At 42.1% G+C, this 1,109,754-nt stretch overlaps 6 protein-coding genes and 4 long non-coding RNA genes across 34 annotated transcripts; 5 read left to right on the forward strand and 5 right to left on the reverse strand.

Annotated features, from left to right (window-relative positions):
• The first annotated feature begins 191,505 nt into the window (after window positions 1–191,505).
• Window positions 191,506–763,647, forward strand: TOM1L1 (target of myb1 like 1 membrane trafficking protein). Of its 7 annotated transcripts, XM_039502155.1 has the most exons (19): window positions 191,506–191,640; window positions 239,965–240,109; window positions 558,138–558,296; window positions 699,179–699,322; window positions 726,317–727,017; window positions 727,439–727,523; window positions 730,321–730,399; window positions 736,719–736,868; window positions 737,655–737,774; window positions 739,423–739,536; window positions 740,871–740,987; window positions 747,865–747,998; window positions 753,283–753,343; window positions 754,766–754,886; window positions 756,112–756,208; window positions 757,752–757,812; window positions 759,071–759,170; window positions 759,496–759,577; window positions 762,073–763,647. In XM_039502155.1, the coding sequence occupies exons 5-19, from the start codon at window positions 726,960–726,962 to the stop codon at window positions 762,137–762,139; spliced, it is 1,446 nt and encodes a 481-aa protein (XP_039358089.1). In that variant the 5' UTR covers window positions 191,506–191,640; window positions 239,965–240,109; window positions 558,138–558,296; window positions 699,179–699,322; window positions 726,317–726,959; the 3' UTR covers window positions 762,140–763,647. The 7 variants fall into 7 exon arrangements, with proteins under 7 accessions (XP_039358089.1, XP_039358094.1, XP_039358090.1 ...); XM_039502160.1 differs by lacking the exons at window positions 699,179–699,322; window positions 726,317–727,017; window positions 727,439–727,523; XM_039502156.1 differs by lacking the exons at window positions 191,506–191,640; window positions 239,965–240,109; window positions 558,138–558,296 and having other exon boundaries at window positions 699,189–699,322; window positions 739,426–739,536.
• On the forward strand, window positions 372,415–374,629 carry KIF2B (kinesin family member 2B). Its single transcript, XM_039502154.1, has one exon. It carries the CDS (start codon window positions 372,536–372,538, stop codon window positions 374,525–374,527), a length of 1,992 nt encoding a protein of 663 aa, XP_039358088.1. The 5' UTR covers window positions 372,415–372,535; the 3' UTR covers window positions 374,528–374,629.
• Window positions 482,328–486,389, reverse strand: LOC120383869. Its single transcript, XR_005588553.1, has 3 exons — window positions 486,250–486,389; window positions 484,185–484,263; window positions 482,328–482,580 (listed from the first exon to the last, which is right to left on the reverse strand). It is a non-coding gene; the product is annotated as an uncharacterized LOC120383869 (long non-coding RNA).
• A 1,303-nt stretch (window positions 763,648–764,950) lies between the features above and the next one.
• Window positions 764,951–770,969, reverse strand: LOC120383186 (cytochrome c oxidase assembly protein COX11, mitochondrial). Of its 2 annotated transcripts, XM_039500932.1 has the most exons (5): window positions 770,744–770,958; window positions 770,498–770,707; window positions 769,357–769,512; window positions 767,608–767,733; window positions 764,951–766,815 (listed from the first exon to the last, which is right to left on the reverse strand). In XM_039500932.1, the coding sequence occupies exons 1-5, from the start codon at window positions 770,852–770,854 to the stop codon at window positions 766,633–766,635; spliced, it is 786 nt and encodes a 261-aa protein (XP_039356866.1). In that variant the 5' UTR covers window positions 770,855–770,958; the 3' UTR covers window positions 764,951–766,632. The 2 variants fall into 2 exon arrangements, with proteins under 2 accessions (XP_039356866.1, XP_039356865.1); XM_039500931.1 differs by having other exon boundaries at window positions 770,498–770,969.
• On the forward strand, window positions 770,835–895,144 carry STXBP4 (syntaxin binding protein 4). 9 transcript variants are annotated; one of them, XM_039500915.1, is made up of 25 exons: window positions 772,020–772,913; window positions 773,465–773,519; window positions 773,804–773,864; window positions 774,806–774,879; window positions 784,954–785,027; window positions 785,218–785,313; window positions 786,292–786,361; window positions 787,211–787,285; window positions 792,973–793,058; window positions 795,035–795,167; window positions 796,805–796,937; window positions 801,879–801,985; window positions 802,377–802,563; window positions 804,788–804,866; window positions 808,552–808,646; window positions 812,754–812,850; window positions 815,041–815,153; window positions 815,968–816,057; window positions 822,348–822,413; window positions 833,325–833,501; window positions 836,662–836,778; window positions 838,048–838,097; window positions 840,864–840,997; window positions 869,069–869,126; window positions 891,295–895,144. In XM_039500915.1, exons 4-25 carry the CDS (start codon window positions 774,845–774,847, stop codon window positions 891,407–891,409), a joined length of 2,187 nt encoding a protein of 728 aa, XP_039356849.1. In that variant the 5' UTR covers window positions 772,020–772,913; window positions 773,465–773,519; window positions 773,804–773,864; window positions 774,806–774,844; the 3' UTR covers window positions 891,410–895,144. The 9 variants fall into 9 exon arrangements, with proteins under 9 accessions (XP_039356844.1, XP_039356846.1, XP_039356852.1 ...); XM_039500917.1 differs by lacking the exons at window positions 772,020–772,913; window positions 773,465–773,519 and adding an exon at window positions 770,973–771,011; XM_039500916.1 differs by lacking the exon at window positions 773,465–773,519.
• On the forward strand, window positions 892,983–967,747 carry HLF (HLF transcription factor, PAR bZIP family member). Of its 9 annotated transcripts, none has more exons than XM_039500924.1 (5): window positions 892,992–893,058; window positions 925,328–925,444; window positions 927,190–927,525; window positions 959,675–959,895; window positions 964,796–967,747. In XM_039500924.1, the coding sequence occupies exons 1-5, from the start codon at window positions 893,013–893,015 to the stop codon at window positions 965,012–965,014; spliced, it is 939 nt and encodes a 312-aa protein (XP_039356858.1). In that variant the 5' UTR covers window positions 892,992–893,012; the 3' UTR covers window positions 965,015–967,747. The 9 variants fall into 9 exon arrangements, with proteins under 9 accessions (XP_039356862.1, XP_039356858.1, XP_039356855.1 ...); XM_039500921.1 differs by lacking the exon at window positions 892,992–893,058 and adding an exon at window positions 900,221–900,393; XM_039500922.1 differs by lacking the exon at window positions 892,992–893,058 and adding an exon at window positions 900,221–900,393 and having other exon boundaries at window positions 964,799–967,747.
• On the reverse strand, window positions 920,853–925,026 carry LOC120383187. The gene is made up of 3 exons (XR_005588367.1): window positions 924,655–925,026; window positions 924,119–924,311; window positions 920,853–920,926 (listed from the first exon to the last, which is right to left on the reverse strand). It is a non-coding gene; the product is annotated as an uncharacterized LOC120383187 (long non-coding RNA).
• Window positions 967,748–981,945: 14,198 nt separating the features above from the next.
• LOC120382817 lies at window positions 981,946–982,586 on the reverse strand. Its single transcript, XR_005588233.1, has 2 exons — window positions 982,148–982,586; window positions 981,946–982,062 (listed from the first exon to the last, which is right to left on the reverse strand). It is a non-coding gene; the product is annotated as an uncharacterized LOC120382817 (long non-coding RNA).
• Window positions 982,587–995,700: 13,114 nt separating this feature from the next.
• Window positions 995,701–1,022,179, reverse strand: MMD (monocyte to macrophage differentiation associated). 2 transcript variants are annotated; one of them, XM_039500220.1, is made up of 7 exons: window positions 1,021,980–1,022,179; window positions 1,010,007–1,010,088; window positions 1,002,961–1,003,121; window positions 1,001,583–1,001,657; window positions 1,000,696–1,000,797; window positions 999,642–999,711; window positions 995,701–997,879 (listed from the first exon to the last, which is right to left on the reverse strand). In XM_039500220.1, the coding sequence occupies exons 1-7, from the start codon at window positions 1,022,006–1,022,008 to the stop codon at window positions 997,679–997,681; spliced, it is 720 nt and encodes a 239-aa protein (XP_039356154.1). In that variant the 5' UTR covers window positions 1,022,009–1,022,179; the 3' UTR covers window positions 995,701–997,678. The 2 variants fall into 2 exon arrangements, with proteins under 2 accessions (XP_039356154.1, XP_039356156.1); XM_039500222.1 differs by lacking the exon at window positions 1,021,980–1,022,179 and adding an exon at window positions 1,010,255–1,010,286.
• On the forward strand, window positions 1,013,312–1,017,292 carry LOC120382820. Its single transcript, XR_005588237.1, has 3 exons — window positions 1,013,312–1,013,342; window positions 1,016,748–1,016,794; window positions 1,016,968–1,017,292. It is a non-coding gene; the product is annotated as an uncharacterized LOC120382820 (long non-coding RNA).
• Window positions 1,022,180–1,109,754: the final 87,575 nt, after the last annotated feature.

Here is a 1,109,754-nt window from a genome sequence, read left to right on the forward strand (position 1 = left end):
TAGCTGTAAATAGCTGTCTGTTATCTTTGATATGGGGTTAGCAATCAGAAGGTGATCGGATCACACACACTTAGCCATTTTATATATCTGGAATGTCATCAGTACTTTTAGCCTAAATCAGAGGGTGTAATATTTAATAAAGAAAATTATACCAGGTAAACTAATATGTATTTAGTGTTGATCAAGATACAACATTATTGAGCCTTCCTCTCCTTTTCTCTCCTTAAACATTGTTATGCTTGAAGGGCTGTTGGAAGCAAATGTTCTGATGATAGGTTTTTAGGTGCTTGGTAATTGTATTGTTGTTATAGTAATGGAACTCCATTCTTGCATGGCATTTACTTCACGTTATACCACAGCAACCTTCCTGGAGTGATAATATACAATATTTTTAAAGATCACGCTGTGTTGTTGCATTACATTTCCTGAGCATTTTGAAAAGAATCTTAGTCATGAAATACAAATGTGCGGCATATATCTGGCGAGTTTTCTATTATAAAGAGTTTCATTGTGTTTGTATTTGTTGCTCATGACTCCGAAGCTGTATTGATTCCTATGAAAGCATCTGGAAATTTACAACAAGAAACATTGCAACTCTATAACAACTTGTGAACAAGGACTTGTGTAACTTGCTATGAGTACTTTGGTCCTGGAAGATATTTGTAGTAGTAAAGGAAATTAATTACAAACTTATAGCAGAATACAACACATCAGTTGAGGCAAATCCAGCCCTCTCCTCTGGGGGACCCTGATTCAGGAAAGCACTTAAGCACATGCTTAAGTAAGTCCCTAATCAGGATAACACTTAAGCGCTTGCCTTTAAGCACATGTTTATGTCTCCTTGACTTCAATGTGTACGTGCTGTCCTAAATATGGATGGACTGCTGAATCAGACTGTGGGTACAGAGATCTCTCCTACAGCAGAAAGGTTTAGGAGTGGTTTTGCTTTATGGTGGGGGATTAGATTAGAGTTGGCCAAGCAGGGTCTGGACCAACTTCTCTGCAGAGGGCTGTCTGTGAAATGCCCTCTGATAGGTGGAACCAGCCTACTGCTGCTCCACAATCTGTAGGGTGGAATCCACTTTACTTTCTGCTGCAGAGAATCCCAACACGCAGTTGAGCTCCTCCAGCTAGGTGTTGGGGAGAGGATTTTCCCCCTTGATGCCTGTTACTGTAGCACCACATTGTTGGTGCTTTTGTGTTACTTTAATGTAATTTTAACCATAAAACTATTTGTTGTTTTTATCGTAGCTGATTTCAAAGACAGGCTTTCTGCTTTTACTTCCAAAGAGACTGAGAAATTCCACTGCCCATGTACTCCAGTGGAAGGATTTCCCTTCCAGAACTTTCTGTCTGTGGAATATGCTGGGCCCATCAGTGACTTTATTCTGATACTCCATGGAGGGGAAATTATGAAGTATGCTGTTGGCAGGCTCTCCAACTAGCTTGTTGTCTCCAAGGGGTGATGTGGGCTATCAGAGTGCTCACTCTGAACATGCTGGTGGGTTTAGTAAGCAGTAGCCCACAATGGATCTTTGTCCAGGCACAGTGTCAGACATCTCGTTATGGGTAGTTTCTTTGCAATTCAACTATAAATTTGCTTTACCACATCCCAGCATGTAATCTCATCACATGGATTTTGCAGTGGGATGCAAAAATCAGCTCAGATGTTCATTCTACTTTGCCATCCTATCTTAAATATGGGTGCTAAGAAGTGTCAACATTCTGTCTTCTGGCCGTGTGACTGTCTAGGCGGCATGTGAGCCCATGTATCTCTAGGCTGTTTTGTACTATAATTCTGAAACCGTCAGTTTGACACGATAGTTCACAGTCAGATTGCATGAAAAGAAGAATAAAGAAGTTGTGCCAAATTCTAGAGCTAAGTAAATAAGTCAATGTTTGTCATTATGAGTTATGCATTTGTGCTTTTTTTAGAATTTATCCAAAACTATTTAGACTTTTTTTTTTTACAAATTTTGTTTACTTTGTTCTTCATTCTTCAAAATCTGAAATTTGTGTTTTGCTTAGTGATGCTTAGTCACGTGAAATCGTTTCTGTTCCTGGTTGGACAAATGTTACAATCCTACAACCAGAAAGTCAGGTGCAAATGCTTGAGGAAATGTATTTAAATACCCTTTCTGCAATTGCTAAGCTTAACATTTGTGGGATTTTTTGTGAACATTTGTGGTTGTGAAATTGGATTACACAAATCTTGGTGGAACGGGGGATGGTGATCACAGTGGAAGTGCATTTGTTTAAAAATCAGAATTTTTCATGGAGAATGCTTTGTCATAGTCTCCCACCTGTACAAAATGCACAGGAATTATGCAAAATGGGGTGGCAAAATATGATAAAGGACTTAGCCTTTTTATATGTGAGATAGAAAGAAGTAATAAGAATATCTTCAAAGTACTTTACATCTATTAACTCATAAATTCTCACAACACTCCCTTCCAGGAAGGGAAGTATTATTATCCCCATAAATTAGGTGGCTGGGTTACATGACTTGCCCAAGGCCAAAGAAGAAGTCAGTGTCATAAACAGGATTATTATCAATAATAATAATAATTTTTTTTAACCATGACAGTGCAACTACTGGTTTCTATTCTTGTGCTGTCCATCAAGCTTAGTAGAGAGACAAGGTGGGTGAGGTAATATCTTTTATAGGACCAACTTCTGTTGGTGAGAGAGAGAAGCTTTCGAGTCACACAGAGCTCATCTTCAGGTCTGGGAAAGGTACTGCCAGCATCACAGCAAAATGCAAGGTGGAACAGATTGTTTAGTGTAAGTAGTTAGCACATATTGTAAGGGATCATGTGAGGTAGAGTGGCCTGTTAACACCTCTGCAGTCATAGGACAAAAAGAGGATCTTAGTGGGTAGATTGTTGCAATAAGCCATAAATCCAGTGTCAGACCTGAAGAACACCTCTGTGTGGCTTGAAAGCTTGTCCCTCTCACCAACAGAAGTTGGTCCAATAAAAGATATTACCTTACCTATCTTGACTCTCTAGTATCCTGGCACCGACATGGCTACAACTACATTGCATACCTCAGGCTTTTTATCAGATGCCTGCTCTTCTGTCAGATGATGCTCCTACAGAAAAGATTGCAGCTATTATACAGACAACCCCTGCTCACCAGCCAATTGGGTTGCATGTTTGTGACTTAGCTGAATGTGACCCATTGTCTGTCTTCACTGTCAAAATAGTGATTTTTTTTAACAGCAGGATAATTAACACACAATAGTTATCTTGCTGTAAAATCCTAGTGGAGCCAAGGCAGAGCTAGTTTTTCCCGTGATATAGCTAGGCGGGGTCAGCATTCTACCCACCACCCATGGTTGACCTTTCCTAGCTACACACAGCGAGGAGATTGGTCTCCACAAGGATTTTACAGCACGAAACTTAACGCATATTAGATATCTCGCTGTAAAACACAATGGTTTTGGCAAAGAATATATGGCCAGTGTCTCTTATCTGTTGAGGAGTCTTGGGAGTATCGGTGGATACAAATTAGCCATTGATGAAACAGGTTACAAGAAGCCATAACAAAGCTGTACGGTTTTAATTTCACTGGATGTATCAGTATTTGTAATGAATTGTATATCTACTGATAGTTACTCCCGCCAAACTGTGTTTGTGTACCTGTTTCATTTGCATGTTAATGTAGCTCTCCAGGGTGTTTCCATGATCTTTAACAGTAGAAAAGACTGGCTAATTGAAATTTATTTGGAAAGGTTTATTTGCCCCTTGGGCTGGGGTAACAATAGGAGCACATGACAGCTGAGGTTGGCTGCAATGCTTGTGTTAGTAGAACTAGATTTTAACACTGAGCCTTGTCCACACTAGAATGATTAGTTTACACTGATTTTTCCACTAACATCCACACTAACTACCCTAATTTTCCAGTTTGTTTCACTGATGGTGCTGGAGCAGCCAGAACAGGCCAGACTCTCAGCCTAAAGATACTGCTTTGGGCTAAGAATTATTACTTCTTTCAATTGTGGTAACACCTGGGGCTTCCAAGCATAGCCCAGGGCCTCATTTTCCTTTCCCATGTGACACTCTGTGCCCCGGGGGAATACCCTGCATCCGCACGTTCATCCTTATAATATGATTGTGTTGTATCCCATGCAAAGTTTGTCATGTCGGGTGTGATGTCATGTCATGATGCACTGAGCATTGTTATAGATTTCATGTATATAGTCAGGGCTGACTCCAGGGGTTTTGCCGCCCCAAGCAGCCAAAAGAAAAAAGCCGCGATCGCGATCTGTGGCAATTCAGAGGGAGGTCCTTTGCTACGAGCCGGAGTGAGGGACCCTCTGCCGAATTGCTGCCGAATACCTGAACCTGCCGCCCCGCTCCGGAGTGGCCTCCCCAAGCACCTGCTTCCTAAGCTGGTGCCTGGAGCTGGCCCTTTATATAGTTATGAGGCCAAAAATGTGTCCTCATGGCTTAAAACAAGCTCAGGCAAAACTCTCCAGGAAGAGAGGGGCAGTTCACACCTCATCAGGGCATGTATGGGACAAAGCCAGCCCAGCCTCACAGGAACAAAGGACACTGGCCTGGGCAGCAACAAAGGATCTGTTGGGCTCTCAAGTGAGTCACCCCCCTTCCTTTGGTCAGTTTGGGACTGCGATGAGGTAATGCTCACCTGACTCTGAAGGGGCGGGGGTGCAAAGCCAAGAGGGAAGAAAAAACATGATAAAAGGGTGCCTAGGTGCAGCTCAGACATAACAATGCCTCTCCCTCCCCCATAGTAACCCCACACCAGTCCTTGCCCCAAGGAGTTTACAGTCTAAATTGGCCAAAGAGAAGGCATCTATCCCTTTTTAAAGGAGTGAGGTTATGCCATTGCTTTCATACACTTCAATCTGTCACTGAACAAATAAATTGAACAGTGAAGGGTCATGTTGTGGATTACCTATACATAGATCCTTGGGTGGTAGAAAGTGGCATAATTAATTGCCATCAAATCATTTCAGTTAATTTCAGCAGAACTATGTTGATTTATACCATGTGGGGATCTGGCCCTCCATTTTTAACTAACATTTATTTTCTGCTTTCTCTCTATCCAGTAAGTTACCAATAAACACAGCAGCACCCCACCCCATTAACACTTCGCTAATGTACCTATTTTATAAAATGCAGTGGTCTCTGCCCACCTTTTAGCAAATATTTAATTGCAGAGTGTGCTGTAACGAGGTCTCAGATTCCTAAGAGTTCATTATTTTTCCAAAATATAGTCCACAGTAACCTTACTAGTACAGGATGGTGTATTATAAATAATTAAAATCAAACCACAGCTGTCAAAATAAATGAACACAGTGTAACGTTGCGATTGCTTTTTAGTCTGTTTGTTCACAGACTCATTAATTCTCAAAACGCAGCAATCTAAATTTGTTCTCCCGGTCATTAGTGTGATTGAGCAAGGTGCTCCTGCACTTTTAATCTGAGTCGAATTGGATTTGGTTTGTTTTATCTGGGGACACAACTGACTAATGCTTTTAAGGCAACGGAGCTCTCTGTGCTCTCCGGGGAGGCAGGGCAAAATAAATGTGACAGCCTATGACTAGGTCAAGGACAAGGCTGGGGAGGTAAAGGAGTCTGTAGGTAATAGTGTGGGTACCAGAGCGCCAAGTGATCTGAGGGTACAGAACATTGTCACATTGATAATCTTGCTATCTTAAAACAGGCTCATTGCCATGGACCTTTCAGGAGGGCTTAGTGTAGCTCCAGTATATTTAGAGGTACTAAGACACAAGGGGGCAGATCCTCAGCTGGTCTACATTGGTGAATCTCCATTATGGAGCTATACCTTTTTACCCCATCAAGATATGGCCTAAGATCTAATCCTTCTTTTTATTTCATGCCTAGAGAAATATACTTGAGTTTCAGGAGATGCCTGGACTTTACAGCCCAGGAGCCTTAAAATTCCACTAGTCCTGTATTATGAGAATGTTCTCCTCACCCAAGCCTCGGTAACCCCTCAGGACAGCTGGAGATATAAGGGCTTCAGGACTGTGTGCTTTTGTGTAGCTATTCATAAAAGCAATAGGGGGCAAAATGAAATAAGAGACCCAGGAAGGTGCCTCAGAGATGGTTCTTCCTGCTTTTCCAGACAGGTAAGGTCCAGTCCACAAAGAGAGTGTTTCTTTTGTGCACAGATTTGGGTGAGCTCCTGGTATACTCCTGTGATTATGAACTGCAGCTGGGGTGGCCAACCTAGTGGCTCCGGAGCCACATGCAGCTCTTCAGAAGTTAATATGCGGCTCCTTGTATAGGCACCGACTCCAGGGCTGGAGTTACAGGTGCCAACTTTCCAGTGTGCCGGGGGGTTCTCGCTGCTCAACCCCTGGCTCTGCCACCGGCCCTGCCCCCACTCCCCCCCTTCCCGCCCCCTCCTCTGAGCCTGCTGTGACCTCGTTTCTCCCCCTCAGAGCCTCCTGCACAACACAAAACAGCTGATCAGGAGGTGCGGGGAGCGAGGGGGAAGTGCTGATTGGCAGGGTTGCCGGTGGGCGGGAGGTGCTGGGAGCAGGGGGGTGGGGGGAGCTGATGCAGTTCTGCTGATGTATTACTGTGTGTCTTTGGCAATGTACATTGGTAAATTCTGGCTCCTTCTCAGGCTCAGGTTGGCCACCCCTGAACTGCAGTGTCTGAGGTTCCGTTGGTGACCACTTGGATTTCACAATCTCTCTCTGTGGCTTGTTAAATCAAACGTGGACCTCCTTATTGGCATTTTCATACATTAACCTTTAATGCATTGAGATTGAACAGTGTGTCATTATTTGACCTTTTCTGTTTCCTACCTCTTGTTTGTCATTTTCTCTACTGGGACTTCTTCAGATTGTTCTACAGAGGCCAAAAATAACACATTATTTTGGTGTATGTATGTGACCTTGCATATAAACAGGTTGTTTTGTTGTTTTCAGAAGCACTTCCTTGCACAAAATTATTTAAAAACAGCCACAAAGCTTTCTAATATCAATTGTGCCAGGTGCTGTAAGAAAGTACTGTAGAAACTCCGTGGCAATTGTTTCCATTTGCAATCTCGAGTTACGAATTAGAGATGTGTGTATATCTATACTTTTTTTTCAAACCTTCTTCTGTACCTTTTAATATAAATGTTACTTCAAGGCTATTACTGCATATGGCAAAAACCAAAACAAATCGTGCAGTGAGAGATTAAATCTGAAAGCAAAGAGGGGATATGCAATTTAAGTATTTTGCAACTGCAAACTTTAGGGCAGGGTTAAGGCTCCTTTGGAAATTTGACCTACTCTTCCTAATTTTTATTTATGTTATCTTTACTTTTGCTTTTAAGACCATAACAAAATATCTTGATGAGCCGCTCCTTGTGCCCTCAATTGCTGCCATGGAGTGCAAGGACACTAGGGTCCCAAGAATGTTACATAGAGAGAAAAGAGAGTCTCTTGAAATCAGTATCTGCATTTCTTTTTTGTGTAGATGAGCTTTTAACTTGGGGTTTGACCTATTCCTCCCCCCCACCCCAACCTCCTCAAACAAATCTGCCTTGGGCATCTTCAATTCATTCATCTAGTCTACAGGTTTGATGCAGGAGTGGGTTGGGTGAGATTCTGTGGCCTGCATTGTGCAGGAGGTCAGACTAGATGATCATAATGGTCCCTTCTGACCTTAAAGTCTGAGTCTATGATTATTCTCTGTTAAGAGTCAGTTATGATTCATACAAGCCTGAGCCACACTGAGGCGCGAGAGATGGATCCACACCTGAATGATGATGGCTGGAGGTGTTACGTGTATTGGGTCAAATTCAATAGAGCTGGTCCAAATTATTCCAAGATAATTTGGCCTGTTACCTCTAGAAGTCTGTTGGAGCGCAGGGAGGGGCACCCCTTGTTGCATCTGTTTAATGGGTGTAGACAGCATTTTCCGTACAGCAGGCATAGTGGTCTGAAGCAGGGTCGGGCAATGTCCCGCTGGCAGCATTAGCTACTCCAGTGCTCTCCTGTGCTGGGAGATAGTTTCTGATTGTCCCTACTCAGGCCCCACTGGCTGACAGAAGGGCAACTTCTGATTTATCCACCCACTAATTCACCTGCACAGGGAGGCGTAATTCATCTCTTTCACTTGATCGGTACAGCTGAGCATGGTGTCTATTCACCCTAGAAAAACCTAAGCTTTCAAGACAAACAGTGAAAGCGAAGAGAGTCAAATGTTTGTTCTTTGCAATTGCTCAAGTCAAACGTGGTAACCGAGATGTTATTTGATTTCACATTGCATAGCGGCAGAGTGTCCCAAATCCTCCCTATTTAATACATGGAGAGTCATTTTGAAAGCACTAATTGAATAAAACCAGTCACGGCAGAAGAAGAGAATCCGAGCGGGGGAGCATGACTCTGAGAAGGAGGTATATCAGGACTGTGGGGAGGCCTGTGATGAGAAAACAGAGTAGGACATAGATCATGAAGCGGCATGTTAGTGGAATGGAAAGTTACAAGGGTAGGGTAACACTCTGGGATGCTATGAAAGCACCAAAGCTGCAGCTCCAGAAGAAATGTAGAAGTAGGTCAAGAGGAAAGTAAAAAAAACAGATCACAAATGACGAGAGTTGAGTTCAATGGGGTCCCTGATGATAGAACTCATAATACAGGTCAGACAAAAGGACAAAGTGAACTGGGAACTATTGGGGGGCCCTGAAAAACGTATGGGTGAAGGGGCCGATGATGCAGCAGGGAAAAAGGAAAAGGAGTCACAGATTTCTGGGCGTTATGGCAACTTGGGACATATCTAGACAAGGAGTAAAATCATGCAGCTCACAGCAAGTGCTTTTGTCTGAGTTCTTGTGACCAGCCTTTTCAAGATGCAGTGAATTAGCAGCTCGAATAACATTGGCATGCAATGCTGATTATTTTTTTTGCTTCACTGTCAGGATTTCTGGTATCAAGGGAGAAGGAGGAACTAGCATTCAATATGCCTCATACTATAACAGGAAACAGCTCTATTGCTTTCTATTGCTTATTGTGAGAGAGTGGGACCGTAAAATAGGCTGTATGAAAGGCCTGATTTTCAGAGCTGCTGAGCACCCACAGCTCCAACTGTTTTCAGTAAAAGTAGCTGGTTGCTTAGTGTTCCAATGAGCAGGTCTTTGGGGCCCAATCCTACAAGGTGCTGAGGGCTGACTGCCTTCAATTCGCAGCAACTTCAGCTGGAGAGCAGGATGCTGAGCCCCTGTAGCTTATAAAAATGTTTGTTTCTGTTAAATAGAAATGTGCTCCAATGTAAGTAGAGAACAGGTTTGGGGACCTAAATTTAGGCTTGACAGTAATGAAGTCTGGTAAATTGTGGGTGAAATAAAGTGACAGCTGAGAGGCAAGTTAGAGAGAAGTTAGGACATAACCCCAGGTCATGTTGTAAACGAGTTTGCACCTGCCAGGTTTTAACAAGCATTTCAGACAAAATGTGAATGTTCTGGAAGGATGCTATGCATATTGATAGTTACTGAAACGGTATTTACGCAGATGTTAATTAAGACAATGTTTAATATTAGACTGCCAATGAGGGAGTTGAGGGTATTTTTAATTATGGTAGCGCAAGTACAGATATAGTAAAAGGCAGGCTTAATGCTAATTAACAAAGGGGTGTTATTGTGAATGATTATAAAAAAGGTAGCACACTAATTTTACATTGGTATGCTCATCAAGGTACCATTAGAGCAGTGTTTCTCAAACTGGGGTCGCCGCTTGTGGAGGAAAAGCCCCTGGCGGGCCGGGCTGGTTTGCCAGTATGTCCTAGGGCCCGCGCCGCTTCCAGCAGCCCCCATTGGCCTAGAGCAGCAAACCGCAGCCAGTGGGAACCGCAATCGGCCGGACCTGCAGACGGGGCAGGTAAACAAACCGGCCTGGCCTGCCAGGGGCTTTCCCTACACAAGCGGCAACCCCAGTTTGAGAAACACTGCATTAGAGAGAGGTTTATATACCCATTTTTTTCCTCCAGGGACTGATCACACCTGGGTGCACCATTTCATCTTCGAATGTGAGCATACAGTGCACTCTATGGTTATATTTTAATGCCTGGTTAACTAATTATCTTATGTTTAATAAAGTCTTTAATTCTAGCACTTGTATCACTGGCAGTCCTCCACTAAATTACATCTGTAACTTCCCTGGAGGCTCAAACCTAAAGAATTTAATTTGGTTATTGATGTTATTATTTATATTTAAAATACCTATTGAAATAAATGTTACATACTTCACAAGATTGGTCCCAGAGGTACCTGGGCATTAGTTAGTCTTCACAGAGAACCGTTTGCAAGGGATGGTCAGGGATGGGATGAGCAATAATGGGCGAAAGAGGTATTATACTGTCTACCTCCCTTTCTGAATGTGCTAAAGTAGTCTCAGCAACATGGCAACAAATAAGCAGGTAAGAAAGCATTGAACTAGCAAAAGTCTTGTCGGCCATGAAGGGTGAGAGGATTTATTAAACATTAATGAAATGATTAGCATCTGCCTCTTCAAAGAGTATCTGAAAAATGCAAAAGGACAGCAGAATATTAGCAGCTAAATAGGTTCATAAGCTTTGCAAGCCCTTTGGAATTATTTTTTAGCGGGAGAATGTGGTAAACCTTAAACTGGTCTCAAGAGAGAGCTACATAGGACCATCCTATCACATGGAACATTCAAATTTGTCAGTTTTTTAACCAGCTATGGCTGGAAAGTGTAAAATTAATTTGCATCTATAATGTAAGTTGGGAACGTAGTTGTGGTCTTGTGGGTCCCAGCATATTAGAGAGACAAGGTGGTGAGGTAAGATCTTTTATTGGACCAACTTCTATTGGTGAGAGAGACCAGCTTTTGAGCTTACGCAGAGCTTTTTCTTTCACTCCCTCCCCTGACTTTGCAGGCTATAATATAATCACAAATACTGGTCTATATGGTGACACTGTATTCCCCTCTCCTGAATTTTTCTGAAATAATGCCCCTGCTTAAAGTTCTCCTTTGCTGTGATGCATGCAAAAACTTGACAATGGTCGGGCTGTTGGTGTGCAGATATCATTGCTCATCATGCTGATCAATATTGTCTCATTTTTTCCTTGTATTCCCCCTCTGTCTATCCATCTGTGGTCTTAGATTGCATGCTCATTAGGGTAGGAACCATCTTTTTGTTTTGTGTTTTGTACAGTGCCTAGTGTCCTGAACCATGTCGGAGACTCCTAGGTGCTATGGCAACACAAATAAATAATAATAATAAAAAGGGGCCTATTCAGTTCTCCTCTCTCAGGTTCAAGGCCCTTGAATTCATTGGGACTTTAAGGATTGCTGAACAGAGTCTGGAGTCATGGTTCCAAAACAAAGCACCTGTTCCTGCAGTCAGAACCATTGCATTCTTTGGACACATCCTTGTACCCAGGTGTACCCCCACTGAAGTCAACAATGTGTGCTCTCTCCAATAAGGTGTACCAACATCTCTCATCAAAATCAGTTAGGTCCCAAGTGGGCTCAAGGATCCTCCTCTGCAGCTCTAATGTCAGGATTGGGGCTTGGTTGTATACTCCACAATGAAAGTGCTGATTCTCATTTGCTAGAGAGCCAAAATTAAGCCCGCAGGAGAGCTTCTTCCTTCAGAGCGGGTTCTAATTGTGTTAAGTTCTCATTCTTCTAGGAAGAGGAATGAATGTGTATAGGAATGTGGGATTAGCTGCTCCCATTTTCCTGTGAGTCTGAATCTTGCAGCTGAAATCAAGTTTAATGTTTCTTTTTTCAGGATATTAGGAATAAATATATGATTGAAAGCAGCAAGAGATAGTCCTTCATAAAGACATTTCAAAATGGCTCAAATGGGAATTTTGAAAGCACTGTTCTTCAAACATTTTAGCTTAATAATTGTTCGTGCATCTGTCCCAATAGTTGATTTTTAATGTATGTTCAGAGTTTAGCTATTGAGTGGTTGTTGTTAGGTATGTTTGTGCCTGACAGACAATGAAATTTAATGTTTGACAGCAATCTGTGGTGCACACATAGAGTGGTTGATTAAATTCCTTTGCCACTTCCATTAAAGTTCTCAATCTCACCTTGAAATTCTGATCCCGTGATCCTCTGCTTCTGACGCCTGCTTGCTTTGACAGCTAGGAGCTCTGACTCATCATGCTCTTGAGGTGATTTTTAAATGGCATTTACATTGTGCATATGAAACACACTTGTATGAAACTGTGAGAATTAGAAAATCGTCCAGGCTAATCTTGCAAGACATGGTAAATAGAATCACAATAGAAATGCATGACTAAAGTCAAAAGGTATTGATGGGGTGCTATTCACTCTTCTCCATACACTTATGTTAGAAGCCAAACAGTTCTAGTTTTTGCAGGATTATAAAATGTGAAAGAGAGGCTAATAAACTCAACCCGCATCTCTCTTTCTTATATCCCTCTTCACTCTCTTGTTGCTCTTCTTTCCAGACTGCAGCAAGATACCCTTCCTTTCTTGACAGCCATCACCTGGGCCCTGCTCTCCAGAAGCTTTACAACAGATCCATTTGGCAACACTTCCATTCCCAATTCTTGACCAATTGTGATGCACTGAATTCCAGCACCATTCACCACCCTTGACTCATGCTGCTCCTGGTGTGAGGTCAAATGGGGGAACCAGCCACTGGCGGAGCTGGGCCAAACCTCATGAAGATCAGGTGCCTCATGCGGTGGAAGTGGGTCAGCTTTGGGACTGACACTTCCCAGGAGACCTTACCTAGTCACTCGTTCTCAGCACAGCGTTTCTTAGCAGCCTTGCCAACAGTAGAGAGCAGGGCCGGCTCCAGACCCCAGCACGCCAAGCGCGTGCTTGGAGCGGCATTTTGCCGGCAGGGCGGCAGCCGGCTCCGGCGGACCTTCCGCAGTCATGCCTGCGGGACGTCCACTGGAACCGCGGGACCAGTGGACCTCCCGCAGGCATGACTGCGGAGGGTTCGCTGGTCCCGCGGCTCCACTGCAGGCATGTCTGCAAGAGGTCCCCCGGAGCCGCGGGACCGGCGACCGCCAGAACGCGGCCGGCGGCACGCCGCCCTGCTTGGGGCAGCGGGATTCCTAGAGCCGCCCCTGGTACAGAGTGGTCAGTCTGATAGTATTGAGGAACTCAGGACTGGTCAATGCCCAGTAGGATTAATCCAACTGTTGCCTACAGTTGTCCAGAAAAATTGTATCAATGATAGTAGGCAAGTTTAAATAAATTCAGTTTGATTTTTTGGTTGAAATTAGACAAACATTTCTAGGTGCTTTGCCATGCTATTGCAAGGGTCTTGGCTAAAATCTTCAAACGGTCATTAATACTGGGTTGCCTGAATTTTTGGGGTGCCCAATTCAAGAGCTCTAGGGCCTTGTTCTCAGAGATAATGAGGACTCACAACTCCAGTTGAAATCTAGGTGAGTTGTGGATTCTTGGCACTTCTGAAAATCTGGCCCGAGGAATGTCAGGTTGGTCACCAAAAATTGGCGAGTGCTTTTGAGAATTTTCAAATTCTGCAAAAGAAATATGAGGCTAGAAAGTTCCATGCCACCACTGAACATAAATGTTTACCAGGTATTTTTTGGGTGAGACCAAAAAAGCAACGTGAAGCTTACTTTGAGAACTAGGTGGAAAAGTGACTAAGATCTAATAAATTACAACTTCATTCAAAACTGTTCAGTCACGTTGATCCAAAACTGGACTTCACCCAGAGTTTATGCCAAAAAATGTGGCTGATGGTAAATCATACTCAACCGACGAAGTCCTGCAAAGATGGAAAGAATATTACGAGACTGCAATTACCTGTCCTGAAGCAACTCTAGGCCCACATCTGGCTGCATTAGTAGTAGATGCAATCCCTGACCCCAAAGCTGTGTAGATGTACCCACACTGGAAAAAGTTTGCTCTGACATAAAGAAACTGAAGTGGCCGTGCTGCTGGACCCAACAGCATAACACCCGAACGCCTTGGGTGCCCCATAGAACTTGTAAATTTAGCATTACAGCAACTTTTTGTCTGGGCTTGGACTACTGAGAGGGTATCAGTGGAGGGGAAAGAAGGGAACATCATCCTACAGATATAAAACCACCTTTGTCTAAAAAAAAATATAAATAAGGCAGGGGTGGGGGACTACAACCACTTTACCAATGCCACTGGTGTTTCAGGTTAAAACTTTGTTGGTTTTGCAAGTTTAAACCAAGCTATTGTTGTTTCAAAGGTGGTTCCTTTCCTTTTGCTCATTTGAATATAATGCAAATCTCAGCTACCTATAGAACGCAAATGAAAAAGAAATGCAGCCATTGTATTTATTTCCAATAGTTTTTAACAGGGTAACACATCAGTGTGCAGAGAGCACCTAGAGCTACAATTGTTTTATTACCCCGCACAACACCCGTACGAAGAATTATTAAACATCATTTTCACAATGCAGGAATTTGGTATTTAAATCAGGATTGAAAGGACGGGTTTTTATGTGATTTATATACCATTGCCACTTTTATAATTGTTTCTGAAAATGGCTGCAGGAGTTGAATCACTTAGGATCATTTGTTTCAGTGGAAAAAGCAGCTAAATTTTAAGTTAGGTTTATTTACATGGATAGGCAGGTGATTCCTCATCCCTGAACACACCTCAGATTTAGGGTTTTATTGCCACTCTAGAATTAGAAAAGGGACATTATTTTTCAAGCAGAAGAACAAGCAAATACAAATCACAATTGATAAAAGTGGTGTCACAAAGCTAGGATTTATAAATGCCTTTAGAAATTTGGGCTTTCTATAGCTGTTCTAAATAGATCTTCCATTCATATATGTGGTTTAAAATCTCAGCTGTAGCAAATCTGGGTAGCTCCAATGACTTCAATTTACACCAGCTGAGGATCCAGCTTGCATATGTTTGCACTTTAAGGAGGAGGCTGAGGAGTGAAAAGGCTTTTTGCTAAAGGGCTTTGTAATCAAATGCACAGGAGAGGACTATAAACAGAACAATTTAAACATGAAGCCTCACCTAGGACTGAGATAGGAACAACTTCAAAGAGCATCCTAACCGGATGCTATTGGTACCTGATGTTGAGTCAGCATTTACTATGGTCTAATATGGAAAAACACGTACTATCTCTTGCTGCTTTCAATCATATATTTATTAAATGCATTGTTTGTTTAGGGTCTTCAGAAGTGAGCAGCAAATACCTTTGAAACAGAATACAAGGCTTCAGATGCTCAGCTGGTGTAAATGGGCAAAAATCCACTGAAGTAAATAATAGCTCCACTGATATCACCAGAGTTATGCCATCTTACACCAGTTGAAATTCTATGCAAAAATGCTCTTGATTTCTTAAATTGCTGTGTTCTGAATGAGGCTGAATTAAGTTTAATGTTCACACCTCATTAAATCTCCATTCCAGTTTGAACTGTTTGCTCTGTGTGCATCTTGGTGCATTTTTTTCTTTAATAGTTTCTCTTGCCACAGCATGGTCTTCTGAGAATTAATGTATTCAGTATATGTGAACAGAAGCTGAAGGCCAAACCCAGAGACGGTGAAGAACTCCCAAGTGAAAGAACTTGAGAAGCACATGAAATTACTGAAACACAGCAGTGTTTGAGCCCTCAGCACACTCACAAAACCAGCTCATAGCTGCTGCTACTTCTCTGAGGAGGAGTTGTGATGCCCCCTTGACTCAACCCCCCCTGTAGAAAAATACAGTTTAAAGATGTGAAAATAAAAAGGAATCCTGCAAAAAGTGGAAATGTGTACAAGTTGCTAAAGCCCAGTACAAAAGAATAGCAAAAGCATGTACAGTCCAAATCAGAAAGGCTAAGGCACAAAATGAGTTACACCAAGCAAAGCATATAATGGGCACTCAGAAGAGGTTCTATGAATACATTAAGAACAAAAGAAAGGCAAAGAACAAAATATAGGTCCTCTACTTATTGTCACATACTGAGGTGTAGGTGGTGCAACCTAGTGGTCAGAACAGGATTCTGGCTTAGTAGTCAGGAAGTAACCTAAAGCTTAGAGCAAGGAGTCAAAACAGAACCGAAGAGCAGAGCTAGAGTTGTGGTCACAAGACAAGCCAGGAGTCTGAACAGAATCAGAGAGTTAAGCTGGAGTGATGGGCAGGAGACAAACAAGTGGTCAGAACCAGGAATGCAAAGACATGCAGGGGCAAGGGGCTGTAATGGAGCAGGCAAAGGGTAGCAGGAGCTGGACAGGGAACATATGTGATACAGCTATAGATATGGAATGTATTGAGTAGCCCAATGGGTGTTCTTGCTTCGTGGCTTAAATGGTGATCTGTTAGCTCTTTTGACCAATTAGAGAACACAGTCACTTAGTGTGGGTTTATTGGGCCCAGCCAAGCTCACTGGGTTGCTAGGCAACCAAGCCCAGAGGCAGCTGAGTTCCTGGTCCTTTGTGAGGGCAGAGAGTAAATAACAGATGGCATCAAGAAGGCTGAGGTCTTAATGCCTGTTTTGCTTCAGTCTTCACTAAAAATGTTAATGGAGAACAGATATGCAACATAATTAATATTAGCAACCAGGGGGAAGGAACACAAGCCAAAACAGAGAACAGGTTAAGGAATATTTAGATAAGTTGGATGTATTCAAATAATAGAATATCAGGGTTGGAAGGGACCTCTGGAGGTCATCTAGTCCAACCCCCAAATCAACAGGGCCTAACAAAATTCATCCTAGGATACCTAAGGAACAGGTGAAGCCATCTTGGAATTGTTAATGATTATCTTTGAGAACTCATGGAGGATGGATGAGGTCTCAGAGGACTGCAGAATGGCAAAGGTAAGTACCTATCTTTAAAAAGGGGAACATTGAGGACCCAAGAAATTATAGACCAGTCTATAATTCAATACCTGGAAAGGTACTGGGACAAACCTATTTAACAATCAATTTGCAAGCATGTAAAGGATAATAGAGTAATAAGCATTAGCCAACATGGATTTGTCAAGAACAAATCATACAAAATCAACCTAATTCCTTTCTTTGACAGGGAGAAGCTGTAGATGAGATACATCTCGATTTTAATAAAGGATTTGACACAGACCATTTTCATAAGCAAACGAGCAAAATGTGGTCTAGATGAAATTACTATAAGGTGGGTAGAAAACTGGTTGGAAGACCATACTCAAAGTGTAGTTATCAATGATTCATTGTTAAACTGGGAGGATGTATCTAGTGGGGTCCCACTAAGGTCTGTCCTGGATCCAATACTAGTCAATATTTTCATTAATGACTTGGATAACAAAGTGGAGAGTATACTTATAAAATTTGTGGATGACCCCAAACTGGAAGGGTTTGCAGGCACTTTGGAGAATAGGATTAAAAATCAAAACAAACTTGACAAATTGGAGAGTTGGTCTGAAATCACCAATCTGAAATGTAATATAGACAAGAGAAAAGTATTTCATTTAGGAAGGATAAAGCACATGCACAACTACAAAATGGGGAATAACTGGGTGCGTGGTAGCACTGCTGAAAAGGATCTGCTATAGTACTGCTGAAACATTAGAGTGGGTCACAAACTGAATATGAGTCAACAATCTGATACAGTTGCGAAAAAGGCTAATATAATTCTGGGGTGTATTAACAGGAATGTCATATGTAAGACATGGGAGGTAATTGTCCTGTGCTACTTGGCACTGGTGAGGCCTCTGCTGGAGTACTATGTGCAGTTCTGCATACCACACTTGAAGAAAGATGTGGACAAATTGGAAAGAGTTCAGAGGAGAGCAACAAAAATGATAAAAGGTTTAGAAAACTAGGCATTTTTAGTCTTGAGAAAAGAAGACTGCGGGGGAAAACCAGATAAATCTTCAAATATATTAAGGTCTGTTATAAAAGGCATAGTGAGCAATTCTTTTCCATGTCCAGTGAAGGTAGGGCAAGAAGTAATGTGCTTAATCTGCAGCAAGGGAGATTTATGTTTGATATCAGGAAAAATGTTCTAACTATTTAGTTTAAAAAAAAAAAGGTAAATCGATCTAAGATACTTTGACTTCAGCTACACTATTCACGTAGCTGAAGTTGTGTATCTTAGATTGATACCACCCCCCAGTGTAGACCAGCCCTAGGTGTACTTGGTCCTGCCTCAGCACAGGAGAATGGAGTAGATGGTCACTTGAGGTCTCTTCCAGCCCTATGTTTTTATGACTCTATGTTTAGATCTGAGCATAAGATCACCCTCTAAGAAGGCCTTAACGTAGCAGTAGCATCTTCTCAATACCAACATGCAACTGGAAGACATAGAAGACAAGAAGGTTAATAGAAACAAAAAAAGCAACACTAAAGCATCCACCATTCGGACAAAGGGAGCCTGTTAGACTATTGCACTTTAGGAGATACTCATTGTGAACTTAAATTTTTGGATCACACTTGATACATCTTAGATGTACATAAGCTGGACATGACCCGATTCTTCTCTCCTTACCCCATTTCATACTAGCATCACTCCCTTGACTTCAGTGGTTATTTCTGATTTATACCGGTATGACTTATTGGAAAATCAAACTCACAAATAAACCAGGCAGCCTGCTTTAAGGAAAGACTCCCATTCACTTCAGTGGGCTTTGGATCAGGCCCTCTGAGGGTGTACCCTTTTGACTTGGGGTTTTTGTCTATGGATTGGTTTGTTTATGGATTAATTGGAGATCTCTTAATGTATTTCCAAATAATTGCTGAAATGCACCTTTTGCCAGAGGTGAAGTAATCTGTACCAGCTGTATCCTCAGCAGCGTACCTCTCCTCTGTGCCTGTGCTGACTGGCATGCTGGAGGCAGTGGAACCAAGGCACCACCTCCTCCCTGCCCAGCTGCTCAAGAATGCTGCTCACCTCTCTCCACAGCTACAGCTGTAATAAGTCCTCTTGTCAGGAATAAAAGACGGATCCTGATGTGTCTTTACTCCAATGCATGGGTGCATTGCAGGGCCACAGTTATGCCTAATCTTAAGAACTAGGAACTCCACCAGAGAGGTCCTTTGGGGCCATCTGCCTGTCCCAAGTCAGGGTAAAGGAGGAGGGTTGGGCGTGGGGCTAGCAACTCCACCCTGTAAAAATCAGCTTGCTACAGAAACGCCAACAATAGAGTTAACAGAGACTTTTAGCCTGGAAAAAGAAGGGTCTTCAACTCGAAGATGCATGACGCTGGGTGGTGAAAGCCGCGAGGAAGCCACTAAGCCGATCACCCTTCTTGCAGCCAGGAGGATTACCATCGGCACATGGAACGTGAGGACCATGTACGAGTCAGGAAAGACGGCGCAGGTTGCAGCAGAGATGAGGAGCAACAACCTGACCCTACTAGGCAAGAAATACCTGGCGACGCGACCTTCAGGTTGATAGCAAAAAAATGGGCTATACCTGGAACCAGCTAGAGCGAATGGCCCAGGATAGAAGACTATGGAGATCTGTTGTTGGCGGCCCATACCCCGGTTGGGGTGACGGGCATGAATGAATGAATGATTAAGAACTAGAAGAGAGAGTCTGAGTGGAGTTTTTGGTTATATCATCTTCATTTTTAGCCTCTAATTACATTGAATAATCAGGTTATTTTTATTAATTGTATCACTTTCTGCTGCTATTAAATTCAAAAAATTCTCACCAATTCACTTTTTTTCTGAATCTGTGTCTGTAGTTTCACAATGCAAAAACTAATTACTGGGGTATAGTCTCATGCATTTTACGTTGTCAGTGATAGGGACAAATCCCTATGGACTGGCTTTATGTGTATGAATTCACTTGAGTACATAGCTGAAATTTAATGTACATTTTTTGTTTGGCTTATTCACCTAGTTATTTAAAATATTTTATATAAAGAAACACGCATTACCAACAGAAGAATAAAATCTTATTTTTAATTTGAAAAGAAATCTCATACAATGCATGCCATTATCTTTGCATATAAAGAGAAAGTTAAATAGTAAATAATTAACATTAAGATTTATTCATGTTTCTCTAGTGGAAAAGAATTGGCTTGCTAGACACAGCAAAATATATTATTCACTCTCTTATGGAAAAAACAGGAAAATGGATATGAGAATGTTTGGCGTGAACTATAAAATCTCATTAGCAGCAACATTCTGAAGCAGTTTAAGAGGTGAAATATCTGTTTTAGCCAGACTAATAGATGATGGTGTCATGAAAAAGCATGGTATCCTTTTGTTTTATTTTAGTGTATCTACTACCTTGAAATAAAATATTAAAAACAAGTATCAGAGGGGTAGCTGTGTTAGCCTGGATCTGTAAAGAGTCCTGTGGCACCTTATAGACTAACAGACGTATTGGAGCATGAGCTTTCGTGGGTGAATACCCACTTCGTCGGATGATTTTAGTCTATAAGGTGCCACAGGACTCTTTGCTGCTATTAAAAACAAGTTCAGGTAAATGCCCAATCTGGTAAACAGACTCCACATTAGAGAACTGAATAACTTCCTCTGCAGAAATGGTTTGCAGACTGGCTTTACTCAGTGACTTCATTGTCTAGGACAAATCTCATTGTTTGCCATTGCTCTGAGTTTTAAGCTTCCTGGTTGGCTACACCCCTATCTAAGGATACATCTGCCCTTGGAGCCGGAGGTGTAACCTGCTGCTTGAGTAACCATATGCCTGCTAGCTTTGATTACACTACTGTGCTAAAAAGAGAAGTGTAGCTCAGCAGCGTGGGAGGTGGCATGGGCTAACTGTCCAAGGATGATCTAGGGTCCCAGGTGGGCTTGTATTTGGGTGGCTAGTCTGTCCTGCTGCCCATTCTGCTGCTGCTCTTTTCAGAGCTCTGAGTTCGAGGTAATGCACAGAGGTCTACAAGAGCTGAAAACGACATCTCCAGCGAGGGTGTATGTGTACCCTTAGATTATGGTTAATACATACCACAAAGTCATGAGCCTTTAAAATTCTCCATCTAGTAAGGGATTTCCTGTTCTTCTGGGTGAACTCCACTGAGTAACATTAAATTCCTGTTAAAACAAAAGCAAGCCGTGTCTTTCCCTTTCTTTCCCTAGGTCTTTCCTGAAGAACAGGTTGAATTGTAAAAGGCCAAGAGTGCTGTTACTAGGTCCTGTTCCTCTTAGTTATAACTAATACAATGGACTCGTATACTGTATCATCCTTCCTGGGGGAGCTCAGATGCTACTAAACTAGAGTCCTGATTCTGCAGATAATTAACTTTACCCATTGTGAATAACCCCTTTGACCTCAGTGGGGCTATCTACAGTACATAGATTTTTTGAAGGCCCTGATTCTGCAATTCACTCTGCACAAGCACAGGTAGTACCATGCAGAGTGCTTTTTTTAAGTCAACAGGGCTTTGCGCTGATGCAGGTAGGGTGACCAGGTGTCCCGATGTTATAGGGACAGTCCCAATATTTGGGCTTTTTTTTAATTTGGGCCCCTATTGCCCCCCACCCCCATCCCTATTTTTCACACTTGCTATCTGGTCACCCTAGATGCAGGAATACCTCTGTGAGGTCAGTTGTAGGAGTGGTGGCTCATGTACATTTTGATCACTGAGACCCAGGCAACTCTTTATAAAAAGGCAGCAAAGACTTTATAGCATGCAGCAACATTAGACGCTACTTAGGTCAGAGTGAATAACTTACTCAATAGAAACTGCATCAAAATATAGGTAAGAAAGTGTACTTTCCTGAGCTGGAATTTACCAAAGAAGACATAAGGGGTAATATTCTTACTCTTGTGCCATAGAATTTAAGTACCACAACTGGTTAGGAACATGTCTTCTTTCTTGTCTACAATATGGCATATCCAATAATACAGGTGGTTTTGGTTCAATGTTGATTGAGAGAAGCCTTCCTACTTCTGAGTCACAAACAAATACTGCTTTTGTCTCATGCGTGTGCAGTGCCTAGTGTCTTGGGATGCTGATATCAGTTGGGTCCTCTAGTCTCTATTATAATATGAAGGGTGAAGAGGTCTCCTACAGCATGAAGATGTTCCATGGAGTCTCCCTGTGGGGGAAAAATATAATTACCTAGACCAATTTATAAGCTTGATATATGGCAAAATTCTCTCCACAAAATACAGTGTCACTAATAATCTGACTGTTTGCAAAGCTGTGCTGATATATACAGTGATGCAGGCCCTAGTCCTTCAGTGAAGTCTATGTTGGCAGATGCCTTGGGAGAAATTTGGGCCCTACTGGGGTCAACAGTAAAACTTGCATTGACTTCGGCAGGGTCAGGAATTCACTCTGGAAGTCAGGGGTACTCCTTGAAGCTGCACGTTCTGTCTGTATGGAGCTTATGGCAGAAGGACAAATGTATAAGAAGCACCTAGATATCTAGGTATGAAATTAATACTAAGAGCTTTGTTTAAAAATACAATAACAAGAAAATTCAGAGTTGAGGCTAAGATTCGCTTTGGTCCTTAACCTATGAGTTTCATATAAGCACAAAATGGTAAATATTCTGCACTTATTTCATACAGATTTAGCTTCTGTTGCCTTTTTAAGTCCTCTGTATGCTACATAGTGGGAGAGCATCATCTTAGCTGCCAGTAGTTTAGTGAAAATTGCATCAGACATCTGAGCCTGTAATTGCCTCTCTAAATACAGTGTTACATTATGTGGTTAGATGAACTGCCTGGTGCCGGACTGAATTTTTTTTTTAAAGCAATCTCTGGTGCTGCTCTAGAGCCTTGTTTTCTGAGGTCAAGCTGTATCTTGAGTGTTTCAGAAAGCACTGATAGAGAAAGTATGCCAGTCACTCGCTCCCCCAGCTCTGCTTCATTAAAAACCCTTTATACAGACTCCATTTCAATGAAAATTAAGCCTGATCTTCCAATGTTACTCATTAGTAGCCCTTATTACAGCTAATAGTTTATTCACATGAATAATCTTGTTGAGATCACCCAAATGACTTGAGTGAGGGTTGCAAGATCAGACTCAATCTGAGTTATTTCCTTACTATGGATTGTTGGTATAGGTCCCCATGTCAATTTCAGTTACAGAATGTCCAAATTGTAGGTGAGTCTGTCTTTCTACAATGCATAGGGCAAAGGATCCCAATTGGTGGCTCTGAGAGCTACTGTACTATAATAAATACTATTATTTGTCTTATATTAACATGCATCTTACTTCCAACTATGTCCAGTAAAATCAAATCTCCCCCCTCTCCTTTTTGTTTTTTGTCTGCATTTTAACAGACATGTTTCCACAAACCTCTCATGAAGGACTGAGCTAATGGAAATATTTTCATTGACTTTATTGGGTGCTGCATCAGGCCCCAGGCTGAAATCCTGGCTCTATAGAGGTCAATTGGAGCATTACCATTGACTTTAGAGGGTTCGCCCAAAGGCAATACCATTTTAAAATACTGTTGTATTTCTCCCACCAGAGGTGGGAGAAACCTCTTTGGAGCTGGTGAGCACAGGGGACCTTCTATGCAAGCTAAATGAGGGAACAGCGAAATGCTCCCTTTGTTTACAGAGAGCGAAAATTGGGGCAGCCACCACCCAAAACAGACCACATGGATGGCTGCACAGGCCTCTGAACTATATGGGAGGGAGGGGTTTCAGTGGGAGATAAATGTAATCACAGGGCTTGGAGACTGATTTGGTTGCAGCTGTGTCTCTGTATGTGTATAAGAGATGGGGCAGAACCATCACACAAGCAGCCAGAGGAGAGCAAAGAAAAAGCTTAGAGCTTTTGGGTAAAGTGCTGGTTGAAAGAGGCTTGGAACTGTGAGCAAAGACACAATCTCCTGTTTCGTGCAATCCAGTTTGTCTACAGAGAAGACGAATAGTCCTGTTTCCCTGACCACAATAAGACTCAAATACCTGACTCCATCATCAATTTCCCCTCTTATCAGACTCCTGAAAATTGGTTAACTGCTCAGGTCAAAGGGAGTAGCAATATATAGTATGAGCATGTTCCAGAATCTATTTAGAGATTGCTTTGGCAAACCCTCTAGAAAGGTTATAATGAACAGCATGCATCTGTTTTGAAAACAGATCTGCTTCTCTGGAGGAATTTTGTATTTCATCTAAGTAAGCATTAATCACACACACCACACATCTATACATTTAAGAGCTGGAGGCAAGAATATTTAAAAAAAGTCAAAGATTTGGGGGGTAGGGCAAAGTTTTCCCCACCCAGGGGATCCCTTTACTCAAGGAGAATCAGCAACCTACTTAAGGTTGATTGTGCTGATAGAGCAGTCCCAAGAATCGGACTCTTTATTTCTATAGCATAGTAAAGTACCCCTCAGATTGAAAGCATTTGTTTTGGCAAACGTAAGCATCAGCCTTATTATTCTATCATGTTTATTTTTAAACGGAGGGGAGACTTTTTGTGAACTGTTTTTTTTTTGTTTGTTTTTTTGGCAGTCTGTTTAAAATTTGCATGTAATTGACAGTCAACTGCAGGGCTGTCTAAACCAAAATAATCACTTCAAGCTATATTCTTTAAACATCCTTTTCCGTCTCCAACCTTTAATGGAAAAGCAGCTATTTGAATACATTGCCTTATTACTGGCTGACACATCTCTTTCAGCAGCTTGTTCACCATCCACATAGACACAACAAAGTAAAAACAGAACAGCTATTTTGCCATTTTTCATCATTGACAACGTGGCTAAACCTTCCATGAAAGTGCTGTCTCTGGAAGAGAGGTGCCTGACAGAGAAACTGCTTCCGACTGAAATGAGCAGAATTGCTTTCTCAGTTCTGTGGATTTTTATTAGGACAAAAATTCAATTTCCAGACATTTGTCCAGGCACCTTTCGTAGACCTTCCACTGCTCAGTGACCATGATGAATTCTTCAGTGTGTGGATAAAACTGTCTGTGACCGACAACTACCCATGAGCCTTCCCTTTTAATTTAGGCTTCACAGTGCTGGAAATATGATTGTTGAAAATTGTGCTTGTAAAATTAAGGTTTTATGTGACTAATGTGTAACAATGTCTCGGGTTCCTATAACATCACATGTACCCTGTGTGAGCCCAGGAAGATAAATGGAATTAATATGCCCACGTCATCCTACGCTTTGAGTGTGGAAATGATTTTCCTGCTTCTCAGGAATGCAAGCAAGTGTGATCTATTGAGAGAACTGAATCAAACAAATTAGAAGCTAGAGCCTCATGCAGTAAACCTATAGGATATGCTGGTGACTTTATAATTGTCATTTATGATGATATAACCATATTGGTTATGTTGAATATTTTGAAGAACCATTTCTTCCCCAAACACACTGCACCAAATTCATCCCTGGCCTAGTACTGTATAATCCATATGGTTGTAATTTTTAATCACTTCAGAAATAGGATCAGGATTGGTTGGCTGAAATGTATTTATTATTACCTGCTGCAGGTTGCTGTGTTTTCTGTAAGGTTTTTTCTTATCTTTGTATTTATTTACTCCCAATCCAACATTTACATAGCCCATAGAATAGATTGTTTTTTTTTTCAGAGAATTTTCAGGTATTAATTAGAATAATGCTGTGTCTCAAAACTTGATTTCATTTAGGCAACATTGAGCCACAATGCACTGGCTTTGTAAGATATCTTGGGGAAACCTGTGTATTAGACAGATTCTATTAATGTCCCTCATCTTGGGGGAATGGTTCCTTCCAACCTTGACTTCAGGCACAATCTCCCTGTTTTTCATCTTGTCTCATTTTCTTTGTCATTGTGGATTTTAATCCATCGTTCAGACTTTAGACTATGAAGCATGTCCCATGCCAGACTTTTGCCAGTATTTTTATATTGATTACATCCTTGCTCTAGGAATTTTGTTTTCCCTATGAGTCTAGAAGGGGCAAGATAGAAATTAGTTCTGCTTTAAGAACCTAGCATGACCACCCCAATCCCAAGATGTTTAGTTCCCGCTCCTCCTATTGAAAAGTGTGCTCAGAACCTTTCAGGAGCAGGCCCTCTCCCCCCGCCCCCACCAAAATGTAAAGGTCCTATTACCAAGCCCTGCAAGTTAGATTGTAAACTCTTTGGGGTAGGGACCTTTTTACGGTCTGTGTTTTGTATGGTGCTTTGTGCAATGAGGTTTTGATCCATGATTAGAACTCCTATGTACCTCTTTCAAGCTGTGTAATGTCCTCAACTCCCATTAACTTCCAGTTGAACTCCATAAAAACTGACATCTGTGGGAAATGAAGGCAATCGGAACTGTGCAGACGGCTTTTACCAAAGAGAATGGGGCCCTCGATCAGGGGTCTAGTAGAAATTTTCATCTTCCTCTTGTTCTGAATACATGTTGTGATGGGTTGGATCACAGAAACCCCCTGGGGGATGCCACGTGATGTGCCAAGACTACCTCTGCCCCTGCTTTCCCTGCCAGCCTGGGACCCCAGCACCCTGTCTTGCTGAGCCAGACACGCCCGTCTGCTCCAACACAGACCCAGGGTCTGAATTACTTGCCCCAAAGCTGCAGACTTGACTGAAAGCAGCTTACAGACGTGTTCCTGCCTTTAACACTCAGATGCCAACTCCCAGTGGGGTCTAAACCCAAATAAATCTGTTTTACCCTGTATAAAGCTTATACAAGGTAAACTCATAAATTGTTCATCCTCTATAACACTGATAGAGGGATATGCATGGCTGTTTGCCTCCCCCAGGTATTAATACATACTCTGGGTTAATAAGTAAGAAGCGATTTTATTAAATACAGAAAGTAGGATTTAAGTGGTTCCAAGGAGTAACAGATAGAACAAAGTAAGTCACCAAGCAAAATAAAATAAAACACGCAAATCTATGTCTAATCAAACTGAATACAGATAAGATCCTCACCAGTTCCAGAGTGCTCCCTTTTACAGACCAATCTCCTTTTAGCCTGGGTCCAGCAATCACTCACATTGTCCTTTGTTCCAGTTTCTTTCAGGTATTCTGGAGGGTGGAGAGGCTCTCTTTAGCCAGCTGAAGACAAAAAGGAGGGGTCTCCCATGGGTTTAAATCAAACTGAATACAGATAAGATCCTCACCAGTTCCAGAGTGCTCCCTTTTACAGACCAATCTCCTTTTAGCCTGGGTCCAGCAATCACTCACATTGTCCTTTGTTCCAGTTTCTTTCAGGTATTCTGGAGGGTGGAGAGGCTCTCTTTAGCCAGCTGAAGACAAAAAGGAGGGGTCTCCCATGGGTTTAAATAGACTTTCTCTTGTGGGTGGAGACCCCCCTTCTCACTCCTATGCAAAGTCCAGCTCCAAGATGGAGTTCTGGAGTCACCTGGGCAAGTCACATTTGACATAGAATATCAGGGTTGGAAGGGACCTCAGGAGGTCATCTTGTCCAAACCCCTGCTCAAAGGGGGGCCAATCCCCAGACAGATTTTTGCCCAAGATCCCTAAATAGCCCCCTCAAGGATTGAACTCAACCCTGGGTTTAGCAGGCCAGTGCTCAAACCACTGAGCTTCATGTCCATGCATGACTCAGAGTTTCTTACCAGGTAGCAGTCTGCCCCCTGCAACCTAGACAGAAATGCAAAGTACAGCTGGAAAGCTTCTGTGATGGAGATAGATATTTCTGTAGTGACTGAAACAGCTACCCCTCTAAGGGTATGTCCACACTACCCACCAATCTGGCAGGTAGCGATCCTCGTCGCGCTCCCCATCGACTCTGGAACTCCACCACAGCGAGAGGCGGAAGCAGAGTCGACAGGGGAGGTGTGGCTGTCGATCCCATGCCGTGAGGACGGGAGGTAAGTCAAAATAAGATACGTGGACTTCAGCTACGCTATTCTCATAGCTGAAGTGGCGTATCTTACATCAACCCCACCCTCCAGTGTAGACCAGCCCTAAGGCTATGACTATGCTGAAGCTGGGCCAATGCCACCTAGCTTGGGTAGACAGACTTTGCTTTCTCTGCTCAAGCTAGCATGCTAAAAATAGCAGTGTGACTGGGGCTAGCTGCCTGAATACATATCTGGGGGTGCAGGCAGGTTTGTTCACAGGCAGCTAGCTTGAACTGCTGCACGTGGTATCCCCCCACCCCCATTTCTATTTTTAGCATGCTCGCTCAAGGAGAGTTAGCATGTCTGTCTACCCAAGCTGGGCTGCATGTTCCCAGTTGCTATACAGACATAGCTTAATTGGAAAATTAAAATACACCAAAGAACAAGAACTACAAAGAAGTCCTACCAAACACCACTGAGCCCAATATTTGGCAAATACCTTAAACATAAGATCTTTTCCTCTGATTAACTTTCCTTTGAATCGAATCAAGTCAATGAAACTTTACGGTCCTGACATGCCAAGAAAGTGACGCCAAAGTGTATGAGAGAGACTCCTTCAGTACTGGTCAGCAGTGGGCCTTATCCACTCATTTGAGCTATGCGATGTTGACAGGGCAGTCCCTAGGGGGGTGCGGGGCCTGGGGCGGAAATGATGAATGCGTCACATCTGGAACCAATCCGTCACTTCCAGGGCCGACTGCACCAGCCAATTGCGCCGGCCCATGGGTCCCCCAAAGGTCACCCCAATTCACCATACCCTAGGGACAGCTCTAGGTATTGATGTCTTCCTGTGCAGAGCTGGTTGGGAAAACTGTTGTTGAAACAATTTACCTTAAATCAGCAGAACATAGGCTCTTAGCTGTAGTCACTTTATGAATGTGCTTCTCAGTTTTCTGATGTGGCTGATATGATGTTTGCTGAAATTCTGTTGCTCCTTTGATATCTCCTGCCAGAATATACTTTGGCACACTGGAACATTCTGCATGGATCTCAAAGAGCTGCTCTGTATAAAGTTAAATCAGTGAATGATTCATAGAAAACCTTTATTGTAGCCTGAGCAGCATAGGGCAATACCCTTGGTGACCGAACCACCATGGTCTCCGGTCCACTTTGATTGTTTCTTGTCCCCTTCAGCTGCCTGTGTGTTGTGTGATCTTCGAATACAATACAAAAGCCAAGCTGTAGTAAGGGACGGGGCTAATATTGTTGTTTCCTGTGTGCAAAGTGATGGATGTTTGCATGGTCAGAGCACCTTGACATCAGAGGTCAGGGATTACTTCACTTCCTGTGCTGTGACTGCTTCCCTCATATGCTTTCACACGCAACATGCATTACTGGCATTAAATGAAATGGCAACTTTGCATCAGTCTTCGCTGCAGACGATGATGGGAAGATTTCTATCCCGGGCTACTTTCCCCAGGTAATAGTGTGAGGCTCTGTCAGACTGAGTTGTTGAAATGAAGATTTGGAGCAAACTGATGATTTCAATGGCACTAGTCGGCAGCACCATAGTGTACTCATGCAAGAGTACTGGAGGTGTTACAGGACTGGAATCCCATCTCTGGAAAAGTTACTGGGGCTAATGCTGCAAATTACAGACCAGTCAGCATTGTATCTGGAGCAGGTAAATTAGCGGGTTAAAAAATAACTAAAGAAAGTTGTTGCTGGTCACCTAGATGAGCATGATATGATACAGATAAATTGGCATGGCCTCTTTAAAGAACATTGTGCTTTTCCAATCAGACAAACTACCGCCTAAGAGCACTGTCAAACAGCCTTGGATAGAGTCCCTCAGAAGAGTCTGTGAAGGAAATTAAAGCTATGACATAAATTAGAAACTGGTTAATAGGCAGGAAACAATCAGATACAAAGTAAATTCCCCATGGACCATCTTTGGATATTTTCATTCCCAAAAGGCTGGGAGAATGGCTTTAGAGCACGGACAGCACTAATGAACTGGAGTATCTTTATTTCTCCAAAGGATGGTTTGCAGTATGTAAAATATAAGCTGATGAGAGTTGGATGAAGGGAGGCAGCTGAAGTGCATGTGAGAGAGAAATACTGAAGAAGGAAAATGAACAGCTTTAAACTGCACTCTTTCCCTCACAGGGCCAAGCTGCAGGGAGTGACTCTTTTCAACTCACTTTCTATCCAGCATCTCCAATTCACCTCTTTTTAATAAAAGAAAATAAGGAAAATTGGCTGCCAAATTGCTCCAGGAAAGGAAAGTGAGATCTGGGGTGTATGGAATGGGGAACATGGCCCAAAAAGCTCATGGAACATTAGGAAAAAGAAAAAGGAGGCTAAAAAAAGACAAAAATATTCAAATGGGTAGGGAGGAGTTATTCCCTATTGTCCTCATTCTACTATGAACCACTTGCCATAATGAAAGGCTACATTTGTATAAATCATCACTAACCTGTTTTTTAAAAATGTAAATATAATAAATCATAATCTACTAGGGCCCAATTCCGTACATTATCCCTGTTCAGGATAGCATTTAAGCATGTGTTAAGGCTAAAATTAAACTCATTGAAGTCAATGGGATTTAATCATGTGGCTAAAGTTCAGCATAGGATTAAGTATTGTCCCAAAAAAAGGGATACATTTTAAGGACACGCTTAAAAGCTTTCCTGAGTTAAGGCCTTAGAGACAAGTCACTTCATTTATACGCGAGTAGGTTATTGGTGCACTTCTCAGGTAGTTGAAGGAAAGCTGATATAGGACTCTTTGGTGTATTGTGAGACCAGGTATATGCCAGTAACTTATGACTGCCTACCCTTCGGGGCTTCTTGCTATAGTGGTCTAGAATTTGAAATTTCACGTGCACTTTTCAGTAACCGTAACGGTGTATGAAATTTACTTGGATCGGATGGTGGTAAAACACACCACCACGCTTAGTGGTGTTATCCACACTTACACAGCGTGGGACTCTGCCCCGTTCCAGTAGCTTCTGAGCTATGAAAATTGGTTCTTTAGCTGATGTCGTAGAGGCTCCTATATTTTTTTGTTTAGATCTAGACACCTCAAATTCAATCTCTGTTGCCCCCACCCTATCCAGTGGAAATTGCTTGAATGGAAAGTATTAAAATTTCATGTCAGCTGCTCAGGACAGGCTATGTTGGCAGATGATATTGTTCCAGCCATTATTCTGAATAACAAATACATTTGACAAAATTATGCTCCGTTCATGGACATTTGAGGAACATAAAATGAAGTGTGATGTGTCAAACAATTTGATACAAATTATTCACCTTCCTGTACTTAAAACTGTTTATGGAAATAAGTGAGTGGAATCATAATAAACGTTTGTACTAATGGCACTGAAATTTGCAAATTAAGTAATTCTGCAAAATATGCCATCAGATTTTGTATAATTCCACCCCATTAATTTGCAAATCCAACAGAGAATAGAGAACACTTTCCCCTCCTCAGCACATGGCCAGCAAGGAGTTCATGGACAGAATGCTCGTATGTCCCAATAACTGCTGGTATTAAGAGGGCTTTTTAAATTAAATAAAGACAAAAGGTGGGCCCTAGCCTGTTCCTCTGTAATGGAACAGCTTGATTTTTCCCATGGTGCCATTAGTTACCCGTTAGTTAGAGCAGGTGATTGATTTTTTTATAGCTGTTCAGATTATCTGCCTAGGTCCTTATATTGGGATCCATAGACTTTGAGTGTTGTTATGCTGGGTATATGCAAATTGTCTTTTGCTTTAGACCCTATCAGCAAAGGGGGGGGGAAGGGAATCTTCCCAAGATGAAATGAGTGACATTGATCTGAAAATTCTGTAAAGAATGTGCTAAACTCTGGCATATTACATACACTTCTACTGTGGGTTCCTTTGTGTTCTGCAGTGCCCTCCGCTGGAGCTTTCTATCCATAATTCATTTGAAATGTTTCCTTTTGACTAAGTACACATGAAACCCAATGAAGAAACAACCGAAAACTAAATAAATAAATAAATTCCGCTGTGCACCCCTCCCCTCCAGAAAGATTAGTAATGATGGAAGGGATATTTTGTATGGTCAATAAACACTTTTTTATGTGTGTGCTGTCACTTCCCACGTGTGACTTTTGCAGTGATAGGAAGTTATTGCTCTGGCTTCTGTTTCAAATTACATTAAAAGTCCAACTGTGCAAAATCAATATGTCAGTCAATCACATTTTAAGTTGTACTTGATAGCACATGTTCTTCCTATAATAATCTGGGTTATCACCTTCAAAATTTGATAAAGCCAAAGCTCTGGGATGAGATAAGAAATATTAATGTAGTGTGCAGTTTAAACAAATCAATGTAGCACTGTGCCCTGAATGCTGGCAAAGTACACAGTTGATACTCATTTGGCATGCAGCAGTTCCACTACTTAGTCTGGCCAAAGTTCCTGCTATTTGTTTTCATTTATGTTGAACAAGTAAAATCCTTTGCTCTGCCATTAGTAGTTTGGAACCATTAAGAAGGCAAGTGAGATGGATTCAAATCTGTATAGGTACAAAAGCAAATTAATCTTCTTTGTAGGTAAAAGGGAAATTCTGAGAGACTCAGAATTCTTCAAAGTCCTTTCCCAAATAAATTGTGTTTTAAAAAAAAAAAAAATCCAAGCACTGTTTTCTGCTTTATCTTAGCCTGAAAAGGGGAACTTTCTCTTCCTGACATGAAAATTTATTTTACATTCCAAATAGAGTATGCTGTTTTCTCAAACCAAACTGCCATTTATTCTTGTAGCTATATATGGGGAAAGTATGATACCCACAAAATAAACAAAATGCTGTACATGGGAAAATATAGGGCAGCACAGTAATTTTGAAGTCTCAATGACAATACAGCTAAATACCGTTTCTCAAAGTGTTTTCGGGGGTGGAAAAAATATAGCTGAGTTCTGTGTCCTATTTTGCTTTCAGTGCATGTTGTCAAGCTTGGTGAATTTTTTAGTAGCTGTCAAAGTAAATTTATTGCAGAAGAAGTCTAAGTTCTTGTGTAATCCAGAAGGGAAAAGCTCTGCTGGCTGGTTTTACTTCATCCTTTGTCTTTACAGCACCTTAAAAGCCTTGCCTAGTTAGGATTTAGGAATAGTATTAGTTGGACAACTTTCAGCTGCTAAAGATCGTAGTGTATGTATTTGAAAAAGAATTGCCTGATGGCTTAACTTCCAAACTACCTTCAGCGCCATACTGATAGAGAAGATAGCTATTCTAAATATATACCCTGCTACATATATGTACTGTAAGCCCACATTAGAAAGGAATTCATTAGTTAGAAAGTGTGCACTGGAAACTATTTTGAAACTATCCTTTTTTACAGGATGGCAGTGATTCACCTTTTGCTTACTCTAGTGTAAAACCACTAACAACGTTGCCTTAATTGGAGTCACACTTGATTTACATTGGATCAGGCCCTTATGTTAATGGAAAGACTCCTCTGAATTTCATTGGGATTTGGAACAGGATCTCATGCACCCACATATGAAAGTGGAATAACACTTAAATTTTTATTGATTCTCCACTGTCTTTTTTGGAGGTTGGTCATTATAGGTCATAGCAGTAGAGGAACAACAACACTCAATTACTAAAATGTCTTTATAGTCATGGATTTGCAGGCCTTTTATTTTGTCACTAAAAGGAAATAGGTGTGTTTATTTTCAGGCTTGATTACTGCAATCCACTCTTCCTCACTCAGAGGGTGAAGAACATATATAGATTCTAGTTTGCACACCAGACAGCAGCATGTCTTTCAAGCAAGAAAGATCAGTGAGGAAACATTGTTCTGGCTCCTTAAGATTCCAGATTTAGTTGAAGGTCCTGATCTTTGCAGGACATAAGAACATAAGAAAGGCCGTACCGGGTCAGACCAAAGGTCCATCTAGCCCAGTATCTGTCTACCGACAGTGGCCAATGCCAGGTGCCCCTGAGGGAGTGAACCTAACAGGCAATGATCAAGTGATCTCTCTCCTGCCATCCATCTCCATCCTCTGACGAACAGAGGCTAGGGACACCATTCTTACCCATCCTGGCTAATAGCCATTTATGGACTTAGCCACCATGAAATTATCCAGTCCCCTTTTAAACATTGTTATAGTCCTAGCCTTCATAACCTCCTCAGGTAAGGAGTTCCACAAGTTGACTGTGCGCTGCGTGAAGAAGAACTTTCCTTTTATTTGTTTTAAACCTGCTGCCTATTAATTTCATTTGGTGACCCCTAGTTCTTGTATTATGGGAATAAGTAAATAACTTTTCCTTATCCACTTTCTCAACATCACTCATGATTTTAAATACCTCTATCATGTCCCCCCTTAGTCTTCTCTTTTCCAAACTGAAGAGTCCTAGCCTCTTTAATCTTTCCTCATATGGGACCCTCTCTAAACCCCTAATCATTTTAGTTGCTCTTTTCTGAACCTTTTCTAGTGCTAGAATATCTTTTTTAAGGTGAGGAGACCGCATCTGTACACAGTATTCGAGATGTGGGCGTACCATGCAAGAGGTCAGAAGGAGTCTATGTCTAATTGTGTTTAGGGTGTGATTCAAGAATGTTTTTTGCAAAAACTTTCCTACAGAATTAAAGAACGTAACTCCTGGACCAGTAATTCTCAACCTTTCCAGACCGCTGTACCCCTTTAGAGAGTCTGATTTGTCTTGCGTACCACAAATTTCACCTCACTTAAACTACTTGCTTACAAAATCAGATCTAAAATTACAAAAGTTTCACAACACACTATTCCTGAAAAATTGCTTACTTTCCCATTTTGACCATATAATAAAATCAATTGGAATATAAATATTGTACTTACATTTCAGTGTATAGTATATAGAGGAGTATAAACAAGTCATTGTCTGTATGAAATTTTAGTTCGTATTGACTTCACTAGTGCTTTTTATGTAGCCTGTTGTAAAACTATGGAAATATCTAGATGAATTGATGTACCCCCAGGCGTCTGTGTACCTCTGGTTGACAACCACTGTCCTAGACAGAAAGAAATGAGAAAATAGAGGGGGGAAATAGAGGAAGTGTGGGAGAAGAGGTGAAGAAAAAGCAAATAGTGCCTTTGGTTAAAATCTTTGTGTTTCTTAACTCTTCTTTGTACATGTGCCCAGATATAATGTGTTTAGATTTTACTGCTATCTAATGTAACATGTCACCCATGGGTGAGTGACCAGGAGCAGTGATTCAACTTCTGGATTTGAATGATATCAGGAATTATAACATTCAAAAACCAGTAGGAAGACACTTCAATCTCCCTGGTCACTCGATAACAGACCTAAAAGTGGCAATTCTTCAACAAAAAACCCTTTAAAAACAGACTACAACCTGAAACTGCAGAACTGGAATTAATTTGCAAACTGGACACCATCAAATTAGGCCTGAATAAAGAGTGGAAGTGGTTGGGTCATTACAAAACCTAAACCAAATTTCCCCCATACTAATTTCCCATTACTGTTATTCACACCTTCTTGTCAACTGTTTGAAGTGGACCACTCTCATAACTACGACAAAAGTTATTTTTTCTCCCATGGTTTCCTGCTGTTAATTAAATTGTCTCACTAGACTGACCTCACAATTGGTAAGGCAACTCCCATCTTTTCATGTATTTATACCTGCTCCTGTATTTTATACTCCATGCATCTGATGAAGTGGGTTCTAGCCCATGAAAGCTTATGCCCAAATAAATTTGTTAGTCTCTAAGGTGGCACGAGGACTCCTCGTTCTTTTGGGTTTTTTTTTCATTTAACCAAGAAGATCAGCTGGAGTACATTCTCTTAAATACAGGAGCCTCATAAAAGGGAGGTTGAGGATTTCTAAGAGACTGGAGCCAGATTTTCATTTTTTGAAGACTTTTATTTCTTTTACACTCTTTTCACAATTTACTTTCATAGCTATATTTTTCTCATCTCTTAGTGCCTCTAGAGGACTCGGGCTCCTGCTCCCAAGTAATACAAAAATCTATTTCCAGCCTGTAGTAGACTTCAGCATTGACACTACTTACACCCACTGAACCTGCCACAACATTTTCCACTCAGAAAAGGATATTGGACTTGAAACTATATTAAGTTTTGTAGAGACACAGACATGTTTAAATGACCAGGCAGCCAGGCTACTGGAAGAAAAGAATTATGCATATTTCTTTATATATAAAACTCTTAAAATGACTTGGCTCCAAGGCAAAACCAGGAGACTCTGCTATCTGTTGAGGAAATAACCCCAAAAGTAGCAAACCCATGTGTCATGTCCCCCCAAATTCAAAGAGCTAATCATGGCTTTTTAAATAATTAGTGACTTTAATTGATTCAGGGCAAGAAAAATAAGAAAAATGAAAAACACCATAACCAAATTGAATTAGCACAATGAATGGACTCTTATTTACCAGCTGCATCCAGCCCACTTCATTCTTGGATTCAATCCCCAGTCACCACCAACATGGTATCTTTTCCCACCCAGGCAATTTCTTTCTACTAAGAATGGTTGTGACAGGGTTACCAGAGTGCAACCTGGGCTGTGAGACCACTGAGCTCTCTGTCCCACCAACCTGCGGTATCCCCCTCACTCTGATGCTGCAACAAGCCACACACCTCTGACAGGTACTGCACTTACACAGACATCAGTTGGACACACCCAGCTGAGTTACGTGAATGCTTTGCCAGCCACTCATGAACCAACAATAGAGAGGCTCCAGCCAATTCCCCCACAGCCTTGCACCCCAGAACTGTACCGTCTTGGCCAGTGTAAGATCATTACCCAGTCTGTCCCTCCTTCGATGTGGAGAAGACACACACTAGCCTTTGTAAACTGAGCTGAGACTTCCCAAACACTTTAAGAAAAACACACTGTCTTAGGTAAAATATAAAACAGATTTATTAACTACATAAAGATAGATGTTAAGTGATTATAAGTAGCAAGCGGAGAGGTCAAAGTTGGTTACCTAAGGAAACAAAAGTAAATTCCCAGACTGAGTTCTACAGACTGAACAGGATTTGAATCAAGCAATGTCTCACCCTGACAGATGGTATAGTTCCTCAATACACTGGCTGGGACTCTTTTCCAGTCTGGGACCCTCATCCCCAGTTCAAAGTCTTTGTCCTTCAGAGGTGTTCCTAGGTGTTGAGTTGTGTGGGAGAGTGAGGCCCCGTCATAACGTCAGTTCCCCTCTTTTATAGTTTCTTCCAGCTTGCTGGAAAGCTCTTTTGCTTGTGACGTGGGCATCTGACCCTGTTGGTCAAGCAGTCTCTTTAGCTACCTGCTCTTTCTGAGAAGTCCTCTGGGATGGCTGCTGGGAAAGTAGTTTCCCTTAAATGGGCTATCAGCATGTCTGGCTACTCCATTTTTGTACCTGAAAGGCTGGTTGTGGGTATTCCCAACATCACAACATATTCCAGTAACCCACACATAGCAAAAGGTCATAACTTCACATACAGTGATGGCACATAATATCCTGGATTGTAATGTTCAACAGATCAAAACTTTAAAAATACCTCACAAGGCATACTTTGTATGCAACCTATAGTTAATGAATATGGGCGTTCCAGGGTGCTGCTTTGAGGTATAGAGTGCCACAATGGTTTAGACCTTAGAGATGTAGTAACCATTCACAATGGCCACCAGTTTTTAAAGCTTCATACACCATGGGGCTACTATAGTTATGCCACAGAATGTGGACATCAGGAGACACACAAAATGGAGTATAGGTATAACCCACATGCTTATACACAGCCGTATTTTGTGTGTGTGTGGAGGGGGCTAAGTCTAAAGAATGGGCGAGAAACAATAATGAGGAGACATGTATTTTAGCTGAATCCTCTGGTCTCTGCACAGATGCTGAGGGTAGGGCAACTTAGTTAAAAGAGCCTAGAAACATCCAGAAGGAGGGGATGGCTGTCGGTAGGCATACTGAGCTATTTCTGAAGCTGTGCAGAGGGTTTCTGTTGAGGGCAAGCAGCTTTGCAGATTCCAACATTCACCATCTGAGAGCTGAGCCAACAGGAGCTTGCCAGGAGGAGGGGGTGATATGATGGATCAACATAGGACCAAGGGATCTTTCTGTGAAGGCTGCATCCCAAAACCTGTACCACTTCGGAGGCAGGCTGCAGATTCTCAATCCTGCTGGAAATGAGACAGTTGTCTATTAGCTTGAGGTCTGTAATCGGGGCTGGCTGTGAGGAACTTCAAACTGTTTTGCTGAGGCAATTCTGGAGTCTTTGGAAGGGGCTGAGAGGCAGCCATTCTTCTAAAGCTCTGGAGAATCCAGGTCAGAGACTCATGCATTTTGAGGTCACAGTCAGTACTGAGGCTGAGAAATCACCTCTGTAAGATCAGAAGGGGATATGTCTTTGTGTGTATCACTTTTTTTAATACACTATGTTTTGTAAAACACTGACTTATGCAACAAAACGGGGAAATCTGCTTTTTAAAAAACAGATTATTGGCTAATAGCTTTTGTTTTAAATGCTGTACCTGAGTACTTCAAATACCATTTACAATGTTTGTGTGTGTATTAAATGTTTCCTTTTATTTACTAAGAAATTGCAGAACTTTTCACAGATTCAAAATGTAAGCACCTATATTCCGGGGTTTTATCATAGCTCTGAGGCTTAATTCTGTGTAATACTCTGATATTTGGTGCTGCTCTTAATTTATGAATACAGTATGCTGGCTATTGGGGTGTTACACTATGAGTATATGGCGTTAACTCAACAGAGGTCTGTTTGAAAAAAAAAACAGGCAGGGAGGAAAACAATAGCTTGAGATAGTCACCGCTCAACAAACACTTGAGTTGTTATAGATATAATATTAGAACTCTTGGGCCTAAGGACTCTGCCCTGATCTGCTGAACCTGGGCTCAAAACCTGGGAATGCAGAACAACAAAAGAATAGCTGGGCTTAAAGATCCCCTCTCTAGAAAGTGGTAATAGTTATTTGAGGAAACCAGACAAATACAGGCCCAGGTGGGATGCCTTAAGAAGTTAAGCTTGTCTGGTTTACCATCAGGGAAATAAGATTTTAGGTAAAATAAGCATACGTGTAGTCTGTGTGCTGTGTTTAAAATCCTTTCTTTTTTCTCTGAAAGTTTTGTCTCTACTGCTAAAATAAACACTTGTTTTAAGAATGCTCTTTGGTCACTGTACACCACTGGTCAGAGACTCCCAAATGGAAGCACTGGAGGGGCCCAACCTCTATCTGATGTCAAGGATAATTATAATGGAAACACAGGATACTGTGACCCATGGCCTGGTCTAAGTGGGAGAACTGCAAAATTCTACCCTGTGATAGGTCTTGTGTCTTTACCTTACACTGTGGGGGGTGCATGAAGGGCCAGACAGAGGTGCACTAACCCTGCAACTGTGATAAATATGTTATTTAAAAGTCCTGAAAAGACAGAACTTGGGCCTGTGCTTCAGCAGAGAGGGAAAGTGCAATGCAGGAAAAGGCCAGGGTAATAGTTTTTATAATATTACCTCCGCTTTCCTCTTGCCTGCTACACAGAGATATACAACTTTTATTAGTAGCAGTTTATGTGGGCATCATACATATTACATTGGCTCATACATATGCATGCACACTGTGTGTATGTGACTGTAATCTTCTGCCAATTTGCCAGTGGCAGCAATAAGGGCCAGATTCCAGCTGTCTAGGGTCTCACGCTTACTTCTCGTCACCGTTTCCTGGTGCTTTTGCCCCACTTGCAGTGCTTGGGAATATGGAACCACAATTGCCTTTTGATTTTTGGGAAGAGGGAAAAATCAGACAAAAGACACATTGATTGAGTTTGTTTATTGTGTTTGTATCAGGAGTGTGGTCAAGAGGACAACTTCTGTGTAGTAATTGTCCAGCTTGTTGGGGTCCAGAACTCTTAGGCATAGAGCAAACCCAACTTCTGAGTCCTGTTAGACACAGTGATAGTCAGGGAGCTCGAGGGGCTGGTTCTAGGGCTGGCCAAAAACTTCCCAAAGGAACTCTTCCATTGGAAAATACCAGTTCCATGAAACTGACATATTCCATAGGAAAATGCCAATTCTATTGAAACCTGAGGGGAAACAAGGCAGGCTAGCCAGACTTCCTGGTTTTCTGCTAGCCTGGGCTCGGCAGGCTGCCCTATTTCTTGGGCAGCTGCTTCCCAGGGCTGCTAGACTCCTCAGGCATTTAGCTCCCTAGAGATCAGGCAGCTGGGCAGAAGTTTTTTTTTAAACCCCCCCACCGCAAAAAAGAAAAGAAAATTCAGTTCTGCTGAAATGGAACGCCCTCCCACAAAAAAATTGATTATCTGGCTTTGGGATGAATTCCTCCCCCACCCCAAAATTGAATTTTCAGTAGGAGGGAAATTCCATATTCTGGCTAACTCTAGTTAGCCCTCTTCTGCCTCTGCTCTAATCCAGAAAAGCCCATACCACCAGGCCCTGCTCCAAAATATAGCTACCTTGACCCGTTCTGCAAAGTCAGCTCTGCCCAACCCTGCCTGGCGGAGCACTGTGAAGTCAGGTCAGTGCAACCTTGGCTGTTTGCTTAAACTTAAGCAAGTGCATGAGTTTGTGCAGGATAAGGGGCAAACCAGTCAGCTTTGTTAAACCTGGAAACAGAGCACACTTGTAATAAGATGGGCAGAAAAGATTGAACATAGAATTTACTAAGTTCCTATGAAGACGTCACTAATTACGCTTCTAACAGAATTCATTTAGATGAGTATATGTCTGTGTTCCTGCCAAGCACGAATTTTGCAGGTACTGTATAATGTTAGAACTCCCTCTACTCCTCCACCCTCAGAGAAAAGAGGATTGAGTATTTCAGCTAAGCTCAGTGAAAAGAAACTGAAGAAAGAATGAGTAATTTGGATTCTAGGATGATGATCCCTTTGATGCTTGGGGGAATTGTATTTGCAAGTCTCTGATGTGCTGATAAGATTGTGAGGAGAGCATGTGAACAAACCTAGACAATACAGATGGCTCTTCAGTAAAGAGTCAAGCATCATGGAAGGTTGCTGACCGTGTACTGAAGACTTTCATCTTGGTGCAGTCACCCTTTGAACAGCTAGATGGATACTCCTGCTTAACAGTATTTAAATTTTTCATCAATGTCAGCCTTTCAGAACTTGAAACACCCTACAACTTCCCTTCTGAATTCACATCTATCTGTGATCATCAGACTTGGGCGACTTGAGGTTTGCCAGTTCATTTTTATAGCAGGTTTAATCTAAATGAAAGCAGGTCAGTACAATCAATCCATCTCAAACTGACTTTTTAGTCAGCAGGAGGTATGAATGATCAGGGGAAAAAAGATTAATTCTACATGAGAGGTTGCATAATTTGCTACCTGACACTGCTAATGAGACTGGTTCATTATTTTCCCCTCCTCCTCATTTACCACAGTAGATCACTAAGAAAACTGGACTAATATGATTTCAGAGCTCTTTTTAGTACTCATAGCAGTTGTAGTTAGGGCAAATTGTCACATGCACAAGAGCACTATTTCTTTACCCTTACTGTTTGTGTCATGGAAATTTGCCCTGTGTTACATATAACTAAAATTGCCTGGCTGAAAGCCTGAATTATATTTTCCTAAAATCATCACTTGAAAACTTGTGGTTGAAAACTTCACTGATTTTTCCCCCGCCTCATTAAATAATGGTTGCTAAAATATTCCCAGTGTGAATCTGACTTATAAGGATAGAATTTTCAAAAGTGCTCAGCACTGACCAAATTCTACTCCTATTGGAGTCAATGGTAAAACATCAATTGATTTCATTGGGAGCAGGCAGAATTCCACACTACTGAAAATACCACTGTCGAGGAGAATAGATGGGGTAAAATATTCAAAACCACCTAAGTAATTTAAGAGTATAAGTCCCATTAATTTTTAGTAAATTAAATACATACCTTGTACTAGACTTGTTCTGAAATAATTTAAAGTTTGAAATATACATTTCACTACTTATTGTCACGAATCTAAAACACAGGGAAGTGCCTCACGCACATTTGGCAAATGGAGAGTGACGGGTGGAGGGGGAGACTTTTTACTGACTTCACTGGGCTGTAGGCATTATGTAAATGACAATTATAGTATTGCTAAAAAGTAATCATGGACTTTTCCTTCCTTTCTGACAATTACCCACACAATGGGGATGCTCTGGGGAGAACTCTCCTATCCCATGGGGAAGTGTTTGTGCACCCTCTGGTTTGTGTGTATTATGTATCCTCCTCTGTGCCTTATCCACAAAGGATGACAACCTGTTCCACATTCTTTAGCTCAAACTTGAGAGACTTGCAGGTTTAGCTCTGGAGGTCCCATGTTCAAACCCTAGTGTTGGCCAAGATGGCAACTTGAGAATCAGCTGTCACACTTGGATCGGGACCATTGTATCTATTCAATCTCAGTTCATAGCCCTGAAAGTTATAGATTTGTGTTCACTGTTTTCATCAGCTCCTCACTAAGTTTCCCCACCCCCTCTATTCCCTGCTTTGTGTTATATAAATTTCCCATGGTTTTGTCCCTAACCTCATTACCTCTGGATCTCTGTATTAAATTGCCAGAGCCCAAGCACCTGTCTAAAAGTCATTCTCAACTTTATTGCCTTCTAGCTGTGTACTGACTTCCCTCATCCTTCCATCACCCACATTCACCTCCACTTTTGCATCCTCAGCAAATTTCATTCCTTTACTGTGTGTGCCATCTGCCAGGCAATTAACATATAAAGTGAAAAAATTGGTCTTAATACTGACCCTTGTGGCATCCATTTGTCAGCTCCCTGAATCTCAAATGGCTTCTCCACAAAGTGCTCTTTTCATATCAGACAGGCAAAGAGCATTTGGTGTAGAAATTGTTGGAGAGTTTCCACTGAAGAGTTCATTTCCTAGGTACGCCACTCTTAATGCTATGTGCATTTGTCAAACACTGTTCATTCCCCGATATAAAAGCTTAGATGTAGCCCTGAATTAATTCAGTCTCTCAGCACTCCTGTAAGGTAAGTAAGTTATTATTCCCATTTTACAGATGCACACTCTGAGAATTGGAGAAGAGCCAAATCCACAAGGGGTATTAGACTCAGCATTGCAGTGACTAAATGTAGGTGCCCTACCCCCTAGTGGAGTCCACAACTCAGAGTTAGGGGTCTGTTGACACTTAAGATAGGCCAAGAAAGAATTTTAAGACTGCCATGGTGCATCACAGTTAAATCCAGTGTCTTTATTAAGACATTTTATGGCTTATTACAACAATCTGTAACCCACTAACCCCCTTTTTGTCCTATGACTACAGGTGTGTTAATGGACCACTTCACCTTGAGTGGTCCTATAGCATAAGTAGTTAGCACATATTCTAACTATCTGTTTGATCCTGTATTTAGCTGTGATGCTCTAAGTACCTTTCCCAGAGCTGAAGGATAGCTCTGTGTAAGCTTGAAAGCTTGTCTCTCTCACCAGCAGAAGTTGGTCCAATCAAACAGAGTGAGTAAATTCATATATCTCTCTAGTATATACCTCAGTTTACCTGCTTGATATTCTGTCTGTTGACATCATGGGTTTCAAACATGCAGCTGGCCCATGGAGTTATTTCCTGTGGCCCGCCATAGCTCCCCTTACCCCCTGCCCTTCCCCTGAGCGTGCCATGACCCCACTTCTCTGCCTACCTCCCAGCACTTCCCGCCATTAAACAGCTGTTTGGCGGCACTTAGGACTTTCCAGGAGGGAGGGGGAGGAGTGGGGACGTGGCGTACTCAGGGGAGGATGTGGAGAAGAGGCGGGACTGGGGCGGAGATTTGGGGAGGGAGTTGGAATAGGGGCAGGGAGGGGGTGGAGTTGGGGAGGGAACTTTGGGGAAGGGGTTGGAATGGGGGTAGGGAAGGGGTGGGAAGAGGCGGGGCAAGGGTGGGGCCTCATGGTAGGGGTGGAGTAGGGGCGGGGACGGTTGTATCTTTGTATCTAAAGGTGTCAGTGATGTGGCCCTTGGGCCAATGTACTAGTCCTCATGTGGCCCTCGTGGTGATTTGAGTTTGAGATCCCTGCTGTAGAAGAAGAGGGAGGGAGGGGATGGGCAGCAACAGTTTGAGGTCGGGGACAAGAGTCTGTGGGAGGGACACTAGGAGAAGCAGAGAATGCAGGAGGCCAGTTTGTCTGGCCCAGCCCAGCAGTAGGAGTAACTGGTTATGATGTGCTATACAAATCCTGCCCCAGGCAGGAAGGGGTTAAGGAGATGCCTTGTACCACCACACCTGCAAAGCATGTCAGGACTGGAGAAAGCTTAAAAGGGGAGAATCCCTGCTTAGCAAGAGGCATCTCTGGGAGAAGAACAGATCTCTAGTCCCCTTGGTCTCTGGGGACTTACCGTTAAGAAATAGGCCTGATGGAGAGCTAAACGTGCTCCCATGCCTATGGACTGCCTGAGCACCCCAGGAGAAAGATGGACCAGACCACAAACAATTACCAAGCCACATTCTGGTGGCTGACCAGAGAATATTGAGCTGGATTATGGCGTGGCCAAGGTCCTCTGAAGAAAGAGTGGTCAATTGGCTTTTTTGACTGGTTGATGGTTCCTTCTTTCCTTGTTGTCTGTCTTTGTTTTCTCAGAATCTCAGAAAGGGTAAATTCTGGCTGCAAAGCAAAGATCCAGTTTTAGAAGTAGTTCAACTGTGGGATTCCACCCTAGAGACAAATGCTGGAAGGGAAGCTTGTCACCTGAGGGCTGTACTTAAGAGAGACTGGCAAGGGGGCTAAAGTGCAGTTTGCCACGTAACCACCACAGTGCCTATTTCCAAGTGACTGTTCTGCTTTGCTACACACCTTTCTGTTATAAAGCGAGTGGACTGTATCTCTCGCTGTCCACAATTCTCTCCCACTGCACATCTTTGTGAACCAAAGGCTTAGTCACATTCACATGTATCTGATCTATGCATGCACAGATTTTACCCACAAGCAGAAAACATACTATCTACTGTGGGTTGAATGCATTTTAAAAATACAATTCCCATTTTTTTCATTTGTCCATCCTCTTACCTCACATCATTTGAAATGTGCAACAGTCCTCACATAATTAAAAACCTTCCCTTTGAATTACTGGCTCACCCTGTCCAAGTATTAAAACCAACCAGCCAAACCCAAGACACCAGCTGTACCATTCTAGTGACTACAACCTCATCATCTAATAATCCATGTATTTCCCCAAACCCACCAAAAAAAAAAAAAAGGATGCTGTGCAGTATTCCTGAAAGGTTGAAAATATAGCTCTGAACTGGAGAGTCTTAGAGACTGTCTCTCTGCCTGTGGATCAATGCAACACTTACAAAGATAACTGCAGCACGTTAAGCATGTGCTTTACTTAATAGGGATGTGTTTAAACATACACTTAAGATTAAGCATATGCTTAAAATACTTTGCTGAATTGGTGCCATAAAACTACCGTTAAGAAATTGCTTGCACCTCAGTAATCCAGACCGCACCCAGAGTGTTGTTCTGGGTTGAACAACTGATGCACCTTCGAGTAGAAAAAAAATGAGCCAGCTGCTCAGCTGGTGTATATTGGTGTAAATTTACATCAGCTCTGCTGATATGAATATGCTACTAAAACCAGATTTTCAAACTATCTTTCAATTATGCAAAATAGTTAATAACAAAATGAGATTGACAACATTTTGACACCCCCGCTCACCAAGAAACATCTTGGTAGCCCAGAGCCTATTACATTAAGTACATGTTGTGCTATATAAACTTCCTGTTCTTTTTTTTTTTTTTCATTGTGTGCCATTGGCATGAACAATGTGAAACAGGAAAAGTATCAAAATTCATCAAATGAATTATTCACGCAGCTCAAATATTTATTTGAAACAAAACTCAAAGCTGTCTTGTTATAACATTGGAAACAGAGTGCTTTATTAGAGAACAGTTCTTTCTGGCCAGATTGTGAAAAGGAGAACAATGCATTTGACAGACCTCAGAATGTAATATTTGTCAGCAGACTGGAGGGAAGTACGCATTGTTGTCTACTACCACAATTAGGAGCAATGGGATGATATTGGACGGGACTAATTCTGACATCCATTCTGTGTGTCCAAATCTCATTGACTTCAAAGGGAATCATATGTAATATCAGGAAATTTGGCCTAATTTTTCAAAAATGGCTAGTAACTAGGGGCATTTATTTTTTTGGGTACCCAACTTGATTCTGATCTTAAAGTGGTCTAATTTCACAGCAAATGAGTGCCCAGATATTCTGCAAGTCAGGCTCTATTACGGTGCTTACGGTTGGGTTCCCAGAAGTGGAAGCACCCCAAATCCCAAGTACCTGCTGAAAATGTCGGTCCTTATTAGATTGTGGGATGGCCTTCCAAGGAAAGGAATGGAAGCCAAATTAATTGAGACATTTATAACTGAATAGGAGGAAACACTCAAAAGTTTAATGTGAATTTTTCAGAAGTGACTAAGTTACTTAGGTCCAGATCCTCAAAGGTATTTAGGTGCCTAACTCCCATTTATTTCAATGGAACATAGGTGCCTAAATAAGTTTGAGGATCTAGGCCTTAAGTGCCACTGAGACTTAGGCTCCTAAGTGACTTAGGAATCCACGGCACCACAATGGTATTATAGCGGTGAGAACTGCAGATTGCACTGAAGTGTTGCAATCTAACTGCCCCATGTGGATGCTGCTGGTGCAAACTAAAAGGTACTGACTTCACGACATGCCATTAGACGTTATCAAAAATGGGACTTATGCTATTGTGTCACTTTCAGTCTTTTGAGAATTTTATGCATGTTGTAGGGAACAATCCTGCAATGGCAGGGGGTGGCCAAAATGGCTCTATATTTCTAATCTTGTCCATGTCTGATTCCTTGCTGACTTGCAAAGGAAGAAAGAAGAGCCAGTCAAGTTGTTCTTTTAAGGCCTGCAGTCAATGGGAGTCTTTGCATGGACTTTAATGGGCTTCACTTCAAGTCCTTATTTTACACAGATCATCTGTAGAAAGATGTTTTCCTTCACAAATTATTTCCTTTTCAAGCATGCATAGACTAATTTATTGTATGGATTTTTGCTTTTATTCATAATGAGCCCAATTCTGCTCCCATTCACGCCAATGGCTGTGCCTATTTGAAGTCACTTTGGCATTTGTGAATTTAGAAGCTAGTGGCCTGACTTTCAGTCCAGTTGACTTCATATGGAGGTGTGAGTGCTCCAGCACCTCTGGATAATCAGGGTGTGCTGAGGTAAAAGGTAAGTGCTTCAAGTAATTCCTTATAATTAGTCTGTCTTGTTTCTTACACTGCATAAGGCTTACAGAATGCAATTTTACAGCGTAGGATTGTTAGTTAAAAATGCTTGGATTGATTTGGTGAGGGACCCTATAATATCCCCACTTATTCCCCAGGGAAATATTGTAAAAACTCCTGGAAATAGGAGGAGGGAAAGTACATCAAAGGCATGCTGCAAACAACTTTAAACTCATAGCTATCTTTCTACTTCATATCCCAGAGGTAGATACAATGGAATTTCTCATGCATTGAGTTTTTGACCTATTTTTTGGCTAATAGTAAGTGCTTAACTGTTATTGCAGCATGGAGAGGGAAATACTGAAGTAATTTACTGGCTTGTCATTTTGCCTGAGGGTTACTTCAGCATATTCACTCAATATCCTGTTTTTGTTTATTGCCTCTACCATATTCTGAAGCATTCTTCTCCCCCCTTAAATTACTTGCACATCAAACTTTTATGCACAGTGGAATATCCAAGCAAGCTGCAGTCTGTAAAGATATGCCTTGCAGTAAATTCTGAATAAATTACTGATGTAGTTCATGCACATTCATATGGACATTAAACTGAGAAGTAAATTTATTGTAAAAGAAGGGGAAATGTATATGCTTTAATGCTAAGTACATAGGTTGGCATAGTATTATGTTTAAATATATTGGCTTACCAGCCATGCATATATTAAAATGAAAACCTTCAAACAGAATTTTAATACCACCCAGTTTACAGATGTTATTACGTGAAGTCAAACATGTATATCTCTAAACTAGAATGTCTGACATTTTAGATCTGTGTTGATGTAGGAAAAAGAGCTGTAATTCCATATATTTTGTTGATATTCCTGTTCATTTTTTATAAGCTAGCCAAATTGCTGTGCAGCACCTATGGTTGCTCCATACAATGTGTAATTTTGTACCATGCAATCTACTTTTGCAGTGTATTGACTGAGTGGGATTTTAAAGACTGAACATTTTCCATCTGTCTTTGCTTATGTACTTAATTACTTCTAATAATTTAAAAAGACATGTAAAAAGGATTAAAAGGAGGCATCTTTGTAGTTGACATACTATGAATGTACAATAGTTATCTCAAAAATCTCTCATTGCTGCGTTAATCAAAATCTCCTAGGCCCTGATCCTAAAAGGCATTGATCATCTGTAACTCCCATTGAGGACAACAGAAGTTGGAGGAGCTTAACACTCTCCAGGATCATGCCTTTACTTTGACACTGTGATTTTATTTAACCCAGTAGTAGCACCGAACCAATCAATATCCCCAGTGCCTTGGCTCCTCCCACTTTGTGCCTCAGTGGACTCCATACGTCCTACCAGCAGAAGCAAATCCAGTTGTAGGTCATAAATGCATTTCTAATCTAGAGCAATGCCTTGCGGCACTTTGAGTAAGACTGGATGGATGTCTTTGTAACAGATACATAGAGCTGGCTGGAATTTTTTTCAACAAAGAATTGAAAACTGAAAATTTTGGTCCAAAAATGTTGACTTTGGAAATGCCACTGCATTGCTCACCTGAACTAGGATTATTGTGCCTAATTCCTCTTTCTCCAATATGGGCTGAGATCCCTGGGAAAAGTACATCTCCCAGGGTGCCCCATGGCTTCCTCTGTTTGTGAGCTGCAACAGTGCATTGCCTGAGTCTCTTTCCCTGGTGTGCTATGTGAAATGTAATTTGGCTGGGGAACTCAGTCCATGGATTAGATTAGCAGCATGATGAGGCTGAATTTCCAAATCAGTTTTTTATTAATTATTATTATTATTTATTATTATTATTTAGGCCAAAAACTGAAAGTTGTTCAGTTTTCAGGTGTTTGATTTACATCAAAAAAAGCTTTGACAGAAAATTCTCAACCAACCCTATAGGTATGCTCTAAGCCACAGTTTGGTGGGCCAGATGCAGTAATTGCTGGGAGAAATGTGTGTTATGCAGGGGGTCAGAATAGATGATCATAATGGTCCTTTCTGGCCTTAAAATCTATGAATGTGGATTATTGAGCTGGTTAGAAAAGAGAACAAATTTTCTTTACATTGCCTTACTGCTTTTCATTTAGATCTAAACTTGCTGGAGATGAACCTTTCACAAAATTAAGGTGGAGAATCTAGCAAAGAAGCTGCAACAAATATTATATTAAAAAGAACAGGAGTACTTGTGGCACCTTAGAAACTAACAAATTTATTTATGCTCAAATAAATTTGTTAGTCTCTAAGGTGCCACAAGTACTCCTGTTCTTTTTGAGGATACAGACTAACATGGCTGCTACTCTGAAACCTATGATATTAAACAAACCCTTAAAGATGCCAATTTTAATAAGTAAATAGGCTACAAATGATGTATTTTTTCAGTGCCCAATTGTATAACAATATTAAGCAAGGTGAGAATTCTTGTGATCTTTCAGTAATTTCAGTCTGCACTGCATCCAATTATGTGATGGTTGGTATGAGTTGAATTTGAAAGTGGTATGAGTTTAGCTATTCTAAGTGAGATTGTGTATAATCCTTTCAAGGATAACCTCTAATTCCCTTTCCTTTTTGAGAATGTTGGGCATCACATCTGGATAGATAAAGTGACATGCATTCTTTCTCTGAGTTATCACAATGTAAAGTATGGGCTTCTCAGGTTTGAACTTGCTTGCTTACAGTGCGTGGTGTGATGAAACATTTCTGTGCAGGAGCAACATTCCGTTTTTATTACACCTGCTGAGTTCCAACATGCCAAATGCTAAGGTTAAACCAAGAGGAAGATCATGCGTAACAAGCAGCAGAAACAGCTGGTGGCCTGAGCCCATCACTCTGTGTGGAGAGCTGACTGAGTCAAACTTCACCACCCGAGCTGTATGCTAACAAATAGAAAAGGAAGACATTCTTTGTGGCTAACAGACAGCATGTGCACTTCAAGAGCCTGCCACCACTTAAATTAATATATCTCATTCTTACATAACTACTCCTGATAGAGTGTCAGGCAGAGAGTTCCTGAGATCAATCACTTTTGCTTTTTACTGGAAAAATGGGTCCTAATATGATTGGAGGTTGTCATCATATTCAAAGTCTTTGTCCCACAGGTTTATTTTGAAATGTATCATATTATAATGTAGCTTTTTCTTTCTGGTGTAACATTATAATCTTTTCTCACAGGGGCCCAATGGAACATGTCATTGAGATCAAATTAGCTGCTTCAGAAAGTTTTGAAAACTCCAACTCTGATAAATTTCCATTGAGAATGGAGTGATAGTGGAAGAATAATTTATGTAGCAGGAACACCAATCGGATTTTTTTTCCTGTTCCAGTTGGGCTGTACTGCTTTCTTCTTTGCTTTTGTATAAGTATAATAGTTTGATCCTCTTTCAGGATGAAATCCATGGTGAATTTTTGGGCATCAGTCCCATCCAAAATGAACTGATATGTCTGATTAGATTATGTTTCTTAGCTTAAGACTGGGGTTTGGCTTGTACTCTAGGTATCTCAGGAACAAGGTGAATAACTAGTGCCCCATTCATCACTGTCACTGGATAACTCATAAATAGAATAGTGCATAGCTAGCCATTTGTTTGGCTTTTTCCCTTAGTTCTTACCCAAGGAAAACCCAGTGGAACTAATTGTCACACTGTCTGAAGTGGCTCACGACTATGAGTGCCTACCTTGGGGCCGACTGCTAAAAGCAGGCCAGACACTCCAAACTAGTGGTATGTTCTATAGTTAGATTCCACTAAGTCAGTAACAAATGTGAACTCCTACAGTACTACAATATTTTATAATGGAGTGTGATGGGGCATGTGTCCCACACTGGCCTATAAAGTTAATGGAGCCCTAGGGAGACTGTGTGAAAAGCAGCCAATAGGAGAGGGGCTGTGAGGAGCAGCCAATTGGGGCTGGGCAGGCCTATATAAGAAGAGCTACAGGGCAGAACAGAGGCAGTAGCTTCCTGGAGCTCTACCCTGGGCAGAGCAGTGCTGTTAGCAGCGACTGGGAGAAGGAGCTGCTCCTAAGTGGCTGCTGGGATTTGCAGGCTAATGTCCTGAGACAAGGGCAAAAAGGGTGCTGGGGGGCTGTGGGGAGGTGGCCTAGGGAACTAGACTGAGAGGTTGGAGGGGACACAGCATCTGGCCACAATCCGGAGTAGTGAATGGGCCCTGGTCCCCCCCACCCCCATCACTGAGAAAGTGGCCAGACAATGGGCTGAAGTTGCCATTGAGGGAAGTGGCTGGACACAGCGGACTGCAGTTCCTCCAGAAGGGGGGAGCACAGAGTGTAGCACAGCCAGAGGGCTGCGTCCTGAAGAAGATGTCATGGTCCTTGGAATGACACGGATCCAGAATCAGAAGTGGCGGCGGTGAGACATCACCAGAAGAAGGCGCACTGGTTAGCAGAGCTAATCCCCAGGACAGCCAGCAGGAAGTACTGAGTCACTCCCCGTCATATGGAGTCACAGACAGTCCCCTTAGACAGGACTGTCTATCTTGCCACCCAGGCAAGCTGGACTATGTGATAAATGGTTATTTACACCAAAAAATATTCCAGGTTACAAGAGGCCAGTCCCTCCACCAGGTCGATTTGCATCCTAGATCTCACACCAAAGACAACACTGGTAGCCTATTCTACATTAAACTAACTAAAGGTTTATTAGCTAAGAAAAAAAGTCTCCATAACTAAGTTATTGAGACGTTAAAGCAGGTAAAATATATGTACAGGTGAGTCGGTCTATAATTCCAAATGGTAGCAGAGATGTAGTCATCTGCCAGTTTCCCAAAAGTCTTTCGGGGCTACCCAGAATAATGCTGGGGATCTCCGTCGTCTTGTTCAGTTATTCTTCCCTGTTAGAATCCAAAAAATCCAGAGATGAAGAATTTCTCTTGGTGTCCATACTTATAGCTTCTTCTCCCAGAAAACAAGCTGGCAGGGTCACTACCCACATGGGCTCTTTCTTTGATGACGAAGTGTGAGGAATGTATTTAGAATCTTTGATCTCTGATCATCACACACAATGATCACTTACTTTGAAATCAGCACTTTCCTGTTGAAGTTCTTTGTTTGCATTACACAAGCCTTCTTTCTTGTTTGATGGGTTATTTAGTTACAGGGGTATATGCAATGTACATGTTTGCTATTCCATTACAACAGGGTACAGATAAGTAAAAATAATGCATGCAGCATCCCATTCATTTTAATGAAGTTTAAAAACTAAATACATTCTTATTTATTTTAAAATTACTTTGATCTATACTAATACACAAGTGAATTGGTCTGGCTTCTAGCTATGCATTTGTAAGTGTTCAGTGAGGCCTGCGGCTTTGGCATGAGCTGGCACCTGGTCTGCCAGCATCACATTGTTATTCAGCACCTCTCAGCATTTCCTCCATTAACTTCAATGGGAGTTTTGCTTGATTCAGACCTAGAGCTGATTGAATACTAGTTAAGTAATGTATTCAATGAATTTTGCAATCTTTTAATAACAAACAATTCTATGAATACTCACTTAAATAATACACCTAGTTGTATTACGGTCTGATAGATTGATCTACAGTCTCTAATCAACGGAATCAATTTGCCTTATTCACTTTGAATAGTATCTTACTTTGAGTAGGACTGCTAGCCAAGTAAGATGATGAGATGTGGTAGAATCTGCCTCATAACCTTCAAAGAGCTTCTCTAGGACTCAATCTTGACCCCAGACACTCAGAAAACTCCTTTTGAAGTTAATGGGAGTTTGGCTGAATAAGGACTTCAGAATTTACCTTTAGAGCTTATAATATATTTCTTGAAAAATAGTCTTAATGTGTCACAGGAGCTAATATTACAGATTTAATTAGAAATGAATGCATACTATTTGTGGCAGTACAGGTGTAGAGGAGGCATGTCTGGGGTATCCCTGTGCCCTGGTGAGTTGTTAGCAGATGGTCCAGTTTAGAATCGCAGGGACAGACCACAGAGTGTGTCTCACTCTGTCTAGCTTCCTACTCTATATTTACATTCTGATCCTGCTTCGATTGAAGTCAGTGGGACTTTTGCCATTGATGTAAATCAGTGGAGGCTTGGTCTCTTTATGTAATTATCTTACAGTGGTATAGACCTTACATATGCAAATGAGCAAATTTGCATATATTTGTGTAATATATTTGATCAAATATGGAACAAGATTTGGGCAGGGAGAGACAGGAACATGAGAATTCAACAGCGTGGCAAGAAAGAAAAATGATGCAGAATAATTAAAACAGAAAGTAATAGATGACCAAATTAGAGCATGACAATGAGCCAAAGCCCATTGAAGTCAATAGGTGACTTTCCATTTATTTCAGTGGGCTTTGGCTCTGGCCCTATATGACACAACAGGATGATTGCATGAGTGCAGAGGAGGCACTTGAGCAGGGATGGGGTGAAACATTTTGTAGCATGTCATGTATTGTGTTTGGAGGCACAATGACTAGCAGTTATACCAAATGAGCAGTTTATGATCTACTGCCAATCTGGATTCTTTTTTTTGTTTGTTTTTGAAGGCCAAGAGGAGGATATCTGTAGCTTATGTAAAGGCAGATATGTTCAGTGTATCTTCTCAGGATGAGGCATGGTGCAAACTTTGGTCTGGTATCTCAAGAAACAAAGCAATGTCTGACAGGTTTCAGAGTGGTAGCCGTGTCAGTCTGTATCAGCAAAAAGAACGAGGAGTACTTGTGGCACCTTAGAGACTGACAAATTTATTTGGGCATAAGCTTTTGTGGGCTAAAACCCACTTCATCGGATGCATGCAATGGAAAATACAGTTGGAAGATATATATATACACAGAGAACATGAAAAAATGTGTGTTGACATACCAACTATAATGAGACTAATCAATTAACGAGCCTCTGAGCATTTGCTCCAATCCCTCAGACAGAGACAAACACCTACAAGATCTCTATCAAGCATTCTTAAAACTACACCTGCTGAAGTGAAGAAACAGACTGACAGAGCCAGAAGAATACCCAGAAGTCACCTACTCCAGGACATATCCAACAAAGAAAGTAACAGAACGCCACTAGCCATCACCTTCAGCCCCCAACCAAAACCTCTCCAGCGCATCATCAGGGATCTACAACCTATCCTGAAGGACGATCCTTCACTCTCACAGATCTTGGGAGACAGGCCAGTCCTCGCTTACAGACAGCCTCCCAACCTGAAGCAAATACCAGCAACCACGCAACAAAAACACTAACCCAGGAACCTATCCTTGCAACAAAGCCTGTTGCCAACTCTGTCCACATATCTATTCAAGGGACACCATCATAGGACCTAATCACATCAGCCACACCATCAGAGGCTCATTCACCTGCACATCTATCAATGTGATATATGCCATCATGTACCAGCAATGCCCCTCTGCCATGTACCTTTGCCAAACCGGACAGTCTCTACACAACAGAATCAATGGACACAAATCAGACGTCAAGAATTATAACATTCAAAAACCAGTCGGAGAATACTTCAACCTCCCTGGTCACTCAATTACAAACCTAAAAGTTGCAATACTCCAACAAAAAAAACCTTCAAAAACAGATTCCAATGAGAAACTGCTGAATTGGAATTAATTTGCAAACTGGACACCATTAAATTAGGCTTGAATAAAGACTGGGAGTGAATGGGTCATTACACAAAGTAAAACTATTTCCCTATGCTAATTTTCCCCTACTGTCACTCACACCTTCATGTCAACTATTGGAAATGGGCCATCCTGATTATCACTACAAAAGTTTTTTTTTTCTCCTGCTGATAATAGCCCACCTTAATTGATTAGTCTCATTATAGCTGGTATGGCAACACCCATTTTTTCGTGTTCTCTCTGTGTATATATATCTTCCAAGTGTATTTTCCAATGCATGCATCTGATGAAGTGGGTTTTAGCCTACAAAAGCTTATGCCCAAATACATTTGTTAGTCTCTAAAGCAGACATGGGCAAACTATGGCTTGCGGGCCACATTCGGCCCACGGGAACATCCTGCCCGGCCCCTGAGCTCCCAGCCAAGAAACCTAGTCCCTAGCCCCTCCCCTGCTGTCCCTCCTCCCCCACAGCTGTGCTCTGGCCTGCTGCTCCCACTGGGCAGCATGGGGAGTGCAGCTGGCTCTGGCTGGGTATCGCGGCTGCAAGCTCCTGATGCTGGTAAAGGAGCAGGGGGGTTGGGTAAGGGAGCAGGAGGTCCTGGGGAGCAGTCAGGGAGGAGGGGGTGGTTGGATGGAGCAGATGTTCTAGGGGGGCAGTCAGGGGATCTGGAACAGGGAGGGTTGGGAGTGGGAGTCCCGGGGGGCCAGTCAGGGGGCGGGGATGTGGACAGGGGTCAGGAGGGCAGTCAGAGAACAGGGAGTGGGGGGGAGGTTGGATAAGGGGTGGGATCCTGGGGGGAAATTAGGGACAGGGGGTCCCGGGAGGGTGTGGTCAGGGGACGAGGAGCAGAGGGCAGTTGGATAGGGGGTGGGAGTCCCAGGGGGGCTTTCAGGGGGAGGGGGCATGGATAGGGGTCGGGGCAGTCAGGGGACAGGGAGCAGGGGTGTAGGAGAGGGGACGGTCAGGGGATAAGGAGTGGGGGGGTTAGATGGGTTGGGGATTTCTGAGGGGGGCAATCAGGGGGCAGGGTGTGGGAGGAGGAGGATAGGGGGTGGGGGCCAGGCTGTTTGGGAAGGCACAGCCTTCCCTACTCGCCTCTCCATACAGTTGCGCAACCCCGATGTGGCCCTTGAGCCAAAAAGTTTGCCCACCCCTGCTCTAAAGCATTGTATAAAAGTCACTGGCAGGCTTTTTAAATAAGAGAGGGTGAGATAAAGTTCCAAAAGGGGATGACGTTTGTTAGATGTACAACGGAAGAGGGATAAAGTTATAGGCAGTAACAAACCGCTGTGTGTAACCTTTATTCCTGACAAGTTAATTTGGGACAACACCCCAAAAGCAGAAATATTGGATGTGTGGGAAGAATGATATTTCCCCATTCACATCTACTACCACTGTGGTGCTTTTGGTTTCCTGATTAAATTTTTGTTTCACCTTTAAGTTAATCACTTCCCCAATTCAGCAAAGCAGTTAAAAACATGCTTAAATCTATTTCTATTCAGCAAAGTACTTAAGAGCATGCTGAATAGGGGTATACTGCTGAAACAGAGTCCCTGTGTACAACATTCTGCATGCAATCCCTTCTAAGAGATGCTGCAGTCTATTAGGAAAAATAATACACTCTGTGCTCTCTCATGGAGACATTTAACTTTTGTTCTTTCCCATATTTGTTTTCATTCACATAAAACAAAAAGTCACTCTATACTGAGGCTTTCTTTTTGTGTGTGAAAACATGACACCCATCATTATGAAACCAGATATACCTTTACCACCATGAACACTGTGGAATATTTTTTCCCCCACAAACATTTTTGATAAATAAAAAAAACCTGCTTCAATCCACATTTTTTAAAATTGGCTTTATGTTAAAAAACAAACAAACAAACCAAAGAACCCACCAAACCCCAGAATTGATTATTTTGGTTTTGGCAACTGCAAACCAAAATTTTTCAGTTCAAAACAAAAACCTGTTGGTTGCTAAAAATCAAAGTGTTTTCATTTTAGTTTATTTGATGAAAACTTGAATGTTTTACAAATGACCAGTTTTTCCCCTTAAAAACTTCTTTCATCAAAATCATTTTCTGTAGGAAAATAAGTTTTGGAGGAAAGTTTTCAATCAGCTGCAGCTACTTTCCTATGTGGCTGTAGAGGCAACAGTTTGATCTCACAGTTCTGGGAGGCACCAGTAAATTTTACCTGACAGTGGTGGATTGCACTGGATTTGGACTCTCACATCATGGAGATTAAGAACCAGCTCAGAGGCTAATCCCTCCTTAAAAAGATGAAATCTGAAGCTCTACCTGGTGCAAATCAAAGTAAAGTTCAGCTACAGATAAAAATATGTAGGTATAAGAACCTAGACTAAAGGCTAGAATTAACCCTGCTAAGATATTGCTCATCTACTATATGAATAGATAATCATATCCTTATTTTTATTCTGTACCCTTATTTCAGACACATATGCAGCACCCTACATGTGGTTTTAATAACTATGGTACATGCGTTGCTCTCCCGGCCTCCCTGTGAGACCAATGGAAAAAACAGTGCAAAAACTCTATTGCACTTCTCGACCTGAGGGCTGAATTGCTTTAGTCTGCCTGAAGTCTTTTTGGGTTTATTATAGTGGTATATGAATGAAATTTAATAGACTGTGATATGCAGGTCAGACAGATGATGAAAGACACAATGCTCTCATGGTCCTGTGTAGCCTTAAACTCTATGAGGCTGTAATTCAGGTACATTATCCCCTAAGTCCAGGTGGCTGATGTGGGCAATGCAAACCAATATAATGGAACCACAGGAAACCACCAGTCCTGAAGACTTTGGAAAGACTATTCCCTGGCATTCTAGTCAGGCACTTTCCTCACAAGGATGGCGGAGACTAAGAGAATGGAGGATATGTCAATGCTGCTCTAACTCTGTATTTTTTTAAGAGAGTAACAAACAAAGAGAAATAACAGTGGTATCTGAATTAAATAGTTGTCTGAAAGTTTCCCATCTAACTTTATTTCAGTAAATGGAATGGAATGTCCTGTAGCCAAATTTTCAAGCGGCCAAACAGTATTACTGTCTAAAATAAGATTGATGGGTCTGGTAATAGCAATCATCCAGATTAAATGTGTTTAGGATGATGAGGTGCAAATTCCAGACCCTGCGAATACTGAATAATTCCAGGATTATATTAAATTTGTGATTTAAGATGACCACACGTAAAGAGCGTCTGAAAGTTTTTCTTGAAAATGTACTATTAATGGGTATCTGTCAGCAAGTGGGATCATGGTAGCATGATTTAAGAGGGAGCTACTAAAAACACAGATGAGAAGTGACTTAGTCTTACATATAATATTCAATATAATAGAATAAATCAAGATTTTTTTTAAAAAATGTAGTTCATTTTGCTAATAGGTTGAAATTCACACCCATATGTAGCGCAAACACAATGCCTATGCACCACATAAGTCCTAATTAAATTGGATTCAGATGGAATTTAGCAATTTATGCTGCCTGTAGCAGGGTGGACCCCTGCTCCTGCCCTGAAGGGGTTAAAAACAGCCCTGGGAAGGGGCTGTGGCTGGAGAAAGCAGCCTTTAGGCAGGGGCAAGAAGCCTGGGCTGATTGGGGGAAGCAGGCTCAGCTGTGGCCATGCTCCAATCAGGCCCAGCTGGCCCCTATAAGAGGCTGGGAGCCAGAACCCCAAAAGAGTCTCTCTCTGTCTGTAGAGGGAGATGGGCCTGGCTGCCGGGAGCTGGACATAAGGTATGTGAGTGAAGCAGGGCTGGGGAAAGGCAGAGGAGCTGGGGAGCTCTAGCCTGGAAAGCCCCAGGCTCCGGCCTAGCATTGGGATAACAGGTACTGGGGGTTGCAGAGGGCAGCCCAGGGGTAGGCCAAGGCAGCAGGTCCAAACCCAACCTTGCCTGTGATGAGTAGGCTGATACTGCAGTCTGCCTCAGGGCGCAGGGGCTAGACAATGACTGGCAGTAGCCATATACTGAGGCGAGGTGGGAATAGAGGGTGGGGGTTCCCCGGGGAGGGGAGACCCTGAGAGAAAGGGGTTACTGCCAGGGGGCAGCACCCCATGTAAAAGGGCACCGGGTCCAAGGAGGGACACGGGGGCCAGAGGACAAACGGATCACCGGCCTGCAGAGGGCGCTCTGGAGCTGGAACCGAGCTAATTCCCAGAAGTCACCAGCAGGAGGCGCCGCAGGGGTGAGTCCGGCCCGTCTACACTGCCCCTCTGCACAGGGGTGAATGTCACCTACATTCCCTTTACCTTGAGCCATGACTTTCAAAGTCAATACCAATGGCAGAAATTCATTTTGCTGAATAATCTCCCAAGGATGACCAATATAGTTAGACTAAAGGCAGAGCTCCTTTGATCTTGAGTACCAGTTGTCCTGTGCATTGCAGGGAAATGAGAATACCTTATTTTTGACAATTGCATTCACTCTTCCCTTTAAATAATATCAGTTGAAGACACTGAGGGCTTTGTCTCTTCTGATTCCCATTCAGGTAGGGTTTACCAGTAAGTGCCTCATTCACTATAAACTGGTAGTGAAGACAACAGTATCCATAATACAGTATTTATTATAGTTAATCATTTATGTTGCAGTGGCTCAGAGAGGTCACTACTAGGTCAGGATGCCATTATGCTAGGCACTATAGAAACATATAAAGGCTAGATCCTGCAATCACACACATGCTTAACTTTTTTGACAGTGTCCTTTCAAACACAGTGCAAGTTGAGTTTATGGCTACATCTTCACTACCCGCCGTATCAGCGGGTAGCAATTGATTTCTCGGGGATCGATATATCGCGTCTCATCTAGACGCGATATATCGATCCCCGAACGCGCTCCTGTCGACTCCGGAACTCCACCAACCCGAACGGCGGTAGCAGAGTCGACATGGGGAGCCGCGGACGTCGATCCCGCGCCATGAGGACGGTAGGTAATTCGATCCAAGATACTTCGACTTCAGCTACGTGAATAACATAGCTGAAGTTGCGTATCTTAGATCGATTTCCCCCTGTAGTGTAGACCAGCCCTATGTTGCAGAAATAAGCAGCTGTATGTGCAGCTATATGTAAAAACAACTCCCTACCCTTCTTTTAAAATTCATTGGTGTCCTTTCTCTCTCTGATGAAATCTAAAGTGCCTACCAAAATTAAAGGGGATAAAAGCTTAAAAAGTTTGGAGCCAGAAAAAATTGTTCCCTATTAAAGACAATTCTACTGAGCTTTAGACTAGTTTGTGTTCTGCATGGAAGTGACCTGAATAAGAAAAAAATAACTGAGCAAAAGTTCTCTGAAAAGGAGAGGGAGTGGGGGAAGAAAAGTCTGGTAAGGGTGTATAGAATTTGAGGAATATAATAGGAGAAGGCACAATGTCAAAGAAAACATGGGTATAGAACATACTGTACAGCATAGTGCATCTTTATTATGAATTTCTATTTTTATAGGATCTATTTTGTTCCATGTGAGAATTTTTTTTCCTAAGTGTGCCTCTCAGATGTACGAAAATGCTGAATTCGGCATACTGCATTATTAACACACAGCCATTCAGGGACAGTATTCATTCAGGGTCGCACATTTGTTGTTCAAGTCTTTTGACACTTTTTGATATCTTTCAAACCTGGAGGCATTTCATTTAAGGGCACACTATAGAAATTTTGATTATTACGTTCAGTATTTTCTTTCTACCGAAAGAGAAGTTGCATGGAGGCAAGGTCTGTTTTAAAGGACACTTTGCAAAGTACACCAAGTCTTTTGTGGGAGTGGAGTTCAAGGCAATTCCCCCTCTAGGTCACTAATCCCTTTTCAGGGCAATGGAACTTCTAAGTCATGTTGACAATTGGAATTTTCAGCCAAAGGGCATGATCACATTGGAATGCTGCAAAGATGCAAGTTAACGGCACAAGTATCTCAGAACCTGTGTCTGACTTTTAGTTTCGTAAAGCCATATTTTAAATTAGATTATCAGCACATCACATAGCAAATTTTGGGGTTGCTTCCAAGTACGGAGCTGTCATAATGCTCCAGTAGAAATTTGGTATCACATTATGCACAGTAGTACATATAAGCACTATTCTCAGACCAGGCACAGTGTTTGATAGTGTTTCCTAAATCTTGCCCTTGATTGGGGCAATGGGTAGAGGAGCAATATGAAAGAAAGAAGGAACACCTTCTCCATTACAAGGGAAATGGACTACTCTCTTGGAAAAGGAATGTCAGAAAAGGAATATGAAAAATAAGTTAAACTGTAATTTGTCTGAAATGAATTTTGTAAATATCTTGTGTATGCGCTCTCTTTTTTTCTCCCCCCCCCTATAACTTTCAGTGACTCTAATGTCCATAAAAGGGATTGGATTGGCAGCCAAAAGGCCTTCATGTCCTACTGAAGGTACTGGAGCTTACCTGCAATTTTCATCCGTTATAAATCTGTGATCTTTCAGACAAATGCTATGTAAAAGGGGAAAGATTACGAGAATGGTCCCACTAACCTCAACAAAGCTCTAGTGAAGCGGCAATGAAATAAGTTTTAAAGCTACCCCAGGTTTAAGTCGCTCCTAATTCTGTAGTCACTCCTCATTCCTTAATTAACTGTTGATCAAAAATAAGTAGCAGAATCAGGCTCTTAGTTACAGAATCACCAGAAAAGTGTGACCACTCCAACAAGGTTCAAATAAATACCTTCACCTCCCTTTCCTTCATCCCCACTCACTCACCCATCAGCAGGAGTACAATTGAGGGAGTAGACTTAGGGTAAACTATTCAAGCGTGCCTAAGGGCCAGATTGCTAAAGGTAGCTAGACACCTAAAAATGCAGATAGGTACCTAGTGAGGATTTATGAAAGGTCTGAGCAGGTTAGATACTTGTCAGTGGGAGTTAGGTGCCTAACCTGCTTAAGCACTTCTGTAAATCACAGTAGGCACCTATTTGCATCTTTAGGCATCTAATAACATTTATATGTCTGGCCCCAAGTGATTTAGGTGCTTACATCCCATTTTCAAAAATGACTTTTGATGAAACAGACTCCTAAGTCAATGGGACTGAGGTTCCTAAGTCATTTAGGTGCTTCTGAAAATGTTACCTGTAGTCTACAAGCCTTCCACCCTGTAATGTGGGCTTAATTGTGCTCTCCCTGGAATCAAAGGGAGTTGTGACTGTGACACTGCATCCCATACTCTTCATAGTGATGTTATTATGATATGATTACAGCATAATTATGTATTTTATGCAAGATAAATCATGAGGTGCCATTGGAAAAGATATGATTTGCTGAATATGATTATCCTATCTGTATGCATGTATCATTTTTGTATCTCAAGTTAGGAATATTGACTTGGGATCTGTATTTCAAATGGGCTTACTCTGGAAAACACCCACAGCCAGCCTTTCAGGTACAACAATGAAGAAGCCAGATGGGGCTGATGACCCATCAGCAAAGACAATGGATTGTGGAATAGCTTAACCTTCCTGTGGCATCTTTTTCTAACCCATAAGCATTGGCTGCTATAACACTGCAAGGTCATGTGAGCAGGCTACATGATTCTGGACTCCATCTTGGGATGTCAGTATTTTTCCACAAACCGGTCTGGGAACTAAGTTTTGAAACAAAAGGCTCCTGCCATATGCTAAAGTTATATAAGGCAGCGAGTGACATCATCTGTGGTTCTTCACTCCCCAAACAAGGAGACTCCTGGAAACACCTGAGGAACAAAGACTGAACTGGGGAAAATGCTGGACCCAGGCTAAAGGGATTTCTAGTCTGTGTATGAAAGACCTGGGGATTCCAAGCTGTAAAGCAAGTGCATCTTGCCCTTAAGAATCTGCAGCCTGCTTGTATCATTTCTCAGGGTGAGAATCTGCTAATTCATATCCAATCTATTTAGTATATTAAGCTTAGTGTGTGGTTTTTGTTTATTTGCTAGGTAATCTGCTTTGATATGTTTGCTTTCACTTATAATCCCTTACAATCTATTTTTTGTAGTTGTTAAACTTAGTTTATGTTTTAATCCAAACCAGTGAGCTTTGACTGGAGTGCTTGGGAAAATCTCTGCTTGGTCACCACAAGTGTACATTGTTCTCGTCACATTGAGGGAGAGGCGGACCAGTTATTAAACCCATTTACTGGCTAGATTTGACCAGGGCAGGGGACAGGTCCTAGGCTGGGAAGCTGGTGGTTAGAGAGCCTGCGTGGAACTGCAGCTGGGTGTGTCCCTACCTGTGGGACTGCTGGTGAAAGTGCAGGCTGCGGAGGGCTTTGCAACTTGTCACAGCAGCACAGTGTGAGAGGGAGCCCAGGCTGGTGGGTCAGAGGGCTCAGCGGTACCCCAGTTCCAGGTAGCACCCAGGGGGAACCCATCACAGTGATGTTGAGTTGAATGGAAACATGAATTGGGCCCTTCATGAAAAATAAACATTCAAACCTCTAACCTGCTGAGCTCTTTGCTGTGCTTTGCCTGACAATTTGTCACTTTCAGAAAACCAAATACTCAGACATAATTTATATCCCTAATCCAGCTTTAACTTTCTGTGATTGTTTCTTTGCACTGCAGCAAATGGCAGTTAGCCGAATTGTTACGCTGATGTGTGGGGTTGTGGAGTTAACCATCTGCAATCGATATTCATTTAGCTTCATTTGCAGGCAATATCATTCCTTCAATACATCTTCTCTTATTTTTTAAACTGTTTTTACCTTTTTAATCCTTCGATCCATTAAGGAACTCCTGACAACTGAGACTCTACAGAGACTTGAAAGAAAAAGCAGAAAATCTTCAACTAGTTTTCTCTTTGCTACATTATTGCTCTGTGTTGTCTTATCAGCCACCTGGAAGTTCATGTGCCTATCAATTTCCATGGCCTGTCAGTGCTAAGGACCAGATAAATAATCCATGAAGAATGCCAGGCAACAGACAGATATTCTTATTCTTCCATTTAATTGTCCATAAATATACCTTGCAGTATTAGCTTACAGGAGATGTCTTCCTGCTCAAAAAACACATTGGTCAAAGACTCTGCAAAAAAGACTGCCCAGAAATCCAATCAGAAGAGAAAATGGCTTGGGTATACAGTACCTCCATTGCCTTGCACATTTTGTAACCATTTGCACTCATGCAAAGCAGGTGGAAAATACTGCTACTCATGTGAGGAAGTGGAAAATTCTCATTTGGTAGCATTTGCATATGTGGAAATGGTTACACAAGCTGCAGAGCAGAGGACAATCAGGCCATCAGCCTTTGCAAGGATCTCATGAGGTTTTAAATGATGAGTTTCATGTATTTTCTTTCTTGCAGTAGTCGCATGACGAAAGTCTAATCCAAGTCACCAGTTCTATAGGCTAAAATATAGTCAAATGCAGCCATAAGATGCTCCATGCACCTGTATGACAAAGTGTATAGCATTTCACCTTTATAGTTTAAAGAGAAGGGGTATTTTGTTTGTTTTTGTCATCTAGGAAGCACTTACTGCTTTACATGTAGTATTAATGCCAGTATCAATGGAAGTGTTGTATGTAAGACATGAGAAGTAATGGTCCTACTCTGCAAGGCCCTGGGGTGGCCTCACCTGGAGTACTGTGTTCAATCCTGGGTGCCACACTTTGGGAAAGATGTAGACAAATAGTTGTTACTGAGTGAGAAAAGCAGCATCTCTGGCTAAAACAAATCAGTTCAGGCTTTGTGGAATCCTTTTCCGTTGTCCCCAAAACTTAAATAATGCATTATCAAGCAATTCTGGCATGGAGTAGCATTCAGTATGTGAGAGAATATTATTATAGTCTCTAACCTCTTTACCTTCTAGCGCTCCTACCCACTGTATCTCAAATTCAGTTCCAGACCAGAGCCAAAACCGCAGATGCAAAGTTTGAGAAAATTCAGATTCAGATATTGAGTCAAATTTTGTGGATGGCTCCTATTTGTGTGGAGTTAAATCATGGCTTTACTACAAGCCTTGAGCAAGTGGCAGTACTTTGGTCTTCTCCAGAGGCACTCCAGTTTTATCCATGCTGCGAGAGGAGCTGTCCTGTCTGAGGTCTATTCCTAGTGTAGCATGTGTCATCCTCCCCCCAGGCTCCCCCTCCCCACAAACACGGAGCGTGGGCACAGCTATGTCGTCTAACACTTTGAGGAAGGGGAACCAGAACCAAGCCTTCACCCATTCCGCTACCTGTCCCACCCATTCCCTCTCGGCCTCCTCATTGCCCCCAGGCATCTGTGTTGACATGTTTTGCTACCCAGGATAGGAGTTTTTCAGGCTCCGTATGCCTTTGCATGGCAGTGCTATCCTAGCTATGATTAGGCACACAAAGGGCTGAACCAAAACCCTGGTCTCAAGCATCAAAAATGATGGGAAAGTTTGGTTCCAGTGTTACTCCAGAATATGACAGTATAGCCGTCAGCAATTTTGTATGTTCAGCCACTGCCAGCTGAAAACCAATCATCACATACCTAGGAAAATGTTAGGCCTTTGTGAGGCAAGGTCAGACAGTTGCATACTTGCAGTTCACTAATTAAAAAAAAAAAGTTATTGAAGTAAGTAAATAGCAACCTTGGTTTTAAATGCCCCTAACCTATTATAGCGAAAATATTTTAAAATAATAATGTATTAAAATTAATAAGCAATAAAAATTACTACGTTAACCCACTAAAATCACTATAGGTTATGCGTTTTATTAAAATTAGCTATAAAAATAAATAAAAGCAGTCTAAAAAAGCTTTCATGAGGCAAAAAGCTAACACCTACACACCCCATCAGCTAAACAAAGAAAGGGCTCCAAAATTCCTGGTGGTTAATCACTCAAAACCATCTCAAATTGTAACTATATCAAAAATGTCCCAAACCTATTGCATATATGTGTACTTAAAATCTAATAAATAATTTTTTAAATAAAAACATGCTTGCTTGTTTCAATCATTTATCAAACAGATAAGCTGTGCCCCCTATTAATTTATGCCTAACACCACCTAAAAAAAATAAATTACCACTGCTTCGAGCTCTAAAAATCCCCAGGTAACAAAAGTTTCAGACTTTGTGGCTTAGGCCCAGCTCTAATTGAAAAGTATTGTACTTTTTGTTTAATACCTTTATGAGATTTTGATGAAGCTGTTGGAAGTGAATGAAGTGAACTATGGCTTTTTTTTTCTTTATGTCTAAATACTTCTTCATAAACTGTTGCAGGCTTCCCTTGAAGGGATGTGAGATGTTTGAAAGGAGAATTCTAAGTAGGATCAATGAGCACAAACCTGTCTTTCAATTTCATGATGAATACAATAGGAAAAATATTTTCGGCCCTTTCTTTCCCCCTTTTCCTTTCCAGAACAGCAATTCTTTGACTTTAGGAAGTGAAGCTCAAACTTACTTTATGCATCGCTTTGAATGCCTGTATAACGCAAGTCATTTTAAATTCTGTAGATTTACATCTCATGTAAATGTATAAAAATAGGAGACGGAATACAAAGCTCAAGATGAAATTCCATTTCTTAAAAATCAAACTCTGTAATTTTTCAGAATGGTTTGACTCAAAGTGATAGTGACATTTTTATCTCAGTAATTTGACAAATTGTTCTTTTTTCCCCCTCAGTTCTCTCTGGCAGTGACCATGCTCATTGACATTCATGATGTGATGTGTGCGTCTTTGAATTTTTCAGGGGCCCTCTACTAATAGTGGTTCTGTGGGCATCTGACTTCCTCTCCTGTCTAGGTCAATGTAGAGAAATGTCACTAGAAAAGATTCATACCTTACAGATTGCTACAAATTAGGGGAGAAAAAAGAGAAACCTTTTTAAGTTTCTTTCTTTAGGGGCTAATCCAGGCCCCGATTCGCAAAGCATTAAGTGTGTGTTTAACTTTAAGCACATGCTTAAATCCTGAAGTCAGTGAGAGTCTTTCTGTTGACTTCAGTGGGTTTGATTCAGGCATCCCAAAGTGAGTATTCACATCCGAAGGATAACTCCATCTCATTAACATTATTTTGCTGAGCCAGATTCAACAGAATACATCATTTAGTTTGCGACACTCTGCTGACACGAATCAGCCAGAAACCTGGTTAAGCCAGGAATTGTTTGTGAAATACTGTAGGGAAGAGAGCTGGAAATCAAGATGGAACAAACTACAGCAAGAGCATGTCTTGAGATTAGGAACGCAGATGGTAGATAAAACAAATGAGGAGCACGGGAGGCGTTCTGCATTAAGACCTAACTCAGGATGAATGCTGAGGCAATTCTGACTAAGGCAAACTGCCCCTGAAATCCACGGCCAATTCTGCAAACCCTTACTCATGTGACTAAGGACTTCCTCACGTAACTAAAGGCTTATCTACATGGAGTCTTAGTACATGGTAAGTCAGTATGTAAATTTACAGTACACTAACTGGCTGTGTGGACCCTGCTTCCGCACACTAAATGTTCCATAGTGCCATTTAGTACATCAACGTATTGGCTTGCTGCACACCAAGCCTTGTGTCGACAAGCCCTAAGGGTTTACAGGCTCTTATCCCGGGCAAAGGATCTCTGCATTTGTTCCATTCTCTTCAATGAGAGTTTTGCCTGAGTGCAGTTTTAGACTGCAAAGGGTGATATCCACCTTGCAATGGAGTCTCTTCCTCTCCTCTTCTCAGAAGGTGCTGATACTGTTTATACCTCCTGTTGTTCCGCTACTGCTGGCAGAATTCCTTAGATTTATCCAGCTCTCTGATTGTTTATTAATTGTATCCACTGGTCCAAAGTAAGAGGGCTTAATCCAACTGTAGAAAATATCTTCTTTGAAAACCCATACAGCTAGACAATACTCTTTTTAGCTTATAGATGGGATTTTCATTTTGAATGGTTCAGCTGGCTCACCTACCATTCTGATATATGGCTAAGTTTCCGAAGGTCTGTAACTGCTTTTCAGAAAATCTCCCCCTGGGGAAGACTGAAATTACCTCCAGCTCTCCTATATAGAAGACCCAAGAAAATGAAGCACAATTTTCCAGTGATTCATTGGATTGTGGTGCCAAAGAGACAAAAAATGATAGCGGTGGGAAAGAGATCCACCTAAATTAGTAGAAGTCACTGTGTGTTGAACTCTTAGGATGTTACAAGAATCCCCATAATATCCTAATCCAACTTCCACCATTCAAATCAATGGAATAGAGTCTCATCTGCTTCAAAGTGTAAAGAGGAGCTGCTAAGGATTAATTCACACCACTGACACAATGTCCCTTGGTGAGTCAGGGCCATACTTTCCACATCAAATTATTTTTATTGTATTCTTTTTAAATGGGGGAAGTGTTGGGGTCCCTTGTAAACCAATGGTGACCTGTCTTGGGCATTTTGACAGTTACATATAGCTGAGAGAAATGTTTTCTTGTACATTTAATAACAATCACCTCTTAGGAAAATTCTCTGACCTTGCAGAATGCTGATACCACTGAATCATCCATGCCCTACATTTATCCTCTTCTTTTGGCTGCATCATTTTTAATACTTCTAATCAAGGCAGCACTAATTGGTGAAATGTACCTTGATGAACTGGCTTTTTCTTAGATCAAATTACTGTATTTGACTGTGGTCATCTGAAGCAAAAGAAGTAGTATTACACCTTTTCTTTGCTGTCGATAATACATGAACATCTTGAATTCAGATGGGTTTGTGTCAGCCATGAAGATTCTGGAATCCTGGTGAGGAACTTCACTTTCTAGAAATTGAAATACAAGTTTGCCTGAAGGAAAAAGCTTGTTCTTGCTGAGAAAGGAATCAATGCTGGTTTGTTGCCTAATATACTAGACTTTAAGGGAGGTGAGAGAGACAAAGGATAACAGCACCAAGCAGTGAAGCAACATTATTCAGATATAATGTATTGCAGACACTCCATACTTCGGCTGAGTTTCCCCTCCCTGTTATCCTCACTTGTAAAACCTATGTCTGAGATTTCTGGCTCACTTTGAAGGTAGCAAGAGATTAACACAGCTATCAGACATAGTCATGGAGAAGATAGACGGCTTTCATTATCTGGAGTCCACAGTTAAATATTCAAGGCAAAAGTTGAAAAATGACTGCTTGGTGTCTTTGCCATGTGATATGGAAAGAACATGAGAGCAGCAAGTGACTGTGCAACTCATTTTGTCAGACGAACAGACCACAGTAAGCTGAAGGTCTGCAGGCCTTGTAATGCTGGGGTAAAAATAAAGTTATAGTGGACAGAAAACATAGGCACAGAGAGATCCCAAAAGGAGAGTCACATGAACGAACCAGATGATAAAACTAATGATTAGAAGAATCGCAGAGCACTTCTAAGTCCAGCTGTTATTTTCAAGATAATAGCAGTACCAAAAATATTGCCCACCTTCATCTAAATGTTATAATAGCAATAGCACTAGTTGTTTACATTGAGAGAGGGAGGGAGGATCCAGAAGGATTTGAATACTGTTTACTAGCTGTGGGTCTCATTCTGCTCACATTTCTCAGGCAAAACCCCCATTAACACCATTGTAGGTATGTAGAATCAAGCCCTATATGTTGTGGATAGGAATCACTTCACCTACCACTAAAATACACCTACCTCTGAGGTGCTCACCTCTCAATCTGCCATGGCTCAAGTGTACAGTGCAATGTGTGACAAAGACACAAAATGTGGGACATGATATATTCATACAGGAAACTTAAATACTCAATGAATAAATTGCACAGTGTACATGGCTCTCTCTATAACTTCAGATTTCGGATTCTGTATTTCTGACATAGCTAATCTTCAAACAAAAATGAGGGGGCACCAAATTTGTGTGGAATATACATAACTCAGACTAAAATGAGTGACGTTCCTTGACATGAGGGATATCGGAATGGTATGTTGAGATGAAATACAGCAACTGTTTAACAGTTTGCATCAACACTTCACAACTCTTTGGGACAAGCAGCGAATAATTTCTTAGTCAATTGAAACTACTGGGGGACTTCATATGAGCAGATGACTCTGAACAATACCCCAACTCCTGTACAAAGTGCCATGGAAACTTTTATAGCCACAGATGGTCCGGAACTGAGTTTCATGTCTCAGATGAAAGATGACAGCATCACCACCAGTACGACGCTGTTGAGTCATTAATGCACAAATGTCAGAGGGCAGCAAGCTAACTATCTTGGAGAATATTTTCAGTGCTTGGGGAGATGCAGAAGGACAGTTGCTTCTAAATGCAGCCTAACCTTTTCTGCCACATAAGTTATACTTGTGTAGCGTGATGTCTACTGGGGGAGCTTTGTTTATTTTATGAGATAAATGCTACTGCACTAGACCTAGGATTCAGCACACTTTTTAACTATACCTGGAACTTCTTTACTTGGGGGTTACCCACTTTTTTGGATTTGGGGGCAGGAAATATCCCCCCGCCCCAGGTACACAAACATCCCTTTGGTATGATTTTTTAAAAAATAATATCTTGACTTTTTTTAGATCTGCCGCACAGTAGCAAAGAGAATGTTAGAAGAGCTAGATACCATCCAAAAGAGAGTGAGCGTTCAGCTTTAGATAAAATATGTATTGCTAAAAGTAATTCTGCCACACGCCTGTAGGTCTGTCTTACTGTAAGTCTCATTTCTTTATTGTTTAAATCTTACTATGTAGGTTTACATGTATTTTCTGGCCACATTCTCTGTAAAACAGATGGTATATGTCTTGATAATTGATCTGTCCTGAAGTGGCCGTGCAGAACACTTTCATTGTAGTGAGAAAAAAAAAAAGTTTAGAAAACTCCTGAGCTTAGCCTTTTGTGTACAAAATTGACTTTTTGAGTAGATAGTTTTATCTTTGCTTAAACTAGTATTGATCAAACTATCAAAGATTGTATTATGGTTTGAACAGCTGGTCTGGAAGCACCACCAAGAATGATGTTGTGCATCTAAATGGCAAAATCAACCCGATCTTGTTGAATATCAATGTTTAAACTACTTTTAAACTTGATTATTTTCCTGACCTTCTTTAAGACAAAAGGACGGTTCCAAATAATTCTGTACTTTCTTTTCACTGTTAGCTGTTTTTAGTAGTACAAACCTTTCGCCACTACTTTCTACTCCCAGTCAGTGAAAGCAGATTTTTTTCCCAAAAAAGACCTATAATATTTCTTGATTGATTTGTCGTGTTTTTAATCCGTCCAATAATTTACTTAAATCATTAAATTTGAAATTACAATTTTTAAGGCTATTGAGATTGTCTGTCTGTCTGTCTGTCTCTTATTATATTCCCATAATCACAATCTTTCTGGGGTGGGTGTTACAATATCCTGAAGTTTATCCTTTCCTAGATTAAACAAGAAAGAGAAAGAAGCAAGCTCGCTCTCTGGAATCTGTATGATGTGGATTATGTGAACTGATGTGATATGTGAGGAGCTCCCTTTAAAGATTTACACTGTATTGTTTTCTTTCACTTCCCTTCTTGGAACTCATTTCATTTGAGGTGCCTACAAAGCACTTGACAATGGCTAGGCAGCTGAGATTGCTGCTTAGTATGCTAATCCTCCATTGCTGTCACCTTGCAGGTCCAGTCTGTTTGTTGTGTCATCTTCTTGTCTCTCATCCTACACGTAAATTGTAAGGTCTTTGGGGCAGGGATCATCCTTTTATGTATTTTATAGCATTAGCAGAACGGTTGGGCCTCTGGGTGTTGTTACAATGCAAAGCACAATACTGCCAATAATAAATAATGTCTTCCATCCAAGATTCCTTCAGAAAGGTGGAAATTCAATGTTTTCTGCTTCTTCTGTGGCTGCCAGATCATTCACAATCCCTAGACTGACTCTGGAAACAGCTGCAAACCAACTATTTCAAAACTGAACAGCTGAGCTTAACACAGATTTAATATTGATCTCATTTATCCAAACTGATAATATTGCTGAAGGTAATAGGGTATAGCCCTCACCTTTTATCCCATCCTTAATGGAAAAAGTGTCTATAAATCTCTTCATGCTGTCTTCATGAGGCAGGATGCAGGATGTCTATGAATTTTTATGGCTTGCCAAGAAAGGCTCCTAAGAGGTTTTTACATGCTGCATTTCCATCAGACTGGACCTGGTGCTGAATATGGTTGAAACCAGGAAATGGGTCTATGGCACTGGGCCTGATTTTCCTTGCATAGCCACTTACACCTCTGCAAAATCAGCACGAATGGATGTAAAATGATACTACTAGTGAAGTGAATACACCATTCTGATTTGGTAGCATTAAACACCCACTTTGTGCAGGAGTAAATGCCTGCACAAGATGCAAAGCAGCAGAGAATCAAAGTACTGTTTGTCTATGTGAAAAATTTACAGCATTTTTTCAATATGAGCATGCATATTTATGCACAAATGTATCTTTAACTGCATACCTCTTTTACATAAAATCATGACTGTTCAGGCTATTAGGGCATTGTTTAAATATAAAAAATATCTATTTATAGATGGTGTTATCATTGCAACTGCACATTTAAAGGTGTAGTTTCCCACATGGTTTTGAAAAACCTTGCCAGGAATATAGTCAGAGTTTAGTAATGTCCTGTGGCTTGAAATGAATCGGTGATCTTAATTCATTTCTCTCCTGACAAGTGTCCATGGCCATGTTGACGATATCAAGCTAGAGAAAAAGAGGCTTAGGACTCAATTTGCATGGAGAATGAACTACCCCTTCAAATTGCTGCGCTCCCTCCATAATAGGGAAGAGATACATTTGAATTGAATCTGTAGCCAGTCTGATTCTGAGAGGTTACTGAGTTCTAGGAGAACCTTTCACAACATTCTACATAAAGCAGGAAATACACAGCAATTACCATTCCAGATGAGACCAGTGGTCCATCTAGTCCAGTGTCCTGCCTCTGACAGTGGCTAGTTCCAGATGCTTCAGAGGAAGTGCCAAGAATCCTTGTCTTCATTGCACATAGTGGAATGACCAGTTTCAGAGTCATGGTATTATCCATGCCATTCTTCATCCATTGTCATATTTTGTTCGCTTTTTTGACCAAAGCTGCATATTGAGGTTTTCACTGAGGGTCCGCAGTGACACCCCAGGGAAAGATTTTTCAAAAATGCCTAATTCCCAGTTTCACAATGAATTTAGACACTTTACAAGCTAAATCCCTTTGACTTTCAATTACACTTAGACTCCTAACGCTGTATGTCACTTGAAAATGGGATTTAGGCACTTGGATAAGTTCACCATGAGTGTTTATAGTCTGTTTAGAAGCCAGCAATGTGTTCAGGTAGTTCTAATGATTTCTTCTGATATGCAGTAAGTGTGCTGTATTTGCCAACAAGGAATTTCATGTGCCCTCTAATTTGACTAGGTCCCTCTGGAATTCTTCACATTCTTTTCTAATCTTGACGTCTCCTAAATAATCTGATTGTGTTTTTAAACTCTGTCAGATGCATATGTTAATACATTTTGATTTTAAAAATTGGTATCATATTCTAAGGACCAAGTCCTAGCACAGAGGGACTAATTGGCTTGTAATTTACTCCAGATTAGGTCCAGAATAATTGTAGTCAGATTACTAGAATTAGTTTGGTTGGATTGACGGAAAGATTTGTTCCAAATTTCTCAGCTTCTGAAGGCCAGATTTTAGATCCCTTATTCATACTGATAAGCAATTTACACAAGCAGACCCATTGATTTCCATGGAACTACTTCAGTGAATATATAATCTCCAGTGTGGGGCTCATAATCTAGCATGGATAGATGTAGAGATAGTTATCCTGAGAGAACTAGCAAAAAACCTTGAAACAGCTTAAATATTCTTTAGTATAATGGAAATGATTAAATCATTACATGTGAGAAACTGTAACTCTAGCTTTTTGGAGTGAGAAAAAAATTAAATCTCTCAGCTGAGAAATGTACAAGGTCTTAGAAGAGATTTGGGGAGATTTTAGACTCAAATCTCCCATATAATCTCAGGCAAGGCTGACTTTCAGCTGAAAACTGGGTCAGGGCAAGAAGAGTAGTGTTAATTACAGCTAAAATCTCTGGAGAACCAGTCTACAAAGCTACAGATATAAAGGTAAGAAATTCAACTGAATTGAAAGCCCTGATTTATACTTCTGCAAATTGTAAAACGGATTAAAAACAAATTAAATGGAGCCAGGAAACTTGCATAAACAATAGATTAAAATGCATCCAGAGCACTTAGACCAACTCCTGGTGAGAATCACATGAATGTTGACTTATTTCTGATTATTTTCAATCAGCAGGTTTATGTTCTGCTGCTACTGATATAATGGGAGGAAAGGAACAAACCTAATCCACTGAAATCGTAATCTTTAATAACACAGTAAAATGTCTCTCTAACTAGAAAGCCAGGCCCTCACCCATTGCATAGTATGCTTATTTGGTCTGTTCTGCAGCAATCTGTGCTCATGTCCTGTATCTCTTTAGTACAGTGGTTATTTATTGTACTAGATCTTAGGCCAGATCTTAGCTGGTGTAAATAGGTGCAGCTCCATTGATTGCAATAGAGTTATGTCTGTTTATTTACATCAGCTGAAGTCTAGCCTTATATTTCAAACTAAAAATGCTTAGGTAGTGAATTTGCTCAATGGGTACCAGGCAGCAGATTTATCAGTGCAAAATCCATAGCCACTCTGTAAACTGAAACCCAATGGATTGGGATATCTGATATTAGGTTTGTCTGATAACTTACCTGGGTTTGCCAGTAACGCTTGATTAATTGCCTCATTTGATTGCTCTTTATTAGATAGGTAAGACTACATCAGATATGTACATGGAAAGATAAGAGGACACAAGAATCAGCAGAATTAATTTGTCACCCATGTCATGGAGTTCAGATTTGAATCTGCACTTCTCCCAAAGCTTCGGGAGAAACTAAGGACAATGGCTGCTCACAACAGGTTGTGGCCAGCCGCACACAATTTCAATCCTACAGATACTGCTGCAAAAATGAACTATGGTACCTCTGGAGCCTTACATGTCACCCATCCTGCTGGAGACTTCCTGACAGGCAGGTGAATTCCATTGATTCACACTGAGTTGTTTTATGTATGGATGTGTTTTATTTTTAAATACACTTTCATGGAGATCAGTGGAATTTTAAGGCTCCAGGACTGTGGATAATCAAATATACAAACGAGAATAATTTAGTCAATGACAATGCTAAAGTGAGTAAAAGGTACAGATTTGTGTGAGTTTTCATGTTGTAGAGCCTAAACCTGCAGTGAAGGACACTTTAGCCAACTGAAATGTACAGGGGACATTTACGTAACAGGATTCTGTAAGAAGGCAATGGAGAAATAATATGGTGAGAGCAGGAATTTCCTTGTATTGTTCGCAATAAAGACACTGGACCAATCCCTCAGTTAGTGTAAATCAATGTATCTCCATTGACATTAATGGAGCTGCACCAATTTACACCAGCTAGGGAACTGCCCCAGAATTTTAGTTCAAGGAACAAATAATTGGAATAAAACACATGCTTAATATTGAGGGAAAAGTCTGTTTGTGGTCAATGTACTGGAGAACGGTTTCACCTTCATGTAAAAATTGACCCCAGAGTAGAGGCAAAAGAATATTGCTACTCTTATGTCACCATACATGGGGTTTGTTCCACTACATTTGCCTCAAAATGATCTGACAATCAGAAATCTTATATCCATATTTAAGTGCCTTTTCCCAAAATAGGTCTGTAATCCCTAGCTTTAGTAAGGAAAATATGCAAATGTTTGTCAAGGGGACCACTTTAGTAAACTGAATTTACTAAAGATTTAACGGAGCAGAGCAGCACCTGCTGGTCTAATATTTCATTAATATTAATCGTGAAGCATGGGGGAATCTACTTAACAAGTAGTTTGCTGTGTGCCTGCACTCAAACTAAATATAACCCTTTTTTTGTTCTTTGTTAGGAGAACACTATATGTTTTGGTAATCATTGTCTCATTATGTTTGGATTGTATCAAATAAACTGTTTGATACAAGGTATGACTGATAAACAGGAATATTTAACTACTTTAATTTTGGTGGAAAGCTATAACTTTTGCTATGATTTAAATTTATCTTTCAAGACACCAATATAAGAGGACAGGTTACGCAGGTAAGATTTTGACATATCATTGCAAGAAGTCAATTGTCAGACTTGGGGTCAAGCTTTAAAGTTATCTGAGAACCTTTTAGTGGGGAAATGTGTGCAAAATCTCTGGCTAATGCAGTGAAGGATGTTTTAAGACACTGGACAAAATAACAAGAGATCTAGGTTTTGTTCGTGGCTTTACCGCAGTTTTCCTCTGTGATCTCAGTCAAATCATTTCATCTCTCTCGGTGATATGGAGATACTTCCTTTCTACTATGCTGTCTTGTCTTTTTAGATTGTAAGCCCTTTGGAGCAGGGACTCTTTTACTATATATTTGTACAAAGTCCAGTTCAAGGAGTCCCTAATCTCGGGTGGAGCCTCCAAGTGCTATTGTAGGACTAAGGAACGATAAGACAAGGGCTAACAAGTCATGTACTCAGCAGTCAAGATATTAAAAAGCCCCCTTATCAACCATTTCAGTGAGGGTGAATTCGAATAACTGGGAAGAAAACAGGGCTCAATTATGTAAATTTAGTAAAATGAAAAATTCTATATTCGGTTACTTAAATGTAGCTTCAAAAACTGCCCATAAGTTGTTATATTTGTACTTCAGTGTTAAATAATTTTTCTAAAAGAATAAAAAAAAATCAGAAACCCTTGGAACTTCTGAAACTCCCTTCTACAAAAAAAGCTAAGAAATGTCTTGACTCAACCAATAACCCTGCAAGCTAAAATGCCTATATTGCATAAGCATGCAGATAGAAAAAAGGTGTCAATATGCACATCAGAATATGGACTGAGGTACTGTATATTGATATCCATGTACGTATCAGATGGCTGAATTATTCAAGTGAGTCATGTAGGCCATTGTGACAGTGTGCTGGGCAGGGACTGCTGAGCCAGCCCTCTGTCACTCCAGCTCTAATTAAGGGAGGTAAATTGGAACTGGCTAGAGACCACCTGTACCTGATTGACAAACAGGAAACAGCTGTCAACCCAATCAGCCTGGGGCTATATACAGGCCCAGGGGGAAACCAGGGAGTGGAAGCTTGTTTCTCTTGGCTGCAAAGGCTGGGCAGTCTTTCAGATTGTAAACACCTGTGCTGTATATGGTGAGAAGGTGGTGGGATTTCACACTGAAAATAAACTGCACAGGTGATTGCTGAGCCAGAAGCACTCTGAGTGGTGTTTGGAGAGGAGCAGAGGGGGCCATGTTACAGCCATCTTATACTGATACAAGCTTTATGTAATACCATATCATCCTGTATGTGTGTGCAAATATTTTAGGGGACACATGTTTTAGGAGGTCAACTGAACTATGGGAGCACACCTTTCTACTCAGAATTTTAATGATAGAGAAATTGTGATGAGTAAAGGCCTCAATGTTATAGTAACTATTGATCTAAGTGATTAACATTCCTTCCTCAGTACCCCCCATCCCAAGTTTATAAGCTTTTGGATTTTCCTTTCTTTATATCATTTTAAAGTCAACATTTTTTTTTTTAAGAAAAATGGTTGTATTCTCTCCTGTGAATTTCCTCATTGATTTTTGTCAATTGCTCTCCATGTTGCTGCAACTTCAAGATGGATTATGCGTGTGTCCTTGAAACTGCTGGTGTTGATGGGAATTTGTGAGCTGTGCATTATAGAAAACTTAATGTTATCTCCCTGTAGAGCAAGACTTTATGCTGATAATGACAGTGCAGAAAACAAAGGGTTTACCAGCCTGAAAACCTTTTCATAAGCAAATCAGAGCATTCTCGTTGTCTCCCTGTATTTCTCCAGACTTCCTTTTCTCATCATGCTACCTACTTCATTGAATTCCATTCTTCCTGTCCTTCCTTTGTCATCTTTTATTATTCTATTTCAGTTACTGCTCCCTGTTTCCATAGCATTTCTTCCCATTTTTCTTCCTCTTCTCTTGTAATGTTATATCGCCTCCCTTTTGCGTTCTAACTTCTCTTCCCTTTCCCTCCTCTTCTTGTTTTAATCCCTTCAAATTGCTTTCCTGTTGATCAGCGGGCTCTTTGCACCTGTTTAGTAGAAACTTTAGATCCTCCTGTAATCAGGGGCAGCTCTAGGATTTCCGCTGCCCCAAGCAGGGCGGCGCGCCTCGGGGGGTGCGTTGTCGGTCGCCGGTCCCACGGCTGCAGTGGACCTCCCGCAGGCATGCCTGCAGATGCTCCACCACAGCCGCGGGACCAGCGGACTGTCCGCGGGACCAGCAGACCATCCGCAGGCACGCCTGTGGGAGGTCCGCCGGAGCCGCCTGCCACCCTCCCGCGGGACGCCGCCCCAAGCGTGCGCTGGGGTCTGGAGCCGGCCCTGCCTGTAATCATAAGAATGTAATTTTTTTTTTATATATATATATATATATATACACACACACATACAGTTGTCTCACTTCAAATGTTTCTTTCAGTTTGAGAGATGACCCTTTCTACTTTAGCCCCCATTTTAAGTATAGGAAATATTTCTAAAAAATCAGTGTAAGCTTTAAAACTAGTAGCAATGTTTTAGTGCAGTTGTGTGTGTGTGTGTGTATATATCTGATAATGTATCAATAAATATAGTTATTTATACCTTAGCTCTCTGCTCACCCAAATAATTGAGCTCTGCACAGCAACTAAAAGAGCAGTCCAAATCCACACATGACTGCCACCAAAGACAAAATTTGGCAGAAAGCTTAAGGACTGGGGAGGAGTCTCGCTGCTCTCAAGCACCAAACTCAAGGTGGTCCCTGTGACAACTTGTGAGGCCTGTCTCACATCCACCAGAGCTTGTAAGTGATGGCATTGTAGTGTTAGATGGGTCTTTTTTTTTCCTTTCTTGAACTCTCTAAGACTACTTTGCCCCATTTTGTCCCCCTTGCTTTTCTTCCATCACCAAGGTCACAGTCCTTTCCTTTGCACACCATCCAGAGCTTTCCAGCATTTCTCCTTGTGCTGCATGGGGGAGGGTAGGAGATTATTCGAGTCCATCAACGGCTGAGAATGCTGAACTGAAGAGCTACTTCCTTGGGATGAGAATTAATTGCATGACCAATATAGTCCCAGTATATTCCCAAAGCAATATCATTATTTGAGCTGCAAAGCAGGTCATTCCTCTTGTACTAAGCAGATGGGCTGAAATAAACAGAATCTGATTTGACTGGGGGTTTTGTTGCTCCGACTAGGTGTCCAAGATCTATGTTGGGAAGAGCATGAACTTAGTCTGAATTATTTGTTCTGTTAGGGGTTTTTGTGTGTGTGTGTGTGTGTGTGTGTAGAGGCTAACTAGAAATTTTCAGATGCCAGCTCTATTAAGTGCTGTAACATATGATAGGATAAGTGTATCGGCTTATAAGCAGCCTATGGCATGTAATGGATTTGCAGTTAATTTTTGTACTCTGTTATGTTTAAGCAATAAAGTCACCTCCTAGTAAACCAAATGTGATTGTCTGAGCGGGCCGCCGGGGGGGCAAGTGGGGCAATTTTGCCCCAGGCCCGGGTCCCGCAGGGGCCCCATGAGCCCTGGCCCAGTGGCACTCTGAGTCTTCGGCTGGCATTTCGGCAGCAGGGGGCCCTTCAGTGCTGCTGAAGACACGGAGCGATTGAAGGGCCCCCTGCTGCCGAAATGCCGCCGAAGACCAGGACCGCCACCGGGTGAGTACAAGCGCCGCAGCTCCCCCGCTTTGCCCCAGGCCCCCTGAATCCTCTGGGCGGCCCTGTGTCTGAGTGAAATCATCTTATTTTTAAGTGATGAAGTTCTGTTGTGTGGTAGCTTCCTCATTCATCAAAAGGTTCAAACACCAAGTGCTTAACTGGAAACACATGAGTAGTTCTACTGATTTTAATGGGAGTACTGATGTACTTTAAGCAATCTTTGCAGGATCAAGCCCTTTATACTTAAATTAAAATGCTTGTCCATCAGCAGTAGATAATTTTTTTTTTTGCAGCTAATCCAAGATTTTTATGGTCAGCAGTGTAGCAATCTCTTTAAAACAAGCAAAATAATAACTCCCCTCCTCCCCCCAACAAAAAAACAAAACCAAATCAGATTTCTGCTGTTTTTAACAGTTTTCTCTCTCTCTCCACTCCAACTTACTGGAAAGGAGATGATCTTAGCATACACAATTATTTCTGCCCCATGGAGAAAGCCTTGCTGAATCAATGAAACAAAATAAATAAATAAAAGCTACCTTTGTCTTGGAATACAGCCCTTTAATAATGTTCTCTACCAAATGTGTGGGTCCTGATTCAGAGCAGGATGGTCTGCCAAGCTTTGTACCAATCACATATGAAATCCAAAGGAAATTTATTGATTCAAGTTTTGTTTTTTTTTAAAGAGCCTTTGGGGGAAACTAAAGTAAACATCAGTTTTAATTACTATTGAGGTACTGAAGACAGTGAATCAAATGAGTTTGTTTCCAAAGTGTTATAGAAAATGCAGTAAGCATGAGTTTCTGAGACAACGTGAATATCCTGCAGTCCTTGAAAGCACAAACACAACACTGCTTTATCCCTGTATCCTTCACTGTACAGCCCAATCTAATCTCTGTAGACATGAAATACACTCCATCTCTGCTTTCTGGATGGGGATCATAATCCAAATCTGAGAGAGAGGTTCCTGCACATGTTAAATGAGAAGTCAAACTGCTCCCTTGAGAAAGCATTGACTGAAACGTTGGGAACAGCATGCTGTGTAACTGCAGAAAGCCCAAAGAGCCTCATGCTTGAAGATGGTACTGATGGAGCTTGAAAAAAGTATTGAACTCAGATAGGTGGAGAAGGTAATTTCTAAACAGCTGCTTATGATTATAATTATGGTGCTATTTTGGCAGCTCGGAACACTAAAACAATTCGACACAACTACAGCAAAAGGGAGTGAAGGAAGGAGGAAGAACAATCCCATGCTATTTATTTACTGATAATGGGAATAATTTATTTTCTTGAGAGTCTGTTTAGGTTTTCATTAAATCCAAGTCCTCTCTCTCAGGTGTGGATTACTATATACTTAGAAGCAGCACTGCCACCTGGAATAGACTCTCATTTCCATGGAAATTAAAACCAGATCTCAAACCCAGGATTGAAGTAGAACTACATCTTTGTTTCAAAGGCTGCTACAAGAAATTAGCCTCATACAAAGGTGTATTTCAGAACTTTTATGTTAATTGCATTTTCAGTTGATGACTGTGACAATGAACTGTATTTTGGAAAAATATTGCTGTATAATTTGGTTCACTATCAGAATTTGCTCTCTGGTAATTACAATTGATTCCTCTTCCACCTTCCCAATCTTCTTGCACTTTCACTAAACAGATTTGAGATCACTTCTCTACCTCCCCTTGTCCAAAATTACTTGCAATTATTGCCAGTATGGTAGTTTTGCCTTTTAATATTTGGATTTTAAGTCATTTAATCAATGGCTAAATTTCAGCATGGCTCGGGGGTGAACTAAGGCGCTGGTGTAGGCCGAGTATTGTGTATTTGTGATCTGGAAAATATTTTTAACCGTGACATGGCAAAAATAGGAAATGAAACAAATTTATTTGATAGTCAAGACTAGAGAGGAATGTGAGAAATTTCAGGAGGAGTGAAAAAACTGAGTGAATGGGATACATGACAGCAAATTAAATTCAGCATTGAAAAAGACAAGATAATGCAAATTGGAAAGCGTAATTCTGAAGTACTCAGACCCATTGATGGGTTCTAATGTAACAGTAACCACTTAGAAAAAAAAACACATGGATGTCATTATGGACACCACAGTAATGGCTTCTGGTCCCTGTGCAATAGTGATCAAAGAAGCAAACAAAATATTTGGATGCATTAGGAATCGCATAGAAAATAATACTGAAACTATGTCACAGAATTGATATATAGCTTTGAAAGAGTGATGCGTGTGTGTGATATGAAGCCATCCTGGAGGCACTGGCCATCTTCTTTGGAGCTGGTTTAAGGGAAAATGGGTCAACTCTTGCCTTTCCACCACTGGGTGGTCCCTGGAACCCTTCTATTTAAGGGGCACTGGTATTGGGCAGAGAGTAACAGGACACTTCCTGTAAAACGTCACCCATAAATTCCAGATCTGAACACACCTGACACTCTGAAGTTTGGCTTCAGATCTCAATCCAAACTTTGCATCTCTCTCCTGGATCTAAAGTTGTGCACATAGCCACAAGATTTCAACTCCTTTGAACAGCTCCTTCCACTGTGTCCCACCACACACAGGTATGCATTTGAGGTACCTAAATATCTCTCTCAATTCTGGATTTCCATTGGTGGAAGTAAGTGAAGAATTTGGCTAAGAGTAACTGAAATCAGCAAAGTCCCTCTGGATTTATACTGAAGGTGATGAGAGCAAAACATGGCTCTTCTTTGGAGCCACATTTTCAAAAAGGGTCTCCCAAACAATTGCCTAAAAAATTAGTGCATACAAACCTCTCCTTTCCATGTAAAAATAAGAAGTTGTATCCTGGGAGTCCTTCTGAGACAGACCCAGAAGCAAATGGGAAGCATAGGGAGGTCTTTCAGGCCAAGTTGCTCTGATGGCATTGGCACCTAAGGGTGAGGAAGTGGCTGCTGTATTCTAAACAGACTGGAGTTCGGATTATAGAGATGATGTCCAAGTTACCTAGCCATGCAGTGACAGGTGTAGCAAGTGACTCAGCAGAGCTTTACCAAGGTAGTGGTGAAGGCATAGAAAATACAACCCATGCCCATCACTCAACATTTGAAATATAGGTGGTAATAAAAGCACCTATTCTATTCCACCAGATCCTGGGAAGATTATATGAACACTTCCTTCCTTATTATATTACACCCCAATATATTTTTGATATGTGCTTATTATAGTGCGGATAATAAGTCTGGTGCAAAGGTTAAGCATGGCAGGTGTTGGATAATTTTTCCATTTTACCTAATTGCTCCAGGACTTGCTGCTCCTGTGCTTCAATAAATGAAAACACACACACACACACACAACACATTACAGGAGAATGCAGAAAAATAAATTCTCGCTTCCCCAATGTGCTGTCTGATTATGACTCAAACTGGGCCAACTCCAAAAAGTGCTTGACTTTAATGGGAATTGAGGGAGCTCAGCATTTCCCAGGAGCCATTCAGTACTTTGCAAGAGCAAACCCATTATCAGCAAACTCCAAACTAACCACAAGGGAAAGAAGATATCCAATTTCATTACCAGCTTAAAAAATTACAGTGCTCTAGGTTGGGGGGGGTGGATGGACTAGGCTGAAGTCATGGCAACATATTTAACCCTTGAAAGCATAGAAGTATTTAGAACAAAGGTTTAAACAGTGGCAAACTATCTCAAATCCCTGCTGTCTTTATAGCTTGATCTTTTGCTGCATGAGCAATAAATGCGTGGCAGAATGCCAATCATATTTGTATTTATTTCAATACAATACAATACATGAGTAAGGCTATGTTTTTGTATTTGTATTTATTTAAATACAATACATGAGTAAGGCTATGTTTTAGTCATGGATATTTTTAGTAAAAGTCACGGACAGGTCACGGGCAGTAAACAAAAATTCACGGCCCATGACTTGTCCATGACTTTTACTATATACCCCTGACTAAAACTTGGGGAGTGAGGGGTGTCTGGGAGGCTGGTCCTGGAGGCACCATGAGTGCTGGGGGAGGATAGCAGGGCTGGGGCAGACTCCCTACCTGACTCCTGGGAACCGGCGACCTCTAGCTCCATGTGCTGCCTCCGCTCTGCCACAAGGCCTGGTTCTGTAGCTCCCATTGGCTGGGAACTGCAGCCAATGGGAGCTTTGGGGACAGTGCCTGCGGGCGGAGGCAGCATGTGGAGCTGAGGGAGGGGAGTTCCTGTCACCCATCTGGGGAGCCCCCTCCAGGTAAGATGGAATCCATGACCTCTGTGATAAACATGGAGCCTTACTCATGAGCACCTTTCAAGGGTAAGCAAGCATCTGAATCAGTGAAAGAAAAGTGTGTGGGGAATGGCAAGAATGCATTCAACCCGTATCTTTAGTAATAAGCATTTCAAGAGAGAAATTCCAGCACTTCTGGGTGGTCATCCGAGTACAGTAAATAATATATCAAATAGACCCATGTTTATATAAATTAGATTTGTTTATTTTACAACTTTGGAAAAGTTGGAGAGGAAAGAAATACCCCAAGAGCAAGCCACGAGACTGGAAATAAGATCTCTATTCAGATCCCACCAAAGGGTACCTTTTCTGTCCTCACTGATGTATTTGTACTGGAAGACAGTACACGGTCTGGCAACACTCTTCCCATATGTTAGGTATTCTTTGGGCTGACATAATCATGGTATGATTTATATGGGAATTAGATCAGGCTATCATGTTTCTTTTGACATTCCAGGAAAAGCCTTTTCCTTTTGGATTCTTGGATGTGCCGTGAACTCTTGCCTTTAACTGAAGCTTTCCTCACATTTTGTACATTTTTTGTTTGCTTTTGGTTTCTCTGATTTGCTCAGGATCTGATCATCTTCTAAGTGAAAGAGAGAATCTGGATATTATTTCATGTACAACTTACAAAGGGAACCCACTAGTACTTCTCAACAGAGGAATGTGACTTATACATGCCCTCAAAGTAACCCTTGAATGAGGCCTGAAGCAAGGTTTGAAACTGTGAGTAATTGCTATGGAGGACAGAGCTGGAGCCAGATACAGCCTCACTTCTGGCCCTTTAAGGCCATGACTTCTGGCCTTTTAAGGCCATGCCTTCTGGGTCTTGTCGTTCTCCTGAAGGATCATGGGATTGTAAGCTACACCAAGGCCTGCTGGGAAAGAAGGCCCAAGCCATAAAAGAACTCACTGTTGCTCAAACAAGTGAGAGGTTGTGGTTTTGTTAAGATTTGCTGTATGGGTTTGCTGAAGCAGCTGTGGAATAGGAGGGGTTTGTGTAGGCAGAGTAGTAGGCCTAGGAAAAGGCCCTAACAGGATAGTCAAAATGGTGGGAAAAGGGCCCTCAGAAGGGCTGGTGCCTGGGGTGAAATCTAGAGAATATGAGAGGTGGGGTAGGGATCTGCTTATTTGCTTCTCCAGTGATGAGAGAGACCAGCAGTAGGACAATAAGCTAAAGGGGCATATGTAAGAGCCTGCAAAGGCTGATGAAGTGGCCTGGAGGCATACCTTGAAAAGATCCATTTGGAGGATCACTATTTGGGAGTCTGAACCCAGAGAGTTTTGAAACGAAGGCTGAAAGTTGATTGGAAAGGGGAGGACTCTTTGGCTTCTCTGGAAGGCTCAGTTACATTAAATGAACTATAAAACTGCTGAGGGGACTGCTGTCCTGGCTGCGCGTAATGCTGGGCACACAACGTCATAGGATGTTCAGGAAAATGTTGGCAAAAATATTGGAAGCATTAACAAGACTAGCCAATACCTTTTGTTATGTTTTGTTTTATTTTTGAAGGACTCCTGTCTTGACATGTCATGAGAATTAATTTGGCCATGATAGAGTTTTCATAAAAAGAAACCACTGGTTAGAATTTCATTGATACTATAGCAATGCTCAAAGAACATAATCAGGATGTGGGGGGGGTTTGACCAGTTTTGCAGAACATTCCTCTCCTCTCCTCCTCCCCCTCCCCCCAAGTCTCAGGGGATGTTATACATTTCTGTGTACTATCCTTCATGGCATTCAACCAACACTTCTAAAAAGTCCAGAAGTGATAGCAGGATTCTGTGAAGGATAGATGACAGATTTATTACTAGCATCAAGATTTTCTATTAGGCACAACTTCTCAATCTGAGAGGGAACACATGCTGATTAAAGTAAAAAGCTTTTAGATAGGAAAAAATGAAAAAAAATATGTTACTTATTATTTTGGAAGATTTGGGGGGGGGTAATTAGCAGGTGGGGGGTATAAGACATCTATCACATTCTAAAATTGATTTTCTGCTTCTCTCAGCTGAATAGTGCATGAATATTCTCAATAAAACCTCAAAAGTTAAAAATTTGCCAGTAGTATAAGTAGAACTTGTAAAGAAGCAATATTTCTCTTACTGTCAATTATAGGTGAATTGAGTCAGATTGCCTTACCATCACTGCTCTAGTTTTCCAATCTGTTTCTGCAGGAAACTTTAATTTAACCTCCTCTTCCCCCTTCCTTTCCCCTCGTCACCCTGCTGCACCCCTCCACTCCCCCCAGTCTTGATCCTGACATCCTTATGTCGGCAAAACTGTCAGAAGCTCAGAATGGGCGACGGGGAATGGATCACTGGATGATTACCTGTGCTGTTCATTCCCTCTGGGGCTCCTGGCATTGGCCACTGTCAGAAGACAGGATACTGAGCTAGATGGACCTTTGGTCTGACCCAATATGGCCATTCTTATGTTACTGAAACCAATGGAATTATACAGGAAAGTTTAATACTGAGAAGAACTTGGCTTGAGCAATGATTGTAGGTTGTTCATCAATACTGTGTATAGTAAGACAATGCTATGAACTAAAAGGTTACCCTAAAGAAAAACTGTAGGTATTTTAAAATATTCACAAGACAAATGAATGCAGTAGAGCTCAGGTTTGTGTGTTAGCGGTTTTCTAAACCACTCTGATTCTTTTAAAAGCCTTTGTTAGCTTTACTTCACTGACAATGCAGTAGCAGTGAGGTCAATTTCTATAAGAGAACGAAGCCTCTGATTTTCTTTTTTCTCTTTGAATTTGAGTTAAATATACTTAGGTGGCTTAGCTTTATTTTCCATCTGATGACCTGAAACACAAGAATGATGTCTTTTATTCTGCTCTTTTGAATCTTTACAGTCCTGTTCAGATCAGATTTCTCTTAAGGCGTCTAAACAATAATCTCTGTGCAAACAAGTAAGTTTCACAAGGAGTCCTCTTGGGTCTTTACATACAGGATATTCTTTGCCATCTCCACCACTTTACAAAAACTGTAGAAATCATTCCCGTACTGAAATGTGCTAGAGAATTGAAGTGGGACGGGGGGTTATTTTCCTTTGCCAAGGAGATGCAGAAGTGATTTATACAAAGAAAGCAAAAAAGGGAATGAAAGCAAATGGAAACCAAAGAACAATAAAGCCACAAGATTGCTCTGTGCAAGATCCTTGTGTGTCTTATTTTCCTTAAGACTGTGGTAATGACTGCTAGGCAGGTGGCATGCGGCAACCACTGTCTACTGTGCAAAACAAGCTTGCATTATTGTCATTCTCTCCCTCCAGTCCCCAACCCCATTTCTCTGTTTTGTTCTAAGCCTAGATTGTGAGCTCTCTAATCCAGGGTCTACCTTTTCATTACCATGTTTGTACAATGCCTAGTGGCATGGGAAACCATGTTGAAACTTGCATCAACTTCCTTTGGAACAAGACTAGGCCCTTAGAATGAACAAGTTCTCCAGTGAACCTTGCCTGTATCTCATCCCTCAGATTCATCAAGGAGTCCCTGGGGAGAGGGAGAATATGTGTTTGGTTAATCTGGTCTTTGCAAACCTATCAGTGGCCACTGCAAAGACAAAGTATTGTTACACACCTTAAAGCTTGTTTTCATTCTGCAGTTCAGTGTGACTTTGGTCATCTGTAAAACATAATGGCACTATGGCAAACTGATCTCCCCCTACTGCTACCCTTGTTCATTTCTAAATGAGCAATTCCATCAGGCAGATGTACAATACAAAAGTGGGGTGAGTATATTAGAACAGCAAGCCTAAATGTTTTATCTTCCATTAGTTAATAACAGCAGTAATGACCTCAGCAGCACAGGGCACCGTCTGCAAAATTAATAGCCACACGAGGGTTAGTGGCCCAAAGCGACGAACTCTCCAGACCATCATTAATCTGCCTTGATTATTATTACTGCACTCCTGAACACAAAATCCTCCTTGCTGTATATGTAAAAACCTCCCTTCAACTCCTTTTCCCACCGCCCCGCCACCCTTAATATGACCTCTTCTCATTCTACTCGTTGTATAAGAAAATGGAAGTAGAACTCCTAAGGTAACTGTTGTGCAAACTCTCACTTTAAACTGATGATAGGAGGCCTCTGTCCTACAAATGGTGGCCTGTTTTCCACCTATCTATGTGGAGCTTTAAGCCATTTCTTATCTTTCACAAGTACCGGTAGTCATTGTCGAGGGAAGTAGCACTGTGGCTTGTGAGGCACGGCCTTTCTGAGAAGGTTATGAATGTGCCTTTTCAGTTAATTGGCTAGCAGCATCTGTCTACCAGTAAGTGTTTATACCATGTTCATTAATGTAGATTTCAAGTCTTATTTTCAAATTGGAAGTGAGAGTTTAATCTACAGTTTTTAGCTGCAAATATTTCATCCTCATCAGTATACTTGGGTCTGTATTTAGGCACCATAACTCAGTGTGAAATACTGAAGTTGATACATCCACAACAAAATAATGCATTAATAACAAACTGCTGTCATGAATGGAAGTCTGAGGTAATGTAGACCTTACATTCATATAATCTGGCCTCTTGGAGCAATGTGAACATGTGTAGAATGATAAAACTCGGAAAGCACATCTTTTTGCTGGCTGTGGTATATAGAAACTTCTACCTTCTCCTCTTTCATCCCTTCATTCCATGACAGTTGTGCACATTAACCTTCAGATCTCATTTCCCCCCATTTCATCATCTTTGCTGCCAGGATTAATTTTAGTTGGGCAATGATTAACATACCATGTGCATAACCAGCTCAAATTTGGGTAGGTAATTAGAACCTCTCAAATCTTAGCACCTCGCTACCAGCTTGAACTTCTAAACAGCTGCAGTTAATGTGTATTTCCTTGCAGCACGGATCCCGCTGCAGAATGGATAAACCTGTAATACATTTCAAAAAGACTGTGCCTTTGTGGAATAGAAAATATAAACTGTTGACACGTCTGTTCTATTTTGTTTGTTTTCCCTTTGAGAAATATGTGATGCCTGGCTAAGCTTTATTGATTATTATTTTTAAAAAAACCTGTAATTAGCAATTAGAGGTGGGAGACCTTATGGAGAATTTCACAGGGGCAGCCAGACTTGGGCCAGGGCAGCTTGACAAAAGCTCCATGCAGTGTCTCAGTCCCTCAGGCACTTGAAGGTGGATGTGGATGTGTGGGGGGTGGAGGGAACTGAAATTGTGTGTTTAAAAAAAAAAATCAAAAAAATCTTATCAGGCCCCATTGCATCTTTTCCCTGTTCTTGGAATATATGAAACAAAGGGGAAATAAACCTATTCAAAAGACTACATCCATACAATCTCCCTTGTGCCAGCTAAAAAAAATGAGTTTCCACTAAAAATCAGCAATAGCGGTTAACATTTAATAAGAGATCTCATTTGGAAGGTTACTTTGGTAGGGGCAATTCCTGTGGCTCTTATTCTTGGAGTAGTTTGACATAGTTCGACATAATCATGGACTCCATTGGTGCAATTTCCTACTTCCTCATGATCATAAGTCCTAGTGGGTGATCAATAGTAAACGTGCAAGCCTGAGAAGAGAGAAGCTGAGGCAAAGAGACAGACTCTCTACCCAATGGCTCACTATGTATATAGTGATTATGAAATCTCATTTCATTACACTACTAATTTCCAGGGAATGAAATTATAAACAAGGTGATTACTGAATGTAATTTATGGCCCATGTAATTATATAGCTGTCAAAGCAATGACTGCAGCTGAATTGGCTTCTTCTTTTTTTCTTTTTCTCATTTTTTTTTGTAAACAGACTAGGTCTGCACTTTTTTCCTGGTCTACTGAGTTTGTTAATTGTCCAGAGCTGAAAAAATATATTTTTTTGTATTGCAAGATCAGCAACTTTCAGTTTGCGAATGTAGCTGCAGCCAGTTATAATTACCTTCGGACCTGATGGGAAATTTTACCTATTGGGCTCAAAACCCCTTCAGGTGATGAAAAATTACTTCTCCTTCTAGCTTGCTGGTCGATAAAGAAGAGAACTTCAACTCTCTGAAAAATGCCGGCATGCTACAGCAGTAAATAAAAATACTTGTTAGACCTATTTTTTTTATTTATTTATTTTTTATTTTTTTGTTTACAGTAGACAATCCAGAATGCACCAAGTAAATACCCAAAAGTCTTTATTCTCAGTCTTGTTTCAGAATGAAGATTCTGAACACTGGTTTTTGCTAGGATTATCAACAGCCTGTAAATAACTGTGATTAAACGATGAATTTCAGAGACCTACCTTCGATTGCTTTTCAACAAAATTCAACAGGTGCAGATAGGTGACACTATAGGATTGTTGCTATCTTTGCTGTTTGAAAAGCCCTCAGCATATTGTGGGAGATACTGCAAATAAATTAACTGATATAACTTACAGATAGAGAATGAAATAGCAGTAGCACAAAATCTACTGTTTAATAACAAAACGATATACCTAAACCTATATTTAGGTTTTTGTAAAGATAGAAGGGTTTTACACAACCTGATATTGAGAGAGATTCTCAAATCCAATCCATCCTCTCCGCACAGTGGTGGTATATGGTAATATTCGGGCTGCAATGGGCCAGCTGACAATTTACTTAGCAAAGAGGAGAGGCTAAAGCCAGCGGCATCAACTCTTAGGCCTATTTCCCCTACACCATGGCAGAGGGGATATTTCAAGTAAGAGAAAGGCAGAGGCTTCACTCATGTTCAGCTGCTTTATGGTCCATAAGGGCTTCTCTAATTGTATGGTCTCCTAAAGTGCTGTAACTCATACTGGGTCTAGTGTAGACTAGCTCAGAAAATGTCAGCCATACCTGATTTCTTGATGACCCTCTCCTGCACATGCAGAAGAAAATATAGCCCATTGACTAACAATTATTTTACAAAGTGATGGGGAAATTTAAATAGTCTCTTGCAGTGCTGGCAATCCAAACACAAAAGCAATATTGTGTGAGTGCGTGAGAACTAGAAAATGACCCTGTTTTATAAATACAAAAGAAGAAATTCCCACCAGTGTAAAGACCACCCCCAAGACACAGCATCAGTGAAGAGATGGATGGTTTGTGTGGTGGACATTTTCACTGGTAAGTGCATTTCACTCCCAGTGAGTGAAAACTTCATTGAAAATAATAAAAAAAAAATCCAAAATTATACAGTGGAGGGAGGGTTCTTCCAAAGTTGTGGTATTTGGTAAAAGAGACAGATGGTTATGAGTTTTCAAACTGACAAAGTCATATCCCTACAGTTATGCCAAGTAACTTTGGAATGTCGTTACCTTAGGTTTGGGGAAGGGGCTTGACGACTCTTAAAGAAAACATATTTTTTATAATCTGCTGAGAAGTGTCTATACTTCTCCATCAGGGTTTTTTGTGCTTAGAAACTTTAATAGAGACAAGTTGCTGGACTAGATGGATCATAGTCCTATCCAGTGAGGTCTATTATACGTCCTTAAGATTTTCACTATGTCCTGTGTGTAAAAAAAAAAAAAACCTTCTACTGCTGAGAAAAACAAATAATAATCTCTGTCTTTCATTAATTGGTTTATATGGCCTTGCATTTGCCTTCTTCCACAAGAAAAGAGTTCCCATTTGTATTCACTATGTGCAATGACGTCAATACTAAAGTCAATGAAGTTTTAGGAGCTCCGATCTACTATAAAAGCATACATTTCTCGGCAGCTCAGAGAAGTTTAATGTTTTCATGAAACTGGATTTTCATAACAGTTCTACTGGATGTATTCACCTTCAAGCAGTGACCCAGGCAAACTCCTGTTTTCTGGAGAAAAAGGTTCACCATAGCTCCAGTCAGCACAACATCCCTCTATTTTTCTTTTTAATATGTCAATACTGCAAGTCCCCTGTAACTTAAGGCTAATCATCAGTGCTTCTACCAGATGTCATGTGAAAAAACAAGAACATTTGTTACCCATTCAAAAGAGGCTTATGGTAATGCCTTATACCTTTTCTTGTTCACCTGGTGCTTAACTCATTAACACAATGTTGAATCAACTCCATCTGCCAAGCGTGACGAAGTGGCAACTTCTTGAAAATCAGGACTGGCTCAAATTATTGATGAGCCTCCACTCCATAAAATTGCTTATCTTTTCAGTCCTGAACTTTCCGTAGGTCAAATTCCAGCTACAGAATAATGGTGGCTTTATGGGCTGCCATTCTCATGATCCCTGCCTCCAGGGTATGTTAAACTCTTTCCTCTTGCTGACCTATGTCTGAAGTATTTACATTGGAACATTTAGACATTTTTGTTTGTGCTGGTCTCTTTATGATCGCTCTTTCAGCTTGTTCTTTAGGTACCTTACATGAAGATGGCTTTTGTGCTTTGAGGGTGAAATTCACTGCCGTGCAGAGTAGCAGCACAAGGACTATACACTCTGTAAATCCCACTTTAACCCTCAAAATAGAATCACAGATTCATAGACATTTAGGGCTGGAAGGGACCTCAAGAGATCATCTAGTCCAGGCCCACATGTTCATATGGGTAGACCATCCCTGACAGGAGTTTGTATATCCTGTTCATAAACCTCCAATGATGGGGATTCAGCAACTTCCCTTAGCATCCTATTCCAAAACTAAACTATCCTTATAGTTAGAAAGTTTTTTTTCTAATATCTAATCTAAATCTCACTTGCAGATTAAGATGATTACTTCTAGTTCTACCTTCAGTGGACCCGGAGAACAACTGAGCGCTGTCCTCGTTATAACAACCCTTAACATATTTGAAGACTGTTACCAGCTCCACACTCAGTCTTCTTTTCTCACACCTACACATGCCCAGTTTTTAACCCTTCTTCATAGGTTTGGTTTTCTAAACTCATCACTTTTGTTCTCTTCTTAAAGTATGGTGCCCAAAACTGGACACGGTACGCCAGCTGAGGCCTTACTAGTGCCAAGTAGAGCAGGACAATGATCCTAGATATGACACTTCTGCTAATATACCCCAGGACATTAGCCTTTTCACCCCAACTGCATTACATTATAGAATCATAGAATCTCAGGGTTGGAAGGGACCTCAGGAGGTCATCTAGTCCAACCCCCTGCTCAAAGCAGGACCAAACCCAACTAAATCATCCCAGCCAGGGCTTTGTCAAGCCTGATCTTAAAAACCTCTAAGGAAGGAGATTCCACTACCTCCCTAGGTAACCCATTCCAGTTCTTCACCACCCTACTAGTGAAAAAGTTTTTCCTAATGTCCAACCTAAACCTCCCCCTCTGCAACTTGAGACCATTACTCCTTGTTCTGTCATCTTCTACCACTGAGAACAGTCTAGATCCATCCTCTTTGCAACCCCCTTTCAGGTAGTTGAAAGCAGCTATCAAATCCCCCCTCATTCTTCTCTTCTGCAGACTAAACAATCCCAGTTCCCTCAGCCTCTCCTCATAAGTCATGTGCTCCAGCCCCCTAATCATTTTGTTGCCCTCTGCTGGACTCTCTCCAATTTGTCCACATCCTTCTTGTAGTGTGGGGCCCAAAACTGGACACAGTACTCCAGATGAGGCCTCACCAGTGCTGAGTAGAGGGGAATGATCACATCCCTCGATCTGCTGGAAATGCCCCTACTTATACAACCCAAAATGCCATTAGCCTTCTTGGCAACATTGTTGGCTTGTGTTCAATATGTGATCCACTATAACTCCCACCCCCAGTCATTTCCTGGAGAATTATTGCTTTGCCAGTTAACTCACCTTTTGTATTTGTGCCTTTGGTATTTTTCCTTCCTAAATGTCATACTTTGCACTTGTCTATATTGAATTTCATCTTGTCAATTTCAGACAAATTATCCAATATGTCAAGGTCATTTTGAATTATAACAGCATCTTCCAAAGTACTTGTGCCTCCCCCCAGCTTGGTGTCATCTGCAAATATTATATGCATACTGTGATGTGATGGCTCACCCACACAAGGCCTGAGTAGGTAAAAAGGGCCAATTAACCCCTGACAGGCTGCACCTGGAGAAGAGTCAGGGTTGATAAGCTCTAATTGATGATGAAGCCCAGCTGGGCAGGGGCAGGCTGAGCCAGTAAAAAAAAACAAAAAACCAGGAACTAGCAAGTAAGAGGGGGCTGCGGTGAGGATATCTACAGTCACTTCCTAGGGAAAAGGGGAGTTGGTGGCCTAGGATGGGAAGTAAGCCCTGGGATCCTTCTTGGGAATATAGTCTCTGGCAAGAACCTGAGAGGGGGTGAAATGGTAACCCAGGCTGGGGCCAGAAGAAAGGAAGAGAAAAAGCCTAGGGAAACAGCAACAAGGACAGAGCTTGAGTACACCATGGTTGCTGGGTATGGGGTCACTGGGCTGAAACTTAAAGTCGTGGGTGGGCCTGGGTTCCCCTACCAGCCACTGGGAAAGTGGTATTTGGACTGGAAAACTACCTGACATGGCACATGGACAGCTTCTTCAGTGGGATCCTGATGCCATGGAAGGGGAGGACTAAATAATGACAGCTAGAGGGTTGAGTCATGCAGAGAGAGTAACCTGGTTACAGAGAGAGAGACCTGCCCAGGGTGAGCAACTGAAGGACGGGGCGATCTGAGTGGTTGAGAGTTAATCCCCAGATGCACCATAAGGAGATGAGTAGTGAACCCTATGATACAGAGTCTCCAACAGTTATCCAAGTCATTAATGAAAATATTAAATAGCACTAGACCTGGGTCAAATCACTGTGGGACCACCCTAGATACATTTTCCCACCCCTGCCCTCCTAGTTTGACAGTGGTTGAGTATAGGTTTTTCGATCACTTGTGCGCCCACCTTAAAGTAATTTATCTAGAACATATTTACCTACTTTGCTTATGAGAATTCATGTGGGACTTTTGAAAAGCTATATTAAAATCTTGATATATCATGTCTACAGTTTTCCCTCCCATCCATTAGGCCATTAAGCCTGTCATAAAAGGAAACTAAGTTGGTTTGTCATGACTTGTTTTTGCCAAATGCATGTTAGCTATTACTTACTACCCTCTAAGTGCTTACAGACCAATTGCTTAATAATTTGTTCTAGTGTCATTCCAGGTAATGAAGTTAGGCTGACTGGTCTATAATTCCCCTTTTCAAAGATAAGTACTATGTTTGCCGTTCTCTGGGACTTTGCCTGTCCTCCATGAGTTCTTGGAGATAACTATTAATGGTGGTGAGGTTGCTTCAGCTAATTCCTTAAGTACCTTAGGGTGAATTTCATCAGGCTTTGTCAACTTGAATACATCTAACTTATCTACATGCTCTTTAACCACTTCTTTCCCTATTTTGGGTTGTGTTCCTTCCCTTAGTGTTACTTAACATGACTAATACCCAGTCACAATTAACTTCTTTATAAAAGACTAAAGCGAAAGAGCCATTAAACACCTGAGCCTTCTTGGTGTTCTCTGTTATTAGTGCTCTTCCTTTGCTAAGTAGTGGATTTACACTTTCCTTCATCCTTTTCTTGCTCCTAATGTATTTTGGGTGGAGTGAGGCAGGCACCTAGCTGGTTCTTGCACAAAAATACATAGGTGCCTAAGCCAGGAGATGTGTTCCCATTTGTGGGTTGGTAGCAAAGCTAGGCACCTCCCTGTAGCCTGGACTTAGGTGCCTAGCTTTGTGAAAGGGGTAGGGCTTAGAACATCGGCATCTCCCATTGGCTAGCTTAGGTGGGGAGCTGGCACGCTAGCTTCCATGGATTGCATTTTAAGGCACTTACGTCTTCCCATTCATTGTATAGGGGTCCGAGGTGCCCAACTCTGCTTTGGGGATTGTTGTGTTTCTGTGACTTTTCTAAGTGCAGTGATGGAACATTGGAACATTTGTGGGTTCTACCCTTATCAGTGGATCTCATTCACTGATGAGAATCATGCAACTGGCAACTGTAGTTGGACCAGTAGTAACATTAACAACTCTCTGACTTCAGTCTTTGGTATCAACTGGACAAAGCATGAAAAAGAGTAGTAGAAAACAGCATTTGAGTTCTATTTTTGTGCTAATTCTTTTCCTTTCTCACTTGGATCTAGACTGTTTTGGAATGTGCTTAATCTTTTGTTCTATAGTATGCTATGCAGGATCTCCTCTTTATTGAGGTAAAGTGCTGCCATGTCCAACATCAATTGCACTCCTGTTCATTTAAGCTTTGTAAATGTTCATTAGTGGAGTTGTTTCACTTTTGTTTCTGGGATTTTAATATTTGCTGTTTTAATACTGTGTAAAAGATTTGGTCATACATTCCTTTAGCAATTTTGCATGTCTTCCTTTCTAATGTTAACAACTTCATAGCACCAAGAAACAGCCTCTCAAATTAAAAGTAGTCAGCACTTCTGTTTAAACACTATGGAGTACTGGTGAGAATTACCCCCTCAGTTTGGTCATTTAGCTAAAGTGACTCCATCAGATTAAATCAGAACTGTTACGCAGAATATTTTAGATTGTATCATGTACATAAACCCAAATTTCCAAAGTCCTAGTAATGTGAGTAGTCACATAAATTCCTTGAGTAAGGACAAAGGAGGATTGGCCCTTGTGCTTTTAAAAACCTTGACCCACTACAACCCTCTTTCCACAAGCTATAGTAACATTACTGATTGCTCAAGACTGTGTGTAAATTTGGCCTTATTACTTTCTCCCCATAATGAGATGAGTTGTTGTTATTCCATACTGAAGTTGCTCAGTATCATTAAAGCTGAGCTCAAGCTGACCTTGAGGGGGTGGAGGAGTGGGGGAAAATATAACATGGAAAGCTCTGTTGCTATGGAACCTATTAATGAAAATCTCATAAACTGTAAGTGAAGTTAAAAGTTAGAGATTATTTAAATGTGGTGTTTGAATTAACAACAAAATGTTGTGGTAATTAACAAAATAAATTGTATTTTCCCAGATGAGCATTTATGAAAAGTTTATCTAAAACTGGCAAGTGGAAGTAAAAATTCAATCATCTATTTCAGTTTTATTGTCTTCTTATTGTAGTATATTTATAAGTGGTGTGTGTGTGTGTGTGTGTGTGTGTGTAGCTAAGGAAATTCTAGTGGGAGTTCTGTACATAATATATATATATATATATTATGTACATAACTCTCTATATATATATATATATATATATATATATATATATATATATATATATATATATATATATATATATATATATATATATATATATATATATATATATATATAGTGGCTGCCATTTAAAAAGCCAACATGTACTAATGGTTCCCACACATTGTTGAAGTCTGACAAATTCGGATTAGAAATAAGGAACAAATTGTTCCATTAGCTAATCACCCCCATTGTTACAAACTAACAACTGATGTAGAGGATTTGCTGTCTCTAGATACCATTCAAGAAGATATATTTTAGTCAAACAGAATTTATTAGGCTCAACGTAGGGGTAATTATATGGCCATGAGATGGGGTGTATCAATGCCAGATAAGGCCTGAAGGGGTTAATGAGAGATTGTGGGCACAATCAGTCTCACCCTGCTATATCTGCAGAACATGACTCAGCTGGGGGCTGACAGGGACAGAGCAGATTGCAGGCTATCACTCAGCATGAGAAGGCTAGCCCACAGAGTCCTCTGGCCTTTGGAGCTCCTTAGGAAAAAGAGGCCAGCTGAAGGAGAAGCTGCCGAAGGCCCTGTAGCTGGCTTAAGTTAAAATAGAGCTTCAAGGAGGAGAGCTGGGGGACTCCCATAAGGAAGGAAACCAGGAGGCTGTTTGGAATACAGCTGAGCTGCTGCTAGAGAGGAAGCTCCTTAATAGCTAGCTAGAGAGAAGCCGTGAATCCACAGTGGTATTTGCAGATCTCTGGGAGGTACTGAGAAAGGCAGAAGTAGCCTTGGGAAGTGATAAAGGATTGAAGGAATAGTCCTTAACTGTCTAAACAGGTTCCTTGGGCTGGACTCTAGAGGAGAGGCTGGGCCTAGGTTCTGCGACCTCTTCCCCAAACCAAGAGGCAGGGGCGGCTCTAGCCATTTCGCCGCCCCAAGCATGGCGGCACGCCGCGGGGGGCGCTCTGCTGGTCGCCGGTCCTGCTGCTCCGGTGGACCTCCCGCAGGTGTGCCTGCAGATGCTCCACCGAAGCCACGGGACCAGCGGACCCGCCGCAGGGACGCCTGCGGGAGGTCCACCGGAGCCACCTGCCACCCTCCCGGCGACCGGCAGAGTGCCCCCCGCGGCATGCCACCCCAAGCACGCGCTTGGCGTGCTGGGGCCTGGAGCTGCCCCTGCCAAGAGGGGACGTACAGGCTTCAAGACTGGAAGAGGCGAGGAATGAGATGGGGGTTGAGAGCCTGGCACAGAGCCCACAAGAGTGTGGGTTTTGTTGATCTACTGATTTACCCTGGAAGAGACAGCACTTTAGGTGACTTGGTCCGAGCTGCAAGAAACAGACCACTGTAGAGCTGGTCACTTGTCAGCAGGGTGTGCTACAGGAGGAGAGCCTGCTATGCTATACCCAGCCATTGCAGGCGTGCTAGCTTGTGAGTCATGTCTACAGGCCTGTGTTATACATGAGATCAGATTAGATCTAATGATTCCTTCTGGCCCTTAAAAATCCACGGTCTATTGTTATCTGAACATAGTTCTTTCCTGTCCTAAGCATATGAAACTACAGTGCTCTCACTACTGTACAATTTCCTGCTGTTGATAAATACTAACTCTTGAATGGCAACCACTGCAGTAGAGGAGCACAGATAATAAAGAGACAAATGTTGAATGGGTTCAGAAAAAATTGGGTACTTCAAACATAGCCTGTTGGCTTCCAAACCATCCTAAGATGAGGAATTCTACCCAGAGTGCTGTACTATGTAGAGATCACTGTATTGGTAGATTAGCCATAGTCATGGGGTTGTTGGTTTTTTTTTTGCTCTGCCTTTTTTTTTTTAAACCAGGTTATTCTACAGCTGGCTATTTTGTTGTGTATTTGTTTTGTTGGTTTTGGAAGAAATAGTGGATTTGCAGAACAATCTCAGAAATGGTCCGGTGCAACAATATACTTGTATATCCTGTTCTCCAGTGAATTAGTCTCATACTTTCAAGTGAGAAAATAAATCATGTACTTTAGTCAAAAGCATTTTATTGGAGGTAAAATGGCAAAATTCAATTGCCTGGATTATGCAGGTTATCGGACCAAATCTAATGGTCCCATCTGGCTTTAAAATCTATGATTTATTTTAGGGAAGGGTGTTTTCTGGTAACGATGCAATTGGGCCAAACAGCAAGTGACTGGATGGCTATATCACATTGACCTAAACCTTGAAAAGAAGGAGACTTTTTGTCAAGGTTACCTTTGTGGAAGTGGTATGTGTACTCTTGCTGCTTGAATACCAAAAAGGCTGGCTTATAATGCTTTGGGGGAAATTATAGGATTGTAATATGAACTTCTATAATCCTTCTTTAATGCTGCTCATTGTTTTTGTTTTAAGTTTGCATTTTGAATTTCTGTAAAACTGTACAGGTGTGCATTTTCTGTACCCGCATAGAAAGGTAATGTATTCATTTTAGCTATCAATGACAATTCTTCAAAGCTAAACATATAGGAACTGCTGAGCTGAAAGCTTAAAAAATAAATGGGAAATGCATCCATTATTCACCAGTAGTCATAACTTGAGATTCTCTAATCAAGAACTGCTTCCCCATCCACGAGCAGTCCAGATACATGCTACTCTCACTTGCAGCCCCTGTGCTTGGGGGTAACATTGCTGTGTTTTCTAGCATGGTCAGACAGCTGAGAGTATGCTGCAGCCTCTGTACCTCAGGAACCACAGTGAGACCAGGGATGTAAAGTTTCAATCAGAAATCTCTTTATTAGTTACATGACAAGATTGATCCTATGGAGCCCTGAGCATGCAGACTCTGAGTGTGCCTGCATCATGAGAGAGACCCCCCTCGCAATGGGAGGCCCTCGGGTGATTATACATGACTAATTTTAAAGACAGCACCGCAATATACTACAAGCACGATATCGCATACCTCACCAAAATGGGCAAGGAGGTAGAGAGGCAATAGCGTGGGACAAGGCTGCATCATCTCTCCTTATACAGCGGGAAGATCAGAGGCAATATTGTGCTTCAGAGGCACAGTTACCCCTTTTGAGGATGCATTGGGGCAGAAGGCACCAAACCACACAGTATAAGCAAGTGCCTTAGACAGAATTTGGCTCTGAATCTCCAATACCTACACTGAGACACCAGCTTTCCTGTTGTGTGCTGTAGTGCTTAGGTACTGGAGATTTAAGCCTCAAATAGAAATTCCCTGCGTTTTGTGAGGTTTTTAATCAGTCATAAGATTACTGCAATGGCTTTTTTATGTAAGCATTCTGGTGATGCGTAGAAGAATTCAATAAAGTAGAAATTTTGTTTCATTAGTTAGGGTAGGGCAAACATTTCAGCATATATAGCTTGTTCTGAATCTCCGTCCTCAGTTGCTTTGGATGCCTTTGGCAATACTGCTTTCATCTTTATTGGCTGTTGATAGTATTGTATATTTTTGGGTGACATGGTTAAAGGACACTTTCTAGATATTCATAAGCCAAGATGAGAGATTCAGAGAAGCTTCTGATAGTCTACATGTCCCATGCCAGTTATATCCACTGTGAGAAATGTGTGATTCTTTAAATGAGTTTTACAGAACTAGAACAATGTATGCACTCCACTTTAAGGATCTTTTGTGAGAGGTTCACTATTGTTCCTCGTTAATTAGGATTGGAGATGAGAATCCTGTGGTACTTCCAGTTACTAGTATGTTAATGCCACATACATTACTTCAGCAGTGCCATGTCTGTGTTGATGCATCTTAGAAAAGACAAGAAGTCAAAGGCAGAGTAGGTCAGGGTAGGGTTCTGTCAGCCAATGCGGCATGTATCATTCCTGTGCATCATGGAGATTGACAGTAATAGACATCTGCAAAGCTACCATATTATCTTTCTTAACTCTCTCCTTTGCCCTGATTCCTACAAAACCTTGGCAACTGTGAGGCTGCTGGTGTGCTAAGACAACTGCTTCTCATGCTGACCAGCTGTCTCTCTGTTCCTTTTTACTTACCACTCTGTCTATAGCCATTTGTTCTCTCTTCTCTTACACTTAAATTATAGACTCTCTTGGAGGCAGGGACCATGTTCTGTTCTGTTTGTATAGCATTTAGCACAGGGAGGTCCTGGTCCATGACTGAGGCTCCTATGTGTTACAGTAATCCAAATAATATTTCTAAACTTGTATTTCATGAAGAACCTGATCCAAAGCCATTAAAGTTAATGAAAAGATCCCAAATGATTTACACTGGATTTGGACCATGCTCTGAAGTGGCAACGTTGATTAAGACATGTAACTAGTTAAAGAAGCAAATACGTCCTGTTGTTTAACACTTCATTGACTACAGTATTAAGATCTCAAACTTTCACTCCAGGGCTGAGTGACTATAAACGCAATGAAGTATAATTAGAAGTGGCTGTCCACTTCCATGATATTTTTTGTATGCATGAAACAACACATTCTTTTTTTCATCTCATAGACAAAGCTGTAGAACATTGTTTCTCAATCTTTTTTTATTTTTGGACCCCTTTGTGAATTTGAGTGGCAGTGCAGATCCCTTTGGAAATCAATTGTCTGTATATATATCATTCAATGCTGTTGAGTCAGTTTTCAGTCTAAATCTTTCATGGATCCCTTAGAAATAGTCTGGACCCCCGGATCACAGGTTGAGAACCCCTGTTGTAGAAGACCTAGAATACGTTTCATGGATTTGTCTCCCTATGCATGCTCACCTTTTCCTTGTAGCTAGCTATGAATGTGCTGCCATCTCATGGCAGGTGACAGTTTAATTAGGAATGACATACCATGCAGGACAAATTAGTATTATGTAAATTTGACCTGTTCAAAGATAACTAACAAATTGTCAGCCTGTGTTTTAAGATGAAGGATATTCTGAGTATTTTATTGTAACAACTAATGAGACTGTAAGTGGCAGTACAATTGTAGCTGAACCTATTGTACATCCCTCTACTTGCACTCGTTGCATGGCCTTCAGTAAAATAAGACCTTGAATGCACAGTTTTAATATTAAAGATGCCTGGGACAGGGTAGTGAATCCCACTGAACATTACTATCAGCACTGTTGTTTCCTTCTCAGAAAAAAATACTTTGCATTTCAGCAGCAAATATTGGTGTAAATGGTAAAGAGAAACTTAATTAAATCTATTAAGGCGACTTGTTAAAGAACCCAAGCGTCTGAGAACAATAGAGAGGAAGGGGAAGCACTTTGCCTCTGTAGACTCATGTTTTATTTTACAGGAAGCTACTTCATAGAAGTAAAATAAAAAGCTATTACTCTGGGTTTTTTTTTCCTCTTATACTTAGGTTCGTATAGTGAACTGGTATCTGACTGCAGTCATTATAGTAACAATAATTAGTCAGTGTCTCCAACTGGGATCAGGGATACTTACTGTGGTCTCTTAAGAAAAGTGTCATCTTGTACAGCTATCACTGAGCTCCTTTTAACGGGTCTGATTCTGCAATATGATGAGCTCATTTCCCACTTTAGACAATGGTTTGGCCATCTGCAGTATTAAGGATCTGTTTTGCAAACCTGAAATCTATGGCGCTATTTGCATCAGTAATGGTTTGGAGGATTTTGACCATAAAATGTATCTGCCAATGGCAGATATTTGCTTATTAATGGTCTACTAAGTAGAGAAATGAGGTGAATCTCAAAACGCACATATTTAAACGACACCATATATGTATCTAAATCTTTTAACACAAAATAGGTAGTTAACAACATCAGCTGTATCTAAATCTTAATAAACTTGATACAAAAGATCTTGCTTAGCCTTCTTGTAGTTTACAGAATAACAGTGTACTGGTACTCTAATGCTTCTGTGAAGGAAAATCATTTTGTGAAACACAGTCTCCTATTAGACACTGATACCTCTTTGTTCATATTTCTAGCCTATCATTTGATTGGCGATAACAGTACCTTTTCGGGAAAGGTTGAGTGCAATTTGCATCTGCATTTTTATGCTCACAACTCAGGCCTGGTCTACACTGGGGGAGGAGGGAGGATTGATCTAAGTTATGCAACTTCAGCTACGTGAATAACGTAGCTGAAGTTGACGTACTTAGATCTACTAACCACAGTGTCTTCACTATGGTGAGTCGATTGCTGCTGCTCCCCCGTTGACTCTGCCTGCACCTCTTGCGAAGCTGGAGTACAGGAGTTGATAGGAGAGTGCTTGGGGACCGATTTATCATGTCTAGACTAGATGCGATAAATTGATTCCCATTGGATCGATCGCTGACCCCCGATCCGGCCGGTAGTGAAGACATACCCTAAGTATTAGAGTTGAACTACTTTGGTTTGCACTTTCAACTCCTTTTGTGAGCACAATAGCTTTTGGACATACATAGCGCTTTTTCATGTGGGGATTCAAAAATGTCTGAATAGTGCCATTTTACAGATGTTAGATGTGATCTACTTTTTTCTATGGGGCATTATGGATAATGGAGAAACAGTGCTACAAACTTATCCTGTAACCTTGGAACACAATCTAGGTCTCAGTTACTGTATTTCCCCAGTTGTAGATGAAGTATTTTCCTTCTATGCTTAGGGATGTGAGGATTGGCTATATATGGGTTGTGACGTACACAGCCTAATAACTGACCAGCGAAAAAGTTTGGAAAAGAACTCCTCCTGGCTCACAACTCGGTCCTCCCTCCTCTAGGTATCTTGGTGATGGAAGCAAGAGAAGGAGATGGCAGGATCTTTCTTTCCATCTCCTGTGACTCTCCAGTTTCTGTGAATTTCCAAAAGGTAATCCAGGGTCTAAGAAAAAAATTGCCCAATATTTGTCCAAAAGATACAAGAACTGTTAAAGTTATAAGCAGCTGAAAGCACCCCATTCAAATGGAAATGCTTGTGCAACCTTAGGTATCAGTGCCACTATGCCTACAGTAAAAGGTGTGAGGGAGCACTGAAGGTTGATAGGCAGAGAAAACATTTTTTTCCCCACTCTCAAGATAATTAGCCAGGATGGGTAAGAATTGGTGTCCCTAGCCTCTGTTTGTCAGAGGGTGGTGATGGACGGCAGGAGAGAGATCATTTGATCATTATCTGTTGGATTCACTCCCTCTGGGGCACCTGGCATTGGCCACTGTCGGTAGACAGGATACTGGGCTGGATGGACCTTTGGTCTGACCCAGTATGACCATTCTTATGTTCTTATTAATGAGTTAAGTTTTTCGGTATTTCTCTTTGCTTTTATTTGGGTACTTAAGGCAAATCTATTCTGATGCAATATACATGGAAAGCTAAAGTTGGTATCTCCCATGCCGGTGTCAGTGTTGAGAGACTGGGAGTCTCCTTCCATGTTAATGGTTTGCTGTCAAAGCTGGTGGGGCTCACTGTAGTCATTGTACCCCAGGCAAGGGCCTGAAATTGATAACTGTGAATCAGATACTACTTAATGAGACTCCAACAGATTTGCAGGCTTTATTGACATACTAAGAGGAATTTATTCATGGGGCATGTGCACTTCATTACTCTGTGCGATTACCCACAGTGATCCATCAATGACTGTATTGACCTAGATATAACTCCTTTTAAGGGAACAAATCGGTCACATCCTCTGCTGCTCCAGTGCTCTGCTTAGCACAGCTGAGAAAAGAGGGGTGAAGATGGTGCTAGATTACCTTTACCCTTCCTCTAATCCCCAAGGATGCTGAGGTCCGGTTGGGCCCAGACATAATTCAGAGCATCTTCAGGGTAGCTCTAAAGTTTACTTAACAGCAGTGGTCTTCAAGGGGCTGTTCTAGTAGAAAGAAATCACCACAGCACAATATGCACAGGCCATGTGGTTCGCACCAGTTCTATACCACTCAGATTTCTGTATGTGGGAGAAATCAATAGCTGGACGGTTATGCTGGCTACCCCCTTATACTGCTGGATTGGTACCAAAGAGGCCACGGATCTGACTAATAACTATATTTGATCTAGTGTAATGTACAATTTGTGGCCTGACTTCACATCTGCTGAGTACCTGCAGCTCCTACTGAACATAAGAATAACTGTGTTTAGCACCTCTGAAAATCAGATCAGTTACATGGACTCTCAATAGTCTAAGAGCTAAAGTGGAAGATAATGTAACATTGGTGTGACACTTTTATAGGAAACACTTCACCCTATCAGAACATAAGGCTCTTAGGAGTTCTCAAGTTGGACATAACACTGTAAAGACTTGGCTAAATGGTGTCATTATTATATCCCTCTGGTTTTCAGATGCTTAGTAGGAAAGATTCTGTACTGGAATAAGTGGAATACAATTCAACTCATACTTGTCTGGTTAGAAAATAGATGTGGTGGTAAAATTTATGAATGATCATAAGCCAAGATCGCAGGGAGGGGGTGGGGAATATATTCCCTTTTACAGCCTTGAATAAATGAGAATGAAACTATTTAATCATTGTTTTTTGTCAACACATCTGTTTCCAGAGATGTACTCACTGGAACTATTCTGATCTCATTTGAGATATTAAAGCTATTACAGCTCAGAAAGACCCTGCTGTGGACAAAGCTGTTGGTCAAAAGTATCATTTCAGTCTTAATCAGACAAAAGTACTTCACGTAGGGTCAAAAATAATTTGGGAAGCTCATGATGTGCGTACCTCAGAAAAAGCTTGGCTGCATGGCTAAGCATAGAGGTGAAATTCTGGCCTGGTTTGACGTCCATGACAAGACTCCCATTGACTTCAATAGGGTCATGCTGTAGTCATTACCTTGCATGTTAATCCAAGCCTTATATATTCTACCTCTCCTCCTCTCTTGCTGCTTTCCTCCATCTTCAACCAGACCTTTTTCATTTTCTTGAATAGTGGTTTCTAGTTTCCCCCCGTGTAATACCATAACATCAGACCATGCAGAAGGATTTTTAAAGAGGTCTTCAGAGGACATTGTCTGTCCTGAGACGGGGAGGAGAGAAAAATTATAGATGCCAAATTTTATAGAAATGTGTGTGAGAAACATGGGGAATTCTAAAATACATGCAGGTTATTACAGTCTAGAAAATGTACTTGGGGGGAGGACGTTTTTCATCTACAAAGTGGGGATAGTTTTGCATAGCTATAGATAATTTTAAATAATTTAAAAGGGTACCAAACTTTCTGTGATTGAAGGCAATGGGGCTCAGTCTCTTTTAGGTCTGGTTCAAACTCCAATGAAGACTAACTTTAATAGACTTTGGATGAAACCCTTGGTACGGGTGTGGGGGAGGGGGAAGCAGACGAGTAAAAAACACAGGTTGCTTAGGAAGAACACCCCCATCAAGGCAAATTCTTGATTATTTCTCAAGACTCTTAGGTTTTATAACATTTTTCCCAATACTAATAAACTGAGCCTTTAGACTGCCAGACTAATGGTATAGACTTTTAAAAACAAATCTTGCTTACTTTATGTTCCCCAATAGTTTCACCTACTTCAGGGATATTAAATAATGAGTCAAATGGGCAAAATTTGATCTTTAGTCTCTTCTGGGTGGAGGTGGGGGCGGAACTTATCAAGGAAAAATGATTTTGTAGTCAGCCTACAGCTGAGTCCAACTATGAAGATCACTTGGGAAAACTAACATTTATCTAAATGTAATGGCTTTACAAATGAAGACCCTGATCCTGCAGTAAACTCCAGATATGCTTCCCCTTCCCTCCCCATGCATTGAGCTCATTGTAGGGGTACAGATCTGGTACTTCCAACCTTACTCATGTGAGTAGTCTGTCATATTATGAGGACTTGCATGATTAAGGGTTACTCAGTTGAATCCTGATTTTTTTTCCAACTTTGCTCCTATTTTCATTGTTACATCTATTGAGAATTACATGATCCATTTTCCTTGGTTTCATTAATTTGATGAAGTGCTTGAGTATTGAAATAAAAAACAACTTAAAAGCCATGTGGTTCTGGTAGATGAATGCTACTGTTGAATGCCCCACGATAAGTGTTAATTTAATTACCTGTATGGCAATAGTCTATGCAAGACACTTAGATGGTGTATATCCACATAGCTTCATTGATATCTAAACTCTGAACCAATCTATCTGCTGATATTCATAATGGTCCTATATAAATCAATGGTACACCCACACCTTGAATACTGCATACAGTTCTGGTCTCCCTATCACAAAAGAGATTAGAATTGGAAATAGTACAGAGAAGGGCAACAAAAGTGATTGGGGTAGGGAACAGCTTCCATCTGAGAAGAGATTTAAAAGACTGGGACTGTTCATTTAGAAAAGAGATGACTAAGAGGGGATATGATAGAGGTCTATAAAATCATGAATGGTGTGGAGAAAGTGAATAGGGAAATGTTATTTACCTCTTCACATAATACACAAACCAGGGATCACCCACTGAAATTATTAGACAGCAGGTTTGAAACTATTGGCCAAGATGTTCACAGACACAATCTCTTGCTCTCGGTGTCCCTAAATCTCTGACTGCCAGAAGCTGAGACTGGATGACAAGGAATGTATCACTTGCTAATTGCCCTGTTCTGTTCATTATCTCTGAAGCACCTGGTATTGGCCACAATCAGGATACTGGGCTAGATGGATGATTGGTCTGACCCAGTATGGCCATTCTTATGTTCTTGTGAGGATCCGGCCCTGACACTTTCAATATGTTCATCTTTTCAGCGCATAGTCTTCAAATCAGCCTTGCTGTGAGGTACAGTACTATGCCTAGAAAATCTATTGAATTGTAATCACTTTCTTTTAATGCTGTAGAGTCTGCAAAGACTTAAATTAAGTATTTCTGACTTATACAATCTACTTATTCCTGTAAGCATGATGAGCCAGCACTATTCTTTTGTTTTAGTTTTTTAAAAAATGCACTGATGAATATGTATTGAGACTCAGTTATTCACAAACTTTTGCTAGTGCTGCAATTTGCCTTACAATTAATCTGAAATTTTCCTCTTTTTCTGGTGGAATTGGCCTGTAGATGCCCCAAATATGTCCTGAATAAACATTGCCTGAAACCCCTTGATGACAAGGGGGGGATTAATAGCAGGAAATCCCAAACTACTATTGTATGCGTTCATAAATTAACATGACGGCAAGCCATCTGAAAGCATTGCCAATTAGTAGTTTAGGGAAATTAAGGGCCTGATTTTCCCCCCTGCCTTAAACCTTATCTAGAGGGAGAAGGTGGGAGAGGTAATATCTTCTCTTGGGCCAACTTCTGTTGGCGGGAGACAAGCTTTCGAGCTACACAGAGCTGCTCTCCCTCACCAACAGAAGATGGTCTAATAAAAGATAAAATATCACGCGAACCTTGTCTCTTATATCCTGGGTCCAAAGCAGCTACCACAACCTAGCACCTTATCTGGCCATTTACGCTTGTGCAATATGGGTATGAATCAATAATAGTATTTTTACATATTATTGTAGTTTATGCAGGTCTCAACCAAGATCAGGGCACCAATATGCTGGGCACCATAGAAATGCATCATGGGGAAACAGACCCTATCCCAAAGCGCTTACTAGCAAAACAGACAAGACAAAGGGTGGGAGTGAAAACGGAGGCCCAGAGAAGTCAAGTGGTTTGACCACTTGACACAGCATGTCACTGGCAAAGCTGGGAATAGAAGTCCGATTTCTTGATTCCAATTTTAGTGCTCTACAGACCAACAGCCCTTCTGTTCTGACATTATCAAGCTGTACACTATTGCATTTAATAGGATGCATACTTAGAAAAAAATCTATTGCAGAGGATTTTTTCATATGACTATCAGATTAAGAAATAAAATTTTATGTCAATATGCATCGTTAGACTTTCTTCACTATATCAAAACACTCTCTTTAAAAGGCCCCACAAACGTTAGTCTGAAAGTATTTTATCTTTGCAGAAAATCTTTTACTGGTTAGTTCCCTAATTCAATGCAGAAACTTCAAAAGATGGTTGAAAACGACATAGTATTCATTTTTTAAAATCTGTCTTGAAGCCAAGCTCTTCTTCTAAAATACGCCTTTTAAATAAAAGCAATACTAATCATTGTTCTGTTAGACTCAATGGTCAGAAACTTATGAGTTGATATTCATAAGGTTAAGCCTGCACTTCTCCTTTAATACAAAACAAAGTGTTTTGAAGTAAAAGATAAAGACACACTCCTCTTTGAATCAAAGGCTTTGGGGAATAATTTTCCATTATAAGTAGCTTGTGTGACACAATACGATACAATGAGGTATGAAAAAATAAATTGGTTACACAATTTAATTTTTTTTCCTGCATCCCTAGCCTGCCACTAAGTCTTAAAAATATCCCATGTCTCATTCTCAGCAGGTGTAAATCAGTGTAGTTTCAATGGAGCTGTGTTGAGTTATGCTGAAGATGTGACCTTCTAAAGTTTCAAATATTTGAACTCATTGGATCCTTCCAATGTTCATGTATTGGAATCAGTATTCTGGTTGTGTCCTTAGGGTCTCATTCTACAGTCTTCTCTGTCAAAACTCCCTTTGACTTCACTGAGTTTGGTTCAAACTTAAACAAATCTTGCCGTGCCATGGGGTCTATTCCTAGGCAGGCTGCGGGATCAGCCTAGAAACACACTCTTCTCATGCACTATTTATTAACTTAAATATTCTATTTCTGTGAATTTGTAATTGGCAGGAAATATTCTCCAAGGCTTGAGCATTTTAGGGTGAATGTGGCCTTTCCTGATCAAGTGCCCCTATTCAATGTAGGGGACTGTGTGTGTATGTAGGGTGAACACAAGGTGGGCCTCCCATAGCAAATTGTGGGCCAGCTCAGTCTTGTGGTCCTTGCTCAATCAAAACTCCTCAGACCCCATAGGTAGGAGTTTCAAAAGTGATCATCATTGGCCTGACTCTGCTCCCACTGAAGCAAATGGGAATTTTGCAATGGAATCAGGAATGCTTGTGAAAATCCCATAGTGCATGTCTACCCATAATGCCTGGTTTTGGTGGTTTTTTCTTTCTATCTAAGGTGTCCCCCAGGTACTACTGTAATCAGGATCATAAGTACCTCACAGTCAAACATATTTATTCTCGCAACATCCTTGTGAGGTCAGGAGAGGCAGTGTGGCCTAGTGAGAGGGCACTACACTGGAATACAGAACACCAGGGTTCTATTCCCTGCTCTGCCATTGACCTGCTGGGTGAGCTTTGCAAGTCACTTCATTTTTCTGCCTCAGTGATCATTGCTTCCGTTGTAAAAGGCTCTGAGATCTACTGATGAGAGGCACTGGATAATATCCTGCTCTTATTGTTATCCTTTTCTGTGCCTTGGTGGCATACCTATAAGAGAGACTGACTTGCCCAACATCATACAGGAGGTCTGTGGGAGAGCAGGGAATTGAACCCACGTCACCTGAATCAAAGGCTAGAGCCCTAACTCTGGGACCATCAGTCTTCTCTGAAAAGTATGTGGGACTTGAACTTGTGATCATTTACATACAAAGCATGACATTTTCCTCTTCAGTCCTCACATAGCAGCTTTCCCTTGAATAGGGGTGAGTGAAACTGTCTGGAAATGTTGTGATGCCTATGAACACAGAGGTAATCAGAAACTGTAATGGTTAGGTGTTTTGATTCTCTGATCACTCTAATTTAGATCTTCCCCAAAATCGGAGTGTACAGTACCAGCTAATATTGTTGGGTCAGTGCTACCAATGTTTAAATACAGCATTTGTGGATGAGACCCCAGTGTCTGCCATTAGTGTAAGTACAGTTTGAGTGAGTAGAGTAGTTTAGTGTAATACTCATTAAGTACAGCAATAACTTCTCATCAAGTATAATGGCGTGTATTAGGAATAATGATACTTTACATGTTTATAGCGCCTTTTTATAAAGTCCTTTTTTTCCTGTAGTTAAACCTTCAGCAGTAGATCAAGAAAATCTGCTCAGATAATTATCTCTATGCAATTTAAATTAAGTATGAAATGAGTCACCATTATTGGATCCTCTGGCTTCTGGGAGTACCAATAACTGCAAAAATGACAAAAGCATAATAGGTCAAGCCAGGATTTGACCAGTAGATACAACAGTGTGGAGTGGGATAAAATATGCGCCAAATGCTGTGAATTATTCATCTCTTACCCTCTCCTATCTCTAACTCATGAGTAATTTTGTATTAATGAGTTATTATGGAGTGTGCTTTTCTGCTTTAAACTCACACTATTCCAGCCAGGTCTATTGTCCTGACTCATCCAAGCAGTGACTTTATCTTTGTGACTCATTTCACGCATTTGTAAAACAAGTACAAGACTCCTGAGAATTAGTTCATATTTGGAAAACATTGAGATTCTTGGAGCAAAGGGAATATGCCATTAGTTTATTAGTAATTAACAACATGATTTTATTTATTTAAATCTTCAGTGCTAGCAATGGCTTATTTTCTCTTTAATATTTTAAAAGTAAATGAATGGAATTGTCACAAGCATATATCATTAATACATGTATATTGCTATATTTTTTCTTAGAATATGTGGATACTACCAAGCAACTATAATGCATGACGTCTCATTATGTTAACATATGATGAGGTACCCCTTTCTTCTAGACATGCAGTTCTAACATAATCCACTGTCCTAAACCCACATGTACACATACAAGAGAGAACATCCTTTTATATTATAGGCTTCAGCAGGGGATACAAAATTACAGCTCTTTATCTGCAAAGTCTCAAAGAAAATTGAAATCCAGTGGTCAGTGGCTTGTACCAATACTCAGGAATTATTATGAAACAAAGTTATTATTGAATTTTGTGTCACTATAGTAACATGCTTTCACTGAACTTTCAAGAGCAGTATCACAAAATACAAATATTCATTTCCATGATGAGAAAATGCTTCTGGCTCATCAAATTCCAGGAGGGCAAATTTTTCTGAGTTCAGGGGTGAGTTTTAGGGGAAACACTTCACCTTCTATCTGCCATTCATACTTTTGAAGTCCCAGTGGTTTTCCATGGGAGAGGCACCTAACTTCCCTTTGTACCTTTTGAAAATGTTTCTCCACCCATCCCATGACTGTTTCTAGAGGATGCTGGTGACCTCATGAGAAGCACTGAGCACCCTCAACTTTGCAAACTATTGGAAGGGAAAAGTTTATTGTGGTGGATCTAGCCACTTTATGGTCCACAAACAGAATTTGATTTTTACTTAGACTCTAGTGATCTTCACAGAAGTCAAATGGCTTTGGGATCATCTGTCCCTCATTCCACAGTATGTACGTATGTGTACACACACTTTGTCTGTGTTATGATTGCATTAGAATTTTCATTTATATGTGTATATTTTGCTGTGTTGAAATATACAGAGCAGTTAAGTGTATGGAAGAATAGCCAATACTTTACAAATGTTGACCAAAATAAGTCTGATTGAAAATTAATGATTTATTTTGGATTCTTTGTCTATTTGATTGCAGGTGAAAGCCAAACAACCTTGGTATGAACCTAGCTGTTCTGAGTAGTGTAGGGTGCTGCCTCACTCTCTGAAAAGCTTGGAAGGATGAGCAAAATACTGATGGCATAAACCTTATTAGCTTCTGCATCCCATGTTCATATTTATAAGAGGATCGATGCTGGCCATTTGCCCTTTTCTGTATGTTTTGGCGAACTAGTCTTTCTCTCACATTGAAAACTTCCTCCTTCTTTTCCCTGTCCTCCACAAAAAACAAAGTGTGTAACTTTTAAAACATCTTGTTTTAAACATTTTTTAAAACATTCCCTGCCAAGCAGCAGAGGCAATTCTGGCTAGCTAATTAAGTTTTTGAATATGCTTCTCAAAACTTTTTGCCACTTTACTCCATCCTCATGGCACCCCTCCTCCTTCCTGAAGCTCTTCTTGTTAGTAGTGTGAGTACCCTGGGCGGTAAAGATTGGATTTTATCACCTCGGGCAAAATGTATCCTTTGACTTTCAGCTGTTTCTTCCCCACGATGATCCTCAAGTTCTCAGTGTTACAAATGAGAAGACCCTGTTGTTTACTGGCAAAACTCATCTCTTGCTTTGTGGTGAAAACTCGTGAAACTGCCATTAACAAAATACCATAGCCCTGGCCCTCTATTGCCTTGCCCCTCCTGCAGTCATGATGTAGGTGGAAAATTCTACCATTCTGATTCAACAGCATTTTACACCCATTTTGCATTCATTCTGCACTGGTATAAAAGATTACACAAGGTACATGGTAGAAGAGAACCCGACCCAATATTTTAAATTCTGTTTTCCTGTGAGACCAGCAAACAATCCTATTTCTCTAGCCTGTTGGGACCCCATCCTCAGTTTGTATCTTGTATTTCTCTCTCAGGCCTTCCCCAGAGCTGATACATGAGAAAGGATTGGCTACACTGAGCTGTAGGCTTTTTATTTCTGTATCTTGTCTGGTATTGAACACTATAATTGTGACAGAGGTTGTGTTATTGTTCATTTTGAATCTAGGCTGTTAGGATTTCTATTACCTACAAATATTTAGTACAAGCTTACAAAGAAAAGGATCATCCCCCTTCCTTCTTCCCTTATTTGAAAAATTCTATAGAATTCAATGGGGATTAAGCTAATGGGATTTTATAGAAGGGATTCTAAAATCTATAAGGTTTAACAGAGAATAAGATTTCTATGAAATTCTGCAGAAGCATGGGTAAAATAAACCTATAGTGAGGTTGTCATTTTTATTTAAATTCTACAGGACTTTTCTCTTAGGGTTGAAATTATGATATACCATATTGTAAGAAAACCAAAAAACGAAGCAAATTAAATAATTATTTTAAGTAATTCCTAGCACCAAAGCACAATAGGAACCTGAAGCTACCGTATTAGTTGTAGTTAAAAGTAATTTCTGAAGTGATGGTTTATTCACAAAAGACTGATATGCTTTTAATGTCTCCCTGTAAAACACATTTTACCATGACATCTTATAAATATTAGAACAAAAGGCTTTGCAGAACAAACAGATTTGAAACCATAGAAATATACAACAATTCATTTCATATATCAGTCATTCAATAAATTATTAATGTCCCCATGACCAGGAGGTGCATTGCAATCATACTGCACTAGGAACAAAAGTCAAAATATTCCCATGCTGGGAAAATATATCTGCAGCATGTATATTTTAAATTGTTTTAAGGCACCAAAACTCAACATGTATATATCCACATATAGGGGCAGATCCACTAAAGCACGATGGTAAACTTTTCCTGCATGGTTGCTGAATGTTCTCAGCTACTTTATACCTTGCCATTTTTATTTGGTGTGGGGTATTTTTCGGGCTATCTAGAAAGTACTTGGCACCATAAAACAGCAGGCCAATAATTTTTCTCTTGGAAAAACAGAAATGTTCCAAAAAAATAAAAATCCAAAATATACACAACACTATTTATTTTTTTAATATTTTTATACAGGGCATGGGGCAAAGGAAATGGTTGTGTTGCAATTTAATAAAACATAATGTTTCATATTTTTATAGGATTAATTTGGCATCCACACAGAATTTTTATAGCTCCAAGCCCAGCATCTACAGAACCTATGATTCCTCTGAATTGCAATCTGTATGAAGGCCAGGCTCACAGCAATGGCTCTTACAAAGGTAAGCAATGATTATAGGTTGGTTTAAAGGACTTTTTCCACTAGTTGCACTCTGATGTTGGTTGGCTAAATTATATTGACATGGCTGACTGGGGGATCCTTCCAGATTGATTAAATCTGTGATGTTGTCTTGTAGCATAAGCTATTTTACACATGGGAGTGATTCTTCGTTGGCTTGCACCTTGTGCACTTGCAAAAAGAGTGTAAAGTGGATGGAAAATATCATTCTGATTTTGAGAGCTCTTTATATGTACTTTGCATTCCTCTTGTCTTGGAGTAAATGACTACACAAGGTGCAAGGCAATCAAGAATCAGGCCTATTATCTGTAACAACCATATGCATCTGATGCCCATTTCTACGAGGTTTTTTTAGCTTCCTGACTGGTATTGACTACCCTCAGCTTCCATGGTAATCAATGGGAGTTGAGTGAGGTCAGAAACTCTGGTTTGGGGACCTGTGATTGGTAAATGGCAATACTTGGACTGCCTGTAAATTCTTCACTGGGAACACTGAGTCCAGTATTTGAAACTGGAATTCGCTACTCAAACTGCCTGATGGGTCACGTAAGTCAGATGGTATTGTTTCGGTTCCTTTGTGAGATACAAACAGGAGCACCGCCTGAGCAAATCAGAAGCTATATGAGTGTGTGTAAAGAGGAGTTCTCTAGGGGGGAGAGAGAGGAGGAGATACACACGCCTAAAGAATTTCAGGACATTTTAAAACTTTAGGTGGGATTGTGGGAAAACTGCAGATTTCCACCTTGTCATAACTAATGAAGTACAAAACTTAACACTTTTCTTAGCACAAAAACAAGTGTTATTAGACAAAATCACAAGTTCCTATTTACTGGACAATACTATGGGAAACAAATGTTTTACCTTGTTACTCATACCATCTTAGTGACTTCCTTAAAGAGGCACAATATGGCTTGTAATGAGCAACTATAATTGGTTGTCTCCGTGCTGTGTCTCTGCTGCTCATAAGGAAATGGGTATTGGGTAGTGCTGGGTCGCAGTGGTTGGGAACTTTGGAGTTGAGTGTGGGGTCAATTTATTTCAGTTGATCTGGGAAGTTGACAATTGCATTTTATTTTTAGTGGCAAGGGTGCTTAAAACTTTGGATGGGGTGATCTTTTATTACACTCCATATACATTTAAATACATAAATCTCATCTGAAGTCATCAGCAGCAATAGATCGCACATCCCATTACTTTATATGTGATTTCCCCCTTCCCCACAGCTGTTCATTTGTAAGACTTCATGTTTCTTGCCAGACACTCTGATTAATTACCCACAAGTTCATTACTGTCCCATCATGATTTACTGTGGCATCTAGTCATTATTTCTAGTTGATCCGGTCCCAGAATGACAATAAAACAAGATATTCCAAACTGGATGCGAAAGAAAAGAAATCCAGTGGAAAGTGCAACAAACCTTAGTAAATGTATTTCCAAATGGAAGGGCTGCATACGCAATTATTAAACAAAATTGTTTTATTTCATACTGTGGATAATTGAGACTACTTTGATCAAAGACTACCAATTTATACAAACCCACTCAGACTTGTCCCCTATCTCATTTTTATTTGTCTGGTATCTAGCTGTTGCATCTTGTTATACTCTTAAATTGTGATCTCTCTCATTCACGGGACTGTCTTTCCGTTACTTGTTTTTACAGTGCACAAAGAGGCCCTGATATCTGATGGGGGGCCCTCCTAGCATAACTACAATATAAATAATATGTATAATACCATATTGTTGGTGATTAAATTGCAAGCTTTGCATTCATTTTCGTATCAGAAGTATTTCCTGAAATAATGGCTGTACTACATTTTACCTGTTACTGCAATTTTTTAATTTTTTTTTTTGCAATATTGCCATGTCTCTGTGGAGTCTCTGGATCTACTTCTGATCTCATGCTGGCTTTAGGCAGGTGTTACTGCTGCCTTCAGAGCAGTTATTCCTCGTTTACACAAGTGAAAGTAAGATTAGAATTAGAATCTGTCTTCAATAGAGCGACAGTGTAAGAAATCTAGAAAATGTGGCAGGCAGGTACGTCTTTCCCCTTTACCATCAACATTTTGATACTCAGGGAATGACCATCAAAGCTCTTTGGATATCAGACTGTCTTATTCATGCCTCAAAGTTCCTTGAGAATTTTTGAGGTGTACTCATAGGAATAATAACTCCAGCCCTTGCCTAATATTTACCTCAACAATACTGGGTCATAAAAGAGAGCTCAAAACTTACTTGACCTCAGATTAGACATGACGACCGGTCTGCACACATCACATCTTTTAAATGTGCACTGTCTCTGATTCTTTTTTCTAAATTGATTTGCAATACACACAAACGTTTGTGGAGTAAATGTTTGCCAAGAGCTTGGAACAGCATATACACATTTCCTATCTAAAGAAGGAAACCTGGATCTCATTAATTACTCTAACGATAAAGTCAGTTGGAGAAGTGTGTCTTATTAGCTATCTTCTAGGATTCTACTTAATGGCTCATTAGTTGTAAGCAAACAGTCTGCTATCACTTATCGTGCCATGTAAAACACGGAATGAGATAGGTTAGCATAAGCAGGAACAAATTAAAGTGGTGTTCGTTTTCACTTTTTCTTTTTATTGTACCTATTGTAAAAATTATGGTTCCTCTTTAGGAGGGAATTATATTTGCGTTGGCCCACTGACAGTGCTTGGAGCCCCATGTCTTCCTTTGCCAGTCCTCATGGGATAATGATTGGCTAAATGTGCTGGGGGATGGATGGGCTCCTCACAGCCATCTCTGATTGGCTGACAGTGTGTATGCTCCAGATTTACTCCGTGCCCCTCCAAGCACTGTATAATCGTGATGCAGGGAGATGGGATTTTAGTAGTTATGTACAGCAGACTCACTCTAAAGCCCTCCCTAAAGTAGAAGGAGGTATACAAGGGGTGGCCACCTGAGAAGGAGAGCCTTTTCCTTTCCAGGCACCCAGGCAACAATACTTGGCTTGTAGTGGTTGCTGTTGAGGAATGTTTGGGGTGCCCTGGTGTCACCTTGTCAATCACATGGGTGTAGCACTAATTGCTTGATGAAGTGCCTGGACGTTTAACCTCCTTTGATAACTGGCTTGGTCCAAGTTGTTTGTCTGAATGTTACTCAGTGAATCCAGTCAGCCTCTTCCATCCGTTTTGGTATGCCTGGTGCCCATTGGGGTAGATGTCATTAGGTTTCTGTTAGAATGGTTTACATGTAGCTGGTTGTTGGAATGTCTATTGTGTGTGTTGTAGGTTCCCTGAAGTTGATTAGATGTTCATTTCCCTGCTCTCCACAAGCCACGCTCATGATGGGTAGCTGGTGGGGCCAAGGGAATGTAGATAAAAGTACTGCTGGGAATTAGGCCTCAATACTTAGACAGCTGAACAAGAGATCCCCTTGTGTGGTGCCCTGTGCCTTCCACAAGTGTAGAAATGATGGGGAGGGGGAGCAGAGGCATGGGACTGTTTCCCTTTAACGAGGGTCTGTGCCTTGGTAAATGGCTTTCATCCATCAGTTAATGGAATGGTGACCTGCAGGTACAGAGCTGTAGGAACCCAGTTAACAGCATGAATTGCTCATTTCGTGTTCTAATTAAGTTGATATGCATTGGGTAACTTGATTTATTATTCTGTTCTTTGATTTCAGAGCACTTGGCGGGGGGGTGGCGGGAAGCTCAAGGAAGTATTTCAGTATTCAGTAGCAATCATCTTAGAGGAGTACTATGGTAGAGTTCCTATAGAACACTGGAGAGCTCCTCTTACATGGGTAGTTATTCTTTAGACTGAAAGGCTGCAAACAGGAATGATGCCATAATAAAGATAATGGTTTATATGCTAGCCTGTTTTCATGCAGTGCCACTATGGTAAATGAGGCCTATTGTGTTAACACTGAACAAGTACTACAATTTTCCAGGTGGGCAACTTTGATTAGCCTTATTACCATCTGCCTCTTTCTGCAGATATTTTACTGCTAAACAACATATTGTTAAATGATAATAAATTATTGGGGTCTGACTTAACATGCTGTTTGAAATAGACAATTTATAAAGACAAATAATCCAGTGTGCATACAGTAATAAAAGATTTTGGTTTTGTTTGGCAATCCAGGGTATACCAGTGTCCTAGAGAGCACCCCCTTCCAGCTACCTTCTAAAACTGCTGTGAGTGGAATCCAAGCCCTTGCCACTTCGGATTTTCTGGGGTGTTTCAGGCTCCTAGGGCCTGAATGGAGTCCAGCCATTACTCCAAATTTTGGGGGCCCTAGGCATACTCCTGGGACACAGACCTTCTATCTGGCTTTCTCCCTCCGAAATGTTGGAACCTGCTGTCCAGCCACCTACCCCTTTTGGGCACAGTGCTGACCCTTCAGGCTCCTCAGAACTTAAACCCACCCCTCTCACAGAACTCCACCTCAAAGATGTGAAGCTTCTGGCTTACAGTTTAACTCTCTCACAGGCACACAGCAGGGGTGCGTGTGTGTGTGTGCATATTGACTGCTTCACACTTTGCCCAGTCTAACATTTTTATCTCCCTTTTTCCCTTAATGCTGTAAAGCACAGGAGAGTATGGATCATGCAAAACAGTGAACCCCAGAAACCACAGTGTCCCTCACTTTCTAGCTCACGCTTGCCTTGTGAGCTCTGGGGGAAACCATAATCTGGGTCTGGGAAGACAGGTAGGTGGGCAGGGTTTCTCCTGCCTCATGCAGGCTGTTTCATGGTAAGTGGTTTCTCCCTTCCCTAATGGGGAAAATTAGCCCCCAAGCAGACCAGCATCTGGCCTTTTAAAATGTTCTGCCATCTTGTGCCAGGGGACACCCTTGCCAGTTTCCCCACAGGAGCCTGTCTTGTGTCAGGTGACTTTGTTGCCAAGGTGACTCTTTTCCCTCCTCCATGTCCTCGCCCACCCCCCATCCCCATTCCCAAACCAGTTCTTCTGGGCAGAGAACAGTCTTCTGTCTACAGTGCATAGATTTCCAATGACTGGGTACTTAAGAATCAGCTACCCTTTATTGTTCTTTTGCCACCAGATGTTGAAATCCCAACACAACATGGAGGCAAATGGACCATAAAGAGGGCAAAAGGCTGCACATTCAAATTGAAGTTTGCAACCTGACACAGACACACAGGGTACATACTCTCACACAGAATTAATAAGTTGTACAGGCAGACGCTCAGTTCATCACAACTGCCTGCCTCAATTGATCTGTTTAGGTATTTACACCTTCATCTTTATTATATTAAAATACCTTAAATTTTTTTCAGACATTTTATTTGAGGTACTTTGAGATATTTTCCTTCCTTCCAAACATCTGTTTTGTTTAATTAATTACTTAATTGGTTTATTGTGGGCAAGCTAATTCAAATGCATGAGTTTTACTTTTTGCTCTGAAGGCAATGAGATTTGTGGTTTCTGGGAGTGCGTTCCACAGCTGTGGCCAGCTGCCAAGACAACTGTTAATCAGTTTGTCCTTTCTGGTGGACCATTCCATTGCTCTGGTAGAATGTAGCTGCCCTGCATGGGGTGTGTGTGTGTGTGTGTGTGAGAGAGAGAAACTGGGTCAATCCCAGGCAGGGCTCTGAAAATTGGGAACAGACCCTTAAATTTGATTATTTACAGGTAACTGCTGCAATGACCAGCTCTAATCAGAAGCCTCATTCTTTGGTGTAATGGCCTGAAATAATCAAGCCTAGAGATTATGAATGATTGGATCATTGTGTTCAAATCAGAGTGAGTCTGAGAGTGCAGTCTGCTGGGCTGCTATACGTAAAAGGGCATCCTAAGCTGCTGTTATCATAGGGAAGAATTCATACGGGTGGAGACAACCTTAACTTTTGAATAGAAAATGTCATTAGGGAAGGGTGAAGTTACGGGTGAGGTGAGTTCTTCAAAGTACGTCCCTCCCCCGCCCCCAACAGCAGATTCCATTTGAACCAACTAGTCTTCATCCCTGGTAACAGTAACCCAGACACTGAGATAGCTGGGGCACAGTGCTATTTGTATGTAACATTTAGAGAAATGTAGAGCTGGGTACCATCTAGTGCTCATGATGTTGCACTCTATACCACAATGGTGTCATGTACATATTTAACAGCATAGGGGAGATAATTATGTCTGTGGGACTACATGGCTTTTTGTGAAGACTATACTGCCTATCAGTTGAGTTGGCCACCATTATCCTTCACCTTTGGATTTGATCCAAGAAGAACTCCATATGCTTGTTGGATGCCTGATTGGTAGGGGATTGAGGATATTAATAGGAGACAGGTGGTGTTGTAGGCTGACCTTTGTGAGATTCTTCATTAGTTTTCTTAGACACTGGGAAGCTTGATCTTGGCAAGTAGTTTGTGAGACCAATAGTAGGCAGTGATGGTTAAGTCACTATTGGCTGGATTATTTAATGCTTTAGGATGAGTAGTAGATCTTTCTCATCATAGGTGATTGTGACAATGTGTTAGCAAACATCTGTGACCTTCTCAACTCCCTTTCACTGGGCAAGAAGGACACAGATTTGCAAATGGTGGTTTGGATTTTCTTCATTAGAGCTACTAGAAATCCTAGAATAAAAATATAAATTTAATTTATAAAGGGTTTTCTCTGAGGTATGCTGTGGAGCTAGCAACTACGTTTTGCAGAATTCAGGGCTTAATCCAACGCTCTTGGAAGTTATGAAAGGTCCCCATTGACTTCCATGGATGTTGGATCAGACTCTGAATGTTTTCCTGATTCTTGCTTTTATTGCCCATACTGTGAACAAAGAAAAGGTACCAGTGTAACATTGAATTTGAGGGGCCTTGGCATACAAGAATAGGGGAGAGGCAGTTCTGAAATTCTGATTCTTTGGCAAGGACAAGAAGCACAAAGTGGGTTAGGTGAAAAAGCTCCGAAGAGGATATCTAATTCTAATATCAACCTAAAGAAAATCATCCTAATGTCAACTTCTGTTGCCTTATGATTGTCAGATGAAATAAGCTCTAAAAATGCCTGCTTTCTCAACATAAAAAAGACACAGGCTAATAGTCACTTGGGATGGGGTATACAAATCTCACACTGGCTTGAAGGGATTACAAGGCAGTACTGAACGCAGGTAGCCCCACCCCTCTGGGCCTGCTTTAAAAGGAGCTCAGGCAAGGGGTTGTGAACAGGAGTCCTCCTCTGGGAAGTCAGATGGAAGGTGGAGTCTGAGAGGGGACCACAGAGCGGGTAAGGCCCCAGGAAGTACCTTCTGCAACTGCCACCCACTTTGAGAACCAGTGGGTCCTGCAGGGCCTGCTCCTTTGGATTTGTTGTGATTCTAATGACTGTTTGGACTATAGGGGCCATGCCCCAGACTGGAGGCGCACATAGATAGGAAGTAGCCTAGGATGGCAATCTCTCAGCAGGGAAGAATCTGCTAATGTTACTTCTCACAGGGACCAGGTCTGGGACCCAGTGGTTAGGGAGGGCCTGGGTCCCTTTACCATCCCCCACTTCAGAACAAAGGCCCAAATGTGGGGGAGGGGGAACACGCCTGGCTTGGGGTCGGGCATCACTACCATCTCTTTGAGAAAGAGACAGAGGGTGGAGGTCAGGTGCGCCAACCCTAGGCCACCTGGCCCTCAGAGCAAGTATCGTGTCATCCTTTTAGCTTCCTTCAAAATGTGTTTTTCCTTGTGCTTTATGAATATCCTTATTATGGTTTAGTCTGTGACTTTGCTTCCTGAATTAGCATCTGAATCTGACTTACTCTTGATAATAAATAGTTAGAGCCATGGTGAAGGTATCCAATAGGGCTTCATTACATTCACTGGCAATTTATTTTGAAGACCTGTGAAATGTGTCCTTCTTTCCAGGCAGATATGCTGTATGGAACAGCATCATATCTCAGGGCTTTTAAACCCACAGGGGAAATTATATTTTAAATTACTAAAGGGGGGGAAATTGGCATGGCTTGACACTAAGGATTAAGTGTTCCTACATAAATTAATTTGTTTTAAAGATGTGATACTTTCTGGGTATTGATGTGGATGGTTTAGTTATTTAGCTCATACCATGTGGGCAAATTCAGTGAACAGTATGCAGATACTTGGCTGGATGTTAATATTTAAGAAGTATTCATGATGAAACAAATACTAAAATCATAATTGCTCTGATAATCTGGAGTCTTTGAGATGTGGGGGAAGAAAACTGCAGAAACGTAAAACAACGTCAGTGCCTGGAAAAGCAATCTTCATTTATTAAAGCAAACAAACAAGTAAACGAACACCGCATGTGAGGGACACAGTCTCTGACTTTGTTCCCCATCTGCTTTGTACAAGTTAGGGTGAGGCTTTTACGAGTGATTCCAGAGAGACATGGGGCTATTTGGCATGTAGGAAGCTTTTACTCGTATGGGGTATTTAATAGTGTGTAAACCAAAACAAATATCTGTCTCAAATAGAGCCATTAATTAATCTGTAATCCATGGGATTTTATTTGTAGGTTTATCTTCCCTAGTTTTAGAAAGAACAAAAGGGAAATTATTCAGTCTCTAGAAAGCAATTCCTTCTCTGACCTCTTCCTAGCCAGACTGACAGTCCTCCCTTGCTATGTCCAGAGAGCGCGCTCTCCTTCCTCATCTGACCTACTATTCAAATTATATCAGGGTGAGGCTACTTTGACACTTCCACAAGGAGTGTTTTTATCAAGGAGTATCATCTGGAGGTAAAGGACAATGTCTCCCATACAAGAACTCTAATCTTTTCTGGTTCTCCTTCACCCCTTTTCTGTCTTGAAATCCAGCATTTCACAGGCCACTTTGATCTCCATCTCCCCAGGCACGCCTCAGAAAGCATGGTTGTTGATGTTGATTTGCATGTCCATTGTTCTCAACTGTAGGAGTTAGAATACACTGTCCATACCTCTTCTAAAATCTCTTCTTAATTTGCCCTTATCATTAAATATAAATTGACAGGTCCCAGATCCTATGTGAGAAATCTGCCTTGTTTATCTTTTTAGTATTTTATTTTGTATGCCAAAATTTTAGTACATGAAGTAGCCTGTGCTTGTCTAGCATAACATGGTTTAGGATACTATTGCTTCTACAGACAGAGGGAAGGTTGCATGACTTATCTGGTGATATTATAAGTAGATATGTTTGTTCTTTATCTCTGACCATGCAGCAGCCACTGATCAACTTCTCCCATCTCTCCCCATCTTATGCCCCATACCTGCAGGGCCCCAACAGTTTTCATGCTATGTTTGCTCCAGTGGGCTTCCACGTGGTTGTGGATTGGGAAGACTAATGGCGCATCAGTTCAACTCCCCTTTTCTGTTGGGTTTGAAGCATTTCATTCCCTTTTCTCTCTGTTGTTCATCTCTCCAGCACAGTGGGAGGCAACATGTGAGCCACTGCCTGTTCCCAGAGCTGTTTTAATAAACTGATCACAGAAGGTGTGCTCTGGAAATGACTGAAATTATTAGCAGAATGTTTTTACTTGCAGAGAACCACTTAGGACAGACTTCTTTAATAACTGGCTTTTTGGAAGACTGTTATCTACCCGTAGTCAAGTTTAAATATTTCATTGTTTCTCATTTCTGTAGTCGACAATATTAATGGCGCTGATATTGCAATGACAGGGGCAGGCTTACAACTCAGCAGGGGTTTTTCCTCATGCCTGAGTTTTACTGTTTTTGAACTTGTCCTGAAGACTTATGTAACCACAGAATTTCTCTGAAAGATTATCTGATCCCATAAACATAAGGCTCCAATTTAAATCTGCGAATAAAATCTTTAAATACTCCAAAATGTTGAAAGTGAAGTGATGGCAAACTTGGTTCTTGTTATGCTATTCAAAAACAATAACCATCTAAAACTGTCTAGAAACCTAGAGTTAAGGGGGAATGGGTGGAGTAATTGACTGAAGACGGGTGTGTGGCAGTGGATTGAGTCAGTTTTCACTGGATGTTGAAGGGAAGTAGGTCCAGAGACCCTTTTACAAAAGCAATTTTTAAAAGTTTCAGATATACTTGATGGATTTCAGGCTGTTGACACTACTTTTGCAGTCTCAGAAGGAATCTGGTTGGACTAATTAATAATTACTGACACCACACAGTATGAAATTGAGTGAATATTGGCAGGATAGGGTCTAAGATGAATAGCCACTTTGTCCAACACCTACGGGAACTTGTGGAATGGGTTTTTGTATAGTTGCTAGCTTGCTTATAGTTGTAATCACTTTCCTGTTAGATATCCCCTTGACGAATAAACCCTTTCTCTGTACTTAATAATAGCAATTAGTTTTATTTAGCAGGGACCATTTGGTGCTCTCTGCTCCTTCCTATCCATTTCAGGAGCATAGAGATTTTTTTTAAAAGGTTTCATTTTATCAGAAGTATGGTCTTGGTTGTATTTTTATTTGCAAAGTAAATGTTTTGCTTTCCTCTATCCTATTTTTTTTAATTGCCAAATGAATAAATTACATTTCTTATTCTTGTAGATTTCTGCCCTAGAGTTATGTAGTTTCCTATTGACATTTTGTGTTGCTTGGTTTCAAAACACCTGTCACTTTCCCAGCATTTGTTTCAGTGTGTCAGGGTTTTTTTGGTTTCCCTGTAGAATTCTTTCAACTGTCTTTTTGATCAGAATAATTATTTTGTCTGTCTCTGAGCTGCTATGCTTCTTTTGCTGAAATGAGTGTTATTAATATTCCCTACAAATAAGTTTAAGGGCTTCCCAGATATTCTGGGTGATGTAATAGACTGTGCATTAATAGAATGGTCCCAATTAATTTTTTATAATTTTTTTAGTCCAGGATCTCTTCTAGCTGTAGCGGTTTAATTTCTGCCTTTAAAATATGCTATTTTTTGACAGGCATGATTTTTAAAAGATTGGGTAATATCTTCTGGAATTGTTGGAGTCTAAAATGAAACCTGAAGTATTTTTGTACAACACCATGTCCTAAGGAATTATGAGAATAATTGTTGAGGAAATTCTTTTATAGGGTCAACTTCCACTGCAACTGGCTTATATAGAGAGCTGAACAAATCATGGACTTTTTGGTTTGATGGCCAAACTGAAAAATCGGAGGAGGGGGGAGAATCAGGGAGTGAGGAGGGGGTGGGGGGAAAGAAAGGAATAAATTTCAAACTAAAACTGATTTTTTTTCCAGTTTTTTTTTCCCCTGAAGTAAAAAAAACTGAAACTATTGTTAGTCCAAAGAAGTGATGTTTTACAACAAAACTGTTTGAATTTGACCCAAATTCATGAATCGTTTCAATCACCCTGAAACTGCATTTTTGTTAAATTTACTATTTGCCAAAAAAATCTCAACCCAGCTCTATTTATCTAACACTTTACAAACATACAATAGCAGTACAAAGGACAAATAAATTAAATCTCCACACCAAAAAAATACATCCCTATGTGGGTCTGTTGTTTCTAGCATGGCACATCTCAAACCACTGCACTGTCACAAACATTCCAGAATTCAAACATGTAGGAGACAGCTTTCTTGAGGGCTAGCCAAAGACCGTGGAATGAACTCCCACAGAAATTAAGGACCATCACAAACCTCGCCGCTTTCTGCTCCGAGTGCAAGGCACATTTATTCAACCTGCCTGTTCTCAGGATATAGCAGTGTGTGTCTATAAATATTAAAGTCTAAAACAAAACACTCCACTGCACATACTTCTCCCCCAGGAACAAAATGAGAGAACAAACATGTGACAGATGTTAGTCATGTTGTTTTATGCACTACTGGAGGGTGCAAAAATATATCAGTATTGCCAAATTTAAGCGATCAAAAATCATGAGTCGGACCCCCCAAAATCATGACATTAAAAAAAATATATATTGGAGGGGGGGATGTTAGGTCAGTCTCTTGATTATTTTGAACTCATCCCCAGGATATGTTCAAGGAACAATTAGTGTTACCCAGTACTCCCACATCTGCTCAGAACCCACCATCAATACAGCCCCATCAGCCCCCACCATCCTCACGTCAGCCCCCAGCCTCACTTCTGCTCCTTATGGTTCTTCATTCTTCCTAGGCCATAGGGAAAATAGCACCCTGGGCGAACTTGTATTTTGGCGCTTCCCCCATCATCCCTGGACCCCACGGGCTCCCTGGGGTTCCCCGCTTCACCTATGGACCCCACTGCCTCCCCCAGTGTTTAATTTGCATTGAAAAAGATGCCAGAGATCAGCTTGGCACAAATTAAACACTGGCAGGGTGGCCTGATACCGGTGGGTACTGGCTGAGTGCCCAGCTCTGAAGGCAATGCCAGCAGCAGTGCAGAAGTAAGGGTGGCATGGTATATGGTGCGTTGCCACCCTTTCTTTTGTGCTGCTGCTGTGGCTTGTGCTGCCTGGTGCTCAGCATGTGGCTCAAGGCAGGTTTCACGCTGTCATACGGGGTCTGCATCTTGCCGGAACCCATGGCCCTCCTGCAGCCGTCAGGCCATTCCTGGCTCACTAGAGCACCATTTCAGATTTTGGAGGGGTGGGAGGAAATTTAAACCATGATTCTAGGGACTGCTTAGGCACCTGAAAACTCTAGGGTTTTTTGCAAATAGTAATTAAGGAATTAGCTGACAGGAGCACTGTATCTAATTGTTATATAAAGAAAGAAAAAATATATGCAAACTCCAATTAAACATTTAAAGTTTATATGTAAATTTAGAACAATCAGGAGATAATACAGCAAGATATTCCCAATCCCAAGCCTTGAGCTTTAACACAGATATCAGAAACACACGTTTGATACTTTGTACGCTATCTTTAGTAGAGATAAATTAAAATCTGCTTACTTTCTCTAACAGACGCATTCTGTGTTACTGCCATTATCTACTCTATTTTAGTCAATTTGTTTTTCACTCCACTAAAAAAATAGTTAAATTTTAACATGTGACTAAGGTTTCTTTTCTCCTTTATGAAGAAATGGAATTTATTTTTCTAATTATTTTGGCATTTATGTTTACCGATCACAATCATGTATGTGACTCACTAATATTTGACTCCATTATTGCTATTGGTATCATAGTTAGAACTGCATTTATTTTCATGCAAATTGTAAGTTATTTTACAGATATAACTAAAAATACAATTTGAAAATAAGCAACCTTCATCTTCACAGTGTCTAAAGTTATATGTTTAGCTAATGTGTTTTTAAACTGGCAGTGGTAAAGTTAGTACACGCTAAAGTTACATTCTAGAAGGATACTACTATTTGATGGTACCACTTTAAATAACGAATGACAAAGCACTTTATGATAATAAAAGTAATAATAATTACTCCAGCCAGGACAGGTTTAGGCATTTTAGAATTCACTAGAATTAAATTTAAGCATGAGAGAGAAATAAAATGATGAAATGCATAGATAAGTCAAAAAACTAAAATAGCACTTTGAAAGAATAAAATTACAGAGAATATATGTGCATTACAGGAAGTAACAACAATAATACACATGTACTGGTGGGGGAGGGAGAGTGTGTGTGTGTGTGAGAGACGGACGCATGCGCAGACGTGCTGCCCCTTTAGGTAAATCAGCACTTACCAGTCTGAACGCTGCTTGTTCAGATACAGCAGCAGCCATCAGAAGGTCCGTCCCACTCCTGAACTCTGTTGTCTCCCCATCCCTGCTCTGCGGACGTGAGGGAAAGGGGGTACACTGACATCAGCGCCCCCCTTTCTCACTCCACCCCTGTTCTGCGCATGAGAACTGGCCATGTGCGGCTCCAGGGCTGCAGAGCAGTGGGGTGAGGGGCACCCCTGCTCCAAAGGAGATCCATTTATCAAGGTGCTCCAGCCTTTGCCCAGTTCGCCCATGCCTAAGGCTGCTCCCCCCAACTCCCACTTCCCATGCTGGCAGGGGAGCTGTCGCCTGGGACTGAATTTGCCTTGCCTCTCTGATCCTGCTGATATCTCAGATGTACTCAATCCCAAGTATCAAGGTGGTAGCTGTGTTAATCTGTATCAGCAAAAACAATGGGGAGTCCTTGTGGCACCTTAGAGACTAACAAATTTATTTGGGCATAAGCTTTAGTGGGCTAGAATTGGATGCATGAAGCATTGGACGCATGATGCAGGAGCGGGTGTAAATACATGAAAGGATGGGGGTTGCTTTACCAAGTGTGAGGTCAGTCTAATGAAATAAATCAATTAACAGCAGGATACCAAGGGAGGAAAAATAACTTTTGAAGTGTAAGAGAGTGGCCCATTACAGACAGTTGACAAGAAGGTGTGAATAACAGTAGGGAGAAATTAGTACTGAGGAAATTAAGTTTAGGTTTTGTAATGACCCAACCACTCCCAGTCTTTATACAGGCCTAATCGGATGGTATCCAGATTGCAAATTAATTCCGGTTCTGCAGCTTCACGTTGGAGTCTGTTTTTGAAGTTTTTTGTTGGAGAATTGCCACTTTGAGGTCTGTTATTGAGTGACCAGAGAGACTGACATGTTCTTCTACTGGTTTTTGAATGTTATGATTCCTGATGTCATTCATCATTTTCGCCAAGCAATCAGTTAAGAATTTTATTTGAGAAAAGACTAATACATGGAATTACTTTTCCTTGAGTATTCTTTCCTTCCAAATAGATGTGTAAAGGTCATATTTTCAAAAGTATTTAAATGCCTAAGGATGCAAATGGGAGTTAAGCATCTAAACTGCTTAACCGCTCATGTAAACTCCCTTTTGCATGTTTAGGCATCTAAATCCTTTTGCAAATCTGGCCCTCATCATTCTTTTTTGTTTTGTTTGTATCCTGGTATTTTCTCTGGACAGTAGGTGAAATACTGGCCCTTCTAAGGTCAATGGGAGTTTTGCTATTGACTTTAACAGGGCCTGGATTTCACCCATTGCTTTTGCTGGGGTTGCTGGTCTTTTATAAGTTGTGCTCTAAAACATTGGTAAAGTCCTATCTTGTATCTGTGAGAATTCCAGTGTCATTAAGGAACACTCTGAAGCATTTTTTTTTAACGTATGGACAAGGCCATTGGTGCCCTATGAGCACATACAGGGGAGTAAGAGGGAATCATTTCATGGTTGGCCAATGGTTTCTGCAGGGACAGAGGAGCAGCTTCTGTTGTTCTGCTACTTTCTACCAACTCAACATGTTCTGCTGAGGATTTTTTTTTAAAAGTGAAGTTGATTCCATTTCACGTTGTTCAAAATGGGGACACGTTGCCATAGCGGCTGTAAAGCAAGCTTGGTCAAACTTGGCTAGAAAGTTCTACTCCAAACCATTCTTCCATGAAGAGGTGGTCCTACGGCACAATCTTATTTTAAAATTGGTGGCAAAACCTTGATATGGAGGAACTGGATGGAGACAGGAATTGTGACTGTGTCGCAGCTAATTGACCATGATAAATTTCAACCATTTGTAGATCTTCAGTTTGGCTTGCCCTGCTCCAGAGCATGGAAATATCTCCAATTAAAGCATTTACTTGGAAATCTATTTGGACCGTATGCACTGAGAGCTCCAGAACTTTTATTAGTTTGGAGGAAACTTTCTGGATTTACTTGGCCAGTGGTATCCTTTTACAATTTTTCTGGCACAAAAAACTCTACCAAAGATTAATAATTTGAGAGCTACTTGGAATATAGATTTGGATACACAACTATCTCTGACTCAATGGAATACCATTGTATCTAATGTTTGTAAAAAGCAACTATTGACCCGAGATGACTGCTTATTCACCAAAAGACACTCTTTTTTAATATACTGGTCTCCATATAGGCTAATGATAATGGACCTCAGAAATGCTGACCATTGCTAGAAATGTAACTTCCTTGGTGCTACATTAGGTCCTATGTTTGGGGAGTGTCCCTATATCAAGAATTTCTGGTATGAGAGAGATAAAAGGAGCCAGTTGATATTGGATGCTAAATTGGAGTCTTCTCCCCTTAAGTTTCATTCTTGGGAATTACCTGGCCCAAGAGTGTAAGGATCTGTTCAAAAAGAAATAGTCACAAGCTGCAACATTTTGATACGGATTCAAGTTTTCTCCTGTTTCAAAGAGTGTGTCACAGTCCCTGTGGGTGTTTTAGATCAGACTTTTGATTCAGACCCATCTGCAGTTGTAAAAATCCTTCCTTCTGTGGACCACAAACATTTTTAGACTGATCTTCCACTCCATTTTTTTTCCATTTCAGGATTGTAGTTACAGATCATTCTTTCTTCAGTTTCTATGGTGACCACTTAAAAATATGGACCTCTTCCTCTTCATTAAGAATGTTTTGCATGTCTGTACTTTTGTAATATTCTATTCTTATTGAAATAATTATGAAGCTCCATTATAATTGGTCTTTTCCCATTTATTCTTGTTTTAACATATGCCTAACTTAATACACTGTTTTTGCTTTTTAAAAGGACTCTTCATTTTCTCACTTGAGATAAGTTGAAGTACCCTCTGAAGCAGCTCGGTTCCCTTTTCATTTGCTTTTTTTTTTTTCCCCTCCTAGCCCCATCCAATATTTTTCAAGATGCTGCTGCTTGCTTTGTTTTCCAGATCAACATCTTTCTTTTCTAAACATTTTACTTGTTCATCTACCAATTTCAATGTGATGTTATTTTTCAGCCCTATAACCAAGCTGTTTGGCCATGTTTTTGCATCCATTCATGCTCTCAGCTGTTCTATATCACTCTCAATTTCTATGATGGCTAATATAATACAATTGTCAGAAGTGCTTAGCATCCACCAATTGTCACGGAGAGCAATGGTAGCCAGTGGGTGCTGAGTACTTCTGAAAACCAGGCTACTTCATTTAGGTACCTAAATGGGAGCATAGCTCTTTTGAACATCTGGCCCCATGTATACCACTTGATCATCTTAGCTAAAACTGTAGTAACCATTTTGTAATCCCCTTCAGTAATGATACTATTCTGCACGTACTACATTTTAAGGGCTTTTGTTTGGTTTGAATATGATAGAAACAATGGCACTGTTCATTGTAAGCAGATGCTGATTGTTCCTGAGCATTTCTTTATATGCAATCAGTATAAGTGACTCTATAGGACACGGATGCAGCTTTATCAAGCTCCTCAGACAAGCCTGCGTCCCCTCATGGGATTTACCTTCTTTCAGCTCTTGAATCACCTCTATTTTCTTCCTCCTGATAGCCATTTCAGTCAAAGTCAATTTATGTAGGGAGAGACATGTTTTGAAAAAGTCTGCCAAAATAGGTAGGGCAGGCCACTTGGCACTTTTGTGCTATGTATGAAAATAAGGACCATTCCTTACAGTTGGAGTCACCTTGGAAATGGAAAATGAGTAACTAAAAATCTCTGCACACCATCTTCTTTCTTGTGCCAAAGCTCAGCAAAAGGTCTAGGCAACACTGTAAATCCCACTTAAGCTGTCAAAAGATATGCAGTGATCTTGTCCACCCCTCTGCACAGGGGTGAATTTCACCTTAATGGAGACAGGGCCTGATTCAGTTGGTGCAACCTTTCACCTTTCTGGAGTTATGCCTACTTACACTAGAGTTGAATTTAGCCAACAGTCTCTTTGAGCAATGGCTGGATCCTCTGTACATTGAAATCAAGAGGAGATTTGACACTTTACTCAATAGGAGCAACGTCAAGCCTCCAAGAAGGAATTGCATGTGATGCACTGCCATGAATAACAAGGGGAGATGCAAACCCCAAGACGGTTCTCTCAGAATTTACTTGGAGATCCTATTGTAGACTGCCAATTAACTAAAGATGCATTCAGTGAAAATAAGAACAATTAGAACACAACAATGGATGTCAATACTAATGAAATTTTGTAAAGTAGGTCTGAGGGAATAACAAAAATAGGTTAACAGATTAAACTGCAGAGAGGTTGTGAGGAATGATTAATAATGCGTCAAGTGCAGTGGGCTCCAGTTCACTTACTGGTGTGGGTTCTGGGATGTCATTTGACTGACGTGGTCTCTCTCCTTTACCAGTCTCTCCAGCTAAATAGACCTGGATGGACTGCGTCCTCTCATTATGCTGGTGCCGTGTGGTAGAGCTGACCTCAGGGTGAGATCGGATGAAAAGCTGAAAGAGAGTGAGAACAGAAGGAAAAATGGTGCTTCAGAAAGGAGCACACAATGGAAGGGGAGACAAAGAAAGATCTGAGTCTCTGCTCATGTGGCAGTAATGAGCTGGTGACCCTCCTGAGGTTTGGACTCCAACAATGATGCAGTGACCTTCGGAATTCCTGAGAGAAGGATCCAGTCCTTGAAGCAGAGCAGGGGGTGGGCTGTTTCACCCTTCACCGCACTTTCAGGGGCATTTGGGGCCAGGAATGGGCAAACTGACTGGGGGAATTCCTGGAGAAGGGCAAAGGAATTCCTCCAGTCAGTTTCCCTTTTGTCCATTAACTTCTGGTCCCAAAATTCTCTTGGTTCGCAGGTATTGTCTCAACACAGTCCTTGAGTGATATCAGTAGGGCTTTGTGTGGAGTAATTCAGGTTTTTTGTCTTGCTTTTGCACTTTTTTCCATCAGCATTTGTTGGTATAAGTTATTGTGACATCTTATGAATTTAAGACCATATTTTACAGTTCAGCTCCCAATTAGGATAAATGCCTAGGCCCAATTATCGCAACACAGCCTAGTATATTTTAGATCAAAATCTACACCAATGGCTTCTCTGAATGGAGAGCAAATTAATTCATTTTATCATCTATAGAAACAAGTAATTGATTCCCCTTTTTTGTATTCTTCATCAAAGTGGAGAGCATTCAAACAATGAGATTATTGTACTCAGGGACAGTAAAATACTATTAGAGATTTTAGGCTTGTTACTGACAAATGGTCACAGGCAGGCTGCTTGAAGTCATGCAAAGGAGCACTAGAGCCATCCATGGCATCGTAACACAAAATGGGTGGGAAGTTCAGTTAGTGGCTCTATGCAGGCTAGGTACTTGAAAGGGAAAATAATTCATTTGTTTTCCACGCCGTTGGCAAGGTAGAATCAGTGATCAGATAAAGCTTGGCAAATAGACTTGTCCTGGCCGGCAGTCATTGGATAACTTAAGGGAAACGTGTGGTGAGGTCTGAACTGTTCAAAGATGATACACATCCAGCCCTTCAAATAGATCAGTAGATAGTGACTCTGCTGAGCCAGAATAAATAGCTGCAAAAGTTGCAACAGAACAAAACTCGAATAGCTACTGGTCATTTTGTGTGCGTTCTGATATTTTTTCATCTAGTTTTAGTGTAATTAGATGCATGCAAAAATTCTGCTCCTGATGGAAGGGAGTAAATTAACAATATAGGCCACCCATTATAACAGAATGCTAAATTGACAGAAGGCCTTTTGTCGGCATAATGGTCTGCCCATGAATCTGGCAGTTTCTGTTCCTGGCTTGACTACTTTAATACTCCATTGGATGGGGAGCTGTGCTTCAGTTTTCCCCCTTGGTAAAATATGTATAACAACTTATTTTCCTGAGCAGTTCTCAGTCTTTCAAAAATATTAATTGTAACCATGATAAGGGGTGTGGGTTTTATTTTTAATTTCTTAAAAACAGTATTGTAAAAGACAGAGACTCTGTCACTGACCCCTGTACTGGGGAAGTAAACATATCTCAAGACTTCTCTGTTAGTTTACCTGATGGAGAACAAACATATACTGTAAAACTGACTTAAGTGGGAGCAGGATTTGGTCACAGGAGACAGGGAGTCTAAGAAATAGTTGAAGAAAATATCTTCTAGCACTGTCTGACATGTCCCGTTATCACAGTGCTAGACTGGAATATATTTACATAGACTCTTCTTTACATGAGAGTGGGAAATTCCAAAGCAATATAAATGTGCTATGAAACTGGTAATAACAGTGGCTGTAAAATTTAAACATACTTTGAATAGCTTTAAATTAACAGCTCTTACAAATGCACCTTGTAAAGCTTGGTCATATGTGACTTCATTCTGTTTCATTCCTGTAGTATAAACAGTATGTTGGCTTCATGAAGTTAAACATGCGAAACACCTTCATAAGGGGAAAACAACAAGCCAATGGGTTTGTTTCACAGTTGAGATGCAGCGGTTAAATGAGACTGATGATCGTTATGATGGGTATTTTCTAAATGAAATGCTACTAGTGCCTTGCAATGATAGGATTTTCTTTTGAAGTCTGGATATGACAACAGTCTGCTTCAAACTAGATATCTGGAGCAAGGGTTGGAGGTGGGGTTAGGTGGAGAGAAAAGAAGGGAACATGCTGCATTATCACTGGTTACCAGTATTACTCATTAACACAAATATACTTAGATGAAGATGTGCCACAGTTTCAGAGAAATATTCGTATAACTGTTCTGCTTGTTGGACTTGCAGCCTTTGATAGCTTAGTTAATCCAGTGACGAGTGTGAATAATTTTTTTAGCAAGGGCAAAAATCCTTGTAATGAGTCTGTTATCCAGGGGCAATCCCTTCTTCAACTTAATTAGTTAGAAAATAGATGACACCCTAGTCCTGAAAATACTTGGCTATCTGCTTCTCAGACCAGGCCCTCTGATCCAAACCACTAGAGACAAAATACTGCACTCATATGGAGAGCTAGACTCACTCCTGGCAGTTCCTGATGATGGGTTTCTTGGTATTCTGTGACTTAAATAATGATCCTCCTCCTAAGGACTACACAAGCTTGCCCAAGAATGTTGTGTAGGTTGGTGCATCAACATCAGTAGAATGGGAACAGACAGTTACCTGCACCTAAGGTGTTAATCATGGTCCCTGACACGGAGCCACCACCTCTGGCATATGGTGGACCGTAGCAACACCATGTACAATGCAATAGATGGTTAATGATGTTGAATATGTTCCGCGCATACAAGAAAGGCAGAACACTGAAGATGAGTACTGCCATCATGCTTATGGGAACAACTATGTATGGTTAAATTAGATTTTTTTTTCTAATTAGTTAAGGCACTGATAATTGAAGCTTTAGATAGTATGACAGGAATGGCTACAGAGCGGAAGAGTTAAGCAAAGTGACATGCTTTGTTTATCCCTCCCACCCCCCAAAAATCGCTCAGTTCAGAATTTCCTTTTCAGCGGAGACCTGTGAAATTGCATTTAATTTTCCTCCCATATACATCTTAAAAATCAGGGGCGTGAATCTTTTCTCATCTCTACTAGTTTTGCATTACTGTTGCCTCCAGTGATTTCATTGGAGTTCTCCTGACTTACATTGGTGTAAGGAAGGGGAGAATCAGGTCCCAGATTTCCAAAATATCCAGGATAGAAACTGATCCACTTTAGAAGAGTTCAAATATCATTTCCTGAACTTCTAAAGAAACTTTGACCTTCTGAGAGAGAGTGGGCGCTGGGAGGAAAATCATCTCTTTACAGCCTACAATTTGGAAACTCGTGTATCTTTTTAATGTAATATATAATCCTTTCCTATAATGTAGACATTGACATAATCCTTTGGACAGGAAGTGCATTGCTGCCTTCTTCCTCCAAAATTGTTTCCAAGCACTCTACATTGTACTCTATCATACTAAATTTAAAAGCATGAAGTATGGACTAATACACAGTAGTAAAACCCTTTGGAACTGTGGGTTGTGAAATTGTGTACTATTCTGGGGAATGGATGGAGCATTTTTCAAATTTTAAAAATAAGATGCATATATTTTTGTAAGCCATATTTGCATATAATTGTGTGTGTATATATGTGTGTGTGTGTATGTGTGTATGTATGTATATATATATATATATATATATATATATATATATATATATATATGCTTTGTTTTAAGAGCCTAGGATGCTGTATAGTTTAGCGCCTATCGCTTGTCCTATCAAAATAGCTAAAAGGGTGACTGAAAAGCTGCTGCTATAGCCAAGAAACCATTAAAACTATTCCCAGTCCCACAACTGGGTGAGGATTTGGGAAGTTAGTTCTGACCCCCATCAGTATTAATGTATGCAGTTTTCCAGCTACTCAGTGAACATTCCTTCTCCTGCATCCTCATACTCCCTACCCCAAACCACTCCTTGGAACAGGAATGAGATGGCAGATACTTGATTCTCTACCACTTCTATGCTTGTACCAAAGAGGTGTAAAATGGTAGCAAACCAGAGGCAGAATTTTACATCACTTTTATAGTCACTCTTTGCCCAGGTGTAAATCGCTACACAGCGTGCAAGGCAGTGCAGATCCGGGCCCCATGGGAACACAACTCTCTTGCTGTAACCAGGCTGACCTAGAGTAGTGGGAAGGGGGGAGGGATAGCTCAGTGGTTTGAGCATTGGCCTGCTAAACCCAGGGTTGTGAGCTCAATCCTTGAGGGGGACATTTAGGGATCTGGGGCAAAAATCTGTCTAGGGACTGGTCCTGCTTTGAGCAGAGGGTTGGAGTAGATGACCTCCTGAGGTCCCTTCCAACCCTGATATTCTATGAAGGTAGTGCAGAAGCATCTGAACAGATGGCCTGGTTCTCCAGGAGATCTATGATCCATATGGCCCATGGAAGATCCAGGGGGTTAGGTGCTGAATTCCTGCCACTTCTTTAGAAGGAGGAACAATGGACAGCCTCCTCTCACATAGAACTATCTGGTGGGAACTCCAGACTCACTGCCTTTCCTGTCCACTACTCTGGAGTAATCCCCATCTGGGCTGATTTGGCCCTGATCCAGAGCCCATGGAAAGATTGCCATTGACTGCAATAGGCTTTGGATCAGGCCCTTACTGTAGTGTGCCCTGCACTGTGCATTTCTCTAGAAAAAGCCAAGAGATGCCACATAACCCAGTTCATTCTTCCCTAGAGTAGTGGGAGACGTGTTCTTCCTTCTTTTTCATAGTATAGTTTGCTATATAATAGCCATCATCGTTATTGCTTTGTGGTATATAGTACTTGCAATAAAAGACTATCAGGATTGATTAAAAGCCTCAGCTTCAACATTTAATCAAACTCTGCAGCCGTTTATTGCTGGGTACAACAAAACAGTGAGATTATCCCTTAAATATAGTGCAATAAACCAGATTACTCATAAATCAGGTCCAGTACAGTCTATCCCTATATTGTCTTTCCTTTTTTATTAAGTGAGATGAGAATACACAATCTGAAAGGCCCACAATAATTCTGTGCTGTGATCTTAAATTTCAGCAGTACATAAAAAGGTCTTTTTTTCTTATGTGAGAGAATTGTCATGTTTCTACAAGTTTAAAATCAAAGCTGTTGTAGATTAAATCCATGAAAGATCTCGTGTTCACCAAGGATTTTGCAGAGTTCGTGTTTGTTTGGCTTTCAGTTTGCCAGGAAAAGACTACTAGAATCATTAACCCTCTGGAGTTATCGACATATAGTATTCTGTAGCGCCAAGACTTCAGAGTGCTTTTTGACTGGGTTCTATGAGCCAAAGTCTGATCCTGTTTAGGCTAGGGAAAAGAGGTGAGTTTAGTAACAATGTTGTCTAAACATATACTAATGTGGTTTTTAAACACCAGTCAGTAGCTAGTGTGAGCAGTGATATTGAAAAACATATTGAGCATGACTAGCTAATGGTTTTTATAAATACAACTGTCTTTGTTTATTCTAAGTGCTATTTGGTGTGTTTAGTTTGTTAATGCATTTGCTAAGCATGCCATATTTTCCTAGTCTAAACAGGGCCGATATCATACTCAACATGTATGTTGAGTAGTACCTAAAACACACGCGGTCCCATTCATTTCACTGAAATTTATGTGTATATTAAGATATTACTCAATATGAGTAGGTCCTCAATTTGCACCTGTACTTGTGCATATGAATCCCCCTTTTTTTGGACATGTCAATTTTCATAGCACCAAAAAAATCGGTTTTTTCCTGTTGCATCTCACTTTTCCAGGGTGTTCCATGCACAAAGCAAAGAGAAGATGGAACAGTATTGTCCACTATGGAATTCCATAGTGGTGGTTCTTGAGGAACATCAAAATGAATGGTTTTGTGAATTCAGAACAATCAAAAGGAAAAGTTCCCAACAGGATAAGGAGAGCTGGTTGGAAAACCAAAATTTTTCTTATGAGAAATTTTGACTGAAAAATGTTCACTTCTAATTTTGTGGTGGGGGCAGGGGAGGGGAAATTTCCACAAAATTTTGAGACAGACATTTTCATTTTTAAATTAACTCTTCATTTTAAACCTCACTTTGTTTGGTATTTAAAGTGAAAATTATATTTTAAGTTGATTCAAAAAAATCTTGTTCCAAAGGTCTATTCAAAATAAAAAAAATCATTTCGAAACTTCCTATGAGGAAAATCAAAAAAAATCATCAGAATTGAGACTCCCACAGAATAAAATTGGGTTCAAGACGAAGACACATTTTTGGGTGGAAAACTGTGTCTCTGAAAAGTTTCATGCATGTCTGTGGATCTATTTTTGGACCAGACTTTGATATATTTATTTGTACTGAATATATCTTTCTCCACAAGTAACCTCACTGACTTATGTAGGACTGTTCAATGTATAATGTACTTTTTAATATGAATAAGGGTCTAACCCTTTACAATGGCAACAAAGGATGGAATAACCTATAAAACTATTGTACCAGGATAGGTACTCTAGAACCAGTAAGTTTTGGAATCCTAAACAGACCTGTCAATTTGTTCAAGATGACATGTTTTGAGAAAAACAAAGAAAATGTGCTAGGTTGTTTTAAATAGATGGATATCTTTTAATCACAAGCCAGTGTCAGGAAGTGATACTGCAGTTGTTTTTGACAGGAATTACTTTGTGCATTTGATGTTATGTGGTGCGTTCATTGTTTGTTTAGATTCCAAGTGTTGCAAATGAATTTATGGCACATAATTTGTATTTTCTGCCAGTACCTGCTGATTAACCATCAAGATGTATTTGGCAAATCCTCCAGGCTAATTGGCAAACAGGAAAAGCTAATTGTAGTTTCTATATGCAGAGCTGAGCTAAAAGCAGATCTGATTGGAGGTGGGGAAAAACTGTAGTAGTTCTACAATGTCCTTTTAAAAATATCACTGACTGTCCCAGCCCTTAGATATAAAACACGACTGTAAATCACATTCTCCTTTGGATAAACATACATGGCTTCCATTTACTTCATTGGGAAAACCTAACCATCCATCCAAGAATAAAATGTGTGCCTTTCTGCTATTTTTATACTATTGAGCCTTATTAGTGCAATGCCTTTCTGACAAATTGAATCCCCTCATGCTTTACTGAATTAGGAGAGTTAGAGAGAAATCTTAGGACTCACACTTTGTTGAACTTCGAAGTCCACATTCACGGGGCCACTCTGCACTAAAGGTGTATTTAGAATTATCCCACAATGCAATGTGGGGGAAAGCCATTAGGTGTTGGATTTCCCGCCCCCGCCTCTCCTGAAAAATGGCGCGCTGCGGAAAGCCTCCCTCGCTCTCCTCTTCCTCCCCAGGCGCGGAAAAACGCGCACTGCGACTTCTCTGCCTGGTCGTGTCACTGCACTGCACTCCTCACATGGACGCCCTCGCGCGGCACCACGATCATCCTCTGGTTTCAGATGCTGAGAAACTGGGCGCACGTTATCGGCAGCACGTCTGAGAGAGTGGCACTGAGCCTCTGGAGAGACTCCGTCCGCCGGGCAGTGGAGAGCGGGGTGAGCATGGTCAAGTCCAGGCAGAAGCGGCAGTGGAGTGGAGGGTGGCATGGGCATGGGTCAAGTTCATGGGTGTGAGAGGGAGTGGGGGCTGGTGGTGCAGGTGGCTGGGACCGTGGGGTGATGCAGGGAACTGGAGACACTCACAGGCTGGTGGTCTGGACTTGCCAGGCCCTGCCCTGGGCTGCAGCAGACAAGGACTTGCAGATCCCTGCTAGGACACCGCCAGGACAAGGATGCACTGGGCCAGACTGCTGCGAAGCGCTAGACGACCACTTGCGAGCCAGCCAACCCCTGCCAGACAGCTACGGTCAGTAGCGAACCATTTTGGCGCTACACGCAAGGCGAGCAACTATTCCTCAAAGGAAAGCGGTCGGAAATGTCAAGGCAACTGTTGCCGAAACTGCTCAGTGGATTCATGTCCGCCGGTGGGGCTATAGATCACCTGCACATCCAATCCTGATGGCAGCCCACCAAGTAGTATGCACATTTTCACACCAGCCCACTGCAACAGCGTCCCAACCAGCATAGATGGGTTTGCAACTCGTCGGCGTCCGGTGGGGGTGCGGCACCAACATCGGGGCGGGGTTCATGGCAAAAGCACTGGTTTAGGGGTGTTCATACAGCACTTTCTTCCAGGAACTCAACCAGGCGTAGGCGGGCAGGCGCACATGTATCGGTTTGCACGGGACTCAACGGTTGCTGGTAATGCCCTGGCTCATACCACATTCGCCAGGCGCCCTTGGACACTGAAAGGCGCCTCTCAACTATGAAGCCAGGGCAGATGGACCTGGTGTGAACAGTGCAGCTGTGCAAGGAGGTGATGGGCGGTACAGTGAAGGGTGGTGGAGGCCTTTACGACCTCGCGGAGATGGCTTGAAATTGCTGCTATGTGGACATCAGCGAAAAGAATGAGATTCCAGTTGCTGCTGCTGCTCTGGAGGTTGAGTAAGTGGCGCCTGGCTTTTGAGAGCTTGAAGCGCTGGCAAAGTTTCCTGGAGCTGAGGTGCTGTTTGGAGAGAGCCATCCAGCGGGAAGCGATATGATCCTGCGAGGCGAGCTGAAGCGAGAAGGGCAAGGACCTGGAGAGAGTTAGACTGTCCAGCAGTGATTTTAAGAGAGCTCCATCATAATCATAAGAGAAGTTTTCTTCCCAAAAGTTTTTAAAAACTACATTTTTGTTTTTTTAGTAATAATAATAAATCTTAATTTGACTTTCTTTTTCTTTTTCTTCGTTGACAACATGGGTGGGTTGCTGGTTAAGCTGAGGGTTGCTTTGGGGTTAAGTAGTGGGGAGGAGTGGGAGTGGGGATAGGGGAAGGGTTAAGGGGGGTGGTTGGGGGTGGGGGTTGGGGGGGTGATGAGGGGTGAGGGGGGTGGGCTGTGGAGATGGACCTGGGCCTCTTTGGGGCACCGGGAGGAAGGGGACTACGAAGCTTGCAAGGGAAGGGAGCCTGACATTCGGGGGGGGTCCCCAGAGGAAAGGACCACACACATCGGGCCACAGGGCCCTACACCACACACACTGTCCCTGGTGCCTAGTGACTGCAGTGCCCGTGTGAGTCTGTGTGCCCTGCAGTTGACCCTGTCCCCCCTGCTGCACCCCCTGCACTGCAAGTCTGTCCCCTTGCTAATGTGGAGTCACTTCTGTAAACAAAAAAAACGGACAAAAACAGTAAAGTAACAGCAAAAAACAGTGGGGTTTGGGGGGTGGTTATCTTTGTTGATGTTAGTGGGAGGTGTGGGGACTGAATGGGAAGAACTTCGAAGAGGTGTGTTGTACTTCGAGAGGTTTACATAATTACGCCTTGCTTCTGCTGTTTGTCACTGACAGTTCTCCCCCACCGCCTCCTTCTGCCACTTTGGGGGAGTTGGGGGACAGGACTGAGGGTGGGGGCAGTTGCAGTTGCAGGGGCTCTCTCCTCTGCTCTCTCCTCTGCCTGAACACCTCCTGGCAAGGCGCTTCCGTTTGCTTGTGTGCGCCACCAAGCAGCGCTGCGCGTCGCCCCTCTGGCCTCCTTCCGCCCGCCGCCACCGCCTTCCCCCCGCCAGGTGTGTGTCTGCTCTCTGCTCTCCTCTCTCTCGGCTCTCTGCTCTGCCTCGCCGCTCTGGCTGTGGCATCAGTTCCTCTGCCATCGCCTCCTCCCTTGTCTTTTTTCTTGCCTTAGGCTGAGCTTTCTCTTTCTTGGGGTGGCGGGCAGTCAGAAGTGGTGAAGAGCTGTGTGAACGTGAAAAGTAGGTGATTTTGCTTGAACAAAAGTTTTTTTTCAAATACAACAACAGTAACACAGTAAACAGTAAGAAGACCAAACAGGGAAAGTCCAAGTTCAGGAGATCTCGAACTAGAGATCGATACTGAATACGCTCATTGGCATTGGCTCGGATGCACTAAGATTGCACAGATTGCACAAGCTGCCGAGATCTTGCACAAAGTCCTGGAGTCCCTTATCAGACCAGACTGCTTATCAGATAGCTGCTAGCTGTAGCTGTGCTGCTGGAGTGCATGCTGCAAAGAAAAGCAGAATGAGCGGCAAAGGCGCCGAAGACCCCTGTATGCTTTAGACCCTGTGTCTCTCCTGCCTGGCCTGCGTGCCTGGGCCTTGCGAGGAGCTTAGCAAAAGCTTAAAATGCAAGTAAAAAGGTCATTCTCTGGTCATTAAAACTCTGTAAAACTCTGTTGTTCAAGATAGTCAGTCTTATGCAAAGTAAAAGTCTAATATGCACACTAATTTAACTAATTAATTCCAGCAATTCCAGCACAACCACTGAGGCGACAGCAGAGCAGGAGCACACAGAGAGAGCAGAGCGGAATAGAACCAGGACCCACCCTGCACCTGCACGGACACGCTCATGCTCTGGGCGAGGATCCCCTCCCCCGAGGGATGATATGGCGCGATGGGAAGAGTGCACCGGAGCACAACCGCAGCACCTCCCCAGAAGGCTTTTCCAGCTGCTTTGCTTGCTGCTTGAGAGCTTTTTGCTTTTTTTTTGAGATATTTTGCTGTTTTGCTGCTTGTGTGTAGACCTGCTGTTTGTGTTGTTTTTTTTTTTAAAAATGTTTTATATATTATTATTATTTTATATAAATTTAAAAAAAAAAAATTAAAAATAAATGTGTGTGTTGTTTAGTCCTGATCCCCTGTCAGTCCTCCTGATTCTGTCCTACGGTTAACGGGAGGGTAGGTTGGGTGATGAAGAGATGAGGTGATGAAGAGGAGCTGTCTGGGGGGGAGGGGAGTGGGTTCGCGTCGCCCCCCGCCGCCTTCTTCCTCCTTCCCTTCCTCTTCCCCACAGGGAACAGGGAGGAGTCCTCTCCAGTCGTCCTCATCCCGTCTCCGTCCCACCACCACCACCACTGGTGGCAGGGCACACCCACCTAGAATGGCATGCAGTGCCAGTGGAGCATGTCTGGTCTGGGTGGGGGCTCTGACTCCCCGCTTTGACTTTTTTGTCCTTGACTTTTGTCTTAGTCCCTTCACTTTCACGCGCATCGTATCCGCCACTCCCTTTCTTTTGTATCCTTTGAGACCTCTTCTTTCTCCTTGTTGGCTTCGCTGAGCGCGCAGAGCCAGAGCGAGCGCTCAGACTCACACAGCGATCAGATCCATCCGATCTGATCCTCCTGACCCGGTCTATTCATCTGGGATCCTCTTTCTGATTCTGGGCTCTGAGAGCTTCTCTGCGCAGAGCTCTGGCGGAGCGCAGGTGCTGCAAACCAGCGTCGTCAACGCCAGATTCAGAAACAGAAAAAAAATGAAAAATTTTTTTGCGGTCATTTCTGTGTGGGCTGGAGAGAAGGAGCAGCTCATGAAGCTGTGCTGTCCAGAGAAGTGGTGAACGAACTGTGGATGGAGCTGCTGCTGCTAAGTTCGATCCATACCCACCCAGCCCCAGCTAGCAAGTGAGTTCGAATAGCGCACTCCTCCACCCGGCCGGGGTGGAGAACAAATTCGAACTAAAGAGCCCTCTAGTTCGAATTAAATGGCTTCCTGGTGTGGACGGTTGAGCGGTTAGTTCGAATTAACGCTGATAAATTCGAATTAAAGTCCTAGTGTAGACCAGGCCTTAGCAGAGGGAGAAAAGTCACTATTAGAGAGGTAAAGGAAAACGTACTTTCAGCAAGGGTTTGCTATGAGGAGGATAGGTGGGACATACAGATAAGCAAAAGTTGGTCTAGGTTGCAGGAAGGTACAGGGGAAAAAGGCTCTTACACCAGCTTGTCCAGAGGACAGACACAGGGTTAGTGATTGTCTACAGGAGGGATTGAGTAGACTGGCAGGAGCCTAGGTTCAAAGTGTAGATTAGAGCAAACCCATTGAAGATTTTAAAAACCAAAGAGACTGGTTGGAATGGGGTCCTGAAATGAGGTATCATCATTGTCTGCAGAGGTGGCCGATATGTCAGTGCATTTCTGTGTGAAGAGGTAGGCAGTGTTTACTAGGAGATTTTTTTTAATAGCAGTTTAACATTTTATCTTATCGTTAGCAGGGAGGGGAGGGGAACTGGTGTACAACAGGTGCAGACTCATGAGTTAAAGGAGAAGCTGAATCCTTCACATTCTATCAGAGGTTGGTTAGGACACAAACAGGGCTCTGCCAACCTGTCTTTAATGCTGTTTGGCAGAAGGCTCCGTTGTGTTTCTATAATTTCCATCTTTTTGGATGAGGAGAGGTTGTTGGCCACTTGCTCAATCCTAACCTGGAGGACCAGTGGACTGCTTTTGGTCTGGCCCTACCAGGAGGGCAGACTTCCTCCTAGCAGAGCTCTCAGGGTCATCGGGACATACACGCCCTCTCAGCGTGTTAGGGTGCAGTCCCCCGGGCAGATCAATAAATAATACTTTGCATTTATATCTCAGATCCTTCAAAAATGATATTTACAGTCCAATAAACAAATAGATCTAGGGCTCATTCTCCTCAGTTGCAAGTGGAATTACATTGGCAACCGAAAGGAGAAATGTTTAAACATTTATGTTTAATTTCTAATACAAAGGCAATAAAATCCTCCTACACTGCCTTAGCATACAAGAGAGTCAAGATGTTCAACTAAGATCCATGTTTGCCAGACAAATATGATGATCATTATCAGCCTTGGGCATTATAGGTGCCTACCTGTAAGGAGCAAGATAGATTCAGATGGTAGTAGGCCTAGCTACAAACTGTCCCAGAAAGACACAGGATTAAAGTGTGGTAAAGATGGAGGCTAATGTATTATCTTAGACCTTGCCTACACTTGCAGTGGCGTGTAAGGTATATGTAACTTCACACCACAGTGGAAGGCAGGCTGCATCCACATTCACTTCAGTGTGTAGCTATGCGTGGCAGGGAAAGCCTTTGGCATGGGAAAGGCTGTGGGGAAAGGCTCTGGCAGCTTTCCACAGCTGGAGTCTTTCCCCGCTACCTCCCTGCTGTTGGAATCTTTTGCTGTGGCAGGGAAAGGCTCTAGCAGCAGGACGTTACACTGCTAAAAAATAGCAGCGTGGATATGGGAGGCAATGCTTGGGCATGCAGAGAGCAGTGTGGGATATAGACCCTCCTGTTCATGTGTATAGGGCACTCTGCTCATCGCCCACACTGGTGTTTATACCCATGCTAGCTGGGTGTGCAGAGTCTGTATTCTACACATTGCTGTAGTATAGACCTACTCTAAGGTATATGGCCCCCACTACCGTAGTATCTGAGTGTCTCACTGTTTTTAATGTATTTATCCTCTCAATGTGCCTGTGACATAGGGAAGCACTATTATTCTTTTTTTACTGATGAGGAACTGAAACATAGAGAGGGTAAGTGACTCTCCTAAGGTCACACAGGTAGTCAGTGGCAGAGTAGAGAATTGACCCCAGGTCCCCTAAGACCTACACTAATGCCCAAACTGCTCCATCATCTTCCTCTATGAAGTGTGTTAATTACTATATTAATTTATCTCTGAAAATATTAATTGCAAATAAGTCATGTGAATCATTAATCATACAGGGATAATAATCAGGGATTAAATCTTAAAATGAAGTGCTACTTTTGGGGATCAGGAAATGTGTACAAAGAACAGGACTGAGGTTTAGACTGACTTCCATTTTCAAACAGGAGTTAGAAAATCCTAGAGAGAGACAGGGGATTAGAGACATAAATGGCAGAGCTATGCAAATACCATGGTATTTGAGGAGATCTAATCTTAACTAATAACCATACCCCACTTAGGCATTGCTAAACTCAAACAAAAATGCCAGCTAGTTAATTGACATTTTGCTATGCTGAAGACAAGAAGAAGCTTGAAGAAAAAGAGAGAATCTGATTTCAAACTTCTAAAAAAGGCAAATTCTTAATAAAAGAAAACGATTTTGTGGAGAAATGAGCTATTCTCAGTTTTCCATCTTGAATGAAGAGAGACACAGGACTCTGGGTATGTGATGAGACACTAATCCCAGGTCTTGACTGCTTGTGATCATTAGTATCCCAAAGAAAAGGAGACACACAGAAGCTAAGAGACTCACCTGAGGCCATGAACCAAGTCAATGTCAGAGTGAAGATTAGAACAGCTGATTCTCGCTGTATCTCATTCACATTGCAGTTCATTCCCCAACTCCCATCCATGAGAGACTGGATTTGTTAACTTTCTGGTATGCTGCAAAACCATCCGTTTTCTAGGTATATTTAAACAATAGGTGAATTCAAGGATATAACTTTTTTTTTCTTAGCCCCCAGAGTGATATGGAACTATGTACTTGTATACATTGTATATGTGTTTGTAAGGATGCTTATAATCATGTACTGTTCTTAGTGTCATGTGTTTCTACATTTCTTTTCAAATTACTATCTGCAACACTTTATTATTATATTTCATAACCCTGTTTCTTCCATTTGCCATAATGTATGATAAATCCTCATGCTGGAAATCAACAGATGCAGATTTATGTACTTTGGTCACATTAAATGTAGAGATGAAAATAACCTTGAGAAAGTTATTGTGGAAGGAATGGTGGAGGGTCATTGTAGTAGGGGATGACCAGTGAGGAGATAGATGGATGGTGTGTAGCAGATCACTAGAAGGTCAACAGCTGACCTTCCAGAAATTATGGCTTCTGAAAACTCTGCTATGATGTTACTGATATTCAGACATGAATAAATTATTTTTATTATGATAAACAATATGTGCAGTATGTACCAGAATAAGATCTAATTTAGTGTTAAGATATTTATTTACAACATTTTGTGGCTATTTTTCCCCTTCCCCCACTGCTTCTGCCATAAAGTGATGTTGACTGTTTCAGAACTATGGGGAAAAATTGAGACAGAAGGTGGGTGTGGTAACATCTTTTACTGGACCAACTTCTGTTGGTGGAAGAGACAAGCTTTCATGCTTCATAGAGCTCTTCTTCAGGTCTGGGAAAGACAACCAGAGTGTCACAGCTAAATACAAGATGGGGCAGATATTTTAAGCCGAAGGGGTTAACACATGTTGCAAGAAACTATTTAAAATGAAGTGGGAAAATGACATCTCCGCAGTCATAGGACAAAGGTTACTGTATGTTACAAATTGTGATGACCTATAAAATCAGTGTCTCTGAGACCATGATTTTTAGTGTCCGGAAGAACTTCCGCACAACTTCAACAACTACCACCCATCCATCAAACTCTCTCTAGAACTCTCCCATGCCATAATCGACTTCCTGGAGACCATGATCAGCTTCAGCAATGGAACCTTACAGACAACTATATACAGTAAACACCCAGATCACCACATTTACCTCCTAAGCGCCATTTACCACCCTAGACACACCAAGAAATCTGTTATGTACAATCAGGCCCTCAGATACCACAGAACACACTGAAGGGAAAGTCTAGGTTACACATCTTAATGAACTTAAACTGTCTTCACCAAACAAGAACACTCATCAGAGAAGTAGATTACATCATGAAGTTGGCCACCCAAATACCTCAAGAGAACTTGCTTCAATGCAAAAGAACCCCCCGCCGACCACACACCCCTAGTTGTCAGCTACCACCCTACAGTGGAACCCTCCAGACTATTATTAAACAATTACAACTCATACTCAATGAGGGCTACATCCTGAAAAAAAATCAGGAGCCCCCTCTTCTGGCTTTCAGACAACTCCTCAACTTTGCCAAGCTCATCAGAAGCAAGTTCCCTGAAGATGAGGATCTACCAACTCAAAGTGGTCCCAGACCCTTCCAGAACAACAGATGCAAAACCAGCAGATACAGTGCCACTGCTATGGTGATCAATACCCCCACAACATCTGTCAAGATATATGGGTCCTACACATGCTTATCACAACATAGGTGTACCTGCATCCAGTGCAACTATTACTATGTGGGTGAAACCAGACAATCGCTATGCTCTCAAATGAACTTGCATAGAAAACTGATAAAAGACCATATCATCTGTGGGTGAACACATTTCATACAGTGATCGCTTCATATCTCACTTCTGTCTTCACACTCAAAGGAAACCTGCACAACACCTTCAAAAGACAAACCTGAGAACTTAAATTCATAACGCTGCTAGACACACAAATTAGAGTGTCAACAGAGAGACTGATTTTTATAGCTCATCACAACCATTTGTAACCTTCTAACCCTTCTTTGTCCTATGACTGTGGCAGTATTAATTGCCTACTTCATTTAAAGTGGTTTCCTGCAACATGTGTTAACCAGGTATGCTTAACAATCTGTCCCACCTTGGTATTTAGCTGTGATTCTCTGGTACCTTTTCCAGATGTGAAGAAGAGCTTGGTGAAGCTAAGAACTTGTCTCTTCCATCAACAGAAGTTGGTGCAATAAAAGATATTACCTCCTCCACCTTGTCTCTCATATCCTGGAACAATATGGCTATAACAACACTGCAAAATACGGGAAAATATTTGACATAACATTGCTACTAAAGAAACAATTTCCAATCAAGGGAACACCATAAATGCATTCAGAGTATCACTGATTCTGCTACTGCAGTTGTGGGACTGGGCAACTTTATAATTATGGACTGTGTTTTTCCTGTATGTGTGGACAATGCTAGCACACTGCTGGTGTTGCACTCTCAATGAAAGGAAATCATTCTAAATATTTCTTATGCTTTTCATTATCAAATTGTTTTTCAGACATTGTCTAGAGGGGCTCAGAAAATTAGTTCTTTTCTACCAAAAATTTTGATTGAAAACTAAACATTTTATTTTTGAAGAACACTTACATGGAAAATTTTTGAGGCTTTGTTGTTGTTGGGTTGTGGGTTTTTTTAGTGAAAAATAAAAATTCAAACCATTTGGGTTTTTGGCTGAAAGCTGAAAACGTCTCAGTTTGAGGGCATTCAGGTTTTCAATGAAAAATCAATTTTTGTCTGTGGGAAACCACAATATTTTTAATGGGGGAAAAAAAAGCCTTGTTTTGTTGAAAGACCAATTTTTGGTTGAAAAAGAATTATGATGGAAATTTTTCAGCCAGCTCATGAAGCTCTAAAAATAGAAAGGTATTTAAGCATATGCTTAACCTTAGTCATGTAATTCATCTGTTGGGTCAGTAGGAACACCTGTCACCTGTTGTAAACTGAAGCAGATATTCTCCAATAGAAAGGCTGATGATTATGTAATACCTGAAGTACTCAAATGGACATTCTATAATATGACTACAGCATTTTTCTGTGTGAGCAAATTATGTTTTTATTATGAACATCTATAGCCAAACTGAGGGAAAATCAGGTATCAACATTCATGCTCTACATTAGTGCAAAATTTGAGTATAAGTCAGTGCAGTAGCAAACAAGCTGTGTACTATTGCATTGTTTTCCACTGTATTTATAGGACACATTTCATTTATATTTTGAAAGTATTGGTTAAGGAAAAGAACACCGCCTTTTCATTATAAAACTTTGATATGAGAAAACACTGCAAACAGTTATTTCAATTAAACTATTTACTTGGCTTATTCGTAACTGGCCTTTTACTTGCTGTTGTCAATTAACTCCTGTTGAAATCACAAAGCTAATTAAGTGTGGCTCATTTCTATTTCCATGCAGACAGTACAGCTACCAATAACATTAAATAGTATTAAGAATTTGTTGATTGCCATCACTAAACACATGGTAAATCTTTCAAAGCTTATATCTATTCTGAAAAAATATATTTTATTGCTGGGTTATTAATTAAACAGTGCAGTGTACACAGTCACTCTGAGTTCTCTTTAAAATTCCAGAGGTAAAGTATGTGCTTAGAGATGGCAAGAAGCAAATATAAAATGGAGAAAACCTATTTCCACATTATGTGATCATACAGAGATAATTTACTTTACTACTACATTTCCCCACTCTAATTCTATTACATTTAGGCCCCATTTAATAACACTTATCTATCTAATGTTAAACTGGGCATGACACAGCTAGTCCTGCAGAACCTTAATGCTGGAGTGCAGTTTACCAACAGAATTTGGCAATTTGGCAAAATAGTATGACCCAAACCTCGCCTATGAATTAATCAGGCACTAAAGCACCTCATCTAAAAATACTAGGCCAAACTAGGGTGACCAGACACAAAGTGTGAAAAATCGGGATGGGGGTAGGGGTAATAGGCGCTTATATAAGAAAAAGCCCCAGATATTGGGACTGTCCCTATACAATAGGAACATCTGGCCAAACAAGTGGAAAAAGGGATTTCTAATGTTTAAAAAGTGAGCAGCAAAACAATGGATCTGTGGAAATAGCAGTCTGGTCCTGTCTTGAAATGTCATGTTAGCAGCTCCAAATGAAAAGGAAAAAGAAAGCTATTTATATAAGCTCTATATACGTACTTATAAAATTCAAGAAATGCATGTTAATCTAGGTAATATCTCAGCACCTTTCCAGTGTTAACAACTGGAAAGATAAATACATTGTCTTATGCATTAATGTATTTATCCTCACAACATCCCTGTAAGGTAGAGAAATATTATCTCCATTTTACAGATAGAGAACATTAAGGAAGATTAAGTGACTTGCCCAGTACAGGAAGTGGAAGATCCAGGAATTGAACCTAGATCCCCTGAATCCTGACATGTACTTGATGTATGACAAATGACTCTTTCTGACCATTTTTATTGGTGCAGAATTTGCAAATGCTGTGAACAGCAATGCCAAAAAATACCAGCACTTGATATTTGATGACAGACCTTCAGCAGATGTAAATCAGCATAAGTTCACTGAAGCGATTGGGACTATCCTATTTATGTTGACACAATAGATGTTTTCTAATATGTTCATGTTACTATAAAAGATTAAAATTTCATGTTTCTTTATGCTTCCATATCTTAGTGCAGTTTTTAAACACTGGAAATATATGCTTATGTGCCATTAAAACTTGGCAATAAAAGACAAAAATGTAACTTTAAAAAGCTAAACGGGAACATCATCAGCTGCTATAAATCTCCCTAGCTTCATTGGAGCTATAACAATTTACACCAGCTCAAGATCTTCCCCAAAGCTACTTAATTTCACTTACACTTATAAATGGTTGTGAGCAATATGGAATCATTGCTTGGGGCTAAATTCTGTTTCTTTTACTAACCAAAGTAGTTCCATTACTATTTGCATGAGCAAACGAGCAGGATTTGGTTTGTTTTATGCATCCTTGTTTTGGAAGACTCTTCAGAATTCCAGATTTATCTTTATTTTTTTTCTTTTTACTATTTTCTTGATCATACTGTCTAGTGATTATATATCTTATTCATTATATTCACAGTATACTGTGAATAGTATCAGAGGGGTAGCCGTGTTAGTCTGGATCTGTAATCTCAAAAGCAGCAGAATCCCTTACCTTAGGCAAGATGTTTTTTTTTACAGCATGAGCTTTCGTGGGTGAATACCCACTTCTTCGGATGCTGTGAATAGTAGTGAGTCTCTGCAAATTTTAGCACTGTTATAATAAGTATAACCCCAATTCTGCAATCTACTCTGTGAAGAAATATCCACATGGCTATGTGGAGCCCCACTGACATCAGTAAGGGGCTCTGCATGAGCACAGGGGTCCACCCCATGTACCTCTGATTGCATGTTCAGGGCTTCAGAAAAATGGGATCTATTCACCTTTTTGGAAACAATATTTTCATGTGTTTAAGCCATGATTCTGCAATAATATGCATGTAAGTAGAGCATGCATAGACTTCAGTAAAGAACCACTGCACCTGTGTGTGATGATACAGAAGTTCAATATTTTTTAAATTGAAGTAAAGTAAATGATATTTAGTTTGAACAGGGTAGCTGCTTCCAGCACATTTATTTCAATACGTATTTTTGTAAATGTTTATTCCTTTTTGTTTTCCTTCAATAAATGCATATATTGTTTTGCTAATGAGTGTACTGCTAGACTGATTATACTTAATGAATTATTGATACACACCTGCAGTATTTTACATACTTAACCTCCAGAGGTGAACATTTTTGGTGCCTTTACTGGTAGCTGTTGAAGCTAATACATTTAATAACCTTAACAGAAATGTAGGATTTAAAAACAAAAGTTCTGGGAATACAAAAAGAAAGGGGAGGGGGTGAAAAAGAAGCAATCTTGCAATTAAACTCTAAGCTACATGTTAGAATGGGTGTTCTTAAACAGACATCTTTAACTGTCTTGCTGAAATATACATTTTAGACACAGGAACCATACAGCACAGAGTCTAATACCATAGTGAGATAAACAATGATTTAATCTGAGCTAGGGCTGTCAAGAAATTTAAAAAACGAATCACAATTAATCATGTGATTAATAGCACTGTTAAACAATAATAGAACACCATTTATTTAAATATTTTTGGATGTTTTCTACATTTTCAAATATATTGGTTTCAATTACAACACAATATAAAGTGTACAGTGCTCACTTTATATTTTTGATTACAATAAAAAAAAAAAAAAAAAAAAGTTTCAATTATTTTTTCAATTCACCTTGTAGTTATCATGAACAAATCTCTTTTATGAAAACTGAACTCTAAAAAAAACAAAAAAAAAAAAAAGACAAAAAAAAAAAAAAAAAAGTTAAAAAATTTCCAGTGTCCTACTCAGTCCTACTAGTCCCACTCAGTCCTACCACTTCTTCTCAGAAATTGTCCTTCTTGTTTTGTTTTGTGACCTCAAAAGTGAACATAGTTTTCATGCACTGTGTTGTAGCTGAAACACATTACATCATAGATAATGAATGCGCTTCAGATCATCCTTCATCATTCTTGGGACATGAGTCCATGCTGATGATGAGTCCATGCTGATAACAATCCAAGCAGTGTGGCACAAGCATATGTTCACTGACATCATCTGATACCACTAGCAGTTACTTTTCTTTATTGGTTGATTTTCTTTATTGGTGGTTGGGGTTTGTAGTTTCCACATCGTAGTGTTGCTCTTTTAAAGACTTCCCAAGCACCTTGTCCTCTCAGATTTTTGGAAGCACTTCAGATTCTTAAACCTTGTCAGGTGCTGTAGCTATATCTAGAATCTTCATCATGGTATTCTCTTTTTGTGTTTTCAGATCTGAAAGTGCAGTGTTCTTGAAATGAACACATGTGTTGGTCATCATTAGATTGCTATATATATATATATATGGCAGATATGGGTAAAACAGAGGGAGAGGACATTCCCAAGGAGTTAAGTTAAGTCACAAATTTAAAATTATATTTTTTTTTAACAAGCATCATCAGCATGGAAGCATGTCCTCTGGAATTGTGGCCGAATCATGAAGGGCCATACAAATGTTTAGCATATCTGGCACATAAATACCTTGCAATGCCAGCTACAGAAGTGCCATGCAAATGCCTGTTCTCATTTTCTGGTGACATTGTAAGTAAGAAGAGGGCAGCATTCTCTCCTGTAAATGTAGACAAACTTGTTTGTCAAGTTTTACATTGTTTTTGTTTTTGAGTGCAATTATGTAACCAAAAAACCCTATACATTTGTACGTTGCACTTTCACGACAAAGAGATTGCACTACAGTACTTGTATGAGGTGAATTGAATTTTTTTTATCGTTTTTACAGTGCAAATATTAGTAATAAAAATATACACTTTGATTTCAATTACAACACAGAATACAATACATATATATATATATATATATATATATATATATATATATATATATATATATATATATATATATATATATATATATATATGTAGCAAAACCTCCAAAATATCTAATAAATTTCAATTGGTACTCTATTTAACAGTGCGATTAAAACTCTGATTAGTCACGATTATTTTTTTTAATTATGATTCATTTTTTTTAGTTAATCATGTGAATTTACTGCGATTAATCAACAGCCCTAATCTGAATGTTAGAAAATCAGATACTGGTGGTCTGGGAAATGAGGCTATCTTTCAATAGTGTATATATGCTCTTAGGCACTGTGCCCCTGAGGATATGGGTCAGTCAGTGGAGCTAGCTGAGATAAATGAGGAGTGAATGTTGTTAATTTTAACTCAGAGGGGGTGGGGTTTTTTTTTGCAGTTGTTGGTATAGTGCTACTACTCAGTATTAACATAGAGTCCAATTCTTAAAGAGTTATGCACTCATAATTTCACTGAAATCCACAGTTGCTGCAGTCATGTCTTGGATCAGAATATGATCTTTAGATTAGAACAGTTCCTGGAGCAAATCTGTCCAGAATGCTGGTGCTGGTGCACTACAGTGGGATGTGCTGATATGAAGTCCTGCCCCTGACACTCAACTGACCAATGTTAATAGGTCTCTGCTTGTACCCTCTCTTGCTTTCTCCTTTTCTACAGCTAGGCTTCCTCCCTGCCCATCTTCACTTTGGCGGGCAGCACACGGTGCCTCATTGAGAACAGGATACTGGGCCTGCTGTGCTACTTTGTGAACTGCGTCCTCTTCAGGTCTCCCTATTTGTGTTTAGGAGAACAGTAAAAGGAGCCTCAATAATGGGTAGTTCTCTGGAGGGGGAAAAAAATTCCTGAAGGGAAGAAGACAGACAATTCCAGACAGGCTGTAGGGCCTGGGAGCAGAGAGCCACTCAGTGATCCCACTCATTGGCCCCACGGTGGGAAGTGGTTAGCTGAGCTCAACAACATACCGAGCCGGACTGGGACATGTGGCCCTGCGGGAGAGGGAATGTTGGTTCATTCTGGCCTCAGCTGGTGAGTTTTGGTAGTCAACTTTTTTCCATTTCCACTATTGGATTTAAGATTCCTACAACCTCACTTATAATTAATAGCCATGAAAGCCTTATACAAGCCCTGTAAAATCCAGCATGGAGTTAGTAAGGAATGTACAGTCTGATTACCATGGGTATAGATTCTTACTATGGTAGCTAGAGTATATCGACCAATACCAAGCAAGTCAATTATTTCTATCCTCGCTAATGAGGAGAATTTCAGAGAAGGGAAGAGTTCCCTTGGTTAATTGATAATTTTCTAGCTGACAGTCACTCCAAAGTCCCTAGTGGGAGATGCTGGGGAAAAATATACCGAGAGAAATATAATAAAAATAGTATCAATGGAAACTAGCTGTGTTTTGCCAGATAAGTTATCACTGTGCTTTAGGCTCCAGCGTGTTGCTTCCCCAAGCAAATATCTAACAAGTAATTATGTTGCATCTAGAGCAACATTTAAAAAGCATAAAATAAAAGCAAGTTCTGTAAGAGCGATTCCGCTAGCCTGCTTCTCAGACAATTAGGCAGGAAGATCCATGCAAACTCAGGTGGAATCATGGGCTGGATCCTCAGCTGGTGTACATAGGCACAGCTCTTTTGAGTTCAGTGGAACTAAATTGATTCCCACCTGGAGGAGGATTGGCCTGTTCAGTCCAAGAAGAGTGGTTGGAATGACATCTTGTTTTTGATGAACTCCACTTTGATTTATTCAGAAGAGATCCTTGGGTGAATGCTAAACTGATGAAGTGGGAATCTCCCATCTACCCACCTGGAATGAAGATTCCCAAATTCCCATTTATTTCAGCTTTTAGAACAGCAGACGTATTTCATCTTAAAATAATACTACTTGAACATCGCAAACATCTTTATAGAGGTTTATATACCATGAAAACCATAGCAGAGATGTTGCTCATCAATAAATAACTGAACTGTGCTCTTTGATTTTATTCAGTCTCATCCCTAGCTTTGCTGCTGACGTGAACATGTTAGCTAACTCCAGAGTTCAGGTGCTTGCCTGCCACTTATACAGTGAAGTTTTCTTTAATTGGGAACATGCCCTGCAGACTCCCTGTATCTCTCTCTATATCTATGTTTTGGTTTTGCCTGTTAGTACCCTTCAAAGACCTAGGACTATATAATACTCTTACTTACCCACCATCTCCTCCTCCAGCAACTCAGTGTGCACCACAACCTATAAGGAATTCAGTTTGAATTCAGTTCAAATTCCTCCTCGTGGGAGTATAGTGAATGCTGATATTCTGCTCTCCTTACAGTGCAAGGCTCCCATTGATGTCATGCTGTCTTTGGGAGATCTGCTCCCTCTACATGTCCAAAATATCAGCTGCATGTTGCCAGGAGGATCTGAGAGAAGAGTCTGGGCAGCCATTGGCATTCCTAATGCTATGTGTAACGCATGTTGCAGGTTTATTTTCTGTAGCTGATCATTCTAATCCTTTTAATAGCTAGTTTTGTGCCAGAGATGATTTTGGTAGAAGGATCAAGAACACTGGTACTATCGGTGATATGCCTGTCCTTAGACTTTTGCAGTGCAGAAAGGTGGAAGGCCTAAAGCAAAAATTATTTACGCTTATCCAAATCAGGAGTAATTCCATTTAAGCCAATGACTACAGAATTTTGCCTAGCTGTTAGTGAGCAGAACTGGGCCTAGAGATTCAACAAAGTGGAGCCTGGTTTGAGAGTTTGAAATATTATGTAACCTCAAAGGGACTTAATCCTCCACTTACATTCCTTCGCCACGGCTTCAGTCTGAATCAGCAGCTCGCAGGAATGGGCCCATATGGGTATGTCAATCAGCCTTTTTTCATTTTGGTGCAGGTGAAATTTATGCAAAAATGCTTTCATATCTTTCAGCCTGGCGTGTATTTACTGCAACCCTAGATTGCTTTTAACAGTGGGATTGTTTAAAAGGTTTCCCTAGCAGTACAGTTAAAGGGCCACAAAGTGGCTCTCATCATTGGGTGTGGCCAAGCTGCCTTTCGTGCCAGGTGTGTGTAGGTGAAGTGGTGGGGTGAAGGGCACTAAGGTCATTGTGCAGTGTTGGTGCTAGTCCATTGAGGGACCTAAGCAGGAATTTCCCCCCCCCCCCCATACTAATGATTAATAGGGGGCCTCCTGGAGCTGCTCGAGGCCCTAAGCAATTGTCTAATCTGCTTATGCCCAGCGCCGGCTCTCATTGATTGTACACCATCTTTATGCCACCAACAAGAACCAATTCCCAGTAGAAGTAGGAGAAGTCTTAGGACTGCTCTAACTTGTGTCATCTTGGAACATCCTCTTAGGCGCCATTAAGCCAGCTGAAGGTTGCCAGAGTGCAGCAGCACTCTTACAATCTCATCTTCCAGCAATACTCCTATGGTGTATTGAGGACTGTTTGGAATTGCAAGCTATCACTTTAAGGGTGTATTTTTTCTTCCTGATCATGCTTGCAGGGTAGGGGGTCTGTAAGGTAATGTGTGATCAAAGACCATCTGGGAAGAGCCTGCCTAGAACAAGGTGGGGGTGAGTTGTGCCTCTCTGCCTGAGGGAGCAGCCTTCTTTGTCTCTGTCTGGTTTTGGTTACTGTGTATTATTATTCTGGATTCTAAGAATAAAAATAGTGTTATGTTGCAAACTTCCAGCAAGATTTTGATGTTTTTATCTTATTTCTCTGTGTATATGCCATGAACTTAACACTCCTGATAGCTGCTTGGCCAGCTTGCCAGTTACATCAGCTTTATTGCCCTTTGTACCACTGGAGTATCATAAAAGGGCAAGAAAGTGGCTGAGATTCTGGTCAGCTATTGTTAAAGAAATGCTAAAGATGAGTATTACACAAACTCTACTTTCGTTATTTAACTTCCAGTTGCATGCATGCGCTCTTTGGGTGGTTTAAATTGAGATTGTATAATGGGCTCTTTGTAAGGGGCCTTTTGCTACAAAAGCTTTGTTTGATTGACAGAAATAATTTTTATATCCCTGTCATTTACACAGTGGGATTAAACACACTGAAAAGCCAATATGGTTTCCTGATTATCATTGCAGTTTGGTAACATAATCCTTTTCCCCCAATCTGTTTTTATGGAAGCCAATATTTTGATATTTTCCCATCTGCTGTCATCTAATTTTATATTGTTCTGCCTCTTCTTTTTCATGTTCATCATTTATAGATGGGTAAAATGAAGTTATAGGGGGTCTGATTGTCCTCTCACGCAGTTTATACACTGGTGGAAATTCATTGATGTCAAATTATAACTGACATCCACAGATGTGAGAGAGGAATCGGGCCCAGTTTGTCAAAATCTGTTAGTTTTCACCTCCTGGTGCCTAGATTTTAAGCATTAAGACACAAGCGACCAGATTTTGAGAGGTGTTGAGCATCCACAGTTCCCTATTGCTCAGCATGTCTGAGGGTTTTTGATCCAAGTTGTCACAGTTACCAGGCTACCCCCACCTCTTGCGTCCCATCCTCCCGGGCTCCTTGGGTGCCTCCCCCCTCAGTTCTCTTGGGGTGGAATCACACAGTTCTCCCACTCTCTCAGACCAGGCTCTGGGCTAGAATCCCGTCTGATCAGCAATGAATTATCTTCAGTATCTGCAGCTTGTTTCCTTCCAGGAAGTATGTCAGTGCTATCTAGTAACCAAACAGCCTTCTTAAAGCAAAGTATTTATTTAGAACAAAAGCATCATAGAGAAAACTGATCTGAGAACTATAAATCAGTCTGTATTCAGGCCTCTCTAGTTAGATTTTACCATACTTCCAATGTTAGCCTGGCAGGCCCAATTTCTTCAGACTCCCTCTGCAGAACCCGCCTCTCCCTCTGGTCATTTTACCCCCCTGGACAGCCCCTGACAATTGACTTGCACCACCACTTCCTCTTCTGGGAGGGTTTTTTAACTGTTTAGTGTCCTTTGATTTCCAGACTCCCAGCCTGCAAAACAAGATTTACATCTTTGTTGGAGGCAGGATACTTGAAGCTAATAGTTTTCCCGGTTGTCTTTCAGTTATGTGGCTAGATGTTCTTATTTGGAGACCTATTGTGTTGTATTCTTCTTCTTCCAACAGCTCCCATTGCCCCTGCACCTGGAACCCCACCCAACAAGTCTCTGTGCATTCAGATAACCCAGCGGGGGGTCTAGGTGTGGGGGTGCCTGCACCCAGATTGTCCCACACAGAATTCTCTCACCCCACACCTGGATACTCCCACACTGAGCCCCTCCACACTTGGATCCTCCCTGGTTGAGCCTCCCTGCCCCAGACCTGGTGCACCTGGCCACAGGGTGTTTCTGGGGTAGGCTCAGGCCTTGTGCTGTGTCAGGGTTGGGTGCAGCCTCGCCACTGAGTCCGTGTTCCGGGGGTGGGGAGACTGCAGGGTGATCTCCCACTTTCGCACAACCCACTGCCATACTGCAGCCTCTGCATTTATTTATTGACAAATAAAGCTTGCAGAATTTTGCAGAATTTTAAAATATTGTGCGCGGAATTTTTAATTTCTTGATGTAGAATGCCCTCAGGAGTAACCTATGTAAGTCTTTGCAGCATTGGGTCATAAGTGAGTACCATGCATACTTGTTTAAATGTTTGCAGGATGCAGGCCTATGTTTTTACCTAATTTCACGGCGGTTTTGCTCATTGGAAAATGTGATCCCCATATTCAGAATGTATTTCATTTGACTTCCTTCTATACCATAAAAATCAGTGAGATAAGGTATTGAAGAGAAAGAATTGTGAAGAAATTTGCTTGTTTCTTTCATTCTAATAGAGATTGTGACATTTTAAAGATGTGTTATCAGGAAGAATATATATATACACACATATATATCCGGAGCTGTGTATATAAATGATTCCAGATTTTAATTATGCTTTAATTTATTTAAAAATTAGATGGTTAATTTTAGTCCATCCAAAAAAATACTCATTTGTTGATAATGACGCAGCTGGGGTTTTTTGGTTTTTTTAAAAAGAAAAATAACAGTTGTATAAAAGGTTTCTGAGGTTTTAGCCTAACAAACTATTAGTAAGTATGATAAAAGGGATGTGCTAAATTTGCCTAATTAATGAAAGGACATTTCCCTCCTGCAATTGCTAGCAAATCTGATTGGGTTGTGGGGAAATGGGGATTTCCTCCAGTGAGCCTGTTTTTGAAAGCACTGCTTAGTTGAAAGTAGGTGTTGAGATATCAAGCAGGTGTTTGGGCAAAATGAGAGAGATAGCAAGGGGATTTTCTCTCTTTAAATTATGATAAATAGAAGCAAGCATGAAAAACAGCCGGCAGCTAATGAGCCAGCAAGAAGGTATAAATAACAGTGGGCATAAACTAGTGCTGGTTCTCTAAAGTTAGTCAAGGATTTTGCAATCTTGCTAATGCAGAACAATAGGAAATTAGGCTTAAAATTAAAAAAAAATAGTCTAGGGCATTGCAGGTAAAGGAAGGAAAAAAGGGGTGTGTGTGTGTGTGTGTGTGAGAGAGAGAGAGAGAGAGAGCGAGCTGGTTCTGAGCCTGCTGAAGCAGCCAGGGAGAGATCTGGAAGAATACTTTGCAGAAAGCTTTGCAGAACATTTAGTCAAATAGGGGAGAACAACAACAACATTGCATTTTTAATAATTAGCTATAGGCATTAAGGATGAAATTTCCCAAACTATTGATCCACTTCAGATGCCTCTGTTTTTGGGTGCCCAGCTTGAGGCATTTCTCTCTGACAAATGGACAACCAAAATGAGTGACTGCTCTTGAAAATGTTGGCCTAATTCATACTTGTTAAAAATCTCGAGAAATGAAACTTTCCCGCTAATTGTGGATGAGCAGACAACTTCAGCGATAGGGGCCCACGTGTCTTAAAATGTTGAGATGTTAAATACAAAAGGGGCGGGGGCAAGGGAGGTTTCTTCGGGAATTGCCAAATCATGATTCTTCCTTGTGTGGCAAAATAAATAATGCCTGTCAGAACTGAGTTTGAGGATTCGGTGTGTGATATATAACACTTTCTTCCTGTCCCAGAGGCTAAGCTGAGTGGACATATCCTTTTTTAACCAATCCAGTTGCTTTCAGCAGTTGGCAGCCTTTAGACTCCTCAGTTCTGTTTGTAGTGATACACATTGGCTTGTATGAAAGAATTGCAAGACTTGCTGCTTAGACATAGCCACCCTGCATTGGGGGTGATGAGCAGCTGCATTACTCCATTGGGCATTCAAGGAAGGAGCTCGCCCTTGTAACCTACTGGACAGTGTGTGTTCACCTCTGTCCGATTCAGAGACGATGTGAATCTGTTACAGCCCCTAGCTGCAGAGTCTGGTTCTTTAGCTCAAGTGGTTCAGGTCTGGAGATTCCTGGTTCAATCCTCAGTGCTAGCCAGCACTGTGTACCCTACAGGGCTCAGGAAGGGAGCAGTCTGTCTGCTCTGTGGCACAAATAGATATGGAACAAAACAATCTTTAGGGGTGTGTGGCGGGGCAAGGAGCCTCCTGCTGGTCGTCCTGGGAATTAGCTTCTTCAGCCCAGATCGTCCTCTGCAGGCCTGTGTCTCGCCTGCCGCTAGCCCCCGTGTCCCTCACGGACTCCAGTGCCCCTCTATATCGGGGTTCTGCCCCCAGCAATCTGGGTCTCCCCACCCAGGGGAACCCCCAACCCTCTATCCCCACCTTGCCTCAGTGACTACTACCAATCACCATCTAGCCCCCGCTCACTGGGACAGACTGCAGTCTATAAACCACTCATCATCCGCAAGGGGGGGGGTTGGACCAGCTGCCTCTTCCTATCTCTGGGCTGCCCCAGTACCTTTTGTAGGCCTTTGACAAGGACTGCAGCCTGGGGTTTTACTAGGCTGGAGCTCCCCAGCTCCCTCTGCCCTTCCCCAGCACTGCTCCAGCCTAGGTACCCGGCTCAGCTCCCAGGCAGCCCAGTCCTTCTCTCTCAGAAGCTAAAGAGAGAGTCTCCTTAGATTCTGGCCCACAGCCTTCTTATAAGGGACAGCTGGACCCACTTAAGCTGGCCACAGCTGTGGTCTGCTTCCCCCAGCTATTCTTAATCCCTTTCCCTGCTGCACCCTCTCCAGGGCTGCTTTTAACCCCTTTTCTGGGGGAGTGGGGCAGTTGCCCCACTACAGGGCCTAAGAGGAAAATACTTTGGTTTAAGGGGGCTTCCCTGATAGATTTAGAGCAGGATTTTTGCTCTTTTTCTACACTTGTAGGATCCCTCCATCACACAGAGCATTCTGAGATCTTGATGGAGGTGAGTCAAGTGTGGAAATGGTGTGATACATGCCAGGGGTCGCCTGGCTACTTAGAGTTGCCACCTTTCTAATGGCACAAAACTGAACACCCTTGCCCCGCCCCTTCCCCATGAGGCCCCGCCCCTTCCCCAGGGCCCCGCCCCCACTCACTCCATCCCCCCTCCCTCCATTGCTTGCTCTACCCCACCCTCACTCACTTTCACTGTGCTGGGGCAGGGGGTTGGGGTGCAGGAGGGGGTGAGAGCTCTGGCTGGGGGTGTGGGCTCCAGGCTGGGGCCAGAAATGAGGGGTTCAGGGTGTGGGAGAGGGCTCTGGGTTGGGGTTGGGGTGTAGAAGGGGGTGAGGGTTGTGGCTGGTGGTGCAGGCTCTGGGGTGGGGCTGGGAATGAGGGGTTTCAGGTGTAGAAGGGGGCTCCAGGAGTGAGGGATTTGGAGTCAGGAGCAGGCTCAGGGCTGGGGCAGGGCCACACTGCAAGGTCATAGCAGCAAAGACTCAAGTTAGGGGAGCTATCATATCCAGGGCTAGATGGGGAATTTGTTAACAGCAGGGCTGGATGGGGGAGTCACCAATGGTATCCTTAGCTCTCGGGGCTGGTGCCATAAACCCTACATTTGTATGCTCCTCACTTTAAATCATAGTTGGCTTTGCATTTCCGAATGACTTTCCTCTCTGTCTATTCATTTACTTACAACTTAGACTTCCTAATTTTTAGTCATCCTTTGATTTCCACTGATACTTCCTTATACGTCCACGGTAGCCTACTGACTATGTGGACACAATGCAATGGTAAATGCTTATTGAAATTTGTGTCCAATCTAGACGAGCATAGTCTCTAATAGCTGAAATCTTTTCAAACCTGGGCGGTGACCCAGGGGGCCTGATCATGAACACACCTGTCTGCTGTCAAAGGAACCACAAAGTATGTATTTCATTCCTTCTCCCCACTACGTCTTTTATCTCTGACAGGATATGTTTTCTACATTTTTGGCTTATTTAACATGCTGTCCACTTACTATCTGTATTTTCCTGATGTATTTTAAATGAGCAGTGAAACACCCAGGTACAAATGAAATACATTTGTATTGATTTCATTATGTAATATTAATTGAGATGTATGTTATTTGTCTTTAATTAGGTCTCTTCCTATTCCCGCTAGTTGTTATACATATTATTTACAGAACTGTGGGAATAGTAAAAAAGTTTAAATAATCATTTGATTTGATACACCCTTATTTGTAACACTTTTCTGTCTGCTTTCCATGAACATTTACATTTTTACTAACATGAATACTCATGAAAAGTACATTTTAATCTTGAATATTTGCTGTGAGATCTTTAAATTGTATGTTTTACTGTAAAACATACCATTTGTGTTGGTTGGCTATATAAGTCATCCATTCAGGAAAGATAAATAATGTAACTAAGCAACACAGCACAAATCATTCCTGTGATTTTTTTTTTTTAAAAAAGCTTGTGCCTGGGATTTTCATGAGTCCAAGGAAGATGGACCCAATCTCTGGTTCCTTTGAAAATCCCAGTCTCTATTTTTATAGCACTGACACGTTTCTTTTGGGCATCGTGAAAAAAATAGAACCCTTCTTTTGGGGAGTTTTCAATGAAGAGTGGCTACTGACATGGAAAGGCCTATTATTCCAGTCCACCATGTTAGGGGCAGTCTGGAAATCATAAATTGCATCTTAAGCTTTTAGAAGTGACTGGTGATTTTTGAATGTCTCAATTGCTTGGGCACCAATCTTGAGATACCTTAAAAGGGCCTGGATTTCAGATAGGAAATATGCTCCGCACTTTTTGAAAATTAGCTATTTTTAAGGTGTCCAATTTGGGCACCCAAAATCAGTAGCTGCTTATGAAAATGTAGGCCTACACTTTTTGCATATACTATTGCTAATCTAGAAGTGTTGATGGGAACTGACAATGTTCTCATTTAGAGGGAAAATAATTTGAGCTTTCATGCATTAGCGGTTCTTAGTTTGTCTTTGGAGAAGCAATGACCTACAGTGTCTCTCTTACTGAGTGTTGTTTCTATAGAAACAAGCTGACTTGTAGCATGTTTATGTTCAGGCAGCAGCTAAAATGGTCGTTAACCACATATCGTGCTAGGAGGAGCAATAGTCTCGTTAAACATCAGGAAAGCTGTCCATGGGCTAATATTAAAGGGCAGCATGCCAGAAACTCAAAACTCCATGCACAAGCCTTGCTAGAATTGCAGTTAAAGTACAGCCTGAAGGCAGCATATATAAGAAATATATAGAGGTCAGAGCTCAGGCTTACCCAGTAAAAGTTACTGTTGTAAAGGTTATAAAAGGAGTCAACAATGGGAAATACAACATACCAATGCTGCAGACTTCATGAATTATTGCTAGCTAAAGGTCATGCTTTCAAATCAAGGGACAGTAAGTTTTTTCCATTAAAAGCTGAAATCTGTCGGCTCATTAAGTGAGTTTTGCTAAGGAAAATGACCTCTCTAGTCAGTAGAAAACCAATTTAGAGAATGTATTTTGAATTAAGTGGTGACTCCTTTCCATCTTTTATTATTTTTTAAAGTAGTTTGTTCCACAAACTTGTAAGAGTAATTTTTGGAATACCTTAGCACTTAACCCAATTCAGCCACTACCTCTGTTTCAGTGCAGAAAAATGTTCTAAAGGCTGGGTCTTCCCAAATTCCTCTTACAAAATAAAGCTCCAATCCTAGAAAGACTTCTGGGGCATGCTCTGTTGCTTCAGTCCCATGAGAGCAATAGGAAATTGCAGCCTTGTTGAAAGAATTTTGTGGAATTTTCTTCAGAAGAAAGGTTCAGTTATGAAGAATAATGGCCAAAAAAAGACCATTAATTTTAAATAAAATTCTGCAAATGTAACAGTTCACCGTATTTCTGAGTTTTATCTACATGGGAAGTTAGTCTGCATTATTAAGATGATCCAGAACAAAAGCATGGTCTGAAACAGGATCCTCAATTTTTTAAAGAACCATTTTTGATTATTTGTAACTAATTAACTGACATATTTCAGAAAATTCATTTTGTACTCAGTGCTGTCATTTTGGTAGAGAATGCCCTGTCTGTATTCTTCATATCTAACAGTGTTTGAACTTTGCTGTTAGAGCAAAATTCAATTCAACTTGTACTATGGCACTGCAAGATAATATTTATCTTTGTGTATTGTGGGTTACCCTGTGTAGGTGCTTTTAAATGTAGTTCTTGCTCTGTAGATCGTGCATGAACCATTTGTTGTGAGTTTTTGAAATTGGAACTGTATTATTTAGTTTTTATTGGACATATAGGTCACATGATATTGATTCTGTTCCCTGACTGGATGAACATAAGTCTTAGTATCAGGTGTGTGAAAATGTGGGTTTAATTATTTAAACTCCACTTCCCAAAAATCTTTTGGTTGCTATTTGCTTAACATTGGCTGCTTTCATGAACATTGTGGTTTTGTTAAAATGTTTACGAAAGTGAATAAGAAATGATCAGAGTGAAAGCAAATTCAATTTTGTATTGAAACATTTGTTAGAAATGTTTTGAAAGTAATCACCCACTTCAGATGCTCGTTTACTTGAAACTTAATCAAATTTTTTATTTTAAATAGTTATTGGTCATTGACTCTTATTATTCTTTTATAGCTGATTATGAACAAATACTGCACTTGAATAGATCTTGTGCAGAACTTTTCATGAAATGGTAAAACGGAACTTTCCATGTATTAGTTAAGCATAAAGAGAAACTTACATACCTGCCACTTTAGAAGAAAGAATTGTCTACTCACCCTTTTGGTTGCAGTAGGGGGAAATGAATTCTTCAGGGTTAACTTGAGATATGTATTTTGTTTCAAAAACAAAAGTTTGGATAAAAATTCAATAGAAATCAACTTATTTCTCTCCCTAAACATCCTCTAGAGAATGATGGCAGAAATCCAGGGATAAGACATGCTCAACTTGGCAGCTTATTTATTCTTTTATTGATTACCATTCAGAGAACAGCAGCACTGGTGAAGCACTCAGTATAGTTTTCCATCTCTTTAGTCTTGTCTCTATCCCTCCATGGATTACTTTCTGTACTCAGTAGAAAATTTCAATTGTTCTGCTCTCTTGTGATTCACAGAACAGTACTGTGATTTTAGGCTATTTAGCTGTAGTCTTATTTAACACATGAAGGCTAAAATAAAATATTTTCAACCGTATGTTTTTTATCTGTTGTTGAAAAAGTAAATTTCAGTTTATGCAGAGCCCCATACACATGGTGTTCTAGAGAACTCAAATGCCTGGATAAGGTTGCTGCTCTGGCTTATAATGTTTTGAGCTTTTACAGTAGCAGTACAGGTTTTGGTCAATGGGACTGTGGGTAAGAATCTTTTCAGCACACACAGCTTGCGTAAGCGTTGTGCTTGTAGGAATGAATTGAAAGAGCTGTGGAGTGTTTGGTGCAGAGGTTGATGGGAGGCTCTTCCCAGGATACGTGGCAGCTTGGGAATAGTCACATGGTCAAACGAAGGTGAGGAAGACCAATGGCACACTTGTGAGAGAAGTTTTCATGGTGGGTAGGTGGAAATTCACTTGGGGTGAAGCTGTGCAGAGCAATGCTTCTCAATCTTTTCCTCGTGGTGACTTCATGTTGTTGCAGAGAAAAGAGTTGGGATGCACCTCCCATCTAGCCATAAAGAAAGGGGGCGATGGTAGTGATGCCCTGAAACCTCTTTAGCGCCCCCAGATTTAGAATCCATAGTGCAGAGCTTTAAAGATGAAGATGAGAAACGTCAACAGTGTTCAGAAGAATTACCCATATGGAGGCTTAGGAAGAAACATAGGAGAAGAAAATGATCTTTGTAGCAATCTTTTGTGTAAAGCTCTTAGAAGAGAAAATCAGTGAAATGGGGGCTTCCTGCATAGTTATGTGCAGTTTGTTTTTTGGGACAAATGGCTTAGTGAGAGGATATGAAAGTTGTGGTGTTTGTTCTTTCTCTCACACTCACCTAACCCAAGTTTAAAAGCTCCACTTACATTTTATTTTGTGAATTCTAGGGGAAAGGGCTAGAAAGAATAGCAACCCAATTAAACTACTTAATTTAAAGTCTAGTTCATTATTTTTATTTTTATAATGAAATGAACTCCTCTCTGTTGAGTACCTCCTTAAAGGCTATAGTAGAGAAAACATCAATAGAGCTGAAAAATGGTATGTGCACCATTAAATGGCATTTTCTTGAAGAAACTCAGTTTGTGAAACTGCATACAGAGAACATACAAGAACTCCAGAGCATCATTCAAAGAGGCTTTAGAGCTGAAGTTCTTGTATGTTACACAATCACTAATTGGGGCTGTGCAAATACTAAACTGAACAAGGCTGAAATGTTGTTCCCTCTGTTCTGTTCTCCACAATCCATCATTCAATATGTAAAAGTTGTTCTCTCTTGCCACAAGAGGCAATGGGTTTAAACTACAGCATAGCAGATTTAGATTACATCTCAGGAAAACCTTTCTAACTGTAAGAAGAGTCGGACAGTGGAACAAACTGCCTAGGGAAGTTGTGGAAGCTCCTTCACTGGAGGTTTTCAACCAGAGGCCGGATAGCCACCTGGCTTGAATGGTTTAAACACAACAAATCCTGCATCTTGGCAGGGGTTTAGACTAGAGGACTCTTGTGGTCCTTTCTAACCCTACGGTTCTATGATTCCAGTACCGGAGGTCTGATACCTTTACTTTTAACTGTTTGCAGGACAGCATGTCATCTCATGCAGAGCCTCCTTCATAGGTCTACAAATGATTCACCAGCTTTTCAGAAGACCATTCTTAGACAGAATTCTACATTGGCAGCTTCCCTATCCTCTCTTTGCAAAGTCTTCAGTTTCTCAGCCCACTTTTGCAAGAAACTCTCACTGTTCTCCTTTATTCTGAATACCATTACAGTTTTTTTGATCAGTGGGGTTGGACTCAGTGCTATATGATATAATATAGTCAGTTAATTAGTTACAAATAATTAAAAACTGACAGGTCCAAAAAAGACTGAAGATTACAATAAATGAATGATTAAATGAATAAAGCACTTATTAGCAGATATGTCAAAAAGCGCTGCTGTTTATTGAGAAAGCATTGACATGACACTTGAATAAGATTGAAATATGCCCAGAATAATTTCTACTAGCATAAAATCACTGTACATAAAACTATGGAATGCTGAGTACCCTAAGGAAGATCCAGGACTAAGATAATCTAGTCATTGTTGAAGTACCTCTTGGAAACTCTAACCAGAACCATGAGGAGTAAAGGGTTAGTTTTCAGGATCCATGTTAAAATTATATAAACACACATACAATTAAAAGAGATGGATATTGGAAGAGAAGAAAGAGATCAATGTTCTTATTCTTTTAAAAGATTTGTTAATTAGAGCTGTGCCAAATAAATGAATTTAAAATGAAACCATAAGAAATGTTCTAATTTTGTTTTCCTACAAAAATCGAATCATCAGGTAGAACTGGGTGACTTTTTTTTTTTTGAGAATAGAAATTTCACTCAAAATACATTTTTGAGGGTACTCCAAAACTATTGGTGAATCCAAGTCAAGTTAAATCAATAGTTTTGCCTGAAAAAAATCAAAATGTCAAAATATTTCATTCTGACCATTTCAGAAATGTTTAATTTGAAACTGCATTTTATTTTTAAATTTGGTCAGATTTAAACACAAACACACACACAGTAAAAATACCTTTCCAAAAAGTCGATTCAAATTGAAAAACCAACAAAATTAGTGTTTTGTTAACCTGATATATTTCAGTCAAATCAAAATTCTTATTATTTTAGTTTAGTTTTAGTTTTTCAATTTGATGGAAAAAAATTGAAAAAATTGGTTTAGGCTAAATTCAAACTGCATTCTTGGGGGAGATTTTTCAATTTGACCCTGACCCGAAATATCCATAATTTATTCAGCTCAGCTCTATCTTCAAGGCTGTTGAAAATATCACCAAGGTTAAGAGAACTTTCTGATCAGCCAGGGCTGATTTATGCTTTGCATCATCATGAAAAATGATCAATGTACATGTCATGTCAAAACGGGGTTATTGCGATTTACATTACCTAAGGCTGACTGCAGCCTGACTTCTAAGCAGATCAGACTGGCACAAACCCCTCATTCAGGGGTCTTATTTTATTTTATAAAAACAACTGTGTTAGGGATGTTTTTCCTTCCTCTTGTTCCCCCCTGGAAAAATTACATTGGTCCTAGGTGCAGTATGAGCAACATTAAGTCCTGGATCAGTGACAGGCTTCAGATCCAAAGGGTCTTATTCTGATCTCATTTACACTAGCTAAAGTCTGCTCTTAATTACACCATTATAAATCTAAAATAACTGCTGAAGTCAGTGGACTTACTCTCAGTTTAAACCAACATATCTGAGAACAGAATATGGCCCATACTTCAAATTAATCATTAACTAAAGGCTTGTGAAAATATAGATTATATATTCCTTCAAAACCCAGGACCACTGTATATAGTATGATACCTTATTTGTTTTGAAAATATCAGTTCCGAAAAGGATACAACATTCGGAAGAAGGGTTAAAGCCCTAGACTGATGCACAGGAGATGGGGATCCAGTTCCTTTCTCTGCTACAGATTTCCATAGTGCCATTGGGCGACTCACTTTATCTCTCTAGGCCTCAGCTCTCTCTAACGAAAATAACTCCCTTTGCTGTTCAGGGCAGGGACTGTCACATGCTCTGTCTATACACTGCCTAGAGCAGTGGGGCTCTAATATCAAGTGAGGTCAGAAGGCACTAGTATAATACGTATTTTGAATAATAATATACCTCTAAAAACATCAGAATGCATTCTTGTAAACACTGAACATTACAAGCTGCTGTGTATTGCACGTGATTAATAAACGTGCATTTTACCCTAATTTCTACAGGGTATCCTTGTTGAATCTCGTGGAAGTCTTTTTCTTTTCTGTTAGAAGCAGAATTTTAACTAACAGTTTTCTAGGTTGCATGTTTCTCATCTCACTTCTAGTATCTCTTTTATAATTAAGTAAACCTAAGGGTAAGATGTATTCAAATGATGCTGAAATTAAACTCATTTGATCAGAGTTCTGTTCCATACCTTGTGAAAGATTCCAAAGCACTATTTCAAAGCACTGATCCTATATTTCAGGATGGCTTATAGTTTCCTTAAGGTTTAAAGAAATAAATACAACTATTTTTGTGCTTCTGAAAGGTTCCAGATTGTCTCCAATGATGTCAGAAGCCCTCCAATTATATACAATCTATATAAAATCTTTGGAGCTTGAAGAAGGTATCATATTTCGTCATCCATTGCTAGTCTCATTAGTGTTTAATGCTTATAAATGAGAAATTCTACTATCAAGGGACATTCATGCAGACAACCCTCTGTCTATAGACTAGCCGCTGGCAGTGCCATGGAGGTGTGCATGCTTCCTGTAAAACACTGTCACCCATCCCAGTGTGCACACCCCTATGCCCTCTGGAAGGAGATCTGAGGGTAGGAGTAGTATTGTTTCCCTACCCAGTCATGACAGAGGAGCATCCAGGCCAAACCTCTGTGGTGTTATGACCTCATGTGCCAGACTGCAATGTCACTTGGGTTTGGGTGCCTTCTCAAATGAGGGGGTCCATGGCAAACTGCTGTTTCTGAGCCCCCATCCCGGACAGCCCTCTAAACACTTCGAGGCTGGTCACCAGAAACTGGGAGGGCAACTGTCCCAGAGAAGGTTGGCTCATTCTTCTATGGAGCATACTTTGATTAGCAAGGCCAAAAAGCCAGTGAAGTAGAAAGAAAGAAAGAAAGAAAGAAAACTCTGTCTGGATAAAAGAGGAACTTTGAATAGAGGAGGAACTCTCACCCCTCATTGCTGGAGTTTACTATTGGGGAAGGGACAGACATACTCAGACACTTGCCAAGGTCTTCCTACCCTTCCTGCGCTGTGGGGGAGGGTTTAGGTATGATAGACATGCATATATACCTTTTATTGTTGTGTAATCCTATTTCTCTCATGTTATGCTTTGTTCCTACTGTTAGGATTAAACAATACTTTAGTTCTCCTTCCAGTGATTATGAATATATATATTCCACAGTTAGAGTATGTGTGCCCAAAGCACTTGAGTCGGAGACTTTGGCTAGCAAGTTACTGCAGGTGGCACATATGCCTCTGCTATTCTCCCGTGTGGAATCAAAGATATAAAGGGGTAGTTGCCGTCTCCTTCTCTAGCTCCTTCTTACAGCTGTGGAGCTTCCTGTTGCTCTTGAGGAGATAGGACATCAACTGGACAAAGTTAGTGGCAAAGGTAAGATTGTGGTTGAGCTTTTCAAAGCTACCAAAGATGCAAAACTCCCATTGTATATACTGGGAGTTGTTACTTCCCTTGGTGGCTTTGGAAAAAAAATTATATATATTTTTGTCTCTGGGTTCACATTTTATCTGTACTACTTTTTCTGCCCTTTCTTTTTCTTTCTATTTCTGGCAGTGATCCTGAATGGCTATGAAATATTATTAGTGCCAATCAGTTTTAGGATAACTTAGTTTGTGTATGACTCTGAGCCCTAACTTTTACAAATAATTCACTAGCAGAAATCTGAAGACATTTTGATGTCCTCACTTAAACAACTAACATTAAAATAAGCAGATCAGTCAACTGCTGATTGATTAACATGGTTATCCAGTGTCTACCTTGTGCCTTATCCTCAAGACAGTGACTCTTAATGGAATAGAGAATGGTAAGACATGACAGTCTTCTTATGATTGGTATTATAGAGCAGAATCCAAAGCCTGTTGAAATGTTTAGGTTGACTTCAGGGGGGTTTGGGTCAGATGCATGGAGAGTCCCATACAAGAAGCACAGATGTCTCATAAATTGAATATAGACAACATGTATAACTTCAAGTAGATGTCATATGGAAATACAACAGGAGTTTCCAAGATTCCCCGTGTACAGTGTCATCATGTAATGCATAGTGCGTAGCGTATCATTTTTATGGAAATGTGTGGGAGAACATATTTAAAGTAGATTAAGAGAACACATTTTGTTGTTTAGTGGATGGGGTGCCGGCTGAATCCGGAGAGAATTGCTCTCCTGAACAGTGGTTCCTTCTGCCCTCTGTTGTTCAAGTTGGAAAACTTCAGAGATATATGACATCCTAATAGTCATTTTCTGCTTTTGTTCCATAGCCATTTATTCTTATGCATAGATAACATGATGTATCAGTTACTTTTTAAAGCAATCTTTTCTTTAAATTTCTGATGCCATGCGGTATATACATTAATTTAGAACTGGCAATTTGGCACCAATCCAATTGGCATAGGTTATATTTCCCTTCACTTACACTACTGTAAATCTGGAGGAATCCCACTAAAATCAATGGAATTGTACCAGTGCAACAATACCATTGAATTACATTGAGTTATTCCCTCATTTATAGCAGTATAATTGAGAGGGGAATCAGACCCAACAGTGAGCTGGTCTGGCATTTTTATTAGATAAAGTGACAGCTGTAGAGTCTGTTTGTAAACCCTGAGCATCTGAGACTTGTATTTTTATCATTATTATTTTCTACTCTGTGTTTTTGAAAGGTGCCTTTAATGCCTTTTCTGTTGGAAAAGTAAATTTTATAAATACAAATCAAAACACCTGTTTACTTCACTTCAAAGTGAATTTCCAGTAGTCTGACTTCTTGGGCAGAATTTTGAGCAGCTACTTATTTTATTTTTGCAGTACATTCTCCCAGATCCTTGCTCAGAAAACAATACACTAATGTTGGCTTCCTCTCCATCTCTACGGCACTGGATTCAACAGGAAAACAGTGGCATTGGAGAATGTCCATGCTGAGCATCATGTGCTTCTATTAAAAGCAAGCTGTTTTATATGTAATGCATATAGTAAATACGTGTCTTAGTGACTGCTGCTCTGTAGTTTACTATGATGAAAAAATCCAGCACGGTACACTGCTATTGGAAGAGTCACCAGTGAATCAATTTAGAGAACTCCTGAGAAATCCATATTGTCTCTAAACAAGAACATATTTATTATCATGTTGTTTTCTTTTCAGTTTTTTCATATTGTTCAATCTCATATCCTAACTCTATCTCCTAAAACACCTCACCCCAACTACAATTCAAAACTGACCTTCTCCCTAAACTCTTACAAAAATAAACATAGATTACTCTTCTTTTTCTCCTTTATTTTACCAACATAGCACTGTTCCAAGAACAATATAGCTTAATTTAGGGACAAATTAGGAAATGCAGTGAGGACCTGTACGAAAGCCCATTGAGGTCAGTGAGAGTCTGTCTATTGACTTCAGTAGGCTCTGAGGCAGGCCTTAAATGGGCTAAATTTGACGCTCCATCACATGGGTGCTAATCTGGAGTTACTCAACTAAAATTCTGGATCAGAAAGTTAGAAAGTTAAGTGGAGTAATTCCACATTTTTGATCCACATGCAGGAGAGCAGAATTTGGTTCAGTGCTTTTTAATACTGTATTAAATTTGCCTAAAATATAAGTGTTCAGAATGAGCTTTTTAATTCTTTGCATTCTAGGGGAAAACGAAGAGAAAAGTACAGCTGTATAAGCAGCCTTAAAATGCTTTAGTGACTCTGTCTGTACAGCACCTAACACAATAGAGCCCCTATCTCTGTGGGGCCTCTAGGTCATACAGAATGTAACTAATAATGAAAAATAGTCAAAATCAAAGGTATAATTTATTAATAACATTTTCATCCAGAGATCTCAGTTAAGAAAAGGTGGTGGTGAGAGGTGAACTTTAGACCATATAGGACAGGAAACCTTTTCACTCCAAAGCTTATTTGAAATATGGACTTGCTGTTGAAGAAAGTGGTTTCATTACATAATTATAAGACTGCAATGGATGAATGCCTGAAAATTCATAGCCTGTCTGGACTGACCTGCTAAAGGTGGATTGGATGAACTGCTTAGAGATTTAAGAGGCCCGTGATATCGAAATTATGAGTATATCCAAATTGATCAGCATTTTGTGGCACTTACCTGCATTGCACGTATTTAAGTGGTTAAAGGTGAGGGAATTGCGGCAGACCTCTTAACATCAATTTTGACATGGAATGTCTTTGGGTCAGATCATCAGTTGGTGCAAATGGGCACAAATCTACTCAGTGTAGGAACGAACCCAATGGATAAAACAGGAAAATCTTTCCAAACACAATAGTGAATGAAATTGAGATTAAATAAATATAAACATGATATATCCAGGAGTAAGTAAAAGGCCTTTTCAACTCTCTGCACATGTTCCCAGTTCATTACTAGTAAAACACTTTCATGACTCAGCAGTACTATGTCAGAATCTGCATTTCTTGAGGCAACAATTCCTCTGAGTGACTGACTGGAGGGAGCAGCTTCTGGATTCAGCAGGGAAGCAGACAACAGGTCAATTAGAATGACAGGAGCTATAGTTAGCCAACACTGCTCTGACTATCCTGCCCTCCTGAGGGGATAGGCGAAAGTTTGCACCTATATTGACCTGATCCTGTTATCTCAAAACAGAAACAAACTGAAATGGCCATTCTGATCCCATGGCTGGGAACAACAATTTATCACAGAAGGGAAACACCATAAATGATTCATTGTGCTCATATTTCTCATACTTAATTCCTGTGAGCGTAGAGAAACAGGGATTTAGAAATGAATGGCGATGCTACTAGTCACACACAGCTTGCCTGCAGCTGAATTTACTGCTTCAATCTTTAAAATTAACTCTCCAGATGCCAAACTCAGGAGCTGAAGTCTGAGATCTTTGAATGAGTTTCAGATACACAAGGGAGAAGGGGAGAGCAGCAGCCCAGACCAGCAGTTAGAGTGTGCACCCAACTGAGAACATTTTAGGAAGAGTGGAGAGCTCCAAAGACAGAAGGTATCATAGTACACTGCAGGCAAAAAGCTATGGGATCAGGCAGCTCAAATGAGGGCTAGAAATAGCTAGGACATTGGAGAGGACTACTGTAGCCAGGGAAGCTAAACATTTTAAGACAATATTTGAGTTCCAGAGGTGAATTCTGGTGGATGATATGTTGTCCACATGGACCACTGCTATCCAAAAGATCGATGGCTGATTCAAGGATGTGAGGCAAGGAATATTTCTATGCAGTCTTATGGGTTATCAGTATGCTATTTGGGCAGTATTGTGGAACCTGTTTTTAGGCATAAATCTTCCCGTGCAGTCAGGAATGGCCCCCTTGAAGAATTGTTGGATATCCCAGTCTTCTGCCTTGTGACAGGGCCATGTAGTGGTCAGGGAAGGCTGCTACAGCTTATGGGGGAAATGTGTGTTTCACCACTCTGCCTGAGCACTGCCATGAGGGTTTACCCCATAGTAAGCTCAGTGATAGTGAAACCCAGTTTATACAGGAATTTTTCTTCACTGTAAGAGGTTTTTCCTGTGCTGATTTGCCTTGGGAGGCAGCAGTTATCACTTAGGGTACAGCCACAATACCCGCCAGATCGGCAGTAGTGATCGATCTATTGGGGATAGATTTATTGTGTCCCGTCTAGATGTGATAAATCGATCCCAGCCATGCTCCCTGTCGACTCTGGAACTCCACCAGGGCGAGAGGCAGAAGTGGAATCAACGGGGGAGCCGCGGCCGTTGATCCCATGCCGTGAGGACGGGAGGTAAGTCGAAATAAGATATCTCGACTTCAGCTATGCTATTCTCATAGCTGAAGTTGCGTATCTTACATCACCCCTCCTCCCCCCGCCCGAGTGTTACATTGCAAGGTAATGGTGGGGCAAGATAAGGAGAAATTCCTGAGCTGGAGCAGTTCCACAGCTCCCACCACCTGAGAGTGAAGATATGTGGTCTGATTCTTCATTACTTTGCAACTTATGTAGTCACTTTATATCTATACAAAGTGGGTGCAATACACCAATAAATTAAAAAGATGGCATTTATACAGTCACTTTGTACTTATTTTGCTCAGGTGTAAAATGGCTACACAAAGTGCAAGGCAAGAATCAGGCCCTGTTGTCTCAAAATGAGCTCATAAGAAGAGGGGTTGAAGGGCGGCCCTGCCACCATTTCAGGGGAGATAGGGAGAAGATTTTTTGTCAGGTAGGTTCTCTTGGTACAGTACAACTCTGCTAATAGTGTGATGTGGTGGGTGTGTGTGTGTGTGTGGTGGGGGGACGGATGACAACAACAATACTTCGCTATAAGAGGGCTGCACAGAACAGGTCAGATCTAAGCTGGTGCAGATCTGCAAAACTGTAAAAGTCAATGGAGTTGAGGATCCGGCAATGCATGGTTTCCAAACCATTTGACACGTACTGTATATGCGACCCACATTACCGTACTTGAGCTAGCTGGAATTCTAATATTATCCTGGAACTCAAATTTTCCTCTGTGCTGTTTGCTGAACAATTTTTATATCACAGTGTTGTCATTGCCATGTGGCTCAAATGAAAAACACTCCTTGCTACAGTTTTCCTTCAGAAGTTGCTACTGTTCCTTGTGGCAGAGAAAAGAATCTGTGCGCTTTTGTTGTCTTATGAAGCTTTCATCAAAAGTAAGTTATGGTTGTGGGGATTCAGTGGCAGCTGATTTAATTTTTGAATCACCCAGTTAGAATTAAAAAATGCTTTAATCTCCCTGAAGATTCCCCGAAAAGGAAGAAAAATCATTTTGAGATGAAAAGCCAAATGGAAAAAAAATAATCAAAATGCTACAGCAGGAATTGAAAAAGGAATATCCAGCCAGCCAAACACCTGGGGAAAAAACTGACTGAGCATGAATGAGCATTAGGGCCAAAATGTTCAATAGTGTCATTGATTTTGCCATTTTTTTGGTTGGCCAGCTTTAGACACTGGAGGTGAAATCCTGGCCCCAATGAAGTCAGTGGGAATTTTGCCACTGAGGAATGGAGCCAGAATTTCACTCCGAAACCTCATTTTTAAGAATTACTCATCACCCCCCTCGTTTAAGTTAACTGTGAGTGCTCAGTAACTTTTGAAGTTCTGCCTCTAATTGGAGGTGTCTGATGATAAATTGGGCCTAAATCACTAATTAGATATTCACCTATTTTATTTAATTAAAGACATGCTGAGGGGGAGCCTATCTGCTATTAAAAATAAAATCAGGGTTGACGTCTGATTTCAGAAGACAAGTATGTTGTAGGTAAGTGTGTGGATGCCAGGGTAGACCAATCAAATTATTTCCTTTGGGCTTTTAGGTTTGTGTGGCATGTAGGGCTCACTTCACCAGTGTCTGTCTCAACAAAGATTTCACAGATTGCAAGCAATATCAGTCACCTGAAGTCACAAGGTAGCAAGGGCTGATAAATCTAAACACTGTCAAACAGTAACCCCCTTGGCCCTATCCGATGGCCAATCAGCTGCCAGAAACTGAGAAACAAAGAAAAAAACACTCTGTGAATAGTTAATAATTCTTTGTTCATCTCCAACTAACAATTTCTAAAAGTAAACACAGGATAAGCCAATATTCTGAATATTTAGAGAAAATAATTCATCTAGTAGTTAGAAATCCAGACTCCTGAGCTTGCAATTGATTGTACCATCCAGAGCCCTGTTAAATATGTGCCTTTACTTTTGCACCTGACAGAACTAGTGCTTTAGATTCTATTTTTGCCTTTGCAGCTGATTGGCTTATTCACCATGGACCGGGGTGGTAATGATGGAAACCATGTATTTGGTGTGTGTTATTACTACTTCAAGCCAGGAGATATGGCTAGTTCCAGCACCACGGCCATGGACACCTCCATTTAGACTCCCTGTGTCTCAGTTTAGGAATAACAATCCTTACCCACTCTAGAGAGATTTGTAAGCTTAATTATTTGTTTGAGATCCTCAGATAAACACGTTCATAGAAACCCAAAGTCCTTTTATTGGAGAAAGAACAGATTGAACAGTATTTGTCAAATGATGTTAGATGTGAATAAATTATTTAGTTAATATTTTGTTATTTTTCACCTAACCTAACTACCTTACGGAAGCTTTTAAATTAAAGAACAGTTTAAGATGATGAAAGGTAGCTATAATAGCATTGCACCAATAAATTCTGCTTATACTAAGGTAAATCCATAGCACTGCATTGGTTTCAGTTAGAGAGAAGCAAATAAATAGCATTGATTAATTTACTTGATGAATGTAGCCACTTTTTTTCTGCTCAGAGAATATCCTGAAACAGATCACAAATTCCTCACATTAATTCCAGTGATTTACTCAATGTTTTTTTTTACTCCATGGCTTGACCACATCCAGGCCACTGAAAGTATTTGATACAGCACTTTCTGTTCCCTGATTGGATGATCTTTACTCACCGCCTTATCTAATTCACATTCAAGGCATTTGGAGTCTTTCCACTGAGGAGTTGAGCCTATAGTCAGTACAAAGGAATGAGAGAGCCACAGTGAATCTGAATCTCTTAGGGAGAGGTGACTTCAGGGGTCACACTGACCTTGCTTAAGACATCATCTCGAGAAAGATTAGGGTGCTGCAAATATATTGGTTGGATACTGAGGTTGAAATGACCTTTCTCCAATTACATTCAAATGAAGTAATTACATGGGTGTGGATAGGATGCTAGTTGCGAAGGGCACACTCATTATTATCGTGCTCACTTAATTGCTTCTGTGTTGGGGTTTCCAGGGGTTTTGAAAAGCCTGTTCCTTGCTTCAGTATGTAGCGTACCCAACTTATGTGTGATATGAGGCAATGTGGCCGACTGGGCACTGAACTGAGGCTTGGCAGACCCAACGTCCCGTCTAATATAGAACATACCATTTGTGGCACAAATACTCCCGCATCTTACTTTAAAATGCACTGTGTCACAACTACTAAAGTGTACAAGCTTGAATGTTGATGTCACACCTCATCAGCCCCCTCCCTCCCATAGATCCCCCTGTGGAGGCAGATTAGCACTGTATATTGCTAAGGCTGTTGCAAGCATCGCAAGGCATTTGGGGGAAGGGTTAAAGGTGTGAGTGTGGAATGGAAGATTCCTTTGCAGGTTGCAGAGGCCAGAGGGGGAAGGAGGAAGATAGCAGAGAACGGGTTAATTCGATGCTCCAGCTTGCTCACTCAGAAGATAAGGCACCGACTCCAGCCCCAAGGCCGCAGCTCACAGTCAGTGCTTGGCTGGCTGCCGAGAAAGACGGGGGCCTGGAATCCACCGACCAGCCGTGAGAAAGGAAGATGCAGCTGAACAGACCTGCAGAGGCAGCCCATAACGAGCGAGACAAGTGAGGGCCAGCCCTGAGGAAAACAAAGAGAACAACAAAGTCTAGCTGGTGTGTTTTGGGAAAGTTGTGGAGACCACAGAAAGCCGGTTTGGACTGGTACAAAGAGCAGCAGGAGCAGAGGTTCCTGAACAGAACACCCCCAAAGAAACCCAGGACTTAAAACTCTCCTAAAAGCTGAAGCACCTCGGAGATCACAGCGGACCACAGACGACCTGGGCCCAGGACAAGAACTGCTGTCCACCCCTCCCCATCTTCTTACGTTACACCCAGGCTTGGCTAGCCTGGGGTAGTGCAGGTGTGAGTATGAAAGGGGTTAGGGCTTGGGGCACTAACGCTTTCTTCCTTCCTCTGAGTGACGTGGGGAACACCCCCTCCCCCTGCAGCACGCTCTGCTGTTATTTTATTAATAAAGCTTTAAAACTTAGACACTTGGTGTGTTTCGTCATCTCCTCCCCAAACGGTCCTGTGGCCTGATCACCTGATGCCTCAGGCAGACTGGTAACGGAAACTTGTCACATTGGCACCAATGGATGCTATAATTATCAATGCTCCCCGCATCTCAGCTGGAATGCCATGCACAGGGCTGAGCTGTAGTTCTTCCTGTTGGCCATTATATCTCACTGTACAGCCTGGCTTCATGCAATTAAGCAGTGTGTTTTTTCCTGCCTTCCTTCTGGCTTCTCCCCTTGCTGCTGGATAAGGTAAAGCAGTAGTTGACAGCTGGTACAGGAAGTGCAGTGGTGGGACAGAAGGTGAGAGGGGCTCAGTAATAGCCCCAAGTCCCCCCTGACAGATCCAAAATCAACCCTCTGCACCCCCCACCCCAGCCAGACCCATCCCTGCAACCCCAGACACCCACTCCCTACCTGCTCTGCCATTCTAGGTGCTAAGTTTTGTGCAGCTCCACATCCTATCTCCATAGTTCCTTTGGGGTGGGCAGAAGGTGTATTGGAAATAGGCTGAAATTTAAGGTAATTTGCAAATGGATATAACTTATTAAATAATTTGTACTGAGTTGCACAGAAGAGCTATACTGATATTTGCACTGCAGTCGGGTCTGGAAACCCCAACTGAGGAGTGGGCTCCATTGTGTACGGTGAAGTACATAGTAAGAGATGTTAACTGCGCAAAGAATTTACAGTCTAAAGCTCCCGATCCTCCTATCACTTGTATGCATGCTTAGCTTTTAAGCACCTGAATATTTCCATTGACTTCAGTGGAACTATTCATATACCTGCAGGATCAGGGCCAATATAGACAAAGTAAGAGAGAGTCTGGGGAACTGATGCACAGAAAGATTAAATGGCTTGCCTACAGTCTCACAAAACCTATGGCACAGACAAAAACTGAACTCAGATTTCCCAAGTCACAATCCAGTGCTTTAAGAACAAGACTAATCCTCCTCTCTCAGTTGTGAATATAGAGCTGAAGAGATCTGATTTTTAATGCAAGTAAATAAACATGGAAAAATATTTTCCTATCTTTAGTGGAGTTATTCCAGATTTATGCAGGTACAATATAACTGAGATCAGAATCTTTCTCATGAGAGAGAGAAATATCACCAAGAATTGAAATGTGCAGAAAGAAGATCATGGAATTTATCACTGAACACTTAGGAGCTTTGCAGACTATATATGTTTGGTTATATGTCTGAATGAACGATGATCACATTTTAGTCATGTCTGCCCTGACTGCACGGTCTCTGGAATAGCATTTGTTGCAACTCAACACTTATTATAAATCTTTCCAGGTTCACGGAGTGACTTTTTTTTTTGTTAATTTATGTAACTAAAAAGTGGTGGCAAGTTTATGTCCACAAATAGAAGAATGTCTGAAAAATATTTCCTTCCGTTATTTTATTTTTCAGCCCCCAAATGAGTTTGTCATCTATAGTGGCACTACATTTTTCAGGGGGTTATTTCAGGTCCATCACTGTGCCTATGTTAGTATGGTATTTTCCATTACTTGCTGGGTTATTTCTAGAAAAGGTGCTGTAACAGTGCTAGTTGCATGACTTCTGTAGGAATATTGAGTACTCGTTTCTTGCTTACCCTAGCTTTGTACAATATTTCCCATCTTTATAGAGTGAGTTCACAACTCTAGTAGCATATGCATCCTGAACTAACAGCACTAAGGTATATTACCTGCGGTTAGAGATGAAAACAACAGCCTATGACTAAGGTCCTACTTAACGTGACGTTTGCGGAAACTGCAGATTCCGCAATATCAGGCTTTCGCTGCAGTTTTGACAGTGGGAGACCTGCTGTGTGTGGGGCTGACAGTGGGGGCACCGGCTACACCGAGGCTGAGAGCAGGAGCCCCTGCTCTTAGCCTGTGTTCCTGCTGTCAGCCCTGGGCCCCCACTCTCAGCTTCGGGCTGCTCACAGTGGAAAATCATGGAAAAGCAATAATGGACTTTATTACCGCAAATAACAAGGTCTGTTATTGCTTTTCTGCAATTTTCCATGGCTTGTCCGCAACTCAGCTGCAATTTTTTGACAATCATCCCGCAATTCAAGTAGGCCGTTACCTATGACCAGCGTGCACCTCTCCCCACCACTTTTATTTCTAAGTAATTTCACTTATTTTTAAATAAACAGAAACATTTCCTACATTTCATACTGCTAGGGACTAATCACTAAGCAAAACCTTTATGGTTATGATGAAGCTTTTCAAAGCCCTTCCTATGTAATTCCTTGAGGAAATATATTAAATTTTAGCATAGAGATCAGCTTCTGTTTTTTGCTAACTCCCTGTTTGTTTCTAGTCATGATAAATGACCATAAAAATGAATCCTTATTTATTTGTATTGCAGTAGCACCTACAAGCCCCAGTGATGGACCAAGGTGCTAGGCGCTGTACAGGTAGAGAACAATAGGGAAGCCCCTGCCCCAAAAAGGATGGGATTCTGTTTGTTTTTTTCTGTGACTTCCAGCCCAAATCTGCTGAATTTGCACCTAAAACGTTTTTCTCCTCCTAAGTGCCAGCATAGCCATTTGTTTCAGATGAACCCTTCTTTATGAGGCTTGATTGTTTTTTATATACTCACTGTTGTATCATATGCTCACCAATTAATAACTGTCATTTGTTATTTACAGTAGCCATACCTTAAATCATGCTTGCCCATGCAACTGACTGGCATTAATTACTCTTAGATTGAAAAATATTAGTTGGTATAATTCTTGATTAAAACCCTGTAATATCCATGAAGACTGAGTTACAAAGACATCTTTTTTTTTTAATGTATCTCATGAAGACTGTAGATGAATGCATTATTGGGCTCCATGTAAGTAAAAAGTTCCATTATGTAGAGAGTTAGGGTCCCTTTAATGTCTAATCTAAACTTCCCATGCTGAAGACTTTTGCAGTGCATTGATATTTAGAGATGTGCAAACAATGTACTTCAATATATTAGGTCTGTATATTTCTAAACTGTACTGGTCATATCAGTTATACAAGCACTATATAAACCCTTTGTGAAGCCAAGCTTAAAGCTGTAAATCTTCTATGTAGAAAGGGAAGTAAATAGTTTCTTTTGATATCTCCAAATGCTGTTATAATTCTTGACAGAATAATCATTTACCAGCAAATGAATTCCTAAAGCGAAGAACCATATTCAATTTCTCAGCATTTTATTTTTCATAGAATGCACATTAAGTAAGGCTTAACTTAAATAATAATAATGCAACTTGGGAAGAGTTACCACTGCAGAAATATTATATTTTTGTTTACTGCTTCTGTATACTAGTTTCCCCTGGGAAATAAAGACAAGGAATAAGATCTTCCCCCCTTTTTTTCCTTTTGGTTTTATTACCAAGTTAATATTCAGTGGTCACCATTTAAAAATAAAATCTGAGAAATGGTATCACACTACGGTCTCTGAGATACCTCAGCTATTTGCTAAACAAATAGAAAAATGTTACAATATCTTAGATAAGTGTATGGAAACTATTGTTAACTAACCTTTTTAAGGCATCTCCTGAACCCATTAAAACTATAAAAATAAATGGTAGGGTTTTACAATACACCCGCATGAGTTGGGAGCACAAATACTATTGGTACTTCTGAAAATCACACCTCGTAATACCTTTTCCTCTTTGAGTGAAATTCTGCCCTATGTAGACAGCCAGCACAAGGCTCCTGTATAACCCAGTGGTCAGCATGAGCTAGGGTTTCCCAGTCCACAGAGGAAATGAATCGGTTACAACCTTTGTTATGGAGCCTGACTCTTTAACTCAAGCTGGAGAGAGAGAAAGAAGAGGGTTGGTGAGAAAATAAGAATTCTATGTCACAAAATATGTTGAGGTTTTGATAATTTGTGTTTGAAATGGTGTGTGTGTGTGTGTGTGTGTGTGTGTGTGTGTGTGAGAGAGAGAGAGAGACAGAGAGAAATGAGAGTCCAACTCCAGAGATTAGGGCATTCAGCAGAGTTAGAGCAGGAATGTGAAACTAGGTCTCCTATAACCTCAGTGAATGCCCTAACCGCTGAGCTATTGACCAGTGCTTGTGGAGGCATACGCTTCCAGCTCTAGTAGTGCCTTAGTCCCTGACATGTTGGCTAAGATGGTGGCCCTCATACGCACCAGTTAAGGCTCACTTAAGATCTCAGGTTTCATATCTAATACAAAGAAAGGAACTTCACCAGAGGCGAGTGCTTCTAATAGGGTATTGTTCTTCCAGCAGTGGCTGAGAACTTCAGAAAAAAAGTAGAGAGTGGGGAAGAAACACCCATTGTACTTTGGGTCATTTGTACCATCCTATGGTAGGAATAGATGGAAGGAAATTATTTTCCAGTCCCTGTAGATTCGTGAGATTTGAAATGTCTTAATTTTATTTCATTTTATTTTATTTGATCTAGCATATGTGTGACGCAGCTACAAATGTGTGAATTATGTAGAGATTACATTTTATTTAATAAAGCAGTGCTTAATATACTCAGTTAATCCTCTAGTCATCTCACTGGTTAAAGATTAAAGTAAATAGACCATACTCAGAGCAAGTCTACTTCAGGAACAGCTAAAGAAACTGGAGCATCCACTCCTAATAATCTGAATAAAGTGTCGAATGACCCTATGAACTGGCATATAAGGAATAAATCTGTGCATGTTTGCCGTGATTAGATGTGAACTATTTTATTTTTATATTTGTCTACGACACTGGTGTTAATACACCTGTTCTAGCAAAACATGTCATCTTATCTTTAATAACCACAAATAGTCAGGATGTCCATTTTACTCTCATCCATCTCCATTAGGAAAGACTTAATATTTGTTTAGATTAAGTAAATCATCATTTTATCTTATGTCACAGTTAACTTCAATGTATTACAAAAGCAAATGAGGTTATTCACTGTGTTTCAAAGTATGCTAGCCATAAAGTATTGCTTCATAACTAATTGCTGGTGGAGGACTCCCGCCAATGCAGGGGAATCCTTGGGTGGCATAGGGACACGCCGTAGTTGATGCCTGGCGTAGGGGCTGTGGTGATGGGAAAGGAGGCATGGTCAGAGCATCAAAGTCAGAAAGTGTGACAGCTTGCAGGAAAGGTATCCAGTCTATCTCATCATGTCACGCCATTCCTATTCACACACTCATGCATCAGCTACCTGTACACTTGCTTAATTTTGTCCACATGTATTGATGTTAAATACTAGAACTGGCTGAAAAAAATGGCCCAGAATTATAAAAAAACATAATTGAACATTTTTGGCTTGCTTTACAGCTAGAAGTGGAATGTTCCGAGTGATATTGACCCCAGAGCAGAAGTCTCTCAAGGCCATATGCTCCAGTAAGTCCCTTTTCAGCCTTTAGTTTAGGCCCTGATCATAGAAAACCTTTTTCTTTGCTTAACTTTATGCACTACGAGTACCCCTGTTAGCTTTAATGGGGTTATGTATGTTCTTACATGTTAGCAGAATCATGACATTCATTGTTTAAATGGTGCATGTGGTTTTGGGTAATTTTTAACTTACGTGCTTTGTGCATCATCATGTAATGTTGCAAAATCTCTGGCTATCTAAGTGAAGAACCTCTTTTTCTTTTTCTTTTCATGGTTCCCACATATGTTTTTTGGAAGCTTGTGTTTAAATAGTTTAGGCCTTTGCTTTTCTTTTGTCTCTGTTTGACTTTGAATAACCTTGCCTTGTGGTCAAGAAAGCAAATGATTAGTGCAGGTGTATCACATAGAGAAATGCTTAAGTTCTAAAGTCAATGTAGGAAATAGTGAATCATCCATGACTGCAGAAAATAAGGTCATAAAGTTCAAGTTTATTATGCAAAAAAATACTAAAAATACTGTAGGCTTCCTTCACTAGCTAGATCTTTTTACCAACTATCACAGATTCTGTGGCATTTCAGAAACCACATGGGATATTTTTTGAACCTGCTAGACCAAATAAAAATGACTACAAAGAAGTCTAGATGTTCACAAACTGCATCTTGTTGGCAGCTCTACTTACAATAGAAATGCTAATAGAAATGTGAATCATAGTAGCTGACAGGGTACATTTTATATAAGGAAGTCAACGCTGTGGGACACATTAACTTTTCCCTCTCCTGCTATACTTAATATAGTTTTTGCACACTAAAGTTTAAGAAAACTTTATATTGTAATACATCATAGGCCATCTAGAAATTCACATTTGGGAACATCACAGCTCTGAACTTCCCAATCACACACTGGTTGTGTAACAGGGTAGCCTTCCCCTTTAAGGGCCAGATGACTTGGGACTACCCAGCTGTGGTTGATTATCAGACCCAATTGGGAAGGAGGTCAGGTCTGAGGGGGTTCAGTAGGAGAGAGGATGACTCCTGTGACTAGCCCTGGAGTAAAGAGCTAGATCGGGGGCAGGGAGCAAAGTGAAATACTGAATACTGACAGCCTATATTGATGATGAGTTTTATTAATTCAAATAAAACTCATCAAGGAACACAAAACGGTGTCCTGGAAAAAGGGTCTTAAAGACTCTGGGAATGGTGGTGTGTCCTTCATGCACTGGAGAGACAGGCCTGCACCTCACACATGGTGTAGATTCTGGGCAGGTGACTGGACCCTGAATGAAGGGAAACTGAGGCTAGTGACTAGGCTGAAGCCAGACCTGGTAGGTAGCACTGAGACAGGCTTCAACTCAAGGTACTCCTGCTCCAGAATCACAGACTACCCAGTTACTTGCGTTTCCACATGTATACAGTAGAACACTTCATACTCCATCCTGTAGAGGGCAGTGAACACATGCACAGTATTTTCAGATGGCCTTGAACTGAAACATTATATCTAATGCACATTTTTGGAAGGGAATTCAGTGTTTTGGGTTTGTTTGCTAGGGACTTGGCTCATATTTGGAGGACGTTTGTCTAGAGCAGTGGTTCTCAAACTTTTGTATTGGTGACCCCTTTCACATAGCAAGCCTCTGAGTGCAACTCCCCTAATAAATTAAAAACACTTTTTAAAATTTATTTAATACCATTATAAATGCTGGAGGCAAAGCACGATTTGAGTGGAGGCTGACATCTTGTGACCCCCCATGTGATAACCTTGTGACCCCCTAAAGGGTCCCAACCCCCAAGTCTAGATCCTAGCATGATTTATTCCAACTAGGCTAAAATTTCATTTGTTTGGATTGAGAAACTTCAACAACACATAAAGCAAACCTTCCCCATGATTCTGCCTTAAACCTTAAAGTTGGCCTGTATTTTTATCCTTTGAAGGGAAAAATTGCTTAGTGATAGTGTATGCACATCTTCCAAAAGCAGGCTGTAGTCAGCTGTAAATAGCTTCTCTGAATAAGGGCCTTCTTCACTCTACAGCTATGGAATTGTTTGTTGACTTCGCTTATTCATCTCTAAAATGTTGGTAGTCGTGGACAGTGAAGACAGGCTATTGTCATCTCCCAGGAGGGTGACCAGATGTCCCGATTTTATAGGGACAGTCTCGAGATTCAGGGCTTTTTCTTATATGGGTGCCTATTCCCTGTCCCGATTTTTCACACTTGCTGTCTGGTCACCCTATCTCCCAGCATCACATGCAGAGTGGGGTCCTTCCACCCAAATAGCTCTCACAACATGAAGAGGACTTCAAGGACTACCTGCTCGACTCAATAATGTCTGAAAGTGAAGGTTTACTATGATATTGTGCTGAATGTAATGAGCTTCTCATTGATGGTGGGATGAACGCAAAAAGTTAACCTTGGCCATCAGACACCAGTTGAATTGACACACTCAGGGTCATGCTCTGTTTTGGTCATTTACTCTATAGGTGACCGAACCCAGGAACTTTTTCAGAGGATGCTGCTGTGCTGGAACTGAATTTATCTACATCAGTACTGCTTTTGGACTGACAGTCTGAAACTGGGAAATGACATTGCATATCTCTGCTACAGTTATTAGGATTCTGCTGTGGTTTAAAGTCATTTTAGAGTAACCGAGACTATATTTCTCTGTTACAGAACTGAGGCTTTACACATCCAGAAACAATTGAGACCATTCAAATTCTCTTTCCATAACCTTAGAAGAGGTGAATTATTTTCCACCTCACCTGTTTTATATTGGCTACATGTACAGTACCAACACATCGAAGCCTCAGATTAATTCACTTGTCCTCAAGAGGAGCATAAAAGCCTCTATATTGAGAGATTGAATTTGAAGTGCACTCCAATCAGAAAATACTTTGACTTTATCTTTTATGCATAAGTATAACACTGATGTACATTCAGCAAAAATATTACTCTTTCGATTACATCTAAAGAGCATAAAACATGTGAAGTAGTCACAGGAGTGACAATTATTTTCAGCTTTTTTCTGGGTCAACACGTGCATGTTATCATGGGTTATTGCAAATTAATGCTATTTGTGACGGTAGTGCTTTTCGGTGGAAATAATAACTTTTATGTAATACATTCGATGATCTCCTAGCTCATATCTGCTAGACATAGCTGGGAGCATTAGTTTGAGGGGCAAAAATGAAATTGCGAGTTTGAAAGCTAAAACGACCATTTCCCTTCTTAAAAATACAATATTGTTTATGTATAGGATACTTTGGAAACATGGGTTTCCCTGTATTCATGTGGAAACTGAGGCAGAGAGCCATTAAGGGGCTTTCCTAAGGTCACCCATTGAACCAGCCTAGATCTGGCTCTCAGTTTGGTGCAAACCTAGAGAGATAACATCCTTACAGATGGGATCTATATGCCTCAGCCTAATTCTTATAGGATATAGAGGGGGGCTCAATTTCCAATACCATTTAAGGGAAAATATGAAATGAAAGTGGATAATAATGAATTTCTGTAACATGTCAACTTAGTAATGGATCATCTCCATTAAACCAAACGGAGATAATTTAAACACTAAAATGCATGGCACCTTGTCATTAAATTATAATAGACATACGATGTTAGGGTCTGTGTAATTTAGGATGAATATACCCCTAAAGGTGTTAATGAGACATGAATATATATATTTTTAAATGTATATTGAAGCAATCATTTGTGATATGTTGTTGAATATGTATCATGTGATTTCTGACATTCAGGGATAGTCCAGGCTCTTCATCAAATATTCCCTACTGTCACTTTTCATTGGAAGACCCACCTCATCAAAGAGCTGAATTTGATAAGAAAAATTCTATCTGGTATCAAAGCAACACTCAAGCTTCCTTGGAAACATTTTTAAATCTAAGCTTTTAAAATGTACAGCTTGCTGACCCTTATTTACCCTTCCTTCAACTAGTGTCTCGATGTGCACCTTTCTTCTTTGATTGAAAGGTCCGTAATGAATCAGAAATAGATATGAACCAGGAAAATTACAACCGGGAGAGTAGGGCAAAAGCTGGGTTAGAGAACACAGCTGTATTTTTAATTACCCTTTCCAAAGCAATAACTCTGGAGTGCTGCTGATCCACTTGATGAAGGCATATGTTGTACGTCGCAGATGATTCGTAGTATAAATTCAAGGAAACTGTTAACAATAACATTGCAATGCTTGAGTCAGTCTAACAAAGATAAAGACAGTTTCTTTTTAAATCTGTAGCTCCCTGTTTAAATTTCCCTGGTGAAATAAAAAAAAAAATCTGTATAATGAAGGGATTTTGGTCCTAATAGGAAGTGATTGGAGCCATTAATTGTCCTTCACTATTAATAGTGAAAGACAATTAGTGGCTCCAATCACTTCCTATTAGGACCAAAATCCCTTCATTATACAGATTTTTTTTTTAAATAAATAGTGCGAGACACCATACCATTAATTCTCATAGAGAGACTCACTCCTGCACAGAGACATGGCACAAGGCTATGTATTACCTAAGTCTTACTTAAAATCTATTTTGAGGTCTGACATGAGATTTAAGGAATGCATAAGGCTTGTGATGACTCTCTGTCCATGGGAGTGAGTTTCACCCATAAAGGTATTTCTAATCCACAGACAGTGAGACCCAGATACTCAAATATGGGCATCTGCCCCGCCCCCCCCAACTGAAATCATTGGGAGTTAGACACCTGAATATCTTTGAGGGTCTGTGCCTAACTGACTTGCATTGGGTACCCTTTGCATCCCTTTACTCCAGCTCTCTCGGGGCACCGTGGCCTGATGTTCAATCATTTCTCAGGTATGGGAATGGACGTGTCCTGTGCTGTGGATGGTAATAGCATATCACCCCTTTCATGCAAGGATCATTCTTAATCTTCTTTGCAAAAATTAAATAATGACGCTTCAGAACACCTCTGACAGGTAGAGCTAGTAATATCTGTTTTACACATGGGGAGACCAAGGCATATGGAGCTTATGTTATTTGCCTGTGGTCGTGCAGCACAGGGGCCTCTGAATCACTTAGTGCTTACAATGGTTGTGCCAAGGGGTGACTGGCAGAGCTGTCGTGCATGAGTGCCTGCATGCCTCCTGTGCACTATATAGCTGACCTCCAAACTGGCATAGGCAGGGCTAGTGCAGAAGGAGGCAGGCTGTGGGTAGTTTAGGTTACGACATGTACAGGAATGGTTATGTGGATACCCATGTATATGAATCCAGTGGCCCCAGTGACCCATGCAGTGCTTGTAGGCTGTAATAGTTGTTGTGGTGGGGCTATGTGGCAGCCTTGGGTTTGGAAAGGTAGTGAATTTCACCTCCACCAGTATAGTACCCAAATACCCACCAGTATGTTGATGGACTGGATTTCACCATAGTGACCTAGGAATTAGAACCCAGGTACTCATGCTTGTTGCCCAGTTTTAGACTCTACATTGTCTTTGTTCTAAATATGTGATGAATCAGAGGGGTAGCCATGTTAGTCTGTATCCACAAAACAATGAGGAGTCTGGTGGCACCTTAAAGACTAACAGATGAATAACTTGTGGACTAGCGCTTAGAGTAGTAGACTGGGACTCAGGGCACATTGACTCTGTTCCTGGCTCTGCCACTGGTCAAGGTGATCTTGGACAAGTCACGTCGCCACTCTGTGCCTCAGTTTCCCCATCTATAAAGTGGGGATAATGATACTAACCTTTGTGAAGTGCTTTTAATTTTAAAGTGGTTTATGTCTTTATAGTCTCAAATGTTAATTAATTGATAAGCTTTCTATGAGTGCCTTCAGTTTACTTAAGTTAAATTAGGCAGAGAATTCAGTGTTCTTAAAGATTTATTCTAAATTCGGATTACTAGAAACATCAGAGTAATTTGCATGCACAACTTCACTTAAGTGTAACAGACCATAGACTCTTGTTTGCTAAGAAGCAAAAAAATCCATGCTGCTAAATTGTTGGAAGCCTCACTCAATAGGAAGAGATCAGTATATGATTTATACTATATAAACCAAATCTTATATGATTTAACAATTTTTCGGAAAAGTTCATACTGTTTATATAACCTAGAAGGCCATATTGTGCCATTTCCTTTTTTCTTCAAGAAGCTGTTCTTCTCATCACCATGAATTATAATTTATAATAGAGCTAGCTGAAATGTTTCTAATATTTTTTCATAGAAACAATAGTGATATTACTTTCAACAACAAAATTCAAAACTTTACTGCCAAAACTTTAAAAATAAAAGTTTTCCTTGTTTTGACAAACTGCCAAAACAACAATTTTCACATTTCCCTTCTCCTACTCCTTCCCCACCCCTTTTTCTTTTCCTCATTTTTCAGAGAAGGAAAATTGTGCAGGGTAAAAACTAATTTATTTTTCATGAATGTTTTGAAACTTTTTCTTCCATAATTCAAAGCTTCATTCATACCAAACGTGGAATGAAATTGTACAATCAAATGAGCCCTGACTGGGGAATTGCATGGGACTGAAGTAGTAAGCTGATTTTCTTCATGGGAGTGTGTGATAGTCTCTACCATTTAAGAAGAAGCAGCACACCTGTGGCTGGTCAGCTGACCCTGTTTAGGTTTAAGAGGGGGCACCTGGGCCTACAGTGTGAGTGGGAGTTAGTGTGTTTGCAGGAAAGGGAAGGTCCCTAGGAGAGAAGACACTGGTAGCCTGCTGGGAATAAAGGCTTGACCTGGCTGCTACTGCTTAGTGAACAGAATGCAGATTCCAGCAGGAAGCCCTGAAGCACGAAGGGCTGAGAGGTAAATAGGAAATCCTCAGGATGGACTGAGGAAATGGCTTGGATAATTTTGCCTATGTTGGTAAAATAAAGCTGCCTGGGGACAGACTGGGTGTGGTAGTGGGTTGTTTGTGAGCTGTAGAGAAGGTTGGGTTCGTATGGGTAGCCCATTTGGACCTAGGGTTAGGGGCCCAAAGGGTAGGGCTCCTGGAGCTTGGGGTTAGGGGCCCAAAGGGTAGGGCTCCTGGAGCTTGGGGTTAGGGGCCCTAAGGGTAGGGCTCCTGGACTTCGGGGTATGGATCTAACAAATACTGCCCCCCCTCCCGAGCCAGGGTTAGGGTTCCAGTGGGTAGGGCACCCTGAGGTAGGGTTCCAATGGGTAGGGCTCTTGGAGTTAGGGTTACGGTTGCTATGGGTAGGGCGCCCCGAGCTAGGGTTCGGGGTGCGGTGGTAGGCGCCCGAGCTAGGGTTCGGGGTGCGGTGGGTAGGGCGCCCCGAGCTAGGGTTCGGGGTGCGGTGGGTAGGGCGCCCCGAGCTAGGGTTCGGGGTGCGGTGGGTAGGGCGCCCCGAGCTAGGGTTCGGGGTGCGGTGGGTAGGGCGCCCCGAGCTAGGGTTCGTGCGGTGGGTAGGCGCCCGAGCCAGGTTCGGTGCGGTGGGTAGGGCGCCCCGAGCTAGGGTTCGGGGTGCGGTGGGTAGGGCGCCCCGAGCTAGGGTTAGGGTTGCGATGGGTAGGGCAACCCGAGCTAGGGTTAGGGTTCGTATGGGTAGGGCACCCCGAGCTAGGGTTAGGGTTCGTATGGGTAGCCCACTTGGACCTAGGGTTAGGGGCCCAAAGGGTAGGGCTCTTGGAGCTTGGGGTTAGGGGCCCAAAGGGTAGGGCTCTTGGAGCTTGGGGTTAGGGGCCCAAAGGGTAGGGCTCTTGGAGCTTGGGGTTAGGGGCCCAAAGGGTAGGGCTCTTGGAGCTTGGGGTTAGGGGCCCAAAGGGTAGGGCTCCTGGACCTTGGGGTTAGGGGCCCAAAGGGTAGGGCTCCTGGAGCTTGGGGTTAGGGGCCCAAAGGGTAGGGCTCCTGGAGCTTGGGGTTAGGGGCCCAAAGGGTAGGGCTCCTGGAGCTTGGGGTTAGGGGCCCAAAGGGTAGGGCTCCTGGACTTCAGGGTATGGATCTAACAAATACTGCCCCCCCCCCCGAGCCAGGGTTAGGGTTCCAGTGGGTAGGGCACCCTGAGGTAGGGTTCCAATGGCTACGGCTCTTGGAGCTAGGGTTCGGGGTGCGGTGGGTAGGGCGCCCCGAGCTAGGGTTCGGGGTGCGGTGGGTAGGGCGCCCCGAGCTAGGGTTCGGGGTGCGGTGGGTAGAGCTCTTGGAGCTAGGGTTAGGGTTGCGATGGATACGGCTCTTGGAGCTAGGGTTAGGGTTGCGATGGGTAGGGCACCCCGAACTAGGGTTAGGGTTCGAATGGGTAGAGCTCTTGGAGCTAGGGTTAGGGTTGCTATGGATACGGCTCTTGGAGCTAGGATTAGGGTTGCTATGGGTAGGGCACCCCGAGCTAGGGTTAGGGTTCGAATGGGTAGAGCTCTGGGAGCTAGGGTTAGGGTTGCGATGGGTAGGGCTCCCCGAGCTAGGGTTAGGGTTGCGATGGGTAGGGCTCCCCGAGCTAGGGTTAGGGTTGCGATGGGTAGGGCTCCCCGAGCTAGGGTTAGGGTTGCGATGGGTAGGGCACCCCGAGCTAGGGTTAGGGTTCGAATGGGTAGAGCTCTTGGAGCTAGGGTTAGGGTTGCGATGGATACGGCTCTTGGCTAGGGTTAGGGTTGCGATGGGTACGGCACCCCGAGCTAGGGTTAGGGTTGCGATGGGTACGGCACCCCGAGCTAGGGTTAGGGTTGCGATGGGTAGGGCACCCCGAGCTAGGGTTAGGGTTCGAATGGGTAGAGCTCTTGGAGCTAGGGTTAGGGTTGCTATGGGTAGGGCACTCCGAGCTAGGGTTAGGGTTCCAATAGGTAGGGCACCCCGAGCTAGGGTGAGGGTTGCTATGGGTAGGGCACCCCGAGCTAGGGTGAGGGTTGCTATGGGTAGGACTCTTGGAGCTAGGGTGAGGGTTGCTATGGGTAGGGCTCTTGGAGCTAGGGTGAGGGTTGCTATGGGTAGGGCACACCGAGCTAGGGTTAGGGTTCCAATAGGTAGGGCACCCCGAGCTGGGGTTAGGGTTGCTATGGGTAGGGCACCTCGAGCTTCGGTTAGGATTCCAATGGGTAGGGCACCCCTAGCTAGGCTTAGGGTTGCTATGGGTAGGGCACACCGAGCTAGGTTTAGGGTTGCTATGGGTAGGGCCCTCTGAACTAGGGTTAGAGTTCCAGTGGGTAGGGCACCCCGAGCTAGGGTTAGGGTTCGAATGGGTAGACCTCTTGGAGCTAGGGTTAGGGTTGCTATGCATACGGCTCCCCGAGCTGGGGTTAGGGTTGCTATGGGTAGGGCACCCCGAGCTAGGGTTAGGGTTGCTATGGGTAGGGCACCTGGAGCTTGGGTTAGGATTCCAATGGGTAGGGCACCCCGAGCTAGGGTTACGGTTCCAGTGGGTAGGGCACTCCGAGCTAGGGTTATGGTTGCTATGGGTACGGCACCCCGAGCTAGGGATATTGTTCGAATGGGTAGGGCTCTTGGAACTAGGGTTAGGGTTGCTATGGATACGGCTCTTGGAGCTAGGGTTAGAGTTACTATGGGTAGGGCTCCCTGAGCTAGGGTTAGGGTTCGAATGGGTAGAGCTCTTGGAGCTAGGGTTAGGGTTGCTATGGATACGGCCCTTGGAGCTAGGGTTAGGGTTGCGATGGGTAGGGCACCCCGAGCTAGGGTTAGGGTTGCGATGGGTAGGGCACTCCGAGCTAGGGTTAGGGTTGCGATGGGTAGGGCACTCCGAGCTAGGGTTAGGGTTCGAATGGGTAGAGCTCTTGGAGCTAGGGTTAGGGTTGCTATGGATACGGCTCTGGGAGCTAGGGTTAGGGTTGCTATGGATACGGCTCTTGGAGCTAGGGTTAGGGTTGCTATGGGTAGGGCTCCCCAAGCTAGGGTTAGGGTTGCTATGGATACGGCTCTTGGAGCTAGGGTTAGGGTTGCTATGGGTAGGGCATCCCGAGCTAGGGTTAGGGTTCCGATGGGCAGGGCAACCCGAGGTAGGGTTAGGGTTGCGATGGGTAGGGCACCCCGAGCTAGGCTTAGGGTTGCTGTGGGTACGGCACCCCGAGCTAGGTTTATTGTTCGAATGGGTAGGGCTCTTGGAGCTAGGGTTACGGTTGCTATGGATACGGCTCTTGGAGCTAGGGTTAGGGTTACTATGGGTAGGGCTCCCTGAGCTAGGGTTAGGGTTCCGATGGGTAGGGCACCCCGAGCTAGGGTTAGGGTTGCGATGGGTAGGGCACCCCGAGCTAGTGTTGGGGTTGCTATGGGTAGGGCACCCCGAGCTAGGGTTAGGGTTCCAATGGGTAGGGCACCCCGAGCTAGGGTTAGGGTTCCAATGGGTAGGGCACCCCGAGCTAGGGTTAGGGTTCCTATGGGTAGGGCACCCCGAGCTAGGGTTAGGGTTCCAATGGGTAGGGCACCCCGAGCTAGGGTTAGGGTTGCTATGGGCAGGGCACCCCGAGCTTGGGTTAGTATTCCGATGGGCAGGGCACCCCGAGCTAGGGTTAGGGTTGCTATGGGTAGGGCACCCCGAGCTAGGGTTAGGGTTGCTATGGGTAGGGCACCCCGAGCTAGGGTTAGGGTTGCTATGGGTAGGGTACATCGAGCAAGGGTTAGGGTTGCTATGGGTATGGTACCCCGAGCTAGGGTTAGGATTGCTATGGGTAGGGCACTCCAAGCTAGGGTTCGGGATCCAGTGGGTAAGGCACCCCGAGCTAGGGTTAGGGTTGCTAAGGGTACGGCACCCCGAGCTAGGGTTAGGGTTGCTATGGATACGGCTCTGGGAGCTAGGGTTAGGGTTGCTATGGATACGGCTCTTGGAGCTAGGGTTAGGGTTGCTATGGGTAGGGCTCCCCAAGCTAGGGTTAGGGTTGCTATGGGTAGGGCACCCCGAGCTAGGGTTAGGGTTGCTATGGGTACGGCAACCCGAGGTAGGGTTAGGGTTGAGATGGGTAGGGCACTCCGAGCTAGGGTTAGGGTTGCTGTGGGTACGGCACCCCGAGCTAGGGTTATTGTTGGTATGGGTAGGGCTCTGGGAGCTAGGGTTAGAGTTGCTATGGATACGGCTCTTGGAGCTAGGGTTAGGGTTGCTATGGGTAGGGCTCCCCAAGCTAGGGTTAGGGTTGCTATGGGTAGGGCTCCCCAAGCTAGGGTTAGGGTTGCTATGGGTAGGGCACCCCAAGCTAGGGTTAGGGTTGCTATGGGTAGGGCAACCCGAGGTAGGGTTAGGGTTGAGATGGGTAGGGCACCCCGAGCTAGGGTTAGGGTTGCTATGGGTAGGGCACCCCGAGCTAGGGTTAGGGTTGCTATGGGTAGGGCACCCCGAGCTAGGGTTAGGGTTGCTGTGGGTACGGCACCCCGAGCTAGGGTTATTGTTCGAATGGGTAGGGCTCTTGGAGCTAGGGTTAGGGTTGCTATGGATACGGCTCTTGGAGCTATGGTTAGGGTTACTATGGGTAGGGCACCCCGAGCTAGGGTTAGGGTTGCGATGGGTACGGCACCCCGAGCTAGGGTTAGGGTTGCGATGGGTAGGGCACCCCGAGCTAGGGTTGGGGTTGCTATGGGTAGGGCACTCCGAGCTACGGTTAGGGTTCCAGTGAGTTGGGCACTCCGAGCTAGGGTTAGGTTTGCGATAGGTAGGGCACCCCGAGCTAGGGTTAGGGTTGCGATGGGCAGGGCACCCCGAGCTAGGGTTAGGGTTGCGATGGGCAGGGCACCCCGAGCTAGGGTTAGGGTTCGATGGGTAGGGTACCCCGAGCTAGGGTTAGGGTTGCTATGGGTAGGGTACCCCGAGCTAGGGTTAGGGTTGCTATGGGTAGGGTACCCCGAGCTAGGGTTAGGGTTGCTATTGGTAGGGCACTCCGAGCTAGGGTTCGGATTCCAGTGGGTACGGCACCCCGAGCTAGGGTTAGGGTTGCGATGGGCAGGGCACCCCGAGCTAGGGTTAGGGTTGCGATGGGCAGGGCACCCCGAGCTAGGGTTAGGGTTGCTATGGGTAGGGCACCCCGAGCTAGGGTTAGGGTTGCTATGGGTAGGGCACTCCGAGCTAGGGTTAGGGTTGCTATGGGTAGGGCACTCCGAGCTAGGGTTCGGGTTCCAGTGGGTACGGCACCCCGAGCTAGGGTTAGGGCTGCTAAGGGTACGGCACCCCGAGCTAGGGTTAGGGCTGCTATGGATACAGCTCTTGGAGCTAGGGTTAGGGTTGCGATGGATACAGCTCTTGGAGCTAGGGTTAGGGTTGCGATGGGTAGGACAACCCGAGCTAGGGTTAGGGTTGCGATGGGTAGGGCACCCCGAGCTAGGGTTAGGGTTGCGATGGGTAGGGCTCTTGGAGCTAGGGTTAGAGTTGCGATGGGTAGGGCTCTTGGAGCTAGGGTTAGGGATGCGATGGGTAGGGCTCTTGGAGCTAGGGTTAGGGTTCCAGTGGGCAGGGCGCCCCGAGTTAGGGTTAGGGTTCCAGTGGGCAGGGCGCCCCGAGCTAGGGTTAGGGTTCCAGTGGGCAGGGCGCCCCGAGCTTGGGTTAGGGTTGCTATGGGCAGGGCACCTCGAGATAGGGTTAGGGTTGCTGTGGGTAGGCCTCTTAGAGACAGGGTTAGGGTTCCTGTGGGTAGGGCGCCCCGAGCTAGGCTTGGGGTTCCTGTGGGTAGGGCGCCCCGAGCTAGGCTTGGGGTTCCTGTGGGTAGGGCACCCCGAGCTAGGCTTGGGGTTCCTGTGGGTAGGGCGCCGGGAGCTAGGGTTATTGTTCGAATGGGTAGGGCTCTTGGATCTAGGGTTAGGGTTGCTATGGATACGGCTCTTGGAGCTAGGGTTAGGGTTGCGATGGGTAGGGCACCCCGAGCTAGGGTTAGGGTTGCGATGGGTAGGGCACCCCGAGCTAGGGTTAGGGTTGCGATGGGTAGGGCACCCCGAGCTAGGGTTAGGGTTGCGATGGGTAGGGCACCCCGAGCTAGGGTTAGGGTTGCGATGGGTAGGGCACCCCGAGCTAGGGTTGGGGTTGCTATGGGTAGGGCACTCCGAGCTAGGGTTAGGGTTCCACTGGGTAGGGTGCCCCGAGCTAGGGTTGGGGTTCCTGTGGGTAGGGCGCCGGGACCTAGGGTTGGGGTTCCTGTGGGTAGGGCGCCCCTAGCTAGGGTTGGGGTTCCTGTGGGTAGGGTGCCCCGAGCCAGGGTTGGGGTTCCAGTGGGTAGGGCACCCCGAGCTAGGGTTGGGGTTCCAATGGGTACGGCTCTTGGAGCTAGGGTTAGGGTTGCTATCGGTACGGCTCTTGTAGCTAGGGTTAGGGTTGCTTTGGGTAGGGCTCCCCGAGCTAGGGTTAGGGTTGCTATGGGTAGGGCTCTTGGAGCTAGGGTTTGGATTCCTGTGGGTAGGGCACCCCGAGCTAGGGTTGGGGTTCCTGTGGGTAGGGCGCCCTGAGCTAGGGTTGGGGTTCCTGTGGGTAGGGCGCCCTGAGCTAGGGTTGGGGCTCCAGTGGGTAGGGCGCCCCGAGCTAGGGTTAGGGTTCCAATGGGTAGGGCTCTTGGAGCTAGGGTTAGGGTTGCTATGGGTAGGGCACCCCGAGCTAGGGTTAGGGTTGCTATGGGTAGGGCTCTTGGAGCTAGGGTTAGGGTTGCTATGGGTAGGGCACCCCGAGCTAGGGTTAGGGTTGCTATGGGTAGGGCACCCCGAGCTAGGGTTAGGGTTGCTATGGGTAGGGCACTCCGAGCTAGGGTTAGGGTTCCAGTGGGTAGGGCACCCCGAGCTCGGGTTAGGGTTGCTATGGGTAGGGCACTCCAAGCTGTGCTTGGGGTTCCAATGGGTACGGCTCTTGGAGCTAGGGTTAGGGTTGTTATGGGTAGGGCACCCCGAGCTTGGGTTAGGATTCCAATGGGTAGGGCACCCCGAGCTAGGGTTAGGGTTGCTATGGGTAGGGCACTCCGAGCTAGGGTTAGGGTTCCAGTGGGTAGGGCACTCCGAGCTAGGGTTAGGGTTCCAGTGGGTAGGGCACCCCGAGCTAGGGTTAGGGTTGCTATGGGTAGGGCACCCCGAGCTAGGGTTAGGGTTGCTATGGGTAGGGCTCTTGGAACTAGGGTTAGGGTTCCAGTGGGTAGGGCGCCCCGTGCTAGGGTTTGGGTTCCAGTGGGTAGGGCGCCCCGAGCTAGGGTTAGGGTTCCAGTGGGTAGGGCGCCCCGAGCTAGGGTTTGGGTTCCTGTGGGTAGGGTGCCCCGAGCTAGGTTTGGGGTTGCTATGGGTACGGCTCTTGGAGCTAGGGTTAGGGTCGCTATGGGTAGGGCACCCCGAGCTTGGGTTAGGATTCCAATGGGTAGGGCACCCCGAGCTAGGGTTAAGGTTTCAGTGGGTAGGGAACCTCGAGCTAGCGTTAGGGTTCCAGTGGGTAGGGCACCCCGAGCTAGGGTTAGGGTTGCTATGGGTAGGGCACCCCGAGCTAGGGTTAGGGTTGCTATGGGTAGGGCTCTTGGAGCTAGGGTTAGGGATGCGATGGGTAGGGCTCTTGGAGCTAGGGTTAGGGTTCCAGTGGGCAGGGCGCCCCGAGTTAGGGTTAGGGTTCCAGTGGGCAGGGCGCCCCGAGTTAGGGTTAGGGTTCCAGTGGGCAGGGCGCCCCGAGTTAGGGTTAGGGTTCCAGTGGGCAGGGCGCCCCGAGCTTGGGTTAGGGTTGCTATGGGTAGGGCACCCCGAGATAGGGTTAGGGTTGCGATGGGTAGGGCACCCTGAGCTAGGGTTAGGGTTGCTATGGGTAGGGTACCCCAAGCTAGGGTTAGGGTTGCTATGGGTAGGGTACTCCGAGCTAGGGTTAGGGTTGCTATGGGTAGGGCACTCCGAGCTAGGGTTCGGGTTCCAGTGGGTACGGCACCCCGAGCTAGGGTTAGGGCTGCTATGGATACAGCTCTTGGAGCTAGGGTTAGGGTTGCGATGGATACAGCTCTTGGAGCTAGGGTTAGGGTTGCGATGGGTAGGGCACCCCGAGCTAGGGTTAGGGTTGCGATGGGTAGGGCACCCCGAGCTAGGGTTAGGGTTGCTATGGGTAGGGCACTCCGAGCTAGGGTTAGGGTTCCAGTGGGTTGGGCATTCCGAGCTAGGGTTAGGGTTCCGATGGGTAGGGCACCCCGAGCTAGGGTTAGGGTTCCGATGGTTAGGGCACCCCGAGCTAGGGTTAGTGTTGCGATGGGTAGGGCACCCCGAGCTAGGGTTAGGGTTGCGATGGGCAGGGCACCCCGAGCTTGGGTTAGTATTCCGATGGGCAGGGCACCCCGAGCTAGGGTTAGGGTTGCTATGGGTAGGGCACCCTGAGCTAGGGTTAGGGTTGGTATGGGTAGGGTACCCCGAGCTAGGGTTAGGGTTGCTATGGGTAGGGTACTCCGAGCTAGGGTTAGGGTTGCTATGGGTAGGGCACTCCGAGTTAGGGTTCGGGTTCCAGTGGGTACGGCACCCCGAGCTAGGGTTAGGGTTGCTGAGGGTACGGCACCCCGAGCTAGGGTTAGGGCTGCTATGGATACAGCTCTTGGAGCTAGGGTTAGGGTTGCGATGGATACAGCTCTTGGAGCTAGGGTTAGGGTTGCGATGGGTAGGGCAACCCGAGCTAGGGTTAGGGTTGCGATGGGTAGGGCACCCCGAGCTAGGGTTAGGGTTGCGATGGGTAGGGCTCTTGGAGCTAGGGTTAGGGTTGCGATGGGTAGGGCTCTTGGAGCTAGGGTTAGGGATGCGATGGGTAGGGCTCTTGGAGCTAGGGTTAGGGTTCCAGTGGGCAGGGCGCCCCGAGTGAGGGTTAGGGTTCCAGTGGGCAGGGTGCCCCAAGTGAGGGTTAGGGTTCCAGTGGGCAGGGTGCCCCGAGCTAGGGTTAGGGTTCCAGTGGGCAGGGTGCCCCGAGCTAGGGTTGGGGTTCCTGTGGGTAGGGCGCCCCGAGCTAGGGTTGGGGTTCCTGTGGGTAGGGCGCCCCGAGCTAGGGTTGGGGTTCCTGTGGGTAGGGCGCCCCGAGCTAGGGTTAGGGTTGCTATGGGTAGGGCTCTTGGAGCTAGGGTTGGGGTTCCAGTGGGTAGGGTGCCCCGAGCTAGGGTTGGGGTTCCAGTGGGTAGGGCGCCCCGAGCTAGGGTTGGGGTTCCAGTGGGTAGGGCGCCCCGAGCTAGGGTTGGGGTTCCTGTGGGTTGGGCGCCCCGTCCGAGGGTTGGGGTTGCTGTGGGGAGGGCGCCCCGAGCATGGGTTGGGGTTCCAGTGGGTAGGCGCCTGAGCTAGGGTTGGGGTTCCTGTGGGTATGGCGCCCCGAGCTAGGTTTGGGGTTGCTATGGGTACGGCTCTTGGAGCTAGGGTTAGGGTTGCTATGGGTAGGACACCCCGAGCTAGGGTTAGGGTTGCTATGGGTAGGACACCCCGAGCTAGGGTTAGGGTTGCTATGGGTAGGGCACCCCGAGCTAGGATTAGGGTTCCTGTGGGTAGGGCGCCCGGAGCTCGGGGTGGGGTTGCTGTGGGTGGGCGCCTGAGCTAGGGTTGGGGTTCCTGTGGGTAGGCGCCTGAGCTAGGGTTGGGGTTGCTATGGGTACGGCTCTTGGAGCTAGGGTTTCGGTCGCTGTGGGTAGGGCGCCCCGAGCCAGGGTTTCGGTCGCTGTGGGTAGGGCTCTTGGAGCTAGGGTTAGGGTTGCTATGGTTAGGTCACCCCGAGCTAGGGTTAGGTTTGCTATGGGTAGGGCTCTTGGAGCTAGGGTTAGGGTTCCAATGGGTAGGGCACCCCGAGCTAGGGTTGGGGTTCCAGTGGGTAGGGCGCCCCGAGCTAGGGTTGGGGTTCCTGTGGGCAGGGCGCGAGCTAGGGGTTGGGGTTGCTATGGAGTGCGGCTCTTGGAGCTAGGGCTAGGGTCGCTCTGGGTAGGGCACCCTTTGCTTGTGTTTGGTTTACAATGGGGAGGGCACGCCGTGCTAGGGTTAGGGTTGCTATGGTTAGGGCACGCCGAGCTAGGGTTAAGGTTCCAGTGGGTAGGGCACCCCGAGCTAGCGTTAGGGTTCCAGTGGGTAGGGCACCCGAGCTAGGAGTTAGGTTGCTGTGGGTAGGGCTCCCCGAGCTAGGGTTAGGGTTGCTATGGGTAGGGCTCTTGGAGCTAGGGTTAGGGATGCGATGGGTACGGCTCAAGGAGCTAGGGTTAGGGTTCCAGTGGGCAGGCGCCTGAGTTAGGTTAGGGTTCCAGTGGGCAGGGCGCCCCGAGTTAGGGTTAGGGTTCCAGTGGGCAGGGCGCCCCGAGCTTGGGTTAGGGTTGCTATGGGCAGGGCACCCCGAGATAGGGTTAGGGTTGCTATGGGTAGGGTACCCCGAGCTAGGGTTAGGGTTGCTATGGGTAGGGTACTCCGAGCTAGGGTTAGGGTTGCTATGGGTAGGGCACTCCGAGCTAGGGTTCGGGTTCCAGTGGGTACGGCACCCCGAGCTAGGGTTAGGGTTGCTAAGGGTACGGCACCCCGAGCTAGGGTTAGGGCTGCTATGGATACAGCTCTTGGAGCTAGGGTTAGGGTTGCGATGGATACAGCTCTTGGAGCTAGGGTTAGGGTTGCGATGGGTAGGGCACCCCGAGCTAGGATTAGGGTTGCGATGGGTAGGGCACCCCGAGCTAGGGTTAGGGTTGCTATGGGTAGGGCACTCCGAGCTAGGGTTAGGATTCCAGTGGGTTGGGCACTCCGAGCTAGGGTTAGGGTTCCGATGGGTAGGGCACCCCGAGCTAGGGTTAGGGTTCTGATGGTTAGGGCACCCCGAGCTAGGGTTAGGGTTGCGATTTTAGGGCACCCCGAGCTAGGGTTAGGGTTCCAGTGGGTAGGGCACCCCGAGCTTGGGTTAGTATTCCGATGGGCAGGGCACCCCGAGCTAGAGTTAGGGTTGCTATGGGTAGGGCACCCTGAGCTAGGGTTAGTGTTGCTATGGGTAGGGTACCCCGAGCTAGGGTTAGGGTTGCTATGGGTAGGGTACTCCGAGCTAGGGTTAGGGTTGCTATGGGTAGGGCACTCCGAGTTAGGGTTCGGGTTCCAGTGGGTACGGCACCCCGAGCTAGGGTTAGGGTTGCTGAGGGTACGGCACCCCGAGCTAGGGTTAGGGCTGCTATGGATACAGCTCTTGGAGCTAGGGTTAGGGTTGCGATGGATACAGCTCTTGGAGCTAGGGTTAGGGTTGCGATGGGTAGGGCAACCCGAGCCAGGGTTAGGGTTGCGATGGGTAGGGCACCCCGAGCTAGGGTTAGGGTTGCGATGGGTAGGGCTCTTGGAGCTAGGGTTAGGGTTGCGATGGGTAGGGCTCTTGGAGCTAGGGTTAGAGTTGCGATGGGTAGGGCTCTTGGAGCTAGGGTTAGGGATGCGATGGGTAGGGCTCTTGGAGCTAGGGTTAGGGTTCCAGTGGGCAGGGCGCCCCAAGCTAGGGTTAGGGTTCCAGTGGGCAGGGCGCCCCGAGCTTGGGTTAGGGTTGCTATGGGCAGGGCACCCCGAGCTAGGGTTGGGGTTCCTGTGGGTAGGGCGCCCCGAGCTAGGGTTGGGGTTCCTGTGGGTAGGGCGCCCCGAGCTAGGGTTGGGGTTCCTGTGGGTAGGGCTCCTGGAGCTAGGGTTAGGGTTGCTATGGGTAGGGCTCTTGGAGCTAGGGTTGGGGTTCCAGTGGGTAGGGCGCCCCGAGCTAGGGTTGGGGTTCCAGTGGGTAGGGCGCCCCGAGCTAGGGTTCGGGGTCCAGAGGGCAGGGCTCCCCGAGCTAGGGTTTGGTTTCCAGTGGGCAGGGCGCCCCGAGCTAGGGTTTGGTTTCCAGTGGGTAGGGCGCCCCGAGCTAGGGTTGGGGTTCCTGTGGGTTGGGCGCCCCGAGCCTGGGTTGGGGTTCCAGTGGGTAGGGCGCCCCGAGCCTGGGTTGGGGTTCCAGTGGGTAGGGCACCCCGAGCTAGGGTTTGGGTTCCAGTGGGTAGGGCGCCCTGAGCTAGGGTTGGGGTTCCTGTGGGTAGGGTGCCCCGAGCTAGGTTTGGGGTTGCTATGGGGCCGGCTCGTGGAGCTAGGGTTAGGGTTGCTATGGGTAGGACACCCCGAGCTTGGGTTAGGATTCCAATGGGTAGGGCACCCCGAGCTAGGGTTAAGGTTTCAGTGGGTAGGGAACCTCGAGCTAGCGTTAGGGTTCCAGTGGGTAGGGCACCCCGAGCTAGGGTTAGGGTTGCTATGGGTAGGGCACCCCGAGCTAGGGTTAGGGTTGCTATGGGTAGGGCTCTTGGAGCTAGGGTTAGGGATGCGATGGGTAGGGCTCTTGGAGCTAGGGTTAGGGTTCCAGTGGGCAGGGCGCCGAGTTAGGTTAGGGTTCCAGTGGGCAGGGCGCCTGAGTTAGGGTTAGGGTTCCAGTGGGCAGGGCGCCCGAGTTAGGTTAGGGTTCCAGTGGGCAGGGCGCCCCGAGCTTGGGTTAGGGTTGCTATGGGTAGGGCACCCCGAGATAGGGTTAGGGTTGCGATGGGTAGGGCACCCTGAGCTAGGGTTAGGGTTGCTATGGGTAGGGTACCCCAAGCTAGGGTTAGGGTTGCTATGGGTAGGGTACTCCGAGCTAGGGTTAGGGTTGCTATGGGTAGGGCACTCCGAGCTAGGGTTGGGGTTCCATTGGGTAGGGCACCCCGAGCTAGGGTTAGGGTTGCTATGGTTACAGCTCTTGGAGCTAGGGTTAGGGTTGCGATGGATACATCTCTTGGAGCTAGGGTTAGTGTTGCGATGGGTAGGGCACCCCGAGCTAGGGTTAGGGTTGCGATGGGTAGGGCACCCCGAGCTAGGGTTAGGGTTGCTATGGGTAGGGCACTCCGAGCTAGGGTTAGGGTTGCAGTGGGTTGGGCATTCCGAGCTAGGGTTAGGGTTCCGATGGGTAGGGCACCCCGAGCTAGGGTTAGGGTTCCGATGGTTAGGGCACCCCGAGCTAGGGTTAGTGTTGCGATGGGTAGGGCACCCCGAGCTAGGGTTAGGGTTGCGATGGGCAGGGCACCCCGAGCTTGGGTTAGTATTCCGATGGGCAGGGCACCGAGCTAGGGTTAGGGTTGCTATGGGTAGGGCACCCTGAGCTAGGGTTAGGTTGGTATGGGTAGGGTACCCTGAGCTAGGGTTAGGGTTGCTATGGGTAGGGTACTCCGAGCTAGGGTTAGGGTTGCTATGGGTAGGGCACTCCGAGTTAGGGTTCGGGTTCCAGTGGGTACGGCACCGAGCTAGGGGTTAGGGTTGCTGAGGGCACGGCACCGAGCTAGGGTTAGGGCTGCTATGGATACAGCTCTTGGAGCTAGGGTTAGGGTTGCGATGGATACAGCTCTTGGAGCTAGGGTTAGGGTTGCGATGGGTAGGGCAACCTGAGCTAGGTTAGGGGTTGCGATGGGTAGGGCACCCGAGCTAGGGTTAGGGTTGCGATGGGTAGGGCTCTTGGAGCTAGGGTTAGTGTTGCGATGGGTAGGGCTCTTGGAGCTAGGGTTAGGGATGCGATGGGTAGGGCTCTTGGAGCTAGGGTTAGGGTTCCAGTGGGCAGGGCGCCCCGAGGGAGGGTTAGGGTTCCAGTGGGCAGGGAGCCCCAAGGCAGGGTTCGGGTTCCAGTGGGAAGGGAGCCCCGAGCAAGGGTTGGGGTTCCATTGGGTAGGGCGCCCCGAGCTAGGGTTGGGGTTCCTGTGGGTAGGGCGCCCCGAGCTAGGGTTGGGGTTCCTGTGGGTAGGGCGCCCCGAGCTAGGGTTAGGGTTGCTATGGGTAGGGCTCTTGGAGCTAGGGTTAGGGTTGCTATGGGTAGGGCTCTTGGAGCTAGGGTTGGGGTTCCAGTGGGTAGGGCGCCCCGAGCTAGGGTTGGGGTTCCAGTGGGTAGGGCGCCCCGAGCTAGGGTTGGGATTCCAGTGGGTAGGGCGCCCCGAGCTAGGGTTGGGGTTCCTGTGGGTTGGGCGCCCCGAGCCTGGGTTGGGGTTCCAGTGGGTAGGGCGCCCCGAGCCTGGGTTGGGGTTCCAGTGGGTAGGGCGCCCTGAGCTAGGGTTGGGGTTCCTGTGGGTATGGCGCCCCGAGCTAGGTTTGGGGTTGCTATGGGTACGGCTCTTGGAGCTAGGGTTAGGGTTGCTATGGGTAGGACACCCCGAGCTAGGGTTAGGGTTGCTATGGGTAGGACACCCCGAGCTAGGGTTAGGGTTGCTATGGGTAGGGCACCCCGAGCTAGGATAAGGGTTCCTGTGGGTAGGGCGCCGTGAGCTAGGGTTGGGGTTCCTGTGGGTGGGGCGCCCTGAGCTAGGGTTGGGGTTCCTGTGGGTAGGGCGCCCTGAGCTAGGGTTGGGGTTGCTATGGGTACGGCTCTTGGAGCTAGGGTTTGGGTTGCTATGGGTAGGGCACCCCGAGCTTGGGTTAGGATTCCAATGTGTAGGGCACCCCGAGCTAGGGTTAGGGTTGCTATGGTTAGGGCACGCCGAGCTAGGGTTAGGTTTGCTATGGGTAGGGCTCTTGGAGCTAGGGTTAGGGTTCCAGTGGGTAGGGCGCCCCGAGCTAGGGTTGGGGTTCCAGTGGGTAGGGCGCCCTGAGCTAGGGTTGGGGTTCCTGTGGGTAGGGCGCCCCGAGCTAGGGTTGGGGTTGCTATGGGTACGGCTCTTGGAGCTAGGGTTAGGGTCGCTATGGGTAGGGCACCCTGAGCTTGGGTTAGGATTCCAAAGGGTAGGGCACCCCGAGCTAGGGTTAGGGTTGCTATGGTTAGGGCACGCCGAGCTAGGGTTAAGGTTCCAGTGGGTAGGGCACCCCGAGCTAGCGTTAGGGTTCCAGTGGGTAGGGCACCCCGAGCTAGGGTTAGGGTTGCTATGGGTAGGGCACCCCGAGCTAGGGTTAGGGTTGCTATGGGTAGGGCTCTTGGAGCTAGGGTTAGGGATGCGATGGGTAGGGCTCTTGGAGCTAGGGTTAGGGTTCCAGTGGGCAGGCGCTGAGTTAGGTTAGGGTTCCAGTGGGCAGGGCGCGAGTTAGGGTTGGGGTTCCTGTGGGTAGGGCGCCCCGAGCTAGGGTTAGGGTTGCTATGGGTAGGGCACCCCGAGCTAGGGTTAGGGTTGCTATGGGTAGGGTACCCCGAGCTAGGGTTAGGGTTGCTATGGGTAGGGTACTCCGAGCTAGGGTTAGGGTTCATATGGTTAGGGCACACCGAGCTAGGGTTAGGGTTCCTGTGGGTACGGCACCCCGAGCTAGGGTTAGGGTTGCTAAGGGTACGGCACCCCGAGCTAGGGTTAGGGCTGCTATGGATACAGCTCTTGGAGCTAGGGTTAGGTTTGAGATGGATACAGCGCACGGAGCTGGGGTAAGGGTTGCGATGGGAAGGGCACCCCGAGCTAGGATTAGGGTTGCGATGGGTAGGGCACCGAGCTAGGGTTAGGTTGCTATGGGTAGGGCACTCCGAGCTAGGGTTAGGATTCCAGTGGGTTGGGCATTCCGAGATAGGGTTAGGGTTGCTATGGGTAGGGAACCCCGAGCTAGGGTTAGGGTTCTGATGGTTAGGGCACCCCGAGCTAGGGTTAGGGTTGCGATTTTAGGGCACCCCGAGCTAGGGTTAGGGTTCCAGTGGGTAGGGCACCCCGAGCTTGGGTTAGTATTCCGATGGGCAGGGCACCCCGAGCTAGAGTTAGGGTTGCTATGGGTAGGGCACCCTGAGCTAGGGTTAGTGTTGCTATGGGTAGGGTACCCCGAGCTAGGGTTAGGGTTGCTATGGGTAGGGTACTCCGAGCTAGGGTTAGGGTTGCTATGGGTAGGGCACTCCGAGTTAGGGTTCGGGTTCCAGTGGGTACGGCACCCCGAGCTAGGGTTAGGGTTGCTGAGGGTACGGCACCCCGAGCTAGGGTTAGGGCTGCTATGGATACAGCTCTTGGAGCTAGGGTTAGGGTTGCGATGGATACAGCTCTTGGAGCTAGGGTTAGGGTTGCGATGGGTAGGGCACCCCGAGCTAGGGTTAGGGTTGCGATGGGTAGGGCACCCCGAGCTAGGGTTAGGGTTGCGATGGGTAGGGCTCTTGGAGCTAGGGTTAGGGTTGCGATGGGTAGGGCTCTTGGAGCTAGGGTTAGAGTTGCGATGGGTAGGGCTCTTGGAGCTAGGGTTAGGGATCCGATGGGTAGGGCTCGGCGAGCTCGGGTTAGGGTTCCAGTGGGAAGGGCGCCCCGAGCCTGGGTTGGGGTTCCAGTGGGTAGGGCTCCCCGAGCTAGGGTTAGGGTTCCAGTGGGCAGGGCTCCCCGAGCTAGGGTTGGGGTTCCTGTGGGTAGGGCGCCCCGAGCTAGGGTTGGGGTTCCTGTGGGTAGGGCGCCCCGAGCTAGGGTTGGGGTTCCAGTGGGTAGGGCGCCCCGAGCTAGGGTTAGGGTTGCTATGGGTAGGGCTCTTGGAGCTAGGGTTGGGGTTCCAGTGGGTAGGGCGCCCCGAGCTAGGGTTGGGGTTCCAGTGGGTAGGGCGCCCCGAGCTAGGGTTGGGGTTCCAGTGGGTAGGGCGCCCCGAGCTAGGGTTGGGATTCCAGTGGGTAGGGCGCCCCGAGCTAGGGTTGGGATTCCAGTGGGTAGGGCGCCCCGAGCTAGGGTTGGGGTTCCTGTGGGTAGGGCGCCCCGAGCCTGGGTTGGGGTTCCAGTGGGTAGGGCGCCCCGAGCCTGGGTTGGGGTTCCAGTGGGTAGGGCACCCCGAGCTAGGGTTGGGGTTCCAATGGGTACGGCTCTTGGAGCTAGGGTTAGGGTTGCTATCGGTACGGCTCTTGGAGCTAGGGTTAGGGTTGCTATGGGTAGGGCACTCCGAGCTAGGGTTAGGGTTGCTATGGGTAGGGCTCTTGGAGCTAGGGTTTGGATTACTACGGGTAGGGCGCCCCGAGCTAGGGTTGGCGTTCCTGTGGGTGGGGCGCCCTGAGCTAGGGTTAGGGATCCTGTGGGTAGGGCGCCCTGAGCTAGGGTTGGGGTTCCTGTGGGTATGGCGCCCCGAGCTTGGGTTAGGGTTCCAGTGGGCAGGGCGCCCCGAGCTTGGGTTTGGGTTCCAGTGGGCAGGGCGCCCCGAGCTTGGGTTAGGGTTGCTATGGGCAGGGCACCCCGAGATAGGGTTGGGGTTCCTGTGGGTAGGGTTCCCCGAGATAGGGTTGGGGTTCCTGTGGGTAGGGCGCCCCGAGCTAGGGTTGGGGTTCCTGTGGGTAGGGCGCCCCGAGATAGGGTTGGGGTTCCTGTGGGTAGGGCGCCCCGAGCTAGGGTTGAGGTTCCTGGGGGTAGGGCACCCCGAGCTAGGGTTGGGGTTCCAATGGAGTGCGGCTCTTGGAGCTAGGGTTAGGTTGCTATCGGTACGGCTCTTGGAGCTAGGGTTAGGGTTGCTATGGGTAGGGCACCCCAAGCTAGGGTTAGTGTTGCTCTGGGTAGGGCTCTTGGAGCTAGAGTTGGGGTTCCTGTGGGTAGGGCGCCCCGAGCCAGGGTTTCGGTCGCTGTGGGTAGGGCGCCCCGAGCCAGGGTTTCGGTCGCTGTGGGTAGGGCGCCCCGAGCCAGGGTTTCGGTCGCTGTGGGTAGGGTGCCCCGAGCCAGGGTTTGGGTTCCAGTGGGCAGGGCGCCCCGAGGTAGGGTTTGGGTTCCAGTGGGTAGGGCGCCCCGAGGTAGGGTTTGGGTTCCCGTGGGTAGGGCGCCCCGAGCTAGGGTTAGGGTTCCCGTGGGTAGGGCGCCCCGAGCTAAGGTTGGGGTTCCAATGGGTACGGATCTTGGAGCTCGGGTTAGGGTTGCTATGGGTAGGGCACCCCGAGCTAGGGTTAGGGTTGCTATGGGTAGGGCACCCCGAGCTAGGGTTAGGGTTGCTATGGGTAGACTACTCGGAGCTAGGGTTAGGGTTGCTATGGGTAGGGCTCTCCGAGGTAGGGTTTGGGTTCCAGTGGGTACGGCTCCCCGAGCTAGGGTTAGGGTTGCTAAGGGTACGGCACCCCGAGCTAGGGTTAGGGCTGCTATGGATACAGCTCTTGGAGCTAGGGTTAGGGTTGCGATGGATACAGCTCTTGGAGCTAGGGTTAGGGTTGCGATGGGTAGGGCACCGAGCCAGGATTAGGTTTGCTATGGGTAGGGTACACCGAGCTAGGGTTAGGGTTGCTATGGGTAGGGCACTCCGAGCTAGGGTTAGGATTCCAGTGGGTTGGGCACTCCGAGCTAGGGTTAGGGTTCCGATGGGTAGGGCACCCCGAGCTAGGGTTAGGGTTCTGATGGTTAGGGCACCCCGAGCTAGGGTTAGGGTTGCGATTTTAGGCACCGAGCTAGGGTTAGGTTCCAGTGGGTAGGGCACCGAGCTTGGGTTAGTATTCGATGGGTAGGGCACCCCGAGCTAGAGTTAGGGTTGCTATGGGTAGGGCACCCTGAGCTAGGGTTAGTGTTGCTATGGGTAGGGTACCCCGAGCTAGGGTTAGGGTTGCTATGGGTAGGGTACTCCGAGCTAGGGTTAGGGTTGCTATGGGTAGGGCACTCCGAGTTAGGGTTCGGGTTCCAGTGGGTACGGCACCCCGAGCTAGGGTTAGGGTTGCTGAGGGTACGGCACCCCGAGCTAGGGTTAGGGCTGCTATGGATACAGCTCTTGGAGCTAGGGTTAGGGTTGCGATGGATACAGCTCTTGGAGCTAGGGTTAGGGTTGCGATGGGTAGGGCAACCCGAGCCAGGGTTAGGGTTGCGATGGGTAGGGCACCCCGAGCTAGGGTTAGGGTTGCGATGGGTAGGGCTCTTGGAGCTAGGGTTAGGGTTGCGATGGGTAGGGCTCTTGGAGCTAGGGTTAGAGTTGCGATGGGTAGGGCTCTTGGAGCTAGGGTTAGGGATGCGATGGGTAGGGCTCTTGGAGCTAGGGTTAGGGTTCCAGTGGGCAGGGCGCCCCAAGCTAGGGTTAGGGTTCCAGTGGGCAGGGCGCCCCGAGCTTGGGTTAGGGTTGCTATGGGCAGGGCACCCCGAGCTAGGGTTGGGGTTCCTGTGGGTAGGGCGCCCCGAGCTAGGGTTGGGGTTCCTGTGGGTAGGGCACCCCGAGCTAGGGTTTGGGTTCCGATGGGTAGGGCTCCCCGAGCTAGGGTTAGGGTTGCTATGGGTAGGGCTCTTGGAGCTAGGGTTGGGGTTCCAGTGGGTAGGCGCCGAGCTAGGGGTTGGGGTTCCAGTGGGTAGGGCGCCGAGCTAGGGTTGGGGTTCCAGTGGGTAGGGCGCCTGAGCTAGGGTTGGGATTCCAGTGGGTAGGGCGCGAGCTAGGTTGGGATTCCAGTGGGTAGGCGCCCGAGCTAGGGTTGGGGTTCCTGTGGGTTGGGCGCCCCGAGCCTGGGTTGGGGTTCCAGTGGGTAGGGCGCCCCGAGCCTGGGTTGGGGTTCCAGTGGGTAGGGCACCCCGAGCTAGGGTTGGGGTTCCAATGGGTACGGCTCTTGGAGCTAGGGTTAGGGTTGCTATCGGTACGGCTCTTGGAGCTAGGGTTAGGGTTGCTATGGGTAGGGCACTCCGAGCTAGGGTTAGGGTTGCTATGGGTAGGGCTCTTGGAGCTAGGGTTTGGATTACTACGGGTAGGGCGCCCCGAGCTAGGGTTGGCGTTCCTGTGGGTGGGGCGCCTGAGCTAGGTTAGGGATCCTGTGGGTAGGGCGCCTGAGCTAGGTTGGGGATCCTGTGGGTAGGGCGCCCCGAGCTTGGGTTAGGGTTCCAGTGGGCAGGGCGCCCCGAGCTTGGGTTTGGGTTCCAGTGGGCAGGGCGCCCCGAGCTTGGGTTAGGGTTGCTATGGGCAGGGCACCCCGAGATAGGGTTGGGGTTCCTGTGGGTAGGGTTCCCCGAGATAGGGTTGGGGTTCCTGTGGGTAGGGCGCCCCGAGATAGGGTTGGGGTTCCTGTGGGTAGGGCGCCCCGAGATAGGGTTGGGGTTCCTGTGGGTAGGGCGCCCCGAGCTAGGGTTGAGGTTCCTGTGGGTAGGGCACCCCGAGCTAGGGTTGGGGTTCCAATGGGTACGGCTCTTGGAGCTAGGGTTAGGGTTGCTATCGGTACGGCTCTTGGAGCTAGGGTTAGGGTTGCTATGGGTAGGGCACCCCAAGCTAGGGTTAGTGTTGCTATGGGTAGGGCTCTTGGAGCTAGAGTTGGGGTTCCTGTGGGTAGGGCGCCCTGAGCTAGGGTTGGGGTTCCTGTGGGTAGGGCGCCCCGAGCTAGGGTTGGGGTTCCTGTGGGTAGGGTGCCCCGAGCTAGGGTTGGGGTTCCTGTGGGTAGGGTGCCCCGAGCTAGGGTTTGGGTTCCAGTGGGCAGGGCGCCCCGAGGTAGGGTTTGGGTTCCAGTGGGTAGGGCGCCCCGAGGTAGGGTTTGGGTTCCCGTGGGTAGGGCGCCCCGAGCTAGGGTTAGGGTTCCCGTGGGTAGGGCGCCCCGAGCTAAGGTTGGGGTTCCAATGGGTACGGATCTTGGAGCTCGGGTTAGGGTTGCTATGGGTAGGGCACCCCGAGCTAGGGTTAGGGTTGCTATGGGTAGGGCACCCCGAGCTAGGGTTAGGGTTGCTATGGCTAGGGCACCCCGAGTTAGGGTTACTATGGGTAGAGCACTCCGAGCTAGGGTTAGGGTTGCTATGGGTAGGGCACCCCGAGCTAGGGTTAGGGTTGCTATGGGTAGGGCACTCCGAGCTAGGGTTGGGGTTCCAATGGGTACGGCTCTTGGAGCTAGGGTTAGGGTTGCTATGGGTACGGCTCTTGGAGCTAGGGTCAGGATTCGAATGGGTAGGGCACCCCGAGCTTGGGTTAGGATTCGAATGGGTAGGGCACCCCGAGCTAGGGTTAGGGTTGCTATGGGTAGGGCACCCTGAGCTAGGGTTAGGGTTGCTATGGGTAGGGCACTCCGAGCTAGGGTTAGGGTTCCAGTGGGTAGGGCACCCCGAGCTAGGGTTTGGATTCCTATGGGTAGGGCGTCCCGAGCTAGGGTTGGGGTTCCAGTGGGTAGAGCGTCCTGAGCTAGGGTTGGGGTTCCAGTGGGTAGGGCGCCCCGAGCTAGGGTTGGGGTTCCAGTGGGTAGGCCACCCCGAGCTAGGGTTAGGGTTGCTATGGGTAGAACACCCCGAGGTAGGGTTAGGGTTGCTATGGGTAGAACACCCCGAGGTAAGGTTAGGGTTGCTATGGGCAGGGCACCCCGAGCTAGGGTTAGGGTTGCTATGGGTAGGGCACCCCGAGCTAGGGTTAGGGTTGCTATGGGTAGGGCACCCCGAGCTAGGGTTAGGGTTGCTATGGGTAGGGCTCTTGGAGCTAGGATTAGGGTTGCTATGGGTAGGGCACAACGAGCTTGGGTTAGGATTCGAATGGGTAGGGCACCCCGAGCTAGGGTTAGGGTTGCTATGGGTAGCGCACCCCGAGCTTGGGTTAGGATTCAAATGGGTAGGGCACAACGAGCTTGGGTTAGGATTCGAATGGGTAGGGCACCCCGAGCTAGGGTTAGGGTTGCTATGGGTAGCGCACCCCGAGCTAGGGTTAGGGTTCCAGTGGGTAGGGCACCCCGAACTAGGGTTAGGGTTCCAGTGGGTAGGCCACCCCGAGCTAGGGTTAGGGTTGCTATGGGTAGAGCACCCCGAGCTAGGGTTAGGGTTGCTATGGGTAGGGCACTCCGAGCTAGGGTTAGGGTTGCTATTGGTAGGGCACTCCGAGCTAGGGTTAGGGTTCCAGTGGGTAGGGCACCCCGAGCTAGGGTTGGGGTTCCAGTGGGTACGGCTCTTGGAGCTAGGATTAGGGTTGCTATGGGTACGGCTCTTGCAGCTTGGATTAGGGTTGCTATTGGTAGGGCACCCCGAGCTTGGGTTAGGATTCGAATGGGTAGGGCACCCCGAGCTTGGGTTAGGATTCGAATGGGTAGGGCACCCCGAGCTAGGGTTAGGGTTGCTATGGGTAGGGCACCCTGAGCTAGGGTTAGGGTTGCTATGGGTAGGGCACTCCGAGCTAGGGTTAGGGTTCCAGTGGGTAGGGCACCCCGAGCTAGGGTTTGGATTCCTATGGGTAGGGCGTCCCGAGCTAGGGTTGGGGTTCCAGTGGGTAGAGCGTCCTGAGCTAGGGTTGGGGTTCCAGTGGGTAGGGCGCCCCGAGCTAGGGTTGGGGTTCCAGTGGGTAGGCCACCCCGAGCTAGGGTTAGGGTTGCTATGGGTAGAACACCCCGAGGTAGGGTTAGGGTTGCTATGGGTAGGGCACTCCGAGCTAAGGTTAGGGTTGCTATTGGTAGGGCACTCCAAGCTAGGGTTAGGGTTCCAGTGGGTAGGGCACCCCGAGCTAGGGTTGGGGTTCCAGTGGGTACGGCACCCCGAGCTAGGGTTGGGGTTGCTATGGGTACGGCTCTTGCAGCTAGGATTAGGGTTGCTATTGGTAAGGCACCCCGAGCTTGGGTTAGGATTCGAATGGGTAGGGCACCCCGAGCTTGGGTTAGGATTCGAATGGGTAGGGCACCCCGAGCTAGGGTTAGGGTTGCTATGGGTAGGGCACCCTGAGCTAGGGTTAGGGTTGCTATGGGTAGGGCGTCCCGGGCTAGGGTTGGGGTTCCAGTGGGTAGAGCGTCCAGAGCTAGGGTTGGGGTTCCAGTGGGTAGGGCGCCCCGAGCTAGGGTTGGGGTTCCAGTGGGTACGGCTCTTGGAGCTAGGGTTAGGCTTGCTATGGGTAGGGCACTCCGAGCTAGGGTTAGGGTTCCAATGGGTAGGGCACCCCGAGCTATGGTTAGGGTTTCTATGGGTAGGGCACTCAGAGCTAGGGTTGGGGTTCCAATGGGTACGGCTCTTGGAGCTAGGGTTAGGGTTGCTATGGGTACGGCTCTTGGAGTTAGGGTTGCTATGGGTAGGGCACTCCGAGCCAGGGTTAGGGTTGCGATGGGCAGGGCGTCCCGAGCCAGGGTTAGGGTTGCGATGGGCAGGGCGTCCCGAGCCAGGGTTAGGGTTGCGATGGGCAGGGCGTCCCGAGCCAGGGTTAGGGTTGCGATGAGCAGGGCGTCCCGAGCCAGGGTTGGGGTTCCGATGGGTAGGGCTCTTGGAGCTAGGGTTGGGGTTCCAATGGGTAAGGCACGCCAAGCTAGGGTTAGGGTTGGTATGAGTAGAGCTCCCAGCACTAGGGTTATGGTTGCTATGGGTAGGGTACCCCGATCTAGGGTTAGGATTTCAATCGGTAGGGCTCTTGGGGCTCGGGTTAGGGTTGCTATGGGTAGGGCTCTTGGAGCTAGGGTTAGGGTTGCTATGGGTAGGTCTCCCAGCGCTAGGGTTAGTGTACCTATGGGTAGGGCTCCCGGTAAGGGGTTAGGGTTCCTGTGGGTATTGCAGTTGGGTATGGCACTTGGAGCTAGTTCACCACTGGTTATTACAGAACTGGAATAGGTGTTGATGTCTGCCACCAATTTCTACACATGCCTATCCTTTGCCAAGATAGTGAAGGCACTATACAACATGGGGCTGCTGTGTATGCTGCACACACCACTTGCTCTTAATTGTGTGATTTATCACTTATTTTCCTACAACCGCCTGCTTATCCCAGTCACTGCAAGTATTCTCCCTGCAAAAGCAGAAAGCTGAACAAATTCTTCTAATGTCTTTGTGCACTGTTTTAATTCTTGAGAGAATAACTATTTATCAGCAAATGAATTTCTAAAGGGAAAGTACATTGACTTTTTCTGCGTTTTATTTTTCATAGAATATAGCAGACTCATCAGTATAGATATCGTTGGAAAGCAGGGAGTGGCCTTATTGAATTGAGAGCTAAAGTTCTTCTGCAATATGTTCAGGGTTTTTTAAATAATTTTTTTAAAAAAGTATCTACTTATTTTCTCCAGAGAAGCTGAAGTGTTGATAGTGTTCAATTTAGAATTTTAAAAAGGGGTCTTGCTATCTGAGTGTTTGCAATCCCCTAGAATCTGCCAGTTTTTCAGAACCCACCAGATATAACAGCATAATATTGTATGGGATAGCTCATATAGGATATAGAGTCATAATTTGGAGACTCCTACAAATACCTGGTTGATGACTTAAGTGTGGAATTTGTAGGTGTCACTCTCTGTTTCTTCACCCCTGGCGATGAATGGTTATAACTGTAAAGTCAAATTGTCACCCTAGAATTTTCATCTCCCCTTGCCACATTGACTTAAAAATGTATCTGTTATATTGAAATTAAAGAACTGTAGTTACATAAAAGAAAAAATATATATTACCAATTCTCTTACTAGCATTTTTCCATACCCCAAAAGTATTTCACCACATACTATAGAATTGGAACTAAATATTCTATTTAGGCCTTTGGTACTGACATACTTTCATATTCTAAGAGATGAAAATTCATCCCTTTTCTTTAGAAAACCAGTTTGTGTCTCATTTACCTTGTTTCTGTGATGTTGAGTGGGAAAACAAACAGCAATTGTATGTTTTCCACTCTGTCAGATGTCACTTTAAATAACGTATTTCACTGTCTTTAAAAGAAAAGTTAATAATAACATAGAATCACATAGATTACGGTTAATGATCTCTATATTTAAACTCTCCTAATACCCTAGGGAGACAGTTTATCCTGATTGAGTAAGGTTTGTTTCCTAAATCATTTTGTTCTGTAATATCTTAATTTTTTGGCTTGCCTTAGCATTATTCCTGGAGAGCCTTTTAGACTCCTAGATCTAACTGCTGGGTGATGTGGCTGCCCCACAAAGCAAGGAGCCCATGTGTTGTACTACTACCGCTGGCTAATTATGGTTGAAAATCCCACGTTGTGCAGTGCAAGCAAAGGACTCCTCTTTGCATGCTGCCTGGTCTATAATTTTTGTTTTTAGCTCTGCAAAAACAGACTGCGTGGGGTGTTAGAAAGTCAAACAGTGTTGCATTGTTTATCTGCAGTGCATAGGTATAAAGCTTCGGCCAGGGTATTTTCAAACTGTCATCAATTCCAAAGATGATAGCCCCCCCCCAAAAGGAGGGGGGCTACAGTCTAGTTTTTGCATGCAACGTAGTCACTCAGTCAGTGAGTACCTCTGATCAAGCAGGGCATTGGGGGCTTGAAAAGCGGCATTTCCCCATAGCAATCTAAATAAATAAATATTGCCTTGTGACTTATGGTGTGTGCACTAAAAGCTTTGCAAATGGCTTGCCAATCAGTCTAGTCCTCTGGGGACCTAGCCTTTGTCTTTCATCGTGGTCTGAGGCAATGACTGTGCTGAAGATGAAGTGTCAGACCCTGCAGATGAGATTGAGTGAGGTGCTGGATGTTATCAGCTAAAACACGACTGTAGCAAAAAGCATCTTCCAGGCTCTTGAAAGTGATGACAGTAAACACATTTTCAGCTACCAGAGATTCAGGATAAATCGAGTTTAGGGTTTCAAAGTTCATTTTCACATCCTGCAGAGTAGATGCATTGCGGGGAGTGGGGAGAAAGTATCATACTAAGCATGCACTCAGCGGCCCATGATATCTTGCATGTTCGTATGCCCAAGAGATGGCAATCAAAGTTCAGATGTTCTATAGACAGTACTGTTTCAAAACCAGTGTCAAGGAAAAGTGAAGGGCGAGGGGAAACTTGTTGCCGTTTGTGATGCTGCTGTATTTGAAAGATTCTGAAGATTTGAGGCTAGATTCTCCGTGGGTACAAATGACCATAACTCCACTGGCTTCAAGGGAGCTATATGCCTGTTTATACCAGCTTACACTTTGGTCAAGCAAATTAGACTGAAGCCAGTACAAATATAACCACACTGTCCAAACTTATGCATCAGACATGATCATTGTAACAATTCTCAGTAGGCTCAAAGAACTGTCTTCCTCAGAGGAGATAAAACTGTTTTTCCCCCCTGCACCTGTATCTTCCAGGAAAGTGAATGCTACATCTTCTCTGAAAGTAGCACAATGGGCATACTCTCCACTCTACTGTTGCTAGAGATGGACCGTCTCCAGGAACTCTAGCAATCACAGTGCATTCATCTCCATCCTCGCCTACCGTTGGCTGTGGCATAGTATCCTAAATATAAATAGACCCCTGTGAAAATTTCAGGGTAGGTCCCAGGTTCAGATAACATCACAAACATCAGCCCCATTTTTGGGAATGTTCTGAAATGGAGACTTTCTGTAAAGGTTTTACGGTGATCTACAGCATACTGTGTCTAAGAATACTTGACATGACTAGTATGAATGAAGTGTCCCCATGCCAAGGTGAAATCCCTTGCCTGCTTATGGCTGCCTCTCATACTGCACTCATTTACATCAGCCTGCTATTGAAATATGCAGCCCTATTATTTATCTTTAATGACTTTCTTATTTTTCATGTTTATTTTACTAAAGGAATCTACTCGGTTTTCGCAGCATGGAACTCAGTTTCTCTGGCAGTCAGGCTGGGGGATTGACATCACAGTTTGCCTCGCTAGAACCTCCTGTCTTATTCTCAGTGAGGCACAGAATATAGATTTCAGACACTTATTTGGTAGCTTTCATAATGCTCTCTACATCTGCCTGACATATCCATGTTATTTCTTGTATGTACTGATGTACCCACAGTTTGAATTAGAACTTAATAAATTATCCATGGGAAGTCTGACTTGTGAAAGCACAGTGTTATAGGGTAGATGACCTGTTCCCAGATGCAATTTCTCTTTGAGAGGCCAACTAAGGGCTTGTCTACATGCCCACTTTTGTCGGTATAATTTGTCGCTCAGGGGTGTGAAAAAACACCCCTCTGAACAATGCATGTTACACCGACAGAAGCACTGGTATGGACAGCACTATGTTGATGGAAGAGCTCTCTCCCATTGGCATACAGTGGCCGGGTGGATGGGGCAAACCCTGTCAAAGGGAGGAAATTGGGTTGGTTTGGCATGATTTGTTCTTGACTAATCCATACTGTCTATTCCTTATAATCTTATTATCCTCTAAGTGCTTACAAATGGATTGTTTAATAACTTGTTCCAGTATCTTTCCAGATTTTGAAGTTAGGCTAATGGGTTTATAATGCCAAAGGTCCGTCTTGTTCCCCTTTTAAAAGATAGGTACTATGTTTGCCCTCTCCAGTCTTCTGGGACCTCAACAATCCTCCAGGAGTTCTCAAAGATAATTGCTTGCACTTCCAAGATTGCTTCAGCTAGTTCCTTAAATACCGTAGGATGAATTTCATCAGTCCCTTATGACTTCAATACATACAAGGCATCTATATATTCTTTAATCTGTTCTTTCCCTGTTTTGCCTTGCATTCCTTCTCCCTTGTTGTTAATATGAATTTTGTGAGTCACTGTTAACCATTTTAGTGAAGACGGAAGCAAAATAAGCATTAACCACCTCCGCCTTCTTGATGTCAAAGTTATTAGCTCTCCTGTCCTGCCAAGTAGAAGACCTATGCTTTCCTTGCTATTTCTTTTGATTCCCATATATTTAAAAGAACCTCTTATTGCCTTTTAAGACTTTTGCTAGGTGTAACTCATTTTGTGCCTTAGCCTTTCTGATTTTGTCCCTATATGCTTGCACTATTCTTTTTGTACTCCTCCTTAGCAAGTTGGTTGGTTCCACTTTTTGTAGGGTTCCTTTTTGAACTTGAAGTAATAAAGTCCCTGATAGAGCCATACTGACCTCTTTCTAGTCTTCCTATCTTTCTTTCACATAGGGATAGTTGACAATAGTAAAAGGCACATCTGACTCCTTGAGAAACTGCCAGCTCTCCTGAAATCCATTTCCCTTAGGTTTTCTTCCCATGAGACCTTACCTACCAGTTCTGAGTTTGTTAAAGAGTCATGTCTAAAATGCCCCCACCCCGCCGCCGCCACTGCCCCCAGTCACTTCCTCCACTTGTGACACAAGTGTTACTCCTATAATACACAGGAGTATTTGTGACACAAATTCACTACAAAAGTATCTAGGCTTTTTGTTTTAGCCACTATATGTGAATTGAGGAGAAAATGTTTATATATTTAAATGGGCCCACTCCTCAAAACACAATGACTTCAGTGGAAGTTAGGGTGCTCATCACTATTGAATCGAGTCCTTTAAGTTTGTCCTTTTTAAGCTTTTATTCATGGAAACATGAATATTCTGTACCTTAAAAAAGACAATTCCTTTTTGTTTCTATAAGTGTTCTCATGCTTCCTCCATTAACTGAATATGCTTCTATAGTCTATTGGTGTTAGTATTTGCTATGAGTCAAATCTAGGTGGTGGAATGATAGCAGTACTAAAGGTGGACAGCACAATGGTTGATTGCTGATTCTTCAATATTGCTCAATTGGTAACTTTATCTGGCAGAAAATTATTTCTGGTCATATGAGATGATTGTAGCAATTCATTTAACTGTATCAGTCTGCAGTAGGGTGACCAGATATCCCGATTTTATAGGGACAGTCCTGATTTTTGGGTCTTTTTTCTTATATAGGCTCTTCTTATCCTCCACCCCGTCCTGATTTTTTCACACTTGCTGTCTGGTCACCCTAGTCTGCAGCCATTATAAAATGTCTCACAGATGAAATATGAATAGTTCTTTTAAAACTGTTGATGTCTTTTAAGAAAAGTAAGCAAAATATTCTAGAACAAGCTGCCTAGGTTTTATCTGGTTCATTCATACGGTATATTGTAAAAATAAACCTATACTGTTAAGGGGAGATAGAACTTTCCCAGAGCTAACTGATTTTTTTTCAACAAGAACTATTATTTTCTCCAATGTGTGGTATGCTGGGGTGGCAGATGTACATAAATTGTTTGGAGGCTTGGCTATATGAGCAACCAAAATTTTATAGACTTCTCTGAAACTTACTGAAATCCCTTGAGTCTGCACAATTTGTGTGCTTTAAGAAACTGTGCAGAAATGTTGCTGATAGGAAGATTTCTAATGCTTCCTTTACAGTCTGGTGATAATTTGGGGTATCTTTGCTTCTCATTTTGGTTGGAATCCAAAAGGGCTGAGACACAAAACATGAAAAAGATAATTTAAAAAATTGTTCCCAAGGGTTTTGAAGCATCAACATTTTCAACCAATTTCAGGTTGATTCTTTTATCCAAATTGCTTCACCACTCCAGTAATCCCTGTGGGGGAGCCATTGCAACCTGACATTTTAGAGCAGCCCTCATGCTGTTCTAAGTTGCACCAGAAGCCAAACTGGATCTTGGTTGCCCCCACAGTTGAGAGGGTGGAAAGGTGGTGGAATAGACAAAACAGGAAATAGAAAGACAGAAAGCAACAGCAATGTAAATGAATCTCATTTACTGACATAACTTAGTGTTGATTCCCTCTCACGTTATATTTCTCTTATTTTTAGGAGTACAACAAAATATCACAACTTATATTGCAGAGCTGTACTGATGCAATAGACATATAAACTATTTAAGCCACTATAATAAAGTTTCCTTTAAGTCAAGATATTCTAGTCTATGGTATATTACTTTGCTTGAGAGCTTAACCATGTATACTTCACTGGCAACTCATTCCTATTACACTAAATAACTTATATAGTATCATGCAAAAATATTTTACAGTAATAGCTGTAGGCTTCCACCACAATCTACTCTATCATTTCAAAATACACCATACCCTAGTTAGACTCCCATCAGTATCAAACAGTCATTATTCTGTCATATAATACTGTACTGGCTATATAATCACATTGCATAATAGTGTGCTAAATTACACTTTCTTAGAAATGCATTAAGCCTCCTCTTATGTGCTCCAGTACAGTGTTCTAACAAGGCTACAAGAATGTCAGTATCTTAGAACTGAATATCCTTTTGAGGGAAACGTAGAGGATATTGCTAAATTGTAGAGGACAGTTTGACTCCCAGACCAACTTAGAGTAAACTCAAGGCAGCTCCAAGTGATGTCTAGCTGCTCGTGAGTCCAAGGGACCATTCTAGGTTCAAGGATCAGTCCGGTATAAGGAGACTTGAATAGAGGAAGTGATACAAAGCAAAATTTCTTCTGCAAATATTTATTGCAACTGTTTGTGTACTGGCTTTCTGCAAATATCTGTGTGACGGGTTCGGTCACAGAGACCCACTTGGGACTGTCACCTGACATACTGGAATTACCTCTGACCCCGTTTTCCCTCTCAGCTTGGGACTCCAGAATCCTACCTTGTTGAGCCAGACACACTAGTCTGCTGCAACACAGACCCAGGTCTGGTCCACACCCCCAAATCTGCAGACTTTAACCAAAAACTGCTCAGCAAGTCACCTATTTCCAGCACCTAGACACCCAGCTCCCAATGGGATCCAAACCCCAAATAAATCCGTTTTACTCTGCATAAAGCTTATACAGGGTAAACTCATAATTTGTCCACTCTCTGTAACACTGATAGTGAGAGATGCACAGCTGTTCGCTCCCCCAGGTATTAATCGCTTACTCTGTTATCTGATAAACAAAAGTGATTTTATTAAGTATAAAAAGTGGGATTTAAGTGATTTCAAGTAATAACAGACAGAACAAAGTAAGTTACTAAGCAAAATAAAACAAAACACACAAGTCTAAGTCTAATGCATTTAAAAAACTGAATACAAGTAAATCTCACCCTCAGACTTGTTCCAATAAGCTTCTTTCAGAGACTAGTCTCCTTCCTAGTCTGGGCCCAATCCTTTCCCCATGTACAGTTCTTGTTAGTTCTAGCTCAGGTGTGAACTAGGGGTTTTCTCATGACTGCAGCCACCTTTCTTCTGTTCCACCCCCTTTTCTGGCTTTGGCACAAGATGGGAATCTTTGGTGTCTCTGGGTCCCCACCCCTCCTTCTAAATGGAAAAGCACCAGGTTAAAGATGGATTCTAATAACAGATGACAAGGTCCTGTGGGACCCCAAGCCTCCATTCTTTCTGGCCTGACTCACATCAACACAGGAAGGCTTACAAGTAAACAGAGCCATTTACAACCAATTGTCCTGGTTAATGAGAGCCATCAAGATTCTAAACCACCATTAATGGCCCACGCTTTGCATAGTTATAATAGGACTTCAGAGTAATACTTCATCCTATTTGTATGAATGTATCATTCTTGTATCTGAAGCTAGAAAAATGAACACACTTATAATCTACTAAGTTTTGTGATGATGCCTAATGAGACCTTTTGCATAAAGCATCTTCCAGTTATATTATATTTACACTCGTAAGCATATTTCTATAAACATATGGAGTGCAACATCACAATCTAACCAGATGCATTTACTGGTTAGCATGTTCACCAAAATGGGGTATTTAAAATTAATTTTGCAGAATATTAGTTGCAAGCCAATTTCAAATTTATCATTGAGTAAATTTATCACCAGAAAGTATAATCTGTCTCCAGTCAACAAGACTCATTTTTGATGTATTCTTATTAAGGCTATGTTTTAGTCATGGGTATTTTTAGTAAAAGTCATGGGCAGTAAACAAAAATTCATGGCCTATGACCTGTCCATGACTTTTACTATGTACTCCTGACTAAACCTTAGGTGGAGGGGTGCCGTGTGTACTTGGCTTGCGGGAGGTGGGGGGCTGGACAGGTTCCCTACCTGGTTCCTGGGGAGTGGCGATCTCCAGCTCCTAACTCCATGTGCTGCCTCTGCTCTGTCCCAAGCCCCTGTTCTGCTGCTCCCATTGGCTGGGAACTGCGGCCAATGGGAGCTGTGGGGGTGGTGCCTGCGGGCGGAAGCAGCACGTGGAGCGAGGAGCTGAGGGAGGGGAGTTCCTGTTGCCCTTCTGAGGAGCCCCCCCTCAGGTAAGCGCTGCCCCATACCCCAATCACAAGCACACATCCAAACTCCTGCTGCTGGGTGGCTCCTGGGACAGCTGCATGGGCCACTGATGAAGTCATGAAGATCACAGAAAGTCACGGAATCTGTGACAAACATGCAGCCTCAATTATTATGTATTACTTGTACTTGAATTATGGTAGCATCCCAAGGTTCCCAGTGAGAGATCAAGGCCCTATTGTGCTAGGTGCTGTATACATGTCATAAAAAGAACAGCCCTCCACACAAAGAGCTCATTAGCTTAGGATATGATGAGACACAGCAGATGGATACAACAGACAAATGGGGGAAGGAACAGGACAGGGGAATGGAGAAATTACCATATTTGGTATGACAAGCAAAAGTCACAGCAGTCCAGCCAGTGTTGAGCTTGAGTTGTCTGTAGGCGTTATGGCAGAGATGAGTTTTAAGGAAGGATTTGAAGGAGGAGCATGTAGTAGCTTTATGGATTTGTGCTGGGTGAATCTCCCTTGCACAACAGGATGGCATGGAGCATGAGGATGATTGAAATAAACCTTGACTAATGGACAGTGAAGGCTGGGATGCTTTATAAAGCAGAGGCATGGGTTGAATAGCAAATACCTGCAAAAATCTGGACCTAACACTACAACTGAAAACTCCTCTTTGACCGAGTTGTACTATAAATTTCCCTTGTGAACATCATGTGAAGGAAACGTGACCTTTTGTTGCTTCAGCTTTGACACTATTTACCATGAAAGGTTGCAATCTCCCTTATGCTTTATCTGATCTGGAATCATATTAAACATCTGGGACAGAGACAGCTTGAGATCAGCTTAGATTCCTAAGGACTTTTTCTGTTTTAATGTTTCATAAAAGTCCTCAAAGGGAAGTCAAATGCTGTGCTTAATCACCAATTCCATCAAGGCCAATGCACCTTGCTTCGATTAGTAAACCTAAAATCTGACACATTATCCTTTCAGCTTTTATAAATAATAGGATAAAATGTCTTGTGCAGATTTGTAACATCCAGATATGACAAGAATTTGAAAACAAATATTTGGAATTTTTCATTATAGATTTTTTTTTTTCTTACTGAGCTATCCCAACATACCCTGCAGGAATCACAGGCCTAGTGTTCCTCTCACTTATACATGTCTAGATACAGAGTAACTCCACTGAAGTCAATTGAATAAACAGTTCTTGATCTGTAGCTTGTTTGCATAGTGGGCATAAGATACTGGAAATTTTTAATCTCGGTTATGCTGAATGGATGCATACTGGTAGATATGTACAGCATTGTAACCTTGGAGCAGAATGTGACCTCTCTTCAACACTGTATGTCTACAGTATTCTGGCTTTCCCCTCATTCTTGGCCAAACCACACACACTGCAGTTCTTACTCGTGGGAGTAGTTTTATTAGTGTCACTGGAAGTGCTTTGTACAAACTCAGCGGGGTCTATGTTTGAGTTGGGACTGTCCATGTGAGTAAGAGCTCCAGGATGCAGTCCCAATGTTTCAGTGGTTGACTTGTAATTGGAACCTCCTTGTTGTGGGAGTGCTGCATTGATTCTCACATGTCTGAACTTGAGGTTTCAACGTGCTGTGTTAGAGAGAATGTCATGCCATCAGAATTGTAAACATCGGAGATAAAAAAAAAAAGCAGTCTTGCAAGTGAGACTAAAATGCTGAACTTATGCATATATCATTGGAAAGATGAATTGTGTGTTAGAAAATCTGGCAAGTCTGTCTCCTTCCCATAAAGAGAAATCCCTCTAGTATTCATCATGGATTTCCACTTTCTTTTAAACATGAATATTTTAACATTTTCCATGTATTGACTTATCTGTGCTCTGGTCTCTAGCAGGAGTTCTCAGTGAAATAACTATGCTCAGGTAACTATCAATAGCTACATAATGTGTGTACATATACATTTACTTTAAATTATCCTTAATTTTTCCTGCCATTCATAATTGTCAAATTCACTTCAGGGATTACTCCATTGACTTCAATGGATTTATGCTAGCACAGAAGCTGAATCTTTCTGTGTGTGCTTGAGATGTCCAGATCTATTAATACCTTTCTACAGTTTATCCACATAGAATATACTTATTTCAATACATGTTATTCTCCCTTTGCACATGCTCTCGTGATTTGGCTCCACTGCACTGAGGCAGCAAAGAACTGCAACTCTTCTTTCAAGTTCCTCACCAGCATAATCATGCCTAATATGATGTATGCAATGTGTTGGGTCAGGGAGGTAAGGTGACAAATACCTTTGCTAAGGGCAAAGAATGATAATTTGGGTACAGGACCTGTGGATTTGTTCATGCCAAGATCTTCAGTCCAGTTGCTAACTGAGCTGATTGGGTCATTGGCAATTGAAACCTAACCATATTACCTTAATCTCATTAAAACACAGACTGATTCTAATGCCTTTTTACTGGCTTTTTCCTTTTGCTGTCATTTGCCCTATGTCTTGATTTGACATTTGGGTACAAGTTCAGACTTCATATTTTTATCCACGGTGTATAGTGAACCATTGAGCACAATCTGCCTTTGCTGTTGTGATTAATGATCTTTATTTATTTATTTATTTATTTTTTACTTTCAGCAGGGGAATGAAAAGGCCAGGAAGCTTTCCATTATGCTGACTGTCAATTTGCAGATTCCTCAATTTTCAGAATAAAAGGATTATAATTCACATGTGTGTCTGAATTAGGATGGCCAGGTGCCCAGTTTTTGACCAGAAACTCCAGTTGAAAAGGGAACCTGACAGTATATGGTCAGATCTACTGACCGGACACCCAAAATTCTGTTACTGCAGATGGCAGAGCACTTGGTCATCACCTATGCCAGCTCCTACTCAGCCGGGACCGCCTTCATAAAAATATGAAGTCTGTGTGGGGTGGCTGTAGCTCCCAGCCCTGGTTCCACAGGCGAGTCCTTCCTGACCCGGGCAGGGGGTTTGGAGGGGAAAAGCAGGGAGTGACAGGGTTGAGGGGAGAGGAGTGGATGGGGGATGAAGACTTGGGGGAAGAGGTGGGGCAGGGTGCGGCCTCAGGAGGAAAAGTAGGGCAGAGGAGGTTCTGGTACTTCTGCTGGAGTGTCTGGTTTTTAAATATTACCAAGTTTGGCAACCCTTGTCTGAATAAATCAAGTCTTGGCATTGATCAATAAGGATGTATTTGTGATCTTTCCCAGACCATCTCCTCCATCTTACCTTGTGAGCTGAAGACCAAGAAATATACTTAGGCAATGGAGCATGTAACTATGCTCCTTGTTTCTGGAAATCCCTGCCACAATTTATACGAAAGTCAAGACCATATCCTGTAGCAATGCAGGGAAATCTCTTGTTAAAGTTAATGGGAATTACAAGCATTTTGATTGAGTAGGATGTGGATCACTGGGACGAATTATGAAAAATTTTAAAATGCCTATTAAGACACATTTGTTTAGCTTTTGATTAAATGTGTCTGAAGTCTTGATAAATATTTCCTGCAAAGCTCATCTGGAAGGCCTTAATTCCAAAATGGACTATCAAATGTATACATTTATTGATTTATTTTGCATTAAACCTTAGCATTAGTGTGTATTGTGTAACCCCATCTGTATACCTCAGAAAATGTTGACTACATCTGAGGATACTTCTCCTATGGCAGGTGTCACCAGGTGGTACTATTCATCATAATCTAAATTTCACATGTGAGCAAATTTTCAATCTTGGGAAGACCTGCTGTGTGTTAGCTTTTGGTATGCAAGGCTCTGGGTGAGAGGCAGCGCTCCTTGGAGAGGGAGCTGTGTGAATAGCAGGAGGATCTGCTCTCTAGGTTAGTCTCTGATTACAGGCAAATTCTGAAGCCAGGTTATTCGCTGGTGTACTGTGTTAGGCTAAGGTTCCTGAAAGAAGAGAGTACCTGCATGCTGTTTGATCATCTCTGTTCTAAAGCTGGTGTATCTGTGTAAATAAAACAAGTTATGCTTAGAATGTACTCAGACTCCAACGGGAAGCCAAACTGCAAAACCCCAGACATCTGCTAATGCTCAGCAGATACTGCACAGAAGGGCTAGAATGGCGGAAAAGGGCTCTAAATATCCCAGTTCTGACTCTGGAAGGATTCCTCCTGTGCAGCCACTGTGGAAGACCGCAGTAAGGCTGTCTTCTAAGGATACCCTTGTAAGCCCTGTCATAGAAGGTGTGCCAGACTGAGGTTGCGTCACATAGTACTGCAGAGATTCTGGGGAGTTTTGGAACCCACAACTCCAGGTGATGCTGTAATTTAGACAGGTCCCAAGGGCTATCTAAGTTGCACTGAATGCCTCTGCAGCCCCTGAAGCAGCCTAGGATTGGGAGGGACAAATGTGATTTAGCAATTCCTCCCCTAGGTTGATAGTTCTGTGCTGCACCTCAAGGAAGTTCAACACAGATTCTCGCCCATAGGATTTGCATAAACTAACATAACAGTGCTATATAAATGTATTATTCAGTGTACACAAATCTCTTGCACAGTTTGTTATATTGGCAACACATACTTTAGTTCTGCACTAGCGAGCCCTGTGCTTTATTTTCTAGTCATCTCATAGCATCCATATTTTCACTTATTTGTAAATAGATATTTGGAAAGCCAACTTTTAACAATAGAAGCGCAGCTTGCTTTTAGACAGCACATCTGTAACACTGACCCCTGTTGTGCCAGGCGTTTATTCAGATGATAACCCCCTCCTGGCTCTGGCGTTCAAAGCTTCAGATGGTGAGATCTGAAATTTCTCTTAACTAATTCAGTCAGATGTGAGTTTGGTATTGCAGGAATTGATTGCTCATTGCGCTTCTGAACACGTGGAGAAGCAAAATATTTATGGGATGGTTGGTATTTACAGTTGTAATCTCTGGAGTGACTGAACTGCTGCAATGAGACGTGAAGATGTGTTATCGTGTAAAATACAAAGGCTGCTTTATTACTGGAAGTCCTGTTGTGCTAGTTGTTCTGAGGGAAGTTGTTCCTCCTGATGCAGCAGCTCTCGCATAAGTTTGATATCTCTTGAATAAACCTATTGTGTGTTCCCCAAGGAGCTTAGGAGAAGCTCCAAGAATGTGTCAGAAACAGTCTACTGTTTACTTTCCATCACTTCTCAATGGCAGACTCGTTAGACCAGATTAATATTATACATGGTACGTTTTTTCCCTCTGCACTAAATTTACATGAATCCAATTTCAAGAAGCCTTATGAGAGCAAGAGGCAGACTCAGAAGACAGACCTCCAGAGATGAGGAATAGAGACTGCACTGTTGATGTCTGGATTAGAAGGAAGCTGCCCGGCTCATATAGGGCTCGATCCTGCACCACTGAAGTCAATAAGAGTTTTGCAACTGATTTCCATGAGAGCAGGAGTTAAGGCAATATTGCACATTAGTTCCATGCCACACAACTCTTGTTATGCCATTGCTGGAATATTACTCGAGACACTTCTAACCACAGCAAACATGATGTGCCAGGCACTCAGTTGGGAGCTACCTTCACTGAAACCTGAGAGTGATATACCTGTGCACTCTCCATCTGGCCCCTTATCTGTCTTAAAGTTCCACAAACCACAATGTCAACTTGAAGTTATGTCAGGGCTCACCTGTGAAACTAGCAATTTGGTTGGGTGTATGTTCTCCCCTATGGAACTGAACACAAGATTTGATTGGTCTGTGGAGGATTTTTTTATACATAGGATTTTAAAAATGTAGCTGACAAATTTGTCATCTTCCCCCGACCCCAAGATATCATATGTTCTATCAAGTAATATGTAGGTACCATCATTATATGAAACAACTACACAACTGACAGAGTGGATAAACGTCTGAGATCGTCTTCAGCATTCACCAAGCATAACAGTAATTCATTACAAGTATATGACTCTTGACTGTGCATGTTTGCATACCCATGTAAGCCCATGTGTTTTATGGTTATTTAAACAGAGTCAGAATCAGAGGGCTTGATTTCTCTTCTGCATACTATGATTTTACTCAATTGTCATTCCACTGAATTTATTGGAGCTATGGCCTATTTATAGAGGGGTTAAGTGAGAAAAGGATCAAACTAAAACTGTTGCAGGGTAAGGCCATTGTGTTTGTCAGAGCTTTTGTGTGCACACACTCAGGCCCTGATTTGCATAGATGCTGAGCACTCTCAACTCCCATTGAAATCAGCTGGGGTTCTGGGCTTCCAGCAGCTCTGAAAATCAGGCTCTTAACTTTGGAACAAATTCTAATTGGTTCAACAAGATCAGGGTGTGAAAGTTATTAACTAATTTAAATGGGATGCTTTCATTCATTCCATAGCACATCTATCAGATTGAATTGTGAGAGGATAATCATAGTTGCCTCTGTTCTTTGGCTGATAGACCAACTTTCTAACTGATCCTGCAGTCACCCAGATGAAATTCAATAATGACAAGTGCAAAGTATTTCATGTAAGAAGGAAAACTCAAATGCACCATTACAAAACGGAGAATAATTAACTCGGTGGTGGTGGTGGTAGTAGTACTCCTGAAAGGGATCTGGAGGTTATAGCTGATCACAGATTGAATGTGTCAACAATGTGATGCAGTTGGAAAACAAATGAACCAAAAAAAAACCCAACTACCACTAATCTCATTGTAGGGTGTACACAACAATGCTGTTAATGTAATACAAGAGGTAATTGTCCCATTTCACTCAGCACTGGTGAGGCCTCACCTGGAGTAATGTGCCCAATTCTGGGTGCCACACTTAAGGAAAAATGTGGGTAAATAGGAGAGAGTCCAGAAACCAACAAAAATAAGTTTTAGAAATCCTGACCTGTGAGGAAAGGCATGTGTAGTGCTGAGAAAATAAGACTGAGGTGGAGGGTTACCTGAAAAGTGTTCAGATGTGTTGAAGGAAGATTTTGATCAATTGTTCTCCATGTCCACTGGAGGTAGTCCAAAAAATAATGGGCTTAATCTACAGCAAGGGAGATCTAGGTTAGATATTAGGAAAAACTTTCTAAGTATAAGGGTAATTTTAAGCACTGGAACAGGCTTCCTTGTGGAATCCCCATCATTGGAGGTTTTTAAGAATAGGTTGAACATCTGCCATGGATGCCTGTGTTTATTTGGTCCTGCCTCAGTGCAGGAGGCTGGACTTGATGACTCTCTAGGTCCCTTTCAGCCCTACGATGCTTTCTATAAAGTTTATTTGAAAGGATTCACTGTAAGGAAGGTGGCAGCCAGCCTGTGCTGACACATGTTACGGTAACATGAGAGCCAGTTTGCTCAGGTGAGGAACACTCTACATTTTTCACAGAAGTGAGATAATTTTCTTTGCATAATTAGAGTGTGACTAAGTTGGCTGGTAGGAATAGGTAGGTAAACAAAAGTTCATGTGGATCCTACTTGTAAGAACTGATTTTGTATTTGAACAGTGTGCTCAGGCTTTAGTGCATGGGGGGGAAAGCCGCATGCTTGGCTGCTGTGTTCAGTCATCATAATCACCTGATCCTTCCGTTTTGGCACTGCAACCCATTCTCAGTCGTAGACCAACTGAAAGTAGGTATCTTTCGATCAAGTTAACTGTGGTGGCTTGTTGATAGTCTCAGAGGAAAATCAACTTGTCAGTAATGACCGTTCTGGAATATTGGCTTCTCCAGGTATGTTTTGGGAGCAGGCTGAAAATAAGATGGGAATTGAAAACATGTTTCTGAGAAACAGCAAAGGATGCTAATGTGTTCCTGTTAGAACTGGAAAATGTGGACCATGTCCTGGATGCATGTGTCAAGCAAAAAAGAGGCTGGCCTCTCAGGGCCAGATTCGTTGTCTCATTCTGAATAGTCCAATTTGAACTGAGTGGAATACATTGAAGTACTTGGCATGAATCAAGGTTGAGGTGGGGGAGAAGGGGGAAATATTGTCCCAAATGTTTAAAAGGAACCTTGACAAAGTTTATGAAAAGAGTAGGAAAGATGTGAAGTCTCTGTTACTGGACAGCATGTAATAAACACAACCATTATCTCCTTTGCAGCTCTGCGACTTGCTAAAAGAGGGAGGCTGGATCTTGTCAGTATTAGTAGGCGAAGCTATAAATCTCACAGGTTTTTCTAAGTGCCTACCCTCCTTTCAGCACTATATAAATGATGATTATGAATAAGATTTGTCTTCTGGCTGTCACCAGAGTTGCTCAAGTTACTCTAAAATTAGCGAAAGACACCAAGCTTTGCTTTTTCATTAGAGTAGTGTCAGTTCGTTGTTGTGCTCAGCTTCCTTTTTAAAAACATAAACCTCAGTTGTAATAGATGAGTCTCATCTACTCTTCTTTTCTCTCCCCCTCCCCCACCCCCACCAACAGGAGCTCTGCTGTGTTGCCTTTTTACACATCCAAAATCATTTTACTCTGGCTTTTTCTCCCTTCTTCCAGACTGAGACTATTAGCAATTTGAAGTGTGTGTGTGTGTGTGTGTGTGTGGCTTTTAAAACCAAAGTATTATGTAGCGAGACACCCACCTAACTATTTGCTACCTAGGTTAGGTGTTGGGGTTTTTTTTATTATTGGAAATGACACAGCACTGTTTGTCTAAATACCTCCTCTTTACCTACAGGACCTGCAGTCATCCTGTGTTGTAGATATATAAATAAAATGTGCTTCAGATGTCTGTCTGAGGTGGTTGAGAAAGTATGAGACTATTCTCTCTCCCAGGATTTATAGAAAAAATAGTGCTTCAAAAGGTACTTACTCCACTAACAGTCTGCTTAGAAATGGAAAATAAAGCAAGTTTGATAACTTTTTTTTTTCTTTTTGCATGAATATTTTTGAGATCTGTCATCCTGATGATTTGGTGTAGCTAATTGTTTGACAGCAGATGTACTCCCTTTGCAGTAATCTTGGCATTACAACCACCTCCCTGCTCTGATTTTCAAAGCAGTTCCAGAGATGATCCAATTTAATATTTTAGTACTATGGGTTTAGCTACTGAACACCTTGCTATCCACCTAGGGAGGAGTTTGCCCCTTTTCTTTTTTTCTCTCTTACCCTAGTCCCAAATGAAGAATGTTTGTGTTGGGGAAGGATACTTAAAGGGAAGGAAATGTAGGATTTTCTCAAGAGACAAGTTCTTAGCACAAAATATACAGGGTCTGATTCTCCACTGCCTTGTGCATTGCAAAGTTTTGTGGGTTTTTTTGGTTTGTTTGTTTTTTTAACCTATCCAAGCTGGAATTCTGCACCTTCTCTCACTGGCAGCAGCAGCACCTGTTCATATGAAGACTCTCTCCTTGGCCTCCCCCAAGCACATGGATGGGTCCATGCAGGATGCCAAGCTGGAAGAGCCAGTAGAAGCACAGAAAATACTCCAATTGCTGCTGCGAGATGGCATGTGTGGATGAAGCACAGAAAAGAGAGGGACTGACTGTGTTTCTGGTCAGAGAGTCACAGAAGTAGTGCCATGGATTCTTGTAGCTTCGCAGCCTCTGCTTTTTTTCCCTTTAGGTTGTTCACAGTTCTGTCCTAGTCCAGTGAAGGAAGGGAGAGGATGTGTCTCCAGAGTGGCTTTTAAAGCCTACAGACACTTTGAGTTATTTTATTCTTTTCACATTTTCTTTAAGAGGGTGGGAATGTAGAACGCAAAGTGCCAAAGGCTTAGTGGAGTCTGCTAGGTTAGCTTTAATCAAACCCCGTTCCGGCTCCTACCTCTGCCATGGACTTCCTTTGTGAGTGGCCACGGGTAAATCCACTAATCTCTCTCTCTCTCTCCTCCTCCCCCTGCTCAGTCAATGGGATTATTCATGTGCTTAAATCTTTGCAGGCCTGAAGCCTTAGACGTTAAATCTCAAGGTCAGGGACTGTACCTTACTATGGGTTTGTACAACAACTAGCGCCATGGGGACCTGATCTTAACTGAGGCCTCAAGGCCCCGCCATCACATTACTAAATATACTCCTATATGTCACCAAGGTTCAGGTTTGACACTAACAATCAGCTGCCAAGCTAAATTTTGGTCCCTTACTAATGTTCTTTCATAATTTCCCCAGCCTGTAATAAACAATTCTTAGTTAATATCTTTTTAGGCTTTAGCTAAAACTCTGCATTGACAATTTTTAGCTTTTTTCGGGGGCGGGGGGTGGAATGCCAGTATATAAAAGGGCTGTAATCTTTTTATGACCATCTGTACAAATGTTTTGTTACTTTTAATTGCTACTTCCATGAAAGGTTTGGGTGTCTATTAATTCTCTACCGTACGGAGCAATTATCGTTACATCCTGATATGTACTTGGTGGATTTTTGTTACTTTTAAAGTAAAAGCAAAGTTTGTTTGTTTGTTTTTCTGAGAGGGACAAAATGTACCTTTGGCTAACTAATGCAAATGAGCAAAGTCATGCTCCATTTGGCTGATGGTGATAGTTTTAGTAGTAGTGGAATATTTGTTCCCTGAAAGGAGAACAACTTGAAAATTCTGTCTAAAGTTCCTGTGGTGGAGTTATCAGTTGGAGGGGTGGTAATTTTATGTAACTGGTAGATTAACTAGCTTCTTCTCTGCACTCGCCTTGCAGAGGAAACTAAGACAAAAGGGAAGAAAAATATGGGAAGAGAGGAAGGAGGATCTTCTTCTTTTTTGTTGGTCAGCAACTACTATGAGGAGAGAGAGAGCATTTTACACTGGCATCATCCATTATGTTCCCCTAGCCGTAACAGTTTGCTTAAGATTTTGTAGCCTGAAGTGCATAAGGGTTGTTTCCCTCTTCTTGCTAAAACTCACTGAAATGGAAAGAGCCTGGGACAGATTCTGTGCTGCATTTCCCAGGATGCACTGCTCAGAAGGCATAGCCTCAAAGAGGAATAGGCAAAGCTTTTGCAGCCTCCACTCCAAGGTTATGCCTCCTGTGAGGTGCAACAGAGAATCTGGCAAGGGGTCTCCCTCTTGGATTCTGGGCCTCTTCCAGGGCCATAATGGTCCCCCGCCTCAATCAGGCCAACACTGGGACTGCACTAACTTAATGCAGCTTCTTCAGGGTTGATATTAGGTTGCATTTCAGTCCCCATATAACTGGATCACAGGGCATTATCCCTGTGCTGCCTCTGCACTAGGGAAGTTCCCCAGGGGTTTGTTCCTCCCTCTTTTCCAGAGTAGCATAAAGGGGCCATAGTGAGGACCAAAATCTGTTCCCCCATAATAGAGGGGCACGCAGTCAGCGACAAAGCAGTAGTGTCTCATTTTTCTGAAGAGAAATTTAAAATAGGGCTAACTGGTAGCATTTTGCTTACTACCCAGTGACATGGTAATGTTGTTGGAGGTATAGTGTAACAATCTGAATTGAACTGCTGTCCAATTTCGTGTTTCACTTCTTGTTTATGCTTGTTACAAATGGGGAGATTCCCGGATTTATAGCTATCCTTATATTGTCTTTGAGTAGCTTTCCCTAAATAATTGCATTTTGAAATGTGGAGATGATTTTTCCCCCTCTATAAATACATTAAAGGAACCATCTTAGTTTGAATCATTGCATTTCATATACAAGATTAAACCCAGGCCTGAGTCTAAATGTGCATGACTGCAGAAAGCTGTCAGCTTCTGAAAAAGAGCACTACTTCATTGACTAAACTCAGTGCTAACCTGCAAGGTATGGATACTGCACCAGGCTTGGGGTGCTCCTCATTGATATTGTAAGTTTTCAGGTTAAAATCTGAATTTACTACTTTGAGCATTGAGGTTTTGTAATCCATGCAGAGATCCACACCAAATATAATGTACAGAACTCTGGAGACTTACCCAGACTAGAAGAGAAAAATAACTGAACAAATAAGTCAGGTCAATCGACATAAATCTCTTCAGTAAGAACCTAGCAACTTTCTTGGTTTCATTAGTGACACCCCCTCCCATTGGCACTCCAGCCTGAATAGGTTCTCTGTCAGCTGATGGACCGGTGGGGGTGGGAGGGGAAAATATGATGACTAATGAGGGGCAAATGAGTGTGTAAAGTTTACCAAATTTTCTGAGCTGTGGGAGTAGATTTTTTTTTGTAAGTACAGCTTTCCTCAAATGTGATACAAAAAGACAACACTGGACCATGGATTTTTTATGTCTCTTGCAAACCTAAAATTGGAAATTTTACTTATGAATATAAAATATTCATTCTGAAACTTTTAAAGAGAGACGTCTATGGCATACGCAATGGCAGGATAGCCAGATTGGCTTGAATAAGTCAAGTGTCCCTGGAAAAGGAAACCTTTGGTAATAACCAAACTTTTTTGTTTTTGTTTTTTAGAGGTTTAAAAAAGTTTAATCAAGTTCTCATCATCTACTATTTTTTTTCAGTTTTGCACAAGCCTCTGTATTATATGAAGCAGAATGGCTGGGTCCACAGGGGAATTTTTTGCCCAAATGTGTCCCACTGTTGCTAACGTAGATGCAACTCCAGCACTAACATCATGAGTGCTAGTGCAGAGAAGGTCCCTGATCGTTTTTAACATCTGGTCAACTCACCCTGCTCCATGTAGATTTAGTGACAGTGGTAAAATCCTGGTGGATATTAGTGCTCTTGGCATTGCTACTGCCCCAGTAAATGTTTGCTGCAATAGGAAACTCTAGTGTGTGAAACTTGTCTTGTTTGTTAGATTCAGAATTCAGACCAGGTTCAATGTACAGCTGGTGAATCTGTTTGCAGTTTGGAGAGAATCAGGGCTAGCGTATATTTTGCACCATCACTAAATACTTCTGTAGCAAAAACCCACATAAAACTTTCCAGTAGCTTTTAAGATAATATAGCCCCACTAGCCCCCCTACTCCCGTGAAAAAATTGCATCCACAATTTTAAATGGACAGATAAACATAGACCAGGCTTATCTAACTAATTTCTTGTCTTAGGATGTCAGTAATGCATAGTGCTTTGAGCAAGGGGTGACCGTTAGCATGAGACCTGGGCAAAAATCTCAAGTGTAGCATTATCTCTCATGCCTGGGATGCCATTAGGGTTTTTTTGTGGGGTATGTAATATGTGATTTGAAATTACTATTGATTATCTTTCTTTCCAACACACCCTGGCCTTTGTACAAGGGTATGTGCTAATAGTAAAAGGAAAGGAAAATATGAGGAATTAAGGAGAAGACTCTGTCACAATTCTGTCCCTGCTTTCCGCTTTTCCCTGGGGGAAACCAGCTCTGCCAACCCTTACCCTAGCCCTGGTTATTTCCCATTTGTACTGACTCAGCTGTTGCACTCAAAGTTCCTGCCTGTCTGCATGGGAAGTGGAGTAGCCGTCCAGAAGTGGCGTCTCTCTCTCCTTCCCTCATGCTTTTCTACCCAAAATATAGGTTAGAAGTGCTTGGGAATAAGAGGACTTGTGCACAACAAGAGTCGCTTTCTGTCCCACCGTGAGTAGTCCCACTTAAACCAATGAGGTTCCTCATGGAATGAGGTATTACTCAGTGTAGGTGTACATCAGCCCAGTCCTAAAATAATAAAAGCAATAGTTATTGACAAGAATGTCTTCAGATGAGAGAAGGTGGGGATAACAATGTATTTACAGGTACCAATTGTAACTAGCCAAGTGCAAACTAATGCAAACTCACTTGACCATTGGCCTAAACCTTGAGACAAAGCCATCTATTGAAATTCAACAAGATAACGTACACAGCCTTTAACTTTCCATTTGCATGTGTCTGTGATCAGATGCTCAATGACTGTGAGTCAAGTTGCATTTGTGCAATTTTTGACCTCACAGAAATGTTCAGGGAAGGCCGTTCTTGTGTAATGCCCAGCCTGCTTGCTCAGACGCAGAAGGCAGAGAAACGTTTGGGTGCTTCTTTCAAACAGACCTTCAGGGTTTGAGATTCCAGTCTTCTCTAGTCTGTGGAACTAGGAGGACACCAGGCCTGTTCGCTGTAGGGGCAAATTCTCTGGAACACCCCCTTCAGAATGACTCTCCAGAGTGTTAAGAAGCTCTTGAAAAAGTCTTTTGCTCTGTTATTTATCGGATACACTTCTGAACATTGTTTCGAGGGGAGCCTTTATTCCACAGCCTCGTGTTTGTTATATTTGCACAGCTCTGATCTCTACACCTTTATAACTGTGGTGATATAAATTCACGCTCCCTGTTCATCAATAATTTGAGCGTGTTGAAATCTTTTTGTATACTATTCATTCATACTTAGACACTTTATGATTGATTCCTGAATACAACATGATGTGAATCCAGAGATATAGCACTTTTCCTATGAAATAGACATAGATTTTTCTCCTTGGCTGGTTATTAGTCTGCGCTCTGTGGTCACTTTTGCATCATTAATGTGTATCTCCATCTCTACTGAATGTGAAAAGTCCAATAATTACTGAGTGTGCTTCCAAAGTTTAGCCAGTTAAGGCTTAATTGACTACCATCTAATATTTCATACACCCACTCTTAATGCTGCCGCTGAGATTTTTATACCCCTTGAATGTCCATTTTTCCCTTCCTAATAGTAATCTGGAAATAGAGAAAATTATTGCCAGGCCTAGGGTACTCTTTTTTTTCCCTCTTGCTTCATTTGATCATTCCAAGTAAATAACATTCTCTCTTTTATGTGATATGTCATCTTGGATTGCTTCTTTGAGCCCTGGGATCCTTTTAAAGCAGGGGTCCTCAAAATGTGGGTCAGGACCCCAAAGTGAGTCATGAACCCATTTTAATGGGGTCACCAAGGCTGGTGGTGGCCTGGGCCCCAGCAAGTCTGAAGCCCAAGGCCCACCGCCCAGGGAAGAAGCCCGAACCCAAGCCCCCAGACTCTACATGAGACTCTATCCAGAACCTTAAAAAGGTATTTGGGAATCTTGTGTTATCAGGCTTATTTCAAGAGATTCCTAATGGCATGAAAATTAAACTTTACCAATTAGTTAACAAAAATTTTTTTTACAATGTGTGAACATTCTTGAGGAAGCAGAGACTCTCACACCTGAGTTAAATGCTTTTATTTAACTACATAAGCAACATCAATTAAATTGGATTTGGTATAGCTGAGAACCCCTAACGAGGGCTGGTTGAGAATTTTTCAATGAAATTTGCCAAAACAGACACTTTTTAGAGGAACATTTGAGCTTTGACTACATTTTCATGAGGAGTTTCTCAGGTCCAGGGAGGAATTTCTGAGCAATGAGACACCCTGGAATAGCCAATAGCCTGACGGGTCAGAGCAGTCAGCCTGGGATGTGAACAGGAACTTGAACCTGGGTCGCCTATATCCCAAGCTGAGTTCCCTGACCACCAGGCTGTAGAGGCATTCTCTTGCTTTTTGTGAAAAACTGAAAGCTCTCTTGTCCTGAAGCAGAATGGGACCTTTTGGGAAATCTTGAAATATTTAGTGGGATGGAGAAATGAATTATTGCCTAGCTGTACCACTAACCCTTGCCTGTGTCCTTGTCTCTCTCTAGCCTACTTCCTGTTACATACCTGTAGGGTCCACAAGATGGTGCTATACCACACAGAACTGCTAATGCTTGATTGGAGGTAGTGATGGTGATATTTGGGGAGGTGGGCGTGAATCAGTTCTCTCTCCCATAGTAACTGCATCCTTGTAAAAATTAAGATTGATGGGCTATTTACAGCTGTGCTACCTCAGTGTAAATCTGAAGTAACACCTTTGGCTTTCCACTGACCCTGCCAGCTCTGAGACTCAGAGATGGAAGAGTGACTGCATAACTAAAGTCAACTGAGTTACAGTAAATTTATACCAGTATAATTGAGAACAGAATTTGACCCAATATCTCACAGTAAGTTGACTTCTCATCGCTACTTTCTTCTAATCTCCTACACTTGAAACAATATTGGATCCAGTTATTAAATAACTTTTCATTCAAATGTTGTTACCTGTTTGAGTCATATCATATCAAATTGTCCTAAAAAATGCTCATGAGGGATCACATTAGATTACAGATCAATCCTAATCAAAGGGAATAAAGAGATGCATCACTGTTCCAATAAACGTATATTGCACAGTGTAAATGTTCTCTCTGAACTCTTTTGCCTAAATAAATCAGAGACAAAGATGCAAAACAAAGCATTTTGTTACCATTTTAAGATAGATGAAATTAAATAGGGGGTGGGGGCATACAGCACCTTCACTTCTCTGCATTATACCTGTAGGAATACCAATAGGACCTTGCCTCATACACTTTTTCAGTAGCTGTCATAATGTACATGGAATTTTATGATTGATGCAGAATCAATAACACTACCAACTAACCTACCTGATTTATCTTGCAATCATCAAGGGGAAATCATCACGGGCTTATGACTCAGTGGATGTCAAGAAGCAAAGCTCTCACAAGAATGATTAAGGCTTGCCAATTCACCTATTATAATTCTGTAATTTACCACTTTATAATAAATACTGTTTAGTCTGATTATTCTGACATCCTAATACAGCAAACATTGAGAACAAACAAAGATATTTCAAACCTAATTAAAAATCTAATTAAAAGACTATGAGTGAGGGTAAGACTGTTGGTGGGATAAAATCATTTATCCAGGTCAATTCTGAGGTTTTATAGTAATCACTAAGAAAAATAAGCTTTCCGGCCTTACATATTTGTTTCATGGTAAGATTAGAATCTGTTTTACAGTAAAATTTGTGATAACAATTTTTAAGTCTTTTCTTCCACTTCTCTATTCTTTTCTGTCATAGAATCAGAAACTATGGGCATGATCCTGACAGGCAAAATTTCTTCTGAAGTTAATGTGAAGATGACTGACTTCTGTGGTACTTGTGCATGGCTGGTCGGACCCGAACTGGAAAGATTCTTCCACTACTTTTTTGACTGGGAATTCAGGTAAAGAAACTGACTGACTGACCTAGGTGATGAGAGGACCCTATGGCCACGTGGCTACCAACCTGAAATCTGTGTGTACAAAGCCAAGGCCAGCTCCTGAAAAGCTTTATCGTCAGTCCCCGCCAAACCACATTTGTACATATACAGAGTAGGGATATAATATGCTAGGGACAGCATATTGTTGTCATTGTTTGACATTCACGATCTACACCAGTTTTTCTAATGAACTCAACATGTGAGGGAAGTAAATGGTAGCTGAATTCTCTAGCTCTGAGTTAGGCCTAATGTTAATGGAATGAAGATACGTTTTATGATGGCTTATCACTTCCTTTAGAGATTATCCGGTCTGTTTAGACTACCTGACAAATTGCCTCTCTCATTGTGCAGAACTGCCACAGCTGTAGTCAGCAGGGGTGTCTAGGCTGGATCCCCCCTCATTATAAAAGACAAGGAAACAAGGTAGGGCATTCTTTGTCATGACTCCAGGACTCTGTAATTTGCTCTGCCATCATGGTCTGAAATAGCTTGAATTTAGTGACCTTCCAGGACTTTGGATATGTGACCTCATGACATATATACTGCACTGCCATTACCAACTGTTGTGTTTAGTGGCACTGCAAAAGACACCTGCTTGATTGGGTTTATGGAGAAGGCTGAGGGTGTGCTTCACATAAACGTGAAGGGGTGGACAGGAATCCTTGAAGATGTTTGTCTGGCTGAGTTTCTGCTGAAATGATTGCATTAATGCCACTGGGATTTTATTCTGGATCATTAATGATGTGGGGGTGCCTGAGGCCTTGGACATAGGTATTTTATTTATTAATTTATTTCCTGACCCATTGAGAAATCAACTCAGGCTGGGGTTGATAGCAGCTTTTGTATGGACCCGTAAGGGAGACAAATTCTTATAGGCCTGATTCTCATTTACGCTAATGTCTTTTTGCTGCTCTGCCAGTATAAAGAGACCTAAACGTGGGTGTAAGGTATGAAGCCATTAACAGTCATTCTTTTAAAAAGAACTGAGACATTTGTTTACACCCCTTTTTGATGTAATGTGCACGTAGGACTAAGTACAACTTCTGAAGTGAAATCCTGTAGGTCAAATTAGATTCTTACAGCTGTCAAGGTATTCCTATCACATAGTGCAGCTAATTTAAATGCTATAATAAAAAGTTAATTAAGCATAATATGCAATATATATCTGAAGTATAAAAATGAAGGACTAAAATTAATAGTGCAAGAATGCGATTCGTTCAATTTTGAACTAATGGGTTTTACATGATATCTTGTATTAAACTATAGACTCATTTGGGGACTGCAGGATAGTAAATTTTTATCAGCACTTAATTTTGTTTAATTTAGAGCAGAGTTCTGGAATAACATTTATCAGACATTTCTCAAATTAGGTTAATTATGTGTGTCAATTTTGTTCATAAATCATTTTTAAAAATAGACTAGGGACACAAGGTGGGTAATACACTACATTAGCGTTAATGTCTTTTCATAGCACATTTTTATCCAGATAACGACAATCTGATGCTGCTGTAAATCATTTGTTTGCATCGAAGTCTGTAACAATCACAAGTGGAATAGGAATAAGGTTTCAAGAGAGGTCTTAAGAGTGGTAGCAGTGTTAGTCTGTATCAGCAAGAAGAACAAAGAGTACTTGTGGCACCTTAAAGACTAACAAATTTAGTGGGCTAAAACCCACTTCATCAGATGCATGCAGTGGTAAATACAGCAGGAAGATGTATATATCTGATGCATGCATCTGATGAAGTGGGTTTTAGCCCATGAAAGTTTATGCCCAAATAAAGATATTTGAGGGCATCTTCTGCAGAATGTCTATAGGGGTACACCAAAATGGGAAATTATGCTATGCCTTGGAAATGATGTACAAAGTGTATAAACTTGTATACTTCTTCACAATGACATCAAACAGTCTTTATTGGAAAGCAAATATCAGTCATTTTGTATTGCAATATACAAGTCTGTCTATAAGTGTGGGCATTTCACATTGCCTTTCTCAGCTACTGCATAACAAAGGGAAACCTTCTGAGCTTCAGGTATGCTTTTATTGGTAGGGTTGATTAACTGGTAGTGCATGGAGGGAATTTGGAGAATTAATCGATTTACAAAAACACTCAATTGAAAGATGTTTCTTTATATTGCTGATAGAGGACATGGTTTCATCTGTACAATGAAAAATTCCTCAGACAGTGTCCCCGCCTCCAAACCTAGAAAACTTCATTTTAAAAATAAGGTTAAGGTTGTTAGGGGACTACAGCGTACTTACCTATCACATCCTTTACAAAACTCAGGAAATTAACAGCTAGGAAATGATTAGTTAAGGGTATCATAAGTCTTAAACAAACCACATAATAAACGTAGTGGCCTGGATTCAGTCCTTGCATCTGGCCAGGATGAAGTCTATACATTATCTGGTCAGGAAGGATGCAGGTGGCTTTGCATTCCCTTGATTCTGCAATTGAACAGCTACCCGTTCTGCTCCCAGTGCAACCTAAAACAGTCTTAAGGCTACACTAAATTACACCTGGCTGCCTATGGCACACAAAGGCCATTCCAGTAGCTAAGGACTTCAGTGGGACTGTGAGGGGGGCTGGCTGACTATAACAACTATATGTCATGAGATGATTTTCTCCACCAATGCTGGGAGAATCTTCAGGAGGCTAATTAAACTTGGTTTATGGCACCTTTGCCTTGCTAAGGAACTGCAGTAGGGCTAAGAATCTGACCCGTTTTCCTTGTCCAATACTGAGAGAGTTCTTCACAAAACCTTAACTCTGACCCATGAATTTTTTAAATGAGGTATGGTTGTTTTTTTTCTTGATTTCAGTATCTAAGGGCTCTTTGAAATGAAACTACATCAGAGTGAAGTTAAGAGCAGTTAATGCACAGCAACAGAGACCATGCAGACAGTCGGTGGAGGCTAGCGCAGGGCACCCTTGCTTGCTGTGAACTAATTGTTTACATAGACACGCCCTAAATATTTTCTTTTATGGGATGCTCTTCAAGGCAGCTGGCTTCAGACTCTGTGATTCTGGCCCAACTATACTAAAGACTAGTATTTTAGCTTTGGCAGAGGTAGTAGTATCTGACTCTAAAAGATTACTTCAGATCCACATAGGAGAAGCTCATTCTATTCATAAAAGGATAGAACACGTATGTGAGTTATGGGTCATTTAACTGTGGATCTATCTGTCTAGTTTATCGCCTCACTTTTATCTATCTAATTGTATCTTATTTAACCTACCCATGATTTTTCGAAGATCCCCATCACTCTGGTATCTAAGAAGAGAAACTGAAATCAATAAATAAAATGGCAAAAAGTGATTATTGTATTTAATTTTAATGTACTGTGCTTTTCCTTTTCTCATATTTTGCTTTCTTCTTAGTATGCCAGAGAGAGCTCTTTTGGTTTTCTTCTATACAGATCAGCAACAGATAAGCAGCTATATTGAACAAGACAATTGTTAACATGTTCTGATCCCAGTTCTGCCCTTACACTGCAGCTAACTCCATTTACTTCAATGGAATTGAAGGGGATACAAATAAGTAAAGGATTTAGCTCACTGTGTGTCAGCATCTGCCTTTAGGTGTAATTGTGTCAACTCCTTTAAAAAAAGAATTGTTGGTGAAGTATATAAAGACTATAAAGGTGTATATTACAGATGTTATGGACAACTATAAAAATATACTCTGGTTTGTTAGTGGAGTAAAGAGCTGTGGTTCAAAGAAGTAGGAAGTAGATATGGTGGAGCTCCTGTTTACGCAGGGACAAAACTCCACCTCCAAATCTTGAGCGGGTATACACAGAGCAGCAGAGCTGCCACAATTCCATTGTGCAATGAGAAGTCTCCGCAGAGGGTGTGTGAGAGGATTGCACATCATATCCTGCATGCACTGGAGTAGTGTCATGGTGGAGCGCTTTCTGGTTTGTAGGAAGAATGGTTGGGGAATGATAGGCTATTGAGAATGGATATGTTACTGCATGGATCTACTGGCCAAAATCCCCAGAAGGGCTATCCATGCTGCTAGGCTGGGGAAGGATACGTTCCCCAAACCAAGGCCATTTTCTCAGGCTTTCCATTTGAAATAAGAACTTGGTCCATAGACAAACAGCCAAATAAACCAATACCTCTTTGTGTTTTTATGCATTCCCCCTCCAGCGCTGTCAGTTGACAAGTGTCTTTACTCTCCAGAATGTCCTAGTCCTGTATGGGCTCTGTTCCATCACATTACCATGATATGCACTTGTGCTTCGTAAGACTCCCATTTATCTGAATCAGCGGCTGGAGATTATTTATCTATATAGTTTGGGTTCTTGGTAATGAAGCAAGAAGTCAGCAGGATTTGGGCACTTAACTCTGTTAGAATCCTATCAAACACCTAGCTTATAATGTTTACTACACCACAGGTAGTGTGGTCTAGTGGTTGGAGCACTGGACTGGGACTCAGGAGACCTGTGTTCTATTTTCAGCTCAGCCACTGGCCTGCTGGGTGACCTTGGGCAAGTCACTTCACCTCCATGCCTCAGTTTCTCCATGTGTAAAACAGTGTTAATGATACTGACCTCATTTGTAAAGCACTTTGAGATCTGCTGATGAAAAGCACTATTTAAGAGCTGGGTGGTATTATTATTTTTATTATTAGGAGGCTCTTTACTTTCGCTGGCAAAGACATAACACAATCCAGTGTCTGGAAACTGAAGTTGGAATCATTCAGAATGGAAATGAAAAGCCATTTTTTTAACAGTGGGGATAATAACGATTGGAAATGCTTATCCATGTGGCAAGTGCTTCTCTAATCTTGATTTAATGACTCCAAGTAGAGAGATTTCTAAAACCCGTGCGGACAGAACTGTAGGTGTTCATCATTGAATTTAATGGAGCTATTCCTATTTACACCAGCTGAGGATCTGGCCCAGGCTGTAGTTCAGTCACAAGTTGTTGGGCTGAATGCCGTAGTTACTAGGTAAACTTCCATAGTTTGGAGATCAGAATAAATGGTCATGGTCATGGCTTTGTGCCTTCAAAATCTGTGAATGCATAAAATATGATTCATTACCAAACCTGCTAAACCTTCGTTTCCTCACCAGTTGTTAGGCATCCTAAAAAAAAGATCAGAGGCACTGTCCAAGCAGATGGGCTGGCAAACATTACCTAATTTCCATTCTTCAGGGAAACGCGAGCTTTTTTGAAGTTTTTTCAAATGCTCTGATACTTAGACTCATAGACTTTAAGGTCAGAAGGGACCATTATGATCATCTAGTCTGACCTCCTGCACAATGCAGGCCACAGAATCTCACCCACCCACTCCTGTAACAAACCCCTAACCTATGTCTGAGTTATTGAAGTCCTCAAATTGTGGTTTGAAGACCTCAAGCTGCAGAGAATCCTCCAGCAAGTAACCCATGCCCCATGCTGCAGAGGAAGCTTCATGTTAGGATAGGAAGAGAGTATGCACTATTCCCCTATCTTGCTTTTACTGAAGCATGTTCATGCCGGTGAAAGATTCTTCACTGGAACTGAAGGAAAGACTTAACATGGAAACAAAATCCTATTCATGGAAAGCTTCCCTCCCTCCCCCCCACCCCGCTTCTCCAAACACTACTTTAGAGCGAATACATTAATAAAAGCGCTTAAGATATAAACTACTATTCATGTTTCTCACCTTTTGTTACCGAAACCTGTCTGCATATCCACTTAATTTTCTCACCTTTGAATACAGTGCTGCCTGTTTTTCAGATATGAGGCTTTACTGCTGAAATAATATTCTATTCATTATTGCAAGGCTGATAATGGGCAAGAGCTCAGTCCTGTATGAAAGTAATTTTGGCCTTGAGGCGCTGTGATCTTCTGTAATGAATACTTTTAATGAAGTTACATATGGCTCGTATTACTTGAAAGAAGAAAGAAATGTATGTTTATATATAAAAAAAAAAACCCTTCAAGAGCATGAATACGCTCCATTGAGTGCATGACTTTCTGGAGCGATATTGACATCCAGTGGCAGATATTTCAAAAGGAAGTCTGTCACCAACATTCACACTCGCAGCCACTCCATGTTCAAAATGCTTGTCCTCGCTGTTAAGAGGCTGTACTGCTCTGCCTCCGCCCACTCTTTTCATCTCCCGTCACTCCCTACCATGACCCCTGTGCTCTGCCCACACTTCTTGCTTCATTGCTTCCTTGTTCTCTTCCTCCCACTCTCATCTCTCTTCCATCCCCCCATCACTGTCCTTTGCACCAAGCATATAAATCATTCTTGAACCCCACTTCTTTCAGCTTGCTTTCCACAACCGCTTTTCTGTACCATTTCCTTCTCTTGGCTTCCTCTACCTCAGCCTCTGTATAAAACAGTAGAACTGATAACACTCATTCACTGTGCTATGAGATCAATCAGTTTAATCCCTTGTTGTCCCTACCCACCTCCCTCTTACCTTGCTCCTTATCTTCATGTTGTACATTTGTCTAATTTAGGTACGTTTTTGGGGAGCCGCATGACTGTGGCTTTTTTGTCTCTGTTAAATGCTGGGCAAAGTTATATTACTTTATAAAAGTTTGCTAATATTGTTTAATACATGCACTGTTTGGTGCATCTTCTGTAGAGAGGAGAATTTTACCCCATCATGAAGACCAGCACTAGATCAAGGACTAGTGGCCTCAGTGAAGTCAATGGCCAAACTCTCACTGACTTCAGTGGGGTCAGGATTACACCCATGAGATTTGAGTGGAACTTAAATTGTATGTAGATCAAGTGCTGGCCCTCTGCTTGGGAGGGGGTGGGATTCAACCACATCAGCTCCTTTTAATTATTTGGCATTGCAGTATTTTTGAACAAGCATTTGTGTGTGGACAGTGCTCAGTCCAGGATTGTGGCCAAAGGTCTGTCTATTTTAGAAGTAGATCTGAGTACTGCAAGAGTAATGAGATCAACTTGTTCTTGTGTTCTATTGACTTTCTGATTTGCTTTGAGCCCTGGCTAAATTCCAGTATGGATAATTATATTCTTCCTGCTGAATTCCCCCTGTAGTGTCAGTTGCATATGGTATTTTTCACTTCCCTTTGTGTAGTGTTGCTGGGAGTTATTAAAGAGTTGCCACATTTCACCCCAGAGTTGGCTGCATTTCAGAAGTAGGTGAAGTGTTTCATATAAATTTGTAAAGCATCCTGGAATTAATCTGGATTAAGGGTGTTGTATAAACATGACCACATTTGCATCCCTTCACTAAACTAACATTCTTCTTACCCTATAAATCTTAGAAGAAAAATTAGCTGAATATTTTCTTTTTCCACATTTTAGTAATATTCCGAAGTCACCCTTTTCTCCCACAATCCTTATGCAAACCATATTCTCCTGCATCTAAAGAAAACAGATCCTGTGTGTCTTGTCTTCTGAACCACCACACAAAAGGCAAGACTTATAACCTCTCTACCTTTAATTCTTCGCTCTCTAACCACCATTTGAAAGCAATATGTCTAATGGTTACCGCACTACAGGCAGTGGGAATTAGGAGTTTTGATTGCTGCCACTGTTTCATTGTGTGGCCTTGGGCCTCTAATGGGAGAGGCTAAAGAAGTGCAAAATATTTATTCATTAGGCTTTACACCAGGAGCAGGAAGGATAGCCTAGTGAGCAGAGTGCAGAAACGGGATTCAGGAGATCAAGCTTCAGTTCCCAGCTCAGCCACAGACTTTGTCTGACCTTGGCAGTCTTATCTACCCAGTGCCTTGATTCCTTAAAATGGGGGAATCATTCTTCCTTATCTCAGAGCATGCTGGGAGGACAGTCATGATGGTTAGGTGCTCATCTAGTACCATGATCACGGCCAGATAAGTATATAGAATCCCAAACCTACTTTGTTTAGTAAGTATGTTCTTGTACTCATTCATACTAACAAGAACATTTGCTGTGTTTTTCTTCTGAAATCATGGTAATTTGTCCGTTCAAATAGCCCAAAGCTGGTCACGTCATATTATCTTCTTGAAATGAGAATTTGGTTTTGCTGTTCAAAATTGGTCAATAATTGGGGAATTATATTTGAATGAAGGAGTAAAGGGTTTATTTAGGAGTTCTTGAAAAGCTCATTAAATTGAAGTTATAAAACCAGCAGAGCAACTAGGAATAAAAAATCATAGATTGGAATAGTGGCACTTTTCCCATTAATATGCATGACTTTTACTGCTGCTATTTAATAGTTGAAAAGTCACTCTTAAAATGCATTTATTTTGTGTTCTTCCCCTTCTGGACTTCCACTCCGGCATTTTGCATTGTACAAAGGAATGTATCGGAACGAGCTTTCTAAAGTCTGCCTATCAGGCTCCCTTGTTAATTTAAGCTTAAATTCATCCATTTGTTCAGTGGTCCCTTCTGGCCTTAGAATCTACATTGTGCTGAAGAATGAGCCTTCGTAAAACCAGGGAAATATTGATTCTTTCCCTGTTGGATAGGAAAAGGTTTGTCGCAAGTGGGGCTCCAGTGAAGAGGAGTAAAACCACTATTTCGGTCAGGATGATATCGATGCATACTAATTTGTTTCAGAGCTGGCCAGTTATTGACACATCCTATGTGTCTATGCAGAGAAGCAAAGAGGGGCAAGGCGTCCCAGTTCTCTGTTCTGGCTGTTTGTCATGTGGATAGCTGCTTGGGGGGTAGATCAGCGTCTGTGGAGCTGCTGTTTCTTCTCCTTCCCTGTGCACGTGGGCAGGGAAATGAAGGGAATGTGCAGAGACATGGGTCCGTTGCGGCGTTTGACGCAGGCGTGCTCCCTGCTGGGAGATCTATGCTGCACTGTGCATCAGCCCTCTACTCGGTGCATCTCCCCATCCCTTGAGCACAATGGGAATACAGAGGCAGTTTGAGACTCGATGGGCCATGATCTGCTTCCCAGTCTACAACAATCTGCTGCTCCATACCTGGGTCCTGTATTAAAGCTGTGGTCAAACTCTCTATTAGAGGTCATTAGAGGTGTTCTATACCTTCCTCTGAAGCACCTGGAACTGAATGCTGTCAGAGAAAAAGATACCTGTATGGTATCATTCTGGTCCCTGTATGGCAATCCCTGTCCTTTTGTATCTAGTTAGGATAATGGGAGTACATTACATATGAATCCTGTGGAGCCATATTCTGTGGTTTTGAACTGAGAGGAACTGCCAATGATTTCGGCCTGTTTGTCTTTTCCTTCCTAGACTTCCTATTGCAGAATTTAGTCCAGGGTACCTAATAGTATACCACTAGGCTCACGGAAAACTTCAGAATTTTGGTGCACTGATATCCCAACTTGTCCTATAGTGGAGTAAAACATTTTTTTCCTCCCACATAATTCCATTTTATTTAATGGAATTCACTCTGCACATCAGTAATCTCTTCCAGGACAAGTAAGATTTTTCTTTTTTGTCTGCAGGGCTGTAGATGCTTTTTGAGTCCAATCTAGAAAACCGGATCTGAACCCCCTCAGTCACTGAGGTCTGGTTCCCGATGCAGGCCTCTTTCTATGAGAAACATCTATGAGGAATAAATAAGGGATGCATGATCTTGTCTTTGCAGTATACTGGCTTGCTGTGTTTCTACAGCTATATTATAGATGTGTTTTGTTTTTGAAAAAGGAGAAAAAAAGGGCAGAAATGATGAAGATAAAAAGAATATTCAAAATTTGATAGCCCATTTGTAGAAAGCGGGTTGTTTTGACAGGTTTTTTAAATTACAAAGAGGAACAAAATCAGTCCATAAGTTATTCTAACCTGTTATATGTCATTTTCCTGTTTGCACCACTGGTTTTTATAACTCTCCTGCCCTGTCTTCTAGTCAGGAACATTCCCATCTTTAAAGCTGATGTTCCAAAAATATCTCATGTTAGCAATAGCTTCTGTCACAGCTCTTGACAGGAATTGCATTATGTTTTGGTTATTCTAGAAGAACTATTGGTACACAGAAGGTTAATGTTTTGACTGCTGTTTTCTACAAACATTTTTTTTTTAGTTCTACACTACTCTATTGGAACTGTGGCAGTTACTATGGCATGTGCAGCATATTATTGCGGTTTATGGATTACACATTTGCAGTAGAACTACTTAGGGAACGTGGCGGTAGAGTTTTTATGTTTACATTCCAGTGTTTGTGTGGCCTTTGGCCTCCAATGGAAGAAGCTACAGAAGTGCAGGGTTTATTTTTTTTAATAAAAGGAGTCGGAAGGATGGTCTAGTAAGTAAAGCACTGGAATAGGACTCCGGAGTCCAGGCTTCAGTTCAAAACTCAGCCACAGACTCCCTGGCGATCGTTACATACTGGGGTTACTCTTATACCCTGACAGTTATACTAGTACTTCTAAATGTGTCTTGATTGATTGAGGTACTGATCCTAAAAGGAGTTTCCTATAGGCTTGGGACTCAAAGGATAAATCTTTTCCTCTCCTAGAATTTCTCCTTGGAAATGTATGGCCCCAAAATCAATGCAACTAGCAGAGCCCAGATTTCATTGTACAGTTATTCCTGATTGTCCTTATGAGGGTAGCACCTAAAGACCAGCGAAGGCTGGGACCTGATTGTGCTAAGTGCTATACAAATACAGAACAGTAGACGGTCTCTGTGCTGAAGAGTTTACAGTCTAAAATACGTAGTGAAAGATCAAATCCATGGTAATGATTTAAACAGAAATCGTGACCATATCAAGGCTTTTTATGAGCATTTCAGATTTTTCACTGTCTTGGGGGTGAGGGAGGGAAGAGTTGCAAGACAAATTCCAGGTGACTTATAACCAGGAGTGACAACACAAACTGGCCCAGTCTGCCTTAGATAAATAGACAAGGACCCTTCAGTATCACACTACTCCCAGTCCTGTGCTGAGGGCCCACTCAAGGTTTACATATCACTGAAATCCCATTTAGATCCTGTTATGAGACCTTAAGGAATAACCCTCTGCACAGGGCTAAGTTTTACTCTTTTTAGGAACAGGAAGTACAGGGGAACCTTTAAGTCAAAATTGTCAAGCTTTGAAGGGTCCCCATCCTGTCACTGTAACATGGTTTTTATAACATTGGGAAGTGATTTAGGCAATGCAATAAAAATCATCACATTCAGTTACCATGGATTTTTTGTTTGTCTAATGAAAGGACAGATTATGGCCCACCTAATATTCCTGCATGACAGAGTAAGGGAGCGCCCTGTCCTGGATATCTCCTGTGTTGTCAACAGCTGGGAAGGAAGCAGCCTCTGCAGAGCAGTTACCCTTTTCCTGCACAAGTTGGCGGGGGATAGGGACAGAATCTTGGATTCACACCTCGAACTGCAATTTTCCTGGTAATGCATCTGTGCTGGAGTGTCAAGGGACATTCACTCTGCCTGGCAGAGGGCTGGGACCGGGTACATTCTCCCCCAGCATAAACGGGGCTGATTGTGACCCTCTAACTGGTTCCCAAGTGGCTTCTGGAGCAGCACAGCAGACTAGTGAGACCCATGGCAAAGCCACCCTTTATCCTTCAATATTCTCATGAAATCTCATGTGTCTTGTCACATGGTGGCCATATTGGGTGAAATCCTGCCCCCCATTGAAGTTGATGGGAGTTTTGTCATAGACTTCAATGAGACCAATATTTTACCCTCAGTTCTTAGAAGTTAATAGAATTTTAGTTAGGATCTGTGTACATTTATTACTTTACTTCAATGTTTTTGATAGATAAAAGTGACAAAAATGTTAGCAGTACTGTGATAAACTTGCAAAACCTTTCTCTCTGTGATTTATTGGGTAAAATTTGCTTGAATTTCTATCCACAGAAGTGTTGTTTCTATACAAGTTGATAAAAAACCATGCTTTGGGCTTTGAAATGAGAGGTGTATTTGAAGTAGGAGGAAGGAAGTATATTTACTACAAATGCCAATGAGAATCAAGTTTATTACTTTTCTCTCTGGGATGATTAAGATAAAATTTTGTTTGCAGTTCTTAAAACCCTCCCCTCAAAGAACAAAGCTAAAGTAGCTTCCTAACTTTCTTCTGGCTTGCATTCAGAGCGAATGATAGGATACCCATTTCAGAGGAATATTGTGATCCCGTGAAGGAGTTTGGCCTCTTAAATTGAACACATAAATGAATTATTCATAACTGATTATTCTTTGCAGCGTGGCATTTTGGAGCATTTTCCAAGGATAATAAGTCTATCAGGGACTGGCACAAATACTCCTTTTAGAGTGAGGTCTGTTCGTATTTCACAGCACCTTCATCCCAGAGGAACTTTGTTTCAGTAGGGGACTGTGATGGGGTATCTGCCCCACACTGGTGGAGAAAGGGTTAAAAGTAGCCCTGGGGAGGCTGCACAGCAGACAGCCAATCCGTGAGGGGCTGCAAGTAGCAGCCAATCAGGGCAGAGCAGGCCCATATATAGAGAGCTACAGGACAAAGGAGAGAGCTCCCTCTTGGGAGCCCAGGGAGAAAGGACTGGGTCCCTGAAGGGCTGAGGGAACAGCCAGCACCCTGGACAGAGCAGTGCTGGGCAGGATCAGGACAGCAAGAGGGAGCTCCAGCCTGACTGGCTGAAACACTGAAGCCTGGATACAGGGACAGAGAAGGTACTAGGGCAACCAGGAAGTGGCCCAGGGAAATGGATGTTGGGGGTTGACAGAGATGCAGTGCGTGGCTGCTGCCTGGAGAGTCCTTGGGTTGGGACCCAGAGTAGTGGGTGGGTCCTGGTCTCCTCCCCCCCTCAACCTCCCTTGCCACAGAGGGGAATGGCCAGTGAAGGGCTGCATTTTGCCACTGAGGCAAGTGGCTAGAACCTTGGGCTGCAGTTGGCCACAGAGGGGAATGATTGATTGGACAGAGGACTGCTGCTCCCCCGGAAGGGGGGCGGGGAGAATGGAATGGGGCATAGCCGGAGGGCTGTGTCCTGAAGAGGATGCCGCAATCCTTGAGGTGACGCGGGTCCGAAGCAGAAGTGATGGCAGGCGAAACACCACCGGAGGAGGGCACCCTGCGAAAAGACTAAGCTAATTCCCAGAACGAACGGCAGGAGGCGCCACAGTGGTGAGGCAGAACCATTACAGGGACTTGGTAGCTTAGCTGGATATTACATGAACACAAAAATCACACTTGAGAGATCAGATCATCAGCTGAAAATCAACAGTTCACAGTAGCTGAAAATCTCGCCCACTATACTTTTAAAATATATATATGTAAAAGGGGATAGTGATCAGTCATTCTCCATGTCCACCAAGCGTAGGACAAAAAGTAATTGGTTTAATCTACAGCAAGGGAGATTTAGGTTGGATATCGGGGGAAGGAGGAAATTTCTCACTGAAAGGTTAAGCACTGGAACAGATTAACTAGGGAGGCTTTGGAATCCACAATGCATTGAAGGATTTTAATGAACAGGTTAGACATCTGTCAGGAATGGTCTGCGGATACTTAATCCTCTCTGTGCTGGGGCATGGACTGGATGACTACTTGAGGTCCCTCCCAGCCCTATGATCCTATCTGAAATTTGCATTTCAATGTTTCATTTACAAAATATTTTGAGATTGCAACTTTGTCCCAGTTTGGAATAATGAAAAAAATTATTTTAGATTCTTATAGGATGGGGAAACTGCCATCTCAGAGCAGAATTTTTAAAGTTTTTTTAAAGAATTTTTAAGTGTATTTTCCCCTTCTCTGGGATTTGCAAATAAATCGTGAATGCCCACGAAGTCTCCACATGTATTGTATTAGTTGCCCTCCAGACATAGATTCATTTACCGTTGGGTAATACATTTGTGTGCTTGCCAAAATACTTCATCATCCTTGCCAATAATGCTTGTTCTTCAAGGGCACCATGTGACCTGTGGTGTATTCCAGATTTTAAAGTAACAGATGAGTGGATTTTAACAGTAATAACTGCAGATAGAGGATGCTGCCCTATGACATGCCATATGACTGGGGGTATCATCCTTTGTAACCCTGCCCTAGATCATGACAGAAGCTGGGAAATAACTATCCGTTTCTTAGCAGCACCACTGTGATCTGCACTTCTCACTGCTGAGGGTAGCCATGCTATTAAGCATTAATAAACCTGTTCTATAAAGGCTTGATCTTGCAAAGTGCTGAGCATTTTGGTCCTGATCTTGCATAGCATTAAAGCATGTGAACGGTCCCACTGTGAAGTCAATGGGACTATTCATCATTTTGTAGTTAAGCACATGCTTAAAAATTGTGCAAGATTGGGACTAGTGCTCTGCATCTTCCAGGATCAAGCCCTAAATTATAATACAGTGCTTAGTGTGTGCATACACTTCAGATGTTCACATTCAATAAATCAGTCCCCTTACAAGATCACACATTGTAATAAAGCATTTAGTAGCTAAAAGTCTTCAGTTTTTTTATCTTATACAAGCATCATGAAATCTTAATGTTATTAGAGATTAAATCATTTATGTTGCTTGCATAAGAGAAAATGGCACAGGGTACTCCATGGGCTCAGTTTGCTTGTTTTTTTATCTTCATGACAAAGTACAAACAAAATATATTTGGATTAGGAAAATGTCTTTTCACCAAACAAAAACAAACTGAAGGAAAATAACCAAATAAATCAAGAAGACAATTCGAAGAATAGATATTGTTGCAGAAGTGCTCTGTTCTTTTCTAAAGTGACACTGTTTTTTCCATGTAATAGTAGATTCATCAGTCATTAAGAATTACAAGTAGTCTGTTTTCTCCTTTAAACAAATGCATTGCATGCCAACAGAAATATATGTGAACCAAGACTTTATGGCACCTCCTGCCCCCAGCGTGTTTGAAAGATTTACAAGAAAAGTTCTCTGTTATTTAGGTGGAAGTCTTAGTGATTTTTTTTTTGTTTCAAGGTTGCAGTCATCAACAAGGAAGGCATTTAGACATGAGGCAAATGTCATTTATAGATCTGAAATGACTAAGGAATTTAGAAAGTCCTGTGACATGTCTGAGAATAGCTGTCTAAGCAGATAGTTTAAATCCCCTAAACTGTGCAACAGAGAAACAAAAGGAGAAAGGAGATAAGCCAGTGTTGCTGGATTTTTAATTTGCTGATTTACTTTTCAGGTAGTGCTGTTCTTTTAAATGCATTCTTTCTGAAAATTAAATCACATTATATTAGTCAATAACTTAGTGACTGACAGTAAAATTAGAGAAGGACGTGACCTTTTGGGTTTAGATTGACATTTTCCCAAAGTTAGGAGGCATTCAGATCGGGTTCTGGTTCAGATCTTCTTATGGCTCAAGGGTGTGATCTGCCCCTGTGTACTGAAAGTGAAATTCATCCCTCTGTAAAGAGCCCACACAAAGCCTCTGGTCTCACTTAGGTGTATCTTAAGTGTGTTTTCAGAGGTGTATGGGGCTTGTGGTGGAGAATTTCACTTTGGAATCACACTGGAAGGAATGTACAGGGGGGTGCATGTGGCTGAGGGAGTTCTGTTTGGATCTGCTGCAATACTTTGGGACTCCCAGGTGGGTCATGCTGGAATAGTATCTCTGCCTACAATAGAGGATGCAGCAGCCTTCCTGTTATGCACATGGCCAACCTCACGAGCTAATGTGTGTGTCAGTAGTGGAAGAGACCGAAGAGAGTTAATAGCGCCTCCGGCAGCACAGCTCCTACAGGAACCTACCACCCAGGAGCTGCTGAAGTTTGATGAAAGCTCAGAGGCATGTGGATTTGGAACAGAATCCCCTCTGTCTGAAAGATGCTTCTCACATCTGTCAGTCATGGGGTGGCAATGTGGGGTTTTGACACCATTGTAACCCCTCATAACTTATGGAAAAAGCTCCGTGGGCTAAAACTTGCAGAGGATTCATTCCCTTATGCAGATTATCATGATAATAGGGCTCAAGGTTGGGATCAGCTCCCTAATGTTGCAGTACTTCTCTGAAGTCTCTCTGGTTAACAAATTACTGAAGTACAGGGAGAATGAGAGAAACCTAATTCAAATCAGATAGACAGAGCAGAGATTTGAACCTGGGGATCCCACATGATGAGTGCCCTGACCACTAGGCCTTTGGCCAGGGCTTAAATTCTCATAGAGTATTTCTTGGAGCTCCCCCTCGTCCGTGACCTCCCTCCCCACCCCAACATGCTATGAAAACTCTGGAGGGTGGGGGAATATTTACCGGAGCTCCAATCCAGAGAGCTCTTGCTAAATTTAAGCCCCGCCATTGGCTATTTTGTTGTGGGCCCCTCTGTCATGTTTTCTTAGAGGAAATTTTTGCAAGGTCTCATTTGTGTTCCAAGGAGGAATGAAAGCATATTTCAAAACCTCATTTTCCATGTGAAACAGAATTCTTGTTTGCCAGCCAGCCTATAAAATAGAGAATTGTGAACTTGCTGGATGATCAAGTAGCAAAAGAACATTCTTTGATTTGACCAGCTTTTGTTTCTCATCAACCAGCACCCAGTATCACAATATAAGTTGTATTGGCTGAATTTTGAGACAAACATGTCTGCCTGTTTGTAGTAAAAATTACATTTTCTGACAATACACATGCTCGCTACCAAAAAACCCCTAAAGCTCATGCATTTGTATGATGAGATAATGAATAGTGACGTGCATCAAGAGAAAGAAGTAATTAATACAGACTGACAACTGCAACTTTTAGGAGGGAGATAAGTTCAGTTGCCATAGTGTTTAAAGAAGATATAATTAGCTTTAAAAATTAGATTTTAAATATTTAGCTACAACTAACTTATGATGGAATACTTGATAAATAAGTACCCAGCTAAGACATTATGGCTAAAAGTAAAATTCAAATAAAATAAACCTATTGATATCCAGTATTTAATACTGAAAACCATAGGCCCTATCTGTTTAATAAACATAATTTTGTTATATACCCTTGGAAAAAATTGAATGACATGATTGTTAGGAATTTTTGACATCAGTTTTCTTCCCTTTTTACTTAACAGCATAAATATATAATGGCATATGAGGGGAAATTAATCTAGAAAATTATTGTAGAGAATCCCATGTTATATCTGTGTGCCAGAATGTCAAAGGGCATTCTAAAGTGCATGCACAATTACTTGACTTGTGTACACTAAAGCAGCTAATTTGTGGGTGCAACCAATGTGCACATGCTTGAAAATTTCCCCCTCTGTGTATATATAAAGGCTTTGGGGGAGCTGGAGTATGTGGAGGGTCACTCTGGGTTAGTGCAGAGGTACAGTGACGAACTGATGTCTGGGTAAGCATCTTTCCTTGACATTATCAATTTCTATTTATTTTTAATGTTGGTGTATGTGCCAAGAGATTATTGCTAAGTGCATTTCATAAATATGAATACATTGTACACATGAGGAAACTGGGACACAGAAAGGTGAAATGACTTGTGCAAGGTGACACAACCAGCCCGCAGCAGAGCTGGGAACAGAATCCCATTCTCTTGTTTCCAAATACTACATCATAACCACACAAAAAAATCCTTTCTACCCATGCCAAGCCACTTGTATATAGATGAACATTGGTGCATCTCTGGGATTGGATGCCTGTGTATTGAACCAGGCAGTTCTCCCTTGCAGGAAGGAGCAGTCGAAGAAGTTTGCAGTAAGTGCTGGGCCCCATCTTTACTGGGCAATCAGTTTCCTACCATTGTCAAAAAGCAGGTGCCAAGGATCATGAGGGAAGCCAAGTGAACCAATGCCTCGGAGCAGAAGTTGAGTCTCCAATGTGCTACTTTTCCAAACTGCCATTGTCATGAGGCTGATGTTGTTCTTCCATGCCTGCCAGGGAGTTAGTGAACTGGATTCAGGCAGTGGGGAATACAGTGTATATGTACATACCTTTGCGTGTGAAGGGAGAACTCGGTACTCGGAGGCTTGCAGTGCTGGTGGTAATCTAACTGGCCACCAGGAGAAGGATAACCTAAGATATAGCAGAGGTATACCAAGCTATTTGACACAAGGTTCTGTGTTCTGCTTCTGTTTTTCACCTTGGAAAATTAATTTTCCATCAATAAGCAATATTGTGCCTTGGCTCTGCAAATATTTCAGCACTGAGGAAGATTGCTTAAAGTTCACGTATTTAACTTTAATTAAACTTGTCTTTTCACTCTGCACAGATCTGCCAATCTCCCCCGGTGCGACCTCTTTCTCATAAGTACATTAGTGAAACTTCCCCAAGGAAGTATTTTGGAACAAGAGCCTTATAAGTTCCATTATCCAAGGGGTTGTACTTTGGTAAACAGCATTTATTTTATTATAGATATAGATATATACAGATAAAAATACATTTGCCCCCCTTCCTCATTACCTGCAATATTCTTTGTCTTTTTTAAAATATATTTAATCCAATTTTGTCTTTATATAAGCACTCTTCATATTGTATCTAGGTCCCAGCGCAGTTTCCTTTTTAGAACCTGATCCAAAATCCCCTGACATCCTCAGAAAGACTCCCATTAACTTCAATGGGTTTTGAACCAGGCCTCATATCATTAAAGCATCCCTATTCATGACCAAGCCTAAACTCACACTTAACTTTAGGCACAAGAGTTAAAAGACCCCTTAAAAGACAGTGGGGTTACATGTAGCTGGCTGAATTAAGGTGTTGGTGAATTGGAGTTTTGGCAGAGTTTCAGGGTGAACAGGCTTTTAAACTAAAAGGAAGAAGGAGGGTTCCTTCAAGGCTTTTTAAATGTCCTCTGACATGTGACTCAATCTGCAGAATCAAACTGTTAAAAAAAAATTCAATGAAAAGTAAATAGAAGCAGAATGATTCACTGTTCAGTAAACCATAACACAAGGTCATTTAATCTTAGTCCCATTGAAAGCTACTTTAGGTATGTCTCCACAGCAGCCATGTGCAAACTTGAGCAGAGCTAATGCACTAAAAGAAGTGTGACTTCAGTGGTGGCATTAATCCTGTGAGGTGCCGAATATTTTCAACTCACTCCGTACCTTGCAGGACTGAGCTGGTGCACAGGAAGAGGAAAACAAATCCTTGTTTATGGCCTAGGGGCCTAATTTTGCAAACACTTACTTCTATACCAAATGTACTGCTTAAGATCATACATAAATCGGTTCTGCCTCTCCTGGGAGGTACTTAACATCCTCAGACTTCTTTGGAGACCTCAGGAGGTGTGAGTGCACATCTTGTCACAGGATGGGGCCAACGGTGCAATTTGAAGCCAGGGAAGAGAAGCATTAACAGTCTAGTGATATTTGTGTATGTATTTCTCTTAAAGCATGAGCTTCTGGAGTCAGGTGACTACATCAGAATCTCAGCTTTATTTTTATATGTGAGTTCCTATCTTCCCATATCTTTTATATGTGAGTTCCTATCTTCCCAGCTTCTAGCAACCAGAGGCTTGGGACACCATCCTTGCCCATCCTGGCTAATAACCATTGATGGACCTCTCTTCCATGAATTTATCTAGTTATTTTTTTAACCCTGTTATAATCTTGGCCTTCACAACATCCTCTGGCAAGGAGTTCCACAGGTTGACTGTGTGTTGTGTGGAAAAAATACTTCCTTTTGTTTGTTTTAAACCTGCCACCTATTAATTTCATTTGGTGGCCTCTTGCTCTTGTGTTTATGAAAAGGAGTAAATAACACTTCCTTATTTACTTTTTCCACACTAGTCATGATTTTATAGACACTATCATATCCCCCCCCTTAGTTGTCTCTTTTCCAAGCTGAAAAGTCCCAGTCTTATTAATCTCTCCTCATATGGCAGCCGTTCCATACCCCTAATAATTTTTGTTGCCCTTTTCTGAACCTTTTCTAATTCCAATATATCCTTTTTGAGATGGGGCGACTACATCTGCATGTGGTTTTCAAGATATGGGCGTACCATGGATTTACATAGAGGCAATATGATATTTTCTGTTGTCTTATCTATCCCTTTCTTAATGATTCCCAACGTTCTGTTCGCTTTTTTGACTGTCGCTGCACATTGAGTGGGTTTTCATCATTTCTGAACACTTGGATTTGGCCACATTGGACTGTGAAGAGTGGGACATAGCTACTAACAACCTGATCTTGTCCCAGGTGATGTCACTAGGCATATTTCCACTGATCCAATGTCTACTGAGGTCAGGCTCTTAGTACCCAAATGTAGGAGGTGCCAATTTGATGAGCCAATGCTGGGAGTTGCTATGCGAAGTACATGCAAATAAATGGTATGCTCCTCCCAGGATGGGACCCTCAATGCTTGACTTGAATGGTCACCTTTTGCAAGTGCCTCTACACCAGTGGTTCTCAACCAGGGCTATTTGAAACCTGGGGATACGCAGAGGTCTTTGAGGGGGTATATCACTCATCTAGATATTTGCCTAGTTTTTACAAAAGGCTACATAAAAAGCACTAGCAAAGTCAGTACAAAGTAAAACTTCATACAGACAATGACTTATTTATCATAGATCAAGAAGAGAATTCAAGATCAGAAGATCATAGTCTGACCTCCTAGTCTGACCTCCTACAACATGCAGGCCCACCCACACCAGCAAGTGACCCTCCCCCCAACCCCCCCCCCCATGCTAAAAGGAAGGCGAAAAACCTCCAGGGCCCTTTGGAAAGGAAAATTCCTTCCCAACCGACCCCAAATAGCTGAACCTGAGCTGAAGCGCATGCGGGCAAGACTCTCCCCAAAACTCTCTGGAAAGGTTATATCATACCAGGCACATAATTGATGATTGACCTATTAAGCCTATCATATATCACCATCTCCCTCCATAAACTTATCTAGCTTAATCTTAAAGTCATGGAGGTCCTTCGCCCCCACTGTTTCCCTCGGTAGATTTATACTGCTCTGTGTACTATACACTGCAGTGTAAGTACAATATTTATATTCCTATTGATTTATTTTATAATTATATGGCAAAATGAGAAAGTTAGTTAGCAATTTGCAGTACTAGGGTGCTCTGACACTTGTATTTTTATGTCTGATTTTGTAAGCAAGTAGATTTTAAGTGAGGTGAAACTTTGGAGTTATGCAAAACAAATCAGACTCCTGAAAGGGGTATAGTAACCTGGAAAGGTTGAGAACCATTGCTCTAGACAGCACATACAGCACATAACAACATCTTATAGGATCAGGCCTACGGGGAACGCTTAAGACGAGGTGTAAAAAGAGCTAGTGCGGTATAGAAGGACATGAGAGCAGAGCTATAGGTGTGGAAAGCCTCAATGTGAGGAGGAATAAGATCTCAAACCTGCTGTGGAAAAAGAAATTGGAAGCCAATAAGGAAATCTGAGAATTTGTATTTTTTAATCATTAAAGCACTTTATAAATATTAATTTTAATCACCTATAAACTTATGTATAGAACAGATATGAAAATCTTGCAAATGTGTATCTAAAACTGAAAAACATTAAACACCATAGAAATAGTCCTTTTCTATAATAGCCAGCCTCAGCCAGATGAGGGGAAGGGAGGGCTGAATCTCTCATTTGTCTGACGTGAATAAAAATTTCAAGCCGCCAGCCCAGTTCAGTAGTAATTCAGACGAGGAGGAAGCTTGTTTCCAGTGTAAACTGTACGATTGAGAACCATAACATGAGATGAGTGAACACAGCCCCACTGAGACCTGTTTAATGCACAGTCAAAATGCTGCAACAAAAATCGTTCCCTGGCATGATACACAAAGGCAATATCCCTTTAATACTTCAGAGCCTTGCTTTTGGCTCTGGCACTTCTGATCCCAAAGGAGTTGTAATGAAACAATATACAGTAAACTGCCCCATTTGTTTTATTCATCATTGCTAATGCAAGTGGGACAGAAAATCCACCTGACCTTTAACTGCCTAGTTTACAGAGACTCAAGCAGCTGACAATTAACTTGCAATCAGTAAGGATTATCGTTAGCTTGCTGGTCTGTTTTTTTCCCCATTAAGTCATCTTTGTCTCCCTCTGCCCACCTTTAAACCACAGAGGGCCGTGGTATGAGCTCTATGGATGCTCCAAGGGTGTGCACCTCAATGGTAGGCTGCAGTCGTGGCTAAGACAGCTCAGCTCTTAGACCCAGATATTCAAAGGAGAGAATCAGGGTGCCTCTGTTTTCAGATGCCTTAAAGATACCTGATATTCAGGAAATAATGACCCACCTGCCCTCCGAAATCCAGGCCCCATTAAGTAGTCCTAATTTGGGCATCCACAAATTGAGATGCCAGACCTCCTATTTTAAAATTTGGTCCTTAGTGTAGAAAACAGGCACAACTGCTTCCACACCTTGGGACTTACTGTCTATAATCTTATGCATCTGAAGCAATATGTTTAACCACAGTTTGGTCCAGTGCCCTCAATTCCCACTGATTTCAGTGAGAGTTCAGGGAACTTGGCACTTGGCAGGCTTGGCCGTTACAAATAGCACAGCTTACTTCAGACTTCCCAAGGCAGAAGTGGCTCTGGCAGTATAAAGGATGCGGCAGCTGTCCCTGGGAAACACCAGCTACCTAAGCATTCCCCCAGGCCGTGTGGAGCTGGCAGAGTGAATCTATACTGGCCCCCTAACCATTTCTAGGGTAGGGGGATCTGCTTAGAGCATATGGGAAAAGGAGGGGACTCAGGGTATATTGAGACTGTTCTAATGTTTATGTTGCCTGGGCAGACGTTCAGACAGCCTGAGAATACAGGAAGTGTCAAGGTACTTCTGTCACCCCCCTCCATTCCTGCCTCTTGTGCTGCAGTGGAGCAATTGAAAATCAGGGCCCCAACTGCTACAAGTATCTTTGTTCAGCAGAGAGTTCACCCAGATTTGGAGTGATACTAGGTATTATGAGCATCTTCTATTAAAAAAAAAGATGCCAGTATATATGTAGCTAGTTAATGGAGCACCATCTACTGACATAAAAATGTGTGCACTATCTGTAAATTAGTAGGTTCAATAAAGTTGTTGTTATGTGCTGCCCTATGCGCAGCTCTTAACATGAAACTTTTAACACTATGGACATGACCTTTACCCTGTTATGGCTTATATGGAAGGTACCACTCCCAGGGTCTTTTGTTTGTTGGTTTCAGATCAGATCCTTAATGTTAATTGAACATGGTGTGTTATACTTTTAGATGAGAGGTCAATCTAATTGTCAAGTAATTGTCTGATAATTACATGAGTAATAAAACTTAAAGTTGCAGTCTTTGTAACTTAGTATCAGGCTGGTAGGCAATGTTTTTGCATTTAATTGACATTTAATAAAATAATTACAAGTGGTTCAGGATAATTAGACTACATACTGTACTTGCAAAGTGCTTAAAATACTAGTTGACCTTTAGTAAGTGTGTTAATCAATAGCAAACATACAATTTGCCATTATGCAATTAAATGCCTTGTTGTTGCAGACAAAGGTTACATTAAACTGCCTCAATGGCTTCTTTCCAATGATGTGTCAGTTTCAGAGAAACCATGCAAAGAATCTTACAAAACCCATCCAGGGATCCTAATGATCAGTTGTGAAATGTACTGTGGAGATTTCTAAATGATGTCCCCATATGTGAGATTCTAAGATATGTAGGAGAGTTGACCCTTTCAGGCATGCCCCAAGCATAAGTTAACTCGTTTCAAAATGTGTCTGTGTGAGTACATATTGTGCACCGCTTCCCCTACGGCATCCTCTTCCAACAGCCAGAGAAATAAAGTATCATGAGTCATCAGCCTGAAAAAGATTCAGGGCCTGGGGACCATGAGGGCCCAGTTGCCAGGGGGATTTGGGTATCCTGTGAAAATTAGCACTCATCATAGTGCCTTATGTACATTAACTAATCATCACAATGATTCCTCCTGTGGTAGGTAAATATTATTCTCCCTGTTTTATGGATGGTGAAAATAAAGCAGCAAGGTTAAATGAATTCCTATGGGAAACAGAGGGAGTTTGGGCTATTCGTGGAAATACACATTATCTCAGTTGCATGCTAGGCCCTTAGATCATGCTATTGAGCTGATCTGTGCAGCTGGACTTCACACTGGTCACTCGGCAAAGAAGCTTGCTCAGCTGCAATCATCTGTCTGTGGGAGTTTATACAAAGTCCACACATTCCATGAAGTAAAACCCAATGGGCAGCATACTGAAAGTAGAAATTCAGTCTAATTAAATTATTCCTTTAGTGTAGACCAAATCCTATGCATGAAGGCCCAAGTTCTGCTCTGTTTCACTCCTGCAATCTTACTGAGGTTGCACAAGTAGACATTAGGACAGAATTTTACCATAGCCTGTATGAGGAAGGGAAAGGCTTAATATTAGAGATGTAGTTATTCAAAACAGATGCAGTGTACGTGGTGGCCGGTGCATAGGAGTGCTCTGGCTATGCCACTGGACAGGTCGGTGATCTTGGGCAAGTCACATCAATGCTCAGTGCCTCAGTTTCCTCATCTGTAAACTAGGGATAATGATGCTCCTTTGTAAAGTGCTTTGAGGTCTATGCCTGAAAAGCGCCACCTAATAAAAATAATAGTATGTAGCTCTTATTCTTCTCAGCTCTGCCTGGGTAGGAAAACTGTTGCATAGAAACATTAAATATGTTACCTGAGCATGCTATAGTTCATTAATCATTTTCTTTAATTTCTGAGATAAAAAAAGAGCACCATTACCTAGATACGTCCATGTTAATAGTAGTACCATCCCTAGCAGTAGGTTTCGTAGGTATTTCATAACCCTTATGGTAATGTTGGAAGAAATCTTGTATGAAGCCAATAGGTATCTATAGAAATTTCTACACAGAGATTAGAGAATCAACACCTTTCTATTATTTAACACGTGTGACAATAGGGCCTGAAGGCCATAGCTAGACACTGTGTAAATTTAGTAAATGAAAGTACATTCAGTACTTCAGCTGCTGCTGTGTTTTCTTTTACTGTCTTTCCCTCCTCTCTGAATAACGAGCCTACCTTATCCTCTTGCTTCTAATATATTTGTAAAATGTTTTCTTGTTACCCTCTATGTCCTTAGCTAGTTTAATCCCATCTTGGGCCTTGGCCTTTCTGATTTTTTCCCTACATTCCTGAGGTTTTTATATATTCATTCTTTGTAATTTGACCTAGCTTCCACTTTTTTGGGTTTTAGGTAATCTATAAGGATAGCATTTTATAGAAGTTTATTACATAATTTAAATGAAAATGATAGCTTTCCTGTAGGTTTTTGGGACCATAATACTGAATTTGATGGTGAATTATATCCTTGCTATAAAATTATATAGAAAGATTGAAAAAAATTGGGTTTGTTTAGTCTGGAGAAGAGAAGACTGAGGGAGCGGGGACATAAGTCTTCAGGAACATAAAAGGTTGTTATAAAGAGGAGCTTGATAAATTGTTCTCCTTAACCACTGAGGACAGGACAAAAAGTAATGGGCTTAAATTGCAGCCAGGGAGATTTACATTGGACATTATGAAAATCTTCCTAACTGTAAGGGTAATTAAGCACTGGAACAAATTACCTAGGGAGGTTGTGGAATCTCTGTCATTGGAAATCTTTAAGAACAAGCTAGACAAGCACCTCTCCGAGATGGTCGAGATATACTTAGTCCTGCCTCAGTGCAGGGAACTGGACTACATGACCTATCAAGGTCCCTTCCAGTCCTATATTTCTGTGATTCTATGAGTCTAACCGATTTACATTACAAAGGTGAATTAAGAATGGGTCCGATCTCCAACTGGTATAAATCAGCATCACTTCAATGAGCTACATAGATTTGGATCTGGCCCAGTGTATTTTAGAGAGGGTTAGAGCGGCTTAGTATGGTCATTCTCTCTCTGTTTCAAGACCAAACACGCTTCTGACTATTCATAAAGTTCAATGGAGTGTTAAATTGAGAGTGATTAAAAATAGAGGGGGAAGAAATGGTTCAAAGACCAAGAATCACAGTAAGAAGGCAAATATGAATTAGAGTGCAATAAAATTAATGTAATCACTGAATTAAAAAGCCACATTCAAGCTCTGATACGCAAAATCTGGCCTCTCAAGGAGACTTGGGAGGAGTAATAATACAGTCTTGCAAAGTTACTCCTGGCCAATCACTTCTGACTGAGTTTCTTTTCTTTTCTTTCTTTAATAGACAAGTGAAGTGTCATCTATCATTGTTAATATCATCACCAGAGCCATGGATGTTGAAAAGAACTTGATAAGTTCATGGAAGATAGGTCCATCAATGGCTATTAGCCAGGATGGACAGGGATGGTGTCCCTAGCCTCTGTTTGCCCAAAGCTAGGAATGAGTGACGGGGGATGGATCACTTGATGATTACCTGGTCTATGCATTCCCTCTGAGGCACCTGGCATTGGCTACTGTTGGAAGACAGGATACCGAGCTAGATGGACCTTTAGTCTGACCCAGTTTGGCCTTTCTTATGTTCTTACAGATGGGTGAGCAGATTTAGTGCTAAGCCTGATATTAGTTTCTTTGTGAAAACCTTACATGGAGCAGAGGTGGAGTTTGACACTCCATAAGTCAGCATTCTACCGCTATATTACCTGTGAATGGTGACAAAGAACACAGTTGGCGGAGCTGGTTCAGGTAATGCTAGCATGCCTGCAGCCATAGGAAAATCCTGGGTCATGAGGGCTCAAGCATAACAGGGACAGCTTAAAATATCACTGTGATGGTCATTGTTATTGCTGTAGAGCCATATGGCATGGAATAAGAGCCCCTTAGGTTCATGACATGAGCTCCCCAGGGTGTTTGAGAGACTTCCCCTTTAACATGGCCTTCCCTGGGGCACACCTATAGGCTCCTCCTGTTTAACAGGAAACGGCCTCTGGTTTTAGACCTAGTCTATATCCCTCATCTGTCTCACAGGACAGAGAAGCCTCTTCCCCCCACCTCCATTCCAGTCCAGATAACTTAACATAAGCACTTGGGGCAGATAGTGGGAGACAATTGCATACAGAATCCTGGGTCATGCCGTCAAGAGGTCAAATCACATATCTTTGCAGTGGGCCCTTCAGTTGCTTGATCCTATATGGGAAAGAGGTCAAGAAGGTTAGGACAAAGAATGTTGCAAATTTCCATTGACTTAAACCAGCTCTATCTTCATCATGGGGTTCTGAAATATTGTGAGCTTTTACAAAACCTTGGCTAGAATCAAAGATACTGTCTAGAAGAAACAGCATGATGAGCTCAGTGATGCTGAAAAACTTTCTCTTACAGTCCTTGAACCCTGTGTTGCCAGGAAAATACCTTTTCATAACAGTTTTAGACGCATGGTTTCTATTCCTGGTTCTGACACTGACTTGTATAATCTTGGGCACTTACCCTCTAATTGCTTGGAATGGGTGAATCAAATAATATAGTTTCTAAGGAGCATGTAAACTGGCTCTGTTCTCAGAGACCAATGTTTCCATGTAGCAACTGAAAAATATTTGGCCATTGGGATCTTGGTTTTGGATTCGCTGTGATATTTGCCCACTTTTGTTTCCATCTAACCAACACAAAGTAATTTACCTCCACTCAAACTGGATCTAGTATTCTGTCTTTCAGAGTTTACTTCATGGAAACAGAGTTCATACTTAATGTCCTAGATACAAGAAAATAGAGCCCCTAGCATTCCATCTTAAAAGGCCCAGGTCCCCAAAACCTGCCCCCCTCAGTGACGGTTCCCATTTTGCTTCAAGGCAGCATTATGACTCGGTACTATTCCCCTATTAACACATAACATATGACACAGTAAGGAAGGAAACCAAACCTACCAACACTTCCTTGAATATTCATGTGTTCCAAGGAACTTGATTTCCACTTAATCAATTTCTGTGACTATAGTCACTGTCTATTCAAGTTAAAGGGCCAGAATCTGCCCCCCTCACTTATGTTAGGAAGTACCTTATTCCATAAGTATCCCCACTGAGTAAGGTGCTGCTCACAGGGCTTATTCCAACTCCCACCAAAGTGAATGGCAGACTTTCCAATCAGGTTAATGGAAGTTGAATCAGGGCCATAGTATGGACAGCAGAACGCTAAATGTTTAAACACATTTCAGTGCCTTGGGTTCTATATACGCAGAAATAAAAGCAAAGATGCATTATCAGTGAGAAGCTAGGTCATACGAAGAAAGTAAAATGTGGTTTTCTGAGTCCTGAGGCAGTAAAATGCCAACTGCTGATATCAATCAGACCCCTTGAAATGAGAGCCCAAAACTCATCCTTGAATATGCTCATTGATGCTAATAATAGATACATATATGTTCTGTTATTTTACCTGCTGAAAACAATTATGTTACAAGTATTACAAAAAAGGAAAGAAACTGGATTGCTCTCACATAGAAAGTTTGTTTGGTTTTTAGAGCAGTTGCCAGTACCCGTAGCATTCCCCTTTAAGGAGAGGGAATCTTTCTCATGCTGGGGGAATGTTTCAGGAAGAAATGAAGTTTTCAAGTGCAACCACTTTACATGCTTTTGTAAGAGGCTAATATTGGTCCATTCATTAAACGTCTTTTATGGGATTGTTTTATGTGAACTGCTTTAGAAAAAGGTTAGCTCCCCTGCCAATGAACAGGCAGCACGTACAGTGAGACTGACTGACTAAGATGTGTCCTGCTGGGATCTTCTTCATTTGCATTGACAACTGACTGTCAGCTATCTATAGTTAAACTACCATTCCCCAGTAATATGTTTCCTAGGCAGAGAGTGGGCATAATTACTCCCCAGTAGAATTGTATCTACTTCTTTAGAGCTATGCCTGCTTTACATCAGCAGAGTTCTGGGTGGAGATCCGTTCTGTAATTATATCTGCAGCTACTCTCCCCTTCTCTCCACATGCCTTCTGTCCTCTTAAGAAAACGAGTAAGGGACAGGAATAGCGAAGAGCAGTGGTAGCCAATGTCTGCCTGAGTTGCTCAGCACTTGGTCCATAGTATGTGAGTATTTCCATTTGCATTAACTAAAGTATGGGCCAGATTCCATCTGATTTAACTCATGTTCCTGGCACTGCCGGTGACCTTGGGTAAATCACTTCAGCTTTCTGTGCTTCCCCTCTCATCCTTTGTCTGTCTTGTCTATTTGGATTGTAGCTCCCAAGGCAGGGACTGTCTCTTGATGTGTGTTTGTACAATGCCTACTGCACTGGGGCCCTAATCTTGATTTTGGACATTGGGTTCTACTGTAATGCTACAGTGGATTGCACAGGGGTGTTAAATCAACACAGTCTGGCCCTTCATCTTACGTTTTCTCTCTGTTATTGCTCCCAGCCTTCTGTCTAGGCACATGTTTGCCTCGCGATCTGAATATAAAGTTTTGGCTAAAATTAGAATTAATTCAAAAGTGAGAGACTCCACAGTTGAAGAGCTACATCTCATCAGTTCTACTGTGAACACTAACTGTAAATCTTGTAGCAAGCATTAGCAAATACGCAGGCATTGCAAATGCATCAGGGATGCAAAAACCATGGGACAGCTATAGACCATAATGTTCACAAGCTGCAGGGGAAATATGTTGTTGAATTGGAGGCAACTGGGAGTATATTAACCATAATGGGAGCTCGGTGTCTAATTGTCCCTTACTATTGCTCTGAAGATGGAATTACTTAACAGGAACAATTGTTTCAGTGGTAGAATAGAGGGTAGTCATGAAAAACTGAAGGTATTTTATATGCTAGAAACAGATCAATAATTTAAGATGACTTCATGTTAGGCCTCTTTATTTTCCACTGCAAACAAGAAAAGGCAACGCTTTTTTTAAAAAAGAAAATGATATCAGATCTTTAGCTGATGTAAATCAGTGTTGCTCCATTGACATTGCTTATTACAATGAATGACGATCTGACCCTAAATTTAAATCTTCGTCCCTCACATGAGCCAAAAGAAAAGTCTTAGGAGCATTCTGTTTAGAACTGCTCTTTAGATGCCTCTCCAGTGTTGGTACAAAAGCCTCAAGGAAGAGATACAATCTCAATTATTCCTTCTACATCTCTTCCAATGTTTGTATTGAAGCCTCAAGGAAGAGCTACCATTCTCAATTATTCCTTCTACACTTTCCCCAATATTAGTACTGAATCCTAAAGGAAGAGCTACCACTAATAATTAATCCTTTCCTCGTTTCTTCAGTAGTAAGACTGAACCTATAGAGTTTTTAAAAGGATAACCACGGTGCTTTAAAGTCTGCATATCCCATTGTGTGTGTGTGTGTATGTGTGTGGGTGCACTATAACAGAATTTGGTTGATTTATTCCATTAGTTATAGAAGATCATGGATGAGCCCACACTGCAAGCCCAGATCCTACCACCTACATTGTTGGGTGTGCTTTGCGGGAGCAGGTCACAATCTGGTTCCTGAAATTCTGTACTGAGCAGAAATGAGTGACATCCCCCCCCACACCCCGATACACACACACGCCTTTTTTAAACTAAAAATGTAGGTTCTGGTTGGCCAAAACAGTTTACAAATTCGTGTTAGTTTTGATAAATTGTTCCAGTCAAGGGAAAAAATACTGGAAACAGCTCATTTTGTCATTTCTGAAATGAAACATGTTGATTCACCAACTTAGGTTCCATTCACAAAACAAAGCATGAGGAGGGGGTGATGGTGCCACAGTTGGATACCCAGTAGTTAGGGCACTCACCTGGGATGTGGGAGACACACATTTGACTCCTCACTTTGAAGCAGGGACTTGAACCGCGGTATCCCTCTTTTCAGGCTGGTGCACCAACCACCAGGCTACAGAGTCGTACACACTTTCTCTGGCTCAATGAATGGTTAATTATTTATACAAAGTTGGACAGGCATGCTTGAGAAATGTTACCCCAAAATAACCAGTAACCCAGTGGGTAGGGCACTCAACTGGAAGGGGGAGACCTGCTCCCAAGCAGGGATTCAAACCTGGATCTCCCACATCCTTAGCCACTTGACTAGAAGTTATTTGGAGCGGGTAGTTCCCAACACCGCTCTGTTTTGTGAATAGCTCCTAAATCCACTTGTGACCCTAGCAGCCCCACCAAAAAAGTTTTGTCTGAAACTATTTGGTGAATTTGTGTCAAATTTGAGAATAACTTTGATCAGCCCCAAACTGCATATTTTGATAAATAAACAATTTGATAAATAAACAATTTGCCCAGTCTAATCAGCCTCAGTTATAGAATTCACCCAAATGTATTAATAATTTATGCCAATTAGTGTTGGGTGACCATCAAAAGGTCTGAATAAGTGTTCCCGGGTTAGGATCCTTGGCCAAATTACCTGAACTTTTCAGAGTGGTAAGCAATACAAGTTTCTTCTCATGGAGGATGAAATTCTTATGTATCCAGCAGGCCATGCACATCCTATATGCCATTAAAGACCTGGAGAGAATTCCAGTGGAAAACTATGATTAGATAATTTTGCACTCCAATCGTGCAAGATAGCAATAATACATCGTGCAAAGTGTCTGTGATGTATTTTAAAACAGCCAGATCTATTAAAGGCAATTTCACTGCAGACTTTCTTTTCCAATCTTCAGAATTGCCTGCAAATGTAGTTCCAGTTCTTGTTTTCTTGCCAAAGTGACACATATGTCATTGGATCATTTCCTGATTTAGACTCTGAGAGACTGGCTTTTCAGAGCTGAGCACCCACAGCTCCCAGTGATTTCAGTGGGAGAGGCAGATGATCAGCACCCTTGAAAAGCCAGGCCGTAGACAGATGTTACTGATATTGTTGACCCTGCAATCTGTAGTCATGTGAGTATTCCTATATTAAGGAATAGCCCTGTTGATTTCAATAGGGCTACTCCAAAGAGTAAGGGCTGCAGAAATAGGTGCTAAGTTACTGTGGCAAATGTTAATATAAACAGATATTCATCCTTTTGTAGTTTTATTGTGTCATCATTCTCCAAGCTATTGCTTGGAGCCTATGACTTATTCACGCTGTTATTAAGAATGGAATAGTGAAGGTTGATGTGTTGTACAAATATTAGTCTAGGGCTACAATGCATCTTACTATAGCCTTTCTGCCAATATCTGCATTTTGCTTTTTATAAAACTCCACAGTACAGTGCTGCTTCAATTTATAAATAACGCTGGGAGCTCTTGTAAAATCTTTTGAACTGCATAACCACTGTTGACTTACAAAAAATGTCTGATTCAGCTGTTGACTCTCCATAATAGAGGTTGTGCTTCAACTTGTGATGCATCTATATGTTTATGGTCCTGTGGAGCTCAGTGGCTTACTTACACTTTTATAGATTTCACCTGCTGTGATGGAATATATTACTAAGATTAAAATACAAAGTTAATCTGTTTAGAGAACTTTAACATTGTCCACGATTCATGCAATAAAATTATATAATAGCAGGAATATATATTTATAAGTATGTATTATACTGTGCCAAGTTTTTCTAAATCAACATAGTCCAATAAATAAATTATAAGTAAAATACGTGGTGCATGTGTAAGATTATGACCTCTTAGGATGTACATGAGTGGGTCGTAAAGCTTATTGCTTACTTTTATATAAATAAGTATTTGAAGTTAGCTGACATCAGTGTTCAGGCATTTCCTATACGTACTTAATGAGTTTTGAAGTTACTCAGCACCTCCTCAGAAGTACTCTGTGCCTCACAGAGCCACCTCCCGAGTAAAATGAATTCCAGAGAGAGACTCCCATTGACTTCAGTGAGGTCTGGATAAGGCACCATCGATCTCGACTTTTATGGATTGCAATAATCCTGTCTGTGTATACCAAATTTTGTATTTGTGACCCAGGGATTCCTTGTTGCCAACTGGCAGAGGGCATAAGAGGTACATATGGATCCCTGGATGAGGTATCTACATAATAGTTTGCCAAAGAGTGGTGTGTAAGGTTTGTACCAAGAGCTAGTAGCCCATTGATAGTAATAATCATTGTGAAATGGGTGTACTGATAATGTTGAAGGAGTTAGGTTTCTGTACTGGAAATCAGGTTCTTAAAGCCTTGAAGTTAGAGGGAGGTGACCGGGCACTGACATGCCTTGGACAAGTTCCACCAGGCAGGAGGTAGTAAATGCTTCTCTCTCTGACTGGTCATTGTGCAGTGTAAGTCTGTTTGTGTTTCTGAGCCTGATGCTAATGCAGAGACTATGAATTCTGCAGGAAAAAAACCCCAACAAGAACAGTAGGGGGCTTCCTGTTTATAAGTAAAGACAATGGATTTGTGAGGTATATCTGCAGACACTGAAGTATAGCTGGAATCCTTCACCAAGGAGATGAACTGCTAAGGTGTTCTATCTTCTGAAAGGAGAGTCATAGCCAGCCTGGAAAATGCTGCACAGACTTTGGGTGAGCTAAACTTCATTAGACAGGAGTGTATCTTGGTAATTAAATTAGGCTTTAGAATGTGTGTTGTAATACTGACCATCTTGGTCGTCATCATTGGAGATCAAACCTCGGACCTCTTGAGCTTAATGCATGAGACTTTACTGCCTGAGGTAAAAGACACATCTCACTTAAACACGGCTGTAGCAGGCTCATCATCTCCTGCTGGCTGAGCCACCACTAGAGGGGGGCAGAGCAGGACAACAAGCAGGAAGGGGTTACATTATGATTGTATTTTACATGGGACCAGTTGTTTCCAATACTTACTACTTCTTAAATCTCAACTTTTTGTTAAATAAACTTTTGCTTATTTTCCACTCTAAACATACCTAAGTGCCCTGTGCTAAGCGGAACTGTGGTCTAAGGTGTAACTGATAAGCGGTGGGGAATGGTCCCTTTGGCAGCAGCAACGCTGCAAATTCTGTGAGTGTCCAGTGTAACGGGCCGGACACTCCAGTCTTCTCGGAGAGGTCATGAGTTGGGGTGTGCCTATCGGTGACCTATAAAGAGACAGTGGGGCCTGCGTAGGACTGAAGGGGAGTGCTTGTGTTACCTGTAGTTGGGGTGCTGACTCCCCAGTGGGCACAGACTGAGCTTCTTCACACTCTGAGCAGTGGTAGCGAGGTGTCTCACAGTCCTGGGTACCCCCGAGAAGCATCACAATATTGCTCCCATATTCTACCCTCTTTTTTCCTTTATCTTGTCTCTCTTTTGCTTGATAGTATTCATACCTTGTTATTTTTAATGTGTATTCTAGTAAGTAAATTAACTATAATACACCACAATTCCATGTTATGGGAGGTAATAGATTTTACAACTACAGTTTATACTTTTTTTTTTTGTAACACTCTCTCTCACTTTTTCCTTTGAACAGTAAAAACCTTTCAGAAAGTTAGTTAGGAAGTTAAATTAGGATCTCTTAAATTGATCTCTAAGGCCAGATCTTCAGCCGGTGTAACTCAGCCTAAATCCATTGGTTTCACTGGAGTTATGCTGATTTACGGTAGCTGAAGATCTGTCCCTATATCCACAAAACTTAAATCCTTTTTAAAATGTTATGCACACATTAAATGTACATGGCAGTTTTCATGCAACTATCACTAACAATTTATACAGTTTAAAGCAATTACAGGACTCAGTAAATTTAATCAGTGCAATAGATGCCACATGCTATTGTTTCCAAATGTGCAAAATATTTGATTTAATGTTCTGTTTTAAATAAAAGACAAAGTGATGTTTGTCCTTGTGTTTTGCCGGTAATAAGATTGTAGGGCTAGATCCTCATCTGTTGTAAATAAGAGTATGTGCACTGAAATTAAAGGAGGTGCATTCATTTATACCATGTGAAGGTGTGGCCTATCGTTTCTAGCCTATTTTATATAAATAATTTTTTTTTTAAAATTTTGTTATTGTGAGATATCTGCATCCAAGCAATCCCTTATCTATGGTAAGTGTCACCTTTGTCTTATTTGTTATTTAAATAGGGATAATTATGACTCTAACACACCAATGAAAACAGCCTGATCTTTGTGTGGGTTTTTAATTTGAACCCTAATTTCAATTTTGTAGCTCTTATTCACGCCTAGTATTAAACAGGGAAAGCAAAGACTGACTGATGTTTACATATTGTGGAGCAGTACTGATGCACTCTTTTAATCTGATAGTAATAGGTATAGGAAGTAGAGCTACTCCTTCTAAATCAGTCTGACAACCACATCCATGACTGTGCAACATTGCTAATAAAGATTCAAGTATGGAATGAATATTTTTCAGAAAGGATAGTGCAAGATTCAGTGTGGGTCTCAACCATCTGTGAAAATGACAGTTTGTCTCAATCAAGTGGAATCACTGCTGAGAAAACAAAGTTAGTGAGGGGTCTGAGTTAAAATATTATTTTCTTTTTCTTTCAAAGATTTTGAGTCATCTGCTTTTCAGGCTGACAGTACTAAGACAGCTGCTGAAATGTTCTGTGGGAGAGAGAAATGAAGCTGTTAATACCTATATAAAAGTGCTATGCCCACATCATAAGAGCAAGAAAGGAACTCCATAGGCGACAGCATATACTAGAATATGGTACCACTGGGGAACAACATGCAAGACATTGTATTTATAGTGGCAATCTGGCAGCACTAAATAGTAAGTAGCATGCATAGAGCCCATAAATAACACTCTGATGTCATCCAAAATTCACTCCATAGAAAGGATAATCCTCAAATGAGCACAGATGACATGCTGGACGGAAAGGATGTCCTTTTTTCAGCAGAGTTCAGTAACACAGGAACAGACCATCCTTGCACAACTAAATGTTATCAAGTCCTCAAGAACGAGCTAACCACCTTTAAGTCCTGAAGAGCCAAATGCAGCATGAAGGCCATTTCCCAGTGGGCCACTCTGCTCATCACTGGGGCATCTCCTTGTGGCTACATCTGGGGAATAGCTTATCCCATCCAATACCCTCTTCCATTTCTCATTCACACTGTGACCCCTCTCGCATCCTGGAGTTATAGTGCTCCCACTTTGTGAGTCAGGATGCTCCCTCTTCATGGCTTGGTCCTCCAGACGGGTCACTGTAGTTTTTCTCCTCCTGGTGTATCAAAGCCTCTCACTGGACTGTTTGACTGGGTATCGTTCCCAGCAGTCCTCCAACACAAAGCTATGCCATTTCCCCAGTGGCTGGTAGGGGAACCCAGGCCTGTCCACTACACCAAATTCCAGCTCAAGGACCCTCAAATCAGTGGCCAAGGCCTGTACTGTCCTGGGCTTTGCTACCATCCATGGGACTTTTCTTCTTCCACCTCTATCAGGCTTCTGCACTACCACCCATCTAAGTAAAGCCTTCCTTCAGAGCTAGTATCCCAGGGCTTCTACTTTCCCCCGAGTTTCCTCCTTTTCCACTTTAAGCCCAAAGAATGACTGGAGGCTTCCACACTGCAGCCTCCTTCTGCCCTCACTTCCTGACCATATACTTGCTTCTGCCCAGCTGGGCTCCCTCCCCAACCACTTTTTGCCTATCAAACCTAACACTCTCTCAGGTGTGGCCTATCAGGTTACTTAACCTCTTCTGAGCCACATTAACCCTTCCAGGCTAGAGAATACCCCATCACACCCACATGATGTAAGTGATCCAGATAGGGGTGTTCACCCTTATAACTATATCAGAAAAACTGTCCAGCATAGACCTGCCCTAACTCTACAACTGGTGTACTTTTGGATGTCCCAGTATACCAGGCATGGGTTTGTTGGTAGCTCTGAATAATAATGTAGAAAGCTGAAAAGTTGAAAAAAATACACCAGACAATTCACAACCATTCCACCTTCATCAATGTGCAGGTGACCCATGTGGAACTTTACCTATGATCAGGGTTCATGTCGCTTGGCCAGAGTTTGAGGTTTCGTTTTCAGGGTGGCCCCAATGAAATATTTCAGACAGTGCATCATCACAAGGACAACAGTCGCCATCACCACAATTTAAGACATCTCATACAAATAGAATAACTTTCTAATTGATACTTTTTGCTGCAATCTTCAGGGGAAGAAATCTACCAGAAATTGATATTCTAGATAAATGTTATAAAACACTAAAAATTAAAAGGTGCAGGAATGTTGTCAGTTCATTTTTCATTGTCTAATACTGTCCTGAAGCAGATAACATATATACCAATGCTTACAGTTTGAGTCATTAATATTTTGAAACTAAAATGTTTTGTTGGGGAATCAATAAAGCAATGCTCAACATCGTGTACAGTAGACTAAAAGAACCACTAAACAATATGATGAACTTAACAGAAAATCGATGGTGTATTCAAAGTGGATAATAAAAGAGTAGATAAAGGAATTGCCTACAAGTCTAAATATCCACCCAAAGAGAGTTAACCGGCATCCATGGCTCCTGTTCCCTATGTAATGAGAATCAACAACATATGCAATCCATTTTTTTAAAACATGAAATTATGTGCAATACAACTTTAAGGGGTTCCCTCAGTAAATCCAAAGACAATGTTTGCTGTGTATTGTAGACAAGGGCATTAATAGGACAGCTTACAATAAACATACAGTATATGGGGAAAACAAAGAACACACCAGATCTGTGGGGAAAATGTATACGACTAGAAAAAGAAAGTAAGACTCCAATAATGCCCTATATCTTAAGAGCTCATGGGCAAGTATAACTCTGGTTAAAGTCAACAAGGGTTTATCACCTCTGAGGATCCAACCCCAACTGTTTTTGTTTGTTTGGGGATTTTTTGGACAAAAAAACCCTCAGTCCAGTTCTTTTTCTCCACTTTTGAAAGGTATGTTGAAGAGAGACTCTGCATATAGCTATCAATACTCCATTATACATTCAGTGGGCCAGAGTCTGTTCTGAGTTGCTTAAAGTCAATCAAGTTACGCCAGATTTACACTGTAACTGAGATCAGAATCTGGACATCTAAGTTTTCACTCCTGCAAACACTTATTCATGTGGTTAACTTTACCACTATGAGTAGTTTCATTGAACTCAGCTGAACTACTCACGGCAGTAAAGTTAAGCATGTGTGTAAATGTTTGCAGGGTTGGCGCCTAAACGATTAGGTGATTCAAGCATTAGACCTATAGCAGTTTTTTCTTTTTTCACTCATCACCATCATCAGTATGCTCATATACTGAAAACGTAAACGTGTGTTTGCTCTTTTTTTCCTGCCTACTGAACACTAAGAGCCCTGTTTTCAGCAATTCAGAATTTATGATCAAAATAATTTTAAAATTGGCTTATTAGATTCAACCCTGTTGTAAATCAGTGGGGAAGTCCCCTCTCCACCTCCCAACAAATAAAAGGGATAAACATCCTTTGCATAAACATCTATATTCAAATAACTACATGTTGGGCAAATTGCAAGCACAGAAAACCGGGAAAATTTACAGACACTGCAAGTCCGAAATAATTTTTTGAAGCAGGGTGTTGGCTGTAAAGCAAGTCTTTTGTGCTGTTATGTTTACGTATTTCTACCGTGTTTCTGAATTATCTGGTGTAACTTTAGCATTTATAAAATCTAATATGCTGTTTTCATTCAAATATACAGCCCTTGTACAATAGTGTTTGGTTGCCGCTAGCTAGCGTGGTAGACTTGTATAGGAGGAATTGCATTGCTTTGTAATAGGAATGCCATGCTTGATTCTTAGCTTACTATATTTATAAAGTTATATTATGAAAACTTCCCCATTATGTTTTGCATGAAAGTAATCATTAAATAGGACAGTGGATTTCAGTTATTGGTTTTGTGATGACCTCAGCTTTTGTGCTTGTTTACTTATTCTGCAGAAATCTGAGAGGAACTACACTTACATTAGCCTCTTTATTACCACTTTGGACCATTCCTCAGAAAATGTTCTTTCTTCTTTGGTAGGCTTTAGGAAACACATTGGACCCAATTCATATTCTGGCTCAGTGGACCTGAATACTACTGGGCTATGCTGTTCACTCTTCAGGGCAGGGACTGTGTCCTTGTATGTGTTCTGTTAGCAAAAGCCCTGTCTCATTAACCCCTTTAAGACTGAATTTCAAGAAATTCTCTTTGGAGTATTGTGTTCCTCAGCTCTTACCTTCTCATGTAAAGCCTCAAAAATATCGTGTTTGCCCCAGTTCTAAAAGCAGCCATCTAGCCCACATCTAGAGGCAAAAAATAAAAATAGCGGGGGGGAGAGGGCGTTATTTTAAACAAACCAGCCTTTGTTGGGAGCCTTTACTCCACCTGCTTAGATCTTAACTTGAACATTTGTGATCTTTTATGGTGCCAAAAAGACAATGAAGAATAATCAAGCAGACTGTAGAGCTGGTAGTATATGAGTTGTGAAGCCTGTAACACCTGAAATGCAATTCCTGCCTAAGAAGTGACCCTATAGAAAAACATTGTTGGAGTCCATAATTGTGTGCCACTGATTTCCCAGCCAAATCTACTCTTTTTTCAAGGAAAAGGCTGATTAAATTTTCAGCACTCAATGCTCACCGTGGGTTCTTAACATTCAAGCAAGGTTCTTTCCATCTTGCACATCAAGACTGGCAGTAGAGGTTCTGCAGGCAAACCTATGCAGCACTGCTTTCTTCAGAGGACCTCCTTAGTGAGATTTGTGCAACAATCTTACAAATTATGCCATCTCACTTCTGGGACAAGTTATGTACATGTCTTCCCTCTGGTGGCTGGATGTCTCCATTGTCCCAGCTAATTATTCCCAGAGCCCAAAGAGAAATATAGCAGAGTCCTCAGCTGCTGACTAAATATATGCTTTCTAAGAGATCTATGGATTGTAGGGGGTTATTGCCTAGCAGAATAAGATGGTTTGGTCAAATCAAATATATTTGCTGAGATTTCTTTGGTAAGGTGCTTATAAATCTTTTCATCATTAGTTTTCATGTGGGAACAGTGCAGAACTGAGGATCTGAGCTCTTTGATTTCAGTAGGAAATTTGCCACTGAACAGGATTGGGCTGTGGTATTGTAAATCTCTTGGGAGAAACTTCATTACATATGATATTAAAAAGTTTATTATAGCTTTATATAAATGAAAGTCTAAATAGGCTTAGCGATAAACTACTGTAATGAACTCCACTGTAGTCTTGGTTGAACTATATAAATGTAGATGATGAAATCAAATATATAAGTCATCTTGACATTACTATTTCTGTGTGACAGGATCTGTAAATCAGGCTTGTCCATAATATATATCCAAAATGCTGCAGAGATACTGTATGCTTTTAATACACTTCCAAAATATTTGGAAATTCCTCTGCAGTTTAGAACCCTTTCTGAGAAAGCAGTATTAAAAACATTTGAGTCTAAACTTATTGCAGTTTCTTCTGGTTGGGAAATATGTTTTGAGTTCCTCTTGAATGTGAGCATATTCTGCCTTTTGTAGCAGAAACAGATGTGTGGCTCTTTTCCCAATACATGAGACATGTGAACACCTTAAAGAAGTTATTTTGGCAGATTGCGTCTGTTTTATGTTGGATATCATTACTTTTTCTGTCTCTGACAGTTTATCTCATAAACTTGGGGGTTTTAAGATGAACAGCTAGTGCAGTTTATTATAATCACTTACCTAAGCAGTTACATTTCCTTGCATTTTAAAATCTGTTGCCAGAACCTCTCTCCACATTTGAAGACATATAGATTTTATATATATATTACTTTTATTTTTTTATATAATGGTCTGATTTATAATTCCTTTCCCCCTTCCCTTTATTTGCTTGATGTGATTCAGAGTTTAGACTGAATACCTTGGAAACAAGCTGAAGACACTGATCTAGTACAAATATGCTGGTTACAAGAGGCACAGCTTGTGTGCATGGTACATACCCTATTTCAACACCAAAAACATACTGTAGGATCATGGCAAAAAATAAAAATAAATTTAAGATACCCCAAAATACTAAGGTCATAGAATAGGTCAATTAGCAAGGGTAAGGCCTGAAATTAGGGAAAATGTTTTTTTGCAACTAAATGCTCTCATGGTTACAGTGGATCATACACTATGGTTTTTTTATACTCCAACCATTTTAGCCATTTTCTGAACCACAAAATATTTTCACTTCACATACTGCATAGGCTCTTGCTTATCAAGTATTTCAGTATTTCAAGTATTTCAGCTATCAAGTATTCACAGGGCAGCAGCCTGGGGGATGAGAAAAGAAGAATAGCATTGCATTGATATAGCCCCTCTCAGTTAAGAATATCCAAATGCTTTGCAAGCACTAATTAACTTTTACAAAACAGTGTCAGTGAGGTAGATACATAATTATACCCCTGAACTGCATCTGGATGTGCTATGATTCTGTCAAAAGGATCCAGCAGGGTGCTACAGCAAGTGCTGCTAGTTATTCAGTCAGGGATTTCATGAGTCAGTAATGGAAACTGTGGTCCTTTCCAGGAAATGCTCTTTTGGATGGGAGATCAAGCCTAAAACATAAATCATTAAATATCTCATGAAACCTTTTATATGAGCAGTGGTGTTAAACATACTGTCTTAACCAGATTCCAGCACAGTTAATTTCATTCTGGCTTCTAACATTTCTCTGTGGAGGGATAGCTCAGTGGTTTGAGCATTGGTCTGCTAAACCCAGGGTTGTGAGTTCAATCCTTGAGGGGGACCATTTAGAGATGGGGGCAAAAATCTGTCTGGGGACTGGTTCTGCTTTGAGCAGGGGGTTGGATTAGATGACCTCCTGAGGTCCCTTCTAACCCTGATATTCTCTGAAATGAATACAGTATTTGTTCATTCCTTGACCTTAATTACTGTGGTTGTTTAGTTCTACTGTGAGATATTGGATAGTTTCAGCTTTCCATTGCAGAACTGTGAATACAATGATCCTTGACTCCTGTACCTCACTTTTGGATATTGTGAGGCTTAATCAGTTTGTAAAACACTTTGAGATATTTGGACAAAAGGTTCAATGCTATGTGGTTCTAATTCTGCTCAGGATCCACTTCACTGAACTTGATGGATTTACACCAATGTGAAACTCACATGAAATAAGAATCCAGTCCTACTCTTTCAAAGTACTATTATTCAGTTTTAGATAAGTAAACCAAGGCAGAAGGAGCGTATATGAGTTAACTCAGGCAATATCTCAGGTTAGTGACAGAGTTTGGAATACAGCATGGGTATCTTGACTTCCAGACTATTGCTCCAGGAAGAAGAAAGAAGCAGTAGCATATCAGTCAAGTCTGTACACTGATGGGCAGCTAGCTAATGGTGTTGTCAATATGGATCAGTATTGATGTTGTCAGATTTCAAGCTTGCTTTTAATCTTGACCAATTAATGAAGACTCAAAGGATGTCTCCATGTCAGACTAAATGGACTTGTGCACTACAGTTCAGATTCCTCATAAATAGCTTGCTGCTGTTCTTCCAGCACCAGCCATTATCTGAAGCCTCTAAACCAGGCACTTTTCTGTTTTATTATACATAAATTTGCATGAACAAAACTCTGCTCTCCCCTGATGGTGACTCTTTGCATACATAAAAGGCCGCAGCCTTTGTTTTTCACTTGGAATACAGATTGCGTTTGTTGCAATGACAGTAGCAGCACTGTTTAAAGTCTACATTAATTAAAGATTTGTAAAGGAGACTAGGAGAAAAAGTAGGCACATTTTTTTCCCTTCTATTCCAGCCCAATTATCATATTTTTTTCTCGTCTGCTATATGTGAACAGCCCCAGGCTCTGCTGCTGCATCTTACCCAATATTAAGGAGAGAGAGCTGATATATGGTGTATATAAGAGGAGTTGAATAATCATGGGGCAGTCTCAGTCATTTGTTAAGAATAGCACTGTCCATTTCAACAATGACAACTTTATCTTATCAGAAGTATGTGCCCCTTCTTCAGAGAGAACTGTCTTATCTTGTAGGTTTCAGTGGTAGCCATGTTAGTCTGTATCAGCAAAAAAAAAAAAAGAGTCCTTGTGACACCTGAGAGACTAACACATTTATTAGAGCATAAGCTTTTGTGGGCTAGAACCCACTTCATCAGATGTATGAAGTGAAAAATACAGGAGTAGGTATATACATGAAAGGATGGGGGTTGCTTTACCAAGTGTGAGGTCAGTCTAAATAAAATGAGAATTGTGTAGTATGGTTGTCACTAAAACATGCTGTACGTTGAGGAGTCAGCCAGATATTAGCAAGGAAAGTAACCAATGCCCAGGCAGGGTGTCAAACAACCCATCAACAGCCATTGTCCAGCAAGGGAGCTACAATGCAATGATTCGCCTGCATGAGGCCACACCAGGGGAATTGCTCAACCTTGCTTGGAGAGACTCGGTAATGCTCACCTGACTCTGAAGGGGGGGGGCAAAGCCAAGGGGGAGGAAAGGACACGAGAAAAGGAAGAGACATTTTCCATGCTTTTCCTCTCTCTTCCACCTACATCTACGGACACCGCACCAACCGACTGAAGCACTGATCAAAGGGGAGAGCCTGGCTGAAGGGCAACCAGCCAGCCTGTGGTGAGAAGCATCTAAGTTTGTAAGGACATTGAAAGTGTTAAGATCAGCTTAAAATGCATTTTGCATTTATTTCATTTGACCAAATCTGACTTGTTATGCTTTGACTTATAATCACTTAATATCTATCTTTATAGTTAATACATTTGTTTGTTTATTCTACCTGAAGCAGGTTTGAAGCGTGTCAGAGGCTCCCCTTGGGAGAACAAGCCTGGTACATATCAATTTCTTTGTTAAATTTGCAAACTCCTATAAGCTTGTAGCATCCAGCAGGCATAACTGGACACTGCAAGACAGAGGTTCCTAAGGTTGTGTCTGGGACCGGAGATATTAGCTAGTGTCATTCACTTGCAAGTAGCTGGGAGCGGCTTACATGCCAGAGGTTGTGCATGAACAGCCCAGGAGTGGGGGTTCTCACAGCAGAGCAGGGTAAAGCTGGCTCCCAGAGTCAAGGATGGGGGTGGCCTAGCAGATCACCAGTTCGGATAACACCAGAGGGGAACATCACACTTGCATTCAGGATTTTGGTTTGATTCATTACAGAGACAAGAAGCAGCCACAATGGTGAGCTTAGTTTTGGGAATGTTCATGTCCAGGTTGTGGTTTGGAGAGTCTTAATTTTTGTTAATGGCATTTGAGATATAATTGCACCCAGATGCTTAAGCGATGGTGCTAATGCTTGTAAATTTCAATATATGTAAATTTACAAAACAGAAATACAAAACATGTTTCTTAAATATAGTCTTATGTGCTTAGATACCACTGAATGGTATAAAAACCTGAATAAAATGTACCAAAGTTTCTTTTTTTTTATTGCAGAAATTAGTCATCTATTCAGACCTCTTTTTTTTTTCTCCTTTCTTTCTTCAAGTCACCTTGTTTAAAATAAATCATTTGACCCAAACGGGGTTTTACTGAGTGAATTGTAGCCTGCACTAGCCAGGTACTTGAAAACTTTCCTTCTCTTCTTTGTTTAAAAGAAGTTTGAACTTGAAAGTGGGTCCCTCTGTTTCATATTAAAGCAGGAGCTATGCTATTGATTTGAGAACAGTGAGGAAAGCCTGAACATATAGTCAATAGTTCTCAAAGTTGCTGATATCTTTCATAGAATCCTAGGCATGTTCTACCATAATCTGCAAAAAATGGGAAATTCTATTTTTTTTAAAAAAAGTCTGGATATAAACCACAGGTGAAAAAGACTTAAGAGGTTATACGTCCCCCTGCCTTTTTAAAAATATTTATAGTAACTGCTAGCCCACAAATATTTATTTGGGGAGTGGGGGAATATATTCAGAGTACTTTTAAAGTGCTGAAATTTTGTGATGGGGTCCTGAAGGTTTGGAGAAAACCTTGATAATATAGCTTTCCCATTTAAAATGAAATAGCCAGTCATCACTGCATGGATATCCTGGTCGGAGCAATGTAGGCTGTGACTGTTCAGGCTACCCCAGGCCATGCCTTCCGGTCATAACAGGAATTGAGGGCAACAATCAGAATTTCTCTGGCAGTGACTGTGCTCTCTTGGAAATATGAAATGCATATCTTTGCTACAGCACCAAGTTTGTGCTGACAATGGACTTTTATATCATCGTGAGAAAAAAAGTATTTATTTTAAAGCACAGGTGGTACTATTATTTTCTGTCCACAGACAATGAAATCATAACTTAAATTGGCAATGTTAACTCCTAAAGCAGCTCCTTTCACAGTTGATAAATGAAACTGATCTAAAATAAGAGACACATTCCAAAAATATGTCCAGATGATTAATTTAAATATAAGCAGTCTTCAGAATCTGAAAATGTTTAAAATCCAGGGCCAAACTCTGCCCTCTCCCATGTGTTCAGCTCCACTGACTTCAGTGATGTGTGTTCTCCAGTGGAGTTGCACCAGTATAACTAAGAATTTGGCCCAATTTGGCCTAAGGAATTTATCCCTTCCAAGACACTAGGTTGAATGTGACCCATGCTGGTTCTGCTCAAGGTTGTTGCTATCTGACAATGGCTGAATGTGAAATAAGCTTTCGTCTCAGTCAAGTTTCTAGTGGACAAGTGTCATCAAAGGTCCATCAATGGCTATTAGCCAGGATGGGCAGGGATGGTGTCCCTAGCATCTGTTTGCCAGAAGCTGGGAATGGGCAACAGGGTTTGGATCATTGATGATTACCTGTTCTGTTCATTCCCTCTGAAGAACCTGGCATTGGCCACTGTTCGAAGACAGGATACTGGGTAGGTGGAACTTTGGTCTGACCCACTATGGCCATTTTTATGTATGTCCATGTCTAAAAAAACCGCACACCATGGTTGCAACTCTTGTTGGCAGCCTGAGAAGAGACCAAGGACTAAATGAGCATGTAGACTGAACTAACAGGTCCCCTCACCCTTAGCAGGGATTCCACTAGGTCAAGGTGGAACACATTTTGGGGAAACTTGTACTGCCACTGTACTCGTAATTGTGGCTCATTGGACCCAGCCTCACCTTTCCGCAGCATCATGTGCTTGAAGTGTTTGCCTGTATGGAGTTGATACGGAGATAGTCTCTGAAATGTGCAGTGTTTTGGGGGTCTCCATGTTTGGCTATCCTGCCCTTGCTTCTCTCTGTGCAGCCCACCACCGGGCTTAAGTGGTGCAGAATGCTTCCAGCCATGGACTGAATTTTGCCTTACCTTACTGGAACTTAATTCATCAACAATTCCTATAGGAGAGAGTCTCTTCTCCTATGCCTAGCAAGTGAAAGAACCTGCCCAGCATATGAATGATTTAAAACAGAAGATTCTTTATAATATACTCTGCCCCTCAAGGAAGCTAGGCCAAATGGGAGTTGGGGAGGAATTCTTCTTGCCATCAAATCTCAACACTCAATAAATCAAGGCAGGGTCAGATGAGGCTGACCTCTCCCAGGATACGATCTGATGAGTGTCAGGTCTCATCTGAGAAGTAGGAATTCCAGATGCTTCTCCGCTTGAACCATGAGCCCTGAGCAGTCTGCCTCCTTAATGATGGCTGAATGTAAACTGTCCCTATGGAAAAAAAATAGAATAGGAAAACAACATTATGTTTCAGAATGTGCTCTTGTCACTCAGAAACACGTAGACTGCATGCATAAAACTGCATTCAATATGTCAAGAGTGTGAATAACTTCATGCACTGAAAAGCAAAGTGCATCCGCTCAGATGACTGCCAGTGTCAAGACAGCAAACACCCCTAACTATTGACAATGGAATTGTACAGAGTCAGGGGAAGAGAGTTCAAAAGTGGGTCAGCTATACAGTGAAAAAGATCAGAAAGAACAATAATAGGAAAGCCCAGGGACTGCATCCCAACAGTTCAGCATCTAAGGACATAGTCTATGCAAACAGAAATGCCATTCTTCTTACCCTGGACAAAAATAAATACATAAAAATTATCAGACCTCCTGGGCCACTTTAAAGAGTACTCGGCTTGTCCTATGCAGTGTTGTTCGCCCAGGATATTAGAGAGACACGGTGGGTGAGCTAATCTTTTATTGAACCAGCTTCTATGGGTGAGAGAGACCAGCTTTCGAGCTTACACAGAGCTCGTCTTCAGGTCTGAAACTTCTCTCTCACCAATACAAATTAGTCCAGGAACAGATATTACCTCACTCACCCTTTTTCTCCATTAGGCTTGTTCGGCAGCTTTGTCAGATATGGTGTGGTAAATGCTGCAGACTATGTTCGATTCCTGAAGCTTGGTGGTGGTGGTGGGTGTGGGGGTTATTTTATTTATTTATTTATTTTTGAAAGCAGAAAAGCTCCTTCTCTTAAGCAGGGCAGGTCTCTGACCTGGGGAAAAACCTTAATCCTGATAGTGATGGTTCCTTTCAACTTGCAGGGTCAGACTTAAAATAGAATTTTTTAGAGGAAGAGTTTGACAGATGAACAACAAGGCTGCTCCTCACCTCACTGCGCCTGGTGAGTGCTTGCTGTCTTTTCTTTTAAACACAGCAACAGTCTCCTAGCCTAGAGCTGCCTGCCTGTCCAATATGGTACAGTGTAAAGCCTCAGCCCATCGCTGGAAAGATAAATAGGGCTTGTATGTTTTGTGCTTCAGGTGCCACGTTATTCTGGAGGCTGATTTAAAGCAGCCAGAAAATTCAGGGACTGGATAAGATAGAACATCCAGCCCTTTAAATTCACTGTGGGCTCCAAAGCAGGAATCGGGGGAGGCAAAGGAAAGTCATGACTGTGGCAGGTCTGGTGACGGGAATGGGGGATAAGGGTCAGAGTCTTTGCCAACCCCATCCCTGGAGGGACCAGCCACAGGTTTGGGTAGAAATGGACATTGTGCCTGGACTCTTTAAAATGAGTTTGTTGGGGGACAAAGAGAGGACATCACCTCTGCTCACATCCCTGCTATCAAGGTAACCATCAAAGGGAGCACCCGATGCACCCAGGAGAGGAAGGGTGGTCCAGGGGTAAGGGAGAAGGATAGTCATGGTTAGGGTGCTAGCCTCAGCCATGGAAGACTCAGATTCAATTCCTTGCTCTTCCACAGATTTCCTGGGCAAGGCTGGACTTCTCTGTGCTTCAGTTCCTTCTCTGTCAAAATGGTGATAATAGCACTTCTCTAACCCACAGGGGTACTGGGAGGATAAATACATTAAAGATTGTGAGGTTTCCAGATACTGTGGTAATGGGTACCATAGCTAGACTTACTGGTGGAGCTGTCATTCTGGTGTGAACTCTCTGGAAAACAAAAACAACCACCCTGTATCAGTCAGGGCTACAGCATAACCTCTGGTCCAGTGCAGGTGAAGGCTTTATGCCATAGGTTAGCCCAAAACATTTGGCTTACCACCTGCCTTATATATTCCTAAATTTGCAGCAGCTTGTAGCATACCATCAAGTTATAGATTTTGATTGCACTGCATGACAATTATGGAGACATTCTAAATGACAGCACAGTCTTTCCAGTGTTCCAACATTTTCATTCTCTAATTGAAGAAAAGTTATGATCCTATTAGTATAATATATTTTTTATCTAGAAGTTATGGCTCTGTGATAGATGTGCTACGTACATACTCACTGATTAAATAGGACAGTAATGAAAATATATTCCATAACACAGGCTTGGGATGTCAGCCATAGTGTTCATGGGTAAACCCTGTGAATGAAAGAGGACTTGTGAATACAGACATAAGGATTATGCCATGCCCTGCAGTGGGGCCTCTAGTTCAAAGCCATTCCTCTCTGCCCAGCTAATGCATTCAGAACAATCCCACCCACAATGGACTGGTTCTTTCTTTGCTTCAGTATGTATGAGATGCTTATAGAGGAGACACCCTCGTGTGTTTCTCTGACAGTCCAACACCTTTACTCACAGTGGATAATGCCATTGAAATGAATGCCCAAAATACTCGTGAGTGGTGCAGTACCCCCTTCCAGCCCTGTCCTACAATCCAGTGCCAGCTGGAATGGCCAACACCCATTGTTCCAATTTATTTGGGAGCTTTGAGACTCATCAGATAGCTGTGACTAGCTGCCTGCATTCAAACTAGACTTTGTCAGTTATGTCCTCTATCTTCTTGGATCAATGTCATAATGGAATTGGTGCTGAAACCTATTTACCCACCTTGAGTTTATGAGTCATACAAATCCTACAGGAATCATTTGTCTTCAGAAACTAATAACTAAACATTAACATCTTCACTCCACAGACTCCAAGTAAATTTGATCCATTTAGTATTCCTATAAAAATATTAAAATTTTAAGAAAATATTACTTTGGGAAAAATTCATTTCATGGCAGACCACAGTCTAAGATCACCCTGACAAAATTTCTATTGCTTTTAGATATTTTAGCAGTCCTACTTTCTTCTCATTTACATTTATTGGAAATATCTTGCAGTCTGGTGAAAACTTTAAAATATAGGCTGCATGCACCGTTTACATCTGACCACCATGCTATTGTACCATCTATTTATATAGACCCCAATTCAGCAAAACAGTTATGCCTGTGCTGTTCATCCAGAATGGTCTCAAAGTGCATTGCAAACTATTTCTGTACAGGAATTGCATCATTTCCCATTGAAATGCAATCACTGCTGGAGGCTAAGTGCTATTATTATTATTTTATTATCATTGCACCGTGGACCAGTACCCCTTTGTGCTAGGTGCTGTACAGACACAGAACAAAAGTGCCCCTAAAGTGTTTACAATCTAAGCAGAAAACAAAGATGCGGATGGACCAATGGGGAAGTGCAAAGAAACAATGCGATAATATTGGTCAGCGTAGTAGGCTGTGGTCTTAGCAAACACAGCACCACTTTAATACTTCAACATTATGGAATGTTTTAAGATAGGAAATGAAGAGTATGGTATCCTAGCGGAACTCCAGAGGTGGGATTTGGGAAGGGAGGATGTAATTACCCAGGAGGGATTTAGCCGGCACACTTGGAATCACAAACTTACTCGTCACTAAAGTGCCGTGAAAACCTTCAACCAACACAAGTAGTCCAGGATCTTGGCTTCATGTCTCATTTGAAAGGCAGCACCTCCATTGACTGACTCTCCATCCCATGTGCAGTATTGTTGTTGAATAGCAGAGAGACAAGGTGGGTTGGTCCAATAAAAGAGATTACCTCACCCACCTTGTCTAATACCCAAGAGGTAGTCAGTGTTGGCAAGTATTATGACTTTAAGTAGTTAGGTTGAGATGAGCCTCTTGGCACCCTGGCCGGCTCCCCAGCCCCCGTCTCAACCCCTGCACGCTGCTGCTTTTCATAACTCTTCCCTTTCTCTGTTTTTCATAGCTCTGAAATCTCATTACCAGCCCATCATAAATAATCAAATAATAATAATAGCAGTTCAGAACAAAGCTCAGTCAAGACTCAATACAGTGGGAAAAATGAAAATCATAAAAAGAGAAAGTTAATGGCCCTGCAACCACTACTGGGAGCGTTGCTGAAACAGGCGGTGCAGTTTCTTCTATATAAATCACAGCTCAGTTAGAGATTCTGCGAGGGCTACCTTGTTGCTATTATTATTGGGAAAATATCCAGAGCAAGATTACTTCCCAAATCGCAGCCTGCTTGTTAACCTGAGAGAACTAGGGATATTTAACCCAGTCTCACCCCATTTCTGATCTCTCCTTGTCCAGGAAACCAACTCTATCAATACCGCTGTCTTTGGAGGAAGTAGCTAATCTTAAATTAACAGAAGTTTGAGTGCTGAAAATTTGTTTTGGACATCAGAAGATGACCAGAATGTTGTGTAGCACACAAGGTTGTTGGCAGGGGCAAAACAACCAACAACCACAAGTTCTGTGCTGAGGTTCTTTCCGTTGATTTGGGTTTATTCTTAGCTTTCATTTTTAAAAGTTTCTAGCCCTTCTGGTTGCAAAGATAGCTTCCAATCTATATGCCAGTGAACTGGTCTTTCAACTATACTAAAAGAAGACAGTGTATCTACATGTATTAGCTAGTTAACTAGGATTTGTGAATGCTAGTATATTTAGGATCTGATTTACAGATGTGTATGGTGTAGATGTTTAAATCATATTCATGTTTAAAGGGACAGCATTGACTTACAATTGTATATTTATTGTGTATTTATGTACTGTTGGCATTTACAGTACAAACTGAAAGACATCTTCCTAAATTGTCCAGTTTGTGGTTATTTGAATATTCAGGTTAAGTATATACAGAGAGCAGTGTGGTATAACATGGATAAATATACAGGTCTACCAGATACTTCTTTTTGCATTTCTCAGAATTAGGAATGTCAACCCATAGTAAATAAACAATTTGCACAGAATTCCACAAATGTGTGTTGCGGGGGGTGGGGTGGTTAGAGGAGCGGGGGGGATTGAAATTCTCTTTAGACTATGTTTAAGATTCCTACATGTTTACACTAATTATTAGAGAGACAAGCTGGGGGAGATAATATCTTTGATTGGACCAGCTTCTGTTGGTGAAAGAGACAATCTTTCAACCTTACAGAGCTCTTCTTCAGCTCTGTGAGCTCAAAAGATGGGCTTTTTCCCCAGCAGAAGTTGGTCCAATAAGGTCACCCACCTTGTGTCTCTCCTATCCGGTGACTGACACAGCTACAACAACACTGCATACACCGATTACGGCACTTTGACTTAGATGTTTCAAAAATGCAGCTCCCAGTGTGGCTCTCCATTTGTGTGAGAATCTGGGTGAGATCTACGCTAGAACGTGACTCATTTGTTTGATATCCATCCTAATACCTTAATATTAACAAGCTTGAGTATATGCAAATATTTGCCTGCAAGTTCGGCTTTTCAGGATTGCACCTGAGATTCAATTTCTAATAGCTCCCATGGTCACACTTCTTACATCAGATGAAGTACGAAATTTTATGTTATGTTAACTCCATTCAAAAGACTGTTGAGTCTTAGGGCAATGAAGACTCAGTCCCTGTGCATTATGCATTAATTCAGAGCAATACAAAGAGGATACCATACGCTATCATTTTTGATCTGGCCACATTTTACACTGTTTGGCATTGGTATAATTGACCCTGGGCCAGATCCTGAGTGGTGTAAATCATTGCAGACCCATTGAGTTCAATGGAGCTACGCTGATTTACATCAACGGAGGATGTGGCCCTCTGTGCCTAGTCTGCCTCAGAATCATGCAGTCTGGGGACATTATATATATATATATATATTTTTAATTTAAGCCTTTTTGAGGGTCTGGAATAAAACCCTGTTTCCATGTTTACAGCTGTGTGAGTCCACAAGTTGGCTGGATCATGGTGACCTTGCTGGGAATGACCTACTCTGCAATGACCAAACAACCTTGTTTTTTGTTTTTTGTTTTTGTTTTTTAAAGGTAACCTCTTCTGCTGGTGACGCACAAGAGAGAATAGAATCCAGCATGTGCTTTCTCTCTCTTAAGGTAGGTCTACAATGCAAGTGAAGGTGTGACTGGAGCACATGTAGGCATTACCCATGCTAGCTTTAATCTAGCTAGCACAAGTAACAGTAGAGAAGACGATGGCATGAGCTTTGGCATGGACTAATGACCCAGGTACAAACCCACTAGGGAGTCTGGGTCTGTACTCTGGTTGCTAGCCCCTGCTGCCATATTTCCACTATTGTTACGTGTGCTAGCTAGATTAAAGCTAGCACGGGGATGCCTACAACCACACTTTCATTTGCAGTCTAGACACACCCTTAGCTCTGGCAGGCTTTGCCGGGCTAACGGGAGTGAAAAGCAGTAAACATTTTAGTCACAGAGGTGAGCAGATCAGGCTCTGGCTATATACAAGAGTAGGTGTGCGGAGTAAAAAGTAAATAGCTTCTACTCAGAAAATTGACTCACTTTAAAAAGTACAGCTCCCCTACATTGTGCAAAACTCCAGCTGTTAATTTCAAGAGAAAACACTTTTGTTTAAAAACAGAGAGACAAGCAAAGGGATCATATATCTTAAATCCTTATAGAGCTGTCAAGCTGGTCAGTAAGAGTTTGCCAACACACAATTCAATATCTTGCTGTTAAGTTTGCTTTTTGTTTTCATCGTCAAAGGACTTGATTTTACTGAATTAAGATGATTTAGCTCTAGAGAGGTTTATAATGAACATACAAAAATGTTACAATGTTTGGAACTCAGGTGTGGAGAAGGGCTCTCGGGGAAATAATACCGGGCTGCTTGATGCCATCGAGAGCACATTAAGTCTTTCTTTAAAAAGAATTGTGAGGAGGGATTTTCCTAATATAAGCTGCTGAATGCAATGTTTAGAATGACAAGTGGTGATGGCAATTAGAAAGGAGTATGTTTTTGTTTTTTTTACCCAGGAGCATGGCCAAATTTGGGTTGGTGAGAAAGTTCAAGTAGGTGCAAGATGTTATGTGTCCACACTAAAACCGTAGTTGTTAATAGTTTTCTCAGCAGTTGTCACTCAGAGGTGCCTGATTTTTGCTGACAATAGGGTCGTATCTTAGGGTATGCCTACACTGCCATTAAAACCCCATGGCCAGCCTGTGCCAGCTGGCTTGGGCTAATGGGCTGTTTAATCACAATGTAGGCATTCGGGGTCAGGTCGAAGACAGAGAAACTATTTTAGCTTGTTGTTGACATTTGCAGAAACTCTGAGACTTATTATCTGTGAGCTGTAGATCTCACACCAATATACATTAACTGAAATGTTATCTTTTTATTGCTTCTATGTTTTAATCTGTTGAGTGATGTGAACTGTGGCTGACGGGGGGAGGGAAAGAAATACATGGAACAAAATTCAGAGTAGCATTAACTTTCTAAACTATAACACAATGAAAAGTGTACCAACACAAGTGAATTATTATAATCACCCTCCCTGACTTTGATGGATGTTCCCATCTCAAATTCACCTCATACTGTTTTATGAACTAGATTATTTGCCTAAATTATCAGCCTATGATTGATTAGGGAAGAAAAATGAGTACATAATCACCTCTCCATATCACACTTACTACAAATAAGAAAGTTTTGTTCAACAGTTTATTAAAGGCTGATTAGATTAAAATAAATCTTACATTTAGTCCTGATGAATGCAAATGTTGTACTGAAATGTTATGTGCTAAAATCGCATTAGCCACTTACTCCATTGTCTTTCAGCTACCTATTTGCCCCCTTCCCCATATGCTGCTTCTTTAAATGCCTACATGGTTATAGCAACGTCCCAAACTGTGCTGTTAAAGAGGCATTGCCTTCGGTCATCAAAATATTGGGAGCAGCAAAATATATATTATGTGAGTGACTGGCAGACAGTAAGTGAGATGCATTTACTTGTTTACTTAAGACAACACCTTGATGACCTCTTTACAAGAATTGTACCATTACCCAGGATTCTAAGAACTTAACTATTTTACTCCAGGCCGTGTCAGGAATAAATCAATAGGAGCACAGCAATTCTATCTGATCAAGGATTAAATGCAAGTCAGCATGCTCTTATCTAACACTGCAGTTTATTAGATTTAAGTGCACAGATACATAAGCACTGGATTTAGAACATCCCAGATATTTACCTACATTTGGAACAGTATTGAGTAATTAACAGCAGGTTCACAGCGGCCAGTTGCTCACCCACCAGGGAGAAAGAGTATCAGGAAAGACGTCTCTCAAGGTGGCTTCAGAGGACTGCTCCAAAATATACTCTATTAGCTAATCTTTTATAACTAACTGCTACAAAACACATAGGCTATAATGACTCTTACTGGATCATCACTTTTCTAACTATCAATATACTTTTAATATCCGAGGCATCTATAGTCAAGGTTTTCAGTCTCAGTTGTTTACTTGTCTGTCCCCTGTGCCCATTCGGATTAGCAGAAACTGTAGCTAGTTTTGACCTTGCTTCTGAAAGCCTGTCTCCAAATTAACACTTAATTGTTTGGTGTTCTATTTGATTAATTCAGGGTGGCTGAATGCACATAATATGGTTGTAATTAGCTTGATCACTTTCTGGGGTATACACACCCCTCAAATTCAAGGCAACAGTACCTTAGAAGAGATAGGAAAAGCTCAGAGAATGTTCTTATTTGCTCAGTCCACATTTTAATATGAGAAGGAAGACTAGGGTGACAAAGGAAGTAGAAATCCTAAATCATAATTTCTCCTGGCATCCGAGCTTTGAACTGACTTGAAGTTATACTGAAAGAAGGATGTTTACATTTTGAAACTTGTTTTATGTAGAATATATATGTCCTGTTGGAGGGTGTGTGTGTGTGTGTGTGTAAATTTAAAATATAAAGTTAAAGTAGAAATCTTTTGCAGTGTCCTCTGATTTACAGGAAAGAACTTGGGGAGATTTTTTTCTCTTACAAACTTTTGAGGTGTTCTATATTTTGGTGTATAGGAGTAGTCTATAGTGACTTATCTAGCTGAAGGTGAAGGAAAAAAAAATACATACAGCCCAGCCAGGGGTTCTGCCAAGTAAAGGAGATTAAAGAAGGTGGAGGGGGAGATTCTACATGAAAGAACTTTATAGTTGAAGAGAAATATGCGGTCAAGAAATCAAAGTCAGATCCAACGCAAAATACACCCCACCTTAAACACCAGGGAAACACTGACTCAGAAAGTTTTCTGGAAAATGTTGTACCTCAGGGCCGGGTCCTTTTCTTTACCTGAGTCTTCTAAAGCATTGTCAAAGCTTGGCAAATAAAAATAGGTAGGCAGTGTGACTATGGAGAAAATAAATTACAGGACATGCTTATACTTTAATTCTCTAAATGAGGGAGACAAAAGTCTGCTGCATGAGACGAGAAAAAACTTTGGGGAAACACCCGCTTTATCAGCAGCTAATAATGAAACAGAGTAATTTATGGGGTGAGCATAATGAAAAGAAGGCAGAAAGGAAGTATGATGCAAGTGTCCACTTGGCAGTGTTTTCCCTGAGCGTGTGTCTCATGATGAGTTTTCATAGGCTGGATTGCCATTCCCAAGGCAAATCCTTCTTGATGCAGAGTGCTAAACACCTTACAGGATCAAGCCTTTTCAGAGCTCTGAGAATGAAAGAGTTAATGAAAAGCTAATAAAGAAAATATACTTACGGAGTATCGCATCTTTATCAATCAACTGGAAATTATCACTTGAACTATTTATTAAAATTCCCCTTTAATCTTTTCTATTAATAGAAGGGAAATAATGGACTGGAATGTTTGATACAATTTTGCAGCTGAAAAATAGCGACCTGTTATCCCCTTTTAATGAATCCAGCCTTGTGAGGTGTGCCGTGGAAAAGACAGACTTATTAATGTCTCTGTGCTGTAGATTGACATGGCACATCATTAAAGCGCAGACATAGTCATTACTTTGTGCCACAGTGCTTTGCATTATTAATGTTCTCGGGGCTGTGGGGACACAGGAAATGCATCAGTACTCTGTGCGTTTCTAAGCGCCATGATGGATTAAAAAGGAGATGCCTACATTCAAAGCCTAGTATTACATTTGGCCTTTTAAAGTGATTTCCTTCACCTCCTCCATGGGTCTCATCTTGCTCTTGTTCCAGATGGGAGTGCTAATGAAACCAATGGGAGATTTGAGCAGTAATTGATGACAGTTTATGGTCCTTAAAGTACTGTGTAAAAGTAATAACATTAAATAAGACTTATTTAAGAAAAAATCTAAGTTAAGACCCAGGGATTCAGCAAAGCACATGATATCAGTGAGACTACTTACATGCTTAAAGTTAGGTACTTGCATAAGTGGTTTGCTGAACTGGAGTCTAAGCTAGAGGTGTGTGAATGACTGTCTTGGTTTTGTTTGTTTTGTCCCCTGCTTCAGTGGCCAAACCAAAAAAAGCTGAAAAAAAAATCATGAAACATTTTGGTTTTGAGGGTTTTTTACCCTCTTTATTAAAATTGAAATAAAATTAAAAACAAAAAGTTGTTTTGAATTGAAAAATTTAAAAAAAAATTTGAAGTGTCAGTTTCAATTTTTTCAGAATTTTTTTCAGTAAATTCGACAAATTCATGATATGTTTCAGTTGACCTGATTCTAAATTTTTCAGCATAAAAAGGTTTCATGTGAAAAATTGCACCCAGGTCTACTGTACTTTAAGAAATCCACAGAAATTCAGCAGCAGGCTTCTTAGTCCATCATGAGTTTATCTTGTGTTTACTGGCAGGTATAGTACACAGCAAACAGAGCATAATTCATAAGATGATCACCTCATCTGAGACAGTCATACGTACTGTAATATATGTGGCTACTGTGAGTAAGCACCACTGCCCTATCCTGGATGCAATCAGAACTGTGTAACTATACCATAGACCCTATGCTGCTAACAGCTAAAGGAATTTCTCCTTGAGCTCAACTGGTTACTTGAGATGTTTGCATTTGGAGTAGGAAGATCAGAATTCTCTCCTAGGTTTCACTGTGCAGTTCTGAGCAGATGTAATGTGCAGCACAGTTCGGCAGTGGTGCTAGGTATCTGCAGATTTGTAACACTACTTTTTTTTTTTTTTGGTAATATTAAAGTGTAGATTTTTGTGACCTACTTACCTATCTAAAAGATACAGCCGACTGTTTGGCTTGTTGAGCTTCCTTTGTGGAGCTACAAAGGGTTGTACAAATATTATTGGCTGAGTTTTACAGAACTTTCCTATATTTAACTCCAGTATACTTTGCTGACCAAGTTAGCTGCTTATGCAAAGTTCTTATCCCTGATCCTTGCTGCAGGGCTCTGGTGAATGCTCTACATTCATTCTTTTCTTGCAAAACTCCCTTTGACAATAAAAGTTTGACGCATGGAAGAGAGAATAATGTACATTAGAGGCCTGTTGTGTAGAACAGAAAGGAGAACAGGGCCCTTAATGACTATGAAGGAGGTGGAATATATTCAACTGAAGTTGTGCATATGCATTTGATTCTGCATTTTACATAATTTCAAAAATGACAGTTACATGTTCAAATTTTTGAACTTTACACATTAATCGTCCATTTTACTGAAGTACATCAGCAATTAAGCTACACTTTGACATTGTGTGATATTTATTCTTTATGCAAATATACTTCTAGGGCCAGATCCTCAGCTAGTGCAACTTGCTGTTACTGCATGGAAGTTAGTGGCGCTAGACTGATTTACGCCAGCTGAAAATCTGGCCCAGACCAGAGTGCAATGTTCTCTTTCCAGCTATTTCTTCCCACTGCATATTAATTTTAAAAAATTTCTGTAGTGTTCTTTTTAACTGAAAGGCATTAATTTGCATATGGATTTAATTGCTTCGTATTGCCAGTGTAAAGAAAATTAAAAATGACTAAAATACTGAGGGGAGCAAGATCAGGTAGATTTTTTTGGACGGTGGGGGGCGGGGAGGAAGTGGAAATTCTGTGGCATGTTTGTTATACCACTGGATGGCTCCCCCACATCCCAGCTCCACAAGGTAAAAACACTGTGGCTGAGGAAGTGGAAAAACCAGAAGCAGACATGGGGATGGAGTATGTGCTGTGACCCGCTCCTTTCCAGATCCTAAGCTATCCGTGCGACACTGACTTCTACCAAGGGCCTTATCGTGGCTTGCAATGAAAAGCTACAGGAATGCGGCCTGACACCGGTGGTCCCAATGGATTTCTGGCCTCCGGAGGTCTGGAGGTCCACAGCCTGAGAAGCACTTTAGTAAGGACCAGCATGATGTAATAATAATTGGAGATATACCAATCTCCTAGAACTGGAAGGGACCTTGAAAGGTCATCAAGTCCAGCCCCCTACCTTCACTAGCAGGACCAATTTTTGCCCCAGATCCCTAAGTGACCTCCTCAAGGATTGAACTCACAACCCTGGGTTTAGCAGGCCAATGCTCAAACCACTGAGCTATCCCTCCCCCCAATGTGAACTTTACAGATTGTCCTTGACCCTGTGTCACCTTCTCAGCTTTATTTTTCTCTCTGAAAATGGGTACATTCTACCCTAATGTACAGTTTAGCTAGGATGTTCAAAGGTACCCAGAATAGTTCGGCACCCAACTCCCACTGACTTTTTCACCTTTGGTTAGTTTGGTAAATCCTGATTATTTCTTGAGTAATGGAAAAGCAAGAAGCTCCCCAAATCACTGGCTTGTATTGCTGTCAGCTTTAATTGACTAGATGACAACTTCAGACCTTATCTACCATGCTTCTAACCACTCAAGGGGTAGTAAATATTCTTTTTAGTTTAATGCACTGAATGAAATTTGTATGCAAGTATATTAGCAAAGCTTGTAAACACTTGACTGAACTATGCAGCTCAATTAGGAAAGAATAATGGGGCAATAAGTAAAGTGTGTGCAATTTCATCAACTCTTCATAGCTCAGTAAAGTCTATAGAACAATCAGGAAAGCACAAAGAGCAACTGTCAGTGTATCTAACTGAATGTTTGCTTATTGCCATTGACTAGATCAAAAAGGGTGTGCCAGCCAGTCAGAAAAACGAGTAATGGCATCAGTCTGACCTACAGCTCAATCAGGTGCACATACTTATTAATTAGCAAAGTGTGACACTTGGTTTAATTAAGTATACAGAAACATAACACCTGAAGCAGGCCGTCAAATTATTGTAATATGCAGCTCGATCACTATCAAACAGCACCCAAACAGCTCCTTTAGTAAAACTATATACAGCATAATTTTTAAATTAAGTAAAAAGTAAACTGGTAAAAGCAACTCCATGATTAGCGCGCGCGCGTGTGTGTGTGTGTAGTCTGAGGAATTTGTGTCCTGGATCTCAGGCAGGCTTAGCCTATGGTTTGAGGCCAAGACTTGTAAGCCGTTTGTAGTAAGATGAGGCCCTGAAACATAAACTCTTGTGTCAGAGGCCCAATCTGAGGCCTGAAGCCTGAACCAAAGTACTTCCAGGCATTGGTAAGCCAAAGCTGGGCTGTGAGCCAGAGGCAGGCCTCACTCACAGAAGTTGGCGAGAAGAGGGTTGTTAGAGGCAGGTGCATTCACATATAAGTGCTAACAAGAGGAACTTGTGCCAAGATGGCACCTGGACAGCCCGATATAAGGACACTCTATAGACATAACAAGGAACAGGCAGGTGCATCTTAAAGACAGGACAGCATGATGGATAGATCTGTTTGTCTGAAACAACATGATCAAAGGGGAAACAGCACCCTAATGAGCCAAGAGGCTGTACCTCAATACGTCAGTAGGGATGAGTAATCTGTCCTGTAACTGTATAAAAGTAGGTCCCGGAGTGCGCATCTTTGTCCAGCCTAGGGGGCAGTGGAGTGTCCCGCCACTGACTGAGCTGTGTCCATTGCCAGGGTGCACATATTCGTAGTATGTCCTGTAGAGTCTATAGGAAACTATTACTGTGCTTCGTTTGACAATAAATCTTACTGTGGTCTTTGGGGGTTCTCTCGGGGTTTGCTGTGTCAGCTATCTGCGCAGAGCCGGGGCAGCACACAGAGGGAACACGCACGCAGTTGACTGTTATCATCGAACAAGAGCAAAGCACCACATCAGTAGCTACTGACGACACCGTTCTCATCAGATTGTAGTCAAAAATAGTGGAAAGAATGTGAGAAAAGCTGATCTTTTGCAAGACTTGCTATCTTCAGCTGCTTCTAAGCCTCTTCCAGAAAAAAAGATTCTTCTCTGGTTTATGGCAAGATAAGATCCAAAACAAAAACATGCATTTGTGGGATTTGGATCTGAGTTTCCAGTACATGGCCTTCTTTAATGTAAATTTTTGTCCAATGAACTGCCCTGCTATTCTGTGGTGCGATATTAGGGTCAGTTCTAGAGACAGGACTGTGCATGGCAACAACAAATTGCTTCTTCACTGAAGAGGAGTCAGAACAATACCAGTGCCGGTTGTTAGGAGAGGTATACATACCAGAGTCTAGGGCAAGGCACAGATGAGGAAAAAAAATGGATCATGGTAAAAGGTGAGTTTCTGCATTCCACAGTTAATGGTCTCTGAAAGTCGTGTTGTTAGTGCTCCAAAGAAGAACGTAATTGGGGATGCTAGCCAATATCCTTAGTGTCAAAGTCTGCTTTTGAATTCATATGTGTAGATTAAATTGGAGTCATAAGTACAGCCAACAGCAGAATTTCCTCCTTAAAATATTTATAACTCAGAAAATGCTAGATGTAATCTCTACCTATATTAGAACTATCAAGGCTCCCTTAAAGTTTCAGTGCAGCAGGTTAGGATATTTTTCTAGATGATATAGGGTACCCAAATGGCAGCCTGTAAAACTTTTTAAATATAAGAACATTTTTATCCTGTGGCGGTTGTGAGGTAATAGTAGGAAGGGAAACATCTACCTGTCTTGATCTGTGTTTCTTATCTAATTGTATTTCCCTCACTTCACTACTTTGGCACCTTGTGTGACCTGAACCTGCAACATTTCTAAATTTCTCAAAGGAAGACCTCCTACCCCTTCTCTGTTTTACAAAGCCTTCTCAAATGGGACTCATTTCAGTGCTTGTTTCCAGGAGATAATGTTGCTGGGCCATCATGTTGCATCATTATTATAGGAATGCCTGCTTAAGGGGATGCATTTACCACTTTGCCTTAAAATTGGCAAGACTCAAGCCCATTTCAGATCTCTCTAAACATGTGCACACTGTTCACAGGAACTCATTGAAAAAATGCTCTGTACAGTATCCCTGAGGATTACACCCTTTACAGTGTCACTCTCTATCTGTCATGATAGTTTGCAGAGGCAAAAGCAATCTGTGAGTCAGCTTGGCTTTTGTTCATTGAGCTCTTTTAGAAATGAAAACAAGGACCTTTCAGTGGACCAAGATTCAGATTTTATATATATAAAATATAGTAAAAGCTTTGTTATCTGGCATGTTAAGGGGATGGGAGTGTGCCGGTTAATCAAAAATTATGGCTAACTCCAATTTTCAAAGAATTAGAATACAATAAAATGAATAAAGTATAAAATAGTAATTAGGTACTCCAATCCAGTAGTAGTACTGCACTGCAGAGTGGATGGTTGCTTGAAGCACTTAGCTGTATGCAGGTAAGGTTTTCTATACATTAGGTTATCTTATGACGCTACATATCGCTATGGGCAGCGCATGGCGTACACCCAGATCACTAAAAATACACTTAACACTAAAACTATACTGAACATAATTTAATCTTTCTTGAATGATTCAGAAGGCACTTCAGGATCTTGCACTGCCTCAGGTCATCATTATCAACATCAATTATCATTGTAGATGTAGAAAGTGTAGGAGATTGGGCTGAATCTGTAATGACTCTATGACACACCCTGGAATAAATCCCTGATATCAGCGTGCTTCCTTGTCTTCTGCCTCTTTTGCATAAAAGTAGAGTGCAGAATGTGCAATTGCATCACCTTCTGGGCAATATACTAGTCCCAGTTACTAGACTGGAGATTTGTATTGGGAGAGATCAGAAATGCTGGTTATTAGAGCTTCCTGGTTGATAAAGTGGAGGCTAACACACAGCTTTTACTATATGTGTGTGTGTGTGTGTGTGTGTACAACATTAGTATCTTTGTTGATGCTTTTGCTTTTATATGAGGATTCCCATAGCAGATGTTCTATAAGCACTGGATTTTAATGGTTGATGGCAGGAGATTAGGAGGGATAGGGAGAGATTAATAAGAATACTAAACAAGCCTAAATCTTGTGCTCTTTGAAATGGTTTCCTTGCATCTTTTGAAGTTTACATGGGTTTTAATGCAAAGCAATGTCTTCTTACACAAAACCAAATTCTTTAATGTAACTTTAAATCTAGAGCCACTGGTTGCCAAAGCTTTCATATAGAAACTTATCTGCTCATATTTAATTTAAAATATTTTTTAAATGTAATGATATAGACTATATGAATTGATCAATAGGCTGTCTGGGGACACATAAAGCCTCTTATATTGATCTAACTGCTCAACAAGGTGATTATGAGTAGAGAAATCAATATGGTATCCTGCCAACTAATCTTCAGCCGTGCAGGGTTAAGTTAAAGAGCTCACATTTAAGGCTTGATATATGTTCATTCACCTGGACAATAGTTTTTCAAAGTATCATTCGGTTGTATATAGAAAAAATAAAGCTATGGTATCAAGTAAAGTTAAATCCAGTAAAGTCAATATGAAATTCTTTGATGTGTAGAGCTGAAATGGAAAGCATACCATAAATGTCTAACGTTATCACAGGGACTGGGGAACAACTAGTTCAGAAATAATAGCTGCCAGTTCTTTGCCCCCTTTCTAGATTGGTAACCTGCATCAAGCCTTTCTAAAAATTCCACAGTGTTAGGTTAGTGAGGTGATGTCTTTCATTGGCCCAACTTCTGTTGGTGAGAGAGACCAGCTTTTGATCCACACAGAACTCTTCTTCGGGTCTGAAGCTCGTCTCTCTCACTGACAGACGTTTGGTCCAATAAAAGATACTACCTCACCCTCCATTTCTCTCTAATATCCTGGGATCAGCGTGGCTGTAACACTGCATGCAGAATTTTAGGTTAACCATTTTCCTGCAAGTATCTGGAACTGAAAGCAGAAATGCCACAACGTCAAGGAAGATGACAGTCTTGGATTTTCAAATCAAATGATTTTTGGTGCCTAACTTGAGACACCTTAAAAAGATCTGACTCTGAGTGTGGGGTGCTCACCAAAATTCAGGCCCCATACACATGACTACTCAATCCCCCAGACAGTCCCTAGATTCCCCTGCAGCTCCAGATAGCCACCGATTTCCTGCAAACACCTATCCAGCGATCCCTTTTCTGATACTGTCTAGTACCTATCTGCCCACTCCAGCCATAGCTACCAATTTATGTGGAGTCCCATGTCTTATCCCCAGCATTTCTTGAGGCAGAGTAGAGTGGTGACTGTAAGCCAATGTTTGTGAGTGACTGCAAATTACTTATGAATATGCAGATTAGCTCATTGGCTACTTTGAATAAAATATCAATGAGGATCTCCATAAAAGTTGTGAGCCCTGCTGGTTCTGATCTCACTTACACTTGTGTAAATCAGGAGTAATTCTGAAGTCAAATATCTCTAGTGTAAAACCAGAGAGAATTCAGGACTCAGGTTTTATTTTTTACATCCTATTTTGTCTTCATTGACTGTTGTCACCTCTAACAAACTGATCATGAATCTCTCATGTTTTTTTCTTAAAACCTCAGCTACTGGAGTCTTGGAGCTCATTTCATTTTTCATTTACAAAACAAACCACCTAGCCCATGTGCTTATGGAGAAAAGCTTGAAGATGTGACTCCTAATATCTCAAAACCAGAAGGGAAATTTAAAAAATTACCCAAAAGATATTATTTTTAAAAATCTCATGATTTTTTTATGCGGGGCTTGGTAACATGATTTTTTTCATGTGTAGGGTGCATTCATTGGGCCTGTATTGACTAGCTCAATACTTGAAACATTATTGAACTTGAATGTCTAAAAATATGCATAAAACTGTGTGTCTGATTTCAGTGTGCAAATATCACAGTTTTAGTTGCAAACTGGGTATTGCTGAATATGGTTGATCTGTTATGCATCCAGTTGGCCAGCTGTAGATGCTATCAAATAATTACCTCAGAGAAAACAGGCAGAGATATACTCACTTCTTTGCAAGCAACATTATGTGTCACTCTTAATCACACCCTTACATTTCCTTCAATTTAAACAGTTTTGCCAACTCTTGTGATTTCATCACGAGTCTCATGAGATTAGGTGTTTTTCTCAAAGCTCCAGCTGCTGGAGTCAAGTGAATCTCAGCTTTCATTTTTAAAAAAAGTACATTTTTAGTCCCCATTGTTGCACAGAAAAGCTTGCAAACATGACCTTTGTGTATCCTAAATGGCAAATAAAAAGAACCACAAATTTATTTTAGGCCAATTTCATGATTTGGGAGTGAGGAGGGCTGCCCCGTGAGTTTTAAATGCTTGGGGTTGGTAAGATAAGTTTTAAATAATATAAATTTCTCTGAGTAACTAGTTTTAGATAACTAGGAAGTGGAAGTTTGGATTCATATGTGTGGGTGATTCCCACAGTCAAAGCTATAGCTATCTGTCTTGGAGCAGAACAACTAAGGGGAAAGCAAAGCAAAACAAAACTTTGTGACTAACGAACCAAATTCATCCCAAGGGTAACTGGGTAGAATCAATTGCACCAGGAATGAACCTTACCCAAAGTGTTTATTTTCTTTCATGACTGAAGTTCTTTCCTGGTTATGACTGAGCTAAATATTACTGCAAATAACATGACACAATATTGATTGCCAAACACTGTCTCTATTTGATTCCGTGCTCCAGGTGGTCAAGAATTCATTATTTCATATATCACTCTCAACTGGCTGTTGTGATTCCATAAATTCAGGAGGTTTTACAAAGTTAAGAAGCAAACTTTTTATTTTTAAAGGATTTTTGAGTGCCTCGTAGTGGCTAATATGACTATTGTGCACTAAGGGAGCAGCTCACTGCCACTGGTTAATTATAATTTATACTGCATGAGGATCCAAAATATCCTAGGTGCCAGATGCACAGCAAAGACACAATCCCTGCCAGAGCTTACAGTCAGAAAACTGTGATTTGTCAGTCTGATTTATCTGCCCTTATACCACGGGTCCTTCAAATGGACAGTGCTTTCCAAATAATTTGTTTTTTTAATGCAAGATGGCAGTACCAAGTTGCACAGATAGGTGAGTTAAGAAAAAAACTGACTGGCTGACATTCAGAAATTTACATCCCCCTGGCCCATGTCGTCTTCTAAGAGCCTGATGTTAATAAGGAGAAAAATGCAAAGCTAATGTTTTCCTTTCTTCATTAATGTCACTGCAGAGAGCTTCATTACCGCCTCAGAAAGTCACTTTCGTATTTTTGTCTGATTACATTAATGCACAAATTGCTGCAGTGTATTTATAAGCATTTCTATTCTGCTCTGAAGTACAAAACTATTTGTTGAACTCTTCAACTGTTAAAAGCATTCTATTGTCAAAGCACTGGGAAGATGTTGGTATACCAGCAAATTTGCCTTTTTTTTTTGTTAATGTTTTCAATTATTCCTAAACAGACAGACCTATGTGGGAATTTATTGCTTGTATAGTTCTACAATTAGTAAACAGTTTTGGTCATCTTCACCCTTTTACTTGGGGGTGTGTGTGATTAATTTAGAGCTCTAGTTAAGCTAACGCCAATAGGTTAATTGGGTGAAAAACACCTACATCTCAAACACTTGAAATCAGCCCTGATTTCAGTTCAACCACTGCATGAACCAGTATCGTTTTGCTCAATTATTTAGTGTTCACCAACATAGAGCAAAAGCATATGTATTCATATCTATGGAACTTGTTTGAACTACATTCATGAGGTCTGCCACATGATACGTTACATATGACCCTCACTGGCTGAGTCTACTCCATGCGATTAAAAAAATCTATGCAAGCCCTTATTCAGGGTATATTTTAACTGAGCTCTCGGTTACAGTTTATACAAAATGGTATCTGTTTTTTGTAATGTATTGCATTCAAAAGAATCACTTCTTTTGCATGTAATTAGGAAAATAACAGTAGGGCAGAGGAAAGGGTTGAATTTTGCCTTTGACAAAAATTCCATACCTATCTCATACAGGTGGAAGATCTGTATTATTGATTTATGATTTTACTTTTAGGGCACAAGGCGGCATTAATGCTTATCCAAAACTTATTCACACTGGTTTATTCCAGAAAATGTGCTGTAAATGAGCTTTCCGGTACTTCCTGGTGCTGACTGGATCATAAATACAGCAAGAAGAGCCACTTTTGCAGCATAGTGTTTCACTTAAAACTAGAGTGGATAAACCCCAAATATGCTATTGGGAACAGTCATGCACTGCTCTTTAGGATGGACTAGGTGACTTAATAATGTAGGTCTTCAAGGTAGCTGTGGCAGGGAACATAACTTACTATGTTGTGTGGTGGTTTGGTTTTTTTTAAAGCATCATGAATATCTCTGTTGTTGTATAGAGAACTGAGCCAGCAAATCCTTACTCATATGAGTAACTACATCTGCCAACCCATTAAAGGCAATGGAACAACTTATATGATTATAGATTACTTATGTAAGTAAGAAATGCAAGATTGCCCTCTCCCCCTGCCTCCAGCAATGATTTTTATTAATTATAAGACTACCACCGTGTTGGCCAACACATGAGGGATTGAACTGGAGACCTCCAGAGTATATAGTTTGAGCTAAAGCTCTCTAGCTGGGGCATTAACACTCATCCTCTGCAGATCAGGCCCAGAGGGGGACCTGTCACACACACTCACCAATGGGTTATGATAGCTGTTATGATTTCACTAACTTTATTTCTGGCTGGATAAAGGAAGGGTCTTCCCCCAGCGAAACCCAGGTGGGAGGATGGAAGTGGAAACCCCACCTGCTCACCTCTCTTGAGTTCAACATCCTGCTAGTAGGGGTTTAACAGCTGTTACTGGTGCAGGGAGGTGCAAATTGCCAGAAGTGTTAGAAGTAGCTACTTATTTGAGGCACTTCTAACTATCCCTGCCAGTGATCTTGGTAAAATTAACCCGATCCCTAAGCAGAAAGTGTGCATATTTTAGCCATTGCTATTGCACATCCTGTGCTTGTCTTATTTTAAATGATAACTCTGTGTCTACAATTAATGGAATCAAGTATTATTTTTAAACATATATGAAGCAGATGATGAATTTGAACACATTTTCACGTTATTTTCTGTCAGAAAACATCTGTGCAAAAAAATGAAGAATAATACTCTAGAATATTGTGTTCCCTTAGTGATAAATGTACTCATGAGAATACAGTACATCAGCAGAATAATTTCATTACATTTTTTGTTCAACTGGTTTGTGCCTGACATTTTCCTCTAAGACGAAAACTACAGGAATTCTATTTCCTTCTTGGGAATGATGCCCTTTCTGCTGTATTGTTGAGCCTTGTTGGTTACAATTTTGGCTGCACAATACAATTCAATGACCATTCAGAGCTGTATCCATATGTTGGAAAATTATGGCATTAGCCCTATGGAAATGACAATCATTTTCGAGGCATTGAGGACTATGTGACTTTTAAACCATCTGCTTCAAACCAAGATAATACGACTAGTTATTCTGTCTCAGTCCCTGTTAATAAGAGCTCATGTACATTAATTATCCATACAGAGTGAAATTCAACCCTGGGCAGAATGCCAGAAGGAGCTCTATGTGCCTCTTTATTATTATTATTATTATTAATTATTATTTGTATTACAATAACATCTAGGAGTCCCAGTCATGCGCCAGAACTCCACTATGCTAGGTGCTGTATAACTTATGTCCTGCTAAAGTAGGATTTAAATAGTATACAGGCCTCACGCAGGGACTGGAATTGGGTGTGCTGCCTTTTCTTTGTTTTTTTTTTCCCGTTTTCCCTCACTATTCCCAGTTTCTGACACTGCAACGTTCAGGCTTTATTTCTTCCTCCACCTGTGCCGGGCTCTCTCATCAAGCCCTTTCTAATTTAGAGTTCTCTAAGTTCCTAGATACAATCATAGTATAGTGCCTCCTACTGGGAAGCTATTTACTGTAGGAGCATATGGGGTGAATTTTACTCTGTTATTTCAGCTCTGGGAACATAAGGTCGCTTAACCTCTCTCTTATCTGCCAATCATAGACCGTGTCACCATTTATTATGAACTGGAGGATATCCACAAGTATAAACCTCATGTGTTCACGCTGCTGATCAGCAAATTCATCTGACGTCTGGCTGTAAACAGCAAGAGCTTGGATGTGTTTTGCTGTACTTGCTAGCTGAGTATATATTTTCCAGTAAAGACAACAGGATTCCTTAAGGACACATTAGGTTGCAAGACAGACCTCTAGAGCCCTTTGTGTTTTCAGGCTAGTCATTGTTTTCACCACAAAGCCATTAAGTTTGGCATTAACTACAGCATATGAATAGGAACAGGAAGATTACAGCCATAAGGTTGTGTCAAGAATGCAACCCCATTTTACATTATGTGAAATATATTCATGATGTGTCAACTTATATTTTCATTACAAAGTAATTCCCACAAGACACAGGAACTGAACTGTGAATGCCCCATGTAGTGTGTGAAAAATGGAAGTATACTTATTACTTAAAGTTTTGATTGGCTGACCAGTCCTCTTCTCCTGTCAGGTTAGGTTATGAAGATGAAGCCTGAGTGGAGGAGTAAGAAGAGGAAATTATATCACACTACAATGGTTTGACTCAGGTGGTCGAAAACTTTCCAAAGGAATGTTTATTCCACACACCATGCTGATTTGTCAAAATCAAAACACTCTGTGGGGATGTGTAGATTTTGATGACATTTCAGTGCAAACCAAGTGGGTTTCTGATGAATTTGCCTGGTTTCCTACCAGGTTGACCTGCTTCCCTGGGTCCTGGGCAGCCCGGGCTTCCAAGTTGTTTGGCAGCCCACCTGGGAGGCTGCAGTGCAGCTGGGATCCCCAGGGCTTCAAGGCTCCCTGGTTTTTGGGGCATCTGGCTGCCTGACCAGCTGGTCCACCTCCTTGAAATACATTTCCTGGTCCACTCTTATTGGAATTGTGCTGCAGAATACATAAAAGCCATTGACATTTTAGACCCATGTCCTGCAAGCTGCTGAGCACTCTGGCTCCGGTCCTGCGAAGCACTTAAAAATATGCTCAACTTTAAGCACATCTATAGTCCCACTGATTCTACTCATGTGCTTAAAATTAAGCCTGTATTTAAGTGCTTTGATGGATCAGGACCAGAGTTCAGCACCTTGCTGGATTGAGTCTGTGACCCTAAGCACCTCTGTATTCAGACCCTACACATTACTGTAATAATTTTTGTACAAAATATATCTTGTAAGGTGTCAGTGGAAAGCTCATGACTCACTGGTTATTAATATCATCACGTAATGTAGGTGCAAGCGACCGATTATAATTCTTAAAATGAGTTTGTCAGTCGAGCAAGAATGTCCCCTCCCTAAGAAAGCAATCTGGTTTCCACACCTGGGAGTTACTTCCATAGTGCTTTCAAAGAAATATTGTGTAAATAAACCCATCAAACTAACAAGGGGTGGAAGCAAACCTCAGCTATTGTGGTGGGGAAGGAGATTGACAATCACATGTCTAATGTTCATTCAGATGTACCCGGAGGGAGGCAGGCACTAAATAATTTACGTTTTAGTAGCCATAACTCCAGCAGGGGATTAAGCAGCAGGAAATGTCCTACAAGACAGACTCCATGTTCCCTACCTCACAGCTGGAAATCAACTTTTATCTGGAGGTATCCTGTGGAAGAATCCATTTCAGAGATCCATTGGACTCTAAAAGAGAGGGATCAAGAAACCCTAAGTTATCTATCTTTCACCTAAAATCAATGGTCCTTTGATTTTGGGGGATAGGTCCTGAGTGAGGAGTTTGGTCAGACATCTTGATGGAGACATGTGGCGAGGATTTTACCTTGAACCAAGTCTAGTTTAAGATTTAATTACTTGAAGGCATGTTATCTTTATTTCTCTTGTAACCATTTATGACTTTAATCCTTAGATTGTACACGCTTAAAATCTCTCTCTTGGTAATTAACTAAATTTGTTTTATTTTTAATCTAAACCAATCCAGTGCTGCGTTTGAACTGAACTGTTTAATAATTCAAAGTAACAAACTGTTGAATGTTGACTCTTTTAAAGGACTCATGAACCTTAACATTCCTTTGATTGTTCTGGGACAGGGTTGGATATTTCAGAAAACATGTTTTTGAGACAATTCAGTGCAAGGGTGAGTGTGGAGTCACCTTATCAGTTGTTAACCAAAGCTGCTGATGAACAGTGGAAGTTGTGGTATTGCAGGCAGGCTTCTGGATCCAAAGTGTTGGAATCATCACGGCTGCCCAATACATAAACATAGTGCATACTTGTTGCGGACTGTGGGCATCCCAGGCAGAGAGCTACAGTAGCAAGGCATTATAAGGCATTCAGGGTTACGGGTAAGAGGTGACACAATTCTTCACTGGTCTGGATAACACTTCAGAATGTGACAGTCTGTAGTTACATCTTTTTGTGACAGTCTGAGACAGAAATTGTTGAACAGGGATAAGTACATAAAAGGAATATATATTATCTCTAATTCTGTTCAAACATCTAAAATATCCCATACTGAAAAACCTTTCTAAACTTTTGCAAAACAACTTAACAAAGAGGTCACCAAAATCCCTTCAGGTAGCAAAAGTATCAGACACTGTGTTCTATTAATCCAGGAACAAAACGCCAAATTCTCTGCTGGTGTAAATTGATGCAGCTCAATTGAAGTCAGATTTCCAGATCTTTCATTATTGAATTGACTACCCATTATACCCAGGACACTCTTAATCATTACATTACTTTGACTGCTATTGTGATACAAACTAAGGGTTTGAGTGAGCAAGATGCTTGAAGTCATGCCATTTATGCCAGGGAAGTGGAGGGTGTATAGCACACACCATTTTCAGCTGAGGCACTCCATCAGCTTTCACAGAAAATGGAAAAAAAAATCCTGTTCTGTGCAGTTGTTTTTCTCTTTTTCCTGTTTTCCACAAAAATATTTTTACAGGCTAAATAAAATAAAATAAAACTTAAATAAAATTCACTGTTAATATATAAACGTCTACCTGGGGAAAATGCGGAAAGATCTAGAATTTGTTTCGAAGTAGAATTTTGTTCTATACAAAACATGAAGGGGAAAAAATGCCAGATGGGTATTTTTTAGTGTGGAAAATACATGCACCAGAATGCTCTTTATTTAAGAAACTTAATGACTCAGGGTATCAGTAACGGATCTCGGAACATATCATGTCTAGGATGCTGGTTCAAATGCAAGCTAGGCTGGTAGTGACCAAACGTTGTTACCCTCTGACAGCTATTTGAGTGTCTAGCTTTGAGTCCAGTGCCCAGTGGACATATGTGAACATCACAAGCACACCACTATCCCCTATTGACATACTTCTTGTTGAAATCAGCTGAAATACAAAGAAATGATTTGAGACTGACCTACTTTTTCAACTCTAGAGGTCACCACTCAAAATCAAGATTTAGGGATAGTATGGAGAAGCCTGTATTACTGTTGTTGTATCTCTTGTACTTAGACTAGACTTCATTTTCTAGGGCTGCTGCGAACAGTGATAAACTAACACACAGAAATACTGTGGTAATTCCAAGAAACAGGAGAGAAGAAGTTACAGCGTTGGGGAATTTTTCTACAGGCTATATGGATGTCTTGAAAATGCATGTGCGTTTTGCCATCTTGTATCTTAGTCGGTCAATTCTGTGCTGCATTTGCAACATATTCTTTTGGCTTTGCAGAAATTCTCTCCAACCAAAGATGCAGCTCCATCCATCCAGCTCCTTTGAAGTGCATGACATAAATGAAATAACTACAAGGGAGCGTGAAAAGAGGAAGAAAACTTGGGGGTTCATTCCCCTTCATGGTCCATTGGCAGGTTTCTCATGAGAGGTTTCACACAGGTTTGTTCTTTCGGCTTTCCGTTTGCAAAATGGTTGATGAGGATGTACTTGAAATCCTTGTATCACCCAGGAAGAAGTAGAATTCTTCCCTCATGAACAGCAGGACACCAGAAATCTACTTCTCCGCCCCACCCCAGTACAATTTAATTTTTTGAAGTATAGGATTTAGACTTGTCCTTCAAACACTTGGGAGAAAACATCTTCGAGGTCTTTCATGAGAATATCTTCCAATGATGGGAAGATGCTAACTACAGAGCCTTTTAAAATCCAGAATCTGAATTACTTTTGAGTTACTTGAGGCTGTTGAGTTACTTGAGGACGTCACAGTCACAGAGATCAACCCTGCTGAAACAGTCAGTCTTCTTTGCATGAGATCATCCTAAATCTTTCCCTGGGCTTGGAAATACACTGTCTTTTTAAACTATTACAGAAGTCTGTGTATGTTGAAAACACATCGTTTATTTCAAAATGTTTTCATCGTGTTTTATTAGCAATGGGTGAAGTTCAAATGGTCCAGAAGTCTGGTTCAGAAAAGCACCCAAAAGTCTGGTTGCTTCCCCAAACCTTTCCTGAGCCGCTGTGGGTTTCCAAAATTGGAGTCCACGTGTCTTAAAACAGTGGACTTGTTTTCCCTCTTATTGATCATCCAACATTAAGAACCTTAGGGTACGTCTACGTTACCCACCGGATCGGCGGGTAGTGATTCATCTATCTGGGATCGATTTAGTGCGTCTAGTGTAGACGCGACAAATTGATCCCCGATCGCTCTGCCATTGACTCCTGTACTCCACCGCAGTAAGAGGCGGAAGTGGAGTGACCTCCCACGCTGTGAGGACGCGAGGTAAGTCAACCTAAGATATGTCGACTTTAGCTACACTAATCTCATAGCTGAAGTTGCGTATCTTAGATCGATTCCCCCCAACACCCTCTCCAGGCCTTAGTCATAAGGAGCAAAGATAGAGGGCTGAACTGATGGTCTTTTCTGTGTAGAGATTAGAGAAATGCGGGACACCAAAATCAGGTGAATGCAGGATTGTCTTTATCCTGTTTATATAGACCCTCACCTCCTTGGCATGTGTCCCCAAGTGGCCACCCTGAATAACAGCTCTAAATGTTCACAACTCAAACCATATCCACCTTTCTGAAAAGGGCAAGGTTGTAATACCTTTATTCAAACTTTTCATTAAAAATAACATAATAAGAATGGGCATATTAACAAAGTAGTATCAAGGAGCTCTGGCACATCCCTGAACAATCCCCTGTTCTTAAGAACTCTTCACTGAAATATGTTCTCCTGGATTCAGCACTCTGAAGGATTTGACTCTATGATGTCTGTCAAAGTCCCTCTTCTGATGGGTTTTATACTGATATTCCTTCCTTTGTAGTCTCAGGAAGCCAGGCCAAAAAAGGTCTAGTTAGGAAGGGATGGTTGGGATAATGGACCTCAAATTCCTTCACGTCAGTAATTCTGCAGTTTTCTAGAGATGTTGCTCACTATGCCAAGAGGACAAGATAAGGGTCTTATCTTATTTTATTATCCTTAGCGCACATCTGCCTCACTATTACCCTGGGAATACTGGAGGCTGGGTGGGTCATGAGGGAAACCAAAGGTATCTACAAAACTCTTTAAGGTTTCAGAGGAAAATTGAGGCTGATGGACAGAGATGACTTGCTATGGAATCCCCAAATGGGCAAAGATGGGGTTCACCCTCTCCACAACAGCATTTAATGTGGTGTTGAGCAAACTGACAACTTCAATGATTCTTCAGAAATAACAATCAGAAAGATGCACTGAATTATCAAGATAGAAAAGATCAGTCCTGCCTTTCTGCTATAGCCTGTGTGGAAGAGTAGATGGTAGTAATGGCTTTGGTTGGTTGGTTCTTATGTGAGCATATTTCTCAATTCTGTCTCGCAGCCTGGCCCCTCCACAGAAACTCTCTGTGGCCCCTCTGTGTTTTTATGTCTCTTCTGTGCTTGTTTGGCTGTTAGCTCTGTGCAGCTTTTGGGTTGCAGGGCTTGCTGGTCCATCTTACTTCCCCCCTTTCCCTTTTGGCAGGATTTATCCATTGAGTGTTCCTTTGATTCTGTTCTGACGCCGCTCAGAGATTAAAGACCCAGGGCGCTGTGACTGAGCAAATACAAGACCGTCTTTCTCTCTCCCCCCGCCCCGTTTACAGACTGTTACCCCTCTTGCTGAATGCCCCGAAGTGGACCCTGAGTAGGTTGCTCTAAATGTTCACAACTAATGTTTGCAGTGTCGTTGTAGCTGTGTTGGTCCCAAGATAATAGAGAGACAAAGGTGAGATAATATCTTTTATTGGTCCAACTTCCTTTGGGGGAAAAACAAACTTTTGAGCTTACACAGAGCTGAAGAAGTGCTCTATGTAAACTCAAGAACCTATCTTTTCACCAACAGAAGTTGGTGCAATAAAGGATATTACCTCACCCACCTTGTCTCACAACTAATGTCACATTCTGGACCAGTAGCAATTGGCCCTGTTTTACAGTTTGCAGTGTATAAGACTGTCCATTCTGCAGTGGACACACTGAGGCTGCTATTATGCTCAGTATGTCACAGTTAAACTAGAGTGCCTCAAAATTATTAGCACTCGTGTGTTGTTCTTCTGTTCATAAAAGACAGACTAGTTGGCTATAGCTGCTAAATATAGGTTCCAATGTTTTAATCAACTAACAATCTGTTATCCTGTTTGTTAGCACATGATTGATGGGATGCAGGGATCCTTCTTATACCTTACTACCCCTTAGAGCTGCACTAATTAGATTTTGTTGTTGTTCTGTAGGTAAAGGTCAGAAATTCTTCCTTTCAGTGAATAGACATTATAATGGGCCTGTTCCGTGGGATGTTGAGCGCATCCTTGAATTGACAGTCTCCAGGGCAATTAGAGCCATGCAGGAACTGCTCGGTGGCATGTCTGATCAGACCCTATGGCACAGTATAACAAATTCAAAGTAATTATTCTCCTAAGATGACATAAAATATGTGATCTGGTTAAAAAAAAAAGAAAAAAAAAAAGGCCACCATGGTGAAGACTCAAAGCTAGGTTGTGAGGCCTCCTATTGCTAAGACATCGTTATTTTTATTACAGACGATTTATAAGTGTCGTGGAAAGTGTTATAGTTAAAAACTAAATAACCCTTGTCAAACTAGATTGCAAATGGCTCTATTGTTGCTATACATAGGAGCAAGCAGCAAGCACCCCTCTTTGTGGCCTGCTTGGATCTTTGCTCTGTGCATGGAAGGAGATTAACTTCTGCTATATCAACTGCCATCCTATACACATGGGTGGGGAATGAACAGAGAAGGGCAAGGAGCGGGTGAGGATTTTGGCCTAGTACATAGAGCACTGGACTGGGACTTGGGAGCCCTGGGTTCCATTCATTTTGCCAATAGTCAACTGAGTGACCTTAGGCAATCCACTCCCCCGCTCTGTGCCTTGGTTTCCCCATCTGTAAAATGGAAATAATGATACTGAGCTCCTTTGAAAAGTGCTTTGAGGTCTACTGATGAAAAATGCTATATGAGAATTAGGTAATATTATTGACTCCCCCCTCCTCTTACTCTGATAAGCAGAGCTAGTGCCAAGGAAGGGAGCATGCTGCACCCTCTGAAAGGTTTTAGAAAATTATTCTCCTGCAGGAGCAGCCAGGGGAAAACTTAGAGTTCCACTTCATCCCTGCAGCTGCGCCTGGGGTGGCACAGCCATGCATTGCCCTTCATGCAGAGTGAAACACAAAGTCTCAGGTTATCTGGAAGGGCAAGTGTGACTCCTCAAGGCATGGGTGAGTCGCATGAGCTGTCGCCTGATTCCAGTGGCACTATTAATGGAGTAAGATACTATTCACTGGAATGAAGAGTGGCAAAATCTGGTCCAACTTCATCAAATGCAGCCATTTGTAACGGCTTTCCCAGGCACTAGTGTGAATTGTGAAGGGTTTTCTGCAACTAAGGGTTTGTCTTCATGGGAAAGCTTTACCAGTTATACCAGTAGAGTTACACTGATATTGTCATACCAGTGTATGTCCCCTTGTGGATGCTTATTTCAGAGTAAGTGTCCAAGCCTTAAGAAAGTTTAGCTGGTTGGATTTAATTTTGTTTTCTCCTACATTCTGTAGTAGATTTCTCACTTGCTATAAAGCACGGGCTCTTTCTCTGCACTCCATGGGTATATGATCAACTCCTGAATACAGCACTTTGATACCTTGTTCACATGTCTTTGAAAACGTACACTCCACCTCCTCTTTGCCTCCCACATCACTTTGCTTTGTGGGGAAGTGACACCAGGGCAGTTTTTGCTCTTATCCTGGCCTTTTCTTCTTTCAAAGGACTCTGAGTTCCCCTTTTCATGTTGTGTGTGTGCACACGTCCCATTCATTGGGCTTTGTGTCAGTTCTTGATGATTTATTGATAAATAGAACGTGTCTTGTTTCTTTATCCAACTTTGATCCCTTTAAAAAAAAAACAACCCCACAGTCAGAAGAACAGGTAGGTAGTAAGTATGGAGAATTTTCTGACAGTCACTAGTGACTGAAACATCCAGTTACAATTGTCCTGATTGTGGACACATGTTGTTTAAATTTTTTAGTTATTAATTTATTTTCTCCCTCTCTTTTAAGGTAAGATGCAGTGACTGCCCCAAATTGTGAATGCTGATCAGTTTAAAATAATTACAAAAATGTGATGTTTCTCTGAACAGTAAACAGGGTGAACTATCCAGGCTTTCAAATGAGATCCTCCATCAGAGCTCCCTAATAAACCCACCTTCAACACATTCTGACCTCTTCATTTTTCCTTGCAAAGATTAATAATAGGTAGCTTAGCAACGATGCCTGTATTGTCAGCACATGTTAGAGACTTGGCAGCATTCAAGGTCGATGTGCAATAAGCTTAGATTGAATGCCATTAACTATATGCCACTTTGCCTCTGGAGTTTATTGCTAAATTTTTATTCTAGGGGGAAGGAAATACAGTGCTGACACAGCTAATATGTGGACCACTGGAAGTTGTGGAACAACTTATATGACTCAGGAGTGAACAATGATCAAAACTTCTAGTTTTAAATTAAATCTGCATCAGTTATCACTAAGCACAGTGGCAAATTCTGCATACAACTTCAGATATTAATAAAATGTAAATAGTTATGGAAGAAATAGTTACCATGTTTTTTTAATTACTGCCACATGCAAAAATAACAACTCTGTGAATTTGGGAGAAGAAACCAGGTTGATTGTCATTAGGTCCAATCCTGTGAGATGCTGAGTGTCCTCTACTAACTATCTTCAACTGCCAATGAGTTTTTTTTAAAAATGAAAAAGAAATACAGAACCACTAAAGCAAGCTCATGACTTTTTTGTCTGTAGCCTTATTCTCCTGCCCCATCTGGGTCCAATTCTCCATCTCCTTACACTTCACATAGGCCCCAATACAGCAAAGCACATTCATCAAGTAAAGCATCTGCCTGAGTCCCATTGATGTCAATGGAACTTAAGGAGGTGCTAAAAATAAAGCATGTGCTGAAATGCTTTGCTGAGTAGAGATAGCTGTGTGCTGGGGGAGTCCGTAAAAATTTAAAGGTGCAGAACTCGTAAAATGAGCAGCATCTCAGCAACATGTACCACATTGACAACAGGCAGAGTTCTTGACAGGTAGCTCTTCTCACAAGTTCCAGCTCAAAGGGTGAAATCCAGGCTCCCTTGAAGTCAATTGCAACACTCCCATAGACTTCAGGGGGGGCAGTATTTTGCCCAAAATGTTTCACAGATTGGAATAATTGTACAAACTTCGGAATATAGATCTGAACAGAATCTTTGAAGCTTCTAAGCTTTGCTATCCACTAAGCTTTATATTACCGCTGTGACCAATTATATTTGCAGAACTATTTATGTTTAAGTTGGATATTCAAAACACTGAGTAACACAAGACAAAGGGCTGGAAACTTCTCAGTGAAACGTTATGCTTTAAAATGCAGTACTATTTAACTTCCGCCTCTGTCATGATTTATATCGAGCTAGTGATGCTGGATTTATATCTATCCCAAATGCTGCAATTGCACATTCATTTTTTATTGCCACATAGCAGGTATCTCACATCCAGAAGTCCCCGCTTCTCCTAGTGTATATTTTTACATTTGCTCTTATGTATGGGGTATCACACAGTTCTAGGGCTTGCAGGATTGGAGGGTAAGTGAGAATGACAAACATAGTTTGGATTCTGTTTATGAATCTACTGTGAGCAAATAGTAAATGACCCTAGTGCATCAAGAGTTTTTTGTCTGCACCTCCTACTAAATTCTTGCAGCTCACTATGAAATAAAGAAAAGCATAAAACTGTAGCCAGGAACACTGAGTTGGACATAAAAGAATTTGTATTTGTTATCTAGCAAACATTCAAAGGGAAGTGTCAGAATGTGTTGTTTTGATAAGAATATGTAAACTGGAATGAACCCATCCAGTCCATTCCCTCCCCCAGCCCAATGCAGGACTGTTTCCTACAAGTTACATTTTGGGTATTTTTGTCTAAAATAATTTCAGTGTGATGGGACTTCCTGAACTACCCTGGGAGAAAAGTTCCACCACTTAATGGATCTCGTTATCGATGCTTTCTGGTCATGCAGCCTGCATTTCCCCCCTATATTTTAATTTCATTCCATTACTTGTAGTTACCCACCCCTGAACCACCAGAAATAACCTCTTCACCTCACTGATGTTCACACGTTTCAGCTATTTGTAAATTGTCTCCACATTAGAGGAATGGTTTAAAATAACTAACTAATGCTCCGATTTTGCATCAGGCTATGCTAGTATGGACCCATACCCAGGACGAGTACCATGATGTCACGGACATATACACGGGTCCATGTTAATGGAATCAGTGCACATTGGCCTAAATATGTCTAAGTTGGCTAAGCGACAGTGAAGGCTCTGGAAAATTTCCCATGGACTTCAGTGGAAGTTGAAAGTGAAAATTGGGTCACTTACTTTAGGTTTCTAAATATGGATGTAGAGCTATAACTTTAGGCACCCAGGTTTGAAGGTGTATGTTCATGAGTGCAATCAAAGCTAACTAACACATCTTGAATTTCAGATATCAGATACTCGCAATAAATTGCTAACAATCCATCTACAGTCCAAGAAGTCTTTGCTGATATTATTTAATGATTGTTTACACAAGGAATAGACTTGAGGAAATAAAAAATCTGCTTTTGGACAGTCAATGAAAGATATAAAAGGAGTGCTTGAGCAAGAGCTCCATTGGTATAGCGGGGGTGGAGGGCTGCTGGCAGGGCATTCTCTGGCCCCGGTGAGGAAAGCATCCCTTGCAGAAATGGGATGAAACATTTTTAGTTTTATTTTTCAAGGATGATAAATAGCTTTTCAACCCAACTGAAAATTTTCACCAAACAAATTTCAGTTTTGGTTGATATTTTCCAGTTTCCCATTTTAAAAAATGGAAACTAACCCTCCCCACCCCCACCCCCCAAAAAAATTGGTAACAATTTCTGAATTTTAGAAAGGAAATTTTAAAAGAAATGTGGTTTTTCAATGCAAAACTGAATAATTCCACAGAAAAATATTAGTATCATTTTTGACTACTTCTAATCCCTAATTAGATAAGCATGTACTTAACAATGGGATTTAAACACCTACTTTAATCATGTGCTTAAGAGCTTTCATTGGTAGGGATAGACTTAAGTATGTGCTCAAGTACTTTCCAAAACAAAGGCTTCTCAGAGGGCCCCACAGATTTGAAATTGGCTCTCTACTTGGTGCAAAATAATCTGAATCTGATTACCTTTAAGACACATTGCTAAGATTTCCCACCCCTCTCCAGGCACCTATGAATGTGTGGAGGGGGAGGGTGGTTGGGACTTGTCAGTATGGGGAATTATTCCTGGAAATGCTTGATTTCTGGCAAGAAACAGACAGGAGTAAATAAAATATATTCCCAATCATTTGCCCAGCGATCGTAATAAATCCATGTGCATTCAGTAGTCTTTGTTGTGTGGAATAATGCTATATTAATTTCAATGCTGTGTGTGTCCCAAAGACAATAAAACTTGCTCCTAGAGGAACAATATCTGAAGTGTCTTCACCAGTGATAGTCAAGCATTCATTAATATATCATTCTGATCAGTATCAGCAATCATATGTTTGTTTCTGTGTCCCTTTGGGGCTAAAAAAATCTTTAGTCTGCTTAAATGAAATGTTGCTTGACTGGGCAGCCTTATGAACATTTGTGCACTTATCCCCATGGCTTGCTTTTGAAAAGAATTGAAGATTGTTTCTATACTGAAGAAGGAGCTTTTAAAAAACAACCACCCTCACCTTTTGAAGTTATTCATTTGAACATTCAGGATCACAAAAAATATCAAGCCTCTGTACATTTAAAGGTAACATGGCTGCTTAGTAATGATGAAGGGGCTGCCAGGATTAATTTGTGAGGAAAGATTAAAAGAATTAAATGGTCTAAATCAGTGGTCCCCAACGCGGTGCCCGTGGGCGCCATGGCGCCCGCCGGGGCATTTATGCGCGCCCGCCTAGTGCACAGCAGGGGAGAGAAGCCACAGCCCTCCGCCTGCTGGGGACAGAACACCGGCACCCACAGCCTGCAGCCCCGGTGTTCTCGGTCCCTGGCAGTTGCGGGGCTGCGGCTTCTCTCCAGCTTTGAGAAGCCTCGGCCCCGTGCCTGCCAGGGACAGAGAACTCCGGGGCTGCGGGTGCCGGTGTTCTGTTCCCTGCAGGCGTGGGACCCACCTTGTGCCCAGCAGGGGAGAGAAGTCAGGCCCCGCGCCCACTGGGGACAGAGTACTCTGGGTCTGCAGGCTGTGAGCGCCAGTGCTCTCTGTCCTCTTGGCTTCTCTCCGGCTTCTCTCTGCACTGCCCAGAACTGGCACAAAACCCCCCCAAAACAAAAACAAAAAATGCTCTGACTCTGCAGAATGGACGGAATGCCGCCCCATAGCATGTGCTGCCCCAGGCACGTGCTTGCTCCACTGGTGCCTGGAGCCGGCCCTGTATGTGAGTAATTGTTGGCACCCGCCACACTCTTCTGAAAACATGAATGTGCTACTGGCCACAAAAAGGTTGGGGATCACTGGTCTAGATTCACCCAGTGTGGCACTGGGAGATGTAAACTACATCTCCCTGAGCCATCAAATGATGTTTTCTTCATTTGGAACCAGTTTAGTTTCTGCCACTAGTTCCCTTGTTCTTTAGGCTGTCCTCTGCTTTATCGGCCAGGGAATTGACGTAGATTTCACAGTCACATTTGGCCATCGCCTGGAAAATGCCATCATATTCAGGTGGGGTCGAATATGATGGAGAGTGTTGGTGAGTTCATCTACCTTGACTACAAGCAGAGTTCAAATGGATGCAGCAAATTGAACATTCTTCGACAAATGGGTCTCGTCACCTGCAGTATGAAATCCATGTCTTGCTTATGGATGCAAAAACATCTTTGCACTGAGACAAAGTTCAGGACCTATCAAACCTGTGTACTACCTGTATTGCTGGATGGGTCAGAAACGTGGACCCTCTCACAGGCTGATATGGACCAGCTAGAGGCATTCTATATGTACTGTCAGCACCAAATCCTGAGCATAAAGTGATTTGACTTTGTGCAAAGTATCACAAACTCTCGAAGGGCTGGCCGTCCCTCAATCACTCACTATATTCAAAAGCAGTGTTCTGTGCTCTTCGGCCATGTTGCCGGGATGAACAAAAATGCCCCAGTGTACCAGGCTTTCAAACTGTCCATTGACATGCGAAGGGGTGCACATCCGAAACTTACCTGGCACCACCTGCAGGGCCACTCCACAGATTCACAGGATTGAGCTAGCTCTGGGAAGTTCACTTCAGAATGCCTGCTGTGACACTATCAACCGAAGTCACTCTGGTTGGTGCAATGGTTCTTAGTAGACAGTGTGTGTTTGCTTGATTATTGAAATTGATCACCTTCCCCTCTCCTGGAATGAGGGAGTCTGTGGCCACTTTGCTCCACCGGCTGTTGGTCTTTGCACTGCTGGGGCCTCTGCTCACAAAATCTTGGCTGAATGGAGCCCAATATGGTAGCTTGAACAAATGGACAGCTAAGGGGGGATATGAAAATGATCTGCAGGTGTTTGAATGGAGTTAACAAGTGGGGGATGTGAATTGTTTATGGGGTGCCTAAGAAGAGATCAGTTGGTTTAATAAGGATGAAACTGAGCACTGGGAAATTTAGGCAGGACTTAAATAATAAGAAGAATCCTAAGACGTGTAACATATTGTGGAAGAGTCTCTAGTGGAACTGGTGGAACTTGAAACTAGAATGGAGAAAACACAGAAAAATATAATGTCAGGAACAATATTACACAGACAGGGAGATAAGTTTTTCCTTTCTAATTTCCGTGCTTCAGTACTTCAGGAAGAGATTTGTGGGCAAAGACTGAGGGATAATGGCACCATGCTGATATATAACTCTTGGATTTGGTGGGACTGCTGTTATGCAGTGATTTCTGCTTATATAAGGGAAAGGCCTGGCTGAAATTGTTTTTCTCTTTTGCATATCTTCATAGTTAGTTAGTAAAATGTCACTTCTGATACTTGTGATAAGAGAAAATGCAATTACAAAACCAGATCTAAATGTATAATCTTCCAATAAAGTCAACTTTCTCCACTCCTACTTCTGCACCTCAGTCATTCTCTGAGTTGTTTATGATTTAGTCTTGGCATCTCTTGTTTAAAAAAATCAAAGGCAAACCAATATATTCTGAGAAGAATTCACAGTTAATAAACCTAAAAGATAAGCTTGGAAGATAGATTAATGAATCATGCTTATGTTTCTATTTCTTAATTCCCATCACAGTACTGAATCAGAAACTCCATTTGGAAGGCTTCTAACATAATATATCTTCCCTTCCTTTTGAATTGTCTCATTGCTGGATGTTTCTCAAATGCATTTACATATTGACCTACTTGGTACAACCACGTTTGGGTACATCCAAATAGTATGCCCATAGTAAGTCAAATACAAGTTTATTTCACCTATTCATATTACTTTTAGCATTGGAAAATCCCTGTAGATTTGGTTATGAAGTCTGAACACTCTTCCTTAAGCAATAAGCGTTTGTGCCATTTGGCAGTCAGTTCAGCTATTAATTCTTGGATTCAAAAATATAGTAGCAGTTCTCTACTCTTTATATGAAGCTCAGTATACTGTGCATGTGAAAAAAAAAAACCCATTAATCACAACACACCCTGTGCTACTGCCTTGTGATCCATGATAAAACAGATCCAGGCCTGGCTTTCATCCCATTTATTGACTTTAGGTGGCACAACCCTTCCTTCAGCATTAAGCAGCCCCATGAAATATGGTCAGAGTGATCCTGATTCCTCTGTCCTTATGCATGTGAATAGCCCCACTGAATGTACTGGGGCTGTTCTGGTGACTAATGAGCATTGGATCAAGCTCATGGAGGATCAATGTTGGTATTGCATAGAGCAGAAAATCCCTACATTCTTCAGTAGATAAAATTGGAATGTGTCATGATCTAGATTCAAATTAGCCAGCAGATCATAATGGCTTATCTATGTTCTTTGAGTAAATTTACAATGAATCTAGGGGACATTATTAATTAAAATACATTTTTCATTGATAGAAGAGTGGCCATCTAGATTGATGTAAACACGGAAGGTGTCAAAATGTTCCTTTTTAAATTGTACAAAGCATTGCATTTCAGTTTTTAATTACCCTGTTGAACCAGTACATGACTCATTGTCTAACGAAACTGATGCCTAAAAGCAATACTACAACCTTTGTTGATGTTTTTTGGAATGGTTACAGATCAGCTCCATGGCTATTCTCACTATCGATAAGTCAGTGCATGTGGTTTGACATCTGGGCAGCAAATCCATTTCAGGCACTGATCCCATCTGGTATGGCTAGAATGGGTAATTCTGATGGAGCCAGCCAAATAGGGAATGGAGCCGCATAAAGGCTGTTTAGAGGCAGCATGGCCTGAAGAATAGGGCACTGGACTGGGAGTGAGGAGACTGGAGTTTATTTCCAGCTTTGCCCCTGGCATGTTGTGTGACTCTTGGCATGTCACCTCACCTCTCTGGGCCTGTGTTCCTGCTCGCACTCTCTGTCTTGTCTACTTGGATTTTAACTTATCTGGGGTAGGGTCTCACTATGTGACTCTACGTCACCTGGTGCAATGGAATCTGATCTCATTTGGGGCCTACAGGCTTAATGTGATAAAGTTATTATTATTATCATTAATAATAATCATTAATCAGATTTTGTTTGATTAATTGTCCCAGGTGATCTGTTTCCAAATCATCCCCTCTCAGCTACTGGTTTATTCACAAGTTCAACTCGATAATTATTTTTGTATCAAACACATTTTCACATTTTGATATTTAATGATATAAGCGTCTTCCTTTGAAACATGGACTCATATTCATTAGCAATGTTCTATGTGAAAAAGAGCTCTGGTTTCGGTTTGTGATAATGTGTGAGGAAGAAATTGAATTTCAAGCAGTTTTGCATTTTGTAATGAATATTTTGCGTTAGGGACACATGGATGGGGCAGAACAAGATTAACCCATCACTGGGTCCTGGGCAAACACACTTCAGGTTTGCTCCAGCCACCCCTCCACCTGGTTTGGCCCATCCATTTCCCCCCCTCCCCACCCACCCACAAATTTGGGCCCTAAATAATGTGCCTAATTTGCCTCTGTGTGATTCAGGTTCTGGGTAGGAGTCCTGGCACTTCCTAAACTATCTGTTGTGTGAACAGAGGACATCAATCTCCAGGGTTTCTCTGCTCAGTGCCCTCACCGGATTCCCTCCTTTTGTACATTTGACCTGACCTCCAGGCCTACTTTTGTTGTTGTTGTTGTTGCATCTTCTCTCTATATTGTGTCTTTGTGGCCCCTCCCTATTCCTAGGAGGGAGAGGAAGGTGTCAGTGGTTCTGTACTGGTGCCATTTCAGGGGCTCCCATCTGTGCAGAGGTCCAGATAGGCCAGAATTTATCACAAGACTCTGCAGTGGGATCTCTGCTGTTCAACATATTCATCAATTATCTGGAAAAGAGGGTAAATGGTGAGGTGGCAAAGTTTGCAGATGATAGTTAATTATTCAAGATAATTAAGTCCCAGGCTGACTGCAAGGAGTTACAAAGGGATCTCACAAAACTGGGTGATTGGATAACAAAATGCCAGATGAAACTCAATGTTGATAAATGCAAAGTAATAAACATTGGAAAACATAATCCCAACCATACATACAAAGTGACGGGGTTTAAATTAGCTGTTACCACTCAAGAAAGAGATCTTGGAGTCATTGTGGATAGTTCTCTGAAAACATCTGCTCGATGTTCAGTAGCAGTCAACGAAGGTAGTAACATTAGGAACCATTAGGAGATGCATAAGAAGACAGAAAATACCATAATGCCGCTTTACAAATCCATAGTACGCCTACATCTTGAATATTGCATGCAGTTCTGGTCGTCCCATCTCTAGATGTCCCTACACCTCTGACTGCCAGAAGCTGGAACTGGATTACAGGGGATGATAACTTGCTAATTGCCCTGTTCTGTTCATTCCCTCTGAAGCATCTGGTTCTGGCCATGGTCAGAAGACAGAACACCAGGCTAGATGGAGCACTGGTCTGACCTGGTATGGCCATTCTTATGTTCTTAATTAGTATGCCACAAAAACACAGTGACCTTTGCTGACTTACTTGTGACCAGGGGCAGCACCAAGGAGGTGATTTATACCCAATAAACCTGTCACTTTCAGCTGTGATTGAGACTGTAAAGGACCATTCTTAATATGCTCTCTTGCTTTTCTATTGCTAGTAGTTTCGTTGGTCCCCTATCTTAGCTGTTAGTTGGCCATCCACCTGTATTTCTTATTTCAGTTTCTAAGGTTATAACTTACTGCCCCTGTCATCATCCTTAGCTGCAGAAATTGACTACCTTTAAAACTGCTGATCTAGACCGGTCGGTCTTTTTTCTCGGCTTTATAAATGATGCTGTCCAGGTGAAGGACACTATATTAATGGACATTATGGATACGCTTGCTTACTTCAGGCTGCACTGTTTGAGAGATGCAAACAAGTCCGCATGGTGTTCTGCTGAACACAAGGAAGTGGAAAAGTAATGGCCATATTAGGGAAGACCTGGATATCCTATATGTTATGAATAGAAAGTTCACGTGACTCTTTTTCACAAAGTTGGTAGTTCATAAGCTCTTCCTGTCTTTTTTGTTTGATTGTTTACACTAAAGAATGGATACAGAAAATCCTGTTGTTTAATTTCAAAATGAAATGATCCTTTTTTATTGTTGTCTTCTGCTGGTGGAATCACGTGGATGGCATCCTGAGGTTCGGTAACCATTTTGAAAGGTTGTAACACTCCAAAGCAGTGAGTGATATAGTGGTATAATTGGGTAGAAAAAAATGGTGCTAGTTATGTAGCTCTGCCTTAGTTTAAACCTATGCCTGGATATTAAAGCACAGATTTTTAATGATATTTAAGAGCCTAAATCCCATCAACAGTCAGTAGGATTTAGGCTCCTAAGTATCTAAATCCCTTTTGAAAGTGAGATTGTCTCCTAAATCAGTTATGCACTGCAATGGCTGAGCACAGCAGTGTATAAAAACTTTTAAAAAAATGGGCCTAAATGCCAGATTTAGAGGTGTGTCTAATGAAGTCTAAAGAGAGACCCAACTCTGTGAAACTTGCACCTTCTTCCAGCGCCTCTTATTGTGTACATTATATCAATGTAGGCTCCCTCTAGATACATCCTTACACTTAGTTATTTATATACTTTAAACTCCCACCTACTTTCCACCTTTTGATTTACCTGTCGTCATACACACCACCTCTGAATTTGGCCTGCTGAGTTAGCCAATTAGGATTGGAAATGAAGAATCGGTGGATCATATTCTGCCCTCACGCATTCCATTGCTAAACTAAAACAACTACTACAGTTGGTCACAAAACAGAATTTCCATCCTCTGGGGAATTTTGAGATTTAATTTTGTCCAGAATCTGGAGAAAAAGGCAACTGTTCTGATTTCACCATGGGCTACAGCTCCAGAGGCTTTTCCGCTTGCCTCTAAGTGCTGAAAGGAGGACATACCCTTCTTTTCAATTCCCCTGCTTTAGAGCCTACTGCACGAGTCCAATTCCTTCTCAATTGAGCCACTTGCTGGCTTTTATAATCACTTGCTCCCTCCCCAGCTGGGTCTGATAATTGAACCACGATGGCTGACCCCAGGCTCTGACCCTTAAAGGGACAGGCCACCCTGTAACAGTCTAATTCTTTTCTCCTTTTTTCACCAGGGTAACATGGTTGGTTTTAAAGGAGTAGCACCTGATTTACACAGCACTAAGTAAAAGGATGCTATGGTCATTCAGTGTAAAATTAACATTTCTTTAATCAGTTGATTGATCTTGGCATCCAGTTTGAATTTCTTTATGCAAAACATCCAAAAGGCTTCCATTTTTTGTTGTCTGTTCTTCCCACTTTTTGTCACGGTTTTCTTTGAAGATTGATTTTAACCACTTATCACTCAACCTGCTACTGTCAAATGTTCAAAAGTCGGTGTTCTCTGCTTTTGCACTAGATAGCAATCGATTACTTAGTTTTTTGCCATATGTTATCAGTGAATCAGAGTTCAAGTCAAGGTGGTAAATGAACACAATATCTTGAAAGAGAATTAATCAAATTGTAAATACAACCTGAAATGATTTTGTCCATAGATCCATGACCAATTTCCATGGTGCTTTAAAGTAAAATATTTTGAAAAGTTAATAGCTTTCATGTAATTTAGAAACATCCCTTTGTTAGTTGTAGTTACATTTAGGCAAGTTAGCAAATTGATTTTTTTTGTGGGATGGGGATAATCTGATGTGATGAAGTAACTGGAAATTATTTACCTGTTGCATGTGAGTAACTTTACAGACGAGTTTTGAGTTCAGTGGGACTCTTCTTGTTCATAAAGTTACTCATGTGAAAGTGTTTGCCGGGCTTTAATTTTATTTCGTCATAGTGTCAAAACAAGGGAACTCAAATCAGAAAAAGGTAAAGAAGCAATGGATCTCAACCTGAATTATTATTATTATTTTATTTATATAAAGCTCCAGTATTTTTATAGGTTTTAATGGTACTTTGCAGGACATATAAGACTCTTGACCAAATTCTGCTCTCATTTGTTAGTTTTAATTTAGAGTAACTCCATGGACTTCAAAAGAGGTACTCCAGATTTATGTCAGTGTAAGTGAAAGCAGAATCTGATCCACTATAGGCTTGATTCTGATATCAACTACACTGTCGTATAATGGACACAAGATCAGACATCAGGTCCTGTATCTCTGGAGTGCTATGTATTGTCTTTCTGGCTAGAAAGAATGGCAGGGATGTTTTTAAAAAGCTTAATCAGGAGCCATACAAACTCCTGATTAAGCTTCTTAAATAATAAAGTTTAAGTTAAACCCAACAGAGCATAAGAAATCCCCAGTGCAGTGAATACAAAATCATTAATCTGAACCACTTTTAATTTCTGCTTGGAATTTGTTAGTGGAGTGGTGTGATTAATTAAACTGTGATCTCACTTTTATTAAAAAAAAAGTACACTGTGACTGTACATTCATTTTTACTAATCAGAGATTTTCAGAAATAGTACAGCTACCTACAGCTATCGTTTTATTTTGGAATAGGAAATAAAATGTCTCATGGAAAAAGCTCGTCCTCTGCTATGTATCAATCATCACAGCATAAGATCAGCAGGAGCATCAGCATGAAAACCCAAGTGCAGTACAAATTGCATGGTAATGAAATGAAATAGCAATGTGTGCTGCATATCACAGGCAGGCATGAGCTACAGAGTTCTCACCTATACTCATGATTATATATAGCCATATACATACAGCTTTTGAGCACATCTGCACTAGTGTAAATCAGGTGTAACTCCATTCACTCCCTAGTGTAAAGCCAGAGTAAATGAGATCAGAATCAGGCCTATGAACTCTGTTGACCTCCCTGCCCATTTGCCTTCATTTCAAGCTGACATCTGGAACCACTCCCAATATGTTTGTCTGATAACAGGGGATATTGCACAGCGTAGCTTGACTCAGGATATAGATTGTAAACATGGTGCACCCCAACAACATTCTAGCCCATTGGGTGTGCGTCTCCTGTTGCTGAGACTGGGGTAAATCGGGAGTGACTCCGCTGAAGTCAATAGTTACACTAGTGTGAGAAGAAACTCAGTGGGAGTTAAAGGTGCTCATTGCGTCCCTGCAGGTACTTAAATAATCAAGCCAGTAATCAGCAGGAGAGCTTGAAGAAGCTACTGGTACTTTGAGTCTCTGGAAAGAAAATAAGCAACCAGCACTAGGGAATTTTTACAAAATGTTAAACCCTTTCCTCTCTAGATCACAAAGGCCTTGCCTCTTGCATCGTCCCTGGGAAGTTAGGAATACTGTCAAATGTATTGGTTGCCTGCAGAGTTTAAATCTAATGAGCCTTTGTGTCAGATGGATGAAGAATAATTGCAAGTGTGTCGGATCCCAGCTGCAAAGGGTGTAGCCGGATCCTAATATGGCTGGCTTAATTCTGCCAGGTTCTGGTTAGAGCTTCTCATGTTCCTGCCATGTCAAGCCATATCCCTTCCCATATAAAATATACCATTTCCACTGGCAATTCTCGTTCAAGTGACTTTCAGATTCCCTCTCCCTAAGAATGTAAATTTAAAACGTGCTTTTCCCAAGTATTAGTGAGAGTAGAGGCCAAATTCACTGCTCAGAGAAACGCCATCAAAGCCAATGAATCTGCGCTTGTTTCCACCGGCAGAGAATTTGGCCCTAAATTTCAATCATTTGAATATTCATGGAGAGCAAACACAAAATAGGAGTGAGCTTAGCCAAAGTAAATTCATTGTGTAAAGTCAAGGAAATACTCAAGGGTGGTTTCTTTTCCAGTGTTCACCCACTTCTCCTCTTAATCCAGGTTTCTAACTTCATTGGGTGAGACACAAAAAGATCAAGTAATCTGCCCTGTCTCAGATTAAGTCAGTGGCTCAGTATTGGAACTCAAGGGTACTCCTGGTTTCCAATCCTTTGTTCAAACCTACCTAGTCCTTGCCTATGAAAGAGACAAATTATTGCTTGGGATAAAGGGACAGGCTTCCTGCTATTTCTATTCTATTAGAAGTGATGCTCTAATTTAGCAAAAATGTGAAATTTAGGATGACTCCGACCTCTTTTTGGCTCTCCCATAGTGCCTGCTGCTCCATTGTGCTGGGCTCAGTTGACAGTTTCATCACTGAACCTGCCAGCTGCAACTGTGAAAGGCAGCTGAAGCAAGAAGAGGTTATTCTATTAGGCCCTATACTGCAAGAAGCTGAACCGCTCCTTTGAGGTGCTCAGTGCCTCGCTCTGAGAATGCTCAGACGGAGCGCCGCAATTCGTTGTCAGAATCAATACTCCTATATAAGGAAACGTTTTAGGATCAGATACGTGTGATGGAAGTATCGTGCATGGAATATCCAACGTTGTCCTCAGCTAAGCATGATACTTGTGAACCTAAATAATTGATCCTTGCATGCTTTGCATTATCCATGCGTGACCCTTGTTGTTATGGTCTGAAAGTCAGGATTCCTGGGTGCTATTCCCAGCTCTGCAACTGATGTCATTATAATCTTGATCCAGCCACTTAACCTCTTTTATGCCCACGTGTAAAGCAGCTATAATACATAGCTGTCATAGGGTGCTGTGATGCTTAGCTATGTATTGTTTGTAAAACACATTTAGAAATTCAAACAAAAGGCATTAAAAGAAGCCTGAAGGGACTATGTATCTCTATGCATGTTACCCTTCCTTCCTTAGGATTGTGATTAACTTTACTGATTGATCCGCAAAGGAGAGAGCCCACAGAAGGGAAGGGGAATGAAGGAGAATATGGGTAAGACCGTACATTGTGAATGAATTGTGAAAAGCTCATTACGGGCAAAGTGTTGGTCTCACAATATTTGATTGACAAGTTTCACTGGCTGTTCCACTCAAAGGTAACATACTCTTCTGAATGCCTTAAGGCACGTGACCTGATGATGTTAATGTTCTGTTTCCAGATGAACAATCTTACCCATTGCACTGGATATACATGTATGTAAAAGGAATAATCTGTCAGGCCTATACTGGGAGGACACAGCAGAGATTAAAGTGGGCAGAGAGGAAGCTTTAAATTTAAAAGAGCAAAAAAGGAGAGGGCTTGAAATGAGAATCTGACAATGTGGGCCTATAGCCACAATTCAGAATTCATCTCAAAAGGGGTGGGGAGCTTTGGGAGCTTACCAAGAGGCCTGACTGAAACAGGATACACCCAATCAAGATGGTGGTAGCTGAGTTAAGTGGTTAGGCATTTGAAAGATAGCTATTCATCATCATTAAAGGGTCTATGTATTCTCAGTGGTACATCTCCTACACAAAGCAGTGAGTCCAAACCCTATAGTGCATGTAGGACTAGTTTGGAAAGCAGGAGTAGTCACCCTGGATCAAGGGAGGCTTGATAAGAGAGAGCTCTGAACAAAGCCCAGGAGCTGCTGGTTTCCAACAACACAATGCTGACAGGCAGGCTGGAGTGATCAGAGAAAGGGGTTTGCTTTCAAGGGATGTAAGGCATTCACTTTCTTCTTTTTTGCTCCATAAATAAGCTGAGAGAGACGTATCTTGCTTAGTTTATGAGAAGAGTGAATCTAGATATGTTAAGCAACCTGTTTCTTTTTGTTTTAAAAGCATTTTCTCTCCATTTTCAATAGATTTTGACTTTACAATCACTATGGTATGGGTAATTTCACACAGAGAGAATCTTGTAGCCTCTAATGGAAAGTGATGATGGGTAAAGAGTTTTGATGCCCCTTTCTGAGTCTCAGTCAAGGGACCTGGACAAACGTGTCCTATCCCAATGAAACACAAGGAGAAAAGCTGAAAGTGGCAACCAAGTGGCAGGAGCTGGTGGGGGTGCAGGTCAGAGGGAGGAAAAGGGAATGATCCAGTTTGTTTTTCAGTGATACTCTGGAGTGAGCAGCTGAACTGTGGACTCTGAGCTGATGATCTATGCAGGGCAGTAAAAGGCAGAATAGCTCAGATGTGTGGGGGAGGATTGGAATATGCCCAGCATCCCTTACTCCCTTACCACTGCTTTAGAAATCCCAGAAGGTAGGTAGGGTGAAGGACCCAACCACACACTAGCCCAGATGCCTATGCACTCTAGCATGCTAGCCAAATCCATTGGTAGTGTTCTTGTGCTCTGTGTGTATGGGTGCAAGATACTTCCTATATCTTCTTTCCTCCTCAGTGTTCAGTCCAGCCCCCAGTGAACTCAATGGGAATCTTTCCATTGATTTAGTGGTAGCTGAGTAAGACACACAGAGTCTGAGCTGAAGCCCAATGAAGTCAATGAGACTCTTTCTGTTGAGCTCAGTGGGCTTTGTCTGAAGCCCTTAATGCAGAACCAGGCAGAATTGAGCCTATTAGGTGCAAAAATCCGTGAGTGAATATCTTGACCCATTTCTGTTTTCAAAGATGCACACGGCGAAAAAGAACAAATTTTGATAAATATTTTTTAAGTCTAAATGCCGAAAAATTAACTTTGGAACTAAGTGTGATGTAAAGGTAACTAATTTGCTCGAAAGTATTTTACTCTGATATGACAGTGCACAATTCTTATCTCATTAGTGACTGATATTGTGTATATGAAATGTGAAAATGCAATATGTTTTTCTCATATAAAATATGGTTAATTTTGCTCAGTCCCACTAGGGAAATCTCAAGGTAATTTCGTCAACATGGACTGTAATGAAATAGATTTCAGGACACACAGGCTCAGAGCACTACTTTCTGAGAAGTAGAAATAGCAATTCTTAGTCCCTCTCTGGAGGCTGCAGACAACTATAAAAACTATAAATATTTTAAACTGTACCATTTAAAAGATTAGAAATCTGCTACAAAGAAATTGGCTTCCTTTTTTGTAAGAGAGGAGGAGAATAACAGCAAAGGAAATCAAAATGGAAGAAAGTTGCCAGCTAAATCTAAGCAAACTCTGAGGGATGAGTGATTGAGTTTGAACAGAATAACTCACCTGAGTGTTTGTGGTTTTGGCAAAAACGGTTAGTATAACAAACTGGCAATTTAGTGGCTCGTCCTCTTCAGGATAATAGACTACTACTGTAGCCAGTCATTGGAGTTACTCCTTTAATGCAAGTAGTAGAGGCCTGTGCTGAATGTCTTGGGTTCAATGACTCAGGGACATAGTTGTTACAAGAGCGGAAATGTCATACAATGAGAGAAGTCTTTTCATGGTATTTTCATTTGTAAAAGAAGCAGGAAATCCTTGTGGTTCTTGTCTATGTACATCTGTCCAGTAATGCATTGCCTTTTTGTCTGTCTGTTAAGTATTCAGTTTGGGGCAAAACTTACTGCCTTCCCTGTCAAGTATCAGAGGGGTAGCCATATTAGTCTGGATCTGTAAAAAGCGACAGAGTCCTGTGGCACCTTATAGACTAACAGAAGTATTGGAGCATAAGCTTTCATGGGTGAATACCCACTTCGTCAGATGCATGTAGTGGAAGTTTCCAGAGGCAGGTATAAATATGCAGGCAAGAATCAGTCTAGGGATAACGAGGTTACATAATGAGATAACGAGGTTAGTTCAATCAGGAAGGATGAGGCCCTCTTCTAGCACCTCAACTGCTAGAAGAAGGCCTCATCCTCCTTGACTGAACTAACCTCGTTATCTCTAGACTGAGTCTTGCTGCATATTTGTAAATGTTTCTGAATGGCTCTGAAGAGCCTGTATTGAATTGTTGTTATCGCTAATAACTGGCATAATTTCTAACGCACAAATGTAAAGGCACTAAAGGGTCTGTTTTCATATTATGTTGGGATAATAATAATAATAATTAAAAAGCACAGTAAATAAGCAAAGATGCTTCAGGTAGGCAATCCCAGTCACATGGCATCTTCTGCCTGTCCATACCATGCCTATGAAGATGAGTGCAATGGAGCTGCCTATAAATTGTTAAAAAATGAAGCACAGGTAATAGAAGTCTGCTACAAAATATCAAGTAACCATGCCCCCAACCTTGCAAAGTTCTGTCTTTGTCTCTCACTATGCCCATCTGTCCTAAAAGCCCTCCCTTGGAATGGCTGTGCTTGGTTTATTGTATAAAATGTATTTATTTATATTAACTTTAAAAAGTTCTAGGCCTAAGGCAACTGGCACCCAAATCCCATTGGGTGTCTGGCACCTAAATCCTTAAGGCTTTTTTGAAAATCCCAACTGCATGGTTACACTTTTCTATCTGGAGAAATAGAAAGAGATGAAAATATATCTTGGTGGGTGCTGCTGTGCTCTTTAAGGACCTGATACCAGAAAATGATCCATTCTACAGGCCCTGAATCTCATGTAAAATTCCACTGGAGGATTAGGCCTTGTTTTATGCAGTGCCTTGATGCCTCAGTGAGAGGCAATCTACAAAAACCTAAAATAGATGGATTAGGACTAGGCCCCAAGTTTATTTTCCATAAAAATGTTGCACATTCCCGGACAAATTAAAATTTCATGTTTTGATTGATACAGGGTTTGTAAACCACAAAGATAACACACTGAAGTGTTTAATTTCTGTGCTCCATTGACTTTAATTAAACTTGCCTCTGGTTTATGAGCTTTGATGAACTCGGCACAAATACACAGAAACAAAAGTTTCCTCACATGACTGGATTTTCCTCACTATGCTTGGAAAATCCAGCCATGTGAGGAAACATATATATGTAATGTCTTAACAGGTTAGTAGTATGTGTCAGACACATTACTGCAATGAAGGTGTCAGTCAACTCTGCTACATATGATTGACAGCCAGAGACAGAGAGTGTCTGCATTGTGACCCCTATCAGGAATCTGTCATTGTATACAAGCCCCAGTAGCAATGCAAATGGGGGAGTAACTACCCAGTTTAGAGCATGAAACTGAGGCTGTTCCAAGCACGCTCTCTTCAGAGTGTTTGTGTCATGAATTATTGGAACTAGCACAGTATTTGAGGTGAATGGCTAAAGAACCAATAAAAATACCTGACATTTGTTTGCACAGAAAAAAATCGTATACCAAATTGTCAAGAATGAAAAATGGATGCCTCTGACTTCAGAAATGTTCAGCAGCCTAATGAAAAATCAGAGACTTTGTGAAGTTTTGAGAGGGAGATGGCAAAATAAAACACTGATTAAGATGGTGGGACATCGTACCCAGGGACGTGACAAAGTTGAGCTTAATGGAGGAACAAGCCACCAACAGGGATGAATGGGGATGCTGTACTGCTACCGGTCTATAAAGGTGCTTTGGGATGAAAGAGAGAAACAACAAAATATTCATTAGCTCTAATTCTGTCTCACTTAGGGCCTGATCCAAGGCCCAGTGAAATAAAGAGGAGTCCTTCCACTGACTTAAATGGGCATTGGATCGGGCCCTTACACAAAGTCCGGAGTAGCTCTTTTGAAGTCAGTAGTCGCATCCCTGCACAGCCGGCATGATTGTAGAATCAGGTCCATTATGTTCAAGGCAGAATGTATTTTTTTTTAAATAGTTTCATGTTGTGAGTGAGAGAAACCCTCCCTAAGAGTCCAGTTCAGATTGTTCTACCTATCCTTCCTTGCTCAAAAGCCCACAGAATGGGAAACCTTGCTGTATTCTGCACAAATCCAGCCACCCTGCAAAACCGTTCTTAAGTGTGTTTTGTGAGGAGCCTACTAGGACCATCAGGTGCTGTAGAATACTTATTCCCAGCCTCCTTGGAACACCAGTCTTGATCAGAACATAGCTCTTCCATTAGCCAGCAACACAAGCTGTCTTTAAGTTAATCCTAGCAGGAGATTCACGTCCACTCACTATAGTTTCAAAGCTTGGGTCAGATCACTGCTAAAATAATTCTGGCTGAGAATACGGTCTCAGCATGCACATTCAGTATTCTTAAATGGTTTATTGGCAGCCTGCATCCATGCCCTTCAGTTAGGATTTCACTGTGACTACTCTGGAGGTAGCATGTCAGTTTAGCTGAGGTATAAATGTCACACAAAGGTGGGTGCAGGTAAGATAGGCAGCTGGCATAAAGCTGAACTGCCATCTGGATTACATAAAAATCCCTCCTCTGTGAAAACTAGCTTGATATTGGAGCATATTTCACTCCTACTTACATGAGTACATTGTGTTCAGCAGGTCCTGTTGAGTTGAACCTGGGACTAGAATTTAACCCACTCTTTTAACATTGGTGATGATAATTTATAACTATTTTGTACTCCAAAAATAAGAGATACCTGGATAGTGGCAGAGACGTTTGTTTTTTTTCAGATGTTTCTGACTAAAATCATAAAGTATTTGCAGCAGGTAGATAATATATGTATGTGTGTCTGTGCATAGACACACATGCACAGAGTATGACCCTTTTGAGACACAGGGACAAAGCATTTTATGAGAAAACAACACTTATGGCATAAGAGCTCCAGGATGCAAGGTACAGTCCCACTCCTGCTCCCTCTGAAATCAGTAGCAAAAGTCCCTTTGATTTCAATGGTGGCAGAATCGAGTCCTTACATAGGTGCTGGAACTAGGGGTGCTGTTACACCCCGTGGCTTGAAGTGGTTTCCATCATATACAGGGTTTACAGTTGGTTCAATGGCTCTCAGCACCCCCTTTATACAAATTGCTCCAGCACCCCAGAGCCTTTAATTACTGAAGTGGCAGAAGCCAAATTGGATCAGTTTTATGAATGTATTTTTTTTTTCTTTTTGGTGATAATTTTAACAGATTATCCTATGGGCAATAACTGCAATTGAGTCTAATTATGTAATTAGGGTAAATGCATGTAAATCAGATAAATGGAACATAATCAGTTATAGAATGGCAAACATGAACTGTGCATGTGAAGTGCATGGCTTTTCAATTAATGGAGCTGTTAACAACCATTAAAGATGATAAAGCTTCATCTTTTAAAGTTAAACTATAGTACTAGCAAACCAGATGGGCATTAAAAATGTAGAACGGCTTGGGTGTTCCAGCAGGCCTGGATGGAGAGGGTAAGCATTCAGGGAATTCTTGTCAAACTCATTTCCCGGCATACTCAGATACACCAGGGATTCCATGTGCATGTGTATACGGGGCAGAGAACCTAAGCAATTTACCAGTTATAGCACTGGGGACACATTGGACTTGTAGAAGTGTGATACTGAAAATAATGTTCCTCATCAGACACAGGAATTTAAGGATTATAAGACATAAGATATAAAAAAGAGCATGTTGTCAGAATATGAAACTGGTTTAACTGGCCCTTCATTCACTGCTTCCCTAAGGCAAAATCCTCTTCTCAAACCTGCATGGTACAGTAAGTAGTCTGCTCTCTCTACGTGTGTGACTCTATCTGACACTGAGAAAGATCAGGGTGGTGGAATACCAAAATTGAGTACTTCTGTGAGAACCTGAAAGAACATTGCCCTTATGCAGGACGTTTGAGCAGCTAGAAGTAACTGTAAGTTAATGTGACATAAGTGAACCATCCCATCACTGCAAGTTCAAGGATCATTTATTTTATGCAGTTTAAGAATTGTATAATTCAATTTTAAACGTATGGGAAACACATCATTGCAAAATGTGTTGCAAATTGTGGCTTCTCATCTGCACAGATACCAGCATGTCGAGTGGGGAATGACCCTGGGACTTTCAGCACCAAAAACCACAGACCTCTACTTCTCAGCTCAAAGGAGAACAAGTTGTATAGTTCGTGGAGCTAGATATGGTCTTATACAAATGGGCCAGACTATTTAACTCTGCTCCTGTTAGTCCTATGGTGAAATTCACTCCGTGCAGAGGGCCAGAATAAGGCCTATGCAACACTTGCATCCCCTGCAATTCTTCAAATGTTATTAGGCTACAAGGAACATAATACAAAAGGATTTAAGTGGTGCACAGGCACAGGGCTAACATTTGTCTAGCTTCAATTTCCAGCCATTGGATCATGTTATACCTTTCTCTACGAGACTGAAGAGCTCATTATCAATATTTGTTCCCCAAGTAAGTACTTACAGACTGTAATCCAGTCACCCCTTAACTTTGTCTTTGTTAGACTCAAGCAGATCAATCTATTTAATTTATCACTAAAAGACATGTTTTCTAATCCTTTACTTGTTCTTGTGGCGGTTTTCTGAGCCCTTTCCAATGTACCAACATCCTTCTTGAATTGTGAGTACCAGAAATGGACACAGTATTCTAGCAGTGGTCACACCAATGCCAAATACAGATATAAAATAAGCTCTCTACTCCTACTTGAGATTCCTCTATTTATGCATCCAAGGATAGCATTAGCCATTTTGGCCACAGCATCACACTGGGATCTCATGTTCAGCTGTTTACCCACCCCAAACCTTTTTGAAAGTCACTGCCTCCCAGGACAGAGTACCCCATCTCATAAGTATGGCCTACATTCTTTATTCCTAGATGCATACATTTATATTTAGCCATATTAAAACACATTTTGTTTGCTTGAGCTCAGTTTACCAAGGGATCCAGATTGCTCTGTATCAGCGACCTCTCCTCCTCATTATTTACCACTCACCCAATTTTTGTGTAATCTGCAAACTTTATCATGATGATTTTGTTTTCTTCCAGGTCATTGATAAAAAATGTTAAATAGCAGAGGGCCAAGAACCAATCCCTGACACCACTAGAAACATGCCCACTCGACAATGATTACCTATTTACAGTTACAGTTTGAGACTTATCAGTTAACTAGCTTTCAATCCATGTAATGTGCCATGTTAATTTTATATTCTAATTTTTTAATCAAAATGTCATGTGTTACCAAGTCAAATGCCTTACAGAAATCTAAGTGTTAGATTACCACTATTAATTTTAGCAACCAAATTTGTAATCTCATCAACAAGAGATAGCAGGGTAATATGACAGGATCTAATTAAAACCCCATGTTTGTTAACATTAAGTATATTACCCTCCTTTAATGCTTTATTAATCAAATCCAATATCAGTCACTCCATTATATTGCCAATGATTGATGTCAGACTGACAGGCCTATGATTACCTGGTATTCCCATTGACTCTTTTTTTTTAAACATTGGCACACCATCAGCTTCAGTTCAGTCTTCTATACTTCTGCGGTGGTCCAAAACTTCTTGATAACCAACATTAACTGTCAAGTGAGTTCCTCAGCCAGCTCTTTTAAAACTCTTGGAAGCAAGTTACCTGAACTTGCTGACTGAAAAATGTTTAGCTTTAACAGCTGCTCCTAACCTACTAGTGGAATGGAAAGAGTATTATCATCATCATGTAAGATGACCACATTATCTGTTTTCCCCCTTAACACAGAACAGAAATATTTATTGAACACTTCTGCCTTTTCTGTATTATTATTGACAATTCTACCATTTCCATTTAGTAATAGACCAATACCATGGTTAGGATTCTTTTTCTTCTTAATATACTTAAAAAAAATCCTTCTTATTGTTCTTAACTGTGCTGGCCGTAGATTTATCCTTGTGTCCCTTATCAATTTTCTATAGTTCCTAGCTTTTGAGTTATATTCATGACTGTCAACTTCCCCTTTCTTCCATTTATTTTATTGTTGAACTTTTTTTTATAGCTTCCTTCACGTCCCTGTCTAAACCAGGTCCGTTTTTTAAACAATATGCCCTTGATTGTGACTTATTGGGCATTTAGTAAAATGTTCTTAAAATTGCCAATTATCATTGACATTTTTCTTGTAAAATTCCTCTTCCCAGCTGATATGGATCATAACTGTTTTCAGCCTTATGAAACTGGTCCTTTTAAAGCACTCCGTATGTGTATTGCTGGTCTGGACTTTATTCTGTTTGCACATTAGAAATGTGATCAAGTCATCACTTGTACCTAAGCTAACATTAATTTTTAGTTCTGTGATTAGTCCTGTGATCAGTTCCACACGTGCTTTACTGCTCTCCTAAAAGAGATGGTTTTCTGGCTTGGGGCCTCAGTGAGGACAGATGCTATTATACCTATTACTGGAAGAGGGAAGTAGTCTTGGATCAAATGTGGATTACTACAGTTTTATGTTCTGGTAGCCTGATGACTTCTTATTTGCTCATGAAAACGTAATGTTGCAATTTTTAATTACTATAATACGGGGATATCGTCTTCAGGGAGTAAGTCAAAGTAATATGATGGTTGATTTTTTTAAAAAAAGTATTTGCATAATACACAAATCAGTAAAATGAAAGATTTTTTTTCTTTAAGTTGGTGTTAATTTTCTTAGTTTGTCTAATGTTAAAAACACAGAGAATTCTTCTGTCTAAGAAAATATATTCTGGTATCTGATTGGAATTCCTCTTCTTCCTCATACCTAGCAATATGAATGCACAGAGTATTCAAGGGGCCAAATTCTGCTCTCATTTCTGCCAGTGTAAATCTAGAGTAACTCCAGCTTTAACTTCAGTGGAGCTACTCTGGATTTAGACCATTTAAGGGCATGAGCCAAACACCTTTGAAATCAATGAGAGCCAAGTTTAGGCCATTACTACCTGGATTTAAAAGTGCAAAAAGGGTTTTCTGTTCTCCCAACCGCATTTCCTAGTCTCTGGTCTGGCCTAAGAGCTGGTGCCAGTAAACCAAGCCAGGACAGCAACAGAAATTAAAATGAAATGGAGATTCATTGCATGAAAAATCACATTAATTTGCATATTTTGCATAATAGCTTTAATGGCTATTTTAGATCAAACTATGCTAAAGACATTTTGAATATAAAGTATACTGAACTTGGAGGACCTAATGCTTCAACTTTCTCCTGTTTTACACCCATCTAACTCCATTGACTCGAATGGAGCTAATTCTGATTTACACCAGTGTGAATGAGAGGAGAATTGGACCCAGTGATGTTAAGGAAGTTATTGGAGATGGAAGAAAAGATCGCGGCTGTGGAGAGCTAATGGGACCCTTTTCACGTAATGCTGCCATATGGGTCAGACCACATTCTCCTCCTATTTACATCAGTGTAAACCCAGCCGACCATCACTGAAGTCTGATTCATTTTGCTGTCAAACTACAGGAATGCTATAAATAACTGATTGGATGATTTTTGCCTGGGAGGTTGAATTTTTAAATTACAGCCTGGGAATGTCACTTTGGAACACCCTTCTTTGAGGACCGATGGCTGGCTGAGAGATTGGGAAAGTACCTGTAGGTAATAAATGTCTTCAAACTTCTTTGGAAGGTGGGTACTTGGTGTTTGATAGTCTGTAGGGGTACCCCTAAACTCTATCCACTAGAGCAGAGTAGCAGCCTTACAATATTATATTTATTACTGTTTAAAAGGATGTGCTAAGTTGAAGAATGGGTGTACTGGACTTTGGAATGACTGAAAAGAAGAAAGAAAAATCGGAAAGTTGATTGAAGTAATTCCTACTGAACCTTCCGAAGACTCTGTGGAGGTGGTGCTGCTGAGAAAACAGCAGGGGTGCATAGGCTAAATAAATCATCAGCAAAATTGCCTGCAACTGTCAAATCAAAAGTAGCAATAAAACAAATAGACAGTCAGTAGCTGTCTGAATAAGCTTTATAAAATCCACCAAGGACAAAGAGAGAGAGAGAGACATAGATGCAAAACTATAACAGCAGCGATGCTTTTTTTAAAAAACCTAAACCCTCTATATTCCTTGTAGTACAAGCCACCTTCATATTCTGGGGCATCTGACTATTTCAACCACAAGAGGCAGGAAACAGCAGGAGGCTTTTTTGTTGTTGTTGTTTGTTAGTTATACTGTTAAAATATAACTTTAAAAATAAATATCAGAACAGCAACTAATAGTATAGGCAGCAAAAATGGTATCAGAAAATGATTTGGCTAATTAAACTGGAAAATTGGTCAGTATAGCCATTGAGGTTTTCAGAATCAAATTACACAACTACAATAGAAACAACACTTATACTCACTCCCTATGTTGGGAAGATGACTTTGTTTAGATTTTTAACTGAGCCCTCAGAATGGGACCTCGCTTGTGCAATTGGTTATTATCAGCTCTGGTTTTGCTAACACAACAGAAGAAAAACAATCCAAAACAATTTGGTCAATTACTTACATACCAGTTCATCAAGGTCTCCTTCCCAATGGATCTATAGTACCTATTTCCCAATGAATGGTATTAGACCCAGCATCTGACTAACACTCCTAAACGCCTACATTTATGATAGACTGCGTGAAGTTCAAAAAGCTTGTGTACTTGGTGTCATTTTAGGTCTATAGACACCCGGAACTTGAAAGGCAGCATGAAACCAATTAACTAGGGTAGACACATATCCAATGTTCTATAATCCTAGTTAACAAGCATAAGGTGTTCAGTTGTAAAGCTACTTTACAGCAATCTTAATTGAAATTTGTTACAAAATAAAGAAACACTGTAACTTTGTGACAGGCTGTAAACACACACAAGCCTGTATATTTCTTTATGAATTAAGTACTCAGTTTCAGGACGTGATCAATTGACTGCTTTGGGTCTTCACATGAGAAAATCTCTGTTACTTTTCACTAGTTCTTTGCTTAACCATCAGCTTTCAGCTCAGTTATTGTTTCACAGCAGGAGTTGATGTTGCAAACACAGGCAGGGGACAGCAACGTGTCTGTGGTAAAAATGTTGAGGTCTGTGGTAATTTTTCAAAAAATTGAATGACTGAATGACATACCTCCCTCTCCCCCTCCCCCGCCCCAATGTCCATCACTAAGTATGGTAATTTTATCCAGTGTCCGTCACACAACATGGTGGTGCCAATCCCCGAACACAGGTGGAGCCAAGGATGGACATGACTATAGTATTTTCCCAGTGCACTAGTTGGCAACCCAAATTCTGGAAAATAGAAGGACAGTTAAAGGTGCCTATCTGAGATAAGTGTTTGATGTTACCAGAAGGACTCCCAGCTGGCTGCCTCAGGGCCTTAGTTTTCCCCCTTCCAAGTGTGTTCAGCTTTCACGAAGTGATGGGCTAAAGGAGACAGGCTATTTTATCCTATTTCTGCTCGGTAGTCCAACTTGGTTCCTTTTCTTGGAGATGCTAGCATGGACTAATCAGGTGGTGACCCATAGTACTTCTGAAGATTGGAAATGTCCAACTAAATGAAAGTAATCTTCTCTAACCATTCAGTCAGGGAACAAAACATCAGCTTTGAGTTCTTGCAACTGGGATTGAATTTTCCAGTCTCTGTGCAGCACAACTTGTCACACCAGCTTGTATAAGATAAGTTAGGTTAGCTGTTGGTACAAGCATCGGAACATACCTCGAACATTGTGATTTGCTCCAGTTAGCAACTTACCTCCACAAGTCACATTTTCTGGGCCCTTTTGCAGTGAATTGCTTGGCCATCTTTGCATTTATGCTTGTTTAGGTTGAAGTTTTTCCACCAACATTCTACTAGTTGCTTAAATGTCCAGTTTAAAGTTCATATAATTTATACAAAATCCCTCCATATTCTTTGCTGCTCTTTAAACTTGTTTTAAGAGTCCATTGTATAATGCAAAGTCACTTCAAGGACTGTTGTTCCATTAGGCTGGAACAATTGTATAAATCTTCCATTTCTGTTATTTGTTTTAGCAATGGTGGGTGTGTATAGCTGAGTTTGTGAATTATTAAGCAAACAGTTATATTTCTGATTATTCTACTCTGTGGTCAAGTGTCCCTATAAACACGCTATTTAGTTTCAGTTCCTTTTATTTACTGCCTTTTTCAGCACAGGTGTATTTCACTAACTAGATAGCATAAGCATGTTTGATTGTGAATATTAGCCTTTATCACTTAAACTAAAAGAAATCAATATGAATGCAATTCCTTTCTTTTCTACCAGGATTGCCCATGAGATAAACCATCATTAAAGTTTACAATATTTTGCTCAAAGCTGTATCACTTACGGTTGACTTCCCTTTTTATATACATTTTATATTTCATTGAGTTCCCCATTTTACTACTGTACCTGCCACATCAGATAATATGTTTGATATTAATTTAATATGATTTTAATTCATTTACTTAGACAGGGAAAAATGGGACAGTCTCTTTCACTGCATCAAAAGTACACTTTTGCAAAAGGCTGCAGCAAATCTGACTTTCCTCTAATCTAGCTATTAAACCTTGGGGTTTTTATTCTTTTTAATCCCTCTATTCTGTCTTTCTACACTGCAGTGTTATAGCCCTATAAACCCAAACCTTGTGAGTCTGAGCCAGCTGACCTGCACTCTGAGACTCGGTCCTGCAAATTTTGTATTGCAATGTAGACATACGCTGAAAGTGCAAACAATGACTGAATTACTTGGTATGCAATGTTGCCATCTTGCTGCTGTTGAATGTTTCTTCGTTACTTCAGGCAGTTGGCATGCTTGCTTATTACTGCCTCTTCCTCAGTGGAGTGGTACAGAATCATCTTCAGAATTCACATTAGGCCTTACGTGGGAACTTAACATTTGCTTACGGCATCCTGCTGTACAATTTCAAGCATGTGAGAGAATCCAGTTTATCATCAAAGCCAATCCCCCCTTCTGGACTCTTTTCTAAATTGGTATTTCTGTGTCCTTATAACTATTGTTTTATACATGGCTTTGTTTTGAGAGATCATCTGGCAATTCATAGAATCTTTTGTAAAGAAGTCTTTTATTATTTATTCAATGTGTACTGCGATAGCACCTAGCAGCCCCACTCATGGACCAGAACCCCATAATGGGAGGCGCTATGCAGACACAGAGCAAAAAGATGGCTCCTGCCCCAAAGAGTGAGGTATGAGACAAGACAAGAGGAAACAGACAGATGGGAAACACAAGAAAACAATGAGACCGTGTTGGTCAGCATGATAGCCAGTGGTGTCAGCACACCAACCAGGGCTACCCAGAGGATTCCGATGGCCCGGGGTCTTCGGCGGTGGCGGGTCCCACTTCGGCGGTAAGTCGGCAGCGGGGGGTCCTTCCGTTCCGGGACCCGCTGCCAAAGTGCCCCAAAGACCCACGGTGGGGACCCCCCTCTGCCGAATTACCGCCGAAGACCCGGCTGCACTCCGGCGGCGGGTCCCGCTTGGGCGGTAATTCGGCGGGGGGGGGGTCCTTCTGTCCTGGAGAGGAAGGACCCCCCGCTAGCGAAGACCGGGAGCGAAGAAGCTCCGGGGGCCCAGGCCCTGCGAGAGTTTTCCGGGTCCCCCGGAGCGAGTGAAGGATCCTGCTCCAGGGGCCCTGAAAAACTCTCGTGGGGGCCCCTGCTGTGCCCAGGGCCTGGGGTAAATTGCCCCACTTGCCCCCCCTCTGGGCGGCCCTTACACCAACTGCCTACGTTTTCTGCTATTTCTTTAATGGGTGAAACATTTTGTGAGATCTCTAATAAAAGCTATACCCAAGCATCAGAAATTAGATCTTGCAGTTGGATCCTAACTTCCCTAAAGTTTAGGGATGTTAGGATCCAGGGTTTCAGTTTGGACCTATATCTTCTTTTAATTTGTTTGAGCTGTGAATAAACTCAGAAGTCCCAATTCCCAGCCACTTCCTTTAATCAGAAACCTACACTACCTGTTCTCTATCTTTTCATCTACTAACACTAGATATCAGCTCCATGTCATTTTTCATTAGAGTGGAGCGAAACTTGGAATTTCCATCCTGTGGGAAAGTTTGCTCTTTTGAAATTTGCTTTTGTTCCACATTTGAACAAAAAGTTGAAATTGTGGAATTTTCCCACAAAATAAAATATTCTGAACAATTTTGAAAATTTTAATTTCAAGATAATCAAAACATTTAGTTTAGATTTTGACTTTTATTTTCATTATATTACAACTTATATAAGTAAAAACAAAAATGAAACATTTCAACGGTATGAAAACAGAACATTTTGATCTTATCAGAACAAATTGTTTAGATTTTCTGCTCCCAAAACAAAATTTGGTCAGAATTGACATGTTCCCATAGAAGCTTTCAATTTAATCAAATTGGCATTTCACTGTGAAAAACTGTTCCAGCAGAAATTTCCAACTAGCTCTATTCTTAATTCTTTTTGTCTTCCCGTTGAGTGTCTGCTTGAGAAAAAATGAGGCCATATTCTGATCTCACTTAATCTGGGTTTAAAATGATGGATTTGAGATCCAGAATCTGGTCCATTTTACAGAGCTAAGACATTGATGTCCTTCTGTTTGATGATGTTAATCTTTTGCAGCCAGATGTGTTTCCATTTGGAAAAAATGTCAATAGAAAATGCTGACCTCTTGTGCCAAATCATGTTAATATGAAAGTCCACCTGTTTTCATTCCCAAAGGCAGTGCCCATTACTATCTTTAGATTACATAGAAATTGATGCACAGTTGTAGCTGTAACAGAAAAAAATCACTGATACTGAAATTGTTAAAAAATGCATAGTGTTTGCAAACCCAGTAAATTAATACCATTATGTGTGTTCATTGTGAATAATAATTGCTGTGATTTTTTTGGCAGCTGTTCTTGAGTAACTGTTCAAGGTTACATTTTCCCACCATGCCAGTTATGTGCATGGCTGAATATTATTCATCAAATAAATTATTTATCAATCTTTTTAATCGATTGGCAATTAATTTAGTTGAGTATAATTTTTCCGCTATTCAACCAGCTCTAGCCATGACTATCCGGGGAAACACATTTTGAGATCTGTTTCTCCTTCTGTACATAATTTCCTGCTAACTGTAATACCAGCCAATGAAATATATAATGTTATCTTTTAATTATCATCTTAATCTTTTGAATCAAAAAGAGTCCACAAGGAAGATAGACAAAAATAGGCCTAGTGTGTAATCTGTAGATGCAAATACTTGCATAGATTTAGTTACGGTTGCTGGAATACCAGATTGACTCCCATCTGAAAATGTATTTCACTATAAAACAACGAACTGAAACTAATTGAACATATTACACAGTGTTTGTATTGTGACAATAAACTCCCAGAATCTTTGCTTACAGCACTTTAGTGCTTTATTTTCCACACACGAGTGAATTTTCAAACACTCCCACCTGGAAATACACTACACAAATGTCACACCCCTTTTAAATGAGTGATAACAAAATACTCTTATTATTTGGTCTAGGCCCAGATAATCATATCCAGGTAATTAATTCAAGGGGCAAACACTGGGTCTGATTTTTATGTGGGTCATTCACTAAAGTTTGTGACAGAAAAGGAACCCTCTAGCACTATGAGGTGATCGATTTAGACCAGCTCACGCTCTGAATTCAGGGCCTGATTTTTCATTGTCCAGTGATACCATTTATACCTGTGCAAAGGGTGTACTGCTCTTTTACCCCCATGTTGTCCAGAACTATCTGAAGTGCAAGGAGAACCAGGCCTATCATTTTTAATAATAGAAACATGGAGGAGTCCTGTTAATTCCTGATGAGTTTATAATTTCAGTGAACATTTTATCAGTAATCAATAAAAACAATACATTTTCCCCCTCACATCTCTTATTTGTCGCACAGGAATTTTTCCTAAGACTTAATTTTTTTCTTACTCTGGGTGAACTCATGAGTATGAACATATATAAAATTCTTTCCCAGCATTTTCCTTGTCTGCTCTATTCTTAGTAGCAGACAGGCCAATGAAATATACTAGCATCCGTTCTCTGACAGGCTGTTCTTTCACTAGGAGAGTTTCACAAGGGTTTACCTTGACCAGCTAAGATGGGTCAATACTACAACTGTCTTATCTTCTTTAGGGGGGTGTCTTCACTGCAGAGTTAACTTGGGTGATCCGCCAGGGTTAACCTTGCCAGGTGTAAACTGCCACATTGCAAAGCCTTGTTTCCTCACTGGTGCTGCACTAAGTCTTGTGTCTCTCTAGGACTTCTGAGGTCATATCCCATGATTCTCCATAATGCAGTAAACTGCTCTTTGGTTCTTTTGAACTTGTCTGTCCTTCTGGGCAGACAGGCGAATTATGGGAAGGCATGGCAGATTATCTGCACTCACAGCTGACAAGAGGGCAGGAAAGTGAACAGTCGTACCAGGGCCCCCAAAACATCTGTAACTGGGATGAAATGGGAGGGGGGGCAGGGCCGCAGCAAACATGAAGGTGCCCCAAATTTCTCTCAATGGCTCCGCACTCGAATGGATTAGCCTGTATCCTCACTGCAAAGTGGATGGGTTACCTGTCTCAGTGAAAGACACACCCAAGCTTTAGCTTACAGCTACAGGTGAGCCAGCTAGCCTGGGTTGAAAGCATCACCAAACCTGGCCCAGAGGTTCGTGAGAGTGGATGGGAGAGTGGGAGCCGGAGCAAAACCTCAGCCTGTGTTAACTCTGCAGTGAACACATACCCTAGGATTCTCAGGGTATGTCTATACTTTGAGGTGTATTGTGATTCCCAACTCAAGGAGATATATTCATATTAGCGGCGATCAAGCTACAAATAGAGTATAGCTGAAGTGGCACAAGCAGTGGGAGGGGGTAGCCGCCCCAAGTACATACCCATCTGAGATGCTAGCCCCATGCTCAGGGTGGCTAGCCCCAGTTGCCACTTGCGCCACTGCATCTACACTTTGTTATCATACTAGCTTGATCATTCACCCCCAACTTGAAGGGTAGACGTACCCGAATATGGACACGTCAACATGGGTTAAAAGTACGGTGCCGCTGCGCTTAATTGCTTCAGAAAGGAGGGTGCTTTTATATTTCAATATCCCGCCATCTCATTCTTATTGGAACAGAGGCAACATGTGGAGAGGTCACATGATATACATGCTCAGTCATGTGCACAAGCACACCCACGATGGTGAAGAAACCCAGACATCCATGATTGCTCTTGGCAGGTTGTCCGGTTAAGCAGCTGGATGGTTTCCAAACTGCAGCCTTTATTTTGGGAGGAATTGATGGATTTTTCACAATCAGGTCAGTTTTAAAAATAATATTGTTAAGGGAGAATAAATTGTGGGCCTGTTAACCTTGTGGCTTAACTTTTCAGAAACTGTAGAGTCAGAAGAAACTTCTGAGTTATGAGCTAACCATCACTGCAATGCCTTTCCTTTAGTAGCGGGGAATTAATAGCATCAGAAATTTCTGACTGCTTGCTTTGCATCTCAGAAATGTGCCTTCTTTTTAACCAGCCATAAAGCTTTGGTTACTTCAAGGATCATGCCATGTAATTACATGGTTTACTTTTTCACATCAATAGCATATATCCTTCATTTCCTTTTATTGCGTTCGCAGGGTACGACAACAGGCAGCTATGCTCCCTTATTATGTGTAAGTCAGTTTGATTTCTGTGTATCAGATGCGAGCTTCAAATCCAATACATCCTCAGATTTTAGCTGTTCAGAAATTAATAAAAGATCCATTCATCAGACACTCGCCGGCTGATCCCTCAGAACTTGGGGACAAATGATAAGATATGTATGTAATTAAAGTGTTCCCTTCTTTCTGGCACCAACTGTAACATTTTAGTTATTTCTTAGCTTGATATTATTAATTCAGAGAATCATGTGCCTGCATTATCTCTTTTTTGTTTGTTCTGTCTCACCTTAGCCCCTTTGCCTTTTATTATTTGTATGTCAGTAGCACCCAGAGGCCTAAAACAAGGGAGAAAGATTCAACTCCTGGTGATAAGTGGCTACTTAATTGGCAGGGTAACATATTCTTCTCTTGTGAGTTTGAGTCTGTTTGCACAAAACTACCACGGAAATTCCACTGAGTACCTTACAGAGCATTGTTGATTTTGGGATACAGTTCTCCTTCCCGATTTGGACAGGACCCGACTCTCCTAGCCTTCCTCTTATCAGCATTCCTATTGACTCACATAAATAAATGTTGCTCATCATGAGTAATCAAGAGGTGCAAATTTATGTACTTAGGTCCCATTAGGCAGAGAGATGCAAATAAGCTCGAGACAGTTCCGAAAAGAATGGTGGTGGGTCAGCGGAGCAGGGGACAACCTGTAAGGAGATGGATAGATGGTGCGTGGCAGATCACTGGGAGGTCAGCTGCTGAGTATAAAAAGTCTCATTTTCAAAAGGGATTTAGGCAGCTAGAATGAAATTTTGGCTCTGAGTGCCTAAATCCCTTTTGAAAATGAGTCTCCGGCTACTAATTCAGTAAGGCATTGCAACACTGAGTATAGCAACACCTAAATATCTTTAAAAATCTGGGCCTAAATGACCTGCCCAAGGTCAGACCGGAAGGCTGTGGAATGTTTTAAACACTGTACTATGAACATTTTAAACTCAGTGAACCGCCAATTCATTTCACCCACACTGTGACCACCAAGTCATTCCACAAAGGCCATCAAATAACTGGCAGACAGTAATGATTGCTGTTCTCTACCAAAGTGGGGTCAGTCCAAACAAGTGACTCAGAAGGTTCAAGAGTTATTTTATTTTATTTTCTGCTGCAAGTAAATTTCATAGCTAGGCATTAAGTGAATGAAATGTTAAGTATTTCACCTTTTGATAAAGTCAGGGAAAATGTAAATTCTCTGAACATGCTTTGCAAAAAAGGCATTTTCTCAACAAGAAGGAATATTTTAATTTCTGAAATTTAAGAAGCAGTAAATTAGAAAAAGAGCAGATTTAAAAGGTCAGGCAGGTTGTAGTCCAAACAGGATTTGCTACATAATATGTATGCGCCCCATATTTGGAAAGGGAAGCAGGTAGCAGTATTGCTGTTTCCAAAAAAAAAAAAAAAGAAAAAGAAAATATGCTTGGTTTTGGTAGAGATTTGATTGATCTACTGATCATAGTGCAGACAAGAATAATTTAGAGCAATGTTCTCCATATATAACAGCCTAAGTTCTTCTAAATATTTATGATTTCACTGAGGTGTGGCAGATGTTAATCCAAATGTTAAACAGCAGCAGTACTTCGGAAAGGTAGTGTGCTACTTTTTTAAAAAAAGATTAAGGATAAATAGGTTGTATCTTTGCAATATCCACTTGTGCGCCATTGCTTTGAAAGTGTCCTCCAGCCACAAGTGGGGAGGTCATTTAAAAAGCTGATAAGTTAATACTGGTCTTTCAACAGATCCTTCCTGCTCAGTGCCTAGATACTAAGCTGACTAGCACCTGATCAATGTATAAGTTAGGCAGACACTGACAGACATGGTTTGAGCTTTGGCCTGCTAAACCCAGGGTTGTGAGTTCAATCCGTGGGGGGGCCATTTAGGGATCTGGGGCAAAAATCTATCTGGGGATTGGTCCTGCTTTGAGCAGGGGGTTGGACTAGATGACCTCCTGAGGTCCCTTCCAACCCTGATATTCTATGACATGAGCATTTCCAACATTAGATTCCGTGGAACACATCAGTGTTGACAAAAAGAATAAAACATTTGAAGGTTCTGTAGGCCAGATCCGCAGCTGCTATAAATTAGTGCATTTCCATGGAACTATGCCGACTTGCACTAACGATCTGGCCCTGCATGTGTCTATACTGATTTTTATTGCTTCTTGATTAGTTCTTTCTTTCTACTCACTCCTATCCCTGAAGTGGTGTCAGTTCTTAGCTTATGAGGGTGACTGAAAATAAAGCTACAATATGCTTCCAGGATGGGAAATCACTCTGCAGAGTACAGTGATGCACAACAAAACTCAGGATGCTGTTGAGAGCTTGGTATCAGTTGCTAATAGAAATGGATACAGCTACTCATTTGGGCTTTTTTCAACCTAAGAAAAGAGAAGAGGATGAAAAGAAAAAAAAATTCACTGGCTAAGACAGTTAGGAACTCTATTTCTTAACTCCACTTAACTCCCAAGGTGTAGCTGCACTACGTATTTTAACGGATTTACAGTGGATACAGTGAATTTAGAGGTATCAGGTCCTTGTGGATCTCCCAGAGTTCGCAACAGAGGAACCGGGGGCTCAGTTATTTCTGGAAATGATCATACATCATTTGGGAGTTTAACAATAGGAAGACACCTGCCTGCATACATTTGCAGCCTCCTCTTGGCCATCAAAGAGAATTTTGCAGAGAAGTTATCTTTTTGACTCTTGATTTAAAAAAATAAATAAAACATCTTTGCAACAGTCACCCTCCATGCACTGTACACAAGCCCAGATCTTGTTGCAGTTCCTTTGCTGTGGAATGCTGGGCCAGCAGTAGAACTGCCTTAAAATCAGGCAACAATCCTGTGTTCGTTCATCTTTTTGAAGATGCTTGTTAATGAAACTTTTCAAAAGACGAAAGGGAGGATAAAAGGGCAGGGCAGTGGGTGGGTGCGTGGGAATGCAGATCAGAAAAGACAGACTGTTTCTTTAATTCTTTCCCTCCCTCATATTTCCTTTAAAAGGATTCACAGCGAATGTTTAAAGCTCACAACTGAGACTTTTCATTTAGGCACAACAGTTAAAGCAGCTACAAGTATGTGCAGGTTGTGAGAAGTGGGGAAAGAATCCAAGACCCATACCAGCCATCTGTTGGCCATGTGGTTGAGCTCAAATGGGCTGTTGAGCCAGAATTCGGTGCTGTGTTGGTCTTATCTTGACTTTCTACCGCATTTGCTGAATGGTCAGTTTCATTCTTTAAAAATAAAGTTCCTTATTGTATGATTCTGACACAAAGTTTCTGGCTTCCAAAGGGGGAGTGTGTTCATTGAGTCAGAACAGCACAACGAAGGGACAAATTTTGCTTTTGGGGACAAATCCAAGATCACAGGCTATCCCATGGGAGTAGCCCCATGAAGGTGGGCAGGTGAGGAGAGAGAGATTCTGCTGGGGTAGCGGGAGCAAAGAGGGTTGCAATCTGTTGCTTTGTTCCATGGTGACTGATACTGCAATTTGCATAACACTAGCCACGGTGTAGAACTTCCATTATGCTCTATGGGACAGTTTTAGAGCCTGAAAATCCATCGTGTCCCTCAGGGTGAATTCCATGGACCACAAATGAGTCCCTGTAAAAGGATACTAAATTCCTGCAGGACAGCTGGGAACTCCCCAGGTTCCATTGTATTTAGAGTGACTGGAGTGTGATACTAGACCAAAAATAATTCCCACCTAATTAGGAAATACCAGATTCACCATACTGGATAGATGTAACAAATCTTATCCTGCCTCCATCAGTGGTGGCCAGTTCGTTATTTCAAAGGGAGGCAATGCTGTATCTGAGGGAAAACTACTGTTCTAAAGTTCCAAATGTTATGTTCTTCTTGCCGGCTATATTTCATGTTCATGTATAGCCATACTTTCAGAGTGGGGTGTTGATGCATCTTAAATGAAGGACATTAAAACAGAGATGAAGTTATAAAACATCCCTGTCTACTGGCTGGATGACTCCAGGGACTGCATACAAAGACTTTCATCTCAAGGTCAGTGGCATAAATCTGGTCCTGGCTTGTATTGACTGAAGTCCTCCTATACATAACAGCTGTTCGGCATCAGTGGAAACACTTCAAGATAGAAATTGACCATCCTGTGTTGAGTGAGATCCACTGTTTTGTTTGTCAAGAGCTACACACACTCAAATGTCACCGTATTGCAATCAGTGTTCTTCCTAAAATATGCAGATGGTCTCTGTCTAATTTCTAGTGGGCAGGTGTCTACATCACAAAAACAAGGACCTCAGTGGATACTAGGTAATTTCCAAACACACCTACACACAAAAAGTCCAAATCCCTAAAGGAAGAGCTGAAAAATCTAACTGATCAACACTAATCATGCCCTCCAGGAAATTAATCTTAAACTTGTCGATATGAGACACTGTTACATTTTCTAATTTGAAAAATAACTTCCTACTTTCAAAATAATGACTTCCTCCCTCATATATCTTTAGATATCAATATATTCATAGGACTTTATATAGGACAATGACAAGAGTGATGCAATTGAAGTGGTATGAGGAGGTCATCCAAATGATATTCCTTCTTACCAACAGGCAGTATAAAAAAAAGCTAACATCACCGCTTGACCAAAATTTACAGAATTGTAGAGAGAATATTAGATATAGGGTTTCTTTATCTGAGGCTCTGGCCAAGCGGATAAGTGTTTGAGACTAACTAGGCATAATTTTATCTGAAAGAACTGAATACCTAATTATCCTGGGAGAGAGCAAATTCTTTACACAAGACATTAGGGCTCATATTATTAGTGTCTCAGTTACAAAAAAATGATATATGAAGGATGATATATGAAGCAATTGGGAAAAAAAGAAGAGCCAGAAAAAATAATGAGAAATACATTATGAGCCTGATCTAAAATCCACAGAAGCCAATTGAAATCTCTCTAGCGATTTCAATGGGCTTTGGATCAGGGCCTTTTATGATTATGATTTTCTTTCAGTGAGGCAGGATGGCCTAGTGATTAGAGTGCTATCCTAAGGCCTGGGCTTAATTCCCTGGGCTCAATTCCACACACAGGCTTTTTGTGTGACTTGTAGTGTAGACCAGGGCTTAGTATCTCTGTGCACCTTCATGCCTCATCTGTAAATTGGGAATAATAGACTTTCCCTGCGCTCAGAGGTATTGTGGGGGAGGTTGGGAGGTGTTCAAGTACTATGATGATGGGGCCAGATAAACACCTCAGGTAGATAGATAGTCCAGTTTTAGAGGCACAGCTGTCAAGTCCTGACTGCAAATAGTTAACCAGTCTAAGGCTTTAAAGTGTCTGGACTTCTATGGAGATACTGGAGTTATTTCCTTTTCTCACATAATCAAACAATCATATTAGAGGAAATGGATTCTCAGTGATGATTGGCGAACTGGTAGGACTGTGAGATCAGAAACCCTTTTTGATGTTTATCTGTTTTTTTGTGAACACTTATTTAACTCAACCACCAGAAAAGCACTTTGGAGAAAAACAAAGTTAGCTAAAGATCAGGGCATAGCTGTGTTAGTCTGTATCGACAAAAACAACAAGGAGTGGGGTTTTTATCCAAGAAAGCTTATGCCCAAATAAATCTATTAGTCTTTAAGGTGCCACTGGACTCCTTGTTGTTAAAGTTAGTTAAAGATTGTTACAGACACCCTTCAATTAAGGATTGAGAAAATTTACAGCCAACATTGGTGGGCTTCCAAAGATATCTCTAGCTAACCTAGGCAAAACAAGAATTATATCGCTAAGTAAATCAGAAGGGGAAAAAAAATCTTAAAATACCCTTTTAGTACATCTTTGTACATCTTAAAGAATATTTATTTTTTAAAAAAATCCAATTTTTATTTTACTTTGCAAGTCATCTTTAAAAATAGACCTATTTAGATAGTAATCTCTTACTAATTAAACTCCAAGTTTTTAAAAACAGTTGCCTCAATATCAGATGGTCAGAAACCACCTCCCTTCTCCCCTGCAAATAACAAACTATGGAGGAGGATGAAACAGAAACTGATAGGACAGGAAATTACAGAACAAAAATTGAGATGGCTAGGACATACATGAGGGAAAGATCCAGATAACGTGAGGTCACAGGCATTGGAGTGGAGGTCCCAAGGCAAGAGCCACCGAGGTAGACCAAGGATAAAGTGGAAACACAGAATAGAAGCAGAACGGAAAGCTATCAAAATGATATGGGAAGAAGCTAAGACTGCAGCAGGAGACTGGCAAAGACGAAAGGCAGTGGTGAAGCCCCTATGTTCCACATGGTAGAGAGAAAATATTCCTGTACAAGACAACTCATAACTGTCATCCACCACTAGCATGTTGGTAGACTTTGACAGCAAGGTAGTCATCAACATGGGCTTTGCACCCTACATCTAAACAGAGCTGACTTTATACTCACTTGTTAGATATGTGCTTTACCACAACAACAGACCAATGAGTTTGGCTCCATGTGACTGCTGCGAAACTTGAATCCAAGACCTTTAGGGTTGCAATGTAGTGCCTTAACCACCTAGCCATCCAGGGTGATAAAATGCTTCATCAATCTTGAGTGCCTACAACCAGCATCACAGCCAAACACCAAGTGCTGTGAAAAACTATCATTCTTCTTTGAGGGATGGTCCCTATTGTATTCCACTGAGGGTTATGTGCATGTACCGGGAGCCAGAGCTTTGAAAGTAGTACTGTTCGGTGGTCTGTGTGTACATCCTGCACCACCTTCTGGTTTTGCCTGAGGTGATAAAGGGCACGGCAGGCTGCTGGCATCTCCAGTTCCTTCTCACCGCTGCATGGTCTGAGTCAGAGCATTCTGCTTCATTGAACGGATCACGCACATGTGGGAAGTCTTCTCAAACAGCATGGACTAGCTCTGCCTGTATCTACCAAACAGCCTACCTGCATTCCCAGAGTTCAATTCATTCACTCAAGAAGTTCTGGACATCCTAAAAGAGTCCTGACCCATGACTTGTGAATCCAACCCTTCCTGGCTTGTAAAAGAGCATCATATGAATAATGTGTGTCACTCCTGGCAAAAATAGCGTCTAAGGGAAAAGAGAGATCAGGAGAGTTGGCAGTTTTTTAAAGAGGCACTATTAAAGATCATTATTAAGAGCATAAAATCAAACTATCCCAGTGCATAGGAAAGACAGGAAGTATGGTAAGAGACGAGCCTAGCTTAATCCGGAGATCTTCAATGACATGAAACTCAAAAAAAAAGTCATACAAAAATTGGAAATTAGGTCAAATTATGAAGGATGAATTTAAAAAATAAACAACACACACATGTAGGGACAAAAATTAGAAAGGCCAAGGCACAAAATGAGATTAGCCTAGCTCAGGACATAAAAGGTAACAAGAAATCATTTAGAAATACATTGAAAGCAAGAGGAAGACCAAGGACAAAGTAGGCCTACTACTCAGTGAGGCGGGAAAAATAATATCAGAAAACACAGCAATGGCTGAACTGTTAAATGCTTTTTTTTCTTCACTTTTCATCAAAAAGGTTAGCAGTGATTGTATGATGACTGGATAGCGAACATCAGTGTAAATGGGGTAGGATCTGAGGCTAAAATAGGGAAAGAACACGTTAAGAATTACTTAGACACGTGAGATGTCTTTAATTCAGCAGGGCCTGACAAAATACATCCTAGAATACTTAAGGAACTGGCTGAAGAGATCCATGAGCCATTAGTGATTATCTCTGAGAACCTGTGCAGGACAAGAACATGGACAACCCAGGGAATTATAGACCAGTCAGGTTAACTTCTATTTCTTCCGGAAAGAAAATGGAGCAAATAATCAAAACATTTGTGAGCACCTAGAAGATAAGGTGATAAGTAACAATTCACATAGATTTGTCAAGAACAAATCATGTCAAACCAAACTAATATCCTTCTTTGACAGGGCAACAATTCTTGTAAATAGGGAGGAAGCAGTAGGTAGCAGTCGATGTGATACATCTTGGCTTTAGTGTGGCTTCTGTTATGATCTCACATGACCTTCTCATAAGCAAACTAGGGAAATATAGCCTAGATGAACCTAACAGAAGGTGGTTGCACAACTGGTTGGAAAACTGTACTCGGAGTAGTTGTCAATGGTTCACAGTCAAGTTGGATGGGCATATCAAGTGGGGTCCCATAGGGATCTGTCCTGGATCCAGTTCTATTCAATATCTTAATAGATGATTTGTATAATAGCATTGAGAGTATACCTATAAAGTTTGTGAAGAATACCAAGCTGGGAGGGGTTGCAAGATCTTTAGATCTTAGAAGTCAAAATGATCTTGACACACTGGAGAAGTGGTCTGAAATGAATTGGATTAAATTCATTAAGGACAAATGTAAAGTACTGCACTTAGGAAGGAACAATCAACTGCACAAATGCAAAATGGGAAATGACTGCCTATGTAGGAGTACTGCAGAAAAGGATCTGGGCATTATAGTGGATCACAAACTATGAGCCAAAATGTTAATACTGTTACAAAAAAAGCAAACAACATTCTGGGATGTATTAGCAGGGATGTTGTAAGGAAGGCAGATGTAATTTTTCCACCCTACTCAGCACGGATAAGGCCTCAACTGGAGTACTGTGTCGAGTTCGGGGCACAACGCTTTGGGAAAGATGTGAACAAACTGGATAAGTCCAAAGGAGAACAACATAAAGTATTAAAGATCTTGAAAACATGACTTATGACTGAAAAACAAAAGGAAAAAAAAGGTGGAGCTCTCACATCACAGTGGTGGCAAGTAATCATAGAATCATGGCTAGGATACTCTGTCCGATCCTGGTAGATGAAAACCTGGCCTCATTTATTCATGCCTTCATCTCTTTTTGGCTGGATTACAGCAATGAAATATACCTGGGGGTGAAACCTTCAGTATTCCGCAAACTCCAACTAGTACAAAAGGCTGCAGCCTGTCTCCTCAGTAACACTGGCTAACGAAAGCACATCACACCTGTCCTCTACTGGCTGCACTGGCATCCCACAGAATTTTGAATCAAGTTCAAGGTCATTATCTTCAAAGTGCTCCATGGGCTGGGTCCAGAATTCCTAAAAGACTATTTAAAACACTGGAACAAAGATGATGGTCAATAAATTCATTCTTCTGGGACAATGGAACTCTCAATAATAAGAGTAAGGCTCATCTGTGTAGGAGACAGAATCTTCTCTGGGGATGGTCTGAGATTCTGGAATGAACGCTCCTTCCTCTCCCCAGGAACTAAGACTATCACAAACCTCACCATTTTCCCCTCCAAATGCAAGGTGCACTTCTTTGACCTTGCCTTCTCTAATATAAACACTTAACAGGTATATTGAACACACACACACACACACAAGCCACCCTCACCCATACCAAAACAAGACACACCACTCCATAGGATGAGAGAACACACTACATGACAGATGTGTAGTCAAGTTGCCTAATGTGCTATTGAAAGCTGCTCAGATACTACAGTGATGAGCATAGTATAAAATAGAGCAGAATCTGCTCTTAAAAACTGCCAGTGATGGGAATTCCACAACCTCCCTATATAACCTGTTACAGTGCTTATCTATCCTTATCGTTAGAATGTTATTCCTAATACCTAATGTAAGTCATCTTTCCTTGCAAACTAAGCCAAATATTTCTTGTCCTACCCTCAGTGGACATAGAGAAAATTGATCATTGTCCTTTTTATAACAAAATCATTTATTTGGTAGGATGGAGGTAAGATCTGCATTCCCAATTTTGTATATTTCTGATATTTGGATACAGATTGAGTAATCTTGATATTTGCTTCCAAGAAAGAGAGAGAGCGCACATGTGCAGGGAGAGGAGGAGATAAACATGGGCTCTTTGTATTCAAAGTCTTTGCACAAAGTACAGCCTTAACATCTAGGTATTAAATAATTAAGTAAAATATTATTATTGGAGTGAGTTTAATAAAGGCATGATGTTCTGTTTCTAAAACCTTGGTGTACAGTCTGCTTTAACTATGTAATCCCAGATGAATGCAGCAGCACTTAAATGAACACTATAAATGTACATTTTCTCATTCTATTTAGAAACATAACAGCTGAGGCATTTATTAGCAAAACTTTAACTCTATTTGCAGATTCTTAAATAGAATATTAGAGAAACCAAATTTTAATTTTCATGTCTATAATTTGTTAATATAATTACTCTACTATACGATTAGGTACTTTGAGATCTTTCAGTGTTAATTAAAAAGCTAATAACTTGAAAAGCTATAAATACTGAAGGAGAGGGGCTAATGCTCGAGGCAGTTAATCCTTTATTTGTCACTTACTAAAGATCCTTTTACTGGAAGGCTACCTTGTGATGCCTCTCCTCACTGCTACCTGGTAGAGGATAATACCTCACATAAGCAAAACAGGATTCAGCAAAACACTTAAGCATGTGCTTAACTGCAAATGCTTTGCTGAACTGGGACTTTAAAAAAAAACTTTACAAGACACAATGTTGGCATATTAAATTCCCCCTTTTCATCAATCTCCCTCTATATTTTCTCTCCTTCTCCCCTCATGCCAACTACCACAGCCATTCCCCACCCTGATTACATAATGGTATTTGCAGTAAAGTGTACTGGCTTTTTTCTGCTGCCTAACCAAACATATCCACATTGCCATTAGGGAGTTGCTGAAGACGGTTGGTTGGGAATCCTGAGAGCTCCCTGTTGAAAATCTGCTACCATACTGAAGGGACAAGTTGGGGTTACATACCTGGCTCTGATGGAGTTTCCACCTTTGCCCGAGATTATGTATCCTTGCAGTTCATACAAATACTGCTTAAGAGCAATATGTTTTATTTTCCAATAGCCATGACTGTACCAAATGGACAAGTGCCCTGGAGAAGGATATATCCAGAGTTCTTTACAGCATCTGCATGTCAACACTCACCTTCTGCTAGTTAAACTATTATACTACCACAGTCCTCAAACCTTCTTGTACGTTATCCCCTGTAGGGTGAATTCCTGCAGGAGGGGTTGAATGACAAGGCTGCCGGACTGTTGGTATAGCTTTCAGGTACAAACATTTTCAGTAAATGCACTTACCAGATGTTTGTTTGGTAGTGGCTATGAGTAGTACGTGGATGAAATATTTCAAATTGACAACATTTTGTTATTCAAAATTAAAAAGGGGAGGAAAATGTTGATGAATTCTCTTCCCCCCCCCATTTCCCACTCGTTTTCAATTAATTGGTTGAACATTTTCAAAATTGAAATTTCAAATTTTGAAAAAAACAATTCAGGATAAATTCTCCCAAAAATGTTCCCATTATTATTAGTATTATTTTGGACCAATGCTAATGATGAGAGAGAACGTTGTTTAAGCGGGAAAAGAAAATAATAAATCTCCAGCCTCTTCCTGCTCCTCATTGGGGTCCTGACCGAGCAAAGCACTTACATGTATGCTTCGCTTTAAGCACATGAGTAATCCCATTGACTTCAATGGAATTGCTCATGTGCTTAATGTTTAGCATGTGCTTCTGGATCAGGGTCAAGGAGCACACCCTGATGCACAGGCTAACAGGAAAGAATATTTGGGATATGGGTATTACACCTTGGAGTAATAGAACCAGTGCCCTAGCTAAGAGCTGCCTCTGCATGGCATATACAAACTTTGACAAGCTAGACAGATATATGTATAGGTATATACTGTTTCCACCAATACTTATTCATTAGTCATTAGAAACATAAGCCTACAAATAGAAGAAAATATTTTATGTAAATACTCTGGGCTTGATTCTGAGCTCAGTCAAAACAGTATACATCCACTGGCTTTAATGGCGTTACTCCTGATTTACAATCATATAAATAAAAAAAGACTCAGCTCCATCTGTTCAATGTTATTGGTGGTGGTGGTGGTTTTAAATTTTCTAAAATAAGACAACTTGCTTAACATTCAGAAAACAGACTGGTAATTTAGTTATGCTGTCTGCATGAATGAATGAGACGGTGCCTAATTTCAGAGGGGAAGAAAAACAATTTGTATTTTGAATTGCAATCAAAAGGTAACAAACACCATGCCAGATTAAAAATAATAACAATAAAAATAAATAAATGGGATTCCATTAAAGCCAGTTTGAAAAAAAAGACATCTGAATTGTTAAATTACATTATCTCTTACTGAGGAAAATGTAAAATAGCATACCTGAGCATCATCGCAGCACTCAGCAATTTACCTTAAGGAAACCATTTATTCCTCCTGGCATTTTTGAGGAGTAACTTGATGATGAGTCTCCTAAAAGGCACTCAGAGGAAACACTGGTTTCTACAGTCTGTTCCAATTGTTTTATGTTTGTCAAACTCCAATTGCATGTGAAGGCTACATTGTGAGTAATGGAGTTCTACGGCTATTTACACATGGGCAAGGCTGTACAGCCATTACATGCTGCAGATTATTGCATTGCATTATGCATGAAATGATTTTGCAAGCAGATACATAAACACAACCGGGGGGGGGGGAGGGGAGGACACAAGAAAGCAATTTCTTTTATTGTCCAATATACAACAGTTAGGAATAATTTGGAAAACTTTCAAACATCTATGTTGGCAGATTCTTGGAGCTGAAATGAGTTATTTACTGCATCATTGAGAACATGCTAGCATTATTGTGGATCTAACATTCTCTCCAGTGGAATTAGCTTATAGCCAAGACAGGGAAACGAAATAGTATTTTCTGTTTGCACTGTTGTTGTAGCTGTGTTGATCACAGGATATTAAAGAGAGAAGGTGGGTGAGGTAATATCTTTATTATTCGGCCAACTTCTGTTGGTGAAAGAGACAAGCTTTTGAACTTACTTAGAATTCTTCTTTAGGTCTTGGAAATGGACTCAGAATATCAAAGCTAAATACAAGGTGGAGTAGATTGTTCAGCATAGGTAGTTAGTACATATTGTTAGACACCAGTCAAGGTGAAGTGGGTAGTTTACACCTCTGCAGTCCTGGGGAGGGAGGGAGGAGAGGTGATTACTGAGTTACAGATTGTTGTAATAAACCATAAAACTTGAGTCTCTACTGAGTCCATGATTTTTAGTGTCTAGCAAAGTTATCATTTTAAGCTCCCAGACTCATCTTTTGAAGGTGTTATGCAGGAATTTAGGGACTTATCCTAAAAGGAGCCATGCGCTTTCAACACCCATTGATTTAGTAAGTCTTGAGACTGCTTGAGAGCCAGAGGTGGCTAGAGATGAAGATAGGTACCTAGTATAATTTATAAAAGTGCCTACGTGATTTAGGTGCCTAACTCCTATTGATCTTCAATGGGAGTTAGGTGCCTTACCCATTGATGTCAATGGGACTAGTGTAATTAACTGCTCGTCAGTGTGTGTAAGGATGGTCCACAGGCTGGCCCTTGAGTAGGATTAGTTTCAAAGTAAAATACTATTCAAAGTGAGTAGGGGTAGCAGAATCTAGCCCTTTGTCAATAATATGTGTTACCTCTCTGGACCTGTAAAACAAGTGAAGTGGAGAACGAGGATGAAAACCTGTGCTTTGTCATAATGTCTAAGATAGTTTCACTGATAAATGAGCAGTGCTCAAAACCCAAGTGCACAGGACATATCACAATGACACACTGGAGTAACCATGAAACACTGTTTTGAATTGTATACAAACTGTTAAACTTAACAGAACTGATACAAAACTTTAGCCTCTATGGAGGAAATACATTCAGAGCACTGTTTGTTTTGTCAAATGTGTTTCCAAGCTAACAAAAGGTGCCAGATCAACAGCACTTGAGATGTTTCAGAGTGGTAGCCATGTTAGTCTGTCTCAGCAAAAACAATGAGGAGTCCTTGTGGCACCTTAGAGACTAACAAATTTATTTGGGCATAAGCACTTCAGATGACAGTACTGAAATATATCCGCAGAACAAGAAACTAAGATATCATCACGGGGAGTATTTCTTGGCTGAAAAAAAAGAGAAGGATGTTGGGGTAACTGCAGCCACTAGAGAGTGACTTGCACAAAATGTGAGCAGGTGTGACACTATATTCACAAGAGGGCAGTAGCGAACGTAGGCACAATGTTACATTTATTCCACATGAAGCCTCAGAGTTCATGCCCTGAGTGCAAGATGCCCTGCCCTCAGTCCATGAGATAAGTTGGTACAGCTGCCTTTAGCACTGCTCTACCTATACTAATCAGAGGCTAGTAGGTGCTGGTAGGACTCCTAGCTCTGATGCAATAGCATAATGGCAGTCAGGGAGGAGAACAGAAACTGCAAGCTTCTGCTGATATAACAGAAGGCTTGGTGCATTGGGGGGGGGGGTCTAATTTACTCAGTCAAAGAAATCACCAGAATCCCTTAGGATGATGGTATTAGACAAGGAGTGTTTAATCTGTACCACTGAAAGCTTAAAGTGGAGACAGTTTCCATCCAATAGAATCTGGGACATGACTTAGCTTTGTAGGAGCTGCTGGATACAAAAAAAGTGATGGCACTTGGGAGTGATGGAACTAAAATAAATGGCTCCTGTGGGGGAATGATGTTATTGGACACGTGTTAAGGTTAATCTCCGCACTAATAAATTACCACTGCACTGACCACAAGTTAGCTTTTGTGCTGCCGATGCAGATCCTCACCTACAAGAATATCCGACGACAATGAGAGTTTATGATTTTTATATCTCTCAAATGTGATAAACTGAAAGAGATGAAGGATTCATTAGATGAGCCCTCACCGAGAACAAACAGTGATGAGTACAGCACAGTGAAAACTGTAGTTAAATATTTGGACCCTACTTATTTTTGCATATGTGTTCAGATGTGAAAAACGGGGGTTTTCCAAAGAGGCTGTCTGAAACAGATTCTGTAGGATGACATACAGGCTTATAGGTATCTTGTTTTCCACAAGCAGGAGCTGGACTTATAACTGCACAGGTGTTAGTACATCAGTGTTTGTCAGTTCTGGAGAAAACTAAAGATGATCACTGTCTTGGGGCAGACATGAAAACTAATGAAGTGTGAGAGACCAAGCTGCTTTTTACTTTACCAATTTTACACCAGATGAGAGAAATATCAAGTCATTCATGGGTTTTTAGCTGTTGGATTGTCCATTTAAAATGTACATTCCCAGAGAAAAGTATTGTATTGTCCTGGATGTTGATGGTGGACAGTACTTAAAATAAGACCATTTTAATACTTAGCACTTATATAGTGTACCACTTTATAATAATTCATCTTTACAAAGTCTCTGGAATGTAGATAAATATTATTTCTATTTTACATATGGACAAACAAAGGCAGGAAGATAAAGTGACTTGCCCAAGGCCTCCCAGCCAGTTGGCAGCAAGCCAAAATTAGAACTCAGGACCTTCTGACTCCCAGTCTCAAAAGTATTTCTCCAGACTACCCTGCATCCCATAAGATGCAAATTTCGAATCTCCTTGCTCTCCCTAAAGATCCTGGGTTCAAATCCCAGTGGTTTATTGGTCCTGTTTATTCCAAAATAATATTTCAGAGTGGAATAATAGCCAGCAAAAAACAACCTGCTCAACCATTACTGAAAGGAAAAGCTAACACACAAATGCTGACTTGATAGCCATTCAAGGTATGTCTGAAATAAGCCCTGCATCCTAGATGTCAGGAAGTCCCTCATCTCTAATGCAGATGAGAACGTCCCGTAATATACTTGCATAATAATGCACCTTGAGAGGAATTTCTTAATTTTAGGCAGTCTTCGTTTACACGCTGGAGTATAAGGATTGATTGCCCTTGTAAAGTTTAGATAAACTTTGAAGGGCTGCATATTCTGTCCATAAAGCATTTGACTCAATCATTATGATCACAGAGCTCCTAGCAGGCTCATACAACCTATGCTGCCGTGGCTTCACTGCTCCAGTACCCGAGTTAGCTAGAGAAAGTTAGCTCAGGAATGTTTGCATGAGCTGCAAACTGCATCCTGGGACTGTAGTGCAGACATACCCTTAGACTCCATTCTTGTGCTGATAACTGCAAGGAGTCTATGTAGCCTTCTGGACAGGCACTGACTTCAAACAGCCTCTGCCCACACGGTTCTCAGTGTAGGATCATGCAATGTTTGTAAAGCACTTTGAGATTTTCAGACTTAACATAATTGACTGCATAGCTTCACAATTGGTATTATACAACTCCTGTACAGTGTATATATGTACATCTCTGATTATACTTTCAGCCAATTGAGGCTCATCAGAAAGATTCAGTAATTGAAAAGTTTATTATTAAAAGATTTCTGTGTATTAAACATTATGATACTATTTCTAACCACAAAATGAATTAGGCCCAAATAAATTGTTTGAATTAGCAGCATCCACTCTCTATGACTTTTGGATAGTAACATTAATTTTAAATACTACTTTCTGCTCATAGATACATAATAATAAAAACAGATAGTGCTTCATTAAAACATTGAGTAGAAAATAGATTGCTTTCATTTTTGTAACTCATTGTAATCTGTGACTTTCCTTTCAGTGGGTTTACTCATCTTTATCTTCTCTTTTATAATGGTCCTGATAATTATTTTGTTTTTTTATTACTTCATAAGGTGAACAAAAGATTTTCAATTGCTCAGAAAGCCATAGCTGCATTAAAAATCTATGGGTTTGGCAATGATTCCATTTCCCTGTGGAATACTATATAGGACACACTTTCCTCTAATACAGAAGCCCCCATCTGTGCTGCTATAATTAATGATCAATAATTGTTTCCATTATCAAGCCTATTTTCAGAGACTGGTAACTAGGATTCCATTCCTGCAAGGAGATTATGGGGGCAGATCCCTGAATCCACACAGCTCCAATGAAATAATGAGTGCAAAATATTATCATCATTAGTAGCATTATCATGATTAATCTTATCACCATGGTTTTGGCATGAAGGATTGATTGTATTAATGTTTGGTGTTGTAAATGCAGCTTTTCGTTCAGTTCTTCTGTCATACTGATTGTTATTTGCAGCTACAAACTGCATCTAACTAAAGAAATGTGGGACTCTGTTTATATTCTGTAATAGTGAAGAGTTTCCTTCTGACAGATGGCATATTATGCCATCACAGTAGCGCATTACTTGTACTCTCTGATGACTACAAGGTTGCAGAGGATGTTACTCCTGTCATTTGTGATGATTTTTTTTAAAGACATTTGTATTGACAAATCATAGATGGCTGGAGAGCACACGTTTGAGGTGGGCAGGACAAGTGATAAAAATAGAGGAAGAACGACCCAGCAAAGAAAGCGTGGGAGGAAGAGGACAGGAAGAAAAGACATGGAAGACCGAGGATATGATGGAAAGAGTCTGTCAAGAGAAGTTGGAAGAAAACAGGACTGGAACCCCAAGAGCTACAAACCCATGCCATGGACTGTAACGAAGAAGAATCGTTGATAGCTCCAATCACATGTAAACAGGAAAAGGAATCAAGAAGTGAAGTGATGACAAATCAACTAGAGAGAGTTTGAAGAAGGTATTGGGGTTTAAGGTGGTGGTGAGTCCATTGCACTATTTTGAGGACATGTACTCTGAGAATCCTTTGCAGAACTTATACTTGTAGATAAATGAAACATGGAAGAAGAGACGTAGCTTCCCACCCTCCTCAGGAGATGAGACACAGCTTCCTTCCTCATGCATCCTTTTAATCTACCTGTTATGTGCTGTTGCAACCCAGGCTGCCTACTTCTTGGAGATGACCTATCTCTTTTCAAGCAGCAAAGTGGCACCTTATAGACTAACAGATGTTTTGGAGCATGAGCTTTCGTGGGTGAATACCCACTTCGTCGGATGCATGTGCATATCTCTTTTCAAACATTTTTGTACAGAGCTCAGCACAATGTGGTCCTGATCACTGACTCTGGTGCTTAGAAACTACCCTGATATAAATAATTATCCATAAGTAATGTCTATGGTAAGCAATCTCCCAATGACCTTGGTCTTGCATTTGGCTGTGAAATTTCCTTTATAAAATTTTTGGTTTATACACTGATGTAAACATCACGGACATATTATAGAACCTCTGAACACTAGAATACTAATGGATTTACCATATCTATCAAGGCACACCTCTCTGATTCAGTGCTGATGAAGAGCAGTTGTGATATTGCAGCAGAGTGTATGGTGGGACATATTAGTGAATGGAAAGACAGTGTTCTCATACCAAGTTGTGACTTCAAGGACTTGAAAAAACAGAAGACATTTTACAGTAAATCAAAATGGCCAGTGTGTTGAAATATCAACTTTCCTCTCTTGGGTCCTGATTCAAGAAAGCACTTATGCATCTGCTTAGATCTCACTGATTTCAGGACAACTTAAGTATATGTTTAAAGTTATGCACATGCTTAAGTGTTTTCTTGAATAGGGGCCTCCGTCACTTGGGAAGATTATTTTACTTCTTGTTTTTCAATGACTGTTGAATTGATCACTGTATTGGTTTACCCCCCTGGTTTTTCCTGCCTACAACTAATAGTCTTAGAAGCTTGAAGCAACTACATGGCATCCAAAAGATTTAATATTTGCCAAGGTTTAAGAAACGCAACCTCAAACTGACAATAAGTACAATAGTGTTTTAAAAACTATGCTCATTATCAGTGATACATTTGCACAAATTTTCTCTTGTATACAAAACCATGGCTGACCACTGCTGTGTTTAGATAGCAACTTGATGTGTGAGCAGCAAGCCCCTCTTGGGCATGAGTTATGGTGTAATAATTCACACCTTGTGCAGTGTTAGAATGAGGCTGAAGACCGAGTGCTGTTAAATGCAGCAGGTGTGAATTACTGCACTACAGCTCACAGGCTGGAGTGTCTGACTTGGATTATAAAATAGCCTTATGCAAATATACTTCAAAAGTGACAGCACAAATGACCAGGAATAAGTGGGGGCAGTTCCCAAATGTCCACGGGAATCCCAGACTGATGCTTGCTTGAGTTAGATTATTAGTATTATCCCATTTTACAGAATGGGGGAAGCTGATGCATAGAGTCAACATGTACAAAAGCAGCCTCTGATTTTGTGTGCCTAATACCACACACTTGGCCTGATTTTCAGAATGGCGGTGAATCAATCACTGAAACAGATACCATGCAGTTCTACAGGTGGTCATTGACTCTGAAAACCAGGAGCATATTGTTTTGCATTATTCAGCATTTCAGATCTGTGATTTAATGGCCGGTATATAATTTGAAAATTGAACCAACCTTCTTTGGAAAGAGACATGGTAATAGATCCATGCACATCCGTATTGTTATAAACCCGTTTCAATTACCAACAGATTATAAGGGCTCCCAATAGAGTGTGGCCAGTGGTTACCTTAGAAAAGGAGAAACTGCCGAGTGCTCACTATCAAAGTGAGCCTGGAAATAAGATCAGTTCTTATGAAGCACTAAATCAACTTCAGACTGGATGGATGTGCTGGGGAAGCAGAAAACCTGGTGTGATCAAATGAACTGAACAGCTGCTAGGTGCCAATTTACAACAATGCTATAAACAGCTGATTTGATGTTTTTTTTTTCCTCTTAGGAGATTAGTATTTAAGATGCAACTGGCTATTTAATATTCTCCAGAACACTCCCTTGAAAAAGACCTAGGAGCTGAAATGTCGAGAATATACCTCTAAACAATGGCATTATTTATGAGCTTATCTTCTAGTCTTTTTAAAAAAATGTGCAACCGATGCATTGCAGATTTTATGAAGAAATGAGGACATAACATCCTGTTGTCCATTTCCGTAGTTGTCATATGGCCCAACCCTGGAAAATGATAGCACCCTTGACTTCCATTGTAGTCAGATTGTTTGTTCATGAGAAGAAAAGCTAAGTCCCCATTTCAAACAGTATATAGCTCACAAGTGTTTTATTATATGTACTTGGCTAGGATTTTTCACAGGAGCCTAAGGAAGTTAGGGATCTAGATTCCATTGAAATTCCCCAGGATTGAGCATCTAACTCACTCCTTTGCACATCCCATCCTTTCTGGACAGGGCTCAGACAAGCCTAAGAACCAAAAAGGAGCTGACTTTTGCTTATTGTTTTTCAGGGCTATGGCAGTATCTGTATTAAACTTAGTCATATCATACTACAGTGATGACACTAATTAAGGCTCAGGGCCTGCAAATGCTTATGCAATTTAGGATTGAGTGACGTTTCTCATGCACATGTAATAGAATAGAGAGCCTCTGGAAACATCAGATGGATAAAAGTTGTTGGCTGTCCAACAGTGAATGTCAAATTCCCCCGACAGAAGCTTGTCTGAATTCAGCTGTCTCTGTAAGACTCTAAAAAGATCTCCAAACATAAAAAAAGAAAAGTCACTTGCCATGAGGATTGGTTTCATAATGTCCCTATTGCTCTTTTGTAGGGTACTACTTCAGCAGTACCTCTGGATCTGACAGCTGAGTTTCTGCTAAGACTAACATTAAGAAAGACAACATTGGCATGGAAGGCTGAATAACAATTTAAAAGCAGAACTCCCCTTTACCCCGTAATATTGCTGCTCTGCTCATCCTCTGTCTTATCTAGCAGTAGAGCTGGCAAACTTCATTGGTTCAGTCTTGCCACACTACCCTGTTCATCAAGTAGGCGTTTTTGATGGTATGTAATTTATCTCCTTAACCAAGAACTAGCTCTGTCCCTATGTGATATAATTTTGCCATAACGTTTTTCTTTTTTGTTGAATTAATCTGAAACCACAATCAGAGGCATGGGGATTTTGTCAAGCACCCATAAATAAATGCAATGGTAGTCATGTGGTTATGTCCCAGTGCAACAATTTGGAAGTTAATGGATGTGCTCCTACGGGCTATTACAATATATCTGTATTGGTTGGAAAATACTTTTCCTGCGGAAAAGGGAACTTCCAAGACTCCATTATTTTACTCTGAGGTGTCTCATATTTTTTCAACCATTCTGAATGGTTTCAGAACACCTCAAAGTATGGCCCCAGTGTCCCCCCCTCCCAAACCCAGTCCACACAAGCTTTTTTTGCATTGGCTTTACCTTTAGTTACTGGCCCAAACAAATTAAAGTCTGGGCTATTGTGGGGGGGGGGGGGTTGGGGGGGAATCATTAAGTTCTGATGATCTTAGTTATACTTAGTATTGTCATAATCACTTTAGATTACCAGTCAAAAAAAAGTGGAATAAATATTTGAAGACCCCCTTAAAAATTTGTTATATGTAAAGGCATCAACTTAAAAAAACAAACCTACCTACTTAGCTGTAGACATTTATACCAGGCGTATTGCTGTAGAATCTGGAAACAATGCAGTCCACACTGAGTGCCTGAATCAAATCTCTTCAAACAAATCAGGCTGTTGAAATGTTTTCTGTGTAACCAGAGCCTGGTGATTCATTATTTAGAGAAACCTTTAGATGACTGAATAACGTGATACAAATGTTGAGATTAAAAATAGCTGCTTCTATTCTTTTTTGTTATTCAAATGATATTAAATTCTTCTTCTCTAGGGGGCAAAATGTATCCACTACAAATATTTTCCCTTTGCTAACCCTTAAACCCATGTGCTTTTCAAGAGGGGTGCAACAGACATTTAAGGCTCTGTCTACACTACAAAGATAAGTTGATCTATGTTAGGTTGCCTTACAGCCACATTAATTACTGCAGTGGCTGATGTCCACTTTGCACTCCTGTCTGAGGTGTATCTCCTCACTAGGAGTGCTGCCCCCGACTGAAGAGGGGCAGGGTGGGGGACTGAGAGCCAGGGCTCTTAGCTCCATGCAGCTCTCTACCGGGAGCCCAGCTGCCCCTTGGGGCTTTTCTTGCCTTCAACCTCCCAGCTGGGAGCAGGGGGAGCTTGTCTCCGAGGGGGAGATCTGCACCTGGAGTCCAGTCAACTGCTGTGCTCCCGAGGGGGAGCAGGGAGCTGGGACGCTGTGGGAGCACAGGGCTCACTCCGGACAATGGTGAAGCTGGGCACCAGTCCAAGCCAGGAGCCTGGGTGGCAGCCCGGCTTGGAGCGGAGCCCTGGCAGCAGCCCATGAGTCGGCTTTCTTGACAAGGATGACAGCTAACAGCCGCTGCAAGGAACACAGTGTTTACACAGACACGGCATCACCCTAACTACACGGCCATAAGCCCTATGCCTCTCATTGAGATGGTTTTATGATGTCAGCACAGGAGGGGAGTTATATAGGTGGGAGGAGCATTTCAGTGTGTACACCTCCACTGTTTTGCCAACAAAAGCTGAGGTTTGTCAACAAAACTGTGTAGCGTAGACGAGGCCTAACACTGTCTTTGAAGTAAGAACATCGTTTTCATACTTATATTTGAACACTAGAAGGTGGCAGTTTTTGTTTTCATCCTTTGCTTTTGTGGTTTTCATGCTCTGGGGGAAAATGCCTTGTTGAATTTCTGCACTTAAGGGTCACCACGCTAAACTGTGATAGCAGTCACATTAGCTACCCCTGTGACTGATCTCCTTCGACGGGATGTGTCATAGCATGGATGCACTAGCCTGGAAATTCAAGCAGGACTTTGGAACCGTGGAAGCAGCTGTGGTTCCCACCATCCTCCTATTTAAAAAAAAAAAATCATCACGAGCAAAGAAAGGTCAAGACTACACCCAGGAAACGTGGGAGATGTTTGGCGACTCCTTTTATTCCCACCTTCAGGCCAGCACTAGGAAAGAAGAAATGCCCTAGATTAGCTGAGGGATGAAGTTGGTATGTTTCAGGGGTAGGATCTGAGCGGTTTCTAGTAGGGCTGTGGTTTCTCCCTGGCTTCTGAATAGCTGACCCTCTCTCCTAGGCCCTGCCTGCCCCTCCACCTCCAGCTGCCCTGGCTAGCTCTGGTAACGGGGCTCCGCTCTCCCCGCCCGAAGAGACTGTGCTGGAGGGTCTGCCCCACCAGCCTGACGTCGCGGCCCCAGCTCATTGTGACGCCGGGCGCTGCCCAGCGGGGGCGGCCATGCGCTGGTCGGCAGCTCTCAGCCCCCGGGGCGCCTCCTGCCCCCTGCAGCCGCCTCCGTCGGGCTCCCCGCTCCCTCCCGCTTCCCTTTGCTGCCGGGGATCGGGGCCGCCCCGCCGCCGCAGCGCATGGCCGGCCACTTTGGGAGCATCCTGGTCGGCTCCTACCTGGAGATCAAGCGCAGCGATGGGCGCATCCACCCGGCGCTGGTCACGGCGCTGCACCGGGCCAGCTCCAGCCTCACCGTGGAGTGGGTCGAGCAGGGGGCCAACAAGGGCAAGAGGGTGGAGCTGCCGCTCGCCTTCGCCCTCAACCCCCACCTGGCCCCCGCCGCGCCCTGCTCCGCCCAGGGCGACCAGAGCCTCCCGGCCGAGCCGGCGGCGACGCCCGCCAAGCTGGAGCCGCCCGGCGGGGACGGCGGGGAGCCGGAGCCCGGCCGGCCCCGCGCGGGGCGCTGCAGCCCCGGCAGGAAATCGCCCTGCGTGCGGCAGGTGGAGCGGCTGCAGGAGCTGCGCCAGAAGCGGCGGCGGCAGCAGCGGGAGCTGCGGGAGCAGCGAGCCCAGCAGGCGGCCGCCTCGCCGCACCCCAACTACGACGTGATCTGCATGATCCAGGAGCACCGGGGCCGCCTGCACGGCGGGGCGCTGGGCGGCCCCGAGCCCGGCCCCCAGCACCGGATCCGCGTCTGCGTCCGCAAGCGGCCGCTCAACCCGCGGGAGGCCGGGCTGCAGGACTTCGACGTGGTGACCGTCCCCTGCCGGGGCGTGGTGGTGGTGCACGAGGCCCGGCAGAGGCTGGACCTGAGCCGCTACCTGGAGAGCCAGACCTTCCGCTTCGACCACGCCTTCGACGAGAGCGCCCCCAACGAGCTGGTGTACAGGCACACGGCCCAGCCGCTGGTGGAGAGCATCTTCCGCGGGGGCATGGCCACCTGCTTCGCCTACGGCCAGACGGGCAGCGGCAAGACCCACACCATGGTGGGAGACCTCTCGGCCAAGGGCCAGGGCTGCCCCAAGGGCATCTACACCCTGGCAGCCCAGGATGTCTTCTGCTGGCTTCGGGAGCCCAGCTACGAGCAACTGGAGCTCCAGGTCTACGGGGCTTTCTTTGAGATCTATGGGGGCAAGGTGTACGACCTGCTCAACTGGAGGAACCGGCTGAAGGTGCTGGAGGACGGCAAGCAGCAGATCCAGGTGGTGGGGCTGCAGGAGGAGGAGGTCAGCTGCGTGGAGGATGTCATGAAGCTCATCGAGATGGGCAACAGGTGCAGGACGTCAGGCCAGACCTCTGCCAACACCCACTCCTCCCGCAGCCATGCCATCTTCCAGATCATCCTCCGGAAGAGAAGGAAGCTGCACGGCAAGTTTTCCCTGATTGACTTGGCTGGGAATGAGAGAGGAGCCGACACCGGCAGTGCGGACAGGCGGACAAGGCTGGAAGGGGCTGAGATTAACAAGTCTCTCCTGGCGCTCAAGGAATGCATCAGGGCCCTTGGGCGCAACAAAGCCCATACCCCATTCAGGGCTAGCAAACTCACCCAGGTTTTAAGGGACTCGTTCATAGGGGAGAACTCATGCACGTGCATGATCGCCACCATCTCTCCAGGGATGAGATCCTGTGAGCACACTCTCAATACTCTAAGGTATGCCAACAGGGTGAAGGAACTGACTGTAGATCCTAATTCTCTTGGACAGTTACATCCAGTCATCACCCAGTTCCCATATCAGCTGGATGACCTGAAGAAACCATGGACTGTACAGAGCTTGCCTGAAACGGATGAGTTCAAAGTATTTTGTGTACAGAAAGAGGAGGAAGTCTCTCCTCAGTTGTTTACTTTCAATGCCAGAGAGAAAGCCCAGAAGAAAAGAAAAGAGTTGGATGAGAAAGCACTTATAGATGAGCACCAGGAGTCTCTTCGGTGGTTGAAAGTGTTCCTGGAAGTGGCTGAAGAAATAGATTATGATGTGGATTTTTATGCTGCACAATTTGAAGCAGTCCTGGGGCAAAAGATTGGCATTCTGACTGAGATCCAAGATAAAGTGAAATCATTCCGGTCAATCCTGCGTAAGGAACAACATGGCGGCAACCAGATCAGTGTGAAGAGATCCCGTGTTCTGTAAATTGAGCAGAAAGATTGTAAACTACTGTAAGATGGCAATTGTTATGATACCGCGGCTCTAGCCACCCAACAACTTGATTGCTTAAAGGATACTTAAAAGATGTCTGTGGGATTGTCCTGTTTGTTTCTCTCTTGAACGGCATTTCGGGCTAGAGTGAAAACATTCCTGGGATATCACCAGATAGTTTCTCATTGCAGATAGCAGAACCATGCAGGGTGTAGGGGCTAATCACTAGGGAAAAGCAGGGAACTCATAGAAAAGAAATTGAATCTCACATGTGCAGGCTTCCCTCATATCCCTTTAAAATATATATATTTGTACCTTTCTAGATACTGCCTGTTCCTGCATTCTGTCAAGCTGTACCAACTTGAGAACAGATTCCCAGGGAGTTAGGCATTTTGAGTGATTTTAAAAGGTGTTAGAGTGCAAAGCGCTGTTGTTTCTATTCTGAGAATGATACTTTTGGGGAATATAGGTTATTTTGTGTGTATAAGCAATAAGCATATAGAATATGCCCCTGCTATTTTTTCTCTCTCACCTCTATTCTTGTGAGTCATTTAAAAAAATAAAAGAAAAACTTCTTCCTTCCCAGAAGTCAGGCCGAGGAACAAGATACTGTCCTATGACTGTCCTATGGGGAGAAATTCAAGGGGGAGCCAGGGGATATAGTGCCCTGTATCAAAGGCCTTGAAGAGAGATGATTTGCCAGACCAAAGGGCCAGAAAAGCTGCATTTGCATATTACTGTGCTAAAGGCATAAGATGAAAGATAGCCGTAGATTGTTGCATCATCCCTGATGTGAAACACTACAGAAACTGCTCTTTGTTGGATTGCAGTTATGCTAAACCTTCTGGTACACATCTACACTTATTATTCATTTTAGAAATTAATTTGGTTAAATTCCTGAGCGATATAGGGCAACAAATAAATATTTGTGAGATTAAAATGTGTAAATAATACAGAATTGATTGATGGCAATCTCTGCTCTTTTCCTCTTCCTACTTGGCTTTTGATACCATCAACCAGTTTATCCTATTGCGTGTCAGAGGTCCTGGTCCAGAGCCTGTTGAAGTCAACGGAAGAACGCCTGTTGACTTCAATGGCCTTTGGAATGGGCTCAGAACTAGAAGCTGGTGTCTCCAATAGTCTCCTTCATAGTTCAGATGCCATCAGTCATTCTAATGCTCCCTTTCCATTTCTGGTAGAAGATTTGTCCTCTTGTCCCTTTAGCTGTGGGGAGCTGTGTTGAAGGAATCAGTATCTACAGTGGTGAATTCGTTAGACACAAATGTTTAAATGCTGATTGACTAGTGGTAATACTCAGACTTTTCATCTTCAAAGCCCTTTTCAAACATTGGTGTATTAGCATCCTATTTCTTCCAGCACTAATAGCTTATGCAATTACCTCATTCTTCTCTGGCTATCATTATTGGATGTCAAATTAAGAGATGCTGTTTCCAAGAGCAAGTACAAAAGCCTGGGGAATGGCAGCTTCCAGTTGAAAAAAAGTCTCCGGTATTCCAAAAATAGCTTTGGGAGAGTTCCCCCTCCCTTACGGCTCCTTCCTGGTTTTTGTGGAAGAGAAAACTCTTTGAGGTTCCCCATCTGGCGTCTCCTCTGAATTCTTGTGTCAGAGGTGGTGATGGAGAGGTGGGGTTGAAAGAGATACCAGATCCTAAATCCCACCTAGGCCTGCATCCCACCTAAATCCCATCTGGAGCTGCACTGCCAGGTAATCGCAAGCTGATGATGCTGGGAAACTTCCCCGGACCCTCCCCTTTAACTGTGTGTGTGTGTGAAGAGGAGGAGCGGCTCTGTGAAGAAGCTAATACAGCCTGGAGTCATAATATCTTTTGCGCAGATTCCCTTTAGGGATGCGGGGTGGGTGATGTTCTCTCCCTGTGCTTGTCCTATATGCTGATTCCAGGCCTATGTTCCTAATGCTGGGGTGTGAGGTCATGTCCAAGGTGTAAAGCTGAGGAATAAAGTATATTAGCAACATGGTTATGCATTGAGTTGGGCATATTAGAAGTAGAGTTTTAATGAGCTGAAAAAAATTCTAGCAGACAGTATGGTTTGCATCATAGGCACGAAACAGAACATTCTGGTTTTGTTTATACCTGCATCAGGGGTTGGCAACCTTGGGCACACGGCCCATCAGGGTGATCCGCTGGTGGGTTGCAAGACATTTTGTTTACATTGACCGTCCACAGATACAGCCCCCCGCAGCTCCCGGTGGCCACAGTTTGCCGTTCCCAGACAATGGGAGTGGCAGGAAGTGGCGCAGGCCACAGGGACTTGCTGGCCACTGCTTCCCGCAGCTCCCATTGGTTGGGAACGGCGAACCGTGGCCACTGGGAGCTGAAGGGAGCCATGCCTCCGGACAGTCAACGTAAACAAAATGTCTCGTGACCCACCAGCGGATTACCCTGATGGGCTGCATGCCAAAGATTGCCAACCCATGACCTACATGATAAGGAATCTCTCTGGGTCTCGGCTTGGGAAGTGACTCATGAGCACAGTCTACTGGTTCCTAGGGAACTAGCAAAGTAATTAATTGAATAAGCATTTGCCATTAGAATCATTATATAATTTATAGATTCATCTTGTTTCTCCCTTCCTGTAATTTGATTATCTTCTCTTCTATATCGTCCTTTGCTTTAGCAAACTTGCTGCATAATCAGAAATCATTTGATCATGTATAGAGGTGAGCAAAACTCATCCATTATGGTTTCTGGGGCTTTGTTCAAGCTTTTTCTTTGGTTTACCTGTATGTGGATTTGCAACAGCAAACTTCACTCTGTGTTTTGGGTTTGAAATTGTGGATTAAGCAGATTTAAAAAACAAACAAACCTAGCAACAACAAACACACATGTACATTATTCTGCATTGACTGAAAGTATTTAAAAAAATTTTTTAGTGCTTTTCAATTTTTTTTAATTATTATTTTCATGTGCGTGCCCTAGGCTTGAGTTTGTAATAAACCCGAAAATCAGATGAGTTTAACCTGGTTTTAGGTTTGCAGTGCTCTAACAACCACAAGTGTTCATTAAGTGAGGAGCACTTAATGTATTAAGACCAGCCATTTACTTAAACAACTGAAATACTTTGTTGGATGTTCCTTCTGTTTATAACGGCTAATAGCTGTATACACAACCACAGTTCAAGAGTTGGCCTGCATGAAGCTCATTGTAGGGTTAGAGCCTTTGTCAGCTCTGGCTACACCATAAATTCCTACCAGTGAACGCTTCACAGATGGAAGCCCTCCTTCTGGGTAAAAGGTCTTCTTTGTCCCATGTCTCTGACTAGGGTTGACCAGATAGCAAATGTGAAAAATCAGGATGGGGATGGGGTGTAATAGGCACCTATATAAGAAAAAGCCCTGAATATCGGGACTGTCCCTATAAAATTGGGACATCTGGTCACCCTATCTGTGACCTTGCTCTAATTGCTTATTTTTTTCCACATGTGGGACATTGGAGTCATCTTTTACTCCCAAATATTCTTTTATTTCCCACAACTCTTTCGTCTAATAATCCTGCCTGTTAATGTGTAGAATGTTACTAGAATGCATCCCATGGTGACTTTGTCTCTTTTGAAATCCTTTTTAATTCTCATGGTTCTGGATCTCAACTGTTGCAATTTCTTCCTCCCTAGAGGAAGACAGGACGAGTCACCCCATCACCCATCACATTCATCAGCTTTCTGTCCATTGAAGAATTAAATGAAAAATCCTGGTTTTTGAAAGTGTCCATGGCTTTGCTCTGTGACCTTGTATCCACCTACTTCCCCGGCCACACCTAGGGCCTTGGCTTGCTTTCTTGATCTGCCTTTGCCACTCTATATTTGGGAGTTGTTCACTCACCTGTGCAGTCCCATCTGGAAATTCTCCCTTTCAGCTGCTCAGTCACTTCCTCTCTTCTGAGCTCCCCCAGCGTGGCCAGCTCTCAAGTCTCTCAAAATTTGCTGGTTTTCTTTAATACTGCAGCTCCTGGAGCCACGGTATGTGAAAATCACAACTTTCATTTTTTTAAGTAACTTTGTGGCCTGCATGGTTGTGGAGAATTGCTTTCTTTTCATTTTCTTCCATTTTGCTTTGTTCCATTTTGTCTTCCTGTTCTCCCTCTTTGTTTTGTTTCCTGTGTCCTGTTGTTTTCCTGGGCTGGCCTGTTTAGTTGGGGAGGGCCCCCATTGTTGTTTGCCAAAAGCCATGTTTCTTCTCAAAGGATGGCCACCCACTAAGGGATGGCCACACTAAGTGGGACCACTGCCTCCTGTAAAGGGTTAGTTAGTCCTGTTCCTTGTTGTACCTGGGCTGGGCTTGGGTTAGGGCTCTGGTTTGCTGTTTTTGTTTCCTGCATTTTTTTTTTCCTCCATGCCTCTCAGGCCTCCCCATGCCCCTCAGTCTGCCTGCTTGCCTCTGTTCTGCCTGCCTCTTTTTTCCCTCTGCCTCCCTCCTCTGTAAGGAGGCCCTTAGACAGTTACTTTTGGCGGAAGCCAGGGTTTGCCTTTAAAATTGACAATTTTGAACAGAGACTTCAGTGGTTCTGCCTCTGATCCTTTCCGCTCTCTGGGGTTTTTTGGGCCGCTTTTTTTTTTTTTTCCCTTTACCTTTTTTTGATTTGCACGAAGAGAGACGACCTAGAAGAAGAGACCTCTCTGAGACTTCTGTACTGCTTCTGCCTCTCTTGCTGCCTTGCTCTCTTGCTGCTGCTGCTCTGGGGGATGCTAAGATACTTTTAGACTTACTTTTTATTTTATTTTTTTATTTTTTTTTTATTTGGCTGCTGCTCTCTGTCACACCAGCACACAAACTCTCTGTCTGTGTCCCCAAACCCCCTCTCCTCCCCTCCCCCTCTGTCTCCCTCTTCTCACTGGCTGGCTCACTCCTCCCAACACACTTGGTCTGTCTTTTAAAACCTCTCTCTCCTAAACCCTCTCTCACTAACTCTGTGGCACTCTGCTGCCAAGTTCTGCTTGCCTGTGCTGCTGCCCTTGGACTGTTCCTTCAGCTTTCACTGCTGCCTAGCCACTGCCTGCTGCCCCTCCCTGACACACTGTGACACAGACACTCACCCTCCCCACAGCACCCTCCTAGTTATAATTAGCATTAGCATAGTTAAGTTTAGCATTTAGCTGTGCTTAGGAATTGTTTAGCTGTGTTGTTTGTTTTATTGTTTTTTTGTGTTTTAAGATTGGTTAAGTAAGCTCTTATATATTAATTGATAATTCTCTGTCTCTGTATTGTCTCTCTTCCCACTCTGTGTCTTTCCTCTCTCTCTCACTCTCTCTCCTCTCTGCTGCTTTTGCTTGTTTGCTGTTTGCTCTTGTCTCACTGTCTCTCTCATAATAATTAAAAACCCCATTTCTTCTTTTCTTTCCTTTCTACATTCTCATTTTACTTTACCACATTCTTACACATACATACCTATTTTTGTTTGTTATTTTTTGTTATTTTTTTGTTTTTTTCCTGTTAGTTTAGTTGGTTATATGCACACCTTTTTTACATAGAAATCGCTTAGCTACCTGTTACATTCCTACCTGTCTGTTAATTACCACTTGTATGTGTACTGTGTACTGTGTGTGTACCCCTTGAAACCCCTTACTACTTTTACCAAAAAAAAAAAACCCCCCCTATTGTCTACCCTTAAAAACCCATACCCTCACTATGAATTTTTTCTTTTTTTTTTTTTTTCTTTATAAGTTTATTTTGCACCCCACCTGTGTGGTAATTGTTCCCCAAGATCCCATATACCTGCTGGCAGGGACAGAGAAAAGCTATGAAAACATGAAACATAAATGCTTATAAACCAGAAAGCCAATAGAAAAACAAAAATTTTTTGTTTAAATAAATCTCATGATTTTGCGGGGGGGGAGGTGACTTGTGATTTTTTAAGTTGGCAGTACTGCTCTCCTTAGCCCATCCTGTGCTCATTAGTATCTGGTTGACTCTGCAAAGTATTGTCTGGGTAAGAATCAAGGGCAGAGGCTACCTGGCCCTATGTGCACGTTGAGATCAGGAGGAGGCATAAGTAGCCTACTCCTGAGCAGACCAAAGCCAGGGCCCAACAGAATTGCAGCTCTGACATCCTGGGGTGCACAGGAGCTGTTGCTGTTTCTCAGAGCGGAATCAGAGCCACGAATTCACCATTCCATCCATCTCAAAACACAGGCATTTGTAACCCACTGGTGAGTGTATTACAAGTCCCCCGCTTTGCCCTAGCTGCAGAGGAAACAAGTCTGTTACCACCCAGATTCTGCGTTTAGCATTGAAGGTGTAGTTCAGGCCCCAATGCGTCAGCCAAGGTGGTGACTGTCACACATTGACTAGTGGGGCTGCTTAATCTGCGCCCTACAAAGGGCATGCAGCCCCTGTGCACCCAGGAACTCGGGGAGACAGAGTGCCTCTAGGTGTTGCTACTGAGGCGGTGTGTGTCCTCTGCACTACGTGCAGCTTGCTCGTCAGTTTAGCACTGATGCTGTGGATTTGTCCCTATGTTCTTTCTTTTTTTACTATCCCAGTATTATATCTCATCACGTTGTTATTATTGTGCTAAAACTTGAGGTCCTTTGTCAGATTTTTCTGTTTCTCTGCTCAGGCAAACCCCAAGACAGATGGAACTAATACTAGTTGCAGCCAGTAACATATGTTTAGTAATGCACATCAATATTTTTTACTTTCACAGATGCTAGGATTTTGCATTATAGAGATGTATGATTCTTAAACTAATTTCAACAAAGCCAAGAAAGTGATCTCTATTGGCAATACAGTAAAACCACATTTAAATGAATGATTTTTTCATAGCACCTATTTTATATTGCTAGAAGGTTATGTTTGAAATTCCACTGTACTAACAGGCAATACTGAAAAAACTCTTAGTACACATTAAATTTCAAATTCTCACATCTCCCACTTAGCATCGTGAGGTAACAAACCTTTCTCCAACTGAATCTAAAAATAGGATTTATGAGGTGTTTGTATCTCCTTTGTTTTATTGTCGACAGGAGCATGCGACATCTCAGCGAGAACTTTGAAGGACATTCTATTCTGTAACAATTCACCTTACAGTGTGCCTCTCATCCTCGATTGCTACTAGAAATGTGAGCACAGAAACAATGATTGTATTCCTCAGGATAGTTCTTGAAGATTTCCCTCTTTTTGTGTTTTCACATTTAGAGTTGTTGTTCTGCTGGTGCCCTCCCAATCATTTTCTCAGTAGCGGATTGTGATGAGATGTGATATACGAGGATAAGACTTGGAGTTGAGCGGGGGAAAAAACAAGAGTAGGTGAAGTCTCAGACACAAGAATCCTGTTTTTATGTGAAAATCTCTATTGATAAATAAACAGGGAAGAAGAATATTTAATAAAATTAAGATTTGTCACAAAATTGTCTAAATATGAGGCTGAGGCAGGTCTACAAGCTACAGGCTATAGCCAGCTATTTTGCTATAGATATATGGGCATATTCTAACAATGGCTCTCAACCTTTCTAGACTACTGTACCCCTTTTAGGTGTTTGATTTGTCTTGCGTACCCCCAAGTTTCACCTCACTTAAAAACTACTTGCATACAAAAGTGTCGCAGCACACTACTACTGCAAAAATGGCATATAATTATAAAATAAATCAATTGGAATATAAACATTATACTTACATTTCAGTGTATAGTATATAGAGCAGTATAAACAAGTTGTATGAAATTTTAGTTTATACTGACTTCGCTAGTGCTTTTTCTGTAGCCTGATGTAAAACTAGGCAAATATCTAATTGAGAACCACTGGATTAAAGCAGTAATGCAAAAGCCAACGGGTCTCAAGCCTGTAAGACAACCGCTTAGTCAAATTAACTCAAGCTAAGACCTATAGACTTGACATAAGCAACTAACTAGTAGGAGACCCTATATCACCAGATGTCACAAGATAGAGTGTTGTTACCTGCTGACAGGTAACCTAAAGCTGGTATAAAATGGCACCTTGTGATATTTTAAGTTAGAAACTCAGCAGATGTCCAACCCTAAGAATGCTGTGGTAACCAATTGCATGCAGTGTTGTTGTAGCTGTGTTGGTCCCAGGCTATTAGAGAGACAAGATGGGTGAGGTAATATCTTTTATTGGACCAACTTCTGTTGGTGAGAGAGACCAGCTTTTGAGCTTACGCAGAGCTCTTCTTCAGGAAGCTTCAGACAAGTTCTAGAGTTTGTTGCTCTCCAATAAATGATATTATCTCCTGGTAACTATACAATAATGAGCTTAAGGTAAAAGGCTGAGCATGAATAGGGTGAGGAAATACAGATGAGGAAAGGGGACTGACACCTCTACTGAATATGTATTAGGCATAGTGGGTGTTAGCGTGGCCTATGATAAAAGGTGGTGTTCAGCCCATGCACTCCTGGGAGAGTTCCTGGAACCTGATAGGGCAAGGACTACTTGTAGGCCATCTTACCTACTATGGGGCTTCCCAGCAAAGCGAGTTTGCAAGTTCTGGATGCTTGTATTATCTCTGTCTACTTTGCTATGTTATAGTGTTTGCGATATTGCTGATTGTGCTACTAAAGCTATCACAAATTCAGAAGGTCCTCCCTAAAGTATGAGTGTCTCATTACACTGGAGTCCTCACTCCCAAACTAACTGTAATTCTGTGGCCAATCTTGAGGCAGCTGAAACCTGCCAAACCACGTCATGTTATTTGGAAATTCCAAATAATACATAATCAACAGACCAGACAGCAAGGGAAACTTCTCAGGAAGCCCCTTGAGCTTTAAGCATCTGCTTTCTGTTACCTCTTGGATTTGAGCCAGTAGAGTGCCCTACAGTGATTTGAGATGCCCCATAATGCATAGCATTGGAGCATGCTAAATTCAAACACAAGAGAAAGCAAATGTCAGGAGGAAAGATTATGTGACAGGCCAGGCACTGAGGTAGCTGGGCCCACCAAAAACTCACCGCAGGAAATGTTGGCAGCCGCACTTCCAGCCCCTTTGTCTGGAGGGAGAAAATATTGGCCCACTTCCTCTTGGCCCTTGGAGCTGCTTATGGGCGATGTGTGTGTGAGTAGACTGTTCTTTCTTCTTTCAGTGAATGGGCTTCCCCCTACCACTGAAGCTGCTATATGTGATCGGTCACATTTTCAGTGGGGCTTTTTAACTGCGTGGACAAAATTTGTGGGTTAATGTGTCAAACTTGGCATTTCTGCACATAAAATGGGCAACTGTGCCTGAAAAGTCTTTCACTTTGCAGTGGTGTAAATGGCACATGAGGTGCAGGGCAACAACAGTCTTCTTCTTTCCATGCTTCCTCCTTCTTCAGTTTTCTCCCTGTCTCCTGCTGCTTTGTAGAGTTACTTTTGAGGCCCTACCATCACCTCCAATGCTCTCAGTGACACGGTTGATTACCTAATAATCCTTTCCTTCTTCTTATTGGTTATGCCAATCAGCTCACCTCCCCATACTTGGAATGGCTGCTTCCTGGGGATGGGTGTAAATAAGGCCAGGTCTACACTCCAGAGTTAAGTCAACTCAGCTACGTTGCTCAGGGGAGTGAAAAATCCATACTTCTGAGCAACATAGTTAAACTGACTTAATCCCCAGTGGAGACAGCACGAGGTCAACGGAAGAATTCTTCTGCCAACCTGGCTGCCGCCTCTAAGGGAGGTTAATTAACGATGCTGATGGGAGAACCCCTCCCGTTGCTGTAGTGAGTGTCTACACTGAAGTGCTTCAGTGATGCAGCTGCAGTGTTTCAAGTATAGACGATCCCTATGTCCATTTTAAAGAGAAGAAATTGAACCTCTGAAGTTTTACCAGCCTTTCAACAAACTCCCTAAAACATACTTCACTTTCTATCACTCGTAGTAACTCTGTAAGAATGGGGGGAATAAACTATCTATTTTTGAGTGACTCTGTTTGCATGAAGTCATCATTAAAGGATAATCTGCATTATAGGTTTTTTATCATCAGTACATATTCTTTTAAATATATATGTATATTTATGTATGTACCAATGAGAGGGTAGATTAGTGTTAAAAAATGTATCACGTGTTTGTGATCTCTCTGGAATCATGTCATCCCTCTTTGACTTATCAGCTCTGCACAAGGTTAATAGAATGACCAATAAACTCAAATATTGCCAAGTATTTTTATTGGCATAACAGTGACATCTATTGTTCAATATTATGTAAAGTAAATTTGTAAAATCCCAAGCAACTTCCTGTTGGCATTTTTGTTTGCATTTAATAAAATGCAAGTATTCATAGTCAAATTATTGATTCAAAGGATTATGCCACAATACTTGCGATAATACAGTTGTGCCACTATGCAGGGCCGGCTCTAGGTTTTTTGCCGCCCTAAGCAAAACCATTTTTGGCTGCCCCCTTCCCTCCTTTTTTTTGGCTTTTACATGTTTGCACTTTGCAATATTTTGTTTTGTTTTTTGTTTTGTTTTGGCTCCCCCGGTGTGGGGTCAGGAGTGATTCCACTCTCCCCCCAACCCAAGCAAACAGGAGCCCACGTTGTTCCCTTTCTGTCTCTCTTCAAGCTTTGCTCTGTGCTGGGAGGCAGGGGGTGGGGGTGGGGGTACTCTGGAAGTGGGGGAGAAGTGATGTGCCTGGGTCAGGGGCTGGGATTCTGGACTAGGGTGTGATTGGGGCAGAGGGCAGGACCCTGGCCCGGGACGGCCCGGCCCCCGGCGGGCTGGGCTGGCAGAGCGGCAGCCGGGGGTGGGTCTCTGGGCGCGCTGCAGGCGACAGTGGCGGGAGCCTCCTTTATAGGCGGCAGCGGGGCGCAGTGCGGGGCCATGGAGGATGCGGCCGCGGACCCGCTGGGCGGCAAGTCCTACTATTACTATGTGGAGGTGAACGAGAGTGGGCCAGGCGCGCAGTGCAAGTGGCCAGCGGACCGGGAGGTGTCCTCCTCGCTGCTGCCCATGCTCTACAGGCTGGTCTTCATGCTGGGGCTGTTGGGCAACGGGCTGGTGATCTTCTCCGTGTGGGCCAAGGGCCGCTTCGCCAACACCTACATTGGCAACCTGGCGCTGGCCAACCTGGCCATCGTGGTGACCCTGCCGCTGTGGGCCGCCCACACGGTGCTGCGCTTCCACTGGCCCTTCGGCTCGGTGCTGTGCAAGCTCAGCAGCTACCTGGTGCTGCTCAACATGTTCGTCTCCGCCTTCTGCCTGGGCTGCCTCAGCTTCGAGCGCTGCCTGGCCATCGTGCACCTCCACGCTGATCTCTCTGCCCGCGCTCCGGCTGCTGGCCCTGCCCGCCCTGCTGCTGCGTGACACGCGGCCCCAGCCTGGCTGACAACCGGAGCGCCGCCCCTGGAAATGTGCCGCCCCAAGCACATGCTTGCTTTGCTGGTGCCAGAGCCGGTCTCGCCACTATGCCAAATAATAAATCTAATTCTTTTTGTCACAGCATGATTTATAAGTTCACAGGGGATTGAGGCACAAAAAGGAGCACCCTCTGTCAGGGAGCTGATTGCCTAAATAGGATAGATTTTATAAAACCTGCATATTAGCCATATTGGTGGAGATTCTGCTAAGAATATAATAATGTTCTGTGATGTAAAAGAATAGTCTGTCTTCCATATCACAGGTAAAGAAGGGCTAGGAAAACCCATGATGGACTTCTAAGAAATCTGTTTGTAAACTGAGACTGCATAATAATTACTAATAACTCTTTGCATTTCTGTAACCCTGCGAGCTAAGAAACTGATTTATCAAGCCCACTTATGACAGAAATGCAGCCACTTCTGGGGTTAACAGTGCACAGCAACACTATGCAATGGTTTAGGATTGGTAGTGGAAAAGTATACCATAGCTATTTGAAATTGCACTTGGCAGGAACTTGGGAAGAGGGAGAATGCAGTTACCATAGTTAAAAACCTCGGCACCATTACTACTATTGCTAAATGGGCCAGGGGATCTTTAATGACACCAGAAGGTCAGAACCTCATTCATGGAATTTTCCGATCAACTATTGCACTGGAAAGTTTGAATTTTGAAATTTGAGTCTGGAAAAGGGGATTTAAAAAAATTAGTGAATTTCCCCCCTTTGTGGCTGTCTCTGCTATCTCTCTCTCTCTCTGAATACAAATTCAAACAGTAAAGATTTTAATATAGCAGTAATGAAATAGCAAAAGCTATCTAGTGTGTCAGACACTCGCTGGCTGATTACAATTTCTGATTCGTGAGCTAGAACTCAGGGGAACAGCAACTGCCTCTTTTACTGCCTTTTCTATGAAAACAGCAGACGGCTGTGTATTCTCATTACTATTTTAGGTGATTCAGAGCATTAGAGGAGAAGTGGGGAGACTAGAGATATGGAAGGATGTTTTTAATAACGTCAAATGGATTAGCAACCTCAATTCTCATCTAAACAAACTATGGATAGCAATTAATCTCAGTACAAATGGGTGATAGCGGTAAACTAAGTGAGCTATTTCTGACCTCTTTGAACCAGGAGTAAAGGAAAGTGGCTTTAATAATAGGACATTGATTCAGGAAAGCATCTCTATTGAGGACAGCATTTAAGTATGTATTTAACTTAAAGCATGTGCTTAAGGCCTATTAGCGTGCTAAAGTGCTGTTTTGAATAGTGGTGGACTTAAGCATGTGGCTAAGTGCTTTCCTAAATTGAAGCCCTAAGCATGAGTGAAATGTAACTGACCACACCTATCATAATTGGAGACAGAGATGAAAATATACACTTGGTCCCTGATCCTGCAATGAGCTGCATGTGGGCAGACCTGTCCCTGAGGTGCATAAATTCAAAGTGTTTTTAAAAGCCTCAGGCAGTCAGGCCCAAATCCTAGTCCCATGAGTAAAACCTGAAGGTCTGTCTATTGAAGCTTTGTTGGGCAGAGGGTACAGAATCTACTGCCCACCTCAGATGCCTACACCCAGTGTCAATGCTGTGTACTGTATTTTACTTCGGCTGTGGTGATGCTGCAGAACTGGAGTGTTGCTCATTTAAAATAAAATCCTGAAAATCACTAGAAAGCCACTAAGTCTAGAAATAGAAAACATGGCTATCTCAAATTCTCAGCTGATATTAAATAGCCCCATTAATGTCAGCCCCATTAATTTCAGTGGTGTTATGATGATTATGGTTGAGGATTATGGTCCCAAACCCTTTGAAACCTCCCAGACTATGTCTAGACCAGGCTGTGCCCTAGGATTGACCACGAGTACATTTTAAAATCTGATTTGCTGGGTCCGTGCTTGGTCCTGAGCTCGTTTGAAAACATGGCCCACTTGATTTCAGTGCCTAAATGGGAGCAGAGCCCTTTCAGTACTACTGGCCTGTGTATTCTGGGTATTCATACAGCAGGCAGCAGTGGTACTAACAACTGATCTTCCTTAACCCAGAGACTGGAGACAAGCTGAGACGAGTGTGAAGGAGTGAAATGGATCTTTAATTGCATCTTGACAGATGGCAAAACTAAATGGAAGTGACTGGGCTGACAGTGAAATTTGAGGAAAGTGTCGCTGAATCTCAGTGCATACAGAGGCTTAAGGCTGCCGTAACAAATCCTGGTCATTCTAACCAAGAAAGATCCAGTTCTACTTCATTTTCTCTTTATGGGCCAAATCCGGAGGCCCTAATTAAATCTTTACTCTGTGCTTACTCAAGCCAGTACTTCACTGAGGACCAGCATGATTAAGGACTAAATAAAGGTCAAGGGCCATGTCTCCTCCTGCACTAAAGCCCACAGAAAGGAGCTATAGGCAGGAACGCTCCATGAGATCCAGCTCGTGGGTTTCCTTCAGAACCATCCCATCTAGGGGCAGTGTTTGCCTCTCTTGTGAAACAGGCCAAAATTCTGTCCCCTGCCCTGTGCATCCCCTAGGCTCTACAAGAGGTAAGAGGCCTGTGCTGCTGCTGTATCTCTGAGCCCTCATCTCCTCTTCCCTGCTGCCTGACAGGATGGCTCCGCTGAGATTAGAGGAAGGGAACGGGCTGAATACATGATCTGTAGCTGCCAACCTACCCCTGGGTAAGTGTGACAATATCCTCTGGAAGCATGTTCAGAAAAAGCTTGATAAACCTGCAGGTTTTTATCGGTGCTGGGATTTTTAAAGCGAATTGAGGGGCCTAAGAGAATTGGGGGCCAAAGTCTCATTGAAATTCTAAGCTTTGTAGGCTTCTTTGAAAATCTCGACCGTACATATTTTATTTATTGCCTGTGAACCCACATCCTTTCAAACTGCAAAAGCAGGGTGTGAATGCTAGTCCGCTCTGGAAATCAGCATTAGCAACAGGCAGGGAGCCCCCAATCAGAGTGGAGAATAGTAATTTATTATCCATTAGGAGACCTGTCAGTCAGCTAGGGCTGATGGAGCAATAACCTTTGAAACAATCTGTGCAGCCATACCTAGACTGCTAACTGGCTATAAAAAAAAAGGTCACGTTGATGAGATGAATGGTTTCTTCCCATTCAGACACTCTATCCTGCACTTTGGTGACACATGCAGCTACCTCTGATCAAGCCAGATTGTCAAATATCTCCTGGGTCTGAGTTCACTGTGTTCTCATAGCCCATGGAGGAAATAGTCCAAAAGCTTTTATAGTTCTCTGAAACATTTTCAAATGAGGAAAATACCCCAATCTCTGCCTAAGGTGGGATGTGGAATGAAATGCATCTCCGTTGCTGCCTCCCACCCCAGCTTTACCCATGCACTGTGGTAGCAAATTAATATTTCAAACAGACTGTGCTGCATGCATGGAGATTACGTCTAGCCCAGGGACAGATGTCTCCTGTATGAGGCTATCATAGCCTGGCTATGGAACCCGTATGTGTAGATCTGCCTTTAAGTGAATAAGGAGCAGTAGAGAAAACTCTTCTCTGAATGCTCTGTACAAAGCCCTGAGCCTGCTTGGGGATGGGGAATCAATTCACTGTCTGATACACACCTGGCTTCCATCCTGACTTCTGTTTCTTTATTGCACTGACATTTGTTACCCGGTTTTTGGCTTGCAGCTACAAGCAAGAGTGAAACTCTTCCTGACCCCCTGGGATGGATCTGGGAACTGCCCCAGCCTCAGATTCCAGCCTAAAACATGATTCTGGTATTCCCCATCCTTATTCTGAAAGGGATATTTATTGTGTGCATGTTTATTCGTCTTGTTCTAATAGGCTATATCTGAACAGCTAGCTAGTTTGTTCTCTAAGGACAGAGTGGAACAGCCAGTATCTTCTTGGAATAAATACAAAAAGATTTTTTTTCTTCTTCTTAAGAAGCTTATAACATACCAGATGAAAGGTCAGAAATAATTAAGAAAAATGATGTGCACTTTAACAGAAGAAATACATGTAAACCAGCTAATACAACTATCACCATCACACCATTCCTGTATAATAGGTCACAGCTGGGCTGAATGATGTTTTTTTGGTTTGAAAAAGGAATATCTTTTCTGGTGCTGCCAGTTTTGGTCGGGAAGGACACAATGATTATACAAAGGTCATTATTATTCAGTGGCAGACAATTACTGATGTCCACATTTAAAAGCAATGGACGATGACCAGGTGAAAAGAGGTAAAGATGTTGACCACAGAGGACTGATGCAGTCATACTATAATAGCAAGTATTATGACCAAGACTTTCAAAGGAGCTTTGTGTTTTTGGCAGCCTTCATTTTTTGGGTACCTGTCCTGAGTTGAGAGAATTGATTTTCAGAAGGAAAGCACACCGCATTTTCTGCGAATCGGGTGCATTTATGGTGTCTCAAGCTGAGGTATTTAAAATCACTAGTCACCTTTGAAAATCTTGACTTATGCCTTCATTTACAAGTATGATTTTCCTAAACTTAAACCCATTCCAATATTTTAAAATTCAAATTATAGTTTTGTGTAAAGAGGACTCCATCAATGTGAATATCTGATTTTAAGGTGGATATTTTTGCAAATGAAGACACTGATGTCAGAAATTTACAGTACTCAGGAAAACTGTAAATGGTTACATGATGGCTTCAGGGAATCTCTACGGCACATCATGTACTACACTTTGATTCACAGAGTCTTCTTTACTATTTAAGGTCTGTTAGGGTACATATGATACTTTGAGGAATAATGTAGTAAACGCCTTTTCAAACAGACACTTTACATCCAGACTACCTGCCGTATCAGCAGGTAGCGATTGATTTATCGGGGATCAATATATCACGTCTCATTTAGACGCGATATATCAATCCCCGAACACACTCCCTGTCGACTCCAGAACTCCACCAGAGTGAGTGGCGGTAGCAGAGTCAACGGGGGAGCTGCGGCCGTCGATCTCGCGCCATGAGGATGGGAAGCAAGTCGAAATAAGATATGTTGACTTCAGCTACGGTATTCCCGTAGCTGAAGTTGCATATCTTACATCGACACCCTCCCCCCCAGTGTAGACAGGCCTAAGGACATTCACCAGTCTTTCAAAAGAGGGAAACAGGGATTTAATAAATGTATGAATTTTCTACAGAATCATTAAAACTTTCTTTCTGAAATGGGTTTCTCATTTAAATATATACTGCAATATGTATGTCTGCTTTAGCCACCTTAGAAAGCCATTTACCAAGATGAGCTACTCAGACTAGTAAATTTTAAAGAAAAGATAGCCACAAGCAACTCAAATGAATACTTTCAACAATACCATTGCAGTTAGAATATCAAAGAGCTTCCTAACAGCAATAGGGCTGGAGATGCTGTGTGTGTTCTGGAATGCATTAACTTTGTGCAGGCTGTTATCAGATATGAGGTGAAGGAAATACAGACTTAGATAGCAGTGGCTAAACACTCCAGGTAAATTAGAAGGTCTCCATTAGAGAGATCCTGGAGCTTTTAATTGCAAAAATATCCCTTACTACTGAGCTAGGTAAGGTTGACACATGGAATATCAACTACGTCAGTTAAGTAGGAGCAGACATGCTGCTAGGAGGGCTTGCTGATGTAACAGAAGGTGGGATGGCCTGCATTGCGGCACTGGATACAAATAGGATAGTATTCAGAGCCTGAGCCAACTCCCCAGTGAGAGCTGGTGTTGGCTCATACGGTCTGAACCAGTGCCCATTAAAAGTCGACAGAGAGACTCCCATTGGTTTAATAGATGTGGGATCAGACTCATAGTGTAGTAGTATCCACTGGTCAACATCATTTTCTATATATTCAAATGGATTGACTTCTCTTAAATGTGACGCTAATCTCCCATCATGAGTGGTAGCATAATTTTATGGAATAAATTTAAGAAAAATGTAAAATACAGGGGATAAAATTCTGGATAATCACAATTGTTGGTAATCTATTTAGGAATGAACAGCTTAATTTGCTAATATTGGTTTAAGAAAGAAATACATTACTGAGAAAAGTGACAAGGAAATCACCTTTCCCATTTCAATGCAAACTAAATCCATCCCACATAATCATGCTTTTTATTATATACAGATTAGCAATTTCCATAAAAAACGATTTTCAAGGTACGAAACCAACTGCTGTTCATGCATTGGAAAACCTGTTATTTTACCAGAAGGACAGCAGAGGAAATTCATTTCACCCTGTTATCAAACCTTTGGGGCTTAGTTAATGTTTGAGAAGAGCTTTGAGATTCTCAGATGAAAGGTGCTTTATACGTGCAAATATGATGGCTTCCCTCTTGGCCGACAAACTGGAAATTGAACCAGGGCACCTCCAGAGCTAAAAGCATGAGCTGGAATAGCCTAGCCACAGGCAGAATGCCTATTAAACTCCATGGGTGTTTGGGCCAAGTACCGGGACCTGGCACTTTATTGCTTCAACATTAAACATCTCCAAATGCTGTGGACATATTTCAAAGAAATGGAACACACGTATTACCATTAGAGTTGTGACAAAATCCAGCCATTCTCATAGGCTGGGATTTTCAAAGGGACCTAAGGGAGTTAGGCATGCAACTCCCATTGAATTTCAATGGCTCCTGGGCATCTAACTCTCTTAGGCTCCTTAGAACCACCGGGTCATAGTCAAAAGTAATTTAAAATGGCTTCCAGAAGGGCTGGGAGCAACATAAATTCTTCTGGACATAGGGTTTGGTAGCTAGTGCAAAATCTTCCAGTCTCCCTTTTAGATAAGTTACTTCTTTGTGTGTTTGGTTCCTGTAATTCAAGCTATACAACACCTCAGTTCTCAATGTAGTATGTAGTACATAGGTAGTATGGTATCAGAGGGGTAGCCGTGTTAGTCTGGATCTGTAAAAGCAGCAAAGAGTCCTGTGGCACCTTATAGACTAACAGATGTATTGGAGCATATTTTATAGGTAGTATAATATTTATATACTTCCCATTACCATCTCATCCTAGTGGGTTCCTCAGACTCGCCTCAATCAGATCAGTCAAATCATTTCCAGGTTAAATTCTTCCATCGAACAACCCCACTGAAAGAGCCTTGAGTTAGCAGGGTGAGTTATAACCGAGAACATAATGTAATGTGTGAGATATAAGTATAATTGACGTAGCCACTTTTAAATACGCATCTTTGCTCCCTAAATCTTTGAAGAAACATTTTATTAGCTTATATTTTAGCTTAAAGTGTTATATGGAAAGCAATAGTTCTTGCTGGGGAACAACAACTTTCATTTTCTGATTCAGACCTGTTTTAGAAACTTGGGCACTTCCAGGTTACTGCAAACAACTGCCACAAAACGAACAAACTTTTCTGACACCAGACAGTAAGGTGGCCCAATGTTCAGTGATCATATAACCCATTTTCCATTTACGTATAGGAAGAATGACTGTTAAATTGTGGAGGAAAATAATGTAAATTCTGGAAATGGAACTAGATGCTGTACTGGATCCAGAATATACTGGATAGAGCTAATGGGTGGGCACAAATGACTTGTTTTCAGTCCCTGGCCTTAGAAGTGATTGTGTGAAGACTGGATTTTTATCTTAAACAGCCTACTGGGGATTGTTATAACCCCTAGGGTTGGTTAGACCAGCTGTGACTCACCAGAGCTTAGTTCTGCTCTATTCACACCCCATTTTTCCTGCAGCCCTGACCCCCTACAACATATGAGGGACATTTTCAGTGGGGTGGGGGAACCATCGTCTAGCTGGGTCTACCGGCAGAAAGGGGCCATAACATTGGCAAGGACCTTGCCTGATTTTTTTTTATCAGTCCCTAACATTTAAATTCACTAATCAAACAGATTAAAACAAATCAAATAGCAATTTTTGCTTGCCTAGAAAATTCATCCTCCTTGATCACTAAAGCAAAAAATTCTACCGGCTGTATGTACGAGACCTCCTTAAAGCAGCTGTTATTTTTAGATAGCTTAATTTTCTCCATTCAATTGTTCAGCATCACCTATTTTGGATCTGCGGCTGGATGTCTAGCACAGGTATTATCCTTATTACCATTGCACACATTTATTTGATTATTTTAAACACCCCAAACTAGTTAGAGATGAAAAGTCATGAGTGAGGTTAATGAATAATTAATGGGCTGAGGTGCCTTGTGGTGGCAGCTCCGAATAATGATGGATGAGCTCAATGCGAGAGCTGACTAGCTGTCCAAGGTCAGATTGCACATAGGACCATTAATGTTGCCTGACACAGCTTTAGTTCCATCTGATTTCCTATTTTAAACAGATTTGTTATTCCTAGATAACTGCTGAACCACTTAAAGGGTTGGGTGGGCATTTGCTGATCCAAAAATTTGGAGAACTCTTATGTAGTATCAAACAAATCACATGGTTCGGCAGAGTTTTTGCCCACAGATGACCTGATCCAAAGTCCATTGAAGTCCATAGAAAGACTACTGTTCATTTCAATGGACTTTGTGTAAATGGGATCATTCTGGGCCTGATCCACGGGGGAAAAAAATCACTGAGATCAACTTTCATACACAAGTACTTTACTAGTTAGATTTTTAAAAAGTCTAAATTGTGACTTTTATTTTGACAAAGACTTACAGCAATTGACAAATGTCAGGCCAAATTCTTCACTGACTTATCCCTTGGATGAAATCATAGCTGCATTGAAGTCACTGGGAGTTTTGCCATTGATTTCAATGGACTCAGAATTTCCCCCCAGTGTGTAATTCCACTAACAACAAAGTGAACAATTCAGCAAAGGGTGCATGGTGTTAAGTCAGTGCAGAATTTGGCCCCATAACTTCATTTCATTGAGACAACAGACTGCCATACAATCTGACATGAATACTTGCAGACACTTATTGTTGTAAGTGGGTGTGTACTTTGTGCCAATCAGGAATGAATTCTAACACCTTGCCTTGCTTAAGCAGGGCTACACTTAAAACACTGCAGTTGCACTGTAACGCATTGGTGAAGATGCTACTATGCCAGTGGGAGAGTTAAACCACTTTTGTGAGAGGTGATAGCTATGTCAACGGGAGAAGTTCTCTTGTCAACATAGTGCTACCTACACCAGGGGTTAGGTCAGTATAACTGCATTGCTCACAGGTGTGGATTTTTCACACCCCTGAGTGATGTAGTTATGCCGATGGTAGTTTATAGTGCAGACCTGGCTTATTTTCAAATATTCTCTAATAAACTTTATATCCAGTTCTCCATCAGTCACGTCTCTTGAAAGAGAAGTCCACAGTAATGGCCATATTCCCTTCTCAGCAAAGTATACCAGAGAGAAGCACTTCACATCCCACAGCCCACATCACTGGCCAGGCAAGCAGTAAATGGCATTACGAAATGGCTACCTTGGAAACAGTACCTTGTATACGTTACATAGATTAGAATAGATGTCAAGTTTGCTGAGAAGCCTACTAGTGCCCCCTAGCCCTGGGGTTTGTTACATCTGATGATGGCCGAACCTGGTGCATGTGCTGAAGGATGGGCAATTTGTTAACATGCCATGTTTTGAACACAGTCTTAATTTAATAGTAGATATGTCTCAGGGGGAGGAAAAGGTTTACTCTCTCTCTCGCTCTCTGATGCCCTGCCATATACTCTGCTGCTACCTAATTTATTTTCTCTGGCCACTATTGTCAAGGTTTGTACTTTCCTCTCAGTCAGGCACTGAGTCAAATGAATACAGATGTAAACAGAGCCTCTTATTTTCTGTATTTCCACAAAGGCATTCAGTGTTCTGCTATAGAAAACGGAAAACAGGGTAGAATGCCTACAAATGATCATTGTTCCTAAAATACTAGGTGTTGTATGGTTTAAAACCCCCTCACAAGCAAATCCATTGTCATATGAGACTAAATTTACAGTTTCTGTCACAGTGGTTGTCCTTAAAATGTGCCTATTTTATCCAAGCAACTAAATCATAGGGAACAAATCATCCCTCTGTGAGTCCATTGTGATCCCAGAATTCAAATATGAACCTTCTGGTGTTCAAAGGGGCTTGGCTTCATGTTTTCTCTTTAAGCCCCTCTGTATGTGTAGTTAAACTGCGGAACAGGATATTGCTGAGGCCCAAAATTTTAGCAAAATTCAAAAATTGATTGGATGTTTATGTGGAAGACAAGAATATCCAGAGTTGTAATAGTTAATGATAAAAAAAAATGTGGAGGAGATGCTCAGATTCATACTTCAGCGTTTAAGCTAATCTCTAAATACTAATGACTGGGAGATTTCTTACACCTTCCTTTGAAGCATCTGGTGCTGGCCACAGAGACATGATTCTGCACCAGATGGACCTTGGATCTGATTGGTTATGACAATTACTATATATTACAAATGTGCCCAGCAACCCACTGTACAGGCATCAGTCTGTTGCAAGTGGACCTAGTCATTGGTCTCCATGTGCTTCTAAGCTGGCTGGGTCTGGATAGAGTCTAGTCACTGTTTCAAACTCTGGGACTCTACAGCATGCTACTGTGCAGTTCCATATCTACCATGCTTCCCCGCACATGTCACCTTGGTCTTGCAGCATCCCCTAACTTCCCCCCCTCTCCCCCCCGCCCAGGTAAAAAGCCCTTTTTCCAATAGAGTGAGTCAGTAGTTGAGAGTCAAAATCAATAGTCCCAGACTGTAGCCTTGATGGCTCTCAGTGATGGTCCTTAACAAGGTGTCAAATGAGATCCCCAGGCAGGGAAGCTGTCTGGAATGCAGCATGACCGGCTGCCCCCATGCAAGTCTGCACTAATGTTGCCACAGGACCATATTTCAAGAGTATAAAATAGGCTTCACAAGTTGGTACAGTCAGATCCCTCCCCATCACATTGTGTTCCTGTGTTTCTGACTCTGGTTTAAATGCAGAGTCAGATTCAGAATTCTTTGTGTATCCAATGTTCTTGTTAAAATCAATAGGCTTGTTGATCTCACAAGAGATTCAGAATCAATCCCTGAATCAGAATATCTTTGTGTCAAATGATATATCAGGTGTTTTAATCTGTCAAAGTAAAAACAAACCAGAGAGTATGAATGCACAGTAAGATATGCCTTGATACTGTGGTGGAATAGATTACTTGTGTATGTGTGTACTAGAAGAAGGCTACAACTATAACATAAGAATGGCCATACTGGATCAGTCCAAAGGTCCATCTAGCCCAGTATCCTGTCTTCTGACAGTGGCCAATGCCAGTTGCCCCAGAGGGACTGAATAGAACAGGTAACCATCAAGTGATTAATTAATTAATAATTGGAGATGTACCAATCTCCTAGAACTGGAAGGGACCTTGAAAGGTCATTGAGTCCAGCCCCTGCCTTCACTAGCAGGACCAATTTTTGCCCTAGATCCCTAAGTGGCCCCCTCAAGGATTGAACTCACAACCCTGGGTTTAGCAGGCCAATGCTCAAACCACTGAGCTATCCCTCCCCCCTCCATTCCCTGTTGCTCATTCCTGGCTTCTGGCAAACAGAGGCTAGGGACACCATCTTTGCCCATCCTGGCTAATAGCCATTGATGGACCTATCCCCCATTAATTTATCTAGTTCTTTTTTGAACCCTGTTATAGTCTTGTGAACCCTGTTATAGTCTTGGAACAAAAAGGAATACAAAAGAAAAGGAGAACTCTCAGAGATAAATCTAAAAGACCAGGATAATTAGGACAAAATCTGAACAAAAAATAATGTCCAGGGTTTAGCAATCATTTACAATTGACATAATTTATAACGAATTAGCTTAAATCCCCAGTTTTTCATATTTAGAAATTGCTTTCATTTTATCATAAGCAGATAAATGTTTGGCTAAATGAATATGAATCCAATAGGACATTTATCTACTGATGATTGCATGTAAACAGGATTAACTCCCCACTAACTAGAAACTGAAAGATGTTTCTCTTGCACCTTCTGAATCCTGGATGAGCCTAGGAGTGAATATATATACAAATACACACTCTTAAAATAAATGAAATACAGGAATGACAGAATAAAGCATGTTTGTGACATTAATCCAGCCACAGAAGGATAGTTAATTCTTGAGGATGTATTTAGCAATTTAAGTCCCAGTTCAGCCAAGCTATTTAAGCATGAGAGCTATCACATTGAATCATATCCCAATTTTTATTTCAAGGACACGGCCACAGCAGGTCAACCCTCAGAAGCAGGCAACTGGTCATGGCTCTCTGACCGGCCCGTTCATGCCAAGCATTGATTGGATCTCAGCACAAGAAACAATTTGGGACAAAGTAATGATTTGTAAACTGGGGCCCTGATCCTGCAAAGCACTTAAGCAATTTTAATTCTGCTCCCATGAATAATGTCATTGAAGTCGATGTGCGGCCCTCTATGAGCAAAGCTGTCTATGTCCTCAAGTGCTTTGTAGGATTAGGACCTAAATAACTGATGTTTGTACCAATATGTTACATTTCCTACTATAGAGGTAAATGCTGTTCACGTAATGAGGCCAGTTATAGGTCACAGTCTGGCAAAGGGATCCACACAGGGATCCACTGAAGGCAATGTGACTCCAAACAAGTATGAGGAATCGCCAGCACAGACTCCACTGCAGAGCCTGGTCCGTTGTCCATTCCCCCCTGCAATGTGTGTGAAATGAGTTGGTGGGCTCAGGGTTGCTGCTAGTGGGTAGTTGTCCATATCACAAAAAGCACCATCACCACTCGTGAGAAACTGTGGACCAGCTCCTTGGCTGGCGTAAATTCAAATAATTTGATGGATGTCAGTGGCACTATGCTGATGGACACCAGCTAAGGATCTGGCCCTGTGTTTGGTACCTTTGCTTTGTAGTCAGCCTCAGCAAAGCATTGAATGACTTTCTCCCTTTCCTGTAGAACAAGGTTAAGGCACATCGGCAGAGTAAGGAATCGTGTATTACTCTCCCTGCTCTGTGGATTAAAAGGGGATTCCAGCACTGGCGCGCTAACAAACTTCAAAGACATAAAATGATTCTTAAAAAACAAGCAACCAACCAACCAACCAACCTAAAAGATACATGTTTCGTATCTCAGATCAGAGTCAGGCACTGAGTCCCCAAATTACCTTTCCCCTGTTCTCATGGCAGCTGCCCCCTCTGTGCTGCATTTTCTCCCAGCTGTTAGGCTCAAGGTTGATTCAGCATTCAGGTTAGATAAACCTCAAACGCTCTCCTTTGGAGGCCTCATATTTTATTTACATGTATTGTTCTTGTACAGTGCTCGTCCTATTTTCCTGAGTAAAAAATCTGCCATCGTCACTCCCTTAGAGAGCATTCAAAAAAATAAGATGAGCAATATCTGTGGTTGTAAGTGAGGATTTTCCTCAATTGTGGCAATCAGGAGTGTGGGTTAGGAGCGAGAATTCTTGCTTTGTCAGTGAACACAAATATCTCCATACATGTGGAAAGCCACTTCCTGTAATGCATTTCCTTTTCTAGATAGACTTTGACTTCGGCCCATATGGCAGCACCCTATAGACACACAAGGTTGTCCCAGGTACACTATTGTACCAGAAAGACACATTATGTCAATAAGGCAGGTTCCACCATTACAATAAATGACCGAGCACCTGGCCCAGTGCTTAGTGGAGATCAGGGCATAGAGGAGAGCAAGCTGGCCGAGGCTCAGTTCAGAGAAGGGGGTGATGGTGGGCTGGGAGAAGTCCCACCCAGGTTCTGGCTGCATTGTGTCTGCCCTCATGATTGAGGATGTGCTCAGAATTTAAAGGTCCAGCTGGACCATAATTTCCTCAGCAGTAGCAAATAGCTGCTTCTCACCAAGGCAGCATTTTTCCATCTACACTGTGGCCTTTCATGGGGCCACACCATATCTCTATTAGTAGGTTGGAACTGCTGCAGAAGGCGGCTGCCTACCAGGTGCTAGGGGCACCATATTGGAAGCTCATGACATCTGTGCTCTGTGGTCTTCATTGGTTGCCCATTAGCTTCTGGGCTGAATTAAAAGATGGTGGCTTTAACGCTATCATGCCCTAACTAGCTTGAGATCTGCCTCGCTCCCTGTGTTGTACTGCCGTCTGTGACGGGGTGGTATACAAGTCCCACTCTGGACAACAAAGGGTTAAGGAGCAGCTCCGGGTTCAGCCAGTTCCACCCTGCCTCACCTGCAAGACGTGCACAGGCTGGAGGAGGAGCTTCAAAGGGGAGCGGAGCAGCTCACCTGTTGGCAGATCAGGGAAGAAAACAGACCTTCAACTCCTGAGGAAAGTCAGGAGGGTGCCAGATAACCACTGCCTGAAGGCCCCTCCCCGAGGGATGGGAGGGCTGGATTCTGGTGCATCCTGAGAGGGAATCATTCCCTTCCACCTCTTCTAATTCAGTGTATTTTTGTTAATGCCCAGTGCTTTGCGTTCCTGGACTACCCCAGAAGGGGATCTCAGCGACAGTGGCCTGGCCGGAGGGCCAAGTCACAGGACGAGGCAGGCCATTGCAAAGGTAGAGCCGCTATGGGCAGGAGACAGAGCACTCGCTCCAAACATCCAAACCTCTGGGTATCCTGCCATTGCTGAGAAACTCATACTGTTTACACAGGTCAAAGGCAGCCTCACTCACTAACGCAATTTAACCTTGATCAAAGCATAACAGTGAGCTAATACTCCTGGTGCATCTCATTACCCTACATGGACCATGCAGCCTGCTGTGAAGCTCCACAGATCTGGGCTATTTTGGACCATGAAGGGGAATGAGTGGTGGAAGGACAAGTGCAATGGGTAGCATTTCAAAATAAGCCACCTGAGTTAATCACTATTTCTCCCCGTGCTTCATGCAGCCATTTACAGGAGGGCAAAATGAATGTAAAATGTTATCAAGCTGATTTGGTATCATTTCACATCCACTTTACACTGGGCCCAGTATTTCCTACCTTGACAATGTATGTATGCTATACAATACTAAGGGCCCGATCTTGTCACCCTTATTCACATCTTTAATCCTTTCCCCCACAGGTAGCCCTACTGGGAATGTCTACACTGCAGTTAAAACCCCACAGCTGGCCCATGCCAACTGACTTGGATTTTTGGGGCTTGGGCTAAGAGGCTGTTTAACTGCAGTGTAGACATTCGGGCTTGGGCTGGAGTCTAGGACCCTGAGAGGTGAGAGAGTCCCAGAGCCCATCATCTACACTGCAACTAAACAGACCCTTAGCCTGAGTCCCATAAGCCTAAATCAGCTGACACAGGCCAGCCGCAGGTGTCTAACTGCAGTGTAGACATACCCACTGAAGACAAAATGTCTACTTTCTGATGGCTCTCACACTTTAGATTTTCCAAGCGCTGTACACACAGTAATTAATGCTGTGCATGAAACACTTTACAAAAATCTTATGACAGCATCGCATTTACTGATGGATTTTCCTGTCTCACATTTTGACACAAAAAAAGATTCACTGAGGCTCAGAAATTTTAAATCTAAGCTCCTCATCTCTAGCTTGGCTCAGAAAAACATTTGTTTCACTTCAGCCTTATTTCTCAGAAGATCCCTGAACCAAATTCTGTTTTCTATTCTTGGCTGACACCCCTCCAGCACTGTGTATACCTGATGCCATTCACCTTCTGTCTTCCTCGATTCCCTGTCATCCAGCCAGCAAGAACCCAGCAGAAAGGATTTCCACAAGTGCGGGATGTGAAGACTCAGCCAAGCTTCCAAAATATAACAACCAGGGATCTTAATCCTGATTTTTTTTTTGTTCTGAAGGAAGTTGCCAAGGATATGAAGTGCTCTCAACCTTCACATCTTGCCAGGAAACAATGGGGAGTAGGCGGGAGGCTAAGATATGGACAGAGGACCTTGATTAACATGCTCCACTGAATCCTATTCCCATTCCTTTGTGTCCATTTAAAGACTTACAGTAACTACAAAGCTGAGTAAATCTTGGGCTCCTAAAATTTCCTCCGCTGATAGGCTGGATGGGTAATAGTAGTAGAGAACCTGTGCTCGTGGACCATGGAAGGAAGATAGTGATTTTCTTCGGCTCTCTTTTAGCTCTGTAAGTTTCAGTGCCAATGAACATGTACGGTGGGACTTCAGTATTGGTCTCATTCTCAGCTGTTACTTTTAGGCCAATGCTGAGCACTTCTGAAAATCCCGTCCATAATTTTTACCTGTATTGTGCTTCCTTTTCAGGTCAGTCTTGTCCCCAACATTTTAAAAATTGGCCACTTATAGGTTTAGGAGTAATAGCTTTCTGTGGCTTGATATTATTATTATAATTTTATTATGGGCCACATTCTGCTACTGTTATCATGGGTAAACTTCCCAATGAAGTCAGTCAGAGGGTTGTACAAATATAAAAGCAGGATATATGGCCCTATGTTGTCGTTTGTTATCCTTAATTCAAACCCAAGGCTGGATGGGAGGGAGGGGGGGAAGCATTTTCCACAGTGACTACATGAGAATTATTCAAGTTAGAATTTATAAAATCTTAAAATCAACAGAGGCAGCAGGATGGAATTAATAAGTCATAGGCCACCAGCTTATAGATCTGCCAGGAAATGTTTGCCAAAAATGTGAAAAGCACGATCATAGAGCTAATCTCCTTACTTTTTAGAAACCTATAACCCCATAACCTGACAACCTTCTAACCTTATGGGGAATCAGCTCTGAATAATTCCTCATATCTGTCTGAACAAGTTTCACTCAGACTATTGGGTCCATGCGTGTGGAATAGTGAGGAGGCATTGAAGTGGGGTGAGGGGAGGAATGCAGTTGTTTTGCTAAGGAGTTTAATCTGTCAGGCTGGTACATACCCTGCTCCTTGCTTGCCCCCCATAAGGACCAGGCTCTCTGCTCTGGGGACTATTCCACCCCAATTCCTTTTGGGCATAGAGTGCTCCAATGAGCGCAAAGAAGGGTCAGAGCTGTGGTCCCAGCCTTTTATGCACCAGAATTGCCAGACTAGTTCAGACCAGAGGGGGTCCATCGAGTCAAATTATCCTGTCTCTGACAGGCCAGTACCTCATGCCTCAAGGGTTGTTAAGAATCCTGCAACAACTAGAAGTCAGAACATCTGTGCCCCTCATTCAGTCCCATCCTGACCTCTAATTAAGATTGGCTTAAGCCCTGAGGCATGAAGATTTAATATCCCTAGATAACTCTGGATATTCTTGTTATCCATATAAATGGCCGAGCGTGCATGTGTGTGTGTTCGTTCTTCTCTCCCAGGACCATGCACTGGGACACACTCTTGTTGGCTACTGTATGCTAGCAGTTCTGTAATCTGTGTGGAACACTCTGGTGTGTGTCTCTCAGGCCAGTTTTCAGCGGGTGTGTTCACACCACAAAACTTGCATTACAACTGGCAGTGACTGTCCTCCTGAGACCAGACTTTACTTGCATGTCACATGCAAAACTTCTATGTACATCAGGGAGCATCTTGTACTGAAGTCCGGGGTAGAGTACCGCAGTTTGGTTGGCACTCTCAGCAGCGAGGTCAGTGAATGGAGGTGTAAATTATTCTCTTATCCAGAGCTTGGCCTTTCTGGGCAGGCTTGGAGCAGAGTAAAGTGAGGAGTCTTGTGTCACCGCTGTGCATGAGGTTCATAGAATTATTATGTGTATTAGAGTCCCCAACTAATATCAGGTCCGCATTGTCCAAGGCGCTGTACGTGCGCGCAGAAAGAGACAGCCTCTTCCTTGAAGACAGACAAAGGGTGGGAGGGGAAACAGATGCATAGAAGTTGAAGTGACTGTCCCAGGCGGTACAGCAATAGGCCACGGTACAGCAATAGGCCAGTGGTAAAGCCATCAGTAGAACTCAGTTCTCCTGACTCTCAGGCCAGTGCCCCGTCCACTGGCCCTTATTGGCAATGCCTCTCCCAGCATCAATCGCAGGCACTATGTACACTGCAAAAGACCAATTTAAAAACAGAGGAAATGAAAATAATTGCTCTCACTGTTTAAAAACAGCCACAGAAAAATGGGCCCCATTCCCCCCTACACTCCAGCTGCTTTGTGCTACGTCAGTGATGCAAAGCAGCTATAAACTAGATAATTAAGCCACATTTATGGATGCTTCACACATCCAGAGTGGTGTAAAGCAGCCAGGGTGAACCTGACCCTTTCCACCCTCAATGAAATCTTAAGTAGACTTTACTCTTTCAAGAACTACCTCCACTATCTCCTCTCTCGGGAAAGCAGACAGCATCGCTGGTAAGGAGAACCGAAGATATAAAGTACTATAAAAATAGGAGTTCAAATATTTCACCATGTTGCCATCTGCAGATTCACAGTGGCAATGGATATAAAACTTAGATCCTTCTCCAAAATCAAAGAGTTCCATTATTTGAGCTAAAAGAGAATCTCCACTAGCTGACATCCATAAAGGGCATATGACATACTGTTGAGCAGGCCTGATTCCATACACTAAAGGGCACACACATAAGCACTAGCTAGTTCATTACCACACCATCTCAGAATTCTTTCTCAGAAGAAGCACAGAGTGATTAATGTGCTATCCACAGATACTGCAGCTTGCTAACTATTGAAATTGCTTTCAAATAGTGTGTGACACGTATAATTTTCCAGCTAGCCCCAATGCTGCTAAATTATAGATTATTTCTAGTTAATTCAAAGTGTTCTCAGTTTAAAAGTGTGGTGGTGCCACAGGCCAAACTGCGGGGATTGTAATGTCAAATGGGAAAATTACTTTGTTATAACCACGATCATGAAGGTGGACACTCAGCTGGTCTACCACCTAAGTGCTATTGTATTAGCTTTGATGGACACTTCTCTTTGACTCCGATTCCCTATAAGCAAAACCCTTAGCTACAAGCATGAACTTCTGCCATTATATTTCACTAGACATATGCAAATCATTTCTTCATTTTAAAATCAAATTTTTTTCATATGTAGTGCTGATAAAAGGGCGCATGTTGCAGAAAGGTGACCTCCCTTTTGTGGAGGCAATTCAATTGCAGGCCTAAACTGGAGTAGCTGCAACTCTAATGATCGGTTTGTGCTTGCTAACGCTACAGTGAGGTTAAATAACTTGCCCAAATTCCTATAGCAAGTCATATAGCAACCCACGATAACGTTTGGATGGCCTGATTCCCATACAGGTAACCAGAACTGCAAATAATCAGGCTTCTGACCACAATCCATTTGCTGGGTGGAAAAATGCAGGCATAAATCTTGCAGGCATAGACTGTGGCTTTAAGCAATTAGGACAGACAAGTCTAGCTGAAAATATAAGAAGCCTTATGACCTAATGATAAATAGGAGACGGGGAGGCAAGACACAAGTTTTCTATTCTGGGGTGTACTATTGACTTGTCATATGACCTTGGGCAAGTTATTTGCCTCTCCGTTCCTCCGTTTCTTCATCCGCTAAAGCTGGCTTTGTTTTTTGGGCCTTTGGGGCATTGGGGTTGCACAACAGTATGGAGGGCCAGGTAGCAGGTAGCCCCCCCTCTCCCCCCCCCCCCCCCCCCCCCCCCCCCCCCCCCCCCCAGGGGGCGGGGGGCTGCTGGAGGGGGGCTGGGGGGAGGATGGGGGGGGGGGGGGGGGGGATGGGTGTGGGGGGTGGGGGCTGGGGGGGGGGCTGGCTGGGGGGGGGGGGGGGGGGGGGGTGGGGGGGGGGGGGGCCTGAGAACCCCACCCCCAGCCCCCCCGCGCCCCCCCCTCCCCCCCCCCCCCCGCCCCCCCTCGCCCCCCTCCGCCCCCCTCCCCCCCCCGCCCCCCCCCGCCCCGGCCTGCCCCCTGGCCCCCCCGCCTCGCTGCGCGCCGGCCAGGCCGGGCCCAGCAGGGCAGCCGGCGAGGGAGGGAGGCGGAGCTCGCCCCGCCCGCGTGGCAGAGGGGGGCGGCGGGGGCGGCTGAGCTCAGCTGCGCTCGCTCAGCTGCGCCCCGCAGCCCGCCGCCCCCCTGCCCGCCGGCTCGCGGTGGGCGGGCCCAGCCCCGCCCCAGCCCTGCTGCTGCGCGCTGCGAGGACGCGCGCGCAAGCGAGGAGAGGAGCGGCCTCTGTCTGCAGGCAGGCGGGCCAGGCGGAGGGGCCTCCCTCTCCCCCTGGAGAGCCGGGCGCGACCCTGCCCCTGCCCTGGGGGAGGGGCCGCCTCGGCTCGCGGCTCGGCAGGATGAGCTGGCTGCCCCAGCTGGCCCCCCCTATTTTATTTTTTGCCCTAGGCACCACCTTTTTTTGCTGGTGCCTGCCGCCCTCCCTCCCTGGTCAGGAGGGGGGGGGGGGGCAGGACAGTCCCGCGGGCCGGATGTGGCCCGCGGGCCGTAGTTTGCCCACCCCTGCGCTAAAGGGAATATAAAATATGTGTCTACCTCACAGACAAGTTCGAGACTTAGTTACTGTTTTGCATTCCTGGGATAAAAAGTGCTGTGTAAATGCAAACTATTTGTGTATCTCAGTCCCGCGGTCAAAATTTTCACCTGCCTAGTGGGAACAGAGTTTCATTCTTTCTTAACAGGGACGCTGTGTTATTCAGTGAAATTCCCTCTGCAGGGTAGGAAATTACCTCCAGGAGAGGTAAAATTTCAAGGGTCCAGGACTGTGTATATGAGTGTAGAGGGGACTACCTTCTGTATACTTTACCACTAATCCATCTAGCACCAGGATTATTTCCAATTCTGAATTACAAACTCTCTGAGCCATTAAAACAGATGGCTTTTTTTTTTTGGCAATGAATTTTCTCCCTCCTTCTCTTAAAATATGGAATTTACTCTCAAAATGCCCGGAGATGCAAGTCGGCCAGCAGTCAGTCCTGCAATAGGGGCAGGCTTCTATCTTGTGACAATGCAAAGCAAGAACCAAGGCCCTCAAACCCTTGGAAGGAGGAAGATTCCAAATTTTCCAGAGGGATCTAGGGCACGTACGCTACAATGTCCCAAGATAACATATCTTAAAATCATGACATTATTTGTGTAGGGAAAAGTTATTTTAAATAATTGTCAGAGGTTTAGAAAAAAATTAACAGAGGTAGCATGGCCCATTGGTTGGAATACTGGAGTATGATTAAGAGGACCTGGGGACTGTTTCCACCATTGCTACAGGACAGCTGTGTGGTCTTGGAGAAGTCATTGTACCTCGCCATGCCTCTGTTTCCATTCCCACCCTTTTCCTGCTTTGGCTATTTAGATTATAAACTATTCATAGCAGTGGAGCCCTGACCTCAATGGGGACCCGTGATCCTGTAATACATATAATTAGGGTGACCAGATGTCCCATTTTTAAAGGGACAGTCCTGTTTTTGGGACTTTTTCTTATATAGGCGCCTATTACCCCCACCCCCATCCCGTTCTTTTACAGTTGCTATCTGGTAATCCTACAAATAATAATTTATTTCTCCTTCCAAATCCTATACACCTAGATTCCTGGTACTAAAGGAGGTGGGGTTTAGGGGTGGAGACATAAAAGAAATAGTCCCAATAATATTTCTAAGACAACTTTTCTGAAAACTATGTTCCGAATGCCTGATATTGTGGTGACGTAGAAAGGTTTTATTGGCATCATTGGCATATCTCAGTTATTTCTTTGTCATCATCCCAAGATCATGCTGATGAGACAGTTATTTCACACCATCATTTATGCTCTCTTTGCCCGGCGTGTCCATGCATGCCCGTACATAAACTGTAGATGAGTCTATGTTAGCCATGTTCCAGAGAATGGCCCCAAACTACACTGACATTTCATAAGTAATTACAAAAATTCTGCCCCATGCCGACAGATTTGTGAACCCTAATGAAATTGGCAATGTTTCTCGAGCTACGTACATGGCGAAGAGATTCATTTCATGCCACGAAACTTTTGCCCAGCTCTCCCAAGCACAATAGCCTCTGTTTGCTAGCTACTGGCGCAGTTCATTTAATTTATCTCAGCACTTCATTTGGAAGATTGAAATCCTTCTCCTGCCGTCATCCCCAGTGATTTCTCCACTTTAATTAATTGAAAGCCTGCTGGCCCATTAGAGAAGTGGGTAATGACCTCTAGATTCAAGTCACATTTGGCTAACACAGCTATTCTATAACATTTGCCAGACAAAGCATAAAGGAGGAGTGCCCTTAATCATAATGAAAACCGCACTCATCCCAAACAAATTTTATTAAAGCAGGAAATTAGATTTCAACAGTAAAAAAAGGGGAAAAACACAGAAACTACCCCAGAACTTGCAGCTTCCTGTTTTCAAAAGACTCAGTGTTTCACCAAGATCAATTTTTATTATTAGCTGCATTAAAATAGAACCTAGAGACCTCAACTGAGATTGGAGCCCTTTGATCCAGGCACGGTACAAACACCTAGTCAGAGACAGCCCCTATTGCTAACAGTTATAATGTAAATAGGTTAATCAAGGGTGGGATGGAAATAGAGGTCCAGAGAGGTAATGTTACTTGCCAAAGGTCACACTGCACATCAGTGGCGTAGTCAGGAAGAAAACTCCAGTCTCCCGACTCCTAGCCCAAGGCTCTGTCTACTAGGCCATGCTGCCTGCTTAAATTAAATGTTTGTTTATTGGTAATAATGCTGGTTGCCTAACCTAATAAAAGGGAGATCCGTTAAAGAATCTCCTGAGTCTGGAATCTATCACTTCATTGGTCTGTCCCCATCTCCCATAAAAGTTGATGCAAATGTTGCCATTAACGTCCTAAGGGGCTGGAGTGGACAACAAACTGGAAATAGAAGACCCGTGGGCAAGTGTGGGCTGTCAACCTACCCCTTGGTGTCAACATCGCTAGATTCATTTTGCTGAAATTATAAAAGAATCTTTAAAAGAAGTGGAAAAACCCTGGGTGAAATCGTTGCCCCACTGAAGAACATGGTAAAACCACCATTGACTTCAGAGGGGTGAGGATTACATCCATTATGGTTTTAAGTCTGATTGATTGGTTTGGTTTTGTAGCTTTAGCAACTTACTCCACAAATTATCCAGTGTATTTCAACGGGGCTGCCCAAAAGAGCACGTTGCTATTCAATGGGTGTAAAGGTGTGAGAATCTGGCCCCACGGAAGCATAATGGAAAGTTGGCTCTTCAAGGAGTAATTGCATTGAATTCTCCATTTCTCAGAGACGAATGCAAAGCTATATTCAGAACTCAGTCATTCCTTAATCAATGTAATTTTATAATGCCAAATAACTCACAATAATTATAATTAGGTCTCAGGTACTGTCTATTGATGAAGGCTTACAGTGAGTGCAAACTGTAAAATGAATAATCAAGGCTGGCTACATAGGAACTATTTTTTATTATATTATATTAAGTTTTATGGTCTTGCTTAATTAACAAGTAAATTGGCTGCTCAGAAAGCCATCTCCTGTGGGTGCTGAGCACCATCTTCAACTCAGTGAGGTGTAGAGGGTGCTCATCTCTTCATGAGGAAGTGCTTGGGATTGTGCAGGATCTGGCTCACAAGTAGCACTGAGCAGGCAATGGTTTTGCTGGACTAGGAAAAAAATTGAGATTTTTTTCCCCATCTCAAATCAAGACAAAAAGTCAAAATCTCGAAAAATTGTGCAACCCAACAATCCAATTTTTTTTTCAATTCTGGTCAATAGAAACACTGCATTTTGATGTCAATCTTTTGTGGTTTTGATTTGTTTGTCAATGATTAGTTCAAATTTTGAAACAAATAGTCTTTTCAAGCCAAAAAAATGGAATTTGTCTTTCAGAAAATATGGAAACTGGAAGTTCTGACATTTTTTAAACCTTTTTTCCATGTTTTTTCCCCCCAAAATGAGAGAGGAATTGAAATCAACCCTTTCCTGTGAACAGTTTTGGTTCTGACAAACTGTTTTTTTCTGATGAAAATACCTGTAGTCAAAAAATTTCTAAACAGCTGTATTCATATAGCCAATTACACACACTGTGTCGATGCACAATTTTTGTACAGATATACAAGCTGTACAAGCTATACAGCTTGGCTCAAATAACACATCCAAATGGCCTTGGACCTAGCTGAGGGATTGCCCCTCCACCATGCAGGCCATACAGCCACAGCTGTGATCAGCAGAAATGCCTGAGCTGGATCCCTGTGGTTATAAAAGAGAGGGGTCTGCAGGCAGGGCATTCTCTGTGAGGACTCTGGATCTTATTTTCTCCCTTGTTCCAAAATAGGCTGAATGTGGTGACTTTCCAGACACACTGCAAAAGATGTCTGTTGGAGAAGGGTCTTAGAGAGGGATATATGTATGCTTCCCACAGGATGAAGGGGGTGGGTGGGTGGCCAAATTCCTGGGGAATTATCTCAGCTCAATGCTACTCAGATTTTATGGCCTGACATTTTTTTGTCAATTTTAAATTAAAATAAATAAAAGGACATAGGAGGAAGAGGCTAGTGGTCTTTTCGCTGCTTGAGCTCTGAGTTAGACACTGACTAACGTCCCCCCATGAAAATAGTTTGGGGGCACACCATTTGACACAATTGGCAGTAGAAATGGCTGGAACATTTTTGAAACATTTATTCATTGATAGGGCTGTTTTGTTGAAACATATCCCTTTAAACAAAGTTTTTGGTGGCAAGAATTCTGAGGTCCAGGGTGCACTCTCCAGTCACAGAGAGAGAGAGAGAGAGTGACTGAAAACCTGATTTAATCATCCAAAAACGGACATTTGGACACAATTCAATTCCTCGGACAGTCAAAAAGTTTCATTTTCACCCCAATGCAGAACAAAAACAAATTTTGAAACCTCAAAAGTTGTTGCGAATGGAACTGTAATTCTCCCGCCATCTCTGATTGGCAGTCTCTGTTCAAAGGAGATAATACTGAATTGGGGGGATTGAAGTCAGGAGGCTGGTGCATTGGCAGAATTCTGTGGTAAATCTTGCTCTGCTCCCCCCCCCCATTATTGTCAGCATTCTGCTCACTCCTCAGTTTAATTTATTAAATAAAGAAATGAGTAGTTGTGCCAGATGAGTTTTTGTGTGAGAAGGTCCTCTTCTAGCACTGCCATTCTTTATTGGTAATAATCCAGGCGTAAAATGTTGCCTGCAGACATATTTGAAATAATAATAATTTTATAAGGCTTATAAATCAAGCTATAAAAATAAGAGACAAGTGCCTCAGTGTAATAAAATATAAAGAAAAAACACCCTAGGAATCTTAATTAAATTGTGTGACAATAATAGACTTAGAAGGCCATGTTGTTCAAGTCTGGGCACAATTCTCTAGCTATACATTTTTGTATGGACAACGTAAAGCATCTAAGATTCTCATCCTGCAAAGATTCATACGTGTGCTTAACTGTATGCACGAGTCTTTCCATGCGACTTCAGTGGGTCAGCTCATACTGCAGAAAGCTGGGAACTACCCAAAGTGCATAAAGCTGAGCATATGTATAGTCTTTGCAAGGTTGGGGCCATTAGCTTTTACTTGCACAAAAGCAAAAAAGGAAGAAAATAAATCTATGCAAACGGTGCATGCAAAAACTTAGATAATACCTCATACATCTGGAGACCTGACTGAGTACTTTTTAAACATATGGTCTAAGTGTAAATCTCCAGTAAACCTCACAAAGTTATTTATATTTTCTCCATAGAATTAATTTTCAGAGAGATAATAAAAATACCTATTCTTCATGTTTGTTCTGGGTAGTCGCATGATTAGGGAACATGCCCAGCAAAGATGATTTTGCTGGTCCATACTTTCCCCCACAACACAGGGTTGCCCAATTGCAAGAACTCACCCACCCGCCCATGCCTTTCTGGAGTTAGCCCTTTAAATTTGGCAGAGCTAAGCTGCTGCTGCCTAAAGTGGCCATTTTGTAACTGACTGCTGTTGCTAGCTGCAGCCTCCTCTCTTCTAGCTTGTAAGTATCTTTAACTCCTAGTACACTTCTTCCTAGCTTTCCCCTTAAAAAAAACAACAAAACAATCTTGCCAGTGTGGTATGTTTTCAAAAATGACAAGCCTGATTTTGCTTAAAAGGCCATCACAAAGCGCCGGGTTTGTTTGTCTCAACAAGCACTAGAGAAGATCTGGTTCTGGTATGCTCAGAGGAGGTTTGTGTAACAATCCAAGTTTTGCTCAACATATTCATAATGAGCAGAGTCACTTTTGTGTGTTGTCAGGCATACAGGCTGCTTATCTCTGACCACTCTGAAGTTAATGATGGAAGTACTGTATGTGGTCTACCTTGTTAGAAGTTGAGGATGGTTTCTTTTGAGTTGTGCTGAAAACATATGCTTTGCTCATGCTTCCTTTCTCAAAAGCAGAAGGGGGAATACATAAATAGTTTTACTGGATTGTGGTGCTCTGTGGTGCATATGATAAGCTGATATTTATAGGGCCCACTCCTACTGGCATTCCACACAAGCAACTTGCATTGACTTCACTGGGGGTTTTATGCTCAGGCTCTGGAGCATATGACCTTAACTGTGCAGGTAACCACTACTTTTCCTCTTCGTAAAACTATTTAGTTAGTGTAGTTAAGCAGCTGGCCTGCCGAGCCCACTGGGACCAAGGAGTTAGGACAAGAGGAGACAGGGAGACAGGACACCCTTACCAGGTCCTGGGTTGAGGTGGTGTCTGCGCCGGCCCCGAGACAAGAGAAGAGACACACCTCATGGGGCTTTTATTTGGCCTTATAGCCGTAACAAAAAAAAACGCCTGTCTACGTCATTTGTTGTTTCTATGACCTGACCTATAATGGATATGGATGCACGCAGGATATCATATATCATTGTGGGGCTACAAGATACATACAGCTGTTGAGGATACATTTGTCATTCTGGGAAGAAGAACAGATACAACCGTGAGGATTTGTACTAGATTACTAGATACTTTGGATGCATACATGCTGCATACACTACGGGGGAGCCAACATGGAGGGGGAGCCAAAACAAAACTGAACAAAACTGATAGCTTACTTAGAGATACACGGCCTTCAGTCTAATGAGTTCTGTAAGCTTTCCAACACAGTTTGGACAAGCATAACATAACTTTGGTTTACTCAGGCCTAATACGGAAAGGCTTCATTAGCACTATGATTTTTCCAACATTAGTTATGTATTTATAATTATTTCTCTTTTCTTTCCCCGTCATTCTCCTTCGTAGGCTTTGGGGAGGTTTCTGGGTATTTTCCCCATTTTTGTTTTGTTTCATTTCAGTTTATTTGTACAGCACTTAAACACCAGTTCAGTAAAAAAAATTCATTTAAACCTGTTGGACAGGGATAAACCTGATTCTGCTTTCACTTTGGTGTAAATGAGTAGTAATTCCAGTGAAGTCAGTGGAGCGATACTGTTTGTGGTTTGAGAGTAGCATGAGGCCTCTTGTTTAACTATGGACAGGAAGTGTCCCTGTAAAGTTGGATTTTAAGAAAAAATATTTATATCAGATGGAGGGTATAATTAAGGATTTGGTTGATCTTCCAAAAAAATGGATCAGGCTGGAGATTGTAACCTTTGTTTGAATGACAGCCGAGGCTACAATGGTGAATATTTATATGGAAATTCTGAATTATTCATGTACTTTTCAAGATAGCAGAGTTTAACCTAGTAGCTTCTTGTCTATTTGTTACACTGTAAAATAGGGGTTGCATGCACAGTGATACGGTAGCTGATTTTAGACAATTCCTGTTTGACATAAAGAGTGCAGTATATATGGGGAAAGCAGCTTTGTGTCTGAGTTTGTATCTGGAACAGGTGCAAAGGCTAACAAATGCAGGCTGTTCTGAATAAAGAACATTCAAGTGCATATAAATCACCGATCTAACTTTATTATGATACAATGGTGAATTATGTTGGTTTTGCCTCTGCAATTAGATGGTGCAACAGATGGTGAAGATTTACAGAAATTGTAATGTTCTTGGCAAGGTGAATTTAACAAATTTGTAACTGTGTAGTCTCAAAACAGGTGAGAATATTTGCACCCATAGAAAAAATAGGTGATTTCTCTTTTGGTGCCTTTCCAGTTACCTCAAGTTTGGCTTTTAAAGTGGATTTGCCTAAAAAGTGGTACTGTTAGATTACACCAGAATTTTCCATTCATACTTGCACTGCTTTGGTGGAAATTGGCATGGTAAAAGACCAAGTAAGCCCGTTTCCAAAGGGGAAATACACAGTTGAGGAGTTTTATGTGTGAGCATGTGGTCCATTAGGCATATGAGGGAGTGCAAGCAGCTGGTAGCATAAGTTTCTGTATTGCCTATAAAGCCAATCTGCATCTAAAGAGAGGTGAAAAAGAGAAACTAGCCCATAGCCCATTCGCAGTTTCTCGTTCTACTAATTTATTGCTGTTTACAGTAATGCTTTATAATACTGTTACTGTAATTACACTGTAGTTGCATTGCAGTTACAGTGGAATTACACGGTGGTTTTGCTTTCCAGTACATAAACACCACTAACTGAGATAGCTGGTAAGTTAACTGCATGACTAACTCCAAAGGGAGTTATGCATAATATCTACACTGTTAAAATCCAACCGCATTGTACTTACACTGTAATTCTGTTCTGTCATGTAGTGAACTTTCCAGTCCTGGGAATCAGTGATAATTATAGGGATTAAGAAGCATAACCGTAGTGTAATTTCATGGTAATTGCTATGTAACCATGGTATAATTACAGCAACTGTACTATAAAGTATGACCAAATCTATACTTACTAGTACTATAATTGCATCGTTGACTGTGTGACCTCTCAATCTGCAGAATCCCCTTTTCATCCACTGTGAACAGAGATACTGCAAAACCGTTCGGAAAGGTTTTTGAGGGATAGCCCTTCGCCACATTCAGAGCAGTGAGTTTGAGTAGGTCACATGCTCCCTCTAACCAGCCACTTATTCGGATTACACTAGAGGAATTGAGTTTCACCATAACGTTTCTCATTGCCTCAGAACTAGCCACTTTCCCCTGCGCGTGTTATGAGTTATCTGTGACTTGTTTCCTTTGAATTCCCTCAGTAAGACTCATGAGGGGTAGGGAGGAACCTGAAGGTAAAACAGATTTTTGTGTCTCTCTTCCAATTCCTCCTTTGTAAAGAAGAAAGAGAAATAGACTAGTCTCACTCGAGAGAGTGATTATCAGTAGTTTTGATGACATTTTTACAGTGTTTTTCTCTAGACTTTTCTGTATGAGGCCTGCATGCAAAAGAACATTGTCAGCTTCACGAGGTGGTGCAATGCATGCCTGCCTAGCTGTCAACAGTCGGGCACTCTCTTGCAGCTACAGGGTGTAAAATCTTAAGGCTAGATTCAGAAAAGGATTTAGGTTCTTAAATCCCAGAATCAGGCCCCATTGGCATTCCCAACCCCCCTGATCAGCTGGCACTGAACCCTGTAGGCACCTAAACTTACCCCACACCTGTGTTTTGCAGTGCAAATTCTCCAGGTTCTTGTTTCCACCTCTGAACGTGCACTGTGCATCCTCACTCTAGGTCTCCTGATGCCTAAGCCCCCGAGCGATGCACTAGCTGGGGAAAGATGATTCCTTTGTGAATCTACCCCTTAATGACTAAGGGATGGATGGACAAAAGGACTTAGGCACCTAACTGCCACTTCAGTAGTAGTAGTATTAGAATGGGTGATAATTATATTTATGGAGTGATGCGATTAAGGCAGTCTCGTTATTGTGATCGCTGATACCATGAGATGTTCCTTATGGATAAAATTTCTCATTTTCTTTGTGATCACTACAAGGGCAGAGTGAAGATAGTCGGGTGTCTGCTTTGTGAACGGCAACCTTAGCTTTGCATTTCCTGGTTTTCTAATTATTTTTTTTTAAACTTTTAACTTTCCTGGAGGGTAACGCTCACTCCGACCACTGCTCTGTCTCTGCAGCTGTAACATTAAATGTGTGTTTTGTGGGGGACATGCACACATTTTGCAGACACGTGTGGGTATCCAAGTAACTCAGACATTTCAGTACTTGCCCCTCTCTCAGAGCCAGGCAAAATGCCTCCTGGTGTTTGTTCGCTGTTGAGGATTTCTATGTAACTTTCTCATCAAGCATAAACTTTTGCTGGCACTGCTACTGAGACAAAAGAGTGACATTAAGTTTTCTATAGCATCAATCTAGCTACAGAATTGGCATCACTGCACCACTGGCACCAGTTTTCAGCTCTCTGATGTTCTCTTTAATAGATTTTCCATCTGCTATTCTGTCCTTTTATTGGTGTATAACTATATTACCTTATGTAGCTGTCTAGTGAATCAGCGTGCAGAGGGTCTCCAGCCACACTCTGACAGTATAATTGAGTTAGAAAACTGCCGTTTTCAATCTCAAATATCCTTTCTTGTTTATTTCACACAATAAGCTCCAGTGCAACGGTGCCGCTATCAAGCTGGAAACTGCGCAGATATCAAAGGAGCAGTCTGTCTGAAAGCTGGAAATATCCAAAGTACATACTTAGCATATGTAGTGGAAAACTAATAGATTACGCAATCTGGTGCAGACTTGGTTGGACGAGAGAGAGAGAGTGTGTGTGTGTGTGTTTTAGAGCACTGCTTCTTGCTTTACAAGAGTGGAAGAGACACATCCATTACTGCTGCAGTATTGGCTGACTGTTCCAGGGATGATAACCCAAGAGAGATTTTCAAATGAAATCCCTGTAGGTCAGATCCTGTCATTCTGACTCAATAAGTAGTGCTATTGCAAGTAATGTCCCTTTGTGAATAAGGGAAAGCAGAGCCTAAACAAGATGTTCCCATGTTGGTAAATACTGATGAACACTTCCCAAAGCTATTCAGAGGTTTGTTTTTAACATTGCTTATGCTGGGGGTAAGTCTCCTTGATATGATCTGTGTTTGCTTTTAATGTTGGCAATGCAGGTAGGATGAATATTTGTTGTCTTTACTTGATCTGAGTGTAGTCTCTCTAACTGAGGACAGCAATTAATCTCACAGTCATTTCAGCCTTAGAAAATGTTGGGTTTATTTTTAACGTAAAAGTTCATCTTGCATATTTTTTTTATTTTAAACTTTCAGAATACATTGCTCCTTTACACCAGCTGATCTCCCTGTGCTCAGCCTACAGAAAATTCAGCTGATTGCATCATTATTTGTGTTTCCAAGGAAGATCCAAAAGCAACGAGTCTTATTGTTCTTCACTTTAATTGTGCCTAGGTCTTTTATTTGTTGCCAGAATAACTTGAGTTGAGTTTTGCAGTAATTGGCCTTACAGCAGAAAGTTTCTGAAGTTCAGACCCAATTACCTGGATATAATATGATGCAGGGGAATCTTTTTTAGAGAGTACCTGTTGCCCAGATTCCCCTTGTTGTGTTTTTATTACTATCTTGCTGTGTAAGGCAGTTCTTAACAAACTAGCATATTTTCCCCTAGCTAATATAGGTAATAATTCTTGACATACTCATAGGTACATATGTAAAAAGGGATGCACTTGAAATACAAAGTCATAGAGTTCAACTGTTTACCCATGTCATGAACTGAACAAATGTAGCTGAATTACCTCAGACTGTGTATTCTAGATCATTTTAGATCTCCCAGAAATGTTCAGAAAATAATTAATTTGTGCTTCTATTTGGACTGAGAAAAATTGAATCCACAAACTGCAGTTTATCCATATTAGCAAATCGTGACATTTCCTTGTGATAAAATCATTTTAGAAGTAGCTGCTAAAGCTGTTCACCTGTAAAAGTTGATTGGTCCAAATTTATCCCTATAGTAGGCGGAGTGAAGCCACTAGAATCACACCAGGGATTAACTTGGCCCATTAATTTTTCCAGCTTGACACCTATGTGCAGGTGACTTAAAGGGGATGCAGGGGGAAATAGCTCTCTTGCTACTTCCCCAGTACAGTTAAGAGACTTGTTGGGTGAGTAGTGGATGCTGCAGAGACAGAAAGCTCTCTGCGCGCCCTCCCTGGGAAGAGGGAGGAATTGGCTGCTAGGAGACGGTAAGGTTGGAACAAGGCTGAAGGTAGGAGAGCAGCAAGAGGGCTGGCTGGCATCCCCCAACCAGAGAGCCAGTGTAGGAGAGGGCTGAAGGCAGGCAGAGCGGCAGAGGGAGTTGCCCTCCAGTTGGGAGGCCTGGGGTGATTGTCCTGATACAAGGACAGGAGAGGGCTGCATTGGAGCGCTGGGGCATGATGAGGGATGCCGGGCTATGCCAGGACATGGTGAGAGAGGTCAGGCTGTAAGTTGCATGCATTATTTGGACAATACTGGGGGGAATTCTGGGCTATGGATGTGGGACTTTTGTTACTATTTATGTGCATGGGACACTTATTTTAATAAAACAGCCACCACACAAGGGCCATTTGCACTAAGACTGACTGTTTTGGGGGACTCTGAAAGAAGAAACTGAGGCAGGTTCACCTGTCATGCTGAGGCCTACTGCAGGGGGGCTCTCCAGGTGGAGTCACCCTATGATAGGCTTTGGTCAGCCAGTTGCAAATTAGAGCAGCCTCAGGGCTACCCTAAACAGCACTGAGTAGCTGAATAGTTCCCAGGATCGTGAAAAGGTATGGGGAGGTGGAATGCATATCACTTCCGCTCTGTTGCTATGCTGGGCTCTGCAATGGTGCATGGATGAATGAAGGCCAGAGAACCATCAGCACCCATTTAAGTGCCTGGAAGTTGAAGGCACTGAGTAATTCTAGCAGGAAAATCTAGATGTAAAGTAGGATAATACTGTCTGATTATTCACATAACAGGAAAGGAATAAACCTGATGGAAATGGGTAAAGGTCTTGAAATGAGCTCCTTCAGAGGGATTAAACTAATAAAAATATCCAGGCCAAAAAAGAACACTTAGGAACTTTATGGCTGAAATGTTAGCCATGCTTTAAAAGGCTGGAAAGTTTCGAACGACATTTAGACTAAACTGTCTGAGATATGATATGAGAAGGCAACTCCCACCTACCTCACAAATTAAGTCCAGGCTCTGAAATATACAACGTAGTTTGTTCTGGAGTTGGGTCTTGTTAGGTCAATAATCAGATATTATCTTCATATCTTTCTTCATGTTTCAGAATAATGATGTGTATAAGCATAAATATTAATTCCCATTCAATATGTATGCCGTCTGGCGTCCCTAGGTGTGAATAGCAATATCGAGTTACATGAGCCAGGGTATTTCTTAAGTGTCTTTGGATAATCTTTAAATAAGTGTATTAAGATTCAAGTGTGCGCATGCAGGTGGGTATTCTGCAAAGGCACTAAAGGATTTTGTAAGTTGCTGGCAGAAGCTTTTCTATAGAGGGAGCAATCAGTTAGAATATATGAGTATTAGCATAAAGGAGGGAAAACAAAAAAGGGCTTTGTAGCAGCAAGAATCTTCATGCATTCATATCTGGATGCCAGGGAAGTTGAATTAGTTATAGGAAATGCATTTATTAGGGATGATGCACACAACCTTAACATGCCCTAATGTTTTACTAAATTTCATACTTTGGTGTTCCTTTAAAAGCAGGACAGGCATCTCCCAGGATATAAGCGTTCCCAGGGGAAATGAGGCCCAGGGTAAGCTCTGGTGCAGGGCAGACGTGCAGACACTCCAAGCAGGAACCTGTGGCCTAGTAGGGGAACCCAATTTGATGCTCTGAATTGGCCTGCTTTCTCTATTGTTTCTTTTGTGGCTACAGAACTGGAATTTGGCTTTTTATGCCTTGACTCCTTGCTGTGCTTAAGCCATGAGCTCTGGGACAGAGGTAGCTCCATGTCACAGCCCAACTAATTATCTTAAATGAATGACTTCCATCAGGAAAGAAATTTATTTTACCTGAGATCTTGGTTAAAAATCTTACTATGTGGATAGCGGATATTGTAGACAAACTAGGATGACATGTTGATCTTGTGTCTCTGTCCACTCATTCCTCTCCCAGCACAGCATTAACACATTACATCCAAACCTTTATGACGATGGGGAGATACCACAATAGTGTGGTACCAGCTCTTCTGTTTGTTTAAAGATGCTAAATTTCATTGCACAAGTAAAGAAATACACTGATATAATTAATAGAAAGAAACACTGTGTGTTTTGTCTGTCTCTCTCTCTCTGCTTATTGAAGCTGAGCATCCTGCATGCTGTCTTATGATGGCTGAAAACACATGAAGAATGGAATGAAGCAAGCCACCTTATAGCCTCACTCTGCAGACTATGAAAACATTGTCTGAACGACGGCAGGAAACCTGCCTGAACCAAGTGAACTTCTAACATCTTCACTTGCACTCTTTGCTCAAGTGAATTAACTCTTGGGACAGCAGAGAGCTGTACATGACTGACTAATAACTACAGGACCGGCAAAGCAAAGGCTATCTTGACCTTCAGTGTGGGAATGCAGTAGCCATCTCTAGTTACCCATTTTCCTATCCTACTGAAGTCATGCATGAAATCAATGCAGCTGATGCACCTTTAAGACAGATGCATTCATATGTCTTTTATCTGTATTCCCTCTTGGAAGAAATTTAAAATAGAAGAAAGAAAAGACTGCTATGCTTAACACATTACAATTTTCTGTAGGTGGCAGAAGAGAGAGAATATTTTAAGGCGAAATGAATATGGTTCAGAGAATGTCAAGAGATCAGAATGTTTTTTATTCTTTTTCCTTCTTCATGAATAAGCTAAGAACAAGAGTTTTCTGAATCAGAATCAAGGCATATTACCAGAACTACGTGAATTATTCATTGTGAATAATAATCATTGGTAATTTAGCCTTTTTCTCCTGTTCACAAACAGCATTGGATTTTTTCTACTAATCTTTCTGCTCTTTGTTATTATCAAATGAACAGGTTTGTGAGAACAAATTTCAATCTATAGTGTGTTAGTAAGTTGCTTTCTTTGGCTATTTGCTACTCCTGTGTTATCAGGTAGGAGTGCTAACCTAGGTCACATGGCATAGTTTCTATTACCTGACTGGATGACTGAAACTTTTTAAGCAAGGGAATAATAGACAGTTAGTAGCGAACGTCACTTTTGTTCCATCAGGAATATTCCTGTTTGCATGAGAATATATACTTACAAGACTAGTCGCTTCCCAACCATTTGTGCAAATAAAAACATGTTCATTTGAATATTCATGAACAACAAGGGGTATAAACATGGTTGAACCAAAGAGCTGTTCAGAATTCATGTGAATGTTTGTAAACACTGTGTTGCAGAATTTTTCCGGTCTGTATACTAACTCATCACAGACTCACAAAACAGCTGGAATGCTAATGGCGGGGGGGAACCTTCATCAGCAATAAGATTACATGTATGTTAATCTTATTGAGTAGAGAGAGCAACGTCAGTAACAAGACCAATTCAATCTGCATCTTTGAGGATGTTACGCTCAGCTTCTTAGGACTCTTCACATGTTATTCAGTTCCCTCCCTTCACTTTCCATCCAGGTATTTCCTTTCTTCATTATCCTGTTTCTATTCTGCACCTTTTGAGTTTTGCAACCAATGGAAACTGGTCTTGCTTCAAACATTCTGTTTGGTTTCCTTGGTCCTTTTCTTTCCATTGACATTCATCCTTTCTAGTGGCCAATGAACTGATTGCAGATAGGGCAAAGTTCTTCTTTCCAGTCTACACTGCAAATCTGTTGTTCATGGATCCCCAAGCGATATTGTGTTCTCGTTCTGCTCACAGAACTTCCATTCCTCTGAATGGGGAGAGATGGGACACAGCTGTTGCCAACAGCACCCTTAAGATCGGGATGTAAATGACAAGACTAAATAAAGTTTCAAGGCTGAGGGTGAATGAAAGATGGTCCAGCGGTTAGGGCACTAGCCTGGAACTTGGTTGAAGTGGGTTCAATTCCTTGCTTCCCTGCCACAGATTTCCTGTGTGAAGTTTTGGGCAAGTGAGTCACTTAATCTCTGTGCCCTGCTTGTAAAATGAGGGTGATAGCAAAGCTTCCTTAATTCACAGGGGCGTTGTGTTAACTACTTTACTCTTCGACAGTAATGGGGCCATATAAGTATCTAAGGTAAGACAAAATCAGAATAGTAAAGGGAATAAAAACAACTAACAGACCAAAAACGACGGCCTAAATTTTCCATCATGTTGGACATCCATGACTTCCACGACTTCCACTGGAGTTGTGGGTACTCAGCATCTCTGAAAATCAGGCCCCTAATCTGCCAGTAATGGGTCTGACACCTCTATTAAAATCCCTTCTCTATGTCAGGCATAAGGGACAACTGAACCTGGATCTCCCACATCCCAGCTGAGTGGGACGAAACTGGACGAAAGCGTAAAGAGAGCTCCCATTGCCACCCTCACCACCTTGTCCTCCTACAGATATTCTGGGAACTATTTCCTTGGCAGTCTGGCAAAATGTCTGGGAAAGTCTAAGGCAAAATGTTTTTGGTTAAAACAAAAGTTTCATTTACGAAAATATTTTTTCCCAGTTCAGTCGAAACTGGCAAATTTGATACGTTTGTTAATCGTTTCAGGTGACCCACGATATCTTTTTTTTTTTTTTTTAGGGGGTGAATAAACTATTTGTCTGAAAAATTGCACCCAACCCAGCTCTAATCCAGTGCTGAGAATGCTCTACCTTGTGTGCCTTAAGGTCTCCTCCTGGGAAATAATATGCCAGCTGTGCTGCTCTGCTGGAGTTCCCAAACATTCTGACAACAAGGGATATAGTGGCAGCTTGCAAAAATCCCCAGGATCAGACATAATTTATCAGAGACGGCCAGAATGTCTTGAACCAAAGCTTCTTATAAAACATGGAATCCAGGTTAAATATAAAGGTGTCCTTCGCCACTTCCATCTTAAAGTTACTTCTTTCAGTTCTCTCTCTATCATTTCATATATCACTCATATTTTTTGAAAGATTTCATTTTGAAAGCATCTCAGCAAGTGGAGGAAAAAAGATTTGCTACACCCTTCCCCCTCTCCCCCCGCCCCCAAAAAGGGAGGAATAACTCTTGCAGAAAGCAGTTTAATACTAACACGGCAGGCACTGCTAATATTATACACGCTTTGAAGTGGGTTATTTAGTTAAACTGGGATTCCAGATAAAAAATTGCTATTTATATTTGCATATGCCAGCCAGCTTTTGTTGATAGCCCTGAAAGATTAGATGTATATGACCTGAGTCCAGTAATATAAATGCAGTAGTTTTGAATGCGTTTCTCGAGAAGGCTATTACAAGAGAGTGTAAAAAAAAAAAAAGTATGTATCCATATTCCTACTATCCATAGTGTATTTCCAGATGCCCAAATGATCTCAGCTAGCAAAAATGGAACTCATTTGCTGAGGCTTCCCATTTGCTGAACCTGCTTAACAAGGCACTTGAGACTTTAGTTTCCATTTTTACAATGGAAATCAGTTGGAATCATGCAAAACTGTTCTTCTCTCCTTTCTGGGAGCTTCTAATTCTTCGTTGACATGAGGTTGTTTAGCTTTATTGTCTGCACCATATATTTCAGGCTGTGAATTGATGTTCTCAAATTCTTGGAGAAGAAATAGTACCTGAAGGTATCAAGATTTTGTGAATATTGTATGTAAGGCAGGGAATCTGTCACAGTTACCCACATCACATGGGCCAGGTCCACACTTTTAGGATGGTGTTAGTGGTGTTTGGATTTCTTGCCTCCCCAGTATCTTTGGACTGACCTAACTTGTTTTTAGGGGTATACGAGGCCTTAAACTCCTTTAGGTCCTTTTGAAAGTCCCAGTCTAAAAGTATATGCCCCTTCTTGACATTCCTTTAGCCAGGCTGAAAGCATTTTTGTCTTCATGTTGCTTAGGGTGACTGGCTCAACCAAATAAGGGTGTGGAAATTCTTGTTTGTTGGAACCTAACTATATAATGTGGCTATTATGTTTTCATAGTTAACATAAAATGTAATGTTTGTTCAGCTATTTTCTGAAGGCGATCTCTTGCAGGAGGGTTGGCCATTTGATTAAATGAACACGTTTTAAATGTTAATTTTCAGTATCTGCTATTGGCCAGAGAGCTCAACAGCCAGTGTGGCACTTTCTGACTATATCCTTGTCACCACTATTACACAGGCTGCTGTAGATACTTAAAAAACACACCAGCTCAGCAGAGATATCAATACAACTCCTGCTCACTGGTCAAATATCAGATAGTTCCTGTTACACTCCTGTGGAATGGCTTACTAAGCAAGTTTGTTTGGGCTTAAAACATTTGGATAATAAGAGGAATCATTTAATGGCATGACTAGAGGGTTGGGATGAGCTACAATGGACCAAATGATCTTTACATTCCACTAAAATTAGGCTGGAGGGAAGAGATCAATGAGCTGTTAGTACTAAAAAGGGCATGGACGCAAGTGAACCTTTCCAGTGGGTATTTTTGTAGACAGTCAAATATGCTACTAATGAGCACTTTGTATTATAGTCATCTGTGTTTCCTCTGCAAATTTTGCAAAATAAAACAGTCACACATTTATATTGGGTCTTATGTTTTAATACTTAGTTCTGCCATGAATGCAGGGGATTGGACTAGATGACCTCTCAAGGTCCCTGCCAGTCTGATGATTCTATGATTAAAAAGGTTTCCTTTTTATAAACAAATAATATCTTGCTCTTGTATAGCACTTTTTATTGGTAGATTTCAAAGTGCTTTATTAAGGAGGTCAGGATCATTATCTCCAGTTTACAGATGGAGAAACTGAGAGACAGAGGTTAAAGTGACTTGCATAAGGTGTCTCAGCAGGCCAGAGCCAGGGATTGAACCAAGATCTCCTGATTCTCAGTCCAGTGCTCTGTCCATTAGGCAATGCTGCATCCTTTATAAACAGAGTTGGAAAGATTAGACTTTTATTGGTAAATGGCAGTGAATGTCGATTCCAGTATACACACACAAACTGATGACAAAATATTTCCACTGAGGATAATAAAAATCTACAGCTAGGCAAAGTAAGAAAAATGCTGCTTAAGAACTTATTAGAGTTGGATTTAAGGTTATTTACTTTGCATATTTTGACATCTGGTGTTGAGAATTTGTGTTTTTAATTGTTATAAAGCTTTACATTTTTGAATCTCAAAGTCTACTGTCATTAAATAATTCTGATTGCTCCCTGTTGACTGACCTCCCTGCCATAAATTTATGCAACTGTAAGAATTTAAATCAAGTGAAAAAATGCTTTAAAATAAACATTGATATTATTCATTGAAATTTATTTTAAAAAATCTGTATTCTGCCAAGCCTACTTGTGAAAGAGTTTATAAAGGGTTAACACATGCTCTAAGCATGTTAAAAGCATGAGGTGTATGTTATAAATGGTTTTAAAACCATCAGTAGGTGTTAAATATGGTATGAGTCATGCTATAACAATTGGGAAATCATTATTAAAACATCTATACTTATTGATTAACCATTTCTAACTTATTTGTAAATAAAACCTTAATACAAAGTATGACCATGGAAACTCAGTTGTTGGATGGATCTCTAGATATGTCATTTCTACTGCTTCTGTCAGTGGAGGCAACTCAAGGATGGTCTTCACAAGAACGGTCAGAATAATTATTCTGAATTAACTAAAGGTCTGAATTTAAAGTGGACTAGTAAAACCACATTTGTGTGGATGCTCTCATTCAGAATTAAAGTGGCCTTTATTCAGTTTATATTAATTAAGTCAGCTAAACCAAACTAAGGCCACTTTCAATCTGCATGAGTGTTCACACAGAGGTTTAATGTGGTTTAACTAACCCACTTTAGAAGTCAATCTGAATTAACTTTCCTGAATGTCCCCATGTAGAGAAACTCTCAGATGAGATACAAGGAAGTAGGGAATGCTGCCTCCATAATATCTTACCCATCTCCAGTCTCCTTGATTTTACAGCAGACCCTCAATAGGCCCTACTGTGGGGGTTGTAGGGCAGAGGGGCTTAGGATGAAGAAATTCACCACTCTTTGCATCATTAGCCCCACACCTTCTCCTTTTGGGGGCACTCATAAGCAAGTGGTATGTACCCCTTTTGCAGTGTGAATCCACTTCCAAAGGAATGCAGAATTGGTTCCAGCCAGAAGACCCCATGCCAAAGTAAGGTTGGCAGAACTGGGCCCTAAATGACTTTTCCATGATATCTGCAGTATTCTAGGACTGTAAGTATAGGGAAGTTTGGGTAGTTCTGCAAATACAGAGGAACAGATTTATAAAAGTAAAGCGTCCAAAAAACGAAGGCTCCCATAATTAGTGGACATGCATTAAAACCAGGGCATAAATTGCCTTGGATGAAATTGTTAGGTGAACTCCCACATAGGTTAACTGGTATTAACTTGAGTGAGGATTCTAAACCACCCCCCACCCCGTTAGTTTGAGTATAACGAGCAAACAAAGAACTCTGACTTGTTTGCAACCTTGACACCATGGTACGGATACTTTTCCTACTTTCTGTTCTTCTGCTTGTTGCCGGACGCATCTCTATACAGATGATTGACTTCTGCCACGTACATCTCCTGTCACTCTCTGCAGTCATCCAGTCCCAGGCAAAGATTACTTAGAAATAAAACTTTTTAGCAGAAAGAGTAAATCACAACTGAAGCCTATTGCGTCTTTGTAGCTGGCTACCCATGGAGTTGTTCTGAGAGCTCTCTAACATTACTCCTCCTGTATATGTATGATACTGTTTGATCCATTGTTAATCATATGCAAACTAAAGAACTTAGGGTTCAAAGACCTAGTGTGCAGATAATGTATTCCGTCTGTTCTTCAAAATGCTGGATGCCAAGAAAAGAAGCAGATGGACAACAACACAATCTCCCTCGTACCTCGCCTCTGCACACACTGATAATGTGACATATGACTGCTAAGTTTGAAAGTTTTCATTTGCGTTTGTGCAAGCTTCTCTCTTGCCATTCCTGTCTATACATCTGCAGCTGGATGTTTGGCAGTGTCTAGCATGTCTGTTCATGTTTTTGGCCGTCCTCCCTCTCTTTTTAGTTTGGAATAAGTCTTGCTTTCTCTCTCCTCTTCCTCCAGAAGCACCCTTGATGCTATTTAGTTGTGATATTTATCTGGTTCAGTTAAATGATAGCAATATAGCTTAGGAAAGAGATCCACTAGCTGTATCGATCTTTGGCTTCTTCGCCTGTCATTCTCAGGAGTGCAGAGTTGTAGCAAAATGAATTGCTAATTCACAGTCATCCACTCAAAGCATCACTGCCTTTGTGGGAAAACTCTGTGAAGAGTCTTTCATATCTATTTCTATAGATCTATAGAATGCGGGTAAAATCAGTTACTTAGGAGCCTAAATTCAATGGGATCATCACTTAGTCTTTAGAAAATTTTACTCTGTATTGTCATTGTTCTTTAGATTATTTAAATTGTGCCGCTCAAGGTATATGTGCATTTCACAAAAACAAAAAAACCCACCATTGGACATTGTTTTTTGGTAATCAGCATTTGATTTGAAAATTCCACCTTTAACAAACCTTCCCAACCCATTACCATCAGCTCACTCACTGAGGTAAAGTTTGAGTAAATAGATACTAGTTTTCCCTGAAAGAGAACAGACGTAGGCTCTGGTGTCCAGAGAGGGAGAATAATTTTCAGATTCAAGGGGTCTTCACTGAAAATGCCCTGGCTGCAATCTCCTTCCAACATAAGTGTGGGAATAGTTATCCCGAGTGCCTATGCTGATACCAGTGTAAGGAAAGGAGGGTGTGTCTCTGACATAGCACCATCTTTTGGACCCGGCCAGTAAGCAACAGGAAGTAGGCAAGAGAGAGAGCTATTGTTGAGGGGTTTTCTGATTAAACTACTGAATCCTGTTTTAGCCATCATATTCATGTACTTGTGTATGAAATCTGAGATTCCTGGCTTCCTTGAGAATGCACAATTATGTCTGCACAGTGTACATAATTGTTTTTCTTCAAAAAACAGTGCTTCCCCAAGAACTGAATTCCCTTGCTATTGCAAACATTCAAATATCACAAATCAGTCTTTCTCTTGTGCGCGCGCTCTCTCTCACACTCACACTCACACTCACACACACAAGAAGGGTTTAAAAATGAGATTTAAAATAATTGGAGTTCTTTTTATTTATCCTTCTGGGATTTGAACCTTAGCTAATTCTCAGGTCATGTTTTCAAGCTGCCCTGTACACGCTGTCTCTCCCTCATTTTTTGGTGTGTTGTCAGTACTCATACATCTATTATCCATTGTAGCTCGTTGTCTTATATGTCCATAAAGTACAATGCATAAATAAAAATAGGATCTATGTCTATTTCAAGGGTTAATTTGTGTACTTCTTGCCATTGTTGATATGATTGAGAGAAGCGGTGCCCTATAGTATATAATGTAATGTATTCCATACGTGGCTCTTCACTGTTTCATTTCTGCACAGCGTTTCATTTCTGAGTGTTAGACAGAACTCATGATCTGGTCACCCATTACAACTGTATGGCTCCGCAGACTTCAGTTCCTCCTGACTCCCAGGAGGATAAGTGAAAGCAGAATCAGATCCAGTATTTCTTAAAAACTTCTGAAGAGTTATTCAGAGCAGGAAAAGGCTCTTGCCTGGTGCCATCTTCCCCCAAACATGAAGTGTATTCTCAGGAAGCACGGGTCCTCCCTGAACACAGCAACCTTGTGGAGCTTCCTGAGCTTGTGGCAATATTCACGTAGGGTGCCACTTATAGAAGGATTATATTTATGCCGGGTATATGATTATTTCTGGTCAATATAGTGCATACACAGCTCCATTCCTTTTCCATTTTCAGTTTAGAAAATTGAATCCAGACTAAAGATATTTACCAGTGCTGTAATTCCCATCATCAGTGGCCCATTATAGAGAAGGCTGGGTACCACTTGCACTTTGGGACACTGCATTTTTTTCCAGGCTATTTTTCTAAGCCCATTTTTGGTCGGTACCTACATCTAGCTGAAATTGGCATTCTCTAATGTGAACAGGCAATCTGCCATGTCCAGCAGATGGGCTTGAGTGATCACATGCCAGGGAACTATCATGTGTACTGCGCTTGAGTGCATGGCATCAGTTTCCCATACCAGAAGGTCAAAACTGCTATCTCTGAAAGACTTTTGCATCTGCAGTTAACAAGATATGCCATCAGTATTATAATTCAGAGCTTGGTTTCCAGCTGAACAGTTCACTGTTTTAGTTAGGTGCTAAATTGAGAGCTACGACCTTGTGAGGCTTAGGACGCCCCCGCCCCTTTGTAATTTCTTCTAAATAGTAACACCGCAGGATACTAAGAAGTCATGCATCATGTACATCCAGGCACCTGAAATTGTTTACAAGGTGCAAAGTAAATGAAATACTAGATAAAGATCTGCAGACACTTGGAGAGAGGGATTACTTCAGATTTAAAACTGTCCTAAGTGGTCAGGTGAATATTCTCCTTATGTGGGGGAATCCTTCACTGGACCAGTTATCATAATTAGCCCTCTGCCACCGTTTGCCTCAGTGTAGAGGAGGTGTTGGGTGTTAAAAGGCATGGTTGCAGTGCTGCTCAGGTCTTGTTATCCCCAGCTGCTAGAACAGCCCCTTGGGAATTTTGTACTTGGCCATAACTTAGAGTGGTCACAAGGCTTCTCTGTGTCTCTGAAAGTCAAACCAGCCAACTCCAGGATCTGGGGGGCACCAAGGTTTAATAAGGCTATCTTAACCTTCTCGCCCCCGCATCCTCTGACATGCACGGCTCAGCTAGGCCTGACCACTGAGCCTTCAGGTCTGGTTCTGTGCTCCCTGCAAACACTTAAACCTGTGAGTAACTTTGCACATATACGTACTCCCACTTAACTTAGTGGTGCTCTATTCAGATCTATAAATATCTTCATGATCTAGTCCTCAAATGGGTTTTAACTTGAGACACACTATTGATTTAACAGGAGTTGCTCCTAATTTCCAATACTGTAAGCACAGAATTGAGTTCAGAGTTGAATAACCTGTACAACTGTGTCTCAATTTTCAGCATGCAGCAACATTTTGACTTGTTCTAACATTGTGAAAGACAGTGTTTATTATGGAAGCGATAGGCAATTAATTATAGTGGCTCTAACTGGTTCTACTAAACAAATTTATTCTATACTGTACTTCCCGTCAAGCATAGTAGATTTTTACTGCATTTTTTTTTAGGATCATGCCAAAAACAAAGAGATAGCCACTCTTTTTTGTTCAGCAGGAGCAAGCATCCTAAGCATCAATAAATACTAAAATAATTAAATGAAAGCCACGAGTTTCACTCATCTTAATTTCCTCATTCATCTATTTGTAGTGAACGCTTTGTTTATTCTGTTGGGAAGAAAGAACGGTCACCTATTCTGTGTCTGACTCATCTTTGATGAGGCTACAGCTCTACTAATTCAGTTTTGTAAATGCTGTACTGGATTTAATAGCAACAGAGTTGAGCGAAAACTGATTTTTCTATTTGAAAGGGTATATTTTAGGTGGATTTTTTTTACCTTTTATTATTAAATCCAGCTAAATTTATAAACAAAACATTTTTCAATGAAAACTCGAAACATTTCATTTTGAAAATGTTGAAATGCTTCATTTAGACATTAAAAAAAATCATTTTTGACTGAAATTATTCATTATGTCCTGAATTCAGGAATAGTTTTGATCAACCAGAAACTGCATTTTTCAATGAATAAATGATTTGTCTGAATAATTTTGCCCGGTTCTAATGACAGTGTTGTTTTTTAGTTTCTGGTCTCATGTTCCTCATTCCTCTTCGTGAGCAGTTGTTCAACACTGTGCAGATCTGTGGATTATGTTACTGGTAGAGCTGGTTGGAAATCTGACTATGAAATATTTTCTCACTGAAAAATTTCATTTAGTTGAAAATTGAAATTTTTTGAAAAGTTTCTAAGGTCTAGGTTTTGTACCAATGCATAATGGGAAACATTGTGAAATCTCAGATTGTCATGGGACGGGCTAACCTGTCTGGTTACTGTGGCCTGTCCTCCTCCTTAAAAAAGAATCCGTGTGTAATGCAACTTTCAAATGATATATAGGAAATTAGTATTAAAAATTCTTAGCTCAATATTGACGATAGGAAGAAATCAAGTATGGGAAATCCTTTCAATAGCTAAAATGACTGACGTCCTTATAAATCAGGATTAAGCAGTCTGAACAAAATGAATACACGAATGATAAGAAGTTGACCAAACACATATGGGTCTTTTGAATGTAACAAATACAGGCTATGAATAGGATATGTTCATATATGTATGGAAAGTTCTTGTATGTTAGTGATAAAATAAAGAGTTAAAAATTATAAATCATTAGCTCAAAGGACTGATTTAGTATATTTCGTTATGTACTACAGATATTTCCATTGGCTCAAAGATTAAAAACTGCCAAATCTGGTTGCACAGATTAAGTATGACATTTACATTCCTTTCAAGGAGACTAGCTATATTTCTTTATAAAGTGGGCCTAACAGATTCTTAACTGCAATTGGCTGAACAAGCCACTTGACTGTGACTGAGCATCGATGCTCAGAATTTCTTTTTGGATATGGTAGGTGACCCTTATCCCAATCTTTACTTACGATCCCCAGAACATCAGTGGATTGGCACTTGGTGCTCTGGATTGTACTTTATTTGAGGTGGTCTGTCATTGGTTGAAATTAACACCTAGGAGGTTGGTTTATGAAGAATTATTTCTTCAGTGAAAGGGCTGCTTTCCTCACTCCCTTTGGGTGTGTGTGTGTGTGCACTCCCTTAGATAAAATATGGCCTTAAGAAAAATACTGTGTGCTGTCGACTTGAAATGTTGTCAATTTCAAAATGAATTTTAAAAAGTAGTTTCAGGTACTTCATGTGCTCCTGAGATCCCCTGCCAATCTGTGTGAGTGTACAGTCATATTTTCCTATTCTTAAAAATGTTTATTTTCCTTCTCTCTGATTGCTCTATGAAAGACTAGAGCTGGGCAAAAATGTTCAGATGAATAGGTGACTCACAGAAAAATGCAGTTGTGGGTCAATTGAAACTGTCCATGAATTCAGTCTGAATTCAGCTAATAATTTCATTTGGGATAAAAAGGGAAAAAACTTTGAAAATTCAGAACATTTCATTTTGATATTTTCTAAACCAAAGGTTTTGACTTCATTTGCAATGACACCGTGTTAGAAATTTCACTAGATCTATTTTAAAAAAAAAACGCACTCAAAAATTAATTATAGTGAAATGGAAAAAAATTCATTTTGGGTCAAATGAAAATAAAAGAATCAGGTTTTTTTTTGTTTTAGTCACCAAACCAAAAAATCCATTGTTCGCTCAGCTCCATGGATGATCCTCACAAGCACTATTGGAAATTGATTCAGCTTGAAATCTGTAGTTCACTCCTTTTGAGCAGGTTGAGCAGACCCTCTTCATCTGCACAGAACTCTTTGCAGGATCAGGACTTAACTAATGATATATAAAACACAAATAAGTGAAAAAATAAATGTGTTTTTCTCTAACCTCTTTCAACTCTAATTAGAGACAGTAACCAGTTAAAACTACAGCGTGATTTGTAAGTGGATGATGATTCTTTAACTTTTGCACCATATATTACACATTGCTCTTTAACTAGTAAAGTAGGCACAAAGGGTTGTACCCCATGATCCTTTGCGTTAGTCTTCGGAAATAAAAGGCAGAGTCATTTCGCAGAGTCATTTCATAATCAGTTCATGACCAAGTTCTTCGAGCTTCACAAAAATAGGGGTCCTTTCCCCCTTTTTTAGGAAGCACCAATTTCTTGAAGTCCTCATTTTATCTTTTTTTGTTTTGTTTTTTAATCAAGACATTCCCAGCTGTTTCCCTTATTCTCTAATGTTGTGGCATATTGAGGAATACCTGAGAGCTAGGCTCCAAATGTTGCTTTGAACAGACACAAAGGAAGTGGTTTCCCTGGCAACAGAACCCGCTGGAAAGGTCCCAGAACAGCACTTCCACCTGACAGATTTCTTTTCAATTTAGTAGCTTGCACATAGGCTTTGCTTGGAGGACTGATTTCTGTCCTAGGGCTTTATTCATAACAGGAGTTATGAATAAAGTTGCTTACAGGAATTGTACAATTTTTGCATACAAATTTCTACTTGGGACTGACGGAGTCAAAAAAGAAAGACTGTTGATTTAGGCAGTGATGCTGTATACTGAGCTAGCTTGTAGTGGGATTCAGGTACGCAACTCAGTGTTTGCATTAAAAAATTAGACTGTGTAGGGGGGAAATCATTCTTTTTTCAGTAAAAAATTAACTTGATCATACGTCCTCGTTAAGAGATCGGTGACACAGCAAAATCCAGCACTGCTCCTGAGTGCACCAGCTCTGACTACTCATGTTTGGGTTTCATTCAGATTTGTTGACTTTTAAATACAAATAGCAAATCAGAGAAGAGATAAAATGGTTTTGTGTAGAAAAAATGTAAACGGTGCTTTAGGAATTAACCATTTATTTGTATTATTGAAATGCATGGGAGCCTCCATTCAGATCAAGTTCTGTTGTCCTGGTTGCTGTACAAAGTCAGATAGCCCAGTCCCCAAAGAACCTATGATGTAAATGTTGTACTTAATATTAGTGATCTCTTATATAGGGCTTTTCATTGGTAGGTCTCAAAGTGTTTACAAAGGAGGTCAGTATCTCTGTCCTAATTTTACAGATGGGGACATTGAGGCACCGAAGGAGAAAGGGGGGAAGTGATTTGCCCAAGGTCACTGAACAGGTCAGTGGCAAAGCTAGAAATAGACCCCAGGTCTCGTGAGCTGCAGTCCAGTGTTCTACCCACTAGGCTACACCAGAGATGACCTTCACCTGGAGAATTCTCTGCTGGTGACTGGTGGCTGGATTATGGCCCCTTTCTGTCGCCTGAGTGGTGCATAGGGGCTGTAACCCATCTTGAGAATCTGACTGTGCACATCCTAAACTATTCTGTACTGTGGTCAGCCTTAATGTTCCATGTGTGCCTTTGTTACTAGACAGTACTTCCCTGAAATTTGTGGAATCCATTAAATGTCTCAAGATTTAACAAAGGGAATAACTAGAAAATACGGTGGAAATGGCCAGGATGTTATACAGATCCTGATCCTCATGTGACTAATCATTAATATTTATTTTGGTTTTGTTTGGGGGCAGGAAATCAGGAAATCTCCTGATCAGCTATTGGCTATCAAATACCATCAGTATGAGCTCAGTTTGACAGAAATTGACTCACTTTAGTGTGCCAGCCAGCAGTGGTGTCCTGGAAACACAACAGTGTCTCTTTAAGAATCCTGGCGACATCATTTACCCTCAAATCCGGTGTTGCAAAGCATGAATGAATGGTGAACAGCAACAGCAAAAGGAGGTGGAAGAAATATCTGGCCTCAAGGAGAAAAGGCCAAGGAAATAACCTTTGAGCGTGGAACATAGGCTACAGCAAAGCATCAACTTTATGGATAGCAAAGACTGTGTGTGTAATGTTCTACCATGTTTGCAAGCCAGATCTAGAGACCAGAGACTGTTTTAATTGTGATAAATATTTCTTACGGAAGGATAAAATTCATTGTCACTCTTCCCTATTTTATCCTCACATAAAAGCTTTTTTGTGTTTCTTATCAATTTGATCACATACTGTAACCTGGGATACCTATCCCTGCTACAGTTTTGTTTTCCGATGGGCTGACTCCAGTTTAGCACAGTATTTCATGTGAGCCATATCATCCATGTATAATATTTCTACTATTTTCCATCCACTCTTTCTGCGCCCCAACTGAAGCTGTGTGAATAATTGACTTGACAATTGACCAAAATCAACATTTGACCGGAATCTGCATTTTTTACCTTCTAAAAAATGCTTTGCTCTAACACTAATATTTTGTTTGCTTCGAGTGTACGTCTTTGGCATTGGACAGAGGTTCTCACTAGGCTGGCCACAATGATGTGCGCAGACCCCTTCTCAGAGCAGTTATAGTTATATAGAACATATCCGTTTATTCCAGCCAATGTACATTTCCCTTTTATTTGTGAACATTGAATGTTGTGGATCATAATCCTCCCCTCATACCTGCTGCAAGAAGCATGTCTTCATATCTGTTTGTGTAGCACCTAGTATTGGGGTCCTGAGACCTTTTGCCACTGCCACATTACAAATCAATAATAATAATTAATAATTAACCATATGCTGCTTATAAAATTACACTCAATATCTTAACCAGAAAGTATAGGCTGTACACTCTCTAATACCTCACTTTTTTTTTTATGAATTGGACCTGAAGTGCCCAATTCATATTCAACACACGAACTGAAGTGATGAGGCTCAGGAAAGGAGTATGCATTACTGCACTTAAGAATTTTTTCCCCTCTCCATGTTTGCTACTATGCTAATTATTTCAATGCCTTTTTAGCCGAGCTCTTTTAATGTGACTTATTTTTTATTTGTGGAAAAGCAGAGTCCCTCTAGCATGGAGCCACATTTGCTATTGTCAGAGATCTTGTGACCTTGAGTCTATCATCATCGAAATAATTAGCATGCAGCTTGCTTGGTATCGTTTCACAAATACAGCTGATTTTGCTGCGATGAAAATCAAACCTAGAAGCAGATTTCCAAAGCCTTTAGGTTTAAGGGAGCAACAGGCGAAAGGTTTTTTAAAAAGAGAATATTCTTGCTTTTGCCAAGCCTGTGCTCAGAGAGGATGACTCTGAGACCCAATGGAAATGCTCTGTCAATAGAGAAAGATTAATGAGAAGGCAAAGTCTGCAGGTATACCAGGAGTCAAAGCTCTGTCCATGTTCCGAAGCAGTCATTTGATTAGCCTCTCGGATTCTGGGCACTTGTGCTACCTGCTAAGATTTCATACAACCCTCCAGTGACGCTAGCAAGTCTTCCAGTTAAATAAAGGCATTTGTGGTACCCCTACATTAATGTTCATGTTCTGAAAATAATTTCTATTGCAAACCTGGTTTGTTGCCAGGCTATATATATATGAGAGATGATAAAGTGAAGGAAATAAACTGTATGACTTCAGCATAATGAGCAAGTAGGTATAAAGGAATTCAATGCCACTCTAATGAGATGGGTCTAAAGTGAAGTATGATAGATAAAAGTGTGAGCGAAAAGTCTGTCAGTGGAAAACTAATCGCCATGCATACTACATTCCTTTACCAACTGTGCATCTCCAAGCTGTGATACGATAGACTGAGTGAAGGACTGGATAGCCTGTGTTCCATTCCTGCCTCTACCAAAGGCGAGTCATCTGTTTGAGCTGAGGTGCTAAGCTCCCTTGACAATCGGGCTCTGGATCGCTAAAATAATTGGGATGATAAAGTTTACACTGATGAGGAAGAATGGTCCAGTGGATAGGGCACTAGTGTGGGGCATGGGAGACCTCAGTTCATTTCCCTTTGTGACACTGGGTAAGTGACTTAGTCCCTCTAGGCCTCCGTTACCCCTCCATAAAATGGGGATAATAGTAATGCCCTATCTTGCTTGGGTGTTTTATCCTCACGTGTTAAAGATTGTGAGTATGCTCAAATACTATAAGTAGCTGAGATAAACAGACATATGTGATGGACGATAATAAAATAAAGACATTAATGGGGACTATATACAAGTACCTAAGAGAGGTTTTGTTAAAGAACATAGAGATAGTCGTATGGAAAACTTTGTATGAAAGTGCGGGGGTCGTCTCAATGCCAGGAGCTGAGACTGGAGCATCTGTTATCCAGGATTATCAATTAAACTGGAAAGAGTCCTGTGGCACCTTTTAGACTAACAGACGTATTGGAGCATGAGCTTTCGTGAGTGAAAATTGCATCCGACGAAGTGGGGATTCACCCACGAAAGCTCATGCTCCAATATGTCTGTTAGTCTAAAAGGTGCCACAGGACTCTTTGCTGCTTTTACAGATCCAGACTAACACGGCTACCCCTCTGACAATTAAACTGGGTCCAACTGAATGAAGTTGCATGGAAACTGGGGGAGGGGGAAGCGTCAGAAAGCTCCTACAAGGCTAGAAACTCTGGATTTGCTGAAATGATGGGAGAATCAACTGAAGAATAGAACCTCAAATACAGTAAGGGCAGGTCATCTGTTTGAACAACATGAGAAGCAACTGAAAGCTTTGCTCAGAACAGAAATCCAAACCTTGAAGTCTGAAAAACTACAATTCCTTATTTTAGGTCCCAGTTCGGCCAGGCTTATTCACACTGAGTAGTACCTTGTTCCACAAATAAGCTCATTGATTTCACCAGGATTACCAGGAGAACAAAGTGCTACACAAAGCAAGTGAGGCTTGCAGAACTGGGCGCTTAATGTTTTAATATTCACACTGCACTTTCTGACTTGGACTAGACCAGGGAGCAGAAATAACTCTCATAAATTCCAGTGGCACCAGGCTGCCAGTGAGATGAGGGTCATCTGGGTTGAGGCCTTCAACATTCATGCCACAACTCCTGCAGATACAGACCATCTAATTGGAGCATAGAGGTGGCTACTGCTAATAGGTCTCTTCTATTTGCATTTTTTAATCTATGTACTCTGTACTCTTTTTATTATTATTTATTATTACTGTCTGCCTTTGAGATGAGGCAGAGGCAGGGTCCGATAAGCGTATGTGTAGACAAGGCACCTGATACATTTTTTGGTTCAAAGAGCACACCCATTTTTTGTCAGTTAAATCAGTCTCCTTGCCCTGGTAGCCACCTGTCCTTCTGAGAGCTGAATCAGCATTGTCCTGTAGGAGGCTGAACAGGATCTTGGCTGCAGCAGAAGCCAGATAAAGCCTTGAGTTTAAAAGGCATCCCGAGTGAATGAAAAACATGGAACAGAGGAAGGAACAAAAGGGAAGGAAGAGAAGAAAAGTTCTTTGCTTCCTCTTCCTTATAAACCAACCTCAGATTGGTTTCCATTGCTGGAGTGGCACCAAAGTAGCCCTATGGAAAAAGCCACTAGAATTTAATTGAGAAGGATGGTTTGGAGCCTATGGCCTGCTTTGCTCCTTCTGTGCTGTTACAGAGACTGGCTGTTTGGAGAGAATCCTCAGCAGGCATTGAGCTGGCATAACCAATTCGTGACACAACTTGCAGCATGCCAAGGGGTGGAGCGTGGTCAGAGCAAGGGGCAATCCAGCTACTCCCAGCAGGCCAGTTGTCTCTTAGGGATGATTGCCACTGCAGATGTTGGAAGTGTTTCCAGATAGCTCTAAACTGCATTGGGTCTGAGAACCGGGGAGCTGTTACAGACTTCTGTCCTTCACTTCCTACAATCCCAGTAGAGGTGGCGTGGAGCGGAGGAGTGGCCAGAATGCAATGCACTTCCACAATCACCAGTTCTCTGACAATCCCTTGAGGAGTATAGCCACCTGATCCTTGACTATTTTAACCTACATCAGGGTTTAGAATCAGGGAGCTGTTATAGTTCTCTGTCAGATCCTGTTGTTACCATGTTCAGCAGAATCTAAGCACAAAAGACTATTCTGTGCCAACAACTATTCAATACCCATTCTTTTTCATCCTATAGAACTGAATTGAGAATTATGTCTCATCTTTGGAATTATGGGACATTAAATTAAGACACAGGAGGTTAACAGCTATTAAATTTTTTTTAGGGTAACTTTAGAAATAGAATAGGGTTCATATTAGTATAGGCTCTTCTCAATTCTGTAGGACCTTACTGCAAATATCCTCTTATGTCTGTTTCCATCTCCTAATGGGCAATCAGATGGGAATAAGAGTTAGGAGTGTATATAGTTCCCTTTAAATTCCTAGCTCCCCAATAATTGATCATTTTAAATATAAATATATGAATTCTGAACTTTCAATGATAAGGTTTTATATTTTGTTACAAAAGTGTAAACTGGCAGTTAGAAATTGTCAGCTACTTCCCTGTGGACACCGCAGGATGTGCAATGTTGACTGTGCCATTGACTGAAGGTTCTCTTTGCTTTAAGTCAGTTAAGACAGAGAAGGATGATAGCATCTAGATACTATAGTGATGGCCATGGTAGAAATACCCAAGATAAATAGAAAAGTAGCTGCAACATGGCAAAAAGTTCATCCAGAGTCATCTCCAAGTTGTATAAATCAGGGAACTTTTAGGTTAAAAAAGAAATTGCCCTGGAAAGCCAAAGACTGACATAGAATGGAAATGAAGGGATTGACAACAAGAAAATTATAATGTAAATTACTTACAAAAGGTCATCCCTACCTGCCTGGTGAGATTTTTTAAATACCACGCAGATCATTTGTATAGTGGATGGCTGGTATTTAATCTCATTTGAATTGATTGGTATATATTTCCTCTATTTCCACCTTCAAGACACACATAAAGAAATCTGTTTCCTGTTATCAATAGATCATTATTAAATTACTATTTTGTCTCCTCCATTCCTTATGGATTTCAGTGCATAATCCAAATGGAGATTCCCAATTACCTGCTGTGGCCAAGGAGAATACCATATAACTAAGGGAGAGTGAGGTTTATGGACTCTTTATGCTCCCCCGATCCTGGGATTACTGCATTTTGGGCTGGTTCCTCGGTGTAAGGTAAAAATGCCTGAAGGTGGCTCTAAATTATGTCAGATGCTGGTGTCCCCAAGAGGTCATCATGCAGACCATGGCTGGTGGCCCCACACCTCTTATGAAGGCATCATAAGGATGGCATAGGAACATTATGTTGCTGTGACCCTCCTGAGCCTGACTACCAAAGCCTGAGATCTACTTTGCGCTGGCAGTGTGACACAATCTAGTACTAACACAAAGGAGAATGTGGCCCCAGTGTGTTTTTCTTCAGATTTCAACACTGCACCAAAAGACATTGTGCATCCTTGAGGCCACCTATGAGGAGAGGAATGAAGTGCCATGGCTAGGATATTAGCTTGGGGCAAGGGAGATCCAGGTTCAACTCCCTGCTCTGCTACAAACTCCTTCTGTGATCTTGGACATGTCAATTTGTCTCTCTGTCTCTCCGTTCTCTATCCATAAAATGGGGATACTAGCACTTCCTGACCTCAGAAAGGAATTAAAGATTGCGAGATGCTCAGATACTAACAGGGGTACCTAAAAGTAATTAAGTTAGATAGATGTGAGGAAAGATAACAATTTGTGTCTTTTAAGATTCTGATTTTGAAGGCAAAGCAATACTAGATGGAAATGGAAATTGGCTTTTCTATGGTGCTCCTCACTGTGGTGACTGAGCATTTCCCATCCATTAATGATTCTATCCAGGCAATGTTCCTGTGAGGTAGGGAAATACTGTCCCCATTTTACAGATGGGGAACTGAGGTGCAAAGATCACCCAGGAAGACTGTGGTGGAGCTGGGAAGGAACCAAGGTCTTCAAAGTCACAGTGTAGAATACCTTAACCTCCGACCATCCTTTGTCTCTATAAAGAATGCATAAAAGAAATATTGAAAAATCTTCTAAAAGCAGTTTTATTTTCATACCATATATTCTCTACTCACTTGTGAGTCTTCTGTAATGAAAGCATGAGATTGTTGAAGTATATTTTTAAGCAATTAATAATAATGTTGTTGAAGTATTAAAATAGAGCCTGGGAAAACAAAGCTTTGCTATGTAAAATTAAAAGACTTTAAATCAAAAATATATTACTCTGTTCAGCAACTCCTATACATCCTGTGCTGATACCAAGATAAACATTGGTTAAGAAAATACATGAAAACTGTGCAACAAAGAGAATGATCAACTGATCAGTAAATCTACCTGGAATAGTTGTATCTTGCAACAGCATTGCAAATGCATTGTAGCTTGGCAACAGGCTACTGTTTCTGAAGGGATGATCTTCAAATGAAAGCAAAATGGATTCAGTGAATGATAACCAGGGGTCAGATTGCACCAGCACATGGCTAAGAGGAGGAAAACTGCACCAGATTTGAACATCCTGTCAGCTTCCAAGTAATAGGCCAGTGGACCTAACCCTAAACTTTATACGTAGGATGCCAGGACCACTTGAATGGAGGATCTATACCACTGAGATGGCTCTGGGCCCTTGGCAGGTCCCTGCTATCATGAAGCCAGGGGCCCATGGACTCCTCTGGCCTCAGCTACCTCTACTATCCCCTTTACAGAGGATGGGGATGGGCAGGGCGGTTGTAGGAGGGTGGGAGTGGAAGGGGAAGTGCCCCCCTGACTCTACCCCCTCCCTGCACATTTTTCTTCCAATCTGCCCTCCTACCCCCAGACAAGCAGAAAGGCCTCGAGGACAGGGGTAGATGGTACATCAGAGGAAGATTTAAGCACTGGGAGAGTCCTCAATTCCTGATGCCCCATATTGCCTGAGTTTCTCTGGTGTGTTAATAAATATGTGTCTTGTAATTTGCAACAATTTTACTTCAAATGGCATTTTAAGTGTCATGTTGACTATGAACCTGGTCCCAATGTAGGTCCTTATTTTAAATATCAGAGCAAGGATAGAATGACTCTCTGTCTAGGTACTGGTGCTGTTCCCATTAAAGCAGTACGATATCGTAGCTTCAGCAAGAATACACACAGAAACATGCGACAACTGAAGCCAACAACACCATGAAATTTAGGAGCAGGGACTGATAGAGAAATGAGGTGATACAAGCTTAAGAGGGAAGAAAGAGGTTAAGGAGAGGATCTGTCCTATGATCAGAATTTTGGATAAGATGTGGATGAGCTTCTGAACAAATGCATACATCTCCGTTCCAAGTTGACAAGACTACTGCGATCTCTGATCTCTTGCAATCACTTATCCATTGCTCAGTAGCCACGCGGCAATTAGTTTAATTTAATGCAAGGAACATGCCTATAAAAATGAATGCTTGGCCAATAATTCAGTTCCCTTACTTATGGAAGTGAGCGTCTATAATGTAATGTAGTTCACAAACAACTATAAAAATGACCAGGGGTCTCTGATACCTTTGTTTTATAACAGTGAAATGAGAAGCTGTTCAACATAAATCAGGAAAGGAAGTTTAATTAGTAAAAATCCAGCTAGTAGCAAATTACTCCAATGAATGTATTTTAGATTTCTTACCCAGACACATCAACTATCGTTGAAATTACATGAAACATGACTAGTTTAATTATTTTGTCCTTAGTGGAAGAGTGCTAATTAATTTGGGAATGATAAATATGCATCTGAATGTCATTTTGAAGTCCCTACAGGTCCTAATTATTCTTAAAGTCTGTAGTATAGGCTTTAAAATAAAAAGATTACTAGAGGAAAGATTCTTCAAAGGTACAGATGAATTCAGAGATACATAGTAAAAGAAGTTCTCTTCTTAATGACTGTGCAGTTCTTGATCGATGGTAAAAATATGAAGAGAAAATACTGAGTCCCAAAAAATCCTGACGTCTTACAGGGTTTTTTGTAGTAGATTCTGTCTCAGTCCAGATTCTGGTAATCTGTAGAAAGCAATCAGATAGCTGCTAACTGTTGTACAAACTTTGAGAATGGGCAGAATCAAAATGGAGGAGTAGTGATTACAAGAGAAATCATTCAAAACCACTGCCACATGTCTCCTATTGTGATTTAGAGACCTGGGGCTCCCTGGGTGTGAACTTGATCTGAGAGTGCTCTCACCCATGAGGATTAATTAAAGATAAAAGCGCTTTCTTAGAGTTGTTCAAAAAGGTTGGTTTTAAACTGTTATAAGGTTTTATATCCTGCAACTATTTTTTTTAGAATGGGCATCTTGCCGTTGAGAAATACGTGGCTAATAATCCAACTGGGTTTTTGCAGTACAAATTTTGGCTCCCGTCCAGGTTTAATTAGAAATTAAAGAAGATGCATTCTTTGAAATAAGTGGGCGGTCAAGGTGCGCTAATTAATAATCGAGTCCATTTGATTTTACAAAGGTATGTTTCATAACTCTTTTATTGTTCAAATCAATTCATGTCAGGATACATTATTTCCCAAGCCTTGACCCTGTCAGCTACTCAAACAACAACATGCACGTCTACCAATAAGCAAAATAATTTACCTAGTGGATACAATATGTTCCTCTATATCTTAGATAAACATCTATGCAATCATGTAGCTAGTGAGTGCTGTTGAAGTTTGGGAAACACACTTGGGAATACTGAGATATTGTGATGATCAATATTTTAAACATTGTGACTTGGCCAGACCAGTGAATCGGAATGATGATTGTTAAACTTCCTTTTATTCAGAATTAACAGTGGTACTTTACAGGAATTGTAGTGTCAGTACAGAAAAAAAGTCCTTTCCCACCAGTGTGGGCAGAAACTATTTTCCATCCCAGAGTTGGGGATCATTCTAAGTGGGAAAAATATAATATGAGCCTGATTTTGTCAGTGATTGATTACTAGAGCTTCTTAAAGTTGCAATAATACAAGGGACATGAAAGCAAAAGGGATATAAGTGCCTCAACTTACAATGATAATGAATACAACAGTTTGCCGGAGTAGCTGTAAATCAAATGTACTGTAGCCATAAAAAACCCATTTGGATGTGATCCTGGACTGCTGCTGCAATATCGAAGCTGTGCATACAAATGAGAAGCCATCGATATTGCATTATGGGGAGGACTCTCTTATTGAAACAGAAAAGATGATGATGATAGGAAGTTGTTTTTGGAAAACTATTGAAGCTCAGCTTCATCGGTTGAAGCCAGTATGGGGCAATTACATTTGGGACAACATCAATATCAGTTAAATTGAGGAAATGTAATAAGGAAGAAACGTGTGATCATTACGAGTATACATTAAATTCTACGGATTAGAAGACTCAGTGCTTTAACTTCATTTTCAGTTTGGTTTTATTTCTCCAGCATTATTTATTTCTCTTTATGCTTTAGAGCTTTTAACTTTTTTTTATTTTTAATGGCATGGGTAGTGCATATTGTACCTACGTCCAGCATACTGAGCCTAATGAAATTCAGGAAACAAAGAAAGCCCTCACGATAGACATTTCAAATCAATGTACTGTGTATAACACACCGCTAAAATGAAGGAAGATGGATACTGCTGGGACCAAATGGACTGCTGGAAGCACAATGAAAAATAAAATCTGTAGGAAAGATGGGCCCCATTGTTAATGCACTGAACTAGGCTGCAAATCTGGTTTCAATCCTTGGCTCTGTGTCAGACTGTGTGAGACCATGGGCAAGTCACTTAGTCTTTCTGTTTCAGTTCCCCGTTGTGAAATGAGGATGATGCTACTTTTCTCTCTTTCTTTAGTCTCTTTTGGACTATTTAAACTGTGAACTCCGTTGGGTGAGGATTCTCTCTCACCATGTGTTTGTGCAGTGCTTAGCCCAACAGTGCCACAATCTCACTTGAAGCCCCTAGGGGTGTTACAGTAATCCGAGTGGTATTGGAAATTCTCAGTGCTAACTCCCGTCCCCGGTGTCACAGTCATGCTAATACAAATGGATATTCTCACCAGCCCACAAAGGATCCGAATGGGATTACATGCACAAATAAGATGAGAGCAGGGTTCGGTCCTTAAGGACTTTGTTACCAAAATGCAACACAAATTATGTAATAGATTTAGAGCAGGGCTGCTGGAATATTTTCTGCAATAGTTTGCTGCAAAAAAAAATGTCCTGCTTCATTTTGGCCAGTTGGAACTCTGGGAAATAGAGAAAGTAAGTGAGGCCTAGTGGGAAAAGCTCATGACTGGGAGCATGGAGAGCTGGTTTTTTATTCCCGTCGTTGTCCCAGGCTCCCTGTGTAACTGCGGTCAGGCATGTCCCCTCTCTGTGACAGTTTCCCCATTTGTAAGAGGGGTAATAATACTTCTCGGGTGTGTTGTGAAGCTTCACTGGGTGCAAAGCACTTTGAGAGTCTTGGCTAAGGTTGCCAACTTTCTACTCGCACAAAATCAAACACCCTTGCCTTGCCCTCTGCCGCCCCTCCTCCGAGGTCCTGCCCATGCCCTGCCCCTTCTCCAACGCCCCACTCCTGCTCACTCCATCCCCCTCTCCCTCTGTCCCTCGCTCTCCCCACACTCGCTCATTTTTACCACGAGAGGGGGCCAGGGTGTGGGAGGGAGGGAGGACTCCGGCTGGGGGTGCAGGCTCTGAGGTGGGGCCAGAAATGAGGAGTTCCGAGTGAAGGAGGGGGCTCCAGGCTGAGGCAGTGGGTTGGGATAGGTTGGTTCCTGGCCAATGGGAGCTGCGGTGGCGGCGCTTGGGGCGTGGGCAGTGTGAGGAGCCCACTGGCAGCCCTACGAGTAGGAGCCAGAGGAGGGACATACCAGCTGCTTCCCGGTAGCTGTGTGGTGCAGAGGCTAGCTGGGAGCTTGCCAGCCCCACTGCGTGGCGCTGCCAACTGGACAGTTAACAGTCCGGTCAGCAGCCGCCAGGATGCCTTTTCGACCAGTAGTTCTGGTCAAAAACCAGACACCTGGTCACCCTAGTCTTGGAAAGTAAGGGTGCTATACTTGTGTACAATATTATAAAGCAATAATATAACTGACTTGATGTTCGCTAACTTCTCTCACAAAAGCCTGTTAAGAGTCAATAAAAATTTTTTTTTTTGGTTTTCGAAAAATTTCTGTTAAGGAAAGAGAGGCTTGGTGGCTGGGCAAAGGAAATAAAGTTTAAATACAGGTGTCAAAATCTTGCCCTGGATGTGTTATACATTATTTAAATATTGATAAATCATTCTAGTGGTGCAGACAGTCAGCATTCGTGTGCAGTGCACATTTCACGCATTCTTCTTTCGCTAACACCAGCGACTTTGGCACAGAGACTATTTAAATAAACATTGTGACTTTCACATTGAAGAGAGCAATGTATAAAATCCAAATTGTTGTGCCTCCCTGCTGCTTACCCGATCTTTTCATGGACGGGGCTGGTAATGGTGCTCAATATTTTAGATATTCATACTAGAAGGGCTACCAAGAGTCGTGGAAATTTGAGGGGGAAACATGAGGGGGCAAAGAGAGATGGGTGGGTAAGGAAAATTGTCACATTGTGTCAGTTTCAGCAAACCTTTATCTAGAATATCACTGTTTCTCTGCCAACGGTGCTGTGCCCAATATCTGCTGGCACACTGTGTGTGGAAGAGCAGATGCTGTGCATTCGCTAAAGCAGATGTGGAGGGTGAAAATAAAAATGAAAGGCGAGCCATACCCCTTGGCAGAAAAAAAATAATTCAGAGCCCTTGTGTATGATTTTGCATAATTTCTGCCTATTCTTTCGTTGTTGCTTTTAATCTAGTGAGCAAATATATTGGAGGCAATGAGTCTGATTCTCTTCTCGTGTGAATCAGTTAGTAGCACAAGCTCACAATCGGACTCAAAGGGAAAGAAATAACCAAGAAACATAGTAGGTTTGATCTTGCAGACGGTCAGGATGTGGAACTTCCACTGGAGTCAATGGGAGATGTGTGCACAGAATGGTTACAGAATCAGATGGCTTTTGTCCTGGCATTTCCATGGGTTACTTCATCTCAGCCCTGATAATCCCTGCCTCCCCCGGCCCCATTAAAAGGCAATTTTTTTTCTGCAAAATGATATTTCTTCAAGGAGATGGTGAAAAGTCCTCTAGGAAAACTTGACAAAAAGTTGGGCAGAACGGAGACCTTACCTGCTAAGATCTGAGTTCACCCTTTCTTGACTTTTCCTGCCAAGGAATGTCTTATGACTTCAGTGTTGCAATCACATCCAAGCTTGCAGAGCCTCATGCCTATGCATAGCCTCACTGAGATCAGCAGAACTCCATATAGGCCCAGTTGTAGGATCAGGACCAAAAGCAGTCTTGGAGCAGACAGTTTTCTACCAGAGAAGGTGGTGAGCTGTTTGTTTCATTTATTTATTTGTTTGTTTATTTGATAACAATGTGAAAAATAAAAATATCAGGAACTATAACAAAAAAGGACTGCAACATTTATATGAACAAATGGCAGCAGAAATTCACAAAGAATAACCTTGACAGGGAGAGAGAAAAGGAAAGCCAGGCACCATTTTTTCTTTTAATTTTTTTCATTTCTAATATTATTATTATTATTATTATTATTGTTTGCGTTATGGTAATACTCAGAGGCTCCAGCCCCATTGTGTGAGACTCTGTACATGCCTAATTTAACAAGAGTATCTGCTCTGAAGAGCTTATGATTTAAATAGACAAACAGTGGGAGGAGAAATAGAGGCCCAGAGATGTGAAGTGACACTCCCAAGATTACACAGCAGGTCAGTGGCCGAGCTGGGTTTAGAATCATAGGGTACTGGATTGGGAGTCAGGACACTATCTGCTAGGTTACATCATTTACTTGTGGTTGGGCTGTTGTTTTTGATAAACATATGAATGTGAAGAGCTGCTGTGGGGTTTCTCTCTAGGGTCAGTCCCATGAAATGCAGAGTAAACCTCAACTCTTTTGAATGGAGTGTTTGTTACTCCAGAGGATTAGGCCCTATTGTGTGTCTCTAAAGCACAAAACAGAGTAGCGCTGATTGTGCTAGTCTGTTATTGGTGAGCACATTACTGTGCTGAGATTTGTCATTTCATATCTCATTTGCAACTTCCAGTGGTGATTTCCAAACACACACAATCCATCCTGTACCACTCCATCCTTAACACAAACAACCGACTTCACAGCTTCTGGGTGCTTTGTTTGGGGACAGGTTTCTTGGAACATGAATGCAGGGAGCAGTTGTGGTGGCTGTTGGTCTTCTCTAAAGATGAAGAAATCCTCTTGTGTACATTCAATTGCAACATTTTTAAAAGCTTGCTTTGGTTAGCTACATAAACATCTCAGTATTTCACATGGAGAAGATATTTGAGACTCTGGTTCTTCCTTAGTCTGATTACAAATGTCGTTTTGAAGGCGGAAAGGCATGCTATCCATCCAGAAACCCACCCAAGCTCAGCCTGTTATTTTTCCAGCACATGTAGCTAACTAAAACAAGCATTTTAAAATGATGTTGCGACTGAATGTACAATTCATTGATTAGGATGTCAAAAAGTAATTGCTGGAACATGTACTAGTTGTATCAGGTAATGTGAGCCTAATTTGATTTAACTATTAAGCATCCCTTTTTCAGAAATGCTGGTTTCTGAATCTCTAACTTCTCACATTTGGAAAAGGCCAGTAGACAAAAGCTTGCTCTTTAGAGCAGGGCATGTGAAAATATCAGACATTATATGCAGGTGATAAATCTGTTGGGTTCTTTAACAGATTTATTTCTTTTTATCTGGTAATATTTGTGTCAAGAAGAGACATCTAATATAGCTGGCAGTGATGTTACATATAGCCCTAGCAGAAATAATCAGGAATTCCTAATCGGCAATAAGTATATTTATGGACTACGTTACATAGTTCAGATATTGTTCTCTTCGTTATAATAGCGTACTGAAATACTATACTGTTTTCCCCAAAGCAGAGTATGATTTATTGATATGTTTGCTCTGTTCATACACACAGCTCCTATTGTGAGTAATGTGAGGTATATACATACGTTAACCTTTAAGAAACTAGCTAATTCGCAGATGGATGAGATCCTGTAACTGGATAATTTCAAAGAGCTAGATCCTGCCACACTTACCCATGTTGAGCAATACCTTACTCTGCAAGCATTCCTATTGATTCCTTCTGTTGTGCACAGATAAAAGAAAGCACTCTTAGATTGCAGATGCTACATGCATATTCAGGGGTAGCCCAGGGTTTAGTAACATACCTGAATTATGCACCAATGTGACAAATTCTGAAAAGAACCAATAGGATCTTCTTCAAGCTTCCTCAATTTATCAACATTAGCCCCATCTTGTCTGGATTGGACCACCATCAGCAAATCTTCACCCAAGCCCCAAACTCCTATAAACCCTGTGAGACATTTTCTAGCATAAAAGCCAGGTCAAATGTTATAGACCTAGATCTGGATGTCAGTATACTGAATATTTCACAGTCCATCTCTTCCCCCAGGAGACCTGCCAGTGGCCTCTTACACGTCGAGCAAGAGAGATGATGAAATAGACCCCCAGGGCATGTGAGAACCTTTGGGGAAGAAGAGCAATAGCCCACAGTTACCTTCTGGGTCTTCTGAGAAGGCTCAGAATGGAATCACTTAAGAGCAATGCTATCCGCCCCTGCTAGGTGTGCCCAGGAGCACAGTCAGATGCTCATTGTCTGAGGTACCAAAAGCTGCTGACAGATCTAAAAGCCTGCAGTCAGCCCATGATGTCTATTCAAGGCCCTAAGTGGGGAGGGAATTCTCCCTTGACTCACTGCATATTTCTCATTACTGTCATATTAATGTGGGCATCTTACGGAGACTGAACGCTAGTAATTAAATACAATCATTCTTCTTTTCAGCGTACTGTCAATATCCTTGAATCGATATGTACTTTTTAATTATGTGTGAAAATATCATTCTCTATTCCAGGTTTCTAACTGAGAGCCCAGTCATGTAAACCCACTCGTCCAGGCTCATACTTACTACTACGTGGAATCCCATTAAATGAATCGGTTATTGACTATTATTATTATATTTGTATTGTGGTAGTGCCCAGGAGCTGTAGTAATGGCCCAGGACCCCATTGTGCTAGGTGCTGTACATACACAGAACAACAAGATGGTTCCTACTCCAAAAAGTTTTCAGTGTAAATTCTATTGGATGCTGCGTAAGAGGGGGCAGGGTTAACATAACGACCTTGTCCTGCTTGGGACTTGCAGCATGCGTCTCTTAATTAATAATGCACTAAAAAGAGGACTGGCTGTAGTGATCAGAGAAGCTCTAATTTGGGCTATGTTGCATCTGAACAGAATGCTTTCAAGCCTAGTTCTGCTTAATACAATATTTTCACCAAAGGCTTATCCATCCCTTTTGAAGCCATTTGATATTATTTACTGCTTGAAATAGCATTAGTCTCCTGGGCCTCCTTACTTTCACGCTAGAGCTAGCTGGAAAGGAAGGATACCTGTCTTGACTTCGCACACACAACAAAAGACAAAAATGGGAACTTTGCCTTTTGTCGGTCACAGAAACTATTTAACACAGAGCCACTTTCATATACAATAAAAAAGAGTCTCATCTTCCCGATCATGTAAAAGAAAGTCTGATTAGACAATTCTGAAACTTCATCTTATGTCATTGGCTTTTCTGAGAATGCCCAGAATGAAAGCCTGGTGGTATTTCAGCACTAAAAATGCAGGGACAGAGGCCAAATACAGAAGGTGCCAGAGTCTGATTTTGGTTACTCTGGTGTAAATCCAGGGTAACCCCAGTTAAATCAGTAGAGCAGCTCTAAGTTTTCACTGGTATAATTGAGGTCATAATATCACCCATTAATTCCATACGTGCTGCAAATAGTCAAGTTTTTAATCTGTCTCTAACTATGCCCTGAAAAAAAAATTAGAAACACGAAAGGTTGTTTTATCCTAAAGCTGTGATTTAATATTCCTAATGATAGATGACTGAGATCCTTTTCCTAGTTTGTAAAGAAGTCTTGGACTACTGCTCCCCTCTATGGAGCTTTGAGATGATCCCAGCAAATTAAGGGAAAGAAAGGTTTGAAGCAGCAAAATTATCCACTTCATAGTCTTCCACAAATAGCACAATTCACTGGGGCCACATTTTCAGCCTGGCCTGACCAGAGTTTCCTGGTTTTGCCCCTTACAATAATTGTGAATGCAGTTTGGATCTGTCAGACAGCGAAGTACAGGATTGTGAGTGCAAGTCAGGAAGGAGGAAATTTCAATGTCATAAATGGCATCTGTGCTTGTGTACGGTATCTGAGGCCACTATCTGATCCCACTTGAAATTCAAACTAGGAGACCAGACCAAAAGTTGCATGTTGTTTTTATGTTGAGAGAGCTGCATAACTGTGCCTGAAGATACATATTGTTGTCAAAATTAGGCGATGTAGTTCCTGTAGAGTGGGATTTTCAAAAGCGCCTAAGTGATTTAGCAGCATAAAGCCCTAAATCACTTAGGCCCTTTTGAAAATGCCACCCACCGTGTACAAAAGGCAGCATCCTGTTCACTTTACTCACAGGAGATGACTCATTTATTTCAATGTGTCAGCTTGAAAGGCAAGCAGGATTTGCTCTAAAGTCTTTCTAGGCTCAATCCAACTCCCACTGGAGTTCAAAAGAAGTCTTTCCACTGAATTACCTTGGAGCTCAATGGGCCTCTGATAGCAAATGAAAGCTACCATTAGGCATATATCAGATCAAGGCCATTCACCCATATCTGAAGAGAGATGACAGCAAAATACTTACATTTCATGGGCTATGTCTGATACCAGCAAGCAAAGGACTGAAAATACAAAGTACCAAACTTTGAGGTCTAGGGTGAATTGATTATGGAGCAGAGGGTAAAGAACTTGTCACAGCTGTAGCAGCACCCAGATTCCCAAGTGATGTATGCAGTGGAGCTGGGCTATAACACCATACAGGGAATTCCGCGTAGGGGAGAGCATGACTACACAGATCCACTGGCTAACAGATCTCATGGAGAGGGGGAAGCACAGGGACAGCAACTACTACTGCAACCCAGAGGCCGCGGTAGAAACGGTGCAGCCATTTCTCTGGTCTACAGCAGGAGGATATAGGAATCCGTCTACTAGTTGACCTGCAGTGAACTTCTGTGCAAAGCCCATTTTCCTATACTGAGCGCAGTGTACGAAGGGTTGGTATAAAAATAACCAATGACAGCTCAACTTTGGGACACAGCATTAGAGTACTCAGTGATGTTGGGATTTGTGTTGATCTACTTTGTTGCTTGTGTACTAGGTTTTATATTCCTGGCCAGCACTGGTAGCATTATTCATGTTTCCCAAGCAACAATGCCCCTTGTGTTTCGAGCACAGTGAGGAATCACTGTGGGTGGAGGCACCAGGCATCGCAGAAAAGAACTCAGAACCCAATGCACGTGAGGAGAGGAGAGAAGCCACTCCAAGTAGCATGTGTTAGGGAGGTGGCTTGACCCCAACTGCGGGGAGGAGTTCCATGCTTTTAATGCAAAGAGAACTCAGAGACCCAGATGTGACCAAACAATTCTAGACCATCCTAGAGGCTTAAAAATTCTAAGTCTCCTGCAGGGAGTTTCCTGCCTGGCAACATTAATTCCACTAAATAACGAGTTTTGGTAAATAAAATAACTCCTTTTCTTCAGGACAGGTGAGATACTGAAGCAATTCTATTAAATTAAAGCCAAGAAGAAAATGTGAGCGTACAAATAAATAAGATATCTAAATATAACTCCCAGAGCATGATTTTTAACTACAGGGTGAGTCTATTGACTCCTGCAGAAGAGGGATGCTACTTAGCAATGCCTCTGGCAGAGACAGAGAGTGAGGAAAGCATCACACCACTGGGAAAAGGGTGTGGGAGGAAGATTTAGCTTCATCAAGCAAAGAGTGAAATCCTCAGAAATTCACAATAGCCATGAACCAGGTGACTGAGGGAAGTGCAGATGTTCATGCCAAGGGGCACAATATGCCCGAGCTCTTAAGCTGCGATGAATGAATGTGTATTCTCCAGTAGCACAGCAGTTGTTGGGGTGGTTTAGATAGATTTAGACATGTTTATAAAAGTTTCAGGGCTCCAAAGGATTTGATTGGTATGAACCTGTCTGAGACAAAAGTGGATTGAACAGAGGAGAGAGAGCCATAGGCGGAAGAATAACATTTGAAGGTTGGTGGGTGGGGGAAAGAAGGGAGAATAAATGGCAAAACAGTAAAGTTCATAAAAACTGAGAGAATGGCAACTATTTCCATAAAGAGAACATATTCCTGTGGTAAAACAGGTAAAACAGTAACAAGGACAAGTTATGACTCAAATGGGGAAAAGGAGGAGACTTCATCTACTGCTCCAAAGACAGCGTGACAGATGGACCCGTAAGCTAAAATTTTCAAGCCCATGCTATTTACAAGAGCCCCATCTCATGCACTGCCTCTTTTTTCATCCAAGATGCCCCTCCTAATGCGTGCCACATAATTCTAAGTCTTTGGTGGTTCAGAACCTGCCATCTCTCCCTGGCAGTGTGTTCGCTCAGTTTCCACTCTGTTGATGTTGGCAAAACATGAAAGCCCTGGGCAGCCATTTAGCTGCCTCACATTATATGTACTAATGATCTTAACCTGAGGCAGGAGGTCAGACTAGAGGGTAATTGTGATGTCTTCTGGTCTGCCGATCTATGAAATGTTGCTGCAAACACTGGCTGCTCTAGGAACCTCCATAGGAACCAGATGAGCAGATAACCATAGGAACCTCTGCAGAATTTCATTCCCATTTTTAGTGAACATTTTGTCTTCACTGCTTTTTTTGAGCCAGGTCTGCTTGCCTAGTAAAGAATGAATTAGCAGAAGTTAAGGATCAGCTCATAAGTCATTCACAAATGGTGAAATGCACCCCGGATAACTGCCAGTCCACCACGTTAGGCCTTTAAACTAGATGTTCAGTGGGACATACTGGTAAGTGGTGCAGATGCATTGGGCTGGCCCTTAGTACAGGGGTGGATTCACCCCAGCAGACAAGAGGGTTGTCGTACTCAGTCATTTGTTGCAAATAAACTCAACCGTGCTGATGTCAGCATTGATTTAGTCCAGCTGAGGATTTCGCCCAAGAGTCGCCCCTTGGTAGTGATGTCTTTTGGATGGACCACTGAACTGGAACTCAGGAGACCTGGTTCTAGTCCTGGCTCTGCCACTAGGGAGCTTGGGCAAGTCACTCCATGGCTCTGTGCCTCAGTTTCCCCAGCCGTAAAATGGGGATAATTGTGCTAGCTTCCTTTGTAAAGTGCTTTGAGATCTATTTGATCTGTGCTGTCTAAGAGGTAGGTATCATTATTAAAATCAATATAAAATATTCTACACACACTTGAATACAAGTACTTATTGCTTTGGCATATCTAAATTCAGATGAATCCAACTGAGCCAGTAAATTTGCCATTAAATATACTGATGCCGATCTTCTGAATCATTTTAAAATCACCAGCATAAATTCCTTCTTCATCCTATGCAAACCCCATTGACTGTAATAGAGATATGTGAGGGATATGTCATGGCAGAATTTGTCCCAGGGCTATTATTTAGCAGCTAAGAAAAAAACCAGAAAAATATGATGTCTTTCCCTAAAAATCTGTCTTTTTAGGGGTTGTCTGAGGGTCATGCATAAATTATTTATCACTGAGAGACTCTGTAGGTGTTCTGTTCCCCCGTCTCCCTTTACAACAGCTGATACACAGATAGTACTGGGAATGTAAAATTGCTATATAACCTAAATCTGCTGAAGCTGAAGGCTTCAAATATTTGAAAGAAAGTCATAGCGATATACCCAATGCCTGATGAATAAGGCAACCGTAATATAAAATGAGAATCTCAAATCTCAGCAAGACAGAATTGAAAAAGGCAGTATTTATCCTAGATAATAAGCCATTTAGGATGAAACGTAGCTCTAAGAATCATTCTTCAGAGCGCCTGTTACACACAGTACACAAACGTACATACAGATAACTGATACACAGACTGTGGGCAAATATCCACACTAAAAATTTAATTCAGCATTTCAGTTTCCTCCCTCGTGGTAAACAGAATGCTGATGTGAACTAGAACATAAATCAAGAGGAAGCATATGACAGAGAGATGCACAGACATGGCGTTTATCCAATAACACATTTGAAACCTGATGTTAGTACAGAACTCTTTACGAATTGCTGTCGGTAAAAACAAAAATGCCGAAGTTTGTCTTCGTTGATTTCATACATTAGGTGAAAGACACTGGCATATCTCATTTTTTGCTAATAAGGAAGTTATTACAAAGTGAACTGCTTCATGCTTATTAATTTAAAATCTCCACATCCCAACCAAGAGTGAGATGTGAAGGTGAAAGGGAGATTCCTCTCTGTGCTGTACACTTAATGTGTGGGCTGGATCTAAGCTTTGCCATCAGCAGCATTCATGGGGAAGAAAATCAAGTGGGGGCCACAAGAAAAAAGCTTTTGCTAATAATTTTAAAATTCTGTAGTTCTTTTGTATTTTAAAAAATGACCACCTAAATCGGATTTGTTTTTTCTGTATTTTTCTGTTGTGTTGTGTTATCTTTCAAACATAGGTCTCAAAATGAAGAATTGCTGGTAAGGTAGATTTGAACCTGCCACCACATACCCAGTGTGTTGCTGATCGCTTGGAATCTTGAAATCAAGACAGGCTGTGTTTCTAACACGTCCTTCCCTTCAACACTTTATTGGCTCTATGCGGGAATAATTGGGTGAGATTCTATGACCTGCATTATTATTTTAAAGGATCATAATGGTCTGTCTAGCTCTCTTGGGAAATTATGTGTTTTTCATTACCGCAGGCTGAGTGCCTCATGCTTTTTAAGGTCTTTATCCTGACAATGCCACTGTGAGATAAGGTAGGACTGTTATCCTCCATTTACAGAGACTAAGGCTACAAATTCACGTGAAATCGGTGGGTATTACTTGGCATGGCTAAGCCATGCCTTCACTGCCGCTACTCATGCTACCGTGGCTACGCTCCTAATTAATACTCAGTCTCGCTTGACAAGGGTGAGTGTGTGTACATGAGCAGGGGAACCATGTCCCTAGCTCATGCTACAAATTTGTCCTTAGTGACTTACTCAAGATCACACAGAAATGGTAGAGTAGGTTCAATTTCCTATCTTTCCCTTCCTATCTGGTCACTTCTTTCCTTAATATCCATGCCTATATGGTTATTGCAGCCCAGCCTCCCGCTAGACTACCAACATGTGTGTGGGGAATTAAGAGCTTCCATCTCTGGAGTTTATCCCAGTGGATGATCTCATTCGTTAGGCTGGCATGATGTTAATGCTGCATTGTTGTGACTTTGTCAGTCTTCTGCCGCAGGGTGTGGTGGTATTTTTAAATCGTTATGGTGCATCCCCAAATCATCATGGTCTGTCACGATGTAACTGTGGTATGATGTTGCATCGCTGCCTTCTCTTCATTAAAGCTGATGGAATAGCTTTTGATTAATAAGAGATTTGGTGGATTTTGCTAGTCAGCTGACTCACTGAATACATTTGAATATTGGTGATAGTTAAACATTTTCTCTGAATATTTTTTCTAGTAGCTAATGAGCTCTAATGTCCCATTAAGGCATATAAATGTCAGACTCACCTTGGAAACATTGACACGTGTAACCCGCACTAGAAGTGGCCTGTCCACTTGAGAGGTTAATGAGCCGGCTGTATATGATAATGGGGGATCTAATACAAAGTCCACTGAAATCAATGAGAGTCTTTTCTTTTCTTTTAATTGGCTTTGAATCAGGTCCTAGAAGATTAGCCATAGATCCCAGCCTAAGATGGAGCTTCCAGGATGACTGTGGTCTTAGTCTTATAGCTCTAGTAGTAGAGGCTCTTAATTCTGTAGGTCCAAAGTTCAAACACCAGTCTCATTTTCGGCAAGGCTGGCTACATATGCCAATTGTATGCAGAACTCAGGATGTTATGCTTCAAAAATACAGCCCTCTACCATTAGCTGGCGGTAATACTAGGGCTTGTATCCACTTCCTAAGCCAACTATTAGAAGGAAACATTCACAAACAGTATGACGCCATTATCGTTGCACAATGATACACACACACTCCATGTATTACAACTAGGGTGACCAGACAGCAAGTGTGAAAAATCGGGACGGGGTCGGGGAGTAGTAGGAGCCTATAAAAGAAAAGACCCACAAATCGGGACTTTCCCTATAAAATCAGGACATCTGGTCACCCTAATTACAACAGTTCTGTACTCTACGTATTAGCTCTCCCGGGCATCTGATCTTTTTCACTCAGTGTTCAGTGCCAGCATTTGTAGTGATACTGGTGATTGGTTTGCAAGAAGCTTAAGCTGTTCCTTTCACTTTTATGAAATTGTTCCTGTGAATGTTTAATGAGCTCATTATAACTCTGAATAGTTTCCTTTGTTACCAGTAACTGACAAACCTGCCGAAACTATTCCAAACCTGTAAGAGCTATTTCTAGGATTGTGTTTTGTTCACTGTTGTGTACTGCAATATGCTGTTGCCTTCGCTAATGAAGTTTTCCTTTAATGAACACAATTAGAGCTGGGCAAACAATGCAAAAATATTTTTCATGAATATGCAAAATCTTAAATTAATTCACTTCAAGTATATCTGGACTTTTTTGCTGTCTTCTCTGTGAAAATGTCTGTGATCTGGTTTTAGTAGCTTCAGTGACCAGTGGGGACTATACGTTGAGCTTGTGTGCTGGAATGTTCATGGAAAGGAAATCTGAAATTCCATAAGCATTCACCCCAGTTACTCATACAGTCAGGGACCAGAGTTGATAATTACAGTGAGGCACACCCTGAATTTCAGATTTCAGTGTTTAAACAGTAAGACAGGAAAAACCTAAAATTGTGAGAAATTTCATCAAATAATCTTAGATAAAGGAAAAATAAACAGTGATCTTTCTGCAGCCATTTTCTGAAGAGAAAAAGAAATTACATTTTAAATTATTTGAGGTCTAATTACACTTTTTGACACGTAAAGGGACTGGGGCATCTGAGGCATTGGTAATAGGCTATGGAGCCTTCCATATTTTAAGTTGCTAGCGCAAATACATCCTTTGGGAGAGTCCAAAGGTTGTGAGGCCACCTGAAGAGTACTTGATGGTCTATGAGAAATGAATCTGGTGCTCTCAATCTAATTCCTTGTGACTAAGAGTCCATCCACGTCATAGAAATCACGATTGGCATTCTTGTTAATACTATGGTTGCAAAGGGGTAGAGAAGGACTAATAGAGGGTACATAGAGACCACAAAGATTTTTCAGAGGCACAAATTGCAGTTTGGTGTCAACTTCCACTGAAAGGCAATGGAAACTAAAGTGCCTAACTTCTAACTGTATCATTGAAAATCTGCAAATAATGTTCTCACTCCTAGAGATGGTTCCAGGATCTGGACCTGTTGATCCCTGTGATGTAAACTATTCCGTGGCTAAATCAGTAAATTCATACACAATAAATAAAGGGATTAAATTTGTTTCCAGTGCATTGATCCACCATATCTCACAAGCATGATTTAAAACAAAACACACATGCACACACACACGCCACAGTTGATAGCTATCGTTAGCCTGTTTTTGAAATCTGAGTTTGGGGAGAAAAGCTTTCAACAAGATAAATGTAAACAAAATCATCACCACCCTAAATACATGGAGCAGGGATCTCAGGGGTTTGGAGCATTAACGCTTAAACCTGTCTGACAGATAAGTCAAATGTGTAAAAGCAGATTATGCATTTTATATAGAAATCTCCTGCAAGGTCTTTTCAAGCTATAAACAGTCATTTATATTTTCCGTCTTGAACAAAAAGTTTCATTCCTGAAGTTAACAATCATCCAGTAGGTATGGCATCAAAAAGTATCTCATTTTTCATGGCAATGTAGCTGAAAAAAAAACGCAAGAGTCACACTGGGGCAAGGCTCGAGATAGTTTGAGTTCAAGGTCAACAAGGTAAACAGCTTCAGAAATCCTCTTATTGCACAGAAATTATTAAAATGAAATAGCCCTGAGAGCATTAAAAGGACACTCCTCTGTTATTTAATATTCTGGGATTGGTTGGTGGTTAAACTAAACTCGTATATAAAACTATACCATAGCACATAACTAAATCTCAAAGACTGGTGTAATCACTCTTTTAAAATGTTATTTACATTAGACCCTTGGCACAGTGGACAAGCTGACTTAATATTAAAATCCATTGCATTAGGCTACCATCCACAAGCACTTGTAGATCACCCATTGAAGTCTGTTTCAGTAGCATATAGTTATGTCTGTTGCATCTGAATGTATTTCCTAGCCATAGAGGGACAATATTTAATGTTTCATTGTTTGCATACATGAAGCAGGCTCTTAAGGCTTGTTATGGCCACTTTGTGCAACTCATGGTGCAAAAGACCTGTAAATCTAGCAGCAAATGCCCAGCAGAGAATTGCAATGGGGAGACGTCATGCTGGGAATGGGAAGAGTTGAGTCATGGATGGTGAGGGTGCGTGGCAGTCCTCCACTGATGTTGGGTCCATGAAAGACTCTGCATCAGTGGTGCAAGTTGGAGCGGCCCAGAAGAAACAAATTAGGGCTGGTCCTGGCACATGAGAATCAGGGAGCTAAAATTTAGCTCCAGGACCCGTCCCCAACCTTTACAACAAGTGGCGTTTCAGTAATGGAGAGAAACCATCCCCATGTCTGCTGCGGAAAGATAGATGCTAGCTACACTAATGTTAGCCTGCCAATAACTTGTAGACAAAGCATCAGTATTGCCATTTTTTGCAAATGGGAGCACAGTCAGCAGATGTGTAGCCTGAGCCTCATGCTTACTGTAGTCTGGAGACGCTGCAAAACGTGAAAAATATTGTTTGTCAACATACACAAACCATTTCCTGAAACTGAATGGCAAAAATCTCCTCCTCTCAGTTTACAGTTAATGAGCATTTCCAAGCACTTGTATTATAATTATTCAATCCACCTTCCAATAACTACTGTCCCTCTAAGTGTTGTACATACGGTAGCTGTTTTAGAATATCAAATATGACTGAATTCTTACAGATCAAGGGTGGGGGACATCCCACCTGTCTATTAAATGCACATTCTAAATAGAGAGTTTGGAAACATTTAAGTCTGGTGCATGTTTAGAGACAATGGAAAAATCGAAAGTGGAAAAGATTTATATTAGCCAGGAGAGAGAAGCTCCTAATTATGCTCTGGACTTTTTCTCTAATGGTTCCATTTCTCAACCCAGCTATCTAAAGAAATGCAGAGGTGGTGTTTTCTGCCCATAAATTAGCAGTGCCACACAAAGTTCAGCTGTGCATATCTTGGTTAGTGCAGAGATGTTTCCATTTGTATTGATAACATATGGGTGTTCATTCAGGCAAAGCACCTAAGCTTGCAAGGTAAGAAGCATGTGCTGAAGTATGATGGACTTAAAGTTAAGCATGAGCTTAAGAACTTTCCTGAATCAGGACCATAGAGATTAAGGGAAAAACGTGTTGTCACCAGTAAAAGAACAATCAACTACCAAGCTGGTGCAGAGCCATTCTCCCTCCTCCCATAATGACGGCCACATGAATAAGCTTTATTCATTCTCCTTCTGCTTATAATGGCTGGTGGCAAATGAAAGTAGGGAGAGAAAACTGGTATAAAAATACACTAACCTAATTTTCAGGTGCTGACAAAGATTCCACGCTACATTAGGCCTGTGGGGAAAATCATAATGATCCCTCACCCCAACTGCTAAAGTGGTTGCCATTACAGTCTTTGCAGTTTTGCCTAATTAACGTTACTGAAAAGCTGTGATATCCATGATCACAGTAATAATTGCTTTCAGTGGTATTTCTAAAGGTTTTGACAGCAATGACAATTTATTTTTTCTGCAAGTAAAGACAGTGCAAGTGCCCCTTTACTGCCAAAAACTCACTCTCAATTATATGCTTTCTTCCGGCCCTGTCTCTGGAACAGTCGTCACATCTGGTCCTAGACTCGCCTCAAACACACCAATCAATCCCCCAGTCAGAACCTGCCCTAGTGATCTTGTTCTGATCAGGATTTTTTTTTTGTTTCAGATACACCATTTTAGACCTAGAAGAGATTACAATGTAAAGAATCATCATTATGTATTTCCTACTAGCTCAGTGACTGCTTAAAAAAATACTTCAGAGGATTTGGATGCTTTCAGTTCAGTAACAACCCTAACATTTGGATGCTTACCCAGGCTTTTGCAAAACTATCCGAATATCTAATATTGATCATTTTGGAAAATATAGACTATTTATTACAGCAGCACCTCTGGGGTCCAATCTAGGTCATGGCCTCAGTGTGCTAGGTCCTGTACAAATACATAGTAAGAGACCGTCCCTGTCCCAAACAACTGGCAAAATAAATAGTAAGACAGTAAAAGGATTGGAGGGGAAACAGAGAAAAGTGAAAGGACTTAACCAAGCTCACACAGTAGCTTGATAGCAGATCCAGGAATGGAACACAGGTTTTCTGCCTCCCAGTCCAGTGTGCTATGCACTAGACCATGTTGCTACTGAAGAGGAACATAATTCTGTAAGGACAACCTTAGTGCAATTCTAATAAATTGGTTTAAAATAATGCAAATGCATTCTAATGAAAAATGCACCCACCAAAATACAGTTGGATTCATTTCATACCTAGACAGCATAGGTGTTCTATCTAGGAAAAATAAATAGGGTACTTATTTACTTATGCCTCCTTGGATCCCAGTTGCCAAAGGAGGAAAATTCACCCTGGAAGCTGAAACAATTCCAAAAGAGCAGTGGAAAAGTATTACCCATGTAAAGGCTATATTGGAAAAGTGGATGGAGAGCCTTTCAAAGCCTCAGACTTGAACTTTGGGTCAGCAAACCGGGCTGGAAGTCTCACAAAATTGAACTTACTGTATGCTTTAGGCCTGCTGTTCAGTTTGGGGCCAATCCCACCCCCACCTCAAAAGAGAACTAGATAAGTTCATGGAGGATATGTCCATCAATGGCTATTAGCCAGGATGGGCAGGGATGGTGTCCCTAACCTGTGTATGCCAGAAGCTGTGAATGGGTGACAGGGGATGGATCACTTGATGATTACCTGTTCTGTTCATTCCCTCTGGGGCACCTGGCATTGGCCACTGTCAGAAGACAGGATACTGAGCTAGATGGACTTTTGGCCTGACCCAGTATAGCCGTTCTTATCATCTTATTGGAACCTCCAAAGCTGGTGGAGGTCTCCCAGCCAGTGGAACTGCTCCACTCTCTGCACTTCATGAAGTCCCCGTGTGGCAACCTGCAGGAAACAGATGGATACAGGGACATAAGTAGGCTTGGAAAAGGGACTGGTTAAGGACACTCATGGAGGTGAGGAAGCTTCCGTGGAGCAGCTCCAGGTTTGGGGGAAGACTGCCTCCATCCCTCTCCCAGGTACTCAGGCTGGACAGTGAAATGAAGATTTGGCCATAAGGACTAGAAAATGCATTGATTCATTTTGTCAAAACAATCCAATGAGCAGCTGGAAGCCCATGTAACAATGCAGACCATCTCCCCTGCCTGCAGAAGACCCACTGCTGCACCCACAGTCTCTTTTAGGCAGTTTTTTGTCCAGACTTAAACACAAACAGTTGTTCAGTTCACCCTGGGCTATAACCAGGGGATTTTCCCCCTTTACCTCTCAGGCTCTCACTGTCTCCCCTCCTAGGGGACTCCAGAATTCCCGCTGCTCCTACTTGCTGCAGCTTCCTAATTCTGAGTCACCAGCTTGTTCTGTCTTCTCTCCCTCCATGTGCCCTCGTTTAAAACCTACTCCGGGGCAGCGGATGCAGCACAAGTGCACCGGCCCTGCTCCCTCTTAAAGAGCAGTGTCACTGTTGCAGACTGCCACGGAGTATGTGTCTTGGTGTCTGAAGATCACGCCTCTGGCAATCATTTCCCAGCAGCACTGGTGCCATCCTTGGCTTATTTCCCTTGAAAATTCAGATACACACCATGACTTGTTACATGCAGGGTTAACAGGTCGTACTTTCCAAAGACCTTCTCCGAGTGCTCTCACAAGGCCACAGATTGAATGCTCAGAATTGAGTTTGTATAGTTTTTTTTTTTTTTTTTAAAAATCCTCAATCTCTCTGTTCCTGTTTAAGAATCTTGTATTTTGTCAGCCTTTCCATTAAATGTCAGCTCAGTGTCAGAGGACTAATATTGAGGTCTCTCATCCTGGCAGTTTTGAATTGGAGGGAGGAGAAACCAGAAGTGATTGGTATCATGTTCCAGAGCAGGTGAGGGGCTCCTTGAGACTTTCTTTTAAACAAATTCTGCAACGAGCTCATTGCTAGATCAGCAGCCACTCTGAATTTAGCTCCCCTGAAATTGCCTTTAGGACAGTTGCCTCAGTAATGGAAAATCTCTTATGAAACAGCCAAATCCGGGATGTTGTCCATGGGGGGATATGTATTTATCCTCAACAAGCTGTTAGTTACTGCTGCATTAACTATAATAAAAAAAAAAAAAAAAAAAAGAGAGAGAGACCGATCCTGGCCCTTTGCTAAGGACCTGATACAACAAAGCACTTAAGCACATGCTTAACTTGAACCATGTGTTTAATAGTCTTTCTGAACTCAAAGAAACATAATCAACACCGTATGTATAAATATCTTCTTGCTGTATGTTCCAGTCCATGCATCTGATGAAATGAGCTGTAGCCTACTAAAGCTTATGCTCAAATAAATTTGTTAGTCTCTAAGGTGCCACAATTACTCCTGTTCTTATAATCAACACTGCTCTGGTCTCTAGATAGCTACAAAAATCTACACATTATAAATGAAGAGTTCCCTTTCTCTGACATGTAGCATCAAACCTCTCTTTCTGCAAGACATTGGTTACTAATTGCTAACTGTTTTACCACTCAACAAAAGATGTGAGTAGTGACTGCCCTGCCAGATTAGGGTGATTTGTAGCTAGAGAAACTATTCTTCTTGTGTATTCCTCTTTGGAGCAGAGAAACATTCTTTATAGATGATTGTAAAATGTTTGACGTGTTGGTGCAATGCAAATAATAAATTATATTCATATATAGAAGGGATAATATTGCACTACAGTGTGCTTAAAGCAACAGGATGCACATTGCATCATAGTCGAGCCAAATCACTGGTTTTATATTCTACATACACTCATCTGCAAAAGGACCTTTAAGAACTGAACAGTCAGAAGGTGTAGTTGTTTCATTGCTAATGCAGATAGTCGGGATGTCCTGTAATATAAATAAGCACATTTTAAATGTTCTTTGGCTTGTATTAGGGCTTGTTCAGTATACATTATTAATGTCCTTTCCTTATGTATGCAGTGGCGTTGTAGCCGTGTTGGTCCCATGGTATTAGAGAGACAAGGTGGGTGAGGTAATATCTTTTATTGGACCAGCTTTCAAGCTTATGCAGAGCTCTTCTTCAGACCTTCTCTGTGTAAGGTCAAAAGCTTGTCTCTCTCACCAACAGAAGTCGGTCCAATAAAAGATATGACCTCACCCACCTTGTCTCTTCCTACATGGAATTTTGGTTTAGGAGCTGAATGAATCATTCTGGACCATCAAGCAAATCAGATCAACTTTATATGATCTGGAAACATGTGGCACTATGCGTTTTATCAGCTGTTGTAATCAGTGCATTCTTAATTCTCCTTAACAATGGAATGTCTGGTTAGGTATCTTTATAATTACACGTTTATTTATATGCTGTACCACTCAGCCATCTCTTTATTTTCTTAGGGTTCACTGGTTTTTTTTTCACCAGCTACACTTCTTGTCCTTCCTTTATCCATCCTGTCCCTAATTAATGAATACAAATAAATGAATAACCCATAAAATGATGTTCAAATTTTAAAGTAGTAATAAATGAGCCTTTTGCTATAAACAAAACAAGGAATGGTTTCTATGGGGTTGCTGTGCATTTTTAGGAGTCTTTTCCACAGCTGAGTGAATGTTGCTTGATTTCTTATAATTATTTGTTTGAATTCCATTTGTTTGTTTCCTGACACCTGTTTCATTTGCTTTCCACAAATATTCCGGCAAATGGGCGGGGACAGCTCTAGGTTTTTTGCCACCCCAAGCAAAAAAAAACCCAAACAAACCAACCCTCCAGGAGTGCAACTGCTGAAGCAAAGCAAAAAAAAAAAAATTGATGCAGTTATACAGATGTAACCCCCTGGATTGTGCCGCCCCAAGCATGTGCTTGGTTTGCCGGTGCCTAGAGCCGGCCCTGCAAATGGGTTAACTAGTCCAACACAAATGACTTGGCCCTTCACCACCTATCCCGTCTTCCCAAACAGCTTGTACCAAGATGTCAGTCCCTCATCATTGTTCTGCAAATGACATTTTTCATTACACATTTTAATTTTTTTTTTCAAGAAGTACCTCTGCACTTTCTCCAAAACATAAGGGGCAGCCTGTAAATCTCCATGAAGACATTTCATTGTCCTTCTTCAAATTCCTCCTGAACTCTTCTCTGCCATGATGCCTATAAAAAAAACCTCAGCAATAGTTGGGCATCTAATTTACTATAACCACTGGTTTTCACTCTGACCAGGGTCATCTTACTGCACGCGCTCTCTCTTTAATGTATGTATCTTTTGTCCATAGTCTTACACTTAGTTACATGTTTGTGCAGTACCTAGAAGAAGGTGGTTCTGGCCTCTAGACCCTACCATAATTCAAATGAATTATTGCAGGCTGAAATAGTGAGTTTTAAATGAATGTTGCAGAATACAGAAAGTGAATTTTAAATTTGTAATAGAGAGCATCCCTACCAGAAACCTGACTATGGCCTAAATGCATAAGAATATTTATCGGAAATGGATTTTTCTAAACAGGAATTGGATTTAACTACATGATTAAATGCTTTGCTGAATTGGAGTCTATAAGAATTGCAATCATCCAATCAGGGAAGAGGAACTGTGCCATCTGACCTTCCGAGTCTGTCCAAACAAATCAGCCCTAATTTCTCATACCAAATATTTGCCATGAACTCCTCACAAATGAGCTAAAGACCAAGATTTATTTGTAGAAATGACTTGGTTAACAATTAGAATAATGAGATATGATGAGAAATTTGTGAGCTGCTCCTGAAGAATTTGGTAGTGGGAAAAACTTGCAAAATGCACTGAATCAATTATTCACAATGACTAATTTCTTTGGTTCATCAGGGCGTCTTCACGCACAGTGCTCGAGTGGTGCAGAAGCAGCTGTATTGCTAGAGCGCTTTAGCAAAAACGCTCCTGTGCCGATGGGAAAGAGCTCTGCCTTCACCGTAGTGAATCCACCTCCCCAGGGGGCAGTAGCTATGGTGGCGGGAGAAGGTCTCCAAGCAGCATAGCATTCTCTATGTGGGGGGTTACATCTGTAAAACTGCATCAATTGGGGGGGTGGCTTTTTCACTCCCCTGAGCGACGTAGTTATGCTGATTATAAGTTGGTAGTCTAGATCTGGACTCCGTTTCTTTTCCTCTTGTATGACCTCTCTCTGGAAACTGTCAAGAGAGAGTTAGGACTGAAGTTAGAGTTAAGCAAAAATACGCGGTATGCTCCTATATTGGCACTGATTTCTTTTAAACCAGGTCATGACTAGCCTTGAGATGAAGGAGGACAGAGGTCCGGAAGGGCCACCCCAGCCTCTTGCACAAGAGATGACCAAATTTTGCGCCTTATGCTCCGGCGGCTCAGATCTTCAGCTGGTGTGAATTGGTTCAATGGAGCTATGGTGAATTACCCCAGCTGAGTTCCAGCACCTGAAGGCAAAAACGGAGGGATTGTTAACACTGACAGCAGCACTTAGCCATTCCAAAAGGAGTGAGGTTGTGTTTCCCTTGCATACCAAGGAAGCAGGAGAGCATGCATGCTGCATGTCCAGTCGGGAGGAGTGGGACCTGCATCAGAGCGTGCTCCAGCATTCTGCTGGCCTGGTGCTTTGCAAATAGAAGGCCTTCAGGAATTGCCACTGCAACCCCTTTTCCCCCACCCACAGCACAACTGTGCCTTTGATCAGCTCAGAAGAGAGATTAGCATGTATTTCTCCTAAGTCATTTAGTTCACTTTCATTTTGATTTTATTCTGTTCTGTTCTTGATTTACATTACATTAGGCCCAGAAATACATAACCGGACTGGCAGAGATATAATGAATCCTCGTTAATTAGCCATCAAGTCAGTTCTCATACGCTTCATCCTGTTATTTCTTTCTCAGGTGGTACAAACCACAAAGAGGATCCTCTTGGCTGGAGCAAAAAGCAGAAAACGTTCATTGCTAAGGGGCATATTTGCCATTCTGAATCTGAGAAATAGCCCCAAGAACCTAATTGTATCCCCATTCTCTCTAATGCAAAAGGTTTTACTGTAAAGGCAGTCATGTAACCTACAGATTCAGTCACCGGAAAAATGCCACAGACCACTCCAGCAGAATGTCATTTTTATTTCGACTGATTATTTTTTAATGATCCTGTTAGTAATTTGAGTTTACTGTATGTGGCATCTTTCATCTGAGGATCTCAAAATATTTTATACACATTAACTCAGCCTCACAACACTTCTGGGATAAGGAGAGTGGTTTGTATAACCATTTCACACATAGGTGCACTGAGTCACATGGAGACTAACGGGCTTGCCCAAGGTCACACTTGGAATCTGAGCCAGGCACAGAACTCAGTCCTCCTGACTTCTTGTCTCGATGGTCTAATCCACGTTACCTCCTTACTGTAGTTTTGCAAGTACATATCTAACAACATCCGTTCTCTTCTTCCAGGGTGAAATGAAGGGTCAGCACAATTTGTATATGCCCCAGTTTAATTTCACGTATGCCCTCAATACCAGTGCACTGTGCTGGCTCTCTGCACAGGGATGAACTTCATTCTCACTAAGCTTAAAACTGAAAAAGGATCCCTATTCAAGACAGTACTACAGCACATCCTGAAGGGTTGCCCCGAATAGGGGTGGACTTAAACGCACACGCTTAAGTACTTTCCTGATTTGGGCCACGTGCAGGGGGAAAATAACCTGTAACCATTTGTAGCAAGTTAATGACTAATCTAGAACTACTTGGAAAAATTCACCCATGAACAAAGCAAATGAATTGTGATTTTGTCAAGTGATAGTTTGCTAAAGCAATGACACAAAATGTAAACAATATGACGTGTTCTTAAATTGTGTATATCTGTGTGCCATGTGGCCTGTCATAGCTTTACCTGAACAGGCAAGAGATGGGACTTAAGCACATCTACCCTTTCAGCTTTACATTTTTATTATTTATGATAATACGTGCAGTAACAATAAATTAGTTCAAAGTACTATGGAGCCACCTACTGGTCTAAGCAGTCAGTCTTTATTAACTGCATTCTGTTAGAAGGAAGTCTTATTAATATCAATTTGGTTGTAGCATAAGGATGTGGGATTTTGGATTTACTTGTGTGTATGTGTACATATGCGTATGTATTTTGAGCATGTTTACACACATACATTGTATCTCCTCTGATTTCACATCTTAAAAATCCCATTCAAAAGCTCTAAGGGCCCTGACAATAATTAGACTTATCACTAGAGCTGCTTTAAAAAGCCAATTATTTTTGGTGGGAAATTTTACCAAACAAATATTTTTAAATTTTCTCCATTAAAATGTTTCACTTTTTCAATGAAAAAACTACAATAGAAAACCACAAGCATTTTGGTTTTTGAAAGCTGTGTCTGATTTTTAAAAAATCAGTTTTCAATACAAATAAAACAATTACCAAACATATTTTCATTTCTTTTTTTCCTTCCAAACCTCTTCCTTCTCCCCCCAAAACTGCAACCAAACTGAAAATTTATGTTTTTGTCAAATAAAAAACAAAAAGTCAACCAGCTTCACTTACAATAATCACCCAATAACATTAATCCTGATATACAAATAAACTAAGGTCCGGTCTACACCAAAAACTTCAGTCAACCTGGTCAGCTTTCTCAGGAAGTATGGAAAAATTCACACCCCTGAAAGACACAGTCAAGCCAACCTAGCTACTAACTCTCGAAGGGGTGGATTTACTACAATGATGGAAAACCCCTTCCATCACTGTAGCAAATGTCTACCCTACAGTGGCAGAGCAGCGAACCGCAGCCACTTGGAGCCGCGCTCGGACAAACCTGTGGACGCGGCAGGTACACAAACCGGCCTGGCCTGCCAGGGGCTTTCCCCGCACAAGTGGCGGAACAAGTTTGGGAAACGCTGCATTAGACGATACCCAGAAACCTACTCTTACCCTTCCACATCAACCCATCAAACTAGCAGTTGGTTGGTCTGTCTATGTAATCTATCTTGCAACAAAAAAATATCTCTCATAGGGAAAAGTACATGAGGCACTGAGATGACCGAGGCCGGGGCATCATTACACAAGAAAATGGGAGTAGAAAATAACAATTTAAAATTTATCTAAGGCAAATCCTGTCTGCGGTGTGGCTCTTTATGCAGGAGGGAGCACAAGATTTGAGAAAAAGAAATAAGTGATCATGAGAGGTGCTCAGCACCTCCGTGAAGAGAGACTGAGTTGAGGACTTTCAGCCCCTTCAGGACATTCTCATACATGTAGTCTCAGGTCCAGAGTGCACACTCCCTTCATGCTATTAATCACAGCTCTGTGAACAGTTTATCAATCAGCCAGGGAGGGGTTGAGACTAGGGAACAGGAGTTGAGAACGCTAGTGGCTGTGGGCTAACTATATGCTGCCGTAATGTGGCCTGTCTAGAGGAAGAGACCTTCCTTTCCAAGCCCCCTGAAATCCCCAGTGTTCCCAGACTCAGGTTGTGTTCAGGGAGAAGGATTTACCCCCAAAACCCTGTTTGTAGGATTGTAGCCCAAGGACCTCTTGATGCCTGCAGGCAAAGGGCACAGGGTACAGAGGGTTACAGGGCAGTTCATCTAGAGGGGTCATGTAAGGTCTCTACTGAAAGCAGGTGTTACAGTGGTGGTCATAATAATGGCAAAATGTATGTGCAGATGACGTGTAAGGAGTTACATACGTCTCCAGAACATTGTGTTCTTAAGGCCTTGTAGTTAAAGGCAGGTCGCTCAGAGAATAACATACATTGAAACAGACTTTTTCAGACTTGAAGTAGGGGACCTTTAGCTGCCTGGGTGACCATTGTGTGTCTTACAATGAAAGGCTATCTGCATATTGAGTCAACTGCTAATGAATACATTGCAAGTGCTGCAGGAAAAGAACCCAAACAGCAGGGGTTCTTCTGTTTGTGAGTAAGACTATGAACCTTTGGGAGTATAACTAGTGGTACGAATGTCACACCAGTATCCTTCAGTCTGGGAAGACAAGCTGCCAATGGGCTTGATCTTATGAAAGGAGGATCTCGGCCATCCTATGTTAGCTTATCCCCAGTCCTTTTCCTGCCTTGTAGGAGATGGGGGAATGTCTTGTAAGTTAAGTTAGGCTTTAGAAAGCATGTTACGATTTTGTTTTACATGTACCCATTTGTTTCCAGTATTCTTTTACTATCATTTGATTCTGTTCTCGGATAATAAACTTATCTTTGTTTTCACTATAAATATATCTGTAAGTGCTGTGTGCTAAACAAAATGGTGGTCCTCAGTTAAAATTAGTGAGCCGGTGTGTACTATTCTTTTGGGAGTAGAGACTCTGGGAGTTCCGTGAGGGTTCAGTGGATGGGGGCTGAGCACTGCAGAGGGCACTTGAAGTTGGTGCACACCCATTGCTGACCTGCACAGAGAAAGCGAGACCCGCAGAGGTCTGGAAGGTAGTGCTTGTGCTGCCAGAGGAGGGTGGAGTGGATCAGCTCCTGGACAGCAGGCACAGACAAGACTTCCTCACGCTAAGAGCAGGTGGTGCCCTGGGAAGTGTCACGGGGATTCGCATCCAGCTGAGAATTGCATTCCACCATTTTATTGTGAAAAGCAGATCCTTTTTGCTACACAAGGGCAGGAACTGTCGAGTTTCTGTGTTTGTACAGTGCCTGAACCAATGGGATCCTGGCCCGTGACTGGGGCTCCTAGGTGCTACTGCATAATAATAATATGACCCAACTTGATTAAAATATCATCTCATGTGAGATAAGCTCCAACTTTAACAACCGTAGATGTCCTTTCTCGTTTGAATTCTACAGCATGTGTAATGCCGTGCTCATCCAGCACAGACTTCTTGAAATCACACTAATCTATTTCGAGGTTATAGTAACTAACCCACCAGCCAGGTGGGTTCTTTTGTAGGATCAGGGCCCTGAGAAGGCAACTTGCACCCACTTTGTTCGGTTCGGTTCGGTGTTCCTATTAACGGCAGTCGATTTATACCTGCTTTACAACCATCAGTGAGTGAAAAATCAAGCTCATGTACTGTAACCACAATTTTATCTTGTAAAGTGTCTTTCTTTCATATTATAGCAAAATTGGCAATGATTGGAAGCCGGTATAATGATGGAAATAGCCATTAAACACACAGGAATCGAGCTCTGGAAAGCAACAGGCTTATTGAAGGCAGTCACACAGAGATGCCGATCTAAGGAGAACAGATCGTTTAGTCATATGGAGAACAGATAGTTTAGTCATACTGTATTTGTTTTCCTGTTGATATGCAGCCACAATAACAAGCCAGGGGAGATTATAATAAGATAATAATCAAGCCATTCTAGGAGCTATAGACTGAGCATGCACACATATATGTATGTGTATATATAAAAATTGACTCAACTTCCAAGGGATAAAATCATGTACACTGTCAAGACCCCCATACAGAGCTAATTTCTTTCTTTAAAAACGAAAAGATGATGTGATTTCAAGTGTCATGCATTTGATGTATGAGCTGGATACTATAATCAGTCATCCAGCATAAAGTATTATTTTAGGAACTGTGGGAAGGTAGACAAGCCAACACACATTTCCTTTAAACAATGCAGAAAAAGACGCCAGGAGGATATGATAATTATCTAAATCAGTTTTAACATACCAGCCATATGTACACATCAGCTGTGTGCTGAGCACCCCCAACCTCTCAGAATTTGGTCCTCTGCAAATAAGAGAGAAAATTCTAACCTCATTTAAGTTAATGGCACCAGGATTTCACTTAAGGTCATTATTTCTGATGCACAAATTTATCATATATATTCCCCACACAAATATGCTCATGGTTTCTCCCCACTAAGAAAAAAGAAGGGAAGTAGGAAGAATGGAAGTGAGGAAGGGTGAAAAATAGACCAGTAAAACTTGCCCATAGGGCTTTTTTAAATTTATTTATATCTAGCTGTATGAATCAAACTCTGCACTGATTTACAGCTCATGTAACCCCAGTAAAATTAATGCATTTTCATAAAGTGTAAGTTAAACTAGACTAATGCCCTCTTTCGCCTCCTAAAAAAGCTTCCAAAAAGCCCTGTGCAGTTCTTCCACTTACAGAACCCGTGGCCTCCTATTCTGAACATTACCTGTAGCCAATTGTTAATCAGGACAAACACAAAGACAAAAATTGCAACACTTAAGGCCTCTGAACTACTGTAGCTTTCATATAAAATATACTCACTTTTTATGCTCTTGTCCACTGTCCTATATTTTACTATATACTTTTATTCTGCTGCTGGGACGATCTTGAAACAAGATGTTACTTAGCAACATTTTGTTTATATACATAGAAACATCTTCTGCCACCTTTCAATGCTGAGGCTCTATCTAAAACCGTGTGTGTGTGTAAGAGCAGATAGAGCCTCAGCATTGAAAGGTGGCAGAATATGTTTATATACAGACACAGATACTGTGTGTGTGTGTGTGTGTGTGTGTGTGTGCGTGCGCACGCACACTGACCAGTACATACTACAGCAGAGTCTCTTAGAATGTTTGCTTTTGGATATGTGCCATTTGCTGTGTGTTGAGTAAGCATTGCGGCCCAGTGCCCAGAATTGATTCCTCTCTTAACGAGTCTTATGTCATGTAAGTGTATGATTTCCATTCCTTAGCTCTATTGTGAGTGATGATCAATATTAAACAGCCTTCTCCTAGTTGAGTAGCACAAGGTACTTCCAGAATCAAGATCTTCCTGTCTACTGGATTGTTGTGCCCTCCATATATAGTAATAGTATATGCCACATGAGCTAATGGAGGAACATCAGGGCTTCAAACCCTGGTCTGATGTGACATAAGATAACTGCATAGTGTTAGTAGCCAATCTATATTGATGGAGTCTTCCCTTCTGTCTGACATCCATAAGCACTTGCCTACACAGTACATCTTGCTCCTGACTGATGTAATCTGATTTTGTAATCTCTGGTCTTTATTGTTAACATATTGGGGAAAAAAATCATTGTGCACCAGTGGGTTGCTAGTAATTGAGTAAAATTATTTAAATAACTTCCTTACCATTTTACCATTTATTGCAATTCTTTAAGATCAGATTTTACAGATGCTGTGTGGAGGGGGTGGGGTGGTTGTTTTTTACAGATAATCAGCTCTAGCAAAGCAGGTCGGCCAAGATTTTCACAAGAGACTGCTGATTTTGGGTGCCTCGGTGTCTGGGTGACAGTTTGAGACACTTTTATTAAAAGGGACTGGAAATCAGAGAGTGTTGCTTCATCCTCTGCAAATCGGGCTGGTTTAAGGCGTCTCATGTTGAGCACCCAAAAATAGTCCCTTTGAAAAATCTTGGCCTTAATTATTTACGTAATTTGAAGCATGTGAGCAGTGTACAACAAGTGCAACGGGACTGTGGATATGCCTTAAAGCTAAGAATGTGCTGACATGCTGTGCTGGATCAGGGCCCCAGAGGGAGAAAGATGTAATGAACCTTTTTAATGATCCTTTCCCCCATGATGAGGAGTTGTTCACAATGTGTTTGTGTTGTGTTTTTGTACAAACCAAAACGGATATTGACTACTGTCTTGCACTTGCTCTTTGCTCAGCATAACAAGAATCACAACACAGCTGATTACTCTTCTTGTGCATCAACTGCTGCATGTTTGGTCTCCCACGGGTGTAAAACCAGTTTTTATTCCACTGGGGTGAACACTGTATTTTTTTAAAATGGTGTTTGAACCCTTTCCCACTCATTCAGACTAAACTCAGTGATTGCTACTGACATAACAAACTTGCCTACATTTGATTTGTTTATATTGGCCTCATTAGCACTACAAAAGTGATTTCCACTCTTTCTTGTCAATTGTTCAGAATAGCCCACTTCCACCTTAACTGAATTGGCTCATTAGCACTGACCCCCCCACCACCACCACCACCACTTGGTAAGGCAACTCCCATCTTTTCATATACTGTATATTTATACCTCTCTACTGTATGTTCCACTCCAGGCATCTGATGAAGTGGGTTTTAGCTTATGCCTAGATACATTTGTTAGTCTCTAAGGTGCTGCAAGGACTCCTCATTGGTTTTGCTGATACAGACTAACGCGGCTACCCCTCTGAAACCTGTCATGTCTATCTAGATTTTCACAAGGTCACTCATCACCCTGGTATCTGAGAACTTTCAGTTGCATTTTATACTCTCCTGTCAGCGAACAGATTGTAGTGCTTCTTGCTACAGTGTGTGATCTTTGTGTGGAAGAGTGTGTTTTCACTGTAAGCGTTAACCCAAGAAACTCTCAGCTTTATAGCACACATCTGCTTATTGCTACAAAAGAATACCTAAAGAATAATACATGGGAATTTTTCCCCTCAGGTTCAGTGTATGAGGAGTAGAAAAAAAAAGGATAAGAGCATGCCTTAGAAGAATAAAGGCAAGGACCAATGGGTTATGTCAGCAAAGACTTTCCACGTTTTACAAAGATGGAATGAAAAGAAATACTTTTAAAGTGCTGTGCATGATTCACAGGATACTACTACCTGGAAAGTTTGTGTGGGTAAGATCTCTGGTCCAGTGACCCGGGCAGCTGGAAGATGAAAGAAAAACAAATTCAATCTAATTGAGCATAGGGAAAAGGAATAATGTCCAGTATATGTAGCAAGGTAGCTGCCCATTTGCAGGAAAATCTGAAAATCACATCTCCATTTTTCAGGTGGAACAATATCCTACCTGTCTTTAGAGAGAAAGTAGCACAGACAGACAGTAAGATCTTAAAGTTCTCTCAAATGAGCTTTTTTGGCGTTAGAGGTTTCAGTCCATATCCTCTAGAGATAAGGTACGCTAGGTACCACTAAGGATAGATGACTTATGGTTTCTAGCAAAGTAATAGAATAGAAAATTAATAGGAAAAACTCCAAAATGATGTATCCTAATGAGGAAGTTTTCTGTATCTAACCAAGGCATCAGCATATAGGCAGGAATTCAGAGTAAGTGAAGAGACACAAGACTAAATGACACTTGGTGAAGCCAGATTTTAGCTTAGCATTGCAAACAGTTTGCCTAGCTCTAGCTGGGATTGAATTGCTCCCAAGTGTTTAAAGGAAACAAATCTTTGGACTACCCAGTGGTAGCATCTGTGATGAATAAATGGATTGGAGAACACAAGAGGTTTTTTTTTTTTTTTAATATAGCTTCATCCACAAAGTGAAGTAAACTGGCCCTTTAAAAAAAAGTGGGGGGAGGAGAGTGTTCTGTGTGGTTCTGCAAGGATCACATTCGTCTCTGTTACACAGCATCCGGCTCTCACTGTGTCAAGGGGAGTAATATCCTGATTTTGACCCTATGGCTGGTCCTCAGTTCTCTTTAACTGCTACTCTCTGTAGAGCTGGTTAAACCATGTTTTTCGGGATTCACCTTAATTTCTGTAGGTTGAAAACAGATGAAGCCCACAACATTTTACATACAAATCTTGCATCTTGGCAGGGGGTTAGACTAGACGATCCTTGCGGTCCCTTCTAACACTATGATTTAATGATTTTTAAAGGGGACAACACCTATTAAGCACTTGCTTGTCTATGTCTTTTCCTTTACTTTGAATGTTGTTGAATACAATAGATTCGTTGGTACTTAATCAGGATGCCCTTAATTAGGAAAGCAACTAAATTGTGACATCTTCCAGGGAACTGATTTAAGGCTAATAATACTTAATTGCAATGACTGTTGTTAAATGGGTGCAGTAATTCTGCTTAATAATGGGAATGCCTTTGAGTAGTTAGTATGTCTTTGGGCGTTTATCAGTTTTATGCAGAGTTTAGCTGTTTGCTCCTTAGCTTCCCCACTGTCGATTTCTGGCTGTCACTGTGTTTCTGCAATAGCTACATGCAGTGGTTGCCATGCCGCAGAGGGCTTCCATGCAGGATATCTGGCAGTAGGCTCTATCCCCCTCCTCCCAGCACTACCTCCACAGGCTGGTCTAGGAATGCAACAGGCTCCAGAATGCCCTCTACAGCAGTGTTCCTATTAGAAGCTCTTCTCTTAATCAGGGGTTCTGCTTAATTGGGACAAACAGCATCCATCAGGTCTGCCCTAGGCAGTGGATTGTGAGTAACATTCTCAGAATGATTTGACTGATCGCAAACTATAGGGGACACTCCAGGTGTAGAACTCCCAGCAAAGCCAAGAACGTTGCTGCTGCAGAACAGAGGTCTACACTGAACATGACTAAGGGTACAATGCATCCCTGTGCAGAGAGCCCGGCACAAGGCCTATTCTGCACCATGTAAGTTGCACTGAAACCCTATTTTGAAGGCTCAGTTGGCGCATAGGCTTTACGCTGGCTCCAAGCATAGGGCTGAATCTTATCCATTGTTACTAATATCATAGTAGCACTCTAAAAATCTTCACCCCGTAAGCTAATTTTGTTTACAAATGTAATTCCCTTCCAACTAAAGCTGCTTGGAGCACTGTGATGTTACACCCCATATTCTTCTGGTTATGGTTATGATATGAATATGGCATAACTAAGATATACTTTATGCAACATGGCTCATGTAAGGTATCATTGGAAGGGTTATGATTTACTGAATGTGATTATCCAATTTGTAAGCATGTATCATTTCTGTATCTAAAATTAGGAATATGGACTGTAACAATTACAACTGGGTGTGTATTTGGGAGACAGCCACCAGACAACAGGCCATCCGCCTTGATGGGCCGTTAGGAAGAAACAAAAGACTGTGAAGATACTAATCTCTCTCCTTCCTGAGAGTCACCCTGGGACATAGCCGTGACACTACTAGGTCAGGTGGTCCTGCCACCTGGTACTAAACACTATCTTGGACTTCTAGTAATTTTCCACTGTCAGGAAGGGCAGGTCAAGTTTGGGAAACAAAAGGTTCCCGCCCTATGTTAATCATATTTAAGGCTGGGAAGGAAGGCAAACAGGAGTCTCCTCCATTGCCTACCTAAGATGAAAGTGCTGGAGGTACCTGGTAGGAGAAGGGAACTGACCTGAGGGAAAAGGCAGGGGCGGGTCCAGTCTGTAAAAAGAAATAACTGGAACTCTTAGCTACAGAAACTCTGCAACTTGCCTAAAATAACATTTAGGGTGAGAAATTACTTCTTGAAACCAGTTTCTTTAAGATCTTAAGCTTAGTATATGTGTTTTGTTTTAGTTAGTCAGTAATCTGCTTTGTTCTGTTTGCTATCCCTCATAGTCACTTAAAATCTGCCTTTTATAGTTAATTTGATTTTGTTTGTTATTAAACCCAGTTTGTACAATTTCTAACTGGGAAGGGCAAGAAGTTGTGAATATCTCTCTCCACATTGAGGGAGAGGGCGAATTTGTATTAGCTTGCGCTGTGCAGATCTTTCTATACCCCTTTGGGTCTGCTCTCCAAGGGAGGTGGGCACATGAGTGCTGGGGCAAGTCCCTTAAGATGAGTCTTCCCAGAGCTGATCTCAGTGTCTGTGTCTTTCTGCAGCTGGTTGTGGCCCTGCCTGTGTATGTGCTGGAGGAGACTTAAGAGCCTGGCTCAGCAAGACAGGGTAAAGGGGGCCCAGGCTGGCAGAACAGGCGGGCTCAGTGGTATCCCAGTGCATCAGGTGGCACCTTAAAGGGGGGCATCCCATCACAAGCGTATCTTAGTACAGCTTGATCTGAACTCCACAGTTGATCAGAAGGTACACCTCTCTGAAAGATACAGGCTTGTCTACCCGAACATGGAGTTGACAGCAAGCTAAGGTGTAAATTACTCCACGCTAACCTGCCGTGCACTCACTGTCCATATGTATGCTGCTGATGCTTTAACGTTACTTCTGTTTCAAAGCGGGGTAGACCAAAGTGCATGAATTAGCTGTTAGTGCATATCAGCAGAGTCGGGAAGAGTCTCTCACACCAGCTTGCCAGGGTCTAAATGGTTATGTAGACCAATGGTTCTCAAACTTTTGTACTGGTGACCCCTTTCGCACAGCAAGCCTCTGAGTGCGACTCCCCCCCTTATAAATTAAAAACACTTCTTTTAATATTTAACACTATTATAAATGCTGGAGATGAAGCAGAGTTTGGGATGAAGGCTGACAGCTTGAGACCCCGCCATGTAATAACCTCGTGACCCCCAGTTTGAGAACCCCTGATGTAGACAAATGTGTGCTTATATTCAAATCCATGCCTCAGTATTTTTCAAGGTTGTCGATTTTGTCACAGCGTGAGAGCATGCTATTCAAACGGAAAGCAAGGGGGTTAAGATGCATCTCTTTTGACACTAAAGCCACACATACGACAGTGAAAAATGAGAATTCAAGCATCAGTGCTGCTGCTAGAATTAATTTGTGTCTCACAGCATGAACTATTGATTTGATGACCATGTGTCCATGTTAAAATGTGGCATTGTGGTAGAACAATGCTGAGTTAACTAGGTCCATGTTTAAATGAAAGCATCAGTCTTCACAGATCAAGAAATTGCCATACTTTATGGTTTGTTCCAGGAGGACTGTGGTTCTCAAACTAGGGCTGCCGCTTGTTCAGGGAAAGCCCCTGGTGGGCTGGGCCAGTTTGTTTACCTGCCGCGTCCGCAGGTTCGGCCGATCGTGGCTCCCACTGGCCACGGTTCGCCTCTCCAGGCGAATGGGGGCTGCAGGAAGCGGCGCTGGCTGAGGGACGTGCTGGCCGCCCTTCCTGCAGCCCCCATTCGCCTGGAGAGGCGAACTGCGGCCAGTGGGAGCCACGATCAGCTGAACCTGCGGACGCGGCAGGTAAACAAACTGGCCCAGCCCTCCAGGGGCTTTCCCTGAATAAGTGGTGGCCCTAGTTTGAGAACCACTGCAGTAGGAGATACTGTATCCTTCAACCTCCTGTGACTCAAAGTTTAGAAGTATTGAATTTAAATGACTGGAATACGTACGGGGTTTTGAGTGATCTTTAAAGAGATGCAGCTAAGATACCGCAAACCATACTTGAGCTTCTTTCAAATTTTCACACATAAGAAACATGATGCACCCAATGGAAATATACCTGTTTTAATGAGATGCTTCTTTACAATAGTTAAATAGTTGGAACGAGATTCTTTGCATCTGTTTCCTAACTTCATAGCCTGTTTCCTGCAAGAAACTGTATTAATCCATTTCACAGTTTAAAATATTATTTCATTTTCCATTCTCCCAGCCTTTAATGGATGCCATCTGGTCCAATTTGACTAAAATTTAGAGTTTTTTTAAAAGAGCTTTTACAAAGCCTAATACTAACACATCAATATTTCCAACATTTTTTAATTGCAGTGGGAACTGTTTGTTCCCTCCCCTACCCAAATTAATAAACATTGCCCTGCAGTGTTTCAAATCCAAACAGCACAACATTCTGCTAGTGCATGTGAATCAGAAAGTGAAATAGACAGCAAGCTTGTCTATAAACAAAAGTGAAACTGGTTAGTGTATTTTTATTCTCTGGTGAAGATAAATTCAAAAGGAGTCAGGCCTCATAGTGAAATTTTAATTAGGCTGCTAAAATTACTTGCTTTTTAGCAATCTAACTTGGTATTAGAATTGCATAATTCGCAACACGGTTGGCATCATACTTAACGTGAGTAAGATTACATTAATCAGGACATAGGAATGGTCTGGCTACTCCCATTTTTTTCCCACATCCCCAGTCAGGAATGGAATGGCATAGCTATTCTCTTATCATTCAAAGATCTCCATACACTTGGGGAATTCAAATGACCACATAAGATGGTTTGAAGGTTGCATTGTGTAACTAGAGTGGCACAAAACAGGCTTAACATAAAGCAGGATCTGGCCCATAGTAAACAGGCCAGGAATAACTTTTGCAATTGCAAAACAGATCTTTGATTTAAAGGCAAACAAAATATGTCCTGGTTTTGCTATTTTGGGACATCTCATGAGATAAAGGTCCAGGTGATGTTAATCTTTCAGATGCAATCACTAGTTTCTGTTTTTTTATTTTGATTATATTAGATCACAATGTACATGGCAGCTCAGTGATCACAAGACTCATCCTAGACTAAAATAAAAAAAGGTATGACATTGCATGGCCTGATAAGAGCAGAGTTCCCTATATTGTATGGGCCAGATCCTAAGGTCCAGCCAAGCTCTTTTCAGCTCAGGACCTTAGCACAGGTGCAAAGGTGGACATACACAAACTTTACACCCTCCAATCCTGGGGCCTGCCAAGGGCTGATGTAGTGCCATCCATAAGCTAACGCAGCCTAAGGGTTGCTCTAACTTACACTCAACTGCAGCAGTCCTGTAGAGGCTGTTCTAACAGCTGGGGACACTGACATGCAATGGTGTTCTCGCCGTTTCCCCAGCCATCCCCCATGCATTGATACTCCTTAGCTGACCATGTAGGCCTGCTTTAAATTTACTTTATATGTTCACATTGCTGTGATGGAAGAAATGTGACTCATGGGCATGGGTGTCATAGATCGGGGGCTGAGGGACCTCTCCCAATGCTGAGAACCTAAAAACAGCATGGGCACAACGTGGCTGGAGCTGAGTGGCATAACGGTGGAGCTTCTTCCCTGATGACACAATGGAGGGGTGTAGCCAAGCCAAACTTGAGTCAGTTGTGACCTAGCAAATGGTGTCACAACACCACTCACATCTGAGTGGCTCTGAGCAAGCAGGATCTGAATTGGAGGCAGTGGTGGCACTAGGCATAAGCAGCCTACACAATTGCTTATGGCCTCAGGCAGCTCAAGGGGGCCTTGATTTAGCATCACCCCCAAAATACCATTCATTTTCTTTCACGTGGACCTTTTCACAAGTCTCCTAGCATGTGGTGTGTTGGTAAATCTTCTGGTTTGTAGAAATGCAATTAGTATTTTTAGGGGGTGTGAGAGAGCTAAGGGGGCCCAATGGGCTAGCACTGCTTCTGATCAGCGGAGAAATTATCTCCCAGGCTCTTCTGTGGATCACTGTAGCTTGGCTACATCTGCCCAGTGAGTGACAGCCTGCACCAGTGAGTCTCACAGTGCAGGTCAAAAGACTCTGGCTCACAAGGTTTGCACTATGGTGCTAAAAAAGCTGTGTAGGCCCTTGGTCTCTGAAGTCTAGGGAAAGGGGTGAGCTTCAGTGCCCAAGCTCCAGCCAGAGTTGCATTATCGACACAGCTGTTTTTAGTGCCGTAGCATGAGCCCATTGACCAGGCTTGGAGACTCTCATGCCACAGGCTGTGTAGATGTACCCTGAGTGTCTGCTCTATTGCCTGAGCGGCTCTCGTACGGCCACAGCACTGCTTTCTGTCTGCCTCCGGTTTTCACACAGCCCTGTGGATCTCTAAGGAGCTAGCTGTGTTCAGGCTGAAGTCTGCACAAGAGTTGAACTGAGGGACGGTTCTGATGGCTCCGAGCACGGTTCTGGATATTGGCTTATGGCAGCTGGAGCACTCTTTCAGATTGCTATTCTCTGTGCATTGTAATCTTCACTCCTCTAGGCTGTTTTTTCCATGCAGATCCGAGCTGGACACACGGCATGTCTTCTGTGATGCTGCCCTGCTTTGGAATGCATGCTGCTTGCCTTGGAAGAAGGTGCTGGAGCTCACGTGTGGGTGCACACCCAGGGCTGGTGGCTCCTGGGGGCACCCGAAGGGGTCTTCATTCCTCATCAGCAAACAAATTGAGGGGAAGCCTGAGCCTAGTCCCCCAAGGGAGTGTCTACCAAGTGCCAGGCTAACATTTGATCTCTGACATCTAGCCTCATGATGGCCCCTCAGCTTGTGCAATCTTTCCAGCACCCATGCTCTTGGGATCCTCTTGGAGCCTCTTGTTACAATTCTGCCATCACACTGAGTATTTGCCATCCCTTAGTATTGAGATGGGAATACCACCTCTTTGGCTATAACTAAACCATCCCGGCCAGAGACAACCTATCCTCCCACCTCCCCACAAAGGCATCTGAAACCCAATGTATTGGAATGGGCTGAATCATACACATACTCTCTAAACATTGTCTTCACTGCTCCCTCTTGAAACTACATAAGTCAAACACTGTGCTATAGTAGCCACATACTCTGGGCCTGATTCTCCTCTCACATGGGTGTAAACTGGAAGGAACTTCGATGTAATTCCACTGACCTCTGTGGTGTGAACTGGCATCAGTGAAGCTTGCTCGACAGACAAAGCTGCACACGTTTAACTATATATATGCGGCTAAAGAGGAGTAACTTTGTGTGTGAGCACTCTGATATTATTTCAAACCTAGCTTACAGCCATGTAGTTTGTACATGTAATTTACAATAATGAGCTAAACCATATATCAGTTTAAATTGAGTTTGTAAGAATATTCACACAGGGGTTTGCATCAGTTTAACTAAATCAGAACCTAAACTGATTTAACTTAAACTGGTGTAACTTCTATGTATAGACAAGCCCTGAGATTTGCATTAGGCCTGAAGGATTCATTAACTGGCACCTGTGAGCACAAATTGCCTGTCAATCTATTTCTCTCTATTATGAATGGGATAATTCCTATGAAAAATAAAGACTGTTCTCTCGTTATTAGTTCTGAAAAGTAGTTTCAAGTGCACTCAATGGCAGGCCAATTCCCAAAGCTGGGCAGATTGCCAGATTGGTCCATCCATCTCTTACCAAAAAAAACACATTTCCTATTGTACTTGAGTGAAGTCATTAACCAAGCTCACACTGGTTTGTGCAGATGAATTATCTCTAAAAATTGTTTACCCTTTAATCTCTTAATTCTGTTCTTTTAAACTGCCACTTTATAGATTGCTGGTAAATACCACAGTTGAAGTGCACTACTACAGAGAGTGAATTTGAATAATTACATCCTTGCTTATGTATAAGTAGAACATAATAAATATTTACCAATCAGGACCCTTTTCAGACATCACCATGTAATTCTGTGCATGGGAGGCAGAGTTCTGCTAATTTCATTTTGTATTCCAGTGAGGATATTTAAAAAAAGAAATGAAAGTGTTTTCAATATTGATTATTATTCACAATTTAGATAGTTTATTATAAATACACTGAGTGCATTTGAACCCATTAATGAGGCTTCTTGGATAATATCTGGTACAGTATTGACTATATAGATTTTTGTTACATTCTGGTAGTAGGTGGAGTAGATAATATGCAGGCATGGATTTTGATCTTGTAAATAGTGCCAACCAGGCAGACCCAACATATGCACCACAGGTGGGAAGAAGATAGAGCACTGAACTTAGTAATGGGTTCTAGCCTGGCAGCTGCCACTTACTAATGGTGTCTGCAGGGCTGGTTGCAGTCTGTTTTTCTGTAAGAAAATGTCAATTTGTCAAAAGCAACATTTCATGGAAATGACAAAAATTAATTTCAAAATGAAAATTGAAACAAAACATTCTGATTTTCTGTTTCAAAACTACTTCCCATTGCTAATATATATATAAATGGAAAGAAAAAGAAAAAGTCAGAGCTGGAACAAACTTTTTGATTGACCAAAAACATTGGTGGCTTTTTCTTATTTTGGTTTGCAGGAAAATTCAAATTTTTGGTTTGTTTATTTTTGTTCTGTTCCAGAATGAAAGACATTTCAAAATCACAAAAGCTCCCCCAGAAACAAACAGGAACGAAGAAAAATCCAGTGCCCTGGGTGCTCTCAGGCAAGTCATATTGTCTGTTTCCCTATCTTTAAACCTGATTTAAAAATGATGCATTTTCCCCTTTGTAAAGGACTTTGAGTCCTCTGGATTGAATAGCTTGGGATATGGGCTAGGTATAAGGATTATTTTAATTCATTATTTATCCATGAAAAGATTTTAAAAAATCAGCTTTCAAATTAAAACCTCAAGGTCTCATCTTTTAAATGTTACCCCGTTTTTTTTTTAAATCTAGTACTCTACAGTAAGTACTTTAAAACTGACAGATAACTTAATAAATGGTAGGGCTGAATTATGTCACCTAAAAGTTTAAGCTATGCGGTACAGGAGATGCAACACTTAGGCAATGGTGTCTGTAAGGAATTATGCCTTTGTAAAGTGGGAAGGCGCTGGCCTTCGGAAATATGTAGCCAGCATTCCCCCATATGCACTGTTCAGCCTTACTCCACCCAGACATTCTCCTCTGGGTCTAGCTACCACTGTTAGCATTAGCTGTCCCCTATATCCTCCATTTCCTGCACTCTTTCCTCCCCTTTTTGTGTAGTGGTTCTGCAGGAGCTGTTATTTGGCTGGTTGGGGTTTTTTGGATAGAGCTAAACAGCTACCAGAGGGTGGGGGTGAATAAATCTCAAGTATTTGCTTGAATTTAAAATGAACTTGCTCTGATGACATTTCTTGCCCTCTTTTTAGTATTTACTTTCTCTGAATGTTCAAGTGATCACATTTTATTCTTATGAACACTCCCGGAAAGCAAATTCCCTGGTGTGTCACTGTAATATTTGCCTAGTATACAGGATAGGGCAGTGACTGATGCAGCAGTGGGGCAGGGCTAACATCCTCAGAACTTTACCTCCTCTTTCCTTTGTGTTTTATCCTTGGAATCCTCCTGGCTCCACCCAGAGGCTGTTCAGTGCAATCTGCCACCCTAGGCAAAACTTGAGTGTGATGCCATCCCCACCCTGACCCTCGTTCAGTTAGGTTGAAGGCTGACAAGGCAGATCCCGGCCTGAGCTGCAGAGGCCGCAGGGCCCAAGGGACAGACCCTGCAGGAAGGGAACAGCTGGGTCCGGGCAGGATGTAAGTCCCTCCAGCCTCTGCCCTAGGTCCTGGAAGTATCTGAGATCCTCCCTGGATGGGGGATATCCCCTGATGGAGCCATGCTTCCCAATGGACCTTTCTGTGTCATCCCCAATTGCCCATCCCCAGCTGCAATTCCTGGCAATACAGGAAAAGAAAAAACCCAATCGCAATTTGCAAATACCTTTTGTAGACTTCAAAATTGAGAGCTTTTACATTTCAACTGGACAATGGAATAGAAGGCTGCTGTTTTTCTGGGTTTTCTGGAATAAAGATTTACATGTATTAAGGTTTAACGGCCTGCAGAGTTTCACTTTAAAAATTAAATCATGTTTACATTATAAGGGCACATAACAGCCGTGAACACTAATGCTTTATGTTTCTGCAGTTTAAGTGCCAGCCAGCAAAAAACAGAAGCATGGAGTTTGCAGTCCCCATTGAGCAACCCAGTCATTTTTCAACTCTTGGCTTTCTCGCTCATTTATTAAGAAGAAAATCACTTTGGGTCTCAGACTTTGAACATGGCATTTTGGCTTATTTACAATGGTAGCACAAGTATAATTGCATAGTTACCCAGTAGTGTACAGAACGTTAGCCTTGGCATACTCTTCTGTCTTTCTGAAGGTGAAACTGATGCTTTGTCTATATTAGAGAAATTTACTGTTCTAAGAAATGATTGCAAAATATTTCACACCTGCATGCGGAAATGAGTAGACTAGGCTTACCTCAGATTTAATATCTGATTCCTTCTCAACTGGTTTAATGCTTGTTGAATAATGGTTCAATTGGTCTTCCCACTAACCTCCAGTGCACAGGTAGCCTTCAAAAATCTCCCCATATCCACTGTTTCTGGGAACTGGGGCAGATACCTTGAGGGTATTGCACTGGCCATGATTTAGAACAGCTCTATTGTACATAGGGGGGAGGGATAGCTCAGTGGTTTGAGCACTGGCCTGCTAAACCTGGGGTTGTGAGTTCAATTCTTAAGGGGGCCACTTAGGGATCTGGGGCAAAAATCAGTACTTGGCCTTGCTAATGAAGGCAGGGGGCTGGACTCAATGACCCAAGGTCCCTTCCAGTTCTAGGAGATAGGTATATCTCCTATTATTTATTATTATTTTTACATATAAATCTCAGCAGTTTTTAATCTGATTCAGAACGGCTATTGTGGATGTACTGAATTGTTTGTGCGTGCGTTTAAACTGGTGCAATACACCTGGTTCATTACAAATTGCTCGGTGATCTAGGGTAGACATAGCTTGAGAATGTATAATCAAAATGTGTGTGGGTTCTTCCATTTGGCATTTTCAAGTGGGGGCATGGCTGTCTAAACCCAAGATGTAGAAGAAAATCCTAGATATCTTAGAATATCAGTGGAGGTCTTGGATATTCATTCAGTGGCCCATTCCTTCAACTTTTCTCTCCTGTAGCTTCCCCTCATGCATAGCAACACCGCTGCATCGGGAGCCATGCTTCCAAAATTACCATTCCTGTCTGACCCCCATTCTCCCTGATACTAGACCAGGGGTGGGCAAACTTTTTGGCCTGAGAGCCACATCTGGATATGGAAATTGTATGGCGGGCCATGAATGCTCACAAAACGAGGGGTTGGGATCTGGGAAAGGGTGATGGCTCTGGCTGGGGGTGCAGGCTCTGGGGTGGGGCCAGAAATGAGGAGTTCAGGGTGCAGGGGGGTGCTCTGGGCTGGGACCGAGGGGTTCGGTGGGCGGGATGGGAGGGGATCAGGGCTGGGGCAAGGAGTTGGGGCACGGGAGCGGGTCAGGGATGCAGCTCTGGGTGGTGCTTACCTCAAGCAGCTCCCAGAATCAGCGGCATGTTCCCCCTCAGGCTCCTACGCAGAGGCACAGCCAGGCAACTCTGCACACTGCCCTGTCTGCAGGTGCCACCCCTGGCCAATGGGAGCTGCAGGGGCGGCGCTTGGGGTGGGGGCAGCATGCGGAGCCCCCTGGCTGCTCCACATGTAGGAGCCGGAGCGGGGACATGCTGCTGCTTCTGGGAGCTGTGTGGAGTGGGGCAAGCCCCAGACCTGCTCCATGGTGGGAGCTCGGAGGCCGGATTAAAATGTCTGGAGGGCCCGATGAGGCCCCCGGACCATAGTTTGCTCACCCAAGTACTATTGTCCCCCCCCTCATAATTTTTCTTCTTTCTCCTTTTCTTTTGCTTCTGGGTGTCAAGAGTTTAAGATAAAACCTGGGTTATTGTTGCATTGGAATATGTTAATTTTTTACCATCCATCAGTTCTTGATTTGTAGAAAATTACAGAGATGTTTGAAGCTGAGGCTTCGCTAATCAGATCCCAGTGGCTCCATGGGTCCCCCATTTCCCTCTTTCAGTTTTTCCAGTTGTCACCAGATCCAACAGGGCTCTCTCCATTTGATACCTAGAACATTCCCTGACAGTTTGGAATTGACTGGATATGGCATTCAAAAGTTACCTTGCTACTTCCAAACAGAAAAAAAAATGCCACTCACTTGAATATAAGGGTCTCAAGCTCAACCAGTAAAGGGGTGGTGGGCTAATGGACAGGGCATGGGACTGAGACTCGGGGGATCTGTGCTCAATTTCAGCTCAGCCAGAAACTTCCTGTGTGATTTAGGGCAATTCTCTTACTTTAATCTGTGACCCACTTCCTTGTCTGTAAAATGGGAACAACCACAGGGGTACTACAAGGATAAAATCATGCTAATGATTATGGAGTGCTCAGACGCTATGGTGATGAAGGCTAAGAGAGTGCAAATTAATGCTGACTGAGTCCCCTTCCCTACTGTCAGTGTTCATCCCCACGTGGAGGGTGGCATTCAGGAGCAAGAAAAGCCCTGGTACCCAGCTCGAGCACAATGGAAGGAATAGGAAGCAGTGCAGAGCCACAAGGCCACTGCCAGGAAGGCTTCTGTGCATTCAGCAGCTTTCCTGAGGTCTGCCAGTTTGGGGCTGCCAAATCTAACTCCATGGTGGCACGTTCAGTTGTAAGAGCTAGGAGAAACCCTACTATGGAAACACCTAGATGTTGTTCCCACATCTAGGAGCATGGGGGGCCTTCATCATTAAACACAAAATACAAGGAGAGATCCCAAATTAAGGCAGGCCTTGTCTACAGTGCCCTGCAGTTCAGACTACGGTGGTGCGAACAGCCGCGCACACCAAAGTGATTCGCATTAATGTAGTTCGACGAGGACTAAACTAGGAACTTTTTAGTTCACACCCATGGCATCAACCCAAGGGAGTTACAGTGCAACACTTTGGTGTGCACTGCGATTCGTACTCTTGTGCTATGGGGCAGAGTGAACCTAGCCTGTGAATGCTCCTCCCTTTCTGTAGGGTCAAGTGATGATAACCAGCTGTTTTAGTGTAGCTTCTGCTGTGTAGAATTTAGCAATAACGTGTAAGATATTTTTAGCCATGATTAGTGGGGTCCATTTGCTAACTTCATCTCATGTTAGCATGTTTAGATGACACAGTTACTTCTGCTTGATAAAGATCTACTAACTGCCCAAGAGAAAATACAATAGTTGTTCTGGATGTCTTAAGCTGGCAGACTATAAGTGAGAGGTGAGTTTCTGCCTGCTGTTCCCAAATGTGAAAAAAATCCGTCTGCGCTTTAAAGAGAAAACAAACTGAGCAACAGATGAGTGTAAAGCAGAAGAGTAAACACCAGCTTGTTAATCAGCTCTTGCATCTTAGATGCTGTGTTATTTAAGCAGGAATTGGCATACAGTTATTACAAAAAGAGAGACATTCTTAAAATGTCTTTTTTTCTAAGTATGGGCTTGATCCAGAACATGGGATCAAACACCCAGGGCCTAGGCGAGAGATCAGATTTTGATCTTGACCAAAAAGTACCATAGGGGCCCTAACTCAATAATGGGTTGAATGGCCCTCTGCGGTGCCTGATCCAGACTTTGGCACATTCACACACTAGGAATCTCTAATTATTCCTTAGTACTTGCAGGCTGCCATTCAGAGAGCAGAATTAAATGCAGATTGTTGCAGAGGAGAGACAAACATGCTATGAACTCTCTCATGAAGATTAACTTAATTCATTCTTGTTTGGATTGGGCGTAAAGGTGAGGTAGGCTATTTATTTCCTGTTTGGTAGTACTGTGCTTTTCCAACTCCAAACATTCAAAAATCATGAGTCTGCCTCTCCCCACCCCCTCAGTCATGAGATTGGCTAAGAAATCTTTTTTTTAGAATAAGTGTTGGATTCTTTTGACTTACCTTCTGATTTCTGAGTCATCAGGCTGCACTTGCTTCACATTTTCAAGCCTCCCTCTGCAACTGCGAGGGCTACAAATTTATATCTTTTGAAAAATAAAAGCTGAGATTCTCATAGATTGTCATGATTCCAGTAGCTGGGGATTTAAAATCATGGTAATATCGCAATAATTGGCAGCACTGTGAGATTGTCTGAGTCAAGATTTCCCAATTCAAAATTGGCTTTCTTCATTTATTCTTCAATATTCGCGTAACAATTTGTTGTTTCATGAAACATTGCTGGATATCAGCAGGAAGCGAACAGGAAAAGGGAGCGAACCCAGATGAAATTGATTAATTCAAAACCTCAACAAAAACAAACAAACAAAAAAAAGGGGTGGGGTGGGGGGAGGACAGAAGATATGGGTAAAGACTGCAAAACTATCTACGTTTTCATGCACTTCTCAGTCCAGATTTGCTTTTATTTGTTCTTCCGTTGTGTGTAACTCATAAATAAACACAGTCACGCACACCTTTGTGTGATGCAGGAATATCTCATTGTATATTCTGCGTCTCTGATAAGGGTGGCCTTTTAAGCCTTTAGAGCATCTTTGAATAGGCTGTCTGAGACTGCAGTAATGAATCAGGTCAATGTTTCAGTTGTATTTTGAAAGCTGCGCATGTATATTTAATATGTTCTAATATTTGATCTTTCGCATGTACGGCTCAGCTCTCATTTGATGCTTGACTCCATTAAAGCTCACGCTAGATAGTAATTTGTGCTGAGATCAAGTTAATAATGTATACATTTTTCCAGTGAATCTTTTCTGAAAGTAATTCAGGACATTAAAGAGGAACACTAGCCTTCTTTTCATGTGTGCATTTTCTCCAAAACAATGAGCTGATGCCACCTGAGAGTCATTTCAAAACCAGTAAAGGGCTTTGTTCGCTAACAATTCACTCCAAGCATTGTTTCCTGCTGAAGCACTGTCCAAAACCAGGGCCTTTGCTGAACACGCGAGTCACAGAAGTCATAACGTCTCAATGGATATATCATCACTAGGGCATAAGCTCAGTCTGAGTAAATAGGGTGTGTTCTGCAGAGCAATTGTGGAAAACCTCGGGGCTGCAGTCATCTCTGTTTTTTTGTTTTTTTGTCTCCCTTCCTGTAGAAAAGTTGACTCACTGCCGGTGAGTCCCCTCATGGCCAGGTGTGTCATACCAGTTCTTTCCTATCTAGCACCCTGTTGGTCTGGTCCTGTGGTGGTCTGCCTCGTCTCGTTACTCAGCCCTCTGGCCAGTTCCCATTTTTGTTCTGGGTTAACTCCAACAGAACAAATAGTCAAGCATACTCACTGGAGGTTTTTGGCCCCCCAACTCTGGGCCCTGTGGTCCTTACAACCTCTCAATCCAAGGCTTTCAAAAGTCCTTATCTGCTTATAATCAGGGGATTCCTGTCTTGTTCCTTTGTGGCTGGTAGGGGAACCCCCACGCTCCCACTACACTGGGTTCCAGTCCAGGGACCGTATAACCAACACTCAAGGTCTGCTCTGTTAGACTCCTCACTGCTGCTTCCCTGGACTACTTCTTACCATAGCCTGTCAGCAGGCCTCTCCCAGAACCTTTCTAAGAAGTTCACCCATCTTGCTGACCAGGACTGACAGGGATATCCCCGGGAATCCTCCAACAAAATCCCAAACTAGAAGTACAAAATCACTTCTGCTCTCAGCAGGCTTGATCTTTCATCTCTCTTTGTTCCTCAGTAGAACATCTCCCAGATCCTGCCCTCTTGTCAGGGCTCACTGTGACATTACCCAGGGTACAATCTGGACTGATGGACAGCTGTATCTCCTCAATTCTCCAACCTGGAGTTCCTTTCACATTGCTTCATTGTGAGAGCATGTAAATCAATCCCAGCTATACTATATGTGTGCTATAGCCAGCCACTCATGAAGTACACTGCAGGGCAACTCCAGAAAACTCCCAGTCCCAGACTTTCCCCCCCAAAATGTGTCTTACACTGCCCAGCACGTACCCTCACTCATGGACAATACAAGCACATATAAAGTTAATAATTTATTAATAGAAAATGATATGCACAAATCTTGTTATCCCAAATGGAGTTTTCCAAACACTTCAATCCAAACACTCTGCTTTAGATATAACAATGAAACTAATTTATTAACTTCAGAAAGATGGATTTTAAGTGACTACAAGTAATGAGGCATATTAAATCAGAATTGGTTACAAAGAAATGAAAGGTAAAATGAAACTAACACCTAACTTAACAAGCTAAGTGAATATAAAGCAAAGATCTCTCTCACCACATGTTCCAGCTGTCTCACTGGCTGAACCTCTTTGAGTCAGAATCTCTCCCCCTAGTACAATACCGCTTCCTTTGTTCTTCAGGTGTCAATGCTGCTGGGAGCAAGGGAGCAATGATTTGGGGCATCTGCCCTCTCCTCTTATGGCCCTTTCTCTTGCACAAGAATCATCTTCAGCTGATATTTCAGAAAATATGTGTGGCCAGGAACCCTAAGCTGCTGCTTTGTCACAATGTAGATTTTTTCCCCACTACCCTCTCTCCTGCCAAGAGTGGCCAGTTCATCAGGTGATGGTCAGTTTGATCCCATTGACACCTGGCTGAGGCATTGGCTAGCCGTTTGTCTGTGGGGATCTTGTTTGTGACTGCCCGCCAGAACAGGTTGGAACACGGCTCAGTAATATCACACCGTGGAATCTTATTTTTTTACATATAATATTGCCACACATATTTTACCAGGAGACTAATGATCAGCAAATCCTGAGCTTTGAAATGATACCTAACACAGTATGCTTTGTACAAAATTTAACATAGGCTTGTAAAAGGGGTGAACACAGGGGTGCAGTCTGTCACGCTCCCCATCACAGCTTGCTCCACCGGTGGCTGCTCTGTGTCTTTCCTGGTCTCTTGCTAGACTTTGCTACTCAGGAGAGGATCCTCTCAGCCATCTCTTCCCCAGCGCTTCGCCTCTGACCCTGCAGGCATCTCCACTCTCTAATGCCGGAGAAGGACTGCAGCATTCTTTCTTTCTCTCCATGCAGCCCCATTCTAATCTGTGCTTTCTTTAGAGTCACCACCCAGCCCTTTCCCAAGCTGGGCTTCATCTTTAAATAAGCCTCGCCCACACTCCAGGGGCACTCTCCAGATGTGTTCATTGGACTCTCAGCTCCATTTCAGAGGCCGACTCGGGTATATATGGTCACAATCCCACAGGGTTTCTCAGAACAATTTTTTTGATGGCCTTAGAGTGTGGTCACCAACCCTCGCTGGTGGCCGCTCTGAAAATTGTTCCAAACCCAAGCCCTGCTGCCACAGGCTGAAGCCCAGAGTCCGAGCCCAGCGTCTGAAGTCCGAAGCCTGCTGAGCACACACTGGCCCCATGTGTCTGCAGAGGTGCTGCCCGGAGCCCCCAGGAGGCTGCATGGTGCAGGCTGCTGATCCCCTGCTGGCTGTGCCAGTAAACGCCAAGACAGCCAGGAGCAACAGCTGGGCACTGCAGGAGGGGCCGCTGCTTTCCGCCCCCCCACCCCAGGAGGCTGTCGTGGCCACAGAAAAATCCCATGTGGCACGTGGAGCCAAGGTGGCTGCATTTGAGAAATGCTGAATGACTGGGAATAGCGTGAATTTGTACTGGAGACAGGTACGCAACTGTTGATGATCTCAGCTAATCAAGGTTAAGCACTCAAATATCTAGACCTCGGCCAAGCAGCCATGCAGCCATTTTGATTTAGGAGCTTTCTGCTGAAAATTGGTCTTCCCATGTAACTCTTCGTATAACTCAGGGAAATATTAGACACCAGGGTCTGGACAGAGAATGGCAACCTGGAGAAGTTCAGATTAGAGTTTCTGCAGCTGCCACGCTCATTCAAATAATCAAAGCTCCAAGTGAATATGTGCACTTGGCAATCTATGTGTTGCAAAAACTCCATTATAACTGTTCAAAGTTACGCTACAAATCATCGTGAGTTACAATTTTTTCTCCTTGAAAACAAGTTTTCCTTGAAACTTGCACATAAATTTTCTCAGAAATCTGCAACATGTCCCTGCTGCTTCATCTTATTTTATTTCCAGCTCCTTTATTGAAAGTGTGCTAGCAGTCTTCACTTGCGTAACAACGTATGGCAGTTGGCAATATAGATATAGCCTTTATCCCCCTGCAAACAACTCTGATAGAGAAAGCACCAGGCAGTGAGCATTACAGGAAGCCAGAGCTGTATGTGCTGATGCCACTTACTTCATTTTCAATTCTTTTATTGAAAAAGCACCAAGCTTTTCGTTTTATTACAAGACCTGCCAGTTGGCAACGTAATTGGTGAAAACAAGTCTGCCCGAAAAAAAGCCTCAGCTAAGTAGAATCCACATGAGCAGGTGGGAATGTTGCACTCTGAAGACTCTAGTTTAAATTTCACAGTTTTTATGGAGAAGTTCTTAAGTGAGTGTTAAGGTTTTCTATAAGCGTTTTCAGTGTAATGCAGGATTTCTTTTTGCTCTATCAGAGGAATATGAAAGGGAGGAGAGGGAAAAAAGGACGTGGACAGAGCCCAAACATCCAGTGATAGCAAGGGAAAAAAGCTCTTCTCCCATCTCTCCCATTTCTACCACTGCGACTTCATGCACGCCTTTGGCAGCTTGAGACCTAAGCAAGTTGCTTTTGTTGGAATCACTTCACCGTGGATTTTAGCCATGAGTTGAATGCGTGTTGCTCTCAGAGGGGGGAAAAGCATTAAGCAAGGCCTTAGGAAATTCCCCCTGGGGGTGAGAGTTTTGATGAAAGACTTTGTGTGCTTATGCTTTAATCTTGCAGCAACTAAGCGGCACTGTTCATTGGGTTCCACAGGCAAATGTGTCTAGCAGCCACTCCACTCATCTGCCGAATATTGTTTCTGGTTCATCCGTGCCATATATAAATCTTTCAGTGTCACCACAGTGGTTACAAATCACGGTTCAAAACAGAACACCTTCCATACAATGTCATGCAATCCTGGGGGAGGGGGAGAAATGATTGAAGACATGATTGCACTAGACACTCTGCTTTTCGCCACTGCTAAAGATGGAGATTCAGGGAGGTTACTTAAAAATATGAAAATCCAGGCATCACATTGTATCTTGCCACACTTTTTCCTCAGTGAATTATTCCTACCAGGTGTCGCTGCCAGTGTGAAAGAAGGCTGGCAGGAGCTTTATAAACAAGGATGAGATTTCGATATCCTAGATGCTGCCAAGAAAAGGTTAGGGGTTCTGAGAGAAGGGAGGGGAGCGGAGCTCAAGAAAACAGGGCCAGCTCTTCTTTCTTTTTCCTCCCTCGGTAAAGAGGAAATCTCCTTTCTTTTATTTATTGTCCTGATTAGGAGATTTATGGACTTCGCTGGCTGACTCTCAGTCGGGTGTAGAATAGAGTTGGATGAATACTAGGAAAAATTGTTTGCAAATATTTTTTTGAATTCTTTTCACTTTTGGATTTGACCCTGCTTCACTTCCTATTAGTCTGGTGTTTTATGAGCAATATTTTTTTCACAAAAAGTCGAAGAGATTGTGTTCATGTGAGCGTGTATGCATGACAAAAGTGCTTGGTAGATCTATGAAATGTTGTTCTGTGTGGGATGTAATAACACAGCTTAGCAGGGAATTTGTACCCAAAACCCTGGGCCAAAGGCCTGGCTCTAACCCAACTCATCAAATAAGAAAAGGATATGTGAATGGACTCTTCTCTAATGCCATGGAGTTACTCAGAATGACTCCAGGATAACTAAGGTCAGAACTTGACACAGTTTATATATGTTGAGTGACACCTAGATTGAAGCAGTGTCGGAGAAAAACTCAGTTCTCGCTTTTTCTTTGGGTGCAGCAAAATCAAATACTTTATTCTTTCTCCAGTAATTACAATGGAGGGAGGGAGTGCCCTAGGACACAGGGTCGCCCCAGTCCCGGACAGGTCTCTCAACTGGTAAACAATTACAGCAAGCATTTATACCTTTGTTACAGACAATAACTAGCAATAATACAGACAATAATGAGCAACAACTGCATTTTGTTTATACATAAGCCATTCTGCGATCTTATTTTTCTCACTCCTAGAAGACACCAGCCTGCATATTTGGTTATCAGTACAAGGTCGTAATAACTTTTTACACAGTTCTTTTCCTCTTGGGAAAGACTTTTAATGGTAGAAGCCGTGAACACAAATACACAAATATAGTTGTGCTGAACACGTTGCTGTACTGGCATCATCTGATCTTTGGAAAGATGTGAAAAAAGCTTTCACGTAGCAAAAGACTGCTTCCTCTTCGAACTAGTCTAAAGTTAGGGTTGGGACACTTGGATAGACATAGATGGTTGGTAGAAGCAGATCACCTTGCAGCTCAGTGGGCTGAAAGAGAGAAACTCTATCCAAGGTACTTGTATACCCCCCACAACCTCGCAGTCTAATTGATGTATCCACAACGCCCTCTGTGAGACAAGGAAGTGCTCTTATTCCCATTTTACAGCTAGAGTTCTGGGCCACAGAGAGGCTACATGACTTTTACAAAGTCACCCAGTGCGGTGGAGTACAGACTTGCATCTGTGTGTCCTGAGCCCTAGGTAACCACCGGAACAAACCCATTAATGTTTAAGTTACTCCTTAGTACAAGTGTGGGTGTGCTGGCTGATGCAATCACTGCGCTAGTTGCTAATAGGTTTGTGAAGTGTTTGGGAGCCTTTGTATCTGAAAGGAACTAAGTGAACTCAAATTGTAAATTCCGGAGTTGAGAGGCGGAGACACTGGTATTTTACTTCAGTTTCTTTTCATTTTTTTTCTCCTGTATTTCAAATCTTGATGATTCTTTTTCGTTCCTTAGCCAATTTGACAGCCTCAGGTATAGCTATGAATCTGGGAAACCCCTTTGGAAATAGCAGCTCCAATATGCTAACAATGGCTGCATCACACAATATAGCGAGATGAAAAGAAGATAAGGGCCTTGATCTAGCTTCAGAAGACTGGCATGTCTCTTGGCAGAACTCATGTGGAAGTTGTTCCTCGTTAATTAAAGACTGGCTCATAATGCATATGCAATTAAGATTGCAAAGACAGCCTTCGTTCTGGCATTTCCTAACCTTTGAGGGCTTGGCTTTGCAACCTTTATAATGCTCTTTTAACGTTGTTTTTGTGTGTTTAATTTACTAGGTTATTAAAAAAAGAAAAACCAAATTGCATCATATTGATCCTCGCATGGGTCATCAGCGGGATTGTAGCCTTCACTTCTCCTGGCTCCTTGTCCCAGTTTCATTTTCTTATCTAGCCAGTCCTAGTCTCTCTTCCTTTAGTTTCTCATCCCAGCCCCAGTTTCCTTGCCCAGCAAATTCCCCTTCCTCCCCTGGGCTTCCTATCCAAATCTCCTCTTCCACTCCCAGTTGCCTTGTGTAACCATTCTCAGTTCTCCTCCCAATCCCCAGCTCCTTGTCCCCACTCTCTTTGCCCAGCCAGTCCCAGCTCCCCAGCACACCAGTTCCTTATCCGACCTCTGTCTCTCCTCAGCTCTAATCTCCTTCCTGTGGCTCCAAGTCCATTCTCAATGTTCACCCTTCCCTAGCCCCCGTCCCACGCTCTTTGCCAAGCCAGCCCCAGTTCTCCGGCCTCAACCAGGCTCCTCATCAGATCTGTGTCCCCTTCCCCAACAGGTGGTGGTAGCCTAGAGGGTAGGGAGCTTGCTAAGGGCTTAAACTAAGATCCACTTACTGGTCTCCTGTGTGTAGATCTCATTCCTAAGGGTTAGTGACAATGGGAGTAATCCTAGAAATTGTTACATTGACAAGGTATAAGATTTTCCAGGGATTATGTCACTGCATGTGTGTGTGCTCCAGTGGCTTTACTGGACAGAATCAGGGCTACAGGCAAAAGGAAATAGAGACTTAAGAGGCCAGGGGGATAATGACCTAACAGATCTTTTTCAATCACAACATTTCCCCGGGGTTTTGAATTAATGAGGATTTTTAGGTTCCAAAATATAAACAATGCACGGAAATAACTTCAAATGCAACAGGACTTTCTTTTCCATTAATAGTTCAAAAAGGTAGCTTAATGTCTTACACATCATCCCCTTTTATCATGTGAAATCGATATTCTACTTAATGTGGCATGACTTTTCAAGTGATTAAGGACCTGCTGGGGACATTAACAATGTAAGACTTTATTTGCATTTACACTAATGATTTTATAATGAGGATTTTATTATATTAATGAAGAGTGCTGGAAGAAGGGGGGTGGGGAACCAAGCCAAAATACAAGTAATGTTTTTCTTTATTAAAGTATCCGCTACTGACACTTTGTTGACATAGGTGCTTATTTGCATGAAAGAAAACATAAGCATTTGGAACTATTAATTACTGTATGCTCAATGTACTTTGTGGTAATTACTAAATTAATTTAGTCATTATTCCAGGGTTTTGATGGAAAACCATCTATTTAGACCTTGAATCAGAAACGTAAGTGAAAAAATAACTCTGTTTATCAGCAGGACACTGTGTTTCGTGGCCTAACTACAAAACTCTGGACGTAAATACTTGTGTGCAAGCATCCTACCCCAAGGCAGGTGTTGTTGCAGAAATGTAATTAACTGCCAGCAGAGACATGTTGTTCTAATGAATTATACACTTTTTTTAAAAAAATAAAAATTAAAAACCTGAAGTACTACAGAGGAATGCTAGAGAAGGGAGAACTAGTGATGAATGCTATCTCTGGATACTCACAAGTACCTCCAGTACAGCAATGTGATTTAATCCTGGATGTGGTCTCCAGAAGGAGTGTCAGCTACTCAGAATTTGCAGGAGGTTCTACATTCCATAGTTGCTAATCACCGGGGAATTTTAAAAAAGGAAGAAAAAAAACAGAGTAAAATACATTCAATCAATAAAGTGAAATACACTTTACTGAAGCCTTTTGAGAATAGTCTTAAAAGATCCGTAGAAGTCTTGGGTTTTATCATAGCAGAAACAGTCGTATAGACACCAGGATTCTGTATGGCAAACATTATAATCTGCCCCCATCATTAGTCACCCTAATAATGGCGAAGCAGACAGGTTAGTAGATCTGGGGTTCTGAACCCTGATTTGCATCAGTATATGTGAGAGGAGTAACTTCACTGATTTCAGTGGAGTTAATCTGATATAAAACTGGGGTAAGTGCTTCCATTGGCAATTTGCTACATCTTTCGCAAACATACCCAAGATCTTTCTACTAGTGGGATGTATTACACAAATATTTGTATCCTGGTTTTGCTAGGTAGGTCATAAAACACTGTGCCTTGCCAATAAAAATGCAGTTATTTTAATCAGACTGACATGCCAGTTGACAACATAATAGTAGATTTGATCATTTTAAAAAGCAAAGTAGTCCCCAAACCGATTCATTGTGGTGTTAGTCTATTTAATGAAATCACCTGCAAGTTCTTTATTTTTATTTTATTTTTTCTCTAATGGACTAATATAGCTACCATTTACGTGGTGCATGCTGGTTTTATGTAATTTCTGCATATGATTGGTTATAATATTAGGTTTCTTGGCACAGAGCCCTAAAGCCAACTCACCATCAAGACATCTCATTTCTTTGCATCTTTCTATAGCACGTGTGATGTAACCTGTGTTGATTAGGAAGGTTAGGAGCAGGGTTTGGAGAATTGGGGATGAGTTCAGACATCTTGGGTAGGAATGCTCCTAACAGTACCAAACTTTCATAGATCTGAGTGCCCTTTCTTAAAGAAGGGAGAAAATGGCTTGTGAGAATTCAGGCCGCACCCAACACCTTGGACAGCCAATAAAATACAGTAAGTGGATTAAGTTACGCTGATAGAGGAGACAATAAGCCAATAAGAAGCAAGCTCTGTTAACACAGAGTCTTTGGAACGTGGTAGTTCTGGGCTGGAGACTGCTTCTGGCACTGAGATGCACAACACTATCAGGAAGGAGGAGCTGAAAGTGACAGAATACAAAGTCCAAACTCCTTTGGGGTCTTCCTTCCCCAAAAGCATAAATCTTGTTTAAAGTACACGGGAATCTGAAAGTTGTGAATATCGCCTAGTTTCCTAAACTCCCCAGTTCCAGAGAAGAAATGACATGATTTATAATTACTGATCATGCAGGCCTTAGGGACCTTTTCCAAAGCCCACTGAAGTAAACTGAAAGACTCCAATTAACCTCAATGGGCTTTTGATTAGGCCCTAGGAGAGAAGTCAGAATGGATGGGATTGTGCATTGTGAACTTGAGCCAACCTCCATTGAACACAAAGGGAATCTTTCCATTGGCCTCAATGGAAGTTGGATGGTATTTTGTAATTCCTGAGTTGCTTTCACACACAGTTATAGTGGTTTTAGGGAATGGGAGATGAACTTCCTGGATCTTATTTACAACATCTAATTACTACTGTAATTAATGTAAACAAGTGCTTCTCCTTTGAAATTGATTCTACTAACGTCAATGGACTTGTGCCCTCTTTCGGCAAGGGCTGGATTTATCCCACTGAGTGTCGTACCGATGTGAAAGCACAATATATTTTCCTAAAAACCTGAATGAAATAGCTTGTTTATTTGAAACTATAGCAGACAACTGCCCTCTCAAAACCAGCATTATAATTCACAGCTCATGCTACTTCATTAGTTAGCATGGCAGCAGACTTGCTCTTTAGCAACTTCTTACCTTGTTAGGAAATCATGAAATGGAGCTTTTTCTGCCCGAGGCATTAGAAGCGGGTCACAGTTGTAAATTTTAGCTCTGTATTTTGATAAAGGTAAATATTTGTAGTCTTGAAAAATATACACTGTCAGTTTCCATCTATAGATTAGTATAAGCTGTTCATTTAAATGGAAATGCAAATTCTTTCTTCTTCACCTCTGCTAAAGTCTGAAGTGTGTATATATAATGGTAAGGTGTATTTATTTCAAAGAATTTCTGGAAATCAGTTTAAACTTCTCTAAAGATTCTAGCAAGATGCAGCTGCAAAGAAATGAAAAAGAGTAGTGCCAAGGAAATTACATTACTGTCATTGTTAATTTGCTTTAAATAACCATGAAAAGTTGAAGTTCATTTTGTGCTAGCATTTCCTATTGGCTTACAACTGCCTGGTGAATATTATGTTTTATAGGCTGTGACATGAAGTCTGTGGTTAAATTTATCTTATGAACTGCTACATTTATAGCCAAAACTTTCCTCCAATTTGAGCTACAGCAATAAAGTAACACATTGCTCCTTGAAACTGTTTGCATGTGAAATGATGTTAGCAGGTCACATTTAATAAGATTATTTGATCTCTCAAATTAATCAAACTGAGGTCAGTGATCAAGGTCTAGGTGCAAATGCATATAATGGGGCTACATTCATCCTCACTGTAAAAGTACTGAAACCAGTGGACTTAAACCAGAGCTGAATCTGTCTCCAGATAACATTGAGTATCACTTAATAAGACCATACTCTACTGCATGTAGACATTGTTCCTGGATTTTGAAGCACTGTCCATTTCCACCACATGCGTCTGACGAAGTGGGTATTTACCCACGAAAGCTCATGCTCCAATACTTCTGTTAGGCTTTAAGGTGCCACAGGACTCTTGGTCACTTTTTGTAAAGAGGCAAAATCTTACTGTGCTTCTAAACTGCAGGCTCTTGAACCTCCATGTCAGGAGCACAGCACAGCCATGTGCTTTTGTGTGAGCTGCAGCCCACGAAAGCTCATGCTGAAATAAATTTGTTAATCTCCAAGATGCCACAAGTACTCCTCTTCTTTTAGTTAAAACTTTTTTGTTTGAACCAGTATTTAAAACTGGTTTGGTTAGCTCTGCTTAAAGACAGTTTAGCAACTGGTATGGCTGGAGGTCAAAATCACTGTTGAAGTTAATAACAATTGCACTTGCATAACAGAGCAGAATGTGTGTCTGTCTCTACCTAATAGAGCTCAGTGAATAATTAGACAAATTTAGCCCAGATTTCTGCTCCTAAATAGTTAAGTTTTCCAAACTGTAAATATGTGGGTGCACAGAAGTCACCTCATTTTAATTGTAAACTCTTTGGAGATGGGATCATATCTTTGTATGTGTGTTTGTGCAATTCCTAGCACAGTTGAACCTGCTGTCTCGACTGAAGTGTTACTCCCCACCCCCTCCCGCACCCAAACTCCCTCCCAGAGCCTGCAGCCCAACCCCCTGCCCCAGCCTGGTGAACAGGGGCGGCTCTAACTTTTTTGCCACCCCAAGCACAGCAGGCAGGCTGCCTTCGGCAGCGCACCTGTGGGAGGTCCCCAGTCCCGCGGATTTGGCGGTTTGCCTGCAGGAGGTCCGCCAGTCCCATGGCTTCGGCGTACCCGCTGCCGAATTGCCGCCAAAGCCGCGGGACGGGTGGACCTCCTGCAGGCGCGCCGCTGAAGGCTGCCTGACTGCTGCCCTCGCAGGGACTGGCAGGCCACCCCCCGCGTCTTGCTGCCCCAGGCACGCGCTTGGAGCGCTGGTGCCTGGAGCTGCTGCTGCTGGTGAAAATGAGTGAAGGTGGGGGCGATTGAGCAACGGAGGGGGGGGATGAAGTGAGCAGGGGGCGGGGCTGCAGAGAAGGGTCAGGACAGGGGCATGGTCTCAGGAAAGGGGTGGGGCAGGGGAAGGGTCTTTGGGTTTACGTGATTAGACATTTGGCAACCCTACTGGGCGGGCATCTGGAAGCCCTGGCTGTGCTGGCAGCTCGCTGGGCACCAGCCAGCGCAGGCGCCGCACAGTCAGACCACTCCTGGGCAAAAGACAGAACAGGCACCACTCAGGTAGGGTGGCAGGCTGATGCTGTGCTGTGTTAGAAAGTGAGGAGGGCTGGTCTTGTGGTTAAAGCAGTGGCTGGGGACTTAGAAGATCTGAGTTCAATCCTAGGGTCTGTCAAAAACTCCCTGTGTGACTATGGTCAAGTCAGTTAATATCTTTGTGCCTCAGTTCCCCATCTCTAAAATGGGTGCAATAATACTTCCGTTGTCTGTCTTGTCTATTTAGATTGTCAGAGCAAGGACTCTCATATATGTACAATATCTAGCATAATGCTGCCCTGGGCATTACCACAATACAAATATCTGACTGAACAGCTCCCCGCTCCGCTCCACTCCAGAACCTGGGCCAGTGTAAACAGCAAGTTTTGTCTATTCCAGGAGTTCCTTTTAGAAAGGGGAGTTATAGTCCATATTAGTCACACCACAAGGCTCTAAAGCTTAGTGATGAATGGCACCAGGTCTAGCTGCCACTTCCTTCCTCCATTTGCTAGCAAAGGTAACCCTCAGTTCATTTTTCGGTTCATTCCCATTATTCTCTGAGAGGGAGAGACGATTGTAAAACTCAAAGTGACAGGAGGAATTAAAGCTCTATTAGAAAACTAAAAGGAGGTCACGCAGTGATATCGCTCCCACAGTTCATGTAGAGACACCTATTACAAATTGATTGCATGATAAAAACTAAGTACAGCAAAAAATGACCTACGTTATGTTGTTCAATACCAATTACACTCCTTCATTAACAGTGACATAACTCAGACACATTGCGACAACACCAGTCACTTGATAAAGTTTGGCAGATGAAATTTTCCACAAATTGAAAGAAAAATCAATAACTTTAAAAACATACATGCGGTACTGGCTACTTATATGGCTCTCATCACTCTAGTATCTCATTGCCGCACAATCGTGAATGGATTTTTTTTATCCTCACAACACCTCAATGAGGATATGTTCTCCTCATTTGACAGAGGTTGGAATTGAGGCACATGGTAGTTTACGTGACTTGCCCAAGGTCACACTGGAAGTTAGTGGCCGAACTATGAACGGGACCAGGTCTCCTGAGTCCCAGTCCGATACTCTGTTAATAAGACCATTGTTCCTGGGTTGAAGGGTCTCTTTGTGCTTCTTTTCTTTGCTAGAGAGAATATTTAGATTTGAGTTCTGGTCCCCAGTTCTTGCTTCTGTCACTGAATAGAAAGTGGAGCTCTGAGGGGGGAATACAGTCCTGTTGTCCTCAGTTTAAAAAATAAGTACCGTTCCCTATAGTGTCTAGAATCAGGCCTCAAATATGGGAGAATTAAGATGGAGAAGCTTTAAGAGTTACGAGTTGATGTGAAGAGCTGGCAGTGAAAGTCGTTTACATCGCTTTTTGGTCCTCCAAAACATATTCTTGAGCACCATCTACTGGCATCTTGTGTGTGTGTGTGTTTTTCTCTCTCTCTCTCTCTCTCTCTCACTCACACACACACACACACACACACACACACACACACACACACACACACACACACACACACACACACACACACACACAAAATCGAGTGATGTGGATACAAGCAGCACAAAGCCATTAATATTCTCCAATTGTTTTACTGAGTACTGCTAGGAGCCATGTTGCTGAGGGTCCCCACACAGGCCTCGGCCTTCCTAACTCTCTCGTGATGGGAGGGTTAGCATTGCGGAGGCAGTGCTGTAGAGAACATTTGTCCCCTCACTTGGTTCTCCACCTGCTTAATCCAAAACCTGGGGAGCCCCCATGTAAGGGCTTATGTGTGGAAATGTGAAATGATGCCATGGAGACAGCGCTCCCCACTTCCATGGCCACCTGCATTGCTGCTCCACCTATTGAGAGGATCATATATATGGCCATAGGTATGGTTAAAAATAAGAAGAGGGACACTGAGATGGAAGGGAGGAAGAAGAAGACTTGTAGGAGGCAAGGATTGGTGGCCATTACTTCTAGAGTCAGTTCCCTCGTTTCTATGTTGCTGCCCTTTTGCAACCAAGAAAAGCTTCAAAGTTCTCTAACTAGAGAGAAAGCAGTACATATGGCTGTCCCCCTGCCCCAATGCACCACGTTAAGGAGGCGTGAGAAGTGTCCATTGTCACATACAGTATTCTTTAGATTTACTATGACTATGATTGTGGTTCAGAGAGTCTGCTCAAGGAGCCATAAATTTTGGTGGGAGCATCAGTTGAGTACCATAAAGATGCCACTAGAAAAACTGCAACTCTCGAGTACTAAACTTGTTAGTGTTAAAATATCAAGGGAAGTGATGCATCTATTCTAGGTGCTCCCTCTATCCACCCTTCATGCTTTGGCATTCCCTGGGTACTACTGTTATAATGTCAGTCATAATGAAAGCAAGAGAGATTAAGCAGGATAATATTTTTAAATAAAAAGAAGCCCTGACAACTTAGCTGGAGGCGAAGGGACAAATTGCAACCCTATGAGTCTTTGGAGCCCTGCGATGATGGAACGTGTCTTGTGCTGCAGCCGTGGCAGGGGGAGATGTTTTAAGCCAGATCATCAGGCCTGGCTGTTGTGCATGGAGTACAGGTCAGAGGATGGTGTATGAAGGTGGCTTTAATGCTCTCCTTTGCACTTGCCTAGTCCTAGTGTTGCTTTGTGCATGGCTCCTCCTTCCCTTCCTCGCCCCCATTTTATGCTAGAACAGCCTGAGGGCTTCTCTAGTTTACACAATCCTGTAAAAGTCATAAGGGGCTGAAAATACTGCCAAAGATTGACATTGAGGTAGGGTGTTGTGGCTATATCCCCTTTTTCTGATTACACTCCTTTTCCATGCTATGCTGACTGCAGGGAAGGTGCATCGAGGAATCAGCTCCATGCCACTGGATGATCACTTGTGGCACTCCCTAGCCAGACAAGTTCCTTCTGGGCTAATAGACGCTATTAGGCGCTGTGAGAATGGAGGCCAATTGCCTCCTGTGTGAGTGTTGTGTTGATGAAAGGCAAGTATTCCCTGCGCATGCTCTACCTTGTGTGCCATGTGTGTATGCAGGCAGGCATGAACCTTGTTTCAGTAGGCCAGTTTAGAGGATACGGGGCCAAATTCACAAGACCGTATGGCTCTTTTGCATCACTCATATAATGCAGCTGAAAATTGCCAGCAGAGAATCCTCCTGGTGTAGGGGGAAAACTGCTGCTGCTGCCAAGTCCCAGGCCTTTGAGCCCACTCCTCTTCCACCATGAGAGCCAGGGAGGAAGTATGGAGTGGCTACACCAGTCCCCTCTATCTATTTCCATTGGTATCAGGTCCATTAAGGACCTTAAACCAATGGTGGAATTTAGAACTGCCCACAGCAGCTCTAAGTGGATTCGTGGGAGGAAATGGCCACAATAATCAGGGACCTGGACACTGTCCCCTCTCTCCTGTACCGATCAGAACTCTAGGGCAGGAGAGAATCTGTGCCAGGGAGACTACTAATTAACTGAAAATTATTTGACGTATGTTGATTATATTTTGTGTGTGAATGTTCTCTCTAATCTGGAGCATATTTTGGAGGATGTTACGTCATGTACATTTGGCCCATCTGATACAGTATCCAGAATGAGCTATTGAGCTGCAATTATTATTTATTATTATTATTTATCATTTGTATTGCAGTAGCACATAGGAGCCCCAGTGAGAGGTCAGGAGCTCATTGTACTAGGCGCTGTTCAAATGCGTAACAAAAAGATGGTCCCTGCCCCCCAAAGAATTTACAATCTGTGTGTGAATTGAAATTATAAATCCTCGGATACGGCTTGGGAAATGTATTTAAACTGAAAAGGTGCAATCAAAATCCCTCTGCAAATTCTATTCCAAAGTAGCTTTTGAATGTAAAGACTTCTCCCATTGAGGTGAATGTTCAGGGCCCCCCAATGAGCAAGGTACTTAACGTGTGCTTACACTTACGCATGCAAATTGTTCGGTTGAAATGAATATGTGATTCAATATGTGATTGCTGAACCACATTTGAAAAGTGAGCCCCTATTTTGTTCCAGAGTTTTCCTTTCCATTCCTTAGAATGAAGCAAATTGATCAACGCTTATCGGGTTTATTAATGGTACAAATAGGCCTACCCTGAATTACTGAGGGCCTGAAGAAGAGCTCTGTGTAAGCTTGAAAGCTTCTCTCTCTCCACAACAAAAGTTGATCCAATAAAAGATATTACCTCTCCCACCTTTTCTCTCCAGTGTTCTCAATAGTAATGTCAAGCCCTACAAATTCACCTAAATTGACATGCTGAAGTGGATTTCCCTTTTTGTAAACACAATCTACGTGCAATTAATAAAGCTCTTAGCATCAGCTTTTTGCAGGAAGTAATATCCTTCACGGAAACACCTAAGTCATTGATATCGTTAATATCTAACGCGTTATCAAGATAGGAAGGAAAATCATACTGACAGTTGGAATTGAACTAAGTAATTTTCCTTTGGCATATTTTTAATACAGTTATTTCTGAATTTGTTGTATTGTTCTCTTGCTGACATCTCAAAAAAATATGGTATTGGAAGGACTGTAAAGGTAGAATGCAAATAAAAGTCAGTTTTGATTAGAGGAACATTTGCCATTATGGTGAAAATCATTTTGTAGAAGAAAAGCTGAACCCATTTTGTTCAATACGGTGGAGTGAGGGTTTGAAAGGTAGAAAGCACTTCTTACCGTTAATAAATTGTGAGCTGTGTGAGAGAGTTTAGGTTTCTCATAAGTGCAATTAAATATTTCTGGCTGAGGAAACTGCTGTTGGAAGCCATCTTGCTAAAATAAAGTGATTTCACATTGACTGACTGGGTCATACAGATCCTGACTTTACTTTGATAAGATGGCTGCCCAAGCCATAACCTTAGAAACATAACTGTAATTTAAAAGTAGATCTTAGGCGTATCTTAAGAGAGCTGGTAGGGCACAGAGAGCTTTATCCTCACAAACACTACTACGCTTATGGCCTCTGTGCACGGATGGGCACAAATCTAGTGTTTGTGCTCCCAGCGCACAAGAACAGGGCAGGAGTCCTGTGTAGTTCTGGACACTCCCAAAGGGGACCATACAGCCAGTTTCCTCACCGCATGAATGAGTAGAAGTGAGCCAATAATGGTGAGGCAGGAAGGTGGGAAAAGAGAACAAACTGGCCCCCTGTGGTCTGATTCCCTGTTACCTTGCACCTCTTGTGTAGTCAATTACACCAATACAAAGTGAGCATCAAATATTGTCAGGGATATTGTGCCCCTCTCAGAGGCGCAGAGAAGATTATAGAGCTTCCCCAAAAGCTTTTAATCAAACCTTGCTGGTGTTGCCTGTCTCTCTGCGGTCAAACAACAAACTTCGCTGTCGGGGTTCAAGTCCCTAACACCCTCACTCATTGCAGAGGGGTTGTTGTGGGATTTCCACTCCTCATCTTGCCAGCTTGAGGCACTAAAGGTCCTTAGAGCACAGAGGGAAAAATTCACTTATCATAGAGATTGCATCAGACCTGTGGTGCAGCAGAACTTAGGCTACAGCCAGGGCCGATGAGAGGTGAGGGAAGCCGGTACAAATTATCAGGGCCCGATGGTCTGGAAGGGGGCCTGGGGCCCAGCTTCCCCGGTTTTGTCAGCCCTGTTTAGCCGATCCGCCCTTGCTGGGGGGCCCAAAAATTTTTTTTTAATGGGGCCCAAACCCGCTCTCGGCAGCCCTGGCTGCAGCGGGTCAGCACCACATAACCCACTGCCAAGTGGAGCATTGGCATGGATCAGGCAATCTGGATCTGTGAAGAGGCCCCATTTACACAAAGCATTGTGCTGGATGGAGTGATGAAGTCTACCCAGACAGAGCAACAAGAGGTTTGGTGTGTTGGTTGTGGGTTTAGCAAGGAGCTGAGTTAAATTGCATTTCTCACTTTTACAAAGCAAATGTTAACTAAGAAAAGAATTTTATAAATCTATTATATCTCATTAACTTTGCTTTGTTTTAATAAGCAATAAAATTTATAAATAATGAAACAATAAGAAAAGCCATGTGCTAGTGGGTTATTAATGCAGGCCTAGGGCATTATAAGTCATGATGTTGAAGGCAAATTGACTTGAATTGCAAGGCCTTCATTAATTACTTAGTCATGTCTATTCCTTGCTATGATAATATCAACTTTTTTGTTTAGTTTTGTTTCACATGAGCGCATTTTCTGGGCAAAAAATAAAATGATCCACAGTGCAGATTTTATTTTAATGATTTATGTAACTTTTGCTCCTGCTGCTTTCACCAAACATTTCTAACACATGCTCACACGCTGTCTTATTCCTCTGAGAGGCATTTCATTGCCGGTCGATGTCTTTTTTTTCAGTCAGTAGCTCTCTGCACACATCTAGACCCCAATCCACAAAACACACACATGCGCTAACTTTACTACTGTCATGCCATGCGTAGTCCAGTTGATTGCAGTGGGACTAATCAAGGTAGTAAAGATAAGCACAAGCATTCACAGGATTTCGGCCATAGATGGTTTCTTGAAAGTGGAATTCAGCGCTCTTGCAGCCTGTTTTTCCTCTCTTTGGCCTCTCGGTAAAATGCACCCGAAACAAGAGTGGTTGTTACACATTATTTTTGTTACTTTTCTGGTTCTAGTGTGTTTCAAAATCCAGATAAATATTCTATGTGGAATATGACATTTCCACCTGAAAAAAGACACCGTGGTCCAAATTGCGTGGTCCTTTTGTAACCCACAGAGAAGTGTGTGTTTGTTTTGCCCTTTGTGCTTGATTCACAGAGAATGTGAGTCTGTTACAGCCCCCAGCTACAGAATCTGGCTTTTTACCTCAAGCTGTAGAGACCTATACATTCAGTTTATGGCAGTCCCTCAATCAATTCCTCATGTTGGCGAAGGTGGCAGCCTTAACACATGCTCAATCCTTAGTTAGACAAAACCTTTTTTAATGAGTTGTGATAGGAAATGCCTGTTCTCCTCCGCTTTTTACAGGTGTTTGCCTCCCTATGCCAGATCAAGTGCAAAGGAGCTCCTGCCCTAACATTCTTAACTGTCTTTCAATACTTTGAAGAATGTATATTCGTTTCTCTATTGACTCTTCTCATTGTTTTGTGCATGGTCCTCCTTTAAGATATTCAGCCTGGCTGAAATTGACCCCTGTGCACAGCACCAGAATGAAGCTTGTGTACAGCATCAATCACATTTCAACCCTATTTTGAAGGCTTTATGCCGCATAGACTTTTTGCTGCCATTTTGGACGAATTCCACCCAATGTGAAAAATCCAGCTGCAATTAAATCCAGGATGCTGAGTGATGCCTATGGAAACACCTTCTTCCCAGCCTTGCTTAAATTTTTTTATAGTAATCAAAGCATCCATGTTCCATTATCTGAGACCATCTTAGCGTAATGTGACCGGGTGCACCTGAAAGATTAAAAATATGTTTTTTGAATGAGCTTCAGGTAGTAACAAGGCAAATCACCTCAAGACAAGCCTTTCTGGAACGCTGTTCTTCCCAGAAATTATTACTGTTGGGCTGGATTTAATCCATGAATCATTGAAACATGCACAGTGTAGCATATCAATATTTTTTTTTCTAAAGGAACATTCCTGATTTTAATGCAAATTAATTGCTACCTCATTGCCAGGGACGTTTGAAATATGTAGATAATATGCTAATATGCACTGGCATACATAAATATTGTAGCAGGGTTATTCATCTCTCTTGTAATCTCCTGGGTCATTGCTCTCCTCTTGTATCTATTCTGATCTACTTGAACAGCATGACTGGGAACTGAAGGGAGATTAGTTTTTTGGGCTGCAGATTGATACAGCTTTAACTCATTTGGAAAAGGAGGGGAAAACCCCATGAAAAGCCTTCAGAATCAGATTCATTAAGGCCCAAACCCCACTGCAGTAGCTGGGCATTCTGCAGCTAAGGAAATGGGGGAAAGGAATCCTCCTTCCAGCCTGCGGGACAGCTGTGGAGATTCCCTCTGGTCGCTGCTGCGCCATAGCCACCCTGCTGATACTGGAGTCTCTGCAACTTCTGTTGCCCTGTTCCATAGGGTGAGTGGGCAATAGATCTATTTGCATAGTACTGGATGCACCCTTCTCACTGTCCCTTGTTCCTTTCTACAGTTTGCATCTGCCCTACCCTGAAAGCCCCCTCTTCTAGATTCCAAAGGTACACAGGAGGCAAAAATGTAATTACCCCTGGGACACTACATCTGAGGAAGAATGGCCCTAAGGTCAACATTTTCAGAAGGGCTCAGCATTCATTGAGGCCTCAGCCCCCAACAGCTCCTATGGGGAAAAAATGTGGCCACTTCATTAAGATTCCTACATGGGAAACAAGTTATTCTCATAGACTGGCCCTGAACTCCTAAACAAACATGCTCTTTGAGGTTTTTCATTTAAAAAAAGAGAGAGAATGTGTTTCTCTCCCCAGTGGGGTGAGGATCACTGATAGGCACATCCACTTCTCCACGACAGACATGAAAGGTGTGACACCCTACAATGCAAGTGCAACCACTGTGTGCCCATGAAACCCCACTTTTGTGAGCCCACCCCAACGTCTGCACATAGATGCCCAGGAATTGCACTTGAACATGCAATTATCTATGCAATTTCCACTGCACACAAGAAGAGCCGTGAAGGTTGTTCTCTTGGTTTTGTTTTGTTTTTAAATAGATACAGGTGCACCCGTTGTTGCTACCTTGAATCTGCTTAGTAGAATAAAGTGGGCAGGATTTGGCTCTTACTGAATAGAATTTCACTACATAACCAGAGACCAGTAGTCAAACATCACTGGGCAAAATCAGAAGGAAAAAAAAAAAGTAGGATTCTCAAAGGACATGATAGTGAAAAAAGAGAAGCCCTGAGTAAAAAATTCTTCTATCCAACCTTGAAGGCAGCTGTAGAGGGACTCCGGTGGACATTTTCAGGAACAGAGTCCCGCTCATAGACAAAATTCCTCAAGTTGAGGATTCCCTCCCTTCAGATAGAATTTGGGAAGAAGAGAAGAGGCAGTAGAGTACTTGCAGGAATCTTAGCTATTGAGAACATTTTAAGGTAGAAACATGAGACGATCTGAAAGTTAATAAGAGCCAGGAACTTTCACCAGCTACATTCAGAGGGCAGATTGAAGACAGGGCTGAGGAGGGAAAAAAATTATCTGTCATCAAGAGGGACAGAAACTCAGTGAAGCAGTTCAGAAAGAACTAGAGCGGCAGATAATTATCCTGGAGTAAAGACATAAATGTATAGGAGAGAGGAAGAGTTACCAGAAACAGTGTGATACCAGCAGAGTATTAGAGTATTTAAGCAATATGGGTTGACAGGTGCTGCATTTCTGGGTGATTGCAGCATGCCTCAGGTGATGATGTAAAGTATCTTGACAGCCAGTTCATGTCTGGATTCTCCCACACACTTTACCTATCAATCTCAAGTGATTTTAATCACCTAAAAATTCACTGCTCAGTGTCTCTTGCGAAGGAATTTGAATCTAGTGATTAGAGCAGGGAAATCGTCACTCAGAACTCCTGGGTTCTATTCCTAGCTCTGCTAATGAGCTTGAACCCAAATGTAATTTGGATAGAGAAATAAAGAAAACAGCTTAGAGCAATACATTTCTGTGCACTGTTAACTCATCATACATCATAGCCAGCCAGACAGACAATCAGAAGTTCCAATAGGAATTTTATAATCAATGAAAAATAGAAACTATATTGCCTAGTAGCTAGAAAACAAACAAAAAAAAGTCAAGGGTTTTTTAAAAGTTATGTCTCAACACTAATAAAATACGATGAATCTAAACGAAATGACAGTTTCATACTTTAGGTTCTCTAAGCAAAAAGGAATTTACCCAGAGACCAAATCATATGACTGTTTTAATGGAAAAGCACTTCTTAAACTATCGGATGCAAAAGGATATAGGTGGCAACGATTGAAACACTTTAGGGTTACAATGTGGGTGTGTACTGCAGTAATAAGATGCCAAAAATGTCATCTTACCACCTTTAGCAGGAAAGTACTTTGGACGGCAGGGAATGACAGAAGTCCAAAATGCATGCAGATCAGGGAATGGGCTGCAACTCCATCCCTTTTGGGTCTCTGATTAGTCATTGGCTAGGCAAATTGCCTGTGGTGTGTCCCCTCTGCCCTCCCTACTTAAGCTAAGCCCAGGCTTTTCAAAATCCTCTCACTCTCCGGTTAGCTATCTTGCCCTCTTAGCTGTAGATTAGGAGTTGTGCCTCTTAGGATGTTGTGGCTCTGATCAATTGCCTGTTTTTAGGGGTCAAGAAGGAATATTTCCCACTGTGCCAAATTGGCAGATGGTCGAATGGAGGGGGGTGGGTTGCCTTCTCTTCAGCCTCCCTGTCGGGATCACAAGGGTGGTTGGGCCTAATGGTTGGAGAAATGGGGCGGCCAGCCCTGGAGATCAGGGTGCAGCCGAGCTGAACCAGAGTCAAGAATCAGGGCTGTGGGGCTCTCAGAGGTATGGTCAAGAGCAGAACTGAGGGTCAGAACCAGGGATCAGAGTCAATGGGCGAGCCAGAGATGTGGTTGGGAAGTGAAGCCTGGGCCCAGAGCCAATGGGTGAGCACCAAGCCAAAGACATGGCCAGGAAGCAGAGGCCTAGTGTCCGAGCCAGTGATGTCAAGGATGGAGAAGGGCAGGAACTGGAGCGGGCCCGGGCTGGATGGGAGCGGAAGCAGGCACAGGAAGCAGGGTCAAGCGCAACTGCGGCATGGAACGTGTTGAGCAGCCAGTGAGATCTGGCTGCTGCTGGGTCAAAGAGAACCTTAGCTCCATTCTTCCATCAGTCAGGAGGTGCAGCCAATCAGGCAGCCTCATCCAGGATCAGGTGTGTTGTTAGGAGACTGGCCCTGCTGTGGCTGGCTCCCTGACACTCCCAGTGGCACAGCTGGGGACAAGCAATAGGATTCGGGGGTCATATAACACTCATCATACCTTGTGGCTCATGTCCAGTGCTGATAAAGGCTAAAAGGTCCAGCTCCCAGTAGTAAATGAGACCCGGCAGTGCCAGCTGGACCTTGTACTCATGTGGAGGAGGAGCTTGAAGTCTTTGTGGACTGAAGTTCCCCTCACCCAGCCTTGTGGCCTCTATCACTTCCCCCCTCCCCTCCTTACACAGGTGCAGAGGTTGCACAATTGAATGGAGTCCAGGGACGGTCTAATTTAATTGCTAAATGCGGACACGTACCCAACAAAGACATTAGCAAAATGATTTTGACCAGGTGTGGAAATGCTCGTTTATTCAAATTAGGCCTGATTTGTAATTAACAGGGGCAGGTTTGATAGTGTGGGCTGCAAAAACTGACATCTCTCTCGCAATATCCCTTTGTGAAAAATCAAACACTCTCCTGAAATGCTTAAAGTCTCTGATGGGATCCCCTGGAATCGCTTACTGAGGTGAGTTTGAAAGCATGAAATGGATAATTTGCTGGGTGGGTAGAAATCATTTGTATTTCAGTTTCATTGGTTACATTCAAACTCATGTAGGCCCATGTGGATGCCATAAGATTTCTGTAGCAGATATCTCATCTTTGCTACATTAAGGTGAATTAGGTACCTTTTAGTTTGCACCAGCAGCATCCACATGGGACCGTTGGAGTGTATCTTGTTGGTGTACTCTGCAGTTCAGTTGGGGTATGGCTTGAATGCCAGAAGGCTGTTTGTGAGCAGCCCATGTGGGAACTACTTCAGTAAGGCATCAAAAGGCATCCAAAGTTGCAGGATAGGGATGACACAACTGCTCATTAGTCTGGATCGTGCCCTGGTATGTCACACCTATGCATAGCCTTTTATAAATTGCAGAGGTAAGAGTTTTGTAGCTATAGTGAGAAGGACAAACAGAAATTACGGGAAGGTGACTTCACTCACTTCCCCCTCTGGAAAAAAAATCTGTTAGGAATCACTAAGAAAAGGGAAAATACACAAAAGGTAAATCATTCTTGTATATTTCACTCCGTTTCATTGGATTCATCATCACTACATGATAAACATTTGATAACAAACAAACTGGTAAGAGAATTGAACAGACAAATATGCCCTGGAACCTGACTGAAGTCCTGCAAGGGTTTAAAAACCCTCAGTACTGTAAATTGTGGAGGAAATGTCAATGGAGATTCATTATCGCATTTTCCAGCCCCTCTGATAGCTGAAATAGTCGAGACAGCACTATCTTGTTTGTTAAGAGAGGTTCCCGGGGCACATATTTTCTCATGCATGTTTTCCATCTGTGCCCTATAGCTGAGCTAGTTTGACAGCAAGTGCATAAGCAGATAGAGTAAATACACCTATCAGGTAAGAATATCTGTAGACATTGTTGCTTTCAGTTTAGGCTTGCTTGATAATCCACTGAATAATAAGTGGGAAAGTGTTTACCAAGAGTAAAACAGGTTGCTACAATGAAATGGATAACATTAAAAGCATCTATTCCATCCTGAGGGGAATGGACTGCAAGATTCAAGGAAAATAAGTGGAAAGAGCAGTATCATTATATGCCAGTGAGAACCCTCACAAAAAGATGGTGTCCTGCTCAAATCTTGGATTTACAATCTATATAGTGGTGAGCATCTTTAAACCTTGGGCTATATGAACTCTAGTTCTAAATTTTATGGCTTAAGCACATCTCTATTCATCACCACTTTCCAAACTTCCGTGAAAGTCTGTCTCTCCCTGTAGTTTATCTATTCTTGTGAAACCATTTTAAGACACAGCAGGCATTGAGATGTCTCTTTTTATTAGTAAAGCAATCAATACAAATGCAGAAAAATCTTGATCTTCAGGGTTAGCCCAGTATTGTTCATGCCTCTGTCAAAATGTGCGAGCTGGTGTGGGGCTGAGAAGGAATAAGGGATTTTCCCTTATTCCTTCTTACTCTTACCTCTGCAATTTATAAAAGGATACCAGCTATCCTTCTGGTATCTCCTTTACCAGAAGGATAGCTGGTAAAGGAGAATGATGTGATGAAACACAATAGAGTTTTGATGAGACTCATCCAAGATGATGCTCAGCTGTGTTCAGGAAAAGAGAATTGCATCTCAAGGAATACCTGAGAGATGGAGAAAGCTTTCATGCATTCTCAAGTGAGGAAGTAGCTTGCCACTGGGGTAGTTTGCTTAGGCTAGTAAAATGTTGCTATAAGAACATAAGAACGGCCATACTGGGTCAGACCAAAGGTCCATCTAGCCCAGTATCCTGTCTACTGACAGTGGCCAATGCCAGGTGCCCCAAAGGGAATGAACAGCACAGGTAATCATCAAGTGATCCATCCCCTGTCGCACATTCCCAGCTTCTGGCAAACAGAGGCTAGGGACACCATCCCTGCCTATCGTGGCTAATAGCCATTGATGGACCCATCCTCCATGAATGTATCTAGTTTTATATTGCTATGATAGGTTAAGCTGAAGAGCACAAGCCTCTATCTGCAGGTATAATACAGTCCAAGAGTTATGTAGAGTGCTGCTCTCAAGACCAGAGGGGGAAAAAAACCCTATGGACTTTGGCACTATTGCACATGGCAGCTGCATCCTTGGTTGGTCAAAGGTCTTGGCTGTGTTGCAAGCAGATGTATTCAGCAGCCAGTCTGCTTGGCCCACTAAAGCCTTGTAGTATTTTTTTCTAACAACATTTGCATTGCTGTGCTAGTTGCTCAAGGACAGCATCCTCGCCTGTGCACCGAATACTTTAGCCACTTGGGTTACTCTAACGCACACAGAAATTCTGTACCAGAGGGGAGAACTCTGGCATGAATTGTATCCCCAGAGAGTGCATGTAACCTCAGAGAGACCTAGAGCTTCCCAGGGTGCAGAGCAAGATGTAGGTGCCTAACTCTCAATGGGAGTTAGGTGCCTAAATACCTTTGAGGTTCTGTGCCTTAGGTGTCTGAGTCACTTAACTGCTTTTGAACATTTTATCCCTAGTAAGGATTAGGATCTGCTATCCCCACTTCACATGCTTTTTAACATTTAGCCCTGTACAGTTTGAGAACTAGTCCTTTAATCTTACCCCAACGCCTTATTAACCATAATTACTCTATAATGTGCATCATTGCCCTTTATGTGGCTTATATAATAAAGAGTCAACTCTGTTTGCAAGGGATTTTCACTGGGAATGAATCTGGCACACTGCGTGCAAACTCGGAAGAGTAATATTTTAACTATTATTCATTCCCATTGGTCTCATTCCCTGTATGATGTCCTAGATTTACAGAATACAAATTACACCACTTACTCAACACACCAGGCCCAATAAGAAATCTAGAGATTTCTAAATTGCTATATCGTGTCTGACTCATTTAAAGATAAGTGTGCAATCTCCATCACTAATTTTAGGAGAAAAATATATGACTGTTAGTTGCATTTATACGAATCTTAGGGAGCGTGTATCTATTCTGTAGGTAAGTATTGTATTTAAGTATGTATGTAAGGACTGGTATATTGGTGTGTGAGAGAGAGATTTGTAAAACTGTCCAAAGGACTTGGATGTTCACTTCCCATTAAAATTAATGGGAATGGGGCATTCGAACCCCCATATGGCTTAGACAAACATGGCCATACAATGTGGCCACTGGTTAGGGGAGCATACTAGGTCTGAGCAGATCTGGCTTGTGTTCCTGCTTCTGCTACTGGCTTCTGCGCCACTGTAGACAAGTCACTTTACCTCTTGGTGCTTCTGTTTTCCCCATCTTGATACTTAACTCCTTTGTAAAGCGCTTTGCGATCTATGGTTGACAGCACAATATAGAGATGTAGGTGGTATTATTAATTATTATATGTGGAATTCATATGTTTACACTAATGCAAAATGTGTCTTTACTTGGTATAGTATCTGACATGGAGCCTCTGTACCAAAACCATTTCAAAGAGTGAAATAGTGCAATTGTATAGGCCAATTCTGCAATCCTTTCTCATGTGGAGTAGCTCTTAATGACGAGCCCCAGGTGTGTGTGGGTCAAGTCCACTGAAGATTTCAAAAACAAGAAGAGAACATCTGGACAGGGTTCTGGGAAGAATGGGGATCCAGTGGAGATGCATGGTGATCAGTGTGACATGGCTATGCTACTTTTAGGCGTAAGAAAGTGGTAGCAGCATTCTGCACATGCTAGAGTTGGGCAAAGTGGGATTTAAACTGGTTTTAGGGAGGGGAGTGTGATGTTCTGAGGATCACCCAGACTATTTTGGGGTTCTGTCACTGCCTGCCTTGTAACTTTGGGTTCCTTAATGCTATGTGGCTGTGGCTCAGAGGTCTGACATGAGTAGCCAGCCTACAAGCATAAGGTTTCACCCTGGATTCCACCAGGCTAATTATTCCTTGTAGGGTGACTTCCATAACCCCTTCCAGTCCCAAATCTCCCCAAATCCATCTCCCTGAGTTCTTAACTAATGGAGACTCCGACTTTTCCCTTCTGGTTTGTCACCCCAGAGGGCATGAAACCTGCCCTCAATATCATTTCACTTTGAGTCACACACACCTCACACATATTCTTTGGGGTTCAACCCCCCCTGTTCTCTCCTAGGGGTGTCTGGGCCCTGACTGTGATAGGGAGTCATAGACAAGGCAAGAGGAAATGGAGTAATGACTTATGTGGACCCATGAGAGAGGACGACCTAATGTCGGAAGCAGGTCACAGTATTGCCAATCCCAAATGTTCAAAAATCATGAGATTGGGTCTAAAATCATGAGCTTATGTAAAAATAACAGATCTGGTGTTCTTTTTGTTTGCCTTTTGCTTTTTGAGCCTTTATGGTGCACTGGAGTCAAATATTGATGCTTTCTTCACAGCCACAAGGGCTAGAAACTTATTTTTTCTTTAAGAATAAAGGCTAAAATAATCTCACATCCACTTGACTCCAGGAGCTGGAGCTATAAGGAAAACAGTAATGATCATGGGACTCATGACAAAATCATTAGAGTTGACAACACTGATTATCCCACATGTGCCTACTGCAGGTTTCTTAACATCCTCCTCCGAAGCATGTGGGGCTGGCCATTGTCAGAGACAGACCACTGGACTATATAGACCCCGGGCCTGATCCAATCTGGCAATTCCCATGATCCAGATGAAGATTTCAGTAATAATCACACCTACCATCCATTGGATATAAAGTAGGTGCACACATCCAGTCTCTACTTCCATGGCAATTTTTAGGTCATGAGAATGTTGTTGTAATAATTGCACTGGATTAACAGAAGCAAACGAAAATATGTTAAATATATATCGGGATAAAATCACTGGACACATTTTCGGGCACTAATGAAACAGCACTAAATTGAAATTAAATAAGCAGACATGGTAGCAAACTGAAATCTTTAGTTCTTCAATTGGGTAGCACAATCTGTTATCCTAAATTAAATTTCCAAAGGAGTAAGTTTTCCGATGTTACATACTTCATAGCTTACAGGGACACTATCTAATTAGCTATTTATATGCAAGGCCTACTAAAGGATAATTAGAAACATGGATTATGCAAAGGCAATTAGACTGACAGAGGGCGAAGGAAGCTAACATATTAAATCAAATTTGTATATATTCTTATATAGTTTATAATGTGTCGTTTGGGTTGCATTACATTAATACTTCATTTAATATGTTGTTACAGATAATACTGTAATCCACTAATTTGTAAATTAAACATGTGCCCTCCTAAATACAACATCCAGTCGCCCAACAAATCATTTAAGCCTGCAGGAAATGTTAAATTCAGTTACACATGCATTCAGTCTCTTGGGAAGTGCCCAGTGCATCTTTAATTGCCTGTAACCAATTACCCCTTTGAAGAAGGGGTATCGCTGCCCTTATAATATTTTATTACATTCCAAATACTTATATTGCCAGGGGAGTGGTGTTCAAACACGAGGGAAATTTCTCATTGCACCAGCCAAGGAGCCGAGGGAGCTGTGGGGAAGTGCCACTTCCTCAAACTATGGAGAGGAGGAAGGAGCACTCCCTCTGTGTTTAGCAGAAGAGGAGAAGGCTGGAGCTGGGTTCCCCACTCCTTCCCCTGTGCCAGGATAACTCATCGACGGAAGGCCAGGATAATATTGCTTCTAGAAATATGTCTATAAATCTCTCATGTATGAATTAAGGATCTGAACACGGAGAGTAAGGAGAGATGAGGATCCTCTAGTGTATGAGCTGTGCATCTACAGGAAGAAGAGATACTGATGAGGCTTTTACCCCATGACTGGGAGAATACGCTGAGGCTGTCTGACTTGTCTACTTTTTCCATTATGAAGATAGGTGCGAAATACAATTTCCTCTCAAGGAAAGATATGGCTCATGTCAGAGTCTCATTGTGTGACAGTCATGTGATAATACTGAAGGTGTTGCAACAGTGAGTGATGTGACTGGTTCTGTTTCCAGCTAGTTGAAGAATCTATAAGATTTGCTGCCTGTAATCTGGGAAGTCTCTAGTAGAATCTTCACAGTACTTTGTTCTGAGTAAAATGTAGGTTGGGCAAGGGAGAAAAGAGGCAGATTCATCCCTCCAGAGGGATTCCAGCTTCTTCTTTCAACTTTGTTCTGGCTAAGAGTGGAGATGAACAGTGGATAGCATTTAGCCATTGGTTACTTTGGAAATATGGGAAGACACCTGCTTTGGAGATAACATTTCTTGGAAAGAGGTGGTGTGTGCATCTGAGCATGACTTAGGTTGAAATTAAATTTGATGGAAGGGACTCAAATAACATTCCTTCTCATGTGGAATATTTATAATCTGAAGTGACTCCTAGATATGAGATAAGATGTGACTCTAACAGGGCTTTTACCCCACGACTCAGAGAATATGTGACTGGTGACATTTTTGTTTCTTCTGCTCCTTGGAACTCCCAAAAGCTGCTGGGATGGGGCCTGCTGGAATGTCATGGAAGGGGAAAATGTGCATCCCGTCTTATTACAAATCAAAGTTTAGGAGTGGTTGATGCACCAGGAAGCCAGCACTTGTTCATAACCCTCAGCCGATAGCCAAGATATTTTAAAGTTGTTTTGAGGGAGAATCCTGGATTTTGTTTGTTAAAAGCCAAATATTTTAATTAAATGAAGGAAAATCTGGGATCTTGTCTGCGAGGATGAGGATCGCCCTTTATTTGTTTTATTAAATCTGAAAAAGGAACTTTGCAAACACCCAGTAAAACCACTTAAGTGAAGTATTTATTTGATTGTAGGAAGGGTGGATTAGACTTATCATCAATTTCAACCCATTACTCATGGAAAATGACTATATGCTGCTTTTCAACAACATAGCAGGTTCCCAACATTTCACAAACCCTCCTTTCAGTTACATCATTGTAAATCCAAAAAACTCCTTTGAAATCTGAACTTAGACTGGTGTAACTGAAAGCAGAATTTAGCTCCTAGACTGTGTGTGTCTTGAACATTTATTCATCAGCCTTTAATGGAATGAAATTTGTCATCTTAACTGAATTTCTGGATGAGAATCAATGGCTCATTAGTCTTAATTACAATACATCAATGTCATACTAGTAAGATTTATATCTAATGAAATAATTTCTGTGATTTAATGTACTGCCATTACCAAGTTCCCCCAATAGCTATAGATATCCAAACCTATTTTCTTTACATTATTTTCAGATTGATTCATCCATTAGGATCCAAATGTACAGGCAACATATTGACCTTAAGAGGTGGCTACATATTAATGGTGCAGTGAAAATATCTAAGGCCTGGTCTACACTGGGGCGGGGTGAGGGATCGATCTAAGTTACGCAAGTTACATGAATAACTAGCTGAAGTCGACGTTCTTAGATCGACTTACCGTGGTGTCTTCACTGCGGTGAGTCGACTGTTGCCACTCCCCCGTCAACTCTGCCTGCGCCTCTTGCGGCGGTGGAGTACAGGAGTCGACGGGAGAGCATTCGGGGATTGATTTATCGCGTCTAGACTAGAGGCAATAAATCGACCCCCGCTGGATTGATCACTGCCCGCCGATCCGGCGGGTAGTGTAGACATACCCTTAGTCCATCTAGAATATAAAATGGAACACCTAATGTAGCAGCTAGTTACACATATCCATCACTAGCAGAGCTGGGACAAATACTTTGTTCACTAAAATGCAGTTTTGGTCAATCCAAAACTCTTTGCAATTTTGACACTAATAGTTTTGGCCCCCAAAATATTTGCCCCCCCCTCAAAAAAAATTGGGGAACTTGAGGGAAAGGAGGAGGCAGTGGTGGCCTCCCTTTATTTATAACCTTTAGCCCTGGGATGTCATTTTCATTCTCTCTCTCTGGCCCAATGAATAGTCATTGTCATTATGAATTGCCACTCTGAATGACAGTGAACACTCTTTGGGCCAGAGTGATTCACGGAGAATGACTCTACAGGCTGGGAGGTTAGGGCATTCAACAAAGATCGGGAAAAACCTAAATTCAAGTCCCTGTTCTAATGCCTAGTTATTTAGACAAAGTGGAGAAGCTTCACCAGGATAGACTGGGAGAGACCATCCCCAGAAAATCCCCAACCTAGGGAGCTAAGGCATTCTCCTGCAATGTGGGAGCCCCAAGTTCAAAGCCTTTCTCCATATCAGGCAGAGGGGGAGCTGAACCTGTGTCTCCTACATCCTAGGTGAACCCACTGGGATAATGGGTATAAGGAAGAATGATGCCATCTTGAAAATTCCAAGCATATTTAAATTAACCTGGAACTGATTTTTTTTCAGTTTGATGAAATTTTTCACAATTTTTGGATTTGGTTTAGCTTTTTTTCAGAATTGCTAGCTAACTGAAAAATCAGTTATTGGCCCAACTCTAATCACTAGTGATTTGATTCCTGCAGTTCAATTCTACAAGTTGTTGAGCAATTTGGCCCTGATCCAGCAAAGCTCTTCATCACGTGATTAACATTCATCATATAAATAGCCCTAGTGTTTCCTAGTGGATAGAGCACGGGAGTAGGATTTAGGAGACCTAGATTCTCTTCCCAGCTTTGCCACTGGATTTCCAGGTGACCTTGGACAAGTCACTTCACATACTTGTGCCTCAGTTTCTCCATCTGTAAAGTGGGGATAATGAGAATTTACTCCTTTGTAAAGCATTTTGAGATCTATGGCAGAAAAATGTTATATAAGATTTAATATTTTATTATTATTTGTGTGTTTAGAGTTGAGCACATGTATCAGGGCTTTGCTGGATCAAATCCCAAGTACTCAACAGTTTGCATGATGCCACCCTAGGAACCAAACTACCTTAATCATCTTTCTTTGTCTCCCTCAGTTCCCTTTCCACCTCTTGCAGTTAAACTACCTCAAACAACTTCATTTCTGAAGATGGCAGCACAAACAAAATGCCAGGACAAATAAACAAAGTATGTAACCACTGACATGCTGATGCAGCATAAGTGATTAACTGTACAATAAGTCATTTAAATTATCTCACAGATGGGCAGCAATTATTTAATTGGTTAATAACAAGTAAAATAAAACAAGATGGATAACACATCAAACTGGGATGTATTTCATTATTTTAAGAAAACATTCCCTTAGTTCTTTTAATTCTCACAGAGGGTGAAATTCTCCCTCTAGAAGTCCAGTACAAGGCCTATGCATACCTTTAAGTACCTCTTTATGTCTATTTAGTGACCCTCAGTAGGACTTCAGTGGTAAATATACCTTGTCCCGGCCCTCTGTCATATGAGAGAGAACTTTTCAAGGCCCAAATGTGGGCTGCAGTGTGTGACTAGGGTTGCCAACCCTTGAGGATTGTCCTGGAGTTTCCCGGAATTAAAGATTAATTTTTAACTAAAGATAATGTCATGTGATGAAACACCCAGGAATATGTCCAACCAAAATTGTCAACCCAAAGGAGTGAAGGAGAGGCTGAGGAGAGAAGATAGATCGTCACAAAAGAGCAGCTGGGCCCAGCTGGAGACTAGGGCGCATTTAGGATACCCAGGAAAGGAGTCGACTTTTTCTTAATGACTTAGCTGGAGGGTCAAGTCACTGCAGCAAGTTACTGCAGCAATAAAGTCAAACTGGGACATTTGGAGAGCCAACCTAAGTGAGGAGAAACTGAGGCAGCAGCTAGCTGCATAGACGGTACTGTTGCACAGTGAGATTCCTTCCTTAAGCCTAAATGGGTCTTGTGTAACCTCAGGATGCTTGCTTTCTTATCTAAGGAATTTTCTGCCTGAAAAGTCAGACTGAATTTATGTGGAACTTGGGTTACTTTGGCATCAAGTTGAGGGAGGTCCCTCAGAATGAGGCTTTCCCTCTGAACAGGGCTGAACCCATAAACCTCAAAAAGGAGCGGCGCCAGGGTTTCTGGCACCCTAGGCAGAATTCGGGGGGCAGCATTTTGTGCGCCCCCCATGGGGCGCGCGGGAGCTTCTGGTTCCGCTCCCATCGCGCCGCCGAAGAAGGACCCTCCGCCAAAATGCGGCAGGCGACGGCAGCAGTCATTGAGCTGCTCAATTGCCTGCCGCTGTTTTCCGCTGCACGTCGGCGGAGGGTCCTTCTTCGGCGGCGCAACGAGAGCGGAACCGGAAGCTCCTGCGCGCCCCGTGGGGAGCGCACAAAATGCCGCCCCCCGAATCCTGGCACCCTAGGCGACTGCCTAGGGTCGCCTAATGGAAGCGCCGGCCCTGACCTCAAGCCTTTAAATCATACTGACCTTACAGGAAGGGAGTGTTTATAGGGTAGGAAATTCCCTGCTGGAAATATGGGATTTTAAAGATAGACCTGTCTGATTAATAGTGAGCTTGTAATATGGGCCCCAACCCTACAATCACTTCTGCACATGCCTAACTTTATTACCATGAGTGGAAACTAATGGGACTAATGAAGTTAAGTGCATGTGCAAGTGGCTGAAGGATCATGGCCTTATTTGACAATTTGTTGTATTTATCAGATAATTTTTGGTCTAATATCTTTTTAATTATCTTCCCAGCTTATAGAGTTGCCTGAAAAAAGAATCATAGATATTCACACACCTATAAATGAATTTCACAAATCTAAAAGTATGCATAGATAATATTTTAAATTATTCTGCCAGTTGTAGACTAAGGACTGTACCTGTAACTAATTTGTTAACTCAGTTAAAAAAAACACCAGCCACAATCTGCCTACATGCAAATTTTGCGTGAGCTAAGAAAATCATTGTACTGGTGGAGTACTCCAGCTGAGAGCAGTAGAAGCTGAAGGGTTGTCCATCTGGCACATCAATGGAACATTTCAGGCATCTTTTGTAGCTGTTCCCAAAACCAGTTTAGAGATGGATGCCAGGCCAAGAGGGAGTTTGGCTGCTCTGGCTTGGTGGATGGATTTTGGAGATAGAAGCTGCACCTGCATTTGCTTTTGCTGCTCGGAGCTGCTAGGTAGTAGAAAGCATGAATAGGGAAAAACTAGGACATCATCCTGACTAGCCTAAGTGCCTAGTACTGTGTGATACACAGTAGTACCTTTTGTGAGAGTCAAGGGCACTTTGCATGTCAGAAGAGCTGCTTAGCATCTGGCACGATCAGGCCCTAGTTAATGTTAAGTGTGAAGCTAAAGTAAAGGGAAAGAACGGGACATTTCCACTTATTGTGTCTGCTCTTTATTACTAACAAATGGTGATTAACTAGGGAAGGACGCAGTGTTATGTGACTACCCATGAAATGCTCTTATAACATCAGAGATGGATCAGCCTGGAGCAAGCAAAGTAGAACCAAATTCTGCCACGCTTACTAACTCCAAGTTGTGCCTCATAAATCAGGCTAGCCCCCTTTAACAGGATTATTCGCAGAGTAAATGTGCTACTTGGTGTAAGCAAGGATATCATAATCAGGCCCACAGGGATTAGTTTGTGCCTTGAAAGTCTAAAATTCCCTTGTGAAACACAGTTTTCCCCAGTTAAAGTTGTCTATTCAGTCTGAAGTCTGTCACAAGCCGTGTTAATGTTCCTTAGATCTTTGTGTTTATCACTTCATGTAACATGGCAGGTTGTCTATGGGCTGGAGAGCGTGGGGCTAAACCAGTCCTGATTACAGGAGGAGCCGCCCTTGGGTTGAACCAGGAGGTCCCACTGTAAAAGGCAGCAGGAAGCTGCCTGGAGGAGTGTGGCCCGTGTAGTGGAGAATGGAGCTGAGTGTGCCAGAGGCAGGAAGCTGGGAAAGCCCGGGGCTCTCCGCTAGGTTTGTAGACACGCTGCAGGGAGCAAGAAGGCTCCTGCCGGGTCCTGCATCAGCAGGGGAAAAGTGAAAGAAGCAGGAGAGCGTGAGGGAGGCTCTCCAAGCAGGGAGAGGCCCTGTCCAAGAAGCAGGGGAGAGACTGCAAAGACTGGTGGAGAAGGATAAACTCCAGGCAGAAGGTACTGGGAAGCACGCAGATACTCAGGGAGGGTTTAAACTGGGGTGAAGAAGGTGAAAGTTTGTGGTCTGTTTTTGAAAGACTTTGTTATTTTGGACTACTGGGAGAGAGAGAGATTGAACTGGGGCTGAGGGTCTAGGTGGCCAGTGTGTGCCCAGTGGACAAAATATATGGGACCCCTTGTGGGGCTTGTTTGAACTATGCTAGAGCTGTGAGTTCTTAAAGGGCCCTGAAGAAGTGGGGGAACAGAGGCAGGGCATCACAGAGTGATCTCTGGCCGGGAGGGGTTGCTGGAGAGGCAGCTGTCAATGTTACACTTAACCACAGGGCATTTTGATTAAATAACTTTTGGGGGAGCCTGAATAAAAAATGTTTTGATTTCCATGTTAGCACCATGGAATTTCCATGTGAAAAGCGCCACAGACCAGTGACTCGTGAAGGAGCAATGAGACCCTTTCACTATAGGGCATAGCCAGCCTTTTGGATTCACGTAGTTACCCCTCAGAATGACTGAGTCCTTGGGAGCATTGCCTAGATTTCAATATATCTTTGTGAGTAGAAAGCAAAGCTTAAAAGTTGGCTGCTGCAAGGAATCTCTCCAAAGAGAATTCAAGATGACAGCCAGCATATCACAATTCTTGCAAAGGACTCTGGGCATTGGACTGTATGATCGTGGCACTTGGAAAGTGAAAACACTGTGCAATAGGCTTCGGGAGACCAGAGCATATGGTCATTTTGGAAGCTTTGAATGTGCTCAAAACAAACCTGATGTTCTAATCTAAACCAAAGCCATCATTAATATACTTGCCTCTGAGTCATGTTGCTCATACAGTTCTCTAGTCTTGAAGCCTAATTAGCTTTAATATGTGCATAAGAATAGTACAATCTCCTCTATTAAATGAAACCTTCAATTGAATAGCTCACCACATCCAAATCATATTGTCACTATAGATAGAGAATGAGGCATCTGTCTGTTCCACATTTATCTCCTGACATTTCTTGAAAGAGCTTCTCTGCTAGTGGTGAATCATAGAAATTAGAGAAGGAAAAGACCTATTTACACGAGGCCATCTTCCTGCTCATTCAGGATTGTTGCCTACAGTATATCTGGTTTTAATTCATTCACACCACAGGATTGCCATATTTTCCTTGGGAAACTATTACACACTTTACCAGACCTCACTGTTAGGACGGTTCTCAGTGACTGGCAAACTTTGAAAGCATTCCATATAGTCCAGCTCAGCTCAGTAAAGGCCGATCCACATTTTCTGAGGTCTAATGCAGGTGGGTCAGGTTCATGTAAGTGTGTCAGAAACAAAGGTCTGACACTGGTCTATGGCACCATGATACCAGCGCCTAAGATTACATGCTTGAGCATGTGTGGTTACAAGAATATACATTAGCGCTAGTATCATGTTAACTGATTGGATTCTAGAAGCAGCATTTAGGAGTTTCCAGTTCCCCAAAGCTAGGAAATGGGGAGGCATGCGTCTGTTGTATTTTTTTAAAAGTTACCAATATTTTCCAACCCTTTCCACACAAGCCTCCCCAGAAATGGTGTCACTTGTACCAATACTAGTATGAGTTGGCTCATGGGATAGCTCAGTGGTTTGCGCATTGGCCTGCTAAATTAAGGGTTGTGAGTTCAATCCTTGAGGAGGCCATTTAGGGATCTGGGGCAAAAATCTGTCTGAGGATTGGTCCTGCTTTGGACTAGATGACCTCCCTTCTAACCTTGATATTCTATGATTTCTAATTTTAAAATGCACAACTCAAGGTGGATGAATGCTGCAAAAGAATTTGCTCTGAATATTCATTTAAGCAGTCAGGGAATGGAGGCAACGTGGTGTCATTTATGTAACTAACCACCATAGGACGGAATTTGAATGGTGATTGGTGACCATTCACAACAACTTCTTTGTTTCTTTAACAGGCCAACGATTACACTGAAAAAGTGCAAGAATAGTTTAGAATAACCAATACATTCAAGAGTTTCACAAGTGTTTCCGGGACAAGTAAACAGAGAACTGATTTTATTAACCTACCTCTTTATCTGTTATGAATTATATATTCAGTCCTACACACAACACTTAAGAATGGGATTTAGTCCTTCTCTCCCGTGCATTCCTCGTATTCTTTATTCTATGACATCTATCCTTCTGACCACTACCCCATACAGCTCATCCACACAGGCCCTAATGATGTTGCCAGGTATGATCCTGAGTAGATCGGGGTGACTACAGGGATCTGGAAGAGGAGGGTGAAGGAACTGGGCACAGGCTCTGGTCTCGTCCATCCTCCTGGTTGCGTGTAAGGACCCAGGAAGGGACAAGCACATCCTGGAGATGAATGCATGGCTGCCTAGAGGGAGGGCTCCAGCTTCCTTGACTGTGGGATGCTGTTCCAGGAAGAAGGTCTGCTGGGAAGAGATGGGGTCCACCTGACCAAGAAGTGGAAGAGCATCCATGGCCAACTTGCCAACCAAGTGAGGGAGGCTTTAAATTAAGTTCAAAGGGGGCAGGTGACAAAAGCCCACAAGTAAGCATAAAAAAAGATGATCTTAACAGAGGGCTAGATATTGGGCTGGGGGAGATTGAAGGGAGGGGGAATTACAGTAGGATCATAGGAGGAACAAGAGGGAAATCAATGGGGGAACCTGCTGAGAATCTTGGATGTCTATACAAAGATGCAAGGAGTATGGAAAATAAGCAGGAAGAACTGGAAGGATTAATAGATATGCTAAATTAGGACTTAATGGGTATCAGAGAGACTTGGCAGGATAAGTCTCATGTTTGGCATTTTGGTATAGAGCGGTATAGCTTGCTCAGGAAGGACAGACAGGATAAAAAAGGAAGGAGGTGTAGTGTTATACATCACAAATATAGACATCTGTTCTGAGATCCAGAAGGAGGTGATGTAAAGTACTTCATTAAGTTAACTAGGGAGATTGAAGAACAGGTTAGACAAACACCTGTCAGAAATTGTCTAGGTTTACTTGGTCCTGCCTCAGTCTAAGGGCTGGGTTTGATAATTTTGACGTCTCTTCAGGTCTTGCATTTCTATGATTCTATATTGCTCATGTCTAGAATTCACTTTTTATGCTCAATAAGTTAAACACCTTACTATTCAAGGAATGTTGGCGTCCCTATTCAACAAATGGAATTCCTTGCTGCTTTCTCAGCCTTATGGTTAGATTCTCTATTATAAGTTAAAGGTCCAATATAATTTCGCATTAATACCATGAAGTCTATGACTGTCTTTAGAGCAACCTTGACAGGTGCTTCCATGCATCCGCTTGATAGGAAGCTATAGGGAATGACAACTTGCTGTTTAGTACATCACTACAAATGGCTCGACATAACTTCTTTTATGAATGTTTTGCATTTTTAGAAGTATCGTATAAAGAAAATACACCCTTTTGTATAATTTGTAAAGATAAGCCCTAGAGTTTTCCCAATGAAATGTAACTGTCTCCATTTTTAAAATCATCTAAACCCACATCTGGTTCAGAAGATTAAAAATTAAGCTTGGCACTTTGGCTTCCTGCAAGTTCCTTGGTTATAGTGTATAGCTCACAGCTTTACTACATTAAATAACACCATTGTTTTAGTCAGATCCAGCTGTCAAATACAAGCCCAAAGATGTGGTGTGAGAGAGATGAACCCTCAAAGAGGGTCCCTTACTTGCCTCTTTCCTCACAGGAAAATAGAGGCCCACATGATGCAAACTCTGATCTGCGTTATAAAGCCCATATATACAGTGTCTTGTAGGAAAAAATTCTTGGCTTTTTTAGTATTAAAATTGACTTCAATCTGTACATTCAATTTATAAATTTGGACAAAAAATATAGTACGCAAGTAAGAGTACCTTATACCTTTTTCTACTCAATAATCTCATTTAAATAAGAACACACTTGCTACATAGCCAAATAATTTTAGTTTTCTGAAATTGTTTAAAAGTAAGATACCATGTAAGAGTTCTTTGTTATCCGTATACTCTGTACTTAGAGATTAATTTAATATTTGAGCTCATTTAATCTATGAATGGAAATATTCTCTATCACTCTTGAATTGTAGTTGTTGTGTTGTTTTTTATTTTGTACTGTCCCCCATTAGCCTTCTGTGCTGCCCAACATGTGTCTTTGCATCTCTCAAAGCTGCCGGCGAAGTTTGTTCAACTGTTAACCCTCACGTCCTTCCACCCATTCACAAACAAAACTCTTGACATGCTAAAAGTCATTGGAAATAGAGAATTAAAAAATAAAATCTAAATTGACATGGAAATCATTGCTTCCATGACAACCATGGCAAAATGCCAACCTTTCTAGCAAAAGAAATGTCTTTCCCTAAGAACTGACACAAATTGGAATGCGATTGAAATAATGGTGAAAAACAAACACATGCTTATCTGGTAAATAACTTACCCCAAAGACAACAGATACATTAGCAATAAAGTGTTTAAAATAATTTACACCCCCACGCCCATGGTTAAAAGTTGGATCAAAGGCCAGATTTTTAAAGGTAGTTAGGGGCCAGATTTGTAAAGCTACCTAGCTCCCGCTGATTTCAATAACAAGTGCCTAAATATATTTTAAAACCTGGGCTGAATCCCCGGCACATAAGGGTTTATACCCCTTCCAAAACACACAAGGAGGTTGTGGGTTTTTTGGTTTGTTTAGTATTTACAATTGCAACTCTAGATTTTCTTGTTATCCATATAAATGTTTAATCCCTCTATAAATCAAGCTGAGCTCTTGACTCAATGATATATCGTGCCAATGAATCCCATAGGCTAACCGCATCACATGGAAAAGAATTTGCTTTACCAGTTTTGTATTTTCCACTCTTCAGTTTCACTGAGGAGGGAGGATGGTCCAATGGTTAGGGCATTAGCATGGACTTGGGAAACCCAAGTTCAGTTCCTTGCTCCACCACAGACTTCCTGTGTGACCTTGGGCAAATCACTTAGTCTCTGTGCCTCAGTTCCCAACCTATACAGTGTGACTAATAACACTTCCCTAGCTCTCAGGGGTGTTTGGGGGATAAGATTTTTGAGATGCTCAAATACTGTGGTGATGGGGGGCCATGTAACTACCCTAGATAGATAAATAGACTGTCCTCTTGTTCTTGAATTAAGAGACAAGACAGACAAAGGGGAGGAGGAAAAGGAGAGGGAAGCTAATGACTTGACCAAGATCACATAGCCAGTCAGTGGCACAGCTGGGAATAGAACCCAGATCTCTTGACTTCCAGACCAGTGTCCTGTCCCTTAGAGCACATTCATTAATATGCAGTAAACAGTGCCGTATTTTGTACAACTGTCATATGTTTATGGCTGATTTTTACGGTCATGTTTGCAATTAACAGGGCAGCAGTAAAAGCAACATGCCAATGTATATAATGCAGATTGGTATGCAAATAGCTGATTATTAATCACCAAAATGTAGCATTGCAAAGCAAAATAACAAAAAAAAGGGATGTATTCAGAGGTAAGTAAACCCTCTTAGTCATTTTACTTGAGTCTCCCTAAAGGTGCTCTCCATGTGACTGCATAAAACACTCGTGCAAATTGATATTCCCTGGAATCATTGTTATATAGAAAGAACCTCCTTTTTAAAGTATTGCACTAAAGATTGTGTTAACATTCATTCTGGTTCGTGTGTTTTTCTTTGAATGGCATATTAGAGTCTTGTTTACAAGAATCACTGGTTAGTTCTCCTCCCTCTGACACTGGTGTAAATCAAGAACTGGAGTGATGTGAAGAAGTTACAGCAATGTGAGTGAGAGAAAATCAAGCCCCGTAGATGCATACTGCTGCGGGTGTTTAACCACTTATGCCTTCACTAGACGTCAAGGTTGCTAAATAACCTGTACATCTTGTCCAACACTGGATCCCTGAACTGCTGCTCCTGCTCATTTCTGACAAAGCTGCTGAGAGCAAGGTTGAATTAAGCAAATGGATCCTGAATGCATTGATTTCTGCAAGTCACGGTGCACTCTAATACAGCCAAAACCACAGTAAACTGTCATTTCTTTAATTCTTTTCTAAACACACTTTGTAAATAATTCCAGCCCATATTTTCTGCACCAAATTGTTCAAAGGTTGCCGGGAAATTCATGGCAAGCATAGCTGGATCTGATTACAATGAACAGCCCTCAAATTAACACTTGAAGACATGCCAGCATCTCGCTAGGTTATATCAGTGTGGGTGCTATTCAGTTCTGTGTTTCATTGACAGATGGTCTGGACTCTGGTAATATGCTGTTACTAATCAGCAACTGATATTTCCTGAATTAAAAATTATAGGGAAAATCCACCCAAGCTCATGCTAAATTATAAAGGGCATGGAAAATGGTTATGTTAACAGCATTCTCTTTATTCTCATGATGTCACATTAAATTATATGGGGAATTGAGGATTGGAGGTTAAGCCTACTGGTTAGATTAGAGATCAGGAATGAAAATACCTAGTTTCTATTCCTAGTCCTGCCACAGTGTTCCTGATGATCTTGGCCAAGTCATTTAACCATTGTGCCTTCATCTGTAAAATGAGGAAGAGGATGCTACTTTTGTATAGTGCTTTGAGCTCTTCCATTGAAAGAAAAGTATGTAAAAGCAAAGTATTATTGTTCCTGGAGAGTAACAGAGAGATACTCCTTTGTTTTGCAAAACAGTAATGAGAGAGAATTATGAGCATCTATTTTGGTAGATAAGATTCACTTTCTTCATGCTGAAATATTCATATTCAGGGCTACCTGTCCCTTCAAGTGACTGAAAACACTGAGATTGTGGAGCTCTGTATTTACTATCTTAATGATTTCACATCAGACTTTCTCAGTTTGCAAATCATAAGAAGATGGTTTGAAAACTGCTGGGATAGGCATTTAAAATTAAACTGGGTCCTCCTTTCTGCATATTGAATCTAACTTTGTTTGGCCAAGGGTTAAGGATTGGGCTAGTAGGTGGCCCTGGGCTGGGGCTAGGGTGGGGCTGATGGGGCTCCTCGCCCTGGGGCTAGAAGAAGGCCCCAAGGTAGGGTTGGGGCTGTTTCTTGGCCCTGGCTGGGATTCGGTTTGATTCTGATTACAAACTGTGGGCTAGGATTAGGGTTGAGGCTGGATGGTGGCTGTAGGCTAAGGTTAGGTTTGTGGCCCAAAAGAGGTCCTGGGGTATGATTAGGATTGGGACTGAGGACTAGAGTTAGGGGTGGGGCTGGTTTGTGGTTTCAAGCCTGGGTTAGGCTTGGGGTGTCAGGTGGTGGTCCTGAGTAAGAGTTATATTTGGGATCTGTTGGTGGTCCTGGGCTCGTTTTAGGATGGGGAGGGTCACATGATGTCCCTGGGCTAGGGTTATGTTTGATGCCAGTTTCCACTCCATTGCAGTAATGCAGTTGACTCAGCGTGGACACGGGTTTACCCAAGTGCAACGCATTGCAAGGTTGTGGCCTATATTTGTGTTTGCTTTTGTCAATGACTCCTAATGGCCAACTTTTAAGAAATCTAGTTTTTTAGCTTATTTATCAACCAAGTCCACAGCCCCTATGGCTCACTTTATTATTTTTCCTCCTCTAGCCTGTTTTGAGTTTGAAACACTAAATGTTCTATGGAATTGCTATCCCCTCTTGTATGTTTTTTCATTGGATATCTAGATCTGCTCTCTCAGGGTGCCTTTATCTCTGAACCTCTTCTACTCTAGTTTGTTGCGACGCATCTTCTAAAGGTCACACACAAGTCTCTGAAACAGACAATTCCTCAAAGAAATTTCTGAATCTTCTCTACTCTTCTCTAAGCCTTACCTATAGCTCTGCTTAGTGTACAGCTAAGTACCTTACACCTTTTCTCCATATGCACCTGCCTTTCCTCAGCATTCATAATATCAAACAGACTGTTCCCCATTTAACGGGATCACATATGGTATAACTCAGGCTTTTGCCTTGAGAAGAACATCCTGTAATAAAGTTCAGTGCCGCATGAGGTCATTAGGACTGATATGAAAAGCTAGGACAGTTTTATAACCGCTAATAATATATTAAGAGCTATGGAAATTGAAATTAAGGTCAATCAAATCTCATGCCTCAAGGGATAACTCGATAGCCTATGGGAGTGAGGGAAGGATTTTTTCCACCCATCTGCAATATTGTGTAGGCGCAGGGTGAGGGGATGCTTTTTGCCTTTCTCTGCAATATCAAGTATTGGGTCCTGCCAGAGTCAAGGTACCAGACTAGACGGACCAGTGACTTAATCAGAAGTGGCAAAAACTGTTACGAAGTATCTTCAGGCAACTAACTTTATTTCAGTATCGCAGGGGAAATATTGCAAGGTTATATAGGATTTGTACCTCCTATGTACGACACAACATCCAAGATAGGAACACTATATAGCATGGGCTTGAGTCACTGCTTGAAGGGTACAATGAATGGAAACACATGCAAAAGTCGTTTGCTGTTAGTAAGCTATGTTCAGCCTTGCAGCTCATTCTGGAAACAGCTTCTCTTTGCTGGATCAAATTCACTGATGTTCAGAACATTAATTATTAATCAAGCCCATATTTTATGGGTGTCATTACCAGAATTGAGAGAAAAGAAAAGGAAATCAGGCAGGGTTGAACTGGAAACAGGAATGCACCTTTGTTACGCAGAGGTAATCATCACTGAATAGAACAGAAGTTTCTTAGTCTGAAGAACCCAGAAGCCGGTAATAATGCTGGGGTTAGGGTTTTATAGTTCAGTGATGTGATTTTCCCACCTCTCCCCAGAATTAGGTTAAAAATTAGTCCAGAGCTAGCCCTGCACAAGTAACAGAGGCACATTGGTTTGGTGGTGCTGATGCACTTTTAATTGTATTCTTCTGTTTCTTTTCATTTATGCTGCAGTGTCAATGAACAGTGCCATGAAAAAAAATGATTAGCTACAACAGCAACATAATTACCAGTCAGAGATTTTGGGTATGAAAATAGGCAGGAAAAGCATGTACTGAAAATATAGAGGGCTTGATTCCTCACTTCCTTGCAACATGTGTAGTAGTAAGACCTGTGCAAACATTGGTGCAAAAGACTCCCAAATCAGAACAGTGTGTTTGTCTGTGGAAGGCACAGTCAAGCCATGGAGAGGTACAAGCGCCCACATTCGGTGTCTGTTTGAGAGATGGAAGCAATATCTGCTTTTCCAAAGTAATCACATTTAGGATAAGATTGTAACTCACCCTGAGTCCTGTTCAGGAGAGTAAAGGGGCAGAAGGAACCCACTTATTTCCCTTATCTGGCCACCATATTCTGGGCAGCAGTGCCAAGGGGAGAGCAGCATCTGCAAGGCCACTACTCCCGCTCCTGTGTACATGGCCACGTAGTGGATAAATGACAAGATCAGGAATTAGGCAGACCCGTGGATCAATCTCCTTTTTCTCTTTGCCTCCTCCCCTCTGCCAGGCACTGTTCACCACAGCTGAGCTGGCATGGAGGGGGAAGCAATCAGCACCAGAGGTAGGGCTGGTGCAGCTTATTTTCTTAATCTCACCAAGCAAGTGGAAAGGGGCAGGCAAAAACAGATTGTGGCTCTTAATCAATACATGGTTCCTGGTCTGTTCCTGGGCAAGCACAACTATGCAGTACCCCTTATTCAGGACTTGTGTCAAAGCCACAATTGAGCCCCCAAATTGTTTTGTCACCGCAGAACCTCTGTGCGGTTTAAATAAGTGATGGAACTTTTTTTTTCTCTTACAAAATTATTTATTTATTCCTGGGTCTGTGTAATAGAGAGGAGCTAGGACCGAAATACTGAATTAGGCTGGAAGGTCAAATGCTACCTGACCTGTCTCCAGCCTCCTAAATGTGGAGGTCTACAGAGTTTATCAGCACAGTATAGTACATCTCCAGTGTTGAGATGACATTTGATCCTTGGTATCTACAGATGATATGTTGTTCTACTCCCTACGGAAAGTACAATACATAACTGATGGTACATGACTGAGCATATAACAAGATAATCCAGAGTGCAATTCACAAGTCTGCTTCTTTACTCTTGAGTTAATGAGTAAATAGGCCAGCATCTCTTCTAAAGGCGCATTCATTATAATTCTAATTACTAATATGTATAAGCTTGATTTGCATATTAAAGGAAGGAACACTCTCAGATGAGACGTGCTAGAACTACTTGCTTCGGAAAATATAAAAGCAAATATATTTTCCCCAACAATTAGTGTTTTGTTCTAACTCTTTAAAACTGTCTTTAGAGTATCAAATAGCTGACTGTGTATTTTTGTAATTTTAAATCAAAGGGGTTTTAAGCATTTCTTTAGATCCAGCAAGTTGTTCTGATGATGCAAATCTTTTGAGCTGATATGTCAAACCAAACCAAAAAGAACACATTCATTTTTATTATTTCTTAGTTTGCCGACATACAGGGGCTGAAATCTTGTCATCTTGTATGTCTGTAAAGTATCGAGTACATTTTGGTACTTCATAAATAATTAATAGTAAGAATGTTTATAGAAAACATATTACAGTAATAATCCTTCTCATTCATTTGCTTTATGTGATCAAAGTGTTTTACAAACATTAATATTTAGAGTAAATTTGAATCAGTAAAATGATACCAAGGCAAGTTTATAAAATAGTCTACAGTGGAAAATCAGAGTAGCAGAATGACTATACAAACCTATACTGCAGATTTCATTGTAAGACCGACACCCACAAAATATGGATATTAGCAGTGTAAAACAGGATTCAACAACATTCTGACTTTCAATGGTAAATAATTAAAATCTGATACAGTAAATAACAGTTGTATAACCCGTAGGTGTTTAATTTGTGTCAAAGCACAAAGAGAATGTTTTAACATATGTTGAAACAAGTCATATTTGTAATTCTGACATTTTAGTTATTTAAACCAAATGTTTTGCAGAAATCCCTCTAATCCAAGGGCACGTAATAGAAAGTCGAGAGGAAAGGACTGCAGACTCAGATGCTGAAAGAATTTGCCATTCAGGAAAGCAAGTTCTTCACATTCTTAGCTGTTTGAAGCAGGGGACTGTCTTTTTGTTCTGTTTGGGCAGCACCTAGCACAGTGGCATCCTGGTGTGTGACTGGGATGCCTGAGTGCCACCGCAATATGAGTAATTGTTAAGTTCTGTTAAGTTACTTACATGCACGATTGCTTTCCTGAATTGGGCCTCAGACCGTTGACCTTCTGATTAAAACAAAACACCAAAACTTCAGGCTGCTACATCTCTATCGTCTCAAATCATAATAGACTTTAGATAAGACCCTGAGCTTTTGGAGTTACCACGGGAGGCAGCAGAACAATAATGCGCGCAACTTGACAGTGAGCGTGTATATATTGTATACTGCCTTTAGAATGCAAACAACAAAAAGAAATCTATTATAATCCTGTACTTGTCCATGGCCTCTTGTGCAAGGTATAGTGATGTTATATGGTCACAGTTCTAATGTAATTTCATTTAAAATTGCCTACCGCCTGTGCTTTCCCTCTATTGACTGTAATGTTACATACTATTTAGGGTTTTAATAGTTTAAAATGTTGAGCCAATGATCTTCATCAAAATATTCCACTGGGTAATTACAAAAATATGAACGAGTCTGCTCATTCCAATTTCCCGTGTTGGGAGGTCAATTTGCTGAAGATTTTGGGCTTTTGCCAAAAAAGCCAGGCCAGTGTACTTTTGTCATGATACTCAGAAAAATTGCTGAATATTAATATTAGAAATTAATTGTGTATGTGGTGCTGAGCGTACATTTTATCAATTAAGAATGTCTCTGAAGAAAACAGAGGTCACAAATATGCATGCTTGCAGTGGTGTGTTTTCTGGTAATCTGGACAACAAACACTACAGATCTCACCAGCCACTCAAATCCATCAGATGGCAATAATTTTTTTGCTGCTACTACAAAGTATGTCTACATTGTAATGAAACACCTGTGGCAGCCAGTCTCAGAGCCTAGGTCAACTGAATCCTTCCACTTTAGCAGTGTAGACGTCCAGGTTGGAGCTGGAGCCTGTGCTTTGAAACCCAGCGAGAGGAGAGGGTCTTGGAGCCCGCCCTGCAGCCCAAGCTGGAATGTCTACACTGCTAAAGTGGAAGGAAATATGTTGAATTTGAATTTTTCGAAAAGAGAGGTTTTATTGATTCTTAGGTCTCCAGTACAGATAATACACCAACCAGATTATATTCTTTGCCACACATTGAATTTAGCAAAGTCACTCACCATGCAATTTGAAATCCTACTGCATGAAATACATATCATTACTAAGAGTGAAAACGAAAACTCATGGGACTATCAGTAAGAACATTTGTTGAGATGATATAAGTTGGAATCTGTACCCATAGTCATCCAATATGTTCTTCAATGCAGTGATGTATTCATGGGGAAACGGCATTCCAAGTAGAACCCATCAAATCATCGTCTTTATCTGGTCTCTTGCTGCATGACCGTGATCTCAAGAGAAACTCATCTCATGTTTCCAATAACCGATGGCAATGGATACAATTTCAACATCATTCATTGCATTGTAGTTTATGTATGTTTACAATTCTAACAAATTCAAAACATGGCTCCAAGTGAGCCTTGAATTTTTATATGTGATGCTTCCCCACCACAACGCTGCTTAGTTTTGTGGATACAAAATTATTGCCATATGTCTGACACTGCTATTCATTTTGTTCTTCTTCCTGAGGCATGTTTTATGGCTCCATTCATTGGTCCTGGGCTCATTTTGGTTTCCTGGCTGTTGCTTGGTAGCTTCGAGTTTGTCATTTTGATGTTTGTTTCCATCTTCATTTGAATGATATACAATTCACTTTTCTTGAACACCATTAGTGGTCAGTGTTTCATTGTTCCAGGCTGCCTTCCTAAAACCCAGAAATAGACAAGCTCTGGTTCTCTTCAGTTTCACCTCACTGATACTCAAGTGCTTTCATTTGGCTCTTTATTATTATTTTGTTTAATATATCAGCTTGATTCTGATCTTGACTAAGTGATACTTATCACACCTTGAAATATCTCTAGTACATTACTGTGCCAGTGCTGTCTGTGATTTTACAATGCTCAGTGACACGCTCCATGTGTTGGAAGATTAAAAAAATACGTTCTTTGTTTAAAACCTTGCTTCATCCTCCCTATGCCGAGGCTTATGGCTGTTTGATTTTGCTTTCTCCCTTATTGTGAAGAATCCTGAGACAACTGCAAACCTGTACAATAGAAATCTAACTTGGTTGCTTTTCTTGTTTATCTCTGTTTTTTATTATACTGTAAATATCTTCAGTCCATTTGATTTTCCGGTCTCGGGTGTGGAGCTACTGAAGTTGAAAGGCCGTGATTCAATTAAGCCATCAAACTGAAGTCATTGCTATATGCTGAAAGGTTTGTCTTTTGCCAGTTGAGGATGCTGTTACTTTCTTGTTTTAGTCTCAGATTCTGCAGTGGTCCAGTAAGACTCTATATTGAGTAACAACCCAAACCATAACCCAACGTCTCCTAAATGTTGGACTACATGGATGTCAAATAGCTGCTTTTCCAGCTGCTAAAACATTCCTTACTTAGCTTTTACTCAGTCTTTATGCAGTCACACCCTCCCTGAAGCCAACTGGAGTTTGCTAGAGTGCAAACTGAATAAGAACCTCAGGATTTGACCTACTGTACAAAAGTAAAAATTGTTTTGTGATGACTAAAGGCCCAACCCAGCATTGTTTACTTAGGAAATAGCTCCTTCAGCTTTATTAGCCCTCCTTGGCACCTTAGCCCTGATACCTGAGGTACTGAGCATCTCCTGTAAAGTCAATGGGAACTGAGGATGCTCAGAACATTGCCAGAGGTGCTTAGCACCTCACAGGGTCTGGTCCTTTAAGAGTTAGCTGTGCAGGAGAGTTTTGATCTGGTTAGGATTAGCTCAAGTTCCCTTTATGGGAAAAGATTCAGGCTACAGACTGGAAATAACACTATAGATGAGGGTGGAGGCCTAGGTTGCAATTCCAGGTCATACAACATGGCTGATATTTTCTATCCCTTGATGGACTAGGAGATTATTCACAGGTTGTGGTCACTTCTGAGTCAGGACATAAAAATAAGGGTACTGGTCGAAACCCAAATATCTTAATTAAGTTGAAAATTAAAACTCAGTAAAATTAAAACTCACTCACTGAATCCCAGTGAAGTCTGAATCCATTCTAAATGCTTAGACCTGCTAGCAGAGTCTTCACAAGGAATCATGCTGGGTGCAGATGGTTCCATTTACAGATAGGCTGGGAACCGTGTTTGCTGACAGCTGGTGTTTGGCAGGTTTTTTCCCCTAAATTTTTGCATGGCTTGCGCAGAAAATGATCTGCCCCTCGTGCTGTCAGTAAACCAAACCATGTGCTATTAGTGTAAAACACTACAGAGAAAATCTATAAAAATGGGAGAGACTCTTTGATACTTCCTGGAAGTACATCTACATGAATTTGAGTTCTTTGTTTTCTAGAGTTCATAGTTGTGTGAAATGAACAAAAAGGACAAATACGCTTTCTCTCTGAAGGAAGCAAAGTGAGGTTACACACACTTTTTTCCAGTGAGATACAGTCTTATCTGATCCTCGGATGGGGTAATGAAAGAGAAATCTTCTCAAAATTATCAGGATCACAAAATGTTAGCACATCAGAATTGATTGGCATCATCACCATAACCTAATTTGATTACAATGTATGGAAAGTCCTCTATCACCCTAGGCAGAATACCTAAGAAGATGTCCATGAAAACAGAAAAATAACCCACCCTCAACAAATCACAGAATGACCAATAACAAGGTACCCTACAACTAGTGAGCTTTTCAGAAATCATGATGTATTTGCTAAACTAACCTTAAATTATAACATTATTTCCTTCAAATCCCTTTATTTATAATCCATTCTTCTTCTTAAATCTCCTTTTATTTAATTCATTACTCTACTCTTGGGAAAAGGCAGATTAATAATGCTGCACTGTTCAGGATAGGACATGCATATTTATGAAACCTCATGAATTATTCGCCAAATTGAGTCAAGTCAACATTCATCTTGGGGGTAAGCAATTAAAAGTACTTGGCTTGTGAGACAATCAATCAATTGAAATTTCAGTTCTTGATCACATGGTTTGAAATGCAGTTTGACAAAAAGTAACATTGCAGAATACTAGATATCCCTGGTGTGGGAGGATGGGACCTTTACACTTTAAATATTAGAGGGGGTTTTGGAATCATAAAATGTTGTGGTTTATAAAGGTGCCATATATTTTTAGAAAGCTGTCACTGTGGAAGGTTCAGAAGGAACGCTGGACTTTAAATCTAAATTCAGAAATTATAGATGGATGTTTTACAATGCACTTGACTTGTCTGTGGGGTGAGAGGAAAAGTTTTCTGCAAACACTTTGGAGGACAAGATTAAAGTTCAAAAGAACCTAGATAAATTGGAGAATTGGTCTGAAACCAACAAGATGAAATTCAGTAAGGACAAGTGCAAAATACTGCAATAAAGTAGAAAAAAATCAAATGCACAACGGGGGAACAACTGGTTAAGGAGTAGAACTGCTGAAAAGGATCTTGGGGTTATAGCTGGATCAATGATGTAAAAATGGCATTCTGGGATATATGAACAGGAGTGTTGTATCTAAGACACAGGATCTACTTGGATATGGTGAGGCCTCATCTGGAGTATTGTGTCCAATTTTGGGTGCCACACTTTCGGAAAGATCTGGACAAGTTGGAGAGAATCCAGAAGAGAAAAGCATGAGCAAAAAGGAATGATAAAAGGTTTAGAAAACCTGGCCTATGAGGAAAGGTTAAACTGGGAATGTTTAATCTTGTGAAAAGAAGGCTGAATTAGGGACCTTAACAGTCCGTAAGTATGTTAAGGGCTGTTATAAAGAGGACTGTGCCACTGCTCTCCATGGCCAATGCAGGTAGGACAAGAAGCAATGGGCTTAATCTGCAGCAAGGGAGATTTAGGCAGGGCCGGCTCTAGGCACCAGCAAACCAAGCACGTGCTTGGGGTGGAGTAATTCCAGGGGCGGCATTTTGCTTTGGCAGTTGCGCTCTCGGAGGTTTTGAGTTTTTTTAGAGCCAGCCCTGGATTTAGGTTCGATATTAGGAAAAACTTTCTAACTATAAGGGTAGTTAAGTTCTGAAATAGGTTACCAAAAAAGGTTGTGGAATCCCCATCATTGGAGGTTTTTAAGAACATGTTAGACAAACAACAGTCAGGGATGGTCTAGGTTTACTTGGTTCTGCCTCAGTCCAGGGGACTGGACTTGATGACCTCTCAAGGTCCCTTTCCATGCTTCTGTACTGTGGAAGTTAACCAATGTGTATAGGGAGTATTTCCATGACTGTTACTAGATGTACAGAGCACTCTGGCTGATTAGAGCTGTTCATAACTTTTTCAATGGAATGGTTTTCTTCAAAGTCAAATGTTTTGGGGAATGCATCAACTTCAATGAAATTTTAGCTGGAAAAATGTCCAAATAAACCATTTCAACTTTAGCTTTTCATTTGGATAATGTTGAAATGTTTTGTTACAATTTCATCATTTTTATTTCATTTAGACTTTTCTATTAAACCATAAAAATATTAGATACATGTTATTTTATACTGTTGACTTTATAGAAAGAAAACATTTTAATGGCTTTGACTCAACCTTTTTCAGAATTTCTGTTCCACAGGAAAATTTTGCATTTTCGGGTTTTTCAGTCCAATTTAGAATAAAAACAAATTTTGAAATATCAGAATTTCCTGTGCAATAAAAATTCCCATTTCCATCCAGCCTTAGTTATAATCCAATTTTAGTTTTTGTGTGCCCAATTTTAGCCAGCCCATCATATCACAGCAACTTTGAGAACTCCAGCAAAACAGCTCTGTTCAAACCCTTAGCTACACTGTTGATCACACACAAATGCGAGTTAACCCCAAACTCACTAAAATCCCCTTGTAAGGGCATGTCCTTCAGATGTCATTCAAAGTCATTTCACCCAACCTGGCATGAAGAAACTAAAAAAAAATGTCAGATTAAAACAAAGGGAGCCATCTTAACCTAATAAATTTGAAAGGAACTTCTGCTTTGAACGTGAAAGGTTAGAGAAATATATTGCTCCCTGGAGTGCCTGGAATAAGCTGGGTGAAATTTACCCACCTGCCAAGGTCTACACAAGGCTGCTCCATACTGTACCTCTTAATTTCTGTGTTAAGGCTGCATTGGCAAAGCCACCATGCAGATGTTCTTCCATACCCCCTGTGCCCCATGGAGGAGGAGTGTCTATGACAGTTCTGCCTAGGCTGGCATCATTGGGGAATAGAGTGGTGCCGAGAGAGAGTCTGTGGGATACGCAACTACAGACTCCAGCCCTTCAGCTGGAGTAAGAGGCTTTCTTCCTGGGCCCTGTGGCAAGTGCTGTATTTAAAAAATCCATTCAGACTCTGAGTCTGTTCTGCAGGATCCTCATGTTAAGGCCTTCTGCAGGGCATCTCACCTCAGACTTTGGTCTCAATGTCATTGTTGCTCCTTAGGATACATCCTGTATCAAATTTACAAGAAAATGTCAGAAATGTTTACATCAAAGTGCTATAACTAGCATTAGGTTTGAGAATAAAAGAGGATTCTTCTGCTGCCCTCAAGGGGAGAACATTGCCTTTCCCTGAAGTACCTGCGATTTCCTGGGTTCCAGTGGGCCACAACTTAACCCCTCCCCATTTCCCATGATCCTTATTTCCCAGAGAAGAACAGACCAAAGGCTGCTTCCCCATCTTTCATCTCCGTTTTCTCTCAGAGATTGCATTTGCCACTGAAAGGAAAAGAGGCAGCAGTAAGTAGTCCATGAAAATGTTTAGGTAGGTAAATTTGAAGACCACTTTCCAGCCTCAGGGGTATTGGTGTGCAGCGTCCATTGATGCTAATGGGATTTCTACACACCCATTCCTGCACATCAAGAATACATCCCTCAGTGTAATTCTTTGTTCCTTTCATTTGAGGTCTTTTCACATTTAGTCATTTATAATTTACTCTCCCAAACTGGCTCTGGATCTCATCTGTGGAGCTTGAAAATTACATTAATTGGTTGAAGTGAATTAACCTTTTTTTCCCCATATAGTGGTTTGTGAGTCAAATGCCCTTTATAAAACATAACTATTTCCAATATTTCTAATATTTTTTGTCAGCAGAAAGATGTCTGAAGCTTTTTCTTTACTACTTTCAGACTCCTAATTTTTAAAGAGAATTTTTAATTACTCTGCAATGTTCCTTCCTAGAGACAAACGTCAAATAGTAAATGGCATGTGTGAATCTGTTTAATATATTTTCTTTCTTTGTTGTTTCTTTATTTACTTATTGATTTGGGGCTTAATGCAAAGTCTGCTGGAGTCTTTGAGAGTCTTTGCATTGCCTTTAATGGGCTTTGGATCAGGCGATATTCAGTGTGGCTATTGTCAACTGTGCGTCCACATACAATCATATGCAGACAGAGGTCTAATAGTGACTAAAAACTCACCATACCACTTCAGAATGTATCCCCCCCCCCCCGACCCAGGCATGGGCTAAGGAGGAGCAGTTGGGGAAGCACGTACCAGTGAATCAAAGTTCCCACCACCAGACCCTAGATGTAGAAATCTAGGGACTGTCAGCTCCATGTGTCAAGTTGGTTTCAATTACCAGCATGAGACATATTAGGACCGAGGGGCCTAATTCTCCATTGCTTTGCACTTTGTTTAGTTATTTGCACCTTTGTAAAGGGAGTGTATAGTGGGTATATAATACTAATAGAATGGCAGCTTTATGAACTCACTTTGCACCAGGGTAACTGACCACCCAAGGTGCAGGGCAATGAAGAATCAGGCCTGAAGGGTCTCAGGCTCTGCACCTGCGCTATGGGAGTAAAACTGGTCCCATAGGTAGTCAGGACTAGGTAGAATTCTGGAGATTAAATACCAGCACCTTAAATGGCCCCTAGAAACTCATCGTGAACCAGTGCATCTGTGGATAATGTAGTTTTGGTTATACAGTATTTTCAACATACAGGTCTTATCCTGACATTTATTTATTATTAATATGACTGAGAGACTGGTGCAAAAAAATCACCCCTCCATAAATAATCACTTGAATTTTAAAATAACTTTATCCCAGCCATGCTCATTTCTTACAGCTATTCATACACGAGGGTCTGCTTTCAGAAATGGTTAGTTCACAGGCACCGTATGTCAATCTTGCATGTGCAAATAGTATAGCAAAGCAGTTTTTAAATATGCACAGACTTTCTGCAAAGCCTGAAGCCTGTGCTTATCTCTGATCACTGTGAGTTGTCCCGTTGTCTTCAGTAGGACTACTGCCAGTGCATACAGTTAAACACGGGAGTAACTCTTTGTACGTGCGGGGCCTTAGATTGTAAGCTCTTTGGGACTGTGGCTGTCTCTAGTATACATCTCCAGAGCACCTGGGATACAACCTGGATACTACTGTAATATATAAATAAATAATGATGTGTTACAATGTATTTGCATTACAAGTCCACACCCTGGTGTTTTTCTATACAATCCACCATTTGTTGTTTGTTTGTTTGCTCCAACCTCCTCCTGCTCTCTCCCTCCCAATCTCTTCACTTTAGCCTCACCTCACACCTGCCCTCTGTACTTTGCCCCCTCCCTCTTCTCACCTGCTCTGTCACCCCTCTCCCTTCCTTTTTCTTTCCATTCAGGTAATCCCTGAACTAAATCCCACCCCAAAAAACCCAGTTATGGAAGTAGCATCATGTTTGTCACCATGGTATTGATAGCTCTGCTTGCCTGTTCTATCCTTTCCCCTTACCTGTTTAGACTGTAAGCTCTGCAGGGACCCTCTACTACTCTGTGTTTGGCCCCAATCTCAGTAGGCCCCATGGTACTATTATAATTCCCAAAATGAAGAATGATACACAACCCAAACTAGTTTCAAGTTGAAAACAAACCTGAAAACTTCTTGCCCCACAGTTTAAATAGCCTGCACAACTATTGAGTGACTCTAGCTCAGTAACCTTTATGCTCTTGATGCTACACTTCACAAGATGCATGCATGATGAGACTTGCATCGGATTTATGAATTACTGAGCACATATTAGAAATATTATGCTGCACTCTTCCCACCATTTCATGGAATAATAAGAATGAAAAATGCTCAGGCTCCTAATACCATTCCTTTCAGGCTAATGCTTGCTTTTCAATCTTCTGAAAGGGCTCTCTCCTACTGTGTTTTCATTTGTACTGCAGGAGAAAGCAGAACAAAATGCATGGCAATTAGCAAATGACTGCCCTGTGAAAATGTGTGCCATAATCCTTTTAATTTGAGTAGAGTATCTTGCGAACAAATTTGAGAGGTGGGGAAGGGGTTTGCATAGGGTATAATTCCACCCGTTCGCCCAGTGAGCAAGAATTAACATATATTTCCAACACACTGAATCTTTCTTTGCCACTGTAACAGCCTGTATTCTAAAGAAAACAGTGAATTCCATAACACTGCATACAAATGCAATGTTAGTTCAGATTTATATTATCTTGATGTTTGACAGAAAGATAAGTTGAATTATGCAAGTTGGCATTTGTTAGGCATTTCAAGAGTATTCTGGGGGTGTCAAGCCTCAGTGTTTTTCCCACTCCAGTTTTCCTTAAATGAAGGGAAAACTCAAGGACTGTGCACTGAAGGACACATTTTGCTGCACAGATGATAGTTACATTTCTCCCGTGCACCAACTACAGATGACTTCCTGCTGAGCAATTCTTATTTTAGGGGAAGAGAACACCAAAATGAAAGCAAAAGTAAAGTCTTCACGAAAGAACACCTGATGCAGGCATTGAAGCTGTCCTCCCCACAATGGAATCCCCATGTAGAGAGAAAGGTGTGCTAATCACTGGGAAAAAAAATCTCCCTCCAGCATATTGGCAAATCTGTGGTTGTGTAGAAATGTGGGATGTGGCTGCAGAGGCCAAAGGGATCAGTCTCCACAGTAAAAGGCAGGGACTTTTGGTCTCTTTTATGTTAGAGTTATGAACAAAAATGGAGTTGTTAAACACAAGTTCTGATGGCTTTAATGCAAAGAACAGCTCATCCGGGATGCCCTGGTCCCCCTCTTTCAGGGCATACCTTCTCTGCACCAGTAGAAAGGAATCAATGAATTTGTCTAAAATAACCACTGCTGAGCTCTGTTCTCAAGCTCTTGTACAAAATGGTATGACCTGGTTTTATGCTTGTTGCCTCTGTCTTTCATACACATGGTGCTAACCGCTTTACATATCCATGCAGGCAATTGCTGACTCTTCTCTTTCACACTAAACGCAAATTAATGTTACAAAGCAAAATTAGAGCAGGATCTGGGAATGAGAATGCAAATGTGATTTCATGGCACTGTGATCAAGGAGATACAATTCCCTGTATCAATATAGGCTTGAAAGAAGTTTCCGTCAGAGGCATAAAAACAAAAATACCCTGTAATCTGCTGGCGTATTAATATGTTCCACCTCTCTTTCTGAAGTCTTAGTACTATATTGGAGTATTGAAGTCTAAGTATTGTTTTGTGTGCCAGGGACTGAGATGGCCTCCTCATTGCTGCATTCTGACCATATATTTCCAATGTGATTCTGGGACTAGATGTCCCCAGATTTTATTTGCTCTTAAAAATAGAAAACCCCATTCCCCCCGCCCCTGCGGAGGTATCACTGAACTAAATAGTTCTCCTCTACAAACAAAGTTACACCTTTACAATTCATTCCCATTCTAAAAATGTCAGCCATGAGATGTGTGGGTGAAGTTCTCATCAAGGCATTGAAAGAGTCGGTCTATATAATAGATTCCTTTAAAAAGTTTCCCATAAGACTATGGGCTGTGTTTTTAAAAAGCTGCCTAAGAGATCTGGACACCCAACTCCCATTAAAATTCATGGAAACTGGGTGACCAAATCCTTTAGATGGCTTTGAAAATCTCAGCCTTGGAGTTTTTTAATTCTAGCTCTTACGTTGGGATGAAAGTAAGGTCAGCAGTGATCAAAAGCTGTTACTATCTGATGGGTGTTTACTGGCTGCACTTTCTGGACAAGAAAAACAGGAGTACTTGTGGCACCTTAAAGACTAACAAATTTATTTTAGCATGAGCTTTCGTGTTAGTCTTTAAGGTGCCACAAGTACTCCTGTTTTTTTTGCGGATACAGACTAACACGGCTGCTACTCTGATTTCTGGACAAGTGCATGCGTAATAAATCGACTACCACAAATGGCACTAACTTGTCAACATTACTGACAGTCTCAGCAGAATGTCAAAGGAATGAAGGGGCACAGGGTTCAGGGGAGAGGCACATTTGTGACACATTTTGTGGGGGTAAAACTTCCCACCTATGCAGAGGTCCAGCACAAGGGTCACTTGATGTAGACACCAATCCTGACTTCAGTGGGACCACTTATATAAGTGTTGTAGGGTCTTGATCCTACAGCTTGCATGGGACCTTGCCATGAGCCATAGGTTTTGTGCTAATCCTCTGCAATGCGCAGAGGGGAATATCACCCTGGATAATCCAAGAGCTAGCCCTATAGGGCTGTTAAGCTGGTACCTTTTCAGTTCCACTGAATTCAAATGAAAAAAGGGGTTCTCTGAATGCCATTAATTCAGGACTAACAATGTATCATTGTTCTAATCTGCAGTTTTAGAGGCACTCCAGATCATTCAGAAACAACAGAGACTAGCTGATTGTTTAATGCAGTTATAAGGACCTGCTTTAAAAATAATTTATCTACTGGCTGCTGGTGTTGCTTGAAATCCCTATTAAACATTCATGAGAGGAAGCATCACAGACAAATTAATAAACACCCCACGCACTAATCTAAAAAAAATACAAATCTGAAATCTTTGATGCTAAACTGATTAAAAGAAGAAACATTTTGCATGAAACCATTTGGCATATTTCAGTGTATTAACTGAGGCATAATGAAAATGGAAGTTACAGTAAAGAAAAGGAAAAATACCTTCTAAAGCAGGCTGCAATCCTGCAAAACACACCTGTGGAACTTTCTGTATGTGGTAGGGTGAGCAGGTGTCCAATTTTCAACCGGAACATGCGGTCGAAAAGGGACCCTGGTGGCTCCGGTCAGGACTGGGTCATGAACAGTTCAGTTGGCGATGCTGCGGTACTAAGGCAGGCTAATCCCTACCTGTTCTGGCTCTGTGCTGCACCCCAGAAATGGCCAGCAGGTCTGACTCCTAGGTGGGGGAGCCATGGGGCTCCGCAAGCTGTCTCCACCCCGAGCACTGGCTCTGCACTCTGTATTGGGAACCGGCCAATAGGAGCTGGGGGGTGGTGCCTGCGGGCGAGAGCAGCGCATGAGGTCTCCTGACCACCACCACACGCACCCCTGCCTAGGACCCGGACCTGCTGGCTGCTTCCGGGGTGTGCGCAGCGCAGTGCCAGGACAGGCAGGAAGCCTGCCTTAGCCCTGCTGTGCCACTGAGTGGGGGCCACCCAAGGTAAGTCTGCACCCCAATCCTGAGCCCCAACCCCCTGCCCGAGCCCTGAGCCCCCCCAAACCTGGAGCCCCCTCCTGCACCCCAAAACCCTCATTTCCCCCCCACACCCTGAACCCCTCATCCCCTGCCCCACTGCAGAGCCCGAATCCCCTGACTCAACCCACAGCCCCCTCCCGCACTCTGAATCTCTCAGTCCTACTCCTCAGCCTGGAATTCCCTGCTTCCATCCAAAGCCCTCATCCCCAGCCCCATGCCAGAGCCTGTACCGCCTCCCACCCCCCAACCTCCTGCCTCAACCTGCAGCTCCCTCCCACATTCCAAATCCCTCAGCCCCACCCTCCAGCCTGGAGCCCCCCCAGCACCCCAAACCTCTCACCGCTTCCCACACCCCAACTCCCTGCCTCAGTCTGCTTCAGTCTGGAGCCCCCTCCCCCACCCTGGGGCCCACACCCCCAGTTAGAGCCATCACCCTCCACACCCCAACCCCGTGCCCCAGCCCAGTGAAAATGAGTGAGGGTGGGGGATAGCAAGGGAGAGGGAATGTAGTGAGTCGGGGTCAGGGCCTTGGGGAAGGTGTGGGGAAGGGGTCGGGGCCTCAGAGAAGGGGCAGGGTAGGATGTTAGGTTTTGTGCGGTTAGAAAGTTGGCAATTCTAGTATGTGGGTACTCCTGTTAGCATAGTAAGCGCATATTTGCATGATCGGGTCCTTATTAAATAACAATCAAACAGAAGGTTATCATACCTACATAAATCTAATTCATCATTTAATACAATTTTCAAAAAAAGTTAATACTGTTGAAATTTTAGGGCATTTTGATTTGGAAACATGAAGGATTTTTTTCATGGTGAAGTTGGGGGGGGCGGAAATTCATAAAATCTTTTCATATATGAAAAATCTCTCCCCACATTCTACAGTTCCCATGGGGGTTGGGGAGGTGAAAGGAATTCGTTTTGGAATTAAAATGGAATGTATTGTACCTAAAGTGAGAGTGTGTATGTGTGTAGAAATAGAAACAACTCTTTGTTTCTTTTAAAAAAGAAAACAGGTTGCATTAGAAAAGAGGAAGATGCTGATGCATCTGTCCAATGTGTTATGTGTGTTTAATACTTTGCCATTCAGTGAAAAGGGGTTGCCATAACAACCATCATATCTTATGGTAGCTAGAGATGACTGAGATACATCTTCCTAAAGAACTCACTTTGCCAGAGTGTTATGTGGGTTGCAAAATAATTCTGTACATGAAAACCATGGCCCACATCCTTCCCTCTAGCTCTGAATGCAGAGAAGACCCCCTCTGTGTGTGCAGATCTCTGCCCTCCTACACAGAAGGAGAGAGCTGGTACCATGCTCCAATGTGCCCCCACACCAGGCCCGTGAGATGGCCTCTCTCAGTGGTTCAGGTTCAGGGGTGGGGAAGTGTGCAGGCTGGGGTTAGCGATTGTCTCCAATTTGGTCCCACATAAATAAGAAGAGATAACTACAGTCTGGAGCTGTATTATCTTTTCCATGTAGCCCCATTTCCTTTCTCTCTGCTTCCCCCATCCCCTGCCCCCACCAATTAAATTCTGGGTGCAGCCATAACTGGGGAAGTCCTAGATAATGTGACATCCCTGGAGATGTGCCAGCAAGGTGCGGGGGGAGGAGGAGCTCAGATCTGGTACAGAGGCACAGGGCCTCCTTCTGGATGACCCTAGGTGATGGCCTGGTGGCCTTTCCCATGGAGGAAGCCCTGTCTTTCCCTCTCCCTAGGGAACAATGTGTGGGGAGGGATCCAACCTGATGGGATGGGATTCTGTTCTATATAGGTTTCTGTACTGCGCTCATCACCATTGTATCTGAGCATCTTCTAGCAGTGCAACGTGGCTAATATCTGTACCATGTTCTTTGTTCTCTGATCCTCTTCCCAGGGGGAGAAGCTTGAGGAGTGAAGTGTCATTTTTAGTAGCATGGGTTTTATTTGTTTTGTTTTATATACAGGCTGTGATGTATTTATCATATGGAAGGCAAGGTCAAAGAAATGTGCCTTGCTCGTAGAGCAGAAGGTGGCAAGGCTTGTGATAGTCCTTAGTTCCTGGGGGAGTTTGTTCCACAGTACTCTAACGCACTGTGTAGATATTGTGTATGTTGGAAAGGGTTTGCTTCTTATTTGAAAGCAGCGTTCTTACAAATTAGTAAGAGTTGCTTGCACAAGAAAAAGAACCGAATTCCTTCACCTGAAGAAATATATATATGGAAAGATCAAATCCCGTCGTGTTTTTAATTGTAATTTAATATAATGTTGCCTACAAATAGAATTTTTCAAATAATCATTGAAATCACATAAATTGAACTCCTGTTTATGTACTGTATGTTTTATTTTGGAAATTTTTGTCTGAACAGTTGACATTCTTCTGAAACAAGATTTAATCCATTCTCTTTTCTCGGTCCCCTCCCCTGGGACTCTCAAACTCCATTCAATATGAGGTGACATAATAGAGAGAAAGCTCTCGGGTCTGGCACTCTGTCTTTCTATCTTTTGTACTCCCACCCATCACCATAGTATCTGGGCACCTTCCATGTAAAATAATGCCCTAGTCCCTGGCTCTTCTCCATTGTTGGGTTATAGAAAGCTCGGCTTGTCTTAAAAAAAAAAAGTTGAAGTGGGAGAGGGGAAGTGTTAATTCTGTGAACGGCATTCTGTTAATGGTGGAAAATCTTTAACAAATAGGAAGGTTTTGCAACATTTCCTAACTATGGGTAAACCTCTTATGCATCTAAATTTGTCTCTCTGCTAGGATCTGATTGTTGTTGTTATTATTACTTTATTGTCTATATTCTTGTAGTGCCTTGGGATGCCAACCGAGACCTGGGCCCCGTTGTGCCAGGCATTGTATAACATAGAAGAGAAATTAGTCCCTGCCCTAAAGAGCTTACAAAGACAAAGAAGCCGATATAGAGAGACAGCAAATAAGCAATTGATCAGATACCCTATTTGTATTTCAAATAAAATATCTCTAAGGCCGGGATTTTATTTTATATTGTAAAGGACTTGATCCTGTGAGGTACTGAGCACCCTCAACTCCCTTTGACTTCTCTGGGTGTCTCAGCCCCGCTCAGGATCATACAAAATAAAACTGACTTTTCTTCTGCAGCTGGCTCATCTAATGAATTCCTCCACCCTATGAAGTTAAGTCTGAGCCCAGGAAGTAATACATAAAGATCATTCTCTTCCTCCTCTCCCCACAGCATGTTTTGCCAAATCAGCAGCACTGAAGGTCACCTCTGAATGAGATATGTTTTTGCCTCAAGTTATTCTGTATTTGTCAAGTGCAATATATTTCAAAATGGGTTGGGCCATCATGGGCCAAGCATTAGTCACATGTAATGAAAGAAATATTATTATTATTATTATTATTTAGTATTTCTTTTGTAGTAGAGCCAAGGGGCTCCAAGCAGGGCTCCATTGTGCTAGGCACTATACAAACACACAACAAAAAAACCCTCCATGCCCTGAAATGCATTATATTCCGAGCATCCTGTACTCACGTGCACAGAGCCTCTTGCTCCATGCACCTCCATATATACACATACATTGTGGTAGCCTTTTCTCTGTCTGTAGAACCCATCATAGTAATAGAATAAGTACCGTTATTGCAATAATTTTACTATGTGGCATGAATATGAAATGAAAAGGAGTACCTTAGTGTTCACTTATCTCCACCTGAGATATGGTTATTTGCTGAAAAAAATTACCATAGATTACCCATAATATGATGAGATATTTATACAGATATAGTGTATATTTTAGTATATTCATAACATGATACATAACATGTAAATCTGGAAATGAACATTCCTCGCTGCGTAGAATAATTTTTGTGGTGAAATTCTTTCTGTGTAGAGGAGACAGTACAAGGTCTATGGTCTTAAAAGGGATTTAGAGTAAATAAGCTTTGTTCTGGTCCTCTGCACAGGGTGAATGTCAAACCTATAATCTTCACTGTATATTTGTGTATGTTGATTTTATATTTTTTTATAATCATTTCATGCAGTGGGAAATGATCTACTGGCCATAGCTCTCTCTCCAGTACTAGAGAGCCCAAACGTTAAAATATCAAAGAAATGTAGGCCTGGAAAGGACATCAAGAGGTCATTTAGTCCATCCCTTTGTACTGAAGCAGGATTAAGTATTCCTAGAGTTATGAGTCAGGCCCCCCAAAATCAGTCGATTGGTTAAAAATTGCAAGTTTTTTTTTTAAATTGGGAGGGGGAGATGCTTGTATTCTTGTTTTTGAGTCTTTAGGTTGCACTCAAGCCATATTTTCATGCTTTTCTTCACAGTCATGAGGGCTAAAAACTTACTTTTTTACAAAATGAAAGCTGAGAATTTCATGAACTCACATAACCCCACCAGGTTCCAGAAGAATACAATTATTGCGGGACTCACAATAAAATCATGATTGTTGACAACATTGTTCTGATTTAAAGCCCACTGAATCAACAGGAGTCTGCCCAGTGACTTCAGTGCGCTTTAATCAGGCCCTAAATATACTATTTGTAATGCTTCATTAACATAACCTATGAATAGGGCCCTACCAAATTCTTGGTTCATTTTGGTCCATTTCATGGTCATGGGATTTCAAAAATCATAAATTTCATTATTTCATATATTTAAATATGAAATTTCATGGTGTTGTAACCGTTGGGGTCCTGACCCTAAAGGTGGCGGGGGGAGAGTGTTTGTAAGGTTATTGCAGGGAGAGGGTCACAGGATTTCCACCCTTACTTCTACGCTACTACTGGTGGTGGTGCTGCCTTCAGAGCTGGGTGGCCGGAGAACGGTGGCTGCTGATCAGGAACCCAGCTCTGAAGGCAGCGCTGCCGCCAACAGCTGCGCAGAAATATGGCTGGCATGGTATGGTATTGCCACCCTTACTTCTGCACTGCTGCCCTCTCTGGCCTAGCAACCGCCATTCTCCAGCCGCCCAGCTCTGAAGGTAGCACAGAAGTAAGGATGGCAATACTATGACCCCTTCCCAATAACCATGCTCCCCTCCCCCCTCCCCCGTGGCTCCCTTTTGCGTGGGCATCCCCAGTTTCAGAAACACTAGTGAAAGCTGTATAGTGTAGGGTAAAAGTACACAAAAGACCAGATTTCACGGGTGAGACCAGATTTCATGGTCCATGACACATTTTTCATGGCCGTGAACTTGGTAGAGCCCTACCTGTGAAGCACATATATAGGTATCCTCTTGCACAACTGTGAAATAATCTCTCTCAGAATCTGCCAGTCCTGCAGAAAATATCTCCATGGCTGTCTGAGTGAGTCAAATCTCACCAGAAAATTAGGGTTGTCAGCTCTCCAGGATTGTCCTGGAGTCTCCAGGAATAATCATAGAATCTCAGGGTTGGAAGGGACCTCAGGAGGTCATCTAGTCCAACCCCCTGCTCAAAGCAGGACCAAACCCAACTAAATCATCCCAGCCAGGGCTTTGTCAAGCCTGACCTTAAAAACCTCTAAGGAAGGAGATTCCACTACCTCCCTAGGTAACCCATTCCAGTTCTTCACCACCCTACTAGTGAAAAAGTTTTTCCTAATATCCAACCTAAACCTCCCCCTCTGCAACTTGAGACCATTACTCCTTGTTCTGTCATCTTCTACCACTGAGAACAGTCTAGATCCATCCTCTTTGGAACCCCCTTTCAAGTAGTTGAAAGCAGCTATCAAATCCCCCCTCATTCTTCTCTTCTGCAGACTAAACAATCCCAGTTCCCTCAGCCTCTCCTCATAAGTCATGTGCTCCAGCCCCCTAATCATTTTTGTTGCCCTCCGCTGGACTCTCTCCAATTTATCCACATCCTTCTTGTAGTGTGGGGCCCAAAACTGGACACAGTACTCCAAATGAGGCCTCACCAGTGCTGAGGAGATGCGAATGATCACATCCCTCGATCTGCTGGAAATGCCCCTACTTATACAACCCAAAATGCCATTAGCCTTCTTGGCAACAAGGGCACACTGTTGACTCATATTCAGCTTTTCGTCCACCGTAACCCCTAGGTCCTTTTCTGCAGAACTGCTACCCAGCCATTCGGTCCCTAGTCTGTAGCAGTGCATGGGATTCTTCCGTCCTAAGTGCAGGACTCTGCACTTGTCCTTGTTGAACCTCATCATATTTCTTTTGGCCCAATCCTCTAATTTGTCTAGGTCCCTCTGTATCCTATCCCTACCCTCCAGCGTATCAACCACTCCTCCCAGTTTAGTGTCATCTGCAAACTTGCTAAGGGTGCAGTCCACACCATCCTCCAGATCGTTAATGAAGATATTGAACAAAACCGGCCCCAGCACCAACCCTTGGGGCACTCCACTTGATACCGGCTGCCAACTAGACATGGAACCATTGATCACTACCCGTTGAGCCCGACCATCTAGCCAGTTTTCTATCCACCTTACCGTCCATTCATCCAGCCCAGACTTCTTTAACTTGCTGGCAAGAATACTGTGGGAGACTGTATCAAAATACTGTGGGAGACTGTATCAAAATTAGAGATTAATCTTTAATTAAAGTTTATGTCTTGTAATGAAACCTCCAGGAATACATCCAACCTAAATTGGCAACCCTACAGGAAATTCCTAGGGGGTTTTGCCACTGAAATCGGTGGGTGCAAGATGGGGCCAATTATTCATTTTTGTTGGAAAGGGGAGAAAAGTAAACACTCCCAAATAAAACTTGTATTGGTACAAATGAACCACCCCAGAGTCTGGACCATGTTAACCAGCATTTTCAAACTATTTAATCATAAAAGACATCATAGGCTGCCTCTAAACACAGAGTTACCTTCTGGTATTCCTGGTACACTTCGCTTTTTCTACAATATAAGATGATCCGTAATTATGGGGCTACTCTCAGAAGTTCTGTTTTTCATAGAGTGGGAATGTTTATTTCAGCAATGAATTCATAGTGCGTTTGTTTTCTCAGTGCATAATCACAAACAGAGAATTCTGTAACCTCTTGTGAATGTAGCAACTAAATAGATTCCAAAATGTGTCCTGTGGATTTGCCGGATGGAAACATGTTTATTCAACATTGACTTATTTTCACCTGCACATCAGCTCATTGGCTGGAAAGCAGAGAACTGTGTGTCTGTTTTAATGTTGCAAGATGAAGTAGATAAATCATCAGTCAGGTACTATTTTTACTGGACAAATTACTCCCTGCTTATCCAACCAAGCTTTACACAAATTGATGCAGAAACCAAAATCATCTAAATTGAAAGAGGTTATAATTATAGGTATATGTGAAAAGAGAAGCTTTTTCAACTGTTTCTAGACACTGACCGTTTGTACCAAGAAATGCTTTTAAAATAATACAGGAAAGTCACTGGCTAGCGAACAAGGGAGTTTGAGTGGGAGATCCCCCGCTGAAGAAGAAGCAAGCACTAATTCTTGGGGTTAGTGTGAGTGAGCTTGTTTGTATGTTTGATTTTTCTTTTGGCTTGCTTAAAGTTTACAGTGAGGTCTGTTGAGGATTGTGTTTAGGGAATGTGAAGGATTGGTGGCCAGAGACCTACTCGCTGAGTGTGAGCTAGCAAGGTTCTAGCCTCCTGTCCTTTGATCCTTGATCCCTCCTGCTGATCACCCTTCCCCGGCATGTTAATGAGGGACCAGGGCTGATCTAGGAGAGAAGGGCTTAAAACTCAGAAGCTAAGGGGAAGCAAACAGCAGAGTCTGAGAGGGAGTTTGTAGGAAAAGTAAGAATACAATCACCATGGTTCGGAGAGGCTACATCACCAAGCCAACACTATTCCTGGCCCCTCAACTTGCACCTATGTCAAAACAGAGAACCCAACCATGGATGGCTGTACTCAGGTCCTGGTGTGGATTTCCCTGTCATAGGCAGCCAGGCTGGGGAGACCATCAAGTGTGAGAGATGGACAAGCTACAGGAGGAGGTAGCGAGGCTGAGGAGCATCCAGGGACATGAGGAACTTATTGAAAATATGCATATGGAAATTTCCAACTGAAGAGGACTGCAGTACCACCACCAGAGGAGGATGAAACAGTGCCTTCACAGGGAAGAAGCTGGCTGATGTTTACATCTGGCAGCAGGCAGTACCCCAACCCTGCTCCCAACTTAATATCCATAGAGATGAAAAAAAAATATGCTGCCCCAGCGATGAGGAATCTCCCCCAGAGGTTTAGGAGGAGAAACCATATACAACCAAGGCTGGGAGCAGGGCCGCCCAGAGGTGGGGGCAAGTGGGGGAATTTGCCCCTGGGCCCTGCAAGCCCTGGCTGAGAATCCCTTCCCTGGCTAGAGGCACCTTTTTTAATTTTTACTCACCCAGTGGCAGTCCTCGTCTTCAGCGGGCCCTTCACTCACTCCAGGTCTTCGGCGGCACTTCGGCAGCGGGTCCTTCAGTGCTGCCGAAGACATGGAGCGAGTGAAGGACCCGATGAAGACTTGGAGCACTGCCCGGTGAGTACAAGTGCCGCAGCGGGTGGCACCTTTTTTTTAATGTCTGCTCCCCTGCTTTGCCCCAGGTCCTCTCAATCCTCTGGGTGGCCCTGGCTGGGAGGATCATGGCCATCACACTGAAGAAGAAACAAAGGGTGGTGGTGGTCAGTGACTCCCTTCTAAGAGGGATGGAGGCATCCATCTGCTGGCATGACATGGCATCCCACCAAGGGCCCATATCTGAAACACTATGTAAGGATCACCAAGGATCATCTGGCCCTCTGATTACTACCCCATGCTCTCATCCATGTGGGCATGATAGAGCAAGGTATAACCCTGAGCAGATCAGAAGTGACTACAGGGCTCTGGGAATGAGGGTGAAGGAGCTGGGGGTGCAGGTAGTGTTCTCATCTATCCTTCCAGTCAAGGGTAGTGGCCCAGGCAGAGACAGATACATCCCAGAGGTGAATGCATGGCTGCATGAATGGGGCTGCCAGGAGGGATTCGGCTTCCTTGACCAAGGAGGTTTTTCCAAGAAGGACTGCTGAGCAGAGGTGGGGTCCACCTATCAAGGAAGGGAAACAGTATCTTCAGATACAGACCGGCTAACCTAGTGAGGCAGGCTTTAAACTAGGTTTGATGGGGGCAGGAAACAAAAGCCCCCAGGTAAGCCAAAAACATGGAGACTTGGGTGAAGGGCCAGAATCTGGGAGGAATATGACCTATTATAGCAGACCAGATGAGAGAGAATACAGAGAGGGAATGTAATGAACATCTTAGATGTCTATATACTAATGCCAGAAGTATGGGGAATAAACAGGAAAAACTATAAATTGGCATAATTGGCATCATAGAACTTGGTGGGATAATGCACATGACTGGCATATTTGTATAAAAGTATACAGCTTGTTTAGGAAGGACAGGCAGAGGAAAAAGGCAGGAAGTGTTGCCTTGTGTATCAGAGATGTATACATTTGCACTGAGGGTGAGAGAGAAGCAGGAGCCAGACCTGTTGAAAGTCTCTGGGTAAGGATCAAGGGGGTAAAAAACAAGGGTGAGGTCATGCCAGCTGCCTGCTATAGACAACCTAACCAGCAACAAAATGATTAAATGTCTAGAAAAATGACCTATGAGGAAAGATTGAAAAATGGGCTTTTTTTAGTCTGCAGAAGAGAAGACTTAGGAGGGGAACATAAGTCTTCAAGTAAATAAAAGATTGTTATAACGATGAGGGTGATAAATTGTTCTCCTTAACTGCTGGGGACAGGACAAAAAGTAAAGGGCTTAAATTGCAGCCAGGGAGATTTAGGTTGGGCATTAGGAAAAACTTCCTAACTGTCAGGGTAGTTAAGCACAGGAAAAAATTACCTAGGGAGGTTGTGGAATCTCTGTCGTTGGAGATTATTAAAAACAGTTTAGACAAATTCCTGTCAGGGATGGTCTAGATAATATAGTCCTGCCTAAGTGCAGGGAACTGGACTAGATGACTATTGAGGTCCCTTCCAGTCCTACATCTCTATGATTATATGATAAACTAAAATAAAATCCTGTTGATTTCAGACTGATGCTGAAGCAAAGGGGTTTAGTTGGCAAAGAACTGAGAATAATATGAATATACAGTAGGGTTTTCATCAGTGAGGGCTGCTAGCTCCAACACTTGCCAATATTTACATTAGATACTGGTTCTTATTTGGGGATGATTGACTCTGAGGAACAAACAAGTCCAAGTCATTAAAACTGGCTTATGCTGGCAGGACATGTTAATTCTAGGGATGAACAAATTGGTATAAATAAATGAATAACTGCCCCCCCACCCAATCTGCATCTTCACCTAATTTTAGACTTTCTTTCAGAAGGTTCTGAAATGTCGCATCTTTTTCTCTATTATTTTTAATTTGTGCAGCTCTGCACTTCACGTAAATGGAGCCAGAATCACTGATCTACCAGAAACTGGGACTTACTGCTGTGTGCAAAGCCTGATTTGAAGAAGGAACAATCTGAAGTCTTATGAGAGAGCCCATTTTCACAGGATTAAGAGCCCAGTTTTAAAAATACACAATTGGTGAGTTTTAGTAAGCACCCACACTTTAAGATGTTTATCTTTATTGAACTTAACTGCTGACTCGCTTGAGGTTCACTTGTCACTGGCTACTGGACAAGTTTTCCACTCACTTACTCTGGTTTTATGCTGGTGTGCTCCATTGATTTTAGTGAAGTTACTCCTACTTGACAACAGTGTGAGAGCGAATCAGGCCTGTTATTTTTAAGCCATACTGTGACAGAGGTGTGCATGGTGTTTACCACCAGAAATGAGCTTCATTGGCTGGGTTTGGGTTCTGGTAAAAGCTTGATTTTACACACACACACACAGCGCAAAACGCATTGATGTCAACGGGAGCAGGGCTGGCTTCATGAAGGGCCTGATTTGAATACCCGGCGGCGGTCCGAGGCTTCGGCAGCACTTAGGCAATGGTGGGTCCGCTCCAGGTCTTCCGCGGCACCGAAGGACCTCTCCCTCCCCCGCCACCGAAATTCCGCCCAAAGCCCCAGAGTAGACACACACCCCCGCCTCTGGGTGAGTAAAAAAATAATTAATTAATTTAAAAGATGCCTACGGCATGGGGCCCCCTTAGGCGTGGGGCCGGGGAACCGCGGAAATCAGCTTAGCGCCAGCCTTGAACAGGAGTTTTACCTGTCCTGATCACTGAGTAAAAAGTGAAGTAAGGGCTTGATGATTTGGTCCTGACAAAAGAACAGGGTTGCCTTGAAGGTGTAGTGCAGTAAAAGTGAATGGTGTGGAACTGACAAACCATTTCATGGGCTATAACCACAGACATTGCAGGACTCTCCAAAACAACAAACAATATATTCTTCTTCTATCTTTCCAATTAACTTTTTAAAGCCTCTCCTGGCTTTGTGGGACCGTTGCAGCAAGTTCAGAACAATGTATGAAATGAAAAAGGAAGCACAGCCTGTGCTCTGCAGTCTTGTGCAAAGTTATTTTGGGCTATTACATTGAACTCATAAAGAGCCAGGACAGATCCGAATTTTATGTGAGAGAAGGAAGAAAGAGTCAAATTCAGAGGTGGCCCTAAGTTGGTGTAACTTCTACCTTCTTCCGGTCCTCTCTGCTAGTCAGTTCCCCATACAATGATTTCCTTAAGGTCATATCCAGGTACTGAAGGGTGCATCTTCTGAGAGAGATTGTTCTTATGGTTAAAGCATGTGATTGGTGCTCAGGAGACCTTGGTTCAATGTTTGCTCTGCCAAAGACCATCTGTGTCACTTTGGACAATGGATTTAGCTATTCTTTTTCAAGTGCCCATCACGCACATTTGGGAACAAATTTTCAAGAGTGGTCAGCCTCCAGCATCTCCAGATGATACTCAACACTCAGCATGTTAAGTTCTTTGGAAAATAAACCAGCGCTGAGCATATTTGAAAATATCTATGTATCTTATGGTTATAAGAGCTATAATGAGCTATAATGTTTGGATCAGAACTTTCCCAAGACTTAAAGGTATGTGGATCTGGATTTTGGTTCAGCACGGTAGAGGGAAGGGGCGCAATTGTGAATTTTGGTTTGCAAAAGTAATAGATGAACTATAAGAGGAATCAGCTCCTCTATGTAAAACTGAATTGCCTATCATTATTTATTAAATGCATCCATAAATCCATAATTAAATGGGATTCTTTTTAATTATGTAGTCCAAATTATTGAAATCAAATGATCAGATTGTAGATAATCTGGTCTAATTCAAAGTGGGCTTTTTTAGTTTTTAATTGTATGAAATCCAGGTGATTCCCAAGGTGATCCCCAAGTCTGTGGGTGCGTGTGTAGCGCAGTTGAATATGGGCAAGACAAGCAAGGCTAGATTTAGAAAACAGGTGTGCAACACAACTACATTCTCATTGTGTACGTTGTGATTACCCTTTGAGGGAAACCAAAGCTGCAACCATGAAACCGAAACTATCGGATCACAGTTACCATGGACCTGGACAAGGAGTAGACACAGAAACTAATAAAATAAGAGGACAGTAGAAGTCTGGTGGCCTCCAATTTGCTTAATGATTGCAAAGAGTCAATTGTACAGTTTTCATGTTCATTTCTGTGAATTAAGCTTGAAATTCATGCACAGTCAGAGTGAGGCTCCAGACTTCTTTGTTACAAAGGACAGGGTGATTGCCTTCTGGTCCTTTTCATTAGCTATCACTAGGTTGCTACCATTAGATTAGGAAAGGATGAAGACCTTAATCGCTGTTTCAGTCGATGCCACATTATCTATGCAGTGCATATTTTGTACTTAATAAATACTTAAAAGAAGGTCAAACTAATTTGTATTTGTAATGGGTTGGCCGTATATACATGTTACTGAATGGTAAATGGTGCACCATAAACAAGAGAAGGCCTGATCCTGTGAAGTGCTGAGCCCATCCTTTGAACTCCAACTAGCAAAGATCCGTGAACTAAAAATTTGAGCTGGTTGGGAACTTTCTGACAAATTGCTTATCATTGAAAAATGCTGATTCATCAAAACCAAAACTCTGAAACAGGGTCCATTTTGGCAAATGTCGTGACTTTTTTTTTTTTGAAACTGTTAAAATATTTTGTGTTGACATTTTTCAAATAAAAATTGAGGTTTTCCAGTTTGAAACAACTTTTCAGTTCAAAATTTAAGGTAATGAGAGTAGAAAAAAAGTTGTTTAGAGAAAGAAAAAGCTCAAAATCATAGTGAAACCTTTTGATTAACCTGAACTGGAGAAAGAAAACGTGTTTCTCATTTACAAATATTTTCAAGATTTCAACTTTTCATTCAGATTCAAGATAGGAAAAAATGTGAAACCCTTGAAAATATTCACTGTATGGCTCCCACCCAGCTTGACTAAAATTCTCTAAGTAGCATTTGGCCCAATAGTCTGTGAAGGATCTGAAAATACCAAGAAAACTGCTCAAGGATATACATGGGCAGTTGAGATCTGGGTTTGGAGATCAGGGCAATTAGAAAGTCTCTCCCCACCTATTGATCAACCAACTATTCATCATATTCATTGCCCCAGGGAGTATCGTTTACTGTTCCTCACAAAATAATGCCTAGGCACCCTTTGGTGCCTTCCAGGCACTAATTGGAAAGGGTCAAGAAAGAGAAACCAAGGGCCAGTTGGCAGAGTCCCCCCTCCCCATTGTTCCATTTCATGTATGTCTACACTGCAATCAGAGGTGCAACTGCAGCAGGTGCGGACATGCCTGAGCTGGCTTTGAGGTAGCTCAGATAACAATAGCAGTAAAGCCACACCTTGTTCTATGCAACCTCACCTGGGACACTGGGTATAAACTTGAGCAGCCAGCCTGTGCTGCCGTGGCTTCAATGCTATTGGTATCTGAGCTCGCTCCATGAAAGCCAGCTCTGGTATGTCTACACATGCTGCAGTCACACTTCTGATTTCAGGGTAGACATACTCTCAGGGGAGGAGGGCAGAATTCGCCACCTACCATGGCATGAGCTGTGGCGCTTGCCCCCACACTTCATAGATCCCTGAGGGATTATGTTTTGTGAGGAATCACCATGGAACAAGTGAGGGAGATGATCACCTGCCCCCACCCAATGTGGGTCTGACTCCAGTCTGCTCAGTCCCAAGCCATGAGGCTTGCTGAGTTCTTTCCCTTTGCCTGGTCTACCCAATCCTTGTCTTCCTCACCCCCCATGCTGGCAAAGTCCCACCCACTTTATACCCCCTATCTGCTCAACTCCTGTCCATTTCCCCTGTGCAGATCCCAAACCCACAGAGGGCTTACAGAGGCTACATCCACATAGCATTAAAAAAAAACCAATATGGCTGGCCTGGGTCAGCTGACTCGGGCTTGCAGGGTCCAAGTGTAACCCACACACGTACTGCATGTGGTGTTGAGAGGGAGGGGGAGGGATGAGTGTGCTCTACACCCTTAGCTAATAGCCAGTTGGCTTTTAGCTCATGCAGTAGAAGCTCCAGAGGCCCCAGGTTTGATCCCACCAATGACCAGGGTCTGTCGGTGTTACACAGGCTCTGGGCTGAAAAATCGCTATGTAGACGTTCAGGCTCAGAGTGGAACCTAAACTGTGGGACCATCCCCGCATTGCAGGGCTGTAGTCTGCCTTGCAGGGTAACATCATAATAGCTGAGAGGAGACTGAAGTGCCGCAGCTAAGTGCTGTGTTGTGCAAAGTTCTTTCAGTTTATGAACAGTTAGATGGTTTCCCATAATGCTGGGTGGCATATTAAAAAGGTATTAAAAGTGAGTTAGCAATCCAATCAAAGACTGTGCTAGCCCATAGGGGAATGAGTATAGGTACATGCTGTTCACACCAGCACATTATGGTAAATACTTTCCATTTTTCAGAACATTTCTACTTTAAGTACCATAGTGTTTTGTTCACGGCATTACAGGGGAAAAAAACATTTATAGCTGTTCATAAATACAAAGTCCAATGACAAAACCAATTCTAAAAAAAAATAAAGAATTTGCACTTAGAAGACAGGTTACAAATACCTCCATGGGCTGGAAAAGACAGTTAAGGAAACCAGTTGAAAAATATGACAATTTGCATTGTTGCAGAAGTACTGATGAGGGTCTGAGTATTTTTTCAGACTCATACAAGGCAAAAAGGAAATTAAGTAAAAATTATTAGTTTATTGTGGACCACCAGATGCAATTTTTATGCTGGGAGTAATGAATGTGTTAAATGGTTGTCCATGCAAGTTGTTGGGGTAGATCTAATCAGTTAGATGTCTTTTCGAGGAGAAGGAGTATATTTAAAAAGTGTACCTCAGCCAACTGTGTGGTAACCTGTCCTGAAGTTATGCTGCATGAGACATGTGAGACAAATGTACTGTTGGCATAACACTCACAAATTCGTTGGGAATTTTAGCTGGGATTTTCAAAAGGGCCTAAAGGAGTTTGGTGTCCAATTCCCACTGTCTTTTAATGGTCTGTGTGGAACTCTCTTCCTGTTCAGCCACTTGTTAGTAGCTTCTAAATATATTCTTAAGATTTGCACAGGTGAAAATGGGATAGTTAGAAACTCAGGGAGCTTGTCAGCAAACCTGGGGAAAGTTTAGACAGATTTCATCATGAACGGTTTGCACAATTATATGCAGATATCGAGAAGGTCAAATGAGGACCAAACAATGCCATTTCTCATGGACCACGTGGTTCCTGTCGAGCTCATATGAACCTGAGCTTTTTTTTTGGCACAACTTCATTTTTCCCTCTCCCTGTCTTGAATGGATGGGATTAAATGAAGTGTAATGTGTGATGCAGGTGCTTTCATTTGCATATACATGAGTACTTATCTTTTTAGCGTGTTAGCTGCATTCAGGATCATTGATCTGGGGATATGATTCTATATTTAGCAGCCTTTTGGCATGACTTCACTCCTTTTAGGATGAGAGATACATAGCTGCTTCTGTTCAGTGTGTGAATGAATCTGTTTAGAGTCAGCTGACAACACTCAGGTCTATGTCTCCATCTTGTTTTGCAAGACTTGGTGTGGCTGAGTGCCTTATCCAGCATTTTGACCTTTCCATTCCAGTGCAATCTTGCTACCTTTCTCCCCAAGCCTTTTCATTTCTGCAAAACCCTGTACATGGGGGCTGCACTTTGGCATCATTCAGAAACCTAAGATAGGGGCCTGATCTAAAGCCCATTAAAGTCAGTAGGAGATTTTCCTATTCAATAAACTTTGGATCAGGCCCCAAATGCACCGTTCATCAGCCTGTTTATTAAGAGGCGCTTCACACTATGCGCACATTACACCTCACACCAGAATCCTGTAGTCTGTACTGGGGCTGCCTATAATTTTTAGAAAGAGATTAAATTGTTGGTTATTGGGATATAAAGCCACTAATGCTTCGGGACCTGTCCATTTGAACCTGCCTCTCTGCTTTTGTGAAATTGCCAGATTTGTGACCAGGGGAGGTGCTTGAGCTAAATAATCCCCTGGATTGAGAATGGGGAGATTAGTGGCAGATTTTTTCCATGAAGATCCTCATACTGGAACTCCCTGCTCCAGTTGGGCCATAATAGTCTGAGTTGACTGTCCCTGAAGGCAATGCTGGTAGGGGCTTTTACTTTAATCAGGGTTTTAGGAAGAGGGTTGAGAGGTAAATATTGCATAGTGGCTCGGGGTTAATATAACTCCAGTTTATTGTGGCTGAAGCCAAATCATGCCAACTGGGCTTGTCATTGTTTTGTTTTCATTAATTGTGTACTCTAGCAGACATGTACATATACACTAAAGCAGTGGCTCTCAACTTTTCCAGACGACTGTACCCTCTTCAGGAGTCTGATTTGTCTTGTGTACCCCCAAGTTTCACCTCACTTAAAAACGACTTGCTTATAAAATCAGACATAAAAACACAAAAGTGTCACAGACGCACTATTGCTGGGAAATTGCTGACTTTCTCATTTTGACCATCTAATTATAAAATAAATCAATTGGAATATAAATATTGAACTTCCATTTCAGTGTCTAGTGCATAGAGCAGTAGAAACAAGTCATTGTCTGTATGAAGTTGTAGTTTGTTCTGACTTTGCTAGTGCTTTTTATGTAGCCTGTTGTAAAACTACACAACTATCTAGATGAGTTGATGTACCCCCTGGAAGACCGCTGCGTACCCCTGGTTGAGAACCACTGCACTAGAGCACTTAGAGTTTGATAGACACTTCTAAATACAAGACTAACTCCACATACTGTGTCCTTTAATGGCTCCTCACAGAAAGGGGATGTATATTTTCTTGTTTGACTAGAGAATAACAATCTCTGCACTCATCCCTTCAATAAATGTAAGTAGATTCCATAGCAACTCCCTGTAGGGTAAATTTCAAACCTACTGCAACACCCACACATTTCAGTTATGAAGCTGTATAATAAAATGCAATTTAAATCTCATTGTCCCTACTAAATCTAGTTACACAAACAGATAATTTGCTGACACATTTCAGCAGCAGACATTCAGGAATATGTCCCTGTAAACCCTTTATTTGTTGACCACCCATCCTATATGTAAATGTGATGGAGCTTCGTGCTATTGCTCTTCAAATACATTTAATACATTTGCTTAGCTTTCTGGTTGAAGGAAACAAGTGGCCTGGGGAATAGTTGGTAATTCTGCTCAAGTGGGATGTCGCTCTTTAATATTAAAGTCACAAATCTGTAAAGAGTGGAAAATATTCTGTCACTGGGATCCTAATTCCTTTTATCAGTGCCTCAAACAATTAAGGGATAGTATTTATTATGGAGGAGGGTGCCTGGCAATAAATGACTTTTGTGGGCAATTAGACACCAAAGCAAAGCTGAGGCAATTGATGACTGCAAGAGCCAGTTCTTAAGCCATGAATGTTGTTCTCAGAGAACTAGGCAAAAACAGGGTCAGCAAGCCACCTCGTGTAAAGAAAAGAAGTCGAAAGAATGTTCATTTCTTTATGGTGGCTTAATATTTCTGTGCCGCTGCCTTGAATTTTCTACTGACATTAATTTGGGAGGCACAGTGCATGAAATTCGCCCCTGCAAAGGAGCCGAGCATCAGGCCTATGCCACACTTACGTCTCCCATAAACCTGAAGCTAGCCTTGCCCTGCCCCTCTGTACGGGGTGAATTTAATCTCAAAAAAAGTAGAAGAGGACTCCTTTAAAATGCTTTGAACTTAATGGCCTGGCAAGAAAAGGGATAACCTCCATTCAAAAATATGTACCTAGACCAATGGTCCCCAACCTTTTTCGTCTGGCAGGCACCAGACGACGAGCCACGGAGGACCGTGGCGGCGGACGAGCACCCGCCGAAATTCCGCCAACAAGCGGCAACGTCAATAGAGGTAGCCACCGACAAGTAGCGTCATCGCCGCTGAAATACTGCTGAAAATCGGCGGCATTTCGGTGGCGGCACCTCTGGATGACGCAGCTTGTCGGCAGCATTTCTGCAGATGCTCATCCGCTGGCCAGTACGCGGGCGCACTTAGACTCCCCAGCGGCATGGCGCCCACGGGTACTGCATTGGGGACTCTGACCTAGGCTATAAGCTCATGGGGGGGGGCTATCTTTTGTTATATGTATACACAGAGGCTAGCACAAACCCTAACTGGGGCCTCTAGACACTACCATGATACAAATCAATTATAACAACTTCTATTTTGTGTTACCGAAAAAATTGTGACCGTGCTGTAATCCCAGGCAAGTATAACTGTTCCAGTGAATTGGCTAATATGTGTATCTGCCCTCTATTGGACAGAAATGGAACTGATGGATATGTGACAGACTATTCCACTAACACCAACTGGAGAATTAGAGTTGGTTGGAAAATGGGTCTTTTTTTCCACAGAAAAATCTGCATTTTTAATGCAAAACTGAAAACCAAAACTTTTTGGTCAAAAACTTTCAGTTTAAAGAGAAAATTAAGATTCAGAAATGCTGCTGTGGAAATTATAGTCTTGGGCACTTATGTATCCTATTCTCTTCTATGATCTGGACTTCCTGGCTGAAAAACATCTCCCATGATGTGCCATGGTCTCCCCTCTTGCTCAACTGCATGTATCATGGGAGTCCCAAACTACAGTGCATCCTGGGAGATGTAGTTCAGGTGAAAACATTTTGGGTTTTTGGGCATTCCATTTTTCGACAGGCAACATTTTTCCAGAATACAGACACTTCATGGAAAATTTCATTTAGTCAGCAACACAATTTTCTGTTCAAAAACAGTTTTAATAAAAGACCTGGGTCCAGCAATTGTAAATCCAGATTGATTGTGTTAGGGGAAATCTAGAGCCAGCATGGGCTGGGAAACACCGAGTCCACAAGCCCAAGTCCCACAGACATGGCCTTAGTGTGCAGTGTAGACATGCCCGGCTGAACTCATTTTTAGAGTCAAGTTTAGGGATCAGAATTTCCTGGCTGACAGTCCTTGCCTCAGGCCCCATTCATGTGGTTAACTCAACTTTCAAATGGAGGATGACAATTTATTTAGTAAAACAATCCCGTATTTTCCCTCTTCCCCAATAGGTTTGTTTTCATGCTGTTGCTAGTTTCTTTACTGTGTGATTGGAAGGCAGTTTAGCATTTAGGCCTTAGTTTTGACGGGTGCGAGTGTACTGTGATTGATTGCATTCATTAGAAAGAATGACTGTTGGTTGTTTCACCCTCAATAGATAGGAGAGCAGACAAGATAACTGAGGACCTGCACACTTGCTATAGTAATTACTGTAGGAACGGATGAAGTGAGTAGCCCAGGAGCCTAGCCATAATGAATCCTGTTGAGGTGATTGTATATTAGAAGGTGAAATCGTTCCACTGGCAGTTTGGTGATGATCACAATCAAAGGAAGAAAACATCCATGCTCTTTGGGGGCATGGGCTGACTTTTTGTTCTGTGTTTGTACGATACCTAGCACAGTGGGGTTCTGGTCTATGACTGAGACTCCTAGGGGCTACTGCAATACAGTAATATATAATTGTATGACATTTTGGGGATGGCATTTTTTCTTTTTGACCAACAGAGAAATATGGGACTAGGTATTTTTTGTACTTTCAGGCTCGACATAGCTGGAGAATAGATTCAAAGCTCCTTATCTTTCTGAGTTAGGGAAAAAAACCAAGTTTGATGCAGTGATTATTGCGTAAGTGTCTTTTGAGTCAGATCAAAAGCAAGGTCCTATCTACTGAGTGTGAACTTTCAGGACTGGAGAGACAGTCACTTTGACTGTGCGCACAAGTTCATGGAAATTTTGTGTAGGCAACCTCCTGCTTAACGATTTTTAAGAATCAGTCACTTGCCCTACAGATCCCCATCTGCTCCTTGTGGAATTATTGATGTAATTATTCTCTTCCTGCAGGTATTGTTGTTGTTGTTTGGTTTGCTAGTTAGTTATTAGGTGTGGGATTCTTTATTTTCTTTTGTTTTGCTGGGCAAGGAACTTTCAGATCTGTCTGATTAACTGTAAGAGTGGAGCCAGAGCTAAGTTCTGTCTTTTGTTGCCAGAAGCACACTTCAGGGAGAGGAATAATGTTGCTGAGTAGGACGGCATGGGGCAGACACACACTGATTGTGTTAGGGGTAATCTAAAGACAGCACACTCAGCAGCACTTCTTATGATGCCTTCACATAGAAGTGATATATCCTATCCCTAGTGCAGCGGGCCCTAATATGGACCTGCTCAGTCCCTTCCTCCCTTGCAAGCTATTTACCAATGTTTTCTTAGCTAAGGAGCACAATCAAATATATTGTCAAGATGCTCACGCGCTCCCTGTCTTGTTCACAACACACCTTTCAACTTCTGCCACAAATGAGGCACAGGCCTTACAGGCAAGTTTCCTTCACTCCTCAGCTGTGATTCATCCCCCATGCACGGTCCTTCCTGTGAATTGAATGGGGTAGGAGTTCTGTGGAAAAAATAGTAAGTGATCACAAAATTAAAGATTGTGTCATGGGTGAGATTCTGTGGCCTGCGTTGTGCAGGAGGTCAGACTAGATGATCATAATGGTCCCTTCTGACCTTAAAGTCTATGATTCTATAATGCATATGCACAAGGGGACTGAATTAAGGTTGCACAGGTAACCATAAGGGCTTGTTTACATGGGAAGTTAATGCAGAAGCCGTGATGTGACTCTACATCACAACAGCTTGCTGCACAGTAACTCGGTGCATAGACAAGCCCTAATTGTGGCATTTCCTAACTTTTGAGTGCATGATTCTGCAACTTGAATGTTTTGTTAACATAGGCTTTATGAAATTTTCAGTTTGTATCTTTACACAATGTGGCATCATATTGATAGTTACACCGGTGTAACTTTCTTGACATTCATATAATGACATTCATATACATCCTGCTCTTAGGTATCTATATCAGAGACTTGTGAGTAATCTTTGCCACTGCTTCGGTAGCAGCAAGTTTGCTGCATTTTCTAGTATGATCCACAGAGCTACACCTTTGCTTATGATCATTGTGATGGAGCTGACATGGAAGTCAAAGACATTCATCTCTATGAGTGGTCTGCAGAAGTGATCCTGCTTGATATCCTTCACAGGCTACATTCCTCTATTACACAAAGTGATTTCCGCAGAGTTATCTAACACGCAACAGTATGTTCCCCCAACCTAGAACAGGAAATAACTGCAGGATCTTGGACGCCCTCAATGCTAACTGCATTGTACTCTTATTTTACAGTCCAACCGAAAAGCACTTGGTGCAAATCTGGGGAGGTGAGGGAAGGGCAAAGGCACCTGTATAGAAATATACCTTTGTGCCCTTCCTGATCTAGGGGCTATCCAGACACCAAACTGGTCACATACATAGATTACAGCAGCCGAAGGATGCTCTAATCTAATCTAATCTAGGGGCCATTAGAGCAGCCAGGTACAGGGACTCCCCAGCCATGGCCCCATCAGACAAGCTATGCTGTCTGTACTAGATGCTGAGACAGAAGGCCTAAGAGCCACTACAATGATTCTACACCACAAGAGGCTCCCCATACTCAGAGGAGATAGTTTGGTGTCCAACTAACCTGGGTTTAGAGCTGCTTTGCAGCACTGAATGATACATTCATGGAGAATGGGTCCATCAATGGCTATTAGCCAAGATGGGCTGGGATGGTGTCCCTAGACTCTGTTTGCCAGAGGCTAGAAGTGAGCGGCAGAGGATGGATCACTTGATGATTACCTGTTCTGTTCATTCTCTCTGGGGCACCTGGCATTGTCCGCTGTGGGAAGACAGGATAGTGGGCTAGATGGACCTTTGGTCTGACCCAGTACGGCCGTTCTTATGTTTATTGAAGCAGCACAAAGTGGCAGCGCTGTATCTATGAATCTGACTTTTGCGTGGAATGGTGACTGCTGTAGATTTGTGCAGCTGTGGAACTGCCTTTTTTTTTTTTATTAAACTAAACACCCAAGAGGAGCCCCTGAGAACGAACACAGTATAAATCACTAGCCACAGTAATGAATTTTAGAGATGATGTCTTGGAAACCATGTTAAATGGCAACTCACTATAAATATTCAGTCTGCAATATTCTTGTTTCAAACCTATGTAGATGGGTGATTCGCTGTGTAATTGCTTTTCTGGGCAACTTGTCCTCCTAAGCCAGTCATTCATGTCACAGAAAGTGCTGGAGTCGTCGCTGTATGTTCACAACAAATTTCTCATCTTGGTTAGAACTATTAAGCAAAGGGAGGGTACAAGCTTTCCCCGCACAGAGCTTAACCGAAAACACATCCAACAATTTTGGGGATTAAAATAATAATAATCATACTTAGCTCTGATGTAGCAAAATATAAATAAAAATGAAATCAAAAGTAAATAAAGCACTAGGAGAGAGAAAAAAAATCTTTCCAGCATAAACCATATAATTCAAATATGAGCCCTATATGTAGATATTCATCAGCTGTTCTTTGTCATTTAGTGTTTAACAGAACTAGTGACACAAAGTCAAAGATGACTCTACTTGAGGCTGAATAAGTTAGAGTGGAGCTTTAGCACGACTATATATACGTAAGCTTAAGACTCATTTACTGCTTAACAGCCAACTTTTTATAAGTGCTTTAAAATTCACATGCTAACAGATTGTCTTAAGTCTGGGCTGGTGTATTTTAAATCTCCCTCTTGCATCCCAGCATAATTCTTATTTTAGTTCAGGGCCATGTGCGGATTTCATTCATAGTAGCTTCAATCCACAGGAACTACACTGAGTCCTCTGGTGTTACTCCAAATTCATAATGGCATAAACAAAAATCAGCATTAGGACCCTCTGCATCATTTAAGGATTCATAAGACTTATTTAGATTGCTGTTCACTTCTCAGCTTGCAAAGCTGATGCAAGTCGGACGCTAATGGGCCAGAAGACAACACTGCAGCAAGTAAAGCAACTAAGAGAAGGAATGTAGGAATGAGGGCATTAAAGTCGGCCACTCCCATTTTAATGCACACCTTATTTTGGCTCCTCAGCACCAGCTTAGACTCCCTCAGAGTTGCATGTACATCAGTAAGTGGGTGTAAGTCAGTTTGAATGAGTAAAGTAGTGGAAGGGAGTCTGAGTTAAGGCAGTCTGGCTTACACCCCGCTTTACACATCACCTCTGCGTTTGGCCCTGAGAGCTAGCACAAGTATGTGTACGTGAGCAGGGGACTAACACCCCTAGCTCATAGCACAGACATAGGGCAGGTCCACACTACTGCCTGAGTCTATGTGACTTACGTTGCTGAAGGGTGTGAAAAAAGACACACACCCCCGACCGACGCAAGTTACAGCAACCTATGGGCTGTCCACACCAACGCTATGTTGGCAAGAAACATTCTCCTGCCGACACAGCTATCAGACAATGTTTTCTCAATTAATCTTTGAACAGAAGCAGGTTGCCTATTTTTCACACTTCTCTGTCTTGCTTTGCACGACATTCTGCGTGAAATCATGACAATGGAAGTCATGGCATGCTGTGGCATATAACCACTGACCATTCTATTTCGACCCTGCTGCAGAAACAAAACTTGCTACAACATGAGCTGAAGGAGATGGTGCCAGGTTTTTTCAACTCATTATACTCGAGAGGTTTCTGGAACAGCAAAAAGTCATCTACTTATGTTGGCAGATGCTGGACTGGTAAGCAGACGTGGTCCTCTCTTGTTTGTTGCCAACTTATTAAATACTTTTGCCAAAAAAAATTATTAACTGTATGCTGGGCAATTCAGATAAAGATTGGCAGACTATAAATTCAGATAGAAGGACTTTGCTTTGTGGAGCCTCTATCTGAACAGGAACTCAAGAATAGGCCAGTGATAGGAATAGGAAATGCCCGGTAAAGTGTTAACATCATGTTAAAGTCCTTTTAGAGTCTTGGACAAAACACAATGAGACGTGGATAAGGAGGGAGACAAAGAAGAGCTGGGTTGAGATCTAGTAAAACACCACTTCTCAACAAGAAGAGTCAGAAAGACATGCCACTATGCAGGAAATAATAGGCTTGCAGAAATTGAAGCCCTGATTCAGCAAAGCACCTTGCATGTGTACTTAAGTGAAGTCCCACTGTTTTCACTGCTTAAGTGCTCTGCTGATTCAAGATTCAAAAGTTGAAGAGCAAGAAGAAGCCTAAACAGACATTTCAATGCTTCCAGGTTTCTCACCAATCCCTAGCTTTAATTCCCCCTTTGACCTCAATTTGCCAAGTTAGATTCATAACGAGACTAGCAAAATCAGTAAGGATTGTGCACACTTTTAAATATGTGCAGTATAAATAAACGCTGACCTGATCATTTTCTTCTTTTGAGTAATGATACAGATTTATTTATACAAGCACTGCCTAAGGACCAAATCCCTAATGTTTAATTATCACATTATTAGAAATGTAAATGCATACTACCCTATCAGAGACTACAGCCATATTTGTTACCACAGACTTCCTAATGGTTTATGCTTGATATCAATCTGACTTTAGCAGACTGCCTCTCTTCAGGACCAGTTATTAAACAGGTGATGAATTAAGCAATATGTTTTGTCATAAGAGTCTTTTAACTCCAATATAAGAGTGGCTACTGAAGCAGACCCCAGCTGATCTGTATCTGACAAATAGAAATGTGGGGTTACATCTAGTCAAAATCTGGATGCAATATATATCACTTAATCTGGATTCTTTGAGAGTGAGAAAATTTTCTTCTCTCAGTTCAACTTGATGCAAGTTTATCTGGATATAAAACTAATGGCATCTCCACAACACTCAAATGCTAGCAGGGACAGCTGTAGGCATGCTATTTTCTGTGCATTCGTGGTCCTTATTGGTTGAAATATAAGACCACTAATGTACTCAACAGAAAATTGGCTTTGAAAAATCAGCATTACAGCACTCAGGACTTGTAATATTTGATAGAGCACATGAATTGTTGACATACCCCTGAAAAAGCAGTCATTGCCCCTTATATTTATTTAATATGATATTCTTGGATTCTACAAATACCTCCCCAATCTACTTTCTGGTCAGTATGGTTGCAATGCTTTTCCATAGAGCAGATATTTTCTTCATTCTGTAATCTCTGTCCTAATACTGACTATACAGAATTTCTCTCTATGCACTCTCTCTATGTACCGCCTATTGGCCCTAGTTCTTGAATGATCTGAGTACTTCTACTTCATGAATCTGCTACTGTTATTCATTCTTTCCTGTGGCACCTTGTAGACTAACAGAAGTTTTGCAGCATGAGCTTTCGTGGGTGAATACCCACTTCTTCGGATGCAAGCAGTGCCACTGCTTGCATCCGAAGAAGTGGGTATTCACCCACGAAAGCTCATGCTGCAAAACTTCTGTTAGTCTATAAGGTGCCACAGGATTCTTTGCTGCTTCTACAGAACCAGACTACACGGCTACCCCTCTGATACTTGACATCATTCTTTCCTGTTACTCATAGTTGTCACCTCTAAATTTGGTCATTTTACTTTACCTTAATTTAAGAAGAATGAATGAGAGACAGGCACTGAATTCTATAGATCACAAATTCCATTTAATTCCAGTCTAAATGGCTTCTCCAGTGGTATACGGGATCCCTTTGTTTTGTGCCTTTGCTCCATGTGTATTAAAAGTTTTATGTGAAACTTTCTCAACTGGTTAAAAAAAAATGTAAATCTAGTATATCACTACAGTGATATCCGCACAGATTCCAAGCATTATGTGGTGTGACTTTTCTCTCCTTATTAAATTGTTTTTCTAAAATGCTCTGCCCTTAATATAATGTATTTGATAAAATATTTTCTCCAAGTTGCCAAACTACTGCTCTACTCAGTTCTGTCTTAATGCAGTTACACAAAGCAGACACAGCCATTTTTAGATCCCACCGTTATAGTATGTCATTGCACAGCTTACAATTTTCCGCTAAAACTTTTTCATTTTCTCTTATTTGAGCACTGCATCAGCAGTATGTTGTGCCATGTTGATACCTTTCTATACCTTCTAAAAGTCTGCTGCTGTTCTTCGGTTCTCTCTCTGTATTGGAATAATCCATAAATACCACATTCCTCTTTCAGTCAGGCACATCTCAGATCACATCTACCTTTTTCTTTTCAAAAGAGAGATACCAGTGGAATTATTTTTCTTTATGTCCTTACTCTCTCCAATTTGACAACAAACACATTGCGAGTCTAATTCTGATCTCACTTACACTGGTTTTCCATCAGTATAATTGCCTTGATTTTGGAGGACCTAGTCCTGATTTACACCAGGTCCGACTGAGTAGTTTGCAGCCTCAGTGCAGCTAAGCATTTAAACAAGTAGTGGAGAATAACTGAGTTAAGTGTATTTTTTATGAATATTGCACATACCTCTGTCTGTCGGTTTACAATGGCTTACTTACTATGGGGTGATATCACAGGGAGTTGTTAGAGGAACAGGGCAGGAAAGTTAAAACAATAACAGTGGTGCTGGCTTGAAGAGCTAATAACAAACACCAAATACTTGTTTTTCATCAGCAGCACTTCCATTACAAAAATTGTTCCAGCACCAACTGTAAAGAAGCTACCTTAGAGCACAAGAAGCTGCTTGGGGCAAAGTTTCACAGCAGTTTTGGCACCAAGAATAAGGAGATCAAAGGACACTGGCCAGTTCAAGGGATCGTCCTGCAGAAAGGAAGGGGCTGGGTGAGTTGTCAGCATGCTGATGGAGGCACAGAGAGGCAGACACTGCAGCAGGGTAGCCTGCTTCACCAGTCCAGAGATAGAGATGAGGGGGGACTCTCCAAAGTTTGCAAGGAAAGATTAAGTTATAGGTGAGAACTATGTGTATAGGCCTTTGATGGGTTTTGCTTTTGCTCTGGCGGCTGGGTTCATTTGGGTGAAAGAATACAGAATGCTTTGTTTTGAAGGGGGTGTTCTTTGAGTCACTTAATGAGCCACGGTCACAGGCTCCAGAAGGAAAAGTTTCACAGATGGCAAGCTCGGTTGGCCTGTCGGGTTAACATAATTGGGAAATGAGGAGGCTACTGCACAGCCCAGTGATGCAGTCTAGGAATGGTAGAACCATGTGGTTCTGCCCCAAATGAGGTGCAGAAAGCCAGCAGAGTGCATCCTGAGAGGTGAACTCAAGATGGACTGAAAGGGGTTCTGACCACAGCTTGTCCTGTAATTCTGACATGTGTTTAATTTTGACTATGTGAGCAATACTGTTAAAGTCAATGGAACAGTTCATGTGGTTAAAGTTCAGCAGGTGCTTAACTGTATTGCTGAGGGCTTGATCTAAGATCAGTCTTTGGTCTTAACCTCCACTGCCTTGCAACCTGTGTAACCACTGACAACTTTAAAAAGCAGAGAGACTCCTCAGTCCTGGCTCTAGCTGCTTTGTGCTGACGAGCCAGTGCAGCTGGAGTTGGGCCCCAAAGGGGCAGGCATGAACTGTTCCTGACACAGGGGGATTCTGGAGTGACATCAAAACCTGTGTAGCTGTCTTGCTGCCGTAGGGTGACCAGATGTCCCAACTTTATAGGGACAGACCTGATTTTTCGGTCTTTTTCTTATATAGGCTCCTATTACCCCCCCACCCCCGTCTCGATTTTTCACATTTGCTATCTGGTCACCCTACGTTGCCCCCAATTTCCCTTCTCCCCTCACAACATTGTTGTGACACGCTGCATGTGTGTGTTCTTTTTGTGTGCCGTCCCAGCCCTGCGCAGGTAGCTGGCACAGCAGACCTTGATCAAACCATCCAATAACCACAGGATCTGTTTAAAAGTTGCGAAGGCACTCAGTCAGGTTTATTGCCGATGAAGCACAGCTAATAGCACCCGGCAAACTCTACGTGGATACTAAGACATGTATGCCCACGACAATGGATGCAGCTCAGTCAGTGGTGGGACTTTCCACTGTCCCCGTGGCTGGGCAAAGACATTCCCTCTGAGAATCCATTTTATACACCAATACAAGTACGTTATGTATCGCCCCTCTGACAGGGTTAGTTGTTGCCCTGACGTGGTTCGTTACCACCCATTACCTTGTTCATGTTGGCTCGATCAAGGCATCTCTATCCATCACACTGTCATCCTGACTTTATCTTTGAGAGCTCAGCATGTTCCCGTTATCTTTGGGGAGAAGGTGTTTGTACCGTATTGACTATTGGCGTATCCTTCTGGAATGTGTTTGCATGAATGTCCTGTGCCTAGCACTTCTCAGGAACGGGTGTGTTTTTGCAATACCAGCCCTGTTCCTGCCAGGTTCTGGGAGCCGGCGTGCAGGCAGAGCCTGACTTCTCCTTGCAGCCTGTCTGCTGATATAAAGCAAGGTTAGCAAAAAAGCTTGGCCACTCCTTTATTTCGGGCCTTAGGCCTCACACCGGCTTCTGATAGAAGGCCTTATGTCTCAGGATCTCTACTACAAACACCTCCTGAGTATGGGCAGCAGGCTTGAGTCTTAGCTCACTCACACCATCGTGAGGCTCTCTTGAAGTCAGAGTTGCAATAGAGTAAATCCAGAGCGTGTTCAAAGTGAGATTTTAGCCTCTTCTACAGACTTAGAATTGCCGCACAACTTCCCCCAACTCTGCCAGTTTCCTCTCTTCTTATCATCCAACTTCCTTCTTAACCTAAACGTGAAATTTTGAGTTTCAGTGCCAATTCTGAATTCCCACTGATTTCCTTGGGAGCAAGATCAAACCCAGTGCAAGCTTCCAGCTGTGCCAACAAAGCTGAAAATTATATTATGCTCTAGCCAAAGTTGAAGCCTGATCCCTTGAACAGTGTGTTAATCCACGGTTTGATGTGGTTACCGGTATAATCTCATTGCTCAGTCTATTATTTGCAACTTGATTCAATGTTCATTTAAATCTGCCGTTAAATGAGTTAAAACAATATTCTAAACATGCGCCTTAAACTAGGATTGTAATTAAGTTTTAGAACAGCCAGAGAAACCATTCACACAGGGCACAAATGCTTTTGTTTTGAAGTAATTTTTAAGGATTCCCTTCTATGAATCAAGAAGGATCAAGAAGGGATTAACTGCTACAGAACAACATACAGTTATCTTTTTAAAATGCTTTAAATGTGGGTAAGCTATATGTATTTTTCAATAGTAAAGTCACTTGTGTTTAAAAATGATTTTTTTCCAACCCAAGGATAATCAGCTGCCCCAGGTGACCATGAACTAAGTTATTCAGCGCAAAATTAACAAACAAGGGAGGGATATGAGGATATTGTTAGAAGATTGATGTTTGTAACTGGCAAGCCCTCACAAAGCCCTGCATGCTTCATATGAAAAGCATACAAATGACTGTAGCCTTCTGGGAATGAATGAAGAACGAACTGTATTACTGCAGTCAGAATGACCTGTAATTGACAGGTTCTGGAATCTAAAGTTTATTTTTTTTTTAAAAGGGCCTTTTTTTGTCTGTAGAATTTGTGGCAACTGTTTCTTATTTAAATATTTGGGTATAAAAGTGAAACATGACAGTGGGCAGTTAATTAATGATTCTGAGCAGGCTGCATCTTCGTCTTCCTCCTCTGTGTTGAATTTTGTATAAAGTAGGAAAGTGCCTGATCCCGGCTAGCCTTGCTCATCTTCCACTCTCTAGCCTCCTGTTTTTAAGCTAAGTGCCCTTGGTCTCAATGTTGAGAGAGCAGTTAAAAGGGAGAGGATTACTGGTAGGGCATTTTATTTGCGGGGCCTGGGACTTTGTCAGAATAAGCCAAATGTGTCACTCCTCAGGCCCATATCTCTTTTCTCAAGCTTCTGAGGAGGGAAAGTTAATGTGAGAGCTGAAATGGGTGTACTGTGGGGCTGGTATCATTGGCTGGAATGGAGACTTTCTCCTTTGAAAGGATTCTGCTGCATTCCTTTTTTATTACTAAGGTTGGTTCATGTGATTATAAAAGGTACTCCAGAGCCTTTAAATGGGTGCTCTTTGGAGTGGGATTTTCAAAGCTGTCTGGGGGAGCTGAACACCTGTAACACGGTGTGCACTAGCCCTTTAATGGACGTTATAGGTCCGGCCTGGCTTAGTCCCAAGTCAGCATAGGAGGAGGGAATTCTCTCAGAGGGAACATGGGAATTGTAGGTTGCTCTAGGGCAAGGGTTCTCAAACTGGGGATTGGGACCCCTCAGGGGGTCACAAGGTTATTACATGGGGCATTGCGAGTTGTCAACCTCCACCCCAAACCCGCGTTGCCGCCAGCATTTATAATGGTGTTAAATATATTTAAAAGTGTTTTTAATTTATAAGGGGGGGGTCGCACTCAGACGCTTGCGATGTGAAAGGGGTCACCAGTACAAAAGTTTGAGAGCCACGGCTCTAGGGCATGCTGGGAAAGAACAGCCTTCCCTCAAAAGAGAGAGAGACCAGGGAGAGATCAGACCCGGTGTAGGGCTATCTACAAAAAAAAAGACCAAGAAAGCAGCCTGTGAGAACCACCTAGAGATGGACAAGGGAATAGAAAGGAATCCTTGGAGAATTAAAATGACTGAAAGTGCCTGAAGCCACAAAAAATCATGGTGTGGGCTTGAAGCCTGGTGCTTGCATCTCCGGGAGGAAGAAGAAACCATTTAACCTGGGGATAGCAAGTGACTTGCACACCTGCAACAAGAGAATGCAAGATTCTTAGCCCATGAAGGTAAATGTCTCTAGCAATCCTCAAGGCTGTGTTCCAGGCAGGGCTAAGGAAGAAACTGTTTAGCCTTGGGAGGGCAGATGAGGGTTGCTTTCCAGGGGAGAGAACTGTGGTCTGGGGTGGGGTGGGAGCTGAAGGAGTACTGAACAACACCTACACCACCAAAGCTAACAAACTATGGAAGTCAGGGAGGGCTGAAAAATCGTTTTGAACTTTTTCTATTTGCCTCAGAGGGGGAGGACTCTCTAGTTTGAAAGGCCAAACTGTTCTACCAGAAAGGAAACTAATGCTCTAAATTATCCTGCCAGAAGAGGGAAACTGCAGATTAGAAGAGAAATGAGGCACAGCTCCAGAGGCGAGCCTGAGGCAACAGCTACCCCTGACACTGGAGATGTAAGAACCAGCTACATCATCCAGTTACCATTATTTTTAATGGGGGTTGGCCATCCCATAGGCAGCTTTGAAAATCTCATCCTCTGTTTAGTGAATCTTTTTTTTTTATTGTGCACTTATTTGTGGCCACTGAAGTTTTGAAAGTTAATGCTTCTACCATTTTACCTTCCCATCCCCTACCCAGCTGCTGTTTTCTCTCTCCCAGAATTTTGTTACCTCTTTAGAAAAATACCTCTTCCTTCCCTCACCAGATCACTTTAGCACTTCTCTGTATTCCCCCTGTTCTTGGATGTGATAAATCCAGACTTCTGTATGATGCATTCAATCATAACATTAATTATATTCAGGTTGGGTGCATCATGCCTGTATCTAAGAAAATGGTCTATAAATCTATTGCCATTTAAATGTATATAAATGCATATTTACCATATGTTTATATTGGCAGATGCAAAGCCAAACACAGCGGTTACATCTTTGAATCCTGTGATCTGATTTTTGTCAAGGTTTATTGCTAATGGATGTACATATTCACGATTCTTCTAACTTTTTGACTAGCTACAATAGGAGCTTTAACAAATGTTGGCATCAGGGAGCAAAGACTAAAATTAATACCATCCAGCATGAATATGTTTAAAGATACTAAATTCACTTCTAATAGGGACCTTTTTGTCTTCTTTGTTGAGAACTGTGGATTGTAGATTGCAGAGTTTCTCACTGCAACTAGTCAAATTATATTTAATTGACATTCCATAAGTTTGCTACAATGTCATGTGGGTTTTTTTGAAGTGGCAGTATACATCTTTCCCTACTTTTCTAATAATGTGATAAATAGCATACATACAACGTGCAGATACAAAATAATTGACAGATGGGGATCTATTTTTAGAATTGAAATGGTTCCCATTTATTTCAAGACATTAATTTACTTTTCGATTTTTTAATAAGTCTGGGTCTTCATGCTGTTCCAGGTGTATCATTTACAATTGCCTGGGGAGAGAGAAAGACAAGGAAAGAGTGAGACAGAAATTCTGACTCAAAGATAATTAAATAGTTGAATTAAATCTGAAATCAAATGGTTAAATAATAATTACTCTTTTTTTATCAAAATGTCGTGAAAATAAAGGCCTCTTGAAGTAATTGCAGCATCGGGGATGTCAGAATAGATGACCACATGGTCAGAAAAACACAACACATTTATATGCAGCCAAAACCCTCACACTGTAGTGCCTGCTTCCTTTAGCTTTGGCAACAGGGGGCACCATCTCCCCAAAAGAACATGTTTCCATTCGTCCAGCCTCTTTCAAATTACCTTTGCAAAATATATACAGACATACCCAAATGTACAGGGCTTGAATGGCCTATTCAGGATTAGTGAAATTTATGCCTGTGCAGAGCGCCAACAGAAGGCATACGCATCACTTAAATCCTCAGAGCAGGGCTTAAGTGAGATGGATCCCTTGCTTATCTTTAAACATGTGCATAAGTCCCACTGACTTTAATGGGACTTACGCAAGTATGTAAGTCCTTTGCTGACTCTGGGCCCTTGTAGATGGGATTTACCCATATCCTGAGGCTGGAGAAGAATGTATTGTATGTAATCAAGAAGAGCAATGCTAAATCATTTCAGATAAAATATAAAGCAGCCAAATTCTGACTAAGCCTAACCTGAGCATTTTCAAGTTTGCAAAAGTTGGTTTAGCTTTCTCCCCACCTTGTCCTTTTTTATTTCTTGTATCTTGTGTTTCTGGCTTCCAGTGAGGCAGAAGTACCCAACAAGACAAAAGAAAGCCTGCAATAGAGGCTGCCCTTGCAGTATTCCAAGCCTGATGTGACACAGGAATGACTGGAAGTCTCATGAGAAATCTCAGGCTTCCATTCAGGAAAGCACTCTTTTATTTAGGAAGGACACAATAGAATTTAAGTGGAGGCTTAAATCCTTTCCTGAATTGGGGCCCCGTTTGGGGCTACTCCCATAAGTAAAGTTACTCACATGCATGACTTGTTTGCTGAACTGGATCCATAAGGAATGTTAGATACAGCATTAGGTATCTGTTCTGAAAAGTCTGTAACAGGGCCCTTTAGAAATGGTTTTAAAAGAATCATATCAAATTGCACTATATATTTTCTATCCAAACCAATTCCCTTGATGCAATAGGCTGCCAGGGAAAGAAGGCAGGGAAAACAAAATTCTGTTTCACATCAACCTGACACCAGAAACAGCCAGCTATCTCTTGACATTTTGCAGATAAACCAAAGTCTTTTTATTCAGATAAGCTTTTAGCTGCAGCATAGCACATTGGCAAAGGAGAAGGTTGAGGCTGGAATAACAATATATTTTTCTCCTTTGATTTGAGCAAACATTCAGTTTAAACATTTTATTCCAAGTTCCTAAAAGTCACAGGCTATTTACTAGGATGAAAAGTTGATATAGACAAACTTATTTTTGTGCCTTTTATATAGTTCCATGGTTTTTAACGGTTTTGGATCTGCACCCAAAAGAATGGCCAGAATATCATCCCACATCACGATCTATCCCACAGTCCTTTGCGAGATGCAGCTACATAGGATTGTGGGATTTGGGTCATGAGACTAAACAATAAGAGTTTTTAGATGCTGTGTAGTGGGGTAGCTGGATGGAGGGATGATGAAGAGGAGTTGTTATCATGGGGTGGTGAGGCTACTGGGTGAAGGATTTGTTAACTTTAATGGGTCTGTTTACAGCAGCAGAAGCTATATTCAGTGTTAAGATTCTGCAAGATCAGACCCTAATTCAGGGTCTGATCCTGCAGTCTCTTTTCTTGTGAAACTGGATTATCTCTTAAGAACAACATTATTTTAATTTAGGGATTTTTTTTTCAATTTAAATACACACGTGTTGTCAAGTAAAGATTTAGTAGTCAGGAAATATTTGCTGCACACAATATGCCAGATGACAAATCCAGCTTCTGTTTTTAAACTTAAACTAGCTGCATGTTTACTTTTGATTAGCACTAATGAGGATTTAAAAGATTGGTACCTGGAAATTCAACTCACGCCTCTTTGGTACTTGGTACTTTGGTACTTATAGAATTTTTTTTAAACTCTGTCATTTTGGTATCTCTTGTTCCATCATTCTATCTTGGATTTTTCTATAAAGCCTATCACCTTGGTATATGAGCACTTCCCACGTAAACTAGGTCTGCATAGAGAGATCCCAACTGGATTGAGCAGTTGAAGATTTTCAAAGACACAAAGGGATATTAAGTGCCCTAACCTCACTGATTTTCCATGGGAGTCAGGCACCTAGCTTCCCATTGTGCCTTTGAAAATCTGCCCCGGGGAAAGTTTTCAGAAATACCTAAGTGGCTCAGGAGTAGTCAGGGGTGAATAATTGATTTATTTTATTTTTTTCAGTTTGCTGGCAGTTCTGAAAAATAGAAAAAATAATTTGGTTCTGGTCAAACAGAATCTGAAAATTCCAACAAGTGTTGATGAATCGAAAGGGTGTTTTAGGTGGAACGAAATGTTTTGTTTGACCTGAAACATTCGTTGCCAGGCGATTTTTAAAGATTTACCAAACAATCTGAGGAGGTGATGGTGGTGCTACTGAAGCACTTATAAGCTTCAGCCCAGTAGTCAGGCAGTCTCCTGGGATGTGGAAACAATTATTTCCCCCTCTTCTGCCTGATGTGGACAGGAAATTTGAGTATGGGCCACCCAAGTTGGAGAAGAGTGCCCTCCCCACTGGGCTATGGGATATTCTGGCAAGGATCTCTCTCAATCTCTCCTGTTGAAACTGTTCCAACTTATATAAATAATTAAATAGTTATTGGAGCAAGGACACAAGCTTGGCTCTCCCAGTTACTCGATGAGTTACCAAGCCACCAGGCTTATAGAGTCATTCTCTCTCTGGTCCAATGATGGTGATTTGGCTAGTTCTTTGATGGGTTCCCACCTTCTGATCAGCATCACAGCGGCACAGGGCCTCAAATTGGATGTTTTCTCCTTTCTATACATCCTCTGAGCTCAGCGAGATTTAGGGGCAGAACCTCCATGGGGACTAGGAGCTAACACCACAGATAGAATGATTCAGGGATATGTCCAATAAGGTGAATTCTTCTTAGGCCCCCGACCTGTGATATTGCTCTGGGCCAAAGTGTGCCTTGATGACCATTTGTTTTCCTTTTTTAGAAACCCATCAAGGCCAGATCCTCAGGTGGTGTAAATCAGCATAACTCCATTGAAATCAATTTATTTTGCACCAGCTAAAGAGTTGTTTGGCCTGTCTAGTTTTAGACAAGGTATCAGTGCTTTCGGCTTCATAGAACACAAAGCATCTTCCTCCCACCCTCCTCCCTTAACCTTCTTCCAGAACACATCCACAGGCTCGCACACGGTGACAGAAAACACGAACATGCAATAAGACGGCTACAGAGTGAACGGAAGAAAGAACTCCGTACACACGCAAAGCGCGCCACTGACTTGAGAGTTGCTTAGAGATTACAGATCCTTCACAAGCATCTGAAACAATAGTGTGGGGGGAGGAGGGTGGCACCTGGGAGGCCAGGCCGCAATCATGCTCAGCAGTGTAAGAAGCTGCTCAGCAATCCTAGAGACTGGTGCTCAAGTCATTAGTGTTCAAGTTAAACCTGAATAGTTTCATATACACTAATTTCCCTGTTGTGAAAATTGGCTTTCAATACAATCTAAAAAACATCTTCATATTTGGTAGGGATAATATTCATTACTGAGATGTTAAGCGAGTGGCATTTCAGAAAAGGAGAGGTTTTTGTGGCATTTACTATTATCACTCTATCGGCTTTATTCAAGGGATAAACAGTGAACCGAGAGAAAATGTCAGGCTACAGGATCATAATATATATTATGATATAAACAGGTTTGTTAGCTACCTTTTGTTTCTGATTGTCATTTATTTGGAAACTACCGCTAGTACCTCCAGAAATAAAGGGGATGATTACATTTTAGAGGCAAGAAGGGATTAATAAAACTCCTAGTGCTCAAAGAAACAGCTGTTTGTCTGTTCTGTGGAGCTTCTAAACTCTCATCTAATGCAGAGCAAATCATCTGGGAAACGCCACTTGTGTTAAAAAAGAACTAAATGCAAAAGTAGTGGTTATTATTTGAAAACAATTATTCCCTAATTGTGCTTTGCAGGAGGGGGTGGGAAATGAAAACTGCCATTCAAATAATTTATAATTGGGGCAAAGTGTGTGTGCTGGGGGAAGGGAGATATCAGCATTAAAATGAAGACTGCCTAATCCGTAAACAGAGACTACATGATGGTGCAGTAATAATGTTTTTATTGGCTTGTGTTTTGAAATGACTGCATTATTCACAAGTGGTAGAGATGCAAGGGAGTTGGGGAGGACTTCCTAAATAACTGGTAATGGCAGTGTTTGTGTTACCACAGTGTTTATTGTGGTAGCAGTGCCTGTGGCCACTGGACTCAGGCGTGAGGGAGCCTAGGTTCCATTTCCAGCTTTCCCATCAGCCGGCCTTGTAACTTTGGGCAAGTCACTTCACCTCTTTATATGTCTTTGCTTCCCCTCCTGCCAACTGTCTGGTCTATGTAACCTGTCTATCTGGACTGTAAACTTTGGGGAGCAGGGACTGCCAGTCACTGTATGTTTGTACAATGCCTACCAAAAAGAGGCCACAATCAACTGAGGCCTCTAGGTGCTCCCATACTAGAAATCATTAATAATAATACCACAAGTCTTTGAGTATTTTGGTTGACACCTAGTGCATTTGCATGGTGTTAATTGTGAATGAGAGAGGAAGAAAGGGGAGTTAGTCTCTCCCATTTCCCCCCAGGCCCCTTCCCACACACACTGGAATTCCATTAGTTTAATAATTGTTGCCACATAAGAACCTTGAACCATCTCCCGAAGTCCTTACTCAGTCTATAGTGAAGCAAAACTCCCATTGTGTTTGATGGGACTTTAACCTAAATGGAGATACAGGATTTACCCCATTAAATAGTAATTTCATTGATAAGGCACCATTCCGGTCCAGCCCTACCCTTCCATCACAAATGTGCTTTAATAGTGTCAATGGAAAAGCAGGAATGCCCTTGCTGGTTTGATAAAAGAACAGGGTTTTCTCCTAGCTTTTTAAGACACCAGTTGGTCCTGTGAGTTGCTCCAGATTTGTACAACAGAGACAAGAGTTCTGTATCTTTGTTTCCATTTGCAACATGATAATCATCTGGTATTTCCCTTTCTGTTCCTCCTTTTGCTTTTCCATCAAACCACCTGTCTACCAATCAAACTGAAGCCCATCCCACAACATGACAACACAGTTAAATAAAGTCCACATTGCTGCTGTTTCCTAGGGAACAGCACTCAGACAGAGTTGAGAAGAAAAAGACGGAACCTATGAAAAGGGGCAAACAGTAGTGTCAGTAACAGGATGAAAATTAGGGGAGGGTCTGGGATACAATGAATCACTCCTTCCTTCCCTGCCAGTTACAGCTACAGTAGGAACTCCCCAGAAACTGGACTCAGCTATGGGTAAAGAGGAGGCAACATGTTTTGTGTAACTGAAACACATACTAGTACTAAAGGAGTGGGAGGAGTTGTGTAACCCATGCCCATTCGGTGTGGCACTCTGTCCCCCTCTAGTGGTGCATAGGCCACATATAGCGATTGATAAGCCTGGAGCAGCATTAGCTAACAGAGTTGACTCTTTCATCTCAGGCAGTAAGGGCTCATGTGTTAAATTTTTAGAGATTGCTGCCAACAACCCACCCAGGGGTGCAACGTTATGGTTATTTTTCCATTAGTAACAGCATACAGCAAGTACTCAATTCCATGGTATCATTCCCATCCGTTCCATTGTAGGAGATCAGCGGCTTCTGAGAAGTACACAAAAGCATATTTGCCTCCCTTCATCCAGTGGGCAGAGAGTAAGTCCAGTATCTAGGGAATTCTGTCCAGCCTCTGGAATGCAGGAGAGCAGAGGGAAAGGAGTTGTCCCACAAATAAGTTCTACTACCAATAATGTGCGGTGTCAACATGCAATTCCAAATTTACACTGTTATTTTTTAGTTATATTAAGCATCCATGCAGAAAGCAGAAACAAATCACATGACCTGTGTAGATAACTAGTGGTTAAATAAGATTGAAACAGGAGTGGGAGACCATACAACACCACTAGGGAGGAGTCTTCCGTTGACTTCAGTGGGCTTTGGACCAGGCTCTAAGTCCAAATTCATTGCAAACTATTTTACTGAGCTACCAGGCCTGCCTAAGCTTTTTCCATTATGTTGACCCAAAGGGATTAATACAGGAGGGGCCTGATTCTTCTCTCACTGACTTTGGCATAAATCGAGAATAACTCAGTAAGAGTTAGTGGAGCTACATTGCTGTAAATCTGCTGGGAGAGGCAAATCAGGCCCAAAGTGACTTCCTAAGATTGACATCCAAGGGGAAGGCGTTTCATAAAGGAGCTGCAAAATGAACAAAGACCCCTAAGGCCTGATTTTTCAAAAGTATTTAGAAGCCTACGGGTACATCTACACTGCAAAAATAAATAAATAACCTCAGTGGGACTCAGAACCCAGGCTCCAGCCCAAGTGCAAATGTCTACACTGCTATCTTTAGCCCAGTAGAGCGATCCCTGGGAGCTGGGATCAGTTGAGCCGGGTTCTGCGATGCACTGCTGCAGGATTCTTTTTTTTTTCCCACGTGGGATGTACCCACTGATAGGTAGCTGCTTAGTGGAATTTTCAAATGTGCCCAAGTGTGTTAGGGAGTTAAGCACCTAACATGCTTAGGGGGTTTTGAAAACCTTTGAAAATCTGTCTCCTAATACTAAACAAAGCACTTCTATAACAAGGAAAATGGAAATGCTGTGAAAAGGATGACCTGCCTTCACTTATTAGCTAACTGATTAGATCACAAAGCCTTTTTCACCTCCCTTGAATTGACTTCTGGCCTCAAAGTCAAATGTACTCAGTGTCTGATTGTAGACTGGCCTGCCATCGAATATGATCTTGGAACGTGCTCACTCACCCCAACACGTGACACCTGAGCTTAGGCAGCAACCTCTGAGCACACGGCTGCTAAGCATTCAAGAGCTGTGTCTTCAGGACAGCACCTTGCTGCTCAGGTTGGAATAAAGGGGCACCCTCTAAATCGCTCTGTGTTAAACTCAGAGCTCTCATCATCATCGCAAAAGCTAGCAGAAAATCTCTGACAACTGGCCTTATACAGTTTTGTCTTCAGCTGGTTTATGACCACAGCTATTCCAAGCAAATCTAGGGCTTGTCTATATGGAGAGTCAGTGTGAGACAAGGTTGGGTGTAAATCTACACTGAAGTTTCTGTATTGCGCCTTGACCTATGGAACTTTGTGTGTTGGGAGCAACGTCCACGTGGCCAGGGAGCATGCAGCAGATTGGGGCTGTGTAGATTTACATCCCAGCTTGCTGCACGCTAACTCTCGATATGGACAGGTCCCAAGTCCCCGGTGAAACCATTTGGCCGCTCTGCTGGATGCAAGGCTTATGATTCAGCATATGTTCTTCCCTCCCCACACACAAATTTTGTACTGTGACAGCTTACAAGGGCAGGGAGATCTAGTTCCAGGAGGGGAAGAGAATAATGTGCCAAGAGTGGTACATGTATTTGTGGAAGGAGCGAGGAGGGATGGCAGACAGGTTTCTTGATCAACAGGAAAAGAGAGAAATCTGCAACAATTTCCTGCCAGAGCCTCTGTGAAGTAAAACACATCATCATTCTCCAGCAGGGTCAAGTTATTATCACGCCTGATATGAATCAGCTTGTTTTCTACACCGGGCAGCCCTGATGCATGGGCAGTATATATCTATCTATGGCAGGGTGGGACCTTTAAGAGCCACGACTCCCCAGCAGCTGCAGGTTTGGCAGAATTGCCTGAACTGGCCTTGCTGATGCTCCAAAACATTGTGCGTGCTTTCTGTGCATCTAGAGATGTTAGTATGTGCTCAGTCCCCCTCCCCCTTTGCATTTTCCTGCTATAAAACTCTCTAGAGTGGTTTTAAAAAACCAAATCCTTGAAGAGGGAGCATCTTGGTTTCTGTTAAATTATATTGGATTTTAGAGCAGTTCCTATATGACCCTGTTGTGTTTACTCTCTTTCATTTTATTTATAATATTTGTCTATAAGAAACGCCAGGAAGGCCCTATTCTAAAACCCATTGAAGTCAATGGGAGCTTTCCCATTAGATTGGGCCCACAATGCTCATTTTCTCAATGCTTCACCACAGACCACAGGAGCTGCTGCACTAGCTCCATTATAATTGTTCTGCTTGAAGGCCCGCATATGTGTGCTGACACATGAACTCCAGTCCACGGTCTGCTCACAGATTTTGACCCTCTCTTGTCAAAGCAACATGCCTCCGCCTTAGGTGCTGATGCTTTTGTAAAATCCTAATTCCTCTTTGAACCTGACTTTTCATCTCAGTAACTACCTCTCCTTCTCCACCCAGGCTTCACCCTAATATGACAGCTGACCTCAAAGCCCCAGTTTTGTAAGCATTTGACAATCCTGCAACCTTACAGCACCTCCGTGCTGACATCAGAAACCCTTATTCATTCAACATCCTGCCTGCCGTATCTGAAAACTTCCAATCTTTGTAGCATCTGAACACAGATCTCACAAAGCCTGTCTTCCCTTCCCATCTGGAAAAAATAATAAAGTGAAGTTAATTCACAAACCAGTTTAAAAAGGAGGCCTAAATCCTGACATCTTTGATATACCTGTACTGGAGAGTAAGTACTGTGGTTTTGGGGAGAATATGCTGTATTCTACAAACACAACATGCTTGAATCTCTGCTTTGTATAAAACTCAACTTGACAACTTCCTCGTGTTTTCAGCAAGCGCCTCACCCTCTCCAAGGCACTTGTCTGGTCATTTTGGAATGCTCAAATCAATCTGTTAGTCTTTAAGGTGTCATCAGACTCCTTGTTGTTTTTGTGGATACAGACTAACATGGCTACCCTCTGATACTTGGAATGCACTGACTAGTTCCTTTATTTGTCTGAAATTTTCAATGTCCTGTTTCTTTTAGGCACCCATTTACTGATGACAGAATGCCCCTTCCAGTTTCATATGCTAAGATAATCATGTCTGGGACCAAACACATGCTTAGAACCTGAGGGCTTCGCTCTCCTTAACACATAACTGGTAATGACCTACCTCTCCCTAGCATCTCATTTCCCATGTCACAATAATTTAATTATTCCTGCGAGTATTACAGTAGGATCTCAATGTCCCAGTTGAGATTGGTTTTCCGTTGTGCTCACGGCATAGTAAGAGTACGAGACAGTCTCTGCCCTGACGAGCTTACAAACTAAATAGAAAAGACAAAGGCAATATTATCATTCCTATTTAACAGATGGGGAATTGCAACAGAATGAATAAGTGACTTGCTCAGGTCACACAGGGAGTCTGTGGCAGAGCCTTGAATTACACATAGGTCCCAGGATAAAACCTTCATCAGAAGACCATCCTTCCTCTTTAATAGTCCATGTTCCTCTTAGGAGACCTTAAAAATTCCTGTCTGTTTTCAGCCTGGAAACTGGTTTGTTATTTAACCCTTTTCTATGGCAGTCCAGAGACCAGAATGCTTATTGAATTGTGACTCTCTCAGCCAGCGTTGCAGAAACTATCCATCAGGCTACTGGTATTGAGCATCATCAGCCTCATAGTTCTGGTGTCTAAAAGGTCTGTAGGGCCTCTGAATAAATAGTTTGGCTAGGGCTGAATTAAGTGAAGTCAAACAGCTTAATCTCATGCTGTATTTAAATAGCGGTGCAAACAGTCTGGCTGACATAAAACAGCTGCGGTTGCCTAAAGAACAGGCATAGCAGGATGATGAATGTGGTGGACAAGTCTTGTGAGAGATGGTCTCTTCTATCCTTCCACCCTTTTGAGTTCTGGGAGGTCCTGTCAAGTCTGACAACTCTACTATTATCTTGGAGAACAAGGCTGCTAATCTTACTTGAAGATACTGCTCACCTTTCCCATCACTGCTCGACCCAGCGGTATCCTACGAGTCCCATATTCAGTGTTTACACCATCTAGAAGGTGCTAAACAAAAAGTAGAAGGCCAAAGAATGTGTTTTATTTTGAGCATTAAACTTCAGTTTCTTTTTGTGTTGGGTTGAAGTCAAAACACTTAGTAACTTGTGTATTTGTAGCAGCATGTTCTAGAGTAAATTGGATAAATTATTTAAAGGGAAATGGTTTGCCAAGGTTCAGGATCCTTAAGAAACTGTCTTATCTCATCAGTGAAGTTAGCCTTCTGTCCCTAGACAAATGCCTTGTGCCTTATTTGCATATCATCCTCACTTGTCTCATGAAGGTTTGGCAAAAGTACACAAGTTATAAAACTCGAGTACCATTTTAGATGCTAATTTATTCAGTGACCTCTTCATCGTGTGATAGAGCTGGAAACAAGAAATTGACTGCATTGCATATTCCCTCCTTATATTACTGTTACATTGTTGAAACCCCAATGACTTCAGGAAAATTCAATTTGTCAATAATAGGTAATGAAATCCACAGAGCAGGAGCATAATACCTTTTTAAAAAAAAGTCATTCATTCTGTCTGTCCTAGTGTTTTTATAGCATCCACCATTATAGTATATAAGCACTAAGTTGGGACCCAAAATGACTCATTTGGGCAATGAAGTTGCAAAGAGACTTGCCAGCAGAGTGGTCACCAGTGCTAGCTTTTATTTGATTCATAGGAGAGATGTTTTTGAACCAATCGCAACTTACTAATCATATGGTCTGGAATACCAAAATATAAAGCCTAATAATGATCAGTTATCAACAAAACCAATAGCTGTTGTTGTGATGAGAGCTGGGCAGAGAATAGTAATTCCATTCCATGGAGGATTTTGACTTTTTGAAAATTAGTTTCATTGCGATTTGGAACAGAAACCAAACATTTTGAAATTGTCGGCAAAATGAAAGGGGTGTCCCAGCTCCAGGGCAGTCTGGCTGGTGGTCTTCCCCCAAAGCAGGAGACCTTAGAAACCTAGGAAACTTGAGCTGCTTGAAGATATTGAAGCCACAGCAGGTGAGCTGGCAGGACGCTGGACTTCCAGCAAAAATGACACATCTCCATGGAATGCTTTGATTTTTATGATAAAAATGTTTTGTCTAAATTTTTCCAACCCATTCTGTAAGTGAATACACTAAGCCATTCCAGCCATTTTTTCACATCATATTGTCCAGCTGCTTGGTGTCCTTAGGAGACATTGTAATAAGAACAATAATAAAAAAGCCCCTTCCAGAAGAGGAAATAGATACCTAAAAGAATACTTTAATGATGGATAATAATAATACCTAGCTCTTATACAGGGTTTTTCATCTGTACGTCTCAAAGTGTTTTATAAAAAGGGTGTGTATCATTATCTCCAATTGCACAAAACTGACTTTCTACTATTTGCTATTACCTATGGATACTACAAAACAAATACTTGTGTTTAGCGTGAATCTGTTAGAGAGAGGCATCATTCATTGCAGTCGTTGGTATTTTATTTCATCAGGTCAGATGAAGACCATATTGAAGAAGTGTACTGCTGTGGGTGGGTGTGGGAAGGGGGGATAGTGATGCTGAATAAATGTGAGCTTGTCTCCATCTATGTATCCCCACTTTTATAGCCAGGACTGCAGCATGGTACACTTCTTAAAAAGTTTGCTCCTGGAGATGTTGAAAATAAATGAGGAAGACCTTCTTGAGGCTGAAGAAAATAAATTACTAGCCCTCAGGGCTGAAGGAAATAAATAGGAAGGCCTTCCCAGGGCTAAAGAAAATAAATTAAACATAAAAAGATGCTATTTCAGGGACAAAGATTTATCATTTTAAGGTATGTGCGGGCTAGACTAATATTCTAAAGTTCCATAGAGGAGGTTTTTTTTGTTTTGTCTCTGAAAAATCCATTAAGCTCAAAAATACTGATCCCCCACTGAATTTCAAAGTGCCTGCTGCTTCGTCACTCTGTCTCTTCGTCCTAGAATAAATTACTCTCCCCTCTTTCTAGTAGATTATGCCACTGTGCCATTTCCTTTGCAGGATACTTTGCATATAAGAAGTAAATTGTGCTATTTCAGCTTTGAGGCTTCTTGGCATGAGGATATTCTGATTTATCATTCTCTCCTCACTCCTTGAGAATGTTTCAGAACATTTTGTAATGTACTGTTGTGGTACATCTGATCCCACTTTTCTTGTGTTCCTTAAAGAATGGGGAGTTTCTATTATTTGGTAACAACAATAATGGTTCTGTAAGTGACTTCTAGTGAGCACAATGGGTATGGTTTGTTTTAGAGAGGAATATGCTGGAAATTGAGAATCTCATAGAACATATTAGATCTGAAGCATTCTTCTGCTTGCTCTCACACTTCTGGTCTGGGGAGATATCCTGAGAATCCGTAGAGTCCTTCTGCAGGCATAATGTGATGTTGAGGTCAGTGGGTATCAAGGAACAGCCTCTCTCTGTGGCATGACCCTCTGCTACCTGACAGATTTCCATTAGTCCCTCCACAGTTGTACCTTCTCTGAGAAGAAGGGTGGAACAGAATTTCCAGAGCAAGAGTTTTGCTGCTTCTAGTAAGGAGCCTTTCTGTCACAGACAATCATGACAAAGGGAAGACCACCTATGGGAGTAGCCAAAAGATCTGTGGAGGTATGCTCTGCTTTCCCCAGCAGTCCTTGGTATCTGCAGAGTTCCTATTCTTCTATCTCTCTATCTGTGTGGCCATCACTGTGGTATCTAACTGTGGTCAAAATTATACAAAGCAAACAATGAAGGACTGTATTTCATTTCCTACCATAAGAAGTACCAAGAAAGTGTGTCTGAGGGTTGTTTTATTTATTTATTTTTAAATTCCTTTTGCATCTGCAATGCTCACTGTGGTAAGGCTAATGTACCATAAAAACATGGATCATATATGTAGTTATAATAGTGGTAAGGTCCGTGGCCATTCTAAGCTTGGAGAAAGGAGTTTGATACGTGTGGACTAGAGCTCGCTGGGATTTTCCATCAGTGTTTTTCAACAGGAAATGCAGTTTTCATGCAATCAAAATTTGCCATGGGGAAATTATGCTGATTTGTTTCTGTTGTCTGGCAAACCCTGTGTTAGCTGCACATTGCTGACACTGGAGGCCGTGGTATGACATCATCCAGTCTACTGGTTATGATGAATAGGGCGACAGGTAAGGCTGGGGGACTCTGCAGGTGAGTGATACTTGGGGTATGCAATCCCTTCCCCATTTCCACTCAGTGGAAAGGAGAAGTTTGCTCTGACCCCAAAAGGCTCAGTGCAGTGAGGCTAATGGTTTCCTGTCCCCCTGATTTTTCCATAGCAGGGGAACATGTGAGCCATACTGCACACGCAAGTGATCGGACATTCCAGCATTTGCTCCCAGTGACCCTCCTGAAATAGAAGTACCATCAAATCTGCTCTGCTGAAATGTAGCAGCACCAGAAGCATGCCCGAAGGGGAACTCACAACTCCATTTTGTGATTTTTGCCTCTGGCTCACAGCTGTAACAAGTGTTAGCTAATGAAGTACTTTAAAAGGATACAGGGGGAAAAAAGGAGGCTGCCTGCCAGGCAAAGGGTATATTTAGCTAGCCCTTCCCAGCTGCAGAGGTCTAAGGTAAAACTCAATGGTAGAATTGTTTTTTGATGCCCTGGTAGTGACTTCAGTGGTCAACATACCAACCGGCCTTAGGGTGGGACTAGTGCCTTAGGCAGTAAAATCTTCATTATGTCCCTTGTGCTATGTAGTTTTCTTCTGTTCTGAAGTTGTGCCTCTGCTATACTGGCATGTATTGTAAGTACCTTGAGGGTAGAGTTGCAGACTCCTGCATTCAAAGTTTTAACCTTGTCAATGGTAGAGATCATTCTGTAGCTGCTAGGAACTAGAGCTGGACATGAACCAGTCTCCCTGGAACTGAATTCAGGATCTGGTCCAAATCACAGCTTCTATTTACCTAATGGGCTATATCCGAGGTCCAAATTGCAACCCCCATCCCAGCATTTGAGTACCATCCAGATCAACATTTGAGCTCCCACGGGGGCTAGTTCATTCCATTTTAGAGGCAGAAAATTCAGACCCAGATCCTGAGTCCAGTCCTAATGTCTTTGTTTGGGCCTGTCTCTAGAATGAAGACATTGTAATGTGTGTGGAAATAGAAAAATGTGAGGGCAGGGAGTGGCTTCAGTTTTCTTTTTCTGAGTATTCTGAAGGGTCTTGGCAGCTGGGAAAACAGAGGAGTGCTTCACGATTGCAGAGCATTGCCTATGGACTTGTTTAGCTGCACTACCATGTCTCAGATGGTCCCCTAATGACACAGGTTTCACAAAGCCCATTTGACCTTTTTCCCCCCATCCTCTTCCAACATCTATTGTGGGAGTGAATGCCAGAAATATTCAAAATGAATCCAACAAGTTGCATTTCAGTTTTTTGCTGTTTATTTGTTAGCCCTGAAAGTTTGTTGAGCGCCACAGAAGAAACAAAAGACCTGCCCCTTGCCCTAAGATCTTACAATATAAACTGGCAGCTGAGACAAATTTGACACACAGGCGGTGAGATAACTACAGAAGGGTTCTGCCTAAGACACTGCTCAGCTCCACCTCCACAACCACACTGCCGGGTAGGGGAATTGAGGTAGAGGGGAAAATGCTACTTTACACCTATGGAGATATTTGGGAAGTTGTCCTAACATAGGAGAATTTCTCTAGAAAAGGCTCATCACAACATGGTTAATTGCAAGTTTCTCTTTTGGTGCAAAATGTTTCACACAGCTCTTCTTACATTACTCAACTCTGCCAAAACTATTGGAGTCAGAACATGGAACAAAATCTGCCAGCATGTAATAAGGACTTTGTATAAGAATTCTTTGTGAGCTTGAGACAAAGTTACAAAGTACAGTAGAAGTTTACCATCAGAGAAGAGGATCTCCTTTGGCCTGGTCTACACTAGTGGGGATGGGGGAATCGATCTAAATTATGCAACTTCAGCTACATGAATAACATAGCTGAAGTCGACATACTTAGACCTACTCACGCAGTGCCTTCACTGCGGTGAATCAACTGCTGCACTCTCCTATCGACTCTGCCTGCGCCTCTCGCCGAGCTGGAGTACAGGAGTCGTCGGGAGAGTGCTCAGGGGTCTAGATGTGATAAATCTATGCCTGCTGGATCAATTGCTGCCTGCCAATCCGGCAGGTAGTGTAGACATACCCTTTGTTTGCAACATTATGTTGTAGAGATGACCAATCACCCAATTCATAACTTAATTGGTCTGATCTCAGAGACTGAGAAACACATGTGTGCCCCAGGAAACTCTCAGGGGGAGTGCTGTATAGATCTTGGGCAATTGTCTGAATGGCCTTACTTGTTGTCATATGCAGCTTCTTTTCTTTGTCAGTCAGTACAGTAGCTCCTAAATATCCCCTCCCCTGGGTCATCCTCACAAGTCAATTTTGACATACAGAAGACTTGCAAAACATGCAATGTGAGCGGAAGGGACTGGAGTAGAAATTGTGTTCAGTGTCCAGACAGTGGTGGCATAAAGAAGGCCAAGAAAGTCCTATTTTCCTTCACCACAGTATCCAAAGAGGTCATATCACTATGGGTGGTGATCAGTTAACCCAAGCTGTCTCCAGTCAGAGCCAAGTCAGTGCTTTCTAGCTGGAAGAAATTTTCTATTACTTTTCAGGTAAGATTGATCAGATTGAGTTTGAATTATGATAAAAGTTATATAAAGGCAGGTGTCTTCCCCCCCGCCCCGCTGCAGTAATGCACAAATGGTTTCTTCAAGCTTCAGATAAATTCACCTTGGGCTACTGTAACCAACCATGGAGTGTTTCATGCCAAAGCAAGAGAGGAACAGGAACAGCACCACTCCTCCACTTCCCATGCACCCTACCACTTCCAGTGCAATGGTGAGCACTGATAAGTCAGTGCAGAGGGAGGAGCAGTCTGCTCCAGGTTTAGAGCTGGCACATATTACTTCTAAGCTCTCCCCATACTCCCTTGGAGCAAGGGGGAGCCAGGGACCATGCTGCCCGTCACTTAGAGCTAATGGGAAGGCCACAATTCAGCCTTTTAAGGGCTGTAAAAAGTCACTCTGAAAATGCTGCCACATTTGTTTCTCAATGACACCACTTCACATTTATGAAATAAGAGAGCTTTTTCCTGCAAATTCCCCCCAAGATAAGAAAGTCTTTTTGGTTTGTGTGTTATCACCAGTAATTATAAATCCTGATGTTGAAACTAAGTTCACAATTCTCTTGATTATGCACAAGTCAGACAAAGATTCTGGCTAAGTCTCCAGCAGCTTTATTGCAGATGGGGCATTGGTCTGTGTTGAGCAGAACTGTTCCAAAAATGTGGGGTAGGGAGGAATTATCACTGTTTAAAAAAAATACTTTTAATCTAAATTTGGTTTTGATGAAAGTTGACTGATATACTTATGTTCATTTTTAAATTCAGGAATTATTTCACTTAATGTGCAGCTGACACTGGGGAGGAGCAATTTTGCTATTTTAATTAGTGCCCAGTAACAGCATTCAGCTGTCCAAAACAGGAAGTGATGAATACTGTATCCACTTTAGACCTAGTGCTGCAACTCCTTCTGCTTGGGCACCACTGAAGCCAATGGGGCTCTGCATGTGTGCAAAACACTCCACCTGGAATAAGTTGCAGAATCAGGCCTTAAGGTGCAGGGAATCTTCGGCAGATATAATATAAACCCTCCCAACTAAAATTTGGCCAGGACACTGCAACTAAGACTCCTGTTGTGAAAAGTGCCCTCAGCTTTCCAATAACCGTATGCAGATAGGACAATGGTTTTACAGCTGTTTAAAATGATGTTGGCTCTCAAATGCACCAACTATTGTAGTTCCATACCACATTAGAAACTTGAGCAATAACACTTCCATCTGCTGCTTGATATTCCATAAATACTGACTTGGTGATTTAAAAAAGTGTTTTTCTCCCTATGAACTCTTGCTAATACTCCCTTTTTCCCTTGCGTGGATAACTGACTCATGCACATCAGCACATGGGAGACATTGAAAGCAAATGTCTTCCCCCTCCCCCCCCCCGAAAAAAAAAGAAGAGAATATGAGCAAAGAAGGCGCTGCATGACTTTCTTACAGAACCATTAAGCCAAAGTATCAGTACAACAAAAATACTGCCACGCTTCATTGTAGGAACCAGGCTATTCAGCTGTCTTGCTAAATACATCAGACAATCATTTAAGAAACAGGACATATGCAGTATCACCCAAGACTTGTATTAGTCTAAGGCACTAAAGGGGTTATGTTTTCCTAACGGTATTTCTATTCAAGAATGTTTTGCCACAAAGATGTTCCTCTACTGGGATCTGTAGTTTGAATACAAATAGTTCTCCTCAGCTTTGTATTTATTACAAAACAGTTAGTAAAGGTCACAAAAGTCTATTTAGCATTCACTGGCTGCAAAATAGGCAGATGTACACTTTACTATACAATTATGGCTTTTTATCGTATGGGGACAAGTTAACTTTTATCTTGTAAACAGAGAGATTCATGCTGTCATTTTTTCCCCCTTTCTGTACTCAGTACTTTCAGTGGATGCACATTGTAAAAGCGGCACAAGATCAAATCTCTCCTGGATTCAGTTTTATTATATAAAGCCAAAGCACTCAAATAAATAATTTGTGTTGTGCTGGTGCACTGTGTTAGGCTAGGCATAATCCACTCTGGGAGACATCAACAAAAGTACGAGTGTGACATCTATTGACAGCACAAGACTAGGATCCAGCTGTTCCATTGAACAGACAGATGCTAAACAGAATGGTATGCAGCTATCACTCCCAGCAATCGCAGTAATGGAGCTCCTGGCAAGAATACACCTGGTGCTAGAGTAGTCTAAGGGTGATGTTAGAGCACCATTTTAGGGGGAAATACTAGCTCTGCCTCTGTCTCATATGTTTTCTCTGATTTTATGTATTTTCTAAGGCACCGTTGAGTTATTGAAGTGAATATTATTTATATTATTTCCCCACATTACAAAATCTCTGCTGTCAGCATTAACAAGACTATCTACTTCATTATTCTTTGTTTGTTTGTTTATTTGTGTTGTAATAGTGTTGAAAGGGCCCAATCAGGATCAAACGTATAGAAAGACATGATCTCTGTCCCAAATACTCTAAGAGCCAGATTGTGAAGCCCTGTGAGTCCTCGCCCAGGCGAGTAGTCCCAGTGAAGACAACAGGAGGAGGATGTGAATAAGGGCCTTAAGTAGGCAAGACCACAAACAGTAACAGAGAACATAGGAGGACATATCAACAGTATAAAACGTGATTTACATTGTCTTTTCATTTCCGTAAGCCACCCTACTGCCTTACCCTGCTCGGCCTGGGTTTCCTAGCCAACTGTCTTCACCATTGTTGAATTCAGTTTCCCGCCTTATGCACTGCCCACCCTACAGAAATACAGCCAAAGGCCACCTCTCATAGAAAATCCCCATCTTTAAGTGACCATTTTAAATGGTCCTATGTGGTTTCCAGTGCAATATTAATATTTAAAGATCTTGGGTGGGATTTTGAGCACATGGCAAGATTTTCAAAGGACCAGAAAGTTTGTAAGTGCCCATCTCCCTTTGAAAGTCCAAGGGAAGTGGCCACCTAACTGCCCTTTATGACTTTCTCCAACATGTCATATAGACTCTTCCTGGGACTTGTGCTCCTTAAATTACATAAGCATGTTTTAAAATCTCATGCTTTTAGCCTGATCCTGATCTGTCCTACACTGGTTTATCTGTGATGTAATTCTATTGACTTTGGTGGATTGACTTCTGGTTTATTTATTTTGGTGCATGGAAAATCAGAATCAGTCTCTCTATCTCCAGTGCAACTGATTTTTGCTGAACTCTTGGAATGGTCACTTGTGATTACTCACCGGGCATGTTCTATGGAAAAGGATCTCCGCAAAAAAATTAAATCTGTATTGAGGCCTGGATTTCCAACCACCTGATTCTGTCCCCCCGCTCCACCCCTACTCACATGACTTGGATTTGGTGTTCTAATTTGGGTCCAATTCTCTTTTCATGTAATATTATTTATCATTTAAAAATTGAAAGAGAGAGGAAACATAATTAAGAAAGTCCAGGGCTGTGAGATAATGGACTGTTCTTTCCTCTCTTCCCTTGGCTAAGTGGGTTTCTGTGGGTTGTTTTAGAGGAAGATACCTCATTGGCCATATTGTGACCTCTGTTACTGGAATGTGGCCTATGCAATGAGATTTGTCTTGTGTTGTATTCGAAAAGACATGAGAAAAGGGTTGTTTCTGCTCCCCATCAGTAGAGAGTTCCACAGCCAAAGGCACTTCCTTCGTTGAAAATATTTGGCCTTTGTCATCTGCCAGTTTCACCTTCAGTTCCCCTAGCCTAACTTCCCTCTGGACTCAAGAATTCTAGATGTGGTGTGAAAAGAGTAGTGGTCTTTCAGGTAATCAAGTCCTACAGAACTTTGTAGAGAAGGAGCCTGATAATAAGCCAGTATTTGATGGAGAGCCAGTGCAGAAAATAGAAGCCTTTTGCATAGCATTCACTTTCACCACTGTAATGGGAACCCAACCTGGAAGTGAAAAAGGCATGGATTACTCCATCTCACAGTTACACAAATGGACATCCTTGCTCCCACTTGGAAAAAAAATAAAACTGAAAGATATACCTGAAAGCCTTGCAGATACATAGCAAGAAGCATCATAAAATCAGAGACACCAGCAAACTCTCCTCTGAGCTCTGTTTTCCCCCATATTGATATTTCTTTAAAAAGAAATACATTCCTTCCATAAGTTCATACAAGATGCAAATTTATGAGTGAAAGCAGTGACGGGTGTGCAATTTCTAAATTTGCCTGTTCTCCAAGCCCCAGATTTTTAGCACCAAAATTAAATCACAAGTTGAGGGAGATGGGCTAGCATAGCTATGGCATTGGGGGCGGGGTGAATATGGCTATTAATTTGTAATTTTGTTTTGTTGATAGTAAGATAAAAAAGCTTTCTGTACATGATTATATTAGGTGAGATAGATTTGAACATCCTTGCACTGTCTCTTGCTACTGAATAAATCTGATTGTCTGTTACAAGCTAATAATTCTGCTGATCATTTTAACTAGGATGTTTCAGAGTAAGCCAGCCTTCTCCCTGTTTTCCGTCTAAGGTTCTTGACGATGCTGGAATGGATTGAAGATTGTGTAAAAGTAATGGAATTAGGCTGTTAGTACAGTTCTGTTGAATGTGTCCTCAGTTCTCCTTCGCTTGAGAGATTCATCTTTCTTAAACTCTCCCTGCTCTGCAGTACAGCTGAACAGAATAACATTAGCTCCTGCTTGTCATTATATCACTAGTTAGACATACCCTTCTTTCACATGAGGGAACTCAGAGCAATAGCACTCATTAACTGCTTACATTAAAGCCTTGACATAAACCAGGTTGGAGTGCGAAAACTCATTTACACCTGATATAAGGGGATCATTAGCTAGCTGAACAATTATAGGGAGTGTAAGGCCAAACCACTGAAAGAGCTACAGGCTGAAAAAAGGATTCCTATGTAAGGTGTCTAGGAACCATTAACTCCTTGCCGCACTGCATACCCAGAGGTTTGTTGTTTTGAGCGTTATCCATAAGCTTAGTTTTGTACATAAACCAATGAACTGGTGACATCTCAACAACTGCTATATTTTGTCCAAGCATGCCAAGTCATTTTAAAGAAATGAAAAGGGTGCATGTATTTAGGTGTGATTGCATGCAGATGATCAAGAAACGTTTTTCTTTTGCAACCGGCCTTCCTCTTCGGCCAATCATGCAGCCAGCTAGAGAGAGATACCAGAGAAGAAAGTCAGGAAAAACAAAGGGTCATGCATGAACTTCCTTGGGCAGGAAACGGCAGTACTGCTAACCACTGCTAGCGATCTAAGATGAACACTGTGGGAAATGGCAAACCTTGCATTAACATAAAACATTTTCTAGAGGAAATCACATTATATTTGCCAGTGTCACACTTGTTCAAGGGCTTCAGAGAGAGGCTTTCACAGACAGACTTGGATTGGATACGGATACCTAGATGGGAGATTCTGAGAAGTAAATTTGTTTTATCACGTTAACTGAAGATTTCTCCTCCATTGACATAAGCTAAAAGGCCTCACTTTGAAGCACACCGGGTGTGTGTGTTGCGTTGTCCTCCTGTGGCTGGTTCGCAAAGTTGTAGTAAGCTCCGAATGTAGTTTCTCCTTTAGCTGAAAAGTCAGAAATCCTATGTGACAATCTGGGCAATTTGTCTGTTTACAAGGTAACAAATCTACCTGAGATTATGAAGTCCTGGTATACGTACGCCTTCTGATTATCTGTCTTCTAGCCTCATACTCCCTGTGCTAAGGAGACAAAGGGAGTGGCACCTATGAATAGGTCAGTCATTAAAGACCATCAGAAGCTAAGTAAATCTTGCTGCGGGGAGCAAAGGAGTAACTGTATCCTAGATAAAACCAGTTTTCTTCAACTTCTCTGCAGAAGAGCTGGGGTTTGAAGTAATGGAATTTCCCCAGAATGAAGCAGGATGAAGAAACCAGGTGTTAGTGCTAGCATTTAAAAATTCACAGAGACAAAAGAAAGCTTGGGGCAGGAGAGAGGTAGAAAGGGGCCTGCTTCTGTCGCAGAGGGGCCATGTTTTGATTGGAGGGGGACCAGCCTGGAAGAAGGAAGCTGGCTGCAGAAAAGGCGGGGGGGTCTGTGATTTGAAGTAGTAGCAGTGGTGCAAGTATGGCAGTACAGTCCAGTACGCCATGCCAGTAAGATATTTATGGCCCGTACTCTGTACCGGAAAGATACAGAAGGAGCAGAACGTGGGGGCTGCCGGGCAGCCCCGTGCCATCAACTCCTCCGGCACAGCTGTACCATCCCCAGCCCTGTCCTCCGGCAGGGCTGCTGGCAGACCCCAGACAGGACTCAGGAGATGCAGCCCTCTCTGGGCTCTGTCCAGCAGCCCCACCAGAAGACAGGGTTGGGGGGTGGAGCTGGAGGTGGTACAGCTGCGCCGGAGGAGTTGCCGGCGTGGGGCCGCCCATTCTGCTCCTTTCGCTGCTGCAGTTCTGGAAAGCCCCGCCGTTCAGAAGTCTCCAGCGCAGCGGGAGGAGGACAGAGCCCCTTGCCCCCAGGTAATGTGGGATGGATCATGGAGGGGAGACAGAGTGCGGGGGCCCCAGGGTGGGGAGGAGTCACATGGAGGGTCACATGGGGATGACACATGCCCCCCCCTTTAGCTGGTGCCCCGCTTTGTGTCACTCCCATGAGTGCAGTGTAACAGTAAGAAATGAATTCTACTTGCACCACTGAGTAGTAGCCATGAGCTACAGGACAAGGATCCTGGACAGCCTGAAAGGACGTTGATCCTATTCCCAAAGGATGCTGAAGAGGCAGGTAATGGCATATAGGCGCATTATTATTTTTACCTAGCACTCTATCTCTTGGCTATTTAAAGGGTAATTGGATAGAAAGCCTTTGTTCATTTGCTTCAACTGAAGAGGTACGGTAAACCAAAAGGCTGGAGTTCTGGGAAAGTGTATGCTTCAACAATTAGTGATCTGGATGGCAGGCACTGGTCTCAGGAACTAGGCAGCTGGAGCATTAGATCACCGCTCTCTTTTGAGGTGCAGCTGCCCCTTCAAAAAGCATAAAAACCAAGAGGCAGGGCCTGGACTCTGCTCAAAACCAAGAAAGCTTAAAAGCACGTAGGTCCAGCATGTGGGACCCAAACACGGCAGCCTGGTGAGTACCAAGCAGTACAACTTTCGTTAAAAAAATAGAAGCTGGTGCTTTCGGGAATGAAGGTCTGGGGTCCAGTACCTGCTGATGAGTCGGGATGAGACTTATCACATAACACTGGCATTATCACTAAATAGTTAGGACCAGATTTAGTCCAAGCGTTATGTGGCGAATCGGGTATTTGTGTGTGTAAATGGCCAAATCTGATCCTTTGTGCTCCTGTTTACCTAGTTTACATATGCATACAAAATTAGGCATGCATTTGTGCCTGGAGTCTGCAGCTGCCTGCTTCCAGTGTAGAATTCTGATCCTTATAAATTTAAGTTAAAAAACTCGAACACTTATGAAGTGAAGACCTTCAGCTGTAAAGGCCAAGGAAAGCAGACATATTTGAAGCAAAATAAGCTGATCTCTTAAATACATAACAGTAGCGTAGACAAAATGTACTCCATTGTCTGGACTTCATTTACTATGATTTTAGCACAATTGGAGCCTGAACATTCATTAATTATACTGAGTTTATTCAGAGTAAGTCAGGTAATCATTACTTTTCACAGTTACTCACAAAGGTTGTAATTAAAGAGCTCTTGCCATTTTCTGTCAAACTCTATTAAACAGTCTTCTACTACGTTAAGATTTCCTTTCTCATCATCTTTTCCACATCTCTGTATCACTTTGTGTAGTGTTGCTCAGAATTGTTTTAAAGTTACTGCCTTTCTCCCCGAAGTAGCAGCGTTTCACTGATAAATGAATGATCCTCGTATACATCTTCTTTTCTTCACTTTGTAACATTTCCAGAATTGTTTGGAATAACTGAAACTCTTTTCACTTGGGATTTCCAAAGGAGTCTAGGGGAGTTAGTCCCCCAAATCTCATTCAAATTCCCTTAGGCTCTTTTGAATATCCAATGTTCCTTTCATTTGGAAGGAAATAGCCCTGATCTTGCATCTGTTGAATTCAGTGGCAAAGCTCATGTTGATAGCGATAAGAGCAGGATTGAGCCATAGAAGTGCAAAATATTGCTATAATTATTATGGGCCCAATTCAGTGGAGTAACATACTGCGTGTGAGTAAGGTTGGCAGCATCTGACCCAACACTATTGTTCCACATCCTTAGATCCTTTGGAGTAGTGTGTACTGACATGTTCTCTTCTTCCAAAAGAGAGAACTTCCGATGACCTCTTCTTTGAGCTTCAAAAATATAGTGTGATTTATGGGTTGTTGTTTTTTTAATTTATGTTCTTCTTCATTTGGGCTCTGTGGCAAATTTGGACAAAAGCTGAGATTTAAAGACTGGTTTACACCTCTCACTGCAATTCTATTTAATTTTTGCTCACTTTGTATGCCCGGGTTCCATTTAGAACCCAAAGTGGAGATGATTACATGTCAGAAGAAAGTTCTCATGACAATTCCAGATCAATTTCACAAGCTCTCGAGGTTTGTGCATAATTTGCACAAGTGTCTGAACATCTGAGTGCTTACCTGAAACAAATCCCCGGAGCTGATGAGTGAGGTTCAGCCTTCAATGCTACTGAGTCTGATTTGCAATAGTTATGTCTAGAAGCATGAGGGAAGTCCACCAGAAATAACAGCCACAGAATTATCGTGCCAGGGATAGATTAGAAAGGATGGGAAGTGACTGCTGGCACTTTCTGTTCTCTTTGCCCACACAGCTATTTGTTGTTCAGGTTTTTCTGTGTCTGCATTTATCAGAAGTCAGACATTCAATTTCAAATTGGAATTTAAACTTTCAGATACATGTACATCACCTCTTCAAAACGAGGTAGTGTGAGTTAATGGTTTAGTCCCACAATGTCAAAGAGAAGAGGAGCCAGAGTGCAAGGGAAGGACGTGGTATTATATTTGGCAGATGTTCTCAGTCTTCAGAGGAAAGACATGACACAGTAAATAGAATTTCTCACAAATTAATGAAATGTTCTGTCGGCTCTCTTAACTCCTTGAGGTTTTACACTCTCTGAAAATAACAAGCTCTGGGAAGTTGGAGACCAGTTATTGTTGTCGGAAGAGAATAATATACAATGAATCCTGTCTAAACGAGCACCTGATATATAAAACATACAAAGATGAACCCTAAAAAATACATTTACCACACTGTATTAATCTCCATGGATAATGTTTATATGCAGATAGCCATTTAAATTAATATATTATGAATATCTTAAAGTCAAAAAGAAGAAAACTCTACTATAAATGGAGATAAAATAAATTGCAAAATATATTTTAATAAATATTAATAATGAATTGTGGTGTGAGTAAAAGTTAAAAACAGGAAGTGCATGTATTTTGAGTAGATTTGTGTAATATTGGGGAGAAAGGGAGTTTTTTCTCCCATCACAACTTTTGTTTCCTGTGAAACTGAAAGGAATTCACCATAGTGTGTGAGAAGAAAAAATAACTGTTCACACTTAACCCATCTGAATCTAATACCTTGTAGTCCCACTAATTGTGAGACAGATTTTGCTCTCAGGTACACCTATGGATATTCAGAGAAACTCCAGGGAAGTTACTCTGGATATATGAAGGAATAACCAAAAGCAGAAATTGTCCCCAAGGCCCTGATCACATAGAAATCAACCTGAGTCCTTCCATAAGGTTCTAAATAAGAATGTGGAGTCAAATTAATTCCTAATGCAATACCACTGATATCAAAAGATAAACCAAGGGAAGACAAAAGAAGACACTGACTCATTGCATTTGTGTAGAATGTATTCTCTAGGTCCTTATTTACATGTACAGCAGTTACATGAATTATTTGCTATTAAATAGGATGAACAATGGTGTTAAAAGAATGCAACCTTAATTCTGCCCTCTGGTGTGTCCATCCTGAGTGACGTGGGGGTCCTATGGAAAGAATATTATGTGGTTGTGTAATTAAAGATTATATCATAATGCCGAGGGCAAAATTAAGATTTTGCACAAAACTCTTTCCTATTTTGTGTAACTGGATTCCATACCCAACAATTTAACTGCATTTGCACTGAAAAAGTACTTTCCTCCTGATCCATACTGCCCGGTGCTTAATTTGTAATGAAAGAGGTGCCAGGGCTCAAGCAATCAGGTGCCAGGGCTCAAGACATTTTTTTTACTTTCATAACTGATGCGACAAGCCCAGAGGTGCCAGGGCTCTGAACTGCAAAGGATAGAGCTGTTGGAGCTCAGTCCTGGCAAGCCCTGGCACAAATTAAGCACTGATACTACCCTCACCACGAGCCAATACCTTAATACGACAATATCACACAAAGCACCACCCTAACTTGCAATCTTAGATGAAAGGTCAAAACTGAAGCACAATAGCTGCAAAGTATGGGAAGCTTCCACTTCTACTGTATCTGCTCTGTGGATATATTCAGTTATGGAGTGACATTGCCTGTACCTTATCTCCTGGATTCCCCCTAGCATAGTAAAATCCAAGCAAGTCTTCCAGCTGACACACTTCTTGTCAGTTTAGGATGTGGGGACCACATTTATCTTTTCAGCTTCATCAAAGAAACATTTTAGCAAAGTTTAAAATTAATTAACATCACACAGCTAAATCTGAATCCCACAGATTAGATTAAAGTTTATCCAATAAGAGCAGAAAAGCCTGATTCTCTGTATATAAATGAACACATCATCTGCATGAGATTTAATTGAGAAAACTACATCAAAAAGGCAAATTAAATACCAAGAACACAACAGATTTTCCACAGAGAAACACTGTGGGAAGTGAAAAACCATCTGTACTCAGAAGAACAGAATGACATTTTATGCATGATATTGGCCAGATAATATTTTCTTTTTCATGCACGATCCATGTTAAACATTTTGGTAAAACGGATCCATTAATACCTTTTTGCCTATCACCTGGTATTAGGTATGATGATGAAAAGATTCCTGCCAAGTAAAAATGAAACTCGTGCAATACAGATTGTTAAAAATATTATTCAGGATTTCTAACCAGCTTCCAATCTTATAAATAATTCCATACTCGTGTTTAAACTACAACTAACCTTTCCTGAATGGGTTAGGTTCTTGTACTATGTATTAGGCCTTCAATTAAAATTAGCCCCACTGTAAAAACTAAAATAATAAAAATTCCTCTTTGCAGCATATATTTCAGAAACTCAGAAATATGGCCATCTGCTATTGCCTGCCCTTGGAAATAGCAGCATTCCTGTAATGCAGTCACAGCCCTGTGTCCTTCTATATGCTAGTATGTTACCTGACACTTCATAGGTCAAGATGCCCCGCCACCATATGGAGCTAATGCTACTTTCCCATTATTTCAGTGAAACCTGTAATTGAGATATGTTTGCTCTGGTGCCGCTAGCAGATAGAAACCTGATGGGGGGAAAAATCAGGCAGATACTCATTGTACCACTCAGATAGTCTCTGATAAGTACCACAAGACACAAGCTATCTATTGAGTTACAAAAGGATCAAATAGACCCAACCGTGAGTTAACTTTAAGAACATTTTCACTAAAAGCACATAGCGTTAAATGTTCCTTTCTCCAGAGTTACACTGTTCTTGTCTTTATACTTCAAATTTCCAATGTGTAGCTAACTTCAGCCTTAAAGAAAAGAGACGAGCCAAGCTATTCTTAATAGTCATTGATTCCCATGCAGCCTAGTACGATATACACCATACAGTGGGGCTGGCTAGTGAAAATCACTCTGTTTCTCTGAGCTGTCAGAGGAATCTGCAGAGACTTGTGTGAGTTCAAAATAATGAACTGAGACCTCGGGACAATTATTTATTCTCAAATTGGTGAAGTGCCATTTTCTTTTCAGTTCAGGAAATTAAACTCCCCAAAAGCCAGCTTGCTCTACACAAAATTAATAAAGCAAAGCATGCTGGCAATAACATACACATGTTTATTTATATGAGATGTCTTCAGTTAGCAGGAATAAGACGAGAAATTGATCCAAATGGCTGCACTCCAAGGGGATATACTCCCATTTCCATGTTGTTTCAGTTCAGAATCGATGGAACTTGAGTCCCTCTTTGAATGTATAAGGTTAAGTTCCTACTAATGCTCACTCTGCTAGCTCAACTTAATATTTTTCTTCATAATAGGTGGAGGACTTGGCTAGTCAAGTCTAGCAGGGAGTGGAATAGGACAAAATGGAGTTAGAGACTGAGGGCTTGTCTACACAGCAAGTTATTTTGCTACAGGCCAGGGTGGAAATCTACAGTGCACCAGCTTGTGGCAAAGTAACATCCCATGCAGACGCTGCTACAGCTCGCTGAAAGTCCCAGACTGTGGCTTAGTGTAATACTACATGCCACACAGTAACTTGCTGTCTAGACAAGCCCTGACTCTTGGTCCTCATTCCAGGGACAGTTTGAACCCATTATCTTTAGTTAAATCTGAACATGATTGAAATTGAGGTTGCATTTGTGAAAGTGAGGGCAGAATTCTGAATGTGTAAAGTTACACAGATTCAGGAATCTATTAAGGTATTTCTAGAGCATTCATCACCATGTTATCTACGTATTGAATGAAACCTTGTTCAAAAGGTAAATCTGATATGCGACTTCCACTGTGGCCTGTGCGGTTAAATTCATATGGGTGGAACACATGTAGCAGACGTGTTCCAATACCAACTTTCTCTAGTAATGTTATATAGTCAACCATGAATTCGAATCCAAGAATTAGAGGCCAGTGAATAATTTGCAAGGAAGAATTTGTCTCTCTTCTCTTTTTCTGCCTGGCGAATATCCACAAATATGAGCCCAGATGTGTGTGAGGTTTTGGGGGATGGGGTTGAGTGTGTATCCATTATTTAGACTTCTTCAATAGCTGGCTTTTTGCTTCCCTCCTCCCCCCACCCTACAACTGTCTAGATTGGTTGCATATTTTAGAAAAGTGAGCTATGCTGCTCAGTTGTGATTGGTTATATAAATCTCTATAAATTTCTTTTCCTGCACATTTATGCCAGTAAACTCGATTGGTTCAGTTTTCACAAGGAAAGCAGGGGGCTATCATGGTTCCTCCAAATAAATATTCATGGAGATTCTATGTTTTGCATTTTTTCATAGGTGTAGTAGAAACAAACTTCTTTGGACAAGGCAGTCCCCCCAAAATGAATGGTAGGGAAATGAAAAACAAATAAAAGGAAGCACTTCCCCATAAGGTGTATAATGAAGCTGTGAAAACCATGGCACGGATGTGAGAGTCAAAGGCTGTCGCTGAACTTTAAAAAAGACTAAATAATGAATTATCAATAACAACTTTTGTAATTAGGCATGCTAAGTTACGGGCATTCTAAGGTGATGTGCTGAGTTACCATGGTGATGAACACGGTATAAGGAACAGAATAGAATGGAATGGAGTGCTTCCAACTGAACTGCAGGAGAGAGAATCCACGGGCAAAGGAAAATAAAATCTCATGACAGCCATAAGAGGGGAAGAAGATTCTGAAAGCATATATGGTTACTGTAAGGTTCTTTTCAGGTGAAATGCAGTCTAAACTCTGTGTGTGTGTGTGTTATACACCCATTCTCTAAATATTTACACACTGGATGTGCTCCAGTTGAAGATAATGGCTAGATGGGGAGGAGGGGTTGGATAAATGGTCATAGTTTCTTTATTAAAAAGCCTGCAAGAAACATTAGTTCAAATCAATTGATTAATACAGAATGTCGACATATTTCAAAGTTGCTATTTTGACTCATATTTTACCATCAGACATCAACAGGCATGACAGCCCATACAGCATGGAGAGAAAGTATATTTCAGGCGTCTGAAGACAGACAGGGGTCATAAACCTTCTTGCCATTATCTTTTCCTCCTTTTCCTAATCCCTCCTTCTCTAATTAAACTCTCACAGCAAGGACAGTGGTTATTCATCCATGATAAAAACAACCCTGTCAAATTTCCCCTCTCATTCTATTACACTTAGGATTTCATATCCTTGGAAAAAATACTGTTAGTAACAGATTTCCCCCATTTTGGCTTTGAAATGTACCAATTTGAAAGACTAAGTAGGAGCTGCTCTAATCGCTTCAGAAATACGGGCTCTGTTCAGCAGAGATGCTTCTTCATTCTTTGTCTGCAGCTGTAGAGACTCTGGGGGCATCAGAGCAGATGCAGAGCCCAGTTTTGAACCAAGAAGAAAAAACCACATAAAAAAGTATTTTTTTCTTCCCTGTCGATTGCTGTGACTGGATTCATCTCCAGACTGTCTGGAAACTGACTGTTCATCTCCAGACTGTCTGTTTTCTGCAGAAAAGGACCTGGAGATTACAGTGGACGAGAAGCTGGATATGAGTCAGCAGTGTGCCCTTATTGCCAAGAAGGCTAATGGCATATTGGGCTGCATTAGTAGGAGCATTGCCAGCAGATCGAGGGAAGTGATTATTCCCCTCTGTTCAGCACTGTACAGTCAGGATGTGGACAAATTGGAGAGAGTTCAGTGGACGGCAACAAAAATGATTAGGGGGCTAGGGCACATGACTTACAATGAGAGGCTGAGGGAACGGGGCTTATTTAGTCTGCAGAAGAGAACAGTGAGGGGGGATTTGATAACAGCCTTCAACTACCTGAAATGGGGGTTCCAAAGAGGATGGAGCTAGGCTGTTCTCAGTGGTGGCAGGCCCCCTGCCAGGCTCAGGGTTCCCTTCTGACCTTAAAGTCTAATGAGTCTATGAGCTTGTAGCCAGGAGTTGTGGGGTGGGGAATGAGGCAGGCCCAGCCAGAGTGAGTCAAAGCATTATTGAAAGGTCATAACAGGAGTGGGATGAAAAAAACTGAGACTGTACAATGTGGAGAGGAAATGAAAATATGTAGCACTCCCATCTTTTTCAACACTGCTGCTTATACCCGTGCTAGCTTGGAGTGCAGTGTCTGTATTCTACGTGACACCATAAATATAGACATACCTTAAGAACTTGCCATCTAAATAGAAAACGCAGACACAGGCCATATTGGTGCCGACCCTTTATACAAATGGGGACTTAGGCATGGAGAGAACAAGTGATTTCCCCAAGTTGCCTGTGGGAGAGCTGAGAATTGAATCAAGGTCTCCTGAGTCTGAGGCCAGTACCTTAAACACTGCACCATCCTTCTTCTACCTCTGTCAGGGTGCATCTTTCAGGCTACTTGTCTGAAACCCTTTTGGGGTAACTGTGCCTCTGACCCACTCAGTGTTCTGCTCAAGGGATGCCTCCTTAGATCTCAGGCCTCTAGCCATCACCCTTTTCTCTGGGAAGGCATCCATGTCCCTCTCCCTCCAAACAGAGGATTTAGGCTGCAGCCCCCCTGCGATTCACTGTGATTACCCCAGAAGCTTTGACCAGGCTCACCACCTGCAGTTTCACTTTTTTTCCCCCCAGGGACTATGACACCTGCATTTCCTGGTTTCCGTCACATGTAGAAGTTAAAGCATTTGGATACTGTTTGTTCCAGGAAAAGGGCTTTTCTTCCAGTGGTTGTAGCCTTTTTACTCATATCTCGCAAATGCGGCCAGTTTCTACTGCATGAGACACTGTATTAAAACTAACTAAATAATATGGACCACCTTCTGTATCTGAATACCTCCCAGTGACCAGACAGCTTTCACCAACCTCAGTACATTTATTTCAGGACAAAAGCACCACAGCAAAAATGTGTGATAAAACAATCAAAAGTCTTAATGCATAGTAAGCTTACCAGAGGTCAGCCATCTTCTATGGGGGCTTGGTAAGTCAAAGTCCTTCAAATTCTTCACATAGGGTTTGCCCCTTGGTTAAAGGTTCATGTCAGCTGGTTAGATCATGATGAGACCCCTCAGTCAATTGACGCTGAGACTTTATAGAGTTGAGGGGCCTTTATTTCCCAGACCTGCTGAAACAAGTAAAACCAGTCAATGCCCTTTCCCCCGGCAGGGTGGGGGGTTCAAAGGCAGGATACCTGCATATCCAGCATTGATATTTTGCATTAATCAACCCCCAGAGATTCCAGATTCCACAGGAGAGTAGCCCAGTGAGTCATGGACACACACATACATGTAATGCTTAGTGATACAAAGTTGTGTGACTATTCTGTGGGCCCATATTGTCTGACACGTCTCAATATTTTTTAGCCTTTGATGTTTGTATGCTTCCAAGGTCTGAATCTGTAAAATGCAGGTGAGATTTGTAAAGTGGATATAATAGTCTAAAGGTTATGCCTGTGTTTGTCACAGCAGGGATGCACAGATCATAGCAACGTGAAATGAAAGATGGGAAATTTGGGTTCCATTTTGGGCAATGATTGTTGTTGTTTTTCTTTTCTTTTGACTTGGTTCATGCACTCCCAGAAAGGGGCTCAGGCTTGTTCCCATTGAATTCAATGGTAAAATATCTCCATCAACTCCAATCAGAGCAGGAGTGGGTCAAAATTAATAGGAGTCATGTAGCTCATTTTCTATGTACTTTACTGAAATTAACTTCTTTATTGTATCTCCATCCAAAGGCTCAGGCTCAATTTCCAGGGTTCAGTCCAGTTTTGATGGTAACTTACTGAAGTATAACTCCAATTATTTGATAGCAAGTGAAATGAAAGTCTACTTTTCAAATATCATTTCTAATTTCCGACACAGTTTTCAACTCTTCTCTCCTTAAAAATTCTGCCTTTCATGTAGTTTCTCTTATAATGATTTAATCTGTAGGGAGGCTTAACATATTCTCTTTGATATTCCCCCTCCCCCACCCCCAAATCTCAGTCAGAATGATCCCATAAACAACCTTAGACTAAAGTCTTTTGAAACACCTTCAGACTGTCTTTGATACTTTTAGGATGTAAATATATTTTTCTTAGTTTGATCCAGATGAGATATCAATGCATTGTAAGTTTCATAGGGGTGCATTTTTTAAATATTTTTTTCTAAAATAAAAACAAAAATCTCTGTTCTTGATTTCTTAGGGTTAGTAGGTTCTCAGCTAGTGTAATTCAATGAAGTTCCATTGACTTCAAAAAGAGTTTTATTTTGTTTTCTTAAATAAATTAGTGGTCCACTTGATGTTTGCTTGAAGTCAAAGGGAATATTTATGTGCTTACGGTTAAGCACATTCATAAATCCTTTGCTGGATAGAGGCCCTACACTAATTTAATCTTATTTCCTGTAAGGTATTTAGATATTGCAGTGACAGGCAGAAGTTCCAAACCCTCAGATAGACTTAACAATGTGAAAGTATTGAAAAAGATGGGAGTGCTACATATTTTCATTTCCTCTCCACATTGTACAGTCTCATTCTGCAGCTGCATTGCTTGACTGCCTAGAAAGTGATTGTCAGATATTAGCTGTATTGTTCAATTGTGAGAATTCTGACAGAGCAAGTATGAGTGTGTTTAACTTTGATATTTTAAAAAAGGATATTTTGGCAATTTTTACAATGAGTATTGTGAAAGTGCTTCCACTGACTGTTACATTAGGTATGCATCAATTTTTCAAAGTTAGGAAATACATTTTATGCCTTCAATTCCACTTGAGCTAGAAAATATTTTCAGTTGTTGGGTGAGAATGAATATTTTTTTAAATGGCTTATTTGGAAGCATTAGTAGAGAGGTATTTATAGAAATACAGCAAAAAAATACAGTAAAAAAACAGCATTTACAGCAGTACAGAAGTTATGGTCTGGTGTGAAAGATGTAAAAAAATTACAATAAGCAAAGTAATGAAAAAAAATCAAATACAATCAGTAATTCCCTGAACAATGTCGTTTTTAAAGACTGCATAATTAAGAGCATTTTTTTGTAATCAGAGGAAAGAAACTCCAAAGAAATATAGCCCAATAATTAAATGAGAGAACAAGACCTATACTATACTGTACTAGACAATGAACTTATACTTAAAGAACTGTATTGTATCACAGTTGTTTATGATAGCTTAGGGTTTCCCAGATTTCAACAACATGAATCTAGGGGATAGCATGATTGGAAACCTCATTCATCCTAACTTATTTAATAATGGAGACGGGTAGGAAACTATTTTTCCATCCTAGGAAAAATGTTAAGATATTGAAATATTTTTTTCATCCTGAATCAAGATGAAAAGAAAAAAATCTCAAAAACTTTCACGAACCAAAAATCTGAAAACATTTTCAGTTCATGTCAATTAGACCATTTTGTTTTATTAATTTCAAACTGTTTAATTTCAGTTTTGACTATTTATTTTTTTACTATGATTAGCTTACATTACACAATGAAAAGTTAGTTAGAACCAGGATTTAGAAACTAAACATTTTTTAAAAATTCAGGTTTTTCTCAAATCAGAATGTTGAAATTGACCCATTCCCACAAAAAGTTTGTTTCGATAAATAGCATTTTCCAACCAAAAGAAAAATAAATAAAAATTTCCCAACCAACTTTATTTAATAACATTTGTCATTAAACCATTTTATCCATCAACTTTAGATGCTGACCTGCTCACATTTTGCATATGGAGTTACATAAATGCGGCTTAGGTTGGAGAAGCGGGCACAATATGGAATGTGATGGAAGGCTTCTGCTCCACTGTTGCCTACCTTGTGTCCTGTGCAAATCCAAGCCTCTAGACTTCTAGTACTTAAAATTCTACTCCTGTAGAGCCCCTCATCTCCCACTGCTGCAAAAATTGCATCAATTTTGAAAGAAGTTTATGCTTGAACCAAGAGTTTGTTTGAATTTTCTAGAAAAGAGCTTTAGAAGTTACACTGTCCAGAGACAAGAGTACAGGTTAGAATGCTGAAGACTTTTAAATTCTAGCTCCAGATCTCCCGCTGACTGGCTCTGATGATTGAAATCCTCTCCCCATTGAAGTAAATGGCCAAATGCCCCCTTCGGGCCTTGGAATCTATGAACTAAAAGTTTACAATATGCATTCTGCTTTAGCACCGATCCTGTATCACAGCTTTAACAAAGCTATAGCCAGACCTTGGTGTATCTAGCTGTGGATAATATATGCGCTCCCTCTGCTTTAAACTTTTAATATCTGCTTTCTAGGAGTAAAGGTTCTACTTTTTGGACTTGTGGCCACCCTGGCAAAAGTGTAGGAATCAAATATGACTGATACAGGGATCAATTGTTCAATATTTAAAAACAAGTTATAAGCATGGATTATGACTATTAATGACATACTTGCATATTCATTTTTGCAACTCTGGGAAAAACTAGGTTGGCACTTGTCCAGAGCACTGCAGGACAGTCGTCAATTTTGAGAGTAATGCCTTTCTCCATTTCTGTTGCAGCTGTTTAAAAATTACCCCCAGTAAATTATTGATTGGACCAATAGAATGATCAACAAATCTTCTAATGCATCTCAGAACATGTAGAACCTAGGGCCAGATCCTCAGATGATGCCAATCAGTGAATCTCCATGCAACGCAATGAAGCTAAACCAACCGCCACTAGCTGAGGATCTGTCTGCTGATCTGGAAGGGGGTGCCAGCAGTTTCTCCTGACCCTTTAAAACTATTTGTAGCATAACATGTTTGCAAGTCATTATTCTGATGTATATTTTCAAATTGTTAGCTGTCTTTTAAAGTCATTACACCGCAGTGCATTCCCTATTGCAGCCTTGGACACATACACTCCTACCTCATCTTCCCCAACAGGTGAAATGAGTAAGGCAGTGGTGATGGAAGAGCCCAAAAAAGATTCCTGGTAAGAATACTCTAGGGGGAAAAACTAGAAACTAGAGTTTAAAATGTACTTTCGAATGGCACTGTTACTGGATAACATATCCAGATGCAGGATGCCTTTATAGTTTACTCCAAGACAGAGTAGATAATATCTGATCATTCCATGTATTCAAAGCATCAGAAATGCTTCTGTCATTCAAAGTTTTACAAAGGAAATATAATTTGTGGGCATTCGTGTGCTGCATAGGCAGATGGAAGCACAGCAGGTAGATAAATACTGACATTCTCTTCCATGAATACTTTCAAAGAAAAGGTCAAAGATAAGACAGTGAGTAAAGCGAATGTAGATTAGGCAGAACATCTGTTTTAATAGGATAGTGAGGAAAATATTCATTGCTTTTCAAACAGAGTTCTGCTCAAAAAGTTATCCCTGGGCATCTGCTTCATTTTGAATTTCTTGCTGTTTTTAAAAAATAGTGCGAAAAGCACAATTAATGCCATGGGATAATTTGCCCATGTATCTTGTGATCACAAAATAAGAACATGCGTTCATTGGAGATGGGCAAAGCTGGCTCAGCAAATGTTTGGAGCTGCCAAATAAGAAGGCATAAAGTGACCTTGCCAGGTGTCCCCATCTTGCTAGTTGTCAGCTCTAGCAATAATATGGCTTCTGTACATTGGCCTGGAATGAAATCATGATTCTGCATAAGGCTGATTGTCAGCTGCTGGTTCTGTATTCTGCTCCCAGAGGGGCACTGTCTTCTGCAGAGCAGAAAAAGCTAAGCATAATCACTCCACAGCCAATGCAAAAAGCAGTGACATGAATAACCCCACATTCATCCCTGGTGTAACCCCATTGACTTCAGTGCAATTTACACTGCCAGTCAATATGGCCTCCTTTGTCTATTTTATATGGATAAAAACACATAATGAAATATAATATACTTATGAAAGAAGTTATATAATTTTGCCCATCTTAAACTGTAGCATTGCTGTCAGGCTCATATGTTGCATTCAAGGTTAAATGTGGTCAAAAGAATGTGGCACTCATGTGACCCACAACAATGATTGTACTTCGTTTCTTTGATGTGCCAATTTTTGCTGGTCTCAGCTACCAATTTATCCTATTTCCCAGTGTGGTTTTCTTTTATCAGAACAATCTTCCTTAACAGGTGAATAAACAGATGCCAATATTCAGGGACAAAGAGGGGAGGCACAAGCAGCAGTTAGTTGAATGGCAGTTGAAAGTCAATGGGAAATAAGTGCAGCACTGCCATTTGTGCCTTGGAAAACCTCCTCCCAAAATCATTCTTTTGTCTAGATCAGTTGTTTGAATCACAATACGGCATCCTTTGTTCTAACACCTTCTTTGTCAAAAGTGACTACTGACGTTTGGGTGTCCAGATTAAGACATCATAAAGAGGCCTGATTTTTCACTACCTTCTTTCTCGATATCTTCTCAAAATCAAGCCTTGGCAAGTTTTTCAGATGGGGCAAGCAAAATCAGTAGTCAGAACCATGGCCTTCATCTTAATATTGACGAACAGAGAAGAAAAGGCAGTAAGGTTGGCTCAGTTTATATTCTTTTCTTCTACAACAAAAGACCATGATGTTTGTTGCCTTTTAATCTGAAAGTCAATTCATTTATATAGGCATATATTTCTTATTATTTATTTATATATCATATATGTGCACAGTGTGTGTATACTGACTACGATTTCAAATCCAGGAGAGAGGATTGGAAGGTTAGATGGATACAAGAGGCATGAAGTTTTCTCTGATGCACATTTCTGAAGCCACCTCACTTTTTCTGTTGCACACACTCCTGCGAGAATAACACTTCCTACAAATTGCTGCTTTCATTTTTCACACACACACATTGCACGCAGGCAGCCTTTATCCTGCTGCCTGTTTGAACCATATAATCAGCACTAGATATGATCAGAACAACACAGACCTTAACTCATGACCTTTTTTACCAAAAGGTCCCATTTGATGCCATTGGGCAGATAATTATTAAGATTATACCAACACATTTTAATAAGGAGCCCATCAACATAGGACACACTTTATATCATTCAATATAGCATTATAATTGCCTGAGGAAGTAAAAGCAGCAGTGAAGAGATTGTTCCGTATAAACAGACAGGTGATGTATTCTACACCAATGGTTCTCAAAAAAAATTTTTTTCATGGACCACTTGAAAATTGCTGAGGGTCTCAGCGGACCATTGAATAATCTTTCTAAATGTTGTTTGTACCATTAGTTAACTATTGTAAAGCACTTTGGATAAAAGCGCTATATAAAAAAAACCTTAATAATTAACATTTTTTGTTCTACAAATAAAAGCAGACAACTCACATTTTAATATCAGTAGTCTTACCTTTCTAATGCGATGGATGTGCCCTCTCTCCCCTGCCACAGCAGCCCCCGAGCTGGGGCTGGGAAGGAAAGGGGTCTCTCCCTCTCTCCCCCCGCCCCCAACAGCCCCCGAGCTGGGGCTGGGAAGGAAGGGGCGGTCTCCCCTCTGCCACAGCGGCCACAGAGGTGAGGCTGGGAAGGAGGGCCATCTCTCCCCTGCAGCCACAGCCCTGGAGCTGGGGAAAGTCTCCTCTTTCTCTGGCCGCTGCAGCCCTGCATGTCCCAAATGCCCTCCATCCCCTCTTCTTACCCCACTGCTCCCTCCCACCTATCCCCTATTCCTGCCAAGGCCACCACCTCACCTTACGTGTGTGTCTTCTCCAGGGTCCAGGCACCTAATTAGTGGAGCCATGCCTGCACAGCTCCACTAATTAGGTGGGTGGCCCTTCATTCTCACACGTGCAGCGGCCCAGGCATGCACCTTAGAGGGAACTATCTGCGGACCACCTGAATGGAGCTGGTCCATGGACCAGAGTTTGAGAACCTCTGTTCTACACTATTGATGTGTTACATTCTTGTTTCTACTCTTCCCCTTGGCTCCAGTGACTCCTAACCAGAAGAATTAAACGAACGAGTCTAGTAAACTTTAAGCTTTACTGGAGTCTTTCCATTGACTTCAGAAGTCTTTTGGCTCAGGCCTTTAATAAATAACAGTTACAATTAAAAGCAATCTTCCCATTAACCCTTTGGAAAATCCAGGCCATTGTGCCAACTAATCATCCTCCACAGATGTAGTGTTTCAGACATTACTCTTATGTTTCTTCCCCTGGTTTCTAGACTGGTCCACATTTTGTTTTATGCTGCAGTGAGGCTGCCTCCAACCCTGATCTAATAATATCTGATATCGGGAGGCAGGTCTACACTACCACTTAAGTCAATCTAATTTGCGTCACTCAGGGGCGTGAAAATGACACACATCGAGCGACAAAAATTACAGTGACCTAAGCACCGTCCACTCTGGCACTATGCTGGCAGGTCAGCATCTCCCGCCGACACAGCTTCCACCTCTTGCAGAGGTGGAGTCGTTATGCCAACGGGAGAGCCCTCTCCAGTCAGCACAGAGTGTCTTCCCCAGACCGGCCGCATCGGTGAAGTTGCGCCAGTGTAGCCTTTCACATGTAGACTTGCCCTCCGATATCTAACAACTTCAGCTTGACAGGAATGATGCTGTTTTGTATTTGTATGAGAAACCTCTTGAAGTAACTGGCATCTCCTTGGAAGTTGATACCTGCAAAATCTCTAGGCATTCTTCCTGTACAACAGACTTGCTACTGACCCAGTGCCCCAGTTGTAGTGGCAGGTGCTACTTTTGGGATGAGGTAAAACCAAGGTGTTCATTGGATGCAATCAGTAAATGTCCTGGTATTTTGGCAAGAGCTGGTGTCCTGATTGGTTTAAATGACTGCACTGGTCCTGCCTAAAGTTCCTTGAATAGCTCTTTGTTATCACTTGTGAGCCCTTTTTCAAAGGCTTCTGCTCTGATGTCTCCACTATTTAAAAAGTTCTCCTTGCTAAATGAGCCTCTCTTATTAAGGACCTGACATAAGTGGAGAAAAAGCTTTGCCCTTATACACTTCACAGTGCGGAGGGGTTCCCTGTTCAAAGAGTTTACATCAGGTGCCCTTCCTTTTAAAGCACTTCACATTGCTGTAGGTGCAGTCTGTCTTCAAAGTGTTTCACTTCCCATCACGAGGAGGGGCACCACCTTCAAAGGGCTTCGTTTAACATTACTGAAGGAATTTAAATGCATCAGGACATGAAAAGTACTAAAACACAGTTTTAAAATTTGATGAGCTCACCGGTTTTCAACTCCTTTTTTCTGAATGTCAAAGCTTCTTTCAGATAAACATGTCACAGAAGAATCTGTTTCCAAAGTGTATTCAAGAAAAGATACAGCACAGTCTTTCTTCCTCGCTAAGTCCCTGACTCAAAATCCTTGGAGCTTCAGGATAGCATGTATACACCTGCTCAGCATTAAGCACATATCTGAGTTTTTCCGCATTGGGGCCTACGTACCGCCATTTCTAAAACCTTCCTTCTCTCCCACCCTTTATGTTCAGTTTACCTATTGCCTTTTTAACAGCCCATCATGCTCAAGCACTTGCTTAATTGAAGTCTGGTTCAGAGGAGGCATTTTATAAGCTGCATCATTTATATTTTTACTCTGATCTTCCGTGTTTTGTTGACTATTCTGGAGCTCATTACAAAATAGCACACATAATGTGAACTGGTGTCAGGTCCTAAGACCCCATGTGCACAGACAACGCTATTCTTCTGACTCTCTTCTGCCTGCAGTGCAGGCCAGCTGAGTCTCATTTGCTTCAGCTCAGGGATATACAAAGATGTGGGGGGAAAACAACATTAAATGGGTCCTGCAAACGGACACTCTAGGAATGGCCAGCTTAAGAGAGGGATCAGTTTAGGTTTATAGCTTTGTTATTAAAGTTAAACATAAAGAAAAATCCTGGGGAGAGTTTTGGACGGTAACATAATGCAGCAGATGTCCCAAAGTGGGTTGTGACCCCGTTTTCATGGGGTCACCAGGGCTGGTTTAGACTTTCTGGGACCTGGGGCCAAATCTGAGCCACACCACCCAGGGCCAAAGCTGAAGCCCGAGGGCTTCAGCCCTGGGCAGCGGGGCTCAGATTACAGCCCCCCTGCCAGGGCTGAAGGGCGGTTGGCTTTGCCCACCCCCCAGCCCTCCAGAGCAGTGGGGCTCGGGCAGGCTCAAGCTTCGGTCCCCCCTCCTGGGGTCATGTAGTCATTTTTGTTTTCAAAAGAGGGTCGCGGTGCAATGAAGTTTGAGAACCCCTGATTCCTAGTGTGTGTGAAGTGGAGGTGAGAGTCTCACCTTCTTACAACCACCTACAAAGAGCAAAATCCTCTTACATTGAAAGTAATAACGTTCACAACATGCCAGGAGCCGGAGGACTGAATCTGATGCTCATAGACACTTATATCCTATACGATGTTTCCAAAGTCTGCAGTACATACACTGGACGAGGGCTGGACAAAATCGTTTGATCTAATTCCACACCTGGGTTTCTGTCTGTTTAGGAAGGACTTTGAGAGACAAAACAGAGAAGAAGAAAAAAGTTGCCCCAAAAGATAGGTGAAAAATGTAGCAGAGCATGAGGAAGGTGTGAAATAAATATGGAGAGAGGGAAAAAAAGAAGCTGCAGAGAAAAACACTCATCTAAAAAATAACAACTTCAGTCCTTTAACTGTTATAAAACCTTGATCCTGAAGCATCATCTGCCTCTCCTTTCTTTACAGAACAAGTGTAGAAAGCATGGCAGACTCTTCTGTTCCCTTATCCATCTTTTCCTCTTCTGCTTTGCCAGTGGTGCTGCTAAATACATACTCTCTTTGCTGAGACTTCGGGAATTCTGTAATTTCCCCTAAGCTGCAGTAATTTAATACAATGTTCATATATTTATGGTACTGCATGAAACTTTGGTGCTGGAGAATAGGTGCACACACAGCAACATCTAAGAAGTCTAACAACTGACTCCAGATCTCTGCGTGCACCTTTTGTGTGACTCGTGTTGACTGACCTGTCTTTTCTTTTGGTGCCTGTTCACGCTTCTCGTTGGTGGGGCACGTGCACATTATCTCTTTGTGAGAATAAACAAGTGATTGTTGATGTACATTTAACAGTGCCGACGCTCTGTCAAAGAGCTACTGTGAGTTAAATGTACTTGTAGAGTAAAAACACACCTTCTTTAATGCAACTCTTTCCAGCCAGTTGCTTTCATATTACCATTTTTGCATCCCCTTGAGGTGTGTGGGTGTGCGCGCATGCGCAAGATTTAACATTTTATTTGCACGTGCTGCATTGTGATATGGATTCCTGATGCAATGTTGTAATTATCAGTCCTTTTGTACCAGCAGGTCTGACGCTCTCATCCAAAGAGCTACAGCAGTCTGCACTTCATGCATTGTGGATATGACTTTCAGCCTGACCACAACCTAGCTTTCCTAAAAATAACTGTAGCTGCAACTGATGTCGTTTAGACTCTTAACACTGATTGCACCTGCATATGAGGTACTCGAACAGCTAAACTTTTGAAACAATTCAGTAGGCTCCGCTTTGGCACAGGATTCTACCCATGAATTTAAGTTGGAGGATTAGGGTCCTATAGATGGTTTTAAATTTTTGCAAACCATTCTTCAATTCACTTGGAAGTTTCATGGCTCTTTGCTGATAGTGACAATTCAGCAACAGGAAATTGAATTGCAAACTCATACATGGAAGGAAGTTTTTTTTTTCCTGAAGGGACATTTAGATGCAACATCTTTGGTGTTATCAGGGCATAAGAGAATCCAAATTCTAAACTTGTGTGGATTGCTCAAGCACCTCTCCGTATTTTCTCTCAGGCAATCACATTACGATGCATAATGAGAAACCATAATGATATAAATATTTAATTCTTTTTACTAGGTTCTAACCAGTAGAGATATGTAGGCATCATTAATTTTCAAGAGCTATTTTTTTTCATTCCCTTTTAATTAGTAGAGTAAGGCTGAGATGCTAGTACATAATTGATAAATGATGTTTTTAATTGTGTATATCTGATTATTTTTGCATAGTTACATTAAATGAGTTAAGTGTCATTACTTCTTTTCTAATACAGCTCAGGAGCAATATGGGTATATAGTAATATTATACAGGCTGGTCTCTTGAAAATATTAAAGCTTTTTACAAAGGTGGATGATATTATCTGCCTTTTATTGATGGGGAAACTGAGGCTCCAACAGGTCAGTGCCTACATTTTCAAAAGTGTCTAAAAGTGATTTTGAGGGCCTAATTTCTTGGGGACCTGCCTTGATAGTCTGGTTGTCAGAAGTGGCACGCACCCACAGTTCTTATTGGCTTCACTGGACTTGGGGGTGGATGTTCACCATCTCTGAAAGATGAAGTCTTAGTGCATCAACTTGGGCCTTCAGAAACTGAAAAAAAAAATTAATGGTGTGATGGGGTGTTCCCCCTCATACACTTGCAGGTAAGGTAAATGAGGGCCCAGAAGGAGGGTATTTAACCAGAAAGGCCACAGCTGAGGGGAATCAAGCAGGCAAGTAATCTGCTGAGTGGAAAAGGGAGCCCAGCTGTGGAGGAATGACATATAAAGATAGGAAATTGGAAGCAGCGAGGGCTGCTGGGGAAGAGTGGACACTCCCAGGAGAAGGAGAGGAGTGTTTGGAGACTGCATGGTGTGTTGGATGCAGTCACTCCCTGGGAAGAGGGTGGAGGCTTTGGGAACTGGTAGACCAAGAAAAAGAAGGAGAACCAGTGGTAGGAAGCAGCCCAGGGATGGAGCAGTGAGAGTAGAACGAGAGAGCCTGGAGAGCTGAGCTGAGGGTCCCTGGGCTGGAACCACGAGACAAGGCAGCTCCAGGTTCCCTTAACAGCCACCAGGTGAGTGGCACCGAGGCAGTGAATAGGAAGACTGCCTAGGACTGCTGAGGAACTATACCCCAGAAGGGGGAACTTTGAGTGACCTAGCCAGAGGGCCGAATCGCGGAGAGGTCGCTGCGGTTCCTAAGATGGAGAGGGGCTGTAGACCAGGCAGACAGTTGGTGCAACAACATGCGAACTGTGGAAAAGGGTGTCAACTGAAGGAGCTAATCCACAGAGTGACCAGCAGGAGGCGCCACAAGTGGTGAGTGGTGCATCCTGTGACGTCGATTATGTACAAAAGGTGGGCCTATGATTTTCACACTTCACACAGGTGGAAGGGAGCTGAGTCCAGAATAGAACTCAATGGTCATCCAATTCCACAAACTTTAGACACACCACATCCCATGGCACAGTAATAAATCTGGTTATATTTCTTATGTGACACTGGCCAACAAGAGTACTGCCTTCCCATAGAGTGACCAAATATCCTAAGGTGAATTGGAACAAGGGTACAAGATACATCGAGGTGGCAGTCGGTACTAAGCTCTCAACCAGAGAAAACTAATTCTTGGTAGAAGATGAATCCATTAATAGAAGTAAATGATTCCATTTGGGTGGAAAATACACTTACTATTTTGAAATATGTTACTGGGTTTAAAATGTTAATAATCTCTGTTGTACAAGTCTCCAAAGCAAAGGAGAGCTGTCCACTTGTAGATATCAAAGGTATCCTATACATGCCTTTGATATCTACATATTCCCATTAAACCATTTTTTCATAGCTTTTGAGGTGTGTAATATAAGGATCTGGATGAAGTATCAGAGTTCAATGACTTTTTTTTTTTTAACATCATTTGGCAACAACCTCCTCTAGACTGAAGTGTTTGAAAACTAAAATACCTGAAATAGCCATGATCTGTTGACCTTCGGGACAGGCTATCTACAAGGTGCATCTATTTCTGAGGGCTGTTAAGGAAGGTGGGGTTTGTTGGGGATCAGATCTGCATTGCTACAAGTACTTTAAAAAAACCCAAAACGCTGGTTTCCTAAATTGATACAAACTTTGTGGATTGTGCTAAATACACACTGCACTTCCCAGGCTACCCAAATGACTGACAGAAAAACACTATAATAAAAGGTCAGATGAGTAATTCTCTAATAAGGTGGTAGAGACACTGTGTACAGTGGTTAAGTGGGTTGGCTAGCTATCATATGTCATCAGAACTGCTAATAAGTTACACATACAGTACCTGAAAACATAATCACTTCAGAGCTAAACAATAGACCAGCTGGGTCACTCATCCACTAGACAGGCTTTACCCAGTACATTTTATATGAATGGATTTTCTAACAGAAAACTGCTGCCCACTCAGAACCTAATGCTGTGAAGAGCTGAGAGTCTCCACTGAGGTGCTCAGCACCTTCAGACTTTGACTGAAGTCAATCTCCTTTGAGGTACTCCGCACTCCTAGAATCAGTCCGCTAATGTAGGAGTGCAGGCTTCAGTTTAGCAGTCCGTCTCTATTCAGCGAAGCACTTCCTATCTAGGAAATCACCTAAGCAGGTGCTTAAATGCTTTGCTTATTTAGAAATTAGGAGGATATCTATTTCTTCGTGCAGGTAATATTATACATTCAAACCTGACTGACATTTATCCTTCAATTTCCTCACATGTAAGATTAAGAGTAAGGGATGACAGTGTATATTTTAACCAGATTTCTGTGTTGTTTGATGGGGCCAGACACGCATGCTTGATTTTGACATGTCACCTGGAGAGAAAAATGAGTGATACTCTAAATAATTGGAGTTAGCTTTAAAACAAAACAGACTGAAGACAGACACATTTCACTGATATTATATACAGCTTATGTTATAAACAGCTGAAATTTCAACTTTAGTGTACCATTGTGTCTTAATGTAATGACAGTCTTCTTCCAATCAAATTGAGTCCAGTGCTACGGAAAATAAAATATTCATTAGATATGTTATTAGAAAAATAAATCACACTTTATTGAGGCACTTTGTTTTCTGTATTCTCTAAAGGTGCTTGTAATACTGCATCATGCTGCAAGATGCTATGTCAAGCAGGCTGTTTAGAGTTTCTTGTATAGATTTTGTCCTCCTCTAATTACTTCTATGAGTCCCACAGTGAAAGGGAAAGCACCCACAAATGATCCAGTGTAACACATTGTTTAGATTTACACTGTGAAGTACAGAGAGACTTGAGGCCTGGATCGTATCCCTGTCATCCAGCTAGGATATGAGCCAGATTCCGAGTCTTGAAGGCATGGGGGGAATTGCTCAATGGGGGAAGTAAACTGACAAACTTCTTGGTGTGACAGCTGACTTCTCCACTGTCTCCAGAGTGCTGGGTGGCATGTTGGAGTGACAGCTGGTTTAAACTGGGAATGTCTATTTCATGGGAAATTTTGACCGTTTGAAAAAATATTTTTTTTAATTCCCAGAAATTTTGGGAATGTATGACAAAAAATTGTTTCAAAGCTTTTTGCTTTGGAAAAAATGAAATTGTATTGAATTTTTTTTCATTTTCAATGTTTTTATTTTTCATTTTTATAGTAATTATATTATTTTTACATTATTTCATTAATTGTCAGTAGTTGTGCATAATATGGTGTTGTGTCATGTCACAATGACACAGTCATGTTATTACATATCATTCAAAATATTCTATTAATTTTTTATGTTTATAGTTTAAACATCATTAAGGGCAGCTGTTACTTAGTATCTATTGAACCATCTTGTTTTATTTTCTAGATCAAAGTGTCTCCTGTTTGTGTTGTCATGAAACAATTTGACACTTTGATCTAGAAAATAAGATAAGATGGTTCAATAGGTACTAAGTAACAGCTGCCCTGAATATATGAATTACAGGAGCAGCTGTTTTCAATAGCTAGGAAAAATGATTCCAGACATACACAAGGCTATTGGAAATAACTGGTCATCTAATTAGTACATCTTATAAACAATTTCACACAAAAAATGGTTATACCGAAATGGCATTTTGAAATGGAAAATTGTTTCAGTGAAAATTTCCTGACTGGCATTAGTTGGAATAATGAGTGCATATATGGTCCTGAGCTGGTAGGGAAGTAGCCACCTGTAGGTATCCAAAAGGGGCTCAGGAGAAAGCCCTGAATGTTAATCTTACGCTAAATTTCAGTGCAGTGCCCAGTGTTTCCCTACCTGTTGTTAATTGTATAGACTTGACTCTTTAAAACTATATGGAAGCTAAATCAATTGCAGGTCTGTTGGTCAATTGCCAAATGCATAGTGAGTCTCTGATACAGTCTGTTCTACTAAAAATAAAACTACAAACCAACCACCAAGATATACCTTCCTCTATCTTCTAGACAGTTTGCATTCATCAGAATAATTCTTATTAATAAATAAAGGGAACGCATTTTCTCAAAATTAGTTTCATTGAAAGTACTTTTAAAAAGGTAATCCCTTAAAAGGGTTATGGTTGTTTGTGTGTGATCTCCCACATAGTGTAAGGGAAAAAATAATTTACCTTATTTGTATGTTTGCTGACTTCTCCCTCTCTTTTTTACATCTGAGAATCTCTAATGCAACAGAAAGTGATTGTTTTCTTTTAGAGATGTTTAAAATAATTGTCATTGCTTCCCTGGGATTTTTAAAGCACATGTTGTCCTTGAATTCACGGACCTCAGCGGCTAATGATAAAGAAAATGATTTTCTTTAGTATTTTGGATCATAATGGGCAATGTTTTATTTGTTTTAATTATTGCAGACAAGCTCTGAGTTCAATCTGAATGTAAACATTGCCTTTGAATATAAAATTGCATCACAAAGCAAAGACATGTAACTGGCCTTAAGAATATACATATTTATATTAATTAATGACCTACCTTATGATGGAATTATAGCATTCAGTTAATTACTCCCAAATAAAGGTGTTCTTAAGTGTATACTGAGTCAGCAACATCACATTGCACTCTTCAGGATTCACTTTCCAAGTGCAAGACTAGATAGAAGTACTAATTTGGGCTAAAACAGAGAGAGAATTCCAGTGTGCTATACTTCCTAGAGCATAGATGCCCCTTAAAATCTGCCCAAGCAACCAGTAGACATGTATGTTGTTGCAAGCCAGAAAGTACCCATTTCACATTTGTCTAGTCCAGAGTAAGCTTAACAAAGGTAAAAAAGCTGCTTTTGCTACCATTGGCACTAACCACCACCAGTTATTAAATATTGCCTATGGATGTTCTTATTAGGCACCGTGTAGATTTATAGTTTTAGACCCTGTTTCAAGAAATAATCCTTAAAGAGGAAAGCACTTAAACACATGCTAAAGCTTTTAAACAGATGCTTAAGTGCTTTCCTGCATCGGGATAGATGTAAGCACATACTTAACTGTTTTTCTGAATCAGGACTTTAATTACTAAATAATGGTGTACCACTGTGTTTGAACCCTGGCACCCCACCAGGTATGAATGATGCTAGGTATATTACAAAGGCACAAAGCCATCATTTAGATACTAGAGCCTGTAAAAAAAGTAGAGGATTTCATCAAACATTCATAAAATTTTGACTAGCTCTATTAGCTACACAGTACAGTAAACAAACAGGATGAAATCCCAGCTCCATTGAAATCAGTGGGTGTTTTGTCATTAACTTCAAAGGAGCCAAGATTTCACCCTCAGTGGGTATCTAATCTATAAAACAGTAATGAAAAGTTACAAAAATGTGACTGATAGAAAATCTCTGGGAATTTTAAACTCTGTTAAACAAATATATCCATGTGAAGAGGGAGTTTGCCAAAGGCTATAATCCTCCAAGAGTACTCTGGTAGCTTTCAGTGGCTTTAATTTTTGAGATAATTCATTTTAATATATAACCATATATCCATTTTCACCTGAGTTCTGCTGGAGTTGTTTTAAAAGGGAAACCACTACCTCTATAGTTATTGTCATCTATTAAGAAATATCCTTCTGACTTCAGGAGTTTGGGTGTCTATATTTTTGTATATCTAACATATAGGTGACCATATATATTGACTTCAACAGAGCTATGCCAGTTTACATCAGTCAGAATCTAGCATTGTATTCATAGCTATCAGATTTGGACAGCCCAGGAACTTCCTGTTTCAGGTTTCTCTCCCCTGCAGTACTGCTGTTTTTCTGTTTGGTCACGGAGTGTAGCACTACGGTTACACTGGCGAGAATTTAATTTCTGAAGCACTGTGCACCACTGTGTCACAGATGGAGATTTAAAGGTATTGCTCTGCCAGCAGGCTGAACACAACAAAGCAGAGAAGGGCTGTGTGTGTGCTGGGGAAGCTACCCTGGCAAGGGAGCTGTACAAAGCATGGATTAAAGTTAGAGAGGAAGGGAAGAGTGGCAACTCAGGAATGAAGATAAGGACTAGAGACACACAAGATGGTATTTCAAAAAGGTTTAGGTTAAAGGATCCTATACTCTTCTTCAGTGCCACAGGCAAAGCAGCATCTCTGTGATCTGAAGGTCCTATGGGAGTGCAGTATATTACATGTCACAGTATATTGTCATCAGGACATAATGCAACTGAGCATCAGTGTGTAGGCATGCTGGGGAAAGTTAAAGACAAAGTGAAATCTTAGACCAGGAATTTTCCATGGTTTCCATTTCCATAGTGTCAGACTACGGTCTAATACCATGCATTTATGTGACACAGATGTACGTTATCCATTTGTAATAATGAAAAGACATTGCAATATGTATTTAAATATTTTATATATTTGATCGTATCCCTCTATTTTATACTTTGTCTTTTTCAGTGAAATCTTAGAGAGAGGTACCATGTCTTTATGTAATAATAATAGTGATACCAAGTTCTTCTGGAGCACTCTCCGTTCACAGATCTCAAAGCACTTTACAAAGGATGCAAGCATCAGTGCTCGAGTCATGAACACTCCAGAACACATTTCTGGTGCTTTTTTTTTTTTTTAGAAGGCGAAACGGCATTCCTGGCTTCTGTTGATCTTGCTGATAGCTGGATAGCATCCTCCAAGCCAGCCTGTGCTGGTGCCAGGCTCAGGTTGGGGTGCTCAACTGCAGGCCAGCACAGGAGGAACTGGGGACACTTCACCCAGGACCAGACAGGGTAGCCCAGAGGCTGGAACCGCCAGAGCTGGGTGGTGTTGGGAGCAGATAGTGGGGCCACCCAGACAGCAGAGCTCCCCAACCTGGAGCAGGAGTCACGTCAGGGCCGGCTCCAGGCACCAGCTTAGCAAGCAGGTGCTTGGGGCGGCCACTCCGGAGTGGAGCGGCAGGTCCAGCTATTTGGCAGCAATTCTGCGGAGGGTCCCTCACTCCCACTCGGAGCGAAGGACCTCCTGCTGAATTGTCGCAGAGCACGATCACTGCTTTTTTTTTTTAATTATTTTTTGGCTGCTTGGGGCGGCAAAACCCCTGGAGCCAGCCCTGAGTCAGGTACAGTTAGTAGGGAGGCAGGGATGGGATGGGTTCTGCAGGCAGTCACACTCTCAACCCCTGGCCCTTCCCAGCTCCATCAATGCCCGAATCTTCTTTCCACCTCCCCCGCTTCCACCCCTAGTCCCCTTCGCTCCCTCCCATGGCTTCCCACTGCCCTGTGTTCCAGCATTCCTTTTTTTAGGACTCCGGCACTGGTATGTATTGGTTCCCCCATTTTTACGTGTGAAGAAACAAAGACACAGGGCACTGAAATGACTTTGCCAAGCTCCCACAGCAGGTCAGTCAGTGATAGGAATAAATAAAGAAAGAAAACCCAGGTATCCAGGAAGAGTCCCAGCTTCACACTCCATCCACTAAGACATATCTTTGTCCAGCAGCTAGCAAAAAGTGGTCATGGTTATGACTGAGTGCTCTTCCTGCTACTTCACTATATATAGTAAAGGTGGCAGAAGTTTTCTCAATTTTTTTTTTTGCCAATGAACATTTTCATCTGATATTTTTGTCTTTTAAAAATTTTGATTCTTTTTTGTAAAATCTTATTCCTGTGTTTTGATAAATAATAATTAGCTCATCTGTCATATTTCCGGGCATTCTAATCTGTCCTGTGCTAGTGCTTTCTTTGGATTTGCTGAGCTGCTGTGGCATAAAATGGAAAAATCTTACTAACTGACCTATTAAAATGTAACCCTTAGTCTTTAGCAGGGTTTTTCAAAAGAACCCAAGGGAGTTAGGTGCCCAGTTCCCATTCAATTCCAATGGAACATGAGCATCTAACTCCATTAGACTCTTTTACAAAACCTAGCCTTTATCTTTCAGTTATTAAGGACACAGGCTTTAATATATTGTGGCACACTACCATTTTTTAAAGGAATCAATATGTTACTCTAAGACTAGGCTAGAAAACATTTCATCGTATTATGCATGCAGACAGCTGTAAAATATATTTTGAGTATTTGAAGAATGTGTGAAACTTGCCACTTAGTAGCATTAAAATATTATAAGTCTTGCATCAAAAGACAGACTGGATCTGTGGTTCATTACAGTAGAGTAAAGTGACACCTATTAATTCTACATCATTCTGTGGTAACACAGGAGTTAATGCTTTTTGGAGGTCCTTATTTCCTGTGGAAATAATAGCTTCTGTTTGCCAGCTAGCTTGGCATAGCTCTTAAAATCACACTCTCTTATCACTGAACCTCACCGACTTGCAGGAAGTAATGATGTTAGGTGAATGTTATAAAGGTTGAGTGAATTTTTGAAATGACAGATCTCTTCCTTCTTCCCTTAGCAGATTGGTGAGGTGGTTTGATGTACAATGAAATATTGATTTCTCACACGTCAACAGCTATGGAATATCTTCGTTTCCGGGTTTTCTTTTTTCTCATTATAAATAATCCCCAAAAAACCTCTGACATTTTTTTTAAGTTTTTAAGTTTTTAAGACTTTTTAAGTTCTCCCTGAAGGGTAAACTGTGGCCATTACTTCTCAATACAATCAGACTGTCCGGAGTTCTCCCCCACAAATGTCTATCTAATACCTGAAGGGTTGAAAACATAATGCTATGGTGTCAATCAAACAATTGAAAGCCTTTTTTTCTGTGTCATAGGCATCATGCTGTGCCTTTGGGATCCCTACTGTAGAATTCTGTGCCCTTAGAGAGTTTCGTTGTCTTCATGGCAGAATTAAAAGTTCTTCAGCAAGCTTTTCAAGTCAAGTGATGTGATCTGTGAGGCATGCCTTTAGGTGCAGGACAAATAATAAATACTTAAGTACGATAGTGATTTGGACTACTGCTATATACTACTGTAGTACTCTCTTGTGAGAATGAGGGTCCAGGGGTTAGGGTGCTAGCCTGGATTGGGAGACCCAGATTCAATTCTTTGTTCTGTCACAGGCTTCCATTGTAGTCTTGGGTGGGAGAGAGTCCCTCTGTACGTCAGTTTCCCATCCATAAAATGGGGACAATAGCACGTCCCTATCAAACAAGGATGCTGTGAGAATAAATGCATTGAAGATTGTGAGGTGCTCCTATGTTATGCTATGTTATGCTAAGTACCATAAATGCATCTAAGGTTATTTCTCTGTTGGTAGAAGTCCCTTTAATGTCATTACCAAAGGATCCAGATTTTAGTTGTGGGGGCCCACGAGAGAGGGCTGAATTTCGCCTTAAAAGGATGCCTCAATGGAGAAAGAAAATACTGGTGAACATGTTTTGTTTGGGCAAAAGACTCCCATGGAGCGCCAAGGAAAAAACTTCTTAATGTGGTAGGCCAGTGATCCAGGCCACAGTAAAGAAATATCTAAACCGATTCTGAAGGCTTCTCAAAGGTAAATAATGTGTTAATTGAAAACCCTCCAGCCCATTGCACTTGGTTGTTAAAGAAAATTGATTGACCTGTGGCTTTCTGTCCTTTTCCTTTCCCTTTCAAGCTAGTCCTACCAAATGCTGGACCTCATTGCTTTCTGTTCCTTTGCTTCCTTTCTCTCTGGGGGAAATTAAATCCCCTGGGCCTGAGAAAAGGAATGTGAAGGGAAAAAAATGCAGCATGTTAGAAGGACACCGCAAAGGGATTTTAAATTTTTTACAAAATCATTCTCCCTCACCGTCAGAGTGAAGGAAACAAAAGGGCAAGTACGGGAGGGATATTGACAGAGCTGAGCAAAATGTTTGCAGTTCCTCAGAGTCATGGGTATCATGCTTGGCTTCACTACAGACTCGCAGCATGTTCACTGAAAGGCGTCCTCAGGGTTCATGTAACTCTCAAGTGAAGCTGAGCTCAGGCCTTGTCCACACACAAATTTATACCAGTATAGTTAAACCAGTGCAAGACCCTGTGGCCCTGGGGAGTGGGGGGAATTAATTTTTAATACCTGTTAATTAATATCTATTAAAATCCTAGGGTGAAATGAAGATTTCATTGGAGTCATTAGTAAAACTTTCATTAATTTCAATGGGCCAGGCTTTCATTCCTAGTGTAGAAAAGTCAGTTGTATTTTTAATGTGTGATGGCCAGTCAAGGTAAACCCTAGGAAGGACCATAGGGGTTCCTCAAGCAGGTAACGACTACAGTTTCACTGCAAAAAAGAGGTGTTTTTTTTTTACACTGAGATAACTAATTTGAGATGTACATTCATAGCAGAGCCAAAACACAGGTAGTTTGTACTTGGATGTAGTTAGTCGAGGTCAATCCCTATTACGCCCCCACCCCACCCTCCGATTGACCATAGCTAGCTACATGGAGGTACAAACAGTGTTTAACAGTGTAATGTCAAAACTACATCTTGTCTACACTAGGGTTTCAATGTGTGTTATTACATGCTCGCTAATATGTATTAATAAACACCTATTCTCCTAGTGTCACCTTTGAGGACACTTTATTTTCGTTTGAGTAGCTTGTTTTGGTTAAGCTTAAACTTCTCCCCATTGAATTTAAGCTAAATCAAAATAAGTCTGGTGTCACTGTATTCCCCCTCCGCGTTTCAGCAAGGGCACCCACTCTAGGATCCCAACTCCATTTCCTCATTTGGGTGGAGAAACCCCTCTCCTTCCGGACTGGGGTATTTCAAGGCTTCCCTGTTCCCTGCACTATGAATTCCACACCAAAGAGAGCGCCTGAGGAAGCCTGCTCATATTTTCTCCTCAGAGTCTATAAACAGCGTAATTGCCACAATTATAATATCATAACATTCCTATGGTCTACATTAGTACCGCCTCCCCCTTAAAGAAGTTACATACAATCCCAAACTAATACATAAACATTTTCAGTTTTAATACAATGAACTTCTAACATACTTAAACTTACTTCAATAAGGTTTGTCCAGGATATTATAAGAAATTGCCATATCTGTTGCAGCTGGTTTAAACGAAAGTAAGAATATCCACAAAGTCTTTTGCACCAGTTTAACTAAAACAACTTAAAACAACACCCAACACCACCCAGAATGGTGCAATTCTTTGTATGGATGAGCCCTCAGTGTGATTCAGTTTATGTATTTGCATCACAGTCATGCAAACTTGCATGAGTTTCTGAGGTGAGAGTTTTCATCCACAAGGCTCATTTTTGTCTCGTTTTGAGAATTTGTTTATTTGTGGATTTAGGGGGAAGCACAAACCCATCTGGGCTGAAACCAAAGAAAAAATTTACATGAAAGTGTAAAAATCTACACTTCTAGAGAGATCACCAAGTTTTGCACAGCTCTAAGCTAGTGACAAAACACAGAGTGGTTATTGCTTTGTTCATGATATAAGACCTACTTTTAATATGAGCTCTACAGTTAGAGCAGGACAAATAATGAATCTTTCAGTTCACTGTAATTCTGGGCCGGGGAAAGTTTGGGTTGAACTGCAAACAAAATTTTTCAAATCTTTTGGTGAATCAAAAAGTCAGAGAAAAATGTCAAGTTGGGTCCTATGAAGCTCCATGAGACTGCCGATTTGCCTTCTCTTCCTTCCCCGCTTCTTCCCACATACACACAGGGGTAGGGAATGAACTGTAACTTACAGGAGATGGAGCATTAAATTACTTAAGAAGGTCATTTACTCAAGTGTGACAATATAATATTTTCTGAATACCCAACATTCACAGACAGAGCTATTTCAGTAGCAGGTGAAGCATTTATCTGAGTTGATTATCTGGGAATGGGGAAGAAGGGAAATTTATCTACAAGAGTTATCATCACTCTGAGCCCCTCTGCCCCGCCCTCACAGAATGGAAGGAGGGTTTTGGTTTAATTTAAAACCCCAGATTCTCTGCTAAATTTTATTTTCCTTTTCAGTCGTTTGCAGCTTAATGTCTATTTGATGGGGTAAGGCGAATAAGAAACAGCTGGGTGCAGTAGATCCCATTCTCAGTCACATGAAGCCCCCTTTACTGCCACTTAAAGGCTACTTGAAGCTACGTTGTGGCTACTTAGGCCTTGCTCCCTGAGAATGACCTTTGACCAAAGAGATGGTGTATGGAACTGCACTGACCCCACTCCAGCCCCCAGTCTAGGGAATACGTTTGGGATGAGCCAGGAGCCAGGGAGCAGATGTGTCTGGAGTGCACTGAGCTGTGGCTATTCTCCACTTCTCAAGATCCATAGAGGATCACTGGAAGCAGAGCATAAACTAAAGACACCTAAGGGAGGGACTCGACATGCCCAAAATACAAGGAGCGGAAAAGTGACTTAACATTGCCTTCCTGCGCTCTTCATTGCTAGTAGAGCTGGTTGGAAAATGGATTTTCTGTCCCACAAAAAATGTTGAGATTTTCATTTTTTCCTCCCAAATTGGGACAGAAAGCCAAAGTTTTTCTAAAATAAAATTCCAGAAAATAATTTCTTTCAGGTCAATTGAAATTTAAATGAAACATTCTGAATTTATTTAAATGAAATGGTTCAATCATGTATTATTTTTATTTTTTTGAAATGTAAAATGAAGCAAATTGAGAAACTTATTTTGAAATGAAAAATAGACATTTTCTGTTCCAAAAATGTTAAAATGGCATATTTTCAACACATTTTCCAATTTTTTAGAGCAAAATTTCAGGAAAATGTAGTTTAATTGAAATAGAATTTTCAATAGAAAACTTTTTGATGACACTTTTTCATTTGGCTCTTTAGTTTAGTCCCCTGAAGGCAGGAACAGAAGAACTGAGAATATCCAGGCCATCAATGGCTATTAGCTAGGATGGGAAGGAATGGGCAGAAGCTAGGAATGGGTAACAGGGGATGGATCACTTGATGATTACCTGCTCTGTTCTTTCCCTGTGAAGCACCTGGCATTGGCCACTGTTGGAAGACAGGATACTGGGCTAGATGGACCTTTGGTCTGACTCAGTATGACCGTTCTTATATTCTTACATTATGTTAATGACTATATGGGAGATGTTCAGTGTGCCTGAGTGAGAAATGGGGACCTCTCCTTAGTACCCTGTAGTGACATTTTAATCATCTGACCAAAGCACCACCTCTTTGCCATTGCCCTTGTCACTACTGGTTTAGGTTAAGCTCATTTGAGTCTGGTTGTGGTTTTCTTTTCACCCCATTTTAGCTTTAATTTCTAGAATCATAGGCCAGGAAGGGACCTCGAGAGGTCTGGTCCAGTCCCTAGCACTCATGGCAGGACTAAGTATTATCTAGACCATCCCTGGCAGGTGTTTGTCTAAATCTAAAAATCTCCACAACCTCCCGAGGCAATTTATTCCAGTGCTTAACCACCCTGACAGTTAGGAAGTTTTTCCTAATGTCCAACCTAATCCTCCCTTGCTGCAATTTAAGCCCAATGCTTCTTGTCCTATCTTCCGAGGTTAAGAAGAACAATTTTTCTCCCTCCTTGTAACAACCTTTTATGTACCTGAGAACTGTTAGCATGTCCCCTTTCAGTCTTCTCTTTTCCAGACTAAACAAACCCCATTCTTTCAATCTTCCCTCATAGGTCGTGTTTTCTAGACCTCTAATCATTTTTGTTGCTCTTCTCTGGACTCTCTCCAATTTGTCCACATCTTTCCTGAAATATTCTCAGCATAGAGTTCAGCCTGCAGAGAGAGCTATGGCTGCAATAACTGGCTCAGAGAGGGAGCGAGATTCGCTTTCTGAATTCACAGCAATGTTTAAATTCATAGATCCAAGGCCCAGAAGGGACTACTGTGATCATGTGGTCTGACTTGCTGTATAACACAGACCAGAGAACTGCCCCCAAATAATTCCTAGAGCAGAGCTTTTAGAAAAACATCCAATCTTGAGTTAAAAGTTGGCAGTGATGGGGAGTAAGGTCTCTATATTTATTAATTAAAACCACGGCTCTGCCAGTCTGGGAGGGATAGATAAGGAGGAATTAACCAATTTCTAGTAAACCCCTCAAATTTAGGAACCTAGGAATTTCCAAACTAGAGATCAGATGTTTCGATGGCAACTACAGTGGATTATTCTAACTTTCTTGAGCAGTTTCTTGCTAGCATTCTCTGCCTACGTCTTGCTATGTGAATCCAAGAATTTGTAAGAGATCAGTCTTAAGAAACAAACAAAAAAATCAACCACCACCACCACTAAATAGTATTTAAAGGCTAGTTATAAATGATTAGAGATGCTTTGAAATGGAACAGGTTACACACAAATATCGCACTGACGATGAAATCAAAAGAAAAATTTAAAAGCCAAAATCTAGCTCATTAATCCATAAACTCACTACCTCAGAGCCCCCTCAGAGAAAAATAAATTGAAACTAGATAGTATAATTTATTATAATCCCTTTGGCAGTATGTGTCAATTTTTTTCCTTTCTATGTGGGATTTGAACTTCTACATACTGTGTAGAATGATTGATTACTAACTAAGATCAAAGTTGTTAACTTTTATCTTTTCAAAACTATAGGGCTGATAAACTGATAGGATGGAAATATATACCCTTAATAGTGAAGGGTATTTGTAATCTGACAACCATTTCACATGTTATATTATAGCAATTCATACTGGAATTTTATTTTTGTTACCGATGAATGTCATACCACAGATGTGACACAGGAAACACGATAGCACTCATTCACACCATGTTTAAATGACTTCAATCCATAGAGACAGATGGGAGTTATTTCATAATTATTAAATTTCAGTATTTCAGAAAGGAAAAGAATGACATCTTCTGTATAAAATGTGCCTAACTAAAAGAGAATGCAAGGTACCTCTGGCCAAGTATGGCTTAGGAATATGGCGTATACAAGGTTGTATGTGTATAATATCTTTATATTTGTCTGCAAAAATCTGTGTTTTTACAGACTCAGCAGTGAAATACAGGCAAATGATCGGCCTATAGCTGCTGGCAAAAGATAATTTTGGCACAGGACATAGGGGCAAAACTTATGAAAAGTGCCATGGGAATCTTTAATGTTCACTTAGACAGGACCTCACTTTATCTTTTACTTTATTTTTATTTTTTAAGTTTCATCCAAATGATGCCATACACATTGTATGGAACTCAACATATTTACTTTAGAAAGTTCAACCACTGAGATAATCCTGTTGGCATTTAAACCTCTGAATTCAAGGGAATCTAGTTATTTCAAATCTTGGCCCAAATCCCAATATATTGATCATTAAACCATCTCCTCCACTAGCAGGCAGTGATTGCTCAGGGAAGTTGTCCATAGGAAGATGGAGAATTTGAGGCAAATTTAAGAATATGAGGGACACAGCAAAGAATCCTGCAACCTGAAGTTGGTGCACATGGAGGGTGCTGAGCATCTTACCAGACTGGGTTTAAAGGCAAGAGTCTTTCCTCATTTACATCATCTTGGTCATCACTGGGAATAGAACCTATGACTTCCAGAGCTATAAGATTGAGCCTCTACAGCTTGAGACAGAAGAGAAGCTTTTCTAACCAGAGCTGGAGCCTCCCATGCCCTCCAGGGACTAGGTACAGCATGTGATGCATAACACACACTGAGTGGGTTACATAAGTCCTGAAAAAAAGAGAGGGCTCTGATGCCTTAAAAAGAGTGAAAGTTAACAAGCATGATAGAGGGTCCAAACATGGCAAACAAATCCAACTTAAAATGGATTTTAATTTAATACTTATTTACAATTTGCATTTATTCTTATGGTCCAAAACCCAGAATCTTTTTAATTTAGAAACGGGATCGGTTTAATCAAAGTAAGAAATAAAACATTTTTAAAATATTTTCTTGTGCTTTGTCTGAGTAGCTTTATTTGTTCCAAAGGGAAGGGGTTTCTTCTTTCTTGAGTGGTGAAGAATCTCAGGTTAGTTCACACAAAAATTCAGTGTGTAGTGCACAGCAAGGTAGGCGAAAGAGTGAATTATGACAAAGAAAGTGATGGATTGAGCCCTAAATAATTGAAGGAGTGTGTGTCTTCATGTGTGTAATAGAATAGGTTGGACTGGGAAACAACCTAGGGCGGGGACCAAATTTATTTTAATGGATTCTCTATTTTCTCTTGTCAGAGCAACATTGATTGAAGAACCTTAGTGTGCTATTTTCAAAGGTAGTCTATTCCCCCTCTCGGGCGAGTGTGCGCCTGTGTATAACGTGAAGCTAAAATGTGTATATATAGTTATATACAGATATGTGTATGTTTAATTTTGTTTATTCCATTATGTCTGTATGTAAAAAGACACCTCTCCAAGCCTCTGGGTGCCATAACATAATTAATAATGCAATCAGATCCCAGCCTCATTACAAGTCATTTCACAGGAACTCAGCCAGTCAGATGTAGGCACTTATATACTCTTCTCTCCCTCCCCCCATGTTATGGGAAGCATACTCTCCAGAAATCCAATCAAAGGGAGGTCTTGCAGCATGCCTGGAAGGTGGTTTGTTTTTTGGTTGTTTGCTCTTTAAAAAAGAGTGCCCATTCCAAGCTTTGGGCCTCCGTGACAAAAATCTTTAATAAGTCGGTGGCGGCCCAGGGAATAGAACACGGGTTACTGGTAGTTGTTCACATGAATGATTGTACCAAGTCAGCAGACTGAGCCAGAAAAGGGTAAATAACGTGACTTTTTTGAAAGCATTAATTGCGCCCACCGTTGAGCACTCCTGAACAGTAATATAATTTTTTCCCTTTCTGTTAAATAAAGAAATAACTGAACAGAAAGACTCTACACAGGCAAGTTTTTACAGCATCCAGAACTGGGGACAATGAGCCCTCAGCTATTGATTTTGTTTCCAGGCTCCCATCAGGCTCCTTGCTCTACTGTTCATTATAACCAAGCCAGTCTTACAATATTTCAACAATCTTTCCCCTTGAACAGTGCATGCACTTTCTTTTGTGTTTGTTCCGTGTAGCTTGTTGAAATCTCATCTCATTAGTCCACTGCCATAGGCTAATAGGCTGCAAAATTTCAAACATAATAATACAAGCAGAAGCTGTAAAGGGGGCTCGCGCCGGTCTGTGGAGATCATTCTCCTCGGCTCTTCTAATTCCCCAACAAATCCTTAGCTGAAGGGGCCAAAGACAACTAGCAATCGAGAGACTAGTTTAGCAAATACAAGAGTAAATAAAGTACTTAGACATTACAACAGTCCCAAGAGTATATGTGTCAGTGCTGAGCCATCTATGGGCATGTCCCATGAGTTGCTTGACCTACAAAAGGAGTGGAATGATCCTTTAGAGAGACCGAGTCTTTGTACCAGTAGCCACAGGCGTCTGAAGGAACAATGCCCAACTTAGTTTTTCCATTAAGGGGTGGAGGATGGGACTGTTGACCGTATGGTTGATAAGAGCACTAGAACTCATTTGTTTGGTAATAATTCAGTCTCTGTAACAGGATAACTGACTGACCCTGTGAACTTGTATTTCATCCTAGGGATCAAAACATTTGGTATTAATACTGTTGTTTTCCTGGAACTCCTTTATAGTTTAATCATTAAAATATCATAGCAAGTATTAATATTAAGAAGAAGAATACACAGCATGGCTGAAATAAAATGCAGTTCCCGGTGTAAAAAATGGGAACTGACTGCCTAGGAAGGAGTACTGCAGAAAAGGATATGGGGGTTACAGTGGATCACAAGCTAAATATGAGTCAACAGTGTAACTGTCACAAGAAAAGCGAGCAACATTCTGGGATCTATTAGCCGGGATGTTATAAGCATCCACTCTTCCACTCTACTCTGTGCTGATAAGGCATCAGCTAGAGTACTGTATCCAGTTCTGAACACACCACTCTTTGGGGAAGATGTGAGCAAACTGGAGAGAGTCCAGAAAAGGGCAACAAAAATTATTTAAGGCCTAGAAAACATGACCTATGAGGAAAGATTGAAAAATTGAATTTATTTAATCTTGAAAAGAGAAGACGTGGGGGGGAACATAAGTCTTCAACTACATAAAGGATGTTATAAAGAGGAGATTGATAAATTGTTCTTAACAATTGAGAACAAGACAAGAAATAATGGGCTTAAATTGCAGCCAGGGAGATTTAGGTTAGACTAGGAAAAACTTCCTGACTGTCAGGGTAGCTAAGCACTGCAACAAATTACCTAGGGATGTTGTGGAATCCCCATCACTGGAGGGCTTTCGGAACAAACACTTGTCACAGATTGTCTAATACTTAGTCCTGCCTCAATGCAGGGAACAGGACTCAATGACCTATCTAGGTCCCTTCCATTGCTATATTTCTATGGGTCAATGATGTGTCCTACTTGTCCTATCAGTAGGATCTGGGACTAACTCTCCTATAGTTTCACATTCTGAATACCTGGCAGGGGAGATACCATGATCACGAATATCTGTAGTCCAGGAGTCTTAACATTCCATCTGTCCTGGAGGGTAAATTCTGTTAAATTGCACTGAGTTCCTGTTTAAATAAAAGGACAAGTCCTTCCTGCAGGTCAGGCGGGATTTTAATGTTCCCAGGACTGTATGTCACTACAGACAGCAAAAGGAGCATTAACTCTGTGGTTTAAAAGTCCAGTCAGTAAATGAATCATCTATCCTGAAGTGTGATTAGCAATCAGAAGAAGACAATCCAAGCAGCAGAAACACCCTCTCTAACTAAATGGACTGTCACATCATTTAACTTTTTTATTGCTGGCAGCGAGCACTCTGTCAGAGACTGCAAGGGAGAAACAAGGGGAGAGGGGTAGGAATAGCAGGTAGCTGACAACTGAAATTATGCTTCTTAGGTTATTGTTGTTCCTGCATCCTGTGGGTTGAAAGGCCAACATCAAAATATTATGGCTTTCAGAATGTCATAATTATAGTATCTTGACTCATGCTTGTCTTCGCTCTGTGCCTCTGCCTTTGTCTTTCTATTCATCTCTTTAATGTACTATAATTATGTCTTCAGAGTGGATCAATTATCTCACAATAGGGAAACAAATTACCATCATTATCTCCGATTATTCTTTAACTTTTTTCTTTGATCCTTTTTTCCCTCCTCCTAGGGACAAAAAATGTAGTTCTCGTTCAGCATGTCTTTGCTGTTCTCTGCATTGTTCATATGTTCAGAAGTAAATCATCTGTCAGCTGTGGAATTGTTCTTCTCTTTACTGTTATTCCCTAGTTCTGCTTATTGTTAGACTCATTGCCTTCTGTATATTCAAATGAGTTTATTAGAAATGCAGATCTCCAATAAGACCGAAGTTCAGAAGGATAAAGTGTCCTTTTAATCTCTTAGCTTCCCAACCAAAGTACTTATGGCAAATTAACACACGCAATCTCCATAAGAATAACATTAGTATCTGCTGGAGTTATTAGTCTATTGTGCCAGTAATCCACAGGTCAAAGCTCCCTAAATCTATGCTAATGTGAATAGCTAATGGTTCCTTTTGTTCCAGTGATTCATGAATTGCCAAATTACTTCATACCCTTCCACCACCAATATAAATATACCTAATGAAAATCACATTATTTAAAAATTTTACTAAGCTAACATGAAGGGTTAGATTTAAGGTGACTAAAGCAAAGAAACTCAGAGTTTAAACTTCCAGTGTCTCCTTTACTTGCCCCATTGAATATTACTAGAAATCACTTTGACACTACGTACAATATCATACACCCATTCTTGCCTTCCTTTGTGTAGCCAAAAGTGAGGTCCCTGAAGACCAGTCCTGCTAGACTTATCTCATTAGTCTTCAGCGGTAATCAGTGGGGCTACTTGCATGAGCTGGATTTAGCTCATTGTGTGGAAAGGCTGTGAGAAAATGTTTTCCTGTGGTATATTGGTACTTTCCATTCAGGTCCTGCCTGGAAGCCATGAGTGAAACCCAGGTATCCAAGCCTTGCAAAATGCCTAGTACAAATTTGGTTCTAGATTTCTTTTGAATCACTCAGCCCCATGTCATAAGAACGTAAGAGCGGCCAGACTGGGTCAGACCATGGTCCACCTTGCCTAGTATCCTGTCTGTGACAGTGGCCCATACCAGAACTTCAAGGGAAGTGTACAGAACAGGTCAATTATGGAATGATCCACCCATCTTCCACTCCCACTTCTGGTAGCCAGAGGTTTAGGGTCACCCCAAGCATGGGGCTGTGGCCTTGTCCATCTTGGGTAATAGCCATTGATGGACCTATTCTCCAGGAACTTATCTAATTTTTTTCTGAACCCAGTTATACTTTCGGCCATCACAACATCCCATGGCAACACTTTGCACAGGTTTGTTGTGCATTGTGTGAAAAAAGTACATTTTTGAGATGGCACAACCAGAACTGGGCACAGTATTCAAGGTGTGGTTGCATCATGGATCTATCTAGTGGCATTATGATATTTTCTGCCTCATTTTCTATGTCTTTCCTAATAATTCCTAACATAGTTAGACTTTTTGACCGCCTCTGTATACTCAGCAGAAATTTTCAGAGAATTGTCCACAGTGACTTCAAGATCTCCTATGTTGGGTAGTAGCAGCTTATTTAGACTCCATCATTATATATGTATACTTGGGGTTATTTTTTCCAGCATGCAGTACTTTTCACTTACCAATATTGAATTTCATCAGTCATTTTGTTGCCCCTCACCCTGTTTTGTGAGATCCCTTTGTAACTCCTTAGTCAGCTTTGGATTTAACTATTGTGAGTAATTTTGTATCATCTGCAGACTTTGCCACCTCAGTGAGATTACTCCTTTTCCCAGGTCATTTATGAATATGTTGAACAGCACTGGTGCCTATACAGATCCTTAGGGAACCCAGATATTTATCTCTCTCCATTGTGAAAATTGAGCATTTATTCCTACCCTTTGTTTCCTATCTTTTTACCAGTTACTGAGCCGTGAGAGGACCTTCCCTCTCATCCATGGCCACTTAGTTTTCTTAAAGCCTTTGGTAAGGGCCTTGTCAAAAATCCAAGTTCACTGTATTAAATGAATCAGCCTCATTCACATTCTTGTTGCTCTAATTTTAATTAGGGCTGTCAAACAATTAAAAAAATTAATTGCGATTAATCACAAGATTTAAAAAAAATAGTCACAATTAATCATGCTTTCAATCAGATGGTTAGTAATAGAATACCATTTATTTACATATTTTGGATGTTTTCATTACAACACAGAAGGGGGGGGGGGGGGATAGCACAGTGGTTTGAGCATTATTGGCTAAACCAGGGTTGGTTCAATCAATGTGGGGGGGGCCACTTAAGGAGCTGGGGTAAAATTCTGTCTGGGGATTGGTCCTGCTTTGAGCAGGGGGTTGGACTAGATGACCTCCTGAGGTCCCTTCCAACCCTGATATTCTAAGAAGACAAAGTGTACAGTGCTCATTTTACTTTATTATTTTTATTACAAATATTTGCACTGTAAGAAAGATAAACAAAAGAAATAGTATTTTTCAATTCATCTTATACAAGTACTGTGCTGTAGTGTAATCTCTTTCTAGTGACAGTGCAACTTACAAATATAGAATTGATTTGTATTATTTTTACTTAACTGCACTCAAAAATAAACCATGCAACACCGTAGAGCCTACAAGTCCACTCGGTCCTACTTCTTGTTCAACCAATCACTATGACAAACAAGTTTGTTTACATTTACAGGAGATAATGCTGCCTGCTTCTTATTCACAATGTTGCATGGGGGCTGATCTTGCTGGGGAGCTCATGGCCATCCTGCAGCCCTCTGGCCATTCCTGGCTCATCAGGGTGTCATTTCAGATTTTGGTTCGGTGTGAGTGAGTGTGTATATGTTGGGGGGGGGGATGTGTGTTGGAAGAGCACTGTCTCTTTAAGCAGAGCAGGCAGGAGCCTGAATGCTTTTTCAGCCAGCAGCAGCTGCTGTCAGCAGCATTCACCCTGAGCCAGCAGCAGCAGACGGGCTTCCCATGTTCCCCAGTTCAGCGGTGACTGGGTACATGGGTGAGGGGAGGGAGACACCCCAACATCAGGCCCCCTCTCTGCGAAGCAAACAGGAGGCAAGTTCCTGGTCCGGAGCAGCTTGGCTGCATGGGATCAGGGAGCAGGAGGAGGGGCACCCCAGCCCTGGCGGTACACAGTGGCACCACCATGAGCACAGTTCCCTGAGCAGTGGCCCCCCTTGTTCACCCCTAAAACTGGCCATGTCCACAGGGAGGGGATAGTGCAAGGGACTGGGCTCATCTCTCCTCCCTGGAAAGTGTTTAACTGTCTTTCCCAAATCACAACAGCCAGTCCCTCCCTCCTCACCCAGCCACTGCCAAGTCCCGTCTCCAGAAGTGTGCAATTAACGCTCATTAAAAATAAACATATTAATTTGAGTTAATTGCATGTATTAACTGCAATTAATTGACCGCCCTTATTTTAATAGATTGGTGAGGCATGGCTTTCCTTTACCAAAGCTGTGTTGACTCTTCTCCAGCAAGTTGTGTTGATCTATGTGTCTGATAATTCTGTTCTTCACTATAATTTCTTTACTATAGTTGCTGCCAATTTGCTTGGTACTGAAGTTAGGCTCACCAGCCTGTAATTGCCAGGATTGTCAGTGGAGCCCTTTTTAAAAATTAGCATTACATTAGCTACCTCTCCGAATACGTTAGACTCTGGACTGAATATCTGGCTTTTCGTAACAGGAATTTCTACTAAAAAAGGTTTGTCATGGTCACTCTTGTGTAAATCCAGCCATTTATTTCTGAGTTCCTGTCTCGATTTTAGGCAGTATCCTTCTTGTTCTGATTACTCTTATCTCCATTTCTCATTGCCTCTGCTCCATCCTGATATGCTAAAGAACTGAAACGCATGAGAAATGGGCAAATACTTGCTTAGTTCTTATGGTCACACACACACCTGTTATTGCGGCTTGAAAATTATATCTTTGTGTCTGATTCCATCTCCCCACAATTAAGAGATTTAAGACATTTCATTTTATTTTCATCCTGATACAGCTGGAGAATACTAATTGCTATACCCTGCCCCAACTTTTTGGGCCTTGTAGTAGATGCTGTTAGGAGTACAATGCGGCTTCTGTGGGGAAGTGGGGAGAAACTTCATTATAACTAATATGACTCTGGTGAAAGAGGCTGAGCATCGGACATGCTCGTTCTGGACCATCTATACTAAATAAAAAACTGGAACAAACCTCTGACATTCAACTGGAAAGTCAGTTGCCTCTGAGTGAATTCATACAACTTTGGAGCTTGATGTTTGTTTACTAAAAGGATTGTTTTAAATTGTGACCCATGTCCTATTCTACTGAGTCTTATGCAGTGGAGTTAAAGTGCACTACTGTGGTGCATTCAACTCTAGAAAATGACAGCTCTACTGTGGGTGACAAACTCCTTATACATTATAATACTGTCTTTAATCTATAAACATGGATGGTTTTGTGCTTGTTTTGCCAAGTGCTATTGAGCTGGAAGGTGAGGGACAAGGAGAAGTGGATTATATTATGCACAAGGATGAAAACATACAATGTGCTTTTGTTGACAACTTTCAGGAAAGGGTTCTCCCAGGAGCTATCTGTGAGCTCCAGGCTTTTGTTCTAGCTGTTGATGTGACTGTGAGCCGTCTATCCACTGAGGTCACCTTTGGAGAAATGTGAAGCAGAAGAAAATTACTTTGTTGGGAAATTAAACAAGTGACAGTGATTGAAATTGCTACTGCCGTATAAGTATCAGTGCAACCTCAGTAGTAACAGGTCTGCTTATAGAAATGGACATCTTAAAAAAGCACTAATCAATAGGTTCCTTGATAATCGACCAAATGATGGAACACAGGAGAGCTGCAGGAAGTGTGAAACGTAAATGGGAAAATGTCAATAGGTATGTGGGAGCTTAGGGATAAAACATTCATTCGTTATTACATAGGGCTACCTGTGAAGCCCATTCAGAAACTACAGCTAAATACACAATGCATCTGCCTGCATTTAAAGTGCCGTGAGCATAATGATGTAAGCACGCTACAGCAATGGGCCATGCTTTCCATGGGCTGGCAGTTTGCTTCTAGGTGATTAACCATAAAGAACTGAGAGTTTAGAATCTGGCAGACTCAGAAACCGCCTCTTCTCAATCCCATGCTCCATTGCACCAGTTGTGATTTGTTAGAATGCTCCTGCTGTTAATTCCCCAGGGATGAACTCGGGGTCTCTGGAGTTCAGTTTAACAGTTGGTCCATCTGAGCCTGTATCTGATTAGGGATGTGGTGTAAGATGCTACTCTTCCATTCCTCATTCCTTTTTATTTGGGATTTCCCCCAAGTTGGGTGTGTGTTGTCTCTGTGTCAAGAGGACGTGGGGCAGTGTTAGTTTATGTAAGGCCACCCGGGTACCACAGTGATGGGTATAGAATAATTTTTGTAGTAATAGTAACTTACTTACTGTGATCCAGACAATAACCCGTGAGCAACACAGATTTTCCACTGCCTCTGAAAAGTGGCAGCCTTGCATTCATCCACCAACAGACAAATTCATGGAAGCATGAGGGGTGGTTTTGTGACCGGTAGGTGGAGTTTGCAGTGACTTACTATGGAAAGGAATAATGCCAAGCAAATTCTGCCATATCTTTCTGGTGATCAATGCATTGGAATGTAAATTGTTAAAATTGCTTTGCCTCGTAAGCCAATAGGATTTAAAATGCCCCACAGCTTCTAGATAAGATCTTAGTAGTAGTTTATTTAAGGAACTTTGTCATCAGCTGTTTTCTCCAAATGTACAAGCTAGTTACCAATGTCATTAGACCAGCATGGAAAAACCTACTTTGATGACTGCCGTATGTCAGGTAATGAAGAACAGCCACATTAAAAAAAACATAGAAACATATAAAAGAGGAACTCAAATGAAACTTAAGATCAAAGTCCCAAACCTATCCTTGATGAAACTCCTTTGGGTAAGAACAGTTACTTCAGGGATGCATCTTGTCCAATGCATTTCTACTATATCAAACTATCATTAATATTCAATGACATCCAGTGCATCCACACTGTATTATTTATCATTTGTTACACACTGATGCACTTAGCACTGTAAAAATAAAGGCAGTCTCTGCCTCCAACAGCTTACAGTCTAAGTCTCTATATCTGCAATTCATTGCAAAATAGACATATAATGTATGTCAGAATTCCTAAGGTAGCTGAGAGTTCTGTGTTCTATCTTCAGAAAGCTTCTGGAGAAGTGATGCACCTTTCACCATAGAGATGAATGGATTAGTTTAAAAAAAACCCAAAGGGTAGATTTCAAAGAGGGTCTGTCTCTGCTGACTGTATTTCTGCCCGCATCTTTCCACACCAAACCATCAAGTGCAGCCAAAAATAATATAGTATGTTACATAATGAGGTATTGTAAAAGCTACTATGAGGGACTGAAAAGGCAGACTTCCATCACACTGGGTTAGGGACCAAAGCTGATAGGTCTGATTCTTAGTTGCTCTGCAGATTGTGTAGTGATTTACACCACTGGAACACGGTGTGTTGACATGCTACCAGTGAAGAATGATAGTGCTGTACACCTGCTTTGAATGTATGGGTGAATGACTTCACAAGCAAAGGGCAATGCAGAACTGGACCCAACATTTGGTTTTGTTATAAATGTATTCAAGAGAGCCGATTAAACAAATTAGTAGGAATATTCTCCATGTACAATGGTTGTGTTTAAAGAATTAATAGCTTTGGATAAATGAGGATGATAGCATAGTATTTGCAGTATTCCCTATAATAGGTGTCCTCAGGAGTGATTATATATAGGGACTACTGCACCAATGGAGGTAATGTTATTTAAGGTAAAATGGCAAAGGCCTAAAGGGTGACCCCAGTGTTTTTTGAGTCTGCCATTATGGCTGGATCTAGTGTCACAGAGACTAAGGTGGAAAAAGAAGAAGCATCAGCCAAACACAGAGCTCATTTCCGTCATGCTGCCAATGCCAGATGTTTCAGTTCAGTTCTTAACAAAGAAACACCCTACTGTGCCAACAACTAAAATAAGATTTGTCAACAGGATGGAATTCAACTTATTACACGCTTGAGCACCCATTAGAAGAAGAGAAGGTGATGCATGATTGTTGCTTCCAGCATGTGGTTAGTGAGGAAGAAATGCTACACCTCCAAAGCAGGCAATAATAGAAAACATCTGCCTCATTTTCAGTTCTACGGAGACCGCTATCCAGGATATGTCCTCTGACATAGCTGTTCAGAAGCAGGTCATTCCTCTCATCAAACTCCTCAAGTACCATCTGGATCTGAGAAATGTTGTTTTTTTTTGGGGGGGGGGGGGGGGAAATGGGGATCATTATACAGTTCTCCCTTGTGGACAGTACACACACAAAAAGATCACGGAGATTGGGATCTGCAACAATATAAGTGTTACATAATGGCTGCATTCCTAGCCCATCATTTAAAGTTTGACCGTTCTCACTAGACTTAGTAAAGTTGAGAACTATTATGATGCATATTCAGTAATGGGAGTTACCTTGGGAGTTTTAACTAATATTAATATAGTTTAATTCAGTTTTAACCAATGTATTTCTTTCTCCTTCTGCTGCTTCTGGTCAGTACACTGATGTTCCATAGTGTCAGGTGATTGAAAATGACCCTTTTACAGATATCCCCTGCTTTAATAATAAAGAGCAGAATCCATTTTGAGGGGCAGCATAGAACTCCAGCTTGGTATTTACCCTTGACAACTACGAGTAATGGCTATTTGCTAGATTATCATCATCCAAGGAGTAGAGGCCTTCTTCAGTCTGGTAACTCACTTGGAATAAGCCCTTAATATTCATTTCTTATGATCATACAGTACCAAGTTTTCAAAAGTGGCCTCTAAGATTTTAGCATCCCCTATTTTGAGGCACCGCAGACACGATTTTGCAAAGGTGTTGAGTACCCACAGCTTTCATTGGCTTCAAAAGGAGCTGTCAATGCTCAGTGCAAGAAGTGGGCCTTCCACCATTGAACCCACCTTGGATTTACACACACCCTCCCCTGCATAGTGGGGCACAGGGGGGCCCTGTGGTGCTAAGTCCTATGCCATTGTAAGGTGTGCATTCCCTCCACAGTTCCCGAAGAACCTGGTCCCTGGTGCAGTGAAACCACACCAGCCCCACTGCCATGGAATCCACCGTAAGGGTAATATTTGCCGTGAGCATGATGATGTAAGCACGCTACAGCAATGGGCCATGCCGTGGAAGTGGAAACAGGAACCCATGTAATCTACCATTTCAAATCCTATTAGCGGGCCGGCTTGCTGTATGGCTGCAAAGTTTGCTAGATATTTTCTCTCTTTCTTGACTCATCTTTCCAATGCCATTCAGTATGCAAAGCAGCATAGCTGCCATCCGATCACTGCCATGTCATCCGCTAACTGCATTTGTCAGTAGATGAGGAGTTTGCCCTTCTGACTTGAAGTTTACTTTTTATCTGTTTTTAATAAAATAGGGCCCTGCAGTTTTCACTGTGGTAGCTTCCCAGTTTGTTCTCCATCTATTATTCCTGGTTACTCTGCACTAACTAAAGCAAGCGTCAAGGGAGATTATTTTTAATTGAGCCAGACTGGTAATCAAGGGAGTGCTATATCTTTTTTTCATGAGTGCCTCTTAGAGTTTTAACTAGGCTTGCAGTGCACGCAGACATTGAGACTTAGAATCCTCCCCCCCAAATGCATTAGCTTGTTGTCAACAGGCTTGCAATTAAGAACAAGTTAAAAATCATACCCTTGGGCTGCCAAAGCACCAGAAAATTTCAAACTGTTTCAAACACAGGAGCCAACAGAGCTACTAAACCAATAAGGCGATAATCAGAATGAAAGCACCATGAATTTTGCCACTTCGGGGTTAGATTCTGCCTGCTCCTTACGTGGGTGAGCAGTGAAAGAGAAAGGAAGTAAAGAACCACTCATTTCCTTATCTGACCCCCATAGGGGCCAGGTAGAACTGCAGTCCTTGCACAGGGACTGCTTCCTAGTTACACCCCAGGGGCACATGGTGGTCCAAAGGGCACGAAGTAGGTGTGGCTGTGGTTCTGTCATCAAGGGATACAGAGTTTGCATGTTTCCTCATGCAATGGGAAGCATTTTGCTTCTGTCTCCATGAAGGAGTATGCCTCCAAGGCACAGTCTACCCCTCAGCAATGTATCTATTATATTTAGCCTCTTTCTTGAGAGCGGAAGAGCTTTGTTGAGCTGTAAAAAAGCAAAATGGTGCAGTAGGTTCTCTTATTTTGTATTCCAGGGAAAAGCAGGAGTAGTAAATAATTCATGCCTTGCTATTAAAATGCTGAATGCTCTGGAGAGGTGTACTTGGGGCTTGTCTATACGCACAAGTTGTCCTGCTTAACTATACCAGTGGTTCAACACCCTGTAGTGTGGATCCAATTATTTTGCTATAAGCAAATGTATACAGGTATAACTACATCTACAGTGGGAGTTGAACCAGTGTAACTCTTTTGGTCGTGTAGCCCATAGGGCTAGACTGCTGGCTAGCTTTATTATATTGTGCCTTTACTTACTGATTTGTTTTTAACTATATTTGGCTTATATTTCTGTATTAGATTATTTTCTTACGTTTGGCTGTAATGCAAGCAACCTACCTGCTCCTGTATCCTTAGCTAAAGCAATTTAGCTTAAGCATGTTTGTGACCTTTGGCATAGGTAAATGGCCTACCGGTTACCCTTTTACATTGTGGGAACTGAACGTGTTTACCTAAGAAATTTGGATCCTAACAGTAACCACAATGCACACCACAAGAACATGGAAGTAACGACCAGGAACTGGTTCAGGCCAGAAGTAACAGGTTTTGAGAAGGAGCTAATTGTTATTAACATGTATGAATATGTTGCTGTTAATCTTAGTAGATGCGTAATGTGCCTCGGGTGGCACGTGACCAGGATTCGTCATCAAATTTGGTCCACGGGTTGGATCGTTAGCTTCCCCGGCTTGGGTTGGGTACTGACAGGCAGTGTGATATGAAGGCTGATGCATGCCCTCCAATAGGTTATTAATATGCATGAATATTAATATGTGTGAATGTGCTAGTCTATAGAGTAAGGGCTCTCCAATATTATGAGGAAATTAGATTTGGGTATGAAAGTTTGGGCACTGATATGAATATTCAGGATAGTGCTCAGACTCTATAACAGGGCAAACTGCCATGTGGAGGCAGTTCTCTCTAACTTTTTCAAGGTTTTCCAGCTTTTAGCTTTTCCTTCTTAGTTACTTAGCATTTGACCTTTCAGCTCTATTATTCATCATCAATCTCAAGCATTGAGGAACCTGGACCATCGGATTAATTTAGCATGCCACAGACGAGGGTGGCCCTTTGTTTCTTACCACCAGGCAGGGGCAGCTCCAGGCACCAGCACGCCAAGCACGTGCTTGAGGCGGCAAGCCACTGGGGGCGCTCTGCCGGTTGCCACAAGGGCGGCAGGCAGGCTGCCTTCGGCGGCTTGCCTGCGGAGGATCCGCTGGTCCCATGGCTTCAGCGGACTGCGGGAAGTCCGCTGAAGCCGTGGGACCAGGGGATCCTCCGCAGGCATGCCGCCGAAGGCAGCCTGCCTGCCGTGCTTGGGGCGGCAAAATGCCTAGAGGCACCCCTGCCACCAGGTCCCCAAGGAAGAGTGTGAGTGTGCTAAGATTTTATAGAGAATGATACCCCCAGAACTGTATTATTTTCTTTTGATTCTGTGGTTTGGAGCTTGGATAACTTTTCCACTTATTTTAATAAAAGTCACTAAGGCTGTATTTTGTCCTCAGCATGATTGCTCCAGCTGTACACCCTTAGGGTTCTTGCAAGACTCTGTATCTCCTGATCCTGGCACAAGAACCTTATTATCTTCTGCTCAGATCAATTGGCAAGCCTATGACCAACATAATGTAATGTAACATAATATAAACCCCTAAAAAATCAGGCAACTGTAGAAAAATCACACTAACTGAAAAAGTTATATCTGTTAAAAAACACACACACACCTGTGTGTAGATGTTAGCCTTACTGTCTACTGGATAAAGCAGAGCATCAGGACCAGGACTCCTGGGTTCTTCTTCCCAGCTTGGCCACTGATTCGCTATGGAACCCGAGGCAAGCCTTTTAATCTTTATGATCATTTTACTGTCTTGTAAAACCACTCAATGTACTGGATGGGATGGTGGTTATTGTTATAACTTTAAATATGACTGACTGTTTCACCGGGGTGAAGATGTCTGTTGGGTGGAATAAGATCTCTGGGTGTGAAAAGTGCCATAAGAGTTATGATATAGAGTAAATATTTTTACATACACTTTCCCTTGCCAAAGGGAGAAAGTATTGGTTTTAACATTCCCAACCAACCTCCCAAATCAAGAGCTTAATCCTACAAACACTTACTACTGATCATCCTGTGAAATCCTACTGAACTTCAATTGGGACACCTATTAGTAAGCTGTTTTCAGAACCAGGTGCCAAACAAATGCAAGAAATGTGATCAGAAGCAGCAATAATATTAGAGATGGAGTTAGGATATTGTTTGTTTGTGGTCAGACTGTAAGCTTTTTCAGGCAGCCCTTTTTGTTCTGTGTTTGTACTACTCCGAGCACAGCGGGATCGTGTTCTATGATAAGGATCCAAGGTACTAATGCAATACAAATAATTAATGTCCAAATTACAAAAAGTGAGACCTATAGAAGAGTTCTGTGGAAGCTCAAAAAGTTGTCTCTTTCACCAGCAGAAGTTGGTCCAATAAAAGGCATTGCCTCACTCACCTTTTCTGTCTAATAAGTGAATATAGGCGTTAGAAGTTCCAGTAAGAACCAGGACTGTCTTCATAGTGATGAGTCAAATGTAACATGGTAGGTCAGCCAAAAACATGAGCAGGAAAGTCATGCTTTTGATAGTGCAGTACTTTCCGACTAGGTACTATGTGCCAGAATTTTTAAAACCCTTTGTTATGCTGAGTAGAAATTTACTCCATGACTCTGTTAACGTCAATGTGCTATTCATGAATAAGGAAATTGGAATCTGCCCCTATTCCTGGATTAGTTGAACCTATACAGATCTTGATTAATCCCATAATTAAATAAGTCATATAAATAAACTTCTCATCTTTCATAAAGCACAAATATGAAAGCACATTATATACTGTGTTCCAGTGTAATGCAATGTGAATTTCACTATTTTGGTCATAGCTTGGACACCTAAATACAGGGGTGAAAGCGGGCCGGTACGACGTACCAGTAAGAAGCCGGTACCAGCCCGTACCCAGCTGATGTTAAAGTGCTACCCTGGGGCTGGCGATTTAAAAGGGCCCCGGGTTCCCGGCCACCACTGCTGCTATCATGGCAGCAGCTGGAGCCCTGGGCGGTGTGGGCCAGGTAGCGTGGACAGGTTGGCTGAGGGAGGCTAACCCCCCAACCCCGCCCTTTCCGCCCAAGGCCCCGCCTCTTCCAGGCACCCATATACCGGTAAGAATTTAATATTACTTTCACCCCTGCCTAAATACTTGATTTGCAAGTGCACTTAGATGTCTAAATGGTATAATATAAGCCTGCAATTAATTGGTAGTGTGGTATTTATTTATTTTGCCATCATAGATTTACATCTGCAAAAATGAGTCTAGAAATCAGAAACTTTGCAAAGGCTTATGCATGTGCTTAACCTTAATCACATTGGTAGTTACACTGGTTACAACTGGGACTACCTAGAGGCTGAAAATTAGATTTGTGGGATGAGTGCTTCCTTGAACGTGATGTTTCAACTTCTGTATTCTTTGAAAATCAAATCTGCAACTGAGACTTTTATGTACTCTGTAGAGACTTGTTGAGGGCATAAATAAAGCCTACACACACACACAAACCTAGGTCAAAAGGAGATTTTACAGCAGCTAAGTGTATCCAGGATTACAAGAAAAAGGAATTCTGCTCAGTTAGCTTTTTGTGTGTGTCTCTCTCTCTCTCTCGATTGTCTACTGAGAATGGTAGAGCTGGTCAGCCATTAGGAAGGTAAATAATAGCCCCTGCTGTATTTTTATCATTGCACTGAAAGGTATATGTCTTACTAACTAACTAGCTTGGAAATGCACCTAAAATAGTAGATAAATATTACAGATGAGATATAAACGAAATCAGCAAAACAGCTGTCAAAGCTTTTGCTATTTGATTAATTTTCTTTAGAAGTCATAACAGTTGTGTTTCAACATGTTGCCCCATCGTGCTTTCTTTAAATACTGAATGCAATAGTTGCCACTGCTGTCTGTCTGTTTGGTGGAATTTGGGTTTTTTCATCTCCTTGGCAACAAATGTCTATTAATTGAAAGATAGCTGCTTAGCAAACTCTCAATTTAACAAATCTCAGCCTTCTATCACTTGAATCTTTTTTCAGTTCATTTTTTTCCTGCTCTAGACAAAAAGCATGTCTTACTGGAACATGTCTGTGTTCTCGTTCTCTCTCTCTCCCTCCTGAATCTTTCTATGTGAATTTCATGAAACAATTTTTATTCATCCAATACTATTTAGTGAAATTGTTGCCCTACTTGGCATCCGCCACACATTTTTTAGCTTCCACTGGCCTCTAGTGGTGCTTAATTTTCAAAACATTCCATAAGCTCTTCACTGTTCACCTACCACTCGACGGCTCTATCTGTACCTGGTCACCTATGTTTATGAAATGCACCTTGTTCAGTGGGCCACACAAGGCCTCTAAGCGACTTAAGCCCTGAAACTGGGCATAAGTGAGAGTTTCCTTGTGCTGGCTCTGCACAGGGGTGAATTTCTCGGCACATGAGGTGCTTATGAAGGGCAAGTTTGTCCACTTATTCCCCGCCACCAATCCTTGTTGAGATCCCAGGCTTTGTAATTACCAACTCCTACTGGGATGTAATTCAAACATTTCATTCCAACAAATGTGCAGGTAGGATGCTTGCCTCCCCATCTCTTCTTCAGATAACTTCCTTAAATCTCTGTCATCCCAGATGCAATTGCCTGGCCATCTAAGCTTTATGTTTAAAATGTCTGGGTTCCCTAGGATCATGTGTGCATACTGTAACATGGTTATCTCCACCTTTAATCCTCCAATCACTCTAGCTACTCATGTAGGAGGGATGGTGTTGTGGGTAAGGCGTTAGACTAGGATTTGGGGGTGCAATTCACAGCTCTTCCACAGTCTGCCTGTGTGTTCTTGGGCAAGGCACTTAATTTCATTGTGCCTATCTGTAAAAATGAGGATCACAAGACATCCTTTTCCACCAGTTGCCTATCATTTTTTCAGAGGGCTTTTCAGTGGAAAGGCTGTCTTTTCTTATATGTAAGTGTTGTGTCGTGCCAACAGAATGAGCCCTTAATCTTCACTGAAGGTTTTAATAATAATGCAGCTTTGAAATTTGCTTTCTTCCACTCTCTTGCTTGAACACTAGTAGAAGTCAATCATGAAAGCAGCCCAGGATTGGCCAAATATTTACTTAAAACTTCAAGTGAATACACACAATTCATGGTGAAAACTGCAACCACCTCTACATTACCTCAATTGATTTATTTTATTGTATTTTGCTGTGTTGCCATAGCTATAATCACTGTTTCTCATGGAAATAATGCCCTCTAGAACCACAGCTGGTCTTACAAGACTTCACGTAGGGCATGGAATGGATGCATGCCACCACTGCAGATCAACAAGCATGAGAAGGGTAGAAAAATCAAGTTGTTAATATGACCACATTATTTAGTATCCTGCAGTCTCGTTTGACAGTAAACATGAGGGATATTTATTGTGCCCTGCAGCAACTACAGTACTTGTCAATTTTTACAGATGTATTAGCTGAGGATCATGGATATTCATTCTCCTCAGAAGAGTTTTCATTCTCACCAGACAGCCCCCAAAGAAGATCTTTAATATCCACAAGCAGCGTCTCTTGTCACTCCTGCCCTCCATCTTCCATGACAGAAGAGCATGTGAGATGGGATTAAATCTGTCAAAATTAATCTCTAGTGTAAGCCTATTAAAGCAAACACTTCTGGAAAAGTCCTATCCCCAATGAAGGTTCTATAGCAGGGGTAGGCAACCTATGTCACATGTGCCAAAGGCAGCATGCGAGCTGATTTTCAGTGGCGCTCATACTGCCCGGGTCCTGGCCACCAGTCCCAGGGGATCTGCATTTTAATTTAATTTCAAATGAAGCTTCTTAAACATTTTAAAAACCTTATTTACTTTGCATACAACAATAGTTTAGTTATAGATTATGGACTTATAGAAAGAGACCTTCTAAAAATGTTTAAATGCATTACTGGCACACGAAACCTTAAATTAGAGTGAATAAATGAAGACTCGGCACACCACTTCTGAAAGGTTGCTGACCCCTGTTCTATAGGTTTTTAGAACAGTACCTGTAGAACGTATTAGTTTAGGGCCTGATCCATAGCCCACTGAAGGTAATAGGATTTAAATAAAGTCTTTAATCCCTATTACATTCTATAGGGCTCTTCCGTAAAGGTTTATAGGAGGGATGAATTTGGCCTGCTGCAGTTTTGTAACTCAAGACAATGCCTGATTAAGACCATTGAAGTGAATGGGAATCTTATCTGAGAAAGGAGAGCAAATTCAGGTCAAATATCTGGGAGAATGTTCTCAGTATATGCATATCCTCCCTTCCCTTCCCCCTCCAATAAACCTGTCACCTAAATAATCTGTTAGGTTAAAACCCTAATGGTAGTCTGCAAACAATTTCCCTATTCTGTTAGGTATAATAGTAATACTTTGCTATCTTGTTTCAAGGCTTTGGGGTGAAAATCTAGCTGACAGGGACAACCAGGATATGGGCACCTATTTTCAAGATCATGACATGATCCGCAAGTCTCTGCTAATTTTAAACAAAGAAAATATACCAACAGCGGCTGGCATGCTCCTCAGAGGTTTAAGCAGCACTGTTACAGGCTCATTCAGTGAGAGAAGTTTTGGTACAGTCTCCTCTGAAAAGAAAGCAACAGTCAGGACTAGTTATAAGAAGAGGTGACATGTGGCCACCTATAGGAGCAGATGGTAGACAGCAAGCTCCTCTTCCCTAGTAATGTCTTTCACCTCTTCACTGTGTTCCAGGGTTGAAATCGCAGAATATATACTCTAAGCTCCCCGCAAAAGGTGGTAAAACACTGTTGTTGTTTTTTTGCAGTGTGTGAGAATATGCTCAAGACTACATAAATAAACTTTGTAATAAAATGGGTGTTGCTGCACACAAGCGACAACATGTGACTGTCGTTAGTGTTTGGATCGAGATTTTCAAAAGTAGCTGGTGCTTTTGGGCAGCCAACTGGAGACACCTTAAAGGGCCCTGAGGATCAGGAAGTGCAGAGCACTCTCCCTCTGACAACCAGGCCAATATACAATGGTCATCTAAAATCACGACGCACTTTTGGAAAGCTTGGCTTCTGACTTGTGTATTCCCACTATTCTTGAGTATTGACACACAGACCTAACTTGTAGGACTGTGGACCAGGGAGTGAGGAGAGGACCCTGCCTGCCCTCCTCCCCCACCCAGGGGTGAAAACACTAAGTCGTCCCCTTGTATTTTCCTTAAATCAGCCAATTTTTGCAGTGCTGCTACACCCATCTCTGGGCTTATCGCAGCATACCATTCTGCCTGGGAAGGAGTCAGGGAAGGAGCTGGGGTCTTGGATAGGATTGTGAATGTTGGTAGCTGGAGAATTTGTTATACTGATGATGTTCTAGCCTTTTAGTTGCTCTTAAGCCTTTCATTCCCTAGAGCCTTTTTTACCAGTCCCCAATAAATGCCCTGTTTCATTTATTGGCATTTGGATTAATGTATGTTGCTCTTTGTGGGTTATATGCCTTGTTAAGAGTGACAGTGTTTTCCCAGGGGACTGCACTCCATGTGTCTCAGGCCAAGTCAGGGGTTCACTTTGGGTGGAGGCACCAGACATAGCAACAAAGAACACGGGAAGCCACCCCCTCTGAGGAGAAGAGAGAAGCCACTCCAAGTAAAAGACACCAGAGGAGAAGGCTTGTGTCCCACCTCAGGAGGGGCTACGTAAATGATTCAGTCTTTAGCTCTAATCAGTGGATGACCCTGCATTAAGGAAAACTAATTCCTCGTCTTGTGATTCTAGACAAAGTGTCTCTAGAAATAACCAAGTAGTCTTTAATGCAAGAGGAAAAAATCCAGCATCTCTCATGTTCTGGCACTAAATCTCATTAATTGCAGTGAACCGATGTCTTCAGCATTCTTTTATATTTGGAATTTCAGTGATGCAGCTAAATGTTCCATTTCAAGGGGAACTAATTAATAAAACTTACATGAAGTGTTGGCCAGATAATGGAGCACATAACAGAGTTAATGACAAAGAATTGTTCTGGAACAGTGTCTAGATTTGTGTCTGAACGTTACAGTTGTTGAGATATTTTGATGGAAATCATGAGTAATTCCCATCACTGTTTCATTCCTCTAGTTTTGATTTCTTCAAGTTACGCCACAAGTTTCTTCAGGGGGATCCAAAGAGCTGAATTTATAAAGGAAATGTGCAATTTTATTGCCGAAAACAAAACTAGCATTGTGCATGTTAAGATAAGGGCAAACAAATCTCATGCTTCAGGGCACAAAATGATTTGCCGCTGATCCCAGGAAAGATGTTCTCCATGTAAAGCATTGTACAGTTGGCTAGATGTATTACTAAGGGGTTTGTTTATTCTTTTGCTGCTTTCTGAAGCAGCATTACAGGTTATGCTAGAGGCTGGATGCCAGGCATTATAATTTTACATAGCACCAAATGTTTGGGCTTCAATCGCCAAAGAACTTACAATCTAAACAACGTGCAGATTAATGATGTTTTGGGGATCCCCCAAAAACCTGCAAGGATAATATGGGTCAGCCATCTTATGAAATTCTCTACAGTGGCATCTCATATTTGGTGTGTCATGAGTAGGTGGAGCTTGGGTTGTGGGTGGTGGTTGACAGTACCTCTACCCCCTTCCAGCAGTCAGACCCCTGGAGAGCATTACATCCAGTAGTGTTTGTTGAATTGGGATATATATAAAAGCTCCTTACAAGGATGTTGTAGTCTCCGGAGACCTGCTCTTGCAGCCCTTACTTGGGCAGAACTCCCGCTCCATTCAATTGGAGTTGAGCCTGAAGAAGGCCTGCAGGAATGGGCTCTGTGCCTCTAAAACAGGCTTTAAAAGCTCAGAGGTCATACCATGTCATCAGTTTTTTGGCAGAACTTCCCACTCACTTTGAGACGGTGTTCTGCTTACACCGAGGTGACATGATAGATGGCCAGATCCTCAGCTGGAGTTAATTGTTATAGCTCCATTGAGGTCAGCCAGCAGAGCTACGCCAGTTTTCGCCAGAGGAGGATCTGGCTCCTAGAGTCAAATCCTGAAGTCTGTACTCAGCTAGCATTCTGCCTGAATGTAAGGACTGGGTTTGGAGTTCAGGCTTTCCTCCATAATTTGTAACATAACAAAGCTGCAGAGAGAGAGAAAATAATGCCATGGGAGATCCATTTTCCATCACAAATCACAGCCCACTTGCTAATGCAGCACGCTTCAGGAAAATCAAAACAAACATAAGCCACAAAGAAACATTGAACTAGATTATTGTACTGGTGCTGCCTGCTTAACGTAGCTGCAAGCTATGGCCCATATCGTAACTCCCCCAGCCTGGTGTTCTAGGGAAGGGAGAAGGACTAGGAATCCTGCTACCACACTTGCACATGAGCTAACTACCATCCTGCTACTTACACTCCCTGAGTGCAAGTGGAACCCGCTAGCTGGTGTTGCCTAAAGCCCCAAAGACATGTGACCGAGAGTGTCGAGTGTATGGCCTGGCTAGTCTCTCTATCACTCCATACCCATCGTAAAGAATACCAGATCTTTATGTAGCTGTGACAAGTAAAACTTTGAGTGAGTTTTTCCCGCCAGGGCTCTGGAGGCATCCTGCCTGTTTCTGGACAGGCACAGTGCCTCTAGCCTCTACAGTTTAGCTACTACACCTTGTGTGAATTCACCCAGCAGCCATCCATCTGTGGCAGTCATAATTTAGCCTTTAACATGAGCAGATATAAAAGCAATTGTAAACATTGCCATTAGAAATGCATTTGCAGAAGTTACTCTGCAAATAAAGAAAAAATAGTCAAAACCACCATGGATGACCTGTTGGCAGGAGGTCAGGCTAGGTAACCTGATGCTCCCTTCTGGCCTTAGAGCCTGTGAATCTAATATCACATTCCATAGACAAAACTAAAGATAGAGAAATGTTGGCCTTTTGGTTAAGGCACTGTCCTCACGAGATCAGCATGCCATTCCTGCTGCTGTTACAGACTAGCTTTGTCTGAGTCAAGCCATTTCTCTTTGCCTTAACTCCCATCTGCAAAATGAGGATAATGATACTTCCTTTGTCTTGTCTATTTAGATTGTATGATCTTTGGGACAGGGACCGTCTCTTATTGTGAGTTTGTACAACACCTGGTACTATAGGGCCCCAATATTAGTTGGAGTTTCCAGGTGCTGCCAAAATAATATTCATACTGCTTTCTAGATCGAAATGATTTATCCGAGGATAACCCAAAATATTTTTTCCTGTTTAGAACATATGACTTTTTGTCCTCTATCTTCTCCATTCCACATGGCTGACTGTTACATTTTTCAAGCCTGTGATACTTATATGAGTAATTAGAAATGTCAGATGTCTTTACAGCCGTTGCTTGATAACCTGTGTTAATCTGCATGTGGGGGAAAGGTCTGTCTGTGGATCACTAACATTTCATTTGGGTGACAGATGAAGAGTTCTACAGTTTGGTGTCTCAGGGTCTATCTGTTACAGTAATGATCAGTCATGTCACACTGTAATTACAACCAGCAACCTTTACGATTTAAAAAAAATCCACCTTTCACTCTTGGGGTGTGCCACCATCACTGTAATTTTGATAAGATCATTTTGTGACTCTGCCAAGGATTTCTCTGCCAGGGGAGCCTCTTATAGTGGGGTAACTCTTTAGGAAGCTGTAGATAACAGCTATGTATTTCCTTATTAGGCATCAGTAGTCAGAATATTTTATATACTGAACGTTAGAGTCTGTTTTCAGTCACATTGGTCCAAATCTGGAATAACTCCATGTAAAGACAGTAGATTAGTGGTGTTACTCTGGATTGATATCAGAGCAACTGAGAGCAGAATCTGTAAATCCAGTAAATTAATGGAGTTCCTCTGCATGTATACCCAGGCAAACAAGTAGAATCCCTCCTTAAGGATTCTCTACTGATATGGAATGTATGAGGGCAAATAAGAATGGCATTTTGTAGCTAAGGGTTAAGTTCCTTTATTTGTGAAGGCTGTGTGGGTTCTGTTGTATAATAGACATGTGACAATTACTTCTACAGCTCCATAGCTGTTTTAGATCCCATGGTGCTAGACAACCAGGGTAAACAGGAGTTAATTCTCTGTTGCCCTGCAGTCATTTACACCAGTACAAAGTGTGGGTATAATGCTCTTGTTCTGATTTGGTAGCATTTTACACCGCACAAAAATGGAGAATCTGATCCACAGTACTTGGGGAGGAAGGATAGTCAATGACTTCACCACATGTTTGGAATTTAGGAGATGTGGGCTTTATTCCTGGCTCTGTCACAAATTTCCAATGTGACCTTGGGAAAATCACTTAGGCCCTGAATTGCATTTAGGTATGTAACTCACACTAAAATTAATGGGAGTTAGCCACCTAATTCCATTTACAAATCTGGCCCTTAATCTCTCTCTGCCTCAGTTCCCAGTCCATAAAATGTGAATACCTCCCTTCCTTACAGGGCTGTTATGAGGAAAAATATCATTAATGCTTATGAGGCACTGATGTACTCTGGTGATGGGAGGTCATATGAGTACTTAGTTAGATGCATAGGAAGACAAGGTCCCCGCTCCAAGGAGCTTACAGTTTGAATTACCCACATTATAGACAAAGGGGAAGTGTTCAGGTGCTACAGTGAGGAAAGACCATATAAATAGCCAGATAGATAGAACACCAGTGAGCATTGCTCTGAAAATCCATAAAAAATTACAAAAAACTCCCATTTAAAATTCTATCATGGGCCTGGTAGGGCAGCAGCAGTATCTGAAAGGGGACACATGTTTCCTGAGCGTAGTAGCTGGCTCCAGCAGTTTGCAACTGCAAATGAAAAATGGATAAACTCATCTGAGTAACAAAACCTGGTACCAGCTGTTTCTTTATTAGCTAACATGCATGTACAATTTTATGAACAGAGACCAAAGTGTATTCGGTTTCCAAAAGTAGTATGTAATAAGATTGAAGCCAAGTGTGTTTTTTATTGCACCTCCAAGTAGTATTTTATTAGGAGAGGAAAGGGCAAATTTACTTTTAATTTCTTCCTTTATATTGAATTAAATCATGTGCTTTTAAATTACGCATCTGAAATTACCAACAATTTGGACTTGTGAAGTTTCCAATAAAACGTGCTAATACTGAATTATGTGATTTGTGCTGTTTCAGATGGATTAATACATCAAGCCCATCTGACTCCATTTATTACCTCCTTAAGGGTGTAGATCATTTTCATTTGGGTGCAGATTTACATTCTTTATATGTAGCAGTAAAATTCTTGGCAAAATTTCTCAGATCTTTTCCATAAATTTGTATCTTTCAGAGCCATTAATGTCAAATGGAAGGTATTGCTATAGATCTCTTCAAATAAAAAATCCTGCTAAATTAAATACCTGCTAGCAGAGTCCACTGTGAAAGTTAGTTCCACATACATTGTTAAGATAGTGGTGGTTTATTCTTGAGACTATTTTTATCCACTGAATTGTGGGACCTTCACTATATAGGTTACAAAAATATTTATTCTTTAATAATTGGGCCAAAATTTTTGAGATCTTACTCTAATTGATGTTGCAATTTAAAATTCAGAGATGGTAGAGAAATATATGAAGTGGTATTTTAAGCACTGGCTAAATCCCACTATGTGTCTCTAAGTGGAAGTATAAAGATATCATGAAGTTGACCCACGTATTAACAGTGGCCATGAATGTGTCCTAAACTAAATTTAAGCAATGCCGCCGAACCAGGGCCGCCCAGAGGATGCAGGGGGCCTGGGGTCTTAGGCGGCGGGGGGCCCCCGTTTTGGCAGTAATTCAGCGGTGGGCAGTCCTTCCACTCCGAGACCCGCCGCCGAAGTGCCCCGAAGACCCGCAGCAGGGGGCTCCCGCTGCCGAATTGCCACTGAAGACCCGGCGCTTCGGCGGCAGGTCCCGGAGCGGAAGGACCCCCCGCCACAGGTCTTTGGGGTACTTTGGCGGCAGGTCCCAGAGCAGAAGGACCCCCTGCCGCTGAATTGCCGCTTAAGACCCGAAGCGGAAGAAGCTCAGGGGGTCCGGGCCCTGCGAAAGTTTTCCAGGGCCCCCGGAGCGAGTGAAGGACCCTGCTCCAGGGGTCCTGAAAAACTCTCATGGGGGCCCCTGCAGGGCCCGGGGCCTGAGGCAAATTGCCCCACTTGCCCCCCCCCCCTTCTGGGCAGCCCTGCGCTGAACATGCTCCCTTTGAAGTAACTGGCAAAACCCTTATTGCCTTGAATAAGCAGGACTGGGTCAATAAGATGGTGATGATTTCAGTCTTGACTATATCTCAGCCATTATTGGGCGTTACATTTTCAGGTATTCAATATTAATGTTATGAGGGTTAGGTGATGGGTGTTTTGAACTCTCTCTCATTTTAAAGAATGGATGCGTTGCTGTTAGTGAGATGAATGAGATGTACAAAAAAATTAATCCAATTTATATTATTATATATTAAATGTACATCTATAAGCCATAAAAATATGGACTTATGGTCCATATTTTGCTTGGTTCCATCAGTGCAATGCAGTTTGATTACCACTGAGTAGCAACTGTCCAACTCAGAGTGGGATGTTGCCCTACAATTCTAAAAAACCTTCAAATCTGGAGCCAGTACTTCAATCTTGTCTCCAAGGTGCCCACCATGATATACTTATCTAGAGAGAAATCTTCTGGATCTCTATCCTGCTCCTGGAGAGGTAGATAAGCACCCTTAAAGGGGCAAAAATAAAGAGTTATAGGGAAGAAGGAGGTACTTAAAATGTTTTAGTAATTAATAAATGCATCAGTTATATCTAGGCTTAGCAAAATTTGTTATTTTTTGAAAGATAATATAGATGTGTGCTTTTAAATATTTGTTGTTGTTTTAAATTTTCACAGTTGTACAAAATGATGGGGTTTAAGCATTTTTTAATTTTTTTTATATAATTAAATGTTCATAGTTGTGGAGCATTACGGCAAAAGCCAAATGGGGTGGAGGAGTGTCAGACAATAATTATTTAGTGACAGCAGACACTGAGATTCAAAGAGGTAATGCTTTTTAATCAGTAGAACACACATTCTCAAGATCACATGTCAAAATATATGAAGTAAATATCCTTTAATCAAACTTAAATACGTTTTCAAGAAGAATTTTTTTCTTTCTTTTGCCTATCTGTAAATGTCAAGTATCGTTGGAAATATTTTCTTTGTTGTTTTTTGTGTACAGTGAAATTTATGTTTACCAGCATTTACAGATAAAAATCTAATCCTTCCCAACCTAGTTATACACGGGAGTTAGAGTGCGAGGTCAGGTAAGGGGGAGACAGCAGCCAAATAGAACTGAGCTTTGCATGGGTAATGCGTTGCTTGTCTTTATTAGCTGAAGTTGTGAAACTTTTAACAACTACTGTGGAAACCGGGTAGGCAACAGGGGAAAAGCAACAAGGATCGTAACCATTTGAATGACGGTATAAAGAAAGAACTAAAACTCCTTCTAAATTATCCCCCCTCCCACCACACACACACACACACGATAATAGAATTAGAAATTCTTATGATACCGCAAAATGGCACTCTCTAGCCCTGCATAATTTCATGGGGCGGTTGCACTGCCCCAAGGAGTGCATGCTAAAAACTGAATTTATAGATTCCAGGGCTGGAAGGGACCTCGAAAGGTCATCGAGTCCAGTCCCTTGCCTTCATGGCAGGACCAAATACTGTCTAGACCATCCTTGATAGACATTTATCTAACCTACTCTTAAATATCTCCAGAGATGGAGATTCCACAACCTCCCTAGGCAAATTATTCCAGTGTTTAACCACCCTGACAGTTAGAGGAAGTTTTTCCTAATGGCCAACCTAAACCTCCCTTGCTGCAGTTTAAGCCCATTGCTTCTTGTCCTATCCTTAGAGGCTAAGATGAACAAGCTTTCTCCCTCCTCCTCCTTATGACACCCTTTTAGATACCACAAGCTAAAACTTTATTGGCTTCCAATTTAAATTGAAGCCCTTAAATGAGCTGACCTGGGTGTCTCGTTGGTTGGAGGAGTGGTTCCTATGAAGAGACAAAATGAATAGAAGTTGCAAGTGAAAATTCACTTGTCACTTGATTTTTTAAAAAACAGTTGCAGCTGCACTGGACTCCTAAACCAGGGAATTGTGGATTCAAGTTCTATCTGGGATAGAAAAGTCCCATCTACAGGGGTGAGCATATACAAATCTGAATAAAACAGTGAATTGTTGTCTTTTCTTGTCTGTATATATTAGCATTTTTAAAAATGTCTTAAAATATTATAATTTAGTCTGGCTCAGCAGAATTGCACTACGACCAAACTGCATTGTAATTTAGTCCCATAAGGCCAGACCTTTACCTCAGAAATGGTACTGAAATCAGGTTTTGGTGTCCAATTGAAATCAGTGGAGTCACTCTGGATTTTCACTTGTATACATTGGAAAATTACATCATATTAGAATATCTGTCAACTAACACAATGTTAAACACTGTGCATAGACAAGGATACTGAGTTGGCAGAGGGGGAGATCTAGAACATAACATAAGAACATAAGAAAGGCCGTACCGGGTCAGACCAAAGGTCCATCTAGCCCAGTATCTGTCTACCGACAGTGGCCAATGCCAGGTGCCCCTGAGGGAGTGAACCTAACAGGCAATGATCAAGTGATCTCTCTCCTGCCATCCATCTCCATCCTCTGACGAACAGAGGCTAGGGACACCATTTTTACCCATCCTGGCTAATAGCCATTTATGGACTTAGCCACCATGAATTTATCCAGTCCCCTTTTAAACATTGTTATAGTCCTAGCCTTCACAACCTCCTCAGAGGTCAAGTCATCTGTCAAGTCATCTTTTGCAAAAACAGCATTGTCCCTGCTGACTACTTACCTACGCTATCTTCAGTGATGGAGCATGTATAGCTTATCTCAGAAGAATAAAAATGGCTTCTTATATTCGATCTTTTAAGGTTAGACTGTTGGTTTATTATACAGCCTTAAATAATTCATGAGAAATTATCTTTATAATTCTAGCTATTCAGAGTTTTGTATTTTATGTTCTATTGTGGCTTCCTCCCCTCCCCCATTTTGTTATTCTACTTTATATTTACCTTGTTTGTTCACTGCTGCCTTTTTAATCCTAGAATTGAAAATGAGATCTTGGTCTCTCTTTTTCTAATATCTTAATTTTTATTTTTGCAATAAATACATGCTCCAGGAATCAATTTCTTTTTAAAGCAGCTTCTTTTATATTCCAAATATGTACACCCAATATAAAAACTAATGATGCTAACATTGTGTTTATTATGACACAATAAATCTCGAATACTCTGTGTTGCATTCAGATTTGTACATGGGCCTTGATTGAATTCAAGGCTCTAATGAAATCGCAAACCACAAAAGGAAGTGAGCGGGGACGGGAAGCCTACGTTCTTCTATTGACTTGCTGGGTGATGCTGGGAAGGTCACTTAGCTTCTTCGTATCTTCGTTTCCCAATCAGTGAAATGGAGTAAACAAATATTTATCTACCTCACAGACCTTTGTAAAATCCTTAAAATCCTCTGATGGAGGATACTGTGCGGGTGCAAGATATTAATACAGAAGGGCAGGGAGCAGTTTTGATTAGCCACAGTGTTTTGATTTAGTTTCAATATTCCGTCTGGATTGTGGATTTATCATTGATTCATACCTGTCAGTGTTATATGGCATAGCTCCACATACTGTGAGGGGCACTTTGCCACCCTTACAATTCATGTCAATAAATTCCAATAAATAAAAGACCCACATTTTTGACAGTTTTGTGGCTTAAGGAGAGTTCAGTTAATATGTCTTCACTCTTGTCACTCCCTGTCTGGGCTTCACTCAGAATCTGACGGTGTTGAGTAGAAAGGGGTCATTTTTAATTGAGGTAACCAGGTAATTTTATTTTAAAAATTACTAATACTGTTTAGTGTAGAGAAACCAGAATTAGGCTACCAAATACCATCTCTTACTGATGATTCAGTGACTCCCACTGTTTTAATTACATCTCTTAGGCGATGCCATAATGGAAACTAAGCAAAATAATCACAATTGAGGATCATGGCTATTTTATTATTAAATAAAGGGCAAGAGACCATTAAACAGAACACAAATAACAGAACACAACTGGTTGCTTCCATTACAATCTCTTCGCTGTGCCTTTCTGTGGGAAGCTTTGAATAGAGATTACATCTTTGTGAGTAGGCCAACCTTCAGTGGGACATTTTTTTTCTTGGTAAGTTGAAACCAAGGTTTTGTTTCCCAATATTATGAGTCCAGTCTTTGTATCTCATAGATACTTAAGTGTTTGTAGATGGACAAAATAATTTTAGTTATTATTAACCAGATAGTTTATAGATGGGCAGGGTAAGAAATCATAAGTCCCATGAAATCAAAGAAAATACTTAAATCAGTTATTTAGCAAATGCCTTTTAAGGAGCTGTCTTGACAAAGGCCCTTTAACAAATACTAAGAATCTTAACTCCAACTAAATCCCACTATTTTTTTGCTTTCCAATGTTAGGCGCTGTTTCCTTTCCAGGAATGCATGGTCTAACCATCTGGTAGTTAAGAGGAGAAACTGTTAATATTATTAATTGCTACAGTATTCCCATAGCCAGTAAAATTATTACAAGAGTTTTTAAATCTAATCCCTTGGCACTATCTTAGTTAACTTCCTTTCACCAATCCATGTTGACATCTTGAGGAGGTTTTCTTGGGCTTGGTTTCTTCTTGAGTCTTCTTCATTCTTAATTGTCACTGGCAGCTTGCTTATAGAGATGGATAGGATGCGCTGAGTCCTGTGTGTTGGAGCAGAGCAGCAGAGAATGAGAGTGAGCAGTGCTCACTTCAGAGTTTTATACCCTGAGTTTATGTATATTGGGGGTGCTGAGAGCCATTGAACCAAACTGTAAACCCTGTATATAATAGAAATGCACTTCAAGCCAGGAGGAGCGGCAGCACTCCTAGTTCCAGCATCTATATTTATACCCTTCTCCTTCCTATTTTCATTAACTTATAGAAACATATACCTATTCCAGGCTTGCTTATATTCAAATTACCTGCTGTCATCCTTTCACTGGCTCCGTGCCTTTGGAGGTTGGTTCTGGACACTCTCAGCTCCTGAATATGTGGTCTGATTAAAGACTAGGCGACACACTTTAAATTGCCTTTGCCCTTCTGTAGCAGGAAAGCATCAGATAATTTTAAAAGTTATTTGTTTTAACTCTTTCTTTTTATTCTGTCAGTTTTCTGAACTATTCCTTCAATTTTATTAGAATTTAACAGAAAATTAAATGCTGTTTTAAACAAGTCCAAACACTCCCGTTCTTTATAGGGAAGTTTTTAGTTCTCAAAAGTCTTTAGAAATTATTGAATTTTAAAAAGAGAATCTTAAGTTATTAAAGAAGTTGTTGATTCTTCAGGACAATTTTTGGAGATGATTCTTCTTTCTTCCTCAGTTTGATGTGGGAGTTGGTTGAGCACTTCCATTAATTAATTAATTCCCCATTAATATAAATATTCTAAACTGGCTTCTTACATTAGTAATCAGCTGAGAAAGATCATTTAATTTCACATTGGTACATGAGGCATTTTACTATATATGTAGCGATGATATTAGGAAACCCCATTTAACACTTTGCATTTAGTCAAAATACTTTCAAATATGCCTTTTTAAATGGTTTACCATTTCAACAGTTAGGAAATAAACAAAGGTTTTCTACAAATTATTTCCCAACTACAGGTTTTTCACTAAAGTTTTTAAGAACCCAAGCAGAGATTTTTCTTGCAAAGGTAGGGCTGATAGAGGCCCATTTTACAACCTAAATTTATTGTTCTGATACCACATCCCTACATACCTCTTTGAGGTATCCTGCATTAAGTACATCTTCACATACTTTTAGAGGACCAGGTCTTTTCTAAAACATTTTTCTTTACAATGTTTTTTTTTCTTTCTTGAGATAAAGGATTATATCTATATCAAATTGGTCAAGATAAGACAATCTTTTAGTTTTTGTCTCTTCTCTTGACCCAATCTCCTTAAAGTTAAAATTTGTTATAGTAATTAGACTTCTATTACATATTTTGTACAAAGCACAAATTTCAATAACCAATGCATCTTTTATACATAGCACAAAAGAAAATATAAAAGTTAAAACAAAGTCAACTCAGGAAAAAGCTGCCTTTTAAAGCTTATATAAACACTCTTGGGGGTCATAAACAGTTTTATGGCCAAGGAGGCTTTATATTAGCTATTTTCAGGATGACAGAAAGCAGAAGCCTTCTGGAATTTCTTCTATTAGTTTGAACATTTTATAACATAACTAACTAAATCATACACAGGTATTGTGATTTTTTTTCAAGCATCCTGGCTATAACATACTTGTGGCTATATTTTAATATTCAGTAAAGATGAAAAAAAGTTTATAATGACCTAATGTTATCAAAAATCAAATAACGTTATTAATATCATTTTGCATCAATATCATTTTGCATCAATATTGAGGTCTCTCCACCAAAAGGTTTTCTGGAATAACATGATAGCCTGTTTTGGTAATGGTGTAGACAGCCCAGCTCCAACACACCATAGAGATGGTAATTCCTTTGAAGCTTATCTCCCTGAATATGTAATCGGAATCTGGCTAGTAGCACAGGAAGGAGCTTGGAAGCAATTAGAAAGCTGAACCTTGGAGAAGAGGGTTAACAGAAGGCCTGCAGAGAAACAGACTGTAACCTGGTCCTCAAATGCTGGAGCACCAGGGATAAGTGGGTCCTACCTAAATTGTAAGGGATGGCCAAGTTTAGGTAAGGAAATATGCATATGAGCTTTTATTTTTAACCTTTGTCTCTCTGCTTGTTAAAGTCCTATGGACAGATATTATATCCCATTTTGAATAAGGTATTCCCTGACATTGTATCAATTTTGAATATGGTATTCTCTGACCTTGTTTGTATCTCCCAGAGAGACATATATAACTGAGGTCAAACCCCGTGGGACCTGCTAAAGATAATATGGTTCTGGTAAATGGGGGAATCTGGTGATCCAGACTGAAAGTGGGGTGAACGGTGGGAGAAGTACAGAGGATGGGCCTGTCACTTGGAAGTGTTGTCACAGAGAGACTGAGCGAAGGGTCAAGATACAGTGCCCTCCTGGTGCCATAAGTGGGGATGAACCTTCTCTGATTAAATGCTCTCAGTCAAATGTTAAGCTAACCACCTGTGGGAGGATAGATTCCTGCTAGAATCCTATGGATTAAAAGGGATCTTTGGGAGTGTCATCTAGTGCATTGTGCTTTATTGTGACAGGACTAACAAGATGTTATATGACAAAATGACATGAACTTTAGAACTATTCATTATTATATTTTAATATAATTTATTTCAGTGAGGACATTCAGCTCAGCTTCTTCATAGGGTTAGTTACCTAGCTTCATACCCAAGGTACTGAGGGGATGAAGGATTTGCCTGAAGTGATATTGCACAAACAGGACATGTAAGTACGCCATGTTTTGCAGAGGAGATTTCTTTAGCAGCCAGAAAAGGTTGCTACCGAATGCTGGTGTCTTGTCAGTTAACAGAATCATTGCTGGAGTTGATGAGCGCACATCCGATTTAAGGCCTCTGACCAAGACGTTGTCAGTTGCTGGACTCTGCGGTTTATTACAATAAGTAACTGACCTTTCCAACTTCTGGTTCCTCATTCTAACTTATAATCCACTCTAGTGCCCACAATGCCCCTCAGAACCGTATACGAAAAGTCACTGAAAGTCACTGCAGATCATAAGGGCTAGGCAAGGTCCTGTACATCTGGGGTTCTCAACCTTTTTCTTTCTGAGCCCCTCCCCCCCATGTTATAAAAACTCCACGGCCCACCTGTGCCACAACAACGGTTTTTCTGCATATAAGAGCCAGGGTCGGTGTTAGGCAGTAGCAAGCAGGGCAATTGCCCGGAGCCCCCTGCCATGGGGGGCCACAAAGCTAAGTTGCTCAGGCTTTGGTGTCAGCCCCAGGTGGCAGGGTTTGGGGCCCCAGGCTTCAGCCCCTCATGGCAGGACTATGGCTTTCTGCTCTGGGCCTCGACTAATCTAATACTGGCCCTGCTTGGCGGACCCCGTGAAACCTGCTCGCAGCCCCCCAGGGGGCCCTGGACCCCTGGTTGAGAACCGCTGCTCTACATCACTTAATTCCTTTGGATTGCAGGGAGGGTAGAGAACCTATACAGGAACCTTCTATGCCCCAGGCCTAATTTAAATAAGCTGGTGTGGAGGAGGAGGATGTGGGTGGCCTGGGAGAATGACTACAGAATCTGATGCGAATTCAATGGTCCAAAAAACCTCCAACAGGGACTGAGGAAAGGCAGAGGTTGCTATTCTGTGAGAGGAATTTGCTTTCCTGTCAGCAGACAAGAAGGCAAATTCCTCTCATACAGATTATCCTATTCTGGGAATGTGCAGCTGAAAAGTTAGGCTAAAAAGCCCGGGCATAAATTTACAGCTGCCCAGAAGCCACTCGAACCAGGGAATGGCCATGCCCAGGAGATTTTATGTTACTATCTCTTCTGCTCCGTCAAAGAAAAAAAAAAAGAACTTACTATTGCAACCTCCAAGATACAGAGAATTTGACCAAAGGAACATGCGCATATAAGAATATATCTATTTATATGCACACATCTAGGCCCCAATTGTGCAAACATTTACATACACAAGGAAGTTTCCACATCTGAGTCGTCTTTTATATTCATACTGAGGTTAAAGCTCTGTAACCATGTCCAATCATCTGCCCTTGGAAAGGGCTCAGTTATAAGAACTCTGTTACATACCACTTCTGCACACTCAACAGAGGTGCAGCTGCATAGACTTGCGCAGGCTAGCTTTGATCAAACCAGCTTGAATAACAATAGCAGTGAAGACATGGCAGCATGGGCTCCAGTAGCCTGCCTGGAACACTGGGTATGCACTTCAGCAGCTGGTCTGTGCTGCCACTGCTATTTATTTTTTTAATTAGCTAGATCAAAGCTAACTCAGTTATGTCTACACATGTTGCAGTCACACTTTTGCTTTCTGTGTAGACCAGGGGTAGGCAACCTCTGGCACGCATGCAGATGATTTTCAGTGGCACTCACACTGCCAGAGTCCTGGCCAGCAGTCCGGAGGGATCTGCATTTTAATTTAATTTTAAATGAAGCTTCTTAAACATTTTAAAAACCTTATTTACTTTGCATACAACAATAGTTTAGTTATATATTATAGACTTATAGAAAGAGACCTTCTGAAACCGTTAAAATGTATTACTGGCACGAGAAACCTTAAATTAGAGTGAATAAATGAAGACTCGGCACAGCACTTCTGAAAGGTTGCCGACCCCTGGTGTAGACATACCTTAGTTTTATGTCAGTAGAGTTACTCCTAACTTTAACTAGGGAAGCATGACTAGGGTGAGTGGATGGGTTTGTGTGTAGAGACGTGGGCAGTCCTGAAAACGCATGCACATATATCTACTCACGTACGTGTTTTTGTTGTTGGTAGTATTTGTATTATGCTGGTTCCTCTGCAGGGTTGGAGCTTCTGTGTGTGGAAAACTGTTTTCTTCCAAGAGCAATATTCCCCTCCCATGGTATTCTTCCAGCATCGCCCCCTTTCCTAACGCCTGCTTGCCAATGCAGATGTCATTTTGACATGTTCTGGAGCAAAACAAATTATAAAATCCTTCTGGCAAGCCCCATGTCGTTTTATTTGTCTGACTGTAAACTTCCGTGCACACAGTACTGGTATAGAAATAATAATTTGTAAAATGCAGATCTATTTAAAACTAGACATGCTTTTCACTGAAAATAAATAGATTTCAGCTTTGATCCTGCAAGAGTTTATGCAGGTGAGTAACTGTAGTCGCAGCTTTTTAAGAAAAGGTTGGACAAACACCTGTCAGGAATAGTGTAGGTTGACTTTGTCCTCCCTCAATGCAGGGGGCTGGTATTGGTGACTTCTTGTGGTCCTTTTGAGCCCTACATTTCTATGATTCTATGTGTTGGCTGACTGAATGCAAAGCTGTGCATCTACATAAATGTTTGCAGGACCGAGGTCTTTGTCATCAAGAATTCAGAAAGCACTAGTGAGGGATCTTGCCAGCATCCTGTCTGCTGACGTCAACTTTCTTCCCTCTCCAGATGCGTTGATTTAATTTATGGCACAATATGTTCAAATAGGGTAACGATTAAATAATTTTTCAAGTGTTATGTCCTTATTCCTGTGTCCTGGGTTTAAAGTATTCTGTGCATGCTACATCAAGGACAGAATTAACATGAAGCTTATTTCATTACAGATCTGTCTTTAAGTATTTTCAAATGTGCAGTTATAAGATTTCTACTCAAAACTATTCAACTTTCACCTCTCGTTATTTGATTTTTCTTAGGCAAAATGAGAATGTTTCCATATTTGATTTTCCCCCTCCCCTTCCCATTCTTTTCTCTGAAGAAATAGGGAGGAAAAAAATCAAAGAATGGTCCTTTATGTTATAAAAATTTATTTCTGCCTCCAGTAATCTCCAAGCAAACTGTTTTTAAAATGTTCTAACCAGCTTCTTTAAAAGAGGTAACAGCAAATGCAAAGTAAGCTGGGCCAAATTCTGAAGAGTTGAGGGAAGGGGTCAGTTAGACTTCACCCCCAACGTGCTTTAAAATGGTACGAGACAAAGAAAGTGAGTGTGAGCCTATGACAGCCACAGATTACCTGAGTCTCCTATATCCCAGAGAGATGCCCTAAATCCTGGACAACAAGAGTCGCTCTCTCTCTCTCTCTCTCAAGCTCTCCTTTTTGAACAGTCATTGGGGAGAGAGCTGTTGAATCTGCATTTTCCAGTGAAAAATGTTTCATCGGAAAATTGACAACCAGCTCCAGTCCCCAACCATCCGGCCCACGTGCATTCAGAACGTTAGCCATATGACTGGCAGTTTGTAAGCGAGGAATAGTTGTGGTCAGCAGAGGCATTAGAGCTGACTCCCCCAATTATAAAAGAGGAGGCGGCAGGTAGGATATTCTCTGTGAGGGCTCCTGAACGCTTGAACTTGTTCCATCCACTTTAGTCCAAAATAGCCCAGATTTGGTGATGACCTGGGCATGTTGCAAAAGACTTTTGTTTGATAGAAGGCTGACGGTATCGTTCTCATAACTATTAGTGTGGAAAAGAGCTTTCTTGGAGTGGCAGGCTAGCAAACATCCTCTAATTATTTATTGGGGGGCCAGTATGGACTAGCATTAGGGCAGTGGGTAATGGGACTTTGGTGACAGGGGTTTCCTGGCTTTGCCACTGACTTGATTGATGGATCTTGGCCAAGTCATTTAACCTCTTTGTGTATCAGTTTCCCCATCTGTAAAATGAGGATCATAATTACTGCCCTCCTTTGTAAAACACTCTAAGAGTGAGTGATGAAAGAGCTAAGTGGTGTTGTTTAATGCTTCTGGGGGTTGGGTTGGTTTTAATTCTAATTATGTGCCAAGCTGCCTAAAATGTTTTAATTATGATTCAAACTGAAATAAATCAATAGGTAGCAGTGGCTGCAGAAAACAGGTGCCCGACATGTAAAGTTCTTTTTTAATTCTACCTTTTTTCTCTCTCTCTGCTTGAAGCAAGTGGGTGGATCTGAAGCAGTGTCAGTGCTTGGGATGACAGCTGCACTGGCACTTTATCCTGTTGTTCTGCCACATTTGTTTACGACCTCAGAGGAGAGCTACAGGAAGGAGTGGAGCTCACTGGTTCGAGCAGGGAGATAAGGCTCAGGATTCCTTGCTTTTTTTTCCTGATTCTGGCACTGACTTGTTGTCTGTGACTTGCTGGGCAATAATTACAGTAAAGAATAATACTTTTAACTTCTCTGTACTTTAGTTTACAACCCTGCTGTCAAATCAGTAGAGCATTCACCTAACCGTATGAGGCTGCTGTGAAGTTTTATTAATATTTATAAATTCCTTTGTTGTTTTCTGATAAAAGGGCTATATGCCAGTACAATGGTCATTCCTAACATTTTTTCAGTTGTTCCTTCAGTAGTTCGATAGTCTGACTGTGATATTCTCTAGAGATATCCAGATACCATGGTAACCTCATTTAATTGCATAAACAACTGGAAGATTTTTAAGGATGACTCCTGTAAAAACAGAATAGTGTTATGGCTTGTTCAAATGGTCTGTCTCTCCTTTCAGTGACACCAGAGTTATTTCATGGAAGTCAGTAGTGTTTCAGGCAAAAATATATCATGAAGGTTGAAATTATATGATCTAGTGTTATATGCAGGTAGTAGAAAATTAGAGTAATTTTAAATTCTTATCAACTTCAAATTTAAAAAAAAAAGGAAAGAAAAGCAAGCTTCCAAATGTAAATTGAACAAACCGATCATGCTGATTGTGTCATGGTTTGTGATGCCTGAGAAATGTCATCCTGAAACACAGTTCTAAAGAAAAGCACAACAATAGGAGCCTGCTTCTGCTTCCCTTAACATAACAGCAGAAGTGCCACTGCAGGCAAGTGAGAGCTCATACAGTACTTTATATGGTATTATTGAATAGAACAATTGGGATTAAAATATTACGTGCACACATTGCTGCTGTTGGTTGGATGTGAGTAGCTCGCATTAGCATCAGATACCTCACTCAGTGGTGATTCCTTTGTGTTTCTCTCTCTTTCTGGCAAAAAAGCAGGCCACGAGGATAATTTTGTTTTATTTATCATTGCTGAGGCTGAAAAATTGTTATATCAATAACTTGCGTAGGCTTCTTTTCTTCCTCTGGACGTGAATCACCCCTCCCAATTAGGTAGATATGTGTATACATTGACACTTTCCAAAAACATTCAAGCTGAGAAAGAGCTGGGAAATTTCAGTCCAAGTGGTTTATTTTGCCAAAGTTACACTGAAAATGACGTCTTATTATGAAACTGTCAGGCAACCTTAATGATAGGCATGGCTACTTCTACTTTCTTTTTTTTTTTTTTAAGTCCAAATACCAAGACATCCAGTTATTTTTCTTTCTATGCCACTCTTCAATAGCCCTGATGTAACAGCAAGAGCCATATGACGCAAACTCTTGGCAGTTTCAAATCTTTAGAAATGTAATTGAACAGGTTTCGGAAAGAAAAAGGGAGGGGCCTGTTTCCACCGGCTCTGTGGAGTATTTTTCAAGGGGCTATTTTTTCTTTATTCCATCTGTATCTCAGCAATCGTTCTTGTATTCAGAGCACTCCAGCTCTTCTCATGCCTCTCCTGGTCTCGCGCCCAGAACATCCTGTTACTTCAGACATGCTGGGACTTCTCCTCCTAACTAAAGTAGCTTTTTATTTGAAGTTTTCATCCAACTGGATGCCCAATGATATGTGGTAGGGGTTGCGGGAGACTGCCATTCTTATCCCCATGTGTCATTTTATGCAGGCCCGGCCTTCCTGCTCATCATTTTTTAATCTGACCCTGATCTGACCCTGTATAATTCAGCAAGAACATACGCAGCACCTTGCTCTGCAGTTCTCCATATGGCACAGTGAGCGAAGAAAGCCTGTGCCAACTTCAAATCCAATTATAGCTTAGAAAGGTTGCTCCATTATTGCATTTCAAACCAGCATTACATTTGCTAACCATGAAAGGGTGCCAAACCTGCCATTTCTTTGGAATGTGGGACATCTGTTAGCCTCAATAGGCTATGTCAAAACTTGCATTAGAATCTGCCGCTTTAAAAAAAAAAAATCTGCCTACCGGTAGCTTGTTTTAAATTTTTCATTTCTCATTCCCTTTTCCGATCATGACTCTTTACTAAGCATTGGAACACAAGGGTTGGTACAATTAGAATTGGACTAATGTTGTCTCCTTTGTTAACATTCCCCCCCTCAATGCTATCAGAATTAGCAGAATATGCAGAAATTAAAGATACAGTATGTGAGATAGGTGCCAGTGCGGGGTTTCTACTGACAGGATGTTGAATCACTTAAATTGTGTGGGCCCATTCCTGCGGTCAGTGATGTGAATCTGGAGAAACTCCATCCACAAACCCCTGTGTAACTGAGGGCAGAATTTCTCTCTATGCAGGGCCATAACCGGGGCAGGGCGAGTGGGGCAGCCGCCCAGGGGACGGAAATATTATGGAAAAAAATAGTAAGGGGCGCAAATATGCTTGCTTGGTTTTGGAAAGTGTAAAAAATGCCTAGTTATGGCTTTGCCTTTGCATCAGATGGTTTGCTTTGTGTGAGCGATGTGTGTTGGATATCCTGGGCCAAAGTGAGCACTGACTTAGTCTCGGTGTAGTCCATTGATTCCAATGGAGTATTGCAAGATGTACATTTTTGCTGAGTTCAGCCCATGCTGAGGCTGCTGAGTGACATGAAGAGAGCTGAAACATCTACATTGTAGTGGAGACCAGTGTGTCTGGTGCTCAGCAAGGTGAGCGAACTGCAGCCACGCAGTGATCTGAGACCTGGGGAGCACAGCAGGGTGGGAAAGTGGCTTCATGGGGACAGATACAGGGCACAGCTGGCATGTAAGAGCTTTAAATGCCATTCAGTGAGCGCAAGTGATGTGAATAGCAGCCGTTTTTAGGATTTTCGGTTTCCCGGCAGGCACAGTGGTGATTGGAGTGCTGTTAAGAGCTGCACTTAGAAGGGACTGAAAGCAGGAGCAGCACCAAGGGCTGGCAAGGGCCATAGAAATGTGTAAAAAAAGGTTCTAAAAAACCGGTATCGCTCACAGATGTTTAATGACGTGTGCTGGGCTCCGTGTTGGTGCCAACCCTCTAACCTGTAGCAGCCTTTCCCTTCATCCAGCGCACCGCATTGGGTCAGGACTAGGAATACCCCATGCTCAGCAGCTCTTCTGGTAGCTCAGCGCCTGCTCTCTCGTTTCTGGAGGACTGAACTCTGTGCTTTGACACCGAATTCTGGTGTCATTTTAAACTTGCTGTGTCTCTCTGTTTTCAATCCTTATTTCACATAGTCCACTTCCATATATTTCATTCCTGCCCCAAGGTTGTTCAGAGCCAGAAAATATGGGCTCTTAAAATGATCGGCAGTTCACCTAATGAAATATCAAAATACACATAGCAGTCTGATGCATTGGAAATAATGTATTTGATATATATGTTTCAAAACTGGTTTCCTGAGTTAATGTTCCTATTGTTAATATATAGCCTGGTAATGCAAAATGAAAATACAGCAAGTCTATTAGGAAGAAGACAAGGCTTAGGTAAAATGTGCCTAGAGGATCAATTGCAAAAAGAATGATGTACTCAACCTCTCATTCCCAAGATATAAAGCAGCTGCAAGAAGAGGCACTGAAAATATTAGAAATTAAAATGTGGATTTTATTATTTCATTCAAATAGCAATTGAGATTTAGGGCTTGAAGCATGTTCATTATGGTGTGTCCTACAAGAAATTCATTTGCTTCTAAATGACAAGTACTAAGGTGCAATGTATTTATACTTGTAATAATGCATGTGTGTTTATAATTATATTTATCGTGCTTCCAAATGTATTTTTCCCCAGCATTTTGCATATAGAAAGATACAATGTAAGGCTTAGTCTACACTTAAAAGTGAAAAAACCACATCCCAACCCACATAGTTATGCCAACAAAACCCCAGTGGAAACACAGATATGCCAATAGAAGAGCATTTCCGAGAGGTGGTGTTCCTACAGTTGCAAAAAAGCTCATTCAGTCAGTGTAGGCTGCATCTACACTAAGACACTATGTCAACATACCTGTGTCAGCGTAGGCTCTATAGTGTAGTTTTCGCCATACGGCTTGCGTTCATTTAGTTTGCGGCAAGCTAGACTGTGAATCTACCCCATGCTAGCCAGCTGCAGATCAACTGTCTGGGTGGCCCCTGGTGATGTGTATTAATTCATTAATTCACAATTCACTTTGATCTACTCCTGTTTCAGAGAAGACTAGATCAAAGCACACTAACAAACCATCAATATGCATCAGCAGGGTCCATGTGGGTCCAGGGTCCATGTTAATCCGTGGCAGTCCAGTGGGTAGATTCACATCCCAGCTTGCCATGAATCAATTGTTCATGTAGTCAAGCCCTAAAACTTTAGAGACTGCAGAACAAACATATTAGTCCTTCTAAGCAACCTGGAAATTGAGAAAAAGCAGCATCTGGTGGTTTGGAGGCACCAGGCTGGAAGCAAAGCTTTTGTGATTCTGTTTCCATCTCTTCCACTGTGACCTTAGGCATGTCACTTAATCTCTGTCTCAGTCTGTTCACTGGCTAAAGGAAATACTAATTGCTGCAAGGGTATTATGAGTAGAACCGGTTGAACAGTATTCTGTGAATGTGCAAAAACTGATGAATTTTGGCTTTGTGAATAATTCACAAACCCATGCTGTTGTCTGCATCTCTATTCAGTGTTTGAAAATATTCAAAGAGTAGCGTAAGCAACCAAATGCCACTCAGTGGATTATTTGTGAATCACTGAATGCTGGAGGTAGGTGGCTACTGCACAGGTCTTCTCTCAATATTGAGCCGGCCACTTCTGCAGCAATTTCAGCCTGAATGGCAGCTCAAGGGCATGAACATTCAAAACCTACTCTCAGGAGCATTCCGTACACAGTGGGATTATGAGAGTGTCTGTCTGGAGGATTGGGCCCTCAGGCTCCAAATCAGCAGAGCACTTAAATACATGTGTAGGTTTAAGCAGGTGAGTCATCCCAATCAGTTAGTATGTGAATACTAGTCGGTGAATAAATCAGTGAATCACTCACATTCTTAAAGCACATGCTTCTATCTATCAAAAGTACTTAGACAGGGCCTATTACCATGGTATCTGGGCACCTTACAACCATCCTGTGAGGTAGGGGAGTACTATTGTCCCCATTTTACAGATCAGGAAATGAGGTAGCCACTAAGGCCACATAGGAAATCTGTGATAGAGCAGGGAATTGAACCTGGGTCTCCCAAGTCCTTGGCCAGTGCTCTAACCAGTACCCATTCCTCCTTCTGCTGCTTAAGAGCTTTGCTGGATCAGAGCTTTGGTGAGCATATGACTCTGGCCATAACTTTAAACCTAGATCTGTGATTATTCTCTCTTCTCTTATCACTTCCTTCCAAGATGATAGTTAGAACAGTGAAAATATATTGGGACCTATGCTATATTTCCACTTAGTGCAGAGACCTAGATCACTGAAAGAATACTGCAAAAGGCACAGAAGTTAAAAGTTTTATTCTCAGTAGCAGCCTCCCCTATCCTTAAATTAGCTAATCTGGGTTTATAACAAAACCTTTGCAACCGATCTTTAATTTACAATAGTTTCAGGTTTCCTTTTCCGCTTTTTTGTTGTTGTTGTTGTTGTAAATATCTTCCTCATGCTCAGGCATACATGTGGATTTTAAGTAGTACGATTCCATGGAGAGAAATACCTATGCTGTAACACCCCAATAGTCAAGCCCTTTGTCCTCTTACTGGGAATGACTTATTTTGGTGCATTCCGACTGGACTGGACTGAAGGTCTGTCATGGGTCTTTTCATGTTATTTTGTCTTTTCAGGCATAGCTGTGTGCTCCCAGGCAGATGGAGTGTCCAACTGACCAACTGGAATGGATTATTTTAATCAGGAACAATGATTTGATGCCAATCAGGAATTATTATATGATAAGGGCAGAGTCAGTGTTGTTTGTAACAGATGGAAATCATCTTGCCATTGTTAAAGCTCTGAATACCTTCTTGATGGGCTTATCTTCAAAGCAGACGCTTTTATCAAAGGGGATATTCTAATGATCTTGGTGAAAAGCATTACAAATCCACCAATAATTCTGCCTTTTTTCCCCTATTTTGATGATTTTTGTTGTTCTAGAGTGAAATGTCAGGATGAACCTGCATCCGAACATATTGCAGAGAGTGGGTTTCATTTTATATCTATCATATAAATAGCTGCAAAAATTATAACTTGATCTTATTAACTTCCTTTGGCTAGTCACTGATTTACCAAGGGTCATGGTGAGTTCTCCATGATGGACAATTTTTAAATCAGGACTGGGTGTTTTTGTGAAAAAATCTGGCATAGATGCAGTTATACTGGCGCGCAAAAAAAAATAAAAAAATCCTTGGGCTGGTATATCTTATTTTGTACAGGGAACTGGTATAAGCTATGCAGGCATAAACATTCATTTGCCAGTATAAACTGTGTCTCAACTAGGATTGTTTGCCAGCAAATCCATACTGAAATACCTTAACTGGCAAACCCTTTTTAGCGCAGACAAGGCCAAAGGCATCCTGGTAATGCCACCACTGCAGAGAGAGATGCAGAGTGTAGTTTCTTTGGAAATTCAATTGACAGGCCTTGGAGAGCCAGCAGCTCAAAAAGAATACACTCTGAGCTAATACACAGCACTGATCTACAACAGCACGGAAGGACACTGACAATTATTTTTTATGTTGTCGTTTTATTAATAAAACTTTTTATGAGGTGTAAAATAACATGCTAGGCTAACGGCCAGAGAATGGCAAGAAATACGGCCTTGCTCCATGACTAAGGTGCAGGGAAAAAAGAAAAACACCTGCCCTGTCAATATACAGGGTGGATGCTCCCATTCAGCTGGATGTGCCTCATACTTGTGGCATTTCCGCATCATTTCTTTACAACCTATTTCTTTACGACTTCTCAAGCTGTATTACCAGGAATTTGCACCATTCTGCAAATGTTGACAGGGCTGTGAGGTTAGGATGGCTGTGAGGATAGGCTGTGAGTTTCTTACCCTGACTCTGCACAATTTTAAGAGAGGCATTCATTGTAAAACATCCAAAGCTGACTCCAGCCAAACAAAAACCTGCTTCTGCACAGGGCAAAACACTGCACGATGCTTGAAAGCATTCCAGATGCTTGGGATGTTCAGTACTTGATCTGAATTGTTGAACTACCTTTTACCTATATGTTTCCAAAAGATAATATAATGCTGCTCTTTGCACTTTGCAAGACAGTTGCAATAGGACGGATTCTTCAGAACAGAATCTATAATTCAGTTAGATTGTCAATGGGATGATAAACCAAGGTCAACACTTCTCCTCATGCATTTGAAATATTGAATGTTTTTCTACATTTCAGAGTTCAGAGGAACATTGTTAGGGGACAAAACATGCTCAAACACAGCTGGATATGAGCTCTGGTACAAGGACATCTTCTAAATTGGTAAAGCTCCGTTATCATGCTGAGGACCAGGGAGGGATTGTCAGGTGAGCAGCTAATCTCTGCCAGGCATTCTTCTGTTTCTTGAAGGATCTTGAGCAGCTCATGATCCTGAGATGACATTCATCCTATTAGCTTAAAGCTGTCTGACTCCTCTGAGCTCCACTGTCAAAGACCTTGGCTCTTAACTTCATTCTCAAACAGAAGAATGTTTCTCTTTAACAGAGGCGATGTAAACACTTTAATATAATAGAACTTCCAACCAGGAGAATAGGCCTCTCTCACATAAAGATAACATGAATTAGTTGTATGAGCATGTCCACCTATTTAGCTAGCATTTCCTTAGCCTGTCATGACTTTAGCGGGTTTCACTAAATCAACCTTGTCTATAAACCTCAGTATATTACACAACTCAGTTATGACCCTGCATTATCACTTATCTTCTAATGAATACAAACCTCATTTTCTTAGCCTCTTGCCATAACTACAGCACTGTAAGATTCTTTATTGTTCTAGCTGCTGTCTTTATATACTTTTTACCAGTTCTTCTATAACCTTTCTGTCATACATTATGGCATTTTCATATGGGCTGGTGAGGCGCTAATCAAAGGCAGTAAAATGTCTATGGCCAATTCATTTGCACAATTGCAAGGAGGTAAAAATAATGGTCTAATAACATAATCATATTACAATCCTCTGGGGACATTGCAGTCTAGTATTTTTTTCTTGTAGTTTGGACTGCTGCGTGAACAGAAAATAATTTGTATTGCTTTTATAGAGTCCCTTTCATTCTAATGTGCTTCAAACCACATACAAACAACATGAGGGAAGGTCCTCTCAGGATCAGAAACTGGTTAAATGATGGGAAACAAAGGGTAGAAATAAATAGTACGTCTTCACAATGGAAAGTGGAACATAGTGGGGTCCCCCAAAGATCTGTATTGGGACCAGTGCTCTTCAACATATTCATAAATGATCAGAAAAGGGGGTAAACAGTGAGGTGGCAACATTTGCAGATGATAGTAAATTACTGAAGATAGTTAAGACTGAAGCTGCCTGTGAGAAATTACAAAGGGATCACACAAAACTGAGTGACCAGGCAACAAAATGACAGATGAAATTCAGAGTTGATAAGTGCAAAGTAATGCATAATGGGGGAAAAAATCCTAACTATACTTACAAAATGCTGGAGTCTAAATTAGCTGTTACCACTCAAGAAAGAGATCTTGGAGTCATCACGGATAGTTCTCTAAAAACATCTGCTCAGTATGCAATGATAGTCAAAAAAGCTAATAGCATGTAAGGACCCATTAGGAAAGTGATAGATAATCAGTCAGAAAAAATCCTAATACCCCTATATAAATCCATTGTATGCCCACTCTTTGAACACTGCATGCATGGTTGCACCATCTCAAGCAAAGATATATTGGAAAAGGAGATGGGCAACAAAAATGTTTCGGGGTATGGAACAGCTTCCATATGAGGAGAGATTAAAAAGCCTGGGACTCTTCAGTTTAGAAAAGAGACAACTAAGGGGATCTATGATAGAGGTCTATAAAATCATGAATGGTGTGGGGAAAGTGAATAGGGAAATGTTATTTGCCCCTCCACATAACACAAAAACCAGGGGTCACCCAATGAAATTAATAGGCAGCAGGTTTAAAACAAATATGAGGAAGTACTTCTTCACACACTGCATAGTCAACGTGTGAAACTCCATGCCAGGGAATGTTCTGAAGGCCAAAAATATAACTGGGTTAAAAAAAAAAGATAAATTCATAAAGAATAGGTCCATCAATGGATATTAGCCATGATGGTCAAGGACGCAACCCCATGCTCTGGATATCCCTAAGCCTCTGACTGCCAGAAGCTGGAACTGGACATCAGGTGGTAGATGACTCAATAATTGCCCTGTTCTGTTCATTGCAGCTGAAGCACCCGGCTCTGGCCACTGTCAGAAGACAGGATACTAGCGGGCTAGATGGATTATTGGTCTGACTCAGTATGGCCATTTGTATGTTCTTTATTCTTAACTTCAATGAAGTCCTGTGATGCCTGGAAACGTGGGCAGCCTTTTGGTGTTCAAAGCACACTGAACATCAAAGGGCAGAGGGGAACTTTTGGCCAAAGACTGAGGCAACCAGAACTATTATGAAAAGAACTGTTTTTAAGGTCCCTATTGAGAAGATAGACACGTGGGTTTTCATCTCTTGTCCATAAGACTTGCACTTAGTAAACTGCAGGAAACTAAACTGATCTACCTCAGAAGGCTGAGATGCAGAATCAGCACTCCCAAGGTTAGATCTGTGGTTCTACCTAGAGAACCAAAGTATTTTAAACCTGGTATATAGCCTGTTACGACATTACAGCTAGTGCACTGTTACAGACTTTATTGGGTTAGATACCACCTATTTAAATAATGATTGTGAAGTAAATTGGTAAAACATCAAGCTCATGTAGCACCAGTAGTACATGTATCACAGTCTGGGAAGCCCTACGTAGAAAGTCCATTTTTCTTACCGCGACGGTCATGGGAATAGCAGGTGGCACTAGAGTATGTATCTTCTTAACAGTCCTAAAAACCCCTTAGGTGAATCAGTTTTTCATTAGTTTTAACTGCTAGAATAGCTCAGTCCACTATTCCAAGGGTTGCTTTGGAAAACTCATTCTTCTTGTAATCAGGATGTAAGCTCATGGTCCCTTTCCTAAATCACTGTGTGCTAGATGACTAGCACATCCCAAAAAAATGCCCTTCATGGTTTAGCCATCTTGGAACACTGGAAAGAAGAAATGAAATTTGTAGTGGCCGCAAGTTCTATCATGGCAGTGGATTTATTACATGAAAATGAACTCTACAAAAATGCTAATTTCTTATACGACTCTCACACCAACGCCATATTACTTTAAAAAAGTCACTATTAACAGGTCCCTCTAGTTGGAGTGTAGCTTTGATTGGCATCTACACAGCAGAAAGATGATCCGCAAAAAATCCTGGAGGAATTGTAGGTGATAAAATGCATCCTCCTTTTTTTGGCAGCATCATTACCACATACAAAAAAGCAGTAATTTACCTAAACTCCTGCTCTTCCTAGGAATGAGGGAACTGTTGGGAATATGTTGGATAACTTTGCCTCTCCTTGTAAGACTGCTAATGAGTTGGCCTGAGAAATATTTGGTCTGATAAAGTATTTTGAAATCAAGATGCTGTATTTCACACTCAGGCCTAATGAGTCTTTCACCACCAGCCCAGTCAAAAAGTAGAGATTTACTACCTCTTAATCACAGCTCCAGGTTTGGTATTTTTCCAGCAAAGCCCAGTCCACGGTGCAACCCAGTTCATCATGTTTGTTAACTACCTTCAGATGTGGTTGGGGCTGGCTTGTTTTTGTTGCTCTAGTGTCACAGGGTGTTAACTGTCAAAGGCAGGCATTATGCTGCCTATTCAAGTGTACCAAGTCCCATACGTTGTCTTTGTATGCGCCCCTGAGCCTCCCCCTGCGCCCCAACCCCCCGCCCCAACCCTGACCCCCCTTCCATCCTCCAAACCCCTCTGTCCCAGCCCAGACCACTCTCCTACACCCCAAACACCTCATCCCCAGCCCCACCGTAGAGCCCTCACCCCCTCCCACATCCCAACCCCAATTTTGTGAGTATTCATGGCCCACTATACAATTTCTATTCCCAGATGTAGCCCTTAGGCCAAAAAGTTTGCCCACCCCTGATTTAGCTGGAGGGTCAAGTCGCTGGAGCAACCAAACCAGACTCTGGGTATGTTTAAGAACCTGTGAGAAAGGGAAACTGAGGCAGGGTCACTGCAGGCAGCCACCTGGTAACAGCTTTTTAAAATACCTCTGTAAATTCATTTGATTTTTACCTTACAATCATAGACTATCAGGGCTGGAAGGGACCTCAGGAGATCATCTAGTCCAACCCCCCTGCTCAAAGCAGGCCCAATCCCCAATTAAATAATCCAACCAATTTTTGCCCCATATCCCTAAATGGCCCCCTCAAGGGTTGAACTTACAACCCTGGGTTTATCAGGCCAGTGATCAAACCACTGAGCTATCCCTCCCACCATGTTGCTTTCCATTTTATATCTGTCAGCTGTTTTAGTCTGATCCATTTGATGTTGTGACTGTCTCTGACCCACAGAGATGAAAACAAGTGAGCAGCAGCAGGAAAAGAACAAAAAAGAGGCCAAAGCAAAAAACGAGGCTTCACAGTTCTTATTGCTTCATTTTACTCATATTTAAGCCAAAACTGATACAGAAAAAAACTAGAGATAGCCTGCCCCGAACCCTGGATGCAGAGCTCAGTTATGGCTAAGACTCTATTATGGGCCTTTGAATAACAGTTCCTGAATTTTGGCCTGTTCAGAATCTAGATATGAGACTGAACGTTGCACCACGCACACATCTGTCTAAAAGTTAAGTGATTCTGATGCATCCAAGCATGTGATGTCCGTGTATCAGTTTTCCTGGAGCATGCTGCAGTCACCAAAATCCTTCTATTCTGTTGGTCTTTCTCTGTAAGTGACTCCACAGACAGGAAGGAAAATAGGTGAACTCATTGGGAAGAAACACTCTGGGGTCACATGGGATAATGTGGTGACTGCACAACTAATTCTTGCGTCTCTACAGAGAAGAGTTTTTGGCATGACAACAGGTGGAGGAGGGGGGTTGGGATTTTCTAAAGTATTTCTAACAATAAATGACTTAAGAACATGAATCCTGTGTTCCTAAATCCTTGGAAGCGATCATGCTGGTGCTGTCTGGCTACAGGGAAACGTAGTCATGGATCCACTTATCCTAGCGAGCAAGTCAATGTGTAGTGGTTAAAGTTCTGCAAAATAGCTGCCTGCTTATAATTCCTTTCTAAAGAGATTAGACTCAAAGCAGTGTCGGAGCCAGCAGATAAAAATGGAGTATTCATAAGAAAAATGAACGTGTATGAATTATGCAGTACTGAATGGTGGCTGACTTAATGGTTTTTAGCACGGCGATTAAAAACTGGCAGAGATGCTGTAATTAATTGTGCTTAGTTAGCAGTCAATCGCTATCTGGTGGAGGGCAGCTACAATGGATCTTGTTGGCATTAAGGATTTGATCTTTTTTTAAAATAACTTTTTAAAAGAAAAAGTTATTCTTCAGTTTATTGCCCTCTCTGTTCAGTGCCACTTGCCCCCTGATGCTGGGAAAATGAAGGGGTACATGGGACCATCAGATGTCATTGGAATGAAACAGTTGGTAGCTGATAGCTTCACCACTTGGGTTGTGTACTCTGCCAGATTTTCCTCTCTGGGAGCTTGAATTGAATAGAATGAAATGGTGAAAAGGGGAGTTTTGGGGTTGTTGGGTTTTTTGTCCATGTTTGTTTGTTTACCAGTGAGATAGAATGCACTAAACAATGGACCAATGAGACAGTGTGCTAAACAGTGGCCCAATGAGAACATAGGTGGCCAGCTCTTCAGGTGGTGTAAATGGGTGCAGAAGACCCATTGATTTCTGTGTCACTGGAAACTGTAACATCAGTGGAGCTGTACCCATTTATGGTAGTTGAGGCTCGTACCCAACATACTCTGTGCCAATGCTCCCTGAAGTAATATAGCACAAACATTATATAGCGATTATAAATAATTATTTTCAGAAGACCAAAGACCTTATTAGTAACAAGGATCCTTAGCTTATTGATTCTATTACTGCTCCTGATGGCGTCACTGTATATTAGGTTTTGAGTTATTCTATTTGACGACCTTCAAAGTCATTAACGAAAAACCTTCAAACGCAAGAAAAGCAATTACCCAAATCTCAGCAATGTTGGCTGTACCAACTTTGGACAGCAGCATAGTGTCCAAATTGAATTGTGTGTTTACTTTTCTTGACCCATGCTTGGGCTTAAAGTGCAATGAAATTCTTTTCTGTCATGGAGAATGCAAAGGTACTGATGACCAACAGTGCTCCAGAGATTACTTTAACTTTTTTTTTTTTACTGTTACCCATTGGCAATGAGAGAACAGAAATGAATAGACCTACTGGAGCTTCAGCAGGAATAACTGAATCCTGGCGAACGTGTATACACTTGACTCTCCTAAGTGTAGACTCATATTGGTGGTACATCTGTGAATCTTGGCTAAATGGATTGCTCAGACTTTTGCATTTCATTTATCTGCCTTACCTGGAAAAAAAAAATCTGGGGCAAACCAGAACAGATTACCACCCTTAATGCCACATCAAATTACCTTAGAATTAAAATTAACAAAATGAATGAAATCAAGAACTGATCATTAGTCTTCAGACTGATTTTCCAAATAAGGACCTTCTGAGCATTATCATAGTACATTTCTTGGGAGCCCATTAGCACAAGCTACTTTCCCATACTGAATTTCTTTAATTTAATTAGGACAAGCTTTTCAAATGCTCACTACCCTTAACTGGGGCTAGTTTTTCAAAGAGTTCAGTTTCCATTTCAGCACCTAGAATCCGGTCACTTCGGTGCTTAACACCCAGCAACTCTCATTGTTTTCATTCCCAAATAGCTCTTGCTTCATTAGACAGAACTGCATGTTTTTTTCCTAGACCTGTTGATATTCCCAGGATGCTCACAGGGCTGGATTTTCAAGGGTTTAGCCCTGCCTACTGAAATGGGAGAATCACAAATTTTCCCCACTCATTTTCAATTAGCAATACCGTGTGAATTGTTTATTGCGTTTTCTGCACCCACGCATATCCTGTCTCTGGAAGAGTAAGCATTGATGGTGTCACTCAAAATGAACTTCTACTGCACACACCAACCTATTTCTGTACAAAGGTCAGTATTGTTGTCTATCAAGATAGCGCAGAATAGTCGAATAATGAGTTGCCTCAATGCACTGGCCTTTTTCCCTTCAGAATGAGCTTCTGCATCAAGCAGAGCAGGCATTGACTGAAAATCATTTGGGGCTGTCTTCTGTAAAGGTCAGAGTCTGAAATACTATAAGATAATTTCACCCTAGTTTATAGCGTGGAGCTCTCTCTATCGTGGAAACCCAACTAACACCACTTGTTCAGCTGCCTGGCTCCTTTAGAGATCCAGGTTGTGATGGGAACCAGGAAAGCCTAACTGGTGCTGTCACTGAACTAAATTAATCAAGAAAATACAGGTAACAATAAGGATGCAAATAAAGTCTGGGATGGTTTCCCCTAGGGGGGAAGTTGTCATCGCGTAGAATATTTTTTCTCAAGGCAAGCAACCTGCATCCTGGAAGTTCTAGTGATGATGTCTTTATTGTCAAAGTGGAGGCATGTCACAGAATGATCATTGGTTGTACATCTTTCCGTGTCTTCCCTTCCAGATGAGGATCAGTTGCTTTCTCTCCCTCTCAGCCTCTAGTTTAAGCAAACTTCCTTTCTGCTTCTAGTTCCAAGGCACTACTGTTTGCACTCGCCATTCAGGTAATGGCATTTCTTAAGGTTACAGAGCTAAATTCTGCCACTCGACCCTTGTCTACAATTCCATCTGAAGCCAATGGGAGTTGTGGTGCTATCATCTGATCACAGATATGCCTCACATCATTCTGTTGGCCAGTAATGTTAGCTGTCTTTCCTTTGTTCGCCAGCTGAAGTCAAACACTCAGCAGCTTTGTCACATGTAAGTGGTACAAACGCAGGAACATAAAATCAATACACTCCATTAAACTGTTTAAAAATAAATTACAGTGAGTGGTGTATGAAGCCATCAGGACATAACACTGCAACTTTATCTGTACTGGAAGGGCTCCTTTTACCTCTTAGTATACAAATTAGTATCAGACTTTTGGTAAATGAGGTGTTACATCTTTTTTTTTCCCCCACTTCTGTTTCTTCTCCAGATGAGTAAACATAAGGTTGTGGTCAGTGGTATAAAAAAAATCTGCTGGTAAATTTAGTAAAATCACCATAGACACAAAAGGCCCAATTTCCCTCTCTCTGACACCAGATTTATACTGGTATGACTCCGCTGACTTCAGTAGTTACTCTTGACTTGCACTGGTGTGAGAAGTACAGGCACACTTCTCTCTGTTCATAATTCAAGAAATAAAGTTCAGACAAACTGTGAAATTATTAATAAGCTTAAGGACAAATGGGAGCTTTTCTGTGGACTTCAATGGGCTTTTGATCAGGGCCTAATTGCTCAATTGATGGAAACTCCAAAGGATTCTCAAACCTTAACTCAGAATCTTTTTTTTTTTAATGCATTAGAAAGGAGACTGACTGGCATTCAAAAGCGTGTGCATCTTCTTTCAATGAACTTTTTTGTGAACAAAATGTAATAGACAAAGGTTCTATGAAAACAAATGCTGTTAAACGAATTCACTTTAGAATTCACTGGAATATTCATGGGAACATTTTTTTGCAGTATTTACCCAGCTCTGATTGTGATCCTGTTTTAGGCACTCTGTAGGAAGCCAGGGTGGCTTCCCTCCGAACCTGAGGGTGAAGAGCCACTCTCTCAGCCTAGGGGGCGGGGCCAGACCCAGCTTACTCCGCCCCCCGGAAGGGGAGGGGTGGAAGAGGAAGTATAAAGGGCAGAGCCCTTAGCCCAGTCAGGGCAGCACCAAGGAGGGAGGCAGATGCAGACGCAGACCACTGGCTGCTCCCTTCAGACCCTGCTGCTGGTCCAGGGGAGGCCCTGGACCAGGAGAAACCTGACCTGGAGGAAGGACAGGGGCTACCAGGGCTGCCCGCTGCCAAGTACCCGGAGGAACTGGAGGAGCCTGAGGCGGAGGGGGAGCCGGAGCTGCCAGCAGCAGAATACCCGGACGAGCTGGATGGACCAGAGGGACTTGCTCAAGGGACCGGGTAGGAAGGAGCCCAGGGACAGAACTGCACAGTGTGGTGAGTCTATTTGGTCAGCGTGTTGCGGAGGAACCCCACTGACCTGGTGGCGAGACCCTCACCCCGCCACTGTCAGGGCCCTGGGCTGGAACACAGTGGAGTTGGGTGGGCCTGCATTTCCCTCCCCCGGCCAACCCACCTTGGGTAGCAAAATCCCGATAGCCCTATAGACCCTTGCCGGCGCTCCCCTGCCTGAGGGGCGCGCTGTGAACACTTGCCGGCGCTCCCCTGCCTGAGGGGCGCGCTGTGAACACTTGCCGGCGCTCCCCTGCCTGAGGGGCGCGCTGTGAACACTTGCCGGCGCTCCCCTGCCTGAGGGGGGCGCCATAGACCCTTGGTGGCGCTCCCCTGCCTGAGGGGGGCGCCGTAGACCTTTGCCGGCGTCCCTCCCTCTGCTAATTCCCTAGTGACAGACGGCCTGATGCAGGCCAGCCAGTGGGACAGTAGCAACCCACCGCCCCCTAGAGGCTCGGTGGGCCAACCGACACGGGTCACACACTCAGATACCATAATGAAAGGTGCAGAATAAGAATGTAGATAGATGGCCCTGTATCGGTAATGAGGTTTGGAACAATCACGGTTATAGGCAGCCTTGAATTACTAGCTCAAATATACAAACTCTCCAGCTTTGATTATGGTAACTATTAAGAAATGGGGAGCAACAAAAAAAATAAAATATTAGGTAATATTTTTTTTCCACTGTGAAGGGAAACTAAGTATGTACCATCCATTATCTGTATTTTGGATATGAGTTTCAGTGAATGTAATTAATGATTACGCTGTTGTATTTTAAAATATCAGAGAGGTAGCCATGTTAGTCTGTAGCCACAAAAACAACAAGGGGTCCAGTGGCACCTTAAAGACTAACAGATTTATTTGGGCATAAGTGGGTAAAAAACCCACTTCTTCAGATGCATCGAGTGCCAATATAGCTATGCCCGTATCTGTAATTTTCACTCCCTGCATCTGAAGAAGTGGGTTTTTTACCCACAAAAGCTTATGCCCAAATAAATCTGTTATATTTGTGATCTCACCTGGAGTTTAGTTTAATGCTTAACAATTAGCAATGCTTGTTTTAACTCATTAGTAAATAACTCTGGGTGATCTCTGCAAACACAGGGTAATCTGAACCAGTGTTTACGATGGCTGAGTGTTGAGTACCTGTTTATTATCCGATATGTCCTTTATAAGGGAACAACATGCTGCATGGGGGATGGACTCAATGATCCGAGTTTCCTTTTCCATCTTTAACTAACCATGATCTGCTGAGAATATGTGACGCTGGCAAACCAGGTGCCAGCTCATGCTTAGCCCCGCCCTTATCTCAACTGCACACTGACAAATACATAGCTGGAATTAGCCTGGCTCACCTGTCTGTTAATATAGGTATTGGAATTATAAAAATGTGCTTGGTGTTCAGACATTACTGAACGCTTGTAAACTGCTGCGTGCATTTAATCTCACTTATAACATCTGTAGCCCATGTTATAAGGTAATATTTAAGTGTCTGCATTGTCCACCTCTGTAACTGTGTAAATCACCAGACAGGAAAGAGGTATGAACTAGTATGAAATGCTGGCTTCCAAAAGGGAGGTGCCATGTCCTACCCAACTGAGAAGGCCCATTAACACCAAGGTGAACTAGTATGGAATCTTAAAGAGGAAAAAAGACTTTGTTTGCTCTCCCCCAGCACCCATGGAGATGAATTACAAGTAAATGTGCTCATTGGCTGAGAGCACTGAGGGGAACACAATAAAAAGCCCTAACAAGAAGAAACTGGATCTCTTTGCTGCTTGGACTCTAGTGGGGCAAGATTTCTAGGCATAAGCAAGGGATCCCCAGCTTCTTAGCCTGGGTTAGCCCTAGAGGACAGATATAGTTTATCATAAAAACGTCTATGACCTTTTGAAACTTAAGACTGAAACTCATTTGTGTGTATATATGCTTTAACCTTGTAAATAATGCTCATTTCTTTTTTCTATGTAATAAATCTTTATACAAGTGGCTACAAGCATTGTCTTTGGTCTGAGATCTAAGGTGCAGTTGACCTGAGGTAAGAGACTGGTCCTTTAAATATTGCTCTGATCCTTGGTTTAAGGGACCATCTATCACAAAAGTAAGCTTACCTGGATGGCAAGACAGAGGGAGTACCCCAGGGGTCCATCTGTGACTCCATGTTTCGCTGTTATAGTGCCTAAGGAGTTTACACTCGACAATTGGTCAGTGAAATTTAAGTATAGAATCTGGGGGGTTGAGCCCTGTTTTCAAACAGTCTACCACTTAATGCACTACTGGAAAGTGCTTAGATACTGCAGTGTAAGAACTGATATCAAGTGAAAGGCAGGGGAACGGAAAACTCCATGAACTTCATCACAGTTATTTTAAGAAAAATTGTCCCCCTTGTTGGAGGAGATTTGTGGGGCTACCACATGTGCAGGTGCAATACCTCCCACCTTCACAGATCCATCTGAAGGGCATCCCCAGATCTATGGAGTTGTTCCTCTGTGTACAGCAGCCATCATGTGCAAATGTGCTAACCCACCTTCCGCACCATCAGCACACTGCCAACAGGAGTTATGCTTATAGCATATCAGGGTTGGAAGGGACCTCAGGAGGTCATCTAGCCCAACCCCCTGCTTGGTTGATTCCCCCTGCAACTGCTCAGGAACAGCCTCTGGGGAGGGGGTGGGGAGAATGGTGGGCCCAGCACAGCATCAACTCTTGATCAGATTTTGGAATTGAAATCTACAAGCTTAGCTAGGGGAAGCAGCTGGTTTTTGCTCCATTCCCTCCCCAAACACCACTGAAGCAGCTCTCCAGGGAGTTGGGATGATGCTGCAGAACTGTGGCTGTCTCCTCAGCGTTCCCCGAGAAGAGATTCTTTAAATCAGTGGTTCTCAACCAGGGATACATGTACCCCTGGGGGTGTACAGAAGCCTTCCAGGGAGTACGTCAACTCATCTACATATTTGTCTACTTATACAACAAGCTACATAAAAAGCACTAATGAAGTCAGTACGAACTAAAATTTGATGCAGACAATTACTTGTTTATTCTGCTCTATAGACTATACACTGAAATGTAAGTACAATAATTATATTCCAATTGATTTATTTTATAATTATATGGTCAAAATGAAAACATGCAATTTTTCAGTACTAGTGTGCTGCGACACTTCTGTATTTTATGCCTGATTTTGTAAGCAATCAGTTTTTAAGTGAGGTGAAACTTGGGGTACGCAAGACAAATCAGACTGAAAGGGGTACGGTAGTCTGGAAAGGTTGAGAGCCACTGCTTTAGATCTGTCCCTTCTCCCTGGAGATGTGTAGGCCAGCGACATGAGCCATTGTTGCTTGGAACACCACAAAGGCTGGGTCACAGCTTTATTTGGCTACTTTGAATGGGATTCTGTATTTTCTGCAGCCCAGTTCTGCCTTGTCTTCCATCACCCAGAGAGATGGTGAGAGTCGAACATATTACATCTGAACTAAATATTAGCAGAAATAAAATATTAAAACGAAATGTTAGATCCATAATCCCCCGATGAGTCGTGCAGCACTAGAGATGTGTGCAGCAGGTAGAATGACCACTTAAAGCAAGAAGTAGAGGGAACTTGCTGACTAGCAGCCTCAAGATTTATTCCACATTATTATATTAAGTTCAGGGTTTAAATCTGGCTTTTGTTCCAAGTAGAGCCCTTCAGGGATTGTGGGTAATTTTCAACATATTTAAGAGAGTACACTGAGTCCTCCCAAAAGAGCAGTTTCATTAATTGCTTGGTACTGCTGCTGCTTGGACTCATAATCCTTTTCTTAAATTACAAAGTGCACTTGAGCCAAGACATCTCCCCTACATGCAGCAGCATCTCCCTCTCCATGGTTCGGCTGCTATTGTTGACATAATGTTCCTCTGTAAATTTCATGGTATTTCTGGAAAGGGATCTGTTTATCTTAATATTAACATGCACATGGTCCCTACCAGCCCTCACCATAATCTTAGTTACATAGGAATTACTATTTAATAACTCAGCTAACACTGAAGGAGAATTGTCTACCCGGGAGGGGAAACAGGAAGAGGGAATGTCTAAGGCATTGGCATGATAAAGCTAATTTCAGAAGGATTTATCACAATCAGGAAAAGAGATCATGAGGGACAGATGTGAAATGGTTGGCTAATAATGAACCAGATTCGGCCACCCTTTGCCATACTGAGTGGTGATTTACTCCGTGAGTAAGGGACTACTTGGAGTGAGTAAGAGTGGCCGAAGCTGGACCCCTGCGTGGGTGCCTCTGAAGGTGGGAACACCTCCCACTTAGGGCTGCCATTGTGACAGATAACTTCCTCCATCCTGACCAATCGCTCCTAGAGCAGTAGACAGAGTGGGATTTAATACCACAAGAACAGTTTAACACTGAAATAATAATAGGAAGAATAAGAGCATTTCCAAGGTCTGGATGTTTGTAGCAGAGTAACTGACCTTATCTTAGCCTCTGGCTATGTAAACAAGATTTTCTGCATTTCCCAGTTGTACAAGCTATGAATAGAAATACTGAAGGCAGCAGATGTGGGCTGAGCCCGTGGTTTCTGCTAGGGAAAGGCATATTTGTTCAAAAGAATTCAGCACAGGCCCAGATGTCTTGCTTGTGAATTCTAAATGCCCTTTTGGGGTTCAATTCAGTCCCTTTCTCAATCAGCTCTCGGTGATTCTCTATACATTATTTCTGCGCAGCCTAAGATCAGGTCTCCTTGGACTCTGGAAGGATATGTGTGTGTCACCATAAGTGATGCGTATCAGGGAAGCCACTAGCAGACTTCCATCCTGAGCTGAATCTAAAAGTGGTACCAGCATTAGGTAAGAATAGCAGCTATGCCTGGCAAGAGCTGAATTAAAAATTGGGATCAATGTTGGAGCAGGAAAAGAGGATTGGACCATGACAAAATAAGTCATCTGATGTATGTGAGGGTGATGAGGTACTTGGGCAGGTTAATTCTAAACAGGTGGGGCCAGTTCTGCCTCGAGCAGCAAAGTGTGTAATGCACTCTCACACTGTCAAAGATGTGAATCACTGCATCTTCCTAACAAAAAAAAACAAAAAAAAACAAAATCCTCTTTGTTCAAGGGGAGCAGGACTAAAAGTTCAGCAAGCAAAACAACATCCCATTCCAGAAGCAGCCCTTTTGGCAAAACAGAACTAACAAGAAGACCTCAGGAACACACATCTTCAGCTGAACCCCGAGCAACTTGAGGCCCAAAATACATTTGGACGCCAAAGAATTATTCCAATCCCCTCTACTGCCCATTGGATTGCCGGGAAGGGGGAGAGGCTTCCTTTCTCAGGCTCTAACCAAGAACCCCAATGCTACCAGCTAGCTTTTCATGATTAATCAGGATAGTCCTCTATACAACAAATTCTTAATTATTTCAATATTTGGCCTGCGATCAAGAAAGGAATTGTTGGGTGAGGGCAAAGGGACATCAAGATAAGGCTTGCACCTTGCATTGTCCATTAGAGGAGCTGGTATTTTATTTTGGTCCTTAATTTGGAAGGCCAATAGATTTGTCAATAGCTAATGGATGTTATAATAAAAATAAAGTTAATCAGATTAAATGTGAGAGCTGGACACCTTGCCAGTGCTCCTGTCAAAGAAAACTCTACCATCTACTCATTGAAACAGCAGGTTGGGTTCCCATTTGCATTGCTTATGAGATGAGCATTCTTTAGCACTCACAATATTAGCAAGCTGGCAGCCGTGACAAACCTCTGAGCCACTGCGGATAAATCCAAATAGATCAGCCTGTGTTTTTGTATTCCCTTTTGGAAGACAGAAACCCATGGATTCGTCATCTTCTGAGCAAAGAGTTGAAAGGCCTTTGTAATTATGGGGGTGCTTGCTTAAACAAATTCTGCACAAAGCCATTTACTGCTTGCTTGGATGCTCTCTTTAGAGGTTATGTGCCATGAACCCTTTAAAGTAATGGCTGATAAGAGCTCAAAGAATTTTACTGAAAAGAATTTTCTGAATCAAAACGGCAGATGTGATGGTTTAGCAGATGTATCAAGTGAATTAATTGGCTGGGCACTAAACTCTCCCCGAGTTACAGGCATGACCAACCGGTCCATTAAAGGAATGAAGAGACACCACACTAAATGCATTTTAAACGCATTCATTTGCCATGCTCTTCCATCTTCATGCTTTAGATGGTTGTTTTACACTCGCTCGTCAACAGAATAATCACTTAGTAAAGCAGGTGATACAGAAAAACCAGCGCAAGGAGAAAGAGCTATTGCAGGCCCCATGTGAAGTTGTGTCAGCAGCGGAAAGTTAGTCAAGCTGGCCAAGACACTGACCGGTAGTTGGACCACAGGACTGGGTGGCGGGAATGCTGGTCTCAGCTCGGCAGTGTACCTCAGACTTTTGGGGGGACTTTGAAAAGTTATTTACACTTTCTGTGCTTTCCTTTGTCCATCTGTACAGTGAGCGGAGCTATAGATCTAAAGTTAGCCCCTCTTTTGCGGAACAAATAATTCACAAATAGATCCTGCTTATTGGTTTTTAATCAGTTCATCATTAGTCTTAAGGATACACCAAACCCTTTGGACAAGTAACTGTCAGCCTGTGGGGGGAATGATGGGATGCACTCAGCTGGTGCAGAGAACTGGCCTCCATGGTGTGTTGGGGATGTATGGACTCCCAGAATCCTGTCACTCTCCCCACTTTTACCCATGTGGGAGAGCAACAGTTGTACGGCAAGTGGGTCCCTCCACACCCATGGATGCAGGATTCAGTTCTTAGAGAATCCATAAAGGCATGTTCAAGCTCAGTGTAACTGATGCTGTTATAATCTCATACTATTTGCATTCTAGTTTAAATCTGATCTTCTCTGGTCAGACCTGTCCTCACAAGGCTGTGGAGTTAGGAAGATATTCATATTCTTTGAAAGAAATTGACAATTATTTATGTCACACAAGTTTGTTTTCTGGACAATGGCCATGCTTGTTCTGCCTGTGACGGAGCAGTGAGCTTTCTCGGACTGGTTCTATTAATTCCAATAACAGAAAGGGCTATGAAATCAGTCTGCTGTCAAGGAGACAGGAACTGAGTCCCCCACCCCCCAAAAAACTGTGCCACTCATTCATTTGCAGGAATATGATGAACAAGTGAATCTAAGAGAAGTTGGTTCTGGGTGGGCCCAGATGATAAGGGGTAAAGCCCTGTCCCACCTTTCACTGGAGGCTTTCAGAAGAGAAGAGACACAACTTGGACCGGAAGATCTATCAGGTTCCCAGGTGGGTAAATTGCTTTTGTTATCAGTGGTGCACTATGAACTTATGAAAATGCATCCTGATTCCAAAGTCATGAAAATGATTTCCCATTTTCTATCTGCAGTGATGGCTTAATGTCCATCCCATAGCACTGTTCTCCACATCCCAGACAATAGAAATATATCATCCCTGTGGTATGTGCTTTCTGTTTACAAGGAGTCCTGCAGCTAGAGGATCACTTCAGAGAAGCAGGTTCTCAGAAGGCAAAACAAAACAAACTGATGAGATAAGTTAAAAGGCTTTTCCCCATCACTCCGTGCCTATAGAAGAGGTTTATTATTTTATGGATAGTAGCTATGTTTGTGTAATTATTATAAGTCCTGATTTAAAGATGTGGCAATTGGTCTGTTTCTAAATATAGGCTTTGTTTTGTGCTGGGGGGTGGGAGGGTGAGAGAGATTTACTGTGTTCCAGTCACTTAAACCTTGGCAAAGCCTTTAAAGGCAACAGGCACAATTTGAAAGCAATGGAATTGCACAGGTGTAATTATGAGGGCATAATCTGTAGAACCTTGCAAGAATCTTGATTCACAGGTCATGGGGTTGAGCTTGCAGGGCTGAGAATTGTGCAAAAAACCTTTTCAATTTCAAAACATCTTTTTTACTTGTGAACTGGCCCCATTTGGTATGGAGTTAATGAAAAATGGCCAACTTGTAATTCCCCGATGCCTCTTTTGCACAGTTATTTTCCAGTGCAGGATACATTTTAAACAGGGAATAAGTGGTGCACAGAGCCTTGTGTGGTGTCTCTGCACGGGGGTGAACTTTATCCACTGAGCACAGGTCGTACAAATCGTGTGCAGAGAATGTAGCACATACCTCCTGTGCCATGTGCCTTGGTCAGCCCAGTTCATTTTCACTTTGTCACAACATTTTAGCTGTAGCCCTTGAGGCCACTGGCCTAGCCTCTTCCTTTGATCTTCCCTTAACATCTAGCAAGAGGTAGCATGATCCAGTGGGCAGGGCATTGGATTGAGACTTGAGTTATACCTGGCCATGCCGCGGATCAGCATGTGAACGTCACCACGCTGAGCCTCCCTCATGTCCTCCAACCCTTCATCTCTATTTAGACTGTAGGATCTTTGACACAAACAATCTCTTACTTTGCAGAGCACCTAGCAGAATAGGGCAGCTAGGCATTTCTAGGGGCTACTGTAATACCAATAATACATTCAGCACTTTCCAAATATTCCCCCACTGAGATTTGGTCTTACATGGTTAAATCATCAGAGCATCTTTTATAAGCACTGAGACTAGGGGCTGAAATAAAACATTGGTCAGGTTGCGGCACGATTCAGTTAAACCCTTTTTTCTCTTTCAAAAAAAAAATAAGAAATGGAAAAGTTCCAACCCACCAAGATCATGATCAGCCCCTCTGATGAATCATGGGAACAAAATCATTTGCTCCAGCTCTTCTCCTCTAAGCCGTACGTTACTTATAGCCCCAATGATTTAGTCATAAATTTTTTTTAATATAAATTGTTGGTCACGGCTGATAAGCAGTTTAGTGGGATTCACACTGTGACTATGCGGCATCCCAGTGTACTTGCTGCTATAAAAACTGCCTTGGTTTAAACTTAAACCCAAGCTGTCAATACAGCCTGCTAGCAGAACAGCCTCCTGGGGATGTGTAGAGAGGGAAAGCGTGATGGATTGAAGCAAGTTGATCTGAAATCAAATGGAGGTGCTGCTGGTCTTCATTATGGAATCAAGAGATGGTTCATTTCAGCTTCGAATTCTCAACTTCTCAAGATGTTTCCAACTTGATTTTTCTCCCATTGGTCTTAAATAGTTAACTATTTGGAAGGACTTATCTGTGCAGATCTCTTGTAAATATTTCAGGACAGCTTGGGTTGGGTTTGTGGTGTATCCCAGCTTCGATATGATAAAAATCAGAGCCTAAGTAAATATTAGAACTATGTTTTATGATCCCTTTCCTTCTCCCCTTACATCAAGTCTCCTGCTCAGAACTCCTGCCTTTTCCTCACTGTCTCCACAGTGAAACCCAGAGGCTAAAAGCAGAGGGGAGCCCTACTCTTCTCCTTGGGTTGGGTAAGCTGAGGTCTCCAGCAGGTGGTCCTCCTCTTGGTCGGTGTGGTGAATGCTTCCACTCCTGTTTCAATCTACATTACCTACTGGCTTAAAACAGCGGTCACCTCTGTGATGACGATGATTTTGTCTTATCTGGCTTTGTAATCTCTCCCTGTTTCTCCTCCAGTCAATTTAAAAAATGCAGCTGCTATTCTGTACAGGGTATTGGACTGCCTTTTTCATCATAGCCCCTTCCAGGAGTACTTTATACAATGTACCTACATCTCTCACAGGTAGTTCTTTCTCTCATCCTTGTGTGGGTAGTGTAGTGTTTTTGTTTTTGTTTTATGTGCTGCTCGGTGTTTGTTAGAGAGAGACAAGGTCAAAGAAGTGTACCTTGCACTTGGAGCAGTGGAGGTTTGTGGTAGTCCTTAGTTCCTGCGCGAAGTTGGTCCATACTCTCAGCTCAGCCCCAAACAGCCCTGTCTTGCACAGAGGTGCTTTACCCTCTCCCCTCTAGTATCTTCCTCTGCTACCCCCACGGTACATCCCCCTCTTGGTCTGATGTCTCTTATTCAATTCAAGCTCCTTGTCCTTATCAATAAAATGCTACAGATGCTTGCTCTCACCTAGCTCTGTGCTACCCTTCCCCTATGCTTATGTCTGTTCCCTACACACAATTTCCTAACTACGGGCTGGTCTACACTGGGGCGGGCGGGGGGTGGGTTGATCTCAGATACGCAACTTCAGCTATGTAGCTGAAGTCAAAGTGTCTTAGTTCAACTTACCTGGCCGTCCTCACGGCGGCAAGTCGACTGCCGTGGCTCCCCCATCAACTCCGCTTACTCCTCCTGCCGAGGTGGAGTATGGGCATCGATTCGGGGATCGATTACTACCTGCCAATCCGGTGGGTAGTGTAGACGTGGCCTACTTCTCTTCAGCCATCCCTTCATCTCCTGCTCTGATACACGTCTTCTGCTGTGCTATGCCAAGGACCGTCCTTCAGTCTGGCAATCCCTCTTCCTCTCTTTTCACACCTGCCCTAACCTGAAATGTTGTCCTATGTTTATCATAGGCTGGCTTGTCTCCTCTCATTTGAGTTGAGAGGCAGGGAATGCGTCTTCACAACTGCTGCTCCCATTTACAAGTAAAAATAGAGAAAACTAGATAAGTGTTTTTACAAAATGATTCCAGCTTGCAAATTCGCTATAAAAATAGTTCATGCCTACATGACAGTGGTAACCTGTTTATAAGTCACTGGTGGCCCAGTTCTCAAGCCCTAATGTATGTCCTGCAGCCGTGTAAGAGCTGAAGGTCAAGGCTAGCACCATTGCCTCATCGCATCTTTCCAGCCACTGGCTCCATACATGAAGATACACAGACCCCCCGCAGCAGGGCACTCGCAAGGACACTGCTTTTGTGAAACGGGTTTTACACGTTTCACCTATTAACAGCCAGGTGGAGAGCAAGAGGAAGAAGATGTTCAGGTTCTTGATCCCGCTTAGAGAGCCTGCTAAGTGTGTTGATGTGGGTCGGGCAGTGAAATCAGAGATCCTGGAAAAGGAAAGTTTAATAAGACGCTCAGTGGAAGCAAATCTTGCAGCAAGAAATGGGCTAAAGATGAAAGTCCCAGAAATGCTGTCTCCGGGTGGTAAAAACAATGAGATCTATGGCAGTGGTTCTCAAACTACGGCCGCTGCTTGTTCAGGAAAAGCCCCTGGCGGGCCGGGCCGGTTTGTTTACCTGCCGTATCTGCAGGTTCGGCCGATGGTGGCTCCCACTGCAGACGCGGCAGGTAAACAAACCGGCCCGGCCTGCCAGGGGCTTTCCCTGAACAAGCGGCAGACTGGGTTTGAGAACCACTGATCTGGAGGACTCACTGAGGATCAGGGCCCTTGTGCTAGGCACAGAGTGCAGCTCTTGCTCCTAAATACTTAACAGTCTAATTAAAACAAGACAAGCAAGTGTAACCAACAGTCGGAAGGAGTGGGACAAATGTAACCATAATAAGGGTGAGTTTTCATAGGGCAGTTGCGTGCACAGTCAAATGGCTTTGAGATGATTACATTTGAAAATCATTTATCATATAAATGAGATAAATCTCAGAAATCTCTGTTGGCAGTATACCTAGGGTCTGTCTCTCATATACATTTGTATGACTATCTGTCTTCTAAACTTGCCATCTAAATTGACAAGTCAGACAAAGGGTGGGAAGGGAAAAGGGGCAACAGGCAGAACTGGAAATGGAATCCAGGTCCTGTGAATCCCACTCCAGTGCCCCGTCCATTAAACCACGCTGCTCTGCAACATGTGTTGGATTCCTTCGAAATAAGGGGTTTTATTCTCCGGTGAGATATGGTGCATTGACTTGGCTACTGAGATTTCATAGCCAGCAGTCATCATCTTGGATAAAATTTCATTACAATATCCCAACTTTCTGCCAAGCTGAACGTTCTGGCTACACTCTATAAAACTGTAACACATACAGTACAGTAGGTCAATGATTGCAATTGTGAAATTATTGTTAACTTTCCCAGCTGAAGGTTATCAGCTCTGACAGCATGAGCTGATGTCCGGTGAACCATAAGCCTTATTCTGAGAGTACTTATCAGTCGGCTGACTTATCTGCCAAGGCAATTCACAAGCAGTTTGTGAGGAAGAAATAAGACACAGCACTGAGGGGGACACATGAAACTTTAGAGCAATAAAAGAGGTATTAGATAATGCTAACTCATCAGAATAGGCCATGAAATAGGCCATAAAAGAGATGAAAACAATATGAGAGTCTTCATAATGGAAATAACTACAGTATCAGGCAGATATTGATTGGCTCCCAAATCTGTCCGTTTCAAAGCCATTTCACAGCACTTCTCATCCAAAGATCTCCAAGAAGTCTGGCAACATGACTGTGAGGTAGATCAGGAGCATTATGTCATTGTACAGCTAAGCAAACTAAGCTGTAGAGAAGTAAGTGACTTTCTTGAGATCACAGCAAGCCAGCATCAGATTTCCCAAGAGTTCCAGCTCCCTTCTCCTTGCTCGAGAACCTACGCTAAGTAAGTGTGTGTAAGTAAGATCCAGCAGCTATTTTACCAAAGTCCTGGTGAATAACTCTGGTACTAGATATCATCTTTGATTATGAATCAGACACGCCTTTTCTTGGTTGTACAGGTACCTGGTAGCCTATATTTAATAAAACAGGAGGAAGAGGAGGCACTGCTCAGCAGGATAACAGACATGCCAAACCCGCAAAGAAAAACAACGCAGAAATTGGGCTTGTTTTTTGGCTTAATTGGCTTCTGAGTTGCTTGTTGGCTAGTTTTTGGCTTACAGCTTGTTTGGCTTGTAGCTTGTTGCTGCTGCTTTTTTTTTTTTTTTTTTTTTATCAGCTCCTGGCAAGCAGGCGCAAGGCGGGAGAGAGTCAGGGGTGCACAGCAGACCCACCACCGTCCCAGACTGCACACAGATCTAGTCACAGAGTGTTGGGGTTCTTAGGGATTGGCTTGTTTTGGCCTTGTTTTGAAATGGGGTTAGCTTGATTTTTGGTTTATTGTGAAAGTCGGGGAGCTTATTTACTGCGTGAAAGTTGGCAACTGTGCAGGATAACACAGTTTCTAATGTTTTACCAACGAACCTGCACGAAATACTCGTTAGTAGTCAGTATGTACTGTTCTAATCTTATCTCAATGTTCCATTGTAGGAGTTTAGGGGAGAATGTTTGGGAGAATGTCCCAACACTCCAAAGAGTTAAAACAAGAAATTGTTCTTGTGTTACCTCTACTATTGTATGTCCAGGGAAGAAAGAGTCCTGAGCTGAATCCCCACCGGTATTTGCTACTGAAGTAGAACATTGATTACTTTGCCCTTGTATAGTGCCTTCCAGCTGAGAGGCCAAAGGTTTTGGCAACCCCTACTTTAGTCTCACAATACCGTCTGTCAGGTAAGTAAAGATAATTACCTGCATTCCACAGCATATTTTGATTGCACGCTCATCATATCAGGGACTATATTCTTCTTTTGTGTCTTGTAGAGTGCGGAGTCCACTGTCAGTCCTTAAAAAAAATTAAATTCTAGATGAAGAAATGAGTAGAGCTGGCTGGAAAAAATGTTTTGTTGGAATTTGCCAATTTATCAAAATTAAACTGTATCATGGGAATGGTTTGATTATGACTGTGATGGGTTCCCCCCCCCCCAGGGTGCCACCTGGAACTGGGGTACCACTGAGCCCCCCTGACTCACCAGCCTAGGCTCCCTTTTACACTGTACTGCTGTGACAAGCTACCAAGCCCTTTCTAGGCTCCAGTCTGCACTTCCACCAGCACACATACAGGTAGGGACACACCCAGCTGCAGGTACATGTGGACACTCTGACCAGCCCCTGCATGGGAAGGCTCCAGCTAGGGCACCTCCCAGTTCCTAAGCCATACACCCTCTCTGGAGTGTAAATCCAAAATTATACCATCTTGTGCTTCACAGGGAACTGTATAACATAAGCTCATAAAACTCACCACCACCCCCCCTCAATGTGGAGAGGAATATGCAACCGCTTTCTGCCCTGAGTTAGAACTCCCACACACTGGTTTTAGATAAAGCAAAACCAAGTTTAACTGCAAAAGAGATTTTAAGTAATTACAAGGGATAGCAAACAGATCAAGGCAGATTACCTAGCAAATAAACAAAGAACGCAAACTAAGCTTAATATACTACATAGATAGGGTGAGAATTTGCTATTCATATCCAAAGTGATGGTATAAGCAGGCTGCAGATTCTTAAGGGGCCAGCTGCACTTGCTTACAGCTTGGAATCCCCAGCTCTTCCATTCACAGGCTAAAAATCCCTTTAGCCTGGGTCCAGCACTTTCCCCAGTTCAGTCTCTGTTCCTTAGGTGTTTCCACAAGTCTTCTTGGGTGGGGAGTCAATGAAGAACCATGATGCTGTCACTCACCTGCCTTATAGAGCTTTTGCGTATGGCGGGAATCCTTTGTTTCAAAGCTTGGCTCCCACTCCAGTCAGTGGAAAAATACTGACATCCCAAGATGGAGTCCAGCACCAGGTGAACTGGTCACATGTCCCTGTAGTGTCACAGCAGCCATTACTTGGAGGCTGTCCTCAGAAAAGCTCCCCAGGTGGGAGATAAGCTTCTCCTAAGGTCTATTGTTCTCTCTGATGGCTCATTAACTTGAATTGGCCCTTCCCAGCCAGCCATTTAGACTGAGAGCCTTTTGCCTAGTGGGCACTGCCCAGGAACAGTGACATGTGAAATAGATACATAGCCAATATTCATAACTTTGGAAACAAAAATGACACAGGCATACAAACAGGATAATCATAATCCGCAAATCATAACCTTTCCAATGACATCTCACAATACTTATCTGCATAAAATACAGCAGAATTTTAGCATAATATCACCAAAGAATTTGGGGTGCAGTGTCCCAATGACCACCTTCTGCTGGACCACAGGCAGGTTGCAAAACTGGTTTCCTGCCAGCTTGCCCACTTGGCTGCTCAGCCGCCTGCTAAGCGAGGGATCATAGAGCTTGGGAGCTGGCACTCCCAGGGCATCCAGGCTCCTGGCTCCCTTTCAGCCCTCCAGGAGGGCTACCAAAGACCCAGGGGTTCCCCGGATTCCTGGCAGCCTGCCATGGAACCTGGGACCCTGGAACCACAGGCAGCTGTGGTCTGAAATTGACATAATTCCTGTCAGTTTCACTAACCACCACCAGTAGCAGCAGCAAAACTGACTAGAACCATGTTAACTTGAGAGATTCAATGAGCTGCCCAAAGTCAAATAGTGAAGAGCCATGGACCTTCCTTTTATCACTCTGGAATTAAAAATTCCTGGACATAAGGCGCTGTAGTTCTGCACAAGATGTTTGCATCCCTTACAAATATTATTTGTTTTCACTTTGAATTGAAATATGAATCAAAACTACATTCTCTCCCTTGTCAAGCGTTTCTCTCCTGCTGTAGGTGAGACAGTTTTAAAATCTGCTGTATATTTTCTGCAGGTATTTCTGTAGCAGTGCCCCTCTAGCTTTCAGAAAGTATTTGTTGAAGGTAGCATTTGAATTAGTGATGTGTCACCTGCCACTGCCTTTGCAAGAGTCATATCCTGCCCCCCAAAAAGTCATAACCAAACTGCCTATAGAATGCTAACGAGTACAGGGCAAGATAAGATCTGCCTGGCCTAGCTTATCTTCTCCTATATATGAGAACAGGTCTTTGCTGATCCAGGACTCATTCAGACAAGTTCCTCGCTCTTGCCTAATCAGTTATGTCTTTAGCAATATAGAGCAGGAAAAATTGGAAAAGAAATAAACAAGACCAAGTTATTTACATAGCAAGCATTTGAAGGGATAAACCAGTAACATACAGTATGTATAGAAAGTATAAAATAATCTGATGTTTATGCATCAGTTTCCTTTACATTAATGATTTGGTTCTACACTAAAGCTGGTTGGGATTTTTTTGTCAAAATGTTTTTCAACTGAAAATGCGTTTTCCAAAATAATGCAGTTTTCCATGGGGAAAATGTTGATTGTTGCTGAGTTTTTTTTTTTCTAGTTTCCATCGTGAAAATAAAAATAAACATGTTTCTTTTTTGGTTGGTTCAACCTATTCTCTGCAGATGCTTCATGCCCACATTTTCCCCTGTGAATTGGGCTCCCTAGCCAGACTGCCGCTCCCAGCGTGCTGTCTGGTTGTGTAACTCTCATGATGCATTGCAACAGCTCAGCCAAAGGGAGAGACCACTGGACATCATGGAAAATGTAGTCAAGTCAGGAAGACTGACCCATAGAGGAGAATGGGAACATGAGGCACCTGAACCACAACTCCATTAGGCAGTGCTGAAATAGTAGCAGTGAGGGCAGAATTTAAAGTCCTGTTTAGATGTAGAATACAGGTCTATAGCATAGAATATGTGACTGAAATGTGGCACCATGGCTCTGATCTTCCTGGGAAAGTTGTTCTGAAAAACTACAAAACTCCAGTGGAAAATGTGCTTGTCCAAAACCAAAAAACACACCATCAACACACTAAGTTCCCTCTCATAAAACAAATGGCAAAGTAGCAAGCTTTGCTAGCTTTAAAAAAATGCAATCAGTCATTCTGGAAAAATGTGTGATTTAAAAATGTAGCTGGAACAGAGAAAATATCACAAGGGATGGCAGATCGACTCTATTGATGGCTAGGTATTAAATATTAACTGTTTTCATAAGACAGGTGGAATTACAAAAGACTTGCCAAACTAGGATTTGCCCAAAATGACTGATTGCATCAAGACATTAAACATCCCCAGGCAAAGAAAACGAGGTACTGGGAAAGGTCAATGATATTCCCTCATAGGGTTTAGTTATTATGATTTGCTATTGAGCTGGTGGCTGAAAAATATTTTTTCAGTATTCATACTTGAAGGTCTTGGTCTGCATTAAACAAAGAGACTTTGAAACATAATTCCCCATAACTGGTGTTTCTGAATGTTTAATAGATTTTCAGTATGTTGAATGCAACATGTTTACAGTGTGTGTGTGTTTGTGTGTGTGCGCGCACGCATGCGTGTGAACAGCATATAGATCAAGGGTAAAATTTTCAAGAGCACTTAAGTGGCTTCTGAGTCTAACTCCTGTTTAAGAGACTTAAGTGCTTTTGAAAATTTTTCCCAAAGAGATTATTATATGAATCAGAACATGAGCACAGAACACACTTCCACCTCAGAAGTCTGGATCCAAAGTCAGATCCAAATTTCGATGCTTGCCCATCTGACTGTTGTTAAGGCACTACATATTGGCCATTGGTTTTCAGACCTTACTCCCTGCTGTAACCTTAGTTGATATAAATTGGTGTAGCCCAATGAAGCCATGTGGATTTACACCAGCTGAGGATCCAGCCTTGTCTGGTTACCTAGAGTGCATAAATATAAATACAGTACGTGTATTGGGCCAGATTTCAAAGCAGACTATGATTAAGAGGCAAAATACCTTTTCTACCTATTAACATGTATAGAGACAATGTGGGGAGGGGGTCCTGTCTGGTTAAAGACATTTTCTTTGTTGCTTTTGCTGAAAATTCCTCTTTCCTCAGTATGTGTAATTACCAGCATGATATATTTTTGACACAGAAGAATTGGTCTTGTGATTATTATTGCCCAGACCTGACATTAGGGCTTCTCTCAGGTGTTCTTAATTGCTTCTCTCATAATAACACCAGTGGCTTTCATCCCAAAGGACCACAGAGTAAATTACAAACTAACTTGCAAATCGTGTTTCCTACCGCTGAGGCCAAGCCAGCTCTTGGATGAAATGCAACAGCTGTTTTTTAACAGCACACAGCAACATAATTCAGAGGCGGAGGAAGTGAAGAGCAATGCCATGTCCAATTAAAAATTCAAGCAAGGTCTAATTACCCAAGGTAGAATTAGATCAGGACACCAATATTACAATCCAGACCCTTCCAAAAAGGGCCATGGAACTTAGAGACTCTAGCTCTGTCCTGCTGCTTTGGTCCTGTACTGACTTAAAGGTAAGACTGCCACCTAGTGGAACACAACAACACTTCAGCAGCACCCATTAGTTCCTTAGAAAATACTGACCCAGCCTGTCTGCTTTGCTTGTAAAATCTGATGGGACTTTAGCACCGGGTAGGTAAGCTACATATGATCAATTTCTATCTTCCTGTCTACTGTTTTTCTTAAGCTTCTATAATCGCACCCATACTCTTTGCTTACTTACATTTTATTAAGAGATAAAGTGAACTGCTGGCAGCACAACTTATTTTTTTCCGTGAGTATTAAGAGATGGTGATGGAATATAGCTGAGCTGAGATAGGTTATGAGTTATAGTACAGATACCTAGTGTTATCTTAATACTAAAGATGCAGACCAAATTCTGTCATGGCTTGTTAAACAAGTAAGTGGTCCAGATAAGATAAACGCCTGCCTCTATTATTCTTTAAAAAAAAAAAATTGTTCAGTAGAATTTTCTCTGGCAACTCATTTCAAAGAAATTATATCTTAGCTGTAACTGATAAAACAATAACAGCAAGTATCGTACACTGAATCTTCTTGGTTCCAATAAAGTCACTGCTGCTTCTAATGCACTGATATAAGGGTTATCGTTCATGAAGTCTGCTGGTGACTTGGGCTGTATTGAATGTTTTCTGCAATAGACTGGGCAACAAAAGCAGCAGGAGTTCAACCGAAGCTCAAGTACCACATTTGAAGGACAGTGATGTGCTGTTAACTCAAAATCAAGAATGAGCACTGGTTGCGGTATATTGCCATTCAAATGAGAAGAGGCCAGTCAAACCAGAATACTGATTTAAAGCTAGGGACCTTGATTTGAATGCGTTGTATTATCAGGTGCAATTGGATTCGGATTTGGCTCAATTGAGCCAAATTAAGGATAGGCATGAACTCACAATGAAGAAATTATGAGTAACAAGCCTTTGCCAGAGTCTCTGTGCTCGCAGCCTTGTTCCCCAGGGAATCAGAAAATTGATGATAGATGCACAATATCTTGTTGTCCATGGGTGGTTAGAGAATTCCAGATTGAAAGGGGTCGGGGGTACTTCTGCCTTCCAGATGAAAGGTTAGCTATAGCTCAGTACATTTGTGTGTAGTGGTGGAAAACATGATTTATCTGCGACATCAGGAATAACATTGCTTTGCGTTAACCTTATTGGTGTTATGAGGTTAGGCTCTACTACTGTGTAGATGCGTGTACTGCATATTTCTGTGTCTACGTACGGTAACAAAACAACAATAGTTGCAAACTCCTTAAAACCTTGCTAGGAGAAACTTTTAAAAGCCCCCCGTAAAAGTTTAGTTTATATTAAAAAAACTCACTTGGCCCTGGTGAATCTGCATTCCAATAAACCCCAGAATGCGTGAACCAGAGTCTCAGGAAATGTAAACTGGTGTAGCGCTACATAAATCAATAAGGACAACCCAGTGATTAGGCTGCTAATCTGGGATGTGGGCGACCTGGGTGCAATTTGCTGCTCCGCACTGGCTTCTTGGGTGACCACGGGCAAGGTCACTTAGATCTGGCTCCTCCAAGGTATTTAGCTGCCTAACACTAACTAAATAACTTTGAAGATTGGACCTTAGTCTCTAATTCCCTGCATCGCAGGGGTGTTCTGAAGGATAAATACATTAAAGATTATGAGGCACTTGGATACAGCAGTAATGGAGGCCTTATAAGTACCGAAGGGAAACAGATGCTCTTATTTATACCCGCTTAGGATCTGGGCCATTGTATGTTTGGAATCTCCAAAGTGTATTAGAAATTAATAAGTGCATTAGAAATTAATAAAGTGGAAAGGTCCCTGTTCTTTGTTTACAACCTACAATCTGATCCACGCAGACAGACCTGTGAAGAGCCCCACTGACTTCAGTGGGAATCTGTAGGGACATAAAGGTTTGCTGTACAGATCAGACTGCAGAATTGTCACCCTAATAGTCACCAAGCAGATGGGGGAATAGGATGCCATGTAAGTAAGTGACATGATGTTCAGCACTAATCCTGTAGTTCCATATATTAGTAAATGTGTGTGTTTGCAGTGGGGTACAGGACAAGGGATTAATAGGAGTTACGGACGAAGAATAGATCTCGTTCCATTTATAGGACACCATGTGAGCGGATCAAAATAAATGAGAAATCACTGGTGGCCTTTCTTTGGAAAAAGAAGAAATAAACATAAGTAGTACAGTGTCTCTCCATGTCTCGGAATTCTCACATACAATTCCCATGCTTTGTACTTGTGGGATAAGAAAGTACTCTCCGAGAACTGAAAGTCATATGCCTTCTGTTATCCTTGATGTTGAAATCTACTTTCTCCAATCTACTTTTCTTCTAGAGTTTGGGTCTGTATCCAAGGCCAGGAACTGATATTCATTCTAGCTAGCCAGAAATATCTTGTAACATGAAACTTGTAACTTTGAGGAAAGTGTGACAATTTACAGTTGAGTTACTTATTGTCAAATATCTCAAAAGCTCCTCGAAGTAGGACAGCTGCAAGACAAGTTATTTATCAACAGTGAGCTTGTCTGCACAGCACCTTAGTGAAGTCCACACTTGCAGGGGTAAATAGTAAATTCTATTGGGCATCGGTGCGTTGTGCACCATCTGGCCCATGTGGATCCTGCTGATGGGCACTAAAAGTTCCCTTATGTGCATTAATGTAGTCCCTTTTCAAACCATACTGCATTAACCCTTCACAGTGTCAGTGACATTTCAGAAAGCATCAGTGCAAGGCCAAGGAAGATGATCCTTCCAAGCTGAGAAAGGTCAGGAGTAAAGAGTTGCTCTGAGTTTTTTGTTTCTCTCTAAGAACAGGATGCTAGCGCGTGTCAATAGTCTGTCTGCTCACAAGACTGAGCAGATAAGCTCAGTAGAGAGAGCGCTGCATGGGTGTGCCTGTGATTGTATGAAGAATGAGTGCCCTGAAACAGTGGGATCACAGGCGCATAAGGGAGGCTGAAGAATTCTAGTGCTTAAGCAGGTTGCTTAACTGGTTACAAACTCAGCTAACAGGTCTACTGAAGACAGATTCTTCGCATTGTCAAACTCAGTGCAAAGCAAGCCAACAGATCAAGCAAATCTGATAGGCCCTTGCTCACTACCAACTTCCCAACATACAGTTCAACTAGGGTGACCAGATGTCCTGATTTTATAGGGACAGTCCCGATTTTTGGGTCTTTTTCTTAAATAGGCGCCTATTACCCCCCCACCCCTTGTCCCGATTTTTCACCCTTGCTATCTGGTCATCCTACATTCAACTCATCTTGGTCGTCAATTACTGATCACTGCAAGGTCTTGTATATGCTACTTAGTTTTTCAGCAAAGATTTCCCATGGTTGCTAACACAAGAGATGAGATTTCCAAAGCTGCCTACAGGATCTGGACAAAACCACTAAGGCCCAGTCTACACTGGGGGGGGGGGGGAATCGATTTAAGTTACATAACTTCAGCTACATGAATAATGTAGCTGAAGTTGACGTACTTAGAACTACTCACCGCGGTGTCTTCATGTAGTGAGTCAACTGCTGCCACTCCCCCGTCTACTCTGGCTGCGCCTCTCGCAGCGCTGGAATACAGGAGTTGACGGGAAAGCGTTCGGGTGTCGATTTATCATGTCTAGACTAGACACGATAAATCAACCTCCGCTGGATCGATCGCTGCCCGCCGATCCGGAGGGTAGTATAGACATACCCTGAGTAATTGTGGAAATAGCCACCATGTTTCCTGCAGTATTTAACACTGTGCTATTTAGATCTAAGAGGGTTAGATGACAGAGTTAATAAATACTGGCATCCACAGGAGTCTCATGTATTCCTGCACTCCCTATGTTAATACCCCCCAGGGGGATTGCACTGGTGGGAAATGTTTGCCAAAAACCTTACTGTGGAGAGACAGCCAGAGTAGCACATACAGTGTGAGAAATGCACTGAACCCTCTGCCTTGAATTTCATCACAGCCACAGAAAGTATTTTCTTAGTGTTCCACCCCTAGTATCAGCGCATGGCATCATCTGCAGGTTTCATTCCTCACAGAACTTACTTTGCAAAGGGCTTACACTCAAGAATGCAGGCAGCTGTGCAAACCAGTCAGCTGTATGGATGATACAGGCATCCAGCTAGCTGCAGTGCAAAGTTAGAGGCTGTGTGCACCCTGGGAAATAGCTGAGTTCCCCCGCTACAGGCTAGTTCAGGCTTAGCATGTCATGGAAGTGACACTGCCATAAATCTCCATTAAGGTGACATGCATTAATCTATTAACACCAACCCTGAGGAACCCCACAAGCCAGAGTACAGTGCTGGACAGAGAGAGCTAACAAGGGAGAAATGTGGTCGAAGGAAGATGGAATCCTAATATTTCCTCTCCTATAAAGAATGCTTTGCCTCAAATCTGAACAGACTTTGGTTCTTTGTTTTTTCTAGGAAGCCAGTAGATTAATGGTTGCCTCACTTAGGGAGAGGGGAAGAAGGAAATTCAGTGCCTTTTTTTATCGATGTCACAGTATGAGAGTTGCTGCTGCACTCACTTCCTTTGTCTCCTCTGCCGGCGCAGTACAGCAGACAACTGATGGATCAGTCATATAAGTACTGGAGAAGAGAGAAGCCTCCAGGCAGCATAGAATCAGAGAAAGGTGGGGCTGGAAGGAGATCCTGTGCTGAGGGAGGACCAAGTGTACCCAAACCATCCCTGACAGGTCTTTGTGTAACCAGGGCTTAAAAATCTCCAGTGAAAGGGATTCCACCACCTCCTTAGGAAGCCTATTCCAGAGCTTAAATACCCTTATGTTTTTTTCTAATATTTAACTTAAATCTCCCTTGCTGCAAACTAAGCCAGTGACTGCTTGTCCTCTCTTTGGTAGACTTGCACTCGGGTTTTTTATATCTGATGGGTCAAGGCATCAAGGGGGGTGGGTGGACTAAATGTTGTCTATTGTGGGCTGTTCTGATTAGTCTTTTAAAAGTTCCACAGTGCAGCATGAACCCAGGTACAGTAACAATGGCCAAAAAATAGATGGCTGGTTATTTTGCTTATCTCTGCTCTGTACAAGGTTTTGCGAAACTAAAAGGACCTATGAAAATATTGGAACTTTTTCTTGTCTAGAAGTGAGATGGGCACAAAATTTCACAAAATACATTGTGGCTCCTTTAAGAGTATAAACTCATGGACCTCTTTATCTTTAAAAGGTGTGTGAGAGAGATTCTATGTTAATATTCTGGATGGCTAGTTAAGCTGGATTTTCTGAAGAAATGTCCCCCTGCCCTCTTCTGTGCAGTACACTGAATGGTACAATGTACACTATTCATTTCAGACCAGCTAAACATGCATGAGTTATTTGTTTGATCGTTTCTGAGTTTTTATGCCAGGCACCTGCCTTTTAATTTGCTCCGACCAACCTGAAACATCTGTCAACTTTTTCCCCGTGGATTAATAACTCTGTAATTAAAATCCTGCAGACAGCTCAGCTGAGACTTTTGGTTAATTAGGACAGGATAGAGCCCCTGGAGCAGCAAGGCATTACGTTAACTAGAGAGGGCATGGATTTGAACTGGGGTTCGAAAGGTGACAAGGAGCTACCATTACGTAACTTAACCACCCAGCTCTCTCGGTTTTGTCAATTTGCTCAAATATCCAATATGATGTTTTCATGGGCAGCCAGAGAATCTGTTTAATGAGGACACAGTGCTTGAGAATTATTTCCCTTAACGTTTCCTTTAAAAAATACTAGTGTGGGGTTTTTTTATTTTCCCAAATCTGACATAAAAAAGACGAGAAATCATTAGTGCTAACCTAAGCTCTTGCCTGGAGCAGCTCTGCAAGGTGGTTGAAGTATTACTGATAGCACCATGACCTTCTCAATATAAGGCCATACCTCCTGCTGCTGTATAGGGTTTATGAGGATTTCAGTCTCTTTCAGGGCTGTTTTCCAAACTGATAATTACAGGGAATATCACAATAATAAAGTCCCTTGTTGGAACTGAAAATTGTATGTAGACTCCTTCAGTTCCTAAAGGTCTTTAGAGGATTCCTAAACTATGTGCTTGGCAAAGGAGTTAACAAAATATTGAAAAAGAGGCAGGCAGCTGTATCAGGCTTCAGGAAAACTGTAGATGTCAAGGTCTATCTAAAGACTTCATCTCTGGTCCAGCATAACTGGAATAAAAAGCCATGCTGATTAATAATACAATGTCTCTTTAAGGCTGTTCATGGGAGGTGAGGAAATCTGTACAGCAGCAAGGAATGAGATGTGAAAGGTTTTCATCATTAACTTTAATAGAGCTGACAACCAGATTAAACTAGATTTGTAGCACTTGGAGTTATATATACACCATATGGAATCTTGATGTCTTGCTGTGTGGCCCAGTGGAACTCCTGAGAGAGACTTTGTAGGTGGGATTAGATAAAGCTAGTATAATTTAGAAAGGAGTTCCTCTTTAAATTGGACAATTGCATTTTGTTTAAAATTTTATTTTACCACTGGCCAAATTTACCCAGGATCTCCCTGGAATGAAAACTTTGTAATAGCTTCTAGTTTAAAAGGCTCCTTTGCCAATTCAGACGTTCCCTTTGACAATTTAAAAAGGTACCAGTTATCTGCTGTTTTCCTCCACAGACAAGATGACAGAAAAAGGCAAGAACTGTCTGGTACTAGTATTCGCACACTACCTAGTCCAGTGGGGCCGTGATCTGGATTACATCATCTCTGCTACAAATATGCCATCAATGCTTCCCGTCCCTTTCAGTCCCGAAAGACTTCACATCCCCCAGTGCTGTATTCTATGCCCTCCCTTACAGAGTGCTTTGTACTGGATAACACTGAGTTCCTCCCTTCCAGCTAGGTAGGCAGCATTTTTGAGGCTCAAGAGCTGTGCCTGAGCCAGAATATTTAAATGATAAACTCCAGCATGCCTGGGATGCGGCTTCTCTACTGGATCCCCTTTTCCATAAATCAGATGCATCAATAAAGGTGACTAAGTTCAGTTAGTTAAGCAAGACTGCCCTCTACTGGGCATAACTAAACATAACCATCACTTTATCCCACAAAACATTTTGTCCTCTTCCTATATAGCAAATTAAATGTGCCATTAATTAATTTTAAAAATATATTAACAGACAGACACTCAGGGACTGCTCCACAGTCTGAGAGATTGGATCCCAAATCAGACAAACATTAATTTACCCAAAGGCCTCCTGATTAGGCTTGCTATTATCTGAATGCAATGAGCTAATGGAGATTATGCAAAGGGGATTTGATCTAGTCCTTTAGCTGTTTGTTGGAGTTCAGCTACCAGCACAGACCATAACAAGCCTCTGTCTTAGCTACAGTGAGATTTCTGCTGATCCTATCCTTGTTGCACTTTATAACAAGGAAGAAATAGAAACTGACTTTCAATTAAGACAATGTGGGTAAAGGCTGCTCTTGGGGGGTGGGGTGGGGAATATCTATGACCCCAGCAAATCTCAGTTTAAAAATGGATCCCTGCCAAAATATCAGGCTTAATCCTGTTGTAAACAGTGCCAGAAATCATCCTTGTGATTTATTTATTTTTATATAAAATATCATTAGTTGTTCAAGTAAACAACCTAATGTGTTGGGTTTTTTCCCCTTTTATCAGGGTTGGAAGGGACCTCAGGAGGTCATCTAGTCTGCTCAAAGTCAGAGAGAGAGAGAAAGAGAGAGAGAGAGTGTGTGTGTGTGTGTAGAAGCATTTGGGAAGTGGCTTGAAGATTAAATCAGATAAAGGCATTTCTCATTAATTTATTTAAAAATCAGAGATATTATTCTAAACTGCTAGGCCTCGTCTCCGCTTGAAACTTTTGTTGACACAGCTCTGTCATTTAGGGGTGTGATTATTTTTACTCACATAGCAATGCCAGTAAAAGCCGAAATGTAAATGCCGTTATACCACCAAAACTGCACATATGCTGGTATAGCTTATGCCAGCTCAGGGAATCACAATAAACTGTAGCAGCATAAGCACATTTTTGCCAATATAGCTGTGTTCACACACAAGAGTGCTTTACTGATATACTAGCAAAGTACTCCTAGTGTAGACAAGGTCGTTTTATCCAGCGACTCTCAACCTTTCCAGACTAATGTACCCCTTTCAGGAGTCTGATTTCTCTTACGTACCCCAAGTTACACTTAAAAACGATTTGCTTAAAAAAATCAGACATAAAAATACAGAAGTGTCACAGCCCACTATTACTGAAAAATTGCTGACTTTCTCATTTTTACCATATAATTATAAAATAAATCAATTGGAATATAAATATTGTACTTACATTTCAGTGTATAGTATACAGAGCAGTATAAACAAGTCATATGAAATTTTAGTTTGTACTGACTTCACTAGTGCTTTTTATGTCGCCTATTGTAAAACTAGGTAAAAATCTAGATGAGTTGATGTACCTCCTGGAAGGCCTCTGTGTACCCCGAGAGGTATGTGTATGACACTGCACCCTATATTCTTCAGTTATATTATTATGGTATGATTATGGCATAATTATGATGCATTTTGTATACGACGGGTCATGTAGAATGTCATTGGAAAAGTTATGATTTGCTGAATATTATTATCCTATTTTTATGCATGTTTCATTTTTGTATTTGAAGTTATGAATATTGACTATATCTGTCTTTCAAATGTAGTTATACCTGTGTGACACCCACTAGGCAAGATGCTTTTTTCAGTCTAGATCAGTGGTTCCCAAACTTTAACAACCTGTCAACCCCTTTCACTAAAATGTCAAGTCTTGCACAGCCCCTCCTAAAAATGAATATTTCCAGGGATCTTCTCCTTTACCTGAGTATAAATTAGAAAAGCAGTGATCTTGGAAATATAAAATTTGTTTTTAGGACATGCTTATTACACACTATTTATTATTATTATTTATCTTTACAGTATTTTTATTATATTAAGAAAACAGCAACACTCTTCCAAGATCTCACTTTCGTAGCTTGTATCACTTTGAATAAGCCTGTTATAAAACAAGGCTCTTATGTTTCATCAAGGAGTATCAGATGTGAAACAGCATGAAGGTATTTAAGAACCCAACTCATAGAGTTCCTCCTACAGAAGCATTCAGGTCTTGAGCAGTCCAGGCAAACAACGCATGTTACAACAAAGCTTAAACTTGTTCTTCATAATAATTTAAAAAACAATACTAGCTGCCTATTTCATTTTTAAAACAGCAAAAACTATCCACTTCCCTTTTCATTTCTTATAAGAAATCTTGACCCATTCAGTGTCAATTCACTTAAGGGCCACTGGTTAGGTTTAAAATGTTAATGTACATTCTTACTTTGTTCCTAACTCTTGAATACAACAATTGAAACAACTGTAGAAAAATCCAGATTACTTTCTATCACTTTTTTTTTGCAGTTCCTCAAGTTTGAAATGGATCATTTAGCTTTTGGAAACATCCTACTAGGGCAAGCCCCCATGAGTTTATACTGCACCTGCCTGAGTATCTACCGGTGATACCCCACTACAAATAATAGACTAGAAACTGACTTTAAACAGCAGTGAAACTGACACTTTCAAGTCACTTTAATAGTATTGCGAACCCCAAATGTTCAAAAATCATGAATCAGGCTCACCAAAAATCATGAGATTGGCTTTAAAATAATGAGATTATGTAAAAATAATAGATGTGGTGTTCTTTTTATTTGCCTTCTGCTTTTTGAGCCTTTAGGGTGCACTGGGGTCACATTTTGAAGCTTTCACCACAGCCACAAGGACTAGAAACGTCATTTTTCTTTAAGAATGAAGGCTGAAATCATCACATCTCCACTTGTCTCCAGGAGCTGGGGCTTTAAGGAAAACAGTAATTATCATGAGACTCATGACAAAAGGGTGAAAGTTGACAACACTGCTGTTTCACTTCTGTTTAAAAGCTAGTTACTTTCCAGGAGGGTCTTAAAGACAACACTACAGTGATGGGTTTAAAATACTCTCCTGTGAAAACTACAATTCAAATACCAAGAAAATCCCCACATTTTAAAGTTGAGAAAAAAGCTGAGACTTCTGAGGTATATCAGGGCCACTGCAGGCAGGAAAGGAAAATAAACAGGCCTGGGAGCTCTGAGCAGCTCTCCCTCTTGAAAGAAGGTTGGAGGGTCAAATCTTCTAGCCCTTAATCAAGTAAAACCTTCTATTACCATCAGTGCCTCCGCTCATAGATATTAACAACCCAGTGAACATCTGATAACATGTGTGGTCAGTAACTATACACTTCAGACTTACATATCTGAGCCATCTTATCCAGAGTTACACATCTTATATCCATAGGCTCAGGGACTACATTTTCTGGCATATTCTGAACAGTGCTGAGCACACAGATGGTGCCCAGTGAATAACATAAATCATGACAATAATGGTTGACTTTGTGGATGCGATTTCTGTTCTTTGTTCTGGAATTGGCCTGAATACAGCTGAAACCCTCAGAATTTGAGGTATAATCACATCTATGCTCATACAACACTTTCTCATTCCTTCCTTTTCTCAAACTAAGAACAAAAAACGACAAAACAAAATGGTTTTCAGTTAAAATCTAAAATTGCACAGCAGCCATTGCTGTACAACCCAGCCTGGGGCAGAACCCGCCACCCCTTGGCGGTTAAGTGCTCTCCTGTCACCTGACTCATTCTCTTTCTTTCTTCATCCTTCCTGACCTCTGTGCTGCTTTTGATCCTGTCAACCATGACATCGTTCCCAATCATCTCGGACCAATTGCTGGAGTCCCGGAGAACTGGCCTTCTTGGTTTTGCTCCCATCTAAATCAGAGTCCTCTTTTTTTGCAGCATGCAACAGAGAGAGAGGCTGGCCCAGTGGATGGGGAGCTAGTCCTGAGAGACCTGGATTCTACTTCCCTGATATGGACTTCTTCTATGACCTCAGGTCAATGCATTAGGGACAGAGTTTCAAAGGTTTTTAGGCACTCAACGATTCAGTTAGACATCTGGTGGGGTTCACAAAGCACCTAACCTTCTAGGCACTTTTGAAAATCCCACTAGGTGCCTAAATACCTTTGAAAATGTGGCCTTTAGCCTGTGTGTGCCTCAGTGCCCCATCTGTGAAACGGGGATAACAGCACTGCTCTACTTCAGCAAGGGGCTGTGATGTGAGGCCCTCAGATACCATGGTGATGGGGCCACATAAGTACCACAGGTAGAATGGGAACTTCTCGATCCCACTGGGTTTTGGCCCCTTTTCACCTATGCCCCTCACATCCCCCTCTTTTCTGAATGTAAACTTGGCTCGGAAGGCTTAGCAGTATTTCTTCTGAGTCCCCTACAGACTCAACATCCCCCATCCCCTGCAGTGGGATTCCTGTTTTACAGGTTCATCTAACAACTTCCAGACCCTTAATTTAATTACCAGCCTTTCTGTATCTTAATCACCCCGCCTCTGTTTGTAAACAAAACACTGACTCCCTGCCCCAGGGGCACAGGCTGGGAGAAGCGCCTCTCTGCCGAACTCACATTCCTCACCAATGTGATGTAGCTAAGAGCTCCACCTGGGAGCACACCTCCTGTATGAAACTTGGGGGAGGGAGCCCCACCCCCTTTTTCCGGTTATCTCTTATCAGCAGTCACTCTTGCATAGCAAGATAACCACCTACCTTTTCAAAGGGACCATGAAACATATGCCAGATCATCTCAGAACATCTCATCTCATCTCTCTGGCTTGCTTTAAGCATCTGCCCCCTAGCACAGTTCCAGGCTGTAGGTATGTGCTAGGAAATGCATCTATGGTGCCACATGGTGCCACATGGGAGTTGTAGTTTGGGTGCAGTTTGTCCCTACTGTCTATGGACTGAGCTCACTGTCTGCACTACATCTCCCATGATGCTCTACCTCCCCATGGAACAGCCTAGGGCAGTGGTTCTCAATCAGGGGTACATGTACCACTGGGGCTACACAGAGGTTTTCCAGGGGATTCATCAACTCATCTAGATAGTTGCCTAGTTTTACAACAGGCTACATAAAAAGCACTAGAAAAATCAAACTAAAATTGTATACCATGACTTGTTTATAACGCTCTATATGCTATACACTGTACAATATTTATAGTCCAATTGATCTATTTTAAAATTATATGAGAAAAATGAGCAATTTTTCTGTAAGAGTGGGCCATGCCACTTTTGTATTATGTCTGATTTTGTAAGCAAGTAGTTTTTAAGTGAGGTGAAACTTGGGGGTATGCAAGACAAATCAGACTCCTGAAAGGGGTACAGTAGTCTCGAAAGGTTGAGAACCACTAGCCTAGGAGATGTAGTCCTCAGGGAGCCCATGGAGGAAGAGAGCAGGAGGCACCTGAACTACAAATCCCGTGAGGCACCACAGCAGCATTTCCAAATTTAATTTTTTCTGCTGAAATTATTTAGTTTTTAGCTGAAATTTTTCATGGGGGAAAAATACACATTCTGACCAGCTTCACTAGATTCACTGGAAAAGGCCCAATCCTATAAACAGTTGCATACTTAATTGTTCTTGTAAGTAGTTCCATTCATTAACTTCACTGGGATTATGCACGTGACTGACGAGCCTCACATCATATATATTTGGACCATCAGTCTGGGAGTTTACAGGAGCTGCATACTGTGCCCCAACGTGATAGGGAAAACAGTGCAAATATCAGTCTAACCGTATGAACCTATCCTGGCACGTGTCATTTTGGGCATAATCTGGAATCAGCTAATTAGTGGCTACCACCCTTGTGGGGGAAAGTAGCACTCTGCCAGCTCGATAGAGTGCTTTGCCCCTTATCTGATCCCTCACTGAATGAGCAACTGAGATGAGCTGCTTTAGATATAGGGATAATGAAAGAACTTTCAATCAGGTGGCACATTAGGATTAAAGTGACAGACCAGCAACTACCTGGGTAAACTGAGAGGCAGCATGATCAATAAGGAGAGTATTGCCTATGACAAAGGAAACCTGGGGTCCCTGGGTTCTAGTCTTGGCTCTGCTGGTGACCCTTTTTCTCTCTGTTTCCCCCTCACTCTTTGTCCCCCTTATCTATTTACACTGTATAGAGCTGGGTGAGAAACATTTTTCCCATCTCGGAAAAAAATTGAGATTTTGACATTTTTCCCCATCCCTAATTAGGGTAAAGAGTCAAAAATTCAAAAATGTTCAGGAATCCCACAATATTTTGCTTTAGAAACTCCAAAATGTGATGTTTCCAAAATGACATGTGCTCTCTGGGATCCTCAGCTTGTCAAACTAACAAGTCTGGTTAGGTTCACCACTGCTATTCAGTGATGGACAGCAGTGAAACTAACACAAATTATGTCAACTTCAGACAGCAGCTGCCAGGTTTTCAGGCTCCCTGGCTCCAGTGTCCGAAATAGCTTGCCTGGGAGCATCAACTCCCGAGCCTGGGGGTTCTCGTTCAGCTGGTAGAATCCTGCCTGGGGTCCTTTGGAAGCTCATCAGAATTGAACCAGTCCTGCAAAATGTTCCAAATTCAAATCAGCAAATTTCAAAGAAAAAATGGTTTATCAGAATTCTTCTGATCCTAACATTGTAAGCTTTCCGGGACAAAGTCTAGCTCTTGCTAGCTGTTTGTACAGGACCTAGCATAATAAGTTCAGCTGGGGCCTCTAGGAGCTACCATAAATAAAATAAGAAGATCTGAATGAAATTAATGGGCAGCAGGTTTAAAACAAAAGGAATTTCTTCTTCACACAACACACAGTCAACCTGTGGAACTCCTTGCCTGAGGAGGTTGTGAAGGCTAGGACTATAACAGGGTTTAAAAGAGAACTAGATAAATTCATGGAGGTTAAGTCCATTAATGGCTATTAGCCAGGATGGGTAAGGAATGGTGTCCCTAGCCTCTGTTTGTCAGAAGGTGGTGATGGATGGCAGGAGAGAGATCACTTGATCATTACCTGTTAGGTTCACTCCCTCTGGGGCACCTGGTATTGGCCACTGTTGGTAGACAGGATACTGGGCTGGATGGACCTTTGGTCTGTCCCAGTATGGCCATTCTTATGTTCTTATCCTAAATTTGTATTTCAAACAAGGGATCTGTAACTAAGAAATTAAATAAGATTCTATATGATGTTGAGACTCTAAATGAAAAGCCCCCTACATAATCAAACAACAAGTAAAATATAGGTATACAAAATTGGGAATCAACTGATCAACTCTAATCTGGAATGAAATCACAATGACATGTAATTAGCACTATCCACTTATAATAAATAAGTATGTGTTGAGGGAGATGCAAACAGCTGGCATGTGATCTCATTAAAAATGTGTACAGATAATTTTCAGCAGTAGATCATTCTAGTGACAATAAATCCTACACTTATTTTCTAACAACTATACTTAATGTAATCCATACAGAAAATGTATGCTCTTCTGCAGCCCTCATGTTAAGGTTATCCAGCAGATGGAGCCACCAAGTAACACAAAATGCAAAAAAAAGTCAAATGAGAGTAGTCTACAGAGATAGCTAGCAATCAGGTCAAGATGGCTTTGTTTATTAATGAAATTCTGATGTCAAGTGAATCATTTATTTGCATATATTATTATATTTTGATGATATGGCTAATTATACCATATTGAAACACTTGTTAATAAAAGAGTCCATATTTATTTTACACTGACATAGCTAGACCTTCCAGTCAGCAAATACAAAGATATTTAGAGTTGACTTTCATTTTGTCAAAATTCATCTCACCTTTCTGCCCAAGAATTAAAGAAGTCTGAGTCACAGCTTAGGCCTGGTCTACACTAAGAAGGGGGTTCGAATTAGGGTACGCAAATTCAGCTACGTGAATAGCATAGCTGAATTCGAAGTACCCTAGTTCGACCTACTCACCCGTCCAGACGCGGCGGGGTCGAACTCCGCGGCTCCCCCGTCGACTCCGCCAACTCCTTCTGCCGAGGTGGAGTACCGGAGTCGACCGTGGCGCTTCCGGAGTTCGAACTATCGCGTCTAGATCAGACGCGATAGTTCGAACTCCAAAAAGTCGAACTCTCCGCGTCGAACTGGCAGGTAAGTGTAGACGTACCCTTAGTTTGTGAAGCAGTAACACTACTGTAGCCATCAACAGCAATTGTATCAATCCTAAAGAGAATATCCCTGTCTCTGGAAGAATTTGTGTGGAAAGAGATAGTGGTTGTTACAAAGCACCATGGGATGAGACTACATCAGCAACCCTTGTGCTCTGTTTTCTCTGCCTCTTTTCACTCATACATCTGTTTTCCTTCAAGCTATGGGATATAGAGGGGAACATATGGCCTAAGGAAACATTTCACCTGATTTGGTGTCAAGAATGTCGCAAAAGCAAACAGTAAGTTCCGGTGATTTCACAGTGGTGGAGGCTAAAGTAAACAATGTTTTAAATTTGACATTCTACAATGCAGCAGAAGCTGACATTCCCATTGTATTTGTTATATTTCTGACTGTATGCAAGGGAAATACAGCAGTACATTTAATTAGCAAGTGTAATTTCAATTTTACTGCATATGAAGGTGCAATTTTCTGTGGCCTTTACCCAGATCAAAGCTCTAGACACTTATCCTGGTAAACCAACTAACACCATAAAGTCAATAAAAGAAAACCAAAGGAAGAAATCAGTAACAGGGCTAGTTTGTCACAGGCTGCTGAATGGGAGACCTTCTAGGTAAATTTTTATAATCTTTAATGCCTCCTCACTGTAGCTGGTGTTGAAAGGGAAGAGCCATTTATCCTTCCTCCCTGTACAGGTGAAATGGGGACTGATGTCTAAAGTCCATGAGACAGGAGCCACTGGGCGTTTTGAGCAGAATAACAGGGTGTGGGGATTTGGCCTAATGTGTGTTAATTGATAGTCTCACACAAAAGGTTGTTAAGTAAACTGTGAAATCAGATGTTGGGAGAGAAAGTCCCCTCCTGTACTAAAGTCTGGTTCAGGAATATGAAAAAGTGGGAGTAACAGCCTAATTCTCACCATGGAAAACACTGGGGTGTTGGAGTGCTCAAGAGCCCAGTATTAGGAATGGAGTTGTTCTGTGTTGATCAGTGACCAAGAGGAGGGTCAAGGCCCAGAGCACTGGAGTGGGACTCAGGAGATGTGTGTGTTTTCTGTTCAGTTAGCTCACTCTTTGGAGCAGGGACTGTCTCTTACCATATGTATGTACAGCGCCTAGCACAATCAGGGGCTTCTAGGTGTGACTGTAACATGCAGGTGGGAAACTGATGGATGGCACAAAATTCTCTAGTTTACACCTAGCTGTGAGAAGAGTAACTTTGCCTTCATATTTATCCTCTGGTAGCACCAGGGTCCTCACCAAGTGGGCAGTGCCATTGTGCTAGGGACCATGCATGAAGAGACACATTCCCTGCCCCGATGCTTTGCAGCTGAATCCCCAAGGCTGATGTGGCTCCATCCTTTATTTATAGGGTTGAGAGGCTGGGACCATTGAGAGAAGGAGGTTCAGAAGATCTCTGCTGGAAACACACCTTGTGAAACCCTTCCTCACTGGGGAAGGAAATGTCTAAGCGAGCCAGCCAGTCTGCTCAGCTTTGGCAGATGAGCTCTGCCTTTGGATCCATCCCAGTCTCTCAGGAGAGCTGATTCTTCCCTAAACCTCTCTCCACTCCTGGAGGGAGGGGGCTCAGGTTGTGCTGTGCACGTCTGCCATGGAGCAGAGCAGCCCGCTCCCCGTGTGCCCCAGCTGGCAGGGCCGGGCTACAGGCCAGATCCCCCGAGACTGCGGCAGCAGCTGCTGCTGTGGGTTTGTCTATTGCATTTTCGGTGGCTAGTAGCCCAGGCAGGGCAGGTCTGCTGGCTCCCGGGCGGCACGTGACGCTGGAGCAATGAGCTGCATTGCTCGGTACCTGCAGGCAGCTGGGCAGCTCCTCCCTACGAACCAGTCAGCAGGGCAGGAGGGGAGCTGGCAGCCAGCTCCCTGCTGCGGCCGGGAGTCGCGGGGCGGGGCGGGGCTCCGAGCTCCCCCGCGGGAGGCAGAGGGCGCTTGGCCGGGCCGGGGCGGGGAAGGAAGGAAGGAGCAGGCTTTGCCGGGCTTGGGAGCGCGGAAGCAGCATGGCTTTTGGGAAGAGCCAGAAAGATCCCTTCGGCACAGCCGTGGGGTACCTGATAGGTGAGTACCTGAGACCCACCCCACCTGTGCCACCCCCGATCTGGGGTGACCCGGGGTGGGGCTGGGAGAGGAACCCGGGGCCCCTCCAACGCCCTCGGAGAGGACAGAGGAGACCCCCGACCTGGCTTCCCACAGGGCCACCCAGCGCAGCCCCACTCCCAGCTGGGGCCGGCTTTGCAGCCGCAAGTGTGGCCAGCCTGGGGATTCGCCCAAGGTCTCTGCCATCCGATGCATTAATAGATCGGCCATTCAAGGCGGAGGAGCAAAGAGGCCAGGTGAGCACTTTGGACCGGAATAAAGGATTGATCGGTTCTAGCCACCCTGCAGGGCGTGTGATGCAGCGGCTCAGGGAGGAAGTCTCGTAAAGTCACAGCACCCGCCTTTAATGTAGTCTGCAGGTAACTGACTTTTTTCCTTCCAGAGAGAGCAACGGTCGGTGTGCTGCCCGCTGAGGAGTGGGGTCAGTTTATGCACATCTGTGACATTATTAACACAACGGATGAGGGGTAAGTAGGCCAATGCTCGGGAGCCAGGTTTGGAAAGTCATTTACCAGGTGATACAACTGTAACTGGCCGGAGTGGATAACAGAGATCTCAAAAATGGCTGCAGTGCCTATTTCACTGCTCCGGTTTAAAAGAGCCATGGGGGGGTGTTTATGCAGGTGTGGGATAGATGCGTGCACACACACACTAAAATATCTCTCCTTTTTGTGGCTAATAAAAATAGCCAAAGTTACGCTTTGCTAATTCAGAAGTAGGACCAGCTTCTTCAGAGTAGGCCAGTGTTCCTTATAGTTGCATATTCATCATGTCAGCTACTTAAGGTCACATCTAATTAAGTCATTACTAGGGACTGGATCCTAGGGTGACCAGATGTCCCGATTTGATAGGGACAGTCCCAATTTTTGGGTCTTTTTCCTATATAGGCTCCTATTACCTCCCTCCCCAACCCAATTTTTCACACTTGCTGTCTGCTCACCCTACTGGATCCTGATGCCCTTAGTTGGTTTTTATTCAGCCTTTTCTCAGGAGAAAGGTTCATTTGAGTTACTGGGAGTCTTGGTTGAGTAAGAAATCAGTGAAGATGTCAAGATTTGACCATTAATTGTAGCAGTTCCTGCTATATAGAGTGGAGAATCCAAAGTTGACAATATTCAAGACATCTGTTAGCTACTGCTACATGACTATGGTTTGGGGTTTATAACTTGACCAGGGTTCCTGATTAGATATTTTTTTATGCCCACCTCTATTAAATTTATCATCAGAAAAGTCAAGAGACATCACATTTTGTATCTCAATATATTTTAATGTACCTAGGTAGGTATTTAGGACGCCCTTGGGAGGCAGTGTGACCTAGTGGGTAGAGCACTGAAGACCTAGGTTCTAGTCCCATTTTGGCCAAATGCCTGCTCGGTAACCTTGGGCAAGTCACTTCACTTTTCTGTGCCTCCGTTTCCCCATCTGTAAAATGGGATAATGATCCTGATCTTTTTAAAGTCCTTTGAGATCTACTGGTGAAAAAATGCTATATAAGACCCTCGTGGTATTATTTACCAAAGAGGTTTCAGACCTGAGATGATACATAATGACTGGAAAAAAGTCATCTGTTCTATGCACTTCCATTCCTTGCTCTAACCCCATGCTCTTGTTTATGGCTACAGCCATTTGCCTATAGCTCCATGTCTAGCCATTGGCAAGGGGATAGTTTAGCTATGAACATTGTTTTTTATGTATAGTATCTACCCAGTGCCTCTTTTTTTAGGAAATAACTTTCCCTTGTGAGCAGTTTATTCCATAACTGTCCATTCCGAAACATCTTGTGATTTCCTCTTCAACATCTGCTACTGACCACAGCCTGAGACACAATACTAGGAACAAAGGAATTGCCAAACCTGATCAGATGAGTGGCCCATCTAGCCCAGTATCCTGGCTCTGATAGTGATTAGACCCTCAGAGGAAGGTCTTAGAAACCCCGAAGTGGGGAATTATGGAATAATTTAACTACAGGGGATTTTTTTTTCCTAATCCCCCTTCTCCTGTTTTAGGCTTTGTCTACACTGACAAGTGAAAGACAAAACTTTTGTTGTTCAGAGGTGTTAAAAAAACACACCCCTGAAAGACAAAAGTTTTGTCGATAGCAAGCCAATACTAACGCCACCCGTTGGGGGTGGAAGTTTTTGTTGGCAGGAGAGCTCTCTCCTGCTGACAAACAGCGGCTACACTGCGCACCTCTTAGCGGCACGGCTGTAGCCGCACAGCCGTGTCGCTAAAAGCTGCATAGTGTAGACAAAGCCTTCAATTCTCCACTATTTTGATCTGCTATTGCAATTACTATGTTCACAACTTACAATGGTATTAAAAAAAGAGAGAAATCTTGATCTTAGTGGAGTTTTACAAGACATACATTAGGACAGTCAAGCTACAGTGTTTACAAAGGTGAGCACTGAATTTGGGCTTTATTGGCATTGAGTGTTTGTTCCAGTAAGATTTTTTTTTTTCTTAACCAAGGTTTTTGATGGATTGCATTAATATAGTGCTAGGTCATCTTGAAGGATATTGGTTTTGTTTATCACATTTACAAGCAGTCCCGGAGCACCGGTTACTGTAATACCTGGGTGCATTATACACAAAGTATGTTAAGAAACAAAACTATTTTCCATATATAATGAGCTAACACCTAATCCCAGCCCTTCACTCCCACACAGCTATATATAGAAATACAGGAAATATATGAAAATCACAATGTCATGATGGATATGTGGAATGCAGTGTTTGTTTACCAGCACGCAGCAATTACTAGGGTTGTTTAGAAGCATCCTGCAATTACCAGGATTGAAATTTAACCGGGACACTGATGCCAACACCTCTGGTCTTGCGAAAACTCCCACGAGGTCTCTAATTCCAACGTATTTGAAAAATGGGCTCTAGTTGGCCAATGCATCAAGAGCTATTTAAGCTTTTATATTAGTGACAGTTGCACAGGTAACTCTCTCGCATGACGATAAGAGAAAATAATTTTGGAGAGGAAACTCTGCACTGGGGAATTATGTTTATTCGTCTACACGGGACTCTGGAGTACAGTCTGTAGTGATGACCCCTGATTCACCACCACATTACTTCAGTTTAATACCAAAGTGACTCTGTTGAAATCACACTGGTGTGAACCAGCATAAAATTAGAGTAACACTGGGAGCTGATTCACTCCTTATTTCATGTCAGTATTTTCAGATCTTGGATAATTTTTATAAAACAGCCACCCTATTTCATTGGTACCTTTCTCTGTGTAATTTCTTGTTATCACAGGCCTAAAGATGCAGTAAAAGCACTAAAGAAAAGGATCTCCAAAAACTGTAACCATAAGGAGATTAGATTCACCTTGTCTGTAAGTACAACTGTACTACTGCTATTCATTAGATACTGAGAAGGAAGCCATATTTTAAGAAATAAGTCAGCGTGTGATTGACATGTAGGTTATGAGCTCTCTGAGGCACTTTATATATCTGCACTGCACCTAGTACAATGCAACCTTGATCCTTTACTGCAGTTCCTAAATGCTACTGTAATATAAATAATAATCCTGTGTCACCTTTACACTTAAGGCTTGTCCAAGACGGTTGTCATATGACTCCCATTGGCTGTCCCACAGATTATACCCCACCAATCTCTGAAAGATACAGGGGTTAGAATACTGTACAAAGGCTGAACTCATGACCAATTCTCCTAACAACACGTCTGGTAGCCTTCTTACTCATGGCATGTTGCACAGCATGATGGAATGTGGGGTATAAGTTTTGCAAAAGCATGCCTTATTGCCAGCGAGGAAGTCATTAGGGTGAAGACATGACTGATGTTGTTTTGTTTGGAGGTAAGACCTACAAAGTTCAGCTCTGAATCTAAATTGTCCCAGAGTTTGGGGGTGTTGGGATTTGGTCCCATTACAGATGGTTCTGAGTCTGCCTCTGAACTTTCCCAAGCTGTGGGGCAGTCTGGTTTAGGCCCATCTCTGGGTTTACTGGAGCACAGTTCTCCTCTCTCCTCTGCACTGATATTGTGGGTGAGATTCTGATCTTTTTTACACTGCTAGGTGCAGTGCAGTTCCCAGTGTAACTGAGACCAGGATCAAGGCTCTATATCCTTGTTAGCTGTCCTGGTCTTAAGGTATAAATGATTTCCCTGAGGATTTCATTTTCTTTACTGTTTCCATTATTTGGATGCAGAAATTTCCCTTTATCACGCAAGCATCAACACTGTTAAGTCACAGGACGGCCAGCAGTGCCCAAGTGTCAGCTGGTGAGTTAGGGATGCAGCTAAAGTTATCTAAACACATCAGTTATATGGTTAGCGTGTCCCGTTTCCACTCCCTTGTGCTCCCTTCCTTCTTCAGTTACTTAGCTGAGTCACCTTTTTGCTCCACAGGTTTGCATAGCAGAAATGCTTTGCTTCCGCTCTGAGTGCACTCTCTGTATCAGGCTTGCTTTCTCCTCCAGGCCGTTGTTTACCTTAACCCTACACTGAATGTGCAGGCTGGAGTTTTGATAATAAACACTCCCAAAGCTCTGAGCTGTATCTGGAGATTTGCTCTGCAGATATGGCTGGGGTTCTGTTATTGTTCAGCCTTGTAGAAAAAAGACCTTATGTTCATGTTCCTGGTGTGTCCCGGGTGAAACCGGATAACAACACTGACTTGCTGAAAATGGATTCTATTTGCTTGCAGGTAGGGCTAATAACCAACCGTTAGGTTTCAGATCCAAGCAGCATGACTGCAAAATAAATGCCACCTCGCCCTTTCCAGGGTTTCAGTTGTGCTCCCAAGCTCCTAGCACTGGCTCATAGTCTCTCATGGATTTCAGCTCCTACCTTCTCCGTCTCTGTTCCCACGTACTCACATGCAACTATAACCTGCTAGGCAATTTCAACCTTTCAGTCCCAGATCTTTTTCTGGGTTTCCAAGCTCTCTCTGCCTCAATTTCCCAACCTTCCTTCATTTGGCAAGCCCTACTCTTTCCGCTAAATCCCCCTTTCTCTCCTCCTCCTCTTCTTTATTCTTTCAGTCTTCTTTCTGCAAGCCTCTTGTGTGTGCCAGTGTCTCTTCCTCTGTTGCTGGCTCCTTTCCATTTTCCAGTACCTCCTGGCCTCAGCTTGCCACTCTCCTTAGCCCCAGTAAAACCTCCCCTGCAATATCTCCAGTGCTAGCCATGTTTAATGTTACTTTCTTGGCTTCCAAAACCACGTAGTCTTGGTGCAAGAGCTGGCTGAATATTTTCTGTCTGTCATTTTGTGACAGGAAAGGGCCTTTTTTGCTGAATGAAAAGTTTCCATGGAGAATTTTTGTTTCTTATGAAATAGTTTGGGTTTTTTTGACAAATCATTCCCCCCCTGTATCTCCCCCTCTTTTTCTATTTTGCCCCTGGAAAAGAGGGCGGGGGGGGGAAGAGACAAAAATATGAAACACTTCTCAGTTTTTGATAACTTTTTTTCAAATGTCAAGTTTTTAAAAACTCTCCTGCAAAAAGCAGTTGGTGGTTTTGACCAGCTCTTCCCCTTATCTGTCCCCCTCGTGCCAATTACCTTGCTTCTCCACCACCCATTGAGACTCTCCATCCAATCCCCTTGCCCGGCTACTTTACATACAGTTAAGAAAAGAACAAATAAAGGAACCACTTTCTTTTATATGTATTTTGCTCTGGTTTCGATTACTCCACCTCATGTCAGTGGACTTAATCCTTGTATACACAAAGCTTAGGTTACTCCTATGAGAAGCATAAGCAGCGCTCAGAAAAATGTGCTGAAAGTTCTTGTTTTGCCTTGAACTAGCAGAGTCATACCTGTAGGCCCCAGTCCTGCTGGAGACACTAGCACGCACACAAGTAACTTTACGCACCTAAGTGTTTCCATTGAGTTTTATGGTGCTGCTCGTGTACAGATTTTATCTTGGGTGTAGATTTTGCAGGATCAAGGCCTTAGTTAACTCAGTTGACCTGCCATTTATCAATATGCTAACATTAGAGCACGGCTTTTACTTTATTGCTGTTTCCTTGTGCCTGTTCTGTGTATTTTCCCTGTGTGCGTGTTGATTTAGAGGAACATGGGTGACAATCAGGTGTATAAAACCATCCTGGAAGTGACTTAGTTTCATGCACTCTGGCCTGCTGAAGTCAACTGTTGCTTACAAAGTTACTTGGAGAAGATTTTGCATGCTTGGCCCTGTACTAGTTTCATAAAGTATCTTTATTAAAGGCAAGAGATCAGACTCAGCACTGCAAGTTTCACAATCAGATGTCCGGGAGATTATGACTTTTAGGCAGGCAGCCAGCAGTGTGTGTTTGTTACTTGACTCTTTATTATTTGTAGATAGTGGGTGTGTCAAACCTGTTTGCATGCTCCCTTCCTGTTTTTAAAAATGACACCTATTCAGCTTACTAGAACTCGTTAGTTTTTTTTACATTTGTAAATACCAATGTCCCAATTCTTACTGGGGCTTCCGGTTGCAACAGCAGTATTAGGAATGGCCAAAATAAATAGTTTAAAAAAAAAAGATTTTTTTTCCATTGTGCAGAATTAAAAATGGGCAGGGGGGAGAGAGAAATTGATTTCTGCATTTTTTTTCTTAAAATAATTTTGGGAAAAATTTGAATTTTGAGTAAGTTCTGGGATTGGGGTGGTTTTCCTCCCACCCACCCACTTTTTCATTTTTCCTTTTGAAACTTGATAACGTTGGAAAAGTTATCAAGGGGTAAAGCTATGGAATTTAAATTGTACTTTTGCCACTTTGAAACTTTTTGCAAAGCTGAGGCTTTGGAAAAGTTATGGGATGGAAAAATGAAGAAGTATGTGTGAGAGAGAACCCCGGAACATCATTCTAGGGCAATGTAGGGCAAACAAGGTGATGGGAGGTGAAAAAAAGTTGGAGAAGGTGGAGAACTGTGGTTTTGCCTTCAAAAGCAAATGGTGGAACCCCGATCACTTAGGACATTAAAAACTAGACTGTGAAAAACACTAATAAATGTACATAATCCATTCCCAGAATGAATGGCCTAACAGACTCTACGCTGTGACACTTTGGAGAGTGCTGAAGCTACAAACTGGTACCCACTGACTGAGATGTATGAGGAGCCAAAATATCCACCCATGATCCTTATCAGCATCCTGTGGCTAAGGCCTGGTCTACACTGGGATCGATCTAAGTTACGCAACTTCAGCTACGTTATTCACGTAGCTGAAGTCGACGTACTTAGATCGACTTACCGTGGTGTCTTCACCGCGGTGAGTCGACTGCTGCCGCTCCCCCGTCAACTCCGCTTGTGCCTCTCACCAAGCTGGAGTACAGGAATCGACGGGAGAGCACTCCTAGATGTGATAAATCGACCCCTGCTGGATCGATCGCTGCCTGCCGATTTGGTGGGTAGTGTAGACATACCCATAGAGGCTTCCGCTGTAAAATGAAACTGTTCATTCCAACTCTGTGGACCAAATCCTGGTTGCCTTACTCACATGATTAGTCCCACTGAACTTAGTGAGTAGAATCTGGCTTTCAATGGAAAATACTTTTCTCTCCTACCACTTTTCTCCTTCCCCAATCCTTTTCTTTTTTCATTTAACATTTTGTAACAATGGTGCCTTTGCTTCTGCCTTTTAACAAAGGGCTGTGGTGCCCTTTTATTAGCTGAGTCTGGCTTGTGAATCTGAGAGCTTGGATTGCACAAACACCCAACTCCCTTCCTGTTGACACGGAACTCCTCCCACCTGGACTGTAGAAACTGTGCCAGCTTCTAAATTCATCCAATCCCGCCCCCTCATTATGGAAAGTCTAACGGGACAGTTGAAAATATGTTTGCTAATGCTTTGATTTGAACCTTCTCAAGAGCGAGTTTCTGGGGATGTCAGTACAGCAAGCAGGAGATGCGATTGCAGCACAGGGCAGGGACTACCTGGGCTAGCTTTGATTGAATTAGCTCACTAAAAATAGCAGCGTAGCCGCGGCAGCACGGACAGTAGGATGGGCTAGCTGCCCAAATACAGTCTCACCTGGGATACTAGTCATATTTGGGCTGCAAGCCCAGGCTGCTGCACCTACATTGACTGATCTAGCTCACTAAAAATAGCAAAGCTAGGGCACGTGCTGTCCCGGTTGCAGAGTAGACATACCCTCTGGAATACTTACTCATGCTGGGTAGCACCTTACTTCACCACTATGCCCCATTGAGTCCGATGGAACTGCTTAGGGAGTTAGGATACTACTCTCAACAGTCAATAAGGGTATTCGAATCCTAATGAAAGTATAAGTATCATTCTTGATTGCTCCAGAATTAATCGGGGCCAAGTTCGCCTTGCAGTTGCACTGGAGCACCTCATTCAAGTCAATTGGGTTGCACTGGCATAAATTGAGTGGAGGGTCTGGCCCACTAGCCACAGTAGCCTTACTCAGAAGGGTAAGTGTTCAGTCTCAGGTGTGAGGAATTCATAATGGGAGTTGCACACCATGCACTGGGTTGAAAATGTTTTACACAAACCACAGCATTTATTTCCTGGACCCTTTCAAATAGAAAAGTAATTAGTCAAGCTAAGACTCTCTGGTTATTGTCTTTTACTTGGCTTTTTGCACAGCAGTCTGCCTCTTTGTTCCACGCTCGCTTTATTTCTGCAGGTTATTTTCTGCTGCTCTTGTACCTCCCTTCCCGTAAGGCCCTGTTCACACTAGAGAAAAGTCCCTAGGTCTCCAAGCTAGAAAATGAGTTTTTAACACACCTTTGTGTAGCCTACACTGAACAGGGAAAGCATGTTTAATCCACTTCAGCCCCATGGGCAGCTATTGTGGTGCCACTTAGAAGGTTGGTTCTACTTTGAGGAATGTTTCCCAATACTTGTAATGAGGGAATACTGATAGAATTGACATAGTTTGTAAACTGGTCTAAACTTTTCCCTCCTGTCTGGGTGGGGCTTAGTAAAGAGAGAGACCCTCTTCCCCTCTGCTTGGGGCACCATAGTCAAGGGGTTAGGGCTCCGAAACGTTGAACCAGGAGAGCTGGATTGTAATCCTGCCTGTACCCACAGATGTTCTATGGGCAGGATTCCCTTCAAGCCAATGACAAGACTTTATATTGGCTTGATTTCAATGGATTGGGCCCTCTGGGACAGGTTAATGCTTCTGATTTCCCCATCTGTAGAATGGGGATGAGGAGCACCTGCCTTTGAAAGAGCTTTGAGATCTGTGGATGAAAATTGTTAGATAACTAGCAAGTACGGGGAGGTTCACTGCTTTGTGGATCTGTCATCTCTTTGAGGCTCTAGCTGCATATCCAAAGCCCACTTTTAAAGGTAGTTATTTCATAAAGATGATTCTGATGATCAAAATAATTTGCCTACTTTATTTCTGGTCTCTGTGCTCCCTATCACACAGCTCTCACAAGTGGAGAGCTTCAGTTTGGTTTTTGGTTTTGATTACATTTCACTTGTAGGCGATATGAGGAAAAAGAAAATGGTAGCTGTTCCTATTATGATTGATTCATATTGTGACTGTGCCTAGCAGCGCTAGTCATGGACAGGACCCCACTGTGTTAGGTGCTGTACAAACACTACTGTCTAATCTCGTCTTTCCAAGGTGACCATCACAATGCCATCCAGGCATGAATTGAAATGGGAGAGGGTGGAAGGGCTCAAGTTATTTTTAACCACTGTGTCATAGAAATGCCTTCTCTGTACAGCTTCTCGACATGTGCATGAAAAACTGTGGCCCCAGCTTCCAGTCTTTAGTTGTGAAGAAAGACTTCTGCAAGAACAAGCTGGTGAAACTGCTGCAGCCAAGATACAATCTGCCAGCTGATACACAGGACAAAATCTTGGCCTTTATCAGGGTAAGTCAACTGTAAATAGAGGGATCTATACATAGTAAATATTTAATGATACAACCTGGTGATGGGCTGGAAGGGGGTTCGTGCAAGCCGCTTGTGAAAATGTCCTTTGACTTTTGCAAGTGCAGCCGGGAGTGGGAGGGAGAGGAGCAGAAAGGGGGCATGGAAAGGGGGCATGGATACCCCCTACCCTGACTGCTGGATGTGTTCCTTCCCGAGCTGCACGGAAGGAGAAAAGTGAAAGGGAGCTTTAAAGCTTTCTCTGTCTTGTTCCCGCTGCTTGGAGTGCAGGCCAGGGGAGGAGGTAGCTCATGTGGAGGGCTTCAGGCGCATGTATAGTAGGACCACCCCTCTAGAAGGAGGTTATTTTCTTCCCTGACCCACTGACATCATCTTCAGCCTTGGAACCAATTCCTCCAACCAACAGAAATCCTGCATTTTTCAAGGAGTCTAGTAGGTGGGTGGACAAGGAAAGGAGAGGCAGCCACCAGGGCCGGCTCCAGGCACCAACGCAGGAAGCAGATGCTTGGGGCGGCCAATGGAAAGGGGCGACACGTCTGGGTCTTCGGTGGCAATTCAGCAGTGGGTCCCTCAGTCCCTCTCAGAGGGAAGGACCGGCTGCCAAATTGCCACTGAAGAATGAAGTGGGGCAGCAAAAAACCTGGAGCTGGCCCTGGCAGCCACCTGGGGAGTGGAGGTTCAAGCCATGTGGCTTCTCCCAGTGAAGAATTCTGGGTCTCAAACATAAAAACATTTTGATTTCTGTCACCAATGATTTTTCAAAAACAGACCTGGGCCTATGGGTTCCAAGGAACCGTGGATGTGAGTGAAGTGAAGGAAGTGTACCTGGAACTGCTAAAGAAAGGCGTGCAGTTTCCATCCTCTGATGCCAACCCAGAGACACACAAGGTCAGCACAACGTTTGTCACTGTTAATCAGAGTTAATGGCGAGAGCTTTATGTACAAAGAAGGTGTGTTGATTGTCATTAGTTATTATGTCTGAAACCACGAAAATCCTGCTCACATACTCAGGAAATCAGTCACACATTCTACCCTGAAGTGTGTATATATATTTTTAAATTAGATAATAGTGCTTTTATTAAAAAAATCACAGTTTGGGGGAATCTGTTGTTTCAGACAGGAAGGATAAATCTCTGAGATTTTTTTTAAAGCTAGCTAAGAGATTTGGGCACTCAATTCCCATCAAAATGCATGGCAATTGAGTGTCCAAATTTCTTAGGCATTTTGGAAAGTCTGAGCCAAAATGTATGTGATTAGCATGAAAGCGCCCAATGATTCAGAATGCGAGCATTACCTGGGTTCAATTTGGAATTGGGAGAGGTAGGGATGTCTAATTAAAAAGGTCTTTATAATATAAGACTCTACCCACTTGTTTGTACAGTCTACAAAATAATTTGCAACCTTGTGGATAAAGGCTCTGTCTTTACTATTTAAGTTGATCAAAGGTATTGTGTAGATCTGGAAAATGACTCTCTGTCGATATGGCTTGAGTAGTCCATACCAGCTCTACTTGCAGCAAGTTTCTTAGATCCATTCCTTCCAATTTCCTATGACTTGGAAGAGCTTTCACAAGACTCTTGAGACACGTGAAACCATCAGGTGGAACATTGCAGTTATGGATTTAGAATCTTCTAGTCAGCCCAGGCAGAAGTGATTCAAAACTATTGTGAGTCTGGCCTGATGATTAGATAGTGGAGTATAGGAAAGGCAGTGTGTTTTGACTAAGGCTGTTCAGACGAGGCTGTGTACTGAATCTTTTGACTAGATAATTATTTCTTCCCCCACCCAGATGTAACTGTGGGAATGAATGTCTTCTAAAGCTCTGGTCCTGTGCCCACTGAAGTCAATGGCAAAGCTCCAATGACTTCAATAGTGGAGGAACAGGACCTATATTCAGAATTTGGCCCAGAGTGCTTAAGGTGGAAAGGGCTTAAGCATAGTGTCTGATGCAGGCCTTCAGTTTAACCCAAAATGCACACGAGGCTTCTTGCACCCAGAGCTTTCCAGCTCTAGGATCCAGAAGCACCTATTCCCCTCTCAGCTCATCTCCCAGACAAGGATTCCTAGAGCCTTTCTTCTTACGGCTTCTGCTTTCCTAGTGTGGCGCCATCACCAGCCACACCTAATTCTTTTTTCCCAGAGCAGGGTTCTTGTGCAGTGAGGTCTGACACCTGTTAATTCCTGTTCCAAAGAAAGGAATAGAATTCTCTCACCAAAGATGGGCTGATCTCTGTGCCCAGTCACAGAGGCATAACTCATGCTTCCTCTGATGGATTCATTTGCTAACAAACCAGCTGAAAGGAAACCTGGATCCCAAGTCTGATTTTTATTCCAAAATGGTTATTAGTTTTACTGTAGTGAATGGAACTCACTCAGATAACTCCATCTAAGCCTTCCTCCCTGGTAGCGTTGCAGCACTGATTATGAGGAAGCTAATGCACTGTTGTTTAGTCTGATAATGATGCTTTGTAGTGCTGTCATCTGGACGTCTGTGTCAATTCCCAAGTTAAACAAAAACTCTTTTCATGTTGTATAGCAGCGAGCTTCGTCTTGGCCCTCTGAAAAGGCACCACCTCCTTTTGCTGCCTCTGTGAAAAGTACTCCAGTACCTCGTCCCCCAGCTCCAACAATTACATTGACTCCTGAACAGGTACAGTACAACCTTTCTTTTGAAATATGCTGACTAAGCATCTGTCATCATGATTCCCTGGCCTGTATAGGATATAATATTAGAGGCTGCTGCAAGGAAAATCTCCATTACTTCAAGCAGTATAGGCTTTTGTTGACAGTCCGGGGCTGAATCCCTGCTCCATTACCATAGTGTTTTTATTTTGTTAGAAAATTTGACACATTCATGTGCCAGATCTTAGTAGAGGCCAGGAAAGGAGATTGCACAAGTGCCAGGGAGCTGCTCGTTTGGAAAGTAGAAATCTTTGCTTGAGTATGTGTATTTCTAATGCTCTTACAAGGGTACTGTGGTGAAAATTAGTAAGAAAAGAGTGCAATTCAAAGACAGAAGGAAAGGCTAAAGAGAACTTTTGCATGACACCAGTGTGAAGAAATTATTTTTAAAAGTCAGAAAGAAATGGACAAGCCAGTTCCACACCTGCCTGTGGATAAATGAAAAGTTTGTCTGCTTAATAGTAATAGGACTTAACTGTAAAGGAGAGAAATAGCAGCACTGCACTCCACAGAGCTCAGGTTTGAGACCCACTGCCTTATAGGGATATAAAACTGGATTAACTCCGTTAACGTCCATGGATAGGGCCCTACCAAATTCACTGTCCATTTTGATCAATTTCACAGCCAGGGTTTTAAAATTGGTCAATTTCACATTTTCAGCTGTTTACACCTGAAATTTCATGGTGTTGTAACCGTGGGGGTCCCAACCCAAAAGGTACCCGGAGGTGGGTGTGATCTCTAATCCCATTATTCCACCCCCAGCAGCCCCGCAGAAGGGCAAGTCCTGTCCCTTTTCAGCCCCGTGGGGACTTGCAGCTCGGAGCCCCCTGGCTGAGGGGGGGTTATTTCACGGTCTGTGACACATTTTTCACGTGAAATTGGTAGGACCCTATCCATGGAAAAAGCGACAAAGAGTCCTGTGGCACCTTATCGACTAACAGATGTATTGGAGCATAAGCTTTCATGGGTGAATACCCACTTCATCAGATGCATGGAGCTTATGCTCCAGTACAAGCTCCGTGCGTCTGATGAAGTGGGCATTCACCCATGAAAGATTATGTTCCAATACATCTGTTAGTCTATAAGGTGCCACAGGACTCTTTGTCGCTTTTGACAGATCCAGACTAACACGGCTCCCCCTCTGATACCTATCCATGGAGTATCATCTGTGTAAGGGCTGGAGTAAGGCAGTGCTGATCAGGTCCATAGTATATCTGATAAAAGAGCAAGCAGGACCATAGATGTGGAAAACATGTTTTCTGTCCTTGCACATATAACATTCCATTCCATTGCACTGAACAGATTGGGAAGCTGTACAGTGAACTGGATATGGCGAAAATGAATACGAAAGTCATGTCAGCGATATTAACGGAAAATGTTCCTGGGTCTGAGAATCTTGACGATATGGAGCTCTTACAGGTGCAGTACAACATTTTTGCTAGGAGTTTGTTGATGGTTTGGTTATGGTTTATTTTAAAAATGTACGTTGTGCCCATTCTTGTTACATCTGGGTTCATATCGCAAAGTGAAAACCAACCTCTGTTTTCAACCTTTGGGGTTGCTCTAGCTTTCTCTTGCCTCTGTTGTCTCCCCCTGCTAGGAAGAAGGGCAGGAAAGGACAAGTTCATCTTGCAGTGAAAACTGTAGCTCTAATGGATTGCTCGGGAATGAATTACAGAGTGGAGGGTCCTCTCTCAAGAATGCCCTGCCACTCAGACCCAGGTGTTCAATTCAGAGAGCAAGAACATGGCGGCTGAATGCAACTGCCCCATGGGAAAACAGATGGTGATACGGTCACTGTAACAGTAGGGTCCCAGGCTTTTCAGGGCTCTGGGTGTCATCGCCAATACTTTGAAGGCAGACCAAGAGCCAGTGCAGAATACGCAGTGCTGGTTTTAAGTGCTCACCTTAAAAGATGAACAGTTGTGTTATGCATTAGCTGAAATTACACATAGGTTTCAAGTTCCATTAATCCAGCCTGGAGATGACAAAGCTGATGCATTGTCTCCAGTTTCTTCTTTTCCCAGTACTGGTTTTTCTATGTATACACTGCATTTTTAAATGCTCACTCTAGGAGCAAAATCCTAGTGCCTCAGCAATATAATTATTATCTGCCCATGGAAACTCGTGATTCAGCCATATGTTTCACAAGGATCATGTAAACCTCGTTCTCATGTAGTTCCCCTGTGTTTTAAACTTCTCTTCAAATGCTGGGGTGAGGAAATGTTCTGTCAATGAGACTCCTTCACTAGGTTTGGCTAATCTACCTTCCAGCAACTTGTAGAATGGACATGCCTTAAGCATAGCTTCAGTTGGCCAATGGATAATTCTCCCTAAGCCAAGGGAATCCTCCACTGGTATGGGCTGGTGTACTGACTCTTATGCCACCCTGCCTACCCTTGGCCTCCAGTGCAGGATGCATGGCAGGGAAATAGAGGTCTCTGGCTGCAATATGTTGTACTGGGGAACCAGTTCCAGAATTGGGGGTGACCAAAGTAGTGTAAAGCCACCAGATGCCAGGATGTGGCCTAAATTCATTTAAAAAATTGGAAGAAAATCCACTCAAAGTAAAATCTGTAACAAAGTAATTTCACAACGGCAAAGAGTAGTTCTCCATCTGCTCATTACTGAACTTTTTTTTTTGAAGTCCCATGTCATATACTTACGCTATAATATTTATGAGCTGCTACATTCAAACACTAAAACAATATCATTTTTAAAAACTTCACAATTCATTCTGTCCCCAGCACAATAGATTGTGGATTTTTCAAGGTTTGAGTTGCAAGAGAAGCCGTTACAAACCTCTCTGGTAAATAATACACCTTTTTTTTATAAAGGTTGTCTGCCTAAATATTTACTGTACACAATAGACTTAATGGCTTCTCTGAAATGAGGAAGGGTTTAAAAATTCCCTTGGTGTGCATTTTAAAATGATCTTAGTGCACATTGACTGTACGCAGTAATTATGACTGCAAAGCAGCAGAGGACTCTACCCAGTAAATAAAACTCATTTAAAAAATTATCTCAACTTTCATGTTCTTCAAGTTAATTTTCTCCCCCAGCTAACATAAAAATATTGAAAAAAACTTATTTAAAACCAATGCAAACGGATTGGCTTAGCCTAATAAACACCAGGGATCTAGAGCTAAGTTCTTCACTCATCTTAAGGGAAAACAAAGCAAACGGAAAGAAAGTTGGATAGCCTACAAAAGTATGAGGACTGCAAAACTCTATCAGCAATGGTTTAGGCCTCGAGTCCCCCACTTATTGTACACACAGCAATCTGCACTGGGGTTTTAGCGAGGGTGAAGTGTGGTCTAGGGATACAGCAAGGCAATGAGAGTCAGGCCTTCTGGATTCTCTTCCTGTTTCACCATGAACAAGTAATATGACCTCTCTTTGTGCTTCAGTTTACCCAGCTGCAGAATGGATATTACAATGCTTCCCAGCCTTGCAGGAATGCTGGCTAGACACGTGGGGTACAGCTACAAAGCAAGCAGAAATCCACATCACAGAGCCCAGGCTTACAGATCGGGGCTTGTCCTACAGTGCTAGAAATAGCTGTTTAGATATTTGGGTTGAGACTGGAGCTTAGGCTCTGAAGCCCATAAGCCCAGCTCTGAGACTCGCTGCTTTGAGTTTCTGCTTGCTGTGTAGACGTAACCTTAGTTCTGCTGCCCTAGAGCTGCAAAGTAGCCTTCCTTCTGGTTTAACCAGCTAGTGGAAGATTTCCTCTGTGCAGGGGAATCCTTGTGTGGCATAGAACAGGCAGCTCCCTTCCTGACCCCAGGTGTGATGCATGTTACTGTGGGGAAAGAAGATAAAGTCGGGATGTGCCTGAGCCTTGTTGCTTCCTAGCTGCTACAATGGACCTTCAAGGCCAGAGGCAGATGGGTGAGCATTAGACTGGCTCCAGGATCCAGTAAGCACAAAGGTCACCTCTTCACAGAATCCTCCTCTCGAACTGCGTCCACTTAGCTGTTTGGCCCGCGCCCATAATTGAGGCCCCGGTGTCTAATTTAATTCGTTCTTTGAGAACCTTGGGCAAAGACCTCTGCAAAGGATTATTAGAATGTCTCTGCTTATTTTAAATCGATTTCTGGTAGTGGTTTTGAAGTATATTTTGTAAAAGGACGAATACCATCACACAGTCTGAGGAAGTGCGAGCAGATCTGCCTGCCTGCACTCAAATAGTTAAATTATTGATCGGGGTAGGGGCAGGGAGTGAATTTCACTCTTCATGAAGAAGTGAGTAGAAGCTCATTCCTTTTATATGTGTTTTATGACTGTATTTTCTGTTCCTTCCTGCAACACCCTGAGATCCTTATCACAGCACAAAGTGGCTAGAGAAACAAATGCGAGTTGCTTTTACAAGAATGAAATATGTTCTTTTCTTTGCATCTCAGCCTAGGTCACTCAGGTCAAGGGACTATGTCCTTGGACAGTCGTAGTTTCATTGAAATTGGTGTAGAACCGAACCCTTTGCTGAAAGAGCTGCATGCTTTAGGACTTCAAAGGAGAATTTTTTTTTTTAACTATGTGTCACCAGAGATCCAGGCTAGTCAGATGAACTGAAACTTAATAATGGGCAAAGTACAGCAATGCAAGTCCTGGCTTACGCCGGTGTGGCATATCTCCACTCAGGGTTTGCTCTTGCGTTGATGCATCTGTGGCTAAAAACCCCATTGTAGACAAGACTAAGACACCTGAAAACAATAACCCCCAAAATATTAAACTGGCTGAAATTAGCAGTAGCAGTAGTAGTAGTAATTAATAGAGCAGTTCAAGTTCTTGTATCAACTCTCGCAGCCAGTAAGAATAGGGAACAAGCAAAGCTATGTGATACAGACCCCTCGTGGGGACACTGGAATGTGAGGCCAATTCCTCAGCTGATGTAAATGGTCACAGTTCTATTGACATCACTGCTTTTACACCAGCTGATGATCTGGCTCTTGGAATGCATAATAAACAACTCTAGTTTCAAGGTGTCAAGAGTGCATGCATCTTTTCCTGAGCAAAATCTGGCAAATTTGTGATTGAGATCAGAAATAAAAAGGTCTGTGTCTAAATTCTTGTCGAATTTCCCTTTGTTAGCAGGGCGAAAATCACCTCTGTGCTGAGACCCTATACACTGATTAGAGCCCAGTTTTCAGGACTTGATTAGGACTTGTGGTGTTGCATCGTTCTTGTGCTGCAATTCTGAACAGAGATGAATTCCACCCTGAGAAATGTAGTTGGGTACACACACTTTTGAAGCAAAAATGGGCCAGTTTTACAACAAAACCCACCAGACTCTGTTTGGGTACTGGACTATGCCCAGGTCTCTGGGCTTCAAAATTTATGCTTCCTCCCTGCGATCCTTCTCGGTTAGCATGGGTGGTTGTTGCTGGCTGAGAAGGATCCCAGGAAGGTGCAGTATCTGCTGTTTGTTCCCCAGCTGTACCCAAGAAGAGTGGGAACTTCGCCTTAGGAAGCCTAATGGAAAAGTGCATGAGGCCACAGCTTGACCCAGGCCAGGGGATCCTCCCCCCTTATACGTTGGCCTGACTTAGTAAGGAGTGCACCTCCAAATCAGAAGCAAAGGTGTCTACTCCCAACAAGACCCCTTGAGGGATCTGTGGGAGAGCAGGGAGCATTCTCATAAGCATAAGGCCAAGTCTTCCTCCAAATGATCTTTGAAGAAGTCAGATCCAGGCCAGCCTAAACTGAGCAGTTGCTCAGCCCAAGAGAACTTCATATGTCCAGAGTCTCTTAGGGTTAGGGTGTAATCGCCAAACCAGCAATCAATGAGCACCATAGTGACTGTTCCCACCAAAGTGATATCAGCCCTGTCAAGGTGGAAGAATTCCCATCAGGTTTGCATCCGCATTTTCTTTCTTGCTTCTGCACAGACAGGATGATCACTGGCAATGCATCCCTGTTAGGTTGAGGCGCTCACGTGGACAACGGTACATTGCAGGGCACCTGGACATCTCAAATGTCCAGGATGTACATCAAGAGCCACGAGCAGTTTGAAGGGCTTGCAAAACCTTTCTCCTGTTCACTCAAGGTCACCAAGCCTTCATTATGTCAGACAACATCACAATCAACTCTTACATAATGAACAGGGAGAAGTGCGATCTGTCCCCCTGTGTGCAGAAACGTTGAGTCTGTGGAACTGGTGTGTCAGCAATCAGATTACCCTGTTGGCCGTCTACCTCCCAGGCAACCAGAATGTGCTGAGAGTGGCTCTCTCAGCAGCCACTTTGTGGTCAGTCATGAGTGGGAGCTTCACGACACTGGTAAACAATATTTTTGCTCTGTGGGGAATGCCCCACCAAGGACCTGTATTTCTCTCAAACAGGAAATGCAACATGTACTGTTCTGGAGGAGCTCTGGGTCACCACTCGCAGAGCAACACTCTACTTCTTCCATGGTCAGATCATTTGAACTATGCCTTCCCTCCACTACCACCCCTACCTCGAGTCTTGTGCAAGATTTGGTATGCGTTATTTTCAATGCCCCAACTGGCCCAGACAGTTTAGGTTCCTAAACCTCCTATGCTTGTCATCTCGAGCACCAATCATTATTCCTACATTTCCCAATCTCCTGACTCAAAGGAGCGGCAAAATCAGGCATCCCAACCCACGGGCACTTCATCTCAGAGCCTAGTTTTGTCCTTAGAGCAATTGTGTTCTGAAACTGTATAGAACATCCTTTCTAGTAGTAGGAAGGAGTCCACTAGGAGATGTTATCTAGTCAAGTGCAAACATTTCTCTGTTTGGGTGCATCAAAGGCGTATTTCTCCACAAGCCACAGATATTCCTCTCATTCTGTATTATATTCTTTCCTTGAAGACAGCAGGCTTGTTCATCAGTTCCTTATGGGTCCACATGGCAGCAATCAGTGCATACCATCTGCCTATACAGGGCTACTCAATCGTCACGCACCCTCTGACTAGCAAATTCTGGAAAAGCCTAATCAGAATTTTTTGCACCTCTAAAAAAGCCTATTCTTCAATGGGATTTGCACTTCGTTCTCTCACTAGGCCTCCTTTTGAATAATTAGCCTCCTGCTCCATGTCTCTCCTATCCATGACGGTTGCATTCCTGGTAGCCACCGCCTCAACCAGGAAGGCTGGTGAGCTTGGGGTGTTGATGGCAGATCGCCCTTACACTATAATGCATAAGGACAAGATTTCATTATGTTTACACGCTAAATTCACCTCCACAGTAGTCTGAGTTTCACCTGAACCAGTCTATCCATTTACCAGTGTTCTTCCCAAATCCTCACCCATCCTCAGAAGAAAGGAGGTTCCAGTCTCTTGACATTTGATGAGCCGCAGCCTTTTACCTGCGGACAATGAAAACAGGCGGGAAATACCATAGACTATTTGTCGCCATATTGGAAGGGGTCTGGTTATATCCTCTGAAAGAATCTCAAAATGGATCTGGGGCTGTGTTTTGCTCTGCTAGACGATTAGGTAGCTGATCTTTCCACAAGAGAGCAAGCAGCGTCTATAGTACTGCTTCGAGGGGTGCTTCTTCTTGATATTTGTGAGACAGCTACACGGAGCTCAGTCCACGTGTTTGTGAGACACTCTCTTTATTGGTACAGGACTCCTTTACTGCTGCATCTTTTGGAATAGCAGTCCTTCATACAGCTCTGCCATCTATGACCTCACACCCTCCTCCCAAATAAATCTGTTAGTCTAAAAGGTGCCGCCGGACTCCTTGTTGTTTTTGTGGATCCAGGCTAACACAGCTACCCCCTGATACTTGACCTCCTTCCACTGCGCTTCAGATCTTCTCTGATTTGCGGTGAAGAAGGAACTGGAGAGGCGATTGGTCTGCCCCACCCTTTATCTCCTCAGTCGAAGGCATGAGTAAGCCAGAGCAGATGTGCAGGCTAATGGACACTGCTTTCGAAATTCTCTGGCTCCAGGCACGTAGAATCCATCCATACCCACAGTGGAACATGAATAGGGACCACACCTCTCGAGGAACCTCCAGTTACTATAAAGTACATGACTTTCTCTTTATGGAGGAGGATGACTTTCCAGAAATGAGGCTAGGTTATGAGTTGGGGTAGGAGTGCTGGTCATGGTGATAGCAATTATCAGCTGCATTTTGTAGGAAGTTGTAGGGGATCAAATATAAGGGATTTGGGGCTCACCCTTTAAACTGTATGTGGTCATGTGAATTAGACAATGCATTATCCTTGTGTCTCCAGCACCCAAAAGTTTTATAATTCTCCTCCCAAACTGACAAGTGTGAGAAACCACAATGATGATGGTTTTGGTTTTTTTCCTGGAAAGAAACTGTACAAGATATGTCGAGTGATGCAGGAGAGGATTGTGGAACTGCTGGTGGCAGTGCAGAATGAAGATGTGATAGCTGAATTAATACAAGTGAATGAAGATCTGAATAACGTCCTCCTGGGCCACGAAAGGTAAATTTATTAGTGAAACCAGAACCTGTCATTTCCACTTTGGTCTCAGTAACAGGTTCTCCTGACTGGGCCGACCAAATCTGTTAAAAAATGTAACACTTGGGTATGATGTTTATGTCATGGTGCAGGGAACCTGCACCTGTATTCCCCCTCCAAGGTCCAGCAAGGGCACCCACTCTCAGGCATCCAGCTCCCTAGCGATCATCTCCCTTGGGTGGAAACACGTGTCTTTCTCCCTTCTGACCAGTTCCCTGCCTGCCCTGTGAATTCCCCAGCAAACTCCTAAGACACTTAAACTTAATTCAATTAGGTTTGTCCGGGATTTTGCAGGAAATTTTTATATCTATTGCGGTTTAATCTGCTCTTTCAGGGTGAAATTCACCCCTCTGCAGAGGACTAACATGAGGCAAATGGGCCATTTAAGTGCCACTTGAGCTCTAAGGGGCTTAAATGGTCCATATGACTGGTGCTGGCTGTCTCCAGAGAGATGAATTTCATCCTCTATCAACAAGAAAGGAACAGCTCATTCCTTTTTGTGTTGTACTTAGATTTGTCTGCTGATCTTGTCTCTCCAGGCACTTGAGAAGCAGCAGACAGGTTAAAATTAGTAGAAGGGTCCTTAGAATACCAGCTTACAGGGTAAACCAAAGTACTAGCGTAGCTGGGAATAATAAAGCATGAGGAAAGAAACAGGCTCTGAGTCCCTCCCTTAGCATGGGACTCAGATACAGTGGATTTGGCTTCAGTCAATTATGAGCTCTTTGTTCCTTTAGTTACCCACATGCTGAGCTTAACTGCAGCCTGCACATGCTCCTAGGGAAGACAGACAGTTTTACTGCCGGCATCAGCCAAAGGGTGGAGTTCCTGCTTCCTTAAAAGGATCACATGCCACTCTCCACAGTAGGAAACAAATACAGGCACAAATATATGTATTATTTCACACAAGGAAATCCTGGATGCTTGTGGTGTTGACATCTGCATTTATTTACTTATTGCTTTCATCAGTGGGATAACTAGGGCTTAGAAAATACCAGAATTTCAGCACTTCCCAAGCAACAAATAACCGAGAACATCCTGGTAGATCAGGATTAGTCTTAGCTGTGAATGGATGGCTTTCCTAACCAGAGGTGAGATGACCGTGTTCTAAAAACCATTCTACAGCACCATGTGAGTTGGGGAACAAATTGAAGCCTTGTGCTTCCCGCATAGGGAAAATTAAGCCTTTCAAGGAACATTGCACTCCTTGGTTTTGAGTGGAGTGCACTGATGAGACCACACTCGGCTTCATCCATCAGCTATGAAGTAGATTGTCATCAAGAAGACCAACTTCTCGCGTATTTAACACTGCACAGGACACCACACATTTCTGACAGGCCTTGGAGACATGTTGTCCTGCCACATACTCTGTTCAGTCACTCACTGCTGAGGAACTGGCAAAGGGGGCGCATATTAGAGGACAGTGGGGTGACCTGGGAGAAGGAGAGTAGAATACAGAGGAGTTGCAGTGACCAGGAAAGGGAAGAGGAACAGAGTGGGGGTAAGGGAGGGGAGGAGAGCTCCAATTAATGCCTTGTCCTTGTTTGCCTTCTGTCAGTTCCAGTTTATTTGAGAAGAACGTTGATTAACTTCTTCACGCCACAATCCCTAGCGCTGTAACACTTGGAATGTGTGCTCCAGGCATATATCACAAGATTGTTTTTTCATTGTGTACCTTTTTGATACAGGAGCAATTTTTGTGGAAACTCTGAAGCTGCTAATAGCATGAACTGAGAGGCTCTTAAAAGCTGCTTTAGGTGCTGTTAAATCTGTGCAGGTATTGCTGTTCTGTCCCTGTAGTGGGTCTTGGGAAAATCCCAATAAAATGTGTTCCCTCTGGAAAATAACCCTGACCTCTGAGAATTTGCACAGTGAGATTTTGGTTGTAGCAGGGATGACAGCATATAGACAGTCAGTAGCGGGTATGATGAAACAAAGCTATTAATAAGTAAAATAGATGGACTTTGTTTTTGGGGGGGAGAAAGAGGGAGTTAAAGACAAAACAAGAACCCATCTTTAATGGCTCAGTCTGGCTTACAATTTTGGCTTTGGGACTCTCATTCAAGTGCCATGAATATGTTTGGTTCCGTGTTTGTACAGCCCCTAGCACAATGGGTTCATGATTGGCATTCCTAGGCACTACTGCTATACAAATAATTATCATAATAACAGTATATATATGTTCAAAATAATAACATAGAAGTTAATGAGCATCGTGTGGCTTGCACTTACAGTTAATACTTCAAAATTCCTTGATTTTCTGGTTTCAATTTGGATTATTATTATTATTGTTTGTTGGTATTATTATTATTTTATCATTAACTGAGTCTATCCAGAAGAATGCCAGAACATTTTTCAGACTACATAATAGCTTCCTTTTTTATTTATACAGTGTTTTTTCATCAGAGGACCAAAGCATTCTGCAGAGATGGGTGACGTTAATTCATCCACCTGAAATACCTATTAGGTGAATCAGTAAATATCATTGTCCCTATGTTTACAGCTGCAGAAACTAGTGTCACTCTGAGTTAGTTTCCCAGACCACAGAAGAGCTCTGCGTAAGCTCAAAAGCTTCTCTCTCTCACCAACAGAAGTTGGTCCAATAAAAGATATTCCTTGCCCTCCTTGGCTCATTGATTATAATGGCATTTAGTCAGGGCAGCAGGTTTAGACTCCTGCTGTTGCAAAGAATGCAGTGGGATCTCTCACGATCAGGAGGAGTCAGTACTCCTGTGCAACATCATCTATACTAGGCGTTTCCAGACCTGTAATTTGCATTGGGTGCAACTCCATCAGTGGCAGGCCTGGTGGAAGTTGCGGTGTAGATAGGGGCGGCTCCAGACCCCAGCATGCCAAGCGCGTGCTTGGGGCGGCATGCCACGGGGGGCGCTCTGCCAGTCCCGGGAGGGCGGCAGGCGACTCCGGTGGACCTCCCGCAGGCGTGCCTGCGGAGGGTCCGCTGGTCCCGCAGCTCCGGTGGAGCATCCGCAGGCACGCCTGCAGGAGGTCTACCGGAGCCGCGGGACCAGGGGACCCTCCACAGGCACGTCCGTGGGACCGGCGACCGACAGAGCGCCCCCCGCGGCGTGCCGCCGTGCTTGGGGCGGCAAAATGGCTAGAGCCGCCCCTGGGTGTAGAAAAGGCTCAGGCAGGTTCAGATATTTTTATCCCTGTGTAATTTAACTTAAAGATTCAAGGATTCCAAGCTTGTTCAATACACCCACTTCTAAATAACAGCGCTGCAGAACACCATCCCAAAGGCCAGAGCAGACTTGTCACTGTGGATTTACTGACTTGGAAAAACATGGTGATTTCTACACTGAGCAATTACGGCATCCCTTCAACTGTAGCCTGGGATCTGTCTCAGTTGAAACAAATATTCTGTTATGTATTACATAGCTGCATGATTAATACATACTCACCCCAGTATGTTTTCTTTTAGGCCTATCCATGAGGGATTGTGAACAGAAAGCTTTGCAATTTTAAAAAATAAAATGTTGCATTAGTGGCATCTGGAAGGTTACGGACTGTATTTTGCACTGACCACTGCTCTGGCAACATCTTAGTTACTATGGCGTATGAAGTAAAGAATGACCACATTAAAAGCAACAACTTACCAATTACATTGCAAGCCTTGTGTCTCCTTCCCACCAGACAACCAGTCTTCAGAGGGTGTTATCACTTTTGCAAATGCTTCAGTGTGTATAACTTGCATTTAGTTTTTGTACAAATGTCTTATCTCTGTCAGCAGATGCTCTAACGAGTGGAACCAGTGGGTATGCAGTAAACAACGACCATCTTGCCCCATCCTTCCTTTTTTTATTTGACCATCAAATCTCTTCCAGACGCTTCAGCCAAACTGTCATTGTATCTTCCCAGTGTCGTTCTAGCAAACTTTCATGCTATTCTTCACAATATTTCATTCAGTTTGATTCGTAAGTTTAGTGTTTGCAGCTGCGGGTTATGTTTTACAATTCACTCTTTAAAGAGGGTTTTTCACTTCTTTCCTAAGGAAGTTCGTCACGTTAGTAAAATACAAATGAGTTTCCCTTTTGTTTTCTGTAAATTCTATTTATCCAAATGTTGACCTAGAATCAGGGGCGGCTCCAGGCCCCAGCATGCCAAGCGCGTGCTTGGGGCGGCATGCCCCGGGGGGCGCTCTGCCGGTCGCCGGGAGGGCGGCAGGTGGCTCCGGTGGACCTCCCGCAGGCACGCCTGCAGAGGGTCCGCTGGTCCCGCGGCTCCGGTGGTCCACCAAAGCCGCAGGACCAGCAGACCCTCCGCAGGCACGCCTGCGGGAGGTCCACCGGAGCCGCCTGCCGCCCTCCCGGTGACCGGCAGAGCGCCCCCCACGGCATGCCGCCCTGCTTGGGGCGGCAAAATGTCTAGAGCCGCCCCTGCCTAGAATCTTCTTAATACTGACAATTAACATTTTTCTTTGAAAGCTGAAACTTCCCCCTGAATTATGAATAATAGCTTGTGGGTATGGCTCAACAAATCCCCAGTGAAACAGTTCACCCGCTGATTGAAAGGGCAGATAATTGCTCATGGGAGTGTGAAATTGGTCAAAGACTGTTTTAGCATTCTCATGCAGTAGTACTGTATCCTTATTTAACTGTCATTTGTGGTTGCAGTTGCATTGTACCTCAAAGATGCTATACATGTTATTTGCAGTGGTTTCTACTGGCTTGGTTAATATTTGCTACATAAGGATTTATTATTTAGTATAGGAAATCCTCAGTATGCCCTTGAACACACTGGTGTGTGAGATGCTAAAAATTATATAGGTATGTTTTAACTAGTTGCAGCTGTTTGCATACATTTGAGTGGCAGTATGACTGCTTTGAGGCAAGTCACATTGCATTTCCTGTATCTGATTATCAACAAAGATTCTGGGCAGAGTCCCGATGAAGTCAAGGACAATGGTCTCTGCGTGTGTAGTCTACTGGCCTGCTGCACGTAACCATGGCTCTAGTGGTTTTGATAACTGTACAATAGTAGTTCTTTCTTATGTCCTGTGACTCAGAGCTGTGGTTCTGGTTCTAATATTCCTACAGAGGACATTAGTGTCTGTATGTGCATTTGGCTGGGGCTTGTTAAATACTTTTCTAGATCCTTTTGTAGGATCAGACCTTTGCAGGAACTGCTGGATTCTTATGAATGACCCTTTTTTTTTTTTTTTTTTTTTTTGAGTGATGCACCTGAGACATTTAAGACTCAGTTATTGACAATGTACCCTTTCCAACAGGTTTTCTCGGAACAGAGTGCGTTTCTTGGAGAATCAGCGAATCCAGCGTGAGCAAGCAGAGGTGAGTAGTTAAGGACAAATCCCATCAACTTCAGGGTAAGAATCTGGCTAAGATTTTATAAACCAGAGCTTTTCCTCTTTTGTTGCAGTTGCTTGCTATCCTCTGTTGGATTCAATATTCTGTCTCCAACAGAGGATAATGTTGCTCTATTAATTTGCAAGAGTTCCACTTACAGAATCTCATTTTGTAGCACAAGTATCAAATTACCTTCAAATATAACATGGAGAATAGGAAAAGACAACTGAAAAAGAGAGAAAATCTATTCAAATGCAGTTTTATTACCTCTATTGCTGCGTACTAGATTCAATTCTAATCTCTCACATGATGTGAAGAGATTTGTTTCTTTTCATCTATAGTCTTATTTTTCACTTATTGTCTCTAGGGGCGTTTATGAAGCTGGAAAATGAATTTTTAAAGGCTACTTTTCTCCCATCACTGCTCCTATTTTATTAACCATGCTGGCCCTAATAGTGATACACACGTTTCACCTTGTACAAAGCCAAAATTAACTCCGTTTCCTTTGCATCCTGCATGAGGCTGATTACATTGTGACTGAAATATAGTCCGTAATTATTGCAGGAAGGTAGTAATCAATTTGGGTTTTTCGATGAAACACTCCTATAACTGGCTTCTTTTTGTAGTCAGATAGTCCATTTGTAGTTTCTGACTGTTGGATGGGTTAATAGTCCAAAATGATCCAGTTTGCAGATCATGTAGCTCATTCACAAGTCCCCAAGTTTAAAATAAATTTGTTTTCGCTAGTGCTAACAAAACACTTTTATATCACCATGTGATATAGTTAATTCCCTTCTGATTTCATTCTTAACTCTATTAAGACATATCTGGGCTTAAATTGCAGCAAGGGAGGTTCAGGTTGGACATTAGGAAAATCTTCCTAAGTGTCAGGAATAAATTACCTAGGGAGGTTGTGGAATCGCCATCATTGGAGATTTTAGGAGCAGCTTATACAAACACCTGTCAGGGATGGTCTAGATAATACTTAGTCCCACCATGAGTGCAAAGGACTGGACTAGGACATAAAGTGTAAAAAAAAAAAAAAAAGATTGGGTCAATCGAAACATTTCATTTTTTAAAAAAAATACTATAAATTAATTAAAATTCTGAAACACAAATTTTGAGCCACTTTTTAATTTTTGCAAATGTCAAAATGGGATGTTTTGACAACTTCAGAACTTTTCTCATTTAAAAAATTTTCAAAAGGGGAAATTCAAAACCAACTTATTCCTGCAAACAGTTTTGGTTTTGATAAACTGCCATTTAAAAAACAAAACAAAAAAATCATAGAAAAATTCCCGACCAGCTCTACTGGTCACCTTTCTTCAATAATATTCAGATTCTGATTTCAAATGCTATTAAGTGAAAATAGCAGCTTAAGTTTACTTTTAAACTTTTTCTTCTTAGATCTATAGCAAACAACCATCTGCTCCGTCATGTGATCTACTTGACGTCAATTCAAGTTCTTCAATTCCTGTGCCAGCATTGGGGGGAACTGGCACCGAGACGCCTCAGTTTTCAGAATTAAGTGAGTGAAATATTTGTATTTTCTCTGAACTATTAGGAAGTTTGATATAAAATAGTTCTAACCTTGTGGAGCTGGAGCCTATGCAGATGGAAATGAAAGTATGCTGAGTCACATCACGTGGATGTGGGACTAGGGGGCCTCAAAACTAATGAAGACATTTCTGAAAGTAAGAGTTGCTGGTTGCTGCCATGTCCCGCTGCTGCTATGGTTCAAGCGTGTTTCCTCAGATGAATTTCAAATACATGTGAAAGGAAACAAAACGTAGGCCCTGATGAGAGAGTTTGTGAATGTTCACAGTATCAAACAGAACACTGGCCCCAACACGATACACTATTGCAGGCGTGTACATCTGATGTTGGATAAATGAACTACCATAACAAACCATATAAAGATGAGCTTTTTTGTATACATCTCCTGAATGTCATTTTGGAATGGCTCACAATCAATGAGAGCGGTGTTATTCCTTTGTAGTAGTCTTTCCTAAAACAAAGAACCACTGTGGCCAGAACAAGAAATTCCTTGCAAGAGACAAATGTGTATCCAAATGAAAACAAGAGAGCTCTGATTTGAACCTTTAAGGGAAAGTAGAGCTGATTTACTATTGTATACTTAAGGTACTTTGTACCAAAATCTGTTGATGTGAGAGGTTGTGTATTGAAATAATCTGCCTCCTCCGTTAAGTGGGGGATCATTAATAATTTACAAGGAAGCAATCTCTGTCATCCATGCCCAAGAATGTCCATATAACCCTGCACCTACGTAACAGCTCTTGCTGGCACAAGTTGCTTGTTCTGTAGGTTCAGAAGGGAAAGGCATACTTATCCTTTCTGAACTTCCTAAAGATGTTCAAGGAGCCCCTTCAAATCTGCAACATGTTACCTAGGTTGGGAGAAGTAAGAACTCAGAGTAAATGTATTGTTATCCTATTAGAATAAGAAATGGGTGGTCCTCCCCCCCCCCGCTCCGGGCAATTTAAAATATCAGGCAGAAGTACAATGCATTTCTGAAATCAACTCGACATTTCTTACCACTTCAAATTTACCTCTAAATTGAATAGCAGCATCTTCAGTATGTATTTCAAAGCAATTGCACAACACTGCAACTTCTTCACTGCAACTTTATACCCCCTCCAAAAAAACCAACCCATTGATAAATAATAACCCAGTAAAGACTTAATTGTTTGTCAAATAAGTTATGCAAGTTTTAATACCAGCTTGAATTTTAGATTGCAGATCTACAAGTGCTGCAGATCCAAGCATCCACCATCCTTTGCTCTACCCTCAGCTTGATTTACTAGCTATAGCAAATGCTCAACAGCCCTCGTAAGTAATATGTTACCAAGAAACTGTAGCATAATGTTTTCAGAGATGTTTGTTCTTTATATTCCTGCTCTCCCACATACTTTTGGAAGGATCTGTGAATGATTGGAACTACTTATGATTTGCACACTCGTTCAATAAAGCAGGAATTCCTATCTTTTGCTCTAGATGCATCCTGTCACGCTTTAAAAATAGGCTGCTTTTGTAATACCCTTTGACCAATAATTAACACATTCAATAACCCAGCAGCCAAAAGTATTTTTAAGATTTCCTACCCGTCCTCCCAACCCTCACTGTCCGGGAGAAACACATGAGCCTTGCAAAATGCCTTACAGGTCAATAAACTAAGCCCTGGTCTACACTACGAGTTTAGGTCAAATTTAGCAGTGTTACATCGATTTAACCCTGCACCCGTCCACGTGACGAAGCCATTTTTTTTTACTTAAAGGGCTTTTAAAATCGATTTCTGTACTCCTCACCCGACGAGGGGATTAACGCTGAAATCGACCTTGCAGGGAGGGGGGAGCAAATGAATACAAAACAAATCTGGTCTCTTTCTTGTTTTGATCCACTCCATCTCTCTTATACATCTTAGGCTGGCAGCAGACGGTGCAGTATGACTGCTAGCCATCGTTGTCTCCTGGCTGCTTGCCAGAAGACGGTGCAGTATGACTGCAGGCAGGACTGAATCTCCAGGAGACAAAACTTAAAAAGAGAATGACCTGGAGTCACTCCCATTTATGTCCATGTGCCCCTAACAGATCTCACCGAGGTCTGCCAGGAGCACCCATGTCTGCCCAGGCGCCCTGACCGACCTCACCGAGGTCGGCTAAAAGAGCACCCAGGAGACGACAACGATGGCTACCAATCGTAAAGCACCATCTGCTGCCAAAAGGCAATGAGCTGCTGCTGTGTAGCCATGCAGCATCACGTCTGCCAGCACCCAGGAGTCGTACGGTGACGGTGAGCTGAGCGGGCTCCATGCTTGCCGTTGTATGGCATCTGCACGGGTAACCCAGGAAAAAAGGCTTGAAATGATTGGCTGCCATTGCTTTCATGGTGGGGCTGATGACATGAACCCAGAACCACCCGCGACAATGTTTTTGACCCATCAGGCATTGGGATCTCAACCCAGAATTCCAATGGGCAGCAGAGACTGCAGGAACGGTGGGATAGCTACCACAGTGCAATGCTCTGGAAGTTGACGCTAGCCTCTGTACTGTGGATGCACACCGCCGAGTTAATGGTCTTAAGTGGGGACACACCGAATTAATTGACTGTATAAAATAGATTTCTAAAAAATCGACTTCTATAAATTTGACTTAATTTCGTAGTGTAGCCATACCCTAGAAAGCTTAGGACCTAGGAGAGCAAGTTCCAAAGCTTGCAGAGACCGTCCTGGCAGCTGTCCCCTATCGGTGACCCTAGTGATCTCAGCTCTGGCACAAGGTGACAGTCAGCCAGTAGGAAAAAAAATCTAATTTATATGAGTTCATGTTCTTCTATTCGTTTCTCAGTGACCTTCTATGTGTTAATTGTTACCTAGGTTTGCAACTGAAGCACAAAGCAAAAGCCAAAGCATCCCTGATGGTCATCTCTATACCAACGTGAGTAACAAGGAGGCTCAGAATCGCATTCTTCCAGGGCAAGTGTTAAAACGGAGGGCTCTTCCCTCTTGTTCTGCTAGCTGTCCAGATGGAAGTAAAAGATCCATCCCACAGCACTTTTGCAAAACAATAGGGAACAACCTCAATGTGCAGACCTCAGTCCCATTCTTGATACAACACGTTCTGTTCTGAAAGGTTGTGTGTGAGATGCTCGCTGTGACCAGCTGGGTCGCTGCAGTTTGCCTAGGCCGTTACTGTATGAGTAGTATTTAGATAATGGATGTATACTGCACATTCTGATTGCTGTATCAGAGAGCCACTATTCAGTATGTTTACCCAGCTGTAAGTTTCCTGTTGCAGACCATCTAGGCACTGTAAGTTTTTAAAAAAAAAAAAAAAAACCCACAACTTTTAAGAAAAGAACCAGCCAGCTAAACACAATGTAGGATAGACGGTGTATGGGCAAAATATCCCACCACAAAGGGATGCAGTCTCTGCTTAATATGAGGAATGTGTATGGTGGAGGGAAAGAAGATTGGATATAAAAGCAAAGGGATTGGGGACCCAAATAAGCCAAATTAAATAAATGACTTTTGTATCAAACTCTGAAAACAGCCAGAGAGGAGGTTGCTCATCTGTACTTCAGCAGACCCTTTGGATGGGAGTTCACCATGTCCAAGAAAGACTTGCTGTATTATCTATATTCTAGCAGCACCTAGAGATCAGGGCTATGCCATGTTAGGTTGAATCTAGTGACTGAGGTGAGATCAACCCTGACCAACCATAGCTGCAAAGCAGGGTTATAAGGAGAGAGACAGTTAGGAAGGTACTCGTGATTCTTGCCAAGATTATGAAGGACTTTCTATGATCACATAAGAACTTGCATTGTATTCTTTGCAAGCAGTACAAATCTTGGGAGTCTGGCATCACCCACTCCTTCACCCCTGCTGTCAAAGAGCAAGTTAACAGCCATGTACAAATCTCACTAACTCTGGCTCAATGTATCCAAATAGAATATATACAAGTAAATTATACAGATGTACACTACAGTAATAGAAATATTGGCTCTAGCAGTTGCACATGGAGAACAACAATAGATTGTTTTGTGCTGTCTGACCTGATCTGTAGACTTTGTCTGTTTTTGCCACCTTACTAAATAAACAGTATAAAAAGGTTGTCTACCAGCATACAAATTTAAACAATTTTTTGTTTGCACTGCCTGCTTACATACTAACTTGATTATGATTGATTTCCTTAGCTTGCCACGGTTTTAAACCCAGTGTCTTTGCAGACCGTAAACCTCCAACCTGTTAATGCCTCATCACTGAATGAGACAACACCAGGTGCATCACCAGCAGGTAATAAAGTCATTTTACACTTCAGACCTAACCTTCACATTATGCATCTGTTTTCCTGGTGTCCCACAAGGACCTTGCATAGTGGATCTGAAGGATCACAGCAAAAAATCAGCAGCAAAAAGTAACATGGTCCAGGGCTCTCTGTGTGATGACTTTGAGAAATATGCATATGTTTAATATTTAGAGCGTGAAAATGTATTGGGGATAATCAGTTGTTGTCTTATGTCAATTCAAGATGCAAAAGAAAGCAAACACTCATCCAGCATGTTATTTGCTTACTTTAATATATGTATTAATTTGTCTTTTTCCCCCCACCTCCTTTCAGACGTATCAAAGAGCAGTTCACAGACACCTCATTATTATGAGATAATGGAATTTGATCCTTTAGCACCAAGCTACAGCACAGAGTGAGTAATTCTGAAAATTACTAATCTGCAGTTTCTCACTGCTTTTTAGTAGTGTATGATGGAATGATTTATTGGACTATCAATTAGCGGCCTTTAATGCGTGTGATTAATGTGGGTTAATCGCAGACCCTCTGGGTGGGAGGGCAGCATGAGCTGCTCCAGAGAACCTGTCAGGTCAGGCACAGTAACAGAAGCCGCCACAAGAGGGTGGGAAGAGAAGAGGCTCTCTTTAGAGTTTAGAGAAAGTAATGTGGTTTTCATCTCGGCATTTTTAAAGTAAAAACAGGATGGCTAGGGGCTTGCCGGAGTGCCCCTCTCTCCCCCACTTGCAGAGCTGGCCCGAGCCACCCTCCTTATGCCTCCTGGGGCTGCCCCTCCCCATCTTGTGCCACCCGCAGCCGAGGCTGTCCCCCCCCGCCCCCCCGCAGCTCCGCACTGCTCACGGTGGGGTGTCCCCGTCTCAACCCCGTGTTGCCTGCAGCTGGGACTGACCCCCCTCCCCTGCTGCCCGAGGCTGAGACTAACCCCCCCCCCGAGCTGACCCCTCCCCATCCCCTGAGTCCCGTGCTACCCGGGGTTGGGGCTGACCCCCGCCTCCTCCCTCCCCGCTCCAGACTGCCCACGACTGGGGCTTAATCCCCCCATCCAGTCCTGTGCTGCCCACAGCTGGGGCTAATCTCCACCCCCACCCCACTTCCCACAGCTGGGGCTGATCTTTCTCCCCCGTGAGCTCCATGCCTCCCCTGGCTGAAGCTGATCTCTCCCCCCACCCCAGCTCCGTGTCTCCCCTGCTGAGGGATTCTCCCCCCCTCCCCCCAGCTCTGCGTCTCCCCCGGCTGAGGCTGATCTCTCCCCACCCTCCTGGCTGAGGCTGACACCCTCCCCTCCTCCCCCACTGCAGCTCTGTGCCACCAAGGGGTCAGCTCTGAAGCCAGCACTGTCTGCCAGCAGCAAATTTCCCTACTTTCCTGCTGGTGGGCAGGGGCAATGCTGAGCCGCCTCTCTCTGCTCTGCCTTACAGCCGGGACAAATGCCCAGGTTTGGTGAAAAAGTAGGGTCGGCCGGGACAGAGCTGAAAAAGGACTGTCCTGGCCAAAATGGGACAGATCGGCACCCTAGCCAGCCCGGGCCCTATTGTTCCCAGCTGGCCCCTCACTCCCGGGACCAACCTCCCTATGTCATGTCCCATTGCCCCTAGCTGGCTGCTCACTCCAGGGATACCCCACAGAGAACATGGGTCTGACAAGCTCAGCCTCCCTGCTCCAACCTCTCCACCCCTGCAGTATGATGAGTCCCTGAGGTAAAATCCACCCTCCCTTGCAAACAAGGGCTCACTCAGAGGAAGGGAGCCCACCTAGCTCCATAAAAGTAGGTGAGCCTGGTGAGCCCAGTACCAGAAACCACCCTTGCAGAAGCAGCAGCAAGACACCTTCCTCACCCTCCTCCTGCACAGGTTATTGCCTGGTCCTCCCTATTGTCACCCTCTGTCATCGCAGGCCCTCCTCCTGCACAAGTCATTGCTTATTTCCCCTCTCCCCTGTCCTCCCCCAACACTGAATGCTTGAGTGATTGGCTGAACAAGAAGTAGGACTGAGTGGACTTGTAGGCTCTAAAGTTTTACATTGTTTCATTGTTAAGTACAGTTATTCTTTTTTACATAATTCTACATCTACAAGTTCAATTTTCATGATAGAGATTGTGATACAGTACTTCAATGGGGTGAACTGAAGTTTCTTTTATACAGTGCAAATGTTTAATAAAAAATAAACGTAAAGTGAGCACTGTACACTTTGTATTCTGTGTTGTAATTGAAATCAAAATATTTGAAAATGTAGAAAACATCCAAAAGTATTTAAATAAATGATATTCTATTATTGTTTAACAGCGCAATTAACAGCGATTAATTTTTTAATCACTGGACAGCCCTACTTTTATTGTATGAAATTAATCAAATTGACGTAGGTATCAGGTGAAGGTGATTAACATTAATAGGAGTGGCTAAATTCTGTGCAGTTCTTTGAACGTTCCTGGGTTAGCTACTTAAGCAATAAACCTGTGGAGGGGGGTTTATGAATAGGTAACTGGAAAAATAGCGAACCACCTATGTGCTGAAAAATAATCTAGTTAACTCTTGTTCAATGGCATGAAAAGCTGAACATACCAGGACTGATCTTGGTGAGGACAGGCCGCTATAGCCTCACAGTATATATTAGCTCAGAACCAAAATCCTATTTCATTCAAAACTGAAAACAAGTTTAGTGGTGTCTCCTAGTGTCCCAGTTGGAGATGTACAGTATCTTTGCAAATTCACCACAATTAGCAGTGTGCTCAATTTTGAATGCTGGCTGTCCTGCCACTTCAGCTGCTGAATAGTAGCTATTTTAAACACTTAAGAGAAATATTCACAATTGAGCAGGATTTCACTGGCAAATTTTTGCTGAATAAAATGAAATGAGCATGACCTAGTATTTACCCTACTCTTCTTCTTCTTCCAGAGCTATTTATGAAGAAATTGATGATTATATCTCCAAATCAGAAGTTAAAAAGCATACAGATTGCTAAGAGTGGAAGGTGAACTCTCTTAATGAACACAAAAGTTATTCTCTGATGCCAACACTAGACTGCTTTCTATAACTGACGAGTGAATACAAGGAGAAGTCTTGTTTGCTATTTTGAACATAGCAACAAATAAGCATTGGGGTCTTATGGGTTACCCACTTCCATGTGTTATGTTTGGATCTGCTTTCAATTCTGATCGACACTTTTTATATAAGTGAAGTAAGGCCCCCAAGTCTGCACACACTTATTTTTCAAGGGGACTATTATTGTATGTATTTTTTGCAGGACTGGGGCCTGGAACAGTTTTGTGTGTTTGCAGAATTGGGGCCTGAAACAAAATTCTCTACAGAATAATGCACTCTGACGCTAACTGAAGCAGAACACAAGCAGTCTTCAATTACAGAGGAAATCTTTGCTTCAAAATTAACTAACATGCTGAACTGCTTTGTTCTTTATGTAGCAAACAAAATTAAACTACTATTCATCTACAGGAACTGAAAAACTCAATCTGTTTTTTAGCATTAGTACTCTTAGTTGGGCAACTCATGTGAGTGACACCATCCAAAAACCTAGGAGAAGTTCTGTATCTAGGATTCTCCTATATTAGATCTATCGACTGTTGTGTGAATATACTCACTGTGGAACCCTTTTGCCTTTATATTTTGACTGCAGATGTTACTTCATTCTAAACCTGATTGAAGTGTCTATTGTAAAACAAAGGAGGAAAAAACACACCTACATTTTACACAAGCTTTTGTTCAATGTACAAGTTAATGGGTTTTGCCTTAATAAGGACCCGCTCTGAGTTGGAGCCTGAGCTCTTTCTTCCGGGCTTGTCAGACTAGAAAGTTGTTGTTTTTTAAACCTCTCTGCTTACTTGTATCACACCACATCCTCACTTTTAATGTTAATGTGCCTCTTTAAGAACTGGATATGAACCAATCAAAACTTTCCTAAGTGTTGTTTTTATTTTTCAGTTTTTAATCCTGTAAGGAAAAAAAAATACACCTCTACCCTGATATAACGTGACCCGATATAACACGAATTCGGATATAACGTGGTAAAGCAGCACTCTGGGGCGGGGCTGCGCACTGAGGCAGATCAAACCAAGTTTGATATAACGTGGTTTCACCTATAACATGGTAAGATTTTTTGGCTGCCGAGGACAGCATTATATCGAGGTAGAGGTGTATCTGTAGTGATGGAAAAAGAGCAATATGGAAAAGTTACTTTGGTTATCAAATTATTTTAAATAAGTACCTTGAGCATTAAAATGTGCTACTTTTATTAGCAGGGTTAAAGTGCCTTCCATGTTTATGTTGAATGTAAAATTTGCACTTTCATGAAAGACGTAATAGTGCTCTGAATTGAAAGCTGTGATATAAAACTTAAATAGGTTTTTGCGGCTAGCAAGTCAGATTAAGATTTTTTGAATCTGTATGTTTAAAGTTAAAATTTATTATTTTAACTTCCAAAATGTAAGCAATATTAAATTATATTAAGTTCTCCAACTGTTATACTGTCTTTTATAAGACAAAACCAGAGGAAAACCGATTTGTGGAAAACTACCACCTTACCAGACTTCTTACCAGTTGTCATTCATAAAGGGTGAAATACCCATCATGTAACACCACCCCACAAATACTTACACCACTGGGAATACGTGTGTGTATCAGGTGTCACAGGTACATGGGTGGGGATGAGCCTTCACAATGGCCAATATGCCGAATTGCTCTAGAGACGAACTTAAAAGCTTCTCTCTCACCAACAGAAGTTGGTCCAATAAAAGATATAACCTCATCCACCTTGTCTCGAATATCCTGGGACTGACATGGCTACAACATGCATGCAAGTTGCTTTAGTGCAGGCAAAGGCCTTACAGTCAAATCACAGACCCATTAAGAAACATCTTGTCTTTAGCCCGATGTGGTCTACAGCTTCAGAATCAGGAATGGTTTACACTTGTTTGTCAGTAATCTGGCCAGAACACAGAATTTCTCTCCCCTGAACATTTTTTCCTGAATTGGGCCAGAAAATCAAAATTTTTCACTAGGCGAAGTCTCAAAATTCCATTTTAGAAGAAATGAAATGGAATTTTCCAACTTGCTGCTCAACTCACTCCAATGGAAAATTCCCAGCCAACTCTATGGTGCTTGGATTTTGTTGTTGTTGCAGCATAGCTATGCCAGTAAAAGCCCTAATGTAGATAGTTATAGAAGTGCTTTATGGAGGGACATAAACTGGAATAAGCTATACTCATAACTGCATTGATAGTAGGGGGTGGGAGGCTCTGCGGCTTAACTATGCTGGCACAGATAAAATGGCAAATCTTAAGTGTGGACAAGGCTTAAGAGAGGGATGCATGGCAGAGTGTTCTCGGATAGGGCCCCTATACCTCTGGTATTTGCATGGTATGTAATAGTCTGAGTTCTTTATTTATAAGGCATATATAACGTATCACTGGCCCAGAGAACTGGGTGAAGTTGGTGGAGGACTAGGGGGCAATTTTATTATTGGTATTTATTCAATGTTTGTTTGTGCTGCTATGGCAATATGATCGGAGGGAAAAAAGTGTTTATTTGGAGTTTCTAACAGTCTGTCTAAAGCACCCAGTGCTCCAAAGGAAGCTCGTGTTTGTTATAGTCTATATTTTGAAGAAATAAGTCAATAGCTAAATTTCCATACACTTCTCTGGGGCCAAGATTTGGCCTTCATTCTGGAATTTACAATCCTGCACAGGGCAGGGCTTTGCTCAGACTCTCCACATCGAGTAAAAATCATTTTATGCGGCAGAACAATGTAACACTCAGTATAAAACTGTAATATTTTTAATCAGTCTAGTTCAGATTTCACATTGTGTTATTACAAAAGATACACTGGATGCCAGTAAATACAGAGTACAATAATGTTCTTTGTTTTGAAAGAGACTTCCAAAAACAACCAATAATTTGGATATATGTAAGAGATGCACAACAAGAGCTCCTCTGCATAGCACTGTTCTTAAATCATATGCAAATGTAATTTGCAGAGACCTAAATGAGAGCAATTAGATATTGTCATGATTTCTAATGTGCCCCTCATGGTGATGTCTGTACTATGAAACAGTACTTTTGGTATTACTTTTATCACTGTCCATGCACTAACGCGAGGGTAGGAGGGATGGTCTAGGGGGAAAAGGATACTAAAGTAGGATTTGAGTCCCGAGTTCAATGTGTGTGTGAGCTTGGGCATAACACTTCTTCCACCCTTTGCCTCGGTTCCCCCATACATAAAATGGGGATAACTGCCTATGTCACAGGGCTCTTGTGAGAATAAAATCCATTAATGATTAAGATCGCATGGAAAGCCATATTAATACCTAGATAGAAGGGCAGGTAGGTAAGAACCATTCTGATCTAGGATTTCCTCACAGCTTTTGAGATAAGCTACATCACTCTTCCTTTGAGAGTCTTCTGTAAACACTTTTGCTACTTTCTTTGGGGCTTAGGTAGAAACCAGCAATGCAAAACATTAAGTTCTGCTTCAAAACTGCCATGTTACAATAAAAAATAACCCATTAAGAGCTTCTACACCATCTTTCATTCAAAGATATCGAAGTACTTCACAAATCAGCCTAATTCTCCTATAAGATATTTATGGAGAAATTATTTTCATCTACCACCAAAATGCAGTCACATCTGAGGTGAACAGCAGCTCTTTAACAGTACACAACACTGTACTGCTGTTTACCAAAACTGAACACCAATACCTACTGGAACTGTAAGAGAAATGCTTGTCTAACAAATAGCTTTTTTAAAAAATAACCATAAGTAGTCAGGACCTCTGTTGTGCATAACAACCAAAACACACACTACCTCTAGCAGCAGTGACCACTGGTCTATGTCAGACTATTAATTCAGTACAATCTTCAAAGCGAGAGTCCTAATGAATCATCAATGTCTTTTCCTGTACCACGTAAGTATTCTTTAGTGACCCAGACTGATTTTGTTTCCTCTCATCAAGTCTAACAAGATTAAGTAGAATATTTGCTGGTAAGGGGTATTCCTTTTCACCTAAAACACAGGATCAATGAAAGTTGTCTTTCTTCTGAAGTACCGTAAGCTCTTAATCATTTTCAGGCATTAACAGTTTTCTTATCCGGTTTCCATCAACAGAGAAGATTATTAACTCCATATGCTCAGAGATTTAGTGGACAAATCTGTTCCTATCAACTGAATGTAAAGCTAAATCTGATAATTGTTTTGAAGATTTCCATTTCCACTTAGCTACAAAGATTTCCCTTTTTCTGTGTGTTCAGACACATCATTGGTCCTTGTATGGAAAGTAGAATAAAAGTCACACCTTAAGAGCATCTGTCATGGTTTAATAATTTAAAATACAAATTCATATTGTACAGTAGTTCCATGTGGTGTTTCATATCCTTCTTGTGTCTTTGGAAGAATGTGTTTTGCTGCCAGGCACCAGAGAAACTACTCATTCGTTGTATAGATAGTATATTATTGATAACCTGGGAGTGGCAATTTGTGTCCTCCTTTTGCTTCAAAAAAAGTATAAGAAAGAGTGATCAGATCAACATTGGCCATTCTTGGGTCTTCAGCAAATTCAGGATCTATGAAGAAAAATACAGGCATGTCCACTTCCTCTTGGGGATTAAGCCGCTGTTCTTCAAAACAAAAGCACTGTAAATAGTGGAAAGTGGGAACAATTACAAAACAAATATGTACAGACTGCATGTTAAGAACAGCCTTTAAGTGTACTGTTTTTTCTAGTGCTCCTATTTTGATAAATTTAGATGTCTAATGGACAGCGGCAGCTCCAGGCACCAACGGTCCAAGAGCATGCCTGGGGTGGCAAGCCGCGGGGGGGCACCCTGCTGGTCCCTGCAAGGGCGGCAGTCAGGCTGCCTTCGGTGGCTTGCCTGTGGGAGGTCCGCCGGGACCGGCAGACCTCCTGCAGGCATGCCGCCGAAGGCAGCCTGACTGCCATGCTTGGGACAGCAAAAAAGCTAGAGCCACCCCTGCTAATGGAACAAGATCTGTGATTGTGATGGGATAGCAGGTTCTCTTTTTTTCAATTGTTAAAACAGAGATATGGTCCATGACACAAACTTCTCCCCTATTCGTGATTCATAGATCATCTCCCCTCTCTGGTGAATGAATACCAAGTGGCAATTACAGCAACTGCTTAAATTGAAAAGTTCTATTAGGAAAGTATTTAATAGTTTTGAAGTGAACAATCAATACCTTATGACTATTCAACCCACAAGTAAGTGCCTACAAGATTGTTAGTGGTCCATCTCCTATACTCTGGGAGCCACTCTACTGGGACTTTTAGAACCCGCCTTCTATGATTTAGCCTAGGCTAAATAGATGAATTGATGCAGGCCCATTTGGAAAAGGATAATGTCTGAAATACTGAATTTTGCTAGTCTAGATTGCCTCATGCGCCTTGGAGTTACACACTTCACCTACTTGTATTTTATTGAAATATTGTCCTGCTTCAAATGGAACCACGTTATATGTAGAGATTCCAATTACTGGTTTGTCTGTAGAATTCTTTGCTTTGTAAAATGCCAGTGCAGTCTCTCCTGGTACAACCTGTTTAAAAAAACAAAAACTATCATTGTATTTAATTTATGTTCATTACACCACTCTCACAAAGTTCTGTAGGACTTAAGTTGCTAAATTTATTCCAGTGATGATTTTTTTAGCTGCCTTAACTTGCAGTGAATCTGCCTTTATCTATTTCCTATATTTCCAACATTAGTGAATCTGGAAAAGTGATTGTAAATTAAAAACAGTATTGAGAACTAGCTTTAATATCCACACACAAAATTAATCATAATATGGATGCATTTTGGATCTTATCCTACAAGATATTGGACTTCAAGGGTATATCTACACAGCCCATGTGGTAGACTGTGTTTGAAGTTGTCGCTTTGGATGGAACTTGGGCTCTGAAGCCTTTTTCTTTTTTCTTGGGAGGGGGCTAGACTAGAGCCCAAGCTGAAACTTCAAAGTGCCATCTATACAGCATGCTGGGAGCTATGTAGACATACTCCCATTGACTTCAGTAGTTTAGCATCTTTTTGGAGCCTTATGATACCATATAGAATTGGGTCTTTGTAGACGTCAGATTACAGGTCTGTCGCATCTTACCTGCATTTAACATGTGTGAATTCAGCTTTACGCAGTTGGCAAAAACAAAAAAAAAGAAAAAATAACAATTTAAATACTGTTCCTGTAGTGCAGGCGATTCCGCCTGCCATTCAACTTGATGTAATTTTGACTATACGCGGTTTTCGCTTTACGCGCTGACCGCGGAACGTAACCCCAGCGTAAGAGAGACAGACCTGTAATACACTTTGGTATATAAAGTCCAATAACCCCGTTGAAAAAAATATCAAAACAGTAATTTCAATAATGAATTCAAACAAACTGATCAAGGAACATAACTGACCTCAGAAGAGCCTGAGTTGGTAACTAGTTTTAAACAGTAGCAATATTATTAAAGGTGTAAAAATACAAAAAAAAAAAATACAAAAATAAGTGCCCTACTTGACCTAAGCCCCAGTGCTGTAATTTACAATGCTGAGGTGGACTGCTTTGCCCTGCCAGGGTGAGCCCTGCAGACTTCAATGCCCACCTGCACTGTAAATTGCAAGACTGGGGCCCCAACTTGCGTTTTTGCCCTTGCTTGCAGCCTGTGCAACTTTTATTAACCTTTTCTAAAACGTTCTAAGAAACTAATCTACAAACCAATGTGTATAGCAGCAACCAAGACAAATATTTGGTAAGTAAAAATATTTCAATCATTGTTTTTGCCCCTTAAATTGAAATAAAAAACCTACAATTATTTTTAAAATTATGCAAAATCCCTTTGACAGTATCCTTTAAATTTGTGGCATTAACATTTATGAATTCAAATGAAAGTAGCTTCAATAATATTATTTGAATGAGTACTGAAATGTAAGACTCCCATACTGTAAATACTTGAGTAGTCCATGAATAGGCCTATCTATAGCCTTGATCCGGAAAAGGCTCATATCCATGTTTAAATCTTTGCAAGATCAGAGCTAATGTATGTATTAGAAGCTAACATAGAACAAGTTTTAAACAGTTAAGATTTGAAGCCTCAATTTTTCAGTTTTGTAAGGTTTTTTTTGTAGCTTTGATAATCATTCTAGAATGTCTAAATGAATTGTTGTGTAAGTTTCTTACATATATTTCTGTTTGCTGAGGTCTAAAATTCCAGTGTAGACTTGCATGCACATCAGCATTGAAAGTGACCTTAACGATACGATCTTTAACAGGTTCCATAGTCTCAATCTGGTCTGAATCATGGCCTGCTACTGCTGACCCACCTAGTCCAGTAGCCTTTAGAAAAAGAAAAGTTGTAGTTAGCAGTATTAAAGTTGAAAACCTGATGGTATTTGAGATACCAGAAAGTAAACAATTTCAACCTCTGTAGAAAGAAGGTTAAAGGTAACACTACCCCCTTAAGAACTAGTCAATTTCAGGAAGCATTGAAAGTAGTGTCAGGTAGTACTCTTCCCTAGGATGCCCCTGATCAAGTTTTTTCTTTCATTCATTTTTTTTCTTTCCCCCTTTAGAAAACGTGCCACCCAAATACCAGACCATAGTGGGGGAAAGTGAAAATTACCATACACACAGTAAACAAACTGAGGCAAAGGGGAACATGTAATTTTGTTACACTGCCCCTTTGAAACAACAAATAAAAATAACCAGGCAGGTGCATAGCAGGGTCTTAGCCACTGACTAGGCTCCTAGGTGCTATGGTAATACAATCAATAAACAACAGCAAGTGGATGGCACTGATTTAAAATATATGGAGCAAAAGGCTGCAGCAAGGAGAGGGAAGTGAGAACCCTGGGCGCAGGTAGAGCCTGGTATTTAGGGTACAGCTATGCTTATGGCAGGGGGAAGAGTATGTACGCTGCACGCCCACCCGGCCTAGGTAACCGTGTAGACAGAGTCAGGGTGTAGGTGGGAGAGGGCCCTGCCCCCCTGAACCCCAGGCTATGCACCCTACACCGATCCCGACACGCCCACCGCCTCCACACTGGTATTCTGAGCAGCCCAGCGTCCTGCTGCTCCAGCTTCCCCTGCCGCCAGACCCAGCAGGGACACGGGCGGGCGCAGGCTGCCTGTCCCTGCAGCGCACGGGGACACGGGCCGTGGGTGAACTCGACACCGCCTTCAGCCTGGGCGGCAGCCTTAGAACAAAGGGGGCAACAGCTCGGCAGCCTCCCTAACCCTCCCGGCGCTCGGGGCGTCGCTCAGGGGCCCCGGCGGGCTGGCGGGCGAGTCCCGGGCGGGGGCCCCTTGTCCCGGCCCTCACCTGGCAGTAGAGGCGGTAGAGCGGCACGGCCGCGTAGGACATGCCCACCATGCCCACGGCCGCGGCGGCCACGTAGGTCAGGACGGTCCTGTTCCGGCGTCTCCACTCCTGCTCCTGGCCCCGCGTGAAGGGGTTGGGGCGCGTCGCCCCGCGCGCCGGCTGGAGGCCGGGCCAGGGCTGGCGGCGGGGGGCGCTGCCCGGCCCCCGGGGGGGCCCGCTCCGAGGGCACCGGCCGCAGGCCAGGGGCTCCCCAGCGCCTCGGGCCCAGGCACTGAGCAGGCGGGGGCCCGATCCGGCAGCCCCGCCCGGCAGCCGCAGGACCCCGAGGCACCTCCAGCCCCGCCCGCACAGCCCCATCCTCCCCTCTCACGTGATGACCCGGGTCCGTCGGGCAGGGCGGCACTTCACCCACGTGATTCGCTATTCTCGCGAGACCCGGGGCTCAGGTGGCTGCGCGGCAGGGACCGGGCAGTCTCCAGACTCGGTGGCGCACAGTCTACGGCGGCCGCAGGGGGTAAGTTCGCGTTCTCGTTGCCCCGCCCCATTCCCCTCCCCCTCCCGGCCAGGAGCTGCGGGGAGTCCCGTGGGCTGGCGCGGGTGGCTCAGCGCGGTTTCTCTGTCACTTTTATCAGGGCTTTGCCGTGACACCTCACCCACCTCCTGGGAGGAAAGGGGCCACGGTGCCTCCCCTCGCAGAGCCCCCAGGGGCGGGGGGAGCGCTCCCAATGGGGGCACGGCGAGGGGGGGCAGCATCCTCACTAGGAGCTTGGTGGGGGAGCATCCTCACTGGGGACATGGCAGGGGCCGGGGGAGCGCTCCCATTGGGGGCACGGCGGGGGCAGCATCCTCACTGGGGACATGGCAGGGGCCGGGGGAGCGCTCCCATTGGGGGCACGGCGGGGGCAGCATCCTCACTGGGGACATGGCAGGGGCCGGGAGGAGCGCTCCCATTGGGGGCACGGCGGGAGGAATGGGCAGCATCCTCACTGGGGACATGGCAGGGGCCGGGGAGCGCTCCCATTGGGGACATGGCGGGAGGGGAGTATCCTCACTGGGGGCTTGGCGGAGGCGTGGGCAGCGTCCTCATTGGGGCCATGGCTGTGGCGGGGGTGCGCTCCCAGTGGGGGCACGGCGTGAAACGGGAGTATCCTCACTAGGAGCTTGGCGGGGGAGCATCCTCATTGGGGACCTGGCGGGGGTTGGGGGAGCGCTCCCATTGGGGGCATTGTGTGGGTGGGGGAGTATCCGCACTGGGGGCTTGGCAGGGGTGGGAGGAGCGTCCTCACTGGGGACATGGCTGGGGCGGGGGGGAGCGCTCTCATTGGGGGCATGGGGGGGGAGCATCCTCACTGGGGGCTTGGCAGGGGCGGGGAGCACCCATTGGGGGCTTGGTGGGGGGTGGGGAACATCCTCACTGGGGGCTTGGTGGGGGTGGGGGGAGTGCTCCTGTTGGGGGCATGGGGAGTGCTGCCATTGGGGACCTGGTAGGGAAGGGGGAGGTCTCCCAATGGGGGCAGAGGTAGTGGGGGCACTGCCAATGGCGACAGCTCAGAGGTGGCAAGAGCACTTCCAATGGAGACATGGCAGAGGGAATGGGAGCCCTCTGAATGGGGCTGGCCTAGGGGCAGCAGGGGCGCTCTGAATGGGAACATTGTAGTGGGCGTGCTCTCTCAGTGGGGCTGCCCCAGGGAAGGGGAGCAGGCTGCTTCTCTCAAAGGTCTGATCTTGCATTAGTGTCACCCCACAAAACCCTTCTACCCACAGGGTTGTACCCAGCAAAAATGGTTTTTCTTTGCAGCGTGTCATCCAGTGAAGCACTGTGAGCATTCCCCAGGCTTCCAGGGTGTCCTAGCACAGGGAAGGCTCATAGCTGTTGCTCTAATGTCAAGGGACCTTTTGCTGCGGGGACATTTCTTGGGGGCTACATACAATTAGACTCCTGTGGCCTGCAGCGCTTCTGGGGCCATGCAGAACCTCACCATAGCCTCGTGTCAGACTGTTTGCATTGGACCAAGCAAGCAGCCTGCCATGGATTGCCATGCTATGGTTTTAGGGAGTCTTGATGCAGCACAGTCAACGTTATAACATGGCACAATGGTGCTTGGTTGCAGTGTTTCACTGTAGTGCCTTGGTTTTTTGGCCAAGTCCATCCTATTGCATTACAAAACTTTCATGCAGCACACTGGTGTTTTCAGGCAGTGTCCTTCTGTGAAGTCATGCATAACAGAGAGTTGATGAAGTTCAGAGTTGTTGTAATGGCATCTTCATACAGAGTGGTGGATGTAATGATGCAATTCCATTTATTTGAACAAATGCTTGCAAATGGCATGGCCTGAGACGCAAGCCAAATTTTTGAACAGCACATCCCTACGCTGTGTCCTGACCTGATGACTTTTTGCAGTGGGATCAAGTTTGGGTCAGTGGGTTATATTTTGCTGCATTGTCACCCCATTGTATATTGATTTGACTAGATTTTGATAGAGAACATTGACAGGTTATGTAACATGCCAGTGTGACGTTAACAGTAATGATTTCATGGCAATCAAGTTCACACAAATTCACAAAGGTAGCTAATCCTAACCATATTGGCCCCACACACTAAAGGTGACAATAGCATTATCTAGAGAAGATGAATGAATAGTGACACCTTGAGCAAAAATTCCTGGGGAAGCTTAGTCTCTCTTTTAAAAAATTTAAATATATAAATATTTTTATTTGCTTTTTTGCAAACATATGGACAGAAAGAACAAATTGGACTGTGTCTTTAAAAAGAAACTTTATACATCCAACAATTGATGGAAAATTTGAAAGTGGTGCAAAGTGTTTGTCATTATTTAGGATGTGTGGTGGGGAATTGGAAGTATCAAACTATAACATTGGGGGAAGCTATGCTACAATCATTATATTAGTTGATGGGTTTGAAAGAATACCAATACTTTTCTCTTTTATGTACAACTTCATCCAAAGAACTCAAGAGTTTTGCAAATTTTATTAGGCTAACTTCAGGACACCTCTTGTGAATGTAGGTACTTATCGCTACTGATTGGTAAATGATGCATGGAGAAGTTAAGTTATTACTCATGCATTTGTTTTCTGAGAATTGGTTTTTGTTTTAGATTTTCAAAAGGCTTCAGAGTTGCAGAACAAGCTCTACCTGATTTTGGTTTTGTAATTACTTGGATTTGTCTAATTTATGAGTTCTTTTTTTACATCACTTTAAGTCAAAACCCACACAACTGAAACCTTAAGCTTTGGATCCTGTAGTTGGGCTGCATTTTCAGAATGTGTGGCACATCTTGTTTTCAGGTGCTGCTCTACAGGGTGACAAGCAACTGCACCAAATGAATTTATTGCCTTCTAAAATGAGGTATACCAACCCATCCTTGTAACACTGGTTGCACAAGTCATTGAATGACTCTTGTTACAATCAAGGACACTTGTTTCTTCAGCCAAAAGGGGTGAAAATAATATTTATAATTCTCCTTGTCAAGAAAAGGGGAAGAGATAGTAAAAACAAGGGAGGATGAAGTAAGTCATGTTCATTTAAAACCAACATGTTTGAACTAGACGTTAAATGAACTGGTAGGATATTTTCACACCAGTAATGTTCCAGCAGTTTATCAGATGACTATAACCTAAGTACATTCAGGAATGTTTCTCATGGACTTACAGTTTTGGTGAGGCTATTATAAGAGTGACCCTTTTGCATAGTTTCATTAATAATATTTAATTGCATCTTATATCCCATACCTATATATCTGACTTTCTTAAAGGCTATAAAGCAAGACTGTGCTTTATAGCAAGTCCCAGAATTTGAAAAGCTATGGTATCAGGTCCTTTACTGTATATGAAACAAGATGGGAAAACTTTATAATCAATATTGGAAGAAAATCAGAGTTCATATTCTCTTCTTTAGGATTGTATTGGGGTTCTTCTTACAGTGTAATCATGACTACTGTATTGGGTTTCACAGAAGGTTTAAATCACAAGGGGTCTAAATCTGTGTGAATTTTCAGTGTAAATCTGGAGGAGCTCCATTTATGCCAGTGGAGTTACTCTGGATTTATAGTAGTACAACAAAGAACTGAGCTGAGGATGTTAGGCTTTTGGTACTTTGCTCCTCAGTGGTCAATTCATGAACCAGTTATGCACAGAAGTGAACTCTTCCCACTTATCTTCAGGCAAACAGTCTCAAAAAAATTGGTATGAGAATTTAAAAATAAACATGTCTGCAAGTTTCTAAAAGTGATTTCTCCTTTTTTACAGCAATCTTTAATCTTGGTTGTGGGTCTGTCATTTATCTTTCAGAATCTTCTATTCCGACCATTTAACAGTTCATCTAAGAAGATGGCCTTTACAGAGTCCCTACATTTACATAATAGGTTAGTTTTGTTTGTTTTGTTTTAACAATAATGTAGTAAATGCTGGGTTACTGGATCAAGTTCTTATTGTTAGCATTGGTGGTGATGGTTTGTTGTTTCAGTAAGTTCTTAAAGGTAAACACAGTCCAAAGCAGGTTCTTACAAATGTAAATATTTTAATTTTGTTAATTTCTTGTTCATAATGGCCCTAGAGATTGAAGGCCTCTGTCTTTCCATTGAAAAAGCTTCCCCAGATCGCCACACAATCCTGGAGAATAATTCAGTCACCAAGTCCATTCATTCCTCCATCTCCCTACTGAGACTGCCTTAAGGTTGCAAAATAGTACCAACTGTGGTTATTATTTTTTTTAGTGTAGACACATGTTCAGTTGGTAGTAGAGGGAGACCACCAAACTCCAAATAAAAACAACTTTTAAATCTTTCAGTCATTTAACCTACACTGGATGCAAACCGATGCCCTTGAGATGAAAAGCTGCATATATTATAATTACAACTAATATTCCCTTGAAAACTTTCTTGTTGTAGAATATCATACTATAAGTTTATTGAAGATGTGTATTTAATGAGCTTCTCTTAGGAATGAGCCAGCTACAATAAGGTCATGCAAAATACGGAGATTATATGTTATGGCACACTACTTCTCTGCATAATAATGTTTGCATTTGTCTTGTATTTTTCATGCAAAAATCTCAGTGTTCTAGAAACATTAATTAATTAGCTTCCTAACAACTCTGTGTCAGAAGTAAGTGTTATATTAATTGTACAAGTGGTTATAGTTAAGAGCCTTAAATCAACTGTTACTGAACCTTTGTTATTTAAATCAGCTTCTTACTGAACCAATGGAACCTTTCCATGATTAGCTCAAAATAAATGGTATTCAAGAAGCCTAACTCCCAGAGCCTTCTCAAACCACTAGATAACCATGCCAAGCATGTCAGCAAAAATGATAATTTAATACATACACAAACAGTTTGCAGAATTGTATCATGACTGTTGTGCTCATGCACAACTTGCTGGGTTCTGCTCTCAGTACTGGCAAACTAACTTATCATATTCACAAATTTGTAATGATACTGGCAAAAGATGAGCAAATTAATAGCCATCTTAATTTCAGTTGTAGTGGAAACTGAAAGAAGAAAACAGTAAATTTTCCAGATGGAAAAGTACAAAATCAATAAAGAAATCAGTTGTCTTCATGTTTCTTACAAACAATTAAAAATTAAAACAAATGTCCTATGCAGCACTTGGCTGTATCCTTTTAATGGGCCAAAGAAACTTAGCTAAATATTCTTCATAGTTAGCTGCATTGTCACTGATACCAGATCATGGTTCTTCAGAAAGCTTGATCATTATTTTTTTGATCAGTGGGTGTGTACATGAAAAACATGCACACAATTGCATTCCTCATTTGGGTGTGCTGTGCAAGGATGATGGTCGTGCATGACTGGTCATTTGTAGATGTAATTTACTCAGTTTCTCTATGCAAACACAGGCACATGCAGATTAGGCACAATCTTTGTGTGTGAAGCTGCACAATTTTCCAATATATTTAGGTAATATGATGATATATCAGTAATGCACATGTTCAGGTGCTAATTGAAATTTACAGGAAGTTTAAACACTACATTCCTTGTGTTTAAAATAGCTATGTACAAGGGAATAGAAAAAAACAATTAACATTCACAACGAGGAGTCTGGTGGCACTTTAAAGTCTAACAGATTTGTGTTAGATAATCTATTAGTCTTTAAAATGCCACCAGGCTCCTCGTTGTTTTTGTGGATACAGACTAACACGGCTACCCCTCTGATACTTGGTACAATTCACATTGTTGCACTTTGTTGCTTGTGCCTATTTTCTTATATTTTTTCTAGATTTAAACAAGTGCCATTTAATGGAATATATGTTTTACTCTTTCCAATGACATAGTCCGTAATTTTTTTAAATTAATTACTATTTTATGATAGACCAGATGAAGTATTTTTCCATATTATATAACAAAGCGTTCACCTGGCTAAGGGCCATAACATCTTAATGAATTTTCACCCCTTAAGGTTTTCAACCTGAAAGGTTACTGTTATATAATTGACTTTTGTAGGATTTTTTTTCATAATTTAATTTATCATTGACTTTTTTTTTTTATGAAATCATTCCATGATTCTTGCTACCAAGGATTACAGGATTATTTAGCAGATGATAAGTTACCTGAATATTTCTAACCTCAGTTACTAACTGGTAACAAAATATGATTCTAGAAAAGTCATCACACAATGATACCATCATTATAATTTATATCTGTTCAAAGAAGAATCTTAATCTCTTTGTCTAACATGTTGTGTGTTCTTATCTATACATCCTGGAATAGCAGGAAACATCTATTGAAATTTCATTTTTCTCAGTATTATCATCATCACTTTATGCATTATTTGTTTGGGGGTAGTGCCCAATTATATGCTAGGTTTTTTCCAGACATACAACAAGGGATGTCATGCCCCGGAGGAGTTTGTCTGAAAGAGAGATGCAGACAGGTAGACAGAGGTTGGGCAAGGGAAGCAACAAAAGAGATTTTCTCTGTTAATCAAAAAGATTCACTAAAGGTGGCAAAAGGGGGACTTAAACGTGGAGAAGGTCAAGCCTTGCAGATGAGTTCAGGGAGGCTGAACAATGCAGAAGTGCTAACTGGAAGAAGGTATGAATGTAATTGTTTGAGAGACTGACAAAAAGATGAACAAGGGTGGGACCAAGTTGATTGAGGAAGATAAGTAGGGAACTGTAATGTATTTAATAAACTAAGAATGCTTAAAAGATATACCGGTAAATATTTTCTGTTGGAGTTTTTATAGCATGAACCAACTTCTCTGATTTTTAGAAAAGACCTTTCTCCGATTTTTAGAATTAATTTCCACTGAAAAAACCTAAAGGTGGAATTCTTCCTATCTGGTTATATATTACAAGGAAATCTCTTATCTATGGTTAAGAAAAATGAACGTCTGTCAGTGATTTGATTTGATTTTTTTATGAGTACATAAAGCCTTGAATGACATTTTTACTGGTTAAATACAAAACATGACCCTAAATAACAACAAAGCCTTGTCTATACAAGGGATATTTTTGCAGAAAATTCCCACTGTTGAGACAACTGATTCAACTCCATTGGTTTTATTAATATTGGGAGCTTTACTGTAGAAAGCACCATGTCAATTAGACATGGTCTGAGCAAGGTTACATGACATGGTGCTTAAAACACTAACAGCCTGTCTACTGCAAAGCTCCTAATGTTGCTAACAGTGACGGAGCTAAACTGAAATAAGTAAGTCTGTACACTGCCAAATCCAGGTCACTGAAGTTATGAGAGTAGTCTCGTTGACCCCTGTGGAACTCCTCACATGAGTATGGTGGGAGTCAGGAGATCTGGCTTCTGTTTCAGCTCTGCCAGTGATCTGTTGTGTAACCTTGGGCAAGTCACTTTACCTCTCTGAACCCCTATCTCTATTCCCATAATCTCTTCAAGTCAGGGACTCTTTCTTCATATGTGCTTGTACACAGTGCAGTGCTTACAGTGAATTTTTTAAAAAAAAGCCTTACCTGATAAAGATGAAATATCAGCCGAATGGGTGCCTACAACTTTAAGAAGGAGTACTCGCTGGCATGTGCTCCCATTTCTAGGATAGCCACCACGGCACCCTGCTGTGCAGTTCCAGACATTGGCAGATGCTGTCTTGTCACAGTGCTGTTCCCTACTTGAGAGGGGATTCATTTGCTGTTGAAACAAACCTCTCAGGGGTGAGAGAAACACAGCAACTGAGTATTTCATTTTACAAAGAAACGAAAGACAGGCAAATTAGCTCTTTAGTCAAGTGTTTTATTTTTTTTTTAGGGAAAGGAGGGGTGATGCAAATTTACATATTCATTTCCTACCTCCACAAGAAACATTTGTGAAATGTTAAAATGGTATGATATAATATTTTGCCAAAAAATTAGAAGTTCAATATCTTAAAAATAATACATGTCTAGCTCTAGACTAGAGAGTATGCCTGATTGCAGACAGGTCTTCTGTTAGACTAAGGACAACAGGTTCCTTCTAGTCCCTTTCCCTCCTTGTAATCCAGATGAGGCTATTTACATAGTATATTCTTTCAAGCATGCTTGCTGTAGGCCAGTGGTTCTCAAACTCAGGCTGCCACTTGTGTAGGGAAAGCCCTGGGGGTCGTGAGGTTATTACATGGGGGGTCATGAGCTGTCAACCTCCACCCCAAAGCCCGCTTTGCCTCCAGCATTTATAATGGTGTTAAATATATTTAAAATTCATAAGGAGGGGTCGCACTCAGAGACTTGTTATGTCAAAGGTCACCAATAAAAAAGTTTGAGAGCCACTGAGGTAAACAAACCAGCCCGGCCCGCCAGGGGCTTTCCCTACATTAGCGGCATCCCCAGTTTGAGAACCACTGCTGTAGGCTCATTAGATTTTATCTAGAGTGGACAGACACTGAAAATCTATTTGGCTTTAGTAATTTGTTAAAAGAACCGTCTCAAGATATTGGCACTGAAAATTGTTGGACAGCTTCTGGGAATCCTTTGCATGGTTTTATGAAAGCTCCTCATCTCACTGTTACTTGGTTCTGTAAATTGAGATGTATTCTGACTATTCTGTGGGGATCTAAATCAGAGACCACCTCTACTCTCTATCAATTTGTCTGTTGCTTTAAGAAAACAAAGTAAAAGGCAGGATTACTAAAATGAATTGGAGAGAAAGAGAGGAATATTGGAAAGAGTGTTTGAGATAGTTTTGAAATGTGACTTAAAAAGGAATTTTATTTTCTGCTTACCTGATCATAGGAAAAAAAGTAAGAACAACAGGAAAATCTTCCTCACATTTTGTTATCAATTTTCCATAGAAAGAGCATACATTAAAATATTATCTACAGCATTTACTTTGGTCTGTATAAAAAGAATAAATTGTCAAAGTAATAATTCTAGTTCTGCATTAACCCTTTTCTGCTGTGGATGAAAACACTTTTTTTTTTTAAACTTGGCTTTAAGTCACTGCCATGACTGAGAGTGCACAATAGTTGGTGTAATGAAAACTTCTGATGGTCTATTTCTTTTATGGGTGGCTTATCTGTCTGTTGCTTAGTTGGCTTTCTTTTTGTGTGTGTAATCCACTCTATTAGGAAGATTGCTTTAAAAAGATCAAAGAGAGGGAGTTAGATGTGTATTGTACTTGACCCTATCTGGAGGATCACAGGGGGTAAATTCTAGGATATGTAAAAAAGATGTATCTTATCAGTGACCTGTCTGCTGCCAGATGGATATGCAGTATCATCATATCATATTTGAGGCTAATGCAAGTAATTTTTATCACATTTGCATTTTATGAGACTTGAAGGTTGCTACAAATTCGTATCCCATTCAGGGAAAAAAGTAAACATTGCTTTGATAGGTGAATTAGCCCATGTGACGCACAGGATTTCAGAGGAGATTAAATAGAAAGAGACACCCACCTCAGTCTCTGTCTGTTGAGATTTTTTTTAGTTGGTAACAGAAATTGACCTGCATGTAACTGTTGTCCTACTGAATTGGAAATATTGAGTGTCTTTTGGATGCTTTTGTTCTTCTTTTCACTGGTGTCTTGAAGAATGTCCCTGCTTTCACTGATGGCTGAAGATGAACCAGAGCATTTTGATGGGCTCTCTCTCTTGTACTGGTATGCCAAATCATTAGGTTTTAATAGCATTTTTATAGTGTATGAACTAACAAAAGTTCAGTAAGGGTATTTTAAAAGCTGTGACTTCTTTTGGTTTTGTTTCAGTACACTAGAATATCAAGATTTTAACCCTCCTAAAATATTGTAGGTCACAAAACAACAGAACAAAGTACTCAAGGGTTAGTTTTAATAGCCATTATTAGGCTCTTATCCCAATATTAGCTCTCAGAATCTGTTCTGGCACTAAATATTTTACTTGGAGTGTGAGCTTTTAATGTTTTTTTGTTTGTTTGTTTCTTCTGAGAAATTTCAGCGTCACTCAATTATACCTATAGCACAGATGTTCTGTATTCTCACCTGGGTATTACTTGGTGTCAAGAGTCACTATTTTTACTTGCTTTTTCTCAATATGTAAAACTATTTAATAGTATTTCTGACAAGATTTTGTAGGAGTAAAGAGAATGATGTATCAAATATTGTTTGATTTATATTAGTGATCAGATTTCATCTATTTTTTTTTCTTCTGCAAAGTACACTAAAATGTGTTTTTAGTTATTTTTATTACTGCTGCTGGTTACTCTTAGCACAGTTCAGGAACCGTTTTTCTTTTCCATATAATTTTACTATTATTGGGCAGGGCACTAACATTTTTAGATGTTAAATAATGAAGGTTAATTGATTATTCCGATGACATGAAAAATACTGGGGGCAAGAATTTCAAAAGCATCTTAAGGCCAGATTCTCAGCTGGTGTGAATAATCATAGATCCATTCTCTTCAATAGAGCAGTGACAATTTACACAAGTTAAGGATCTGGCCCTAAGTGATGCTGAAAGTCAGAAAGTCTTGTACTTCTAGGTCACTTGGAGAACTTTTGAAAATCCCACTCTTAGATTTTTTGAGTCACAAAGTCATTTTAAAATTCATGCATTGCTGAGACTCTTGTGATATGTTAATTGCAAAGATTGTGCTCCGAATTGGCAATCAGTTACATATCATATTAAAATGACAGCCATAATTAATACTCTACAAAGTAATTCATCCAATCTGATTTGTAATTATTGTATTTTGAATTGCCAGCAGTTTTCTTCAGAATTTTATGAGCAATCATTTCCATTCCAACCTTCCCCCATATTTTACGTACCTCAGGGAGACTTCATAAGTTTAGTATTTGTATCCGTTGTGTTACCATGGTTTCAGTACCACATACCCACAGAATAGTTTGGATAATTTTTAGTGAAAGTAGTACAGAAACAACTCAATGCCCTAATGTTAATTCATATTTTGTGCTGTTCTTGAATCTCAGTCTTACATAATATAGATTTGCAGATGGCATTATATATATATATATATATTAGTGACATCTTATTCTCCTCCCTGCAGAGGGTTGTTTCTTACCCTCGTGTGTATTCTTTTCACTGCAGCAGCATCATCTTGTAGATCATATAACTCTTTTGAAAAGATGTTTCCAGTATTCAGTTTGCTGTTAGATATTTAAAAGATTATTTTTATTGGAAGTGTCCCATACCAAAGTTAGATTATTCTTTATTATTTTGTAGTGCTGCAATGTGTGTCTATGGTTACGCTGTTTCCTTTCAATACTGAAAAGTTAGCCTAAATTCCAATCCTGTAAATCCTTATGGAAACAAAATTCCCTTGCATAGGAACTTCAGGATTGAACTCCAAAGTTTGTTCTTTCATTTTTATATACTAATATTTAAAAAATTATTATTGTGGTGAAATTGGCTTTAATAATATTCCAGGCTTCTTGTTAATTAAGTTATTTATAACCAAAGACCTGTCTATTGACACAACCAGATTTACCACCTTTCAGCCTGTTTGGATTACCATTAAAAGATCAGGAGAAAGTAAGTGTTCTTTATGGCTATTCTAGTGTATTGGAAGCAATTACTTAGAAAAAGATCAAGTTGAGTTCAGATATTTATTCCTTTGTCTTTATTTTTTAGTAAATAAAATACAGAGTGTCTCTGGCTTTGCAATATGTGAAGCAGTGGGTGCTCTGTTACAATTAAAGGTGTTTGAGAGCACTACAGAGCATTATACTATATGTGACTAGTACAAAAAGCCATAAGATGAGAATGTAGAAGGAAAAATGCTCTAACTTGAAAGTGATGTGATTCTTATTTTTTTAGCTTTTCAATTTTAAAAACACACATGTATGGCAGACCTGTAAATGATAATTACTACTCACCTTTTTTATATATTACTTTTCACCTTCTAAGCCCTTTACAAATATTAATTAATGAATCCGTTAAGAAAATTCTGTATGGGGAAAAATTGAGAGAGGAGTCATAAAAATGTCTTCTTCCAGAATAAATATTTCCTGGCTTCCCAAATTATCACCATGTAATCATAGTTTTGCTCAATTGTGCACAGCTTACAAAATTCTCAATCAGCAATGCTAGAATAAATTACTCCAACAAATGCATTTTCGTTTCTGATCATGATAAAATATACTAATTAGGTTTCGTAATTTTGTTTGAACTTTCAGAGTAAATACTGGGGTGAAAGTGAGTTCTCAGGAGCATCTGAGGCATAGTTCTTTAAAAAAAAAAAAAAAAGGTATTCCCTTCTAGTTCCTTCTTGTGACTTGGGGTAAAAGGCCCATTTAGCAAGTTTTAAGGACCTACAAACCAGAGAAAAGCTTGCTTGTCTACCAGGTTGGCTCTCTTTTCTCTCTTGGTGAGTATTTTTTTAAGCTAAGGCTTTCAGGTTACTTAAGGGTAAGTACCTTGATAGTGCAGACAGACCTCAGTACCACTTATCTTGCATATGACAGCATGATGGGCACTATGAAGTTAAGGTAATAAGGTAATAATTGGAGATATACCAATCTCCTAGAACTGGAAGGGACCTTGAAAGGTCATTGAGTTGAGTCCAGCCCCCTGCCTTCACTAGCAGGACCAATTTTTGCCCCAGATCCCTAAGTGGCCTCCTCAAGGATTGAACTCACAACGCTGGGTTTAGCAGGCTATCCCTCCCCCCTGAAGTTAATAATTCCTCCTCTTCTGTAGATGCTGAGGCCCCTGACAGCAGAATTGATTCAGTTCTGTTGTGCAAAAAGGAGAGAGCAGAATTTGGAGTGTTGTATTGGATATATACACCCCAGTATGTTCCAGGATGTTACCTTGCACCTGGATTCTTCTGTCCTCCCTCTTTCCTCTGGCTCTGCAGCTTGCCCTGACACCAGCTCCAGCCCTGGCTGAAATACCCAGCATATGGCGTGGTATAGTGGTTGTGTGCAGGCTGGAAGGCTTTGAGTGTGTGTCCTCCACTTTGATCTTCTTTTGCTTCATTGTTTGTGTATTGTAGTTGTTCTGCTTCACTTTGCCATCATGATGTAGAAAATAGATGTAACCATCTAATTTAGAACATTATTTATGGCATACCAGAAAATCTAAGCAGTGCTGCTGCTTTCTTGTTTGTTGAGGCTGGCAGATCCTCCCTAAAAATTGAACTGAGTGAGGGTGTTTTTGCAATGCAAGTTTGGATTTGTTTCAATAGCCTGCATTTGAATGAAAATATAAATGGATAAATCATGCTTGGCTAGCTAATACCAATTTATACCCAGATTTTTAACACTTTGTCTGTTGTTAGATTAGCCTTGGAAATATTTTCTCTGGGATTATAAATTCAGGTCCCAAGATTATCATTTTATTTTGTGATTTTTTTTCCTTAATTCTTTACATCATGATTTGCAAGAGCATTAAAAAAAAAATCCTCTGCTGTTTGACAGCTCAGACAGTCTGCCCTTATTCTCACCTCTGGCATTCTGTGTTTGGAGGTGGAGTTAAGAGTGAGGGTTTCATAAATCAAGAGAGAACGAATATTATTTGATGAGAAAAAGAGAGATGATAGGAAGAACACCCCCAATGAATGTCTAGAGAGTTGTGCTCTCTCTCCTTACTTAACTTTGGAAACATTTTCGTGGAGACCACTGCAGCCATCGGTATTTTCATCTTAAATACTTTAACAAATCGTCTCCTGGTTGCCAGCTGTCCTGTTCTAAATAGGACCACAGTTTTTTATTATTATTATTAACCCTCTTTTCTGTTATCCTGACTAAGGACTTCAGGATTTGGTCAGAAATACTTTGTTTAAAAAAAAAAAAACAACCCAAAACCTCCACTGTATTTTAGATAGTACTACTTTACCATCTGTTTTTGATATTCAAATGCCAGAGCATATATCTTGTCTTTTCATTTTTTTCATCTGCCCAGTATTTACAATACCCAGTGAAGAAAATTTTTGCTTTTTTTTTTTTAACTAGAAGTATAATAGCAACTGCTGTAGTTTGCATACATGAATATTTCTCCAAGTGCAGCAGCTCTGATTTTATTTATTTATTTTAGGACTATTATGGGACCTCATGGAATCAATCGAACTGTTCACCGCATTACTTTTTCTGACTGTCAAAATGGATTAGGTAATTAGAGTACATATTTGACTCTACCAGAGCGAAATCTTGAGAGGTGCTGGGCACCTGCTCTGCATTTGTAATTCACACTGATATCAGTGGGAGTTGAAGTTTCTCAATCTGTTGTGATATTTGACTGAATGTGTTTGGTGCAATGGAGGGAATGACCAGTTTCTTGCTTTTATCTGTTTTTCAACAGGGGTTAAAATTATTGGAGGTTATCGGGAGCAAACTGAAGACGACTATGGAATTTTCATAAAGAAAATTTTGCCGGGAGGGATGGCTGCCATAGATAGTAATTAATTACTTTTACGTATTCTGTACTATCCTACATTACACAGGAAGCCTGTCAAGAAAACAAACTGTCTTTTTACATTTTATTTTCAGTATGTACATACAAAGTAATGTTTAATTCAGCAAAGATTCATTGTTTTCCAAAGGGAGGATGTGGAGGAGTCACAGTAATGGACATCCATTCAAATCAAGATTAGGCCAGTGTGAAATCAGTTTGTGATCTGTCCACATTGTCAACTTTCCAAACTGTGAGATGCTGAAAGCTCTCAACTCCCAGTGACTTCAGTGGGAGATAAGGGCATTCAGCACCTCACATGATCAGCTCCTGTGTTTATACATTGTTCTGATTAATTCAGATTAATGTTTATGATCATGTTTTAGGTGATTTATATGGAAGGACCAAACTGTGTTGTGCAGAGAAATTGTGTTGTACAGAGAAATGGGGAGAAAATTCCAGTGTAAACTAGGTCCAACCAGGTTTCTAAACTTGGTCTGGTCTTGTCCACACTAGCCATTGGGGTGGAGGGGGAAACAAAAACAACCTTTACCCAAGTTTGTATTTAAAACTGCTCAGCAAACACATTTCCTACACTCATGTAGACAGAGCCATTGAGTGGTTCAAACTAAGAACTGTTTTAAAAGCTATTAGAAACATCAAGAAACACAAAATATTTAATTTATATATGATAACCTACATGTAGTCATCCGTTCAAAGCTCAGCTGACAGCTAATTCCACACCTGTGGAGTATAATCCTACAAATATGCACATGGTGTGAGTAGCCCCGTTAGGATCAATGGAACTACTCATGGTAGTAAAGTTAAGCATATGCTTAAGTGTTTGCACGATCAGGGCCTACGGTGATGAAATCATTCTTACATTAGATTAGATTAAAGCAAAAGTAATAGCAGTATATTTTCCATTTTTCCCTGTTAATTCATGTAGACTTTTACATTATATTTTGTTAATCTCTTTATCAGGCCGATTGCTCACTGGCGACCTAATTTTAGATGTCAATGGAGAAAACTTAGTTGGTGTAACCAGTGAAAGGTATGTTCATAAAGATGACTAAATGTTTATCTAGAGCTTAGGAAAATATTACTAATACTGGTGTTATACAGTGAAAGACTTGGACCAAATTAAACACCAATTAAAAGGTTATAACTGCACCAAGTCCATGGAGTTGCACCTGCAGATTGTCCCAGAGAGCTCAGTATAGCTGTCCTTACTCAACAAAGCTATCATTGACATTAATGAGAGTTTTGCCTGCATAAGATCCGATTAAAGAGATTTCATGTTGTTGTGTAGGTTACAGAATGCATGTGTAAATTCATATCAAAATAGTTATTAAGATAGTATAATATTTAACATTACTGTAATTATCATGGTATTTGGCTGGATATCCATTAAAGCAAGTGATTTGGTTATATATTGCTAATAATTGGCACTTCTTGTTCTCTCAGGTTGGGTAGTTAAGGCAGAGAAGTTGCCTGTATTGTTTATGTAGTGTGATATATAGGGTCTGAGGTGGAAACACTGACTATCACTATAGAGCCCAAAACAGTGGTAGAGTTAGGATTTATGTTAAAAATAACCTTCTCCCCCCAAATAAAACTACTATAGTACAGATTAAAAAATAAACAAACCAGAGCGGAATGGTACAAAATTAAAAGCCAACTTCTACCCCATACAAACTTTTTGTGCCGTATGATAACCCAAGACTTAAATGGAATGATGAATCAAAGGTATATTTCCAAAATGGTTTGTCTGTTAAGATAAGAAATTGTTCAGTTTTCTGCCATTTTAATACTGTGTAGTGGATGCAGAGCTCTTGCATTCAAACAGTGAAAATAGGTAGATTTACTTTTTTAATTGTTGTTGGGTTTTTTTCCCTTCCAGAGCTGTTGACATTTTGCGAATGGCATCAGCGACTAATCACATGTCTTTGCTGATTACTAGAGATGAAGAAGCAAAGTAAGAGAGTTAAAATGTTTATATTAAAATTACCACTACAGCATCCCTCTTCCTCAATAAACCCCAAGACTTTCACTAAAATATGTCATGTGTTAATATACAGATGTTTTATAAATTGGGGATCAGTCATAAGATATCCACAGTGTAATTTGGTTTTGTGTTTTGCTTAAACATTTTTATCGCATAATCCATTTTGTCAGAGTATAATACAGAGTTTTTATGATAATTTCCCCCCAACATATGCACGTGTAGTATACCCCAAGCTATGATACCAAGATTCCTATGAAGAATGATGGCAGCGGTGAATTGAAAGTGCATCAATATATTTTATATCTGACTTTCAGGGCCATGCTGTCTACATTCCATGAATATATGAAAGCTGGTCTATAAATCAAACAGAAAATATTAATCCTGCTCACCATAGTCAAACAATCAGTCCCAGTTAGTTCAGTGGGACTACTCACATTAGTAAAGGCTGCAAGTTCTGACCCATTTATATTTCATGAACAAAGTCTAAATGTTACAATTAATAATACTATAAAGTATTTGCTGTCATCATAAGCATGATTTCCTGACTATTTGTTGTCACTTTAAAATATAAGAGAAATGGAATTTAAAAAGTGTTTAGTATTTGACAGTAGAACTACTTTAACTAGTGCCAGGCTTCTGAAAATAAAGCCCTTGCAGTTGTCTTTTTTTCAGAATTGACTTTTCAATCTCTTACTTACGAGCTCTGAATTAGTTGCGATAAGTAGGTTAAACTATTCAGTGCAGCAGATAGTCCAAAATTCCTACAGTATAAGGACAGTTACACTAAAATATCCCTTTAATCTTGTTATCTACAGATAATCATATAAACCGACATTGGCATAAGAAATGTTGGGATGGAAAGAAGCCAGGAAGCCCATCCAGGTCTATCCCCCCCTTTTGAGTTAGCAGCTGTTTCCGCCAAATATTTATGTAACTATATTTGAAAATCATTGAAGACTTGCTACTCTTGTTGCCTTTCCTAGGCTCTTCCATTTATTAACTGCCTTCTATGTAAAGAAAGTCCACCTCAATTCCTTTAGAACATGGCCTTTCTTAATCTTATGCTTGTGCCTCTTTATTCCTGTATTTGACAGTAGTTCAAATGGCTTTGTAGCTTCTATCCTCTCTCTCTTCTTCAGACTATTTTAGATATCTCTGAAGTTCATTCTTAATCTGCTTTTATCCAAAGCATACTGACCTAGTTCCTCTAACCTTCTTGAATAATTAAAATCCATGAGCCCCTTTATCATTCGGGTGGTTTGTCCAGTGACAAGATCTCCATTAGCTATTCTAAATGTGTTAGCTATTCTAAATGTGTCCTCACTCCCTGACAGAACTCTCAGTTAATTTCCTACCATTGTACATAGATATTATATTAAATACTTCATTTATACATAAGTTTTTGTGTACGTGACTAGAACCTTGTGATAGATAAGCACCAGTTAAACAAGTGTATTTGTATTGCTATTAAGCAATGTACCAAACTGTGATTTGAGTCAGGGCCGCCCAGAGGATTCAGGGGGCCTGGGGCAAAGCGGGGGAGCTGTGGCCCTTGTACTCACCTGGCGGTGGTCCGGGTCTTCGGCAGCATTTCGGCGGCAGGGAGCCCTTCAGTCGCTCCGCATCTTCGGCAGCACTGAAGGGCCCCCCGTTGCCGAAATGCCGGCTGAAGACCCGGACTGCCGCCGGGCCAGGGCTTGTGGGGCCCCTTTGGGGCCTGGGACAAATTGCCCCACTTGCCCCCTCCTCTGGGTGGCCCTGTTTTGAGTTGCCCCTGTGTAGTCAGTAGAATTACTCTGGAGTTATGCTGCTGTAACTGATATCACAATCTGGCCATTTATGTTACCTCCACCCTAACTCTGTGATATTAGTTTTCTGGTGTTCGTGGTTAACATCCTTTTAGATATAGGTCTTCCCCCCACCCCATTTTTTTTTCTTTTTTACTTTTACCTTTATTCCTGCGATGATGATAATGACTACATTTTACAATCTGATTTCTCTAAAATGAGGGTATAATCAGTGCTTGATTAGTAGGGATTTTTTCTTAATTGAATAAATAATGTTTAATAATAGATTTGCAGAGTCAGCTTTAATTATTTCTTTGCTAATTAATCCAAGAACTATTTCTGAAACTTCCAGAAATGTTTGGAAATAGTAATTAGTTGATTTCTACAGAGCCAATCATGTAAATATTTTTAATACAAAGGAGGATTCACAGTTTCATGAGATTCATTCTGCAGTCAGCTGTATATTCAAATTGTGTATCCCTCTAGGGGGGAGAATCCAAAACATACCTGTAGGCCAGGGGTTGGCAACCTTTCAGAAGTGGTGTGCCGAGTCTTCATTTATTCACTCTAATTTAAGGTTTCATGTGCCAGTAATACATTTTAACGTTTTTAGAAGGTCTCTTTCTATAAGTCTATAATATATAACTAAACTATTGTTGTATGTAAAGTAAATAAGGTTTTTAAAATGTTTAAGAAGCTTAATTTAAAATTAAATTAAAATGCAGAGCTCCCTGGACCAGTGGCCAGGACCCGGGCAGTGTGAGTGCCAATGAAAATCAGCTTGCGTGCCGCCTTCGGCACACGTGCCATAGGTTGCCTACCCCTGCTGTAGGCATATAGCACTAAGTATATGAATCTTGGACACTAATGTCCAGGGTTTGATTTATGAAGTTTCCAAAGAGGAAAGGAGCCACACAAAGATGAAGCTGTGGATTGAGCCAGAGGCCTAGATTTTGGGAGCTAACGCTGAAAGAGATATGGGGTCATGATGGATAATCAGCTGAACAAGAGTTTCCAGTGTGATGATGTGTCCAAAAGGGCTAATGCATAAATGTGGCATCTCGAGCAGGAATAAAAAGTTATTTCACCTCTGTATTTGGCACTGATGTAACTGCTGTTGGAATACTGTGTCAGGTTTTGGTATCCACAATTCAAGAAGGATGTTGATAAATTGGAGAGGGTTCAGAGAAGAGCCACAAGCATGATTCAAGGATTAGAAAAAACATGCCTTATAGTGATAGACTTAACAAGCTCAATGTATTAAAGTTTAACAAAGAAAAGGTTTAAAGGGGTAATTTGATTACGGTCTATAAGAACCTACAGGGGGGACAAATATTTGATAATGGGCTCATTGTGGATTCTCTATAACTGGCAATTTTAAAATCAAGATTAGATGTGTTTCTAAAAGATCTGCTCTAAGAATTATTGTAGGGAAGTTCTATGGTCTGTATTATACAGGAGGTCAGACAAGATGATCACAATGGTCCCTTCTGGCCTTGGAATTTATGAATCTATGAATTCCTGGCCAGTGTTCAGAGGTGTCTCAGGGAGTTAGGTAGTTACATGCAGCTTAGTCAATTAAGGCCCAGCACCTTAAAAGAAAGGTATGCTTCTCTCAGAAGAGTGAGGTAAATTGGTTGAGCTGACCGGAAACCAGGACAGAGAACTCTGTGGAAACATAAGATCTATCTTGTGTGATTTTTACTTGCCAAGTTTTTTTTTGAATATTCTGCTTATACAACTGCCTGGGACAAAGGCAGCTGGAGACTGTTAGAAAATTGGTGTCAGTTTGAATCCTGAAACCCCAACAAATAATTTCTACCCATTGATGCTGGCTGTGTGGTCAAATCTGTGTCTCTGGGAATGTATTCTTTCTTTTTGGTGCACAAGAGCCCTGAAACAAGGCCATAGAAGGATTTCTGGTGCTACCTAAATTCTAGATGTAAAGAAGACTCTATCACACATTAGTTCCAAATGCAGTGTCAACCCTCCCTCTTGTGTTCTCATCCTTTGTTGGACTGTGTAAGCAATTTATTAAATTAGACAACTACTTGCTGAATAAGACCATTTCAGTTGCTAATATAATATTGTAGAAAATCACTACCTTTCCTGTAGTGTCTTTTGTACAAATTGCATCCCGCAGTACTCTACAGAATTAATTCAGTTGCAGAGGTAAAAAATTGCAGGAGAAAGAAACTGAAGAGGTGTGTGCAAGGGAGGAAGATATTCAGCTAATATTTGGAGTTAGAGGGAGGAATAAAAACATCTGCCGAGGGCAGGAGCTGCTGTGGAAAAGGATCTTTCACCATCAGTAGCAAGGTTGTATGGTGGGATAGAGAAGAAAGTAGTGCTAGATGAGCAGAAGGGAAAGTAATGTGGGGTATGATTCCCGAGGTGTGGTAGAAGGAGTCCACAGAAGGTTTTTAAGTTACCCAATGCAACTTTAACTGGATCCTGAAACAAGTGGAGAGCCAATGACCACTTGGGTGAAGTGGCTGTGCTGCTTTGGACATGTTAGAAGGTGGTGGAGGAGGAAAAAGCAGCACTATTCTTTCTCTGCCAGCTTGCTCTGTTATGACAGGCTTGTTGCAGGAGGGCTGCCCTCCATCCTTTTTTTAAAACAGGATACATAACCATGTTTGGCCTTATATGAGAACAGAAGCAAGCTGTAGATGTTAATTGCCAGTGGCTAGCTTTCCTTGTTTGAGCTGTGTTTTCAAATAAAATGACCAGAATCTCTCTCAAAAACCCACAAAAAAATATTTTGTAAGCTTCACAGTTATCTTTCATCTTTATATGTAGAGAGTTATTAATCAAATTTATAGTGCTGCAACAAAGAGAAAGAAATGGGGACTATCCATTATGTGAAATTTCTTTCCCCTCATTACTGTTGTAGTTTGGAATTAAAGAAAGGGATAGCCTGGAAAGAATTTGAATAGAAAATCTGGGATTGAATCTAATCTTATGCTGTTGTAAATCAGCAATTATTCTGGTGAAGTCAATGACGCTGGTGTAAAACTTGTGAAGGTGAGGTGAGAATCAGGCTCTCTGTTCCTAAATATTTGTAAGACAAATAAGTCAGCTGATATTTAAAACAATGCAGAAAAATAGACATTGTCACATTTCGTGTTTCAAAGTAGTGCACTTGATCAGACAAAATGTTGAGAGCAACAGTCAGAAAAGCTAGTAGGAGCTCACTGGCTTTTCCAGTGGAGCAAGCAAAGAAAAGGCTGTCTTTATAATGCAGAATCCCTGAATAGACATGAGAGAATTCAGATGTATATAAATCCTATGAATGTAATCTGATTTATTATTGTGCAGGAAAAGCAAAAACAGGTTCCAGGTGCTTTCCATCCTTCTATTATGTATCAAATATTGTGTCTCAAAATAAATAACAAAGCTAGAACAAAAGCTTTCTACCCTCGTGCTATGCATAGAATTTCTGTTAGTGAATAACTCCTTTTGGAATCAAGCAGCACCACTCTCTCATCATCCAGAGGGGTCACTGTTGAGCCGCTTCAGAGGCACTTGCAAACCAGGGTGAATAGAGCTAGTAATTAAACCTCTGTACCTTGTGGTAACCGGCCCATCTTATTTATAGAGTGTCATCAGCCTCTGTGCTTGTCCTTCAATATCATGCTACTCTTTCACTTATCTGTTCTCAGTATTTTTATATCTGACAAAAACGTCATTTTTCATCTGGTGTTGAGCCATCTGACCTTTAGTACACTGTGGTCTGGGGAAATTGGGTGTTCAGAGGAAAATGTGAGAGACACGTTCTAAACAAGTGGCATCCTATGTGGTCTCCAAGGGTGCATTTCTAACTGAAGTCAAATAAATAAAAAACAAAGGTATTTTTAATTATTATAGGAAAGAATTTCTAGACCTGATGGATAAATATGGATCATGCAGTAACACAGGCTCTGGAAGATGTTCACCAACACAAGTGCTAGCTGGTGAGGCATTGAATATTTCTACATTTGCACTATAAAGAAGTAGTAGAGGATGCTTGATAGCTTGAAATAATGTTGGCGAACACTATAGTCATCCTTGTATGAAATGTAAATCGGCACTTCAAAGATGTAGGTTTGGGGGGTATGGTTTAGTGAGTAGAGCAGGTGACTAGGAGTCTGGCAGGACTCCTATGTTCATTCATTACTTGAGCATTAACTCACTTTGTGATCTTGGGAAAGTCACTTACCTTCTCCATGTCTATTTCCCCATCTATATTGTATCACCTACCTCAAAGGGTTTTAATTAATGAATTGTTTATAAAATGTTATGAAATTCTCTGATGAAAGGTGTATTAACATTGCAAAGTGTTGATACCTGAGAGATTGTAACTCTTCACACTCCATTTGGGGTTGCTGCACCGGTAAGGATGATTTATGTCAGGCCTGCACAACTCGTAAAGCGGCGAGGGCCATATTACTCCAAAGAAAACAGCTGAGGGCCGAACCCCCCCCCAGCGCCACTGAACCCCCCCCCCAGCGCCGCCGAAACACACACACACAGAGCGCCGCCCAGCCCCCCGAAACACAACTCCCCCCAGCACCGCCCACCCTGCGAAAACAAACCCCCTTCCCCCAAGCGCCGCCCGCCCTGCGAAAACAAACCCTCCTTCCCCAGCGCTGCCTTGCCAAAACAGCGGTATTGAACCTTGGTAATATGTTATACTACCTTAGGGGCTCACTAGAATTAAAGTAAAAGAAAAATGTCTTTTTGCTAGAAATAGAATAAGTTCTTCCCCCTACTTTGTAACCAATTGCCCTGTTGAATGAATGAGATGTGACTGAGGAAGGCATGGAAAGCAGCACCTCCAGACAGCTGCAACCCTTGGAGAGGGGATGGTAGCCAGACCAGATCAGTAGAATAGGTCCTCTCCTCAGCCTCGCTCCCTGCCGCCGGCTCACCCGTCCCCCGCCACTGCCTGCCCGCTCGCCTCCTCAGCCCCCCTCCCTCACCTGCCGTTTGCCTACTCACCCCCCCGCGGGCCGCACAGTGAGCCCACGCGGGCTGCATGTTGTGCAGGCCTGATGTATATATTGCATCTACCTTCTTCTTTAAGAAAGGTAGATACAAGATTATTTTGCTTCACTCACTCTTTTCATTTGAACGGCCAGTCTTCACGTGTCAGCAAGTGATGTCTGTTTCTGAAAACCTGAGTGCTTGGCTTAGCTTCCACTCTGAAGCTGTGTCGCCTCAGGCTTCTTTGTGGGTTTGTTTGTCCTTTTGACAAAAGGTTTCTTTTATGGGCTCCTCTCTAAGGATGGAAACAAGGGAAGTCTGGGAAAGTGGGGTGAAACACATGAGCTGTTGATTTAGGAGTATGAGAGGGCAGAGGGGATAAATTCAGCACTGCAAGGATAAATTATTTTCAGCAGCTGATACAGTGTATTGTATCTGCTCTCAACTCCAGCGTCCTATTGCTCTGATTTTTCAAATCAAGTGCATATGTTATAAAATGAACCTGGGTGCTAAATATTGCCTTCCTAGAGCCAAAAGGAGGGGGTCAGATCGCACTCATTCCTTCCCAGGAGTAGGTTTAGAGCCTTCACATCTTTTCCTATTATCCAGAAAGCTGGATATGGCTGATTGCAAGACTTCCAAATGCTGGATCTTGTGACAAGCTGAATATTACACAGAAGCCTGAAATGCTTGCTTGTGGAAGCACTCGATACCACAGACACTTTTATTATATTCAATATCAAAATTAATAATAAAAGACTTGGTCATAATGATTCAGTTTACCCGAACTAGAACAGTTTATTAGCTTAAGTTCATGGGGAAAACTCATGCTCCTCTTCCTGACATGTACTGAACTATTTGCCTGAGCAAGACTCGCAGAAATTGATGTTGTATGTCAATGAAACACTTTGCCTTCCCTGAATGTGGTTTTTATTTCTCTTTTCTCACTATTTCTTTCTTTAAGGAAAACCTGTTGACAGCCTTTCTTCTGGATCATCCTCAAGGTCACAAAGTCCTCAGCTTCTGCGTCCAAAGGATATTGTCATCAGCTACAATGGAAATAATTCTGTTACCACAACATCCCCGCAACTCTCAAAGTAATTCCTGAAACTGACTCTAGCTATCTTCTCTGAACTCCCTTGGTCAAAAGTAGTTGGGTTTAGGTGCTTATGAATATTTTGGGTGGAGCTCACTAAAGGGCTACCGAGATTGTATTTTTTTAAATCATGTTACTAATCACACCGTTGATTATTAAAACTGAAAGAATTTTTAAAGCTAACTTATTTTGGCCATTTTTTGCCATTTGTTTACTTTTTGTGTTTTGCTTATTTTGGTGAAATTAGGCTGATCAGGTTTACTGTAATTTCTGCCCAGCCTCTAGTTAGTTTCTGGTTTTGATTCACATACACTAGCAAATTGCCACAATGCTTGGGTTGCAAACACTGCAGAAGGGCTGCCAATCCAATAATAATAATTTTTTAGAAAGCCAAAAAAGAGAAGAACATGAAAATATATTTGTTGCCTATTCAGTTGAAGTCACTAGAAGCTAGAAAGGTAGGCATGGCATACATGTCCTAAATTCACAAGCTCAGCACCTTGGAATGTCAGGCTATATTTATTTTGCTGCTTCATTTTAGACATCCAGCTTTGAAAATTTTGGCCAACTTATCCAAGGTCATGCTGTGAGTCAGTGGCAGAACCAGGGCTATAATTCAGGAGTCCTAACACCCAGCACTTTGCTCTAACAACTTTTGAAGCAAGTTCTATCTTAATGCATATATAAACAGCTTTATAAAAATGCTTATGTTGAACTGAGGCAGTTGAAAAATATGTATACCAAGTTTCTGGAAAACAGTAAGCAGTAAAAATGCTGTAAGTTTTGTGGATGGTGTGACAGCACCACCTCCTGGCTGTTCTGGGAATTAGCTCTGCCAGGTCAATGCCCCTTCCACTGGTTGCACTCCTCTCTCTCTCTCTCTCTCTCTCAGAGTCTGCAGGCTCCAGGACCTCTTGCTTCCTCTTTATGACTTAGCCTTCTGGCACGTTTCCCCCTTCCGGGATATTAAAACCTTCCAGCACAAATTGTCCCAGGCTGTCCACTACCCACTGCCTTGTCTATGAACCTGGTCCCGCCCTCTGATTAATACCTGTTTCCTGGCTGCTCCTCCAGGTGCAGCCCAGGCAGTTAATTGGCCTACCTAGCTACTTCACTCCCTTCTGGCCTTATGTGGAGTGGACACCCCATCATGGTGGGGGGCGGGAGAGGACTTTAGATGGAATAGACACACAGCAAGACAGCCTTGCAGTTTGATTTACTCAGGAACACAAAATACTTTTATTTAAAGTGATTTTAAAAAGAGACAGGTGACGTGAAACTTTCCAGATGAATGCATTTTTATGATTACTTTCAGATCCCTAGAAATATAGTTATGTCTCTAATGAAAGTAGAGAATTAGACACACTTTAATTCTATCAGTGTATATAGCACTGTGTTAATGCTTAGTTTAACTTGACTTCCTATTTGTAATTGCTTAAATTAGTATTGAAATTAGTAATTTTGTATTGAGTAGAATGTGGACAGTATGATTAAATGTCAGCCATTTATGTCAAACTAATTGTTGCAACACAAGAGAAATATTGCACATGGGTCTTCATTGCTGCTTTTTTCAAGCTCCATAGACTGTGTAACTGATCTTTTAATGCTAATTTTCTTTTCTTTTTTTTTTTCTCTTAGTGATAGTGCATTTCAGATTATCACTGTTTCCAAGGGAACAGGCCTGGGCTTGAACATTGTGGGAGGAATTAACAGAAATGAAGGTCCCTTGGTATATATCCAAGAAGTTATCCCTGGAGGTGACTGTCATAAGGTGGATATTATAAAGTCCTCTTTTATTCATGGTTCCTTCCCATGCAGCTCTATTTTTTTCTTTATTTATTACCAACCTCAGTATAAATGCTCTCCAACATCAAGACTGATCTACTTTGATTTGCTATGCTAGCAGCACGCCAGATCTAAACAACAGTGTTCTGATAGGCGACACTAGATTTTTTTTTAGACAGTGGCATCGCCTTTAGTAGAGCATCCTGTCAAGTGTCAAATCTTGCCTTGTGTTGACTATCCTGCATGGGAAGGAGGAGGCAAGTGTGTGGATATCCTCTTTCCTTCTCCTCCTCCATGCATCCATGTGGTAGTCAGAAGGCTTACAGGGCACTCAGGAGAAAACTAGGAAAGGAATCCAGTTGTTCCTGCTGGCACGCCACAGCTGGCACAGGGTCATAGGATTGAGACTAGCTGGTGGCCAAGTTTAAAGTTGGGGCTGGTTGGTGGGCAGGATCCCAAGCAGCCTCATACTAGCTTGGAGCATATGCTTGATCTTCTTTAAAGAAGCTTAGTGGTCATAGGCACAAACTTCTGCACTTCTTTCCTTCTCCCATTTCCTATGCCATTTTATATCAGCACAATGGCCCTTTTAACCATTCTGCACTCATCACCGCTGCAGTTGATTGCCACTTAGGTGAACTAAGGTATGATGTACATAGGAATCATTATGCACATCGTCTACATGAGAAGACTGAGACACAGAGAAGTTGTGATTTGCTCCCCCAAGGTCACACACGTATGTGGCAGAGTTACAATTAGAACTCAGATCTCCTGATATCCTGTCATTTTCCTTGATCACAAAATCTATCATTTTTTTTCCCAGTTGAGACTCAAACAGTAGCTATTGCCAGGCCAGAATAAAGGGAATATCCTATAGGCCAAATAATTAAGAGTTATACTAAACTCTTTAAATATACATCTTGCATCACTGAAAGTATGTAATGGACAAGGGGGACTAATAAATCACAAAAAATTCAGTTTTCAGAGCTAGATTTTCTAAACATAGCCTCTCTTTTTGAACCCAGGGCTATTTATAAGTGTGATATGGGTCATTTTAGAAACAAGGAAGGTAAGGTAATACCTTTTATTGGACCAACATCTGTTGGTGTGAGAGACAAGCTTTCACAGAGCTCTTCTTCAGGTCTGGGAAACTTAGGTCTGGTCTACATTACAGAGTTAGGTCAATGCAAGGCAGCTTATGTTGACCTAACTATGGAAGCATCTACACTTAAATTTTGGTCCAGACAATGTAACTGCCCCACTACGCCAGCTTAACTTTACTCCATGAGCAGCGTAGAGTCGAGGCTGATTTGTTTAGGTCAATGCAGTGTCAGTGTAGACACTACATTGCTTATGTAATTACTGCGGTGGCAGTATGCCGATGTAAGTTAGGTCGACTTCATTTTGTAGTGTAGACACGACCTTAATCAGAATATAACAGCTAAATACCAAGTGGAATAGATTGTTTAGCATAAGTAGTGAACATACATTTCAAGGGACCATTCCAGGTGAACACCCCTCCAGTCATAAGGAGGAACAGAAAGGGGTGCGGGGAGAAGCAGTTGGGTGGGAAGGGTTTTTAGTGGCTTATAGATTGTTGTAATAAGTCATAAATCCAGTGTCTCTGCTCAGTCCATGATTTTTAGCGTCTAGCAAAGTTATGAATTTAAGCCCCTGGCTTGTCTTTTGAAAGTGTTCTGCAGGTTTCCCTTCAGAATGAGGATTGATAAAGTTTTCCAGACCACAAGAAGAGCTCTGTATAAACTCAAAAGCTTGTCTCTCTCACCAACAGAAGCTGATTCAATAAAAGATATTATTTCACCTACCTTATCTCTTTAATATCCTGGAACTGACACAGCTACAACACTGTATACAATAGTGGGACATTTTGACATGTAAATATTAATTGTGTCTGCAAAGAAAAGGCATGAATGTTTAACAACATTAATTGCACCTGCAATGATTTGTGCCCTCAAAATTCTGCCTGTGGTTATTTGTGACCACAGATTTGTAGGTACAGAAAGGGAGGGCAGGTTAAGGCCAGACTGCAGATCAGGCTGCAAATTGGAATGCTACCTTAAACTGCTTATTTATGGATAACAGTGATTTTTCTTTTTTCAGTCTTATTTTGTTACAGCTACCAAAAACATTTTACGGTCTTAACCTATGTAATTTAGTGCCCATTCCTTCACCGTTGTGGTCAGTGGGAGCAAGACTAGGTCATTTTATTTTCAAACTGTACTGTAACACTAAAACAGTTCAAACAGTCAAAATTTGAGGCTGTATTTAAATCCTCATCTTCTTGAAATGTCTCAATTTAAAATGTGATGTTTGTCATGTGAGCCACCAGAGGGCAGCATTGTAGTTGGTATTTTTGTACACTGGCGACAAATGAAAAAACAAGCTTTTTTTGTTTGTGGTCAAAGACAAATATTAAACAACACAATATGGTGTGTTATAAAATCATAGTGTTCAAGCAACCAAACTATAAGTATATGTATGTTATGAAATTGTATATATTTGTTCCTTGTCAGGCCAGCATATTTAGGTTTACTATTTTCAATTTTTTTTTTCTGGGGATTTTTTATTAAATATTAAAAAATTGAATGAAGGTAGAATTTTGTATTTCAGATCTTCCAAATATTCCATGCAATTGATTACGTATAGGTTCAGAAACACAAGTGCATCTTGAATGTATATATATTTTTTGCCATATACTAATGAAATATAGTAATTTTACAATCTATAAGCATAAGCTAGAAAAAAAATATGACAATATATAGAATGATTAATAATTCTCAATTCTCAACTGAATTCTCAACTACGCTGTGATTTATGCCCATTCGAAGGCCCATTTACACAGCCAGAAGAAAGTAAAAGGACCTCAGTGTAAATGAGAATTCAGGCCCCCTTTTTTAAAGTGTTGTCTTATGACTGTCTGTTACAGAAATGTGGTATGTCTCTATGTTTGCAGAAAGTTGCAAATCAATCCACTTCTCCCATCGACATAATACTGCCTCTTGTGGAGATGGAGTTATTAAGCCAACAGGAAAAGCTCTCCCCCATCGACTAAGAGCTGCATAGGTGCATCTGTGCTGATTTAAATTTGTAAACCTGCCCTCAGTATCACAGCTAAATACACGGTGGAAGAGATTGTTTAACATAACTAGTTAACATATATTCGAAGGGACAACTCAAGCCGAAGAGGCCCATTAAAACCTCTTCAATAATAGGAGAAAAAAGGGTTAGAGATTGTTGTAATAAGCCATAAACCCAGTGTTTTTATTAAGACCATGATTTTTAGCATCTAGTAAAGTTATGAATTTCAGCACCTAGGCTTGTCTTTTGAAGGTGTTGTGCAGGTTTCCTTTGAGCATGAGGTCAGAGTGATCGCTTTGTAAAAAGTGTTCACCCATAGGTGATACGGTGTTTTTGTCTTGTCATTTTTCTGTGACAGTTCATTCAAGAGCATAATGATTGTCTGTTTTCACCCCTTTGTTGGGGCATATAGTGCACTGGCTGAAGTACACCTCATGTTGTGATAGGCATAGGACCCGTGGATCTTGAAAAGCGTGTTGTGGGAGGTATTGATCATTGTAGCAGTGGAGATACATCTACAGGTTTTGCGTTCAGTTATTAGCATTTGTTATTCAGGCAGAGTCTGGTGCTGCTTTGAGTTAGTGTGTCCTGATCTGTGAGGAGCTTGCTTCTGATGATGAGCTTGGAGAAGTTGTGGGGGGGGGGGCGGTTTGAAGGCCAAAAGAGGGGGTTAGGAAAGATTTCTTGCAGGGTATAGTCCCCCATTGAGTAAGGGCTGGAATTGCTAAATGATACCTTGTATGGGTTTCAGTGTGAGATAGTACGTGACAATTAGGGTTGTGTGGTTGGCGAGGGGTTTTGGGGGTTTTTCCCCTCCCCGATTATAAGTGAATGGCTAAACACGTGACTGACTGAGGTTCTCATGCTCACTCAAGCCATCATGGAAATCAGACATATAGTGGCTGTGTTATCCTTTGACTTACTTGCATGGTAGCAAAGCAAAAAGTCTGAATCTAAAAACAAACAGCCTGCAGCACAGGCAAACAAATCGGACAGAATGGGGTGGTCGGCTTCTCTCACAACTGAAAAAAATATATATATATAAAATGGAACAGCTAGACCTGTAGAGCTATGCTTGAGATTCCTGTAGGACAGGACAAGAAATAATGGGCTGAAATTGCAGCAAGAGAGATTTAGGTTAGACATTAGGAAAAATTCCTAACTGTAAGGGTGGTTAAGCACAGGAACAAATTGCCTAGGGAGGTTGTGGAATCTCTGTTACTGGAGGTTTTTAAGAACAGGTTAGACAAAGACCTGTCAAGGATGGTCTAGTTAATACTTAGTTCCCTGCACTGAGGCAGGACTGGACTAGATGACTTTGAATCCTACATTTCTGTGATTCTGTGGTTGACAGGCAATTAATAATATAGCGTTTATTAAAAATGAATAGTGTATAGCTGAGTGGTTGGAAAAATTGGTCAGCATATTTTTCCCTCAAAGCAGTTATAATAGTGAGTCTGGTGCATTCATACCTTTTCTGCACGGTAACAATTTTTGAATGTTTGATACTGATTTATAGAACCAAATAGTTGAATATAGAATTGATTGTTTCTTTGTGCCTTTTGACATCTAGCACATACAACACGTTCTTTCATTGCATAGTTATTCTACTAAGCAGCAGCACAGAAGATGTATATTACCAATGGAAACTACTGATTTACAGATTAAACATATTGGTCCAGGCAGAAAGTCTGGCCAACCTTGACTGTTTCTTAAATTCATAGGTTCAAAAGTACATGTTAAACTGTTGCAATTAGAAACTTGTTTCAGTTGCATCTTCACCAACAATACAGAATGCCACACTTGGATTCTTTATTGTTACTGTTAGGATGGACGACTGAAGCCTGGAGACCAGCTTGTATCCATAAACAAGGAGTCAATGATTGGAGTCTCCTATGAAGAAGCAAAAAGTATAATCAACAGGACAAAGCTGAGGTAATTATTGTACTACAACAGCTAAACCCCCAAAGTGAAATCTTGTACAAGTTTTCTTTTGAGTAATTTGAAATATTTTGTGAAACGTGTTTGAAGTAAGAAGACAAGTTCATGCCTCTGAAATATTAAATACTCATATTATTATAAAAAGCTCCAATATGTTACTAATCTAAGTGATGCAAAATTGTTAAGAAAATTTACTAGCTCTGTCACAAATGCTACTCACCTGTCCTTCACCTTCGTAACTGATGATGAGGAATGAAATAAAAACAAGTGTCAAAAAAATTCTCACCCCATGAAGCTTGGACAAGTAGAATTTTGCAAGGCTGCTTTATCATTTTATGAACAGTGTTGCATATAATATATGTAAACCATTTATTTTTAAATTTAGATCTGAATCTGCCTGGGAGATCGCTTTTATCAGACAAAGAGTTTTTCCCAGTTACTTTGAAAATCCTCAAAGTCCTGGCAGTCTCTTGACATCTGCTGGATGTGGACAGCAACAGACACTACTCGCGTTTAATCTTCTTTCACCTCCTAATGAGAATCTGACCTCAAAGGTGTCCACACCCTACACTGTGAGTACAGTCTTGTCTCTTGTTTTAAGATAAGCCAAATAAGAGATTAATTTTCTAAATTAAAGAAATCCTATTGCAACTTTTTTCCATATTTCAGTATTAGATTAATGGCATGTAGTTACCATTCCAGTATGTATGTGATTGGACCCCTCCTCAGAATATGAACTTTCCTAGGGTATTCCTGGGAGTTTTCTGGTAGATGTATAAGATCTCTCTAGAATCAACAGTACTGGCCAGTGGAATGAGAATATTATCTGAAATCATTAGTTGATTGGTCATCTCACTTCTCAATTAAATCTTAATTGAGATCCTAGGTTGTCAAATTCTTCTTTTGAAAAAATAAACAATATCTAACCATTTCCATTTTATATTTCAGATATGGAGGAGATTTTGAATATTAGTAAATAGTGAAGAATAATAATCTATTATTTAAAGATTTTTTTTACAGTGCTTATTACCATAACATATAGGGGTTTATATACAACTTAAACTGCAAAATGAGAATTATGTGAAGCCATGTACAATTGTTGAAATTAGAAAACACTGTCATTTTTTCAGGGCTAAAATCAAACAGAAAATAAGCTCCTTACACCGTACCAAAACAAAGCCAAAAAACCTAAACCATATAAAAAAAGATTTCAAACCTTGTTCCTTGCTGGGCTGCCAGCTACCTGTGCCTGTTTTGTTTATTTGCTTTATTTGCACGTATCCTTTCTGGTACATGGTATATCTGTATCGGCTGCTAGTGTGGAGTTGCACACTAACTTGTGTTAGTGGACGTTTCTCCTCTGTGTGAAATGTGTTTCTCTCCCTGACTTTAGGAGGCTCTTGACCAGTTCCTTCAATAAAAAAGAAGTTTTTTTTAAATAATAAATTTTTACACCTTATGATAATAATAGAGTTTGGAGAGAGAATATAGACTACTATAAATCTTTGTTTAGAACTATGTTGTTTTATCACACTGAAGGAAAAATAGTTTTGAAGACCAGGGAAAGCTAACTATTTTAGAACAGCCCTCTGTTTTCTGTCTTTTTTAAAAATATATTTAATTTATAGTTCTTTTTAGAGGCGAACAAAATATTCTATCTGAATAAGCTGGAATTATAAATTATAAATATATATATTATTTTTTAGACTATGTAGTCAAAGGAGTTGGTTCCCCTGTGTCCATATTTGAAACAGATGCCTTTGTATTCCTTTTCAGAAACATCCTGTGTAGGGTGCAGCCACACTTTTTTGGTGTTCATTGTCATGGTTATTCTGCAGATAATGAACCTCAGACGCTAGAAAATATTGCCATGTTTGTTATATATATATTTGTGTAATGCTAAATTTGTATACACTTACAGCTCTGCCAGAGGGACAAAGCCTTTCAGCTATAGCTTACCAGGTCAAGTTCAGCTGTGGTCCGTAATGACCCACCGTTATTTGATAGTTGTTCAGCAGCCCATACCTAATTACTTTGGTAGCAGTCCATTTCCCTGTTCCATTTTGAACTAATGCTCCATCTGCCAATAGTCTTGGCAAAGAGGTAAAAATTGGAGACACCATGAAAGACCGTCACTTTTGCAACTTTCACCAGCATTAAAATTCAGATGCAGAAAACAAGATGAGGGGAAAACAAGCCCTGTAAAACAACCAGAGCAAGTGTTTCACTGCTATAGAAGTTTTTCTAGTATGTTACATGATTTACAGTATACTGCACCCTATTAAATATGTGGCAAAGTGGCCCTCTTCTGTTTCAGCACTAGGTTTAACACTTTTAGTACAAACCTCATCAGTAATGATCTATAATAAGTTTTCTAATAGAATGTCTCATTTATGGGCTTTTTATTAAAATATTTACGTAATAAAAATAACACATGCTTTCTGAATTGAAAAATAACTCTTTAAAAGCTGTAAAATCATCAGTGTGGGCTACACCTCAGACAGAGCAAGTTTACATTGGCTTCAATTACTTTTTAAATAGTACCATATAAAAAGTACTCTGTAGTGCTTAGACACAGTGGGTATGCCACAGTAGCCTTTACATTCTGAATATCATTGCTTTTTATGGTGCCTGTAAGAGTTTAAATGTAACATTGGGTTTTGGCTTCAGTGTTCTTCCAGTATTGTTTTAATCTACCCAGCCACCCATTTTTTTAAAGGTTAACATATGTTTCTAGTCTGGTCTTTGACCTACTTTAGCAAATGTCATTTCATGACTTGTGATTTTCTTTCATAGATGAAAACAGGATTCAAGAAAAGAGAACAATCTCCAATTACTTCTGCAGACAGCAGCCCTGCTAATGTGTCTGCTACTGGTAAATGCTTATTTCATTTTTTTCCCCTTATTTTTTGCAATTACTCTTCCACAGAAAGTAGTACACAATGTGATTTACTAGGCTTTAAGGAAGGGTGTATGGGCCATTTTTCTAGCAGTGAATAAAAAGCTAAGATGAATGGATTGTTCAACAATCCCTGTCAAATATAATTTACGTTGGACAGTTTCTTGGACAAATAGTTGAAACTAAACAAAGACGAATGATCATAACGTTTCAGTACAGCAATAATAATCAATAGATTCAGTTGAAGCCAGGTAATGAAGACTCACATATAAATCAAGACTAGGTTGCCATAGAAACAGGGCTTTCTCAGTTTGATAAAATGCTGTAGAAGTATATATACTTCAGGCAGGTGTTTTTTTTTAATTTTAGGAACAAAAATAATTGTTAAAGTGGCTTATATGTGATAACCATATTGATCATATCTCTAGATATATATTTTGGAGGCGCTGAAGGAAAAATAATCAGATCTGATCTTTCACAACAACTAGATCTGACTTGACAGTAATAAATCCCTCAGTGAGATTATGTGTATAGTATTTATGAACAATGAAAATGCCCAGGCATGACATACACACTTACATTGGTGTCAAGTATGGCTACACTAATGGTTGTGCTCTGTACTGCTATGCAGTAGACCTGGAGCCCTCTTACCACTCAGTTGGTACAAATGGGAGCAGTATGTTCATTACATCTGCCTCTCTAATTGATCAGTCCACATGACCAAGAACCCCAATCTAATTTGTCAAGAGAGGAAGGACCAACCCAGAGGACCATAGTGTCACTCCACTGACATCAGCTAAATTGTGCTAGGGATTAACGTGGCCCATAGTAGATACCCTAATTCCAAATGAAGCAGTCTGATTGGGATCGTGACCAACTTTGCATAAGTAGAGAGATTCCCTAAGGGGTTACCTGGCTGAATAGCAGCTTTTGGAATTGGAGCGGTCACAGTATTTCATACAGCCTGAGTTAAATAATCAGCCCTCTTGATCATCTTGCTCATGAAAACTACCATGACTAGATTAGATCAGAAGCATTACAAGACAAAGGCTCCTCTGACCAACCATTTAGGGCTTCTTATTTAGTTAAAAGGAGGGGGCACATGTGAGCTGAGCCACATCTTTTCAGGATCCAGACTTCTCAAACCAATGTATTTTTAAATGACAGATCTATGCAAGAGACAAAATACAGTGGTTGGGGGCTTAATAGGGATGGAAATATCCCCTTCCCTCCCTGCTTGAAATGGTGGGGCCCTATATCTGTTTTGATCACAGTTAAAGATTTTGGACATGTGTGGTAAAGTCATCCTTCCCCTACCCCATTCATACAATATGGGGGGAAAATGCAGCCATCCCAAGGGGTTGGCTTAGTGAGCATAATGAGTAATTATGAGTCGAAGTGCCCATTCTTCAGGATTGACACATGCAGTTTAGTTGTAGCCATGTTGGTCCCAGGATATTAGAGAGACAAAGTGGATGAGATAATCTTTTATCGGATCAACGTCTGTTGGTGAGAAAGACAAGTTTTCGAGTTTACAAAGAACTTCTTCACTGAAGAACAGCCCTGTGGGAGCTTGGGAGCTTGTCCTCTCACCAGCAGAAGTTGGTTCAGTAAAAGATATTACCTCACCCACTTTGTGGCTCTCTACCATGCAGTTTAGTGAGAGCCAGATGCTCAGCTGGTGAAACTTCATTGGCTTCAATCCACAAATAGAATTGAATTCATTGGATTAGATCAGATGAAGTTAGTGACACTACATCAGTTTATACCAGCTGTGAATCTAGACCTCAGTTTTGGACATTTGTCCCTGTGTTTCCACCACAAAAAATTAATTTGCCAAGGACAGTCCCCGTGGGAACTGATTCCCAATGATATTTTAAAAGGGACTAAGACGGCTACAGTGTATTACAGCATAAACAAGGTGGTTCTACCAGTTCTTGTACAATCTATATTATACTATCCTGTATGCTGTCTCTGGGCTTCCTTCGTTCCATTCTCATTTGACAACGTCCTTGACTGAAACTGCTACTTCTGTCACACACCTCTTCTTCAACGCTGACGTGAGGCAAAGATCCAAGCTCTTGGATCGAAAAATCAGCATAACTTTGGGACGTGCTTGAAAAAATTCATGCATAAAGCCAATGACCCAATAGTTTTGTGAGCTTAGTATCCACACTCTGACTTCAGGGGAGCTATACCGATTTACTCTGGCTTAGGATGTAGCCTGCTGTCTTTAGAATTTAATATAGCATGCCAACATTATGAGTGTTACAGGTTTCCAAAAAGATGTTTTGTTGAGCACATATGGAGAATATAAATTAGTTTAAGCTTGGAAACAGATGTTTTGTGAATTACAAAATCCAGTTTTGTTTGTTTTTTGTTTTGTTTTGATTCTGTGTTTTGGAGATGGTCCCAAGCTGCAGAGTCCTGAGGTTTTCAGATGCACATTTTGGTTTGAACCCATCTCAGTCTCCTCCTTGATGAAATAATAAAATAGGAAGAACTAATTAAGAACACTAGTTAATATGTGGTTGTTCCTCAGAATTTCAGCCTTTTAATGAGAAGTGTTTTGAATTCCTTTCCAAATTAGGGAATTTAATAACTTCACATTGATGAGCCTGTCCCTCTTTGTACCTGGCCCTCTGCAAAAACTCAGCCAGTGGATGTATTGTTTGTTCTATTTTAAATAAAATGTTAGTGCATCTAAAATCTAAGTGAAGCTACAAGTTTGCTGGAGTGCATATAGCCAGTAGTCAAAGGCCCTGAAGAGCCTCCTGCTATTTTCCTGGTGTACTGAGATGTTTCTCCAGAGAAAGCCGGAGCACTCTGGCAAAGCTATAGTTGATTTTTCCTGTATTGTTTTCCCTGCAAAAGAAATCTGTAGGTGTGAAATCTTTTGTGTTGGCTGCTTATAATTTTGGACTCAGTTTTCCCCGAATTTATAATTTGCACGTAAGGGAAAATAAACAACTGCATCCAAATCTTAATGTATTAAGGCATTGCTTAAATTATGGAAAATTGTTACACTCTTATCTGAAAGGAGGGGCACAGTGGGTGGACAGGCCCTGGAGAAGAGGACTTTCCCATTCCCACTTAGGCAAGAGGAGAAGCCAGAAGGGATTCACTCCAGGCAAGATCCCTAATTCAGCTCTGCCCCTCAGTGTCAAGAGATAATCCCTCCTCTTGACACAGTGCCTCCTGCTATTTCCTCAGAACCGACCAGTTCCTTAAATTAAACACCTGGAATTGACAGTTGTGGAAAAGCTAACAAATGAGTGACATCTCTGAATTAATAAATGTTTTTCCCAACCTATTTCCAAAAGCACTCTGTATGTATTCCATGACAGAAGGTAGTGTCAGCCATGTTTTTCTGTTCCGACATGACCTCATGCTACATACTTTTGTTAATCTTCCCTCTCATTATGATGATGATTATAAAATGGCTTAACAGTGTCTATATTTCCCCTTTTGGGTATTTAATGAATATTTTAGTAATGTCTCTTTTAGCATTTAAGAAAAACATCATAATAAACATTAGAGTTCATTCCTGCAATCAGGTGATTAGCTGGAATTATTTTGAACAGCAGGACTTCAGAATACATTCTTCAAAGGGAAAAATCCAATTAAAATTCCAGTGAATGTACAATCTATTGTCTCTTAGCTGTTGCTTCCAACTGGACTGAAAATTATGGACCTCAAGAAAGGAAGATTTCTCTGAATCCCACTGTTCGTCTCAAAGCAGAGAAACTGGAGATGGTAAATAGCGCTTAATATTGTTTTCCATTTTTTCCATAATCGGTGAATGTAAAAAGTCTAAAGAAAATGTCTAGCTTGACTACTGCATAAATAGGTAAAAAAGAACTGATAACTTCCCAAACGTATAGCTCTTTCAGGCTCTGTATACATATCTGACTTTACTTATTGGGCAAATAGTTAAATGGCTGGTTGGGTCAACCCATTTAATTTTTAACCAATTTAATTTTTAACTGCATTATTTGCTGAGCATCCTTTTGAAAGAGGATATTGAAAAGGAATTTCACTCATTTCTATCCATCCTTCCTTCCTTAGGGTTTTATACTGCCACCCATCCCTGTAGTTTCTGAGTGCCTCCCACATAAAATTGATAGCAATAGCAAAGTCCCTAGTGAACTTTGTGGAGTCTCTGGCACAAAATTGTAGCCAAAACATTAAGAATATAAGCAGTGTGAAATAAAAGCTAGGTACGGAGGAAAGAACAAAGTGCCAAAGGCTCATAAATAGAAAAAATAAATGCATACATAAGTATTTTATTATTATTATTATTTATTATTTAAAAAAGGCAGGGAGCTAAAATTTAAGGAGAGAAATACTGAGATACCCACTATGGTACATGAAGATATGATGAGTAAAAGAAGATGAAAGAAGCCAAAGAAATTGTGCCTACAGAGAAGTAACATCCTGGAGAAGATTCATGTGGGAAAAGTAAAAAACAGATGAGCGGGATGCAGAAGGAAATAAGATGCACAGAAGTACTGTGGAAGGGCAGATCAGTTACATACATTTTTGCTGAAACATGCAGTACATATTTAAATGGCTTCTTTCATTTTCCCTAGCACTGTCAGCATGCAATAGTTTGATCTATCATTTTTATTTATCTTTCCTGCATGACATAGTATATTTCAGAAGGAAATACAAATGGGCATATTTTTACGAACATTTTTATTTGTTTCTTGTTTTGATCATAAAAAACAAGGGTCAATAAGGGGGTAAAAGATAAGGAACAGAGTTCAAAGTAACAAAAAGATCTTCTCATTATGGTTTGGAGTTCATTTGAGAATGCGAGACTGCATTATAAGTTCAGTTGATCCCTTTCAACATTCCATGAGAGACTGCAGTAGAGGAGTCTGCAGTGTTAGCATTACTTTATCTTAAATAATACTCAGGTCATTGGAGCAAGAGGATCTAAGTGTGAGTTGGAGGAAGTGTAGCTATACAGTGAAAACTGTCTTCAGGTGATCAGCCAGGAGACCATTAAAATCATCTAGCTAATAATACATGGTAAAGATGAGGGGAAAAAAAATCTCTTGGGTCCTCTTGTCCATGTCTCTACCACTGCAGAATTGAAGTTGATAGGTCAATATTAAGTGCATAAGTAGGTCCTATTGATACGCTTAAAGTTAAGCACCTGCCTAGACATCTGGTACCCTGGCCTTTGAAGTGGAGCGCCATCTTGCATGTTTCCCATATAAATTGATGGCCAGTTGACAGCTTGTAATTTATGCATCAAGTTGAAAGATAACAGATTATAAGGATGAAGTGCATGAGTCTTCCTTATTCCAACCAACCTCTCTCCCTGTTTTAGTTTCTCTCCCATTTAAAGATGCCTGATCCATCTTGTGTCTCAGGGGTGGGCAAACTTTTTGGCCCGAGGGCCACATTGGGGTTGCAAAACGGTATGGAGGGTCGGGTAGGGAAGGCTGTGCCCCCCCAAACAGTCTGCCCTCTGCCCCCTCCCACTTCCTGCCCCGCGAACATGGGCGGAGACTCAGGAGGAGCAGGGGCAGCCGTACAGCGGGAGAGTAGCAACGGTTTCCCCTTCAAAGCACCGCTTCTCTCTGGCCGGCTGCGCAGCTGCCCAGTGCTCCTCCTGAGTCCTCCGCCTGCGTTCCTCATGCTCCCGCCACCCACACCGCCTGCTCCCCTGCCCTCGTAGTGCAGCCCCTCCCCCCTGTGGGGGGTGTGCCAGTGCTGAGTTGCCTGAGTGCCTGGCCCTGAGTCCCCCTGTTGTTGGAGGGCCTGTGCCAGGGCACCTTCTGTTCACTGGTAAATCTGCCTCTGAGCTGCGCCGCATGGCTGGAGCCAGCCATGCGAGCTGAGGCTGCGGGGAGAGGGGACAGCAGGGGAGGGGCCAGGGCCAGCCGGGAGCTCAGGGGCCAGGCAGGATGGCCCCAGGGGCCGGATGTGGCCCGCAGGCCGTAGTTTACCCACCTCTGTTCTATCTTATCCCTCCATACCTGAAAATATTCTGGAGAAATGAACATGTGATGAATATGGAAGTGCTCAGTAATAATTATTGGCCTGTAACGCAAAATCTGATTATATGCCCCAAGTTAGATGGCATGCTAAAATGGTGTGATAGATTTCCACTACTAGAAGAGTTCCAGATGGTTTCAACACTCTCACCTATAGGGGGAGACAGTAAGCAGACAAGGGATTACAAGCCATTGAGACAGAATGGGTCTACCTACCAAACAAGGAAGCAGCTGTCAAACAGTCTGAGGCCAAAGGAAAACTTCATACATGGATTCTGAAACAAAGAAATTATCAAGCAATATAGAAATTGAACCCATGCACACAGAGAGTAGGGGGGACGTTTAAAAACGCGCTGCCCTGAGAGAGAAAAATCTGAAACAGTCCCAAGGCAGGTGGTCTGAGAAAAACAGCGGGGCATGCTGTCATTTGAAAGTTCCACTTTGGTCCTCAGTCCAGCCAGAGCACTTACATGCGTTTTTTACTTTAAGCACAAGCACAAGAAGTCCCTTTTTTATGCAGTAGGATTGCTCGCATGTTGAAAGTATGCATGATCTTGAGTGTATTGTTGGGCCAGGCTTTAACCAGCAGGTTTTTTTCTTGAGCATTTTGCTTTTATCATAAATTATTGTCTTGTGCTACTATCCAGAAACTATTTCCATGGCATTTACTTTATCTCAGCCATGTTAATAACATTTAAAGGAAAACAAGTATGAGCAATGGGCTGTCCATTTAATGATGATTTATGATGATAAACATCTTTGTGTGCAATATTCAAAAATTTTGAAGAAATGTCTTTAGAATATGAGATTTTTTTTATCATTCATTAATTGAGAAGTCCAATCTTCAGTACAATCTAAAGGATTTAACTGATTATATTTCTGTCTTGAAAAAATAGTCACTCGTTTTCATGTTTTGAAACCGGTATGTCTTTTTGGTTCAGTTAACTACTTCTGCATATAACTTAATTTACATTAATATTTGGTTCTTTATTGCATAGTTTGTCTTTGATACAGCATTTGTAGACTGTTTACATGCCATTGAATGGTTTGTTTTGCAAATTATTATATTTATATGCAATTTTCAAGTGTACTCTACCACTCCATTATGTTTAGTCCTCCCTACTTCCATTAGCACTATAAAGAAACCATTACCAGTTATGTATATCGGCATTATCTTGTATGCTGTGTAATGTGTGCTGGGTTATTTACTTCTTTTTTTTAAACTCTTGTAAAAGCTATTTGAGGTACACAAACTAATAATTCCCCATGACTCAAAAATACTAGCACCAGATTTCATTTAACTTGACAAAAAATTAAATATATACAAAAATCTGTGAGTGAAAGCAAATGCTGAAACTTGATATGAAATAATTCTTTGTGCTGAAGAGCCGAGTGAGTCAAAATAGGGATATTGTGTGGAACCATGGGCATAAGTGTGGCAATTGATTCCCGTTTTCCTTCATAGTCAAAGTTTCTTCAGCGTCAGGTAGCTTCTGATAGTTTTGTAAACCAACACTCACATACGATGGTGATGACAATAATATAAACGTGGTGATAGTTCTAACCTTAATGTTTTCAGTCCAAAATATGATGATCATGGAAAAATTGTACTGAGCCACAAGTAGTATATATTAATAAAGACAGCTACACCCGGGAGTCACCAGAGCCCATTCTGTCATCTTTCTTATTTATCTGTCTTTGAGGAACTTAAAGAAACAGTGACCACACAAGACACAACTTGTTAGTGAAGGAGAGCTATAATGAAAAGGCCTTTTTCCCCATTTGAGGCAGAGATGCCTAATCCCCATTTAAAAAAAAAAACCAAAAAAAAACAAACCTCTTTGTCTTCTAGGCATTAAATTATCTTGGGATTCAGCCCACAGACGAACAGCAGCGAGTCCTGAGGCACCAACTACAGAAAGATTCTAAAGGGACAGTGTCTTTTGGAGGTAACCTTCTGCAGAGTGCCCTGGAAAGTAATGTAACATAGAAGCAGAGAGCTTATATCATCAATTATAATTCCCTTCCCATCAATGTGAGTTATTACTATAATAAAAACAATTATCCGTGGTGAGGCGAGATCGTGATTCTACTATTTAACAATGAACTTGCAATTCTGGAACTAGCCATCTGTAATGGAAATCAGATTTCTCCTTTATGAAGAGCAGTTTTAGCTCACTAGCCCTTAAGTGCACTGTGCTCTCACTTATACTAATGAATTTTCAACTTTGCCTTGAAAATAGGGTATTATTATTGTCTGAGGGTTTTTTTAAATGAAAATGGTCTTAGTCTTTAAGAAATCACTGCTTTCTTTAAAAAATAAAAGCACAAAGTATCTATAGCAAATTCATTTTTGCAGACTACTTAATTCTAAACAATATTTCTTGTACAATAGTTTCCTAAGAAATAGTCATGAGATTGAAGCATGCAGTGTCATTTTAGCTGCTACTAATTTAGGCATCACAAACCTTAGAAGTTAACCATTTTTCTTCTCTAAATTTCTTAAAAATTAAAGTCGGCTTCAAATCAATAAATAAAAATATAGGTATACATTTCTTTATTTTTAAATTGCATAATAAATCAAAGGAATTCTGTGTCAGGTCTCCAGTTTATGTCATCCAGCTGTTCTATAAAATGATCTCTTGAATAACCTAAAACAAAATTAGTTTCTTTCTAATTCTTGATCTCAGCAACTGAATTGTAGAATTTCTAGTATCTTATTTATTTAATATTTGTCCAATCCATGGGACTGAAACTAAACCACAAGTCGAGAAAATAGTAGCAAGTTCCTGGCTTCCTCATCCTGGTTAAGATTTTCCAGTTAAGATTTGGAGAGAGTGGTGTCACTTATAATTAATGTCACTTGCTACCAGCAACTAGAGAGCTCAGAAGTTGTCCACGCATTTACCCTGCCTATTTTGTTTAGCTCATGAGAACTGAGAGCAGTAGGGCTGAAGGCTACAATGAGAGACTCCACATGAAGACCTTCCCCTGCCCCATTGAAGGCTCAACATGATGTAGCTTCTGACCAAAGCTAATTCTAGCAGAGGCGGGTGAGCTCATCAAATTGATAGTATCAGTCACCCACTGTGAGAGGCTTGATATTTGTTTTGGTGAAAATTCAAGTTTTTTACGGAATTGGTGAAAACAACAAAAAAGATGTTTTTGTGCTAAATTTTTCTCTATAGTGAAAGTCCCCCCTCCCCCGCCTTAGCCATCCAAAAACCGTACAAGTTCTGAGTTTGACAGACCAACTTTTCTTTGACTTCCTTTATGTTCCCAAATCCCTGGAAGTTTTATATGGTGTCATCTCAGTTGTTGGTATGGTTTGGACAGAACTGAACTACATCCCTCTAGCCTCCAGTAACCATTGCAGCAGTGAACTCTGTTTTTTCATTCTGGCTAAACAGATAGCTCAGAGAAAGGTCATTGATACTGCAGAGACTTTTGTGTTTCAGCTCCATCCTAGGTAGACAGCTGGCCAAAAAACATGCAACAGAATATGTGCAGTACCCCATCAGGGGTTTGGGAGCTTACATAGAAAAAGGTAAAACTGAGAGTGGTACAAAGCTTTCCCCTTTTCCTGTAGAGTCAGGGTATCTGGCCCCTGAAGGATCAGTCTACGCCAGAGGTGATCCTTTGCTGGTATAGTATGAGTTTAGGCTGCTCTAATTTACACCAGGGACCTTCCAAGCATAAATCATCTCTAGAATTGGGAACAGCAGAGATGTGGTTTACATCACCTTTTTCTCCCTCCCCAACAAAACTTTCCCAATTGCAGTTCAGTCACATACCAAGACCTCAGCATATGTTTTTAAAACTCCATTTTCTGATTTTGTTTACAAACTTCCTCAGAAGAACTTTGTGCTGATATAAGAAGCTGCAGACAAAATTGCAGGTAGATTGTTTCATCTTTCAGGAAGTTAATGGAGGAGTTGAAAATTCATACTTAAAGGGGAGCTCAACAGTGACTATGGAGAGGCTACTGCTACTCCATAATTTAGGCTGTCAGACCAGCACCTTACACAAACACTGCATTCATTTTTAATAGTAGTTGCAAGCAGTTTTAAACTAGGGGAAAACAAACTGACTCCTATAAAATTGGTGCCACAGACTACAGTAACTAAACTCTGTTTTAGATTTTGTTCAGGTTGCAAGAAATCTGTTCTGTTTGCAGTTGGATGAAGCAGGTGGTGGCCAAAGACCTATAACATTTGGTGCCAGTGAAATTGCCAATTTATTAGATTCACAGGTAAAGTATCTGCTGGAGCTCAGTAGTATTTATCTATTGTGAAGAATAAGTTAACAAAGGTTAATATACTTAAAACTATTCCAATCCTTGGACAAATTTTTGAAAAAGTTTCATATCATGGTTTTCTTTAAAGTAACCTAGTTCCTAAGAAGCCTTGTTAAAGCAACCTAGTTTGCAGGAAGCAATTCACATAAATATGTTGTGAATTGGTATGAGTGGATAACAGTCTTTTATTGACGAGACTGCTGATTGCTTCCTGCAGTGTGAGTAATAAACAGTTATGTGGCACGGTGATTTGGACCTCTATTGCACTTGGAAATCACTTTATTTTAGAGGTAATTTTAAAGAATGAAGGCCTACATAGAACCCCGATGGGATAGAAATACTGAATGTCATTTATTCCTTATCTGAGATAAAATAGGAGGGGAAGGTAGTCAGATTTATTGACACTGTTTTCTCAGAAATTTTTGTGGATAATTTTTGTTAATCCATTTTAGCAAAGCAAGTTATTATTTTTCATTGCTGGAAAACCTGTGACTAGAGCTGGTCAGAAAATGTCAGTTAAAAAAATTTTTTTTTTTTTGGTTCCAAACTGAAAGTTTTCATATTTGGTTGCCGAAAACCTACAATATTTTGGAGAAACAAATGGCATTGTCATTAATTTTTAATGGCTAAAAAAAGTTCATCAATTCTACTTGTGATTTTCTTTTAACAAGACTGTGTTGTTAAAGAGATCAAGCATTGTGATAGATGCATTTAACCAAATATTAGTTTCTATTAATTTGCCCATTTTTTCATATTTTAATTCATACAGCTTGTATCCTGTGATTCTTTGGAAATGGATGATGTGGAAAGACTTAAAAGAGAAAGAAATGAAGCTTTAAAAGAAATAAGTAAATTGAAGGTAATATTTAATTCTGATCACTTTAAAAAAATGAAATAATCCATTTCAGGAAAGATAGCATTTAACCTGAATTTGAATTGTATGGGTATAGCATAAAAAGTATCGGTACAAGAGAGAATCGTATTCACGATATCCATAGAACATATGCATATAATGTGTTTATACAGAAATTGACTTTTACTCCCTATACTGAATGCCTGTGCTTTTTTTCTAGCCTGAATGTCAGGGGAAATTAGACTAGAGACATTTCACAGAGGTACATTGTGTGTGTGTGATTTATCTGATCTATTTAGAAATTTATGTGGCCCCAGTCATCACAATATCTGATCACCTTTTAGTTTTTATAAAATATGTCAGATTGGCAGAATCGGAGACTTAGTCATCTATCCTCAAAACAAATACAGCAAAGAGGCAGTAGCAGTGCAAACTTCCCCCAGTCATGACCTGCCAGTATACCTTAACCTAACCTGGAAATCCCATCTGTGCAGTAAAAGACAAGGTCAATCTCCATACTCATTCTCAGTTATGACTACTATATAGTGTGACAACTAGCGCGAGTTGTGATGGTTTTTGTGATGTAGACAAATGTCCATTGGTAAGTGAACCAGACTCATTCCACATAGGACAATGAGCATTTCTCAATTTGTAGCCACTAGTTACTTGACCTGGATTGGAATTAGCAATCTAAGAATATAGAGAATCTTTCAAGCTATCCAAATGCCATAACACCATATTTCTTAAATATGTGAACATTTTTTCTAATCTCTCAGTAAAAGTCTGTGTCAACAAATAAAAAGCCCTCACTTATCAGATGAACAAGTAATTTATGTTTATTTTGATTTTAAGTCTTAGATTGAATCAGTACAAAGTAAATAATGTTTTGGAGATTTATCATTCAGGCTTCAGTTCAAGAAAGCATTCCCATTCCTGCCAGCATATAAGCATGTGCTTAACTTCCATTGAAGTCAATGGGATTTAAGCACATACTTCAAGAAAAATATGTGCTTAAGAGTTTTCCTGAATCAAGGCACGTGCTAGCATTACCAGCTTTCCTTCTAAAACCAGCAGGTGTTGAGTGCTACCCTTAATCAGTCATCCAAAACTCACCTAGCATTTGATCCTGAATGATACCAAGGACTTCTTGGGATGGGAGCTGAGGATTCTCAGTGCCTTACAGGAATCTCTCAGCACCTTACCCTTTTAGTGCGAAGATCTTCAGATTTGTTTGACTGTCATGTCACCCTCACTTGCCTCCCACACATACACACCATAAAATAATTCATCACATTACTAAATTAATCTTAAAGCTGTTTGTTTGTTCCGTTCTCTTCTATTTGTTGTGTTTAACCTCAGCCTTAAAAGGCTTTTTGTGGTAGCAAGATGGCACCTTAAGTCAAAATTTATCTTATTTGATCACCTCTGGAAGCGCTTTGCTCTTCTTCCCATTTAATTAGTCTAAAAAAGAAATACCTGTCCGGGATGTCATCATCTCTATTTTTAAAAATAGGTGGTGCTCATTTTAGCATATGTATTAGCTGGAAATAATTTTTGTTTTGCTATAATATTCCGTTTTTAAAGGTATGTCAAGGGCACCCAGAGCTTTATTTTAGACCAAAATAAAAATAAATAAATAAAATAAATTTGAAATAGCCAGTCTGTTCGGGAAGCACATTCCTCTTTTAATCCAGTTTAGTCAACAGATCTTCTTATTTCCTAGATACTAAGGATATAAGCAACTGAGCAATACTTCAGATATTTTCATTTTTAATCTTAAATCAGCATTTAAAAAAAAAAAAAAAAACCTAACGTAATTGTTTCTTACTATAGGCATACTGTGAACTTTTATTGGCATATTGTTTCCCATTCAGTAATTTAAATTTCAGTATTTCCCAGCCAACCTGGTAGTATAATTGATGTTCCTGAATGACTGACAGTGAGTAGTCTTAATTTGCTCAATAATAGGCAACATACTGCTGATGTCCCTTTTAGAACATTAGACATAAAGTGTCCCCTGGACTTCTACAATCAATTCCTGAGTTATTGTCTGATAACTGATACTGATACTCTGGTATTTTAATTTGTGTCTCTAACTGGTTTCAACCTTTGTAATTTTTTCAATTTAGTTACACTCATGTTGGATACTACAGAAGTTCGGATTGGGTATACTTAAGAGAAAATACTCAGATGGTTACAGATTCTTAGAAATCAGAGAAAGAAATTAACTCTAATATTTAGGATACCATCCTACAAAGTGCTGAGTGTTTTTAACTGCCCATTAACTTCTGTGTTGAAGGCACTCAGCAAGTTGTAGTATCCCAGATATTCAGCATATATTCTCCTTTTCTTTAAAAAAAAATCTTGATTATTCTTAGTAATACCACTTTTTTGCACTAATAATCCCTCTTCCTTCAAGTATTTATAGACTGTTCCCAGCTTGGCTACAGAGTTCCTGTGTGACTTTGGACAAACACTTAGTCTGCCCTGTGACTCAGTTCTCCATTTAGAAAATGGAGATTATGCCGTCCTACTTCAGAGTTGTGTTGTGAGGATAAAATCCATTAATGATTGCGAGGCATTTTGTTATGATGATGGCCATACAAATAGATAGATTTTGAAGATCCTCATCTCTGAAAATCAGTCCGTTTACCTTGCTTGTAATGAGGTGCCCACAATTACAGGTGTGGCTTCAGTGGGAGTTCTGTGCACAAAGGGTTTGCTGGACCAGGCCCCATGTTTACTACTTTTAATAACTTCTGCCATGATTTCCATATTGTTGCCATTACTCTTCCACAACTTTCCATGACAAAACTACTGTCCTCGTTATTCCACTAGGGGCCTGATCCTGAGAGGTGCCAAGTACTTGAAATTCATTTAGCAAGTCTCACATTGGGAGTTACAAATGCTCAATATCTCTGAGGGTCATTTCCCATCTGTAAAATGGGGATAATACTTCCACCCTCCCATTTTGTGTGTATGTTGCCTCATTAGAAAGACACTGTAAGTTCTACAGTGCCTAGTACGTTGGACCCCTGTCTCATTTGATGCTTATTGGTGCTACCAGCTACCACAATACAGAAAATATTATAATAGAACACACACTTTTTTAAAACAGATTTGAATGAAGTTTTTGAAAGCTTTCCATCAGGATGATGTCAGGCTATTAGCATATAGTTTTTAGATGTCAGTGGGCAGGAACGACAACCAAAGAAACCATTGTCCTTGAAGTGTTGGCCTCATTTGTAAGATTGTGCAGTAAACTAGGTCTGTTTAATATTTATTCATTTGACCGCCACATAAATGAAATGCAAAGAAGGTACTAATAGCTAAAGTGTTTCCTGAAGGGGGAAAGAGAGGCATTTCAGTGTATATTCATCATAGGTGTTACAGGCTATACCGTATGGGACTACTACTACTAAAAATACGTAATGTTCTAACCACTTCATTTTATTTCTTCTTTTTAATTATTTTAAGTGCACCACTGCATGTGGAAGGTGCTCTATTGGCAGCCCAATAGACTGAAGTTCTGGCACTGTATAGGAAGTGACCTCATCCTTGTTTGTGGGGACCACTGGTGGGCTAGAAAAAGTGGATCGTTCTCTTTGCTGAACCTACCAATGCGTGCTAATTTGAAGACAGATTTTTTTTATGACAGGCACCGTGCAATAGGAACTGAGTGGAACTGCCAGTTCGTTTCACACAAGCCACATAAAAACTGTCAGATAGGACCAAATCTCATTACTTACTTATCTGATCTGAATTTCAACCAGTTAGCTATAGGCCAATCAATTAGTATCCTGATAGCAGTCTCCTGAATCATCTGTTCTTGCTCACCTTACCTTTTTAAGTGTTTCTGTGCGATCCCAGATAAAACTTTGTGTGTATAGGCCAGTTCCTCACTGGTGTAAATCATCGTAGTTCTATTAACTTTACTGGAGCAAAACTGATTTACGCTAACCCAGGATCTTATAGCCATCATGGCTCAACACCGAAAATTATTAAGAGTCTGAATAATAGTCCATTTGGTCAGTAAATGAATGGAAGACTTCTGTGAGCTTTGGATCATGCCCTTAGCTACTCCCTTTGGTGCATTGCAGACATTACTAGATCTCTGTACACTTACCACTGTCCTTTAAGAGAGATTTTTTTATTAAGTACAAGTTGAGGTGAATTTCTACTAACACTTTTCAAATTCAATATTCAATCTCACATGGGAAAACTCAAGTGTTTAATTCACAGTACAGACAAATATTAAAAACATTTGGATACAAAAACAAATCTATACAGGAAAAGATTTAATTTCTACTGATGCATTAGGTTCCTTCCATTTCTTACCACATTTTTTTACAGATTACCACATAGTTATATAACAGCTGCTATTATTAGATAATGGAAAAATGCCTCCATTAGAGGATTTTTTTAGATGTTTGCTGATGATAATAAGGGCATCTTTCAGGCTACATATACCTATGGCTTAATATTTATGATAAAGAATGTTGATTTAGATATATATTATCGGCAAAAGAATATTGGGTAAAGATATGGCAGAATATCAGAAATATATCCAGCTCATCATCTTTATGATTTCTACACAACAAAGTCTTTAAAAGATTTTACCTGACACCAGAGTGCCTACAGAAAAGCTGTTTTTGCTAACCATAGCAAATGCTGGAGATACACAAATTACAGTTAATATTGGTGCAATATATCCAAAGGTCTCTTCACAGTTCTGAACACAAAGATCTGTTCATCTGCAAAAATCTCTCTACTGGAATTGGTAGAAGAACAGTTTCACTGAGAAAAGCAAGAAAATGGAGACTGACATCTCTGTTAGTGGCAAAACATCTAATTCTCTGAAAATGGAAATCTAACACACCTCCGGTGTTTTCACAATGGTTGAAAAAATGGTCAAAGATTTAATGGAAAAATAACTTTACATATATTACACAATAGTGGTAAATGAAGTAAAATTTGAAGGATGTTTGTATTGTTTTCTTGAAAAATTAAATAGAGTTTTAAAACAATGTCTACAAATTAATACAATAAATTACATTGTGTTTTCTAAATATAGTCTTATGCCTCACAGAGGTTTGCCAAAGCTATAAAAAAAAGTTGTCTAAAGGAATAAATGAACAACAAAATCATTAGACTATCTAAAAAATTAACCTCTAGAGCGGTGATACTCAATTAGATCTACCCGTAGGCCAATTTTAGATTTTTACGACAAGAGGTGGGCCATTGGCATAGAAGGCTAACAAAATAAAAAATTCAGTTGCCACTCAATAAAGGACTGATTGCAACATAAGTATTAGTGTTTCTATCTTTTAACAAAGTTTTTAAATCAACATTATTACCTGTGCTTTGGTTTCCAAAGTGGGTCCAGGATCAGGCTCAGTTCTCACCTCCTCCTGGGACAGGTCCACTGCATGGGACAGAATAAGCAGGGGGCTGCAGCAGCTGGGATCGCAGGCATCATGGCGGGGTCAGCGCCCTCTGGCCAGAGCGCAGAGCTGATGCATCTTGAGTACCCCACTCAGACTGCTCTGTGCACCTGATCTGCCTCCCATGGTGGAGCTCTGCCAGAGGGCCTCCCTTCTGCCCCAGTGCCCAGGTCTCCTGGCTGTGCCCTGGCTGCACAGTCACTTCCCCAGTTCCTGATGCCTCACCTCTCTCCTCGCTGCCAGGAATGGGGAGTCTCTGGGCCTTCCAGGGCACTGTGGATTTCTCACGGGAGCCCCCCAAGGAACCAAGTGGGCACTGCCAGGTGGTGGTGGCCCCAACCCTAAAGGACTCACTGCCCAGGAAGCAGAAGCTCAGCTTGTGCCTGTTTAGCCATAGCTGCACCCGCTGATCATTGGGCAGGCTCAGCATGCCGCTGGCCTTGCACAAGGGCATAGCGAAGCAGGGGTGCTGGAGCGTGTGGGTGAAGCAGCTGCAGCCCCAGCACTGAAAGGCTGCACTGTGGTTAGCATGAGTCTCCTGCAGCCTACGCCAGGACCGGTAACTGATGCATCAAGCCCAGATGTGCCAGGACTATGAACTGCCAAGCCCCAGTGCAAATTAAGCACTGTCTGGTGGGCCCACACAGGAAGGCTTGGTGGGCCATATTTGGCCCATGGGGCCACCTGTTCTGGATTGCTGCTCTAGAGATTAAGATTTGGTCTGGTCCCAGCCTTTACTAAGGTAGTCGTTTATTTGTGTTGAATGTTGTAGCTAGAACATAGTACCTGTCCATATTCCATGGATATCATTTTGCTGCTGCATAACTAATTAGTCACTGTTTCTATTAACAGGAAGAATTATCTGAATCTGTAGGTCTACGAAAGCAGTTAACAGAGGAGCTGCAAACTGTTAAACAAGTATGTTGTGGGCTTTTCTAATGTGATTCCGAAGAGGTTTTTTTTAAATAATAGCTTCTTTTTTGTGCAGGGGAGAGGGTGGAATTCTTTGTGCACTTTATGGTTTTCCCCTCTGCTACACTGATTTCACTTCATTGGAGTTACACTAACATAAAAGTAATACGATTGAGTGAAGAATCAGACTCTGTAGATGGAAATATTTTTGCCTGAGCAAATGAGGGATACTGGGGCAGATTTTCACAGCACATCTCCCATTATCTTCAAATAGTGATTGAGCAGGTAATTCCCAGAGTGTCACACTGAGTATTAGCCCTTTATGTTTTCGATCTGCTTTTTCATGAACTTTGGTGAAAATAGTTAAAACATAATTTAAAGTGCAGCAAAAATTCCACTGGTCAACGCCACATTAATTCCCTCTCATTTATATATGAGATTTGCTCAGTTTTCTCAAGTTATAAAATAATCTCTAACTGCAAGTGCTAAATATTCAACCTGGGGTATGAAAATCCAGCTATATTTTTGTGAGTCGTACAGACGATTGTTAGTAGAAATAAGAATTCTGCAATGAGAACTTTGGTCATCATAAAAAGCAAAATTGTAAGCTAAGCCAGAAAGAACCCTCTCCCATAGCTGTATTGATTCTTAAGTGGTAGCAGTAATGACAACATTTTCATAAAATACAAAAATAGACTCAGAAGCATAGAGGGTTAAGTTGGCTTAAAAGGTGCTGTCCTTCAAACTTCTGAACATAGCCTTTCTTCAAGTGATCTCATCCTTTCTTGCTAATGCTGTACAAATAAAAATCTAAAGTACGGTACTGTTAAAAAACTTGTAGGTAAACACGATTAATATGTACATTATTGCAAAAGGAAGTGTGTGTGTTTAGGTGTAGCTTTTGAATCAGCTAAAATGAATGTAAATGTTTCTCATTCTGCCATCAGACCTCTGCTTTTAATTATGGGGGGGGGGGTGGAGAAAGACCATTTCTTAATTGATTTAGTCTTTTCATTCCTCTTAAAATAAATTATGTTTTAAATTCACATTTGTACATAAAACAATTACTCTGATGGAATTTTTTTACAAATTTATTTTATTGCATTCAAATAATTTATATACAGTACTATCATGAATTTATGTGAATTTTTATAACCGCAGGGTCATGTTCTGTACTGTTCTTTTTGGGAGGCTGAGGAGAGAAGATGATTCTGAGGCAGGGAGGGGACAGATGTAGCTTTATACCACCTTTTGTTCCTCCCAGATTCTGGGCTGTTGTGGACTGCTCTACAGGCCTGAATACCTGGAGTTCATAGTGCTTCAGCCACTCTCTCTCTCACCGTACTGCTACACCAGAGTGTAAATGCGAGGGACAACTCATGGCTACGTACACATAAAGGGGCCGTAGTGAAGACCAGCATCTTGCCCAAAGTGTAAGAAGATCTCTACCCCAAGAGCATACAAAAAATAAGACATTGCACAAAGTCCAGCCAAGGGAGAATGCAGAGGGCATGACAGGTGGGAGGAGAACAAGATAGGAAAGGTTCTGTGATCTGCAGTGTGCAGGTGGTCAAACTTAGATGATTACAGTGGTCCCTTCTGACCTTAAAGTCTATGAGATTCCTGGAAAGACCCAATGTTTAAGGCGGGAGATAATGAGGAGAGAGAGAGGAGGCCCTGGTAGCCACGTACAGGCAATGCAAAGACATGCACAGTGCTGAGCAAAGTGAGCAAAACTCTGCTCACACATGAGCACTGATGTGTAGGGGACAGATGGGCAGGGCGGTCATGGCTAGGCCATAGCTATTTAAGTACACTCCAGTGAACTCTGGTGATGCCGTTTTTAGGATTTCTAGTACTGCTGTTTCCAGTTAGAAGTACTGACTCCTGGACCTTGCTTATATTGACATTTAGGGAAATCTCTCTCTGTTGCTGCAGCACTCGTGCTAGCAATAGTGAAAGTTCTACTGTGGACATGCCACTGGCATCCTTACCTTCATAGCATCTAAGAGAATGTCTACGCTGCAGCTGTGAATGAGTCTCCCAGCCCAAGTAGACAGACTTGAACTAGTGGGGCTCGAGCTAGCACGCTGGAAATAGCAACGTGGATGTTTCAGCTCGGGTGGAAATTTGGGCTCTCAAGCCCATCAGACTCTCTAGGCTTTAGAGCCAGAGCTGGAATGTCCACATTAGCTCAAGCCCTACTACTGCTAGCTCTGGCCCTTCTAGTGCGAGTCTCTATGTGTGATCTGGGAATAGGGTGACCAGCCAGCAAGTGTGAAAAATCAGGACGAGGGTGCGGGCTAATAGGAGCCTATATAACAAAAAGACCCAAAAATCGGGACTGTCCCTATAAAATCAGGACATCTGGTCACCCTATTGGGGAGGCTTGCTCACAGCTATCCGTGTAAACCAATGGTTCTCAACCTGTGGTCCAATCAGCACAGAGCTGCGGCCCACGTGACATCCTCAGGCCATACTGCTTACTTGCATGCTGCTTGCATGCCTGCTGACTGCAGCAGATGTTCTGTTCCAAATGCCAAATGAAGAGTTTAAACCTTTCTCTTCTGTTCTTATTTTGAGATTAGATTTATACTTTTGACTTTACTATTTGTTAGGGTTTTTTGTTTGTTTGTTTTAGTGCTACCCTTCAGTACTCAGTTAGAATATAATTGCTATTTCTGGTATTGCTATGTTGCTATACTTTACATGACAATCATTGTTCAATTAAGGCATTGTGTACAAGCTACAGAAATGCATGTGCTTGGTATTTTTAGTGATAGCAATGCCCATTGCCACCACATGAGGCCCTCATGTGTTTATTTCTCTGTCTGCATTGTCATCATGTAATTTTGAAGGTCAGCTTTGCAGTGAAAAGTTCAGGCCTCCTGGTGCTGAACAATAGGGTTTTCCCAGCTGTACTTTAAGTAATGACTACTGAAAAGGACACAGCTAGTGAAATCAAAGAGCAATAATTAAATCATGGAAAGTTTCAACATATTTGAAATATTTACTTACAGAAATGTTTACTTCTGTTTATATTTTATATTATTTTATGTATTTTTCCATTATATGTATTCTAAGCAAACACACGGATGTGCATTTCAATTAATATTGAGATTCATTGTTTGAGATTCACTGAGACCCACACTGTAAAAAACCAGGCTACTCACAGATCTGGTTAACACTCTGTTCAACCTTCACTTTTGGACTTTGTAGCTGAGTACCCAAATTGATGCTTATCCATCTAAAACATGTATTTGGATGCTTAAGTGTCTGATCCTGCAAGCTGCAGAATACTTTCTGACCCTAAATCAGCAAAGCACTTAGTGCATGCTTAACTTTAAGTATGTGTTTAGGTGCTTTGCTGAATACAGATGGACTTAAGCATGTGGTTGAGTGCTTTGCTGAATCAAGGCCCTTATGAGGTATTGTGCATTGAGGATGCTCAGGACTTCACAAGAGGTGCTCAGTATGTTTTAGGACTGGGCAGGCTCTAACTAACAATTTGAACACTGAAATGTACAATTTGGATGCCAGATTTAAGTGCAGAAGATTGAAAACTAAGCACCCACCCTAGAACTCTATGGCGAGGTCTTCACTGGGGAAAAAAGGTGTGAGGTATCTTGATGTAAAATGATCTCAAGAGAGCTTTTTAAATGTAAACTCCTATTGGAGCCAATGGACACAGGCACTTTGTACCTTGATGTAATTAATCGAGGTCAACCCTCTACTCTTCATCTGGTTTTCACCTTGAAGTAAACACATTGAAGTAAACCTAGGGTGCCTTGTCTTCACTAGGATTTTACATTAAGAAACATCTATTTTGCAATGAAGCCATAGTCTAAAAATGCTGCATAGTTTAGGCTTATCAGTTGGGTATTATCAATTCAACATGAGACTTCTGCAATAGGTAGCTACAAAGGGATTATAAAGGAAGGTGTTTCCATATTATAATGAAATCTATGTATCTTTAAAAAAAAAAGTCACAACTTGAATGCTCATTAAGCATTTGGTGTGTGTCCATTTCCTTTTGTCAAAGGCAACTAAAGAACAGTCCCTAGCTATTAAACCATTCTTAGCATATGAGCTGTGTAGGTATATATTTAAGGACTTCTAAAAATCCGTGAGATGTGGCAGCTTTTCCCTTGACCTTTTGGTCTGTTATGCCCTCCAAAGTTTTTCAGTTGTCAAGATCAAAGAGCAATAATTAAACGATGGAAACCCTGATGTTCAGAGAAATGCTATTGTCTTAAATCATCGATGTAATCAGTGTTCAGTTGAACTGGTCATTTATCATAAAGAATATACCTAAAACATACCTCATTAATTGCCTCCCTGGCTGAGGGAAGGCTCCGATATTCAGTTATTCTGTATCTGTATATAGAATGTTTGTGTGTAGCACAGAATGACTGAAGATTATATTTTACAAAAAATCAAAAAGTCTCAGTGGTTTGAGCATTGGCCTGCTAAACCCAGGGTTGTGAGTTCAATCCTTGAGGGGGCCATTTAGGGATCTGGGGCAAAAATGTGTCTGAGGATTGGCCCTGCTTTGAGCAGGGGGCTGGACTAGATGACCTCCTGAGGTCCCTTCCAACACTGGTATTCTATCTACAATGTCTCTTCTAACACCTGATACATACTGGTACAATTATCTATACCTGCACCCAGAGGATAATCAGGTATTATGATAGCCTAGAATTTACTCAAGTGAATGATTTGCCGTCCTCCTACAGGTCAACGATTGGCCAAGACAGGTTAAAACATTTCAGTTTTGGATTGATCACTACTTTACTGTTTCAGGTCATAACACTGAACTTTTAACGATGCTTAAAATAACTTTTATAAACTCAGCCTGGGAGAAAGTTTTAGCAAGTGAAAGATCAAAGGTAGTTGCGATAGCACAGAGACCTGCCTGCTAAATACTTGTTTCTGAAAATAATTAATTTAAGTATCTGGATGGCTATTCTCAGTGCTCCCAAATTATATATACTCACCAGGGCACTACTTAACCGTAGGCAAGCATTTATAGCATCTATACCCACAACTGTGATGTTTTATTTATTCATGGAAAGATATTATAGGAAGACTCTAATCTTATATTATCTATAGGAAAACTATATTTTCAAACCCTTTTCTTCTGGGCACTTAAAAAAATCTTTTAACAGTTGAATCATTACATCTGCCCCTTATCACCTTTTGTTCCTTATTGCTAACCAAGCTATTTCAAACCCCTGCCATCTGAAGATGTTAATCAGAGGCTGCAGGGCAGAAAAGGAGCTTTTAACAGTACCCATTGAGCTGTGTAGGGAAATAAGGGCAGCTTTTATTGATTCAAGAATCGCCCTCTTTGCAGTGTGTTACTGCCTTTATAGAATTGCTTATTACTCTCATTTTTAAAATCAAGAAGGAAAACAAGTTTTTCTTATTTTTACTGTTGAGAACTTAAATAGTTATTTTCTGAGGAAAACCAAGGAATTTTGAAATGTTTAAATTGTTAAAACTTGTTCCCAAACTTTTAATGATAGAACTTTTGATGTATTTTAATGTACGTTAGTTATTGGCTAAGAAAGGCCTGACTCCAGTTAAAGTGACAGGTTTCAGAGTGGTAGCCGTGTGAGTCTGTATCAGCAAAAAGGATGAGGAGTACTTGTGGCACCTTAGAGACTCCTTATTAATTATGCTAATATCCATATGTCTATATATGTAAAGACGTAGGGATGAGATTAAAGCACAGCATAGAACTGATAGCCTGGTGGGAGAGGGAGGTAACGTGCCTTTAAGTCGCCATTATGCCCTTCTGATCCCAATTTGCTTCAAGGGCTCCGGAAACTCTCCAGGATAATTTAGACAGCCCTAGAGGCCTGTGTAAATTATGGCAATCTGTCCTTTGCTGTCCCACAGCCCTTAATGCTGTTTGGAATCTGAGTACTATATGCTGCAACCCTACTCCTGACACTTCCCCTTCTGCACACGGCTCCAGCATACCCAGGGCTTGTGAAGGGATGGAAGCCATACGGTTATCTTCAACATAATCCTCACCCCTCCCATCAGAAATGTGGCTTTAGGGCTACGTTATGCCATGCTGGCCCTTTTACATGTGTAAAGGGGTTGGAGCCGTAGTGAGGATCTCACCCTAAATAGTTAATGTACATCAACATAGCTCCATGGGGTTCAGTGGAACTGTCATAACTTATACTCGCTGAGGACCTGGGCCAGTATAGTACAATACATAAAAAGTATCTAAAAGGGAGCTGCCTCTAGGATTCTGACTTTCAAGCCACACAGTAGCAAAAAACTCTGTGAACTTTGTAAACAGCCCCAAAAGGTCCAGATGTACATGTATATACAAACATCAACAGTGCTTGTGAGTACAGAAACAAGCACTGCCCTGAAGTTGCCAGACCTGTAATATAATTCTGATTACTGGCAGCCAGATGAACACATCAGCTACTTAAAAGTCCTAATTCCAGTGTTCACTGATCAAATAATTAGCTTTTTAAACTGGGTTAAGATTTACCCAGGCCAACGTGGCTATGTTTTACGTTGCTAGGTCTGCTTATCGTCATTCGGGAAGGTGGCTTGGTATAGATTAAGTTGGTTATAGTCAAACCCATGCTGGTCTGAAAATTGGGCGGGGGATTGCAAGGATGCAGAAACTTACAGGAAAACTTTTTTCCAGTGCCACTAACCAAGGCATAAGGGCCTATCACGGGGTTTCAGAGCTCAGGCTCCAGCCTGAGCCTGAACATCTACACAGCAATGTTTAGCCCCACAGTCCGAGCCCTGTGAACCTGACCTGGTACAGCCACGGCTCTGCTGCGGGTTTTTTATTCCAGTTTGGACGTACCCTTAATGGCCTGGGACCTCCCTGCCTGAGGGACCACATCTTTCACGGTGATATGTTGCCGCAGTTGAGAAAGCAGAGGCACTTAAGCTGGAGCACCCTCGGTAGATGAGAGGGTTGACAGCTTGTTCTCTATGACTGCCCTCAGTTCTGGAATTTTGTCCAAAATGGACCAGATTTGGCATGCTGCAAAGCTCTTGTCTTTTCCTGGGCAGGGTGGTGGTGCTTTGAAGGTTGGGACTTGTGTGCCTGAGATTTGGGAGCTGGGACATGATTTATTTTTCCCCTGTCTTCAAGGAAGTTGTTGGGTTTATTTTTGTTTTCATTAGTGTTTGTATTTTTAATGCATGACAAAAAAGACTAAAGACGTGTATAGATGCTTTTTTGTGTATGATTTGTATAAAGCCAAATAAATAAACAAACATACTTGAATATTATCTGCCAGCTTTTTATTGAATCACATTTGTAGTTAGATTAGAGGAACATCTTCCTTTTACAAGGAAGAGTGTTCAGTGTTAGTTATACTGTTTTTGGAAGCTGGAGTACTAAACAGATTAATTCAGCTGTCAAACAGGAAGATTTTATCTAAGGAAGAAATAGAACATGGTTCACAATGTTGTCAGGCCACTTCACCTTGACAACTACAATATCAGAACCCTACATGCTCCCTCTTCACCATGCACCTCATTAATTGGTCAGCATAGCTTGTTACCAGAAACTGATGTTACCATGCTAGAACCAAAATGTAAATACTTGCAAGCTGTGAATATGCAAACAGTGGACAGAATACAGTATATACAAAAAGACATTGGACCATATTCTATGCCCTGCTACTTCCTCTTTGCACTGCTGTGATGGCACAAAGGGTTTGGAAATTGCCAAGTCTTCCCTGAAAGAAATCTCCCAGGCACTGGGGAGACACCAGCAGCTGTAGAGTCAGATGTAGATTCTCCCGTACTTCACAAAACCAACTCAGGAGCCAGGAGAAGGGGTGACTAGAGCAAGCTGCTCTCCAGTTATCCCCATCATTGGGGACCACTGCCAGAAGCACCGGTTAAAGCAGCTCCAAAGATGCTCTAATCTGCACTGTGGTGGATATAGAATTGGGAAGATAGTGAGCTACTTGATGGCACTGCAAAGTAATGGGATTTGGGGCACTGTGTTGTCAAAAGGTGCTATCTGCACATATTGCTTTGCAGGATTTGGGCCTCACAGAGCAAATACAGTCCCCATTGCATGTAGTAGAGAAAGGTTTTTGCTAGGTGAACCTTTAAGGTACTGAGCTAAGCATCCTAGACAAATGTTTCTTTGAAGAATTTTTACCTGGATGTCTTAATTTAAAATGGAGGGAAAGTATTCTAGTGGTTCTGACCTTTAATAAGGGTGTTCAGTAAATGCATATAAATTGGGAATCTTTTCCAGATTAATAAGAAGCTAAGGAGAACTATGGGTGGCTGCTTTGGTTCAAGTGAACCACAAAATACAGTGTATATCTTTCTTTTTGATCAGCAACTTATTTGATCTAAAGCTGACACTTTGAAGGATATACTGACTAACCTGGGAGTTCTAAAACCTAAGGGAGCAGATTAACTGATGTAGATAACGGTGTGTTGAACTAATTAGAAACTTGTCTCTGATAAAACTGCATGTTTCTTTTTCTCTGGGAGTGTCTGTTTTGTTATGAAACTTAGAAGGAAGTTAAAATTTTGAAGTTTTAACGGCATTGGTATAGCACGGTGAATGCCATTTGCTTGTTTTTGTTTTTTAATTCTACTGACAGCTGTACAAAGAATTTGGGGAAGAGCATTGCAATATCTTCAGTAAATTTCATTACATTAAGGTCCACTATACCAGTGATGCGCATATATATATAATATAAAGTATCATTTGATACATAGTTTTGTAGGAGGAGGTTCTTCAAGAAGAATTTTCAGAGGAATTAGAGCACAGCTCTTGTTGACTTTCAATGGGAATTTCATCCCAAAGCCCTTTGCAGACTGATCCACAGATTAATATTCTCACAGAAGTCAGTGAGAAAACTCCAGCAGAAATAGAACTCAAATCTTGTACTGTATAATATATTGGAATCTATTTACTCACCACTGTGGTGGGAAGGATCATGGCTGATGAATAGTGCACAGCAACACAGCACAGCGGTTTAGGATTGGAAGTGAAGAAGAGTATTGAATCCACTTGAAAAGTCATAGAAACTTTTTGATGGAATACTATTATTGCCATAAACAGGACACCAAGGTTTACACAACTATTTTGCACCAGATTTAGCCACAAAACTAGATATAGATTTACAATCTCCTCTCTCTCTGTCTCTCTCTCTGATTTATCCCTTTTGTTATATCTGTATTTTTGTAAAGCTGGTTTACTTTAAATGAAGAGCTAATGTATATATTTAGCTAGGTAATTTTTGTTCTGAATATGATTCACTGAACTGCCTATTTCATCTACACATGCTGCACAAAATGCTCAAGTTTAATTAGGAACAGCCCACAACAGCATGAAATTCTTCATTGCATTTGAAGGCTTGATTCAGTAGCAGACTACATCTGTGGCCACTGATCTGTGAAGTGAACATCAGACAATCACAGAGTTAATCCTAATTCCTTAAGGGAAATTTTCAAGGTTTCACTCATTGGAAGCCTCAAAATACCACATTGGATGTTTCATTTTTTGTTTACAGCACAAAAACTGTGATTCTGCCAACTTGATTGAGAATGGGGGACTGAGAGTCTGATCCAGCTCCCATGGAACTCAGTGGAAAGGCCTGGATCTGGTCCTAAAAAGGGACTCCTTTGAGAGAGCTTTGACTTTGAATGGAGTCTTCATTTATTACCCCACCAGTTTGTTCCTGGCCTCAGCCAGAAAGATAGACACAGAGCCTGATTCTTTTCTCACTGACCATGGTTTTCATGTTGGTGTAGCTCCATTCACTTCAGTGTAACTGCTGATTTCCACCAATATAAGAGGAGAAGCGGGTTTGTGGTTCTATGGGGTGGTGGCGAATATAGAAAAAAATGTTTAAATGCTTAGGGGCCGCATTAATGTGTAATTTGTAAATTAGGGCACAATCCTTCAAACAGTTAATCATGTGAGTACGAAAGTAGTCCCGCTCAAGTCTGAAAGGCTACTTGCATGAGTAAAGATTTGCAGGATCAGGCCTTTAATTTAACAATACTCAATTTACAAATTAACAGACGTTAATGCGAATTAATATTCAGTGACAAACTTAACTGAGAATCTCCACACTTTTCTCTGTGTTTAAGTTTTGTAACTGTTACATTCTTTCACAGCTGTTTTTGTAAGCAGGGAATAATTTATCTACCTTGGTTTTAAAAAGTTCACAAATGTTTTTTATTTGGAAAAATACCATAAAATTTCCCGTGCCTTCTCCTATGTCTACTTTCCTCTTTTTTTCTATGGCTCCTATATAGAAAGCTCTCCTTAAATAATACAGGAGTAAAGAGTTGAATACAAGAACTGGAAGGAAACAACAAGCAATACATTTTTAAAGGAATTTAATTTGGCCAGGACACCAAGGTTAATAATTCATACAAAAAATGCTGTGGAAACTGTGGGCTGATTCATTGGATTCAGGCAATAATAAGAAAGCCAGATACCTGTAATTAATTGGAGGCTTTCCTCTGGTGTGGAGATGGTGGGCTTCATTATGAATGTCAGATATGCTGGTGTTAAATCACTTTCACCTCCATTGGATTTATATCAGTGTACTAGATCTCAGAACCTGGTTTGGTGGTCATGATTTCTTTACATTTTGTTGGTCTCCTTTGCTGTAGAAACTGAACATTATTTTTTGTTGAATACAGTCCATTAAAATGTTAAATGTCAAGGAAAGGGCTGTCTTACTTTACAGTTGTTAAAATTCTCTCTTTATTTTTTTTAAAAAAAAAAAAACCTTTTCCCCTTATTTTCACACCACAAATTTTAAAAAGAAAAAAATGGAACTCTCTAATCATCAGTCCCAAAATTTAAGTCCTATGCCAAAAGCAATATTTTACCTAAATCAGAGAATTGTTCACTTTGTCTGTATTTTATAGGAAGCCAAGGCAGCAGTGGAAGAGGCAAGAGCCCTGCGAAGTAGGATTCATCTTGCAGAAGCTGCACAGAGGCAGGCTCGTGGAATGGAGATGGATTATGAAGAAATAATCCGCCTATTAGAGGCTGAAATTACAGAGCTGAAGGCTCAGCTCACTGATCATTCTGGCCAAAATAAAGTAAGCGGAACAGTCATCTCTCATAGTTACCATGGTTTCCTTGCTGTTGTCATGTATCCTGTTTTCATTTTCTTTTCATCTGCTCTTCTAAAGTAGGTCACTGTTTTGCCTTGTATTATTCAATAACTGGAATGATGCGTAGTGAAGGGGGCAATGTGAAGGCTACGAGCCTTCCTTTATCTAGATATCTTTAGGTTGGAAAAACAAGAGCCAGAAGCTTATTTGGGTCATTGGTCAATATGGCACATCTCAAGCCTTAAAGTATAAAACACTGAATATTTTGGCTTTCTGTTTTGTTTTAAAATTTACTAATATATGTCCTAAAAATTGAGGCAAAGAAAAATCATTTTTGTGATTGATTAGAGCATTCAAGGAAGTGTGAGAGAATGAAAGATATTTTAGATTCCTAAGCAAATTCACACATGTTCAGTTTCAGCTTTTGCCTGGTTTCTGTTTTAAATCAGTGCAGATGTATCTTCAGTAAGTGTGTTTGTTGTTTACACTTGGCATATTGTTAGTATTTCTAACCTGTTTCTCAGTGATGCACAAATAATAAAATAAAATTCAGGACTATCCTTGAATACATTCAAATGTACTCAAGTTAATTATTTGAAAGACACAAACAACATTAGTGTGACCTAAATCTGATTATTTTTTTAAATGAAAAAGGTTATACAAATGAGCCTCATACTCGAGGCCACCATATTATCCCCAATGATTTTTAGAGACCAATTTAGAATAAAACAGTTTGGGACAATTTTTAATGAACCTCCATAACTGGGAATCCATTTTTCATGCTGACATATATTGTGCATTGTTTCTTTGTACTTCCCTGTTGTCTGTCTATATCCATCTTGTCTCTCTTTTCTTGAACTTAGATTGTAAGCTCTTTGGGACAGAGGCTTCCTTTTTGTTCTGTTTGTTCGTTCAGCTCCTAGAACAGTGGTGTCCTGGACCATGAGTAGGGCTCTTAGGCTTTACAATAATACAGATTAAAAACCAGTAAAAATAATAATTGGAATTTGTGTGTGTGTGTGTAGTTACCTAGTTTACCCATGAAAAAATGGATATGCCCAATAATTTAAAATAAGGGTGGCCTGCTCAAATTTTCAGTGTGAAAATTAGTTCAATATTAAAAAAGCAAAACCTGTGTTACAAGAGCTATAAAGTGCATGGACCTAATACTTCACTGCCTTGTACACTCTTTGTTTGATCACTTAGGCCCAGATTTTCAAAAGAGCGCATCTCCCCTTTAAGCACAAAATCAGTGTCCAGATTTTCAGTTACGCTCAGCACATTGATGCATGTTGGGTGCTAAACTTTCTTGAAAATCTGGTCACAGACATGAATGCTTGAAAATCTGGACTTGAGTGCTTTCAAAAATCTGACCTGGGACCTGATCCTCACCCATCTTGTTTAGTGGTAACACTCCCATTGACTGCAACAGGTGCAGGATTAAACCCTTGTACTTGTGCAAAGTTGGAAGCTCTTCAGGGCTGGGACTGTCTACTAGTCTGTGTTGGTACAGTACCTAGCACAGGTAAGCCTCATTCTTGGCTGGCCCTTAGGCATTACCATAATAAACCTGATCGATTTAAAAAAATAAGTTGGTGTAAAATGTTACTATTCCAGTTTGGTAGCCTTTTACTCCCACTTTGTGTGAGTGGTTGTACAGCAGCAAGGAAGTAGAGAATAAGGCCTCTTAAGTAGCATACTTGAAGTGCTCTTCTAAATTTAATTTATGCGACTGGTAGTGTAAGCAAGAGATATTGATCAGTTCACCTTGTTTCTTTAGGTACAGTACACGAAGAAGAGGTTTGCTCCACTTTGCCTATTGATAACATCTGTAAGCCAGGGAAACCAAAACTGTATTTAGTAAAGCAGCAACAGTTGGCTGTATTTAATAAAATCCTCCCTAAGTAGGTTTAGCATCTCCTTTTCCAGTAGTGAACAGCGTGATATACATTACAGAAAAGAAACTTTCTAATCAAGCAGACTTTCTGATAGTCAGAATAATGGGGATTCTGCCACATAAAACTCTGTGTGTGTGTGTGTTTGCTTTTAATAAAGATATAGTTATTAGTAACAGCACTTTTTAGTAGTTGCATATCTTATAGTAGGTTGTATTCAGGTGATGGGCTTCAAGAGAAGTGCACCTACAGTAATGTCAACCTTTGTCTTTGTAGAGATTAGCATTTTCTTTCCCTTTTACTGGGAGGTATTTTGTGCCTAATCCTCTGCCTAGCACACAGATCAAGTAAACAAATGTGCCCATGTATGCATAGTGGCCTCCATCTTGTCCAACACCACCAGAGACTGAACACTTTTGAGCTAAAGGGCCACCAGACTCTTATCCTCTGTGGATCAGGCACAAAGGGGCACATGTAACAAATACTGAACGATGGGTTACACATACACATGTAGAAAAATCTGAGCGGTTTAACTCTGTTCAAGACCTGCCACAGAATTACTAGTTGCTTTGGTGAGATCCTAATGTAGTAATTAAACATTGAACAAAAAACAATGTAATTCAGAGTTTTAAAATAATTCCAAAAAAGGAATGGAGACCTGGGCTTCCCACCATGATCAAATCAGCACTGTGGACTGCTGGGGGATCCAGCCCCAGGCCGATGCCCTTTCTAAAAAACAAAAAACAAAAAGTTGTAAAAAGAGAAGTGGTGGCTGCAGTCTGTTGACAGCACCTCGATCGCAGCAGGAGCCTGATTCCCAACATGCATGTCCCATGAACAACTGAACCATATGAAGGGTATGGCTGCACTTGCAGCTGTACAGCGCTGCCGCGGGAGCGCTCCCGCGGCATAGATAAGCCCTCAATTACTTGGACATGGAGGAGATAAAGAGTGCTAGGCTAGGGATGCAAGGAAAGCATTGCTGAGATGACATTTTAAAATCTACAGTATCTCTCAAGTTCTGAATTCAGATTTTATTTTAAACATCATGTGCATTTTTAAGGCAATATTAGGGCCTTCAAGATCTTTTTGGTAAAACAGTATTTGCTTCCTCTTTCCTTAAAATTTGGAGAGAGAACCCCCATCACCACCTTCACTGTTCACTCAAAAAGTTTGAAAAATAACAAATAGGATAAATAAAATTAAGTCTTGAAATGAATTAGATAGTATTAACTGAATTTCTTCCACAGGATAGTGTTCAAGATTTAAGAAAGAGAATTACTGTGCTTGACTGCCAGCTGCGGAAATCAGAATCGGCTAGGAAAACCTTTGAGGTGGCCACAGCAAAACTGCTGCAGTTTGTAGAGGTAACTTTTTTGCACTGTTGTTCCCAGCAGCATTTTATTGGGAAAAGATGTGTGTTGTTATATCTAAGGAAATAGGATAAATTAAGCATGAACGTGTAAAACTGTAGTTTGAAAAAAACATTCACAGCTTATACAACCTGCTGAAATACGGGTTAAGGCAGAATTTCATGTAGGGATTTTTGAGTCCTTCGATTGTTGCTGTGTGCCTAATTGTAACAAACATTCTTTTGTTTGTGCATTAAAACCTATGATCTTAGCATTTAGAGATCAAGTTTCTTTATCTGGAAATGGTAAAATTAATGCCCATTTGCAAAATTAAGAGGCAGATATACATCGGTAAACAGAGGTTATGTTGAAAACATGTTAAAAAACCAGAATTTTAGGTTGCTGTATGCTTAATCCAACTCAGCCTGTTCTGCACCATTTTATACTGAGCCAGTTAGTCAGTGTTGCTGTGTCACTTTATACTAGCTGAGGATATGGTCTACTCATATATTTATTTCACATAGTAGAAAGGTTTATAACATGGACGTATAGATCATAAACACACAACATGGATGTGTTTTAATTAATTTTGTCCAATTCGTGTTTGTCTCCTCCATATGGTGGACCTCAGTTGCCCCTTGCTGTGAAAATAGGGTGATTTTGTATGTTATAATTTTCAGGCAGCTTAAAATTGTTGTTGCTTCTTCCCCTATGCTGACTGCCAATATAAGAAAATCTCCCAGACTTTGTTTTTGAATGTCAGATATGGGGGAAAGGTATCGCAGGCTTATACAAAAGAGTTCCTTGGGGGGGAAATTATGTCATTTGAAGTGTTATCTTTTATATCTCAGCAATATACCTTATTTGCCTCTACAATTTTACTTCCATAGAGACTGAGAAATTTCTCATTTTATAATCCTTACATTATGGGCTGCCCATAGGAAAATGTTTGATTTAGCAAGCTAGCCTTTCTGCAAGAAGATCTGTGGCTAGGGAGATAGAGTAAAATCCATATGAAAAGTGTCTTAGAATATATTGTTCATATTTGCATAAATTTTGCTGAGATGCTTTGGGTTGATAGAATATTGTCCACATGAAAAATTATTTAGGGTCCATTAGAAGAAAACTGAGACTCCAGCTCATTCCCTGTGGCTAGGAATACAAATTGTGTGTGCAAAGTTTTCAGGGAGACAGAAGATCTTTAAGTAGATGACAAAGCAACAAAAATAGTATGTGAAGCTTATAAAACATTAACTATTCATTTCTTTGTTTGTTTGCCAACAGGTTGTGCATGAAGTACTAGCAGACAACTCCATCCCCTTGTCAAATTTAAGGTAAGAAAACCTAAACTTAACTTGTTTTATTGAAGGTAATGTGGTGAAATGATTGACAAAGCCCTGGCTGGGATGATTTAGTTGGGGATTGGTCCTGCTTTCAGCAGGGGGTTGGACTAGATGACCTCCTGAGGTCCCTTCCAACCCTGATATTCTATGATTCTATGAATACATGTTATCATTGAAAACATTTTGTGACAGGGTTAGAAGCTCCAAACAACTCACCCTAAGTCTTAGCTGTTTTCTTTCTATACTCCCATGCATTTCTGAATGCCACTTTTATGAACAGTGGAAATAAAACCACAACACTGGTTTCAGGGCTGCAAATTTCATTAACAATTTGAAGATAAAACAATTAACCAGCACAGACCCAGCACACCTGTGGGCATCTCCATACTTCCATCAACCAAAGACACTATATCCCTTGGTACAGCTTTCCACCTTATTCTTTCCCCATGCAAAGAGTAAGGCTCTTTGGTAGAGACTGCCTCTCGCCTATGTCCAGTAAGAAGTAGCATCACCACTGTTAGTACCACCAACATCTATCTAGTTCCGTTTCTTCTGAAAGTTTAAATTTTGGTTAGGAGGACTTTCAAGGTTACTTCCTGCACCATTTACGTGGTGAATGACCCTGCCAACAAAGGTGGAATAAAAGAAAAATGTGCATATTCGCATATGTCAGAACATCATCAAACCTCCCCCAACAGGGCTATGGAGAAAACGCTTGGCCCACTGCATCACACAGCTTATGAATGAGATAATCAGCTACCTGCCACGTAGTGCCTGAAATAAGGGAGAGGGAATAGCCTCTTGCCACTGGCTAGGGCTGTCTGCCAGAGGGAAAAATTCCTTCCTGAGCCTAAATATGGCAACTGGTATAACCTTGTGTACCATGAGGATTGTACTAGCAAACTCCAGTAGCACTACCTGCTTTTATTACAAAGCAAGAAGCATTCAAGCCTGTAATCAGAGAAACCATATTTATCTAAACTGTATGAAAGTAAACTCAATTACTTTAATTAAAAAATGCTGCAGCTCAGATATATTCAACAGGATTTAGAGAAGCCTTTGGCCTCTTAAAATACCAATAAAATTCTATCCTGTCTCACAAAGCAGATTTCTCCTTGTTCATGTTCAAGACTAGGACCCTATCCTGAAAACCTTATTCACGCAAAATTCCTAGTAAAATCAGATCTGTTTAACTGAAATTATCAGGGGTTTTGTCTCACTGACAGTTTCAGGATCAAGCTCTGAGGCTGTAATGGATGCCTGTTAAGTAGCAAACAAATTCTACCCTTATGTATTTATGCATTAATCCCAGTCAGGTCAATGGGAATTGTATTTGACTGACAGAGATAGTAACATTTCATTCTTTACAAAGTTGATATACCCTGTTTTCATAGGAGATTCTGAGTACAGAAGCCAGTATAATCTTTGGGTAAGTGTTACACACTGCTGGGGATATCCAGAGCTGTGAACCACTGTTTTAACTCTGCCTCAGCTAGAGTGAGCTTTGCTAGAGATTAGACTGTGTGTCAGCTCCCTACCATATCACTCTGTCTTCCTCACCAGTCAAAATTCTCAAGGCTCCACTGGTCCGAACCTTGCCTAGCTGATAACAATCAGTGAATTCAAGCTTCCGAGCTCTTCAGAGATGTTTCTCTGTACGCAAAGCCCCTACCACTGTGCATTCACAAAAGAATTAAGTTTGCTGCTCTTTTAAAGAGACAGTACATTACAGCTTATTAACTTCACTGGGTAAACATACCCTTCCCTTCAAACACAGCACTGAGACATTTTATAGTAAAAATAAAACAAATTTATTAACAAAAGGGCACAAGTTAAGTGATACCACATAAAAGGGATAAAGGTAGAAATGGCAACAAGCAAATAAAAGTCAAAACATGCATCTAAATGACTAAAACTTAATCTAGTAAAATACAGTCTTTGTTAAAGATGATTTCTCTGACCCAGGTCTCCTTCCAACTTTTACTGGTCAGGATCCATCACAAGATCACATTGCTTAGTTTCTTTGTCTCCTAAGGTGAAGCATAACATAAAGGTGCTTTACTCTCTCTTTTATAGTTCAATGAACCTTTGAAATATATTCTTCTGAAGGGTGCACCACCAGATAAAGTTCATGCCAAGTAAAGGAGTCATGGGTCTGGAGGATAAGACTCCGACTGGTGATTGCTACAATGCAAGTTGCTCTGTTCCTGCAACCTCCGATATACAAATGAATAACCCATTGATTATGATTTCACCTGGATGGAGGCTTCAGCCTTTCCTTTGTCTGGGAAAAACCTGTGTACCAAGTCCCTATTTGCCTGATTTGAAAACATTTTAGTCCCATATTTCCAGCACAACTGTGTGGTCCTTTGGGGTTTACCGTACATACACTATGCAAGAATATTTTAACAGCCAGTGTGTTATTAGTTTTCCAATGATACCTGACCCTACAGCTGTTAGATATAGATTATGACATTAGTGAGTTGGGGTACACTGAACTGTTCTGCTGAAACTCACTGCTAGATACTGGGGAGCTCCTTGCCCTCTGACACTGGGGTGCTGTTAGGGTCACAGTAAGTCTCCTGAATTTGGTAGCATAATTCTTTTTGTTTGTTTGTTTGTTACTGGAATGAGACTAAAATCAACCAAGAGATGTGTTCTACAAGGTGAAAGGATGCCTGTTTTATTTTATTAAGAGGAACATTTTCCCTTGTAATCTTATAGACAATTGATCTCTTTGCTGTGTGTTCCTTCCAGTGACCGAAGAGGCACATTATCTACCAAAACACTCCTGGCACGACTGGGGAGGAATGGACGTACTGTCACAGCAACCCTTGCAGCAGAAGCCAAAGATCTTACTAAATCTGTCCGTGCCATTCTGGAAGTAGATTGTGAGTGTGTGTATATATATATATTTATATATATTCTACCCACCACCCCCGCACACCCTTTCTCCCTTTCACCTTTTGACTGGCAATTCAGAGTGGAATATTTCAGCAGTTATCAACTGAACAATAAATCTAATTAGTCATTACCGTAGGTTCATCAGAAGAAAGCACATTTGAGCATAACAGCCACTAGGAAAATCCTCGGTGTAGTTCAGATAGTTGTAGCATTTACACTTAGTATAGAATCATGAGCTGGAAGGGTGATTTAGGTTTATGATTTATGAGGTTTATTATCAGCCCTTATCCAGGCACCTTTATTAATGTGCCAGACTCATATTTCATAATGGAAACTAACCTACACTGCGGGTATGGTTCCAGGAAAACACTAATTACACCTATACCCCAATATAACGTGACCTGATATAACAAAAATTCGGATATAACGTGGTAAAGCAGTGCTTTGGGGGGGGTGCTGCACACTCCGGTGGATCAAAGCAAGTTCGATATAACGCGGTTTCACCTATAATGCGATAAGATTTTTTGGCTCCCGAGGACAGCGTTGTATCGGGGTAGAGGTGTATAATACTGACAGTCAGGTGGTAGGAAGAAAAAGGGACCTTTTAACAAGCAGGTCTCAGAAACAGACTCCTACAGCCTGCTTCCTATTCTAGTCCGGAAAGAAAGGCAATTCACAGAGTCCAGCCTGTGAACAATGTAAGCATATTGGTCCTGATTTTTCTATGAATTGCACTGATACAAATTGATATGCATAATCATCAAAAGAGTTACACTGGTGTGAAACTGAAGTGAAAGGAGAATCAGATCGAATGTAAAGATAAAAGAAAAAATTACAATCCATCAGAAAGCTTTGCTTTTTCTTTGACCAAAATGAGATTTGGATTTTTTTTTCAGATCATTATATCATTTTGTAGTTGGAATGATCTGTCTTTTCAGAATGGACTAGAAAGAATTTTATGGATTAAGAAATGAGCATTGGCCAATATTACATTACAACTGTCTGAAAGAAAAGCCTGTCAGCCAGCAGTTTTACAAATGCTATAATCAGTTAACACAACAGCTGGTTAATTGGTCATTTCACAAGAAGGGTTCATATACTAATGCAATCCTTCTGGAGTCTTTTCATTAACATTATACCAGTATGTTTAATATCTCAGTTCACAATTAACTGTCATGATTCAAGGAACCCAGAATTGTAAGTGAACACAGAGTTCGGGTAGCAGAGACAAGGTATTTGATGGCAGAGGACAGAGCTGACTGTATCACTCCTTCCCAATTATAATTTATGAAGAAGTCATCAAGGAGTCTACAGTCCTCTTTCCCATTTACACTTAAGGTCCCTTTACACTTCTCTGGTACTGCAAAAGTCATCTTCAGCAACAACATGATATAATTAGATGAAAATATTATTCAGATCAGTAGCCAAGGAGCACATAGCACAGCTCAAAGGAGCAAAAATAGTTTGAAGCATGGTTATTTTTCTCAGAGTCTCTTCTCTCCCACATACGCTCTGCACCAGGAGCAGAGAGGGGATGGCATAGATGCCAGTTCTGTGAATTGGTACCACTTAAAGGTTTCCCTGAGCTGAGAGAGTCATCAAGGGCTGGTTAAGTCAGCTTTATGGCTACTTTTTAATCATCAGAGCAGCACAGAGCTCCTGGAGTAGAGGCCAGGGTCTGGCCCAGATTGGGGAGTCAGGAATCTTCTGCATAGTAATCCCAGCTCTGCTGCTGATTTGACCTCTGCCCTCTGCCTCATTTCCCCCTTTTCTAAAAGGAGACTAATGCCTGCCTTACATGTGGGTCCTCCCAAGGATTAACTAGTTGTTTGTACAGGACTTTGAACTTGTACAGGACTTTGAAGTGTGATATGAGTAAAATTTTTGAAAGTGCCTAAGGGCCAGATTTAGACACCTAGTGGGATTTTCAAAACCACCTGGGTGCCTATTTTCCATTGATTTCAGTGAGATTTCACTTCAGCTCTCACTTGTAAATCTTTGCACAAAGAAGATTATGCAGTTGGAGGCTAGGGGGTCTGATCCTGAAATGTTTTTATGAATGTGAGTTGGTGCACTGATGACAGTAGACCTACTCACATGAGTAGGGGCTGCAAGTCCAGGGCCTGATAGAAAATTATCACGTTTCTACTCTATTAAACTGATTTGGAGAATTTTTTGTGCTGTTTGTGTTACTATATCCACTCTTCTGTTTATTTCACTGTCTAGAGTACCTATCCTGAGCAGTACTGAGCACTCTCCATTCTGGCTGCTCAGGAGGTGCTCAGTATCTCATAGGACTGGGGCATAGATAATTATATCTTCAGAGCAAGAAGCTAGTTTCTGCCTTTAAAATTAGCAGTGTTTTTCCTTTCCTGGTGCACTCATAATAGTAATTATCTATCTCCTTAGCTTTAGGCAGATATGCCAGAATAGTTTGTTACATACATATTCCACTGTTCACTGAGAGAAATAATAATTGATCTCAGTTATGTGGCTGGGATGTGTTCTCCAATTAATTGAATGTCCTGTAATAAATCATAGCTAGCCTTTTACAGAATGCTTGTAGGCTACATGAAACAATCCCTTATTACTGCCAATATTTTGAATTAAAACTAGGCCATAGAAGAATGTGACCACTAATATTCCCTTATGAAAATTAATTAGCTATTGCCTTGAATTATTTCTAACAAAATGTTATTTTCAGTTTGGAATTTCTGATATCTGTATTAACCTAAAGAGAGAGAGAGAACCTCCTGTCCCTTTTCTCCTAGCTAGACCAGCTTTCATTCACAGCATAGCAGTTTAATAAACAAAGAAAATATTTCTTCTGAGGTTTAAACTAGCAACATGTAGACATTTCTGATCAGTACGTCGCATTCTTCAAATGTTTGCTGGGCAAATAAGTGCCTTGAAAGTTTCTTACATTAGATGCCTGTAATGAAGTGCAGCAAAACGAGAGTATTATAGTGGTGATTGCAGCAATTTGGTGCCATGCAGAAAATCATTTAAAGAGTTGCATTGGTATCTAAGGGACCAAGTTTCTCATTTTAGTTTTGTACTTCCACCTTCCCTTCTCTTTTGCACACTGCCTTTCCTCGTAGGTGGTTCATGAGCAGGCACTCCACTGCCAAAGAGATCATGAAGGTAGGAAATGCCAGTTTAGTACATGGAAATTATTTTAATCCTGTTCAGTAATATCCATCACTCTTCTTAAAACACATGCCAAGGACTTCAGATAATTTGACTGCCCTAGCCTGTGAAAGTACAGGAGGACAAGCTCAATTACTCAGACTGAAGTACCATAGGGATTCCAGAAAGTTGGGGTTCTCCTTTCACTAGGCCTGAACCACAGCTCACTGAAGTCGAGCTTTAAGGACTCGAGTACTTATGCCACACTGTCCCAGTTTTTCCTTCCAAGATGCCAAAGTTCCATCAGAATGAGTGTGTGTTCTTTAAGATCTTTGAATATTGTCTTTCATAATTTTTAATCTGTAGTGATTAAGTGATATAATGTCTAAGGGAACAAATGCTCTACAAGCTTCTAAATCTATTAGCAGTCCATCATAGGAGCATGGGGGTGTTTTATTTAATACTGACTCTCAGCTGGTGAAAGAGAACCATTAGTGGGGCAATTGTACCAGAGACTATTTTGGTTTGATACTATATAAAACACATCCTAAATCTCTAATATGTTTTTATTTATGGAGAGACAGACACTCAACTATTGTTAAGGCTTAAACTAGTTTTCTCTTATAAGCCCCTGTAGGCGTGTGGGGCTCACCCCTGTGGCGCCTCCTGCTGGTTGTCTCGGGAATTAGCTCTTTCAGCCTCTGGAGTGCCTTCTGCAGGCCAGTGTCCCACTGCCACTGGCCCCCCGTGTACCTCCCAGGACCCGGTGCCCCTTTACCGTGGGGCTGCCCCCTGGCAATAACCCCACCAGTCTCTATGGGTCTCCCCTCTCTGGGAAAACCCCAACCCTCTATCCCCACCTTGCCTCCGTCTATGGGCCACTGCCAATCACCATCTAGCCCCCTTTCACTGGGCCGACTGCAATCTGTATAAGCCAGTCATCACAGGCAAGGGAGGTTTTGACCTGCTTCCTTTCCCTGCAACCCAGTACCTCCAGGGCCTTGGACCAGGCCCTGCAGCCTGGGGAGTTGCCAGCCTGGAGCTCCCCAGTGCCTCTGGCCTTCACCAGCCCTGCTTCACTCCAGTACCCGTTAGCACTCAGGCAGCTAGGCCCATCTCTCTCCTCAGCTAGAGGGAGACTCTTGGGCCTCTGGCTCACAGCCTTGTTATACAGGCCAGCTGTGGCCTGATTGGGGCGTGGCCCAGCTGTGGCTCCTTCCCCAATCAGCCCAGCTTTTTCCCTTCCACAGCCCTCTCCCAGGGCTGTTTTAAGACCTTCAGGGCAGGAGCGGTGTAACCACCCCGCTACAGCCCCATTTGACTATTCAAACACACCTTTGTTAAAGTACAATCAATGCACCTGATATGTCACAGTTGTGAATTTATCCGAGGATAGAACTTGCCAGGACAGTTCAAGGCAGATTGGATGAGGAATTTAGGTGTTGTAGAGGTTCCGGAATTGTATAAAATGAGCTGAATTTCCTAACTTTATAATGCATTACTTTTATGTAATTTACTGTGATATATTTTTTGCATCTTAATCCCATGTTAATGAAGGGGTTGTTGTGGTTTTTTTTGTTAGTGTTGCTAGGGAATGAGCATAGACTAGTTGTATTCTTGAGATAAATTTAACAAGTTTTACAATATTTGTGTATTTCTAGGTTGCCTCTGTAAATCCATTGATACCTGACATCTCTGTCCAAATGCAAAAGTCTTTCCAGTTTATGACTAGAGATTGTACTAGACTGCACAAGAGTGCAAAGCTAAGAGATTATGGTGGTTTATGACAGGATCCTCAGTAGAGAGCATCCAAATGGCTGTCTATTTTGATCAGATGTACCTGTAGTTGAGGGGATGTGTCAATGATAATCTAGGTCAGCTAATTTAACTTTTAAAAATAAAACAAAAATGGCCCTACAGATACATTACAGGATTTTTTCGTTTGCCTTTTCATCCCTTTATGGAAAACATGAAGAATTTTGGTGGGAACAGCCATTACAACAAACATTTATTTTGTCTGTCTGCTGCCTGCCTTTTAGACTGGTACTAAATAAGTTTCTTTGGCCGGGTTATGTTTCATGTGCATACATTCATGTGAATGCTTACATTGTCAGGAACGGAAAACCTCTTCTCCTACCTTCTCTATACAGGAGTGCATAAAATGTTGTGTGAGAAAGGCTTCTGAATAAGTAGATACTGAAATTGCACAAAATTGCTGTGAGAGCTGGAATTAGAGTAGCTGAAATAGGGGAGCAGAATAATTGTGATGGGCTCATTTGATTTATCATAGCATTATTTATTGTTGCAAAGCCGTGGTATGTTGCATGTTAAATAATTGTATCTAATTTATATTTATGGTCTAAATCGAGCTACCAATAATGTCTCTTTCAGCAAGCAAAAATATTGTCCGACAAGTAAAGATTTGGGCGGGGGGAATGTTGGGGGAGGGAGAATCAGGTTGCACCATTGGGGATGGAAATGTTGTGTCACATTAAATTATTTCTGTCAGACTACACAGGAAATCATGCAAGAGAAACCTTTAGACCTAAATGCAATTGAAGACTAACATCTGGTTGTGTCAAATATAATAGGTAGGATTCAGTTAGAAAGCTCTAGAGCCATAGTATGGATCCGTTTTGTGAACCTGAGAGTTAAAAATAGCTCTGCAGAGAAGGATTTAAAGATTGAACGTCATCCTTCTGAGTTCATTCTGATTTGGAGAGCATTACAGATAGACTCAGGCTCTGCTGAGTTTGTATATGAGATTAAAGCATTAAAGCTCTCCAAGCTTAACAAAAAAAAAACAGCAGGCACAAAGTAAATATTCAACAGTTCTCAGCAGTCCTCTGAACCAGATTTTCACAGAATGTTTCCCACGTGTTCTACCAGAGTGGTTGATTTAAAGAGGGACATTAGTGCCTGCACCAGTTCATAAAAGGTGTACCAAAGAATAATGTTTAGTGAATGTTGCAGTGAAGAGTGAGTGGTTTTACTCTTTTCAGCATGAAGCATCCCACATAGTAGTTTGTTAATGATATATTTTTAGAGTTGAAGCAAAAATTGCTGAGTTGATAACTTCGATATTCATTTTGCATAAGATGTAGTTGAAGAAACATACCCAGATTGAAACTGTTTTTCTGAAGAAGGCTATTAATTTACTGATAAGAAATGTGTCATGAAAGTCTAACTTTGTGAACTCTGCTTTGTGAAGAGCTGTTTCAGAAGAATCTTGATAAAACAGGATGGGGTCCAGAAAGTATGGATTTATCCCCACAAAGAGCTGTCTTCCTGCATGGGGAAGATAATTTAAAAAAAAAATGTATTCCTTACATTCCGTACATTCCTTCCCAGCACCTGCTGCCTCCTCTCTGATGGTATTGCAAATCCATAGCATGATTGTGTAGGTGGTACTGCTGCTGAAGGACAGTGCCCTGCAGAGGAGAATAGGGCCCCAGTGAAATACTATAACATTTGAAAGTAGTCTGCTGGCTGCACTTAGTAACTCATATGATGAAAATCACGTTGGTAGCATTCAGGAGATCATAATCCTCCCTTCCAATATAAGCAAACTTAAAAAAATCCAGCTAGACATTGGCGATGTCCAAAATGCTGTTATCCTTTGGAACATGCTTATCTCGTCATGGTATAGTGATCCTTAGGCACTGAGTTATCAAGTTTTCTGACTCTTTATTTCACACTCCACCTCCCAGGTATCCACCCAAAATACAGTCCTACTATTGTTGGTGTAATCCCATTATGTCAGTAGTAAACCATTAAACGTTATGAAGTCTGCTCCTCTGCACAGCAGGAGACTTCGAAATGCAGCCTAAAACATTTTCTCACTCCTAGACTCCAGGGCCAGAAGGGATCATTGTGATCATGAAGTCTGACTTCCTGCATAATACAGGGCACAGAACTTCCCCGGAATAATTCCTAGAGCATAGTTTTTAGACACCGTGTGTCTTTAATCTGAAATGTGACATATGGCAGTCATGCTGAAGTTTACTAAAAGCTTCTTTCCAAATAACTATGTCTCCTCTAAAAGGACCTGTTCACCTAATAAAACGTTGCAGCCTTCTAGATGCTGCCAGTCACCGTGCATAAATATGTTTTCTTGGGATAGTCCTACAGGCAAAAGTTTAGCAGACCAAGTGTTGCTTGTGTTTGTTTCAAAGTAATTTTGATTGTCTATTGTGTTGTATGTATCACATCACTACTACATTTTTGGCCTGATCCTGAGAGGTGCTGAATACCCACAACTCCAGATGAAGTCAGTGAACGTTGCAGATGCTCAGCACTAGTCAGCCCCTTCTCTCTTGACAATTTAGAAAGTGCTGATTTAGACCAATTCTGTGCTCCAGAAGTCTCTGACAACTGACAGACTCTTTACCAGCTGAAATATGGAGACAACACTTTTTTCAGTTTCACTTGTCTTCACTCCTTTATGGTAACTTCCTGTATAGCTACCCTGTACTCTTAGGGTTGTCGGCTATCCCATCCCTCCGTCTGCTAATCAGTACTACAAGTACGAGACCCTAAGACAGACAAGGCAGCAATTCTCCCCAAGTAACAGATTTGATGCCTGAGCCTGCATGCTCTTGTCTACATCAAGGGTCAATAGTATCACTCCCCAGAGAAAAAGAAGGAAGCACATTTGTTGAATTTCAACAAACTTGCAAAAAGCATGAAGATTTATTAGCACAAACCATTATCAGTAACATGAACTAAAGAGGGGAAAAAACTTCAAGAATGTTGCAGAGATTAGACATTAAATTGACCCATGCACTACATCATTACCACCTTTGCAATAAAACACAATTGGAAAATGAAATGAAAATGTTGTAGATCTTAATTAGAAGATTTGGGCTTTTGAAGAATCGGAATAGTAATTGCCACTATTGGAAGCTTGGGTGGGGCTCAGGGAGCAAACTAGAAGCTGACCTTCAGCATGTAAAGGAATGTGTGAAGATATGTGGTATATTAACATCTCTTTATCCTAATGGCTAAAAGAAATGTGTGATAATATTCAGCAACTGAATGATCAGTTTAATTTCTTTAACAGTTAACGAGGACAAATTAACAAAACTAAAGGCAGAACAGAAGTATCAGGTGCAAGATCACTGGAAAACAAGTTTGCCCTGATATTTTTTAACGTTGATTATAAAATACAATGAATTACTATTGCACATTTGGGGGGGTTGCTTGGTTACTTTTGGTCATTTGGTGAAGAAAGAAATTATGTTACCCTGCACCGAGAAAGAATTGTTCAGAAAGGTTTGTCCTCATAGTGATTTCATTAATGAATTGTTTAAATTGGAAAAAGGTTTTATGTTGACCTGTCCTAGTCTCTTAGCACAGTTATTCAGAACGTGATCCAGTGGTTCCCAGAGCAGCTACTGAGGGGTCTATGGAATACTGGCTGGTCAGATAAGACCTGATCTGAAGCCCATTGAAATCAGTGGAGAGATTCCCATTGTTTTCAACGGGCTTTGGATCAAACCTATACTGGTAGCATCTCTCCTTGATTTCAGCTGCTACACTGCATAAAAGACAGCTTAAAAATACAGTGAATTCTTTCCTAATGTTACTTATTCATGTAAGCAATTGATAGCTGCCTGGATCCAAAAGGATCCGACTGGCAGGGCTTTTAGGGGGGAGGGATAGCTCAGTGGTTTGAGCATTGGCCTGCTAAACCCAGGGTTGTGAGTTCAATCCTTGAGGAGGCCACTTAGGGATCTAGGGCAACAATTGGTCCTGCTAGTGAAGGCAGGGGGCTGGACTCAATGACCTTTCAAGGTCCCTTCCAGTTCTAGGAGATTGGTATATCTCCAATTATTACCTTTTATTACCTTTGGACTGGCCTGAGGCTATGCTTCCTATAATAATGAGGAGGCTGGAAAAACGTAGGTGTCTGGTTGGCTGAATTCCTGTTGAATGATTATTTTAATGCTGCTGGGATTTTTATTGTAGTATTAATTATGTATTAGGGTCTCTAGAGCTTTGTGTAGGCATCTTTTTATTATTTAAATCTAAAATAGTTCTTACAAAGATGTGATCACAAATGGTAGGGAAGGTGGCTTGCATAATTATGATTGAGAGCTGACTGAATAATTGATTTTTTTCAGTTCGGTGGCTGACTCAAAAAAATGGAAAAAAAATCCATTCATTTTGAACCCAAACTTTTTCTTTTTATTTTGGGGGTGTGGAGATTGGGGGGGGGCAGGAGAGGGAAGAGTTCTTACCAAAATTAAAAACGGGGGGGGGGATTGTTTTAAGTCAAAGGAAATGTTTCATTCGACCCAAAACAAATTTCTTTTGTTTACATGAGGTGTATTTTACCCTTTTCATTTAAAAAAAAAATCTAGCTAAATTCAAAACAAAATGTCATTTTGAAACAAAATAGTCAAAACATATTGTTTCCAAAATGTCAGATTGAACTGTTTTGATTTTTTCAAATTTTTTGAGTTCAGCTGAAGCTATTTCACCAAGTTCAACCCACATTCAAATAGATTTGATTGCTCCAAAGCTGCATGTTTTGGTGAATATAGCATCCAATAGAAAAATGTCACCGTGCTCCAATGAGGCTGTCCGCAAGACAAATCTTTACGATAGGTTCAAACAGTAGGATAAGTTTGAGAACCTTCCTCACCTCAGTCGATATACTACAGCTCCATTCCATATTCAACCAGGCTATATAATTTCTGCTGTACTCTAGAAGAGAAACCTATGTCATTATCTCTGTTTATACATACAGCTTACCTAGAGTGCACAGATTTATAGAAGTTGAATGAGTATGCTTCAGGGTTAGTTTAAAAAGTAGCTGAAAGAACATGCAGGTCAGTTCATTGTATTCTGTTTTCGAGAAATGTCTCCCTTAAGAATGACAGAGACAAGACTGAGAAGGTGAATGGAATTTGTTTTATTTCCTGGGGTCAGGCTCCATCACAGTCACAGCTTGTTGCTGAAAGACATAATATAGTGTACCTTAAATATTTACAGCCACATGTACATAAATATGTAAGCACAGAGGTGCTCTGTGCTTTAGGTGTCAATCTTCCTCCCACTGACACGCAGGTACATTGTTTTTCCCACTCCATTCTGTTGTACTATTGTATTACACAGGTTCATTTATTAAACATCTGACCAGTTCTGCCAATTAACTGTAACAGAGATCTGTATGGCATTACACCACTAATACTGAGGTATTTGTTATACTTAATATTATATGGATTTATATTTGTTAATCGTTTCTATGGGTTTTTTTAATAATAGAATTTTGTATATGTGTGAATTTTATGCTGATGAAAGGTGCCGGACTGACATTCCTGGAAGCAAGTCCTCTCATAATCCCCAGGATAGTTGCATCAGAAGCAACAATAACATAAGCTTCCCCTCATTACCCTGGCAACATACCTCATACGTAACCAGCACAGGAGGCCAAAGTGGTTTTATGAATCTTCTCAGTGGGTTTGATTATGCTCTCATTGAAGTCAGTGGCAAAACTGTCATTGATTTCAATGGGACTGGGATTGGATCCCATGCATATTCAACCCTTGGCTTTTCTGGTGAGACTGTTAATTAGGGTACAAATTAGTGGCAGTGGGAGCGGGGTATTATTATGTGGATGCTCATCCACTAAGAACTGGACTGAGACCAGCAAACTAATTTCACACAAATAGCCATGAAATGAAAATGAAGTACAGCCATGCTGACTTGGGCCAGATTTGGACTAGTGACCCGTTTTTCTTTATTAATTTATTTCTAATCTTGCCCAGTTCCCTTTATATTTTTCTCTGCCAGCTTTATATATTTTTCTCTGCCAATTGATCCACTGTGGGCTTTCATTCAAGTCATGTGTGCTTCTTCCTGGGAGATAGTCAAGGTTTATAAATGCCTGAAACTTGGTAAGATGGCAGAGAATAATACTGAGGTCTGAGGGTAGATTGCTATTGTATCTGCTCAAGATTTATCTCATAGTGATGTAATTGTTTTCAATGATTTTTTTTTATGGCAGTGTCTCAACATGACTCAGACTTTAGGGATTATTCTTACTGGACATGAGACACACACAATTCCAAGACTTGATTGTAATCTGTAACTTCTGTATCATTCATAACTACGATCTAAAATGAAAATTTTAGAGGAAGATTTATTATAAAGGTGCTGATTAGGCCTGGATCCTAAAAACAGTAGTTTTTCGGTCTTCAGGATAAATTCAAATATTATTATCTGTATTTTTATAAGGAGATAGCATAGAAACTGCAAGCATGTTTTTGCATGTCTGATTGTTGAACCAAGACTTCAGTTAAATATTTATGGGAAATTAAGTGCTCATTGAGTTAATACTGACACACATCTTGAGAATTGGGCCAGATCCTAGGTAAGTGATGGATATTCAGTACAAACACAGTGTTAGATTATTCAAGCTATGCTGTGATGCTCATCACAGGATAAAACCTGATCTGATGTCTCTATGGTGTTGTCTAGTTGGGCAAATTTTAGTAATTGTTGCACTGTTTTGCTACCATCAGTGCAGCTCCACCTGTGTGCAGGGTGGGTTGTGGAGCTCCACTGTAGGTGTCAGTTGGAGATTTTAGATAGCAATGTCAGTTCAGCCCACACATGCGCGCTCCCTCCCTCATGGTCTGCCTTGAGGCTATCTAGCACAGTGCAGGTGAACCCTCTCTCCCCCACTCAGTTCCTTCTTTTTGCAGAGCCCGTTATGGAGCCCTCTGAAATAGAGGGGAGGAGGGTGGGTTGTGGAGCATCCATAGGGGGACACATCTCGAAGAATTATCATTACTGCACAAGGTGAGTAACTTCCTCTTAAACATCAAATTAGAACAACTGTAACATCATCATGGTTCAAAAAACAGCTGAATGTGCCAAGAAAACCTTTTATTTTTGGCCAGGATTTTAACTGATTTTAAAATAGGGAATTAGGAATGAAAGGACATGGGGTTGTTTGAAATACAGGGAGGTTCTAATTAATTGCTTCTATCGATGTAAGGCTCATATGTGCTTTGGAAATTGGAACCAGTAGAAACTTCTAGGTAAATTCAATACATTCATGTGAAAGTTAACAAAAACAAAGCTCAAGTAATACCCTGTCACCATATCAGCGTCAAGCTTTGATCCCAACAGGTCTCATAAGGTAATTGGGGTTAGCCAGAGCCAGATTGTACCTTCCCACAAGAGGACTCCATGGGAGAAGGAGGGAGGGAAACTTTCCAAGGTTCCCCTCCTAGAGTTTCCTCCAAATTCTTCCATGGAGGTTAGGATTCTTCTCTCCCATCTCCTTCTTATAGAGGGATAGGCTATTTGACTCCCAAATACTACAGACCACATCATAGTCCAGGTCCGAGTGAACCGTCTTTGTTTGAATCTGTTTTAGTCTTTATGGAATGGGAGGGGGAGTCATTCACCTCTGTGGCATCATCTTCCCTCTTCTTGGACCTTGTGGTGGTATGGTCCATACTCCGTGAGGGAGATGGAACTGGATAGACCTGAGACAGGGGAGAGGAGGCCAGATTTGGAAGGGGTAGTCTGGGAGGACACATCAAGACTGCTGCATGGAACCAGGTATGGTCCGTATTGTCTGTCTGCACAGCTACCCCTTTAAGCTGGAAGCAGCTGCAGTCAGGTTAAGTGGCACTGCCAGGGATTGGGGGGGGGGGACAAGAATTATTGCATATGTGTGAGCCCCCACCTCCAAATGGTTCTGGTACTGTAGGACTTTCCTGAGCTACTATTGACTTTGGGTCAGAACTAGGGCTCATTCCGTGTGTGTCAGTGTGTTGGGGAGTTGAGGGGGAAAGCTGTAACAGCCTGTCAGCTGAATGATTGTGGAGAGCCTCATATGTTGTTGTTGTTTTTCCCTTTCTTTTTGTACCAGATTGTTCCTCTGGGTATTCCCACAGGAGCTGGGCATCAGGCCCATACATTTGATTTGACCTCTGAGAAGCAGAAAATAAATTCTATTAGGGATGCACAAAGTCGGAAAACTGGATAAATGGTCAAAGATATAGATAAACAGAATCATTTTATATTAAGCTAATCAAGGAGTTGCTTAATTTCAGTTAAGTATACACTAATTGATTGATGCTTAAACATGTTTGTTTTTCCTCGTTTCACAGCAAGGAAAAGAAAATTCAATATTTAAATCCCATGTGTGATGGGAGAGTTCTCTATTGTGACCTAGATTTCAAATCTCTGTATTGTCACCTGAGAAACCCATTTACTCCCTCTCCATTCAGCTCCCTCTGATATGAAAGATGAGTCAGCTATTGAGCAGGCATCATCTGTACTGAGTTTTTAATCAAAATATTTTACTAATGAACTCCATGTACATGAAGTTATTATACCTTAAAATACAGATGAGCTAATAAGAGTAGTACAGATTGGTTAGCTGCTTTTTCAACGTTCTGGTAGAAGAGTTTTTTAAAGAACAGACTTTTAAAAGCCTAAAGTCAAATCCTGAGGATTTTATTCAGTTTTTATTCTGTCCTTACTGTAGCAAAATTAGACCGACTTTGTGAAACTTCCCCTGAAAGCTGTGCTTGTTCTTGGTAACTATGGAAACAGAAATTCACAGTCCATAAACTCAGCAATGCAAGCTTCCTACGCTGTCCTTGTTATTAATTTATATTGTGCTAGTGCCTAGGGGGCCCCAGCTGAGATCAAGATCCCTTTGTGCTAGGTGCTCTGTAGAATATAGTAGGAGAGTCCCTGCCCCAACGAGCGTACAGTCTAAATAAACGAGATATACCCAGGGTAGGGGAAAGGAAGTATTATCTGCATTTTGCAGAGAGGGAGATGAGCCACAGAAACTATGAATTGTCCAGTCACATAGGAAGCCTATAGCAGAGGCAGGACTTGAACCCAGTTCTCATTAGTATCAGGCCACTGCCTTAACAACAAGATCATTCTTCCAGGAATATCATGCCAACCTGGTTTAGCCATGGCCTCAGGAGGCAAGAAAGTAGCTCTCTGTCTAAGGCATTCAGTGCTCATTTTGGATAAAAGGGATTGTATGTTCCTTCTGCCATTTACTTCATATGTCACTTTTTTCACCTTTTTTTCAATAGGTAAGAGTGAGACACTAAGGACTGTCACTCAGACCCATGCGATGCACATGTATGATAGTTCAGAGGCAAAGCAGTTAAAGAAAGCTGGTTGAGGAGAGCAAAGTAGGAAAGCTTTAAAAGCAGTATTTTTAAAGAGGGATTTGGAGAAGGAAAGTGGCAATGTCTTAGGCACAAGAAGGAGGCCTTACATGGAATTTAAATGGGTCATAGATGCTGTGCTAACTCTCTGCACAGGACTGAATTTTACACAATAGTGTAAAACATAAATAAATGAATATTAATGAGGGTTTTTTCCTCACATCCCTGACTGCTATTAGTATTTAATTTGACCCTTTTAATTAAATTGGGAAGTAACTATGCTGAGACATTTGTGTCTGGAATGAAATTGTAATGCAGACACTGTTTTTATTTTTATTTAGATTTATAAGACAAAAAAATTTAAAGCGTGTCTCCTGGACTCTAAGCACCTTTGACATAATTTAAAAAATAGGTTATTAGAAAAAGCATGTCTACATGTAAATCACACCCTTATTGACCCTTTAGATGCAGCTACAGAAGCTTTTTTCATAGCCTCCAGGGATATTTTGTGTTTGTGCATTTTAAAAAAGATATACATTCTTGTATCAAATGAAAAACAACAAAAACTGATATTATGCATTAAGCTGTGTGCTGGGCATGAAATGAACTCCAATGATGGCCTGTATCTTTTCAGTGTAGGTGGTTCACTCCAGTCCTAGGCACTGAATTTAATGTCACTCCAGGCATGAAAGGAAGGTTTTACTTAGAGAGCAAGGCATATCATTTAATGCTATTACTGTTAAAATCTCAGTCAGTTTCTGCTCAATTCTAATTTTAGACCCAGTCATTTTGATTAGTTGCCAATAAATGCTTTTTAATTAAACTTATATTTAACAGTCACATGCGTCAGTGAGGCTGTGCGCTGACAGTGATGGAAGTGGGTGGATAGCACAGTTGAATGTGACAAGAGAAGTGGATCCACTAAAGAAAGGAGACTACTGAATTCCAAGATAGAGACAGCAATCAAGGGAACACGAGAGAACAGGAAAAATGAGACTTATAGTTTAGGAGCTCAGTTTAACATTTAGTGTGTATGGAATACATGTTTAGGTTTCTCCAGTTATGGATTATTCAGATTTTACTTCATTTTCCGGCTACTCTACAATACAGAATGTGTTCCCTGCCTTCCAGCTTCCCCCCACCCCACCCCCATTTTGACAAGACTGATAGCTTTAACCAAAATAAAATTTCAAATTCACCCATGGAAGTACTCTCAGAAACCACATTTTAAATTTCCATATATGAATATCACAGTTGCCAACTTTCACGCGGTAAATAAGCACCCCGACTTTCATAATAAGCCAAAAATCAAGCTAATCCCATTTCAAAACAAGCCGGTCCCTAAGAACCCCACCATTCTATGTGACTAGATCCCCCCAACATGCAGTCTAGGACTGTGGTGGGCCCACTGTGCACCCCTGACTCTCTCTCTCCCCCCTTGCCCCTGCTTGCCAGGAGCCAATCAAAAAAAAGAAGCAACGAGCTACAAGCCAGTTAAGCCAAAAACAAGCCCAATTTCTGCATTTTTTTCATGGGTTTGACATGTCTGATGAATATATATGCCAAAAGGCCTTGCACGTTTATCCAATCAGAAACACAAACAGTAGTGTGCAACTTCCCTGACCAATCACAAAAAGTCATCTGCCATTTGAACAACAAATATTGACCGCTTGCAATTCACAGACTTAAAGGAAAAATCACAAAAAATGTTGTGACTGTGAATAGCACCAGGCCCAGATTAACCAATGCGCACTTGGTGCATTTTTACAGGTCCCCCTTTTCAGGGGGGAAAAACAAACACCACCCCCATACACACACACACAAAACCAACTTGGGGCAAAGAAGGGGGAGGGGCATCACGTGGAGGGCCCCATCTGCACGATGTGGCAAGAGCCAAAGGGGTGGAGCAGGGAGCCGGGCCAATCTGCAGGATAGGAACTGCTGCAGGGTAAGTGTGAGGTAGGTTCACTGTACAGCGCATATCCCTGGGGCCTCCTACTCTCCTCCACGGGCAGGGAAGATGGGGGAGCCCTCAATTGCCGTAGTGCACAGCGCCCCAAAATTCTTTAATTCAGCACAGAATAGCACATACATTTGAAGAAATCTCCCAGTATAGAGTGTGCCTTATAGCTGTTCTCAAGAGTTCAGCATAGGGCACTGCTAGCTACATGGTCCCAGAGAACCACAGTTGTCTCCGTGAGAGGCTGTTTCTGGTGTAGCTGTTGAGGGCCTGGAATTGGCAGCCTTAGGGAGATGCAAGCCTGTGGAGGATGAGGAGCACTGATATGACATGGTCTTTGCAGCTTTCCCTGTGAAAGAGGCAGGTTTCTATGTTCCGCCGAAATCTGATGTTCCAGGTTGTATCCACTTTTAGCTCAAGTTTTTTTTTCTGACTGAAACATCTGTAGAAAAGGTATAAAAAAGGGCTGCTTGCTATACTGTTATCGTACCTCCGCTGGAAAGCCAGCAGCACTTCAGTACGAAGCAGTGTAAATTAAAACCACAAGAAATAATTCTCAAACAATTGGTTTCTTAAATGCAGTTCCAGAAGGAAATATTAATTGCCAAATTGACCCAGCAAAATTCCATATTTGTTCAGAATAAGCTGAGAATCTCTGGCTTTACGTTTCTCTCTGCTTTAAGTATTCTGCATCTGTCTGACAGCTTATATTTGAACAATTTACTGGTAGAGTTTAGGTATACCACTCGCCACCAGCTATCCACAGCTTTGATGGAAATATTACTACGCTCTTAGGCTCATCCTTCCCAGAACTGCGTGCTGAAACTGGCAACTGTTTCACAAATACCTGGTACTTTAAAAGACAATGCAAGCTAAAGTATTGATAGCAACCTAAAAATGCTTATATGATATACTTTACCCTCCTATTATAGCATGTTAATATTTGATTTTTTTTCCTCTAAAGACTAAGGGCTTGTCTACACTACAGCTTAAGTCGATGTAACTTACATCACTAATAGGATTTAATATTTATTAACCTGTTGTTAACAAATGCTTTAATTACTTATGCCATGTACTTCAGAAGGAGAGCAACTCTGTTTGGCAACAGAAACAATATGGTAGTTAATTTACATTCTGCTCTTCCCTTAAAATATAGTCAGAATGTTTTATAGCAGTATTATTTTTAAGTACACTCGGCAAGCTCTGTTGACTTCAGCTATTTGTGGGTAATTAGTTAGACACATTTGATTGCCATCAGCTAAGCAAGAGAAGGTGTTTTATTGCTCAGATTCAGTGTAGTGTGTTTATTTCTTTCTTCCACCACTAAATTCCTGCCTGAATAAAAACGAATCTCAGCTGAGCTTTTCCCTTCTGATTTTAATAACCGATCAGAGCAATGAAGATTGTCTATGATCTTATAGTATGAAAAGCTTTTATCTGAAATTACCATATCAATATTTTATCACTAATAGAATTGTATATTCTCTTCCAGTAGTTTTCCAGAGGTGTTTTTCAGAACACTAGAGTTATCACTGAAAGTTATACATTTCTCTAAAAAATAAACCAGTATTTTATGAGGCGACATCTTTACCAGTCTTTGAGATTCAGAGGACCAAATTCAGTCCTTGGGTAGATGCATGCAACTCCCACTAACTGCTGAAGGACTTTAGTGCACATACAAATGTAGTCAAGAGTTTGGTCTAAATGTGGATTTCTTCATTTTGTAAGTTTGGAGAACAAAGGGCTGCTGCAATCTGTGATGACTAGCGTAATCACATGTACTATTCAGATTATTATGTCACTAGATAAATCAGCTGGTTGAGCAGTTCTATTAATATATTTCAATTTGCTGTTTTTGAGTACTTAACTTCAGCAAGCTATTCCCAGACCAGTATTAGAGTAAGGTGAATTGGAGAATGTTAGCTGTAACATTCATAATTTATAAATGGTAATAAAAGACTTTAAAATGTATCACTGTCAGATGGTCTAACAAATCCAGATCTCTCCCCAACCCCACACCCCCAAAAAGTTTTTTTTCCATTGAGTTCATAGGTTTTGTATCTTTTTTTATACCAATCTTTATCAACTGTGCAATAGTTGTTTAACTGGCTGATAGGACGCGAATGAGATTGTTCTCTAACACGGCTGGATCAAATTAATATCTTATCATTAATCATAGAAATGTCGGGCTACTAGGGACCTCGAGAAGTTGTCAAGTCCAGCCCCTGCACAGAGGCAGGCCCAAGTAAACCTAGAGCATCCCTGACAGGTGTTTGCCCAACGTGTTCTTAAAAACCTTCAGTGATGGGGATTTCACAACCTCCTTTGAAAGCCTATTCTAGAGCTTAACAACACTTGTAGTTAGAAATGGGAAGATATGTGAGACATGTTCGTGAGCCCTGACCATTAGAAGTAAGGAAAACATATTTAGCCTGAAGCGCAGTTTCTAAGAACCGAAATATGTGGAGAGAAAAGCAAGCGGAAAAGCCAGCCATACTGTAAGTTAACACAAGCTTCTGTTGATTTTATTTGACTGATTCCATCTCTGTTTTACTAAATCAACAACAAGAGAAGATCCAGTCCTTAGAATGGAATTTGATTTGTGGAAGATAGGAATGGAATGTCCCCTTAGCAGAGCATTATTCATAAGATGAAAACACATAGTTGTTTCTGGGGCGAGCCTTGAGAGAGCCTAAAGAATGGAGTGGCACACAAACACATTCATTTCTGAAAGCTATTTCTTTCTACCTACATTTTACAGTCAGTTCAGGCATTAGCAATAGACAATACGATATGTATGCTGAGAGCATCAAAAAATAAATGGCCAGTTCCCCGGGTATGCTGACCTCTGCTTGGCACACATGAGGATAAGGTACATGCCTCAAGCTATGCCAGCTTGTACAGCCCTTAGGGGTCTGTTCTGCCAGCCCTGAATCACCATAGCACATTTCACTATGACTGTATGGCTGGCATGTCCCCATCACTCATTAGTTATCAAGGTCCAGAACCAGGTTGCATCAAGCCATCAAATGGAATACCCAGCTCTTCTCTTCCACTGTGCCAGAATGGCATAAAGGGAGAATGAGCAGGGACTGAGGATCTGATCCAAAGATTTTAATCTTGTTGACAAATGAATTTTGGATGCATAGGTCATGTTGAGAAGGTATAACAGCTGATAATAGCATGCATGGATATATCACATGCATTGGTGGATGTTGAGATGAGCTCTATTCAAAACCTCTTTTATTAAAAGAATTTGATGTTTAGGGCCCTATTTTCCAACACGCATTAACAATACTTTTAGATCATGAATTTGGACAATTACTTAAGCATATCTAGGTCCTGACCCAAAGCCCATTGAAGTCAATGAAGATTCCCACTGACTTCAGTGGGCTGTGGATCAGGGCCTTATTGATTTAGAGCTAGATTGTGAACACTTCAGTCCCAGTCGTGAGCAATTACTCCTGACGAGTCCTTTTGAATTCAGTGAGACTATTTATTGCAGTAACTGCTCACCAGTGGGAGTAAGAGGTTCACCTTAACCCACAATCCAGCAAAGCACTTAAGGCCATGCTTAACTTTAAGCAGGTAAGTATTCCCCCCTGTGGTCAAATGAAGTCTAGACTGGGGCCTTTGTGAATAGTAAATTAAATTTGGTACTAAATAGTTTTATGCGCCAAGGGGAAGTTGGTGTGTCCAGATATGGGATTTGGAAGATCTATAAATGTCCCCACATTTGAAAATTGAGGGCAAGGCACTGAACACTGTGGACTGATCCAGCAAAGATATTGAGCCATGTGCTAAACTTTAAGCACTTGAATACAGCAATTGACAAGTGGTGCTAGGTTGGGGCCATTGCCTCTCTTTAGTTACTGAACACTAAAAGCATTCAGCAAATGATTAAATGAGTGTCTAGAATCCACTAGACTGTACCCAAACCACAAGGTATGAAATAAAACAATATTCACACTCCAGTTAACGTTAATTGCATTTTATTTTTTATTTTAATTCTCATTCAGCAGTAGGCCATAGAAAGAACTTCACAAGCTCTGCAGTCTATCGGATTGTCAACGGGACTGCTCATGTGCTTAAAGTTAAGCATGAGCTTAAGAACTTTCCCGGATGAAGCCGAAGTGTTCAGGGCCTTGCATCACTGAGCCCTTCAGTTTTCAAATGTAAGACCCTGTTTAGGACATCCAAATCCCATAACGGAACACAGACTTCCCCCCTATATACATAAGACTATTTTGTGCCTAAGATGTTATTCACGAAGGCCCCAATCTAGACTTGACCACAGTGGAACTACTCACATGTTTAAAGTTGAGCATGTGCTTAAGTGGTTTGCTGGATTGTGACTTAAGGGCCAGACTCTGTGTCCCTTACTCCCACTGGGAAAATGTGTCAGAATATATGAAAAATGGGACTTCTTGGGCCTAGATTTGTTGTCTTTAGCCCTTATTCAGGCAAATCAGTGGCAGTTTTGCCTGAGCATAAACTGAATAAGAACTTAGTTTGGTCTCCTGCATGTATATCTGATCAGCAATTCTATTGCATCTCTATTTTGAAAATATTTTTTAAAATATTTTTTTAAATTAATTTATTTGAAAAGAGCTGCATTACTTAGCTATTTTTAGGTCACGATGACTGCCCCGTGAAACTAGGCACTTTTCTACATAAGGAAACACAATCAAGACCGAAGATCAAGTGTAGTACCTGTTCTTATCAGTTTAATTACTGAGGCAGAAACTATACCTTCTAGAAGACTCGACCTCCTATTCTGAAGAAGACTACTGCTTTGAAGATGGATTCTACTGCTTCAAAAGAAAATCTTCATGCTGCTTTGGAGGTTCCAGGATAGACGAAGAAGATGATAGCTCCCTCGCTGATTCTACAGAAATCTTCAACTGCTGCTCAGACCACTGCTGCTGCATGGAACGCCCATGGGGAAACAGCCTCTAAGAAGATCCTCAGCTCTTCCAGGACATCGCAGATGAGCAGCATCAATGGGACAAGCAGCGCTTCCTTGAAGAAAACCCATGGAGATGCTGCTGCAGGGAGATTTGCACCTCAAGGACGACCTTCTGGGACATCACAGCCAGGACAAACATCATCTCGACTGTTTTTCAGGAGAAGGATGCTATAGGGAGAACTTCTTCCATCTCCTCTATTTCCCAGGATCCTGATGATGATGATTGTTCTACTGTACAAGAAGGTACCTCAGCAAGCAGGACCAGCCTCTCCTCAGAGACCGGCCTCTCCTTAGCGGGACCTCACTAGAGGCTTGCTCCATTGGACCTCTCTATAGTTGAACCATCTAGCAAGTCCACTGATACGACTGAAGCCCATCCAGCAGAGGGAGAAGAAAAGGAGAACGATTGCATCTACCTCCAGTATCCCCTCCCTATGGACATCCTCCTCTGCCCCTTCTTCTATCTGGTCCGAGGATTCCAGTACTTTGACGGTCTCAGCAGACACCTCAAAAAAATCCATAGCAAACAGATCGCCTTCCGGTGTGTCCTCTGTGACTTGCCTTTGAGACGCAGAAGAAACGTAAGTTGCATCAAGTACCTGCAAAGGACTTCTCACACCAGAAGAGTCAAACTCTACCAGTCTGTGTTGCCGACACCCCATCTCTGCTCTGAATGCAGAAACACCACATACTCCAGCTCCGGCTGCACAAATACTCCGGCCACTGCATCCCAGACAACTCCTCCAGAGCCACAGCACGAAAAGGTAGTCCAACAATCTACTGAGGGAAGGACAACTCCTGTCCCCGGGATCACCCAACAAGATACTGCCATTGAAAGAGTATGTGCTGCCTCAAATATCCCTAAGCTGGACCCTGCCAAGAGTAGGATTGACACTCCCTTGTAGTTTATACAAGGCAATGCCATCTCCAGACAGCTTAGTTCTTCCTCACAGAACGACCAGCACGGTGCCATCATCAGAAGGGTCAGTGCCCCCCCCCCACAGGTAACTTCACAGGACCCTGTCCTCAGAAGAGCTAGTGTCACTGCACAGCTACCCAGCGAGACCCAGACAGTGGAGGAGCTATTGCTGCTGTTAGGACCACGCAACGGGACCTCACCCCTAGGCGGACCAGCATGGCCTCCAAAACCACCCAACGGGATCTTGCCCCAAGAAGGTCTCATACTACATCAAAGATGCACACACACCCCCACCCCACCCCAGACAGAACTCACCCACAGAAGGACCAGCATCTCTCTGGAAACTCCCAAGCAAGACCGCATCCTTAAAATGGCCAGCACCGCTGCCTCAAAAACTGTCCTTCCTAAAAGGACAAGTGCTGCCCTAAAATCTGTAAGGGAAGACACTTCCCTCGTTCCAGAGATCACTCCTCAAGAGCCAGTCAAACAGAATAATCAACACAGGGAGGAAAATAGGCAACAGGCTAATCCCACAGCAATTTTACAGCCTGAACCTGTGGAGATTAAGCAACCAGAGAAGCAGCAGCCCACAGCGAGGGCCGCCACACCATGGCAAGCCGCTTGGATAGAGGAGATGGCGAGGACAGCCTCCTTCGATGACTTTGACCTCTTTGTAGACGGACTCACTAAAGACCTGTCTGCAGAAATCGTATCTGGGAGGAAGGGAACTCAGGAGAACATGTCAACTGTTCACAGAACTCCTGCATGGAGACACAACCACCACCACCACCACAGGAGAGAAGCCAGGAGAAGGAACATCAGTCGCTGGTATGACCCAGCAGCAGCTTCTAGGATCCAGAAGCTCTACCAGTCAAACGGCCCTATGGCTATGAGAGAGATCCTCAACGGGCCCTCATTTTACTGCGCAATCCCATCCGAGAGACTATTCTCATACTTCAAGGGTGTGTTTGAGCATCTAGAGCAGAACGACACGCCTAATTCTCAATTACAATTACTGAGGGACAGTCTCCACTCATTGATATATTTTGCTTTCCACAACCAACTTTCTGTACAACTCTTCATGAGTGATGTATGTACCTGAGTATTTGGATTCTAATATCTAAATTGTATTGTTAAATTTATTCTCCTAACTTTGGGTTATTGCTGTTTATGTACTCTATGTATCATATGACTTGTAAAAACAAACTCTGTATTTGTGGATAATCTGAGCACTATACCCAGATGTACAGGCACTCTTTTCTCAACCTATGTAGTACATAATTTTTTTAACATTAGCTTTAATAAAAATGTTAAATCTCTCCTAGGTCTAATTTCTAATATGTCCTCTATCGAAACGATTCTGCTACAATGAGGGGTTCACTAAATCATAAAATAGGTCTTTTCCAACTGTAGGTACCATTATGCTACTGTACTTTTATTTGGAAACTTCAAATATATGTAACAAAAAATCAGCACAGTACTGCATTTTGTTTGCTGCAAAGAAATTCATCTTTGAACTACTGTATGTATTTTATTTTTTTGAAAGAGGGAATTTGCAGCCACCCGCAACCAAGATGTATTATTTATGCAATTCCACAAATGAATATAGCGCTTTACAAAGCAAATAGGAAACGCATAAGAAGTATAAGACTCAGTGAGTTTATACTATGTAGGCCAGATTATTTGGGTTGCAGAACACAGTCCTGAGTGTCATCGAGCACCTTCAACTCCCATTAACAATTGGAAATGGAAGTGCTTAATGAGTTTCAGCCATATATGGGGCAACAGTTCTGACCCAAGAGGGTGTGGAGATAGCACTGGTAAGTAGATCAGCTTATGAATGATTCCATGTAACAAGTGGGTTTGAAGGAGATGAACGCTATATCCAGGGGCAATGGGTGCAAAGGAAACAACTAACAAGACATGGGAGCTCTTTTCTAACAGCCGGAGCAATGAGAAAAGGAAGCACAAAACTGAGGGCTGGTCAATACTAGAAAATTGGGTTGACATAATTACATTCCTTGGGAGTGTGAAAAATCCACACCCCTGAGTGGCATAGTTAAGTACTCATGTAGACAGCACCAGGTCAACAGAAGAAATCGTCCATCGCCCTAGCTACCACCTCTCCTGGACAGGGCTGGCTCCAGGGGTTTTGTCGCCCCAAGCAGCCAAAAAGAAAAAAAGCCACGATTGCGATCTGCGGCAATTCAGCGGGAGGTCCTTCGCTCCAACCGGGAGTGAGGGACCCTCCACCAAATAGCTGGACATGCCGCCCCTCTCCGAAGTGGCCGCCCCAAGCTTACCGCCTTGGTAAGCTGGTGCCTGGAGCTGGCCCTTCTCCTGGAGATAGATTACCTATGCTGATGGGAGAACTCTTCCTGGTAGTGTCTGCACTGAAGTGCAGTACTGACGCAGCTGCATCAGCGCTGTCGTAGCGTTTTAAGTGTAGACAAAGCCCCAAGAGTGGAGAAAAAGGATAAAGGGGGCAGTAACAACAGAGGAATCAGAGGAGATTAAGGAACTAAAAGGTGAAAAATAGGAAATGAAACTAGCAGTGCTGGGTTAAGAGGAGCTTTAACCTGATGCAGTAGAAGTCAGGAAGCCAAATTAGAATAGATTGCTACAGCAATAGCAAATGTCTCAAAAGCTTCTTTTACAAGTGACATGCAGTCATAAATAATGATAATTAATGCTCAAGTGCTCCCTTGTCGAGAATTTTCTTCATTAAAACTTTATGGTTTCTTTAAAATTTTGAATAAGTCACCTGCTTATAATTTTCATTTACAAGAATGAAATGAAACAGCTTGGTCAAACCCCCAGTGTATCAGACAAAATCCAGTTCTTGGAGTTTGCATTCCTTTGCTGTAATCAAAAATATCATAGTTATAAATGGCATTAAGACAGAAAGGGGGGTGGAGAGGCTCTGCAAATTTGTGAAGTTCAATTTCTCTTCAATTTGCTTCTTATGCTTGGCTGACCAGAGATCTTAAGAATTCTGAACATTCTGTCATGAAGGCAACTGCTTGTATCTAAACAGATACTTCACTGACAGTGGAGAGGTTGTCACTGACAAATGAAGAGGTTGACATAGAGGACTTTAAAAAGTGTGAAAGTAAATCCATCACTGACATTTCATCAGTGATTGTGCAGAAAAATTTTATCTAATGTTCGAGCAGGCACGTGAAGGGTCAGAGAAGGCAGAAGTACATAAGGGATGAAATCCTGGACTCACTGATTTCAGTGGGGCCAAGATTTTTCCTTTAGTATCACAAAGGCTCTATCTTTTCTGGTTTTGTTTAGATCACACTAGTCCCAGAGAAAGATTGTCTCGCTCAAAAACTTACTCTGATTTCAGAAAATGATTCTCCATATTTAAAAACAATAGTATGACTACAGTTTTAAGGAACTATATAGAGAGGTTGGAATTTCATCCTTATTCCTCCTCACAAGCTATAATATGTGTAATAAACTATTCTCAAAGAAAATTTGGAAGATTAATATGTACAAATTTTCTATGTATAATATGTATAAATTTTCAACCAATTTATAATCAGATGTTCACAGAAGGACTGAATCTACTTCCTCTCACAATAGTTGAACGCCAGGGTAAATTCACTGACAACACGTTAATAACTTACTACAGCCTTCTCTTTCCCTCCCCCCCCCCCCCTTTATGGGAGTCAGATTCTGGAGGCTGTCGTGCATCAATAGTCCTCTATAGGGTTGTTTTTGTTTTCCCCCATGAATAGTATGTGAAATTGTTTTTAGGTGTGGATTGTGAGGATTTATAGTAGATACAATGGGCATATGGGTAGTGCCATATACAATTCCAAATTTCAGAGAGTTTGCTAGTTAGAGCTGGTTGGAAAATGTCCATCAGAACTTTTCTTTAGTTAAAGCTCTCCTAAATAGCACTGAGGCCACTGGAGTTGTTCAGCATATGCCAGCTCAGGACTTCTCTTCACCAGCTCTGTAGTTTCTGCCCAGCCAGTGGCACACCTTGTTGCTTTTCTGTTGTGTTCTGTTAGTTGCATTTGGGCCTCAGATATGTCCAAAAAAATCATTTACACCTGCAGCCTCAGTTCCACCCTTTGAAAGCAGTGCCTCTGCAGGTGCAAAGAACTCTCGTCCTGTCTGAGAACTAAAGGCTAGAGCTGGTTGACAATTTTTTATAGGAAAATACTGATTTGTCAAAACCAGAACTTTTAATGGAAACTTTATTGTTTTTGTCAGGAAGGTTTCTCAGGTCCAGGATGACATTTCTGCAAACAGCGAGCGTGTGCACCCTCACCTGGGGTATGGGAGACCCAGGTTTAAGTCTCTGATCTGCCTGATTCAGAGCATGGCCTTGAACCTGCATTTCCATATCCCAGGTGAGTGCCCAAAACATCAGGCAGTAGAGCCTTTCTCTCCGTCCACCCCTCAAAGAATATTTATACAAAGTGAATCAGCTCCAATAGGAGAGATTGGGCGGCTTCCCATCCCAGATAGCTAAGCAGAAACACTGGAAGCCTTTGGAATGAAGGAATGGCAAAGCTAGAGATCCTGTTGGATTGCTGTCCTGGGTAGGCTTGTGGGAGGAAGAAAGCTGGACATGTTAGGGGAAGGGTATCTAATGCCTGTGCTCTTGGGGCCTGCCTTGGTATGGAGAATTTCTCAGACACTGTATGCTGCGTGCAATCCAGCAAGCTCACAGATAGTTCTGATGAGCTGCTTTTTGAGATACTGTGGGGCTTGAACAAAAACATTTTAACTCCTAGCTCGCTAAGATTCCAGATGCCTTCCAAATCCAAGCGCACACAGAACAATATACATGCATGTCTGTATGCCTCCAATCTCCAAAGGGTTGTTTCTCAGGTCCTTACACTTTGATTTATCTAAGTTAGTATAAACTACTGCTCAAATGCAGGATCACCTTTGCATACTGACTTTTGCTACTTTCTCCAGCATTTTTCAGCTTCTACTAAGAGCGTGATCCTGGCTTTAATCCACATCATCTATTGCTATGGCATTTTTTCCCTTAACTTTTCCTTTATTCACTGAATTTTCAAAGAGAAAAAGAGAAGTGTAGCACAGCACAGGTAAAAGTCAAGTTGAAAGGCTTTCCTGAAACATCTCACCCACATCAACAGTCTTTCACACAGGGTCACATTCAAAATAAAACCCAGTATTTATAGCCAAAGTTCTGTCTCAGAAAGTAGTGCTTCTAATAATTACCTGTGGAGAAAAGAGCAGATAGCTTAGTTATTATATATAACAACCCCATCTTCTCAGAAGTTTTCTTTCACTATGTTAAGTGCTATGGCATTAAGTCCGTGACTCCCATTGACTAGTCACACATCTGAAAACTCCATGTAGCACTTTGTAAATTGTACTTAGCATGGAAACATCTATACCTTTTCTCTGAAGCTAGCTCTTAGTGTCTCAGAAAGGTTTGCTAGTAAATTTCCAAGGAGTTTCAGGGTTGTAAAGGCCACAAAAAGCCTGATTCTGCTCAGCTTCCTGCCTGGTGGAGTCACTTACACCTGTGCAAAGTAGGTGTCAAACACTAGCAAATCAGAGTGGTTGTTTTTACACTTTTGCCTAGGTGTAAATGATAACACAAAGTTCAAGCCTGTTAAGAATCAGACCTGAAATTCTACCAGACTATCAGTTTACTTGCAAATAAGACTAATAACGATTCAGGTTTTAGTTAACTGGTAATACTTTTGTGACATAGTTTAAAACCATTAAGCTTCACTGGACATAAGTATTACTGTATTCTATATATATAAAAAAAAACTAACAGGCTTTTGAAAGTAATATTTGTATGCCCTGATTGAAGGCTATAGTATTCTAATCATTACCATACCAAAATGTAATTTCATGGTGTCTTCCAAGCTTTGAGAGTAATTTTATTTCTTTATTTCACCTTAGGCTTACCTTATGGATGGGAAGAAGCTTACACAGCAGATGGAATCAAGTACTTTATCAAGTGAGTACCGGCATCAAAGCTATGTAAGCAGTTTCTATCACATCTGGAGGATGATAGGGAAAGATTCAGATAATCGGGGTAAAAAGATCTAAACTTTCTAGGAGGAACATTAAAATCAGTAACATGACAAGAAACATCATCCCTCTTATATACAGTTTGTTAGTGACATCATTTATAGACTTTTTAGGGACAAACATATGAGACTGGGCTTTTCAAAGAATTCCAAGGGAATTAGGTACCCAAATCCTATTGAAATTCACTGGTAGTCAGGTGACTAACTTCCAACCTCATCTTGTTTTGGTTACTTCAAAAGTCTTTGATCCTTTGAGTGTTGCGAATAGGGATGGGAAAATCCCAACCCCTAAAAAGTTCATGGGCCCGAACATTCAAATGCTAAAATGAAAAAATCCGTGTTAAAACTGGTTGGGAGCCTCAGTGCTGGGGAACCATCAGACAGTACTCAGTGCTTTGGGAGCTGTAGCTCTGGCTCCGACCCTAGGAGCTCTTCCTGTAATAATACACAAACCTTAGGGCTCTCTAGATGCACTGACACCTTTGTTGAATCTGGGATATGGCACCTGTGCCCCATACATTACTTAAGCAAAACTCCAGAATCCTTTGCACTGTCTGCCGTTTTTCCTGGGCAGCCAGATAGACAACTCAGGTACACAGCTTGGTGTCTGTGCATCATTTTATTCTATTCTGAGCAGATAGTATCTGAGCAGCTCCCAGTAATACTTTTTTTCATCTCTTTTTATGGTTTCCTTTTTAGCGTTTCTATTCTTTTTTTCCCTCTCCCCTCCCTTTTTGCTCTTTTTGTCTTCCTTTATCATCTTGTCCTCTGTCATCTATGCATATTGGCACCCATCACAGTTTCTATAGGGCCAGAAAGCTTTGCACATGCAGAAAGCAGAGGAAAATGAATAGGATGCTAATCAGTTTCCTTCTGCAGTCTCTTTTGTGTGTAAAGGCTTCAATCCACTGTGTAGACCAGTCAGTTACCTTCTGTATCGTGTACTTCGTCAAGAACTGGCTGTGAAGGAGTACTGGCTAGCTTGGTACAAAACTAATCAGTTTTTCTTTGTATCCAGACAAGTGTTAAAGAGCCTAGATGCTGACAGACACTGACTAAACCTAATCAACTTCCATCTGCAATCTTTTCACCCAGAAAACTGCACAAGGAAAAGGACTAACGTGTTAGTTTCTCTTTGTAACTAGTCCCAGCAGAATGTCTTTTACCATGTGATTACCCTCTGTAGCTGCCCAGTCAGACTATATCTAAAACCATTCCTGTTGTGTCAGAAAGTCATGTTCTTGTTTTGTAGAAAATGGATTTTGTAGCCAGTTTTGTATCTGGAATTAAGTTGTTCTGTTGTTGTAATGGATTGAAGGAGCAGAGTGGTAGGCATTTCATCATAATTATAAAGTAAACAAGAGACTCCCAAGTTTCCTGCCATTGATTTAAAAGAGAAGTTATTACTTGCTAAGCTTTCCACTTAAGATGTTAATCATAGGGTCACTAACTTAAAATCACAGGGTTCTGACAAGTCAAATTTTCACTGCCTTTAGGTTAGCCTACCCTTACTCAGTGAATATTGCCATTGAAATTGGGCCTGTTACCAAGATCTTTTGTCATATTCTTTGTGCATTTCAGTGCTTGTCAATGCAAATATTTTAGCTATACTAAAAACTTCTGCTGTCAGTATGCATCTCGAGTATTTTAAGCCAAAGAAAAATAAATAATCTGATTCAATTTCTGTTATTTTAAGAAAAATACATATATGGCTATCTCCTCACTGTCATGTTTTGCTCTGTGTATAGTAAAACTACCATTGTCTCAACAGCCAAGGTGCTTGTCATCTCCGTTGTATTAGTGTTACCAAAGATGAGAGGAGATTGGAAAAAAAAAATGTGCTCCTGGTGATTACTGGTTAGTTAAATCTATTCATTATGTTAGTCAGTAATGCATCATCATTTCAGCATGTGCAGTATAGCGTAGATGTTATAATAGCAAACAAACTTATGTCACCAAAAATAAGATTAAGGAAAAATCTGTATGGCCAAATGTCACCTGCAGTTGAATGAATTTTCTGACAACCCTCCCAAGACTAGAGGAGAGGTGACATTGAGATGATACAATAAAATGTGATATAAATTACAATGACAAGCTCTACAAAGCTTTAAAAGTAATCACCCTCAGGGGGGAGACTAGAAAATACAAAGCACTAAGATCAGGCCCTTTTTTGTCATGTGCTCTTGGGTTTTTCTTAATTAAAGGATTTCCTTCATAATTTTTTTCTGAAAGATTTAAAGAAAAAAGTCACCAGTGCAAGTTCAATATTTTCAAAAAATGAAGGAAAGGTGATAATATCTTTAAACTTCAGGCGAAAGCATCCAATATGATACATATACAGATGCATGGCACAGATAAAGAATCACAAAATACCTTCTAGATCTATAAAAGCAGCAAAGAATCCTGTGGCACCTTATAGACTAACAGACGTTTTGCAGCATGAGCTTTCGTGGGTGAACACCCACTTCTTCGGATGCAATTCGGAAATTAATTTCCACTACTTGTATCCGAAGAAGTGGGTATTCACCCACGAAAGCTCATGCTGCAAAACATCTGTTAGTCTATAAGGTGCCACAGGATTCTTTGCTGCTTTTACAGATCAAGACTAACACGGCTACCCCTCTGATACTTCTAGATCTAGGATACCAGCATGATTATAAACCATCTGAACCTGAGCCAAAGCCCATCGATGTTAATGGAAAGATTTCCACTGATGTTAAAGTGGGCTTTGGATCAAGACCCCCCTGTCTTGTTGTTCGTACCCTAATATATAAAGGTCTGCTTTTTGCTGTGAAAGATCATGGCTGATTATTTAAGACCGACCTGCCTGCCAGCAGGGGTTTGTAAGTTTGATTTATGTTTGCAAAGTGTTTTGAGATCTTTCAGTGGCAGACACTAGCAAGCAAAGTTAGCATTATTATGAAACAGTTGAGTTGATGTTGTTATATTGAGTCTGAATGAGAACTGAGCATCCAGATACCCCTGCACTCTGTAAGACTTCGGATCCAGTTTTAGATGCAAACTTTGCATCCCCAGGCCCGTCTCTAGTAACTATTTATTTAGTTAATATCAGGTATCCCTTACACCTGTATTTTCATTATTCTCTAAAATGCTGTAAAGTCAAATAGCAGGGAACAGTTACGTGTCAGATATGCCCTGTGGAGAGCAATGTGTAATATGCTGCTTGTGTCTATGAATATTTTATTGTTGACCTACCTGAGTTAAGGTCTGATCCTGCTTCTGTTGAAGTTAATAGCCAGAGTTTCATTGATTTTAATGGGAGCAACATTGGCCCCCAAAAGTAAAAACTCAGTTTTATCTGTTCACTACCTGCACAAAGTGAGATACTGATGCATGTAATTTGGGGTTCAGGCAAAGAAACCTTAGGGTGAGTGAAGGTTCCTAGGTATCAGAATAAGATATAGTGCTTCCAGATTCCCTTGCCTAGAGAAGTCTCTGTGTGATCAGTTAAGCTGGCCCTTGGGCTCCTGTGTGTTGCTGAAGTGGCACAAAGCAGCCTTATCACGGAACAGGATCCATCTTTTATACTAGAGTGGTCTTGAAAATGGAATTGTTACTTCTGAGGGAATTCAGATGGGCAGTGAAATGAACATAAAGTTGCTTGATATCCTGCGAGTAGCTAGACATATATTGTTCATGTAAATCATTCCTGTTCATTCACATTGCAGTGCTGTACCTGTTATTTTATAGGACAAGCAAATTGCTCTTAATCCTGACCCAAATGAGAAGATCTGCAAAGTGCTAAGTACTCTGGTCCTGATCCAGCTGAGCACTTAGGCACGTGGTTAACGTTAAGCCCAAGAGCAGGCCCATTGTATAATGGAACTGTTCATGTGCCTAAAGTTAAGTACATACTTAAGTGCTCTGCTGGGTCAGGGCCAGAATGCTTAGTACCTGACAGGATCAAGCCCAATATTCTTACTATATTCATCATAATGGGATAGAATCCATATATTTACTGTGCAATGCATAGTGGACCCACCTGTGCAACCCTTATGCGTGGTAATTACCACTTACTCATTCGCCACCCCCCCTGACACCTAGTATGAGTAAATGTTCCCCAATCTGAGTGAGAGTTGCACAGTTCAGATCGATGCTTTTGAACTGGTACTGTGGACACACTGGACTCAAATCCCAGACACAATCAAATCCAGCTTTAGTTAGACTTAGACTTGCAGTTCCCTACCCATCACATTTTGTTCAGATTTGTAAACTTTTCATTGAAGCTGGATGGAAATTTGTTGTTCTACCTAAGCCTGTCGAGGCTGCTGTTCACGTATGAACCATGTTATCTAGAAAAGGGCATATGGGGGCAAGTTGTGTTGTATTTCCCTTGCCTTCCTGATCTAATCAGCTGAGATGCCTCCTTGTGATCGGATTCCACTTGATTTCTCAGTGAGTGACAGCAAGATTATGTTTTAGCTGAATTCTCTGATCCTACTGGAAAAATCTAGGAAAAGCAAACAGTTTACTGTGTGTGTGTGTGTGTGTGTGTCAGACTTTGTCAGGAAGTGATTTAAGTTAGCATATTATTCTTCCATCAGGTGGGTGAAACACAGCTGTGTTAATATTAAGGGCTTATTCACAGAGCAACATTATCTTGCCTCTTACCAGTTAGGAGAACAGTCAGCTAAAAGTATGGTTGATGCCCATTCAGTACATTGTTAAGTTAATAACCGGTGAATCTTAATCATGTGCTGCTTCTGCTAGCTGGCTAATCTGGCAAATTGTTCAATTCCTATGAGTGATTAGGCACACGTTATTTTGCTTGTGGAGAGGACTTCCACAAAGGCACATAAGAGAGGAAGAGGGTGGTGAGTGAGGCCTCTGCAGTGGGGTGAAAATGATTTTCCCCTGCACCGTTGTGGAAGTTATATGTAAAGTAGTGTATTTAAGTTTCTGTGCCAGCCAGCAAAAGCAAGAACTTTTTTTTTTTACTTACTACTACATTGTCTTTAATTCATCGCTGGTGCCTGCAGCTAGATATATTAGAGCTGACACAGTATTCTCACAGTGATTCAGAACATACCATATATGCTGCAGCACTCAAGTTCTGCTTGAGCCATTGTGTTTAATATGCTGATTATTTTCAGATGTAGGTTACTGCAGGAGATGTATACCAAGGAATGTCGTGAAGACATAACTTAGGAAATTAAAACAAGTAGTGTTTTCCAATACAATTTTACATACGCTGCAGTTTCCACAAATAAAACTGATAAAGTAAGAGACTCATTGTGTGGAGATGTACGCAAATTGAATTTTACATGAAACATTGAAAATAGGGTATTGCCACTTTTGGCCTATAAATGAATTGGTTGGTTTGCTCAGTCGGTCAGGCTGAAGCAAGGTTCTGTTCTGTGTAAATCTGAGGTCCTTGCTCCATTTGCTACAGTCTTGTTACCCTGCATTTATATCAGTGTGACTGAAAGCCGAACCGGGGCCTAAAGAAATGACAACAGCTGTAGCAGCTGGCAAAATCCATGGTTGCTTAAATATCTATAATAGCAACAAAACAACTGATCTCACACAGTAGAAGAAATGTCACATTTCACTGTTCATCTAATTTCTTTTCATTTGGGTTCTGTGACCAGTAGAAAGTCTCAAATGCAGCGTCTCGTTTATCTTGCTGCCTCAGTGAAATGCTGGACCTGCTGAATATGCTTGAGAGGATTCTATTGAGAGCTGCACTTTGAAGTTAAACTTTTGCTGACGTGGTAATAAGGTGCAGATCAGTAGAGGATGAACCTCCTGTGGCAGGAGTTCAGCAGAGAAAAAGCCTCAGATGTTCAGCTGCTTTCCACACCATCCTCACTGGTTGAGTGTGCAAATTTGGGCTGGAAATCTCACAAGAACAGGCTTTCTCATGAGATTTTCCACACTTCCAATCCTTATCTAGAAATCAACAATGGCAGCTGTTTCTTAATACAGTCCTTACCCAGGATGCTAGGGCCTCTGGATCTCTATCATCACAACCCCCTGTGGCATATCCCAGACTCCATTGTCCACATCTGCCTTTGCAAGATTAGCATAGAGACACCCTCCTTGATATGTGAAGGAAAAGAGTGCAAAGTTCCCGGGCATGACCACTGTCTGAAATCTCTCACTCTCAAGAGCTCCCCCCATTACTGGGATTAAAGTGGTGCAGCGGTTCTTGCTCCAGATGTAAGGATATTGTTTCTTGTGGACAAAGTCAGACTTTGCTTACACCATTGGCTCCAAGGAGCTTGCACGGAGTGCAAGCCTGCCCAAAACTGGCTCTTTGCAGGACAGCCTGATAAGAGAATGGTGAAGCCCTTTGTGTAAAGTCAATCTGAAAGTTAACTATTCACAGCAAGAAGCAAGTGCCACAGAAGTCCCCGACCTCTAACAAAGTGTGATACAAATTTCCAGAAGAGTTTACATGAGGTTAAAAGGTATCCTTTTCTGGAAGGAACATACCCTGAGGTGCTTCTAATCAGCTGATCCTGTTCAGTAGGATTTAATCTAATTGTTGTATGTTTAAATAGGGATTATGCTTGGTACTTAGAGCACTAGCACTAATTCTGTAGCCCTCTTGTACTGTTTGGCTGTGAATTTCAATCCTTTCTTTCTCTTTGGTATTTAGAACAGCTAAAGTCCTGAGGTACTCAGAACTATTTTAGCACTCCAGTGGGTACAACCAGGCATTGAAACATGGCTTGGTTGTCATGACAGTTGTAATTCCCCAAATGTTGCCACATGTAAACTCACCTTAAATTTGAATTCCATCATCTTCTTAACATGTTGTTGTTAAGCTGTGGAGTGAACAGAAACTGCAATGACGATGTTTGAATTAATTAAGATTTTACAGTTTGTTAAAGATAATTATTTTTAATTAATAAGCTGCTTCACATGCAAGGTACTTTATTGGGCTGTCAGGTAGTTGGGGCTCTTAATTCTATCTCTTGTGGATCTCATGCAATAAACACACTCCAGGACGGAAGCTGAATACCACATAAGATTGAGGTAGCTTGCTGTGAAATTTCTATAAATATCTTTGAAGGGGGGTGAAACAGTCTGAAGTGCATGAGAAATCAGAGTTTAAAAGAAGTAAACCAGCTGGCTTCTGTTACATACTACAGTGAAACCCACTTGTATGAATAACTGACATGAATAAAACATTTACATGGATGCATTTTTGTATATATGTCATTGAGAGTTAGAGCTGGAACATGAATTAAATGTTTGAGAATTTTTTTAATCTCCCCCATTAGGGCACTTTAGTGCCTCATTTATTCATTTTTGATCAGCCACATTGTTAAGCATTCAATGGTCAAGCACTAGCAAGCATGGAGAAATTACCTTTCAAACTTCAGTAGGGCCTCATGATTGGAGCTGAAGCTGTTATGGGCAGTAAGGCCATGTCTGCGCCGTATGTGGTTGCTGGGAAAAGTTCAGAAGTGATGTAAATGGTGCTGTGGGTTACACACTAGTACACTGGTGGAAAAAGTGAGCATAATTTGCACTGACTTGACTTTCAGGGGTCTAAAATGAATATAAATCCTACCAATAGAGTGGTAAGTGGGGATCAGATAGGGTCCCTGACATACGTGAGTGTGCCTCCAACTGATGTCAGTGAGGGCTGAACTTGGTCCCAAGAGGGTCTGAAGTAATATGATGCAACTCAAAGTAAGGTGAAGGGAAAGTTAAATTTTATCTTTTACCTTCCTGCTACAGCCAACAAGTCATGTAAGTGGCACTCATTTTTCATAACCGCTGGTACAGATTGCACTGCACTACCAGTTACACTCATTTTCTGACCAATTTAACCTGATATGTAAGCAGTGGTGTAACCTACATCCGTGAATTTGGTCCAGTGGTTTCTGAAACGTTTTACCAACTTACTCTAAGTGACGCTTAGTTGATGCTTTGACCCATGTGTCTTAGCAGCCAAGAGCACTTCAGGAGCATTTGGGAGTTTCCTACATAACAGAATACAGAATTGGGTATTGAAAACCCTTTTCCCTTCTATATGATTAGATCCATATTTCTCCTCTCAGTGCTGTGGAAGGAGAAGGGAATGGCCTTTACTTCCCAACTGATAAGGGTTCAGAGATCTCTAAGGCACGTAAACACTGGCATTTTTAAAAGCAATCCCATAAGAAGTTTCCAACCTGGCTGGCAGATACGTAAAACGGTTCTAAATACCTTCTCTTTTTTTTCTGAATTAATGGCATATCTTCAGATCTTCTGGTACTTAGGAGAAGATGGTTTGGGCTTTTAAAAATTGTGCCCCTCATCTGCCGTTTACGGTGTATGGTGAATTGATCACCTGCAGAGAGGAGGTGGCATCCAACAGCATCTCTGCACTACAGTCTAAAAGTGCAGCAGTTAATGCTATTTGGCAGGAAGCAGGAGTATGGAAGCTTCTCTCACAGGCCTCTCTGCAATTCAGACCCCAGGTGACTTAATCTTGTTCCCCAGCAGTTCAGCCTATCTGATGCATTCACCTTGTTGCCATTTTTGAGGGGAATAAAAAAATCCTGTGCAGGACGTGATTCAACATCAATCTGGTTATGAGCATGAGAAATCCAATTACTCAGATTCCAAAAGAATTTATAATTCCCCCATGGGAATTTCCTCTGTGAAACCCAGGGCCTTGGGCGCAGTTCATGTGATCTCATGGGAGCAATCACATGCATTCAGAAATGCGTATATATAGTGATCAATTGGGAGACATTCATATGGAAATACCATTTCATCTTGATAAGAGCAAGTTCACTTTGAACCACTCTTGATAGTTAGACACATGGGACAAATTCTGCCCAGATTTTCTTCAGATGCAATCCCCATTGACCTAATTGGGGGTTGTAACTAATGTAAATTGGGGCATAATTTGACGCAGTCATATGATCTGGCAGTAAAAGACTTCAGAGGAGAGTCATAGCATTCCGTTAGTACAGCCTGTGAGACAATACATGCTTTCATTGGCAGGCTGTATTTTGATGCCATGTAATATCCCATTAGTTGCTGTTGCTTTGGAAGAATCATAGTGGAAGAACAACATAGAAAAGGACATTAATTTTCTTCAAAAGCAACCTACTCCAGTTAATCTCCTCTGTCTTCCTACTTTGTTTCACCTTTAACATATGGAAGCTCTGCATCATGGGACTAGCACCTAAAATTAGGTATGGCCTTGCTATTCTCCCTCCCACTGCCACCCACTTCTTGCATATGTGTAAAATTTGTAAGTAGCAGCTGGGGATTTTGCCCCCTATAAACACCATTTTCTTGCTGCTTAACAGAAGCAAGTTCCTACACTTCGACATACGCTATATTCTGTCTTAGACAGTGAAAGCACAACTTGTACTTTAAATAAATCTTTCCTGGAGAACAAGATGTGAATTCCCAAATATTTCAATCTTCTGGAATGCTTAGGTAGACTGAGGCCAGTGTTTATTTGTCTATTTTATGGCAAAGGAAGGGATAGTACTTCTGGTTCTTGTGTGAATTATGGGGAAAAAAATAGAAGTTTTCCTTGTGTGCTTAAATGCCCTAGAGTGCTGCCAAGGAAGAATATTTCCTATTGCTGTAACGGAAAAGGTTTTGTGTATACATTGAGACATATTAGTCTCTTTTTGTCCACCCCATTGCTCTGTAAACCTATTCTGTTCCATCTATCAGTGGTTCTGTAGCAAATACATGCAGGAGTAGACACAGCTCACAGGCAGAACGCCAAGATATTTTAAAGACTTCTTAGTACTTTCTGACACCTTAAAAGCAGTAAAAATCGCTCAAACCATTTAAAAATCAAAAGACAAGGATATTTATCTAAAAGATCTGCTCTAGTTCAAGTAGGATTGAATTTAGGGAATTCCTATGGCCTGTGTTATGCAGGAGGTCGGATAAGATGATCACAATGGTTCCTGCTGGCCCTATAATCTATGAATCGGACCAGCCTGCTTTTTGACATTTGAAGGAACTAATATCTTGTGAACTGAGACAGGGGTTGAGCAGTGAGCACCCCTCGGCACATTGGAAAGTTGGCGCCTGTAGCTCCAGCCCTGGAGTCTGTTCTATAGTATAAATGTAAATGTTTACAGCAGTAGGGCTAAATGTATCATCTGAAAAGGAAAACAAATTTCACTTGCATTTACCTACTGAATGCTAAATAGAAACCCAGATCCTGCTCCATCCCTTTGTGGATTCAGAGACCTCTGAGCACAGCTGCACCTTTGCAGTACCACTGCATATGGTGGGTGGCAGAAAGGATCCGCATCTTGTATTTTATAATCGGCAGGTTATTTTGATAATAGCCACAGTGTCTAAATGTCTGTGAAATCTTCTTTCTAGTTCAAATCTTAGTAAATCCATGGTAGTTCTCATTAGGAGTAGACTTCTACACTCAACATCAAGGCTCCTGTTTAAGTGAGTTCACAATGGTATAATGAGAGACAGCACGATCTGCTGGATTGAGTTTGGCATTTGCAATCCAGTATCTCCTGAACCTGTCTTCCCTGTATAACTTAGGACAAGGCATTTACACCATAATTTTCAAACTGTCGTCAGTTTTTGAGTGCTGAATTTAGCATCTACCAGTAGGGCTGATTTTCATAGGTGCTGAGTACTGAGCCCAGTTGGAGTTGCTAGTGCTCAGCACCTCTGAAAATCATGCCTTTGTCATAAATTTGGCACTCAGAATTAGAGGCCACTTTTGAAAATATTTGCTTTAATGTCTCATCCTCAATTTTTCCATCTGTAAAATACAAATAATAATAGCTACATAGTTCACACAGGTGTTGTAAGAGTTTGTCAGGTAAGGTTGGTAGAGGACTGTATGTGCTAAGTATCGTTGCTATAAAGCCTTTCATTCAAAGGGTTTAGCAAACTTAAACTAACAATGGTCAGATCAAGATTTTCAAGTGACCCATAATTTTGAGTTCTTATTTTTTTTGACCCAATTTGAGACATCTTCAGTGGGTCTGATTTTCTGAAAGTGCTATTGGCCAGCTCTCTGAAACTCAGGCCCCTTAGAGGTGTCTCATGTTGGACAGTTAAAAATGGAGGCACCTAGAATCACTGGTCACTTCTGAAAATCATGTCCAGAGATCACTTGCATCTACCAATGGCACAGAGACCCCTCTAGAGTGAGGTGGGGCTTCTGATTAACAGCACGCAACAACAGTTTAGCATGGGACATGGAGAATACTTTTGCCAATGGAAACTACATGAAGAATTCTGGATAAGCAGAATGGAATTACTTGAAAAATGAAAAATATATTAAAGTTTTTAAAATAGTTCAACTCCCAGCATATGTGGTTACAGTGAATTCATCTGTTCTGACTTTCAGTGAATTCATTTTGTATTGTTGTAAGGGAAATGACCTTAGAGGTAATACAAGGGAACTTGGCACTGGCTTTTATGATAACATGAGTTTGTAATACAAGAATGTTAAGACTTTAAGCAGCTTCTGGCTGGGTTGGAGCTTTTTTGAAGGGGGTGGGGCAGGACATTTTTTTTTCCAATATCAGGCACCAGAATGCAGAAACATTCTTTTGTCCTCTGCAGAAACTGTGCTTCCCAATCAGGTTCTGGCATAGCAAGTCATGTACCAGTTTACATTTCCTCCCTGTGAGCAGAACCCTAGAGCTAAATTCTCTCTCCCTTATATGCTCATAAATCCCACCAACGTGACTGGAACTAGTTCTGATCTCTGTTTACTGCAGTAGAGTTACTCCAGCTTTACACCAGTGTGACTGAGGGCCAAATTCTCCACTACTGGGTCATTTCCATGTAGGGACTGGAAACTTGGTGAGTTCAAAATCCTGTTAATTCTTCCATTCTTGGAGCAGGGTTTGCCACTTTGTGGAAGAGGCCACTACTAATCTTTACAGTCCTTGGTGTCTGCTGAGACTGTCAAGAAGTTACCACACAGGAAGTTGTTTTTTTGTGATGTAGTCACATGTTCACTGGGAACCTCTGACCCCTTGCACGCAGGCTACTGAACTATCCTCACATGGTGGTAACACTCAATCACTTCTGACCCAGGGAGATTTGAATTTGTAAGTGAATGATCATGTACCCCATCACCAATTCCAAGTGTTTACTCAGCACTGGATCCCACTATTATTATTGTTTTGTTTCCAGACCAGGCCATTTGTGTATTGCTGCACCTTCTTATTAATACCACTAGTAGTACCACTATCTGGACAAAGAAAAGATCTTTTCAGTGATGGTTACCTCTTATGAACCTGCCCCTAGACTTTTAATACACTGCTGTTTAATGGGTGTAATCAAGGAATAAATTGGACTCTCTTGGGCTTTCATTTTATATTATTTAACTACTAAACCCACAGCCCCTTCAGAGAAACACAGCAAGATTGGGGGTTTTGTGTGTCACAATGGGACCAGAGCTGGGAAGGTGATCAGTGCCCTCAGTCTCACTGAAGCCAATGGGCACTAAGGGCACTAACCATCTTCCAGAAGCTGCTCAGCACCTCAGGTCCTTAATCTGCAACTCCTATGCGATGCGCCTTCCCTACAGGTGTTTCTTATAAAATGTAATCCTGGGAGAGAGTCGAGCAGCTAAAAACTAAACAGAAGTTATTTTTAAAAAATGTTTATTTTAAGTTCAGATCATCTGGTTTTGATGAATACAAAACACGTTATTTCCCAAAGTGCTTGTAGGTTCTGAGTTCTGGAAATTGTCTTCACCAGCTGTTCTCAAGATTGATTTACTATACTTACCCAGTTTTACCCAATTACTTCTTTGATCTAATCCCCCTATAAAGCTGAACAATTGAGAACAATTCCCTCTTTGCAGATCTCATCAACACTAGCGTAAGCATAAGATGGCAATGGCATGTTTTCAGCTTCACTCGGTTAACTGAGAATCTCCATATAATTAACATCTGGCTTCCAAATACTGACATTTTAAAAGAGGCTACAGAAGCATATAGGATGGTTTTTGAGTCAGAAATCTTGACTGGGTCAGCGGTGTACAATGGCCACAAGAGTTGTTGGCCACACTGCTGTTTCATCATAATCAGAGCTGATTTCACTGAAAAGACAAAGCCAAGGTTAAGTCAAAATGATAAGAGCAGAGGGGTAAAAGTGCTGTCTCCTAAAAGCCAAGGGATAGTTTTGATCTCATAAAATGTGATCATAGATACATAAAAGTGGGTGCGGGCTGCATTATTTTACTGCACCATTAACTATACATTGGCTGCAACCTGTATGTTGACTTTGTGAAATACTCCATACGTGCCATATTCTGCACAGCCTTCCAGGTAATAGAACTGATACAATCTGCTGCACAGGGGATCCCAACCACAAAGCACTGCAGCATGGATTTCTCTCTGTGCCACCATGCAAGGAGTGAACTGGGCCGTAGCCAGTAAATCTACAGTTACTGGATCTACTGGCCAAAAGTTCTGGTCCTGGGGAATTCAGAAACAATAGATTCTTCTGCAGTTGTAAGAGTCTTTGGTTCCTTTGTTACTCCGCTGCCACCCGGTGGTAGGGGGAAGGATCCCACATCTCACCACCAGCACCACTGCAAAGCAAAAGTCATGGTTACTCTGGCTTTGTGCAGGACTGCTGTTATTGTTTATTATTACCCAGCCCTTTACAAAACACTTAAAGACAGTATTGATCGAGGTCCAAGGGACTTGAAGAGAAACTCAGAGAAATAGGAAATACAGGGAAGCAGTTGGGTGCAAGGAGGCAAAGAGAGGCATTGTGGTTGAGCAGTTAGAAGGCTTCCTGAAAGAAGTGGGTTTAAAGGAGAAGGGAAGTGTTGGGTGCATGGAAAGCAAAAGGACATTCAAAGCATTAGGGGAAGCATGAAAGAAGAGGCAGAGCAGGAGACAAAGGGAGCAGTTAGGGCAAATCCTACAAAGCTGTGGGCAGCTCAGCAAACAGGGCTGTGCACTGAAATTCCATGCAGGAGAAAGGGAAAGGACTTGTATTGGGGCTAGGGTTGCCAACCCTCCAGGATTGTCCTGGAGTCTCCAGGAATTAAAGATTAATTTTTAATTAAAGATTATGTCATGTGATGAAACCTCCAGGAACACGTTCAGCCAAAATTGGCAACCCTAACTGGGGCTTGGGTTCCTGTTAGGGTTCCTGAACCTTCACCCTATGCAGGACAATCCACCTAATATTGAATCCACAGGCCCCAGCTCCACTTCTCCCATAGCCTGGCCCTACCCCACCTCCAAGCCCCCACTGAATGGCAGTGCACAGGAAGTCCACACAGTGATTTCCTCCTGGCAGGTGGTGTGCACCCTGCGTGGCATCCCCAATTCATCTGGGGATCTCTGCACCCAGGTGTTTCTGCAGATAGAGGGGGAGAATGGCAGGATTTGCTCCTCGGAGCATACGGGTATGTAAAGGGACCTAGTATAAAATATGGGGGAAGAAAATCAGTGTAACATGACAGATGTATTACTGGTGTAGCCATAAGGTGTATTACTGGGTGTAGCCTTGTGATCGTGCAGTTGCTGCTAGCAACAACTTTTGCTCCATCCTGTTTTCGTTGCAGGCTGTTTCAGCAGCAACATTGAAAGTACAAAAGGTTACAGTTTTGATAGTAAGGGATTTGACATCCTCAGTCCTTTGCCTTAAAGCAGTCAGCAAAAGTTAGTGATTTTTGCAATAATTTTCATTTATGCACAGATCATTTAAAGTTTTATTAAGCACCAATAATCTTGAATTAAGCATTATTGTATTTTGCATTGCCAGTTAGATTTGGGAGATCCAAAATCAAGGATGCAAAAAATTAACAGCTCAGTAAAATGACTGATGCAAGTTCAACAGAGTAGGTTGCTAGGATATCAGTTTAGAAAAACCCCAGCTACCATTGTCATTGCATTTGTGCATTTGATTTTAAATGTGACACATTCTGCCTTCTCTTACATTGTGTACAACATCACTCTATTCAGAGGGTCAGCACAGGCTTCACATGAGGTCAGAACCTGGCTTTCTTTATTCAAATAGGGCTGAATCCTGGTCCCATTGAAGTCAATAGCAGAACTCATTTGGCCCATAATGAATCTTTATACGGTGGGAGTTTGGTTGATTATTGGTTTGGAGAGACATCCAGACTCCCCCAAAAATCTCAAACAGGCCTTGCACAGGATTTCTTCTCTTGCAAGTTGCAGGTCACTCATACAATCATGCAGTGGAGAATTTTGGCCAGTTAATCCACGGGAAATGGCCCCGGTTCACATTGGCCACGCCCATTCAGTCTCCCAGCACAATAGCATGGAAAAAATCTCCATGGGGCATTACCTGGACTCTGTGCAAAAGGGCAAGCCTACAAAGTGACCTGCACCAGTTCTGCTGCCTACAAGGCTTTCCATGACCCTCTGTGAGGTTACAGAACTTGGCTCTGTACAAATTAATGTAATGTAAATGGGAGATTTTTTATCACTTAAAGTGAAAAACACAATTTGCCAATTCTCAAAATCTAGCAGAGATGTGCAAGCTATTTTTCATCAGGTTATCCCTCTGTCTTTGAACCATTCTTTCCTTAAGATAATGTCCTAAATTCTCTTATTGAAATAAACCATTTTGCATGCTAGGAAGTAAGAACCATAAGGAGGGTAATTATAATGGGATTTAAATAATTCGCTACTGTTTCTTTGCCAATAAAATAAAGACTATGTTCTCTTGTTTTGTTTGTACAAGCAATAAAATTTGTTTTATAATTTACAACTCTTTAAAAAAAAAAAAGCAAACAACAACAAAATGCTGGCATATTCCCAGCTCAAATATTTGTTTTCCAACAATAAACTTGGCTATCTTCCAATAACGCGGACTTGTTTGTAAACTAAAAAGCTTTAAATATAGCTAACACATAGTTGATTGCTCCTAAAATGTGGTCAGATGAATCGTTTCCACAAGAACATTTGCCAAGGGATGCTGCACAGTTGAAATGGAAAATGTTTTGCAGTTATGAATTTGTGTTGTGTTGCTGCCTTTTCAAAACTCTGCAATATTGGCAGTAGTGTCTCACTTTAAAAAAACATGGTCCTTCAGTTAAACAGAGCCTAGAAGTAGATTTGAACTCTTTCTTACTTCTATTGATGCCCCTACCACACAAATCATAGAGGATGTATTTCTAATACGAGAATGTTCCGCAAACCAGTAAATCTGGGATTATCTCATTGGACTGATTATGTCCAAACTCTTTAGCCACAGCACTTGATGAGGACTAAAAATAAATAGCAGGGCAGCATACAATTATTTTGTCCCTAAATAATCTGTGCTTATTGTTTGTGTCTTTCTCTGATGTGAGACACAGTATCTGGACTTAACGTTTATTTGTCAGAGTTCGTCTAATAAGGGTGTTTGGAAAAGGGTTGTAGAGAGAAAATGGCCCATTGCACTTATCAGTTGTAAGGGGCAAAGCCTGCTCTTACATCAGTGCAAATCCAGCATCACTCCATCGAAGTCAGTGGAATTTATTCCAGATGCACGCTAGCCCAGAATTTGGCCTTAAGTATTTTAAAATGGAGGGGCCTGATTCTGTTCTTCCTTATACCATTTTTTCCACCAGTGTAACTCCACTGATGTCAGATTTTACTGCTGACTTGAAGGCCTGATCCTGCACTATGGGAATTTTTGCATTGACTGCACTATAGGAGCAGAATCAAGCGCTCATAGTGGTAGGGGAAAATCAGATCCACTGTTAGTTGTTCCCCAGCTCTAAAGTTTATAGAAAAAGGCAACTTACTAAAATAGATAAATAAATAGAAAATGAAGTCTATGTTGGGTGGGGGTAGGGTAGGCCCACCCTATCACCTGTGGACCTTTATTCACATCATCGTTAAACCAGCCCACAATTTGTTCTAATTCACATGTTTGGCAGCGTGTGCTCATGGTTCATAGATTCATTGATTATAAGGCCACTGTGGTTACGTCTGACTCCCTGTGCAATGTAGGCCATAGAACTTTCCTGAATTAATTCCTGTTTGAACTGGAGCAGATCTGTTAGAAAAAACATCCAATCTTGCTTGAAAAATTACCACTGATGGAAAATCCACCACAGCCCTTGGTAAGTTGTTCCAATGAATAATTACCCTCGCTGTTAAAAATTTGCAGCTTATTTCCACTCTGATTTTGTCTAGCTTCAGTTTCCAGCCATAGGATTTAGTTATACCTTTGGCTGCTAGCTCAGACTTGATATAGCTTTGTGATAGATCAGGACTTAGGCATGTTGGACAGGACTGTGCAGGGACACAAGTAAAAATGATTCCATTATTAATTAAAGTCAGTAAGGGAAAAATGGATAATGACTGTGTAAAACTAGGCAGAACAAAGTACTTCAGACAGTGCTGTAGGAAACAAATACTGTATTAGCAGGGTGAGACATCTGACGCCATGATTCTACAGGTAATCGAAATCAGGTGAGTCAGAAAATGTACTAAATAATCAACATGTTTAAGGTTCAGTCCTTCAGCTGTTAGACAGGCAAGTGGAATTTCAGGCCACAGAATTTTAGAGGTTGATAGACAGTTTTAAAACACGGTGATTTAACTTGTCAACTAGAGAAAAAAGTCTCTTTGGGGAGCTACTAACAGCTCCGAAAACTTATTTTAGAAAATACGGCAAATATTTTTTCCTGTTGAAAACTAGATTTGTAAATATATAAACACACACATACTTGATATGTAATGTATATACACACATCTATAATTTAATATATATCATTTTAACCGTGAGTAGCTTGATTTGTTAAATTGTCATGTTATTCATAAATCCCATATAAAAAGTGATATTAGAACTCTTTTCAGTGTCTGTGCACGATAGCTATAAACCTGTTCCCTTTGAAATGTGCACACATGTTACTCTAATAATTAAAGAGCTCACTGAAGGCTCAATTTGCATCTCCTATTCTTGTAAATCGTCCCATGGCTTAACTGGGGCTATTTGTGAGCATAAAGGTTGCTAAATCTATATGCCAAATCTTGCTGTTCTTACTCAGTCCGTCTACAGGCATCAGCCCATTGAAGGATTTGACCATGTACTAAGTAATGGATACATTGACAGGCTACCAGCTCAGAAGATGGAGGTAATCTAGTTAAAGCAGCTCAAGTTTTAACTTAAATTAGCTTTGTGGTCCAGCTTTACCTCATGGTTGGCAGCAGTACAGTCCTCATCACACTTTATTTAGTGCTAGCTCAGTACATCCGAGTAAAAGGCGTGAGTACGAGGTAACGGCATAGCTCATTCATCTCATCAGAACAGCATAATCCCTGTACCAGTAAGTCAGTGCTGCGAGACACTGACGCAAAACCTAACCTTCAGGTATTAAAATGAGACCACAATCAAATGGTGCAGGAAAAGAAAGAGCAAAATTTGCTTCCACTTACAGTGGTTTAACTCCAGAATGGCCCCATTGCTCACTCAGAAGTTAGAACTGAGCTGAAATTGGGCCCGAGTTTAGGCTGCAGCTCTGTTAGAACAAGGGGTGAGACTTACTGTAAATAATGTAGCTGCATTATATCTGTGTTCTAGCCCACAAACACGGCCTTGTTCCACAAGGCATTGTAAAGGCGAGTGCGTGTAATTACAGTCACAGGGACTGTGGGCCAGTACCTCAGCTGGTGAAAATTGGCCTAGTTCTGTTGGTTTCCATGGAGCTCTCCCAATTCAGGCCAGTCAAGGATCTGGCCTTATGTTTATTGCTGCATAAGCCAACTGTACTTGAAGAAACTGTTCAGAGACTGCTCAGCAGACAGCGTGCAATGCAAATACATGGGGGCGGGGGCGGGAATAGAGAAGGAGCAAAGCTGCAGCAGGTATTAAGAGAAGAGAATGAAGTGAAGGGGAAAAATCTAGATGAGAAATGTCTTATATGAAGATATTTATACACTAATAAAACTTAGTCAGATTCAACCCACACTTACACCCCATGAAATCAGTGGGTCAGATTCTGCTCTGTGTTCCACCTGTGTAAATGCAGAATGTGTCCATTAACTTCCATAGAATTACAGTCGTTTACATGGGAAAAACTGAGTGGTGAATTTGGCCCAGTGGATTTGCAAAACGAAGTGTAAACCAGGCCAGCAATGGGGCAGATGCTTTTCCCTCTAGCCATGAGGTAGTACTCCCTATTTATGGGACCACTGACCCCAGAGCTGTGTTTTTAAATTCACTTGTGAATACATATTCACACTCCTTTTTGCTGTGTATGCTACACCACAGCTCATAACTAACTGAAGAATAAAACCACTCACCTTATTACTAGGCTTGGCAGGATTTGATTTAAATCACTAGTCATCGGTAAACATTAATTACATCAGATACACAGAAATAGATGCCAAAAATATCCATTGCTTGCAGTCAGCAAGTGCAGCCTGCCCTGCACCTAGCACCCTCAGGCATCTAGATCTCAGGAGGCACCAGGTGTGGGGAAGACTGCGATCCTGTTGGAGCAGAGCAGAGATCCCAGCCAGGACCACAAGGAGAATGACGAGTTCCCAGCTGCAGGGCTCCTGCCCAGGGACAGTCCCTGCTTTTGCAGTAGGTGAAGTGAGTGGGGCAGTGATGGCAGGAATGCAGGGGCTCCCTTCGTGGACCTGGGGTTGGTGACAGTGGGGTGGCTTCCCCTGTGGCCAGGGGCTTGTCCTCCTCCTTGCATTCCTGGCCAGGGATCTCTGCTCTGCCCTGCCAGAACTGCAGCCTCTGTGCACCTTACGCCTGCAGGGTTTGGGTGTCACTAAATAATTGTGTTCTCTCTCACTCTCACACACACACACACACACAGTTAATTTTGCACAATTGTGAAAATTCAAATAGAAAAAAATGTTAAGCGCTTTAAAAACCCATAATCTCACACAACCAAAAACATTAACTTGATAAAAATCGGTATCTGAGTGAAACAACAAAATGAAAATCAAATTCTCCCAAAACTATTTATTATACATTCCACCCTTGTTTTTTCTTTCCTATGAACTGTTTCTGTTGTGGAGTGGTGAATGTGGCCTGCATTAGGATACACAGGCCAGGCTCCCATTAACCTCAGAGGGCACTATGGATGTCCATAGCGTGGACAGATTACAGTGGATTTGCAAAGAGAATCAGTCAGGGCAGAATTTGCTCAGGACCGCAATGTTTTGTTTTGTAGGGTATAGCAGCACAGGTATTTGCTTGTTTAACAGGTTGCAAGGTAATATAATGGGACTCTTGTGGGTTTCCTTAGCATGTCTGTTCCTCTGGTCTTACTTATTTTCCTTGCTATTGCATACGAAGACGATATATTCATCTGATTTGTCAGCTTTTTCATAATGATCATCTTATATTACAAGCTTCCTCTTTGCACCAACTTGCCTATAACAATGATTGAATCTATTAGCAGGACTAAAACCAGTGAAAAGAACTGTATTTCTTTTACCATCCTTTCCAGAAAGGGACAGAAGGCTGTGACCTGCCCACGTACAGTGTGGATGGTATCCACACAACTGATCATCTTATCTGAGGGGTTTTTTTGTGCCCAGGGGGCAGTAGGGGGAAGAGGGCTTGGCTTGCATTATGTATGTTATTTGCAGTGTTGTAGCCATGTTGGCTCCAGGATATTAACGAGACAAGGTAGGTGAGGAAATATCTTTTATGGGACCAATGTCTGTTGGTGGCAGGGACAAACTTTCAAGCTTCATAGAGCTCTTCCTCAGGTCTGGAGAAGGTAACCAGAGTGTCACAGCTAAATACAAGGTGGGACAGATGGTTAAGCATAAGGGGTTCACACATGCTGTTGGAGACCACTTAAAATGAAGGGGTCTTGAATGTACTCACATAGAAAAATGATAAAAGACAAAAATATCCTATCACCCCTGGGTGAACACTTTTCACCCACTCCATCTCTGACCTCTCTGGGCTTGTCCTCAAAGGAAACCTGCACAACACCTTCCCAAGATGAACCTCAGAACTTAAATTCATAACTTTGCTGGACTTAACATAAAAAACATGGTTTTATAGACACTGGTTTTACAGCTCATTACAACAATTTGTAATGCTGCTGTCTGCTAACCCTTAATTGCCCACTTAAGTGGTCTCCTACAGCATGTTTGAACACTTTATGCTTAACAATCTGTCCCACCTTGTATTCAGCTTGGAGACGCTGATTACCTGCTCCAGACCTGAGAAAGAGCTCTATGACGCTTGTCCCTTCAACCAACAGAAGTTGGTCCAATAAAAGATATTATCTCACTGGCTTTGTCGCTCTCATTATGTACACAAGTTTACAGTATTCTCAGCCTGATCCATTTGTCTGCACTCACTAAATCTGAGCAGAGTCTTTTTAGCCATTCATATTGTTGGGAATGCAGTTAGTGATAGCAGACCAGGATGATGCAAGCAGCTTAGGGTGGTATTTCAAACGCAGGGCCTGAGCCTGTAACCCTTACACAAGTAGGGGCGACTCACGTGAGTCAGGTTAGTTGCATGAGCACCGGATGCCTAGAATTTGTCCCAGAGGACGACTAAGAATACTCCCGTTTGGGTTTATGTACCTCTCTCACCTTCAAGAGGAGAAGCCTCTTAATGATTCTACACCTCTGTAGTCCATCCTCTAGTATCTGAGCATGGGACTGTGAACCAGAATCTCCTGGGTCCAGCTCTGGCTGATTCCTTCTCTGACCTCATCAGGTCACTTGGCCACTCTGCTCTCAGCTTGCTGGAAGGTTGGGAGACCACCGTTTGTAGGGTGCTGCTGTATTAGTGGCCAGTAACCGTGGTCATTCATGAGACACCACCTCCAGGGTATTTTCAGTATACCAAGATTCCTTTGCTGCAAGAGCACTTTTCTCCTTAGCTTTCAATTAAATCAAGGGGGACTGTTTGAGGCAAGGAACTTGACTTGGGGTTCTCACATCCTAAAGGTACCTCCTTTTGCCTACAGAATGGGAAATAAATGTATGTGAAGTTTTATGTTTAATGAAAGAGACACTCCTATGCTGGAAATATTTTAATGAACAGTTCTTAGGGTCTGATCCTGTGAGACACTGGGGACCTCCAGAGAGGGGCTAAGCATCCTTAGGACTTTGCCTGTTTTTATGATCTGAAATAAGCCCTTTGGGGATGGTAATGGCATTTCTTGTTTCCATTTAGCCATGTAACACAGACGACATCATGGATCCATCCAGTGACCAGTGCACTGAACTTGTCCTGCTCCGAGGAGAATGAGGAAGACCACACCAGAGAGCTTCCAGACCCCAAAAGCTGAGACTGGCCAGTGGTGGAGAGTAGTTTCAGTCTCATTTCTGCACCAGAATAAGAAGATGTACACCTTCCAATAGTTGAATGTAATAGCGCCTGATCTTACGCCCACTGACGTCAATAGGAGCTTTGCCACTGATTTAGGTAGGATCATTTTCAAGGCTGAAGTTCACCCTGGCAAAATTTCCACTTAAAACCTTAAGAACTTAGGTGGTGCACAGGACCTGGATAAGTCCTGTGCACAGGGGTCACTCTCATCCTCGTACCTTAGGATTTGATCCTGACCTTTCACCACTTATACACTGGTATAACTTCATTGGCTGGAATGGAGTTAATCCTGCTCCTAGTATGAGAACAGAATTGGGCCCAGTGGGTGTAATTCTCACAGTGGCTTCAAGCTGCTTGTAGAGCCATAACGTACAAGCTGAGCTTTTTTACCAGTGCTGGTAGTTGTAATAGAGATGCCTTTTCTGTAATTACTGAGTTAGTCTGTTTTTTATAGCAGAAACATTCAGTGTATTTTGCTAGCAAAAGTTTATGACAATTTGTTATAAGTATTGCAGCCTAGATGACTTTTTTACAACTATTTTAAGATGAATGATTAGGCCTTAGGAAGACACGGCCTTGATGAGTTGTCAAGTATAAAGACACAATTTTGGTTGAGAAAGCCATACTCTGTCAGCATAATCATGCAATGAAGATGATTTCCTTTTTGTACTTTGCTAAACCTATAGACACATGCAAATATTTCAGTAGAAGCTGTGAAGTTTCAAGTACGATGAAACTTGTGAAAGCACCTCTGGGATCAGCAGAATTCGGTCACCTCCTAGAAGTAGGTCTTTACGTAGATGCAAAACAAAATCATCTGGAGACCTTGAGGATGTTTTAAAGGGGTTACTCAAAATGAGGCGCTGCTGAGGCCCTACAAACAGGTTTCACTGTGCATCAGCAGCATGCGATATTTAAGATAATGTTACACTCAGCACAAAAGCTGACTTCTGCTTTGAGTGCCTGATTCTACAATAGGTCACTATGAAGGCTCTTTTCTTTTTTTTTATCTGTGACGGTGACAGGTATTGACCAATGAATGAAATAAGGAACACTAGAAGCACTGATGAATATGCCAAAGAAAAATAGTGGTTCAGACCTTTAGGACCGGGCACAGGCTACCGCCTGAATTCCTTTTGGGAGCATAGGAGTGTGACGCTCTGAAAAGATCCAGCTTAGCTCCACTGGTCAATTCAAAGCCAGTTCCCCATCCCTGACACCCTCAATGGGGAGTCTCTGACAAGTGGTGCGCTAGGTTTACAAGCCTTTGTACTAGAGAAAAAGGACCTGACATGTTTACAGCTCCTATGCCTGCTGAAACTCTCCCTGCCGCCTTCCCCTCACACCCGGTGCAGAGCCAGGCACAGGGGAGCTCTTAGGCCTTCAACGTTTCATTTGCTTTACAGAGCAAAACTCCGAGGAAGTCTCCTTTCTGAGTCACAGGATGGCCCTTTATCACACATGCTCCGTGTGTGATAGTGTCACACCCAGGATAGCCCCTCCCAGGGAATCTGTACTGCGGCACAGAGAAGTTAGTTTTGCCCAGTCTGTCCTGGAAGCAGATGTCCAGCACTAGGAATGACAATGTCGTACTCACTCGGGAGGCTGGTAGGAGACTTTGTTGTGTTCTTTTAACTGGGTCAGGGCCAATTATCCATGCATGTGGAGTCCGTGCCCCTTCATGTAGCTGGTAGAGGGAGGACGTTATGGAAGGAGCTTGACCAGCAGATCCACTGAACAAACCCTCCATATGACAGCAGCCCGGAAAGCTCCCATGCTGCAGCCATGATCTACAATGGCCTCAGAGGGAGGATTTTGCCCCCATCCCTCAAACCACCACAAAGAACCACTGAGCAAAACTCATTAGCAGGGGCTTTGTGTCGAGCTATAATGATGCCGTTCTTCTCTAAACGCCCTTTAAAAACTGGCACAGACTCCTGCTGCATGCAGGACCTTGTACGGGGGTTTTTCTGAAGTTTCCTTAGTCCTAGGAGTCATGTAAGTGCTTTGTTTATTACAGAGCCAAGGTGGGTGAGGTAATTTCTTTTCTTGGACCAACTTTTGCTTTCTTTCCAGTGTGTGGGAGTTACATGATGGTATCTTGTTTGAGATGGTCCCTTCTGGAGTATGTGATGTTTATTCCAGGAACTTTCCAGCTCTAATCAGGGATTTCCAAGAATTCTGTTTAGTTAGGGCATATATAGACTGTGCCACTCTGATTTCTTTGTGAGAGATTTGAATCAGATGGTGGCTACGCTATCCTCCCAGGGCTTGATTCAGCCATGGGTTATGCTATCTCAAAGTAAAGATAGGTGGTCACAACTCCACTCTGCCAGTAGCTTCCAGCCAGCCAGCCCAACCCTGAAAGTTGGAGATGGCGGGGGAGAACCCAAGATAAAATGTTGGCATTCTGCCTGCCGTGCTTGCTTGGAGAATGTGGCTCTTTTATTTTGACTTGATAATTAAAGACTTCTTAGAAACAGAGCATTGCATTCATCTAGTTTCTTCTCTATTCTAGTGTTGTCTCATCAGTCAGGTAAGCTACTATAGCTCATATTCTCCAGCACTGAGACTGTTTTGAAACCTGGGATCTCCAAATGTTCTCATCTATTTTTGTAAGTTGGCATACTTGTTTCCTAGGTTATTTTTTTTTCTCTCACTGAAGCAGTTTGCAAAACAATTTTGATTACACTGAATCCTGTAAAGTGGGAAAATGGCTCTGGAATAACGTAATGAGACTTTGTAAAGAGCAGTTGTCAAAACACGCAACTCTGTAATGGCTGCTTTACATTTTTACTGCACAATGAAATGTACCAAGTGGAAGAGCAATGGAAGTACAACTTTGTAGCCGTTAAGAGAACGAAACAAAAGCGTTGCCAGAAAACAGATACTGGAGCCTTATGTTCAGTTGACACCATTATAAATAGACTTCTGCAACACTCCGGTGTTTACCTTTGCAATAGGACCTGTAGTACACTGCACCCTTCGAATTGGCAATACTGCAAGTACCAGTGTTAGCAGCTCAGGTGTTTCAGTGACTGGAATAAACAGGCAGATTAGACACAAAGATATTCAGGCGCGTAAAACTCTTACTGACTTCAGTGGGAGTTAGGCACCTCAATACTTCTGAGGCTGTGGGTCAAACTGCAGCTGCGAAGTGTCTTCCTTTTAATGCAGCCCAATGTATCACTTAAAAAAACCAGGGTAGATCTCTCCCCACACCACACTCACACAGAGAAACTACCCTGAGCATCCCACTGTATGTTTAAATAAGTCACTACAGATGCTTGTTTCACACCCTCTGACATACCACACAAAACCATCCTTATTTAGCGTGAACCCACCAACACAAGGCCTATGCACCACTCAGGCCCTCCAGGGCCCAATTCTGCAGGACTAAAGTCAGTGGGAATTTTGCTATAGATTTCAGTGGGAGCCTTGAGGGCAGAAGTGGGATTGAAGTGGTGCATAGCCCTTGTATTGTCCTCTGCACAGGGCTGAATTTCACTATAACATCTTACTTAAGTAAAGCCGTTTTCAAAGGATGACCCTGCTCACACTTGGCTTTAGAAAGCCCTTTGTACTATCCTAATCTTATGGCATGAATGGCCACTCCTCCTTGTATTTAAAAAACCACCTAAAGTGATGTAAAGTTCTGATGCTCCTTTCACAATAAAGATCTCAGTGATAAAAATCACTTGTCTCTCTTTTATCATGAACACCCGCAGCTTTGTGATATTATCCACGGCAGATTATGCAGCTGACCGACTCCAGGTCTCGCTCACGTTTTAGAATTGTAATGAATGAAATCTTTTAGACTAGAAAAGGGGGTAAATCCTGTCTGTCCCATTCCTTTAACCTTCTTTTTACAAAGGTGACTCAAAATGCGCCATTGGAAAGGAAAGGCCTTTCGAAAAAGCAAATCCTGTGTTCCAGCCCTACAGTGACTTCCACACAGGTGCCCCCCCCTCCTCTCCCCTCCCCATGGAGCTCCAGTGACTTCCTCCGGGGTTCACTCACAAAGATTCAATTGCAGGGTGAGGCTCATGTTTGTAGTCACTTGCTTACAAGGAGGCAGCCTAGTACAGTAGGGCATTGGCCCAGGCGTCCTGTTCCCAGCTCTGCCGCTGACCTGCAAGATCCTGGGCAAGTCACCTCAGCCCAGATCCTCAAAGGTATTTAGGCATCTAGCCCCCACCGATTTCAATGGCACTGGGAGGATCTGCACCTCTCTGTGCATCCGTTTCCCATCCCACCCTCTAGCTGTCTTGTTCGTTTAGACTGGAGGGTCTTTGGGGCCAGGCCTGTGTCTCACTCTGTGGTTGTACAGTGTGTAGCACAATGTGGGTCCTCAGTTGCAAGTTGGACCTCTGGGCACTACCATAAATCAACTAATAATTACCGTAAGGGATGGCGGTTTGTCATGCCCTGAAACACACACGCCATCGCTGCCGGGGCGTGTGCATTAGCTGGTTTACTTCAGAGTGTGTTTGGCTCATGGGAGCTATGTATTGCCTGGCTACATCTACGCCACAGGCCCAGGCCTTGTCTCCTAGGTAACCATGCCTGCCGGAGAGCGTGTATTGCTATTATAGAACGGGTCTTTGCTGGGGGGAAACGGCAACCTTATTTTGCTAGGGAAGGATAAATGTGTCAGGCCAGTGATGAGAGGCCAGTTCGAGCTAAGCAGCTCACGCTGATCCGCCCCGTGTAATGTTCACCAGCCCTTCAGTGCTTCTCGTGCCAAGTAGTTTTATAACTCAAGCAAGCGATTTCTTATTTTACATGAAGCCAGTTTCTGACAGACAAAAGCGGGGGGGAAGGTCAGTCGTCGCTGAGGTGGGGAAAACCCTCATTTGGAAGATCGTTAATGAGTCGGTTAATATGAGCAGCAAATAGGAGAAGCATCAAGATTATGCTGTGAGAGGCCAATGAAAAGGAAGTTGGTCTCGTTGTCTATCTCATACTTAGGACAGAGCCAAGTTCTGTTCTCACACCCTTAACTCTTCCCTCTTCCGGGTGATGGTTGTAGCCATATTACTAGGGTTGCTCAATACTCAGAACTGCAGATGAAAGTACTCAGCACCCCTCGGTGTCCCTCATTGGGCATCCAAAATCGGTGGCCCCCTGCCTTTGAAAATGTTGGCCTATGTGGCTTGTCCAACATGACACACTGACTCAGTGGCAACATTTGGTGTAGACCCAAGAATCCTTATTCTAAATCCTATGGTCTAACCCCAAGACAGCTCCTTCTTCCCAGATCATTTACCCACCAGGTAATTTTGAGTAGCATGTTGTTCTGATGCTTCAGAGCCAGAGCCCTGTCTGGTGTAACTGCATTGGGTTAAATGGAGATACGCAGATCTACAGGAGCTAAGGATCTGGAGCAAGCTTCACAGAAGTATTTAGACATCTAAAAATGCAGACTAAGTCAATGGGAATTAGGCACCTAATCCATTTCAGTGCGTTTGAAAAGCCAACTGAGCACCTAGCTGCACCTTTAGCTGCTGTGGCCTGGTCTTAACCGTCAAATGGGTGGAATGATACTCTGCCAAAAATTAAATGTCAGTGAATGAAGCCTAACCACTGTTCTCAATAACCAGCTTTTTGTTTTCATGTAATGCTGAAAATGCCGGCCATTTAACAGGTTGTACAATCCAGATTCTTTTTCATATTTTTTGCAGTTTGATCTTTTGCCACTTACTCAGGATTCTTCTCCAAACACAGGCTGAAGCTGCCACTGATTTAATAAGTTGACTTTTTTTTTCTTTTACATTCTTTTGGGAGGACCTGCTTTATTACACAATAAAGATATTGACGTTTCTACTAAAATTTGATCAGACAGAATTTTTCATCACTCACCAGACAGCCAAGTGCTTTAAAATAAATGGCTCTAAAGACACAGGCATGATACTGTTAATTTTTAATCAGTTACAAATCAAAATAGACCCACATCAGACCCCCTCACTCTTCCCCCATGCCCATGAACATTGGTGTACAGTTTGGAAATGAATCTGTCCTACTGTATTTTCCACTGCATGCATCCAATGAAGTGGGTTTTAGCCCACGAAAGCTTATGCTGAAATAAATTTGTTAGTCTCTCAGGTGCCACAAGGACTCCTCGTTCTTTTTGCAGATACAGACTGACATGGCTACCGCTCTGAAACCTGTCACCAGGAGCCTGGATTTGGGTCAGAGCCGAACAATAAAGTGCTTGTTTTTGTGACGATTTCAAAACAAACTGCTACTGAGGTTTTAGCATCAGCCTCTCCAAATGCTAACTCTGAATTGAGCTTGGACCTCAGCCCAAACCCACCGTAGTGCTCAGCACCAGTTCAGCTACCTGGCCTGTGTCTAGTTCCAAGTCTAAGGATTAATCAACTCTAAATAAGCGTATGCTTAAGTGCAGCCTGAACAGCGATGATTTCCTGAATCAGGCCCTGAGTCTCCTATCTCTACACGTGCAGCCGTCATTCACCTTAGGGGAGGGAATGGCAATGTAGGCAAGGGTTAGAGAAGGAAGCTCGGAGTCAAGACTTTGGGACGCTATTCCTGGCTCTGCCACTGACTTGCTACATGACCTAGGGCAAGCCCCTTAATAGCCCTGTTCTGTAGTTCGCTCATCTGTAAAATGGGCCTGGTGCATAAGCCCATCTTTTAAAAGTTTTTAGTGTCAAAGATGATCCACCTTCCAAGTTAGTCAGGAAAGTGTTTACTAGGAAAATAAAAGTCACATCAGCACAGAATTTGGCCCAGCGTCTTCCCCAAATGTGAAACATTCCATTTTTTGTCTTGACAATTACAGGAAGCTAAGAATGCTGCAACACTGGACAATTGTGCTTAGGTGACACCACATTACTCATTGGGGGAACTTCGGTTTCTGGGAATGAACTGACAGGAAGCTTCTATTGACGTGAATGATGGGGGGAGTTGTATGATGATTGATTGTGACTAGAGAGAGACTGGATGCTACTGGGTTGTGTTTAGGTTGAATTTGCCTGGAGATGTGCAGCTTCTGTCGCCTCTGAAGGGAAAACTTGATGCCAGAGTTGAGACATGAGATCACTTTTCAATCACCCTGAATCCCTCGTTCAGTTTTCTGCCTAGAGGCACAGGGTTTGATCACTCCAACATGGGCGATTATTTTCCAGTTCAAAGGGAGACTGTAAAGTCTTCACTAATGGCATCACAGACGAGTTGGTACAGACTGAAACAGCTGGGACCCCTTAGACTGTGGGATTTGTGTTGGGGGGGAGGCAATCTGCTGCTGAAAAAAGCAAACCCTGTAGCTGCTAACACATGAGGCACTGGGTGTTTTTTAAACTCCCACCATGCTGGGAAAATACATCAGTGCAGGAATGATCTAGAGTGAAATCCGCCCCCGAAATCAACAGTTTTGCCACTGATTTCAAAGTGGCCAGGATCCTCTGGCCTCCTGAGCTGTAAAAGGATCAGCAACAGTGTGCTATGCTGGTTCGCTGTTATGGCACAAACACTTCCAGCTGCTCTGGCTTTCTTCAGAAACGAGTCTGTGTTCATCAACTTTGCTGATGCACAAATGCCAGCCAGAACATTACAGAGCTTGTTAAGATGCATGTGATTTTAAGGGACAAGAAGCAAAATGGCCATCAGGTGTAACACAGTAAGAGTGCAGGGATGTGGAGCAGGGGCTTGGAAAGCCGGAGGGTTGAGATTCTTTTTACCATGAGCCTAATGGGAGGAGTCTTAATCCAGAAAATTGAAAAACATTCCAGCTACTTTCCAATCCCCTTGGCAAGATAAAGGCAAGAGCATTGAGCCCTCCAGGAATAGTAAAGGAGTCAGTTTCCAAACACCATGCTGAGCTGCATTTATTAAGCGCTATTCCATGTCACTGTGGACTATTAGGTACTGTAATTAGTCACCATGGGAGTTATACATCCCAAGTCAAAGGCAACTGTACATAATTGATGTCATGGTCTATTACTAGGGGCAGACAAGCCCATTAAGAAGGCAGCCTGTTGCTCTCAGAACTTATTACCGGAGGGGGGAAAACGTAATTTGAAATTAATAAAACTTGATCTAATAGAATAGGAAATAGGACACAAAACAGGGAGAGGCAGAGTACAGTGAAATTGCTACTTGGCTAATGAAAGCTGAGCCCAAAAAGGGACAATATTATCATTAAAGAAGGCAGCGTAAGTGTAATTAACTTCATCTTAATCATGTCTCCATCTGTTTGTCTGGGTGCATGCAGTCTAGTCAGATTTCAATGGAGGTAGATGCCTAAATAGCTTAGAGCCCTATGGATCCTACTTATCTGGGCCTTGGTGGTTTCACGTTAACCATTTGGATCCCCTCCCCCTGAAAACGGGCAGGTTTCAAACCAAACTAGCTAATTACTAGTAAGTCTGCAACAGAACCCAATCCTTTTCCAGCTCTCAAATCTAGGATTGTTTGGCACTGAACTCGTACTTATGCCTGTTTCAAGCCTGGTTTGTTATAACTGCTTGCCCTGAGTGCGTATTAGTCACAGACCAGTGCTGCTACTGAGAGGGACGGCGGGTACCAAGAGGTGGCCTGGAAGGCCCCAGTTGTTTCTCTGCATTCCAGTGAACTCCTTGTAAGGGAACTAGGGGTTATTGTCCCACTAGAGGGAAGTTTTGTTGCAACATAAGTGGGTTTCACAGGACTAATCCTCTAGGCCGGGAGCAATTATCAGCCCCTGGGAGGTGTTAAATACAACCAAGGAGGGTGATTAGCAGTTTGGTCTCCTCCTCCAAGGTGGCTGAGCAAAGGTTACTCCAAGGGAGGTGAGCAGAAATGGCCGGCTCCCTGTCCTGCTACAGCCAGAGGGAAGAGAAGCTGGAGTTGGTCCCAGGCAGTGTGTCTCACAGTTACAGGGGATGAGCTGTGCCCCTGTCCCCACTCCCACAGTAGGGGAGGAGAAGGAGATTTCACCAGGTAAGCTCTCCCCTCCTCCCCCCAAACTCTGCTGAAATTCAGTTTATTGTGAAGTTTGATGGTGGCAAACAACTGAAACCAGGACAGGAGTCCTCCTGTTCTTTTGGCGGATACAGACTAACACAGCTACTACTCTGAAACCTGTTAACTGGAACCATTTCACTCCTCTGTGTAAACTGTGATCCACCCCAGCCCTGGGTAGGGCAGATGAAGGGAGATATTTTTCCCCCCAGAACTGCTTATAATATATAACAAAAAAAGTGCTACACCGCCTCTAGGTGCTCTGCCTTGCGGCAGTGGTGGGCTAGGGTAGCTATTCCTACATATGCCCATCTTGTGTCTAATTGGTCTCTTACCTATCCCCAGGTTAGTTAGTCTCTCATTTCAAGTTCTTGCATATACATCCTGCTGCCTATGGGTCCCTGCCCCCACTCCCCCAATTATTGCTCTCTTCCTCCAGGTAAGGAGGGGGCAGAAGCTGTGAAACCGCCACAGCACAAGCAGATGAATTAGCAAACTCAGCCCCATCACAGCCAGGCTAGAAGCCTCTGTGACAGGGAGGGACAGGCACGGGTGAGGAAGTGAGGCTGCTGGAGCCTCTATAGGTCTATCCTGTGAGAAACAATCTGCCACACTGAGCCTGGGTCAGTTGGCTTGGGATTATGGGGTTTGGGCTGTGGGGCTAGAAACTGCAATGTAGGGTTGGGCTCTGAGACACACAATCCTCTTCCTCTCCCCGGGGGTTTAAAATCCAGACTCCAGCCTGAATATCTACACTGCAGTTTTTAGCCCTGTGAGCCTGAGTCAGCTGACCTGGACCAGCTGTGGCCAGGCTGCCAGTCTTTTATTGCAGTGTAGACATACCCCCTGTGTCACCTCGCGTAGCCCTGCCGGAGCCAGGACCGGTGTTTGGTTGGCTGCACAAAAGCAAATTAAACCTCAGGAAGCTTCAAACAAAATCCTCAAAGGAAACCTCAGCCCCAAAACAAGCAACCGATCCAGAGCTCAGGAATCCTTGGTGAGTTAAACCCCAAAACCAAACTCCACTGTTATGAAGCCACTGGAAGCAAAGCTACCAAAATGGTATGTGGAGGGTTCCTGCACAATGCAAAAAAAAAACCCACACATTCTGCCCCCGCCCAGTTACGGAGAAGAAAGCTGAGACTGGCTAGAACAGGATTTGCAGCCAGAGGCAGATCCTCTGCTGGTGTAACGTGTCCTAGCACCGCTGAAGTCAGATCTACAGAGCTTGATGTCAACAGGGCTATGACAATGTACAATAACTGAAGATCTGCCCCCAGGCTTTGCTGTGGGGGAGGGGCGAGGGGATATTTAAACAGTGACCATGACGTAGAAATCTTGAGCAGAGAAACTTGGATTAAAAGACCATCAGTTTTAAATAATGATTATTAATACTTAGCATCTTCTTAGCAGCAGATCTGAAAGAGCTTTAGAAAGATGGTTAAACATTATTATCCTCATTTTACAGAGAGGAAAAACTGAAGTGCAGAGGCCCAGGTCCTGAAAGGTATTTAGGCTCCTACCTTCCACTGAAATCAATGAAAGTTAGGAATCTAAATACCCTCTGAGAGCTGGCCAGAAGAGTTTACATGACTGGCACAGTTCCATGAGTAGTCTACAGCAGAGAGGGGGAAAACAACTAATTCTCCTTCGGGTGCCTTCCCCCCATTAGGCCACACTGCTCTAAACCTGTACAGTTCAGTCACTAGAATGAATTTGCATCAGTTGAACCAGTTTTGAACATTGATATAAGAGGGGAAAGTGGTGTCTGGTAAGGGGGAAGGTCCCAAAGCTCAGTTTCCTTCCAATCTGAATGTTGTCTACACAGCCATTTTAAGCTCCACAGCCTGAGTCTACTATGGCCAGGCCATGCGTCCCTTATCCCTGTGTAGACATACCCAAAGGCTGCTGGGATTTATACAAGACAGGGTGCTGAGAAAATAAAGAGGCTGTTCGAAGATCTATTGCTGGAGCTACCAGCTGCTTGGCAGCTGGATTAGTGCAAGGTCCTCTGCGATGCTTCTGCCACTTGCATGATTTGGCTGCCATTAATGAAAGGTAGTCATTTCTCAGCCCTATAGCTCTCAAAGTGGGTGAGCAGCATTATCCCTATTGACAGATGGGGATTGCTGAGATATTGACAGGAGGGGAAGTGACTTGCCAAAGGTGAGCTGAGTCAGAGCTAGGAACAGGAATCAAAACAGCTGGGGTGAAATCCTCCTAGCTCCGAATGAACTGAATGGCTCTCTTGCCACTGGTTTCCTTGAGGCCAGGATTTCACCCCTGATTTCCCAGTCCAGTCCCCTCAATCACAATTGGCAGCTATAAAATTTCAGCTGAAGCATGATTAGAAGAGAAATGTGGGCTTAGCCTCTCTGTGTGGAATTGGCAAAACAAATTAATGCTGTGTGCCTGGGGAACTCGGCTGACGTCTCCTGGTGTAACAGGAGACGACAAAGGTTATCAGAGCAGAAGAAACACACTTGGGTGAAAGTAAATACACCTGGTAGGGAAAACTATTTTAAATAGCTCCCAGTGACCTTTGACAATTTGCCTCCCTAGTGTAACAGCAACTGAGGATGGCTAATGACAGTTTATCAAAGAGCTGTCCATTTTCTGTGTTCAGTTTTCTGCTTTCTCTTCCTCCAGGAATTACAGAGTCATACTAATAACGTATGTTATATTGTCGGGGAAAGTAATCTCTGGAATCTCAGTAACAAAATCCTGGTAGATTGAAGTCAAAGAGGTCTTACTGCTTAATGAGAGGCGACTGCAATGTACATATTCAATTCAAGGCAGGCTGGGACCCCCATTATCTGTACAACATCTAGCGCAATAAATGGCAGTCCTTGCCCCAAAGACCTTACAGTCAAAAAGACAAGACCTCCTGGGGGTGTGGGGCTAAATGTGGCCGGGATTGGGACAGAAAGGGTAACTACAATAAAACCATGTGTGCGATTCTTAGCCAGCTGGGATCAGAGATTACGATTTGTTATCTGGATTAATTAGAGCAGGTGATAGCTTTGGATTTCTCACCACGATTAATGTTTTGTGACCCTTCCTAGTTTGTTTTAGAATGAGTGGGTTGTATTTTGATTTTTCTGCTTATATAGGGATGCTAGGTGCTAACAGTGACCTCCTAGCAAAATTCCAGCTCTCTGGTAATTATCTTTCACCTAGCTAAACGCTTGTGGTTTCAATTAAATAAAATACCTTCACTTCATATCATAAACCATTGGGCATTGTTGTTAAGCAGCTGCCACACTTCCCCCGGAGTTAGCTGCATTTCAGTAGTAAGATCAGGCGATCCCTTTGTATATTTTGGCATCTTTGTAAAGCTCTTTAAGATGAAAAGCGTTAAATCAATTTAAGATTGCAGTACTTCAATGAGCAAGATGATGAGTTACTCCTGTGCTAGTCACCGGCCAATCCACAAGCCAGGAACTGGTCTGGTGACTTTCAGGGCAGGTATATAAGTCTCACAGGTAGACCAGAAGCTCAGTTTGCTCCAGGTCACCTGAGGGCTTGAAACTCCCTATGGCCTGATAGTGCCAACAGAATCACCAAGCCTTGGCCTGCTCTCACCCTGCTCCTGCTCCAGCCTTGTTCTAACACTGGCCTTGCTCCAATCCTGCTCTGGACGCCTGATTCCGGCTCTGACCAGCCCTATCACAGTTTCTGACCGTATTGAAAGAAGTGTCCAAAAAAAAAAAAGTAAGCTATTCAAACCTCAAAATCACCGTGATCTTCCCATTGTAGCCCAGTAGAGGTTTGAAATTTAACATGTGTTCTTAATCAATTATAACTCTTCCCTGCCATTCTGTAGATTGGTTTATTATTGTCGGGTTGCACGTAGGTGCTGAAATGTGTGCAATAATGTTGCTTTGGGGGGAGGGGGTTCTTAATCGTATACAAAGCTACTAGTACTTCAAAACACACATGCCTGCCTGAAGTTGCAAACACCACTGGTTCAGGGGCTTGAGCCAAAGTCTACTGGAGTTAATGAGGCACTAAGTAATATGCCAAAAATAAGAGTCTGCTAACTCAGACCCCAAGGGAACACCTTACAGAGGCATTTGTAACACAGCGTCTCTTACAGTAAAGCAAATACAGTAGGTCAGTGTAGCTCTGCGTTGTCTGAGGGCTCTCTAGCGAGCAAAGTGTTACTGCACCTTTAAGTGCATGCTAATACGTGAGTTGGGGAACCTCTGAACTCCTGCAGGTCTGTCTCTTGGCTTAAGTTAAAAGCAATTTAAGGTGAAAGAGAACTTAATTTTAACAAACTGAATTTTAATCAAAACTCTGTCTTCACGGAAAAGCCAAATGCATTTAAAAAATGGGCCTCGTTCTGATCTCACTTACAGCAGTTTTACAGTGGGTTAATTAACTCCACTGATTTCATTGTAGTTACTCTTGTGATTTATCCCATTGTGAGATCAGAATCGGGCCCCACGGGAGTGATCTATTGTACACAACAAACTGCATTATTTCAGGAGCGATTATCCTGAGAGCACTTTAAAGACTAATGAGTTATTTATCTTGGCATAGCAGAGCCTTGGCATAATTTCTAAACGATGAGCTGTATCTTAGGCTGCAGTGAAATCTGTAAGTAAATGAGGCCTATTCAGTTGCTAGGACAAGAAAATGCCTGTGTGTGAGATGACCCCATGCACAGATTTACTGCACAACCAGACCACAACGCTACAGGCTTAATCCTGCACAGTGCTGAGTGCTCTCAAATCCTACTGCCATCATGAGGGCTTGAGCGTGCTCGGCAACTGGTAGGATCAGGCCCTTAAAATCTAATTAGAATCCAAGGAGTGTATTCATTGCTCGTTTACAAGGTCCTCTCAAATCACTGCTAACACAAACTACATGGATCTGTAATGACCATAATCAATATTGACTTCGTTACTAGACAAAGGCTGTTTTCCCCAATCTCTCAGTATCGCAATAAGGAGGCTTGCAAGAGGAAAGGTTTTAAAATGTATATTTGCAACTACAGAATATATTACAGGAAAATATAGTTCCAGGCTGTCAGGTGCAGGAGACGGACAATCCTTCAAAACTGTAAGAGAACAAAGCACTTCATATATGTAAATCATTGACAGGTAAACACTTTAGCTGGGGCTAGTGGATTTGTTTAATTTGTTAGCTGAAAAATCAAAGGATGAGGTTCAAAGGAGGGGGAAGGGAGAAATGTACAGGAACTGATGTAAATTATTCACTGTTTGAAATCCAGACAACAGAACTATGGCCCAATTCTGCAATGTTAACTCAAGCGAATAGTCCCATTGGCTTTGGGGGAGCTATTCCTGTTATCCCTGTTACTGTCCTGAAGAGCTTGCAACCTAGATACGCATGATGCACACAGGATGGGAGAGAGAACAGAGGGAAAGAAGTAATTTGTCCAAGGTCACACAGGAGATGAATGACATCAACAGACCTCCTGACTCCCAGCTTCGTGCCTTCCCCGCTGGATACGCTATGTCTTGGTAAATGAAGGATGTGGGATTGGGCCCCAAGTATCCAAATCTAAATATGATGCCTACAAGAGAAACAGTCCTACAAATGGATGTTATGAAACACAAAGGTTCAATACTCGCCCTCCCGATGGTACCAAAGGAAGGCGTCCGTTTCCAGTAACGAAACCTCTTGTACTAGAAATAGGGGGGTAACCCGGAGTTTGATTCTGGGTTGTACCTTTAAGAGAGTCAGCAAGGAACTCCCATCCCAAGGGGAAGGGACACAATGGTGGCTTTAAGCCAACTTTGTGCCCTTCCCATCCTGAGCTGCTCTGTTGTACTACCTGGGATTTCCACAGTGCTGTGGCCCTGTCTCCATCACACCCCTTCCTCACCCTGCCAGTCCCCCATCCCTCTGGAGCTGGTGAAGTGGTCCTCAGAAGTCAGCCTTTTAGGACCCCTTTACACTCTCCCACTCATCACAAGCTATCTTCTTCAATTGTCTCAACAACCATATGAAATTAATGCTAAGAAATGACTCGAAATTTTGGGACTAGCCTGGATCCGGTCTCTACAATGGCCCATCTCACAGTATGGAGCCGTCAACGGGAGCAGCTTTTCCAAGAAAGAATGAATAGCCTTCCAAGCTGACAAGTCAGTTAGTCCATGCCCAGAATAACGATGTTGGTCAGATGTGCAAGGCACCAGAGATGTCATCAAGATGGCTTCTCTAGCAGAGTGTGGATACAGTAGCGGATTTCTTTTATCATGCACTGAAGCTGTCCAGCTATGGAAGTGTATCCAATGATGGTTGGCTTGGCTGGAATTGTTGCCTGGATGGTGATGGAGTGCCCAAAGGAATAAAGTTGGCTGTACAACCACAAGAGATCACGAAAAGCCCATTGTACTTAATGGAGTCAGTGGATGAATTGCGATATCTGATGGAATCTAAGAAAATGACTCGTGTCACTGTTATAAACACCAGCCCACTTTCTAGGGAACTTATTCTCCTGGGATCTGCATTTGCATTGAATTTGCACCAGGCATCCCTCACACCCAAGACTCCAACCCCTTCTCAGCCTCAAGGATACACCGTGCCTGACCTACCCTCTACTCCAGAACAGCAAGGGGGAGCCCATAATGAGGCCAGCTGTCACCCACCGTAGTTCTCCTCTTCCTTTTTCCAGTGCACAGTAACATAGCATGCAAGCCTGACGCTCTAGCTATTGAACACTTAGCTTGTAGGTTTCTCTTGCCTGAGCCATCCTAGTACATCACTGCGAGAAATGAGGAAGTGGAGCTGGCATTCCTCACTCATATGAGGAGAAATGACATCTTCCCATCGAATCTTTGAGGAACATCGTACCATGGAAGCTGCAACTCCAGGCTTACGCTCTGGAAAAAAAGCAAGTGAGTGTGATGCCATCTGGAAAGAAGCGTAGCTGATAAATGAAATAAATATGTTCAAAAAAAGAGCTGTGTTCCATGCCGACTTATTGTTCATGGGCAGTCAGACACACTATGCTATATTTGATTAAAATAATAAAAATGAGTTCTATTGGGAGGAAGAGAGGGAAAGCATAATTAAGAGACATCAGTACAAACTCAAGTGTAAATCTGAAGTAATTCCACTGATTCAGTGAGTGCCTCAGTTTATGAAGGTGGAAATGGGTATAATTTGTCCCACTGGGAAAAATGACGCACCCTACTGAAAACAGAGGTCCTGATCCCGCTCCCGTTGAAGCCAATGCAGAGAGACTTCCACTGGCCTCCAGAGGCATTGGATAAGACTGATCAGTTACAAATGGGCACAGAGCGTGAATTCCCTTCTTGCTTCAGGAATGGCCTTTCTAGGCAAGAGCTGAAGGACAGTGGTAAATCAGTGAGGGGAAATATGAGCAGCAGCAGCAGCTGCTCATTTATACCTGTTCTGTGGCTGGAGCTCTTCAGGGATATCAGTTTTGCACTCTTCCCCAGCACTGAATTCTTACCCATTTTAAAAGTGACTTGTTAATTCTCCAGGCAAGTCTAATACCCTTGTCATTACAGGCGTTTTTCACTTTCAATTAAAAATGTGTTAGCTGGGAGAAGAAGAGCAGAGGTTAGGAAGTGGGACTGGTTCAAGTGTGAAGGGAAAAGAATGAAAAGCTTTTGAAAGAACAGCTTGTATGAAACCCACTGGTGAGATCCAGATTCTGCGTCCTGTGTGTAGCTCTCACAGGACTGATAAAATCAGATTGTTTTGATACTTTTACCAGTATAAAAATGTCTTTAATTCCATTTCTTATAAGCACTGAGATCTTTGCAAGACTGAAGTCTCACGAAGATTGATTTCAGCAACCTTTTTTTTAAATTATTTTTGCACCATATTCCCACACCCCCTCCACAGATGACTGATTTACAAGTCTATTAAATTCCAGATTAAACTAACCTAGGAGTAGATGACAAATGTAGAGTACAAGGTGGTTCAAGAGACAAGCTACAAGCAGACAATGTTCATCCGTGAACCAGAACATCAGTTCCAAGTTGCCAAGACTCCAACTGAAAAAAAATATTTCCACTGTAAAACAACCAAACCATCGTCCTGAGTGTTGCAACAGATGTAAAAGATTCTGGCTCAACCAGCCCTGTGGCTTGGCTTTTGCTTACAATGGCTCAGAACGTATTTATTTACACATTTCAAGGAATACACACTTAAGCATATTTACAATTTGTCTAATGTTCAAAGTCCAAGGTCATGTGATATGCTACTTTAACCACATCTGCTCCTTTTTAGCATAAATTCTATCCACAGCTGGCCAGATCCGTAGTGATATATTTCTCAACTGTCTGGGGGTGTGGTTTATTCGTCTTCTTTAAATGAGGAGAGATTAGCTCAGTCTTGTTCCCACTCAACAGGTACAAATGCTTAGTGCTCAAACTCATCCTCACTAGTGTTTCTGGTTCTCACATTCATTCTATTTTTCCTTCAGAAAGGGTTCCATTATATGCAATTTTCTCTATCCATCAAGAAACTGATACCGTCAGAGAGAATACCAGTGGTCCTTGAGGAAACAATGGGGAAGCTAATAACTGGGGAATGGCCCTGGCTGGCAAGGTTTACTCTTCCCAGACCTGAGCCCAGGATCAAAGGGGAAAGTCCCTTAAAAGATGCTGGCCTATGGAGGGATTGCATAGCTTGTCAGCAGCAGCTGGTGGTTAGCCTACTTGCTGTGCTGCAGGTTGTGTCTGTCTTTCTCACAGCCCACAGACTAAGGTAACTGGGCTGAATGGCACTTACTGAAGCTTGCAGGGGAAGATTAAGTCTTAAGTTAGGCATATAGACTTTTTTTGTTTTATCCCTTTGTTATTCACCTTAAGGTGAATAAATAATGCTTAGTTTGGAAGAAGCTGTTCTTGAGTCACTTTAACTTCTATCACAGGCTCCTGGATGAAAAGCACTTTCAGGCATGGAACACAGTGGGTCTCTTGGGTTAATATGGTTGGTAAATAGCACTGCACCCAGTGATCCAATCTGAGTGGTAGGATTATATGGTTACACCCAGAGAGGGTGAAAGGAGTGAAACCTGCATTCAAGAGGGAATGAAAGGAGTCTAAAGTGTAACTCACTTTGTAACCATGACAGTGATGTATATTGGGTTTGCGCCTTGTGATCCCCATTAGTCAATGGGAGTTGTGGCCTCACTTGAAATGTTTACTCTTCAGAGATCCAAACCGAATTACAAAAACATAGGTCCCTGCTTTCTAAAGGCACTTTGTTCATTAAGGCATAAAAGTCAAAAGTCTGCATATATTAAAAAGAGAATGTTTTGTTTTGAATTTCCTCTGATAAAGAAATTCAGATTCTACATAAGAGAGACTGTGTGTTTATTCCCTTTTATGGCACAGTATGTTTGCTTTGTATACTGTTAATTGGGCCTAAATTAGGCCTCAAAAGAAAAACTCTCATTAAAATTCTGATTAGCGATGTTGGCAAGCAGCTATTGAGAAGGCCCTTTCTTCCTTTGATAAGGTTTGAAACAGCAATAACAAATAGTAAAAATAAGATCACAGCCTGTTTTCCCTTGCCAATCAAAATAATGTATTCTCCAGGTTAAGGCCCTAAAATACAGAAAGACCCATCTTGTAATGACAACTGTCTCTCTGTCTCAGAGGTCTACAAACATGCACAAGTGTTTATGCTCTAATGATGAAAGCTGACTATAAAAAAAAAAAAAGTTTGTGTTCCCAAAGAGACCCTTGCATACAGATTCTCCCAGTCAGTTCACTAGTTTTACAGTAAGAATAAAAATTTGAGAAATTAATGGCACTAGAAGTATAGTCATAGCTAAGTTAACAGTCAAGTCCTGATCCTGCAAATACTTAAACACAGGAATACCTTTACCAATATAAGTAGTCCTATTAAAGTCACTTGCATATACCCAATTAAGTATGTGCATATAGGTGGTATTCATTTAGGTGTCTGACTGCAACTTCAGGTGCTGAAGCCCAATGCAGCACACGTGGCATTCACAAAATCCCTGCTCATCTGCCACCCAACTCTGTAGGTCCCTACGTTTCCACTCTTTAAATCCCTTAAATTTCAGCAGTTTGGCATGTGCGCGGCCCCCTAAGTCCTGACACCACCTCGCAGCTCAGAGTCTAAATCAGTGGTCCCCAACCTTTTCCAGGTGGCGGGCTCTGGACGATGAGCCACCGAGGACCGTGGCTGGCGGACAAGCATCTGCCAAAATGCCGCCAAGAAGCGGCAACGTCAAGAGGCGTTGCTGCCAAAAATCAGCAGCTTTTCGGTGGCGGCGCCTCTTGACAACACCGCTTTTTGGTGGCATTTCGGTGGATGCTTGTCCGCGTTGGGGACCACTGGTCTAAATCATACCACAGCTAACCCCCAGAATTCACAGGCAGGGAACACCTCATTCATCTTGCCCCAACCCCCAGCCCTGATCCCCCTCCCACCCTCCGAAACCCTCGGTCCTACACCCCAAACACCTCATCCCCAGCCCCACCCCAGAGCCCTCGCCCCCTCCCGCACCCCAACCCCAATTTTGTGAGTATTCATGGCCCACCATACAATTTCTAATCCCAGAAGTTTGCCCACCCCTGGTCTAGATAATACTTAGTCCTGCCACAAGTGCAGGGAACTGGACTAGATGGCCTCTCAAGATCCCTTCCAGTTCTGATTTCTATGAATGAGATTTGATAAATGCAAAACTTGAGCCAATTAGATGTCATGTAACTGACAAAAGGACCTAAATAAACAAACTCCAAGCACAGACTTTGAAGAGTCTGAACCTGGGTGTTGAAGTCCAACTGAATGTGAGGGAGAATGTAGTTGTTCAATAGCAAGCCTTAAATGCTCAGTTGCAGCATCTTATGCAGGCAAACCTCCCTTTGGCTAACTTCTGCTCTGACCTCCACCCGCTGTGCAATCTTGCTGAATTCCTCACTCTGAAGTTAGTAGAATTTGGGTTATCAACTTCCATGGGGATTATGCTTGCCTGAGAATGATGTGGTGAAAGCTGTAGAACCTAACTCCTCTGCAACTGCTTTAGTATGGCCCTGATCCAGGATGGGGATGTCTGTAACTAATTTGGGTTTTGTTTGTTTGGGGAGAGTGGTCTTTTGTCTCTTTACAGGGTCCCTGTAAAAAAAGCCTATCAATTTAGCATTCTGTCATCCCACTTCACTGGCAATACTCCAGTTTTACTCCTGGATCCAAATAGCACCTCTGCTAATTCCACACAGTGGTGGAGGACACTGAAGATTTAGTGTCCTTACTCCACTTTGCTCTCTAATAGGTCAGTTACTGGTTTACAGGGTTAGGCATCGTGCCAGTAAGGGGCTACCTCAGAAGAATAGCATGGCAGTAGTTTTTTAAAACTTTCTTGCTCTGCATCATTATTGCTCAGTTCAAACCAGGTCAGCCACCCCCATGCAAATACATGTACTCACTTTACTGTTGTGTCAAGGGCTGCCTGTAAACTTTGGCAGAGAAAACATTAATCTTTCAACACATAGGCATTTAAGCAATGATTAGTACTACCTATTTTTCTGAGAACTGGAATGCCATTTGGAACTGGCCCAGATCTCTTAAGAGAAGTCCCTCTGCCATCACCTAGGAGCAGGTCCAAACCTGTCTCTCCTGCATTCACTCAATCCTAAATATAGGTGAGGCAGGGCATGGTTCATTCAACAAACATTTTTCTTCTTGTGAGAAATCGTGTCAGTTTGCTCACTTGCGTGCCAAGTGGAAAACCAAGTATCAATTAAAATGTAATCCAAGGCTGTCAGTAAGGACTTTCACTTCAAAAGCCAAGCTATGGCTAGTTCCAGGATTTCTGCCAGGGCAAGGGGAGACTCCGTCCCAGATGCACCTCCACTGCTTTCCACGGCGAGGGTCTGATCATCTAAACATATGGCTTCAAAATTAGAGTTAGGCAAAACATTTTGGACAAAATTGTCTTGTCAAAAAATGCAGATTTGGGCCGACCAAAACATTTCATGAATTCTTGTCTATTTTGGCAAACTGTTTCAGTCAAAATGAAAAGTTTTGAATTATCAAAACAATTTTTTTCAGACTAGATTCACATGGAGAATTAAGCACCATTGTCAAACATGGTGGATGCCTCTTATAACCTTTAGCCCAGTGATTTAAGCATTTACCTGGGGTGTGGGAAATCCGTACTCCAATCCCCACTACGGAGCTGGGACTGGAACTCCAATGACTGCCCTAACTCTGGTTATAGTGTCACTGTCTCTCACACATGCACGCCCCAGTGACTACTCAAGTACTTTAAGCAAAGTGGAACAGCTTCAACGGGAGACAGTGAGAAAGACCTGCCTCAGAATACCCCCCAGCCTGCAGGTTAGGGCACTCTTCCAGGAAACAGGAGACCCAAATTCAAATTATGCTCCAGGTCAAAGCACACCTAGATGAGAACCCCTCTAACTGGAAGACAGGAAAAGAACCTAAAGCCAATTTTTTTTTTGAAACCCGTCTATTTAACATAAGCTGCTTAATTTTCAAAGATGGTGGATACCCCAAATCCACAAACCACCCTGGGTGGGGGGGGGCGCATCCCAAAACATAGGAATTGCTGTACAGTAACTGACCCCTGCTGCATCTATTCCAGTATCCTCTCGCCAACAGCAGCCAGCACTAGATATAATACTTCAAGGGAGCCCCCACCCCCCACAGCTGGTAGACACAACAAATATTGTTTTTTTAAAAAACTTTAAACTGGGTAACTTTTTTAAAATAAGCATGTTCTGTAGTGGCTTCCTTCTCATTCCTAACATGGAATGCAGTATTCCACATTTGTATTATGTTTTATCAAGCCCAAAATCACTGAGCACCTGAACAGAGTTTGCAAAAATTAGGCAAGTGTAAATACTGTAACTGTACATTAAGTGGTACAACACCACATAGTGGTATGATAGAAGCAAATATTGGTATGGAATCAGGGACAGACTTGCTATCTTTTCCTGTTTTATCCTACAGGAGTCCAATTAAGATTTTGTAAAAGTCATCACAATTTTGCAAAGTTGCTTCCCTTCCCTGAAGTGAATTCCACATTTTTTCCCCAATCAAACATGCCCTCAACTTTTGGGCAGGTGACAATTATGTGGGAATGCTTCAAAATGCATAAGAGGGGGAGTTGCTAGGCAACAGGTCCATAATGCTATAAAAGGAGCTCAGGAATAAGTGATCTCCCCCTCCAGTCCCAGTGCTAGAGGGGGAGGCTGGGTTGTATTGTGTGTTGCTGTCAGTATAGGATTGCAGAACCCCCCAGCCCCATTTCAATATGGACACATAGCCCTACCTGTTACAGCAAAGACTCCTGTGGCACCTTATAGACTAACAGACGTTTTGCAGCATGAGCTTTCGTGGGTGAATACCCACTTCGTCGGATGCACTTGCATCCGACAAAGTGGGTATTCACCCACGAAAGCTCATGCTGCAAAACGTCTGTTAGTCTATAAGGTGCCACAGGATTCTTTGCTGCTTTTACAGATCCAGACTAACACGGCTACCCCTCTGATACTTGCTACCTGTTACAGAGCATGAGCTGTGGGGATGGGGAAAGCACAAGCTACAGAAGAAGCCAAGACCTAATGCTTTGCTTTGAACCATTGCTCCTATTAGAGGTACAGGTGCTCAGCCTGAGTTCTGGAGCCGGTGCCCTGGAAACACCTCGTTCTCACTGCAATGTGCCTGGTCGTGACTAGTTGCTTTTCTGAGCTTAAGTAAGGGCAGCCCCCTCTCCCAAAGGCCATTCCCACTTTCACCTGCCCCTTCCTCCCCCAATGCCATCCTCTGCTGTCGCCTAGAGCCCCCCTCCTCCTCAGACGCCATCCCCTGCTGTCCTCTGCGGCTAGGCACCAACAAAAAAACAAGCTGGTGCCTAAGCAAAAAAAAAATGTGAGGGGTCCCCCAGGCGGGGGGGAGGCTGGGGGGGGGGGGCAGGATGACTGCGGGCGCGCTCGTCGGCGGCTCGCCTGGACCTCCGAGGGGCATGCTGCGGCAGGTCAGCAGGGCAACGGGGGACCGGGCGGCGGCAGTGCAGTCATGCCTCGCTCCCCCGCGCCGGGCTCCTCGGTCGCGACCTGCCGCGAGGCAAGTCTCTGCGAGCTCAACAGCCGCGCGGGGGGGGGGACCGCCAGGGAGGGGGAAGCGGCGGCGGCGCGCCGCGCTGCTTGGGCAGCGTAATTTCTAGAGCCGCCCCTGCCTCTGCAACCTCCCCTGCTCCCTAAACGCCAACCATTGCTGTCCCCGGCCTCCAAACACCTACCCCTGCTGCCCCTCAAGCATCATCCCCAGCTGTCCCCTACCCCAAACACCATCCCCCTGCTGTCCCCCCTTCCCCCAAACACCATCCCCCTGCTGTCCCCTGGAACCCCATCTCCCAAACACCACCCCGCTGACCCCCTTCCTCCAAACACCATCCCCTGCTGTCCCTGGAACCCCCATCTCCCCAAACACCATCCCCGCTGTCCCCCTTCCCCCAAACACTATCCCCCGCTGTCTCCTGGAACCCTCATCTCCCCAAACACCATCCCCACTGCCCCCGCCCCCAAACACTATCCCCTGCTGTCTCCTGGAACCCCATCTCCCCAAACACCATCCCCCACTGCCCCCCGCCCCCCAAACACTATCCCCCCTGCTGTCCCCTGGAACCCCCATCTCCCCAAACCCCATCCCCCCGCTGTCCCCCCTTCCCCCCAAACACTATCCCCCCCGCTGTCTCCTGGAACCCCATCTCCCCAAACACCATCCCCGCTGTCCCCTGCCCCCGTTCCCAAACACCTACCCCTGCTGTCCCCTGCCCCAAACACCACCCCCCGCGGACCCCCCTGCCCCCCCCCGGTCCCCAAACACCATCCCCCCGCTGTCCCCTACTCCGCAGCCCCCACACGCCCGGGCTGGAGCCCTCCCCCAGCCGCGCTGGAGTTTCCCCCCCTCGGGGGCCCCCCGACGCAGACGAGCGCAGCCCCGACCGGGCCCCTCGCCATTGGCCCAAAGTAGGTCACTGCGCGCTCCCACGTGATCCCTGCCGAGCGCCGCCGCCTGGACGCAGGCGGGGCTCCAATGTGACGGGGGCGCGCGCGGGCGCGGGCTGGGCTGGCAACCAGAGCGCGACTCTCGGGTTCGCCTCTGCCCGAGCCGGTCCAATGTGCTTCGGGCGGGTAGCTATGAGCAGCCTGGTGGGAAGGCTAACTTCCCGCTCCTGCAGGAATCCTGCCTCCACCAGCCAGCGGGGTCCCCTGCCCCGGGACCCCCCTCAACGCTCAGTGGTCTCCCTTCCTCCATGGGAGCATCAGATACTGATTTCACTTCTAATTATCTAGGGGCTTTGCTGGGTGGGTAAAGAAACATCAGCCCCTCTAATTCTGTGGCCACCAATGACATTGCCCTTGTTTCACGAGAGACGAAGGCTTGCGTCTCAAGTGTGTCCGTTTTCACTTTGACAGTAAGGTGGTGGGCTGCTGCAACCTCGTGACTTTTTAATGTCAGGCCTGCTAGGTAGAATTAGGTGCATCTGCATTTGGAAATGAGTAATGTGGTATTTGTATAACCTGAGCTGTTGAAAGACACGTCTATTGAGAGCGAAAGCAAAGGCCAAATAGGTTTGACTCTGGAACATCGTCTAGCTATTGCAGAAGATACGGAATCCTGGTGGTCAACTCAGGCAACCTGTTCACACCAGGCTGTTGCCCAGCTCGATCTCCGCAGCCTCTCTTCAGCTTTGTGGTGGAAGACGGCACCAGTTTGTCCTGCAAAGACTCAGGATTTCAGCCGCCAGCTGCAACAGCAGTTGTATCAGTGGGATGCTCATTTCAAGACACTCCTTGATTGTCTGCTGCCAAGTATCCCTCTGCCGCTCGAAGTGGGGCAAGAAATTCCGGCAGAGTCACTTTCCTTCAACCAAGAAGAGACTCATATCGTGGTCTGTGAGTTGAAGTCTGGGAAAGGGCCCCCAAGTTGCTGAAGTCAGGGGAAAGTATTGTGATAGGACAGCTGCATGGGCTCTTCCAGACCATCTGCTGCATTAGTGTAATCTGTTATGACAGGAGGAAGGATGTTATTCTGCCTGTGTTCAAAAAGGCCAATAAGGCCGAATATAGCAACCACAGAGGTATTACGCTCCTCTCAGTCCCTGCCCCGGGATACTCTTCTCTTCCATGTTCGTATCTTGAATCAGTGAAAAGCCAGGCTAGTCAGTGCAGCCTTAGTACTGATCAGTCCAGTATCAACCAGATCTTCACCTTGAGACAGCTTTTTGAGAAGATGGCTGTATTCAATAAGCCATGCACAACACTTTTTATCGAGTTCTTTGAGTCAGTGCATCAAGCAAGCTTGTAGGATCTGATAAGGCAACCTGGTGTTCCTGGGAAGCTTGTGTTATTGATAGAACAGCTCTGTAATGCAATGGAAAACTGTGTTTTGAGTTAATGGTAGATACAAGGCATGGTTTTCTATTTCCGTGGGAATTTGGCAAGATTGCATCTTGTCACCATCATTCAATATTGGCACTGGTTGGTTGATGGATAAACTTGAGGAGGCATCCGTCAGTATTGAGCTGAGCACCATATTGCTTCAAGATCTTGAATATGCCAATGATATTGTCTTGTTGGCTCAGTCTGGTAAATCACTGCAGCTGAGGGCCAGTTTGTTCAGGCAAGAAACAGCCTGCATTAGTCTGGTTATTAATCCCGATAAAACTAAATCCCTGGCTATTACCATCAAGCAACTGCCAACTCTAGATTACAACCAGCTCAGCATTAATCTATCCAGATGGTCACTGTCAAATACTTGATAAGTGTCATAGCCAGTTTTGAGAATGATCAAAGGAAGTAGACACTTGTATAGCAGCAGCTGCTGCCACAGTCCAGGCCTTTTATTGGCCTCTGTGGAGATGACCTGACATCATGTTTACTCCAAAGCTGTGGATCTATAGAACAATGGTTGATTTACTTACTTATGCCTCTTCATTCCAGACAGAACATAGGGCCTTTCACCCAGGGGCACCAGCAGGCACAGCAAAAACAAGCTGGTGCCAAAATCTAGGGGGGGGGCGGCTGGCAGGCGCCCCGTCGGCTCGCTCTCGGCGGGCCGTGGGCCGTGGAACCCGTAACGTCCCGCAGGGGGGTCCCAGCCGCCACGCCGACAGCCCCAGGACTCTGCTGCATGCATGCCTGGAGGTCCGCCGCTGCTCGCGCCCCGGGGCACCTCCCGCGCATGACTGCTTGGGGCGGCCAAAACTGTAGAGCCGCCCCTGCCTTTCACCACTGCCTTCCATCTTTGACAGGCTCTCGCTGCTTCTTCCCATGTCATTTTGGTAGCCTTCAGTTCCACTGCTATTTTGCATTTCCTTGTTAACCTTGGTCTTTCTGATCACCTCTTGCCCAGGAGATTCCAGTCCAGTGCTTGTCTTGTTATGTTATTCAGGTTTTTCCTCCCTCTATGTTCTAGCCATCTCCATTTTCATTCCGTAATTTTCTGTCCTATCGGTTTCAGTTTTATCCTCCTCCAGAGTCCTTTGTTTGTGATTTTCTTCTGGCCATCTATATTTAGGATTTGTCTATGGGAGCTGTTTATGAAAACTGGTTGTTTAGATAGTAAGGTCTTAATAAGTCTCCAAGTTTCAGCCCCATATAGTAAGACAGACTTTACAATGGTGTTATATATTCAAAGGTTAGTTTTGGAGGGCAAATTTTCTGTTTCTCCAGAGAAGCTTTACCGTTGTGAAGGCATGTCTGGCTTTTGTGCCTTCATCTGTTCCACCGTTTTACTTACAGTGCTGCCAAGATATGTGAAATATCAGACCTCTTCTGTGTCAGTCCCGGAAAGTGTTATTGGTGTTTTCTGTTGTATGTTGATTCCCATGGTTTTAGTTTTCTTGGTGTTGACTTTCAACCCTATTTATTGTGCCTAGGCCTGAAGATCATTTGGTCTGGTCTGCATGTCTCTATAGGTATGGGATTGGATAGCAAGCTGATGTCATCTGCAAAGTCAAGGTCTTCCAACTTCTGCATGACACTCTACTGTATGCCCCTGGGTTGTTCTGTGATCTTTCTCATTACCCAATTTACTACCAGTAAAAAGATCATGGGTGACATAAGACATCCTTATCTGATGCCAGTAGTAACCTTGAACAGCTTAATCAGTTCAGTTTTTATGTATTATTTGGAATGTCATATTTTCATAGAAGCTCTGAAGGATGTTCACACATTTCTGGGGAATTCCAAAGTGGTGTAACAAGTTCCATGACATAAAAAGCTTTTTTTAAATCTATACCATTTGTGTAAAGTGGTGACTGCCATTCAATCAACAGTTCTGGGTTGATTCATAGGGTTACTATGTGATCTATACAGGATTTATCCTGTCTGAACCTTCGTCTATTCTTGTCTAACCTTGAATCTACTGCTTTCTTTATTCTGTAAAGAATAATGCAAACTTTACTTGGGATTGACGTCATTTGAATGCCCCTCCAGTTTGTGCACTGACTGAGGTCTCCTTTCTTTGGCAGATTCACTATATGACCCTTTTCCCACTCATTTGGTATTTTTTTTCCTTCTTCCCATATCTTTTGTAAGAGGCCTATCAAAATGTCTATTGTGTTCTTCAAGTCTGGCTTGAGAACCTCCACTGGGATGTTACCTGGACATTGTGCCTTTCCACTGCCCTCTCTACTTCTACTCTGGGGATAAATCTTAGTTTGACATCCAGATCTTCTCCTCCTTCTGTGTCTGGGGGATTGACCACTGGCTTGCCATTCAATAGTTGACAAATATTCTCCCCATATATTTAATTGTCCTTCTTGTCTTGGGCTGGTCGTTTGGTATTTGTTTTTCTTCCAGAAAGTATGCATTATTCAATGTTATGCTCCAACAAATCAAGCTAGCCAAAAGGGAAAAGAAAACTTCTTTTTTCGGGATGTCATCTACTATACTGTGTAGCTGCTCAAAGAAGTCTTCCTAGTAATGGAAGGCATAAATGCTAAAGTCGGGAGCTACTACACTGGCAAGGAAGAAATTATGGGGAAACAAGGCCATGGTGAAATTAACAAAAATGGTGTACTGATTGATTACTCTTGTGGTATGAATGATCTGGGCATTGGAGGAAATATCTTCCCTCAACATACTAATTATAAGATAACCTGGAGGTGATCAGATCACACAACTGAGAACCAAATTGATCACATTACAATTCAGCACAAATGGAGAAGAACTTTAGATGTACATAACAGGAACAGGGCAGATATGGACCACACTAGCGAGAACAAAATTGAGAATAAAAATAAGAACAAAAAAGAGATCTGAACAACAGAGATGCCCATGTTATAACATCAGCAAGCTAAACCAGATGACAATACAACAAGAGTTTAGAATTGTGCAAGCAAATAGATATCAGGTACAAAAGATGAAGATTATGGAACAGTAGACAGCAAATTAAAACAGGTAAAGGAAGCTCTCACCGAAACTTGCAAAGAAGTGCTGGGATTCAGGAAGAAACACCATAAGGAATGGTTATCTGAGGATACATGGCCGAAAATAGATGAAAGATGCAAAATTAAACTGAAAGTAAATCAAGCAAGAACAAGAACACACAGTGACTCCAGGAGGAAAATGCTGTAAAGAACAAAGAGGTCCCAAAAAGTGCTAGGGAAGACGAATGAGAATGTATGGACAAAACTGCAATGGATGCACAGACCTCAGCAGCATAGAATGACACAAAGACATTGTACAACATCATTGGACAGTTTGTCAGGAAGAAAAACAAATACCAACCAAGCAGAACCATAGCTACTGTACCATATTCATTGTATGGCAGTGAAACATGGGCACTGAGGAAGGCTGAAGAGCCGCATTGACATTTTCAATTCTTCTTGTCTTTGTCAACAGCTCTGTCAACAGCAGACAGAAAGAAGAGGAAATAACAGAGGGCATTTCCACCATGAGGAATATGGGGAGAAAGGTGAACAGAATCAAACTCTGGACCAGAAACTGTGGAACTGGAAATGTCTACATGTAAAATCCTGTTCATACTGCAGCGTTTAGTCCATGTAAAGTGGATAATGTGGTTTGCAAGATTTTTAAACGGCTACAGATTTATTAGAACCCATTTACACTAACACCTGTATGGGGCCTTGTCTAGCACAGGTAAAATAATCTGTGTTCTGAGATGTTGGTTTAGTAGTTGGGAATTACAGGATTGTGTTATAACTTAGGTCATTAGTCCTCAGCACAGGTCTATAGCTATGTTGTCCCACCTACATGCAAAAGAAAACCTTAGGTTAAAAGCTGGCCGTGTCTTAGGTGTGAACTGGTATGGTTAGACGTGTAGTATAGATGGGCTCTTCGTGAGAAGTGGAAATCTTCATGTGTTTAATTTTTTCAAATCGCCTAGATGAGAGAAGGGAAAGAGTTATCAGAAAGCAGAGCCTGAAAAAAATATGGATTTATACTAACTTGGCTGGAGTCAGTTTGAAAAATAGCATCCTTGAACACTTCCATGCTGACCCAAGATTTTGTGATGCAAACACCTGGAAAAGGAACATAAACATTCACTAACTGAGTTAATTTTTACCTGGGAAGCAAACAAAAAGTTTTCTATATGGAAAAATAGTGATCTGCCGTGGTCTTCTGTCATTATGTACAAATAAGTTTTTTTTCTCTTGGTGACTCTGGTAGGAATAAATATTCAAAACAAGCTGCCTTTTGACTGTATGTAGAATGCAGAAATCCAGCTAGATTATTGCATACTTAGTTTTAAAGCTAATTGGCAATAACCACTGTTGGAAATAGGATATGGTCTGACTAGAGATGAACTATAGCTGGTAAGCATGTGGCAACTTCTGCGTACCTGTGACCCTTACTGGATAATTCTGAAAAGCATCTCAGTGATTTGGCAGTGTAAGGAAGCTGTCTGTGCGATATAAATAACCTTTGTGGCAGAACTGTTGCTTTAAGTTATTACCTTTGTTAAGATACATCTACACGATGAGCTAGGGCTGTGATTCCTGGTTCGTGTGGCCATATTCTCACTAGCTCTCATCTGAGCTAGCATACTAAAAAGAGTAGCATAGCCGCAGTAGCCCGGCAGTGGCAGCCTGGGCAAGCCACCCCGAATACAAACCCACCTGAACTGCATGGGTATATATTTGGAGCGACTAGCCCGTGCCACTGCTGCCCGTGGTACTGTGGCTTCACTACTATTTATACCATGCTAGCTCAGCTGAGAGCTAGCACAAGTATATCTATGCAAGCTCAAAATTGCACCCCTCGCTTGGAGCGTAGACATATCCTAAGACAGGGGAGAAGATTAGTTATCTGGAAGCACAGGACGAAGTGCTACATACCGGTACTTATGCAGCATGTTTTCCCTGAATGCTGGCCCAGCTCTGCTGGCAAGTCCATAGATGGGAGGGAATGACTTTTCCCTTCCCCTGTCCCTTTGAGTTAATTTCCAGTCCCTGCATGCTGGGAACTCAAAGACTGGGATTATATATGGCCCCTGGACCGTTTTGTTGCTACTCTTTGTCCTACACTTATGCAGGTCTAGACACAATTTGTTCCTAGGAGTTTTTCACGCTTCATGGTGTCAAATAACGAAAGAGACAAGCTTGGGTCTTATTATATTGAATTCAATATCCTATTTCATCAGATTTTACTGAGTATATTTTGCACTTGGTGGATAATAACCATAACAAAGTTCAATAGTTTTTCTCTTCCTTTTTGAGCTTTTATATCCTAATTCCAAATGAATATTGTCTGTTATTGGTGGTTCCCAGTTTCTCCATTACCTTTGCATCTTATATTTCTGTCTATCCTCATTGTTGCTTAATACCAAATCTCATAAAGGTTCCCTTTCTTATTTATGCACATACTGAATAGAAAATCATTCCTGTACCAGATATATGCATGCAACACTGCCAATCATTTCCCTCCTCTTAATGTCGTTTACTCTGTACATATGTAATTAAAGTCTCCAGTAACTAGCAATTTGGCCATTTTACGCACTAGTGCCATGTGTGCAATCATTTAATAATCCAGTCGTTCTGTCTCGTTGGGTGGCCTGTAATATGCTGTGCTGCTATTATCATGTTACTCCTTAAAACATCTCTAATCTCAGACCGTGGCTTTGTGCCATGTCATGGTTCTTTCATATCCTCTTTTTAATTGTTTTCCTTGATTATGTTAATGCTACACTTTCTCTTTCTCTGAAACACCAGACGATCACTTTAAATCCCTAGGTTTTGTCTAGGCCAATGCTCTCATACTCTTGGTTCAAGGTTGAGATTATTGAGAGCTTGTGGGTTACTGCTAATTTTAGCTGGACTGTTTGTATAAATACCCATCAAAGTGCCTAGAGTAATAGATAGACACCCATTTAATAGGTTTTTTTAAATAATGGCCATTCAAAAGCAAAGAGGTTATGAAAATGTGATTGTAAATCTTTAAAAGCAGCAAAGAGTCCTGTGGCACCTTATAGGCTAACAGACGTTTTGGAGCATGAGCTTTCGTGGGTGAACACCCACTTCGTCTGATGCATGTAGTGGAAATTTCCAGGGGCAGGTATATGTATGCAAGCAAGAAGCAGGCTTGAGATGTGTAAATCTTGGTAAAGAAATGACTAGATCAGGGCGAATATATTTTTTATTTGTTTAGGTATATAACAAATGTGAAATAATTAAGGGACTGAGTCTGAGGAAAGTTTAATAGAGCTAAATAAGGGAAAGTACGACTTGTCTAAGTGATAACCAACCAGGATGAGATGTAAAAGATATAAGTGATTACAGGTATTTGAAGGATATAAACACCAAGGGTGGAGTGGAACTGTTTAAAAGGGGCAAACATAGTGAGTGCTCTGATCCAGTGATGAGGGGGGGAAACCTATGTGGGCAAAAAAAGGGGGGGGTATGTAACCAGGGCCGATGAGAGGGGGTACAAATTACCAGGACCCGGCGGTCCGGAAGGGGGCCCGGCTTCTCCGGCCCTGTTTAGCCAGTCCGCCCTTGCTGGGGGTCCCGAACCCACTCTCGGTGGCCCTGTATGTAACTGAGAGTAGGATCACAGAAATTAAAGATGGAAAAGCCCCATCAGGAAAATATAGATAGGAGATCAAGAAACCCTCCTAATGGTGAAATCTGTGGACTAGTCTTCCACGGTATGTGCTGTAAGTAGCAATCCTTTACTGGCAGCCAGATGAACTAAAAGATCTGTTAGGTTTCTTTCATCTCTAATTATATGAAAGCTACAAAATAAAAAAGCTGTAGTGTGAAACTGTGAAGCTAGATACCATGGTTAGTACCTAGATACCAGAATGATTTGGGTGCTTCATAAATAGATTAGATAAATATAATGTCACTTCACCCACACCTCATCTAGTATTTTCTTGTGTCATCAAAATGAGGCCCCAGGGCAAAAAATATTGTTTTTTTGGGGGGGGGAGGGAGGAAGGGGTGGTGTTCACTGTAAAAATGTATTTCAGTCCATTGACCTAAACTTTGTTACAAACAAGAACTTTTATGTTTGTTACTGACTTTGGGGTGGAGGGAGGGACTCGCTTAGCTGCACAGACAGAATTCGAAGGTGCTGTTATACTGGCAACTGCCAAGAGCTAGATATACTTGCTTCTTCAAATTCCCCAACAAGGAGTGAAGCCCTGGTTGGAGTGTAAACCAACCGGTACAGGAATGTTCCTAGGTAGGAATAATTCATGACAAAGGAATCACCTGCTTCCAAATCAGCAGCATTCTGTTCTGTCCCAGCTATGAGCTGATCTCATCTGCAACTGCTCCAGATGCTTTCACTTATCTTTTCAGTGTTTCCAGCACTTTCAGTCCTCTCCTGAGTCCTGCAATATTTGCTGTTTTTCCTTTCGTGTTGCAGAGAAAAGCTTGAAAATAAATGGACCCTAACAAAAACCTAGACAAATAGAGAGAATCCAAAATGTATGTTTAAGCTCATAAATTTTAAGCCTCCTTTTTGTTTGGGTATTTCTGGTGGCCTGACTCATGATTTTTGGATGCTTGGGGTTGACAATACTATATATTTTTCTCTTTGAATGCAGTGGAAGTAGGGTGACCAGATGTCCCGATTATATAGGGACAGTCCCGATTTTTGGGACTTTTTCGTATCTAGGCTCCTATTACCCCCCACCCCACCCTGTCTCGATTTTTCACACTTGCTGTCTGGTCACCCTAAGTGGAAGCTTGGGGAAGGAGGGTGTCAACACCTCATGGGATAGGAACCTAAATAATCCTCTCACCCTTGTCTGATTAGTCCCATTGCAATGTTGATAGTTGCATTGAAGCGTCTGTGCGCGGTGAAAGTTTGTTGTTGTTGTTGTTGTTCCAGGTGCGCTCTGGGCATGTTCTGGTGCACCAGGATAGGTCAAACTCATTCAAACGCTGGTTACTGTGGACCCAGCTTGAACCCCAGAGAGTCACAAAGTAATAACTAGACGGTGGGCTGGAGGTAACATTATTGCAGCCCAGTGGCGCTCTCCCTTCTGCAGCAGCCGCAGCAAGCAGGGCATGGCCCGCGGGTGGGGTTGTCCTGGTGTCCCCGCGAGCAGATCCGGCTCGACGCCCCCTAATCAAGCACAGCGCGGTTCGCGCTCACGCGTGGAAACGGCATCAAGGTGGTGACAGGAAACGCAATTTCATTGCCACGCTCCGCGGGGACTCAGCTGGCAGCTCCTCCCCCGGGCGCTGACGTCATTCTTGCCCGTGTCTGCACATGGCTGCGCGAGTGAGCTGAGCTGAGCAGAGCGGGGCTGGGCGGAGGACGCGGCTGCCTGGTTCGTTGTGGTGGTTGGGTCGGTGTGTTGGCAAGGGGGCGAGGGGAGCTCCGGCCAGACCTGACCGAGCGCGCTCAGCTGGCTCCAGCTTCACGGAGGAGTCCAGGAGATTTTTTATTATTATTATTTTTATTTTAAGCGATAGAGAAAATGGCTCGACCTCTCCCTTTGAACCCAACTTTCCTACCTCCGACTTACGGGGTGCTGAAATCCCTGCTGGAAAACCCTCTCAAGCTGCCGCTAAATCACGAAGACGGTGAGGCGCAGAAAGTTGCTGATATATAAATTGGAGGGGGGGGGGTGCGAGTCGAATGAATGTTAAATGCAACTTAATATTGTAACTGGTTAGTCCCAAGCAGGGTGACCAGACAGCAAGTGTGAAAAATCGGGATGGGGTGGGGGGTTATAGGAGCCTATATAAGAAAAAGACCCAAAAATCGGGAATGTCCCTGTAGAATCAGGACATCTGGTCCCAAGTGCATGCATGTCAGGATGATTGTACCAAACCGCTGCCTTTCCAGTGCAGAATTCCACTCTTTCATCTGTTCAATACATTTCCCTTGAGTGTTCTGCAGAGTTAGAAAAGCAGCTATAAATAGGAAGAAAACTGCCTGCCGTTCAGCTGTGAACCCCAGCAAAATTTAGCTTTTGCAAGACTCGAATACTTTTATTCTTTAGATACAGACAGTATGATATGATCAATAAGTAATGAAAGACAACTGTCTTTCTTTTGAATCAATGCATAGCAATCACTTTCTAGTTAGGCAATGGGTACTAAACTGCGTTTCTTTAGAAAATAAATAAATTCCATCTGTACTGAATGAAGATGGACTTATTAGGAAAGAGCAGGCAGCACATCTTAAAAATTTCCTTCCAGAAATGAGTATAAATTCTGGGTGACTGAAGTTTGAGCATTTTTTTCTTTTTTTGGTTTTGTGACAATTTTACTTCCTGATTTTGCACACTTTTTTTTTTAATGAACGTGTAAAACGTATTTGGGTGAATGGTAACTAATAAGAATGTTAAAGCTGAAAAATTGCAACTTACACTTTTGGGGGATGATAAGATAATGCAATCATAATAGGATTTTAACAGGTGTGTTTTTATTACAAAAATGTGTGTTTCTTAGAAAACATACAAACTTCCTGCAACATCTATGGATTCTGTTCATAATGGTAATATAACTAGGAAAAAAAACTATAATAATTTAGACTCTAGCAAATCAAGGGGCTAAATCTTCTTAAAATGCATGGTATAATTGTGTCTTGTTAATTTTTAGTAGGAGTTAAAGCATTTTCCTAAGTAAGAGTGAATAAGGGCACTTTAAGTTGTTTAACAATTAGTGAATTCTTAATATTTTAGTCTGGGCATTTTTCTTAATTTTTTTACCTGTTTTTACATCTCCTGAGTATATTTATCCCAAAATATTTTAATCATTATTGTAAACATATACAGCAGAAAATGAAGTAGCTTAAAGTTATTTTTAATTCTACAGATGATAGATATACGGTGTTATTACTTATTATGGGCCCGATTCTGTCACCTCAAAGCAAGCAAAACAACTTAAGCTCAATAGCTGATTTGTTGTTTAAGGACTGCAAGATCGGGCCCTTTTATTTAATAATGTTAAGGTATTTGGGGTTTTTAGATGACAACTGTTCCTTTCAAACACAATAAAATACCTGGCAACATCTGCCCCATAACTTGCTTGGTCGATTAGTGCAGACATTCTCAAGAAATCTGTGAGCATTTATTTAAAGCCGCACTGAGTGCTGCTGAATTGTTAACTAAAAATAGACAGAACTGATGAAAATATGCCTACATTCAGTTCATGGTCATTTGGTTGGACCTTTTAATTCTGTGCCAGATGAAAAGAATCAAAGGACTTACGTATGTGATGAGATGTTAGGCTCTTACAATAGGAGACAGTGGAAAATATCTTCTTGAAAATAATAAGTATTAACTACTCAGCACTTACATCTTTATTGTGTTTTTTACAAGCATTTGGTAAAGAAAAAGACAAAGAAAAGAAGCTAGATGATGACAGCACCAGCACCTCAGTCCCGCAGTCAGCTTTCTTGGGGCCAACGTTATGGGACAAGACACTGCCATATGATGGAGACACTTTCCAGTTGGAATACATGGACCTGGAAGAATTCCTCTCGGAAAATGGAATTCCACCCAGCCCAGCCCAACATGACCAGAGTCCACACCAGCCAAATCTCCAGCAGGCTACCTCAGCAGCACCCTCTGTCATGGACCTCAGCAGCAGGGCATCTACATCAGTCCATCCGGGCATGGTGTCTCAAAACTGCATGCAGAGCCCAGTCAGACCAGGTAATCAGCCATAAGACCTTCCCTGGAAGTTCTTAAATGAGCCCCGCAAACAAATGAAAGAAGTAGATAATTATTTCTGACTGGCAACATAGAGAAGTCCAACATGAAGCAAGTCATTGGCAGGGCCAATAATAATAATGAGGGCTGTCACGCGATTAAAAAAATTAATCATGATTAATTGCACGATTAAAAAGATTAATCGCTTGATTAATCACACTGTTAAACAATAATAGAATACCATTTATTTAAATATTTTTGGATGTTTTCTACATTTTCAAATATTTTGATTTCATTTACAACACAGAATACAATGTGTACAGTGCTCACTTTATATTTATTTTTGCTTACAAATATTTGCACTGTAAAAAAACAAAAGAAATAGTATTTTTCAGTTCACCTAATACAAGTACTGTAGTGCAATGTCTTTATGATGAAAGTTGAACTTACAAATTGTAGAATTACGTTTAAAAAAAAACAAACCAAACTGCATTCAAAAATAAAACAATGTAAAATTTTAGAGCCTGCAAGTCCACTCAGTCCTACTTCTTGTTCAGCCAATCACTCAAACAAACAAGTTTGTTTACATTTCCAGGAGATAATGCTACCCGCTTCTTGTTTATAATGTCACCTGAAAGTGAGAACAGGCGTTCTCATGGCACTGTTGTAGCCGGCATCGCAAGATATTAGGTGCCAGGTGTGCTAAAGATTCATATGTCCCTTTATGCTTCAGCCACCAATCCAGGGTACATGCGTCTATGCTGATGACGGGTTCTGCTCAATAACAGTCCAAAGCAGTGAGGTCCGACAGATGTTCATTTTCATTATCTGAGTTAGATGCCACCCACAGAAGGTTGATTTTCTTTATTGGTGCTTCGGGTTTTGAAGTTTCAGCATTGGAGCGTTGCTCTTTTAAGACTTCTGAAAACATGCTCCACACCTCATCCCTCTCAGATTTTGGGAGGCACTTCAGATTCTTAAACCTTGGGTTGAGTGCCATAGCTGTCTTTAGAAATCTCACATTGGTACCTTCTTTGTGTTTTGTGAAATCTGCAGTGAAAGTGTTCTTAAAATGAACGTGTGCTGGGTCATCATCCGAGACTGCTATAAGATGAAATATGTGACAAAATGCAGGTAAAATAGAGAAGGGGATATACAATTCTCCCCCAAGGAGTTCAGTCACAAATGTAATTAACACATTATTTTTTTTAATGAGCATCATCAGCATGTCCTCTGCAATGGTGGAAGCATTAAGGGGCATGCGCATGTTTAGCATATCTGTCGAGTAAATACCTTGCAGTGCCGGCTACAAAAGTGCCATGCAAATGCCTGTTCTCACTTTCTGGTGACATTGTAAATAAGAAGCAGGCAGCATTATCTCCTGTAAATGTAAACAAACATGTTTCTTTTAGCGACTGGCTGAACAAGAAATAGGACTGAGTGGACTTGTAGGTGCTGAAGTTTTACATTGTTTTGTTTTTGAGTGCAGTTATGTAACAAACAAAAATCTACATTTGTAAGTTACACTTTCACGGTAGAGATTGCAATACAGTACTTGTATGAAGTGAATTGAAAAATACTATTTCTTTTGTTTATCGTTTTTACAGTGCAAATGTTTGTAATAAAAAATAATATACACTTTGATTTCAATTACAACACAGAATACAATATATATGAAAATGTAGAAAAACATCCAAAATATGTAATACATTTCAATTGGTATTCTGTTTTGTTTAACAGTATGATTAAAACTGATTAATTTCAATTATTTTTTTTTAGTTGAGTTAACTGCGATTAATCGACAGTTCTAATAATAATCTGGAGAAATGCTAACCAGCTCTGCAGGAATTTTTGCTTAAATCGTGTCAAGAATCTGTTGGAATTCCATGGAAAATTGCCTGTCATCTTTTTCCTACTGGTAACCTAGCTATTAACAGGCTAAAACTACAAACAGAAGTAAAAATAGTAATACACAGATGCCACAATGTAAAATGATCAGGGGAAGAAAAAGGGAGAAAGCGCGAAAGAGAATTCGTACAGTCAACAGGACCATATTCTTTAAGACAGATGAGAATTCAGGGCCCCAGCTGTCATTTCAGTGGTAATAGTAGGGAGGAAGGTTCTTGTTTGTAATGTTGGCCGTATCATTGTATGTCCTATAACCCTGTAACATACCAGGCAAAAAGCACACACAATAAAAATGGAGAAGTAATAGTTAAACATCAGGCAAGAAATAAAACACAAAAATTTACATCAGATTCTGATCTGTTACACTAGTGTAAACCCAGAGTATAATTATTGACTTCAGTTGAGTTACATGAGACTCAAAGCTACAGAAGAACAGCCATACTGGGTCAGACCAGTGGCCCATCTAGCCCAGTATTCTGTCTTCCGACCCTGGCCAATGCCAGGTACTTCAGCGGGAATGAACAGAACAGGCAATCATCAAGTGATCCATCCCCTGTCATCCACTCCCAGCTTCTGGCAAAAAGAGGCTAGGGATATTCAGAGCATGGGGTTGCATCCCTGCCTATCCTGGTTAATAGTCATTGATGGACCTATCCTCTATGAACTTATCTAATTCTGCCCTAAGCAATAGGCAGAGAAGGAAACACCTTAAGGCCGGATTTTGATCATAGAGGGAAAACCAAAACAAAAAAAATCATATAAGATGCAGCCAGCTCAGCGCAGAAGCGTGAATATCTTATATGAATATCTTATACTTATATCGATCCGCTACCCGCGCCTCACGATGTCGGATCGGCGTCCGCCGCGCGCACGCGCGCACCGCGCGTGGCGGCGGTGTCGATAATCGAGCAAGCGAAGATCGGGATGATATATATCGCGTCTAGATGACGATATATATCATCCCCGAAAAATCGTCCACCCCCCGATACGCGGGTAGTGTAGACGTAGCCAGAGCCTAATTCAAAACCATTTGATGCCAATGGGAATTTTTCACTGAGTTCAGGGGACTTTAAATCAGACCCTTAGTATCTCTAATGGAGTTATGCCAGTGTCCGAGATGATAACCCAGTGCATAATATCAACAGTTTGGCAGAAACGGAGCAATAAGAAACCTTATGCTTTCAAATAAAGGGGCATATTCTTACTAAACTTTGATTGTGACCCGACACTCATACAACATTTGAGAAAGCAAACTTTGCTGCTGGGAGCAGGAAACCACTCCTCTCCCCTCTGGTTGATCACTTGCCATGCACAGCATGTAATGCCATTGTCAGAACCATTTGATAAAGAAGCAAAATAAATAAATAGAATGACAATAGTTAGGGAGGAAAAATAATGTGCAAAAATCACATGAATTGGCAAAATTCATTTCTTATTTAAAAAAATATAAAGCTATGAACAGTGTTTTGGGCCCAAGCTGGGAAGTTATTCTGTGATTTTTTTTATTTACTCGCCTTGACACTGGCTAGTTCTTGTGAAACTGTTTTTTCCCCTCAGTTTTAAGGGGCCTCAGAGTTTAGAGTGAACAGTAATTGATACCATTCTCCCAAATTAAATAACACTTCGAGTTGGCAAGAGGAAAAAACACCCCTACTTTTCTTGAGATATTTTTAACAAGCCATTGTGCACACATGTGATTCTCTCTCTATCTCTCACATGTGCGCGCACACAAAATTAAGATGTGATTTTCCCTTGCCATTCTTTTTTCAGAAGCTCCTGAAAGGGAGCCAGCCTTTTAATGATCACCTGTCAGAATGTATTTGTAATCTGAGTTATGGGGTCAGCTGTTTGCATGTTTTTTGCAGCCCATTGATTTTTAGTGTTTTTTTTCCCTGAGCTGTTTGCAACATTCTTGGGGCTCATAATCTTTTTTCACAAATGCAGTTATACTTTTTTTTACTGTTGCAAAAGAAATCCAGATCTCGATGTGTGTGTGGGGGGAAGGGGGAAATAGCCATGAGTGCAGTTTTTAAAATTTCATGGCACCTTCTATTGCCGAACAATCATGTAGTTTATTTTTCTCTAGATGAAGAGTTGAGTTCATGTTTGTAAGTCACAATATTTTTTTCTGTGCTATAACTGGATGCAGAGTAAAACCAAGAAAATTTTTAATCAGCAACTTTCTTAAAGACAGTGCAAATTCACTGTGTCAATAGATTTTAACATGCATCATTTTATAAATATCTCTATTTTCACGCACTCTGTTTTGAGGGAACATCAGAATTCCAACATGGACTTTAGTATTTGATCTACTTTTAAAATCAGACTACAAATATATTTTAAACATATCAAACTCCTTAATATTTAAAAAATAGCAATTAAAACTGCTATGAAAAGACTTAAACAAATGTCCCGTTCTGAAATATAGAAGACATGAGCCGCAGCTAAATTATTATTCATAATGTAAAAAAGCATTACAGTGGAGGCATGCCATTTACACATTCCATGTGGATTTTATAGTCTGTTTTAAAAATTGTGCCTTGAGAAAGAAGTCTTGGTTTGATCGTTGTGGGTTTCCTTTTTTAAGTTACCAAAATGACTTCTGCTTGGTTGTCATGATTTATTTTATTATGCCAAGGCACAGAAACAATTAGAATTCAAAAAAGTATTACAATACCAATGCAAATGCGATTCATATGGGCTTATTAGTGTTGGCAAAATTAAGATGCCAGGGTGATGACTCTATTGCAGTTATATTAAAATGTTTGTATTCTTTTGTGTTCAGCATGCATCCTCTGAGTTTCATCCTGCTTAATGTTACTAGTGCTGCCTCTCTTGCCGTGTGGCAGTTAATATATATAGGACCAAATCTTGCTCACCTCCCATCAGATGGTATTGGTTTAAGTGGGTCTGTTCCCATGAATAAGACAAACGGAATGTGGCCCATAGTATGTGATACATTGATGCTAAAATATGTGCATGCATACGTGTGTGAGTACTGTGTGTGTGTGTGTGTGGGGGGGGGATATATACATGTTTGTGTGGTGCAACAGGGGCTCAGAGACGTGTATGTTTACAACTAGGGTGACCAGACAGCAAGTGTGAAAAATCAGGACAGGGGGTGGGGGGTAATAGGAGCCTATATAAGAAAAAGACCCCAAAATCAGGACTGTCCCTATAAAATTGGGACATCTGGTCACCCCTATTTACAACATTCATATGCAAGCAACCTAAAATGCATTGTTGAAATTATGATATTGCATATCACACGTATGTGTACTGAAATTTACCCATTGTTTGAATGACACAATTAGCTCCTAAGTACTAACTTATTTTACCACTACTGGAAATTATCCAGAAACATGCAGTGACATTTGCTCAGCAAAGCTAATCTGACCTGAATTGTAAATATGACATTACAGAATTATAATGGATTGGTTTTCCTTTAGGAAAAATGCCCCCTTCCCCTCCCCCTTTTTTTTCCGTATTGGACTGTATCGTTACATTGTGGTTGACAAAAAGATAGGTTCATAAGAACCTAAGAAAGGCCGTACCGGGTCAGACCAAAGGTCCATCTAGCCCAGTATCTGTCTACCGACAGTGGCCAATGCCAGGTGCGCCAGAGGGCGTGAACCTAACAGGCAATGATCAAGTGATCTCTCTCCTGCCATCCATCTCCATCCTCTGACGAACAGAGGCTAGGGACACCATTCTTACCCATTCTGGCTAATAGCCATTTATGGACTTAGCCACCATGAATTTATCCAGTCCCCTTTTAAACATTGTTATAGTCCTAGCCTTCACAACCTCCTCAGGTAAGGAGTTCCACAAGTTGACTGTGCGCTGCATGAAGAAGCATTTCCTTTTATTTGTTTTAAACCTGCTGCCTATTAATTTCATTTGGTGACCCCTAGTTCTTGTATTATGGGAATAAGTAAATAACTTTTTTCCTTATCCACTTTCTCAACATCACTCATGATTTTATATACCTCTATCATCAATTTATCATTTGTTCTCTGAGTGAAGAATGAATAAAATAATAATACCACTCAGAGTAAGTGGAGGCTGGATATAACGGATACAGATTTTATTTGGATCAAGAGCTATCCAATATAGCGAGTGCTGCAAGATTAGATTCTGGTTGTGATTTTGTTTAATAATGAGGCATAGTGACTGTTTAACTCACCAGTGCAATGTTACATCCTTCGCTAATGTGTAGATGGACTTGGAAATGTTTTCTCCTTGCTATCAGGAGCACTTACCTCCGATTAGTTGGTTTAAATCCATAGTCATCTTAAGGAAAATGTTTCCCAAAGTTAGTTTTTTAATTAACTTTTTCACTATGAACGCATTTTGTTGATGCTCCAAATTACGTGTTTTCCATCTTTGCAGACCTTGTGTTGTCTTTGTCTGTTCTGCAGTAGGAACACAGACCTGGATTTGGCTATGGAGCTCGTTAAAGAATCTTTCACTGCACTTTGCTGTTTTTGTGTGACGAATGTTGAGTGTAATACTTTGCTGTCATCAGATGATACCTAGTTGGTGATCGCAGGCATCTGTTTAACATCTGGCTTTTTATCCGTCATCTCCGTAATTTAAATGGATAGTGCAGCTGTCGTGACAGAGAGTGGGTAGGGCCACGGGGGCTCAGTTGAAGCTGGGGTAGGAAGAATTTCCTTACGTTTTGCTCATTCGGGGTATGAATACAGCAGGAGTGGAGTGCTGTCCTGCACAATGCATGACATAGTTCTTCCCCTTTATTTGCCAAAAAGATCCTGAACCGAACTGAGAGAAATGAGTTACCACTGGGAAGTTTCCAGTTCTTCCTCGGGGCTTTGGATCCGGCCTGCAGGATTGCCCCCCGTGGCGCTGTGGGCCCCGGGCCACTCTCAGAAGCGGTCGGCATCATGTCCGTGTGGCCCCCGGGGCAGGGGGGCAGAGGGCTTCGTGTGTTGCCCTTGCCTCCAGGCACCGCCCCCCATGGCTCCCATTGGCCGGGAACAGGGAACCGCGGCCAATGGGAGCTTCGGGGGAGGTACCGGGAGGCGCAGAAAGGGCAGCGCACGCGGAGCCCTCCTCCCCCAGGGGTCACAGCGCTTCCTGGAGCGGCGCGGGGCAGAGGACAGGGCAGGCATGCAGGGAGCCTGGCCCTAGCCCCGGTGCACGCTGCTGCCATCCTGGAGCCGCTTTAGGCAAGCGGCGCCGGGCCGGAGCCTGATCCCCTCCTGCACCCCACCCCCAACTCCCTGCCCTAAGCCTCCTTGTACACCCTGCACCCCTCCTGCACCCCACCCCCCTGCCCTGAGCCCCCTGCCAAACCCCGCACCCCTCCTGCACCCCTGCCCTGAGCCCCCTCCTGCACTCTGCACCCCAACCCCCTTCCCTGAGCCCCCTCATACACCCCACACCACTCCTCTGCCCCAACCCCTTGCCCTGAGCCCATTCCTGCACACCCCACACTCCCTCCCACACTCTCTCCCAACCCCCTGCCCTGGCCCTGCATACAATTTCCCCACCCAGATGTGGCCCTCGGCCCAAAAAGTTTGCCCACCCCTGATCTAGCCTCTCAGCACCATATACAGAGTGACTTAATCGGTGGCCTAGTCCAAGGAGGGGTGTGTTTTAACACCCCTTAATTCTGGTTTGCCTTTTCCCTCCCATATATCTTAATATTCCCCCCTCTTCCAGAACAATTTTCACAATCCAAGGACTTGCGTATTCCCAGCAGCCAGATATGCACGCAACCTCCTCCTAAGCTGTAATGCTTCCTTCAAGCAACTACTTGGTGCATGGTCCATGCCATGGTCCATGCCTCTTACTGAGAGGCTGAGGACACCACCTCCCTGTGAATTTCTTGAACCTTGGACTGCCACGTGGAAGTGACCAGCAGAGCCATCAAGCAGGCCCATACCGAGTGCTGCTGCTTCACATTGACTCTCCCGTGAAGGCTCCTCTGAGTGGCTGTTGCCTGCAAGACCATGTGTTTTAGGCACGTGGCACTGCCCTGTGCAGCCTGCTCAGCATGACTTTTGCTAGAACAGCAGCAAGCACACGTTGGGCTGTTTGTTCCTGCCATGACCAGCTGATAGTGAAATCACAGTGAAATGGAAAGGTTTAACTGCCTGGGCTTCATGTGCCAGGGAAATGTGATATGCAGAAGCTCCTCACCAAACTGTGTTTTGGATCAAAGAAAAAAGATACAGAGTATGTTTTGGCCAGTATAAAAATAGACTCTCTTGCATTACAAGGAAAAAAAAAAAAGGAAAGTTCTAAATGCACAAGCGTAGCTAATGCTGGAAGCAAGCACATTGTGTACCCTCCTCACGCAGTAGATTTAGTTTTAATATTTGCAGTTACATTGTAATTATTGGTTAATAGATTCTTTTTTATGTGATCAAGCAATTTAACATATTTAGAGGTTAAAAAGTAAACAGGAAGGATGTTCTCCTTTTTGTGTGATAATTTGGAAATATACAGGGCCGGATTCGGCAAACCTCACATGGAGTAGCTTTTACCAAATGAATGAGACTACTTGTGTGAGTAAGTGCGACTCAAGGTGGTAGGTAAGGGTTGCCCAGTGGGCAACAAGGGTGATTTTCTTCTGGAGAGACGTTTCAGGGGTGAGCAACCTGTATGTGTCATGATCATCTGAGTAAGGAGCTGTGGTGAAGTTCTAAGAGCCTTCTTTCACATCTCTAAATGTGGTGCCGTGTTTGACTAGTTCAGTTATTTGACCGCTTAAGAAGCTGGGGTATCCTGAAGTCTTCACATTTTGTTTCATGATATGGTTAGGAGAGGGGACACCATCAGCTATACGCGAAGGAGACATGGATGTCTGTTTAGATGTAGCTCCGAGTAAACATTAAATTGTTCAGTTTTCATTTATTTATTTGGCAGTAGGCTGGCAAAGTGGGAGATAGCTATGGCCAGATTCTGCCCAGTTAATCACACTGATGAATAGTTCACTCCTCAAGTAATCCTATTGATGTCGATGAGGCCATGTATAGTGACATAGCTATGGCACTGTAGCTGTGCTGGCAGAACCTCATAGGGTAGGTGTAGCCTACAGCGACAGAAGGGGTATTTTCCATCACTGTAGGAACACCACCTCACTGAGCAGTGGGCGACAGAAACATTCTTCCACCGACCTAGCTGTGTCCACACTGGGGGTGAGTTCAGCCTGACTGTGGCACGTATGGGTGTGGATTTTTCATACCCTTGAGTGCCGTAGCTATTGCAATCTAAGTTTTAAGTGTAGACCAGGCCTGAGGTGCTGCACCGCAGGAGAAAGGGGTTGAGCAATTTAGAACTTTGTTTGCTCCTGATCAACTCTAAGAGGTGTGGGAGAATGGAAGGGTTCTCCTGTCTTTCTGGATTTTCTGAGAGGTGGTAGCCAATGGTCATTTCTGTATGTGAAAAGACACTCATGCTCAGGGGGGTGGGATAGCTCAGTGGTTTGAGTATTGGCCTGCTAAACCCACAGTTGTGAGTTCAATCCTTGAGGGGGCCATTTAGGGATCTGGGGCAAACTCAGTAGTTGGTCCTGCTAGTGAAGGCAGGAGGCTGGACTTGATGACCTTTCAAGGTCCCTTCCAGTTCTATGAGATAGGTATATCTCCATATATTACATTATTAAAGAGTGCTTTGGAGCACTGTATAATCAGAAGCTCTCACTGGCTGGTGGTGCCTTGCCAGGGATATATTTAACAGGCATATTAATAACTAAAAATGATGTTTTTAAAAAATAAACATTTCATTAAAACGGTCTCACTTTCATCAGTGGTTAAAATGTTATGAGTTCCAGACAAGTTCCAGAAAAGCCTGGGATGGATAGAAAAGCAGCATCTTAGCCAACCAGTACCCGAAGACACACATGCTGTGATCTTTAGCATATAAAATATTTTGGACAGTGCAAGAGCTGGAAAACCACAAATTGAAAAATATTCAGTGCATCAGCTTCAGTGGTGTTCAGTGGAGTAAATTACACTTTACTTCTATTGGTTGTTTTTCCTACTGGATTCCCCTCTTTGGCATGGAATTTACAATATGCCCATTGAATTCCAGATTGGTGCAAATTACATATTTTGCCACTTACTCCCGTGGTCTGCCAAATGTACACCCTGGTTGACATCACCGCTGTTACTGGCCCAGAGCCATCACAGGAGTTGCACCTGTTACTCTGGGCTGCATTTGAGCCAAAAATTTGAAGGGCCAAATTCTGCCTGGACTTACATTGCAAACCCATTGTTTAGCCGGTTTGACACTGAGCCCTCTTCCATTGCATCAGGTTTCCATTCGTAGCTGTGTCTTAATCTTTTGCTTTTAAAGTTGTTAATTTCATCCAAACAGAAGAACATTTCATTTACTATTCACAAGCATACCGGAGCGGTAGCATTTGCTCATATGCTACCATTTTGTGATTTTTTTTTCCTGTTTAGGATGGTAAAACCCCAATCTTAATAGGGCCAGGGAAAAATCTCTTAGATCTTCAGTGCTTAATTGGAGATGAAACACAGATAATTGCTGAAACAAAATGTACCAGGTGCCTACAAATCAGCATGTTCCTTCAATTAGTGTACATTTGTCATAAACAGATGCCAGAATGAGCTACAGCAGTAAATCATCTGTGACAAAATGTCCTCCTAAAAATGTATATGCATAAAGGGACAGGCACAAATATATTGTTTGGCTCAGGTTTGGTAGTAGGGATGGCAATGACTTCTTTTCCAATTAGCCATAGGGATCTCAGTCTGCAGTAAATTCTTTACTTTGGAACACAGCTGTGGACAATAGGTTGGAGATTAAGTAGTTCATTGCAAAACTGGTTGGTGCTCCTGAATTTACTAAACAAATAGATAAACATGTCTCTTAATTCATAGCAAATCCATTACTTCGTATGGCATGCATTGGACCACGTGCTTTCTAAAGTGCTCAGAGGCTCCCCTACTGGTTCAGTACCTGCCTATGAAAATGACTGTATTTTACATAGCCTGGTCACTCTGTAATTGCAGTACAGATGAAAACATTACAACCAAACGCCAAGTGCTGTCTAAACAGAATCCCAGTAGTGATTGCTTTCATGGTTTTATTTTCTAAGGGGGAAAAGAGACTGTAACTCTTCCCCCCCCCTTTTTTTTTTCCCAAATGGAGGAAACAAACATGATGTGAAACAGATTCTAAACATAGCATAGCTCATTTGAAGGAGTAGCCGATGAAGTTACCAAAGTCATAGTGCTCAATCCTCCAAGAGCAGAATGTCGCACTGGCCTTCAAAATGTATAATACAGAGAGTCAGTCAAAAAAGAAAGAGAGAGAGAGAGGAGAAATCTTGAAATAGTTTGATCTTAAATTCTGCAACATGCAATTTCAAGATCTCACATCTAACAATGTGCAAAAGAGTAACACCAGGTTTAAGTATGACAGAGGTAAATGTGGGTCTCAAATGAGTGATGCAGCATCGAGAAGTGCAATGATAATATCAAGCGATTAAATTCTAACTCTTGCTACATATGAGCTAGCACTTCCTAAGGGCTAAATCCTGTTCCTTGTCAAAGCTGGGGTGGTAACTGGCGTAGTTCCAGGGACAATTCAGGGATCAGACAAATGGAATATTCCCTCTTTCAGCTGTTACTGAGGTCTCAAGGAGTCTGTCTCTACAGCTGCTGTACCTCCATGCAAGGGGGGTATTTGATGTACACAGTGTTGCTAACTCTTGCAATCTTATCACAAGTTTCACGGTATATGGTGGTTGGTTTTTTTTTTTTTTTTTTTTTTTTTCCCCTCCTGGAGTCTTGTGATGATATGAGAATCTTGGCTTCCTTTTTTAAATGTCAGTTTCTAGTCCTCGTGGCTGTAGAGAAAATCTTCAAAACATTGAACTCTAAAAGCTAAAAAGATCCCAACACGCATTTTTTTTAAAGTCTCATTGTTTTCAAGCCAACTGCATGACTTCTTGAGGCCTGACTCACAGTTTATAATGCTTTGAAGTGGCAATATTGTCCACATATTGTAAGATTCAGCAGCCTCAGCTTGTCCTGTCTCCCCTCTGTACTCAGGCAACGGGAGCCCTCACATAGGATAGCTTTGGCCTGTCTACACAGGCTTTTTGCATCCTGTTTCCCGCTTTGTGAAGCAGAACCACCCCAGTTCTGTAGTCAAGGGCACCTTGCTGAAATGGCTCTGTTCTCAGCCATGTCCCATTTCAGTTTGGTGCCTGCGATCTTGAGCACCTCATCTTATCACAGCCGTTGCAATATCAGTTGTGGGGAAATGTTGGCAGGGAGGTGTCTGACTGACCTTGTGTATACGTCTTGCCATCCAATCTCCAAAGTATACGTCTACCAGCCTTTCCACCTTATGCAGCATGTTTTAATCAATGTAACTTTCCATTCATAGGCTGGGGCATGGAGGGGATCCATTAGGAATCAATAAGAAACATGGTGAAAGTGGGCTAGGAACAGTCAGGGATTGAGGAAAGCTAAGTTTTTAGGGGGATAAAGTAGAGAGGAGAGAGAGAGATTTGTTTTCTTGTGGGTTTTAAGAAATTGAGTAATTGAAGGATTGGATTAACCTGATGTGACTTTTTGTTTTTTCTGCCAGATTAGATATGTTGAGTTTCTTGGCATGGTGCATTGTACAGTACATCGTGTGCTGTAAATATGGGTGTGTCGGTAGAAAGCTTTAATGACACAACCGCCTTGCAGCATAATGTAGTACATCAGTATAGTACTGGGCAGATTATTTTTTTTCCTCTTGCTTGCTAATCTACTCTGTATTATGTTTCCAACATACAATCAAGTGACTTGAAGACCACCTTTTGACATAAAAAAAAATCTTTGGATCTAGTGATGGCATCATAAAAGGGCATGTGAAGTGAGGAAGACTGGTGTATAAAAAGTAATGCTTTGAAAGAGAGTTGGGACTGTTCCATGGACACTAAGCTACAGTTTACTGGGAAATGTTGTGAATGTTTGTTTTTTGTTTTTATAATTGTGTCTTAAGATGTTGCCTACTCCCGGGGGAATTCTGCACCAAAAAATAAAAAATTCTGTGCACAGTATTTTAAAATTCTGCAAAATTCTGCATATTTTATTTGTTAAAATAACACAGTATAACCCCGCTGATTTCAGTTATTTTGGTAATTTATTTACGCTGCAATACAATGAATGATGAATGGGGAGCACTGGAGGAAATCCCCCTCTGTTTAATAGTAATGTAGCTAGTATTGACCCTTACTTCGAGTTATTTAGTCAACAAATATATGTTCAGTGTTGCATTGTAACTGAAGAGCAGGCGAGGGCTAGGGACTCAAACTCACAGTTTATATTGGCTACTGCCCATCTCCAGAAAGTTCAGTAGCAAACAGTTCATGGAGCACATTTTATTTTCAGTCCAAAAATTTAGACCAGTTCTAATCACTAAAGCACCATAAGCATTTATAAGGCTACAGAGTGTGACACTGTGACAGTGTGTGTTTGACACAGATAACCCAAGCACCCGCATTCTGAAAAGGTTCAGCTGAAAACTTTCAGAAGTGTTTCAATAGCGTTTAAAAGAGTACTGGATAAATTCATGGTGGTTAAGTCCATAAATGGCTATTAGCCAGGATGGGTAAGGAATGGTGTCCCTAGCCTTTGTTTGTCAGAGGATAGAGATGGATGGTAGGAGAGAGATCACTTGATCATTGCCTGTTAGGTTCACTCCCTCTGGGGCACCTGGCATTGGCCACTGTCGGTAGACAGATACTGGGCTAGATGGACCTTTGGTCTGACCCAGTACGGCCGTTCTTATGTTCTTGTGTTCTTAAAAGTGGCCACGGATGTTGGGTGCCTGTATTTTGGGTGCCAGCTTGAAACACCTCAGGCCTTGGTGCCGATTGGAGTTGTTTGGCCCATCTGAAAACCAGACCACAGGTGTCACAACGAAGGGACCCCCAAAATTGAGGCACCCAGAAATCAGTGGTCGCTTTTGGGAAAAAAACAGGCCTTTCTACTGTATTGGGCCCCTACTGCAGTTTTTGCTGTGTTAGAAATCTTTTGGAAAACTGTCTGGTCACTCAGTTGTGTCAGCCACAAGGCTGTTAAAAACCATTCTCAAGACTAGTAGTCTCTGGCAGTCATGTCATCCTTGGGTCCTGCCTGCACCCACTCATCAATTAGGGTTGTAAATGGTTTGCTTGCTAAACAGACTGAGCTGAGACATTTGCAATATCCATTGTCGAAAGCCATGCTAGTTTTCCAGGAGAGAACCTAGACAGTATCTAGTCTCAAAAAAGTTTTTTGTTTTGTTTTTAAACAAACTTATGACCCATAACACTAGTTGGGAAAACTGTGTTAGCAGAAACCATATTAAAAAAAATGTTTCCCAAGGGGGAAAACTGCTGGTTAGATGGGGCTTTGATAACAGATTTTGTGGATTTTCAGTTCCAGAATATTTAATCTGATTCCTAGAAGGACATTAAAAATTTGAGTAGTCTATACAAAACAGCACAGAGAGATGAAACACATGCTTCGTACTCTGTCAAATCCCAGTGGAAGTTTGCTTGAGTGAGGTTTGCAACATCAAGTCATCTATGTAGTTTAATGTATGAAATCATAAAAAAAATTAAATGTGCAAATGGATCACTAATATGGAAAGATCCCCCCTTTTTAAAAAAAAAAAAAAGTCCCATCTTCAGGGTTGTTTTTACTTGTCTAAATGCATCAGATTTTGCATTAGATGACTCACATGTGGCTAAAGCTGGCAGTGGTTCTGTGGTTGCTCCATGCATTTTGTTTTCTGATCTAAAAATCAGCAATCACAATGTAAATATCTTTTCATAGTAAAGTTTTATGAGTTAGAAAAAGCTGATAGATTCCACTTATCATGGCTTAATTCCTTGCACGCATCTAAGGAGACAAGAAAGCCAAAAGAGTAAGTGCACTCCGTTAACTACTGAGAGAAAATCAAACACGTGAAAAGGAATCATTGGTCAAATAAAAGGAGAGAACTTGTCAACTTGTCCGTGTCTTTCTGTGATTTCAGGAGCTTCTGCACGTGTCTTGATTATCCTCTCATTTCTGTAGTAAGTAAACAGATACATTTTCATTCTGTACCCCTGCTTCTGTTTTATCCTTCATCATTATTCTCTGCAGCAGGGATATATTTCCTGTGCTCTGGTGCTGGAGGCTTTCTGTTGTGTTATACCTGTAACATGCTCTCAGGTGTAAGAGAGTGAATCAGTCACATGCTGATATGGATACTGGCAGTGGCTGCCCCTTGTTGTTACTTAGGTCCATTAGTTAAATGCATTACTGCCATTAATATCATCATAACAATAGGACCTTACATTTGTAGCATCGTTTATCCTAGGGGGGGGTTAAATTGTGCCCCGCTTACTTTGTGAGTAGTCTCCTATATTTCAGTGGGGCTGCTTGGGGACGACTTTAAGGAAAGGTATTGGAACTGTGAGCCATGTGGCCCATCATCAGATATGGACTTTTATCATTCTTATACTGGGCCAGATCCTGAGAGGTGATGGGCACTTTTAGCTCTCGCTGACTTTGGGATTTGAGGGCACTCAGCACTTTGCAAGATTGAGTCCATTTTTAGTCCACTCCTGTGAGGTGCTCAGAATCCTCGTCCGTTGGCAGTTCTCAGTCCCTTTCAGGATTAGAGCCTGTGTGCTGGTGTGACGGTCCCAAGCCCGAGAGGTGCTGATCATCTGTAACTCCCATTTAAATCCATGAGAGTGAATGGTGCTTGGCACACTTCACAGGACTGGACCTAGCTAATCTACAGTTCAGCAACCCCCTAAATAATTTCTGAAGTTGCTTCTCCTTTTTCTGCTGCATGCCAGGTCATAGCCTCTGGCTTGTTCTTTCCCACTTTCTCACGTTTTCCCAGAGCCGCTGCTGTGTACAGTCTGAAGATCACATTTAACCAACACAAGGAAATCGGCTTCGCCGTCACGTGGATTAGAATGTGTTCACTCTGTTCTGCCAGATTGTGGCTAGCTGAGCAAAATACAGCAAAGTGCTGGGCTCCTGGCCAAGCTTTTATTTCAGTTTGGAGCACGCAATCACACATATGCTGTTTGGCAGGACATCCACGCTAGGGTATATTTGGATAGTAATCAGTCTTTCTTTCCTTCTTTCTTTCCATCATATAACACCACCACTGGTGTTTAGCCAGCCGACTTGAGAGTCCCAGTTCAGTGTTTACACTCTATATACATGTTCAGAACATGTTACAGCCATGACATGGGATGCATTTAGGATGAGGCTATAATTCTACAGCTTGAAAACCAAACTTCTTAACTACGCCCCCACCCTCCCCACTGCCAGGGTGCTGATGACACAGTTACGCTGTTACTCTTTCAGAGATCAAAAGCTTCTCCAGGATGGATTGAAGGCCAAATATGGAAGGAAGTAGCTTTGCTGGAGCTCCGAAAATAACAAGACTTGTTAAACTAATAGTCTGTCCTTGTCGCTAATCTTTTAAACTTTTTTTAAAGTTTATTGTTTGTGCCTCCAGCTATAAGTGGAAAATACAGATTGTCAGTGAAAATATTAGTAAAATGTCTTGGGAAATAGGAGGGTGCAGTTAGAATTCCGGAGATGGATGCTTGTTCCTCTTAAGGTCTCTCTCTCCCGCCCCCAACTTGCCTGCCTCTGAAGCTGTTTGCATGTAATCTGACTCACCCATGAAAATAAAGCTGGATTTGATTTTAGCAGTCTAGGAGGCTTTTGGATTCTTGGGAGATAAAGGCTTTATGATGCAAACTCGTTTATTTCTCTGTGAATCCAAAATTGACTTTTCAAAATCCAGTGTGTGTTTTGGAAAGTTGGCATTGTGGTCAAAACCCCAACATTTCTGCTGATGCCCTTATTAAAAAAAAAAATACCACAGCCATCCAAAACATGGGTTGGTAGCACTGCTCTGGCATTTGGGGCTGCTATGAGAGAACTCTGTAATATTTTATAAGGGACTATTTCTTGTGATTTTTTTTTATATATATACATAAAAAATAGTTGTCCTAGACAACTTTTGTGATTGCTTTATGGGAAACTAGGCTGTGTCTGAATAGATCAACAGACTGAAATAGCTAGTCCCACAATAGCTATTTAGCAGCCTTTCTAAAATCTATGTAGAGGGGTCTTGAGAATATATAGCAACCGTCACCTCTGTTGGACTCTCCTAAGTTCACAAATGTGTAGAAGAAAGGAAATAGTGGGCCAGACCCTCAGCTGATGTAAATCAGCAAAATTGTATTAAAGTCAGTGGAGCTATGCTGCTATACACTAAGGACACAGCAGCACTGTAGGAGCCCCTCCAGCTCTAGAGATCTCAGAAAATGGGCCTTCTTTGTAAGGTCAGATTTAGGTTAAAATACTATGTCAAGCTGTGTCGCTACAGTTCACCTAAAATACATGTGATATCTCCATGTCTTCTAGTGATTTATGGTTTGTTTAGAGTATGGTGGGAAAGCCTTGAAGCCTTAAATTCACTGTCATTAGAAGCATTTCAGGTGTGTTTACTTAAAAATCAGGGGTTCACAGCCTGGTCCACAAAAAATCAAAGCCTCCCACTGACTTCATCAGACCTTTGATGGAGTGATGGAGAGGGTCAGGCTTGGCCCTTTCTAAACTCATCGCATTTCACTGAACTTGAAATTTCAAGAATTGACTTTCAAAGGGTCACCCCCTCTTTATAACGCGTACTATTCAGTCCTGTGTGTATTGAGAAGTGTCTGTTTCTGGTCCACCAAGCCCAAGTAAAGGTTGGGGCAGCTGGAATTCCCGTCCTGGAGACTGTATGCAGAGCAGCTGCACAGCACCCGTTGTAGTCTCCAGACAGCAAGTTATCCTCTATGGGAGGGTTTTGTTCAGAGGATCTGGGTTCCCTGGACCCACTCTGGACACAGTCTGTAGCTTAGCCTGATTCGCTGCACCTGCTTCTCAGTGTCTTTACAACCCAGCACTGCAGGGGCTAAACTATGTTCCCGTTCCTACCAATGATGAATTTCACTTAATTACATTCACTTTGGTGGAGCTCATACAGATTGAAACTAGAGGAGAATTTGGTCCCCAAAAGCCCTCAGTGATTCAGTTGCTTTTTCAGGTCTTGCAAGCCTGTGCAAGGGTCTGGGCTGGATTTGGCTCCTAAACTGGTTCATTATGGGGTGGGCAGTAATCACCTCTGATCTGATTATAAGTACATGGAACGACGCCTATTACAACTGGGCTATGTACTGTGATTTTGATTTTAAAACGCATGTGCTCACACACACACGCGCGCACTTAAGGACTTTAAAGATTCAGGTTGAGATTTCTACAGGAATTAGGTGTGCACTGAATTTTAAGAGGATCTAGGCACCTTACTTCCTTAGCTGCTTTTTGAGAAATCCCAGTTGTAAACAGTAATCTTAGAGAGCTGCGGGCCACTGGTGGCAGTTAGCAGCTTCAGCCCTCCTCAAAAGTGCCCTCAGATGATCTCCTGGAGCTGCTGAAACTCACCAGACAGGTTCTTGTTAAACCATTAGCCAGTTAAGCAGAAAGAGTAATGGTGTGTCTCCTCTCCTGAGATTAATTTTTCCTTTGCAATTCCCAGCCTTCAGGAATTGTGTACATTTGCCCGCATTGACAAAACAGCAATGGGACATTAGGGTGGTAAGAAAGGTGTTGCTCTTACGAACTTATTAATTGGTACCATGGGACCACTCGTGTGTAAAGACTGATGACATGAGTAAGGGCATGCAGGATCACAGGTGTGTAGCTTGAGTTCTCGCATCCTTGGCCTGCCTACAAGCTTCACCCTGTTCCTCAGCTAATGTTTTGTACTGTTCAAAGTTTTTCCTTTTAAAGAAATTTTTGCAAAATCCAAGTGATGTTTCATTGCTGCCAGTGCGAGCAGATGATTCTGCAGTACAGATGCCGTGCCTTGGAAGGGAGACGCCAATATGTAGCTACTTAAATGCTTTGTAGGCTCTTGAAGGTAATGTCAAAAATTTCAGTTGAAATGAAACTGTTTTTACTAAATTCTGTAAGAGCCTGCCCAGTGCCCCATTGCTGTACAGTAACTGTAATCTGGGGTCAGGGTTGCTTGTTTTGGGCAGAGTCTGGAAATCCTTCATAAGAAACAGCTATACATACGTTTGACTTGAGCTGCGGCAATGATAAACCTTGACCTGGCAGTAAATCTGAGCTTTGGCTGCAGCTGACTTGTTTGTAAGATCACCTTTGGTGGTAGGCAGGTCTTTCTCCAGTTTCCTGAGTAACCTGAAGTGAATTACTGATTATTTGCTAGAGAGAGAGAGAGAGAGAGATTGTGTGTGTGTAAAAAGAAATAACAAGGAAAAAGCTAAATGCAAGAACCAGATGGTAGGATAGTCAGTGCTGCTGTTTTCTCCTGAGCTGTATGATGATGTGTGTTAATAACAACCAAGCTTTCTTTCATTTATAGATATCACCGTGTTTTACAAACAGCAATTTAATGAGACTTTAGCGGGAGGTATTATACCCATTTTACAGATCACAAAGCTGAGGCACAGAGAGTTAAACCAACTTGCCAGGCTCACACAGCAAGTAAGCGGCAAAGCCAAAATTAGCTGTCCTCATTTCTAGCCATTAGAACAAACACTCGAAATAGGTGTGAAGATATTGTCTCTTATTTCAATAGAATTATTTTTAGAATGCAAGTTAGGTCAGTGAAGTATGCCAGACAAACAAAGCGAACCGTGAATGTGCAGTATTGTTTGGGGGAGTGTATGCACATAAATAGATCTGGGTATGAGGAAGCATACTTTTTTTCACCACTAAATAGATTATTAAGGTGTACCAGAACACTGAATTGTATTCTTTGTAAAGCCCAAATAAACAGTGGCACAGAATACCTTCCTCATCGTGAGACAGACTCCTAATAGATCTCATTACCCTGTAACTCCTTAAGTCTGTTCAGTGCAGTTTTCGTTGTTCCTTATTCATTTGTAAAATGAAGATTAAGAAAAAAATGTGGCATAAACCTAACAATTAAAAAATAAACACCATTTAAAATTAAGCCTCTTCGTTACCCACTTTTTCTTATATCCAAAACGCAGAGGACATTTAAAAACATGAAAATCCATGTGCCTGAATTTACCAAAAAAAAAAAAATTATCTTAATGTCAGACTGCAGAAGTGATCTGATATGACAGTTGCTGTGGCAACACCACCTACTTCATGAAAATTGGAGTTAATAGGAGTGTAAAAGGTAAAACCCACATAATTTTCCAAGCACATGAATTTTCACTGCCCTCAGCTGCAGGGCTTTCCAAACCGTCAGACGTTTCTTCTCCTGTTTGGGGGGTGCACGTACCTGTTTCCTCAGGGTCAAATATGGAGGCTTCACTCTAGGAACGTCTGTCGATAAGATTTGGTCCTATAAGTATGGACTATCTGATTAGAAGCATACACAACTCCTGCACTGAAAGGGGCTGAACCAAGATGAACAGTAGCCAGGTGCACAAGGAGGCAAAGAGCCTTACTTTACTGTGGTCACCGTTAAAAACTTGTCAGTTGCCTTAGGTAGCTAAATACCCTTATCTCTGTATTTACAGTGTCCCCTACAGAATATATAAGGACAGGTGCAACTAGGGCCCAATCCATTCAACTGAAAGACTCCCATTGATTTTGGAGCAGGCTCATACTAAGAAAATATCCGAGTATGTAAATCTAATGTTTGAGGGTGATCACTCGTGTAGAAATTGATAAAACTCTTAAAGAAAAATACATGGTCACTTTTTGGCCTCATTAATGATCCCAAAACAGTGGTGTTGCATAGCCACGATTAACTGTACGGTTAGCTGAGGCTAGGAAAACATATTCTTTTCTAATCGGAGCAACATTTAGCGTGTTTTGGATGTTGGGAAGTAAAGAGTAAAATGCACCACACAACATTTTGATCATTTTAAATTGGTATGGTACATATATTGAACTGTGTTCTGAAAGGTTTCAGTGGTTTTTGGTATCAGCCAAAAAAACGAGGAGTCCTTGTGGCACCTTAGGGCAGGTCTACACTAAGAGCGGGGGTCGAACTAGGGTGAATAGCGTAGCTGAATTCGAAGTACCCTAGTTCGAACTACTCACCCGTCCACACGCCGCGGAATCGAAGTCCGCGGCTCCAAGGTCGACTCCGCCACCGCCTTTTGCAGTGGTGGAGTATCGAAGTCAACCCCGGCGCTTCCGGAGTTCGAACTATCGCGTCCAGATTAGACGCGATAGTTCGAACTCCGAGAAGTCGAACTCACCACGTCGACCCGGCTGGTAAGTGTAGACTAGCCCTTAGAGACTAACACATTTATTTGGGCATAAGCTTTCGTGAGCTAGAACCCACTTCATCAGATTTGTTAGTCTCTACGGGAGCCACAAGGACTCCTTGTTTTTGTGTGTGTGTGTGTGTTCTGAAAGGTACTGCATGGTATATATTCAGTGTGGGTATCTGTTAGCAGTGTTTCAGGAGCAAGGCATTATTTGAAAATCCTTTCAGACATCTGTCTGGGTGATTTATTTTGAGATCCCCAGCTCTGATTGGTTGGAGAAAAGTGACATTAAAGTACACCTCCAGCTGGTGACCGACATTTTCTTTATTTCTCAGTGAACAAAGTCATACGTGCCTGTGTATGTCTATACGATGCAGGCATTTGTGTTTAAAAGCGCCTAAGCTCAATGAATGGATAACGACCTTTGCTAATTACAGCTGGCTTGATAATCATCAATTATGGTATAGTAGAACCTCAGGGTTACGAATACCAGAGTTACGAACTAAGCAGTCAACCACACACCTCATTTGGAACCAGAAGTATGCAATCAGGCAGCAGCAGAGACCCCCCTCCCCCTCAACACCCCCCCAAAAGCAAATACAGTACAGTATTGTGTTAAACATAAACTACTAAACAAATAATGGGAAAGCAGCATTTTTCTTGTGCACAGTAAAGTTTCAAAGCTATATTAAGTCAATGCTCAGTTGTAAACTTTTGAAAGAACCACCATAACGTTACGTTCAGCGTGATAAACATTTCAGAGGTGTTTGTAACTCTGAGGTTCTATTGTGTTCAGTTTGCTAATCTCTCTTTGGCAGCTGTGTAGGGGAGGGTGGCAAGATTTGAGTGTGTAGCTTCTACTCACCTACTTGTACATTTAAAAAAAAACTTTTTAAAGAAAGCAAGCTTTAATGGTAATCATAAGCAATTCCCATCCGCTGCGACACTTCCTGAGGGCATCATGATAAATGAACTTTTACTAATAGACAGAAGGGGAATTACACACTGAGTAGACTCTTTAATCTCAACATTCAATAAGCGGTGTGTATGTTATATGCCATGTATGTACTAACACATGGGTTCTCAACATGGGGTCGTGAACAGGTTTCAGAGGATTGGAACTACACCTCTGCCCCGATATAATGCGACCTGCTATAACACGAATTCGGATATAACGTGGTAAAGCAGTGCTCCGGGGGGAGGGGCTGTGCACTCAGGAGGATCAAAGCAAGTTCGATATAACGCGGTAAGATTTTTTTGGCTCCCGACAACTTTGTATCGGGGTAGAGGTGTATCTTCATTTTCTTCAGTTAGACTTGAAGAGGGCCCCACAACTTTCTTCTGGTATATTATGAGGTTGCAATGTAGAAAAGGTTGAGAATGAACATGAATAGTGGGATTTGCTCAAGAAATAATTCCACAGGCATGTGGATTTTTCGATTTTTATACCTTTTTAAAACTGAGAAGAACACAAAATTTCAACACAAGTGCCTTTATTTGCATTATTCATTTTAATTGGAATTTTTGTTGCTCTGCTAAACATGATTTTTAAGTGCAGCAGAAACCACTGGCCCTTGTTACTGTTTCTTAAAAGCCTTTAATCCAAAACATGGTATTTCTTCACACTTTTGATGCTAGATGGCTCTTCCAGTAGGAGAAAGAGGGAATGTCTCCCCCAATATTCAGTAACATAGTAGTTCCTTTTTCTTAGACTTCCTGTGTATGGCTGCCCATTTTCTTCTGCATTTGATGTACCATCAAGGTCCACATTAAGCAGCCATGTGCGGAATAATTTCTTTCTGGAACAGTCTGTTCTTTTGGAATTTGGCCTAAACATCATTATCTAATCCCAAGCCCCTCTCAGCCTACTGTGCTATTAACACACTTGTGTAAATTGTGGGCAAAGACAGAGAGATACTAGATATATACCCTCTCTCATGCTTTGCTTACAAAGTGCAAAATAAGAATATACAGACAAATTCTGCTTCTCCAGCTATCCTGTGGGATGTAATTGGTGGCAGAATTTGGCCCTTTACAAATATATATATTTTTCTACGCATCAGCAGCCCTTAATTTAAATGGGAGGAAATGAAATTTACTGAGCCACAGATTATTCATTATTTGGAAGATATGTGATCACCACTATTTACTCCTTTTGTAATTTGATAACCATTTCTTACATTGCCATAAACAAATAGATACTTTACACACGATTATTTGTAACAAACACACTATGTTTTAATGAATAACAATCCTTAAACTAAAGCCAGAGCGGTTGCTAATAGTTAGATGTGCAGATCAAAAAAAGGAAAGGAAAGGTCTGCAGGGATCTGTCATTCTCTACAGTGGTTCCCCCTTGCTTAAAGGACTCTCCGGTACAGCATCTCTTAGCAACTGTCAGTGATTTTAAGAAGGGGATGGAAAATGCGCTCATTTTGTTGGCTTTGCCATAGTGACCGTGTGGGGTTTTTCCATGTCGCTGGGCATCTCACGCTGCAGACTGTCGAGCACACACAGCTAGTGAGATGACAAGATGGGCTTGGGTACCGTAATTCGGGAATCGATACATGAGGCAGGGGCAGCATATGCTGTCTTTGCATGAGATGTGTTGCAACGTGCGAGACACCTGTCCTGGATGTTCATTAGCCAGTCACTGCAATTAGACACCCGCGGCTGGCCCGTGCCAGTTGATTCGAGCTCTCGGGGCTTGGGCTGTGGGGCTGCTTAATTACCATGTAGACGTTCAGGCTTGGGCTGGAGACCAGGCTGTAGGACCCTGCGAGGTGGGAGGGTCCCAGAGCTGGGGCTGCGGCCGCAGACGGAACATCTACACCCCAATTAAACAGCCCTGAGAGCTCGAATCAACTGGCACTGGCCAGCCACGGGTGTCTGCTTGCAGCTCGGACTCCCCACTGCAGGTTTTTCTTTCCAGTGTAAACATAGACTTTGAGGCCTCAATCAGTGAACAGGGCCCCATTCAGCCAAGTACTGTATATGCACATAATAAAAAGACAGTGGGTAAGATTTTCAGACATGCCTAATCCCCTTTTTCAAAAGTAATTTAGGAGTCCAAGTCTAAGTGAAAGCCAGTGGGGCTTAGGCTGATAAGTCACCTGGGCATTTTCGAGAATTTTATCTAGTCGCGGTCCCTAAAAGCTTACAGTCTATGTGAAATGCCTTGTGCATGTGCCTGGGATGTTCTTTTGCAAGGCAATGTCATATAGTATAGGCATAGTGTATATATACTACACACACACTGTTAAAAGAACACTATTAAGCTTACAAAGTCAAGCACTCAAAAGTGAAGTTGCCTGTTGGAGCCTATAGAGTAATGTTTGCTTATGTTAATTGAAAATGTGCTGAACTGCAAGTAGGGAGTAGGCCTTTAGGCCTACAGTTTAAGCTTTGCATTAGCTAAAGCTACGTTTGTTAGCATGAGTGAATGAGGTATTAATAGGAATGAAGCAAAGCACAATCTTGGGTCATGTATTAAATATGTTTGTGTTTTCACTGCTGTTAGCAGGTATTGTAGGGGAACTTCTGGATGTTTTGGAATATTGGTAATCACAGACTTTGCATTGACGCAAATGATAATTGGAATGATGTTTGACATTAATAGCCAATAAATGATATTTGGGTTTTGGGATTAAATCTGGTAGTAGAAATACAGATATGGTAAAAGGTAAATTTAAGTAAATAAGGGGTATTATTATAAGTGATTATAAAAAGGGTAGTATGCCAATTTTAGATTAGCGTGTCATTCACCATCAAGGTACCATTAGAGAAAGGGTTATACACCCATTCTTCTCATCCAGGGGCTAATCACCCCTGAATGCACCATTTCATCTTGGAGTGTGAGTATAGATGCAGTGTGTGGCATAATGCCGGTTTGTTTTAACTAATATTTTATTTTATGTTTTATTTTGAATAGTCTTTAAATCTATCATGCATGTCATTCCCAGTCCTCCAGGCAATTACATGATCTGTAAGTGCTCTGAAGGCTCAACCCTTAAAGAGTTCAGTTTATGGCTGTTCCTTATACTTGAACTATTAATTGGGAACACAAAAATCAAAGTTTGATTCAGTCCCCCACCCACCCCGCCTTGTGCTATGCATTATTGTACAATATTTTCATACAGGTCCCAAGCAGGAATGCCCACAATGTCTGGAGATGAAACATACTGTCTGGTGATTCTTTTAGAACTCAAATGCAATTTATAAACAACACTTTTGTCTTAAAAGGCTTTTTTGGTTTGGTTTTTTTTAACTCACCAGTCTTTTATCATAATGCTTTAGGAGCCATTAATTTACCAGAGCGATTGCATTGGTCATTCAAAGATATTCTTCCTTCAGAAAATTTTACTGCTCAGCCCACAAATGCGTATTATAGAATCCAGTTTGTATAGGACTGGGACATAAAAACGGCCACACTGGATCAGACTAATGGTCCAGATACACTGGTCTCCTGTCACTGACAATTGCCAGCATCAGATGTTCCAGAGGAAATTATAAAATCCCGATCATAATTATTTGCAATAACACACCCAAGGGTGAAGTTTCTTCCTAACCCCAGCAGCTAGTGGTTGGTATTGTCCTGAAGTATAAAGGTTGATATCTCATATACTGTGTGTTTTTATTCTGTTTTAGTGTAAGCATAGGTTATGTTCTTAGTCTCCATATAATTGTCTCCATTTCAGTAAAGCACTATTAGTGCTAATAATGTAAATGTGAAGATAAAGTTTAGTTTCTGTTAACATAATCACATTTCTAGCTAGCAGTTGCATTAGTTAGTGGGAGATTGCCCTAAAATAATTACCAAGCTCTTACGAGCTCCTTTTACTTCCCCTCTACATTCTGCCAGTCTACAAGTCTACAGCTTTGTCCTGATTGCTGCGCTGGTGATCTGTGCACAGATGTGCTTATCTGGATGAAAGAGTTAATGTAAAAGTAGATCACAGATTAGGCAGGGACTGTCTGTGATTTTGGGTCAGAGAACTACCCCCAATGGCTAAACAGCTGCCAAAGGGAAAGACTTGGAAAGCATATTGACACTGCAGTGTTGTTTTCTAGGGCAACTCTGGGAGAAGATTGTATGTCAGTTTAACTGACAGACTGTATTAGAATTGACAAACCTGAAGTACATTTTAGTTTGCATAAGAAAGTTCGTTAACTGACAGTACATAATCTGTTTCTGCTGGGCTCCTAACAATTGCATCGAACCCCATGTACAAATGTACAAAAACTACTAGATCAACAGAAAAAAAAATTCAAGACAATGTTCTCCCTTCCCCTCCCTGACATTTTTGTATCCATTTTTCAATCAATTTTAGACCGAGGTGAAAAATGGGGATGGGAAGAGAGAATTTCCAGGAAACAAAGTGAATTTATTTTTGATTGATTGCAAATTTGAATTATATAAAATTTTCTGACCAGCTGTACCAACGTAATTCAGCATCCTGGTCCTGCTTGGGACCTAGGGGCTCGACTCCATCACCAAGAGACACCTCTGAAAAGGTTCTTGTGTATAATGCTGGTAGTAAATGTTTTTTAGTGGTTAGACAAGGGGCCTGTGACTCAGGACACTTGTTACTGAGTCACATTGTGACCATGAGCGTTGCACATTATCATTTTTGGCCTCAGTTTCCCACTCTCTAAAATGGGGGTATAAAAATACTCTCCTGTCTGACGGGTTTGTGAAGCTTCATTAATGTTGGCAGTGACGAAAGTTGTTGCTTTTGAACACCTGTTTGGTGACGTAGGTGACATAAGTTGCTGGCCTCGGTCCAGTTCTCAGTGTACAAGTATCCGCGTTGCCACCACCTTTGCTTTCCTACTGGCAACCGTAGCAGAGAGGCTGAGGGCCAAACAGCTCATGACTGCTGATCTGTTCACCTGCTCCCAAGCCTACCACCCGCCTACCATTGCCAACACCTGGTGTGGCAACATCAGAAGCATTAATGAAGACGAGGGCCACTATAGGTGTGCGTCATGTGTGGACCTGCTGGGAGCAAGATGCCATGGTTAAAAGGCCAGGAGCCACCCGGAGCCCTGTTTACACTAGCACGTTGAGTGGGGCTCTGTACGAGTGGGAAGACTGACCCAGTTCTTTTCCTTTTAGGTCAGGGTTGAGGCACGTCGCTTGGGCTGCATACAGGGAAACTTCCGCAGCTTCCTTTAACCGCTGTCCCCAGCTTGCGTCCGTCATAGGGCTGGATTTCTGAGCCATCAGTGCTCCTCAGCTCCCATTTATGAAGCTGCTTGATTTTCCAAAACACTCCGGACCCCCTCATCGGCTCCTACTGACAACAAAAGCTGGGCGTGTGTGAGAACCCGGCCACTTCACTGATGTGCCCAAATGGAAGCTGATGTTCTTTTTTGAAATTTGGCCCCAGTTGCCAGTGCTGAGTGCTTAAAAAAAGGCTCTGGCTCCTCATGTCCAGCAGCGAGATGCCTTATGGTTGCCCGGCCTTTGCAACAGGTACCATTGGCTTTCTTCGTGCACCACGGCCTCTCTGGTCTGTTGACCGACGCTCTCGCTGGATGTTGTGACAGCTGCAGAGCTCGCTGAGGCGGAGATTAGCTGGCCACTAGGCACGTGACCTTTCGATCGCTGTTCTCTATTGACCTGTCCCTGATTGGGAGGAATTTAGTGCATAAAAATAGCACCCTGCACAAACTCTGCAGAAGGAGCTAAGTCTCAAGTGCCGAACAAACAGAGACAAGAAGGTTGTATGACAAGGTAATATGAGCCCACTTACAGTAATATCTGCACTGGATCCAAAGCTGCCCACGCGATCGTGTTAGGTTACAACAAGTTCCAGCACTGCGTAGCTGCAATGGCCATTAGCCAGTCAACTAACAAAGACAGGTTGCTGGCTAATGTTATTGGCAACAGCAGATAGAATAAATGCAAAGATGCAGAGTGCCAAGAGTTGCCTAATATTGGACAAAGAAGAATAGATTTTCTTCTCTCTTGCACATTCCTGTTAATTCCATTGACTTCAGTGGTGTTACTAATTTACACCAAATGTAAGGGAGTGCAGAACAGGGTCCTATGTAGTGGTAAACATTTCAAAAGCAAGTGGCCTGTGGGCTCCTAGATGATTTATGGACATCAAAGGGCATCTGGACAGCTTTATGAATGAGCTGTGCATTGACACATGCGTCCACCTGTGTGAAGTTGAAGGATCAGGGCCTTGGTGTTTGGATCCTCTGGATCAATTTGTGTGTGTGTGTGTATAAGCAGAGAGGAAGTAGCTTAACTCAAGCTGGTCTAAAAGGTTTTTTTGTCCCATGAAGTTTTCACCTCAAAATGTTGAATGAAAGCCAAACTTTTTGGCCACAATATTTTGATGAAAAAGCTAAATTTTCTGTGAAACCCAGACAGTTCTTGCAAAATAATTCATTTTGTCAAAACCTCATTTTTTTTCTGCTGAAAAACAATTTTGATGGGAAAAATATTTACTTGTGTGTCACAACAACACATAAGGAATTTTATTTTTTTTATTCACACAATGTTTCCAAATCTCTGCTAGAATTATGTGGGGTTATTTTAAAATATATGCATTATAAACATAGAGAAATACATTTTTTATATGAGAGATTTGTTAAGGAAGGTCCAGTGATTCAGATGCCAACCTGGGACACTGGATATTCAGCTTCAGTTCCCTGCTCTGCCACAGATTCCTATGTGACCTTGGTCAAGTAATTTAATCTCTGTGCCTCAGTTCCCCATCTGTAAAATGGGGGCAAATAGCACTGGAGTGCTGTGAGTTTAAGACTAGGAGACGCTTAGATGCTATGGTAATGGAGTCCATACAAGTACCATAGATAGATATCAATCTTTAATCCAGATATTGAACATTTCAGAGTTCAGAATTATTGAGAACCAGGTTTTTGGTTCAGATCCATTAGAAAGCGAGGGACCATTTTCAAAATCCGCTTTGTTCTTTGAACACCCCTCTTCCCCACAAAAAATAAATATGTAAGAATATTCACAGCTATGGTTTTGGTTCATTTGTACCCTTAATATAAAATTTACAAGATCTATTAGTGTGTGTTAGAAAATATCTGGCAGCTCTGTTCTGACAGATACAAATGTACTAACATCAAAGGAAGGTGCCTCCATTTAATCATTTAAATAGGCCTGTTTCTGCCCCCACCTCATATAGCTGAAATGAGATTAGCCATCCATTTACAATAAAACTACAAACAATTGCCTTTGGTTTACTGAGTTAATAAGCTGGCTTTTTTCCCCCACCTTAAAAAAGATATAAAATGTGTTAGGCAAAAATGATTTCATCAAAGCTGTTTCAAACTACATCCGGTGTGTCCAGGGGAACAGAACATCCTTTTTTCATGCAATTCTTTCAAGCAGACAAAAAAACTAGTGTGCCTTGTTTCTTCCATTAAGCTTTCAACTTCATTTTGCTTCACTTGCTAAAATACATCTGACTTGCGTTTTCATTGCTATGTAAAGTATAAAGAGATCTACTAACCATGCATCACAGTGAAAAGTCAACTACCAATGGCGTTCTGAAACGGAATAGGTAACTTCTCCATAGCAGCATGCATGCTGCGTGCGCCCCCTCAGGATTTTCACACTGTAACTGCAGTTATTACTGGTAGATATGTCTGCTAGGTTACTGTCACCCATGTGGTTATGTGCTGGGATACATTCTTTTTTCTGGTTTTGTTAATGAACCACAACAGGAAATGTCCCGTTTTTAACAATGGGATCTTGGCAGCAGCGTGCCACATCCTGAGGGAAAAAGGAAACACTCCACTGTTGGTACAACACTAGTAACTGAATTGTCTCAGATTTCTTTTTCTTTTTTTGGGGAAAAACATTACTTTGATCCACCTTTTTCTTCTCCTGCATCCGTCCCAGCCTTTTCCTAGAATCTGATGTTATTGGTGCTATTTTAAAATGGGTGTTACTGAAGCCATGATTTCTGAGACCAAAACCTTGTCTTATGCAATTTCCCCACAATGTTGTTTATCTAGAATAATAACAAACGATGCTGCAGATAAATCCCTTGAGTTGCAGTTAGAAACAACCTTTAAAATAGTGATGATTTTAGGTATTAATTTGCACAGTAAACATTACAGTTGTGTATAGAAATATGAAGATGTTATGAAAAGTAACAGTATGTTAGTAAAGTTATTATGAAAGCCATCGTATCTCTAAAGTGATAATGAACTTACTGCCATAGTAAGTGTAATAATGATGGCCAACATTTTCTAAAATAGAAGTCCTTTAAATTAGGCTAAGTCTGAAATCAATAAGACTTGCATTCCTAAATCACTGAGGTGCGTGTGAAAAATCTTACCCATAGCACCTAAACATTTTTTGAAACATTGGCCTGTGTTATTAAAATAGATTTCAATAGGAATACTGCCCAGATGGTGACTGCAAGATTGGCCCAGGATGAACGGAAGTCCATAACATTTCTTTTTGCATGTGTAATAGTTTTCGTATTAGTAAAAGATGTGGACAAATTGGAGAAAGTCCAGAAAAGAGCAACAAAAATTATTAAAGGTCTAGGAAACATGACCTGTGAGGGAAGATTGAAAAAACTGGGGTTGTTTAGTCTGGAGAAGAGAAGACTGAGAAGGGACATAACAGCTTTCAAGTACATAAAAGGTTGTTACAAGGAGGAGGGAGAAAAATTGTTCTCGTTTACCTCTGAGGATAGGTCAAGAAGCAATGGGCTTAAATTGCAGCAGGGACGGTTTAGGTTGGACATTTGGAAAAAATTCCTAATTGTCAGGGTAGTTAAGTGCTGGAATAAATTGCCTAGGGAGGTTGTGGAATCTCCATCATTGGAGATTTTTAAGAGCAGGTTAGACAAACACCTCTCAGGATGGTCTAGATAATACGTAGTCCTGCCACAAGTGCAGAGGACTGGATAGAGACCTCTCTAAGTCCCTTCCAGTCCTATGATTCTATAAAAATGCAGTTTACACCTGTATAGTTCCATTGGTGTGGCTACACTGGTACAAATTTCCCTAATCTAAATAGAACTGAAGAGAATGAAACCCGAGCAGTGGAAATGGGAAAAGATTTTTTCAGTCAGATTGTTTAAAACTCTGTTTTTTATACCTATTAAACGCCATAAAAACACTTGGGAGGAAAAACCTCTTTCTGTTAAAGATTCAGGCATTCCCCTACACCTCTGCAAAGAAGCAGTTATCTGGTTCTCAGAGAAGCCATCAAAAACAGGGAAGATGAGAATCACTATTTACTAAGATAAAAACAAGAAGTTAAAACCTCTGTTGGGTACAGGCCCTTTTCATACATTATAAAACCGTAAAAAGGGCATAAACCCATGTTCTTTCCCCTTTGCAGGTTATTTTTAAGCAGTCGCCATAGTTCTTAATATTTCTAGTTACTTGCAGTGTCTTTCAGAATATCACTAATAGAATTTCATGATGGAAGTAGAATTTGCACAGTCGTATTTTGCGCTCATGGATGAGGTATTTTAACAAAGCTCAGTAGCTTTTACACCAGTCGTATGTGCTGCTGGAAATATGATATATTGTTTGATTCCAAATCAAATTTACCATTTACTTAAAAGCAGCACGTAAACAAATGTGTTTACAAGAAGAGTGAGGAAGACTGTTTAGTCAAGTGCATAGAGCAGGGGACTGGTAGTCAGAGTCTATGGTTCTATTCCTAATTCTGTGACCTTGGGTAAGTAACATAGGCCAACGTGTTCAATGTCCATACATTTTAGGAACCTTAAATTTTATGTCCTCAACTTGAGCTGTCTCTCTAGGGCTATATAACCCTCTTTAAAATGGATAATCTTATGCTTAATAAACAGAGTTCCTCTCAGGTGTGTTTGGATGCTTTAATGAATTATTGCTTGTAATGTATTTTGAGACCCTCTAAAATCCAAATGCAAAGAGCCCGTTTGCTTTTTATTTTATAACCTATCTTGAACCCATCTTCTATTGCTATAGGTCAGATCTTGCCAACAAATCGTAACACGCCAAGTCCCATCGACCCTGAGACAATCCAAGTTCCCGTGGGTTATGAACCTGACCCTGCAGATCTTGCTCTCTCCAGCATTCCTGGCCAGGAGATGTTTGACCCTCGTAAACGCAAGTTCTCAGAGGAAGAGCTCAAACCACAGCCGATGATTAAAAAAGCCCGTAAAGTCTTCATTCCGGAAGATCTGAAGGTAAATTGGAACTGGTGACCAGGCGGTTAGGGAACAAAATGCGGAAGCTCTTTTCTCAAATGAAGATTTGGAGACTGAATCTATTCTCATACACTGACTTAAATCAGGAGTGACTCCTTTGACGCCAGTGGAAATAGGCAAATGAAAAAATTGGTGTGAGATTGGGATCTGATCAGGTCTGAGGGGAAGGAAGTCTTTATGGTTAAGGCACCAGGCTGAAATTTAGGAGATCAGGATACCATTCCCCAGATCTGCCAGAAACTTCCTGTGTGACCTTGAACAAGTCTCTTTCACTCTCTGATCCTCATTTTCCCTGTATAAAATGAGCTAATGATATTTCCTTTCTCCTTTCCTCCCTGTCTGTCTATCTTGTCTACTTAAATTGTAATCGCTTTGAGGCACAAACCATCTCTTACTGTAAGTCTGTACAACGTCTAATCCGGTGAGGTCCCTGTTCTCAGTTGGGATCTCCATTAGTCTTTATTCCTATAAGGGGGAATTGATCCCATGACAGAGGCACGAGGCACTACATATTCCCCACTAATCCCTTAAGTAAGTGTGGCATAAAGCTACCTGCGCCTGGATGAAATTCACCCAGAATGAATGAATACTGAGCAGTTATCTGATAGATGACGAGTGAAGCTCTCTCTGCGGTGCACCAGTCTTAAGACTACTTTAATTCTGTCTGACAGTCAAAGGACAAACGAAGTGCTGAAACGTCACTTTCCCTAAGGGTATGTCTACACTACCCGCTGGATCGGTGGGCAGCGATGGATCCAGCGGGGATTGATTTATCGCGTCTAGTCGAGACGCGGTAAATTGACCCTCGAGCGCTCTCCCATCGACTCCAGTACTCCAGTGCTGCGAGAGGTGCAGGCAGAGTAGACGGGGGGAGTGGCTGCATTCGACTCACCGCGGTGAAGACACCACGGTAAGTCGATCTAAGTACATCAACTTCAGCTACGTTATTCACGTAGCTGAAGTTGACTAATTTAGATCAATCTCCGCACCGCACCCCACTCCAACCCCTCCGTGTAGACCAGGGCTAAGTGTTGGTGGAAGGGGCTAAACTAAGTCTAGTAAAAATGTAGTACAGTGTTTCTAAAACAAATAGTTCAGGCCCATAATTTGACCTCCTTGAAGTTGTCTGTAATGTGCCTAAGAACACTGTTGCTGCTATATAGATTTATATATATATATATATATATATACACACACACACACACACACACACACACACACACACACATTTAAATGTATAGTTTCAAATATATAATACTCTTCAGAGGCTTGAGGCTTTTTTTTTAGAATTGGTTATTCAGGTAGGACCTACGCTATCACAGTATTGGTGCACTTACTGTGCTGACCGCAGCAGTATTTAAGAATCCTGTTCTCAGAACATCCTCACATCAGTGATGATGATGCTAGCACACAGACAAGGCATGATAATTTCATCTCTTTTTTGTGAAGGTTGCCAAAAGTCACAGGCTGAAATCAGCAGGGAAAGAAGCGTTTTCAAGCGTTTAAGACTATCACAGAGCAAATTAAAAACTAACCTTAAAAAGGACTTGACTGTAGCCCTGTTAAAAACAGAAAACGGTCTTGTGTGTGTGATTTGGAATGGTCCAATGCAATCTGATTGAGTATCTGTGGTGAGAATAATCCCATTAATGAACCCTATTGTCAGGGTTTCAAAAGTGTGAATTTTAAATGTAGTTCTATGTAGGGAAAGGTAACATTGGAAAAAAAATAAAATAAAACCCACCACCTGCCTCCCATCTCTGAGCCACAAATACAATACTAGAAAGAAGGGACCCCAGTGGCATGAACAGGGGACATGAGGACCTGAAGACCTGAGCAAGTTGTCTTTTACATGGAAAATGCTATTTGTACAATGCAGCTTCCGTGAGGACATAGCGCCGTGCAGCATTGCATGGCATTGAGCTGCTGCTCTTTCCCCTGAGACAGATCCTTAGCCAATTGACGTTAATGGGAATCTTTCCAACAACTGCAGTGGGCTTTGGATAAGGCCCCATGTAGACAGAGAACTGGTATGTGTTTACAGTAGGCAGTAGAGGACAAGTCTGTCATCATTTGCTATTTTTATCTCTCAGAAAAGTGTTGTCAGGAGCAGGTGTCGTCATAGTTAAAGTGTAAAAAAAAAAATAAGTCACATGTCAAGTGGTAACCAAATGATTTGTTACTGTCTTTCTCCATAGTATCCCCGGCCTTCCTTTATACATATTTCCTGATAACATGTGATTACTACGCCAAATTCTGCTTGTGGGGACACCCTTAAAAGTCCACTGAGATCACTCATGTTTGGGCTGAGGGGGCCTATCTATGTAAAAGGGGCTCAAAATCAAAAGGGTTACCAGATGTAAGGAAAGTGGGAATTTGACCCAGGTTTGTGTTATCTCCAAAGAATCGTTATGTGCCAGGTTATATTTATAGCATATGGAGGAAGAAAAGAAAATTATCAGCGGAGGTGCTCTTGGAGTATTTCATATCAACTGAAAACGTAGTATCCTCTATGCATGGAGGCTTTGTGTTTTCAGTGTGTGATTGAATGGGGACTCAGGGTCCTGGTTCCCATCTAAGATAATCACATTTGGTCGCCCTTGGCTGTTAACTGAGTGCTTGACCCAAGTTCTGTTTCTGTCCTGGCGGGAGGATTGGCTGTTGGGAAGGGAAGGGTAAACGGATTAGGCCAGTCAATTGTCTCTGGACTGCACGTGTTTCTGAAACGCCAGCCTGGCCTCTCTCAGGCTGGATTAAGGGATTTGCCATTGCAGTTTGTTAAAATAAAGATGCGTGAGGTCTAGATGGCACAATAATAAATTGGTTAAAGCTGGTTTTTGTGCAGAGGAATGAGATGGGAAATTGTAAACCAAGATTTAGGGTCGTGGCTTTTTGCTTTTTTAAAGGGGCTTTTTGGGGGTCCCATCTAAGAACAGGTGAATGGAGATTTTGATACACCAGGCCCAAGTCACCCTTGCCCTGCACTTGGTATAGTCACTTACACCAGTGCAAAGTGAATGTAATGGGAGTATAAAATGTAACCAAACAAAATGGGAAGTGTTTTCCTCTTGCTTTGCACTATTGTGTTACAAGGTGCAGAACAGCAGTACAGCAGGCCTAGTGTGCTGACTGATGGCAGAGGGCAGCTGCAGTGTTTCAAATATTTGCCTCTTCTGTTTCCAACCATCGGAAGTTGGGAGAAAATATTTCATAAGAGGTACCTGAATAGTTCAATGCAGCCTAAGGACAGAATTCGCCTCTCAGCGTAAAGCTCGGGACTGATATGCTATTCTGCTCCCAATTTGTATGCAATGGGGAATCCACCCTTGGAAGGGAGGCAGAACATGAGAGCTGAGATGGATCTGAGAGGAGAATTTTGACCGACATTGCTCTTGCCAGGCGGTATTCTGAGTGTGGCGTAATTAGCGTACAGGCCTTGTGCTGCAGATGCATGAAGTTCACTTTTTGGGCCCTGTCAGCATGTGGCCAGAGGCGTGCTTCCAATTTGCGAAGATCAAAGTAACGCCAAAACTACCGAATGCTTATTTCATTGAAGTCTGTTTAACGCTAAGTGAGGGGAAAAATCCAGTACAATTAATTGGTCGTTTGTCTCCTTTGATGCCCAACAAGGCTGAACTCCTGAAGGCAACACGAGTTCTGTGAATAATACTTTTAGTACATGTTAACCTAGGAAACCTACTGAGGCACTTGGGGACGAACGCTGGCAGGCACTCTGCATAGGCACGTGACTAAAAGCGTATGTGCCGCTGTGAGGCAAAATCAGTCCACCCCTAGCCGCCCACTCCCTCCCCCCATCTCAAACCCAGCACAGTGGCCTCTCCAAGGACATCTATTCCAGGGGCCTGTTATTATTACTTGTATTTTGGAAGTGCCTTAGAGGCCAGTGACTGATAACTGGGCTTCATTGTGCTAGGCATTGTATATACAGAGTAGAAGAGAGTCATTGCCCTGTAGCGTTTACAATCTGATTAGACAAGATAGACAAATGGTAGGGGAAGGAGATGCACCATACGAGCGGAGCGAACAATGTGATGGCAAACCACATGTGAGTGCCAGGGTTCCGTGACTACTAATTTTTTTTTTTAAGGAGGGGGTAGTAAGCTAAACAAAAGGCAAAGGAAGGGAGAAGCGGCAAGTTGGATAGGGGTGTGGAGGGAAGGGTGGTGAGCAAGTGAAGTGAGGCTGAGGAGGAGAAACTCTGGCTCAGACAGCCAATCAGCACAGGGGAGAGCACGCCCAGCCAGGGTGGGGCATTCCAGGCCAGGGCACGTGCTTCACAAATTGATATGCTCTAGGACCTGATCTTCCTCCATTGAAGTCAATGGAGATTTGGTCTTTGCTTTCATTGGATCAGGTTTTGTCCCTTAGCTCCAGTGAAATCCCCAGTTACTTCAGTGGAAGTGGGTTGGGGCCCTTAACCCCTTGACTTGGCAATGACTCCCATACATAGTCCCCATTTCAGATTGATTCTGCTCCTCACGGGGGTAATCAGGGTGAGTGGTAGCCTGCTGCCAGTGAGGCTGCAGGTGCTTATTAATTATTCTTTGGAAATCTTCAGAACCAAGATATCATGATGGGGAGCTTAGTGCAGACATTTAGCTAAACAGGCAGGCCTACATGTATGCCCATTTGAGAGGCCATTGCACATAGATTTAGTAGTTGCCCCAAGAATTACGGATGTTGTCACTGTTCAGTGGGATGTGCAAATGAAAGCAGCAGTGGCCAGTGAAATATCAAAGTTAAAGTCCCTTCGGAGCTGAGAGACAGCAGCGTGGTTAACAGTGAAACCTTGTGCCTTAAGGAGTTCTTAGTTTACTGAAATCTAATATCTTGTCTCTTTCTTTATGTACTTAATGAGCAGGATGACAAATACTGGGCAAGACGTAGAAAGAACAATATGGCTGCCAAGCGATCGAGAGACGCCCGGAGGCTGAAGGAAAACCAGATTGCCATCCGCGCCTCTTTCCTGGAGAAAGAGAACTCAGCCCTCCGCCAGGAGGTGGCTGACTTACGGAAAGAGCTGGGCAAATGCAAGAACGTGCTGGCGAAGTATGAAGCTCGTCACGGGCCCGTGTAAATGGCGATTTTTATTCCTTCTTTTTTGTTGTGGGTTGGCATTTTAATAGATGGACAATGTGTTTCCTGTTTGATAGCACCACACCCAAACCAACCTGTCTGTCATCAGCACTTTACCAGAAGCAGAAACAAAACTGACTTACTATTATTATTTTTCATTTGTGTATGCGTGTGTGTGCACATCTCAGCACTTCCCGTTTTTATGAAACCTTCTTCAAAGGGTGACACATTTTTACCTGGACTATTAAGAACTGCCATAGTATGCTTTTCATTTTTTGTTGTTGTCAGTGCTGCTTCTGATTTGGATTTTTATGTTGTTCTAAACAGTTTCATCCTCACCATTTACTTGCAAAGATCCCAGTAAAAATAAACCATAACAATTAAAAAAAGGTAGATCTCAGATTTCAAGAGTAACAAGCTATTGTTTAATTATGTCTAATCAGAAAAGTTAACATGCTAATGAAGTGCACAAACAATAATTCAGTACAACACTACAGAAATATTAATTTATAGATTGCTTTTGTTGGATTTTAAGTTTTGGTGATAGCTGTCGTCAGATTTAAAGTGCTGTTAGACTGAGTTAGCTCTGCTCGTTATAGATCCCATTATGACTTATCTATATCTACTAAGCTTCCTTTTATTTCCACAAACACCAGATAGATAGGAGTACTATTAATAGAATACAGAGTGTGTATTTTGCACTGTCTGTACCTAAAGCAATAATCCTATTGTACACTAGCGCATGCTGCCTGGGTATTCCTAGTGGACGTAGGATGACTTCCCTACTTAATACGAGTTTTAATGTCTTATAAATAAAAGACCCATTGATATGAGCATGGTGAAAGCATCCCTGGAACAGAATGTGTGTATGAAAGAGAGAGGACAATTAGTCGATACAAGAACAAAATTAAAAAGTATCAAATCAAATTTGATGTTGAAATTAGAGGAGTTTTTCTTTTAGTTCTCATTTAATTTTGAATTGCTTGGAGTCCCATTTTGTGATTAATTAACTATTCATTTTTCCACTTTTTGTAATATATTTTCTGAGGATTGTATCTTGCTGTTTTAAAATCATTTTTATTCAGTTAGAAGAGTCAGTGTTTTGCAAACCCCACTTTTTCTGGTGATGTTATTTTGAGCATGTCTTGAACTGATTGTTCTGAACTTTATTCTGTTTTCTCTCTACCTGCTTTTGAACATATGTTCTGTTACAAAGTGGACTTCTGAAAACGAATGGAAGAAACACTGGTGAATTTCAGAAGGCAATGGTGTTGTCATATGCTGTGGTTAATCCAATCAATTTATATGTTTACTATAGACCAAAAGAACAGATATTATAAAATATATAAAGTTTATACAGAATAATTATAGTATGGGGTGTTTTGTACAGTATTTTTCAAATACAAATACTGACAGTGTATTTTGAAAGACATATTATATATAGCAAAGAAAAAGAAAAAGCTATTCCATGTTTAAAATATATAGCAAAGATATATATTCACCAATATTGTACAGAGAGGAAGTGATTTAGGTTTTTTGAGGTCTTTAATATTTTAAACCTACCACTGACACATCAGCATATGTTGTGCTTTAAATTAAAAATTTCTGAAGGTAGTATGGCTTGACAGGGTGGTTCATATAACTAAAATATTAAAAGGCTTTATAATTTTCCATCAGAAACATATAAAGAATGTGTTTGACACAGACAAAGCACAACATGGAGTTTAGGCAAATATATATTGGACAATGCAATATTTTGTAGAGGCAGAAAAATAATGTAGACTACAAAAAAAATCTCACACTCATTTCAGATCTGCTGCTGCTAGAATTTGTTTCCATCTGAAATCTTAATAAATAGCCTTGGTCATTTATACACTTTTATGTACTGCATACATTTATTTACCTGTGAGGAAAATACGGTGCTACATGTCTGGCTCACACAGTTTTCTAGGGTTTTGTGCCCCGTTTTTTTTTTTTTTTTAAATAAAAATGGTTGTTCATTCCAGTAAATCATATTACTGCGTAAGGAAGTTGTTACAAAGGACTAAACATTTTTTTCTACATTAAGCATATTCTTTCATCAATGGGATTTTTCCATTTTGTTCCCCTTCAAAATCCACAGGGTCCCTTAATACTCAGTAGTTTCCTGTGGACCATTAATTCTGTGGATTGCATGTGCATGAGCTTCACGAAGGGTCAGAGCATAGAAAGTCAATTATTGTCCAGTATAACCCAGATGGGCTATGTGAAATATGTATTGGTTGGATAAATGTTAATATAGCCACTGACCAGAAAACAAACTGATGTTTTAAAAAAGTTCTTTGTTAGTGGCAGGGTTCTAGAAGATGCCAGTAACGTGGACACAAAGTGGCAAATTGCAACAGTGTTGGAATGCCATCTTTTGTGACATCCTGCAGCTGAAGTTTGAAATAGCAGAACCTGTGGTTGCGAATTCAGCTGGGAATTATTAGTAGTTTGCATTGTTGTCACAATCGTTCATCCAAACGTACACAGACAGCTGAAACAATTTATAAATGAGCACTTTTGACATTTTTTTTTTAGTGGGGTAAAGGGCTGAGTAGACACACTTGTTTTTGTAGGGTGGCTATCTCAGACTTATTTATTGGGGGGGTGGGGGAGAAGGAACAAGGTAGGCTTTCCACCGTGTTCCAGCAGAGGTTTCTAGCAGCTACCTCATCCACCATCACAAACACTTCTGAGTCTGTTCAGGTGCCTTATATCTATAGGTCATGCATACTGTTGTCATGGTATGAAGGTTTGACAAATGCACCCTGCACAACAAAACCAAACCATGTTGTTTGACTTGGAGAGACTCAGAATAATTAGGAAGGGCTGTGGAAGTCCAGTAGCTAATAATATTAAAGTAACGCCCAGGAGCGCTGCTATCGAGAGTTGTGTCAATTTTTCCATAAAAGCCACCATTGGCGCCATCATTTTTAGGGGTTTATAACTAGGGCATTTAGGCTAGGATTGTCTGAGGCACCTAAAGGAGTCAAGGACTCCTCACTTACAGTGGGATTTGGGTACCTAACTCATTTAAAATAACCATCTGGGATAAACCTTGAAATAGAAATTCTCAGCCTAAGACACTTTCCCAAAAGAATAACAATTTTTAAAACATTCTTTTACCTTGTATTCAACTTATAAGGACGCTGTATCAGGGATACTCAAGATTCTGAGGGGCCTTATTGACTCTCAAAGAGTTCTTAGGTCTGTCAAATTATATGGCCCTTAATAAAGATCTAACAATGTAGTTACACTATAATCCACTGAAATCTAATAAGTAAACAATAAGCATTGGCTAAATGTTTGCTTTATGGTAGCCCTTAAGTCAATTATTTCAACTTTAAAAAATAATACCACTGTTTAAAAAATAAGTCATTTTCAATTTCAATTCTAGGTTTTATTGCCTTAGGAATCGGGGTCTTTTGATGCTGTTGGCACTTAAATAACCAGCATCATGGAATGAAAGTGCTGACTTTAATCCACAAAAGCAAGGAATTCAGAGCTACAGGACAACATTCTGGGCTGACATTTCACACTTAATTCATTCTGCTGTGCTTGTCCATTGCAGCGTCAATATGCTACATAACATCACAGACACTGAGGCCTCTGCAAAATGGGATGAATTAAGGATTGAATTATCTTGCCTTTGTGGGTTTGTCAGCCATTAATGTCACTTTAAAAATGATTGTTGTGTGTGGTTTATTGGAGAGAGAAGTGTGGTTTAATTTTTGTTTTTTAAAACGTGGAAAAAATATTTAAAAATTACAGGTGATCAACCATTGTATTTTGGGCAACACCACAAGACAGCATCTGTTTAAATACAAGTTTATAAGATCAAATTAAATGTACGTCATGAATTGGATTGCATCCTGTATGCTGTTCAGCCCAGATCTTTTTGTCTGTTCTTCTTAATGTTTAATAAACTTTTAAATTTTTCTGCTCTCAGCTGTATATTTGCTTTAGTGGGTCAGAGAGTAGGATGGTCTTTTCTCAGCCCATACACTTGAAGGTCTATTAGTAGTTATCATTAGGCCTGAAGAAACGACCCATAATATAGCACATCTCTGAGGGCCCCTCTTCAGTTAGTCTCAGGTCCATACCCCAAGTAAATCACATGAAAATACTCCTGTCCATAAAACACTTGCCGCTGCAATTACGTAATACCAGACTACCTTTGCTCATGAAGCTACTTTCCAAAAAGACCCAATTTTTACAGGAGACTGAAAGTTACTTAAATAAAGCCATTAGTTCCTGGGTGCTCTAATGAAGTAGATACACATCCTAAGTTCTTTGTGTTCCTCAGTACGGCTCCTAACACTCGCTCCCTGCTGCCCCTGGGAAAAACAAACAGGCCTGGTAGACTGCAAACTGTTTATAACCCCTATAGTTTCCACTATCCCAGTCGTAGTACAATCAACAAATAAAAAAATGTCCCTCTTGCCATGACAGACTGAGAAAAAGCTAAGGGAGCCTTACTAATCTCCTTACTATATGTTCCATTCTATGCATCTGAAGAAGTGGGATATGCAAGCTACTGTCTACTGGCAACATGGCATGGTCACAGCAGCTCTGGTTCACTTTAGATGGCAGTAGATACATGGGATGTGCTTCAGATCTCACACCGGTTTCCAGACTAGTTTAAATGCATTGCTTTCACCCTGCTCTACATTCTGCTCTCACGCTGGGGTAAATGCTGAGTACCTCCACTGACGCCATCAGCATCACACAGGGGTAAAATTATGGGTGAAGATACCACAAAGCCCTTCAAGTCTGTGCAAATGCACAGGGAGAAACGATTATCATTCAATATTTTGAAGATGATAGGGGTTTGGGGTTCCAAATTGGCCACTGTAAAAGGGCTTGATTTTCGGTGGGCAGATGCTCGGTGTGGTCTGAAAATTGTGCTCCTAAATATTAAGGCATCAGTCACTCTTTTTTTTGGGGGGGGGAAACCTTACCTCATAACCTTTGAGTCCACAGTTGCATGGTGGTGACGTGAGAACATTAGCGCGTAACAAGCTACATCTACATTCCCTGGGAAAGACCAGCACTAGAGTGGGTGGATAATTGTTCAACCACACTTGCCAATTTGTTGCAACCAAAAATGTTTATGGAAACAGGTCATGTGCAACAAACCTTTTGTCTGGGAAGGTTTCTGAGGTCCAGCATGGAATCGGGAGAGGAGGGGAAGGAAAAGAGAGCAAATGGAATAGCTAATAGCCTGGTGATTAGAGCACTCACCTGGGACCTGCTTGACTCAGAGCAGCAAATTGACCCTGGTCACCTGCATTCCAAGTGAGTGGCCTAACCAGGAAGCTATTGGCTATAATGGGTCTCTCTCTTGCTTCTCCATGACCAATTTCAAAAGGTCTCAGGTTCAGCCCCATGCAGACCAAGATCAATTTGTGAAAGCTTGAAAATTTCCAGCAAATCTGTTTCCAGCCAGCCGTACCTAGAGCATACATTGTACTGATTGCTCTCATATCTTTTGAAATTCACTTTTAGGTCAATGAGAAAGAATTTGTTTTTTTGTCCCTTCCCCAGCAACTTATAGCAAGGCTAGATTTGAAGAGGACAGACTAGGCCATGGAATTTTATTGAGCCTGGCAAGCCAAAGACTAATAATTTAAAATTACTAAATAATTTTAAAAAGTGTGCTCATCGGGGCAGGGACTGTCAACTATTCTACGTTTGCACCATGCCTAGCACAGTGCATTCTAGACCTGTATGAGCCCTCTGGGTCCTACCACACTATATGTTATAAGGAGAAATAAACCAGCTAAAAAGATGATTTTTAATCAGGAATTTGGAGTTACATAATGGGAAAGCAGAGCCACTCATTTAGGGTGTGGAAACACTCTTGCAGTCTTGTGACTCAGAAGCGGTGTATGACATAAACCTAAATTCCAGGGTGTCTGTTTTCATTTACATCATCTACTGCTCACTGCTAGACATACCATGGATGACAGCCACAAATAGAAACTGCTTCTGTTTTGCTGAGTCAGCACTAAACATGCACAACCCCCAACGTCATCCCTACCGTTAGAACCATGGTTCTGTTCCGATTTTGCCGTCCTACCACAGGGGGGGGGCGAGCCAGGCGGCTCACATGACCAGGCTGGTGGAGCCATTCAGTTTTGGGTCATACGAGGATTAGGTCACCTTGCCTTACAACAGGGGGTTCCCCAAACGTTTCCTCTCAAACCCCGTCCTTACCAGGAATAGACTGTGTCCCTGCCCCCGCAGCACAGGCCAGTAGTGGAGCCGCGGCCAAGAGCGGAACCATGGCTGAGAGCGGGGCCTGGGCCTGGGCCAGAGCCGGGAGCAGGGCTGTGACGGTAGAGCCCAAGCCCGGCTGGAGCCAGGCTGGGAGGTGTGCTAGCCCTTGCCCCTCCGGGGGGGGTGGGGGGGGGGTAACACCCCCCCCCCAAGTTTGGGGCCCACTGCCCTAGAACAACTGCTAGGGAAACGCAGGGGTGTGCTATACCTGGGTCAGCGTCAGCATCCTAAAGGCCCATTGAGCAGTACCTTATTCTGCAGCTACTCAGCCCAACCGCCTAGTCGCGATGAGGCTGGGTGGCAGAACCTGCTCCATGGTATGGCAGGGGATTTGAGAGTTATACTGAGCACGTTTTCCCGGGGGTTACGCATGGATGGAAGCTGTATAAGCTTTGTTAAGGGTTGGCCCAGCTGTTGCCTTTCGAACAGTCATTCAGCACCTAGTATCATAGCAGCTCAACATGCTTCATAAAAACAGCATCCAGCAATTCCAGCTCATGACCATATAAGTTGTCCCAATGAAGTCACTGGGCCTCCTCATATGTGCACTATGCTTATGAATAAGGGTTGAGCCGGCTAATTTATTAAATTGCTGCACAGCAATGAGACCGGTATTATGTCCATTTTACAGATGGAAAAACTGAAGCACAAGAGTGGTTAAATGACACATCCAAGGTTTCAGCCAATGCTTATTAAAATCAATGGGAGCGTTTCCATTGAGGGTAATTGGACATGGGCTCAGAGCACTACTGAAATAGTGGCAGGGCTGGATCTGGACTCAGGTGTCCTGGCCTCCAGCTGTGACCCTTGGGGAAGAAATGGATTGGCAATGAGTGGAAGAGCCAGCATTGGAGGCCTGTCTCTCTCATTCAATTTAATCACATACTAAAAAATAGCCTTTTCTGTCAATAACTGTTTTACCCGCAGCGAACATTGAAAGACACTGAGTGAGAAAAGGTGGGCGAGGGAATATCTTTTATTGAACCAACTTATGTTGGTGAGAGATACACAGTTGGCATTCAGTAATTTCATTCCGCCCCCGCCCCCCAAGCAAAAGGCTTTGCCTTTCAAAGACTTGCTTGCTGTCTAAAAAAAACATGTCCTTGACATCGATTTAGCTGTTCACACTCTTGCTTGTTCAAATAATGTCCTTGATCAGCTACACTAGCTTAAGAATTTACCGTGCCTCCAGTATACCACTGTAGCTGTCGCTTTAGCAAGCATATGACAATTTGTGTCAAGGTGTCTTGTTTTGTTTGAGCGTTACCATTTAAGAGGCATGAAACGCTGCATCTAGTGTGCGCTGGATGAGGTTAATTGCTACAGCATGGGCCATTTGATTTGCAGCCAGGGCCTCCCTTTCAGGTTGCAAGCTGAAATCCTGTTGAGACTGTGTAGTTTCAGTGGCGATAGCTGATTCTTTGTGAAATTAGCATTGGGGGTCCCTGGGTATCATCTGTCTGTGGGTGACAGGACATCAATTGGCAGTCAAAATACTGTCTTCACAGAAGCACTATGGCAAAGGTAAATGCTTCTTACTGGCTTAAGTCCAAGAGAGCTTGCCACCACACCTAAAACCGTTAGCCCTTCACTTTTGATGTGCAATTAATGCTGAATGTACAGCACATAGCTACATGTCTGCAACTGGGGTGTTCATGTCTTGCCCATAACTGTTACCAGTCCTCTTCTGCCTGCAAGCTAGAGAAAGTCATCTGATTGCAGCCTGCCTCCCTGCTGATTAACCCAGCTCTGTGGTATGGTCGGTGCCTTACAGCAGCACATGTTTTTGCAGGTTTCTTCTAATGGGCATTAAGACGGCTCGTTCCTGCATGAATAAATAAATAAATAAATCCCAACACCATCATATTAACAACAGAAGCTGCTACTTCATTTCCAGCTAAATGGAGGGATGATCAAGGCCGAGAAAAGCTGTAATTCTTGAGCCACTGCAGCTGCAAATAAAATCCAAAAGTGGTTGCTTTAAAATGAAAGTGGAAAGGGATTAAAAAGTCATTTGGAAGCACAGACTTTTAAAATGGTGCCATAGGGCTACAGCGTGCCTTGGACAGTGGACTACATGCCAGCACAGGGAAGTAAGAAATATCTTATGATTTACTTAGACTGTAGCTTTAGACGCGCATGGGTAAATGGGTGCCATCAACAGAGGAAGTGGGCAGAATGTGGAGCCGGGGGGCGGGGGGGGGGGCTGAACCTGAACTCCACCGTTAGCATCCATAATATGCCTGTCTGTTAGACAGCCACAGACTGGTGAATGGGCTGACGTTATTTTCCCATGAGGTTGGAATTAAGGTTTCACATTAGAGAGTGAGAGTGTTGTGTTGTGTTACTGTACGTGCGGATACGGATGGGACTTGTTGACAGAGGGTAGTGTCTGAGTGCACATTGTAAAAGTGCTGTAGTGGGCAGGGCATCGTTCAGGTGCCTACTTACCGTAATTGCCCATTTTCCTGCTCGTGTGGATTGCTGTGGATGGATGGTCCCCTGAAGCACGTGGGACTACACATACACACGTCTGTATGTTGTATGTCGTTCCCCTACCCTCTATCTGTCTTTAGACTGTGATCCGTTGGGCCAGGAGTGTGAGGGCGCACTTTGGAGAGTTTGGGCTCTATCAGAAACAGACATATTATAACAAATTGTGCTGTTCTGGGCTGTAGTTACTCTGCCTTTGCAGCATGTCCTGTGCAGGGTTTGTCTTGGCGAGACCCAGCTGTGCAATGAAGTGCCCCATCCGGGGGAACGCAGCCAACGTGGAAGAAGGAGGAGGCGGGGGAATCCATCAGCGTTTCACCTTCACCTCCCAGTCTCTCCTGGCCCAGAAGTCTCTCCCCAAATTGCACTGGCTATTTTCACTGCCACAGCTCACGTATGACTTATGTATACTTTCCTATCAACCCCTCTTGTACTGGTAAAATATTACATTGCACTGTATAATCGGATTTGCAAACTCCTGAGTTGTTAGTAGCTTTGCCATTAGCTCAGTATCCTGTATGTAACCCACATTAATTCTGTATAGCTCTTTGTCCCCCTCTAGTGGCTACACCATGAATAAAGTTTTATTTATGTTTCAGATCAAGAGGTTCTGGACTCTCGTCTGGTTCATGCAGACCACTCAGCCCTTGGGGTATCGTTAGAAGAATCAGCCACCAACCCACCTTTCCTACCCCAAACTAAATAGGGTAGTGTTACATGCACACAGAGTACAATAAAACATTTTGTAGCACTATCTTCTAAGAAGACTAATCGGCACTGAGATTTGCCTGCAAGCAATACTTGTCTTGGGTATGCAGCAGTCACACGTTTGCTCAGCAGCCACTGGTCCCGCGAAAGCTGTTCAATGTGTAATTGTGAGTCTTAGATACTGGAATATCCCATGACATGCCACAGTTTCCTCTTAGTTATTCTCTCCCATTACTGGAAGGCAAAGGAGCTACTGAAAGGGCCGATAGCAACAATTGGCTGTGCTGGCTGAGTAGCTCACAAGAGACACTGAATCCCAGAAGGAAGTCATGTGAAATTCATGCTAACTGGCCATCACATGATTCTGTGATAATGGTATTATCACAGTGGTCATTTGATGGCTAGATGTAGTGGCAGTCCCAGTCCAGGCTAAACTTCATGTAAGTTATGTTGTAAGTACAGCAGCTTGTTGCACAAAGAGAAACAGCAAAAAGTGCATGTTAGCCCATAAGTGAAGTCAAAGTGACAGGCCTACAACATGATCAGCTGCTGTGGAGCTGCTCTTACGACCAAACAGGCTGAGTGACTGGCCTGGGCTGGGTGACTTAACTGAATCTTCAATGAAATGTGCCAACGTAGCTGCTTTCAGTACCATTGTCTGAGCGTATCTATGTTTCAGTCACTGTTGTCCTTGCACTAATGCAAACCCCAAGTTCAGGCACAATTTATACAAGTGTACGCTGGTCTTCACCAGTGTAGTTTACCTTCTTTTCAAACAGGGCCAGCTGCACTGGCTCCGATCACACTGCCGTAGTGTAAATCATGGCTACACCATTGCAGCTTAAGTCCTACATTTCGCCCTACTGCAGTGCCAGAGGGAATGGTCTGCAAAGTGGGTGAGCCAATGCAAAATAGGCACCTAAATACCTTTCAGTATCTGGTCCTTAGTCTCTCTGTGACTCTGTCTTCACTCTGTAAAATGAGATTAGCACTGCCCTACCTAACAGGGGTGCTGGGAGGATGGCTACATTAAAGACTGTGAGATGCAGAGATATTACACGGAGGGTCCCTACAATAGAGGCAGCAGACCTGCTGGCTTTGGGAGAGGTGTAATTTTCACTCTTTGCACCAGCCCATACTAGTAATTTGGAAAAGCCCTGTACACCTCTGCCCTTTGCTCTTGTATCTACTAGTTGGAAACGTATTTTCTATATAAACACCACCCATCCACCTTAGGCAGCAGCTCCAAGTAGAACTGGTTACCGATGCCAACCCGTAATGCAGCAAGCAGGAATGTAATTTTCAATTATGTTTGCCAGCTGCCTTCCTGGAAATCAGCAGCAGGCTCCAGGCTTGTCAACACACCTCAGGCTTCCTGTTGATACTGGCTTCTAGCAAACCTTTTCTGGTTTAATTTTTAAGTTGGTCAGTAGTTATTTACACTCAGTTTCTTCTTCTGTAAACCCAGATCTTTCAAATTAGCATGTTACTTACTAAATATGCAAAGCAGCGGCAATCCCAAAATACTTGTGAGTTTTATTAACATCTGCCGCCTCTTATTTTATTTATCTATTTCAGGGCAGGGAGAAGAAAAGGAAAGGTGGATTTTGTTTTAATGGATTCATTTTTGCCACAGGTGTTTGAAACACCTCTGTGGCAAAGCCCTTTTGGGCTTTTAATTAGAAAAGTGGCAGCTTTTCAATTATATTTTATTGCTTTCACTTGCATGCGAAGGCTGCGGATTGAATGAGAACTCATAGGAGATTTGAGCCAATGTTTGTAATGGGTTTGGTTTGTAAAGGAAAATAGCCACAAACTGGTTTATGATCCTCCAAGGCATTTAGACAGTGAACAATAAAAGTCCCCCGGGTTTAAGCAGAAGACCAAATTCTGCTCCAAATGTTGCTAGTGTAAGTCTGGACTAACTCCACTGGCATCGATGGAAAGATTCCAGATTTACATCTGTATAACTGAAAGCAGAATTTGGCCCAGCATGTGAAGACAAACTTTTTACAATCTAGGGAATCAAAACTGTTATCTTGTAAGGAACAGACGAGCCCCTTCAGAGCGTATTAAAGATGACGTGTGATTTCATGCATAAACCTCCCAATAGCTAGCGCTACAGGCTGCTGTTTGGAGTGCACAGGCATTAGCCCAGCAAGCTGGACCCTCTTCAGATTTTCAAAGCTACACAGGTCCTTTTCTGAGTCAGGAATTGTCCAGGGGCCTGCAGGGTAGTGGCACGGGTGGTGCAGTAGGGGGCAGTCTTTGCTCAGAGTCAGTATTGAACGGTGTCTGTTCTGTTCCCTGGTTCCCCCCTGCTCTGGTACACCTGGGCTGGGTTATTCCACAGTAGGCTGACCAGATGTCCCAATTTTATAGGGACAGTCCAGATTTTTGGGTCTTTTTCTTATATAGGCTCCTATTACCCCCCACCCTCTGTCCCGATTTTTCACATTTGCTGTCTGGTCACCCTGTTCCACAGCTGTGGAGGGGACTGAAAGGAGCCTAACTTGCTTCAAGCTGTTTTACCTACCTCCACGCAGACATCTGGGGACTGTGCCACTAAACGTGGGTGGGTGCCTGCTCTCACACCCCAGCGACGTCCCCGCCAACAGGGCCGGCTTTATGAATGGCAGGGCCCGATTCGAATACCCAGCGGTGGTCCAGGGCTTTGGTGGCGGGGGTGGGGTCCGCTCCGGGTCTTCCGCGGCACCGAAGGAACCCCTGCCACGGAAATGCCGCCGAAGACCCAGAAAGGACACACACACACACACACACACACACACACACGCCGCTGAAATGCCGCCGAAGACCTGGAGCGGACACACACACACACACCCGCCGCCGAAATGCCGCTAAAGACCCGGAGCAGACACACACACACAAACCGACTGCCGAAATGCCACCGAAGAGCCGGAGCGGACACACACACACACACACACACACACACCAGCCGCTGAAATGCCGCCGAAGACCCAGAGCAGACACACACACACCGCCGAAATGCCGCTGAAGACCCGGAGCGGACACACACACACACACACACACACACACACACACACACACACACACCTGCCACTGAAATGCCGCTGAAGACCCGGAGCGGACACACACACACACACACACACGCCGCTGAAATGCCGCCGAAGACCCGGAGCAGACACACACACACACACACACACACACACACACACACACACACCCGCTGCCGAAATGCCGCCGAAGACTCAGAGCGGATCCCGCCGTCCACTGCCGGGTGAGTACAAAAAATAAAAAAATTTAAAAGACACCTAAGGTGCAGGACCCTATTAGGCGCGGGTGCGGGGCCCTCTTAGGCGTGGGGCCCAATTCTGGGGAATCGGGGGGATCGGCTTAAAGCCGGCCCTGCCCTCCATGCAAACCTCCACTTCCAACTGTGCTAAGCCCCCAGTATGTATGTCCACGGTGACCAATACTTTAGGGAGCGCTGTATAATAGTGGCCTAAACATTACCACAATAAACCCAACAGCATCAGAACCACACCCCTAAAACTACAAATTAAAAAGATCTGATTGACCAGAATTGTACACAGGAAGAAAGGGGAATAAAGATGGGAGAGACACTGGCTGACCTTGTGGGTAAGGCATTGGACTGTTGCTCTGCCTCAGACTCCGTATGAGAGTTTGGACCAGTCACTCATCTCTCTAGTCTTCAGTTCCATATCAGTATAATAGGAAAATAACCCTTCCTTTCCCTGGCTTAACAGCTGTAAGCTCTTTGGGGAAGGGTTTGCCTCTTACTATATGTATGTACAGAGCCTAGCACTCTGGGCCTTCTTGGCACTCCTGTAATTTAAACAATGATGTATACACAGTCCATTCTTACAAGCTTTGGCACTCTCTGTGTAGCCACAGCTAGCAATCCATCAGGCTTTTTTTATGTGCAAAAAGACAGAGAAGGGACACCTATGTGTCTGAATAATATCTAAATCCATAACCCTCCCTAATCAGTCATGTTATTTACACAGTGACAACACCGATAACAGACAAGAAAGGATCCAACCACCTTCCCCTGGGGAAATATATGGAAAGCAGATTATGGATCGGACAATGAGATGTTATTGTAGATCATGAAGGGGCTGAATGGGTGCAGACTGGCAATATCTAGGTTAACCTAAATCCAGAGAAATACAAATTATATTTCGGTTGATTGGTTTGAACCCACAGAAGATATCAGGTAATGCTGCAAGCAACAACCTTACCTACGGCTTTGCTCATTCTTTGCAGAATTAATAGGATTTAAAAACCGAAACGCACCTTCAGTGATACCAGAGGAGAAGAAAGCACAACTCCTCCTACTCACAAGTTCTGCCTAGCAATAGTGATATTTTGGACTCCACTAGCATCTTCAATCTCAAAGAGATTGCACCGCCCACCAAACCTTTTCAACTACCCCTTTATGCTAGTCCTCTGAAGCCGATGCAAGTCAGTCACACAAGCAGGCCACAAAAGGGTGGTGAATGGAGACACAGAGAAAGGCAGGGCTCCCTACTGCTTAGAGCACAATACTGACCCTGTGGCGGATACACGAGCACTTTAACCAGATGGCTCTCAGGATGATCAACTTGCTTCATAGTGGCGCGCAGGCCCCAGTCTCCCCAACACAACCCACTAGTGTGGTGTTTCTCAAACTGGGCTCGCCGCTTGTGCAGGGAAAGCCCCGTCCGCAGGTCCGGCCAATCGTGGCTCCCACTGGCCGCAGTTTGCCACCGCAGGCCAATGGGGGCTGCTGGAAGCGGCGGCCAGTAAGTCCCTTGGCCTGTGACGCTTCCAGCAGCCCCCCATTGGCCTGGAGCAGTGAACCGCGCCACTGGGAGCCGCGATCGGCCGGACCTGCGGACGGGGCAGGTAAACAAACCGGCCTGGCCTGCCAGGGGCTTTCCCTACACAAGTGGCAACCCCAGTTTGAGAGTATCAGAGGGGTAGCCGTGTTAGTCTGGATCTGTAAAAGCAGCAAAGAATCCTGTGGCACCTTATAGACTAACAGACGTTTTGCAGCATGAGCTTTTGTGGGTGAATACCCACTTCGTCAGATGCAAGTAGTGGAAACACTGCATTAGTGAGTGTGTGGTACAGTCCCCTCTGTGCCTGATCTACAGAGGTTTTGAGTCGGTTACAAGTTCAGCTAAGAAGCTGTAGCTCAAGCTTTTAGCTCCGCAAGGCCGCAGTTCAATTCCTGGGGTGTCCGCCGAGATGACAGCTATCACACCAAAATATAAGGGGATGTTTCAAAAGGAGGAAAAACTTCCACTCCTGTTCCCAGTTTGACTTCTCATTGGTCAGCAGCACACAGAGACTTCGGTGGGAGCAGAAGTTCGGCCAACACCAAGTGTTTTCAAGATCCCACCTTTACACATGTGCTTCTCTTTACACATGTGAGCTTCAACAGGGCTTGTTTTATGAGTCAGGTTAAGTGTGTGCGCAAACTCTGCAGGGTTGGGTCCTTGGAGGATAAGGAAACCGACATTCCCTTTCTTTGCTTCCTTTCCCAGTCTTCCTTCCCATTAATCACTGACATTAACTTGCCTGTCTTAGTGCAACCCCCTTCAGGTTATAGTCATCGCAGGAGAAATGCTGATACTTAATTGAATCCTATTGTCAGTTGCTAGGCAGGAAATACACGACACAATTTGCTTCACAATGGCAAGGTTATTTCTCAGCACATGTAACACTTCTGTCAGATACTGCGGAGAGCAAAAAGGGCTGGGTCCAGTTTTTTAGAGATTCCTTTAAAAAACTTAAACAACACTGGCTGGAGCCTGCACCCAGAAACCTGGGAAACTATAGACACTGCCCTGGGCACCCTGGATGGGCTTCTCCACTCGCAAGCACTGAGTCCAAGGGTTTGAACAAAGAGACAACAAAATAAACTTGGACAATCCAGCAATTAATCCATCTATCTACTAGGTACGATGCCAACCGCCAGGGTTATCTTATGACCTCTGTCATCGTCTTGCAGTTGTGAGTATTCTAGACACTTCCCTCTTTCCCAGATCCCCATTCACACTTTGTTGTCCAGGGTCGGTGAAGTCCAAGGATTCTTTCTGGCAGCTCGGTTTCCAGCCCCTAAGGGAAGTGCTGCTCTGGAGGCTTTACTACCTTTATTTCAGCTTTGATTGCTGGGGAGGGAGAAGTGCACTAGAATCCTGCAGGTAGGTGGTTACTCTCTGTGGCTTCAGCCCTACTTACTTCAGAGTCGTCCACTGCCAGCCTAGACGCCACATCAGCTCAGCTTCACCTCTTAGGTAGGCTAGTCTATCCGCTCACTCAACACTGTGTCTGTGCTGAGTCTTTGGAGAAGAATCAGTATTGCAGAGGATCTTTGCAGGATTTCTCCTGCCTTAACCTTGTCCAGGCCCCCTTACCCAGCTTTGCCGTCTCAGTCAGGGAGACCCCTCATCCCAGTCACATTAGGTGTAGTTCTCATGTCCCGTCATTTCCAAACAGGCATAATAGCACTTTAATGTGCACAAACTCAAAACGTACCTATCTTTGAACCAGAAATGACCCAAACTGCCACATAACTGAAATGCAAATGAGGCCCAGCCCATTCACTCATTTCCCTTTGCACACCAAGAGGTGCCAGCAGAGGGCTCCCTCCTCTCTGGACCCCCCTGTCTATCTGAAGTTCTCAAACAGGACTGGGCCGCTTTTGTCCGTGTTCACCTACAGGAGTCAATGGGGAGTGAGCTCCCCACTTAAAGGGTTCAGGCCCCAGGAGTTACACATGGACAGTCTGTAGATTGCACTTGGACAAGCTAGTAATGGCCCATAGCCAATCTGAGTGCAGTGTAGTGACAGTATGGTGATGTCACAATAGCCGAATGCTCATTATGAAAATACCTCCACTCTGGCTCCTGCTCACAGAACTCCCTGGCCACATGCCCACAACAGACAGGGATCACTCCCCACTCCCTTCTTACTCTTTGACCATTTGCCAAATAGTGAGCTGAACTCCCCCCGCCTCCCCCCATATGCACACACGTCTGTTGCAGACAATAGTAGTTTACCTTAGTCTGGAATGAGTGAAGAGTGAGTGGGAATCTAAGGGCTTGGGAAGCTATTTGCATCATCGTTTCTCTTTTTGTTTTCTAGTATTCCTGGGAGATGGTGCCCTCTTGTGGCAAATGGTCGCTCTGCTGCGATTATGTGTATATCATTAATATCAGTGGCCCTAGGGTCTCCTTCCAGCTAGAGGGGATTAAGGTGAAGGAAATTTCCATGAGGTTATCCTTGGGGCTCTTTCCCCATGACCGTTTTTTAATATGGTACTTCTCTAGCAGAACAGGGCTGTTGGGCCACCCACAACCTCTTGGGATCGTGCAGGGAGGGGGATGATAAATGAGCAGGGAAGCCACAGTTCTCCTACAGTGACCATATATCCCAGTTTTACTGGGGTAGGCCCAGTTATTCATATAGCATGCCCGGAACTTCTTCTGGGACTCCTGGAGTATCCTGGGTTTTCACTGAATCAGTCAAACCATTCTGGGTTTTTTATACCTGCAAAATATTGATTCAAGATGTGTCATTATACTGAAGGCCAATGGTAAGGAAGGAAGGGTTGTCTAAGAGTTGAGGTACTAACCTAGAACTCAGGAGATGTGGGTTCAATTCCCTGCTCCACTGTGAGGCTCCGTGTGTGACTTTGGTCAAGTCAGTCTGAGCCTCCGCCCGCCACTGGTAAAATGAGCCTAACAATACCTCACAGAGGTGTAGTAAGATTTAAATGCACTGGAGATTGTGAGGTGCTCAGAAATCACAGCAGTGGGACCTCAGGGGTACCTAGGAACAAACAGTCCATTGGAAGGCATGTTCAGAGTGCTGAACAGCCTTTGGGATGAAGAGAAACGTCAAATGGCGCAGATACAGTCAGAGCTGTTCTTTCACTGCCAGTGAAGGTTACAGACACTTGTTTAGAGTTCTGTGATAGACTTAGTTACTGGAAGAAATCCCCCATACTGAGAAACAGGACCATGTTGCTGCTGAATTGGAAGCTGGCGGTAACCGGCACATGTTTATGAAGTGGAGAGGGCTAGGGTAGCTGCAGGGGATGATGTCTAATGCCCATTTGTTAACTGTAGTGGTTGCTAGGGCCCAGTGGAAAGGAGTCACGTGGTTCCCAGAGGCAGGAGCAGACTCCAGATTGGCTCCTGTATGACTCTTGAGGCACCATCAAATCGGCTGCCTCTGGAAGATGGGCATCTCTTGGAGAACCTGGGCTTCTTTCTTTGAGAATACTCTTGTTGTGAGCCCTGGGAGTAGGACAATGCCCTCTCCTGGGGCTGATACTTGTATGATTTTCTTAGAGGGCTGGTGTCTAAATCCCTCAGGACTTGAGGATTATGGTACTATCCTTGAGGGAAAAGCTTTGTCTGTCATGTGGCTGAAGAACTCCATTACCTCCAAGGTTGCGAGCTGTCAGCCTCCACCCCAAAGCCTGCTTTGCCTCCAGCATTTATAATGGTGTTAACTATATTTAAAAGTGTTTTTAATTTATAAGAGGGGTCAGACTCAGAGGATTGCTCTGTGAAATGGGTCATCAGTGCAAAAGTTTGAGAACCACGGTTCTACAGTGACTGACGGTCCTGCTGTGCCGGACAGGATTCTTGCTACATTTCAGAACTACTGAGCTGAATTGTTACTAGAACTAGGAACCATAACTTCAGATCTAGAGGCCCTAGCACACTGTGGGATGTTAGTATTTGGATCCTTTGCTTCTTAAACTTTCCTTAAAAATCTATGCCGCCAGTGACACGGCTTGTTCAGAGTTTTGAGTGTGCTAAGAATGTTGCAGTGTCAGCACTTTAATGTCCCAGAGGCAAAGTAATGAACTCTTAAGGGGAAAAAAATCCCAATTTTATGCAAACAAAATAGTTCTCAAATCCCAGAAACTATCTGGCTGAATAGGCATGGAGACTGATGTGCCTTAAAAAGGTCTGTATGAATTAAGGTGGGGGCACACTGAATCAATGAGGAGAAGAAGGTAGCAGTGACACTGCTCAATCTGTACATATTGTGTGGATTAAGCACATGAGTACTCGCACTGGAATAAATGCGCCTATTCATGTGCTTATGTATATATACCTCAGTTCTGTAAGTGCCTAACAGAAGCTGTCAGATTTTGAGCTGTCAGTCAAGCATTTTGCAGGAGTCCAAAACTGACTGAAGAAGCACAAAATAAAAAGAATGAACAAATGAATACTTTGGCATTGCATCCATCATCTCTGAAAGAAGCGTAGGGGAAAATCCTTCAGGCAAGATGATAGAGCTGTAAATCTCTGGAGAGACTGAGAGTGGCCTTATTCTTCCTTAATAAAGGATAACGGGCATTATTACAGTCTTGGACCTGGTTAGATTTATAGTTTAACTCCTGTTCTTATCAAGCCAAACAATCATGCATAGAGGAGCTCATTCATCCACTTGATTTATAACTGGAATATGACCATATTTTGGCACATCATTTTCCGGTTGGGAACTGCTTAGGTACCAGTCCATGAGCGCCATCAGCTGGACAGGATCCAGCCAAACATCTGGTATCCATGAAGCTTGGAAATTCTGGGCTCTAGCAACCAAAAAATAGTGCTAGAAGTTTCCTGTCAGACTCCTCCCCGAGCTGAAGAGAGACACCCTCAGACTATATATAGGATATGGCCATTATTGATTGCATTAACAAATTCCCCTCAATCCAAGGACATAATTTGTTCAGGGTGTTGCATACTCTGGCTGACTGGCAGTTAGCCTTTTAGGCCTTTAGGAACATTTGAAAATCCTATGCGATAACATAGCTGTGCATTGAAGAGTAAGGAAGGACATTGAAAGAGAATAAAATGGATTGGCACACTGGAAGGGCTTATGGTCATGAACAATGAAACAAATGAAAACCCATGTAGATCCCAAGTATGTGTCTTTTAAAATATAAGTACATTAATGATGATGGTGTTTCTTTCTTTTTTTCAATGGGCAATTTTAGTCACAGACACTGAACACGGGTCAAAAGTTTAACTCTCTTGAGATTCTTATATGGCTCATTAGTCTAGTATCTGCGTGCACATTGTAACTACTCTGCACTCATTTGTATTGTACACTGTGCACATAAGGTTCATTGTTTGTATCATAGCTAGATGGATACTTGTATCTATCTCATACATGAACCTTCTAAAACAAGGGATAATGTAAGAACTACTTTAATAAGTATTATCTGCGTATATATGTAGATTATATATTTTTGTATTGATGTAGAGAGACTAATCAGAACTGTATCACAGTAGGCACTGTTTGAACACAACAAAAGATTTCTACAGCACCTATTCATGACTGTATTTTGGAACCTTATCCTTATCTTTACAGTGTAAATTTACAGAGTACCTGCAGCAATGGATACGTGTTTTGCAAAAGGGTACTTAAAATAGCACTTGCGTAACATCTTTTGGTTAGAAAGGAGACTTGCTTTTATGGCTGGATCACTGGGTACACATCCAAATTTCATATGTATATTTCATGCTTAAATGCTGTGCGATGTGTGTGAGAAATATGTGAGATTTATCCCTCTAGCTGTCTGTCGATAATATGGGAACACACAAAGTTAGATGTTTACGTGTGTGAAGATGGGTATACTACCGTCCATTTAGATAACTAGAGAGGAAGCTATACATAAATCAATACTGGTATACCTGCATAGATATATGTAAACTTCTTTGTGTGTATAGATATATATGAGTGGACTGACAGAGAGATGAGAGTTTCATGTATATAGCTCATCTCACATCAAAGTATTATATATGTATTTAGTGAGATTATCTCCAATGATCAAACCATGGCAGCAAACCTGTCTTCAAACACCAGAGGTCATACTAGAGTTACTTTCATAAGTATCATCTTGATCCTTCAGTTGAACGTGTAACCTGTCACTTCCCTCCCCCCCCCCCCCGCCTCATTATTATTATTGTATTAAGCTTCAACCGGAAGGAAGACACCCAGAGAGGACGTTTCAGCTCAGATGTTAATGTTACTACTACAGGCAGTTGGAAATGTGTGTCCGAAAGTGCTGAGACCACAGTATGGTGGCTGAGGAGACAACACCCACATAACTAATAACTCTGCAAAGCTTGCCAGGATTGACAGTTCAAGCAACGTAAAGACCAGGAGTGATATGATCTTTTGGAACAGATCAAAGTTTCCATTTCCTTTCTAACTACCCTTCCAGCTTGTGCTATGGTATCACCGTGGATCTGCTGTGTTTAAATTCTTCTGTGCCGATGCAGGAGCAAAGAACATAATTTGGCCTTGAGGGGCTAATGGGCAGTTGGTTTGTTTCATGGTAAACTGAGTTTTAGTATGACTGGTTAACAAAGGTGATAGCCAAAGCCAAAGGTGATAGCCAAATTTAGCCCTGGATAGTTTCATTGACTTCAGCAGAGTTTCCCTAATGATGGATTTGCACTTTTATCTGTAATTCAAACCCTATTTAAAAGCTACTTCACTGTCCTTAATCCATAATAGTCTCAAACCAGGAATTTTTATTGCATTATAATGGAATGCTCCATCACTCACCATAGCTGATGGAACCTGACTGATGCATTTTGGAACCTGACACAGCACCTACTCTTGAGAACAACAATGGTACAGTCTATAAAAACAAATCACTCTGAACCCATCTGTGTGCAGAGAAGCTAGGTGGGCAATAGATAGATATCTCTGAGCCTACGTCTGTTCCATGAATCTGTATCTTAAAAACAGATCCAGGGGTATAAACTGGGTACTCCCAAGAAGACTGGGTGATGCTGGAAGAGCTACAGTTGGATTAATTAAAACCGGTGTATTTGGAAAGTTAGTCCGATAGGTTCCTGCTTCCAGACTATATGTTCCCACATGAAAAAGCTTCATGCATTGTGGGTTCAGTTTACTTGACTGCATATACCCCGCCCCCCATGCAAATAATAAAAAGCAAGGAAAAAAGCAGTTGCTCACCAACTCATCCACACCCCACTCACCAGCAACCCTTCTCAACCTCAGCTCTCTCCCCTTCCACCATCCACAACCCTCATGTCTCCAACCTCCTCCTGAACAATCAGCATGACACCTTGACTCTGACCATGGCTGCTGGTTACATGTCCCTGAGATTCAGTAATTAATACAGACTTTGGCATGTTTCCCAGTTACACAATAGGTGTTTTTGAACTGGTGGGTGTGAGGCGTGATGTCAGATGGTATATGGTGATAATGCAATATAGATTCTGCTGTGTTCAGGAAAGGTCTCATAAATGGGTGATCTACATCAGGGATAGTTCTCTATTTGGCAGTAGTTTTTATTTACAGAGCAGAAATCTGCATGTGTGGGCGCACTGGTATTTCTGATCTATGGATGAGGTCCAGCCAAATTGGCTCTATAGAGACAGGATAGTGTGGTGGTTAGAGCAGGGAGACCTGAGTTTTGTTGCTAACTCTGCCAGTGACTTACTGTGGCACCTTGGGCAAGTCATTTAACTTTTCTGTGTGCAGGTTCCTCATCTGTAAATCAGGGAATTGCTAGGACTTACACAGCTTTGTAAAAGATTTTGAGATCCCTGGGGGAAAAGGGAAATTTGAACATTCTTCTTATTTGCACGTGGAAAATAAGTCCCTTTGGTTGAGGGCTCTTTGCGCGTATGCAAGGGCAGGGATGGAGCCAGGCACATCAATTCCTTAATAAAAGGCCTAGGATTAATCAATAAAAAGAGTTAAGGCGTCAAAGTCCAGGTCCCGTTAGAATCTCTCCACTGCCTTCAATGGGAGTTGGATTAGGCTCCTGAGGGAGCATTTTATTAAAGATACTATTTCATGGTTTACAGAGAGAGTCAATGAATCAGTCCCAGGCATTACAAAACAGGATCGTAGGGTAGAATCAAATATAAACTAATATTAAGGGGATAAAACAAACGTGTGACAGTAAAATGGGTTATTATAAACACACCAGAAGGCAACTCACCTTTTGATCTAAATATAAACGAGTGGTTTGACAAGTGTATCAAAGCCAAGACAATGACGGTTAATAATATCCACAAGGCAGCCTAATAGAGACAACAAGATAGAAAGAGGCAATTCCTGTACTGACAGATGTAACCATGGGAAACTGTAAGCATACAGGCCCCTGGAAAGAAAGATGAATGTTTCTGGAACTGACCGGGCTATACAATGGGGTAAGTGTGACTCAGTGCCAGCTGCCAATTTCTCTCTCTTTAGAAAGAGCAACAATGCACTGCGTGTATCTGAAGCTAAGGGCCAGATCCCCTCTCCCTGCTGCATGAAACGACTGGCAAAGCTCTCACTGACTTTCTGGGTACAGGATGTGACCCAAACTGGTACAGAATGGCAAGTGTCTACATTAGTCAGTGCCTCTCTGTACCATCTGTGTTAACTGCCAACATCTCTCCCTCTTTGAGTCACCAGGACAGAGATCCCAGGAGCTTGCAGATGCTTTTGCGCTGAGGAAAACTGACATTTTTAAATGGAAGAAATTACCTTAGACTAATAAGAGATGTGGTGAGAGCATTCAGACACTCGGTGTCAGAAATTCTGTACAGGAGACAGACACACTACAGGGTTATTGGACCCCATCATGGTGGAGGGGCGACAGGGTGTGAGCTTCATGGGAACTTCTCTGGCCTTGTGTAGGCTGCGACCGAGAGCAGCTAGAGGCAGCCTAGAGCTATTTGGGTCCAATATGTCACAGGTATGTTATGAAAATGACCGTTTCTGAAGTGATCCTAAGATAGAGGGTGCTAGAATAGAGCCAAATGCAGCATTGGAATCGTACAGACATTTCATTAAAATACACATTAAAAACGTTACCTCAGAAAATGTTAGTAAAGGGGAGGAAAGGAGTTTCTGGAGAAATAAGGAGTTGTTCTGCTTTGGGGAATATTTTAGGGAGTGATGGGTGGGGAAGGAAATTGTTGGAGGCAGGTTTCCCTCTCTCTTTACCCAATTTACAGCAAACTGTTTACCTGGACAAAGGTCCCCTTATTAAGCACAACGGTAACTGTCCAGAACATTGCAGTGCCACTGCTGTAGAACGTAGGGTCTGAGATTCTCACTTTAGTATTGTTTAAAACAGGAAATAAATGCAGTCATTGCTCCGGATCCTGGGCCCTAGGCTGCCCAGTGGTTTGAAGGGACTGGAGCAATCCCTGAGGGAATTCTCTCCACATAGGGCTGGCGCAGCACAGAATCTGGCCTCAAACATTGAAACGATCATGAGTTTTTGTAGGCTTTTTTGGCTGCATCGGGGCCCAGCTAATTATTATTGCAAAGCCCCATCTCTGCACCGGGGGCAAGCAGGAATTCTGATCAGGTCTGGCTTGTTGCAACAATTTCACCCCAAGTCAGCAGACTGGGAGAGTGAATGAGAAAGAAAAGCTGCTTGCTGATGGGCTGTGGCACCCAGCGCATTATTGATGCCACAGTAAGGATGGAGTATGGCTAAATACAGCCTAGATACACCCAAACTCCAGGATGCCTATGAGAAGACTCTCTCCTGCATGGACTGACTTCCTCTCTACCTAACACCTTCAAAATCAGAGAGAGAATCTGCCACCAAACCCTCAGAAGGGACCCACATCATCTGCCCAGCCCAGGAGCAGGTGGCTGACTTGCCCTCCACAGCTGTGCACAGCTCCACTGTCCATTGCTCTGCCTAGCTCTCTCTGGCAGGAGACAAGCAATTCCCATTGAAACAAATATCCCTCGGACTATAGGCCCTGGATCAAAAGGATGCTGGCTTCAGACCTTAATCCCCAATTTCCTGTGTCCATACTTCACATTTCCAACAAGAGATCACTTGGCCCTTATTTATCTGAGACAGTTGATCCATCTTCTTCTGGTCTTAGCGAGTTCCCCATCCAAACAGCAGCACTTCTCCTCACAGTAATAACTGTGGTAGCTTAAGCGAATACCTTGCCACTGATATTTAGACACCTGCTAAAGCCTGGTAGTGGCTACTGCTTATGATCATTTCTTATATGAAATACATTCCATGGGTGATGTCAATTCATGGTCAATAATAATTACGACTAAAAAGCTGTTTCACTTTCCCAAGCTCTAAAGGGTTATTTGCATGGGGGCTTGAGATGCAATGAAAGGACAACAACTCAATAAGTCTTTCAAACTTCAGTTGCCAACTTGCTCCATCTTGCTCACTTTGAACTCAACAGGGGTTTTGCCACTGACGCCAGTTGGAACAGGATAAAGGGCCCTATGCTGCTCTATAAATTGTATGTCCATATAACAAAAGCTGCCATGTTAATTGGCCACGTGGTTGGCAGTTTTAGTAAAAGTGCCAAGGGCTGAATAATCATGGGAGATTGAACCCTTCTCTAATATAAACTAGGGACCCTTGTACTTCCAAGCTCTGTGCTGAAAATAAATCATTGTTCCCCACCACTAAATTCATTTGCAAAGTGTATCTGACGTGGAGCACACCTCGTTTAACACAAGGGCTGTGCGTGCACTCCAATGACCCACATTATCCACTTTACAAGACTAATGTTTTCGTCATCCTTAGGAAAAGGTGGGAGTTGGGTGTTCCAGAAAGAGGCGGGATGTTGCTAGAAAAGGATCCTTGAAATTAATAGGTAAATTAAAGTTCAAGCAATAAAGCTTCAGTGTGACTGAGGAAATGAACTCTAGGGCCCAAGCGAAAGGAAAAGGAAAGCTAAAGTCACGTAGAAAACAAATCTTAATCTAAAGCACATCAGATAACCTGCGGTGAATGACTTCCAAGCTACACAAATGCTGGCTGAGATAAGCAATGATCCACAGTGCTAAGAAACCTGACCCCGCACTCAGGCTCAACTCTCAACGCCTTCAATAGCTGTTCTGCCCAAGACAGGACTTGTTTGTTCCTGATGAATGATAAATATGATCCACCTTGAGTATTAGGCTCAGGCCATTAAGCTACCCCTTACAGTAGGCAACACCAACTCTCATTACAACTCGCCTCTTTTGCGGAGTTAGGGAGCTGTTTGTACATGAAACGCATAAGCAGTAAATTTTGACAACTATTCAAGAAGACTCCATAGAACTCTATGGAGATGGGGACTAAAATAAATGTAAGTCCTTGTGTGAGGCAGAATGTGGAGGGTAAAAGGAAAATGTGGGATGTACCAAAGGCTTAAATAGAAGGACAGTGGGCACTGAAAAAATACCAGACAAAACTTTCAATATCCAAGAGGATGGAAATGCTCTTTTGTGAAGTTATTTATAGACAATATTAAGTCACAAAGAGTAGCATTTTGAGAGGAACCTAAGGCAGTTAGGCACCTGAATCCCACTGAAATTCAGTGGGAGTTGGGCACTATCTTAAAATGCTTTGAGAGTCCCAGTTCAAATCCATCTTGAAATGGATATTAGGATTAGATTTTGGCTGCAGCTGGCTTCCATATTAACCAGGTATTTCTTTACATCTTTCCCCTCCACTTCCTTCCCTCTCTCTTCATGGAAACATTTATAACTACAACTCCAAATGCAAAGGCCACATTTTAAGAAGGGGCCTTAATCTAGCCTCTAATTTTGCAGTTTTAATTAAATGTGGCCACAGATAGTAGCAGTGAAGCAGTTCACTACCCGATTGCTCCCACAAACAGGAAATCTCTACCAGTTTTCACACAGAAATGTGTGTATGTGAATCAGACCACCAAGTTTGGCCTTGACTGAGACATAACTCATTTGAGAACATGCCCCACATGTCAGTGATAGCGTTTCTAGGTTCAAGAGAAGCAATGTTAACATTTGTGAAGAGATGATATGAAGATGATTATACAGTCTAATAGCAGATGGCTATAAAGCTACTGGACATTCTGTAAACACCTGCTGCCTATATTTTAACCCAAGTTTTCCTCAGCTAGACTTATGGACAGCAGAGAAAAGGAGGAGACCCCAAACCCTACCCTCAAACACACACACACACACAAGCCCCACTGGGTTTCTGCCAAAGTTGGAAGGACAGCTCTCAAATCAGAATTAAGTTAATTAAAGAAGCTATACCCAAGATCCTCAGAGTAATATTCCAAAATTCCCAGCCACTCTTCATAGGGTTAACACATCCAATCTTTTTACATCAGCACAAAGCATAATTATTTAAAAACACATTAGGAGGCCATAGTTTGCAATTAATTTACAAGCAGGCTGTTGTAAATATCAGGATGTAAGAACTGGAGTGATGAGGGATTTTTTAAATTACATTTTGTCTGCATAGGAACCGAAATTGTGCCAGATCAGAGTAAAATTCAGTCCAACAGTGGACAACAGCTGATGCTCAAGTGAAAGGTGAAATATTATAATTGCTTATTGACCTCTGCAAATATCAGCATACCCCATCAAACCTGAAATTGGATTATCCTTATCTTAATCCAGCCACAGTGCATGACACAATCTTATGTGGTGCTGAGTTCTACATACAGACATCATGCTAACCAAAGTACTATTACCATGTATTTAGATGCATATTGTCTTTATTAAGCTTGACTTAACACTAGGCCAACTTTCTAACACATCTGTTGATGGGGGAGAGGGACAGATGTGGTGAACTTTTGCTCTGATTAGCTGTGATTATTTCTGAGGTAATTTTATTTACAACCCCCCCCCCCCAAACTAAGCCAGTCAACAACAAAAACACCCATTTTGCTATATTAGTGAAACAGCTGACTTCTGAAAGGGTCACACATTTAAGGGCACTAAATTTTTTTTTTTACAAAAGCTAAACTTACTTAATATGAAGGTTTTGATTTCTTGTGCAAAAATATTCAGTGAAAACCCTGGCCCTGAATTTGTAACATTTCCCTGAAAGTTTGATACTACTAGCCCGGGGGTAGGCAAACTATGGCACGCGAGGCAGCATGCGAGCTGATTTTCAGTGGCACTCACACTGCCCATGTCCTGGCCACTGGTCCGGGATGCTCTGCATTTTAATTTTAATTTTAAATGAAGCTTCTTAAATATTAAAAAAAACCTTATTTACTTTATATACAACAATCGTTTAGTTATATATTATAGACTTATAGAAAGAGACCTTCTAAAAATGTGACAATGTATTACTGGCACGCGGAACCTTAAATTAGAGTGAATAAATGAAAACTCGGCACAGCACTGCTGAAAGGTTGCCGACCCCTCCACTAGCCCTTAGTCACTGCAAGGGAATCCAAAACTGAAACTGACCCAATTAATGTTGACTAGGTTATTTTCATTTCTCAAGCTGAGTGAAATGCCAAAAAACCAGAAAGGATCATAGTGAAAAATGTTATCTAATTTTAAAATTTTTGTTTTAATACATATACATTCTAGTAACATGTAAAGAATTTAGGTTTTGTAAGTTTGTGATTTTTAGCGAAATGACCTTTTAAACTCCGAGAGCAAGAAATTTCAGTGATTTAAGCTTGCATTGTATACTTACTGTGCCCATGTATTATACAATACATTCTAAGATCATCACACTATTTAAAAGCAGGAAGCAGCGCATGATTGTTGGAATAAGCCCCATACTAAATTTCTTGCTTTTGTGGGTTTGAGTCTAGTGTTATTTTAACATCGTGATGAATAAGCACAAACCTTTTTCCAGCCAAGCTTCCTGTGATCGGGTTTGAACTTCCTGTCTGACATGAGGCTGGGCTGTCGGTTGACATTGGTAACACCGCTCACGTCAGGGAAGCTTCAAGAAGGTCAGCATCTGTTATAACATTCTGGCAGATCAAGAGCTTTATACCCTGCTACCCAAACCTGTGCGTCATTGTTCTTAAAATTGAACAGGATGCATAAGAAAGCAAGAACTCTTTTTCAGGAACTAAAGCCTCAGTAATTTAGTGGACTAGGGTCAATGACTTTTTGGTTATATATATAAAAAGAAAACTTGAGAGAAATTTGCAAATCACTCCTGCACGATTTAAGAACATAAATCCTATTAACTTGTGCTCCTAATTCATTGAGGCACATGTGAAAATATTCCCATAAGTGCATACAGCTCTAGGGTAAAGACAATGGCAAACCTTACACGGCTTCACTGGATTTTACCCCCTAAACTTTTGTAAGAGGACTCTCATTTCCTCTGGTTTATTCTTAGTCATAGTAACAAGCATCCTTATTTCACAAAAGAAATATTCAATACTCTCTTGTATTCAACATAAACTGATGACAGAGATACATCGCTCAGAGAGAAGGCTAGTTTCTATGCCAATTATCTTAGCAAATAGCATTCAGGTCACTAATGGGAATATGAACTTTGTGCCTGCCTACTAGAGAATAGTATCTCAATAGAAACTCAGCAGAGTCCTGTGGCACCTTATAGGATAACAGACATATTGGAGCATGAGCTTTTGTGGGTGAATACCCACTTCGTCGGATGCATGCATGTATTCACCCACGAAAGCTCCTACTCCGTCTGTTAAGTCTATGAGGTGCCACAGGACTCTTTGCTGCTTTTACAGATCCAGACTAACACGGCTACCCCTCTGATAATAGAAACTCAGAAACCACTACTTCCGTCAGAGCCCCTCCCCTGAGGCGTGGCTCACAAGACCTAATGTTTGGGTTAGCTGACTAAGGTTCCAATCTTCTGAGATGTGTCCTAAACGGCAATGGAGTTGCCTGCTCAGCACCTTGCAGCTCTGGGGCCTACATGACCACTTAACTTCCCTCCTAACCAAAAGGAGTGGTTGATTCCAGCCATGGGAAAGAGAAATACATTGTGGAGTGGTTTTGGAGGTGGGCGGGGGGAGAAATGAGGGTGGTACCATAGGCCTGAATGTATTGCAAGTAATTGTATGGCATGAATTACAAGTGATTTGTAATTTATGCAGTGTATAAAGTTTATTTACTAGCACATTAAACAAATATGAATGAGTTACAAACTCAAAGATTTTACTTCATGAGGACAGAGGCTCTTAATAGATCTAAAGCTGGAACAGCTGCAGGTTAAGTGACCTGCTCAACCCTAAACGAGACTGACATAGGGATTTAATAAAAAGGCTCCTATACCAAGTAGGAAAGTGTTCATCCTGGGCATTCTTCTAACAACAAGAAATTCTAACTATTTTTAGCTTTAATCTTACTACACCTCTCACTACTCAAAGCAATTATCTAGCATAAACTAGCATCCTGTATTCTTTTAAAAATAGCAAAGCCCTGAGAAAAGGACATAGTTAAGCATATGACGTCAACATGACAGCCACAGTCACTGGATTCCTCTGGAGGCTAAAATAAACCAGACCTAAAGAAAGAATCCTGGAGGCATCTCATAGAAAAATGTTCCACACAGAGGTAAAGTACAACTCCTGTATGCTACAGTGCCTGAAAGAATATTAAACATTAAATTTTAAACCAAACTTGTGCAAATATCCTCAGCAATTTCACTTAATTCCCTCACCGATTACTATGGTGAAACAACTTCTAAAACAAATGTGTATTATAATTCAAGTACTGCTTTCAGCATTCAAATTATTGGCTACAAAAAGCAGCCAGGTTAAGGAACCAAAATTCTGAATAAAGAGGGCAGTCCAAAGTGGATCCATGTGGCAGGATTATCCATCTGTTGTGTCTTGTCTTACACTGTAAGCTCCTTGGGGCAGGGATTGTCTTGGTCTGTACATTTTGGACTAGTGTTTTAGGGTATGTCTACACTGCAGCACAAGCTGGCACACCCACACTGACTTTGGCGCTTCATTTGGGTACCAAAAAAACCCAACACACCATGAAGTTTCCAAATTCACAAAATATTTATTTTTTAATAGTCTAGTACATTCAAATTCATGTAGACTAGAATATAGTAATTCAAAATATTTTTGGCGAGTTCCAATTTTTAAAAACCATTTTCACCATTAAATACTCCAAACAACTGGCCATGAAAATTAACTAAAGATAATGGAACAAATCCAAGCAAAAAATTCATTTTTGACAAAAAAGCAAACATTTACATCAATTTTAGTGGTTTTAACAGTGCTCCATTTGAACAGACTAGATGAACCCACGGAAGTGAAAAACATTAAAAACAGACATGTTAAAAAACTGCAGGCATCCGCATGTTTAAGACTGTCATACAAAGGATTGTCTGCCCAGATGTTCCATTTTTATGCTTTTTAGAGATTTAACTAGTGGTACACTACTTAGTGTAGTGGTGCCGTTTTCCAGTCACCAGCTAACACTGTATGGCAACTCATTTCCACGCCTTGATTTTTTTTTTTTTAAATAAAGTGTCCCTTCCTGGAAATTGTATAGAAATGTACAGATTCTATAATATGCAAACAACCCACTGGCAAGTTCAGATGAAATATTAAATAGTACCTTGAAAAACATCCCTATTGTACTAGTCTATTGTTTGAAGACAGGCAATATCCAGAACAAAATCTGAAAAAGGCAACAGGTTTGTTTTTTTTAAGTTTTTAAAACACTGACATGAAAAACTGAGTAAATTAGAAAAAAGGATCAAGTCAATCTTAATATAAGACATTGATAATGTAGTGGGACAGATACAATAACTGGACACACAGCATTACAGTGAGGCGTCTACATCTAGATATTTAATGCACGTGTTCTACAATCATGCCTTGCTACATTTTGTTTTCCTGTACAGAAAATAGCAATATGCTAAGCCCAGTTTTGCTCTTCTTAAGGTCCCAAATTGATGAGAGATTCTATCAAGTTCTTCAGGCTCTCTTCACTAGAAGGCCATGTGTGTGAAGAACCAGTAACCATAAAATACTCTACGTTATCAGCAATCGCAATATAGCAGTTTTGGCTGGGATTCTGAAGGAGCCTAAGGGAGTTAGACATACAACGCCCACTCAAAGCCAGGGGTTGCCGGTATCCAACTCCGCTGAGATCCTTTTGATATTGTAGCCTTAATGTTTCAGCACCAATATATATATTAACTCTTCTGGACAATTACTGATGCTTCCTCATTGTCATTTGGATACTGGAATATTTAATAGCTGGCCACCTGCATTGCTACTGCCAAGTTTTGAAAAGTCCGCTCTCATCAATTCAACTGTCTCTATAGATGGCATGTGAGGAGGTGTCTTAAAATGTTTGACTGGTATTAACTACTTGTCTGAAACACTTTGTTTCTTTCATTGATAAGCCATACTAAGAGGTTGTCTACATGGTGCGGTAATGTGGACTACGGGGGTATGCTGCACATTAAATTGGTTGATACAGACCATGCTGGTGTGCACTAAAGGCTCCCTAGTGCACTTTAACATAATACTGTTTCAAATAGCACTACATTAAAGTGCATTAGGGAGCCTTTGCAGCATCTGGGCCCATAAGGACAATGTAGCATGTTAGTGCACGTTACAAATCACATCCTGTAATCTGCATTATTCCACCATGTAGACAAGCCGTAAGTAACTAAATGTATTATAGTGAGCAGCATGTTTTCACACTCAAGCTTGGCAGAACCACGTTTTGAAATTCATAATTTTTAAAAACTTGTAGTTACAACCACACTTGTAATAAAACTTTTGGAAGAGGTATAATGTTTGCTTGTCAGTACAGTATGTGGAATGTAAGTTTCTTGTTAAGAGTTTGCAATATGAATAACTGCATAGATGACAGTTGTGTGTTTTCATTTAAATAAATGTACTTTTAAAATTTACAAAAAAAACAGTTTAAAATTTCTATAAAAGTCATATTATGCCAAGATGACGTGCGGTAAAACTAGATCTATCCCTCCATGATTTATGTTTATTAAATGGCTAGTGAAAAAACATTAGAAACCAATTTTAAAACAAAAGAAGTTACATCTTTGCTATTGCACTGACTTTCACAATTTGAATCACTAATTTAGAAAAATTCATATAGTAAAAACTGTAAAATTAATCTAGAATACAAAAATTCTGGTTAGTAAACATCAGGAACCCAGTTCTACTAGTGTGGAATGGACTATCAGTATTGTACTTTAGTGTCCTGATTATTTACAGTACTTGCTGTATGAAGGGCAATTCCAGGACATGTTATTTAACATCTGTTCACAGTAAATGCATTCAGAGAACTATCTATGTCAGTGCAGATTTTCCTGTGCAATTTCTCAATTCCCCAGAATTCCTTACATCAAATAATACTGTTATGGAGGCCTAGTGCAGATTTTTAAAAAAAATCATAAGTGACGGATAATGTCTGCAGGGCTTCTGTAAAGGTACTTCCAAATGGCATAGTAATGAACTGCAGCTGCAATAGCTACAAACATGTGCCAGATGGCATGGGCAAATGGAATGATTCCATCGCTCTTGAAGAACACCACTCCCATGCAATAAATTAAGCCTCCCCAGGCAACTTCTTGAAGTCCATCGGTGTTGTTCTGTTAATTAACAAGGAGAGACAAAAAAGTTAGCCTTCAGAAATTAAAACTGGAACAGAAAGTTAATAAGTCTCCAGGCCTTGTTATTGGGGCGGGGAGATGGGATGGATGACTTATTTAATGACATTTAAGAGGCCACATAATATTATTCTGAGATCACTTTGGAGTACATAGTATATCGATCCTAATTGTGGGTGAGTTTCTAAACCTTTTCATGTGACAGCTAATATGAACAGATCAAACAGGGCAGCCAATCCTAAATGCTTACAGTTCAGCTTGGAGTTTCAGACTCAGCTTGTCTGAACACTGGCCTGGTGTTGTGATCATTATAAGATGTTACGCCACATGCGTAAAGTTAGAGCGTCACTGTTTCTGCTGTTATTATTTTGTTTCAGATTCATCACTTCACCGTTCTAGCAGTCTGAGCAACAAGCTGTAATGTACTTAAATATTTACAATATAACGGCTATTCTTGAGTGAGTGAGTGAGTGTGTGTTTCACAGGTTACTATTATCAAAGCAATATCAGGTGACATGATCAGAGTTGAGCAGGTCTGACATTCTATCCAGCTGAGAGTGGAGTACACACATGGGAGACCACAAACACGTAAAAATGGATGTAAAGGGCAAAAAAAAAAAAAAATACATGATTGTATGCAGCTTATCTCCAGGAGTTAAGAACATTCAGCTCTAAAACTACAAGTGACATTTGAGTTATCACCCCGTACATACATTTTCTGGTAGAGTCAGATTTTGTATCTACAACTGCTCATAATAATAGAGGAGAACTAGCCACCACACTCCAGATTTATAACCTTCTGGACAAATCACATCTTTTCTCTCAAGTACTTGGGAGAGATGATCGAATTTGAAGCATACTTTATGGCTTGTATTCAGTTTTGCTGCAGGAACAGCGATTATAGTTATGTATGCCGCAAAAAGTTGATAAGCAATTCTGAATGTGCTTTGGCTGTTGTGTCTATTGCTATTGTCAAGACTTCTGAGCTGAGAATGGGTAATTTTGATCATTTTCAAGCTATACTGAACAGATTAAGAGGATGTAATGATTTAACAAAAAAACCCAGAACACACATTTCCCAGTGCATGGTATAATGGTCACTAAATAATAAATTCTTGTAGAGAAAAGTTAATTAGTTCACTAGAGGTGGTTCTGAGTCGTTACACCTGTGATTAAATTTTTAAACACATTATAGCCATTCATCTGGAGATGCCTCTAATGGGAAAAGTCAGACTATTCTCCAGCCTTTTTCTTAAGGTAGAGGTGTGCAAACTATGGCCCATGGGCCACACCTGGCCAGCGGGACCCTCCTGCCTGGCCCCTGAGCTCCTGGCCCAGGAGACTACCCCCGGCCCTCCCCCCTCCGAAGCCTCAGCTCACTGCACTGCCAGCACAATGCTCTGGGCAGCACGGTCTGATCCGGTGCTCTGGATAGCGCTCCAGGCAGCACAGTAAGAGGGCAGAGGAGTTCGGGGTGGTGGTCGGGGTGGTCAGAGGGCAGGGAACAGGGGTGGTGGAAATCCAGGACCAGTCAGGAGGGGTTGGATGGGGTAGGAGTCCTGGAGGGGCCATTCAGCCCAAACAGATGGCTAAATACTTTCAGTGCTTCTACAACTAGCATTTATAATAGTGTGTTGAACTGAAATTTACAGCTATACAGACAAAAATGGAACTTCACTGGAGCTCCCTTTTAAACTATTTATAAAAGAAAAGGTATTTATTACATTAACAGCATATTCCTTACCATGGATATCACTACCAGAGCAGGAGAAAATCCCATTGCTAAATAGAAAAGGAGTTCAACAATCTTATACCTAAAGGAATAATTTAAGGAAAGGTACAAGATGAATTTTAATGCACATTTAATATTTCCTTAAAAGACAAAACAGCTAATGTATGACTTTTTAAACTAACAGATGCCCATCAACCACCTAAAGACTTTGTCTACAGATACATCACATTGAAGTTTTATTTACATAACAGAGGGCTGCTAGAAACATTGGCTACACACTTTCTATATATGGCTAAATATGTCAATTTTTCCTCCATACTTTTGAGATGTATCTGTAACTACCACTTTGAGTCTCCCACCAAGTGGGTCAATGCATATTGTTTCAACCCTTCTTTCTTAATAGGTGGGGAAAGACTTATGAAGATTAGTCGCTCGCTCCTTGGGAATGAGGTATGTGATGAGAGGCAGTCACACAGGCTGAAGAAAACAGTAGTGTAAACTAAACAGACTGAGCTCTCCAAACAGCTCAACAGGGGCATTGTAGAAATTTCCTGGGTTAGTAACCTCTCCATGTGCAACTTACAACATTCCTTACAGAATTACAGTGCAATATAATGTATCAATTAATTAGCATAGTATAATATGGAAGCAATGAAGGCATCTTGATTGTCTAGACATTTCCCTCAACTCCCATCAAGAGATTTGACCGTACAGATCAACTACTGAATGAAGTCAATAAAGATACTCCTCCTCTCCTTGCCTACTTTCCACCAGCAAGATTTATGTACTTATTGGACTGTGTCTTAGTTTTCCACAGAAGACATAAGAGCATTTATAAATTTGTTCTAAATGTGAGATATACAAGTTACTGTAAATTTGTATGTGATAAAGTGGGTGCAAATAGCTGTTCACAAGATACAAGCTTGCATCCTTCTATTTATGTATTTCTGCTATTTTGAAGTTCTTAAGTCAATATGCAAGACAAGCTGACATTTTATTATAGCAGTATTTAAAAAGCAGCAAGTTCAAATGCAGTTTAGAGTTTAATGCAGATTAGAATTCTTACTTTTCATGGTAGAGAAATACATAAATGGTTCCTCCAGCTGCCATTAGCCAGATAAACCAACGCATATGAGATGCCAGAGGTCCAAGCTCACGAAGATTTAACCTGAAAATGTGAAGATTACAATAGACAACAGAAGTGATGAATGAATGGAACTTACTGACATAAAAATCTTTGTATTTATTTAAAAACAATACGAGCTACACTTTGTTTAGAAAACGGGAAGGGGAAATCTTGGGATTTCTTGGAGAGGTAAGAAAACTTATTTGCGAACCTAAACTAAGTCGTGTCTAGGTGTGCTGGGACAGATGTGAGGAAGAGAGAGCGCTTTTTTCTATTTCCAAATCCCTTTCTACCATCCCTTTTTAGGGATAATGTTCCGAATATTTTCAATAACAAGTTAAGTTGAAGTAGAGTATTTGGCTTATGACAATAGAATAGAGAAAAAGGCAACTGCGATACTTGAATAATTTAGCAATTGCTCATTCGAAAGGAGTATCCCTGTCAGCTAGCTCCCTTTCTTCTTCAGTCCAAATTTTAAAACTCAAGGTTACAAAAAGAGGGGCCTTGTTACATTCCTTACATAAACCTGATGTCCCACTGAAGTCGGTTTGAATTTTGGATAAGCAGGAATGCAGGTTAAGGCCCATAATTTCTAGTCACGTAGCTCAGAATTCAAAGAGTGACAAAAACAATTTGTTCTTCTTGTAATACAAAAGAGGGAGGAGGCAGCCAAGTTAAATCCCAAGGGATTAGGCCATATTCCATTTCCCAGTTCAATAATGTTGTCAACTACTTCCCAACACCTTTACAAAAGTTATCTGGAAATCATATTGATAAAACAGTGTAGGAAGTTTTAATCCCTTGAAAATATACATTTGATTTCTTACCATGGTGCATATGATGCTGCAATAAAGACATAGATCACCATTCTGTCACACATGTGAAAACAATGCTCCATTGTCCTAACAAAGAAAAAACAAGCTGCTAAAATACAAGTTTTGGAAAAATGTCAATTCCTCTCTGTCAAGAAAAAGCATTAGCACTTTTAGTGTTCAACATGAAAGTTCTCAAATTTTAAATGCTTTCCATGTACAATAGTAAAGCTTCTTGGTCTTTGAGACACTAGAGTAGGGACCAAGTGCTCAGATCTGGCTCTGTGCTCCCTCATTTCAGGGCAGGCTATGCCTTCAGCAGCCTCCAGGATGATCTACGTTGGGTTGGCTCAAGCAACCCAGAGCACAGCAGTACTCCTGTCATGTCTTTTCCCCAGCCATGACCCCATGCTAGGGCAAGATAGCATGGAGCTGCTACACATGCTCTGCATCACCCAATGACAGGCACTACGCAGAGGGAATCCTTAAAGAGGCTGTTTAAGGCAACTTTGTGACCCCAGAGGAATCATAGCAGGAGCAAGAATCTGGCCCTAGTTCTGCTATTAGAGACTAACTTTGAAACAGAACCTTTGTCTGGCCAACTGTGTATTATATTGTAAGACACTTAGCAGGTTCTGTGTCGAGCTCAATGTGTGGTAGAATGCGAAACATCCAGCCAGCAATCACATTTCTATACTGAGATAAAAATCCACCTCACTTTTAATCTAGCAATTTTCTTCTACAGAATAATGTTGAGTTGCTTGTGACATACGTTAACTGCAACAGTTAATGCCAGCATAAATTGTGTGGTTTTGTTATGTTGCTCTGTCCTGTACATATATAGTTAAAGTGATTCAGAGTCTTGTGATGGAAGGCAGTATATGCTATTATTTTAATAAAGACGTAGTCAGGAACATGCTAGTGATTCATTATGTTCTGCCTATAGAAAGTGATCAGAAATAATGGTAGGTGTAAGATTAGCAGAAGACCAATTTATTTTTGGTTCAGTGTCTTATTAAATATTGAGCTTAGACTTCATAGAAGTCAACTCATATTTGAATATGCCATGCAGGAACATAGAAATGTGACACAAAGCTACATTTTGTTCAGTATTCTAATGTTCTTTAAATAATGCATCTAGTTTTCTCTGGCATAATTCTTCCCAACAGAGTATATGGTTACTTTAGTGATCCAACCTTGCAAGCCAATCATCTGCACTGATAGAATGAAGGTTTCCTGGAGAATCTCTTACACAGCACAGAAGGCACCCATCACAATGCTCTGCAAAAGCGGAAAAAAAGTGTTCCTTGGTCTGCTTAGTCTGGGTAATTGAATCTGACCACTTCAGAAGCAGCATGAAAAACATTATGGTCAGTGAGTGTTCTGTGGATACCTTAAGTGACTCTTTTTCCAGGAAACAATGTGAAACACCGTGGAAACAATGAAGAGTGCACAGAGGCCCATGCCATACATCCATGCGGTTATCTTTTCCCATCGATCATCAGAGAGCCGGTGGAGGAGGGCACTACCCACAATGGCTGGAAAAATGAGGAACTAAGGAAACAATAATAAGAACATAGATGTTATTCTCTATCTCCAGCCACTGTGTAGAATCACCCACCCATTCCAGAACTATGGATTTCTCTGGTCACAATACACAAGCAACAGCAAACAGACCCAATTCTAAATAGCATATTGTCTATTGCAATAAGTAAGTGTGTGCTTGTCCATCTTCGCACAACCTCTTTTCACTGAAATAAAGTAAGACCTGATTAGCTGTTTAGGGAGCTGCCATCAGTCTGTGCAACACAAATGATACAAAACCTAATATCACCAATGTCTAAATATTTCACAGGTTACTCCTAAGTAGGTTTATATATCAATTCTACCTCTTCCTCACATTAGTGTTTGTGATTAATCATTAGCCTCTTCAGTCATAAAGAACCAGGGAAACAGATACTCAGCACAGCTCTTCACTTAGTAGGCTACTTAAAATACAAAGATTTTGACGGAGATCTTTGGTCTTCACAACTGCTTTGCAAAGCCCAAACTAATTTCAGGTTAAAACCCAATATGGTATATTTACCTAGCTGGAAGTAATGCAAACTGAGGGCCAACTTCTGCCTTCAGATGCATGCACAGTGTCCACTGGAGGCTAAGAGACAGTCCCACCCTGTGCATTCATCCATGAGCAAAAAAGTTCTCTTTTTAGTATAACGACTGAGAAGTCTAAAGAGAAATCTTTAAAGGAAACTTAAAGCCTCAATTCAGAAAAGCACTAAAGCAGGTGTTTTAGCCTCACTGAAGTCTAAATTCTGTTGACATGTGCTTTGCTGAACTGAGGATTTAAGTACTGACTGTATTGGCATAGTCAAAGTAGTACAACATCCCCCTAGTGTGGAGAAAGATTTATACAGGTATAAATGCCTTTATACCAGTATAACTTATTCCTGAAGGGAATGGGAATAATCTATACTAGTATAAGCATCAGAGGGGTAGCCGTGTTAGTCTGGATCTGTAAAAGCAGCAAAGAGTCTTGTGGCACCTTATAGACTAACAGACGTTTTGGAGCATGAGCTTTCATGGGTGAATACCCACTTCATCGGACGCATGTACATCCGACGAAGTGGGTATTCACCCACGAAAGCTCATGCTCCAAAAGGTCTGTTAGTCTATAAGGTGCCACAAGACTCTTTGCTGCTTATACTAGTATAAGGCACCTTTAATTTGGTATAATTGGGTCCACATTGGGGATTGTACCAGCAGAACTATTTCACTAAAATCCCACCTCCAAAACAAAATGGTTATAGTGATACAAAAATCAGTGAGTAGAGAGGCCTAAATAAGAGCAGGAGGAAATTCTCATGTACGTACTGAGCATTTAAATGGCGTTTTTCTGTACTCGTGATAACAGAACAAGGATCTGTTAAGGCCACTGCAGAGTAACATTTAGAAATTAATCCTCAATTCACAACCCAAATATAACCTATATCACTTTTAGGCTTGAAGTAGCATTCTGAATACCTGAGTTACCTTTAAGTCTTAGTGGTAAAAATATGCTACATGAAATCCTAAAAAATAATAAAAAAAATAAAGTAAAAAGTGGTTGTATGAATTTTATATAATTATAGTGAAGAAAATTTAAAATGTGCCACTTTGGTTTAGATTTTAATATGTGGTAGTTCAAAGATCTTTTTCACCTGCTGTGGCTGTGTGTGTGTGTGTGTGTGTGTGTGTGTGTGTGTGTGTGTGTGTGTGTGTGTGTGTGTGTGTGTGTGTGTGTGTGTGTGTGTGTGTGTGTGTGTGTGTGTGTGTGTGTGTGTGTGACTGTAGGTCTGACAAATTGGTAACAGTGATAAAAAGTGCTCAGATGAGGTCTGTTTAGGTCATAAGAAACATTTCAACCTGCCCCCTTCAAACAACAGAAAATATACATCTAAGTATTTTTAACATAGCAGTTTTCTGTAGCCAAAAGTAGTATTCTACTGGTCCCGACTATAGATTTTTCAGGCTTTATTGAAAAAAATGAAATATTAATTTAACCAATGAAATTATCGGTACAGCCCAAAGTGGGAAAACACAGGTCTTTCGTGATAAACACTGCATCCTGGAATTTGACAATGCTTCACCATTTTAAAAGTCTGTAATGCAAGACAGAATTACAGGATGCAAAGTTCTTCCTTGATCTACACTGTAGATATACTGTACTTTATCCACATGCAAAACTCCCTGTAGCATAAATGGAAATTCTGAGCATGGCTACAATAGATATCATTCAAGAAAAGTCTGCAATGTGGATTGAAAAACAGTTTGCAACTTGAACACTAGAGTTCACAAATCAATTTAAAAGCACAGAACTAGTGCCTTTTTTTTTTGTTGTTTAAAAACAAAACCTCCAGGAGATAAATGCATGTACTGATCCTTAAACACACACAGAATGCAACAATTGCATTTCTGTGATGCCTTTGCCTTCCATTCACGGACCGCAAGACCCTTTTACAAAGATTAGAATATATTAGCTAACTGCATAGCTGTAAAAACATGTTGAGTACTGCGCTGTTAGTACCACAGCAAATGGACCAATGCACGAGACATGTTTACCTTTTAATTTGAAGTTCACACTGAATGCAATTTAGTCTTCTCCGTCCTCAGATTTAATGGAATACACATAAACCCCAAAGAATACCTTAGCCTAGAAGTATATTACTCATAAAACACCTTAAGCACTGGTGGTCGCCATTAAAAAGTAAACTTTTACACAATTAAGAAACAGTGCATTTAAGATACCAGATATTTTTGACAAGGTGGGGGTCTAATTTTATAAAGACCACCGTAGTTCAAGTTATAGCAGGGTGAAGCAAATCAGTTTGTTTTACCATCTCTTCCTTCATGTCTTTAGAGGATGAATACAGATACAAATCAATACAGAGCTGCAAGCTATCAAATGTTATTTTATTTCTGCCATTTTCCTGGCTTTTATTCTGAGCTCCAAATAAAAAATTCCACTCCTGCTATGGAAGAATTACACACTCTACATTTCTCTTTTCTTCTAAGTGGTCCATTTGGCAAATAGCATGCCTTGCCTATATGCCACCAAGTGCATCATGAGAACAGTTAACTAAACAAAAGGTGTTTCATTACTTCCAGGGTGTTTGCTTTCAATCTAGCCATTTTATGTCAGACCAGAAGAGAAATTCTGCTGTCTGCTTACCTACTGGCAAACAGAATTCTCTACTACACTAATTACACTTGACACAATATAGGTTCTAATAAAAATAAGACGCATATAAAAATGGACTTCTCATCCACCTTTTAAAAAGCAAGATATAGCTTTAGTCTTAGAGCAGTGATAAGCAATACAAGTTTTTTACTGAAACTTTTCATAGATACAAAGATTTCCAGGCCAGAAGGGACCATCTATAATACAGGTTATACAACTTTCCCAAAATAATTCCTGGAGCAGATCTTTTAGAAATTTAAAACTTCAAAAATTGCACGACAAATACAGTATCGGTTCTCAAAAGGGGAAGTCCTGACAGTACCTTTAGGGGTGATATTTACTAACAAACTGAGGGAATGGATCTATTTTGACAGAATCATAAAATGCTGACTTGTCACAATATAATGTAACAGTGCTAAACTGCCAGACAATGTCTTGTTCTTGGTATTCAAATTTGCTGAAATTTACACCTTCGTTCATTGTGTAAGCAAAACTATATTAACAGGAGAGACTGTACCAGGGTGCTAATTCCGTGTGCCAAATCCACTACTTTATAAATAGCCCAACTGAAACAAAAGCCAGCATTAAAATAAAGTAAATCAATTTAGAGAGAATTCCATTTCGTAGTTCAAGGTTAGCAATTACTTTGAGCACCTTAGCCAAAGCGTACTTGCTAAATTAGAGGAAGTGAGCAGTGAACTTTGGAGAGTCGGGGGGAGGGAGGTGGTGGTCAGGGAACTGACAGTATTTTAGAGGAGATGTAGCAGAACTGCTGCCTAGTTCTTCCAATTTTACCAAGATATTTTAGAATAAATTTGAGAAACTTGTCTGAGCGTCATTTGCTTTACTTTCTATTAAGGAAAGGACAGGAAGGAGTTAAGATGCATTAACAGTTTATGCAGTTTATTTCTATGGGCTGGGATTATCAAATGAGCCTGTTGAATGAGGAGCTGAATGTTCATTGAAACTGGCTGGGATTTAGGCACCTAACTCTGTTAAACCCTTGGAAAAATCCTAATCATTCAGTTATGAGAAAGTCGCAGTTACTGCTGGTAGGAATATCTGCTGAAGGAACTGAAAGGTGGCAAATACACTGGGGAAAGTCCATAGCACTTCCCTATTACTACACATAACAGCAACTTTAATTAGGGCCCACAGCAGAATGAATGATGCAGAAACAATAAGCCCTAAAGCTGGTTGGAGAAGTTTTGATGGAATCATGTGCCATCGGAACATGCAGAGCTGTTGAAATCTTGGCACTCTGTGAAATCCTGTCATGTCCCTGGAATTTCCTTTTGGAAGAAAACCAGAAGAAAATGTTTAACAGTGTAAGAACATTCTGTCTGGACATTTTCAGAATTTTTATTTTATTTTATTTTTTGTTTTAAAACCAACTTTCCATTTGGAAGTTTTAAAAATTTGTACCATCTCATATTAGAAAGCAAAATAAGACTGTCAATCAAAATGAAATGTTTCAATTTTGCTGAAACAAAAAACATTTCAACTAACATGAAACAAGTTTTTTAGAAGTTTCTTTCAGCTTCAAAAATTTTCAGTTTGTTTAAATTTGGAATGAAGCCAAATTAAAAACAAACAAACAAAAAAAACCACAACAAACCCCACAAACAACCACAAAAACTTGAAATCCTTCGTGAAACATAATTGCATCCTCCACACAATTCTAATAAGCTTCTTGCAGCACAAAATGAAACCCACAGAACTTATATGTAAGGTAACTACTGAAAACTTCTATATTGCAACACCAACGTGCTGTTTGCTGTCAAACTGTGGCAGAACAGTATAAACTTCCCGTCAACTTTCTCAGTTTACTAGGGTGGTATAGACTCTACTTTACCTCAACTTGTGCCACATTTCACACTGTTTACGTAGCACCATTTTGGTCTTTGTACAGTAGCTACACCAGTTAGATCGTGTTGGCTTATGCACAGAGTTAAGGCAAGTTGTGTGTTAAGTTACTACTCTTTTTGTTGCACAGACCACAGCAACACAATGTAAAGTTATTCTCTTGCATTAGTTTTCCATGGGAGAGGCAAAAGCGTGCAAAACCTCAGTGCTTGCTCTGTGTATGGAGACAAGTGGAAAGACTTATGTAAAGCAGGTAGCACCACGTGGAACCCGAGTATTCACAGGGAAGCATGCAGCAGTCCCAGCCTCAACACTGAAGATCTTGAGGCATTCAGTTTGATTGCCTGTCCCTGTACATGGCTTTCAGAGATGACTTCTCCACTGGCAGTACAGCATGATCATTGGCCATGCCACGTTGTCTACACACCCATACTCTGTTTCTCTCTGTACTCCCCAACATTGGCTGGAGAGAAACAGGGCCCTCTCTCCATTAGCTCTTTCCCAATCTGCACTGTTGAGGATCCTCCTCCAAGGAGCTGACAAGCTCTCCACTGCTCCCTTCTGGGAATACCTGCAGTCCTCTGCACCCCACTGCATGATGCAGCATTGGGGAATATAGACCAGGACTCAAAAATACAGAAAGAAGAGAGCCCCTTGAAAGCAAGTGGGAAGGGACTTTTAAAATTGTTGCAAAGGCAAGTTGTTCACATTTTGCTCATTTTAGTTCACTATTGTACAGCACATGCTCTCGACACAGGTATAAAACGCCTTGATTTTGGATAATTTCAGATTGACCCCTCCACTCCCATATCAAATGGAGTTTATTTTACAGCAACTTAACTGTAAATGTCTCCCATCTTCACTCATAGGCACTGTTTCTTTCGTGATCCTGCAGCTACAAAAAGAGCAGACTCGAGTGTCACTACATTAATCCGCTAGCTGCCCTTCCTGCATCTCACAGTTAGTGCACTCAACTGAGAGAGTGGCAGATCCAAATTCAAGTCCCTGCTCCAAATCAAAGAGTGAGTGGATTTGAACCTGGGCCTCCCACATCCTGGATGAGTGCAGTAACCACTGGGTTGGAGGATCAAAAGGCATTCCACCACCACCAGGCTGAAGAGCAATCAAGTTCCCTGGTAAATCTAGCCTGAACATTTCCTCCCCACCCCAAAACTACTTGCCAAATTAGGGTCAAATTCACAAATAGTTTTAGTTGACCTGAGACTGCATTTTTGGGTGAATAAACTAGTCACTCAACATTTTTTTGGTCCAGGGTAACATGTGGATATTTATATTTAGATAGATACTTAGAGTTTATACTCACCTTAACTGTTAGTGTCTAAAAATGTCTAGACTTCTCTCAAATCTTCTCTTTCTAAATTGCTTAATCATAGCAAAGCTGTTCAGTTTTATTTCTATCCTAAAATGTAGCCTATGCCGCAGCTTTGTATTTAAAGGCTCAAAAGTTTTTAAACTGTTAAATCTTCCTTGTTCTTCCTGTACTGAACAATAATCTGTCTAAAAGGATTATAATAATCATTAGCCTATAGAGATCCATTTTCACGATGCTTTAGTCACCCTTTGATTGGGCAGAAGGGAAATAGATGGGTCAAAACCTTTAACCTGCAGGACTTTTCCAAAATATGACTTCTTGGATCCTTCTGCGCTCCCGGAACATGTGTTTATGATCACTACTTGTATTTACTACTACTTTCTAGTAATAGTATACCATCAGATTGATTTTAGAAGTTGCAAACAAATACATTTAGGAATTCAAAGCTAAAAGAAATGTAGGATTCCAATACCATAAAGGGTTTCACTGAAAGAACTGGTCAAATAATGAATTTACTTACTGCGTGTGTATAACAGTTAGCAGCATGTTCATAGCAAGTGGGTTTGTAGCGGCTGTTTGCTGGAGCTGGGTGGTTCATGAACCTGTTCAGATAATCATGGAATACTTTTAGAAAAGTTAACACACACTACCACACACAGTAGCATCTAACTTAAATCTGTTAACATGTTAAAAATATAAGCAAAGCGATGTTTTTCTTACAGATATTTTAAGCCATCTCAAAGATATAATATACAATTGAAAGCTGACCTAATGAAGAAATTCATTAAATAATTTCTTCTATGTCCTCTTTGTTCAGTGCCTAGCACAGCGGGGTTCTGGTATGGGGCCCCTAGGTACTACAGTAATACAAAATAATAGTTAATAATTATTCCAAGTAGATCATTTTGTACCAATAACCAGCAATACCCAACTGGGTTTCTCATAGGCTTTCACTGGTACCCAGCAGGGAACAGAATCATGAATGCACAGTCCCATCCTCTCCCCCCCCCACCACCACTTCCCAACAGGTGCTTATATGTTCAGAGCTCAAAACTGCTTCATAACACAAATCCTGTTTATAATGCAAGAACTTTATTTTTCCTGGTTAGGTTTCTTAAGTCAAGAGTCCTATTTAAATACCATCAATTTACTGTGCTGTGACATCAGACCAGGCCAATCTTAGCAGCTGATGTGGCATTTGGAAGCTAATTCTTTTGACCAAATATAGAGTCCTATTTGTGAAACAGAAAATAGTGACAAATATTTTTATCTATTCATAACTGACAATCAGCGCAAGTTAACATTGAAACTCTGGGTGCTAATGTTTTTTATTCATGTATACTAAACTGCAGGATTCCTTATTTATCAAAGACTGATAAATTGAGCAGGATATCAAAATTAAACTCCCCTTCTAAACTGGTCCACTAACAAATACAATCTCTACATAAAGTTGCATTTTCTGGGTTCCCTGTAGAGGCATGACAAAATGTAATGTTTATTCACACACCAGTGAATACTGAACATTTATGCCTAACTGCAGTGAACGCCACTAAATCCTAAAACAATGAGGAATTTAGCAGACTTACACCTGTTCTTAGTCTCTAGAGCAACCGTAGGATTGCAATCAGAGGTAAACAGATTTCCAGGACATTTGGAAAATGGACTTAATGCCTGGTTGCCTCTCTTTATTTATTCAACAACTGTTAAAGATTATCTGAAAGTTGTCTAGAGGGAGCCAAACAGTTCACTCAGTTTTGTTTCCAAGTTGGGAAAATAGTTAAAAATAAAGCATCTGTTAGGTTATTCTAGTGTTCAGGATTAGATTGCTCCTGCACAGTTAAGTGGATTCAAAACCACAGGAGACGTCTTTCCATTGATTACATCTGGGATGATTTTACAAAATTTCTCCATGGACCACAGTGGTACCTTTGAGGCCTTATTATATGTAGAAACAAAAAGGGATAATTATATCTTGAGAGTAAACTTTAAAGTTTTGCTTATTTCAAGATTCGGTTGTTTTGAACTATTCATGATTTACAAGAAAGTTTAAGATGGTTAATGGGATACTTCATTGCAGTACAAGTTTAAATTAAATTATATTATATTCTAATTTTATATCTAAATGAAAACAAAGATCATCATCTGCACAGGAGATGGGTGAATGCATTGCCAGATCCTCTAAGGACTGGATGAACTTAAATGACTTTAATAGGACTGGGTTAGATGCAGACTTTCACTAAAGTCCCCATCTCCAAAAGAGTTGGCTGGTATACCATACACCAGTGGAGACTCCCCATTGATATAAGCAATACCAGTCTAGACAGCTTATAGCAGCAAAAGAGTTCTTTTGGCAGTATAGTTCATACTAATTTACCAAATGAAATCAGCTATACCAGCAAAGAACTTTTTTGCTGGTATAAACTGCGTCTATACTAACGCTTTCTGCTGGTATAAATGTGTTGTAATTATGTTGGTTAGCGGTGTGATTCTTTACACTGGCTAAAAGCCCTGTTGTAGAACAGTTTGGAGATCTTCACAAACATGGAGTCTGTTTCTTTAGACAAGATTCTAGAAGCTTGTTTGAAGGTTTCCACTTGGTTAACACATTGACAGCACAGTCAGGGGCGGCTCCAGGCCCCAGCACGCCAAGCGCGTGCTTGGGGCGGCAAGCCACAGGGGGCGCTCTGCCGGTCCCTGCAAGGGCGGCAGGCAGGTTGCCTTCGGCGGCTGCTGGTCCCGTGGCTTTGGCGGACCTCCTGCAGGCTGCCACCAAATCCGGAGGATTGGGGACCTCCCGCAGGCAAGCCGCCGAAGGCAGCCTGCCTGCCATGCTTGGGGCGGCAAAATGCCTAGAGCTGCCCCTGAGCACAGTAGAGAATTTCAGTGCTCTTTAGCAAGAATCTTATTGGAAGAGCAGCATTACTGAGCTACTAAATGGAAACTGAGCCCTGCCCTTTTTCTACCATAGATGATTGTCTCGCAGAATTGTGTTTTTAGGGAGGGGCTCATCCATAGAGTGACAGAGATCCTAGTTTGTCTACAAATGCTTTGTTTAAACAAATCAAGACAGACAAATTAGTTTGGGGATAATACACATGAGTGCTCCCCTTTGGATCTTGGAAGAGTTCTAAAAATTTGCACTTCTACTGTGCCTTTAATGGGAGGATTTCAAAGCACTGTATCACCTATCAGCTTTAGGTGTGACCCCCCCCCCCTCATACGTCCTTTGTGAAAAAAATTCATGCCTCACTGACACCACAATAGTTACTAGGTCACACTGACTCCCATTCTAGATTTCCAAGAAGACCAACATTTACAAGTACACTGGATCCTCGCTAGAAGACGCATCTATATAGCATGAATTTGCATATAACACGGTCATGCCCATGGATCCCAAATTTAATTACTTTAATTGTAATTCATTTTAACATGGTCCCCGCTATAACAGTCTCAAATCCCACGTTCTAGCAAGGGTCTGGTGTATTTCTTTACACTTATCAAACATAGTAAAAAAATATTCCAAGAAACACACAAACCAAATGTTAGTGTAAAGCTAATTTGAAGAAAATGATGAAATATTTTTTTCTACAACAGAAGACTAGCGCCTTAGGAGCACTAGGCAAGGTACAGCAGCTAGTATAATTTTGTTTATAAGGAGGAAGTGATTGGAAGAGTCTAGTTTTTTTTAATCTAGTATCTAGCAGATTTAATGTTTTTATATCGTACGCATTTCAGCCACTTCCCTTCATGACAAGAATCTCCTCCAACTCCCAAAGTGGAGTGAAATGTGGACACTTCCTTATTGGGCAACCTTCTGTCTTGTATCCACAAGCATCTACAATTGTATCAGGTACAGGTATGCTCCACACCGACAGACTGCATTTCTTAAACAACTAGTTTGTTGGTCCCTTAAGTGGTCATTCAAGACAGGTCATGCTCTACAGCAATTTTATTGTGGCACATATGGCTTTTTTTTTTTTTTGCCCCTGGGAAGTGCTCATAATTATCCAATCTTGAACTGAGAGTTTGTTGCCATGTTGCAAGTTTCATTATGTGTTGAGAAAGTTCTGCTATTTATTTTGGTTCAGTGTAGGAAGAAACTAAGCCAAAGAGATAAAAGGTTACTTTTAAAGATTACCTACTCAAAAAACACACACATGGTTTTGACATCTACTGTGAAAGATCAGCTCAGACAACTATTCTTGTATGTGAAAGTTAAAACTATACTGTAGCACTGAGACAGATAGAAGAATTGATTCCCTGACCCAATATGCCATGTTAAAAGGTGACCTTGAGATGCTTGTTCCTTAAGTCAGTCAGGGCTGGGAACATCACGCACAAGATTGCTCTGCTTCGCCTGTGGGAATGCTGCTGCTTTTTGTTCCCTAAAAAATCATGAATGTTGCAGTGATGATGATACTGGTTTTCCTGCTAACCCAATATTAGAGATAACGTGCCACTTTAAATAAATAAATAATAAAAAAGTACTGTAGTGGCAAGAGGGATTCAGATTTAAAGAGGGAGAATAAATGAAAAGTTGATATGCTGTATTCAGACTAAGTCGTATGTTAAAAAGTGAGAGTTGGGAGGTTTGAATCTACAAAATTTACACTTAGGAGAAACTTTCCTAGGCTATATCTACACTGCCCACCTTACAGCAGCACAGCTGTGCCATTACCGCAGTGCTGCTCTATGGTACGCAGCGTAACTGCTCTTTGTCTCTCCTGCCGACAAAACCACTGCTCCCCCACCCCCCCCATGAGGGGCGGTAGCTTTATCAGCAGGGCTGGAACACGTGACTTATGAGGAGAGGCTGAGGGAACTGGGCTTGTTTAGTCTGCAGAAGAGAAGAATGAGGGGGGATTTGATAGCTGCTTTCAACTACCTGAAAGGGGGTGTGCCAAAGAGGATGGAGCTAGACTGTTCTCAGTGGTGGCAGATGACAGAACAAGGAGCAATGGTCTCAAGCTGCAGTGGGGGAGGTCTAGGTTAGATATTAGGAAAAAAAACCTTTCACTAGGAGGGTGGTGAAGCACTGGAATGGGTTACTTAGGGAGGTAGTGGAATCTCCATCCTTAGATGTTTGTAAGGTCAGGCTTCACAAAGCCCTGGCTGAGATGATTTAGTTGGGAATTGGTCCTGCTTGGAGCAGAGGGTTGGACTAGATGACCTCCTGAGCTCCCTTCCAACCCTGAGATTCTATGATTCTAGGACAGCATCTCCCACCAACATAGCGCTGTCCACCTGTCCGCACTGATGCTTTTCATCAGCAAAACTTGTCAGTCAGGGTGTATTTTTCCCCCCACACCAATGACCTACGAAAGTTTTACTGACAAAAGTGCAATGTAGACATAGCTTAAGCTGAACAATTAGACCTCAAAATATAAATAAAACCCTGAAAATAAAAATAAATGAATATTCCAGGCAGATGAAAAAATCATCAAGGAATGCACAGTAATAGCTTAACTAAAAACTAACTGGGTTTTCTTGTATCTGTTACACCAAGAGAATCCATAAACGTTTTCCAGTGTAAGACTCTTGAACAGTGAAGATATACTGTTCTTATACTAGTTCTTTCATTATAGAGCCAATATAGATAAGATTGTAAAACAAACAGTTTCCAGGATAGGACACTAGGGCGCTGCTTAGGTGCGCGTGCGCGCGCACACACACACACACACACACACACACTTGTGTTAAGGTTGTTTTGTTAACTGCAGAGCACAGAAATCATACACCGAGGGCATGTCTACGCTACCAAACTTTGGTCGATGTAAGTTACGCCAGTGTAAAGCCACTGCAGCTAAGATATGGCTTGTGCATGCATCTACTGAGTTCCTTGCACCAGCACTGCACACACTCATCAGGAGCGCTTGTGTTGATGTGCAGTGTGGTGCACCATGGGCAGATACCCCAGTGTACAACTTGCCATTGTGCAGCCTCTTTTGGGAAATTCAGGCACTGCATGGTTGGGCAGAAATGAGTCACGGAAGGGAGTCTGGGAGTGAAGGATCAAGTTCTGATCAAGCAACTTTCTCCATCCCACTATGCCATTTCTATCCCATAACATTTGTGCCTTTTGTAAAAATCCCACAAACCCATGCAGTACTAGTCACTGTCCCTGCTTCTGTCAGAGATAGTGGAGTCCACATAGCTCTGCGCTACTGTCATGAGCATTCTGTGTTTGCAACGCACGATCCTCTAGTGTTTGCAGAGCCACAAAAAGAACTATAGCTGCGAGCAATGTGATGATTTCATGGAGGACATCTTGTTGTGGGACTTAGCAAAAACCAAGTCAAGGTTGGTGGAGGTGTTCATGAAGCAGCTACAGATGGTTTAGTGTGGCTTCTGGACCTGAGGGAACAAGTAGTATTGAATCATAATGCAGGTTTGGGATAACAAGTAGAGGCTGGAGAACTTTCAAGTTGTGAAAGGCCACATTCCTGGATCTGTGTGCCGAGCTTACCCTGGCCCTCCAGCACAGGGACACCAGAATGAAAGTTGTAAAGACAGTTGAGAACTGAATGGCAATCACACTGGGGAAGTCTGCAATGTTGGATTGCTCCTGATACCTGGGAAATCATTTTGGAGATGGAAAATTCACCATGGGGGCTGATGTTATTCAAGTGTTCAATTTTGCAGTGCTTGTTGTACCTTCATAATTATTATGGCGTTTGTCACTGATCCCATGAGTTCTGTTGCCCTGTACAATAACTAATAGTGGGTGCTTTCAGTTGTGCTAGGCACTATGTTGTGAAATAATAAAAGATACATTATGTTCTCAAAAAGATTTTATTGGGTACCAAAGCCAGTACATAGAAATTATATGCAATTAAAAAAAACATTTCTTTTGATAAGTTTAAAGGAACTAAACATGGGGAAAGAACATTCATGTCCATTTCAGCGACACAGACAACAATCATGGCTCCCACAGGCCAGGATGTGAAACTGTGGTTGTCCTTATTGTCTCCCAGTGTGGAGTGGCAGGGGTAGGGATGCAGCCCTGATGCCATGTGGAACATTGGAGAGCATAAGGGGGTGCACAAGAATGCCATTTTAGCACCTCCCATTGACTGCAAAGGGAGGCAAATCCAGGCTTGTTGATCCTGCAGGCCCACCAGATGGTTTGCAGCATCTGTGTTTTGTGCTGAAACGGCCTCATTATGCCCTGGTGCATCTGCCTCTTCTTTTCCTGATGGGCCTGTCTCCTGTCTACCCTTTCCTTCTCCATAGAGTCTCTTCTTTCCTCTTCCTTATCTAGCTCAAGCATTCCACAGGTGTGCAGGTGGACCCCTGAAGGCCACAATGGTAAGCGCTACAGCTAACACACACAGAGGTATCATTGCAAGTATAGTCAAAATAGAAAGTTTACGTGGGCTGCCAGAGGCGGAGGGAAGAGAAATGAGGAGGGAATTGTTTGGTTGCGCGAAGCGATACAAGTATAGGGCAATGGCAGTGAATATGGGCAACATTTTCCACAGGCAGTGGTGATTTTAGCTGAACTCTCCTCTGAGGGTAACGAAAAGGCACAGAGAGCACAGCTGCGGCTGGTGACCCGAAACCACTCAGGCCTGTATGTTGCAAGCTGTCAACTGCAAAGATACCTGCCAAAGTCATCACAGAGTGGAGTGGGAATGTGTCTCTACCACAGAGGAAGAAATAAGGTGATCATCCCCAGAAACCTGCAGGAGAGGATTGCAGAGCAGCTCCATGGAGCAGCTCAAGATCTTTCAGGACGAATCAAAGGACATCCATGTGTATGTAAACAAACTGCTCCACAGGTCCCCTACCCTCTGCCTATCTCTAGTGGGGAATGAAAAGCTGATAACTACCTTTTCATTGTACCGCTACTTCTTCTAGCATGAGGAAAATAAGTCAATAAATGGGTCCTGCTACATTGGGGTCAGGCACCATCAGTACATTTAAAGACTGTAATGGGAAATGCATTCACACACTTAAGCACAGGGGAGCCTGCTGCAGGGTGACGGCCTGGACTGTGGCATCTCAAAACAGGTCCTGGCTTTCAGCATGGCTGGACTCCTTGGTCACATGTTACCTAACCTCCTCCTCTCTGTTCATGCAGAGATCTGTGTCTCCAGTTCCTTGGAGGTGCCCATGGTGCTCTGTGGGGTGTCCGCAAAGTATGGCATGCAGGTCATTTTAAAAGCGGCATGTCTGTGGCTCAGCACTGGATTGACTGCTGGCCTCACGGTATGCCTGCTGTAGTTCCTTCACCGTAATGCGGCTCTGTTGCTGATTCCGGTTGTTCCCCTTCGCCCACATCCCCTATGCAATCTGCTTGCAGACGTCGATGTTTCTATGACTGCTGTATAACTGTGCCTGCACAGCCTCTTCCCCCCCCCCCCCACCATGAGCCCAGGAAACCCATTACCTCCCATCTACTCCAGGCAGCAACCCATCTACAGTGTGTAGACAGTGTGGTCAGTTGCACCCAAGGGGAAGCTGCTAGCTGTGCTCACCAAGCTAGGCAATCAGGAAGAAGTATTTCAAAATGGTGAAGGGTTTTTAAAGTGTGTGCGTGCGGGGGGGTGGCTTGCATTCTCTGTGGACCCTTGGGAAGCAGAGTTCACAATTGTGACCAGAGTGGTCAGCGTCAGGCATCGCGGGACAGTTGCTGGCAGACTGTTAGGGTCGACATGAGTCACACAGTGTCTACACTGACACTGCACGGCTCTCAGTACATAGACGATAGCTCAGCGCCGTTCGAGAAGACAGTGTAACGGGGTGCTTACATTGGCCAGAGACAAAGTTTAAAATGTAGACATATGCAACTAGGCAGCTTATGTTGACCTAACTTTGTAGCGTAGACCAAGCCCAATTCATTCAGGTCCATCAGGTAAACACATGACTTGAAAAAGGAGTTGCAGGAGAGAATTCGTACCATGTTTATATGATCAACACTAACTGCTATTTTAGGGATTTTACAGCCCATTAGGAAAAAGACATATAGGGTTTCTGGTTTTCTTGATTTTTTGGTGTATTAGACCTTAGTGTTTATGAAAGTAATTGACTAATAATGCTAATTAGAAACAGAGACTGTGCAGATTGGGCTAGGGAAGCTTCCCCCAGTTAGCTCTGCTGAAGAAAATCAATTTTGACATGAGACTCCCTTAGATCTGTTACCAGTCAATTGTATCACGGCAATGTGAAAGCATTGCAATATGTATAAAATATGTTTGAAGGCAACCAAGCTTTAAAATGAAGTATTTATCAAACTACAATGGCCTTGGACCAAAGGCAAACCAAGTCCTTTACATCTTCAATGCAGAATCCCACATGAGGGCAAACATCTTCATCTCACAGACAGGGAAAGTAATGAACAGGGGGGCAAGTGGCTTGGGCAATTCACCCACACCCACACCTTTAAATCACTTGAACTTTCTGCCTAAAGTATCTGACAGTCTTTTAAATAAAAAACAGAGTAACCTATGAGATTAGCAAAAGGACAGAACTCATGTAAAAAAGTTTTTAATGTAATTTCTTGTTCATTTCCCATAAGACTGCCTTGTTCACTGTGTTCTGTATTTCAAATGTGAATTATATACAATTAACTAGTCCTATGTTAAGGGAAATACAGTTTAAAAAAAAAAAGTGCCATGGACCACGAGTTTGGAAGACAGTATAAGCACTGTTGCAGCCAAGACACTACTTTACAGAAAAAATAAGATTGAATTGTGATCAGACCAGTGGCCCATCTAATTGTACACTCAATATCTCTAGCCTGCTTCTTGCTTGCATATATATACCTGCCCCTGGAAATTTCCACTACTTGCATCCGACGAAGTGGGTATTCACCCACGAAAGCTCATGCTGCAAAACATCTGTTAGTCTATAAGGTGCCACAGGATTCTTTGTTGCTTTTACAGATCCAGACTAACACGGCTACCCCTCTGATACTCAATATTGTGTTGAACACTGGGTTACATCCAAAGCTTTAGTCAGAAAAACATCCACAAGAAACCTGCCCATTTTGCAACATATTCTTGACTTCATCTAGTGATCAACATCAGCTTTGAAACACGAAGCGATAGCCCTTAGCTAAGTAACTCTGTATGATGTTATTCACACAATGGGTCAGTTTTGTAATCTTTTAGAGGCAAATATTTTGCAGTATTTAGTTTCCTAGAGTAAGTTACTTTAAGCCCCAGGTATTTCCTTTCATCCATTTAAAATGTGTTGCCTTTTTGTTTTACTTGGTGCCCTTCTGTTTTTGCATAACTGGCAAGCCCAAGTAGGAGGTCTGAATGGCCTTTTATAAAATAAATAAATCCATGATTGACAGAGTACGAGAAAATACACTGGCAGGAACAAACCAGCATTAGCAGGGGAATGAATTAAATGGAATTCCACATTTAGATACCAAGGTAATAGGTTTAAGGAACTAAAGAGACTAGACAACACGGGGAGAGGAATTGTGATTTCCGTTGTTCCATTCATTGTTTTATTTTTCTCTAAATAAAAGGTACAAATTTTTTTTTTAAATTTAAAAAAAAAAATCAGTTCTGCATCAAGCTTGATATTCATAGTCTACCTGGCAGCTATTTCTACTTTCCTCCATATTTTCCCAGAATAAAGAGAATAAATGAAATCCCTTCACAAAATAAAATGACCACACTAATCATTAACTGTGTGAGATGTTATGGACTCCCACACAGAATTATTTTAGAGGCAATAGAATTCAAAATGCTTCAAAACGTGTATCAGTACAAAATTAGATTGCTTCCATTTGTCACATTCAACATTAGATTAAATAAGTAACACCATTCACAAGTAGTATGAACTCTGAAGCCAACATAACGAGGCCGTCAAGTCTTCTTGAAATAAGCCAATGCTGAAAGTTAACCCAAGCCCACCATATGCTCACAATCTCTATTATAAAAATAGAGGCCTGCTGTTTCATATTTCCCTATGGCCTAATCTAAAATTCATTACTATACGCGCCTCGATATCCCCAGATTTCTGGAAATTGTGAAGTAAAGGCGTGTTAAGGTGGCAGAGCTCAAAATGAGAAGAAAATAATGGGGGTAGGGCTGGGAAAGAATAGATGACACTCATGTAATGCTGCAGCACACATCTGAGCTGGGGAGCCTAACAAAACAAGAATGTCAAAACAGGCATGGGCAATGTAGACAAGGTCTCTCCCCTCGTGTCTGCTTTAGGTTTGATTTCTTTGATCTTTCAATCTTTGCCTTTTGGTTTGCTTGCTCAGAAGTAAAAAGTTATTGTAATTCTGCAAGAGACTGAGACGGTGTACCTCCTGGGGTGGGGTGGGGAAATCCTTGGTAGGCTCACTGTCATTCAAAACTTCACCTTCATTGTATCAGATGTTAGAATATTTGGGTTTTCAGGTGCTTCATTACTTATGTAAGTACTGGGTTCTATTGTTCCTGGAGCTGACCCATTTTTGGAAGGGAGGGGACAAGAACAAGGAATGAGGCCAGCATTCTAATTCTGTCTGCTAATGGGCATCTAATCGTTGTATGCAGTGTAGTGATACCTGTGCTGGTCCCAGGATATTAGAGGCACAATAAGGGTGAGGTAATTTCTTTTATTGGACCAACATCTGTTGGCGAGAGAGACAAGTTTTGGAGCCACCCAGAAGCTCTTCTTCAGGTATGAGCGACTAATGTGGCTTAAAAACTTCTCTCACCAACAGATGTTGATCCAATAAAAAAAGATATTACCTCACCCTCCCTGTTTCTCTAAGGGACATCTAAAGAAGCCGGCATGGATTGAAAATATCCCCATACACTTAAGGCTCTTCAACCACATCAGAGCACAAAAGACCACACTCTTTGCTTGTCCCTTGCCAACCCTTCTCCTCCTACCAACCGTTCTGCATCGTAAAGCAGCCAAAACAAACAGCCAGACATAATAATCCCAAAGCACCCTATACCCTACAGACCCCAGGGCCAAATCATTCACGAGACCAGATCATGTCTAGGTTGGAAATTCCCCTGCCAGCGGTTGCACACGCAGGGAGAGCTGACTGAGTCCAACCAAAGATGAACCTGTGACAAACCATCCCACCGGATGCCTGACCCTTCACCCACTTAAAAACGGGGGAGAATCTCATCTCTGCCTGCGATCTAGTTCCTTTTTGGAGACACGCTGGCTCCTCTCTCCTGCCAGCCGGCACAGCCCGGGGCCCTCCCCGCAGGAGGGAAGGGACTGGCGCCCCAGTGACAGATGCAGCCCATGGGGGGCTGGCGGGGCTTTGCATGCAGCTATGGGGGGGGTCTAGCCCTGAAATTTAAACCCCTGCAAACAGCCCCTGGTCCCCCCAAAGCCTTCAGCAATGGGCCCCCCGCCCCGCCCATGGTCCAGTATTTGGGGGTAGGGGGAGGCAGGGGTCAGACCCCCAGGAAGGGGCGCACAGACGGTGGGGCGGGGGGGATGCGGGCACCAGCCCCGGGGGCGGCGTGGGGAGCCCCGGGTCCCCCCGGGGATGGGCGCTCGGCCCCCGGCTCACCTCCGCAGCCTCTCCTGGAGCAGCCGCATGGGTCCTGGGCGGGGGGTCGGGCCGGGGGGCTGCGGGCGGCTCCTGCGGCGGCGAGGGCCGGGGTCCGGGCCCTCATTGGCTTGCGAGCCCCGCGGCCCGGAGCGCCGGCAGCGGCGTGTGCGGGAGAGACGGAGCCGGCGCCGGCGGCACACGGGGAGGGGGAGGCGCTCGGAGCTGCCGCTTTATCCGGCCCCTCGGCCCGGGCTTCCCTCCGCCCCATCCCCGCCCACGGCGGCGGCGCCGCCCCGCCCTTCTGGGCGCCGGGCCGGGGAGGCCGCGAAGGCGGAGACGCGGCCGGGGCCGGGGGATCCTCGCCCGGCTCCAGCGCCTGTCCGGGGGCCGAGCCGCCCAGCTCCGCGGGGGCTGCAGCCGGGGGCCGCAGCGGCCCCGTGCCCGACACGAGCTCTGGGCGCGGGGGACATAAAGGGCTCCCGGGGCGGCGCCTCCCCTGGTCCAATGGAAACCCCACGCGGCAGCCCGCGGGAGTCCCCCGCCGAGGTGGCAAATCAGCCCCTGTTTTAGTCCAGCGGCCGGGGGGACGCTGCTCTGTAACACGAATAAGCACATCCTGGTAGCAAGCGGGGTTTCCTTTGTCAGACTGAAAGGAGAAGAAGAAAACCCTTGTTCGGGCTGACCCGTGGAATTCCCTTCGCGTGTGTGTAGACACTGACTCTCTGTTACAAAGAAAGCCAGGCTGGACCTGAGACCATTGTTTCTTAGGTGAGGAGAGAAGCAGGCATGCTGGAACTAGAGGTACTGCAGCACCCCCTGGCTCAAAGTGGTTTCCAGCATATACAGGATTTCGTTTTGTTCAATGGTTCTCTGCACCCCCACTATAACATGGTTTTAGTGCCACTAGAGAGAAGGCAGAAAGTAAAAGGAGGGGGAAATGTAAGATGGGAGACGTTCGGATACTCGGGTGCTGGAGGAAGAGCCTAAACGGAACAGTTGGAAGGGAGGAAGAAGGAATTGAAGGGGAAAGTAAAAGAGGAGAGCTAGGACAAGCAGCTGAAAAAGAGGCCAGGGCTGAATCAGAAAGGATAGTGGGTTCAGTCCCTTTGTTTTCATTTAGTTGCCCCAGGAAGCAGTGACCTTAAAAAGATGAATCTTCCTGACCCTAAGAACAATGTACTTGTCTATAAAAAAGTGAGATACCATCACCATAACAGAAACAATGGAGAGAAGATAGCTTGGCCTCGGGCATGGTGCACTGGATGCTGCGCCCAGAGCAGTTTGGCTTTTGTTCCCAGCTCTGCTACAGAGCTGCTGTGTGACACTGGGCAGGTTGCTTCACTTTTCTGTACCTCTGTTTTCCCTCCCACTCTTTGTCTTGTCTATTGTGACTACAGCCTTTTCCAAGCAGGGATTGCCTCTAAATGTGTTTGTACACTACTTAGTATGTTGGAGACAGTAGGCAATGCTGTTACAGAAAACACACCATTTCATTTAAGACGTACCAAATACCAGGGCTTGAAGTGGGATGCTGTACCACCTCTCACAAGCTCCCGTCTTCCATTAAAGAATCTAAGGCCTTGTTTATGGTTGGGATGATATGGAAAGTGACCAAGGCCAGCCACTGGTGTAGACACCTAAGCTATGATGCAGTTTATCCTACTTTCAAACTGGAGTGAGCTGCAGTGGTGCAGATCACACCTTTCTCATTTACAGCAAGGGTTTTCATCATGGCAGGTACACAAATTCCCAGTGTGGATGGACAACACCTAAGCTTTCATTCAAAAAAGGGGGAAGGGAGAGGAATGGCAAATTTATCCCTTGTACTTGAAAAGAAAACCTTCAAACTGCCAAATGGGTTTAGCCACTGCAGATTAATTTCCCTGTGTTTGCAGAGAGCCTAAAATAATTTCAAGATGGCCCCTATTAATCTCAGGTTTTAACAATGTTGACATTTAATTTGGACATGAATTAACTATTTCACTGCAAATCAAAGCATATAAGAAAAGAGATAGAGGTTCATAGTATGAAAATCTACCCAATTTACATGCGTGACACTGGGCAAGTTGCTTCACTTTTCTGTACCTCTGTTTTCCCTCCCAACTTCTTTTTCTACTAATCAAAAAGAAGCAAAGGCGAAGGAGCACAGCAAGGCATTGCGAGCTTGAGAACGGGAGTGCTAAACCCAAGAGCCTATCAGAATACATGGTCATATTTTGAATACCCGCACAGTCTAAGCAGCACTGCCTTCCCGCACAACACCCTACCGTCTGTGGTGGTTTTCCTCTGTTGCGCTCATAGTAAGTTTGCTTACTGAAAGTATGAAGAAAGTACAGGAAACTGTCATGACACTGCTGCATCATCAGACTGTGGCTGTGAGCAGAGCACAATGTGGAGCCCAAGGAGGGTAAAGCAGAAAGCATGTGTGAACGGTATATAATGTATCCAGTCAGACCCTCAAATCTCTCTTGGTAGGACAGTCAGACTATTCTGTCTACATGCTCTCTATTCCTCTTCTTAGCTGCTGCTTCTTTTGTCATCTCCTCTTATAGTCTCTGCTTCATTTTTTTCCCTGCTGCCTCCTTATATTTGAACTAGCCTTCTAGACTCCCCATGTGGCACACTGACTTCCTGTCTTTCTTCAAGGTTCTCAAAACTGATTTCTCCCACAAACTCTTGTAGCAGCCACAACCTCCTTATTCCACGTTGGCCTTATTTACTGTAGCACAATGACTGCCCAATCCTCTAGGTGCTAAACATTGAACAAACATAGACCCCCAAAGAGCATACAATGACTTGTGAAGGGTGGAGAACAGTGGCTTAGGGAGAAGTAAACCACCAAATATAAACATTTTTAATGCATGTTATCTATTTGTAGTTAAAAAATTGCAAAAGTGCACTTCAACCTTTGATTGCCTGATTTGTGTGTTGCAGGTGCACTGGAGTTTTTGTATAATTTTATACCAATTCATTACTTTAGCTGATAATCTCTTTATGGGAGAACTTCCATCCTGCAAAGATTTACTCTTAGGCTTAATTGTATAGAGCCATTGAATTAAGTAAAACTAACAGTGCACAAAAAGTAAGTAATGTACATAAGTCTTTGCAGGATTTATGCATGCACATAAATTTGTTCAGTACATTCTAGCTATTTCACAGTGCATAGTACACTTACAATTAAAAATCATGTAGTATAGCAGATTTCCATGATCCCACATAAATTTAATTTGGTCAAATTTTCACACAAGACTCCCAGGGAATATTTGTAGAATGTAGCTATTAAAATACAGTATTTCAGTATTGCCCACCCTGAACAGTTAAAAAAAAAATCATGAATCAGGCTCTCAAAATCATGAGAGTGGCTTAAAATAATGAGATTTTTTAAAATATTAAGTTTTGGGTTCCTTTTATTTGCCTTCTGCTGCCTGAGCACTGGGATTCACATTTTCAAGTTTTTCTTTGGAATCATGAGGATTAGAAACTTACTTCTGTGTTTTAATGAAAAGCTGACAGGCTCAGAGAATAACCTGATTGCAGCATCTGGGGCTTTAAGAAAAGAAAAAAAATCACATGACTTGTGATAAAAATCGTAAGATTTTGTGATGCTGATATTGAGTCAAATATGTATATTTCTTTTTGCAATGAAAGTAAGTTATTCAGCACTCACATTTAAGAGCCTGATTCTGAACAATACCATACTTAGCACTTACCACTCACACAGAAATCCCAACTCTAATTGCATTTTATGTTTTAATGACTCAGACATTTTATTGTATTTTGTAAATATCAGAAGAGCTCAGACCTTTTTATGGTCTCAGGAGCTACAGATTAATTAAAAAAAACCTGGCATCAAGCACAAAACTGCAGAAACTAAATCCTTCCACGTCTTCCAAATGCCACTATTTTTATTACACTCTTATACTTTACAAATTAAAAAACCTAAGATGCTATTTCATTGCTTTATTACAAAGTGCTCCTGGCACTAGAAACATGTTGCCTCGCTTTAGCTAGGAGTGCATTTTTCGATGTGTCAGGTTTGCTTAAACAAAATTGCCAATGGTTTCTTAAGGGATGAAACCCTAGCTGCTACAATGTCTTTGTCCACCTAGAAACAAAATGGCTGCATGCCGATGGTGGATGGCCCAGGGGACTGCTAATAAGATACAGAAGCTTTCACCTCTAATTTGGCGGATTGAATACACCTCCGCTCAACAATAATGGAAATTTGTTAGATGGGTGATGTGAAATGAGCCTGATAGTTTCAGTCTAGTTCCTAATAGGCAGGTGTCCACACAGCAAACCTGCTGCTAATTGCCATGCTTAGTGGCAGGCTCATCACAGAGAACAACGAGTGGCTGGGCCACATGGAATGACCTATGCTTTCATTGCTCTTTCAGGTTTGACACATGAGAGGAGCTGGAGGACATGCAAAGCTTGCCCTGCCATTGTTCTGTGGATCAAGAAATTCATTCTCCCGAGCAGTTCATTAATCATTTTTCATGAGCTCAGTTCTCACATATATATCATTTCTTCTTTTTGGCACAGACATCAAGAACCATGGGGAGATTATACTAACAGGGACAGAAAGATGGGATCTTTATGACAAGCTGCCATTTTCACTCTACCTCACAGCACACGCAGAACCTACATATGATGGTTGGCATAGGCAAAACACACTCCATGGCCAAGGCTAAATTGTAGTGTCCCACAAGAAGTCTGTGTAGACGTCCTACTAACAAAATTAAATCTCTCAGATAGAAGCTGAATCTCTTCTTGTCACGTTGACAACATAGGAATTATTGCCATTAGTATGTATGTCAGACATACATGATGTACCCAGCCTTGTCATTTGTCAGATCAAGAGAATAACAAACATTTAGAATAAGGAGCTGCAATTGTTTCTGGAGTGTGCTTTGGTAGTCACCAAACGCTTACACAGTGATAGCTAATGTTTTCCTTACTGACTGATTTACATTCCTGGATCCTTGTCTGAGTCTTCAGAGGTCACAGGTACACAGCTAAGGTGGCCAGTTTCCTTCTATGACTCTGGGAGCCATCATCCATTTTAACATAGCAGAGAATAGCTTAGGTCTCTTTATGAGGCAAGAGGAGACAAGTTTGACTGGTGGAACTCCTTTGCTCTCCAGGTATTGATGGGTTGGACTTATCTGGAGGGGTGAGGTAAGTCAGGATGAAAAAAAGGAGCATTGAACAGAATCCAGCTTTCCGGTAGAGGAGGAGCTAGATGACTGCTCTGGTAGGAGGGAATAATTTGGCCTGTTGCTTAGCAGACAAACCAGCAACACTGAAAGTGTGCTGCTAACAAGAAGAGAGAAAGCGAAGGATTCATGCGAATGGAAGGGAGTGTGGATAGCTGACCTTGGCTCTGGGTTTCTATGAGTTTCTTGTTGGAAGTTGCTTTGCTGATAAGAAGAAATTATGAATTCTTTGCTGTTGCTAGGGAATTTTTTGACCCATTAGGGGTTATGTGCTTTGTTTTGAGCTATCTATAAAAGAGATTTGTTAGAGTGTGCACTTTGGAGAAGTTCTGAAATAGATTTCAATGAGCTAAAAGACTGACACCAAACTCCGCAGTGGCTTGGAGAAAGGTTGGCCACTGGAAACCCTGCTGCTGACTACTCGATACACCTCAAACTTTGGGTAACTATAACTGGGTTGCTCTAGATGAGACTATTGCTATTGTAGATGTGTGCTTTGTACTTAATCAAAACAAGGATTTGGGGGTGAAAGCACTCTTGTGTGTACCAATTGTTTATCAGATGGAGGTGCTGTGTTCCCCACTGATTTATTTCCTGTTGCCACCTGGAAAACAGAGACTAGTTACCATGGATATGGGTTCAGAAAACCTCGGGTAACATAGTGACTTAAAGCAGAAGGCCAAACCCTCTGTATTGGGATGCATTTAACCAAATGTTAATAAGTACAATTCATACTGCATGATGTTGTATTCTGCCACAAGGAAGTCTCCACTAGTAGATAAAAAACTAACACTTATTGGGTTTATAACAATACATAGTATAATTAGCTCAACAGACTCTTCATGAATCTGAGTCTTCTACCCTCTCCTCCTCTCTTGCTGATTGCTTTCAGTCTTATCCTGCTATGAGGGAGACATTTGCTATTAACACCTCCCCCCATAGGATACTGCTGATAGAAAAATAGTCACCATTTGTTGATTTGTGGTGTTGGGTTCTTGCATGAGAAACAGAGTTTGTGGGAGGACATGAAGTCAGAACCTCAGCTGTGGCCAAAGAATCCTCAGCACATGCAAAGGTGGGTTGTTTGCTCTCCCGAACATGGGCTCCTGTCTGCTGGCCTGTGCCAGTAACACAGATGAGAAGAACCAGAACCTCCTATTCCTACTAGTGATTAGGACCTCTTAAAAAATCCACAATTTTCCTGACCACTATCATCTTGTCATGTTATTTAAATTATAGTATATGAATGTACATTTGAAAGCCACCCCACTTTCCACTTAAAAATAGAGCATTTCACAGATCAAATGCTCAGCTTGTTGGTTGTCTGGATGGTCATCAGGGCACTAATTATCTCTACAATCTGTATCATCTCTGGAGCTGGATGGTTCCCAGATAAATTGGGACAACTCAATAATCTGCTCTAATGTACAACATTATACAGATAAAGGGCAGGTTGTAATACCCTTACTCACAATGAGTGGTGTTCTACTCCACTTACACATGGTGAAAGGTGTTATTCAGCATGAATAAAGATATCACAGTCTGGCCCAAGATACCAATCGGTTCTCTCCTCTGCAGAGCAGAAAGGTCCTTCCAAGCTAGTGTTGATTGTCCTGACACTCCAGCATGGTAGAATGACCATGCAGAGAAGTAGCTGATGTAATACACGAGAAAGCTAATAACTTCAGTTGTCAGTATGATGAGTCCTTAATTCTTCAGCCCATTAAGTGTAGGCTTTTCACAAGGTTCTGTAGCTTTTCCTGGCAATGTTCCATTCACTCAGAACAACTCATTCTTCTTGGCGCTGATATTTGATCAATATTTTACCTTCTATATTGTCAAAAAAAAGTATGGGATTTTCACATTTTTGCCAGCATCCATTATATAATTAATACACCTGCAAGTCCCTCTTCAGTAACAAAGCAGAACTAGTCTGGATTGGTAAAGCAGACACCTACATGTAAAGACTTTTCTCTCATTTCCTCCCAAACCTCAGATTTTTTCCCTTTGGGAACACATCGATGATGAGCCAGATTCTGCCATCCTTATTCACACTAAGGAATACCTTCCTTTGACATTGCAATGACTGGGACTACTTGGTGAAGTAAGGTCAATGGGTCTGATCTAAGGCCATGATCTATTGTCGAGAAGACAATAGAAAGACTACCTCCATTGAATCCATGGGCTTTGGATCAGGCCTTCAGTAAATAAAGGTCACAGAATCTGGCCCTTCATATTTAAAGATTTTAACAGAAATTGTTTCCTAACTGAAGGAAAAATATTGCAGTTTCCTAATATATGGTTAAACATGGCAGAGGTTTTATTCCAAGTGGGTATTGTCTAGTTTTAGGATGAGGAGCAGCTGAATTTGTTATTTTTATATGATTGTGTTTTTAAAATACAAAGATACCTAAAGTCCTTTTGTTATACTTTTTTTTATAAAGAGAAATAAACAGAAAATAGATAAATAAAAATCTCAGGACAGATTTTTCTCTCATGTCTAGTGATGTAAATCAAGAAGAATTCCATTGGAGTTTATGGAATCAAAATGGTGTAAGTGGGACTAGAAGCAGGTCTATTGTGTTTACATGACAAGTTATCTCTTGTTTAGTATTGGGACCAGACCCAGGATTTGCTTAGAGCTGAGGAGTCATTCATTTAAAATCACAGACCACTCTGACAGCATTATGCTAGTTATTTGTTAAAATGGTTTTCATTAGGTTGTTTGAATAATAAATTTGGAATCAGAGAATCCAAATATAGACTGAGAAGCACACTTTCAAACTTGAAATAAACATCTCAATTCTTTTACTTTTGAGAAATAGATTTTAGTAAAGAATAACTTAAGAATCAAGGTCTCCTCCGGCCCTCTGTTAATGGCAAAAGTCATTGAGAAGTGAAGTGAAGCTATCATATATAAATCCAAATCCAAAGTAGAGGGTGGTGAAGCACTGGAATGGGTTACCTAGGGAGGTGGTGGAATCTCCTTCCTTAGAGGTTTTTAAGGCCCGGCTTGACAAAGCCCTGGCTGGGATGATTTAGTTGGTGTTGGTCCTGCCTTGACCTCCTGAGATCTCTTCCAACCCTAATCTTCTATGATTCTATGAATGTACTCACCAGTTACTGTTTTATCATGTGTGTTGGAAACTAGAACTCCTTTCAATAACATGTGGGGTTTCTTTCATTAATGTTTTGGTTCAAACCTGATTAGGAAATATTTTAGAACATGTGAATCTATGGATAAGCCATCTTATTATTTGTATTATAGTAGCACCCAGAGGTCCCAAATGAGATCAGGGCCCCACTGTGCTAGGCTCTGTAGAAACACTTAAAAAGAGACAGTTCCTATCTCAAATTGCTTATTGACCTATGGAATGAAGTCATGGAGATTTGAAGGTGCACATCACCTTCCAGGACTGGCTCCATAGATATGTTTCATTGTGGAAAAGGCAGCTACCTGGCTTTAGGAACATGGCATTTCTTTTTCCAATCGGTCCCTCTCAACTGTTTTCACTGGATTTGTATTAATTATCTGTACTTGGTAGCACTGCGGAGTCTCAGTCATGGACTGGGATCCTATTGTACAGGGCTCTATACAAACTCAGAACGAACAGGAAGTTCCTGCTGACAATCTAAGTATTGTTTAACTTTAAAATAAAATATTACCCGCATTGGAAGTGGGGAGGAAGAGCATGAGATGTAATCATCTCATGTCATTACTGATGAGGTAGCTCTTTCCACTCAGCCTACGGAACAATTTGTGGCGCTCAACGGGGACCTGGGCACTGGGACAAAATAATAACCATACTTGATGCTTTTATAGTGCTTGTCATCTGAATCAATTGATCCTCACAACATCCCTTCAGCAAGGTAGCAAAGTATTGTTACATGCAATTTACTAAAGAGCAGACTGAATCAATGAGAGGTTACGTCACTTGCCAAAGGTTGCACAGTCAGCGGCAAAGAGATATCAAGAGACCAATTGCCTGTCTCGCTGTTCTAACTACAGTAGTAGCCAAACACTGAGTGACTCCCAGACAGATGCTACTACTATTAATAATGACACACTTACCAGCACTTCTTATCTTTGCCATCTAGTTAAGTCTCACAACAGCCTTGCGAGGGTGGTATTACCTAACCGTCATCTTTTATAGATGAAGAAACGTGGGAGGGGGAAAGAGAGGATAAGGGGTACGTTTTCAGAAATGCTGAGGCCTGGCTTCCCTTTTTGTGGGGAATAAACCGAAGCAGAAATCTGAATACCTGTGCCTCACTGCCTGCCTGATTTGTACCCACAACTGGATCCAGGGGCCAGATCCTCAACTGGTTTAAATCGGTGTGGTTCTGTTGATTTCAGCTGGACTGCATTGACTTACACTAGCTGAGGACCTGACTCATGGTATAAATTCCAGGAATAACAGTTCCACCCACACGGTTCTTATTTGGAGGATTGGGACTTTAGACTACAAAGTCTCTTCCTCAGGGCTGAATCTTGAGGTTAGGGTGCAGTGATTACAACAAGATAAAATCATGCAACGTAGACTGAAAATAAACAGACAAACTCCCTAGAGGAAAGTTCAGGCCAGTTGTATGATACCTGGGTGTGGATGGAGCAAAGCCATTGACTCTTCCTCTCTTATTTCTACAGCACTTTCCTCTGGTTGCCTGAGGAAGGGCATAGAGAAGCTGATCAGGAGTTACCTGGTCCCCAGTGAATTGGGAATTAGTTTCCTTGCACTCTATGACTTGTGGATGCAAAAGATGCAGCTACATTTCTGGGGAGTGCAACTTGCAGCCTCAGAACAGAGCCCACCCTTTGAAAATGTGCTTCTCAGTGACTTTCTCACAGCCCAAAGATCATCAGTACTGGAGATAGATCAGACTTCAAGAATTCCTGCCTCTCATTTTAACCACTTCTCCTGAGTTTAGGCCACACCTTTCTCTTTCTTCTGTTTCTTTTACTATGATCTCGCTCATAAAATATAATTTTATCGACAGTATATAGCATAAATGTTTCAATCGCCCTTACATTTAATGCTGGTCTCTGCAGTATTGCCAACTCTTGCAATATTAGTGTGAGTCTTGTGATATTTGGTATTTTTCTTAAACTCTCAGTTTTCATTACAAACCAAACCAAACCCCAGCACTAAGATTCTAGCTGTCTTGGTTTTGAATAAATGCTGGAAAATTTGAACCCTAACGGTACAAAAGCTAGATGGCAAATAAAAAAGACTCCAAAGGAATTATTTTAAAATCTCATGATTTTTTTTTAAGACAGCCTCATGATTTTGGGCCTGATTCATGAGTTCTGAATTCTTTGAATTGGCAATATTGTGTCTGTTGAATGTACTCTAAATCAGTTTCATGATAATCCAAAGCACCAATATGATAGGATACTGTTACTGTGAATAATTTATTTCTGGACATCTCTGGGTATGTCTACACTGCAATGTAAGCCCAGGATAAGTAGAAGTCAAATCAGCAGCTCCTGGGTTTGTTAGGGCTTGAGCATCTACATTTATTTGTAACTCCAGGTTAGGAATAGTTGAACCCTGGGTCCCAACCTGGGGCTCCAGTGTCTACACTGCATTTTGCAGGCCTGAGTCAAACCACCCACGTCTCAGACTTCCTAGCACCCTCCCAAAATGTGGCTGCTCTAGTCCTTTGTTCGTGGTGTTGATGGGAAAACTTGACAGTTCACCAAACTTGACTGTCCAGGGGACAAAGAAAGTCAGTCTGTGGGATTGTGGGATATTAGTGGCGGACTGCCAGAGTATGTCTACGCTGCAATAAAACGCCCGTGACTGGCTTGTGTCAGGCTGGGGGCTATAAAACTACAGTGTAGACATTCAGGCTCCAGCTGGAGCCCAGGTCCTGGGTGCCCAGGAATGGGGAGGTTCCCAGAACTTGGGCTGTAGCCTGATCCCAAATGTCTACCCTGCCATTTTATAGATATGCAGCATGAGACCCAGAAGCCAAAGTCAGCTGACCCAGGCTGGCTAGCCACAGGTATTTTATTGCAGTGTAGACATACCCCCAGAACATGAGTCCAGTGGTCTATGTCTACACTGCAAATCAGTGACTCTGGTTTGGACCCTGCACTCTCATGGAGTCTGGGGACACTGGGTCTGAACCCTGGGTTAGTGCAATGTGTGTGTAGATGGGAAGAGGGTTAGGTATGAGCCCAAGTTTGCCCCCTGGGTTTACACTGCAGTGTAGACATACCCTTAGTGGTTAAGGTATAAAGATATTATAGGCCTAATCTGCAGTTGTTGTAAATTGGAAGAATTTACCTAGTCACATGGTGGAACCTCAATCACATGAAGTCTTTAAATTGATATTGAATATCTTTCTAAAAGAGATGTTATTGCTCAAAAAGAAGTTATGGATTAGATGCAGAAATTACTGAGTGAGGTTCAGTAGCCCATGGTATGCACAGTTTAGATGACTGTAATACTTTAGTCTAATCCAGGCAATTAGTCTCATTAAAGCGGAATAGTAGTCTGTGATGTGCAGAAGGTCAAACAAGATGATCTGGTGATCCCTTTCTGGCCTTAAAATCTATTAAGTGGATTGATATCAATGGATCTTCACCCATTTACGTCAGCTGAGGGCCTGGGCCTATGAATCCTCCTTTACACTAGCCAGCAAGTAAGTAGCCTACTAGATCTCAAATGGATACAGGCAGCTAATTAGCACTGAGCTTTGTCTAACACAACTCTTTGTAGAAGCTCCTGAAATAGAAACTAAGAGAAATGAATTATTGATGTGGCCTGGAACAAATGGATAAATTAAACCCATAAGGCTGTTCACAGCCAATGTTAATAATTGGTCAGAGTCAATTTAATAAGGAGAAGCCAGACTGACGACAGCACTTAAATTTATACCCCTACTTAGTAGGTCTTCAATTCAGTAACGGAGCAGCCTCAAGGAATAATAGTAATAATAATAATAAACCTTAAAGTGGGTTTAGGCTTGTACTAGCGTGCTCTTTGTGACTGTCCCACACTATTTTCTCCCTTAAAGAAAGAATACTTAGAAATTGTCTTTCAGTTAAGGGGCTATGGAACATTCTTCACAGGGAAGTAGTAAAAAAGCCCCATCATTTTACATATTGAAGATACAACTGGACAAAACAGGAGAAAACATATTGTAGGAAATATATTGTAGTGTTGCCCTTTTTGGACCTGAATGGCTAGTCCAAAATGTCGGCTGAAAAACAATTTTGGGGGGTCTAAAAACCAAACATTTCAATTCAGATATGCCACCATGGTGCCTCATGGGACTTGTAGTTTAGGTGCTTCAGGCTCCCCTCCTCCTCGGAGTGGGATCCCTGGTTGGAGTACATCTCCCATGATGCACCATGAACTCTCTGCTTGGTGAGCCACTATGGAAGTCCTAGGGCTGTGGTGCATCACGGCAGATATTCCAGCTGAAGAGTCTGGCTTATAGAGGAGAATTGGAGCCTGAAGAATTGACTCCTTTGGTGCTATTTCCAAACTGAAGTTTTTGACCAAACGTTTTCTGTTTTGGGCAAAAACCTAAAAACTTTTCAGATATTTGATTTTTTAACAAAAAATTAAACTTGTCTGTGGAAAGCAGACTTTTTTGTGAAAACTTTTGAGTCAGAACTCCAATTTTCCATTGAAAAACAGTTTTGATGAAAAATTTGCAAGGAGTCTTATTGATCACAGTTTTGGAAATCTCCATGTATCTCTCCATCCACACAGCAAGAAGACATTTCCTGGTGTCAGCCAGAGGAGTATTAGACTCTAGGGGCCTGCTCCGTTACTGAACCACACTTTGTGTAATCATTTACACTAATGCAAAGTGATTTGATAGTTTACTCCTACCTCCTACTCACGTTGCATTAGTGTCAATTTCCTACTCACGTTGCATTAGTGCAAATCACTACCCAAAGTGCAGGGCAATACTATACCAGGTCTCATAACTTCATTCCCATTCTTGAAAAATAGAAAGCTAAAGTAAAAGGTCCCAAGAACACTGGGTACTAATGTACAGTTTGTGCTGCTCTTAGTCATCAATACACTGCTATTTAAGGGTGACTGATCCTCTTAAAGCTCCAGATTATACATGCTATAAGAATACCTTGCCTTTGTTTGAGTTTTCATGCTACGATGCAGACACCTCTACAATTAAATATGCTCTTGAACCTTCTGTCTCCAGCTAAATAGACAGTAATGAGGAAGTTATTAAAATAATTAGGTAACTTTACTTGGGATCTCAGAAATCTTGTACTTAAGCCTCACAAAGTTAATATTAAACTACATTAACGATACTGGTCTGATATGTAGCCAGAAGAGGAAATTAAAACTAAAATCCTAACTCAGGATGTGCTTTTAACTCACACAGGATTAAATAACTATCAAGGGCATCACTCTCAAGTATATTGTTAGTATTTGTATTACAGTAGCTCATAAAGCCCCCCAACCAAGATCAGGGCCTCATTTTGCTCAGGTCATACCATAGATATAACCACACACAAAAAACAACAGTAAAAGAACACGATTAATGTTGCAAAATGTCCAGCACTCAAAGGTTAGGAAATGGCAGGATTACAGTTACCCAGGGAACCTTAATTCAGCCTCCTTGTGCCTATATATCATGATACAGTCTTTAGTACATGCTATTTTTTCTACACACCCCCTGCCTTATTCAGTGCCCAGGATGGGGGGTGCTCACTTAATGAGCAGCTACTCAAAACTGTGTTCTCTCATTATTGTTCATTGGGTGGCCCTAGGGTTTATTTTCCACACACTATTCAAACTCAGCTCTAAAGACGGAGTTATTCATTTCCTCCTGGGATTTCCTTTGGTGCTCATTGCTAGAGCATCTGCCAATATGCCAATATGAGGCGAGGGGGTGTCATTAGCCGCATTTTATAGAAGGGGAACTGAGGCACAGAGATTAAAGTAAAAAGTTTCCACTAATTCTGGGTGTCCATTCTGAGGCCACTCAGACCTGATTTTTCAGAATATTTAGCACGATGTAGCACTTTATATGTTCAAAGCACAGCGCCCATTGACTTCAGCTGCCAATGAGCAGCACTTCTGCACGTCAGACCCCAGGGTATCAAGTTGGGCATCCAGAAAATGAGGAACACAACCTGTGAAAAGTTTGGTTTAAGTGACTTGCTCAGCATCACATAGGAGCTCCGTGGGAGTGATAGAATCCCATTTGCCAGGGTGACATTCAACTGCCTTAACTGCGAGATCATGCTTTCTATTCCTGCAGCCCCCTGCTCATTCACGAGACACCTTCCCCGCTCCAAAGAGCTTATCATTTAAACAAGATAACGTGAGAGGAAGTGACACAGGGACCAAGCCATGCAGCAGAGCTGGGAACAGAACCTCGGTCTCACAATGCTCAGCCCAGCAGCCAAGATACGGGACTACCCTCTCTCTCCTTTGGTGCTATGGCCATTTTTGAAGTGACCAACTAGAAGGCCTTAAAGGTCCCATTCCAATGTCAGTGCTTGTGCACAAAATCCTAATCAAGTCACAGCCCATTCTCCCACGTGCACTGGCCAGCAGAGGTGGATTGTTATGGGGAGGAGCACACTGCTGCTCTCTTTCAAGGGCATGGCTAGTCAGACTCAAACCTACTCTGCTGCAGGCTGTTGTTCAGAGCCCCAGTGAAGTCTTGTAAGCAAAGTGACGTGTATATAGGATCACTGGGGAATAACAAATCAAGGGCCCCAAATCCTGTAGATGGACTTTGGCCCCAGAGGTCTGTGCTTGGGCTCCAGTGTCTACCCATGCAGATTTGATGGAAGGGTTGGAGGACATGAATCCTCAGTGGTGCCATTCAGATTTGGAAAACCTGACCTATGCAGAAAGGATGAAAAAGCTGGGCATGTTTAATCTGGAGAAAAGACCAGCGAGGGGGGACCTGATCATCTTCAAATAGCTTAAGGGCTCCTCTAAAGAAGATGGTGACCAGTTGTCCATCAGGTCCACTAAAGATAGGACAAGTAGTAATCAGCTTAATCTGCAGCAATGGAGATTTAGGTTAGATATTAGGAAAAAACTCTATCTCTAGGGGTAGTTAGCTCTGGAATAGGCTTCCAAAAGAGGTTGTGGAATCCCCTTCATTGGAAGTTTTCAAGAACAGGTTAGACAAAAACCTATCAGGGACAGTCTCGGTTTACTTGGTCCTGTCTCAGTGTAGGGGGCTAGACTAGGTAACCTCTCAAGGTCCCTTTGTGCCCTCTATTGCTATGATTCTTTACAGTCACTGGCTGGAGAACAACTGCACTTTCCGTAGAAGGAGAGATCTTGCTAAAACTGGTTAGCAAAAATATTTGAATAAGAAGAAGGAAGAAGCTAGTGCTTTTCACAGCTAGGGGTATAGTTTCCATTGTTCAGATGTCGTTGTTATAGAACTGTAGCGAAAGAACTGACTGGCACTGGTTTCCGAGCCACTGCTTTTAAAGTATTACTTAATCCTTGTTCCTGCAGAAAGCAAAACGGGAGGTCTGTAATGAAAGCAAAACTGGCTTGAATTGATGAGTTTTTGTAACTAGTGAATGGAACCTTAAATGGAGCTCTTGAGCGTACTCATCCCTTTGCTGCTAAGGAGCAGAGTGCAAATATTTATACAGCAATGCGTGTGTATCCAGTTCCCATAAAACCTCCTCTCCAATCTACAATGAAAGGTTGCCAAAAAGGTTTAGTGCCTGTTAAACATTGCTGCATGTGAGAAGGTTCCCATTAAATATGCTCAGTTAAAAGGTACTAAATCCGGCATGAAAGAGAGAAAACTCATTGACCTTAACTTAGTGAAGCAGCTGGGATAAATGGACACTGCTGACTTCAATGGAGCTGTGACAATTTACACCAGCTGAGGATCTGCCCTAGGTTTACCACTGAAATATGTTTTTTACTCATTTTTTTTAAATGGGATAGATTCTCTACTGCAGCCAAGATCCACCCAGTGGAACTCGGGCTTAGGGTGCAGACGGGGGTGGGGTGGGAGGACTGGAGTTGGGAGGGCAGCAGGAAGCTAGTTACAGATATATATATTTTTCTACCCAGCCCTACCCTAGCCTTAGCTCCATCATCGGTTAGAGCAGCCTGGATAGTGCTCTAAACTACGCATCTGACAACAGGGCCCAAGGGAGTTTGGTGTCGTATGGCCATGCCCCAGTAAGCTTCCCCCTTAATGCCAACCCATATGCCAAGGCTGCTGCAAGAGGAGCTGGTGAAGGTGTTGGGCCTATGTCAGCTCTAGGCCAGCTGTGCTGCCTATACAAACGGTGTCATGAATCTCCTGCTCCTGTACGTGTGTGTGAATGTCAACAGGCCTGGCAATGGGAGACTTGAGCCAAGCACATCGGAATGCAGGCAGCCACGAGGCATGCTTCCCTGGCAAGGTTCTGCCAATTCACCTTCAGCCCTAAGCTGTCTGAAACACCCCAGTTCCTGCACCCAAGGCCATGTTTGAGCAGAGACTGCCAGGTATGCCAAAATCTATCGTAGTTCTGTAACGTGGCCAGGGGGAAATCACAGTCTCATTTTTCTTTTTCTTGTTGGGGATGTAGGCCAGGAGGCAAAGGATAAACACGGTGGACTAGATTTTCTGATCTGAGGAGTGAAAACAAGTGGCCCTAAAGCTGTTTAACAAACCTAGTGGAGAATTCTGCTCTGGGTAGAGGATTCTATGAGTCAGGCAGAGACACTCATGTGGCTCCCCTGTGTCACCCATGTTCTGGGACATAGTGCAGTGCAGGCCTGGTCAAAAGAAATCTCTCCACCCTGGGAACCCTCTAACAGCTGCTCTCTGCAGCGGTCTCTGAAATGCTGATGGACATTGTTTCTCTTTGGCTCCATCGGCAGCTAAATTGGGTTCTGTAACCTCCATTGTCAGCAATGGGTAAATGGATTAGAGAAGCAATGAAGAAAAGGTTCTCTCTTGAAGCTCTGTTTTTATTCCACATTCAAAGAGACTCCCTCTTTGCAGATAAACTCTGGTAAGATATGTATGGAATGTATGTCCTGTGCACATATTTACCACTTCTAAAACAGAATAAACTGCCTTTCCTAGAGATTCACAGTAACACATCAGCTTCCATTATCACCCACGTAACATGAACACAAGAAGGAAAAAGTTTGCAATTACAGTCTTTTGCAAACCCAGCTCTTTCCCAAGCTTTGTGTTTTGCATTTGAATCAATATGTATGCAAGATAAAGTACACAGACACTGCTACAGAAAGCCATTATTTACATAAAGTCCAAACCAATAGTACATTCTGATCTATTAGACCTGTTCCACACTGCAAACATTTCCATAAGCCGCAGGATCACAGTGCATCCCCATACAACCTCTTGTTTTCATTTTTGAAAAAGATCAATAGAATGTGTGTGCAAAAAAGCCTCCATGGTGTAGACTATTAGAGTATGGGATAGAAATGACACTGTCAGTCACAACTACTTTATTTCTGGAGGTAAACATTTATCCAAGCCAAACATAGGTTATATAGTAAGAGAGCGTTTTCAAAGGCACAGAAGGCAGTTAGGGGCCCAACTCCCATTGGAAGTCAATGAGAATTAGGTGCCTAACTCTTATTAATGCCTTTGAACATCTATGCTAAAAATCAGCTGAATTTTCGGTCACTGAGAAATGTATTACTTTCTTTTACAGACTCGTACACCTTGGGACCCAACGTAACTAATCAATACTCCTTCAAAGATAGCCATTCATCTGTTTTGAAGGAATTGGTCATTCTGGACTGCAAACAGAAGTGAGGTGTAAGGAGGTGTAATTTAGAATCGTGTATACTCATGCAGACGCCCCTTAACCTCCTTCCAGCTGAGCTAGACATATGCCTTTAAGCGGGGGCTTGTCTACACTTGAAACGCTACAGCAGCATCGCTATAGCGCGTCAGTGTAGACACTACCTACTCCGACAGGAGAGGTTCTCCAGTGGGCATAGGCAATCCATCTCCCTGAGAAGTGGTAGGTAGGTCCACAGAAGAATTCTGCCATTAATATAGCTCTGTCTACACCAGAGGTTAGGTCAGCTTAACTATGTTTCTCAGGGGTGTGGATTTTTCACACCCCTGAGTGATGTAGCTATGCTGATATAAGTTCCCAGTGTAGACCAGCCCTGAGTTGATTTAAGTTTACATGCCAAAGAATTGGAACTAATTACAAGTTCAAGTAAGGCAGGGTGGATAAAAATCAATGATTTAAAAAAAAACGGATTTTTTTATTTAAACCAGATTTTTTTGATAAAATGCTTTTTGAGGAAAAAACCAATCTAAAGATAGTTTTAATTAAGACACATTATAGCTCAAAGATATCTTTAGGGATTATAAATTCTTATTCTATAGTATGAGACAATATATTCATGTAATGTTTAAGAACAGTTTTGTAAATGAGTTCTTATAGTTCATGGATTAGGGACCCAATGGTTCATGGGGTTCCAGGTGCTTCTATATAGATTAACCTAAATAATCTTTCTATCTACCCAATAGGACTCAGTTCTAAGTCTAGAAGATACCATCAGAGATACTTAATTTTGTAGTTCTCAAACTGTGGATTTGTGTCTCCAGAGATGACATGCTTGTTAACAGCAAAAATGTTTTAAAATAAAGAAATAATATAATATATAGAGGTGAGAAATAACAGACCTCAACCCTATTGTCCCTCTGCAAATTTGTGTACACACAATCAGTCTCTAAACCTCTCTCTAAAAGTGCAAAGTTTTAAAAAGTTCAACGAATAGAGGATTGTTGGGGGCGGAATAGCTCTGGACAAGAAGAAGTCTGGAGATAAATGTGAGAAGGGAGGGACAGGCAATAGAAACAAAAGTGAAACTGTTTGAGCAGCATATTCCAGAAGTCTTGAGGTCTTTCTGAGTGTAGCCTTCATTGATTTGAGATCTACCATACCATTCTCACGCTAGAAGGGAAAACCTGTAACGGTAGCAGGCCATAAAAGAGATCCAGTTTGGGTATCATCTATCTCGGAGTTTTGAAGAATATGTATTAAGGTTATAACAACCAACAAGAATGCACTTTTATGTAGAAATCCATGATTAAATCGAGTCTTCCTGACTAGTGATTTAAATCAAATCCACCCTGAAGTAAGCTGAGGGTTACTTAACATTCATCTTATTCTTGTTGGGTCCTCAACAAATTTCCACTGACTTCAAAGTTCATTGGATCAGGCCCAATTTGGGATAAACCAGCTTAGGTCTGGTCTACACCTAAAATTTAGATTGACCTAGTTATGTTGCTCAGGTGTGTGAAAAATTCACACTATTCAGAGACATAGTTAAACCAACCTAAGCCCTGCTGTAGACAGCGCTTGGTTGATGGAACATGTCAAAACAATGAGAACAGGTCCTATTGACTTCAACTGGAGAAGCAGATACAAATGAGTATGTGTGTTAGAAAAAGGAGGTCTAAGTTAATGTGAGCAGGGTCTAGCACACACCAGCTTCTGTATGATTTCTGAATTTGTCTCTCACCACACCACTGACCTGGGATAATTCTGCCCCTGTGTTTTTGTTATTTAATAACAATTAATATATATGCACATAACACAAGTTTTATTAAATGATATATTTTGAAAAGTCCCTTTCCCTTATTTTAAATATAATTATTCCCCTCTGAATTTTTTGGCATTAGCATTGACTTGTTTTACACAGCTGGCTGGACCTGTTAGCGTTTGTCCAGAATTCTTTTTGAAACAATAGCCAATTCCTAATTACTGCCGATCATAAAGAACATGCAGTGTGGTGAACCCAAAGGGCCATAGATGAGCTCTGACAGACACTGTGACCACCCAGATTTCTGCATGACTGAAATGGAAAGAAAAAGAATAATGTAGGTCATGAAGGGAATGGCAGATATACTCTTCTTGTTTATCTGCTTCTGATTACATGCAAATTCCTTGCATGTATCTTCTGTTTTTATGATAGGTGCAGGGAAGTTGTGGGTGGAGATGGCTTGCTTCCTGGCAGTCTTTTTATTATTATTATGTTTGCTTGACGGCCAGCTGTTATGAGCCCTTTCTGTGTAGTAAGCTTGTTCGGCTCTTTCTTTGAATACAGAATTCGATTTGGAAGGTTGAGAGGCAATTGAGATGGTATTGGGTTGTTTTGTCATTCTAAGGGGATGAGTTAGTAGGGTTCATACATGAGGTCCTCCCCCCTCCCCACCTTCATTCTTCTTTCCATCTGTATCACTCAACAAACACCACATGAGTTATTCCAGCTGGCATGGAATTCACAGCAGATTCACAGGGCCAGCCAGAGTCCATACCCTCTCTCGGAGCATTTAATTTCCTTTCTGTTGCATCCACAGCAACATCTGAATACAGTGGACACATAAGACACTAGCTTGAATTCATATGTTATTGACACGGCTATAGCACATGGTTCTGGATCCACCATCAATAGTGTGCTCTGACTCCAGGCTTCACTTTTTAAGTTTGCATGTTAGATTTCAACATACAAATGGCTGAGTCACAAATTTGGATTCAGAGTGTCAATTCTCCAAATACCTTGCATTTATCTTCCCATTTTATAACAAATCCAGGATCATTCATAACCCAGGTTTTGTCTAGACTTGTCCCAAATACAGGCGTGTAGTTTTCTAGGTCTGGATTTTTTAAAGCACTCCTATAACGCTGAAGTGCTACTACCTAAATGCATTTAGTACTATTTCTTGAAAGAACTTTAACAGGGCGTAGAAAGTTATTCTCCAGGCACAGAGCTACAGCTGGGAGTCTCCTGAAGTTTTCATGTTGATTTAGTCATTGATCTCTAAAGAGATGAATTCACTGACGTCGTACTCTGCAAGAGTTGTTATCCCTAATGCCAAGAATACAGAGATGCTAGCAAAGGCTCAGGAACTTCCAAACAAGGGAAACTGCTGTGATAACAGAAACCTACTTTAAAAATGCCCAGGCTGTTTCTTGCTCCCCAGCTTGGCAGAGGTTCAAGGTGCTGGGTAGGGGGTTCATTCCCAGCCCTCAGCTGAAGAGGGAGTGTATTGTGCAATTGAGAAATTATGCCATCGGCCAACTAACTCTCCTGGTGACATAGTGGATTCTGAAAGAGGCTGTAAACCTGGCACAGATGCAGCAAGGAACATCAGAGCTAGAGAAACCAAGTGTGTGTGTTTAGGAAATAGGGCCCTCCTAACCATCCTGGCACGCAGGTGGAAGATCCTCAGAGAGCTAGAGGAAGGGGAGTACAACAGGGCTGCTATTTACTGAGCATCCCTCCTGGCCAGAGATCCCCAGCAGAGCCCTCCCTCTGTTCTCCCTCTTCAGGAGTTACTCTTCCTTCTACCCACCTTTCTAAAATATACATTTAGTTATTATGGCCCTTATTCTGTAAAGCACATACGTCTAACCATATTCAGCAGGTGCTGAAGTGTCTTTGAAGTCAATGAGATTTAAGCTTGAGCTTAAAGGTAGCTTTGGAGAGGCATTTCCTTCAGCCCATTGATGGTATCTTGGAAGCACCACAGGTTCAAAGGGACAGTGTCAACATGAAATCAGCTCAGTTTAAAAAATGAAGGGTAGAAGTAATTGCAGATCCTACGCCTGGCTCCCTACTGAGGTCTGAAGTCCTCATTGTAACAGTATCTGAGCACCTCACAGTCTTTAATGTATTTTTCCTAACAACTCCCTGGTGAGGTAGGAGAGCACTATTACCCCATTTGACAGATGGGGAACTGAGGCACTGACAGGCCAGGGGTACATCTACACTGCAAAACACAACCAACCTGTGGCAGCAAGTCTCAGAGCCTGGGTCAGCTGATGGCTCACGGGGCTTATGCACCAGGGCTAAAAACTGCGGTGTAGATGTTCCCGCTCAGGCTGGAGCTCTGGCTTCCAGACCTACCCCCTCACCAGGTTTCAGAGCTCGAGTGGGAATGTCGACACTGCTATTTTTAGCCCCACAGTGGGGGGATGCCCAAGGCAGTTGACCTGGGCTCTGAGACTCACTGGTGCCGGGTTTGTTTGTTAGACATTCCCCAATGACTTCCCCATGGTCACACAGGAAATCTGACAGAAGGAATTGAGCCAGGTCTCCGGAGTCCCAGGCTAGCGCTCTACCCACAGACCACCCTTCCTCTCCCATTACTGCGCGAAAGACCCACTCTCGCGGCAGCGGAGGGTGACACATTGACCATACAAGGTGAATAGCAAAACTGACAACGTCCTGTCGATGCATGGAGTAAAACAAACTGAAAAACGGAGGAACATATTTCTAACCCCCATTCCTCTTATGAGCATCTGGGGCGCTATCTGAAACAATAGTAAGTAAAAATCATGTTCCAGTACTGTGTGAATTTTGTGAACATGGTGTCCCTCTGAGCTCAGGAAGTTCTCTTGAGCCCCATTTGTCCTCTGGCAGGTTATTCTGTGGGTGGGCATGATCTGGCCCTGACGATTTATCCTTTAAGCCAGAAAAAATGGCATCCTGTAATAGCATAGCTAATCTGACAGGTAAGCACCCAAACCGAGTGAGAGCAGCAAAAATCTTGAAGGGGCTGGAAGGTGGTGTTAGGCATTGCACTGGCCAAGGCATGGTGTGGAAGCTGCACCACACTAGAAGGCACATAGCTGTGACTAAGAGGTTCCCCACCTGAGACATAATTCCCTCCCTGCTCCCCTTTTGCCCTGCTGAGGGAGTAGGTGACTGCAGGCCTGGAGGAGGTGCAACTTGCTTATCCCCTTCTATCTGGCCAGAGAGTAGCTGAGGAGGAACTAGGACTAAGCTCTGTCCTCACCCACTTGCTTGCAGCAGGAAGTATCTGCAGAGCAAGGGCTGTGCTCCAGACCAGGGCCAGATGCAAGAATCAGATTACACTTGCTTGGGAGGGAGAGGGGGAAAGGACACACTTTCCATAAAAATTCACAAAACACGTATTTTCCCAACAGAAAATTTGACATTTGCCAACCAGCTCTTGTTCAGATGGGTCTGAGTTGGATGCACATGGAAATAGAGAAAGGCGTTCCTCTTCTGGTTGGCCAAATAAGTAAAGTGCCCAATCTAGCCCTAGGTTATTTTGTTTCATTCTTTCATCAAATCTTCCCTTCCTTAGACATTGTCCTTTGCTCAGCACAAACTGTTCAGTACTTTGAAAGTGGCATTGGGCCTCTCTCTACAATCTTTGTTTGTTACTTTTCACACTAGTGTTATCCTGTACACTTTCCAGCAAATGGAGCCCAGAAAAACCACAGTCACAAAACCCATCCTCCCAGTCCATGCAGCTATTAAAATGACAAAAGAAGAAATAATGGAGGTTCTAAATTGGGACCCCTGTTTTGAGGTTCTGCTTTTGTAGGATGTGCTTATGTAGGTTTTAATAGGCAAGACTTGATCCATCTTCTGTTGGAACCTTTTTCTGGCCTTCTTGCAGAGAGATTGTCATCTCTTCTATCATGTATATGTAGGTTTTCAAAATCCTCTGCACACTTTATTGTCTATGTTTTATGTTTTACAATACTCTCTACTCTGAAACCTATAAAGAAGTAAAATAACAGGAGTTCACTTTCATAGAAATTCACTCGAGCAGAGAACGTATATAATGTTTTTTCCATAAAGGGGATGAAAGGAGATGGAAACCCATCTTTACTACCTACACTCAATAATAAGTTCAGTGATACCATCTTAGACCTTCCCAATGATCGGTTCTACAACTGGAGCTGGAAAATGTCTCTCTGCCCCTGGAAAATTTCTAACATTTGTTTTTCTTCATTTTCAGCAGATAACTGTCTTTTAATTGATTTTTCCCCCCAGTTTTTGTGCATTCAGTTTTCTGATGAAAAATTAATTAAAAAAAAAGAAAACAGACACTTTCCATGAACATTTTGGGTTTTTTAAAAACTAAAATTTCTGTCCCCCTCAAAAAAAGTTTAGACCGAAACATTCCAACCAGCCCTAACTACAGCCCTGCCTTTCCTCATACACAGTATATATGTCACATACACGTGTTACTGACCACAGGATTTATGTCACCTCCTAATTCACCCCAGCACATTTGAAATAGACTAAGGGCCAACCTGAAGGACCACATTGGGTCTATTCTAGGCGTGAGGTACTCACTCTGAGTAAGGGCATCAGAGTCTGGCTCCCTGACGTAGGGGTGCAGGAACAGTTTGTATAGTGGGGGTGCTGAGAGTCATTGAACCGAACTGTAAACCCTGTATATGATGGAAGCCACTTCAAGCCAGGGAGTGCGGCAGCCCTCCTAGTTCCACCCTCTGTGTCTCTGTTTAATTTTTGAAATGGTAATATTGATGGTTGAGCAGGTGTGCTTGCAACGTGAAGGAAACCTGATACTTTGGGGTGTTGTAAATGTGGGGAAACAGAATTACCATGTACAAAGGAACCCCTTGTCTTTACAGGTTTAAAGAGAGAAAGATACAATATCACTGTGTGCCTGTGCAGGCAAAGTAATAATGCCAAGACAATTGCAAAATGAGAAATCCACAAAGGAAACGTAACAATGGCAAGACAGAATCTTTCTTCCCAGTCCAGTTTGTGGCCCTGATTCTGCAAGCAACTCCTTGCAGGGGGTCTGGCATGTAGCAGTAATATAAAATCATAAGCCTCGATCCTTCCAAGAGATCCCTGAATGCAGGCACTGACATCATGTCAACGTTTTACAACTCCGACTTATTTCCCCCCCAATCCAGAATGACTTATGGTTGCCTTGGAACTCCTGCCGTTGTCCTGTCTGCATCACTACATTAATTCTCTCCAGCTAGCCATTCTTCACATGTCCAGAGTTGGTGTTGGGATTCATGCCAAAACCAAAACCAAAGCTCATCCCATTGCTAAAGAGTTGGCCTCTATTTGCGTCTGACGAAGTGGGTATTCACCCACGAAAGCTCATGCTCCAATACATCTGTTAGTCTATAAGGTGCCACAGGACTCTTTGTCACTTTTTACAGATCCAGACTAACACAGCTACCCCTCTGATACTTGGCTTCTATTTGATACCTCACAGACAAAACATCAATACTCGCAAGCATTTCCTCTATTTTCAGCTAGGCAGATTTATACAAATATTCCTCTGTACTTATATAATGCCTTATCTACACTAGAAAAGTTTTGCTGATACAGCTATGCCAGCAAATCCTCCCAGTGTAGATGCAGTTATATCGACAAAAGAGAGCTTTTGCCAGAATAGCTTATCCTGGTTTGGCAAGTGAAAAGCTATACTCCTCTTTGGCCCTAACAATTTTAAGAATTTTTTGGAGGCCAGTCTGAGACTGGAATGAACTCCCCCCAAGAACAGAGCACTATCACAAGCCTCATCTTCCACTCCAGGTGCAAAGTGCTTTCCTTTTGGCCTGGCCTACCACAAACACACAGCGACGTGTATGTTAAAAGTGAACAACATTACCAAAACAAGACATCCCACTGCATATACTTCTTCACCGGGGGGCCAGGATGAGAGAACAACCAGATGTCAGTCACATTGCTTAATACACTATTAGAAGTGATCAGATACTATGGTGATGAGCACGATATAAGAACTTATATAGAACTAAATATGAATCAGCTGCAATAAGCCCTATTAATATTCATCCATCAAATACTACCTATCTTTATCTGGCTGCCCTTTGGATTAAGTGGGAAATCCGATGTTCTTTAATAATCCTGATTGTAAAGACATTTTGATCATTTGTTGTGTTGCTACAGATGGATTCTTTTTTTTAAAAAAAGAAGCTACCATACTAATGTTTATTACATTTGATTTCTCTAACATTATGAATATCGAAACATCAATAGCCGCTTGGAAGCAGCTCATATTAATTCTTCAATGGCATGAAAATTGCTTGAGTTACGTCATTTGGAAGAACACATATCTGGGGACATTATGGAATCAGATTCTAATGCTTCCTTATCTTTCTTAGGAAACATTCACTGTTCAGATGCTTATGCCAAGAATATAAATGTCTTTGTTGGCTTTGTTTTTAAATTTAACTACATTAAATTTTCCGGTTCCAATTCAAAACAATATCACCAATAGAAATTGTGATGGGTATTGATCCTCTCTTTCTTGCACACTTGAAACTCCCACTGAATGAATGACACTGGGTTCAGTGAGATTTTTGGGTGCACTAGGGATATATGATCTGGCATGATAAGTTGCAACATTATACAGTTCAGTTTTGAAAGGTGGGTGCCTAAATATGACATCCAAATCCAACTTCAAGGCATGAAATGGACATGAATAAATAATCACAGGAATCATTAATACCTTGTGCTTCTATAGTTCCTCGCACATAAGGGATCTCAAATCACTTTATAAATATTAAGCATCACAACATCCCAAGGATATAAGTATTATTATCACCATTTAACGGACTGAGAACTGGGGGTGCAGATTGGTCACCGGCACAGAACATCTGTTGCAGGGCTGGGAACAGACTGACCCACACACAGACTGGGCTGAATGATCAAATGCTGGAGTTAGGTGCCCTATTAAGGTATCTGCATGTCAGATTGGTATGGAAATGCCTCTTTGAAAGGTTAATGTTAAATACTGGAAATATAAGGGGGTGGACCTCAGGGTCTGGGGAAACTAATACATGCAAGAAAGCACAACGCAAGAAGACAAGAAAAGAAAGATAGAGTTGATGACAGTTATGGTCTCCAAATTTTGGACATTTATGCTATATTTGTGTTTCAATAAATAACTAGTAACAGCTCTTTACTCTTCAGTAGCACCTTTCAGCTGAGAATTTCAACACGATTTACCAACAGCTCATTTAGCCGCGCACCACTCGTGGTAGGGAAGAACGATGAAGGGATGCCATCATCCACCACTGAAATGCAGCCATGTGTATTCTCTATCAGCACAGCTAATTGTGGGACGGAGTCAGAGAGGTGCCGAGCGCCTGCACCTGATATTGACTTCAGCACAACAGCACAACACTGCAAAACCAGTTTAGGACACGTAGTGTAAAATGTTGGGGGAAGGGAGGAGGGGCAGAATGTAATTACTTGAATTGGAATATGTCCAGGAGACCAGAGTTAACATCGTTATTCTTACAAAAAGTGCCCCAATTTCTTTACCACAAGTGGTCCTAATCTCACTTTTATATCTTGCCCAAAAGATGGTACTGTACCTCCAACGGTGCAGTGCCCCCCTAGTGCCATGAAAGAGGAGTGGCTCATTAGTCAGAAGCAAGAGACCCTCCCTTTAAATAACCAACATCACTTTTACTACCTCGGAAGTTTAGAAAAGGCCATGCAAATATTGCAGTGGTACTATGACCCTTGCTGTGTCTTTGTCAGCTCAGTTGCATGAGTGAGCGATACGTGCAGAGACAGAGATTTCCAAGGCTATGGCTAGATGGCGGAAATCCTCATTCAAGTACTGGTCCAACTTCATGATGCTTATTTTGTGAGAGCTGAATAGCTCACAGCACAAGGTGAGGTGATGGTAGGCAATAGCAATAATTCTCCCATGCTAGTTGCAGATATCTTTTCACAACCAGGGCCTTTTGTCTGGGATGAATCTATGTTCTGTATTTAGAAATATCAACAGATGATGATTTGCTGTAAGAGAACAGGGCACTAATAAAATTGGTGAAGACACAGCACATTCAAAATTGCAAAGTTCAAAACACTAATTCTATGGGCTGGGATTCTTCTGCTTTTGTGAGGGAGGTTTAGTCTGTCTGAACTAATCCTATATTCATATATAGCGGCTTATCAGGGATTTTAGAAAATCTTATGGCTTTACAGTAGCACTGGCACATGGTAAAGCTATATTTCCTTGCCATAGGGAGTTTAACTACACATTTGATTTGAATTAATGTAAAAATCCAGCAAGTGAAATGCTAACACTTTTTTGTTGCTGTTTCTATGGAAACCCTTGAATTAAGGCTTCTCAGCAAGCAACAATATGTAGCTTTAACAAAAGGTAATACAGCCTAATAAACAGGAGTTGGTATAGAGTGAAGTCCTACCCCAGCTCAGAACAAACTCCTATCCCTCCCCCCTTCAAAACACGCAGCCACAAAATGCTAGCTAGCAATTATGAATGTCAGCCCATTTAAGCAAGTTTTCAGAAAGGGCTACTCCTCCCCCTTTTAAATGCTTTTAAAACACTGGGAGGTGTGTTTTGTTTTTTGAGTCAATTGAGGACTTCTGTGCAGTTCATTAAGGGTGAAATTCACTTTAGTTCAGAGGACCCCTCTAAGGCCCAGTGCATAACTTAAGCATATACAATATTTGTACCGGAGCACTGCCCACGGTTTCCAACCAAGATACGGGCCCCATTGTGCGCTGTACAAACACATTGTAAGAGAAAGTCTCTCTCTCTCCCCCTTGAGGTGCCTTCAGTCTAAATAGACAAGACTAACGGGAGTGGGAAACAGAGTCACTTCCTCAAGATCATGCAGTGAGTCGGTGGCAGAGCTAGAAATAGAATTCTGGTCTCTCATCATCTATCCCCCATCTACTTCTCTATCCCCCAGACCACACTGCCACTCCAAACTGCACTCTGCCTCCCAGTCAGGGTTAAATGATGCAGTTTTTCCTCAGACCTTTGTTCACAAAGGGAACTTACTGCCATTGCTAAGTATCAAGATAAGGGCGTAAAACACTGCTGAAGCTAGAATGTAACAAACATACCCCACAGCTGCGACTTAGCAAGGCACATACCCATTATCAACAGGGTAGCAATTTGAAAGCAAGATAAGTGCAGTATGTGCAAAGAGCTACATGGCTGTTACTTTAATGTGTTGGAGATCTCTGGGCCATTGTGGTCTGTTTCTTTCCCACGGGAATAGGGAGAGTGGCGTCAGAACAAACTCCCCCACGCCACTAACTTGTTGAAGGGCATATGTCATGAATAGTTAGTAAAGGGTTAAAGCATAGTACCTGGTGGGCACCTGACCTGAGGACCAATCAGGGAAGAGAATTTGAAATTCCTAGGAGGGAACTTTTTCCCTGACCTGAGGACCAATCAGGTACTATGCTTTAACCCTTTACTAACTATTCATGACAGCATAACTGCGGAAAATGAGAGCTCAGCCTAAAAGGCTTATTCAGTCTTTGGTTTCTCAATTGAACCTACCAGCCGGAGAGCCAATGAGCACCAGATGAAATGGGGGATTATGGGTGAAGCGGGCAGCTGCCCACTGGGAACAGGACGGAGGTCACAACTTGGAATGTACAGAGAATATTTAAAAGGAAGTTATCAAGGTATTTTATGTCATCTTCAAAAATTCCATTAAGCGCTTCCATTTTGTTTAATCCTCAGTAGCAATAAGCAAGGCCTATTTCACAACCTGTTACCAGTTGAACTATTTAAGTGAGAGGTGTGTTTCACACATTCAGCCCAGCCAATGGGACATCTCACAAAGAAAGCTCACCTTAATTTTACAGCAGGAAATTGATATTTAACTCAAGATGGCCACAACATAAGACAACAATCCTTTGTCGGTCCAACCAAAAACGTGCGGTCAGAGTTAGACTCCTGACCAAGCCAGGTTTCTTGGGTTAAGACAGGATGAAATCCTTTCCCCCCCTGCCCCAGCTTCACCAGAACTGGTCCCTGAAAGAAGCAGCAGCCAGCCCTGTTATCTTGCCTGTTGGGCCTGATTGGTTTCTGCCTAATCCCACCCCTTTTAGCTCCTGGAGGACCAATCCTGGATGACCTCTCTAGGCACCTCCTGGAGGTCTGAGCTTGCTGCTCTTTTTTCCAGAAGGACATCTTCTTTGGACAGACAGAACCCAGGGGGCGGGGCCTCTATTAACAGGCAGCAAACACCTGGCACACCTCATCAGAGAGTGATTTTAAATCTGTGAACCCCTAGTGTGGGCTGGCCATACTCGTATAAAGACATTCATACCAGTGTAGCTTATTCCCTTCCTGTATGGGAATAGCTATATTGGTATTAGCACCATCATACCAGTATAACTGCATCCATACTAGGGGATTTGTACTGCTTTAATTATACTGGTATAATTGTCCATGCTAGAAAGTTGTACGGCTTTAACTATACTGGTATAGATAAAGTAGTAGAGTTCAGTACAGTACTGGACAAATACCAGTATAGTTAAAGCCGTACAACTTTCTAGCACAGACAAGTGCTAAGAAATTTTTTTTATCGGCCATGGGTACTTGATACACATTTAATCTTTCATTTACTGTAAGCAGAATTGTACATACTCTGTGGGAAACTACTATCAGTGTCAAGTGATTATTTACTGCTCATAGTTCCACATGTCAGGGCAGAGTCCATAAACGGTGCTGCAGTTGATTACTTCCTTCAGATCTGAACACTGTGCTTCTATAAACTGTTATCATAAAAACCTCAGGGACATATTCTGCTTTGAGTTATCCCATTCAATCCTTGATGTCACTGGAGGCCTGTAAGAGTGAGGACACAATCTGACCTACTTCTCTCTAATATTTAGGGGTGAAATCCTTCCTTGACTGAAGGCAATAGGCATTTTGCCATGGACTTCATGGAGCCAGGATTTCACTCTAGGGGCTGAAGTGCCAATCAAACAAAATCTACACAAGTTATAGGAAAATGTATTGCTGACAGATTTCTGCCCTCTAGGAATATTTACTGCCATAATCTTGCAAGTCTTTATCTCTGCATGTATAATTACTCTATATCAATGAGCTAATAGAGATACAGTGAGTGTGTCATAGTACCATTAAAATATTTGCACAACCTTTTCTAAACAGTACAGATCTGCTATTATGCCTACAGCCTGGCATTTCATATGGCACCTCAACAACAGCAAAGAAATGTCCTGTGATCACACTCTCTGTCCTATGTAGTTCTTTCTCTATTTTTAGGTTTTCCCCCAAATCTATTCCCAGCAAAGCTTAAAATACCTTATTCAGGGTGGTTATAACTTGCAGTTAATTGATTTTGGAATAACTTAATTTTTCTTCTACTGAAAATCAAAACAAAAGAAACACTAAAAAAAGAATGATTTCAGTGGGGACTACTTGCAGAGCACAGTGCTGCTAGGTCTAATGACTGTATTGCAAGTCTTGCACTGTTTCGTGTTTTATTTAAATTCCCAACTTTTGGAGAGAAGTGATTATATGAGAATCTGTGTTTTCATTTTAAAAACAGGTATAGTCCTATCCCTCACGGTTGCAAAGGAAAGCCTGAAAAAGTGACCCAAGTGCACCCTAAGAGCTCAGAAAACAGAAGACAAACAAAAAGAACCCAACATACCATATATACTCATTCATAAGCTGAATATTTTTGGTAAAAAAGTGACGCATCAAAGAGCAGGGGTTGGCTTATAAACGGGTCTACACCAAAATCTGATGATTTTAAACTCTAGGGAATCATTGAATTGAATAGCTAATACATTGTCATTTTGTTTACCTGGAGCATCTGCAGGCATGGAGCCCCTCAGTTCCCTGTAGCCGTCTCCATGAGGCCTGTAATTTTTCATATTTAGAACCACCTTCAGAGTACCCAGGGGCACAAGTCACCAGGCTGTAGTATGTGAAAGGTGGCATGTGCTTCTGCCAGAGAAGCAGAAACAAGCATAACATTTTAAGTGAGGGTAATTACCCACTGGAACAATTTACCAAGGGATGTTGGTGGACTCTCTGTCACTTGAAGTCTTTAAATTAAGACTGGATGCTTTTCTAAAAGAGATGCTGTAGCTCAAACAGAAGTTATAGGCTGGTTGCAGACATTACTGGGTGGGGCTCTCAGGCCTATGCTATAAGCGGTTAGACTAAGATTTTCATAAAGATCCTTTCTGGCCTTAAAAGCAATGAAAATCTGGTCCCTTGGAATTCAGGGTAGCATCAGCAGGTGGATAGGGGGATAATGATCTTCATGGCTTCTTGATTTTCATTCCCAGGGTCAGATTCTGATGCCCTGACTTATGAGGAATAGAACCTTACTCACTGAAGTCAGTGGGACTGTTTGAAGAGTAAGGAGATATCCAGCATGACTAAGGGTATCAGAATCTGTCCCATAGGCTTAGGCATCACATCTGCTCTACATCAGCTGCCTTGTGTCCATTAGCAAACATTCTTTGTAGCATTTGTTGCTATTTACTTCAGGGTCTTTGTCAGATCCTGTTAATACCAAAGCACTCTGGTCTCTCAAGAACTCCTCCGTTAGATATCCCTGTTCCATTCTTTTCAGAGTCACCACCAGAGCAGTGGAATGTCTTCCAAAGTGCAGTAAGCTACATGACTAATAGTTGTCATGTTCATGGTTCTTTTGTTTGTTTCAAACATGAGGTTCTTTCTTCCTTTCGCCAACCTGAACGTGTGTGGGTTTCTTAAAAACAAAACAAAACAAAACAATGTATGATATGTACCCTGGTCTAAGTGTTTACATGAGCAAAAGCAAGGTCGAAGATGTAGGCCTTGAGCTTGGAAGGGAAGGTAGTGAGGTTTGTGGTCTCCTCTTCACTGCCAGCTTAACCTTTGAAACGTTCTATATTTATTTACTCTCACTTCTGCTCTGCAGGACCTTGGTTACGTAGCACCTAACAAGAGCTGGGTGAATTTTTTTTGTCTGAAACTTATTTTTCAGCAGGTTTTGGGCTATCACAACACTCTGGAATGCTGTAGGAATTATTTTTAACGGGGCTAAAATATTTGTTTTGTTGTACATTTAACACCTTCCCTTGATCTCTTTCCAGTGTAATTTTGGTGCAACTCAAGGGGGGAGGGGAGGAAGAAAAGGAAGGAAGAAAAGGGGAATAACATGGGTGTTGTATGCGAATGGTGGCTAGATGCCACCGTTTTATTGCCGCTTTGGAGGAACGCAAACAAAGGTGACCATTACAACCCATCAGAAAGGAAAGTTCTATACTCACTTCAGGTTTCCATTCAACAGTACAGCAATCTCTTTTATGAGCACAGTGACCCTTGTTCCTTAATACCTGTAAGTTGGGATTCACAATCAATCTGTACCCTTAGCATAAAAACTCAAGCAATCTGCATACAGAGGCAGAGGAATCTGTGGTTGAGGCACTAGTCTAGGACTTGGGAGACCTAGGGTCAATTTTCTGCTCCACCACAGACTTCCTGTGCAGCCGTGGGCAATTTAGTCTCTCTGTGCCTCAGTTTGCCATCTGTAAAATGGAGATAATGGCACTTCCTTACCCTCACAACACCTCTATGAGCTAAGTACATTAAAGATTGTGAAGTGCTCAGATACTAGGGTAATGGGGGGTTATGTAAACACGATAGATAGGAAGGTTTTCATTGATGAAGAAGGCTCTTAATGTATAGTCTTCTTGCATTTGTTTGGAGATCATGCTGTTACTGTAGATACTAGAAATCTTGACCGTACAAATGCCACAGACAAAGATCAACCTCTACAATTTAATACAGCAAAAGGAAAGCTCTGGTGAGAAAGGCCAGGGAAATTTGCATATATAAATGCATGTATGCAAATAAAACTTGATTGCACTTGCTATAAAGGATCATGCAATACATTTCTCAGTAGTGAGGACATTGATTATGACTCATTCTTTCTGCATTAATGAAAACTTAAACCAGGATAAAGCTTTCATAATGAATGAAGGTATCACACCCAGCCCAGAACTATCCCAGATCCGCGTATAATATTCAGTGGAAGACGGTAACACAGAAAGGTGCACTCAGAACCAATTTACAGCAGTGGTTAACGATCATATTGTATCTGATAGAAAACAGGCTTGATTCTGCCAGCTCCGAGGAGACTACAAATGACATTATAAATGTTACACTCTGATAGCAGCCGCAGTAGGCTCAAATCAGACACACCTCATCTATATGCTTGTAAAATCCCCAAGGATTTCTTTTTCCACTTGGGAAATACACAGCCTATCAAGGTCAGTTGCAGTCTGGCTGATAGAAGCCCTACGCAGACATCCCGTTATCGGACAGCCGAGTCCTGCAGGGGTGGGTTTCATTGAACAATGCTGTGTGCCTGTAAAAATAAAGACACGGAACTCATATCTCATTGATACAAAGGCCCCTTTCCAGTGCAGCAGTGGGGTAGGGGGTCATGTCTACACAGCAAAGAAAAACCCATGGCAGCCAGCTCGGGCTCACAGGGCTCGAGCTGCGGGGCTGTTTCATTGCTGTGTGGCTTTCTGGGTTCAGGCTGGAGTCCAGGCTCTAGGACCCTGTGGGGGGAGAGGGTCCTAGCGCTCAGGCTCCAGCCAAAGCCCAGAAGTCTACACAGCAATGAAACGGCCCCGCAGCCCGAGCCTGAGTCAGCTGTCATGGGCCAGCCACGGGTTTTCCTTTGCTGTGCAGACATACCCTTTGTGCCAATAAAAATCAGGCCCTCTCTCTCTTATGGCCTGACTGGTGGGACTGCAAGTCTCTAGGATGGTATGAACACAGAACAAAGCCAGACACAAAATAACTCACTCGGTGACACCACCACATCAAATCAGTCAGTGTTTCGACTTACCTTGCTGGTGTATTATCCATTTGCAAACTGAAAGTAAGCATGGCGGATGAGGCAACCTCATCCATAGATACTAGAGCTCAGAAGCAACTGGGGGGCCCCTAAACCACAGTAGTTCTTTTCCCTGGGAGATCAGAAGAATTTTCATAAGCAGAGACAAGTCCTTTTGCCCAGCGGGTACCAGGGCAGTTCTGTTGCATCACCACCAACCGGATTGGAGGCTGGGAATCCGTAGGAACCTCAGGAGCATATTCCTTACTGGGATCTATCCCCCTACAGTCATACAGCACGCAAGAAATCAGGAACACCAAAAGCAGAATAACATAACTAGCTACCAGGATGATCAAGTTCAAGGTTACAGGGTCAATTTCCAAGTAAAAATCCATTTCATTCCATACTATTAACCGAGAACTCAGAGAATGAAGCTTCATACACACTAGTGAGCAATGGCTAGCTGATCAGAATAAATGTATTGGCTTTGCGGTAAAAATACATTAAGCCTCAGCACTCCTGCAGCAATGGATTTTCCTGAACTGGATGATTAAAGCTGCTCAGTTTAATAACTTAAGCTCCTTCTTTTAATACCATGTTGGCTACATTGGCAGAAGCTAAATTTGATTCCTTTACTAACAGCAGACTATCCATCTTGCTATTAGAACCCATCTTTCTTTTTTCTTGGCAGGCACGCATCAAACAATGCATTTGTTTTATTTACTCAGCTCCAGAGATGGCTTCATGCACCAGGGCAAGTTATTATGACTATCAGAAGGTTTTACTGAAGGCCACAGATAACAAAACATTAGCTGTACAAAGCTGCAAATAAGTGGGGAGCTGAATGAGGGGGAAAAAGATGAAACAAGGCAGAACTTGGACAGAAGATTATTCCAAGTGGGATTTATAGTATTTCACACATGACTCTATAGACTAAAAAGACATTTTTTCACTGGGAAATGTTCTTAAAATGTAATGAGCTTGATTCTCATTTATGCTATGGGACCTCTGTACTGCCCTGGTAGTATAAAGGGGCCTTAATGTGTAAATTATTATTTATTTATATTGGTAGTACCTAGGAGCCCCAGACATGGACCACGACCGCATTGTGCAAGGTGCTGTACAAATACAGAAGACAAAGGCAGTCCCTGCCCCAAAGAGTTTACAATCTAAATATAAGACAATAGGAGGATACAGATAGATGGGGAAGCACAAGGATACAATGAGACTGTATTGGTCAACATGAGAGGCAATGGTCTCATCACACCAGTGGCCTTACCCTTGTCTAGTTTTTTGTAGGCATCTCAGCAAAGGAGAGATTTAAGAAGGGAGTAGGAAGTTATGGCTCTTGGCATTGCCAGAACGATGGAAAGGGCTTTAACGTAAATGAGAATCAGGCCCCTGGTGTTTACGTTGTGAAGAGAAAATATATAATCAGGCCATACCCTTGAAACATACTTCATTTCAAAGGATGCCACTCATTTGAGACCCGCCTCATCTATGTTCCACATAAATCCAGGGTTCTCTCTTGCTTTAACTGTCACAAAATTATTTACACCAAAAAGTAAAGAACCATGAACTTGAAGTTGCAGAACGAGTCGTTTCCTCTCAAGGAAGGAATCCCAGAGCAATTTAAAATGTTGGCATAAACCACGTTTGTGCAACCTTCATTTTGGATCTTTCACAGGCTCTGCGGCAGGCATCAAGTATTCCAGAAACCATTTGTGCTTTATTAGAGATCAAGGCTGAGATTTTTTCCACGTCTGGCTGAGCCATTTGGGCACACAATTCCCATGAAAAGTAAGGGAAATTGGGGTCAGATTCAAAGTGTCACTTCTGCTCCTGAGTCACATTGAAGCTTGGCTACACACTGAAATAGCTATGTCAGTTTTATTTCACACCTTTTATATCTCGGTGCAAGTCCGTGTGAGGACACTCGTATTTCAAACTGAGAGGGGGGTCATTTTGATTTGGTTTAAGTTGATAAGGCATGGACAAGGTGATCCTGAACATCTCAGCCTGAGTTCTGAAGTTACAGTACTGTTCCTGCACAAGAAAGTTTCTGGAATTCTTAGTTGCTTCTTGGTGCCAAATGGCTTTGGCAAAAATGAGAGAAGTTGGATGAGAAATATTTCAGCACTGACAGTTCACTTTCAGATGTCTTTCTAAAAGCTGCTATTCAATTCTTAAAACGTTTTATAGTTTAGATGTGGGGCTTTTAATGGGGACTTTTCAAAAGGCTAAAATCCATTACTAGCTTCATGGCAAAATGTTAGGTCTCCCAGCCTTGATGAGTGTCTTATGTGGAACAAAACATATCAATTAATGCTGACTCTCCTTGCTGTAAATTAGACCCTATTGATCTTTCAAGAAGTATTTTGAAAATGTAATATACTTGAGTTCGAGGGAAGAATTTTCAAAACAGCATAGTAACTTGGGAACCTAAGTCCCATTGGTTTTTGGTGAAATTAATGCTCCTAAGTCCCTAAATCACTGTTGAAAATGGGACTTGGGCATTTTTCAAAATTTTGCCTCTAATCTACGTCCATATTTCTCAAGGCTCAGAATTTTCTTCAACAATTCAGAAGTGCAGAAACAGTGGTTTCTTTTCCATTTCTTGTCTGATGAAATAACACTGGGTTATGAATGAGCCCCTAAATAGAATGCATTGCAGTTGTTTTCAAGGGCTGTCAGTACATACTATATAGTCTTAAACAAACCCTGACTTGCATCCGACGAAGTGGGTATTCACCCACGAAAGCTCATGCTCCAAAACGTCTGTTAGTCTATAAGGTGCCACAAGATTCTTTGCTGCTTTTACAGATCCAGACTAACACGGCTACCCCTCTGATACTTGACAAACAAACCCTAGTTAATCACTAATCAAATGATCTATATTTTGGCTTCACTGACAGATTGGAAGGGCTGTTGATATTGTTGCTTATCAGAGAGAAATTGCTACCAAGTACTGCTTTATGTCCGTACATGACGCTTGAAATATATCATGTGCTGCCCAGCTGAAATGCTTTTTAGATAGTTTACTCTGAGGCCACCTAGTGGCAAGAGATGAGGCTGTAGGGCAACTGGTGAATTTACTCTGGTACAAATTTTCATCTGTGTTCTCAAATTTTGCCTGTGCAAATGTATCCAGCTCCCTGGCTTGAGTGTGAAAACATCTGTTCGCATGCCCTGAGCAGCAGCACGTGTGTTTTTGTGCAAGAAATCAGAGGCTAAATATGAAGGTTTCCAGTTCTTCCTATAAAAGATTAGTTCCTGTTCTCTTGGTTATTCCTCATATTAAAGTCCTATAAACAGTAACATTAACAAAGCTAGTAGGGTTCTACAGATATTTAATACAGTCTATAGAAATTAACTCTATGGGGAGCATAGTCTAATGGGTAGAGAGCACAGAGTGGGATTGGGTTCTATTCTGGGGCCTGCTAATTACCTGCTCTGTGACCTGAATGAAGTCACTTGCCTCTTTGTTCCTTCATTTCCTCTCCTACTCTTTGTCCCTCTAGACTGCAAGCTCTTTGGGGCAGGGCCTGTCTTTTACTATGTGTATATATATAGTGACTAACACAATACGGCCATAATCCCAACTGTAGGCACCACTTTAATAAAATAATAACCCCATCTAATAGCAAATGAGATCTTCCCTATCATTTCTTTTTAAATCCATTATATCAGATTCCATTGCAGGGATATAATTCCACACATGGGTTAAAAAACAAAACAAAACCTTGAGAAAGTTTATAACAAGACTTTCCTGAAAGGGATGATTGTATTATGGGCAGTTATATGGGTCAGTAAATTAGTTTGGTCGCCAGTGATCTGAATCCAGTGCATAAAAACCTTCACAATGGGAGACACAGAAGCAACAGCCTGTGGGCTGGTATAGCAACCACAGAGGGACTTCTTAACTGTCTTGTCTGACCTGCAGATTGATTCCACTGCACTGAAATCTTGCATGGTTCCTTCACAGAAATCCCATTGATTCCAACTGTGTGTCAGGCGATGGGAGTGAATTTCACCCAGAGGAAACATGCAAGTTCATAACTGACGTGACTTGCATCTAACTTCAGCAGGACTCACAAAAAGGGGAATTACTGGACAAAGATTAAAAAAGTCTAGCTAGGACTAAAACTGAAAATATAAGGAGGGTAAGGATGGAGCCTGGAGTTTTAGATCAGAGTTGATTAGGTAGCAGATGGCCACAAGAATAATACTCACCTTAAAATGAAAGCAGTGGGTACTGATTATGAAGGAAGAAGTGACAGCTAAGAATGGTTCATTCATTTGGAGTAGCTGCAATCCATACTTCAAAGAAAGAGGAAGTAATTGCTGCAGTGAAACCAGTATTGAAGAAAAAATGATACTAATGAGGAAGAAAGGTGAGAAAGCTGGAATATCATTGCCAGTGGCCTGACTGTGACCAGCACTCCTGTGAGGACACAAGGGAAGGAGAGAGAGCTCTGGGATCCTTCCCCCCAGCATAGGAGCTTGTGACAATAATGGCTCTTATTCTTTCTTGAGCACAAGAATTGCTCCCTGCAGAGCTGCTGGAACTAACATGCTGGAGGGGCTGCCGCACTCCCAGCTTGAAGTGGTTTCCATCGTATACAGAGTTTACAGTTTGATTCAATGGCTCTCAGCACCCCCACTACACAAATTGTTCCAGCACCCCGGCTCCCTGCTAGCACCATCTGGGCACTAGTCTGTTTAAAAGGCACCTGGTGGCCATGTCCCAACCTGCCCACATCTACTGCAGCCAACTAAAGGGCTATGCAGCAGCTGCATTCCTCACAAGTTCAGTTATTATCATTTGCAGCATGGTAGCATTTCAGAGCCCCCGTCATGGACAAGGGGCCTGATGTTAGGACCTTGGTCTCAAATCCTGGTCACCCACACCCACTGGGTTTTTGGGAAGTAGTCTTGGCCATCACACAACACCAACTCATCCAATTACCAGAGAATTCACAGACTTGGGTGGGCCAGCTTCCAGGGTTCTGTGACCTGCTTCCTGATTGGCTACTTGCTCTTGGCCCTGATTGGCTGGTGTCCATATATAAATTTCCTGCTAGTTGCCACTTGGATCCAGCTTGACCCCGCCGGCTGCCTTGCTATGTGCTCCCCTTGGATTGGATCTCCTGGTTATTAAACCTCTTGTGTGAACTCTGACCACTGATCTGGATCTGCCTTCAACCTGCATGCACTCACTGTGCTAGGAGCTGTACAAACACAGAACAAAAAGACGGTCCCTGGTTTAAGCCTAAAACAAGACACAACAGGTGGAGACAGACAGCAAAACACCAGGCAACAATGAAACAACACTGTTCAAGTATCAGAGGGGTAGCCGTGTTAGTCTGGTTCTGTAGAAGCAGCAAAGAATCCTGTGGCACCTTATAGACTAACAGACGTTTTGCAGCATGAGCTTTCGTGGCTTGCAACCGAAGAAGTGGGTATTCACCCACGAAAGCTCATGCTGCAAAACGTCTGTTAGTCTATAAGGTGCCACAGGATTCTTTACTGCTAACACTGTTCAAGTATGCGAAGTTCCAGAAATGCCAGCAGCGTGCCGCTCCGAACTTAAAGTTTGTGCCTCAGTGACACAATCTAGATTAGTAACTCTCGGGTGTTATAGTAGTCTGGAAGCATATTGGGTCCTGCAAAAGGAATTCACCATACAGCTCAGGCTTTTTGTTAAATAATTGAAGGAGGAAGCAGTTTCTGCCCATGTCACTCACCAGAATTGAATCCTGATAGCCGGTGGCACAAACAGAGCCTCAAACAGAAGTGAAAATAGCTTCTCAAAAGCCAAGCATCACTCTATGGATGCCAGCTGGTTACACCATGAAAGCTAACTGACACACTGATTGTCATCATTATTAACAAGCTAGGTTGATTGGTTTAACTGCTTGCTCTGTCAGAGAACAGAGTCATTGCTAAGAATAGCCCCAGGATAAATAAACCCCTTTAATCTTAGTCTGAAGTGGAAGAGGAGGGAAGTGGAGATGCCAGCAATCCAGGTGTATGATGTAGAACACAAATAGAGGACTGAGCTCAGGTGTAGAATAGGATGGGATTAGTTGATGGATATATCCTGTTCTGTATTGCTGTCTTTGCAGCTGAAGAAAATGGATGCTTACAATGGCAGGATTGAGGTCTATGGCTGTAAAATCTGCCAGCTCTCATTTTCACATGGCCATAGCCCAGCCACGAAAGCTGTGAATAATAAAACAGCACAGGAACAAACGTGCTGCAATGATTATTCAAACTGTAGTTAGTTCACAAACCCTGATCTAAGCCTCAACTGTACAGAACATATTCTATAGTGGCAGGGTACATTATGCACATTATGAATGTTAGAAGCTGGAGATTAAATCCCCTAAGCATGCCCTGTTCTCGCTCCTCCCACATGCTGCGAAACAGTTGACTGCAGCGGGCAGGAGGTGCTGGGAGGTACTGATCGGCAGGGCCTCTGGTGGTCAGGAGATGCTGGGGGGAGGAGGAGAAGGACCAGCCAGGGGGCTGAGCAATGGGTGCTCAGCACCCACCTTTTCTTTTTCTGTGGGTGCTCCAGCCCCATAGCACCCACAGAGTCGCCACCTCTGGATGTAGCCCTGTTTATTTACAGGGATTCTACAAAGTCCTGCTTCTCTGCATGCAGGAGGTGGGATTTCTTGGTTTAGAGCCCCCACCCTCTTTAGCCAACACCAGATCAAAAACTCTCTCTAGCTTCTCTAGGATCTGCCCATGCTCCCAGGCTGCTGCTTGGCTTCCTGGCTTTTTGCCTTTGTCTCTGTTCTGCCCCCCCTCCCCCCAAAATCAATACTCAGTTGAACCTTCCTCCCACATAGAACTAGTTTCTGGGCAGACCTTATTAAGCCTTGTTTTAGGTGTGTTCCCTTGCAACTATCTTAAGGGAGGGCCTGTTCACACATCAGTTTTAACGAGGTTTTCACTCAACTTGTAACAAGGTGTCACTCAGCTCATAACAACAAGGGAAGTTTAGGTTAAAAAGGAATAAACTGGCACAACATCTATATTGTGCGTGTATTTCATTTAACTGAATGGATGGTCTTGGTTTCAAGGTGCTGGACTGAGAATCAGGAGAGCTGGGTTGAATTCCTGGAATGGCACAGGTTTATTGTGTGAGATTGGGCAAGTGACGCAGGGTCAGATTTTTAAAGGATTAGATGCCTAAAGATGCACGTAGGTGTCTAGTGGGATTTTCAGAAGCTAGTTTAAATATTGGACACGAGTCAGGAGGGATGGAGGGTAAGAGCCTGATAGCACCTCCTGCTGCCTGACTCCTAGACAGGAGGATGATATTGACCTAGTGAATGCTCCCTGAGAACAAGTTAATGCGGCTTTTCTCCAATGTCAGGACAGAAGAAAATGAATGAGAGTTAGGTACCTTGGAGAAAATCCCACACCCCTCTCTGGAGCATTAGAGGCCTAAATACTTGGCCCTAGAGTCTCTGTGCTTCAGTTTCCCCTGTGTAATATGGAATGAAGATTTTTTTTCTTTCTCCCACTTCTCTGTGTGTCTGAGCTAATTAGCTTGTACGCTTTTTGGATTGGAGACTGTCTTACTATGCATATGAGAGAGACAATGTGTATGTACAGCACCTAGCACAATGGGGCTCTGAGCTCGGTTGGGGCATCTAGGTGCTACTGAAATAGAAGAAATAAGAGACGGAGAGAGATCAGTTCTAACTGCAGCACAAAGACACAGTATAACTCAGTCAGGGTCCAGAGGGCAGAGGACACTAGTAAACAGTGGTATCTTGGTGGGCAAAGATTTAGGCCAGCGGGGGAGGTGTTTGTCCCATCACCTCCTGCTGCCCAAAGCAGGATCTTTTAATTTAGAGGGGGTAGGTGAGCTCATACATTACAGCCATGTGTAAATGTAGGCTGGACACTTAGTAAATGCAGCACCTAAGGCAATAGACTTAATCCAGGATAGGGGGAGTGAAGCAACAGCTCTCCTTTCTAGCTTTTCCCCAGTGGGCAGAGCCATTGCAAGGGAACGAGGCTGGACTGTGTTCTGTTTGTGCAGTGCGGTCCATGTCTGGGGTTCCAGCGTGCTAGCACAGGGGTGGGCAAACTTTTTGGCCTGAGGGCCGCATCGGGTTTTGGAAATTGTATGGAGGGACGGTTAGTGGAGGGGGGGCATGGCCCGGCCCCCACTCCCTATCCACCCCCCTGCTTCTCGCCCCCTGACGGTCCACCCCCAGGACTCCTGTCCCACCCAACCCCCCCTGTTCCCTGATGGGTCCCCCGGTACCCTTGCCCAATCCACCCACCCCCCCGCTCCCTGTCAGCCCCTGGAACCCCTGCCCCCGAATGCCCCCTGCCGCCCCATCCAACCCCCCTTCCTGACTGCCCCCAGACCCCTGCCCCCATTCAATGCCCCCGTTCCCAGCCCTCTGACCACCCCAACTCCTATCCACATGCTCACCCCCTGAACTCCCCTTCCCTCTATCCAGCCACCCCTGCTCTGTGCCCCTTTACCGTGCTGCCTGGAGCACCAGTGGCTGGCGGCACTACAGCCATGCACTGCGCAGCACAGAGCACCGGGTCAGGCTGAGCTCTGCAGCGGCGCTGCCCCAGGAGCTCGCAGCCCCACCGCCCAGAGCATTGTACCAGCGGCGGGGTGAGCTGAGGCTGCAGGGGAGGGGGAACAGCAGGGGAGGGGCCAGGGGCAGGAGCTCAGGGGCTGGGCAGGAGGGTCCCGCAGGCCACATCTGGCCTGTGGGTCGTAGTTTGCCCACCTCTGTGCTAGCGCAATACAAATGCATAATAATCATTTGTTGTAACAATAAGGATCTACTATGCACTTCTATCGCACCTTGAATCTGAGGATTTCAAAGCACTTCCCCACTGTTAATTCATTATGTCACTCAACAGCTCCACTATTGTCAATCCTCAAGCATGAGACAGGCCTCAAAGTGTTATGAAACTGGCTTATAAACCATGTATGGTGACCAGATGCCCTGATTTTATAGGGACAGTCATGATTTTTGGGCCTTTTTCTTATATAGGCTCCTATTACCCCTCACCCTCATCCCGATTTTTCACATTTGCTGTCTGGTCACCCTAAAACCATGAGATGTTAAAAGTTGATACCTTTTGGGTTCTCTCTTTCCCTTCTGCTGTTGGAGCTTCTAGGGTTGAGGTTTCCAAGCTTTTCTCCACTAGTAACTTTCCTTTTTAAAAATAAAAGTTAAGAGTCTCAGGGTTTCACCAGACTCCAGGAGCGGGGGCTTGGAGAAAAATGCCAAATATCATGAGACCTGTGATAAAATTGTGAGAATTGGCAATACTGTACCCTTATGAGGTAGATATTATTACTCCAACTTTGAAGATGGGTAAAATGAGGCATAGGGCGGGTAAAGTTAGTTGTGCTATGACACACAATGAGTTAATTTCCAAGCGTATCTCTAGACCTATGTATCCATCTAGGTTTTTATAAGGATGTCCATTGTCCTGGTGTCTGAGTGCCTAATACCCATTTGTGTTTCTTATGTACTACTACTTTTCCTATAAAGGATATGAAAATTCTCAATATTACCAATTTGGAAACAGGAAATTTTTCAGAATTTCTTCCATGGACCGGATAGAATTCCTCTGTGTGATGCTGCACTGTATCTCCTTGTCCAGTAGATGGCATTAAAAGATCATGTGCATTTGGAAATCCCAACTGCTTTCTTGTAAGTTCCCTTAAATGTTAGAAACATACACATTCTTGATTAGGAGGGAGACCTCTATTTTTTCAGACTCTTTTAGTCCATACTGTCATTCCCATTCTGAAGAGAGAAACAATTTTCCACTGTTATTGTTCATGGTTTATGCTATACTCTCTCCTCTCAGGAAATGTTTAAGTGCAGTAGTTAAACCATTTCCTGCTTTAGAGGTGCATTTTTATCCATTTGATCTGCACTACATGAGGAAAATATAGCTATTAAAACAATCACTAATAAAGAAGGAATATAAACTTGGGGTGAAAGATGAAAAGGAAAAACAAGTAACCTAGTTGTTGGATGCACCTACTCCACCAAATAGTATTATTTATTTGCACTGTGGTTTCTTCTAGCAGCCCCAGTTCAGCAAGGCTGAGGTTAAGATTGTTCACATGCTTAAAGTTAGGCACTTTACTGAATCAAGGCTACAGGACCAAATCAGGGATCTAGGTCCCATTGTGTTAGGTGCTGTACACACACACAATGAAAAGTTGGTCCCTGCCCCAAAGAGCTTACAATCCTAAATCCAGTGTTTTGGTTTTACTCATCTGCCATCCCCATCATGCCTGCAACTGCCAGAGCATGGTACTGAGTTACATCTAACTGTCTTTATCTGTGACTCAGCTAAAAGGGAAGTCGTAGATAAAGAAATTGGTAATTTAGGTGTAAAAGGTGTAATTTAGTCCTCAGTGAAACCAGACTAGTTACCATCATGTGGCATATTACGATCAGCTGTTTTCTCTTCCCCGGGGGGCTGTGTCTATTCTTGGATTTGTCACAGACCTGCTGTGTGACTTGTTTTCAGTGCTGTCCTCTCTGGGTGTCACAGAAATTCGGCTCCACACAGGACTAGGCCCGTAGCCAGCATATGCTAAAGGAGTGTGGGGTGGGGAGGAGGGGGGGAATGTCTGACCACAGCAAGGTGGAAGGAACAGCACTGACGTAGCCATGCGGGAGTTACACTCTTTCCTGGAAGAGTCAAGTGCACAAGTTGTGCAAGGGAGGCTCTAAGTCTGGGGCCAACAGATGGAGGGTGGGTACCCAAAGGTTTCAGAGACCTTGGCAGTGCTGGGTGTCAGTCTTTACTGTAGGACGAGAAGCTGTTGAACAGGTTCCCTGCTCTATTTGGCACAAATACTACATGCCGTTCTTCAGCATTGGATATGCACGGCTGCCTCTCCCTTCATTTTCCTGGAACAAACATGTTTGCTATGGGCAGCATAAGGAATACACTATTCCCGATGAATGTTTGAATTCCCTTGAGGGAACGTTATTGTATCTGTGGGCAATAAATCAGGACAGAGTCTTGCTTCTGAACTCAGGACTATTTGTTCTGGATCTGAATTCAAGATTCCACTGCCTTAGGAGAGGTGGCAGAGTAGAGGTGCCTTCCCTGTCGTCCGTGCATTTTTGTGGGCATTCATTCACGCGCTATGACTTCCCCATCATACCGGAGCCTTTGAAGAGACTGCTCAGAGGCTGCTGGTCCAGGAGTCTACGGTCTCGCCCAGAGAAGAAATGAGAAGGTAGCAGAGTTTAGGGACCACCCATGCGCGTAGACCAGGCTGGAGACAATTGTTCCACGTTGTTCTGTGAAACCAACTGTTCTTCAACCCAGAATGCGCCTTTGCTGGATGCCGTGTAACAGGAAGAGGTTGCAGGCAGATTAGGTGGATGATAGGAGGTGGGGGACTTCAAAATGAAAACAGCCTGAGCCGATCGCTGGCTTGAAAAATGCTGCAGAACACGCCACTCATCCAATAGTGGCTCAATATCCTACCCAACAGAGAGGATAGGAATGGGAAGGAAAAGTAAAAGCAACGAAGGCTCCTAGGGTAGATGATTTTGTTTTATTTTTTTTCCCAGGCCCATTGCTAGGAGCTCTACTGAGCCCAGACCACTCTTAGTTTTTCCACCAGGCAGGCCAGCTAACTGGTAAAATATTTACTAGTCTTCCCAGTGGTGGAAGTTCAAGAGTGTATTCACTTTAATGGCATTACAGTGGCTGCAACTGGGGTCCCCGATGTATCAGAAAGTAAATTAGAAGGATACTAATATTCCCCTACTGGAATCTGAAAAAAAAAAAAAAAGAGCATCACAAAGACTGAGTCACGTCTTGTGTTTGAAGGCACTGGAGAAATCGAAATCTGTTTGGGTTCAGCTGTTTGTAGCAGTTTGCAGGGATTAGCAACCCCCCAAAGACGGAGACTTACGTACAAACCAAACACCTAGTCAACAAGCCCGGCTAGTCACAGCTGTTCTTTCCATCTCTCGTTTCATTGTTTGCAGAACACAATGAAGCAATCGAGCGCTGAGAGGGTTGAACGGACAAAAAGCGCCCACGTGCCCAGCTCTGGAGCACTTTGTAAAACCCAGATAACTGGAAAAATAGATCAAGTCTGGACATCAACAGGAAGTTGAAAAATTACTTCAGTGGAAGTGGAGAAACATAGATGTCAATCATTTGGCTATAGGCATCATGGTAGAACAGAGCTGATCACATACAGGATGGTTTCCAAACTCCGCATTCAAGTTATTATGCACTGGTTATATAGAAGGTAATGGTCTACTTTTACTCAAGTATCAGAGGGGTAGCCGTGTTAGTTTGGATCTGTAAAAGCAGCAAAGAGTCTTGTGGCACCTTATAGACTAACAGACGTTTGGGAGCATGAGCTATCGTGGGTGAATACCCACTTCGTCGGATGCATGCAACTTTTACTCACACAGTCTCTCTCTCTCTCTCTCTCTCTCTCTCTCACACACACGCTTTGCCTAATGATCTCTAGGAACAAACCTTCTGAAAAACAGGAATAAGATCAATTCTACGACCTCTGGTTCTAAATCAGCAAAGCTGCAAAGACTTTGGTTCTTGTGGATGCAATGATCACAAAATCCATGATTTCACAAAAAATGGAAGAGTAGGCTTATGCCTAGAACAGAGCAGTGGCATTCAGACCTGTCTGAGTTAGCAGCCAAAGAAATGAACAGCAACTACCGTATATGAAGTTGAAGAAATTTGGACCCCATTTCTCAATACATTTGGATAGAAATGTTGAGATGGCTCATGGAATACCAGACCTCCATTCCACCTAACCCCTCCTCTTCACCCCCCCCCAATGCCTTTCCTTCCCTCATGTTATGTCTATTGTCTGGTTTTATACTGTCTGGGCTTGCAGCTTTGACAAGTTATAAATTTGGGTAATTCCATAATTTTACTGGCGATCCTGTGAAGTATTTGGAACCGTACACAAGCTTTAAGTCATTTAGCTTTTTTTTGTACTTTTCATTGTCTGTTTCTCTATGAAAATCAACGAACAATTAATCCCCCAAGCCACATGCTTAAATCCATCTCTATCCAGCAACACACTTTAAAATCAATGGGACTTAATCAGGGGCCTACAGTTCAATGCTCTGTTGAATACGGGTGAACCCTTGAGAATTGCCCCATAGTCCTCTTTTCCGGTACTCAGTCTGTGTCACTCTCTTTTTTCCATCCCTCAGTGTGACCCCACAAGACACTGATTTTATTGGTTGATTAATTGACTTGGATTTGTACAATAATAGAAAGGAGGGGACCTTTGCAAGGATCCAGACACCCCTGCTGGCAGAACAAAGATTAAATTTAAATAGCATCTTACTTCTGGGAGAGCCAGCAAAATTTAAGCCAGAGCTCCCATCCCCTATGCAGATTCAACCCCCATCAAACACTGCCCCTTGCAGCAGCGGGTGCACACAGAGCTGAATCTTGCAGCCTGCCTTGAAGGTCAGACTGTGGCTATTTTGAACCAGAGGGAAGCTTGATTCCTCATAGAAACCACTTTGCTGCCAGCACCTCTTTACAAGCAACCCTATTTTACGCACAGGGTATAAACTCTTCAGGGCGGGGATTTTGTCTCCCTGGGTGAGGGAGAGAGCTGCCAAAATCCAAATAGTAATAATAAATACTCACTGCTGCCCAGTTTCCCTCTCTTCACTCTACTTCAGGCACTCACTCCTGTGCTGTACCCCTTCAGTCCAGTTTCGCAGGAGACAAGTTTCTCTCTCTCTCTTTCTTACTTGCCTACCTTTTTATTTTGTATTCGGTGGTGATGGGACAAAATTAACACCCCGGATCTGCCAAGGACCCTATTGCCTAGGAGTCTGAGGCAGAGACAGGGGTGAAATGAGGAAAGACACATGGTGGATTTTAACCGCAACTTCTACTAAGCTTAAATACAGGGGAGGCCCGCTACCCACCCATCACCCACTCTACTATACCAGCCATTTCATTGATTCCAGTGTGGAGGTTACACGAGGCTCCTACCATATAACCCATAACTGGGGTAGGCCCTCTTCAGCCTACCTCCCAAGACTCAGCTCGCTCTGCGTCCTACCCCTCCCTCTGCAAGGGGGTCAGAGGGTGCAGAAGGGTGGGGACCTCAGCCATGACAGTCACAAGGTCTGACCCCATTCCATGAGTCCCAGGCCCATCACCAACATCCCAGGTTTTTTACTTCTGGGAACTGTTCTTCTGATTGCAACTCAGCCAAATACCTCAGTTAAGTGCCAAGCACCTTCCTACTTAACCCGCTGTGGATTGAAGGTGCGGTGAGGAAGGCAAAACAACTCCCCTCTCCCTCTGTCAATTGGCCCACAGGGTGGAAAAAAGTTCCTTCCTGACCCCCAAACCAGTGATCAGCTAAACCTGCAGCATCTGTCAGGCTGGTTTTCCATTCACAGGAGGTAGGATGGGACTGGTGGAATGGAGCCAAAAGGGATTCCACATGGCCCCCACCCCAGGTTAAATCCTGGGAGCTGGGAAATGCTGGCCAATCAACACCCCTCCTCCCCAACTGGCCAATGGGTGTCAGAGACTGTGTGAAGGGGAGGAGCTACATGGTGTCCCTCAGTGACTGTCTCCCTCAGTGACTGTCCCTCAAGTTCCCCACCTGTTGAGGCAGGTGAGTGGCATTTCTCCTATCCTGCAGTAGGTGTACTGGACCCTTAAGCATTGGGGAAGTTTGGAAGTGGATCTGAAATCTGCTGCTCAGCCTCGTTCAAACTGCTCCATTCTTAATTCAGACACTTCCTATTATGTTGTTCTCAAGCCTCCCCCACTCCTGATTTTTCTATCTTGGCATTGTCACAACATTCTATTTTGAATTTAGTCTCCATCATTTTTGCAGTGTGACCTTTCAGTGCTTTCTTATCAGTATTGTATTGTTCCTTTGGGGCTTCATATCATGTTCATCTCTCTCTCTCTCTCTCTCTCCTGGTCTTTGTGTGTAGCATTAGAGTCTTGGCTTCAGTCATATTGTTTCCATGTCATTCCATTTGGACTCAAGATATGTTTCTTTCATAACATTCAGGTTCAGTTCTAGTTCTGTCAGTTCATAATGATTTATCTTAGTGCAAACTCAACTGATCTCAAATCAATATAGCCTTCAGCTGCTCGGTGAGGAAAGAGAAACTGACGTGGAAACAGATTGTGAGATGGTGACCCATGTTCACAATGAAACTTCGCCTGACCTGACCTTTCATGAGACCCACAGAATTTGGCCCAGGCTTATCAAAAGGCTTGCTGTGCTTCTTTTGAATGAGCTTGTGACAATTGCTTGTCCTGTTTTGAAATCATGCAACATTCATGGTTTCATTCATGGGGTTTGATGAGGAGTTAGTTGAACATCAATAGTTCTGCATTGACATTTTGGGTCATCAACCTATTAATAGTAATGCATTTATATGTTAATATTGCCCAAATGTCCCATATCAGAATCTTTCAATCCTAAAATTTAAGGTGAAACTCAGACCAAAATAAAATAAGACCCCGATCCTGCAAACACTTACGTACATGCATAACTTTACTTCTATAGACTTCAGTAGGAGTATTGATAGGAGTAAAGTCATAAATGTTTGCAGGACAGATGCCTGTATTAGTACATGAATCCTTACGTATCATCCCTCCCCCGAGGTTCACACTGCTCTGGTGCAAACATGAAGGAGTGAGGGGGCTTCTTTAGGGTACTAGGAGGGGACATAATAAGGAGGAGTGGGACAAAAATCAGGAAAGAAAAATTTAGGTTGACTATCAGAGAAAGCTTTCCACACAGTCTCCCAAGGGAATGCACCAGCAATTGGCACATTTAAAAGCAGAGAGGAGAGGATATGCTGTAGAAACAAACAATCCCTCATTGGCTAGGGTGCTGGCTTATGGTCTGATCATCCTTGACTTCTACAATTCATGTCTTTCCCTGTGTTCTGTCCAGCAGCAAGCCTACAGACAGCTCACACTAAATCAGGACGGCGACAGCAACAATTTGGCAGGGCCCTGCCCCAACTCCATCCAGAGCCCAGTATTTACCAGAGGTGTCAGAGCACAGCTTCCAAAATCCTCAGCGCATCCCAGATCTCTTTTGTGCACTCTCTTCACACCAGGGAGAAAAGGAGGAAACTCACTCAAGCAGTTTCTTCGAGCTGAGTGGCTGGCTTTATCCACCCAAGTGATCTGTCCTGGGTTTGGTTTCCTCTTTTGGGTGTGGTCCCAAAGTGACACCATGGGACTATTGGCTCATCCATCACTTGTCAAACCCAGAAGGAGGCTCAATGTGTGATGATAGAACTCTGCCCTTTGAACCATTTCTTGCGCCAAGTTGCACAATCTAGCAAAGTTATGAAGTGTTTGTGGCTGAGGCTCCCTGATGGAAAAAAGGGGCAGGGAGGCCACTTTCAGTGTCCATTGGTCCAGCTGTGGATTGTTGTCTGCCACGGTACTAGCCTGATGATCAGTCTGGTTGTGACCTGTGTTCATTTCTTCTCTCCAGACAACAGTTTTATTGGTGTGGATAATGTTCCAAGAGGCTGTCACCCCTCCTACCTCCAGGTTATTCATTACGGCCCTGATTTACAAGATACTTTCCCCAAAGCTGACTCTCTTTGAGATTAGAGAGGATCCACTAGAATTCTTAGGAGAAGGCCACTGCCAACCAACTGCCAGCTCCTCTCACTTCAGTAACCTTGTTGTTCTCGCTGTCTGAAACACAGTTTCCTGCAAGTCTGTACCCTCTTCAGGCAAAGAGGCAGCAAATCAAAAAGAAAATCCTCTGAAGAGTAGCAAGTAGAAGGGGCCAGATCAGTCACTGGTGTCACTCAGCTGCCTGCACTTCAGTTACACTGGTTTGAATTTGGTCTCTGATGACCACACATACCCCAAGGAGATAAAACCACTCCAACCCACAGGCTGCAGTTATCCACATTTGGGCTGTATTACAGCAAACTAAGTGCAACCTGGTGTTGTTTTCATTCTTAGCCTGATGGATCATCTAATTAGAGAGCAAAATAACATTCTTATGCTTGGCAGATCCTTTAGACGTAGAAAATCTCTTTCCTTTATTATTTTTTTAATAGACAACATGGAGACAGTGCTAAATGGCAAACACTAAATTTAATATCCTATTTCAAACAGCTGGCTTTGGGTCTGGAAGTACTTCAATTGATTGCCCTGGTTCAAAGAAGTAGGAATGATTTCACTTTGAATAAAACAATGTTTTTCTAGCATATTGGCTGCCCTGTGCTGGATCATAACCTCTAAAGCTGCACGTACCTATGTATGTTTGAAAACAAGGTTGATTTCTTACCTCCTCAAATAGACAATCAGGTTTCTAAATAGCGGCAGAGGGAGGGAGTTGTTCTTTTCCTTTTGAAAAGGTGGGAGAAAGGAAAATCATTATTCTGTGCTGTTTATGAATGGGCTCATTCCCACACTGTCAGGCCCCGATCCTAGAAGCACTTGGACATGTACTTCATTTTAGGCACGAGTGATCCCATTGGAGTAAGTGACACTGCTCCTATGCAAAGGGAAGCACGTGTATAAGGCTTGGGGTTTAAGTGTCCAAACTCACCCGCTTCAGGAGGCTTAAATTTATGGGTAACTGAAAAAAAAGCAATAACATAAAATAAAGTAAGCTTGGCTGTTCTTAGAATTCCCGTGCCCCCCACCAAACTCCCTCTATCCTCCCATTCCCCCGCCCCCCCTTACAGATTTTCTTTGTATCCACTTCACTTTTTATCTGGGTCAAAGCCAATTATTATGACAGCTGTAGCCACCCTGCATCTTAATATAGGGTTTTAGCACCTGAGCCTTGTGTGACCCACCAGGATAGCCCTACCTTATCATTCACCAAGGCAACATTAGTCTTCTACTCAGTTATGCTGATGTATCGGTAAATGCAAGGACTGGGTTTGCAGTAGCAGTGCTGATTGTTCCAGCCTCCCTGAATGTGCCTGGACCCAAGCACAAAGAAGCAAAAGATGAAGCTCTACAAGAAGTAGAAAACATATGGGAACTGAATTGGGATGTAAAGGCTAGATTAATGTGGAACATGTATAACGATGTATCTTTCCCACAGATCTGTCTGTAAGGCAGATTGCTTACCACCAATGCCCACCTCCACCCCCCCCCCCCCGCCGCATGCAAAAACCCCTTCGGCTGGTTCTGCAGTTGGCATGGTGTTTTCATGGAACACTATCTCTGCCCATGGTGATGAACTTGGTTTTGGGAAGTGTGTCTGTCTCTAAAGGAGACTACATATTAGGCTCTTTCCTCTGAGGAGCAGAGAGAGACTTCTCTAAAAAGGGCTGAGAAAAGTCTTCAGCAGGAGCGGGGTCCTGAGATCTGGGCTACAAGATCCATGCAGAGGTTGGCTGGGGAAGGGTTAGCAGTCTCTCCTGGAGTAGAAGTACCCCCCAGAGTGCAGAGACTGCAGGGTGGTGGAACTCAGCCGGCTGTATTGAATGACATTACTCCCCCAGTGCACTGTAAGAGGGTTGTGTTTGGAGGGCCTTGGCTGGCTGTTAGCACTACATCCTTGGGCTGGGGTAATGTTGTTGTTTGCAAGATTTAGACCCTGACTGCACAAAGCCATCCCCTTTGGTCTGGATTCATTTAGAAGCTAGGCTGAAGGAAGCCAGGCTGAACTCAATTTAAAACCCATGAGCAGTCTCTTTGTTTCCACTGACCAGGTGATGTGCAGTGCCTCTCTTTCTCTGCTATGAGTCCTTCACTCTCATGAGAGCCAAAGGAACCTAATCCCTCTTCTTAAACAACAACCAAAACAAAGGAGCATATGCCATAGGGTGAAGTCCTAGGGGCTGGCAGCAGAGCAATAACAGGAGATAAATAAGTTGCCTGGGTCTTCAAGGGAGACATTTGTGTTCAGGGCTGTGGTAAGTTTCACAAGGTCCATTGTGAGACACAGACTCCATGTGGACCACCCAATTGCTTGGCAAGAAACCCATCTTTCTCATGGTTTCTGATGCCGCTTTGACAGCTCTCTTGTTTTCCCAGCTGTTCTGTATGCCCAAGATCAGGTCACTAACAGCAAAAAGGGCCAGCTTCAGAATAAAACAAAAACTCTTCAAAATAAAAAACATACCTGCAGGGGTCCCCTTCCCACCGAAGGGGGCCATCTCCAAGCATTCAGTATTGAAGTGGCTTGTGTGTGTTACTAGTGAGTGCATGAGCCTTTCTCCGTCCCATGCAAAAAAAGAACCACAGAGAGAGAGAGAGACTGAAACAATTGAGAAAATGCAGCATAATCTGCAATGGAAAAATCATGCAGGATTGAAAAGGAGAGAGCAAACCCCCTCCTCATTGACAGCTAGAAGGGAAAATGAAGACCGCATAGCAGGCCTATTACAGGAAGGGTGGATGACCTAGTAGGTAAGGCACTGGGCTGGGATTCAGAAGATATGAGTTCAATTTTCATTTCAGTCCCAGACTTCCTGTGTCACCTTGAGCAAGACTTTGGTGTTTTGAGGATAAAATCCAGCAGTGACTGTGTTGTGATCAGACCTATAAGAGAGGGAAAGAGCCCACAAATCACAACACCCTCCCCTGAGCAGTTCAATTAACGTCTGGGGGGTGGGGGAGAGATCCTCTCACATGTCTTTCTCCTTGGAAAGTGTAAGGCCAGGGTTTTGCACCCCAGTTTAAAAAATAGCACATTAACAGCCCTGTGAAGGGCTCATAAATATAGGATTCTGTGATGAACCAGGCTGCAAAACTTTGGGAAATATTCTGTAAGCAAGGCTTAAAATAATGAATCAAAATTGTTAGAAGAAATAAAATTTGCACAGCAGTGGATATGTGAAAATTTCTCCTATAATCCATGTACAAACTGGTCTGTCTAGATTGATAACTGTATACAATGTGTGTATACACACACATCGGTATACCTATCTACAGTGCCACAACCTGGCTAGTGTGTATGTATACCACTGCCCTCTAGTGGATAGAATCAGCACTTTGCTGCTATGTACCAGAGATCCCGTATTGCTAACATTTCTTCTCTCAGGCATTTGTGTTTTCAGAACAGTAGAATCTGGATCCCATCCCTGCTGAGGCAGTGAAGTTTCATATGGCCATGGGAGTGCAATATAAGGACAAATGTGAAGTCCCAGGTGTCAACCGATTTGTGATAGCTTGGGCAATATTTTATCAAAAGGAGGATCTTGAACAACTGCCTGTGTCTAAAAGAGAGATGGCAGAGGTTTTTATTTTATGTAGAAGAGCCTATTCTATCAACTCCTTCCTGTCAATTTCCCCATCCCAAGGCAATGGGTCAAATTCTGCTCCGAGTGACACCCTCTAGACGCTTCTGCATCATCCTTGAGTGTGGGGCGAACAAATAGGACCTCAGCAGTGGCTGTTGAGTAATGTAAAGCATTCTCTCCCATTGAGGGGCTGAAGGGACTGTCCATGTATCGCTTGCCCAGTGAGCCGGAGACCAGGAGTAGTGAAACCTAGCTGCTCAGAGCATAGTCTGTGGGATGGCCAGTTAGCCCCCAAATTGCAGAAAGCCGTGCACACCTGTGAGATGTCTTATTGGTGGCATCACTCATTTTGTTACCAGCAGAAGTAGATGTATTTTAGGTCTGCTGCATGTGCCATGTTCCCTTGGGTAGATGATTCAGACACAGAGAACAAGAGCATCGTCCTCTGCCACTTGCTAAAGTAAGCTCATGTTGTCAAGTTCTGTGCTTTGGCACTGAAAGTCTGACATTTGGGACCTGCTGATCTTGGGTTTATAATGTATGTTTTCAATTTTACCCATGGACTAGATCTCTGCAAGACACTATTGTCAAGCCCATTCAATAATCCCTTTTTCTTGAGTCCTGACAGTAAAAACCAGCTTCCCCAGCAGAAACAGGCTGACTGGTGAGAGCTCAGAATTTCAGGCTTTGGATGGGTCGGAATTGCTGGAGAAAATCTGTGGGGAAAAAAAATAAAACATGGAAAATCTTACTAGAAAAGCCACAAAATTCCAGTGAAGCTGCTGCATAAATAAGTCATGTGTATTCCGATTCCCTTATATTTTATGTGCACTGTTAAAAGACGCTCTAGATTTTTAAACAACTCTACAGGAATAAGGATTTTGTTCTCATGGAAGCTATTTTTTTTTATTACACTCCTAAAACCTAATCCCAATTTTTCCAAGTGTATTTTGGACCAGGGCCATTTTGTGCATGTGTTGTAGGAAGCTGCTACTCCCAGCAAAATGTGAGAACTGGGTCAGAATCCATAGACTTCTGTGATACTCGACACAATACACAAGAAAAGGCGGCATCATCCCTGCAACAGAGGAAAGGGCAAGAAGCAGTGACTTAAGTTGCAGTGAAGGACCTGGTGTTAGAGAGAAGGAGCAGGGAAGCAACACATGCAGAAAAACACATGGAAGAACGAGCTACTTTGGTAGCCTTAATATCACACTCAGGAGAAACTTCCTGGCTTCATATTTTCCATATAAACACTCCACCAGTGGATAATGTTAATGGTTCCCTGACTGCAGTGCAGAAGGGCTTGATCAGTTCAATTGACGTCACAGATTGAGTGTTTTAATGAAATGGGCTGCGCTTTCTCCCATTTATACGTTTGACCCTAACCTTTACCAGATGTTCCTCTCAGACTCGCACACAGAAAGTGAAGTGTTGTGTTTTGGAGGCTCTGAGAAATCTGTGCCGAAGTGGAAATAAAATCCTCTGACATCAACTCTTTTGTTTTAGCTGGGCCCCCACCCACAAGTTAAGTTATTGATGCACTCAGGGCTTCATTCTGCCGCCACTTACACTGAAGTGGAGCCATGTAAGAGTTGGCAGATTTGGTCCTCAAGTGTGAGGCTGGGCCCTGGACTGTTTGCCTGTACAGGAGCACAGGGGTGTGTGACAGGGCTGGGCTTACTGGTGGTACAGCCTAGTGGTTAGGGCCCTGGGTCACAACTTTTCCCCCGTCTTTAGTGGTCCCTGCCGGTGGTGGCTCCAGCACTGTGATGGTAGATAGTAACTCAGCCCTCTGGCCAGCTCCCCACTGAAGCCCACCCCTTTCTGAGGTAACAGTCTAGCAAAGAATAGAAGGCCGACATCCCCTCCCCCCCCCACACAAGGACCTTGTGGCCCAGCTCTGCACCCCCCAAAGGCCTCACCCCCTCACTTCAGGGCTTACAAGGTTTTTATCCCCCTTATCCCAAAAGATGGCTATGCCACCCTCATAGCTGGATGGCAGGGGAGCCCAGGCACTCCCTCTCTGCCAGGCTCCAGCCGAGGGCCATACACATGGAAGCATTGTCAAGCACCCAGGAGTGCTCCGGAGCTGCTTCCCTGGGACACTTCCTACCACTTCCTTTCCCAGTCAGGGCATGTCACAGCTTCACAAACAATCCAAGAAAAGACAGAGCCACGTGCTCTTTAATCCTTACTGACTGGCTAGTCCCTCCTCCAGGTACTGGGGTAGCTGCGGCTTGCAGACCACCCCCCTCCCACTTCCCCACAGCAAGGATTCCTACCAGGCCCTGACTCAAGAGCTCTGCAGATAGGACATGGGGATGGACTTACCTACTACCCCCCTCTCTGAGCTGTCTGGCCTCTTTTAAACTCTTGTCCGGCTGGAGCAGGCTCTGCAGGTGCAGTGGGGTTCCTTGGACCCAGAACTACTCCTTAGTCCCTTTTATCCCTGTGTGGGGTTTCAATACCCCATCACAGGGGGTAAGAACTCTCCTTCCACTGACTAGAAGCAAGCTCTCATCTATCCTGCTCCGTTACCTTAACCATCAAACAATGCCTCTGATCTCATAGAAGAAGGGTGGTCTTGTAGCTAAGGAACTGGACTAGGACTTAGAAAAATTGAATTTGGTATTGGCCTAGTGGCTAAACTCCTAGCCTATGATAGGGAAGAAATAGGTTCAGCTTATCTCCTCTTCCACAGATGTTCTGCCTGATCTTGGGTCAATCACTTAATCTCTCAGTTTCCCATTTGTAAAATAGGGACAATACCTCCTTTGTCTGTTTAGATTATAAACTCTTTGTCCCTTATATGTTTGTACTGAGCTGAACATAATGGGGCTCTGATCTTGGTTGGAGCCTGTAGTTGCTATTATAATACAAATACAGAAAATCCTCTTTATTCAGCCATAAATGAGTAATTATCACAGTAATAGGTACAGGTAATTCTGATCTTACCTATGCTGGTGCAAATCGAGAGTAACTCCACTGAAGCCCGAGCCTATTTTGAGCATTTACACATTCCCAAAACAATTTATGGTCGGTTTCCATAAGAGGTGGAACCGACTTGAAAGTTATTGTACTCAGGAAAACAACCCACATCCTCTCACCTTCCAGCACGATTTAAAAGCAGAGAGGAAATTTTATGATAACAATCCCCACCCCCACTCTTGAGTTTAGATATTCCACGTTAGAAGAGACACTGCCTTTGGCAGCGTTTTGATCCGTAACCGTTAGTGATAAGGAAAAGTGCCATGACTGAATTCCCACTTCTGCACCACAGCTTCAGCGTTTTGCATGTGTACATAGATACAGTTTTGCAAAGCGATGACAGTGTTGCCTGTGAGATGCCCTGATTGCTCTGAGCCAAGAGCTCCTGGAAGGTCCCTGGTACTCACATAGTTCAGATAGTTGGGCCTTCTGTGGTTTCACACCTATTCAGAAACTCAGGCCTGTCAAACCACCTCAACCCAACTGCCATGTTATTTGCCAATAATGAAAGCACAGCTTCTTTAGCCCAAACCGCTTGTCTTTTCTCTACCACCCATAACCCTGACAGCACAGTCCCCAGGGTATTTCTGATCTCTGGGGGAGTCCACAGTAGACATTCAGGAGTGTTTACAATGAGTGTTATATTCCCTATTACTTGTTTTGTGCTGTTTGTAATACAAGGTCAAATGACCGTGCTGGACATTTGGAGTAACCCCATGGCTGTTAGTAGATTTACTCTGGATACACAAAGGTTTAAGTGAGAGCAAAATCTGGCCCATGTAGTGCAGCTTAGTTTCCATTTGTGTGCTCCCCTCCCTAAAAGTATTCGATATTGTTTTCCATTGACTATTAGCTTCATTTGTTATTGTTTTACACTTTTTCAAAGCACCAAAGTTTAAATCCTTTTTGGTTTTTTTGCTTCAAGTTAGAGATGTGCCACATGGGTAATCATGGGTACCAATGACAGCACCAGACACAGGGATCCCCTCACAAATTATTGATGTAGTCAGCAGCTCCCATTTCAGCACCGAAATCAGTGTCCAGATTTTCAAAAGCCCATTTAGGCCCCGTGAAAGAATGTGGCCTAATTTTCAGCACCTAGCAACTCTCACTGAGAGCAAGAAGAGTCCCAGCATGCTGAATCCTTTTGGAAATCAGGCCCTGTGTTATTAATATGTAGTACCATGGACCAGGACCCCTTTGTGCCAGGTGCTGTACAAACACAGAACAAAAAGACAGTCCCTGCCTCGAAGACCTTTCAATCTAAATCACATCTTCCCATCTCCGCAAGGTGAAGAACTGATGCATCACAATCCTGCTGAGCCAATATATTGTTAAAGGTAGAGCATCAAAACAAAATATAAGAGACTTAACAAAGATGATTTTTTAAGGGAATTTTGTTTTTGCACATATTTTGTTACCAGAAAGTCTGACTATCAGCAAACATAGTTCAGAATCCTAGAGATTAGTAGGAATGAGAGTTAATTATCTCACGATATTGTAGAACTCTGGTTTTTATATGCCGTGCACTTGATGACTTAAGTTTTCCTCTTGAGGCAACGGCTATCATTTGTCTCTTAGGGCTAGTCTACACTTACGAGCCGGGTCGACGCGGTGAGTTCGACTTCTCGGAGTTCGAACTATCGCGTCTAATCTGGACGCGATAGTTCGAACTCCGGAAGCGATAGTTCGAACTCCGGTACTCCACCACTGCAAAAGGCGGTGGCGGAGTCGACCTTGGAGCCGCGGACTTCGATTCCGCGGCGTCTGGACGGGTGAGTAGTTCGAACTAGGATACTTCGAATTCAGCTACGCTATTCACGTAGCTGAATTTGCGTACCCTAGTTCGACCCCGCTTCTTAGTGTGGACCAGCCCTTAGAAAGCAGAAAATGTTAAGTTAGTTGCTTAGGGCCTGATCCATTGCACACTGACTTCAAGAGGTGCAAGTTCAGGGCCTAAAAAATGGTGGACCCAGTGATGCACTGCTCCTGAGCAGAGCTCAAAGTCAGTGGACGTGGGTTCTGATAAGGAACCGATTGCAGGTCCATGATTCTCAGCTGCTCCTCCTGGTGTGATCTGAAGGGGGCAGCTTTAAATTTAAATTTAAAATGGAAGAATAGGGCACAATGGAGCCTTGCTGCTCCATGGACATAATCTTTTTCTCTCCTCCTCATGACACCCCTTCCTCCCTGTCCCCAGCACATGCCCTGCCTCTCCTGACATCATGAAGCACATGTCCTGCACAAGAGTCAGTGGAGTTGGACAGCAGAGCTGGCACAGGAGGTGGCTATCAGAAGCTCTGTGCTGCCGTGTGTAGAGGGAGTTCTCGGGTGCACATCTCCTCCCACTTTAAGTTTACTTCGTGTTACATAAGCACGAAGTGAATTGGGCAGACCAGAGAATCTGGCCCTGTATCTTATTTTTTCTGTAAAACCCATTGGTGGACCATCAGTCTGACTTGCTGAGTTAGCAACTGCTCACCAATGTGAGCAAGGGGTTGATAATCTGGCTCTCAGTACATATCAATATTTAAAGCCTTGCGGACCATTCTCCACTAGACCAAAACCTTTTAAAGGCAAGTTAAAAGTTAATTGCGTTCCTTTAATTACCAGGAGTCAATACAATGAGAGGAAGCTCAAACTAAAATCCTCAGATCTGACCCCACAAACATGGAGAAATCTGGATCTGGGCTTCCTCTAATAAAAAACTTGCACCTAAGAAGGAAGGAGGGGAGCTAAGAGATGCCTTTACCATTTCATACTTTTACAGGGATGGCACAGTAGGGTTTGATGGTATTTGAAGCCCATCAAGAGAAGCCGTCTGCAAGTTCTTTCTTGTAGGGGAAGATGTGATGGTTGAACAAGAGAGGGTTAAAACCTGAATCTTAATCCAAACCCTCAACTTCAGGTTCAGATACTTTGATGTTAGATAAATTGGAACCTGGATCCAAGTCACCCTTCATTTTGGATTTGGATTCACAAACTGATAGCCCCCTCTGACCAAGTTTTGCAAAATTGAAACCCATATCCTCTTTGGCCAAACTACCCTGGAGCAAAAATAAATGAGTCATTTCCTAAAATGCAAGAAAACATCTGAATTATACAACCATAAATAGCGAGCAGAAATGCATCAAATTCTGTGTACTCTGACTATACTCACTCTACCTTGTAAAGGCTAAACAGGAGGCACCGGCCCTTTAAAACAGACTAGACAATAGCAATGTTTGGGAGGCAACTGGCCAATCGGAAATAAGACTTTTCTTCAGTAATTCAACACATATAAATTAGTATAATCTATGTGAGGCAAAATAGGGTTTACATGGGTGTTAGGTAAAATATAATCCCAAACATTGGCAATTTCCATTTGGCTGTGACTAGCGCAACTACAACTTTGGGGTTTGCCATGACAGCCTACGACGTAATCAAATTCAAGCTGGACAGTGACAACTGTTATTGTAACCATAATGCCTAGGAGCACCAGTCCTGGACCAGAACCCCTGTACAAACACAGAACAAAAAGAAAATCCCTGCCCCAGAGATGTGCACAGTCTAAAACAAGAGAGAACGGATGGCTACAGAGTGGCTGACGGAGGAGTACAAGGAAACAGTGAGTATGATAGGCTGGGTATCAGCCTTCCATGCTGCCAAGCAGTTTAAGAGGATTAAGCTAAATCAGGAAAAGGTATCCTTACTCTGGAATAAGGTCTGTGTCCACACATCGAGTTACTTCACTTTAAATTCATACCCTCCCTTAATCCAGAACAACTTTCATGTGTAAACAAGCCCTGGCCATCAATTATGCTCTTAAAATTACAGCTGTCAGCCCTTTCTAATTAAAAAGGAAATCTTCCTCCAGCCTGTCCAAAAGTCAAAGTCCATTATCGTCCCCTCCCTGTAAACACACAGATATTCGTCATATGGAACGTATTAAGAGGAGATTTTCAAACCTAATGTCCACCCACATACGGCTGACCTTAGAACAGCACACACTGCCCAGTAAGCAGGATATTTTAGGAACCATGACATGCTTCAGACCCAGCCTTTTATGTGGGTTAACATTTATTTTGTTGTCTGATGTGAGCCAATTGCTTCAAGGAGATGGCAGCAGGACAAGTTAGAAATATCGGCACTTCCCTCAGTGGAACTTAGTGGGAAATTTAGCATTGGTCAGGGAATACAAAGGTTGAGGTCATAGGGCCGGATCCTTAGCTGGTGTAAATTGTCCCAACACCTCCTGCTGAGGATATGCTCCATACGGCATTTGACTCTGGAGTGGCTGGAATAATAGGAGCTGATTTGCTAGGGTGTGTCACATGATTTTTACACGAGTGGGGCTTCATTCATTCAGGGCCTGATCCAAAGCCCATTGATGTCAATGGAAGGAGTCCCATCCGACCATCATTAGGGTAAGAACATTCCTCGCGACACTCTGAAAGACAGTTTTTGGGGTGGCTATTCTTTCTACAGAACGCTCTGTGCGCAGATGGCTTTGTGAGGAATGATACACGCTCATCATGCAGACCAGAACCTATTAGAATGACTTCTGCCCTATGATTTGTTTGGCCAGACGATTTATGAGGCGGAAGGGAAGCAGACTCGGAAATAAAAAAGCATGAGGCCAGCAGGGAGTGTATAAAAATGCCGGGTTTGTTAATGCACTTGTCTCAATGGGCAGAACTGATGTTGACGCAGATACTGATATGTAGCCATTCTTTTTTTGTGTTCAAAGGGGAAAACAGATGCTGTATGGGGCTCAGTTGAGGCTGACCCCATTCTCAATTAATATGTACTAGTTGGGAACCCCAAGGCCTATAGTCCAAATTTTAGGACTAAGGTCAACCCTATTACTCAAAAAGCAGGTTTTCCAGGCACCTGGTGGACTGGTGCCACCCACAGGATGAAAACTGTAATTCAGATGAAGAGCCAATACAGAATTATTTGTAATGTCCTCCATCTCATGTAAAAGTTTGGAAGTGGCGAGTGCTGTATTTGTCTTTACATAGGAAGTATCATTATTTGTTACATTTTATAGATGGGGAAACTGAAGCACAACACAGTGACATGACTTGCCTAGGGTCACCCAGCAGGCTAGTGGAAGAACCAGAAATAGAACCCTTCTGAGGCCCAGTCCAGTGTCCTGTCCACTAGACCGCCCTGCCTACCCTAGAACAGGTGCAAGTCAAAGCAGGGGTACACACTGGTGGAGATTTTCCAAGCCAGCTAGATGATTTAGCCACACAAATCCCATTGATTCTGGTAGGAATCGTGTAGCCAAATCTCCGAGTCAGTTTGGAAAACATGAACTTTTTAGTAAAAGGTGCCCAGTGTACTCCTGATTATCCAATTAGCATGGGGTACAAGGAGTTTGGCTGGGTAATCGGAAGTTCGGATAATTGAGAGGATGGGAGTGGCAGCGGAAGGAGCCCTCTGTATCTCCTCTGTCATGGCCCTGCTCACTCCCTCCTTTGACTGATGAGGCTGCAGCGGGTTCCCTGCACTGCCATTCTGCAGCCGGGTGACTTCCCCCAGGGGTCTCTTCTCTATTATCTGAACCTCAGCATTATCCAAATCCCTTTCTTATCTGAAGGGATTTGGTTAATGCCCAGGTTCAGATAATAAGTATTCAGAAAATCAGGAGTCTGGTGTATGAAGATTTTGTTGTTGTTTTTAATCAGTTCATCCCATTTGACCTGTTTTCCCTCCAGTTACTGGCAATCAATTGCTCCATTTCTCTGATTTTGGTCCATGCTCTTTCTTTGGAAGAAATTTGGGTTGGTTTTTTTTGTAACCACAGTGATGGCCTACATTTAGGCAGGGCTTTTCCAGACAGTTCAGCCATGTCAGTGAGTCAGTTGTCAGGAGCAGAGATAGGCCCATGCTGAGCACTTTTGAAAATCTCAGCCTTCGTGGCTGCAATCAAAGAAGTGTTATTTCTCACCTGAATATACATCTCGGTTCACAACAGGAAAAGGTGTATGGACTGTAGGTAATATTCCGGCCCCACTAAAATCAACGGAAGCTTTGCCATTGACTTTCATGAGGCCTGGATTTCACCCTATGCCTCTTTTCCAAGGCAGAAATCCTGCTTCCACCCTGAGCATCTTGGCTGGGCCCTTGAAGACTCTGCTGGGACAAAGAGACTCTAGCCAGGGGTAACTGCAAATCCACTCTGTGGCTGCTACTCCAGGCATCTAGTGTCTTGGAGTTTGCAGCACCTTTTTGTGCTTGGGGAGATAAAGACTAGGAAATCCACATAGTTCTTCCCACCTCCAAGGAGCATTGATCTGGAGGGAGCTCCCATGGTGCACATAGGGTGTGGAAACCTGAGCACACATTGGACCTGCCTGGCTGTGCTGTAAGGTGAGGAGTTGAGTTGAACTCATAGGGTATATCTGCTCTGCAGCTGGTTAAAACATTTGGTGTGTGGTGTTTCTCTGCTCACTTTGCAGTCTCTCAGCTCATGCATGAGGCACAGCAGGCAGGATTTGTGTCTTACGGACCCATCTAAATTCATCTTCCCTTTCCAGAAGAAACCAGGGAAATAATCTTGCCTCAAAAGGCTGCCCTGGCAAATTTCAATCATGGCTTAATCTAAAGCAATCTAACATGATCCTTCTTCTGGACTGGAAAAGCTAATTCAAGTGGGGCTTTCGATAAGACATCTCTATAGTGGCAGAGGTACAGACAGCAATAAGAAAGAGCATGAGCTCCAAATACTGCAATCAGCAGACTTGCATATTTGGAATCTGTTTTGCTTTGGATCTCAGTCAGCATTTCCTGATTTATTTTTTCTGGATATTAAAATGCTTAAAGCAATAATCTATAAAACCCAAACTGGCAAGATCACATATGAGACTGCTGTTACAATTAAAGCTCCATTCTGCTTACAGCACCGTCGTCACATATCGCCTAAATCTAATTGCGAAAGGGAATTGTCTCAAGAGAAGGAGAGTGGAGCCAACTAACAAAATTGAATAATAATTGTGTAGGCTTTTTCTGTTTACACAATGGGGCGGGGAAGACTGACAACTCTGATTTATAGCTTGGGTTTATGGTTTTTGTTGTCTCCTAGCAGTTGTTCTCAAAGACCAGGGAGCCAAGAACACTCATGCTGGGGGAAAAAAACTGCTTGGAGTATATTAGTGAAATTAATCAGACTTAATGCAATATCTTGGAGGAAAGCACATTTATCATTTGCTCTTCAGATGTGAAATTAAAATCCCATTTCTCTCTTGCTAGAACCTTCTTAGTTAGCTGATGTAGTTTACACATGCAGTTTGGATAAGCATTCATCAATCCCAAGGCTTCTCTGAATCCCTTGAGTTTGCAGAATTGGGCTGGAACTCTCATGAGTAAAGGCTCTGTCTAAAGATTTTGTCTAATGCTTCCACTCTGGGTTCTGGCCAAACCACAGAAGAATGCTAAGGTTCATGAAGAAGAAGAAAAGAGAGGAAAAAGGGCAGACAGAACTTTTGCAGGCCTCTAACGAGGTTTGAGCTTGAGGAGTGGAAGACCCCGAGGCCAAGAGCCTAAAAGGTATTTAGTCACCTAACTCCCATTGGTTCAAATCAATTTGAAATCAGTGGGCATTAGGTGACTAAACTGAGGCAGGGACTGTCTTTTTATTTGTTCTGTTTGTACAGCACCTTGTGCATCAGTCCTAGTCCATGACTGGGACTCTTAGGCACTATGATAATACATGTAATAAACAAATAGATACATAAATTAGATAATAAATACTGCTGAGGATCTGGGCCCAAATGACCTCTCTGGAGTTCTGCTTGGCTGCTAGATTTGTGGGTCCCAGTACTAGCTCTGGATAGAAGATCAAAGCTCCCAAGTTAACTTGCTTTAACAAGTATCAGAGGGGTAGCCGTGTTAGTCTGGTTCTGTAGAAGCAGCAAAGAATCCTGTGGCACCTTATAGACTAACAGACGTTTTGCAGCATGAGCTTTCGTGGGTGAATGCTTGCATCCGAAGAAGTGGGTATTCACCCACGAAAGCTCATGCTGCAAAACGTCTGTTAGTCTATAAGGTGCCACAGGATTCTTTGTTGCTTTAACAAGGGTATCCTGAGGAGCAGGATTTTTCCAAAATGGCCTGCTCAGAAGAGTGGAGGTAAGTGGATGGCACAGTATGTTCACCAATCAAAGTAAGAGCAGGTCTAGGGATGATTATGGGCTTATAATGCCAGCCTTGAGAGTGTTCCTTTAACCATAGTACTTCCTGATGGGCTAGTTTGGTTGATAAGACTTTGGATTAGCTCCAACATGGCTCCCATGGGAGGAAAATTTCCCTATTTTGAATGAGCAGCATTGGCTCATAGTCAAACACATTGATTTGAAGATGCTTGTCCTTGGATATGATCCTGATCTTGCCAAAGTTCATGGGACTTCTACCATTGATACCAGTGGGAATAAGAATGATTGGCTCTCTGACTTGTAAAGGTGCACATGGTTTTTGTCCAGTGTACTTCATTAGTATTCTTGTTTCTGATTCAGCAGTGCACTTAAGAAGCTGCTTAACTTTCAGCATGTGCTTAAGTGCTTTGCTGCATCCAGGCCCTTATTTACTAGTCTACAAATCTTTTCTGAAAAGTCCATTGAAGTCAATGGGAATCCTAACACTGATTTCAATGGATTCTGGATCAGGCCCTATCTGTCAAGGGTTATATATGCACATGTATAATACAAAACAGATAGGGACACTTAAGGTTACATCACTTTGTTGATCAGTTTTTAAACTGTGCATTCATTCACTGAGATAGTTATGTTACGTTGTGTTAGTCTCTGGTGTACCATAGCGACAATGTTCATCCTGCCAACACTGATGCTTTCCAGACTGCCAATCAAAACAGCGCTTAGGAGAGGGCACGTGTTTGTAAAATGAACACTGATTCATGTACCTGGCCTTTTCTAGACACACATGCTCTCTCAAAGCAGTGGTTTTTTTGCTGGCAATCTGCAAAATTGTCATGTAACCGTACGGGTGAGCAGATTTAAAAAAAACGGATCACAGAGTAACCTAATTCTAAGGGTTTGGCTTTAATCTTGAATGTCCTGGCTGGTCTGGGTTTTATGCACCAACAGACAAGCGCCCTGTAATTTTGTACTGCATTTTCCCTGGTTAGTTCAGAGAGTAGAGAAGCTGCAAGCATAAGATGCTGAAACTAGGGGGTGCTGGGGGTGCTGGAGCACCCCCTGGCTTGAAGTGGTTTCCATCATATACAGGGTTAAAAGTTTGGTTCAATAGCTCTCAGCACCCCCACTATACAAATTGTTCCAGCACCCCTGGCTGCAAGGAAATTTCTAGAGACTTGATTCAGTTCAGAGCTGGTGATATACTCCTGTTAACACAACAAATCATGTCCAATTACTCTGGCATTGCCCAGGAACTAGCATCCAGCTAATGGCCAGGCAGAGGCCAATCAAGTTTAATGACAGGCCTACTTGACTGGAAAACCTAAGGAAAGGCAAGATATACTGAAGCTCTCAGGGCCGAGCTAAATTGTTGCAGTCTGTGTCTTTTCCTCTTCTTGCCAGAATGGAGCCTCCCGCTTTGGGGGTGGGGAGAAGAGGGTGGAGCTCCCAACACACACATGCCTTTTCCTCACTCAGTTGCGTGGCCTGTTGTATTACTTTAGATGGAATAAAGGGGGCCAAAGGTACTAACATAACCCGGTCACTGTCTAACATTAAACAGTGTTAAATGAGATTTGGGGTTTGGTATACAGAGACCTCAGTCTGCTTAGTACCATGGCAAACACAACAGTAAAAATCCTTTAATCCTTTTATTAAAGATAAGAAGGAAAAACAGTTAAAGGATTTGAAATGTAAAGTGTTAAATCGGGCTTTCATTTTAACAACCTCCCTTGTTCCCTTTCTCTTTAGCCGGAGAGAGCTTTAGAAGGAAAAACCCGTGTTTGACAGTCTCTTAGATGGTATCAAAGATGGCAATAACTGTCTTTTGGGGGGGAAGAGAAGTTGTTAAATGAGATGGGCTGGAGCTGTTGTAAAAAGTCCAATCCCATTTCATCTCAGCTGGTGTTTGGGAATCAGCTGGGGCTGGAACGGGCGGCGATGTCACCTGGGTCCCTCTGTCTGGCCCGATCTGATCAGGACATCCCTCAGGATTAGGATGAAGCAGACTATTGGGGTGGCAGCCATGATAGTGAAGCTTGCTCCGGTAGCCTCGGTCTGTTCTTCCCTATTTTCCCCCCTAAAGTCTTTCTTTAAGGCCTTTTTTGTTAGGACTAATTTAGTCTCTCTGCCTAGACCTCTTGCATCTGTTTATAACATTCATTATTGAAAGGAACTTGACCTACTTTCCAGCAACGTTTGTTATAGTAACATCTTATGAACTTTCATATAGTTCTTACATCTGAGCTTACAATTAGGGTGAACTCGTAGGCCCAGTTATCCCAACAGGCCCTGCCTGCTGTATAAATTATAGGGGGACCAGGTGTCGGCGATGCTGCGGAGCTGAGGCAGGCTAGACCCTACCTGTCCTGGGGCACTGCGCTGTGCCCTGGAAGCGGCCAGCAGGTCCGGCTCCTAGGCGGGGGGGCCACAGGGCTCCGTGCGCTGCCCAAGCACTGGCTCAACACTCCTAGCTGGGGGGGCTGGTACCTGCTGGTGAGAATAGCGTGTGCCGCGGAGCCTCCTGCCCCCTCCCCGCCACCTAGGAGCTGGACCTGCTGGCCACTTCCAGGGCGCATCTCAATTGGTCTCTCATTTACTTTTCCTTCTCTTAGCTGTTTAATAACATGGTAGTGAGACAGAGGTATGTGCTTGGTGGAACATGGAACTATGACGTTCCCTGTATCTGGCGCGAGGCTCCCACTGAAGGATGGTAGCAAGGAGCAGTGGGTGTGTGTGTGTGTGTGTGTGTGTGTGTGTGGTTCCCTAACTCTGCTGGAGATCATGCCTCTTTGATGGGGCTTAGATATCGGGCTTATGAAGATACTTCTGATAAGCAAGCTTTGGTGCCACCCGGAGCATTCCAAATGGCAAATGTTCTCAAAGACTGTCAGAGACCAGGACATGGGTGGTCATGTCTAGTGACTGGAACTGGTAGCCAGAAATAGGAGCCCAGAGTCAGAGTCAGAGGCCAGTGTCAAGAGACAGAGCTGACTCTTTCCTCCAATCAGGCAATGTAGCCAATCAGGCAACCTACAACAGGCCAGCCGTGTTTGTTAGGGCCCACAGACTGGCTCTGCCGCAAGGCCTGATTCCTGACACTATCTTCAGAGAGTACAACCCTCCATCCCATGACAAGGGCAGTTTAGCCACAGGCTGATCAGTGGGCTGGTAGAAATCCCTGCAGGAAGTAGTATCCAGCAGTACATTCAGTTATTGCCTCAGTCTCTGGCAAGAAGTACAGCACCCCAGAGTGTGTCCCTCTCATAGGGGAACGTGCTCTTTGAGAACAGAGGGCTCAGTTCTGCAGAAGAAAGGAATATCTCACTTGGACATGGCTCATTTGAATCATCATCAAAAGTGGATCTTTGGCTTAAGTTATCTGTTCTTCTGTGCACCAAATAAAATCATTAGTCAAGACTTTGTTACCAGCTGATCTGTCCCATTTAGCACTGAACAGTCGGAAGCATCCTCATTTATTTAATGTATTTGTTCCAATTTATAGGAGTGCTGCAATGGCATCCATCCATATACTCTAGATGCCCTTGACATAATTTAAAAACACAAGTTGCGGCCATTTAAGATAACCATGAAGCCTCTTCTTCCCGAACCATTTCCAACCCATACAATTACCTTTATCATACCATAATGTAACAGCTTTATTTCACTTTGCATTTTTGATACAAATTGTATCACAGAACTCTTTATGTATTTTTCTATATGTATTTGAATATCACAGAGTTAAGACATTTTTTTCTCTCTCCCATTCTTATTAACTTGTACAGGACTGAGGGGAAAAGATCTGGTTCCAAACTTTTCAGTAGGGCGTTGGGACATGTCTTCACTAGCAACGTTAAAGCGCTGCCACGGCAGCTCTCTTCCAGCGCTGTAAAAAACCACCCCCATGAGGGGAGTGGCTACAAGTGCTACTTGCAGCGCTTGGAGGGGTGTGTGTATGTGTATGTGTTTTCACACCCCTGAGCGAGAAAGTTGCAGCGCTGCAAAGTGGCAGTGTAGACAAGGCCTTAGAGAAAGCAGATAATAAATGTAATAACAGCTAGCTCTCATACAGCACTTTTCATCAGTAGATCTCAAATTGTTTTAAAAAGGAGGCCAGTATCCTTATTCCCATTTTACAGATGAAACGACTTGCCCAAGGTCACCCAGGAGGCCAGTGGCAGAGCCAGGAATAAGAATCCAGGAGTCCTGAGACCCAGGCTAGTGCTCTATCCAATACACCACAGGAGAAACATAAGAAAAGGTGCTAATAATCAGCAGTGGTGAGACTGTATGGCGTGAGAGAGCAGAGGCTGGAGACAGATGAGTGGAAGGTGGTAGGGAGGGGAGCAGAGGTAGAAAATGAGCCTAGTTCAGTACTGCTGTAAGTGGATACAACTCCATTGACTGGAATGGGCATAAGTATCACAGTGGTAGCTGCTGGGCGCTGAGCAGTTAGAAAATCTGGACTTTGTTTAAATGCTTAAATCAGAGCCAAAGTCTTATGAAAATGTGGCCCCAGTTGTGAAGAGGGAGCACCTGAAGGTCTGGCCCTGAGCTCTTTTGAAAATTTAGCTCCACAGCCTTGATTCTGACCTTGTGTAATGCAGGTGGAACTCCACTGAAGTCACTGGAGGTACCCCAGTGTTAGTGGGATCAGAATCAGCCTCTAAATCTTCTGCCACCATCTCCCAAAGAGCCCCTCATGGACACAGGTAACTCCTAGGAAATAAAGTGAGATTAGAATGCACTAGAGGCAACCAGGACTCCTGGGGCTTTCTTGGCTCTGCCACTGATTTGTGTGATCTTAGTCAAGTCACCTAAACTCTCCATGTTTCCATTTTACAGAAAGAAACTGAAATAGTGATATTCACCCATCACACAGGATGTCATGAGGCTTAATTAACTAGAACCTGATTCTGCAACCCTTATGTTGAATACTTGCTCACACGAATGGTCCCACTGAGTTGAGTAGGAGTAAGCATTACTTGTTACTTGTTCTTAGAGTTCATAAGCAACAATGTGTACAAATCAGCAGAGCAAGGACAACTTAAATAGAAAGTTGTTAACAAAGGAACATTAAGTGAATCTCTCTGTCAATGGCCATCACCTTAGCTTCCTCTCATCTCTCTTCCCTCCCCTCAGTGAACCTTGGCAGCAGGTTGAAACTCTCCCAGAGAGGAAACAAAAGCTTCCAACAGGTGATAGGTGTAGAAATCTCACAGGGTATGTCTACACTGCAATTAAACACCTGCTGCTGGCCTCCGTCAGCTGGCTTGGGCTCACGGGGCTTGAGCTGTAAAACTGTGGTGTAAACATTTGGGCTGGAGCCCGGGCTCTGAGACCCTCCTCCATTGCAGGGTCCCAGAGCTCAGGCTCCAGCCCGAGCGTCTACACCACACTTTTACAGCCTGAGACCATGAGCCCCAGGCCAGCTGTGGGTGTTTAACTGCGGCGTAGACATACATACAGCAGCCTCTCCATGTAGCGACAGCAGAGGGCTAACTCTAAACTCATGCCTCTGGTTTTCTAACTGCAAACACAGTAGCGGCTTTGTTGAATATTTGTACTGAAATACAAGAAAAAAACATATTTCCAAATGAGGCTGATTATATGTGGGACTTGTATGGTCCCCATTATCACAGCCCCACAGTCTTTTAAAGCCTTTATCTTCTCAGCACCCCTGCAAGGTAGGGCAGTGCTGTTATCCTTATTTTACCGATGAGGAACTGAAGCACAGAGTATCTGAGAGTCTTGCCCAAGGTCACACACAGGAGTATCCACCAACCCATTTCTGCCAAGGCCTAGCCTAGTGCTCTAATCACGGGACCATCCTTCCTTAATTACCTGATCCCAGTGGATTGCACTGGAAGACAGGCTCTGGCACTTTGGGTGGGATCCACAAAATTACTTAGGGGCCTAAACCCCTGACATAGATGCCTAATTCCCAGTTTTGGCTCCTTGAGACCCACAAATGCCCACTGATCCCTGTAGGCCCCTAAACTTACCCAGTGCCTAAGTTTTTAGGGTAAAAGATTCCCCCACTCAGGAAGTTGGAGACTCTAGGTCCAGTCCCCCTGCTCCAATCATTCTTTCTCCAGAGTGCAACAGCTTCAACAGGAGAGCCTGAGGGAGCTCCACCTCAGAATATCCCATAGCTACGTGGTTAGCGTATTCTCCTCAGAGATGGGAGACCCTTGTTCCAATGCTTTCTCCCCCTTGGCAGAGAGGAGGCAGTTGAACCTGGGCTTCCTACATCCCAGGTGAGTGCTCTAACCACACAGCTAAAAGTTATAAGGTGGGCCCCACCACCTCCTTGTTGGGCTGTTTTGTGTGGAGCGAGGCAGGCACCTAACTCATTCCTACAAGAAATGCTTTAGGCACCAAAGCTGTCTGACTCCAGATGGCCAGTTCCCATTCATGGGTCCCTAAACAGAGCTAGTCACCTCCCTGCAGCCTGGACTTAGGTGCTTATCTCTGAGACAGCGCGGGGCTTATGACACATCCTTGTCACCAGCATTTCCCCATTGGCTAGCTTAGGTGGCTCCCCACCCAGTGTGCTGGCTTTTGTGTATCACATTCTAAGGCGCCTCTCTCTCTCTCCCCATTCACCCAAACATCTAACTCAGTTTCTGTGAATTGCAGCGTTGTTCCTGTGATTTTCTAGGAGCCAGGACACCTAGCATTGCAAGAGCTAAGTCCCCCCGCCGATCCCACCCGCTGTCTCTAGTGTCGTTAACATTTCTGCTGAGCCACGAGCCAGAATAGAATCCAGCTCACTCTCCCACAGCTGTGACTGATTTGCAGGGCTAACCGGAGTTAAAAGCAATAGCGATTTATTTGGATCACTAACGTAGGGAGATCATACTCTGAATCCACCCAGGGAGCAGCTCTGAGGCAAGAGAAGGTGCCAAATGCAGCCAGTTTTCAGAGTAAGGGTGATTTTTAAACAAATGTTACCATATGCTCCTTTTCTTTTCTGTATTACTGGGTAATGCATTAAAATTTGCCATTGTGGCAAGGAGGATGAAATCTGCTTCATTCTCAACTTGGAATATTCGCCTTGGGAGGGTTTAAGCTTTTAAACCTAAAAATGAATTCCTGCTGTTTTGCTTCCTTTCTTTGCAGCATGTGTTCCACAGCTGGGACAGACATTGGAGTGATTACAAAAGCTGGGGAGGAAATTAGCGGTACTGCAGTACTTTCTGCATAACTTTTGTCTGTTTGTCTTGATGCTTTTTTGGATCAGCAGCCTCCTTCTCAAACAAATTCTACATCGCTAAGCCTTCCCCCCTCTCTCCAAGAAACTGCTAGGGAAAACCAATTTCCCTGCTCCTTATTACAAGTAGTAAATATTTATATTATGGGCACATCCAAAGGCCTCAAGTGGGACAAGGCCCCATTTGTGCTGGGTGTTTTATAAACAGAGAGACATCCCTGCCTGGAAGACTTGGAGTTTAAGGACTCAAACAGAAAAAGGCTAGGGGACTGGGATACAACATACAAACAAATTAATGTGGTGAAGAATTGGCACAGCTTTTAGTTACGTATATTAGATTACACTCCCCACCCAAAGCCGGGAACAGAACCCAGGCGTCCTGCCTTCCAGCCCTTCCTTTGATGTTTTCCCAGGCTCACAGACCCCTCAGCATTGTGTGTGTGTGGGGGCAGTTCCTGACCTCCCCCTGCTTCCTGTCCCTCCTAGTCGCCCCCCCCCCCAAAAAAAAATTCACACACCCATAGCCAAGGGTGAAGTCACCCACAGTCAACTCTGCATGTGCAGTTCTTGTGCTACTGACATCTGTGGCATCTACTAATGTTTATCTGTTTTAAAGATTCTGTCTTCAGTTATAGTCAAGCCTTTGAATAAGTCACAGTGAAAAGAGTGATCAAAAACCAAAGGCTTCCCACTAACTATAGTTAGAGTATAATATCCTCCCCCAGGCAGAGTTTATACCCCCAAAGTAAGAAGTACCAGAGATTTCATAGAGTCCATTAGGTATCAATTTTGATTGATATTGGTATCAATTGGTATCAATTTTATGAGAGGTGCTCAGATACTGGGGTGATGGGCTGAAATATAAAACCTTAAGGTAGATGAAAATCCCTGCATCCGTTTCACAATTAAATAAATAAATATAAAATAAATGAGCTCAGCATTTTCTCCTGCTTAAATACTTCTTATTTAGAGATAACTAGAGGACACCATTTATGCAGAATAGCAGCTTTGTGCTTAATTTGCATTGTTCAATTGCTTTGTGCTCTTCAGATGAAAGACGTGAAAAAATGTTATCATCACTATTAATAGATAACTTACTTTAAGATCTGTGAATGTTAGTACAAAAAGCCCGTACTTCTTGAAATACATCAAATGTTCAGAAGTTACAATTATATATATAAATATATTTGTATATTATATATATAAAACCCTGGAGAAACTTGGAGTATTTTTAAGGAAGTGCAGGACATACTGTATATTGCAATGGATGGCAATTGAAACTGGAAACCAAATTTTTCCCCCAAACTAAAGATTTTCTGGTTCTGGCCAGAAACTTTTCTATCTTCAGTTGATCACTGTTTACTGACATTTTTCACTCTAGCTTCTTATAATTATAGATCCAATAAAGTTTAAATATAATGTAACCCTAGCTAGTGATAAGCTTTGGTGGGAGCTCCCTTCTCTGCTAGGTTGTTCCAGACTCTTGCAACCTTTAGGGAGGCAGGAATTCCACCCGGAATGACAATTGACATATCTGCCCCAATGCCTTTATTAGCATGTGGCTAATGGCTTAAGTGTGATGCGGGCTAGTGGAACTATGCACTCAGGTTGTTCTCTGGGACTGTTCCCCAGTCCCAAGCTCAAACTCTCTGCCTGCTGTGTCCCAGCAAAGGGCATATGCCATTTCCTGCAGCCCATGCCATCCCTGCTACAAAATTCCAAACCTATCCTCCTGTGTCGGAGGAGAGCTGGCCGCAGGAAGTAGAGGCGGGATTTCCTGTCAGTTTTCTAGCCAACCACGGCTCTGAGGAATGGAGAGGCCAGCTTCTCTGCTCTGCTCATCCCCAGCCAGCCAAAGCTCCAGAGGCTGGACCAGCCTTCCCAGCACTGCTGCTGGTTTGTAGAGTCAGGACTCCACATGCTCCACGAACTTGACTATGAAGCTTGATAGGTCACATAGCTCTATGGGCTATTCCCCACAGTCCAATCCTTCTGCCACTGAATTCTGCGGGTGCTTTGACGTTGACTTTGATTACAGCCGTTCCAGGCCTATAGCTAGTTTGTTGCTAAACGTGCTAAGGGACAAGTGCTGCTAAGGGATTTCTACAATGCTTCCCTAGCCCTGGAGTGGAGTATTCTACACATACAGTGCTCAAAGCTTCATTGCCCTAATTGGAGCCAGGACCCATTTAGCAGTGCTGAAATTGACTTAGTTGGGGCTAATTATATGCCATTTCCCCAAGGAGCACTATATCTATTTTGGAACTCTTGGTGGGGTAGGACTTAAACAGCGCATTAAGTAGCATTACTGCTGGGTTTTGTACCAAATTTAGAACTACTACAGCTTTTCAGCGCTGGCTCCCTCACTGTGATGATACTGGAGCCGCCAGATGGGAAGTGGCATTTTGCTTTGTGTCTCTTCCATGGGGCTGCTTAACTGTATATTTAACTTTCTGGTGATGTCTCAGAAAATCATGCCACTGGGACCTATTATCCTGTCCCGCTGGCTGTTACTTGCCATTATTAGTGGCAATTCTAAAAGTTGTCGAAAGCAATTTTCAATGAATTTTACAACCTTGCTGCTTCTTTCTCATTTACAGCATAATAGCGATCATAGGATGGGCAAAGCATTTATATAGGCAATGATCCAGTTATCTCATTGGTAGACATTACCCCACCTTTGATCCCAGCTTATCCTTAGGAGAACCAGATTGCCTCGTAAAAGAGCATCCCCTTCTGTTATTGCTGAAATAAACTAGTATATCAGCCTCCTGCATTGCAGAATTGTTCTTGATAGAGGCATCTGAATCCTTGGGCAGGAAACAAAGTTTATTTTCTCCGTCTTTGAATTCTGCATGTAAAATAATGCCTGGTTTTATGGTACCTTATCTTCCTTTTTTGTGTGTTTGTGAGTCTAACAGGACCAATAAGGTGAAATAATTCAAACCTGTAATATTACACAAATACCTCAGATCAGTGCATTAGAGGAAATAGTTTGTCCTACTATGTTTACCAAAGGATAATAATGCAACTTATAGAGAAATTGACTGTCCGGCTGTGATGTTATTTGAAGGCAGAGTTTTCAGTGTGCAGAGGCCTCTTGGCACAAGTGAATAAAAAGCAACCCCCCGCCCCCCAAAAAACGGTGCACTTATTTGCATGTGCATTTGCCGCAGTTGTGTGATTATATTTACATGTAGGTTTACCACAACTAGGAGTGTAAATAAGTACTTGTACATTTAAATATTCATTACCATGCACATGTGAAGCAATTTTCCTGTGCGGTCGTGGCAAAAGCATACCCAATTACACTGAAAATGTAGATTTCAATGTATAAAACTAGGAAACGTGTTTAGAGGGGCCAAGAACTTTGGCTTTTCCATCCCCTTTCATACCTAGAAATAAATCACTGCTTTTGCAGTGCAGTTTTGGTTCTTTTCACTTTGACTAGCCATTCCCTTCAGAACGTAAAGAGCAAACTGGCACATAATCTCAGACAGGATATCCTCTTGGGAAAAGACTCCATGCTATATACAAACAATAGATTTCTGCCTTTTGAATCAGATGCAGCTTTTTAAAGGATATATGGTATGCCCATTCTTTATCTCTCTGTCCCTTGTATATTTTGTATATGTCTATTATCCACATAATAGCCATCAGCACAGTATCAGATCCAGGGCATCATTTGCTTCCTGTAGGATGTGAGTAATTCCCATCCACTTTTGAGGCGCTCCAGCTTTGAATGCCTGAATGATCCTTTTCAAATAATTTGGGGTGAAATTCACTACTCCGCTATGAGGCAGTCCAAGGCCCATGCGTGACTCTGCACAGGGGCATATTTCATGTTTGATCTTGTATTCAGAAAATCAAGTAAGAGATGAACAATGTACTGATATTTGCAGGGGTATTGTAGCCATGTTGGTCCCAGGATATTAGAGAGTCAAGAAAGGTGAGGTAATAGCAAATCGAGGACTGTAGAATCTTCCTCACTCCTGTTCTATTTGGCTTGGTTCCTGTCCTTAGACCAACAGATTTTTTTCTCCCTGTGAAATACTTCTGGATTTGGAAACATACTTCCCCAAAGCTCCCATAGTGAGTGTTCAGACCTAGATTTTAAGTGGGGGTCCATGTAAAAACAAAGACAGTCTCTATATGGCACAATATATTATTAAAACTTGAAGAGGTTATGTCATCTGTTTCACCTCTGCCTTTCTATTTTTGGCACTTCAGCTTGGACTTGTTTATTGTATGTGGGTTTGACCCTGCACACATTGAACTCAATAGCAAAACTCCTCTTCAGTTCATTGGACGCAGGATTGGGCCCTTGATGTCAAAATGCATATTGTTCATATGCTGAGTTCAGGCCAATAGTTTTGCTGTCTGACACTTTTCCCAGAGAGATTAAAGAACCAGGCTGTAGCTCACGAAAGCTCATGCTACAATAAATTTGTTAGTCTTTAAGGTGCCACAAGTACTCCTGTTCTTTTTGTGAGTCCTTCTAGAGTTCCTGTCATAGGTCTTGTGCCAGAATTACTTACGGCTTCTCTGGTGTCAAGACGCTTGCAGATGTGCAGTGGTATCATACTGAAACTCTTCCAAAAGTACTAAAGAGGCCTCTTGAAGAATTTTTGGATCACCTGAAGCACCAGGTGGTGTAGCAATTTGTTCAAAGTAATAACCATAAAATCCTAGGAGATTCTAGCCACCCATGCAGTATATATTGAACATGAAACAATGCATGTTAAAGACTGTTCATATTCTGCTCTTGGTTATGCTAGTGTAAAACTGGTGTAACTCAGTTGACTTCAGTGGAGATGCCAGTATAAATTAGGAGTAATGTCACTGATTGTAATGGTGTTACTATATATTTACTCCAATGTAATGAAAAGTAGGATTTGGCTTGCTCTCTGGATTCATACTGCTCTAATGTAGAGCAGATCTGAACCTTGGGCTCATTAGCATCTTCATCTATAAAGTAAGAGAAAAATTATTGAAAATCTAGTCCTCACTGGGTAAACGTTTCCCAAGCATGTTTTGAACTATGGTGCTGGAAGCCGTTTGACCTTGTCTACACTTACAGATTGGCATGCGGTTCCTGGATCCCAGAGTCCACAGGTCCATAGGAGGAGGGCAGTGCAACTCCCTGGGCCCAAGGGGAGTGACTTTATTTCAAGTTTATTTGAATTTAATAAAGCAGAACCCCAGCAGAGGGGCCTGAGAGAAGGGAAACTGAGGTAGAGAGTGCCTGCAGCACCACACTAAGTCAGCACAGGGCGCTATAGAGCTGACGTAGTTTGTGACGCAGATCAACTGTGGTCTGACATCCATTCTTACCAATGGGCTACTTTTGTAGTATAGAAAAGGCTTAAGTTTGTCTGACAAGGCACAGGAGAGAGATTCCTTTAGGAAGCCTTCTCGGTGTTAAAACAAAGTGTCAAAATGCAGTTCATGTACCCAATGGAAATCAATGGGAATTTTGCCATTGACTTCCACGGACTCAGAACTTGGCCTGGAGTTAGCAAGCAAGTCTAGGATGGTAATAATTCACTCAGCAGCACGGGATGATGAATTTAAAGAATTATAGTGATTTTTCTTGGACATGATTTACTCACATTTTATCTTTATGGTAAGTTCATTAGAACTGATTTGTTGACCTACCCATCTGAGCAAAGCCTGTTTACACTGCATTTTGGAAAGAAAATCATTAGTAGAAATCCGTGCTACTGTGAGTCGGTTCCATGCAAACCCAGATGTCTTTTCTCTGGTGAATGTTGTGTTATTTTTGGTGTGCCCTTCCCTGCAATGAAAACGGAGCCACTCACAGGCTTTACTAATATGAAGATAAACGATATTTAGTCCAATAGCAGAGAAACAGGAATAGGAAAACGATACCATTTGTCTCACAGCCAAAGTAACACCAGAGTATTAGAAAAGAGGCGGTACTGTTAGCTGCTTGATAAAGCAGAAGATTAAGGGCTGGGAAGGATGGTCTAGTGGTTCAAATGCTAACCGGGGTTGTAGGAGACCTGGGTTCACCTCCCTATCACAGACTCTGTCTGACCGGGGATAAATCACTAATGCCATGTCTATGCTGTGCAGCTTTGTCAACATAAGGCCGCTGATGTGCCCTCAACTAATGAGGTGTATGCACTGCAATGCTTCTCCTGCTGCTTTAACTTGCCTGCTAGGCCAACATAATGAAACCACCTCAATGAGAGGCTCAGAGTGACTCTATATCAGTGTAAACACTGCATTGACCTAAGTGGCCTCCAGGAGGTATCCTGTTGTGTCCACTCTGGTCACTGTTTTGAACTCCACTGCTCTGCAGCCAGGTATTCAGGTGAAAGCCCCTGTCCCTGTTAAAGCCCTGGGAAGTTTTGAACTTTCTCTTCCTGTTTGCTCGGTGTGGAGAGCTCACATAGCAACTGCCCAGCTGAGCATGCCAGCTCCACGCAGCAAACATGCTCCTGCCTGGCGTACAAGAGAGAAGGTGGATCTCCTGGGTCTGTGGGGAGAGGGGGCTTTGCAGGCACGGCGCCGTTCCAGCCACAGGAACTTGCCTGGGGAATGGAGGGGAAGGGCTATGATAGGGACACGCAGCAGTGCTGTGTAAAACTCAGAGATCTGCGGCAGGCACAGCAGAATACAATGGCCTCTGGTGTGCAGCCGCAGACGTGCTGCTCCTACAAGGAGAGGGCTGCAGTCAGAGTGGTGGTGAATAGCCCCTCCCCCTTTGAGCTCCTCTTATAGCCTTGTGTTCATAATGTGTAGCACAATATTGAAGAGCAGTGCAGGATCCATGCTTTTTGACAAACCAAGCTGAAAGGTCATATCATGTAGGGTTCTGCAGGGATCCATCCTGGGTCCAGTTCTATTCAATATCTTCATAAATTATTTGGATAAGGGCATACAGAAAACACTTATAAACCTTGCAAACGATACCAAGCTGGGAGGGGTTGCAAGCACTTTGGTGGACAGGATTAGAATTCAAAATGACCTTTACAAACGGGAGAAATGGTCTGAAATAAATAGGATGAAATTCAATAAAGATAAATGCAGAGTTCTACACTTAGGAAGGAATAATCAATTGCACAAATACAAAATAAGAAATGACTGCCTAGGAAGGAGTACTGCGGAAAGGATCTTGGGGTTATAGTGGATCACAAACTAAATATGAGGTAACAATGCAACTATGTTGCAAAAAAAAAAAAAAGCAAACAACATTCTGGGATGTATTAGTAGGTGTATTGTAAGCAAGACACGAGATGTAATTCTAGCACTCTATTCAGCACTGATAAGGCCTCAGCTAGAACCCTGCCTCAGTGCAGGGGACTAGTCTAGACGACCTACCGATGTCCCTTCCAGTCCTACTCTTCTATGATTCTGTCCCTGGGTTCTGTTCCTAGCTCCATCTCCAACTTGTTTAGCATCAGGGTTTTGACACCCTTGCTCATGATGAGGAGTACTTTACTCTGCATTTAGGCCCACTGGCTTCAATGGAACTACTCAGAGAAAGGTAGTTGTCAATGGGCCATTTCGCAAGCTGGTGTAAACCTCAGCTGAGGACCTGGCTTATAGAGAGTTCAGGTGTTAGGCCCTGACTCTTTGTGATCCTGGGTCTTCCTTGAAGTCAGTGGAGCTATGATAGTTTACACCAGTTGAGGATGTGCCCTGGTGTGCCTCAATTTACCTATCTTTGCAGTGGGCTACTATACCCATTTTGTCTAAGTATATTAATTAATTGAAAAGCACTTTGAGATCCTGAGATGAAAGAAACTATAGAAATGAAAAGTCCAAGGAGGAGGCCCAGCAAAGGGCAATTTACAAATAATACATCATAGGTAGAATTCTGTAAGTGTATCATTTATCTTTCTGGGAAGTGTACTGGAGTTGCAACTTGCATGAAACCTATATCAAAACCCCTCAAATGCAATCACGGCACATTGAAACTAATTGCATTTCACGCTGATAGGAATGTTAGGTCCCAAGAGGAAATGACCACGTCAGTGTGCAGTTACTCTAGTGGGTACATTTATTTCATTTTTCCTCTGGCAGCCACTGCAGCATTTGCAAGCATTTAATAATTCCAAGAACAAGCGCATTATAATCGCAGAGCAAAGGGAAAGCACTTTTCCTGCCAATTGCGCATTTTATTGTCAAAATCCTATTGTTGTAGTCACACTCACCAGCCTTCAAAGCGGTTAATGGATAAATCAGATTTTTGTGTGTGGCATGTCTGTAGGTGGCGTCTACTCCCATCCTTATCTAAGCAGCTGATCTTTCCCAGCAAAAACCTGGTGCCAGGGTGTCCCATAACTCACTAACTGCTGGAAGCCCACTTCAGAACAAACAAATTGAATTACCAGGAGGATATTTACAATTGCTGACCAACCCAATTTCCTTGGTAAGCCTCACAAGACAATGCAATTCAAGCATTGGCCTCCAATTGTACTGTCACAAATTGATCCAGGCCCAAGAATGGGAAAATACTGTGTTTAGCTTTGTGATACGCAAGCAAAACAAGGGAGCAGAGTTTCTCGAGGGCTCTTTTGCTTTGTGTTTGTTTGTTTTTGTAATGATATCATTTGTCGATGTGAGCTCAGAGCTTCTCCTCCTTAAACATCCTGCCCAGTCTGTGGACAACAACTTATGCAGCATGCTTTGAGAGCTGGCAATAGACTGTGATTTCCCAACTAATTAGAAAGCTGGGAGGGGTGCGGTTCTTTGAGCATAATCCTGTATATCACGTAGTGTGCTGGGTGGAATTCATGATCTCTAGGCTGAAACTTTAATTCCTATATAGCTCGCAGTAAAATGTAGTTCCTCATGTGTTCCGGGGGTTGGAAAGCAAGCTCCAGTTCCATTGTGTGCTAGCTTTGTGATACAAGAATGTAAAGGAACTTTCACCTCTTTTTGGAAGTATGGCGCTATGCTTGCTACAGAGATGGGCCCGGCTCCTGTGGGATGCTGAGCAATGCTGATCAGCTGTGGGAACTGCAGGCAAGGCACTTTGAACTCACAGAACCAGGAACAGGATGAACATCCCTGTGTCTGTCAGGTCCAATTCCAAACGTACATGACGAGTTAGGTTTTATGATGATCAAGGGTACAATTCTCCTCTGAGTCCAGGATACGAAAAGGGGGGTGAAAGGCAACTGTACAGATAGCAAAATAAGGCTTTGCTCAATGGTACTGATTTGGACATATTATTAATAGAGGTCCCTTTGAAAATTCCATCCATAAGCAATGAAGCAGAAATCGCTTTTTCATTGTCTTTTTCTATGGGCAAATAGAGCATAAGGGATAACACTTCAGTGGTCTTCATGCCATTCTCATTCAATTTGCCCTTGAACAACTGTTGTTATTCAGGTGGCTAACAATGGATATGAAACAGCATTTGGAAAACGTTAAGCAATATACTGTATAGCAGTACAGACCCAACACTTACTTTAGTACCTGCTCTTGCTCTCACGGGGAGAATTTTCCATTGACTTCAGTGGTACAGAATCAGGCCCTTAGCTCTCAGGGTTGGTATAGCCAACTGTGTGTATTGCATCAATGGAGCTGATTCACTTCATAAAAAACACCTGGAGAGTTAAGGTGTTTGAGTCAAAATCGGCCATTACTGCTGTTTTTAAAACCAAAATTCTGAATCGGAATAATCCTTCATCATGGATTTTGTTATGAAAATGCTACTGATAATAAAAGACCACTCATTAAACAGGGAGAAAAATCTATCCCTGCCAAACAGTCTCCCACACTGGAATGAAGTATGATGGAGGTTTTATGTAGATAATCAGGGCCTGAGTCTCATTTACGTTTAAAGTTACTCCACACTACCCTGGCAGCACAGCAAGGCCATAAGGTAGGTGTGAGTTATGTTTCCACTCACTTTAAGGCACCTTTACACCACCAGAGTGATCTCAAGTGATCTTATTGTCAATGAGAATCAGACCCTCAATTTCACTCTTGAAAACGTCAGTGTTGAATGAAAGTTTTAGTTATAGGCTGGAGCTATTGTTTTATTTAGACTATTCAAAGACTGAACATCATTACTCCTAGGGGAATTCTGCGCCACTGTGCATGCGCAGAATTTATGTCCCCCGCAGATTTCTTTGCTTCCCCGCAGAAAAATGACTTTCTGACGGGGAAGCAAAGGCAGCCACAAGAGTGGTCACACAACCCTCCCCAGCAGTATGTTTCAGGTGCCCAGGGCAGCTGGCAGAGAGAGAAATCACTGTGGGGCAGGAGGTGGGGTGGGGAAGACCTGGCTGGTGGCTCCTACCCTGCAGCAGGCTCAGCTGCTAGTCCTGTCCTCCCCAGCCCAGCTGGGACTTCCTCTTCCCCTGCACAGCATCCAGGGCTGAGTCAGACCCTCCTCTGGCTGCGGGAAGGTCTGCAAAGTCCTGCCTCCCGCTTCCAGCACCTATCGCTCCTCAGCTGCAGGGGGAGGGATCCCTGTACAGGGAGCTGTTCCCCTGTCCACCCAACTCCCATGCATCCAGACCCCCTCATGCCTTGATCCTCCTGCTGCACCTCACCCCCCACACTCAGAACCCCCCCCCCCAGCAAGCCCCACTCCTTCTGCACCTGGACCACCCAATGAGCCACCTGCACCCAGAACCCCACCCCACTGAGCCCCAACCAGCTGCACCTGGATCACCGCCCCACTGAGCTCCACTCCCCCAGCATCTGGACCCCCCACTGAACCCCCCACACCCAACTCCCCTTCCGAGCTCTACCCCCCCACACACACACTCAGACTCTACTTCACTGAGCCCCAATTGCCTTCCCCTGGACCCCCTTGCATAGTCCCATTACTGTTACACTCAGAACCCCACAACAAGCCCCCATGCATCCAGATCCCCCCTGCACCCAGATCTCCCAGTGAGCTACCCACACCCAAACTGCCCCACACCGAACCCTCTCGACCCACACCTGGATCCCCTCCACTAAGCCCCTCCACACTTGGATCCTGCCTTGCTGAGCCTGCCTGCCCATACCTGGTGCACCTGGCACAGATGGGCAAGGCACTCACCTGAGTCTAAAAGTCCCTCCCCCAGCCTTGCAGGAGGAACCACTGGACCCGGGATCCACCTGAATATGGGGGACAACTAAGGAATAACAGGGACGGGAGTGAAGGTCACGGGTTCAAAACCAGGGATCCAGAGCGGGGAACAGATGGGCAAGGCCCTGGGGTATTTCTGGGGCAGGCCTGGTCCTTGCACTGTGTCAGAGTTGGGTGCAGCCTCACTGCTGAGTCCATGTCCCAGGGGGAACTGCAAAGTGATCACTCATCTCTGTGCATCTCTGTGCTCCACAATGCCATGCTGGAGCATTCACATTTATTTGACAAATAAAATATGTAGAATGTTGCAGAATTTTTTTTTTTGGCGCAGAATTTTTAATTTTTTGGCACAGAATGGCCTCAGGCATATCCTTCCATGTTATGGACATATTTACCACTTCTGTCACACAGTGGGCCCAGATTCTGCATAGTTAAGCTGGTGTAAATCTGGAGTAACGCCATTAAAATCAGTTACTCCAGACTTACACTGGTGTAACACAGTAGAAGTTGACCCATTGTGGTCTCATTTTCATTTCAGTAGTGTCCCTAGGTCAAATTCTGCTGTTCTTTACACCAATCTAAGTCTGGAGTGACTGCACTGAAGAAAGTTACTTAAGTTTACATCAGTGTAAAGGAGACCCAAATTTGGCTCTACATCTTAAGTGATAATAACTCACCCTGTACTCACTGCCAACACAGTAATGACTTCCAGCAGTACAAATCTCTCTCCAAAATCTTTGTAAACCTTCCCTCGTAGGTTATACAGGGATCAAGGTCTTAATGTGGAAAATTTGTAAAACAGACAAGCTGTGCAAGATGTGAGTTTTGTGTAGCACAGATTTTCTTATCACTGTACTCATTTGTTTGCTTGAAAGCCTCCATGGATCATTTAATAGATTAAGAAAAATCTGCCAAAAGAGAGGCAGACGGCCAGATTCTGATCTTAGTCAGGTGCCAATTCAGCAAAGCACTTGGATTCAGATTTGTAAATGATGAATCGGGGCCTTAAACCAGTCCAGAATAACTTCACTAATTTCAATGGAGTTACCTATGACTTTCAGAAGAGTTATTCCATATTTACACCAAGGTGAAATCAAATTCTGGCCCCAAAAGAGAGAGTAAATAATCCATTTAATGAGATCTGGCTGGATTCTGTAGGAATCATATACTCTACTTTTTCCTTGCTCTCTTAATTAGCTGCAGGCAACCCAGACTAATAACTAAGACATATGACAGACACATTGTGTGTTTTTATACTGGTTTATGTTGTAATCTCCATCAGGGTATGACCCAGCCGACATCACTCAACAGACGTACTCTATCATAATCTGGCCTGTTTCCTTGTGCAATTATAATATATACACAGTGCTTTTCAAATTACTGTTACTGCACATTTGAAAAATGAGAGGAGAGAAACTGGCTACATGAAATCAGTCTTGCAGGCTCTATGCAGATGTACCGTTGGTTAGGGGTTCCTGCAAACATTTATTGGCATGGAGTACAGACAGACAATTGTTCCCCATCGCCAATAATGGCATCTTCAGAGCATGCCTGGAAGTTTTGAGCATTCGCGGCTGCTTCATTTTCCATGCCTGGTGAATTACACATATCTCAAAGCCTGGGTAATTCATCATTTTGACCATCGCAAAAGATCATGCAAAGAGATTAGAGCGGAAGTAAAATCAGGTTATATTGTGGGTGGAAATCTGATTGTAAAGGAATAACAAAACATCCTCTAACATTATTTCAGCTTTCCTAATGCCTTAAAACAGCTTGTACACATGGTCCTCTGCGGTGGAGGCTGTTAAGGTCAATTTACATATGCTTAGAATTGCTTAAAAATCATGGGGAAGATTCTGACCTTATTTCTAAGACCAGATCCCAGATGGTGTAAACTGGCATAGCTACATTGCCAGTGTGAATCTGGAGTAACTCTCCAACTTCAACAGTTACTCCAGATTCACACTGGTGTAATCAAGAGCAGAATCTTGCAACCTATTAGTACATTAGGGAGGCAGAATGAAGTAGTGGACAAGTCACTGGACCGGGAGTCAGGATGGAGACTTAGATCCTCTTCTCGTTCTGCTACTGACCTGTTGTGTGACTTGTGGCAAGTTACTCCAACCCTCTGTGCCTCTGTTTCCCCTCTGGCTCTGCCTGCCATGTCTATTTAGATTGTAAACTGTTTGAGGCAGGGACTAGGGGTATATACATGTAAAATGGGGCCCTCAGATTGGCTGGAGCTTCTAGGAGCTGGCATAAGGTAAGTAAAATCTTGAAGCAATTTTTTTTCTTTCACTAGTTCAAGTGTTGTTTGTTTGTGTGTGTGTGTTGAAACCAAGAAAATCAATGAACCACTGGAATTCACACTGGAATGGCCCCATTTTCTGACTCAATGTTAGTTAAACATTTTCAATTCCAGTTACTGGGATTACTGTAGCTGTTGAGGAAGGAAGGCCCAAGGAGAAATACCTGTTGTGGAGTTTAACAAATTACAAACGTTGGGCCAAATCCTCTACTAGGATCAAAGGAACTAGCCTGATTTACACCAACTGAGGATCTGGCCCACGATGTAAAGGCCAAAATTCATGGCCCTTAATTGAGGGGGGAAGAAAAATCCCCATTGACTTCAGTTAAGGACCTTGGAAACTGTCCCTAACTACTTGGGTGCTGATTGTCTCCTAGAAGATGATCCGAGCCCCCTCATCTCCCGATTTCTTAAACAGGAAGTGAGGGAGCTGAGCACTTGGCAGGTTCTATGGTGCTAGTCCCAAACCAGAGCTCCTTCCATCCTTTCCAAGAACTAGATTGTTTATAGGATTGGGCCCCCAAGAAGCACACAAGGGAGCAGAGATTTTTAAAAGGCGATCAGCTCAGAGATACTGTCGAAGAAAAACTTTTTGTTTTTTTTTTGCAGGCAAAAAAAAAATTTTATTATTTATTATTCATCCAGTAATGGAGGAGAGGAGAGAGCCACACAGACACACCACCACCCCTCCACAGGTCTCTCAACTCAAAAAACACAATCACAACCTAAGCCTTTTTTTTTTTTACACATACAATAATAATAATAGTAAAAAAAAAAAACAACTTTTTTTTTTTTATACATAAAAAAAGGCTTATCTTATTTGTCTCAATCCTAAGAAAAGCAGCCCTGCATTTTAGAGTGATTGCAAGTAATATAACTTGTTACACAGTTCCTGTCCTGTCGCCTCGCACTATCTTTTGCTCCTACAAGTCTTACATCATTAAGGTTACAGTATGGCCTGACTCTTAACTAACTAACACATTTAAGATCTCTTCAATTTCTTGTTAATTATTTACTGGCTTCCACTCCCCTTTTTTTTGTACTTCTAACACAACAAACAATTTCAAATCTCGCATGAAACCATGGACTTCAGATTTTTACACACAACAATGTGTCATGTCATGGAATGACAACAAATGATGATTATGATGA

Source organism: Mauremys reevesii, linkage group 15 (genome assembly GCF_016161935.1).
Source record: "Mauremys reevesii isolate NIE-2019 linkage group 15, ASM1616193v1, whole genome shotgun sequence".
In the NCBI taxonomy this organism is placed as follows: Eukaryota; Metazoa; Chordata; order Testudines; family Geoemydidae; genus Mauremys; species Mauremys reevesii.

Coding starts and splice junctions, on each gene's coding strand:
- KIF2B (XM_039502154.1), top strand. CDS start 372,536: ATGGCCGGCCACTTTGGGAGCATCCTGGTCGGCTCCTACCTGGAGATC.
- TOM1L1 (XM_039502155.1), top strand. CDS start 726,960: ATGGCTTTTGGGAAGAGCCAGAAAGATCCCTTCGGCACAGCCGTGGGG. Junction 736,869..737,654: donor AAATCTTGGCCTTTATCAGG/GTAAGTCAACTG, acceptor TTTCAAAAACAG/ACCTGGGCCTATGGGTTCCA. Junction 737,775..739,422: donor CCAACCCAGAGACACACAAG/GTCAGCACAACG, acceptor CATGTTGTATAG/CAGCGAGCTTCGTCTTGGCC.
- LOC120383186 (XM_039500931.1), bottom strand. CDS start 770,854: ATGGGGCTGTGCGGGCGGGGCTGGAGGTGCCTCGGGGTCCTGCGGCTG. Junction 767,734..769,356: donor CTCAGCAAACAGAAATATAT/GTAAGAAACTTA, acceptor TTTTTTAAACAG/GTTGTACCAGGAGAGACTGC. Junction 766,816..767,607: donor AATATTTCAATAAAATACAA/GTAGGTGAAGTG, acceptor CACTATTTACAG/TGCTTTTGTTTTGAAGAACA.
- STXBP4 (XM_039500910.1), top strand. CDS start 770,871: ATGACCCGGGTCCGTCGGGCAGGGCGGCACTTCACCCACGTGATTCGC. Junction 786,362..787,210: donor GTTGGTGTAACCAGTGAAAG/GTATGTTCATAA, acceptor TTTCCCTTCCAG/AGCTGTTGACATTTTGCGAA. Junction 802,564..804,787: donor AGGTGTCCACACCCTACACT/GTGAGTACAGTC, acceptor TTTCTTTCATAG/ATGAAAACAGGATTCAAGAA.
- HLF (XM_039500921.1), top strand. CDS start 900,336: ATGAGCTGTGCCCCTGTCCCCACTCCCACAGTAGGGGAGGAGAAGGAG. Junction 900,394..925,327: donor GGAGAAGGAGATTTCACCAG/GTAAGCTCTCCC, acceptor TTTTATTTTAAG/CGATAGAGAAAATGGCTCGA. Junction 959,896..964,795: donor TCATTCCGGAAGATCTGAAG/GTAAATTGGAAC, acceptor GTACTTAATGAG/CAGGATGACAAATACTGGGC.
- MMD (XM_039500220.1), bottom strand. CDS start 1,022,008: ATGCGGCTGCTCCAGGAGAGGCTGCGGAG. Junction 1,003,122..1,010,006: donor CTAACTGTTATACACACGCA/GTAAGTAAATTC, acceptor TTGTTTCCTTAG/TTCCTCATTTTTCCAGCCAT. Junction 1,000,798..1,001,582: donor GCAGCATCATATGCACCATG/GTAAGAAATCAA, acceptor TCACATTTTCAG/GTTAAATCTTCGTGAGCTTG.